General features: G+C 43.1%; 6 protein-coding genes across 13 annotated transcripts; 3 read left to right on the top strand and 3 right to left on the bottom strand.

Moving 5' to 3' along the window:
* Positions 1–35,369: 35,369 nt before the first annotated feature.
* On the bottom strand, positions 35,370–76,078 carry slc2a8 (solute carrier family 2 member 8). Of its 2 annotated transcripts, none has more exons than XM_072240019.1 (10): positions 75,988–76,078; positions 61,749–61,911; positions 58,977–59,183; positions 55,824–55,923; positions 53,145–53,356; positions 50,372–50,521; positions 49,687–49,795; positions 47,007–47,174; positions 46,154–46,299; positions 35,370–35,772 (listed from the first exon to the last, which is right to left on the bottom strand). In XM_072240019.1, exons 1-10 carry the CDS (start codon positions 76,047–76,049, stop codon positions 35,704–35,706), a joined length of 1,386 nt encoding a protein of 461 aa, XP_072096120.1. In that variant the 5' UTR covers positions 76,050–76,078; the 3' UTR covers positions 35,370–35,703. The 2 variants fall into 2 exon arrangements, with proteins under 2 accessions (XP_072096120.1, XP_072096119.1); XM_072240018.1 differs by lacking the exon at positions 35,370–35,772 and adding an exon at positions 41,595–43,930.
* A 586-nt stretch (positions 76,079–76,664) lies between these two features.
* On the top strand, positions 76,665–114,971 carry fbxw2 (F-box and WD repeat domain containing 2). Of its 2 annotated transcripts, XM_072240016.1 has the most exons (8): positions 76,665–76,800; positions 77,377–77,539; positions 89,586–90,095; positions 94,060–94,254; positions 97,722–97,855; positions 100,081–100,167; positions 104,335–104,504; positions 107,499–114,971. In XM_072240016.1, the coding sequence occupies exons 3-8, from the start codon at positions 89,606–89,608 to the stop codon at positions 107,785–107,787; spliced, it is 1,365 nt and encodes a 454-aa protein (XP_072096117.1). In that variant the 5' UTR covers positions 76,665–76,800; positions 77,377–77,539; positions 89,586–89,605; the 3' UTR covers positions 107,788–114,971. The 2 variants fall into 2 exon arrangements, with proteins under 2 accessions (XP_072096117.1, XP_072096116.1); XM_072240015.1 differs by lacking the exon at positions 77,377–77,539.
* Positions 114,972–121,235: 6,264 nt separating this feature from the next.
* On the bottom strand, positions 121,236–882,607 carry ralgps1 (Ral GEF with PH domain and SH3 binding motif 1). 6 transcript variants are annotated; one of them, XM_072240007.1, is made up of 21 exons: positions 882,348–882,607; positions 765,816–765,923; positions 686,280–686,407; positions 673,644–673,751; positions 671,746–671,796; positions 636,921–637,004; positions 634,993–635,082; positions 631,780–631,872; positions 566,912–567,038; positions 336,796–336,933; positions 298,478–298,571; positions 249,187–249,254; positions 200,933–201,059; positions 190,101–190,249; positions 175,822–175,873; positions 173,336–173,416; positions 160,069–160,174; positions 152,678–152,770; positions 130,920–131,025; positions 129,271–129,362; positions 121,236–124,483 (listed from the first exon to the last, which is right to left on the bottom strand). In XM_072240007.1, the coding sequence occupies exons 3-21, from the start codon at positions 686,334–686,336 to the stop codon at positions 124,454–124,456; spliced, it is 1,746 nt and encodes a 581-aa protein (XP_072096108.1). In that variant the 5' UTR covers positions 686,337–686,407; positions 765,816–765,923; positions 882,348–882,607; the 3' UTR covers positions 121,236–124,453. The 6 variants fall into 6 exon arrangements, with proteins under 6 accessions (XP_072096108.1, XP_072096109.1, XP_072096111.1 ...); XM_072240008.1 differs by lacking the exon at positions 882,348–882,607 and adding an exon at positions 823,124–823,257; XM_072240010.1 differs by lacking the exon at positions 882,348–882,607 and adding an exon at positions 799,688–799,707.
* On the top strand, positions 474,797–531,006 carry angptl2b (angiopoietin-like 2b). The gene is made up of 5 exons (XM_072240005.1): positions 474,797–475,575; positions 501,158–501,965; positions 519,348–519,541; positions 523,632–523,902; positions 528,842–531,006. Exons 2-5 carry the CDS (start codon positions 501,182–501,184, stop codon positions 529,039–529,041), a joined length of 1,449 nt encoding a protein of 482 aa, XP_072096106.1. The 5' UTR covers positions 474,797–475,575; positions 501,158–501,181; the 3' UTR covers positions 529,042–531,006.
* Positions 771,398–775,109, top strand: LOC140186126 (uncharacterized). Its single transcript, XM_072240029.1, has 2 exons — positions 771,398–771,485; positions 773,072–775,109. Exons 1-2 carry the CDS (start codon positions 771,443–771,445, stop codon positions 773,911–773,913), a joined length of 885 nt encoding a protein of 294 aa, XP_072096130.1. The 5' UTR covers positions 771,398–771,442; the 3' UTR covers positions 773,914–775,109.
* A 22,944-nt stretch (positions 882,608–905,551) lies between the features above and the next one.
* zbtb34 (zinc finger and BTB domain containing 34) lies at positions 905,552–944,316 on the bottom strand. Its single transcript, XM_072240014.1, has 2 exons — positions 944,235–944,316; positions 905,552–913,033 (listed from the first exon to the last, which is right to left on the bottom strand). Exon 2 carries the CDS (start codon positions 913,006–913,008, stop codon positions 911,479–911,481), a length of 1,530 nt encoding a protein of 509 aa, XP_072096115.1. The 5' UTR covers positions 913,009–913,033; positions 944,235–944,316; the 3' UTR covers positions 905,552–911,478.
* Positions 944,317–960,622: the final 16,306 nt, after the last annotated feature.

Raw genomic sequence — 960,622 nt, 5'->3', positions numbered from 1 at the left:
TCATCTCGGTCCTAAAAGGCTTCCCCTTTATCCTCAAACTGTGACCCCTCATTCTGGACTTCCCCAACATCAGGAACAATCTTCCTGCATCTAGCCTGTCCAATCCCTTTAGGATTTTATACGTTTCAATCAGATCCCCCCTCAATCTTCTAAATTCCAACGAGTATAAGCCTAGTTCAAACAGTCTTTCATCATATGAAAGTCCTGCCATCCCAGGAATCAATCTGGTGAGCCTTCTTTGTACTCCCTCTATGGCAAGGATGTCTTTCCTCAGATTAGGGGACCAAAACTGCACACAATACTCCAGGTGTGGTCTCACCAAGGCCTTGTACAACTGCAGTAGTACCTCCCTGCTCCTGTACTCGAATCCTCTTGCTATGAATGCCAGCATACCATTCGCCTTTTTCACCGCCTGCTGTACCTGCATGCCCACTTTCAATGACTGGTGTATAATGACACCCAGGTCTCGTTGCACCTCCCCTTTTCCTAATCGGCCACCATTCAGATAATAATCTGTTTTCCTGTTTTTGCCACCAAAGTGGATAACTTCACATTTATCCACATTAAACTGCATCTGCCATGAATTTGCCCACTCGCCTAACCTATCCAAGTCACCCTGCATCCTCTTAGCATCCTCCTCACAGCTAACACTGCCGCCCAGCTGTGTGGACCCTCTCGATCAGTGGTAGGAAGCGCGGACACCCTTGGTCAGTGGTAGGGACCGTGGACCCCTCGGTCAGTGGTAGGGACCGTGGACCCCTTGGTCAGTTTTAGGGACCCCGGACCCCCTCGATCAGTGGTAGGGAGCATGGACCCCCTCGGTCAGTGGTAGGGAGCGCGGACCCCTCGGTCAGTGGTAGGGAGCGCGGAGCCCTCGGTCAGTGGTAGGGAGCGCAGAGCCCTCGGTCAGCGGTAGGCACCCCTCGGTCAGTGGTGGGGAGCGCAGACCCCTCGGTCAGTGGTAGGGAGCGCCAACAGACAGCAGAAATAGTTTTTCTGCACAGAGATTGGGAGGCACACGGAATGCACTGCCTGGGGTGGTGGTAAGCATTTGTAGGAAAAAAATGGAATTTATGAAAAGCTATACATAAAGATATACATTTAAATACAAAAATATACATATGTTTTAGAGAGGGTGCAGAGGAGATTTACCAGGATGCTGCCTGGATTAGAGAACATATATTATGAGGATATGTTGAGCGAACTAAGGCATTCCTGGTTGGAGTGAAGGAGACTGAGAGGTGATTTGCTAGGTAGAGCTGTGCAAGTTGATAAGAGGCATAGATTGAGTGGATAGTCAAAGACCCAGTGGATAGTCCCAGGGTAGAAATGTCTATGACAAGAGTGCATAATTTTAAGGTGATTGGAGGAAAGTATAGGGGGGGATGTCAGAGATAAGTTTTTTTACATGGAGCGTGGTAGGTGCATGGAACATGCTTCTGGTAGAGGCAGATACATTAGGGATATTTAAGGTAGGCATGTAGATAGAAAAATGGAGGGCTATGTGGGAGGGAAGGGTTAGATTGATTTTGGTGTAGGTTAAAGGATCAGCACAGCATTTTTTACTTATGTATTTAGAGATACAGCACAGTAACAAGCCCCTCTGGGACTCGTGGCTTGTTAAGCAGCCTCATGTGTAGCACCTTGTTAAATGCCATCTGAAAATCCAAGTACACAAATGTCACTTGATTCTTTTGTCTATCCTGTTTGTTATTTCTTCAAAGAATTCTCACAGGTTTTTCAGGCAGGATTTTCCCTTGAGGAAATCATGCTGACTAGGGCCTATTTTATCATGTGCCTCCAAATACCCTGAGACCTCATCCTTAATAATCGACTCCAACATCTTCCCAACCATTGAGATCAGACTAACTGGCCGATAGTTTCCCTTCCTCTGCCTCTCTCCCTTCTTTAAGAGTGGAATGACATTTGCAATTTTCCAGTCCTCCAGAACCTTTCCAGAATCTAGTGATTCTTGAAAGATCATATTTAGTGCCTCCATATTCTCTTCAGCCACCTCTTTCAAAGCTCTGGGGTGTACACCAGCTGATCCACATGACTTACCTACCTTCTGGACCTTTCAGTTTCCTAAAAACCTCTCTCTAGTTACGGTAACTTCACATACTTCCCCTTGAAAGCTGGAACTTCTACCACACTGCTAGTGGCTTCCACAGTGATGACTGATGCAAGTTCATCCACTGTTTCCTTGTCCCCCATTACTACATCTCCAATATTGTTTTCCTGTAGTCCGATATCCACTCTCACCTCTCTTTTACACCTTATGTATCAGAAGAAACTTCTGGTGTACTCTTTAATATTAATGACTGGCTTAATTTTGTATTCCATCTTTACCTTCTTAATGACTTTTTAGTTGCCTTTTGTTGGTTTTTAAAAGTTTCCCAATCCTCTAACTTCCTACTAATTTTTGCTCTATTATATGCCCTCTCTTTGACTTTTATACTGGCTGTGACTTCTCTTGATAGCCACGGTTGTATCATCATTCTTTTAGAATACTTCTTCCTCTTTGGGATGTATATATCCTGTGCCATCCAATTGTTTCTAGAAATTCTGGCCATTGTTCTTCCGTCATCCCTGCCAGTGTTCCTTTCCAATCAATTCTGGCCAGCTCCTCACTCATGCCTCTGTAATTCCCTTTACTCCACTGTAATACTGATACATCTGAGTTTAGTTTCTCCTTCTCGAAGTTCAGAGTGAATTTGATCATATTATGGTCACTTACCCCTACAGGTTCTTTTACCTTAAGCTCTCTAATCAATTCTGTTTTATTGATGCCCTAGGGGCTCAATCACCCTCCTGGAATCCAACACCAATCTGATTTTCCCAATCTACCTGCATATTGAAATCTCCCATAACTCTTTTAACATTGCCCTTTTGGCATACATTTTCCAACTCCTGTTGTAATTTGTAGACCACAGCCTTATGACTGTTTGGGGGGTATGTATACAATTTCCATCAAGGTCTTTTTACCCTTACAGTTCCTTAGCACTATTGACAATGATTCTACACCTTCTGACCCTATGTCACCAATTTCTAATGATCTTCCTTTGCCTTCTTGCCTGTATCTTTGGACATTAAGCTCCAAGCTACAATCTTCTTTCAGCCATGATTCAGTGATGCCTACAACATCATACCTCCCAATCTGCAACTGTGCTATAAATTCATCTACCTTATTCCATATACTGCCACTTTCAGATACAACACCTTCAGTCCTGTATTCACCTTTTTGATATTGTCTACCTTTTACATTGTAACTCATTCTGTTGACTGCAATTTTGCCCTATCAACAGCATTTCCTCACTACACATTGCCTCTGTTGTAAACCAGCCACCTCATCTTCAGCACTGTCATCCGCCTTTCCTACGATTCTTTTTGCATTGAAGTGTATATAACTTAGGACACTACTTGCACCACACTCATCCTTTCAGTTTGTAATTTTGTCTGAGGTCTTACCAACATCTGCCTCCACACCTTCTCCACTAACTGTTCTGGCACTCTGGTTCCCACCCCCCTGCAATTCCAGTTAAACCCCACCATGCAACATTAACAAACCTTCCCACTAAGATATTAGTTCCCCTCTAGTTTAGGTGCAAACCATCCTGTCTGTACACGTCCCACCTTCCCTGGAAGAGAGTCCGATGATCCAAAAATTGTATGCCCTCCCTCCTACACCAACTCCTTAGCCACAAATTAAACCGTATAATCTTCCTAATTCTGGTTTCACCAGCACAGGCACAGGTGCACAATCCTGAAACCACAACCCATGGAGGTCCTGCTATTTAACCTAGCACCTAATTCCTTGAACTCCCAATCCAGAACCTCTTCACTAGTCCTACCCATGTCATTGGTATCTACATGGACCACAAATTCTGGCTGTTCACCCTCCCACTTAAGAATGCTGAGGACTTGAGCTGAGATGTCCCAGACCCTGGCACCCAGGAGACAACATACCATCTGGAAATCTCGTTCCCACCCACAGAACCTCCTGTCAGTGTCCCGAAAGGACAGGGAAAGGTAAAGGGCTGAAGAAGAAGGAATCTGATAGGATAAGAGAGTAGACTTTTTGTTGGATTTTGAGATCAAGAAAATTCTTCAGAAGAATGAGGTGTGAAACGTGTTGGTCACGGCATTATATTAAGTGTTACTAGAACAAAGAACAGGCAAAGAACAAATAAGTATTGGTCATGTTATACTAAAAACTAGCCAACTCAGATAAAGGACATTCCATTGATATGAGGAAACCTATGAAGTGGGTGACATAGGCTGCAAAGAGACTTCTAGAAAAGTGTAAAATCAGTTACAGTATACAATTACCAACAAATCCCTGTGCAATTACACACATACAAGGTGATTAAATTATAAGAAATAATTATATAAATTTATTTAGGTTTTTATAATTGTAATTATAAAAATTAGTTATACAAAATTATATATAACTAATCATATAAACAAAATTAGTTGTATAAAATGTATAACATTTATTATTATGTAAAAGTTATAATAATTATGAGGAAGCAGAGGAAAATTAAACTACAAGAAAAATACAAATAATGTAGCAATTCTACAGCCTAATCCAACAGATTTGAGTTATAACCCTGAAATATTGCTGCAACTTCAGATTCTTTCCATACTCCCATATGAAAGATGAATATATCCCCTCTCAGATCAACTCAGACACTGATAATGCTGAATGACGCCAAAGCATTTAGACATGTCCTCAGCTCAGATCACTGAGACAGTCACTGTCAGATTGTTCCAGTTACAATTCTGTGTTGTAGACGTGGGAAAATCTCCAAGGAGTCCATGCACTTTGAGTTTTTTTTTCCCCATAGGTTGCTATTCAAAACTTTACCACTGCTCAGCCCTTGATGCAAACTCATGTGTGTGATCCATTGTCACACAAATTTTGATTTGAGATGTATGCTCCCAACTGACGCTATGTGTGCCTTAGGCCAGAGTGAACAGTAGAGGAGGAATTTCACTTTACATTGCTTTCATTCTGCACGGGTGTTGCTTAAACAAAAAGTGACAACTATATGCTGTGGTACTGAGGTATGTGGATGTCTGTGTACAAGAATCACAGAAAGCTAATAGGCAGGTACCCTTCTCTCTTCTTCCATTCCCCATTCTGGCTCCTTTCTTACCTATCACCTCTCCGTGGTGTCCCTCCTCCTTCCCATTCTCCCATGGTCCACTCTCCTCTGCTATCAGATTCCTTCTTCTCCAGCCCTTTACTTCTTCCCCCTCCTAGCTTCTCACTTCATCCTTCCTCCCCACCCACCTACATACCTCCTCTCCTGGCTTCACCTATCACCTTCTAGCTTGTACTCCTTCCCCTCCTGCACATTCTTATTCCAGCTTCTGCCCCCTTCCTTTCCAGTATTGATGAAGGGTCTCAGCTCAAAATGTCGACTGTCCACAGATGCTGCCTGATCTGCTGAGTTGCTCCAGTATTTCGTGTGTGTGAAGTAATTAGGAAGATAAATAGTGTTGGCCATTTCACATTGGACTTACAGTATTGTTACAATGGAAAAGAGCAATGGTGAGACCATAGTGGCAGTATGAATCCAGATGAAGGATCTTGGCCAAGTTGTCGACTGTCCATTTCCCCCGTCAGATGCTGCCTGATTCTCTAAATTCTTCCATCATTTTGATTTTTGCTGGGAGTATCATGCACCGTTTAAAATTCATTACCTGCATTGGAAGCAGTCCACGTGATTTTATGCAGGTTACCCCTCAATGTCCTACAAGTCCTCACCCGACCAGCCTCTTGACATAAAGTCAGGTCCTCGAGTCCTGGTAGCATCCCGTGAATCATCTCTGCACTACCTCCGGTCTTGGTTGCTTGCTTTTATTGTTTGCACAATTCGTTTTTTTCCTCTCTCTCGGCACTTTGGGTGTCTGTTGGATTTTTTTAAAATCCAACCAACTTGTTTCATGGCTGCCTGTAAGGAGATGAATCTCCAGTTTGTATAATGTATACATGCATTGATAATGTACTTTGAAATTTGATAATCCCTTTAATCTAGCAGGATGAGCAAAATTATACACAAGACCCCAAGTGCTGCCTAGACTCTAGAGCTCAAGTTATAGGGAGAAGTTGAACTGGACTGTGTTTCTTGGAAGGTAAGGGGCTGACGAGCGACCATGTGTAAAATCATGGGTGGATATAGATAGTCTCTTTTCCAGGAATGTGGAAATTAAAACTGGAAGACATACAAGCAACACATACAAAATGCTGGAGGAACTCAGCAGGCCGGGCAGCATCTATGGAAAAATGTACAGTTTTGTTTCGGGGCCGAGACCCTTCAGCCGGGCATAAGGACAATAGCACATAATGATGACGATAGGAGAATGAGGGGTAATTTTATAGAAGTGTGTAGAATATTGAGGGGCGCAGGTAGGGTCAACGCACAGTCTTTTTCCCAGGATTGGGGACTCAAGAACTGGAGGGCACAGGTTCTTGTGAGAGGGGAGAAATTTAATAGGGACTCTTTCACACAGAGGGGGAACCTGTATTTGAAATGAGCTGCCAAAGGAGGTGGTTGAAGGTTGTACATTTAATATTTCAGTAATATTTGAGTAATTTTGTATATATATCATTTGATTAAGCACCCTTGTTCGTTTAAATAATTATGAGTGATATGCATAAATACGTGAACTGCATCTGTTATCACATTACCACGTGGTACACCCTATCCTCATTATACGCAGGGGATGCGTTCCTCGAAGTCGACGCATAATGTGAATAATTATTTAAATGGAGAAAATAGGGATGCGTTCTTGAGGGCTTCCTAGATATGTTTTATCTGTAATTTATTCACATTTTCATACCAATATGACACAAACACAGTACCACAAGGCAACATTCATATTATATTTCATCAATTTAAGGTATATTCAATGTAATAAATCATAGAAAGTTAACATACCAGGGTGTACAGTACTCACCAACAGTGGCAGGTGTGTTGGCTCTGGGAGATGAGTGGTTGTTGTTGTGTCGGACAGCTTTACATGGATGAGGTGGATGGTTGTGGTCGTCAGGATCATTAAGGACAGCAAAGGGGTGAAGGAAGACTCACAAAACTCTCAGTACTGCCGGCAGCAGGAGATGACACCAGTTTGAAGAAAGTGGTGAGGATTGTTTGCTTGGCAGCATTTTGCTTTTCAGCATAAATTTGCTTGGAGGGAAGAAGGCCTGACTGCAGGGAACGACTGAAATGTTGACTCCGTTCTAAACTTGGGTCCATGTCCATCGCCATTTGTGCCAAATGTTCCGCAGCCTTAAGAAATTCTGCCAGTTGCTTCAGAGTGGAAGACCTGACCTCTTTCCAGAATTGATCAGTGTTGTTGCTGGAATGTCTGATGTTGAAGGGCTTCCACCATTCCCTCACCATTGGTAAACTCCCGGGATTTTCAAAATTGTCCGCTGCTTGCAGCATCTGAGAGACAGTTCGCTGTAAAAAATACCCCTTGAATGTGGATATCACACCTTGGTCAACTGGTTGGATCAGCGATGTTGTGTTAGGCAGCAGGAAACGCACTGTTATGTTAGGATGAATGCTGTCCAAATGTTTAGGATGGGCTAGCGCATTGTCAAGCAACAAAAGAACTTTAAAGGCAAGATTCTGTTCCCAGCAGTAGTGTTCAGCCTCAACAGCAAAATGATTAGCAAACCAATCTTCAAAGATTTGACCAGTGACCCATGCTTTCTTGTTAGCTACCCAATGGACAGGAAGCATATTCTTACTCAAACCCTTAAGAGCACGTGGGCTTAGTGAATGGTAAACTAAGAGAGGCTTCATCTTACAGTCTCCTTCGGCATTGGAACACATAAGCAAAGTCAATCTACCCTTTGCTGCCTTGAAAGCTGACGCAGTTTTTTCATCCTTACCTATGTAAGTGCGTTTCAGCATATGCATCCAGAAAAGCCCGGTCTCGTCTGCATTAAATACCTGCTTTGGTGTGATGCCTAACTCAGCTATCATAGCTGGCACAGGGTAGCGTCCCAGAACTGTGTTACCTTCGCCTGACGCTGCCCCGTTTATAATTTCCAACTTTTTTTCCAAGTGTTAAAGCGGTCCTCTGCCACTTGGCTGATGGCCCAGGACTTGACATCGGACGCTTAGGAGGCATAGTTAAATATTTCAATCACAAAATCACTGCACCGTAGGTAAAAACACAAAAGTTTAAGAGCGCAAGATTGCACATCCACCTGTTGCCAAAACCAATGTGAGACTGGCGGGAGTGAGACTGTGAGGTGTGCGCACCTGACTTGTATCGGCGGGAAAGCGGTGCTCCTCGCATAACTGTGAGCTTTGGACACATATAATGAGAAGTCGGTAGAAATAGGTTCCTCGCATAACTGTGAATCCGCATTGTCTGAAGACGCATATAACGAGGATAGGGTGAATCTGCATGCCTCGCTTAAAGTAAACTCAAAGTTAGATTTTGGACTCCTGAGTCTTCCTTTGAATTAGCTTAATGTTTTGAAATTACAAAACATAATGGAGTACAATAGCAACACTTAAAAGACATTTGGATGGGTAGGGAAGGTTTAAGAGGGTCAAGTGTCAAACACAGCCAGGTGGGACCAGTTTAGCTGGGCACCTTGGACAGTAAAGACGAGTCGGGCTGAAGGGCCTGCTTCCGTGCTATATGCCTGTGTCAGATTATCCTGATGTTGCTTTCCTGGAGTTATATGTAGGCAAAGCTATGTAATTGAAGTAGTTTTTATTAGTGATTTAAATTTAAATTCTACATTGGTAGATTTCATTCTCATGCCCCCGCATCTTCGTTATCAGAGTCTGAATTATCGATCCAGGAACATTTGCTTCCTCACATTTGAGCAGACGACCACAGACCTGGTCAAAGGAGAAGAGGCCACAGCAGCATAATGGTTCGCCGGACGCTATTACAGCCAGAATTCGGAGTTCAATACCGTCGCCTCATGACTGCACGGGATTCTCCGGGAGCTCCGCTTTCCTCCCACAGTCCAAAGGCGTACCGGTTAATTGGTTAACTATTGTAAATTGACCTCTGATTAGGCTACGGTTAAAGAGGTGGGTTGCTGGGCGGTGCGACCAGTTCGGCCGGAAGGGCTTGTTCCATGCAGTACTTCTAAATAAGTAAATAAATAAATAAATAGATAGATAAATGATGGCATCTTGGATGGAGAGGATGGTGGCAAGATTTAGTGTAGAATGTCAGAGATCATATTCCAGAAGGCTGAAGGTAAGTCTGATTGGCTCTTCCCTCTCTACGTGACAGATTTGCTACCACGTTGGAGATTTTGCACTGGACACAGGGAGCAATGGTTCAATATTCACCATCAGCCCCTCTAGTAAAACCCCAACTGTTGCACCAGTGCCAGTAACTTGCCTCACACCAATTTAATATTCATAAACTATCAATCCCACCCTGAGACAGCCTGAACTCCTACTGACTAATGAACGAGAATGATCCAAAGATTCCCTAGCCTTTGCCTGTAGAACTTACAAAATTAATAATCGTTATTGACAGGGGACGTGCTTCAGCTGATTTGCCCAGTTTGTATTTCGCTGCACACATCTTCTAGGATTGCCCACATGTACTTCAAACCTCAAAGCAGTCTTTCATTTAAAAAAAAAACAAAGCATCAATCTCCTCTTCTCATTTTCGACAAATAACACAGGAGGGGAGCTGAGAAGCCAAGTGAGGTTTATTTGATTGCAGGAAGAAAGGGATGAAAGACTCTGATTCTGAACGGCGGACTTAAAAAACATTAATGCGCGAGTAAGGCTTCAAAAGAATGGAGACAAGCATTGAGTGACGCTGTTTCATCGCTCGGAAAGGTCATAGCTTGCATTACTATTTGGAAGCTGCCATTTATGGTTCGTGTAGCAGTCTTGTACACAGTGTGAAGAGTGCTTTATTCCTAATGGACACTTTGATCGGCAGGCCACTCTATGTCACAGGTGGGGCGGCACTGTAGCGTGGTGGTTAGCACAACGGTTTACAGCACCAGCGACCCAGGGTTCAATTCCCACCACTGTCTGTAAGGAACATGTACCTTCTCCCCTTGACCACGTGGGTTTCCTCCGGGTGCTCTAGTTTCCTCCCACAGTCCAAAGACCTACCAGATGGTAGGTTAATTGGTCATTGTAAATTGTCCTGTGATCTGGCTAGGGTTAAATTGGGGGTTGCTGGGTAGCGTGGTTTGAAGGGCCCGGAAGAGCCTGTTCTGTGCACTAGCTCAAAAAATAGATAAATAGACGGATAAATAGATAGATAAATAGAAAGATAAATAAATGTGTTTGCAATATAAAATACTTTTATTAGGGTGGCGGGGTGGAGGTATGTCTCTACTAAAGGAGGTGTAAGGCACTGCTTCCCTCCGCTAGCCTGCACGTCACCCTCAGGCAAGGTGTAGCACCTGCCTAGCCTCAGCCCCGCACGATCAGGGTCACGTGAAGCCATGGGAGCAGGTGGCCGATGGTCGTATGAGCAGCTGGTGCACATCACAAGTCCTGGTTATGCGACCACTGACTCCAGGCAGACAGTCACTGATGAGTATTGATCACGGCTGGGGTCACCCATCTTGCAAAGACACTGCCCAGAAGAAAGCAATGGCAAACCACTTCTGTAGATATGGGCGATTATGCAAAGGCCATGATCGCCCAAGTCATATGACATGGCACATAACGAAAGAACAATTATAATTTATTATATTAGATGTTATTTCACCATATAATTCGGCTAGGAAATCTCACAACTTTGCAAGATGGAACTGCTTTGGGTTTCATTTCTGAACTGGCTCTTAAGAACATAATTTTAAAAACAGTGTGAATTCTCATTACTGTAAAAACCTGTTACAGCAAAATTCCAATTTTTAGGCCATCCAAACAGAAGCCTTGTTAGCAGGAAATGAGTTTAAATCGGCAAAAGAAAGATTAATTTCCTGTTGAGTTTTTGATAACAAACTCTCAGCAAATCATTCAATATTTGTCACAAATGTGAAGCTTTTCAGTGCTGGGTCAACAAGCTCTGAATATCTTTAGTTTTTCCCACTAAATGGGACATATATTAAAGTGCCGGCGATCCAGGTTCAATTCCCACCCGCGTGCAACCAATTTGTACGTTCTCCCCATGACCACGTGGGTTTCCTCTGGGTGCTCCAGTTTCCTCCCACGTTCTAAAGACCTACAGGTCAGGAGGTGAATTGGTCACATGGGTGTAACTGGTCACATGGTGTAACTGGTCACATAGGTGTAATTGGTCACATGGGTGTAACTGGTCACATGGTGTAACTGGTCACATAGGTGTAATTGGTCACATGGGTGTAACTGGTCACATGGGTGTAATTGGTCACATGGGTGTAACTGGTCACATGGTGTAACTGGTCACAGGTGTAACTGGTCATTTTGGTGTAATTGGTCACATGGTGTAACTGGTCACATGGTGTAATTGGTCACATGGGTGTAACTGGTCACATAGGTGTTATTGGGCAGCATGGGCTTGTTGGCCTGGAACTTGTGATGTATCTCGGAATAAAATAAAATAGCTTATGAAACAAAAAAAATGCAGGCTATAGAAATCTAAAATGAAAACAGACAATGCTGGAAACATAAACACGAGAAAGCCTGCAGATGCTGGAAATCAAGAGCAACACACACAAAATGCTGGAGGAACTCAACAGGCCAGGCAGCATCTATGGAAATGAATAAACAGTCGATGCTTCAGGCTGAGACCCTTCACCAGGACTGAGAAGGAAAGGGGAATGTGCCACAGTAAAAAATTGGGGTACATTGCGGATGGAGCAGAGGTGCTCCAGGAAGTGGTCTCTGGAGACAAGCTGTCAACCAGCACCATTTATAAACCTACTCATTCCCATGGTTATCTCGACTATAGTGCTCCCCATCCTGTAAAAATGCTCTTCACTTTTCTCAGTTTCTTCAGCCTACGCCACACCTGTCGCCAGGGCACAGCTTTCCATTCCAGAACATCAGTGATGTCTTCCTTCTTCAAAGAACGGTGTTTCCCTTCCTCCAGTATGGATACTGCCCTCAGCCACACCTCCTCCATTTCCTGAATATCCACGCTCACCCCATCTTCCCACAGCCTTAACAGTGATAGAGTTTCTCTTGTCACCTCATCACCTCATCAGCCTCCACATCCAACACAGCATCCTCCGCAACTTCCGCCATCTCCAAGGGGATCCCACCACTAAACATATCCACAGGGTGAAGCACCTTCAATTACTCCAAAAGACTGAGGTTTGGTAAAATACTGAAAGGCTTTTATTCGCTGTACAATACGACCTCCACAGTGAGCGTCTGCCCCCGGACTGAGGGGGAGGGGCAAGGCAAACACCCTTATACAGGACTCTGTGGGAGGAGCCACAGGGGCAGTCAGCAGAGGGGTGTGTCCAGACAGTTAACCCAGTTACAACATATATACATGGTTTACCACATTCACCCCTCCTTTTTTCAAAAAGAGTCCCGTGGGGTGAAGTGACTGACAATATTTACAAGAAGTATGTTTACAGGTTAAGTCTATCAGGCGGTCGAGTCCGTCGCTGTGACCCACGTAGCACCGGTGGTGATTGCGTCAGCGATGGCGGTTGTGCTGGCTCCGGCCTGACTTGAGGTGCCAGCACGTTAGGCGTCGGTAATCCCTCGTGCGTGTGCGTCGCGCCCAGTACGGGAGTGTCGTGTGGTGTCTGTGTAGGGCTTGGAGTGCGTGGTGTCTCGTGGGTACATACATCGGTGGGTACGGGGTCAATAGTCACCACGGAGTGTTCAGGATAGGGGCCCGGAGCTCCTGCGGGTGCCAGGTTGCGGATGGAGACCGTGTCCTCCCGCCCATCAGGTAAAACCACGTAGGCATACTGAGGGTTTGTATGAAGTAAGTGAATCCTCTCGACTATCGAGGAGTATTTATTGCTCCTCGCATGTTTCCGGAGCAGCACTGGCCCCGGGGACGTCAGCCAAGTTGGTAGGGTGGTTCCAGTGGTCGATTTTCTGGGAAAAGAAAAGAGCCGCTCATGAGGGGTGGCATTGGTGGCCGTGCATAACAGGGAGCGGATGGAGTGGAGTGCCTCGGGAAGGACCTCCTGCCAGCGGGAGACCGGCAGTCCCTTTGACCTGAGGGCTAAGAGTGTGGCTTTCCACACCGTGTCATTCTCCTTCTCTACCTGTCCATTCCCCCGGGGATTATAGCTCGTGGTCCTACTAGTTGCAATTCCCCTAGCCAGCAGGTATTGGCGCAGCTCGTCACTCATAAACGTGGACCTTCTGTCACTGTGGATATAGCATGGGTATCCGAACAGAGGGAAGAGCTTGCGCAGGGCTTTTATGACTGATGTGGTAGTGGTATCGGGGCAGGGGATGGCAAAGGGGAACCGCGAGTACTCATCAATTACGTTAAGAAAGTACACATTGCGGTCGGTGGAGGGAAGGGGGCCCTTAAAGTCAACACTCAGTCGCTCAAAGGGGCGGGTGGCCTTGATGAGTTGTGCCTTTTTGGGTCGGTAGAAGTGCGGTTTGCACTCTGCGCAGACTTGGCGGTCCCTAGTCATCGTCCTGATCTCCTCAAGGGAGTAAGGCAGGTTCCGGGCTTTCACGAAGTGGGAAAGCCAGGTGACCCCCGGGTGGCAAAGGTCTACATGTAGGGCGTATAGCCGGTCGATCTGCGCGCTGGCGCACGTTCCCCAGGATAGGGCATCGGAGGGCTCGTTGAGCTTCCCAGGCCTGTACATGATGTCATAGTTGTAGGTGGAGAGTTCGATTCTCCACCTCAGAATTTTATCATTTTTGATTTTGCTCCGCTGCTGATTATTAAACATGAATGCGACTGAGCGCTGGTCAGTTAGCAGGGTGAACCTTTTGCCTCCAGTGCTTTATAGCTTCCACTATGGCCTGGGCCTCTTTCTCTACCGCAGAGTGCCGAATTTCAGGGCCTTGAAGGGTACGAGAGAAGAATGCCACTGGTCTTCCTGCCCATTCATCCCTCCCCACTAATCTCCCCCCTGGCATTTATTCCTGAAAGCAGCCTATGTCCTACTCCTGCCCATACACCTCCTCCCTGACTTTCACTCAGAGCCCCAGGCACTCCTTGCAGGTGAGACAACACTTCATCTGCGTATCTGCTGGGGCTGTTTATTGTGCCCGGATGCTCCCGATGCAGCCTTCTTTACATTGGTGAGACCTGTTGTAGATCGGTGGACCGCTCCGCCAAGCGCCTCCGCTCCGCCTGTCTCAAGTGGGACTCCCAGTGGTCGAACATTTTAATTCCCATTCCCATTCCCCTTCCAACATGTCCGTCTATTGCCTCTTCTTGCACCAAGATGAGGCCACCCTCAGGGTGGAGGAACAACACCCTATATTCTGTCTTGGTAGCCTCCAACCCGAAGGCATGAATATCGATTTCTCCTTCCGATAAAAATTTCCACCCCGACCCTTCCCCTCTTCCTCTGTTCCCCACTCTGACCTTTTACCTCTTCTCACCTGTCTGACACTTCCCCCTGAGTCTCCTCCTCCATCCCATTCTCCTCTCCTCTCAGATTCCTTCCTCTCCAGGCCTTGACCCTCCCACCCACCTGGCTTCTCCTTCCAACTCATGGCCTTCCCCTCCCCCCCCACCTTTTTTTTATTCTGGCATCTTCCCCCTTCCTTCTCAATCCTGAGAAAGGTCCAAAATGGGGCCGGCCGGTGGCACAATGACATCGGCGCCGGACCCAGGAGCAGAGGTTCCCGGGTTCAAAACCGGTCGGGTCCGCTCCCGAGTACGCTTTCCATCCGTGCCGGGTTGAGTGTCGAGATCGCAACTCGACCTCGTAAAATATAGGGAAAATACCGCAAAAATGTCTGCGTGAGGAGTGGCACGTCACACAGTCTCTCTCTCGCTCCGCGCCTTGTAAGAGCCATGAAAAAGACATCATCATGGACGCACGCACAGACTCGCATGCACACGCCAAAAAAAAAAGAGAAAGGTCCAAAATGTCGACTCTTTACTCTTTTCCATAGATGCTGCCTGACCTGCTGAGTTTGTGTGTGTTGCAAACAGAACGTTGAAATAGTTTTTGCCTGTAGCTCACGTTTCCAGATCAGGTTTCTGGGTCTCTCTCTGCTGGAATGTAGTGTGCATACTTTGTCAGTCAGAGGGGCACAGAGTACTGAAGGAGGTGAACCTGACTTGTGGTCCAGCAGTGCTACTGGCACAGGTGTGAGGCAAAGTGTCCACCTCAGTGGGTGAGAAGGTTTTGTATTGTGCAGGTAGTAAGTTGAAAGTTTCCTCTCCAAAATGGATCTGGGGATGTAGCAGCTCCATCTTGTATGTTTTGCTTCCAGCTTCTAAAACTAGCATAATGATTGCAATCTGTAGCCCGTAATATCCCTTTAAGGAACATACTTTATTGAACCATCTAAGCAAATGAGAGATTTTACGATCTCCTGAAGGATTCGGCAGACATTAATTCTCAGGAATGCAGGTATACAACATTGAAGTGGACGAAGTTTGACCTTCGACGCCAAGAGAGACGACTCAGGCGGAATTCAAGCAAGATTAAAGAGTCGAGGCCTGAGAGTGGAAATCAAACCAGTGTTCAGCCCCATTACTGTGTACCAGCCAAAATCCCTCTCCTGAGCCCATCCCATCTACCCACCTTTGACCATCTCCCTCTCTTCTCGCTGCTACCATTTGGTGGGAGGTGCAGGAGTTTTGGGTCAGATTTGGGAGCGCTGGTTTCCCTACAGCCATCTTGGACTGGCATCACTCGCCTCCGCACTGAACTGACCCCACAGCCAGTGAACGATTGGAGTCTCTGCAGCTCACGTTCTCGGAACTATTTGCTGGCTTTTTAATTACTTGCACGACTTGTCCTCTTTGCACTTTGGATGGTCGTTGGTCTTTCTTATGTGTGGTTTCCCATGGATTCCATTGTACTACTTGGTATTCCTGTGGGTGCCAGTAAGAAAATTAATCTTCAAGTTGCTATGAAATACATAGTTTGAGAATAAATGTAGTTTGAACTTTGAACTTTAAAGGTGATGGTGGATGGCTTTGGTCACCTTTTTAGACACTAATAAAAAATATTTTAAACCTGCATCATTATGCAAAGAACCTTCAATAATGAAAGCACATCAAAGAACAGCACAGGGACAGGCATTTCAGCACACGGTATCTATACCAACCAATCCAACTAAAACATCTTCTATATCCCTCCATTCCCAGCCTGTCCATGGTCCTGTCTATGTATCACGTGGCTGTTGTATCGCAATTGTCACACCAGCGAGCCAGGTTCAATTCTGCTGCTGTCTGTAAGGAATAACTATGTTCTCCCCAAGACCAAATGAGGTTTCTTCAGTTTCCTCTCACACTCTAAAGGTGTCTGGGTTAGTGGGTTAATTGGTCACATGGGTGTAATTAGATGGTGCGAGCTCATTGGACCAGAAGTGCCCGTTACATAGAAACATAGAAAATAGGTGCAGGAGTAGGCCATTCGGCCCTTCAAGCCTGCACTGCCATTCAGTATGATCATGGCTGATCATCCAACTCAGAACCCTGTACCAGCCTTCTCTCCATACCCCCTGATCCCTTTAGCCACAAGGGCCATATCTAACTCCCTCTTAAATATAGCCAATGAACTGGCCTCAACTGTTTCCTGTGGCAGAGAATTCCACAGATTCACCACTCTCTGTGTTACTGTGCTGTATCTCTCTGATCGGGGTGATCTGTACGGTCCGGGGCGCTTCAGCGAAGAATGCTTTGCCCGGCGGCCTGCAGTGGGCTAGCCACGCAACACGAACTGAACTAAACTGAATCCTGCTGAACCCCCTGACACTCTACGTGCTGTCTGCTTGCTTTCTGCCCTTTGCACAATTTGTTCTTTCTTTTCACCTGTCGGATGTCGGGCGTTTCCTTGAACGGGGTTCCATGGTGTTTCACGGCTGCTCGCAGGAAGATAAATCTCTGAGTTGTATTCTGTATAAATACTTTGATAATAAATGTATGTTGTATTCTGTATAAATACTTTGATAATAAATGTATGTTGAATCTTTTAAAAATGAATAGTTGCCTCATAACGATTGCTGTTGTGACTGCTTCCGCTGTTGCCCCTGGCAACATGTTTCAGGCAGCTACCACTTTCTATATAACACTTTACTTGTGAATCTCCTTTGCACTTTCTCCCGCATGTTTTAAAGGCATATCTTCCAGCTACTGACAATTCTACCTGAGAAAAAGACTCAGAAAGGAGGCCTTACATTCCCAAGGCCCCAGGTTCACTACATTACTTACAAATCTTTTCTAACGACCTACTCCTCTTTCTGAGGCCTGGTTGCCACTGAATTCTTCAGTCTTATGGACAGGTTGGGGCAGCAAGACCTCAGTTTAAATGGTCTGTAGACTGCAAAAATTTATTGTGGGGAAGCAGAGGGTGTGGAGCAAATCAAGAATGATTTAGTCCAGTATAAATGGCTTTTCAATTTGTACTTCCTTTACATTGGAGACGATTTCTTTACCTGTCTCCCTTTCTATCCATCTTGGTTTACTATGGCTATAATGTCTTGCTTAGGTGGCAGGTTGGAGATGCGTCTCTACCAAAGGAGGTATAAGATACTCCCTCCTTCCACTATCCTGCAGGTCACCCTTGGGCAAGGTGTAGCACCTGCTTAGCCCCCGATCAGGGTCACGTGAAGCTGTGGGAGCAGGTGGTGGATGGTCGTATGAGCAGCTGGTACATATCACAAATCCTGGTTATGCGACTACTGACACCAGGGAGACAATCTCTAGAGAGGATTGATAATGGTTGGGGTCACCCATCTTGTAAAGACACTGCCCAGAAGGCAGCAATGGCAAACCATTTCTGTAGTAAAATTTGCCAAGAACAATCATGGTTGTAAAGACCATGATCACCCACGTAATTCGGCATGGCACATGATGATGACAATGTCTTGACAAGAGAGATTAGAGATTAAAGATTATCTTTATTTGTTATATGCACATCAAAACATACAGTGAAATGCATTTTTTGCATCAAATCAACGAAGAGTGTGCTGAGGGCAGCTCGCAATTGTCACCGTGCTTCTGGCGCCAACATAGCCCAACACTTACTAACCTTACCCGTACGTCTTTGGACTGTGGGAGGAAGCTGGGGCACCCAGCAAAAACTCACAGGGTCATGGGGAAAATGGACAAACTCCTTAAACTATGGAAGGAATTGATCACCAATCTTACAGCAGCTGCTGTAAACAGCTCTGTTACCATGCGACCCATTTCACAGGATGAGATCCAAATGGCCTTGGTGGGCTTTCCCAATGTTTCTTTCCACGATGCCTTCATAGAATAGTTATAGCTTTCACTAAAAGTTCCTTGAACAGATTTGCACATCACTTGTCTCAGAGGCCTTGTGGAGGGACCTTGCAATAAGCATCGAAGAACAACTTTATGGCAGATATTGGGAGGGTAAGAGACACAGAGACATGGGCCACTGCAGCACAGAAACAGACCCTTCAGCCCATCTAGTCTGTGCCACCCTGTTTTTCCGCCCTGGACCATCTATCTGCCCCTGGACCATAGTCCTCCATAACCTTCCCTTCCATGTACTTATCCAAACTTCACCTAAAGGTTCCAACTGAACTCATACCTACCACTTCCACTGGCAGCCCGAGCCACACTCGCACCACCCTCTGAGTGAAAAAAGTCCCCCTTAAATATTTCATCTTTCACCATTAACCCATGACCCATGGGGAGGAGAAGATGGCAGTGCGCCGCGCATGCGCAGCTCTCCGGTGAAAATGATATCGTATCCATTAAATAGGGGCTGTGGGCAATTCTGATTTGATGGAGAATGGACGTGAAAGCACAGAGGAAGATATGGAGAAATTTCTGAAACACCCGTTCGCTGCTGTCGTTACTGTGTGGTCGTGAATCTTTCGGAGGGTAGGCCTCAAAATCCCCGGCCTTGCCGGATTTTGGCGACTGAGAAGGAGGTCGAATCGTTCGGACAGAGATGGCGCTCAGTACTCGGTGTCAGAGAGCTGATCAGAGCTCGAAGTTTTCGGATGACTCAGAGTCGGACCGTGGTTGGGTATGGCAGGGAGAGTTTTTCTTCCTTCTCCCATCTGTGTGAGATGTGGGACATTTGAGAAACTTTGAACTTTACTGTGCTCACAGACTTTTTCAAGTTATGGTATTGTTACACTGTTTGTAACTATATATTATAATTATGTGGTTTTGTCAGTTTTTTCAGTCTTGGTTTGTCCTGTGTTTCGTGATATCACACCGGAGGAAATAATGTATCATTTCTTAATGCATGCATTACTAAATGACAATAAAAGAGGACTACGTGTCTTCATAATCATATCATAATTCTAATCTCACCCCACCTGTGGGAAAAAATCCTGCAAACGTTCTCCCTACCTGTACCCTCATCAATATTCACTCTAATTTGTAATGGCCAGTGTGCGTAAAAAGTGTGTGCCGTACAATTTTTTTTACCCAGTGCCAACAACATGTGCTCATTGAATCACTTCTTCAATAAAAACAGTATAAATAAGCCAGTTCTAAAATCCGCAGACAAATCATCGCAAACTCCATGTCGTCAACACCACCCATATCAGAAACCAGAAAGGGAAATGTGATTATGTACGATTGTCAAATATACTTAACATGCCAATAACGTAGCAAATGAGGTGTACATGGCTCACACATGCACAACTTAGAGGGAATATTGTATACCTCTATAAGATCTCTATTTCCTGAGGGGACTGAGGTCCTTTAACATCTGCTGGACGATGCTGAGGATGTTCTATGAGTCTGTGGTGGCCAGTGCTATCATGTTTGCTGTTGTGTGCTGGGGCAGCAGGCTGAGGGTAGCAGACACCAACAGAATCAACAAGGCCAGTGATGTTGCGGGGATGGAACTGGACTCTATGACAGTGGTGTCTGAAAAGAGGATGCTGTCCAAGTTGCATGCCATCTTGGACAATGTCTCCCATCCACTACATAATGTACTGGGTGGACACAGGAGTACATTCAGCCAGAGACTCATTCCACCGAGATGCAACACTGAGCGTCATAGGAAGTCATTCCTGCCTGTGGCCATCAAACTTTACAACTCCTCCTTTGGAGGGTCAGACACCCTGAGCCAATAGGCTGGTCCTGGACATTTCCATCTGACATAATTTACATATTATTATTTAATTATTTATGGTTTTATATTGCTATATTTATAACGACATTTCATAATTTACTGGCATAATTTACATATTACTATCTAACTATTTATTACTATTTTTCTATTACTATTCTATTACTATTTATTATTTCCATGACTATTACTATTTACTAATAGTAGTATTACTATTACTATTTCTATTACTATGGTGCAACTGTAACGAAACCCAATTTCCCTCGGGATCAATGAAGTATGACTATGACTATCTCCCCTCATTCTCCTGTGCCCCAGGATATAAAGTCCTAACCTATTCAAACTTTCCCTGAAACTCGGGTCCTCAAGTCCCAGCAACATTCTTGTAAATTTTGTCTGCACTCTTTCAAATTTATTGATATCTTTTCCCTTCTTTAAATTCTAAACCAGACAGCTTCTGTACAAAGGGTAATTACTGAGTGAAATATAGTAAGGACAAAAATTGGTGATTAAAATTAAACGTGTCTTGTGATGTATTTTATTCCTAAATGGAGATGGAGCAGTATGGCAGAGTGGAAGAATTCAACATGAGAGGAATTGGTGGGACTCCTGGACAGGATTCACATGGACCATAGTTCCAGGACACAGGCCAAAGGTGGATGTATGGAGTTTGGTCAAAGGGAGACTGAAGAGTGAAATAGGTGTCAGGGTCTGGCCAGCCTCCACCTTTGCCAGACTTCATTCTTACAAGTACTGTGCAAAAGTCTTACCACATATATAGCTCGGGTGCCTAAGACTTTTGCACAGCACTGTATATTGGTTAAAATAGGAGAGGTGGTTGGGGAACAGATATAAGAGCACTTAGCTTTGTATTAGCTCAGGATGTTACTTGGCAACTGGAAAGACGTGGCATACAGGACAGTACTGTGCAAGAGTCTCAGGCACCCTAGCTCTAGTCATAGTCATAGTCATATTCATAGTCATACTTTATTGATCACGAGAGAAATTGGTTTTCGTTACAGTTGCACCATATATAATTAAGTAGTAATAAAACCATAAATAGTTAAATAGTAATATGTAAATTATGCCAGGAAATAAGTCCAGGACCAGCCTATTGGCTCAGGGTGTCTGACCCTCCAAGGGAGGAGTTGTAAAGTTTGATGGCCACAGGCAGGAATGACTTCCTATGACGCTCAGTGCTGCATCTCGGTGGAATGAGTCTCTGGCTGAATGTACTCCTGTGCCCAACCGGTCTATTAAGTAGTGGATGGGAGACATTGTCCAAGATGGCTATATATATATATGTGCTAAGACTTTTGCACAGTACTGTACATAGAACATAGTATAGCTCAGTATAAGACTTACAGTCCACAATGTTTTGATAACCTTTTAACTTACTATAAGATTAATCTAATACATCCCTCTTGCACAGACCCCCATTTTTCTATCATCCATGTGCCTGTCGAAGAGTTTCTTAAATGTCCCTAATGTACCTGCCTCTACGCCTGGCAGGGCGTTCCATGCACCGACCATTCTGTGTAAAAAAGCCTACCTTTGACATCCCCCTATACACTCCCCCAATCACCTTAAAATTATGTCCCCTGGTATTAATCAATTCCGCCCTGGGAAAAATTACAAGCAAGCCATGTTTGTTCTGACAAGCTGAGATATACAATTCCATTCATCCAGTGACCAGAGAAGCCAGATGGAAGTGTGTAGGTGCAGGGAGAAGCTTCCCCAGACTGAGCAGACTAGCTCTGGAGATAAGAAGATCACTGAATACTGAGACAGGGAGAAGAAATTTCATCAATCAATTGCTGAAATTTCTGGAATTCTCTATCGCAGATGGTCAGAGAAACTCAGCCATTTTTTCAAATGTTGATTGGTAAATTTCCAGACCATTAAGATATGAGGGGTCAGGAGGCAAAGTGCAGGAAAATAATTTTGAGAGTACAGATGAGACAATATAGAACACAGAACACAACAGCAGAGATTAGGCCTTTCAACTCATGATGAGGTGCTGACCTTTTAACCTGTTCTAAGATTAATCTATCAGTTCCCTCCTCCATAGCTCTCCATTTTTCTTTCATCCATGTTCCTTTCTAAGAGTTTCTTAAATGTTCCTTATACATCTACCTCTACCACCACACCTGACAGGGTTTTACATGTAGCCACTAGTCTCTGTGTATAAACCTACTTCTGACACCTCGCCTTTAATCTCCTCCAATCACCTTAAAATTATACCCCTTTGCCTCAAATCTCTGATGCAAGAGACATTACCTCCAGCTCACTCCATAACAACAAAAGACCTAAACCACCTTCACTTACACAACTTCCTATATTTTTTACTGACTATTTATAGTGCCCAAAAAAGATGGGAAGCAAATTAAGATGACAAATGGGTCCCTCGGGGGAAGAGAATGTTTTTTCTACCCAATTAATACTTTACTCCGGAGGCACTGGATGATGGCTGCATTGACGTCAGTAAGATTTCACTGAGACCTTTTATGCTTAAATTCTTTCTTCCCAAAAGTTGTGTTGACTTTTTCAAATTAGAAATACAGACATTTTTCTTCCGAGAGGCTGACAGTGAGCTCGAGGAGTGTTACCTAATGGCGGCGCTGGGAAGTATCTGGCCTCCTTACTCCTCTCCCATATGTCAACAGCAGCTTTCCAAGGGTTTGTAGCTGTGCAGCAACAGTCATTCTCTAAGCTACCTGAGTTATCTTTGGAGACTAGGGTGGGAGGAAGTGCGGTAGAGGAATTAGAATCCTAGAGAGAAAGAACATGAAAAGAGGCCCTTCTGCCCAACATATCTGTGTATGATAATTACCCAGTAAGCAAGGCCCATCTGCCCTTGTTTGGCCCATAGCCCTCTAAACCTCTCCTATCCAGCACCATAAGGTACAGGAGCAGAATTAGGCCATTTGGCCCATCGAGTCTGCTCTGCCATTTCATCAAGGCTGATCCATTTTCCTCTCAGCCCCAATCTCCTCCATTCATGCCCTGAGTCATCAAGAATCTACCGACCTCTGCCTTAAATGTACTCAATGACCTGGCCTCCATCACTGCCTGTGGCAATGAACCCACAGATTCACCGCTCTCTGGCTAAATAAATTACTTCTTATCTCCATTCTAAAAGGACGTCCTTCTATTCTGAGGCTGTGTCCTCTGGTCTTAGATTCCTCCTCCATAGGAAATATCCTCTCCGTGTCCACTTTACTGAGGCCTTATCACCATTTGATAGGTTTCAATGAGGTCACCCATCAATCTTCTGAATTCCAGTAACTAGAGGCCGAGAGCCATCAAATGTTCTTTGTATGACAAATCTTTCAATCCTGGACTTGTTTTCATAAACCTTCTTTGAAACACTTCCAATGTCAGCACACCCTTCCTTAGATAGGGGGCCCAAAACTGCTCACAATACTCCTCCACAGTGCTTTATAAAGCTTCAATGTTACATTCTTGCTTCTATATTCTAATTTTCTTGAAATGAGTGCTAAAATTGCATTTGCATTCCTCACAACTGACTCACCCTGAAAACTAACCTTCAGGGAATCCTGCACAATGACTCCCAAGTCCCCTTGTACCTCAGGTTTTTGAATTTTCTCTCCATTTCGGATATAGTCTATCCCATAATTTCTTCTACCAAAGTGCATGTCCATAGACTTCTCTACTTCCTCAAAACTACTTGTCCCTCCACTTATCTCCTTATTGTCTGCAAACTTTGCAACTCAGTAATCAATTCCATCATCCAAATCATTGACATATAACATAAAAAGAAGCGGTCCCAGCACAGATTCCTGAGGAACACTGGCAGCCAATCAGAAAAGGCTCCCTTTATTCCTGCTCTTTGCCTCCTGCCAATCAGCTACTGCTTTATCCATGCTTGTATCTTTCCTGTAATTCCTTGAGCTCTTAACTTGTTAAGCAGCCTCATGTGTGGCACCTTGTCAAAGGCCTTCTAAAAATCCAAATACACCACATCTACCAATTCTCCTTTGTCTATCCTGCTTGTTATTTCTTCAAAGAATTCCAACAGATTTGTCAGGCAAGATTTTCCCTTAAGAAAACCATGCTGACTACAGCCTACTTTATCCTCTGCCTCCAAGTACCCCAAAACAACATCCTTAACAATCGACTCCTACATCTACCCTACCACTGAAATCAGACTAACCAGCCTATAATTTCCTTTCTTCTGCCTCTCTCCCTTCTTGAAAAGTGGCATGACATTTGCAATTTTTCAGTCTTCCAAAACTATTCCAGAATCTGGTGTTTCTCAATAGATCATTACTAATGCCTCCAAAGTCTCCTCAGCCACCTTTTACACTGAGAAATCATTCACTGAGGTGTATGCCATCGGGACCATGTGACTTATGTATCTTCAGACCTTTCAGTTTTCCAAGAACCTTCTCCACAGCAATGGCAACTTCACACACTTCTGTCCTCTGACACTCTCAAACTTCCAGAACACTGCTAGAGTCTTTCACAGTGAAGAACTGATACCAAGTACTTAATCAGCTTGTCTGTCATTTCGTTGTCCTCCATAACTACCTCTCCAGCATCATCTTCCAGCCGTCCGATGTCTGCTCTTGTCTCTCTTCTACACTTTATGTATCTGAAGAAACTTTTGGTATTCTCTTTAATATTGTTGGCTAGCTTACCTTCGTATTCCATCTCTTCCTGCTTCATGACTTTTTAAGTTGCTTTCTGTTAGTTTTTAAAAGCTCTACCTTCTCACTCTGCAATATTGTATGCCCTCTCTTTGGCTTTTATGTTGGTTTAGACTTCTCTTGTTAGCCAGGCAGCTTTTAAACATTGCTAATATGTGTCAAGCACTATTTTTGGCATCTCATTCCAAATATGCACCACCCTTTGGGTGAAGATATGGCTCCAATGTCCTTTTTAAATGTCTCACCCTTGATCTTCAACCTATGCCCTCTGTTTTTAGCACACACACCACCCCACCCCCCACCTGGGGAAAAAGACTGTGCTGTCACCCTGTCTATGCCCCTTGTGATCATATATACCTCACGCAGGTTATCCCTCAATTTCCTGTGTTCCAAGGGAATGAAGGCCTGGTGTATGCAATCTCTCCTCTCCTTGTAAATCAGGCCCCCGTGTACAGGCAATGTCCTGGTAAATCATTACTGCGCTCTTTTTAGTTTCATAGAAGAGTAACCAAAACTATACACAGTACTCCAAGTGTGGCCTCGCCAAAGTCTTACACAATTGCAATCTCCTATCTCCTAACTCAGTGCCCTGACTGATGATGGCCAACATGCCGACTCTGGAGGACCTGAGTCAGAAGGAAAGCTTGACCAGGTTAGGACTTTATTCCTTAGAATGTAGAAGATTTGATTGAGGTATACCAAATTATGAGGTGTAAATGCAGGCAGGCTTTTTCCACTGGGGGGCTATAACCAGAGGTCATGGTTTAAGGATGAAAGGTGAAAAATTTAAGGGGAACATGAGGGGAAACTTCTTCACTTAGAGGGTGGTGAGAGTGTGGAACGAGCTGCAAGTGGTGCATGCAAGCTCAAATTCAATTTGGATTGGTACATGGATGGTAGAGGTATAGATGGCTATGGTCCTGGTAGTAGGCAGTTTAAATGTTTTCAGTATGGACTAGATGGGCCAAGAGGCCTGTTTATGTGCTGTACTTTCCTATAACTCTATGCCGAATGTCTTATTTAGCACCCTGTCTACTTGTGGCCTCACTTTGGCACTTGTACTCCGAGGACCCTCTGTGCTATAACACTCCCTAGGTGTCTACGACTTATCATATAACTCCTACCCTGGTTTAATCTCCCAAAACCCAGTATCAGAATGCCAAAGAACAAGATGTTTATTTCGAGATACAGCACTGTAACAGCCCCCTCTGGCCCAACCAGCTTGTGCCGCCCCTGTGACCAATTAATGTACCCGTACGTCTTTGGAATGTGGGAGGAAACTGGAGCACACGGTGGAAACCCATCGGGTTACAGAAAGAACATACAAACTCTTTACAGACAGCAGCTGAATGAATTTGGGTTGCTGGTGCTGTAATTGGCAGAAGGATCAATAACATTACAACACAAGGGACTGAAGTATGAGTAGGCCATTCATGGGCACTAGCCTCCCCACCATCTCAGACATCTTCAAAAGGCACCATTATCATTATGTGCCGTGTTATATAAAGTGCCGATCTTGGTCTATCCATGGTCAGCATAACATTGTTGGCAAAACCCTGTACTGATCCATGTTCTGTGTGAATCTTACAAAGTATTGGCTTCTTAAATTCCATTTGTGTTCTATTTAATAATCCCAATGCTTTTTAAAAAAACAACATCCAATATCCGGCTACCTTCATGAATTCTACAACTAAATCCCCAGGGTGCTACAATCCCTGTAAAACTACACCCCTTACACCTTCACACATTTTGAACTTAATTTTCTTTCATTCGTTATGTAGAGTTTAATTTCTATTATTGTATATTGTTCTCCAACACCAATGGCTAAATAAACGATTGTCGGGTGCCTTCTGAAATCTAAATCATACAACACCACATGCCCCTGTCTGAAACCATAAACTTATGCGTAGAAATTCAGCTATGGATAATTCTCTCTGGATTCATACCTTGGGCATAAATTGCTTTTATAACTCAACTTTACTCAGCTCTGACCTTTTTTTTATTTGTTTTCCTGTACACGGCGCAAACTACGTGAATCAATTCCTCTGTCTTTATTGACTTTTATTTAGAATTTGTCAGAAGTGGCCCTCCACTCACACACTCTGGGCTCTGTTAACGTCAGTCTCCAGTATTGCATCGGGCAGAAGTGGTGAGTGGATATATCATGGTGTCTGCCTGGGGAGTGCCAAATACACGGATAGCTGGAATTGGAAAGAGATTCAATTTTTACTGATAACTTCAACACCAGAAGTGAAATATGAGTGGGAAAAAAGTTAACAGCACATGTTAGAGCCCCTCTGAAATGAAATGGTCCATTTTACTTTAACATAATTCAATAGCTTCATGACTTGCCATGAAACAGCAGTAGAACATAAAACACTACAGCATAGTACAGGCACTTTGGAACATGGTGTTGTACCAACATGAAGATCAATCTACCAAACATATACATATTGCCAAAGTGCTACACCTCCACATTTCACCTCCTCCCTCACCTCCATTCCGGGCCCCAAACGGTTCTTCGGGTGAGGCAACCTGCAAATCTGAAAGCACAGAGGAACATCTGGAGAAATTTCTGAAACGCTCGTTCGCTGCTGTCGTTACTGCGTGGTCGGGAATCTTTCGGAGGGTAGGCCTCAAAATCCCCGGCTTTGCCTGCTGCTGGCGACCGAGGTCGAGGTCAAATCGTTCGGACAGAGATGGCGCTCAGTACTCGGTGTTGGAGAGCTGATCAGAACTCAAAGTTTTCAGATGACTCAGAGTCGGACTGTGGTCAGCATGGCAGGGAGAGTTTTTCTTCCTTCTCCCGTCTGCGTGAGATGTGGAACATTTGAGAGACTTTGAACTTTTACTGTGCTCATGGACTTCTTCATCAAGTTATGGTATTGTTGCACTGTTGTAACTATATGTTATAATTATGTGGTTTTGTCAGTTTTTTCAGTCTTGGTCTGTCCTGTGTTTTGTGATATCACACTGGAGGAAATATTGTATCATTTCTTAATGCATGCATTACTAAATGACAATAAAAGAGGACTACATGTCTTCATAATCTAAAAAAAATCTGTTGGGGGTCACCTATTGTGTTTGGTGCTTTTGATGGAGTCTCTTCTACATTGGTGAGACCCGTTGTAAACTGGGGACCTCTTTATCAAGCACCTCCACTCCTCTACTCCATCCGTCAAAAGCAGAACTTCCCGGTGGCCAAACATTTTAATTCCAATTCCCGTTCATGTTGACCCATGATCTCCTCCACTGTCAAGATGAGGCCTCCCTCAGGGCGGAGGAACAACACCTTATATTCTGCCTAAGTAGCCTCTAACTTGGCATGAATATCGATTTCTCCTTCCGATATAAAAAAATGCTTCTATTCCCTACTCTGGCTTATTTCTTCTCACCTGCCTATCACCTCCCCCTGGGTCCCCTCCTCCTTCCTTTTCTCATAGGGCCCACTCTTCTCTCCTATCAGATTCCTTCATTTCCAGTCCTTTATCTTTCCCAACCACCTGACCTCATCTTCAACTTCCAGCTAGCCTCCTTCCCCTCTCCCCACCTTTTTATTCTGACAGTTTCTCCCTTCCTTTCCAGTCCTGAAGAAGGGTCTCAGCTTGAAACAGTGACTCTTTATTCATTTCCATAGATGTTTCCTGACCTGCTGAGCTCCTCCAGTATTTGGATTTCCAGCATCTGCAGACTTTTGCATGTTAATATATATCTTGATTTTTTGAAGTAATCAAAAATAAACAGTTTTGTCAGGTACTAAAACAAAGACAATGTTGGCATTAGTTCTGAAGCACCTAATGTTTCAGTAGAAAAATTACAGAAAGACACAGTGAAAGAGCAAATAGGAAGATCCAAACCTGATGTAGACTACAATGCAGTGATTGACAGCCTAATCATTGAATAACAGGCTAATAGGATTGCGGTTCGAGCGTCTGAGTTCACTGAGCTGGAATCTGAAACAGAAAACCTAGACCAAGTGTTGAGAGAAAACGCCTTAAGCAAAATGAAAAGTCAACAAGCTTCTTAAAAACCACAAAGAAATGAAAATCTCTTGAGTGGATGGTAGGTTTTGACCAATTAATCTTCGTGCGCACTTACACACATGTAGCCTCGCTTTGTTTATCAATACTGCAGCTGAGAGCCACCTTGAAGAGCATCTTTGGTTTTGAGGGGAGTTGGAGTATGTTACTCTTGAGGCTGTGTTATTAAACTGGGAAGATAACACTGTCTCAGAGGATTAGCTCCAAAAGAAACATGGATGGAAGCAAATTAATGCAGGGTTGCCTGCTGTGGTAATAAAATTCAGCGTTTTATTAATAGTGGTAATGTTGACGTACTTATGTCTGTGTATTATTGGACTGAAGGTCAGGGACTCCAGCGAGAATTCACCACAAAGCAACCAAGCTCCCCATGTAACACTCATACAGTTGGCATCACAATTATTTCAATTTTGTTTCCTTGGTAAATTCGATATGAAAATATTCTTCTGTGTGCTGTCTGGAAACAATTAAGCCTATGTGGCATCACAGTTGCATCTCAAAGTTCAAACTAAATTTTATTATCAAGGCACTTATACAGTATGCCACGATACACAACCCTGAGATTAATTTCCTTGTGGGCATACTCAATATATCTATAGAATAATAATCATAACAGAATCAATAAGACTGTCCAACAAGGGTGTTCAATCAATGTGCAGCAGACAACAAACTGTGCAAATACAAAAAGAAATAATAATAATAATTATTAATAAATAAATAAATAAATAAGCAATAACTATCAAGAACATGAGATGAAGAGTCCTTGAAAGTGAGCCCATAGGTTGTGGGAACATTTCAGTGATGGGACAAGCGAAGTTGAGTGTAGCTATCCCCTTTGGTTCAAGAACCTAATGGTTGAGAGTTAGTAACTGTTCTTGAACCTGGTGTTGTGAATGCTGAGGTTTCTCCTATCTATTATTCACTTTATTGCCAAAGGGTATTACAGTATAAATAACACTTAGGCTTGTCAATCACTTTGCTTACTGTCAGTGTATCCATGTTATACAATTCCAAACTCTCTAACTACTTCCTACATCCACAAAAAAAAGTCATTTTTTGGTGCAAGGTCATAACAAGGTAGATTGTGGGGTCAATCATACCAGGGAGCCACTCAATAGTCTTATAATAGCAGGGTGGAAGCTGTGCTAGCGCCTGGCGGTTTGTGATTTGCACTTTCGAGCGTGGTGACTTTAAACCTGGATCACTGTTGCAGTGTAGTTGAGCTAAGTGGTGTGGTAGGGATGAATCCATGTTGCAGAGATTGACGCAGCAAGAAACAACATGGGAGGTTACAGAAAAGATTTGGTATGTCACCAAAGACCAGCAAATTTCTATAGATGTACCATGGAGAGCATTCTGACCAGTGGCCTCACTGTCTGCTGTGGAGGGGGCACTACACAGGATTGGACTAAGCTGCAGCAGGTTGCAAACTCTGTCATGGTCACTAGCCTCCCAGCAGCAAGGACGTCTTCAAAAGGTGATGCCTCAAAAAGGCAGGATCCATCATTAAGGACCCTCATTACCGAGCACAGGCCCTCCTCTTATTTCTGCCATCAGAGGGGAGGTACAAGAGCCTGAAGACATACACTGAACATTTTAGGAACAGCTCCTTCCCCTCCACCATCAGAATTCCGAACGGACAATGAACCAAACCCGTAAACACTACCTCACTCTTTTTGCTCTCTGTTTGCATTACTTATTTAATTGTATATATAAATATATTTCTCATTGTGATTTACAGTATTCTTAATGTTTTGCATTGTACTAATACTGCAAAGCAACAAATTTCATGGCATACACTCAGTGGCCACATTAGTAGATACCTCCTGTACCTAATAAAGTGGTCACTGAATATATCTTCATGATCTTCTGCTGCTGTCGTCCATCTACTTTAAGGTTTGCTGTGTTGTGCATTCAGAGATGCTCTTCTACACACCACTGTTGTATTGCATGGCTATTTAAGTTACTGTCACCTTCCTGTTAACTCGAACTGGTCTGGCCATTCTCCTCTGACCGCTCTCATTAACAATACATTTTCACCCACACAGCTGCCATTCACTGGATTTTTTTTTCATTCTTCACACCATTTTCTGTAAACTCTAGAGATGGTTGTTTGTGAAAATCCCAGGAGATCAGCAGTCTCTGAGATACTCAAACCACCTCATCTGGCACCAACAATAACTCCACAGTCAAAGTCACTTAGATCACTTTTCTTCCCCATTCTGATGTTTGGTCTGAACAACAACTGAACCTCATGACCATGTCTGCATGCTTTTATGCATTGAGTTGCTGCCACATAATTGGCTGATTAGATATTTGCATTAACAAGCAGGTATACAGGTGCATCTGATAAAATGGCCACTGAGTGTATGTCAAATGATGTTAAAAATGATTCCACCTCTGAAATGGGTACCTTGAGGCAGGGCCATAGTTCACAGTTTCCTTTCAGATCGCTGTGATTGGCAGGTATCGGGGGCATTGTGGGCTGTTAGTGATGAGGAATTGCTATCACAAACTGAATGTAGATGCAAAGATCGATTCAGACTGCACTACTGGTGTACTGTGGTTCTAGTCTATTCACAAGCTACCAATGTGATATTTCAAGTTATCACATGAGTGGTGGCAGCAGATTGCACTGTGGGTGGTAAGGACTGGAGCTGGGAAGACTCATAGCAACACTGCTAAATTATAGAATCCTCGCACAGATCCTGCTCTCGGGCTCCCTGAAATTTGCCTGTTTTTCAATGTGCACCATGCTAAGCTCTCCGAAAATCTCTGTGACTGGCTTATACTCTCCCTTTTTCCAAATAAAGGGCAATCGACTTGTCTTGCCCATTTCAGAAAGTAATAGACTTGCATTCCCAAGATCCCAGGGCAGGGCTATGGAGTAAACATGGGGGAAGGGAACAATGAGATTGGTTTGCTAGCAGCAAGCATAGATTAGTGATGGCTTGAATGTTCTACTACAGGACGGAACAACGCTACAGATCTAAGGTTTACAAGATACTGGCGAGGTATCCATCCACATCCACTGGAGTGCACAGCAGCGTAACGCTGTTACAGTGACCTGGGTTCAATTCTGCCGCTGTGTGTAAGGAGTTTGTATGTTCACCCTGTGATCATGTGGTTTCCCCCCACAGTCCAAAGATGTACAGGTTAGTAGGATAATTGGTCACATGGGTGTATAATTAGACTCCTTGAAGAGGATAAATTGGATCCAAATGCTGTGATATCCGAAGCAAGCTTCGAGACAGGGTATCACGCTGGATCTGAGCTTGAAACAAACATCACGAAATCACAGTTCAGATGTTCCTTAAATGCTCAATTCTTGGCGCTCGAAACATAATTACCAATTAGTGGGAGTGTCTTGATTCCTTAAAGGGGCCGCGTCAGCTATCGGTACTCCGGGGAGTTTGAGTGTCTAAATCCCCGAAGTTGGCATGGTTGGGGGGCATCGCGGGAGCGGATGTAATTGGGCGGCGCAGGCTCGTTGGGCCGTATCTCTAAATCAGATAAATGTAAATGAATTCTAATTCTGGTTGAAGCATCGTTTGCAATTCCTCGGCAAATCATTGGAATGATAATCTGAGAAATCACTATAGCCAGTCACCCGTAAGGAGTGTTACAAGCTGCGTCGGAGGAATTCTACTAATAAGCTCATCTCAGAGGAGTAACCAATTAATCTCAGGGCTTTGGCAACATTGAACATAAAGTAGGAGAGAAAGTAAATCTGAAACACATAATAAATAATTCAATTTGATTAAAAAGACTTTTAAAAAAATTTATTATTTTCTCTCTGATGATACTTAGAACTAACTGGGCAGAGAACCATTAATAACTATTCCTTTTTTTTATTATCTACTTTATTTATTTAGAGGTACCAGGCCAGAAAATTAAACCCATGTGAGCAATTATCCTACCAACCGGTGCATCTTTGGAATGTGGGAGGAACGAGGAGCAGCCAAAGGAAACGCACACAGTCATGGGGAGAACATACAAACTCCTTACAGAGAGTGGCAGAATTGAACCCTGATCACTGGCATTGTAATAGTATTACTCTACTGTGCTGCCTTTGTCTACACTTCTCGGCATCCTGGCAAAGCAGCCAACACAATCAAAAACCCCTCCCACACCAGATGTTCTCCCTTCTCACAGCTTCCATCGGGCAGAAGATACAAAGGACTGGAATCATATAGTACCGTGCTCAAGAACAGCTTCTATCCCAATGTTATCGGATTGTTCCCTTATACAGTAAGTTGGACTCTTAACCTCACATTACCTCCTCATGGTTTTGCACCTAACTTCCTGCCTGCATTGTATGTTCTCTGTAAGTGTAACACTTGATTCTGCAATCTGGTGATTGCCTTTCCCTTGTACCAACTCAATGTACTGATAGGTGAAATAATTTGTATGGATGGGATATAAAACAAAAGTTTTTTGCTGTGCCAATTACTACACTTCTGCCCTTCATCAGCTTCTCTACTTCGTTCCTGGTGCCACTCAACCTCTTCCACGCCATGGAGAACATTAAAGTGACAAACGCAAAATGTGGAAGGAACTCAGCACATCAGGCAGCATCTACGGAAATGAAATAACAGTCAACGTTTCAGGCCAAGACATTTCTTCAGGACTGAGAAGAAAGGGGGAATCAGAAGTAGAATCAAGTTTAATATCACTGGCATATGTCGTGAAATTTGTTGAGTTTGTGGCAGTAGTACAATGCAATTTATGATAAATACAGAAAAAAATAGATGAATTACGGTGATTATATATGTATATTAAATATACATATAATAGTGCAAAAACAGAAATATTAAAAAATAAGTGAGGTAGTGTTCATGGGTTCAATGTCCATTTAGGAATCTGATGGCGGGGGAGGAAGCTGTTCCTGAATCACTGAGCGTGTGCCTTCAGGCTCCTGTACCTCCTTTCCGATGGTGAAAATGAGAAGAGGGCACGTCCTGGTGATGGGGAGCCTTAACAATGGGCGTCACCTTTCTGAGGCACTTTTGAAGATGTCCTCAATGGTGGTGAGGCTAGTGTCCATGGTGGAGCTGGGTGAGTTCACAGCCCTCTGCAGCCTTTTCCAATTCTGCGCAGTGGAGCCTCCATACCAGACGGTGATGCAACTAGTCAGAATCTGTCGACAATTTCAAGTGTCTTTGGTGAAATGGCATACATACCAACAGGGGTATGAAGTCATGAAGAAGGGTCTCAGCCCAAAACATCGACTGTTTGTTTATTTCCATAGACGCTGCTTGACCCGCTGAGTTCCTCCAGCAGTTTGTGTATGTTGCTCCAAAAAGAGCACGTTTTTAATTCTGAAAGAAACCTTGAAAAATGATCAATGGGAACACATAAGGGCCAACACAGAGAACAGATCAGGCAGCTGCTCTTGGGTGCTTTACATCTCAATGCCTCCAGCTCTAAGGAACGGTTCCACCACCTTCTGGAAATTTGTTGGAATTGTAGGCACATTGTAGAAATACTCAGGATACACACACAACTCCCAAAGGCACCAGTGAATTGCTGAGTAAATATTGGATTCCCTTTTACCCAAGAGCATGCACTGATATGTTGAAAGTTCAAAGTAAATTTATTATCAAATTATGTTAATATAACCATACATAACATTGAGATTATTTTCTTATAGGCATTCAGAGTAAAACAGTGAAATACAATAGAATCGATGAAAATTTTACACACAAAAGCTGACAATCAATGTTCAAAAGAAGATGAACTGTGCAAATAGATAAATAAATAAATAAATAAATACATACATACATACATACTAGCAGTTGTAGAGTCCTTGAAAGTGAGTCTATAGGTTGTGGCATCCATTCAGAGTTGTGGTGAGTGAAGTTATCCACACTGTTTCTGGAGCCTGATGGTTGAGGGGTAATAACTGTTCCTAAACCTGGTGGTGTGGGATCCAAGGCTCCTGTACCTACTTCCTGATAGTCGCAGTGAGAAATGAGCATGGGCTGGATCATGGGGGTCCTTGGTGATGATGTTGACATATGGGCTGTAAATCTATTAAGATTAATCAGGGCAATTATCACAGAGATGTTTCCAATACTGCCTCGGACTAGAGGGTAGAGCCTCAGAATAGAATGAACAGAGATGTTGAGGAATTTCTTTAACCAGACGGAGGTATTCTGTGTCTGTGGAATTCATTGCCACAGAAGGCTGTGGAGGCTAAGTCATTGGGTATATTTAAAGTGGAGCTTGATAGGTTCTTGATTGGTAAGGACCATAGGACATATGAACAGAATTAGGCCATTCAGTCCATCAAGTCTGCTCCACCATTTCATCACGGCTGGTCCATTTCCCTCCTAACTCCATTCTCCCACCTTTCACACCCTGACTAATCAAGAACCTATCAATCTCCACCTTAGGGGCGTGAAGAAAGCAGGAGAATAGGATTCAGAGGGTTAATAAATCAACCATGATTAAATAGTGGAACAGACTTAATCGGCTGAATGGCCTAATTCTGCTCCTATGTCTTATATTTTATGGAATCACCATGTTCAAAACATTTGGTTTTGGTCTCAGAGAAGTTGGCTGCACCAGCAAAGATCTGAGCACAGGGGTCTAAGCTGAGACATCAGCTGCGCTGTCCGAGGTGCTGGATCTGATTTGGAAAAGCTGTGATCCAATGAAGGATCCAATTACTCCTCTGAAGAAGTGTAGGAGCAGTATCCTTGCTGATACTTCTCCCTCATTAATTAATAAAACTCAGTGATCTCGCCATTATCTCATTGTTGTGGGAGCTGCCGTATACAACTTGATTACTGCATGGTGACAGCTCTTAATTACTTCATTAGCTGTAGAGTCTCTGTCATCAAGATGGGAAGGATTCGGTACACATCCAGGGAAACCTTAATAGTCGATTCACTTCTATGTTTTGCAGCTGAAAACAAATATCTTGCATTATTAATCATGTAGTGATATTTATTTTTAGATTTTGCTGAATATTCTGAATTTCAATAAGAACCAGAGGGGCAGTCATTACAAATTCATGATGAGGGAAAGCTCCTTTAAACTTTGAGAAAGGAAAGCATGTAATGATTAAAACCTCATCCATTAGCTCAGAGCATCACTTTTCTGCAACCACATCACCATTGGAGTGATACTGGTTAGTCTCTCCAATTTTCCCTATGTAATTTACTGCAGCACATAGAATAGACAACATAGAATACTACAGCATTGTGCAGGCCTTTTGGCCCATGATGTTGTGCCAAACTTACAACCTACTCATGGTCGACCATGGATAGTGCATCCTAGCTGTCTAGATATGCAACCCTGGGCAGTACGATAAGGAGAGCAAGCTGTTGCCCATGTAGCAGGCTCCCCCTCTCTGTGCAGCTGATGAATCCAAAGGAACAGCAGAGACCGATACAGTTTGGTACCAGCAGAGTTGCCGGAGTTGCCAGTCAGCGTTGAACTCAACATAGGACTGCCTTAGGGACTCCAGCCCTAGATTTTTCCCTGGGGTTTACTCCCAAAGACTTCCCCATGACTGGGTATAGCTGCAAGGCAGAGGAGGTTTGAGATCAGAGATTTCCCCCTCCTAGATGAGCTGCCAACCACTGCTGACGAACCCCGTCTGCCTGAAGTGACTGGTTTTAAGGTGCCAGTAACCCATATTTGCCCCTTCTCCTGTCAGTAGAAATGGATCAGCCAGGCTCAGTAGCTAAGCCACACGTGAAGGCCAGGAGCTGGACTTGGTTGTCAGAGGCTACCTGAGATGCACACCATTGGGAGCATTTAACAGGTAGTGGGAGCTGTCCCCATTACCACCCCCGGCTATAACAACCTTAAGGAACCATCTACTTAAGTAGATTTGACGTAACTGTGTATGACTTGTTGGGCCATTTCAGAGGACAGTTAAGGTCAAACACATTCTCAAAGGTGGAATTATAAACAGGCTGGTATTATTTTATTTATTTACAGCATGGTAACAGGCCCTGCCAGCCCAATGAACACACACCACCCAATTACACCCATGACTAGTTAACCTACTAACCTGTGTATCTTTGGCCTGGAGGAAACCCATGCAGTCACTGGGAGAGTGCACAAACTCCTTACAGACAGGAATGGGATTGAACCTGGGCCACTGGTGCTGTAACAGCATTACACTAGCCACTATGCTACTGTGTTGCCCGTCATGCTTGTGCTATAACTATCACCTGGAGGGTGATAGGCAGGTGAGAAGTGTAAGAGAGAAGCCAGAAAAAGAGAAGGGGGAAGGGAAGATATTCCAGGTAGTTGGAGAAATTGATGTTCAGTTGGTGCCCCCTCCTCCTCTTTCTCCCATGGTTCACACTCCTCTCCCATCAGATTCCTCCTCCTTCTGCCCTTTTCCAGCTATTACCTCCCAGTTTCTCACTTCAACCCCTCCCCCCCCACCCACCTGCCTCTCCTCTCACCTGGTTTCACCCATCACTTTACAGCTTGTACTCCTTCCCCCTTCCCTCCACCCTCTTATTCAGTCTTCTGGCCCCTTCCAGTCCAGATAAAGGATCTTGGCCTGAAACAGTGACTCTTTTTTTTCCTTCCATAGATGCTGCCTGACCTGCTGAGTTCACCTAGCATTTTGTGTATGTTACACTGCAACATTAAATTCTGCACTCTATTTTTTAATTAATTTCCTTGATGACCTTGTGTATAGAATGATCTGTGTGGATGGCAATGAAAAACTTTTCACTGTATCTCAGTACACGTGACAATAATAAACCCAGTCAAACTTGCCCACTACTCCAGATCCTTGTTGCTACAGACTCTTTAATAGCTCATCATTCAGTCCCATCAACTTTGGTAATTTGTAAAGTTATTTAAATATCCAACATTCCTTTGAACAAGAAAGGAGAAAAACTACCCCGAAAAGCCAACTGTACTCATTTCCATAGATGATGCCTGGGCTGCTGAGTTCCTCCAGCACTTTGTGTGTGTTGCAAAGACTACAGGTGTTGGCAGTCTGTAACAGTAACTGAAAAAATTGCAAACACATCAGTCAACAGCTGTAGGAAAAGGAGAGCTGGTTATGTTTTGACAAATTTGGCACCTGCTTAAAAGAAACACTCTAAACCGATAATTATGTGAATTCAGATCAGTGGGTGGAAAAGTGAGAAATTTTTAATGTGCCTCCAAATACCTACACCACTGTAACTGGCAGATGATTTTTACCAATTAACTCCTGGCCAGCTCTCTCACCTGCCCCTGAGGACATCTAAACATCAGCTATCCATCAATTCAATTCATCCCATGGTTGCTAACTTACTGAGGATGACACTTTCGTAGAGCCTCACAATTTAACTGTTCACTATTGTCTTGTACAGCGCAGTTCCTTCACTGCCCAACTACATTTCTTGCGGTTCTCCTCCCCAACCCCATCTCTGTAACTTCCTACAGTCCAACACAATCAATGACGTGCACATGGCCACTTGAGAACATTGGAGGACCTGCCTTCAACCACTGACAGACCAAGACTCCCATCTCTAAACCAAATACCTCCTTTAAGATTAAAGATGAGATTTTATTTGCAGCATGTACATCAAAACTGGGTGGTGAGGTAGAGATTAAATTAGATTAGATTATGAGGACACTCAGTCCTCGTTTACTGTCATTTAGAAATGCATGCATGCATTAAAAAATGATACAATGTTCCTCCAGAGTGATATCACACAAAAAAAAAAACAGGACAAACCTAAAGACTAACACTGACAAGACCACGTAATTATAACATACAGCAGTACAAAGCAATACCATTATTTGATAAAGAGCAGACCATGGGCACAGTAAAAAAAAAAGTCTTAAAAGTTCCAGTCGACTCCCGATAGTCCCGATAGACATAGCGTGCTGTGTCGCGTCACCATCTTCTCCTCCTATGTAGACATGTCTCTACATGAGGAGGTGTAAGCCCATAAAACCATCAAATATTGGAGCAGAATTATGACATTTGGTCTGTCAGTCCACTTTGCCATTTCATCATGGCAGATCTAATTTTCCCCTCTGCCTTCTCCCCATATCTCCTCATGTCCTGACCAATCAAGAATTTATCAACTTCTGCCTTAAATATACCTATAGATCTGGCCTCCACAGCTGCCTGTGGCAACAAGTTCCACAGATTCACCACTCTCTGGCTAAAGAAATTCCTCATCTCTGTTCTAAAAGGACACTGCTGTATTCTGAAGCTGTGTCCTCTGGTCTTAGACTCCCCCACCATAGGAAACATCCACTCTATCAAGGCCTTTCACCATTCAGTAGGTTTCAATGAGGTCACCTCTCATTCTTCTGAATTCTAGTGAATGTGGGCCCTGAGCCATCACACTCTTCATACAAGCCAGAATTATTTTTGTGAACCTCCTCTGAACCCTCTCCAGTTTCAGTATATTTTCTAAGAGGCCCAAAAACTGCTCACAATACTTCAAATGAGGCCTCACCAGTTCTTCATAAAGTCTCAACATTACATCCTTGCTTTTATATTCTAATCCTCTTGAAATGAATCCTAACATTGCATTTGCATTCCTGACCTCAGATTCAACCTGCAAATTAACCTCTAAAGGCACTCCTTCCCTCCACTAGCCTACAGGTCACCTTTGGGCAAGATGTAGCACGTATATGATCCCCTAATCAGGGCCACATGAAACCATGGGAGGTGATGGACAGTTGTGCGAGCAGCCGGTGCATATCACAAGTCCTGGTCATGCAACCACTGACACCAGGCAGACAGTCTCTGAAGTGCATTGATAATGGCTGGGGTCACCCATCTTCTAAAGACACTGCCCAGAAGGCAATGGCAAAGTATTTCTGTAGAAAAATTTGCCAACAACTATCATGGTCATGGAAAGACTATGATCACCCACATCGTACAACATGGCACATAACGAACAAATGAACATATATAGAAACATGCAGTAAAATGCATCATTTGTATCACATTAAATCAGCGAGGATTAATGTTGCCACACGTCTTTGGAATGTGGGAGAAAACTGAAGCACCTGGAAGAAACTCATGTGGTTAAGGGGAGAACATGCAAACTCCTTAAAGACAGAAGCAGGAATTGAAGCACTAAGTGATTCTGCTAACTGCTGTTACCATTTTGCTTCTTCAGTCTTTCTCTTTGACTGAACACTTGGCTTTTTCCTTCAATGGCTTAGTGTTAAATTTGGCAAAGATCCTAACGGTGCTCTGTCATGTTCAGTTTGCTATTTAAAACATTGTTTTAATGGCAGAAACCTGAAATATATTAAAAAGCTGACAAATTCAATTCATCCAAGAATCCCAAGTTATTCATTATGAATGGTGTGTTGAATTTTCTTCTTCTAGCGTAGATGGCAGTATAGTGGTTAGTTTTAACTCTTAACAGCACCAATGATCTTGCAATCACAACCAGGGTTCAATTCCCATTGCTGTCTGAGTACTATCTGTTTTGTGAATGGTGATTGATCTTGCAAATATGGAACTGGAACAGTTTACCAAATGGTCAATATCCGTAACTACTAGTCAATTCTGTTTAAAAATAGCATTTCTTTGTTCAGATTTCAGAACAGTGTGGTGACAGTTCTCCTTGTGAACAATAATGTGTGATTGCAGAATGAATGTAACACACACACAAAATGTTGGAGGAACTCAGCAGGTTAGGCAGCATCTATGCAGAGGGAAAAACAGTCCGCACTTCATCGGGTCTGCGTGTTACTCTGGATTTCCAACATCTGCAGAGTCTCCTATGTTTATGTTGAGGAATGAGTGGGAAGTATTTGTCTGAATTCAGTTAATGGGTAACTGCAGCCACAACCCAGCAGAGATTCTCAAAACATATGGATTCACTTTCAAGGATTTCATCTCACATTCTCAAAATTTATTGGTTATAAATTTATTATTTCTTCTTTTTGTATTTGCAACTTGTCTTTTGCACACTGTTTGAACACCCTAGTTGGGCGTTCATTCATTAATTCTGTTATGATTATTATTCTGGAGATTTAATGAGTGCCCATAATAAAAATGAACCTCAAGGTATGTACTTTGATAATAAATTTACTTTGAACTTTGAATCAATGTTTTACTCACAGAAGTTATCAATACATCTCTAAAACAGACTGAATATTACAGTAACTAATCTATGTGCATAGCCCTTTTCATGCGAGGGAGGGGATGTTTCTACTCTATTGCTAATCCTGCACTGTACCTGGCTTTCATCGATAAAAGGTTCACTCGAGTTCTTTACATTAGTTCAGAGCAAGGTTACTTGGACAAAAAGATAAGAAAAAAAGTTACAAAAATGATAATTATTAATTATTGTCCTGGGTTGGAAGCTTGTGTGCTTCAATGACCCAGAGAGCTATGTAGGCTGGAGTCAGGGCTTTATACTTTGGCTCTTAGTAGGGTCACCCATGTCAAAGCGTAGGTGCAGACTGAGCCTGGTCCACTGGTCCACCAGGTTTGGGGGATCACCTCAGGGCTAACAACCCTGACTGGTTTAAAAAAAAAATGGTTATGGAAACATCTGAGTGCAACTGTATTCCTGAGTCTTTGCCCGGGACTTGCATGACTGACAGTAGTGAAAACCAAGAGGGAACTGACATGATGAAGGAAGCCCTGAACACCCGAGACAGAGGGCCTTCATTACTGCCCTAAACCCCAGCGGCATAACAGGCAGCAACACATTGTAATATCATTACAGAATAAAAACACTGCAAACAGAAAACCAAAAACATTCTATTTACCAAATAGATGTTTTTCTCCTTTAATTAGAAATGTCAAGTTCTCAATAATACTATAAATTGGCATACACGATGTTAGCTTCATTTAAATGACTGGTAGTATCAGCAGACCATCTAACAATCAATAAACAGGGCAAACATATGATTTACAGATTAAACTATCAGTGAGGTAGCGTTAAACTTGGGAAATGTTAAAAGAAAATTAAAATAATTAACTTTCACTTCGTCCTCTGCATTAGTTGAGAGTAAGCTTGTTCAAAAAGGATTTAAAAAAAACAGTTGAACAAAAAGCATTGCAAATAGAAAAGCCAAAACAACATTCAATTTACCAACAGGCCTTTTTACTACTTTAATTAGGAACGTCAGGTTCTCAATGATATTATGGATTGGCACACAATTATGTTAATTTCATTTAAATGACTCATATCAGCAGATGCAATCAATAAAATGTGTAAACATGGTATGCTTCACAGATTAAACAATTGCAGTGAGGTAGTGTTAAAATTAGGATACATTAAAAGTAAACATGCACCAAATATCAAGGCAAAGAACATGTGTGTCCTTCAAGTTAAAGCTTAAGATGGCATAAAGTTTACCCATTTCTGCATTAAAACAAAATGGTCCCACTGGACACCAAGTTTGGAATACAATTAAAATAATGGTTCTCAAATACAGTATTCTGCCCTACTGTGAAACTTCTTTATTTCCTGTCCATTTTCATCCCCTGGTCATGTGCAAATAAAATACTTGCATTGAATCATCCATTTTAAGATAGTTTCTGTGCTTTAGGCAGTCAAACTCTGTCACCCATTTTCTACAAAAGGGGTAAGCAATTAAAAGCAGAACTGTTGGATATGATGAAGGGTTTTGGACATGCAATATTAACTGTTCTGAAGAAGGGTCTTGGCCCAAAAGGTTGACTGTTTATTCATTTCCATTGATGCAGCCTGACCTGCTGAGTTCTTCCAGCATTTTGTGCGTGTTGCTTTGGATTTCCAACATCTGCAGAATTTCTCTTGTTTATTACTAACTGTTTGTTTCCATAAATGCTGACTACCCTGCTGAGTGTTTCTCATATTTTCTGTTTTTACTTCAGATTTCTGGCTTTATTTTTAATTTTTAGGCAAGCTTTGCAGCTTCTTTTTGGCTGTTCCATTCTAACACTGACTGCAGTTTCTCAGATTTCAGCCCTCATGTGAATATTCCCCGATCACGTTCAGCTCCAAAAAAAGTTCGATATGACTATTGTGCCCCAGACTACAAACCTGTCGACATTTTACTTTAAGATGGCCAGAGGAATTGATTGCATAAACAGTCTTTCTTTAAAATGGACCTATATACAACCCTACGGTTGTATATGGCAACATAATCTCTTAATACACTTTGAATTCTGATTTTGTTTTTTAATTTAAAAAAAAGCAAAGCGTAAGAAAAGTGACAAAAAATAAGTCAGTGTGATAATGGGCACCAGAAAAATCAGAAAGCCAGTGTCACCTTCCCCAAAGTATGGAACGAAAATTAAAACTTTGATGTAAAATAGGACCATGATTTATTAAAACTAATCCCAAAGTAAACAAACTAAGTAATATCTCTCCAGTACATCATTTATCCTTCAAGAGGACCACAGCCAGTGACCCAGAGAGCTATGCTGGCTGGAGTCAGGGCTTTACGTTTTGGCTCTTAATAGGGTCACCCGTGCCAAGCAGATCAAGGGTAGAGTCACACTGAGAGTGGTCCAGGTTCGGGGTTTCAGCTCAAGGCTAACAACTTTGTCTGTTTAAAAAAAAATTGTTATGAATACAGCAATCAAGAATCCTTCTACACCCAAGTCTCCACCTGGGACTTGCATGATTGACAGTAGTGAAAACCAAGAGGAAGCTACTGACACGATGAAGTGCCAGCAAAGATGGAGGATCTTCATTGCTTCCTAAACACCAACTATTAACCATAGGAATGGCAGCACAGTCATTTGGGCCCAATGTTCAGCTGGTGTAGCTTGGCTACTGAGTGCCAACACACATACTCAATGATTTTGCCATACACCCGTAAAACCACCTACTGACAATACTGGATGAAGATAAGTAAACAAAATGGGGTTGCAGTATTGCCAACCAAATATTAGCCGCAGAGTATTGGTTAACTACTTAAAGATCAGCGACCGACTGTCACACAGCATCTTAAACAGGTATTCAGTTTGTGGGCACTCAGGCAGATACTTTAAAATGGGCCTCTATTTGTTCCAGTGTTTTCCCTTTGGTTTCAGGTATGAAGAATATCGTGAAGAGGAGATTCAGGAAACAGAAACCAGAAAAAAGCCAGAAGGTCCCATATTGAGTAATGTTCTCCTAGAAGAAGAATAAAGAGTTTGTCACTTCGCATTGCCCACACACGCACACCCAGACAGACACATGAACAACACAAAATGGAGGACCTCAGCAAGCCAGGCAGCATCCACGGAGAGGAATTCATACATCGTCCCCATGATCACTTGGGTTTCCTCCAGGTGCTCCAGTTTCCTCCCACATTCCAAAAAGATGTACCAGTTGGCATTACTAAGTTGTGGGCAAACTATGTTGGCGCTGTGTTACAAGAACCATCCCTTGTAATAGTGGTCAGGGAGACAGAGAAAATCTGTAAATACCAACAAGTACCTTTATTGCCTCAACAGAAGAACACATGAACCTACACAACCAAATACCTGTGTGCACACCCAAGTTTCCCTGACCTTCCATGAACAAAGAACAGAAAATATAATACCAGTTAAAAAGGAGTTTCTGCTGCTGGCCACATGCTCCTTGCAGTCCTGTTTCCAACCTCAAGTCCCTCGGGTCCTCCTCATCCGCAATGGTTGTTCTATATATAGAGTTAGCGTTGTTGGCACACTTGAAGTGTCTATTTTTATTTTCATTCCTTACCAATTCCATAAGACCATAAGACATAGGAGCAAAATTAGGCGATTTGCCCATCGAGTTTGCTCCGCCATTCAATCAAGGCAGATCCTTCTTTATTCCCCCCAGATGTTATATTCCAGTGTCATTGGTTGTTGGTCATCTGTCTGATCTTTAACGTGTTTTTATTGGCTCAGCTCCAGGCCAGCATGCATTTATTGCCCTCTTCCCAGCAAGTGGCAATCAATAATTGAGAACAAAGAGCCATAAATCAGCAACCAGCTTGAATCACTAAGGACAGGCATAGGCTCCACCAGTCACAAAACTACATGTTATATCCAACCAAAGAACACCTCACAAGTAACCTTGTGTTCGGAAATTATCCTAGGTCAGTATTTTACCTGAGGCATCATTAGGTTGACTTCAAAACACTGATCAAATCAAGCCACTTTAGCTCATAAAATGGAGAACACAGTCCCTTCAAAAAGAAAAAAAAATGGCAGTCTCCATCTCCTCCCTCACGGCAAGAACAAAGGCAGTTGGTCTGTCTGCTTCCACTGTCCTTGATTCATTCCAATTCACCGATTTGTAGACTGTAGTTCTTTCTGGCCAACAGTCGTTAGCGGGGTGACACTTCGGGCACATTCTCGATGCAAATGATACATTTCAATGTGAACTGTTGTTGTTCCTTTCCACGCCTTGTGGTGTATCAGGCGGCAACATTGCCATTCCTTTAGCACTTCAAAATTTTTTTTTAAAAAAAGGAGGCAGAGTTGATAATTTGATGCTGAACCCAGCACAGATAGAAAACGTGCAAGGAGCTGGCTGGATTCAAACCCAGGAACACTCAACTCCATCCAGTGCAGATGCCACTACACCACGAGCCGGCATGTTCTATGTACATTTGATAAATTAAGCTAGTCTTTAAAAAAAAATTTAAATTTTGTTGAACGAACCAAATGAGCACCCTGGGTACGAAAGTACAGCTCAGTATCTTGCAGCTTAACCTCAATGGCAAGACCCAAGTCAGTGTTCATCAGAATATGATTCACTAGTCTATATGATTACAACTTCATCTCTTAAACTCATCATCCTTATCTGCTCGATTGACATCAATCACCTCGAACTGTCCCTCCTGTCACGGATGACACTGTTGTGGCTTCTGTGTATACCACACTGGAGTTAACTACCTCTGCTACTCTGACTGCTCTTCTGCCTCAAAGAACAATGCCCTCCAAGCCACGCACTATTCTGATTTGTCAATATATTGCTTGCACATCATTGTCACCAAATCCAAATCATAGAATTTGTTTCCCAAAGGCACTGTGGAAGCACCTCACCACGAGTACTGCAGCGGTTCAAAACAGCAGCTCACCACTACTTATGTAGACAAACAGGGAGTAGCCAAAATACCCCAATGAAGCATCTCAGCCCAAAACAGCGACTGTTTCTTCTTCTCCATAGATGCTACCTGACCTGCTGAATTCCTCTAGCACTTTGCGTGCGCTATTCTAGGTTTCCACCATCTGCAGAATGTCATGTTTGTGGCCAAAAGAGTGCTGGTCTTTACAACAATGTCCAGGTCCTCGAAGATGAAGACACGCTGTCAATTTGAACTCATGTTAAGAATTTTTTTTTTAATGCAAGCTAATTGGAGAAATACATCAGATAAATACTTACAAGAAGATCATTAAATTCCTTAGTTACTAGGAATGCAGTTATCCAGTTTGTTAGGACACAGGCTCCACTTGCAATGCCTCTCACTCTTACTGGAAATATCTCTGACATCACCAGCCATGGAATTGGGCCACAGCCAATGGCAAATCCTGAAGGGGATAATTTATGTTCATTAGTAAATCTTGCTTAAAAAAACCAACATAAGTATTACAGTTCAGTTTTAAGCCTCATTTATTTTCTCTGAGATAATCACTACCAACAGATGGCATTGAAACTATGATTGGTTAGTGTCATGCCATCATATCCTATAATGGGGGAGTCTAGGACCAGATGATACAGCCCTCTAGGCTGTCCCTTAGAACAGAGATGAGGAATTTCTTTAGCCAGAGCATGATGAATCTGTGGAATTCACTGCCCCAAAGAACTAGCTCACTCGATCTATCCTCATAAGACACGCTCTGTAGTTCAGGCAAAAGCCTGGTAAATCTCCTCTGCAGACTCTAAAGCTTTCACATGCTTCCTGTAATTCGGAGACCAGACTGAACACAGTATCTTGTGTGGTCTAAACCATGGTTTTGTAGAGCTGCAACATTACCTCATGGCTCTTGAACTTAATTCCTCACTAATGAAGGCTAACACATCATATGCCTCCTTAACAACCCTATCAACTTGTGGGACAACTTTGAGGGACCCCAAGATCCCACCATTCCTCCACACTGCTAAGAATTCTGCCATTAACCCAGCATTCTGTCCTTAAGTTTGACCTTCAGATTTGAATCGTGAACTTGGGAAAATGCTTTTGCATTTCAAAAGAGCATTCAAAACTTGTAAAAATAGATGATTGGGTTAAATTTACCTGCTATAAAAATAACCAGACAGACAAGAGGTAACCAAGTTGGAGCATCTGCCGCCACAGAGACTGAATTTTGAGCATCAAGCTTGTGAAGGGAAGAGTTATTGGAATTTTCTTGCCAGATTTTAAAATACACCCCAAAGACTGCGGTACTGGCACACATGATCGAAGCTGTTAAATAAAGAGAAAAAAATTACTGACTGGTGAAAGCTCCAGTTATGATTAAGTTTAAAAGGTTGCACTTCCTACCAGCCCAAGCATACTAAACTTTATGTCGGTGTTAACCTCACTGATGCAAATTTATATTCAGTCTCCTGCTGACCTCAGAAAAGTTTGGACTACGCTATAGTCCTGTGGCAACCCCTCCAGTACAACTTTTGCAGGTAGGATTTCAGAAGCTATAATGTAAATAACTAGTAGATAGTAGACAAGAGGAGGAGTGTGGAAAGATGGCACCTGTAGTTTTTGCTGACCCAGGTGACTTCTTCCAGTTTGTCCATAAATTTGCTTACTCTTCTACTCTTATCCCTTTCTTTTCTTTTCAAGGTTGGGGTTCTGTTGGAGCCCATGATCTAAGGTTCAAACTCAGATTCTCCATAAACGGTGGTTTCTGGATGGGCTGTGCGGCCTGACGCTTTGCTGTCTCCAGGAAGATGTACGCCTTTGGGGAGCCACCCCATATATGAATATGCTCTTCGCCGACTAAAGTGTCCTGGGAGTCTGAAACATTGAGATAGCAAGCGATTTGTGCTGCTGTACTCTCCTTTGACGGAGAGTGAGAGGCTGTCAGTCCCCAAGACTGGGGGCCTGGTGAAATGATGTGCAAGATCGGAACAGCGAGTTGCTGGTCTCTGCTCCAGTTGCTGCAGGTTCGACCTCTCTCTCCTTCGATGGAGAACGTTACTAATCATTATATTACACAGTAGTAATGTAATCACTCGTCGAGTATGATGCTCTCCTAAGGATTGTCTACTGGTAGGTCCTCAGGATGTTTTAGAGGCTGAGCTGGCATCCACATATTCTGGTGCAATGTGGGAAGGAGTAAGTGGTGGATGTGGTTAGTGGTTGGGTCTTTTGGTTTTACAGTCTCTCCTTTTCCACCTTCCATTTGTAGCACAGCAAAGGTCGTTCTCATATAACACAGCTCCCGCTTGAACAGATTTTCTCCAGGTGTATCTATTGAATGGTATGTCTTCCTAGCTTTTAGGTGTAATTCTGAATTTATTCCGGCTGGTTTTAATATTATCTTTGAAGGATTTCCTTTGTCCATTAGGGGCTCACTGACCTTCCCTCAACTCGGAATAAAGAATCTGTTTGAGGAGATGCACGTTAGGCATCCAGATGGCCACACTGTGATCACCTTGCACTACAGGAGACTTTGTTTTTGCTCTCATTATCTTCCTTGTAAAAGGTCATGTATAATATGTTTGTGTTTTTCTTGTGAGGATTCTTATCTGATGCCGTGTGCCTGTGATGTTACTGAAATTAAGTTTTTCACTGCGCCCCTGCGGAGGGCAATAAAACCCAACTTTGACTTCTCTGGTTCTTCAGATTTTCGGCAACTCCCTCTACAAGGTTGAAAGGTGGTGACATTCAGCAACCGGAGGAGTAAAGCATATTCTGCAATCTACATGAATTCAGATTGATGTGATGCTATAACTTGCCAGTGGAACCCTGGAACTGGTTCAGTGCGCGAGATTCAACACCTTCTACTATTACTGCACCCACACTCATACTGCTATCAAATCCAAGTATGAGGAGGAAAAAAAATGAAACAATTACATTAGCATGGTCTGGCAGGGCAGGCTGGAAGCATGCAATTATCTCACAGCCATGCAGGGGGGACGGAGTTTAATTGGGCTGTCAACGGGGTCTCAGTATGTTGAGAGAGCTAGATGAGGCCTCAGCATTCCTCAATTCAAGATCTTCAAGATTCAAGATTGTTTAATGTCATTTTAAGTACATAAGTGTAAAGGAGAATGAAATAATTTTTACTCCGGATCCAATGCAGCACAAAAAAAAAACAATTAAGATAAAGAACACAATAAAAAAAACAAATACAAATACATAACTAATATACATAGATTGATTATATGTCCATGAAGGGACACTACACACAGGAGTGTCTGTACATAAGGTAATTGGCAGGTAATGATAAAGTAGCAAGCGGTTGAGGGGGGTGTGGGTTAGTGGGTGGAGGCATTGATCAGCCTTACTCATGCAAGAAGCTAGCTATTTTTCAGTCTGGTGGTCCTGGTGTGGATGCTATGTCATCTTCCTGATGGGAGTGGGAGGAATGGTCCCTGAGCAGGTAGGTGCGATCTTTCATGACGTTGCTATAAAGCGTCTGCCACTGCGCAGAGTTTACACCAGACAGATCTTTTAAGGTTGATAACCTTTACAATGAATGCCTCAAGTACCTTTAGAAATACTGAATTTGCACCATCAGTCTTATTAAGACAAAATTACTTTTGGTTCACATCTTGGATTTTAGATATACACATGAAGAGTTTAGAATCAGATTTAACATCACTGGCACATTGTGAAATGTGTTCTTTTGCAGCAGCAGTACAGTGTAAAAGAGAAAAAAAATCTAATTACAATAAATATATCTAGTTATAATAAAAATAAGTTTTTTTTAATTATACAGAGCCTTGAAGTAGTCCATCTGTTAGGAGCTCACCTGATACTGCCAGGAGGATTTTTCTCCCTGCTTTGTCCATGATAAGAGCAGCTATTGCAGTGAAAACCACTTGAACAACACCAACTATTACTGAACCTTCACTACCGTTCTAAAAGAGAATACAGATGAACACAATCTACTCCAATAAAGCAAAAACAGCACAACATCATTCTCTAAATATTAAATCAACAAACAGCACTCTTTTGGTCACTTCTAGTGACGAATGCACCCAAAAGAAAAACAGAACCTATCTCCTTCTTCTACCCTGGTTTCTTAAAAGTGCATTTTTGAGACAAATCATCCCAATGTATTTCATGAGAGTATACATTCATGTGGCATGGATTGAAAACCAGGAATCTTGGCCAGGCAAGGAAGAAAATATAGGAAACTGACAAAAGCAAGCTGCTAAAAGGTGTTGCCAGGGTGCTAGATGAACTCTAATAAGATATACCCTCCTCTAGTACTATGCTATATTACCCACAATATTTCAACAACCAACATAAGTAACTTGGTCCACTGTTGACCGCACCACTCTGGCTTTATACGTTAAATTAGAAACAATAGAGACAAATAGACAATAAGGTCTAGAAGAATAAGCAGATTTCTTACGAATAGTTTTCTTAGTAAGAGCATGGAACGTATATTGTAGAATTAAAATACACTGCCTATGATTATGAAACTTTACCTTAAAATTTGCATGCTCAAAGATGGTTTCAGCATAAAACATAACAGCATTGATTCCACTCAACTGCTGAAAGAGCATCAGAAATATCCCAATAAGGAAAGGCTTGTAAACAGTTGGATCTTTAAGATCAGACAGTGCAAATTTGGTATCCTGCAAACAGAATTGAAGTAAAATTAAGGAGACAACTTTTGGAATAAATATTGCAGTACAGAAATAAGCCCACTGCAACATGTTACCCAGGTGCACTAAAGGTAAAGATAGCTTTATTCATCATATCTATATTGAAATATAGAATAAAATGTGTTGTGTCAATGACAAAGTTCAAATATGTGCAGGCAAGTATCGCCATGCTTCTGTCACTAACATAGCATGCCCATGACTTACTATACCTAACTCACACATCTCTGGAGTGTGGGAGGAAACCAGAGCATCTGGAGGAAACCCACCTGGTTATGTACAGACTCCATTCAGACAGTGGAGGGAATTGAACCTCTGACTGCTGGCACTGTAACAGCATTACGCTAACAATGCTATTGTGTTCCCAAATGCCTCCATTGGGAGCGTATCCTACTATACCAGGGGTTTCCAGCCAGAGGTTCATGGATCCCTTGCTTAATGGTATTGATCCACCGCATTAAAAAGGTTAGGAATCCCTGTTCTATACCCTGCCTACTTACAAATGTTTGTAAATGCCCAAACCTATTAATTGTGTCTTATTCCTATATATAGACACACACACACATATTTTTTTAAACAGAAATAATAAAAAAAACAATGAGGTAGTGTTCATGGGTTCAATGTCCATTTAGAAACCGGATGGCAGAGGGGTAGAAGCTGCTCCTTCAGGCTTCTGTACCTTCTACCTGATGGTAACAGTGAGAAGAGGCCATGTCCTGAGTGATGGGGGTCCTGTATGATGGATGATGCCTTTCTAAGGCACCGCTCCTTGAAAGTGTGTTGGATACTACTGAGGCTAGTACCATGATGGAGCTGACTGATTTTACAACTTTCTGCAACCTACTTTGATCCTGTGCAGCAGCCCTTCCTCAACGTCAGCAAAACCAAAGAGATGATTGTAGACTATAGTAGGAAGAAGCCGGAGGTCCATTGGCCAGTTCTCATTAGGAATCGGAATGGGAAAGGATCAGAAGCTCTGAATTCCTTGGCTGTAACATATCAGAGGATGTCCTGGGACCAGTTCCTAAGTGTCATCATACGGAAGGTACAATATATTCCTACTTTCTTAGAAGTTTGCATACATTCAGCATGTGACCAAACACACTTGACAAACATCTATAGATGCACAGTGGAGAGATTTCTAACTGGTTGCATGGGCTTGTATGGAAACACCAATGCACAGGAAAGGAAAAGCCGACAGATGGATACAGCCCAGTTTATCACAGACAAAGCTCTTCCCACCGTTCAGTACATTTACATGGAACGTACTAGTGTCCCTCGCGGTCCAGGACATCTTCAAGGAGCAATGCCTCAAAAAGGCAGCATCCATCATTAAGGATCCCCATCACCCAGGGAATGCCCTCTTCTCATTGTTACCATCAGGAAGGAGGTACAGAAGCCCGAAGGCACACACTCAGCATTTCAGGAACAGCTTCTTCCCCTCTCCCATACAATTACTAAATGGACACTGGCAATAAAAAAGGTCAGGAAGAAAGTTATTTAATAGCAAAACTTATTACCCAGAAAAGGAAAAGTCACACAGTTGGTGAGAGCCTAGTAATGGCAACATGTAAAATTATAGTGGGTAAAATGCTTAGACAAGATGCGATATGAGAAATTGAAAACGTTTTACTCTCAAACAGTACGATAAATCAACGTTATTGATGACATGTCACATGATGCTGAAGAGGTTTTGTGTGATAAACTGAAAAACAGCTTCTCTTGTGCCAGGTCAATGAGTCAACAGATTTCCCCAATAAACGTCATGTTGGAGCATTTGTCAGATTTGTAAATGATGGAGAATTTCAAGAAAAACTTTTTCTGTTGCAGAGCTGCCTGGAACAAGCAAAGGCCAAGATATATTTAATGTTTTGATTTCATATCTGGAAACAAAAGGTCTGTCTTGGAAGAACTGTTGCTTTGGCTTATGTGTTTTAGTAACTTTCCTCTTCAACATTGTCTTGAATTTTCATGTTGTAAATAGCATTAATTAATCAATTTATAACCTTATTTAAATTAAATCTAACAAGTCTGTCTTTAGAAAAATTAAACCGAATTTTGGTTTAAGCCAATTATTTGACAGAAATTCATTATGTTTACCCTACGAATTTTTAAAATTTATGAAAGGGAAAGAGATTAATTTCAAGAAAGTTAAGCTAAGCTTAACTACCTGTTTTTTTCCCCCCAAGAAAGGTTGGCTAAAAATTCATTCTCAACTCAAAAAAACATTGACGATTATTTTTGGATTATTATATCTACAACTTTGATCATACTAACGTACCGTAATAACTTTTACACAGGGGTTCCCTGAGACCTGATCATTATTTCAAGGGTTCCTCCAGGGCAAAAAGGTTGAGGAAGGCTGCTCTAAATAACAATGAAGAAACAAACTGCTGGAGGAATTCAGCAGGTCAGGCAGGAGCTGGGCAGGGAAATGAATGGTGAATCAGAATCAGGTTTACTATCACTTATGCGTGTTGTGAAATTTGTGCTTTCATTTGCCGGTTGTTCCAGATGAAGGGTCAAGACCAAAAACATAAAAACAGGAGAAATTATTAACATACAACTTAGTCAAAAAGGTTCAGTTAAAAGTTACCTGTGCATTGCAGCTCTCTTCAACCTGTCGGCATTCCTGCTCATAATCTACCTCAGGCCCTCGAAGCCACGCCAGTGCAGCTAGTGCTTCCGAGTATTGGTTTCTACTCAGTAGGTATCGTGGGGTTTCGGGCATGAAATACATTAGTAGTACCATGATGGCTGGTGGGACGGAGGCGAGCACAGCGAGCCAATACCAAGTCAGCACCATTCCTGACAAAACCAAAGAAACAGACCCACCAGTTTACCTTCACACTGCATTCCAGCAGAGACATTACAACGCTTCTCATACTATCATTGAACAAAATTGTGGGTTAGATCAGATTCAAAAAACTCAAAATTCAAATAAATTTTCAAAGTATATACATGTTACCATATATTACCTTGAGATGTATTTTCTTGCGGGCATTTACAGGAAAATTAATGAATACAATGGAATGTACAAATAAATACATAAATGAAGAAAATATTGCTAAAGATAAAGTGTCCAAATAAAAGAAACAATACTGAGAATACAAGTTGTAACATGTCCTTGGAAGTGAGCATTTAGGTCGTGGAATCAGTTCAGAGTTGAGGTGAGTGAAGTTATCTGCGCTGGTTCAGGAACCTAATGGCTGTAGGGTAATAACTGTTCCTGAACCTGATGGTGTGGGACCCAAAGCTTCTGTAACTCCTGCCCAATGGTAGTATCAAGAAAGGGACATGGCCTGGATGGCGGGGGTTCTTGATGATGGAAGCTGCTTTCCTGGGGCAGTGCTCCATGTAAATATACTGAATGGTGGGGAGGGTTTTGCCTGTGATGGACTGGGCTGCCTCCATCACGTTTTGTGACTTTTCTTTTCCTGTGCATTGGTGTTTCCATACCAGCCCATGCAACCAGTTAGGAATATCTCCACTGTGCATCTATAGATGTTTGTCAAGTGTATTTGGTCACATGCTGAATCTACTCAAACTTGTAAGAAAGTAGAAAGGTATTGTGCCTTCCGTATGATGACACTTAAGGAACTGGCTCCAGGATATGTTAATGCCACGGAATTTAAAGCTACTGATCCTCTCCAGTTCCCATCGCTAATGAGGGCTGGTTGATGGGCCTCCGGCCTTTTCCTACTGTAGTCTACAATCATCTCTTTGGTTTTGCTGACGTTAAGTGAGAGATTGTTGTTGTGACAACACTCGACCACATTTTTAATCTCCCTCCTATACGCTGAATAGGTGGTTACAATTCAGCTACTTCAAATGGTCTTGGGCTCCCATATCCTGCGTCTTTTATGGTTAATACCAATAATATTTTATTTTTTGGGGGGTCTTTGAACTGAGTTGCAGAAAGGGGGAGGCACAGAGAGAACAAAAGGAATTAGCTACAATGACAACAGGAGACAAAAATTCTCTGTGTCCAGAGAGGCAGAGCATCTCCTGGTTCAAACTTCCATCTGCACCAAACAGTACCCATTTCATTGCACTCTCTCAGTACATGCAGAACTTACCCCTTTCAATCAGGTCATTATTCAAACAGTCCTTTGAACAGCAGTTGTCCTGACCTATTGTATATGATGAAAACTGACTATTTGTCTATTTTATTTATTGATACAGCACAGTGACAGGCCCTTCTGGCCCAACGAACTTGTGCTACCCAATTACACCTACCAAACAGTACAGCACAAGAACAAGCCTTTTGACCCACAATTTGTTCTGACCACGGAGCCAATTTAAACTAATCCCAACTCCTGCTCGTGGTCATATCGCTACCGATCTGCTGAGGCCTCCAGCATTTTGTGTCTGTTTCTTTGGACTTCCAGTGTCTGCAGAATTTCTTGTGGTCATACCGCTTCAAGAGGTTCTTGATTAGTAAGGGTGCCAAGGGTTACAGGGAGAAGGCAGAAGAATGGGGTTGACAGGGATGATAAATCAGCCACGATGGAGCAGACTTGATCGGCTGAATGGCTCAATTTTGTTCCTACATCTTATGATCTGAATCCTGCCTGGCTAAAGACACTACTCAATCTACTTCTACCACCTGCCCTGGCAGTGCTTTCAAGTGAATATAAAACTGACTGAAGGCACCAAAGCAACCGTAAGACCATAAGACATCACAGCAGAATTAGGCCATTCAGCCTTTCACTTCTGCCAAACCATTCCATCATGGCTCATTTATTATCCTTTTCAACCCCATTCTCCCGCCTTCTCCCTGTAACCTTTGAATCCATTACTAATCAAGAACCTATCAACTTCCACTGTAAATATAGCCATATGACTTGGCTTCCACAGCTGTCTGTTACAATCTATTTCACAGATTCACCAGCCTCTGGTTAAAGAAATTCCTCCATATTTGCTCTAAAGGGACAGCCTTGTATTCTGACCTGTGCGCTCTGGTCCTAGACACCCCCACTACAGGAAACATTTTCACCACGCCCACTCCATCTAGGCTTTTCAATACTCAAGAGGTTTCAATAAGATCTCCCTTACAGTGAGTCATCAAACACACCTCGCACATTAGCGCCTTCATTCCCGGGATCATTCTTGAGTCCAACCCTCTCTCTGAGGATAGGAAGAGAGGCCAGATTTGCAGGGTATCATTAAGATGGGACAAGAGGCAAGAGAGGTGTGACTAGGGATAAGCAATGATTACACGCTGATTGGTGTAGTAAAAATACACAAACTTTCAACTTAAAGAATTTCATACCCCCAACATATGCACCCATGATTCCTATTACCACCATCAGCTGAACACAGGATCCCAAAAGCCCACGCACTTTAGGATGAGCTGTTTCAGAAATGTAAACCTAGGCAAAAGAAAAGTCCAAATTAACATTTTATATAATAAAGGCATTTTGATGACAACAATCCGATATAATCAAGAGAGCAGCATCCTGAGCAAAAGTATAATATCATTTGCAGATTAAGACCAATGTTTCCATTGCAAATGTGACTCAATGGTTATGCTCACGTCATTTTTGAGATGTGTCAGTTATGGTTAGTTGTCAGTAGTGGCTGGGATGTTGAGACATCACAAGAGATCAGGTCACCAGTGAGTCAAGCAATCAAAATTGTAATGATCACTTATAAACACTAATCTGTACTGCAGAGCACACAGATTTTCTTCAGCTAAGTTTGCCCTCCAGAGGCTGAACAGGGCTCCTACACACAGAAGCTCTTTTTGAATACTTGGCAGAAAATTGCAAAGTAGCACTTTCTTTCCAAGTGGTGAATGAAAAGGCATCCATTAAAATCTAGAAAGCAGAGAAATGAGAGAAACGCTGACATTAAAGCAGGGAGCTTGCATACAGCAGATTTACTGGTTGGTTTTAGTTTCTGTGGGGTTGACTCGATTACATATTAAGGAGGATTATAAACTGGCATCAAATCCACACACAGAAGTAAAACAACAAACTGAAACTGTTTCAGATAGAAGTTACTATAAATTTAAAAAAAATGTATTGACAAAGTGAATAATCATCCTAGAAAACAAATCCAAGGAATTAAAACCAGAAAACAAGGAGATGGCATGGGAGTTCAGCAGGTATGTTGGACTCAGTGGAAGATATATACAATATCCCAGAAGTATCCTTAAATTGGGAATTGGAAGGGAGGATTATATTAAGGAAAATCAGTTCAAATGAAGGAAACTGACTGAGCTCTGAGCTATGGTTAACTTCATAGTTAATGCATAGGTTTTAATTTGCCAAAACTTCCTAGATTTGGGAAATGTGCTGTTAGATTGGAAAATAGCAATTGTTTCATCTTTATTCAAAAAGAGTCAGAAACCAAGCCCATTAACACCTGGTATTCAAAAATAATAACCGTTAGTAAACATGTTACATACAAAATTAAGGTCACATGCTTTTGTGAAAAGGAAAATCATTTCACCAATTTAGTGGAGCTCTTTGAAGGTATAACATGTGATGTGGATGAAGAAGACCCAGTTGCATGAATTAGACTTTGATTTCCAGGTGACGTGCTGTGGTATCAAAAGTTATTGCAGCAGGTAAATGCTCATCGTACCGGAGAATGGGGAGTTGACTGCCTAATAGGAAACAGCAAACATAAGTGAGCAACATACACAAAATGCAAGAGGAACCTCAACAAGTCAGGCAGCATCTAGGGAAGCAAATAAATAACCAACATTTCAGGCAGAGCCCTTTCACCCTGACTGGAAAGGAAAGGGGCAGAAACCAGAATAAGGTGGTAGAGGGCAAGGACTACATGTTGACAGGTCTTTCCTCTCCATCCCCACCCTCTACCTCCCTGCCTTTTTGCATTTTGGCTTCTTCCCTTTACTTTCCTGTCCTGATGAATAAAGCTCGAAATGTTGACAGTTTATTTCTCCTCATGAAAGCTGCCTGACCGGTCAAGTTTCTCCAGCACTTTGTCTGTGTTGCTCAAGTTTTCCTGTATCTGCGTAATGTCTCACGTTTATGAGCAAACATAGATGGGTGTTTTCTTGGCTGCCCAAATGTAACTGGTGTGCCACAGGGATCAGTGTTAGGACCTCAGATTTTTTTTAACAATTTAAATAAATTACTTGGATGAAGGGGCTGAATTAGCTGATGATAGAAAAAGAAAGCGTTTAAGAAACTAAATTTTGGGGCCGGCTGGTGGCACAATGACATCGGTGCCGGACCTGGGAGTGGAGGTTCCCGGGTTCAAAACTAGTCGGGTCCACTCCCAAGTACGCTTTCCATCCGTGCCGGGTTGAGTGCCGAGATCGCAACTCGCCCTCGTAAGAGAAAGTACTGCGAAAATGTCTGTGTGAGGAGTGGCCCACCACAGTCTCTCTATTGCTCCGCGCCTTGTAAAAGTCATGAAAAAGACATCATCACAGACACGCAGATGCACAGACGCGCAGGCACAGGCCAAAAAAAAAACTAAATTTTGAAAAGGACATGGGGACAGACAAGTTAAGTGAGCAAGCAAAGGACAAATGAGAGACAATGTGTGTACTTGTCCCTCTTGGCAGGAAAAATAAGAGCATGTCATCTAAACAGTGAGATCTGAGGTTGCAGCATCTCAGCACCATGCACTGCAGTCTTCTTATTAAAGGAAGCATTTCAGGAGGTTTACCAGGCCAACATCTTTAATAGCAGGATGTACCTGGAATCATAGGTTAAAAGGTCAGCACAACATTGTGGCCAAAGGGTCTGTACAATGCTGTAATGTTCTATGTTCTATGTCTTGTGATGGAAGGTTGAAAAGGCTACAGGGAAATAGGAAAGAGCATAGACAGGAATACCCCCTTGAGCCCTAATGAAAGGTCTTGGCCCAAACCATTTTGAGTCAAAGCCTTTCATAGATGCTGCCTGACATGCTGAGTTCCTCCAGAATTTTGTGAAATGCCCTGGTGAGAGCTGGCATAGGGCCACTGGGCATTATAGCCTCGCTCTGTGTTGTAATAAGAAAGAAAACCATTGGCTACCGATTCCAAGAATGTTTTGAAGAACAATTTGTAGTCATTGCACATTACCGTATGAAAATTCTCCTGCCCATTACTTTGTTTGTTGAGATACAGCGCAGAATAGAGCCTTCAAGTCATGATCTCGCAAGACCCCTCCAGGTGCTCCGGTTTCCTCCCACAGTCCAAAGATGTACTAGTGCGTTTTTGGACTGCGAGGGGAAACCAGAGTACCTGGAGGAAACTTACACCATCTTGGAGAGAAAGCACAAACACTTTAGAGGCAGTGGCGGGAAACGAACTGGGGTCGCTGGTACTGTAACCGTGTTGTACTAAGAAAGAATACCATTGGCTACAGATTCAAAGACTGTTTTGAAGAATAATTTATAGTCATTATACATTACTGTACAAAAGTTCTCCTGCTCATTACATAGGATTTGTACTTACTGGCACAACGAGCGACGTTATTCCACTGGCTAATCCGGTCATGATTCTCCCAGCGTAAAGCATCCAGATATTCCGCGCTCCGATAATTACTGTAAACCCAGTAATAAATGGAAGGCCACACAACATCAGACTTTGCTTTCTGCCAAGCTTATCGACGAGCCATCCTCCTATGATGCCACCCACAGCTGCTCCAATGGTAACTAAGGACTGCAAAGGTACCAAAGTGTGAAGTTAAGTTGCTTTATGATAAGCTTAGCAGTTTCAATCTCAATAGAATAAAACCCCTGAAGAAAACCAAGAGGTAATATTGTTCAATACACTTAAAAAAGCTAAAAGTTCAGTCCTCAGTGTGTGTGATATATGTGCTACTTTGGAGCACGGAGTTAACAAAGAAGGTTGAGCCTTTTGTCAGGCAGGGTCATGGATGTTGCATCCCAGCCATCTAGATAAGCAAGCCCAATATGGCTGATGAGCCCCATCTGCTTGAAGTGACCCATTTTACGGCACCAGTAATGCGCCTTTGGCCCTTCTATCAGTCGAAATGGTTCCACCAGGCTTAGTAGTTAAACCAGATGTGAAGACGAGGAGCTGGGCTTGGTTATTTGAGGCGCACGCCATTGGGGGCATTTAATAGGTAGTGGGATCTTGTCCCCATTAACATACCCCCCCAGCTATAACAACCTTAAGGAACCAAAAACTAAGGAGGAAATCTGACATATCAAGAATGAAGGGAAATCCAAAGAGATACTAAGTAACATTTATTTAATTATAAGGAAAATAATAACTACAAAGGAAAATAAAGAATTTTGATCTCCTCGATCTGTTTTTTTTTTCCAGAAGTTAAGAGTGTGAAGACATTTGGGAAGATAGAATGGAAGTTGGGCACAGATTTAATTGTCTTGAGTCAAGAGTTTAAATTCCTATGTTACCTTTGTGACTTTTGATGACTTATGACAAGTCTACCCAGCACTCAGGATAGGGAACAATGCATTATTCTGGGGTTCTATTGAAGGGATGAAGATATTATTACAGAGCACGGAAACTGAAATGGGCCCATCACTTCTATCTGCCGCCATGAGGACTTCATCCCTCAATGCCTTATCTATTTAAGTGTCCTTCAAAATGCTCTTAAATACAGTCAAATTACACTTGTTTTTCTTCTCTACCCACTACCTACTGCAGTGTTCTGGTCATTCATTGATATACAATTCCATAGGAAGTTTATTACAGGGGTTCCTAACCTTTTTGATGCCATGGGCCTCTACCATTAACTGAGGGGTCCACGGAGTACAGGCTTATTACATGACTTGCAGGAGGAATTCAACAGGTCAGACAGCGTCTATGAAGGAAATAAACAGTCAAACGTTTATTCTTCTCCACAGATGCTGCCTGACCTGCTGAGTTCCTCCAGCATTTTGTGTGTGTTACTCTGGATTTCCAGCATCTGCAGGAACCCTTGTGTTTATTACTACATTTCTTTATCAGTGTTCACTAGTCCCACAATATTATATTCTCACACAAGTTAGCCTTTGACAAAAACAGTTGGGTCAAAGAAAACAACAGATTTTTCAGACAGAGGGTCACATTTCAAAATTTCACCTTAGGCTTTAGTACATTGCGAACAAATAAATGGAAATTATGTGCGATGGTCAGGGTTATTAAGAAATGAAAGAGCACCATATATTTTTACAACTGAAAGTTGAAATTGGATGGTAGAGGGGGGAGATCAGGGAAATAATCATTGGTAGAGAGACAGACAATTTTAAAATTTTGCCTGACAAATACACTCAGTGGCCAGTTTATTAGGTACTCCTGCTCATTACTGCAACTATCTAACCAGCCAATCATGTGGCAGCATCTCAATGGATTAAAAAAAATGCAGGCATGGTCAAGAGGTTCCGTTGCTGTTCAGACCAAACATCAGAATGGGGAAGAAATTTGATCTAAATGACTTTGACTGTGGAATGATTGCTGGTGCCAGACAGGGTAGATTGAGTATCTCAGAAACTGCTGATCTCTTATGATTTCTATGCACACAGTCCCTAGAGTTCACAGGGAATGGTCTGAACAAACAACATCCAGTGAGAGGCAGTTCTGTGAGCGAAAACGCCTTGTCCATGAGTGAGGTCAGAGGAGAATAGTCACACTGGCTCAAGCTGACAAGAAGGCAACAGTAACTCAAATAACCGCACATTATATAACAGCGGTGTGCAGAAGAGCATGCATGCCTGAATGCACAGCACGTCAAACCTTGAAGTGGATGGGTTAGGCTACAGCATAAAACCACGAATATACATTCAGTGGCCACTTTATTAGGCACTGGAGATACCTAATATAGTGGCCACTGAATGCATATTGGAACAGCAACGTAAGCAGACAACCTCTCTGTGAGAGGAAATGGGAAAGGGATGAATGGATTCAATAGTCTCATTCAGCAGTACAGCAGACATCATTGCATAAACAACAGACAAGCAACTACTTAAGTAATACACAGAAAGTGCTGGAGGAACTCAGCAGGCCAGGCAGCATCTATCAAAAAGAGTACATAGTTGACATTTCGGGCCGAGATCCTCCTCCTGTCCTGATGAAGGGTCTCCACCGGAAACATGGACTGTTCGCTTTTTTCCATAGACCTGGCCTGCTGAGTTCCTCCAGCATTTTGTGTGTATTACTTTGATTTCCAGCATCTGCCAATTTTCTCTTGTTTGTGAAGCAACTTCTTAACCCTTCCCACTGATATTATACAGAAAATATTTAATAGTGGTAACTTACCCCAAACCAAGAAGCCTGAGAGGAATCAAGTTTCAGATCCGGGTTTACATCAGACTCTAGCTCCGGAATGGCAGGAGAACTGTAACCAAGAACAAATCCAAAACTAAGGGGGCCCAATACAGCTGCAAACGTGGCCAGGTATAGATTCCCATTCCTTACTTTACTGTAAAACAAAAATAGAGGGAAAAGATCCTTTAATTCAAAACTCAATCATTCAACACAAATATAACATCTATTAATGCTTATTTCTCCATCGAATCCTAAATTAGTTTGCAGCCTCAAAATTTATAATACACAAAATTGCTTACAGTAACAGATGAAAATCTCCATTAACAGAACACACCTGACAAAATGGTAAAATTAAGGACCCGCAAAGAGCATCAGCAGAAGCGAGTGGGAATGATCACAAAAACTTGTATATGATTAGTTGAGCAGAAAGATATTTGCAAGTCAGATGTCAGAGAAACTTTGTGGCTAAATTGATTCTTTTTGTTGTATTCATTAACTGGGCAAAGCACTGTAAGTGCCTGAGTATATTAGTTTGTGTCTCCAATGAGCCCACGCATCAAATTTTTTCAAAGCACGTGTGATAAGCAGTATACTTGATGCCGTATGAGTTTCTTTTTAAAATTAAATGATTATAAAAACATGATAAAATGATCCATCTGATCAACTCAGTTGGCCAGTATCCAAAGTGAATTCGATTATACTGCAACAAAGATCGGGGTTCCCAACCTGGGTCCACAGACCCCTCGGTTAACGGTAGGGGTCCATGGCATAAAAAAGGTAGGGAACCCCTGTTATAGATGCTGCCTGACCTGCTGAGTTCATCCAACACGTTGTCTGTGTGTTACTTCGGACTCCCAGCATCTGTAGAATCTTGTGTCTAGATTTCATTACGCCTGATACGCCAATAAAATATTTGCCTGCATTCCGAAAGGTGTAGGTTTAATATGGAACAATCAGGGGTAAACAAAGGAAAGTAGGATAGTTTAAAAAAAATGAAATGAATTTTGTTCATTCACTCAGCTAATGATTAAGAAAGATCAATTTGTTAGATATCAAACTGAAAACCAAGATTGCAAAGGAAACCAGAGTCAGAGGAAGTCAGCGTTTGCAAGTTAAACATTAACTCATTGCTAACAAACGTCAGTATAGGCTAAAAACCCAAGGGAGCACAGTAATGAAATGTTGACTGTTAAATTACAAGTAAAGAATTTGCAATTACATGGAGCAAATTAATTTGACTTCCATGTTACATTCACTTTCAATTACATGAAGGATTCTTGGCTTTATGACAGGACTGAGAGCACGGCAGGTTTGCCACTAATAGTTACTGCACCAGATCTCGATGACCCCAGTCCACTGTTTGTGGTTGCTGATTGTGGGCATTGCTGAGGCAATAGGTGCATGGCTCCCAGTGCCCTGCCGCGTCATCCTTCTGCGAAGCATATCAGAAGGGAGTTGAAGCTAAACTGCAGGAAGTCAGGCCCTGACCACAAGCCACCTGATGGCCTTTGTCAGCTCTTGCCATCAGAACATTCAAGTTTATTGTCATTCAACATTACACATGTACACAGCTAAATGAAACAGCATTCCTCAGGGTCCACAGTACATATGTCACATACAACACTTAAAATATTAAACAATAACAGATTTAAAAAAATATTCTAATGATTCCCAATGCTGGTGATCAGAGGCATGCAGAACTAGATTAAAACAGAAGTTAAATATTATTGAAAGTGCTTCAGAATGTTGAACTTCATTTGATTTACATTGAGTCTCACTAATGTAGAGGAGGCTGAATCGGGAGCACTGATACAATAGGCGAAGATGACCCTAACAGATTCACCACTGAAGTGTTGCCTCACCTGGAAGAACTGTTTGGGGCCCTAAATGGAGGTAAGGGAGGAGTTTCCACAGCTGTGCTGCCAATGTGAAGAGGGGTGTGAGTGATGTGAGTTCTCCTGAAGTCGATAACCATCCCCTTTGTCTTGCTGACAATGAGGAAGAGGTTATTTGCCTGAGACCAGGCCTCAAGCTCTTCCACCTCCTCTCTGATGGCCATCTCACTGTTGTTGGTGATGAGCCCCACCACTGCGATGTCATCAACAAACTCGACAATGTGGTTGCCCGGGTGCTCACGTGTGAGCACAGTGTACAGCGATGGGCTCAGCACAGAGTCCTAGGTGGGGGAGGGGGCACCCCCCATATTGAGGAGCCAAAACGTACAGATTAGGGTTAGTAAGTAGTGGACAAGCTATTATGATGGCGGAAGCATGGCAACACTTGTGGTTTGCACCCAACACATCTTTGGACTGTGTTGGTTATCGACACAAACAACGCAATGCACCAAACGTCTTAATGTATATTTGACAAATAAAGCTAAGCTATAAAAATCTTTCCTCCAACAGGACTACAACCTTGTTGTAGGGTTTGGAGACTTGCGTGCCTCAATGACCCAGAGGGCTTTGTTGGCTGGAGTCAGAGCCTTGTGCTTCGACTCTTGGTAGGGTCACCCCTGCCAAACAGGTCAAAGGGTAGAGATCAGACTAAGAGTGGTCCACTGGTCCTCCAGGTTTCGGGGTTCAGCTCACGGCTAACAACCTTGACTGGTACAGGAAAACTGTTAGGGAAACAGCAATGAAGAATCCTTCTATACCTGTGTGTGACCAAGGGCGGACAAAGATGGAGGACTCTCATTGTGTCCTGAATGCCAGCGGCATACAGGACAGCAAGTATAAAAATATTTATTACATTCACCCCACATTCCCACCAACGCCCCAGATTGTGCATTTCGGAATAGCTTACATGGTCAGGTTTTGACAGGTACATTTTTAGGGTGGGGTGGGGTGGGGCGGGGGTAGAACTGGAGCACCTGGAGGAAACCCAATGACAGGGAGAAATTGCAAATTCCACACATACAATACAGTTACTGGAACAGTGAGGTAGCAGGATTACTGACTGCAACACCGTGCCATCCTAACGTCCCTAAACGATGCTAAATCTCAGGTGCAGTGACTGCAGGCAGTTGCAACTTCCTGCACAAACATGCAAGTCTGAGACATATCATTTACACTGCAGTTAGCCAGCATAAGAAAAGCACCCCTGTTGGCAAATTAGAACTAAAATCTTAATTAGTGCTTCACCTACTCAGATCAAATTTATACAAAACATTGGAGGAACTCAGCAGATCAGGCAGCTTCTATGGAGGAAAATGAACAACTGACATTTTGGACTGAGACCCTTTAGAGCCTTCATGAAGGGTCTCAGCCTGAAATGTCAAATGTTCATTCCTCCAGCATTCGTGTGTGTCACTCAGAATTTCCAGCATCTGCAGAATATTGTGTCTTGGAATCAAATTTACCCTGTTGAAAAATTTTGAAGCTCAGTATTGAATGATTTACACAGCTTGCTCACCAATACCTCTACTTCCTCAGAAGGCTAAAGAATTTCTCCATCAACTGTTACCAATTTTATCATACACTACAGAAAGAATTGAGTCTGGATACATCACAACTTGGTAGAGCAACTTCTCTGCACGTGACCGCAAGAAACCACAGAGAGTTGTGGACACAGCTCTGTCCACAACTTTAGAGTCTCAATGGGTTGAGTTAAGAAATGGCAAGGGTAAAAGAACCCTAAAAACAGTTGTATACAGGCCACCAAACAGCAGCCGGATGCGGATTACAAATTACAGGAGACAGAAAAGGTGTGTCAGAAAGGCAATATCATGATAATTGTTGGGGATTTTAACATGAAAGTGGATTGGGAAAACCAGGTCAGTACTGGACCTCAAGAGAGAATTTGTAGAATGTCTAAGGGATGGCTTTTTAGAACAGCTTATTGTTGAGCCCCCTAGGGAATTGGCTGTGCTAGATTGAGGGTTGTGCAATGATCTGGAGGTGATAAGAGAACTTAAGGTTAGAGAATCCTTAAGGAACAGTGATCACAATATGATTGAGGTCACATTGAAATTTAAGGGGGAAAAAAGTAAAATCCAAGTGGTATTTCAGTGGAATAAAGGAAATTACAACAGCATGAGAGGGGAACTGGCTGAAGTTGACTGGAAAGGGACATTTGCAGGAAGAACAGCAGAGCAGCAATGGCTGGAGCTTCTGTGAAAAATGAGGGATGTGCAAGACAGATATATTACAAATAAGAAGAAATTTTCAAAGGGAAGAAGGACACTACCGTGGCTGACAAGTGAAGTCAGAGCCAAAGTAAAAGCAAAAGAGAGGGCGTACAAGGAAACCAGAGCAAGTGGGGAGATAGAGGATTGGGGAGCTTTTAAAAACTTGCAGAAGGAAACTAAGAAGGTCATTCAGAAGGAAAAGATGAATTATGAGAGGAAGCTGGCGACTAATATCAAAGAAGATACTAAAAGCTTTTTTTAAGTATATAAAGGGTAAAAGAGTCGGGGGTAGATATGGAGCCAATAGAAAATGACATTGGAGATATTGTAATGAAAGACGCAGAGACGGCAGAGGAACTGAATGCGTATTTTGCACCAGTCTTCACAGTGGAAGACATCTGCAGTATACCGGACATTCAAGAGTGTCAGGGAAGTGAAGTTCGTGCAGTGAAAATTACGACTGAGAAGGTTCTCAGGAAGCTTAATGGTCTGAAGGTGGATAAATCTCCTGGACCTGATAGAATGCACCCTCAGGTTCCTTAGGAGGTAGCTGGAGAGACTGCGGAGGCATTAACAATGATCTTTCAAGAATCGATAGATCCCGGCATTGTACTGAATGACTGGAAAATTGCAAACGTTACTCTGCTATTTAAGAAGGGTGGGAGGCAGCAAAAAGGAAACTATAGACCTGATAGCCTGACATCAGTGGTTGGGAAGTTGTTGGAATCGAATGTTGGGGATGAGATTATGAATACCTGCAGGAACGTGACAAGATAGGCCAAAACCAGCATGGTTTCGTGAAAGAAAAATCCTGCCTGACTAACCTACAGCAATTTTTTGAGGAAATTACAAGCAGGGTAGACAAAGGAGATGCAGTAGACATGGTGTACCTGGATTTTCAGAAGGCCTTTGACAAGGTGCTGCACATGAGACTGCCTAACAAAATAAGAGCCCATGGAATTACAGGGAAGTTACTAGCGTAGGTGGAGCATTGGCTGGTTGGCAGAAAACAGAGTGGGAATAAAGGATCCTATTCTGGCTGGCTCCTGGCTGGTTACCAGTGGAGTTCCACAGGGGTCAGTGTTGAGACCGCTGCGTCTTACAATGTTTGTCAATGATTTGGAATACAGTATTAATGGCTTTGTGGCTAAATTTGCCAATGATACAAAGATAAGTGGAGGAGCAGGTAGCGTTGAGGAAACAGAGAGCCTGCAGAGAGACTTAGATAGTTCAGGAGAATGGGCAAAGAAGTGACAAATAAAATACAATGTTGGAAAATGTATGGTCATGCACTTTGGTGGAAGAAATAAACAGGCAGACTATTATTTAGATGGGGAGAGAATTCAAAATGCAGCGATGCAAAGGGACTTGGGACTCCAGGTTGAGTCAGTGGTGAAGAAGGTGAATGTAATGTTGGCATTCATTTCTTGAGGTATAAAATATAATGTCACGTGACCGGCAACAATGAATATAGAATTGAGTCAGGTTTTATAAAAACAAACGAACATTTATTAAACTCTGCTCAAAAATAATGAAATGTATTTAAACAACTAACTTAACCGGAAGTTAACTACTATACGGCAACTCTGGAACAGTTCTTAAAAGGATAAATGCGGAAACAGTTCTTTAAATGGTAAATTTGAACAGTTCTTAGAATGGTAAATTCGAAAGACCAAGAGATTTATACAGTCAATTAGGAGAGACTTTCCTGAAGTAAAGAATTTCTTGAAGACGTGACGTTACTGCTGATCCCAGCCGGAATCTGCCTTGTCCACAGGATTCACGACGACGGAAATAAAATGGTTTAAAGGAACTGACCTTTTCCTCTGGAGAATAGACACTGCACAATCCCTCCTGCTTTAGCAGAGGATATCTCAAAATGCAGGTCACTATTTCTTGAACGAAGATTCAATAAAGGTCGATCCTCTCCAAAACTACCGACCGATATCAGCTTTACTTGACTCTGCCAGTTCCTGTACTTTAGTAAAGTCTTCACTCTCCAACACTACTTACAATAGAAAGCAGAACTCCACTTTAAAATGAAACTGTGTCATAAGACAAATACGCAGTATAACGGAGTATCTCATAGTCATACTTTATTGATCCCAGGGGAAACTGGTTTTCATTACAGTTGCACCACAGATAATAAATAGTAATAAAACCACAAATAGTTAAATAGCAATATGTAAATTATACCAGGAAATAAGTCCAGGACTAGCCTATTGGTCTGACGAATTAAATAGTGAACTGAACTTAAAACTCAACTGGAAAGACTAACTGTGTCACACCAGGGGTCTCCCTTTATATACCTGGTGAGAACATGTCAACACATGACCTTACATCGGTGGGAAAATTACATCATGTGACCTCCACAAGACCATTACATCATGCTCATCAGATAACCAATTACATCATGGTCATAAGACAGTCACAAGGTACCCATGAGGTATGAAACAATAAAAAGAGCAGGAATGTGATGTTGAGGCTCTAAATAGCACTCGTGAGACCACACTTGGGAGCATTGTGTGCAGTTTTGGGTTCCTTATTTTGGAAATGATATACTGACATCGGAGAGGGTTCAGAGAAGATTCACGAAAATAATTCCAGGAATGAAAGGGTTAACACATGAGGAACGTCTGGCAGCTCTTGGGCTGTATTCCCTGGAGTTCAGGAGAATGGGGCGGGGGGGGGGGGGGGGAAATCTCACAGAAACATTCCAAATGTTAAAAGGCCTGAACAGATTAGATATGGTAAAGTTATTTCTCATGGTAGGGGATTCTAGGATAAGAGAGCACGACTTCAGGATTAAAGGACGTCCCACAATTGTAACCCTCAGGTAGGTCGGAGGCATTAGTCTAGGGGAAGACACTCTCCAGCCTGCCAAACTTGTGAAATCTCACTTGTGTAGATGCTGTGAGATGTGTTCCCAATGCAAGTCAGTACCACAAAATAACAAACAGTACACCATATGCAATTTAGCTTTATAATTCTTAATTTGACTAGAGGGTTACTAAAGAAAACAAAAAGAAAAGGGCCCATTTTAATCAAACAGTCTGATGTGCACACTGGAGGTCATGATTTTCCCATCCATTCGTTCTCCATCGACTGCCCCCGGACATCATCGACTCCCAACCCCATTCCACATCCACTCAGTTCTGCAGTCTACAACCTCTCTGTTCCGGCATCTTCTCCCTCCATCTTCCGCTGAACAAAAGCCATGAATACCTTGCTCTCGGGCACACAAGAAAGAAAAACACCTCCCTCATTAGATCCTGCATATTCCAAAGCCCTCGTTATCTCCAGTCATAACCCAAACACTGCTGCTACACAGAAACCATTACACTAGCAGTGAAACCTTTCTCAGGGCGCTACACAAGTAAAACACTGCAAGATTCTTTGACCATAGGAAGGGAGGGCAAAAGGAAGAGCCACTCTGTTTGTGAAGGACGACAGTGTCTGTTGCATCCTAGTTGTATATGCAAGCCAGGGCAGCACAATATGTTACCCATGCAGTAGGCTCCTCCTCTCCATGCAGCTGATGAATCCAAAGGAACAACTGAGACAGATAAATTTTGGCACAAGGAGCATGACAGGAGTTGCCAGTTAGTATTGAACTCAATATAGGACTGCCTTAGCGGCCTCAGCTCCAGATTTTCCCCCTTGAGGTTTACTCCTGAAGCCTGCTCCTATTTGTGGTTATGGCTGCAAGGCCACAGAGATTTGAGATCAGGGTTTGCCTTCTCCTAGATGAGCTGCCAATCATGGGTGACAAGGCCCATCTGCCCAGAAATCCTCGCCTATACACACTATACAGGGAAGTACAAACCTGCTTTAAAACTATACAGAACAAAAGTGATCAAACCAGAGGGATGGATAGATGCTACCTGGCCTGCTGAGTTCCTTCAACATTTTGTGTGTGTTGCTTTGGATTTCCAGCATCTGCAGATTTTCTTGTGTTTGTGAAACCAGAGGGACAAAAGGAAGGGCAGATTAAATTTTAAAAGTCCTACGTTTTTGACTTTGGAAAAATAATGGGACTCTGCTTTGTGAAATTAGATCTACAGTAGCGGTCCCCAACCACCGGGCCACGAACCCAGTACCAAGCCACAAAGCATGTGCTACTGGGCCGTGAGGAAACGATATGAGTCATCTGCACCTTTCCTCATTCCCTGTCACGCACTGTTGAACTTGAACATAGGGTTGCCAACTGTCCCGTATTTGCCGGGCACATCCTGTATATTGGGCTAAATTGGTTTGTCCCGTATTTCCTCCGCTGAGGTAGAGCGTTCCTATGAAACCTTTAGTACCGAAATGGCATAAAGCGAAGAAGCAATTACCATTAATTTATATGGGAAAAAAATATTGAGCGTTCCCAGACCCAAAAAATAACCTAACGAATCATACCAAATATCACTTAAAACTGAAAATAAATAACACTGACATATAGTAAAAGCAGGACTGATATGATAAATACACAGCCTATATAAAGTAGAAATAATGTTATGTATAGTCCAGAAGATGAAGGCAAAATCGATTTGTGGGAGAAAAATCAGCACGTATGCGCGTGCGCACGTCACATATGCGCACTGCACGCATGCGCACACAGGTGCCCGTGCAAGGTTTCATGGTCATGGTAGACTTTCCTGGGGTAAAGTGTCCCGGGATTTGACTGCTACTTTTGTCCCTTACTTGGGAGTGAGAAAGTTGGCGACCCTAACTGTAAAAGACATGTTGAGGTGAGTTTAACCCTACTTGAACACCACCCCCCGCCCCCGTCGGCCGGTCCGCAAGAATATTGTCAATATTAAACCGGTCCGTGGTGCAAAAAAGGTTGGGGACCCCTGATCTACAGCATCTGTGCACTTGTCTGGAAAAAGTTTACCTGCACTTATAATTATTTTTCCACAGTGAGTGGGGAGCAGCTGAGCAAGCCTTCCTTTATCCTGGCAATTGACAAGATTTTAGTATTGAACTTACTGGCGAAGACTATCATAGAGCATCTAGTGGAACAATGATCTATCCCTTGGCAAGTTCTAGATTTCTCAGAAGTACAGATATGGAAAGTTGCTGTCAGCTTTACTACATTACAACTTGAGTCATTAGCCTTGACATTATCTACATCAAATCAGGCCAACTTATTAGCTGGTGCTCTGCATTAAATCCAAGTTCAATAGCTAGCCCTGAGTGAATATTTCACATTTCTAAGGAGAATTATTTTTGTCCTCTCTGGAAAAATTGTAGAAACTGATTCTACAATTTCTTTTTATATCAGGAGCTCAAGTCCCACGTGTCTCTGATCCACAAATACCCTTCATAAAAAACTGGTTTTCAATCTAAAAGCCATTAATTTTAAACAACGTACTTTTAACATGGGATAGTAATAGTTTACAACTAGAATAATATTTCCATTTACACCTGTGCCCTTGAGAAAACATTTCATAAGTTGCTATTTAACGTTTCTCACCCTTGATTAAGGGCAGACCTAGCAATTTTCTTTTCTACATCTTTGCAATATAAAAATGATCAAGACAGCATTAGCTTGTAAAATCAAATCCCCAAACAGGAAACAGACGGAGTAAAGGGCTGCATTTGATTAAATTTAATATACAAGCACATGAGAAATATTATTCTATGCAGCCCCTTGTGTCTGCCCCGTAATTCAATAAGATCATGAAACACCTTTCACTCCAGTGGAACTTAACTGCATTAACTTCTTATTCTTCAGTTCTCTCAGTTATCTAAAAACTTTTTTTTGGCTAGATTGTGCTGAGCAGCTGAATCCTCACAGCCCTCTTTGGTTAAAAAATCCACAGATGCGCAATCCACTTTTCCATCCATCTTAGTTCTGAATAGCAGACTCCTTACCTGGAGACTGTGACCACTGATTCTAGATATGAGAGAAAAGTACATCAACCCCATAACTATTCTATCAACCAAAGTGAGAGGATCGTTCATTCCTATGAACTTAATTTCTGCTTACAAGACAAACGCAAGGAGAATATCAATCTGATGAATGCTTCAAAATCCAAAATAAGATCCTGCAGATGCTGGAAATCTGAAATAAAATCAAAATGCTGGAAAAACTCAGCAGCTCAGGCAGAATCTGTGGAAGATAAACAGTTATGTTTCAGGTTCAAGCCTTAACTCAAAATGTGAATGGAGACTAAAAAGGGTTAATGACCCACCGGATTCAGGAACAGTTAATACCCTACAACAATCAAGCTCCTGAAGTGAGGTGGACAACTTCACTCACCAGTATTCTGAACTGACTCTACGACCTAGACTCACTTTCAAAGACTCTGCAACTCATGTTCTCAGTATGTTTTAGTTTTTATTTGCATGATTAGTCGTCTTCTGCACATTGGTTCTTTGTCAGTCTTTATGTATAGTTCTTCGTAAATTCTACTATATTACTTCATTTTCCTGTAAATGCCTACAAGTAAATGAATCTCAAGGTAAGATATGGAACTGTATATGTACTTTTGACAATAACTTTCACTTTTGCTAACTAATGGGGGAAGGTGTAACAGTAGTGTGAAGCATATTGTAGCCCCTACCACGGCCTTAGAGTTAGAGAAAAGTACAGCACAGAAACAGGCCCTTCAGCTCATCTAGTCCATGTTGGACTATTTAAACTACCTACCCCCATCGACCTGCAGTGGGACCACAAGAATATCTGATGGATTTGTTGGCTGTTGCGAGGCTAAAGGCATCGTCTGCTGCCTGAGAACTTGGTCGGGGACTATATTTCCATCTTGCTGACTGGATTATAAATATTTCAAGGTAAGGAACCCTGCCCTAACCTCAGTTCATCGCAAAGCTGAGTAGACATTGCGAGACCACAGACCTGAAGTCGGGCATCATTGCAGCTGGAGAAGGCCACAGCCTCAGTCCATCACAAAGCCAAGTAGACGTTGTGAGACCACAGATGTGAAGCCAGGCATGTTCAAGACCAGCCAGGGCTCTCTGAGCATTAACAAATCTTTTAACCTTTTTCCATTTGACCAAAAAGGGTTGAACAGGGTTTAATTTGAAACTGTGCTTCATTCTAGTATTAAAAACCTCCATAAGTTTGATAACCAGTCCAAATTTAGGGAAATGTGTGTATATTTATGGTCAAAAAGAAAATTTGCTGCAGCTTCGAGGAATTCTGGCATGCAATCAGCTCCTCAAGTAACTTCACAAGATCACAGACAAAGGAGCAGAAGTAGGCCATTCGGCCCATCGAGTCTGCTCCGCAGCTCCCCCATGAGCTAAACTATTCACCCATCTAGTTCCAATTTCCGGCTTTTTCCCCATATCCCTTGATACCCTGAGTAATTAGATACCTGTCAATCTCCTCCTTAAACACCCTCAATGATTGGGCCTCCACAGCTGTATGTGGCAACGAATTCCACAAATCCACAGCCCTCTGGCTAAAAAAATTTCTCCTCATCTCTGTTTTAACTGAGTACCCTATGGTCTCTTGTCCTGGACTCACCCACCAAGGGAAACAACCTTTCCACATCTACTCTGTCCAACCCTTTCAACATTTTATTTTATCAATCATCAATTTATCACCTGAAATTACTTAAGTTTGTTACAGGAAGTACTGCACATGAGGCATGGAGCATATAAACAGATCTTTCTTGAGAAGAGCAGGTTCTGTCGGTAACATGACTTTGTGTCTATTTTATAGAGCAGGGCACCTCCACATCCCACACCTCCAGTCTCATCTCATTAATTCAAACACCTGACTCCAAATAGCTTTCGTAGAAGGCATTACTCCAGAGACTCACATACTTCTTACAATTAATTCATGTAATATTGGATCATTTTTCTCAGTAAATGAAGCAAGTTTTTGTGTTATTTATTTAATTGGATTCTCTTTATTTAGTTGTCAGACTTGTATGAAGATCTAATCATATTTTAGGTCATATTTACACAGAAATAGAGAAAATTCTACATGGTTCACAAACTTCCTAACACTGTATTTCCTTTGGAACATCAAGACTTTTTTCCAATGGTTAAACTTATGAGGGGCTTAGACAGAAAATGGGAAGTATCCAGAGTAACACACACAAAATGCTGGAGGAATTCCGCAGGCCAGGCAGCATCTGTGGAGAGGAATAAACAGTCGACCCAAAACGGGAAGACCCTAGATCAGGACTGGAGAGGAAGGGGGGGGAAGAAACCAGAATAAAAATGTTGGGGGGGGGAAGAGAAGGGTGGATTATCTATCTCTCTTGGCAGTGGAATTAGATTTAGGAGGTGCAGATTTAAAGTAATGTCTAGAGATGAAATAAACATTTTGACACCAGGCGTCTATAACCCACTGTATGAATTGGTGATGGAGACAGAAGTCCTCGCATTTAAAGTGTATCTATATACATATTTCAAAATCCAATAACCTATTGGACTATTATGGAAGGTGGGATTATATCAATATGTATGCCAACAGTGACCAAGTCTTCTGTGATTCTGTACAGGATACCTGCGCAGTTCCCATAACCCACAGGGTCACTTTGAAGGACTCAATCTCATACACACAAAATAATCTGCAGATGCTGGGGTCAAAGCAACACTCACAACACGTTGGAGGAACTCAGCAGCTCGGGCAGCATCCGTGGAAAAGATTGGTCGACGTTTCGGGTCCAACACATTATCCTCCGCAACTTCCGTCACCTTCAACAGGACCCCACCACTAAACACATCTTTCCCTCTCCGCCTTCCGCAGGGATCGGTCCCTCCCCACGGATCTCCCACTTGGCACTTATCCCTGTAAGTGCAAGTGCTACACCTGTCCCCACACCTCCTCTCTTGCCACCATTCAGGGCCCCAAACAGTACTTCCAAGTGAGGCAACACTTCACTTGAGAGTCTGTTGGGGTCATCTATTGCATCCGGTGCTCCCGGTGCGGCCTCCTCTACCTTGGTGAAACCCGACGCAGATTGGGGGACCGCTTTGTCGAGCACCTCCGCTCCGTCCGCCACAACAGACAGGATCTCCCGGTAGCCACCCACTTCAACTCTGCTTCCCACTCCCATTCAGATATGTCCATACATGGCCTCCTCTACTGCCATGATGAGGCTAAACTTAGGTTGGAGGAGCAATACCTCAAATACCATCTAGGTAGTCTCCAGCCCCTTGGTATGAACATAGAACTCTCCAATTTCCAGTAATTCCCTCCCCCTCCCTTCCCCTATCCCTATGTCACTCTACCACCTCCCTCTTGGTTCCGCCTCCTTCTACTACCCATTGTGTTTTCCCCTATTCTTTCTTCACCTTTCCTGCCTATCACCTCCCTGCCTCTCTTCCCCCACCCCTTTATCTTTCCCCTTACTGGTTTTTCACCTGGAACCTACCAGCCTTCTCCTTCCCACCCTCCCCCGACCTTCTTCTCGAACCTCTGCCCCTTCCCTCTACAGTCCTGGCGAAGGGTTCCGGCCCGAAACGTCGACCGATCTTTTCCACGGATGCTGCCCGACCTGCTGAGTTTCTCCAGCGTGTTGTGAGTGTTGCTCTTAATCTCATATTTCTCAATATTTACTGCTTATGTATTTATTATGATTCTTTGTTTTATATTTCCACGTTGGTTGTTTGTCGATCCTCTCGCCTGAGGTCTTTGATTCTATCATGGCTCTTGGACTTAGTAAGTACGCCCACAAGAAAACGAATCTCAAGGTTGCATATTATGACAATCAAAAACTTCCATAATAAATTTATTTCCAGTTTTTTTTTTGAACTTTGAAGTGACAATTCTACTGAAATCGCCCACTTTATAAGATTTTATGTAGCAAGAGCACTATATGCATTAAAACACCCAGATTTGGCGCATGGGAAAAAGAAGGCAATTTCAAATGCCCATGCACCTAAATTACCGGTTCTGAGGGGTGCGACTCAAAACCACAAATCGCTGACCTAACGCATCATCCCCTCCCGATTCACTCTGCTGAATTGGGGGGGGGTGGCACCGAGGTGCTGTAGACTTTAACACATCAAAGCAGTAAGTGTGCTTTAGAAGAAATTTGAGACACCATGCGAACGAATTAAATGCAATCTAAATTTCATTTCCCTACAGTTACTGCAGAGTGTGCACAAGCAAGATGATGTTGCGATACTCACCCGAGCTGCTGCTGCTCCTGCACAACCGGGTGCAGCAGCGGCGACCGCTCCTCCGCGGACATTGCAAGCTCGGAGCGGAGAGCCCGGGACACTCACGTGACAGCCGCCACCATGTGACCTCCGGGGCGGGGCGGCGGCGGGCTCACGTGACCCCCTGCGTTTCCCCAACAACCGTCCCACCGCCTTTCTCCCCGCTCCGCTACCTCAGCGTTGGACCCGGGCCACTGCCCCCGCCTCAGTAGGCTGGATATGGGAGTTCATGGCGGCTGTAGGAACTTCTTTCTGCCTATTTGCCATCATATTTCCGCTCCCTAAGCTCCGCTGTCGTGCAGGCGGTTGCGACACGATCATGCGCATAATCCCCTTGTGACACCCCTGGTTCACAAGACGCCGCCATGTTTGTTATAGGCGAAGATATCTTCCCTCTCCCCCTGAGCGCTGGGGATGTAAATACCCGAATCACATCAGAGATTCATCCCTGAGTGACAAATCTATGAACTACATGTAACTCACGCCGTGGACGGTGCTAGGACTTCTTTCAGATCTGACAGCTGAATTGTAAATGCGCATGTGCACCTGCTCTGATCGGGCGACCAATCAATGCGCGGGAAGGGGGCGGCGGCGTGCGCGGGCCGTGGGAGGTGACGGAGGCGCAGTCGCGGCGTTACTGTGACGCCACTTCCGGCCGTGTCCAACTTGGACTTGTGGTTGAGGATTCGGGCGGCGGCGGCTGTGGCGGTCGCCGTGTGAGGAGCTGATGTCCTCCGCCGGGCTCTTGCCCACGGCAGCTATGGTCACAGCCTTCGGTGTATGGTGAGCCCGTCTCCTCCGATGCTTACCTTTACCTAACGGCGTGCGGACCTAGTGGGAGTGTGGGCTTGTGGTTCGTCCCGGCCCTCCCTTCTCCATCGGGCCGGGAGTCGCGGGTGGGGGTTTTGACTGAGGGATTGCGGCGAGTTGCTGGGCTTTTGATTGAGGGAGCGCGGGGAGCTGGTGGGTGTTTGGCTGAGGAAGCGCGGCGAGTAGCTGGGTGCTGACCATAAAATGCATTAACTGAGAGAAGCTACTTAGCCTCTTGTTTCTACTGCACATCCCGTAAGATCATCGATTTTATCCCCCTTTCTTACATTAATTTCATACCCTTTGATTAATTTAAAAATGGTTTGAGTTTGGCTACTGTCATAAAAAGTCAGTGTGATATGAGTTCTTAAGCCTTTGGATGTTAAACATTCAAAGGGTTCTCTCTGTAAGGAAATTTCGATTTATGTTTTTCCTCCAATCATAAATATTTTTATTGAAAGTGACCTATGTCAGTTAGATGACAACCCATTCTTCTGATCTAATCCGTAGAGAATAGAGCTCTAATCTGCTTGATTTCTTTTGTAAAAGGATCCTATCTACCATTTCCAACTCCCACCTTCCATTTCTTGGTGGTCCAGATAATAGAGTGGCAGAGACCCAAATTTGATCCCGACCCTAGATGCTATCAATGTGGTGCTCCCTGTGACGCTGAGGATTTCCTTCCGCACCCCAAAGACGTGTGGGTTGTTTGGTTAGTGAATCAGTAATGTAAATGCCAGTAGGTAGGGTAAGTGATGGAGTTGATGAGAGGTTGGTAATATAAGAATGATATTAATATAAGTGTAAATGGATGGCTGGTAGGTGGTATAGCCTCACTGGGCTTGAGGACCTGTTTCTGTGCAGTTTCTTTCTGTCTCATTCATTGTGTTACGTACACATTACTGTTCCTCTGTTGCACGTATTTCCTTGGGTTGGTTTACATACTCTGGCCATTCTATTAGGTATCTCCTGTGTTTGATGAAGTGGCCACTGAGTGTCTGTTCATGGTCTTCTGCTGTAGTCCATCCACTTGAAAGTTTGACATTGTACATTGAGATGTACCTCTTCACACCTCTGTTGTAACATGTGGTTATTTGAGTTACATTTGTCTTCCTGTCAGCTTGAACTAGTCTGGCCATTCTCCTCTGACCTCTCATTAACAAGGCATAACAACAACTGAACCTCTTGACCATGTCTGCTTGCTTTAACGCATTCATTTGCTGCAAGTGATTGGTTATATATTTGCATTAACTAACCGGTGTACCTAATAAAGTGGCCACTGAGTATACTTGTGACTGTATGCAGCATTCCAGGCACTATACATACCTTATATTATACCTTATAATATAAACAGTTTGCAAGACAAGCTTTTCACAGCATCTTGGTACATATGGCAATAACAAACCTATACCAATGTCTCATAGGGCACAATATAGTTGCAGCAAGCTGCTTTAATTTTACACTCTGGTTATTTTTCAATCAAGCTCACTGAATGATTGCCTTTTTAATTGCTTGCAGTTTCCACATGTACATGACTCATTGAGATGAATAAGGACAGGAATCTCATCTGAATAACATCTTATAATACTCTTTTATTCAACAAATACGAATGAATTCATATTTTTTCATCTGTCAAATCCTCACCCTATCATTCATTCTTTGGGGTTTTTCTGTTTTATGCATGTCTGCAGAAAGTAAGAATTTCAGGTTGTATATTGTATATGTTCTCTGATAATAAGTGGAACTATTGATAATCCATCAGCTTTCATTCATTGTATTAGTGTAGATTGTGAACGGGTGGGGTTTTGCAAACTAAAGCCTGAGCTATTTATTCCTATTGTTTGCTGTCGTTTAGCTAATCATTTCATGCTGGTATGTCACCACTAGTCCCATGTATTCTTTGTTTAATGTCATTTTTTTGTGGCATTTTATTAAAGACCTTTTGAGTATCTTGCGTGAATAGATTCTCTAAAACAAGAAGCAAACATGGTTTCCCTTTCATAAATCCCTATCATCTCTGCTCAATACATTTTTATAAGTACTTTGTCAACATATTCCTTAATGACTTGACTTTCTCAAATGCAGCAAGGAATAGGAAGTGAACACTGTCCTTAACCAGTAACACCCAGATTCTGAAAAAAATAGGTGAATAGCAACTATTCTAGGAGTTTCCCTAATGTTAGACTAGCTGATATGCTATTCCATGCCTTCAATTGTCTTTTCTTCAGTGGGTAGTGAGGGGGTTTGATTCTGAGATTTGTGGGGGCAAGATTACGTCATTTGGATTTGCAGTGGCTGGGATTGATTTTACGTTCGGAGTAGGTGCAATGGATTTAGGGGTTGACTGAGGAATTGTGAATAGTCATTAATAGAGTTGTAATAGGTGGTTATGGTGACAAAGCTGGTGCAGTGCCAATTTGCTGTGTGATTTTATTTCATTTCTTTGTCATGAATATGCACAACTCAAAATTGCTTCGAGTCATAGAGCACTATAGCATAGAAACAGGCCCTTTGGCCCATCTAGTCCATGGCAAACCTATTCTGCCTAGTCCCAACGACCAGCAACTAGACCACGGCCCTCTATACTCCTCCCTTGCACGTACTTATCCAAACTTCACATCAATGTTTATCAAGCCCACGTTCGCCACTTAAGCTGGAATCTCCTCTGAGTGAAGACATTCTCCTTAAACATTTCACCTTTCATGCTTCACCCATGACCTTTGGTTCTGGAGTTCTAATGGTAGGATGTTTTTTCCCAACTTATAAATATGGGTTCCTGGTATTCCTTCTAAAGTTGCAGGTCAAATTTGAATGCTGGTTTAATTAAAAATTTCCATTTTTTGGCATAGAGAAATGTGGCAGATTCACCCTTCTGTCAAAACCATATGTGTGGTCTGGGACAAAAATGAAGATGCATTTATTAGGGAGTGAGTGAATAGTGGGGAAAGATGAGGTTAATTGCAGTGCTTGTGTCAGACTGATAGTTTGACCACTGAGAATGGTGGAAAATGTTATAGAATGAAGTTGGCATATTGGGCAGAATAAACTTTGATACCTCGGAACAGAATTAAGCCATTTGGCCCTTCAAGTCTGCTCTGACATTCCATCATGGCTGATATATTATCCCTCAACCCCATTCTCCTGACTTTTCCTTGTAACCTTTGATGCCCTTACTAATCAAGAAGCTAAACACCTCTGCTTTAAACATAAGCAATGACTTGGCCTCCACAGCTGGTTGTGGCAATGAATTCCACAGGTTGGCCACCCTCTGGCTAAAGAAACTCCTCCTCATCTCTGTTCTAAGGGGACATTGTTGTTCTATTCTGAGCCTGTGCTGTCTGGTACTAGGCTTGCCCACTATCAAAAACATTACTCTATCTGGCCCTTTCAGTATTTGATAGGCTTCAATGAAAGACTCCCTCATTCTTAAATCTAGTGAGTACAAGTCCAGCGCCATCAAACGCTCCTTTTCTGGACCCTCTCCAATCCAGCACAAAGTTCAAAGTTATTATCAAAGTATGTATACATTATACAACTTTGAGGTTCGTCTCCTTACAGGCAGCCTCAAAACAAAGTAGTGCAGTGGAACTCATTTAAATAAGATCGTCAGACACCCATTGTGCAGAGGAAAAAACAAATCATGCAAATAATATTCAGAAGGGACTCAAAATTGCTCATGAAACTCCATGCGCAGTCTGACCAATGTCTTATAAAGCTTCAGCATCACATCCTTGCTGTTTATATTCTATTCTGTGGTTTGTATGCATTGAGATTTGCATGAAGGATTGTTCAGTGTAAAAACTATTCCATGTTGTCTACGTCATTGTTGACTCTGAAGTTATAGCCTTGCTCACTACAAAGAATTTTCTTAATCAAATACATTACATTGTCAAGCTTTATGTAGTGGAATTCCCTCTTATACTTGTCCAGTGATTGTGGATAGATTAGAGATGCAAGAATTTCGTGCAACAAACTGGAACTAATGGCAGGCTTCAACCTGAAGTATTCTTTCCCCACCAAGCACACGCTACTTGACCTGCTAAGTTCTGCCAGGGTAATTTAGGGGATGGAGAACGTCATATGTACACTTTCCATGAAGAACTGTAGAGATCATTGTTTGGAACAGAATCTATAATTGCTTGGTGGAAGCAGCAGTTTGGAGTTTTGATGAATTATTCAGCACAATAAGTTTGTTCATTTGTAAGGCCAGGCAGTGATTTAGATAAGCTGGGAAAGTTGTAGTTATTCTCTTAAGCAGGAAATTGATTAAACCTTGGTGAATAAGCTTTAAGCCTCGAGACTTGCTATTCGATTAAAACATTTGACAATCTTCATTTTGAATGGAAGTTGAGAGATTTGAAACCAAGATGCTTCGTCAATCATTATTCTTTGAGGATGCTCAGTTCCTGAACTCCAAGCTGGGGACTTGGATAGGAGTGTAACTGTGTGTCGATAATAGATTGCACTTCTCCAGTTTTACATTAATATTGAATGATAAGCATATTTGGCAAAGCTGCTAAATCACTTGCGTTGCTGTGATATTAGCACACCCTGTAGATTTTCTTTATCAGCTGACACTGGGGATATCTCTGAAGGATATGCTCCAGTTTCTTCCCACATTCCAGGGTTAGTATGTTGTGGGCATGTTGTACACAGCACAATGCTCACTGATTTGGTTTAGTGGAAGTGACATTTTTCACTGTATGTTTTAATGACCGTGTGACAAAATAACGTTAATCTTTTAGCTTTTATTATTATTGATTCCCAAAAAAACCCCAGAAAAAATGTTCCAAAATATTTGGAGTATTTTAGGTAGGGCAAGGCATATAACCTGTATAACCAAAGGTCCCAACACAATAGAACACTGCGATAGTAAGATGAGGAATGCCTACCATTCATTGCCCAGACTGCTTTTTGTGCCTGTCCTTTTACCTGCATACAGGCAGAGGTTAAAGAGCAAGCCTGTAGACATTAGGACAACAAAGAGGTGGTCATGGAAGGTAGAATAGTGGCTACGGGATTGCTTCAAGTCGGTGGACTGGGCCTTGTTCAATGACTCATCTGTGGATCTGAATGAATACACAACGATTGTTACAGACTTTATAAAAACAGTCGTAGATTCCTTCTTTCCCCAACCAGAAGACTTGGATGAGCCATGAGATATGCATCTGCTGAGGGTCAGAACAGAGGCATTTGAGTCTGATGACCAAGACAGTTATAAAAAGACCAGATACAATCTCTGGAAAGCCATCTGGCAGGCAAAGTGACAATTCCAGACTAAACTTAAATCAATGATAGATGCTCGACATCTTGGCAGGGCTTGAATACTATCACCTCTTGTAGAGTGAAATCATGGCTTCACTTCCAGATGAGCTCAATGCCTTCTATGCTCGCTTTGACCCTCAGAACATAAAGGAACATGAGCTCCCGTAGTCTGTAGTTTCAGTCTCTGAGGCCGACATGAAAGCATCCTTCAGGAGGGAAAGCAACTTGCCTAGATGGGGTACCTGACTGAGTGCTAAAGACAAGACCTGTGCTGATTAACTAGCTGCAGTGTTCACTGAGATCTATAACCCCTTACTTTGGCAGGCTGAGGTACCTACCTGCTTCAAGCAGGCTTCAATTAGATCTGTGCTGAAGAAGACCGTGGTAATCTGCTTCAATGACTATCATCCAGTAGCACTGTGATGAAGTGTTTTGAGGTTGGTGATGAAACATATCAATAGCTGTCTAAGAAGTGACTTAGATCTGCTACAATTTGCTGACCGGTTCAACAGGTCCATAGCAGATGTTATTTCGTTGGCTCTTCACTCAACTGTGGAACATCTTAATAACAGGATGATTTTATCAACTACAGCTCAGTGTTCAATACTATCATCCCCTCAGAACTAATCAATAAGCTTCAAGACCTTGCCCCAATACCTCCCTGTACAGTTGGATCTTCAATTTCCTTACTTACAGACCCCAGTCAATTGAGATTGGCAATAACATCTCCTCCACAACCTCCATCAGCAGAGGTGCACCAAAAGGTTGTGTGCTTAGCCCCCTCCTCGACTTGCTTTACACTTATGACTGTGTGGCTAAGCACAGCTCCAATGTTGTATTTAAGTTTGCTGATGACACCACTGTTGTAGACCAAATCAAAGGTGGTGATGAATCAGCTTATAGGAGGGAGATTGAAGATCCGGCTGAATGGTGCCATAACAACAACATCTCACTCGATGTCCGCAAGACCAAGGATCTGATTATTGACTTCAGGAGGAGAAAATCAGAAGTCCATCCATCAGTCCTCAATGAGGTGGAGGGGGGTCAGCGACTTATAATTCCTTGATGTTATCATTTCGGAGGACCTGTCCTGGGTCCAGCATGTATGTGCAATTACGAAGAAAGCACAGCAACTTCTACTTCCTTAGAAGTTTGCACAGGTGTGTGATGGAAAGTATTTTGACTGGGTGCACTGCAGACTGATAAGGAAATGCCAATGCTGTTGAACAGAAAATCATATAAAAAGTAGTGGATACGGCTCAGTCCATGGGAAAAACTCTCCCCACCATTGAGCACATCTACACGTTGTCATAGGAAAGCAGTATCCATCGTAAGGGACCCTCCAACACCCGTGTCATGTTCTCTTCTCGCTGCTACCATCAAAAAGAAGGTGGAGGACACTCGGGACTCGCCCCACCAGATTCAGAAACAGTTATTACCCCTCAACCATCAGTCTCTTGCACCAGAGGGAATAACTTAACTCACTGAATGGTCCCACAAACCGAAGGACTCACTTTCAAGGATCCTTCATCTCATGTTCTCGATATTTATTGTTTATTTATTTATTATTGCTTTTTTTTTGTATTTGCACAGTTCGTTGTGTTCTGCAAACTAATTGTCTGCCCTGTTGGTGCGGTCTTTCATTGATTCTGTCATGGTTATTGAATTTATTGGGTATGCCTGCAAGAAAATGAATCTGAGTTGTATATGGTGACATTTATGTACTTTGCCTAACTCAAAGTGCAATGTAGATTTTACTATTAATGTCTTTGGGTTTGTAACCGTACTGAAGTAGTGGCCTACTTGCCCTTTTTCTTGGTTGCTGCCTGAACATGTAGAGTATTTCCAGCATGTTCTCTCAGCTTTCCAACATCTCTGATATTGAATTGATTTGTCATGCTGCCTGGCCTGCTGAATTCCTCCAGCACTTTTTGTGCATTGCTTGGATTTCCAGCATCTACAGGTTTTTTCTTGTTTGCTGTCAGAACCATAGAACACTACAGCACAGAAAACAGGCCATTTGGCCCTTCTAGTCTGTGCTGAAACTTTATTCTGCTAGTCCCATTGACCTGCACCCAGTCCATAACCCTCCAGCCCTCTCCCATCCATGTATCTATCCAATTTGTTCTTAAAATTTAAGAATGAGCCCGCATTTACCATGTCGGATGACAGCTCGTTCCACACTCCCACCACTCTGAGTGAAGAAGTTCCCCCTAAATCTTTCCCCTTTCACCCTAAAGCCATGTCCTCTCATGTTTATCTCTCCTAGTCTAAGTGGAAAGAGCCTACTCGCATTTACTCTGTCTATACCCCTCATTATTTTGTAAACCTCTATCAAATCTCCCCCCATTCTTCTACGTTGCAAGGAATAAAGTCCTAACCTGTTCAGTCTTTCCCTGTAACTCAACTCCTGAAGACCCGGCAGCATCCTTGTAAATCTTTTCTGCACACTTTCAGTCTTACTGATATCCTTCCTATAGTTAGGTAACTAGAACTGCACACAATATTCCAAATTTGACCTCACCAACCTCTCATACAACCCTGCCGTAACATCCCAACTCCTATACTCAATACTTTGATTTATGAATACCAGGATGCCAAAAGCCTTCTTTACCACCCTGTCCACCTGTGACACCACTTTCAGAGAATTATGTATCTGAACTCCCAGATCCCTTTGTTCCTCCGCACTCCTCAGTGCCCTACCATTTACTGTGTATGTTCTACCTTGATTTGTCCTTCCAAAATGCAACACCTCACACTTGTCTGCGTTAAATTCCATCTGCTATTTTCTAGCCCTTTTTTCCAGCTGCTCCAGATCCCTCTGCAAGCTTTGAAAGCCTTCCTCGCCGTCCACAACGCCTCCAATCTTAGTGTCATCAGCAAGCTTGCTGATCCAATTTTCTACATTTTCATCTAGATCATTGATATAGACAACAAACAACAATGGTCCCAGCACAGATCCGTGAGGCACACCACTAGTCACAGGCTTCCAGTCTGAGAAGCAATTATCCATTACCACTCTGTCCTCTCCCACCCAGCCAATTTCAAATCCAGTTTACAACCTCTCCATGGATACCTAGCGTCTGAACCTTCTGAACTAACCTCCCATGTGGGACCTTGTCAAAGGCCTTACTAAATAAAGTCCATGTAGACAACGTCCACAGCCTTTCCCTCATCTACTTTCTTTGTAACCTCCTCAAAAAACTCTACAAGATTCGTTAAACACGATCTACCACACACAAAGCCCTGCTGACTATTCTTAATCAGCCCTTGACTGTCCAAATACTTGTATACCCGATCTCTCAGAACACCTTCCAATAACTTACCTACTACTGGTGTTAGGCTTACCGGTCTGTAATTGCCTGGTTTACTTTTAGAGCCTTTTTTAAACAACGGAACAACATGAGCCACCCTCCAGTCCTCCAGCACTGCACCGGTGGCTAAGAACATTTTAAATATTTCTGCCAGAGCCCCTGCAATTTCTACACTAGTCTCTCTCAATGTCTGAGGAAATATCCTGTCAGGCCCGGGGGATTTATCTACCTTTCTTCGCTGTAAGATAGCAAGCACCTCTTCCTCTTTAATCTCTATATGTTCCATGATACTACTGCTTGTTTCCCTTCCTTCCATATACACTCTGCCAGTTTCCTGAGTAAAAATTGATTAAAAAATACTGTTTAAGATCCCCCCCCATCTCCTGAGGCTCCACACATAGACGACCACTCTGATCTTCTAGGGGACCAATTTTCTCCTTTACTATCCTTTTAATATACTTGCAGAAACCCTTCGGATTTACCTTCACATTATCTGCCAAAGCAACCTCATGTCTTTTTGCCTTCCTGATTTCCTTCTTTAGTATTTTCTTACATTTTCTATACCCTTAAAGTACCTCATTTGTTCCTAGTTGCCTATACCTACTGTACACCTCTCTTTTTCTTAACCAGATCGCCAATATCCCTTGAAAACCAAGGTTCCCTATGCCTGTTAACTTGCCTTTAATCCTGGCAGGAACATGCAAACTCTGCACTCTCAAAATTTTGCCTTTGAAGGCCTTCCACTTGCTGAACACATCCTTGCCAGAAAACAACTTATTCCAATCCACTCCTCCTAGATCTTTTCTCATCTCCACAAAATTGGCCTTTCTCCAGTTTAGAACCTCAACCAGATCTATCTTTATCCATAATTAACTTGAAACTAATGACATTATGGTCACTGGACCCAAAATGTTTGCTACACATATTTCTGACACCTGACCTGTCTGGTTCCCTAATAGGAGATCAAGTGTTGCGTCCTCTCTCATTGGTTACTCTACATATTGATTTAGAAAACTTTCCTGAACACATTTGACAAATGCCAAGCCATCCAGCCCTTTCACAGTGAGCTGTTATACAATATTTGAAATGCAATTAGAATTCATGAAAACAAGGAACCAAAATTTACATTGTTCTTTAAAATTAAATCTATGCCATTAAAGTACAACTTTCTAGGCAAGTGACCTAACCATTAATTTCTATGCAGCTCTACTGGGACAAACATTTAAATATTTTCAGAATTATGAAAATGATAAATAATCATGCAACAGTTGTAGCTATGTTGGAAATTGCAAGAGAATGAATCTCAGAGTAATATATGGTGACATATATGTACTTTGGTAATAAATTTACTTTGGATGTTGAATTGACGGTAACTAAAATGTCAAAACAAAATCACTGATCATAAAAACAGAGCAACTGCAAACTCCTGACACAAAACAAGGTTAGGGGAAGTTGTGGAGTTTATTACAGTGCAGAATAGACCCTTTCAGCCCCTCCACCACCCAGCAGCCCCAGATTTAACTGTAGCCTAATCGCAGGACAATTTACAATGACCAATTAGCCCACTAGCCCGTACATCTTTGGACTTTTGGGAGGAAACTGGAGCACCTGGAGATTGCAAACACATTCCACAGGCAGGACATACAAACTCCTTACAGATGAAGCTGGAACTGAACTCCGCGCTGTGAGCTGTAATGCTCATCAAACCAAAGGATCATATTTTAGCATCATTAAATAACAGGGTGTTTGGTAATGGGGTGGCATCAATAGAACTGCTTTGCTTACTGCAGTTTCAAGCATTCAGGCTTGGATATGCCGCAAACATCTGGGAGTGAAAATGCAATTTAGGAGCTACAAAGAATTTAATGCTATCGACCATAATCTTGAATGTTACAATAAAATAAAGATTTGGAAGATGCAATTATCAGAAGTATTGTGTGAAGGCAGTCTGCGCTGGTTTTGTTCATTTTCAATCAATCAAAAGAACAGGACATTGTACACTGCATTAATTCCTCCATTGATAACTATTGGGGACTAATAGAGTTTTATAGTACTGTAGTAGTATCAAATTTGAGCAACACACATCAAAGTTGCTGGTGAACGCAGCAGGCCAGGCAGCATCTCTAGGAAGAGGTGCAGTCGACGTTTCAGGCCGAGACCCTTCGTCAGGACTAACTGAAGGAAGAGTGAGTAAGGGATTTGAAAGTTGGAGGGGGAGGGGGAGATCCAAAATGATAGGAGAAGACAGGAGGGGGAGGGATGGAGCCAAGAGCTGGACAGGTGATAGGCAAAAGGGGATACGAGAGGATCATGGGACAGGAGGTCCGGGAAGAAAGACAAGGGGGGGGGACCCAGAGATGGGCAAGAGGTATATTCAGAGGGACAGAGGGAGAAAAAGGAGAGTGAGAGAAAGAATGTGCATAAAAATAAGTAACAGATGGGGTACGAGGGGGAGGTGGGGCCTAGTGGAAGTTAGAGAAGTCGATGTTCATGCCATCAGGTTGGAGGCTACCCAGACGGAATATAAGGTGTTGTTCCTCCAACCTGAGTGTGGCTTCATCTTTACAGTAGAGGAGGCCGTGGATAGACATGTCAGAATGGGAATGGGATGTGGAATTAAAATGTGTGGCCACTGGGAGATCCTGCTTTCTCTGGCGGACAGAGCGTAGATGTTCAGCAAAGCGGTCTCCCAGTCTGCGTCGGGTCTCGCCAATATATAAAAGGCCACATTGGGAGCACCGGACGCAGTATATCACCCCAGTCGACTCACAGGTGAAGTGTTGCCTCACCTGGAAGGACTGTTTGGGGCCCTGAATGGTGGTAAGGGAGGAAGTGTAAGGGCATGTGTAGCACTTGTTCCGCTTACACGGATAAGTGCCAGGAGGGAGATCAGTGGGGAGGGACGGGGGGGACGAATGGACAAGGGAGTTGTGTAGGGAGCGATCCCTGCGGAATGCAGAGAGAGTGGGGGAGGGAAAGATGTGCTTAGTGGTGGGATCCCGTTGGAGGTGGCGGAAGTTACGGAGAATAATATGTTGGGCCCGGAGGCTGGTGGGGTGGTGGGAGGATGGAGTGAGAGCAGATGTACGTGAAATGGGGGAGATGCGTTTAAGAGCAGAGTTACGTGAAATGGGGGAGATGCGTTTAAGAGCAAAGTTTACACATTTTAATTCCACATCCCATTCCCATTCTGACATGTCTATCCACGGCCTCCTCTACTGTAAAGATGAAGCCACACTCAGGTTGGAGGAACAACACCTTATATTCCGTCTGGGTAGCCTCCAACCTGATGGCATGAACATCGACTTCTCTAACTTCCTCTAGGCCCCACCTCCCCCTCGTACCCCATCTGTTACTTATTTTTATGCACACATTCTTTCTCTCACTCTCCTTTTTCTCCCTCTGTCCCTCTGAATATACCTCTTGCCCATCCTCTGGGTTCTCCCCCCCCCCCCCATCTTTCTTCCTGGACCTCCTGTCCCATGATCCTCTCGTATCCCCTTTAGCCTATCACCTGTCCAGCTCTTGGCTCCATCCCTCCCCCTCCTGTCTTCTCCTATCATTTTGGATCTCCCCCTCCCCCTCCCCCTCCAACTTTCAAATCCCTTACTCACTCTTCCTTCAGTTAGTCCTGACGAAGGGTCTCGGCCTGAAACGTCGACTGCACCTCTTCCTAGAGATGCTGCCTGGCCTACTGCGTTCACCAGCAACTTTGATGTGTATTGCTTGAATTTCCAGCATCTGCAGAATTCCTGTTGTTTGAGTATCAAATTTATGCTGTTTTTCATTTAAATATATAATTTGTTACTTGGTTACAGTAAATGGTAGTTTTTTTTTATACCTTTTTAATTGTTTCCATGAAGCTGATTAATTGGGGTAGCTACTTAATTGGGTCAAAATGTACTGGTTCTACTGTGTCTCAATTAGCTGAAACCTGTATATGTTATGTATTTCTTACTGTAATTTAGTGTTTTTATTTTGTACTGCTGCTGCAAAACAAATTTCACGATATATGCCAGTGATATTGAACCTGATTCTGAATAAAATCTTTCATTTGTAGAACATGTCTTTCAGGGAAAATATCCTCAAGGCTGTATTAAGCACATCATAGGTGTTTGAGCTAAAATATTAAACTGTTGCACAAGTTACAGATGTAACGTGTTCTCTTATGTTTCATAGGTATATAGTCACATGGCCATATGGAGAGGAAGGACTTTAATGCATGGCTTGAAACTCTCTCCAGCACATTTATTACCTTGACTGATTCCCAGAAGAATGAGACTTTGGACCACCTGATCAGCTTGAGTGGGGCTGTCCAGTTGAGGCACCTCTCCAATAATCTTGAGACCCTTCTGAAAAGAGACTTCCTCAAGCTGCTTCCACTGGAGCTCAGTTTTTATCTGTTAAAGTGGCTTGACCCTCCAACCCTGCTGAATTGCTGTCTGGTATGTAAGCAGTGGAATAAAGTGATAAGTGTCTGCACTGAAGTTTGGCAGGAAGCCTGTCGGAGTTTGGGCTGGCAGATCGATGATACCATCGAAGACACACTACACTGGAAGAAGATTTATCTAAAGGCAGTTAGAAGGATCAAGCAGTTGCAGGACAAAGAAGCCTTTGAGACGTCCTCCTTAATTGGCCACAGCGCTAGAGTGTATGCTCTCTATTATAAAGATGGATTGTTGTGTACAGGTCAGTATCACAGATCAGCATTCTAAGAATGCCTGGAAACAAAATGCATGCGATATAGTTGTGAAATATTTGTTGAAATGGTAATCACAAATGAAAGGATTAAATTATGCCAAAGGTTTAATAGAAATAAACATTTTACTTTCTCTTGTTCAATTCTCCATTCTATCCACTCCCAGTATCAGCTGTCACAGTCTTAAGCTACATCTGTTATGATGTTTATGGTTACTGGGGATTAGGAAAGTAATCTTTTTTGGTTTTCTTCTTCATTCTTCCAGCCCTCAGGGTCCTGAACCAGTGTGGACAGCTTCAATCACTTCAACACTGAATTGATTCCACAATCTATGGACTCACTTTCAAGGATTACAACTCATGTTCACAATGTTATTTATTATTTAATATTACTTGTTTTTGTGTATTTGCACAATTTGTCTTTTCCACATTGGTTGTCCATTTTTATTTGTGTATAGTTTTTCATTGATTCTATTGTTTCTTTATATTTACTGTGAATGCCTGCAAGAGAATGAATCCCAGGGTAGTATATGGTGACATACAGGTACTTTGATAATAAATTTACTTTGAATTTTTTCTGCTTGGGTTTGTCGGGGGCGGCATGGCTCAATGGACCAGAAGGGCCTACTCCATGACGTTTCACTAAATAGATACATAAATCCAATTGCCTCTGCAGCATTCCGTTCAATCATTTTTGTTTTTCTCACAAGTTTATCTGTTGATATCCATTTGTTACTGATTTGTTGAGCAGTTTGCAGAATGAAATTCAATTATAGTTCACGTCGATTTAGTGTTCAATTGTCTTTTAAGCTAAATTGTGTATTGCACATTTTGTGCATAGCTGCTTGTCAAAATGTAATTCTTTTTATGTAATATAGAATGGAGCAGATGAGTGAAACAAATTAATTTCTCTTGACATTCCAAACAAACAACAATAAGCTTCCCCCTATCACCCCTGACATAAATCAGTTTCAGTTACTTGGTTGCATGAAGCGTTCATGGAGACTATCATCTACTTTCGGTTGACCCACCACCTTTCAGAGTCTGAGTCATACAGCACAGAGGACAGCCCATCGGCTCCTAAATGTCCAGCAGAGCAAGATGTATCTTCACGCTAATCCCATTTCCCACGCCTCTAAATTCTTATACCTGCCTCAATCACTTCCTCTGGCAGCGAGTTCCATTTATCTGCCACGCACTGTGTTTTTATATTAAATGCTCCTTAATAAGATTAGGTTGTTATTAATCTTTAACCTTAAAGCTGTCCTTTAATTTTTGATTCCCCAAACCTGGAGAGAAGAACACTCGCTCATCTGTCTCTATCCATCGTGATCTCTCCTCAGTTTCCTACACTAGAAGGAGTAAAGGCCCAGTCTACCTAACATTTTTGTATAACTCAAGTCTCTTGAATCCTGACAACATCCTTGTAAATCTTTGCACACTTTCTCATTTTACCACATTCTTCTTATAACAGTGACCAAAACTGACCACAATACTCAATACAAAGTCTGGGTATACTTTGGTAACTCAGCAGTGAATTGAGTACCTCTGATTTCTGAATTTGCTCTCCTTTTAGAAAATAGTCTACGCCCTTATTATTTCTATTGAAGAAATGCATGGACAACGGACTGTATTCCATTTGACACCTTTTTGCTCATTATCCCAACCTGTCCAAGTCCTCCAGATTCCCTTCTTCTGCAACACTATCTGCCCCTCCATCTATCTTTGTATCATCTGCAAACTTGGTCAGAAAACCATCAATTCCTGGATCTTAATAAAAGCATGAAAAGTAATAGACCCAACACTGACCCCTGCGGAAACCACTAGTCACTGTCCGCCAACTAGAAAAGGCTCCCTTCAACCAGCTTTTTGCCTTCGGATCTTCTATCTGTGCCAGCACCTTTCCTGCAATCCCATGAGCTCCTGTCTTGTTCAGCAGCCTTGTGTGCAGCACCTTGTCAAAGGACTTCTGCAAACTTGTCCAAATTCAATTCCATCTTTCATTTTTCTGCTCAAATTTCCAACTGATCTAACACCTTTGCTTGCTATCCACAATTTGCATGCCATCTAGAAATGGGCTATTCTGATTACCTACATTTTCATCTAAACCCTTTATGTTCAGGTACTTCTGTTATAATGCAGTAGCTATAATCCTATGAATCTTCATGTCATAAAACATAAAAACAGAACAGTAGAGCATATACAGTATAGCCCCTTCAATGTTGTGTTGATCTTTTAAGCTATTCAGATCAATCTAATCATATAACAATTACAGCACGGAAATAGGCCATCTCGGCCCTTCTAGTCCATGCTGAACCCCTACTCTCACCTAGTCCCAGGGACCTGCACTTGGTCCATAACCCTCCATTCCTTTCCTGTCCATATATCTATCCAAATTAACTTTAAACGACAACATCGAACCTGCGTTAACCACTTCTGCTGGAAGCTCGTTCCACACAGCCACCACTCTCTGAGTAAAGAAGTTCCCCCTCATGTTACCCCTAAACTTTTGCCCTTTAATTCTCAACTCATGTCCTCTTGTTCAAATCTCCCCCACTCTCAATGGAAAAATCCTATCCATGTCAAATCTATCAATCCCCCTCATAATTTTAAACACCTCTATCAAGTCCCCTCTCAACCTTCTACGCTCCAAAGAATAAAGACCTAACTTGTTCAAGCTTTCTCTGTAACTTAGGAGATGAAACCCAGGCAACATTTTAGTAAACCTCCTCTGTACTCTCTCAATTTTATTGACACCTTTCCTATAATTCGGTGACCAGAACTGTACACAATACCCCAAATTTGGCCTTACCAATGCCTTATACAATTTGAACATTACATCCCAACTCCTATACTCAATGCCCTGATTAATAAAGGCCAGCATACCGAAAGCTTTCCTCACCACCCTATCCACATGAGATTCCACCTTCAGGGAACTATGCACCATTATTCCTAGATCCCTCTGTTCTACTGCATTCTTCAATGCCCTACCATTTACCATGTATGTCCTATTTTGATTAGTCCTACCAAAATGTAGCACCTCAGATTTATCAGCATTAAACTCCATCTGCCATCTTTCAACCCACTCTTCTAACTGGCCTAAATCTTTCTATCTTCTGGCTCAACTTACCATGAGGAACCTTGTTGAATGTTTCACTGCCAACTGCATTCACTGCTCCTCCATCATCACAGGGTACCACAATAGTGTAGCGGTTAGTGTGACACTTGCAGCTTGGGGCGTTGGAGTTCAATTCCAAGAAAATTTGTATCTTCTGCCCATGACCACGTAGGTTTCCTCAGGGTGCTCTGGTTTTCTCGCACCGTCCAAAGACGTATTGATTATTAGCTTAATTGGTCATTGTAAATTGTCTTAGGTTAGGGTTAAATCAGTTGTTAGCTGGGTAGTGTGGTCATTGGGCCGTTAGGGCCTGCCCACCTCTGTATCTTTAAATAAAATAAAATCACCTTTAAGGTTTAAAAAAAAAAAGGAAATCTCTATAATATATCCATATTTTTCCTAATGTGAGTAAATCCTGTCCTTAGGAATCATCAATAATTTATCTACCACTGATTTAACAGTCTGGATTCAGTCTCTCTCCCAAAGAACAAACCCTTCATAAAATTAAAAAGGAAGATTCTGTTGGGTCTACAAAATATATTGTAAGTGTGCAAGTGTACCTTGGGTTAGATTATATTAAACACGAGACATTCTGCAGGTGCTGGAAATCCAGAATAATGCATAGAATCTGCTGAAGGAGTTCAGCATGACAAGTATCCATGGAAAGGAATGAAGTTGATATTTCAGGCTAGAACCCTTCATTAATCTGTTAATTCAGAAGTATATTATGTAAATTAGGATTAACTGTAACGCATGCTTATTTGTTCAATTTACAACTTCTTGATATTTTAATATTATCCACAGTACTAAAGAAACAAACCTTTTTTGATTTTGTAGGCTCTGACGATCTATCTGCCAAACTGTGGGATGTTTGCACTGGCCAGTGTATTTATGGGATCCAGACTCACACGTGCGCTGCTGTGAAGTTTGATGAGCAGAAGCTGGTTACAGGATCGTTTGATAACACAATCGCCTGTTGGGACTGGAGCTCAGGAGCAAAAACCCACAACTTCCGGGGTCATACTGGGGCAGGTAGTGAACAGCAAAAATATCTTTGTGAATGATTTTATCAACGTTCTTGCTTGTCTGCTCTGGTTAATTGTAAATTGCTGTTAAATCTGTATCTATGCCAATGTCAGTCTAATGTTTTGTTTTGGAATGTAGCCAACATGTACCTCTAGTCAGAGAAACTCCCCCACCCCACCCCAATATATCTGTGCTACTTTCCTGATTAAAGTAGCTCAGTCCTGATGAAGGGTCTCGGCCCGAAACATCAACTCTTCATTCCTCTCCATAGATGCTGCCTGACCTACTGATCTTCTCCAGCATATTGTATGTTATGCTACTTTTTAGTTTCTTCAAGATTTTCTTTCAAGTCATTTTGTTGAGCAGAATGCAGTTTCTGGAGTCACTCCCACAGAAGACAATCTGGCAACCTTCCTTGTGAAACTCTTAAATAAGCTAATGCAATCCTGGTTAGCATATTTTAAGCTGGTTTTGTGATTTTTTTTTTAAGTTTACAGTGTTTAGTAGCTTTTAGTCATAGAGCACTACTGCACAGAAACAGGTCCTTCAGCCCATCTAGTCCATGCTGAAATGTATTTCTGTCTAGTCCCATTGACCTACACCTGGACTAGAGCCCTCCATACCCCTTCCATTCATGTACTTACCCAAGCCTCGCTTAATTGTTCCAATCAAACCCCTGTCCATCACTTGCATCGCGATCTGAGTAATGAAGCCCCACCGCATGTTCTCCTTGAATATTTCACCTTTCACCCTGAACCTATGACCCCTAGTTCTAGTCTCACTCAACCTCAGTGGAATAAACCTGCTTGTATTTACCCTGTCTATACCTGTCATAATTTTGTATACCTTTATAGGATTTCTCCTCATTCTCCTGCATGCCAGAAAATAAAGTCCTAACCTATTTAACCTATAACTCAAGTCGTCAAGTCTCAGCAACATCCTTGTATATTTTAAGTTTAACGAGATCTTTCCAGTAGGTAAGTGACCAGAACTGCACACAATTGGGTGTCACCAAAGCCTTGTACAACTTCAACATAACATTCCTACTCCTGTACTCAGTACTTTGATTTATGAAAGGCAGTGTGCCAAAAGCATCCTTTGTGACCCTATCTATCTGTGATGCCACTTTCAAGGGATTATGGATCTGTATTCCCAAATCCCTTTGTTCTACCACACTCCTCAGTGTCATGCTGTTCACTGCACATGTCCTACACTGTTTAGTTTTCTTGTTCTTGTATTGATGAAAATCAGAACTTTTCTTGGAGTGAAAAGTATTTTCTGATATTTTACTTGACTACAAGGGACATTAATGCTAATATTGTTAGTTAAGCTGAACAACCCTACTAGGGTATAGGCTGCCAACAGGATCTCACCACAGTTCTGTCTTGGGTCTGTCTTTCAAGTTGTTCTAAGGTGTTGCCCACCCTCTTGGTGTCAGCTTCAAGGTGGTGTTGCCAGTTTTTCTTTGGCTGGCCTCTCTTCCACTTTCCCTTGGTAGTCCATGTTAGTGCTCAGATTGTTCTTCATTCACCCGCCACTTGCGCGGTCTTTCCACTTTCATTCTTGGTCTTTACATTCTATGTTCCAGTGGAAGTGGGCCTGGATGATAGAAGGTTGATCAGCCTTGTAGCTTCCACGGACTCCACCACACAATTTCATATGTCTTCCAGGCAAAAATCCTTCCTGTCCCAGGGATGAGGTTTTTGGAGCTTCTGTTGGCACTTCTATAGCTCTGAGACGGGATTCCCGCCCTTCTTCCTTTCATAGTTGTGCTTGGAACTGTCCAATATTGTTGAGGCCCTCCTTTATACGGTGTCAACCATAGATGTTACATCCCAGCTGGCTATGTGATACTCAAGTCAGAATGCTAACAGGGCAGTGTGATACGGAGAGCAAGCTGTTGCCCGTGTAGCACACTCACCCCTGTCCACTTAGCTGAAGAATCCAAAAGTATGGCAGAGACTGATACAGTTTGACACCAGCAGCCTCACAGGAGTTGCCAGTCAGTGTTGAACTCAATGTAGGGACACCAGCTCTGAATTTTTAATTTGGGTTTACTCCCAAAGTCTTCCCCATGAGTGGGTACAACTGCAAGGCAGTGTAGCTTTGGGGGCAGTTTTCCTTCTAGATGAGCTGCCAACTGTTTCGCTGGGTTTGGTAGCTAAGCCACACCTGAAGGCCAGGAACTGGACTTGGTTGTCAGAGGCTATTTGAGATGTACGCCATTGGGAGCATTTAATAGGTAGTGGTAGCTTATCCCTACTACCGCCCCCAGCTACGATCTCCAGGATGCAACATTTATACTTGTCTGCTAAATACCCTTGAATATCGATAAAGCTTATGATTCATCCTTCATCCACTAAATTCAGTCCCTGGCTTGCAAAATTCATTCAAGTTCAATTTTAATTGTCATTCAACAATACATGAACATCTATGAATATAGCCAAACAAAACAGCATTCTTCCAGGGCCAAGATGCCGAACACAGTACCAACAGTCATACACAATGCAAGGCACATTTTGCACATGTAAGATAGCAAGACATATAAGATGTCAGTAAAATACAGTTACACAAAAGAAATATTCCAAGTCCCTGAGTCCATGAATGTTGTAGCAGTCTACAGTCGAACAAAATACATCGTTTTCTGCCGAGGAAACACTAGTTGACAGGGAGGGGGGAGGTCAGCACCAACTCCAGCATAGGTGCAGCAGCTTACCGTCTCTGGCACTCAGAGGGAGCACCCAACTCCAATGCCTCCTCCTGGGCGGCTGCAGACAGGTGACACCATGGCTTGAGGCCTAGTGTTCACAATGACCAAGTCCATGTAGCTCCCCTGCTGTTCACCAATAAACCAGTTCTGTGGATGAAAATGCCTTGTTACTGAGAGAGGTTAGGGGAGAATGGCCAGACTAGTTCAAGCTGACAGGAAGGTGACAGTAACTCACATAACCATGCATTACAACAGTGGTGTGCAGAAGAGCATCTCTGAATGCGTAACAGTTGAGCTTTGAAATGAATGGGCTACAGCAGCAGAAGACCATGAACATAGACTCAATTGCCACTTTATTAGGTGCAGGAGATACCTCAGTGTATGCTTTCTGATTATTGTTAATATAATTGGAATTAAACCAAAACAAATAATAGGATCATAGCAATCAATGATACTTCCAAATTGTATTAAATAGGAGCAGAACTAAAAGATTTTTAAAATTTGACTGGACTGTTCTTTTCTTGTCTTTGTGTCTAAAGCTTTATTTCTCTTTGCTGATATCCCTCCCTAAAAATACCAGAGGGGTATCAGTAAAGATAATGCTGATTTAGCCTTTTCTTAGGGGCACATTCTCAGGTAAGGACATGTTCAGCACAGCTTTGTGGGCCGAAGGGCCTGTATTGTGCTGTAGGTTCTCTATGTTTCTATTATCTGTTGTAGAAATTTAACCATTTCTAACATTATACATTGTTTTTTTCTTTAGTCTTCAGTGTTGATTATAGCGATGAGCTCGATACACTGGTCAGTGGGTCTGCTGATTTCACTGTGAAAGTTTGGTCGTTATCGACAGGAATATGCCTCAATACACTCACTGAACACACCGAATGGGTGACCAAGGTATTGAGTGCCATCTTTTTCCTTAAGTTGCTTTATTTATTCTATTCTTGTATTAAGGTTGTTGTAATATGAAAGCAGTCTAAATGTAATTTTTCTCTTTTGATGTGGAGAATTTTTATGGAGTTGGTGCAGTGTGGTTAAGATGTTGACTTGCATTCTGGAGGCTTAGACAAATAATCTGGAGATGAATTCACAACCACTGAAACGTCTGAGAGAATTTAATTTGTTAATTAATTAACAGCCACAAAGAACTGGCATAATCATTCTAATAGCCCATTAGTTCAGTAATGTTCTCTGGGGATGGAAATCTGCAGGAAATTAAAACATATGGGCTTTGTGCAGCACCACAAGCCACCATTCTTTACTTGACAGATTTCTATTTTGAGTTACTGATGATAAATATAAAAATGTAGTGCCATCAAAGAAAATGGAGCTCATCTTAAATCAGGGGTCAGATATAACATGACATTCATCCCAGCAGGTCAGACAGCATCTCTGAAGGGAAATAAACAGTCGATGTTTTGGGCAAAAACCCTTCATCAGGACTGGAGTGGAATGGGGAAGAAGCCAGAATAAGGAAGAGGCAGGAGGGGAAAGAATGCAAGCTGGCTGGTAATAGGTGACACCATGTAAGGGGGAAGGTGGATGGCTGGGGAATGGAGGGTGAAGTGAGAATCTGGGAGGTGGAAAAGGTAAAGGGCTGAAGAAAATGGAATGTGTTAGGAGAGAACATTGGAGAAAGGGAAGGAGGAGGGGCACCAGAGGGAGGTGATAGGCAGTTGGAGAGAAAGGGTAAGAGGGGAGCTAAAATGGAGAATGGTAAAAGAGAAAAGAGGGAGGGAGATGAAATTACCCAACTTTAGAGGAATCAGTGTTCATGCCATCAGATTAGAGGCTACCCAGACCAAATAAAGAGGTGTTCTACACCTCCAACCTGTGTGGCCTCATTGTGGTATAGTAGAGGAAGATGTAAAAATAAGAAGTAGAATTGAAATGTGATGCTATTGATGTAAGGGAGGCCTGTCTATGAGCACTGGATAAAGTAGATGACCTCCACTTTGTGGGATTACCCCTAGAAAAACCTAAGGTTTATCTCATTTACTCTATACCCCTCATAATTTTGTATACCTCCATCAAATCTCCTCTCATTCTCCTGTACTTTAGGAAATAAAGTCCTAACCTATTCAATGTTTCCCTGTGATTCAGGTTCTCAAGTCCTTTCAAAATGCTTGTAAATGTTCTCTGCACTCTACATCATCAGAACAAGAATAAATTCCACCATGTTGTTTTGTAATGTACATAGTTTCCACTATTGAAACCTGTAGCTCCTCGATGAAAATAATTTCCTTTGTTTTCATTTTGATAAATCTAACTTGTATATCAATGTTTACGAACTGCTTAGTGTTTGAGCTCTGGTGATGAGTTTTATTACTGGTCACCGTTCATGTTATCTTGACAGGCACAGTTGACTGAAGCTGTTGTAATAATCTTGATGTTGTCCTATAGGCAATTACAAAATTTAATACAACTGAGCAAAACCAGGTGATCATTGTTTTGAATTCAGTTTTTGTCTCAAAATAACATTGATAGTCAGAATCAGATTTATTATCGCTGGCATTTGTTGTTTTGTGGCAGCAGAACAATGTAATACCTTAAAAATTACTAAGTTATAATAAGGAAAATATTTTTAAAGTGCAAAAACAGAGCAAAATGTTGAGGTAGTGTTCATAGGTTTATGGACCATTCAGAAATCTGATGGTGGAGAGTAAGGAGCTGTGAATGTTAATCTCTGGTGGGACCTGATCCAGGCAAGTGTGTACACCTTAAGTTCAAATAAGATGACTATGGGGTCATAGCAAATGCAGTCTCCTTTCAATGATGTGATACTAGAATTGACACAGTGATGCTCATGTGAAAATGGACAGTAGTTGGACTTCTGATCTGTAGTTTGATCTAATGAGCATTAATGTCAATCTATATATAATTAGATTGCTTAACTGGTTTTATCCAGTTGTTTAAGAGTGAAATTAGTGCAGTAAAGTATGATTTGGTGACATGTGAATAATGTGCTGCTTACCTCGATCTTTGATTAAAACAATAATCTAAATTGTACAGTTAAACTTGAAATGGGCCTGAAGACCTGAATTGTGTTTTGTTTATTAAAGTTGTAGTGTTAATAATATCAGTCTTGCTGATGCTACCTTTGTCTGTTTTCTTTAATACAGGTGGTTTTACAAGTCAGTCAGGTTGAATCTGTAATGCACAATCCAGGGGACTATATCCTGTTAAGTGCTGATAAATATGAAATCAAGGTAATTTTTAAAGAATGTTTCCACTTCTCTTGCTCATAGTACGTTATTAGTTTTCTTTCTCTGCAGCAGTTCCTTGGGATCCTTCTTTATACAAATTTAATTTCCTTCATGCAGTATCTGGAGTAGTGGTTTGGCCTTAATCTTGTTAATTCCCTTATTCTGCCTCTGTCTCTCAACTGCTCCCAGTCCTCCATTAGACCTCCTTGAAACCAGATTTAATCTTTATTTAAAAAACATCTTTGCATGGTTCATTGAGAATTTTTATCTGATTATTCTTGTGAAATACTTTAGGATATTTTACTACACAAATTATGATGCACATTCAAGGAAATATTGTATAAGTGTGGTTCTCTTAAAAACTTTCACCCAAGCAGTGTAGTTATTCTGCTGGCTTGCATGGAAGTCTTGTCAACTACATTAACCACGTGACTGCTGTTTGTTAAACAGTGCCTCTGTTTCTAAACACAGAATGGTCTGCAGATGCTGGGGTCGAAGCAACACTCACAACACACTGGAGGAACTCAGCAGGTCGGGCAGCATCCGTGGAAAAGATCGGTCGACATTTCGGGCCGGAACCCTTCGTCAACCGATCTTTTCCACGGATGCTGCCTGACCTGCTGAGTTCCTCCAGCGTGTTGTGAGTGTTGCCTCTGTTTCTAAAATGTTCTTCCTTGTTTTCAAATTGCTATACTCCGTCACTCCTCTCTTGGTCAGTCATCTCTTCCACTTCTGAATTTTTGTGCTTTCCTTCAATTCCATGGTGGTCCTTCCTGAATTTAATCCACCCCTGAGAGCCATAGGTTTAGCTGTCAAAGTCTTAAACACTGGAACTACATCAGTAAATCTCTCTTCCCGCTGACTCAAAACCTGTGTCTTTGATCTAGCTTTTTGTCATTTGCCATGACATCTCATTTTGCGCTTTGATACCAGATTTTGTTTGCTCATATTTTGCTATTTCAGAACTGCAAGGGAAGTAAAATTGTGTTTGTTTCATAATGAAATGGAAGCGATTTTGTTGATCAGGGAGCAGACCTGAGGGATTGTGTTGTCTTCATTGGAATTGGAACCTGCTTATGTGCTAAACTAATTTTAGTCCTGGATTGGAGGGTGAGGCAATTATTTGTGAAAGCCCAGACAGGTTTTCCCTCTGACGTCGAGCAGACTTATTTTAAGTCTTAAAATGTCAAACGTTCTTCAATTTTCGAGCAGTCTTGATTTCTGTTCAATCCTATGATGAGTGGCATTGATCATATGGATAGCCAGAGGCTTTTTCCCAGGGCTGAAATGGCTAACCTAACACAAAGGAGCATAGTTTTGAGGTGCTTGGAAATAGATACCGAGGGGATGTCAGGGTTAAGTCTTTCACACGGAAATTGGTGTGTGTGTGAAGTACACTGCTGGTGGCGGTGTTGGAAGCGGATACAATAGGGTCTTTTAAGAGCCACTTACATAGGTACACAGAGCTTAGAAAAATAGGGGGCTATGCGCTAGGGAAATTCTAGGCAGTTTCTACAACATTGTGCACCGAAGGGCCTGTAATGTGCTATAAATTTCTGTTTTATGTTCTATATTCTACGTCTTTTTGATTGCAAGCATCGTGCTTAAATCTGTTGGTACTCAGTTGTTACTGATTCTGATTAACGTAACAGCTTCCGAAGAACCTGCTATAGAATGGAGTAAGTCACTACCGTCACCCTTCAGTGGTCTGCATGCTATTAATGGATTTATTTACTCCAGCTTTTGGCTGTAGAGCTTTACAGCACAGCAGGTGGGCATTCAATGCAGCAATCCTGTGCTCCCTGTTTAAAGGCGACATGGTAGCGTTGCGCTTAGAGCAGCGTTTGACAGCACAAACTGAATTCCCACCACTCTCTGTAAAGAGTTTGTACGTTTTCCCCATGACCATGTGATTCTTCTGGTTGCTCCGGTTTCCTCCAGCATTCCAAAGACATACAGGTTAGGGTCCGTTTGCTTTGATGATGATAATGACGTCGACTCAGGCCTGAGAAGCCAGGCGCAGATCGGAAGGCTGTGTGGGGCGCCACTCCTCGCACAGACATTTCGCAGTGTTTTCTTTATTTTACGAGGTCTGGTTGTAAGCTCAACACTCAACCCAGCACAGATGGAAAGCGTACTCGGGAGCGGCCGGACTGGATTCGGACCCAGGAACCTCCGTTCCGGAGTCCGGCGCTAATGTCACTGCGCCACCAGTATGCTTTGGCCAGCTGCTATGGGACTGTATGCATCTTCCTGCTGTGGAAACCTGGTTCATGGCCACATTGCCGACTTGCAAACTGTCTGGGGTTATGAATATTTCACAACAGTGCAACCCTGCTGTAAGCTAGGGAAGATCTGTACAATCACTGCAGTTTCCTGGAGAAATTGGGTTTTCAGCATTCTTTTGACAAATTCTTTATACAATCAACTCTTTTTTGATCTGAACCCATTTGTCTACATTTCTCTCACTGTCTCAATCTTTGAGCATCATTGTTATGACCAGCAATGTTAATGAATACATAATGGGTATTACTGACAAACTATTTACTGTAACACACACAAAATGCTAGAGGAACTCAGCAAGTCAGACAGCATCTTTTGAGAGGAACAACTGATTGACTGTTCAGGCTGAAGCATTTCAGGACTGGAAAAGATGGGGAAGAAGCCTGTTTACTGAATGTGGTATCCAATGACAATTCAGTTGATCCAACTGACATGGTGTTCAATGTAAATCTATAATTAAAATGACCAATGGACTGATAATTCATTTCAACAAATCTGCCTGCAGTGAAGATTTTTTGCATAAAAGCTAAAGTCCAATAAATCTGCTATTTGATTGTTTGGAAGTAATAATGATTCAGCTTCTGGCTCACCAAGTGATGTGTCCACCACTCCCTTCAACCTACTGGATTTTGCTTCCTTTGGTTTACAGCTCACTCAGTTCTTTGGGAAAAAAAAATCAAAGGTTTCAAAGGTAACATTTAATGTCAGAGAAACGTGTACAATATATGCATCATGAAATGCTTTTTCTTTGCAACCATCCACGAAAACAGGAGTGCCCCCAAAGAACAAACGACAGTTAAATGTTAGAACCCTAAAGCCCCCCCCAGCTCCCCTCCTGTATGTAAGCAGCAGCAAGCAACAGTCTCCACTCCCCACCACCACTTTTATACCCTTGTTTTAAGAGTGTTTTGCTGTATTAATAAGGAAATGTCTTGTAGTCTGGAAAATCAGCCAGTCTGACATCACCAGAAAGCCTGAAGGTGGTGAACCATTGGAGTTTACTATATTTGTATCATTCCAGATCAAAAGGGATTTCCTCTATAGTTTTAAGGAAATACATTGGATTCCGGTTAATTGGGACAACTCCTTATCTGGGGCAATTCTTAAAGAATAAAAACTATTGGAGAAAATCTCAGGGGTTCCCTTTGTTTACTTGGGACACTAAGCTGCTTAGTTAAGAGGAGACTTGCTAAACTAGTTTCTAACTAGTGTCAGTCAAGTGCACTGTGTGGCCGGTAAGCACACCAGTGTCTAGAGCGTTTGGTTTTTAAATACTATCAGTATCGTATGCTTGTGTTATGTCATCTATTTGGACTGGTGAATGCTGATTCAAAAAGATTTTTTTGATATTTTTATTTCTCATTTAGTCTTTAAAAAATCTCAGACCTTGTCTGAGAGATGCCACAAAAATATTTGACACTAGCTGATTAAATTACCCTACTGGACTAAATTATGGTTCTGTAGTAGAAGTGGTAGTGTTCTAACTTGCTCTGTATTTCATTTAAGGACATAATTTGTTACCTAGTTAGATGGTAGTTTCTTTTTTATACCCATTTAACTATTTTCATGAAATTTCAGTTAATTGGGGCAGCTGCTTACTTGGGCCCAAATATACTGCACTGGTCCCAATTAACTGGAATCTACTGTTCGTTACATACAAATTAGGGGTTATAAGTTATGGGCATACTGATTAGCTCCAGAAATATGGCGACACAACACATCCAGCAAAAGTCATGTTTTTCTTTATGATTTCATGTGTTGATGTACATGTGAGAAATAAAGCTAATCTTTAGATACTTTATTCTTAAGCGTAGACATTCATCTGCAAATAGTGCTGTGATTCTTGTAATAATTCAAAAGCGTTTAACAAAATTTCATTATTTATAGGTATGGCCAATTGGGAGAGAAGTCAATTGCAAGTGTTTGAAGACACTTACTGTATCAAATGACCGAAGCATTTGCCTTCAACCAAGACTGCAGTTTGATGGAAAGCACATTGTTTGTGCATCTGATTTAGGATTGTACCAGTGGGACTTTGCAAGTTATGATATTATAAGGTATTCAGCACTGCTATTTTGTTATTGTCAACAATAATCAAGCATATTTTAATATGTCTTGGTGACCAGCTTTGAAAACATAGCTGTTAAAGCACTCTGCATCACAGAAATTGACTTTAAATGGCATGTGTATTCAGGTGTCAATTTAGAAGTGTGGAATAATTTTACGATCTTGAAGTAAAAATGAATAAATTGGAGGTTGATGTGCTTTTCAAAAGGATAATGTTGAAGGATAAAAGTCAGATTGCTGCTGTTTTCAAACAACCTTGAGAATGCAATTTACTTTACAGTATGTCAGGACTGCAGAAAGTAATAACCTTTCAGGAAGAGGAATCCTTGCTGAATTTCAAAGCACCATTAAAAATTCTGTTTTGATATGAAATGCAAGTTGATTTTTCAGTGAAAGCATCTTTTGAAATATTAACAACCTTGAGGTGAAAAAGTTTGGTAAATTCAACTGTCTGAGCCCATAGAAATTTTAATCTAAATTCCCTTGTTCCTTTAGATTCTATTCTGCATATTTGAAAATCAGTTTTGATCTGCAATAAGACAATTACAATGAATGATACCCGTATGTACATCTGTCAGTTCTGGACTTAAGACCATAAGATATAAAAGTAGAAATAGGCCATTTGGCCTATCAGGTCTACTACTTCATTCCATCACTGCTGGCTTGTTACCCCTCTTAACCCAATTCTCCTGTCTTCTCCCCATAACGTGGTAATGAATACCACGGATCTACAACCCTCTGGCGAAAGAAATTCCTCATCTCTATTGTAAATAGACTTCACTCTGTTCTGAGACTATGCCCTCTGGTCTTAGACTCTCCCACTATAGGAAACATCCACTCTATCCAGACATTTCAATATTTGATGAGCTTCCATGAGTTTTTTCTCACATACTTCTGAACTCCAGCAAGTACAGGCCCAGAACCATCAAACGCTCCTCATACATTAACCCTTTCATTCCTGAAATCATTCGTATGATCTTCCTCTGGACTCTCTCCAATGCCAGCACATCCTTTCTGAGGTGAGGGGCCCAGAATTGCTCATAATACTCCAAATGCAGCTTGACCAATGCCCAACATTATGTCCTTGCTTTTAGAGTTGCAAGAAAAGGTTTGTGAACCCTATGCAGTTACCTGGTTTTCTGCATTAATTACTCAAAAATTGTGGTCTGATCTTAATCTAAGTCACACTAATAGACAAACACAATTTGCCTAAACTAATAACACACGAACAGTTGTACTTCCTGTCGTCAGTACTGAGTACACCATTTAACCAAGCGCAGTCTAGGTTCAAAAAAGTATGTGAACCTCTGGGGTAATGCCTTCTACGAAAGCTATTTGGAGTCAGGTGTTGCAGTCAATGAGATGAGATTGGAGGTGTGGGATGTAGAGGTGCCCTGCCCTATTTAAAAAAAAAAGACACTCAAAGCTGTGTTACTGACAGAACCTGCTCTTCCCAAGAAAGATATGTTTTTGTGCACCATGCCTTGATCAAAACAACTTTCAGAGGACCTTAGAAGAAGTGTAGAGATGCATGAAGCTGGAAAAGACGACAGAAGCATTTCTAAAGACCTGTTGAGTGTTCTTCAGTCCACAGTGAGAGAAACTGTCTACAAATGGAGGAAATATAGTACTGTTCCTACTCTCCCGATGAATGGGCGTCCTGCAAAGATCAAACCAAGAGCCCAAGAGCATTATGTGCAATGTTGAAGGAGGTGAAAAAGAAGCCAAGGGTAACAGTAAAGGACCTGCAGAAATGTCTAGAATTTGCTCAAGTCTCTACTCATGTCTACTATAAGTAAAACACTGAACAAAAATGGTGTTCATGGAAGGACACCATGGAGGAAACCACTGCTCTCCAAAAAAAAAATTGCTTCAAGTTTGCAGCAGACCATCTGGATGTTCCACAGTGCTTCTGGGACAATGGTCACGGATAAGTTGAACTTTTAGGCAGTAATGCATACTGCTATGTTTGGAGGGAAAAGGGCACACTGTACACCAACACCTAAACCTCAACCCGACTGTGAAGCATGGTGGAAAGAACATCATGGATTGGGGCTGCTTTGCTGCCTCAGGGCCTGAACAGCTTGCAATCATTAAGGGAACAATAAATTCAAAATAGTATCAGTACATTTTGCAGGAGAATGTCAAGGTAGTGGTATTCATCACCTGACGCTTAATAGAAGTTGGATGATGTAACGACAATGATCTGAAGCACCGAGTAAATCAACAACAGAATGGTTTAAAAAGAAGAAAATTCGTGTTTTGGAATGGCCAAGTCAGAGTCCAGATCTTAACACAGTTGAGATGCTCTGGCATAACCTGAAAAGGGCTGTTAATACAAGGTAACCCACAAATATTGATGAACTGAAACAGTTTTGAATGGTGGAATGGTCTAAAATTCCTCCTCACTGTGGGCAAGTCTGATCAGTAGCTACAGGAAATGGAGGTTATTGCTGCTAAAGGAAGTTCTACCAGTTATTAAATACAAGGGTTCACATACTTTTCTAGTCTGCACTGTAAATAATTAAACTGTGTTCAATAATGACATGAAAAGTTCAAGTGTTTGTGTGTTAGTAGTTTAGGCAGAATGTGCTTGTATATTATTGTTTGTCTAATATCTGACAGCATTTTATGAGTAATGTAGAAAGCCAGGTAATTGCAAAAGGTTTGCAAACTTTTCCTTGCAACTGTATATTCTAGTCCTCTTGAAATGAATGGTAACATTGTATTTTCCTTCCTTACCACTGACTCAACCTGCAGGTTAACCTTTAGGGAGTCCTGCATGAGGGCTTCCCAAGTCCCTTTGCACCTCTCCCCTATTTTAAGGCATTTCACCACTTCATTAAAGATGCTGAATAAATCCAGGGAATGGGTTGGTTCTCAATAAAATTCAGTGTATTTTTGGAAGTGTCAAATGTTCTTATTGTATCAGTATTACTTGCCTCTGAATCCAGCTTTACCCCTTTTCCTGTTTTCTTTAACAGAGTTATTAGAACCCCTGACTCTACAAACCTTTCCTTATTGAGCCTGGGAGAAGTGTTTGCTCTGCTCTTTGACAGCCGTTACCTGTACATAATGGACCTAAGGACCGAGAAACTGATTGGCCGATGGCCACTGCCGGCATACAGGAAATCCAAGAGGGGATCAAGCTTCCTGGCGGGGGAGACCGCGTGGCTAAATGGACTGAATGGCAAGAATGACACTGGCTTGGTTTTTGCCACAAGCATGCCGGATCATAGTATTCACTTGGTCCTGTGGAAGGAGAACGGATGAAAAGGAATCAACTATTGGGCATGATCTGCTCGTGCTGCTGTTTTCAAGGACATTTCTGAGAATGCAGAATCTTTGCATGAACCAAAGAGACACAGACCAGGCATTCTCTCGTGTACAATACAGTTGATTGCCTTTTATTTTTTTTAAAAGTCAAACAAAACCAGCATGTTTGAAAATTATTTTTACACCTTTAAATTTAAATCAGTTTGCTTGCATATTAATGTACCAATACAGGAAAGGAAGGAAAAAAATGTATGTTAAATTAAACATGGCACTGTTTAGAAATTTATGATGAGCCAAGGGTTGAAGATTATGCTTTACAAGCACATTTCAACATAATTAATCTATTGTTTGCAGTATTCTGAACATTCCCAGAATGTTTTCATTTCTTCTGCACCTGGAAGTATAGAACCCATTACTTTTTATATATAAATATTTCCATTCAGGACTTTGCCTTAATGCTTTTCAGTGGTTGCTCTCGGTGAGCTTGTTTATATAACATTAGGTAGGTACTTTAAATTTGTCCACATTTTATATTTTGGTATAGTCGTTATTTACAATGATATTTTTATTGATATTTGCCCACATTGTCGCAATTGTTAATTATCTTCAATATATTCTTTCTGAAGAAATAGTTGGAAACTTGGCTACTTGCCTCATTTGCGTTAAAAGTTCCATATTTACGATCTTACAAAACGCTGCAGTGATGGTGCTCCCTTTGCACTTGAGGCTGCTAGATATTCCCCATGACAGTCTTCCCATCTGATTTCCCTGTTGCTCCTGTCTAAAGAATGTGACCTTCTCATTGAATTGCTTCCTAAACTGGTAGTCATTCATGGCTCGATCAGACATTCTGTCTTGTACAGTACAGTTGATTCCCTTTTTTTTTCAAAAATGTCAAACAAAACCAGTGTGTTTGAAACTTATTTTACACCTTTACATCTGATTGCTGATTGATGTATCAATGCAGAAAGAGCCAGACCTCCAGTGTGGTCAATAATATTTCAATTGTGAAGTACCTGTCTACTCTGTTCCAAAAGAGAACAAGTAGGTCTTTCCATTTTTGATCCTGTTCTCCCACTTAATGAGAATTTCATAATCTTGTATCATCCATCTACCTGGACTTGCTCTGTAGACATGTGGAGCTATTCTGGCCAAGAGATGTTTGATCACAAACACTAGTGCAATCATGGTAACGTAGCTGTCAGTGTGACACTGTTATAGCTCTTGGTGTTTAATTCTGGCTCTGTCTGTAAGGAGTTTGTATGTGCTCATCGTGAACTAAGTGGGTTTCCTCTAGGTGTTCTGGTTTCTTTCAACAGTCCAAAGACACACTGGTTAGTAGGTTAATTCATCAATGTAAAATTGTCCTGTGTTTAGACTAGGGTTGAATAGCTGGGTTGCTGGGCAGCAGGATTTGTTCTGTGACTTATCTGTAAAATAAATAGATATATCAGTTACAGGAGCATTGACAGGACTCAAATAGTTCTACCGCTTCACATTTGATGTTCTTGAAATTGTGCTGTAGAGTTTTGCAGTACTGTTTCCTGGCATGGGCCTGAATTCATAACTGCTGTGCATTTATGTATTTCAAAAGGTATCTTCTCTTATTGACCTTATTCCTTCAAAAAGCTCATTAACAGCTGAAGATAAATTTAGTTTCTCACCATATTATCGAAAGGCCTTCAACGACAGACGAGTATGGTCAGAATGTAGTGCTGTCTCCAAAGATTGGGGAGTAGGGAGTAAAGAATTGGAAGATGGATAGAGGAGTGGAGAAAAGGTGCAGATTAGAGCTGTGCCATGTATCTTCAGATACCATGGCTCGATCTTCTCCTCTGGTGATGTCCATGTGAGAGTTACAAAGTCAAAATAAATTTATTATCGAAGTTTGTAAATGTCACCATATACTACCTTCAGATTCATTTTCTTCCAGGCATTTACAAGAAAATACAGATAAACAATCGAATTTATGAAAACTCTACATGTACAATGCCAAGCAACCAATGTGCAAATTTTAAAAAAAAATTCTTCCTCTGACCACTCATTTCCCCTGGGAGCTTCAGTTTCCTCTCCCATCCCAAAAATGTTGGATACTGGTTCATGTTTGTCCCTAGTATGTTAATGAGTGATAAAGTCAGGGTTGGGGGGAAATAGGATTAATGTGAATTGGTGGCTCAGTAGGCCAAAAATTTCTGTGCTGTATGAACCTGACTCCATCATGTCTCAAAAAAAGAAGCTGGAGAAAAATTCTGGCTACTGTGCCTGCTATACCACTCATGGCTACAAATTACCACCATTTTCCTGTGTTAATCCCATAACCCTGAATTCTCCTGATGTTCAAAAACTTGTGTGGGTGGGAAGGGTTGCATTGATCTCAGAGTAGGTTAAAAGTTTGGCACAATTTTGTGGGCTAAAGGGCCCGTACTGTGCTGTCGTGTTCTATGTTTTAAGAATCAGTGCAACAACAACCACCTTCACAATTTTAAATCAACAATCTAGACGAAGTAATTTCTGAATTTGCAGATAGTTTACTGGGGATACCAAATTTGTTGTGGGGTTGGTTGTGTGTGATGTGAAGAATAGACAACACAGGTAGTGCCCAGGTTATAATGGGATTTATTCTTAAAAGATCCATTGGGAAAATTACTCTATTAGAGATGTCTGTTCTCTATAGTAACCCATATAATATCAATCAACATGTACTTACTATAATTCTCAGGTCATTGAATAATTAACACTATCCATAATTAAACTAAAAGAATATATAATGTTTCCATTTATGAAACATTAGATTATTATCACTAGCTTGAAAAATGCTTTGAAACTCTATGGGAAGCTTTGTGTAAAGCTGCATTTTGCAAGCCAGGTTGTTCAAACTGGACAGCCCCTGTCCCAAGGAGGACTGCAAGTTGGGATTAAATAAATTTACAGAGTGAGCGTATGATTGGGCAATGCTGACACGTTCAAGATGATGAGTTTTACGAAAGTTAGCAAAGGTTCTTGAGTTCAGGCAGAGTAGATGAACAAAGACATGTTGTGCAAAAACCCCAATCACAGGTTAGCGTGACCACAGAAAAATAAATTGCACTGTGGACAGTAAAAGAGGACAGCTCAGTGCAGGGCCTTTCACCTACAATATTGTGCTGACCTTTTAAACCTACTCTTAAAGGTCAATCTAACTCTTCCCTCCCACGTAATCCTCTATTTTCTTCATCCATGTGCCTATCTAAGAGTCTCTCAAATGCCCCTAAAGTATCTGCCTCTACTACTACCTCTGGCAGGACATTCCACCCATCTATTACTACTATGTTTTAAAAAGAATCTTATGACATCTCCCCCCAACCTTGATACTTCCCTCCAATCACCTTAAAATTATGCCCTCTTGTATTAGCCATCTTCACCCAAGGAAAAGCTCTGGCTGACCACTCTATCAATGCCTCTTATTCACCTCTGTCAAGTCACCTCTCATAATCCTTTATTTTAAAAAGGAAAACCCTAGCTCGCTCAATCTAACCTCATCAGACATGCTCTGTAATCCAGGCAGAATCCTGGTAAATCTCTGCACCCTTTAAAGCTTCCATACCCTTCCTATAATGAGGCGACCAGAGGAACAGTATAGAATCAGGCTGTTCGTCCCACCAAACCTGTGTTGACCATCAACCATCTGTTTACACTAATACCACATTAATCACATTTTTAAAATTCTTGCCACATTCTCATTGCCTCACCACCATACCCCTTCCAGATTATACCACTCACCTATGCACTTGTGGGCAAGTTACAATGGCTGGTTAACCTACCAACACTGTCATGTCTGGGATTTGGGAAGAAATGGGGCACTCGGGGAGAGCTGGGTAACTCACAAGGAACTGGAGGTCATGATGGATGCCAGGGACACTGGAGATGTGGGTAGTATCTCATTGGCTGTGTTACACAGCTGAAGGCTAAACAAGCAGAATTGGAAATAGGCAGGTTATTGCTAAACCTGAATTTAACATCAGAAATTTGGGGATATGCACATTGGGACAGGATGCATCAACTTGCTCTCATTTCCCTCAAGATGAGAAGGCTGATCTTAAAATAAGATCATTTACAGAGAATGTAATTATTACATTTTCCTACATGAATGTTCAAAAATTAGCTATAAGATTATAAATTAGTAGCTTTGCATTGTAACCATGCCTGTTCAAAAAATTTTAAATTATAAATTTTAGTACAAATTATAAAGTTTTCCTACATATATCCATCACTGCCATTCAAACATTAGTTATAAAAATGCTTTGAAAAGATTCTAGGCATGCTGGTGCTGTATAAGTTATATAATTAGCAATTAAATGTGCCTCTTGGTTATATTGAAACTGTCCTGCCTGTCATCCAGGCTTGCTTCCATTTTGGATCCTGGTGTGTGGATTTTAATATTGTTTCTATTCAGTTTTGTTAAAGCGTTTTAGCCCCTGTGAAGGAAATGTTGCTGGAAAAAAAGATGCCCTCAAAGCATCACATTATTGAAATATGGTCATGGAAAAAATTGCATTTTTGTGTATTCTTAGTGTTTAAACCTTCTCACAATGCAACATCTCTCAATCTCATGAACAATGAATGACAATTAAGGTCTGATGGCAGGGCAGCTGAAACTAATTCAGCAAACCACAAGAGGCTATTGCATCTCATTTTGAGGATTAACAATTGTGATATTCAGAAGCTTTAACTGTCATACTGTATTTACACTCAAATCTTTACATGCACATCTTTATGATGTGAAGGGGCCACCGTGTTACAATTAACATGAGTTATTCTAAGTAGTTAGTTCATAAATTGAAGTAAATGATGTGAACAGAAAACAGATGCTGTTAAAACAAGGTTAATTGGTTTGGTCGTTGATGTGAAATCCTATTTATTTCAGTAATGCCCTTTAGTGCTACTAAGTGGTCTGGATTTTTTGGCTCTTACACTAAGATGCTAGGAAAATTTAATTCATTTGAATCAAATTGACTTTATTACTTACATCCTTCATATACGTGAGTAAAAATCTTTCCGTTATGTCTCCATCTAAATGTGCAATTTATAGTAATTTGTAATAAATAGTATGTACAACAGGGCAGTCAATATAGCATCGAAATACAATTGTATCAGCATGAATTAATCAGTCTGATAGCCTGGTGGAAGAAGCTGTCCCGGAGCCTGTTGGTCCTGGCGTTTATGCTGTGGTACCATTTCCTGGATGGTAGCAGCTGGAACAGTTTGTGTTTGGGGTATCTTGGGGCCCCAGTGATCCTTCGGGCCCTTTTTACACACCTGTCTTTGTAAATGTCCTGAATAGTGGGAAGGTCACATCTACAGATGCACTGAGCTATCCTCACCACTCTCTGCAGAGTCCCTTCTTGAGAATATTATTTAACGTGATTAAAACTGCCCTTGTTTAATATTGGTTTACTGAAGGCATTGTATTGAGGCTGAGAGGTTAAGCAGTACAATTGAATACTCAACAAGATGTGGCTTTACAAAATGAATGGTATGTAGAGTATATACTATGGATTGGATTTGGCAGTCCAAATGAGCATGTAAGAAATTTGTTTATGATTACTACATTGCATTTTAGAAAGTCTAGCCTGTATCTAATTGTGGAATGTTTTTTAAAATGTTACTTTTTAATTTTCACATTTTACTTCTGAAAATGGTCTATAGTAGAATAGTTTTGTGATCTCAAAGTATTGAAGGGATGGCTGTAAATTTTAAAGTGAATATTTTTGGCAAACTTGTGTGGAAATAAATCCTAAATCAGATTGTTAAATGTAGTGGTATTGGGCAATTTCAATACTTTTTGTGGATCACCATGATGGTTGTTTTTAAAAACTGCTTCTGCAAAGTGCTTTAGGAGGTTTTGCTCTGGGTGGGTAAAGATGCCATATAAATCAAAGTTATAGTGAACTTAATTGATAAACAAGAGAGAATCTGCAGATGCTGGAAATCTGAGCAACACACAAAATGCTGGAGGAGCTCAGCAACCAGGCAGCACCTAGGAAAAGAGTACAGTCGATGTTTTGGACCAAACTCCTTCGGCAGGACATTCAGCTGACCAATTGGCCAATCAAAAGGCATGATTTATGCTACTTGACCTTGTGAAGCCCAAAGCAAAACAATATTTTTACTGTATAATTTAATATATTTTGCTTTTGTGATGGGGAAAAAATGTGGCCTCGGTACTTTTGTTTTACCTTTTACAATGCTGTTTTGTGAGCCATGGTATAATTCTCTCTGTTTTGATAGTGTTTTTGGTTGTTGTGGAGAGTGGCACCATTGTACAAGTTTCTGGATTTAATAATGTTACATCTGCTGATGTGTAATGATAACCCTGTGGATCTCATGGTGCACATGCAGAAGTGGGGAGGCTAGTACCCACGATGGAGCTGACTGAATTTGAACCCCTCTGCAGCTTTTTCTGATTCTGTGAAGTTGAAAACTACTGATGAAATGAATGAGGGGAAAAATCTGGCAAATGGAATATAATGTGGCAGAACACTTGAAGGGATTGTGTTTGAACCCTCTGGAGTTTAAAGAATTAGGGATGACTTGGTCAAAACAGAAAATCCTTAGAGGTGTTGACTGAGTGGATGCTTGGAGGTTGTTCTTGTGGGAGAATCTAGTGGTTAGCACGACTGGGGCCTATTAACAGCTTGGGGCGTCAGAGTTCAATGCCACGCCATTTGTATATCCTTCCCATGAGCGAGTAGGGTTCCTCCAGGCACTCCAGTTTCACCCACATCCTGTTGGTGTAATGGTTAGTAGGTTAACTGGGCATTGTAAATTGCCTATGTAAGTAGGCTAGGGTTAAATAGGTGGGGTGCTGGGTGGTGTGGCTTGTTGGGCTGTAAGGTCCTGTTCTGCGCTGTACTTCTAAATAAATAAAAATAAACAAGGATCTGCTGCTCAAAAAAGAAGGGAATCGTGCACTTGAGACAAATGAATCAACGTGATTTTCTAAGTCAAGAGTCTTTGAACCCCCTCCTCAAGGGGTAGAGCAAGCAGTCTTTGAATATTCATATGCTAGAAAAGCAAAAAGCATGGAAGGTTACTGCAGGTGAGTGGGAATGTGGAGTTGAGAATACAATCAGATCAGTTGTGATCTTATTGAATGATGAAATACATGGAGGAAACAATTGGCCTGTTGCTGCTTGTCTGTATGTAAGATCGGAGACACGCTGGTAGTTAAATGTGCTTAGTAATGGAAAGTAAACTTAATCCTTCACAACTATTGAACCAAAAGTAAGCTTGATTTCTAGGGTAACCTGCATTTGGCATTTCTGATTCATGTCTCCTGTTGAAGAATGAGGTGCTTTGTTGGAAATCACGTAATGGGTTTGAGAGGGATAATAAATCAGCCGTAATAGAATAGCAAAGTAGATTCGATGGTCAAAATGGCCTCATTCTTCTCCTGTGTCTTATGGTCTTATAATTTCAGTCTTATAACTGATCAAGCATATCTTTGGTCTAGTATCAGCTGAATTAATACTGATGTCTACATTCCAACAGATGTATATTCTCCCCATGACTGTGTGGGTTTTCTCTGGGTGCTCTGGTTTCTTCTCACAGAAAAAAAATGTACCGGTTGGTAGGTTAATTGGTCATTGTGAATTGTCCCATGATTTGGCTAGGGTTAAATTGCAGGGTTGCTGGGTGTCACGACTTGAAGGGCTTATTCCGAGCTGTACCGTTGAAGATGTTGTGTCCCCTCATACATCCTTGCTGCCACTCCAAAGCCACAGATTACATACCATGTGACCATTGCAATAGTAGGCTGCCCCTTGATTCATTTTCCATTGTGACTAAAGTGTCCGTCCAGAGTGCATTCTCCCGGTTCTGTTTTTACCAGGCAATCACTTTGGCCCCCTTTCTGCCTCTGAACCATTAGCTTGATCTCTCACATAGTCTACCCCTGGCTAGATTCCTCTGTGACCTACCTACAGAAATATTTGTTGAGCACAAACCAAGGACGAGCATTGTTTTGTTTTACAGATGGGAACTTTTAACTGTAGCATTGTGTGCAGCCCAGGTATTGGGCCATTCGCCCCTTTGAATCCTTGGCTCTCTTATCCTCCCACCTATGCCAACTCTCTTTTACCCGTCCCTATCCTCACCTCCCCACCTATCACTTTTTGAATCATAGAGTACTACAGCACAGAAACAGGCCTTTTGGCCCATCTAGTCCAAGCTGAACTATTCTGTCTAGTCCAATCATTCCTGCCTACCCAAACCCTACACAAACTTCTTCTCCAGGAGATCACAGGTGAGGGTGGGGAGGGATATCCATTCTGTGAACACTGAGACCATGGATGATAAGATCGTAAGACATAAGAGCAGAATTCTACCATTTGGCCCATTTAATCTGCTCTGCCATTCCATCATGGTTGATTAATTATCCCTCTCAATCCCATTCTCCTGCCTAGTCCCCATAACCTTTAAGGTCCTTACTAATTAAGAACCAATCAAACTCTTTTGAAATATCCCCAATGCCTTGACCCCCACAGCTGTCTTTGCAATGACAACTTCACTATCCTCTGGCTAAAGAATTTCCTCCTCATCTGTTTAAAACAAACGCCCTTGTATTCTGAGGCTATGCCCTCTGGTCCTAGACTCTGCCACTATAGGAAACATTCTGTCGATCTAGGCCTTTTGATATTTGGTAGGTTTCAATGAGGTCTCTGCCCCCACCACCCCTTCACCCACCCAATCATTCCAAACTCAAGCAAGTACAGCTCCAGAGCCATCCAACATTCCTAATACATTAACTCTTTCATTCCTGGGATCATTCTCATAAACCTCTCCAATGCCTGCACATCTTTCCTTAGATAAAAGACCCAAAGCTGCTCACAATACTCCAAATGTGGTCTGCCAAATATGATAGAAAGTGAGAATTTAAATATCAACCAGCTGGTGCTCGCATTGCAAAATACTTTATTTCCTGTGGAGCATCAGGAAAGCTCACCTCTGTCCCAGGATACTGATGGACTTATACTGCTGTACATGGTATGGCAATTGTCCCATATTGGACCACAAAGCACTCCAGCGTGTGGTGAAAACTGCCCAGCAGATTATCGGCACCCAATTGCTCACCATTGAGAACATCTACCATAAATGCTGCCTGGGCAGGGTGAAAAGCATTATCAAGGATGTATCTCACCCTAACCATGGACTTTTTACTCTCCTCCCATCCGGTAGGTGTGACAGGAGCCTCTGCTTCCACACCAGCAGGCACAGGAAGAGCTTCTTCCCTGAGGCTGTGACCCTGCTGAACCTCTCATCACAGCGCTAAGCAGTACTGCATCCATATTGTACTGTCTCAGTACTTTTATATTTGTGTGCTGTAGCATTTACTTTTTATTCGCAGTTATTTTGTAAATAGCACTATTCTTTGCATTTCTGCTAACTGCATTTCATTGGCTTTGTATCTGTTCTCGGCACAATGACAATAAAGTTAAATCTAATCTAATGAATCCTCAAGTGAAAGTTTCAAACCCAGTTTACAGGGCGTTTCGTCAAAACGCAGTCTTATCTTTCCTGCAGCATTAATAAGTGTTTATCTCCTGGATACTTTTTATAAGAAAATGATTGAAGGCACAGTTCTTACTAGACTAGATGAAGAGTCTTGGTGTGAAACACTGTTTATTCCTTACCATTATTCCTGATGTTGCCTGACCTGCTGAGTTCCTCCAGCATTTTGTGCGTTTCTCTGTATTTCCAGCATTTGCAGAACCTCTTGTGTTTATACTAATGGTGTGGTGCTTTGGCACGTATGATAGGGTGGTGCTGGTGTAGTGACTTTCTACTGACCTGCTTGTTTCAATGACACTATTATAGCAGTTTCATTGCATCACTGAATAATTAGGTGAAGCCAGTATAAAATCAGGGGCCGGAGTGCCGGCAGGTCAATTGTAAATGTCCAGCTGTGCATTCCGGGCATCTGCTCTCACCTGACACAGTAAACAAGCTGAGAATGTGCATGAAATTGAATCAACCCAGTTGGACTTCCCACTCTGTATGGACGTGTGTTCAGGGGTGCTCTGTACATTGGTAAGCTGGCCGGTGAAGTAGCCTAATGTGCCAGCGGCCCAAGTTCAGTATTGACAGTGTATATAAGGAGTTTGTATGTTCTCCCCATGACCGCAATGGTGTCTTCCTACATTCCTAAAATTTTTATGGATTAGTACATTAATTGGTCACAGCCTCAGAGTACAAGGGCATTCCTTTAGAACGGATATGAGGAGGTTAGTGAATCTGGGTATATTTCAGAATCAGGTTTAATATCACAGGAATATGTTGTGAAATTTGTTAATGCAATATATTATAAATGTAGGAAAACTAAATTACAGTATGTATATATTTACACCTCAGACTTCAACTACTGCACACAATCTTGTCATCTTCAGAAGTTTTCGGATGAAAACAGAATTGCAAACCTTAATTTTAAAAGTAAGTTTTTACTTTTTTTCTCCAATGTGTATGTGTTTAATTTAAATATTTTACATCTGTATCCGAATGTAAAGAGGACATCAAGGACAAAAATCCAAAGTCCAACAACAGCATTTTCCCCCGGGATCAATAAAGTATGACTATGACTATGTTGGCTTATAGGCATGCTTTGCATTATGTGTGAAGATCACAGTAGATCAGCAGTTTCTAAGATACTCAAACCACCCCATCTGGCACCAACAATTATTCTACAGTTAAAGTCACTTAGAGCATATTTCTTCCCCATTCTGATGTTTGACCTGAACAAGAACTGAACCTCTTGACCATGTCTGCATGCAGTTTGTGGGATGTACTTAAAGGAGAGGTTTGTATGTTCTTGATTAGTCAGAGTGTGAACAGCCATGGGGAGAAGGCAGCAGAATGGGCTTGAGAGGGATAATAAATCAGTCGTGATGGAATGGTGGAGCAGATTTGTTGGGCCAAGTGGCCTAATTCGCTCCTATGTTTTGTGGTCTTTTATTCATCGCGTTGCTGCCGCATGATTGTCTGATTAGCTATGCGCATTAACGAGCAGGTGTACCTAATAAAGTGGCTACTGTGTGTACGGCTTTCGGGCATTTGTGTTCTTTCACTTCCTTTAGCAAAAACTATCTTTCTCAAATTAATCTGTATCCATACCACCACAGAAGTTGATCAGTTATGTTGCGTTATATGCAGGTAACCTGTTTGCACTGGGTCAGTTTGGAAGTATCAGGTGCCGAGATGCAAAGGAAAAGATTCCAAGCATGGTTTGAATATTCTGCCTGAAGTATGCTTGTGAGGGGATTGGAAACCTGCAGTAAAAAGGGATTTGCATTTGGATGGGATTAATATCACTTGACATTTATTTAAAATGTTGAATACACAGAATTCAGATTGCTCAGAATATTGGAATGATGTAGTACCAGTGTTGGGGGAAAAACTGAGCTGTCACTTGATTCATTTGGAACAATGTTGAGGGAGAACTGTCTAAGCTGCCACAGGCATGAATGGAAAAGTCGAAGTAAATTTATTATCAAAGTACCTACGTCACCATATACAACCCTGAGATGCATTTTCTTGTGGGCATTATTAAAAACTATACATAAAGACTAACGGACAACCAACATACAAAAGAAGACAATCGTGCAAGTAATTTTAAGAAGTAAGTAAATATACTGAGATCATGAGTTGTAGGATCCTTGAAAGTGAGTCCATAGATTGTGGAGTCAGTTCAGCATTGAGATGAGTTGAGTTATCCACTTTGGTTTAGAAGCCTGAAGGAAGAACATTTGGTTAATCTCTGGATTGTTCCCATATCCTAATCTATTCCCAGGCTGAATTAATTCTTGTCTTCTATGAGCAGAGATGAATTCTTTTCCTGTATCTCCTCCAACTGCTGTCTTCAAAACCTGTAAGATTTTATCTTTTTTATCTCTTTAGGAATCCTCTCTGGGCAGCATAAAGCTTTTGGACATCTGAAATTATTACCTACCGTATGTCCTCAATTCACTCTCTCTCATCATCTTGTAGAGACCTCTCTATTTTCTTAATGTCCTTGGTTTGAGCACTCTTAATTCTCTGGATCACTGTCCCCCCTCTTGTATTTGGTCAAGATGAGGGATTGAGGCCTAAGTGCATTGTTTTTTAACATTGGTTGTTAAGCCTTTGTTTATATATAGCTATGTATAGTTTTCCATAAATTCTATTGTATTCCTGTAAATGCCTGCAAGAATACAAATCAGAAGGTAGTAAACAGTACAGTAACATGTTGGGTGGCAGGATGGAGGTACATCTCTACCAAAGGAGGTGCTGGGTTCTCCTTCCCTCCGCTAGTCCGAAAGTGGCCCTTGGGCAAGGTGTAGCACCTGCTTAGCTCATGTGAAGCCATAGGAGCAGGTGGTGGATGGTCATTGTAGTAGAAATGGTTAAAACTAGTGTATGATGGGATACTTGACCATTCTGGAACAGCTGTGCTTAAGACTGCTGATGTGCGTTGAGAATAACCTTGGATGATAAGCACAGTACCAGGAACTGCAATTAATAAGATACTCAACCCCTGAAACCAGGAGGGAGGATGCGTCTGGGGGTAAATTATGAGTCCTGATAACAGGAAGAACTGTTAGACTCACGCTGAGAGATAATTGACATGTCTTTTAAATGATTGACCGTGGGATGCCAAACAAAGTTATGTGAAGTTGTTTGTCTTGCTGTATAAATATGAGCTTTGTACAACCTAAAATCAGAGTTCTGATGGTGGTGGAGACTGCTACAGACTCTCCATGATATCATGTTAATAACTCTTAAAAAGAAACTCAAAGTCACTCTGGTGTTCTTAGTTGGTGTTTCCATGACAGTCATAAGCACAGCTGGTGCATATTACAAGTCCTGGTTATGGTTAATCTCTGAAGAGTATTGTTAATGGCTGGGGTCACCCATCTTGTAAAGACACTGCCCAGAAGAAGGCAATGGCAAGCCACTTGTGCAGAAAAATTTGCCGAGAACAATTGTGAAAAAGACCATATATGGAAATGGATAAACAGTTGACATTTCAGGCTGAGACCCTTTTTCAGGACCCGAAGAAGGGTCTCAGCCTGAAACGTTGACTGTTTATTCATTTCCATAGATGCTGCCTGACCTGTTGAGTTCCTCCAGCACCTTGTGTGTGTTGCTTTGGATTTCCAGCATCTGCAGAATCTCTCGTGTTTATGGTCAAGACCATGATCGTCCAGGTCATATGACATGGCACATAATGAATAAATGTATATATACTTTGATAATAAATTTTACTTTGAATTTGAAGGTACTAGCTATATCCTTAAGTGTTCAGTGCTCCCAATTGTATATGCGACTGAATTTCACCTCCAATAACCTGAATACAAATCCAAGCTTTTGTGATGCAGGGAAAAAAGGTAATGTACAGAGATCCCAAGAAATTATTCCGATCATCTTGTGAACACGTTTCTAACAGCAATTTATTTGACTGAATAAATGAAGACTGCACCATCAATGTAAGAAGCTGACAAAAAAAAGCAACTTGATACAAGCCTGAGGTAACAGAATTTAGCAAAAAACATCCATGGAGCAGTCCGAGTTCAGTGGTTAGAACAGAAATTTAGCAATTATTATAAAAACACATCAACACAGACAGCATGCAAATGACCTTTGTCAACATACTTACCTTGGAACTGTATGAAAATTTACATATTATCTTATTTACTCACAGTGGCACCATTTATTGACGCTGCACTGGTCTTTGTCGTACCAATGTGCTTTAATTTAACATGGGGGGTGGATAGTGTTGCAGGCCGATGGGTCACTTTGCACCCAAGCAAATCAACAGTCATCTGTCATCTCATCTCATAAGGAGCATGAGGGAAAGACAAATAAGGTTAAGGTCACAGATCAACTGTATAAGGGAAGCAGGTTTGTATTAAATATACCCAGCAATTATAAACATTAAGATTAATTTACACTAACTGTTTAGAATTAGACTTCACATTGGTTCCTTTGTGATTTTTTGACTAGCCCTGACGCAAAGGGAATTGTTTTCTGCTATTGGGATGTACACTGATATTAAATTAATGGTCACCAGCTAAACCTCTTGAATTCAAATGGCAGAAGCATCTTTGAGGATCAAAATTTGAGATTGTCATGAAATAAATCTAACGTTATTCCTTAAAACAGCCAATACAATGCTGTTAGATTAGTGAAGTAATTTTCACTTAATGGGATGTTCTTTAAATATTAATGTATAAAAAAAAAGACATAGAAAAGGCCAACAAAACACTTTGTGCAGTTAGGTCATCATTGCCTTCGAAAGATGGTAAATGAGCTTTCACTATACAAATGAATGAGCCTGTATTTTGTCCCTATAAAACCAACTGAGCAGGTTGCAATAATTCCCAGTGGCTCACCTAATGGGAAATGTGCATTGAATGCATTTTATCTGTTGGAACATTTTAATGTAATCCTGCTGTTCAAGATGTTTATATCCATGTCAGTGACTAAAATGAGGCTGAGGAATAGCGTAATAGAAGCCTTTAATGGGAAGAGAGGTTTTGATTGAGCCTCTGCAGCAAATGTATTTCCACTTGATGAGGGATAGACTCTAATTAGAGGCTGTTACTGTGAGATATGACACCAAGGAATCCAATAAACAAATCAGAATGAACTACTTTACCCAAAGAGTGGTGGGAATGCGGTACAAGCTCCCTTTGCAAGTAGCACTGAAGCATTTACAATCGGGGGCAAAAGGGTTAGGAGACAAAATAGTCAACACTCCTGCGCAAGAAACGTGAGCAATTTCTTTTGCTCTTCCTCAAAATCTGCAAACCAATGCATTCCAGAAGCTGATCTGTAACCCTTGTCTGTTGCCCATGTTGTCTGTCCGGGGGGCACCCTGACCTGTCTAATGAAGGACCACAGAAAATAGTCATGTTGGCTTGTCTGACTGTTTCTTCCATTAATAGAACGTTTTTAAGTGGAAATCATGAAATGGAGCTAAATACAGTAGTAGAAAATAATTTTCATATTGAAACACTTGTCCTCTTCAAATAATAATCAAAACCTTTTCAAGTTTCACTTGTTTGGACTATGAAGCCAATGTGAACGCTGGTGATGATTAACACCTTGTCTATTATATATACAATTCTTAAATAATTCATAACAAATGAAACATATCATAGATTACACTGTAACATATGACTTTCACTTGAATCACAAAATGATACTGAGGAACTGGAAAATACTTTTAAATGTACTGGAAGCCAGTTGAATGGCAGAAGAGAATGATACAATACTGGAAAGCTGAAACCAAACAGAAAATGCTGCCTGTGGCAGGACAGGATGTTAGCTTGAGCATCACTCACCAAATGCTGGAGGAACTCAGTAGGTCAGGAAGCATCTATGAAAAGAAAGAGTTGATATTTTGGGCTGAGACACTTCATAAGGACTAGAAAGGAAGAGGGAAGAAGCCAGAATAATGTGGCGGGAGTAAGAGAAATTGTACCTTCACCTAAGGAGTATAAGCTGGAAGGGTGATAGGTGAAGCCTATCTTTCTTCCCTTCACTTCCTCCCATCTTCTTCTCCCTTCCATTCCTGTCCTGATTAAAGGTCTTAGCCTGAAACATTGACTGTTTATATCTCTCCATAGATGCTGCTTGACCTGCTGAGTTCCTCCAGTGTTTTGTGTGTTGCTCTGGATTTCCAGCACCTGCAGAATCTCTTGCGTTCAGAATGTTATCTACGTTTGTTGAGAAGATAACTTGTTAAATCAGACAGAAGCACGGAAACCCAGTGCGGTACAGGATGTGTTGAAGTTGCTGGATCGGGGTTACAGGGCCAAATTGAACCTTCATTCTCCTTGCTGTTCTGATCCACCCCTTCCAAACCTCTGGAAAGATGCTTGGGCCAGAACTCCAACCAATCTTCTTTGGAATACTGCCAGGTAAGGTCAGATACATTTGGAAGCAATGTCATAAGGTTGGGGTGGGGTGGAATGGGCTTAAATCTGTTGGGTTTGCTTGAATATCACAATGAGTTCACCAGGCTAGAAATGCAAGAACAACACACATACTGATCACCAATGCAGAGGCAGTTGCCAAGTCCGCCAAACAATTCAGTGCATTTCATTAAAAAAAAATCCTCACTCACTGATTTATTTCCCTAAATGCTACTCAATGCAGCCTACTAATACTGTCAGTAGTTTCTTGTTTAGTGCATAAGAAAGTTAATACCCAACATGGGCTAAAAAGTTGTTCACGATAAAGCAGCTTAATAATAAAAACCAAACATTTAAAAAAAAAATGTTTTGGGCAGCAGTCATTACACACTGTTCCTTGGTCACTAACTGCCCTCTTCGTGAAGTAGTTTGTAGCCAAAGCTCTGCCTAATCTCTGCAGCCAACACCATGAATTTGGATCAGACAATCACTTCCTTTTTTTCCCCAAAAACCTACCAAAATCATTTTTTTTTGGGGGGGGGGGGTTGGTCATGTAATAAGAGTGTCCAAAAAAAAAGTGCTTCGGTATTCAATGCTGGCAGTCGATGAACAAATAACTCTGTGTAAAGATTTTTTTCTTCACTTTTTCCTTGTTATTAATCCATTGAATAGCTTGATTTCCCATTGCTTGGGTTGGCACTTTTGATCACATCTCATGTGCTGTCTTCAAATGTTCACTCAAACGACATGAGGTTGGCGGGTATCTGGAAATAGAGGGAACAAGTTAATCAAGGACCATCGATGGTGTTGCTTCTGTGCCCTTCATCTTGCATTAGGAACATCCAAACCATGGCCCGGCTTTGACCATGACAACTTCTGCACGGGATCCTGCAAACCATCCAGCACTGTGTGCGTTAGAGTGGACGCATCAATCACCCCAACACTGATTCCACAGCCTATGGACTCCCCTTCAAGGGAGCTAGGGCTTTACTCTTTGGAGGGAAGGAGGATGAGAGGAGACATGATAGAGATGTACAAGATAATAAGAGGAATAGATAGAGTGGATAGCCAGTGCCTCTTCCCCAGGGCACCACTGCTCAATACAAGAGGACATGGCTTTAAGGTTAGGGGTGGGAAGTTCAAGGGGGATATTAGAGGAAGGTTTTTTCACTCAGAGAGTGGTTGGTGCGTGGAATGCACTGCCTGGGTCAGTGGTGGAGGCAGATACACTCGTGAAATTTAAGAGACTACTAGACAGGTATATGGAGGGAGGAATTTAAGGTGGGGGCTTATATGGGAGGCAGGGTTTGAGGGTTGGCACAACATTGTGGGCCGAAGGGCCTGTACTGTGCTGTACTATTCTATGTTCTATGTGAACATTGGTTGTCTGTCTTTGTCTGAGGTTTTTCATTGATTCTTTTGTGTTTCTTTATATTTACTGTAAATGTTCACAAGAAAATTAACTTCAGCTTAGTATATGGTGATATGTGTGTGCTTTGCTAATAAATTTACATTGAACCCCTCCCTCCCCCCTTCTGATCTGTGCTGGAGAGTAAGAGAAGTTTGGGTGGGGAGGAATCAGTTGCAAGAAAAGGTTTGTGAACCCTTTGCAGTTACCTATTTTTCTGCTTTAATTACTCATAAAATATAGAACCATAGAAACTACAGCACAGAAACAGGCCCTTTGGCCCTTCTTGGCTGTGCCGAACCATTTTCTGCCTAGTCCCACTGACCTGCACACGGACCATATCCCTCCATACACCTCCCATCCATGTATCTGTCCAATTTATTCTTAAATGTTAAAAAAGAACCCGCATTTACCACCTCGTCTGGCAGCTCATTCCATACTCCCACCACTCTCTGTGTGAAGAAGCCCCCCCCTAATGTTCCCTTTAAACTTTTCCCCCCTCACCCTTAACCCATGTCCTTTGGTTTTTTTCTCCCCTTGCCTCAGTGGAAAAAGCCTGCTTGCATTCACTCTATCTATACCCATCATAATTTTATATACCTCTATCAAATCTCCCCTCATTCTTCTACGCTCCAGGGAATAAAGTCCTAACCTATTCAACCTTTCTCTGTAACTGAGTTTCTCAAGTCCCAGCAACATCCTTGTAAACCTTCTCTGCACTCTTTCAACCTTATTTATATCCTTCCTGTAATCTGGTGACCAAAACTGAACACAATACTCCAGATTCGGTCTCACCAATGCCTTATACAACCTCATCATAACATTCCAGCTCTTATACTCAATACTTTGATTAATAAAGGCCAATGTACCAAAAGCTCTCTTTACGACCCTACCTACCTGTGACGACACTTTTAGGGAAGTTTGTATCTGTATTCCCAGATCCCTCTGTTCCACTGCACTCCTCAGTGCCTTACCATTAACCCTGTATGTTCTACATTGGCTTGTCCTTCCAACGTGCAATACCTCACACTTGTCAGTATTAAACTCCATCTGCCATTTTTCAGCCCATTTTTCCAGCTGGTCCAAGTCCCTCTGCAGGCTCTGAAAACCTTCCTCACTGTCTACTACACCTCCAATCTTTGTATCATCAGCAAACTTGCTGATCCAATTTACCACATTATCATCCAGATCATTGATATAGATGACAAATAACAATGGACCCAGCACTGATCCCTGTGGCACACCACTAGTCACAGGCCTCCACTCAGAGAAGCAATTCTCTACCACCACTCTCTGGCTTCTTCCATCGAGCCAATGTCTAATCCAATTTACCACCTCTCCACGTATACCTAGCGACTGAATTTTCCTAACTAACCTCCCATGCGGGACCTTGTCAAAGGCCTTACTAGAGTCCATGTAGACAATATCCACTGCCTTCCCTTCATCCACTTTCCTGGTAACCTCCTCGAAAAACTCCAACAGATTGGTCAAACATGACCTACCATGCACAAAGCCATGTTGACTCTCCCTAATAAGTCCCTGTCTATCCAAATGCTTGTAGATTCTGTCTCTTAGTACTCCCTCCAATATCTTACCTACCACCGATGTTAAACTCACCGGCCTATAATTTCCCGGATTACCTTTCGATCCTTTTTTACACAACGGAACAACATGAGCCACTCTCCAATCCTCCGGCACTTCACCTGTAGACAGCGACATTTTAACTATTTCTGCCAGGGCCCCCGCAATTTCAACACTAGTCTCCTTCAAGGTCCGAGGGAACACTCTGTCAGGTCCCGGGGATTTATCCACTTTAATTTTTCTCAAGACAGCAAGCACCTCCTCCTTTTCAATCTGTACAGTTTCCATGGTCTCTCTACTTGATTCCCTCAATTCCATAGATTTCATGCCAGCTTCCTTAGTAAATACAGACGCAAAAAACCTATTTAAGATCTCCCCCATTTCCTTTGGTTCCACACAAAGCCGACCACTCTGATCTTCAAGATATCCCTTACAATCCTTTTGCTCTTAATATACCTGTAAAAGCTCTGATATGGTCTGATCTTCATCTAAGTCACGTTAGACAAACACAATCTGCCTAAATTAATAACACACAAACAATTGTACTTCTGCTCGTCATTACTGAGTACACCATTTAAACAATCAGTCAGGGTTCAAAAATGTATGTGAACCTCTGGGGTAATGCCTTCTACAAAAGCTATTTGGAGTCGGGTGTTCTGATCAATGAGATGAGATTGGAGTTGTGGGTTGTAGAGGTGCCCTGCCCTGTAAAAAGACACACAAAGTCAGGTTACTGACAGAGCCTGCTCTTCTCAAGAGAGATCTCTTTATGTGCACCATGCCTCGATCAACTTTCAGATGACCTTAGAAGTATTGCAGAGAAGTATGAAGCTGGAAAAGACTATAATAGCATTTCCAATAGACCTAAGTGTTCATTAGTCCACAGTAAGAGAAATTGTCCACAAATGGAGGTAATTCAGTGCTGTTGTTACTCTCTCTAGGAGAGGGCATCCTGCAAAGGTCATACCAAGTGCACAACCTGCAATGTTGAAGGAGGTGAAAAAGAACCCAAGGGTAACAGCAAAAGACCTGCAGAAATCTCTCTCAGGTTTGCTAAAGTCTCTGTTCATGTGCCCACTATAAGAAAAACACTGAACAAGAATGGTGTTCACGGAAAGACACCATGGAGGAAACCACTGCTCTCCAAAAAAAAAACATTGCTGCTTGTCAAATTTGCAAGAGACTATCTGGATGTTCCACAATGTTTCTGGGACAATATTTTATGGACAGATAAGACATAAGTTGAACTTTCTGGCAGAAATGCGCACCCTGTGCTTGGAGGGGAAAGCGCATTGCCCACCAAAACCAAAATCTCAACCCAATTGTGAAGCATGGTGGAAGGAGCATCATGGTTTGGGGCTGCTTTGCTGCCTCAGGGCCTGGACAGCTTGCGAGCATTGAGGGAACAAAATCATATCAAGACATTCTACAGGAGAATGTCAGAGTACCGGTCTGTCACCTGAAGCTTAATAGAAGTTGGATGATGCAACAAGACAACGATCGAAAACATGAATAAATCAACAACAGAATGGTTTAAAAAGAAGAAAATTTGTGTTTTGGGATGGCCAAGTTTGATTCCAGACTTTAACCTAATTGAGATTCTTTGACATGATCTGAAGAAGGCTGTGCATGCAAGGTATCTCTGAAATATTGATAAACTGAAACAGTTTTGTATAGAGGAATGGTTTAAAGTTCCTCCTCACCATTGTGCAAGTCTGATCAGCAGCTACAGGAAATATTTGGTGGAAGTTATTGTTACTAAAGGAGGTTCTATCAGTTATTAAATACAAGGGTTCATATACTTTTTCCAGATTGGACTGTGAATGATAAAACAATGTGTTTACTAAAGCCATGAAAAGTATGATTGTGTGTGTAGTTTAGGCAGATTGATTGTCCATTATTCTGACTTGGATGACTATCCGAGCACATTTTATGAGTAATTACTGAAAAGGGTGCACAAACTTTTTCCTGCAACTGATGGGATTAGGCAAAATAATAGTTCAGCACAGACTAGTTGGATCGAAGGACCTGTTTCTGTGACTCCAAGTGATCGGGTGAAGATGTGGCCAATCAGTGGCAATGGGAGACTGAAGGAGTCTGGTACCCTGAGCAAGGGCTACAATGCCAACACAAGTTGGGACCCATTTAGCACTCTGGCATTACACACGTTTGGACTCAGTGCGTGTCCGTAAGTGTTTGATATCACTGCAGTGACGAAGTCTCACACGGACATTATCGAGATTATACAAGGGAAACCAATGACAGAGTTCAGAATAAAGTGATTACAATGCAGAGAAAGAGCCATAAGCAGACCATAAGGTGCACAGATCACATAAAGGTAAGTTGAAGCCAAGAGTCCATCTTATCATCCAATAATGTAACAGTGGGATAGAAGCTGCCCTTGAGCCTGGTGGTGTGTGCTTGCAGACTTCTGTATGTATCTTCTGCCTGATGGGAGAAGGGAGAGAAGAGAATGTCCAGCATGGGGGGGGGGGGGGGTTAATAAATAGTGTGAGGAAGTGTGCGGGGTCTTTGACTATGTGTGGTTTACTGAACACCTACCTGTGGTCTGTTGCTCTTGCAAGCGTCATCCAAGTGTTTGTGCCACAGGATTGCATGAAACCGTGAGCTGGTCTGGAACTTGTAAACATTTCCTGTCAATACAAGCAGACGCATGGCGATAGTGACAGCAACTTGCATTTCCGGAATTGCCTTGGTGCTTTAACGTGTGCAGGAAACTTCAGAGCCAATACCAAATGACAGTATTTAAAAACAGTAAACTATATTTAAATTTGTTTAGTGTGTTGATGACAGGAGTTGTGCTGAAAAGTCTTCAACCTGAAATATTTCCTCCTCTCTCTGCAAATGCAGCCTGGGCAGCTATGTACTTCTAATTGTATTTCACCGTTTCAGTGTCCCCAGTATTTTGCCTTCAACGGCATACAGAGTGCATTCCTGCAGTCCACACTGCCAGGTCTACCCCACTGCCCTTTCAACTCCACACGGAGTCTCCGGTGCAAGCCTGAGGACATACTGCACAGTCTGGTGAAACATTAAACAGAGGCCCCCAGTGCTCCCTCAGGTAAAGGGTCTCAGGTACAAGGGGGGATATCAAAGGTAGGTGCGTGGAATGCACTGCTGGGGGTGGTAGTAGAGGCAGATACATTCAGGAGATTGAAGAGAATCTGAGGCACATGGGTGAATAAAAAATGAATTTGGAGGAAGCGTTAGATTGATCTCGGAATAGCTTAAAGGGCCAGCACAACATCACGGGCTGAAGGGCCTGCATTGTGCTGTACTATTCTATTTTCTACAGTCCTGTGCAAAAGTCTTAGGCACATATACAAATAGCTAGGGCACCTAAGACTATTGCACAGGACTGTAGTAATTTTAAATATTGTGTATTTGTGTATTTTATGTACTGCTGCCACACACACAAAAAAAAACAAATTTCATGACATATGAGTGACGATAAACCTGATTCTGATATGGGTCTCCATTGTGGACTGAGAACGGGAACAGGGTAGAGAGAGGGGAATCATGGTTGGCTGAAGGGGAAGGGAGAAGAGGGGAAGGAGCGGGAAGCACCAGAGAGACATTCTGTAATGATCAATAAACTAATTGTTTGGAATCAAATTACCTTGCTTGGAGTCTACACCCATGCCACACTCCCACCCCTGGCACTCCGTCTCTGCTACCTGTCCCAAACCCTTCCCATGGCAATCCATCCTCTCCGTCTCTGCTACCTGTCCCAAACCCCTCCCATGGCACTCCACCCTTGCCATTCCCAACATACTTTGCTCCCGCCAGATTTACAAACTCACTGTCTGCTCCGCGTTGACAAATGCAGTACTATACAGAAGTCTTAGGCACCCTAGCTATATATATGTGCCTAAGACTTTTGCACAGTTACTGTATATCCTTGTATCTTGAGTTCTTCATCCTGGTTTCATCCTTGTCTACACCTTTCTGGCTTCTAATGACACCCTGCCTGTAACTGGATGACCAGAACTGCACGCTGCACTTCGAGAATGGTCTCAGCGGCAGCTTGGTGCCATTGCAACACATGGCTGCAGCAGGTCGTGCAAACTCCACGCAGACTGCACCGGAGCCCAGGATTGAACCTGGGTCACTGGAACTCTAAAGCAGCAGTTCTCCCGCCTGCGCCACCATGCCGCCAGATCCTTGGTACTTAAGGGATTTCTCCTCACCTTTATCCGGGTCACTCAGCTGGAAGATATCCGGGTGCTCTGGGTCGTCGGGCAGAACCACCATCCATCCTGCTACCGACACCTTCTTACTGGGGGCTGACTTGAACTGTTGGGAGAGAAGTGACAAATATGTGAATCATTTTGATGGCAGAAGTTTTAAACTGTTTCATGGATTTGATTTCCCAAAATAACGATATTAGAACATAGAATATAGACAGTGGTAGTAATAGCAACAGTATGATCAATTGAGTCGAGTATGATAGTCTCCCAAAGAATGAGCTGTTGAAAGGTCCTCAAATGGCTGTAGAGGCCAACCTGAGGTCTACCTATTCTGGTGCAGTGTGGGCAAGAGTAAGTGGTGGCTCTTGTTAGTGATCGGGTCTTTTGGTTGCTCAGTCTCTCCTTTCATAAGAGATTGGAGCAGGAGTCGGCCATCTGGCCCATCAAGCCTGCTCCATCATTCAATAAGATCATGGTTGATCTGGCCATGGACTCATTTCCACCTACCTGCCTTTTCCCCATAATCTTTCATTCCCCTACTATGCAAAAATCTATCCAACCTTGACTTAAATATATTTACTGAGGTAGCTTGCAATGCTTCATTGGGCAGAGAATTCCACAGATTCACCACTCCCTGGGAAAAGAAGTTCCTCCTCATCTCTATCCTAAATCTACTGCCCAAATCTTGAGGCTATATCCCCTAGTTCCAGTCTCACCTACCAGTGGAAATAACTTTTCTGCCTCTATCTTATCTATCCCTTTCATAATTTTATATGTTTCTGTAAGATCTCCTCTCATTCTTCTGAATTCTAGCAAGTACAGTCCCAGGCAACTCAATCTCTCACCATTGTATAACCCCCTCATCTCTGGAATCAACCTGGTGAACCTCCTCCGTACCGTCTCCAAAGCCAGTATATCCTTCTTCAAGTAAAGAGACCAGAACTGCACACAGTACTCCAGGTGCAGCCTCACCAGTACCCTGCACAGTTACAGCATAACCTCCCTGCTCTTAAATTCAATCCCTCTAGCAATGAAGGCCAACGTTCCATTTGTCTTTTTGATAGCCTGCTGTACCAGCAAACCAACCATTTGTGATTCATGCACAAGCACTCCCAAGTCCCTCTGCACTGCAGTGTGCTGCAATATTTTACCATTTAAATAATAATCCGCTCTTTTATTTTTCCTTCCAAAGTGGTTGACCTCGCATTTACCAACATTGTGCTCCATCTGCCAGACCCTTGCCCACTCACTTAACCTATCTATATCTCTCTGCAGATTCTCCTTATTTTTTGCACAATTTGCTTTTTCACTCAATTTACTGTCATCAGCAAACTTAGATACACTACACTTGGTCTCCTCTTCCAGAGCGTTAATGTATATCGTGAACAGTTGTGAGCCCAGCACTGACTCCTGCAGCACACCACTCACCACTGATTGCCAACCAGAGTAACACCTATGTATCCCAACTCTCTGCTTTCTATTAGTTAACCAATCCTTTATCCATGCTAATACATCACCCCCAACTCGATGCATCTTTATCTTATAGATAAGTCTTTTACGTGGCATCTTATCAAACGACTTCTGGAAATCAAAGCTAAATAATGTCCACTTCTATCCTCTATCCACTGCGCTCGTTATATCCTCAAAGCTGCTGCTTGCTCTCTGCGGACCATGGAGGTCATTCTCATGTAACAGTGCAGTATAGTACAGGCCCTTCAGCCCCATGATGCTGTACCTTTTAACCTACCTTAAGATCAATTTAACCCTTCCCTCCCATAGTCCTCCATTTTTCTTCATCCATGTGCACATCCAAGAGTTTCTTAAATGTCTCAAATGTATCTGCCTCTACCAACCCCTAACAGTGTATTCCACGTACCCACTAGTCTCTGTTTTTTTTTTTAAAAAGCCTTAACCTCTGACATCCCATCCTATATTTTTCTAAAAGCGCCTTAAAATTCTGACCTCTTGCATTAGTCTTTTCCACCCTGGGAAAAAAGGCGCTGCTGGCTGTTCATTCTGTCTGCATCTCTTACCATCTTTTACACCTCTTTCAAGTCACCTCTTGTCCTCCTTCACTCCAAAGAGAAAAGTCCTACCTCTCTCAAACCTTCCTAATTAAACATGCTTTCTAAACCAGGCAGCACCCTGGTAAACCTCCTCTGCACCTTCTCTAAAGCTTCCATATCCTTCCTATAATGAGTGACCAATATTGAACACAATACTCAAAGTGTTGTCTAACCAGCAGTATTAAAGAGTTGCAACATTACCTCACAGTCCTTGAATTCAATCCCCAGTTAATAGAAATTAACGGAAAAGAAACATGTTAAGCTTCCAATGGAATGACGTCCTGGAATATGACACCTATTTCTCTGCTTTTCATCATATGCTTGATAAAGGTGCCTTTGGAGAGGCTGCTTTTTACTGGCCAGCCCTCTGTACCCTAAAGGAGGCAAAGGTGAGCTGCCTTCTAATAGAACTGCAGTCCAGGTGGGACTCCCACACTGGTATTGGAATTGGAGTTGCAGGTTTTAGACGCGGTGTCGATGGTAATGATTCCGAGACAGGACACTGTGTGACAGGCAGGCAAACTTGCATGTGTTCCTGTCTGGTTATCTGGTAGGTGAAAGAGGTTCTAGTATTAGGAGGTCCTGTTTTATTCCAACCCCTTCCTATTTTATTAATTGTTCAGTCTTAGGTTCTTTTGATGCGATACATTACCACACTGTGGAGACATGGTTACTGTATCAAGTGAGTATTTTTGTGTGTATTTTCTGACTTAATGAACACAATTGACGTAGACATCCATAAAAATGTAAACATTTATTACACATGGAGAACCTGTACTCAGCCCCTGAGCAGATTTGTAACTGCAGTTTTAATTTAGTTACGTGAAGTAATTTTTTAAGGTCCAAGCACTGATACTGTCTGAACAACTCAAGCATTTTCTGTTCTTAGTCGCAATTACGATTGATTAGCTCAATGACCAGACTAGTCTGGACAGACTGCTGACTTCTGCATTGGTTGCTGTGCAATCAAAGACAGATTCTGTTTTGTAATGTTTGAATCTATTTCTTTTAGAGCAATGACTCCCCTTAGCACCAATTTTTGACTGATAATTTACGCCTGCACATTGATTTGTTGCTCTCTCTGCAAGCTGAAGATACACGTTAACTTCTCAGAGTGTGTGCCTTTATTTGATATGTGCTGTACAGACACAACAAATTGGCGATGAGTATGAACCTGAATTCCTGCGAATATCACCAACCGTGTTGGCAGTTACGAGACGCCAGAATTTGGAGGAAGGGAGAGGAACGAGTGAACTGAACCAGTATGGAGAAGGTGGTCCCGGATGCTGGAAAAGGGCAGGTGAGCACTGTGACAGTACACAGTGAGGGATGCACAGCTAGCAAAACTAAAGTAAAAATAATCTGACTGTGGCCTTTGTTTGGGAAAGTTGATGAATTTGACAGTTCTAATGAGGACTGGGAATAGTTTATTGAGGGGGTTGAACTGTATTGTAATGCTAATGATGTGGATGAGGTAAAGAAAGACCTCACACTTCTTAGCTTAATGGGTGTTAGAATGTATAGTCTCATACACAACTTAGTAACTCCTGAAAAGCCAGCAAGCAAGTCATTCGACAAAATTGTCGCAATCTTGCCAAGTCACTTAAGAACGAACATATGAAATAGGAGCAGGAATAGGCCATCTAGCCTGTTGAGCCTGCTCCACCATTCAATAAGATCATGGCTGATCTGACATTGGACTCCTCTCCACCCACCTGCCTTTTCCCCATGACCCTTAATTCCCCTACTATGCAAAAACTTAGCCCAAAACTGCTAGTAATAGCTGAGGTTTTGGATTTCACAAAAGAAACCAGTTAAAGGATGAAAACATGTCTGAATACACTGCAGGACTGCGCAAACCTTCCCAATACTGTGACTTTAGAGATGGACTTTCTTGATGCATTAAGGGACATTGTATGTGGCATGCTTAGCCAAAGCACTCAAATGAGGCTACTGTTAGAAAGAGACCTAACCTTAGAACAGGCATGGATCATTGCAATATCGTTAGAGACTGCTGCAAAGGATGCAGTGGGACAACAGAAAAAGAGATTAATGTGTGAAATGCACAAAATGTCCCTGAATGGTGAAAAAAGCCTAAAATGTTATCGATGTGCAAATCCTCCCATGATGCAAATGACGGCTGGTTCAAAGAAAAAGTGGGCAGACAGTGTCACAAACAAGGCCACTTAGAGTGTGCAAGTCAGATAAAAAAACACAATCAAAAAGAAAAACCGAGTGAAAAGTTTTAAACACAAAACTAAACAAGTGCAAAAAGTGACTGAATGTGAAACTGAATCAGACAACACAGAGTCTGACAAAGGTGAACTGTCATGCCTAGAACTGTATAGCATTACTGAAGTAGATAGCAAAATCATACGGATCACAACAAATGTGCCTGGTGTAAAACTGAAAACGGAGCTGGGTACAGGGTCAGCTTTGTCCATAACTTCAGAGTCTGGCTACCATTAGAAAAGACCTCAGTGATGCTAAAGACTTACATAGGTGAAAAACTGTCTCCCAAAGGCAAACTGAAAGTGAATATAATGTACAGAGGCAAAACACAGCAGTTAGAGCTTTGTGTTGAAAAGTGGAGGGACAACACTTTTTGGATGTGAATGATGGAGAAAAATCCAACTAGACTGGCCCACAATCAAAGCTCTCAATGTGTCATCAACAGGCAATGCAGCCCAAATGGTAGATTAAGAGACCACTTCGCTGAGCACCCATGCTCTGTCCACCAGAAAAACTGGGATCTCCCAGTGGCCACCCATTTTAGTTCCACTTCCCATTCCGACATATCAATCCATGACTGCCTATACTATTGCGATGAGGCCACACTCAGGTTGGAGAAACAACACCTTATGTTCCTTCTGGGTAGCTACCAACCTGATGGCATAAACGTCAATTTCTCGAACTTCCGGTAATGCCCACCCCCACCATTCCTCATCCCCTTTTCCCTTTCTCACCTTATCTCCTTGCCTGCCCATCACCTCCCTCTAGTGCTCCTTCCCCTTTTCTTTCTTCCATGACCTTCTGTCCTGTCCTATTAAATTCCCCCTTCTCCAGCCTGTATCTCTTTCACCAATCAACTTTCCAGCTCTTTCCTTCACCCCTCCCCCTCCCAGTTTCACCTATCACCTTGTGTTTCTCCCTCCCCTCCCCCCACCCTCTAACCCTGACACCTCATCTTTTTCTCTCCGGTCCTGCTGAAGGGTCTCAGCCCAAAACGTTGACGGTACTCTTTTCCATAGATGCTGCCAGCCCTGCTGAGTTCCTCCAGCATTTTGTGTGCGTTACTTGGATTTCCAGTATCTGCAGATTTTCTCTTGTTTTAGATTGTGAAGTAAGTATGTTGTGGGCATGCAAGTTTGGCACCGGAATCATGTCGACACTTGTGGGACTGTCCACAGCACATCCTCGGACCGTGTTGGCCATTGATGCAAAATGACACATTTCATTGCATGTTTCGATGTACATGTTACACATAAAGCCAACCTTACTGAGAGTTCTTCTTTAACACCGAAGAGGTCTATTCAAGAATCTTATGTCCCTGGTGACTAGCTAAATTCATTAAGACAATGCCATGGGACCATTCACAAAGACGTGAATGAGGATACAGAACCTCAGCCTCTAATAAATCATCCCACGGTTTTGCTTTCAAAATCTCTGGTATGGAACTGCAATCCACAATCTTCCAAGAGACTGTCACCTGTTCAAGGTGATACGAGGCATAGATCGAGTCCACAGACAGAGACTTTTTTTCCTGGGCAGAAATGGCTAACACAAGGAGTATAATTTTAAGGTGATTGGAGGGAAGTGTAAGGGGGGTGTCAGAGTTAATTTTTTTTTGAAAGTGGTGGGTGCATGGAATGGAATGTTCTGCCGGGGTAGTGTTAGAGTCAGATACATTAGGGGAATTTAAGAAACCGCAATTAACTGAGAATTTAAGATAGGCAAACTTAATTTTAATTTCTTAAAATCGTGCTTGAAAAGTTAGCACGATCTCATCAGCCTCTACTGTGTGGTTGTGTTCCAATATAATTTTCTCGTCTCTGGCGTCACATCAGCTCTAGCAATTTGGCAAAGAGTAATGGACCAAATGCTCCAAGATTTCCCAGGAACACAATGTTACCTTGATGACATCATTGTGACTGGCAAAAATGATGAAGAGCACCTCCAGAACCTTGGTAAAGTGCTTACCAGGCTGAGTGAGTACGGTCTGCGCGCAGAGATAGAGAAATGTGAGTTTTTCAAGAATGAAATCTCATATTGCGGACATGTCACTGAGAAGCATAAGTCACGAGGGAAGATGTAAGCAGTGGTATAGGCACCCAAACCAGAAAATATGTCACAACTCAGTTCATACTTGGATATTGTAAACTACTACCGCAAGTTTCTCCCAAATCTTGCTGCAGTGCCGGTACTGCACCCATTGAATGCACTGATACAGACAGCAGCAAAGTGGCAATGGTCAGAAAGATGTGAAAAAGCATTCAAGGAAACAGAGATCAATAACATCAGATGAACTGCTCACCCATTATGACCCATCCCTGCCCATCAGACTGGCGTGCGATGCATCCCCTTATGGAAATGGTGCTGTTTTGTCACACACTAGATCACTGATGAGGGCAGATCTCAATTATGCTCAGATTGACCAAGAGGCCCTAAGGGGAGTAAAGAAGTTCCACCACTACCTCTATGGACAGATCACCAGCCCTTTGTGTCCATTTTCATCCCAGTGAGGTCTGCTACCCGGTAGCAACGTTGGGCACTTTTCCTAGGAGCCCACTCTTATGACTTAGAGTTCAAGGGTACCAAACAACACAGCAATGCTGATGGCTTGTCACGCCTTCCACGGTTGACAACTGAAGAAGAAAAGGCTTCATACTGTGACCCAGCATTGGTCACACTCCGTGTTGGTGCACCAGCTGCCAGTAACAAATTCCGAAACTCAAAGGGAAACAAGGAATGATGCAACATTGTCAAATGTCTATGACATCACCGTGCGAGGGTGGCCAGCTCATGGTAACCCTATGTTTCCAGAGTTCTCAGTGAGACGAGACCAACTGTCGATATGTCAAAGAGTACTGATGTGTGGATCTCATGTTGTGGTTCCCTCTAATCTGCATACCAGAGTGTTAGAGAATCTGCATAAAGGACACCTGGGTACAGTCAAGATGAAGAGTCTTGTCCAGAGTGACGTGTGGTGGCTGGGAAAAGATAGACAGATTGGTGACTTGACCAAGAGCTGTTCGGGATGCCACAAAGTTCTAAATGCACCCCCACAGGCAGCATTACACCTGTGGCAGTGGCTATCTTCATGATGGCAAAGAGTGCATATTGACTTTGCTGGGCCATTCATGAGCTCCACATTGCTGATTGCTGTGGATGCTCATTTGGAGTGGCCAGAGATCATACCAATGAAGTCAACCACCTCAGAAAAGACTGTTTCCACTCTGAGGACTATCTTCACCAGAAATAGCTTAACAGAACAAATTGTGAGTGACAATGAACCACAATGCACATCAGAAGTATTCACACAGTTCATGAAGAAAAATGTCAGAGATTTCAAGTCAGCTCCACACTACCCAGCAACAAATGGGTTAGCTGAAAGGTTTATCTAAACCTTCAAGAAGTCCATTAAAGCTATGGACAAGGACATTTCTCTACAGCACAAGGTAGACAACTTCCGTTTTGTGCATCTGACCTCTGTTTGTGAGATGACAAATCGAAACCCTGCAATGCTGTTTATGAGCAGGAATCTGAGATCTCGCATGGACATCCTGAAACCAGATCCACAGAGGGAAGTGTAGAATAAACAGTTCAGCCAGTTGCCAAGTATACCAGCAAGGAGCTTCTAGGTTGTACAGAAGTCCTAGAAGATTACCAGGAAGACAAGAGGACACCGGACAGGATTGTTACAAGAACCGGACCACTAATGTACTCAGCGGATGTTGGAGATCATCCATGGAGACATCACGTGGACCAGATACTGGATGCTCAGATGAAGAACACACCTGAGTGACTGCATCTAATAAGACAAACGCGCTGCATCCGCAGACTTGCTTCTCACTGATGGTCATGTCATCAATAGCAACGTGACACCTCCAACAGAGAAAGTTGTCTTTGATAAGCTGTCGCCTGATGCCACTCTTCAGGTCCAAAGTGCTATCCTGAAAGAAAGTGTCCACCGAAAAGACTGGATCTTTAGTATAGTGAAATTAGTTATGGATAGTTATCTAAAAAGAGAAAAATTAAGAAAACACTGCTAAGGGAAATTGAATGTTTTGTTACAGATATAGTTTTATGTTACATTCTACTTCCTTCCCATTTAGATTAATGCATGAATCTATTTCTTTTAGCACAATGACTCCCCTTAGCACTAATTATTGACTAATTATTGCGCATTGTTCCTCTCGCTGCAAAGTGAATATACATGTTAACTCCTCTGAGTGCATGCCTATATTTATTTGATATTCAGTTGTACGGACGCACCAAGTTTCCCTCAGCACAAGAGATTCTGCAGATGCTGCAAATCCTGAGCAACACACACAAAAAATGCTGGAGGAACTCAGCAGTTCAGGCAACACCTACGGAAAGGAACAAAAGTCACCGTTTTGGGCCGAGACCCTTCATCATTTTCCTGACCTGTTTGAGAATTTTTTTTTTATACTTAAGTTTTAAGTAGCAGTTTAGCATAACTGCAAGGTAAAGGAATGCAAGTTTTAAACAGAAAGTTCATGGGTGAATGAACTTCAGACCTGAGCAGCCCAGCACATTGATTGTTCAAAAGCGGCTTAAGATGCCACAAAATAAGTGAGAGTTGTTAATTCTTTCTGTGGCCAAGCAAAATATACAAAAGTATTTTGTTTTAATTTCTCTAATACATAAGGTTGCTCAAGTTATAGCTTAATTATGATCTTACTGTTGCTCGTAGTCCTTCTCAAATTGCTGTCCAGTTACTCAATAGCCATTGAATTTTCAAGTGAAGTGAGGCTTCAGGACATGTGCAATGCTATTAGTATTGCTTATATAATAAGTACTTTTTTATATAATTCGAAGATGCAGCACAGTAAGAAGCCCTTCTGGCCCAACAAGTCCACGCTGCCCAATTACACCCTTGTGACCAACTAACCTATTAACCTGTATGTTTTTGGAACACAGAAGGTAACCAGAGCACCTGCAGTATTACCTGGGCTCGGGGAGAACGTACAACCAGCAGTGGTATTGAATCTGGGTTGCTGATATTTACAGCGCAATGCAACTGTACCGGTCATATATCGGAAACGTGCACTCCTAATTTAGTAGCATCAGCTGTTCTGATGTTGCTGTTACATTATCACCAATGTAGATGTTGCCACAAAATTGTGTTGTGTATGGGTGTCCAATTTCAAAATTTTCATTGACTTTTTGTATTTTTCCACCCTCTACCCAGGTAGTGAATGGAACAGAACTTTCTGAACAGCTGCTGAGGAACATGTGGAATTATGCAGTCATTCCACTGGGAAATGGTCTTTGGTCCGACTGGTCCATGCTAACCAAAATTCTCATCTAAGATGATCCCACTTGCCTGGACTTGGCCTATGTCTTTCTAAACATTTCCAATCCATGCAAAACATTTCAATCTTGTCCATAATTGAGTATTGGAACATAATACTACTACTTCACTTCCAGGGATCAAACCTAATGTAGGAGGTGGCCTACACTAAAGAGTTCATAAGTCACCACCTTCTTCTAGAGGGCAATAAGTGGTGGCGTGACTAGGTTAAAGAAAGTCTCCACCTCATTCGCACCCAGTTCACAATATCATTTACCACACCACCACAAGCAAGAAGGTGCTAGAAGGGGAAAACCTGCAGCTGGAGGAACCTGGTGGGTCTGGCAATGTCTACGAAGGGAAAGGGATGGTCCATTTGGGTTGGGATCTCGCATCAAGGGGAAGATGGGCAGTGGAAGGAGGTGAGAGGGAGGGAAGATGGAACCAGTGAAGTTAGGGGATGGAGACAGGACAGTGGTAGGTGAAACCAGATAAAGGAGGGATGGTGGGCAGATGAAGACAGGTGTGGGGTGGGGGGTTGTAGAGGAAGGTGGTGAACATAGGTGAAACCAGTCAGAATCAGAGAAGATAAAGATATTCTCTGATGTTGTGAGATTTATTGGTATCTGGCAGCAGTAATTTTTAAGTTTTATTTAGAGATACCACACAGAATAGGCCCTTCCAGCCCAATGAGCCACACCACCTAGCATCCCACCTGTTTAAACCTCACCAAATCACAGAACAACTTACCATGACTAATTAACCTACTAACTGGTACGTCTTTGGAATGTGGGAGGACCCCAATGTGTTCACGGAGAGGACACAGAAACTCCTAATAGATGGCATTGGAATTAAACTCCAAACTCTGATGTCCCGAGCTGTAATAGCATAGCACTAACCCAATGAAATTTTATAAATTACAAGATAAATAGTGCAAAAGGAAAGAGAAAGAAGGAATAATGAGGTAAAAGCGCAAGAACAGTATAATGAGGCAGAAGGGTTGTGCCGGGCTTATCGGCGGTCAGAGGCAGTGATTTAAAACGAGAGCTTCGCGGGCGTTAGTCCATTGTGCGGGCCTTTCAACGGCGGCAACTAAGCACAGTTAAGGAGTGCTTCTTGCAGGTCAGAGGCGGTGATTTAAAACGAGAGCTTCACGGGCGTTAGTCCATTGTGCGGGCCTATCAGTGGCGGCAACTAAGCTCGACAAACTAAATAAAGTACAGAAGGGATAAGCGGAGTGTCCATTGTTGGGAGTAGGCCAGTGGCGAGAGTAGAAGTGACAGGCTTTTGCTCATTCAGGCTTTGGTGAAAGTGAGCTTTGGCAAGGTTAAGTGGGTAAGTGGACTTAGTTTTTAGCTTTTCTTTGCATTTCTTTTTTGAGGAATACAGAGTACGTCAGTAGGGTTAGTACTTTGCTCTGGTTGTCGGATGTGGGAGTCTTGGGAATCTGCCAGTCCCCCGGGTAGCCACACCTGCTCCAGATGCACCGAGATGCAGCTCCTGAGGGACTGCGTTAGGGATCTGGAGCTGCGGCTCGATGACCTACAACGCAGAGTGAACAGGAGATAGAGGGGAGCTACAGGGAATTAGTCACCCCAAGACTGCAGGAGTTAGATAAGTGGGTGACAGTCAGGGAAGCGAGGGAAAGAGCACAGATAGTACAGAACACCCCTGTGGCCAACCCCCTCAGTAATCATTAACTCATTTTGGATGCGGTTGAGGGAGATGACCTGACAGAGGACGACCACAGCGATTGGATCTCTGGCACTGAGCCTGGTTCCGTGGTGCAGAAGAGAAAGAGGAAGATGAGGAATGTGGTTGTCATAGGGGATTCCATAGTGAGGGGAGCAGACAGGAGGTTCTGTCAGCCTGATAGAGATACCCTCACGGTGTGTTGCCTCCCGGGTGCCAGGGTACAGGATGTCTCAGATCAGGTGTAGAGTATTCTGAAGGGAGAGGGTGAACAGCCAGAAGTCTTGGTACATGTTGGTACCAATGACATAGGTAGGGAAAAGGGAGGAGGTCCTGAAGAGAGAATTCAGGGAGTTAGGTAGGAAGCTGAAAGGCAGGATCTCTAAGGTAGTAATCTCAGGATTGCTGCCTGTGCCATGAGCTAGCAAGTGCAAGAACAGCATGATCAGGCCTAAGTCCTTAAACTGCTGGAGAACAGTGCGGAATGAACAGGTGCTGTTTTCTCCCAGTAGGGATTAGTTTTTAGTTCCAAGTTTTCCTGCCATGTTTTGTCACCCTGCAACCTTATCCTTCAATCTCTTTGAACTATGGAGGACAGTGTGTGTATAAATGTCTCTCTCCAGCAGACTTCATCATGATCATCATGACTCCAGTATTTCTACTATTTTTTAATGTTTCTTAATTGTACATATGATTTTTTTGTGTTCTATTGCTGAGCAGCAGTGAACCATCTAATTGGCCTATCGGAGTTCTCTTTGGGAACTAGTTGACTTGATCAGCATTTCTGATCTGGCTATTGTTCACGATTGCACTTAATAAAAAAAAAAGGCGTATTAATGTGTGGCTGAGAGACTGGTGTAGGGGGCAGGGCTTCAGATTCCTGGATCATTGAGGCCTCTTCTGGGGGAGGTACAACCTGTACAAAAAGGACGGATTACACCTGAACCCAAAAGGGTCCAATATCCTAGCGAGCACATTTAATAGAGCTGTTAGGGAAGGTTTAAACTAATTTGGCAGGGGGGATGGGAACCAGAGTGATAGGGCTGAGGAAGGGGAAAACAGAAATAAATCAAAGACAGCATGCAACAGAGATTATCAAAAGAACAGGCAGGAGATGAGGCTTAATCAAAGTCAATGGCATGTGTTACATGGTAATAAAGGTGTGGTGCAGTTAAAACAGATAGCAACAAATACTGGACTGGGAGTGTTGTATTTGAATGCACGCAGAATAAGGAATAAAATGGACGATCTTGAAATTCAGCTACAGATTGGCAAATACGATGTTGTGGCCATCTCTGAAACTTGGCTAAAGGATGGCTGCCATTGGGAGCTGAACGTCCAACGATATATGGTGTATCGGAAAGATAAGGGGGTGGTGTGACTCTGTGTATAAGAAATAATATTAAATCACTGGAAAGAGATGACAGAGGATTGGAAGGTGTAGAGTCTCTATGGGTTGAGTTAAGAAATGGCAAGGGTAAAAGGACCCTAATGGCAGTTGTATTCAGGCCTCCAAACAGCGGCCGGTATGTGGATTACAAATTACAGCAGGAGATAGAAAAGGTGTGTCAGAAAGGCAATGTCATGATAATCATTGGGATTTTAACATGAAAGTGGATTGGGAAAACCAGATCAGTACTGGACCTCAAGCGAGAGAATTTGTAGAATGTCTAAGGGATGGCTTTTTAGAACAGCTTGTTGCTGAGCCCACTAGGGGATCGGCTGTGCTGGATTGGGTGTTGTGCAATGATCCGAAGGTGATAAGAGAGCTTAAGGTTAAGGAACCCTTAGGGAACAGTGATCACAATATGATTGAGTTCACATTGAAATTTGAGAGGGAAAAAATAAAATCCAATGTGTCAGTATTTCAGTGGAATAAAGGAAATTACAATGGCATGAGAGGGGAACTGGCCAAAGTGACTGGAAAGGGACATTTGCAGGAAGGACAGCAGAGCAGCAATGGCTGAAGTTTCTGCAAAAAATGAGGAAAGTGCAAGACAGATAAATTCTAAATAAGAAGAAATTTTCAAAAGGAAGAAGGACATTACCATGGCTGAAAATTGAAGTCAGAGCCAAAGTAAAAGTAAAAGAGAGGGCATACAAGGAAGTCAGAGCTAGTGGGAAGAAAGAGGATTAGGGAGCTTTAAAAAACTTGCAGAAGGAAACTAAGAAGGTCATTCAGAAGGAAAAGATGAATTATGAGAGGAAGCTGGCGACTAATATCAAAGAAGATACTAAAAGCTTTTTAAGTATATAAAGGGTAAAAGAGTCGAGGATAGATATAGGACCAATACAAAATGATGCTGGAGATATTGTAATGAGAGACGCAGAGATGGCAGAGGAACTGAATGTAAATTTTGCATCAGTCTTCAAAGTGTACCGGATATTCAAGAGTGTCAGGGAAGTGAAGTTTGCACGGTGGAAAATTACGACTCAGAAGGTGCTCAGGAAGCTTAATGGTCTGAGGGTGGATAAGTCTCCTGGACCTGATGGAATACACCCTTGGGTTCTGAAGGAAGTAGCTGGAGAGATTGTGGAGGCAATAACGATGATCTTTCAAGGATTGATAGATTCCGGCATTGTACTGGATGACTGGAAAATTGCAAAAGTTATTCCACTATTTAAGAAGGGTGGGATGCAGCAGAAAGGAAACTATAGATCTGTTAGCCTGGCATCAGTGGTTGGGAAGTTGTTGGAATCGATTGTTAGGGATGAGATTACAAAGTACCTGGAGGCACATGACAAGATAAACCAAAGCCAGCATGGTTTCCTGTAAGGAAAATCCTGCCTGACAAACCTACTGCAATTCTTTGAGGAAATTACAAGCAGGATAGACAAAGGAGATGCAGTAGACATGGTGTACTTGGATTTTCAGAAGGCTTTGACAAGGTGCTGTACATGAAGCTGCTTAACAAGATAAGAGCCCATGGAATTACAGGGAAGTAACTAGAGTGGGTGGAGTATTGGCTGGTCGGCAGAAAACAGAGAGTGGAAATAAAGGGATCCTATTCTGGCTGGCTGGAGTTCCATAGGGGTCGGTGTTGGGACCACTGCTTCTTACGATGTATGTCAATGATTTGGACTTCAGTATTAATGGATTTGCAGCTATATTTGCCGATGATACAAAGGTAGGTGGAGGACCGGGTAGTGTTGAGGAAACAGACAGCCTGCAGAGAGACTTAGATAGTTTGGGGGATTGGGCAAAGAAGTGGCAAATGCAATACAATGTTGGAAAGTGTATGGTCATACACTTTGGTGGAAGAAATAAATGGGCAGACTATTATTTAGATGGGGAGAGAATTTAAAATGCAGAGATGCAAAAGGATTTGGGAGCCCTTGTGCAAGACACACTAAAAGTTAACCTCCAGGTTGGGTCGGTGGTGAAGAAGGCGAATGCAATGTTGTCATTCATCTCTAGAGGTATAGAATATAAGACCAGGGATGGGATGTGATGTTGAGGCTCTATAAGACACTCATGAGACCACACTTGGAGTATTGTGTGCAGTTTTGGGCTCCTTATTTTAGAAAGGATATACTGACGCTAGAGAGGGTTCAGAGAAGATTCACGAGAATGATTCCAGGAATGCAAGTGTTATCATATGAGGAACGTCTGGCAGCTCTTGGGTTGTATTCCCTGGAGTTCAGGAGAATGAAGGGGGATCTTATAGAAACATTCTGAATGTTAAAAGGCCTGAACAGATTACATATGGTAAAGTTATTTCCCATGGTAGGGGATTCTAGGACAGGAGTTCAGGATTGAAGGACATCCGTTTAGAAGTGAGATGCGGAGAAATTACTCTAAAATTAAATCTGTGGAACTTATTGCCATGAGCGGGCTGTGGAGGCCAAGTCATTGGATGTATTTAAGGCAGAGATAGATAGGTTCTTGATTAGCCAGGGCATCAAAGGGTATGGGGTGAAAGCAGGGGAGTGGGGATGACTGGAAGAATTGGATCAGCCCATGATTGAATGACGCAGCAGACTCGATGGGTCGAATGACCCATTTCTGCTCCTACATCTTAACAGTCTTATGGAATAATGAGGTAAGAACGAGGCCAGATTGGGAAAGGTAACCAAGCGGGTGGAGTCGGAGGGAAGTATCACCAAGGTGAGAGAAAAGCTTGTCAAATGCCACCACCCTCCAATCACCTTGTGCAGAGAGCTGCTGGGAAACCGTGAAAGGTCGGAGTTTGTTCAGTTTTTTCATTAGGGAAATTCCTCCCCAGTACATTTAAGGAAGCATGCTATAGAAACATAGAAAATAGGTGCAGAAGTAGGCCATTCGGCCCTTCGAGCCTGCACCACCATTTATTATGATCATGGCTGATCATCCAACTCAGAACCCCGCCCCAGCCTTCCCTCCATACCCCCTTATCCCCATAGCCACAAGGGCCATATCTAACTCCCTCTTAAATATAGCCAATGAACTGGCCTCAACTGTTTCCTGTGGCAGAGAATTCCACAGATTCACCACTCTCTGTGTGAAGAAGTTTTTCCTAATCTCGGTCCTAAAAGGCTTCCCCTCTATCCTTAAACTGTGGCCCCTCGTTCTGGACTTCCCCAACATCGGGAACAATCTTCCTGCATCTAGCCTGTCCAATCCCTTTAGAATTTTATACGTTTCAATCAGATCCCCCCTCAATCTTCTAAATTCCAACGAGTACAAGCCCAGTTCATCCAGTCTTTCTTCATATGAAAGTCCTGCCATCCCAGGAATCAATCTGGTGAACCTTCTTTGTACTCCCTCTATGGCAAGGATGTCTTTCCTCAGATTAGGGGACCAAAACTGCACACAATACTCCAGGTGTGGTCTCACCAAGGTCTTGTACAACTGCAGTAGTACCTCCCTGCTCCTGTACTCGAATCGTCTCGCTATAAATGCCAGCATACCATTCACCTTTTTCACCGCCTGCTGTACCTGCATGCCCACTTTCAATGACTGGTGTACAATGACACCCAGGTCTCGTTGCACCTCCCCTTTTCCTAATCGGCCACCATTCAGATAATAATCTGTTTTCCTATTTTTGCCACCAAAGTGGATAACTTCACATTTATCCACATTAAATTGCATCTGCCATGAATTTGCCCACTCACCCAACCTATCCTAGTCACCCTGCATCCTCTTAGCATCCTCCTCACAGCTAACACTGCCACCCAGCTTCGTGTCATCCGCAAACTTGGAGATGCTGCATTTAATTCCCTCATCCAAGTTATTAATATATATTGTAAACAACTGGGGTCCCAGCACTGAGCCTTGCGGTACCCCACTAGTCACCGCCTGCCATTCTGAAAAGGTCCCGTTTATTCCCACTCTTTGCTTCCTGTCTGCTAACCAATTCTCCACCCACACCAATACCTTACCCCCACCAATACTGTGTGCTTTAAGTTTGCGCACTAATCTCCTGTGTGGGACCTTGTCAAAAGCCTTTTGAAAATCCAAATATACCACATCCACTGGCTCTCCCCTATCCACTCTACTAGTTACATCCTCAAAAAATTCTATGAGATTCATCAGACATGATTTTCCTTTCACAAATCCATGCTGACTTTGTCCGATCATTTCACCGCTTTCCAAATGTGCTGTTATCACATCCTTGATAACTGACTCCAGCAGTTTCCCCACCACCGACGTTAGGCTAACCGGTCTATAATTCCCCGGTTTCTTTCTCCCTCCTTTTTTAAAAAATGGAGTTACATTAGCCACCCTCCAATCCTCAGGAACTTGTCCAGAATCTAACAAGTTTTGAAAAATTATCACTAATGCATCCACTATTTCTTGGGCTACTTCCTTAAGCACTCTAGGATGCAGACCATCTGGCCCTGGGGATTTATCTGCCTTCAATCCCTTCAATTTACCTAACACCACTTCCCTACTAACATGTATTTCGCTCAGTTCCTCCATCTCACTGGACCCTCTGTCCCCTACTATTTCTGGAAGATTATTTATGTCCTCCTTAGTGAAGACAGAACCAAAATAATTATTCAATTGGTCTGCCATGTCCTTGCTCCCCATAATTAATTCACCTGTTTCTGTCTGCAGGGGACCTACATTTGTCTTTACCGGTCTTTTCCTTTTTACATATCTATAAAAGCTTTTACAGTCCGTTTTTATGTTCCCTGCCAGTTTTCTCTCATAATCTTTTTCCCCTTCCTAATTAAGCCCTTTGTCCTCCTCTGCTGAACTCTGAATTTCTCCCAGTCCTCAGGTGAGCCACTTTCTCTGGCTAATTTGTATGCTTCTTCTTTGGAATTGATACTATCCCTAATTTCTCTTGTCAGCCATGGGTGCACTACCTTCCTTGACTTATTCTTTTGCCAAACTGGGATGAACAATTGTTGAAGTTCATCCATGCAACCTTTAAATGCTTGCCATTGCATATCCACCATCAATCCTTTAAGTGTCATTTGCCAGTCTATCTTAGCTAATTCACATCTCATACCTTCAAAGTTACCCCTCTTTAAGTTCAGAACCTTTGTTTCTGAATTAACTATGTCACTCTCCATCTTAATGAAGAATTCCACCATATTATGGTCACTCTTACCCAAGGGGCCTCTCACGACAAGATTGCTAATTAACCCTTCCTCATTGCTCAAAACCCAGTCCAGAATAGCCTGCTCTCTAGTTGGTTCCTCGACATGTTGGTTCAAAAAACCATCCCGCATACATTCCAAGAAATCCTCTTCCTCAGCACCTTTACCAATTTGGTTCACCCAATCTACATGTAGATTGAAGTCACCCATTATAACTGCTGTTCCTTTATTGCACACATTTCTAATTTCCTGTTTAATACCATCTCCAACCTCACTACTACTGTTAGGTGGCCTGTACACAACACCCACCAGCGTCTTCTGTCCCTTAGTGTTACGCAGCTCTACCCATATCGATGTTGTGCTTCATGGCCAGCAAGATGGGGCTTCTACTCCACATGCAGAGGGTGGTGCTAAAATACTGTACAAAGGAAATGCTGGGCAATCGGGAGCCCATCCTTCAGACAAAACGTCAACTTCAAGCCTTGACCACTCCTTCAGGTAGATCCTGTAGTGCTCTTTCAAAGATGACTAGGGGAGCCATCAAGCACTCCTCATCTGTTGACCCTTTTATTCTGGAGATCATTCTAGTAAACCTCCTCTGGACCCTCTCTAGTGCCAGCAAGTCTTTTCTTAGATATGGGGCTCAGTACTTCCCATAATGCTCCCTTCCTCCTTTTGTCTCTACTCGATACCATCTGCCACTTCTTTGTCTATACTCCCAGTCTGTTCAAACTCCTTGCTTCCTCAACACTACCTACCCCTCCACCTATCTTTGTATCATCCACAAGCCAGATTCTGACAAGGCTTTTGTGTGTTCCCAATGGTCTCAATAACATCTCGAAAGTGCCAGGGTGCTGGTGCTGGAGCAGGGATCCAATCGCTGACCCAGTACTGTGCACACAGTGATATTAATTGAGTAACAAATCCCAAGGTGCAAATAAAGTCAGCATCAAAGTTCAGGCAGAGATCAAAACATCCAGGGAAATCCAAAAGCCAGAATTGGGAAACAGGCAGAGTCAATATTCAGACGGATAGAGTACAGACACGAGTGCTGGAAAGGCTCAGGAAAACTCACTGGCACAATCCAGCAATAAAACACAGCACTGAAATACACTGAGCAATAACCAGAGAGGCAGATGATAGGTGCAGCACAATGAAACACAGGGGGCAGCAATACAGGAAATAATGAGAAGCAGATGAGAGACGGAGTACTCAGTAATACAGGGGCCAGAGTAGAGCAGGAGCAGGGGCAGGAGCACATGGCAATACAAAACCACAGACTGACAGCTGGGGGAAACACACAAAACGACAAGAGTTCAACTGGAGGTATTGGCAGAAAGCCTCTTCCCCACTTTGAGCCATCATGGGTCAGAGATTCCTAGCAATCAGTGGTAATGATCCTCATAGAAGCTTTGAGCACATCCTTAAATCTTTCCCTCGAGGATATATTCTCCCAGAAGATAATGACGAGCATTGTGTCTAAATCTCTGTGGAGAGACAATTTCTAAAATTCAAAACGGCTGTCTCTGCAACACAATGCAATTTGTAACCGGAACGGTTGTGACCTCAAGCATAAGATTTGCTATCAGAAACAACAAGCCGTGTCACGTCCAAATGACATGCCATTCCATTCTCAATGAAGGGCTAAAACCCAGCGATCAATTAAATCTAAACTGAAACATACGCAAAGCCATTAGGAGTTTAAGCAGACCATCAAGTGCTGCATGAAACACTTAATAAATGGTAAACTCAAGCTTTGTCAGAAATTATTGTTGGCAGGGATGTTGGCCTTGGACTGCATGGGCTTTCTTTAGATATGGGTAATATCCACATTTTACTTCCAAAATTTTCTAGTTTTATTTCAGATTTCTAGCATCCATCTGATTTTGTGCCTGTCCTTCCCCATCACATGTGCTTTTCTTAGGGTGACACTATAACCATATAACAATTACAGCACGGAAACAGGCCATCTCAGCCCTTCTAGTCCGTGCCGAACTCTTACCCTATCCTATTCCCACCGACCTGCACTCAGCCCATAACCCTCCATTCCTTTCCTGTCCATTTATCTATCCAATTAAACTTTAAACGACAACATCGAACCTGCCTCAACCACTTCTGCTGGAAGCTCATTCCACACAGCTACCACTCTCTGAGTAAAGAAGTTGCCCCTCATGTTACCCCTAAACTTTTGTCCTCTAATCCCATGCCCTCTTGTTTGAATTTTCCCCACTCTCAACGAAAATAGTCTAACCACGTCAACTCTATCAATCCCCCTCATAATTTTAAACACCTCTATCAAGTCTCCCCTCAACCTTCTACGCTCCAAAGAATAAAGACCTAACTTGTTCAACCTTTCTCTGTAACTTAGGAGATGAAACCTAGGCAACATTTTAGTAAACCTCCTCTGTACTCTCTCAATTTTATTGACATCTTTCCTATAATTCAGTGACCAGAACTGTACACAATACTCCAAATTTGGCCTTACCAGTGCCTTCTGCAAATTCAACATTACATCCCAACTCCTATACTCAATGCTCTGATTAATAAAGGCCAGCAAACCAAAAGCTTTCTTCACGATCCTATCCGCATGAGATTCCATCTTCAGGGAACTATGCACCATTATTCCTAGATCCCTCTGTTCTAAAGCACTACAGCAGAGTGGTTAGCGTAAGCCTTACAGCGCCCGCATGGCGCCATGGCAGCGTAGCGGTTAGTGCAATGATATTACAGCTCGGAGTGTTGGAGTTTGGAGTTCCACTCATGGAATGCGTAGGTTTTCTCCAGGTGTTCTGGTTTCCTCCCAGAGTCTAAAGACGTATCGGTTAGAAAGTTAATGGGTCATTGTAAATTATCCCATGATTAAGCTAGGTTAAATCGGGGTTGCTGGACGGTGTGGCTCAAAAGGCTGTAAGGGCCTTTTCCACGTTGCATCTTAATTAATAAATAAAAATCAGTAATCGGGGTCTGTCCCTGTGATCGCTTGAGTTTCCTCCAGAGAAAAGCTGCCTCATCAAAATGTGTGCTCTCAGATGCTCCAGCTGGCCAGCTCACCGTGATGTGCATGCTCCATCTCAACTGTTCCATGCCAAGCAATATTCCCAAAAATTCCCATAATCTGACATCTGATTGTTTTGGAAAATCCTCATGCTCCTGCAAGTGGAGTTATGTGAGCAGGCTGGTTGATGATAGGGCAGGATCCAGGGTGTCATAATCATAGAGTACTTCAGCACAAAAATATGCCCTTTGGCCCATCTAGTCCATGCTAAACTGTCATTCTGCCTTGTCTCATTGTCCCATAGCCCTCCATACCTCTCCCATCTGTGTACCTGTCCAAACTTTTCATAAACATTGCAGTCAAACACACATGCACCACTTCCATGAGCACTTATTCCACACTTTCACCACTCTCTGAGTGAAGAGGTTCCCCTTAATTATTTCACCTTTCACTCTTAGCGCGTGTTTATTACCCGCTCCCTTTAAACTCGCAGGGTCCTCTGGAAAAACTTTAAATACTAACTACTGTATAACATTGTAAAAAAAAAACCAAGATGTAAACACCAGAGATTTTGTAGATGCTGGAACTCCACAGTAACACACACAAAATGTCGGGGGAACTCAGCAGGTTAGGCAACATCTATGGAGAAGAATGAATAGTTGACCTTTTGGGCTGAGACCCTTCAAAGATACATTGTGATGTTAACAGGAGCAATATCCAAAAGTCTGGAAAATTGTCTTGTCCAGCACCACCAAAGTCCCAGAGACTATCGGAGTTGTACAGATCCAGAACAATGGACTGAGGGTTCTTGTTGATACTGTACCTGTTGGGAGATTCTTTTAATCTACAACTTAGAGGTAAATTATCGTATTTGACATTCTGACTTGAAAAGGCTGCTCAGAGCGTGATCATTGAACATTCGTTGGGAACTACTCACGTGTTTCCTCTCAGAGGCTCTCAGTGACTTTGCACTGTAGTACAGCAGAAGAGACCCCGAGAGAATGAGCCAGTAGCGGGTCCATGACGACAACTAGGAGGAAATAGAAAGTTTTCAATGTTATATCAAACAGGTGGCACAGCTGCGCAAACAAGTGCTGTAACTCCTAGCTGGCAATGCGTAGGATGCACCCCAGCCATCTACTCCCCACCCCTCCACAGTTCCCAGTTGCCCACTCTGTCTGTCACGCTTCCGTGTTGAGACTGAGAGCGTCAAGTTCCTAGGATTGAACATCACCAACAGCCCTGTCTTGGTCCAACCACGTTGATGTCATGGTCAAGAAAACTCACCAACATCTCCACTTCTTCAGGAGGCTAATGAAATTTTGCATACCCTACCATCCCTTATCAATTTTTATCAGTGCACCACAGAAAGCAATTTGTCTGAATGCATAACGACAACTGTTCTGCATGGACACAGCTCAGCATTTCATGAAAAACAGCCTCCCTAACATGGACTCTGTCTACACCCCTCACTGCCTCAGCAAGACAGCCAGCATAATGAAAGATACCCACCCTGAATGTTCTCTAACCTCCCTTCTCTCAAAGAGCACATATCACCAGGCTCAAGGTCAGCATCTACCCCACTGTTATCAGACTCTTGAATGGACCTATCGTACTCACAATCTACCTCATTATAATCTTTATCTTTCACCTGCACTGCACTTTCCCTGTAGCTGTTACACTTTATTCTGAATTATCTGCACCTTAATGTGAAAAAGACTAAGGAGCTGGTGATAGACCTGAGGAGAGCTAAGGTACCGGTGACCCCTGTTTCTATCTGGGGGTCAGTGTGGACATGGTGGAGGATTACAAATACCTGGGGATACGAATTGACAATAAACTGGACTGGTCAAAGAACACTGAGGCTGTCTACAAGAAGGGTCAGAGCCGTCTCTATAGCCTGAGGAGACTGAGGTCCTTTAACATCTGCCGGACGATGCTGAGGATGTTCTACGAGTCTGTGGTAGCCAGTGCTATCATGTTTGCTGTTGTGTGCTGGGGCAGCAGGCTGAGGGTAGCAGAGACCAACAGAATCAACAAACTCAACAGTAAGGCCAGTGATGTTGTGGGGATGGAACTGGACTCTCTCACGGTGGTGTCTGAAAAGAGGATGCTGTCCAAGTTGCATGCCATCTTGGTCAATGTCTCCCATCCACTACATAATGTACTGGGTGGGCACAGGAGTACATTCAGCCAGAGACTCATTCCTCCGAGATGCAGCACAGAGCATCATAGGAAGTCTTTCCTGTCTGTGGCCATCAAACTTTACAACTCCTCCCTTGGAGGATCAGACACCCTGAGTCAATAGGCTGGTCCTGGACATTTCATAATTTACTGGCATAATTTACATATTACTATTTAACTATTTATGGTTCTATTACTATTTATTATTTATTGTGCAACTGTAACGAAAACCAATTTCCCCCGGGATCAATAAAGTATGACTATGACTCTGTTATTGTTTCACCTTGTTCTACCTCGATGAATCACGTAATGAACGGGTGTGCGAGACAAACTTTTCACTGTATCTTGGTACATGTGACAATGATAAACCAGTTCCAATATCAATTCCATCTCCTTCATTTGGTTCTATGCTCCACCCGCCTATCCAATCAGATTCCACCATTTGCAGCCCTTTGTTGCCTCCATCTATCACCTCTTAGCTTCTGTCACTTTCCCCACTCCTCCCCCTTCCATCTGCCTGTTGCCTCTCCTCACATGAATCCAGGCTCTTGCTCCACCCCTTTCCCTCATTATACCAGCCTACTTTCAGAATGGATTGAAAATACTGACTGTCCATTTCTCTCCATAGATGATGGCTGACCCTCTGTGTTCAATTCCAGCCACTGAAGTATCTCGTGTTAATATCTTAAACCCCATGCATCCCTCTCAATTTCTAGACCCACACAAGAGAGCCCAGCCTGCACCTGGACCAGAGTCCCACCTTGGACCTATCAGGAAACTAGACCGCTGGGATTCCCCCTAGGCCAAGGGTTCCTAACCTGGAGTCCACAGACCCTTGCTAAATGGGATTGGTCGATGGCATAGAAAGGTTGAGAACCTCTTAGTGGGAGGGAGATGTCTCCAGGATCCTCAATGATATGGGATTTTAAAGTGTTTGAGGAGACCTTTCGGGCATCACTTCCAGGCTGGCATAATAGGGCTACCCTGCATTGTCCCACTACCTGGCTCTCAGACAGTAATCTAATTAGTCCATCCAAGTACCCTATGAATGCAATTCCCATGGAGGAGGGGTTGGTTCTGCTTTCACCAGCCTTTAAAGAGGATAAAACCATCACCATCTGGATGGAAACAAAACCCTTGAAGTTATTGCCCTCTGCACATCTTTACCCATTTGCTGAAGGAAATGGATTTTTCTTGTCTGCTCTTTCCAGAATTCTCAACATTTTAGACATATATATATAGGCATCCATTATTCTCATGAGACCATGGATTTGTGGCTTGGAAGGTTTCCAGGGCACAGCCTGGGCAAAATTGTATGGAAGACCAGCAGTGGCCCATGCTGCAAGTCTCCCCTCTCCACGACACCACTGTTGTCCAAGGGAAGGGCACTAGGGCCGATACAGCTTGGCACCGGTGTCGTCGCAGAGCAATGTGTGGTTAAGTACCTTGCTCAAGTGCCTCAGCCAAGGCTCGAACTAGCAACCTTTGAATCACTAGACGAACGCCTTAACCACTTGGCCACACGCCAACGCAACTACAGCCTTCCTTTAGAAAAAGTGTCTGATGCATAAGGATGGAATGAGGTTAGGGTGCAGAATATAAATCATCATCATAATTATGTGCTGTTTTGTATGACGTGAGCGATCATGGTCTTTCCATGACCGTGATTGTTCTCGACAAATATTTCTGCAGAAGTGGCTTCCCATTGCCTTCTTCTGGGCAGTGTCTTTACAAGATTGGTGACCCCAGCCATTATCAATACTCTTTAGAGATTGTCTGCCTGGGGTCAGTGGTCGCATAACCAGGACTTGTGGTATGCATAAGCTGCTGCCATGGGTTCACGTGACCCTGATCAGGGGGCTAAGCAGGTGCTGCACCTTGCCCAAGGATGATGTAAGCCAGTGGAGGGAAGGAGCACCTTACACCTCCTTTGGTGGAGACATATCTCCACCCTGCCACCCTAAGAATGTAAACCACCTGGTTTAAAATGGTCCAATTCTGTAGCCCAAATTCAGAATATCAATCCATTAAATATTTAATCTTATAATAAAACATGGAGCAGTTCAGCACACAGACCTTCCACTCTATAACATCTTGGTAATAACTCATTAGGAGTTTGAGGAGATTTTGTCCACAAAGACTCCAGCAAATTTCTGCAGTTGTACTGTAGAGAGCATCTGACTTGTATCACTGTCTGGAATGGAGGGGCCAATGCACAGGATCAGAAAAAAGCTGCAGAGGGGTCATAAACCCAGCCAGCTCCAACATGGTCTTCAAAATTTGATGCCTCAAGAAGGCTGCATCCATCATTAAGGACCATGACCATCTAAGGTATGCCCTCTTCTCTTTACTAGCATTGGGGAAGAGGTACAGAAGCCTGAAGACCCCCACTCAATGCTTAGGAACGGCTTCTTCCCCTCCGCCATCAGATTTATGAATGCACCATGAATCTATGAACTCAACCTCAGTACTCTACTCTCTTTTTGCACTACTTATTATTTTTATATTTCTTATTATATAGTATTTTTAAAACATTTTTGCACTGTACCGCCACCACAGTACGACATATTTCATGACATATGTCAGTGACAATAAACCCAATTCTGATTTTGATTCATGATGCCGCCACTGATCATGATGGCAGAAGAAACTAATCCCACCTGCCTACATATGATGCAGATCAATCTGTTCTCTTCAAGTTCATGTCTCTGCCTAAATGCCCCTTAAAAGCCACTATTGTGCTGTTTCTGACAGCTCCCCTGGCCACGCAGCCCTGGCACCCACCACTCCACACAAAATAATTTGCCCCGACACATTTCCCTTAAACTTTCCCCCTTCACTAGTACCCTGGCAAAGAGGCTCCAGCTGTCTACTCGTTCTTATACCTCTCATAATGTTATGGTTTCTTAAGAGTGTCATAGCCGGGGGTGGTAGTGATGATAGGCTCCCACTACCTATTAAATGCTCCCTATCATCGTGTGCGTCTCAAATAGCCTCTGACAACCAAGTCCTGCTCCTGGCTTTCGCGTGTCTCTTACCTACTAAGCCCACTGGAACTGTTTCTACTGAAAGGAGAAGGGCCTAAGGTAGATTACTGGGGCCCTAAAGCCAGTCACTTTGGGCAGATAGGGCTCATCAGCCGTGGTTGGCAGCTCATCCAGGAGAAAGAAAACTCTGATCTCAAACCTCCGCTGCCTTGTAGCTATACCCACTCATGGGGAAGGCTTTGGGAGTAAACCCCAGGGAAAAATCCGGAGCTGGAGTCCCTAAAGCAGTCCTACGCTGAGTTCATTGCTGACTGATGACTCATGCGACACCACTGGTGCCAAACCGTATCAGTTTTTGCTGGTCATTTGGATTCATCAGCTACGTAGGTAACAGCTTGCTCTCCATATCGTACTGCACTAGCTTGTGTATCGAGTAGCTGGGATGCAAGATCCATGGTCAACCTTGATCAACAAAGGGTCTCATAATTTTATAAATGTACATCATGCCCCCCCTTCCAGCCTCTGATACTCTGGAGAGAACAACTCAAATTTGAACCAACCTCTCTCCTTTTAGCTAACATTCTAGAATCTGGATAACATCCTGGTGGGCTTTCTCTGCACCCTCTCCAAAGCCTTCACATCCTCCTGTAGTTTATCCTATCTTATGAACATAGAACATAACAGCACAGTACCGTCCCTTTTGTCCACAATGTTGTGCCGATCTTTAAACCTACTCTAAAATCGAGCTAACCCTTCCCTATTCCATTTTTCTATCATCCCTGTGCCAATCTAAGAGTTTCTAAATGCCCACTGCCATCTCCACCACCATCGCTGGCTCTGCGTTTCAGTATTCACCACTCTGCGTAAAATAAACTTACCTCTGGCATCCCCCCTGTACTTTCTTCCATTCACCTTAAAATTATGCCCCCTTGTGTTAGCTGTTTCCATCCTGCGGAAGTGACTCTGGCTATCCACTAGATCTATGCCTCTTGTTACCTTGTACACCTCTATCAAGTCATCTCTCATCCTCCTTCACTCCAAGGACAAAAGCCCTCCCATAATTTTGTAAATTTCTATCAGCTCTCCCCTCGGCCTCTGAGGCTCCAGAGAAAACAACCCAAGTTTGTCCAACCTCTCTCCATGGCTAATATTCTATAATCTAGTTAACATCCTGATGAACCTCTTCTGCAACCTCTCCAAAGCTTCCACATCCTTCCCATAGTGTGACCAACAGAGATGCTGCAATAACCTCGGCCTGGGTCTGAGAGTGAGGAACGAATCAAGGTTTGGACAAGTTAAGCGCTAATGTTATTTGCTTATTTTTATTATTTGCATGATAAGATTTTTTTCTGCACATGAGATGCTTGATGGTGATTTTTTAATGGGTGTAATTGGGTTTCTTTGTTTAGTGGCTGCCTGTCAGAAGACGGATCTCAAGTCTGTATAGAATTCAAAATTCAAATTCAAAGATTCAAAATATATTTACTATCAAAGTATTATGCAGTATACAACCTGAGATAATAGTTTGAGAACATACTTAGATAATAAACGTATTTTGAACTTTGAAGTGTAGCTTAACCAACGTTTTATACAAGATCTGTTAACATAACAAAGTGCCCCGTTTGCAATGCACTATTTATCACCATGGTCAAACCAGTCTGTGGAGCAGAAATACCTTGAGTAGCACACACAAAATGCTGGAGGAACTCATAGCAACTTATGCGGCAACCGCAGAGAGGAATAAACAGTCGACACTTGTGGAATGGAGCATGTGTTCTAACAAACTCGATAACTGCATATCTAGTAAATAAGATTAACGCTCCTCTAGTAATTATTTTTCTGATGTGCTTGTCCAATTAACTTGCATTAAAAATTCTTAACATGATGTCAAATTGACAATGTGCCTTCATCTTTGAAGACTTGGATGTCATCCTAAAGACCACTACTCTTCCCTCTAGGCCTTCACTTCCCTGCCTTGATTTCATTTGTTTGTTTGTTTATTTATCTATTTATTTTGATACAATGCAGAATATGTGTTACCGGCCCTTTGAGCTGCACCACCCAGCAAATCCCGATATAACCCTAGCCTAATTACGGGGCAGTTTACAGTGACCTATAATCCTAGGTCTTTGGACTGTGGGAGGAAACCAGAGGACCCAGAGAAAACCCACATATTCCATGGAAAAGACGTACAGATGACTTCGGAATGGAACTCTGACCTCCGACACCCCAAGCTGTAATAGCGTTGCGCTAACTGCTAGGCTATCATAGCACCCATGAGTTGGCAGTGTCACCAAAGGAAGTACTAGTACCTGGATCAATGAACTGACCGTAAATATCAGGAAACACAGGATAATGTGCAGCTGGTTGCTTTAGAAATTAACACAAGAGGGAGCAGCTGCCCCAGTGTTCCCGACATTAATTCAGCACCAGGCTCCGTCCTACCTGAACTGATCAAATTAAACTGCTCTGCTTTCATTATTACTTCTCTGCCTGTTTTAATTTCTATTGTTGAGGTGGAAATCCAATTATAATGCTGGTATCAAGGTGAATAATATTCCAGAAGCTAAGAAGCATTTTGGCCCAAAACGTCGACTGTTTACTCTTTTCCATAGACGCTGCTTGGCCTGCTGAGTTTCTCCAGCATCTTTTGTGTGTTGCTTGGATTTCCGGCATCTGCAGATTTTCTCTTGTTTGTGATTAAACATACACTCAGTGGCCACTTTAATAAGTACACCTGTACATTTGCTTGTTAATGCAAATATCTAATCAGCCAATCATGCGGCAGCAACTCAGTGGGGTCAATGTCCATTCAGAAGTCTGATGGCAGATGGGAAGGAGTTGTTCCTGAATCACTGAATTTGTGTCTTCAGGCTCCTGTACCTTCTCCCTGATAGTAGGAATGAGACCCCTGGGTGATGGGGGTCCTTAATGATGGATGCCAACTTTCTGAGGCATTGCTCCTTGCATACCCATGAATACAGGCAAATGAAACAGTGTTACTCTGGGGCCAAGGTGCAAAACTCAGAACCGAAGGTCAAACATAGCACAGGGCACATCGAGCACATATAAGATAGCAGTAAAATACAACCAAGCACCAAAAAAAAATGAAGAATCCAAACAAATGAAACTAATAAGCAATCTATTGATTACTTACTGCTGGCTTCTTGCCTTCCTTCAGCAGCGTTTTCCTCCTCAGTGGTCCTTCCATAGTGATGGCTCCATTGGTACCACTTAAGTGGTAGCTGCGGGGGTCTGTTGGACTGGCGACAGAAGGAAGGCAGTTAGTACAAAGACTGCCAGTACAAAATGGACCCAAACCCCCGAGCACGGTCACCCCGACTACAGGCCACTCACTGTGAGGCATCAAGTCAGATTGGCCGGGCTCCTTATATATAACTGCACTTATGTTCAGGTATTTACAGAAAGATATAAGTTAGCAGGAAAGAAATGTGGAGTTAGCAATGTAAGGCTGCATGGGTATGTGTTGTGTGTTGCTTGAAATGGAATGAGTTCCCTGATAGTGATGGTCGGGTTGGACGTCAACAACATTACAAGTTCTCAGACTGTGGATTGAACTTGTGAATTGTTGGCTCCCTTTCTGGGCCAGATCTTCACTTCACCGGTGGGCTCCAATTCTTGCCCAATTCCTCACACCGGCATCCGTCTCTTCTTCCTGTCACTGCAACTTAAGGCAATCTCCGGCAGAGCCATGCGAATCCGTCCCTTTACGGACTTCTGCAACAGGACTTTGTCAAATTTTCATTTGGGCAATATTCCTTTTGAGAGGTGGGACCTCTGGTAGTCCCACCGAGAATACAACCCATTGGCTGACAGAGCCCTCCGAATCCGTTCCCCTCAAAGGTTTATTTATTATCAACACATGTATCCATATACAACTCTGAAATTTGTCTTCTCCAGATAGCCATGAAACAAAGAAAGAACATGAAAGACGTTCACAGAGAAACATCAAACCCACACCACCACCGCCGCCCCCCCCCGGCACAAAAATCGGCATTCCAATCATCAACCCCCACCACGGACTTCCACCATGGGACTTTGTCAGAAACTAATTCGAACAATGTTCCGATTTGGTGGCCAGAGCACCGTAGTGTGCCCAAAAGAGTTATCCTGGCCAAGAATACAGCACTTCACAGTAGGGGAAGCATATGGCCCAAGCAAAGATATGTCCTACAGACACATGAGCGTTTGATGGCTCTGGGCTTGTATTTGCTAGAGTTTAGAAGAATGAGAGGGGTTCTCATTGAATCCTATTGAATATTGAAAGGCCTAGATAGAGCTGATGTGGGGAGGACTAGGACAAGAGGGCACAGCTTCAGAACACAAGGACATCCCTTTAGAATAGAGATGAGGAGGAATTTCTTTAGCCAGAGCGTGGTGAATCTGGGGAGTTCATTGCCACAGGTAGCTATGGAGTCTAAGTTAATGGGTGCTTTTAAAGCAGACATTGACAAGATTTTGTTTAGTAACAGTGCTAGCAGTTCCGGGGAGAACAGGAGAGTGGGGAAGAGATGGATGATAAATCAGCCATGATGGAATGGTGGAGCAAACTTGATGGGCTGAATGGCCTAATTCTGCTCCAATGTGCTATGGTCTCTGTCTCCCATCAGCGGACACATTTTTGGGAATTACTTTACTACCGATCTCTTTCAGAACATGTGTGTTTGATTTTCTTTCCCATTTCTCTGCCCCAATATTTGTGTTTGGTCTATTGGTTTCCTTGGTTAACAAAACTCTGGCCTCGACTCCAATGGAGTTAAAAAGGTTTGCTTGACATTAATGTAGTTCATCTTCTGTCTCATGACAGCACTACTTGAAGAAGGGGTGAGGTTTTACTCAGTGTTAACACTAGAGTACTGTAAAAATGTTAAGGGACAGGGAAGAATGAGGGAAAGACTTTATCCCTGTCCAATTTTTATACGAATTTTATCAGATGAACAGACCTTTAACAGAGCAAAAGCTGTTCTGCACAAAAAAAACGCCAAAAGGTATCATTCTGAATTCCCTTCCTTCAAGAACTCACAATTATAATAATCAACTTGGTCTAGAGAATAGAATTAAAAGACCATGGAACCTCTGGAAAAAGTGTTATTGATGGACTGCCAGGAGAGGTTGCTGGAAGATATGGAAAGTATGATTCTTTAGTCTACCGCCATGCCTATTGGCTCAGAGGAACCGGAGAGACATCGGGATATACTGCACAGGGGGTAAAGGGAGTTTGGAGAGGAACAACCAAAAATGTCATAGAGTGATAGAACACTACTTCACAGAAACAGGCTGTATGGCCCATCTAGTTCATGCTGGACTATTATTCTGCCTAGCCCCATTGACCTGTACCTGGACCATAGCCCCATCCATGTATTGTACTTTAATATTATTTAATTTTCTCTTAAATGTTGAAATCGAACCCATATCCACCACTTGCACTGGCAGCTCGCTCCACACTCTCATCGGCTTTGAGTGCTGAGATTCCCCCACAGGTTCCCCTTAAAGATTTCACATTTCATCCTTAAACTACGGCCTCTAGTTCTAGTCTCTTTGAACCTCAGTGTAAAAACATACTTGTATTTAACCTACTTCTACCCCTCATAATTTTGTATATCTCTATCAAATTTCCCCTCATTCTCCTCAAAAAATTCCAATAAATTTGTCAGGCAAGATTTTCCCTTAATGAAATCATGCTGACTATGGTCTATTTTATCATGTACCTCTGTCAGTACCTCCAGTTGAACTCTGTCTTTTTGTGTGTTTACCCCTAGCTGTCGGTCTGTGGTTTTGTATTGCCATGTGCTCCTGCTCTACTCCAGCCCCTGTATTACTGACTACTCCGTCTCTCACCTGCTTCTCATTATTTCGTGTATTGCTGCCACCTGTGTCTCACTGTGCTCCACCTATCATCTGCCTCTCTGGTTATTGCTCAGTGCATTTCATTCCTGTGTTTTCACCTGATTGTTGCCAGATTGTGCCAGTGAATTTTCCTGAGCCTTTCCGGCATTCATATCTGTACTCTGTCTGTCTGAATATTGACTCTGCTTGTTTCCCAATTCTGGTTTTTGGATTTCTCTGCATGTTTTGATCTCTGCCTGAATTTTGACATCGACTTTGTTGCCCTCCTAGACTTGCTACTCAGTAAATATCATAGTATGCACAGTACTTGGTCTGCAATTGGGTCCCTGCTTCAGCGTCCTGACAACCTCTAAGTACCTCGAACCCTCATCTTTAACAATCGACTCAACATCTTCCCAACCACTGAAGTGAGGTTAACCGGCTTATAATTTCCTTTCTTCTGCCTCCCTTCTTTCTTAAAGAGTGCAGGGACATTTCAGTCCTCCAGAACCATGCCAGAGCCTATTGATTCTTGAAAGTTGAAACTAATGCCTTCACAATCTCTTCAGCTACCTCTCTCAGAATCCTGGGGTGTAGTCCACCTTGTCCAAGTGACTTACCTACCTTCAGACCTTTCAGCATCCCAAGCACCTTCTCCCTAGTAAAAGCAACTGCACTCACTTCTGCCCCTGACACTCTTGAACTTCTGCCATACTGCTAGTGTTCTCCATAGTGAAGACTGATGCAAAATATATATTCAGTTCATCCACCATTTCCTTGTCCCCTCCATTACCATCCCTCCAGCATCATTTTCCAGTGGTCTGATATCTACTCTCCTCTCTCTTTTACTCTTTATATATCTGTAGTAAACCATATATATATGTTGTAACTGGGTTACCTGTCTGGACATGCCCCTCTGCTGACTGTCCCTGTGGCTCCTCCCACGGACCCTGAATAAAGGCGATTGGGCCATTGCTCCTCCTCTCAGTCCAGGGCAAATACTCAGCATGCTGGAGGTCACATTTTACTGCTAATAAAAGCCTTTCAGTATTTACTCTACTTCCAGTCTTTTGGAGTTATTGATAGTGCATCAATATCTGAAATAATTTTTGGTATCCTCTTTGATATTATTTGCTAGCTTACCTTCATCTTTTACCTCATGCCTTTTTTTAGTTGCCTTCCATTGGTTTTTAAAAGTTTCCCAATCCCCTAACTTCCCACCAATTTTTGCTCTAATATATACCCTCTATTTTGCTTTTATGTTAGCTTTGACTTCCCTTGTTAGCCACAGTTGTGACATCCTGCCTCTAGAATACATTGTCTTCTTTAGGATGTATCTATCTAGTGCCTTCCAAGTTGCTCCCAGAAAATCCAGCCTTTGCTGTTCTGCCGTCATCCCTGCTAGTGCCCCTTCCAACCCTGTCCAGCTCCTCTCTCATGCCTCTGTAATATACTTTGCTCCACGGTAATACAGATACAGCTGACTGATACATTTAGCTTCTCCCTCTCAAATTGCAGGGTGAATTCTATCATATTATGATCAGTGTCTCCTAAGGGTTCCTTTACCTTAAACTCCCTAATCAAATCCGATTCATTTACACAACAACCAATACAGAATAGCTGATCCCCCAGTGGGCTCAACCACAAGCCATCTGATGGGCATTCTACAAATTCTCTCTCTTGGGATGCAGCATCATCATGATTTTCCCCATTCAGCTGCATTTTGAAATCCCCCATGACAATTGTAATATTGTCCTTTTGACATGTGTTTTCTATCTCCCATTGCAATTTGCCGCCTACATCCTGGATACAGTATATAACTCCCATCAGAGTCCTTTTACCCTTGCAGTTTCTTAACTCTACCAATAAGGATTCTACATCTTCCAATACTACGTCACCTCTTTCTAAGGATTTGATTTCATTTTTTTACCAACAGAGCCTCCCGCCCGTTCTGCCTTTCTATCTGTTCTTTTGATACAAACTCCTAACTGTGATCTTCTTTCAGCCACGACTCAGTGATGCCCACAACGTCATACCTGTTAATCTCTAACTGCACTACAAGATCACCTACCTTATTTTGTAAACTGCGTGTATTCAAATATAACACGTTCAGCCCTGTACTCATCACCCATTTTGATTTTGCCCCCCCCCATTACACTGTAACTCATCCCACTGATGGCAATTTTGCCCGATCATTTGCCTGTCCTTCCTGACAGTCTCACTACACACTGCCTCTGCTTGTATAACAAATGCCCCATCCTCAGCCCCATCACTCCAGTTCCCAGCCCCCTGCCAAAGTAGTTTAAACCCTCCCCAACAGCTCTAGCAAACATGCCTGCAAAGATATTGACCCCCCTCAGGTTCAGCTGTATCCCATCCCTTTTGTACAGGTCACACCTTGCAGAGAAGAGGTCCCAATGATCCAGAAACCTGAACCCCGTTTCCCCCTGCACCAGTTCTACGGCCATGCATTCACCTGGCAAATCATCTGATTCTTACCCTCACTGATACGAGGCACAGGCAGCAATCCAGAGGTAACTACCCTTGAGGTCATGTTTTTCAGCTTTCTCCCTAGCTCCCTAACTTCTCTCTTCAAGACCTCCTCCTCCGACATGCGTCATTGGTGCCAATATGTACCAAGATTTCTAGCTGCTGACCCTACCTCCTTAGATTGCTGTGGACCTGATTTGAGGCGTCCCTGACCCTGGGACCTGTAGGCAACATATCATATGGGCGTCTCTATCGCCTCCACAGAATAACGTGTCTACTTCTCTAACTATGAAATCCCCTATAATTACTGCAGTCCTCTTCTCCCTCCTTCCCTTCTGAGCCACAGCACCAAACTCAGGCTGCCGTGGCTCTCCCTGGTAGGTCACCACCCCCCAACCATATCCAAAGTGGTAAATTAGTATTGAGGTGAGCAGCCGGGGGGTACTCTGCATTGGCTGCCCATTCCCTTTCATTCTTCTGACAGTCACCCAGGAACCAGCCTCCTGCAACCTATGGGTGACTACCTCCCTGTAGCTCCTGTCTATCCCCTCCTCAGTTTCTCTGTATAAGCAAAAGGTTATCGAGCTGCAGCTCCAATTCCTTAACACATTCCCTGAGGAGCTGCAGCTCAATGCACCTGGTTATCCGGGAGGTTGCAGGTCATGTCACACAAAGAACACAACACAGCCCCTGGAGCCATTTTCACTGCGCTAACAGACGAAGAATGAAGAAGAAATTTACCAGCTATTTACCTCGCCCAAGCCAGTTCTTCCTGAAGAACTGGTCTATTCACACAATGGCTGTTCTGCTTGACCCTGCCTTATTCTTACTTACCCTTGCTAATAGATCATGATTTGGCTTGGGTTGCTGGAAAATGCTGAAAGCCTGTGAATATGATTTTTAAATCTCACTCATCAACCTGTGAGTCACCTCCTCTCATGCTCCTGATTTGATCGGGACACTGAAAAACGTCTCCTTTTTATATCTCACTCACTGACCTGTGAGTTGCCTCCTCTCAATTCCGATTTGATTAGGCCCTCAGGTAACAGTCAGCAGGAAGGGTTGGAGAAGTTGGTGGTAGAAGAGACAGGAGTTATCTATTGGAGCTTTCCTGAGATTGACAGGACTTGACATGGACCAGATGGGGAAACCCAGAACAAGGAAATGTGTAACCGTATATCAACAACAATCAATCATAAATGGAATTGAGGAGAAGCTGCTTCACATGGAATGGTGAGACCATGGTACTCCTGGCTAACCCTCAGGCTAAAGAATTTCCTCCTCATCTCTGTTCTAAAGGGACATCCTTTTGCTCTGAGGCTGGGCCCTCTGGTCCTAGACTCCACCATTATAGGAAACATATTTTCCACATCCACTAGCCCTTCTCCATTCAGTAGGCTTCAATGAGATACAGTAAGATATGTATTTCAATAATAAATTTACTTTGAACTTCAGTTTGCAATTATTCCAACTGCCTCTGTCTCCTTTTCAAGAATCCAGAACACTCCCAAGTTCAATATTCTTTCAGTATGCTCTTTCAGAAATGCTTTCCAGGACCTTTTTAAATAGCTAACTTCTGTCAATAACTCATGTGCCTATAATGCAGCTCGACACTAAGTAATGATGAAACATCTGGTCTTCCCTTCCTCCTACATCCACTTGGTCTGTCCCTGTAATGAGAGCGTGGTGATCTAATTTGGCTGTGACGTACCTTGGAACAATGAAGTGTTTGGATCCTTCAATGAAAGCAGACTTTAAAGACTTAGAACGGGCATCATTTATGGAAAAGAGAACACTGCAGCACACAGGCCCTTCCCTTCGCCCATGACGTTGTGCTGATCTTTTAACCTGCTCTAAAATCAATCTAATCCTTCCCTCCTACATAGCACTCTACTTTTCTATCACCCATGTGCCTATCTAAAAGTTTCTTAAATATCCCTAATGTTTCTGTCTCCAGCACCACCCCTGACAGCGTGTTCCAGTAATCATCAATCTCTATGTAAAAAAAACTTACTTCTAACATCCCTCTATACTTTAAAATTATACCCCCTGATATTAGCCATTTCCACCCTCTGGCTTTCCATTCCATCTGTACATCTAGGCACATTAACTCACGAACTGGTTTCCATAAGACATAGGAACAGAGTGAGGCCATTCAGCCCATCAAGTTTATTGCACTCAAACACGAGGAAATCTGCAGATGCTGGAATTTCAAGCAACATACATAAAAGTTGCTGGTGAACACAGCAGGACAGGCAGCATCTCTAGGAAGAGGTACAGTCGACATTTCGGGCCAAGAACCTTCGTCAGGACTAACTGAAAGAAGAGCTAGTAAGAGATTTGAAAGTGGGAGGGGGAGGGGAGATCCAAAATGATAGGAGAAGATGGGAGGGGGAGGGATGGAGCCAAGAGCTGGACAGGAGATTGGCAAAAGGGATATGAGAGGATCATGGGGCAGGAGGCCTAGGGAGAAAGAAAAAGGGGAGGGGGGATAAAACCCAGAGGATGGGCAAGGGGTATAGTGAGAGGGACAGAGGGATAAAAAGGAGAGAGAGAAAAAGAATGTGTGTATATAAATAAATAACCGATGGGGGTACGAGGGGGAGGTGGGGCATTAGCAGAAGTTTGAGAAGCCAATGTTCAAGTCTATTCCATTCATTTATTATCTCCCTCAACCCAATTCTCTTGTCTTTTCTTCAGAACCTTTGACACCCTTACTAATTAAGAACCTTTGTTTTAAATATACCCAAACGAAGTGGCTCCACAGGGATCCATGGCAACAAATTCCACAGATTCACCACTCTCTGCTTGAAGAAGTTCCTCCTCATCTCTGTTCTAAAGGGATGTCCCTCCATTCTGAGGCTGTGCCCTCTTAATGCTAGTCCACTTCCCTATTGTCTCCACGTCCACACTACCTGAGCCTTTTAGGAGTCCCTGCCAGTGAAGAGTTCTCAGCATTGTGACACAGCAACCACATCTGCTAACTTCCTCACTGCGAAGTCATACAAATAACGCCAAGATAAAGCTAAGACAATCCTCTTCAGTGAAGCGGCTCGTGAGATAAACGCAGTCCAAAGCACGAGGCAGAAGCCGCAGCTCCGCTTCCAATGAATGCTGTGGGGTCCCGAACATTCACCTGGAAAGGGGAGAAAAGGGGAGGGCACTGCTGCATAGTCTCATACTCCCCACATCCACTCTATCATGCCTTTCAAAATTCAGTGTTCTAGTGAGAGAAGGCATACTATAATCAGCAATCTCCCACTGACAATAAGATGTTCAGTCATTTAACTTAACATAAAAACACATCTGGAATGCATTTACTGCATAATTGTTCCCACTGTTTGTATAAACAAACTTTGGTTACATTGATGGATGATGTTGAAGTTATTTACTTCAGAGTCTGGCATTTCAAAAGCAATGCAGTAAACAAAGGCATTCTTTTATGCATGATTTGTTGAAAAATGCAGTTTGCATTGCTGCTAAAAAAAAGTGCTGATGCTAACTGCACCATTGCTTAGTGTAGAAGTGGAAAACCGGCAATAAAGCAGTAACAAGTCATCAGAGATGGTGCCCTCATCTACTCAGGATGGACCTTCAATGCAGTTCTTCAAACTCCGGACCATGCCTGCCCCATTCCTCACCTTGTCATTTCTCCCTCCAAATCCACAGTGGATTTTTATGGATGATGATCTTGAAAAGATTAGCCTTACATGTACGTTGAAACATACAGTGAAATGCGCCGTTGGCACCAATGCCCAACACAGTCTGAGGATTTTGCTGGGGCAGGAGTTCCCAACCCGCGATCCACAGACCCCTCAGTTAATGGTAAGGCTCCATGCCGTTAAAAAGGTTGAGAAGCCCTGTGTTGGGGGCAGTCCAACACACTGCTGGCACCATCATAGCATGCCCACAACTCGCTAACCCCAACCCAGACACCTTTGGAATGTAGAAGGAAACCCAGACGGTCACAGGGAAAACATATAAATTCTTTATATAGAGAGTGGTGTGAATTGAACCCCGATCTTACAGTTGACATTATAGTAATGTAATGCTAACTGATGTGCTGCCAAGCCAGCGTTCAACCGATTAAAATGATTAATTCAGCTTACTTAAGCTGAGCAAAAACAGTTCAATGTCTTGCGTCATCCTGTACACTGTATACTGGTGAGAAATCCATTTGAATTGTCAATCTGTTCGACAAGTGGATAAAGTGATACATTTGAATTTGTTTTAGTTGGCGCTGAGTCACATGGACATCCTGCACGAGGAAACGGAAGGGAAGCAGAGAGACAATATTAACCCCTTGTGGCTCAGTAAAACAAACACCCAGAGGAAGGAGATTCGGACAAGGAGCATACCCACTGAATCAGAGAGAGCAGGAAAGCACAAGAGGTGCTGAGGACACTGGAAATCTTGAGCAACACACACAGAACGCTGCAGGGACTCAGTAGGTCAGGCAGCATCGATGGAGAAGAGTAAAATGTGGATGTTTCGGGCTGAGACCTGTCTTCAGGGCTGAAAGTTTAGGGTAGGCATTCCTTGAAAGGACTTTGCAGAGGGGCAGCAAATCATAATCACGAGATTCTGCCGATGCCAGAAAACGCGAACAACACACACTAAGTGCTGAAGGAACTCAGCAGGTCAGGCAGAATCTCTGGAGTGAAATAAACAGCTGACGTCTTGGGTCAAGACCCTTCATCAGGACTGGAAAGAAAGTGAGGGTGGGGAGGGGCATGACGGGAAAAAGCCAGAATAAGAAGGTGGGGGAAGGGGATGTAGTACAAGCTGGCAAGTGATAAGTGAAACAAGGGGAAGGGAAGGTGGGTGCTCTGTGGGGGCTGATTAGTTGGGAGGGATGGTGTGTAGGTGGGGTCATCCTCTCTACCACACCTACTCACCTTCCCCCTCACATGGTCTCACCTATCACCTGCCAGCTTGTACTCCTTGTAGAATGCATTTTGGAGTTATCGTACAGTATATAGTAAATACTAATTTTCACACCAGCCAGACTTTAGACCTGAACACGGATTGTAGATTGAATTTAAAATGCAGCTCTGAACAAGGTCTTCCTGGAGCTGCATTTTGGGGTTGATTGCAAACAAAGAAGCACTTCATTTGACTTCAGACGTCTGCATACACATGAATGCAGCCCGGAGTCAGCGGGGATTAATATTCAGTTTGGGTGTCTGGAGTGCGGGTGTGAAGATGGAAGTGTTTGAAAATTACACAGAATTCAAAGGAAGCATTGTAGATACATTGTAACTATAGAACTGTCTTGCTGATCGTTAGCATATAGAAATATCATGTAATATGGGGTCAGGTAGGCCTCTTCTTCCAAGTGTGTCTCGAATATGATGCCTGCTGCTTGTTTTGCTGAATGAAGACTTCTATATCCATTAGCTTTGGTGGCTGTCCTGTGACTTTGTTCACGGTCACAGCACTCCTCTCCCTTGCCCCATCTTTCAATTGTGGCGTCTGCCCCCCACCTTCCAGTCCTGATGAAGGGCCTCGGCCTGAAACGGCAACTGCTTATTCTCCTCCATAGATGCTGCCTGACCCGCAGAGTTCCTCCCTAACTTTGAGTCACAGACCAACACAGTTGGCGTACAGTCCCTTCGGCCCATTGAGTGCATGCTGACCATATACCCACCCATCCAATCTCAATTTCCCATGCTTGATCTGCTGAGTTTCTCCAGCATTTTGTGAGCATTGAGCAGCTTCAGGTGAAGTAGTGCTGTAGATTCCAGGCAGCGCACCCCATTGGGAATGCCACACTGGGATAAGGAGGCAAGGAAGAATAAGGGCAGGCAGAAACAAAACCAAGATCCTACTAGTCAGTGCGTGCACTTATCATGGAGATTTGATCAGTGGGTATATGGGATTCCCAATGGCTAGTCCCACTGGGTGAAGACCTTTGGATATGGATATGGTAGCAAAGAAAGGGTCCTTTGATTGCACTTGTTCATTCATAGAGTGTGGACAGTAGAGACATCACTGACATTTATCGTCTATCCTCATTTGCCCTGGAACTAGGTTAAGAGACAACCGCCATAGTACTTTAGAGTCACGCATCAGCAAGGGGAAGGACAGCAGATTTCTCACCTTGAAGGGCATTAGGAACCTCGGTAGGTTTTTCACAACAATCTGAACCCCTTGCACAAGGTGGACAGCCAACAGCAAGGGAGCGAGGTACTCAAGACTCGAGTATTTCTGCAGTGAATGAACCAACACCCTGATCCTAAAGCCCGAATGCAAAACAACACGAAACCTTGGGCAGTCAATGGTGCACCACTACATCTTGATGACTGCAGTGAATAAAGAAGTAATGGCAATTATCATTGGCTCCCACCAGATAACTCTTTTGCCAATGACATGGAGCTTTACAGTTCAGTGGATGTTTTAAAGCAACCAGAACATTCACTTTTCTTCTTCTCTTCCTTCTCAAAAATTTCAAATTAATGAGAAGTTATTTAATCAAACTTCACCCAGAATCTAAAGACACTGCATTTCAAAGTGTCCTTTGCATTCTCAAGCTTAAAGCAGGACCTCTGACTTAAGTGTCTGTTCTGGTGGTGTAGTGGCATCCACACTGGACTTCGGGGCGAGGGGTCCTGGGTTCGAATCCAACCTGCTCCTTGCACGCTTTCCATCTGTGCTGGGTTGAGTGTTGAGTGAGCAACTTGGCTTTGTAAAACAGACAAACGCTGAAGAAATGGCAAAGTTGCGCGGGGTGGGGGGTGGATCTAGAACTTTGATGCAAGTGGTGTATCCTCATGTTGTTATTTAATAAAAGATAATGAAGTCACAATCCTGACATAATGACACTTTTGCAATAGGTTTTAACACACTTTCACACTGACCATGGCTAATTTGGAGCAACACTGGGTGTCCAAATGTATGATTCACACAATGGTACAGATGAGTTGCCAGCAAAACAGGAGTGAAATAAATACATAACAAATAATATATACTGTCTGCAGGGCTCCTTAAACATCAGTTATAAGTTACTTCCAACAAACCAAATGAAGTTGACAATGTGCAACAAAAACAACAACTGCTGGAAACACTCAGTGGCCAGGCTGCATCTGTGGAGAAAGAAACTGAGTTATCTATTCAGAGATGTGACCTTTTGTCAGAGCAGCCTTTTTCCCAGTCCGGATCATGGGTCTCAGGCCTCAAATGGTAAGTCCAACCTGATTCTCTTTTCCGCAGATTCAACTGGTTTCCAGCAATTTTTGTCCTTAATTCAGATTTTCACGTGGAATAGGGACTTATAAATGATATCAGTAGAAAGAGCAACCATCAGAATGCTCTATCAATTCAACAGTATATATTATTAGTGATATCAGACACTGTGACTGTCCTCAAGGTTAGCTGATCCCTGTGAACCTCCCGATTAGTTCCAGCAGTTCAGCATAATTTATTCCCTTGAGGTCAGTCTCATGAGTCTTTTACTGAGCACTGGATCGATGTTTCGAGTTCAGTAATCTTGGGCACATTGAGGTTTCACAAAGGGGAGGGGAGTCTAAACCAAGCCAATAGAATGGAGAGAAAATATCCTTTGAGAAGCTCTCATTCAAGAGATAATCACTGTGTTTGAGGAGGTATGATTATTCCAAGGTTATTGCCAGTTCTATACTCAGCTCAAAACATTCCAGTGCCCTATCAGAGCAGAAAGCAGAGGAGGTCTGAAATGAGGGCTAGTCATCATTCAGGCAGATGCAGAGTGGGAACTTGGCGGGATTATTCATTGACTTTTGAAGTGATTCTTCTCATGGTGGGAGCGGAGCGAGTGGAATGGCACTAAAGCTCAAGCCAGATTTGGATTTTCAGATCTAGGCAATAAAATTTTAACAGCCAAGACCCACTGCGAATTGGACCCTGCATGTGATTCTTGAAGTTCTAAAAGATTCTAGGAGTTAGCTGGATCTGCCCGTATGCAAAGTATTAAGGTTAGTGTTTATTCATTTTTAGCTGAGAAGATGATGAATGAGATTCAGGATGGAGGCATGCAGACCCACAAAGTCAGTGCAGGATCACCGAACTTTTCACCTGATGAAATGAATGACCTGGCCACCTTACTATACCTGTTAATACTGCATCGGTTCCTTGGGGAATTCCTTACAGAAACCCGCCAGTTCGGGCCTAGCGTTGCATACAAACGATTCCTGTTTGCAAATTTAAATGTGAGTCCTGCATTCTGCACAATCCCCAGACAGACAGTCACAGAAGCACAAAATGTCAGCAATGCAACTCTTAGCAGCCAACCTAAATTCGATACTGGTACATGTTGAGTTGTCTATGGGACTGCCATTGACATCAGCAATGCAGGCAATGAAGGGAGGGGGAGGGAGTGTAAAACTAAAATCTAAATGTTCCTGCTCCTGACAGATGCACCCTCAAAAGAGAACGTGTGTGTGTGTTGATTCTATCTTGGTGATTGAAAAACCCTTTCATTTGTTGCACTGCCCAGCCCTCAAGTGTAGGTTGACGCCTTGGAGTCATAAAGTTTTACAATATAGAAGCAGCCCCTTCAGTGCCACCCGTCCATTCTGATCAAGGTGCCTACCTAAGCCGGTCCTATATTCAGCCCATGTCCCTCTCAACCGTTGCTATCCATGTCCTTGTCCAAATCTCTTTTACCAGTTGAAATTGCACCCACCTCTGTCACTTCTTCCTGGAAGCTCATTCCACGTTCCCAACATGCTCTACTGAAAAAATTGCCCTCCGGGTCCCCTTTAAATCTTTTCCTTCTTACCTTAAATCAATGTTCTCTTATTTTAGATTCTCCTACCCTGGGGAAAATACTGTGACCTCCATTTCGTATTCATCCTTGAGCCTATCTAAAACTCCCTTAAATGTCTCTAATGTATCTGCCCCTACCACCACCTCTGGCAGTACGTTCCATGCACCCACCACTCTCTGTAAAAAAAAAACTACCTTTGTCATCTAGCTTATACTTTTCTCCAATTGCCTTAAAATTAATCCCTCTCGTATTAGCTGTTTTTGCCCTGGAAATCTATGCCTCGTATCATCTTGTACAACTCTATCAAGTCATCTCTCATCCTCCTTGACTCCAAGGAGAAAAGCTCAGCTTGCTCACCATGTCCTCATAAGACATGCTCTCTAATCCAGGCAGCATCCTGGTAAACCTCCTCTGCACCCTCTCTAACCCTACCACATCTTTCCTAAGGCCATCCCCCTGCATGCTTCAGTGCACGGAAAACATTCCCAGCCTGTCTGTTGTCTCCTTATAACTATGTACACACCCAGCAACATCTAGGTAAATCTTTTCTGCCTCTCTAGCACAATCATATTCTTCCTATGATATGGTGACCAGTGTTGCACACCATATTCCAGGTGTGGTCTCACCAACGTCTTGCACAGTTGTAACATGATGACACAATCCTTGTACTCAATGCCCTGTCCAATCAAGGGAAGCCTTTGTACTCAATGCCTTGTCCAATCAAAGGAAGTGTCTCATATGCCTTTGTACTCAATGCCCTGTCCAATCAAGGGAAGCCTTTGTACTCAATGCCCTGTCCAGTCAAGGGAAGCCTTTGTACTCAATGCCTTGTCCAATCAAAGGAAGTGTCTCATATGCCTTTGTACCCAATGCCTTGTCCAATCAAAGGAAGTTTCCCATATGCCTTTGTACTCAATGTCCTGTCATAACAAGGAAAGCATGCAATATGTGTTTGTACTCAATGTTCTGTTCAATTAAGCGAAGTGCGCCATATGCCTTCTTCTCCACTTTGCCTACTTGGATTGCTACTTTCAGGGAATTATGTACTTGACCCTTAGGTCTCTTTGTTCTATAATACTCTCCAGGGCCCTGTTTTTCAATGTGTATGTCCTGCCCTGGTTAAACTTCCTAAAATACATCACTTCACACATATCCGAATCAAATTCCATCCGCTATTCCTTGGCTCAGTTGATCCAAATCCTGTTGTAACTTTAACCAAGCTTCCTCACTTTCTACTCTGCCACTGGTTCTGCATTGATCAGTGATGTTTGTGGATTGCACTTCAGTGTCCACTCAATGGGGAACGAGAATCAAACTGGGGAAAGGTAACATCGTATCAATCTACACCTTTCTTACCATGCAAAATCACACTGTGAGATATTAGACATGGGTTCAGATTAAATTCCTCATGCACTATTTTCATGATGCTAGTAAGTGGTCAAATTAATTGATCAATAAATTCTGTCAAGCAATGGGCAAAGGAATCTTGCATAGATCCATCTACAATGCAACTCAATTCCCTGTCCTCTTTCAGGTTGGCTCAGTTGCCCCCAGTACAATGCCACTGAGCAATCTCATTCCATTGGGGTCCTCAAATAATGTTCCTCAACTATAACTTGTAGGATAGTGGTCAGCAAGGTGGATAGACATAGGTTTCTGTTTTTTGTTGAATCCAAACAATCAAAAAAACCTTAAAAAATTAATTTTATTCAAGAAATTCAATCATTTTATCTAAAGATCAGAAACCATCATGGACTTTTAAAAATGCAAATATGAGACACTGTAATAAGTGTATAAGTTGAGGAGTTTGATTTCGATGCCACTTACCTCTCTAATCCGGAAGACAGCTCCTCACTGAACTCAGAACTTTCACTGCTCCCTGGAAGAAAAATCATAGCTATATAGAGAGATCCACTGAATAGCAGAAAACCAATTTATTCATTCATTATGTTCTGCTTTGTATGATGTGAGCGAGCATGGTCTTTTCATGACCATGATTGCTCTTGGCAAATTTTTCTACAGAAATAGTTTGCCATTGCCTTCTTCTGGGCAGTGTCTTTACAAGATGGGTGATCTCAGCCATTATCTACACTCTTCAGATATTCTCTGCTTGGTGTTGGTGGTCACATAACCAGGACTTGTGATATGCACCAGCTGTTTGTAGAACCATCCACCACCTGCTCTCATGGCTTCACGTGACTCTGATTGGGGAGCTAAGCAGGTGCTACACCTTACCGAAGGGTGTAGGCCTTTAGGCTAGTGGAGGGAAGGAGCACGTTAGATCTCCTTTGGTAGAGACATATCACCACCCACCACCCTGGAAAAACAATAATCAACTAAAAATGACTACCAGATACCTTCTAGGAAGTACCACAGCTAGCAGAATCAATTCAAGTTTTATCTGGAGGATAACTTCACTCACCACAATTCAGAACTGATTCCACAACCTACAGACTCACTTTCAAGGACTGTACATCTCATGGTCTTAATATTAACAATTTTTTATTTACACAATTTACTTTTTTTTTGCACATTTCTTTTTTGTCCGATTTTGTGCATAGTTTTTTTTTATAAATTCTATTGCATTTCTTTATTTTCCTGTAAATGCCTGCAAGAAAATAAATCTGGTGTATGGTGACATATACTATGTACTTCAATCTCCGGGGAGGGGTAGCACCTCTGGTGAAGGGGATTGTCATGTCCATTCTAGGACAGTTCACTCTCTTTTGGTCCCCACCAAACACTCAGCTCTCACCTGTGGCTCCAAATAACTGTTTCCCTGTGACAGTGGCTATGCCCTGGTATACTAATGACAGGCTGGCTAAACCGGGTGAGGGTAGCTGATGGCCTCATACCCCTGTGAGAAAGGGATATGCTTGTCCTAGCATGCGAAGTTAGCTCCAGCGGACTGGGTGGATGACACCTGCAGTGAAATGCAACGACCAGGAAGGCGGTTCTGCAACAGTCCATGGAGAGCGAAGGGAAGGATGAGGCACAGAGATATTATGGTCATCCTCTGCAACCAAGGAAAACCCTAGTTTGTGATACTTGTTCATACCATTGGACTTGGACTTCTGACGTCAAGAGAGTGGAACCAGTTTCTCCACTTTAAAACTTTCATGCACAGGGTTCCAGTCATTGTTGGACACGATGGAGAACCACCAACTTCAATAATAAATTATACTTTGACTTTGATTTGGAGCACTTCTCACTACAGCGGTAAGAAGAAATGGGGTTTACCAACTCAGAGACAAAGGAGATTACAGATATCGGAATCTGGAGCAACAAACAATCTGCTAGAAGGACGCAGCAGGTCGAGTAGCATCTGCTGTGGAAAAGGAAACGGCAACACTTCAGGTCAAAACTCTGTACCAGGAGTGACACATTGACAATTTCTTTCTTCCTACAGATGCAGCTTGATCTGCTGAGTTACTCCAGCAGATTGATTGTCACTGCGATATTATTACTGTGGCTGGACAGACCTTTCATTCCTACTGTCATTGGAGGTCTTTCGTAACAACAAGATGTTAATTCTTTTACCCCACAGCATAGTAACCCTCGCACCCTATGAGATTGGGGTTCATTCCCACCACAGCCGGCAAGAAGTTTGTACGTCCTCATCGTGAACGCATAGATTTCCTCCGGGTGCTCCAGTTTTCTCCCACACTCCAAACATGTACAGGTTTGTGTTAGTAAATTGTGGGCACGCTATGTTGGTGGTGGAAACATGGCAACACATGCCGGCTACCCCTAGCACATCGCTGGACAGAGTTACTTGTTGAAACAAACGATGTATTTCACTGTATGGTTTGATGTACATAAATCTAATTTTTAAAGATCTATATATTTACCCTATTTTGTTATAACTGGGTCACAGAGTAATCACCCTACTAACTGTTTTCTGTAACCACATTACCCTACTAATTTTTCTGTACCTCAAGTCCCCATATTCCCACCAAATCTCCTCAGATTTAAACATGAGAAATCCTGCAGATGCTGAAAATCCAAAGCAACACACACAAAATGTTGGAGGAGCTCAGGTGAACTATGGCCATACTAGTAAGTCAGGCAGCATCTATGGAAATGAATAAAAGGTTGAAGTTTTGGGCCAAGACCCTACTTCAGGATCTGAAGAAGGGTCTCGGCCCGAAACGTCGACTGCTTATTCATTTCCACAGATGCTGCCTGACCTGCTGAGTTCCTCCAGCATTTTGTACGTGTTTCTCAGATTCTATCTCTCCCTACACACTACAGGCAACGGACAGTGGCCAGTTAACCTAGCAATCCATGCCTTTGGGGTTTGGCAGGAAACTGGGGCGTCAGGGGAAACCCCAGATGGTAAGAAGGAGAATGTGCATACTCCACACAGACAGCACCAGAGGTCACAACAGAATTAGGGCCACTGGAACTGTGAAGTAGCGGCCACTGTCACTGGGCTGATTTTAGCTCAGTACTCACTCCATAGTGAAGGGCTTGTGCTGCAGGGGAAGACTCTAGCTAGTGATATGACTGGTACACCCAGGTGAACATAGACATGGACACAGAAACATAGAAGCAGAATTAGTCTTGTCTCCCTTTCTCTTCACCATTTACACCTCAGACTTCAACTACTGCACAGAGTCTTGTCATCTTCAGAAGTTTTTGGATGACTCTGCCATAGTTGGATGCATCAGCAAGGGAGATGAGGCTGAGTACAGGGCTACGGTAGGAAACTTTGTCACATGGTGTGAGCAGAATTATCTGCAGCTTAATGTGAAAAAGACTAAGGAGCTGGTGGTAGACCTGAGGAGAGCTAAGGTACCGGTGGCCCCTGTTTCCATCCAGGGGGTCAGTGTGGACATGGTGGAGGATTACAAGTACCTGGGGATACGAATTGACAATAAACTGGACTGGTCAAAGAACACTGAGGCTGTCTACAAGAAGGGTCAGAGCCGTCTCTACTTCCTGAGGAGACTGAGGTCCTTTAACATCTGCCGGACGATGCTGAGGATGTTCTACGAGTCTGTGGTGGCCAGTGCTATCATGCTTGCTGTTGTGTGCTGGGGCAGCAGGCTGAGGGTAGCAGACACCAACAGCATCAACAAACTCATTTGTAAGGCCAGTGATGTTGTGGGGATGGAACTGGACTCTCTGACGGTGGTGTCTGAAAAGGGGATGCTGTCCAAGTTGCATGCCATCTTGGACAATGTCTCCCATCCACTACATAATGTACTGGTTGGGCACAGGATACATTCAGCCAGAGACTCATTCCACCGAGATGCAACACAGAGCATCATAGGAAGTCATTCTTGCCTATGGCCATCAAACTTTACAACTCCTCCCTTGGAGGGTCAGACACCCTGAGCCAATAGGCTGGTCCTGGACTTATTTCCTGGCATAATTTACATATTACTATTTAACTATTTATGGTTTTATTACTATTTAATTATTTATGGTGCAACTGTAACGAAAACCAATTTCCCCCAGGATCAATAAAGTATGACTATGACTATTGGGCCATCTGGCCCATCGAGTCTGCTCCACCATTCAATCATGGCTGATTTATTTTCCTTTCCTTCTCCTGCCTTCTCCCCATAACCTTTGACACCATGACCTATCAACCTCAACTTTAAATATACCCAATGATTTGGCCTCCACACCTGCCTGTAGCAATAAATTCCACAGATTTCCCCACCTTGTGGTTAAAGAAATTCCTCCCCATCTCTGTTTCAAAGGGACATGCTTCTATTCTGAGGCTGCACCCTCTGGTCCTAGATTCTCCCACTATTGGAAGCATCCCCTCCTTGTCCACTCCATCTAGACCAGTGGTTCCCAACCCGGGGTCCACAGACCCCCTTGGTTAATGGTAGCGGTCCATGGCATGAAAAAGGTTGTGAACCCCTGATCTAGACCTTTCGATATTCAGCAAGTTTCAATGAGATCCCCTCTCATTCTTTAATCTCCAGCAAGTCTCCAGAGCCATCAAACACTCATGTGTGAACCCTTTAATTCCCAGGATCACCCCTGTAAACTCCCAGTTGACCCCCTCCATTAGTGGCACATTCTTTCTGAGATATGAGGGATAAGAATTCCTTCAGAAGAGTGAGGGGTAACCTTATTGGTGACTATTGAAAGTTGAAAGGGCTTGATAGAGTGGATGTGGAGATGATGTTTCCTATGGGGGGGGGAATCTAAGATCAGAGGGCACAGCCTCAGAATAGAGGGGTATCCTTTAAAATTAGAGATGAGGAGGAATTTCTTTAGCCAGAGAGTGGCAAATCTGTGGAATCCAAAGCCACAGGTGGCTGTAGAGGCCAAGTCATTGGGTATTTTTAAGGCAGAGGTTGATAGGTTCTTGATTGGTCAGGGCATGAAGGGATACTGGGAGAAGGTAGGAGATTGGGGCTGAGAAGGAAATTTGGATCAGCCATGATGAAATGGCAGAGCAGACTTGACAGCCCAAATGGCCCAATTTTGCTCCTATATATTATAGTCTTATATGGAGCCTAAAACTGCTCACAATACTCCAAAGGTAGTCTGACCAATGTCTTATAAAGTCTCAGATGTACACAGGGTGATTGATACGTTTGTGGCCTAAAGTAGAAGGAGTCAATTTTAGAAAACCTAGCACATTTACTTTTCAACATAGTCCCCTCCTACATTTACACACTTAGTCTAGCGGTCGTGGAGCATACGGATCCCTTCTTTGTGGAAATCGGTGTCTTGGACCTCCAGAAAGTGGTCTACAGCAGGGGTGATTGATAAGTTTGTGGCCTAAGGTACAAGGAAATGAGTTATACAGCTCTTGTTACATGCACGTGCAGTTCAACTCGTTGAGTGATTATGCAGAAAGTTGGAAATTAATAACTCATCTCCTTCTACCTTAGGCCACAAACTTATCAATCACCCCTCGGCGAACACAGAATAGTACAGCACTATACAGGCTATTTGGCCCAAGATATTGTGTAGACTCTAGCCTACTCCATGATCAATCTAACCTTTCCCTTCTACGCAGTCCATAGGTCTCAGTTTTTATTTCATCTGTGAGCCTATCTCTTAGATCTCTTGAATATATCAGCCTCATCCACCACTTCTTGCAGCTATTACAGGCACCAGCCATTGTCTATGTTTAAAAAACCTCCCTCTGACAAATGGCAGAAGAATATTAGGCAACCAAAAGCCAGGCCATGTGCTCTTTCTGCCTTGTCTGTCACCCAATACAATCAGTATTTCAAAAGAACAGGAAGAAATAAAACCATTCTGTAGTAAATTCAAACCAGTTTTCTTTTACAGGAAAGCCAAGTACAAATTAAACACAGTGAAAAATGGTCTAGGAAACTGAAACACCAGAATGTTACTTCAAGCTTGTTACTAAATAGACTGTGACTTATGTTTAGAGTAGATGACTAACTCTTGAGTGAGAGCCACAGGGAACACTGGGGGGAAATTTGGCTTCAGAAGAAAGGTCATCAACAACTCGATTTTTTCTTCCCTCTGACATTTTCAGAAAGCAAGTCTACTTGAGGTTGCCACATGTTGGCTGCCAGTGCCACGAGCCAAGGCCTTCCCATGGTTCTGCCTCTTCCAATCTGTCTTATCTTTATAAAGATAAGGACCTGAAAACATACGGTGAGATGTGTCATTTGTGTCAATGATCAATGCAGTTCAAGAATTTTCTTGGCGCTAACATATCATGCTCAAAACTTACTATCCATAATCTGTACATCTTTGTAACCTTAGAGTACCCAGAGGAAACCCATGTGGTCACGGAGAGAATGTGCTAATTCCTTACTGACAGTGGTGGGAATTGAACCCTAATCACTTTAGAACATAGAGCACCACAGCACCACACAGGCCCTTTGCCTGTAATGTTGTGCTGACCTTTTAATTTGCTCTAAGATCAATCAAATCCTTCCCTCCTACATAGCCCTCATTTTTCTATCATCCATGTGCCTATCTGAAGGTTTCTTAAATGCCTCTAATGCATATGCCTCTACCACCATCATCTTCAATTTCCTATTTATACTTCCGATGCAAAATAAGGCCATACTGTCCACTGAATCCATGCCTGCTTCACGCAATCCCACTTCCCCACACATCTCCCTGTACCTTATTCTACCTCACTATCCAGCAACTGCACTGTAACCCAGCCACCATCCAACTTAATGAAGCCAACCAATCCAGCAATCGGAACTTCATTGGGAAGAAGGAAGACGCTTGAACACTTAAGAGGATTTGTTGGGAATGTAGGGAGACAAGGTCCCTGGGGAAATTAGCGAGGTAGTAGCATTGTCCTCTAAATTGATGTGGGCTGGACCTACTTCCTCTTATGCTGTAAGGAAGTACGGTAAAAAGGATTAACTTTTCATTGCTGCTGAAGATGTGTGAGGCAGCCTCGTCAAGTAACTGTTGGGTATGTTGTAGATGACACATTCAGTAACCATCGTACGTCGGCGGTGGAGGGGGTGAATGATTAAGGTGGTAGATCAGGTGCCAGTGAACTGCTTCTTACGTGTTGCTAAGGCCTCAGCAGGCAGGTGGAGAAGATGACATCATATTTCCATCTTTGCTTTATAGACGGTGGACTGTTCAGGTATGAACAGTTCATGGTAACGGAACTGACATTGAGTCACAGAGTACAGGAACCGACCCTTCAGCTCAACCTGTCTATCCCGAACAAGATTGACAGGTCTAGATAAAATGGATGTGGAGAGGATGTTTCCGATAGTGGGGGAGTCTAGAATTCAATTCTCACCACTGCCTGTAAGGTGCTTATCCGTTCTCTCTATGATCGGGTGGGTTTCCCCCAGAAGCTCCACTTTCCTCCCACATTCCAAAGATGTATGGTTAGGATTAGTAAGCTGTGGGCATGCCACGTTGGTGCTGGAAGCATGGCAACAATTATTTGGTATGTGCGACAAATAAAGCTGATCTTTAAGATCATTAATCTTCAAATCCTATCTACACTCTTTCCAGCTCAGCGGCATCTTTCCTATTGCAGGGCGATCCCAACAAAACACAACACTCCGATACAACTGCACTGCAGCCATAGCCCTGACATGGCCTATTATCTTATCTCTGTGGGTTGTCTTTGGTCAGTGGCAAAAGAATGACATTTGCATCTGAAAATCAGATGCAACCCATGAAGATAACCTGGGCTCTGTGGCAGTGAATTTCCCCTTGGCCGATGTTCCGTTAAATCTGCTGAAACTTCTCGATAATTTCTGACCACTGGTGACAGCATGGTCTTCAAGTTGGCAAAGTAGCCAAAGGCCTTGAGAAATTATCGGAGGCAACAAAGCAGGGCCTTTTTAAAACAGTTCACGATGAATAAAATATAAATGGAGAACTGACCTGCAATTAAGGAAGATGAAACAACTTAATACCTCCTAGTATCAGATGCAATCATTAGGTTAAAGTGGCATTTAAACATATGTGTAAATAAGGAATAGAAGAAATGTACTAATGCGAAAAGCTTGGATTAGTGTAGATTGACAAAATTGTCATCATGGAAGAGATGGGCCGAAGGGCCTGTTTTTGTGCTTTTAGGATAAATGGAAAAAGACCACTCACTAGCTCAATCCAGAGACTAGGATACGTCCCTGGCTTAGTCACTTTGTCTCTTGAGAAACAAAAGATTCTCTTTTGTTCATCTTCTGGGTGTAAAACCATTTAGAACATAGAACATAGAATCGTAAAGCATAGTACAGGCCTTTGGCCCATGATGTTGCGCAGACTTTTTCCACTTACTGCAAGATTAATCTATGGGAAATCTGACAGCATGAATAAAAGTTTCTCTAACCTCCAGTTATTTCTCTCCCATCCTCCTTCTGTCTTTTTCCATTCCCCATCCTGGCTCCCCTGTCAACCCCTTCTCTTCTCCTCACTCATCCATCATCTACCTCTGGTGTCCCTCCTCCTCCCCTTTCTCCCATGGTCCGCTCGCCACTTCTGTCAGATTTGTCCTTCTTCAACCCTTTACCTCTTCCACCCATCACCTCCCAGATTCTCACTTCATTCCCCAGCCCCACCCACCTACCTTCCCCCTCACCTGGCTTCACCTATCTCCTTCTCTTTCTCACCTTCTTATTCTGCCTTCTCCCTCCTTCCTTCCCAGTTCTGAAGGGTTTCAGCTTGAAACGTTGCCTGTTCATTTATTTCCATAGATGCTGCCTGACCTGCTGAGTTCCTTCAGCATTTTGTCTGAGCTGCAGCTTAACTTAAACTGAATCAACAAGTCGAGAAATCTGTTTAATTTCCTCCCCAGATTCTAATGGATCTGGCATTTGCCGTGTAGCCCTTGTTCTTCCCATTCACTGAGAAATTGGCTGACCTGCATCCAGAAGCTATTTACTCAGCTATCTTTCAAATCTCTTAATACCTGCAAAGATCTATCAATCGCCAGTTTAAAATTAATAGTAAGCTAAGCATCAACAGCCATTTGCGGAGAGTTTGTAATTTCGACAGCAAACTTATTGAACAAAATTCCAGACAGGAGAATTGGATTTAGTTTCAAGTTCACATGGTTTAAGTTAACATTTATATTCCTTGCTGCAGGGCCAGGGTGAAACATAACTCAAATACTCCAACCATTGGATCGTTGGCAGGAAAACATTTCTGGCAGCCAAAAAAGTGGATGCTGACTGTGTCTAAGCTGAAACTAATTCATTCCTCATATCCCCGTAGATTAATACTATTAGGTATAATGTCCTGTTGATAGGGTCGACCTTAACAGTATTTATCAATGTTTCGACCAACAACATTGGTTACAAAATCTCTGTTGGTCCGGGGAATAGCTTTGAACGACTCAATAACAATACTAATTACTACACCACCTTCACTTCCCAAAGGCCTTCTGAGGAATGTCACACCTTCAACAAAACTTAATACTGAGCTAACTAAAAGATATTCTGCAGATGTTCGAACATTTAATGAAAGGAGAATGCTTGAAGGTATCTCTAACTTCTGTTTATTTTTTCCCTCCCCTTCTCTTTTCTTCCATTCCCCACTCTGACTCCTGCCTTATTTCCTTCTTCTCCTAACCTGCCTATTGACTCCCCTTGGTGGCTCTCCCTTCCCTTTCTCCCATAGTCAACTCTCCTCTCCTATCAGATTTCTTCTTCTTCAGCCCTTTAACTTTTCCACCTATCACCTCCCAGCTTCTCACTTCATTGCCCCTCACCCATCCACCTGGCTTCACCTATCACCTTCTAGTTTATAATCCTTCCCCTCCCCCCACCTTTTTATTCTGGCTTCTTCCCCTTTCCTTTCTAGTCTGTCTATTCCTCTCCATAGACACTGCCTGACAAGCTGAGCCCCTCCAGTAAGTTGTCTGTGACACTTTAAGGAATGTCTTGGGGAGGAAAGACAAGTAAGGGTTGGCGAGGTTTACGGAGCAACTTCCAGAGGTTCTGGCCTTGGCAGCTGAGGGCATGACCATCGATGGTGGTGTACTTAAATGTGGAGATTTTAGGAGTATTAATCCAAGGAATGAAGAGATCTCAGCGAAATTAGGAAAATTATTTATTACTTATTTATTGAGACATAGTGTAGAGTAGGCCCTTCTGGCCCTTTGAGCCACGCCACCCAGTAACCCTCCCAGCCTAATCACAGGAAAATTTACAATGACCAATTAATCTACCAACTGGTACACCTTTGGACTGTGGGAGGAAACCAGAGCACCCAGAGGAAACCAATATGATCACAGGGAGAACATACAAACTCCTCACAGACAAGGGAGGGAATTGAACCCAGGTCACTAGTACCGTAAAGTGCTGTGCTAACCACTATACTGCCGTGCTTTGATTACTCCAGGTATTCTGGTTAGGGTAATTCAACCTTTCAACCTCCTTTAGACCCCCTCCAATGCCAGCACATCCTTTCTTCAATAAGGGGTCCAAAATGTTTACAATACTCCAAGTGTAGTCTGACCAGTGCCTTATAAAGTCTAAGCGTCACATCCTTATTCTTGTATTTTCCTTCCTTACTATCAACTCAGCATGCAAGTTCACTTTTAAGGAATCCTGCACAAGGACTTGAAGTCTCTTTGCACCTCTAATTTTTGAATTTTCTCCCCATTTAGCAAAGTCTATGCCTTTATTCTTTCTACCAAAGTACATGACCATACACTTGCCTACATTATATTCCATCTGCCATTCTTTGGCCATTCTCTTAATGTATCCGCTGACTCTCCTTTGTCTATCCTGCTTGTTATTTTCTCAAAGAATTCCAACAGATTTGTCAGGCAAGATCTCCCCTTAAGCAAATTATGCTGACTCTGGCCTACTTTACCATGCACCTCCAAGTAACCTGGATACTCATCCTTAATAAAGGACTCCAACATCATCCCAACTACTGAAGTCAGGATAACTGGCCTATAATTCCTTTCTTCTGCCTCCCTCCCTTCTTAAAGAGTGAACTGATATTTGCAATTTTCTAGTCCTCCTTAACCACTGCAGAATCTAGTGATTCTTGAAAGATCATTACTAATGCCTGCACAATCTCTTCAGCCACCTCTTTCAGAACCCTGGAGTGTAATCCATCTGATCCATATGACTTATCTACCTTCAGCAAACTTTTCAGCCTCCCAAGGACCTTCTGCTTAGTAGTAGTAGCTACATTCATTTCTGTCTTTTTTGACATTCTTGAATTTCTGGCATACTGCTAGTGTCTTCCACAGTGAAGACTGTTGCAAAATATTTCTTTGTCTCCCCATTACTATGTCTTCAATATCATTTTCCAGTAGTCCAACATATCTGGAAAAAAAACATTTGGTATCTTCTTTGATATTATTGGCTAGGTTATCTTCATATTTCATCGTTTTTCTCCTTATGATGCTTTTAGTTGCTCTCTGGTCCTAGACTCTTCCACTATAGGAAACATCCTCTCCACATCCACTCTATCTAAGCCTTTCAATATTTGATGGGTTTCAATGAGATCACCCCTCATTCATCTAAACTCCAGTGAGTACAGGCCCAGAACCATCAAACATTCTTCATACATTAGCCCATTCATTCCCTGTGAAGAGGAAACTTCTTCAGGAGATTTTCAAGGGTTTTGCAACATTTTTATAGCAGTTGGTGAAGACAGACACAGATGGACACAGGTACCATCTTAGACACACTTTCCATAGGTTTTTTACCCCTGTTTCCCATTCAGAGTATAAACACAAGAGATTCTGCAGAAGCTGGAAATCCAGAGCAATGCACACAAAGTGATGGAGGAACTCAGCAAGTCAGGCAGCATCTATGGAAAGGAATAAGCAGTTGACGTTTTGGACTAAGACCCTTCTTCAGGACTATACTCAATACCCTGACTGATGAAGGCCAGCCTGCCAAAATCCTTTGTTACCGTGCCTACCTGAGATGTCACTATAGAAGCCTAAAGGCAAAAATGGAAACAAGTTGGCTGTTATCTTGCTAAAATTGACATTCGCATTCACTGTGAGAGAGAGGCCCCTAAGGATGATTCTCAGAATTGAAAGACGAATGGTTTAGAGTTTTGCTTGGGTATAAATTGAAGCCAGAGGCTGGACTAACCACCTTGTGACTAATGGAAACTCAACTCCAGCCTGAGGAGTTCATTCTTTCCACAGGCAGCCCAGAATGGCCCTGGGGCACCAGCAGGGGAGATGGAACAAAGGCTTTACTTTGTTGATGAACAATGAGAGTGGTGGATGTGGGCAGGATCACCAATCAGATCCTCCCCCCCCCCAACCCACCCACCGAATCGAGCCTCTCGCTCCAACATTACAGAGGCAGCCGCGCTCACTCGTACTTAGCCTGGGGTAGAGTGGAGTGACAGCTTATTACAGGCCCTTCAGCCCATCTAGTCTGTGCCCATTTACTATTCTGCCTAGTCCCATGGACTTGCACCTGGACCATAGCCCTCCTTACCCCTTCCATCCATTACGCATCCAAACTTCTCTTAAATATTGAAATCAAACTGAATCCCCCGCTTCTGCTGGCATGAACATTGATTTGTTGAACTTCTGGTAATACCCCCCCCCTCACCATTTCCCATCCACTTTTCCCTCTCCCCTTATCTCCTTGCCTGCCCATCGCCTCCCTCTGGTGCTCCTCCCCCATTTTCTTTCTTCCATGGCCTTCTGTCCTCTCCTATCAGATTCGCCCTTCTCCAGCCCTGTATCTCTTTCACCAATCAATTTCCCGGCTCCTTATCACATCCACCCCTCCCAGTTTAACCTGTCAGCTTGTCTTTCTCTCTTCCCTCCCCCCACCTTTTGAATCTATTCCTCAGCTTTGTTTCGCCAGTCCTGCCGAAAGGTCTCGGCCCGAAACGTCGACTGTACGCTTTTCCATTGATGCGGAGTTCCTTAAGCACCTTGTGTGTGGCACCCTCTCCACCCTCATAATGAAGTTTATTTTTCACCTGTAACCCATGACCTCTAGTTATAGTCTCACCCAATTGCAGTGGAAAAAGCCTGTTTAGATTTACCCTATCAATGCCCCTTATAATTTTGTATAGAAAGGTAATTGATTTATTTTATTTTGTGTAAAGATACAACAGGGTAACAGGACCTACTGGCCCATCAACCTTTGCTGCCCAATTAGACCCATGTGACTAATTAACTTTCTAACCCAGGTAAGAGTGACTTGAGTGGGGGAGGCGGCGGTAAGGAGATGTGTTACGGGGGTCCTGATCCTATTTCTGTTGCCCACCTCCAGCACGAGCAGGGCCTGGCTGTGTGCTGGCATCCCTCACGCAGCTGAAACCAGCTCTAGAAGGGGTAGCAGACTGCCGCCTCCCTGGTATTTCTGAATAATCGGGGGGAAGGGGATAGGGATCAGGCGCAGAGGAAAGGGGTGTGTTCTGGCTGGATCAGCCATGATCCTGATCTCTTGGAGGGGCCGAGTGGCCTACTCCAGCCCCTATGAGTTCCTGCGAGCTTTAAGTCTGCATAGGTGGGGGGGAACAGTTGGAAACTTGGAATCCCTCTCTTAGACTGGCAGCTGAGAATAGATAGATAGATATACTGTACTTTATTAATCCTGAGGGAAATTGGGTTTCGTTACAGTTGCACCAACCAAGAATAGAGCGTAAATATAGCAATACAAAAACCGCAAACAATCAAACAACAAAATGCAAACTATGCCAGATGGAAAATAAGTCCAGGACCAGTCTATTTGGCTCAGGGTGTCTGACCCTCCACGGGAGGAGCTGCACGTTCGATGGCCACAGGCAGGAACAACCTCCCGTGCCACCCAGTGTTGTATCTCGGTGGAATGTGGCCGAAGTCCAACAGTAAAAAGTTCAATATCCGGTCTACAAACACGGATTTGAAGTCGCACTCAGGGAAAGCATAGAAAAGGAAGTTGCTTGTGAGTGTGACCACACGAATCGTTGAAGGAACTCAGCACTTGAGTGAAAGTGAACCGTTGATGTTTGCTGCCTGACCAGCTGCCACTGTCTGAAAATCTTTCCCCTTAAACCCCTTTTACAGTTCCTTACTCTCTCTTTCAGCCTACGCTCTCCTGTTCTCATCAGTTGACCCTGCAGCCTTCTTCACCCCAGGGATAACAAGCCCAGCCTGTTCAAACCCCACAGCTAAATTCCTCCAATCCTCGCAACATCCTGGTGAATAATTCCCTCAATGTTCTCTATATCACAACCATATCCTTCCTAAGGTGTAGTGACCAGAACTCTAAGTGTGCCCCAAGTGGGCACGTTTGTTGTCTGACCTGCTGGGCTCCCCCGGCGTTTTGTGTGTGCCGCTCCCCAGCTGAAGCATCTGCAGTGTCCCGATTGAGAGCGTAATCTTCATTTGGTCAGGCACAGTATGAAGGCTTCACCATTCCGTGTGTTTTCGTCAGGTAACTATATGGTTCCTTCTAAGTGTGCTCCAAGTATGGTCTAACCAGTGACCTATGAAGTTGCAACATAACATCCCAACTTTTATATGGATGGGAGAGAGAAAACAGGCCTCAGGGAATTAAATGGTATGATGGGATTGTTGGAAATGCTCTGAAAGGCGGGCTAGACTGATTGGGAATTATCTCCTTCTAATGTCAGAAGAAAGTCTGATAGCATATGTAAGAAGGGATCAAAAGTAGACCACAGTACAAAGCAAGGTCACCAATACCTCCCCGAGCATCTCCAGACCTTACCAATCGACACGCCGTTGGAGAAAATAGAAGTCTCCTGGTTCTTGGCCGGACTGTGACTTTCCAGCACGCTGTCATCCAGGAGATGCCGTGGTCGTTCGGTCGGGAACGTTGCGCTTCTGCTTTCCACCACACTCAGCTGGCACATGACACTGCAGGAGAGAAAATACCTGATCAAAGGCACGTTAACTGATGGGCGTCCTTCAGTGACAAACAGCCGCATTCAGGGAACGCATGAGAGAGCCGAGCCCAAGTGAATACAAGGTTCAAACACTTGTCAGTCGAAAGGTCTTGAATCTCCTGATGGCCCAATAACACTGACCAGTGAGAGCCAGAGGTTTGGAATGGGGCTCATTTCGACTCAGCTAATACTCCAAGTTCAATGGTTCCATTTAATATCAAAGGATGTATGCAGTAGACAACCTGAAATTCGTATTCTTCACAGACATTCATTAAACAGGAAAAACCCCAAATAATCAATGACAGAAACATCAGTATGCCAAAGCACCCCCTCCCATGCACAAGCGACAACAAGAGCATTGACTCTCCCCCCACTTGCACCAGCAAAAGCACCCACTCCCTCTCCCCACCATGCCAGCAATAGCAAAAGCCTCTAGACCTTGATCTAGAGTCCATCAAAAGCTACAGTCCACCTAACACTTGGTTATCTCAGACAGTGAGGTCTAATCAGAGTTTTACTGAGTTGCAACATTACCTCGCAACTCTAAAACCCAATCCTCCAACTAATGAAGGTCAACAGAGCTGATGCCTTCTTTAACCACCCTATCAACTTGCATGGCAACTCAGCCCAGGCCCAAGATCTGGTACTCCCTGGCAGAGACAGTAGGCAAGTGACAGGTGACCAAAAGAGCTAACAGTAGTCCTGAGCAAAGCGCTGGCCTTGCAAGTGACCCTAGCAGCGTAACTCCACATCTGAAAATAATACATACGACCAAGGAGAGTTACACGATTAGACAATGAACAGAAACAGGTCCTTCGGTCCAATTGACCAGAAACAGAATCATGTTTAATATCACTGACATACACATGTAGAGAATCTGTTGTTTTACAACAATATTACTATATGTTATGATAAGCTATAGATATAAAAATAAATAAATAATGCAAAAAAACAGCACAGAATAGTGTTCATGGACTGTTGAGGAATCTGATGGCAGACGGGAAGAAGCCTCTTGATCCATGCCAGCCAAGAAGCCCACTGAAGCTGGACAGCCAGCATCTTTTACCCAGGATTTGCCTGTATCTGGCTGACATTCCTCTACACAAGGGGTTCCCAACCTTCTTCATGCCATGGAACCTTACCATTAACCGAGGGGTCCGTGAACCACAGTTTCAGAACCCCTCCTGTAAGCCTTCCTTATCCATGTACCCATCGTTGTGATTTTTAAATGGTGTTAAATGTCCTAAATATTGTTAGTGGTATCCAAGGATGGCAATGTGCTGAAGCCATTGAACTTAAACCCCACTTCCCAAGTAGAATCCCAATGGACTCGGAGGTGTACTCTAAACTCTACACAATATCTTGCATCAGAGGCACTTGAACTCCCAGTTCTGCACAGAACACTATCGCTACGTCATTTTCTTCTACTGACTGGGCAGAAATTGACAGCTACACTTCCTACTCTATAGCACTGTACACCCTACTCAAGGTCAGTGGATGAAATATCCAAAATTAAAAAGACAACGGATAAATTGGCTTTTCAAACTTGAGGGCAGTGTATAAGGTTAATGGCAGGGTCCTTAGCAGTGTGGACAAATACTGGGATCCAGAGGTCCACATTCATAGATCCCTCAAATTTGCCATGCAGGGTACTGCTGAAGGTGCATGGTTTCTCGGCCTTCATTAGTTGGCAGATTGCGTTTAATCTTGCAGAAGGATATGGAAGCTTTAGAGAGGTTGCAGAGGGGATTTACCAGGGTGCTGCCAGAATTGGATAGTGTGCCTTTTGAGAAAGGTTGACTGAGTTAGGGCTTTTCTCTTCGTTATGAAGGAGGATGAGAGGTGACTTGACAGAGGTGTACAAGCTGATAAAAGGAATTGATAGAATGGACAGCCAGCATTTTTTACCCAGGACAGCTATAGCTAATAAGAGAAAGCATAATTTTAAAGTGATTGGTGGAATATATGGAGTAGATGTCAGAAGTCAGCTTTATACAAAGAGAGATATAGGTGCATGGAACGCACTACCGGGGTGGTGGTAGAGGCAGATATATTAAGAGACTCTTGGATAGGCAAATGGATGATAGAAAAATGGAGGGCTATGTGGGAAGGAAGGGTTAGATTGATCTTGAAGTAGTTTAAAGAGTTGTCACAACCTGGTGGGCTGAAGGGCCTGTACTGTGTACTGTTCTATGTTCTAAATGCAAGCTCTCATTTTCTATTTGTGAAGCCCCTTAGTGAAAGCTTTTACACTGGGAATGATTTTTAAGACCAGAAGCTGTTGTCTATAGACTCATACCTTTATAAAGTAGGTAAGGACATTACATTGCAAATGTACAAGACCTTGGTGAGACAACACCTAGAGTATTGTGTACAGCTTTAGTAGTGCTGTTGTAGAAAGACATAATTAAACTGGACAGAGTGCAGAGAAGATACATGAGATGCTGACAAGAATCAGAAGCCTGAGATATAGCGAGAGTTGGATAGGATAGGTAGAAGAATGAGGGGTGTATGAGACTGCGAGGAACATAAATAGGTTGACGCACATTGCCTTTTTGCCAGGGAAGGTCGACGCGGTGGCATAGCAGTTAGCACAATGCTAGTACAGCTCCCGGTGTCGGAGTTTGGAGTTCAATCCTGGCACCGTGTGTAAGGAGTTTGTACGTTCTCTCCATCACCGCGTGGGTTTCCTCTCACAGTCTAAGGATGTGGCGGTTGGTAGGATAATTGGTCATTGTAAACTGTCCTGTGATTAGGCTAGGATTAAATAGGTGGATTGCTGGGTGGTGTGGCTCGTTGGGCCGGAAGGGCCTATACTAAAGTAAATAAATAGACGGCACAGGTTTAAACTGAGTGGTGAGAGACTTAAAAAGGACCTTAGGAGCGAGTCCTTCATCCAGAGGGTAGTGCATTCATGGAATGAGCTGCCAGAGGAAGTGGTTAAAGCAGGTACAATAACAACTTTTAAAAGATGTTTGGACAGGTACAGGGGACAGGAGGGATTTAGAGGGATATGGGCCAAGTGTTTGCAAACAGGACTAGGTTGGCTGACATAGAGGACTTGGGCCGAAGGGCCAGGTTCCATGCTATAAGTGTTCGGAGATGACTGAATGGGGTGGGGAAATAGCAGAGAACCCAGGGAAGGGAAACTGAATGTAAAAACTACTGGAAGAAAGGGAATCCTTTTTTAACATCCTGTGTTATTTCAAGAATCTGCCCCCCCAACCCCAACACATCCTTAAATATCTGCTAAGCAAGGATTTCGCCAGCAGTCTTGACAGTCATCTCCCTGACAGCAGATCTCTGCGGGGTAAATGCAGATGTTAGTGATTAAATGAGAAAAATTATACATTCAAGGGGACTTGATTTAGTTTGTGTACTGTTACAGCCTCTCCTAATACAGACATTAATCACCTTCCCTAGGGCTTGGCGTGACCGAGCGGCAAGCCATGACAGGGCCAGTACTATGGCGAGAATTGGCAGGGTGTTCAAAATGACATTACAAATTTGTGATTAATTGTTTCAGTATAATGGTGGCATTAGGGCCCAGACTTAACCTCGTCCTTCCTACTTCACTGACCAACATCGCGATGCTTCCTGGAGACGTGGAGACACACAGTCACACAGGGGTAGGTACCTGCTCGGGAACGACACTGCCAGCTGCCCTCAAGCCAGCGCTTCCCTCAGGAATGCGGTTAGTTCTTGTGTGTCATCCAAGAGCCTGTGGGCGGGACGCCCGAGATCTACCTCAGTATTGGCTCAGGTTGTGTCTCCGAACAGCTGAGTCCAATTATTACATCATCATAACTTCATGAGATTATCAGGGGCAGAGATAAAGTAGACAGCCAGCACCGTTTTCCCAGGGTTGAAACGTCTAATACTAGTGAGCACGCATTTAAGGTGGGGAGGGGGAAAGGGGGATGTGTGGGGCAAATTTTTTTCTACTCAGGGAGCAGTGGGTGCTGGAATGCACTGCCAGTGGGGGTGATGAACTCAAATGCAAAGGAGGAATTCAAGAGGCTCTTTGATGTGTAGGGAATGGAGAGATGAAGACTTGTGTAAAATCGAGGATGTATAATCCAAAGAGACCATATTAGGTTGGAGGAGCAACACCTTATATTCTGTCTGGGTAGCCTCCAACCGGATGGTATGAACATCGAATTCGTGAACTTCAGACAATTATGCCCCCCCCTTTAGCATTCCCCATTCCTGTTTCCCCCCTCTGGTGATCCTCCCCCTTCCCTCTCTTCCATGACCACTCTTATCAGATTCCCCCTTCTCCAGCCCTTTACCTTTTTCACCAATTGACTTCCCAGCTCTTTACTTCACCCCCTTCCCCACTCCCAGTTTCACCTATCACCACCTTCCTTGTACTTCTTCCTCCCCTCCCCCCACCTTCTTACTCTGACTTCTCCACTTTCTCTCCAGTCCTGACGAAGGGTCTCTGCTGAAACATCGACTGTTTACTCTCTTCGATACATGCTGCCTGACCTGCTGAGTTCCTCTAGCATTTTGTGTGTGTGTGTTGCTTGGATTTCCAGCATCCACAGACTTTCTTGTGTTTGTGAAATGATGTAAATGACAGAACTTTCTCTAAACCCTCCCTTTCCATGTACCAGTCCAAACACCTTTAAACGATGTACCTGTCTCTGCCGCTAGCATGTCCTGTGGAAGCTTGTTCCATATAGCACACTTTGAGTGAAAAAGTTGCCTCTTAGGTCCCTTCTAAATCTTCCCCCACCCCTTACTTTATTCCTGTGTCCTCTACTTTTGGACACCTTCACCCTAGGAAAAGACTATCTCCAGACTGTATTTTTGGTATACAATTTTTATGAGTAATGTTTATTTTTGAAATTTAAAAAAATCTTGATTTACTCAGAAACTGACACAATTAGAGTCACAAAAAGATTGCTCTGGGATATCAAATTTATAATGCACCTGTCCTCAACCTATGCATATTGGGGTTTAAAACATAAGAGAGGGGAAGGGGGAACTAGAGAGTGTGATATAAGGAAAAGAAAGATAAGGATGGTGAAAGGAATGAAGGAGAGAAAGATGGGAAAGAAGTGTGCAGGAAGAAGCAATCTACAGAGGAGAGAGGGATGTAGGCAGTGGGGAAGAGGGTGAGGGAGAGAGGGAGAAAAAGGCAGAGAAACGTAGAGATTGAGAAAGGGAGAGCAAGGAGGCTAAAGGTAGAGATTGAGAAAGAGTGAGAAGAGAGAGAGAAAGCCAGTGGAAGAGAAAGGTAGAAATTGTGAGAGAGAGGGAGAGGAGAAATGGAGGGAGGGAAAGAGAGAGAAGGAGGAAAATAAGGGGTGAGAATTTATGAGAGAGAGAGAGGGAGAGAAAGCAAAACTCTGAGGCAATGAAAGTTAAAAAGAAAGAACAAGCTGAGAGAGACAGGGAGGCTGAAGGAAGAAAGAGAATAGAAAATGAGAGAAAGAGACTGAAAGATACTCACTCCTCTTCCGTATGGTTACTTTAAGTCACACAATGCATAGTGTGTTGCTAGCTCCAGATGCCAAATGGGTGTGAGAGTACTTATTCTAGGTTCAAATCTGTCTATTCAGCTGGCACCCATGGATTCCAAAAGGGTGAGTATAACTGGCAGCCCGTGCTTAGCGAACCATTTCGTGTTTCCTCCAACTGGGGGAAATACCAGATAACCTTCAAATTAGATTGATCTTAGAGTAGGTTTAAAGGTCAGCACAATATTGTGGGCTGAAGGGCCTGTACTGGGTTGTAGTGTGCTATGTCTATGTTGTCCCAGAATGGTCACGTTGTGGTCTAAACAAGGAGTGCAGACTGTCAAGCAATAAGAGCAACCACAGCTCAATCAACTCCTAATGTAACGAAGTCTCAAAAGGGATATCCCAAAGTTTATTTTGAGATTTTCAACCAATCAGCTTTGCAATGCTGCCTCGTCCAAAGTGCAGTGAAGATTGATCCTGGGGTGATGGCCAGAGACTTTCAGAGTTGGACTAATACAAGAAACTGGGTGATCTATAGTTGATGCCAGAATACATCTCTCTTTCTTATTTAGCCAAAGACTTAAATCACATCAAATCAATTGGGCTACACCCTTGCAAAATACCAGAGAGGTCTTTCAGATGAGCTGGTAAGTGTTTATTATTCTGCAGAGACATTTAAAAGCCACAGTGTGACTGTTTATGACAATGGGCTAATTTCCAAGGTTTTATTCTGACATTAACTGCTGAGTGACTTGGTCAACTATCGAAATTCAAACTGCAGTCTCAAGCAATCTGGTTGGCCCATAAACTGGTGAGAAGTAATTGGGTGCAGATGTCAACCAGAACTTCCAGTGTCAGTGTAGCTCAGAGGGGAGAACTCTCACCTCTTGAGTCCGAACGTTGTAAATTCAGTAGACTTGGGACAAGAAACTGGGCTAATGTTCCTGTGCAGCACTGAAGGATTGCTGAGCTGTTGCAGGCACCGTGTTTCAGATTAACTGGAATTGGCATTGGTTTGTTATTGTCACATCCACTATGATACAGTGTAAAATTTGTCTTGGACACTGTTCATACAAATCAGATCATTACACAGTGCACTGAGACAGAACAAGGTCAAACAACAGCAAGGCAGAATGAAGTGTAACAGCTACAGAGAAAGGGCACTGCAGGTGGATCATAACAAGGTAGATTGTGAGTTCAGGAGTCCAATTATAACATCAGGGAACCCTTCAACAGCCTTATGACGGCAGGGTAGAAGCTGTCGTTGACCGCGGTGGTACGTTTTCAGGCTTGTATAACTTCTGCCTGAATGGAGAGGGGGTGGGTGGGGCTTTTAGATTATGCTGACTGCTTTAGTGAAGTACCAAGAACAGTAGACAAGAGTCTCTGGAGGGGAGCCTGGTTTCCGTGAGGTGCTGAGCTGTCCGCAGTTTCTTGTGGTCACGCGCAGAACAGTTGCCATACAAGCCATAATGCATCCAGATAGGATGCTTTCTATGGTGCACAGATAACACTTAGTATGGTCTGATGGAGACGACAAATTCCCTTAGCCTTCTGAGGAGGTAGAGGCATTGGTGAGCTTTCTTGGCTATAATGTCTACATGTCTGGACATGAACAGACTATTGGTGAGTTTACCAGTCAAGTCCTCCCTCAGCGAAGCCCCTCTAGGTCATGGGTAGACAACTGCCACTTACATTTTAGGAGGAAAGCACGTATTGGCAGCTAGACCAGTGGGGTACGTCAACTTTCCCAACATCTGTCAGTCTCACACTTTCATGCAGCAATCACTCAACAGCTGCAGCACATGTGGGTTGGAATAAGCCTTCTCTGGTATAACAAAGGCTTCAACATTTCCAAGAACTCCTGAGCAAAAATCTTGGATTCTTGGACTAGAGATAAAAGCTGTTAGAGTCACTCCTCCTCTTGTCTTAAACCTATCCTTTGGACACCCCCATTAAAGAGGGAGGTTTCTCAGAACCTACTTTATCGAAGGCTGCTGTCATTTTAGAACAATGAACAGGTCAGCACAGTATACACCCTTCAGCCCACTATGTTGTGCTGATCAATAAAAACCGACTCCATCATCAATTTAACATTTCCCTCTACACAGTCCATAACTTCCATTTTTTTTTGCATTCAGTACAGGCCATTCGACCCATAATGATGTGCTGACCTTTTAACCTGCTCTAAGATTAATCTAACAGTTCCCTCCTCCATTGCTCACCATCTTTCTTTTATTCATGTTCTGATCTAAGAGTCTCTTGAATGCCCATAATGGATCTGCCTTTGCCACCACCCCCTGCAGTGCATTCCAGCCACCCGCCGCTCCCTGTGTGGAAAATAAATCTACTTTGGACATCGCGCCCCCCCCCCCCCGCCGCCAAATTTTCTTCCACTCACCTTAACTAATTTCCTGATGTCCTGACTTTGTAAGCTCTGATAGGTCCCCTTTAGCCTTCTGCTCTTATTATTAAACTTACATTTTTATAATTAATGCAAAGAAAAGGGCCATTAGGACTGTCACAGAGGTTGCTGAGCAAGCCTCTTGATGTCTATTGATCAGGAGGTGTGACCAATGGTTTAATGCTGCTCGGACATAAACCAGGGCCTGATCAACCCTGGATGAGAGTGTTTGACGTTTAAAGAGCCGAAACACCTGACGACCCCAGGTTACATCACTGATGATGTGTCCCAACGCATCCTAGATGTATCTCAGCATCAATGGTTAATGGTTAGTGACCCAGGTTGGTGACTGGGGTTGGAAGTACTTTACTGATATCGTCACATCACTAGCAGTGTTGATTTAACCCCTGGTGTCAGAGTATGCCTGCAAGTAAATTAATCTCAGGGTTGTATATGGTGACATATATGTACTTCGATCATAAATTTACTTCTCACCTCCTGACCGCCTCAACCTACACTGGTTTACTGTCCCCTCTGCCAACGACCTTCCCCCAGGGCTGATAGAAACTCAGTGTTGACTGTTTTCCCCTCCACAGGGGCTGTTTGACTGCTGAGTACTTCCACATTTGCTGTATACTGGGGTGATGAAGATTTTTGAGAGCTTATGCTCAAATTGGCGATGATCTATAAATTTCTCTCCAATACCACAGGAATTTCGAGCAGAGATGATCATTGATTAATAAATTAGTAACAATAATTATGGACATTTTTAAGGAAAAAGGTTGACTCCTTTGGCAAAGGCAATGTTAGCATTCATTTCAAGAATACAAAAGCAGGATGTAATATTGAGGCTTCAGAAGGCACTGGTGTAGCCTCACTTGGAGTATTGAGAGCAGTCTTGGGCCCCTTATCTAAAAAAGGATGAGCTGATATTGGAGAGGGTTCAAAGAAGGTTCACGAAAATGATTCAGGGATTGAAAAGCTTGTCTTATGAAAAGCATTTGAAGGCCCTCGGCCTGTATTCATTAGAATTCAGTAGAATGAGGGATGATCTCAATGAAACCTATCAAATGGTGAAAGGCCTTGATAGAGTGGATGTGGAGAAGTTGTTTCCTATGTTGGAGGAGTCGAATGGAGATGATGAGGAATTTCTTTAGCCAGAGAGTGGTGAATCTGTGGAATTCGTTGCCACAGGTGGCTGTGGAGGCCAAGTCAATGGATATATTAGAGGCAGAGGTTGATAGATTCTTGAGTAGTCAGGACATGAAGGGATACGGGGAGAAGGCAGGAGATTGGAAAATGATTCTGCCATGATGAAATGGCGGTGCAGACCCAAATGGCCTAATTCTGCTCCTATACCTCATGGTCTTAAGGTCCTGTTGTTTATTCACATGTATTCATTGTTTTTGTATTAATAAAAGTATTACAGAGACAGATTGAAATAAATGAAGCATTTTAGAAAACCTTTTCCAGGAGTATTAATATTAATCTTTTAAAACAACAATTGAAAAATAACAGTAATTTCTAAATAGTATTGTTACTGTAACCATTTACTATCAAATACTGTGTACACCATAATCTGCAAGGATTTGAAAACATATCATCTAACAATGTGGGTGAGGAGATTTACCAGGATACTGTCTGAATTACTGCCTGAATTTGAGTGAGCTAGGGCTTTTCTCCCTGGAGAGAAAGATGAGGGGTGACTTGATAGAAATGTTTAAGATGAAAAGAGGGACTGATAGACTGGACAGCCAGTGGCTTTTTCCCAGGGTGGAAATGGCTCGTTAAAGAGGGTATAATTTTAAAGAGATTGAAGGAAAGTAGAAGGAGAATGTCAGAGGATTTTTGTTTACAGCGAGACTGGTGGGAGCGTGGAACACGCTGCCGGGATAGTAGTAGAGGTAGATACTGTACATCAGGGACAAATAGAGGGTGATGCGGCAGGGAAGCGTTAAACTGGTTTTGGAGAAGGTTAAAAGGCCAGTACAACATGGTGGATCGAGGACCTGCACTGTGCTGTACTCTTCTGTGTAACGTGTTCTTGCAGCCATCTAGCTTGTGCAAAGCCGGTGTGAGATGCTTCACTGTTCTTGGGGTTGTAGAAAAACAATCGCAGCTTCATTAGGCAGTAAAGATCATCGTTGTGCATCTTTTCGTTATGGGTGGGGTTTAAAGAATTGAGGGGCGACACTGCATGCCACGCGAGAACTGCACGTGCCATCTTCGCCATGCTTGCCATACTTCTTCCCCACTCGAGAGTATAAATCCAGAGTAAAATGCTGTGGAACTCAGCAGGTCAGGCAGCATCTACGGAGGGGAATAAGCAGTTGACACTTCAGCGTGAGACCCTTCATCAGGAGTGGAAAGGAAGGGGAAAGAAGCCAGAATAAGAAGGTGGGACAGGAGTACAATTCCGAATTTGGCAGTTGATTGGTGAGGGGGTGGGTGGGGGAGGGGAGATAATGTAAGAAGCAGGGAGGTGATAGGTGGAAGAGATAGAGGGCTGAAGAAGGAGGAATCTGATTGGAGAGAACAGTGGACCAGGAGAGAAAGAATTGACTCTTTATTCCCCTGTAGATGTAGCCTGACCTACAGAGGTGATCCAGAATTTTGTGTGTGCGCTGCTCTCCACCCAGAGTGAGCTGCTTCATGAGGACACAGGGCAACTCGCTGTCCTGCGGGATGTCTGAACGATCTAAGCTGACTAAAGCCTGGGCATTGCTGCCTGGTGCCCCGGCCATACCCAGCAGCAGGGCTCCCGGAAGCATCCACTCACTTGTTTCCCAGGCTGTGGCTCTTCCTATGCCGGGGCACCGGAGGGGTGCTGAGGCCCCCCGAGAAGGAGGCATCAGGACACGTGGGTCTCCGGCTGTACCTCACTGACGCCGAAACCTCGGAGGGACCTGGAAGAGACAAGAAGGACTGTTTACACAAAAGGGGAGTGAAGGAGCTGACAGTAAAGCTAACTCTCAAGTCAGAACTCAAGCCCTTGAATTGAAATTTTTTTTAAGCAGAGTTGTACGTAGATGATTATCTCAAGCAACTGCATGGGCTCCCTCGACACAGGAAGACCAACTACCCTCTCACATTCCCTCTTTTTCCAAGGATCTTCACTGAGGGTCTCGGCCTGAAATGTCGACTGACATATGTCATAAAATGTGTTGTTTTGTGGCAGCAGTACTGTGCAATACATAAAATACACTAAAAATTACAATAGGAAGCACACATAGTGGCTACTTTATTCTGTACATCTGTACATTTGCTTGTTAATGCAAATATCTAATCAGCCAATCGTGTGGCAGCAACTCAACGCATAAAAGCATGCAGACATGTTCAAGAGGTTCAGTTGTTGTTCAGACCAAACATCAGAATGGGGATGGAACGTGATTTAAATGACTTTGACAGTGGGATAATTGTTGGTGCTAGATGAAGTGGTTTGAGTATCTCTGAAACTGCTGATCTCCTGGGATCTTCATGCACAACAGTCTCTGGAGTTTACAGGGAACGGTGTGAAAAACAGCAGCAGTCTTGTTAATGAGAGAGGTCAGAGGAGAATGGCCAGACTGGTTCAAGCTGAGAGGGGCGACAGTAACTGAAATTACCACACATTACAACAGCGGCTGGCTGAAAGACATCTCTGAATGCAGAACATGTCGAGCATTGAAGTGGATGGGCTACAGCAGCAGAAAGCTAAAAACATACACTCAGTGACCACTTTATTAGGTACAGGTGGTAACTAATGCAGTGGACACTAAGTGTATACACTGTAGAAAATAATGTTAAACAATAGCAAAAATAATGAGGAAGTGTCCATAGGTTCACAGACTTGTTTGGAAAAATGATGGTGGAAGGGAAGAAGCTGTTCCTAAAACATCAATGCAATTCACTGCACTGCCAATCTCCATTCCTTTCTTACCAACGTGAATTCAACATTCCTGCAGATGCAGAATTAGCAAGAAGCCCAGCTCAATTACCACAGGAAATGACAGGATTTTATTGCACTGTCTATCACTGTCAGCCTGGAAATATGTTTTTACATTGTAATACACTAAAATAACGTTAGGTCACCAGAAAACAATGCCAGCAGTTGTGGATTTCGTAAAGCTGACTAAACTGTTTCTTTACTTTGCGGCTACGTTTACCCTCACGGCCTAAAACTGCACCCTCTGCAGCCGTGGGAACTGATTGGCAGAGGCGAAGAAATGTAGAGAATTACTTCACCCTAGAGCAGCAATCTTGGCCCCGGAACTGTGTGGAATGCCCTTACACAGTGACTCTGTTTTCTAAAAGGGGAGCATCTCTCCCCAAATGCCCCTGAATCAGCGGTTTAGAGTCATAGAGGAATTCATCACAAAACGGTCCCTTTGGCCCAAGAAGACTCTTGCATGCACCCCTTGCACAATAAGACTCTTGATCCCACATTCCACCTCATCGTGGAATCTTATCATCTACTTGGCTTCTTTCCCCTTCCTTTCCAGTCCTGACGAAGGGTCCTGGCCTGAAAGGTTGGCCCTTTATCATGCTTCATAGATGCTGCCTGACCTGCCGAGTTCCCCCACATTTTGCGTGCGTTTCTCTGGATTTCCAGCGTCTGCAGAATCTTCTGTGCGTTTAGCAGCGCCTACCTGCACCACACTATCTCTGCAACTGTAACACTATATATACAGGTGCGGCGTGGTAGTTACACATTACAGCTCCAGCAGTGGAGTATCAGGGGTACAATTCCCGCCGCTGTCTGTAAGGAGCTTGTATGATCTCCCCTTGACTGCGTGGGTTTACACAGGGTGCTCTGCTTTCCTTCCACATTCCAAAGAAGTTCAGGCTAGTGTACGTAAGTTGTGGGCATGCCGTGCTAGCACTAGAAGCATGGCAACAGTTGCACACTGCCCCCAGCACATCCTTGGACTGTGTTGGCCCTTAACACATACATTTCACTGAACATTTCGATGTTCCAATGTACGTGTGCCAAAATAAAGCCGATCTTTATATTCTGCATTCTGTGTCGTTCGTTTGTTATGCGCTGTGTTGTATAACGTAGGCGATCATGGTCTTTTCCAGACCATGATTGTTCTTAGCAATTTTTTTCTACAGAAGTGGTTTGCCATTGCCTTCTTCTGGGCAGTGTCTTTACAGGACGGGTGACCCCAGCCATTATCAATACTCTTCAGAAATTGTCTGCCTGGTATCAGTGGTGGCATAACCAAGGCTTGCGATATGCATCAGCTGCTCATATGACCATCCACCACCTGCTCCCATGGCTTGCCGTAACCCTGATCGGGGGGCTGCACCTTGCCCAAGGGTGATCTACAGACTAGCAGAGGGAAGGGGTGCCTTACGCCTCCTTTGGTAGAGACAAATCTCCACACCGCCACCCTTGAATATGTATGCGTAACACAAACAAGATGCTGGAGGAACTCAGTGGGTCAGACAGTATCTATGGAGAGGAATAAACAGTCAACGTTTTGGGCTGAGACCTGGTGAAGGATCTCGGCCTGAAACGTTGCCTGTTTATTTATTTCCGTAGAAGTTGCCTGACCTGCTGAGCTCCTCCAGCATTTTGTGTGTGTAATTCTGACTTGGATGTGTAATTCTGTATTTATGATTTTAATTGTTTAATAGGGCAGAATAGGCCCTTCTGGCCTTTGAGATGTGCTGCCCTGCAACCCCCTGGTTTTTAGCCCCAGCCTTATCACAGGACAATTTACAATAATCAATTAACCTACCAAACAATACGTCTTTGGAATGTGGGAGGAGACTTGCACGCCAGGAGGAAATGCACACAGTTACAGGGAGAACATACAAACTCCTGACAGGCAGTGGCGGGAATTGAACCTGGGTCGCTGGTTCTGTAAAGTCTTGTGCTAACCTCCATGCTACTGTGGGCCCCATCTGCATTCTGTTATTATTTTTCCCTTCATACTAACTCGATGTATGGATGCTTTGGAATGGTCCTTCTGGATGGCATGCTGAAGGTTTTTCACAGTATCTCGGTATGTGACATTATTAAACCGATTAGTGATCTTCCCGTCCGTTGTTCTTAAGTACATCCCAGTATTAACTTAAAATAAATTATACATATCCTACACAATAAAAGTCATAAAGTGGCTTCACTATAACTAATACTGTTACAGGTACATACTGAGTGTATGTTCGATGATCTGTGCTCGGGGAAACAGTCTTTTATTATTCCCTGCCACCCTTAAGGATTTCTGCACCAAAACTCCCAGCTCCTCTCGACCCCAACACCATTTAAAATCATTCCACTTTATTGTCATTGCTTACGCACCCTGACTTCCTACCACCAGGTGATGTAAACACTGCTGTGCTGGATATTGAGGTCCTTTGATAAACTGTGGCCTGGTTCCTATGTTCCCACAGTTACAGTTCATTTGAAGTCTGCCCCTGCTGCTCCCAGCCTTCTTATTGACCTGTGTAGCCACTTTCAATGAACAGGGAACTGAAAGAAAGAGACATTTCCATTTTTTTTGTATGTAGGATAAAAGCATCAATCGTTGATGCCTCACTGACCTTAAACTGAGGAGGTTAGCTAATGGCAAACACATAGGTGTGAGGAATCGGCAGTTTCATCCCCACCAAAACAGTAGTAGGCATGTATTAGTGCCTGGACTTGATCTGGTTAACACATACACAGAAGGGAAGTTGAAAGTGAAACTAATCCATTAGGATGAATACTAAAAAAATTAATGGAGATGATTATCACCCAGAGATTTCATGGTTTCCATGACTGCCATGATGTGAATCTGTTCCCCTATTGCATAATATAAGCCTCAGCCCCATCCAATCATTGTCAAGGTTGCTCACCAACACAGGCTGCAAGTTGCCCAGGTAATACACACAAAGTGCCGGAGGAGCTCAGCAAGTCAGGCAGCATCTTTTGGGGGGGGGGGGAGAAAACAGTTGCCATTTCCTCTCAAGACCCCTCCTTTATCAAGACTGGAAAGGCAGGGGGAAGAGTGCAGAATAAGAAGGTGCGGGGGGGGGGGAATGAGTATGAACTGGCAGGTGATAGGTGAGACCCAGTGTGAGTGGGTGGGGGAGGGGGAATGAAGTAAGAAGCTGGCAGGTGATAGGTGGAGAAGGTAAAGGATTGAAGAAGAAGGAATCTGATAGGAGAGGAGAGCTGTCTGGGGATGTGAATAAGATCCTAAACCAGTTAAGTAGGTCGCATTGCTTGAGGTACTTTAACAAAAACGGTTTGGAGTTGACTAGAATTTCTTCTTCGCCCAGTCTTTCAGGCAGTGAGCTCCAGACAACTCATCGGCCTGTAGATGAAAATACAGTCCCTCATCTCTCTCTAATCCTGCTACAAATAACTTTAAACATAAGCCCTATGGTTTCTGAATGCCATGATCATGTCCTCCTGATTACTCTGTGTAGGCCTTTCATCATTTTATCCGGCTCAATCAAGACTCTGACCCAAATTCCACAATTCCAATGAAAACAACCGCAGTGTATTTAATCTTTCCACACTGCTATAATTTTCCAGTCCTGGCAGGGCCTCATAAACCTCATTTAGAACCTTCTAGAATATGATCCTATTCCAAGCAGGGTAATCCTTTTGCTTTTCACAGTAAATAAAGTTGTCATGTAGGAAACACAGCAGCCAACTTTTAGATGGAAAATTCCCATAAGCAGCAAGGCAGAAATCAGATGCTGATCGAGGGACAGATGTTACCCACCGGAAAGATTCCTCGCCTTCCTCTAAGTTACTGGTCTGGGGGATCTTTCGCATCCACCAAGCCATTTGATCGGGATAGTAGGCCCACTAATGCTTCAGTCCCGCAACAATTCGGTACAGAACCAGACTGGGTAATGTACTGCAGTGTCTTGTATTATGGGTCTTAAATCCACATCTCACAGTTTCCGAGGCCAGTAAGCAATTGAATCAATTGGATGGAGAAGCTTTCTTTCAGCAAGAACAAGGCTGTAATATTTTCAAGGTTCTAAGTAAATTTATTATCGAAGTACACATATGCTACCTTGAGATTCATTTTCTTGCAGATATTCACCGTAGAACAAAGAAGTATAATGGAGGAATTGAAAAACTACAAAGACTGACAAGCAACCAATATGCAAAAGAAGATAAACTTTACAAATTTTAAAAAAGTAATAATAAATAAATTAATTAATAATACTGAGAATATGAGTTGTAGAGTCTTGAAAGTGAGCCAATCGTTTGTGTTCAGTGTTGAGGTGAGTGAAGTTATCCACGCTGTTTTAGGAAGATGTATCTAAGATATCTTATGTATTTATATTTATTATATATTTTATTATTGTGTTCTTTATCTTATCATGCTGCATCGGATCTGGAGTAACAATTATTTCATCCTCCTTTACACTTGTGTGCTGGAACTGGCATTAAACAATCTTGAACCTTGACATCTGCAGGGTATGTAATAGCTCTGAAGGGTAATTCACTGTGAAAAGAAAATTACTCAATGGGTAATTTTCCGAATCAAAAACAGATTTATTATCACAGACATATGTCAAGAAGTTTGTTGTTTTATGGCAGCAATACAGTGCATGAGAGAAAAATTACTGTACATTACAATAAATACTGTAAATCGTGCAAAAGTGGAATATTGTTCATGGGTTCAGGAACCGTTCAGGAATCTGATGGTGGCGGGGGTGGGGGGTGGTAATTGCTCCTAAAACATTGAGTGTGGGTCTTCAGGCTTCCGTACCTTCTCCCTGATGGTAGCAATGAGGATGTGCCCTGGATGGTGAGCATCCTTGATTTCAGCACCATCTTTTGAAGATACCCTCAGTAGTGCGGTGGGGGTGGGGGTGGGGGGTGGTGGTTGTGTATGTGATGGAGCTGGCTGAATCTACAATTCTTCAGCCTCTTTTCATCTGATGTTTTGGAGCCTCCATACTAGATTGTGATGCAGCAAATCAGAATGTGCTCTCCATGGTACATCTACATACACCGTCTCCTCAGACTCCTAATGAAACACAGCCTGCCCTCTTCATAATTGCATCACTATGTTGGGCCCACAATAGATCTTCAGAGATGCTGGCACCCAGGAACTTGAAACTGCTCCCCCTTTCAATCGCTGACCTGTCGACTGGGACTGGGGTCTGTTTTCCTGATTTATCCTTCCTGAAATCCACAATAAGTTCCTTGGTCTTGCTGACTGAGTGCAAGATTGGTGTTGTGACACCACTCAACCAGCTGATCTAGTTCACTCCTGTATGCCTCCTGGCCGCCATTATAATAGCTGTGTCACCGGCAAATTTATAGATGGTGTCTGAGCTGTGCCTAGCCACACAGTCACAGGTGTAGATACAGTGGAGCAGTGGGATAATCATGCACCTTTGAGGTGAACCTGTACCTGCTGCAACAAAAGAACTAACTTTACAACATATATCAGTGATAATAAACCTGATTCTGGACAAGAATGACAAAAAACACTCAAAGGACTGGATGTTACTCAGCTCACACTGTGGTAATTAAAACAAAGACAAAGTGAGATGGGGAAGAGACATAAGAAATTAACCCTTGTGATCAGTACTGGGCTCCTTATCTAAGAAAGGATGTGCTGGCATTGGAGAGGGCCCAGAGGAAGTTCATGAGAATGATCCTGGGAATGAAAGGGTTAATGTATGAGGAGCATTTGATGGTTCTGGCCCTGTGCTCACTGGAGTTTAGAAGAATGAACAGGTAGCAAATCTCACTGAAACGTACTGAATATTGAAAGACCCGGAATAGAGTGGACATGGAAAGGATGTGGTGGGGGAGTCGAGGACCAGAGAGCACAGCCTCAGAATAGAGGGACGTCCATTTAGAACAGAGGTGAGGAGGAATTTCTTCAGCCAGAGGGTGGTGAATTTGTGGAATTCTTTGCCACAGACAGAGGTGGAGGCCAAGTCATTGGGTATATTTAAGGTAGAGGTTGAATGGTTCTTGATTTGTAAGGGTGTCAAAGGTTATGGGGTGAAGGCAGGAGAATGAAGTTGAGAGGGATTGATGGAATGGCGGAGCAGACTTGATGGGCCGAATGGCCTGATTCTGCTCATATTGTTGGCAACAGTCATGGAATTGGGGAAGTGTTGAGATAACGTGGGACCTGTGTAACTTTGATCATCATGGTTCCACTGATCACTGACCTGTTTCTTACACCCAGCAAAGTTGGAAAAAACATCAATGGAGGAGTCAGCAGCAAATAAAGTTAATGTTTGGTGCTCTATCTTGAAAAAGACAAAAGAAACTGGTTGGAAATGGCCAGTCCTGAGGAGTTAGCACTGGTGGGTAGACTCTTGCAGGAGGAAATCTTCAGGAAGATGTGCATTGAACTCCCAATTAACCAATAATGGGCCAAAGTTTTACCCAGCATGCTCTGAGAAACCAATGCACCTTTTTAAGGCAACTCTTTAAAAAAAAACACAAGCTACAAGTTGTTGAATGTCACAAAAAATGTAATTATCATTTCACAATCAAGATTAATCCGAGCATAACAATTTATAGCTTTCTCCACCGTCTAACTATCCGGGGAATTTCAGTACACAGCAGAAATTGATTCTTTACAATTGTTGAATGGTTTTGGTTTTTGTTACATGCCACAACCTGACCAACACAATACAACAAATTCCTAACATATGGAAGCGTGTGCTCAGTGGCGCCTTTATTAGGTGCACATGTGCACTTGCTTGTTAATACAAAGATCTATGCCAATCATATTGCAGCAACTCAAGATTCAAAGACTCAAAGTGCGGTTATTATCAATGAATGTATAAGTTATACAACCTTGAGATTTGTTTGATTCCAGGTAGCAAGAAACCCGAAAGAACCCAATTAAAGGAAAAAATAAAAATAAATAAAAAGGAAAGACCAACACCCGATACCCAAGAGAAAGGGGAAAAAAATCACAAATTACCAGCATACGTTGTGAAATTCGTTAACAGTGGCAGCAGTGCAATGCGATACAAGATAAATGTAGAAAAACATTCAATTCAGTAAGTATGTGTATGTATATTAAATCATTAATTTAAATATAGTGTAACAACGGAAAAAAAAGTGAAGTGGTGTTCATGGGTTCATTTAGGAGTCAGATGGCAGAGGGCAAGAAGCTGTTCCTGAATTGCTGAGTGTGTGCCTTCAGGCTTCTGTACCTCCTTCCCGATGGTAACAATGAGAAGAGGGTGATGGGGGTCCTTAATAATGGACACCACCTGTTTGAGTCACCGCTCCTTGAAGATATAGAGGCTAGTACCCATGATGGAGCTGACTAGTTTTACAACTCTCTGTAGCTTCTTACAATCCAATTAACCTACTAACTCGTATGTCTTTGGAATGTGGGAGGAAATTGGAGCATCCGGAGGAAGCCCACGCAATCACGGAGTTTTCTTTCCCGTCATTATTACAGGGTCAGAAAGGATTGTGTGTGAAAGGTGTGAAAAATATTTCAAACTTCTTGCAGACCGTGGTGGGAATTGATCCTAAATCACTGCTGCTGCGATGGCATTATGCTAACAGCTACATTACTGTGCTGCCCAATATACCAGAGAACAGATCTATTAATCAAATACATGAGTAAAAGGACCAGGGTTACTATTACTGCTATTTCAGAATCGGTGTGATTGGCCATTTGTTTGTGCTCTGGGATGTTTGGGCAAATTATATTATTAATGCACTAAATTTTAATACAGGGTACATTGTGAGCAGACAGGCTGGCAGACACAGAAGTATGCTGGCAGAAATGGTTTCTTTCCCTTCATTATTAAAGATTCAGGAAGGATTGTGCACGAGAGATGTGAGAAAATACTAGCCTGCAGGTTAAGGAAACCACTGTGAGTTGAGTAACACACAGCAAAAGAACTGGAATAAAACTCCCAATGGAACCACAAAATACAGGCGCCAGCAAATTGGAGTTTCTGTTTTCCTTCATTTCTCCGTGTGGCTTATATACACAGCCAGGTGTTTTATTTGTGATGCCCCCAACACTAACACCTTATCTTTTTGACACATTATACTCTGGAACCCTTGTGTGCTACTTGTTTTCAATCTGCCCAAAATATTTTACCACATGACATAAGCAGGGTCCAACTGTTACTAACTGAAGTTATTGGATTCAATAAGCCACAAAGTCATAATCTTTCTAAGGAAGCTTGGATGCCATTGATGTTAGCCCAACTTTGATTGACCTTGAATAACCTACACTCAGTCGCCACTTTATTAGGTACACCTGCTCCTGAATGCAAATATCTAATCAGCCAATCACATGGCAGCTGCTCAATGCATAAAAGCATGCAGACATGGTCAAGAGGTTCAGTTGTTGTTCAGACCAAACATCAGAATGGGGAAGAAATGTGATCTAAGTGACTTTGAGTGTGGAATAATTGTTGGTGCCAGATGGGGGTGGTTTGAGTATCTCAGAAACTGCTGATCTCCTGGGATATTCACTCAACAGTCTCGAGAGTTTACAGAGAATGGTGCAAAAAACAAAAACAAAAATAAGTCCAATGAGTGTCAGTTCTGTGGGTGAAAACACCTTGAGAATGAGAGAGGTCAGAGGAGAATGGCCAGACTGGTTGAAGCTGACAGGAAGGTGACAGGAACTCAAATAACCACAAGTCACAAACAGTGGTGTGCAGAAGAACATCTCTGAATGCACAACCTGTTGAAACTTGCAGTTGATGGGGTATAGCAGCAGCAGGAGACCATGAACATTCACTCAGTGGCCACCCTATTGGATACCAATATGTTACTTATGCCCCACTCCCTCCCCTTCCCCAACTCTCACTCGTTGGATTCCTGTGTTGAAGAGGCACAGGTGTAGGCAGGGCCGAGTGAACTAGCCTTGCACTCAATGGTAAGATCATGCAACGCTGACGTCCCATCCCCCAGAAAGCCCCAGCTATTAGAGTAACACACCAAAATACTGGAGAATTCATCAGGGCAAGCAGCAGCTGTGGAGAAGAAAAAAGAGTCAAAGATTTGGGATGAAACTTTCCATCAGGACGGAAAGGAAGGGAGAGGAAGCCAGGATAAGAAAGTGGGGGGGGGGGGGGGTATAGAGTACAAGATGGAAGGTAACAAGTGAGACCATATGAGGGAGAAGGTGGGTGGGTGGGGGAGGGGGATGATGGGGAAGCTTGTTGGATGGGGGAGGGGATGATGGGGAAGCTTGTTGGATGGGGGAGGGGATGATGGGGAAGCTTGTTGGATGGGGAGGGGGGATTGATGGGGAAGCTTGTTGGATGGGGAAGCTTGTTGGATGGGGGAGGGGATGATGGGGAAGCTTGTTGGATGGGGGAGGGGATGATGGGGAAGCTTGTTGGATGGGGGAGGGGGGCTGATGGGGAAGCTTGTTGTATGGGGAGGGGATGATGCGGAAGCTTGTTGGATGGGGGAGGGGATTATGGGAGAAGCTTGTTGGATGGGGGAGGGATTGATGGGGAAGCTTGTTGGATGGGGGAGGGGATTATGGGGGAAGCTTGTTGGATGGGGAAGCTTGTTGGATGGGGAGGGGATGATGGGGAAGCTTGTTGGATGGGGGAGGGGGATGATGGGGAAGCTTGTTGGATGGGGGAGGGGGATGATGGGGAAGCTTGTTGGATGGGGGAGGGGGATGATGGGGAAGCTTGTTGGATGGGGGAGGGGATTATGGGAGAAGCTCGTTGGATGGGGAGGGGATGATGGGGAAGCTAGGATGGAAATGGGGATGAAGGGAGAAGCTTGTTGGATGGGGAGGGGATGATGGGGAAGCTTGTTGAATGGGGAGGGGGATGATGGGGAAGCTTATTGGATGGGGGAAGGGATGATGGAGATGCTTGTTGGATGGGGAGGGAGGATGATGGAGAAGCTTGTTGGATGGGGAGGGGGGATGATGGGGAAGCTTGTTGGATGGGGAGGCGGATGATGGGGAAGCTTGTTGGATGGGGGAGGGAGGATGATGGAGAAGCTTGTTGGATAGGGGAGGGGATGAAGGGAGAAGCTTGTTGGGTGGGGGAGGGGGGATGATGGGGAAGCTTGTTGGATGGGGGAGGGGGATGATGGGGAGGCTTGTTGGATGGGGAGGGGATGATGGGGAAGCTTGTTGGATCGGGAGGGGGGATGATGGGGAAGCTTGTTGGATGGGGGAGGGGATGATGGGGAAGCTTGTTGGATGGGGGAGGGGGATGATGGGGAAGCTTGTTGGATGGGGGAGGGGGATGATGGGGAAGCTTGTTGGATGGGGGAGGGGGATGATGGGGAAGCTTGTTGGATGGGGGAGGGGATTATGGGAGAAGCTCGTTGGATGGGGGAGGGGATGATGGGGAAGCTAGGATGGAAATGGGGATGAAGGGAGAAGCTTGTTGGATGGGGAGGGGATGATGGGGAAGCTTGTTGAATGGGGAGGGGGATGATGGGGAAGCTTATTGGATGGGGGAAGGGATGATGGAGATGCTTGTTGGATGGGGAGGGAGGATGATGGAGAAGCTTGTTGGATGGGGGAGGGGGGATGATGGGGAAGCTTGTTGGATGGGGAGGCGGATGATGGGGAAGCTTGTTGGATGGGGGAGGGAGGATGATGGAGAAGCTTGTTGGATAGGGGAGGGGATGAAGGGAGAAGCTTGTTGGGTGGGGGAGGGGGGATGATGGGGAAGCTTGTTGGATGGGGGAGGGGGATGATGGGGAAGCTTGTTGGATGGGGAGGGGATGATGGGGAAGCTTGTTGGATCGGGAGGGGGGATGATGGGGAAGCTTGTTGGATGGGGGAGGGGATGATGCGGAAGCTTGTTGGATGGGGGAGGGGATTATGGGAGAAGCTTGTTGGATGGGGAGGGGATGATGGGGAAGCTTGTTGGATCGGGAGGGGGGATGATGGGGAAGCTTGTTGGATGGGGGAGGGGGTGAAGGGAGAAGCTTGTTGGATGGGGGAGGGGGGATGATGGGGAAGCTTGTTGGATGGGGAGGGGGATGATGGGGAAGCTTATTGGATGGGGGAAGGGATGATGGGGAAGCTTGTTGGATGGGGAGGGGATGATGGGGAAATTTGTTGGATGGGGGAGGGCGATGATGGGGAAGCTTGTTGGATGGGGAGGGGATGATGGAGAAGCTTATTGGATGGGGGAGGGGGTGATGGAGAAGTTTGTTGGATGGGGAGGGGGGATGATGGGGAAGCTTGTTGGGTGGGGAGGGGGGATGATGGAGAAGCTTGTTGGATGGGGAGGGGATGATGGGGAAGCTTGTTGGATGGGGCAGGGGGGATGATGGGGAAGCTTGTTGGATGGGGGAGGGGGATGATGGGGAAGCTTGTTGGGTGGGGGAGGGGGGATGATGGGGAAGCTTGTTGGATGGGGGAGGGGGATGATGGGGAAGCTTGTTGGATGGGGAGGGGATGATGGGGAAGCTTGTTGGATCGGGAGGGGGGATGATGGGGAAGCTTGTTGGATGGGGGAGGGGATGATGAGGAAGCTTGTTGGATGGGGGAGGGGATTATGGGAGAAGCTCGTTGGATGGGGGAGGGGATGATGGGGAAGCTAGGATGGATATGGGGATGAAGGGAGAAGCTTGTTGGATGGGGAGGGGATGATGGGGAAGCTTGTTGGATGGGGAGGGGGGATGATGGGGAAGCTTGTTGGATGGAGAGGGGATGATGGGGAAGCTTGTTGGATGTGGAGGGGGGATTGATGGGGAAGCTTGTTGGATGGGGAGGGGGTGATGGGGAAGCATATTGGATGGGGGAGGGGATGATGGGGAAGCTTGTTGGATGGGGAGGGGATGATGGGGAAGCTTGTTGGATGGGGGAGGGGATGATGGGGAAGCTTGTTGGATGGGGAGGGGGGATTGATGGGGAAGCTTGTTGGATGGGGAGGGGATGATGGGGAAGCTTGTTGGATGGGGGAGGGGGTGAAGGGAGAAGCTTGTTGGATGGGGGAGGGGGGATGATGGGGAAGCTTGTTGGATGGGGAGGGGGATGATGGGGAAGCTTATTGGATGGGGGAAGGGATGATGGGGAAGCTTGTTGGATGGGGAGGGGATGATGGGGAAATTTGTTGGATGGGGGAGGGCGATGATGGGGAAGCTTGTTGGATGGGGAGGGGATGATGGAGAAGCTTATTGGATGGGGGAGGGGGTGATGGAGAAGTTTGTTGGATGGGGAGGGGGGATGATGGGGAAGCTTGTTGGGTGGGGAGGGGGGATGATGGAGAAGCTTGTTGGATGGGGAGGGGATGATGGGGAAGCTTGTTGGATGGGTCAGGGGGGATGATGGGGAAGCTTGTTGGATGGGGGAGGGGGATGATGGGGAAGCTTGTTGGATGGAGGAGGGGTTGATGGGGAAGCTTGTTGGATGGGGAGGGACTGATGGGGAAGCTTGTTGGATGGGGAGGGGATGATGGGGAAGCTTGTTGGATGGGGGAGGGGCTGATGGGGAAGCTTGTTGGATGGGGAAGGGATGATGGGGAAGCTTGTTGGATGGGGAGGGGATGATGGGAAATTTGTTGGATGGGGAGGGGGATGATGGGGAAGCTTGTTGGATGGGGGAGGGGATGATGGAGAAGCTTATTGGATGGGGGAGGGGGTGATGGAGAAGCTTGTTGGATGGGGAGGGGATGATGGGGAAGTTTGTTGGATGGGGGAGGGGGGATGATGGGGAAGCTTGTTGGGTGGGGAGGGGGGATGATGGAGAAGCTTGTTGGATGGGGAGGGGATGATGGGGAAGTTTGTTGGATGGGGCATGGGGGAAGTTTGTTGGATGGGGCATGGGAGATGATGGGGAAGTTTGTTGGATGGGGAGGGGGGATGATGGGGAAGCTTGTTGGATGGGGGAGGGGCTGATGGGGAAGCTTGTTGGATGGGGAGGGGATGAAGGGAGAAGCTTGTTGGATGGGGGAGGGGATGATGGGGAAGTTTGTTGGATGGGGGAGGGGCTGATGGGGAAGCTTGTTGGATGGGGAGGGGATGAAGGGAGAAGCTTGTTGGATGGGGGAGGGGATGATGGGGAAGCTTGTTGGATGGGGAGGGGATGAAGGGAGAAGCTTGTTGGATGGGGAGGGGGATGATGGGGGGAGGGCATGAAGGGAGAAGCTTGTTGGATGGGGAGGGGGATGATGGGGGGAGGGCATGAAGGGAGAAGCTTGTTGGATGGGGAGGGGGATGATGGGGGGAGGGCATGAAGGGAGAAGCTTGTTGGATGGGGAGGGGGATGAAAGGAGAAGTTTGTTGGATGGGGAGGGGTATGAAGGGAGAAGCTTGTCGGATGGGGGAGGGGTATGAAGGGAGAAGCTTGTTGGATGGGGGAATGGGAGATTGAAGTGAGAAGTTGGGAGATGATAGGTAGAATAGATAAAGGGTTGAAAGAAGGGATTGGATAGGAGAGGAGAGTGGACCATGGGATAAAGGAAAGGAGGAGGGGCACGTGAGAGAGGTGATGGACTGGTGAGAGGTATAGAAGAGGTAAAAGAGGATCCAAAATGAAGAATGGAGATATTCTGACATTGTCTTCTGGAGTGATAGGGTGATGTAACAAGGAAACCGGCCCTTTAGCTCACTGAGTCCATGCCAACCATCAACCACCCATTTGCACAAGTCCCACATTTTATTCTCCGCTTTCCCTCAACTCCCTCAAGATCCTATCCTTCACCCACTCACCCGGGACAATTTACAACGGCCAATTAAACTACCAGCTGCCAGGCCCTTGTGTTGTGGGAAGGAAGTGGAGCACCAGAGGGTTTTATATCATCGATGAACATCAGCTGCAGCATTTTTCAGATGAACTGAAGTAGGTTAACAGTCAAAACTATCATCGTTGTCAGGAGCACAACCAATACTGTCAGGAGAGGCACATTAGAATACAGCAGCTTGTGGAAAGGTTGACCCTAGGAAAGTACAGTGGGCAGGGTGAGCAGGGAGAACAAGCGAACTCCAGTTAGACAGCTCCTGAGGCCAGGACTGAACCGGGATCTCCAGTGCTCTTATTGTCCTAGATGAACCTTAAGCAATCACGAAGCAATCTTAAAATCCCCCAGGCACCTCTAAATGTCAGAGATGTTTAATGTGTATAAACTAAGGTAAGTTTTTACCAGGAGCGTCTATTGGCTGTACCCCCGTGCTGCTGCTGATACAATCTATCTTCCTTTATAGTTGTTAAACATCTCTGACATTCAGAGGCACCCAGTGGAGATTAGGACTGCTTCAAGTCCATCAAGTAAATTGAAACTGATTTTAAAATGTAAAGTGAATTTAAAACACCTTGACAGATACTCAGACTGAAGCAAATTGAAGTGAAGTAACTGTACGTAAAGTATTAAAACATCTGCTGGAGGATCTCAGTGGGATAAGGAGGATAGGAGGATCTGTGGATGCAAAGGAATTGTTGATGTTTTGGTTAGAAACCCTGCAGCAGGATTTGGAGTGGGAGTGGTGGGGGGGGGGAATAATCTATTACTGTTGTCGCTGCACTGACTGTAAACACTTTAATAAGCTTCTCCCCACTACCACCAGCATCTATTGCCCACTCTGGCCTTTTACATCTCCTTACCTGTCCATCACTTCATCTGGGTCCCTTTCTCCTCTGGTCCACTCTCCTCTCCTATCAGATTCCTTCTTCTCCAGACCTTTATCTTTCCCACCCACTTGGCTTCACCTATCACCTTCCAGCTATCCTCCTTCACCCTCGCCCCCACCCCGCCATCTCTTTATACTGGCAACCTCCTCTTTCCTTGTCAGTCCTGAAAAAGTGTCTAGGCGAGAAACGTCTGACCTGCCGAGTTCCTCCAGCATTTTGTGTGGGCAACTTTTTATAAGGTTAGTTATATTGTAAATACATGCTAGTATTTATGCACATTTTTCTCCCCATCTGTAATTTAACCTCTAACTTTACTTATTATATAATTCTTTATTCTTTATAGCTCCTGGCATGGACAGCTCACTGAGGGGTTCTTAAAAGAAATCTTCATTTACCAGAATGGTGTTTGGGATAACAAGAAAAATCTGTAGCCAGGCCAATGCAGGCTTATAATGAATTATCTCTAATAATTATATATTATCTCTAATAATTATATAACTGTTGAATATTGTTGTTTTTGTTGCATGTCTCACCAATGCACCACAGAAAATTCCTGATACATGTAAATATACAGTGCCTATAAAAAGTATTCACCCCCCCCCCTTTGAAAGTTTTCATGTTTTATTGTTTTACAACACTGAATCGCAGCGGATTTAATTTGGCTTTTTTGACATTGAACAGAAAAAGGCTCTTTCATGTCTAAGTGAAAATATCTCCACAAAGTGATCTAAATTAATTACAAATATAAATCATTAAGTAAGTGAGTCGTCCCTCTTCCCTCCGGGAGAAGGCTCACGAGCTTGAAGACTTCTACGGCCAGGTTTGGGAACAGCTTCTTTCCAACTGTGATAAGACTGCTGAACGGATCCTGACCTGGATCTGGGCTGTACCCTCCAAATATCCAGACCTGCCTCTCGGTTTTTTTGCATTACTTTACTTCCCATTTTTCTATTTTCTATTTATGATTTATAATTTAAATTTTTAATATTTGCTAATTTTAACTATTTTTAGTATTTAATATTTGTAATCCAGGGAGCGGGAAGCGCAGAATCAAATATCGCTGTGATGATTGTACGTTCTAGTATCAATTGTTTGGCGACAACAAAGTATGAAGTATAAAAGTATTCACCTCCTTCAAGTCAGTATTTAGTAGATGCATCTTTGGCAGCAATTACAGCCTTGAGTCTGTGTGGATAGGTCTCTATCAGCTTTGCACATCTGGACACTGCAATTTTTCCCCATTCTTCTTTACAAAACTGCTCAAGCCCTGTCAGATTGCATGGGGATCATGAGTGAACAGCCCTTTTCAAGTCCAGCCACAAATTCTCAATTGGCTTGAGGTCTGGACTCTGACATGGCCACTCCAGGACATTAACTTTGTTGTTTTTAAGCCATTCCTGTGTAGCTTTGGCTTTATGTTTGGGATCCTTGTCTTACCGGAAAACAAATCTTCTCCCAAGCAGTTTTCTTGCAGACTGCATCAGGTTTTCCTCCAGAATTTCCCTGAATTTTGCTGCATTCATTTTACCCTCTACCTTCAAGAGCCTTCCAGGTCCTGCTGCAGTGAAGCATCCCCACAGCATGATGCAACCACCACCATGCTTCATCATGTGTTTTTGATGATGTGTGGCGTTTGGTTTACACCAAACATAGCACTTAGTCTGATGGACAAAAAGCTCAATGATAGGATTTCATCCCGAAACATGAATGGTTTCTTTTGCCTGCCCTCTGAATTCCTCCAGCATATTGTCTGTTGCTCTGGAATCCACCATCTGCAGTCTCTTGCGTCTGTATTTTACACAAGACACATTGAGGCCGAGGTTTCCATTTCAGATAAAAAGGACACTCCAATTGCAAACCCTGCTTCTTGCACATTATCCATGCCTCTCTCTGTGTAAAGCATCAAAATCAGGCTGGGAGAAGGGTGACACAGTTAACACGGAGTCGCTATTGTCCTTGTATTCCAATACAGACAGCTGCCATCTCAACACTAACTGGAGTTTTTTCAAAGCCTAACAACTGTAGAAGTGCACATGAGCAAAAATCCATGCATATTTGGTGCTGCACCAACTGGTTAAAAGGGAAGAATGCATTTCTGCCTTACTGTTGTATAATGTGCACGACACCAAGATGCCTGCACACACACAGGCCCATGTATCCACTGAACGAACACACACACACACACACATTATTATACAAGGAGTGCACACATGACATTAATTGCCTGAAGTGAATTAAAAATTGAAAGGGCAAGGTTGAACTAGGCATCAAATCATTACCTGCACGATTGCTTATATATGTGTGTTGGAATTATTTTTGAGCCACTGATATGGACTGAGGCCAATTCAAAGCATTGTTGATCTCATTACGTGTGTTCATTAGTATGTGACCTAAGAGTAGTGGGCCTATTCCTTTGCCAATTCCTTCCCACTGATGAATCATTTCCTGAGACAAACTAATTCCTTGTGCCTTGTAGGAAAATCTATGTGCCAATTTAAAGCATTCATGCTACTTCCACACAGCTTTTCAGGAACACACAGATACTGTGAAACACTTCACCTTCTGGATAAACAAAGCTTTGTGCTATCTGATCGTTAGACAGAAAAACCCACTTACTGGGACAAGAAATCTTTAAAATGGGATGAATAAAGGGACTGCTGTGAAGATGGGTAGGCTGATATTTTCCCTTTGTTGACAGAGCAAACAGTTTATCTTCACAAAGTGCTTCTCAATGAACAGCTTTTGACTGCTATCACTTCTGTTCTATGGGAAAACTTTGTCACAAGTTCAAGTTCAAGATAATTGTCATTCAACCTTAATACATGTATACCGCCATAGGAGACAACACATATAGGAGTGCTATTGAGAGAGTCCTGAACACAAATAAATTAGCAAATAATAAGGTGCATTTACGACACAAGTTAAAAAATGAACAGAGTACCATCACTGGTGCTTCATGCATGGTGGTGGCAGGGAGTTCGGTATTCTCATGTCCTGGGGAAAGAAGTTGTTTCCCATCCTAACAGTCCTTGTCCTAACGCTATGGTACCTCCTGCCTGATGATAGGGGGTAAAAGAGATTGTGGGATGGGTGGGAGGGATCACTGACAATGCTAAAGGCCCGGCATATGCAGCGCTCCTGAAATATATGGCGGCGCAACGGCAGCGCGTGCGGCCTCTCCGGTGAATGAATGATATCTGATATCTGTTATCTGTCAAGTAGGGGACCGTGCACAATTCTGATTTGATGGAGACGGACGTGAGAGCACGGAGGAACATCTGGAAAACTTCTGAAGTGCCCGCTTCGCTGCCGCTGCTACTGTGTGGTAACCGGAATCTCCGGAGCAGAAGGCCCCGAAATCCTCAGCTTTGTGTGTTTCAGCAGCCGGGGTGAGGTCGAAGGCGCTCGGCAGACGATGGCGCTCGGGAGGCTGTATCGGAGAGGCTGGTTGGAGGCTCGAAGTTTTTGGACAGACGGACTCAGTGTCCGCTGTGGTCGGCTGCTTCCAAGGCATCGGCAAGTTGCCGGTGCCTGGAGGTTTATGGCAGGGTGTTTCTCCCTTTTGCCGCCTGCTATCAAGGACTCGGGGACTCGGGGACTTTTGAGACTTTATTTACCGTGCCCATGGTTTGTTCTTCATCAAATTATGGTATTGCTTTGCACTGCTGTGACTATATGTTATAATTATGTGGTTCTGTCGGTGTTAGTCTTTGGTTTGTCCTGTTTTCTGTGATATCACTCCGGAGAAACACTGTATCATTTCTTAATGCATGTATGCATTTCTAAATGACAATAAAAGAGGACTGAGTGCTCTTATAATTTAAATATCTTGGACAGCAAACCTTTGTAGGGTCCTGCGGTCAGATGCTTTGTAATTCCCATACCACACAGTGATGCAGCTGGTCGGGGCACTCTCGATGGCTCTGCTGTAAAAATTGGTTAGAGTGGGAGGTGGGGAGAAGCCTTGTTTGCCTCAATCTTCTCAGGCCTTTCTTGACTAAAGAGGTGGTCTTCAGGGGTCAGGTGAGATCATTGGTTACGTGCACTCCCAGAAACTTGCTGCTTCTGACTCTCTCCACAGAGGAGCTGTTTGTGTGCAGCGAGGAGTGGTCACCCTACAGCTTCCTGGAGTGGCTTCAGGAAGTGGTTAATGTGTCTTCCTAAAGTCACGCGGTTAATCCAACAAACGAGCTGAAACGATGTCACCGAGACGTTCGCTGTAAAAGAACAATCCCCCTGAGATATTTGAGGTCCATTTTAAGAGATTTCAAATTTAAATTAAATTAATTTCAATTTAATAAACACTGAATGGTACATCCCTTTCAGCCCACTAACTCCCTCTGCTTTCTACAGTCATGTCTGCCGAGAACTCTGGGACATTCTGAAAGGGAGATGAATGGTTCTTTGGTAAAATTAACCTTTCCTTTGACTTCTCTAACTTCCACTAATGCCCCACCTCCCCCTCATACCCCATCCGTTATTTATTTATATACACACATTCTTTCTCTCACTCTCCTTTTTCTCCCTCTGTCCCTCTGACTATACTCCTTGCCCATCCTCTGGGTTTCCCCCCCTCTCCCTTTTCCTTCTCCCTGGGCCTCCTGTCCCATGATCCTCTCATATCCCTTTTGCCAATCACCTGTCCAGCTCTTGGCTCCATCCCTCCCCCTCCTGTCTTCTCCTATCATTTTGGATCTCCCCCTCCCCCTCCCACTTTCAAATCTCTTACTAGCTCTTCTTTCAGTTAGCCCTGACGAAGGGTCTCGGCCTGAAACGTCGACTGCACCTCTTCCTATAGATGCTGCCTGGCCTGCTGCATTCACCAGCAACTTTGATGTGTGTTGCTTGAATTTCCAGCATCTGCAGAATTCCTCGTGTTTGCTCTTTCCTTTCAGTGTATTGAATCATCACAGATTATGAGATTAGTTCCTGGACTCGATTTCCATCCACAGCCTTCTCAGTAACAGAGAAGCTAGCTACCAATTCCTCCACAATAATAGTCTGTACCACAGGGATAAGAAATGATATGTTCACTACTTAATAATCTCCTATAAAATTTCAGCACTGTTGGGATTTTGTTAGAGCCAGACTACCAGATTTTCCCAGCTATAGGATGCTACTCCTAACTCGCCACACACTATTATTCACTTTGTTTACATGCTACAACCTGCAAGAGCACCACAGCCGTGTTATTGGGTTTGGATGCTTGTGTACTTCAATGACCCGGAGAGCTTTGCTGGCTGGAGTCAGGGCTTTATGCTTCGGCTCTTGGTAGAGTCACCCATGCTAAACAGGTCGAGGGTAGAGACACTCAGATGTAGAAGGGTTCTTCATGCTGTTTCCGTAACAATCTTGTTGGACCCGTCAGGGTTGTCAGCCCTGAGCTGAACCCCTGACCCTGGAGGACCAGCGGACCACTTTTAGAGTGGCCTCTACCCTCAACCTGTTAAGAGTGGTCCACTGGTCCTCTGGGTTCTGGGGTTCAGCTCAGGGCTAACAACCCTGACTGGTCAAACAAAATTGTTATGGAAACAGCAATGAAGAATCCTTCCACATCTGAGTGTGCTGGTATTCCTGAGTCTTGCATGAAGACAGTGGTGAAAACCGAGAGGAAGCTACTGACATGATGAAGAAAGCCCTGAGATGGAGGCATAACAGGTAGTAACACGTGTGCTGCGCAGTAGCACCACCGATTTTCCAGTCAATCCGGCAAATTCAAACGCAGTGGGAAACATACAAATACTCTAGATCCCAGCCCCAGCCACAAGTCTACCACATTCATGACTAACTACAACTGCTACCTTTATACATTTATTTATTTAGGTTACAGCACGGAATAGGCCCTTCAGTTATTCTGTCTTAAATTATGAATTGAAATAACAAATATAGGCAATTTCAAAAGCCACGCTGCCCAGCAACCCACCTATTTAACCCCTAGCCTAACCACAGGACAATTTACAATGTCCGTTAACCTACTGACCGGTACATCTTAGCAATGTGAGAGGAAACCGGAGCACCCGGAGGAGACTCACGCATTCGCGGGCAGAACGTGCAAACTCTGTGCAGATGGTGCCAGAGTTGAATGCTGAAATCTGATGCCCCGAGCTGTAATACTAACCAGGCTGTTGTCAAGACTCAATAACAGACTCCTTCCCTCTCCCATCAAACTCCTGATCTTTCAGTCTACCTCGTCGTGGCCCTTGTGCTTCCTTTGGCTATCTGCTGTAGCACAAGACTCTGCATTCTGTTTTTCTCAATACACGAGTGATCTTACTGGAAGTTATGTAGATGCAGCTTTTCCTGCATCTCAGTACATGTGACAATAATAAGCCAATTACCAATAACACTGGACAACAAAGGTTTTGCTTCCTGAATACTTATGGGTGTACCTTGTGGATTTCCGGCTAGTGATCATGAAATCACCATGAAATTTCTTTATCACACACCATTTTTAAAAAAATTGCCTATATTTGTTATTTTAATTTATATTTCAAGTCAGAATAACTGATGCTAAGATTAAGAAAGGCATTTTTGTTGGTCTACATATTCAAACAGGTCATCAATGATGGGCAATTCAAAGAACAAGCAACTTCAAGGATGTTGTAGAAAATTTTCTTGGCAACTACAGTGCACCAAACTACGTGCAGCTGGTTGACAACATGCTCCAAGCATACAAAACCATGAAGTACAGCATGTCACTAAAGATTCATTTTCTGCATTCCCATTTAGACTTCCTCCCTGCAAATCTTGGCGCTGTCAGTGATGAGATGGTGAGAGGTTTCACCAGGACATTGCAGTCATGGAGAAACGGTATCAGGGCAACCGGAATCCATCAACGTTGGCTGATTATTGCTGGACACCTAAGCAGGAAGCCTCAGACACTGAGAACAAACAAAAATCATCAACAAAACATATTTAGCTTAGTTGAACTATTGGAAAGCATCCGCACTGGTATGCAATTAAGTGCGTTATATTCAATAAAAGTTAATTTCTCATTTCTCAAATTCCTGTGTGATACAGTGGTCTGAAATTATATTTGTGTTCGGCTTCAAGCGGTCTATCATTAAAGAAAAAAAATCTGAGGAAGCAATATTTTCCAAATAATTTGTCATCCAGTGTAATTAATCACTATCTTGATATCCCAGACCCAACCCTTCTGACCACACTTCGGACCGCCGAATCATATTCCAGATGAATGACTGAGCAAGATGCCAGGATGGATGTGGTTCAAAGCTTTACTGTAATCTCTCTGTATACAAATCATCCAACGATCCGTAAAGTTACCTGAAGCAGAATACACTGAAACAAATTCTAATCTCCTACCGTGGTAGCCAGTTACAGTGGGGAGGCACGGTAGTGTAGTGGTTAGTTCAACGCTTTACAGCGCCAGATGTAAGGTCAGGGATGCATTCCTGCCACTGTCTGTAAGGAACTTTGAAGTTAGATCAGACGTCGATGTGGCCTAATTTGGAGTATTGTGTGCAGTTCTCGTCACCTATACAGGAGGGATATCAATAAGTTTGAAAGAGCGCAGAGAAAACCTACAAGGATGTTCCCAGGATTCAAGGACCTGATTATGGGGAAAGGTTAATTAGATTAGGGTTTTATTCACTAGGAGAATGAAGGGAGATTTGATAGAGCTATACAGAATTATGAGGGTATAGATAGGGTAAATGCACTGAGGTTGAGTGAGGCTAAAACTAGAGGTCATGGGTTAGGTGAAAGATGAACTGTTTAAGAGGAACATGAGGGGGAACTACTTCACTCAGAGGGTGGTGAGAGTGAGGAATGAGCTGCCCGCAGAAGTAGTGGACTTGGGTTTGATTTCAACATTTAAAAGAAATTAGGTTAGGTACAGAAATGGGAGGGGTATAGAGGAATGTATTCTGGGTGCAGGTCGACGAAACTAGACAGGTTGATAGTCTGGCATGGACTCAATGGGCTGAAGGGCCTGCTTCTGTGCTGTAGTATTCTATGATTCCATGACTTTATGAGTTTGCACATTTTCCCTGTGACTGAGTGGGTTTCCTCCAGGTGCTCTGGTTTCCTCCCACATTCCAAAGACATACACGTTAGGGTAAGTAATTCCGGGCATGCTATGTTGGTGTTGAAAGCACGACGACACTTGTGGGCTGCCTTCAGCACATCTCGGACTGTGTTGGTCACTGACGCAAAAACAACACATTTCAGTGTATGCTCCAATGTTTCGATGGAAATATGGAAAGTTAAGCAAATCTTTGAAGTTAATTAAATAAATCCTGGAATGTAAAGATAACACATTGTAGCTCACACAGAAGAACAACGTTGTGTTCTTCAGGGAAAGAAATCTGCACCCTGTGATCAAAAATTAAAGATTAGGTTTACTTGTCACTTGTACCATGACTGGCTTCATCACTGCCTGGTATGGAAACACCAATGTCTTTGAAAGGAAAATCCTACAAAAGGTAATGGATTCAGCCCGGTAAATCACGGGTAAAGCTCTCCCAACCATTGAGCAGATCTACATGAAATGGAAAGCAGCATCCGTCACCAGAGATCCTCGCCACCCACACCATGCTCTTATCTCACTGCTCCATCAGGTAGAAATTCTTGGTTGGTGCGGCTGTAATGAAACCCAATTTCCCTCGGGATCAATAAAGTATATCTATCTATCTATCTAAAGTACAAGAGCAACACCAGGTTCAAAACCAGTTACTACCCCACAACCAACACAGACAAAATACTGGATGAACTCAGCAGGTCAGGCTGTATCTATGGAAAGGAGTTAACGGTCAGCATTTTGGGCCTAGACTCTTCTTCAGGACTAGAAAAAAATGGTCAGAGCAAAAAGATGGGGGGGGTTGGGAGGAAGAAGTACAAGGTGGCAGGCGATAGGTAAGACTGGGAGAGGAGGAGGGCTGGTAAAGAGCAGGGAAGTTGATTAGTGAAAGAGATATTGGGCTGGAGAAGGGGGAATCTGATAGGACAGAACAGAAGGCCGTGGAAGAATGGGGAAGGGGGAGGAGCACCAGAGGGAGGTGATGAGCAGGTAAGGAGATTAGGTGAGAGAGGGAAACAGGAAAGTGGGAATGGTGAAGGAAGGAGGGGGGCAATTACTGGAAGCTCGAGAAATTGATGTTCATGCCATCAGGTCAGAGGTTACCCAAACAGAATATAAGGTGTTGCTCCTCCAACCTGAGTGTGGCCCCATAGTGGCAGTAGAGGAGGCCATGTACTGACGTGTCGAATGGGAGTGGGAAGCAAAATTGAATTGAGTGACCACTGGGAGATCCTGTTTCTTCTGGTGGGTGGAGTGTAGGTGCTCGGCAAAGTGGTCTCCCATTCTATTGGTCCTATTCCCATTCCGACATGTCAGTGAAACAGTGAACAGTGAAAAGCTGGTCTTGCATGCATCGCAATCGATCATGGCTTTATCTCCTGTACCTAATAAAGTAGCTACTGAGTGCATATTCATGGTCTGTTGCTGCTTTAGCCCATTCTCTACAAGGTTCAATATGTTGTACTTTCAGAGATGCTCTTCTGCCACCACTGCTGTAATGTGTGGTTATTTGATTTACTGTCACCTTCCTGTTAGCTTGAACCAGTCTGGCCATTCTCCTCTGACCTCCCTCATTAACAAGGTGTTTTTGCTGACAAAATGGATTTTTTGTTTGTTTCTTGTTTTTGCACCATTCTCTGTAAACTATAGAGATTTTGTTGTGTGTGAAAATTCCAGGAGATCAGCAGTTTCTGAGATACTCAAACCACCCCATCTGGCACCAACAGTCATTCCACAGTCAGAGACACTTAGGTCTCATTCCTTCCCCATTCTGATGTTTGGTCTGAACAACAATTGCACCTCTTGACAACGTCTGCATGCTTTTATGCATTGAGTTGCTGCAATGTGATTGGCTGAATAGGATATTTGCATTAATGAGCAGGTGTACAGGTGTACCTAACAAAGTGGCCACTGAGTGTATTTCACTTACAGTACTAACTTCCCAACTTCTCATTGCAGCTTCTCTCTCAATACAGGCGCAGGCCAGGGGAAAGTGGTTTAATGTTCTGCAGTAGTTGGGGAGCTGAGGCTGAGTTAACAGGCTTCTGCTGCCAGTCCTGAAGAATGGAACCTACTCGTAAGCATTAATCATTCCAAGTGTATGTTTTCAAATCATAATTTAACTTGATATGTTTTTACGTCGGGCCCTGACACGGTTTCTTGTAATTACTGTCTTCCTGGAATGTCTCTTTCCGGCTTCCTGACTTTGCCTTTACCTTGGCCATTCCAACTGGAAATACACGGCTCACTCAGCTACCTCAGCAAACGTCACAGTTAACTGTTGCACTGCTCACGTTCCTTGAGAATGTTAGAAATAGGAGCCCGTCAAGTCTTTCCAAGAACTGACCCGGACCACAGCATCACTCTCCTCCTCATTTCCCTCAAATATCCTTCAGATAAACAATTTACCTTTGGGTTTGGTCAATGGAGCAGCCTCTATAGTTCTACAGAAGATTAAAGCTTAGCTTTATTTGTCACAGGTACATTGAAGCGTGCAGTGAAATGCGTTGTTTCCATCAATGACCATTGCTGTCCACGGATATGCTGGGTGCAGCTCCCAAGTGGTGCCATGCCTCCAGTACCAACACAGCATGCCCATAACCTACTTACCTTTACTAACCCATATGCCTTTGGAATGTGGGAGGAAACCCTCGCGGTCATGGAGAGAACACAGAATTTCTACAAACAGCAACAGGAATTGAATCTGGGTCACTGGCACTTTAAAGTGTTTGTTATCCTGTCCTCAGGATATAAATAACTGACTTATGGACAGACCTATGTAAGAACAAGCTCCCAAAATATTATTAAATTCACCATCCAATGTATGTACTGCTCTGTGCAAAAGTCTTAGGCACATATATAATATAGCTAGGCTGCCTAACACTTCTGCACAGTACTGCAGTAATTTTATGTATTGCACTGTAGTGCTGCTGTGAAAAAAAAAATTCATGACAAATGTGAGTGATGATATTCCTGATTCTGACATGGGTCTCTATTGTGGACTGAGAGTGGGAAGGGGGCAGAGAGAGGGGAATCATGGTTGGGAATAGGGGCAGGGAGAGGGGAGGGAGCGGGAAGCACCAGAGAGACATTCTGTAATGATCAATAAACCAATTGTTTGGAATCAAGTGACCTTGTCTGGTGTCTCAGGGCTGGGTGTGTCGGCACCTGTATCCCCACCCCTGACACTCCTTCTCTGCCATCTGTCCCACACCCCTCCTGCGGCGCTCTAAATTCACCATTCCCAACACCCTTTGCTCCCGCCAGGTTTACAAATTTGCCATATTAAGTTACTTTTGCGTATTTTCTTCCAACTTATGGATAAAATTAATTAATGGACATCTATAAAACTGGAGCCTGTTTGTTACATGGGGACAGTCCGTAGTGTCAAGGGAATTAACTTCCTCACCCACCAGTGTCTGCAGGAACACATTTCCCATGGGTCCATGCTGCCACATTTAATAAACACAATATCACAAAAACAATTTGCTCAGGATGACTATGAAACATTTCAGAATCTCTTGTGGTCACAATGATCATATAGATTCTGCTTGTCTGATGTATTTACTTATTTTAGGGATACAGCCGGAACGAGCTGCACCACCCAGTAACCCATCAATTTCACCATTAGCCTAATCACAGGACAATTTACAATGACCTATTAATATGTTAATGAGGAAAACATACAACCTCCTTACAGATAGCGCTGGAACTGAACTGTGAACTCCTCGAGCTGTAACAGCATTGTGCTAACCACTATACTACCATGGCGCCAAAACGTGAATTAATTTATTTTTAAACAAGAGAAAGTCTGCAGATGCTGGAAATCCAAGCAACATACACAAAATGCTGGGGGAACTCAGCAGGCCAGGCAGCATCTATGGAAAAGAGTAAACAGTTGACGTTTCAGGCCAAGACCCTTCAGCAGGACTCAATAATTTTACTTTTTTAAAATTTCTTTTTATTTAGAGATACATCATGATAACAGGCCCTTCTGACCCAATGAGCCTGTCCCACCCGAATACACATGAGACCAAGTAACCTACCAACTCGCACATGATTGGAATGGGGGAGGAAACCAGATCACCCAGAGGAAACCTATGTGGTCACGTGGATAACGCACAAACTTGAGAAGTCCCCTTAATGATCTCATTCCTGTGAGGAAATGATGCAGCAGGAAGCAGTTGGGCCAAATGGCCTGCATGAAAGAGCATTTGTTGTTTCAGCTTTAACAACTGTATAATTCAACTCTGCTAGACCTCTGTGGCTGCAGAGGGAGATGGGGGAAAGGAGAGATTAAATTAAAGAGAGTTTTATTACACTGAAAGAAAACATAATTGTTTTTAATGGCAAACACTGAACTAATAAGTGCTACAAGTTATGTGATCGGAAGCTCGTGTGACTGCAGAAAAGAGAGAGAGATATACATACATCGGGCTAAGGAAACAAAATTTATGACACCAAATGAGGCCATTTGGCCCTCTATGTCTAGCCCAGCTAGATAAATGTACTTCAAAGAAACTAGTGATTCTAGAGATGCTGGAAATCCAGAGCAACATACATGGCAGTGCAGTGATTAGCACAATGCTTTACAGTACCAGTGACCTGGGTTCAGTTCCCACTGTTGCCTGTAAGTTCTCCACATGGAATGCCCTCTTCAGGCTTGTGCAGGGAGCCAGAGGGCATTGGCTTCTGAGGTTTTTTGAGCACATGAATTCGTTAATTGTTGCTTAAGAAGAGTTCCTTGTGTTTGTTCTTGAGTGACTCGCTCTTTCAAATGCAGCCTCCTGGTGCTTTCTGTTTAAACACGTTTATTTTGATCAGCTCAGGATTTCCGTGTAGTTGTATTATTTAAGCAGACACCTGATTAGCACTAATCGCAGGGTCCTAGGTTTGAGAATGTTACGTCTCATGGTGTCACTTGGCTGCGCCACCAATGTTCTGCTGCAATTCTTAGGAATAAACTCTGTTCGCCATCTCTACATGGGAATCTGTCCTTCCTCCATACTAGGCTTCCGACATTGCCAGTGCACATTGTGACACCTTCCCTCTTCTCTTTTTTCATTCCCCTTTTGGGTTACTGTCTCACTTCTTCACTTCTTCTCACCTGCCAATCAGCCTTTGGTTTCCCTTCCTCCGTCCCGTTCTCCCACAGTCCACTCTCATCTCCTGTCAGATTCCTTCTTCTTCAGCCCTTTACCTCTTCCACCTATCACCTCCCAGATTCTCACTTCATCCCCCACTCTCTCCCTCGCACATCCACCTTCCCCCTCAACTGATCTCAACTATCACATATCAGCTTGTACCTCCAGATGCTGGGTCAACCTTTTTAATCTACTCCAAGATCAATCTAACTCTTCCTCGTACAGAGCCCTCCGTGTTTCTACCATCCATGTGCCTACCTAAGAGTGTCCCTAATGTACCTGCCTGTTCTAAAGGGACATCTTTCTATTCTGAGGCTGTGCCTTTTGGTCCTACTCTCTTCCAATATTGGTAATATCCTTTCCACCTCCACTCTGTCTAGGACTTATAATATTCGCTCTGCTTCAATGAGATCACCCCCTCATTCCTCTAAACTCCAGTAAGTACAGGCCCAGAGCTATCAAATGTTCCACATATGTTAACCCTTTCATTCCTGGTATCCTACTCATGAACCTCCTCTGGATTCTCTCCAATGTCAGCATATCCTTTCCTCAATAATGAGGTCCAAAACTGCTCATAGTTCTCCAAGTGCGGTCTGACCACTGTCTCATAAAGTCGCAGCATTACGTCCTTGCTTTTATATGGGGCACTACAGTACCGTAGCAGCTAGCGTGAAGCTATTACAGCTCAAGGCATTCGGAGTTGTGGGTTCAGTTCTGGTGTTGTCTGTAAGGAGTCTGTATGTTCTCTTCAGGAAGTGGGTGAGTTTCCTCCAGGTGTTCTGGTGTCCTCCCACAGTCCCACGATGTACAGATTAGTAGGTTGATTCGTCCTTGTAAATCGTCCTGTGATTAGGCTGGTGTTACAAAGGTGGGTTGCTGTGCAGTGTGGCTCATTTTGCAGGTTCTGCTCAGTATCTCTAAATAAGTAAATATTCTAGTCCTCTTGAAATGAATGCTAACATTTCATTTGTCTCTCTTACTGCTGACTCAAGCTGCAAGATAACTTCCAGAGCATCATCTGCATTATCTAGTCTGGGTTCATTGACTGAAACGAAGACTGTATTACTCCTGTACTGACTGATGGCAAAAATAATTAACTCCGACTCCGACTCAGCGTCAAGGCATTTGGAAAACCTGTGGCTGCCAAAACCAAAAACCTTTCCACAGAAACAAAATCACACCAGCTTCTTGGGAGACAGTGTAGAAGACTGCATCAAGAGCTCACCTTCCTTAATGGGGCGGCATCTATGAGTCCAGCGGGCCTCAAGAAGCCCGCTCAGTGGAACATGCAGCACACTACCGTCACGCTGTGGAGGGTTGTAATCTCAGCCAGCCCCATCAAGGACACATCCCTCCCCACCATCGGTGTCATCTTCAAAAGGTGGTGGCTCAGGAAGGCGGTATTCATCATTAAGGACCTCACCATCTGTGACATGCAACACACGCAAAATGCTGGTGGGACACAGCAGGCCAGACAGCATCCATAGGAAGAAGCACAGTCGACATTTCAGGCCGAGACCCTTCGTCAGGACTAACGAAAGAAGGCCACGCCTTCTTTTCATTACTACCATCGGGGAGGAGGTACAGGAGCCTGAAGTCCCTCATCCAATATTGTAGGAGCAGCTTTCTCCCCTCCACCATTAGATTTCCGAAAGGTCCATAAGCCCACGAACACCACCTTGCTATTCCTACATTGCAATGTTTATTTATTTATTTATGGTAAAATTTTTCTCTTGCTCTATACTGCTACTACAGAACAATGAGTTTCACAACATACTATATCAATAACAAGAAACCTGGTTCTGTTCTGAATGTAAACATGTGAAAGGTCCATTCTTCAAAGTTCAGAGGAAATTTTATCATCAAAATACATATATGCCACCATACACATATGGAATGGTGAGATTCATTTGAGATTCATTTTGTGATTCAAAATGAGATTCATTTTCCTGCGGGCATACTCAGCAAATCTGCAGAACAGTAACTATAACAGGATCGATGAAAGATCAAGAGCACAGAAGACAACAAACTGTGCAAATGCAAATATAAGTAATTAGTAGTAAGTAACAAGAACACGAAATAATGAGATAAAGAGTCATTAAAGCGAGATCATTCATTGTGGGAAACATCTCAATAGATGGGCAAGAGAGTGTAGTTATTGCCTTTTTCTTTCAAGAGCCTGATAGTTGAGGGGTAGTAACTATTCTGAAACTTGGTGGTATGAGCCCTGAGGCTCCTGTGCCTACTACCCATTGGCAGCAGTGAGAAGAGAGCATGACCTTGGTGGTAGGGATCTCTGATGATGGATGCTGCTTTCCTAAGACAGTATTTCATGTAGAGATGTGTTCAGTGGCTGGGTGGGCTTTACCCATGATGTACTGGCCTGAATCCACTACCCTTTGTAGGATTTCCATTCAAAAGGCATTGGTGTTTCCATACCAGGCCGTGATGCAGCCAGTCAATGCATTCTCCACTACACATCTAAAGAAGTTTGTCGAAGTTTTAGATATCATGTTGGATCTCCATAGACTCCTAAGGCAGTAGAAGCCTGCTGCTCTTTCTTTGCTAATGCATGGAATTGGAATCAGAATCAGATTCATTTTTATTATCCCTAATATACACTTAGTGGCTACTTTATTAGGTACAGGAGTGTAACCTAGTGCAGTCTTCTGCTGCCATAGCCCATCCACTTCAAGGTTCGACATACCGTACATTCAGGGATGCTCTTCTGCTTCCCGTCAGCTTGAACGCATCTGGCCATTCTCCTCTGACCTCTCTCACTAACAAGGCATTTTCGCCCTCAGAACTGCCAGTCACTGGATGATTTTTTTTTTTTTTGCACCACTCTCTGTAAACTCCAGACTGTTGTGTGTGAAAATCCCAGGAGATCAGCAGTTTCTGAGATGCTCAAACCACCCTATCTGGCACCAACAAACTATTCCACGGTCAATGTTACTTAGATCACATTTCTTCCCCATTATGATGTTTGGTCTGAACAACAACTGAACCTCTTGACCATGTCTGCATGCTTTTATGCATTGAGTTGCTGCCACATGATTAGCTGATTAGATATTTTCATTATCAAATAAGTGTACAGGTGTACCTAATAAAGTGGCCACTGAGTGTATGTGTGAAATTTGTTGCTTTGTGGCACAGTACAAAGCAATAGGTAAAAAAAATACTATTTTTCAATAAGAGCATAAGACTATAAGACAAAGGAGTAGAAGTCGGCCAATTGGCCCATCGAGCTGATCCATTCTCCCATCCACTCCCCTGACTTCTCACCATAACCTTTGATGTCCTGGCTACTCAGATACCTATCAATCTCTGCCTTAAATACACCCAATGACTTGGCCTCCACTACCGCCCGTGGCAACAAATTCCATAGATTCACCACACTCTGGCTAAAAAAATTTCTTCGCATCTCTGTTCTGAATGGGCGCCCTTCAATCCTTCAATATATCAATAAGATCTATAACAACATAAATAAACAGTGTAAAGGACAGCAAAATAGTAAGGTCTCTTCATGGTTCACGGGCCGTTTAGAAATCTGATAGGTTGAATGGACTAATTCTTCTCCTATGTTTTATGGTCTTTGGGAGATAGAGCTATCCTGGTCATTGCAAAGTTCAAAGTAAATTTATTATCGAAGTATATGTATGGTACCATATACAACCCTGAGATTCATCTTCTTGCAGGCATTTACAGGAAAGGTAAAGGATACCATAAAATTTATGAAAAATTATGCATAAACCAAGACTGACAAACAACCAATGTGCAAAAGAAAACAATCTGTGCAAGTAAAAAATAATACCGAGAGCATGAGTGTGAAGAGCCTTTGAGATTGAGTCTATAGGTTGTGGAATCCGTTCAGGATTATGGTGAATGAAGTTATCCACTCTGGTTCAGGAGCTTGATAGTTGAGAACCTGGTGGTGTGGGACCCAAGTCGACTGCTCCTCCTGCCTGAAGGTAGCAGTGAGTGGACAGCATGGCCTGGATGGCGGGGGTCTTTGAAGGCAGATCCTGCTTTCTTGTGGCGGTGCTCCACGTAGATGTGCTCAATAGTGGGTGGGCTTTGCCTATGATGGACAGTACCAATGATACGGGTAATCAGAATGCCAGTTAATAATTATCTAAACTTTTCTTGTGAATTTTCTTTCTGTCAGCTTTATGAAAGCCTCGTAGGTTTCTGACAATCTCTGAAGCCCCCCTACCCCCAACTCCCCACCTCAGGTTGGAAACTACAGCTTGTTCTACATGACAAGCAAACTGGAAAAACTGAGGCAATCTGCGGAGGCTGGAAATCCAAAATAACACACACAAAATGCAGGCCAGGCAGCACCTGTGGAAATGAGTAAACAGTTGACGTTTTGGACTGGGACCCTTCATTAGGACTGGAAAGAAAGAGGAGTCAGAGTAAGAAGGTGGGGGGAGGGGAAAAAGAGGTACAAGGTGGTAGGCAACAGGTGAAGCCAGGGGGTGGAGGGTGAAGTAAAGAGTTGGGAAGTTGATTGGTGAACGGTAAAGGGCTGGAGAAGGGGGAATCTGTTAGGAGAGGACAGAAGAGCATGGAAGAAAGGAAGGGGGAGGAGACTAGAGGAGCTGATGGGCAGGTAAAGAGATAAGGTGAGAGGGGAAAACGGGAATGGGGAATGGTGAAGGAGAGGGGAGGTAATTATCGGAAGTCCGAGAAATTGATGTATGTGAGGGGTCTTGGCCCGAACTGTTGACTGTTTACTCTTTTCCATAGATGCTGCCTAGCCTGCTGAGTTCCTCCAGCATTTTGAGTGTGTGCGTTCCTCTGGAAAAACTGAGCTGATTTTAGCCACCGCAAAAGCAAACAACCCATTCTGCAGCACAAGCAGCCTACAGAGGCACAGGAATCCTCAAACTATCTGTTCATATTTCTGTTCCTCAAAATTTGGGTGAAAATTCACAAGCCCTGTGTCGACACAATTAGTTTCTTTGGTATTGATCCTGCTTTTCAGTTGCTGCTACTGGCTATGTCAGTCTCTATGAACTTGCATTAATGTCTGTGTGTTAACTTTGTTCTGTTCCACCTCTGTTTCCTTTCATTCTCCCCTGATTACTTTCCACATCTGAAGAAGCAATTTCTTCTAGTCTTGGAAAACGCCTAGCTAGCCAGGATTGAACATCGTTTGCCAATCCTCACATGAGAGCTTGGCTGCAGACTGGTAAAAGGGAAGAGAAGGAAAAAATGAAGGAGAAGGAAAGAATTAAAGATATTTGGATTAGTATATTGAATTCAATGTAAAAACATAGAGAAAGTAAAATAAGAAAGAAAGATGAGATTAAGGGTGAAAGTAAACACTACTTTTTTAGAACAAACGCTTATTAAAATTTTAAACACAAGATTCTGCAAATGTTGGAAATCTTGAGGAACACACACAAAATGCTGGAGGAACTCAACCAGTCAGGCAGCTTCTATGGTGGAGATCAAACCGTCAAGCTGATGAAGAGTCTCAGCCTGAAACGTCAACTGTTTATTCCCCTCCACAGATACTGCCTACTTGCCGAGTTCCTCCAAACCTAATGGATTAAGGCACTTGCCAGTAAAAGCTGATTCAGAACCAGGGTTTGGATGTGGTGGCAATGAAAGACCAGTGACATTGCCACTTCAGGAAAGGTGAATAGGAAGGAAACCTGCAGGGAGCAGTGTTCACATGCATCTGCCACCAATGTACCTTCTTAAAGGCATGGAGGGAGTTCTGTCAAAGAGCTTTGGTGAAATGCAGCAGCAGATTTTAGATTCGAATTTCAATATTCAAGATTAAAAGATTAAAAGCTTTGACTTTTTTTTATTATTATTGATATACTGTTCAGCTTGGTTGATAGTTTAACTCTTATTCTACATTTAGATATGTTGTCTTGATTATTTTGATGTATTTTTCTCTGTTGTTGATTTTCAATAATAATTAATAAAAAGATTTAAAAAGAAAGAAAAGATTAAAAGTTGGGGACTCTATAGTTTGACGTTTAATGTTTTATGTGCTATTTGTTTGCGTCTGGTTATTGTGTGATTTGTTCTTTTTTATTACGCACCTGATAGTCTTGTTGTGTGAGGATTTTCTTTAAACGGGATCGATGGTGTTTCTTTGTTTTGTGGCTGTCTGCAAGAAGACGAATCTCAAGGCCATATTGATAATAAATGTACTTTGAACTTTGAAGAGCTTTTTTATTCAAACGTACATCAAAACGTTGAAACATGCACTGAAATATGTTGCTTTTGCATCAATGGCCAACAGAAACCAAGGATGTGCTGGGGGGCAGCCTGCAAGTTTTGCCATGTTTCTGACACCAATGTAACATGCCAACAACTTACTAACGCTAACCAGTATGTTTTTGGACTGTGGGAGGAAACTGGACTGTCCAGACGCGATCACAGGGAAAACGTACAAGCTCCTTACAGACAGCAGCAGGAATTGAACCCAGCTTGACGATTGGAGGCACTGTAAAGCGTTGCGCTAACCACTACACCACCGTGCCACCCCAATTTAGTGTTCAAATTAGGTTCTCAACTAAACAGGAAGCAAAACTGGTAGCACAACACTGTGTACCAAAAAAATTATGGCGAAGTACGTTGAAATATTTGAACATAAAAAGTTGAGATATTTGCAGGTCACTTTTGTAAATGAATATTAGTCACATCCGATGAACACTAGCAGTTAGATGACTGAAGTTATTTGACCATTTCTAGCATAGCTGCAACAAAGTACCTTCGGGTGCCAGTATAGCACCGACAAAAAAGTTCCTGCTAAAGAGAAAGATTAGCTTTATTTATCACATGTACGTACATTCAAACATTGAAACATACACTGATAGTCTCTCTCTCCCTCTCTCTCTCGTCCGTACAGCATACGGTCTCTGTCTCCCCCTCTCACTCACTCCTCCCAAAGGAAGGTCCCTGCATTCAAAGGATCTCTCTCTCTCCCTCGATGCTGTCAGAGGATGGTGCCAGGGTTCTGGGTCTGTGGTTTGTGGATTGGACTGTAGTTCACATTATGGTGCATTTCTTAGTTTCTAGTCGCTCCTTTTTCCGTTCTATTTTGGGCGACTTTGAATCGGGGCAGCCTGCAGGTAACAAACACTGAGCTCTCAATATGGACTCTTTCGATTTTGTGTCTTATATTCACTCATTCTTTCTTTCTGCTGTTTGCGCGATTTGTTTTTTGCGCATAGGAGGGGTGATGTTTTGTCTTTGAACAGGTTCCACGGTTTTCTTTGTTTTGTGGCTGTCTGTGGGAAGGTGAATCTCAGGGTTGTTTACTGCGTATTTGATAATAAATATACTTTGAATCCTTTGAAATTCGTCGTTTGCATCAACCACCAACACACTTGACCGTGACAATGAATCCCCCAGGTTCACCCCTCTCTGGCTAAAGAAATTCCTCCTCAACTCTATTCTAAAGGGACATCCTTCTATTCTGAGGTTGTGCGCTTGCTTTAATCATAGGCTCTTCCACTATTGGAGACAGCCAGTGAGGCAGTGGTGGCAGGGGGGGGAGGTGGTAAATCTGTGAAATTCATTGCTACACCCGGCTGTGGAGGCCAAGTCATTGGGTATATTTAAAGCAGAGGTTGTAGGTTCTTAAATAGTCGGGGGTCAAAGGTTACAGGGAGAAGGCAGGAGAGTGGGGTTGAGAGGGGAAATAGATCAGCTACCAGCAAATGGCAGAGCAGCCTCAATGGGCCAAATAGCCTAATTCTGCTCCTGAATCTTACAGTCTTAATTCATTATTGAGACAAAAGAAAATACATGAAAACCCTGCTTGTTAAGTATATTTCTAGCCAACTGTCAACCACGTAATGCTTTACAGCACCAGCAGTAGGAGTTCAATTCCTGCCAATCTGGTAACGAGCTGGTACATTCTCCCTGTGACTGTGCGAGTTTCCTCTGGGCACCTCTGTTTCCTCCCAAGGTCCAAAGACACACGGGTTGGGGTTGCTGAGTTGTGACGTGCTATGTTGGCACTGAAGGCACTGCGACTCTGACAGGCTGCCCCCGACACATCCAAGGACTCAACACAAACGACGCATTTTGCTGTACGTTTCAATGTACGTGTGACAAATAATGCTAAGCTGAATCTTAACAGTTTGTAAAAAGTGTTTAAATGAGGGAAGCAGAGGGCCCCAACAGTTTCTGAATTATTCTCCTGAATAGAATAATTTAGATGACAACTTAGATCATATCATCTGACCCACTTAGCAAGTTACAGAAATACCTGTCTATCCATGAGCCGCTCCAGTCTGGATGTTGTACAAAGGAGACCGGAGAGCAGCCAGTGTTTGTATCACACATGGTTCACACATGAATGAAGGAGTCTGAGTGCACAACTACCTCAGAAGGGGTCACGTGTAACATAACGAGATCTGGACCAGAGTGCCTCTAATCACGGTAACGAATGAAGAAACAGTCCAGGTGCCAAGCTGCAGAGCAGAGCAGAGCACGAGCTGGCTTCATCAGTGTGAAGTCAACAGAACCAGCTCCTGGTATATTTACATGAATTCACCACAGTTTTAATTCACTTTTTTATATAAAAAAAATTAGATGTTATACTGTAGTAAGGCAAATTTATAGTGAAGCAGATGAGTTTAAAGACAGCATGGGTACATGGTCAAGGTGGTGAGGTTATAGTGGGAGTGGAGGCACTGGTTAGTCAGGATTTCTGAATAAGCAAAAAGTGAATTATTTGAGTTTTACTGCTCAGGTATTTTATTTTATTTAGAGATACACCACGGTAACAGACCCTTCTGGCCCACTGAGCCCGCAACACCCAATGTGACCAACTAACCTTCTATCACATCTGTCTTTGGAATATGGGAGGAAACCCACATGTCATGGGGGGAACGTACAAACTCCTTACAGACAGCGGCGGAATTGAACCTGAGTCACTGGTGCTTTAATACTGTTACACTTCGCTACTGTGCTACCCCATGTGGTATTTCATTAGACTCTGAGCCCACAGGATAGAGGAGAATTAGGTCACTCAACCTATCCAGTCTGCTCTGCCGTTCAATCTTGGCTGATTATTTTCAACCCCATTCTACCGCCTTCTCCCTGTAACGCTCAATCCCATTATCAATCATGTCTTTCTTTCCGCATCTATCTATCTATTTGGAAATACAGTGAAAAACAGGTCCTTCCAGCCCATTGAACCACACCACCCAGGACTACACCGATTTAACCCCAGTCTAATCACAGGGCAATTTACAATGACCAATTAACCTACTAATCGGTACATCTTTGGAATGTGGAAAGAAACTGGAGCACTCTGAGGAAACCCACGCGCTCACGGGAAGGACAAACAACCTTCTTACAGATAGTGTCGGAATTGAATACCGAACACCAGTGTCCTGAGCTGTAATCGTGTTATGCTATCATGTTACACCATGTTACTGTAATAGTGTTATGCTATCATGTTGCACTGTTACTGTAATAGTGTTACACTGTCATGTTACACTATGTTACTGTAATAGTGTTACACTGTCATGTTACACTATGTTACTGTATTAGTGTTACGCTGTCATGTTACACTATGTTACTGTATTAGTGTTACACTATGCTATCATGGTGCCAAATGTAAGGAGAGATTGGCCTATCACCACCAGTTTACAGAATATGAAATCATTGTATGGAAATTGACTTACTGCTTTGAACAGGAAGGGTTTGGCAGGAAGCCTGAGCTATCACAACATTCTGGCAAAATTGTAATCATTAATTATTGAAAAAAGTCTTCAACACAACTATAGCATGTCTGCCATCACATCATCAGTTATAAAGGCAGATTGAGAAGTGCAGCGTGGACTAGCTTGGATTTTCTATCCAGTGTTACCCCATTGCTGTCCCATTGCGGCCATATGATTTCTACACTTACAACATTAAATTTGTTTCCACTTTTCCATTTAATCTCCAGGCTCCAGTAAGACATTCCAGACATCAGAAATAAACTTTCACTTCACCAGGCTGAACCTCGGACCACTAAAGCCGAATTTAATGCAACTTCCTTTGGACACATTTTCCATAGTCTCTCATCCTCCCTGAAGCTTCCTCTCGTGGCCAAGGAGTGCAGATTTCTCCAAGTGTTTCATTGCAACTTAAGTTCAAGTTCAAGCTTATTGTCACTTAATCTTACATTTGTACACAGCCAAATGGAACACCGTTCCCTTGGGGCCAAGGTGCAATGTGTTGCATACAGCATATCCAGCACATGCTGTCACAATTAGCACGTCCCTCACTGGCACGGTCTGAAGACTGACAGGTTGACAGAATGTGCGAGGTGCATGGTTACTTTATTTAGAGATACAGTGTGAATCAGGCCCTTCCAGCCCAGTGAGCCACACCACCCAGCAACCCACCTATTAATCACAGGACAATCTACAGTGACCAACTAACCTACTAATCAGTACGTCTTTAGACTGTGGGAGGAAACCAGGGCATCTGAGGGAAACCCATGTGCACTCGGGAAGAGCATATAAACTTTCTTTCAGGGGATGCCGGAACAGAACTCCAAGCTCCGAACTGTAATAGTGTTGCACTGTGACACCCATATGACACCCATTAAGCTACTGTGACACCCATTAAGCTACTGTGACACCCATTAAGCTACTGTGACACCCATGTATGACAGTATCATGTCACTGGCACTATTATAATAAAACAAGCAGTCATATACATGAGTGAAACAGCAGCAATAAAAGATGAACTGACCATTGCATGGTGAGGGAGTGTCTGTAAGTTGGGGAGTGGAAGTGCGGCGGGGAGGCGTTCAGTCAGGGTGTCCATGTGTGCTGGGCAGCTGCACGTGCCAGGGTGGTAAGAATCTAACAGCCTGGGGGGAGAAACTGCTACCCAGCCCAGCAATTCTGGTTCATTTGCTGCAGTACCTTCTGCCTGACAGCAGGAGGGCAAAACAACTCTGCGAAGGATGGGAGGTATCTGATAATGCTGGAGGCCCTGTGTATGCAGCGCTCCTGACATATGCCCTGAAATCAAAGCACTAAGATGGACACCAGCCCTGTGAGGCTTCCTGTAAATCCACTTTGTAGTTAACATATAAAAACAAAGAAACATAGAAAATAGGTGCAGGAGTAGGCCATTCGGCCCTTCGAGCCTGCACTGCCATTCAGTACGATCATGGGTGATCATCCAACTCAGAACCCTGTACCAGCCTTCCCTCCATACCCCCTGATCCCTTTAGCCGCAAGGGCCTTATCTAACTCCCTCTTAAATATAGCCAATGAACTGGCCTTAACTGTTTCCTGTGGCAGAGAATTCCACAGATTCACCACTCTCTGTGTGAAGAAGCTTTTCCTCATCTCAGTCCTAAAAGGCTTCCCCTTTATCCTCAAACTGTGACCCCTCGTTCCGGACTTCCCCAACATCGGGAACAATCTTCCTGCATCTAGTCTTAACAGAGAACCCGTCCAGGAGGTTCACGAGATGAACCCAGAATGAAAGGTTAACATAAGAGAAGCAGTCGATGGCTCTAGGCCTCTAATTGCTGGAGTTTAGAAGAATGAGGCAGAGCTCATTGAAAACTATTGCAAGATCTGGACAGAGTAGGCATGCAGAGGATGTTTGCTACAGAGGGCAGTCTAGGACCAGAAGACATAGCCTCTGAACAGAAGGATGTCCCTTTGGAACAGGGATCAGGAGAATTTCTTTAGCTAGAGCATGGTGAATCTGTAGAATTCATTGCTGCAGAAGCCATTGGGTATATGTAAAATGGAGGTTGATAGGTTCTTGATTTGTAAGGGCATCAAAGGTTATGGGGAGAAGGCAGGAGAATGGGGTTGAGAGGGACAACAAATCAGCCATGATGGAGCAGTCTCGATGGGTCAAATGGCCTAATTCTGCTCCTATATCACTAGAACTAGAGGTCATAGGTTACTGGTGAAATATTTAAGGGGAACATGAGATAGAATTTCTTCACTCAGAAGGTTGAGAGAGTGTGGAATGAGCTGCCAGTGGAGGTGGTAGATGTGGGTTCAATTTCAACATTTATGAGAAAGTTGGATAGGTACATGGATGGGAGGAGTATGGAGAGCTGTGGTCTGGGTGCAGCTCGATGGGACTGGGCAGAATAATGGTTCAGCATGGACTAGATGGGCTGAAGGGCCTGTTTCTGTTCTGAAATTTTCTGTGACTCTATATCTCGTGGCTTTAATGGAAAGATTATTTGAATTTGCCCCACTTTGCCTGTTTCTTAAGATCATGATTACAAAATGGCGAAAATTATTTCTCTAGAATGAATGTGACAAGCAATTATTATAGTACGTGGTGACCTCCGTGCTTCAGGCGTTGGCCAAATGTGCCTTATAAATCTCCGAGAAAAACTCATAACACACAAAAGGATTGTATGAACCAGGTTGTAATGTGTGAATGGTTGCCACACTTTGATGTTACTGTGCTGCACATTGCAATGATGACAGGAGCAGATGTCACATTCCAGAGGCTTTTAAGGCAAAGCGATTTAATAGCACCTAAAAATCCTCCTGTGGAAACGTCCAATCACCTGCCACCCCAAGGACGCAGTTTACTCATCCGCAGGGAAAGATGGAATTTTATGAAAGTAACATTTAAAAATTAAACGTTGGTGTCTCGTTGTAAAGTTTGAGTTATCTCTGACTCGGTGCACATTTACACCTACTGAAAAGGTTCACTGTGCCCTGGTCAGACAATGTTTTTTTCCACAGCTTTCGATCCTGAATTCACCCCCTGTTCTCAAACCAAACACATTTATGTAACCACTGTCTTTTTGCTTGCCCTGAGTCCCCCTCATGCCAAACACAATATAAACTTATAGAAAGACTTCACGTTGTTGCCTCCCTCAATGTGGTTATAATCCTGCACAGATAGAACATTGTGGTCTCACTTCTGTGTGGGTATGCTTATTCCTTCATCAATGGCCCCCACCATCCTGATCATGCTCTCTTCTCGTTGCTGCCATTGGGCAGGAGGTATAGGGGCCTTAGATACCACATCCCTAGGTTCAGAAACAGTTACTGTCCTTCAACCAACAGGCTCCTGTACCAATGTGGATAATTTCACTCACCTCAAAACTAAACTATTCCACAACCTATGGACTCACTTTCAAGGACGCTACAACTCATGTTCTCAATATTTATTTATTTATTTATTATTTGATTTTTCTTGAACTTGCACTGTTTGTCTTCTTTTGCACAAAGGTTGTTTGTCCATCTTTATTTGGTGTGATTTTGTTTATTAATTCTATTATATTTCTTTGTATTTACTGTGAATGCCTGCAAGAAAATGAATCTCAGGGTGTGGTGACATATGGCAGGGGTCCCCAATCTTTTTTGCACCGCGGACTGGTTTAATATTGACAATATTCTTGCGGACCGGCCGACCGGTGGGGGGGTGGTGGTGGGGGGTGTTCAAGTAGGTTAAACTCACCTCAACATGTCTTTTACAATTAGCGTTGCCAACTTTCTCACTCCCAGATAAGGGACAAAAGTAGCAGTCAGATACGGGTCACTTTGTTTTACCCCGAGGAAGACTACCATGACCATGAAGCCTTGCGCGGGCACCTGTGTGCGCCTGCGTGACGTGCGCATGCGCGTACGTACTGATTTTTTCCCACAAATCGATTTTGGCTTAATCTTCCTGACTACACTGTACATACATTATTTCTACTTTATATAGGCTGTGTATTTATCATATCACTTCTGCTTTTACTATATGTTAGTGTTATTTTAGGTTTTATGTGTTATTTGGTATGATTTAGTAGGTTATCTTTTGGGTCTGGGAACGCTGAAAAAATCTTCCCATATAAATTAATGGTAATTGCTTCTTTGCTTTACGCCATTTTGGCACAAAAGGTTTCATAGGAACGCTCTACTTTAGTGGGGGAAATACGGGACAAGGGCCTTCCCGTATGGAACAAACCAATTTAGCCCAATGTACGGGATGTCCCGGCAAATACGGGACAGTTGGCAACCCTATGATCAAGTTCTGGGCTTCAGGTTAATTAGCCTCTGTGAATTATGCCTGGCCTGTTGGGTGGTTAAACACCATGGGGAGTTGATGAGAGGAGAATAAAATGTCTGTGGGTCAAAGAGCCTGCTTCTACCATTGGGAAGTACAAGAGCTGGAAGAACCTCACTCGATGGTTTAAGAATAAGTACAGGAGGTGGAAGGGTGGAGATACGTCTCTACCAAAGGAGGTGTAAGGTGCTTCTTCCCTCCACTAGCCTGCAGGTCACCCTTGGGCAAGGTGTAGCACCTGCTTAGCCCCCAATCGGGGTCATGTGAAGCCATGGGAGCAGGTGGTGGATGGTCGTATGAGCAGCTGATGCATATCACGTCCTGGTTATGCGACCACTAACGCCAGGCAGACAATCTCTGAAGAGTATTGAATATGGATGGGGGTCACCTGTCTTGTAAAGACACTGCCCAGAAGAAGGCAATGGCAAACTACTTCTGCAGAAGAAAAATGACAAGAACAATCATGGTCAAGACCATAACCACCCAAGTCATACAACACGGCGCACAACGAATGAATGAATGAATGGCAGGAGGTACCTAACAAAGAGGCCACCTTTTTGCCTACATTTGGCATTATTCTCTTGCTATTCTTCAACAGAAATAGAAAAATCACTTAAAAAAAATTTGTTCCACAAGCCAACGTAAGGGTTGTGTCAGCAGATTTGTTGCTAACTTGAATATAAGCTATCCACAAACCAGATCGCTGGGGCCTCATTATCCTTTCAGATGTATAGAGTGGTCTCTAATATCCTCCTTGCTGTTTTGGACAGGATCAGAGCTCTCAGTAATGAACACATCGTTCTTTCTCTGAGCACAACTTGGCAACCAGCTTCTTGAGGTAAACGGTACGCCGGTAATCTTTCTGTCGGCAATGACCTGCATTGGAGGAGGTTGATAAAGGGCCTACGGATTACAGTTGCCAAGTGCCCCCAAGCTGATGTTTAAGTCATTTTGAACAATTTAACAATTAATAGCACAGTGCAATAAGGGAACACAGATGTAGCAGCTGACATTCATTACTGAACCAAAAGCCTCGAAGGTCAACTTAATTGATCGGGAAGTTAAACATCCAACGAGCTGAAATATGACTGCTCCAATAATTCACTCCTTCCTGAGAGGTTCACTGGAGCACAGCAAAAGGCAGGTCCAGTTTTCCAGCCACATGAAGCTGCTTAGGTTGCCTGAAAGTTAAAAGCTGTCTAGACAAATATTTTGTCAGTGTGCAAACTTGAATCTCGTCACTAGGCCAGAAAGCTGTTTACTGTTTACCTGTGCTGCACTTTTCTACATGCATTTTGAATTATATTTTATTAACTTTTTACACTGTAATAGTTATACCATAAATAAGTTAATAAAATATAAGTGAGTTAAGTGAGATAATATGCTATATTTATCCAATAATATTTTAGTTTATGTGCTGTGAGTGATATTTGTTGCATAAGTACAATTTGGTCTGGGGAATGTTGTTTTGTTTGGTTGTGTATATGTACAGTCAGATGACAATAAACTTGAACTCTTTCCACCAGAAGGAAAGAGAGGTCAGACACCTGGGACACACGTGGCCTTGAGGCAGTCAGTGGGCCTCTGCCAAACAGTCTGTGGGGGTGACTTCAAAAGCCCTGTGAACACTCTACACAGTCACGCGCCTAGATGATCCTCAGCAAAGAAACAAAATCTAAAGACACAAAAAACCTGAAGTAAAAACAGAAGATACTGAAAGGACTTAGTTGACTAGGTATTCCGCACTAAACACCATTTTTCTCGTTTGTATTGGAATTAGTTAGTTCTGATACAGAAGTCATCAACCTTCAAGTAGTAACTCTCTCCATAGCTGCTGCATGCCATGTTGAGCTCTTCCAGAATCCTGATTTTATTTCACATATGCATCATCTGCAGTTTCACTCTCCTGTGTTTAATTCTCAGTACCAGTATTCATCCTTCGCTCGTATCCTGCCTTGTTACTTCTCCTTCTCCATTTACCCACGCCTGTGATTCACATTCCTTCACTGCCCTTTCTTGGCCAGCGCAGCCACCAATTGAGTCATTCAGTCTCTCTTTGTCTCACTCTAGTTCAGATATTTCTTTTGTCCTCTCCACTCTTCTCTGCAGCTGAAAGCTTCCTTGACTTTGAGATTTTCTGGGCACAGATGCTCTCTGCACAGATATCGCCCAAACTGCTGAAGTTTTTCCAACATTCTCTGATGTTATTTACCCACAGGAGTAAGTCCATTTGGGATGTCAGAGTACAATGGTCATCACTGTTGGCTGTGCTTTGGGCTCCTGGAATACTGCAGCACACAAGATGTTCATTCAGATCACCTTCTCATCATCAGCCACAATACTGACGACTGAAGCGCGAAGCTCCATCAGAAGTTCAGAAGTCTGCAGAAGCCTCCATCTGCGAGTCTGTTGGGGAAGTCGGAGTCGAGTGATGAGTCCACTGGAGGCTGGAGGCTTGTCCTGCGGTTAAAGGACCGTGTATGTGCATTGAGAGGGAAAGAGGAATGGGGCTTGTTTTGCTGCTGTTGTTTTGTTACTTGTGTCCTGTGTTGCTCTGCTCAGCATGGTGAGCCTGCTACATTGGTGCCGGAATACGTGGTGACTATTATGGGCTGCCCCATCATCACATCCTTGGGTTGTGTTGGTTGTTAACACAAATAACACATTGCATTGTACATTTCAATGTAGATGTGCCAAATAAATTAATCTGAATTGTACACCAATCCCAAAAGCCCCATTCTCCCCCTTTTCCCCCACAGCTCAGAGAGTTAAGACCCCTCAAGTAACTGTCCAATTCCTTTTGAATGCACTGACTGCTTCCTCCAGCAAGTTCCAATATCTTGTGCTTGAGGCTGAGCTCATGCTACAACTAAAGACCTCAGTGCTAACCCCAGAATGTTGTCTAGTCCCATTGCCTTCACAGTATTCAATGGTTGGAGTGAATCAGATTGGTCAAGGACTGGCCTTCTACTAGTGTAGATTTCAGGAGGAAGAACTCTACTGGTGGTGACATGACTTGAGATATCCTGAGTCTGTGAACGGGTTCTATAAACGCCTGACCCACTGAGGTCTCCGAACATTTTGTGTGCTGCCTCAGATTTCCAACATCTGTTGTCTCTCTTGTGTCTCAATAAATGCACATCATGTTTTCTCCTTCTGGTGTCTTAACATCCCAATGATTAGTAAATTAACTTCCAACAGTACTCCCATCAGTTTTGCTGCTGAACAGATATGCTTTGTCTGCATACAGTGCAGTGAATGGCATTCCCTAAGTGGGGAAATGACTCATAGTTCCTCCTCCAAATCAAGATATGTTAAAAGCAAATGTTAAAGCTTAGAGCTAACCAGGATTCTTCAGTGACACCATAAACTGTAAGAACCAGCCCGTGCTTTTTCAATATTTTCTGACCTTTTCAACAAATGCATACTTTTAATTGGTGGTAGGGTGGAGATACGTCTCTACCAAAGGAGGTGTAAGGTGCTCCTTCCCTCCACTAGCCTGCAAGTCACCCTTGGGCAAGATGTAGCATTGGCTTAGCCCCCTCGATCAGGGTCATGAAGCCATGCGAACAGGTAGTGGTTGGTTGTATGAGCAGCTGGTGCATATCACAAGCCCTGTTTATGCAAACACTGACACCAGGCAGGTAATCTCTCAAGAGTATTGATAATGGTTGTGGTAACCCATCTTGTAAAGACACTGCCCAGAAGAAGGCAAAGGCAAACCACTTCTGTGGAAATATTTGCCAAGAACAATCATGGTCATGGAAAAACCATGATCGCCCATGTCATATGATGCAGTACATAATGATCGAACGATACTTTTAATGCAGACCAGGGAACATATTAAAAATATGCACACGTACAGAACATAGTCTTTAACAAGAAAGTAATACCGAAAGCACTTAAATATATCAAAATGATTTGAAATAAAGCCATTTACTCAAACATACAGAGAAGCTTAATAGAGGAATTACATTCCATGGCCATTTTATTAGCTACCCCCTGCATCTAATAAAGTGGCCACTGAGTGTATGTTTGTGATCTTCTGCTGCTGTAGCCCATCCTCTTCAAGCTTCAACATGCTGTGCATTCAGAGATGCTCCACTACTCACCACAATGCATGGTTATCGGAGTTACTGTCACCTTCCTGTCAGTTTGAACCAGTCTGGCCATTCTCCTCTGACCTCTCAAATTAATAAGGCATTTTCACCCCCAGACTGCTGCTCGCTGGATTTTTTTTTTCTTATTTGTCGCACTATTCTTTGTAAATTCTAAAGACTGTTGAGTATGGAAACCCCAGGAGATCAGCAGTTCTGAGATACTCAAAGGCTTCAACGGTACATTTAACGTCAGAGAAATGTACACAATATACATCCTGAAATTCTTTTTCTTTGCAAACATCCATGAAAACAGGAGTGCTCCAAAGAACCTCAAACCACCCCCATCTGACACCAACAATCATTCCACAGTCAGAGTCACTTAGATCACATTTCTTCCCTATCGACGTTTGATCTGAATAACAAATGAACCTCTTGATCACGTCTGAATGCTTTTATGCATTGAATTGGTGTCACATGATTGGCTGATTAGGTAATTACATTAACGAGCAGGTGTATCTAATAAAGTGGCCAATTCAACATTATTTGGATTGAACTCATTAACTCAGACATGCAGAGAAGCTTAATAAAGGAATTATTTCACATGCAGAAGAAGAAATAAACTAAAAGTGATCTCATTTATTGCCATGTAGATAAACCTTTTATTCCATTTTGTGACTTAGCATCTCAAATCGTCTCTGCATGCCCCTCAAAATGCTTGCACTTTGAGCTCTTACAGCAGCTCATTCTCGTCGACACAACAAGTGAAATGACTACTTTTCTTTTTGGATATTTTCTCTTAATTGATGGAGATTGATGAAGATTCAAGGAGCTTCGAAAGAGCCTGACAAGATTTTCCACATACCAGACAAGGCCCCTGGAAAGAGTCGAGCAGAGTACGTGGAACATTTTGTACTCCGCACTCCATAAAAGAGATTGAGGACTGCCGTGCGGTGCAGAGAAAAGCAAGCTGTTCAAAGCATAGCTCATTGTGTGTGCTTTAACCATATTACATTGTAATCTGACTAGTGGGAACCAAGGAATTCTAATAAATAAGGTAGGTGGGACGTGTTGAAGTAATTGTGTGTGCACTTTCTGATACATTGGATGCCAAGTACAAAGGATAAATTTTCGGGTGTCATGATTACTTCAGACTCACAGGCAAGGCAACACATCGGTCCCCATTTATTAAATCCTTTGCTTACCTGCAAGCTCCTCTCTGGAAGAGACCAGGCGAGGAGAACTATTTCCTGCTTCTATCTTCAAGGATAACCTGTGTATCAATGGGTGGTTGGGGGGGCGAGGGGGAAGAAAAATGAAACACAAGACATCAACGAAGTTGTATTAGGCACAGTGATTACAGATAAGAAAGACACAAAATTGTTCAATTTCTCTCCAAGGACCAAGCAGGAAACTCACTGTTTCTCTTAAGTATGCTAATTGCAAAGACATTTGCTGAACTATGAGACATCAAACAGAAGACAATAATCAATATGTACCAAACCCAGTGGATGGTTATGAGATTTACAGACCTAAACCTGTGGTTTATGATCTATACCACATAAAATTCAGGGTTAAACTATTTATTTTGGATACAAAGGTATGGTTACTGGAGATGCATAAACATTTTTTGGTCTGGCTTCTTTGCACAATTGTCTCATTGAGAGTATTTCCAGAAGCTCTTTCTCTGCAAACTTTGCACATACTAAACTGCTTGCTAACGGTATATTAGCTTTTATTATGAGTGAGCTGCCTGGTGTCCGTGGGCTGAGAGGGAAGACTCTCAGGATGAGGGTCTGGGAATATCATTTGGGACAAACCTAAGGTGAAGCACACACAGAGGCCACTTCATCAGATGCACCTGTACACATACTCATTAATGCAAATGTCTAATCAGCCAATCACGTGGCAGCAACTCGATTCATAAAAGCATGCAGACATGGTCAGGAGTTTCAGATCAAACATCAGAATGGGGAAGAGGTGTGACCTAAGTGACTTTGACCGTGGAACAGTTGTCGGTGCCGGATGGGGTGGTTCAAATATTTCAGAAACTGCTGATCTCCTGGGATTTTCACGCACAACAGAATCTAGAGCTTACAGAGAATGGTGCAAAAAACAAAACAGAATCCAGCAAGCGGTAGCTCTGTGGGTGAAAACACCTTGTTAATGAAAGAGGTCAGAGAACGGCCAGACAGGCTCAAGTTGACAGGAAAGCGACAGTAACTTAAATAACCATGTGTTATAACAGTGGTGTGCAGAAGAGTAAAGCTGAACAAACATCACGTCGGATCTTGAAATGGATGGGTTACGGCTGCAGGAGACCATGAACATACACTCAGTGGCCTCTTTATTAGGTTTAGGCAGTACCTAACAAAATGGATATTATTAGTGGCCATTGAGTGTATTACACAGAGGAGGCAATTCATAAAGTGACCATTGAGTGTATCATCCATTGTGGATGGTGAATCTTTGGAATTCTCAGCTATAGAATATAATTAAAAGTGGATTGAGCCGATTGGGTGCTAGATTCAGTTTCTTTTTTTTAAACACCGTGGAAAGTTTGTTTGGTTAACTATTAACAAGCATCCAAACCCAATGTTGAGTGTTTCGGGTGTCCAATCTGTGAGTAATAGCAGCACTCTCTGAGGACAGATGCACTGGAGTGCATATCCTGAGTGACAGGAGACAGGAGGTGAGGGTGGAGGATTAGCAAATGCAGTACTGTGAAGCGAAGGTGGGAACTCTCACTGAATGCAGTCCTTTAACCTGGAGCTGAGATGAGATGAGATCACACAGACACAGACACACACACACACACAAATTGAAGCCCAATTGCAAAACTGTAATGGTGTGCTGGCTGTTCTGAAAAACATGGCAGAACGTGCAGAGGGAAATATAAGAAATGGCAAAGAAAAGCTAAGTAGTTTATTACAGAAATAATAAAAACTGATGGGCTGACTTTGAATCTGAAAGTTGCTTACAGTATAGTGCTCTGGTTTAAATTAACTGATTCTTACTAATGTCAGAACTAGATTCTCTCTCGAGCTGTTTGGTTTACGGGTTGGGAAAAGGGAGGTTTACATAGTGTTTACACAGTTACCAGAGCATAGGGATCGGATATTCCTCCCCCCTGCTTCATTCTGTTGCTTCACACCAGCCTCCCACCCCACAGTTCATTCACTCTTTGATTCTCTCGTGGCTATTGAACCTCCCATTCCATTAATCAGTCTCATTCAACACTTCCACATCATATTCCCTATTCTTATCATTTCCTCAGTGAAAGGATTTCCACCACATTCCTTGTTGATTTATAGGTGATCCCTAAATATTTGGATTTCATCCAACATTAAAAGCATCTGTTCTGTATAAATTCTTCCAAATGATGTCCTTCTTGAGTCACCTTTCAACTTTCCACCCTTCTATGGTGACAGAGGATAACCAGTCCTTCCACCCAACCACTCCATGCTGCTGTTTACCATTCCACGTCACCATTTACCGTTCCATGTCACCATTTACCATTCCACGTGACCATTAACCATTCCACGTGACCATTAACCATTCCACGTCTCCATTAACCATTCCACGTCTCCATTAAACATTCCACATCACCATTTACCATTCCACATCTCCATTAACCATTCCACGTCTCCATTTTTCATTCCACGTCTCCATTTTCCATTCCACGTCACCATTTACCATTCCACGTGACTATTAACCATTCCACTTCTCCATTAACCATTCCACGTCTCCATTTACCATTCCACATCGCCATTAACCATTCCACATCTCCATTAACCATTCCACGTCTCCATTAACCATTCCACGTCGCCATTAACCATTGCAATGTGACCATTTACCATTCCACGTCTCCGTTAACCATTCCACGTCTCCATTAACCATTCCACATCTCCATTAACCATTCCACGTCTCCATTAACCATTCCACGTCTCCATTAGCCATGCCAAGAGGCCATTTACCATTCCACATCTCCATTTACCATTCCACGTCGCCATTTACCATTCCACATCGCCATTAACCATTTCACATCTCCATTTACCATTCCACGCCGCCATTAACCATTGCATGTGACCATTTACCATTCCACGTCTCCATTAACCATTCCACGTCTTCATTAACCATTCCACGTCTCCATTAACCATTCCAAGTGGCCATTTACCATTCCACGTCGCCATTAACCATTGCAGGTGACCATTTACCATTCTACGTCGCCATTAACCATTCCACATCTCCATTTACCATTCCACGTCGCCATTTACCATTCCACGTCGCCATTTACCATTCCACGTCGCCATTTACCATTTCATGTGACCATTAACCATTCCACGTCTCCATTAACCATTCCAAGTGGCCATTTACCATTCCACGTCTCCATTTACCATTCCACATCTCCATTTACCATTCCATGTCTTCATTTACCATTCCACGTCGCCATTTACCATTCCACATCGCCATTTACCATTCTACGTCTCCATTAACCATTCCACGTCTCCATTTACCAGTCCACGTCTCCATTAATCATTCCACGTCGCCATTTACCATTCCACGTCGCCATTTACCATTCCACGTCGCCATTTACCATTCCACGTCTCCATTAACCATTCCACATCTCCATTTACCAGTCCATGTCTCCATTAACCATTCCACATCTCCATTTACCATTCTATGTGGCCATTTACCAGTCCCGTCTCCATTAACCATTCCACGTCTCCATTTACAATCCCACGTGGCCACTTACAATTCCATGTGACCATTTACCATTCCACATCTCCATTAACCAGCCCACATGGCCATTAACCAGCCCACGTGGCCATTTACCAGCCCACATTGCCACTTACTAGTCCAGTCCATGTAGCCATTTATCAGTCCATATCATCATTACCAGTCTCTGGTGACATTTAACAGTCCATGTCACCATTTACACTCCACTCCAGTTTACCTCTTCTTTCCTCATCTCAGTTTGAACTATTGTTCATGGAAAAACTCCCCCCTTCCAACATCATGGTGGTATGGATAACTTTACTTACCACGGCACTGAACACAACCTATGGGGGTTCACTATCAAGAACTCTACAACTTAGGCTCTCGGTATTATTTATTTATTATTATTTGTTTTGTTAAAGTACTTGCAGAGTTTGGCTTTTTGCACACTAGTTGCTTCTCATTCTTTGCTAATGTGCAGTTTTTCATTGACTCTGTCGTATTTTGTTGTCCTACTGTGGATGCCTGCAAGAAAATGAATCTCAGGGTAATATATGGTGGCAAATCCTTTGACAATAACTTTACTTTGAATTTGTACGAATATTAAGTCTTAGGGATGGCTTTTATTTTCTTCTGAGAAGGTTGAACTTTGAACATCATTCCAAGCTGGGAACTCTACCTGCACATCTTCCAAGGACTGAGGGCAGAGGGGGTGGGGTGGCTCTGTTGGTGAGGAATGATATTCAGTCCCTTGCGAGGGGGGACATAGAATCAGGATTTGTAGAGTCAGTATGGATAGAACTGAGAAATTCTAAGGGTAGAAACACCCTAATTGGAGTTACCTACAGGCCCCCAAAACATTAGTCAGGATGTAGGGTGTAAGTTGAATCAAGAGTTAAAATTGGCGTGTAGCAAAGGTAATGCTACAGTTGTTATGGGGGATTTCAACATGCAGGTAGACTGGAAGAATCAGGTTGAAAGGGAGCTTGTGGAATGCCTCTGAGGTGGATTCTTAGAACAGCTTGTACTGGAGCCTACAAGAGAGAAGGCAATTCTAGCTTTATTGTTGTGCAATGAACCGGATTTGATCAGGGACCTCGAGGTAAGGGAGCCATTAGGAGGTAGTGACCACAATATGATAAATTTTAATCTACAAATTGAGAGGGAGAAGGGAAAATCAGAAGTGTCAGCATTACAGTTGAACAAAGGGAACTATAGAGCTATGAGGGAGGAGCTGGCCGAAGTTCAATGGAACAATACCCTAGCAGGGATGACAGTGGAACAACAATGGCAGATATTTCTGGGAATAATGCAGAAGGTGCAGGATCAGTTCATTCCAAAGAGGAAGAAAGATCCATAGGGGAGTAAGGGGAGTAAGGGGAGGCCGTGGCTGACAAGGGAAGTAAAGGACAGTATAAAGATGAAAGAGAAGAAGTATAACATAGCAAAGATGAGTGGGAGGCTGGAGGATTGAAAACTTTTAAAGAGCAACAGAAGATAACTAAAAAGGTAATACATGGAGAAAAAAATGAGGTACGAAGGTAAACTAGCCAAGAATATAAAGGAGGATAGTAAAAGCTTCTTTAGGTATGTGAAAAGGAAAAAAATAGTTAAGATCAAATTGGGCCCTTGAAGACAGAAAAGGGTGAAGTTATTATGGGGAGCAAGGAAATGGCAGATGAATTGAACAGGTACTTTGGATCTGTCTTCACTAGGGAAGACACAAACAATCTCCCAGATATAATAGTGGCCAAAGGACCTAGGGTAACGGATGAACTGAAGGAAATTTATATTAGGCAGGAAATGGTGTTGGATAGACTGTTGGGTCTGAAGGTTGATAAGTCCCCGGGACTTGATGGTCTGTATCCCAGGGTACTTAAGGAGGTGGCTTTAGAAATCGTGGACACATTGGTAATCATTTTCCAATGTTCTATAGATTCAGGATCAGTTCCTGTGGATTGGAGGGTGGCTAATGTTGTCCCTCTCTTCAAGAAGGGAGGAAGAGAGAAAACAGGGAATTATAGACTGGTTAGCCTGATGTCGGTGGTGGGAAAGATGCTGGAGTCAATTATAAAAGATGAAATTACGACGCATTTGGATAGCAGTAACAGGATCGGTCCAAGTCAGCATGGATTTATGAAGGGGAAATCGTGCTTGACTAATCTTCTGGAATTTTTTGAGGGTGTAACTGTGAAAATGGACAAGGGAGAGCCAGTGGATGTAGTGTACCTGGACTTTCAGAAAGCCTTTGATAAAGTCCCACATAGGAGATTAGTGGGCAAAATTAGGGCACATAGGATTGGGGGCAGAGTACTGACATGGATTGAAAATTGGTTGGCTGACAGAAAACAAAGAGTAGCAATTAATGGGTCCCTTTCGGAATGGCAGGCGATGACCAGTGGGGTACCGCAGGGTTCAGTGCTGGGACCGCAGCTGTTTACAATATATATTAATGATTTAGATGAGGGAATTAAAAGTAACATTAGCAAATTTGCCGATGACACAAAGCTGGGTGGCAGTGTGAAATGTGAGGAGGATGTTATGAGAATGCAGGGTGACTTGGACAGGCTGGGTGAGTGGGCATATGCATGGCAGATGCAGTTTAAAGTGGATAAATGTGAGGTCATCCACTTTGGTGGTAAGAACGGGAAGGCAGATTATTATCTGAATGGAGTCAAGTTAGGAAAAGGGGAAGCTCAACAAGATCTAGGTGTTCTTGTACATCAGTCACTGAAAGCAAGCATGCAAGTACAGCAGGCAGTGAAGAAAGCTAATGGCATGCTGGCCTTCATAACAAGGGGAATTGAGTATAAGAGCAAAGAGATCCTTCTGCAGCTGTACAGGACCCTGGTGAGACCACATCTGGAGTACTGTGTGCAGTTTTGGTCTCCAAATTTGAGGAAGGACATTCTTGCTATTGAGAGAGTGCAGCGTAGGTTCACAAGGTTAATTCCCGGGATGGTAGGACTGTCATATGTCGAAAGGTTGGAGCGACTGGGCTTGTATGCTCTGGAATTTAGAAGGCTGAGAGGGGATCTTATTGAAACATATAAGATTATTAAGGGATTGGACACGCTGGAGGCAGGAAGCATGTTCCCGCTGATGGGTGAGTCCAGAACCAGAAGCCACAGTTTAAAAATAAGGGGTAGGCCATTTAGAACAGAGTTGAGGAAAAACTTTTTCACCCAGAGAGTGGTGGATATATGGAATGCTCTGTCCCAGAAGGTTGTGGAGGCCAAGTCTCTGGATGCTTTCAAGAAAGAGATGGATAGAGCTCTTAAAGATAGCGGAATTAAAGGTTATGGGGATAAGACAGGAACTGGATACTGATAGTGGATGATCAGCCATGATCACAGTGAATGGTGATGCTGGCTCGAAGGACCAAATGGCCTACTCCTGCACCTATTGTCTATTGTTTATTGACTCAAGGTGATCTAATCTACTTCTCTTTTTGTAAAGAGCAATTTCAGAGAGTCAGAGAGTAACATGGCACGGAAACTATCCCTTCTGCCCAACTGGTCAATGTTGGCCAAGGTTTGCCTCAAGCCACTCCCAGTTTACTTTACAATCACCTCTGTCCCTTCTGGTTATTGGTACTTCTGAGGGAAATAGTTTCTATTGTTGCAGTATGGACCAAACTCTTGTGGATTTAAACACGACAGGGATTTATTTAGAGATACAATGCAGAATGGGCCCTTTCAGCTCTTCGAGCCATGCCACCACAGCAACCACCGACAACTCTGAATTAACCCTAATATAATCACAGGGCAATTTATAATGACCAATTAATCTACCCAATATGCCTTTGGACTGTGGGAGGAAACTGGAGCACCTGGGGAAAACCCAAGCATTCCAGGGAGGGGATGTACAAAGACTCTTTAGAGAGAATGCCAGAATTGTGTCACGATGTTCGCAGGCAACATCAGAACCCAAATGCAGAGGAAAGACTGACTTTGATGTAGAGACGGTGACGAGAGCTTATTCATAATAATTTCAAAAGAACATGGGTGGCTCGGCCAAGTGACACCGGGAGAAGTAACATTCTCAAAACTAAGACCCTGTGATTAGTGCTAACTGGGCATCTGTTTAAATAATACAAGTACCACGGAATCCCTGAGCCCATCACAAGCTTAAATGAAGGTACCAGAAGTCTGCATTGAAAGAGCGAGTCGGTTGAGAAAAACTCAAGGAACTCTAAATGATTAACATCTGTGGTTAGACAACAACTAACCAATACAGGGACTCCAAAAACCTTGGAGCCCAATGCTCTCCAGTGCCCTGCACAGGCCCGAAGAATTCATTACAATCGAACTCCTGAGCTGTAATAGTGTCCCGCTAAACACTATGCTACTGGGCGCAGGTCTGCTCTTCGTCTTCTCTGCTCAAAGGGTGTTACAATGGAGCAACTAATTGAGCCCCTGCCCCACAGCACCAGAGACCACGGCTCTCACGGTGGTGTCTGAAAAGAGGATGCTGTCCAAGCTGCATGCCATCTTGGACAATGTCTCCCATCCACTACATAATGTACTGGGTGGGCACAGGAGTACATTCAGCCAGAGACTCATTCCACCGAGATGCAACACAGAGCGTCATAGGAAGTCATTCCTGCCTGTGGTTATTAAACTTTACAACTCCTCCCTTGGAGGGTCAGACACCCTGAGCCAATAGGCTGGTCCTGGACTTATTTCCTGGCGTAATTTACATATTACTATTTAACTATTTATGGTTTCATTACTATTTATTATTTATGGTGCAACTGTAACGAAAACCAATTTCCCCCGGGATCAATAAAGTATGACTATGACTATGACTATCAATCCTGACCTCGAGGCGCGTCTACACAGAGTTGTTGTTGTGTGTGTGTCTCTCTCTCTCTCTCTCTCTCTTTCTCTCTCTCTCCCCCTCCCCCTCCCTCTCTCCCCTTCCCTCTCACTCCCTCCCTCTCTTCCCTCTCCCTCTCTTCCCTCCCCTCCCTCCCTCCATCGAGGGACAGAGAGATCGCTCCTGCAACAATGAGAGCTAAGACCAGCAACTCCGAAGATATGCAGGCTGGTAGGTGAATTGGCTGCTGGAAATTGGTCTAGTCTGTTGGCAAGTGGTAGAATCCCATGGGGAGGGGTGGATTAAGGGAATATAGGGTGAATTAAAAATGGGATTAATATATGATTAGTGTAAATAGGCAGCTGATGGACTAGATGGGCTGAAGGGCCTATTTCTGTGCTCTACGTCTCTATGAGAGAATCTGAAGCTCTTGCATCTCTCCTTATAACTGTATTCCCTTTCCCCAGTGCCATTTCCAAGTTCCCCTTTCACACTCATTAGTTAGCAGTTCAAATTTAAAATGCAAATAGGTTATTTTCATTAACACCTCTGTGGAAAAACTGCTGACATGAGTCAACTAATCTCACGATGCCAGCAGGCACATTTGCTGAAAACATTATTGGCTCCTACTGCATCCCAGTGTGCCAAGTGGAAACTATTAAGACTACCAAACAAACTGTTTGACTGGAAACCAAGACAGGTTGGTTACATTAGGTACTGGATTACGTCAGAGTTACTTTCCCCAAGTGGTAAAACTGATCAACACCTCTACCCACTAACCCACCCCTCCATATCCCCATCACCACTACTTTATCGTTTCCTGCCACAGTTACGTTATTTACAGATATTCCTGTGCCTAGCATCATTTTATGGGCATACAATCAATCTATGTATATACGCTATCTTATGTATTTATATTTATTGTGTTTTTTATTATCGTGTTCTTTATCTTTTTTTTCATCTTGAGCTTTATCAGATTCGGAGTAACAATTATCTTGTTCTCCCTTATACTTGTGCACTGGAAATGATATTAAACAATCTTGAATCTTGAGTTACACACATCAAAGTTGCTGGTGAACGCAGCAGGCCAGGCAGCATCTCTAGGAAGAGGTACAGTCGACGTTTCAGGCCGAGACCCTTTGTCAGGAAAGGTCTCGGCCCGAAACGTCGACTGTACCTCTTCCTAGAGATGCTGCCTGGTCTGCTGCGTTCACCAGCAACTTTTATGTGTGTTGCTTGAAATTCCAACATCTGCAGAATTCCTCGTGTTCGAATCTTGAGTTAAGGGCTTTTGTGTTCTAATTCATCTTACTAGACACTGCAAGCCTAAACCTATCTGTTTCAGCAACTTTCTTTGATGTGCAAGCTGCAGAGTGGGTGAGAGGGTAGAACCTGTCTGGTCTGCTCTTAATGAGGACAGGAGGCTTAATTATAGGAGGTTTATGAGAATTTCCAGGGAATTGAAGGGTTAACGTATGAGGAAAGTTTGATGGATCTGGGCCTGGACTCACTGGAGTTTAGGAGAATGAGGGGGGATGTCATTGAAACCAAACATTGAAAGGGCTAGATAGAGTGGATCGATAGTAAGGAAGTCTAGGACCAGAGGACACAACCTCAGAATAGAAGGACACTCCTTTAGAACAGAGATGAGGAGTAATTTCTCTAGCCAGACGGTAGTGAATGTGTGGAATTTATTGCCAGGATTGACTGTGGAAGCCAAGTTACTGCGTACATTTAAAGCAGAGATTCAAAAGTTCATTTATTATCAAAGTAGGCAACCATATACAACTCTGAGATTCATCTTCTCCAGGTAGCCATGAAACAAAGAAAGAACATGAAAGTTGTTCAGAGGGAAACATCATACCCATTCCCTGCACAAAAAAGAACAGCATCCCGATCATCAAACCCCAAAACCCCCTCCCTGTTTTGTAACATAAGAATGTTGGCCCCCTAACAACTCCTTTCCCGCACAAAAAACTAACAGAATGCAACAAGAACATTAACCCCCAAACCCCTCTCCTTGCACAACAAAACAGAAAAGGAACGAGCAAAAAAACACAGAATATAAAAACCATAAGTCTAAAAAAGTACACAGTCGATAAGTGCAGAACCACAATGCCATCCTCCGGTATAACCAACATTCATCGAAAGATCGGCTCTTGATTAGTCAGGGTGTCGAAGTTACAGACAGAAAGCAAGAGAACGGGGTTGAGAGGGAAAATTAATCAGCTTTGATCGAATGGTGCAGATGATTTGATGGGCTGAATGCCCAACTCTGCTCCTATTTCTTAGAGTCTTATGATTTTATTTGAGACACCAGACCCATCAATAGGACGAGTCTTACCACTGTCCAAGATGGACTTGAAAATAACTGAGTCATTACCAAAAATAAATATGGCTCACATCTCTTCCAGGGTGATTCAGGATCGGTAAAAATAAAATAGCCTTGTCTGCCTTACCCACACCACAACAATGAATAAATGAAGCACAATCTAATTAAATCAATCTGTAAATGATGGAAATTCTCCACAGGGTCAGGCAACAACTATGGAGAGGGAAAAAGAGTTAATGTTTCTGGCTGACATCCTTTCAACAAATGCCTATTCAGCATTTTTCATTTCTGTTTCAGATTTCCAGCATCCATAAGATACAGAAGCAGAGCCAGGCTATTTGTTCCATTGAGTCTGTTCCGCCATGTCATCATGGCTGATCCATTTTCCTTCTCAGTCCCAATCTCCTGCCTTCTCCCTGTATCCCTTCAAATATACCCAACGACTTGGCCTCCACAGCCACCAGTGGTAACAAATTCCACAGACTCACCACTCTCTGGTTAAAGAAATTCCTCCTCATTTCTGTTCTAAATGGACGTCCCTCTATTCTGAGGCTGTGTCTTCTGGTCTTGGACTCTCCCAACATAGGAAACAGCCTCTCTCCATCCGCTCTGTAGAGGCCTTTCAACATTCGATGGGTTTCACTGAGATTCCCAACCTCCCATTCCTCTGAATTCCAGTGAGTACAGGCCCAGAGCCAGCAAACGTTCTTCATATGAAAAGCCTTTCAATCCCTGAATCGCTTTCATGAACCTCCTTTGAACCCTCTCCAAAGTCAACACATCCTTTCTAAGATAAGGAGCCTAAAATTGCTCACAATACTGTAAGTGAGGATTTACCAGTGCCTCGTAAAGCCTCAACATTACATCCGTGCTTTTATATTCTAGCATCCGCTGCTGCAGGGAAGTTAAACATCTCACCTTTCACTTACAGGTTTGGAGATGATCCAAGGGCTCCCACTGTTTTAGGGGGAGATTGAACTTCACGGAGTGGTATGGTAGTGTAGCACTTAGTGCATCATTTTACAGTGCCAGCTAACTATCACCGACTGGGGTTCAATTCCTGCTGCCGTCTGTCAGGAGTTTGTATGTTCTCCCCGTAAACCACATAGGTTTCCTCCGGGTGCTCCTGTTTCCTCCCACATTCCAAAGACATACGGACTAGAATTATTCACAAACACAAAAAAGTCTGCAGATACTGGAAATCCAAAGCAACGTGCACACAGAATGCTGGGAAAGAGTGAGCAGTTGAACTTTCAGGCTGAGACCCTTTTTCAGGACTGGAAAGGGAGGGGAGAGGTCAGAATAAGAAGGTGGGGGGAGGGGGAGGAAGAAGTACAAGGTGGCAGGTGATAGGTGAAACCAGGAGAGGGGGAGGGGTTGAAGTAAAGAGCTGAAAGTTGTTGATTGGTGAGAGAGGTATAAAGAGCTGGAGAAGGGGAAATCTGATAGGAGAGGACAGAAGGTCATGGAAGAAAGGAAAGGGCAAGGAGCACCAGAGGGAGGTGATGGGCAGGCAAGGAGATAAGGTGAGAAAGGGAAACAGGAATGGGGAATGGTGACGGAGGCGGGTGGGGAGCAATTATCAGATGTTTGAGAAATCAATGTTCATGCCATGAGGTCAGAGGCTACTCAGATGGAATATAAGGTGTTTCCCCTCCAACCTGAGTGTGGCATCATCGTGGCAGTAAAAGAGGCCATGAACTGCTATGTTGGAATGGGAATAGGGAGCACAAGTAGAATTGAAATGGGTGGCCACTGGGAAAATCCCACCTTTTGTGATGAAGGTGTTCGATGAAAAAGTCTCCCAGTCTATATTGAGTATCACCAATATACAGCAGGACAAACTGGGAGCTCTGGATACAGTAAATTATTGAGCTGTGAGCATGCTATGTTGGCGTCGGAGCAGCACACATGAAATGCTGGAGGAACTCAGCAGGTCAGGCAGCATCTATGGAGGGGAATAATCAATCAACGTTTCTGGCCAAGACCCTTCATCAGGACTGGAGAAGAAGGGGGAAGAAGCACGACGACACGTGAGAGCTGACCTGTACAATCCTCACTGATTTAATTTGATGCAATCAACACACTTCACTGTATATTTTGCTGTTTCGATGCATGCCTGACAAATAATGCTAATCTTCAGTGGCCATGACCACAGACAGGAAATATTTGTTCCAAATGGTTTCGCTAATCTACACTGCTTCTTGAAAGACGGCCGAGAAAAGCTGGTCCAGGGACGTGCCTGAATCTCCTTCTGTTCCTCCTCTGCACAGCTTCTGTGTATACAGTGGAGGCTTCTAAACTTCCCATAGGGCCGTTCAATGGCACCAACTCTGCCTGAATACTCATGTCAACCAGACTCCTCTCATAGCTGTAGCTACAGACACATATCAGTTACCTGTACCATGCAATACAAAACGGAACAACTATTTAAAACCACAGCTGACTTCTTTGTACTTGTGTTGGTTTTTAGCCTCTTGGGTAGAATGGATAACTAAAATATTATGCTAACATGGAACCTAAAAGGAATCAAGTTCACCTCTTTCTTGAGCCCTGCAGTGATGTGGAGCCTGGCTTTAATCCGCAGTGCATAGAAGTGATGTTTAGGAGGGTTTGGGATTAGAATTAGACATGGAAACGTTCACTAGTATTAGGTCTCTAGATAAAATATCTGCTATACTATTCCGGTTTCATTAAGAGAGAACAGTGCATTTGAAGAGGAAGTAGATGAAAGTCTTAAACTCATTTGCACCTTCCTCAAATCAAATTTTATTTAGCAATGCAACACACACAAAATGCTGGAGGAACTCAACTGGCCAGGCAGCATCTACGGAAAAGAGTAAACAAGTGATGTTCTGGGCTGAGACCTTTCATCATTTCCAGCATCTGTAGATTTTCTTGTGTTTGAGGTAAACAACAAGGCCACGGCAACGTAGACTGCAAGGACAAGAATGTATCTTCTGAATCAGAATCGGCCTTGATTATCACCATCTTATATGATGTGGGATTTGTCGTTTTGTGGCAGTAGTACAGTACAAGGATGTAAGAGTGGATGTGGAAAGGATGTGTCTTATGGTGGGGGCGTCTAGGACCAGACGACACAGCCTCAGTATGGAGAAGCATCCTTTTACAACGGAGATGAGGAGGAACTTCTTTAGCCAGAGGGTGGTGAATCTGTGGAATTCTTTGCCACAGGTGGCTGTGGAGGCCAAGTCATTGGGTATATTTAAAGCAGAGATTGATAGATTATTGATTAGTCAGGGCATGAAGGGATACCAGAAGGATGCAGGAGATTGGGGCTGAGAGGGAAAATGGATCAGCCATAATGAAATGGTGGAACAGACTCGATGGGCCAAATGGCCTAATCCTACTTCTATATATTACAGTCTTATTACTATAAATCACAAAATCGATAGTGAAATAAAACAGGTAGTGTTCATGGAACGTTTAATGGCAGAGGGAAAGAAACTATTTCTGAATCATTGAGTGTTGCTGTATCTCCCTCCCAACAAATAGTAGTGGTGAGAAGAGGGCATGACCCAGATGGTGAGGATCTTTAATGATGGATGCCAGCTTCTCGAGGCATTGCCTCTTAAAGATGTCCTCAACGGTGGGGTGGCTAGCTGGCTGAGTCTACAGCCTTCTGCAGCCTCTGAAATCCTGCACACAATGTATCAGGCAGTGATGCAACCATCCTGTTATGATGGCTAGGCCTTACACGTCACCTGCTGACCTTGTCTCCTCAGCCGTTTGGAATCATGGAAGTGCTGGAGAGGGAAAGAGCATTTACCTGGTTCCGAGTAACTAAGGAGAAGAGACTCATTCGTAAGGCCAGTGATGTTGTGGGGATGGAACTGGACTCTATCACGGTGGTGTCTGAAAAGAGGATGCTGTCTAAGTTGCATGCCATCTTGGACAACGTCTCCCATCCACTACATAATGTACTGGTTGGGCACAGGAGTACATTCAGCCAGAGACTCATTCCACCGAGATGCATCACTGAGAGTCATAGGAAGTCATTCCTGCCTGTGGCCATCAAACTTTACAACTCCTCCCTTGGAGGGTCAGACACCCTGAGCCAATAGGCTGGTCCTGGACTTATTTCATAATTTACTGGCATAAATTACATATTACTATTTAATTATTTATGGTTTTATATTGCTATATTTATACTCTATTCTTGGTTGGTGCAACTGTAATGAAAACCAATTTTCCTCGGGATCAATAAAGTATGACTATGACAATGACTAGATCAGGTGTGTGTGTGTGTGTGTGTGTGTGTGTGTGTAGGGGGTGGAGGGAGCCAGGAGGGAGAAAGGGAAGAGGATGGTGGGGTGCTGTGTGGGTGATCAGAATGAGGACAAAACTTGGGAGGCCAAGAGGATTAGAAGGGGTGCCGGTTTTTGTTCCTCCCCCTGAATCTGCCCGACCTGCTGAGTTTCTCCAGCAGATTCCACTCTGCTTCAGATTCCAGCAATCTCTCATAAACACAAGAGGTTTTATAGATGCTGTAAATCTAAAGTAGCACACACAAAATGCTGGAGGAACACGCCAAGTCAGACAGCATTTATGGAGGGGAATAAATAAACAAAGTTTTAGGCTGATACTCTTCATCAGGACTTGTGTTCTAACAGACATCCCACCTCTCCCGGCGGTTCCGGGAGTCTCCTGCATATCGATAGTGGCTCCCTGATGCCCGGAAATTATATACAATATCCCGGAAATAGATTTTTTTGAGTGGGAGAGGGAGAGCGAGCATCCTGATTGGTCTCTCTTCGTGTTAAGAGTGGTCCCCAACCACCGGGACACGAGGAAACAATATGATTTGGCGATATGAAATGATATGAGTCAGCTGCACCTTTCCTTATTCTCTGTCACGCACTGTTGAATTTTAATGCACGCAAGGTCATCAGTGACCCAAGACGTGCAAAGGAATGGGTCTGTGACCCATTTGTGAATGTCCCTGGTGAATCATCCATGTCAGCGTGGGAAAAAGATCAACTCCTCAAGCTTGCAAATGACGGCGGGCTGAAAAGTATGTTTGACATAACATCTCTGCCGGCATTCTGGATCAAAGTCAAGGCTGAATATCCTGAGATAACCACGAAAGCACTGAAAACATTGCTTCCATTTCCAACATATTTCTGCGAAGCCAAAGATTGTGTAGCCAAGTTTCCATCGAACTCAATATATAAGTTTGCTGATGACACAACAATTGTAGGCCGTATCTCAGGTAATGATGAGTTTGAGTACAGAGAGGAAATTAAGAACTTGGCAGTATGGTGCGAAGACAACAACCTATCCCTCAACATCAGCAAGACTAAGGAATTGGTTGTTGACTTCAGAAGGAGTAGCGGACCACATGACCCAATTTACATCGGTGGTGCGCAAGTGGAACAGGTCAAAAGCTTTACGTTCCTCGGGGTCAATATCACAAATGACTTGACTTGGTCCAGCCAAGCAGAGTCCACTGCCAAGAAGGCCCACCAGCACCTTTACTTCCTGAGAAAACTAAAGAAATTCGGCCTGTTCCCTAAAACCCTCACTAATTTTTATAGCTGCACCATAGAAAGCATTCTTCTAGGGTGCACCACAACCTGGTATGGAAGTTGTCCTGTCCAAGACCGGAAGAAGCTGCAGAAGATCGTGAACATGGCGCAGCACATCACACAAACCAATCTTTCGTCCTTGGACTCACTTTACACCGCACGCTGTCGGAGCAGTGCTGCCAGGATAATAAAGGACACGACCCACCCAGCCAAGACACTTTTCCTCCCTCTTCCCTCTGGGAGAAGGCTCAGGAGCTTGAAGACTCGTATGGCCAGATTTGGGAACAGCTTCTTTCCAACTGTGATAAGACTGCTGAACGGATCCTGACCCGGATCTGGGCCGCACCCTCCAAATATCCGGACCTGCCTCTCGGTTTTTTTGCACTACCTTACTTTCCATTTTTCTATTTTCTATTTATGATTTATAATTAAAATTTTTAATATCTACTGTCGATTTGTAATCCAGAGAGCGAGAAGCGCAGAATCAAATATCGTTACGATGATTGTACGTTCTAGTATCAATTGTTTGGCGACAATAAAGTATAAAGAATAGCCTGGACATAAGGAACCCCCTTCGAGTATCGCTGTCTCCCATCACCACTCAATAGGACCATGTTGTTGCAGGAAAACAAGCCCAGGTCTCCCACTGATGCAGCGATAATTGGTGTGTTCCAATGATTTTATATGTTCATACGAGGAAAATATATGCTGTGTGTTTAATATCCAAATGTTACTTAAAATGTTACGATGCTATTGACTTATAATTAAGTGGCCCCCAACCTCTGGGCCGCGAAGAATACAGCGGTGGCCGGAACGTACCCAGCACATCTTTAAGAAAAAAGCCGAAATAAACAAGCTAATTAATTAGGTGCCGCCCGGCACGTAAATGTCGGCCCAGATCAGAGGCGATTGCCGATTGCGTCGCCTCTCATCTTATAGTTGACGTATCACCTATACTCTGGTCGTGTTTAACACCCACCCACCACCCCGCACCCCTCCCCCGCCACCGGGTTGGCCGGTCTGCAAGAATATTGTCAATATTAAACCGGTCCGCGGGGCAAAAAAGGTTGGGGAGCCATGATTTAAACTAGCTGGCTAGCTGCCAAGGAGCTACGCTATTGATGTCCTACGTGATGAGGACAAACTCCCTGTAGACTTGCTTAAAGTTGTATTAGAATAAGCATGATAATATAATATAATATAAGTACATATTTTAATGTCACATTTGCTGCATATACCCAACTTGGTTTACAGAATAGACAAAATCACTAAACAAAGTATTACATAAACCCTCGGAGGTCGACGGGTGGGGGGTGGTAGTGATATGGGTTTGCGGGGGGGGGGGGGGTGCTACTTCCCTGAAATGAGTTTTTGCGGGGTGGGATGTCTGTTCTAATGAAACCAGAGTCTGATGAAGGGTCTCGGCCAGAAACGTTGACTGCTTGTTCCCTTCCATAGATGCAGCCTGACTTGCTCAGTTCCTCCAGCATTTCGTATCGGCAGTCTTTTGTGCCTCCAAAAATGACAGAGAGCTGTGGACATGGCTCTGCACATCACAGAAACCAGCCTCCCCTACAGGGGCTCTGTCTACAGTTCTCGTTGCCTCGGTAAAGCAGTCAGCGTAAACAAAGACCCCACCCACTAGGATGATGTCTCTTCTCCCCTTTTCAATTGGGCAGAAGGTACAGAAGCATGAAAGGACATACCACCAGGCTCAAGGAATTCTATCTCACTATTGTCAGAATCTAAAACAGTCCTCTTGTACAATCAAATTGATTCGTCCTCACAGTCTGTCTCATCATGAACTTGCACCTTATTGTCTGCATGTCCTCTGTAACACTAATTTTGCATTCTGATATTGCTTGCGATACTTTGATGTACAGATGTAACGAAATGATTTGTATGAAAGATATGCAAAACAAAGTTTTTAATACATATAACACACATCAAAGTTGCTGGTGAACACAGCAGGCCAGGCAGCATCTCTAGGAAGAGGTACAGATGATGTTTCGGGCCGAGACCCTTCGTCAGGACTAACTGAAGGAAGAGCTAGTAAGAGATTTGAAAGGGGGAGGGGGAGGAGGAGATCCAAAATGATAAGTAAGCTTCCACTAATGCCCCACCTCCCCCTCGTACTCCATTCGTTATTTATTTATATACACACATTCTTTCTCTCTCTCTCCTTTTTCTCCCTCTGACTATACCCCTTGCCCATCCTCTGGGTTTTTCCCCTCTCCTCCTTTTCCTTCTCCCTGAGCCTCCTGTCCCATGATCCTCTCATATCCCTTTTGTCAATCACCTGTCCAGCTCTTGGCTCCATCCCTCCCCCTCCTGTCTTCTCCTATCATTACTAGCTCTTACTAGCTCTTCCTTCAGTTAGTCCTGACAAAGGGTCTCGGCCCGAAACGCCGACTGTACCTCTTCCTAGAGATGCTGCCTGGCCTGCTGCGTTCACCAGCAACTTTGATGTGTGTTGCTTGAATTTCCAGCATCTGCAGAATTCCTCGTGTTTGCGTTTTTAATACATGTAGGCAATTTAAAAAATGACCAATTTCAAAATTCAAAGTTCAAGGTAAATGTATTATTAAAATATGTGTATGTCACGTGTACTACCTTGAGATTCATTCTCTTGCAGGCATTCACAGGTATACAAAGAAATACAATATAATCCCTGACAAACAACCGATGTGCAAAAGAAACCAAAAGTAAATAAATAATACTGAGAACATGAGTTGTAGAGACCTTGAAAGTGAAACCATAGGTGTAGAGTCAGTTCAGTGTTGAGGTGAGTGAAGTTATCCACACTAGTTCAAGAGCCGGATGGTTGAGGGGTAATAACTGCTCCTGATCCTGGCGGTGATGGACCTAAGCCACTTTATATCTTGCCTGACGGCAACAGTGAGAAGAGAGCAGGGCCTAGATGGTGGGGGTTCTTGATGATGGATGCTGATAGTCTTTAGAAATATGGGAACAGGAACTTACTGGGAGTACATTTACTGGTGAAATGTTCCGGTGATTATGTTAGAGTATACAATGGAACAGAGCCAAAGCTAAAGCTTCGACAACATCAATGACTGAAGGGGGTCCCTCACTCAGGACAGTTTGAGGAACTCTGCCCAAAAACAGTTGCATAATTTGAAAAATGTGTAGCTCGGGTAGTTGATGGTTGGGTTGAGTTGTTCTCTGTTCTTGGCAATTTACTTGCAAGCGTTTCAGCTTCATGTGAGGAGGCATCCTCAGTGCCCTGTTGAATTGTGCGTGGAAAACCACGCTTCTAGGAGTTAAAAAATATTACATCAGTCAACCTGGGGGAAAATGATCCACAAGGATCCGTGAACATGAACTGGCTGTAAAGCAGCATGACCAACTCTCCCCAGTCTCTCCCCACGAAGATCGAGAGGGGCACAAATTCAACTGCCATCAGCGGAAGTCATGGCGCAAGCGAACACGCAGCATGCAAGAGAATTCCTAGAAGTGTGGTTTTCCATGAACAATTCTGTAAACAAACATGCAGAACTCAATCCTATTTATGAGCCGATGTGGGCAAATTTCCAGATCACAGCCAATCAGCAATGAGAATTCGGCACCCCCATCACAATTGAGTTTCCAAAATGATATCCAATCAGCTGATTGAGAAGTATACAAAAGCCAAGCACTCAGAGGACACACCACAATTAACAGCACACCGACGACGTCTTCTCGAATGGTGATGAAACGTTTGCAAGTAGATTGGAAGAACAGAGAACAACTCAACCCAAACAGTTGCATAATCCTTTTCTTCAGTTACCATTGCTATCAGAAGCAACACTAAGTCTAAGGTGATCATATTCTTTACTGGGAAAGAATTTCATAATCCTGTCCCAATAGGAGTTGAGTCATTTTAGGGTCCAGTTCAATTATGAGATATTACTGGTGACAATAAACTGCAGGAGATCCCAATACACATTAAACATCAAGCTCTTGCCAAGTATTACATGCTGATTCAAATTAGATACAAGTGCCATAGTTAATCGAACACATATTTACTACAGTACATCAACTGTTTAAAAAGAACCCTCTTAAATAACTGGCCAGCTTTCTACAGGCAAATCCCCTTCTGTTTTACAGTTTTTATGACAACAGCTGCTGATGGATTATCCAGGAAGGAAACTATGGAAAAGGTTTTTGACAAAAGGTCATGTGAGCACCAATATTTGCAGAATCAGGTCAACTTGAATCTTAACCCAACTTCCTCTCTGAAGTCTGATTCTGAAAGTCACTTCACAAATGGACCAAAGTCATAGAGTCATCAAGGGTCAACATTTTTAGCCACATACATTGACATGAATTACAAACTGGCATGACATGTAACAAAGAACAAAACATTCAACTGTTACGAAAAATAATGAAGTACTGTATATAAAAATAAGTTAAAGGATAAAGATATGGAATAAAATGTGCTTAATTACTTAAGTACCAGCATGCATTTACAACATAAACAGCGGTAATAAAAGAGCTCTAAAATTTTACAGCAACACAGCACGGGAACAGGCCCCTCAGCCCATCTTGTCTGTGCCAGCCTGGTCTTCTGCCTAGTCCCATTTACCTGTGCTTAGACCATACACCACCATAACTCTCTCATCCACGTACCTAACCAAACTTCTAATTAATGTTACAATTGAACTGGCATCTACCACTTCCATAGCCAGCTCCAAAATTGCACCACCCTCCGAGTGAAGAAATGTCCCCTCAGATTCCTTTTCAATATTTCACCTTTCACCCTAAACTTATAACCTCTAGTTTTAGTCTCATCCAAACTGAGAGGAAAAATGCCTGCATGCATTTACCCTATCTATACCCCTCATAATTTTGTATACTTCTACATAAGAACATAAGAAATAGGAGCAGGAGTAGGCCATCCCGCCTATCGAGCCTGCCCCACCATTCAATAAGATCATGGCTGATCTGTCCGTAAACTCAGCTCCATCTACCTGCCTTTCCCCCATAACCCTTAATTCCCTTACTGTGTAAAAACTATCTTAACTGTATCTTAAATATATTTAGTGAAGAAGCCTCAACTGCTTCCCTGGGCAGAGAATTCCACAGATTCACCACTTTCTGGGAAAAACAGTTTCTCCTCATCTCTGTCCAAAATCTTCTCCCCTGAACCTTGAGGCAATGTCCCCTAGTTCTAGTCTCACCTATCAATGGAAACAACTTTCCTACTTCTATCTTACCTATCCCTTTCAAAATTTTGTATATTTCTCTAAGATCCCCTCTCATTCTTCTGAATTCCAGAGAGTATAGTCCCAGGCAACTCAATCTCTCTAGCAATCTATAATGGGGTTCCCATTGATTCTTATGCCATGGACCAATACGATTAAGCAAGGGGTCCATGGACCGCAGGTTAGGAAACTCTGCTCTATAAGATCTCCCCTGAATCTCCTGTGCTCCGGGAAAAGAGCCCTAACATATTCAACCTATCTCTGTAACTCAAGTCCCGAAGTTCTGGCAACATCCTTGTAATTTTTTTTCTAAATTCCCCAAGCTTACCTACATCTTTCCTGTACATAGGTGATCAAAACTGCACACAACACTCCAAATGTGGCCTCACCAAAGTCTTGTATAACTTCAACATAACATCCCAACTCCTGAACTCAGTGTCGTGATTTATGAAGGCCAATGGACAAAAGATCTTTACAACAATATCCACCTGTGATGCTACTTTCAATGAATTTTGGGTTTGTATTCTCATGCCACTTTGTTCTACTGCACCTTTCAGTGCCCACTCTCAGTCCACAATAGAGACCCATATCAGGTTTATCATCAGTCACATATACCTTGAAATTTGTTTTTTTTTGTGGTAACAGTACAGTCCAATACATGAAATTACTACAGTTCTATGCAAGAGTCTTAGCACCCTAGCTATATTTATATGTCTACGACTTTTGCACAGTACTGTATATTCTGGACTGAGAGTAGGAATGGGGCAGGGAGAAGGAAATTGTGGTTGGGAAAAGGGGAAGGGAGAGGGGTAGGAGTGGGAAGCACCAGAGAGACATTCTGTTACGATCAATAAACCAATTGCTTTGAAACAAGTGACTTTGTCTGGCGTCTCAGGGCTGGGTGCATCTGCACCCGTGCCACTCCCGCTCCTGGAACTCCTTCTTTGACATCTGTCCCAAACCCCTCCCACAGTACCCTCGTCATTCCCAACATCCTTTGCTCCCGCCAGATTTACAAGCTTGCTCTCCGTTCCACGTTGGCAAATATAGCACTATGCAAAAGTCTTAGACACCCTAGCTATGTGTATGTGCCTAAGTATTTTGCACAGTATTGTACAGCACAAAAGCAGACCCAATAGGGGTCATTTTACAGAAGCCAATTAGCCTACAAACCAACACTTCCTTGGGAGTTTTAAATGTTATTTTATTAAGAGATACAGCACAGTAACAGGCTGGGCCAATGAATCCTTGCCACTGCATTACGTTTGTGTGACCAATGAACCTGGTAACCCATATGCCTTTGGAACGTAGGAGGAAACCAGGGCCCCTGGAGGAAACCTACGCAGTCACGGGGAGAATGTACAAACACCTCACAGACAGTGGCAGGTGATGTGATAGCATTACGCTAATTGTTCCACTACTGTGCCACCGTTAGTGTGGCATGTGGGAAGAAAGAAGAAAGCCCAGAGGAAACACATGCAATCATAGGGAGAGCATGCAAACTCCACACAGACAGCACGGAAAGTCAGGATCGGTCTTGGGTCTCTAGAGTTGAGAGGCTGTAGCCCTAATAGCTGGGTCACTGCGTTGCCCACAACATACCCTTTTATGATCCCCAAGAGGGATAATATTGACAGCTTTGATCTAAGTCAAAGTCAAAGCAAATTTATTATCAAAGTACTGATAAATTACCATATACTAGCTTGAGATTCATTTTCCTGCAGGTATTTATAGGAAAATAAAGAAATACAAGAGGATTTATGAAGAAACTATAAATAACAAAGACTGACAAAGCACTAATGTGCAAAAGACAAATCATACAAATAAGAAAAAAAAATACTGAAAATAACACTGAGAACATAAGTTGTAGAGTTCTTGAAAGCAGGTGTGTACTATAGGTCGTGGAGTCAGTTCAGAGTTGTAAATGAAGTTATCCACACTGATTCAGGAGCCTGGTGGTTGTAGGGTAATAACTATTCCTGAATCTGGTCGTGTGGGACTCAAGGCTCCCACACCTCTTATCCTCTGGTATTAGCAAGAAGGAGCATGGCCTGGATGGTGGGGGTGTTTGAAGACAGATGCTGATTTCCTGTGGCAGTGCTCCATGTAAATGTGCTCACTGGCAGGAAGGACTTTGCATGCAACACTGTGGGCCGTTTCCTCTATGCAAAGTTTCCACTTTCTGGGCATTGGTGTTTCCATCGCAGGTTACGATACAACCAGCTTGGATACTCGCCACAGTGCACCTACAGAAGTTTGCCAATGTTCTAGATGTCATACTGAATCCACACAACTTTGTTGCTCGCGGGGCCTCGCTGGCTGGCAGAGCCATTCTGTGAGAAATAGCCAGCTAGACACAGTACAGGAGAGGTTAGAGTGGTGCTGTTACAGCTCAGAGTGCTCTGGAGTTTGGATTTCAATTAGTGCACCGTTCTGTAAGGAACCTCTGTACGTCCTCCCTGCGGAATGCGTGGGTTTTCCCCAGGTGCTCTGGTTTCCTCCCACAGTCTAAAGACATACTGTAGGTTAATTGCTCTTGTAAATTATCCTGTGATTAGGTTAGGGTTAACAGGGTTTAATTGGGGCGGCGTGGTTCCAATCACACTGCATTGCTAAAATAACATTTTAAAATATTTCTCTGAGACAACCCCCGTGTGGAGTTGGGCCACACTGACAGCTGGAATTCAAGATGGGACTGGCAGCATACGGCGACTTATTGCCTCTTGCCAGCAGCCGGGATTGCCAGAATGGCTGCACCAGGAACAACTGTGAGAAACACCCCTGCCCAAGGATGAGGCTCACCTCCTTTATAGCAATTTCAAAGTGGTAATAAATAAAGAGAAAATAAACTTAATATTGATGACACTGTACACCACCTTGAAATTGATTTTCTTACAGGCATTTACAGGAAAATAAGGAAAAAGAAAAGAATTTACGGAAAACTACAGAAACAAAGATGGACAAGCAATCAATGTGCAAAAGAAGATTAATAAAAAATATAAATAATACTGAGAACACAAGTGTAGAGTCCTTGTAAGTAAGTTAGTAATCAATTGATGTTTAGTGTGAAGAGGGTGCAACTGTTTATTCACCTCCATAGAAGCTGCTTGACCTGCAGAGTTCCTCCAGCATTTTGTATGAGGTACTCAAGCTCTCCAGCATCTGCAGAATCTCTCGTGTTTCTGAGAAAGGTTTCGCTCCGGACTTGGCAGCTGTTGATGGTCAGCAGCCATCTCAACTCCACTTCCGAAGGTACACTCTCTTGTACAAAACAGTAGCTATTTATCAGGCAGACGAGTACCTTCCTAGGTCCAAGTTATGACTAAGCTTGTTGAGCAGAGCTGCTTGTTAATCCTTTCACAGTCTGGATCATAACAGTCAGAAACATTGGCACAGGAACTTTAATTAATCCCTGATTAGTAGCATTACTGATGCTATGGAATTAGCGCCACTGTGGACCAGATCCCCAAAACATTGTTGGGGATAGCACAGAACTGTGCCGCACCTGAACAGATCCTCCGGCTCATGGTGTTGTGCCGGTCTAATTAAATGCCGAACTAAACTCATCCCTTCTGCCTGCACAATATCCACATCGCTACATTCTCCACACATTTATACAGCAGCAACTCAGTAACAACTGGAGTTGGGAAATAAATGATGGGAATTGTCCACACCCTCTATATAAATAATAATACAACAGGGGAATGGGGTTGAACTTTTAACAGTGAACTAAATCTCAGCTAGGCCAATCCTATTCTCTCCTCCACCAGAAACATTCTGCAAGGTTTGGTTTGAATTCTGTGCACATGTGAAATGGCCTCTTTTGAAGTGCAGCCCGTTATTATCTTGGACTGATCACCCTCTCCAGTGAAATCAATTAGCACTTAACTTGGGTGAGATTCAAGATTCAAGATTGTTTTTTGTCATTCTTCGGTATACAAGTGTAAAGGAGAACAAAATCGTTACGCCTGATATGATGCAGCATAAAAATACAATAAACAAAAATATAAAAACAATTCTATAAAACAATGTACAAGTAATGGTTGAATGTGGGCATATATACATAATATTAACTTATATACGCTCAGTGGCCACTCTATTGGATGCCTCCTGTACCTAATTAAGTGGCCACTGAATATATCTTCATGATCTTCTGCAGCTGTAGCTCATTCACTGCAACGTTTGACGTGTTGTGTGCTCAGAGATGCTCTTCTGCACACTACTGTTATAACACGTGGGTTACTTGCATTCCCTTGAACCAGTCTGGCCATTCTCTTCTGACCTCTCTCACTAACAAGGTGTTTTCACCCACAAAAGTCACTGAGGTCACATTTCTTCCCCATCCTGATGTTTGGTCAGAACCACTGAACCTCTTGACCATGTCTGCATGCTTTTATGCACTAAGTTGCTACCACATGATTGGTTGATTAGACATTTGCATAAACAAGCAGGAGTACAGGTGTACCTAATATAGTCGCCACTGAGTCACTTAGGAGGGATGCAAGATTCAAGATAGTTTATTGACATTCTTCAATAGACAAGTGTAAGGGACAACGAAATGGTTGTTATTCCAAATGTAATGCAGCATAAAAAAACACAATAAATATAAAAAAGTCAAAGTCAAAGTCTGTCACGAGCCTTGTGGCCCATCAGGCTGGTGCTTATGCCGGTTTCTGTGGTGTGAAGCGACTGAGAGTATGAGACTCCCTCCCGGATAGGTCGCCAGTCTATCGCGAGGTTAACCCCCAACATTTGCCGGTACCCATTTTCAGCTGAGTGGGCTGGAGCAGTGTGTGGTTAAGTGCCTTGCTCAAAGACGCAACACGCTGCCTTGGCCGAGACTCGAACCCACGACCTTCAGATCATGAGCCCAATGCCCTACATCACCATATACAACCCTGAGATTCATTTTTTTGTGGATATACTCAATAAACCCACAATAAAATAAAAATCATATTAGAATCAATGAAAGATCGCATAAACTTGGGCATTCAACCAGTGGGCAAAAACCAACAAACTGTGCAAATACAAAAAGAAAGAAATAATAGTAATAAATAAATAAGCAATAAATATCAAGACCATGAGATGAAGAGCCCTTGAAGGTGAGAACATAGGTCGTGGGAACATTTCAATGATAAAGTGAGGTTGCGTGAAGTTATCTCCTTTGGTTGATGAGCCCGATGGTTGAGGGGTAATAACTGTTCCTGAACCTGGTGGAGTGAGTCCTGAGGCTCCTGTACCTCCTTCCTGATGGCAGTAGGTCCTGGCTGACGGGGGTCCTTCACGATGGATGCTGCTTCCCCACAACAATGCTCCATGTCGATGTGCCCAGTGGTGGGGAGGGCTTTACCCATGATGGACTGGGCCATATCCACTACTTTTTGTAGGATTTGCTGTTCAAGGGCATTGGCATTTCCATACCAGGCTGTGATGCAGCCAGTTAATATACTCTCCACCACACATCTATGGAAATTTGCCAACATTTCAGATGCTGCCAAATCTTCAAACTCCTATATAATACATATTACATAATATTACCTTATATACATAGACTGATTGGCTGTACATACAGTGAGGTGAGGTGTAACAGTATCTGAACATAAGGTGACTGACAGGAAATGATAAAGGGACAAAGTGACTCTTGGCAAGAGGAACTCTTCTAGGTAGCAGCAGGGCACATGGGAACACAGCTGGACAGTGATTATGTCAGTGTAGGTGTGAGATGGGGAGTGTAAGTGTAAAGTGGCAGTGAATGGGGGGGTGAAGGGTCCTGAGGAATGGCTGATGTGTATGTAGGGGTGGTGGGGTGGGTTAATCATTGGAGGTGTTGGTCAGCCTGATGGATGGATCTTCACTGACTAACCGACATGACACAAGCGCCATGGACAACCTGCTCTCAGACTGCACGAAGCATGAAAAGAACAAAGCATGTTGGGCCGGCTGGTGGCGCAATGAGATCAGCACCAGACCTGGGAGCAGAGGTTCCCGGGTTCGAAACTAGTCGGGTCCACTCCCGAGTACGCTTTCCATCCATGCCAGGTTGAGTGTCAAGATCGCAACTCGACCTCGTAAAATAAAGGGAAAATACCGCAAAAAAGTCTGTGCAAGGAGTGGCGCGCCACACAGTCTCTCTCTCTCTCTCTCTCTCACTCTGCACCTTGTAAAAGCCATGAAAAAGACATCATCATGGACACATGCACAGACGCACGCGCACAGATGCGCACGCACGCACACGCAGACACACACGCACAGACTCGCATGCACGCAGGCAGACACCAAAAAAAGAGCAAAGCATGCAGCTATAAAGACTTGTATGTTCAACGGAGTAGCTGGATTAAACCGTGGCTGACAGATGACACATCACAAAAGAATGCAACGATGGGCACTGTGGTAAACCCCCTGAGATACAGAGACAGGCCTGGAATGCTCTGATTCTAATGTTTTCTGTCTTTACATTTCTCCTTCAGTGATACCTGAACTTGTCCCAGCTGACGGCACACTCTGTGAGTGCAGCACAACGTACCCATATTGGAGCTCGTTCCTCCAGTCAGTGGGTCAACATCCTGTCATCAGCTGGTCACAAAGAATTGTAATCCTAACAGCTGCGACAGGGTTACTGGCATTCTGAGCTAGACGGCCGTGGGTTTAAGTCCCAGTCCAGATACTTGAGCAGAATGTTTAGGCTGCTCTTCTCGTTGTTTGCAGGAACTCGTTATTCAATCCCGGAACACTGACTGAAATTTCGGGAAGAGCGAACTGAAATCAGGTTAACAGGAGACTCAATGTCTAGTCAGAGGAGGGACTGGTGACACCAAGCTCAAGGAAGTATGAAGCAAGGAGCCACGGAAAGCTGAATACTACCATTTCCCAGGGCAGAAATGATTAATACCAGACAGCAAAATTTTAAGGTCAGTGGAGTGTGATCACTTGAGTTGAGTATGATGTTCTCCTAGGGGGTTATTCCCTTAGTAGGGAACACTTGTGTATGACTTTGTTTAATGCAGGAAGACTGATGTACGGGCAGCCACAACACAAGGCCATTTACAGATCGGGGTCAGGGTCCAGTGACATGGAGTGCAAGACGAATGGGGACCCTTCACGGCTGCAGTCTTCCTCCACCTTCACTGCCATTGTAATCCGCCATCACTTTCCACCAGCTTCACCGCTGAGGTCATGGTTGGATTGTTCTTTCTTTGGAACCTTCTCCTTGACCTTACCGCCTTGGGTGACCCTACCAGGAGCTAAGTGCCAAATGGCTAAACTCCAGACGACGTTCCTCTCAGGATCTCCACCATGACAAGGCGACGAGCTGACGATCCTTGCAGAAGATGGAAAGTATAGGGGGAGGGAATTTCAGAAGTACTTTTATTTTCACTCAGGGAGTGGTGAGTGCATAGAACATGCTGCTGGAGTGGAGGCTGAGGCAGACACTTTAGAGAAACTTAAGAGACTCTTAGATGGGCACATGGGTGAAAGAAAAATGGAAGGCTATGCGGGGAGGGAAGGGCTAAAATGATCTTGGAGTACAAGGTCACCACAACATCATGGGGCAAAGGGCCTGCACTGAGCTGTACTCTTCTACGTTCTACATTCCTCATTGAAAACAAATCAATTGTTTGGGATTTAGAATCTTAAGGGAAACTGACAATAGGTCTCTGCCCAAAAACTGTCAGTGGATGTTTCTTTATTGGAAGCCTGTTGAACCTTCTGTATGGTTCCAGCAGATTACTTAATCTCCAGCTTTCTTTGGTTGACAAATATTTTAACAAATAACAAGAACTTGGGAGGAGGAAGCCACACCATATCATCAAACGCATAGAGTCATGGAGCAGGGAAAGCGAACTTTTGGCCCAATAAATCCAAGCTGACCAAGTTATCACCTTGAGCTAGTTGAATTTCCCTGTGTTTGACTCATATCCCTCAAAACCAGGGGCACTATGAATGTAGTGGAAAAAATTTATTAATCTCTGATTCAAGGCCAGCAGCCTGGGTTCTTGCTTCACAGCATGACCCGCTGACAGCCTTCAGTGTTCCCTGTTTCTCTCACGGCCTTCCAGAAACTGCAGGATTTTAAGTTAAAAGAAAGTAATGAGCAAGAAACTATCCCGAGCACTGGCAGAGAAACACAAATACCAAGCACAAGGCCCTGCATTTTAGTGTAGGACTTTCACAGTGAATGGTTGGGCGCTGGGGAGTGTTGTAGAACAGAGCACTATTACATGGCTCCCTGAAAATAGTGTTGCAGGTAGAGGGGATGGTGAAGAAGGCTATTGGCATGCTGCCTTTATTGGTCAGGGTACTGAGTATAGAAGTTGGGATGTTATGCTTCACTTATATAAGATGTTAGTGAAGCCAGATTTGCAATATTGTGTTTCACTTCTATCACATCTGGACTCAACTATTCCAACGCGCTTTTGTAAACTTGAGGTAACCCAAAACCCTGCCATCCATGTCCTAACCTACACCAGGTCTCACTCCCCTTGTTTCCAACCCTTCTCTATCCCTGAAAGTAGGAAAAAGGTGGAAGATTTAGTGTGGGGGGGGGGGAGCACTGGAACACCCCATACATAAAATCCTGCAAGTATCTACACCCGTCCTTGTGCCTTCATCATCTCCATGGCTTCACAAGGTCATACAGAACAGAACTTAACCTACTCATGCCAACCAAGCTGACTACCTAAACTAGTTCCACTTGCCTCCATTCAGCCCATATCACTCTAAAGTTTAGCGTGGAACAAGATTCTACATCTTTCCCATCCATGTACCTGTATAAATATCTTTTAAATGTTGTAATTGTACCCACCTCTATCACTTTCTCTGGCAGTTTGCTCCACATACCCTCTCTGTGAAAATGTTGCCCATCTGGACCCCTATTATCTTTCCCCACTCACTTTAAACTGACACTATCTAGTTTTAGACTCTTTCACCCTAGAAAAAGAATACTCTCTATCTCCGCTCCTCATGATTTTATATTCCTCTATGAGGTCACCCCCTCAGCCTCCTTAACCTGGGTGAAGCCCCAACTTGTCCAACCTCTCCTCGTAGCTCAAGCCCTCCAGTCCCAATCACATCCTTGTGAACCTTTTCTGTACCCTTTCCAATTTATCGTCATTCTTCCTAAGCAAGGTGACCAGTACTGCACACAATATCCCAAGTGGCCTTGCCAAACATCCTGTACAGGCACAACATGATGTTCTAACTCTTGCAGTTATTGCCCTGTCTGATGAAGGCGGGCATGCTAAATGTGTTCTCCACCACCTTGTCTACCTGTGTAACACATACAAGATGCTGGAGGAACTCAGTGTGTCAGTCAGCATCTATGGAGAGGAATATACTGCTTACGTGTGTCATAAACACAAGGGATTCTGCAGATGTTGGAAATCAGAGTAACACACACAAAATGCTGAAGAATCTTAGCAGGTCAGGCAGCATCTATAGAGAGGAATAAATGGTCAATGTTTTGGTCTAGGTGAAGGGTCTGTGCCTGGAATATTGAATGTTTATTCCTCTCCATAGATGCTGTCTGACCTGCTGAGTTCCTCTAGCATTTTGTTTATTTATTGAGATACAGGGCAAAATAGTCCCTGCCGGCCCTTTGAACCATGCCATCCAGCAATGCCCGATGTAACACTGGCCTAATCGTTTACAATGATCAATTAACCTACCAGCCGGTATGTCTTTGGACTGTGAGAGGAAACCAGAGCACCCAGAGGAAACCCACACAATCACAGTATGAAGTCCTCCTTACAGGAGGTGGTGGGAATTGAACCCAGGTCGCTGTACTGTAAAGCACTGTGCTAACCACTATGCTACTGTTCCGCCCCATTTTGTGTGAGTAGTCTACCTGTGTCACCACTTTCTGGGGAAGTATGCATTCGTACTCATAAGTACCTCTGTCCTACAAAGCTCTCCAGGGTCCTGCGAATTGCTGTGTTGGTCTTGACATGGTCTAACTTCCCAAAACTTCCCAAATTCACCAGCTAATTTCCCAAATGATCCTCTACTCTGGCACTCCCTCCATAAATCTCATTTCTATCATATATTGTTTAATCTTCATTTTCATCTTCCTTAATAAACTCTTGCTCGTCGCAACAATGATTTTTCCTTGATAGAATTCCCATGATATTTGTATTTAAAGACATGACAGCAGGTGCCAATTCTTGCACATTGAACCAGGCTAGTTCTGTCGAAAAGTGTCAGTGCATACAGGATTGTAAAAAGCCTTGAGGTGAGAGTTTCCTTCCAATCACATCTGTTCAGAAGTATCAGACCTAGCTAAGCCACGGAGTCCCACAGCAATTTAACAGGCACTTCGGCCCATCTCGCCAATGCTGAACAAGTTGCCTACCTGAGCCAGTCCGATTTGCATGCATCTGGCCCATTTCCCTCTGAACTTTACACATAGTGGCCATTTTATTAGGCACAGCTGCTTGTTCATGCAAATATCTAATCAGCCAATCACGTGGCAGCAATGCAATGCATAAGAGCACGCAGACATGGACAACAGGTTCAGTTGCAGTTCAGACCAAACATCAGAATGGGGAAGAAATGTGATCTAGGTGGCTTTGACCGTGGAATGATTATTGGTGACAGATGGGGTGGTTTGAGTATCTCAGAAACTGCTGATCTCTTGGGATTTTCATGCACAACAGACTTTAGAGTTTACAGAGAATGGAGCAAAAAAAACCAAAAACACTCAGTGAGTGGCAGTTCTGTGGATGAAAACATCTACTTAATGAGAGATTGGTCAGAGGGGAATGAACAGCCTGGTTCAAGCTGACAGGAAGGAGACAGTAACTCAAATAACCACTCCTTATAACAGTGGTGTGCAGAAGAGGTGGCCTACACTAAACTACAGAATTCTGCTTGATGTGCGCTCCGACTCAGAGGCATTGTTCAGGAGCATTACGGTCTGGTAATTGATTTACCAGGTTGTACCCTGGCTATAGAACTTTTACACCATTCATGTTCCTAACTGCTGAAACAGAATGTGAACCTTTCCCCACAGAAAGACATTCCCAACCCACAAATCAGCCTCGTAGTAGTGTAACGGTTAGCATAATGCTATTACTGTCCCAGCAACCTGGGTTCAATTCCTGCCACTGTCGGAAAGGAGTTTGTACGTGTTGTCCGTGACCCCCCCCCCAGTGCTCTGGTTTCTTCCCACGTTCCAAAGACGTACAGGTTAGGAGGTTAATTGATCGCATTACTATAATTGGGCTGCATGAGCTCCTGGGCTGGAAGGGCCTGCTGTATCTCTAACTCTTAAATAATCTAACTAACATTGATGCACCAGCTACAACTGTTTGGGAGAGAATGGCTTCGTTCACACAAATGGGAAGGGCAAGGTTAGTGGAACTGGTGGCAACAGTGAGCCCAAACAAATGTAATTGGTCACGTGGGAATGAGGTGCCCATATACAGGAAGGAATGTCACATGACCCCTGTTTAGTCAATCTCCAGATCTTTCTCTTTTTAGTAATCTGTTGAGTGCAGACTATGTAAAGTGTTTGTACCTTCTTGAGTCATTCAATAAGTGAGTACAGTGCACTGCTCATTGTTATATTTAGAGTTTTTGTTATATCTACAGTTGCATCTCAGACTCTGGTTCCCCATGAGCAGTGGGTTCGCAGGCTGGCCGTGCAGTCTGGCGTTTCGATATCTCCAGGTGCGGCCTGGAAGACGTGTGCCTTCAGGGCAACCTGATTCCTTGTCGATGTCGCCAACTGAAGAGTCGTGGGAGATTGAAACGTCAAGACAGCAGGCAGTGTGCGCTACTGTCGCAGAGCCCAAGCACTCGAGTGATCTCTCCTTCTCTCTCGACTGTCAGTGAGGGTCCGCGAGTCAGTGGGCTCGGAGAAGCGACACGGGAGATTGTAACATCGAAACGGTGAGCTGTTGGTCTCCCCTCTCATTGTTGCAGGAACAATATCTCTCTATCCCTCGCTGGTGAAATAGAGAGCCTGTCTGAGATGTCAGAGTGTTGGGATGGACAGTAGCTCTTGATGGACTCTACATCATGGTCTCCTTGGAGGGGGGGCTTTGCTATTGCTTGCATGGTGAGGTGGTGGTGGGGGGAGTTGATGCTTATGATGGAGCAAGTGGGGGGAGGGCTAATGCTTTTGCTGCTGCTTGTGCAGGGGAAGATTTGGGATTCTAACGTATTTTGTCATTCAAGGGAGGGAGGAGAAGATGGCGGCGCGACGCAGCTCGCAGCGGCCACTCTGGTGGTGATGTCTGTTATTTGTCAAGTACGGTGCCGTGCACAATCCTAATTTGATAGAGATGGACGTGAGAGCACGGAGGAACATCTGGTGAAACTTCTGAAATGCCTGCTTCGCTGCTGCTGCTACTGTGTGGTCCAGAATCTCCAGAGGAGAAGGCCCCGAGTCCTTGGCTTTGCTTGTTGCACGGCGGCCGGGGTGGGGTCGAAACGCTCGGCAGAGGATGGTTCTCGGAGAGGCTGTGTCGGAGGCTCGAAGTTTTTGGACGGACTCAGAGTCCGCTGCAGTCGGATGCTTCCAATGGTGATGCATCGGCAAGTTTGCAGTGCTTAGAGGTCCATGGCACGGACAGTTTCTCCCTTCTACCGCCTGCGTGAGATGATGAGGCTTTCGGGACTTTGAGACTTTTTTTTTTACTGTGCCCATGGTCTGCTCCTTATCAAATTACGATATTGCTCTGCACTGTTGTAACTATATGTTATAATTATGTGGTTTTGTCAGTTTTAATCTTGGTTTGTCCTGTGTTTTCTTGTGATATCATTCTGGAGGAATGTTGTATCATTTTTTAATGCATGCAATAAATGACAATAGTCATTATGAGTGTCCTCATAATAGTCATTATGAGTGTCCTCATAATCTAATCTAATCTAAAAAATTCATTCTCTGGGTTTTTTTTACTGTTTTGTAGATGTCTGTGAATAAGAATTTCAGGCTATATATTTCATACATTCTCTGATATTAAACTGAATAATTGAACATACGATAATTCAGAACTGCCATGATATAGTTGGTGGCACTCTAATTCAGAAGGTTGCAGGTTCAAGGCACAGTCCAGACAAGACCTTGCACACACAAAATTCTGGAAGAGCTCAGCAGTTCAGGAAAGCATTTATGGAAAGGAATAAACGGTTGATGTTTCAGGCTGAGACCCTTCATCAGGGCTCAGCCTATTTCTCCACAGATCAGTCCAATCAATTGAGTTCCTCCAGCCTTGTGTTTTTAATAATGGTCATTAAAGCATAAGGCTCATAGGGATGGTTATGTAACACAGTGTAGAATTAGGGGTCTGTTTAGGGTTCAGAGACGTTCAGAGACAGGGATTTGGGGGGGAGGTATTTGTTTGGCCAAGTCCAGGTCAGAGTGCTCCGTGGATCAAAACAGCAATCCCCATGGATGGATATTGCCGAATACCACGGACGAACAGTGAGGGCTAGGGGCAATAACCTCACCCCTCCTCCCTGCAGGTCGGTGGCTCCCAGGGTCAGAGGTCAATGAGGCACGAAGGTCAGTGAGTCTGAAGTTCGAGGTCTGGATTTGGGGTCCTGTCATTGGTGAATCCTGGGTCGAAGGTCGAAGTTTGAAGACCAAAGAAGTCAAGGCCCAGTGGCCCAGTGGGGAAATCGGAGGCCTGATGTTGGTGAGTCCACAAGTTCATTGGAGTCTGGAGGCCCACCTGTGACCTGTCCTGGGGGCTGGAGGCCTGACTGAGTGCGTGAGCGAGTGGGTGGGTAGCAGTGAGGAAAGGGGCTTGTCTTGCTGTTGTTCTGTTGTGTTACTGTTATTTATGATGAATGGTGTGGACATGCTATGGTGGCAGAATATGTGGCGACACTTTCAGACTACAACCCACCCCTCCCCACCCAGCACATCCTTAGTTTGTGTTGGTTATTAATGCAAACAACACATTTCACTGTGTGATAAATAAATGAATCTGAAATCTGAAACCTAAAGGCTCACTCGACAGCTAAGGATCAGCCCCATTGGCGTAGCTTAAAGGTTGCTTTGCAAACCCTAAACAAGCCAAAGCATTGTTTAGGCAAATATAAATGCACATGGAATCAGGAATGGACAAGTTCTAAGGTTGCATGAAAGGCTTTAGTAACGCAAATCTAACAGTCTAGTCACTTTCACTAACAGCAGCTTTCTATTCTGGATTTACTTAATTTCTCAGCTCCAGAGTAAGATCTTGCCTGAAACATGAAACCAGTGACACAATCTCCATAGTTCCACTAGTAGAACGCCCCAGTTGGGCAGTCCTTCGTTGATTCTGTTCCTATTCTATAGATTTGTTGAATATGCCCACAAGAAAATATACAGGGTTGTATATGGTGACACTTACGCACTTTGATTATGACATTTGCTTTGAACTTTGAACTACTATACCCTATTTTTGCACTCATCTATCTCCCATAGCCTGGCACGGGAGACGGATGAGGGTGAGCTATCCTTTCCCTGCCTCCAACCTCCTAAACCCTCCACCCACCCAGTCGCTGCCCAATTCTGCGGCAATGTATATTTTGAGATGTCTTTGTCAGAATAATTTGTAATGGAGAGGTTGAAGGAAGCACACACCACACCTACGTTACTCCACTTGCAACTGTGAACCGTGACATCTCGGAGCTCAAGTGCATTCACTAAGCGTCAATGAGAGCCTTGGCTGTTGAGAAACTGTTCACACTGGCCCAGGCAAGTGGTGGTCTATCTAACAGTGGTGACAAACCACTTAACATCTTGGGAATTTCTGCACAACAAATAACTGTGCAAAAACTGGAACACGCAGGCAATGCTCCTCACTTTCCACCATTAATCAAGGCGCCTCTGTATAATAAACAGTGCACCCTTTGAAGGGCACTTCCGTTAGTTTTCTGCCTCCAATTTGTCAGGGGTGCAGTAAAATTAAAATAAATACCAGGAAAGCCAAGAGATAAGTGTTTACAAAGAGGTTATTCTCATTCCGTGCCAGGAATCCTGAAGCAGTTTATTTAATAAATGGCGCAATCGTTTCCATTTAGTGAGGGGAACAAAAGGTAATGCTCATGGCCGAAGAGATTAAACTGAAAACTCCACAGGGAACTGTTGAGTTAAACCAACATCTTAATCAAAAGGAATGAAAGGAGAATAGGGTTTCACAAACAAGGCATGCATTTTTCTGTTCAATAACCACATTTAAATTCTACATACACTCGGTGGTCACTTTATTAGGTACACCTGCTTGTTAATGCAAATATCTAAGCAGCTAGTCATGTGACAGCAACTCAATGCGTAAAAGCATGCAGACATGGTCAGGAGGTTCAGTTGTTGTTCAAACCAAATGTCAGAATGGGGAAGAAATGTGATCTAAGTGACTTTGACCATGGAATGATTGTTGGTGGCAGATGGCGTAGTTTGAGTACCTCAGAAACCGATGTTCTCCTGGTCTTCTCACGAACAATAGTCTCTTGAGTTTATAGAGAGTGGTGCAAGAAACAAAAAAGAGCTTCCAGTGAGAAGCACTTCTGTGGGCAAAAACATCTTGTTAGTGAGCGAAGTCAGAGGAGGATGGCCCGACAGGTTCAAGCTAACAGGAGGGCGACAGTAACCCAAGTAACCGCAGATTATAACAGTGGTGTGCACAAGAGCATCTCTGAACATACAACACGTTGAACCTTAAAGTGGATGGGCTACAGCAGCAGAAGAACAGGAATATACACTCAATGGTCTCTTCATTAGATAAAGGAGGTACCTAGTATAGTGGCCACTAAGTGTATTTCTCACAACCACACATTTCAATATCATACAGTATGTTCAAATCACTTGGCAAAATATGGGGCTTCTCAGGTAATCCTCAGGAAACCTAAGATGAACTTATTCAGAATATGCAAAACTGCAAAAGGGCTTGACATGGTAGATGCTGAAAAGATATCTCCATTAGTGAGGGAATCTGGAATGAGGGCATTATGGCCATAGAATTATGGTCACCCATTGAAGTGAAATGAGGAAGAATTTCTTTCCATTTAGAGTTGGAACTTTTTGGGATTCAGCTGTGGAAGTTGAGAAAAAATCTTTCAGACTTCACTGGAATTGAGGCTCATTGAGATCTGGTAGTTAAGTGGAGATAAGTCTGGATTCAAATCAATCACAAACAAAACACTAGAAGAACTCAGCAGGTCAATTGGCATCCGTGGAGGGGAATTGAGAGTCAACGTTACATGTCAAGGTGTGTGGGTTCAGTCTCAATCTGAAATGTTGAATGCCAATTTTCCTTAGGCCTGATCTGCTGAGTTCCTCCAGCATTTTGTTTGAGATTCCAGCATCTACAGTGGCTTCTGAATGGGCACGTTCTTTTTGAATGGTAGAGCAATACTAAGAGAAGATAATGCTGATTCCAACACTTGGAATCATACTTGGTGTTGGAACACCAGTGAGGTGCATCTCCAAAACTGTTCTGAAAATACAATATTCCCTTTCCAAAGGCAGTATTCTATTCTTGACATTTAGCAGCAGTTAAAATACAGCATAATGGGAAGATAGGACATGGGGAAATATAGAGGAAGACCTAAATATCAGTAGGAGAAAATAGCAACATGCTTAGTTGCACTGGCCTCTCCAGGTCCAACAAATGGTGCAAATGTTTGCTTTAAACACTTTCTTTTGATCACAAGACCCTGTTGGACATTAATAATACAAAATATCATGTCTAATTCATTAGCGAAACTAACATCAGAGAAACACCGTGCCACACAGGAACTGGCGGTAATATTACTTTGTGACTGTATGTGCTAGACAGTAACTTTATGTGCTGTGTGTGACTACATGTACTGCATTTTTAACCTTAGCTTCAGAAGAATGCTGTTTCAGTTAGTTGTATACATGTGTATGGTTGAACGTGAGGTTGAACTGAGGAGGAAAGAGAGATGACAGTTTAGCAAATGGAGGAGTGAGAGAGGTAATAGATGGAAGAGGTTCCTCACAAGCTAAGCAAGGATCATTGACCTTTCCAAGGGATGGGTGTGACAGAAGCTGCCCAAACAAGCCTACAATCAGTTGTGAGTAACCTTTGAAAGTTGCCTGCTTAGAATGGCATTCAACCCTAAAATCTACTTCCTAAGATCATGATGTACTAACTTTCTGAAAAACGGAAACTAATTATTAGGAATGAAGGTCTCAGTACTCTAAACACATGAGTCACCAGCTGGCGTGATCAGTTCCATTTTCTCAGTTGTTTAGGATGAAAAACACCACGGCCAGCTGCCTTGTCTGCTTTAGGATCCCAGCTTAAGCCAAGATTCATTTAGTCTTGGCACCATCTCAGTTTTTAGCATTTGGAATTCAGTATCAGCTTTAGAAAGCATGCAGAGTAGCTGCTTAATACCTCTGCCATATCTTCTAATCTTCGTCTTCGAGAGCAGGCATTCCCAATCCAGGGCCCACGGACCCCTCGGTTAATGGTATGGGTCCATGGTATAAAGAAGGTTGGGAACCCCTGTTCTAGAACATAGAATACAGGTCCTTTGAGCCACAATATTGTGCTGACTACTTAACCTACTCTGCAATCAAACTAACCGTTCCCTCCCGCATAGCCTTCCATTTTTCTTTCATCCTTATGTCTATTTAAGAATCTTTTAAATGTCCCTAATGTAAATTTACATTTACCACCAACCCCAGCAGTGTGTCCAATGCACCTACCACTCTCTGTGTAAAAAAAATGTGCCTCTGACATCTCCCGTATACTTTCCTCCAATTCCTTCAAATTTCAGAACATAAATCAGTGATAATAAACCTGATTCTGATTCTGGGAAAGGGGGACGTACAACAATACCAGGATGTCCTGTAAACGAGCTGCTGAAGGTTGATGTTCAATGCATAATTTTCTACCTGATTACATAAGAAATTGTGATGATATACAATAGGTGGCCACTTTATTAGGTACACCTGTACACTTGCTTGTTAATGCAAATATCTAATCAGCTAATCATACAGGAGCAGCTCAATGCATAAAAGCATGCAGACATGGTCAAGAGGTTCAGTTGTTTTTCAGACCAAACATCAGAATGGGGAAGAAATGTGATCTAAGTGACATTGGCCGTGGAGTGATTGTTGGTGCCAGATGGGGTGGTTTGAGTATCTCAGAAACTGCTGATATCCTGGGATATTCATGCACAAGAGTCACTAGAGTTACAGAGAATGGTGTGAGAAACAAAAATCACCCAATGAGTGGCAGCTCTGTGAGTGAAAATGCCTTGTTAATGAGTGAGGTCAGAGGAGAATGGGCAGACTGGTTCAAGCTGACAGGAAGCCGATAGTAAGTTCAAGTCCAAATTTAAATTCATTTTATTGTCATTCAACCATACACTTGAATACTGCCAAATGAAACAATGTTCCTCTGGATCAGGGGTTCCCAACCTAGGGTCCACGGACACCTCGTTTAAGGATAGGGCTCCATGCACTCTCTCGCCTGGACCAAGATGCACAACACAGTACATATAACTCATACGCCTAACACTTAAAGTAAAATCGCCACAAGCAAGTTAACAAATAATAAGGTGCATTTACGACACAAGTTAAAAGTAAATAGTGTAACGCTGCTGGTGTTTCATGCATGATGAGACCTGGCTGGTGACGGGGAGTTCAGTAGTTTTATGTAGCAGTCTTATTCAGTAGTCTAGGAAGCTGTTTCTTATCCTAACGGTTCTTGTCCTGATTCTGTGATACCTCCTGCCTGATGGCAGGGGGTCAAAGAGATTGCAGGACGGATGGGAGGGATCGATGGACCTGCGTACTCTGTGCTCCTGATGAATATCTCTGATGGGTGGAAGAGAGATCCACTCAGCAGTCCTCGTAATCCTTTGTAGGGACTTGTGGTCCGATGGCTTGCAATTCCTGTACCAGTAGGTCGGGACACTCTCGATGGTGCTCCTGTAAAAATTGGTTAGGAAGGGAGGGGAGCTTCGCTCGCCTCGGGAAGTGGAAGCACTGCTGAACTTCTACGACCAAAGAGGTGGCATTGAGGGATCAGGTGGGATCATCCAATATGTGCACTCTCAGAGACTTGGTGCTCCTAGCTCTCTACACGGAGGAGCTGTGTACTTGCAGTGAGGAGTGGTCAGCCTGAACCTTCCTAAAGTCCACAAACATCACTTTGGTCTTGACAACACTGAGACTCAAGTTGCTGTGCTTGCACAGTTCTAGCAGCCGCTCTACCTCCTCTCTATATGCCGAATCGTCATCATTGTTGATTAGGCCAACCACTGTTGTATCATCAGCAAACTCGATGATTCAGTTTGAATGGATCTAGCACCAGCAGCAGGAACAGCAGCGGGCTGCTGGGGGGGGGGGCGGTGCCGATGCTCAGCTTGATGGAGCTGGAGATGTTTCTGCCAACACGGACTTTCTGTCCGGGGTCCAGTTACAGAGAGAGGTGCTGAGACCCAACGAGGACAGTTTACCCACCAGCTTCTGAGGGATGATCATATTAAACGCTGAGCTGAAGTCGACAAACAGCTTCCTGGCGTATGAGGCACCGTTCTCCAGCTGGGACAGGATGGAGTGGAGGCAGATGCTATGGCATCATCAGTGGACTGACTTGAGTGAGAAGCGAACTTGAGAGGGTCCAATGTAGCAGGAAGTTGGAATTTAATGCAACCTCAAATATCCACACTTTACAACAGTGGTGTGCAGAAGAGCATCTCTGAAAGCACAACATGTCAAACCTTGAAGTGGATGGGCTACAGCAGCAGAAGACCAGGAATGTACAATCAGTGGCCACTTTATTAGGTACATCTAATAAAGTGGTCACTGAGCGTTCAATACTTTTACCAGGAATTTGAAGCCAAGCCTAACCAGCATAACCATACTTACATTTTAGCTGCAATTTTTTGACCTATTACATGATCCAACTCTGTCCGCCTGCTCTTTAACTGATGTGCAGAGAGCGTAAAAAGCCTTGGGGGTTGGTTACTGATTGCCAAGTACGTTCTAATACTAAAAATCAGTTCACAGATGTCATCAGACCTTTTATCAATGGCGGAGACTGATTCTGGGACGGAAGAGCTGCTGTCACTGAGACTTCCCTATGGCTCACTTCGATGAGTGCGTAAGAGCAACTCAGTAGCACTGTGCTTAGTGTAACGCTTTGCAAGACCAGTGATTGCTGATCGGGGTTCAATTCCCGCCAGGGTCCGTAAGGAGTCTGTACATTCTCACTGTGAGCATGTGGGTTTTCTCCAGGCATTTCCAGTTTCCTCCCAAATCCCAAAGACATACAGTTAGGGTTAGGTTTAGTAAGTTGAAGGCAGGCTATGTTAGTGCCAGAGCATAGGCGATACTTTAAGTCTGCCCCCAGCACATCCTTGGACATTGTCAGTCGTTGACACAAATGGCACATTTCACTGTATGCTTCGAAGTACATGTAACAATTTAAGCAAATCTTTTTAAATCTTTAATGGTGCCTGCTGCTCGTTATGCCTTCAAAAGTATTCACCATCTCCAAGATTGTAATGGTGCAAAGACTAATAACATTCAGCTCCAAGTTAACTGAAATTCCCTGGAACTCATTGTACAAATTATGTACTTCAGCGAGGCATGCAAATAAACAAATATAATTCTTAGAAACATTGCTGAGCTATTTGGATGTTTTATCAAAGTACTCTCCAGATTACTTATTTTCCATAAATTCCCTTGACAGTTTAGTCATGCTCTGGAACTCAGTCAGTACAGCCCTCACTTCTGGGTCAGATATTATGGGCATCAACAATCCCTGCTGCTTTGATCAATATTAAGTCCCCAATAAATGTTAGCACCAAAGAAAGTTTTATGGCCATTCCTGCATGGCAGTTATTCAGAGCACGCTCTGTACAAATTGGAACTAAGTTAACTGTGTTGTGGCCACTCTCAGGCTGGAGGAGCATCACCTCATATTCCATCAATACACACAACATGCTAGATGAGCTGATGAGGCCTGGTAGTATCTCTAGATAAGAGTAAACAGTCATCATTTCAGGCTGAGACCCTTCATCAGTCATGGAAAGAGATATCCTTATTGAGCTCTCTTCACGATGAATGGATAAGTGGAGATATCCTCAACATGACAGCTAGAGCTCCTTTCACCAAAAAATAAATGAATTGAATTCCCTGAACAATTAATGGAGATCTTTTCACCATGAGTAGATGAATTGAGATATCCTCGCCAAGAATGGAGATTACAGTTCTGGTCACCAAATTATAGGAAAGATGTCAATAAAATTGAGAGAGTACAGAGGAGATTGACTAAAATGTTGCCTGGGTTTCACCTCCTAAGTTACAGAGAAAGGTCTTTATTCTTTGGAGCGTAGAAGGTTGAGGGGGACTTGATAGAGGTTTTTAAAATTATGAGGGGGATTGATAGAATTGACGTGGATAGGCTTTTACCATTGAGAGTGGGGGAGATTCAAATAAGAAGACATGAGTTGAGAGTTAAGAGGCAAAAGTTTAGGGGTAACATGAGGGGGAACTTCTTTACTCAGAGAGAGGCAGTTGTGTGGAATGAGCTTCCAGCAGAAGTGGTTGAGGCAGGTTTGATGTTGTCGTTTAGAGTTAAACTGGATAGATATATGGACAGGAAAGGAATGGAGGGTTATGGGCTGAGTGCAGGTCGGTGGGACTAGGTGAGAGTAAGAGTTCGGCACGGACTAGAAGGGCCGAGATGGCCTGTTTCCGTGCTGTAATTGTTATATGGTTATATGGTTATATGAAGATACCTATACCGTGAATGGATGAAAAGAGATCATTTCACCTTGAATGGAGATCTTTCCACCATGAATGAAATCTCTTCACCTTGAATGGAAATCACCATAGGTGGATAAATTGAGATCTCCTTGCCAAGAATAGAGATCCCTACAGTATGAATAGATGAAAAGAGATAATTTCATCTTGAATGGAGATCTTTTCACTGTGAATGAAGACCCCTTCTCCATGAATGGAAATCACCATGGATGGATGGATGGAGATCTCCTCATCAATAATGGAGTTACCTACACCAGGAATGGATGAAAGAAGATCACTTCACTTCAAATGAGTGTCTTTTCACCATGAGATCACCATGTATGAATGGATGGCGATCCCTTTATGGTGGTTGGACGAATGGAGAGGTCTTCGCCATAAGTGGAGGGACTTTCTCCGTGGATGGAGATCCCTTCACCAAGCTGAAAGCGAGCACAGTCAGGGGAGGCACTGGTGAAATTCGGTGTATCATTATTTTACCGAAAGCTTGTTATGCGTTGTTACAACCTGTCATGGAAAACAAAGGGCACAGTTGATCAAAGGTCGAGCAGCACGAAGAAAGCACCTAAGGAAATGATGGAAGAAACAGTAGGGACTGGGCATAAGTAGGTCACCGGCCTTGTGTAGTGGAAGTTTGTTATGATGAAAACTGTGATGGAGGATCTGTGAATTGAGAGTGAATGGGTGGAAAGCAATTGCCAGGTTTAACATCACAGCAAGGTATGTTCACATTGAAACTGTTTGGTCAAATTCAACAATGCTTAATTTTACAGAGATACAAGAAGCAGCAGATGCTGGAACCTGGAGGGAACTCAATGAGAAGCAGGACCGCGGGTGGGTGGCGTGGGTGAAAGGAATTATAGGTATTACTGGTCAAAACCCTGCACGCAGAAGGGTCCTGATACATGGCTTCAACCTGAAACATCAACAATTCCTTCTCCCCCACAGTTGCTGCTCAATCTGCTGAGTCTCTCTAACACTTGTTTTTTTTGGTACTTAATTTTACATGTGAGATGTAACTGGATTCAGGTTTGATTGAAAACAAAGGTTAATAAAATCCTCTAATAGTTTCCACTTTTCGTTAAACTTTAATAAGCCCGATTCTCTTGGAAATTTCAAATGCCAAAACAAATTGGTTTAACTTTTGTTTTTCCATTACTAAAGTAATCGTTACTTCAGAACTCGCTTAAAGACCTTAAAAGACACACTTTCCACTGTTCCCAAGAATAGAACTTTTGTCATTCGGGGGGAAATAAACTACTTTTAAAGAAAGAAACAAAGGAAGAGGAAAGCAGAGAGTGAAAGGAATCAGGGGCAGCGCAATGCTTTACAGTACAGACGACCAGGTTTGATTCCTGCCGCTGCTGTTTGCACACTCTCCCTGGGACCACATGGGTTTCTTCCAGATGCTCTGGTTTCCTCGCACAGACCGAGGACATACCGGTTGGTAGGTTTACTGATCAGTGTAAATTGGCTAGAATTAAATTGGAGGTTGCTAGGCAGCGTGGCTCGAAGGGCTGAAAGGGCCTATTTTGTGTAGGATCTCAATAAATAAATAAATAAATAAATAAATAAAGAGATTCAAAGAACCAGGATGAAAGTGAGATTAGGAAGGTGAACCAAAAGAAATATTTGCACTTCTAAAGTAGCTTCTGAAGTACACCAAAAATTTTACAGCCAAAAAAGTACTTCCAAAGTATAGTCACTTTCGTAATTTAGGAAATTCAGTCGTCAATGTTTGCACAGTAAGCTCTCATAAACCAGTGGATTCCATATCATCTGTTTTTAAAAGATAGTGAAACAAATATTGGCCAGAGATTTAAAATAAACTGAAAATATTGGAAATCAGTTCTGGATCAGGGGCCTGAATGGCAGGGTGCACAAGAGACGGTGACTTCCCACCCCCTTCCCATATCACTGGGGTTAGAGGTCCATGCAAGTCTGGAAGTTGAGGCCCGAGGAATGAGCCAGCGAACAATGAGTTCTGAGACTGATACCTCGAGGTCAGTGAAGTCCGGCGGCCAAAGCTGAAGCTCAAAGTCCAGAGCTTGGTCAGTCTGGAAGTGGAAGCCCGAAGTTGGCAATTCCAGGGATAGCCTGTTCTGACATTGGAGGTGTGTGAGTGTGGGGGTGTGTGTGAGAGTTAAAACAAATGGCACATCTGACTGTGTATTTCAATGTACATGTTCAAAGATTCCAATATTCAGTGGTTCATTTTACCATCAAAGTAGGCATGCAGAATGTAACTGAAATTCGTTATGTGATACATACATCTGAATCTGAAATACTCAGTGGGCCATGCAGCATCCACGGCAGGAGAAACACACAAAGTCCCAGATCTTTCATCAGAACTGGGAAAGAATAAAAAAGGAGGCGATAAGGTGGGGGAGGGAGGTTGTAGAACAGAGGGAATACTTTATACTTTATTGTCGCCAAACAATTGATACTAGAACGTACAATCATCACAGCAATATTTGATTCTGCGCTTCCCGCTCCCTGGAGTTCAAATTGATAGTAAATAATAAATATTTAAATTATAAATCATAACTAGAAAATGGAAAGTAAGGTAGTGCAAAAAAACTGAGAGGCAGGTCTGGATATTTGGAGGGTACGGCCCAGATCCGGGTCAGGATCCGTTCAGCAGTCTTATCACAGTTGGAAAGAAGCTGTTCCAAAATCTGGCCGTACGAGTCTTCAAGCTCCTGAGCCTTCTCCCGGAGGGAAGAGGGACAAAAAGTCTGTTGGCTGGGTGGGTCATGTCCTTGATTATCCTGGCAGCACTGCTCTGACAGCGTGCGGTGTGAAGTGAGTCCAAGGATGAAAGATTAGTTTGTGTGATGTGCTGCACCATGTTCACGATCTTCTGCAGCTTCTTCCGGTCTGGTAGATGTCTGGTATATGAATATGTCTGGTAGATTGAGGCCAAATGAGTTAGGATCATGTGATACCTCTGGTTGTGTAATAGATGCTAGCATTGAGACGGTGATACCTGACCAGAAAGCCATTTTACAACAATGGAAAAGATAATCCAGGTTGAGTACCCCTTATCTGAAAGTCCAAAATTCAACGTCCAAATTTTTTTGAGCGCTGTCATAGCGTTACAAATGGAAAATTCCACAAGACACTGGGGAGGTTCCCAGGCAATACGCAGGTCTTCTACGCATGACAGACAGTTCTGAGAAGTGACCGCATGTATGTAATGAACTGAAGTTAACGAAAAATAGAAAAACACTGCAGAAAATGAAAAATGAAGATCTCCAATCCATATTGAAAGAGTGGATTTGTCAACGTGAGCTGAAAATTGAAAGTAATTGTGAATGTTTAGCAGACTGGTTGTAGAAATTTAAGAAAAGGCACAGCATTAATTTTTTAAAGTTTTTTTTATCTTTTAGATAAAGCATCTGCAGATCATGAAAAACAGGGAAATTAATTGATGAGTTTGTGTAGATTGCTGCTGATGAAAATCTAACATTACAGAAAGTCTGTGATGCTGATTGGTTTTACACCATACGTTAAACCTAATTAAAGTAAAATACAAATACAGTGTATTGTAAACTTTTAATCAAAACACCGCATCATAGGTGGAGACTGTTTCAGAAGGCAGAAGTTGAAAGCAAATCCTTTTGCGCTCTATGATTCTAGAAACAGATGGGGAAATATCGACACTGTTCTGGAGCAGGCTTGCCCAACCTGGGGTCCATGGATCCCTCGGTTAATAGAAGGGGCCCACTGTATAAAAAAGATTGGGAAACCCTGAGGCCGACTGCCTTCTCTGAAGGATATCAGTGAACCAGATGGGGCTCTACAAAACCCAGTAGCTTCATGGTTGCTGTTAAAGGAGCAAACTTAATGGGTTGCAGATCTATTTAAAGTATAATTTCCCTGTTGCTTGGAAAGGGCAAACTCATCTCCCTGCCTTTGAATGGCCGGGCAAGTTAACCACACCTTTCATTTTGCCCCTGCAGAAAGAACCAAGTTGTATTGGCTAAAATGAGGGGAGTGGAATAATTTTTAGGAAAGTATAGGGGAATGTTAAATCTAAGAGAAAGGTGCATGCATGGAACACCCTGCCAGGGGTGGTGGTAGAGGCAGATATATTAGGAGCATTTAAAATACTCTTAAATAGGCACATGGATGATGGAAAAACGAAGGATTATGCAGGAGAGAAGGGTTAGATTGACCTTAGAGTTGGTTAAAACGTTAGCACAACATTGTGGGCTGAAGGGCCTGTACTGTGCTGTACTCTTCTACGTTCTGTGTGACCTAACAGCAGCAGGAGTGTGTTGAGTTGTCAGTCACAGGGGTTTGGCTTGAGGTCCATTGTGCCCTTCCAACTAACATACTTGAACTGCCAGCCCAGTTGCAATCGCAGTCTAATCCATTACAGTTCCAACGAAGGACTTAGAGCAAGCTAATTTTCATAGACACCACTGGGAGCTCAACAACAACATCTAGCAGTGTTAGCTACCAATCTGATTAGACCGAACCGTACATGACTATAGACTTAAAGTCTGCAGCACACAAAGGACCTCTATGGGAGAAAATTACTTTATACAAGTACCATCTATAGACTCAGAACTATGCTATGCACCACATCTTTCTAGGTTTCACAGTTCAAGCACAGACAGACAACATTACAGCACAGTACAGGCCCTTCGGCCCATGATGTTGTGCTGACCATTTAACCTACATTAAGATCAATCTAACCCTTCCCTACAACATAACCCTCCATTTTTTATCATTCATGTGCCCATCCAAGAGTCTTTTAAATGTCCCAAATGTATTTTCCTTTACCAGTTTCCCTAACAGGGTGTTCCATGCACCCACTACTTCCTCTGTAAAGAACTTACCTCTGATATCCCCCCAACACTTTCCTCCAATCACCTTAAAATTATGATCACTTGTATTAGCCGTTTCCACCCTGGGAAAAAGTCTTTGGATATCCATCCTATCCATGACTCTTCTTCATGGCAAAGAGAGATTGTCAATGGAACATAGTTCTATGGGGAGTTTCTTTTTCAACCTCCAAGAGGACCACAAACTTGCCGTGAGGTTTGGAGGCTTGCGTGCCTCAATGACCCAGAAAGCTATGTTGGCTGGAGTCAGGGCCCTGTGCTTTCACTCTTGTAGGGTCACTCATGCCAAACAGGTCAAAGGGTACAGTCCCGACTAAGAGTGCTTCACCAGTCCTCCAGGTTTGGGGGCTCAGCTCAGGGCTAACAACCCTGACTGTTCAAAAGAATTGTTACAGAAGCAGAACTTCTATACAAACAGAGGTGGAGGACCTTCATTGCTGCCCTAAATGCCAGCAGCATAATGGGCAGTAAGTAAGTTTGTCTTTCAAAGTACAATCATGACAAAATAATAATTACAGTTTTCCAAGAAGAAACCACCTCCTTTGGCACTGTCTACCACCAACGGTTGTGGATGCCCAGTCATTGAGTACTCTCATGGATGAGATCCCTGGGCTTCGAAACTTGGAGTGAATCTAGGGATCTGGGGATCAGCAGGAAAATTAATTTCAGGAACAGTTCAGTCCTGATATTACTGAACAGTAAGACAGACTTGGGAGGCCAAATGATTGACTCATATTCCCATTACTTCACTTGTGTCTAATTTTCCTGTGGTTCAGAAGCTATTTTTTGTTACTGTGAACAGTTTTCTTTCAAGAATCTAAAACCAACAGAAGAAATGGCTGCAATTACCTTACCACCACCATTGAGCTCAAACCATTATCATTTATGACAAGATTTCTTTGTATGGGGAACATACTGTACTTCCAAACTGAAGAATTCTTCCTTTACTTCAAGTTAATCTCGGACCTGGTTCCCAGATGTTTGTGGTTCATTTGTATGTTTTTCAGAGAAAGTACCTCCAATCTTTGGTCCATGAAATTATTGTATCCAAAATAAAATTCCATCACACATCATCTTTAAATACATTATAGATTTCCCAGCCTCTGAGTAAGGTAGTCATCATTTCCAAGATTTTCAACAATTCCCAAAGAGCCCCTTATTCCTGTATAAGCCACAGAAGTCTGTTGGCAACTGCGCATGATACATTACGTAACTCGCAACACTGTAGTCCTTTCACAGACTACCTAGAGATTGTAAACCAAGTGTATGTACTTACTTGTAATTGTCCTCTTCCACAAATTTCTGCAGCTCCTCGATATACCGCACGGATTTCAAGTAGTTTTGCACATGGGGTAACGTCACCAGATAGTCTGTGAATGGAAGTGGTGCCACACTGTTAAGCAAATTACTGCAGGGGGATATGTAACTTTGCAAAACTTTAATTATCAGGCTTATTTTCTTTCATCGCGAGACCGAAGGGAATGAGCCAGTACCCAAATGCAGAATATTACTATCCCATGCTTTTGAAGGATGTCAAACCCTGCATATTTCCCTTCTTATTTTATTCTTTTGCAATGAACAGCAATGCAACAGTTTAGCTTCACTCACCTTGCTAACCCTTTCTGAGTTAACTGGTCTTGCCTCTTTCAGTCAAGTCCAAATCTTGGTTATCAGTTGAGTGAAATTGGGCAAAATGATGCTGGCGTCCTTTGTAAGGGGCTCATGGTTCCTACCAAAGGCTTGTGATATTAACTTAACTTTGGATGAATAAGAGGCATCTCACTGAAAGGCCCAGGTAGAATGGACGTGGAGAGGATGTTTCCCATAGTGGGCCAGTCTAAGACCAGAAGGCATAGCCTCAGCCCAGAAGGTCATCTCTTTAGAACAGAGATGAGGAAGATTTTCTTTGGCCAGAGAATGGTAAATCTGTGATATTCATTGCCACAGACAGCTGTGGAGGCCAAGTCATTGGGTATATTTAAAGCATAGGTTGATAGGTTCTTGATTAGTAAGGGTATCAATAGTTATGGGGAGAAGGCAGGAGAGTGGGGTTGAGAGGGATAATAAATCAGCCATGATGGAATGGCAGAGCAGACTCGATGGGCCAAATGGCCGAATTTTGTTCCTTATGTCTTACGGTATTATGCTTTTAACCTAACCATCCATGAACACAGTTATTGTGGCATATTGCAACGCGTACCAAAGTTATATTTCTTGCTGGTAGTGGAATCTACCATTACCTCCAAATCCAACTCATCCTGAGATCTTATGCATCTTCACTGGGTCACAATCTGGCGTGATCTTTACTGCAACAGCCTCAGAGAACCATGTGTACTCTCGTCTGTCGCAGGAGCACTGACATCACGTTTCAAACGCATGACCTGCTTGATCAGCACAGACCTTACAACGAGGGGCACCATCAGACATTGTCATGAGCCAAGAGTCACTCTTCCTTTGGCGGTCTCTGATAATTTGAGGATAACGTGCTTCTGCCCCTGTTCTGAAGGGGCCAGTGCAGGGACCACAGACTCCTCCACACACAAGACAGGATGCATCTGGGTGATAATTCCTGATATGCGTTCCTTCAGAGGGGCTTTCATTTGCTCCAAGGAGCGTCACCTTGTCGTGAAGGAGAGGCTTGTGAGTTCCTGAGACCCTGACAGTGATGTTGTCTGGAGTTTAGCTCCTGCTAGGGTCACCCATTGGTGGTAAAGTCAAAGGAGAGGTTCCATCCAACCACGACCTCAACAGTGCAGCTGTCGGAAGTCGATGACACATCACAATGGCAGCAAAGGCAGAGGAAGGCTGCAGAAGTGAAGGGTCTGCAGTCAACTTGGACTTCATCTCCATCTGTCAAGGACTGTGTGGTGGCTGCCTGTCATCAGCCTCCCCGCATTAAACAAAGTCATGCACAGGCGTCCCCCATTAAGGGAATAATCCCTCATTAGAACATCATACTCAACAAGGGTGATTGCAATACTACTGCTGTTGCTACTACCTTATGCATCTGATGGACTTGAAGTTCTCAATACTATCCCAACTGCTCTTCCTTTACTTGGGCCAGTAGTGAGTGGTGATGCTACAAATTACGTTGAGCATATCTAATCTCATCCTCTGTCCACTTGGTAATCTAGTCTGCTTCAGAGTTCAGAATAGAGTCTATTTTGGGAGCTTGGTGAAATATTAGTGCTAAGTAAGCAAATGCATAAGTGTAGGTCTCCAAATGGCTGTTGGACAGAAAATAACAGAAAGACAACTCATTAATAAGGCATCCACTAGAGTGAGGATCTTTGCCTAATACAATGCTAAACTTTTTGGTTTTAATTATATTTATGTCTCAGATAGTTATCGAATAATTAATAGACTAGCTCTGACTGTCAAGATTGTGAAGTTTTTTTACAAGTATTTCAATAAAAATAGAAAACTGAAAAAAAAGTATAAAGCTACCTTCTTAAAAGGCTTAGGAAATTCAGCATGTCCCCAATGACTCTTAGCAATTGTTACAGATGCACCACAGAATGAGTGGAGTGGTGAAGATATGTCTCTAGCAAAGGACTGTAAAGCACTCCTTCCCTCTGCTAGTCAGCAGGTCACCCTTGGGCAAGGTGTAGCACCTGTTTAGCCCCCCCCCCCCGATCAGGGTCATGTGAAGTCATGAGGGCAGGTAGTAGATGGTCGTATGAGCAGCTGGTGCATATCACAAGTCCTGGTTATGTGACCACTGACACCAGGCAGACAATCTCTGAAGTGTATAGATAATGATTGGGGTCACCTAGCTTGTAAAGACACTGCCCAGAAGAAGGCAATGGCAAGCTAATTCTGTAGAAAAATTTGCCAAGAACAATCACGATCATGGAAAGGCCACAATCACCTACATTATATAACATGCCACATAACAAATGACTGAACCACAGAAAATATCTTATCCAGATGCAAAACAGCCTGATATGCCCATAACTACACGAAACAGCAGAGGGTTGTGACCCCAGCCCAGACCATGCCACAGACCTCCATTGACTCTGTTGACACTTCCTACTGCCTGGAGAAAGTAGGTCATATAATCAAGGACTTCTCCCACCCAGGTCACTCTCTCTCCTCTCCTCTCCCAATGGGGAGAAGCTACAACAGCCCAGAGTATGAATCACTAAACAGCTTCTACCCCACTGTTATCAGACTCTAGCTGAAAGATGAACTCTTGAACTTTTGATCTCCCAATCTACCTCATCATTGCCTTTGTAGTTTATTAGTTTACCTACACTACACTTTCTCTGAAACATAACACTATACTCTAATACTTCTAAAAATGCAAACACGAGGAATTCTGCAGATGCTGGAAATTCAAGCAACACATATCAAAGTTGCTGGTGAATGCAGCAGGCCAGGCAGCATCTCTGGGAAGAGGTACAGTCGACGTTTCAGGCCGGACCCTTCGTCAGGACTAACTGAAGAAAGAGCTCTTTCTTCAGTTAGTCCTGACGAAGGGTCTCGGCCTGAAACGTCGACTGTACCTCTTCCTAGAGATGCTGCCTGGCCTGCTGCGTTCACCAGCAACTTTGATGTGTGTTACTCTAATACTTCTACTACCTTTTTGTAATTACAGTACTGTGCAAAACTCTTAGGCGCATATATAGCTACTACACCCCCTTAGACAATATTTAAATGGAGTCAGTTGTGTTTGTTTGTGGTACATTGTCCATTTGGGTCAATAGACTTTGATTCAAAAAGCAGTGACTTTTGATAATTTTTTTTATTTTGACTTTAAAAAATTTTAGACCCCTGCCAAGATACCACACACAAAAAAATTACCCGTCTGGACTAAATTAAAAGCCATCTGGCTAATACTACTCTGCAAAAGTCTTAGGCATATATAGCAACACACAAGATGTTGGAGGAACTCAGCAGGTCAGGCAGCATCAATGGAAAAGAGTAAACAGTCAAGACTTTTCAGGACTGAGAAGGAATGGGGAAGAAGCTGGAATAAAAAGGTGGGGATTTGACATCTTCCCTCTTCTTTCCCAGTCCTGAAGAAGGGTCACTGTTTACTCTTTTCTATAGATGCTGTCTGACCTGCTGAGTTCCTCCAGCATTTTCTGTGTGATGCTTTGGATTTCCACCTATTTTATACACTGCTCTATCGTACGGCAAAATATTTCCCAATGAGCAATCCATAAAACCCCTAGCTGTCGCTAGGGTGCCTAAGACTTTTGTAGAGTACTGAAGTAATTTTATGTATTGCACTGCAGTACTGCCACGACAAAAAACATTTCATGACCTATGCGAGTGATGATAAACCTGATATGGGTCTCTATTGGGGACTGACAGTAGGAAGGGGGCAGGGAGAGGGGAATCATGGTTGGGAAAAGGGGAAGGAAGAGGGGAGGGAGCAGGAAGCACCAGAGAGACATTCTGTAATGGTCAGTTAACCAATTGTTTGGAATCAAATCACCTTGCCTGGTTTCTCAAGGCTGGGTGTGACTACACCTGTGCCAACCCCCTCCCCGGCACTCCTTCTCTGCCACCTGTCCCACACCCCTCCCGCAGTGCTCCACCCTCACCATTCCCAACATTCTTTGCTCTAGCCAGAGTTACAAACTCGTTCTCTGCTCCACGTTCACAAATACAGTACTGTGCAAATATCTTAGGCAGACGAGCTACATTCTGTATATGTGCTTGTGACTTCTGCACAGTACTGTACATATGGCAAGGTCTGTCTGGAGGCCCTGTAAAACAAAAGTTTTTCACTGTACCTCAGTATTTGTAACAAAAATAAACCAATAATAAGAATTCATTCAAATACTTCTGTTGTTTTTCTTGACCTGGTGGAAACTATTCGGATTTATTGAAGCTCATTAAAATTCATTGCAATATTTGATTCTAGTTGGCTCTCAATTCCACAGACTAGACTGTGAGACTAGTGAGTATCACTTGCCGTGATATATGACAGCATGGATTGGTACCAAGCCAAACCACTGAAATATTTCCAATGAGAATGTGAAGACCTAAAGAGAGGTATTGCTGGGAACACTAATTAATCACCATCTCAGCACAATTACAGCTCAGTTAACAGATAGTCGTAATAGAATACAGTAACATCAGAGTAATGGGGCGACATGGTGTGTAGTGGTCTGCACAAGGCTTCACAGTACCAGCAGCCTGGGTTCAATTCCTGCCACTGCCTGTAAGGAGTTAGTACATTCTGTTCTCCCTGTAGCCGTACAGGTTTCCTCTGGGTGCTTTGGTTTCCTCCCACAGTCCAAAGACGTATCGGTTGGTACGCTAATTATCCTGAGATTAGGCTAGTATTAAATTGGAAGATTGCTGGGCCGCATGGATCGAAGAGCTGGAACAGCTTGCTCAATGCTGTATGTCAATAAATAGAAACAAAGAAAATATGGTGGAGGTATAGGATAGTCAGTTTGACGAGGCAGTTCGTGATTCAGTAAGATCGTGGCTGATCTCACCATTGCTTCAACTTCATTTTTCTACCTGCTTTCCAAAGGACTGAATTCCTCCATAGCTCCCTCACTCTGAACCCTTGGCCTTCACACTCCCCCAGATACAGAATTTCAAAGCTTCTTGACTTTTTGAGAAATTAATAAGGATGTCACTGTGCTTAATCAGAGGATGTGGGCATTGTTGGCAGCACTTATTGCCCATCCCTTCCTTGAGCCAACCACCCTGACCTGGGACCAGAGTTACATGTAGTCCAGATGTTGTAGGACTTCCTTTTGTAAAGTGAATCAGATGAGCATTTTCCACAATCCAGCACTTTCACCGTCTCCAAGACATAGGCTAGCTTTGTATTCCAGAATTTATTTAATTCCTTCAATTTAATTCCCCAGGTGCAGTGCTTGAATTAGAACTTGAATTTGCAGATCATCCAAGCCACTGGATTACTCCAATAACAGAACCTTGCGACGATGCCCGAAACTTAGGCCAAGTCCATCCCAAGGACTTTCCACACGGCTTTTGTGTAAATTCCCATTCACTTCTATCGCAGGCAATCGTCTCTAGAACTGCAGTGACAACTTGGCACGGAACAAAATAATGTCAAGTGGGGTAGTGGAGTTTTATGGATTGCTCTTTGGGAAATATTTTGGAGCACAATGGAGCAGTGTGCAGAATAGACAATATCTGCTACAGCTAATTGCTGAGGTCACTCTAATGGTACATTCAAACCTGCCTCCTTTACTACCTTGAATGGAAAATCACACAAAAGGTAATGGATACGGCCCAGTCTATCATGGGTAAAGTCCTCCCCACTATTGAGTATATCTACATGAAATGCTGTCGCAGTAAAGTAGCATCCATCATCAAGGAGCCCCACCACCCAGGACATGCTCTTTTCTCGCTGCTGCCATCAGGAAGATGGTACAAGAGCCTCAGGACTCACACCACCAGGTTCAGGAACAGTTATTACCCCTCAACCATCAGGCTCTTGAACTAAAGGGGATAACTTCACTCAACTTCACTTGCCTCATCATCAAAATGTTCCCACAGCCAATAGACTCACTCTCAAGGGTTCTTCATCTCATGTTCTCGTTATTTATTGCATATTTATTTTGTTATTATTGCTTCTTATTTTTGTATTTACACAGTTTGTTGCCTTCTGCATGCTGGTTAGAGTACAAGTTGAGCAGTCTTTTATTGAATCTGTTATGTTTATTGTTCTATAGATTTATTGAGTATGCCCACAATAAACTAATCTCCGGGTTGTATATGGGGACAGGTATGTACTTTGATAATAAAATATTACTTTACTTTGAACTACCTTACTTAACAAGAAGAACAAGGGGGTGCAGACACACAGGAACACTGCTATCTATGGCTTCCCCTCCAAATTGTACAAAAATATATATCACTATCTGTCCATTGTCACTCGGTCTAAATCCTGGAACTCCCTACACACTAACACTATGGGAACACCTTACAAGATGCTGCCAGGACTTGAGGTCTTGAGTTAAAGGGAGAGATTGAATACGTTAGGACTTTATCTCATGGAGCATAAGAAAATGAGGGGAGATTTGATAGAGGTGTACAAAATTATGAGAGGTGTAAGTAAGGTAAATGGTTTTTTCCACTCAGGTTGGGTGAGACCAGAACTAGAGGTTATAGATTAAGAGTGAAAGGTTAAAAATTTAAGGGGAACCTGAGGGTGAATTTCTTCACTCAGAGGGTGGTACAAGTGTGGAACCAGTCAATAGACAATAGACAATAGGTGCAGGAGTAGGCCATTCGGCCCTTCGAGCCCACACCACCATTCACTGTGATCATGGCTGATCATCCACAATCAGTACCCCGTTCCTGCCTTCTCCCCATATCCCTTGAGTCTGCTATCTTTAAGGGATCTATCTAACTCTCTCTTGAAAGCATTCAGAGAATTGGCCTCCACTGCCTTCTGAGGCAGAGCATTCCACAGATCCACAACTCTCTGGGTGAAAAAGTTTTTCCTCAACTCCGTTCTAAATAGCCTACCCCTTATTATTAAACAGTGGCCTCTGGTCTAGATTCCCCCAATATCGGGAACATGCTTCCTGCCTCCAGCGTGTCCAATCCCTTAATAATCTTATATGTTTCAATCAGATCCCCTCTCATCCTTCTAAATTCCAATGTATACAAGCCCAGTCGCTCCAATCTTTCAACATGTGACAGTTCCGCCATCCCGGGAATTAACCTCGTGTTCAAAAAAGGTAGTAGGGATAGTCCGGGTAATTATAGACCAGCAAGCCTTACGTCTGTGGTGGGAAAGCTGTTGGAAAAGATTCTTAGAGATAGGATCTATGGGCATTTAGGGAATCATGGTCTGATCAGGGACAGTCAGCATGGCTTTGTGAAGGGCAGATCGTGGCTAACAAGCCTGATAGAGTTCTTTGAGGAGGTGACCAGGCATATAGATGAGGGTAGTGCAGTGGATGTGATCTATATGGATTTTAGTAAGGCATTTGACAAGGTTCCACACGGTAGGTTTATTCAGAAATTCAGAAGGCATGGGATCCAGGAAAGTTTGGCCAGGTGGATTCAGATTTGGCTTGCCTGCAGAAGGCAAAGGGTTGTGGTGGAGGGAGTACATTCATATTGGAGGGTTGTGACTCGTGGTGTCCCACAAGGATCTGTTCTGGGACCTCGACTTTCCGTGATTTTTATTAACGACCTGGATGTGGGGGTAGAAGGGTGGGTTGGCAAGTTTGCAGATGACACAAAGGTTGGTGGTGTTGTAGATAGTGTAGAGGATTGTCGAAGATTGTAGAGAGACATTGATAGGATGCAGAAGTGGGCTGAGAAGTGGCAGATGGAGTTCAACCTGGAGAAGTGTGAGGTGGTACACTTTGGAAGGACAAACTCCAAGGCAGAGTACAAAGTAAATGGCAGAATACTTGGTAGTGTGGAGGAGCAGAGGGATCTGGGGGTACATGTCCACAGATCCCTGAAAGTTGCCCCACAGGTAGATAGGGTAGTTAAGAAAGCTTATGGGGTGTTAGCTTTCATAAGTCGAGGGATAGTGTTTAAGAGTCGCGAGGTAATGATGCAGCTCTATAAAACTCTGGTTAGGCCACACTTGGAGTACTGTGTCCAGTTCTGGTCGCCTCACTATAGGAAGGATGTGGAAGCATTGGAAAGGATACAGAGGAGATTTACCAGGATGCTGCCTGGTTTAGAGAGTCTGGATTATGATCAGAGATTAAGGGAGCTAGGGCTTTACTCTTTGGAGAGAAGGAGGATGAGAGGAGACATGATAGAGGTATACAAGATATTAAGAGGAATAGACAGAGTGGATAGCTAGCACCTCTTCCCCAGGGCACCACTGCTTAGTACAAGAGGACATGGCTTTAAGGTAAGGGGTGGGAAGTTCAAGGGGGATATCAGAGGAAGGGTTTTTACTCAGAGAGTGGTTGATGCATGGAATGCACTGCCTAAGTCAGTGGTGGAGGCAGATAAACTACTGAAGTTTAAGAGACTTTAAGAGGAATTTAAGGTGGGGGGTTATATGAGAGGCAGGGTTTGAGGGTCGGCACAACATTGTGGGTCGATGGGCCTGTACTGTGCTGTACTATTCTATGTTCTATGAACCTACGCTGCACTCCTTCACTAGCAAGAACGTCCTTCCTCAAATTTGGAGATCAAAACTGCATGCAATACTCCAAGTGTGGTCTCACCAGGGCCTTGTACAACTGCAGAAGGACCTCTTTCCTCCTATACTCAGCTCCCTTTGTTATGAAGGCCAACATGCCATTAGCTTTCTTCACTGCCTGCTGTACCTGCATGCTTACTTTCAGTGACTGATGAACAAAGACACCTAGCTCTCATTGTACTTCTCCTTTCCCTAACTTGACACCATTCAGATAATAATCTGCCTTCCTGTTCTTGCTACCAAAGTGGATAACCTCACACTTATCCACATTAAACTGCATCTGCCATGCATCTGCCCATTCACCCAACCTGTCCAAGTCACCCTGCATTCTCATAACATCCTCCTCACATTTCACACTGTCACCCAGCTTTGTGTCATCTGCAAATTTGCTAATGTAATTTTTAATCCCTTCATCTAAATCATTAATGTATATTGTAAATAGCTGCGGTCCCAGCACCGAGCCTGCAGTACCCCACTAGTCACTACCTGCCATTCTGAAAGGGACCCGTTAATCCCTACTCTTTGTTTCCTGTCTGCCAACCAATTTTCTATCCATGTCAGTACCCAATACCATGTGCTCTAATTTTGCCCACTAATCTCCTATGTGGGACCTTATCAAAGGCTTTCTGAAAGTCCAGGTACACTACATCCACTGGCTCTCCCTTGTCCATTTTCCTGTTTACATCCTCAAAAAATTCCAGAAGATTAGTCAAGCATGATTTCCCCTTCGTAAATCCATGCTGACTCGGACCGATCCTGTTACTGCTATCTAAATGTGCCGCTATTTCATCTTTTATAATTGACTCCAGCATCTTCCCCAGCACTGACGTCAAGCTAACTGGTCTATAGTTCCCTGTTTTCTCTCTTCTGCCTTTCTTAAAAAGTGGGATAACATTAGCTACCCTCCAATCCACAGGAACTGATCCAGAATCTATAGAACATTGAAAAATGATTACCAATGCGTCCACGATTTCTAGAGCCACCTCCTTAAGTACCCTGGGATGCAGACCATCTGGCCCTGGGGATTTATCAGCCTTCAGTCCCATCAGTCCATCCAACACCATATTCTGCCTAATGTGAATCTCCTTCAGTTCCTCCGTTACCCTAGGTCCTCTGGCCACTATTACATCTGGGAGATTGTTTGTGTCTTCCCTAGTGAAGACAGATCCAAAGCACCTGTTCAACTCGTCTGCCATTTCCTTGTTCCCCATAATAAGTTCACCTGTTTCTGTTCTCAAGGGTCCAACTTTGGTCTTAACTAATTTTTTCCTCTTCACATTCCTGAAGAAGTGTTAACTATCCCCCTTTATATTCCTGGCTAGCTTACCTTTGTACCTCATCTTTTCTCCCCGTATTGCCTTTTTAATTATCTTCTGTTGCTCTTTAAAAGTTTCCCAATTCTCTGGCTTCCCGCTCATCTTTGCTGTGTTATACTTCTTCTCTTTTATTTTTATACTGTCTTTGACTTCTCTTGTCAGCCACGGTCGCCCCTTACTCCCCTTAGAATTTTTCTTCCTCTTTGGAATGAACTGATCCTGCACCTTCTGTATTATTCCCAGAAATACCTGCCATTGTTGTTCCACTGTCACCCCTGCTGGGGTATCTTTCCAGTCAACTTTGGCCAGCTCCTCCCTCATGGCTCCATAGTCCCCTTTGTTCAACTGTAATACTGTCACTGCCGATTTTCCCTTCTCCCTCTCAAATTGTAGATTAAAACTTATCATACTATGGTCACTACCCACTAATGGCTCCTTTACCTCGAGTCCCCTTATCAAATCTGGTTCATTACACAACACTAAATCCAGAATTGAGTTCTCCCTGGTAGGCTCCAGTACAAGCTGTTCTAAGAATCCATCTCGGAGGCACTCCACAAACTCCCTTTCTTGGGGTCCAGTACCAACCTGGTTTTCCCAGTCTACCTGCATGTTGAAGTCCCCCATAACAACTGTAGCATTACCTTTGCGACATGCCAATTTTAACTCTTGTTTCAACTTGCACCCTGTATCAAGGCTACTGTTTGGGGGCCTGTAGATAACTCCCATTAGGGTCTTTTTGCCCTTACAATTTCTCAGTTCTATCCATACTGACTCTACATCTTCTGATTCTATGTCACCCCTCGCAAGGGACTGAATTTCATTCCTCACCAGCAGACCCACCCCACCTCCTCTGTCCACCTGTCTGTCCTTTCGATAAGACGTATACCCTTGAATATCCATTTCCCAGCCTTGGTCCTCTTGCAGCCATGTCTCTGCTATTCCTACAACATCATACTTGCCAATTTCCAACTGAGCCTCAAGCTCTTCCACTTTATTTCTTATACTTGGTGCATTCATATATAATACTTTAAATCCATTACTCCCCTCACCTTTCACATCGATTCCTACTGCACTTGGCCATACTCTCCGATCCCTTCCTGAGCTTTCTGCCCCATTAATTCTATTGTCTTTCTTAACTTTTCTTATTCTCTCATTCCCTTTAACTCCATCCTTATATTTCCAGTTCATCCCCTCCCCCCCAACTACTTAGTTTAAACACACCCGTGTAGCAGTGGCAAACCTGCCTGCCAGAACGCTGGTCCCCGTCTGTTAAGATGCAACCCGTCCTTTCTGTACAATTCATCCTTACCCCAAAACAGATCCCAGTGGTCCAGGAATCCAAATTCCCGCCTCCCACACCAGCTCCTCAGCCACACATTCAGATCCCCTATCTCCCTGTTCCTGCCCCCACCAGCACGAGGAACTGGAAGCAAACCGGAGATAACCACTCTGGAGGTCCTGCTTTTCCGCCTTCTGCCGAGTTCTCTGAAGTCACGCTGCAGAATGTCTCTCCTCTTCTTCACAACGTCATTTGTGCGGACATGCACCACCACTTCCGGCTGTTCACCTTCACCCCTGAGGATGCCCTGCAATCGGTCCGTGACGTCCTGGATCCTGGCACCAGGGAGGCAACACACCATCCTTAAATCCCGCCTGTTGCCGCAGAAACCCCTTTCTGTACCTCTCACTATGGAGTCCCCTACTACCACGGCTCTGCCTGACTTCTGTCTCCTCAGCTTTGCTTCAGCACCAATTTTTGACTCGCAGTCCTGACCGCCGCTCAGGCTGGCACTGTCTTCTGTCCCGACAGCTTCCAAGAGGGTGAACCTGTTTTCAAGAGGTACATCTCCCAGGGTCTCCTGTACTCCAAGCATCCATCCCTTCATCATCGTCGCCTCCCTTCTGTCTTCTGGTATCTTTGGTGTTACGATGTCACTGTAGGTCCTGTCCAGAAAACTCTCGTTTTCCCGGATGAACCTGAGGTCATCCAGTTGCCTCTCCCGTGCCTCAACATGGTCCTTCAGGAGCTGAACTTGGAAACACTTTCCACATTTGTAGCAGCCAGAGACACCATCAGCGTCCCTGACCTCCCACATCATGCAAGCAGCACACTGAATCAGTTAACCTGTCATTTCTTCACCACTTCTCACCCTCTCCAACTGTGGCGTAGTCTCCTTCCTCAGCCTCCTCGCCGAAGACTCTTGAGCCAAAGACTCGCTCTTTTCTCACAAGACACTTCCCTTGACAAGGCCGCTCCCCGACAGGCCACTCCCCTAGAGAAAACCTTGCTTATATTGGCTGATATTTTGACTAATTCATTTCACTTGCACCTCTGCTGACCTTGAAGGTATGTGTTGCAGGCTGATCCCAACCGGTTTTTAAATCAACTGCTCCGGAACCCATTCTCGCCTCTGCCTGTTTACGCTGAAGCCTGTTGAGCCAAAGCCGACCCACTCTGACTCAGTCCACCCCGACGATGGCCAGTTCGCTAGACAAAACTCCTTTTATAGTGCGCTAGCTGACCGGCTGTCTCCAGCTCCTCCGCTCCCAACTCAACGATGTGGTGGATGCCGATTTGATTGCAAAATTTAAGAGAAGTTTGGATAGGTACATGGATAGGAAGGGTATGGAGGACTAGTGTCCAAGTGCAGGTCAATGGGATTAGGCAGAATAACATGTCAGCATAGACTAGATTGTCCAAAGGGGCTGTTTCTGCGCTGTAGTGTTGTATGACTCTAGAAACTTGTAGAAGTTCAATAATGTGTCTCACTGCCAACTTCTCAAAGAAAGTTGAAGATGGGCTATAAATGCCAATCTTGCCAGCAACATCCAGCTCAGAACTGGCACAGACAGAAGGTCAACAATTGGTCTACAGCTAATGTCCGGGTTCTATAGGTATGAGGCACAAGAGATCAACATGTGCTACAGTTGTTGGGGCAGCAGGAGGAATGAAAGGGAATTCTCACAGATGGAGGTAACTTTGGGCTGGACAGGACCACTTCCTGGGCTCCCTGACCACACTACCTGCCTGTGCTGACTACCCTCATGTAGATGTAGAGGACTGAGGGAGCTAACTCTCCTTTCTGAACAGGTGATGCAAATCCCTAGTGTTCCTGTGCCTTTGTAACTATATGAAACTTCAAGGCATTGATACTAGGGAAGTCCCCACCCATCCCAGACAATCTCTCTTCCTCCCCTTCCTTCAGGCAGAAGATACAAAAACCTGAAAGCACATATCACTTGGCTCAAGGACAGCTTCTAATTCACTATTAGAAGACTACTAAATAATTCCCGAGTACGATAAAAACTCTTGACCTCACAGTCTACCTCATTATGATCTTGCACCTTATTGTTTACCTGCACTGCACTTTCTTTGTTGCTGTTACACTTTATTCTGCATTTTATTCTGTTATTCCTTAATCCTTTTGTTCCTTGTTCTACCTTAATGTGGTTCCTTAAGGTTGTTATAGCCAGGGGGTGGTAATGGGGACAAGCTCCTACTATCTATTAAATGCTCCCAATGGCATGAGCCTCTGCTGTGTACAAACATCTATTGATGCTTCTGGACACATCTTCAGTGATGTTCCTGGAATCATCGGGTGTTTCAGGTCTTTCAACATCATACAACCTCCTCCAGGTGACCCAGCCGGGGCTGATCAGACCCCAGCTTGTGTCCAGATGTCTAGCTACTTATGACTCCATGGCTCCCCTCTTTTGAGCCACAGCCATCTTGAGGCCCTCTCTGCCGCATCGGTGGTACTGTGGATGGCTCTCCTCTTCCTCTCTCCCTCGATGCCCAAAATGCTGAAGGCTCTAACTAAGGAACGGGCTACGAATCCCCTACAACCAACCTCCACTGGGAACTGTTCAGCTGTGATACTGACAATAATTGTTGTCATGGCTTGCAGCTTCCTATCAACCCCTCCCTTCGCCGTTGCCTCCAGAATTTGCTTAACATCTTCATCAAACTGCTTCCACAGTGAAGTCATGTTAGCTGCAGGCCATTTGATCCGCCTCCTGTTAGACTTCATGTTAGAGGGATTAGTTTGCAACACTTGGAGGTTCCGGGCACTATGGGGTGACTCCGGGCCTGGCCCCTCCTTTGTCTCACCAGGTTGGACACCTGCGCATTGTGCTGCTCCTGCTCCCGCCAAACACTTCATCTTCGCTTGGTGGATCTTCAAGCCGCGATCATTCTTGCAGATTTTGCCACATGCACACTGCTTCCTCATCGTCGTTTGTTCATTGCCTGGGTCTGATGTCGTTGTGCCCATCTGACTGGGGTGCTCATCCTCCCACCCTCTTGGGCACCCCTGGGGGTATCTTTCCCTTAGATTCATCATAGCTTTTGTGGGGGTCCCCCTCTCAGAGGACACAGATTGGGTTGCCAGCCCATTCTGCCCCGGTTACCGTCTCTCCAGCCTGTCACTGACTATCCAGATGTCACCACTCTTTTCGTGGTTGCCACCCAGTCTTTCCTGGTTGTCACTGATGAACTCAGGGTGTAAGCTGTGCAAATACATCTACTGATGCCTCTGGACACATCTTCAGTGATGCTCAAATAGCCTCTGACAACCAAGTCCAGCTCCTGTCCTTCACGTGTGGCTTAGCTACTGAGTCTTGTGGAAAAAAACTTTCTACTGATAGGAGAAGGGGCAAAGGCAGGTTACTGGCACCTTAAAACCAGTTGCTTTGGGCAGATGGGGCTAGTCAGCCATGGTTGGCAGCTCATCCAGGAGAAGGAAAACTCTGATCTCAAACCTCTGCTGCCTTGCAGCTATACCCACTCATGGGGAAGGCTTTGGGGGTAAACTCCAAGGGAAAAATCCAGAGCTGGAGTCCCTGAGACAGTCCAATGTTGAGTTCAACGCTGACTGGCAACTCCTGCGATACTGCTGGTACCAAACTGTATTGGTCTCTGCTGTTACTTTGGGTTCAACAGATGTGTGCAGAGGGGGAGCTTGCTACATGGGCAACAGCTTGCTCTCCATATTTCACTCCCTAGGCTTGTGTATCTAGACAACCAGGATGCAATATCCGTGGTCAACTCTGACCAATGGAGGCTAACAACACTCTCAATGCACTGTGTAATGATTTGATCTGAATGAACAGTATGCAAGAAGACAAGGTTTTCACTGTATCTCGGTACATGTAACAATAATAAACCAATTCCAATTCCAGGTCAATGCTGAAACAAGATTCAACCTTCTTCCCACTGTTAATGAAACTTTGACCTCAGATTACAGACAGAAATAGTGAAAATATTCAATGGTATTCTAAGTCTTGGTCATAGAGTCATCAGAATCAAGTTTAATATCACTGGCATATGTCGTGAATTTTATTGCTGTGGCAATGAGAAGAGGACATGTCCTGGTGATGGGAGTTTTAAATGATGAATGCTGCCTTTTTGAGGCATCGCTCCTTGAAAATGTCCAGCCAGTTAGAATGCTCTCCACAGTACATCTGTAGAAATTTTTGAGTGTCTTTGGCAACATACCAATTCTCCTCAAACTCCAAATGAAATCCAGCTGCTGTTGTGACTTCTTTGTAGCTGCATCAATATGTTGGGCCCAGGTTAGATCCTCGGAGGTGTTGATACCCAGAGCAGCAGAACCCAACCAGTCCATGCTGACCACGGTAGCCATCCAGTTAGTCCCAATTTCCTGTGTTTGGTGCATACCTCTCCAAGTGCTCCTTAAATTAAACTCTTGCATCTGCCTCAACTACTTCCACTGGCAGCTCATCCATATACTCATCACTCACCAGGAGTGAAAATGTTGCTCCTCAGGTCCGTTTTAAATCATTTCCCCCTCACCCCAAACTAACGTCCCCCTAATTTTGGACTCTCCCACCCTGGGGAAAAGACTGATGTCATCCACCTTTTCTATGCCTTGTATAATTTTAAACACAACCATAACGTTGCCCCACATTCTCCTACACCCTCAATACTCAACAGTATCTCTGTATAATCTGCAGGAAGTTAGCATTTTCTACGGCAGGCTTTGCTTATAACTTTCATACATAAGCCTCGTAGCCAGATTCACTAATGGCCACTGGCAAAGGCCTTAAATCTCAGACAGAGATTCAAATAATAAAGTTTTTAAAATGAGTATTAAAAAACAAAATTAAACACAAGTCAATAGTTCAAATACTTCCTCTGCAGTGCGGCCAATCATTCACATGAATGGGATGACTTTTCGGCCAGCAGCCCTCAATGGTCAGAAGCTGGGGCCAGATGAGAAGTGCATGACCACTCCCTCTAGCATGCTGGATTCCACAGTTGCGCAGGGTACAACAGAGGCCAGCACCCAGTCTCTCGGCCACTCATATCAGATTGTCATGGCTGGCCAAGCACAGGATTCTGGAATGTGTGGATGGCTGGGAAATACTGGCTGTCACTTAGAGTCACAGAGTAACGCAGCATGGAAACAGGCCTTTCAGCCCAACTTCTTCATGCTGACTATAGTGCCCAAACTAGTCTACGCTGAGCTAACAATGAATGGGAGGAGGAGAAGATGGCGGCGCGACACAGCTTGCAGCAGCCACTCCGGTGGTGATATCTGTTATCTGTCAAGTAGGGTGCCGTGCACAATCCTGATTTGATGGAGACAGATGTGAGAGCACGGAGGAACATCTGGTGAAACTTCTGAAATGTCTGTTTCGCTGCCACTGCTACTGTGTGATCCAGAATCTCCGGAGGGGAAGGCCCTGAGTCCTCAGCTTTGCTTGTTGCTCGGCGGCCGGGGCGGGGTCGAAGTTCTCGGCAGAGGTTGGTGCTCAGTGTCGGAGGGCTGGTCGGAGGCTCGAAGTTTTTGGACGGACTCAGAGTCGGCTGCGGTCGGGTGCTTCCAATGTATTGGCAAGTTTGCGGCGCTTGGAGGTTCATGGCAGGGAGAGTTTCTCCCTTCACCGTCTGCGTGAGATGATGGGGCTATCGGGACTTGAGACTTTTTTTTTACCGTGCCCATGGTCTGCTCTTTATCAAATTACGGTATTGCTTTGCACTGTTGTAACTATATGTTATAATTATGTGGTTTTGTCAGTTTTAGTCTTGGTTTGTCCTGTGTTTCTGTGATATCTCTTCTGGAGGAACATTGTACCATTTTTTTAATGCATACATTTCTAAATGATAACAAATGAGGACTGAGTGTCCTCACAATCTAATCTAATCTAATATTCTTCTAAACTCCTCCTAACCATGTACTTATGCAAAAATCAATCCCTCCTACCCATTTACTTATGCAAATATAAACCCCTCCTACTCATCTACATATCAAACTTACCCCTCATAATTTTATATACCTTAATAAAGTATCTCAGTCTGCAAAACACCAAGGAATAAAGTTCCAGCTTTCCAATAACTCAGGCTGTTGAGTCATGGCAGCACCCTCATAAATCTGTTCTGCCTCTCTTCAGTTATATATCTTTCTTATAACAGGGCAATCAAAACTGTATACATTACTTTATGTGCGGTCTCAGCAGTGCCTTGTGAAACTGCAACACATCATTCCAACTCCTATTACAACTGCAGCATATAACCCCAACTCCAATACAATATATTCCCACCTCCTTCTCTTTCTCCTATGGTCCACTCTAGTCTCCTATCAGATTCCTTCTTCTGCAGCCCTTCACCTTTCCCACTCACCTGGCTTCACCTGTCGCCTTCCAGCTAGTCTCCTTCCCTTTCCCTCACCTATTTATTCTGTCATTTCCCCCACTTCTTTTTCAATCCCGAAGAAGGGTCTCAACCTGAAACATTGGCTCTCTATTTCCATAGATGCTTCCTGACCTGCTGACACAAACAAGAGGAGATCTGCAGATGCTGGAAATCTGAACAACGCACACAAAATGCTGGAGGAACGACGCAGGCCAGGCAGCATCCATGGAAAAGAGTACAATCAACGTTTCAGGCCGAGACCCTTCATCAGGGCAAAAGGTGAAAGAAAGGTGAGAAGGGGAGCTCTCCTCCCCCCACTTCCTTACTCTGACTCCTCATCTTATTCTCCCCAGTCCGGATGAAAGGTCTTGGCCCGAAAACATTGACTGTATTCTGACCTGCTAAGTTCCTCCAGCATTTTGCGTGTGTTACTCTACTCAATGCCCTGACTGATGAAGGTTGGCCTCCTTCACCATCTTGTCTACCTGTGTCACTGCTTTCGGTTAACTATGTACCTGACCTGATTCAACCTGTTGAAATTGTGAAGTGGAACTTTTCTTTATTCAAATCTTGTGTGTAACATGAGTTTGAATGGGAAATACCAGATTAAAGAATTGCATAATATAAAGTGGTTAGTCGAATGATACTTGGCACTCTTATTCCATTGTCTATTTGTACTAAATTTGGCTCACTACATTTTCTTCTAATTGTGTTTCTTGTATAATTTATATCTAAAATATGTTTTTCTTGTCAACGTTGTGCATCTGATGCTGAATGCCGCTGATGCTGCTGCAAGTTGCTGCACAAAGTAAATTTTATTATCAGAGTACATATATGTCACCCACATACAACCCTGAAATTCATTTTCTTGTGGGCATACTCAGCAAATCTACAGAATAGTAACTGTAACAGAATCAATGAACGATGAACCAGAGTGCGGAAGACAACAAACTGCAAATGGAAATATAAATAAAAAGCGATAAATAACGAGAACGTAAGTTAATGAGATAAAGAGTCCATAAAGTGAAATCCTTGATTGTGGGAACATTTCAGTCATGGGGCAAGTCAGTGTAGTTAACCCCTTTTGTTCAAAAGCCTGATGATTAAGGGGTAGCAACTGGTTTTGAACCTGGTGGTTTAAGTCCTAAGGCTCTTGTACCTTCTACCTGATGGCAGCAGTGAGAAAGATCATGGCCTGGGTGGTGGGGATCTCTGATGACGGGTGCTCCTTTCCTGTGATAGTGTTTCTTGTAGATGTGCTCAATGGTTGGGGCGGGGGGCTTTACCCACAATCCACCACCTATGCATACATGGACTTGTGCAAATAACTATCAACTTGACTTTGACTTACAGATGCAAAGTATCGGAGTAATACTGACTGGACAGACCATCATAGATAATTTATCTCTGAAATTAATTGGAATCTACAGTAGGCGTTTTAATCTGCCAAACCCACAGAGAAAAACCACAAATACCAGAAGAGAAAACTCTTAGTAACAGGATGTGGGTGCAGGAGGTTAAAACCTTCCATGGGATATTATGGTAAAACATCTGAACAAAGAATTCCAAATTCTTTGCTGAATTGTTTGAAAGATTATTGAATGGCTTTGAAAAGCTGACAACAAATTGTAAAGTACTTGGTCTCTGTAAATGTTTATATCACACAAGGGTCAGTAAACACATCCATGGACATTTGTCGCATACAGATTGAAAAGATTCCAGTCAGCTCTCAAGTAAATACCAGTCCATTGAGTACAAACAGAACAACAAAGTTGCCACTGTATTAGTAAAAGAAATTCTACCGAAATATTAGAAAAGCCTTAAATGGGCATTATGCTAGTGTCTATGGACAGAACTCAAGTGGTGAGTTACAGCCTAGTCCATCTCCACACTGAGCACATTACCAGGAACCCTGTCACAAGAAAGCAGCATCCATCATCAAAGACCCCCACCATCCAGGCCAGGCTCTGTTCTCGCTGCCACCAGTGGGCAGGAGGTACAGGAGGTACAGGAGTCTCAGATCCCACACCACCACATTCAGGAACAGATATAACTCTTCAACCATCAGGCTCCTGAACTAGTGCGGATAAATTCATCCACCTCAACACTGAACTGATTCCACAACCTACATTCTTACTTTCCAGGACTCTGCTGCTCATGGTCTCAGTATTAATTTTTCACTTGCACAATCAGTCTTCTTTTGCACATTGCTTGCTTATCGATGTTTATATATGGTGTGCCATAAATTCTATTGCATTTCTTTATTCTTCAGTAAACGTCTGCAAGAAAATAAACCTCAAGTGACACACACAAAATGCTGGAGGAAGTCTGTAGATATGGCAGCATCTATGGAAAAGAGTAGGCAGTCAAGATCTCGAACTGAAACCCTTCTTCAGGACTGAATGAATCTCAAGGTCGTATATGGTAACAAATGTGTACTTTGATAATAGATCTACTTCGATAATACATTTACTTTGACTGTTGACTTTGACTTTGGAGCTGGGAAAATATGAATACCTATCTGTCACTAATCTCCAAAAAAAACGCATTGATGTTCATTTGTGAGAGTTGCATCAATTAATTTTACGACTGTTTCTGCTTTCCTGTTGGCCATGGCTCAGTGGAAAACACTTCAAAGTAAATTTATCATCAAAGTATATATATGTCACCATTTACTACCCTGAGATTCATTTTCTTGCAGGCATTCACAGCAGAATAGAGAAATACAATGCAGTCTATGAAAAAATACATACAAGGGCTGAAAACAATCGAGTCCACTGCAGAGGCGTGAGCCACACAACTCTAACTCTCTATTGCAGTACTGCAGGAGGGCCACACTGCCACCGTTACTACTTCCCTTGAACCATCAAGTGGAAGCCTGGTATGCTCTCCCCACTGCGTATTAGAGATCTGTAGATACTATCTCAAACAGAAACAAGGAAACCATTCCCAATAAATTGTCCAGCATTTACACCCCAATGAACACTGTTAAAAATAAGAGGGATGCTCTTTATCAGGCTGTTCTTTCTGGGAGCAAATTGGCTGCTCTTTACTGTATTACAACAGTGGCTGCAACAAGTACTTCACTGCCTGTAAAGCAATTTGAAATCTGAGACACAAGAGATTATTCAGACGCTGGAAACCTGGAGTAACACACACAAAGTGCTGGAGGAACTAAGCAGGTCAGCTAGCATCTATGGAGGGAGCTTCTGCCTTCTGTCCCCTTCCTTTCCAGTCCTGATGAAGGGTCTCAGCCCTTCCAAACTGTCAATGTTTTGAACTGAGAATCTTCATCAGGGCCCATAAATACATAGATGCTGCCTGATCTGCTGAGTTCCTCTTGCATTTTGTGTGCATTGCTCAAGTTTAAACAGTGTTCCAAGAACTAGCTCATGCAGATTTCTGCTACCTCGCTGCAAGTCCTCTATATAATCACAAGAATTCTCAGAAATACCTGCCTCCACCTCCCATCTCAAATTCAGATTTACCACATGTACCTCAAGACATACAGTGAGATGGGTTGTAAACGTCCACAACCCACACAGACAAGCACGTGTCGGGGGCAGGCTGCAAGCATCACCACGCATTCAGGTTCCAACATAGCATGCCCACAATCTTAAGCAGAACCACACAAGGAGCAACAACAACAGACACAGCAACAGCAAAAACAAGACCCTCCCCCCGCTCCCACCTTCCCAATGGTCACCTGACAAAAATGGCAGCAACCGCCAATTCTGATGGCACAGTAACCACAGCTCTGTGCGACCCATCTGCTAACTGTTACGGCTGTCAGCAGCCCAAGAAGAAGACAATTACTGGCAGCCCTTGCACAAACAATGTCTCTGCTTGCCAACACAAATCTGGTGGAACTGGTTTTGCTTGGGGACTAAAATTCCCAACATCCAATCCATGCCAGGCTCAATTATACTTGGAAGGTTATTCCTTCATATTCCTGCTGCCAATATAATTTATGTGCTTGCAAGCCAATGACTGGTATACAGTTTCAATAATGACAAGGAACTACAGCACTGTGCAAAAGTCTTAGGCACACACATACAGCTAAGGTGCCTAAGACTTTGAACAGTAGTGCATTTGTCAATATGGAGCAGAGAGTGAGCTTGTAAGTCTGACGGGAGCGAAGTATGTTGGGAATGGTGAAGGTGAAGCCTCACAAGAGGCGTGTAGGACAGGGAAGAAGTGCTGGGGCGGAGAGGGAGGTGGCATGGCTGCAGACACACCCAGCCCTGATATATCAGGGAAGATCATTTGATTCCAAGCAATTGTTTTATTGATCATTATAGAATGTCTCTCTAGTGTTTCCAGCTCCCTTCCCCTTTTCCCACCATGACTCCCCTATCCCTAACCTTTTCCCGCTCTCAGTCCACAATAGAGACCCACATCAGAATCACGTTTATCATCACTCACATATGTCACAACATCTGTTTTTCCAGCAGCAGTACAGTGCAGTACATAAAATTACTACAGTACTATGCAAAAGTCTTAGGTGCCCTAGCTTAATATATATGCGCCTAAGACTTTTGCTTAGAACTGTATGTTTTGGGAGCTGCTTTTGTTGGTAAAGAAAAGTGTAGACTTATATGGCACCAAACTTGTTTCTTTTGAGATCTCCTAAAGTGCTTGTGAAGTAAGCAAAGGTAACAGATTTGTGCACAACACGACCCCAAGAACAACCCAATGTGAAGTATACACAATTTGTTTTATTGATGCTTATTGAGGGATAGATATCAGCCTTGAGTTAATAAAGTTTGAGGAGGTTTGGTATGTCACCAAAGACTCTAGAAAGGTTCAACAGATGTACCTTGGAGAGTATTCTGCCTAGTTGCATCACTATCTGGTACTGAGGTGCCAATGCACAGGATTGGAGCAAGCTGCAGACAGTGGCAAACTCAATCAGTTCCATCATGGTCACCAGACTCCCCACTATTCAAAAGGTGATACCTCAAAAAGTTGGCATCCATCATTCAGAAACCACACCACCCAGGACATGCCTTCTTCTCATTGCTACCATCAGCAAGAAGATACAGGAGCCTGAAGATACACACATGATGTTTTAGGAACAGCTTCTTCTCTTCTGCCATCAGATTTATAAATTGTCCATGAATCTTTGCTCTCTTTTTGCACTACTTTTTTATATATAGTTCTTATTGTAACTTACAGTATTTTTCATATAGTTCACTACACTGCTGCCACAAAACAACAAATTTCATGACATATATCAGTGATGATAAACCTAATTCTTATTTTGATCAATGATAATGTGCCTGATTTCTGAAGTCCTGAAATGCTTTTGTGGAATCTTTAATGTCTATCTTTGTGCATAGTTGGGGGCTCAAACTTTTGGTATCCATTTGAAAGATGGTTTCTCTGGCAGAGCAATATTCCTTTCAATGTCAGTCTAATTTTTGTTTTCAAATTGATGGAAGATTTTAAAGAATATCTGTTAGAGAGACAGAGAGAGAGTTCCAACCAGTGTGGCCATTTTCCCCATTAATGAGATGCTGTGAGAGGACACACAAAAGTCTGGATCCTGGAAGAGAAACGGAGAGGGACATTGGAACTGCAAAGCTGGAGAGTTAAAGAGGTGGATGGAGCAAAACAATGGCATGGTGCTAATGATCAGAGGAGGTTTACATGAGGATTTGTAGGAGTGGGAAAGAAGGTAGAGCAGAGGTGATGGCTGAAAGTGAAAAGAAAAGCAAACTGCTGGAAGAAATCAATGGATCAGGTGACTTATTTACATACTTATTTATTAATAATTATTATTATTTAGTCTTCCTTTCTGCATTTGCACAATTTGTCAGCTAAAGAACTTTGGTTGTTTGTCCAGCTTTCAGAGTAGTTCTTCATTGATTCTATTGAGTTTCTTTGTCACTGTTGTGTATGCCCACAAGAAAATGAACATCAGGGTAGAATATGTACTTTGATAATAAATTTACTTTGAACTTTGAACAATAGAGATTAAAGGTTAGCTTTATTTGTCTCATGTACATAGAAACATACTGCCAAATGCGTCCTTTGTGTCAATGACCAACACAGTCAGATGATGTGCTAGGAAGCAGTCTGCATTTGTCACCATGCTTCCATCATGAACATATCCTGCCCACAGCTCACTAATCTAATCATAACCCATGTGTCTTTGGAATGTGGGATAACACCCAAACAATGGGAAGAAACCCATGCAGTCATGGGGAAAACATACAAACTCCTTATAGACAGTGGCGGAAATCTGAGGCTGCAAAGGGATGATCAAGTTTTAGGGTCGAGATCCTGCATCAGGAATGGTTGAAGATGATTGCTACAGAATGGGTAACAACAGAGTTGAGAGCTGCAAAATAACTGGCTGTCTCTTTTCTCTTCAGAACGAAGGAAGATGAGAGGTGACTTGATAGAGATGTACAAGATGATAAGAGGCGTAGAGTTGATAGCCAGAGACCTTTCCCCAGGGCAGAAATGGCAAATACAAGAGGGCATAATTTTAAGGTGATTGGGGAAAGTATAGGGGAATGTCAGTGGTAACTATTTTACGCAGAGAGTGGTGGGTCGTAGACGCATTAGGAGCACTTAAAAGACTCTTAGATAGGCACATAGGTGTAAAAAAAGTGGAAGGCAAGGTGAGATGGAGTGGTTAGATTGACCTCAGAGTAGGTTAAAAGATCAACACAACATCGTGGGCTGAAGAGCCCGCACTGAGCTGTACTGTTTCAAGTTCTAAGCTCTATTTTCAGTAAAGTTGTCCAAAGCTCTCTGAACAAAATAACAAATCAATCCAAAGCCACAATACCCATGCTGACTCTTCTCTTGAACATCTTTATTCTCATTTTGAATTTGTAGACGTTGGAACCATGGACATAAAAATTGGATGAAGACACACGAATGCTGAATTCAGCCAACATTTTTTTTCCGCCTGGAATTGGATGGATTTTCTACGAAGAGCCTGTGTAATCTGGTCAAAAGTACACAGGCACAGCAAGCTACTTCAATAGTGAAGAAATTAAAGAACCATATGGACAGTTTGCTTTCCAGGTATGTATTAGCATAATTAAATGCTAATGAATTGTGGACAGGATACTGCACAGAACCCTCCTTAATCATGTATTATAAAATATTCGGCATCTAATGAGTGGAGGAGTAAAATCTGTTAAATCAATTCTACTACAAGCTACAACTCACATCCAGAATTATGATTTTATTATTTTTATATTCAGCCAATTCCTCTGCTTGTAGTGATTGTGTTCCCTCAGCTTGGAACGGCCAGAATTTGCAATGCCAGCACTACATGACCCACACTTCTGCTTTATGCATCTCTCTATTAGGAGATAAATCTTATTAATAAGTGGCTATGGATCAAATATAATTATTCTGCCTGCAGTAATTGGCTTTCAAAGCCTTCAGTTCATATTATCAAACGCTGTATCATCGCATCAGAGGATTTCTGCATTTACTGCACTGTGGTTAGCAACTGGTGGTATACATTCCTCACGTTGTTAGAAGCAGGAAAGCCAGGCCTTCTTTCTCTAATCAGCTGATGGTTACAGGGGAACCTCAACTCTCATCTCCATGGTAACACAGCTGAGACCTGTGGGTCAGTACAACACATCAGAGGATCAAGGTGTCACTGACAGATTTGGATATCCTAGTGCACTCCACCATGGGACATCACCCTGTACCTTAGGGCGCAGGTTTGGGTTATGAGTGATCCCCACATCTGGCAATGGATTTAAGACCACAATGATCTCTATGTGCATCATTGAATAAAGAGTTAGAAAGTGGGGGCAAAAATTAAGTTACGTTAAAAAAAAGATTTACTTCAATGCTTTAATGTGTCTATACGGTACTGTGCAAAAGTCTTAGGCACATACATATAGCTTGGGTGCCCAAAACTTCTGCACAGTACTGTAGTAATTTTATTTATTGTACAGTACTGCTGCAAAAAAAATGACATGAGTGATTATAAACCTGATTTTGATATGGGTCTCCATTGTGGACTGAGAGTGAGACAGAAGCAGGGAAAGGGGGAATCATGGTTAGGAAAGGGGGAAGGGAGAGTGAAGAGTCTGTGAAGCACCAGAGAGACATTCTGTGATGATCAGTAAACCAATTGTTAGAAATCAAATTACCTTGCCTGGTGTCTCAGGGCTGCACCCACGCCAACCGCTCCCCCACCCCAGCGCTTCTGATCTCTGCCACCTGTCACACCCCTCCCACGGCACACCAGCCTCGCCACCTGTCACACCCCTCCCATGGCGCACCAGCCTCGCCACCTGTCACACCCCTCCCACGGCGCACCAGCCTTGCCATTCCCAATAACCTTTGCTACTGTCAGATTTACAAACTCGCTCTCCACTCCACGTTGACAAATACAGTACTGTGCAAAAATAGCTATATAGGTGTCCTAAGATTCCAGTACTGTACTGTCTATTTAGTTTTCTCTATTTTTAAAATTAAAAACTTTAAAGGTCATTAGGTTAATTGACTACTGTAAATTGCCCCTTGTGTGTGGGTGAAGGGCAAAATTCCGGGGGGGAGGGTTGTTGATGAGAACATGGGATTAGTGCAGATGTGTGTTTGATTGCTAGCAGGGAATGATGGCCAGTTTCCACACTGTATCTCTAATTCATTTCATTACTTGAGGTTAAATTTAGCATATTTTATCTCTGATTTAAAGTGATATTTAAAATCTGAAGTTTTTTTTACGAAAGCCAGCAAAGCCTGATATCCCGCTTTGCCAGCTGTCAAATGTTATCAAGGTGTTTCTGGGATCAGGATCCTGCAGTGCAGAACACAAAAGCTCTCACAAACATCTCGTGGTTGGATTGCTTCTGGACCTGGACATTCATGGGTGTAAGTGGGAAGTTAGGAGCCACTTGGGAAGTGGATAGGGCGATGCTATTACAGCTTGGGGCATTCCAGAGACTGGAGTTCAATTCTGCCGCCATTTGTAAATTGTTTGCAGATTCTCCTCATGAACCATGAAGGTTTCCTCCGGGTGCTTCTGTTTTGTTTGCACAGTCCAAAGGCATACTAGTTAGCGGGTTAACTCACCATTACTTTACTTTATTGTCGCCAAACAATTGATACTAGAGCGTACAATCATCACAGCGATATTTGATTCTGTGCTTCGCACTCCCAGGAGTACAAATTGATAGTAAATAGTAAAAATTTAAATTATAAATCATAAATAGAAAATAGAAAAGGGAAAGTAAGGTAGTGCAAGACAACAAGAGGCAGGTCCGGATATTTGGAGGGTACGGCCCAGATCTGGGTCAGGATCCGTTCAGCAGTCTTATCACAGTTGGGAAGAAGTTGTTCCCAAATCTGGCCGTACGAGCCATTGTAAATTATACTGTAATTAAGCGAGGGTTAAGTAGATGGGTTACTGGGTGGTGCAGCTCACTGAGCCAGAAGGGCCTGTCCCATGTTGTATCTCTAATAATAAATAATTACCATAGAAACATAGAAAACCTACAGCACAATACAGGCCCTTTGGCCCACAAAGTTGTGCTGAACATGTCCCTACCCTAGAAATTACTAGACTTCCCCAAAGCCCTCTATTTTTCTAAGCTCCATGTACCTATCTAAAAGTCTCTTAAAAGACCCTATCGTATCCACCTCCACCACCACTGCCGGCAGCCCGTTCCACACACTCATCACTCTCTGAGTAAAAAAACTTACCCCTGATATCTCCTCTGTACCTTCTCCCCAGCACCTTAAACCTGTGCCCTCTTGTGGCAACCATTTCAGCCTTGGGAAAAAGCCTCTGACTATCCACATGATCAATGCCTCTCATCATCTTATACACCTCTACCAGGTCACCTCTCATCCTCCGTCGCTCCAAGGAGAAAAGGCCGAGTTCACTCAACCTGTTTTCATAAGGCATGCTCCCCAATCCAGGCAACATCCTTGTAAATCTCCTCTGCACCCTTTCTATGGCTTCCACATCCTTCCTGTAGTGAGGCGACCAGAACTGAGCACAGTACTCCAAGTGGGGTCTGAACAGGGTCCTATATAGCTGCAACATTACCTCTCGGCTCCTAAGTTCAATTCCACGATTAATGAAGGGCAATACACCGTATGCCTTCTAAACCACAGCGTCAACCTGCGCAGCTACTCTGAGCGTCCTATGGTCTCAGACCCCAAGATCCCTCTGATCCTCTACAATGCCAAGAGTCTTACCATTAATACTATATTCTGCCATCATATTTGATCTACCAAAATGAACCACTTCACACTTATCTGGGTTGAACTCCATCTGCCACTTCTCAGCCCAGTTTTGCATCCTATCAATGTCCCACTGTAACCTCTGACAGCCCTCCACACTATCCACAACACCTCTAACATTTGTGTCATCAACAAACTTACTAACCCATCCCTCCACTTCCTCATCTAGGTCATTTATTAAAATCACAAAGAGTAAGGGTCCAAGAACAGATCCCTGAGGCACTCCACTGGTGACCGACCTCCATGCAGAATATGACCCGTCTACAACCACTCTTTGCCTTCTGCGGGCAAGCCAGTTCTGGATCCAGAAAGCAATGTCCCCTTGGATCCCATGCCTCCTTACTTTCTCAATAAGCATTGCATGGGGTTCCTTATCAAATGCCTTGCTGAAATCCACATACACTACATCTACTGCTCTTCCTTCATCAATGTGTTTAGTCACATCCTCAAAAAATTCAATCAGGCTCGTAAGGCACGACCTGCCCTTGACAAAGCCCTGCTGACTATTCCTAATCATATTATACCTCTCCAAATGTTCATAAATCCTGCCTCCCAGGATCTTCTCCGTCAACTTACGAACCACTGAAGTAAGACTCACTGGTCTATAATTTCCTGGGCTATCTCTACTCCCTTTCTTGAATAAAGGAACAACATCTGCAACGCTCCAATCCTCCAAGATCATCGCCAGAGGCTCAGCAATCTCCTCCCTTGCCTCCCACAGTAGCCTGGGGTACATCTCATCTGGTCTCGGCGACTTATAATAAGTAAATCTCTAATAATAAATAAATCCCCAATAATAAAAAAAAATCCATAATAAATAAATAAATGTAGTATTACTATCTTACACGACACAAAATGAGTTTTGTTGCAACAGTATTGTGAAAACACATCAGTTAGTATAAATTCCAAAATAAATACTGCAAAATAAAGCAAGAGTGAAATTGTGTCCATGAACCACTCAGAAACAGGAGCCTGTAGAGACTCACAATATATAGATGTAGTCTAGTGTGCCGGATATTTCTTTCCCATCCTCAGGCAAGGAAAACAAGAGGTTGCTTGTGTCTGTTCACTGAGCTGTCCCCAGGCACGTTGACTACTCTTCGTTCACTGGTGATGGATGATTAAGGAAAGTCTTTAAAACTCCCTCATAGGGAAAGTGCTGAGTTTCAAGAAAAAGTTTCCCTCAGTCAATTCACAATGTGTGTGTGTGTGTGTGTGTGTGTGTGTGTGTGTGTGTTTAACTGTACTAGAAATGAGGAGGCTTTCTTGACCACAGCCAAGAGAGTCTGAACAACAGCGAACCATAAAACCAAAAGATATAGAAGCAGAATTAAGCCATTTGGCCCACTGATTCTGAATCAAGTGTCTCCTTTGCTAATGTCTAGTTGCAATAAAGAGAAAGTTTGGATGGCTTTGGGCCTGTACTTGCCAGAGTTTAGAAGAATGAGAGGACATCACATTGAAACCTACTGAATATTGAAGGGCCTAGACATAGTGGAAATGGAAAGTATGTTTCCTATACTGGGGGAGTGTTGGACAAAAGGCCACAAGCTCATAGAACATAGAAATCTACAGCACCTTACAGGCCCTTCGGCCCACAATGTTGTACCGACCACGTAACCTATTCTAGAATTACCCCACTGCATAGCACTCCATTTTTCTAAGCTCCATGTACCTATCTAAGAGTGTCTTAAAAGACCTTATTGTATCTGCCTCTACCATTGTTGCTGGCAGTGTATCCCACACACCCACTACTTTCTGTGTGAAAAACTTACCTCTGACATCCCCCTTGTACCTACTTTCAAGCATCTTAAAACTATGCCCCCTTGTGTTAGCTATTTCAGCCCTGGGAACAAGCTTCTGGCTATCCACACGATCAATGCCTCTCATCATCTTATACACCTCTATCAGGTCACCTCTCTTCCTCCATCGCTCCATGGAGAAAAGGCCAAGTTCACTCAACCTATTCTCATAAGGTACCTTCTCCAATCCAGGCAACATCCTTATAAATCTCCTCTGCACTCCCTCTACAGCATCCACACCCTTTCCTGTAGTGAGGTGACCAGAACTGAACACAGTACTCCAAGTGAGGTCTAACCAAGGTCTTATATAGCTGTAACATTACATCACGGCTCTTGAACTCAATCCCATGATTGACGAAGGCCAACACACCATACGTCTTCTTAACGACACCGTCAACCTGCACAGCAGCTATGAGTTTCCTATCGGCATGGACCGCAAGATCCTTCTGATCCTCCACACTGCCAAGAGTCTTATCATTAATATTATATTCTGTCTTCTATTTTCACCGAACGAAATGAACCACTTCACACTTATCCGGGTTGAGCTCCATCTGCTACTTCTCAGTCCAGTTCTGCATCCTACCGATGTCCCGCTGTAACCTCTGACAACCCTCCAGACTATCTATAACACTCCCAACTTTTGTGTCATCAGCAAACTTACTAACGCACCCTTCTACTTCCCCATCCAGGTCATTTATAAAAATCATAAAGCGGAGGAGTTCCAGAACAGATCTCTGCGGAATACCACTGGTTACCAACCTCCATGCAGGATACGAACCATCCACAAGCACCCTTTGCCTTCTGTGGGCAAGCCAATTCTGGATCCACAGAGCAAGGTCTCCTTGGATCCCATGCCTCATTACTTTCTGAAGGATCCTGGCATGGGGAACTTTATCAAATGCCTTACTGAAATCCATATACCCTACATTCACTGCTCTACCTTCATCAATGTGTTCTGTTACCTCCTCAAAGAATTCAATCAGGCTCGTAAGGCATGACCTGCCCTTGACAAAAGCATACTGACTATTCCTAAACAGATTATGCCTCTCCAAATGCACACAAATCCTGCCCCTCAGGATCTTCTCCAACAACTTGCCCACCACTGAAGTAAGACTCACTAGATTATAACTTCCTGGGTTATCTCTACTCCTTTTCTTGAACAAAGGAACAATATCTGCAACCTTCCAATCTTCTGGTACTTCTCCCATCCCTGTTGATGATGCAAAGATCATTGCTAGAGGCTCAGCAAACTCCTCCCTCACTACCCTGGGGTATATCTCATCCGGTCCCGGTGACCTATCCAACTTAATACCTTTCAACAGCTCCAACACATCCTCTTACTTCATGTCTATACCCTCAGGTTCTTCAGTCCCTTGTAAGTCATCCCTACAATTGGCAAGGGCAGCTCTTTATAACAAAGATGAGGAGGAACTTCCTTAACCAGTGAGTGGTGAATCAGTGCAATTCATTGCTATAGATGGCTGTGGAGGCTCAGTTGTTTGGGCATATTTACAGCAGAAGTTGATAGGTAGGTTCTTGATTAGTAAGAGCATCAAAGGTTACAAGCAGAAGGCAGGAAAATAGGGTTGAGGGGGATAATAAATCAGCCATAATGGAATGGCAGAGAAGACTTGATGGGCCAAATGGCCTAATTCTACTCCTATGCTCTTTGATGACAGGATCTGGCAAGTGTGGATAGGGACAGGTTGTTTTCTGGTAAAAGTTAATTTTTTTTTCAAGTACAGAGGTTGTATGTTCCTGCCAGAATAAAATGCAAGGATAATAGCTTTAGGGAACCCTGATCTTTGTGAGAAGTTGAGGGTCTGGTTAAGAAAAAGAAGGAGCTGCATAGCAGGTATAAGCCAGATGGAGCAAACAAAGTACTTGAGGAATAGAAGAAACGCAAAGTAACGCTTAAGAAGGAAATCAGGAGTGCTAAAAGAAGGCATGAGGTTGCTCTGGTGTTGAGGTAATATGGGGGATAACTCCCCAGGGCCCAATAAGGTGTTCCCTCAGACCCTGTGGGAGGCTAGTGCAGAGATAGTTAATATGTCCACTGCCATAGGTGGAGTGGTGAAGGGTTGGAGGACCATTAATGTCTTTCTGCTGTTAAAGAAAGACTCTAAGAATAAGCCAGAAGATTATAGGCCAGCGAGCCTGACATCAGTAGTAGGCAAGTTATTGGAAGGTATTCTAAGGAACTGAATATATAAGCATTTGCATAGACAGGGACAGATTAGGGATAGTCAATATGGCTTTGAGCATCATAGCTCGCATCTAAACAATCTTATAGAATTTGTCAATGAAGTTACCATGAAAGTTGATGAAGACGAGGCAGTGGATGTTGTCTACATGGACTTTAGCAAGGCCTTTGGTAAGGTTCTACACGGGAGGTTGGTGAGAATGGTCCAGTCGCTTGGCATGCAAGATGAGGTAGTAAACCGGATTAGACATTGAGAAGACAGAGTGGTTGTAGATGGCTGCCTCTCCATTGGAGGCTTTTGACCAGGTCTGTGATGTAGGGGTCAGTGCTGGGTCTGCTGTCGCTCATCATTAATATCTACAACCAGGATGACAATGTGGTAAACTGGATCAGCAAATTTGTGGATGGCACCAAGACTGGGGATGTAGTGGACAGCAAGGAAGACTATCAAAGCCTGAAGTGGGATCTGATCTGGGCTAGCTGGAAAAATGGGCTGAAAAATGGCAGACAGAATTTAATGCAGACAAATGTGAAGTGTTGCACTTTGGGAGGACAAACCTGGCTAGGACTTAAATAGTAGAAGGGAGATTTGATGGAGGTATACAAAATTATGAGGGATATAGATAGAGTAAATGCAAGCAGGCTTTTTCCACTGAGGTTGAATGAGACTGGAACTAGCAGTCATGGGATAAAGGTGAAAGGTGAAATATTTAAGGGGAACATGAGGGGTAACTTCTTCCTTCAGAGGGTGGTGAGTGTGGAACAAGCTGCCAGCAGAAGTGGTGGAACAAGAAACTAGGATAAGTACATGGATGGGAGGGGTATCGGGAGCTATGGCCCAGGTGCAGCTCGATGGGACCAGGCAGATTAATGATTCGGCACTGACTAGATGGGCCAAATGGCTTGTTGCTGTACTGTAGTCTTCTACGACTCTATGATCTTATGCCTTATATCTTAAACCCTGGACTCAGTGTGAATTCTTTCCAGCTACAGGAATCAAAAGCAAGTGGATTATGGATCTTTAAAGGGAATTTGAGGAAAAGTTTTTTGTTTTCACAGAGAGTGGCTGATAACTGGAACTCGTCAGAGGTGGTGGAGGCATCAGATACAACTTTAAGAAACCTTTGGGCAATCATGAGGACTGAATGCAGACAAAATGGTAAATAGGCAAACAGGCCAGTATGAACATGGTCAGTGTAGGGACCTGTTACTGTACTGTACAGCTGTCAACCTTCTCCCAACAACAGGTATCAGTCTAACTGGTCTACCATTTCCAGTGACTGAGTTGCGCACAGCTTGGTCTAGCAACTGCTCTGCTCAGGATTGTAAGAAACTACTAAGGATTGTGAACACAGCTCAGTCTATCACAAAAGAACATGTCTTCCTTCCCACTGATCCAGGATACACTTCCTGTTGCCTCAGGAAAACAACCAACAGAATCAAGGACCTCTCCCACCCAGTGAGTCTCTCTTCCCCTCCACTTTCATCAGACAGAAGGCAGATAAGTTTGATAGCACATACTAGCAGGCTCAAGGACAGCTTCCGTCCTGTGGTTATAAGAGCTTTTGTAAGATAAGGATGAACTCCTCATCTCTTAATCGACTTTGCCATGGCCCTTGCACTCCGTGTACCTGCAGTGCACTTTCTCTGTAACTGTGACACAAAACTCTGCACTTGGTTTTTCCTCGATGAACCTATGTATGGAGTGATCTGTCTGGATGGCATGCAAACAGCTTTTCGCTCTATCTTGGTACCTGTGACAATAATAAACCATTTACCAATTTCTGCCTCACTCTTATTCTTGAATAACGACACCACATTTCTGCTCTTCCAATCCACTGGGATCTTTTCAGAATTAGGGGAACTGAGAATATCATATCTCCGCAGCCTCATTTTTTTTGGGATTCCAAAAGGCAGGCCCTATCAATGTGTTCTTATTACGGGCAGCAAAGAGTTAAGGATCGACACACACAAAATGCTGAAGGAACTCAGCCGGTCAGACAGCAGCTATGGAGACAAATAAGTAGATGACATTTGGGGCCGGGACCCTTCATCAGGACTGTTTGTCAGTCTTTATTATATATAACTTCTTGTAATTTCTATTGTATTTCTTTATTTTCCCGTGAATGTCTGTAAGAAAATTAATCTCTCATATGGTGAAAGATACACACTTTGATGATAGATTTATTTTGAACTTTTAAAGGAAAGGGGAAGAAGCCAGAAGAGTTCAGAGTTAATAGTTGAGTTAAGGATATTAAAATCTGTCACCAAAGCTCAGAACATTATTTTTACTAGAATTAGGAGTTACTGGAGGCAACACAGCTGCAACAATGCCTGAAAGGGTCAAAGTTAATGCCTTAGTTTGCCTGGATAAATAATGATGTTACTCCTCAAATAACAGCATTGAGGACAAAGCTCAGCTGTTCCTTCAACACATCAGTGTGGTTGATTAAAACCTCTCTTTAATTGAAGAATTGCTTCATTGCACAGATATAGGAAGGACACTTCAGCTTTATGATATTGTGGATAGCACAGTTAAAATTAACCATTCTCTAAACCACAAAGCTAAACAGCTGTCTCTTCCAGGAGACAGGGTTCCAATCATTTTGTTGGTGTTTTATGATACTGTTCCATGGGGTGAGAGACTTGCCTGAAGGCTGAGAAAGACTAGCCACTATTCCCTTGAAAGTAGAATGACAGAAAATAATTTCATTGGCCACCCAGGATTGACGTGGAGTCTGTAACGATTCATAAACATTTCTGGCTTTCCTGGGGAACATGCGTGGAAGGATTTGGTGGTGGCAGGGGGTGAGGGTGAGAGGGGGAGAGAGACAGGGAGGGAGAGGGGGAGGGGGAGAGGGAGAGGGAGAGTGGGGGAGGGAGAGGGGGAGGGAGAGGGAAGGGAGAGGGAGAGGGGAGGGGGAGAGGGGAGAGGGAGGGAGACGGGAGGAGAGGGAGAGGAAGAGGGAGAGGGAAAGAGAGAGAGACAATGAGAGAGGGAGGGAGAGAGAGGATGTGTGAGAGAGAAAGAGAGAGAGCAAGAGAGAAAGAGAGGGTGAAGGTGAGAGAGAAAGCGGGCAAGGGAGAGAGAGGGAGAGAGGGGGAGAGAGGTAGAGAAAGAGAGGAAGAGAGAGTGAGTGAAAATGAGAGAGGGAGGGAGAGAGTGGGGGGGAGAGAGTGAGAGGGAGAGTGAGAGGGAAAGAGAGAGAGAGGAAGAAAGAGGGACAGAAAGAGAGAAAGAAAAGATAGGACTTCCACTGTACAACTTAGGATCCTGGGCAGTGTCGTGCAAAAGAGGGACAAAGGAGCAAAATCATATTGCTCCCTGAAAATGACATCATACGCAGACAAGGTGTGCAGAAGCAATGGGAATGCTGTATGGGACAATGTAGAGTGTAGAAGGTCGAAGGGAAATCCAGGTTGAAACTCGAGGGTCAATTGGAAGCCCAGAAACTGAGGCCCAAGTCTATGAATCGTAAAGAGTTCACTGCATCTGTGAATCTGCGAGTAAACTGGAGTTTGGAGGCTGAAGCCAGCCTGCCTTGGGATTTGAGGACTGTGTAGGTGTGTGGGTGGATGGATGGCAGGGAGAAATGGCAGACATCCCACCATGCAAAATCTCATTTCAGGGAGGTAGCACCCCCCCCCCCCCCCGGTCGACCTCCAAGGGTGTACGTAATACCTTGTTTAGTGATTTTATCTAATCTGTAAACCAAGTTGAGTATATGCAGAAAATGTGACATTAAAATATGTACTTATATTATCATGTTATTCTATTACAACTTTAAGCAAGTCTACAGGGAGTTTGGCTTCATCACGTAGGACATCAATAGAGTAGCTCCTTAGCAGCTAGCCAGCCAGTTTAAATAACGTTAGCTACGCTAATGAACGAATAACACCTGTTAAACTCACCTAAACATGTCTTTTACATTTTAACCCACCATGAGCAATAGAAAAGTCACTGTTGCAAACAGTGCAGCGAGCAACTGTCATTATTTTTGAGGTCGACTGTAAAGCCCGCCCACAGAGAAAACTGATAGGTCTACTTAGCAGGGGTCCCAAACATTTTTTGCACCGCAGACCTGTTTAATATTGACAACATTTTTGTGGACCGGCCGACCGGTTGGGGGCGGGGGGGAGGTGTTAATCATGACCGGAATATAGATGATAAGTCAATTATAAGTCATAGCATTTTAAGTAACATTTAAATATTAAACACACAGCACATATTTTCCCCATATGAACATATAAAATCATTGCAACACACCAATATCGCTGAATCAGTGGGAGCCCTGGGCTTGTTTTCCTGCAACAAGACGGTCCCATCGAGGGGTGATGGGAGACAGTGATACTCGAAGGGGGTTCCTTGTGTCCAGTCTATTCCGCAATTTAGTTTTCATTGCATTCATTGCAGAAAACTCCGCTTCACAGCGATATGACGTTGGAAATGGAAGCAATCTTTTCAGTGCTTCCGTGGCTATCTCAGGATATTCAGCCTTGACTTTGATCCAGAATGCCAGCAGAGATGTTAATGTCAAACATACTTTTCAGCCTGCCATCATTTGCAAGCTCGAGGAGTTGATCTCCTTCCCGCGCTGACATGGATGATGCGTGGGTAATGACCTCGCATGTGTCCAAATTCAACAGTGGGCGTGAGAGGGAATGAGGAAAGGTGCAGCTGACTCATATCGTTTCATATCACCAGATCATATTGTTTCCTTGCGGCCCGGTGGTTGGAGACCACTCTTAGCACGAAGAGAGACCAATCAGGATGCTCGCTCTCCCTCTCCCTCTCTTTCTCAAAAAAATCTATTTCCGGGATATTGTATATAATTTCCGGGCATCAGGGAACCTCTATCGATATGCGCGAGACTCCCGGAACTTCCAGGAGAGGTGGGATGTCTGAAATGGGGTTGTTTTGTCGATGTTGCTTTGTCAATTGTTGTGTTCTCTGTCGTGCTGAACATTGTGGACATGCGATGTTGGCACAGGAACGTGTGGCGACGCTTGCAGGCTGCCCCCAGCACATCCTTGGGCGTGTTGGTTATTAATGCAAACAACACCTTTCACTGTATCTTTCAAGGTACATGTGATAAATAAATCTAATCTGATCTCTGAACTTGAAAGTCAGCATATACTGCTGCAGTTGTACAAGGCATTGGTGAAACCACGTTTGGAAAACTGGTCACCCGGCTTTAAGAAGGAAGGCAGAGGAGATCTACAAGGATGTTGCTAGGACTTGAACGACTGTGTTATAGAGAGGTTGAGCAGGTGGGGACTTTTATCACTGAAGCATAGGAGAATCTAGGGTGATCTTATGGACGTATGCAAAATCGTGGGCTCAGGTCACTAGGCAAAGGTCTTTTTCCCAGGGTTAGGAAATCAAGAACTAGAGGGCTTAGGTTTAAGGTGAGTGGGAGTGATTTAGTAAGAACCTGAGGGGCAACTTTTTCACCCAGAGGGTGGTCAGCACATAGAATGAGCTGCCAGAGGAAATGGAAGTGGCTGGTACATTAACATCATTTAAAAGGTTGTTAGATAGGAAAGCCTTGGGGTATAGGCCAAATGCAGGCAAACAGCACTAGTTTACAAAACAATCTTCGGTGGCAAGAGACATTTGAGCTGAGAGACCTGTTTAATGTTGTATGAATCTATGTTTGGATGGACTTCTTTTGTTTTTAATTGGTTCTATTTGGATTCTTCATTTTGTACTGCCCATAAGGAGACAGATCTCAAGGTTGTGTCAAGTGTACATACTTTGATAATAAAATGTACTTTGACCTTTGACCGTAAGTGCAGCCTGTGGTCTGTGGACAACAGGCTGTACTTTGAAACCAAAAGACTCTTGGAGAGTGTACTTTTAGGCAGAATATGTCAACCCCACAATATGGCAGCTATTTGGCTGGAGAACCATCACTGGGAACTTCACTGGAGGTCACACCACAGGCAAATTCAGTCAAACACTTCTACTGAGAACTTCAGTCAAAGCCCACCACTGGAACTTCAGTGAAGGCTTGCCATTGGGTATATCAGACAATGCCTACCATTGGGAACTTCAGTCAAGATCCATCATTGGAAACTTCAGACTAAGCTGAAGTCAGTGTGACCTAAATAAAGTTACACACCATATCATTCTTTGGTTTAATTCAAATGAGATCAGTAGATATTGAGGGCACTTGCTGTTAGATCAGAGACTCAGTAATGACAGCAGTGATCAGAGCTCACGTAAGGAAAAGTTAAATACGCACCACAATTGAATGAATCTTGTAAATCTGAAATGATCCTCAAAATGTTGTTCATCTGGTTCGACCTCTGTTCATTCTCCATGATGCTGTCCGACGCTGGATATGCAGAGTCAATGTAGATCAAATCCAACAGGTAAATCCCTGAAATACAAAGCATGTTTTCCAGGTTAGACCGTATCCAGAACTTGATGTCTGATGTCTGGGACTACACCCTTCTCTACCCACAAAGCTACCCATTAATTGCAACCACGGATCTGTGATAGAAGTCTCTACCACTGTGACAATATCACAATAATCCAGCTCGTGATACAAGTTTCTATAGAAAAGCTAAATCGCTCTCAAAGTTCAAATTAAATTTATTATCAAAGTACATATATGTCACCATATACTATAAACACAATATATTAATGAAAATTTCAGATTTATTGAACAAGGATCCTCCACAGCAGGAGCTGGGCTATCGAATCCGTACTCTGCCGTTTGTCCAGTGACTTTACCTCATCACCAAGACCTTTGAGATGGCTGTTGAGCTCATTTAGAACAGTGTCTTGGTGCAATCACAACCACTTCGTAGTCAAAGTCAAAGTAAATTTGACAACATAGGCGGCATGGTAGTGTAGCGTTTTGCGTACTGCTACTACAGCGCCAGAGGCCCAGGTTCAATTCCTGCCACTGTCCATAAGGAGTGTGTACATTCTCCCCATGACTGCTCGAGTTTCTTCTGGGTGCCCTGGGATGGGTAGGTTAATGAGTGCAATAGGGCGCTGTGGGCAAATTGGGTCAGAAGTGACTGTTAACCTAAATCTAAAAAAAATCTAAGTTTATTATCAAAGTACATACATGTCTTCATATACAACTCCGAGATTCATCTTCTTGCAGACATTCACAGTAGAACAAAGTAATATGACAGAATCAATGAAAGACACAAACAATCAATATGCAAAAGACAAACTGTACAAATACTAAAACACGAATAATAATAAATAACATTTTTGTTATTTTCAATGTTGAATTTCTCAGTGTTATGTTACTAAGACAAGAGCGCTGCTCCAAAGAGCACTACAATAGGTCATTCTTACCCTTGGCCATTCGGTCCTATAATGAGTCAACCTATAGCTGAGGAACTGATGATCCCCTCCTGTTAGACTGTTTGAGGTAACTTATTTTGTATTCTTTCTTACTTCTCTTCTAATATTTGTATACCTGTGCACTTGTAATGTTTCTGTGACACTGTACTTTTCTTTGGGATCCATAAAGTATCTATCTATCAATCTATAGCCGATCATTTAAAATGTGAAGTCAAGTGAGGTGCAAAGACGAGAACTTCAAACATCAATACCACCAACTACATAAGACATTGGAGCAGAATTAGGTGTTTCATATAGATCTTCCAGCACATTCAACAGATCTTTCTTCACAAGTTCCTCCATCTTCAACAAGATTCCATCACTGGGCATATCTTCCTCTCTCAATACCTTCTGTTTCAGTACTCTGAAGGGATCATTCTCCGTGTGATTTCCATCTCTGTCAACCACTCCCTGTCCACCCTCTTCTCTTTTCCTGAACCGGGTCTAGTTTAAGTGGTGTTTAAGAGAAATGTTTTGGGGGGGGTGTACTGCACTTAATTCATCTGTTAGCTTCTGAAGTGCAAAAGCAAACAGATGTTGGAGATCAAACAAGCCCAAAAAATGTTCTTGATACAACATTCAACTTTGGTGAAAGGTCATCAATTAGTCATGCTAATTCTGTTTTACTTTTCCCACACAGGCTGCCTATTTCCAACACTTACAGTTTTTATTTTTATTTATGGGGCTCTTGTCCTGGCTTCAGTGTTCAAAGTTTTGTGTGACCTGTTCTCTGGTAGATTAGAATCTTCCATCCTTTCTATCACATTCAACAGATCTTTCTTCGTAAGTTCCACCACCTTCGGTAAGATACTATCATTGGTCACCATCTTCCTCTCTCAATTCCTTCCCTTTCAGTACTCTGAAAGAATCATTCCCTATGGGATTTCCATCTCCATCAACCACTCCCCATTTCAGAGCATTCACAGTCATAGAGCCTAGACTGTATCGGCATGGTTTCCTGCCTAGTCCTATCTACCTGCACCCAGACCTCAGTCTTCCATAGCCCTCTCATCCAGGTATCTATTCAAACTTAAATATTTAAATTGAACCCGCATCCACCACATCCACGAACAGCTTGTTCCATACTCGCACCACTCCAGAGTGAAGAAGTTCCCCTTCAATATTTCACCTTTCAGCCTAAACCTGTGACCTCCAGTTCTATTTTCACCCATCCTGGGGGGAAAATGCCTGCATTTCATAGATTTTACATGTACTTTTGTTTGTTATTTTTTCTGTTTCTCCACAGCCTCTTCTCTTACCTCAATCTCTCTCCCTCTTGCTGAAGACCTCCATTAGCCTATCAATCAGAGAGCACTACAAGCAATGAAATAATCCCAGCAAATCCTGGTCTCACTCCTTCAGAGGTACTCCTGTCAGTCCAGTATCTTAACCACTACATTATCAGACCTTTGAAATGGCTGTCTAGTTCATTAAGACAGTACAGAGTACTTAGTATGGAACTGGTGGGCTTCCTTAACAAAAGAATGGAGACTCCATCACCCAACACTGGGCATGCATCTGGTAAATTTTCCTCTTCCCTTTTCCCTCTTCTTCCATTTCCCACTCCGGCTCCCTTCTTACCTCCTCACCTGCCCATCACTTCCTCTTGGTGTCCCTCCTACTTCCCTTTCTCACATGGTCCACTCTCCTCTCCTATTAATTCATTTTTCTTCATCCCTGCTCCTCCTATCACCTCCCAGCTTCTTACTTCATTGCCCCCTCCCCTATCCACCTTCTAGCTTGGTCTCTTTCCCTCCCTCCACTTTCTTATTCTGGCTGATTTCCCTTCTTTTTCAGTCCTGATAAAGGACCTTGGCCCAAAATGTTGGCTGTTTATTCCTCTCCATAGATGCTGCCTGACCTAGTGAGTTCCTTCCGCATTTTGCATGTGTGACTCTAGGCAAGCATCCCTCTCTTGGCAATTTAAAACTAATCTATTTTCTCACTTACTAATTTCTGATGAAGGAGTGTCAACATGAAACAGTGGTACTGTTCATTTCTCCACAGACGCTGCCTGACCTGCTGAATATTCTCCAACATTTTCTGTTTTTATTTCAGATTCCCAGCGTCTGCAGTTTTTTTTTAAACTTTCCATTATTGTGACTCACTGATTATGTTACACAATATTGTTACTGTGAACCTTCCACCCAATTACAGGCAAAAGAGGGAGACTGCTGTTAGTAACATACACAAAATTCTGGAAGAACTCAACAAGTCTCGGCCATAAATATCAACTGTTTATTCATTTTCAGATACTGCCTGATCTGCTGAGTTGTTCCGGCATTTTGTTTGTGTTGCACTAGACTTCCATCATCTGCAGAATCTCTTGTGTTTATTATAGGTCATTGTTAGGTAAGGTTGTATGGAAACTCCCACAGCACAACAACAGAGACCATCACAATTAACAGTTTACTCTGAATTATGTGAAGAATTGGTTCATATAAAAATATGCCAAAATTCAGTAAGTGATGGAAATAAGCTACTGGACAAATAGGATATTAAAAAAGGAGGTTGCAGGAATCTTGGAAAAGAACTCCATTCCACGTGCTGACGAAGGTTCAGATGGGGAATGGCTTGTCGGATATCTGCAGAAATGAATTTGTTTTACTTTTTCTATTAATTGTTTGCCTAAAGGAAATGAAGGAAATGCCAGTTTTTTTAAATTGTCTGTCCCAAACTAGAGGGAGTTAAAGGTCTCTTTGATGGATCTGGAATTACATATGGTTTCTGACAGGTAAAGGGAGCCAACTTCATCCTTTAAAGATGATACAGTGATTTTTTATGACAATCTGGTGTAATCACACCAGCTCTTTAATTTCAGGTTTATTGAACTTGGATTCTGCACAGCAGGAGCTGAGCTAGCAAATCTGGATTCTGCTGTTTGTCCAGTAACTTAACTACTACATCACCAGATCTTTGAATTGGCTGATAAGCTCCAAATATGGTCTGACAAATACTATATAAAAACTCAATAGTGCATGCTTGTTTTTATAATATGGCAAGCTCAAGTTCAAGTTTGTTTGTTGTCATTCAACCATAGACGTGCATACAGCTAAATGAAACATCATTCCTCTGGGATCAAGGTCCAAAAAACAGTACATATAGCCCACACAGCCCATACAGTTATGATCCAGCAGAGTTCAGAGTACTCAGAAGGGAACTGGTTGATTATCTTAGCAGAAGATACGAGCTTCCCATCACACAACGCTTGTGATGTAGAAAGCAACACACACACAAAATGCTGGAGGAACTCAGTAGGCCAGACAGAAGAGAGTAACCAGTCGACGTTTAGGGCCAAGACCCTTCATCAAGACTGAAGGGAAAATTTAAACTTCTTCAGGATAGGCTTCCCTAGAAGAGACTTTGCAGTGGTAGTAGCATCATGAGTCCTAAAGAAAGGTCTTGGCCCAAAATGCCGACTGTTTGCTCTTTTCCATAGATTCTGTCTGGCCTGCTGAGTCCCTCCAGCTTTTTGTGTGTGTTACTTTTCATGTATCCCAGCTTCCTGATGGAACGGGTATTTGGGAATAACTCACTAGTCCAATCACAGACATGAAGAAATGTGCACAAACCCAAGCTGGATAGGACAGAAATACTAAGAGGTGATGACAGATTCCCAGTCAGAGTATAAACAGAAATTTATCTCTTTGTGAACGCACTAGCCTTAATTATCGAAGATGATTGATCTCGGAAAACAGCTGCATTTATGCTGCAGTTGGCCAGATCTTCAAAAACATGTTTCCTGTCAAGTATTATGGCTGAAAACTTGATTTTTTTCCACTGAGCTCATACCTGACCTCAACATCTTCTCCGGCTGCCTCTGACCTCATCTGTTTTGCCTCTGTGGTGCGCCACCAATTACAGTGAGCTGAACTCTTTCAAGGGTAACCTAAGATACCTTCAGCTCATTCCAGTGGCTGTAAATCATGTCAGGCCCCCAACAAAAATAGTCCTTCAGAAAACCTTTGCACTTAACACCTGAAACATCGAACCTCACAAGTGGGATACTGCTCATTATTTTCCCTTGCTTGAACATATTTGGGGATGGGGGTGAAAGATCCTCCCTTCAAAAAGGAACAAAAGAATGATGGGATCCCTAAATACTGAGGATGAGTGGACATTTGATGAAGGTATACAAGGGGTATCGATAGGGTAAGTGTAAGCAGGTCTTTTTCCACTGAGGTTGGGTGAGACTAAAATTAGAGGTTATAGGTTAAGGGTGAAAGGTGAAATGCTTAAGAGCAGGGATCCCCAACCTTTTTTGCACAGCGGACCAGTTTAATATTGACAATATTCTTGCGGACCGGCCAACCCCCGGGGGGTGGGGAGTGGGGTGGTTAAACTCACCTCAACATGTCTTTTTACAGTTAGGGTTGCCAACTTTCTTACTCCCAAATAAGGGACAAAAGTAGCAGTCAAATCCCGGGACACTTTACCCCAGGAAAGACTACCATGACCATGAAGCCTTGCACAGCCACCTGTGTGCGCATATATGTCATGTGCATGCGCATACGTGCCGATTTTTTTCCACAAATTAGTTTTGTTTTCATCTTCCGGACTACACTGTATTTCTACTTTATATAGGCTGTGTATTTATCATATCATTCCTGCTTTTACTATATGTTAGTGTTATTTTAGGTTTTATGTGTTAATTGGTATGATTTGGTAGGTTATTTTTTGGGTCTGGGAACGTTCAAAAATTTTTCCCATATAAATTAATGGTATTTGCTTCTTCACTTTACGCCATTTCGGCTTACGAAAGGTTTCATAGGAACGCTCTACCTTAGCGGGGCAAATATGGGACAAGGGCGGTCCCGTAAGGGACAAACCAATTTAGCCCAATATACAGGATGTCCCAGCAAATACGGGACAGTTAGCAACCCTATGTTCAAGTTCAACAGTGCGTGACAGGGAATGAGGAAAGGTGCAGTTGACTCGTATCGTTTCCTCGCGCACATGCTTTGCGGCCTTGTACCGGTCCGCGGCCCAGTGGTTGGGGAATGCTGCTTAAGAGGAACATGAGAGGGAAATTCACTCAGAGGGTGGTGAGAGTGTGGAATGAACAGCCAGTGGAAGTGATGGATGGGAGTTTGATTACAGCATTTAAGAGAAATTTGGATAAGTTGCAGGTTTTTGCAAATAAGGAAGAGCAGAGACATTTTATCTTCAAGAGAAACAGTACAACTCTTTTATTGTACTCCAAAACATGAACACAAAGCACGGTAAAAGTACTTTACGTAATGACGTCATCACGTCAGGCCAGTCTCTTAAAGTGAACCCTAACTCAATGTCGGTGGCTGTGAATTACGTACGTTTCCACCGATTATATTACCCTACAAGGTACATGAATGGGAGGGTTATAGCCCATGTGCAAGTTGATGGGAGTAGGCAGATTAAAGTTTGGCATGGACTAGATGGGCCGAAGGGCCTGTTTCTGTGCTATAGTGTTCTACAGGTTCACTGCCCTTTGGCTAAGGAAATTCCTCCTCATCTCTGTTCTGTGCCCTCAGGTCATGGTAGGGTTCCATTCAGGTCAGCTGCTCACAACCCAGACAGTACTCAAGTCAGAAATCCAGTCATGAAGCAATTCCACATGCTGCAGACACACCTGAAACTCTGCAGCAGCCAGCAAAACCATCCCACCAGTCTCCCAACTATTTCAGTATTCAGCAAGCCGAATGGTTGGTGAGTACCACAGTGCTTGCACGCTGTCCTTGTGAACATGTCGGCTTTTTGCAGGTTCTCTGGTTCTCCCCAACATGCCAAAGACATGCAGCCTGGTCAAGTCAAGTCAAGTTTATTGTCGTTTAGCAATATACATGTATACTGTCAAACGATGCTATAAAGTACAGTAGTACACATAACACACAATAACTTAAGAATATAAGGGTAAAATCTACAGATAAATTACGCATAAATAAACAAAGTAAAGTGCACAAATTAAATATTGCGAGCTTGTTAGGTTCATTAGCCACTGTAAGATTTGGTAAGTGATGGAATCTGGAGTCGGAAGGTTGAGAGTTCAAGTGCTACAGAACTCAAGATCATCAGACATCCTGTCTGCTGGTTGAGACATTACACCACAGTTTTGGTCTGCTACCTCAGATGTATTAAACTGCAATTAAATCTTTCTCAGACTAATGACTTGCTCATTATCACATTGCGGTTTATGCGAGCTGATTGAGCACAAATTGCTGCCGTGTTTCCTTTTTCATTGCTGTCAAAACCCTCGATGGTATTGAACCAGCTCTGAGTGCAAAACCAGCTCAGCTTTGCACTGTAAACGTGTTCAGTAAGTACCTTCAGTGTTTTCTTCACCTGAATAAATGTATTAAAACACCGAGAGGTTCTGAACCTCCTGTACCAGGCAGTCAGCACCTAGCAAATGAAAACAAATATTAAAATAACCTTTTTATTTATTAAAAATGGATTTAAATACCTGGCTGACACTTCAGAAACACTTTCTTTTGAAATGACTGATGACCTGCCCTTGACTTTTCTCGCAAAGAAAATCGTTAACATATTAAATTCCAATCACATTCTGAAGTAATAAATAGATAGATCACACTCGGTGGCAAACAGCCCCCAGTCCGGATAGAGAGGACCTATTTCTTTAGGAGATAGAGTATGGTAACAGACCCTTCCAGCCCAGCTACACCCATGTGACCAATTAACCGACTAACAAGTACGTCTTTGGAAGGCCGCAAGACACCGGAGCACCCAGGGAAATCCACATCGTCAAGGGGAGAACGTACAAACTGCTTACAGGCAGCGTCGGGAATCGAACCCCCGATCATTGGCGCTACAATAGCGCTGCACTAACGCTACACTACTGAGCCACCCTTTCATAGAAACCCGCAGCAGGGCAAAGTCTTCAGACTTTTCAGAGTTAAAGCCACTTACTTCTTCCTGGGGTAAAGAAAGCCTCGTTTTAGATCAGAACAAGACTCTGATCTTGTTCTGAAAGCTCAAGGAAGCCTCTTATTCTGGATTAGAAGTGGAGAGAGTGAGCAATTTCAGTTTCCTGGGTGCTAGTATCTCAGAGGACCTAACCTGGTCCCAACATTTCGATGCAGTTATGAAGAAGACAAGACAGTGGTTATATTTCATTTGAAGTTTCAGGAGATATGGTATGTCACAGAAAGCACACGGAAATCTCTATAGATGTACCATGGAGAACATTCTGACAGGCTGCAGCACTGTCTGGCATGGGGGGGGGTGCGGGTGGAGGCTACTGCACAGGATCGAAGTAAGCTGCAGAGTTGTATAATTAGTCAACTCTATCATAGGCATTAGCCACTGTAGTTTCCAGGACATCTTCAAAGAGCAGTGCCTCAGAAAGGTGATGTCCATTATTAAGGACCCCCCTCACCCAGGACATGCCCTCTTCTCATTGCTACCATCAGGGAGGAGGTACACAAGCCTAAAGGTACACACTCATCGATTCAGAAACAGCTTCCACCCCTCTGCCATCTGAGTTCTGAATGGACACTGAACTCATGAACACAACCTCACTACTTTCTTATTTCCATTTTTTGCACTATTTAAGAAAATAAAAAATAGGAGCAGGAGTAGGCCATTTGGCCTGTCGAGCCTGCTCTGCCACTCAATAAGATCATGGCTGATCTGGCCATGGACTCATCTCCACCTACCTGCCTTTTCCCCATAACCCATAATTCCAACCTTGTCTTAAATATATTTACTGAGGTAGCCTCCACCGCTTCATTGGGCAGAGAATTCCACAGGTTCACCACTCTCTGGGAAAAGAAGTTCCTCCTCATCTCCATCCTAAATCTACTTCCCCAAATCTTGAGGCTATGTCCTCTAGGTCTAGTCTCACCTACCAGTGGAAACAACTTTTCTGCCTCTATCTTATCTATCCCTTTCATAATTTTATATGTTTCTGTAAGATCTCCTCTCATTCTTCTGAATTCCAGTGAGTACAGTCCCAGGCAACTCAATCTCTTCTCATAGTCTAACCTCCTCATCTGTGGAATCAACCTGGTGAACCTCCACTGCACTGCCTCCGAAGCCAGTATATCCTTCCTCAAGTATGGAGACCAGAAATGCACACAATACTCCAGGTGCAGCCTCACCAGTACCCTGTACAGTTGCAGCATAACCACCCTGCTCTTAAATTCAATCCCTCTAACAATGAAGGCCAACATTCCGTTTGCCTTCCTGATAGTCTGCTGTGCCTGCAAACCAACCTTTTGTGATTCATGCACAAGCACTCCCAAGTCCCTCGGCACAGCAGCATGCTGCAATTTTTTAACATTTAAATAATAATCTGCTCTTTCATTTTTCCTTCCAAAGTGGATGATCTCACATTTACCAATGTTGTACTCCATCTGCCAGACCCTTGTCTACTCACTTAATCTTCCTATATCTCTCTGTAGACTCTCTTCTGCCCAATTTGCTTTTCCACTCAATTTAGTATCATCAGCAAACTTATATACACTACACTCAGTCCCTTCTTCCAGATCGCTAATGTATATCGTGAACAGTTGCAGGCCCAGCACTGATCCCTGCGGAACACTACTCACCACTGATTGCCAACCAGAGTAACACCTATGTATCCCAACTTTCTGCTTTCTATTAGTTAACCAATCCTCTATCCATGTTAATACATCACCCCAACTCTATGCATCCTTACCTTATGGATAAGTTTTATGTGGCATCTTATCAAACACTTTCTGGAAATCCAAGTAAGTAACGTCCATCTGTTCCCCTCTATACACTGCTCATTATATCTTCAAAGAACTCCAGTAAGTTTAACTATTTAATATACATATACTTACTGTAATTCCCAGTTTTTCTCTATTATTATGTATTGAATTTTACAGCTGCCGCAAAGTTAACAAATTTCACAACATATGCTGGTGATATTAAACGATTGTGATTCTGATTATACCTAATATACTTATTATTATACTTATTTCCTTCAGAATTGAATTCACATAATTCTCATAACTAGTAGCTTGATTCAATTCCATCAATTAATGAGATGAAAATCTGGGTTGTCAGGGTGTATGGTAATCTGTTGACGTCTCAACAATATCTTTAATCAATTTGATGATCAAACCAAAAGTTTTCCTGATGGGACACCAGTCTTGGTTGAATGTAGTTGGTTAGCTACGGATCTGCACTGGCAGGACTTCTATAATAATTGGCTGGGACTTCTTGAGGTGGGAATGTAATTAACTCCCACATCTTAGGATCCTTTCAAGGAACAATCACACCCCAGTTTCAGCCCATTTCTGTGTCAGAACCTGCTGTTGTATCTATCAGCAGCGAGCTGACCTAGGAGCTGCTATTAATTTGAAATTCTCAGCTACAGAGATAATGAAGCTCTTAGACTGTGGTCAAAACATAATCTGGTTCACTAATCTACCATCCATCCTCACCCCGACGAAAGAAACTACCAACCCACATGTATGGTTAACACTTGGATGCTTCTCAAAGCTAATTAGCAAAGGATAATAAATCCTGTATTGACAGCGCCTTCAAAACACATAAATAGTTATACGAGGAGATATCTCATTGAAGCCTATGAGACACTGAAAGGGCTGGATAGAGCGTATGTGGAGGGGTGGTTTTCATAAGCAGGAGAGTCTAGGATATGAGAGCATAGCCTCAGAAAGAAGGGATGTCTCTTTAAAAATGAGATGAGAACGAATTACTTCAGTCAGAGGGTGATGAACTGGTGGAGTTTGTTGCCACAGGTGGCTATGGAGGTGAAGTCATTGGGTGTATTTAAGGCAGACATGAATAGGATCGTGATTGGTAAATGGGTAAGAGCTACAGAGAGAAGGCGGGAGATTAGTGTTGAAGAAAAAGCCATGACTGAATAGCACAACAGACCCAATGAGCAGAATAAATAGCCTGACTCTGCTCTTACATCTTAATTATATATTTCAAAAAGGGAAAGAAGATAGCTCCCTCCTAAATACCGCAAATTAACATTGCATGTGGAACACCTTGAGGGCAAACACAGGACCTGCTATTAATTGCAGAGTTGCGAAGAATTGATATCTAATGTTGGAAGTGACCAAGATCAAACAAATTCCATCGTACTTACAGAGGCACCATTATGGTGTGTCAGGCTGTTGAGTTAAATTTCTATAAATATCCTTCGAGATATTGAAAGCTGCCTGGCCATCTTCTGTACAGTCCAGCCAGAAGTTCTTCCCTGGCTCTTTCTATCATTATATGACACAGCACATAATGATGACATGGCTGGGAGGGGTATGGAGGTCATGGTCCAGGTGCAGGTCAATGCAACTAGGCAGAGTAATAGTTCAGTATGACTAGATGGGCTGATGGGCCAGCTTCTATACTGTAGTGTTCTATGAATCTATTTACCCTTCAGGAGAGGCAGGTCAAACCATGACTCGATCTCCTCCACCTCATTAACCCAATAATTATCCATCTTTTCCCTTCACATCCTTCCTATCAATCCGGCCATTTGAAGTTTGAGCCTCAGTTTTAAGCAATGGACCTTTAAGCAAAATTGCTGATGTGATGTGTAACAACAAACTTCCACGCTTCTGTGGTCATTGAAGAATTTTTTATCCATTATCTTTTAATTCTACCTCATAACTAAACACTAACGCCTTTACTGTAACAATCTACAGGAAGATTCTGCTGAAAACTGCAAATTTATCAGATTCCAGCCTTGCCACATTTCAAGTTGGCACGGTACAAAGAATTTCACAAGGGTACTCAAATCTTTTAGGGGTTGGCGCTAAGTTCTGTTTTTGTGACCTCGCCAAGTTACTCCCCCAGCAACCTAAACTCCGGTGACTCACTTTACAACCTCATTAAAAAGATCATTAGCTACAGTCAAACAACAGGAATTCTGCAGATGCTGGAAATTCAAGCAACACACATCAAAGTTGCTGGTGAACACAGCAGGCCAAGCAGCACCTGTAGGAAGAGGTGCAGTCGACGTTTCAGGCCGAGACCCTTCGTCAGGACTAACTGAAGGAAAAGTGAGTAAGGGATTTGAAAGTTGGAGGGGGAGGAGGAGATCCAAAATGATAGGAGAAGACAGGAGGGGGAGGGATGGAGCCAAGAGCTGGACAGGTGATAGGCAAAAGGGATACGAGAGGATCATGGGACAGGAGGTCCGGGAAGAAAGACAAGGAGGGTGGGGGGGGGGGGGGGACCCAGAGGATGGGCAACGGGTATATTCAGAGGGACAGAGGGAGAAAAAGGAGAGTGAGCGATATATTGGCAAGACCAGACGCAGACTGGGAGACCGCTTTGCTGAACATCTACGCTCTGTCCGCCAGAGAAAGCAGGATCTCCCAGTGGCCACACATTTTAATTCCACATCCCATTCCCATTCTGACATGTCTATCCACGGCCTCCTCTACTGTAAAGATGAAGCCACACTCAGGTTGGAGGAACAACACCTTATATTCCATCTGGGTAGCCTCCAACCTGATGGCATGAACATCGACTCCTCTAACTTCCGCTAATGCCCCACCTCCCCCTCGTACCTCATCTGTTACTTATTAGCTACAGTCTACCATCACTGCAGGAATTGTACGTGTCTCCAAGAAGAAGAAGCAGGCAGGAAAATCAATGTAGACATTATCTACCTTGCAAACTGCCTTTTCCAAAAGCTAGTGGAACACACCTATGGAGAGGAATTCACAGTCAACATCTTGGGCCAAGATTCTTCATTAGGTCTTCCTCTCCAGAGATGCTGCCTGACATGCTGAGTTTTTAAAAATTATTATTTATTACTGATCGATTATTGAGATACAATGTTGGACAGGCCCTTCCAGGCCTTTGAGCTACACCACCCAGCGAACCTGGATTTAACCCTAGCCTAACCACAGGACAATCTACAATGATCAACTAACCTACCAGCAGGTACATCTTTGGGTTTTGGAAGGAAACTAGAGCACCTGGAGAAAACCCATGCATTCCACGAGGAGCACCTATAGACTCCTTACAGATGATTTCAGAATTGAACTCTGAACTCTGACGTCCAAGTTGTAATAGCACTGTGCTGACTGCTATGCTGCCATGGCACCCCATTTTGGGTGCGTTACTCTGGATTTCCAGTATCTGCAGAGTCTCTTGTGCTTTCCAAAAGTTGCTTGTTGCAAAGCACAATAGGGCTATTGAAACAAAACAAAACTTCTTGCCAACTTAAAAGTTTCTTTCCCAGGTAGTTAATCTGATCAACCATTTTAGTTTGCCCCCCCCCCACTTCAATGCACTGCAAAGATTTTAAATCACTTTTTTTATGATGCTGTTCACATTGTAAATACATGGCTGCATTTATGTATTTATGCATATTCAATTCTATTTCTGTACTTTAGTCTCTAAATTATTTTTTTATATAATTCATGAAGTCATGGAGCAGATGGTGCATATCACAAGTCCTGGTTGTGTGATCACTGATGCCTGGCTGACACCTCTGAAGAGTATTGATATTGATACTGGACACACTGGAGTCTGTGTTGAACAAAGGACCCTATGGAAAATCCAGCCAATTCTGGACAATGTTTCTCACCCTCTGCATCTCTGCATGCCCCCCTTGACTGAATAAAGGAGCACTTTTAGTAATAGACTAAGACAACTGCATTACGGTGGTGTCTGAAAAGAGGATGCTGTCTAAGTTGCATGCCATCTTGGACAATGTCTCCCATCCACTACATAATGTACTGGGTGGGCACAGGAGTACATTCAGCCAGAGACTCATTCCACCGAGATGCAGCACAGAGCGTCATAGGAAGTCATTCCTGCCTGTGGCCATCAAACTTTACAACTCCTCGCTTGGAGGATCAGACACCCTGAGCCAATAGGCTGGTCCTGGACTTATTTCCTGGCATAGTTTACATATTACTATTTAACTATTTATGGCTTTATTACTATTTATTATTTATGGCGCAACTGTAACGAAAACCAATTTCCCCCGGGATCAATAAAGTATGACTATGACTACTCCAAAGAGTGCAATATGAGGTCATTCCTACCCTTGGCCATTAGGCTCTATAGCCAGGGAAGCGATGACCCCCTCCTGTTACACACATAAAAGTTGCTGGTGAACGCTGCAGGCCAGGCAGCATCTCTAGAAAGAGGTGCAGTCGATGTTTCAGGCTGAGACCCTTCGTCAGGACCTGACGAAGGGTCTCGGCCTGAAACGTCAACTGCACCTCTTCCTAGAGATGCTGCCTGGCCTGCTGCAGTTAGTCCTGACGAAGGGTCTCGGCCTGAAACGTCGACTGCACCTCTTCCTAGAGATGCTGCCTGGCCTGCTGCGTTCACCAGGAACTTTTATGTGTGTTGCTTGAATTTCCAGCATCTGCAGGATTCCTGTTGTTTACCCCCTCCTGTTAGACTGTTTAAGGTAATTTATGTTTTTTATTCTTTTTTACTTCTCTTCTAATATTTGTATATTTGTGCACTCGCAATGTTAAAGTGACCCTGTAATTTCCTTTGGAATCAATAAAGTATCTATGTACTTATCTATCTATTTAAGCTGCAGTCATCAGTCTTGTAAAGGCACTGCCCAGAAGAAGGCAATAGCAAACCACTTCAGTAGAAACACTTGCCAAGAACAATCAAGGTCATAAGGCTATGATGGCCCACATCATACAACGTGGCACACAATTTTGATGATGATCGTTTATAATTGTTGAATGTTGTTGCTTATTGCGACGCATCGCACACTGACTAACACACCACATCTAAACGTATATAGTGAATGAGATTAATCCTTGATCTCCAATCCCCTCAATGCGGGAGGAACTCAGCAGGTCAGGCAGCATCTCCGGAAATGAATAAACAGTCGACATTTCAGGCCAAAACTCTTATTCAGGACTGAAAAGGAAGGGGGAAGATGCCAGTATAAAAAAGGTGATGCCTCAACTAGGAAGCATCCATCATTAAGGACCCCCACCACCCACGACATGCTCTCTTCTCCTTTAATCCAAACAGCCAAGAGTTTTTAGTTATGGAATGAATTACTTAACAAAACAGAACAGTTGGATGGTTAAGAGTGCAAATTCTTTTGAATTTCCATGGAAAGAAGGAATGTTAAAATTTTCTACTTGCATTTTCTCACTGGATGTTGTTGAAGATAGATTCGGAATGTGAACGTTCTTAACCAACTGACAATAACAAAGTCTGAACAAATTCTTCCTTTTACCAGTGAAATTATTTGTCACTCAGCTGTAATGCAGGAGAGGGAAAATGTGATCCTGAGCTTCTACTCTAATCTTTCAACTCATTTCCCTCAATCTTTATTTGTCCTGCCATAAAAATAGAACCCAAGCATTACTAAACATAGATCAGTACAACACAGGAACAGGCCCATTAGCCCTCAATGCTGTGCCAAACTAATTATCTAATGCCCGACTAAGCTAATCCTTTCTGGCTACACAATATCCAAAGCCTTCCAGCTCCTGCACATTCACATGCCTATCGAAAAGCCTCTTCATTGCCTCTATTATACTTGTCTCCACATATGGAAAAACAACAATGGACATAAGAGATTCATTCTTCTAGGAACCATTTCACAGGAGAGGTAAATGTCTGGTAATAGTGAACCAACTGGCCAGAGCATGCAATGTCCACCACATCCATGGGGGTGGAGTGATGTGTATGGGCGTTCATTCAGAGCAAGTCTGTAGCCATTGGGTAATCCCTACTTTGTTGGTTATTCTTCGCTAACAATCATCAGAAACTCCACAGAGTAACCTTCAGTAAATAAGTAATGTCCTGATGAAAGGCCTTGGCCCAAAACTTCAACTATATTTTCCCCTCCAACCTGACTGGCAGAGTTCTTCCAGAATTTTGAACTTGCAGGCAATCCTCCAAAGTCCCACCTAGATTTGTCTTTCTAAAATACAGCACCTCACATTTAACATCGAATACCACAACACTATACAGGCCCTTTGGTCCACAATATTGTGCCAACACCTAACCTACCCAAAAATTAATCTAACCCTTCCCTCCCACATACCCCTCCATTTTTCTCTCTCCAGAGTTACTTTATTTTAAAACGTTAGAGCTACAAGTTTTGCTTTGGATAAGTCACATTCGGAAGTCAGCAGCGGGAGGAAAATCTTCCTGTTGCTTTTGTCTCAATCTGCTACACGTTCTCTGGGCTTCTGTGCTTGTATATGCTAAAGATTCACTTGCTCAGAGGGATGGCGGGGGAGAGGGATGAATTGATTCAGAAAACATACATCTCACACACACACATACATACATTTTATGATCCTTGAGGATCAAAGCATCGAGTTGCAATTTTACTTGAAAACTACATCTGGCTGACATACAGTGGGAGTTGTTTCTGTGCTATTGAATGGTGAAAGAGCTGCTCCACTATAATCTGCGACCTGGACTCCCATGACAAATGCAAACTTTGTGTGGACAAGGTGACAACCAAAGGTCTTGCCAATGAGGCATTAGATTAATCCAGGCATTTGTTAAATTCTGACTTCCTCCCTCTATCTCAAGCCCACCACTAAGACAGTAGAATTAGCTGCAAACCACAGCCCGGGTTCCCTGTACCGTGGAGAGCATTCAAACTGGTTACATCACTGTCTGGAATGGAGGGGCCACTGCTCAGAATCAAAAAAGGCTGCAGAATGTCGTAAGCTCAGCCAGCTCCATCATGGGCGCCAGCCTCCCCCAGCACTGAGGACACCTTCAAAGGGCGATGCCTCAACAAGGTGGCAATCATCACTAAGGGCACCCGCCACCCAGGACATGCCCCCTTCTCATTACTACCATCAGAGAGGAGGTACAGGAGTCTGAAGACACCCATTCAACTTTTTAGAAACAGTTTCTTCCCCTCCGCCATCAGATTTCTGAATGGTCCATGAATACTACCTCACTATTTTTGCTCTCTGTATGTACTGCTTATTTATTTTTTTAATGTATTTCTTATTGTAATTTATAGTCTATTTACCCATTGCACCGTGGAACCATTTCTACTGACAGGAGAAGGGGAAATGGTCGGTTACTGGTGCATTAAAACAAGACACTTCAACCATGGATGATTCATCCTAGGTAGGACATGGAGCACAGGCTGCTGCCCATGTAGCAAGCACCCCACCCCCCCCACTCCACCCACACCCAAAGTCTTCCCCATGAGCAGGTATAGCTGCAAGGCAGTGGAGGTTTGGGATCAGGGCTTTCCTTCTCCGAGATGAGCTGCCAACCACAGCTGATCAGCCCCGTCTGCCTGAAGCGACTGGTTTTAAGGGGCCTATAACCCACTTCTGCCGCTTCCCCTGCCAGCAGCAATGGTTCTGCCGGGCTTAGTAGCTAAGCCACACGTCAAGGCCAGGAGCTGGACTTAGTTTCAGAAGCTATTTGAGGGGCATGCTATTGGGAGTATTTAATAGGTAGTGGGAACTTATCCCCACTACCACTCCCACAGGCCCCCCCCCCCCCGCCCCCGGTTATGACAACTCTACTGCTGCTGCAAAATAACAAATGTCGTGCCATATGCTGGTGATAATAAAACTGATTCTGATATTCATGGCTTTCTCTGATCAGCTCACAGAAGCTGTGGCTTCACAAGAGCCTGGCTCAGGCACCACCCACCCCAGCTGGGTTATTTATACGGCAGGAGTAACATGTCTTAGATTCTGTATATTTTCAAAAAAGTGACTTTGAGGCAAAAACGCTGTTCAGCAGAGCCAGAAGCTGTATTTCCAACAAGAGTAAATAGATGCCTGTGAGTTGCCGAATGCATGTTCAGGAAGTTGAATGTTGAGGAGTGAAGGGTGGGAGAAAGTTCAGCTGACACGTTTACACCTTGTGCTGCCGTAGCAACATCACAGAAACTTGGCAAGAATGGCACGCGATGTGAATGCAATTTGTCTTAAATCATTTTATCTTAAAAACAGATCGTGAAAGTGAGGTGGATATATTGCTTTTTAAATGGGTGTCGTCTTTGTGAGTGTGGTCTTAAAGCTGTGATGGAATGTCTCATTATTATCATTTAACTTTTGGAAACCTCATTGTGAATTGGAATTGTGGAAAAATAACTGCGTCATTTAATATTTCAAGAAGATAAACCATTTGGGACTTCTATTGGGAAACACACAATTCCAGCCTTAGACTGACTTTTATCTCTTTAATATTTTGGTCCAATTCCATATGATTCTAATTCAGAATTTGGATCTGGCAGCACTCATACCAAATGAAGAGTGAGCAGTCTCACCCTCTTGCATCATCTGAGTGCTAGGAATCAGAGAGTTTTAGAAAACTACAGCACGGAATCAGATTCTTTGGCCCATCTAGTCTATGCCGAACCATTTAAACTGCCCGCATCTGGACCATACCCCTCCCATCCATGTACCTATCCAAACTTCTCTTAAATGTTGAAATCAAACCCGCATCCACCACTTGTGCTGGTAGCTCGTTCCACACTCTCAACGCCCTGAGTGAAGAAGTTTCCTCTCATGATACTTTTAAAGTTTTCACCTTTCACCCTTACCCATGACCTCTAGTTGTAGTCCCACCGAAACTCAGTGGAAAAAGACTGCTTGCATTTACCTTACCCCTCATACCCCTCATAATTTTGTATACCTCTATTAAATCTCCCCTCAATCTTCTACATTCCAAGGGGATTAAGAAGAATACCAGGGATTGTTTGAACTTGGTCTCACTGATACAAGAGTCAGATTTATCAGACGCTGAAGTATAGACTCATTGGGATCAGCTACTCTTCTTGCATCTAGAAGCACAGGCACACCAAAGTTGAAAGTAAATCAATTATCAAAGTACGTATATGTTACCATATACTACCCTGAGATGCATCTTCTTGCGGGCATTCACCGTAGAAACAAATAACATTCACTGTAGAAACAGGGAGGGAGAAGATGGCGGCGCGATGCAGCGCACGTGGCCGTTCCGAATGAATATCCTATGTGTAACTAGGGGGCCGTGCACAATCCGGATTTGATGGAGACAGACGTGAGAAGCACGGAGGAACACCTGGAGTAACTTCTGAAATGTCTGCTTTGCTGCCGCTGCTACTGCGTGATCAAGAATCTCCGGAGACAAAGGCCCCAAACCCTCGGCTTTGCCTATTGCCTGTTGCCGGGGCTGGGGTCGAAGCACTCGGCAGAGATGGTGCTCGGTGCTCGGTGTCAGAGAGCTGGTCGGAGGCATGCATTAAGAAATGATACATTATTTCCTCCGGTGTGATATCACAAAACACAGGGCTGAAAAAACTGACAAAACCACATAATTATAACATATGGTTACAAACAGTGCAACAATACCATAACTTGATGAGGAAGTCCATGAGCACAGTAAAGTTCAAAGTTTCTCAAATGTCCCACATCTCATGCAGATGGGAGAAGGAAGAAAAACTCTCCCTGCCACGCCGACCACAATCCGACTCTGAGTCATCCGAAAACTTCGAGCTCTGATCAGCTCTCCGACGCCGAGTACTGAGCGCCATCTCTGTCCGAACGATTCGACCTCCTTATCAGTCGCCAAAAGCAGATGAGGCCGGGGATTTTGAGGCCTACCCTCCGAAAGATTCCCGACCACACAGTAACGACAGCAGCGAATGGGCGTTTCAGAAATTTCTCCAGATGTTCCTCTGTGCTTTCACGTCCATTCTCCATCAAATCAGAATTGTCCACAGCCCCTATTTAACAGATACGATATCATTTTTCACCAGAGGGCTGCGCAGACACAGGCACGTCGCCATCTTCTCCTCCCGATTAGAGGGCATAACAGGAGTCTGGACAAACTTGGTTGTTTTCTCTGGAGTAGTGGAGGCTCAGGAGACATCCGATTCAGGTTTATAAGATTATGAGAGGCACAGAATAGCATAGACAGATAATATCTTTTTTACAGGTTGAAATATCTAATACCAGAGGCCATCTAAGGTGAGAGGGGTAAGTTCAAGGGAGATACAAGGAGCAAGTTTTTTACACAGAGAATGATGGGTGCCCGGAATGGAATGGAGTGGTGGTAGAGGCAGATACAATAGATACAATGAGGGAGGAGAAGATGTCGGTGCGACGCAGCGCACGCGGCTGTTCGGAATGAATATCGTATGTGTAACTAGGGGCCGTGCATAATTCGGATTTGATGGAGACAGATGTGAGAAACACGGAGGAACACCTGGAGTAACTTCTGAAATGCCCGCTTCGCTGCCGCTGCTATTATGCGATCCGGAATCTCTGGAGACGAAGGCCCCAAATCCTCGGCTTTGCCTATTGCCTGTTGCCGGGGCTGGGGTCGAAGCGCTTGGCAGAGATGATGCCCGGTGCTCAGTGTCGGAGAGCTGGTCGGAGGCTCGGAGTTTTCGGACAGACTCGGAGTCGGACTGTGGTCGGGTGCTTACGGGATGCTGCATCAGCAAGTTGGCGGTGCTGGAGGTTCACCATCTGCGTGAGATGATGGGACTTTTGAGAGACTCTGAGACTTTTACTGTGCCATGGTCTGTTCTTATCAAATTACGGTATTGCTTTGCACTGTTGTAACTATATGTTATAATTATGTGGTTTTTGTTAGTTTTTAAGTCGGTTTGTCATGTGTTTCTGTGATACCATTCTGGAAAAACATTGTATCATTTCTTTTGCATGCATTACTAAATGACAATAAAAGAGGACTGCGTGTCCTCATAATCATAATAATAATTAGGGACTTTTAAGAGACGTTTAGATAATCACATGAATGTGAGGAAAATAGAAGGATATGGACATTGTGTAGGCAGAAGAGATTAATTTAGTTCACCATTTGATTACTAATTTAATTGGTTTGGCAAAACATTGAGGGCTGAAAGACCTGTTCCTGTACAGTAATGTTCTACATTCACAAATCCCAGTGGTTTGATATCTGGCTCACCAAACGCAGATTCTCGGGCTCACATCAATATTCTGTGGCCCAGGCTCCCGTGCTCCCTATAGACTCATCAGGTCCCGGGTTCCTCTAATCCCTTCAAACGTTCCTGCTTCTCCACTATGTAACTGCTTCCAGGAGAGGAAGTGGTGGAGCATTAATTAGAATGAGATCCAGTAGCTGGGATAATCTGGTACTGTGGCACAACCAAAGTCTCAATTAATTGTGGTTCACTGTACAGCCAAATAGATCTAAGACCTGAATAGGTGTGTGAGAGTGTTGGTATATTAGTATCACATTGACCAAGTAAAAAGCTTTTGTTCCACGTCAGTTAGACAGATCATGCTATACATAATCACACCGAGGTAACAGAATGCAGAATATAGTTTTACAGTTACAGAGAAAGTATAGTGCAGGCAGACAATAAGGTGCAAGGTCGTGACGAGGTAGGTTATGGAGTCAAAAGTCCATCATATTGTACTAACTATAGTGATAGGGGTTGGTTAGGGGAACAGAAGGGAGGTTCTGTGGACAAGAACAAGATCCCCAGATGAAATCTCTTACTATCTCTTTTTTCAGTTAGTCCTGACGAAGGGTCTCGGCCTGAAACGTCGACTGTACCTCCTCCTATAGATGCTGCCTGGCCTGCTGCGTTCACCAGCAACTTTTATGTGTGTTCCCTGGATGATATGTTGCCTCCTGGGTGCACAGGTCAGGGACATCTCGGATCAAACCCACAGCATTCTTAAATGGGATGGTGAACAGCCAGAGGTTGTGGTCCATGTTGGTACCAATGACATAGGCGGGGTCCGGAAAAAGTGAGTTCAGGGAATTAGGTGCTAAGTAGAAGGACAGGACCCTCAGGGTTGTGATTTCAGGACTGCTGCCCGTGCCACATGCTAATGAGGCCAGAAATAGGAAGATTATACAGTTTACTACATGGCTAAAGATTTGCTGTAGCAGGGAGGGAGTCAGATTTTTGGATCACTGGGCTCTCTTCCAGGGAAGGTGGGACCCTGTACAGAGAGATGGTTTTCACCTGAACTGCAGGGGGACCAACATCCTCGCAGGAAGGTTTGCTAGTGCTTCATGGGGTTGGGGAGGGTGTTTAAACTAAAATTACAGGGGGTTGTGAACCTGAGTGCCAGAACAGTTAGTGGAGTAGTTATGGAAACAGACATTGTTAAGCCTACATACAAAGTCAGGAATCAAAAGGTTGAGTACGGTGGGGCTGATGTTATGAATAATCCTCCTTTGGACCCTTTCCAATGCCAACGCATACACTCTTACATATGAGGTACAAAACTGTTCACAATATACCAAGTCTGACCAATGCTTTATAAAAGTTCAGTATCGCGTCCTTGTTCTTATATTTGAGCCCTCATGAAATGAATGCTAACATTCATTTGCCTTCCTTACTGCTAATTCAACCTGCAAGTTAACCTCTAGGGAATCCCTCGTCCCTTTGCACCTCTGATTCCTGAATTTGCCACCCATTCAGAAAATAGTCCACGTCTTTATTCATTCTACCAAAGTGCATGACCATACACTTCCCTACACTCCATCTGCCACTTCTTTGCTCATTCTCCTAATGAGTCAGGAGAAAGGCTGGTTTGCATGGTACAATTAGCTGTGTTCATAGCTCTCTGAAATATCCTGTGGTCTTGGGCAGACCAGTTGCCACAGCCAGCCGTGATGCAGCTGTATAGGATGCTTTCTATGGTCTTATGAAGAGAGGTTAAGCAAAGCAATGTTTCCCTCTTTGGAGTGAAGGAGGATGAAATGTGGCTTGATCAAGATGATAAGAGTCCTAGATAGAATGGAAAGCGGCTTTTTCCCAAGGTGGAAATGGATAAGTCGAAGAGCACAATTTGAAGGTGATTGCAGGAAAATGTAGGGGGATGCCAGAGGTAAGTTTTTACACAGCAAGTGGAACATGCTTCCAGGGATGGTGGGAGAGACAGATATATTAGGGACATTTAAGAGACTTTTAGATAGACATGTGGATAATAGAAAAATGGAGAGCCATGTGGGAAAGACAGGTTAGAATGATCTTGGAATATGTTAAAATTACAACGCAACATCATGGATCCAAAGGCCTGTACTATGAGGTACTGTTCTACCTTCAGTGGCCACTTTATTAGGTACACCTGTACACCTGCATGTTAATGCTAATCTCTAATCAGCCAATCATGTGGCAGCAACTCAATGCAGAAAAGCATGCAGACATGGACAAGGGGTTCGGTTGTTGTTCAGACCAAACATCAGCATGAGGAACAAATGTCATCTAAGTAACATTGACTATGGAATGATTGTTGGTGCCAGATGGGGTGGCTTGAGTATCTCAAAAACTGCTGATCTCTTGGGATTTTCAAATATAACAGTCTAAACTTTACAGAGAATGGTGTGAAATGTAAAAAAAAATCCAATGAGCAGCAGTTCTGTGGGTGAAAATGTCTTGTTAATGAGAGAGGTCAGAGGAAAATGGCCAGACTGGTCAAACTGACAGTAACTCAAATAACTATACGTTACAACAATGGCGTGCAGAAGAACATCTCTGAACGCCCAACACATCAAACCTTGAAGTGGATGGGCTATAGCAACAGAAGACCACAAACATACACTCAGTGGCCACTGCAGGAGGCACTCTAATAAAGTGGCCAGTGGGTCTATCTTATGTGTTTCATACTGCAAGCACACTTGGTGAAGCAGTTACTGCGTGCAGTGGAGAATTAAAAGTAATTGGAAGAAATATTGTAAAGCTTAAGTAAAAGTTGTCTGGAATCCTCACAGAAAGTTCAGACTAATCCCATATGTAGGGTACATTGCTTCCAAAGGGTAAGGAAAATACTGCCAACTGATACATCAATAAGGATTAGACTAGCTAAATATTTCAGCTTATAAAACTGTCACTTCAAGTTCAGCAGGCAGAATTTTACCATTGAGTATGTTATGCTTTGTCAAAACATTAAACTAATTCAAAGGACAACACAGCAGTCAAAAATGCGTGTCTAACTTTAAGTTTATGTATCACCTATGATATATGCATTAACGTATTTTTACATTTAACCCATAATTAATTACTTAAATGGACAAGAATGTTTAATCAACAATATATTACTAAGTATTAAATACAAAACAGTGCAGTTGTTACTGTGTTATAAAGATCTGTTCAACGTCAAGGGGAGAACTGCGCTGGCATCAACACAGCATGCGATCTTAAAATGTGAACTCGCCAAGTAAAACTGACAACAGCAAAATGAAAACTGAGAACCCTGAACTCATTGCAGAAAAATGTTTGAGGGGCGGCCTGAAAGTTTGGAACTCTGTTCAAGTGCCTTGAGTTCAACATCAGAGCGCTACTGGTCTCGTGTTGACATGTGCTGATAATAAAATGCAGAGCGTCCATGTCCAGGGAACAGTAATACTACATGTCCCTCCTCTTATGTCTACCATTATTCCAGTCTCCTACATCTACTCCACGTAGCTAAGCATCACAAACCCAGTCCAGATATCACCCACACCCGCCTTGCAACCCTCCCACAACCCCATGAACTCTTTATTTCAGAATCAGAATCAGGTTTACTATCACTGACATATGCTATATAATTTGTTATTTTGTGGCAATTAGAAAAAGATTAGATTAGAAGTTAATGAATAAGTCGTGCAAAAAGAGATAAATACCTCATATTCCGTCTGGGTAGCCTCCAACCTGATGGCATGAACATTGACTTCCCTAACTTCCGATAATGCCCCTCCTCCCCTTCTTACCCCATCCCTTATGTATTTATTTATTAATTTTTTTCCCCTTTCTTTCTCTCCCATTTTTCTCCCTCTGTCCCTCTCACTATATCTTCCTCTGATGCTCCCCTCCCTTTTTCTTTCTCCCTAGGCCTCCCGTCCCATGATCCTCTCCCTTCTACAGCCTTGTATCCCTTTTGCCAATCAACTGTCCAGCTCTTAGCTCCATCCCTCCCCCTCCTGTCTTCTCCCATCATTTCAGATCTCCCCCTCTCCACCCTACTTTCAAATCTTGTACTGTCTCTTCTTTCAGTTAGTCCTGACGAAGGGTCTCAGCCCGAAACGTCCACTGTACCTCTTCCTATAGATGCTGCCTGGCCTGCTGCGTTCACCAGCAACTTTTATGTGTGTGTTGCTAGAAATACAGTGAGGTAGTATTGATGGACCATTCAGAAATCTGATGGCGGAGGGGAAGAAGCTGAGTCTTCATGCTCCTGTAGCTCCTCATTGATGGTAGTAAGTGTGAAGAGGGCATGTCCTGGGCGGTGATGGTCCTTCCTGGTGGACGTCACCTTCTCCACGCGTTGCCTTTTGAATATGTCCTTGATGCTGGGGTGGCTGCTGGTGGAGCTGAGTTTACACCTGTTTGCAGATTTATTCAATCTTCCATACAGGACGGTGATGCAAACAGTCAATAGTGCTCTCCACAGTACTCTTCATTCCTCCCCACCTCCTCTCTTATGAGACAATATCCCACATCCTCGCCTCCTATGCCCTTCCTGAGCTCAGTCCGTGCACCCTTTGCTCTTCCCGCTCCCTCTCTGCAGCTCATCTCCGACAGACCTTGTACTCCAGGCTTGTGATGTCACAGACTGCCAATCCATTCTTAGTGGGGAATCTCGGTACCATGTCAAAACAGCACAGTATCAGACACAAGTATGTACTGTAGCCCATGATGCTGTTTGAAGCATCTTCTCCGGATTCTAGAGATCAATAACCCCAGACTCCCAAAGGAATTGCATGCCAATGCTAAACTATATCCAAGCCTGACACTCGCCTCATACTTTACCAAATTATTCAATGCAATGTTTAGTGGCGTGGGCTTGCTTAACTTCAAATCGCCTCATGGTCTTTGACAGCATTGTTTTCTACATTCTTATCCTTGCACCCTCTTTGAACAGCCCATGATTTATGTGTGGCTCAGTTGTCCTTGTATCAGCCAACAATGCAAGGCACTCAAGTCCCTTCTCCGACTTTTAACACGTGTATCAAATGAACAACAGATGCTGGCAGAGTCCTGATTGCATCCACACTCCTCTAACTGAATTAACAAACCACCAGGGAATAAAGGGTATTTTTCCACAAATGACATGCCCAGGGGTAACATGGGCAGCTGACCAAACACGAAGCAAAAGTGCATCTCATCACAAATCGCAACCGTTTATTGCAACTAGAGCAATGCACACTAAATGCTGGAGGAACACAGCAGGCCAGGCAGCATCTATGGAAAAGAGTCAACAGTCAACGTTTCAGGCCAAGGTCCTTCACCAGGACTGAATGAAGGGTCTTTGGCAGCCTGAAACTTCAAGCCAGTCCTGATGAAGGGTCTCGGCCCTAAACATTGACCCAGACCTGAGGAAGGGTCGCGGCCCTAAACATTGACCCAGTCCTGATGAAGGGTCTCGGCCCTACACGTTGACCCAGTCCTGATAAAGGGTCTCAGCCCTAAACATTGACCCAGCCCTGATGAAGGGTCGCGGCCCTACACATCGACCCAGTCCTGATGAAGTTAAGAGTATCACCCTTACTGGGGCACAGATCACTGACACCAGTGTGTCAGAGTCCTCTGTCCCAGGCCAGTCTTTCCAATGGTGGTGGTCCTGGATGGTAGAGGGTTGATTGGCCTATGGTTTCCATAGCCTGCGACTTTCACCACACAGCTTCATATCTTAGACCATAAGACCATAAAGCCATAAGCTATAGGAGCAGAATTAGGCCAACTGGCCCATCGAGTCTGCTCCGCCATTTCATCATCCTTGTCCATTTTCCCTCTCAGCCTCAGTCTCCTGCCTTCACCTCGTATCCCTTCATGTCCTGATAATCAAGAATCATTCAACCTCTGCCTTAAATATACCCAATGACTTGGCCTCCATAGCCGCCCGTGGCAACAAATTCCACTGATTCACCACTCACTGGCTAAAGAAATTCCCGCGTATCTCTGTTCTAAAAGCATGCCCCTCTATTCTGAGGCTGTGCCCTCTACTCTTGGACTCTCCCACTATAGGAAACATCCTCTCCCCATCCACTCGATCGGGGCCTTTCAACATTTGATAGGTTTCAATGAGGTTGCCCCTCATTTTTCTGAATTCTAGTGAATACAGGCCCAGAGCCATCAAACATTCTTCATATGAGAAGCTTTTCAACCCTGGAGTCATTTTTGAGAACCTCCAATGTCTGCTCATCCTTTGTTAGATAAGCGGCCTAAAAACTGCACACAATACTCCAAGAGAAGCCTCGCCAGTGCTTTATAAAGCCTCAGCATTATATCCTCGCTTATATATTCTAGTCTTCTTGAAATGAATGCTAACGTCACACTTATCTTCCTCACCACTAACTCAACCTGCAAATTAGCTTTATGGAATCCTGTACAAGGACTCCCAAGTCTCTCTGCACCTTGGATTTTTGAATTTTCTCTCCATTTAGAAAATAGTCTACTGTTTTACTTCTTATACCAAAGTGCATGTCCAGACACTTCCTGACACTTTAGTCATTGAGGAGAAGATCCTTCCCCTCCCAGGGACGAAGTTTTTGGAGTTTCTGTTGAGTTTTTAATGGGATGGGGTTGCTAGCCACATGGCCAACTTTCCACCTTTCACGGCCGGGCTTGGGACCGTCCATGGCAGAGTTAGCCAGTTGTAAGCTCCTTAGAAACAGCAATATAATATAGAACAGATAATTTGTTTCAGTAATGTGGATAGGGAGATAAAAAATTGGCAGGGAGAAGTGGAAATAGTAGCATGGAACCCTGAGGGAACAAAGGGGCCTCAGCTTAACATCAAATAAAGCACCTCCTACATTCCATCTCTGCCTAAATTTCTGTGCCCAGGTCCCTACAGAGGGTCTTGGACGCATACATTTTGGAATTGGAGGTAGGGAAGAGCCACAGCTGTCAGGCTCTTCCCTTTTGTTTTATAATAAGTGTCTTCATTGTTTGCAATGGAAAAACTGTTTTACTTGAAGGAGATTGGGATGGAGTTTCACCAAAGTCAAAGTCAAATTTATTATCTAAGTACGTACAGTATATTTATTTATATAGAGAAACATTGCGAAACAGGCCCTTCCAGACTAATGAGACACTCTGCCCAGCAACCCATCTAATTAACCCCTGCCAACACACATCAAAGTTGCTGGTGAACGTAGCAGGCCAGGCAGCATCTCTAGGAAGAGGTACAGTCGACATTTCGGGCCGAGACTCGAAACGTCGACTGTACCTCTTCCTAGAGATGCTGCCTGGCCTGCTGCGTTCACCAGCAACTTTTATGTGTGTTGATTGAAATTCTAGCCTCTGCAGATTTCCTCATGTTTGCGTAATTAACCCCTGCCTAGTCACAGGACAAACTACAATGGCCAATTAACCTACTAACTATGAATCAGTGGAATTCGTTGCCAAAGGCAGATATGGAGGCCAGGTCTTTATGTATATTTAAGGCAGTGGTGGATACATTCTTGATTGGTCAGGGCATGAAGGGTATAGGGAGGAGACAAGAGATTGGGGCTGAGAGGAAAATTGGATCAGCCATGGTGAAATGGTGGAGCAGACTTGTTGGGCTAAATGGCCAAATTCTGCTCCTATATCTTCGTATATAGTCTTATAGTTTAACTGTTATAACGCTGTGGGAGGAAACCGGAGCACTCGGAGGAAACTCTTAATTTTCTTGGGAAGAACCTACAAATTCCTTACCGAGGATGCCAGAATTGAACTCCAAACTCCGATGCCCCATGCTGTACTAACCACTGTGCTGTCAATATATGCTACCCTGAGATTAAATTTCTTGCTGGGATTCACAGGAAAATAAAGAAATACAATATAATTTATGAAAAGCCATAACATAAATAAAATGGACAAACAATCAATGTGCAAAAAACAAATTGTGCAAATAAATAAATTGCACTGATGATGTGCAGTGTTACGAGCATGACTAATTATTCCTTGAGTTGATATATGTAGAATATTTCTAATGAGTTTCAAAATCATCAAATACAAACTTCAAATATCTTCGCAACTACAGTACTGTGCAAAAGTTTTAGGCACATGTGCAGTATATAGTTTGGAAGCCTAAGACTTTTGCACAGTACTGTATCTACTAAATGTTTACCAATACTAACAAAAACCCAAGACACAGATTTTGCTGTTTCAAGGGCAGGCAAAGAGAGGATGGATATCTTTCCGCCATGTGCTTCAAATCAAATCAAAGTTAAACCACACAAGACGCCGGAAATGATGTAAAAAAGTTTCTAGTACTGTGCAAAAGTCTTAGGCTCCCTAGCTATATATATGCCTAAGATTTTTGCACAGTACTGTACTCCTAGGAAGTAAAATTCTAACTGAGTGCATCAGGATTTAAATAGAGTGTATTATATTAAACACATATTTGAATTCACTCATCCAAATTCTCAGTACATTTGCACTCAAGTTATGTAAAAGCCTACATAGTTACAGTGTAGAGTGGAATTTTATTCTATTGAATCATTGGGTGTAGATGGCTGGCAGCTATTGTTCACCACCCCCCCACCACGCCAGCACCTCCGAGGCACTTTAGAGTCAACCACATTGATGTGTGGTGCGCCTGGAGTTAGGCACACACCAAACTATGTAAGGATAGCTCATTTACTTTCTCGAAGGTTGCCAATTAACGAAGTATGTTTTTTTTTACATCAGTCCAGCAGCTTCATTACTGAGACCAGCACTTCTTTTAAGTACCAGATTTATTCAATTATTTGAATTTTAAATTAACCATCTGCCCACGGTGGGATCTGAACTTATGACTCTGAGTCAATGGCCCAGAAACCTGGCTGCTATCCCAGTGTCTTAACCACTCTGTCACACCACCTACATTTTAAAAAATTCAATTTCGTTCTTATAAATTAAGTTCTTGAACAGGGTGATCACAAAAGTTCTTTGATATAGAACTTCCGTAATGTCAAGACCATTAGTTCAATGACCTCCCATGTGAAGAAATCTGAAAAATCATAGGCAGGGTGCTCATTCATTTCAAGGTTCAATGTATTTATTGTGTATTTAGAGTGGTCACATTATTAGGTACTTCCTAAAACTAAGGAAAGTGGCCACTGAATGTGTATTTGTGGACTTCTGCTGTAGCTCATTGACTTCAAGGTTCAATATGTTGTGTGTTTAGAGTGGTTCCTTAAGGTTGTCATAACTGGGGATGGGGGTGCGTACTGTGGACAAGCTTCCGCTGCCTATTAAATGCTCCCAACGGCATGTGTCTCAAATGGCTTCTGACAGTCAATACCAGCTATTGGACTTTACACGTGGCTTAGCTAAGCCCAGCTGAACCATTTCTACTGATAGGAGAAGGGGCAAAGGGTGGGTTACTGGCACCTTAAAACTTCAGGTAGATGGGGATTGACAGCGGTGGTTGGCAGCTCATTTAGGAAAAGGAAAATTCTTATCTCGAACCTTTGCTGTCTTCCAGCTATACCCACTCGTGGAGAAGGCTTCGGGAACTTACCCCGAGAAAAGATCCCGAGTTGGAGTCCCTGAGGCTCATTGAGTTCAATGCTGACTGGCAACTCCTCTGACGCCGCTGGTGTCAAACTGCTGTTCCTTTGGGTTCATCAGCTGCGTGGGCAACAGCTCACTCTCCATATTGTACAGCCCTGGCTTGTGCATCAATTGATCCTAGACAGCTAACATGCAACATCCATGGTTGACCCCAACCAGCAAAGGCATCAGGCATTCAGAGATGCTTTTCTGAACACCACTGTTGAAAGGCATAATTACTGTTACCTTCCTGTCAGCTTGAACCAGTCCGGATATTCTCCTTTGACCTCTCTCTTATTAACAAGGCATCTTTATCCACAGAACTGTCACCCATTGCGTGTTTTTTTTTTGTTTTTCGCACTAATCTCTGTAATCTTTAGGGGCTGTTGTGTTTGTGAAAATCCCAGGAGATCAGCAGTTTTAAAGATAGTCAAACCACTCCATCTGGCACCATGGTCAAAGTCACTTGGATCACATTTATCCACCATTCTGATGTTTGGTCTGAACAACAACTGAACCTCCTGACCATGTCTGCATGCTTTTATGCATTGAGTTGCTGCAACATGATTGGCTGATTAGATATTTGCATTAACAACCAGGTGTGCAGATGTACCTAGTAAAGTGCCACTGAGTGTAAGTTGATTGCAACATGTTCCATCCTTAACTACTGAACTAAAACCTAATTTTGTTTGACTATCTCGCATCACTTCTACATGGACACCAGACTTAGGTTTAGTGACTGAGGTTGACACATTTGTTTGGACATGAAGGGAACTGGACAGGAAAATGGAGGAGGTTTTCCTGTCCAACCTCAGCCAATGGGCCAGCCCTTCATTCAGGCCATGCCCCCAAAACGTTGTAAATTCTTTTCCTCCCACAGATGTTACTTAACTCACTGAGCTCTTACAGCAGATTGTTAGTTGCTCCAGATTCCAGAGTCTGGAGTCTTGTGTCTTCTGGTCTCTCCGGATGTATTGGGAAATCGGTTTTAACTTTTATAGACACTTAGCCGAAATCAACAAGAGGATAACCATCCAATCACAAATGAGTAACTAAAGCTTGGTTAGAGTTTATTGCTGTAATAGATTTAATAATCTGCATCATTGTTAGTCACACCCTGGGAAAGTGCTTCAACTTATTCAGTTTTAGTAGAATTACTTCGACATACTTGCTTCAGAGTTGTGTTTCAGTGCAACATAAGCATGCCCATTCCAGGTCAGCACTCTGCGGAACTCCATGTGTAACTAATGTAGTTCAGAGCCAAGGACAGAAATTACATTTGCTGCAAGGAACCACAATAGCTCTAATGTCTCAGTGAAGAGGGAAGAGAGAAGTTGGGAGGGTAGAGAGAGTCATGGGGGGAGATATCGGGGGATGGAAAAAAGAGAAATGGGGAAAAAGGGTATTGGAGGGGAAGCAAAAATTTAGGGGACAGATAAGTGAGAGGAGAAAAAATGGGGGTAGAGAATGTGGGAGGACAGAAAGTGGGGGAGAGAAAGTGGATGTGAGAAAAAGGGGGAGAAATTGGTGGGAGGAAATCATGGGGAAAGTGAAAGGAAAGGAAGTATGGGGAAGAAAATTGAGGAGAGAGAGGTGGGTGGAAGAGCAATGGAAAGAGAAGGAGTGGGATGTGAGGAAAATCAGATTTAGAAATTCTACTTCAGCATATTATCTGTCCTTTAGCTGAATATTTTCCACCCACACTGAAATTAAAATGGATTGTCCATTTACTGCATTATCTTTGATCTTTTATTTGGCTCAATCACAGATGATCCGTCAAAAAGATTTGTGTTCATTCCCAACTAGATTGGTGTAATGTATCAGGCAGGAATGCCAAGGCATTCCATGCCTGTGGATTACATTGCAATCTGTCACACTCCTGAACAACACAACAGAAAGGGTCGTCTTAGCAATGTTGTACATCAATATATCACGAACATTAATGCCATAACAACTAGGGAAGATTAACAACATGCTATTATCTTGTGGCAGAGGAGTGTGAAAGGTCAGAACTATCTTGCATTGCTTTAGATTGTCCGGTGGACATATTCTGCTTAACAAATGCCAGGCTGACGGCTTTAATTTATTATGCCCTCATTTTGTGCTCTAGCGTGAAAAATCTTTCAGTTTTATTAGGCCACAGATCACACACAGTGAGATATTATTCTTGTTCGGAAAGACATTTTAATTTTCTGTTCTCTGGACACTTAACAGCTTGACTTTGAGCTCTGGGAACAGTGCAAAGACAAACCTGCTTTAGACAGACACCGGCCTGAAGACCCCAATAAGATTCAGCAACAAAGCAGGATTAGGACTAAAACTTCCTTGGAATCTCGACCTCCTTTATTTGGGCACTAGGCTGGTCCTGCATTCACATCATCCAGTTGATATTTACATCATCACTGCTGCAGGGTGAAGGCATTTCAAACGGTAATGGAAGACCTGAATCTCACTCCAAAAAGAAAGCCCAAACTCACTCAACCTATCCTCATATGATAAGCTTTCAAAGCCAAGCAGCATCAAGATTCAAGATTGCTTAATGCAATTTCCAGTACAGAAGTGCAAAGGAAAATGAAATAATTCTTACTCTAGATCTGATGCACCACAATAAAACATAAAAAGATAAAGAACACTATAGTTAAAACAGAATAAATATACAGTACTGTGCAGAAGTATTTTATATATATGAAACACCAACAGAAGGACATTCTGTAATGATCAATAAATCAGTCGTTTGGTATCAAATGACCTTGCCCAGTGTCTCAGGGCTGGGTGTGTCTGCACCCACACCATCCCAGGCCCCTGGCACTCCTTTTCTGCCACCTGTCCCACACCTCTCCTGTGGTGTTCCACCCTCATCAGTCCCAACATTCTTTGCTCCTGCCAGGTTTAATAAGAACATAAGAAATAGGAGCAGGAGTCGACCATCTGGCCCGGCGAGCCTGCTCCGCCATTCAACAAGATCATGGCTGATCTGGCCATGGAGTCATTTCCACCTACCTGCCTTTTCCCCATAATCCTTAATTCCCCTACTATGCAAAAATCTATCCAACCTTGTCTTAAATATATTTACTGAGAGAGCCTCCACTGCTTTACAAATGTGCTCTCTGTTCCACATTGACAAATACAGTACTGTGCAAACGTCTTAGGCAGAGTAGCTTCATATATGTGCATAAGGCTTTTGCATGGTACTGTAAATACATACAACACACATCAAAGTTGCTGGTGAACGCAGCAGGCCAGGCAGCATCTCTAGGAAGAGGTACAGTCGACGTTTCAGGCCGAGACCCTTCGTCAGGAATAACTGAAGGAAGAGTTAGTAAGAGATTACTAACTCTTACTAACTCTTCCTTCAGTTAGTCCTGACAAAGGGTCTCAGCCTGAAATGTCGACTGTACCTCTTCCTACAGATGCTGCCTGGCCTGCTGCGTTCATCAGCAACTTTGATGTGTGTTGCTTGAATTTCCAGCATCTGCAGAATTCCTGTTGTTTACTGTAAATACATGATAGCTTAAACACATAAATTGATTGTATATCCATAAAGTGGCGTTAGGCACAGGAGTTTCTGAACATAAGGTGACTGACAGGAAATGACAAAGCAGTGGTGGTTGGGGGTGTGGAGGGGTGGGCCAGTGGCTGGAGGTGTCGGTCAGCTTTACTTCTTGGGGGAAGTAACTGTTTTTGAGTCTGGTGATCCCGGCGTGAATGTCACACAACCTCTTCCCTGGTGGGAGTGGGACAAACGGTCCATGACCATGATGGGTGGGATCCTTCATGATGTTATTGGCCCTATTCTGGCTCCTTTCTGTATATATGTCCTTGATGGTGGTACTTGGACAGTTCCCAAGAGGAGAGATTTACAGGTATATAGGACAAGTGTGGGCATGACTTAGATGGGAGTATTAATTAGCATGGACCAGTTGGGTGGAAGGGCCTGTTTCTCTTACATTATTCTTTAACTGCATTTTTATTTGACGATGACGTGACAATAATAAACCAATTATCAGATAATATTGAAGTTCAATTCCTCCTTTACTGTTTGAAATGCCTTCACCCCGCTGCGTTGATGATGTAATGGTCAGCTGGATGTGGATTCAAGGTCGGGATAGTGCCGACATAAACGTTGCTCCTTGCGTGAGATACGTTGCGGTGGCGATGGAATTGTGGTCAGAAGACAGCAGCTCCCGTCGCTCCGATAACGACAGCGTATTGTCCTTGTGAAAGAGCAGCGTTGATTTAAATAGAAGTGGGCGGGAGGGGCGCGGCGGGTTGTCTCAGGGCGAAGCAAGGAGCGTGGAAGTAGATCGGGTAAGGTGAAGAAAAGCAGGGCGAGGGTGGCCAGGGCGCCTGGGAGGGTGAAGCATTAACAGGCTGAGAGGCGGAGCGAAGCGTTGAAGGGAGGTTGGTTGGTGGAGCAGGCGGCGAGACGACCCGGGCTGCGGACACGGCACCGTGGGGCTCAGGCGGGGCTGAAACCGTGACGGAGGAGGCGACCTGGAAAGGGCACTGGCGTATCCAGGACATATTCAAGGAGCGATGCCTCGAAAAAGGTGGCATCCATCATTAAGGACCCCCATCACCCAGGACATGCCCTCTTCTCATAGCTACTATCAGGAAGGAGATACAGGAGCCTGAAGGCACACACTCATCGATTCAGGAACAGCTTCTTCCCCTCTGCCATCCAATTTCTGATTGGACATTGAACCCATGAACACTACCTCACTACAGCACTTTTTAATTTTTATACTACGTATTTAACACTGCAGTTCACGTTCTTTCTCTATTCCGTGTGTTGCAATGTACCGCTGCGCAAAGAACAAATTTCACGACATATGCCGGTGACTCCAATTCTGATGGCCAAGCGGACCCGAGAGAGATGGGGCAGGATGGAGCTTAGGCGGACCGCGTAGAGTGAAGCATGCGCAGGGTATGGGCAGTGACATCCGCGACTGCAGTCTGTCAAGCTTACTGCAGCATCCAGACAGGAAGAACAATGTTTAGCTTTGTTTAACGCAAGTGGAACTCCCGCTGCTCGGGGTCACGTAATACCATGACCTATAATAATCAGCCTGCTTCTATTTACTCAAGACCCATCCAACAGAACGGCCATTCATGTGAATCCATATACGTCCCGAGGCGCAGCCAATGAGCCTTCTGTACATTGTCTTCAGTGCTGGCGGAGAAGTGTGGCATTTATAACAGACTGTGTGAGAATACGCAATGAATGGAGATGAAAAGGGTAGGGGTGCTTCTGGAAACGACTTTAGAATCAGGTTTAATAACCCGGCATATGTCGTGAAATTTCAAGCAAAAATTTGTTGTCTGGCAGCAGTACAATGCTACCATATAACCATTACAGCACGGAAACAGGCCATCTCGGCCCTTCTAGTCCGTGCCGAACTTTTACTCTCACCTAGTCCCACCAACCTGCACTCAGCCCATGACCCTCCATTTCTTTCCTGTCCATATAGCTGACCAATTTAACTTTAAACGACAACATCGAACCTGCCTCAACCACTTCTGCTGGAAGCTCATTCCACACAGCTACCACTCTCTGAGTAAAGAAGTTCCCCCTCATGTTACCCCTAAACTTTTGCCCTTTAACTCTCAACTCATGTCCTCTTGTTTGAATCTCACCCACTCTCAGTGGAAAAAGCCTATCCACGTCAACTCTATCTATCCCCCTCATAATTTTAAACACCTCTATCGTCCCCCCTCAACCTTCTACGTTTCAAAGAATAAAGACGCAACTTGTTCAACCTTTATAGGTGATGAAACCCAGCTAACGTAATAATACGCGTAATAATAGAAAAATCCATTAATTACAGAAATTACAGGAAGTATATACACTAATAGGTAAATTAAAATAGTAGTGCAAAAATAAAAATAAAAATAAGTATTGAGGTAGTGTTCATGGCAGAAATCTGATGGCAGAGGGAAAGAAGCTCTTCCTGAATCTTTGAGTGTGTCTCAGGCTCCTGAACCTTCCTCCTGATGGCAGCAATGAGAACAGGGCGTGTTCAGGGTGGTGGGGGTCCTTAATGATGGATTCAGTTCTGTGCAAGTCCTTCAGGTGAAATAAACCTCAGTGGATGACAACTGTAGATAGTCGTGAATTAATTACCCAATCATGTTCAACCACGGAGAGGACACGCTTGTCACCACATGAAACCTTGGCTCCAAAGATTTCTGAGGGCCTTGCTCCTGAATGTTCTGACTCCTACAGCCAGTTTGAAGGACTGTTGGAAAGCAGAGTCCTGGAGTGTTATGCCCCAAATGGAGCCTGGGCTTTGTCGTATGTTTTCTTTTACCTTCGCAAGGAGTATGTGTGTTGGGGGTTAGAGGAACACAAAGAAGTAGCAGAGGTACATCACTCAATTTGATCATGACTGCTTTGCCTCAGATCTCCCCAGTTCTCTGATCCCCCAAATTCCCTAACATTTCAAAAATATACCTACAAATGTACCTACCATATTTAAAAATGTATCTACATGTGACTGAAAATTTACCTACAACATTTCAAAAATCTCCAGTGCAAAAGTCTTAGACGCAAATATATAGCTAGGGTGCCTTAGACTTTAGCGCAGTACTGTAGTAATTTTATCTATTGCACTGTGCTGCTCCCACAAAAAAAAACAAATTTCATGACTTATGTGAGTGATGATAAACCTGATTCTGATATGGGTCCCTATTGTGGACTGAGACTGGGAAGGGGGCAGGGAGAGGGGAATCATGGTTGGGAAAAGGGTGAGGGGGAGGAAAGCACCACAGAGACACTTTTATACTAGGTCCTAATGTCCACCCCAAACCAACAAACTGTGCCTATGCCGAGGTCTTTCATCCTTGCCAATCCATGCAGGTGTACCCAAGTCGGGGGTCCTGGGGTGAAAATGGGACAGAGTCCTACAAAACGACATTACTGCCTGTGGACATTTCTGCCTGGCACTTGGGGACTATGGGGGAGAGACCAGCCAAGAAGGTCTGCTGTTCTTGTGAAATAGTTCTCTATTCTACCAATCACCACTGCTTTATAGTTAGACCACTTCAATCATCGCACTCCTGAATTTTGTAAATTGCAGGAAATAAAACCTTGATTAAGAACCCCTGTGACCATGTGGGCTTATTCTCGGTGGTCCGGTTTCCTTCCACATTCCAAAGACGTATGGGGTAGAAGGTCAATTTTGTGCAGACCTTGTATCCTACTCCAAGATCAGCCACATCACCCTCCATTTTCTTTTCTGTGCCCATGCAAGGGTAGGTGCAATCCTTTCCTGCACTGTAACCAAAAATGTCCAGTGTTCTGGACATTACGTCTCTGCCTCACATCCTCCAGGACCAATTCATACCTTCCTAAGCTGAAATGTACTAACCCTAATGCATGGTGCTCCAAACATGCTCGTACCAGGGCATTGCAATGCCACAGTAAAACATTTGCTTTCCTGGAGACACAAGAGGCTGCAGATGCTGGAATGTGGGGCACATTTGCAGGAGGAACTCAGCAGTCTGAGCAGCAGCCGTGGGAGAAGGGAACTGATGATGTTTCAGGTGGAAACCTGCTATCAGTTCTGATGCAAAGCTTTGACCTGAAGCATTGTCAATTCCTTTCCTCTCTCCCAACATCCCTGCAGATGCTACTCAACCTGAGCTCCAGCAACACCATTGTTCTTTCCCTTATAATTATTAAGACCAGCTTTCTGTTAGCCATTTTATATATTAACAATGTATTTAATAAATTTCTCACAGACTTACTTTGAGGCAATGAATTGAGTGACAGTTGAGAAAGTTTTCCCCATTTTTGGTGAAAGACTCCATTTCTTTATTCCACATCAGTCAGCCTGACATTCCTGCACTTTGCTATCCAATCCAAACAAGAACAAATCAACAGGCTGTCAATCTCCCATCACCGCCCCACGCACCATTAAGCACCTAGGCTCCTCCATTGACCGCTCCGTCTAGCATGAGCTCAGCACAAAATGCTTTCATCTTGAGCTAGCGGAGAGCAAGTTCAATGTCATACTTGGAGATGTGTGAGCAGGATCACATCTGGCACTCGGAATTCTGGGCAAGTGAAAAGTTGGCTCTACCTTACCATCGACTTTGAAGAAAGGGGCACGCCAAGGGGCAAGTGGCTTCTCAGCACGGATTTCTCCCTGTGCGATATGGTCTCCTAGGATCCTATATCCCTTTAGCTGTTGTGTCAGAGTCAGAATTGGGTTTACTTGCACTGACATTATATCAAAAAAATTGTTATAGCTGTACAGTGCAATACATAAAAAATTACTATATGTAACAAAAATAACTAGTGCAAAATACTCATGGATGATTGAGAAATCTGGCGGTGGAGGGGAAGGAGCTGTTCCTAAAACATTGAGTGTGTGTCTTCGGGCTCCTGCACTGACGGTAGTAATGAGAAGAGAGCATGTCCTGAATGGTGAGGGTCTTTAATCACCGTCAGGGCACTATCTTCCTGAGGCACGATCTTTTGAAGATGTAATTATTTTATTTAGAGATATAGCATAGTAACAGCCCCTTCTACCAAAGGGCCCGTGCCGCCCAATTATACCCACGTGACCAATTGACCAACCTGTGTGTTTTTGACATGTGGGATGAATCGGAAGTGCCCAGAGAAAAGCTACTCAGTCGTGGGGACAACATACAAACTTCGTACAGACAGCCGCGGAACTGAACCCAGGTCACTGGCCCTGTAATAGCATTGCTCTAACCGTTTCACTACCGTCCACCCACGATGGTGGGGAAGCTTGTGCCCGTGATGGAGCGGACTGAGTCTGCAACTATCGAATATGGTGCCACAAGCCCCTCACTTCAGGGACAACTAGAGATGATCAATAAACGCTTTCCTCTAAATCTGTGTCGTTTAGTACTATTCACCTCGGATTAGGTGCTAGGTTTCCTGCCGTATAATCCACAGTTTTATACACCTCTTAACTTCCTCCACTCCAGGGAGAACAGGAGGTTTTCAAATCTACTAAAGGCTTTAAATCTGAAGGAGAACTCACCTTGAACCCATAGCCTGGTTTTCCCTACAGATCATAAGTTTCTTCAAACATCAGCTGTTTATAGTTCCTATTTCTAACACCTTACCCCCCTCCACAACTGAACAAAGTAACTGGAATGAACATTAGAGCATCAGAATAAAAGCTAACATAGGCCATTTCCTACGTTAAACTCTCAAATCCCTATAAAATCCAAAAATCTCATTCTTCCAAGTGAAGTGTTTATTCTCAACAGAGAAGACTGAACTGGTGGGAAACGCTCCTCCGGGAAAGGAGAGACTTATAGCAAATCCGGTAAAGAGGAAACCTACATGGTCACAGGGCGAACGTGCAAACTCCCAAGGTTAGGATTGAACTTGAGTTGCTGGGCTGTGAGGTAGATGGTCTACTAACTGTACCCCTGACCTCCTCAGTGTTAAAGACTGCATCTGCCATGAGTTAGACCACTTGCTTAATCTGTTCAAATTGTCTGAAAACCCCTTAACATCCTCCTCATAAACCCGTCGTTTACTTAATTTACCTGTTAATGCATATTCAAGGCCAGCTGAGAGAACTAAGTTTCAGTCTGGCTTTCTGTCCACCATTGGGAGAGCCATGAAGTAACAAGGACACTCTCCCTTTCCCACCTCTTCTATCGGGCAGAAAGTACAAAAGCCTGAGATCACGTATCACTTTTTTTTCCTGCTATAATCAGACCCTGAACAGATTTCTTGTTCATCCAGGCCATGGTCTTTTCTCACTACCACCACTGGGTAGGAGGTACCCAATGGTGGTAGCCTCAGGTCCAGCACCAACAGGCTCAGGAACAGTTATTACCCTTGAACCATCAGGCCCCTAAACCAATGTGGATAACTTCACTACCACAAATCTGAATAGACTCCACAACCTACCAGTTCACTTTCGAAGACTATTGTGGACTGAGGGTGGGAAGGGGACGGGGAGAGAGGAAGGGAGAGGGGAGGGGAGAGATGGGAAACACGACAGAGACATTCTGTAATGATCAATAAACCAATTGTTTGGAATCAAATGATCTTGCCTGCTGTCTCAGAGCTGGATGTGTCTGCACCAGCACCATCCTTCGCCCTGCCCCCGCACTCCTCTCCCACGTGTCCCACACCCCTCCCACATCACTCCACCCTCACCTTTCACAACTTCCTTCGCTCCTCGCTCCTACCAGGCTCACAAACTCAGTTCTAAGGCACCCTGTTTGTGCCTAAGCCTTCTGCACAGTACTGTGCATATCTGTTACTGCACAATCTGCCTTCTTTTGTACATTGGTTGTTTGCCAGTCTTATTTATTATACAGTTTCCATAAACTCTATTGTACTTCCTTATTTTCCTGAAGATGCCTACAAGAAAATGAATCTAAAGTTAGAATATGGTGACATATAGGAACATTTACTTTGACTTTGATAAAATAGATTCTCGACCTGACAATCAACCTCGTTACAATCAACCAATACACTTATTGTCTGCCTGCAGTGCACTCTCTCTGTAACTGTTACACTTTTTTCTGCATTGTTAACAAGAGAAAATCCGCAGATGCTGGGAATCTGCATTTGTGTATGATTCTGCACTGTTATTATTTCACCTTGTTCTACCTCAGTGCACTGTGCAATGATCTGATCCATACGAATAACATGCAAGGCAAGCTTTTCTCTGTATCTCGGTTCAAAATCCAACTTGGATTCTCAAAAAAAACATTTCACGTGTCTTGTACAACACATTAACTACCACAAATATATCCCAGACTGAGGTGCAATAAATAACCTTGTAATTCAATCATTTTCTTTATACTAAATTTTACCTTTCACATCTATCCTGTGCTTATGGGAATCATATTCGGGTTCCAAAATTCATGTGATTGCTTTTCTCTGACATAATGTGTGGGTTATAAAACTTTAAAACAACTGACCATTAGCTAGTCACTTGTTTGGATGAAATATAGACTTTTCACTGAGTTAGCTGGATCCTTCATAGCCCAAGTGTTAATCGTAAAGTGTAAATTTATTTGGTATTAAAAATGGAGATATTCAATGTCCCATCAACAACCAAAAAGAGGTGAATTGAATCTTTATCTCCAAAGATATCTTCCTAACAGCTCTTTAAGAAAGAACTATGTGAATGCATGAAGGGTTAAATCCTGTAAAGTTATAGGGAAAGGAATGTTGTTAAGATATGCTTGGTCAAACATTTTTTTTAATGTTCTAAAACTTCCACCACTCAGCAAATGCTGATATCATTGCCCACAGTCTCTACCACATTATCAGTTCTGGATAAGTGCAATTTTGCACTTACACATGTAACTAGTTTTGAAACACAGTTCCTGGAAAAATAAAGAAAGATAAAGACCTTAAAGATTAGCTTTATTTGTTACATGTACAGTACTGTATAAATATCTTATTTATATATACCTGTAGATAGATAGATAGATAGCTGGGGTGCCTAAGACTTCTGCACAGTACTGTAGTAATTTTATGTATTGCACTGTACTGCTGTAAAAAAACAAATTCCATGATATATGTGAGTGATGAAAAATCTGATTCTGATATGGGTCTCTACTGTGGACTGAGAGTGGGAAGGGGGCAGAGAGAGGGGAATCATGGTTGGGAAAAGGGGAAGGAAGCAGGAAGCACCAGAGAGACATTCTGCAATGATCAATAAACCAATTGTTTGGAATCTAATGACCTTGCCTGGTGTCTCAGGGCTGGGTGTGCCTACTCTCGTGCTGCTCCCTGCCCCTGGCTCTCCTCCTCTCCACCTGTCCTACACCTCACCCGCGGCACTCCACCCTCACCATTCCCAACATCCTTTGTTCCCGCCAGATTTCCAAACTCGCTCTCAGCTTCATGTTGACAAATATGGTACTGTGCACCCTAGCTATATATATGTGTGCCTAAGACTTTTGCACAGTACTGTGTATTGAAAGAAACAGTGAAATGTGTCCTTTGTTTAAACAACTAATACAGTCTGAGGATGTGCTGGGAGCAGCCTGCAAATGTCACTAAGAAGATTTACAAAGTAAGCTAAAGTAGCAACAAATATTTTGGATTCAATTTAATTAGCAACATCAGTGAGGACAGATAAAAATTATGAGGTTAACTGCTGGCTTCCCAAATCCAAACAAATGTAAATATAAAAGCATTATTTCAGCTCTCTCTATAACTGCTATTGCACTAACCACATCTGACTGAACACCAGTGCCAGTCAGATCTGTCTTTGAACGTCCCTGCCAGCTACTGGTCCTCTAACATGTGTGTCAACCACAATTGTCTCCTCACACTTGCTCCAGGCACATTCATGTCCAGATTTTTGTGCCAAAACCACTGTCTCCTTACAGCTGTGCCAACCACATCCATCTGCACTTCTGGGTTCAGAGTCATATGAGGTCCTTTAACATCTGCCGGACAATGCTGAGGATGTTCTATGAGTCTGTGGTGGCCAGTGCTATCATGTTTGCTGTTGTGTGCTGGGGCAGCAGGCTGAGGGTAGCAGACACCAACAGAATCAACAAACTCATTCGTAAGGCCAGTGATGTTGTGGGGATGGAACTGGACTCTCTCACAGTGGTGTCTGAAAAGAGGATGCTGTCCAAGTTGCATGCCATCTTGGACAATGTCTCCCATCCACTACATAATGTACTGGGTGGGCACAGGAGTACATTCAGCCAGAGACTCATTCCATTGAGATGCAACACAGAGTGTCATAGGAAGTCATTCCTGCCTGTGGCCATCAAACTTTACAACTCCTCCCTTGGAGGGTCAGACACCCTGTGCCAATAGGCTGGTCCTGGACTTATTTCCTGGCATAATTTACATATTGCTATTTAACTATTTATGGTTTTATTACTATTTAATTATTTATGGTGCAACTGTAATGAAAACTAATTTCCCCCGGGATCAATAAAGTATGACTATGACTATGACTATATGGTATTGAAACCAACCCTTTGACACACCAAGTACCCATTCTCCAGCATTCAGTCGTACACTACATCCCATAATATTTCAAATGCTCATCCAAACCCTTGTAACTACTGAGAGTGCCTGTCTCCATCACCCCTGTGGGCAGTTAGTCTACATTCCAACCCCTCCCTGGAGTGAAAAGCCTTCCTCAAAAACTCTCTAAACCACCTACCCCTAAACCTGTGTCGTCCACCATTACATACCTCTGGTAACATTTCTCATATTCTTAACAAGCTGTGCCCTTTATACCACAATTATACAATTACCCGCCATCCCTCTCCCCTCTAAAAAACACCGTCTAATCAATCTCTTCACAAAACTGAAATGCTCCAATGCTCCATCGCATTAAGCATGCCAGTGAACACAGAGCACAGCACCCTTCAAAACACAATGCTGTGCTGACCTGCGAGACTGTTGTTGATTGCTGTCCACTCATGGAGACCCTCGTGGTCGTCCACAGGGTTTTCATAATAAGATACGGAAGTAGATTGCCAGGTCATTCTTCCATGCAGATACTGCTACTGTCCAGGTTGGGACCCGGCCGGATTCGAACGCAGGAACCTCTGTCTCAAAGTCCATTGCTGATGCCACTACACCACCGGCCGGCCCGCAGAAGTCATAGGCACATATATATAATGAAGGTGCCTAAGACTTTTGCACATTACTGTATCTGTTAATGTGGAGCGGAGAGCAAGTCTGTAAATCTGATGGCAGCAAAGCATAGGGGGAATAGCCAGGGGAGTGCGGCAGGTGGCAGAGAAGAAGTGCCGGGAGTGAGTGGGGGGAATGGTGTGGGTGTGCGTACACCCAGCCCTGAGACACCAGGCATGGCCATTTGATTCCAAACAATTGGTTTATTGATCATTACAGAATGTCTCTCTGGTGCTTCCTGCTCTCTCCTCTCACCCTTCTCCTTTTCCCAACCACGATTCCCTCTCCCGGCCCCCTCCCCACTCTCAGTACACAACAGCGACCCATATCAGAATCAGGTTTATCATCACTCACATATGTCATGAAATTTGTTTTTTTTTTGCAGCAGTACAGTGCAATAGATAAAATTACTACAGTAATACATAAGCTAATTACAATACTGTGCAAAAGTCTTAGGCTCCCTACCTACTGTATATAAATGTGCCTAAGTTATTTTGCATGGTACTGTATATAAACCTATAGCATGACCAGTCTTAGACCATAAGACATAGGAGCAGAATTAGGCCATTCAGTCTATCGAATCTGCTATGCCATTATATCATGGCTGATCCTGGATTCCACTCAAACCCATACAGCTGCCTTCTCGCCATATCCTTTGATGCCCTGACTGATCAGAAAACTATCAAATTCCATCTTAAATATACCCAAGGACTTGGCCTCCAATGCAGTCTGTGGCAGAGCATTCCACATATTTACTATTCTCTGGCTAAAAAAATTCTCCTTATCTCTGATCTAAAAGGTCACCCCTCAGTTTTGAAGCTGTGCCCTCAAGCTCTGGATATCCCCACCATAGGAAATATCCTCTCCACATCCACCCTATCTAGTCCTTTCAACATTAGGTAGGTTTCAATGAGATCCTCATGCAATCTTCTAAATTCCAGAGAGTACAGGCCCAAAGCTGCCAAACGCTCCTCATATATTATCCCCTTCTTGTGAACCTCCTCTGGATTCTCTACAATGACAACACATCCTTTCTGAGATATGGGGCCCAAAACTGTTGACAATACTCCAAGTGCGGCCTGACTAGCATCTTATAAAGCTTCAACACTATCTCCTTTCTTTTATATTCTATTCCCTTTAAATAAATGCCAACATTGCACTTGCCTTCTTTACCACAGACTCAACCTGTAAATTAACCATCTGGGAGTCTTGCCCAAGGACTCCTAAGTCCCTCTGCACCTCTGATGTTTGAACTTTCTCCCCATTTAGATAATAGTCCGCACTATTGTTCCTTTTACCAAAATGTATTAGCATACATTTCCCAACACTGTATTCCATCTGCCATTTTTTTGCCCATTCTTCCAATTCATCTAAGCCCTGCTGCAATCGCATTGCTTCCTCAGCACTACCTACCCCTCCACCAATCTTTGTATCATCCGCAAACGTTGCCACAAAGCCATCAATTCAATTATTCAAATCATTGACAAACAATGTGAAAAATAGTGGTCCCAAAGACTCCTGAGGAAAACCACTCGTCACTGGCAGCCAACTAGAAAAGGCCCTCTTTATTCCAACTAGCTGCCTCCTGCCTGCCAGCCGTTCCTCTATCCATGCCAGTATCCTTCCTGTAACGCCATACGATTTTATGTTGCTAAGTAGCCTCATGTGTGGCACCTTATCAAACGCCTTCTGAAAATCCAAATAAATGACATCCACTGCCTCTCCTTTGTCCACTGTGCTTGTTACTTCCTCAAAGAACGCTAACAGATTCGTCAGACAGGATTACCCTTCACAGAAACCATGCTGACTTATTTTATCATTAGTCTCCAAGTACCCCGAAACCTCATCCTTAATAATACACTGCAATGCTTTTCCATGCACTGAGGTTAGGCTAACTGGCCTATAATACCCTCCTACACACCCATAACCCTCCATTTTTCTTACATCCATGTGCCCCTCTCTGAGCCTGTTAAATGTCCCCAGTTTCTCCATTCCCGCCCAGCATTACATTCCAGGCACCCATGCTCTCTGTACAAAAAGCTTACTTGTGACATCCCTCCCAATGGAAGAATGTGACCATGGGAAAAAGGGAAGAAGGAGGGGAACCAGGGGGAGGTGGGAGGTGATAGGCAGGTGAGAAGAGGTAAAGAAGCCAAAGTGGGGAATAGAAGAAGAGGGAAGGGGGAGAGAAGCATTTTTTTTACCGGAAGGAGAAATCAATGTTCATGCCATCAGGTAGGCTACCTATATGGAATATTAGGTGTGCCAAATTGCATCAAATACCACAGATCACTCTACCAAGCACATTCACTGCCAGAGCACTATGCTGACTGTGCACGTGTCCTAATGATTATTAGTGGAGAAATCCTGGAGAACACTTAGTTTTAAGGTGAGAGGGAAAATATTTAAAAGGGTCAACTTCTGCACTCAGACAGTGATGAGTATATGGAATGAGCTGCCAGAGGAAGTGGTTGAGGCAAGTAGAATACAACAATGAAATAACTGAATAGGTACACGGATGGGGAAGTGCAGGAGCCATCTATCTGCATTGTATTCTGTGTTGCACGATGATCATGTTTATAAGAGTAACTGGTAAAATGAGCAGCGACATGGTAAAAGCAAAGGGAATGAGTCATGTATTTGTGCTTCTTTCTGGGCAATTTGGAGCTGGGGGCCGACGGATGTCATATCTTTGGCTGACCACTCAATAACCCTTAATTACACTTAGCTTACACGTGGGTATGCCTAAGTTTCATCTCTTCAAGATTGTATGTTTGCTAATTGCTCAATAAGGATTGAAATACATATACTCGACTTTTGGAGCAACTATTATTGGAGTGAGGATGCATCACACAAGTATAACAAATCCGTAGGGTCTCTGATAGCACCAACTGTTTTGGTTTGGTTTGGCGCTACAGAAAGGTTTAGGGAAATATGGACCACACTCAGGCTTGCTAAGGTGGACCTTTTGCTCAGCATGAGCTAATCAGGCCAGAGGACCTCTTTCCACACTATGACTCCAGTACAACCCAGGAGGCAATCATTGTCCCAGCAAAGCAATCCCAAACAGTAGGTTGTAAACATGGACAAAATTAATGGTCATAAATCGATCTTTGCTCATGCTTAGATTTTTATTGAATATTTTTTATTGCACAAACGAAGAAAAATTGTACAAGTTTCTTACTAATGAACTCAGCATGGTTTCTTCCCCCTTCCTTTCCAGTCCTGATGAAGGGTCTCAGCTTGAATGTTGATTCCTCTCCATAGATGCTGCCTGGCCTGTGTGTGTTGCCCTGGATTTCCAGCATCTGCAGAATCTCTTGTGTTCTCCCCCTTCCTGTTTGGTTGAAGTTAATGGTTGCCTGATGTGGGATAATGGACCAGCTAAATGTGGGATAATGGGCCATTTCCAATGATATTACACCAGATTTTCCACTCAATCTTGTCCGTTTATGTTAAAATTAGTAGGAAAGGAATACACAGCCAGAGGTTTATTTCTTCCCCTTTGATTCATTTTCCAGGTGATCCAGTTGGAACAGGAAAATGAATCCGCCACATGCTGGAAGAGAAATGCAAGCTAAGAGGATTTCATGTCTGCCTGCCCTGTTTGTTGTTTCCCCAGCTGGCTGCCCGCCAATCACGATTCATAGAAGCTCGCGCAGACAGCTTCTCTTCACCTTGCAAAGTGAAATCAGGGTAAGATCGAATCTCGTAACAAAGGTCGGAGATGGAGAGAGCTGAGGGAGCTACTGTGAACCCTCGGCACACACTTAACACAACCTGCTATGGACAGCTTGCCTTGAGATGCCAGGTAGAATGTCCTTGGAGGAGGTGCAGACTAAAGACAAAGATTGATCAGTGTAGTGGGAAGTTACAGAAACATCAAAAGGTTCTGTAAGGGATTGGACCTGCTTTCCATTTCCTCTGTGGTTACTCACTTAAACAACTTTGATAGTTCCCCATTACCGAGCAACAGTGGCCTTCATTTTCTGAACACAAAAGATTCTGCAGATGCTTGATATCTTGAGCAACACACACAAATGCCTGTGGAACTCAGCAAGTCAGGCAACATTACTTCTCCTCTCCCCCTTCTCTCTTTTTCCACTCCCCATTCTGGTTACCCTCTTATCCCTTCTCTTCTCATCTGCCCACCACCTACCTCTGGTGCCTCTCCTCCTTCCCTTCCTCCCATGGTCCACTGCCCTTTCCTATCAGATTCCTTCTTCCTCAGCCCTTTACCTCTTCTGCCTATCACCTCCCAGCTTCTCACTTCATCTCCCTCCACCAACCACCCGCCTTCCTCCTCACCTGGTCTCACCTATCACTTACAACATACGCACAGAATGCTGGAGGAACACAGGAGGAGAGACAGTATCTATGGAAATGAATAGACAGTCAATGTTTCAGGCTGGGACCCTTCTTCACCTATCATCTGCCAGCTAGTACTTCTTCCCCTCCATATTCTGGCTTCTTCCCCCTTCCTTTCCAGTCCTGATGAAGTGTCCCAACCCAAAACGTCGACTGTTTACTCATTTCCATAGATTCTGCCTGAATTGTTGAGTTCCTCCAGCATTTGGTCTGTGCTGCTCTGTCTCCCACGCTGCTAGCTGTGACTCAGTGGGTGACAGTGAGAAAGTTGCAAGTTCAAATCTCTCTCCGGGAGCTCCAGCATATAAATCATGGGTGAGCCTCTGGCACATTGCTGCTTTCTGGGGGAAGTCCCAGCGTCTGACCATACTACAGAGATTGGCTGCATCTCTGGTATGGTGCCCAATGCACAGGATCCAAAGGGCTTGCAGAGGATGTAGACGTAACCAGCTCCATCAATGCATCAAGGACTTTTTCAAATCATGGTGCCTGAACAAGAGAGTATCCATCACTAAAGGCCCTCAGCATCGGGGATCCCCCGTCTTCTTGTTAATACCATGAGGGAGGAGATCCACGCTCAGCATCTTAGGAAGTTTCTTCCCTCTGTTATCAGATTTCTGAACGGCCCATCACCATTCTGCATTTGCAGTAGTTATTTTTTACTGTTACACAGTACTTTTCTTCCATCTTGCAGTGCACTACTGTCATCAAACATCAAATTTCATAACATATGTCAGTGATAATAAACCTGATTCTGATTCTGGATGGAAAATACTCAATGGTAGCGTCCTCACTGGGATCCAGCCCAATATTGACACCTGTGTCAACGTGCAGAAACAATACAACTAATTGCTACCTCATGACTGACCACGAGCAAGTGCCTGACTCAATGCCGGTACAAAGCTGAAATGCTCCACCCCAGGAAAGAATCTCCTCAGCCAACCTGCCGTCATATTACTGCAGTACCTATATTAGATGGAAACCTTTCGACATCCTGAGAAAAAAGAATGTATATTCTATTTGCACCTCACTTTCCAGTTAGTTGCATTTTCACCTGCATTACAGACTGTACTATTTGGTATAGATGACGTAATAGCATGGCTACTTTACAGCACAGTTACAGGCCTTTTGGCCTGTGATGTTGTGCTGACCTCTTAACCTACTCTAAGATCAATCTAACCCTTCCCTCTACATAGCCCTCCATTTTTTTCATTTTTACTTATATTACAGATTGCAGTGTTTGGTGCAGATCAGTGTGGATGGGTGTTCGAAGGTCTGCATAGAATAGATGGGCTGAAGGACACGTTTGCATGCTGTAGGACCCGATGGGTATGTTTCTGTTATGTCACGACCCAGTGGTTGCACGTGTCACTTTCCCTGAAATTGTGCACTGCTGTCAGACGCTCCAGGATGTGGATACTTGTTCACATAACATAAATCTTTTGGACTGAGGAGACAGACTCCATTGAAAGGTGCTGCTGCCTGTCCTGATCAATCACAGGATAGCTTGGTCCAGTTCCAATCAACAGAACATTGGTGCAGGTTAATGCTGCACAGAACTGTATTTCACCTTGCCTTGATCACAATGTCAGAGCATGGAACACACGCTCAGTGTGTACTGTACACCTGCTCATTAATGCAAATATCTCATCAGCCAATCATGTGGCAGCAACTCAATGCATAAAAGCACGCAGGCATAGTCAAGAGGTTCAGCTGTTGTTCAGACCAAACATCAGAACGGGGAAAAAACGTGATCTATGTGACTTTGATTGTGGAATGATTGTTGGTGCCAGATGGGGTGGTTTGAGTATCTCAGAAACTGCTAACGTTCTTGGATTTTCACACACAATAGTCTCTAGAGTTTACAGAGAATGGTGCAAAAAGCAAAACAAAAATCCAGTGAGTGGCATTTCTGTGGGCAAAGACGCTTTGTTAGTGAGTGAGGTGGGTCAGAGAAGAATTGCCAGCCTGGTTCAAGCTGACAGGAAGGTGACAGTAACTCAAATAGCCACACGTTACAACAGTGGTGTGCAGAAGAGCATCTTCTGGGCTACAGCAGCAGAAGACCACAATCATACACTCAGTGGCGACTTTATTAGGTACAGGAAGGATTTTTTCTATCATTCAAGTGTCAGCTGAACTTCAATCACAATAAAGCTTTTACAATTCACCTTGAGTTCATTGGCTGGTATGTTATGCAGGCAAACAATTGAAAACCACAGGAATATTTCCCCTACCGTCAGCCAAAAAGGGGAGAAGGCACTAAGGGCGATTTGGCTGTCTTTGTCCGTTGTAAAGATTATGAATGCTAGGAATGTTGAACAAATGGAAACTACCTTTTGGGTGGGATTTATACATTCTGAATCTCATAAGTGAGGAATTCTAGACAGTGTTCAAAGACTCACCACTAGCTTGGCTGCTTAAAGCACTCCTGTGAACTGAAAGTCACCACAGGATTCTAAAAAAAAACAGCACTACGTTTGTAAGGATTAACTACCTCCTATTAAAAGCATTTCAGTAAACCTCATGAGTGGTAAATCTGTGTAATTCATTGCCACAGACAGCTGTAGAGGCCAAACCATTGGGTATATTTAAAACAGAGGTTGGTGGGTTCTTGTTTAGTCAAGGCATCAAAGGTTATGAGGAGATGGCAGGAGAATGGGATTGAGAGGGATAATAAATCAGCCATGATGGAATGATGGAGCAGACTTAATGGGCCGAATGGACTAATTCCAGACCTGTTTTATGGTCTAGGGGTCTCATAAGGTTCCCCCAAGGATTTCTGTGCAATTTACATTCTGCATTGTTGTCTATGATGCTTTAAGTTCTCACAGTTACTTAATTTGACCTGGTTCTGACCACATCCTACTCTTTCACTGTTGGAAGAAATCTATGATGATTCACATCTACAACTATGCTGCTTATGAGATTACTCTTGGAACTCTCACCTTTCCTCTGACAGGCGCATGTATTCTTGTAACAAGACCAACGACCATTTCTCTTATTACTTATTACTGGTACGGAGGGGCCACTGCACAGGATTGGCAAAAGCTGCAGAGGGTTGAAAACTCTGCAAGCTCCATCGTGTGCAATAGACTCCCAGCATCGAGGACACCAGCAGAATCGTTAAGGCAGCGTCCATCATCAAAGACTGCCGCCACCCAGAACAGGCCCTTTTCTCATTACTGCCATCAGGGAAGAGGTACCGGAGCCTGAGGACACACACTTTATGTGTTAAGAAGAGCTTCTCCTGATCAGCCATCAGATTTCTGAACGGCCCGTGAACACTAACTCCCTTATTTTATTTATTTATATATTTGTTATACGTATATATAGTACTGTATATCAGAATCAGGGTTAATATCACTGACATACGTTGTGAAATATGTTGTTTTGCAGCAGCAGTACATTGCAATATATAATAATGAAAAACTATATATCACATAAGAAATATATCTAAAAAAGTTAAATTAAATAAATAGTGCAAAATTGAGGTAGTGTTTATGGGTGTATTATCCATTCAGAAATCTCCTGGCGAATAGGGCCAGTGTGTGTTGCACTGTAGCCCTGCATAAAATAATAAATTTCATATGTCAGTGAACATAAACATCCATGATTGAAGACCCCCCACTAACCAGACCATACCATCATCTCACTGCTGCCATCGGGCAGGAGGTACAGGAGCCTCAGGACCCATGGCACCAGGTTCAGGAACAGTTATTGCTCTACAACCATCGGGCTCCTGAACCTGCCTGGACAACTTCAAGCACCATGACTCTGAACTGATTCTACCACCTACGGACTCACTTTCCAGGATTCTTTACAACTCACGTTCTCAGTGTGAGGTCTATTTCCACAATTTGTCTTCTTTTGCACATTGGTTATCTGTCAGACTATTTATGCATAGTTTTTCATTAAACACCTATTGTATTTATTTTTTCCTGTAAATCCCTGCAAGAAAAAGAATCTCAGGGTCATGTATGGTAACATATATATAATTACAGCACGGAAACAGGCCATCTCGGCCCTTCTAGTCCGTGCCGAACACTTACTCTCACCTAGTATCTCAATAAATAAATAAATTCTGGCTTCCTCCCCTTTCCATTTCAGTCGCTGTCTATTCCCCTGCAAAGATGCTGCCTGGTCTGAGGGGTTCCTGTAACATTATGTGTTGCCCTTGTAATGTAGCGCTGTCCCAAGATCTGCAAAGTTTCCAGAGGGAGCTGCGTAAAGGGACACAAAGGCAGATGACCTCAAAGGTGTAGTCAGAATGATTTATCCTAAGCAGCAGTTCAAAGGAGGATACGGCGGGAGAGAGGCTCAGACAGTACGATTTAAACTTTGCCATGTGAAGGCACCGTTTCCAGTGGAACAATTAACAATAAACAGCAATTGAAACATGAGTTACCTGCTTTTATTAGCCTCCAGCCTGTCTGTAAAATAGTTTAGGAGAAGTGAGGATATTTATGCGTGCTCCTTTCTCTGCAAGAATAATTCCAGGAGGGATTCACGGGGGGAGCTATTGCTCACAACACAATCAAGCCCGGGGCATAAATGTCTCTTTTGTTTTGGAACAGCCATAGATGGCTGCTTGACTGGGAAATCTGCATTAAGTTCATGACCTCATCCTGTGGGTCAACCAGTGACTACAATAAGAGCGTTATAACCACTCAGTGGTGAGTGGCGGCGTGGGGGGGGGGGGGTGGACGGTGGTTGAGGCTGGTTGTCAAAAAGCTATCAACCGTGCAGTTCAGGACGAAGAAACCCGTGTTCCTGCTCAGGTCCTTAGCCCATTGCCAACAACATTATTTGCATGTTGTAACTGCAGGGGATTGGTGAACAGCCCTCCCCTGTCCCCGACCGCCATTTTCTATCCAAAATGTTGCAAGTATTTTAAAGGAAGACATCTCCATTTGGATTGGGCCTACCTCACACTTTAGGAAATTCAAAGAGACTCCATTCGCAACAATTCCTGCCTCTGTCTGTAAGGAGTTTGTACGTTCTCCCCATGACTGGGTGGGTTTCCTCCGGGTGCTCTGGTTTCCTCCCACATTCCAAAGATGTAACAGCTGGTAGGGTAATTGGTGGTTGTAAGTTGTCCCATCACTAGGCTAGACTGAAATCGGGGGTTACTGGGCGGCGTATCACGATAGGCCAGAAAGGCCTGTTCCACGCTGTAGCTGAATAAATAAATAAATAAGTTGCATGCAAAGCTTGAGTGGCCAGGAAAGTCAAAGACAGTTTATTATCAAAGTACACAGATGTACTTAATGAGGGGAAATTTGATAGATGTATACAAAATTATGAGGAGTATAGATAGGGTAATTGCAAGCAGGCTTTTTACACCGAGGTTGAGTGAGACTGGAACTAGAGGTCATAGGTTAAGGATGAAAGGTGAAACGTTTAAAGGGAATATGAGGGGGAACTTCTTCACACAGGGAGTGGTGAGAGTGTGGAACAAGGTGCCACCAAAAGTGGTGGATGTGGGTTTGATTTCAACATTTAAGAGAAATGTGGATAAAAATGTGGATGGGAGGGTATGGAGGGCTCTGGTCTGGGTGCAGATTGATGAGCCTAAGCAGTTCAGCGTGGACTATAACCATTGTTCTCCTGAACCTATGTTCAGAATCTTCTCCTGAACCTTCAATCTCCACAACTCTAAACTGACTCCATAACCTGCAGACTCACTTTCAAGGACTCCTTACAACTCATATTCTCAGTATTATTTACCTATTTTTATTTGTACAATTTGTCTTTTTTTGCACATTAGTTTCTTGTCAGTCTCTGTTGGTGTGTAGTTTTCCATTGTATTGTATTTCTTTGTTCCACTGTGAATGCCTGTAAGAAAATGAATCTCAGGGTAGTATAGGATGATCATAAATTTACTTGGAACTTCGAACTTTCCTTCAGAGATTTATGGAGCAAAATTGTCTAGGCTATTTGCCTGTTTATTTATTTATTTAGAGATTTGTCACAGTAACAGGCTCTTGAGGCCCAACAAGTCCGTGCCACCCAATTACACCCATGTGACCAATTAACCTACTGACCCATACATCTTAGGAATGTGGGAGGAAACCGGAGCACTTGGAGGAAACCTACGCGATCACAGGGAGAACGTACAAACTCCTTACAGACAGTGGTGGGAATTGAACCCAGGTCGTTAGCACTGTAATCGCGTTACGCTAACCGCTACACTACCATGCCACCCATTTACCTGTGTACCCTTGCCACCCTCCTGTTATACCGCACCAAAGAGTAGAAATGGATCCAAACCTCACAGCAAATTAGGCCCAGAAATGAGATTGACCAAGTTCAATTCAGTTAATCCATCTGCCTTAACAGGAGGAGAGAATTCAAAAAACATTGAACTGGAAACTGTCTCCAGCAACATACACAAGAGAGAAGAAAAAGAGAGTGCTATCATTTCCTTCGCAAACAACAGGAATTCTGCAGATGCTGGAAATTCAAGCAACACACATAAAAGTTGCTGGTGAACGCAGCAGGCCAGACAGCATCTCTAGGAAGAGGTGCAGTCGATGTTTCAGTTAGACCCGACGAAGGGTCTCGGCCTGAAACGTCGACTGCACCTCTTCCTAGAGATGCTGCCTGGCCTGCTGCGTTCACCGGCAACTTTGATGTGTGTTGCTATCATTTCCTTGGAAGCTTTATCAGCCGCAGACTCCAGAAGTGGGGGTGAGTGACTAGAGCTACTGTCAGCCTAATCTATGTAACTTGGCTCTTTGTGAATCATCTTGTTTAAAAAGAGTGAGCGCTGGTTTAGTCTCCGGGTGGAACATATCAAACCAGGAATAAACTAAGGTGTCATTTGACCTTTAAAAAATATACAGCTTAAACCAAATTAAATAACACTGCTTTGGATATTTACAGCATTATTTAAGAAAAAAGAGGCATCACTATTTATACCCACTTGACAACTTTATCTCTTGTGCGTAATTTGTTCAAACATCAGCAGCACCATATTACTCACAAATATGTGAAGTACAAGAGATTCACTCCATCTCTTTCTGGGCACCATGCCTTGTTGCTGTACCATCTTAAACTGCAGTTTGATATTTGCACCATGATATATTCTCACATATTCTTTCCCGCACAAAGCTTAAAGCAAGTGTTACTATAAATTACAATCCAGATTTCACAATGAATAAGCATTGTTATTCTTCCAGTGCAAGACAACTCAGTAGGAAATATTGTTCCTTAAAACGCCTTCTCAGTGCTGTTCAGAAGAGGATTGTACAAACAATCACTTTGAGATTGGTAATTGGAAATGAATCTCAGGTCACATAGACTCAGTGGCCACTTTATTAGGTACACGTGTGCTTATTAATGCAAATATCTAATCAGCCAATCACGTGGCAGCAACTGAATGCATAAAAGCCTGCAGACGTGGTCAAGAGGTTCAGTTGTTGTTCAGACCAAATATCAGAGTGGGGAAGAAATGTGACCGAAGTGACTTTGACCATTTTGTTAGCGGCAGATGGGGTGGTCTGAGTATCTCAGAAACTGCTGATCTCCTGGGATTTTCACACACAGCCTCTAGAGCTTACAGAGACCAGTGCAAAAAGCAAAAGACATCCAGTGTGCAGCAGCTCTGTGAGCAAAAACACCTTGTTAATGAGGGAGGTCACAGGAGAATGGCCAGGCTGATTCAAAGTGAGCGGGAGGCGACAGTAACTCAAATAGCCACACGTTACAACAGTGGTGTGCAGAAGAGCATCTCCAAATGCACAACACATTGAGCCTTGAAGTGGATGAGCCACAGCAGTAGAAGGTCACAGCACATTCCACACTTGTACCTGATAAAGTGGCCACTGTATGTATACGTTCCTTTTCTTAAAGTAGGTGTCATCTTAATTGGGTGGGGTGGGATGGAGTGGGGTGCACATACTCCTGTCTACATTAACTGTCTTGAGATTGAGAGGGTTGAGAGCCTCAAGTTCCAAGGAGTGAACATCACCTATGGACTGTCCTGGACCAACCACATTGATGTCACAACCAACAAAGCTCAGTAATGCATCAACTTCTCCAGGAGACTAAAGAAATTTGGCATATACCGTCAACCATTACCAAATATTATCGATACATTAGAGAAAGAATTCTATCCAGATGTACAACAGCTTGGTATGGCAACCGCTCTGCATGAGACCACAAGAAGAAACTGCAGAGAGTTGTGGAAACAGCTCAGCACATCACAGGAACCAGATTCCCCTCCATGGACTCTGTCTATATTTCTCACTGTCTCAGTAAAACAGCCAGCATAATCAAATACCCCACCCATTCCGGATTTCACCTCTTCTCCCCTCTCCCATCAGGTAGACTATATAGAAGCTTTAATGCACGTACCACCAGGCTCAAGGACAGCTTCTATCCCACTGTTTACACAGTTACCATGACCAATTAACGAATGTATGGTAGCGTAATGGTTAGCGCAACACTTTACAGCAGCCAGCTGTTAGATTGGGGTTCGATTCCCACCGCTGTCGGTAAGGAATTCTGTGCATTCTCCTTGTGAGCTTTCTCCATGTGCTTTGTTTCCTCCCACACTCCAAAGGTGTATAGTTAGAGTTAGACATACAATGCATTTGATGAGGGCTGGTGAGTTGTGGGCATGCTATGATGGCGCCAGAAGCATAGCGATACTTGCGGGCTGCCCAGCACAATCCTCACTGATTTGATTTAATGCAAAATGATGCATTTCACTTACGTTTCAATGTACACGAGTCAAATAAAGCTATTCATTAACTTTTGATGGATATTCACTTCTGGGCTAGTAGGCCTCTTTCTTTTTCTTTATTGTTTGATAATCTTTCTAAACACAGCATCGGCCACTTGTAAGATCACAAACAGACGTAAATAAACTTCCAACTAACAGTTTTTTTGACCTGGTCATGAAGGACAGTCAGTCTTCAGTTCTTGAAATGTAAATGGCAAGCACTAATCTCCTTGAGGTTAAAACAAGTATTGTCTGATGACCAGTTTTGCAAACAAGCTTTGTGGATAGTAGACATTCTGTCTGGGAGAAGTAAAGCTTAGCTCATTACACCTACTTTATACAGCTCAAGATGCAGAATAAGATAATGAGTTGTTTCAAACAGACAAGCTGACTTCTCTAACTTCCGTTAATGCCTCACCTCCCCTTCGTACCCTATCCGTTATTTATTTATTATTAATTTTTTTCTCTCTCTCCTTTTTCTCCCTCTGTCCCTCTCACTTTACCCCTTGCCCATCCTTTGGGTTTTCCCCCCTCCCGCTTTTGCTTCTCCCTGGGCCTCCTGTCCCATGATCCTCTCTTATCCCTTTTGCCAATCACCTGTCCAGCTCTTGGCTCCATCCCTCCCCCTCCTGTCTTCTCCTATCATTTTGGATCTCCCCCTCCCCCTCCCACTTTCAAATCTCTTACTAGCTCTTCTTTCAGTTAATCCTGAAGAAGGGTCTCGGCCCGAAACGTCGACTGTACCTCTTCCTAGAGATGCTGCCTGGCCTGCTGTGTTCACCAGCAACTTTTGTGTGTGAAGCTGATTCTTAAAGTTGTTTGCTTCAACAAAGCTTGCAAAACAGATGGACAATATAATTTTGCAAATCAATAACTATGATGTGTTTACATTTGTAAGATTTTATGCTCTTAAGGGGCAGCACAGTGGCATAGTGGTTAGCACAATGCTTTACAGTACCAGCGACCTGGGTTTGTTTCCTGCCCTTGCCTGTAGCCCCCATGACAGTGTGGGTTTCCTCCAGGTGCTCCAGTTTGCTCCCACAGTCCAAAGATGTACTGGTTGGTAGGTTAATTGGTCATTGTAAACTGTCCCGTGATGAAGGTAGGGTTAAATCAGGGGTTGTTGGGCGGCATGGCTCAAAGGGCCAGAAGGGCCTGTTCCACTCTCTATCTCAATAAGTAAATAAATAAAGATGTTAGCTTCACAGCTTTACAGCATTAATGGTAGGAAGCTTAAGAAGTATGTCTCCAAAATGCTTTTAGACTGTGTTGAGAGGACATCTGAGGAAATATCATTTGTGGTACAAAAAGGGTATAAATATAGAGAGCAGTTCAAACGTATAAGGAGTAGTTGAAGAATGATAGAAAAATGGGATGAATAGAATTCACTCTTCTATCTTTGGTTTCTGCAACAGGTGATTTGTTCGTCCATATCACGTCTTTTTAGTTTACAGGAATTGTATCTGTGTTCTTGGAAATCCTTTGAGTTTAAGAAATGTTATGTATTTTGTAACCGGGAAATAAATGTTTAAAATCAAAATCATCTGTGAGCTTTAAATGTGTTTTAAGAATGTGTGGATTCAAACATGTTATCGCTGTAAATAAATGAACTGTGTTTTAAACTACTTTGTTAGCTGGAAGTATCTTCTCCTTGCTAGGGAGGTGGGATTCACCGCTCAAATAGTGGGTATTGCCAGTTAAAACTTGTGGAAAATAAACAGGAAAGTAAACTAGTCTTTAAAGATTGGGTAGTTACAGTATTATCCCTCTTTAGTGAAAGTATTTGTAGCTACTAAGATCCCACAGGACTTAAGGTCTTTGCTTGAGTTTACACCCTTCGGGATCAGCAAACCCAATACCTTCACAAACTGAGAGAAACAGGAGTCTGCTGGAGGAACTCAGCGCATTGAGCATCAAGGTTCACTGCAGGGTTCCAATTTGAAACATCGGCGGTTCCTTCTCCTCAGAGATGCTGCTCAACCCGCTGAGTTTGTGGCAGTCGAACAACCCATGTCCTTGTCCAGCATCTGCAGAATTCCTGTTGTGTCCATGTCCTTTCAGTATGGGAGGGAACCAGAGCACCCAGAGGGATCCCACATGGTCACGGGCAGGAGGGGTATAAAATCCACACAAACGGCACCAGAGGTCAGGACTGAAGTTGGTTCACGGGAGCTGTGGGTCTGCAGCTCTATCACATAAAAGAACTAACCTCTGACATGAAGTATTCAGAAATTTAATATCCTTTTATATCTGCCAGACGATGCTGAGGATGTTCTATGAGTTTGTGGTGGCCAGTGCGATCATGTTTGCTGTTGTGTGCTGGGGCAGCAGGCTGAGGGTAGCAGACACCAATAGAATCAACAAACTCATTTGTAAGGCCAGTGATGTTGTGGGGATGGAACTGGACTATCTCACGGTGGTGTCTGAAAAGAGGATGCTGTCCAAGTTGCATGCCATCTTGGTCAATGTCTCCTATCCACTACATAATGTACTGGGTGGGCACAGGAGTACATTCAGCCAAAGACTCATTCCTCCGAGATGCAACACAGAACGTCAATAGGAAGTCATTCCTGCCTGTGGCCATCAAAACTTTACAACTCCTCCCTTGGAGGGTCAGACACCCTGAGCCAATAGGCTGGTCCTGGACTTATTTCCTGGCATAATTTACATATTGCTATTTAACTATTTATGGTTCTATTACTATTTATTACTTATGGTGCAACTGTAACGAAAACCAATTTCTCCCGGGATCAATAAAGTATGACTATGACTATGAAACTACCCTACCAGGTTCGGTGTGGGAACATTACAAATTCTATTTAAAACCACAGAAGCCGCGTGGCACAGGATGGCGATGGAGACAGGTTCCCAGAGAGGACACGATTTGATGCAGTTACTGACATCTTAGTTTGCAAATCTGTTGGGAGAGATTTAGTGCAAGAGGGGGAAAGATTTAAAAGGAACCCGAGGAGCAACTTTTCCACAGAGAGGGTGGTGTGTATGTGGAACGAGCTGCCATGGGGGAGGTGGTAGAGGGGTGCAATTGCAATGTTGAAAAAAAACATTTTGACAAGTGGATGGATACAATTTCAGATTCAGATTAATTTATTGTTGTAGACACCAGGGAGCAAGGAAACTTCTTACTCGCATGAAGCTCACAGTGTGAACAGTATATGTAGTAATGATAAAAATAACAATATGATGCAATCAAAAACACAAGTGATTCTGTAGATGCAGCACACATAGAACAGTGGAGGAACTCAGTAGGTCAGGCAACATCTATGGAGAAGAATAAACAGTTGACATTTTGGGCCGAGACCCTTCATCAGGACTGGAAAGGAAGTGGGGCGGAGTGGGGGGGATAGATGCTGAAGGCAGAATAAGAAGGTGGGAGGAGGGGAAGGGGTACTATCTGACAGGTGAAACCAAGGTGAGGTGGGAGAATGGTGCAAAGATAACAGTGCAAAAAGAAACGCTGAACTGAAAACTGAGAGAGGTAGAGTTAAAGTGATCGGTTAGAGAGAACTCTCATTGATATGTCAAATAGTCTTTGGTCTGTTTCTGTGAAATATTACTTTGTTTTGGAGGGTTTCCTTTGAGAATGAATTTGCCCACTATGGGCATTTATCTGTATGAAAATCATTGATGCCAAAGAAAGATTTTAGAAATTAGACTATTAAAAATAAGCTATTGACAGATTAGATCTGTCTGACAGATTGGGAGGGTGTGTGTGTCACACATTTGAAAGCATGTTTGTTCAGGAGTGTGGTGAACCAGTTCTTGGCCTTGGATCATATAAAAAGGTAAGTGGATTGATGATTAAAGAATACAAGCTCAATGTGATGTCCTGGACCTATTTCAGTTGCCTGAGGGGGTAGAAGAGGAATTTTCCAGTAACATTTTTACCTTTATTGAAAGAGTTTTTTTCTTGCATATTATTTTTCTTTTGACCTACCCACAGAATTCTATGGCTACATTCTGATGTCCACTGGGGATATCAGAGGCCTGTTGTTCGCAAGTCTATTTGAGGCTCAGAGGCCTGTCCTGGGGTGGGACGACTGTGTGTGTGTGAAAGGGTGGTTTGTTGGAGGGAGGAAAAGGGCTTGTTTTTGTCACAACCATGGGTCATTTTTTTTCTGAAAAAAAGAGACTTCTTTTAGTTAGTGTGTGGACTGTATTTTCTCAGTTTCACCTTGTCTGTATACAGTGTTCCTTTGATTGTTTGCCCTTTTTGTCTAAATGGCTGTCTTTGGACTAGTTCTGGGTTTTCACTTTGTTTTTCAAGTGTTCCATTTGGCATTATGGGGATTTTTAAGTTCTTCTTGTATTATCACTTTTATTCAACTTGGGATAATGCAATTAGCACAGTATTTTCAATGTCTCGTGTTGTAGTTATTGGCTTTAGGGATTACTGCTTCGTCTGGACACATATAGTCTGATTGGCCCTGAACTCCTATATGCTCCAGGGTGTATTTCGAGGGGGGGGCATGCCAACCCCTTCTTTCCTGGGTCGTTCTGGTTCCTTGCCTGGTGACCGAGTTCTTCTGTGTATCGTGAGTGATTTCAGTTCACGAAGATAGTTTGCCTGAGCTCTTGTTTGTTTATTTCTCTGATTAATTTCTGTATAAGTCTCCGGTTTTGTTTGAGTTGCTGACGTCTGTGACTCCTGCACTTGAGTCCACTGGTGACCACCACAGATTTCCTGTTGTTGTTCTGTTCTGTTTGGTTATGGGTACACTATGTTGCCGCAGGAATGAAGAACAACACTTACAGGTATGGATGGGGGGGTCGGGGGGGGAGTGATTCCCGCCACTGCCTGTAAGGAGTTTGTACATGCCCCACGTGACGGCTTGCTTTCCTCCAGGTGCTCTGGTTTCCTCATACATTACGGTTAGGTTTAGTGAGTTGTGGGCACGCCGTGTTGGTGCCGGAAGCATGGTGGCACTCGCCCAGCACAACCCGAGCTTGAATTAACACAAATGACACATTTCACTGTATGCTTCAACGTACGTGTGACAAATAAAGCTAATCTTTACCTTTCTCATCTCTTCCTTTTTCAAACTGTCTATAGGTTGTATTTTGTGGCAATGAAAATACTGTATACAAAATGGAATTAACCCTGCGTGAGGGAACATTGTTCGTTTTTTTTAATTAAATTTATTTATTTATTGAGATACAGCATGGAGTTAGCCCTTTGAGCCATGCCACCCAGCAGCTCCCGATTTAACCCCAGCCTAATCACAGGACAATTTACAATGACCAATTAACTTACCAACTGGTACGTCTTCGGACTGTGGGAGGAAATCAGAGCACCCGGAGGAAACCATGTGGTCACGGCAAGAACATACAAACTCCTTACAGGCAACGGTGGGAATTGAACCTGGGTCGCTGATACTGTAATGTGTTGTGCTAACCACTATGCTACCATGTCGCCCTAACATGGCTAACCATGTTGCTGTTGTATATTACCAAGAGGAATACATTGTCTATCCAAATGTTCAAAGTCTCTTAGTCCATGCATTAGTAGTTGTTACATATCCGTGAGCATGATGTAATGGTCTCATGCTATTGGAATGATGTAATGGTCTTGTGATAATGGGGTGATGAGATGTCACGCGATGGCGTGGTATAAAAGAAAAAGCCCGCCATGATGACGCAGTTCTCATTTTTATTTCGAGTGTAACGTTGTTGCCGGCAGTTTCGCCAATCGCTGCCAGTTTTTGTTTGTTGCACCTTTGTTTCCTTTACAGTCCAGTATCGGAGAGCAAAGACATTAACAGAGTTATCAGAGCAAAGGATTGGGTAGAGTTAATGTCGTTCAGCTTCTTGGGAATGAGCGACCTTTTTAATCCTCGTTCGGGAATTGTGGCATGCACATTTGAGTAAAACCCCTGCCAGGGCGGGAAGGTTTGTGCAGTGACCACCCTCCAGTCAAAAGGTCAGTTCCTTTATTTCTTCGTGGTTCCTTTGGACAAGGCATCTCTCGGCTGAGATCGACAGATTCCTCATTGCTTCGAAGAAATCGTTGTTTTGAGGAAGTCTCTTCTTAATGACTGTATAAATCACATGGACTTTTGAATTTACCACTTTAAGTCTGTGCTTGGATGACAACTCGTTAAGAACAGTTTTTTAAGTTTGACTGTCTGTTCGATATAGTCGCCTAACAGTTAACTTCCGGTTAAGTTAGTCATTTATTTACTTTTCAATGTTTTGAGCAGAGGTTAATAAATATCGTTGTTTGTTTATATAACCTGACTCAATTTTATATCCTTTGTTGCTGGACACGTGACATAGCAAAGACATGGATATTGTTCTGTACCTGATGACTGACCTTAAATTCGTCCTTTTTATTTTTTTTTTAATTTTATTTTTATTTGGATAAGGAATTCACAAATATCATGTACTTTTTTCACACATATAACCTTTTCCATTTTTTTATATGTATAAAACTACAATTATTTATACATTCTTAAGTACACATTGAGATGATATAAAAGGAAAATAAACATTTAAATAGATAATTATGTACTGTGGTAAATCTAACCTATTAGGCTAAGTAATGGAATTAGTTGTTAAGAAAAATGGTAATAATAGTTTCCATATAACCCTTCTGAACCATTTCCACTGGTCCAAAATGTTGTATATAAGCCTATGTATCAACCATTGTAGGTGTTTATATCCTAATTTGTTCATGCTTGCTCCTGCCCGCAGACATAATTATCCAATCCCTATGTACTTATTTACTTAATTTTTTCATTTTTTTATCCCTTTCCCAAATTTTTCCCTTTACTTGTGTTAATTCTCTATTTTCCAAAAGAAAACAAAAAAAAAACAAACATTTAGACTAGGGGTGCTTACGTTAGCAATATTACTGTGTTGATGAGAAGAGCAGTATAAATCATTAGGAGAGTCATCTAAAGTCTGCTCGCATTGGAGTTATATATTCAATCCATTTATTCCAGATTTGATAAAATTTTTCTTTTTGAGTTCTCAGGGAGTAAGTCAACTTTTCCATTTTAAATATTTCCAAGATAATTTCGTACCAATCTTCTAATGTAGGTGGTATTGGATTTAGCCATTTTCTAGTGATTGATTTCTTACTTGCCGCTAAGAGGGCCTGCAGCAACTTTATATCTTCCTTCTGTTCAAGAAACAATACATGCCCCAAATAGAGCATCTCAAAGTTCAGAGGTATCTGGGACCTAAGTACCTTAACTAATGTTCTATGAATACCTTCCCAAAATAGACTTAATTTAGGGCAATCCCAAAAAATATGAAAATGATTTGCCTCCTTGGAGCCGCACCTTCTCCAACACATCACATTTGTATCTTTATATTTTTCCTGATATGGGGTCTTGAAGTATCTTATAATGTTTTTCCAACAATGTTCTCTCCAAGTCAAAGAATTAGTCGAGGACCATTGAAAGCTGCAGATTTTCCCCCAAGCCTCCTCTGAAAGTACCAACCCCGCTTCTTTCTCCCACTTCTCTTTAATATACAGTGTATTTACATTTTTATGATTGCAAGACCCTGCTGACATTAAGAACTTAAAGTACTGTAGGCCTACCCCATCATTGAGTTGCTGGTTGGTGGAGAAATGAAAGGAGCTGGACTTGGTGCAGATCGTACTGCAGACATCCCACCCTGCAAAAACTCATTTCAGGGAGGTAGCACCATCAATTTGCGGGAGACTCCCGGAACTTCCGGGAGAGGTGGGATGTCTGCAATAGAGTAGCTCCTTAGCAGCTAGCCAGCTAGTTTAAATAGCGTTAGCTATGTTAATGAACGAATGACACCTGTTAAACTCACCTCAACATGTCTTTTACAGTCTTAACCCACCATGGGCAATAGAAAAGTCACTGTTGCAAACAGTGCGGCGAGCAACACTGTCATTATTTTTGACCCCTATTAGGCAGGGGTACACTTTAGGGGTACGTCTGGGGTAATATACGTTTTATATTTTCTTTTTTTGGATCTCTTGCTCTCTCTCTCTCTCGCTCGCAAAAAAAATCGATTTCCAGAATATAATTTGCAGGCATCAGGGAGCCACTATTCAATATGCAGGAGACTCCCGGAACTTCCAGGAGAGGTGGGATGTCTGCGTACTGCTGCCTGCATCAGAGAGGCATTGGAGGAGCCAGTGAGTGAAGGCAGTGGACAGTTTAACTGCAAATGATTGTTTTAGTCACTCTTCTTTTGATCACAAGACCTTGTTGGACATTGTTAATGCGGAATTCTTCCTGTCTGACTCACTAATTTATTGGCCAACGGCGGGGGAGCTGTGTAGTCTCAGTTGTAGTCAGGACTAGGCCTCAGGCTGTGGTGTTGTCTGTTTACAGCCATCCAGGAGAGAGACATTGGAGTCGCTGTGCTCCACTGGAGACAGTGTGGCTTGGCATCCAAGCTGGAGTCAGTGCTGCCCCTATCCCCACCCCCGTGTTCACTCGGCAGAAGACAAACTGTATTGTATTTGACTGCAGACTGCTGTAACGTTCATGGACACAGGGTCTTGGACTTTTTTTTTGTGACTATATTTTACTGATAACTTATTTGTGCTTGCTACCTTATATGTGCCTTGTGATGTGCATGACTGTTGGTACTGTACTTTGCATCTTATCCCTGGAGTAACGCTGTTTTGTTTGGCCGCATTCATGGGTATTCATGTATGGTTGACTGACAATTAAACTTGAACTTTGACTTTGAGAGGTGAATGTGTCATATTCACACCCTGCCAAGGAAGATACCAGGCTTGTTGCATTAGTCATTTAAAAAGTTGCAATAGTCATTGGCCTCTTCTCTGACGGAACAGTATACTCCCAGAAGGGAAGTGCCAAAGTGCTTGTGCCCGTGTGCTTCAGCACTGCACCCGTTGGGAGGGTTTCAGCTATTGTTCCATCTCTGGACAGTGGCTGAAGAATATTGTCAGTATTTTGGCAGGGTTTGGCAGGGTTTGGCAGGGTTTGGCAGGGTTTGGCAGGGTTTGGCAGGGTTTGGCAGGGTTTGGCAGGGTTTGGCAGGGTTTGGCAGGGTTTGGCAGGGTTTGGCAGGGTTTGGCAGGGTTTGGCAGGGTTTGGCAGGGTTTGGCAGGGTTTGGCAGGGTTGTGTGCCCAGCTCAGCCTTCGTGTCGCAAAGCTAGGGCCCCCATCCAGCTCAAAGTGTACTCAGAAAATGTGTGCCTCTTCAGTTACGAGCTGGGTGCATTCATTGTAGTGTTCTATGACTCTATTGCAAGTCAATGGGACTAGCCAAATTAATAGCTTGGCATAGTCTAGATGGGCCGAAGGGTCTGCTGTAGTGTTCTATTACCTGTGTAGTGCTGCACTCAAAATAACCCCAAGTGGAAGGAACATTTTATGGCCAAAATGATGCAATGACCAGATCAAGATGAGGCTTAGTGCAGTGGGGAGAAAACAAGGTTCAACTTCCACCAGTGTCTCCTTACTTGATCTTCCCAGATTTCGGTCCTAAAACTTGTCACTTGCATCTGGAGTGAACAGGCCAGTGAGACTGAGGCTTGGGACTACATTAGACAATACAGAGACTGCTGTCCTTGAACAGTGCAATGTCTCCATTTTAGAAAGAGGACAATTCAACTTCACTTTCAATCTTAGCTTTTGTTACAATTAAAGTTTTCTGATATTTGTAATTGAAACTAATTTTGTTCAACGTTATCACAAAAGTTGCTGGGAAACAGATGCTTAGAGGAGTTGGCAGGTCTAGGGCTATCAGTGTAAAGTGGGTGTCCCAACTCTGGAAACTTCCAGCCCAACAGTGGGAATACCTTTGAAGGAAAGACTCTAAGTGCTTCAAGAAAACAGGATAGCACCTTCTCACCAAGGTGAGTTTGGAATGAACAATCTGCACTTGCTTTGCCAGAGTCACCTGCATTCTGTAAATATATTTTTGTAAGTGTTCAAAACAAGTTTCAAGTACTAGTATACTCTCCGACACAATGACAAGATGCGGATTTAACTCTGTTCCTTTATGCCCGTGAAGCATAATGAATATCCCGGCCATTCAGCAAATGTTACTGAGTGTGCTAACATCTGTTCCAGCAACCCACTCAACTAATTTGCTTCAAAACACATTTCTGCAAAATTCCTATTCTAACACTGCAAAAACACACAAATCATAAACACACAAGAGATTCTGCAGATGCCGGAAATCTTGAGCAACACACACAAAGTGCTGCAGGAAGTCAGCAGGTCAGACAGCATTGATAGAGAGGATTAGAGTCGATGGTCCAGACTGAGGGCCTTTGTCAAACTTGTTATATTTCGTAACTTCAAAACATTAAACTCATTCAAAGGAAAACAAGAGAGCTGGGAGGTGCGAGTCTTAAGTTTGTTCTTTATGTTAAGGGTTAAATCTGACTTTGTACATCTGAGTCCTGACAAACACCTGTCTCAGGAAGGACCTGGACCCACTGCAATTTACCTATCGCCGCAATAGGTCTACAGCAGGTGCGATTTCAATGGCTCTCCATGCAGCCTTGGATCACCTGGACAATGCATCTGGGTCTTGGCCTGAAATGTTGACTGTTTACTCTTTTCCATAGATGCTGCCTGGCCTGGTGAGTTCCTCCAGCATGCTGTGTGTACTACTTTGATTTCCAGCATCTGCAGATTTTCTCCTGCTAGTAATGCTAATAGCTATGTCAGGATGCAGTTTATTGACTATAGCTCAGCATTTAACACCATCATTCCTACAGTGCTGATTGAAAAGCTACAGAACTTAGGCCTCTGTACCTCCCTCAGCAACTGCATCCTTCACTTCCTAACCAGAAGACCACAATCTGTGAGAACTGGAAATAACATCTCCACCTCGCTGACAATCATCACTCTCCAGACCCGTGTCTGTGTGGCTCGGCACAGCTCAAATGCCATCTATCAACTTGCTGATGATACGACCATTGCTGGCAGAATTTCAGATGCTGACAAAAGGGCGTACAGGAGTGAGACACACCGGTTAGTTGAGTGGTGTCACAGCAACAATCTTGCACTCAGTATCAGCAATACCAAAGAGCTGATTGTGAACTTCAGAAAGGATACGACAAGGGAACACAAACCAATCCTCATAAAGGAGTCAAAAGTGCAGAGAATGAACAACTTCAAGTTCCTGGGTGACAAAATCTCTGAGGATCTAATCTGGACACAACATATTGATGTGGCTAGAAATAAGGCAAGACAGCAGATATATTTCATGAGAAGTTTGAGGAGATTAGGTTTCTCAAGTAAAACACTCAAAGTATCTAAAAAATGCACTGTGGAGAGCATCCTGACTGGATCACCATCTGATATGTAGGGGCTTCTGCACAAGATTGAAGTAAGTTGCAGAAACTTGTAAAATTAGTCAGCCCCATCATGGATACCAGTCCGTCTGAGCCAATAGGCTAATCCTGGACTTATTTTCCAACTGGCATAGTTTGCATTTTGTTGTTTGATGGTTTGTGGTTTTTGTATTGCTACATTTATGCTCTATTCTTGGTTGGTGCAGCTGTAACGAAACCCAATTTCCCTCGGGATCAATAAAGTATATCTATCTATCTATCTAGTACCCAAGATATCTTCAAGGAGCGATGCCTTTGGAAGGTGGTGTCCACCATTGAGGACCTCCACCACCCGGGACATGCTCTCTTCATACTGTTACCATCGGGAAGCAGGTACAGAAGCCTGAAGGGACACACTCAGTGATTCAGGAACAGCTTCTTCCCCTCTGCCATCCAATTTCTAAATGGACATTGAACTCCTGAACACTATCTCACAACTTCCTTATTTGTGTTTTTTTCATACTACTTAACTACTTTATAGACATATATACATTTAATTTAACTCAGTTCTTTCTCTGTATTTATTTATACTGCAGCCATAAAGTCAACAAATTTCATGACATATGCAGGTGATATTAAACCTGATTCTGATTCTGAAAATCCTGGGAACTATAGTCCGGCAAGTCTCACGTCAGTTGTAGGGAAATTACTGGTGGAAATTCTTAGGGATATGATATGTGAGCATTTGGAAATCCACGACCTAACTAGGGAGAGCCAGCATGGCTTTGTGCGTGGCACATCATGCCTTACCAACTTAATTGAGTTTTTTGACAAGGTGACAAGAGAGATTGGTGAGGGTAGGGCAGTGGATGCTGTCTGCAGTTGACAAAGTGCCTCACGGGAGGCTAATCCAGAAGATTAAGATGCGTGGGGTCCATAATTGGTGATTGGTGGAGTTGTGGATAGTGTAGAAGACTGGTAAAAAATACAGCACAATATAAATCAGTTGCAGATATGGTCAGAGAAGTGGCAGATGGAGTTTAACCCAGTAAATGTGAGGTGTTGCACCTTGGCAGGGCAAATGCAAGGAGACAGCACACTGTTAAGGGTAAGATCCTTAACAGTGTTGCTGAGCAGAGAGATCTTGGGATCCAAGTTCATAGCTCCTTGAAAGTGGCTACCCAGATTGATAAGAAGACTTATGGAATGCTTGCTTGTTATTAGTCGAGGCACAAGGTTAAAAAGTCATCTTGTAACACACACGGACACTGGGGGAACACAGGGGTCAGGTAGTGGAGAATATTTCAGATTGAGACCCTCTGTCAGGACTTGAAAGAAAGATAGCAGAAGCCAGAAATGATAAGGGAGTGCAAAATGATGTGGAACCTGGGAGGTGATTGGTGGAAGAGGCAAAGGGCTGAAGAAGAAAGAACTGGATAGGAAAGGACAGTAGAACATGGAATAAAGGGAACCTGAGGCAGGAAATTGCAGGTAATGGGCAGGTTGAGAGGGTGAACAAAGGGAAAGAGGAGGGGTAAAAGGACCGGAAGGAAAAGGGAAAACAAAACTGGGGGACAGAACAGAGGGGAGAGAGCCTATGGCAGCTGTCAGTACCCACTCCACTTCACTCCTCCAATATCCACAATCCCACCTAAATCACTCCCGAAAGAAAAGAAAATTGGGTTGTTGGGTTTAACGAATGCTGGAGTATCGTAGGTTATCTAGCTCTTCCTGAGCTGCACTGAAAGTGCCCAACTTCCATTGCTCTCCCACTCGAGCTGAGCCGTACTCTCAGGACGTACCACGATTTGTCATCACTGCACTCTTGTTAGCCTGCACTAACCCCTGTGGAACATGGGCAAAGGAACAGACACCCTCCACAGTAATGACCCCCATGCCTCTGCAGTGCCCTGTGTGTGCAAGCATCACCTTTATTAGCTGCTGTGTTGGGGGCATGTGTTTGAAGCGACCAACCTCATCTGGCCTGAGGCTAATAAAAACGAAAGGCTTTAAATCCTCCAGCTAATTAGCAGAGCACTCGTACAAACCTGTAACCCTGCCCATGCATAGAAAAGACATCCTACAATGAGTGATCCAAGCTCTGCTCTTTGACCTGTGCCTTGCCAGGATAGTTACAAGGCTAAAAATACTCTGACAGAAAAATTAGATTATGAAGACACGTAGTCCTCTTTTATTGTCATTTCGTAATGCATGCATTAAGAAATGATACATTATTTCCTCCGGTGTGATATCACAAAACACAGGACAGACCAAAACTGAAAGAACTGACAAAACCACATAATTATAACATATAGTTACAACAGTGCAACAATACCATAACTTGATGAAGAAGTCCGTGAGCACAGTAAAGTTCAAAGTTCCTCAAATGTCCCACATCTCACACAGACGGGAGAAGGAAGAAAAACTCTCCCTGCCATGCCAACCACAGTCCGTCTCTGAGTCATCCGAAAACTTCAAGCTCTGATCAGCTCTCTGACACTGAGTACTGAGCGACATCTCTGTCCTAACGATTCGACCTTCTTCTCAGTCGCCAAAAGCAGGCAAGGCCGGGGATTTTGAGGCCTACCCTCCGAAAAGATTCCCGACCGCACAGTAACGACAGCAGCAAACGAGTATTTCAGAAATTTCTCCAGATGTTCCTCTGTGCGTTCACGCCCATTCTCCATTAATCAGAATTGTCCACGGCCCCTATTTAACAGATACGATATCATTTTTCACCAGAGGGCTGCGCACGCGCAGTTGCGCTGCCATCTTCTCCTCCTGCATCACAATTAAAATGAAAATGCAGCCATACAAAAATGCATTGAGATTGCACACTTCACCAGGTAAAAGCTCATTTATTAAGCTGGGAAATTTGTTTTTCCATAGCAAAACAATAAATGCAGGTCAGATGTAATTAAAGATCTACTTGAGAAAGAAGGCGATGGGCAGATTATCAGCAATTTGTTGGCACAGTGGTTCATTTCCTTTGGAAGTCTTTGAGAATTATTACTGAAGCTAAGCCCACACTTTAAATCCAGGTCCAGGTGAGGGGAGCAAGATCAATGCAGAATTTCAAAGGGTAAACTTCAAAGTGAATTTATTATCAAAATACATACATGTTATCATATACTACTTTGAGATTCGTTTTCTTGCAGGTATTTCCAGGGAAAAAAGAAACACAATAGAATTTATGAGAAAAAAACCATAATCAGATAAAGACTGACCAACAAACAATGTGCATAAGAAGACAAATACTGCAAATAAAATTTATGACTGAGAACATAAGTTATCAGGGAACCCTGAAAGTGAGTCTGCAGGTCACAGAATCTGATCAGAATAGTGGTGATTGAAGTTACCCACACCATTTCAGGATGCTGATGGCTGTAGGGTAATATCTGCTCATGAATCCGGTGGTGTGGGATTGAAAACTTCTATACGTCCTGCCTGGTGGTAGCAGTGATAAGAGGGTGGCGGAAGTCTTTGATGATGGCTGTTGCTTTCTTGTGGCTTTGCTCCATGTAAATATAGTCATTTGAAAGCAAAGATGAAATTTTAAGATTAAAGATGGCACCCAACGTGTGTGCACTTGCACTCGTGCTTTGCTGATGAGCAGAAATATGGGGATATGTAACTATCTTCATCTTCATGGAACATTTTGGGAGTGAAGTGTTATGTGTTTCACTGGAACGGGGCTGCACGAGGACATACCCGATGAAAACTTCTCCATGGACGGCTTTCAGACCGTTCCGGCTGACCAGAAGTGCACTGAGAACGGTAAGCATAAAGGAGTTGGGTGCTTACTGTTCTGGTTAACAACAGATGGTGCAATCCGGATCATATTACAATAGAGGAACGTGTTTGTAGACCGGATATCGAGCTTTTTACTGTTGGACTTCGGCCACATTCCACCGAGATACAACACTGGGCAGCACAGGAGGTTGTTCCTGCCTGTGGCCATCGAACTTGCAGCTCCTCCCGTGGAGGGTCAGACACCCTGAGCCAACAGACTGGTCCTGGACTTATTTCCCATCTGGCATAGTTTGCATTTTGTTGTTTGATTGCTTGTGGTTTTTGTATTGCTATATTTATGCTCTATTCTTGGTTAGTGTGGCTGTAAGGAAACCCAATTTCCCTCGGGATCAATAAAGTATATCAATCTATCTACTTATCTAAGTAGGAACTGGTCATGAGTGTGGCTTTTGCAGCCAATTTCTAATACCTGTTACTTGAACCATACAATTGCATTTATATTTACTGTATTATTAAGTAATTAGTGTCACAAGACTTTAGAGTCAAATTCTCAAGTTATAAATTAGTTTTTGTCTATTATTTGAAATAAATTTCTGTAACTTGCCAATCAATTCACCACTCAGTTACTGAAGAGATTAAAGTCAACAGCTAATATATTCCAGAGGTCATTTGCTAATTTAGGAATGTTTGATTTGTTAGTATTCTGAAGCTAAAGCAAGCATTGATGATAGTATATCAAAGCAATGAATGTTGTGGACAGAATCCATCCCAAGAGCAGCCACAAATGATTGATAGCACACTTGAATTGTTACATAAACAACTGTGATTTCAACAACATTGGCACACACGGATTGCTTAAAAATTCAGAGCCACAAATTTATTTACAAAATTCTGAAAAGGTGCATTTGCGCTAATATTTAATTTTTAAAGCTTGTCATTAATTCAAATTCTTAGCTTGCCATTATTCCATCTGGTTACTGTCAATCACATTTAATAAATGCAATGACCCTTCATTCAACCAACTTTCTTCCAAAAATGAAGCACTTAAGTGGCATGGTAGCTGTGAGAAAAGACTTTCAGACATCAGAGAGAATTAGGCCATTTGGCCCATCAAGTTCACTCTACCAATCTATCATAGCAGATTTATTGTCCCTGTCATCCCCATTCTCCTTCCTTCTCCCCCTTACCTCTGACACCCTTACTAATCAGGAAGCTATGCCTTAATATACTCTATGATTTGACCTCCACAACAGTCTGTGGCAATTAATTCCATCTATTCACCATGCTCTGGCAAAAGAACTTCCTCCTCATCCCTGTTCTGAAGGGATGTTCTTGTATTTAAAGACTGTACCTTCTGGCCCTAGATTCCCCCACTATACACTACATCCTCTCTCTATCCATACTTTTCAACATTCCACCAAATGGACCTCCATTTTCTACCATCCATGTGCCTATCTAAGAGTCTCTAAAATGTCCCTAATGTATCTGCCTCTACCACCAACCCTGGCAGTATTTTCCATGCACTTGAGACCCTCAGTGTGAAAAACTACCTAAGACATCCACACCAACTCCCTCCACCCCAAAACACTTTCCTTCAATCACCTTTAAAAGTATGTCTTCTTGTATCTATTGCATCCTGGAAAAAGCTGTTCACAAGTGCCGCCACATATTTTGGCTCCAACACAGCATGTTCACCATGCTCAGCAGAACGACCCATGGGGCAGCACGCTAGTGTAACAGTTAGCGCAACGCTTTATGGTACCAGCACGGAGGAACATCTGGAGGAACTTCTGAAATGCCCGCTTTGCTGCCGCTGCTACTGTGCGATCAAGAATCTCCAGAGGGGAAGGCCCCAAATCCTCGGCTTTGCCTATTGCCTGTTGCCGGGGCCAGGGTCGAAGCATTCAGCAGAGATGGTGCTTGGTGCTCGGTGCTCGGTGTCGGAGGACTGGCCGGAGGCTCGGAGTTTTTGGACGGACTCAAGAGTCGGCTGTGGTCAGGTGCTTCCAGGATGCTGCATCGGCAAGTTTGCGGCGCTGGAAGCTCATGGCAGGGAGAGTTTCTCCCTTCTACCGTCTGCGTGAGATGATGGGACTTTCGAGGGACTTTGAGACTTTTTTTTTACCGTACCCATGGTCTGTTCTTTATCAAATTACAGTATTGCTTTGCACTGTTGTGACTATATGTTATAATTATGTGGTTTTTGTCAGTTTTTTTTAGTCTTGGTTTGTCTTGTGTTTCTGTGATATCATTCTGGAGGAACAATGTATCATTTCTTAATGCATGCATTACTAAATGACAATAAAAGAGGACTGTGTGTCCTCATAATCTAATTTAATCTAAATCGAGGATTGCTGGGCAGCGTGGCTCGAAGGAACTATTCCGCGCTGTATCTCAATGAGCAAACAGACACATAGAAAAGTAAATCAGGACATAACAAGCAACAAAACCAGCGCCGTTCCTCCCTCCCACCCACCCACCCAGATACCCATGCATGCGCACAGTCCTCCAACCCCAGGACAGGCCGTCTATGACCTCCAACCTCCAGACCTCCGGACCCAGACTCACAGACATGAGAGCTGAGGATATAGATGGTGAAGTGCTAACTATGCGATGTTACAAAGCACAGATGGACAATTGAGAACTCCCTCATATACTAATTGCCAAAGGACAAATCAGCGGATGCTAAAAGGCATACATCAAGTAGAAAAGCTCAACGTCCAGCAGATGCAAGTACATTTACAGATGTTACATTAGGAATGGAGCCACATAATATCCCTTCTCTACGTATAGCAGGGGAGAGTGAATATTGTGCTTCTCAACTAGGACACCATAATATAAGTGTTGTTTGAGATCTATCTATTAAGGCCCTCCTCCTCACATCAGCAAAATTTTTTCAGTGCTAGCAGCTGTGAAGCAGGAAGGTTTTGTACCCCCGGCAATATTAAGCAGCTCAGGAACAGAAATACCAACAGAATGTTGAAGCAAGAAGGTGAGAACTAGCAAAACTAATATGAGCTTACAAAGTGCAATCTAGATTCAAGAAAATAGGGACAGTGATTGTTTATTAATTCTTTAATTTATTTGGAGATGCAGCACAGTAACAGGTCCTTCCTGATGCTGCCTGATTACACCTATGTGACCAATTAACCTCCTAACCCGTATGTCTTTGGACTGGAAGGTGAAACCAGAGCACCCAGAGGAAACACACAGTACCATACAAAAGCCTCAGGCACAAATATATCGCGAGGGTGCCTAAAACCTTTGCACAGTACTGCAGTAATTTTATGTATTACACTGTCCTGCTGGTGCAAAAAAATCCAAAGTTCATGACATATATGAGTGATGATAAATCTGATTTTGATATAGGTCTCTATTGTGGATGGAGAGTGGGAAGGGGGCAGCGAGAGGGGAATCATAGTTGGGAAAAGGGGAATGGAGAGGGGAGGGAATGGGAAGCACCAGAGAGACATTCTGTAATGATCAATAAAGCAATTGTTTCTGATCAAATGAACTTGCCTTGTATCTCAGGACTGGGTGTCTCTGCACCCACACCACCCCCCAACCCTGGCACTCCTTCTCTGCCACCTGTCCCACATCCCTCCCGCGTCGCTCCACCCTCGCCATTCCCAACACCCTTTGCTCCCGCCAGATTTACAAACTCGCTCTCCACTCCGTGTCGACAAATAGAGTACTGTCCAAAAATCTTAGGCATCCTAGCTAAATGCAGAACTGTGCACAGTACAGTGTATGGTCAGTTGTAGAACGTACAAACTCGTTACAGAGAGTGGTGGAATTGAACCCGGGTCACTGGTGCTTTAACAGCATCACGCTAACCACCATGTTACTGTGCCACCATGATTACCTTAATATAACCAAAGGGAGCATCAGTGAGTGTTACAAAGCAGATATCAAGTTGAAAATGCCAATGGCAGAGCAGTCTCGATGGGCCAAATGGTCTAATTTTGCTCCTATGTCTTAAGTATTATCATAGAGCCACTGCAGTACCATCTTTCATAAAGCAGAAGAGATTGTAACTATAGTATAAAACAGACTGCTTGGACCTTTGGCTCCATGTTGGTCTACTTGGATCTCCTCCTCTTTTTCCTGTCACTATATTTACCGCTCCCTTCAATGCTTATTGTCCACCCCTTCAAATATATCTAAAGATATCATCTCCTGTCTTAGCAAGTTCCACACTCTTTGCAAATAGAATTCTCATTCATATCCCTTTGTATCTTCAAATAATGCATACAGTCACCGGCCACTTTATTAGGTACACCTGTGCACCTACTTGTTAATGCAAATATCTATTCAGCCAATCATGTGGCAGCAACTCCATGTATAAAAGCATGCGGACATTGTCAAAAGGTTCAGTCGTTGCTTAGGCCAAACATCAGAATGGGGAAGAAGCGTGATCTAAGTGACTTTGACTGTGGAATGATTGTTGGTGCCAGACAGGGTGGATTGAGTATCTCAGAAACTGCTGATCTCCTGGGATTTTCGCACACAACAGTCTTTAGAGTTCACAGTGAATGGTGTGAAAACAAAAGACATTCAGTGAGTAGCAGTTCTGTGGGTGAAAGCACCTTGTTAATGAGGGAGGTCAGAGAAGAATGGCCAAATTAGTTCAAGCTGACAGGAAGGAGACAGTAACACAAATATCCATGGGTTACAACAGTGGTGTGCAGAAGAGCATCTCTGAATGCACAACACGTCAAACTTTGAACTGGATGGGCTACAACAGCAGAAGACCACAAACATATGCTCAGTGGCCGCTTTATTAGGTACAGGAGGTATGTAATAAAATGGCCACCAAGTATACCTATAGACAATAATCTTTTCCATAGATGCTGCCTGTTCTGCTGAGTTCCTCCAGCATTTTGTGTGTGTTGCTTGGATCCCCACATCTGCAGATTTTCTCTTGTTCGTGTATCTACAGAGCCCAGCTCCTTACTTGGCAAGTTCGATACTCTCACCTGTCTGCAGAAAGATTTCTCACAGATCTCCCATTGCGGAGTATTTTCAAATTAAACGTATCTGTATCTCTCTTTCCAGTGTTTTTGAAAACTAAAATTTCCACATTTAAGAAAAGGAACTGTGCGTAAGGCAGAATAATTTATCACAATATGGTCAGTTCGACAGAGATGACTAATCCTTTCTCTCCAATTATTCTAACAGAGAGTTTAAAATGAAAAGCGTTGTTTGTTTTGGAAGTGGGCTGTTCATCCCAAGCCGCTGGGTTTCACATTCCTTGAATTTTAAAGATAAGCTGATTGCAAAGAGCTTTGTCCGGGCTGTTAAAGTGCCGGTGATAAGCAAAGGTTTCCTAGTTTTCCAGCGCCCTGGCATTAATGCTGTCTATCTGAAGGTGAAGAGGTCACTGGTATATTCACCGCAGTTATGTTAACCTGCGCCAATTTTCTTTACGCGAGTTTATCCAGATGTGAAGCAATCAAACAGCTGCATGCAATTAGACCAGGTGAAGCCGCCAGCAAAGTTACGAATCCACGTAGCATTTGGAAGGGATGGTGGCTGTGAAAGAAATCACTACTTCGTTGAAGGGTTATTTTGCACAGTCTCTAACCCTGCTGAAAATACAGAGGCAAACAGACAGGACGCTGCAATGTAAATGTTGCCGTTGTGATCACAAAGAGGAAACAGCTGCTAATCTCAGTGCACCGAGATAAGAGAGTTCTCCACCTGCCCAGAACCTGCAGTTATTGAAATTCATTGTAACCCAAAGTTCAGACCAAATCAAAGTACATGTGTCAGTATGTCACCATATACTACCCCAGAGATTAGTTTTTTTTGTGGGTATTCATAGTTAATACAAAGAAGCACAATAGAATCAATGCAAGACTGCACACAACAAAGACAGACAAACAACCAATGTGCAAAAGACAACAAATCGTGCAAATACAAAAAAAAGAAAAAAATAATAATTCATAAATAAATAATAAATATGGAGAACATGAGTTGTAGAATCCTTGAAAGTGAGTCCATAGGTTGTGGGATCAATTTGGTGTTGGGATGAGTGAAGTTATCCACTTTGGTTCAAGGGCCTGAAGGTGTAATGAGCTCTTCAGGCCTGTGCGGGTTACCAGGGAGCATTGGACTCCAAGGTTTTTAGAGCACCTGAATTGGTTAATTCTTGTTTAACAAGAGTTGTTAATCGTTTAGAGTTTCTTGTGTTTTTTTCTCGAGCGACTCACTCTTTGTGATGCGGTCTCCTGGTGCTTTCTCTATAAACTTGCTATGGGTATTTGATAGACTTGGGAATCCGTGTTCCTTGTATTATTTAAGCGGACATCCAATTAGCGCTAATTATGTGGTCCTAGTTTTGAGAATGTTATGTCTCGCGGTGTCGCTCATCCAAGCCACTGATGTTCTGTTGGAATTATTATGAATAAACTCTCATCGCTGTCTCTGCATGGGAGTCTGTCTTTTCTCTGCACTTGGGCTCTGACATTCCCAGCGTTCATTGTGACAGATGGTTGAAGGGTAATTCTCTTTCTGAACCTGGTGGTTGGGACCTATGGCGACTGCATCTCCTTGCTGATGGCAGCAGTAAGAAGAGATCATGGCCTGGATGGATCCAAACTTACAAACTGCAAGGCCGTTGTGAAAGACACTTAATAGCAAACCTGCCAGGCTTTGGAAAGATCTGATCAATTCCTCTCCATAAGTAATGTTATCTTAGTTTATCTTAGTGCAGAAATCAATACCAAAATGCACCATATTATTGTACTCAAATTCGAATTAATTTAGAGCTCAACGTTTACACTAATTCTCCAAAATTAGCTTGGAAATTCTGATATTATACTCCCATTTTCACATTGCCAACTGTGCAAAGAAGTTAGGGGTAGCTTTCGGGAGACCATAAGATATAGGAACAGAATAGGGCCACTGGGCCCATCAGTTCTGCTCCACCATTCAATCATGGCTGATTTATTTTCCTTCTCCCCCCCATTATCCTGCCTCTCCCTGTAACCTTTGACTCCCTTTCTAATGAAGAACCTAACACCCTCTGATTTAAATATATGCAATGACTAGACCTTCACAGCTATCTGTGGCAATGAAAATTTCGCAGAATTCCACTGTTTCACCACCCTCTGAGTAAAGAAATTCCTCCTCATATCTCTGTTCTAAAGGGATGTTCTTCTATTCTGAGGTTGTGCTCTCTGGTCCTAGACTCCCCCACGATTAGAAACATCCTCTTCATGTTCACTCTATCTAGGCCTTTTAATATTCAGTATGTTTCAATGAGTGTCTGCGCCAACAACCCCCCCCCCCCCCGCCAAACACACACACCATTCTTCTAGACCCCAATGTGTACAGGCCCAGAGCATCAAACGCTCTTCACACATTAACCCTTTCATGCTCAGGCTCATTCTCCTCTGGACCCTCTCTGATGCCAGCACAACCCTTCTTAGATACGCCGTCCAAAGCTGCTCATGATACTCCAAATGTGGTCTGACCAACACACTGTAAAGCCTCAGCATTATATCCATGCTTTTATATTCCAGTCAGGATAGCAGGTCTTCACAGCAAGGTATTATTCAGAGAACTGGACACAGCACAAGCAAAGAAAATCACAACTGCAAGCGTGCAAGCCCAAGCTTGAACAACTATCAAAGAGGGAATGGAAACTTTCATCCTGTGATGAAGCAGGGTGACACACACGAAATGCTGGAGGAACTCAGCTGGCCAGGCAGCATCTATGGGAAAGAGTAGTCGACGTTTCAGACCGAGACCCTTTGGCAGTACTGAAGTTTGCTGTTGGTTCACTGTTTGTTTGCTCCAGAGGAATGATTACCAACTTCATATTTCATATTTTTTAAATTCTTATAATTCTTGAATGTTGTTTTTTTTTTGCACGTTGTTCCAACACACCACAGCAAATGCCTAGTACAAGTAAATAGATACGGTGAATGAAGCTGACCTTTGCCCCCATGCAAGAGTTTGAGAGGTTGGGCTTCCCAAACAGGAGAACATGCTGGCCGCTGTCTGAAGCTCCTGGTGTCATGGTCTGAGGGCAATTACGAAACAAGACTGCCACTCCATTGGACTGGGGGCACCTCAGAGTCAGAAAGTTCTGGGTTCAAGTCCCACTACAGGAACGAGTGTGGAACTGGTGGATGCTGGCTCGATTTCAGCATTTAAGAGAAATTTGGACAGATAACTGGATGGGAGAGGTATGGAGGTCTATGGTCCAGGTTGCAGATTGATGGCATGGGGCAGAATAAGAATTCAGTATGGATTAGATGGGCCGAAAGGCTGTTTCTGTGCTGTAGTGCTTTATGATTCTAACTCAGGCTAATAATTGGGCACAGTACTGTGAGAGTACCACACTTTGAATGTTAAATTAAATATCGCCCCCCCCCCCCCAATCTGTCCTCTCACTATAACATAAAGAGCAGGGATTTATTTCCCTGAGTACCGGCTGAAAGCTACTGGCTGAAACCATGGCGACAGAAACAAATCATCTGGTCATAATCTAGCAGACTGCTGTGTGAAAATCAACAGCAATGCTTCTAAAATACTTCATTTCCTTTAAAGGTGGTTTGGGACTTTGAGGACATGACAGAATATCATTTTTTTGTGCTTGCCTCACTGATGTTAAAGCTTGCTATCAAAACCTAGGGTGCTATTGTTAGCAGCAGAATTGAACCATAATCCAGCAAACAAAATTCTGACGGAATCAACACTATGATACATCACTGAAGCTCTCCTAGAATTTGTTTAAAAATTGCTTTGAGTTTTAACAGACTGCTGTATGTTGATAAATATTGTTTATAAAAAATTATTCTAGTGGAAAATCTTGGTATCAGTGTGAATAACTTGATAGGTTCTCCGATGGGAAATGCACAGGCCAGGCTTGGAACATTCTGGCTTAAATCTTGTCTTATAAATAGTGCAAATAAATGAGTTTTCTCCCAGGGTTAAGTACAGCTCCATTACATAGAAGTGCGTGCCCTGGCTATTTTGAAAACAAACTTCATGCTCCACACTTGCCTTCAAGCACTCTGAGTCGACCGGTTAATCCTCTCAGTACTCTGCTACCAGCAAAATCTCTGAACTCTCTACTATTAAGTAATCAAAGTTTTTCACTAATTTTCTGTTTTTATATTATTATTGAACTGATTTTGAGTGCTTTGACATTCTTCTGCCTGTTTACCAAGATAATGCAGATGGGTGATGAAGGAAGTCCACAGTTCAGGCTTTTTCTCTGTGTTCAGAGGCTACGCGAACAGGAGGTACAAGGCTGGTCGTTCGGCGTGCCCGGAGTTTGTCAGGGTCCTGTCATCAGCTAGTCCAAGAGTTGGTACTGAAGACTGGTGCCTGAAGATCCAGAGGTCAAAGCTCGATGGCCAAAGCCTGGAGACTGGAGGCCTGTCTTGGAGATGGAGGACTACCCGTGTGTGCAGGAAGGAGGAAAGGGGCTTGCTTTGCTGTCCGACCTGCTGAGTTCCTCCAGCATTTTCTGTGTGTTGCTTTGGATTTCCAGCATCTGTAGACTGCCTCGTGTTTTTGTTTTGCTGTTGTTTTGCAGTCCATTCTATGTCACATTTTGTTGTGCCCTGCCGGGCACTGTGGGGATGTTATGTTGGTGCTGGAAAATGTGGCGACACTTACGGGCTGCCCCTCAGCACATCCGTAAGTCGTGTTGGTTGTTAATGCAAACAACGTGTTTCTCTGTATGCTTCGATATACGTGTGACAATTACATCTAAATCTGAATCTGAAAACGTATTTTGAAAAATTTAGTTTTAATTGCATGTACAGTATTTTCCTGACCAGCTACTAACTTCTGCAGCCATGAGGTTTTTAATGTGTATTTCAGGGATCGCATAAACAGACGTGAAGCAAATCTAAGGGGACATAATGAACGCTTTCCAACTAATCCTAAAAGTAAACTGCGTAAAGATACTGACTCCACAAGCACTTTCACTTTGAACAGCAATGCCCTAACAGATGTGAAACCAATAAAGAGTGCATTATGGACAACATCAAAGACCTCTCCGGATACAAATGGAGAACAATCCCGCTTTATGCATTTCACACCAGAGTTCTTCGTATCGAAGTGACTCTCTGCTGCCTTGTTCCCAGAGGTGGAATCCAGCCAGAACCCATCACAGGTTGATGGTGAGGGTGAAGCAGTAACCAACCAGCGGTAAATCAAAGAAACTTCTGCCACAGAAGCAGATGCTTAACGATTAGAGCTCATACCAGACGAGGATCAAGAATCAACTTTATTCACCACATACCTGTACATTTATTTTCATGCACTAGGAATTTGCTGTGGTGTGTTGCTCCAGGCGAGACGTGCACCAGAGAACAACATTCAACAATTATAAAGAATTAAAAAAAGTTCAAAGTACAGATGCCGAATAAAATGTGCATAAATACAGAAGTATTTTTTATTGGGGTGGGGGAGGGGGACTACTGCCCAGGATTGAAATAAACTGCAGAGAGTTGTAAGCTTAGTCACCTCCACCATGGGCACCAGCCTCCAGATTATACAGGCCACCTTCAAGGAACGATGCCTCAAAAAGGCAGAGTTAATCACTAAGAACCACCATCACCTTGTTCTCATTGTTACCATCAGGTAGGAGGTACAGAAGCCTGAAGGCACACACTCAGCGATTCAGGAACAGCTTCTTCCCCTCTGTTACCCGATTTCCGAATGAACATTGAAACCATGAACACTACATCACTACTTTTTAATTTCTGTTTTAGCACTACTTATTTAAATATTTGATTTACACACATATATATATTTACTGTAATTCAGTTTTTTTCGAAATTGTCAGGTATTGCATTGTACTCTTGCCGCTAAGTTAACAAATTTCACGACATATGCCGATGATATTAAACCTGATTCTGAAATACCAGCATGTATTTACAATCTATATTTTTTTAAATTTTATTGAGATACAGTGTAGAATAGGCCTTTCTGACCCTTCAAGCTGTGGCGTCCAGCAACCCCCGATTTAACCTTGCCTAATCACGGGACAATTTACAATGACCAGTTAACCTATCATCAGGTATGACTTCGGACTGTGGGAGGAAACCAGATCACCCGGAGGAAACCCACGCAGTCATGGGGAGAATATACAAACCCCTCCCAGGCAGCCTGGAACTGAGAACCTGAGTTACAGGGAAAGGTTGAACAGGTTCGGACTTTATTCCCTGGAGTGTAGGAGAATGAGGAGAGATTAGATAGAGCTATACTGAACTATGAGGGGTGTGGATACAACAAAAGCAAACAGGCTTTTTCCACTGAGGTTGGGTAAGACTAGAACTAAAGGTCATAGGTTAAGGGTGAAAGGTAAAATATTTAAGGGAACACAAGGAGGAACTCAAGAGGATGGGGGGAGTATGGAATGAGCTGTCACTGGAAGTAGTGGATAGGGATTCGATTTCAGCCTTTAAGAGAAATTTGGATAGGTACATGGATAGGAGGTGTAATGAGGGCTATGGTTCAGGTGCAGGTCAATGGTATTAGGCAGGATAACAGTTTAGTAAGGACTAGATGGCCCAAAGGGTCTGCTTCTGTACTGAAGTGCTCTACGACTCTATAACTCTGTCCAGGGCTAAATTTCTGGTCATATTTTCTCATTACCTGTTCTTTGGATGTGGGGATCACGGGCAATTTCTACACTGGTTATTTATTCCTAATTGCCCGGAAAAGCCCCGTCCTCTTGTGCCATGATGGGACCACCCTCAGGGCGGAGGAGCAACACCTTATATTCTCTCTGCGTAACCTCCAACTTGATGACATGAATATTGACTTCTCCTTCCAGGAAAAAAATAAAATTTCCTCCCCCTCCCCTCTTCTTCTATTCCCCACTCTGGCCTCTTACCCTATCTCATCTGCCTATTACCTCCCCCTGATGCCTGTCCTCCTTCCCTTTCTCCTATCGTCCACTCCAATCAGATTCCTTCCTCTCCGGCCCTTTATCTTTCCTACCCACCTGACTTCTCCTATCACCTTTAAGCTACCCTCCTTCCCCACTTCTCCATTTTTTTATTCTGGCATCTTTCCAGTTCTGAAGAAGGGTCTCAGCCCAAAACAAAGACTGTTTATTTATTTCCATGGATGCTGCCTGACCTGCTGAGTTCCTCCAGCATTTGTGTGTTGTTACTTTGCTGTTGTTGTTGCTTGTGTTGTTCTGCTGAACACTGTGAGCATGACATGCTGGCAGATGTTATTTGTTCATGCAAATGACACATTTCACTGTGTATTTCAACATACATGTGATAAACAAATACATCTGAATCTAATTCAGCCCAGTCCATTAAGATAACGCCCTCCTAACCACTGAGCACATCTACATGAAATCCATCATCAGAGATCCTCACCACCCAGGCCATGCTCCTTTCTCACTGCTGCCATCAGGTAGAAAGTACAAGAGCCTCAGGACTCACACCACCAGGTTCAAGAACAGTTACTATCCCACAACCATCAGGCTTTGGAACCAAAGAGGATAACTACACTCCTCTGTTGAAATATTCCCACAACCAATGATCTCACTTTAAGGACTCTTTATCTTCATGTTCTCGTTATTTATTGCTATTTATTTATATTTGCATTTGCACAGTTTTTTTGTCTCCTGCACTCTTGCTCTTTCATTGATTGTTATACCTGTTATAATTACTGTTCTATAGATTTGCTGAGTACCCGCAAAAAAATGAATCTCAGAGTTGTATGTGCTGAATATGTATGTATCCTGATAACAAAATTTACTTTGAATTTTGAACTTAATTGCCTCTGAACTGCGAGGAATATAAGAGATCATGATGCACGCTCCAAATGATCCGTTTCATTGAAGCCAATGGCCACTCCAGAGACAACTAAAGTTTCTGAAGGTAAACTGACTTCTGGCCCACTTATTCTCTAAATCAGAATTTTTATTTAATTCCATCAGCATTATTTGTACTTCTGAGGAAACATTGACCCAATTTATTTTGTTTTCTGCAGCGGCAGCAATGACTTATGTGAAAAGGCATCTAACAACAGTTCTTTATGAAAAGACCCCCTTCATTCTTAAAAATGAAGAGGCAAGCAGCGACGTAACTACCGCTTCTAAAGCAGTTTGATATTTACAGTGAACTCATTTCATTCCTAGTTTTGCACCCACCCAACTCCGTAATTTATTCTGCAGAAGGTCACACACGGTGAGTAATCACCATGAAAAATACATTTTTTTTCCCCAAAAAGGTCCTGAGCCCAACACACTGTTGCAATCACAAGGAAGGCATGCTAGTGGCTGTATACCAGGGGTTCCCAAACTGGAGTCTATGGACCCCTCAGTTAATGGGAGGGGTGAATGCCATTAAAAAAAAAAGAGGTTGGGAACCCCTGTTCAACATCATTTGGAGTTAAGGAGATTCAGAGCCTGGGTGTCATCGGAGAAGAAGCACTTGGTTTCTATGGGGAATTCCCAATGGGGAGTTCCAGGAATGGTGGACCCTCAGGGACTCAAGTGTGTTGTAGGTAGTAAAACTCATACTTTCATTGGAAACTGTAAATGGTTTTGAAATGCAGTTATTTTTGAGGCCCTGATTATTGTATAGGCTCTTCTACAGGGACTGTCACAGTGTCATGGTGGAGAGAGTTGTGAGTTTCCTGAGATCCTGCCTGGAGTTTAGCAATCTAGGGCTTAGCTCCTGGTAGGGTCACCCATGACGATAAGGTCAAGGGGGAAGGTTCCAGACAAAGAGCGATCCAACCAAGACATCAGTGGTGGAGTTGGTGGGAGACAATGGCACATCACAACGGCAGTGAAGGAGGAGGAAGGCTGCAACCGTACAGGGTCCATGGCGTTTTGTACTCCATGTCACTGGACCCTGACCTTCACCTGTCAAGGACCATGTGGTGGCTGCCCATGCATCAGCCTTCCCACATTAAACAAAGTCACACACAGGCATTCTCCATTAAGGGAGTCCATGCTAACATCCTGGATTAAGTCCCATGGTGTGAGGACATGGCATTCAATTCAAGTGATTGCACTACTGTTGTACAATGTACTGCTGTGTTGTCATAGTTACTGAATCGTAAAATAAAAGGAAATTCTTGCAAGTTTCTATGGATGTGTGATGGAGAGCTTTCAGACTGGTCCATGGTGTTGTGAACACTACGTCACTATTTATTTTGTATTTTATAACAACTTAATGTCTTTGCATTGTACTGCTGATGCAAAATGACACATCTCACATCGTAAGGGTAGCATGGTAGTGTAGTGGTTAGCACGATGCTTTAACATACCAGCGGTTCAATTCCCACCGCTGCATGCAAGGAGTTTGTAAGTTTTCCCCATGACCGCGTAGGCTTCCTCCCTGGTGCTCCGGTTTACTCCCAAAGACATAGCAGTCGGTGGGTTAATTGGTCAGTGTAAATTGTCCCATGAGTAGGCTAGGGTTGCTGGGCAGCATGGTTCGAAGGGCCAGAGGGGCCTATACTGCTCAGTGTAAGACAATGATAATAAATCTGATTTGAGTCCTGACGGAGGGTCTCAGACTGAAATGTTGACTCTTTATCCCTTTCCACAGACGCTGCTTGACCTGCTGAATTCCTCCAGTGTGCTCTGATTACTCTTCCTTTTGCTCCCCAGATACAGATGGCCAACAGTTGCAACAGCTTAGAGCTGAGATAACTTGAAGGTTCATGTGCTATTTTCCAGCTGATGGAAGCTTTTAACTTAAACTACCTCGTGAGAAATTTTATGAAGTGATACTTCCTTCTCAGTTCGATTGAGGTTTCTTTCCGCCCTTGTGCTGAAGCTGGCATGTAAAGCAAGACTGGTGATGCACTCCCTGAGGATCTCGGCCCACGAGTCCATACTATTTATTCTGCTCTGTAGGTGCTGCCTGACCTGCTGAGTTGCTCCAATCCCTTGTGTGTGTTCCTTAGTGCCCTACCATTTACTGTACATGTCCTACAGCATAGAACATTACCGCATAGGAACAGGCCATTCAGCCTACGATGTCGTGCCGAACCAATTCAACTTGTAATCAAATGGCCAACTGAACTAACCCTTTCTGCCTACACGATATCCGTATCCTTCCATTTCCCTCATATTCATGTGTCTATCTAAACGTCTCTTAAATGTCCCTGATGCATCTGCCTCTGCCACTACCCCATTCCAGACATGCACCACTCACTGTGTAAAAAACTTGCCTCTCACATCGCCTTTAAAATTACCTTCTCTCACCTTCATAGCATGCCCCCGGTATAAAACATTTCAACCCTGAGAAAAAGATTCTGTCTGTCCACTCTCTCTATGTCCTACTCTGACTTGACGTTCCAAAATGCACCACCCCATGCATTGATTGACATTAAATTCCATCTGCCAACATTCCGCCCAAGCTCCCATATAATCAATATTTTGTTGTACCTTTGGACAACCTTCCAGGCTATTACCAACACCACCGACTTTCATATTGTTTGCAAACTTACCAGTCATAACTCCGACATTGAAATCCAAGTCAATGACAAATATCGCAAAATATCAAGGGTCTCGGTATTGACCGCTGCAGTACACCATTGGTCACAGACATCCAATCAGAAAAGACTTTCAACAAGGAATTTTGGATCCAATTAGCCAGCTCAGCTTGGATCTCGTGTGCTTTAACCTTCTGGACCAGGCTACCAAGTGGAACCTTGTGCAATGTTATATAGACAACATCTAAAACCCTGTCTTTGTTAGTATTGCATTGTTTTACATTGTCACATGTACTGAGATACAGTGAAAAGCTTTTGTTTCTGTGCCATTCAGAAATATCATTCTGTATACACTCAGTAGTCACTTTACTTGGCACAAGCGTGGAACCTCGAGTGGTCGTCGGCTGCTGGAGGCCATCCGCTTCAAAGTTCAACGTATTGTGCGTATGGAGATGCCCTTCTGCTCACCACTGATGTAACATGTGGTGACTTGAGTTACTGTCACCTTCTTGTCAGCTTGAACCAATCTGGCTATTCTCCTCTGACCGCTCTCATTAACAAGGTGTTTTCAGCCACAGAACTGATGCTCACTGAATATTTTTATTAATTTTTTTGCACCATTCTCTGTCAACTCTAGAGACTGTTGTATATGAAGATCCCAGGAGATCAGCGGTTTCTGAGACACACAAACCACACCATCTGGCACCAACAATCATGCCACAGTGAAAGTCACTGAGATCACATTTCTTCCCCATTCTGATGTTTGGTCTGAACAACAACTGAACCTCTTGACTGTGTCTGTGTCCTTTTACGCATTGAGTTGCTGCCATGTGGTTGGCTGATTAGAGATTTGCATTAACAAGCAGGTGCACAGGTGGCCACTGAATGGATGTGTACATCAAAGTCATAAAAAGAGAAACAGAATGCAGAACAGGGTGTTACAGTTTTAGGGAAAATGAACCACAGATACACAAATAAAGTTCAATCTTTAAAAGGCTGGAAGAAGCCAGTGAGTTGAGCAGCACCTGCAGAGGGAAATGGACAGCTGAAATTCTGGGTAGAGACCCTTCATCAGAACTGGAAGGAAGGGAGATAGTCAGAGTAAAAAGAGTGGGGGGGGGGAGGGGGGGAGCAAAAGCTGGTGATTGGTAGGTCCCCCAAGTGAAGGGGATGATAAACAGATGAGGGGGTGGGGCGGGCAGAATGTGAAAAAGACTAAGGAGCTGGTGGTAGACCTGAGGAGAGCTAAGGTACCGGTGACCCCTGTTTCCATCCAGGGGGTCAGTGTGGACATGGTGGAGGATTACAAATACCTGGGGATACGAATTGACAATAAACTGGACTGGTCAAAGAACACTGAGGCTGTCTACAGGAAGGGTCAGCGCCGTCTCTATTTCCTGAGGAGACTGAGGCCCTTTAACTTCTGCCAGACGATGCCGAGGATGTTCTACGAGTCTGTGGTGGCCAGTGCTATCATGTTTGCAGTTGTGTGCTGGGGCAGGAGGCTGAGGGTGGCAGACACCAACAGAATCAACAAACTCATTCGTAAGGCCAGTGATGTTGTGGGGATGGAACTGGACTCTCTCACAGTGGTGTCTGAAAAGAGGATGCTGTCTAAGTTGCATGCCATCTTGGTCAATGTCTCCCATCCACTACATAATGTACTGGGTGGGCACAGGAGTACATTCAGCCAGAGACTCATTCCACCGAGATGCAGCACCGAGCATCATAGGAAGTCATTCCTGCCTGTGGCCATCAAATTTTACACCTCCTCCCTTGGAGGGTCAGACATCCTGAGCCAATAGGCTGGTCCTGGAATTATTTCATAATTTACTGGCATAATTTACATATACTATTTAACTATTTATGGTTCTATTACTATTTATTATTTATGGAGCAACTGTAACGAAAACCAATTTCCCCCGGGATCAATAAAGTATGACTATGACTATGAGTGAGAATGATGTGAGAGGCTGGGAAACGATAGATGGAGGTGAAAACATTGAAGAACATGGAATCTGATAGGAGAGGACAACAGACCATAGATAATGGGAAGATGAGGCAGGGAACATGCGGGTGACGGGCAGGTGGAGAGGGTGATTGCAAATGGTGAGATGGAAGGCACTTTCCCTCGATAAGGTTGCTACCACATTCCAACACATTTGATCAAAACAAAATGCCTTTTCGTACTTTTCAGGTTTGTAGAAAGAAAAATCTGAATCTGGTGAAGGATCTTTAAAAAACCAAAGCCAATATTTACAAACTTTTCTCCATTTAGTAAAAAGACTTTAACCTGAAGTACTCACAGGAAAACCAAAAGCAAATAAAACCCAACTTCTAAATGTTGGCTGTAATGGAGAACTGGCAAGGTAAGAACCTGCTAATGATCAGACTAGATATGTAAGATGAGCACGTACGTAAAATGAAGTGCCATTACAAAGAAGGCATGGAATCGACCCTACTTGCCTAGAAATTTGCACAGATTCGGCATGTCATCTAAAACCTTGATAAGCTTCAATCAATGCACAATGGAGAGTGTCCCCTCTGGCTGCATCACAGCCTGGAATGGAATCACCGAATACCCAAGAATGGAAAAGCCTACAAAAATTAGTGGATACAGCCCCAGTCTACCACGGGTAAAGCCCTCCCCACCACTGAACACATCTACAAGAAGCTCTGTTGAAAGAAAGCAGCATCCATCATCAAGAACCACTGCCATTCCAGGCCGTGCCCACTTCTCGCTGCTGCCACTGAGAAAGAGGTACAGGAGCCTCAAGTCCCACACCACCACATTCAGGAACAGTTATTACCCCTCAACTATCAAAATCCTGAACCGACATGGATAACTTCAACTCACCTCAACACTGAACAGCTTCCCCAAACTATGGACTCACTTTCAAGGACTCTACACTCATGTTCTCAGTGTTATTTATTACTTATTTTTTATTCATATTATTTGTTTTTTTTTGCATTTGCCCAATTTGTCTTCTTTAGCACATTGGTCAGTTTTTGTGTACGATTTTCATTGATTCTGTTGTACTACTTTGTTCTCCTGTGAATGCCTGCAAGAAATTGAATCTCAGGGTTGTGTATGGTGCTATATACGTACTTTGACAATAAACTTACGTTGAACTTCTGAACTAATCAATGCCATCAAAGGAATTCATGTCTGTTTAAACAGCAGCACGTGAATGAAATTGCATCAAGGGGATAGGTCTCAGCCTCCAACACAAAGGGTCAGAGTGACTGCAATCAGGATGTGCTTTGTGGTGGGGTCCCGTTGGAGGTGGCAGAAGTTACGGAGAATAATATGTTGGACCCGGAGGCTGGTGAGGACCAGGGGAACCCTTTTCCTAGTGGGGTGGCGGGAGGATGGAGTGAGAGCAGATGTGTGTGAAATGGGAGAGATGCATTTGAGAGCAGAGTTGATGGTGGAGGAAGGGAAGCCTCTTTCTTTAAAAAAGGAGGACATCTCCTTCATCCTGGGATGAAAAGCCTCATCCTGAGAGCAGATGCGGTGGAGACGGAGGAATTGTGAGAAGGGGATGGCATTTTTGCAAGAGACAGGGTGAGAAGAGGAATAGTCCAGGTAGCTGTGAGAGTCCTTAGGCTTATAGTAGACATCAGTAGATAAGCTGTCTCCAGAGTCAGAGACAGAAAGATCAAGAAAGGGGAGGGAGGTGTCGGAAATGAACCAGATAAACTTGAGGGCAGGGTGAAAGTTCGAGGCAAAGTTAATGAAGTCAATGAGTTCAGCATGTGTGCAGGAAGCAGCGCCAATGCAGTCGTCGATGTAGCGAAGGAAAAGTGGGGGACAGACACCAACATAGGCTTGGAACATGGATTGTTCCACAACGCGAACAAAAAGGCAGGCATAGCTGGGACCCATATGGGTGCCCATGGCTACACCTTTAGTTTGGAGGAAGTGGGAGGAGCCAAAGGAGAAATTATTAGAGTAAGGACTAATTCTGCTAGATGAAGCAGAGTGGTGGTAGATGGGAACTGGTTAGGTCTGGAATCCAAATTTATAATAAATATTTATTTATTCATTTACTGAGATACAGCATGGAAGAGGCCCTTCTGCCCCTTCGAGCCGCGCTACCCAGCAACCCCCAATTTAACCCTATCCTAATCACAGGACAATTTACAATGACCAAGTAACCTACCAACTGGTATGTCTTTGGACTGAGGGAGGAAACAGGAGCACCCAGATGAAAACCACACAGTCAAGGGGCTAACGTACAAACTCCTTACAGGCAGCAGTGGGAAATGAACCTGGGTCGCCCATTCTGTAAAGCATCCACTATGCTACTGTATTGGTGACCAACCCGATTTACCTGTGGGATAGTGGGGAAAAAGGCAGGAAAGGCGGAAGTGTGGGCAAGCAGATAAATGCTGTTGGTGATTATGTGAAAGGAAAAGGATTTGGGGAAAACAATGATTAAAGCTAGAAATAGCCTATAACTGTTACTGTCTTTGATTTTAATTTGGTAGTGCTTAACTGAAACTATATTGATTATGTTAAAATAAAGACTCAAAAGATAACCAAAAATAGCCACTTTTGTCATACTCAAAAATGATACAAACTTTCCAAACTTAAACCAAAAACTCAACCCCTAGATATACATGAGATTCAACCAATTAGTATCTATTTCTTTTCAAATCTTTTTATTATTATTATCTAAAATTAACAAGAGTACATCAAAGTAGGCAACACTTACAATGTCTCAAGAAAAAACATTGTTTTAAAGATTGAAAATATTTTGGTGACAAAAAAAAGAGGGGAAAAAACCCTACTAAGCAAGGAAAGGTGAGAAAAAAACCATTAGGTGTTCAACCCCGGAGCCATGCGTCATACAAAAAGCTTCTAAAGATAAACATCAAACCACCAGCAAGAAAAAAAAGTACCAACAAATTTACAATTAGATCATGGAGGAAATCTATCAATTAACTCAAATGATAATAACGAGCAAATGAACCGCATCTTTTCTCAAAATCAAACATTGGTTCAAAACACACATCAAAGTTGCTGGTGAATGCAGCAGGCCAGGCGGCATCTCTAGGAAGAGGTACAGTCGACGTTTCAGGCCGAGACCCTTCGTCAGGACCCCTCATCCTGACGAAGGGTCTCGGCCTGAAACGTCGACTGTACCTCTTCCTAGAGATGCTGCCTGGCCTGCTGCATTCACCAGCAACTTTGATGTGTGTTGCTTGAATTTCCAGCATCTGCAGAATTCCTGTTGTTTGCATTGGTCCAAAAGTTTGACTTCTAGCTTTCTCCAAACTAAGACATAACATCACTTGAGAGAACCATTGTGACAAAGTGGGAGTTGATGTATCCTTCCACTTCAACAAAATGGCCTTCCTAGCTATCAATGTAACAAATGCAATAACATGTTGGTCAGACAAAGAGGTACTGCTGATATTTTGAGGAATTATTCCAAAAAGCGCAGTTAATTTGTTAGGTTGTAAATTAATTTTAAGTGTTTTAGAAATTGTAGAAAAAACTGACTTCCAGAACTGTTCCAGTAGAGAACAGGACCAAAACATGTGTGCCAGTGTAGCTGTCTCAGTTTTACCTCTATCACAATAACTATCAACATTAGGAAACATTTGAGACAATCTCTCCTTCGTCAAATAGTAACGATGTGCAATTTTAAATTGAATCAGTGAATGATGAGCGCAGATCGAAGAAGAGTTAACCAACTTCAGAATCCGCGTCCAGTCCTCCATCATAAAAGTCAAATTAAGTTCCTTTTCCCAATCTTGTTTAACCTTACACAAAGGACGCTTATCCCATTGTAATAGTAAATTATAAATTCTTCCAGTGGAACCCTTCATCAAAGGGTTCATACTCGTAATAGTATCTAACAGGTCGGCTTCCAATATGTAAAGAAAATTACTTAAATATTTTTGTAAGAAATGTCTAACTTGAAGGTATTGTAAAAAGTCTGAGATTGAAAGAGAATATTTATCAACTAATTGTTCAAAAGACATCAGTCTATCTTCTTTAAATAAATCCAGAAAAGAATTAATACCTTTATTTTTCCAAAGTAAAAAAATCGGATCACTCAAAGAAGGTTTAAAAAAGTAATTTCGATAGATTAAACTACAAAGTTCAAATTTTTTAAGATTAAAAAAATTATGGAACTGGAGCCAAGTTTGTAAAGAATGCTTAATCACAGGGTATAAAGCTAATTGTATAGATAAAGCAGCTCCCGATAATGAGGTTAAATAAAACTGTTTCACAGCTTTCAATTCCAAATCTACCCAAATTGGCCGATCATTCTTATCAACCCAGTGTAACCAAAGGGACATATATCGCATATTAACAGCCCAGTAATACATTCTTAAATTAGGCAAAGTGAGACCTCCATCCTTTTTCAACTTCTGTAAGTGACAGTTACTAATTCTTGGTCTTTTATTATTCCAAATAAAAAATAAAATAATAGAATTAATCCTATCAAAAAACTTCTTAGTCAGAAAAACAGGGATATTCTGAAATAAATAAAAAAAATTTTGGTAAAATCATCATTTTGACTACATGAATGTGACCAACAAGTGAAAATGTAAGTGGGTTCCATCTACTAAATAAATACTTCATAGAATCTATCAAGGGAACAAAATTAGCTTTATAAAGATCCTTATATTTTTTAGTGATTATAACACCTAAATACCTAAAGGAATCCGTGACTTTGAAAGGAGTATTATCATATATAGAAACAGATTCATTTAGAGGAAACAGTTCACTTTTACTAAAATTTATTTATTTTATATGCTGAAAAATCTCCAAATTCATTAAATAATTTTAGCAAGGCAGGAATAGATTCCTCGATATATAAACCAGTAAATCTCCAGCGTAAAGGGAAATCTTATGAATGGTCTCATTCACAAAAACCCCATAAATATCTTTAGCTTCACGAAGAGCAATAGCAAGGGTTTCTAGTATTAAATTAAATAACAAAGGACTTAATGGACAACCTTGTCTTGTCCCCCGTGAAAACTGAAAAAAAAGGGGATCTACAGTTATTAGTAATAACAGTAGCGATAGGGGTTTTATATATCATTATAATCCAATTATTAAAATTAACACCAAAGCCAAGTTCCTCTAAAACATTAAATAAATATTTCCATTTGACTCGATCGAATGCTTTTTCAGCATCCAAAGAGACGACGCATTGTGGAGTTTTAAAAGAGGATGAATATATAATGTTAAATAATCTCTGAACATTTGAAAAAGAATAACGACCCTTTATAAAGCCTGTTTGATCTTTAAAAATAATTTTACCCAAAATATTCTCCAACTGATTGGCCATTATCTTTGACAGAATCTTAGCATCGACATTCAATAATGAAATAGGTCTATACAAGGCACAATCAGTAGGATCTTTATCCTTTTTATGAATTAAAGAAATAGAAGCCTCATAAAAAGTAGAGGGTAAATCACTTTTCACAAAAGAATCCCTAAACATTTCCAACATATATGGAGAAAGCAATTTTCCAAATTTTTAAATAAAATTCTACAGGATAGCCATCAAGTCCAGGGGCCTTACCAAATTGCATTGAAAAAATAGCTTTATGAATTTCGGCCTCAGTAATTTGGGCATCAAGAGTTTTTTGATCCTCAACTGAAATTTGAGGGAAAACAATCTTTCGTAAGAAAGCATTCATTTTAGAAGAATCTACTGGATATTGAGATTTATAAAGTTCAGTATAAAAATCTTGAAAATTCTTATTAATTTCTTTATATTAAGTCAGGGTACCATCTTTCCTACGGATTTTCAAAATTTGCCTTTCAGCTCTGGCCGTTTTTAATTGAGATGCAAGCAGTTTGTTATTTTTATCTCGAAACATATAATTGGCTCTTTAGCTTAAGCAAATAGCCTTCAATAGGATGAGTTAATAATAGATTATATTGTGATTAAAGTTCCACCCTTTGTTTGAATAAATCAATATTAGGGGAGATTGCATAAATATTATCTAAGTCTTTAATTTGTTTTGAAATCTTATCTAATTCCACTTTAAGCAACACACATCAAAGTTGCTGGTGAACGCAGCAGGCCAGGCTTCGTCAGGATGAAGGGTCTTGGCCCGAAACGTCGACTGTACCTCTTCCTAGAGATGTTGTCTGGCCTGCTGCGTTCACCAGCAACTTTAATGTGTGTTGCTTGAATTTCCAGCATCTGCAGAATTCCTCGTGTTTGCTAATTCCTCTTTAGTCTGTTTTTTAAAGCTTAGCTGAATAAGAAATAATCTGACCACGTAAAAATGCTTTAAATGTATCCCATATGATTAATTTAGACGTACCCCCTATATCATTAAAAAGAAAAAGTTATTTTATCTGGGTTTCAATGCAGCTGACAAAGTCAGAGTTCTGCAATAATGTCTGAGACATGCGCCATGGTGGGCGAGCAAGAATGACATCATCAAATTCGAAAGACAAACTCAGAGGCGCACGATCAGATTAGCAATAGCGTTATATTCACAATTCTTAACACTAGGCAAGAAGAAAGTATCGATTATAATATAACTGATCCTTGAATATTTTTTATAAACATGTGAAAAAAAATATTCTCTATTATCAGGGTGTATATATCTTCATAATTCAATCAATCTAAAATCGGTCAAAAAGGAGTTAATAAGTGACGTGGAGTGATTTGGAAGTCGCTGATTGGTTGAGCTCTTGTCAATCAAAGGATTTAAACAACAGTTAAATTCCCGCCCATTATCAACATATATTCATTTAAAACAGGCAGTAAAGCAAATACCTTTTTAAAAAGAGGATCATCTAAGTTAGGACTGTACAAATTGACCAAAACAACTTCTCTGTTACAGATTACTCCTTTAACAATTAAAAATCTACCGTTAGAATCTGACTCAATATCCCCTTGAGTAAATATATTGGATTTACTTTATACTTTATACTTTATTGTCGCAAACAATTGATACTAGAACGTACAATCATCACAGTGATATTTGATTCTGTGCTTCCCGCTCCCTGGAGTACAAATCGATAGTAAATATTAAAAATTTAGATTATAAATCATAAATAGAAAATAGAAAAGGGAAAGTAAGGTAGTGCAAAAAAACTGAGAGGCCGGTCCGGATATTTGGAGGGTACAGCCCAGATCCGGGTCAGGATCCGTTCAGCAGTCTTATCACAGTTGGAAAGAAGCTGTTCCCAAATCTGGCTGTACGAGTCTTCAAGCTCCTGAGCCTTCTCCCGGAGGGAAGAGGGACAAAAAGTGTGTTGGCTGGGTTGGGCGTGTCCTTGATTATCCTGGCAGCACTGCTGTGACAGCGTGCGGTGTAAAGTGAGCCCAAGGATGGAAGATCGGTTTGTGTGATGTGCTGGGCTGTGTTCATGATCTTCTGCAGCTTCTTCTGGTCTTGGACAGGGCAACTTCTGTACCAGGTTGTGAAGCACCCTAGAAGAATGCTTTCTATGGTGCATCTATAAAAATTAGTGAGGGTTTTAGGGGACAGGCCAAATTTCTTTAGCTTTCTCAGGAGGTAAAGGCGCTGGTGGGCTTTCTTGGCAGTGGACTCTGCTTGGTTGGATCAAGTCAGGTCAATTGTGATATTGACCCCGAGGAACTTAAAGCTTTCGACCTGTTCCACTTGCGCACCACTGATGTAAATGGGGTCATGCGGTCCGCTACTCCTGAAGTCAACAACCAATTCCTTCGTCTTGCTGACGTTGAGGGATAGGTTATTGTCTTCGCACCATGCCACCAGGTTCTTAATTTCCTCTCTGGATTTAATGAAGGTGGGCACTCCCTTAGTTTTACTCTGAGAAGTGGAGTGAAATTGTAAACACCTCCACCATCCAAAAAATCTATTTTGATCTCCTGCCCTGATATTGTCTCTTGAGCAAAAATTATATCAGGTTTGAATCGGTTAATGATTTTAAAAGTCTTTTTTCGTTTGATAGGATGATTCCAACCACATACATTCCAACTTATTACGTTAATCTGTTTAAATACCATACTATAATTTTATTCTATTTTACACCAATCAGTACCCAATTGCACTTAACTATAATACTACTGCTTTGATCACTGTTAATGTTCTAAATCTGGCTTTGCTCCTTTGTGGCTTTTGTTACCTAAGTGTAAGGGAGTTGGAATATTGTCAGGCAGCCAAATAGTCATAAGCTTCCTGGCTTCCCAATCGGAAGTCTTTAAAACTGTCAGGAAAATTAAGGGACCCATCAACGAAAAATATGGCCGGTTTATTTAACTATTAATAAAAGGATCACTTGTTTACTCAGTGCTGGAGGGGACCTCCCCAGGCATTCTCCCTGGAGCCTTTTCAGTGTTTAGCTACAATGCTGAAAGATGCAAGAACACAACCACCAGGAGTTTGTTGTAATTGAATTAAACCAGAATTAGATTAAACTGCAGTCAACTAGAGGACGCCACAAAGAAACAACTGGGGTGTGCTCCGTCTTGGAAGAAATTGAAGTGGAATGTAAGTGTCTTGGGAGAAGTGTACAAGATGATAAGAGATACAGATAATGTGGACAGCCAGAGGACAGAAATGGCTAATATGAGGGGCCATAATTTTAAGGTGTTTGAAGGAAAGTAGGGGGGCGGTGTCAGAGGTAATATCTTTTACATAGACAGTAGTGAGCGTGTAGGATGCCCTGCCAGAGGTGGTGGTAGAGGCAGATATATTAGTGACACTTAAGACACTCTTAGACAAGCACATGGATGAAAGAAAAACCGAGTGCTAATTGGGAGAAAGTGGTATATTGACCTTAGAGTAGATTAAAGGGACGACACAGCATCATGGTCTTGACTGTGCTGTACTGTCCTATGCTCTTTCTGTTTTAAAATTAAATTGCCATTCATGGAAGTGAGAATCACAAGCAGCAAGAGCTGTCCTGCTGTCCACGTAACCTGTGTTATAGAACAACCAATGATATCAGAATCAGGTTTATTATCATTGTCAACCATTGAGCACATCTACATGAAACACTGTTGTAGGAAAGCAGCATCCGTCATCAGAGATGCCCATCCACCCAGATCATGCTCGATTCTCACTGCTGCCGTCAGGCAGAAGGTGCAAGAGCCTCAGGACTTGCACCACCAACTTCAGGAACAGTTACTACCCTTCAATCATCAGGCTCTTGAACAAAAGAGGATAACTCCACTAATTCTATTTCAGGTGTTCCCACAACCAATGGTCTCACTTTAAGGACCCTTATCTTGTTATCTCATGCTCTCGTTACTTATTGCTATTTATTTATATTTACATTTGCACAGTTTGTTGTCCTCTGCACTCTGGTTGATCTCTCATTGATCCTGTTATAGTTATTATTCTATAGATTTGCTGAGTATGTGATGACATGTATGTACTCTGATAATAAATTTTACTTTGACTTTGATTTTTGACTTTACATAGCAGAGTACACCCATGTCCCTCTTTGCATCAGATTGCCTATGGTTTTTATTGAGTAGTTTCTAGTAAGAGTGAATAAGAGTATCAGTATCCACATTTCTATGTAATAGTTACAACAACACTCCACAAGGTACATTGAATATTAAACCAAGAAATAATGATTCATTCATTGTCCTGATGTAGGGTCTTGGCCTGAAACGTTGACTGTTTATTCCTCTCCATTGACACTGCCTGACCTGTTGAGTCCCTCCAGCATTTTGCGTGTGTTACTCTGGATTTCCAGCGTCTGCAGAATCTCTTGTGTTTATGGTAAATTAACGGAGATGCGCAACTCCCTTCATCCAAAACAAACTGATGGTGAGATAAGAGGCCTTTACCCTCGTGAAAATTGCCACCGCATAAGACCATAAGAACCAGGAGCAGGAGTCGGCCATCTGGCCCGTCGAGCCTGCTCCGCCATTCAACGAGATCATGGCTGCTCTGGCTGGGAGCTCAGCTCCAGCTACCTGCCTTTTCCCCCATATACTGCAAAGCCTCCGCTTTGCAAAGATCTATCCAACTGTGCCTTAAATATATTTAATGAGGTACTCTCTACTGCTTCCCTGGGTAGAGAATTACACAGATTGGAGAGGAGGTACAGGAGCTTGAAGAAACTCTCACAATGCTTTAGGAACAGCTTCTTCTCCTCCACCATCACATTTTTGAACAGACAATGAACCAACCCATGAACACTATCTCACTATTTTCCTCTCTGTTAATTATTTTTATATATTCTTATTTTATTTTATAGTATTTTTTATGTATTGCATTTCACTGCTGCCATTATATCCAGTGCTCCTGATGCAGCCTCCTCTACCTTACTGAGACCCATCAGAAACTGGGGGACCGCTTTGTCAAGCGCTTCTCCTCCATCTGCCAAAAGCAGAATTTCCTGGTATCCAATCACTTCAATTCCAATCCTCACTCCTGTTCCAACATGTCAGTCCATGGCCTCCTCTTTTGCCATGATGGAGGAGCAACGCCTCATATTGTCCGGCTAGCCTCCAACCTGATGGCATGAACATCAATTTCTCTTTGGAGTAAAAAAAAAAACCCTCTCCCTTCCCTCCTCTTCTATTCCCCACTCTGGCTTCCTGCCTCTTCTCCTCATCTCCTCCTGGTGCCCCTCCTTCCACACCTGGAGTACTGTGTGCAGTTTTGGTCTCCAAATTTGAGGAAGGACATTCTTGCTATTGAGGGAGTGCAGCGTAGGTTCACAAGGTTAATTCCCGGGATGGCGGGACTATCATATGTCGAAAGATTGGAGCGACTGGGCTTGTATACACTGGAATTTAGAAGGCTGAGAGGGGATCTTATTGAAACATATAAGATTATTAAGGGATTGGACACGCTGCAGGCAGGAAGCATGTTCCCGCTGATGGGTAAGTCCAGAACCAGAGGCCACAGTTTAAGAATTAGGGGTAGGCCATTTAGAACAGAGTTGAGGCAAAACTTTTTCACCCAGAGAGTGGTGGATATATGGAATGCTCTGCCCCAGAAGGCTGTGGAGGCCAAGTCTCTGGATGTTTTCAAAAAAGAGATGGATAGAGCTCTTAAAGATAGCAGAATCAAAGGCTATGGGGATAAGGCAGGAACTGGATACTGATTGTGGATGATCAGCCATGATCACAGTGAATGGCGGTGCTGGGTCGAAGGACCAAATGGCCTACTCCTGCACCTATTGTCTATTGTCTTCCCTTTCTCCCATAGTCTAATTTTCTCTCCTATCAGACTCCTTCCTCTCCAGTCTTTATCTTTCCCACCCACCTGGCTTCACGTATCACCTTCTAACTATCTTTCTTCCCTTCTATCCACCTTTTAATTTTGGCATCTTCTCCCTTCTTTTCTAGTCCTGAAGAAGGGTCTCGGCCCGAAATGTAGACCGTTTATTCACTTCCATAGATGCTGCCTGACCTGCAGAATTCCTCCAGGATTTTGTGTGTGTCACTCTGAATTTCCAGAAATCTGCTGAAGCTCTTGTGTTGATGATAAATTTGGCCAACCAACTATTCCCATCAAGGCTAAAAGTTGAATAGTGGATCCAGTGAGCTCTCTCATGCATCTGGAATGGGAAATAGCAGTATACCAAGGGTGAAGCACCGTTTCATCAGATATTAAAATCTTATAGTTGAAACAATTTGATGACTAGTGGACTAGATCCATATTCGACCAAGTGGCTCTGTTCCAATCCCATACAGTACATAATCAGATACTGTACTATTTCTAATTGACCATTGCAATATTAAAACATTATTAGAATGATACCGCACAGGAACAAGCCCTTCTGCCCACATTGTTGTGCCAAATCAATTAAAAGTAATTAAAATGCCTCCCTAAACTAATCCTTTCTCGGTACACAGTGTCCTTATCCCTCCACTCTCTGCATATTTTCATGCCTATCAAAGAGCTTTTTAAACACCCCTACCATATGCACCTCCACCCACCACCTCTGGAGCGCATTCTAGGCACCCACAACTCTCTGTAATAAACCTGCCCTAATCAGCTCCTTTGAACATGACCCTTCTTTCCTTAAATGCATGACTTCTAGCATTGGACATTTTAATGCTAGGAAAAGATACTGGCTACCTATTCTATCCCTCTTGCATATTCTTAAGAACATAGAACGTTACAGCACAGTACAGGCTCTTTGGTTTGTGATGTTACATCAACCTTTTAACCTTCTTCAAGGTCAATCTAACCCTTGCCTCCTACATAGCCCTCCATTTTTCTTTCATCCATGTACCTGTCTAAGAGTCTGCCTCTAACATATCTACCAGTGCAGCCACACTGGCAACACAGTAGCATAGTGGTTAGCACAAAGCTTTACGGTACAGTCGACCCGGGTTCAATTCCCACTGCTGCAAGAAGTTTGTATGTTCTCCCCATGACCGTGAGGGTTTTCACTGGGTGCTCTAATTTCCTCCCACAGTCCAAAAACGTACCAGTTGGTAGGTTAATTGGTTATTGTAAATTGTCCCATGATTAGGCTAGGATTAAATTGGGGGTTGCTGGGTGGCATGGCTCAAGGGCCGGAAGGGCCTATTCAGCACTGTGTCTCAATAAATAAACAAACAAACAAACATTTTTTACCACTCTCTGTGCAAAAATCTACCTGTGGCATCCCTCTATACCTTCCTCCAATCACCTTAAAAGTTACGGTATTAGCCACTTCCACCCTGGGAAAAAAGTCTCTGACTATCCACTCTATCAATGTCTCTTTTCATCTTGTACACCTCTAACAAGTCAGCTCATCCTCCTTCAGAGAAAAGAGAAAAGCATCAGCTCGCTCAACTATCCTCATAAAAAGTTCTCTCCAATCCAGGCAGCATCCTGGAAAATTTCCTCTGCACCCTCTCTAAAGCTTGCACACCTTTCCTATAATGAGGTGACCAGAACTGAGTACAATATTCCAAGTGTGGTCTAACCAGGGTTTTACTGAGCTGTAACATTATGTCACTGCTCTTGAAATCAGTGCACCAACTAATGAAGGCCAACACACCATATGTCTTCTCAACTACTGTATCAACTGGCACTGCAAATTTGAGGTATCTATGGACCTGAACCCCAAGATCCCCCTGTTGCTCTGCAGTGCTAACCATCCTGCCCTTAATCCTGTACTCTGTCTTCAAATTCAACTTTTCAAAGTGTGTCACTTCACACTTTTCTGGATTGAACTCCATCTATATCTTATAAACTGCTATAATGCTCCACCACTCCAGTGAAAACAACTGAGGATTCAATGAGCCAAAGAACTGTGGTCAGTTTTGCATTGAATTATTGTTCTCCGCCCTTCATCAAAGAACTGATGTACTACATTTCTTCACCTGAACCTCAAGGTCCTTCAACTTCCAATGAGAAGGACAAGGGAAGCAAGAAGTTGAGGGTGTTATTTGCTGCAGGTCCCTCTCCAAGACGCGTGTTGCCCTGACTTGAAAATACATTGCTCTTCCTTCACCACCACCAGGTATAAATCCTGGAACAATCTACTCAACAACACACCTTCATCACTTAGTCTGCTGATGTTCAAGGTTGCTGCTCACCTCCCTTTATAAAGACAGTAATGGATATACCATTCTGGCCTGTTGGAAACCACTGCTTTTTAAATATAATACTTCTTATATGATTTGTACTTTTTAACAAACTTGTGTACTTTTCATACTCACTGGCGGACAGCGGTATAACAGCTAAACTAACGATTTAGCATCTTTCTCATTTTTAATTGGCTAAGTATTAGCACATTACCTGTGTGATGTAATTGTTTAAATATACAACCTATTAACTAATTCATTCCTATCCAAGGAATTTCTCTTATCTTATCTATAAAAGTGATAGATTTTTCAAAAGTACCATCTTTATTCTTTCGTCGATACACCTCTTAGCATATTTCTCGGCTCTTTATTTTGTTTGCTTACTATGTTAGTTTGTACCCTAAAACAAACTGAAATCTTAGAATTAAGACTGCTTGCCATTTTTGACTCCCAGAAGGAGGATCAAAAATAAACAGAGATCTCTCAGGCCTTTCCTGTAGAGCCCACATTCTTGTAAGAGAATAAAAGACACATCTTCTTCTGTACCAGAGAATTATAAAACTGTTTGAAGCTTCTAGTCCAGTACGAATCATATTCTTGGATTTTAAGGTGAGTGTCAGATAGACAATACTCTGAATAAAGCCCTCTGCAGATTTGCGGAAAAACTTTATTCGGATAAGTGTACAGATGGATCCAATCTCACACCGTTCACTGAGTTCACCTACTACCAATTGATAACACATGAAAACACAACTGGGACTCTAATATCCTGAATAGACTACAGAGTTAGAAATAGACATCTTTGACTTATTAGCACATAGAATAGATGTCAGAAAATATATTCACAAGTTATTAAATATTTCCAACTGCTTTTTCCAAGTTTCTTAATATTTCACACGTGGTCAAGTCTAATGTTACTCAGTGAATAAGCACCTTGCGTGGAAAGCAGTGGAGACCACACTATCAGGAGTGCCACACAGATCAGACGTGGCTGATTTCCTGAGCAGCCTCCCAGGGGTGGCCACCATGGTGTTAACATCCTTCATTTTTCCAAATTCGGACAATCAAAATAGGAAGACAGGAAAGAGAAAGGTAGCATGAAGTGAGGGAGAATGAGTGACAGGAGAGAAAATGGAGAGAGAGAGAGAGAGAGAAAGAAAGAAAAAAGAGAGAAGGAGGAGAGAGAGAGGGAGAGGAGAGAAAGAGAAAAGAGAGAAAAAAGGAGACAGGGAGAAGGAAGAGAAAGAAAAAAAAGGAGTGAAAGAGAAAGGAGAGAGGGTGAGAAAGAGGAAACGGGAGAGAAAGAGGAGAGGAAGAGAAAGAGGAGAGAGAGAACAAAGAGAAAGGGAGAATAGGAGAGATAAGAGAGTGAGAGGAGAGAGGAGAAAGAAAGGAGAGGGAGTGTGAGAGGAGAGAAAGATGAGAGAGAGAAAAGATAAAGTGGAGAGGGAAAAAGAGAGAATGAGAAAGGAGAGAGAGAGAGAGAATAGAGAATGTGTTAAAGAAGAATATATATGCAAAAGGAAAACCAACATAACAGAACTAAATGGGAAGAAACACCCTTTATTTCGGGTTACATCTGGTGTTAGCATTTAAGTGACCAGTTATTTTGGTGATGAGAAACTTCACCCCAGACTCACCGAAGCCTCCTCAGACACATGAGAATTCTACACTCTTCCTTCTGTTTCTGACTCGTCAAATACCCGCATCCATCTTTCATCGGTCAATTGACTGACACCTGCCAGAAAATGACTTAAGCAAAGTTACTTCCACACCTGTCTCCCTCTTTCTGTCACTTTCCCCGCCCCCAACTCCTCCAACTACATTTTTGATTGTTCATATCTGAAAAGTGAAGGGTGCTTAACCCAAGTCCATCTCACTTCAGCGCCCTGCAACACAACAGATATCAAAGCCCGAATGATGAAACAAGCGACACAGACAGTTGTTTTGAGTTGGATCATGCACTAGTTACTCGTTAGATTTAACCCTTTAAGTGACTTGAACCTGACACAATGCACGAGAGAAATGGAACCCCTTGCAGAATAAAGTAATCACTTGTGAGGGTCACATACCTACAGAGAAGAAGTGACTTTGTTATGAACAGCTTGCATGTACTTGAATAGCTTCTGCTCGGGAACCGGGAGTGGATTGCAGATCGCTGATGATAATAGTTGTCCCAGGGATGTAGCCAACTCCACGGGCCTATGTAGTTCAATCAGCCGCTGCCGCAAAACAACGAATTTCACAATGTATGCCAACGATAATAAAGCTAATCCTGATCCTCAATGTCTATTTTTTTTAGATTTCGAAGTTACAGCATGGTAGTAACCCCTTCCGGCCCAACAGACCTGCTCCACCCAATTACATCTTTGTGACTAATAAAGCTACTAATTCGTATACAGTATCTTTCGAGTATGGGAGGAAACCTAGGGGCAACCCATGTGGTCACAGGCAGAATGTACAAACTCCTTACAATCAGTGCCAGGAATTGAACCCGGGTCGCTGGTACTGTAATACTGTATTGTGGTACCAATAAGCTAACATGCTGCCTCATTATATCCACATAAAGAAAGCTACAACTGCCTTGCAATCCACAATGTTAAATGCTTATGTTTTGTTTCCTTAGTGAAGTGGGGTTGTTTGGTTATCCCAACACATATCAACTCATTCACATTTAGCTGCTCTCACTCAGTCAAAACGTAACAGAGCTGATCAACAAGGAAGGAACTTTTAGTGGAAGAACTCAGTGTATCACATTCCCCTGCATTATTTAACAGTACCAACGGCAACCTGGAACTCCGCCATGGATGGTCCCAGGCTAGGGTGCGAAAGGAGGAAGATTGGGCACGGGGCTAGCAAATCCACCTCGTAAAAACCCAGAGCTATAGAAACACCAACAGAAGCCCCAAAGATCTCGTCCCTGGGAGAGGAAGGATGTTCACCTAGAAAATGTATGAAGTTATGTGGTGAGAGCCAAGAGTCCGCGGGAGCTGTAGGACTGATCGACCCTCTGACTTCCAGGACCACCACCATCAGACTGGCCAGGACAGAAGACCTGGTGAGCTGCTGTCAGTGGCCTGTGCCCCAGATGGGGTGATGTGGCTTGAGAACAGGAACATGGAAAGATGTAAGCACCCAGGTGTTACAGCTTATAAGCTCTAAAACATAAAACTAATCAAAAGAAAAACATGGAACTGAGAGTTGCGTGTCTACTTCAATCTTTACTTTAATGAGGTGTGCACTTATGATGTGGTTGCACAATGAGATCCATAAGCCATTCATGTATTGTTACATATATCCTATAATGAATTATGTAAACAACAAAGAATGCTTAATCTAACAATATGTTTACAATATTACTGAAATAATAAATACACAACACCAGCCACTGTCTCTTTCCTGACTAAGTCAAACACAACTGGCTTCAGGATAGATTAAAGCATCGCAAATCACTCAGCATTTCTGGGTCGGATGTTATTCAGATTTTGACTACGGTAACCTCAGCAGAGCATGCCAATGTAAATGGGGTGGATCTGTGATCAACACTTGCATCACAATACGGCAGTCGTACTGGATGGTCGAATTATAACCGCAGTCCTGTGCCTACTAGAACCTTGCCCAGCAGTTGGGCACCACACAAGTTTTGAGCATCACATTTAATCCACTGTGGAAAGGAAAACAGAAGCAGCCTAGTTTAAACGTTGATAGTACCTGCACCGATCCACATCTGAACATGATAAAAAAAACCTCTGAAAATGCCAGGAATGTGAAACAAAAAAAAAAGGAAAAAACTCAGTTCAGAAATCAGCTGTAGTTAGAGAAACAATCAACATCTTGGGCTTACGACTGTTCATCAGAACGATAACGCCATGGCTCATATCTGTCTGAGGGGCGACACAGTACAGTAATAGTTAGCGTAAGCAGTGACTGGACTTCAATTCCCGCCGCAGTCTGTAACCACAATCAGTGAACACTAGCACTACAAAGTGAATGCACTAACCACTACACTACCATGTTGCCCCTGAAATCTCCCCTATCTATAACAATCAAAATTATATACTTCACTCATGTAAGCTGTTAACCTCCTCCACTCCAGGGGAAGCAGACAAAGCTTCTCCAATCTCCCCTCATAACTGAACTTCTCCAAGCCAGGCAACATCCTGGTGAATCTCCTCCACATCCTCGCCATCATCATTATCTGCCCTGTTGTATGACGTAGGTAATCGTGGTCCTAACATGACCACGACTGCTCTAGACAAGTTTTTTCTACAGAAGTGGTTTGCATTGCCTTCTTCTGGGCAGTGTCTTTACAAGATGGGTGACCCCAGCCATTACCAATTTTCTTCAGAGACTGTCTGCCTGGTGTCAGTGGTCACATAACCAGGACTTGTTATGCTCATACGACCATCCACCACCTGCTCCAGTGGCTTCACATGACCCTGATCAGGGGTCTAAGCAGGTGCTACACCTTGCCCAAGGATGATTCACAAGTTAACGGAGGGAACCTACACCTCCTTTGGTAGAGACATATCTCCACCCCGCCACCTCCTCCAGTGCTACCAAATCCTTCCTCTACCCCAGTGCCCAGAATTGGACATAGATGAGCCCAGGTCTTTTGGCCAAGGAACTTTAGCCTCTGGCCAAGGTTTTATAAAGTTGTAACAGAAGCTCCATACTTCTGTATTAAATGCTCTGAGTAAGGAAAGGTAGAGGAAAGGAATAGGTTCTCCAGCCCGTGTGCTTATGAAGGCCAGCATCCATAAGCCTTCAGATGTAGAAGGAGAAATTTGAGAAGGTACGAGCAGAAGATTGGTCCAAAACATAGGGTGGTTGAGAGGGCTTCATACAGGGTCTGAGACCAATGTTACAGAAGGCAAGGAAGGCAATGCCATTACAGAAGAATCTGGAGCAAGTTAGGGAGATAAGGATTGCTTCACACAGGAATGAAAGAGGAATGCCTGATGAATGGTGCAGGTCAGTGAGGCCAAGACTAACTTGTGAACATGGCCTGGCGTGTTGTCGGACACATTTCCACCGGTGTATGGTAGAGAACATTCTGACCAGTTGTATCACTGCCAGATACGGAGGCTCTAATGCACAGGATCAGAAGAGGCTGCAGAAGGTTGTAGACTCAGTGGGCTTCATCATGGGCACAAGACTCCCCACCACTGAGGGGATTTACCAAAGGCAGCACTTCAAGAAGGCAACCATACATCATTAAGTACCCTCACTGCTATAGCGTGGATGAAATGACCGGAGAGACAGAGTCACTGGTAGGTACAAAGCAGCTTCTTTATTCGACACAACAAGGTACAGCAGGTATCTACGTACTGAGACGCTTTCCACAGAAAGGTCTGCTAGCTAAATGTGGGCTCGATATTTATATGCTAAACACAAAGGCAATCGCTACTTAAAAGTTATAGACAATACTTAGACAATGCTTCCTTTTCAAGCTACATACAAACATCACACCTTCGGATTTCATCCTTTCCTTCTGACGCCAACATGTCTGGGTTGGTATCCACAGCCTTTAGGAATGTAAGTTAAGTCTACGATACATTTATTTGGCATTTCCCGTGCTAACATAGAAGACAATTAATATTTATAATGTATAGGCGATACTGTCTTCGAAACTACAGCATCAGGTCAAACTACCAGAAGCATCTGGTGTTCACACCTTTTAGGAAGCCCATTGTGGTGGACTCAATCCACAGTCCTTTGTCAGACAGTTAAAATAGAAGTCTGGTGGCCAAAGTCATTTAAGTGTAAACAAATCATCTACCCTAAAAGAAATCACCTCTAACACTCATCATCTGGACATGCCCCATTCTCATTACAGCCATCAGGGCAGAGGTACAGAAACCTGAAGACACATATCCAAGGTTTTAGAAACAGCTCCTTCCCCTCCACAATCAAGTTCTGAGAGGTCCATTAACCCATGAAAATCACCTCGCTACTCTTCTTCTATACTATTTATTTATTGTTATTGCTAATTATAACAATTTGTTTTGCCTCTACGGTACTGCTGCCACAAAACACCAAATTTCATGATGCATGGCAGTGACAATAAACCTGATTCTGATGGCAAACGCATGTGGGCAATGTTGGCAGGGATGAGAGGCCAGAGAAATATCCCTGTGGCTCCATCTTCCTGGGATCCTTCAGTACAGCAAACTTTTCTGATGTAAGAGCTGTTCACCCTAGAATGAAAGCATCCAGTTTCCTGGAACTTAGCTGGACAGAGGCAGGTGCACTTTACACCCATAGCAGCAGATGGATTACAAACTCTTGAAACCCGGTCACTGTCAGAAAGGTGTTTGGGATTGTTCTGGCCAGGTTTAGTCGAGCCTTTTAAACTTCTAGGGAAAACTTTGCATATTAAAAGGAAAGTTGGCAAAAACCAGAGGGAGACATCATCATCATGATTTACTGGCATTGCTTCAACCAGGCATACTTGAGTCAAGTCCTCACTTTCATCTTTAAAGCTGACAGCAATTAATCAACAAGGAATCACACACTTGGAATATTGTGCTTGGCTCTGTTCATCTCATTATGGGAACCATATAGAATCTTTAGAGAGGGTTTAGAGGAGATTTACCAGAATGCTGCTTAGATTCGAGAACATGCCTGATAAGAAAAGGTTGAATGAGCTTGGGCTCTTCTCTTTGGAGCAAAGGAGGATGAGAGGCAAATTGATAGAGACATAAAAGATAAGAGGCATAGGTCAGGTGTTTAAGCCAGAGACTCCTCCGTGAGGGAAATGGTGAATATAAGGAGGCATAATTTTAAGGTGATTGGAGGGAAGTATATGGGGGATGCCAAAGGTGCGTTTTCTTACACAGAGAGTGGTGGATGTGTTGAACACTCAGCCAGGGATGCTGGTAGGGGTAGAAGGGGTAGACACATTAGATGCATTTAAGAAACTTTTAGATAGGCACATGGATGATAGAAAAATGGAGGGCTACATAGGAGGTAAGTGTTAGATTGATCTTAGAGTAGGTTCAAATGTTGGCACAACATTGTGAGCCAAACGGCCTGTACGGCACTGTAGTGTTCTATATTCTCATACTAGCTTCTCTAATCAAACGTTGCCGCAAAAATTCCTCAGCCCGGGAACACTTCCAATAAATCCCATCATTGTCCTCTCTAGGATCCTCACATCTGTCTCAGCGTGGGGAAACCAGAAATGCACGCAACACTTCCATTGAACGTTCAGAATGCAGCCACGTCTCCTGGCTCTTGTACTCTTGTGCTTCTGCTAATGAAACCTAGGACCCTAAATGCTTCATTTTCCGGTCTCCAAACACGACCTGCCACTTTGAAAATTCCACGTGGGGCTTCAAAATGTTCAAATTTCAAAGTATATTTATTATCAGAGTACATATAGGTTACTGTATACAACCCTGAGATTCATTTTCTTGCGGGTATACACAGTAAATTGAAGAAATACAAGAGAATTAATGAAAGACCACACCCAACAGAATGGACAAACAATCTGTGTGCAAAAGACAACAAACTGTGCTAATATAAAAAAGAAAAAATGAATAATAATAATGATAATTAATAAATATATAAGCAATAAAAATTGAGAACATAAGACGAAGAGTCCTTGAATGTGAGTCCATAAGAACATTTGTGGGAACATTTCAGTGAAGGGGTGAGTGAGGCTGAGTGAAGTTAAACCCTCTGGTTCAAGAGCCTGATGGCTGAGGCATAATAACTGTTCCTGAGCCTGGTAGTGTGAGTCTTGAGGCTCCTGTACCTTCTTCCTGATGGTAGCAGTGAGAAGAGAGTATGGCCTGGGTGGTGAGGGTCACACATGATGGATGCTACTTTCCTGCGACAGCACTCCAAGTAGGTGAGCTGAATGGTGGGAAGGGCTTTACCCCTGATGGACTGTAGTATTCACTACTTTTTGTAGGATTTCCTGTTCAAGGGCATTGGTGTTTCCATACCAGGTCATGATGCACTTCACCACACATCTATTGTGGTGCACTTGGCTGGTGCTGATGGAGATCGTGGAGGAGATGTTGTTGCCAATCCAAACTGACTAGGGTCTGCAAGGGAGGAAATTAAGGATCCAATTGCACAAGGAGGTATTAAGGCCAAAGTCTTGAAACTTATTGATTAGTTTTGAAAGGGTGATGGTACTGAATGCCAAGCTGTAGTCAATAAAAAGAATCCTAATGTATGCATCTTTGCCATTCCAGGATTGAGTGAAGAGCCAATGGCATCTGTCATGGATCTGTGGTGCTGGTAGGCAAACTACAGTGGATCCAAACTGCTTCTCAGCTAGGAATTAATGCAAAATGAACTTTTCCATTTTCCTATCAGCTTCCGAACGTCCCAATTTCTTGCTGTTGGAATAGTGTAGTACCGTTATTTTTCTTGTGGTTTAACTTTCCTATGCTTTCTTGTATTTGTATGTAAAACTCATACGTGTGCAATTGTTCAGTGAATTTTTCAGTAATTGCAGTATAGTTGATTCTGCATTTTTCTAGAAGCTTCTCAGTCTTTTCTGCAGCACGTGTCACGTCACTTGAATCTATTTTGTAGGTTAATTACTATCTTTGGAATGTTGTTTCTTTTCCAGTTGGAGTTAGGGTTTGTAGATGGCTACAACCTCTTTGTTCTTGGCTTCCTTCATTGTTTTCCTCACTGTTCTGTGACGTTTGTTCCGCTCTTCGCCGCACAGAGGCTAAGGCTGTGGGTGGGCCTGCTCCATCTGCTCCTGGCTTCGTATCTATGGACCCACTTTTGTTCTGAATTCTGTTTGCTTGCTTTTATTGTTTGCACGATTTGTTTTTATTCTCTCTTTCTTTGCTCACTGGGCATTTCTTGGATCTTTAAAAATGGACTCTTTTGCATTTCTTATTTAGTGGCTGCCTGTAAGGAGGCGAACCTCAAGGTTGTATAATGTACACATACTTTGATAACAAATGTACTTTGATCATTGAACTTCGTAACACTTAATAAAAAGATGATAAGTAACAGGTTTTATGCCTCAACTTTTGACTCTGAAGAAGCTCCAGATCCAACACAGCTTTGCTTCTACAGGTGCTCAATGCAGCCTGGAACTTCTCTCTGAGTGACCACCATTCATATGTACTAGCCTTGACAGTTTGTTAGACAACTATGTGACCTCAGGGTCAACACAGAATGTCTGATCCCATCAAGAACATAAACTCTGTGTACTGTCATTCGTCATCATTAGCGAGTCATAGGGTCAATACCAAATTTGCAAACCCCAAAGTCAATCGGAAGTCTGGAAGTCGAGGCCCCATGGCCGAGCCCCAGGTTTGTAGATCTCTGCAGGTGCACTGGGGAAGTTGAAGTCTTGTCCTGGGGTTATAGGACTGTGTATATGCTTGAGTGGAGGTGGGACGGAGGGAAGGGGCTTGTTTTGCTACTGTTGCTTTGTCACTTGTTGTCTGTTTTGTTGTGTTCTATGTTGTTCTGCCGAGCTTTGTGGGCAGGCTTTGTTGGTGCCGGAATGTGTGCCAGCACTTGTGGGCTGCCCCCAGCACATCCTTAGGTTGTGTTGGTTGTTAATGCAAATGATAGTTTTCACTGAATATTTACTCTGAATGTATACTGTATTTTATCAATAAATCTGAATATGGGAAACAGCAGTAGTCTCCAATATGCTAGGCCATGACATACTCAATTACTCTTGTGCACAGTTGCTGAATAATTGTTCAGGACAGGAAGCTAATTCCCATGCCTTTGATCAAGGATGGAGAGACCAACATGAATATATCATCGCAAAGATTATAGACTGAACCTGTGAACTTTCATCTCGGATAAGGACATAACCCATGGACCCTTCATCACAGGTAATAACTGAACCCATGACTCACCACAGGTAAGGTCCTGTCACCTCTGGTTAGAACTGAACTCCCAACCTTTCACATCAGGTAACAACTGAACCATGACTTTTAACTCAGATAAGGCTAAGGTGTGATCTTTCACTTCTGGTAAAGACCAACCCCAAGAAGGCTTTGGAGAATTTTGTGGCTTAGCTCTTGAAATAAATTAAATTGCTGATGATGAGCAAGGCTATCTGCATTTATTTGATTACTTACTTAGCTCTTGAAAAGGATGAAATTGTTGATGTGAGCAGGGCTATCGCACTGATTCATTTTTTTTATTGAGATACAGTGTGGAACAGGCCCTTTGGTCCTTTCGAGCCGTGCCACCCAGCAACCCACAATTTAACCCTAGCATAATCACAGGAGAATTTACAATGACCAATTAACCTACCATCCAATACATCTTTGGACTGTGGGAGGAAACAGGAGCACGCGGAGAAAATCTACACAGCTGCGAGGAGAACATACAAACTCCTTTTGCACCAAGTTATATATAAAAATTTTGTGAATATTACTGGCAGTATAAAGCTAACGACTGGTGCAACACTAATTATATTACACAATTCCTTTATGACCAATGTAGTGATGTTATTTAAATAGCAAGCATTTCCTGGTGATGTCTATAAATTCACAAGAAAACATTTTTTAATTTATGATGACAAAAACAACTGCTAGTAGCTATGGGTGGAAACTACTTGAGCACAATCTAAAACAGACACAGGAAACAAGATCATTAAGAAAGATTTTAAAATGAGTAAAATAGAGATCAGCTTGTGTGTAAGTTGTTTGCTTTACTTCTATTCCGCCTCCAGATGGATGTGTAAAGGATTCATTCTAAGCCCTTTAAAATTTATCTGTTCACATAGAGTTGATCATTTGCCAACATTGCTGGCAAAAATAATAAACACAAGAGATTCTGCAGATGCTGGAAATCTTGAGCAACCAGCACAAAATGCTGGAGGAACTTAGCAGCATCTATGGAAAACTGTAAACAGCCGACATTTCAGACTGAGACCCTTCATCAGGACGGGAAAGAAAAAAGTCAGAGTAAGAAAGTGGTGGGTGATGACATTCCTTTTAAAGTTACAGATTCCTTTAAATATTTAGGTATTATCATCACTAAAAATTATGGAGACCTTTACAGAGCTAATTTAGTTCCCTTAGTGGATTTTATGAAGCAATTATTTTCCAGATGGAATCCACTTACACTTTCGTTAGTCAGTCAAATTCATGCAGTTAAAATGATGATTTTACCAACATTTTTACATGTATTTCAAAATATTCCTATTTTTCTAACTAAGAAGTTTTTTGATCAGGTTGACTCTATTATTTCATCTTTTGTTTGGAATAATAAAAGACCAAGAATTGGAAAACGTCATTTACAAAAATTAAAAAAGGATGGAGGTCTTACTTTGCCTAATTTAAGGATGTATTATTGGGATGTTAATATACGTTATGCGCGTTCTTGGTTATATTGGACCGATAAAAATGAACGACCAGCATGGGTTGATCTGGAATTGAAAATTGTGAAACAATTTTATTTAACTTTGTTATTAGGAACTCCTTTACCTGTACAACTAGCTAAAGTTTCTATTCTAAATATAAATCCTATGATTAATCAGTCATGACGAATCTGGTACCAGTTTCATAAGTTTTTTTTAACCTTTTCAGTTTAATTTATCGAAACTATTTATTTAAACCTTCACTTAGTGATCCTACCTTTTCTCTTTGGTGGAATAAAGGAATTTTCTCCCCTATGGATTTGTTTCAAGAAGGTCGATTGATGTCCTTTGAGAAATTAATAACTAAATATTCTGTCTCATATTCACATTTTTTGCAATATCTTCAGGTCAGACATTTCTTACAAGAATATTTAAGTAATTTTCCATATATACAAGATTCTGACCTGTTAGACATTATTTTAAAAATGAACCCTTTAGTGAAAGGTTTCACTGGGAAAATTTATAATTTACTATTACAACCAGGATAACTATCCTTTACTTAAGATTAAGCAAGATTGGGAAAGAGCGCTTAACATGACCTTGATAACAGAGGATTGGTTGCGAATTTTGAAACTGGTCAACTCTTCTTTGATTTGTGCCAGTCATTCTCTAATTCAATTTAAAATTGTACATCGTTATTATTTGACAAAGGAGAGATTGTCTAAAATATTTCCTAATGTTAATAGTCAGTGTGATAGATGTAAAACTGAGAGAGCTACATTGACACATAAGTTTTGGTCGTGTTCTGTATTGAAACAGTGCTGGAAATCTATTTTTTCTACAATTTCTAAAGCTTTAAAAATCAATTTACAACCTAATAAATTGACAGTTTTGTTTGGTATAATTCCTCCATACATTCACCGTATTTCTATATCAGACCAACATGTAATTGCACGTCACATTATTGGCTAGAAGGGCTATTTTATTAAAATGGAAAGATGCTTCTGCTCCCACTTTGATACAATGGTTCTCTCAGGTGATGTTACGTCTTAGTTTGGAAAAAAATCAGAAGTCGAACTTTTGATCCTAGATTTGACTTCGAGAAAAGGTGGGGCTCTTTTGCCCGCTACTATCATTTGATTTGAGTTAATTAAGATGGTCCTCTTCTGATTCTTGGGTAAATGGATTTGGTTGGCGGATTGATGTCTTTTTTTTATGGAAGCTTGTATGGCGTATAGCTCCGGGTTTGTGCTCCAAATGTTTTTTCCCGTTTTTTTTGTTATTAGGGTTTTTTTTTTGTTTTAGTTAGTAGGGGTTCTTTAATCCTTCTTTCTTTTTTCCAAAAAAAAAGCTTTAACATTTTGTTTTTTATTATTATTGATATACTGTTTAGCTTGGTTGATAGTTTAACTCTTATTCTCCATATGGATATGTTGTCTTGATTATTTTGATGTATTTTTCTTTGTTGTTGATTTTCAATAATAATTAATAAAAAAGATTTAAAAATGAAAGGTGGTGGTGGGAGGGGACAAAGAATTTCAAAGTGGCAGGTGATAGGTGAAATCAGGAGAAGGGGAGAGAGTGAAGTAAAACACTGGGAATTGATTGGTGAAAGGGATAAAGGGTCGGAGGAGGAGGAATCTGATAGGAGATGATAGAAGAAAGGGAATGGAGAGGAGCACCAGAGGGAGGTGATGGGCAGGTGAGAGAGAAAAACAGGAATGGGAAATGGCGAAGTGTTGGGGGGTGGGGGGGTCGCAGTTACCAGAGGTTCGAGAAATCAATGTTCATGCCATCAGGTTGGAGGCTACCCAAACAGAATAAAAGGTGTTGTTCCTCCAACCTGAGGGCGTCCTCATCGCGGCAGCAGAGAAGACCATGGATTGACATGTCGGAATGAGAATGGGAAGTGGAATTGAAATAGGAGGCTACAGGGAGATCCTGCTTTTCGTGGCAGATGGAGCGTAGGTGCTTGGCAAATTGGCTTCCCAATCTACGTCAGGTCTCTCTGATATATAGGAGGCCACACCATCGGTGTCCTGATGAAGGGTCTCGAGCCAAAATGTCGACCATTTCTCTCCATAGATGCCATCTGACATGCTGAGTTCCTCTGACATTAGGTGTGTTTGGTAACAATATCACTCTCACAGGTCAAATAGCATGCAAAGTTAAGCTTAAACTTATTACTTCTTTAAAAAAAAGGCTTTATAATTAATCATAAATGCAAGCGATTTACAGTGCTGGAAATCCAGAGCAGCAAACACATATTGCTGGAGGAACTCAGCAGGTCATGGAGAGGAATAAACAACCAACTTTTTGGGCTGAGACCCTTCGTCGGGACTGGAAAGGAAGGGGGCAAAAGCCAGAATAAGAAAGTGGAGTGGAAGCAGTACCAGCTGGCACGTGATAAATGAAACTAGGGAGGAGGAACGTAGGTGCTTCTACAAACGCTTCTTGCTTCCATTTTCTTATTATGTCATTAAAATGGAAGTTCCTCTGATAAAGAACGTCATTGCTTAATTCAACAATTCCTGTTAATTTGCAGGACGTGGGAACAAGCTGTTGTGGTACTCATTTCCTAAGGCTTCAATTGACCTCACAAAGAATGCTTTCATTCACTGAGTGCATGAACTGGCACATCTGCAAACATATTCTTTTTGTTTCAGAGCCACAAGTCTGCAGAGTCATCCCTCGTCTTGGAAAGACTAAATCATTGGTACAAGAGACTAATGTCTTCTGATAATGATAGAACACTGAACAGTACAGTACAGACACTTCAGCCACAGTGTCGTGCCACCATTTAAAATACTTCACAATCAGTCTCATCCTTCCCTCCTACACAGACCACTACCCTCCATTTTTCTTTCATCTGTATGCCTCCCTAACAGTCTCTTAAATGTCCCGAGTGTACCACTAACCTTAATCTAATCTCCCAAATCTAATCTCCTGAACCTAATGTCCCTAACCTAATGCCCCTGATCTAATGGCCCTAATCTAATGAGCCATAATCTAATGCCCGATATATAGCCGCTAATCTAATGAACCTTAATCGAATGCCCCTGATCTAATGAACCCTGACTTAATACCCCTAATCTAATGCCCCTAGTATGACAAACCATAATCTACTGCCCTTGATATAATGCCGCTAATCTGTCTTCTCCTATCATTTTGGATCTCCCCCTCCCCCTCCCACTTTCAAATCTCTTACTAGCTCTTCTTTCAGTTAGTCCTGACGAAGGGTCTCGGCCCGAAACGTCGACTGTACCTCTTCCTAGAGATGCTGTCTGGCCTGCTGCGTTCACCAGCAACTTTGATGTGTGAACCTTAATCTAATGCCCCTGTTCTAATGCCCCGATCTAATGTCCATAATGTACTACAACCTCAGCAGTGCATTCCAGGCACCTACCACTCTCTGTATAAAAATCCTACCTCTACTGCCTCCACTAAACTTCCCATCACTCACCTTAAAAGACTGATGCAGCAGCAATATGATGAAATGAAGGGTTTGTTGGTTGGGGGAAAGGTACCATAAAAGCACAGCTCCAACACTTCCTGAAATTAACCCGTATGAAAAGTATCCATAACAGCCTTGTGATCTTTGTTGCATTAATCTCACATTTCCTCGAATTCCTCAGCTGTTATCTGATTTCCAATCTCCTCGCTGCTGCCATCTGGCAGGAGGTACAAGAACCTCAGGTCCCACACCACCAGGCTCAGGAACAATTATTACCCCTCAAACATTAGGCTCCTGCGCCAGCACGGATAACTTCAATCACCTCAATGCTGAACACAGCCAATGGCCTTGCTTTCAAGGACTCTACAACTCATGTTCTCAGTATTTTTATTTACTTATTGTTATTATTATTGTTGTATTTTTATTTTTTCTCAGCACAAGCTGAGGTACAGACATACCCAAGCGCACTCATTTCTCAATTGCTAGGAACTTTCAGACTATTCTGGTGGAGTTTATTATTGTGGCTTTCTGGAAATCTACATAGTTATTATTATTATTTGATTTTTTTGTATTTGCATAGTTTGTCTTCTTTTGTATATAGGTTGTTTGACAGTCTTTGTGTGTAGTTTTTTTATTGATTTTGTTTTATTCCTCTGTTCTACTGTGAATGCCACAGGAAAATGAACCTCAAGGTTATATATGGTGAGATATAGGTATTTTGCTAATAAATTTACTCTGAACATTGAAGTCCTGGCAACCAGTGATAGCAGGTAGCAGTATGAGCAACCTATCATGTAGAAGGTTTATGATGGATGGAAAACTATGGCAACAAAGAAAGTCCAGTTTTAGTAAATGGTTTAAGCATAATAGAGAGATAGATGAGGGAAATGTGAGATTAATTTAGAAATAACACAGATCCTTTTAAAAACAAAACCTGTTACTTGTAAAATGGCCAGAATTTTGAAAGAATTACCTCTTAAAATCCACACTAATGCAATTATTTCATGTACTGAGAGGTTGTTAGGCAAGAAACATCACTGTGCACTTGAACCTTGTGAAACAAGAGGTACCACTTCCAGGAAATTTTCACATAAGAGCAATTTTCTTCATAGGCTCAATCTACCCCATGAACTGTACAACTATCCCCACCATTGATATCTTCAGTAGGTGGTGCCTCCAGAAAGTGGCATCGATCATTACAGACCCTCACTATCCAGGACTTGCCCTCTTCTCATTACAGGAACCTGAAGATCCACACTCAGTTATACAGAAACAGCTTCTTCCCCTCTGCCGATAGACATCTGAACTGACCAGGAACTCATGAACACTATCTCATTATTCCTTTCTTTTGCACTATTTATTTTAGCAACTTATAGCAATTTTATGCCTTTACACAGTACTGCTGCCGCAAATCTACAAATACTGTGATAATAAATCTGCACCTCGTCAAGGCACTGATTATTGTCAGTAGGGAGCTGCTAGTTTCATAGGGAAACAATGATGAACATTGACAGTTTTGGCATTAGTACAGCCCTAAAGCCTGAACAAGTGGATGACAAGAATAAACGTAAACACTGACTGCATTACTGCCATCATAACAAGCTCCACTTTTTGAGAATGAAAAGGAAGATAATTGCAAAATTCATCTGGTGCCACAACAACAACCTCTGATGCAATGTCAGCAAGACCAAGGAGCCGATTATTGACTTCAGGAGAAAACCAGAGGTTCACGAGCCAATCCTCATTGGGAGATAAGAGGTGAAGATATCAGTAACTTTAAATACTTTGGTGTAATCCTTTCAGAGGGCCTGTCTTGGGCCCAGCACATAAGTACAATTACGAAAAAAAGCATGGCAGCATCTCTCACTTTCTTAGAAGTTTGCGAAGATTTGGTATGACATCTAAAATTTTTATAACATCCATAGATATGTGGTGGAGAGTATACTAACTGGTTGTATTATAGCCTGGTATGGAAACACCAATGACCTTGAACAGAAAATCCTAGAAAAAATAGTGAATATGGCCTAGTCTATCACGGGTAAAGCCCTCCCCACCATTGAGCACATCTACACGGAGCACTGTCACAGGAAAGCAGCATCCATCAGCAGGGACCCCCACCACCCAGGTCATGCTCTCTTCTTGCTATTGTCATCAGGAAAGTGGTACAGGACCCTCAGGATGCTCCTCATCCATCAGGCTCTTAAACCAATGGGGATAACTTCACTCAATTCACTTGCCCTATCACTGAATTGTTCCCACAAACTATGGCCTTTAAAGGACTCTTCAAATCATGCTCTTGATATTTATTTCTTTCTTATTTTATTATTATTATTAATATTTCTGTTTTTCTTTTGCATTTGCACATTTGTAGTCTTTTGCACACTGGTTATTTGTCCATCCTGTTGGGTGAAGTCTTTCATTGATTCCATTGGCGGGAGGAGAAGATGGCAGTGCGCCGCGTGTGCGCAGCTCTCCAGTGAAAATGATATCATATCTGTTAAATAGGGGCTGTGGACAATTCTGATTTGATGGAGAATGGACATGAAAGCACAGAGGAACATCTGGAGAAATTTCTGAAACGCCCGTTGGCTGCTGTCGTTACTGAGTGGTCGGGAATCTTTCAGAGGGTAGGCCTCAAATTCCCCGGCCTTGCCTGCTTTTGGCGACCGAGAAGGAGGTCGAATCGTTCAGACAGAGATGGCACTCAGTACTCGGTGTCGGAGAGCTGATCGGAGGCTCGAAGTTTTCGGATGACTCAAAGTCGGATTGTGGTCGGCCTGGCAGGGAGAGTTTTTCTTCCTTCTCCCATCTGCGTGAGATGTGGGACATTTGAGAAACTTTGAACTTTACTGTGCTCACAGACTTCTTCATCAAATTATGGTATTGTTACACTGTTTGTAACTATATGTGATAATTATGTGGTTTTGTCATTTTTTTCAGTCTTGGTTTGTCCTGTGTTTTGTGATATCACACCGGAGGAAATAATGTATCATTTCTTAATGCATGCTGACAATAAAAGAGGACTGCCTGTCTTCATGATCATATTATGTTGCTTGGATTTCCTGAGTATAGCTGCAAGAAAACAAATCCCAGGATTGTAACTGCTGACATATAGGTACTTTGATAATATATTTACTTTTGAACTTGACCTTAAAGAATGGGAGCAAAGAGCTTGTAGTAGAGAAAGGTGGATAGTGGTGTTCTATAAGCAGCAGTGTGGGGACCACCTTTGCTCACAATTTGCATGAGCCATTTTGACTCCAGAATCAAAAAAAATACAATTTCTAAGTTTGCTAGTGAAATGGGGTGGGAGTGTGTTGCAGGGAAGTCAGGGGGAATGGGGGGGGGTAGGAGTTTGGGGGTGAAAGGGATGAAGAGTGGTGGGGGGTGAAAGGGATGAAGGGTGGTGAGGGGTGAAGGGGGAGCGGGGAGGGAGAGGGTTTTGGGGAAGGGTCTGGGGAAATGGGGAGAGTTGGAGACTGAAGGGAGAGGGAGTGAAGGGGTTTAGAGAGGGAGAGGGGAAAGTGGGTAAAGTTCAGCCCAGTCCGAGGAAAACCACAACACATTACAAGAGACCATTAGCAAACTTGCAGAATGGACAAATAATTGAAAAAAGTTCAAAATAGTTGAATACTTGGAAGAACAGAGAACTTGCTTATGACTTGGCAGGTGCCAGTGTAGGTGGGGTGAAGGGATTAAGGGATCTCTGAATACAAATGCAGCAAATCTAAGCTTTTAAAAAATGCAAACCAACCTCTAAGGTTGATTAACAGAGAGACAGCACAAAAAAGTCACTGAGTTATGCTGAACCCATATTAAACTAAACCACGCACAGCACTGTGTACAGGCTTGTTTGCCAAATTACAATGAGGAATGGGGCTCTGGTGAAGGTACAGAGATGGGTAACATCCATGATACCCAAAATATAAGGATATCCATATTAGAAAAAGAATAGTGTCTCTGTTCTCCTGAGAAAAGGCAGCTGAACTATGAGAGATGTCGATAGAGTAGTTGCAGAGGGTCGATCCACCTGTGGGTGAGCAAAACCAGAAGCTGTCAAGATGGGATGTTCACCAAAAAGTCCAAATGGGAATCTGAAAAAGCACTTTACCCATATAGAATGTGGAACTTTCTCCCACAGGTAGTGGAACAATTAGGGGGAGGCTGGACGAGCATAGGAAGGAGAAAGGAAAAATAGAACCACCATGTTCGACTCAGGTAAGGAAAACCAGGAGGAGATTTGAATGAAGCAGGCACACAAGCATGTGCGGATTGGGCCAAAGGGTCATACACCCAACAAAACCCTACGAGCTGATAAAATTGTACCTTCAAAATATTAAAAGATTATGTATAATACTCACAAGTTCCTAGCTGCCAAGAGTTAAGACTGAGATCTTTAGATTGGAGCATAAGAACAAATAAATTCAAAATTCAAAGCATCTGCATCTTCCGACAGAATAAATTCTCACCACTGCTGTCAACGTTGATGTTTCTAAGGTATTTTATACTTTTATACTTTATACTTTGTCACCAAACAATTGATACTAGAACGTACAATCATCACAGCGATATTTGATTCTGTGCTTCCCGCTCCCTGGAGTACAAATTGATAGTAAATATTAAAAATTTAAATTATAAATCATAAATAGAAAATAGAAAATGGAAAGTAAGGTAGTGCAACAAAACGAATAGGCAGGTCCGGATATTTGGAGGGTACGGTCCATATGCGCTTTCAGTGAATTACTACTCATGAATTATTGAAGTAGTTTTCCCCACAGTAACTTGGCAGTCTATCTTTTTGTTTGTAGTGAGTATAAGGTTAATTTGTATACATAGGCTGAGATTCCGGTTATCGTAGGTAGCATTGCGCTGGGTGCTGTGCATCTCCTTGCAAGAGGCAATAAGGGTTCTGAAGAATGGACATAGACCATAGAATGGTGGAGCCGAGTACAGGCACTTCAGCCCACGATGTGTTGACCTTTAACCTACTGCAAAATCAATTTAATGCTTCCCTTCTATCATCCATGTGCCTATCTAAGAGTCTCTTAAACCTCCCTACGGTGGTCGTATCCCTGGCTGTGTATTCCACGCATCCACCACTCACTGTGTAACAAACCCACCTCTGACATCCCCCCCCCCATAACTTTCCTCCAATCACCTTAAAATTATGCGCCCTTTTTTTAGCCATTTCCACGCTGGAAAAACATCCCAGACTGTCCATTCTTTCTATGCCTCTTATCATCTTGTACACCTCTATCTATCAAAATCACCTCTTGACTACCTTTGCTCCAAAGAGAAAAGCCCTAGCTCGCTCAACCTATCCTCATAAGACATGCTCTCTGATCCAGGCAGCATCCTGGTGAATCTCCTCCGCACCCTCTCTAAAGCTTCCCCCTGCTTCTGAGGCGACCAGAACTGAACAAAATATTCCAAGTGTGGTCTAACCTTATAGAGCTGCAACAGTACCTTGCGGCGCTTGAACTCAATTTAATTAATTGATTTTAAAGTTTCTCAATTGCTAAATTGGGATCTAAACTTCAATTTTGGCTGGCTACTAGGATATCAATTAATCATTAGACTATCACGAGCAGGAAATGTCATCAAGAAGATTAAGTAGAAAATTGCAGTCAGTGCTGCAGGGCTACCAAAGCTCTAATCTATGTATTTATTTCCTATAATCAGCCTCCTGACTGATTTCATTTGTAGTGTTGCCCAAAGGCATTGAAGGGATTATGGTCTAGCAGTCGCTCCCATGTGGCCAGGATTATCTACGCAGCCTTGAGAACTTGGTGCGTTGAAGGCAGATCGAGTCAGTGAGCCTGCTTTCACTAATATTGCTGGAATGCTGCCAATTCATTGACAAGTAAAAGCAGGCAAGACAAAAGCATCAGCGGAACTGAGGCAGATAATTACCTGGAAAATGCCACGTCAGGTAGATCATGAAGACAGAATCTCTCAACAAAACAGATCAATTATAAAATAACATGCAAAATATGCTGGAGGATCTCAGCAGATCAGACAGCATACATGGAGAGGAATAAACAGTCGACATTTCGGGCCAAGGCACTTCAGCAGGATGAAGTTCTGACATAATCCTGGTCAAGGGTTTCAGCTCAGAACGAAGACTACTTATTCCTCTCCATAGACGCCGCCTGACCTGATGAGTTCCTGTAGCATTTTATGAGTATTATTCTGGATTTCCAGTACCTGCACAATTTATTGTATTTATGATCAATTGTAAATCCTTTGTTTTAAAAAGAAAGTTTAAATGTAACCTTGCTTGTTATTTGGCAACTTGTTATAAAGGGCACATCTCCTTTTACAAAGTTGTTCTCAACAAAAAGCAACAAAAAGTTTAAAATAAGTGTTCCTTTAAAGTCAACATCCAATAGGTTCCTTCCTGCTACTGTTCCAGAGGGAGGTCTCAGCATTAGGAGAAGATAATTAAGTTATTAGCAACTGACCTGTGGTGTTTCTAGCAGCAACTGCCTGAGTAATCAACTGCACATATTTCAAAATTTAGTCAAAATGCTCTGGGTCTTGTGTTGAGGAAGGAACAAATACCCCAGGTGATTTAAAAACTGATGAGAAGTCTGATTGCTTTTCTAAACATGCCACTGACGAGTATAGTGTTACTCCAAACAGTCTTTGTCATTAACTAAACATTACAATGCAGACTATGTGACTAGGTAACTGACCTTGTAAGCTGTAAAGGAGATTGAAGGACATCATAAATGCTGTGTAAATACTGTTTTGTTATTCCCCTTCCTTCCCATTCTTGATGAAGGGTCTCGGCCCGAAATGTCGATTGTTTATTCCTTTCCATAGATGCTGCCTGAGTTGCTGAGTTCCTCCAGGATTTTGTGTGTTACTCTGGTATTTATGTATTGATACACATTTTATTCCATATCCGTACTTTAAATTCTATTTTTATATAATTCTTAATTCTTTACAATTATTTATTTATTGACATACAGCACTGAATAGGCCCTTCCGTCCCTTCAAGTTCAGCCACCCAGCAACCCCCAATTTAACCCTAGCCTAATCGCAGGACAATTTACAAAGACCAATTAATATGTTAACTGGTATCTCTTTCTGTGGGTGGAAACCAGGGCACCCCGAGGAAACCCACGCGGTCATGGGGTGAGCATATAAACGTCTAACACACAGCAGCAGAAGTTCAACCCAGGGCAAGGCTACAGTAAAGTGTTGTGCTAACCGTTATTAATCAGTACCACACCCTGACCAACACCCCATAGCAAATTCCTAATACTTGTAAATATACATGCAAGTATAGTTGCTCCTTGATAAATGCAAGTAGTTACTTCCTAATAAGGTGTTTGGTTATACTGCATTTAAGGCAGAGATGATAGGTTCTTGGTTGGTAAGGAGGCTAAGTGTTACGTGGCGCAGTAGCATGACGGTTAGCGTGATACTATTACAGCTCAGGAGAGCAGAGTTTGGGGTTCAATTCCAAAGCCGTGTGTAAGAAGGAACTCAGCAGGCCAGGCAGCATCTATGGAAAAAAAGCACAGTTGACGTTTCGGGCCGAAACCTTTCGAAATCCTGCCGAAGGGTTTCGGCCCGAAACGTCAACTGTGCTTTTTTCCATAGATGCCGCCTGGCCTGTTGAGTTCTCCAGCGTTTTGTGTGTGTTGCTCAGATTTCCAGCATCTGCAGCTTTTCTTTTGGCCGCGTGTAAGAAGTTTGTACATCCCTGTCGTGAGCGAGTGGGTTTTCTCTGGGTGCTCTGGTTCCTCCCTCACAGTTTGGTAGGTGAACTGACCACCGTGAATTCCCTGGAGTATGTACGTGTGTGGCAGAATCTGGGAGAGAGTTGATGAGGACGTGGAAAGAATAGAATGGAATTAGTGCAGGCTTAGTTTGTATGGGATGTTGGTATGGAATCAATGGGCTGAAAGGCCTGTTTCTGAACTTTATTTATTTATTGTGATATACTGTGAAATGGGCCATTCCAGCTCTTTGAGCCACTCTGCTCAGTAAACTCCCGATTTATTCCTAGCCTAATCAAGGGACAATTTACAATGACCAATTAACCTACTTATCTGTACATCTTCGGATTGTGGGAGGAAATCGGAGCACGCAGAGGAAACCCACACAGTCACAGGGAGAACGTACAAACTTCTTACAGACAGTGTTGGGAATTGAACCCGAGTCGCAGTGTTGTGCTAACCACCACGATACCATGCCACCCCAGTGCGGTACTCCGTGGCTGTATTATTTAAGATCGTAGAACAGCACAGCACAGTACACAGCCCTTCGGCCCACAATGCTGTGCCAACCCTTTAGCCTGCACCAAGGTTAAGCCTGTCTGTGTGCTTTCAAAAACGCTTGCACAATTCTGAAAATCAAAACCAGAAATTAGAGAATAATTCAGTAACCTGGAATACCAACTATCACCTCTTTAATAGGCAGTGAAGACATGGATAGTTCCATGGGTATCCACTCGGTATGGATAGCCACCCTTCTTATATCCACTCCAAAGTCATCAGTTTAGTTCCGGAGTTCCCATCCTGGGGTCCACAGACTCCTCAGTTAATGGTAGGAGTCCATGGCATAAAAAAAGGTTGGAAATCCCTGGTTTAGATGGATCTACGTTCTATCTCTTTGCACTTCTTGTGTCATTTCCATTTCTTATCGTCAGTCCCTCACCTCATCGACAAGGTGACACTAGTTATTTGTGGAACATTTCAAAGGGTTGCTGTAGGGAAGCCTTGTCTATTAGTGAACGATTGAAGGACTATTGGGGCAACAGACACTGCCTGTGACCTGGAACTCAGTGTGCACGGAAAGGGGGTGGAAAGAGAAACGAGAGCTATCAGGAGTCAAAATCAAAGTAAATTTATTATCAAAGTATCTATGTTATCCTTTTCTTGATGGCATCCACAGAAAGATAAAGAAATACAATAGAATTTATAAAAATCCAGACACAAGAAAAGACTGACAATCAATGTGAAAAAGAAGACAAATTGGGTGGGAAAGAGAGGGAGGGGAGAGAGGGAGAGAGGGAGAGAGGAAGAGAGGGGAGAGGGGGAGAGGGGGAGAGAGGAGGAGAGAGAGAGAGGGAATTGAATTGACTTTATTACTTACAACCTTCATATACATGAGGAGTAAAAATCTTTACGATATGTCTCTGTCTAAATGTGCAATGTGAGGGGGTTGTGAGAGGGGAAGGGAGGGAGGAGGTAGAGGGAGGAGGGAGAGGGAGGGGAGAGGGAGGGGAGAGGGAAGGAAGGGAGAGCTGTAGGTTGGAAGGCAAATTACAGTTGGATATAGCAGCTGCCAGGAAAGTTTGAGGTAAATTCACAGGAGTAATTCAGCTCCATTTTCCTAGACCAGCAATGGCTAATATCCAAGGACATCAGTTTAAGGTGAGCAGTGGAAAGTTTAGGGGAATTAGATTATGAGGACATGCAGTCCTCTTTTATTGTCATTTAGTAATGCATGCATGATACAATGTTCCTCCGGTGTGATATCACAGAAACACAAAACAGACCAAGACTGAAAAACTGACAAAAACCACATAATTATAACATATAGTTACAACAGTGCAAGCAATACCGTAACTTAATGAAGAGCAGGCCATGGGCACGGTAAAAAAAGTTCAAAGCCTCTCAAAAGTCCCATGATTTCACGCAGACGGGTGAAAGGAAGAAAACTCTCCCTGCCATGCTTCCAGCACCGCAAACTTGTCAATGCAGCACCCTGGAAGCACCCGACCACAGTCCGACTCTGAGTCGTCCGAAAACTTTGAGCCTCCGACCAGCCCTCCGACACCGAGCACCATCTCTACCGAGTGCTTCGACCCCGTCCCTGGCCGCCAGCAACAGGCAAAGCCGAGGATTTGGGGCCTACCCTCCAGAGATTCTCGATCGCACAGTAGCAGCGGCAACGAACTGGGCATTTCAGAACTTTCTTCAGATGTTCCTCCGTGCTTCTCACGTCTGTCTCCATCAAATCAGAATTGTGCATGGCCCCCTACTTAACAAATACGATATCATTTCACCGGAGAGGCCGCCATCTTCTCCTCCCGCCATTTAATATCCAATTAAATTTTTTTTTAAAAAGGTAGATTTTTTTTTACACAGAGAGTGATAATTGTCTGGAATACACTGTTACTGGGTGATGGTGGAGAAAGTGCATTAGGGACATTTAAGAAACTATTCCAGACACGTGGATGAACGAGAAATGGAGGACTACAGGCTCTGTTGGTTTAGGGCGATCTTGGAGTGGGTTGAAAGGTCAGCACAACATTGTGGGTCAAAGGACTCATACAGTTCCATATCCTATGTTCTTCATTCTAATGTAGCTTGGTATAGTCTGGAAATCAGCAGCAGGCAGCATAATGCTACTGCTATGTAGCCATCTACTGCCATCTCCAGACTGTACCTCAACCTCTTTGGATCGATATACGCAGCACCTTGATGCATTGATCAAGATACCACACAAGACAAAGGAGGTTTCACTCTGGTACACTCCACAACTCCTGAGGCAATTATCTGGCTTCAACAGCTAAGAGTAAAATTAAACTTCAATGGCAGCAGCAGAGTTACACCAGATAGGTATGTGGAGAAGAGAGTGAGATGGGTGCAACCGTGGGTTATACATGAGGCCCACATTCCCTCCTCTCATCTGCAACTGCAGCTGAACACAAGTGCTAGCCAGTATATGTGTAACGTGAGATTTTAAACCTAGCTACTCCTGCTCAGGAGCCCAATTGCTAATCCACTCCAAAAAAAATTAATAAATTATCCAAACAGAAGCATGCAAAATTTAGGAGAGCTTTCGGTAAACGTGAGTGATTTAAGTGTTGGGGGAATCTGATGGTGTACACATGAATTATCTAAGTACTTAAGGAATCTTTATGAGAACTCTTAACTAATAAAGTATGTTGTAACTTGAAAGATAATGATTATGGGTCTGATTAATCTGAAATGAATGTTACAATGGAAATACTAACTCCCTCCTTAGTCACATTAAAGTCAGTATTTTCTGCAGCTGCTTGGGGCTACGTCACCGTTAAAAAATTGGAGAAGAGGGGTAAATTAATAGGGAATGGCCTAAGGGCTCACTCGAAAGGAGGTTAAAGGCTTTTTGAAGCCAATTTCTCTTTATGTACAGACACCTCCTTGGTGTCTGTATCATCTGATTTGTATGGTTATCTCACTTTCCTTCATTCTCCCTGTTTGGAACACTTTCAAAAGAGCATAGCTGACGTTGCAGCCTGACACTAAGGTGGTGTGCACAGACTACAGGCTTCTGAAAGCAACTCTGGAAGGAGAATTCCATAAACAACAGGAATTCTGCAGATGCTGGAAATTCAAGCAACACGCATTAAAGTTGCTGGTGAACGCAGCAGGCCAGGCAGCATCTCTAGGAAGAGGTACAGTCGACGTTTCAGGCCGAGACCCTTCGTCAGGACTAGCGAAGGGTCTCGGCCTGAAACATCGACTGTACCTCTTCCTAGAGATGCTGCCTGGCCTGCTGCGTTCACCAGCAACTTTGAGGAGAATTCCATAAACGCTTTGCAGCAAAATCTTCTGTAGAACACAACAAAATGGTAGTGACTTTGGAGGCACTTTCTGGCAGATATCCAGAAAGATGTAAAGCACTGCAAATGTTGCTTCAACATTACAGAAATAACAGGATACCGATAGTTGAATACTTCTACTGTAGAGTGAAGCTATTTAAAGAATGCTTACTAATTGAAGTGCACCTTTCTTAAATGATCAACAAATCAGTGAGACTTGCATTTGTACTCTCCTTCATTCCCTTTAAAACCAATGAACAACATTCAATACTCCCACAAACAACATTGTGTTAGTATGTTTAGTACTAGAACTAGTAGCCACTTCATTAAGTACAGGAATGGAACCCAGTACGGTCTTCTGCTGCTGTACCCATCCACTCCAAGCTTTGACGTGTTATGCAATCGGAGATGCTCTTCTGCACACCACTGTTGAAACACATGATTATCTGAGTTACTGTCACCTTCCTGTCAGCTTGAACCAGTCTGGCCATTCTCCTCTGACCTCTCTTATTGGCAAGGTGCTTTTGCTCACAGAACTGCCAATCACAGGATTTTTCTTTTGCCTTCGCATCATTCTCTGCAAACTCTAGAGATTGTTATGCATGAAAATTTCAGGAGATCAGGAGTTTCTAAGATACTCAAACCACCCCATCTGGCACCAACAATCATTCCACGGCCAAAGTCACTTGGATCACATTTCTTCCCCATTCTGATTATTGGTCTGAACAACAACTGGACCTCTTGACCATGTGAGGCTTTATAAGGCACTGGTGAGGCCTCACCTTGAGTAGTGTGAACAGTTTTGGGCCCCTCATCTTAGAAAAGATGTGCTGGCATTGGAGAGGGCCCAGAGGAGGTTCACAAGGATGATTCCAGGAATAAAAGGGTTATCATACAAGGAATGTTTGATGGCTCTGGGTCCGTACTCACTGGAATTCAGAAGGATGAGGGAGGGATCTCATTGAAACCTTTCAAATGTTAGAAGGCCTAGATAGAGTAGATGAGGAAAGGGTGTTTCCCATGGTGGGAGAGTCTAGGGCAAGAGGGCACAGCCTCAGGATAGAGGGGCGCCCTTTCAAAACAGAGATTCTTTAGCCAAAGGGTGGTGAATTTGTGGAATTTGTTGCCACATGCAGTTGTGGAGGCTAGGTTGTTGGGTGTATTTAAGGCAGAGATTGATAGGTTCTTGATCGGACATGGCATCAAAGGGTATGAGGAGAAGGCTGGGAACTGGGGTTGAGGAGATTTAAAAAAAAAGGTTCAGCCATGATTGAATGGCGGAGCAGACTTGATGGGTTAGAAAGCCTAAATTAGATTAGATTATGAGAGCACTCAGCCCTCTTTTATTGTCATTTAAAAATGCATACATGCATTAAGAAATGATACAATGTTTTTCTGGAATGATATCACAGAAAACAGGACAAACCAAAGACTAACACTGACAGAACCACATAATGATAACATATATTTACAGCAGTGCAAAGCAATACCATAATTTGATGAAGAACAAACCACGGGCACGGTAAGTAAAGTCTCAAAAGTCCCCGAGTCGGTCGACTCCCGAGTCCTCGATCGCAGGCGGCAAAAGGGAGAAACTCCCTGCCATAAACCTCCAGGCACTGTCAACTCGCTGATGCCTTGGAAGCAGCTGACCCCAGCCGACACTGAGTCCATCCGTCCGAAAACTTCGAGCCTCCGACCAGCCCCTCCGATACAGCCTCCCAAGCGCCATCCTCTGCCGAGCGCCTTCGACCTCGCCCCGGCTGCTGAAACAATCAAAGCCGAGGATTTCGGGGCCTTCTGCTCCGGAGATTCCAGTTACCACACAGTAGCAGCGGCAGCGAAACGGGCATTTCAGAAGTTTTCCTTAACAGAAGTCTTCAGAAATCTGCTCCTATTTCTTATGGCCTATGGTCTTATGTCCTCATGCTTTTAGGCATTGAATTGCTGCCACATGTCTGGTTGATTAGATATTTACATTAACGAGCAAGTGTACCTAATAAAGTGGTCACTGGGTGAAGGACACAGTCCAGCACAGGACAGGCCTTTCTGCAGAGAATGTTGTGCCAAACTGATTAGTAACCAAATGTCCAACTAAATGCCTACACAATGTCCATCCCTTTCCATTTTCTGAAAATCCTTACACCTATCTAAGAACTTAATCAATGCCCCTATTGTATATGCCTCCTCCACCACCTCAGGTATAGTATTCATCACCCCTGTGTAAAATCCTTGCCCTGCACATCACATTTGAACTGACCCCTCTCTCTTTAGATGCATTCCTTCTGGCGTCAGGTATTTCAACCCTGAGAAAAAGGTACCGGCTGTCTACTCTATGTCTCCGTTAACCTTATAAACCTCTTATCAGATCTCTCTTCAGCCTCTGCTGCTCCAGAGAAAATGACCCAAAGTTGTCCAGCGTTTCCTTATAACTCATGCCCGCTAATCCAAAGAACATCCTGTTCTGGGAGGGTAAATAACAGCCAGATACTGCGGTTCATGATGGTCTTGTGCATTATTATAGTATATACGACTCTGAGAGGGCAGATGGGGCCGAGGTTTGCCACCTGCTCCTTTTCTTCTGCTCTCAAACAGCAGCCAAGGTAGAGCGGGTGAAGAGGAGACTCAGCAGAATATTGCCAGGCGGGGAAAGCTGGAATTGAATCTGGTACGATATTGTCACATCTGCTGAGATACAGTGAAAAACTTGTCTTGCATACTGTCCATACAGATCAAACCATTACACAGTGCATTGAGGTAAAGCAATAATAACGCAGAATAAAGTGCAACAGCGACAGAGAAAGTGCAGTGCAAGCAAGGAATTAGGGGCAAGATCACCACAAGGTAGATTGTGAGGTCAAGGGTCCATTTTATCATACCAGGGAACCGTTCAATAGTCTGATAACAGTGAGATAGCTGCTGTCTTTGAGCCTAGTGGTACGTGATTTCAGTCTTTTTTACATTCTGTCTGATGGAAAAGTCTGGATATGAGGAAATAATGGACAGGCTGTGATTTTCTTAGGGAAAGAGGATAATGGGAGATTTAACTGAGGTGAATAACAGTACAACATGACAATATTTCTCTTATTTCAAACTTAAATGTGCAATTCTGTCAGAGTTTGCAGGGAATTATCTGTGCGATCTAATCTTTATTAATGGGGCATTAAAATTAACTTAATTTGCCCTATAGATATTGTACAATACCAAGCAAAACTCTTAGGCACACCTGCAGTACTGTGCAAAAATCTTTGGCCTAAGACTTTTGCACAGTGCTGTATTTGTCAACATGGAGCAGAGAGCGAGTCTGTAACTCTGGCTGGAGCAAAGGATGTTGGGAATGGCGAGGGTGGAGCACTGTGGGACAGGGGGCAGAAAAGGAGTGCTGGAGCAGGGATCGGCACGGGCGCAGACACACCCAGCCCTGTAACACCATGCAAGGTCATTTGATTCCAAACAATTGGTTTATTGATCATTACCGAATGTCTCTCTGGTGCTTCCTCCTCCCTCCCTTCTCCCTTCCCCTTTTCCCAACCATGATTTCCCCTCTCCCTGCCCCCTTCCCATTCTCAGTCCACGATAGAGACCTATATCAGAATCAGGTTTATCATCACTCACATATATCATGAAATTTGATTTTTTTTTTGTGGCAGCAGTTTAGTGCAATACATAAAATTACTTCAGTGCAGTGCACAAGTCTTAGGCACCCCATGATACATATGTGCCTGAGACAGTAGTATGTGTCTGTAATGATAGCCTCCGGAATCCTGGACAGCAGCAACTTCCCCCATTAATCATCTTGCCTCATGGAATGAGGGTCCACTTGGGAGATTTCCCACAAATCCATCATGAACTAGGGAACCAGGCTCCTCCAAGAATTACAGTCATTGAACATCACAATAGCTGGCTCTTCAGCCCATCTTATCCATGGTGACCAAAGTGCTTTCATGAGATAATCCCATTTTACCTGTCTTTGGTGGATACCACTTTAAGCCTTTCCTTATCCATGTACCAGTCCAAATGTCTTTTATATATTGTTGTTCTACTGAACATCTTGGGCATGCTATATTGGCACCAGAATGTTCACAAACAAACCTTGTGTTCTAACTTCCTCAATTCTGTTGAAAGCTCTTAGATCTGAAACATTAAAGAATATAGGTGTACACAATTTTCAGAATGGGAGAAGGCAGGAAAATGAACCAGTCATGATCAAATAACAGAGAAACTTCCTAGGCCAAATGGCCTAATTCTGCTCCTATGCCTTATTGTTTTGGTTTCTCTCTCCACAGATGCTGCCTGACCTGTTGGGTGCTTCTCAATGAATGTTCCTACACGTTTACATAAGGTTCGCTCTCCATCCCCATCATCACTCCCACCTGGTCATAACAGGGTTGCTATTCACGTTTTACTGCCTGACATTACTTGGATGGCTGTGAGGTTCAGCTCTGCCACCAGCCCATCTCAGTACCTGGTTGTTTAGCTTGCTGTCAATATTTCAATCATCATTATAATTTCTACCTGACAGCAGAGAGTGCCACCCAAAACACGCCTCAGCTCAGTTCACCTGATGATGAAGAGCCACATATCAGTTTCTGTCTGCATCCAAGCATCTGCTCAAACGAAAACATGGTCCTGTTTACTTGAGGATTTGATATCACAATTAACATGCCAAGGACGAGCCTTTCAGTGGGTTGGTAACTGAAGGCCAAATCTGCTCAGAAGGATTGTGCAATACAAGGTTGTACTTTACTTGCTGTTGTCAACAAACATACAGTATTCTGTTTCTGTTTTGTTTCTACGGAAATGGAAAAATAATTCTCCTTAGGATCTGAAATGTGGCTCAGATTTACTTGCTGGGCAGCTGATTGCATGTTCCAGACCTACAGCTGAGAGAAGTAAAGTTGAACATAATTCAACACAGTCCACGCATCAGTTTTGAATGTCTGTGACAGCATGGTAGTTACTTATCTGGACTAAAGACTTGGCCGTGTGAGTTTAAATCCTACGCAGTGGTTGGATAATTTAAATTCAAGTCCATAAATAAAAGCTGGTAATGATGACTACGAAATCATGAAACAACCTACCATGGAGTCAAATGGCCTAAAACAGGGACTTTCAGTCCACTGTGTTGATACTGGAGATGAGGGGAGATCTACTGTGTTTAACCTACCTGGCCTATATCAAATCAAATCATATTCAAGTTTAATTATCATTCAACCATGAATGCAGCCAAACGAGCATTCCTCTGGGGTCAAGGTAAAAAGCATACAGAGCACATTCAAAATAATGAGCAAAATAAAACATACTCATACAAAAATCATATACAGGCCAAGGCCCTGAGCAACATGTCCCACAAATTGATGGTACAGTTCCCAGCAGCGCGCAGATGCATGCAGTCCAGCCTGTCATTCCACCAATCCCCCAACCAAGTATAGACGCCACGTTACACCACCCCCGGCATCACCTCTCCTTGTCCGTAGTAGCAGAAAGCGTGCAGCTTGAGGCCTAGTCCTCGCTACAAGTGAGGCCATGCAGGTCCCTCGCTGTCTGTCGCACCACCAAACAAGGGATCTCCCAAAGTGACTGACATGACCTAGCAAGGCACTCACTTGACTCATTCACTTATTGTGACTGAGAAGAAGGCTATTCATTCAGTTGGATTAGTGCAATGAACTTCAGTGCACCAAGTGATACGTGTTGAAAGAAACATGATTGAAAAAAACACTCCTCAGACATAATATCACAATGCAAATGTTTTAAATAAGTAGAGAAAACATGTTGTGACTTAAGTTATTCCCCAGAAGCTAAGATGCAACTGGTATTTCACTCAGTGGTCACTTTACTATGTACACCTGCTCATTAATTTCAAATTTCTAATCAGCTAAATATATGGCAGCAAATCAAAGCTTAAAAGCATGCAGACATGGCCAAGAGAATTCTGGTTTAAGATAGTGCTACTGAAGGTGACTGACAACTTACCAGTAGTTCAGAAGGAAAGAAATATGACAAAGAAACATTATTAATAACAAATTTTTGAAGAAAATTATGGCGAACTGTCACCACAAACAATGAAGAATTGGCAAAGGCAAAGTGAATTCGAGGGATGAGCCATGCTGGTGCTTTGCAAAATCAACACAGATGGAGTTGGAGTGAGCAATTTGGAGAGGAGTCGCTGAGACAGATGGTTTCAATGCCCATCCAACTAACCCGGGTGTGAGGCTGCATTTCTCTGAGCACTGAGCCAATTTGGAGAGGTCGATAATGGCTTTGGGCTGGGCATTGTTGTCTAGGCCCGGAGTTGTTTGCTGTGGCAGAGCCCAGGATGCATCCTAACACAAGGTACGATCCACAGTTTGGAAAATTTAAATGCCACCCAGATAGACTCAAAAGGCAGGGTGCCTGGACCAGAGGCACAGGCTGGTCCGATTTCGCTTGGTCTCCTGCGATGTTCACTTTCTCTCTGTGACGCTGAAGCTGTGAGACGGCCCTAGCTGCTGTTCTTTGTGCCTGCAAGCTTTGTAGAGATTTGTCCCACTAATACGATGAACTGAATATCGAGGCTTTGGCCTATTCTGGCTGTCCCAGGTATTTGGATCTAAGGACTGAATTTAGTTCAGAATGCTGTTGTTGTTTGCATGATTTGTTTTTCTTTTCTTTTTCTCTGCACATTGGGTGTTGGTCTTTTTTTAAATTGGGTTCTTTCAGGTTTCTTGTTTTGTGGCTGCCTATAAGCAGACAAATCTCAATGTTGTATAACTTATACATTTGTTGATAATAAATGTACTTGAATCTTGAGGTTCAGTTTTTGTTCAGACCAAACTTCGGTACGGGGAAAAAATGTGATCTAAGTGACCTTGAACATAAAATGATTGTTGGTGCCAGATGGGATAGTTTGAGTATCTCAGAAACTGCTGATCTTCTGGGATTTTCACACACAAAAGTCTCTAGACTTTACAGAAAATCACGTGAAAAGCAAGAAGTTTTGCCCTTGTCTGCTACTCATTCCAAAATCTTAAAATTCATCTTGCAGTTTAGTCTAGGTCTTAAAATATTTGACTTTAAGCAGACAAACTTAGCAATGAATCAATGGCATACAGCAGGGTTAAGATAGACTTTTATTCAGGGAAACAAGGATCTATGGCAAAGGCAGAGAAGTGAAGTAGAGGGAGGGTTGGGTTGTGAATGAAGTTACTGATTGTCTGTCTCCTGAGCCGATTATAGTTTAACAAACGAAGACTGAATCCAAACACAAGTGTAATATATATCGGATTTAATTTTGCTACTAGCCATAAGTTTAGGAAGTGGGGTTTAAATGCTGTTAAAATGATACCTTCACAACACAATCTAAATTACAAATGATCAATGTGGAGCAGGAAGATCATTTAAAATGTTGGCAGAATCAGTACCAAATAAGAGATTTTATAATTCCATAAGACATAGAAGCAGAATTAGGCTATTCAGCCCATCTAATCTGCTGCACTTTTCCATTTATGGCTGTTTATTATCTCTCTCAACCCCATTCTCCTGCCTTCTCTCCGTTACCTTTGATGCCCTTACTAATCAAGAACCTACCAACCCGTTTTAAACATTCTCAATGACTTGGTCTCCGCAGCCATCCATGGCAACAAATTCCACAGATTCAACTCCCTCTGGCCAAAGAAATTCCGCCTCATCTCTGTTCTAAAGGGATGTTCTTGTATTCTGAGGCTGTGCCTTCTGGTCCTAGACTTCCCCCGTTCTTGGAAACATCCTCTCCACATCCACTCTATTGAGGTCTTTCGCTATTCAAATAGGTTTCAAAGAAATCCTCAACAATTGTATAAATGTTTTTTTGCTGGGGGGGGGAATCGTTCCCTTGCTGCTGCTTGTGCCTGGGAGGGGAAAGCTGGGGGGGGGAGAAACCTTGGGGTTCTAACGTTTTAACTGTCGTTCATTCTTTGGGGGCACTCCTCCGTTTTCGTGGATATTTACGAAGAAAAGGAATTTCAGGATGTATATTGTATACATTTCTCTGACATTAAATGTACCTGTTGAAACCTATTGATCCTGTTAACAAAAAGTTTATTCACAAAACGCTGGAGGAACTCAGCAGGTCAGGCAGCATCTATGAAAGTGAATAAACAGTCGACGTTTTGGACCGAGACGCTTCATCAGGACAGGCTCCCCATTTCCATAGAATCTATAGAATCATAGATGCTCTCTGACCTGCTGAGTTCCTCCAACATGTTGTGTGTGTTACTCTGGAAATTCCAGCATCTGCGGAATCCCTTGTGTTTATGATCAGCTTTATTCGCCGACCAAATTAGCTGAACTTTCTCCCCCCATCGATGTTTCCCTCCGCAAGTTGTTTAATCGCAAATGCGTACGTAAGACGGCACTTTCCCCTAGTTTTACAGAGCTTTGCTGAAGTAGTTGTTCACGCAACGCGGCAGAGCTCTGCCCTCTGCCGAGGTATACGTATCTATTTAAAACCGTTCAGGGGAAGGAGGTCGCATATTTCCGAGCTGCTGTCCATGGACAGGGTTTTCCAGCGCGGAGCTTTGCCAAAAATCTGTGTGGGGCAGCCCACGTGGCTTTAATTGGAGCGAACTGCCATGACATCATTGCCCTGGAGCGTCGCCTGCAGCCCCGCCCACGGGTATCTGCGCCGGTGGAAGCAGGCTCCGCGCGGATTGCACATCAGGTCTGAAAACAGAGCGAGGGCAAATAAAGGAGGTCCCCAACACAAGACTTGTCTACGCGCTGCCGCCTTACTTGAAAATCCTCCTCGGAATGTAAATACATCACAAAGCGATCTAGGGGACCAGTCTGCAAGTCAGATACTCAGACCCAAGAAGATGACATGCTGGACTTTTAAACTCTTGCTTTCATTAATATGCTGATGTAGCGCTCAGGCACCATGCAGAGAGTGTACTAACTTACCGTATTAATAAGTTTGCAATAATTCTCGCAACTCATTCTTTTTTAAAAAAATTGCAGCAGACACAGAGAACCGATGGAGCTGTCAACACAAACTTCCTGCTAACTTGAAGGACAGCAAGGAATAAAGTTTTTTTTTTAAAAAAAGGGCTGACTTTTTTTGGCATTTGTTCCCTGGAGCTGCTACCTAGGTATCGAGCCATTTGCCAAGCAAGCTACAGTGACTGACACAGGGAAGAGAGAGCCGAGAGTGTCTCTGATTAACTGACCCTCTGGTGAGATGCTACACTTCACAGAGGCGCTAAATACACTTAAACAGAAGAGGCAAGACAGCTAATAGACCAAGGACGTCAGGATTGGCAGCGTCAAGCTGGTAAGGAAGTCTCTTTCAAAAACTCAAAAGAAATTTTAAATGTCAAACTTAGAAGGAAAACAATAGGGGATAACTTTCTGTATCTCCAACAAGCGTAACGCAAACCAAATTGAGCTGCGCTAATATTTCAAATCCATTTTTTGCTGCCTTTGTTATAGAAAAATTAAGAATTCCAGTAAGTTAGCTGAAGTCCATGGCACAATCATTAAAAGATGACTAGTAAAGATGACTCGTAACTCTGGAATCACAATCAGTGACCCTGTTCTCAGACAAAGCAGCTGACTATTGCAGGAATATGCATTTTTGAATCGAAAATTTTACTTGCGGTTTACTGGTCTGCAAAATTGGCACCTTGTCTTTGAGTTCATAAGGACTTATTTAAATAGCAATTCACTTTTCACAGCAATCCTGAGAAATAATTTTAAGTTGTTTATTTTTCCACACTTTCTGAAAAATGATTCAAATCACCCCCAATACAGGTATAAAGAGCCCAAGAACACAGCGGGAACAACTGAGCTCAGTCTGTCCCACAAAGTCAACTGTTACTTACATTTCAAAGTAGCAAGAAACGGAATGCAAAAATCACCGGACACGGCATCGTTTTTCACACACTCAATTAATACAGAGCTATAACAACAACAATAACATCTGATTTACAGAGCACATTTCATACAGACGATGTAGTTCAAAGTGCTTTACAATGGGATAAAGTACAACTAAAAGACAAAAAGTTGTCAGTTAATAGCAAGATTAAATAAATAGTTTTGAGCTGTCATTTGAAAATGACAACCGAGTCTGTATCCCTTGTAGCTTTTGGCACTGAGTTCCACAGATTAGGAGCGTAGTAAAAAGAAAGCTGACCTGTCAATTTTCTTTTGAGGGAGATTGTTTAATGTTAAAAGATCGGTGATGGAATACCTGAGAGCTGGAGCGGGATTATAAAACGAAAGCGCAACAGAATCGGTTTTCAAACGGTGGGAGGTTTTTGATTGTGCTTTTATGCGGACTGGACTTCACAAAAGAGTAAAATAAACGGCGGCTGAATGAAGATTCCAGTGCTCGATATAGGAACTGATTCGTTTCATTATGTTTATAGCAGGACTGCACGGAAAGAAGTTTGTTTTATAACAGAGCCTTACGGTTGGGGCATAACTTTTTTTTCCCTTTCAAAACTAGATGTTCCAAGCTGTTTCTCCCTGGTCAGCACACTGCCCATGGCGGGAGAATTTAAGGAGTTGCCCAAGAAGGGCACGAATTCCCGGCAAGCTGGTCACCATTGGGATCAGCCGCTTAAACTGGAGAAAATCCCCTGGGAAAACTTGGCATTCTGGCTCTGAATGAAACAAAAGTTTCTTTCTCCTTGTGAGCCGGAGAGGTTGCTGGTGGTGAAGGGGACTTGGGGAGGGGGGAGGAAGTTGAGGGCACGGCCGGGGGGAGGGGGAGGGGAACTCCATCTCTCAACTGATAAGAGGGAGACGGACAACTTTTAACCCCTTCCCCTCCCCCCACGAAGCCTACACTCTCCTCTCCTTTCTTCTTGCGCTCCACCAGTTAAAGGGGCTGGTCTCATCACCAGACGCACTTTCCAGAGGCAAACTGACGCTTGAGGGAGAAATGTTGGCAGGCTCAAGAGCTGTTACCGAACTGAAAGAAAAACAACATTAAAAGAAGTGTGTGTGTGTGTGTGTGTGTGTGAGGGGGCACTTCTTTCAGACCCACACAATCATCGGAACATTGCCACATTGCCCTGCACAATCCTGTCGCCAGCATGAGTGGAGGAGGGATGGTAGTGACAGCCAGAGGCATGGGGCAAGAGTGGTTCTCGAAATCTCTGTGTGTGTATGTGTGTGTGTGTGTGTGTGTGTGTGTGTGTGTGTGTGTGTGTGTGTGTGTGACAGAGTGAGTGAGTATGTGTGTGAGAGAGAGAAAGAGAGAGAGACAGACAGCGACGCAAACAGCGAGACAGACGGAGAGAGAGTCAGGGAGATAGAGACGGGGGGGGGGGGGAAGACAGACAGAGCCAGGGAGAAAAAGAAACGGACAGAGACATGGAGAAAGAGAGAAAGAGACGGGGAGAAAGAGAGAGACAGACGGGGTTGAAAAATAAAGAGAAACAGTCTGACAGGGAGAGGGAGAGGGAGAGGGAGGGAGGGAGAGGGAGAGAGGGAGAGGGAGAGAGGGAGAGAGGGAGAGAGGGAGAGAGGGAGAGAGGGAGAGAGGGAGAGAGGGAGAGAGGGAGAGAGGGAGAGAGGGAGGGAGAGGGAGAGGGAGAGGGAGAGGGAGAGGGAGAGGGAGAGGGAGAGGGAGAGGGAGAGGGAGAGGGAGAGGGAGAGGGAGAGGGGGAGAGGGAGAGGGAGAGGGAGAGGGAGAGGGAGAGGGAGAGGGAGAGGGAGAGAGGGAGAGAGGGAAAGAGAGAGAGAGAGAAAGAGCAGAAAGTCCTGTAGTGTTTTGCCACCACAGACAGCGTTTCAAAGGCAGATCAGGTTACCAGTAGCGTGCTTCCTACGTCAGCCAATTCCACAGGCAGGTAGCACAGTGACCTGGCACAAGCCGCAGTATCAGCCACACTGTCAACTCGGTAGCTGAACTGCGCACGGCCGGGAACCTGGGGTGCACCGCTCGGTCTGTGGCGGAGGAGGGTGGGGGGGGGGGATGGGAGTTGAATGCAAGCTCATCAAATGTGATACAGCCAGGCGAGGGAGAGGAAGGTCCGTTGAACATCGCGACGCGCGTGGGGGTCTGGAGTCTGAAACAAAAGCTGTCCCGGCTCGGCCACCGACGGTCAATGCCCGCTCGGTAATGCTTCGAGCCCGGCTGGCAGAACCTCTGACAGAAATACCTCGCATCTAAGGCGTGAAATCTGTGGCTGTGATTTCGCATTCCGTTCTGTCCTAGCGTCGTAGCGAAATGCGCCGCAAACGGTTACTCAGTGTTACATCTACAGTACCACACTACAGACAAACGCATTCATTTCGGGGTTCGGTTTGCTAAACCTACTCTCTGGGAAGAAAATCAAGAAGATCAAATCTTGAGTAAATTTTATCGAATTCAGATATTTCAACCTCACTACCCCCCCCCCCGCCAATTTACATTACAGCAATAGCATCAATGTGCTAACCGCCCCAAATCCAACTTACTCGGCGTTTATATAATTCACGCCGGCCTTACGTGGGAGGTGTGGTGTTGGTTGGGAACTTCTCCTGGAGTTAGTTGGAGGAAGGTTAAAACTTTTCCCCAAACTTAGAAAGGTTTTGTTCAAGATGATACATGTTCAACTCCCTCCCCCTCCTGCATTTTTATCTGGATTTATAAAATAGGGAACCTGTCCTCCCGAGAACAGGTGGCGAATGCCGCGCCGCCACTGCGGGCGGACGGGCGGTCTCAGTTTCCCCGGTGCGCCGTTATATGGGAATGGAGCTGTGGGCGGGGGAACAAGGCGACAGAGGAGGAACCGACAGAGGGGGATCAGTCTGCAGGCACATGCAGAACATTTGCCATAACAAGCTTTCTATGGTCCACTGATAAAAACTGGTAAGAGTCGACGGAGATTTGCCTGCGTTTTACCCATATCTCTGTAAACCATATCTACCCAAATGCTCCTCTAAATATTGTTATTGTACCTGCCTCAACCACTTCCTCCGGAAGCGCATTCTATATACAGACCCACCCTCTTAGTGATAAAGTCGCCCGTGAGGTTGCTATTAAATCTCTCTTCCCTTCGCCTCATTGCTTCCTGATTCCACAACCCTGGAAAAAAGATTGTCCCTGACAGTTTTATACTGTTGAATGGTGGGGGAATGAGTAGCGATAGAAGCTACCATCCCTCTGCCATCTCACTGGCCCAGATAATGAAGCCTGCAGAACACAGATTTACTTTCATTTGCCAAGTCTTTGTTTGCAGAATTAATCATGATTGACAATATTCCAAAACAAATTCCTACCTTGTGTCAGGAGTGTGAATTATACCTCCACTGCAATCTTGATAGCAATTTTTCATAGAATTAGAGACCTACTCATTTCTTTACAGGAGCCCTAACCCACCCTCTACATCCTACAGGCTCACTTTCAAGGACTCTACAACTCATGATCTCAGTATTATTTATTTACAGTTTTTTATCATTTGCATGATTTGCCTTCCTTTGCTGCGGGCTCAATAGATTGAAGATTCGGGATTGGTTAATGTCATTTCCAGTATTATTTATTTACAGTTTTTTCTCATTTGCATGATTTGCCTTCCTTTGCTGCGGGCTCAATAGATTGAAGAGTTGGGATTGGTTAATGTCATTTCCAGTACAGAGGTGTAAAGGAGAACGAAATAATTGTTACTTCAGATTCAATGCAGCACAAAAAGACACAATAAGATAAATAGCACAATAATTAAAAAAACAATAAATATAAATACGTAAGATAGCTTATATAGATAGATTGATTGTATGTCCATAAAGTGATGCTAGGCACAGGAGTGTCTGTACAGAAGGTGACTGACAGGAAATGATAAAGCAGTGGTGTTTGGGGGTGTAGTGGTAGAGTTATTGGGTGGGGGTGTTGATCAGCCTTACTGCTTGGGGAAAGTAATTGTTTTTGAGCCTCGTGATCCTGGCATAGATGCTACAAAGCCTCCTCCCTGATGGGAGTGGGACAAACAGCCCATGAGCAGGGTGGGTGGGATCCTTCATGATATTGCTGGACTTTTTCTGGCACCTTTCCGTATATACTGTATGTCCTTGATGGCGGGTAGATAGTGCCGGTGATGTGTTGGGCAGTTTTCTACAGTGGATTCCAATTAATTGGGCCATTGGTTAATTGGGATAGCCACTAATCTCGGACAACTCTTAAAGAGCAAAAAGAATTGAGAAAATAGTCGGGATGCCCTTCATTTATTTGGGATACCGTGATACTTAATTGGGGCAGGAGACTGTTGCTATTCGTTTCTAACTAGCATCAGTCATGTGCACTTGCAAGCAAAGGAGTTGCCATTAGACACTACACCGTGCTTCAAGCAAACTGTTTTCAAATAGCGTCAGTTGCGTGTGTTTGTGTTCAAAAAGCAGAGATTCTTGTCACTGAGAGTTGGCAAGAAATAAAGAGCAAGACAATTCAGAACTGTTTTGCTCACTGCGGTTTCAAGCATTCAGGTTTGGAGATGCCAGAAACAGCCAGAAGAGAAAATGAAATGATTTCATGACTTCAACAAGTTTGAAACTATGAAGAATTTGAAGGCGTCGAGTTCTTTGCAGTTTCTACTTTGAAGGTAATATCTTGAATGTTACAATGAAAATGAAGATTTGGAGGATACAGTTGCTGACAGCATTGGATGAAGGCAGGTTTCATGTATATGAAATATCTGTACTAGGTGTCTGCACTGATTTTGTTCATTTACAGTCGAAACAACGAATTCCTCTGTCAATAAGTATGAGGAACTAATACACAGTCTTATCGTATTGCTGTAGTTTTGGTAGTGCTCTAATTTGTTCCGTATTTCATTTAAATACATAATTAGTTACTCAGTTTGTCTTTTTTATACCTTTTTAACAATTTCCATAACGTGTGTGTGTGCGCGCGCGCACGCGCCCTGACTCATGGTGGAGTTGTCGGGGCGCCGTCAGGACAAGATTTTTGGTATGCTCATTGTATGGCGTGTCTTGGGCATCTGAAACCTCGTGAAGCCCATCCTTCTACGGGTTTTTTTTTTTACGACGTTGAGTTGTTAGCCCAACATTCAACCCAGGCGCGGATGGACAACTAGCCGGATTCGAACTCGGGACCTCTCGCCCAAGGTCCAGCACTGATGCCACTACGCGGCCAGCTGGTAGTTGGGGCTGCTGCTAAATTGAGCCAAACTGCACTAGTCCCAATGTGTCCCAATAAACTGGAATCCACTGTATTTCTTTGTACTATTGTGAATGCAGTCTTTGTTATAATTTTTCATCAATTCTATTGTATTTCTTTATTTTCCTGTAAATGCTTGCAAAAAAATGAATCTCAAGATAGTATATGATATAGTTCAAAGTTCAATGAAAATTTATTATCAAAGTACATATATGTCGGGGTATATTCATGCTACCTTGAGATTCATTTTCTTGCAGGCATTCACAATAGAACAAAGATATACGATAGGATCAATGAAAAACTACACACAAAGACTGACAAACAACCAATGTGCAAAAGAAAACAAAACCGTGCAAGTACACAAAAAACAAATAAATAAGTAAATAAATAATATTGAGAACATGACTTGCAGCGTCCTTAAAAGTGAGCCCATGGGTTGTGGAATCAGTTCAATATTCAGCTGTGTGAACTTTTTCCATGTGGATATACAGTACGTACTTTGATAATAAATTTACTTTGAATTTTGGCTTTATTTGAGTTACACGCAAGGGGTTAAGGGAATAAACTTGTAGGCATAAAAAACTGTGAACAATTTTTGAGAACTAGTTTCAAAAATCCTCAAGCAGTAGCTGAAAGAAATGTCTGAATTTCCAACAAATGTCATCGCCAACTACGAAGCACTTCTCCGGGAATCCCAGTACCACCCAGTGTCCCATTGTGCCTCCTTTCAAAGGGGAAAGAAACAGTTATTGTTCACTAATTGCATTTCCCTTGACCTTCTTCTTGTTCATAAAATACAGCAACGTTACAGTGCACCACAGGGGCTTGTTGCCTGGCAACTACACTGAAACTTAAAGGGGCATGGACTTAAAGAATAAAGTCCCAGTAAGAATAGTCTTAAAATTATTCAAAATTACATTGTCGAATGGAGAGTCTCAAACAACAAACTTGCATTTCCGTAATATTCATCTCAAGCTCAGCATCCCAAAGCATGTAAAGTTGTAAACTCAGTCAGCCCCATCATGGACACTAGCCACTCCAGCAACCAGGACATCTTCAAAACGTGCTGCCTCAAAAAGGCAGCATCCATCATTAGAGACCCCCATCATCCAAGACCTGCCCTCTTCTCATTGTTACCACCAAGGAGGAGGTACAGGAGCCTGAAGGCACATACTCAATATTTTAGAGACAGCTTCTCCTCACTGCCATCAGGTTCCTGAATGGACAGTGAACCCTTGGACACTGCCTCAGTATTTCTTTTGGGTTTTTTTTGCACTAGTTATTTAAACATATAAATATATATTTCTTATTGTAATTTATGATTTTTAATTATGTATTGCAATGTACTGCTGTACAAAACAATATATTTCACAACATAAGCCAGTGATATTAAACCTGATTCTGATTCCAATTCCAATGGAGTTCTATTGAAATGCGGTTCTGGTTGACCAATTGCTCTGGGCCGAATCTGTTTGCATGCACAAATAATAATAAAGAAATAAACAATGAATATTGAGATCATGAGATGACGGGTCTTTGAGGAACAGATCAGTGATGGGGTGAGTGACGTTGAGTGGTTCAAGAGCCACATAGCTGTTTTGAACCTGGTGGTGTAAGTCCTGAGCCTCCTGTACCCTCTTCCTGCTGGCAGCAGCAAGAAGAGAGCATGATCTAGGTGTGGGAGTCCCTGATTATGGATGCTGCTTTTGCAACGGAATGTTAAGGTGTGCTCAGTGGTTGGGAGGGCTTTAACCATGATGGAATGGGCCAAGTCCATTACGTTTTGTAGGACTTTCCGTTCAAGGGCATTGGTGTTTCCACACCAGGCTGTGATGGTCTCCACCACACATTTATAGAAGTTAGTTAAAGTTTGAGACGTTATCCTGAATCTTCACAAACTTCTAAGGAAGCGGAAGCATTGCCATACTTTCTTCATAATTGCACTTACATCCTGGGCCCAGGACAAGTCCTCAGAAATGATACACTGAGGAATTTAAAGTTCTGAACCCTCTCCCAGTGAGGACTGACTCACGGACCTACAGTTTCCTCCTCCTGAAGTCAGTAGTCAACTCTTTGATCTTGCTAAAATTGAGTGAGAGGTAGCTGCCGTGGTACCACTCAAACAGATTTTCAGTCCTCCTCCTGCATGCTGATTTGTCACCGCATTTGATCCGGCATATGACAGTGGTGTCATCGGCAAACTTAAACGTTCCATTGGAGCTCTGCTTAGCCACACAGTGTAAAGCAGAGGATTTAGCACACAACCCCGTGCTGATGGAGATTGTGGAGGAGACGTCGTTGCCTATCGGAACTGACTGGGGTCTGCAAGTGAGGAAATTGAGGATCCAATTGCATGAGGAGGTATTGAGGCCAAGGTTTTGGAGTTCATTGATTAGTTTTGAGGGGATAATGATACTAAATGATGAGCTGTAGTCGATAAGGAGCATTTTTGCTGTTCAAATGTTCCAGGGTTAAGTGACGAGCCAATGAAATGGCATCTGCTGTGGACCTGTTGTGGTGATTGGCAAATTGGAGCTGACGCAATTCACTTCTCAGGCAGGAATTGATCTGTTTCATCAACTGCACCGGGCGGGTGGGGTCTTTGATTACGCCGGCTGCTTCACTGAGGTATAAATAAGTATAGACAGAGCCCACAGAAGGGAGGCTGATTTCTGTGATATTCTGAATTGTGTCCACAATCCGCTACAGTTGCCATACCAAGCCATTATGCATCCAGACAGAATACTTTCTATGGTACCTTGGTAAAAATTGGTAAGAGTAGACAGGAACATGCCAAATTGCATTAGCATCCCGAGGAAGTAGAGGCATTTCAAGTTAATTGTACTTTGGGGGGCTCGATGATGATGCCTCACAACCTCAACATCTCAAAACAGGCAAAATGCAATACTCAATTTTCCAAGCATGAATACAGTTTGAAACGGAAGTAAATAAATAGAGAAAAACTGCAGCCCTATTAAAAGCCAACCACATTAAAATGAACATTAAATCACTTACTTCACTGCTGTCTGTGCTCCATATTCAACTTGGCTTGTGTTATAATAGGGGGTGCAGTTAAAAGAGTTACTTATTGTTTGCAAAGTGGTTTGGGACATTACAAGCCTGTGAAAGGCATATTAATAGAACAGTGATTTATATGGAAAACTACTCTTTCAACTATTAAATAAGTAGAAAAGATGGCAGCAGAGCCTGGCACTATAGACTATAAATACATACTCAGTGGCCACTTTATTATGTACCTCCTGTACCTAATAAAGTAGCCACTGAGTGTATGTTTGTGATCTTCTACTGCTGTAGCCCATTCTCTTCAAGGTTCGACATGTTATACATTCAAAGGTGCTCTTCTACAGATCACTATTAAAATATGTGGTTATTTGAATTACTGTCACCTTCCGCTTGAACCAGTCCGGCCATTCTCATTAACAAGGCGTTTTCACCCACAAAACTACCAGTCATTGGATTTCTTTTTGTTTTTTTGCACAATTATCTGTAAATTATCTGTTGGCGCGTGGCCAAGTGGTTAAGGCATTCGTCTAGTGATTTGAAGGTCGCTAGTTCGAGCCTTGGCTGAGGCAGCGTGTGTGTCCTTAAGCAAGGCACTTAACCACACATTGCTCTGCGATGACACCGGTGCCAAGCTGTATGGGTCCTAATGACCTTCCCTTGGACAACATCGGTGGCGTGGAGAGGGGAGACTTGCAGCATGGGCAACTGCTGGTCTTCCATAGAACCTTGCCCAGGCCTGCGCCCTGGAAACCATCCAAGGTACAAATCCATGGTCTCATGAGACTAACGGATGCCTATATCTATAAACTCTAGAGACAGTTGTTTGTGAAAACCCTAAGATATCAGCAGTTTCTGAAATACTGAAACCACCCCATCTGGACAATCATTCCACGATCAAAGTCACATAGACCACATTTCTTCCCCATTCTGATGTTTGGTCTGAACAACTGAACCTCTTGACCATGTCTGCATGCTTTTATGCACTGAGTTGCTGCCCCATGATTGGCTGATTAGATATTTGCATTAATAAGCAGGTGTATAGGTGTATCTAATAAAGTAGCCACTGAGTGTACATGGTTCTGTTGGCAACACCTCCAGATCGAAAAATTTATGTCACACTTCAGAGACGTGTACAAAGCTTGAGGCTGACAACCCAGTGAACGCTATCTGTCAGATGAGGGGAAATCTGTCTGCTCTTAGATGGACACAGAAGATCCAAGTCTGGAGAAGAGCAAGGTAGTTGCCTGGACTGTCCTGGACAGTAATTACACTTCAGCCCATGATACTTTAAAAAAAACTATTACTCTCAAGGAGAAACAAGAGACTGCAGATGGAGTCACAGCACAGAAGCAGGCCCAGTGCCTATCTATTCACTCAACTGTTATTCTGCCTAATTCCATCGATCTGCACCTGGATCATACCATTCCCATTCCCTCCAGAATCCAGTATCTGAAAGCAGGTTTGATTGCAACATTTAAAGGAAGTTTTTTCTAGAAAAAACTTCCTTTAAATGTTGCAATCAAACCTGCTTTCAGATACTGGATTCTGGAGGGAACAAAACGAACTGGATACAGGGTCTTGGCCCAAAATGCAGGGACGGGGCACTTGATACTCGACAATGTATTGATCTTAGAGCAGTGTGTGTCTGACGGTATTGGTATTATCTTTCTCCACTTCATCTTTGAGCCTGCTTTGTGTGTTTTACAGTGAAACCTCTGTTTAAACACTGTCCATTTGGAGGAACATTTGCACTTGATGGAGAATGCAGTTCGATGGTGAAGCAGGCTGGAGGGGCCAAATGCCTAATCATGCACATATGTCTTATAGTTTTGTGCCAGGGCCAAACAACACAGGCCGCAGTCCAGTCTGCCTTCCAACCTGAATTTCAGTGAGGAATGAAAATTCTCATGTCCTGCGCCTCATGCTTTTTACTAAACTGTGCACTTTCCCAGATGGCTTTCAGCCAAATACAAGGGTTACAGAAAACCTGACTTATCAACATATGATTTTACGTCAATTCCCCCATAAATTTCTCAAGAAAGTTAGAAATAGAAATGCAAACATCTTCAAGTGTTATGGAATAGGGGTAGCAGCTAATTCATTCAAAAGATAAGCAGTCTTCAAAATAAAAATGCTTTCATGTAACCTTCCGAACAAACTCATTCTCTGTTAAGAGCAGAGTTGCCGGCTCACAACAAGATGCCACTTAAGATATTTGATTTGTAAACTGACATGGTTAAAAAAAAGTAGAGGGCTTTCCAGTAGGGCAATCCTAGGTAGTTTCAAGAGTGGGTTGTAAACACAAGCTCCTTCTGCAGATGCTGGGGTCAAAGCAACACTCACAACACGCTGGAGGAACTCAGCAGGTCGGGCAGCATCCGTGGAAATGATCAGTCGACGTTTCAGGCTGGAACCCTTCATCAGGACTGTAGACGGAAGAGGCAGAGGCCCTACAAAGAAGGTGGGGGGAGGATGGGAAGGAGAAGGCTGGTAGGTTCCAGGTGAAAAACCAGTAAGGGGAAAGATAAAGGGGTGGGGGAGGGGAAGCAGGGAGGTGATAGGCAGGAAAGGTGAAGAAGGAATAGGGGAAAGCACAATGGGTAGTAGAAGGAGGCGGAACCATGAGGGAGGTGATAGGTAGCTGGGGGAGGGGGCAGAGAGAAATGGGATAGAGGAAGGGAGAGGGAGGGAATTACCGGAAGTTGGAGAATTCTATGTTCATACCAAGGGGCTGGAGACTACCTAGACGGTATATGAGGTGTTGCTCCTCCAGCCTGAGTTTAGCCTCATCATGGCACATCTCAAGGGGCTGGAGACTACCTAGACAGTATATGAGGTGTTGCTCCTCCAACCTGAGCCTGTAATGTGCTGTAGATATCTAAGATTCTATGTTAAACTATTGACACTTGGAAAAATACCTTATGTATCACTATAACACCCATTGATACTTTAAGGCCATCAAAACTTGTCATTGGAAGTGGAACATTCTGATTCCATTCTGTGGTAACTACACAGAGAAAGGCCTTAAATAAATCAACTTGTTAATCAAGCCTCGTTGTAATTGTTCATTTCTGACTTATGGAAAAGAAACCAGCTTCCAGACAGCTCACAGGAATGGAACCCTTAGCTAAGCCAGTGTTATCTCACTGAGAAGCCGTCATTGTTGTGGTTCTCAGTTCAAGAGTTCATTCCAAAGATGCTGCCCTCAGCAGTGCAGCAGTCCTTCAGTATTACACTGGAGTGAGAAGCTACACCTTTCTGGTTAAGTCAGCCACCCCAGAAGCCACAGACTTCAAGGACATCACCAAGGATCCCCACCATCCAAGGCATGCTCTCTTTTCATTGCTGTAATCAGAAAAGAGGTACAGGAGCCCTTGGTCTCACACCTGCAAGTTGGGGAACAGTTATTACACTACAACCATCGGATCCCTGAACCAGCGTGGATAACTTCACTCACCTCAACACTGAACTGACTCCACAACCAATGGACTTACTTTCAACTCACGTTCTCAGTATGTATGTATGTATGTGTGTATGTATGTATTTATTTATTTTTTGCTGTGTTTACACAGATCATCTTGTTTTGCACATTGGTTGTTTGTCAGTCTTTTGTGTGTGTGTGTGTGTGTGTGTGTGTAGTTTCTCATTTATCATATTGTATCTCTTTGTGAATGCCTGCAAGAAAAATGAATCACTGGGTGATATATATGAATATATATATGAATAGGAGTTGAAGCAAAGTCTCCCTCAGTCCTGGAACTAGCTAATGTAATTAATTAAGGAATTGAGGCAGGGGCTGAGTCCACAACTTATTCTGTATTTGGGCTTGGATTTGTTGACTTCTATTTTGGTAACCAAAGTGATCCCACAAAAATATCCACTTCAGCTGTAAGAATCAAAAACATTACATACAAATAATCCCAATTAAAAGGGAACAGAGTCCATTTTTTCCAAAACGTGTGCAAATTCCACACACATGTATGAAGTACTATCAAAAAATGCTCGCAAAATCTAATAACATCACGGACGTAGATTCTTCTCCCAAATACCTGGAACATCACATCTACAAAGAATTTTTAAGTGCTTTAACAAGTTCACACACCACCTATAGCTAGTGATTAATGGGAAATTCCCTGGAAATTATCTATTGTGAAAATATGGAATTTTCAAAGAAATGTCTTTGGGGCGGCGTGGTAGCGTAGTGGTTAGCACAGCGCTTTCCAGTACCAGTGACCTGGGTTCAATTCTCACTACAGCCTGTAAGGAGTTTGTACGTTCTCCCCGTGACCACGTGGGTTTCCTCTGGGTGCTCTGGTTTCCTCCCACAGACCAAAGACGTACCAGTTGGTAGGTTAATTGGTCACTGTAAATTGTACCGTGACTAGGTTAGGATTAAATTGGGGACTGCTGGGCAGCATAGCTTGAAGGGTCAGAAGGGCCTATTCCAAGCTGTATTTCAATAAATAAAGTATCCCCTTTAGCTCTGAAGGGAGGGAAGGAACTTACTAACAATATCTGTATTTCAGTTGTAGCTTAGACTAAATAGGGAATAGGAAAGAAATGTGACCTAAGTAGCTATGACTGCTGGTGCCAGATGGGGTGATTTGAGTAAAACCCTAATGCTGCTTCATATGTAATTTATTTTATTTTCGTTTGGCAATACAGTGCAGAGTAGGTCCTTCAAGACTTCAACCACACCACACCACCCCAGCAATCCCTAACGAGCCCAATTAACCGTAGCCTTATCATGGGACCAAATAGCCTACCCGGTACGTCTTTGGACTGTAGGGGGGACTGGAAGAGCTGGAGAAAACCCAATGCATTCTACAGGGATTCCTGTATGGAGACGGTGGTTGGTGTCGGGGGGGTCAGTAGTCTTACAGCCTGGGGGAAGAAGCCAGTTCCCATCCTAACAGTTTTCGTCCTAATACTATGGTACCTGCTGCCTGGCGGTAGGGGGTCAAAGAGATTGTTGGACTGAAGGGAGGGATCAATGACAATGCTAAGTGCCCTGTGTATTCAGCGCTCCGGATAATTATCTCAGATGGGTAGAAGAGAGACCATTCCATACCATTCCTGCTGTCACTTCCACTAAGAGCCCGGCACATCTCTGCTCTTCCTCCCTGAAATCACATGGCCTTGAGATCAAGGAGTAGGTGCTGTCGGCTGGAATGTTGCTCCTGTAATCCCACAAGCTTGGTCGGGCGATAGAATTCTCGGTAAAACAGTTTCAAGCCTTGCCAGGGTCTGGGATCAATTAAGATTTCTGCTTTTTTTTAATATATGAACAGAGCAGTGCTAAACGTCAAGGAGTGCGCTGGCTTGCGTTACGCTTTACAATAGACACACCTCTGAGGCAATCTCAGCAAAGTATGTCCTGCAGAAGAACATGCCAAAACACAAATGGGAGTAGTGGAGAGAAGAGAGAGGGAAGAGGACAAACTTGCACAAAAGTACCATAAAAATGGTACGTATGTCACACCAGTATACAAATCCCTCTTCCCCACCCCCACTCACCTGCTGCTACCCCTAACAGTCTTGGGACACTTCAATATCTTGAATTTTGGAAACAGTTTTCTGGAGTACATTTAGCTTTTCTCCCATAAGTTTTAGGTCAACAATGGAAAAAAAAAACTCAATATAAGTTTTCCTTTTCAGACCTGAAGCAGGGTCTCGGCTCGAAGCTTCAACTATTTATTTTATTTCCGTAGATGCTGCCTGACCTGCTGAGTTCCTCCAGCATTTTGTGTATGTTGCTCTGGATTTCCAGCATCTGCAGACTCCCTTGTGGTTAATATAAGTTTTAAGACTGCATATATTTTATTAAGGTGGTATTTCACAATTTGATTTCTTCAGGTCAGCCTCAAAATCACTGACACCTGCCATAAAATTTATGGTTTTGTGGAAACAGTAGTGTTTAATAAGCGGCTGTCGAACACAGCTCATGTTGGGTAACCAAACCTTTATGCCATGAGCCAGCATGCAAATACTGATCCCCAAAAAATAATCTCGTGAAATATAATTGTAAAATTATCCCAAGCTTCAATAAACAAACTAGTGTAAAAGTCCCTGCTCTGTGAAGCCGGAGTGATTGCTGGTATTAAAAAGCTGCCTTGATCATAATAAATTAGATCTATTTATCACACGTACATCAAAACATACAGTACTGTGCAGAAGTCTTATTTTCTAAATGGAGAGAAAATTCAAAAACCTGAGGTGCAAAGGGAATCGGGAGTCCTCGTGCAGGATTGCCACAAGGTTAATTAGCACTTTGAGTTGGTGAGAAAGGCAAATGTGATGTCAGCATTTATTTCAAGAGGACTAAAATATAAAAGCAAGGATGTAATATTGAGGCTTTATAAAGCACTGGTGAGCCTTCATTCGGAGTATTGTGAGCAGTTTTGGGGCCCTTATCTAAGAAAGGATGTGTTAATATTGGAGAGGGTTCAAAGGAGGTTGATGAAAATGATTCCGGGATGGAAAGGCTTGTCATATGAGGAGGGTTTGATGGCTCTGGGCCTCTACTCACTGGAATTCAGAAGAATGAGGGGTGACCTCATTGAAACCTATCAAACCTTGAAAGGCTTTGATAGAGTGAATGTGGAGAGGATGTTTCCTGTAGTGGGGGAGCCTAGGACCAGAGGGCACAGCCTCAGAATAGAGGGGTGTCCTTTTAGAACAGAGATGCAGAGGAATTTCTTTAGCCAGAGGGTGGTGAATCTGTGGAATTCGTTCCCTGGTTGTGTAGAGATTGATAGATTCTTCATTCATCAGGGCATGATGGGATATGGAGAGAAGGCAGGAGATTGGGGCTGAGAGGGAAAATGGATCAGCCAGGAGGCGGCACGCTAGAGTAGTGATTAGCAGAATGCTTTACAGTACCAGCGATTCGCGTTCAATTCCCTCTGTTGCCTGTAAGGAGCTTCTGCATTCTCCCCATGACCATGCGGGTTTCCTCCAGGTGCTCTGGTTTCCTCCCACATTCCAAAAGGTGAACAGGTCAATAGATTAATTGATCATTGTAAATTGTCCTGTGATTAGGCTCAGATTAAATTGGGCATTGCTGGGCAGCGTGACTTGAATGGTCTATTCCACACTGTATGCCAATAATACTAATAAATAATAATAAACGACAGAACAGAATCGACGGGCCAAATGGCCTAATTCTGCTCCTATATCTTATGGTCTTACGGTCTTATATGTATAGCTAAGACGCCTAAAACTTTTGCATAGTACTGTACAGTGAAATATGTCGCTTGTGTTAAAAGCAACACACCCTAAGGAAGTGGTGGGAGCAGTCTGTAAGTGTCACCACCCATTCACAGCGTGGCCACCATGTTCAGCACATCAAGCAACAACAGCAACAACAAACAGTAACAGCTAAACAATCCACTGTGCACGGCTGAAGTCTAAAAGGTCATGAATAGTTTAAAACAAACATTCAAAGTAGATCAAGGAAACAAAAGGATGTTTAAAAGAGTGACGCACATAATGTGAAAATATCCTCTGATATGCTGTACATGAAGACAGCATTTCTCAGACTTGTCTCCCTCCCTTCTTGCTACTACCATTGGGCAGGAGGTGCAGGAGTCTTGGGACCCACGCCACCAGGTCTGGGAGTGGCTTTGCCCTGCAGCCATTGGACTCCTGGACCGGCTTCACTCACCTCAGCACTGACTGACTCCACAGCCTGTCAACCCTTTCAGGGACTCTGCAGCTCGTGTTTCATGAGTTATTTGTTTTACGTTTTAATTACTAATCCTCCCAGGAGGGGGGAGAAGATGGCGGTGCGACGGCAGAGCGTGCAGCCACTTCGGTGATGATATCTGTTATCTGTCAGGTAGGGGACCGTGCACAATTCTGATTTGATGGGGATAGACGTGAGAGCACAGAGGAACATCTGGAAAACTTCTGAAATGCCCGCTTCGCTGCCGCTGCTACTGTGTGGTAACCAGAATCTCCAGAGCCGAAGGCCCCGAAATCCTCAGCTTTGCGTGTTTCAGCGGCCGGGGAGAGGGCGAAGGCGCTCGGCAGGCCGTATCGGAGAGGCTGGTCGGAAGCTTGAAGTTTTCGGACGGATGGACTCAGTGTCAGCTGTGGTCGGCTGCTTCCAAGGCATTGGCAAGTTGACGGTGCCTGGAGGTTTATGGCAGGGGTTTTCTCCCTTTTGCCGCCTGCTATCAGGGACTCGGGAGTCGATCGACTCGGGACTTTGAGACTACTTTTACTGTGCCCATGGTCTGTTCTTCATCAAATTATGGTATTGCTTTGCACTGCTGTAACTATGTTATAAATTATGTGGTTCTGTCAGTGTTAGTCTTTGGTTTGTCCCGTTTTCTGTGATATCACTCTGGAGGAACATTGTATCATTTCTTAATGCATGTATGCATTTCTAAATGACAATAAAAGAGGACTGAGTGTTCTCATAATCTAATCTAACTGTATTTGCCTGACATGTCCTTGTTTGCATATTGAATGCATGTAGGCCTTTGTTGTGGGGTGCTTTTAGGATTCTATTGTGTTTCTTTGTTTCTGGGTGCCTGCACGAAGATGAATATTACTTCGGCCAAACTGGGAGAAAACGACCCACAAGGATCCTTACTGGCTGTGCAGCGACATGACCAACTCTCCCTCGTCTCTACCCATGAAGATCGAGAAGGGCACAAATTCGACCGGACATCAGTGAAAGTCACGGTGCAAGCAAACACCCAGCATGCAAGAGAATTCCTGGAAGCGTGGTTTGCCATGAACAATTCTGTAAACAGACACGTAGACCTCGATGCTACTTGTGAGCCGACGTCGGTAAATTTCCGGATCATAACGCACGAAGTTCGTCACACAGCCAATCAGCAACTAGAGCTCCTTCCGCACATCACCACTGAGTTTCTGAAATGACGTCTAATCAGCTGATTGAAAAGTATATGAAGGCCAAGCATTTGGAGGCCACACCACAATCAATAGCAAGGATGAGGTGTCCTCGCATGGTGACGAAACATTTGCAAGTAAATTGCCAGGATCAGGGAACAACTCAACCCAACCATGAATCTCAAGGTTGTATATGGTATACATACTTCGATAATAAATGTACTTTGTACTTTGATGTTACTGCATAACATCAGAAGGCAAACCAGCACACATTTTGCAGAATATCAGTACATTTTAATATTTTTTTAATACAACAGATGTGGCTCAAACAGCACACAGCCACCTCGGTCTTGGTGAACATGTTTGCATTCCTGGCTAATGTCATAGATAACGGAGGGTGATAACAGAAATCAAAGATTAACAAGATAGCTCTGGAGGTGAATGATCAAGTCATTCAGACAATAGAACAGGATCAACATTCCCTCTAGTTTTTTTTAAACCAGCTGCACAGACCAGCCATTGTTCTGAGCAGGCAATTTTTACATGGCCCAAAAACTGCATGGCACTGTTACAAAACATTTTATAAAAGAAAATTCCAGCTGTGCAGCCACAAAGGCTACGTGTGCGGGGGCATTTCAGTTACTGTGCAGCCGCGCACCCGCTCCTCTTAAAGGGAACAGTGAACAGGATATTGATAAGGTGAAGGGTCCTGTTGTTGTAGGTTTGGCCATCTGTTTGAGGACCGAAGGGTCAAGGTTCAAAGAGGAAAAGTTAAACATCTATTTCCTATCAGAACAGTATGAAGGAAAACTTACAGGAAACTTCAACTATCTTTAGAGGTTAAATCTTTTCCACTGTTTTGGCTGCTTGGAATGGACTTTTTAAACTGTTGTTTAAACCATATTTTTAAAACCAAAATGCAGCATTATAAGTAAAAGTAAGTTTCTGCAATTAAATGCAGTTTGGAAGAGAGCCTGGAGATGAGTTGGTAGTTAAGGCATCCGTTAGTCTTGTGAGACCATGGAAAGTCTTCACTCAAGGTTGTATGGAAGACTGGCAGTTGCCCATGCTGCAAGTCTCCCCTCTCCATGACACCGATGTTGTCCAAGGGAAGGGCAAGGGCCGATACAGCTTGGCACCAGTGTCGTCGCAGAGCAATGTGTGGTTAAGTGCCTTGCTCAAGGACACAACACGCTGCCACGGCTGGGGATCGAACTCACAACCTCTAGATCGCTAGTCCAATGCCTTAACCACTTGGCCACATGCCCAACCACGTGGTAGTACGGAAAGCAAATGCAAAGGTAGCATTCGCTTCTAGAGGACTAGAATATAACAGCAAGGATGTACTGCTTATAAAGCTTTCATCAGATCATGTTTGGAGTACTGTGAGCAATTCTGAGCCCTGTACCTAAGGAAAGCTACGCTGGTGTTGGAGAGGATCCAGGGAAGGTTCACAAGATTGATCCCAGGAATGAAAGGCTAATGGTAAGAGGACCATTTGATGAGTCTGGGCCAGACTCGATGGAGTTTAGAAGGATAAGGGGAATCTCAAGGAAACATGTCAAATACTGAAAGGCCTAGATAGAGTGGACGTGGAGAGGATGTTTTCCGTAGTAGGAGAGTCTAGGACTGGAGGGCACAGCCTCAGAATAAAGGAACTTCCTGTAAGAACTGAGATGAGGAGGAATTCCTTCAGCTAGTGGGTGAGGAATCTGTGGAATTTGCTGCCACAGAAAGTTGTGGAGATCAAATCACTGGGTGTACTTAAGGTAGAGATTGATAGTTTTTGATTGATAAGGAGGTTAAGTATTACAGGGAGAAAGTATGGGCATAGGATTGAGAGAAACATCAGTCATGATTGATCGGCAGAGAAAACTCGATGGGCTGAAGGGCCCAATACTACTCCAAAGAAAAAAGCCCTAGCTCACTCAACCTATCCTCACAAGACATAGATCATAATCCAGGCAGCATCCTGGTAAATCTCCTCAGCATCTTCTCTAAAGCTTTCACATCCTTCCTATAATGAGGTGAACAGAACTGATACAAATGCAATTTATCAATAGCCTGCGAATAAAATCAACATTTTTCAAGCCTCATTCTTAAAACAAACTGAATAGATGTAATTTAGGAATATATTACCATCACAAGAGCTATTATTAAGTGGGGCGGTGCACAATCTCCTGTTTATATCAACGATGCTGAGGTGAAGACAGCTTCATTTTCCTAGGTGTAAACATCACTGGGACTAAGGTTGAGAGATTTCATGGCAGTTACAGATTTGACTTAACTAGTACAATATACAACAGCTGTCTAAATATTATTTCATATTGTTCATTTATACTTGGTTGGTTGCATCATGGCCCAGTATGGAAACACCAATGCTCACGAATGGAAAAGCCTACGTAAAGTGGTGAACACAGCCCAGTCCATCACAGGAAAAGCCCTCCCCACCATTCCTCACATCTACAAGGAGCACCACCACAAGAAGGCAGCATCTATCATCAAGGATGCCCAACATCCAGCCCAGGCTCTCTTCTCCCAACTACCATCGGGCAGGAGGTACAGGAGCCTTAGGTCCAACACCAACAGGTTCAGGAACAGTTATTATCCTTTTACCATCAGGGTCCTGAACCAGCGTGGATAAATTACTGAATACCCCACAACCTATAGATTCAATTTCAAGGAGTCTGTAACTCATGTGGTCAATATTATTTATTTACTTATTTATTATGCCCACACGTGGGCACGTGGCCAAGTGGTTAAGGCATTGGACTAGTGACCTGAGGGTCGTGAGTTTGAACCCCAGCCGAGGGAACGTGTTGTGTCCTTGAGCAAGGCACTTAATCACACATCGCTCTGCGATGACACTGGTGCCAAGCTGTATGGGTCCTAATGCCTTTCCCTTGGACAACATTGGTGTCGTGGAGAGGGGAGACTTGCAGCATGGGCAACTGCTGGTCTTCCATACAACCTTGCCCAGGCCTGCGCCCTGGAAAGTGAAGACTTTCCAGGTGTAGGTCCACGGTCTCGCAAGGCTAACGGATGCCTTTATTTATTATTATTATTATTTGTTTTTTTTTGTATTGGCACACTTTTGTCTTCTTTTGCACATTGGCTGTTTGTCAGTCTTTGATCGTGTGTAGTTTTTTTTATTGATTCTAGGGTATTTCTTTGTTCTACTGTGAAAGCTCACAATAAAATGAACTTCAGAGTAGTATATGGTAACATGCATGTAAATTGATAATAAATTTACGTTCAACTTTGAATAACTTAAATGACAAGCTAACTTTCCCATTCCATTTCACTGATGTAATGCACTTCATGACATAAATTCTCTTACGTTTTGAATCTTCATAAGACCATAATCATGTCAATGTTCTGACGAAAGGTCTTTCTGTGTTTGCGGGTTGGAGGGAGGCAGGAAAGAAGCTTGTTTTGGCTGTTGTTCTTTTGTTGCTTGTTGTGTTTTGTGTTGTTCTGCCAAGCTTTGGGGGTGTGCTGGGTTGGCACCATAATGTGTGGAGACACTTGCGGGCTGCCCCCAGCACATCCCTAGCTTACGTTGGCTGTGTCTCTCTGTATGTTTTGATGTACGTGTAATACATAAATTCGAATCTGAATCTGAAATCTGATCAATAGCTTTTACTCGTCCATCCCCTTAGATGCCATGGGTAAAGCTCACCAGAACCTCTACTGCACTGTACTGCTACCATAAAACAAAGGTCAAGTCAGTGATAAATCTGATACTGATTTCCCCAAGTGTCTAAGGAATTCAGCATGTCCCTGATGGCCCTCACCAAATTCTACAGATTTTTTTAAAAATTTCAAAATATAATTTATTCAAAAATAAAATTATATACAATAAACCATTCAATAACTTTCCATCCTTTACATACGTTTCCATTATGGTCTGTACATAGCCATACTTCTGGCCACCCACATGGCACTCCAGTTGTTCACCTTACCACATCATTGTTGAGGGGGGCCGTTGAAAGCATCAAAGCTTGGTATGGCAACTGCTCCTCGCAAGGCAGCACGGTAGGTAGTGCGGTGGTTAGCACAATGCTTTACAGTACAGGTGACCAGGGTTCAATTCCTGCCACTGTCTGTAAGGAGTTTGTACATTCTGCTCGTGACTATGCCGGTTTCCCCGGGTGTTCTGGTTTCATCCCACCTTCCAAAGATGTACCATTAATTAGGTTCATCAGTCATTGTACATTGTCCCGTGATTAGGCTAGGATTGAATCAGGGGATTGCTGGGTGGAGTGGCTCAAAGGACAGGAAGGGTCTATTCCATGCTGTATCCCAATAAAAATAAAACATTTAAAAATTGCACTCTTCCTTTGTTTTGGTAATATTGGTTAAAATCAAAGTGATGGAGGTAAGGTTCTGCGAAGGGATGGTACAGGCAGTAAATGACAGCTGACAGCTTCCAGGGAGCCGTTCACACCCATTTGCTGTGAGACTGTCCTGTCCTGTTCTGGGTGCTTTTAAACAATCATAAATAAGGCCGAGCGGCAAGCATATCACGGTTTACACAAATCTGTAATTAAGTATTGTTCAACCGTTTCCGATTCCCAGCAACCATTAGGTCTCTGTGCCTAACCGAGGATGACTGGGACCAAGCGTGCGAACAGATGACTGTAGGTAATCGGATGTTAATGACCTCTTACCCTCAGGCAGAATGACCCAGAATGAGTACAGACACTGACAGCTAATGGTTTGCACCATGTTCCTGGCTTGACACAGATCCCTACCTGTTTGGTCCACACCAGGAGAAATGAACTTTGCATTTTTTTCTCTGACTATAAACTAAGAGCACTGGAAGCAGTGAAAGTACACATTTTCATCAAGCATAAACCAATAACTAACTCCAACATAAACAGAAAATGTTTGTGTATAAAAATGAGGTGTTCACAGCTGTGTCTGGCTAACATTAGCAGACAGTTTGCTGTGTGGAATTAAAACTGAGATGGAGAGATATTTGTCAGGTTGGCAGACAATGAGATTATAATTATGTTAAGAATTTTTACCAAATAAAGATATCTCTTAAGTTATCTCAAGATTTTAGAATCTGAATCAGGTTTATTATACAGGTTTCCCCCGCTAAGGTAGAGCGTTCCTATGAAACTGTTGGTAAGCCGAAATGGTGTAAAGCAAAGAAGCAATTACCATTAATTTATATGGGAAAAATTTTTGAGCATTCCCAGACCCAAAAAATAACCTACCAAATCATAGCAAATAACATATAAAACCTAAAATAACACTAACATATAGTAAAAGCAGGAATGATATGATAAATACACAGCCTATATAAAGTAGAACTAATGTATGTATAGTGTAGTTTCACTTAACAGAATCAGGAAGATTTAGCCAAAACCGATTTGTAGAGAAAAAAAATCGCACACCTGCCCGCACAAGGCTTCACGGTCATGGTAGTTTTTTCCCAGGTAAACACGTTTAAACCGGGCGTCTTTTTCGTAAAATTGAAAATCCTCTTTCGGTTAGTGAAAACAGGTACTAATGTAGGTCTTTCGTAAAAGCGAAGTGGCGAAAAGCAAACGTTCGTAAAGCGGGGGACACCTGTGTATCATGAAATGTGTTGTTTTGCAGCAGCAGTAGAGTGCAATGCATAGAATACAGTACTGTGCAAAAATCTTAGCACATACGTATAGCTGAGGTGCCTCAGACTTTTGTACAGTACTGTAGAAATTTTATGTATTACACTGTACTGCTGCAAAAAAAACCAAATTTCATGATATATGTGAGTGATGATAAAGTTGATTCTGATATGGGTCTGTTGTGGACTGAGAGTGGGAAGGGGGCAGGGAGAGGGGAATCATTCTTTTCCTCCAGATTTATTTCAATGACTTCCTTCACCAGGCAGTCCCAAAAGCCATTGGCATGGCACAGTAGTTTTGTGTCGCCAAAGTCAATCCTATGGCCATTGCTAATGCAATGTTCTGCTACCGCCGATTTCTCCGGAAAAGGAGTTTAAAAAAGATGAAGGTCTCGCTCGAAGTTAGAAATGGAATTTGATTGGACAGCCGAAACCTGATTGGATGAGGACTGACCAATCAGGAGAGACAGATGATGGGGGTATAAATACCACCAAACTAAACATGCCCAGGCATCATCCTTGATGCAGATAGCAGAGTTTATCATCGAAACGTTGGCTAGAGCTGATACCTATACCCAGCTGGGAGCCCAAAAAGAGTTTATTTATCATATACACTGGGAAAGCACTAGATCTTTTTTCACTACCTCACTTTTTTAAAAACTTATTTTCTGCGTCTTGTACTACTTGTTTTAAATTAATTATTTAATATACACATATTATTATATATACTTACTGTAATTCAGTTTTTTCTATATTATCATGTATTGCATTGTACTGCTGCCACAAAGTTAACAAATTTCACGACATATGCCAATGATATTAAACCTGATTCTGATGTAAACTACCTCACTATTTTGCTTTCTTTTTGCACTACTTTAGAGTAACTTATTTAATTTTTAATGTATTGCACAGTATGTATAGAGATAAACAAAAATTAATTTTTATATAGATAAGGTAAATGTAAGCAGGCCTTTTCTACTGAGGTTGGGTGAGACTACAACTAGAGGTCCTGGATTAAGGGTTGAAAGGTGACCTGTTTAAAGGGAACATGAGGGGAAATTTCAATAGACAATAGGTGCAGGAGTAGGTCATTCAGCCCTTCGAGCCAGCACCGCCATTCACTGTGATCATGGCTGATCATCCACAATCAGTATCCAGTTCCTGCCTTATCCCCATAACCTTTGATTCCACTATCTTTAAGAGCTCTATCCATCTCTTTCTTGAAAGCATCCAGAGACTTGGCCTCCACTGCCTTCTGGGGCAGAGCATTCCATATATCCACCACTCTCTGGGTGAAAAAGTTTTTCCTCAACTCCGTTCTATATGGCCTACCCCTTATTCTTAAACTGTGGCCTCTGGTTCTGGACTCACCCATCAGCGGGAACATGCTTCCTGCCTCCAGCGTGTCCAATCCCTTAATAATCTTATATGTTTCAATCAGATCCCCTCTCATTCTTCTAAATTCCAGTGTATACTTCACTCTTAGGGTGGTTAGAGTGTTGAACAAGCTACTAGCAGAAGTGGCGGATGTGGGTTCATTTCAACATTTAAGAGAAATTTGTATAGGTTCATGGATGGGAGGGGATTGGAGCCTATGGTCTGGGTGCAGGTTGATGGAACCAGGCAGAATAATAGTTTGGCATGGATGAGATCGGCTGAAGGGCCTGCTTGTGTGCTGTAGTGTTTCATGATTTTATGCACAGTACTGCTACCGCAAAAACAACAAAGTTTATGACAAAAGTCTTCGGCACATGTAAAAAATTCTGTAAAGTGAAAATGCTTTCAAAAGTATTGAAATTAAAAGTTTCCGAAGATGAAAAAAATTACTATAAGGAGGAGTAAACAGTAAAAAATCTAAATCAATTCAATATTTGGTGTGACCAATCGTTGTCTTTAAAACTGCATCAATTCTCTCAGGTACACTGTCATGCAGGTTTATAAGAAAATTGGCTGGTAGGTTGTTCCAAGCATCAGTTGCCTTAGTTCTTCTGCAGACTTTGGCTGTCTCACTTGCTTCTGTCTCTCCAGGTAATCCCAGACAGCCTCGATGATGTTGAGATCAGGGCTCTGTGGAGGCTGTACCAGCTGAAACCACACAACAAAACTAGGGTGCACAGTACTGTATGTTAGTGATAATAAACCTGATTCTGATTAATCTCACAAAAAGTTTTCCTTTTATATTTGACCACGTTCTTTCCCCCAGTGCCGGAGCTAATGGCCATTATTGCTCTGTCTTCCTTACAGGAGATACTTGTCTGCAGAACCACCATGAAGAAGTTGGTGCTTGTCATCTTACTGATCCTGGTCGAGCTTGCATTTGGCATTGACAAAGTGGAGGAGCTTCAGTCCAGCAAGGATAGCTATGAGCAGTTCTTCCGCACGAGCAGGCACAAGCGTGCCACTGTCTCCATGGAGAACAAGTGCTCGTACACCTTCATCGTGCCTCAGCAGAAGGTCACGGGGGCCATATGTGTGAACTCGAAGCCCGAGCCCATAGTGGAGAGTCGGGTCAATAAGCAAGAGCTGGAGGTGATCAACAACGAACTCCTGAAGCAGAAAAGGCAGATTGAGAACCTGCAGCAGCTGGTGGAGGTGGACGGAGGGGTGGTTAATGAGGTGAAGCTCCTGCGCAAGGAGAGCAGAAACATGAACTCCAGAGTCACCCAGCTCTACATGCAGCTGCTCCACGAGATCATTCGCAAGCGGGATAACGCCCTCGAGGTCTCGCAGCTCGAGAACAAGATTCTCAACCAGACGGCAGAGATGATGCTGCTCTCTAACCGCTACAGGGACCTGGAGCATAAGTACCAACACTTGGCCTCGCTGGCAAATAACCAGACGCACCTTATCGCACAGCTGGAGGCCAGGTGCCAGCTGCTGCCCGTCGCCAGGCCGGTGCAGCCTCCACCACAGAAACGCAAACCCAATCTCATCACAACCAACGAAATCCAGCGAGATCAGAACCCCCAGGACAGGCGGCAACTGGCACTGAACCTGCTGCCAACCATGCCACCCCTTCCCTCCCACATGCCCACCACAAATATGCCATCCGGTGAGTGAACGGCAACATGCCTGGTCGAGCTTATGGTAGGCATAGATGTAACAGAAGATTGTTTGATGTTTCTGGGCCTGTACTCACTGGAGTTTAGAGGAATGAGGTGGTGGGGGATCTCATTGAAACCTGTCAAACTTTGAAAGGCCTAGATAGAGTGGACGTGGAGAGGATGTTTCCACAGAAGGCTGTAGAGGCTATGTCATTGAGTATATTTAAAGTGGAGGCTGATAGGTTCTTGATCCGTCAGGGTGTCAAAGTTACGAGGGGAAAGCAGGAGAACGGGGTTGAGAGGGATAGTAAATCAGCCATGATGGAATGGTGGAGCAGTCTTGATGGGCTGAGTGGCCTAATTCTCCTCTTATGTCATGGCCTTATTCAGATTCATCACGCGTACAGGTAAACATACAGTTAAGCTTGTTGTCTGCATTCTGGGTGGCACGTTTATGTGACCATCAATGTCTGTGTAACACAGATGGGGCTCCGGTCACCTTTGTTCATCTTTGCTACTTAGTCAAGTTCCTGCTGTGTGAAGCTGGGGTGATAGCTGGTGCCCAACAGTTAGCCCACATTACAATAAATCAGATTGGATTAGCTTAGATTTATTAATCACATGTACGGTACCGTGCAGAAGTCTCAGGCACATGCAGTATACATAGCTAGGGTGCCTGGCTAAGACTTTTGCACAGAACTGTATTTGTCAATGTGGAGTGGAGAGCGAGTTTGTAAATCTGGGTGGGAGCAAAGGACATTGTGAATGGTGAGGGTGGAGTGCCGCGGGAGGGGTGTGGGACAGATAGCAGAGAAGGAGTGCCAGGGGCAGGGGTTCGTGCAGATACACCCAGCCCTGAGCCAAAGAGCTTGTTCCTGTGTGGTACTATTCTATATTCTACGGTTCTTAATATAATTTATAATTTATTTTATGTATTGCTCTGTGGTGGTGGCAGTTGTCCATCATGTCCGACAATGACAGGAAATCTGTGCTGGGGTGTTTTTAAAGTGGAAAAACCATTGCACCGGGCCAGTTCAACTGTCTCAGCCTCAGAAGTCCATGACCAGTGTACGAAAAAGTGTCATAACTTACACTGTACTCCTGCTGTAAAACAACAAATTTCACGACATATGTTGGTGATCATTAATCTGATTCTGATCCTCCCACATGCCACTGTCATATCTGCTTCCACCTTCAACCTGGCTATATATTCCAGAGACCCACAACTCGGTGTGAAAAAAACTTGCCCGTTTATTTCCTTTAAATTTCCCCCCTCACTTTCCGTGGCATTTGAGTATTTTTTATGAGGCTCCACGCTCAACCCCTGCACAGATGGAAAGCGTGCAAGCAGCCAGCCAGATTTGAACTTGGGACCATTTGCCTTGAAGTCCAGTGCTGATGTCACAGCAACACTGACCAGCACTCTTTAAAGTTATGTCCTCTAGTATTTGACACTGCCACTATGAATCTGTCAGAGATCCGGGGGAAAGCACCAATACTTAGTCACACAGCGCAGAACAGATTCATTTAATGACATGTTGCAACATTTATTAAAGCTGGACAAGTCTTGAACTTGGAGTTTAGTCTCATTTAAAGATTAGCTTTATTTGTCACATGTACGGGATGAGAAGCTGAACCTTCAGTACTGAGAGAAGGAATTTCTTTTCTCAAGAGAGTTGAAAACATTTGGAATTCAAGAGAGCTGTGTTGTCAAGCACATAGATAGCTGAATCACTTGGACGAGGAGGCTTCAGAATCAACTATCATGTTAGCCAGGGGTTCAGAACTTGGGGTCACTGACCGCTTGGTTAATGGTAGGAGTCCACGGCATTAAAAAAAGTTGGAAAAAGTATTCAGTATAGGAGTTGGGATGTTAAGGGGAGGGTGTATAAGACATTGGTGAGGCCAAATTTGGAGTATTGTGTACAGTTCTGGTCACCTAACTATAGGAAGGATATCAGTAAGATTGAAAGGGTGCAGAGAGGATTTACTAGGATGTTGCCGGGTCTTCAGGAGCTGAGTTACAGGGAAAGATTGAACAGGTTAGGACTTTATTCCTTGGAGTGTAGAAAAATGAGGGGAGATTTGATAGAGGTTTACAAAATTATGAGGGGTATAGATAGAGTAAATGTGAATAGGCTCTTTCCACTTAGATTAGAAGAGATAAATACGAGAGGACATGGCTTTAGGGTGAAAGGGGAAAGGGTTAGGGGGAACATTAGGGGGAATTTCTTCACTCAGAGAGTGGTGGGAGTGTGGAACGAGCTGCCATCTGGCGTGGTAAATGCAGGCTCACTCTTAAATGAGGATAGGTACATGGATGGGAGAGGTCTGGAGGGTTATGGACTGGATGCAGGTCAATGGGACAAGCGGAATAATGTTTCGGCCCAGACTAGAAGGGCCAAATGGCCTGTTTTCTGTGCTGTTGTGTTCTGTGGTTCTATGGAACTCCTGATCTTACTGAATAGTAAAACAGTTCAAAAGGCTGAATGATTCATTCGTGCTCCTTAATATCTCTGATTGTATTCAAGCAAACATTATAAATGATAAAAAAAAATGTATGAGTAATTACAAAGAAGTAGACTTTCTTGCTTATAATGCAATTGGGGAGATGTGAATCCCTAGGGTAGAGGAAGCAATGTTTTATGCAACTATTGAATTGCTGGCAATTACTAATCAGAAAATGGTAACCTTTGCCCCAACATGCTGTTTTTTCCCAAGGAAACATCTTGTTAGTAGTAATGAGTGCCCTTAATGCTGGGTTATTAACCTGGATTTTTTGCATTTGAAAACATCACAGAGTCAGAATCATATTTAATATCACCAGCATATATCGTGAAATTTGCTGTCTTTGCAGCAGCAGTACAATGGAATAATAATGGAAAAACTGTGAATTATAATAAGTATAGTTAAGCAAATAGTGCAAAAATAGAAATAATAAAAGCAGAGAGGTAATGTTCATGGGTTCAATGTCCATTCAGAAACCAGAATGCAGAGGAGAGGACATACAACCTCCTTACAGCCAGTGGTGGGAAATGAATCCAAGTGTTAAGCTAACCATGACACTACCCTTTCGTCTCATATAATGGAGTTTTGTTTTTAATATTTAAGTCATAACTTCTTGTCTGCTACGTGTCTGCTGGGAATTGGTAGAAAGATTCCAGTGGTTGTTCTATTTCACATGAAGGATGTGGTGGCTAAGGGCATGCTTGAGTGTTGAGTGATGCCAGAACACATTCAGCACTTGGTACACTGAAATCACTCCCGTCTTAGTAATCGATTACATTTAAACAAAGCCATTTGTCTGATTTATACCAAATACAAGTTGTGTCAGGTTCTTCAATCCACACAGACATGGTCACTCTTGCTCACCATCAAAACCAAACCCCATGAAATCCAAAACAAAAAGGAAACTTTTAATAATGCCAGATTCCTGCGGAAACTACTCTCCCACCGAGATGCGGACGACAACGACTGGTTTCCTGCAGCATTTCAACTGAAATAACTAACTTCCTCCCTTCTCCACATGAGTTCACTTGCACTGACCTTCAACTTTCAACCACAAAGCTTCAACATCCTGGTATAAAGACCATAAGACCATAATACTTAGGAGCAGAATTCGTCCATTTGGCCCGTTGAGTCTGCTCTACCATTTCGTCATAGTTGATTTATTATCCCTCTAAACCTCATTCTCCTGCCTTCTCCCGTAACTTTTGAGGCCCTCGCTTAACAATGATCCTATCGACCTCCACTTTAAATGACCACGCAGAGTCCAATAGAAGGCATGGTCATAGTGCCTGCTGAACGGTACCATGCCAACGTGCAGGCAAACCACTTTCTTCCATTCCATTCTGATGAGTCTTCCCTTTGAGCACGTCCTGCTCACTAGTTCCAAAATATTCTCATGCTCCGCATGGACATAATGATGTCACCAAACCTCCTTCAACTGATTGGCTGAGAACTTTCAGTTCAAGAAAGGTCACAATCCCCTCAGAATCAGGATTATTTTCACTGACGTATGTTGTGAAATTTGTTGTTTTGTAGCAGCAGTACAGTGCAACACACAAAAATACTATAAATTACAATAAGAAAGATATGTAGCCTGGGGACAAATACACACGCAGGACAAAAAGTACTTTTTCGGGTCTTAAATTCCTTTACCTGTTTTAGATGTTTTATTGCAGAAAGAGGTATCAATATAAAAACAACAAAATGAATTTTAGGAAAAAGAGTTCCCGCTATTACAATCTCAGTTTAACTTCGGACCACACTCTTGTTGCATATGCAGTATGAAAATAACTGAAATAAAATACACAAAACCAATACGGTAGTGGCAATTATTCGGCACACATGTGAACTTCCAAACACATATAGGCTAGACCTTGAAATGAGTTCTCCTCAGTCACGCTATTAGGCTGATTAAGGAACTTCGCAATCACGCTATTCCAGCATCATTCAATTCTACTTGCGAAAATCTTTCCTCACCAAACCTGGGAAAAGCATTCAAACATCGTCCTTTCTACTCCACTTTCAACTCTTTATTCTACTCCACCCGTGCAAAATGACATCACTGTTTTCTCTTAAAGGCACAGGCAGCTATTTTAGCATTACCAAGATGAATACATAAGTGCACTTTAACAGTAAAAAAATTATATTCAGTGGTCACCTGGTTACGTATTTAAAGGCATCCGTTAGTCTTGCGAGACCAGGGATCTGCACCTGGAAAGTCTTCACTCTCCAGGGCACAGGCCTGGGCAAGGTTGTATGGAAGACCAACAGTTGCCCATGCTGCAAGTCTCCCCTCCAATGTTGTCCAAAGGAAGGGCAAAGGCCAATACAGCTTGGCACCAGTGTCGTTGCAGAGCACTGTGTGGTTAAGTGCCTTGCTGAAGGACACAACACGCTGCCTTGGCTGGGGATCGAACTCACGACCTTCAGATTGCTAGTCCAATGCCTTAACCACTTGGCCACATGCCCACTTGGTTACATATATATAAAAATATAATACGTAGTGCAAAAAGAAAGCAAAAATAATGAGGTTGTCTTCATTGGTTCATTATCCATTCAGAAATCTAACAGTGGGGGTGAAGAAGCTGTTCCTAAAACATTGAGTGTGTGTCTTCAGGCTCCTGTGCCTCTTCCCTGATGACACTAATGAGGAGAGGACCTTCTTGAAGCATTACCTTTTGAAGATGTCCTCAGTGGTTTGGAGGCTCGTGCCCATGATGGAGCTGGCTGAGTTTACAACTTCCTGCAGCATTTTCCCACACTGTGCAGTGGCCCCTCCGTGCAGACAGTGCTGCAACCAGTCAGAATGCTCCTTATTGCACATCTGTAGAAATCTGGCACGTTGCCACCAACGTCACACAAAGGAGTAGCTCCACTCGGCAACTGGAACACACAACACACCAACAGATGCTGACGCTCACTGACAGCAGTGAGGAGAACCACGTCACCTGCAGAGCCACAATTCCCAAGCTTAAAATGGCCATGTGAGAGAACTAGAGGCCATCTCAGGCCAGGGACTCTTTAATTTGGAGGCCTTCCCCCTTCGAGCCACTTTTTTTTAATCATTTCGCCAAGTCAGGGCCTACTCAGCACAAAATATAAACCACCAATTAAGACCTTAATAAATCACCTAATGCTTCTCTCAAAGTCGAAAGTCAAAGTAAATTTATTATGAAAATATTTATGTCACTATATTCTACCCTGAGATTCATTTTCTTGCAGGTGTTTACAGGTAAATAAATAAATAGAATTTATTGAAAACTATACATAAATAAAGACTGAGAAACAACCAACATGCAAAAGAAGAAAACTTGTGCAAGTAAATAAGCAAACAAACAAATAAATAATACCGAGAAAATGAGTTGTAAAGTACTTGAGAGTGAGTCTGTAGGTTGTGGAATATTTTAAGTGTTGAGGAGAGGGAAGTTATCCACACTGGTTCAGGAGCCTGATGGTTGAAGGGTAATAACGGTTCCTGAACTTGGTGGTGTGGGATCTAAGGCTTCTGTGCCTCCTGCCCGACGGTAGTAGTGAGAAGAGAATATGGTCTGGATGGTGCAGGTCCTTGCTGATGGATTCTGCTTTCTTGTGTGAACACCCCTTGTAAATGTGATCAGTTATTTTGTGCTTTGTGAGATCCAGAGTAACAATTAATTTGTTCTCCTTTACACTTAAGTATGGGAAGGACCTTAAACAATTTTGAATCTTATGAAACCATGTAGCCCTGGAGTGGGAATGTCATAGTCATACTTTATTGATCCCGGGGGAAATTGGTTTTCGTTACAGTTGCACCATAAATAATAAATAGTAGTAAAACCATAAATAGTTAAATAGTAATATGTAAATTATGCCAGTAAATTATGAAATAAGTCCAGGACCAGCCTATTGGCTCAGGGTGTCTGACCCTCCCAGGGAGGAGTTGTAAAGTTTGATGGCCACAGGCAGGAATGACTTCCTATGACGCTCTGTGTTGCATCTCGGTGGAATGAGTCTCTGGCTGAATGTACTCCTGTGCCCAACCAGTACATTATGTAGTGGATGGGAGACATTGTCCAAGATGGCATGCAACTTAGACAGCATCCTCTTTTCAGCCACCACCGTCAGAGAGTCCAGTTCCATTCCCACAACATCACTGGCCTTACGAATGAGTTTGTTGACTCTGTTGGTGTCTGCTACCCTCAGCCTGCTGCCCCAGCACACAACGGCAAACATGATCGCACTGGCCACCACAGACTCATAGAACATCCTCAGCGTCGTCCGGCAGATGTTAAAGGACCTCAGTCTCCTCAGGAATGGTATTGATAACTGGGATTGGTAGAGTTTTGAACACAAATGGAATCAAGGGATTGGACAAGGAAGAGGACAGGAGATGCAGCATTACCCATGATTACTTCTAAACAGGAGAGTGGGATTGATGGGATATATAATCTGTCTCATTGTATTTTTATGTTCTAACCCAGCAGTAAAACACTGTTTCTAAATGCAGGAGCAAAGATTTGAGGTATTCTCCCACAAAGCCAGATTAAGTGTTTTTACACCTGCTCAAGAAGAGCAATTGTGAGGATAGTTCTTGACACAGTAGGCGCTTGTTCTCCTGTTGTGTTAGCACTGGGAATATGAGGTACCTCTGCAGACTGATCTTTAATATCCAACTAAACTGCCCTGGTTTTCCTTTGTAATACCCAGAGTACTGCTCATGGAAGTGTTCTTGGCTTTGTTTTGGGACTGTGAGAAGGTACAGTTTAGAAACAGGCCAAGAATAACCCTGGCACATGGAGGCATAATAGCTGGAGACTGGTGCTTTTCATGGGGGAGGGTGTCAGACTTTCAGTAGATAGGCAGACCGATTTGTGCAGAACTGTACTGAGAACAACTGAAACCCTCATGTCAAAAGGTTTAAATGCCTTTTAACATTGGTCTTGGATTTGCAAATACATATTTCAGTGTAAACAATAGATAACTACATGCACGCAGTGGCCACTTAATTAGCTGCAGGAGTAGAACCTGGTCTTCTGCTACTGTAGCCCATCCACTTCAAGGTAAAACAAGGAACACACAAAAAATGCTGAAGGAACTCAGCAGGCCAGCCAGCATTTATAGAAAAGTGTAAATAGTTAATGCTTCGGGCTGAGACCCTTCATCAGGCCCAAAACATCGACTATTTTCTCTTTTCTATAGATGCCACCTGGCCTGCTGAGTTCCTCCAGCATTTTGTGTGTGTTATGCTTGGATTTCCAGCATCTGCCGATTTTCTGATGTTCAAGGTAAAAGATGTTGTGTGTTCAGAGATGCACTTCTGCATGCCACTATTATGACATCTGGCTATCTAGTTATTTATTGAGATACAGCACAGAAGAGGTCCTTCCAGCCCTTTGAGCCAAGCTGCCCAGCAATTCCTTCCATTTAGTCTGAGCCTAATCACGGGACAATTTACTATGACAATTAACCTACCAACCAGTACGTCTTTGGACCTGGGAGGAAATCAGACCACCCAGAGGAAACACATATGGTCACGAAGAATGTACAGAGTCCTTAAGGTAGTGGTGGGAATTGATCCTGAGTTGTGGTACTGTAAAGTGTTGTGCTAACCACTATGCTACAGTGCTGCCTGTCCTTTGAGCTACTGTAATCTGCCTGTCAGCTCGACCAGTCCAGCCATTCTTCTCTGACTGCTCTAATTAACAAGTCCTTTTCACCCACAGGACTGCCGTTCACTGGATGCTTTTTGCTTCTCACACCAATCTCTGTAAACTCTAGTCTAGAGATTATAGTGCATGAAAATCCCAGGAAATCAGCAGCTTCTGAGATATTCAAACCACCCCATCTGGCACCAGCAACCATTCCACAGTCAAAATCTGCCAGATTGCATTTCTTCCCCATTCTGATGTTCGATCTTAACAACAAATGAATTTTTTGACTATGTCTGCATTGAGTTGCTTTTGACTATGTCTGCATGCTGTTATACATTGAGTTGTGGTCACATGATTGGCTGATTAGAAATTTGAATTAACGAGGTATACAGATGCACCTAATAAAGTGGCCACAAATGTGTACATAAATGCAGATATATGTAGAAATTTATCTGTCTGCTGCCTGCAGTATGCCTATGTCATCTGTATTATTCACTACATACAGTTACAGGTCTTCGGCTGCACACTGATTGTCAGTCAGTCTTTGTTTATACATAGTTTTTTATATAAATTCTATTGTGTTTATTTATTTTCCCCGTAAACGCCTGCAGGAAAGTGAATCTCAGGGTAGCAATTAGTAACAAATATCTACTTTGATCATAAAATTACTTTGAACTTCACCTGGACCAAAACGTCGACTCTCCATTTCCGTCCACTAGTGCTGCTTGACATTTATTTCCTTCAGCATCTCATTTGTGCCATTTTATAAATGCTAACTTGTTTTATACTTTAAACTTTATTGTCGCCAAACAATTGGTACTAGAACGTACAATCATCACAGCGATATTTGATTCTGCGCTTCCCACTCCCTGGAGTACAAATACTAAATATTAAAAATATTAAAAATAGCCAAAATTAGTAAATATTAAAATTTTAAATTATAAATCATAAATAGAAAATAGAGAAATGGGAAGTAAGGTAATGCAAAAAAACCCGAGAGGCAGGTCCGGATATTTGGAGGGTACGGCCCAAATCGGGGTCAGGATCCGTTCAGCAGTCTTATCACAGTTGGAAAGAAGCTGTTCCCAAATCTGGCCGTACGAGTCTTCAAGCTCCTGAACCTTCTCCGGGAGGGAAGAGGGATGAAAAGTGTGTTGGCTGGGTGGGTCGTGTCCTTGATTATCCTGTTTTGGGTTTTATTGAGAAATGATTCAGAAATTAACTATTTCGTAAGTCCATAACTTATAGGATCAGATTTAGGCCATTTGGCCCATCGAGTCTGCTCCGCCATTTCGTCGTGGCTGATCCATTTTCCTTCTCTGCCCCAATCTCCTGTCTTTTCCCCATATCCCTTCATGCCCTGATTAATCAAGAATCTATCATCCTCTGCCTTGTATATACCCAATGACTTTGCCTCCACATCCAACTTTGGCAATAAATTCCACGGTTCCACCACTTTCTGGCTAAAGAAATTATCCCCATCTTAAAAGGACACTCTGAAGCTGTCCCCTCTGGTCTTAGACTTGTGGCTAAGCGGCGGAACAGTGTGAAGATCATTATTCACAAATGAATGTTAAAATGATGGCTGAGGGGAAATTAAATAGCCTCTGTAATTGTAAACACGAGGAATTCTGCAGATGCTGGAAATTCAAGCAACACACATCAAAGCTGCTGGTGAACGCAGCAGGCCAGGCAGCATTTCTAGGAAGAGATACAGTCGACGTTTCGGGCCGAGACCCTTCGTCAGGACTAACTGAAGGAAGGGCTAGTAAGAGATTTCCTCCCACTTTCAAATCTCTTACTAGCCCTTCCTTCAGTTAGTCCTGACGAAGGGTCTCGGCCCGAAACGTCGACTGTACCTCTTCCTAGGGATGCTGCCTGGCCTGCTGCATTCACCAGCCTCTGTAATTGTATTTGATTTTGTGTTGACCACATCCACCCTATCAAACATTTTGCTCATTCAAAGCCCCTATAACATCTTTCACTTTAAAATAACTATGCTGCGAAGAAGAATTTCCGAGCGTTTGGCAGAGTGACTGTTTACCACAGAACAGCTGGGCAGTAAAGAGGAGCAGATTCTGGCACCCTGAGACCACGATCTATGGAATCTCACAACTGGAGCGATGAGGACTTGACAAGAGCAGACACCAATCATTTGCTTTTGGAAACCAGAATAGACTTTTGTAAAAAATAAAATTCTGAAAGCCATCTGGTGCTATTGTAAGAGCTGAGATTAGGGAAGGAAATTGTTGCCGCATTCCTAGGGAAACTGTTCACTGGTATTTAGTCGGGACCGACAGCTGACTTGAATTATATTGCAGCAGACCCGCTATTACAATCCTGATTAAATCAGTAAAAGTAGCAATATTTCCAGCTGCTGTTCTGAGATGCTTTGAACGCATGTTATACATGGAGAGGAATCAAAGGATGATAATATGTGTGGGATTATTCTAAATAGCGCATGTTTCTTAGCTACTGGCAGTCTAGTGCATCCTTGCATGTCATTAATACTTGAAGGTGCTGCAGGTCATTTCACCACTGTTCTTGAGTGTTCATCGACATAAATGGTATTCCGCAGATAGGAGTTACGACACAATAGTGTAGCGGTTAGCGTAACGCTATTACAGCATCGGCGACCCGGGTTCAATTTCCACTGCTGTCTGTAACGAGTTTGTACCTTCTCCCCGTGACTGAGTAGATTTCCTCCAGGTGCTCCAGACTTCAGGCTTCTGCACCTCCTGCTGGTTGGGAGCTGTGAGGAGATAGCATGGTGGGGATCTTTGATGATAGGTGTTGTCTTTTTGAGGCAGTACCTCATATAGATACTACCAATGGTGGAAAGACCACTCAGCCCATCATGTACTGGGCTGAGACCAGGGGGATTATTGATGTTTTTGTACTTATGATTCCTAGGTTTAATTTTTAATTAATGAAAATAAGTGCATTTGTCAGAGTGCGTTTAGAACATTATGTGCCATGTTTGGCTCTGCATCTAAGGAAAGATGTGCTGGCCCAGAGGAGGTTCACCAAGATTACCTCGGGAATGAAAGACTTATTGAAAGAGGAGTTTGATTGCTCTGACCCTGTACTTGATGGAGTTCAGAAGGATGAAGGGGATGCCATTGAAATCTACTGGATACTGAAAGGCTTGGACAGAGTAGACATGGAGAGGATATTTCCAATAGTAAGAGAACCTAGGGTTTGAGGGCACAGCCTCAGAATAAAGGGACATCTCTTTAAAACTGAGATTAATCTCTTCAGTCCGAGGGTGGTGTATCTGTGGAGCTGGTTGCCAGGGTTAGCTGTGGAGGACAAATGACAGGGTGTATTTAAGGCAGACATCCCACCCTGCAAAAACTCATTTCAGGGAGGTAGCACCATCAATTTGCGGGAGACTTCCGGGAGAGGTGGGATGTCTGCAATAGAGTAGCTCCTTAGCAGCTAGTCAGCTAGTTTAAATAACGTTAGCTATGCTAATGAATGAATGACACCTGTTAAACTCACCTCAACATGTCTTTTACAGTCTTAACCCACCATGGGCAATAGAAAAGTCACTGTTGCAAACAGTGCAGCGAGCAACACTGTCATTATTTTGACCCCTATTAGGCAGGGCTACACTTTAGTGTAGTCTGGGGTGACGTACTTTTTTTTTTTGGAAGACTCTGCCATGGCGCGCGCTCGCAAGCGCTCTCGCTTGCTTTCTGTTTCACTCGCTCTCTCTCTCCCTCTCTCTCGCTCTCTCTCGCGCGCTCGCACTCTCTCTCGTGGCCACTCTCGCACTCTCTCTTGCTTTTCTCTCGCTCGCTCTCAAAAAAATTGATTTCTGTGATATTGTATATAATTTGCGGGCATCAGGGAGCCACTATTAATATGCGGGAGACTCCCGGAACTTCCGGGAGAGGTGGGATGTCTGCTAAGGCAGAGACTGATAGGCTTTCGATTAGTGGGGTGGGGGGTAGAGGGGGTGTTGAGGGTTATCGGGTGCAGGTAGCAGAATGGGGTTGAGGAAGGAAAACACCCTGTCTGAATGGAGGAGCAGACTCGGTGGTCAAATTCTGCTCCAATAGATTATGGTCTGATGGAAATTCGTTTTCCCAACAGTCACCCTTCAGCGATTTGATCTCATGGAAGTCTATGCTCCCTGGTTAAAATGGTCCCAGAATATCTGCCCGTCTTCCCATTTCCCCACAGTGAGCCTGGCTGCTCAGCCTCATTAGATTTATGAGTGTTGAATCATGTAGGTTTAACTGGCAAGAGAATACTTTTTCTACAAAATAGAAGTTCTGCAGGTGAAAACTTAGTACAGTACTTTGAACTGAAAGCCACTCTGTCTACCAGAAAGTGGGAGCAATTTCAAGCAGCCCCAGGGGACTAATGCAAAGCTGCCCATGTGGCACATCCAGCCTTCGACTCGACTTATCTCGCCAGGGCCAGCGTGGTTTCAACAGGATTTGAAACCCACACTTTCCACCGAGGACATACCGGCCGACATTCGGTGATGGGGAGAAGAGATGAGTGAGAGACAGAGGCAAGCAGACCATGACAGATAGACTGACAAAGACTGAGAGAGACACATAGATACAGAGAGCGAGAAAGAGAGAGGAAGTGAGAGAGGCTGACAGAGGCAGACAAAGACAGACTGACAGAGTCTGAGAGAGACAGAGACAGACAGAAACAGAGACATACAGAGATAGAAACACACAGGCATAGAGAGCAAGACAAGCAGAGAGAGGGACCTTATATTCCGTCTGGGTAGCCTCCAACCTGATGGCATGAACATCGACTTCTCTAACTTCCGCTAATGCCCCACCTCCCCCTCGTACCCCATCCATTATTTATTTTTATACACACATTCTTTCTCTCTCTCTCTCTCCTTTTTCTCCCTCTGACTATACCCCTTGCCCATCCTCTGGGTTTTCCCCCTTCCCCCTTTTCCTTCTGCCTGGGCCTCCTGTCCCATGATCCTCTCATATCCCTTTTGCCAATCACCTGTCCAGCTCTTGGCTCCATCCCTCCCCCTCCTGTCTTCTCCTATCATTTTGGATCTCCCCCTCCCCCTTTCAAATCTCTTACTAGCTCTTCCTTCAGTTAGTCCTGACGAAGGGTCTCAGCCCGAAACGTCGACTGTACCTCTTCCTAGAGATGCTGCCTGTCCTGCTGCGTTCACCAGCAACTTTGATGTGTGTTGGGGGGGGGGGGGAGAGAGAGAGAGAGAGAGAGACTGAGACTAATGGAGTCTGAGAGAGAAAGAAACAGACAGAAACAGAGACATACATAAAGACAGAGAGAGAGAGAGGGAGACACAGATGTACCGAAACAGAGAGTGAAAGGCAGGCAGGTAGACTGGCAGACAGAGAGAGAGAGAGAGAGACAGAGACAAAGACAGAAACAGACATAAAGAGACAGTCAGAGAGAAAGAGAGACAGACAGAGGATGGAAGTTCACAACAATGAATGAACATCTCATGAACTCTGGTGCCCTGCAAACTTATTAACTATATATTAACTGCCTCCATGAAGCTTAATGCCTGATACTTTTAATCAAGGGTGCAAGAGCTGTCTGGATGCCAAGAATCAGGAATGGAGCCCAAAAACATTTGAATCTATTCAACAGTTGAGGTCAGTGAGCAACGTTCCTGCTACTGTGCTTGGCCACAGAAAGACAGTTTCCCTACTGCAAGGCTGTGGGCTGGAACAAGTGACCATGAATGAATTACTGTGATACTGGAACTGCCTCGGTCTGCGTTGCAGGAGAGCTAGCAGTACAACTGCGCACTGCTAAATTTGGATCTCTTGACTTAGACTATTCAGGAAAGAAAATCTTGATTTGTGAGCCTGCTACCAAGAGGGAGGAGTTATAGAAAGGGGAACTGGGGCTAACTCACTGGCATGATCCCCCTGAATTCCGAGTGAAGCTCCTTCCCTGTAACTCAGTTCACTAAGCAACACAGATAAGTTCTACTGGCAAAGTAAGATTTGAATCACCCAACGCAACATTCACAAAGCTACTACCTGGACTGGAGGATGTGAGTTATAAGGAGTGACTGGACAGGCTGGGTCTTTTTCCCCTGGAGTGTAAGTGACTGAGGAAAGTGACCAGAGCAAAATTAGTGGGAACTTAGAGGATTGGAAAGATTTTAAAAATCAACAGAAGGCAACTGAAAATCATTAAGGTAAAGATGGAATACAAAAGTAAGTTAGCCAATAATATTAAAGAGAATACCAAAAATTTCTTCAGATACATAAAGTATAAAAGAGAGGTGAGAGTAGATACCGGACCACTAGAAAATGATGCTGGAGAGGTAGTAATGGGGGACAATGAAATGGCGACAAACGGAATAAGTATTTTGCGTCAGTCTTCACTGTGGAAGATACTAGCAGTATGGTGGAAGTTCCAGGTATCAGCAGTCATGAAGTGTGTGAAGTTACCATAACTAGAGAGAAGGTTCTTGGGAAACTGAAAGGTCTGAAGGTAAATAAGTCACCTGGACCAGATGATGTACAATGCACCTTAGGGTTCTGAAAGAGGTGGCTGAGGAGATTGTGGAGGCACCAGTCATGATCTTTCAAGAATCACTAGATTCTGGAAGACTGGAAAATTGCAAATATCACTCCACTCTTCAAGAAGGGAGACAGGCAGAAGAAAGGAAACTATAGATCAGATAGTCTACCTCTGTGGTTGGGAAGATGTAGGTGTTCGTTATGAAGAATGAGAACTCGGGTACTTGGACAGCAGTCAGCAAGGGAAAATCTTGCCTGACAAACCCGATGGAATTCTTTGAAGAAATAACAAGCAAAATAGACAAAGGAGAATTAGTTGATGTTGTGCATTTGGATTTTCAGAAGGCCTTTGACAAGCTGCCACACATGAGGCTGCTTAACAAGTCCATGGTATTACAGGAAAGATTCTAGCATGGATAAAACAGTAACTGATTGGCAGGAGGCAAAGACTGGGAGTAAAGGGAGCCTTTTCTGGTTGGCTGCCAGCGACTAGTGGTATTCCACAGGGGTCTGTGTTGGGACCAATTCTTTTTACATTATATGTTGATGATTTGGATGATGGAATTGATGGCTTTGTTGCAAAGGTTGCAGATGATACAAAGATAGGTGGAGGGGCAGGTAGGTTTGAGGAAGTAGAAAGGCTACAGAAATGAAAGGGTTGACTATTTTCTAAATGGAGAGGAAATACTAAAAACTGGTGTGCAAAGGGGCTTGGAAGTTCCTGTGCAAGTTTCCCTAAAGGTTAATTTGCAGGTTGAATCTGTGGTGAGAAAGGCAAATGCAATGTTCACATTCAATTCAAGAGGACCAGAATATAAAAGCAGGGATGCAATGTTGATACTTTATAAAGCACTGGTGAGGCCTCATCTGTAGTATTGTGGGCAGTTCTGGGCCCATTATCTAAGAAAGGATGTGCTGAAACTGGAGAGGGTTCAAAGGAGGTTCTCATAAATGATTCCAAGATTGAATGGTTTGTCATATAAAGAGTGTTTTTCAGGGCTCTGGACCTGTATTCACTAGAATTCAGAAGAATGCGGGGTGACCTAATTGAAACCTATTGAATGGTGAAAGGCCTTGATAGAGTGGATGTGGAGAGAATGTTTCCTGTGATGGGAGTGTCTAAGACCAGAAGACAGAGTCTCAGAATAGTGGGGTGTCCTTTTAGAACGGAGATGAAGAGGAATTTCTTCAGTCAGAGAGTGGTGAATCTGTGGAATTCTTTGCACAGACAGCTGTGGAGGCCAAGTCCTAATATATATATTTAAGGCAGAAGTTGATAGATTCTTGATTGGTCAGGGCAGGAAGAGATAGAGGGAAAAGGCAGGAGATTGAGGCTGAGAGGAAAATTGGATCAGCCATGCTGAAATGGCAGGGTAGACTCGATGGGTCAAGTGGCCTAATTCTGCTCCTATATCATATATTCTTATTAGAATGAGAAAGGAAGGCCAGAATAAGAAGGTGGGGGTCGGGAAGGAGTACAAGCTGACATGTAATAGGTAAAATCTGTTCAAGGGGAAAGTTGGGTGGGGGCGATGAAGTGATCTATGGAGAGGAATAAATGGACTTCTTGATGAAGTCCAATCCTGATGAAGGGTCTCGGCCTGAATCATAAACTGTTCATTTCCTTCCATAGAGATGTTTCCTGACTAGTTGAGTTCCCACCAGCATTATGCGTGCGTGTTCCAATACCTGCAGAATTTCTTGTGTCTCTGAAACTAGAGGACATTGTGAGAAGGGAAAAATTTAAATGGGACCTGAGAGGCAAGGTTTTTATCCCACACGGAGGTGGTGTGTATATGGAACGGGCTACCAGAAGACGTATGGTAGAGACTGGTGCAATTACAATGTTTAAAAGACATTTAGATCAGTAAATGGATAGGAAGGAATTGGGGTAAAAGGGCCAAGCTCAGGCAGACAATTTGGTCAGTATTGATGAGTTGGACCAAAGGGCCTACTGCTGTGCTGTACCCTATCTACACCATGTGTCAGACTGCTCTGGCTACAGGAGAATCATCAGAATATATTCTCAACAAGGGTTGTAATCTGTGTGTGATCAAATTGGCAAAGTGACCATTAGGAGAACATAATTAATATGGGACTGTAGGAAATTACAGCAACGATGTTGAGGAATTTCTTTAGCCAGAGAGTGGTGAATCTGTGGAATTCATTACCACAGACAGCTGTGGAGGCCAAGTCAATGGGTGTATTTAATGTGGAGGTTGATAGCTTCTTGATTCAAACATTCAAAGTACATTTATTATCGAAGTATGTATGCAATATACAACCCTGAGTAAGGGTTACCGGGAGAAGGCAGGAGAATGACTCAATTTGGTTTGGAATATTGTTGTTCACTTAAATAGTTTACATGATTAGTATTTTTTTCTCTCTCTTGCGCATTGGGTGTTGGTCTTTTATTTTTTTTTTGTTTCTTTAATTGGGTTCTTTCAGGTTTCTTGCTTTGCGGCTACCTGTAAGCAAACGTATCTCAAGGCTCCTTGTGGTCCATAGTTAAAGCAGAGGTTGACAGGTTCATGATTAGTAAAGGGTATCAGAGAATATGGGAGGAAGGCAGGAGAATGGGGCTGAGGGATAATGAATCAGCCACGATCCAACAATATAGAAGATTTAATGGGCTGAATGGCCTAAGTCTGCTCCTATTGGGCACTGCGAGTACGGAGTGCACTGGCAAGTGGCAAATGCTCTATTATCTCTGTAAAAATTTAATGTGTGCCTTGTGATCCTTGTTCTCCAGGACCGTGGAAGGACTGTATGGATGCAGCAGAGGCTGGCAGCAAAACCAGTGGAATATACTTGCTGAAACCCGAGAACAAAAACCGCCTCATGCAGGTCTGGTGTGACCAAGCCCACGACCCCGGCGGCTGGACCGTCATTCAAAGGCGCTTAGATGGCTCGGTCAACTTCTTCCGCAACTGGGAGACCTACAAGGTAAGCCAGCTTGTATCGCGCCACCGTACTGCTGCCTTGGGTAAAAGATCGAGGAGAGACTGTTCATCTTGAGGGGCAAGAAATAGGTGGAAGGGTTTATACAACGGGATGAGGTAGGGTGAGAGGATGCGCTCGGGGAGCAGAAATATGACAATGGTCCCAATATGAGCTGCAAAAAAACTCCATAGTTATGGAAATCAGTTATCCTGATGTACAACTCTCACCTGTTCAAGGTTCAAGGTTGATATCTTAGTTAGCACATTGTTGTTATATTACCATCAGTCTGGGTTCAATTCCCACTGCTGCCTGTAAGGAGCTTGTATGATCTGCTCACGGCTGCATGGGTTTCGTCCAGCTTCCTCCTACTTCCCAGGGATGTACGGGTTAGTGAGTTAATTGGTCATACGGGTGAAATTGGGCAGTGCAGGTTCATTGGGCCAGTAGAGCCTGTTATCGTCCCGCATCTCTAAATAAAAACCATCTTCATTCTACAGAAAGAAAGAAACAGTAGTACCCTAATCCAATGGGTAGACTAACCAGTTGGGGTTTCATCAGTCAAGGTGCCGTACTCTACGGGGCACCAGTGGAAACGTACAAAATCGTTGCTGTAGCAAGTGCTGTTGCTCAATAGAAGGATTTGTAATCTACAGAGGGTGTAGAAAGGCCAAGTATCCAAGGCTGAGAGACAGGGAGGTTTTGGTATTATGACATAAAAAGGAATTTATCATGGAGCTCTATAAAAGTTGGTTTGGGAATAATGGGATGGGATGGTTTCCTGCTGTATTCTGTGTTTCTATATAACGGTTACAAATACCAAACAGGAGATAAGGCTTGAAGCCAAAGGTCAGATCAGCAATGAACCAACGCACTTTAGGATCATTTGAGAGGTCTGCACAATCTTAGAATGGAGTCAAGCCTGCAGATTTCTCTCTGACCGCAGTCCAAATGATACAAGTTCTTATCACACCATTATTCATTGTGTTTCCTATTCGGCAAGGACTTAAATTAAAGGAATGAATTTTTTGCTTCATGCACAGTGGAAAAATGCCATGGCACTTGGCTCACAAGCCTACAATTCACCCTTTAACTTCCAGAGCACATACATCCAATTTGTGGAATCACTCCTGGTAACTACATTCTGGAATCCAGATATCATTGCGGTCCATCTGGTCAACAGTCCCACCAAGATCAATGCACTGCTCACACAAATTATTGAAGGATCTCCCCTATTCCCAGCCCAAGGGCCACACTGCAAACACCACAACTGACTTGAGGTATCAAAGTTCAAAGTAAATTTATTATTAGAGTACATAATGTCAATATATACAACCCCAAAATTTATTTTCTAGTGGGTGTTCACAGTAGAACCGAGAAATACAATAGAATCAATGAAAAACTACTCACCAAGTACCAAACAATGAATTGTGTAAAAGGAGACAACTGTGCAAATACGAAAAATAATAGTATATAATTAATACTGAGAACAAAGAAGGTTCACCAGATTGATTCCTGGGATGGCAGGACTTTCATATGAAGAAAGACTGGATGAACTAGGCTTGTACTCGTTGGAATTTAGAAGATTGAGGGGGGATCTGATTGAAACGTATAAAATCCTAAAGGGATTGGACAGGCTAGGTGCAGGAAGATTATTCCCGATGTTGGGGAAGTCCAGAACGAGGGGTCACAGTTTGAGGATAGAGGGGAAGCCTTTTAGGACCGAGATTAGGAAAAACTTCTTCACACAGAGAGTGGTGAATCTGTGGAATTCTCTGCCACAGGAAGCAGTTGAGGCCAGTTCATTGGCTATATTTAAGAGGGAGTTAGATATGGCCCTTGTGGCTAGGGGGATCAGAGGGTATGGAGGGAAGGCTGGTGCAGGGTTCTGAGTTGGATGATCAGCCATGATCATAATAAATGGCAGTGCAGGCTCGAAGGGCCGAATGGCCTACTCCTGCACCTATTTTCTATGTTTCTAACACGAGTTTCAGAGTCCTTGAAAATGGGCTCACAGGTAGTGTTCAGAGATCAGTTCAGTGTCGAGATGGGTGAAGTTATCCTTGCTGGTTGAGGAGCCAGATGGTTGTAGGGTAATAACCGTTCCTGAACCTGGTGTGGGACTTAAGGATCCTGTACTTCCTTCTCAATGGCAACCATTGTGCCACCATGAGCCATTGTGGCCACTCTCTGTGCGCTGAAGCTTACCAACCACCTCCTGAATAAATCTGTTTTAATTTCTCCATTATCCACAGAAAAGACCTGATCAAATCGTGTGAATAGGTTCTCACTAGTTGGTCTTTTTACCTGCCCCAGCTTCTCTCTTGACCAGGTGGGGCTGGTCCCAAGCTCCCCTCCAATTCCCATACCAATCTGACTCGGAAATACATTGCACAGACTGGTTGAGTCCCAGTTGCTGGTTCAGTTGGTGATGAGGAAGGCAAACACAATGTCAGTATTCATTTTGAGAGCACTAGAATATAAAAGTGAAGATATAATGCTGAAGCTTTATGACACATTGGTCAGACCACACTTGTAGTATTGTGAACAGTTTGGGCCCTTATCTAAGAAAGGATGTGCTGGCGTTGGAGAGGGTCCAGAGGAGGTTCACAAGAATGACTCTGGAAATGAAAGGGTTAACATTTGATGGCTTTGGGTCTGTATTCACTGGAGTTTGATAGGTTCTTGACTAGTAAGGGTGTCAGAGGTTACGGACAGAAGGCAGGAGAATGGGGTTGAGAGGGTTAATATTCCAGCCACGATGGAATGGGATAGCAGACTCAATGGGCCGAGTGGCTAAGTCAGCTCTTATCTGGTATGGTGTTATAGACTTTCCCTATTGGCATTGTAAGGTCATTCACCAGGAGGACTGCAGTGGTTTCAGAGGGATTCAGCAGTAACTTCAAGGGCCATGAGGACTAGGCAAGAAATGCTGACCTTGTTGGTGATCCCCAGAATCTGGAAATGGTTAATTTTGAACAATATTCTACACAACTCTGCTTATTCAAAACAAATTTTGTAAATCCAACATCGCTTTACGATAGACTTATAGGACACTACAGCACTGAAGCAAACCTTCTGGCCCCTCTAGACCTTGTCGAACTGTTATTCTGCCTAGAAACATCGATCCACACTTGGACCATACCCTTCCTATCCATGTACTTCTCCAAGTTTCTCTTAAACCTTGAAATCAAACCTGCATCCGCCAATTCTACTGGCAGCTCGTTCCACACTCACATCAACCTCTGAGTGAAGAGGTTCCACCTCGCATTCCCTTTAGGTATTTTACCCTCCCTGTTAACCTATGGCATCCACTTCCTAGTCTCACTCAACCCCAGTAGGAAAAGCCTGTTTGCATTTACCACACCAAACACAACACAGATGTTGTTAAACTAAATGTACTCATCCTCAAAGATTTCGTTAATTTTTCTTGTGACGTATTCATAACATATAAAAAGGTCGTACAATAAATGAGCAGAGAGAGGAAAGAGTTAGTGAGCAATTGTCCTGACTCTATTCAAATAAGAGAGAGTAGGCGTATCTAAGACCATAAGATATAGGAACAAAATTAGGCCATTTGGCCCATCGAGTCTGCTCCACCATTTCATCATGACTGATCCATTTTCCCTCTCTGCCCTGGTCTCCTGCCTTCTCCCCGTATCTCTTCATGCCCCGACCAATCAAGAAACTATCAACCTCTGCCTTAAATATACACAATGACTTGACCTCCACAGCCACCTGTGGCAACAAATTCCATAGGTTCACCACTCTCTGGCTAAACAAATTCTTCCTCATATAATCTCATATAAGAATGTTAACTCCCTGCCAGAATCCTACAGGTGATACAGGGTTGTAAAACATAGTGTGATGTAGTCTCAATAGAACAAAGAAAGCTCATTGGAATGTAACTGAAATTACTTTAAGGCAGTTGGGTCTGGTATCTTATTAAGTGGCTGATTCTTGCAATGGGGTATATAAGGTTTGTCTTCTGTTATTTGTTTTCAGCCTTCCCCAAGGGAAAATTATTCATAAGCATCTAGTAGCAAGTTGAACTTGTGTTATATGAGTTTCATGTCTTTCCAATGCTTTATCACAGCAAGGGTTTGGAAACATCGATGGCGAGTACTGGCTGGGTCTGGAAAACATCTACTGGCTAACAAACCAAGGAAATTACAAGCTGCTTATCACCATGGAGGACTGGCAAGGCCGCAAGGTATTTGCAGAATACGCCAGCTTTAGGCTGGAGCCAGAGTCTGACAACTACAAGCTTCGGGTGGGCCGTTACCATGGCAACGCTGGAGATTCCTTCACCTGGCACAATGGAAAACAGTTCACTACACTGGACCGGGACCGCGATGCCTACACAGGTAAAGGCACAGCCATAGCCGTGGCCAGAAGTCACTGCGGTAACTTGGTTCTCTCCCCTAGTTCAGAAGGGTGAGACCCTGTCTGGGAGACTGGCACAGAAATTACGCCCAGCACCACTCAACTAAGACCATAGGTCATAGTTAAAAGGTGAAAGGTGAAAGATCTAAGGGGGAACTTCTTTACTTAGAGGGTGGTGCGAATGTGGATCAATCTGGCAGTAGATGTGGATCCGAGTGTGATTTCAACATTTAAGAGAAATTTAGAGATGTACATGGACGGGAGGGGTATGGGCAATTATGGTTGACGAGACGAGGCAGAATAACAGTTTGTCGTGGCCTGGATGGGCCGAATGGCCTGTTTCTGTGCTGCAGTTCTCTACAACTCTACGACCTAACCTCATATACCTTTGAATAACAAAATCCTCATTCTCATTCTAAAACTGATCTGGTGCTAACTGTCACTAGCAGGAGAAAGTTCTAAACTTTGGGCATCATTATATATACAGAAGTGTTTCCAATTTTCACCGCTGAGAGGTCTGGCTCTAATCTGCAGACTCTGTCCACAGTCCAACCAGTGGGATACCCATCATATGAAAAATCTCAGCCAATTCACCCTTCCACCTCCAGAGTAGGTGGTCCAGAGTCTATCTTGTGGAATCGCTCCTGGTAACGACCTCCTGGATATCCAGATATCACTTTTGTAAATCTGTTCAACATTCCCACCAAGCCCAATGCATCTTTCACATTCTGAGCCCAAGCTGCTCATAGTAGCTTGGGTTTGATTTAACCCAAACTTTGCAGTGCTATGACATCTGCAGGGATTTTATATCTAGAGCACTTTATGCATGGTACTCAAGTTCTAAAAGCCAACAATTTCACTTAATCCCTCTCACTTTCGATACCATCTAGGACATTATAATGGTGGATGGAAATTGGACCACTGGATCTCCTTGAACCAACACTGCTTCCACCTTCTCACCATCATTAAAGTTTGCTACCTTCACAGTCCAAAATTCATGCCAACTCTGAAATCCATTATTTATTTACTTATTGGGATACAGTATGGAACAGGCCCTTCTGGCCCTATGAGCTGCACTGCCCAGCAATCCCCAATTTAGTCCCAGCATAAATAACCACATAACCATATAACAATTACAGCAGGGAAACAGGCCATCTCGGCCCTTCTAGTCCGTGCCGAACTCTTACTCTCACCTAGTCCTACCAACCTGCACTCAGCCCATAACCCTCCATTCCTTTCCTGTCCATATATCTATCCAACTTAACTCTAAACGACAACATCATACCTGCCTCAACCACTTCTGCTGGAAGCTCATTCCACACAGCTACCACTCTCTGAGTAAAGAAGTTCCCCCTCATGTTACCCCTAAACTTTTGTCCTTTAACTCTCAATTCATGTCCTCTTGTTTGAATCTTCCCCACTCTCAATGGAAAAAGCCTATCCACGTCAACTCTATCAATCCCCCTCATAATTTTAAACACCTCTATCAAGTCCCCCCTCAGTCTTCTATGCTCCAAAAAATAAAGACCTAACTTGTTCAACCTTTCTCTGTAACTTAGGAGATGAAACCCAGGCAACATTTTAGTAAACAACAGGAATTCTGCAGATGCTGGAAATTCAAGCAACACACATCAAAGTTGCTGGTGAACGCAGCAGGCCAGGCAGCATCTGTAGGAAGAGGTGCAGTCGACGTTTCAGGCTGAAGGTCCTGACGAAGGGTCTCGGCCTGAAACATCGACTGCACCTCTTCCTGGAGATGCTGCCTGGCCTGCTGCGTTCACCAGCAACTTTGATGTGTGTTGCAACATTTTAGTAAACCTCCTCTGCACTCTCTCAATTTTATTGACATCTTTCCTACAATTCGGTGACCAGAACTGTACACAATACTCCAAATTTGGCCTTACCAATGCCTTATACAATTTCAAAATTACATCCCAACTCCTATACTCAATGCTCTGATTAATAAAGGCCAGCATACCAAAAGCTTTCTTCACCACCCTATCCACATGAGATTCCACCTTCAGGAAGTCCAGCAAGCTACTCCGTTAGATTAACTGCAATCTAAAGGCAGCCTTAAACTCTGGAAACTTGTTTTCAAGTTTATTGACTTAATCACAGGACAATTTACAATGTCCAATTAACCTACTGACTGGCAACACACATCAAAGTTGCTGGTGAACGCAGCAGGCCAGGCAGCATCTCTAGGAAAAGGTATAGACGACGTTTCAGGCCGAGCCCCTTCGTCAGGACTAACTGAAGGAAGAGTTAGTAACAGTTAGTAATCTCTTACTAGCTCTTCCTTCAGTTAGTCCTGACGAAGGGTCTCGGCCTGAAACGTCGACTGTACTTCTTCCTAGAAATGCTGCCTGGCCTGCTGCGTTCACCAGCAATTTTGATGTGTGTTGCTTGAATTTCCAGCATCTGCAGAATTCCTGTTGTTTGCGAACCTACTGACTGGTACACCTTTGGACTGTGGGAGGAAACTGGAGCACCCAGATAAACTCACATGGAACAAACTCCTCAGAGGCAGCAGCGGGAATTGAACCCTGGTCACTGGTACTGGAAAGCGTTGTGCTAAACACTATGCTACAGTGGCACCCCGGTTTGCCACAGATCAGACGACTTCGTATTCTCATGCCTCCAGTTAGCCTCCTTACATTGGCTGCCTATTTTTTTATACGACTGGCACAAGGCTTCCACTACAGTATGACCCTAAATCTTAATACAATTTAGTAAGGTCTCTCATTGAAAGCATGACTCCAGGGAAACAATATGTTTTCTACCCTGAAAAGTTACAACTTAACATACACAAAATGCTGGAGGAACTCAGCAGGTCAGGCAGCATCTATGGAAGTGAATAGCTAGTCGAAGTTTCAGGCCAAGACCCTTCTTCAGGACTGGGAATGAAGGGGAAGATGTCAGAATAAAAGGGTGGGGGGGGAGGGGAAGGAGTCTAGCTGGAAGGTGATAGGTGAAGCCAGGTGGGTGGGAAAGGTCAAAGGCTGGAGAGAAAGAAATCTGATTGGAGAGGAGAGTGGACTATTGGGGAAAGAGAGGGAGAAGGGGATCCGAGGGGGAGTAATAGGCAGGTGAGGAGAGGTAAAAGGTCAGAGTGGGGAATATGGGGGGGGGGGGGGAGTTTTGTTCACCAAAAATTCATAGCATCAGATTGGAGGGCACCCAGACGGAACATAAGGCCTGGCTCCTCCACTCTGGGGGTGACCTCATCTTGGCACAAGAGGAGGCCATGGATTGACATGTTGGAACAGGAACGGGAACAGGAATTAAAATGTTCGGCCTCCGGGAAGTCCTGCTTGTGGCGGATGGAGCGGAGATGCTCGAGAGTATTTTTTTTAAAAACGGAACAGAAATATTTAAGGCATACATAATTGTTTACTTCCTGGAAATATCCTACACATTGAAGCACAAGACTATGAGTGGACCTGACAGGGAGGATACTGTGAAAGATGTTTCTGATAGGTAAGCAGAGAGTTTATCTATCTCTGCTTTTGACCCCAGTTCTGAAACTGGGGTCAAGATGTCAGTTTAAGAGATGATCTGCTTCAAGACATGCAGGGGTTTATTTTTTCTCTTTAGAGTGTCATCAAAATTCTGCACCCAGATATCTGTGAGTCCATTCAATGACTCCGGTAAAATACTAGTATAGCATTGACTTCTGGTCACCGCATTACAGGAAGGATTTCAAGAGGGTATAGGACAGATTTACCAGGATACTGCCTGGATTAGAGGTATTTGCTATAAGGCAGGGGTTTCCAACATGGGGTCCATAGACCCCTTGCCTAATGGTCTTGGTCCATGGCATAAAAAAAGTTGGGAACCCCTACTATAAAGAGAGATTGGACAAACTGTGTTGTATTCTCTGCAGAGATAAAGGCTGAGGGGAAACCTGATGGAAATTTATAAGATTACCAGAGACATCGATAAAGTAGACAGCTGGTACCCTTTACCCCAGTGTTACGAAGTCCAATATAAGAGAGTACGCATTTAAGGTGAGACCAGGTAATTTCAAAGGCGATGCGAGGGATATGTATTTGTTTTTATAAAGCACAAAACGTGGGTGCCTAGAGTGTGCTGCCAGAATTGGTGGTGGAGGCAGAGACAATAAAAGATTTTAAGGGGCTCTTATATAAAGCACATGAATGTGAGAGAGTCAAAGGATATGGGCATTGTGCAGTCAGAAAGGATTTGTTTGGTTAGGCAGTAAATTAGTTCACAGCACAACATAATGACCCATGGGCCTGTTCCTGTGCTGTACTGCTGGACCATAAGACCTAGGTTCAGACTTAGGCCATTTGGCCCATTGTGTATCTCTGCCATTCTTTCATGGCTTATTTATTGTCCCTCTCTGGCCCACTCTCCTGCCTTCTCCCCATAACCTTTGGCACCCTTAAGTAAGAGCCTATCAACATCCGTTTAAGTATGCCCAATGACTTGGCCTCCACAGCCATCCGTGGCAATGAATTGCACAGATTTGCCACCCTCTGACTAAAGAAATTCCTCATTGTCTCTGTTCTAAAGGGACATCCTTGTATTCTGAGGCTGTGCCCACGGGTCCTAGACTCCCCCACTATAGGAAACATCCTCTCCATTTCCACTCTATCGAGGCTTTTCAATATTCGATAGGGTATTAATTAGATTCACCTTCATTCTTCTAATCTCCATCAAGTCCAGGCCCAGAGCCATCATACACTCCCCACACATTAACCCTTTCACTCCTGGGATCTTTTTCTATACCTCTGCCTTTAAGGCCAATTTGGCTGGAGTGAATGAAGGGTCTGAAGTGCAGGTAGGAAAGAGTGGAGTTAAGTTCAGGATATGAATGAATGGTAGAGAAGACTTCATAGCCAAGTCCTGTTCCTACTTTGGATGTCAGCGTAATGCATCACATTGTCTTTGCAGGGAACTGTGCGCACTACCAGAAAGGTGGCTGGTGGTACAATGCCTGTGCCCATTCAAATCTGAATGGCGTCTGGTACCGTGGAGGACATTATCGCAGCAAGTACCAGGACGGTGTGTACTGGGCAGAATTCAGGGGAGGTGCCTACTCCCTCAAGACAGTGATCATGATGATTCGACCCAACCCCAATACTTTCCATTGAAACAAACTAGAGTCCGGTCCTCAAGCATTGGGAAGCAGAACTGACTAGTGCCCTGTATATGAAATCAGCCTTACAACAATTTATATAACAAGCTGTGCTTATTCCTCAAGACAAAAAGAATACTGTCTATGTATTTATTTCCTACAACATAAGAAGTTATGTCATGTAAGCAAACTTTTTTTTCTCCTTGCATAACAGCAATTGCTGGTAAAAATGCTGAATTCAGATATGTGCTTAAAAATCGTCTTTAAAAAAATGGTACTAAAAATAAATTACTTGTGTTTGGGAGGTTATTTTTGCTAACACCAGAATGAAATACTTGTTTGGGACAGCAGTTGGCAAACTTGCGATTGGTATGCGAGGAATACGTGAGGTGCCAGTACTGATTAGGTGCAGAAGGACGCCTGTTACAATGGGAGAACCATTTCATGGGAACGAAAGCTCATATTGACTGAAAGCCACCTTCTGTCAAAGTAAACTGCCAACCCTTGATCTTGTAGAATTTCAGGATCTGAATCATGATGTAAATTTTGACGCAGGAATGGAGCTCTGATGGTTCTATGGGTACATTAATTCCTGTAGGCATCACCTCTGAGAATTTCCACAGTTAACGTGTCTCCTTAGACTGTAAAATGAGAGTGTGCTTCTAAATTTGTTATGGATATAACTGTTAACAAATAAAAAATGCTCAAGTCCGCCAAAGCCAATTTATCCCCAAACTTGCTCAATAATGAGATTTAGATTCAGATTTATTTATCGTGTGTATATCGAAACATACAGTGAAACGCATCGTTTGCATTAACAGCCAACACACCTAAGGATGTACTTGGGATAGCCCACAAGTTTTGCCATACCTTCTGACACTAATCTAGCGCACCCACAATACTCAGCAGAACAACACAGAACACAAGAAGCAACAACAAGCCCCAGCTGATCTTTGCTTCCAACAGCCACTCTCAGGCATAAACCTCCAGTGTTATTATGAATGAAGAAACTATTTTATTAAGTTGAGAAATGAATCATAGATGCTGATCTTTAGAACTCAATATAGCAATCTTTCTACATATATTGGGAAATGCATTTTTTTTAACATGTAAATAATTCCCAATTGGTAAGCCTGGAAGGTTTGCCCCAGGAACATTACAGGGTACTGTTAACATTCTTTAAACAAACTATTTCAGATTACACCACAGGACAATGATGTCACAGTCTTCACATAGAGAAAAGGATCACCATTGTAAGAAAAGCACTTGAACCCTGAAATTCCACGTGGGATATCAGCAAACAAATATATAATGAGCCAGATGTCCCCGTGTTACAAACGTACTGAAATCAACCCCTTTATTTTAAAGTATGCAGGCCGTCCCTTTAAAACAGGGGTTTCCAACCTTTCTTACGCCATGGACCCCGACCATTAATCGAGGGGTCTGTGGACCCGAGGTTGGGAACGCCTGCTCCAAAATAAAGAGACAAGCATACTTCAGGCAAATACATTAGTCACCACAAAGGAATATTCCACCTCAAACTATCTAAACTTTTCTTTCATTTTCAGAAATATTGTTAATGTTGCAGCTTAGAATCTCACTGAGAAGAAGGGGAATTTTTTTGTCTGTTTGTGAATGTTTGTATACTAATTTTCCAACTTACGTCCATTTAAGTCGATGAATCTTACATAGGTATTAAAAGTTACAAACCCAGAGAGGTGTTTCAGTTGGTACAGAGCTGGTTAAAGCAACACACACCATTATTATTTATACAGATACTTACGGTACATAATAACATGTCTCGTATGTTCTGTTGTGTACAGCTCCTCTGTGTGTTAGTAACTGTAACAGTTGTAAAATTCAGTTCGTGAATCCAACTTTGAGCCTTCATTGTCAAGTTTGAAAAGCAGGTGTCATTTGTAACAGTGTTTTGACAGTTCCAGTATAACCATTAACAGCTGCAATAAACTGACTTAAACCACCATTGCTAGTATTATTTGCAGTGACCCTCAGTAGATCGTATTATTGTCCAACCCTGGATGGGTGCACCAAGGTCAACATCAAATGGCAACCTCTCGGTCTGTGTTTTATTCCTACATTGGACATGAGCATCACTGGTCAGGATGGCATTTGTCATCCATCCCTGGCTTCCTTTGAAGTGCCAGCTTTATGACTTCAGTGCACAATTAAGAGCCAGTCAGATTGTACAAAGTTCAAAGTACATTTATTATCAAAGTATGTGCACATTATACAACCTCGAGGTTCATCTCCTTACAGTCAACCACAAAACAAGATACCCAAAAGAACCTATTAAAAATGACAAACACCCAATGTGCACAGAGAGAGAGATAAAAAAACAAATCATGCAAACAATAAAAGGTAGGCAAATAGTATTTAGAAGGAAAGTGAGTCCTCAGGCAGGAAGCCCGGAATAACCTCAGCCTCAGCTCATTGTTAGATCAGGAGTTTCATTCGGGCCAAGGTGAGTAAGCATGGCACATTTCCATGAAGTACATTAGTCAACCTAAAATGTTTTTATAACAATCCATGGTTGTCATTATGAGTAGTATTGTTTTACTCCACATTTTAATTATAGGTATTTGAATTCAAAATTGTATTGACAGAAACAAAAAGTGCTGGTAACACTCAGTAGACTACACTGTATCTGTGAAAGAGAAACAGCGTCAATGTCTGGAATGGAACCCCTTTGTGCGAACCTCAGACAAAGGTTCTCGGACCTGAAATGTTGACTCCATCTCTCTTCCCACAGATAAGGCCTGACCTGCTGGGTGTTTGGGTGTCTCTATTTCAGTATTTCAGCCTTTGTAGTGTTCAAAGGTCCAACTTAATGTCAGAGAAATGTATACAATATACATCCCGAAATGCTTTTTCTTCACAAACATCCACGAAAACAGAGAAGTGCCCCAAAGAATGAACAAAGTTAAACGTGAGAACCCCAAAGTCCCCCCCAGATCCCCTCTCCCGCGCGTAAGCAGCAGTGAGCAACAATCCCCCCTCCCCCCACCAGCCAAAAAAAAGCGCATCGGTATCATCACCGAGCCCAAGCGTGTGCTAAGCAGTAGCAAAGTCACAGACTAAAGTTACCCCAAAGCTTCACATTTCATCCAACATTCGACAAACCATAGGTTCTCTCTCTCCCTGACAAGGGAGAGGGAGGTGTCCCCGATTTTCACAGTGAGCGGGAGGCATGACTACAACCCGCTGGCTTACAATGTTAAAAGTCCATTTCGTCCCTTTTTTTGAGCACCGTGTCCGAAGATCGCAAAGACCTCAGGTCTTCAGGCCCACGGCAAAAGATTTTCCGGCTCCCTGATGACACCAGTCTCCTGCCATGACACTAACCCTCCATCCGCTCACCTCCAGAGCCCCGAGGCTTCCAAACACAAGCAAGACTCTCAGGCCAGTGTTTTTGTTTTGCACACATTTTCTTAGGTTTAGTGAATATTTCTATGACAACATTTATGTAGTATAGTTAATGTTACAAAAACTTCCTAGAATTATTAGTCACATCCATGCTAACCTTTTTATCCACCCACACTAATCCAACTCCAAGAGGACCACAACCTTGTTGTGGTTTGAAAGCTCGTGTGCCTCAATGACCCAGAGAGCTATATTGGTTGGAGTCAGGGCTTGATGATTGGCCTCTTGATAGGGTCACGCTGCCAAACAGGTCAAAGAGTAGAGGCCAGGTTAAGCATGTTCCACTGGTCCTCCAGGTTCAGGGGTTCAGCTCAGGGCTAACAACCCTGGCTGGTTTAACAAAACTGTCACAGAAACAGCAATGAAGAGTCCTTCTAGAGCTGAGTACGATGGCATTCCTGATTCTTCAGTCTTCACTTGGGATTTGCAGAACTAACAGTGGTGAAAACTGAGGGGAAGCTACTGACATGATGAAGGAAGTCCTGAATACCAACAGAGACGTAGGACCATCACTGTTGCCAGTGTGGCAGACAGTAAGCACACTAATCCTATTTGCACACATCAGGTCCATATCCTTATCAGCCTTAACAAGTCAAGAGTCTATTTAAATGTCCCTTAAACATAGTAATTGTGTCTAATTTCACCACTTTTCGTGGTTTTTCATTGATTCCATTGTATTTCTTCATTCTATTGTGAATGCCCACAAGAAAAAGAATCTCTGGGTAGTATATAGTGACATTTACATACTTTTATAATAAATTTATTGTGAACTTCTGAACCTTTTCTAGCAGCACGTTCCAGATATCAACCACTCTAAGTGTAGAAGTTTTCCCTCTACATCTCTTTTTTAAATGTTACCATCTCGCTTGACACCTGTGTTCTCTTGTTGTTGATACCCATATGATGCAATAAAGATTTGATTATCTACTCTACCTAGGCTTCTCATAGTTTTACACACACCTACAGTACTGTGCAAAAGTCTAGATACTGTAGCTAGGGTGCCTAAAACTTTGGCACAGTGCTGTATTTGTCAACATGGAGTGGAAAGAGAGTTTATAAATCTGGTGGGAGCAAAGGATAGTGGGAATGGTGCGGGTGGAGTGCCGCGGGAGGGGCGTGGGGCAGGTGCCAGAGGAGTGCCGGGGTGGGGGGTTGGCACGGGTATAGACACATCCAGCCCTGAGACACCAGGCAAGCTCATTTGATTTCAAACAACTAGTCCATTGATCAGTACAGAATGTGTCTCTGGTGATCCCTGTTCCCTCCCCTCTCCCTTCCCCTTTTCCCAACCATGATTCCCCTTTCTCTGCCCCCTTCCCACTTTCAGTCCACAATAAGGACCCATATCAGAATCAGGTTTATCATCGCTCACATATGCCATAAAATTTGTGTTTTTTTGCGGCAGCAGTACAGTGCAATAAATAGGGGCAGCCATGGTAGCATAGTGGTTGTTGTTTTGTGGCAGCAGTATAGTGCAAGGCATTAAAAAATATATATACCTTGTTAAGTATTTGAGGAGGTTGCTGGTCACCTGCTAGAACTCTAGCAAACATTTTACAGTACAGGCAACTTGAGTTCAATTTCCGCTGCTCCCTGTAAGGAGTATGTACTGTATGGTCTCCCCGTGACCTTGTGGGTTTCCTCCAGGAGCTCCAGTTTGCTCCCACTGTCCAAAGACATACTGGTAAACTGCGCTGTGATTAAGCTCAGGTTAAATCAGGGATTGCTGGGCGAATAGGCTCGAAGGGTTGGAAGGGCTATTCCACGCTGTATTTGAATAAATAAATAAAATCACTACAGTACCGTGTAAAGATCTTAGGCGTCCTAGCCACATCCTGAGACTTCTGCACAGTACGGTATCAGCTCATCCCTCTTCCTCCTTCAGGGAAAACAAGTCCAGCCTATACAATCTTCCCCCTTAACTGAAGTCCTTCAATCCAGACACCATGGTGGTGAACTTAAACGCAAACAACAGGAATTCTGCAGATGCTGGAAATTCAAGCAACACACATCAAAGTTGCTGGTGAACGCAGCAGGCCAGGCAGCGTCTGTAGGAAGAGATGCTGTCGACGTTTCAGGCTGAGACCCTTCGTCAGGACTAACTGGACGTTTCAGGCCGAGACCCTTCGTCAGGACTAACCAGTTAGTCCTGACGAAGGGTCTCGGCCTGAAACGTCGACTGCACCTCTTCCTACAGATGCTGCCTGGCCTGCTGCGTTCACCAGCAACTTTGATGTGTGTTACCATGGTGGTGAACCTCTTCTGTATTCTCTCCAAAACAACCACATCCTTCCTACAGTGAAGTTTCAACATAATAATCCAATTTTTATACTCCATGTCCTGTCCTACGAAGGCAATCATCCTACCTACCTTATTCATCTTCCTACCTACCAGTACTTCGTAAAAGTTGCAATGTAGCATCCAAATCTTTAAGTACTATAGCCTGACCTATGAAGACAAACATGTCACATGCCTTCTTTCTCTTCCTATCTGCCTATACTCCATTTTCAAAGAACTAAACACTTCAGTTCAAAGTTCGAAGTATAAAGTACATATATGTCATCATATACTACCCTGAAATACATTTTCTTGCAAGCATACTCAATAAATCCAAGAACCATAATAGAGTTCATGAAAAACCACACCACCAGGTCGAACAGCCAGGGTGCAAAAGACAACATCTGTACAAATACAAAAGAAGAAGAAAAAATAATAATAATAATAAATAAATGAGAAATAAATATCAAGAACATGAAATGAAGAGTCCTTGAACGTGAGTCCATAGGTTGTGGGAACAGTTCAGTGATGGGGTGAGTGAAGTTGAGTGAAGAGAGACCCCCATGTCAGTCTGCTCATTAACATTCTTTAGCACCACCCACCCCGCCCCCCCACCGGCTTTTAACTTTATTGCCTCTATTCAACTTTCCAAGATGTATCACCTTCTACTTGTGGGGAATAGACTCCTTTCCAAACCAGTTCACAACGCCATAGCGACACCCACCAGCAGCCCATAAAATTTTCATTCCCCAGGAGCTCAGAAGAAGAGGGGGCTGCCAAAGAATTGGAATAGATTCATTATTGGCATGTGTACCGAAAAAGAGTGAAACCCTTGCCTTGCATACTGTTCATACAGATCGAATCTGTATACAGTGCATTGAGGGAGAACAAGGTAAAACAAGAATAGAACATAGAAAGAAGTGCAGAACAAATACACCTCTTCCCCGAGATTAATAGTTAAATACTTAAGACTAGTAGCCAGACAGTTGGATTACACACTGTACATCGAGGCAGGATTTCATATTCTACCCTGGGAATTTAATTTTAAAGATTAAAAAGAAAAAGATTAACTTTATTCATTATTGGAACCTCAAAACACATAGTGAAATGCACCATTTGTGTCAATGACCAACTCAAGCTATGGATGTGCTGGGACAGTTCGCACGCTTCCATGCTAACCCTAACCTGTACGAAACTAGAAGGTGGGAGGAAACTGGAGCATCCCAAGGAAACCCACGTGGTCTCAGGGAGAAGGAAACTCTTCGTGTACAGTGGCAGGAGTTGTAATCAAGCTGCTGGCACAGTAACAGTGTTACACTAATCACTACGCTACTGTGCAAGTAAAGTTTGGTGTTTACACACTAATATCAGTAATGGTGGCAGTTAAAAGCATGTCTGGTTTTCTAATATCCCTGAAGGAAAAGAAACCTACCATCCTTATTCAGTTGGACCTGTGACTCCAAACCCACGATGATGTTGCTTCTGGTCAACTGCCCTCTTAACCAGCCTGGTTCAGGAAGCTGCTCTGAGGAAGCAAAACGATTGCCTTCCCGTGGATAAGCAGAAAACTAAGAGCCAAAGTGGTAAAAGCTGACAGAATTAATAGAGCTGCAAATCAAGTCAGGAACCTAGAACACGCTGCCAGGGGAAATGCTGGAAGCAGAGATGAAAACAATGTTTAAGAGGTAGCTAGACAAATACATGAACTGGCAAGGATTTGTATTCGTTTTCCTTGGACTGTCAGGGGCTGAGAGGAGAACTCACAGGAATTTTCAAAATTAGGAGAGGCACAGATAGGGTAGATAGAATCTTTGTTCCATGGGATAAAAGTGTCAAATACAAGAAAAGTACATTTAATGTCCAAGAGCGTTAAAAGATTAGCTTTAGTTGTCACGTGTACATTGAAGCATACAGTGAAAATCGTCGAAAATGTATGTCAACCACCAACGCATTCTGAGGATGCCCCATGAGTGTCACCACACTTCTAGCACCAACACAGCATGCCCACAACTCGCTAACCCTTACCCGTACACCTTTTGGAATGTGGGAGGAAACCGGAGCACCCAGAGGAAACCCATGTAGTCACAGGGACAAAGTACAAACTTCTTACAGGCAGTGGTGGGAATTGAACCGTACTTGTATATCGGAGGCACTGTAAGACAATTGTGCTAACCGCTACACTACCACGCCCCCCACTAAAGAGGATGAAAATTCAAGGGGGATATTTGTAGCAAGTTTTTTTTAAACACAGTGTCAGGTGCTTGGGATAGGCTGCCGGAGTAGTGGTGGAAGCAGGTACGATAGTTATGTTTAAGAAACATTTAGATGGGCTTAGGTATATCAAAGTCAAAGTAAGCTTATTATCAATGTACATACAGTACACGTCACCATATACATCACAGAGATTCGTTTTCTTGTGGGCATACTCAGCAAATCTATAGAATAGTAACTATAAAAGGTTCTACCTGAGTGAAGAAGACAACAAACTGGGCAAATGCAAATATAAATAAATAGCTATAAATAATGAGAACCTGAGATAATGAGATAAAGAGTCCTTAATGTGAGATCATATAGGAACAGGGAACATCGCGATATGGATCATGTACAGGCAGAAGAGAGTCGTTTAATTTGACATTACATTTGACACAGACACTGTGGGCCAAGGGGCTTGCTCTTTGTACTGTACTGTTCTAAGTTCTATGAATGGAGGAACAGGAGCCACATGCAGACAGATGGGATTCGTTTGGATTGGCATTGTCTCGGCACAGACACTATGGGCCAAAGGGCCAGTTCCTGAGCTGTTCCATGGTAAATAATTGTGAATGATGCTGACTTTCCTGTCGGAATGTTAAAGCAGGGCTAGCTTTGCCAGGATATTCCAAACAGCAATGACTGCACTCCAGAGTCCCTGGGAAGTATACTGCATTCATAAAACACAAGCTCCTCAACAAACAAGGGGGAAAAACAAACACTGAAGACACACAGGGAAGTGCTACGTGACCACTGACCCGCATCACAATGTGCACTGAGATGTTTGACAGGGCATTTTGTACTGCTGCCAAATGAGCCCCTGGCATTGACTTCAATCGTTTCCAGGATCCTCTGCTCTCCTAGCAGTCACCAGGGTTACACTTGTCTAGAGCCTGAAATGAGCGTCAAAGTACCCGCCATAATGTGCAAGACACTAAGATGCACCCAATCGCCAACAGGCAATTTCTGTGAGACTTCTTACACAAACTGCAAAATCCATAGACCTCACAGGCACAATGAATAGAGCCATAGAGCGATACAGTGCAGAAACAGGCCCCTCAGCCCAATTCATCCATGCTGACCATGCAGACTCTTCCTCTGGAGTCTCATACTGCCCTCTGCATGAAGAAGTTGCCACTCAGGTCTCTTTTAAATCTTTAATGTCTCACCTTAAACTTGTGTTTTAGTTTCCCTTTCCCGAGGAAAAAGACTATGAACATTTACCAAATTTCTTACCCTCATGATTCTAATACTCCTCTATAAGGTCATCACTCAATCTCCTACACTCCAAGGAATAAACTCTTACCCTATCCAAACTTAACTGATAACTTAGGTCCTCGAGTCCTGGCAGCATCCTCATAAATCTCCTTTGTACTCTTTCCAGTTCAGTGGTGACTTTCCTCTAACAGTATGTCGAAAACTGTACTCAATTGTCCTTGTGTGGCGTCATCGACATTTTTTAGACAAAAACATGCAATAATGAGGGGTACACAAAACTTACTACAATATGATAACCATTATCTACAAAACACTCAAGCCACTGAGGGGCCCAATGTCCTCAGAACTCTCCCACTGGGCCCATAGGAACAGGGTACTCCTTCTCCAAGGGCTGGACACGTACATAACCCCAGAAGAGAGGCAGATAGTCAGCTCTGGTAGGGCTCTCAGCTGCCTGTTGCCTGGACCTGTGAACAGCCAGCAGGGGAGACCCAAGAGCAGACGAACCAGGAGATCCCCTGAGCACCCCACCCCAATCCGAACTGGGTAGAGCGGGCCGAAGTCCAGGCAGATTTTGAGGAGTGGCCCCTTCAGATACTCAAAATGGAGGCCACAACATCTTACACTTAATGCATACATGGTATATCATCTCCTTCCAACTGCAATGTTACATCGCAGCTCATATACCCTGTGCCGAGACAGGCCGCAGGCCAGCATGCCAGATGCCTTCCTTATCTTTCTGACTATGGAATGAGCTCATTTGTGTTCAGAAGGAGTTGAAGTTTGACCATACTTCACAGTTACATGCACTGCAAACTAAACACACTCTGCATACAGTTCACCAGCAGCTGGAACAAATCACACAGCTAACAGATCGCGTACAATCACATTGTGTATTAAAGGCAAAAGAAACACAAAAATAGTTGATGATATGGTTGAAAAATAAAATGGGCAAAATGGCTGAGACAAGTGTAAGCTTTAGCTGTCACGGCCCGGAACTTGTTACTCAACTTCAACACAAGTCCTCTCCATTCCGACCGTGTTGGCTTTTCACCTGTCCAGATCAACACCAGAAATCAAACCACTTGCATTTTACAAGTAAATTCCTTCTATTTGGCGATAGGCTCCCACTGATCCCAATAGCCTACTTAGGAATGCCATGAAGAAAAAACTGATACTTACTGGTGTTACAGCAAGTGACTTAAAGACTACAAACACGAGAAAGTCTTTAGATGCTGAAATCTAAGGCAACAGGCACAAAACACTGGAGAAACTCAGCAGGTCAGGCAGCATCTGTGGAAAAGAGTAAACAATCGATGTTTCAGTCCTGGAGGGTCTTAGCCAAAAGGTCAGCTGTTTACTCTTTTCCATTGCTGCTGCCTGACCTGCTGAGTCCCTCCAGAATCTTGAGTGTGTTGCTTTGACTTAAAGTTTAGCTTTATTTATCACGTGTGCATCAAAACATCAAATGAAATGTGTCATTTTGCACCAACGGGCCAACGCAGTCAGATGATGTGCTGGGGGCAGCCGGTGAGCATCGCAATGCATCTGGCATCAACACAGCATGCCCACAACTTACTAACTCTAACTCATATCTCTTTGCAATGCTATATAACCCCATCTTTTTTAAAGCACAGTGGGAGCTTGATAAAAGGAATATGTCAAGGAAAGTTTGCGTTGGCAATTAGCTGGAATATACCTTTGGAAAGAAGAAAATGGAAATTATGTGGATTGATTCAATGTTCTGCTAGTTGATTCAAGCTTCCTCAGTCAGAAATATCAGCTGCAATATATCTTAAAAGGCCAAGCTTAGAAGGTTGAAGGGCATTTCATTATTGCTATGATCAGATTACAGATTAGCTTTATTTGGCAAGTACATCAAAACTTAGAGCAAAATGCATCGTTTGCATCAAATCAGATCAGCCAGGATTGTCCTGAGAAACCCACAAAGTGTCGACATAATTCTGGCGCCAACATAGCATGCCCACGTCTTACTAAAGTGACCCATATGCCTTTGGAATGTGGGTGGAAACAGAAACACCCAGAGGAAACCACTGTGGTCACGGGGTGAAGGTACAATCTCTTTCAAGACAGTGGCGGGAAAAGAAGCCGGGTCACTAGCACTGTAAAGTGCCATCAACGTCAAGCTTGCTCAAGGTTACATTTCCGGAAAGACATATTCAGGGATTTATTTATTTATTGACATACAGCCCATCAAGCCACGTCATCCAGTAATCCCTGATTTAATCCTAGCCTAATCACAGGACAATTTACAATGACCAATTAACCTACCAACAGGCACGCCTTTGAACTGTGGGAGGAAACCAGAGCACCCGGAGGAAACCCACGCAGTCACAGGGATAATGTCCAAACTCCTCGCAGTCAGCTGCGGGAATTGAACCTGGGTCACTGGAACTGTAAGGCGCTGTGCTATCCACGATGCTACCGTGCCGTCCTGGATCTTCCGGAGCTGGTTGAAGAATAAAGTATTTTGAAGTTGGGTGGCAAGGTAACGCAGGGAAAGGAATGTGTGGTGTGAGTAAGGAGACCACAGGTGGCGATAGAGACAGATACATTAGGAGCATTTAGGAAACATTTTGGGCATGTGGATGATAGAAAAGTGGAGAGCTATATGGGAGGGAAGGGTTAGATTGATCTTAGAGTAAGTTAAAAGATCAGCACAACATCATGGGTCAAAGTGCCTGTACTTTGCTCTAATATTCTATGTTATAAGTTATTATTAGATTAAATATCCAAATTATAACTATCTCAGAAATCAGTCCAGGGTGGAATGTCTAATTTGGAATTCTCCACTGAGCAAGGGAAAAGTCAGATGGAAGACTGGAGACCGACGGAAAGTAAATCTTAAAACGAGTACATATTCAGCTGCGAGGGCTGCATAACACTGCATAAACCACAAAGAATGCACAATCCTGGCCACACAAGGAAACCTCCACAGAGGCCCAATGCAGTCAAGAGCAGCACACGAGGGAGCAGCTGCAACTCAACACTGCTTCAATGCATCCTGCGCTGCAGCCATTTGAAAGTGGCGTAATGAAGTTCCCAGTCAGAAGATATTTGATCCAAACGGAGGTCTGGAGGGGAAGCTGAGCCGTCAGCAACTTTGGTGGGAAAGGAGTGTAGAATCGTGAAATGGTTAAGGCACAGAGGGAGGTTACTGAACTTACTGAGTTAATGCCAGATCCCTGCAGACCACTTCTGTCAGTCCCCATCCCCAGAGTCCTGCAAATGATTCTCTCCGAAGCAAAGCTGCTCTCAAGTTGGCGCTGCTCATGCTCTGCGCACTGGTGAACAGCACAGGGGACAGGAGGCGAGGAACTCGGAGAGAACCCATCAACCAGATGCTGGGGAACAACGAACGGCAACGCAGGGGAAGGAATGTGTGAAGTGAGCAGGGTGATTGTGGAGGAACTTCAGACCCTAATGAACTGTTAGTTTATTTTAATAGAACATAGACTAGTACAGCACAGTACAGGCCCTTCAGCCCACAATGTTGTGCCGACCCTCAAACCCTGCCTCTCATATAACCCACCACCTTAAATTCCTCCATATACCTGTCCAGTAGTCTCTTAAATTTCACTAGGGTATCTGCCTCCACCACTGACTCAGGCAGTGCATTCCATGCACCAACCACTCTCTGAGTAAAAAACCTTCCTCTAATAACCCCCTTGAACTTCCCACCCCTTACCTTAAAGCCATGTCCTCTTATATTGAGCAGTGGTGTCCTGGGGAAGAGGCGCTGGCTATCCACTCTATCTATTCCTCTTATTATCTTGTACACCTCTATCATGTCTGCTCTCATCCTCCTTCTCTCCAAAGAGTAAAGCCCTAGCTTCTGGTTATTTTCAGTAACAAAGTTCATGAATGCCTCAGGAGTCCTGCTCGCTGATTTGCCAGTAGACAAGCTAGAATCAGAAATAGGCTTATTATCACTGACATACTTTATGTTGTAAAATTTGCCACTTTGCAGCAGCAACACTTCACAATACATAAAAATATACTATAATCTACAATAAAGATAAATAAAAATAAATAAGTAGTGTAAAAAGACAGCAAACAGTGAGATTGTGTTCATGGTCTGTTCAAAAATCTGATGGCGAAGGGGAAGAAGCTGTTCCTAAAATGATGAGTGTGTAATCTTCAGGCTCCTGTACCTCCTCCCCGATGGTAGCAATGAGAAGAGGGCATGTCTTCGATGGTGAGGGTCCTTCATGATGGATGCCACCCTCTGGAGCCTCACCTTTTCAAGATGTCCTCAGTGACGGGGAGGCCGGTGCCCATGATGATACAGGTTTAGGAGGGGCATATGAAATAAAAACAGATTAGGGGAATAGTGAAGTCTTCTTTCCAAAAGTACCGCAAATGTTAGGTATCTGAAATTAAGTAGAAAGTATTGCAAAAGCCCACTCACTCTGGGCTGGTTCCATAGAGAGTCAGAAACAGGGCAAACATTTCAGTCTGATGAGATGTGCATGAAGATGCAGGGAAAAGGGGGAGAGTCCAGAAAGATCTAGAATATGGGGAACATCTTAGGAATGAAACGGTAGAAGAGACGAAGGAGCTGGGTACATTTAGATAGCGCCAAGGTTTGTGAATTACATAGGTAATTGAGCTTATGGAGGTGTTTAAAATCATGAGAAGCAGAGGGAGGGCAAATACTTAGTCTTTTTCCCCACAGAAAGAGAACCAAAAACCTTGAGGGCATGGGTTGAAGGTGAAAGGGGAAGGATTTAAAGATGGTGGGGGGTCTGAGGAGCAATTTCAAGATTGTTTATTGTCCTTCAGTACACGAGTGTAAAGTTGAACGAAATGATTGTTACTCCAGATCCAATACAGTGTGAAGAATCTCTTCACACACACAGTGAGGCATACAAGGTATAGGAGCAGAATTAGGCCATTTTGTCCATTGAGTCTGCTCCACCATTTCATCATGGCTGATTCATTTCTCTCTCAACCCCAATCTCCTGCCTTCTCCCTGTATCCCTTCATGCCCTGACCAATCAGGAATCTAGAATATATGGAATGGGTAGTCAGGGAAAGTAGTTGAGACAGGTAGAATAAGGATATTTAAAGGACATTTGTAGAAGTATATAGATAGGAAAGATATAGAAGGATATGGGCCTAATGGGATCATCTTAAGTAGGAACCTTGGTCGGCCTGGATGAGTTGGCAAAGGGCCTGTTTTTATGTTGTGTGACTATACGATCCGTATGAGTGTTAAAAGGGGAAGATGATTACCGCCTAAAATTCCCATGAAGGCTGCAATTGCTAACTCACAGTTTATTTTTCTTTACAGAGTGCAATAAGCTCTCAGTTTTGCAGCTCTAAAAGAGAAAATGGGAGCAAGCCGATCTTGACAATGGGTCAGGAAAAAAGTAAGGCTTAAAAAAAATCATATAAAGAGCTGACAGAAACATCTGAATCAGATGTTTTTGTCATTACTTAATTCCAGGAATGAGCTTGCCAAGAGCTACCTGTTCCCAGTATTTTGAACCATGAATTATGTTTCTTAGTGTGGAAAATCAGGTCCATGTAAAACACCCATCCTTACAGAGAGTGAGAAAACTTTAAAATGTTCAAAAGTCACAAGAGATTGTCCAGATGCTGCAACAGCTATGGAAATGGATAAACAGTAGATATTTTGGGATGAGAATCTTCACCAGTTGTTGGCAGTGGAGCTAAATAGTTTAAGTGTCAGATTGCTAGCATTTTTGATTTGCGTTATCAATATAAAAAGGGTCATTACTCTGAGTATCTTGCTGAAAAGTTAGATCCTCCAAAGCTTGGAAATAATTTGGAGAATTAGCTCAGGTGGGAGATGGTTGAGTTGAGTTGCTCTTCGATCTTGGCAATTTTACTTGCAAATATTTTGTCACCATATGAGGTGTGCTCGCTGTCAGGAGAACTTTGCCTGCAGGCAAGCCTTCACACGGGAGCAACTGATGACACCTCCTTGTATGGTGAAGAAACGTCTTCAAGTAAATTGCCAAGATCGGAGAACAAATCAATCCAACCATCTTCCGTAGGCCTTAGAGCTCAAGATCAGTCTGGAGGCTACAGGTTACGAATACCATCCCAGGTACCATTTGACACGTGAGCTGCCACTCTGAATTATGAGCAACCAAAACCTGTGTAGGTTTGCTGGGCATTGTGGGCATGTTATGTTGGCACAAGAATGTATGGTGACAGTTGTATGTTGCACCCAGCGCACTCTTTGGTGTGTTGGTTGTTAACACAAATGCTGTATTTCACTGTATATTAACATGCACCTAGTGGCCACTTTACACCCATATATCTTCTCATTAATGCTAATATCTAATCAACCAATCACATGGCAGCAACTCGATGCTTAAAAGCATGCAGACATGGTCAAGAGGTTCGGTTGTTATTCAGACCAAACATCAGAATGGGGAAGAAATGTGATCCAAATGACTTTGACCCTGGAATGGGAGTGGATTCAGTATCTCAGAAACTGCTGATCTCCTGGGATTTTCATGCACAACAGTTTCTAGAGTTTACTGAGAATGGTGCAAAATCAAAAAAAAACATCCAGTGAGCATCAGTTCTGTGGGTGAAAATGCCTTGTTAATGAGATATCGGATAAGTCATGGGTGAAAGGTTCAAACTGACAGGAAGGCGACAGCAACTCAACTATGTATTATAACAGTGGTGTGCAGAAGAGCATCTCTGAACGCACAACACATCAAACCTTGAAGTGGATGGGCTACAGCAGCAGAAGATCATGATCGTTATTAGGTACAGGCAGTATCTAATAAAGTGGCCACTGAATGTATACATGCCAGAAATAAATGTGAAGCTGAAACGTCCAGGCCTTTTGCCCCTTGCAAGTACCTCTCATCGTGGAGCATTCCAGTCTCTTGCCATCTAGAAATATAACAGATTTGTTTATGCCGGACTACTCCCTACAAGGATAAGTGAAATCACAGAGCAGCCAACCAATGCAGGAGAAAATATTCTGGTTAATTTATCTACAATGTGACCTCTGCTTGTCACGTAGGTAGTGGAGGCCAAATCATGAGAAGTATTAAACACGAGAAAGTCTGCAGATACTGGAAATCCAAAGCAGCACACAAAAAATGCTGAAGTAACTCAGCCGGTCAGGCAGCATCAATGGAAATGAACAAACAATCAGCATTTTGGGCCGAGACCGCCAGCATTTTGCGTGCATTGCTCTGGATTTCCAACATCTGCAGAATCTCTTGCATTCAAGACTATGGCCGATCCAAATTTGGCGTCTGCACTTTCCTGCCAGCACCCCAGAAACCCTGACTCCCAAAAGAAGTTGTTGTCACCTTGAATATACTCAGTGACTCGGCCTCTGAAGTGGTAAGTTCCAAAGGGGAAACATCCTGTGAAGGAAGAAATTCTTTCTAAACTTCATCTTAAATAGGTGACACACACAATGTGCTGGAGGAACTCAGCAGGTTTGGCAGCACCTATGGAAATGAATAAGCAGTTGTCGCTTCGGGCCGAGACTTTTCTTCAGGATTAGGAAGAAGGAGGGAAGACCTCAAAATAAAAAGGTGAGGGGATGGGATGGAGACTAGATGGAGGGTGATAGGTGAAGCCAGGAGGATGAGGAAGTTAAAGGGCTGGAGAAGAAGGAACTGAGAGGAGAGAAGAGTTGACCGTAGGAGAAAGAGAAGGAGGAGGGGACCTGGGGGGAAGTGATAGACAGGTGAGGAGGTAAAAGGCCAGGGTGGGGAATAGAAGATATCAGATCTATTTAAGGAAATGGATTAGTCATTTTTAAAAGACTACAGGCTCTGTGGAAATCAAGAACAGGATAGTGAGTTGGATGATTAGTCATGATAGTGTTAAATGCTGGTGTAGTATCAAAAACCTAGACTTGCTCCTACTTTCTAGCTTTCCATTTTCTCAGCAGAGTTGGATGTAACGAGCCAAATTTCCTCCTCCTGTGCCAGAGTCAGAATCAGGTTTATTATCACTGACATATGTTGTGAAATTTGTTGTGCAGCAGCAGTAGTACATTGCATTATGTAACACATACTAAGAAATATTAAAATTCAAAGAAGTAATGCAAAACGAGAGCAAAAGTTGTGGGGTAAGTTCATTGTCCATTCAGAAAACTTTTCGTGGAGGGGAAGAAGCTGCTTCTAAAATATTGACAGCGTGTCTTCAGCCTTCTGTGGCTCCTTTCTAACAGTAATAATAATAAGAAATTTCTATGGTGATTATTCTAAGGATCTCATTTGAATAGCTACACTTCAGACTCACCTTCATCACTGCGTTGGAACACTAGCCTAAGTAGTGACTACCAACTGGTGCCCAGGGCTCTCAGAGTGGAACAAACTTCAGATACGGGAGGGCACGCTCTAAACCCCAGAGAGCACAGTAATGTGGCCATAGGACCAAGGATGGTCATGGCTGGAACATGTACCAGAATTATTCACGAAGCAGCAGTGGGATTGGGAAGGCAGTCAGAAGTGAAATGGAAAGATTGTCATTCTATTGGAAGGAGTTCATCTTTGTATTCCACAAAATCCTCCAATTACATCATAAAATCTGAGAATGTTTACTATAGCAACCATGTGATAACAATCTATGAAGCTGGAGGATATACTTCAGATGAAATCTGAAAATTACAATTTCAAAGTTTCCTCATCAACAGCCAAGTTTTCTTACTCAATTTGAAGCATGGAAGCTCAGTGCAATATTTTCACATGTGGCCACAGATGCAAAATGCTGTCCAGAAGATAATGGCCTCATTCTGATTTCTCCGTAATATTTTTCCAGCTGAACTGCCAGGTGTGGAGAATGTCAACTTGCCTGCAGCCATTAGAAAGGAGGCAAAGGCAAGTTTCTCCAGAAAAACATGAACCCCACACCTCTCCACCATCTCTAAGTTGTCTGCCTGTTCATCCAGCGCCCAGAGATGGAAATACAAACACAACCTCCAATACAATTGAGCACATCTACATGGAACGCTCTCGCAGCAAACCACATTCCCATCATCAAAGACTAAAGTGGCAGGTATATAGGGTTGAGCAGGATCCAGGATCAGCCATGATGGAATGGCGAAGTGGGCTGAATGGTTTACCCCCACCATCCAGGCCGTGCTCTCTTTTGTTGCTGCCATCAGGAAGGAGGTACAGGAGCCTCAGGTCCCACACCACCAGGTTCAGGAACAGTTATTACCCCTTCAACCATCAGGTTCCTGAATCAGTTTGGATAACTTCACTCACTTCAACACTGAAATGATCCCACAACCATAAGATACGGTTTCAAGGACAACTCGTGTTCTTGTTAGTATTTATTTATTTATTTTGTATTTGCACAGATTGTCATCTTTTGCATATTGATTGTTTGTGAATCACTGTTTGCGTGTAGATTTGCGTCATTGATCCTGTTGTACTTCTTTGCTCTGTAGTGAATGCCTGCAAGAAAATGAATCACAGGGTATATTGTGGTGACATACACTCAGTGGCCATTTTATTAGGTACTTCCTGTACCTAATAACGTGGCCACCGAGTATATGTCTTCAGCTGCTGTAGCCCATCCACTTCAAGGTTTGACATGTGCATTCAGAAATGCACAGCACTATTATAATGCATGGTTTGACTTACTATCACTGTCCTGTCAGCTGGAACCAGTCTAGTCATTCTCCTCTGACCTCTTTCATTAACAAGGCATTTTCACCCACAGAACTGCCACTCAAAGGTTTTTGTTTTGGTTTTTTTTGCACCATTTTCTATAAACTCTAGAAACTGTTGTGTGTGAAAATCTCAGAGAATCAGTAGCTTCTGAGATACTCAAAACACCCCGTTGGGCTCCAACAATCCACAGTCAAAGTCACTTAGGTCAGATTTCTTCCCTGTTCTGACGTTTGGTCTGAACAACAACTAAACCTCTTGACCATGTCTGCATGCTTTTATGCATTGAGTTGCCGCCACTTGATGAGATATTCCGGTAAGAGAAATCAATATTCATGTCATCAGATTGAAGGCTACCCATACAAAATATAAGGTGTTGTTCCTGCACCCTGAGGATGGCCTCTTCTTGGCACAAGAGGAGGCCATGGATAGGCACGTCAGAACAGGAATGGGAATTGGAATTAAAATGTCTGACCACTGGGAAATCCCACTTGCAACGGATGGTGCGGGGGTGCTCGATGAAGCAGTCTCCCAGTTTAACCGATTTTGTGGCTGTCCAAGATAGGAGATGGGACTTGTTGGTGTGTTGGTGTGGCACTCGATCAGTACTGCATGTAATGTCAGTCTAGAATATACAGTTAAGTCACGGTTTGAACTCTCAGAATTCTGCATCACAGGCAAGTGTTCTTCCAACTGTGCCACAGCTGACAATCTGGTTGTTGGGGATCAGAGCTCAACCTTTGCACTTTGAGATATTTAGTTATCTGTGCTTGTCAATCACTTAAAGTCTTATAAGTGATCCCAAGCAGCTCCTATGCATGTGAAAATGGCTGGGATCTCTCCTTCACCACTTCTTAATGGGAACAGAATGAGTTTTCCTCAGCACTTCATGCACGTACTAGTTCCAAATCAAAGTTCACACACCACTACTGTGCTGCAGTGACCTCCAACCCAATGGCATCAACCATCAATTTCTCTATCTTACAGTAATTTCTGCCCCTTCCCTCTTCTCCCTTTTTCTATTCTCCATTCTGGCTCCCCTCTCATCCCTTCTCTTCACCTGCCCATCACCTTTCCTCCTTCTCTTTCTCCCATGATCCACTCTCCTCTCCTATCCAATTCCTTCTTCCTTACCCCTTTACCTTTTCTACCTTTCACCTCACCGGTTTTTACTTCATCGCCCCCTCCCCCAGCCACCCACCTTCCTACTCACCTTGTCTCACCTTTCACCCGCCAGCTTGTCGTTCTTACCCTCCTCCCATCTACTTATTCTGGCTTCTTCCCCCTTTCCCTTCCAGTCCTGATGAAGGGTCTCAGCCTGAATCGTCAACTCTTCACTCCTCTCCATCGATGCTGCCTGACTTGCTGAGTTCCTCCAACGTTTAGTGTGGGTTGCAGTACTGCATGTATTTCTGGCTGCTGTACCGAGGAAGGGTGCGGTTGTACTGGAGAGAGTGCAGAGGAGATTCACCAGGATGTTGCCTGGATTGATGCACTTTAGTTATTGGGAGAGGTTGGATATACTGGGCTTGTTTTCTCTAGAGCAAGGGTGGCTGAGTATATTTATTTATTGATTGATTTAAATTGTTTATTTATTGAGATACAACACGGAATAGGCCCTTTTGGCCTTTGAGCCACGCTGCCCAGCAACCCACTGATTTAATCCTAATCTAATCACGGGAGAATTTACAATGCCCTTCTAACCTACCAACTGGTACCGGAAGGAAATAAGAGCACCCGGAGGAAACCCACACGGTCACAGGGAGAACGTACAAACTGCTTACAGGCAGCGGCAGGAATTGAACCCAGGTCACTAGCACTGTAAAGCGTTGTGCTAACCACTACGCTACCGCGTATAAAGCAGTATAGATGGGTAGGTCAAAGTTTTTCCCTGGTAGTTGAATCAAAAACACAAAGACATTGGTTTAAGCTGAAACAAAAGAGGTTTACATTAGATCTGAGTATTTTTCTTATGGATTTGAAGTTTTATTTTACACTGAAAGTGGTTTATGTCTGAAACCTGCTACAGTCACTATTTTTAAGAAACAATTAGGTGGGCACTTAAACAGCCAAGGTGTACAGGGGTCCCAACCTTTATTATACCATGGACCCCCTAACTGAGGGATCCGTGGACCTCAGGTTAAGAACCCCTGGTATAGAAGGATACAAACATGATGGTAAGGAAATGGGATTAATGGTTAAGATAGCAGGGATGCGATGGGCTGAAAGGCCTATTTCTGTGGCATTAAGCTCTATGACTCTATGATCTCCTTTCAATGTGCGACATAGAGATCTCACTGCCTAGTTACTGGTTAGTTGCAAAGTCTAGAAAATTATGGATCTTTTTACTCCATGGTCATAAGATGTGGATGTCACGAGTAACATCAGCATCTACACTTCATCCATAATTGCCCCTGAACTCAGTAGTCACTTCAGACTGGGTAAGGACTTCTTTTCCTGAATGACTTTAGTGAATCTTTTATTTATTTATTGAGATACAGCACAGAATGGGTACTTCTAGCCCTTCGAGCTGCACCACCCAGCAACCCAATTTAATTCCAGCCTAAACACAGGATAATTTACAATAACCAATTAACCTAACACTGGTACATCTTTGATCATCTTCATAATAACCAAATGGTTTTAAGATCACACTATTGATATTAGATCCTGAGAAGTATTCCAGAAGATTATTTATTTGCTAATTAATTTGTGGTAATATCACTTTGTGTTGTGTATGAGAGTTATATGTAGTGTATTTCGTACTTTGGTCCGGAAGAACATCGTTTCATTTGGTGGTATACATGTGTCCAATTGAATGACAGAAAAACTGAACTTGATTAGATCTTAAACAAGATGTGTTGAATGACTTGAATTTGAATGCCACAGGTGAGATTCCATCCAAATGAACCATGAAAATCTCCAGACGGTTCTCACAGTTACATACCAGGCTTGGATATATACTGTACGTAACCAGTCCTTAACCATCTCTGTTCAACATCTCACTTTACATCACCTACTTTGGCAATTCAAACAGGAACTCACCATCTTCACCTTGAAGAGAATTGGTGATGTGCAGCACAAATTCCCCTCAAGGTGAAGATGGGGAATTCCTGATTATTTATTTCCAGCCTTTTCATGAGCCTACTGCTCAATGGAAGAGGAAGCAGGTTTCCCCTCTTCATCTATTCCACACTCCGGGCTCTTACCTCTTCTCACCTGCCTATCATGTGCTCCTCCTCTTTCCCTTTATTCTATGGTCCACTCTCCTCTCCTATCAGATTCCTTCCTCTCCAGCCCTTTACCTTTCCCACCCACCCACTGAGATATTCTGGTGTCTTCCCCTTTCCTTTCCAGTCCTGATGAAGGGTCTCGGCCTGAAACATCGACTATTTATTCATTTCCATAGACGCCGCCTGGCCTGCTGAGTTCCACCAGCATTTTGTGTGTGTTGCTTTGGGTTCCCAGCATCTGCAGAATCTCTCGTGTTTATAATTTTCAGAGAGTCTTTGGCAAGTGCATTTTGAAGACTCTACATACTGGAGTTTCACTGATGCCCCTGCCTATCATATACATGGGCCCAGTGTTAATCTTCATTTGACCTTCAGGATTTGTGTTAGAGAATGACAGTTTATATAAGGAATTATCTTTACATCTAATATTACATACATTAGAAACACTTCTCAATATAGTGCCAGCCAAATTAAACCCAGAAATACTATATTAAAATAGTATTCCTTCTATATCAGATTGCACAAAGGTCTAATTTTAAGTTTCAACTGAAAATGTCAAGATGACCTTCACAAGAAAGAGGACTGTTTCTTCATTTCCCTCTATAGATGCTGCCTGACCTGCTGAGTTCGTTTAGCATTTTGTGTGTGCTATATTGGTAAGGATCTCAGACAGGATGGACAGCTGCTCCTCACTGCAACCTTCATAACTAATTTCATATTGAAAGAAGAAGAATTGGCAATTTATGTCTCTTCTTGCCATACAAACACTGGCAGCTTGGTAGTGAGGCACTAGCGTCCACCGATCACAATTTGTAGTACTAGTGTTCACTGATCATGGTGCGAGGTACTAGTGTTCACCAATCGTGGTTTGTAGTAGCACACATCAAAGTTGCTGGTGAACGCAGCAGGCCATGCAGCATCTCTAGGAAGAGGTGCAGTCAACGTTTCAGGCCGAGACCCTTCATCAGGACTAACTGAAGGAAGAGACTTGCTAGTGTTCACCGATCGTGGTTTATAGAACTAGTGTTCACCGATCGTGGTTTATAGAACTAGTGTTCACCGATCGTGGTTTATAGAACTAGTGTTCACCGATTGTGGTTTGTAGTACTAGCATTCACGAATCGGGGTTTGTAGAACTAGTGTTCACCGATCGTGGTTTGTAGTACTAGCATTAACCAAATTTGTTTTGTAGTACTAGGGTTCACTGATCGGAGTTTGTAGCACTAGCATTCACCGAATTTGGTTTGCAGTACTAGCGTTCACCACCTGGGGTTTGTAGTACCAGTGTTCACCAATCGTGGTTTGTAGTACTAGCGTTCACTGATGGTGGTTTATCATACTAGCGATCATCGATCGTGGTTTGTAGTACTAGCATTCACGAATCGGGGTTTGTAGAACTAGTGTTCACTGATTGTGGTTTGTAGTATTAGTGATCACCGATCGTGGTTTGTAGTACTAGCAATCAACAATTGGGGTTTGTAGTACTAGTGTTCACCGATTGGCATTTGTAGTACTAGTGTTCACTGATTGTGGCGTGTAACACGAGCGTTCACCGATCGGGGTTTGTAGTACTAGCATCCACCAAATTTGGTTTGTAGTACTAGCATTCACTGATTGTGGTTTGTAGCATTAGTGATCACCGATCATGGTTTGTAGTACTAGTGTTCATCGATCGTGGTGTGTAGTACTAGTGTTCACTGATTGGGGTTTGTGGTACTGGTGTTCACCGATCGTGGTTTGTAGTACTAGTGCTCATCGATTGTGGTTTGTAGTACTAGTGCTCATCGATTGTGGTTTGTAGTACTAGTGCTCATCAATTGTGGTGGGTAGTACTGGTTTTCACCAATCGTGGTTTGTAGTACTAGCATTCACCGTTTGGGGCTTGTAGTACTAGTGCCCACTGATTGGGGTTTGATTCCTGCCACAGTCTGTAAGGAGTTTATACATTCTCCATGTTCCAGGTTCTCCAGTCTCCTCCCAGATTCTAAAGACTTAGGCATTAGGGTTAGTAGGTTGTGGACGTGCCATGCTGGTGCCAGAGTTGTAACGATGTTTGTGTGATGTCTCAGCACAAACCTCGGTCTGTGTTGGTTGTATGTTTCACTGTATGTTTCGATGTACATGGGAAAAATAAAGCTAATCTTTTTTTTCCTTACAATAAAAGTATTTCATGCACAAGAGAACTTATGAAGCATTTTGGTTATTATGCAGGAAAATACCTCTTCTAGTAACATCTAGGAACCACAGAATCAAAAGCAGATGGGTGATTTTTAATATTTACCCATTGGGTATCACAGATCTGAAGGCTTTACTATAACTCAACAAACTGCTAATGAGGATATACTGTACCTGGAGACCATGTTAGAGGCACCACACACTCAGACGGATATGGCTGTGCTGATTATCCAAACTGATACTTGGATCTTAAGACTTTACTTCCAAGGAGAGGTTGCATTAATAGAGCTATATTCCCGAGATTTCAAAGGTGATCTGATCAAATTCTTCAGTATATCCAGGGAAATGGACACACTAGCTCTAGACTGGGTCGAGGCGGGAACAGATAAAAATTCCAACAAGGGAAACCAGGATCAAAATTAGCGAACACTTCTACACAAGGGATGTAGAAATATGCTAAATTACAGATGCTGAGTCAAACTGCTGTTTTAAATCTGTTTAATAAGATTGTTGTCAATCAAAGTTATGAAGTGGCACGGATGACAGGAAGGGGTGTGGTAGTGGACTGTCGTCTTATTGACAGGTAGAAAGAGCAATATTGTAATATACCTTGAGATAACTAAACAGAAAACTCACATCAAAAATTATAATTTTCAGAGGGGTAAATGGAAGCATAATCTTACTGGAATCTTTCTCTAGCTTCAAAACCTCTTCAAATTGAAAAGGTAAACTTGAATAAGAAAAAAAAAGTCTAAAGCAATTTTGAAAAAGAGGGAAAAGGCATGTTGAGATTGCACAGGGCTTTGTAACTGCTGGGCGCTGGGTGACGTTTGGTCTCTTTCCCCAAAGTGATGCCAAGTAGATATGGCAGACTTATCGATGGGACAAAGGAGTGTGAGGCATTTCAGCCAATCCCATGCTTCCCAGAGTGTAGAAGAACAAGAGGTGATTTACTGAGGCATAAATGATCCCAAGAAGAACTGACAAGGTCGATGCTGGGAGGCTGGGGATCCCAGACCCAAGGAGCAACCGGCAGCCAATAAAGACTCGGGTAAGAAGAAGTTTCTTCATTGCAGTTGAAAACATTGTTTTTCTTCGCCTCAGCAAACTACAGCTGCTCAGTCAGTGAGTACATTCTGGACTAGATTTGGCAGAGTCCTTTTTCTTAAAGGAGAAATAATTGTCACGGGATTAGGCAGGAAACTGGAGCTGAGGTGTGATCGTATTGGATAGAGGAGCAAGCTCAAGGGACAATCTGACCAACTCCGGCTTCACGTTCCTACGCTCTCGGTTTATATTACCAAAGCATGAAACAAAGTCTAGCCAGTTTTCCAGCCAGCCTCAGCATCCCTGACACACATGCAAGCAAGTCCAAACCCCAAAGGGATGCCAATGAAGGGAAGGCCAGATTGTCTTTCGCTACACTTATGTCTAGCTTTCAGGAAGCACACATAACTACTCCTAAGACACCAGCTTTCATTCATCTGCAACTCAACAGTAGATAGATCCCATGGGACATCAAAGCTTTGTCTGGCTCCTGGCAGTAAGATTAATGGGATGTTAGGTTGCATTTTTTTAAAAAACGGCTCGGAGCACAGATCAAAGTAAGTAACCTTCCACAATATAAACCTGGAGCAGCTTTCCTGCATCCCGCATTACTAAAAACAAACAATTCAGCTGGAAAACGTGGAGGGAATTACTAAAAGCTTAAGAGGACATGAAGACAGAAAGAACAGGAGAACAAGAATGCTGTTTACTGGTGAGAAGATGGTGGGACAAAGTGATAGAGCTTTTGAAAAGGACACAGTTAAGTAACGTACATGATCGTACACATCTGTTGGGATTGACTGTTCCAGTTTATGCTTGTTGTTTGTTTATTTACAGATACAGCACGGTAACAAGTTCTTCCGGCCCAACAAGCCCACACCACCCAATTACACTCCTGTGACCAATTAACCTACTAACCCAAACATCTTTGGAAGGTGGGAAGAAACCAGGGCACCTGGAGGAAACCCACGTGGTCACATGCAGAACACACAAACAGCTTACAGCCAGTGGGAGGAACTGAACCCCAATCACTGGTGCTGTAATAGTCATATGCTAACCACGCCACCAGTGATTATCACTGTTCAGACAGCTCAGGTGCTTTCAATTACTTTTTAAAAGACAGGCAAATAAGTCATTTTCTGGTTTCTATAACAAATTGCATCTGGCAAAGATATTCAAAAAAACAGCTTTGATCATCACCTTGTTTCTCTCTCTCCTCCCCCAAACCTTTTAAATCGACTCCTCATCTTCTTTTTCTCCAGTTCTGCAGAAGGGTCTCGGCCCGAAACATCAACTGTACTTTTGTCCATAGATGCTGCCTGGCCTTCTGAGTTCCTCCAGCATTTCGTGTGTGCTGTCAACGTTTTAACTTCAGGATTCATAACCAGTGCAATATACTGCACTGCAGTAAATGTAATTACAAGGTGTCACCTGGGAACATTGCGGGCAGGATGTTCCCGCCCACAGTTTAATCATTGTTTCCTCAATCACAGGCAGGAAGGGTGCGAAGATGTCACTTGAGTATCAGGTGGCCACAGCAACCACCAAAAGTCTTTAGTCCCACATGATGGATGTCTTATTGTTGGTAGCCCAAGTTATCCTCCAGAATTAGTCTGCACATTCAAAGTTTTTAACTGTTCTGAGCACCATCCTCGAACTTGAAGACAGAGTACAATGGCTGGATTCTTTGCATTGTGCAGGAACAGAGGGATCTTGGGACACAAGTTCACAGATCCCTCAAAGATGCTAGACAAGTTGATTGTAGTTAAGAAGGCGTGCTGCCCTTCACTAGTTGGGCGGATGAGTTTAAGAGGTAATGTTACGGCTCTATAAAACTCTGGTTACAGCACACCTGGAATATTGTTCTCTGTTCCAGTCGCCTCATTATAGGAAGGATATGGAAGCTTTAGAGAGGGTGCAGATGAGATTTTTACTGCCAGGATTAGAGAACATATCATGTGAGGATAGGCTGAGTGAGCTAGGGCTTTTCTCTTTAGAATGACTTGACAGAGGTTATGAGAGACATAGGTAGGGCACCTTTTTGCCGGGGCAGAATGCCAGAGGATGTGTGTTTAAGGTGAGTGGAGGAAGGTTTAGGGTGGATGTCAAAGGCAGGTTTTCTACTCAGAGAGTGGTGGTTGTCTGGAATGCACTGCTGGGGTAGTGGTACACGTTGATACAATAGGGGTTTTTAAATTTGTAAAACTGGGTCCCTTTGATTAATCAAACAAAATTCATTCACCACCTCCGTATATATAGAGCACAGCCAATTTGAAATTGGTAACAAAAACAACTATTGACTTTACACTTATTCATTAATATTTTCCTTCACTAAATTGGCAACATTTTTCATCTTTTCCCCATTCCTCTTTACACTTTTATATTCCCAGCCTTCCTCACACCATCACACCACTACCCAGTGGGATTGGTTGATGATTAGTATGAAATTTTTAAAACAAGCCGAGTGAACATTTAAATTCTGCTTGACTGCCATTTAGGAATTCGTATTGGTTTATTATTGTCACAGTTACTGAGATACAGAGAATAACTTGTCATGCATATTGTTCATACAGATTAAATCATTTCACAGTGCATTCGGGTAGAACAAGGTAAAACAATAACAATGTGGAATAAATCTGATTGCTGCAGAGAAAGTACGGTGCGGGTAAACAATAAGCTTCAAAGTTCAAAGTAAATTTACTGTCAAAGTATGTATATGTCACTATATACCACCATGAGATTCATTTTCTTGCAGGCATTCACAGTACATACAGAGTTACAAAATACACATGGACTAAGATGTTAACTGTCCTGTGCTATCACCAGTGGGATCATCAGTTGATCTGCCACCTGTCTTCAGGAGTTTCGGCCCGCTTATGATCAAGACTCCCTCGAGGTGGTGGGCCAGCAGTGCTAAAGCACCACCTCCCACTGGTGAGCTTAAAAACTTGGCATCTGCCTCTATCAGAGTTGTTGGTCGCTTCCATCCAACAGATAGTCTGCTCTTCAGATGTCTATGCAACTACTGAAGGGTTACCCACAAAGAAATACAATAAAAGTCAATGAAAAGCTACACAAAAAGACAGACAAGCAAACAATGTACAAGGCGGCAAACTGTGCAAAAATAAATAGTTGAACAGATAGATAAATAAATTAATAAAATACTGAAAACATCAGAATCAGGTTTAGTATCACTGGCGTATGTCATAAAATTTGTTAACTTTATGACAGCAGTACAATACATGATAAATAAATATAGAGAAAGAATTGAAAAACAGTAAGGATATATATATGTCTATTAAATAGTTAAGTTAAAACTAAGTAGCGCAAAATGACAGAAATACTAAAAGGTAATGAGGTAGTAGTGTTCACGGATTCAATGTTCATTCAGAAATTGGAAACATGGGTTGCTCCGGATGGCTCTTGACGTGAGTTGGCAACAGCACATGACGAACGTTGAGCTCTATAACAACCTACCGATGCTCACCACTAAAATCAAAGCAAGAAGACTGCAACTAACAGGGCACTGCCTACACCACCCCGAGCTACCTGCCAGCCTAGTCATCATATGGGAGCCCAAGCATGAGAGGATAAACCCTGGGCGCCCTCTCAAGACTATGATCAACACGCTCCTAGAAGACAGCGGCGCAGCTAATGTAGGTGAACTGAACACACTGATGAGGGAGAGGGAGAAGTTGAGAGTCCGTCATCGTGCCCGGCGCCGGCCCCCTAGGCCTGAGTCGACGTAGTAGTAGTAGTAGTAGTAGTTGCAGGGTCCTTGAAAGTGAGTCCGTAGGATGTGAAATCAGTTTGGAGTTGAGCCTCAAAGTCATAAGAAGATAAGGCTGTGAAGTCAAGACTCTAACTTATTGAACTTTTTAATAGATAGTTTACTGCTGGAACAGAACAGACAAAGAAATAAAGAGTGATTTACTTTCCAGGTTGGCATAGTGTGGGAGGTATGAGGGTAGTCTGCATTGAAAAAATTAGGCCCTATTTCTAAAGTGGGAGTTCTATTTCTAAAGTGGGAGTTGAAGGACCGTCCATCTGTTTTGAGTAAAATTAGACAAGTATTATTCAATACAATTGCCAGGACAGATGCCATGGATATATCGTCCCCACAAGTGCAGAGGTTTTCTCTTTCATACTGAGAAATGTGCCAAAGTAGCGCAGGAATGAAGCCTCCACTGTTAATACCAAGAACGCGTGCTAGTCCTCTGTCGAGATGGTAGATGGAATCGGAAAATCCAAGTCTGATTTGGTTCGGCATTTAAGAGTGGTTCAAAGTTCTTAGCCAGTTTGTCTAGAATTGCAGGCTAAGTGCAGTTTCAATTAATCATACACAGCTTGTAGGCCTCCTGTCAAAACCTTCACAAAGGGTTCAAGCACATGGATCAGAAAGGAATCTAGTAGCAGCCAGAACAGAAAGCAGGGGAATGAAGGGTTATGCGGAAAAGGCATGCTGGTGGAGCTGAGTCCTTGGCTAGATTAGCCATAATCTCATTGCACAGTAGAGCACATTCGACAGGCCAGGTGGCCGACTCCTGTACCCATGTCCTTATGCACCAGTTCATTGTTCCACTCCCACAATCCATCGCTTCAATTTGGTGGCATGGAGCTTCAGTCTAATTTCTGAGAACACTTTGCACCTTGGTGTACTGCTTCCTCTCTCTTACTTGTACAAATTGTTGAGCTGGCTGTTAAAACAAAAGCCACACCATTTTAAACGTTTCTTCCCCTGGCAGTTAAACAGATCAATCGCTCCAGTTAGCCACTGCTACCTCCTCTATCTATGACATCAGTCAATGTGCTGTAAGCACTTTAAAACATTTTTTATAATGCTGTTTACATCAGAATCAGGATCAAGATTAGTATCACTGGCATATGTTGTGAAATTTGTTAACTTTCTGGCAGCAGTACAATGTAATACATAATAACAGAGAAAAACTGAATTACAGTATATATATATACACACACACATAATAACATAATAGGCAAATTAAATAAGCAGTGCAAAAAATATAAATTTAAAAAAGTAGTGAGGTAGTGTTCATGGCTTCAACGTCCATTCAGAAATCTGATGGCAGAGTGAAAGAAGCTGTTCCTGAATCACTGAGTATGTACTTTCAGGCTTCTGTACCTCCTTCCCGACAGTAACAATGAGAAGAGAGCATGTCCTAGGAATTGAAAGTTCATGATGGTATTTATGGATTTATGTACATTTTAGTCTGTATTGGTTCTTTAACCTCTGCTTATTTTCTATATAATTCTTTGATCTTATAATTGTTGAATTTTATTGTGTGTTGCTCCCTGACCAACACACCACAGTAAATTCCCAATACATGGAAATGTATATGGTGTATAAAGTTGATCCTTGACCCTAAAATATTTTCCTCTGAGTTCTGCAGCTGGAGTTGATTATCAGGTTGACGGGAGAAAATAAGATTCAAGAATGGGCTCCTTGGACAAGTGCAACCACACCACCAACCCCTGGGAATCACAGGCCCAGCACATCATGTCTGTCAATGGCCCTCTTCTATTACAATGATGAGGCCAAAATCAGGCTGGAGATCCATCTGGGTAGCCTCCAATAAATGACATGAGCATCGATTTCTCAAACTTCCAGTAATTTCTCCCTCCTCCCCTCCTTACTCCTTCCCTTCCCCCCAGTTTCTTATTGTGGCTTCTATCCCCTTCCCTTCCAGTCCCAATGAAGGAGGAGGAAGAGGAGGAGGAGGAAGAGGAGGAAGAGGAGGAAGAGGAAGAGGAAGAGGAAGAGGAAGAGGAAGAGGAAGAGGAAGAGGAAGAGGAAGAGGAAGAGGAAGAGGAAGAGGAGGAGGAGGAGGAGGAGGAGGAGGAGGAGGAGGAGGAGGAGGAAGAGGAGGAGGAAGAGGAGGAGGAAGAGGAGGAGGAAGAGGAGGAGGAAGAGGAGGAGGAAGAGGAGGAGGAAGAGGAAGAGGAGGAGGAGGAGGAGGAGGAGGAGGAGGAAGAGGAAGAGGAAGAGGAGGAGGAGGAGGAAGAGGAGGAGGAGGAGGAGAAAGCCCTTAACTCCGAGTGGAGTCTCGACGGCATTTTTTTTTAAAGCAGGCTTTCTTATTTTTACGAGGCCGAGTTGCTAGCTCGGCACGGATGAAAAGCATGCAAGGGTATCGGTTGGATTCAAAATCGGGAGCCTTCGCTCCGTAGTCCGGCGCTGATGCCACTACGCCACCGGCCGGTCATGGTTCATAATGCCGACTATTTATTTCTCTCAAAAGATGCTGCCTGACCTGCTGGGTTCCAGCAGCATTTTGTGTGTGTTGCTCCAGATACAGATCGATTGCACCCTGTTACTACAAGTGAGGTTCACGGGTTTGGTAAGTGAGACAGAAGACACTGATTACAAAAATTACATTCACCAAATACTCGACCAAACATCTAAGCCATCTTAAGTTTCAAAGATTACGATCCTAAACATTCAGTAACACTGCAACTAATCAGGTACTGCATTAAGTCTGCTCAAATTGCACAACTACAAAATTAAACATTCAACAATAGATCACAAACAAGGGAAAATCGGCAGATGTTGGAAATATGAGCAATACACGCAAAATGCTGGAGGAACTCAGCAGGCCAGGCAGCAGCTTTGGAATAAAGTACAGTCGATGTGTCAGGTCAAGTGCTGGGGCTTGAAAGCAGTCCATTATGTTATGGAATCAGTTCAGCATTGAGATGAATGAAGTTATCTACACTGATTTAGTAGCCTGATGGTTGAGGGGTCATAACTGTTCCTGAACCTGGTGGTGCGGGACCTAAGCCTCAGGACTCACACCACCAGGTTCAAGAACAGTTACCACCCTCAACCATCAGACTCTTGAGCAAAGGTGGCTAACTACACTCATCAATTGAGATATTCCCACAACCAACAATCTCATACTCTCCTTATTTATTGCTTTTATTTATATTTGCATTTACACAGTTTGATGCCTTCTATGCTGTATTTGATCTTTCACTGACCCTATTATAGTTACTTTTCTGTAGATTTGATGAGTATGCCCACAGGAAAAGGAATCTCAGGGTTGCATGCATCTACTCAAATAATGAACTTTGAGCTTTAAGGCTCCTGTACCTCCTGCCTGGTGGTAGTAGTGCGAAGAAAGCGTATGAGAACATGAGTTGTAGAGTCCGTAACAGTGAGTTTATAGGTTGTGGAGACAGGACCAAAAGCTAACTGCTGGAAATGTGAGACAGATTGTATAAAGCTGCCTTATTCACTGTCGAGTTCTGAGAGCAGAGCCATAATGGACCAAGTCAGAGGAGAAGGTGATGTTCCTGGAGCTTAGATTGAGTTCCAGGAGAAAAGGGCAAGAGGCCAACAACGGACAGCAGAGTGAGTTGGTGATGGAGCATTAGCGCCCGATGCCGTCCTTGTGCATCGGAGACTAAGGGGCACCACGGTAGCACAGTGATTAGCATGATGCCATTACAGTTCAAGGTATTCCGGAGTTCAGAGTTCATTTCTGGTGCCACCTGTGAGGGGTTTGCATGTTCTCCCTGTGAACCATGTGGATTTCATCCTGGTGCTTCAGTTTACTCCCACAGTCCAAAGGCGTACTGGTTAGTAAGTTAATTGGTCTTTGTAAATAGTCCTGTGATTAGGCTGGGGTTAAATCGGTAGTTTGCTGGGCAGTGCGACTCATTGAACCAGAAGGGCCTGTTCTCAGCTGGATCTCTAAGTAAATAAATAAACAGAATCGAATAGAATGGAGGATTGGTATTGACTTATTATTGTCACATGTACCAAGACATGGTAAAAAGCTTTGGGCATCATGCAGAAATATCATGCCATATATAACTGTGTTGATGAAGTATAAATTAAAATCAGAACATCAAACATATGTAGTATTACCCACAAAATGCAGAAGGAACAGCAGGTCAGGCAGCACCGATGCAAAGGAATAGATCTGAAATTTCATCAGAGCTCAACACTGAATCCTATAATTGAGTGGTGGAGCAGTCTCGATGGGCTGAATGGCCTACTTCTGCTCCTATATCTTACGGTCAATCCATTCAAGTGTCCTGTTGAAAGGTCTTGGCCCAAAACATCGACACTTTATTCCTTTCCATCAATGCTGCCTGACCTGCTGAGTTCCTCCAGGGTTTTTTGGGAGTTATTCTGGATTTCCAGCATCTGCAGAACATCTTGTGTTCATGCAGAATACACTCAGTGGCCACTTTATCAGGTACCTCCTGTGGTCGTCTGCTGGTGTAGCCCTTCCACTTCAACATTCAACATGTTGTGCATTCGGAGATGCTCTTCTGCATTATTGAAATGCATAGTAATTTGAGTTACTGTTGTCCTCCTGTCAGCTTGAACCAGTCTGGCCATTCTCCTCTGACATCTCTCATTAGCAAGACATTTTCACCCTCTGTACTGCCACTCACTGGATGTTTTTTTTTCATTTTTTGCATCATTCTCTTTAAACAATAGGAACTGTTGTTTGTGAAAAGCCCAATAGATCAGCAGTTTCTGAGATACTCAAACCACCCCATCTGGCACCAACAATCATTCCATGGTCAAAGTCACTTAGATCACATTTCTTCCTATTTTGATGTTTGGTCTGAACAGCAACTGAACCTCTTGACCGTGACTGCATTGAGTTGCTGCCGCACGTTTGGCTGATTAGGTATTTGTATCATCAAACAGGTGTACAGTTGTATCTAACAAAGTGGCCACTGAGTGTAATGGTGCAGTTATAGAGAAAGAGCAGGTACACAAATGAAGTACAAGGGTCATGGTCAGGTAGACTGAGAGTTCAATAGCTCAGCTTTAACCTGCTGCTGTTGGTGGTAGAGGCAGCCACTGTTAAGCATGTTGGCAGGGAAGCCTTGGCTTGTGACTGCAGGGCCTTTTGAAAATGGTGCCCACTGCCTTCAGTGTGGGAACTCCACTGATACTCCAACTACCTTGAAATATGCTAACCTTCATTTAACCTTGAAGGTTCAAAAACGAGAAAGTAAGTTTATAAAAGGAATTAGTCCTACATCTAAGATTACATATGTCAGAAATACCTCTCAATATAGCACCCAGCCAAAATAAACCCAGAGAAATCTTGATTTATTTTGAGCACATATAATTCATTAAAATAGTATTTCTACAATCTCAGATTCCACAAAAGTCCCATCTTAAAATTAGACTGTAGGCATTTGTATGTCAAAATGTCCTTGAGCAGAGAGATCTGTTTGCACTGATTGTATCTATATGCAGACCTGTAGGATTTCTTTGCTAACACAACTTTGTAATCAATTTAGATTGGAAGAGAATGCAGGAAAAGGAGTGATAAAGTTGCACGGAGGTCACCTGTGATGTTTTCAGGATATCACCTTGTAAATGATACTTTGCCTCTTTCTATGTGGAAAACCTAGTCTCAGCAACCTTGCCTCGTAACTGATGGAATTGGAATCAGAATCGGGGTTAATGTCACCGGCACATGACATGAAATGTGTTGTCTTTGCAAGGTATACTTACAGGCTGGAGAAATACCAGGGCTTGAAACAGCAGATAGAAAGGATGTGGAAGGTTAAAGCCAGAGTAATCTGCTGGTGATCGGAGCACTTGGAGCTGTAACACCTGGACTGGGACAGTGGCTCCAACAACTCCTGGGAAGAACACCTGAGATCTCAGTCAAGAAGAATGCACGACTAAAAACAGCAAGGATAATGTGCCAAACCCTCAAATCCCCAGGCCTCTGGTAGAGGACCCAAGATTGAGGGAGAAATGCACAGATCCACCATCCATAAGGGATGAGGAAAAAAATAGTTAAATTAAAGAAGTAGTGCCAAAATTCAGGACTACTTGGTGCACTGAAGTTCATTGCTCTGTTCTAATGGATTTCTTAATAAATGGATGAGTGAAGTGAGTGACTCGCTAGTTCATGTCAATCACCTTGGGAGATCTGCAGTCATATATAGGCCAGGTAGGTCAAACATGGCAGATCTCCTTCTCCCATGGCCAGTATCAACATGGAATCAAAACCAGGATTAATATCACCGCCGTATGTTGTGAAAGTTGATACTTTTGCAGTAACCGTGCAACGCAATACATATTAGAGAGAAAAAAACTGGGAATTACCGTATGAAAGTATATAATAAATAGTTAAATTAAGTAAGTACTGTAGCGCAATAAAATAAGGTAGTGAGGTAGTGTTTATGGGTTCAACGTCCATTCAGAAATCAGAGGGAAAGAAGCTGTTCCTGAATCGTTGAGTGTGTGTCTTCAGGCTTCTGTACCTCTCTCCTGACGGTAGCAATGAGAACAAGGCATGACCAGGGTGATGGGGATCTTTAATGATGGATGCCATCTTTTTGAGGCATCGCTCCTTGAAGATGCCCTAGATACTACAGAGGCTAGTACCCATGATGGAGCCGACTAATTTTACAACTCTCTGCTGCTTACTTCGATCCTGTGCAGTAGCCACCCTCCCCCTTACGAGACGCCGATGCCGCCAGTTAGAACGCTCTCCAGGGTGTATCTGTAGAAATTTGCGAGTCAGAACTTAGCACAACGGCAGACAGTATGTTATTTTGCGGATGGTGGGAGTAATTCGCAAGTACCTCTGTTCTCATCAGTGGGCAGAATTCTGCTGAGGGCAGCGGGTGAGGCTGTGAACAGCCTCTCCTGGGGAGGAGAGAGGGTGACCAATTGGCTCCGGAGTGCATCTGCACGTGGCTGTACTCCTGAACTTTGTCCACATTCCTCCACTGATCCATAAGCAGTGGACTCTACACTTGAGCTTCAATCTTCAATCTCTAGAGATCAATGCTGACTCAGTGGCAACAAACACCTTTCATTGTTTAACGAAACAGCAAACCTGAGAGGACAAGGCAAAATGCACACAATTCCGGCTGTACATAATAAGAAGGCATAACAGCATCTCCACTTCCTAAGGAGACTGAGCCATCTTAACTGCATTATACAGGAGCAACTTTAAGAGCATCCTGACAAGCTGCATCTCCACGTGGCATGGGAACAGCACAGCACGGGACCAGAAGTCACTACTAAGAACTGTGAGAGTGGCCAAGAGGATCATAAGGGTCTCCCTACCATCCATTGGGGATATTTATCTGAAGCGCCGTGTACACAGGACCCTTAATATTATTAAGGATCCCGCCAATCCATCCAGCATCCTCATTGACTTTCTACCATCAGGCAGGAGGCTCTGATGCACAAAGACAAGAGCGGTCAGGATGGGAAACAGCTTCTTCTTTCAGGCCGTTTGGCTTCTGAACTCCCTGTCACCAGATAATTTGTACTGTACCCTACAATACTTAATTTATGCACTTTACTTTGTTTATCTGTGCATAATTCATTCATTTGTAGATTGTATCCTTACTTTCCAAAGTTATTGTGTGTTATGTGTACTTCAGTCTTTTACACTCTGGTCCAAAGAAACATTGTCTCATTTGACGGTATACATGTTTATAGTTAAATGACATTAAACTTGACTTGAGATATTTAACTAATATACAGGCTTGGATTACCTCCTTTGATATCCTAAGGTACAGTCTGCAGTCTTTTCAATACATGCCTGACACTTTCCTTCCTGTTTCAATGATTCTTTCAGTACAAAGATCAAAACACTAACAGTGCATTACAGAATAAAAACGATCATAAATGTGAAAACTGCTTTCTGATACAGCACGACCAATCAATATTATTGCCTGCTTGACCTTTATAGTGAAATACAAACAAAATGTTTATTGTCTTGTACAGGCTGGAAAATCTCTTGATCTGAAATGAATTGAGCTTGTAAGATTCAAAGGGTTCAGGAGGCTAAAACAAAGTCTTTAAAATGATCTGGCTTACAGCTGTTGTGACGAGCCAATGGAATCCTCACTGAAGAACCTTACTGGGGATCAGCATTTATTACATCATAAAAATGATTTTCTGCCTGAAATCTGAGAGGCTGGGCCTATTGTTAATGACCCACATCAATAAACAAGTCAACAAAATAATAAATGAAAATTAAACTTGGAGGGCCAGGAGAATTATAAAACAGCTATAAGAGCTAACACCAAACTCTGCTTGCAATCTGAACAGTGATTCCTCAAACAACAGATCTTAAATCTAAAGCTCCTGTCAAGCATTCCTTCAAGTGCAGGAAAGAGTGAAAACATACCCAGCCAACATCTAAAATCACCTGCATCCTTCTCTCCAATAACCAAGCTCAGCAGCGAATACATAAGCAATGAACTGCATCCCGAGTTATAGAACAAGAAATACATATTAATCATACAATGCAATTGTACATGTATCATACTGGACCACTATATGGTATCGATGTCCTAAGATTAAACCTCGTTACGATTTCAAGCACCTTTTCTGAGAAATAATTCTTTATCCATCTCCCACAAGAATCTATAAATCAAATCAAGTGGAGAGAGATACTATTTCAGCAGACAAAATGGAATCATTACAGCTGAGATTCTGTCCTGTGAATCACCAACATCACTTTTCCCAATGAAGCACTTCAAAACCACCACAGTATTTTCTCAGCCTTTGCCACACCTGGAGATAGTTTGCTTAGCACCAGCCAGGCATCTGACTCACCCAAGTACGGGACGCAGGGAACCATCCTCAAGCTGCTGATGAACTCCCGCATTCTCTTGTAGTTGTCTTCTTTCGTCACTAAGTAATCCAGCTTCTCAAACGTGGCTTTGTCTTTCCGGCTGACCAGCTGCAAAACAGGACAAAAGCTTAAATGTCAGGCTCTTTTATGAAACCAGAATTCATGGAGGAAGTGTGGTGCTGTCATGGTTCATCCTCTGTTGGTGCTGCTCTTGTCACAGAAACTAAACCGACTTATCACTTTGATCCTCCAAGAAGATCACAAGCTCGTCATGGTTTGCGTGTCTCAAAGGCCCGGAGAGCTATGCTTGCTGGAGTCATGGCTTTATGCTTTGACTCTTGACAGGGTCACCCATGCCAGCAGGTCAAAGGGTAGAGTGGTCCACCAGTCCTCCAGGTTCAGGGGTTCAACTCAGAGCTAACAACCCTGACTGGTGAAACAAAACTGGAACAGAAACAGCATTGAAGGATCCTTTTACATCCGTTTGTGACAGTATTCCCAAGTGTCAACCCAGAATTTGCAAGGCTGACAGGAGTGAAAACTGAGTGGAAGCTATTGGCATGATGAAGGAAGTCCTGAAAACTGTCAAGGTAGCTAAGGACGGACAGAAACGGAGGACCTTCATTGCTGCCCTAAATGCCAGCAGGCATAACAGGTAGTAAGTAAGTTTTTACTTTGATTGCAGACTACTCAGGAAAATCATTCAATGATTTACCCTGGAAAATGCTTGGAAATGAGACACAATGAGGACACTGCAGCATCTAAAGTTATCATCATCCCAAGTGGATGTAAGGTCATAGTGTCCACACCAAGACTGCCAGACTCAAAAACAGTTACTTTCCCTAGCAGTAAGGCTGATCCACACCCCCAACCTCCACTACTTTATCAATTCCTATCAGAGTCACTTTATGTACAGACACTCCTCTGCCTAGTGTCACTTTATGGACATTCAGTCAGTCGATGTATACAAGCTATCTTATGTACTTATATTTATTGTGTCTTTTATTATTATTGTGTTCTTTATCTTTATCTTACTGTGCTTCCTTTGTGCTGCATCAGATCTGGAGTAACAATTATTTCGTTCTGCGTACACTGAAAATGTTATAAAACAATCTTGAATCACGAATTGTTATGCCAGCATTAGAGTAAAGGGAAGTGTAAATGCAGAATTTGCATTTTCTTGTATTTTTCTCATAGTTTAACATCTCTGTGCTTGCTTGTATTTTTATATAATCACGTATTGATTTATGTATCTGACTGTTTATCGAGATACATTGTAGAATAACCCCTTCCAGCCCTTCGAACCACACTGTCCAGCGATCGCCCCAGTTTAATCCTAGCCTAAGCACAGAACAATTTAGAATGACCAATCAACTTGCCAGCAGTTACGTCTTTGGACCGTGGGAGGAAACTGGAGCACCCATAGGAAACTGTCACGGTTACGGGCAGAACATACAAACTCCCTATAGACACTGGCGGAAACTGACACTGGTAAAGTGTTGTAAAATACAGAAGCAACTGTACTGTAATTGCTGGCAATTTCACTGAACAATTAATTATTCAGTGAATTTTCCAGCAATTATGGTACTGTTGCTTCTGTACTTTTCTAGAAGCTTCTTAGTTTTCTACAGCAGGTGTCACACCTCTTGAATTTGGCTATCTTATAGGTTAATTGTTATCACTGGAATTTGTGTCATCTCTGGTCTGAGTATGAGATGATCACAACTGCTTTTTCCTTTGTCTTTCTTTGTTCATCCTTCATTTGCGTAACACTTAATAAAATGACTGTAAGCAACGTTTTATGCCTCTTTCTTGACTTCCAAAGAGCTTTTGGATCACATAGACATCAGGATCCAACAGACACTGCCTACTATTCAAAAGCACAGTTCAAAGTGGGAAGTTACAGGGTATTGATTGCAGTGATTGTCCAGAAAAAGTGTGATTAATGGACTAGACTTGTTTGTTGCCAGTAAGGCATTGCTGTGTCTTACCAACATCCCATCTTAAATCATTTTGTCTGTATGTTCATGCGTGTCTTTACTTGTGCCTGTGTGTGTCTGTGTGCATGTATATCCTTCTGCGTCTGTGTCTGTGTCTCTGAGTAATGCAGTAAAGTCATAAAACCAGGTTATAAATCAGGCCCTCAGTCCCAGTGCAGAGTATTAGGATATCCATTGAAATTATTTCGATTACAGGGAGTAGTCACCTCACTATGGCTCTCTGGAAAGAGTTGGAGTAACCACAGGCTTCTGTCAAGATGGCTATTTCATCAAGTTGACTACCACTTCAAACGAAGCAGAGAATTTTGTGCACAATGAACATAAATCAGCATTTTCCACTGTACCTTATGATAAATAACTGTTTTTTCCCAAAACAGAGAAAACCTGCAGACTTCAAATCTCCCAGAAAAGACAGCAATATGAATTGAAAATCTAATTTGCTTCGCAGACATGTCATGGTATCGTCAGAGTTCTGCATTCTATCTGGGACGTCCAGTCTTTGAAAAGCCTATTCCTGTGATGCTGAATCCTTTGCCAAACTACGGACTAGCACTGCCAGTGTTTACTCTTCAGTTATTACATCAAACAGGGCATGAAGTGCCTTTACATTGGCTTCAATTAACGTGAACCAAAAGCCAATATTGGTTTTCTCTCCATAGGTCAACATGTGTAAACAGGTTGGTTGCAAAGGACCGCATTGCTTCTGAACTCCAAGCCAGAAAACTGCTGGCACACTCCTGTCCTTTTCCAGGATAAGAAACTTCCTTTCTCAAAGTCAGAAAAGTTAAACTTAGGTTTAATGCTACAGTATTGTGCAAGTCTTAGGCACACATACTGTACATAGCTAGAGCGCCTAAGACTTTTGCATAGCACTGTAGTAGTTTTATGTATTGCACTGCACTGCTGTCACAAACAAAAAACAAATTTCATGACATATATAATTGGTGATAGACAATAGGTGCAGGAGTAGGCCATTCAGCCCTTCAAGCCAGCACCGCCATTCACTGTGATCATGGCTGATCATCCACAATCAGTATCCAGTTCCGCCTTATCCTCATAACCTTTGTTTTCGCTATCTTTAAGAGCTCTATCCATCTCTTTCTTGAAAGCATCCAGAGACTTGGCCTCCACTGCCTTCTGGGGCAGAGCATTCCACATATCCACCTCTATCTGGGTGAAAAGTTTTTCCTCAACTCCGTTCTAAATGGCCTACCCCTTATTCTTAAACTGTGGCCTCTGGTTCTGGACTCATCCATCAGCGGGAACATGCTTCCTGCCTCCAGAGTGTCCAATCTGATAAACCTGATACTGATATGGGTCTTCATTGTGGACTGAGAGTGGGAAGGGAAATGGGGAGGGGAATCATGATTAGGAAAGAGGGAAGGAAATGGGGAAGGGAGAGGAGAGATAAATTCTGAAATGACCAATAAACTAATTGTTCAGAACCAAATTACCTTGCCTGGCGTCTCAGGGCTGTGTGTGTTTGCACCTGTGCCACCCCCACCCCTGGGACTTTTTCTCTGCCACCTGTCCCACACCCCTCCCGCGGTGCTCTTCCCTCGCCATTCCCAACATCCTTTGCTCCCGCCAGATTTACAAACTCGCTCTCCGCTCTACATTGACAAATAGGTACTGTCCAAAAGTCTTAGGCTCCCCGGCCACATACATGTGTGCCTAAGGCTTAAGCAGAGTACTGTATGTGTACAAGCACAACTTTAAAAACTTACTTGCAGCAGTATCACAGGCACATAACATCATGTAAGCAAGAAAAATCTAAATTAAACCTGATTTTTAAAAGGAAGAACACAATCCAAATGAAAAAAATGGTCCATTTTAGTGCAAAGTGAGCAAAGTGACATAGTGTTGCAGACATCCCACCCTGCAAAAACTCATTTCAGGGAGGTAGCACCATCAATTTGCAGGAGACTTCCAGGAGAGGTGGGATGTCCGCAATAGAGTAGTTTCTTAGCAGCTGGCCAGCTAGTTTAAATAATGTTAGCTATGCTAATGAACGAATGACACCTGTTAAACTCACCTCAACATGTCTTTTACAGTCTTAACCCACCATGGGCAATAGAAAAGTCACTGTTGCAAACAGTGCAGCGAGCAACACTGTCATTATTTTGACCCCTATTAGGCAGGGGTACACTTTAGTGTAGTCTGGGGTGACGTACATTTTATGTTTTTTTTGGAACACTCTGCCATGGTGTGCTCTCGCTCACTCTCTCTCTCTCATGGTCGCTCGCGCGCTATCAAGCGCTCTCACTTGCTTTCTCTCTCGCTCACTTTCGCTCTCGCTTGCTTTCTCTCGCTCTCTCTTGCGTGTGCTCTCTCTTGTGGTCTCGCTCACGCTCGCTCTTGCTTTCTCTCGCTCTCAAAAAAATTGATTTCCGTGATATTGTACATAATTTGCGAGCATCAGGGAGCCACTATTAATATGCGGGAGACTCCCGGAACTTCCGGGAGATGTGGGATGTCTGGTGTGGCCTAGTAGAGCACAGAACAGTACAGTACAGGCCCTTCAGCCCACAACGTTTTGCCAACCTTTTAACCTACTCCAAGATCAATCAAATGCATCCCTCCCACACAGCCCTCCAGTTTTCCTTTTTTCAATTGGGGTTGTCTGGTCAGTTCAAGAATCAAATGACTGCAAGGAAGAAGCTTTCTTAATGCAGGACTTTCTCCATCCATTCACCATGTTTCACAACCAAGTACAGCATTCCTCACTGCTACCCCTCCGTCTGTCTCTAGTGGCAGCACAGTGAGCTAGTTACTAGCCTGGCTAAAGAACACTGGCCCAAATACAGAAGTTTAAATCCCTCCAGGATAGCAGGAAAATCCAAGTAATTAAATATTTTTAAAAATTGGGAATGTTAATGAATTAACATAAATTAATGGATCGGCATTCGTGGAAAGAAAGAAGTAATCCCACTTCTGGCCAGTGTTTAATTCCAGGCCCATGAACACCCTGATCCCTCCCAGCACACATAGACACTCTGTCTGAACGCCCTGCCTCCCCCCACTTCCACTCCCCAACTCACAGACACACTCTCATCCTGCACCAGTCACTTTCATCTTTTATTGCTGCTGTTTCACACGTTCATACGACTGCTTGTTTTATTATAGTAGTGCCAGTGACATTATACTGCCTTACATCAGCACACACCCCACACTTCTTGACAACCTGTCAATCTGTAGGCCATGCCACTCAGGGATTTGTGAATGTTTTGTGACTCTATGTGCTGGATCATAACTAAATATGCTGTGTGTGACTGTATTTACTGTGTTTAGCAGCTTGGCCCTAGAGGAATGATGTTTTGTTTTGCTGAGTACATGTGTGTGGTTGAACAACAATAAATCTGAACATGACGACTATAGCTACTTCCCAACATCCCTTCCAAAACGGACAAAAAACGTGGGCTAGTCAGAATGAACACATCCAGTGAAAGAATGAAACAACGCAAATCAGAACCCAACCCTCCCCACCCAAATATTGACACGTGAACAAAGTCACTATATTCCGTCTGGGTAGCCTCCAACCTGATGGCATGAACATCGACTTCTCTAACTTCCGCTAATGCCTCACCTCCCCCTCATACCCCATCCGTTATTTATTTTTATACACATATTCTTTCTCTCACTCTCCTTTTTCTCCCTCTGTCCCTCTGACTATACCCCTTGCTCATCCTCTGGTTTCCCACCCCACCCTTGTCTTTCTCCCTGGGCCTCCTGTCCCATGATCCTCTCATATCTCCTTTGCCAATCACCTGTTCAGCTCTTGGCTCCATCCCTCCCCCTCCTGTCTTCTCCTATCATTTCAGATCTCCCCCTCCCCCTCTCACTTTCAAATCTCTTACTAGCTCTTCCTTCAGTTAGTCCTGACGAAGGGCCTCGGCCCGAAACGTCGACTGTACCTCTTCCTAGAGATGCTGCCTGGCCTGCTGCGTTCACCAGCAACTTTGATGTGTGTCACTGGAGAGAAGTACTGGTAGGTCTGAAGTAGTCTCTTTATTCGATAAAATGAGACACAGCAGGCTTCATATCGAGACCTTTTGGAAGGAAGAGGTTGGCTTGAAACACGACTGCACAATACTTTATATGCTACAGATCAAAGCTCAATTCAGGACAATTCCACATTTACAATACAGCCACAATGCTTCCTTTGAACTACACACAACCATCACATCTCCCTCTCAGCACCAACACTACAGACACCCAAATAATGAATTTAAATCAGCATTATCTGGTCTTCCAATTAACCATGGTTCATGGTTCTTAGGAACCCATTGTTCAGAGCTGCATTTTAGAGTTAATCTGCAGTCTATATTCAGATCTGAACATTGGTGGCTGAAGTCAGTTGCTGAAGTTATTTGCTATGTGTGCTAATCCCAAAAAACACTCTAACACCCCCCCCCCCCCCGGCTGTATTTCCTTGGCCAAACCCTTCTTCCTTCACATGACACTGGCAGAAAGGTTCCTCTTATTCATCTTTGTGTGTGGACCATGACTCAAGATTTATTCTGGCAGACAGCTTCAGAAGGAGATTGTGGGATTGTGGAGCACAAATGTTCTACTCACACTTTTCCTTCCCTCCGATTTCTTTCTGAAAGGCGCAACATAATCATACGTCTTGGGCCAGTTTCATCCACGCACACTTGCGAGAATTGGTTACATCAGGAAGCACGCCGTTCTCAAATCCATTATTCTACACTGGATATTATTAGAGCAGAAATAAACTGTTCGTTGACTGAGAAGAACATGGTTTTGATTTAATTTGGAAAATCCCCGACAGTTCTTTCATGAAATTAGAACAGCAGATCATCTTAAATGTGTAAAAGGTCAGTATTTTTTGGACACATCCTATCTGACCCTGTGTATAGAGTTGCAATCCAGTGAGAGGGCAGATTTGGCCATTTTCATCCTGGGAAAAAGTCTGGCTGTCCGCTCAATCTGTGCCTCAACATTTCAAATACGTACATTTATTTCCTACTACAATGTATTATTGGACAAAAATAGCAAATACAAGAAGGATAAATTTGGCAGGACTTTGACAAACGGAAGCTTCCATTGTTGCAATAATTTCAAACTATTAATAGTGCATTTTTGATGGCCTAAACACTGATGATTCAGAGGATGTTTTTTTCCCTAAACTGATTACTGACAAAACAGAAAGGCAGAGGATATTGCAAGATGGGCTGATATATCTAGGAAGTTCAGGCTGCATTTAACACTTCTGACAAGTGAGAGAAGTTATAAATTGATGCCATGAATGGTAGGCAATTCAGGCTATTCTGCAGTCAGAGGGACAGCAAGAGCTCCCCTCTCCCCCAACCCCAGCCGCAGAGGGGCAGGGGTATCCCGTACAACAGAGGAAGAGGAACAATAAATAAGTGCCTATCACAAACATAGATGTTGCTGAAACTCTGCTCTGTACCTTTAGCACTTTCAGATTTCTAGCTGGCCCTCCTTGTTCAGTGTGGAGTGAAGATGAGCCCAGCAAAAACCCTGCCATCATATACCATGAGATGCTGAAGTGTTAGGGCCCACATAAGCAAATTTTTCAAATTTAAAATTCCCATTCTTGTTTGCAAATTCTCTCCACAATTTCAACCCTCTCTCTGAAAATCACTAATCTTAAAAATCCCCTAGAAATCTATTCTCACAATTCTGGCCTCAAAGTTCAAAGTACAAAGTAAATTTATTATCAAGGTACATATCTGTTCAAAGTTCACAGTAAATTTATTATCAAAGTATATATATATTTTTCAGGCATCCGTTAGTCTCATGAGACCATGGATTTGCGCCTTGGAAGGCTTGGAAGACCAGTAGTTGCCCGTGCTGCAAGTGTCCCCTCTCCATACCACTGATGTTGTCCAAGGGAAGGGCATTAGGACCCATACAGCTTGGCACAGGTGTCGTCACAGAACAATGTGTGGTTCAGCCTCAGCCAAGGCTCGAACTAGCGACCTTCGAATCACTAGATAAACACCTTAACCACTTGGCCACGTGCCAACATATTGAAGTATATATATGTCACCAAATACAATACTGAGATTCATTTTCTTGCTGGCATTCAATGACACACAACAGAATCAACGAAAAACTATGCACAAAGACTGACAAACAACCAATGTGAAAAAGACGATCTATGCAAATACAAAAAAAATGATAATAAATAAATGAATAATACTGAGAACATGAGTTGTTGAGTCCTTGAAAGTAAGTCTTGCGCATTCCCAAAGGTCATGCCCTCAAATGCCAAGTTCGTAAGCTCTGAAATTCATCTGTAAATCTGACTTTACATCGTTCTAATTCTATAATCTTCTTAAAACGTACATGCTTGGTCAGACTTCTGCCATGTGGCAAAAAGTCAACATAATCTGGAAACAATCCTGAAAACCAGGGGTTCCCAACCTTTCTTACGCCAGTGAGCCTTACCATTAACTAAGGGGTCCACGGACCCCAGGTTGGGAACCCCTGCTGTGAATTATTTTTGATTATTTTAAATAGGAACACAAATAGGAAATTGGGTGGCAAGATTAGGGACACTTCACTGAATAAATATGTGAGGTTCAAGATTGGAAAGCAGTCTTGCAATGGACAAGCAGGGCAGCAAAAAAGCACAAAAATACAAACTGACAAGGCAACACTCACAACACGCTGGAGGAACTCAGCAGGTCAGGCAGCATCCGTGGAAAAGATCGGTCGACGCTTCGGGCCAGAACCCTTCGTCATAAAGGGTTCTGGCCCGAAACGTCGACCAATCTTTTCCACGGATGCTGCCCGACCTGCTGAGTTCCTCCAGCGTGTTGTGAGTGTTGCTTTGAGCCCAGCATCTGCAGATTATTTTGTGTTTACAAACTGACAAGTGTAGGAAGTTTGGGAAACTTTAGACCGGTGAGTTTTTGCAATTAAGTAAATGCTCGGAAGTGTTGTATGATGGAAAGCAGCTTGATAAAAAAGAACCAGCTACAGCAGTCTATACCAGAGGAGAAGTTGTGGAGGATATAATCAGGAGACAATAAGTGAACTCGAGGTAAATGTGAAATCCAAAGGAGCCAGTCAGTTGTGAAAATGAACTAAATGCTGGTCATGAATAAAATGGTTAATTGAAAATAATAGCTTTATATTAATAGCACACCGGGCACGTGAAAAATTGAATAGTCAATTACAAAGTCATATTCAAGGTTGTCATACATGTTGTTCTTTTGAACAAGGTGGGCATGCTATGTTGGCACCAGGAAGTGTGTCGACACTTGCAGGCTGCCCCCAGCACATCCTTAGGTTGAGTTGGTTGCCAGCAAAAACAACGCATTTCACTGCATGTTCCAATGTATCTGTGATAAATTCAAGATTCAAGATTGTTTATTTTCAATCTTCAGTACACGAGTGTAAAGGAGAACAAAATGATTGTTACTCCGGATCCGATGCAGCACAAAAAAAAATAATAATATAAATATAAAGGCAATCCTATAAAACACAATATACAGGAATTGTTTGAGTGAGACCGTATATACGTAATATTAGCTTATATACATAGACTGATTGTCTGTACACACATTGAGGTGAGGTGCAAGAGTATCTGAACCTGGTGACTGACAGGAAATGATAAAGTGACAAAGTGACTCTTGGCAAGAGGAACTCTTCCAGGTAGCAGCAGGCCACATGGAAACACAGTCGGACGGTGACTGGGTCAGTGTAGGTGTGAGGTGGGGAGTGTAAGTGCATGGAAGGGTGGGGGATAAATCTGAATCGAAAATACAGCAGCTAACGGGCATTCAGTGAAGTCCTATAAACAAAAATAATGGAAGAATAAGCTCATATGTTTTAATAATGAGGGGAAATTTTCTTTCTCTTAAAAATAAGCTGCAAGTTTTTGTTTTTATATGCACCACAGAGTGCAGTCAAGGCCTATGATTGACATTTCATCTCATTGGAACATCGGCCTAAATCTTTCAAGATACAAGAAAATGAAGGTACTTAAACCTGAAGTAATCATCTGCTGGAGGAACTCATCAGGTTGAGCAGATCTGTAGGGCGGAACAATTCTGACGTGGGACTTTGCACCAAAATGTTGACAATGCCTTTCCTCCCTCAGATTCTGACCTCCTCCAGCAGATTCATAGCTGCGCATGATTTTTGCCCTCAAGTGGGACAAAGAACACTACCCACTGAGTGTCTTTGTGGATACAAAGTAAGGAATGCTCACCTTACGTATTTAGAGATAGCAGCACGGTAACATGCCCTTCCAGCCTAATGAAACATGACCGCCCAATTGCACTCAGGTGACCCATTAACCAACCGATCCATACGCCTTTGGAATGTGGGAGGGAAGCGGAACACCAACTCGGTCTCAGGGAAAACTTGTAAACTCCTTACAGACAGCAGCGGGAATAATGCGATGTGAAGAATAAAATGTGTAGAGAGATGATGAAGAAATTAACGAGGGATAAAGGTCAGAAGGGGCAGAGGTTGGTAAAGTGAATGGCATACATATCACCAAGAGACACAATCAATTAAACCAAGAGTGAGGTGCAGGTTACAGATCAGTGCACCATCTTACAACAGGTACCCCTGTGTCTACTGTCTTTTTATTGATGTACAATCAATTTATCTATATAAGCTATCCTATAACCATATAACAATTACAGCATGGAAACAGGCCATCTCGGCCCTTCTAGTCCGTGCCGAACTCTTACACTCACCTAGTCCCACCGACCTGCACTCAACCCACAACCCTCCTTTCCTTTCCTGTCCATATACCTATCCAATTTTTTTTTAAATGACAATATTGAACCAGCCTCTACCACTTCTACTGGAAGCTCGCTCCACACAGCCACCACTCTCTGAGTAAAGAAGTTCCCCCTCGTGTTACCCCTAAACTTTTGCCCCCAACTCTCAACTCATGTCCTCTTGTTTGAATCTCCCCTACTATGTATTTGTATTTATTGTATTTTTTATTATCATTGTGCTCTTTATGTTATTGTGGCTTTTTTGTGCTGCATCTGATCCAAAATAACAATCATTTTGTTTGCCTTTACACTCGTGCACTGGCAATAACATTAAATAATCTTCACTCTTGTTTCAAGCTGCACTCTCTATTGGTTTGCATGAAGATCCAGGCAATGGTTAATGTGACGCTGCTGCAGCGCCAGTGACCCACCGCTGTCTGTAAGGAGTCTGTACATTCTCCCTATGACAGAGGGTCTCCCCCAGGTGCTGCGATTTCCTCCCACATTCCCAAGATATATGGATTCGTCAGTCACATGGGTATGATTTATTTAGTTATTTATTGGCATACAGCGTAAGCTGCACCACCCAGCAATCCCCCAATTTCCAGTTTAAGATGGTGCTGGTGAATCTCAGTGGCTTCTGGCTGGTGGCTAATGATGCAACTAAATACTTTGTTAACCACACTTTTTTCTGGCAAACGATCATCCTAAGCAATAGCCTGTAACTTCCCTTTGGACCTGGAGGCAATTCGATGTGGCAGAAGCAAGACGGCGGGCCGGAGGCTGAGAGCATGGAAAAGCATGAAGTTCAGGCACCGGCTGAATCGAAGCCATGGGGTCCAAGCCCCAGTGTGTGCCAACGTGACTGTACACAGTCTCCAGACGGGGATCTACGGGCCGAAATGAGGAACTGAAGTCCGGCATATCCAAGCAGCAGAGCCCGTCGTTCAGGCGGAGAATTAAATGCCGGGTCAGATTGAAAAGGTCAGGGTGTTGAGGCCCGAGGTGAGGTATGGGCTGGTTCAGTTTGCTGCTTGAAGCCGCAGAACCCTGATGTTCAGATGGAGATTTAAGCACTGGGCCAAATTGAAAAGGTCAGGGTGTCAGGACCTGAGGTGAGGGATAGACCGGTTCAGATCACTGCTCCATGATGGTTACTCGGCTCTACGCTGAACTATGGGACTCTCTCTGTGGACTTCAGTTCAGGAACACTATTTGTTTGCAGTTACTCTTTGCATGATGTTCTTTTTCTTTGCACATTGGCTCTTCATTATAGGTTATATTATTAATTCTTATGGGTTCTTTTTTATGGGCATGACATGGTTTTTATTCTGTGCACATTGGGTGTTGGACAGTTTTCCTTTTTTACATATATATGGCAGACATCCCACCGCTCTCAGAAGATCCGGGAGTCTCCCGCATATCAATGGTGGCTCCCTGATGCCCGGAAATTATATACAATATCCTGGAAATAGATTTTTTTGAGAAAGAGAGGGAGAGGGAGAGCGAGCATCCTGATTGATCTCTCTTTGTGCTAAGAGTGGTCCCCAACCACTGGGCCATGAGGAAACAATATGATTTGGTGATATGAAATGATACGAGTCATTTGCACCTTTCCTCATTCCCTGTCACGCACTGTTGAACCTGAACACATGCAAGATCATTACGCGCGCGTCATCCATGTCAGCGCGGGAAGAAGATCAACTCCTCGAGCTTGTAAATGACGGCGGGCTGAAAAGTTTGTTTGACATAACATCTCTGCCGGCATTCTGGATCAAAGTCAAGGCTAAGTATTTTGAGATAGCCATGAAAGCACTGAAAATGTTGCTTCCATTTCCAACATCATATCGCTGCGAAGCGGAGTTTTCTGCAATGAATGCAACGAAAACTAAATTGCAAAATAGACTGGACATAAGGAACCCCCTTCGAGTATCGCTGTCTCCCATCACCCCTCGATGGCACCGTCTTGTTGCAGGAAAACAAGCCCAGGGCTTGCACTGATTCAGCGATATTGGTGTGTTGCAATGATTTTATATGTTCACATGGGGAAAACATGCACTGTGTGTTTCATATCCAAATGTTACTTAAAATGTTATGATGCTATTGACTTATCACCTATATTCCAGTCATGATTAACACCGCCCCCCCCTCCCCCCCCCCGGTCTGCAAGAATATTGTCAATATTAAACAGGTCTGCGGTGCAAAAAAGGTTGGGGACCCCTGCTAAGTAGACCTATCAGTTTTCTCTGTGGGTGGGCTTTACAGTCGACCTCAAAAATAATGACAGTGTTGCTCGCTGTACTGTTTGCAACAGTGACTTTTCTATTGCCCATGGTGGGTTAAAATGTAAAAGACATGTTGAGGTGAGTTTAATAGGTGTCATTACAGCATAGCTAATGTTATTTAAACCAGCTGGCTAGCTGCTAAGGAGCTACTCTATTGATGTCCTACGTGATGAGGCCAAACTCCCTGTAGACTTGCTTAAAGTTGTAATAGAATAAACATGATAATATAAGTACATATTTTAATGTCACATTTGCTGCATATACCCAACTTGATTTACAGATTAGACAAAATCACTAAACAAAGTATTACATACACCCTTGGAGGTCGACGGGGGTGGGGGTGGGGGTGCTACCTCCCTGAAATGGTGGTGATACCTCCCTGAAGCGAGTTTTTACAGAGCGGGATGTCTGATATGGGTTTTTTTGGCGTCTTTTGTTTTCTGGCTGCCTATTAAGAGACAAGTCTCTCAAAAGTTGTACAAAGTTGTATAAACTTTGATAATAAATGTACTTTGAACTTTGAATTTAATCCTTGCCTAATCACAGGGCAATTTACAAAGACCAATTAACCTACCAAGCCGTACAAGTTTGGACTGTGGGAGAAACCGGAGCACCAGGGGGAAATCAGGGAGAACGTACAAACTCCTGACAGGCAGTAGTGGGAATTGAACCCGGGTCGCTGGTACTGTAAAGTGTTGTGTTAACCACTACGCTATCGTGCCAATGCAGTACATGCTCGCTGGGCCAGAGGGGCCTATTACTGGGGTGTAACTCTAAATAAAAAAAATAAAGGATAACTTCTGTGCAGCCAAATTCACTCTGAGTTGTTGAATTTAATTTCTGCATTGATAATCTGGTCAGGTGCCAAGGCAAGCAGCCAGAAGTTTACAGACGATGATCAAACTGTTTCACAACACTGAACATTTTAATTGACTTCAGAATGTGCCGACTAACATCGTTGCTAGCAGAGATTAACCCAGAGAATTGATGTAAAATAACAAACGTGATAAAGTAACAAGCAGGATTAACCAAAGTTCTATCATTGCCATTAAACAGCAGTGTTTCCCATGAGAGATATTGCCTTTTATAAATTGTATATAAATTTCTCTCAGAAGACAGGAACACTGTGGGAAAAAGAGATTTATTGGATGGGCAGACCAAATATGTTGATGAATGTCTTCCAAAAGACTCATTATGCCTTTGTTTAATCACAGGTGTGGATTTAAGAAGATCTCCATGAGATAAGAATTGTTATCTTTCTTTTTCAGACTAGCTTTATTTGTCACAGGTACATTTAGTCATTGTTTTCGTCAACAGCCAACACAGTCTGAGGGTGTACTGGGGGCAGCTCACAAGTGTCTGCCGCCAACACAGCACACCCACAACTAATTAACTCCTATTAACCCGCACGCCTTTAGAATGTAGGAGGAAATCAGAGCACCTGGAGAAAACCCACACAATCACGGAAGAACATACAAAACATAGGGAAAGAAACACTGAGAGGGAATAGAGTCATATAAAATTACCCCACAGAAACAGGCCTTTCAGCTTCTCATCTAGTCTGCATCGAACCATTTAAACTGCCTACTCCCATCGACCTGCACCTCAACCACAGCCCTCCATACCCCTACCATCCATGTACCTATCCAAACTTCTCTTAAACATTGAAATCGAGCTCACATGCACCACTTGCCACGGCAGCTCATTCCACACTCTCACGGCCCTCTGAGTGGAAAACTTTCCCCTCTTGTTCCCCTTAAATTTTTCACCTTTCACCCTTAACCTAAGACCTCTAGTTGTAGTCCCACCCAACCACAGTGGAAAAAGCCTGCTTGCATTTACCTTATCTATACCCCTCACAATTTTGTATCAAATCTCCCCTCAATCTTCTACATTCCAAGGATTAAGTCATAACCTGTTCGATCTTTACTTATAACTCAGGTCCTCCAGTCCCGGCAACTTTTCTCTGCACTCTTTCAACCTTATTTACATCTTCCCTGTAGGTGAGTGACCAAAACTGCACACAATACTCCAAATTTGGCTTGACCAACATCTTTTAAAACTTCCACATAACACCCAACTCCTGTACTTATTACTTTGATTTATGAAGGCCAATGTGCCAAAAGCTTTCTTTATGACCCTATCGACCTGTGACCACTTTCAAAGAATTATGGACTTGCGTCCTCAGACCCCTTTGTTCTACTGCACTCCCCAGTGCCCTGCCATTCAGTGTGTATTAGTAATGTCACTCGCAGCATTTTTACTTGTTTAATTGATTTATTATTATTACATGCATCATGATACTTACAGTTCCTGCTGCCTTAGGAAAGCGAGGGGATGGGCAAAGTGGCAGAAGGCTGATTATGATCTTGCTCTTTGTTATTTATCTGCACTACTTTTTCAGAATCGTTTATACTTTATTTTGTTTTGTTATGCACTGTGCAGGAGGCTCAGAAATGGAAGAATTCAGACACTGGATAGTTGTACAAGTGAAGTTGAAGGTGAGCTGGAGTGAGGGAGCAGAGTGATTGGAACACAGAGTACAGTGCCAGACAAGCTTTTCAATGTACTTTGATATATGTGACAATAATAAACCAATTTCAGTTTTCATGGTGGACTGAATGTGTCCTCAACTCTCTGCAATTCCTTGCATTCTCTGGCAAAGCAGCTACCATGCACGTACAATACTATGCAAAAGTCTTAGGCACCTAGGGTTGCCAACTTTCTCACTCCCAAATAAAGGACAAAAGTAGCAGTCAAATACTGGACACCCCGAGAAAGACTACCATGACCATGAAGCCTTGCACAGGGACCTGTGTGTGCATGCATGACGTGCTAATTTTTTTCTCTACAAATCATTTTTGGCGATTCTGTTCAGTGAAACTACAATGTACATACATTATTTCTACTTTATATAGGCTGTGTATTTATCATATCATTCCTGCTTTTACTATATGTTAGTGTTATTTTAGGTTTATGTGTTACTTGGTATGATTGGGTAGATTATTTTTTGGGTCTGGGAACGCTCAAAAATGTTTCCCATATAAATTAATGGTAATTGCTTCTTCGCTTCACGCCATTTCGACATGAAAAATTTCATAGGAACACTCTACCTTAGCGGGGGAAATATGGGACAAGGGCAGTCCCGTATGGGACAAACCAACTTAGCTCAATATACGGGATGTCCCAGCAAATACGGGACAGCTGGCAACCCTATAGACACCTCTGATTTTTTGATATGGTTTCAGATGGTATGGTCTGGATAGAGTCCTGATCTTAACATCATTGAGGCTGTCTGGGATTACCTGGAGAGACAGAAGCAAGGGAGACAACTAAAGTCTGCAGAAGAACTTTGTCAGGCTCTCTAGGATGCTTGGAACAACCTACCAGCTAAAGCTGCACGACAGTGTACTTAAGAGAACTGATGCAGTTCTAAAGGTAAAGGGTGGTCACACCAAATATTGATTTGATTTCATTATTTACTGTTTACTGCCCTTTATAATAATTTTTTTGATATTTAGAAACTTTTTATTTCATTATCTTTGGAAGTATCTTAACTTTACAGATTTTTTTTTACATGTGCCTAAAACTTTTGCATAGTACTGTTGGTAAAATAGTCTCTATGGAGCATCTGAATTTATTAAGCTTTTTGAGGAAGAAGATGCACTGATGCAACTCCTGGTTCCCTGCTACAGAGTGAGCTATGTTGTGTGTCAGTACATAACTCCAGTGCGCAGGGATCACACTCACAACGAGGGTGTGATACTGTAAAAGCTCAAGCCACAAAAATAAGACAAAGGAAGTGGAATTCAGACATTTTCAAATCTGTCCATTCATCCATCCTTCTGTCCATTCATTTGTCTGTTCATCTATCCATCCATCCGTCCATCCATCCACTCATCAGTCCATCCGTCCATTCATCCGTCAGTCAATCCATCTGTTTGTCCACTCGTCCATCCATCCATCTATCCACTCATCAGTTCATCCGTCAGTAAATCCATCTGTTTATCCATCCGTTCATCCATCCACCCATCAGTCCATCCGTCAATTCATCTATCCGTCAGTCCATTTACCTGTCCATCCTCATCTGTCCACATCCATCCATCTTTCCATCCACTGTCCATCCAACCGTCCATCCATCCACCATCCATCCATTTGCCCATCTATTCATCCATCCATCCATTTCAAAGTATAAACACACAATAATTTACAACTCTTCTGCATTCTGCGGTTGCTGCTGTTTTTGCATGTTCACTTTAATTTTGCCTTGGGCAGCAGGGTAATGTAGCAGTTAGTGCAACACTATTACAGCACCAGCAACCTGTGTTCAATTGCTGTTGCATCTGTAAGGACCTTGTACACTTTCCCCATGAACATGTCCTCTGGGTTTTCCATTTTCCTCTCACATTCTAAAAGATGTATGGTTTAGTAGGATAATTGATTACATGGGTATAATTTGGCGGGTGGTGGGGTGGAGGTACATCTGTACCAAAGGTGGTGTAAGCCACTTCTTCCCTCCGCTAACCCAGGGGTCCCAACCTTTTGCGCACCGCGGACCGCTTTAATATTGACGATATTCGTGTGGACCGGACGACTGGGGGGGGCGGGGGGGAGTGTTCAAGTTCAACAGTGCATGACAGGGAATGAGGAAAGGTGCAGCTGACTCATATCATTTCATATCACCAAATCATATCGTTTCCTCATGGCCTGATGATTGGGGACCACTGCGCTAGCCTACAGGTCAACCTAGGACAAGGTATAGCACCTGCTCAGCCCCTCACCCACATTCAGGATCACCTGGAGCCATAGGAGCAGGAGATGGATGGTTATATGAGCAGTTGATGCATATCACAATTCTTGGTTATGTGACCACTGACACCAGGCAGACAATCTCGGAAGAGTATTGATAATGGCTGGGGTCACCCGTCTTGTAAAGACACTGCCCAGAAGAAGACAATGGCAAACTACTTGATAGGCCACATCACATGACACAGGGTATAATGATGATGATGACGGTTATAATTGGGTAGCAAGGTCTCATTGGCCAGAAGAGCCTGTTACCATGCTGTATCTCTAAATGGGGCGGCACAGTATGTAGCAGTTATATAACGTTCTTACAGTGCCAGCGACTTGTGTTCTATTCCTGCTGCTGTCTGTAAGAAGATTGTACATTCTCCCTATGCCCACATGGATTTCCTCCGGATGTTCTGGTTTCCTCCCACATTCCAAAGACCAACAGGTTAGTAGGTTAATTTGTCACATGGGTGGAATTGGGAGGTGCAGGTTCATGGAATGAATGACAGATCTAAATTTAAGCTATAGCCACACTTCCTCGGTAAGTAGTGCATCTTTCCAGGTTTCCATCGATGCAGATTCAAGACTGCACTTAAGGGGGAATGGGATTGAGGGCTAACACAGATCCATATCATTGTGAAAGCATGTCTGATTTGCAAAAACAGATTACTGAGGAATACAGATATAATTGTGCTTTGTGACAGAAATTCAGCCAAGGTCCTGCATGCTTAAGGATTTCCAATTCCCATGTGAAGGCCCAAGTCATGGAGTGCACTTAAAGTGGTGGTTAATAGCTCTTGATTTGTAAGGGCATCAAAGGTTACAGGGAGAAGCCGGGAGAAGAGAGATAATGGTTATATTTAAAGAGGAGGTTGACAGGTTCTTGATCAGCAAGGGCTTCAAAGGTTTTAGGGAGAAGGCAGGAGAATGGAGCTGAGAAGGATTTTTAGAAATCAGCCATGATAGGTTGGTGAAGTAGACCCAGTAGGACGAATGGCAAAACTCTGCTCGTACAGTACTGTGAAAAAATCTCAGGCACAAATATATAGCTGGGGTGCCTAAGACTTCTGCACAGCACAGTAGCAATTTTATGTATTGCACTGTACTGCTGTCACAAAAAAAACAAGTTTTATGACATATGAGTGATGATAAACCTGATTCTGATGTAGGTCTCTACTGTGGACTGAGAGTGGGAATGGGGCAGGGAGAGGGGAATCTTGGTTGGGAAAAGGGGAAGGGAGAGGGGAGGAAATGGGAAGCACCAGAGAGACTTTAATGATCAATAAACAAATTGTTTGGGAACAAATCGCCTTGCCTGGTGTCTCAAGGCTGGGTATGTGTGCACCCACACCACCCCAACCCGCCCCTGGCACTCCCATCTCTACCACCTGTCCCACACCACTCCCGTGGTGCTCCACCCTTGCCATCCCAACATCCTTTGATCCCATCAGATTTACAAACTCACTCGCTGCTCTACGTTGACAAATATAGCAGCTTGCAAAGGTCTTAGGCACCCAAGCTATATACTGTATATATGCCTAAGACTTTTGCACAATACTAAATGTCTTTTGGTCTTAAAGTTTTATGGGATGATAAATCAGCCATGATGGAATGGCAGGTCAGACTTGACGGGCCAAATGGCCAAATTCTGTTCCTATGACTTAAGGTCTTATGAGGAAGCATAACGGTAAGCTAAAGAAGGGATCTTAAAGAACGAGAAGGGGTTGGGAGAGCTGGAAAACAAACTCCAGTCATCAAGGCCCAGCAGCTGAAGGAACAGGTATGTCTAACACAACAAAAAAAACACTGCGCTCTGCAGGAGGCTCAGAAATGAACGAATCCAGACAGTGGGAAGGTTGTAGAAATGAGGTTGAGGTTGAGGGAATCATGGGATTAGAACAGAGGAAGAACGTTATATTAACACACACAAAATTCTGGAGGAACTCAGCAGTTCAGGCAGCATCTTTGGAGAGGAATAAAAAGATGATGTTTCAGGCTGAGACCCTTCATCAGGACTGGAAAGGAAGTGGAAGAAGCCAGAATAAGAAGGTGGGGGAAGGGAAGGAGTACAAGCTGGAAGGTGACAGGTGAGACCAGGTGAGGACGACAATAGGTGAGTGGGATGGTACTTTTAATAGCATTGACAAATTTGGTCAGGACCATTGGAGCGCTCCCGCTAATTACAATGTCACTATAGTCCTTAAATTTTATAGCTCTGGATCAGCTCAAAAGTCTACGTGAGCATGTTTAACCCAATTTCCTTGAATCAAAGACTGGCTACTGTTCAGCATCTTACCATGGCATTGTCCAAGCAGTCAGCTTTCACTCTCAGCTGATGGACAGCACAAGGGTTAAAGTGATTTAATGAATGGAAGAAATGTCTCAGCTAGTAGACTTCAGAAAGGCAGCCCACAGAAAAAGGTTTCCAAAATAAAACCTCTTGGGATGATGTCTCTTAGACAAAAGATCACCCAACATTAAGCAGATGCTATTTAACAGCTCTAATTTAGTCTATCAGTCTTTCTGTCAAACAGCAACCAGCTATGTTACATATTAGGAAGGCACATCTGAACATTGGCTGCTGAAGTTGTGTGTTATACCACTGCTCTCTTTGCAATTTTTGGCTCAATTGTAGACATTATGTTTTAATAATGCACATTAAGATTTTTTTTCCATTTTGTGTAATTCATTCATCTTAGGAGCTGTAACATGTGTATGGTAACAACTCAGACTGAAAAATTGTTTCCACATGACATCATAATCCAATGTACTTTTTTTATTTCTTAAAAGTCCACCCCCAAAACACTCCGGAGAGATGAATCACTTAACATGGAAAATGTGCATTCATATTTGTTCCACCACTCTTTTAACCCATAATGAGGCTGGTGTTGCTGTTTCATGTGGGAGTGTGAAGTTCGTCTCAACTTTTGCTGTGAGAAATATGGGAAAGATCACACCTATACACTTATTTGAGTTGTGCTTAATCACACCCATGACTGTGTGGCTAGGCTCAGCTCAAATAACATCCTGTAAGGTTGCTGATGATACAACCATTGCTGGCAGAATCTCAGATGGTGACAAGAGGGCGTATAAAAGTGAGATATACCAGTTAGTTAGGTGGTGTCGCAGCAACAACCTCGCACTCAACATCAGCAAGACGAAAGTGCTGACTGGGGACTTCAGAAAGGGTAAGATGAGGGAACACACACCAGTTCCCATAGAGGGATCAGAAGTAGAGAGTGTGAGCAACTTCAAGATCCTACCTCTGAGGACCTAACCTGCTCCCAACATCTTGATGCAGCTATAAAAAGGCAAGACCGCAACTGTATTTCATTAAAAATTTGAGGAGATTTGGTTTCTCATCAAAAACACTCAAAAACATTCACAAATGTACCATGGAGAGCATTCTAACTGGCTGCACCAGCGTCTGGTATTGGGAGGCTACCGCACGGGATTGAAGTAAGCTGCAGAGAGTTGCAAAATTAGTCAGATCCATCAGCCTCTGTAGTATGCAAGACATCTTCAAGGAGAGGTGCCTCAAAAAGGTGGCATCTATCATTAAGGGCCCCCACCACACAGGTCATGCCTTGTTCTCATTGCTACCATCAGGGAGGAGGTACAGAAGCCTGAAGGCACACACTCAATGATTCAGGAACAGCTTCTTCCCCTCTGCCATACAAAAAGTAATTTATCCCCCCCTTGGAAGTTTTCATGTTTGGAAAAAATTTTAGGTTTAAACCCTTATCAGAAGGGTTTAATAGCAACTATTTATGAATTATGAAAATACAGCCAGGTATATCTGATAAAATTAAGAATGAATGGGAAAGGGAACTTCAACTTTTCTTACCTATAGAGAAATGGGTTAGTTAACTTTTCCCCTATATGTGCTAAACATACATTGATACAATTTAAGGTGGTGCATATGGCCCATATGTCTGAAGATAAACGAGCTCGTTTTCGCTCTCATATAAGTCCTGTCTGTGATAGGTGTCATTCTGAGGTGGCTTCTTTAACTCATATGTTTTGGTCTTGCCCTCTGTTGGAAAAATATTGGAAAGACATTTTTGATACTATTTCAACAGTTTTGAGTATTGATTTACAACCTCATCCTATTACCGCAATTTTTGGCTTACCAATAATGGAACATAGTTACTTATCTTCTCCAGCTCGTTGGATGATTGCATTTGTTACATTAATGGCTAGAAGATCCATTTTATTGAATTGGAAAGAGATTAACCCTCCTACTACATTTCAATGGTTTTCCCGAACTATATCTTGTTTAAATTTAGGAAAAAATCAGAAGGGTCACTTTTGATCCTTCGGTTAAATTTGAAGAGACTTGGAGGCCATTTATTCAACACTTTCATATGACGTAACTTGACCTTTTCCGAATCCTTTTTATTAACCTTAAATATATGGACAGAGGAGCGGACTTAATGACATTAATGATTGCATCAGATGTAATGATTGCCCAGCTTTGTTTAGTTTAGTTTTGTTTAGTTCAGTTTAGTTTAGTTTTGTTTAGTTTAGTTTAGTTTTTGTTTTTTTTTCTAATTTGGGATTTTTTTTCTTTACATTTTTTCATTTTTCTTTTTATCATGTTTAATTACATTAAGAGTTCGGGAAGCTTAGTATACTTGTGTTATCTGTAGTTTATACTCGCGTATGCTAATTACCAATAATGTAATCCCAATCTCTTTGTACTAGTACTGTTACATTTATGAATTTGAAAATTAATAAAAAAGATTGAAAAAGAAAGGAAGTTTTCATGTTTTATAACATTGAATCATGGTGGATTTAATTTGGCTTTTTTTCACACTGATCAACAAGAAAAGACTCTTTTGTGTCAAAGTGAAAACAGATCTCTACAAAGTGACCTTAATTAATTACCAATAGAAAACATAAAATAATTGATTGCAGAGGTATTCACTTCCTTTAATATGACACACCAAATCATCACTGGTGCAGCTAATTGGTTTTAGAAGTCACATAATTAGTTAAATGGAGATTGTTTGTGTGCAGTCAAAGTGTTCCAATTGACTGTAGTAAAAATACACCTGTATCTGGAAGATCCAACTGCTGGTGAGTCAGTATCATGGCAAAACCTACACGACGACAACAAAAGAACACTCCAAGCAACTCTGCAAAAAGGTTATTGAAAAGCACAGCAGGAGGTGGATACAAGAAAATTTACAAGTTACTGAATATCCCTTGGAGTACAGTTAAGTCAATCATCAAGAAATGGAAAGAATATGGCACAGCTGTAAATCTCCCTAGAGCAGGCTGACCTCAAAAACTGAGTGACCGTGCAAGAAGGGGACGAGTGAGGGAGGCCACCAAGAGACCTATGACAACTCTGGAGGAGTTACAAGCTTCAGTAACTGAGATGGGAGAGACTGTGGATACAATTACTGTTTCCCGGCTGCTTCACCAGTCGCAGCTTTATGGGAGAGTGGCAAAGAGAAAGCCACTGTTGAAAAAAAAAGCTCACATGAAATCTCAGCTAGAGTTTGTCAGAAGGCATGTGGAGACTCCGAAGTCAGTTGGAAGAGGTTATATGGTTTGGTGAAACCAAAATTAAGCTTCTTGGCCATCAGACTAAATGTTATGTTTGCCATAAGCCAAACACCACACATCATCAAAAACACACCATTCCTACCGGGAAGCATAGTGGTGTCTGCATCATGCTGTGGGGATGCTTCACTGCAGCAGGTCCTGGAAAGCTTCTGAAAAAATACAGGCAAACCCTAATGCAATCCACAAGAGAACTGCGACTTGGGAGAAGATTTGTTTTCCAGCAAGCCAATTACCCCAAGCACAAAGCCAAAGCTGCACAGGAATGGGTTAAAAATAATGAAGTTAATGTTCTGGAGTGGCCAAGTCAGAGTCCAGACCTCAATCCAATTGAGAATTTGTGGCTGGACTTGAAAAGAGCTGTTCACTCACAATCTCCATGCAATCTGACAGAGCTTGAGCAGTTTTGTAAAGAAGAATGGGGAAAAATTGCAGTGTCCAGATGTGCAAAGCTGATAGAGACCTATCCACACAGACTCAAGGCTGTAATTGCTGCCAAAGGTTCATTTGCTAAATACTGAATTGAAGAGGGTGAATACTTAATACAATCAATTATTTTGTGTCTTATATTTGTACTTAATTTAGATCACTTTGTAGAGATCTGTTTTCACTTTGGTATGAAAGAGTCTTTTTCTGTTGATCAGTGTCAAAAAAGCCAAATTAAGTTCACTGTGATTCAATGTTGTAAAACAATAAAATATGAAAACCTCCAAAAGGGTGAATACTTTTCATAGGCATTGTGTATGTATATACCTACTGTAATTCACAGTTTTTTTCTGCATTATCAAGTATTACATTGTACTGCTGCTGCAAAGTTAACAAATTTCATGACATGTGCTGGTGAATTCTAATTTTGATTTTTACCAGGAATACAGGTGCATAATTCCTTGAAAATGGTGTAGACTATGTTGTAAAGAGAGCTTTTGCTGTAATGGCCTTCATAAATCAATGTATTCAGGAGTTGGGATGTTATGTTGAAATTGTACAAGATGTTGGTGACCCTAATTTGAAGTATTGTGTCCAGTTCTGCTCACCTACCTACAGGAAAGATATCAACAAGATTGAAAGAGTGCAGAGAAATTTCACAAGGACTTGAGGAGCTGAGTTATAGAGAAAGGTTAAATAGGTTAGGACTTTATTCTCCAGAGTATAGGAGAATGAGGGAAGATTTGATAGAGACATACAAAATTATCAGGAGCATAAATAGGAAAAATGCAAACAGGCTTTGTCCACTGAGGTCGAGTGAGACTAAAGCTGCAGGTCATGGGTTAAGAGTGCACAGTGAAATGTTTAGGTGGAACTTCTTCATTAAGACAGTGGTGTGAGTGTGGAACGAGCTGCCAGTGGAAATGGTGGATACAGGTTTGACTTCAACATTAAAGAGAAATTTAAATAGGTATATGAATGGGAGGGGTAGGGAGGGCTGTGGTCCAGGTACAGGTCAATGGGACAAGACAGACTAATAGTTTAAGCATGGACTAGGTGGGTCGAAGAGTCTGCTCTGTGCTATTACTAAGAAGGTGCCTGGGAAGCTGAAAACCTGAAGGTAAAGAAGTCACCTGGGGTAGACGGACTACACCTCAGGGTTCAGAAAGAGATAGATCGGGAGATTGTGGAGGCATTAGAACTGATCTTTCAAGAATCACTAGATTCTGGAATGGTTCTGGTGGACTGGAAAATTTAAGGGAGGGAAGGAGGCAGAAGAAAGGAAAATATTGGTCAGTTAGCTTGACTTCAGTGATTAGAAAGATTACTAAGGATGAGGTTTTAGGGTACTTGGCACATGATAAATTAGGCCAAAGTCAGCATAGTATTCGAATGGGGGAATCTAGTCTGACAAATTTCTAGGAATTCTTTGAGGAAATATCAGACTGGATAGAGAAAGGGGAATCAATCTATCTGGATTTTCAGAAGGCTTTTGACAAGGTCCTGCATCTGAAGGTGCTCAACAAGGTAAGAGTATTACAGGGCAGATACCGGTTAGCTGGCAGGAGGAAAACAGTGGGAATAAAAGGGAGCCTATTTTGGTTGGTTGCCAGTGACTGGTGTGTACTGCAGGGGTTAGTATTGGGATCAGCTCTCTTCACGTCGTATGTCAATGATTTGAATTAAGGAATTGAAGGCTTTGTGGCCAAGTTTGTGGACAATACGAAGATAGATGGTGGGGGGCAGGTGGTGTTGAGGAAGCAGGGCGACTGCAGAAGAACTTAGATATGTTGGCGGAATGGGTAAAGCAGTGGCAGATGGAATCTGGTGTTGGGAAGAGTATGGACATGCACTTCGGCAAAAGAAATAAAGGTGTGGACTATTTACTAAATGGGCAGAAAATCCACAAATCAGAAGGGCAAAGGGACTTGGAGTCCTCATGTAGAATTCCCTAAAGGTTGAATCGGTGGTAAGGAAGGCAAATACAATCTCAGCATTTATTTGAAAAGGACTAGAACACAAAATCTAGGATGTAATATAAAGGCTTTAAAAGGCATTGGTCAAACTATGTGGAGCATTGTGAGCAGTTTATCGAAGAAAAGATGTGCTGGATTTGGAAAGGGTCCAGAGGAGGTTCACCAGAATGATCCCAGGAATGAAAGGGTTAACTTACAAGAAGCGTTTGATGGCTCTGGTCCTGTACTTGCTGGAGTTTAGAAGAATGAGGGGGAATCTCATTAAACCTTATCAGAGATTGAAAGGCCAAGATAGGGTGGACGTGGGGAGGTTATTTCCTATAGTGGGGGGGTCTAGGACCAGAGGACACAGCCTCAGGATTGAGGGATGTCAATTTAGAACAGAGATGAGGAAAAAATGCTTTAGCTAGACGATGGTGAATCTGTGTAATTCACTGCCACAGACGGCTATTGTAAGGCCAAGTCATTGGGTATACTTAAGGCAGAAGTTGTTAAGTTCTTGATTAATCAACATGTCAAAGATAATGAGGAGAAGGCGAGAGAATGGGGTTTACAGGGATAATAAATCAGCCACGATAGAATGGCGGAGCAGACTCGATGGGCCAAATGGCCCAATTCTGCTCCTATGAGTTATGGTCTTACAGTGTTCTATGGCCCTGTGATTTATGTTCACAATATCATATAATTCCAAAACAGAAAGGCAACTAAATGGCTTCAGAAGGTCTAGAAAATCTCTTGAGCTTCATCTCACAAGAAGCCCACCATTCTAGCCTTTTTACCTTAACCAATTCCAACACTTTGTCCATCACAAGTGGGGTTTAAAAGAAAGAGAGGTGATCCCATCGAATCTGTCAAGATTCCAAGAGCAGCTGACAGAGTGGAGCCTGATGTGCCATTTCTCCCAGCAGGGAGAAGCTGGAACTAGGGAGCACAAGGTTAAGATTAGCCATATTTGAAAAATAGGACTGAGATGAGGAGAAACCTATTCACACTGAGATTGTCACGGTGTGCACTGACAGACAACTAAACTCAAGTGCAGAAGAATGAAAAACTCCCACTTTGAGACAGAAACAAGGGTTTATTCATTGGAACTCCAACTGAACTTTGGTAGCTTGACCAAGCAACACAACAAGACGAATCATTCTTGAAGCACATACTCCACAAGGACCCCACGATAAGACTAATTGAGCATCCACTATAAATAATCACGGAATGTGGGAAACCCGTGCCAGTCACAATTAACTTGTCAAGATTGAACAGAAAGCATAAGGATTTAACAGCTCTAGTTAAGATAACAACTAGTAAATACAGGTGCATGAGAAATCGAGAAATCCAACGCTCTACAGCATGCCACAGAGGCCCACAGGGTTCAGGAAAGAGAGGGATATTGCACTACACTGGGTGATGGGTGTTCAGTCTTTGAGTGTATTCAAAATTAAAGATTAGCTTTATTTGTTACATGTACATCAGACCATACAGTGAAATACACCATTTGTGTCAATGACCAACACAGCCCAAACATCTGCATGTCCCACAAGTGTCACCATACTTTGGGTACCAACATAGCATGCTCATAGCTTACCAGCCATGATCTGTACGTCTTTGCAAAGTGGGAGGAAATCGGAGGACCCGCAGAAAACCCATGTGGTCATGGGGAGAACGTACAAGCTCCTTACAGGTAGCGGCTAGAATTGAACCCCTGGCTGGTGGAGCAGGTGGGTGATGTGCGACACAATGTGATCTTTCTGGATTCCCCCAGACCGATGTGGATTGAAAGGCCATGGCCAAAGTGGAGAAGCATTCAAAGTGGAACTGGTACTCTTGAATCCTGTGCTTCTTGAGCAGTAACAGTCCAGCATAAACGTAAGAGAGAACCAACTCATCAAGGTTCTCAGTGGTACATCAAGTGCTCCACCTTGAACTATCATAGACCAACAGTTCCCAGAGTCAGTGGTGACGTTTCTTTCTTTCCCTCAAGGAAGCTTTGAATGAATCCTCGAATTATTTTTTTCCGGTAATATCTTCTCTGGGTGATGGGTGGCGATACATCTCTACCAAAGAAGGTGCAAGGCTCTTTCCCTCTGCTAGCCCGGTGTAGTACCTGCTTAGCGCTTCCCCCCCCCCGCCCAATGAGGATACTGCGACTCTCATTTGAATGTATATTTTTCTCCTAACTTCTCTCTAATCCATGACTTGAGTGCTTTCAATATTTGTCCCTCGACTACTTTGCAGTATTTGACACCAATGTATTAAAGTGTGGGTGGCAGAGCGGAGATACGTCTCTACAAAAGGAGGTATAAGGCTTCCTTCCCTCCATTACTCTGCAGGTCACACTTGGGCAAGGTAGCCACCCTCCCATCGATGAAGATCACGTGAAGCCATGGAAGCAGGTGGTGGATGGCCATATGAGCAGCTGGTGCATATCACAAATCCTGGTTATGCGACCACTGATGCCAGGCAGACAATCTCTGAAGAGTATTGATAATGGCTGGGGTCACCCGTCTTGGAAAGACACCGCAAAGATGAAGGCGATGACAAAAAACTTCTGTAGAAAAATTTGCCAAGAACAATCATAGTCATGGAAAGATCATGATCATCTGCATCATACATGGCACATAAAGAACAGTTGAATCTCTCCCGGGACAGAGTTTGGAACAGGGTCTGCTTTGGGAATCTTTTATCAGGTTTGCCAATATCATGGCCTGCCTAAGGTAGCTTACAGAAGGTCTCAATCTGGGGACGTATGCCTAATTCACAAACGTGTTATGGCATTGATTTTAAATTAAATTTAATGCACCAAAACTAGAGCACTTTTATATACATCATCATCATGTGCCGTGTTGCACAACGTAGGTCATCATGGTCTTTGACCGTGATTGTACTTGGCAAAATTTTCAACAGAAGTGGTTTGCCATTGTCTTCTTCTGGGCAGTATCTATACAAGATGAGTGACCCCAGCCATCAATACTCTTCAGAGATTGTCTGCCTGGCGTCAGTGGTCGCATAACCAGGACTTGTGATATGCACCAGCTGCTCATATGACCATCTACCACCTGCTCCCCATGGCTTCACATGACCATTATCAGGGGTGGGGGCACTAAGCAGATGCTACACCTTGCTCAAAGGTGACATTCAGGCTAGCGGAGGGAAAGAGCATCTTACACCTCATTTGGTAGAGATGTATCTCCATCCCACCATCCACACTTGGTGTCAAATATTGCCAAGCAGTCGAGAGACGAATATTGAAAGCACTCAAGTAATGGATTAGGGAGAAGTTAGGAGGAAAATGTACTTTCAAATGAGAGGCATGGTAGCATTGCAGTTGGCAAGATCAGGTTCAATTCTCACTGCTATCTGTAAGGAGTTTGAATGTTCTTCCCCGTGACTGTGTGAGTTTCCTCCCTCATTCTGAAGGAGTACAGGTTAGGGCTAGTAGGTTGCGGGCATGCTATGCTGGCACCAGAAGTAGGGCACCACGATAGTGTAGTGGTTAGCACAATGCTATTACAGTAGGTTAATTGGTCATTGTAAATTGTTCTGTGATTAGGCCAGAGTTAAATCATAGGGTATTGGCAGCGTGGCTCAAAGGGCCGGAAAGTCTTGTTCCATGCTGTATCGTTAATTATATGATAACACACTTACTGGCTGCCCAGCACAATCTTAGCTGATTTGATTTTGATACAAATTATACATTTCACCCTGTGCTTTGAAGTACATCTGACAAATAAAGCCCATTTCTTCTTTTAGAATATGGTAGAGATCTTGAAAAATGTCAAAAAAAAAGAGTAAAGGTGGAATGTGTCTGGTATTCAGATAGTGCACCTGGACTCAAGTTATGAACTCAGTCAGCTCCATCGTTGGCACTAGCCTCCCCAGAATCCAGGACATCTTCAAAAAGAGATGCCTCAAAAAGGCAACATCTATCATCAAGGATACCCATCATCCAGGGCGTACCCGGTTCTCATTGCTACCATCGGGAAGGAGGTACAGAAGCCTGAAGGCACACACTCAACGACTTAGGAACAACTCTTTCCCCTGCAACATCAGGTTTCTGAATAGAGATTGAACCAATGAAAACTACCTCACTAATTCACAGTTTTTAATTATTATATATGGCATTGTCCTACTGCCACACAACAACACATTCCACGACATATGCCAGTGATATGAAAGCTGATTCTGATTCTGACTTTGACTGTCACAGGTTACAGAGCTCGGAGAGTGGAATTATCTCAAACAATTCACTCTTTAGCCAGCACGGATGTTGACCTTGATTCCAAGAGATCTGAGATCAGCTACAAAAACAAAACTAAAACCAACAGGGGATAAAGCAAAGTGATGTTTTGGCAGCAGTGGTTTGAAGTATTGAGTGCTCTGGCTAGCTGTGACTGTGTACAAAATCATCCACAGCCCTGTGTTACTCAGCAGACTTTCTTTTAAAAAACAAACTCCTCGTCTTTAACTTTTAAAGATTTTTGAATACACATACTAACTCTGATGGGATTTTTAACCTGTCAGGGGCAAAACCAAGCCAAACTAAAGGATAAATATCAAAATATTGCCCCTGATATGTGGTCAAAACCAGCTGGAAGAGGAAAACAGCATTTTATTTATAAATCTAATTTGCCACATAGTCTTTTCAGAAAGCATTGAGCATAAACACTTCTTTAATGTGTGTTAGCAGTATTTTATATCTGTCAGAAATGGTGTTATCTCCATTCCAGGAGGAGGGGCAGGAGGAGGGGGTAGAGAGGGGAGGAGAGATGGGGTGGCAGGGGAATGAAGGGATGAAAAAGGAAGGGGAGAGGGGGAAGAGGAAGGAAGGGGGGAGAAAGGAGAGGGGTAGGAGTAGTATTGAGAGGGGAATGAGGAGGGGGATGGTATGGGAGGATGGGGAAAGTGATGGGGAGGGGTTTAGGTGAAGGTGATGGGCTGATTGGAAGGGTGGAGGGTGGAGTGGGGAGCAAGGAGGAGGAGGGAGGGAGGATAGAGATGGGGAGGGGGAGGAAGAGGGGAGGGAGATAGAGATGGGGAGGGGGAGGAAGAGGGAGGGAGATAGAGATGGGGAGGGTGTATAGTGATGGAGAGGAGGGAAGAGGAGGGGACAGAGAGAGGAAAAGGGAAGTAAAAGCAAAAAGGGGCAAGATGATAAAAAAGAAATGAGGGGATTGCTGGGGACAGGAAGGAAATAGTCAACATGTAAGAGGGTGAGCTCCAATAACCTGGGTCAAAGCACTGGAATAGAAGCCTACACAATTTGACCAAAATTGCCATTTAAGTAAGCACTTTGCCATGTAGGAGGGAGCCCTGAATGTTGGTGGCGGTAGGACCTCTCTGCAAAAAATATATGCTATACTCTACAGACTGATTCAGCTGGTGAAACTAAATCAGTTCAAAAACAGCACTCACAAAATAGTGGGGAAACTCAGCAGGTCAAGCAGCATCTATGGAGGGGAATAAACAGCCCTGATGACGGGTCTTGGCCTGAAATGTCTACTCTTTATTCCCTGACCTATAGAGTTCCTCCAACATTTTGTGTGTGTTACTCTGGACTTCCAGAATCTGCAGAATCTCTTGCATTTTTTAAAAACAGCTCTTCCTGAACTATTTTAATTATTTAATTACAAAACGATTATTTGCTTTGTCAGTTCCAACAGGGTTACTGGAAGCTGAAATGAATCTCCTAAAAGTGTGCAATTAAAATGATTGATACACGCTGGGTCAGTTTTCAATTGTAAAGAAAGACGACACAATTCCAATAGCACAAGAACAACGTGCATCCATCTCTTAAATCCGAGGTCACACAACAAGTCTACAGAGGGTCATCCAGAAAGGGCAGAGATATACAGTACATCTAGGTCTTGCTGTGCATTCTGGCCAGTTAACAATGATTTGGTTCATACTTTGCAAAGCATGGCTGTCATGATTCATTCATAATGTTTCAGCAGTTACCACGGAGAGCCAATAGCTGAACAATCTTCCATGGCTTCCTACTGCTACAGCTATTGATGTTCATAGTTTAGAAAACAGCACGGTACAAAGGAAAAGGGGTCTTTTGAAGGAGAATTTTCAGCTTCGGTTTAACTATTATTTTTAAATAATACAGTGCAAAATGGGAGGCTTTCTGGGAGACCATCAGAAACATCCACTTATATTTACCAAGGACTCTCACCTTTGAATAGGTGCCCTAAAAGTCTATCTACTACACTGTTGGCTTGGAATTACTTACTGCCTGTTACATAGAAACATAGAAACATAGAAAATAGGTGCAGGAGTAGGCCATTTGGCCCTTCGAGCCTGCACCGCCATTCAGTATGATCATGGCTGATCATCCAACTCAGAACCCTGTACCAGCCATCCCTCCATACCCTCTGATCCCTTTAGCCACAAGGGCCATATCTAACTCCCTCTTAAATATAGCCAATGAACTGGCCTCAACTGTTTCCTGTGGCAGACAATTCCACAGATTCACCACTCTCTGTGTGAAGGAGTTTTTCCTAATCTCGGTCCTAAGAGGCTTCCCCTTTATCCTCAAACTGTGACCCCTCGTTCTGGACTTCCCCAACATCAGGAACAATCTTCCTGCATCTAGCCTGTCCAATCCCTTTAGGATTTTATACGTTTCAGTAAGATCCCCCCTCAATCTTCTAAATTCCAACGAGTATAAGCCTAGTCAATCAGTTACGCCATTGAGGCAGCAACGAAGGTCCTCCACCTCTGTCCATCCATACATCACGCACAAATAAAGAAAGATTCTTCATTGTTGTTTCTGTAACAATTTTGTTTGACCAGTCCTCACTGCTGGCCCTGAGCTGAAGCCCCGAACCTGGAGAAGACCACTCTTAGTCTGGCCTCTACCCTCTGACCTGGTTGGCGTGGGTGACCCCACCAAAAGCCAAAACACAAGGCTCTGACTCCGGGTCATTGAGGTGTGCAAGCCTCCAAGTTCTATGATAAGGTTGTGGTCCTTTTAGAGGGGATATTGGAATGGGTTTGTTATCATTAAAGATTGGTTTTATTTGTGAAACATACAGTGAAATGCACTGTTTGCATTAATGACTAACGCAGTCTGAGGATGTGCTGGGGGCAGCCTGCAAGTGTCGCCATGCTTCTGGTACCAATGTAGTATCATCACAACGTGCTAACCCGAACCTGTACAAACTCCTACAGATAGCAGTGGGAACTGAACCCCAGTCACTGATCCTTGGCACTGTAAAGCTATTTGTATTGGCTTGTTAAGGACCCCCATCACCAGGACATTCTCTCTTCCCATTACTGCCATCGGGGAGGAGGTACAGGAGCCTGAAGACACACAGTCAGTGTTTGTATAACAGCTTCTTCTCCTCTGCCACCAGTTTTCTGAGAGGATAATGAACACTTCTTTGATATTACCCCCCTTTTGCACTATTTAATCAATTTTTTCAGAGATATATATATATGAAAATATATATCTACTTTTTATCCTAATTTATAGTTTTATTACAATGTATTGCAATGTACTGCTGCCGCAAAACAACACACTTCCTGATGTATGCCAGTGATATTAAACCTGATTCTGATTATTATTAAAAATTACCTTTGTGTGTCACACGTACATTGAAACATACAGTGAAATACATCATTTGCATCAACGACCAACACAGCCCACGCCTTACTAATCTAACTCATACAAACTCCTTACAAACGATGGCAGAGACTGAGCACTGATTGCTGACGCTGTAAAGCATTACTCTAACTGCTATGCCGCCATGGCAACAAGATACAGTGAGATGCTTTTGACTGCACGCCATCCTGATAGATCTGGCCATGCATAATTCCACTGAGGCAGTACAAAAGGAATTCTGACATCATTCCTGCCCTCATCTGGATCAGCGTACCACGTACTAGTTCTTGATCCCTCCAGCTTCTTATACTGACTGTCTCTCTCCTCCTTCTTCCCAGATGAAGGGTCTTCACCCATTATGTCAACTGTCTGTTTCCCTCCACAGCTGCTGCTGAGTTCCTTCCAGTACCTTTCGTGTTACTCCAGATTTCAGCATCCGCCATCTCTTGTATCTACAGAACACAGCGTTACAGTTACGGAGAAAGTGAGTTGCAGGTAAGTGCAAGGGTCACGATGAAGTAGACTCAGAAATCAAGAATTCATCTTTAGCATACCGGAGGTCTGTTTAAGAATCTGATGCTGGCATGATAGAAGCTGTTCTTCAGCCGGGTGGTACATTGTCTCAAGCTTTTGTGCCTTCTGCCCAACAGGAGGAAGGAGAAGAGAGAAGGTTTGAGATGGAAAGTTTCCTTGATAATGATCGCAACTTTCCCAAGGCAGCAGGAAGTGTTGTCTGAGTTCATGGACAGGAGGTGGTTTTGTGTGATCGACTGCATTATATTCACAACCACTGGTCCCTCTAAGCTGCATAGGGGCGTGGCTGCACTGTAACTAAAATGCTTCCACACACATAGCCTTTAGTGTTGTTTTCTCTGTTATGTGATGTTACTATATTTTGGAATTATGTTAATATAATTTTGAAATAGATGTTAAGATAATTGTAAAATACCCTCTAATTATGTTAACAAACGTAATCCATAAATTTTCTAATGATCCAATCAGCAACTATTGCATGAAGATTTTGACCAATTTACAATATCAAGTAGCATTAACTGTCCTTAACAATGTTTTAGATTTGGCATTTCATTGTATATTACTTCAGAAAAGCTGTTTGAACGCAATTGAAGCACTGCAGTACGCAAAAGCAAAAATTAACAAGTTATGGTTACAGTATCTTGGCGATACCATTTACTGAAATGACAAAGTGAAAGATCTGTTTGCATCTATAAGTTCTGACGTCAATACTGTGCCTATTATTCGATTCATTGCACGCGTGTGTAATCACTTGGATAATAGACTTCCTGATGATAAGTTAAGAGAATGGTAAGCTTGTGACTCTGTTGCTATTGCAAACACAACCAATTTTGAATTTGGAATAGAGAACGCTGTACGAGTGACAAAAAAATATATTCAGCTACTATTATGAACTACAACAAAAATGCTGCCCCAGAAATATTGCAGCAAGACTGCATTTCAAATTAGTCATTTCTGAGAAAGTCAAGACTGGCTCAATTGAGACGTTCACTGATATGTTGAACTACATGCTTAGGAACGAAGAATTTAAAGAACTGCCAATTCTTGTTGACATTATTGGAACATTTCAAGCTCCTAGTGCTGACTGAAAACGTAGATTCAGTGTTATGAATTAAATCAAATGTAAATCAATAAATAGACTAGAAGTGGAATATTTGATGATCTAATGAGGATTTCATCTTTCATCTGGATATAAAATTAGTCTGGACAGTGTTTATACATAATGGATTTATAATAAAGACAGGCAAGGAAAAGTTTACAAAATGTGAAAGATTTTCTTTGTTGTACTATATTTCATTATATCCTTTGATTAATAAGTAAAACCTAAAGTATGTGATCTTTCAATTTTCATTCTAAATATTCATATTTTGTATATTACGAACAAAACATTTAAAGTGCCACTCAGTTCTCAGGCCGTGTAAAAATTTCCTGCTCAGAGCGATGGTTGGTCTGTGCAGCTGTAAAAGAATTCAGAGGGAACGTTGTAAGTCTCTGCAATTTTTTACCATCTTAGGTAGCACAGTTGCCATGCCAAGCTGTGATGCGTCAGGATAGGATATTTGCTATGATACAATTCTTTGGTAATGCTGCATTGTCAGAGGAACCTTCTAAACCGAGACCAAATCCACACTCTCCAGTGAGTGCTTTGCATAGTGTCCCATTATTCGTGAAGGAGCTGGGGATTTTTCCTAATGTCTTGGCTATTCACAGATGATCTGTTATTTCAGACAATCCTGTGCAATCAATTAATTCCAGAATGTTTCAAAGCTGCAAAACATTTTGGGCACTTCAGAACCTGATTGGATGAGGACCAACCAATCAGGAGGGGGGCTGGATGACAGGTGTGTGTGTGTATATATATACACACACACACACACACACACACACACACATATACACATACACACACACACATATATACACATACACACACACACATATATACACATACACACACACACACACATATATACACATACACACACACACACATATATACACATATATATATATATGTATATGTGTGTGTGTATATGTGTATATATATATAAAACCAGACTAGGCATCATCCCTGATGAAGATGGCAGAGTTTGTTATTGAAACATTGGCTAAAACAGACACTTATACCCAGCTGGAAGCCCGAGAAGAATTTATTCGTCATACATGCCGGGAAAGCTCGAGATCCTTTTTCAAAATATAAGAGGTCCCATAAAATACAAATTCTTTTTAATTCACATTCTCCACTTAAAGCTGTCAGCTCTTTATCAAATGGAATATAGAGTTCTTGTTAATGTGTCTGACTACATCGTCTTAATATTTATTAACTTTTAGAGCATCCTGCATTCATTTTTACAACAAGCATGAAGCAGTGAGAACTATTCCTTTCAATCCAGTTTAAGAAATTGCTGGTGGTACAGCTCTGTGTCATAGTAGGTTCCCAGCTAGAATTCAGTTACAAGACTGATTTTCCACTTTGATCCCTGGGGCAAGAATGCTGATCTAAGAATAAAGAGTATCACTCACCCCGGAGCCATTTTCAGAAGTGATATTTTAGTTTCTATCAACAGATTGTATCAATAAAGTATGCATTATCTTAAAGCCCAATTTGTCATGCACTCAGTGGCCACTTTGTTAGGTACCTCCTGTACCTAATAAAGTGGCCACTGAGTGTGTGTTCGCGATCTTCTTGCTGCAGCCCGTTCACAAGGTTCGACGTGTTGCGCGTTCAGAGATGCTCTTCTGCACATCACTGCTGTAACATGTGGTTATTTGAGTTACTGTCACCTTCCTGTCAGCTTGAACTAGTCTGGCCATTCTCCTCTGACCTCTCTCATTAACAAGGCGTTTTCTCCCACAGAAATGCCACTACTGGATGCTTTTTGTTTCGCTCCATTTTCTGTAAACTCTAGAGATCGTCCCTTCTCTGATCGATAGCCATCACATCCTGTGCCAAGGGTTACTGCTACTTGACACAGCAGTTAGAGATCTTTCATCCAGCGTTTCAGGATATCAGTATCATTAATTCCCCTCAAGGGCACTGTCAGTGGGTTCAGGCTGTGGCCTGTGATGCTTTTTGCATTTAATACTTCTTAAGAGACCCTCTGAGGCATTTCAGGATGCATTTAAGTAACCATATCTGCTCTTTCTTGTCAGCATAGTGCCCTTATGGCATTTAAAGCACTTTCCTTTCTTTTACAGATTTTAAACATCTGGTATCATCAAATAATTATAACAAACTACCATGTATATTATTTATATTTTCATTCATTCATTTATATATTTAGAGCCAGCTCTTCTGACTCAGTGAGACACACCACTCAGCAGCCCACCTACTTAGTCCTAGTGAAATCTCAAGATAATTTACAATGACCAATTAACCTACTAACCAGTATGTCTTTGGACTGTGGAGGAAACTGGAGCACCCAGGGGAACCTTAGATGTTTAAAGGAAGGAAAGTACAAACTTTCTTACAGACGATGCTGGATTTGAATCCAGACTCCAGCGGCTCGAGCTGTAATAGCGTCACGTGAACCGCTACGCTACAGTGGCGCCCCTGTACAATGTTGTAACCCAAAGCAGGGTGCATCCCTTCAGTTTGGCTAAGACTGAGAAAGCAAATGAAATCATGTTAAACTATTAATTCAGATTTTTGTAGCTAAACATTTAAGTTTGAATAGGTACATAGAGGAGAGGGGTGCAGGAGCCATGTATCTATTTTCTTTCGGTATTGTATTTTGTGTTGCATGTTTATTATGTTTAATTTGGGTAGAGCTTGGGATTAGGCGGGGGGGTGGTGATAGCTTTTTGATGAATGCTTGAATACTCTTAAATACATTTAAGAATGCTTGGCATGTAAATACACTAAGACTGGTTATTTTGTTATATCGCTAGTTTTGGTTTAATTAGTTTTTAATCATTTCAAGATTGTTTGTTTTGCTGGTTGCTTAATAAAGGTCGCACGTATTCTTCACTTTATAACTTCATCATTGTGAATAGCATGTCATGCAGTGTCACCATCTCCTCCCCCTGCCAACCCGCCCGTGCTTAGTCTCTGTGGGTTTTTTTTTAAAAGTACTCTCTACAAAGGGGTATGGAAGGCAATCATCCAGGTGCAGATAGATGGGACTGGACAGAAAACTAAATGGGTTGAAAAGGCTGTTTTTATGCTGTGGTGCTCTATGATTCTAAAATGTTTGGCCAACCTAACACAAGAGTTCCTTTTAGTTACCTTATTCTGCGTAGCTAAAGATATGGCTCAGTGGCACTGTCACCGTATCAGAAATATGGGTGCAGAGATTAGTGTGACATCATTACAGCTCACAGCTTTCCGAAATTTAGAGTTCAATTCCTGTGCTGCCTGTAAGGAGTTTGCACGTTCTCCCCATGACCATGTGGGTTTCCCCCGGGTGCTCCGGTTTCCTCCCACAGTCCAAAGACCTACTGTTTAGCAGGTTAATTGGTCATTGTAAATTGTCCAGTGGTTCGGCCAAGTGGGTTGCTAGGCAACGTGGCTCATTGGGCTGGAAGGGCCTGTTCTGCGTTGTGTCTCTCTATAAAACTTCTGGGTTCTAGTCTCAGTCAGGGGCAAAAAAATAGAGGATGCTATTCCACTGAGGTGCTGTGGGAGTACTGCGGGGTCAGAGATTCCCTCTTTCAGATAGAACTCCAAGCCAACCATTCTCACATTAGAGCACAAAATATCCCTACATTTGAGCTGAGGCTTCTTCCTCAGTAACGTCCGACATAATGCTGGTCATCATCGGATTGTTGTGGGGTGTGGCTAGAGCAACGACTGCTCTCAGGAGCATCACTAGTGATGTCCGTAAGGAAGTGAAAGGTGCTATAGAAATACAGCTCTTTCTCTGGGTTGCACAAGTAGCAGCAAGATTTTCAGCTGAGGAGAAAGCAATATCAACAGAGTTTTCTTTGATAAACACAAGAGATTCTGTAGATGCTGAAAATGCAGAAGATTCAAAGTACATTCAAAGTATGTGTGCAGAATACAGATCTGAGATTCATTGTCCTGCAGGCAGCCACGAAACAAAAAAACACCATGGAACCACAGGAAAACATCAAACACCCATTACACAAAAAAAGAACAAATTGAGCAAATAACAGAAAGTGAACAAGCAATTCACAGAGTATCACACATCAAACCAGGAGTCCGGCAGTATTCAGTTTAGCTCAGTTCAGTTAATCGCTGTGTAACACACACAAAGTGCTGGAGGAACTCAGCAGGTCAGGCAGCATCTATGAAGAGGAATAAACAGTCGCCATTTCAGGATGAGGCCCCGATCATCAGTACCGACGTAATCCTGATGAACGGTCTTGGCCTGAAACATCAACAGTTTATTCCTCTCTACAGATGCCGCCTGAGCTGCTGAGTTCCTCCAGCATCTGGTGTGTTACTTGGAGTTATCTTTGATCTCTATTAACCAGTTTTTTCTCAGTATCTGCCAGGTCAGCTTGCAGTAAATCGGAAATAATAAGCAAGTGATTTTGATGGATTGATAAGCAGTGACTGCAGATGGCAGAAATCTGAAGCAACACATATAAAACCTTTGCTGCATAGTTGCTGTCTGAACTGAGCTCCTCCAACATTTCTCACGATTTCAACATCTGCAGAACCCATTTTGTGTTTATGACCAAATGTTCCTCAGACATGTTTTCGTTATCATTCCCTAGTGCAGGGGTTCCCATCGTGGAGTCCATGGATCCTTTGGTTAATGGTAGGGATCCATGGCATAAAAAAGGTTGGGAACCCCTGCTCTAGTGAGACTCCCTACCATTGCCACTTGCACTAAGAGCCGGGATGAATTGCAAACCAACTTTCACCAAGAGAACCGAAAGGCTTTGGGCGGACCATTGGTATCCTGAATGGCCAGGAGGAAAATTAACCAATGATAAGAGCAGTGAAGACCCAGTACAGATCGCCCACCCTAAGCGGAACTTAGTGGCATGTATCCTCTTCCTGAAAGGGAGCACTTGCACAATCTAGTTTGTCTCCTTTGAAAGAACTTCCTCAAAGAATTCCAACAGGTTTGTCAAGCAAGATTTCCCCTTAAGGAAACCATGCTGTCTTTGGATGCAACGCAAGGTTTTCGGAGGAATATTAGCTTCTCATAGATGCTGCTCCCTCAAACTGTAGAGCTCGTGCAAAACCCTGGTGCCAACCTACTAATTACTCTCAGCGTCTTCCTGACTATTGTCATATCTTCCTATAATAGTCATAGAGTCATACAATACTACAGCAGAGCAACAGGCCCTTCGTCCCATCTAGTCCATGCTAAATTATTATTTTGCCTAGTCTTATCGACCAGCACCCAGACCATAGCCTCCATAACCCGACCATCTATGGACCTATCCAAATTTCTCCTGAATGTCAAAATCAAATTAATGTGGCAATTAGGGTTGTACACAATTGTGGTCTCAGCCGACTAATTTTTATCTGGTTGATTTCACCAAGATTGAATTCCTGCACAATCCAGTTGCTCTTCATTTAAAACCAGATTGAAAACCAGAACTTGCATTAGTGCAACCTTTTCTGCTATAATGTGAGCTGTCTCTCCAAACTTTGAAAAGTGGAGATGATAGAGTGCACAGATTAAGCCCAGTTATCGTGAGGCAGCCTGCGCAATGTTTTAGTCAGCAGAGGAAATGGTGACAGCTGCCGCATCGTTTGTCAAACTGGTTGGCAAGGCAACTGGAGTTTCTCAGCCCCAGGGTCAGAACCCTTCCAGCATGCATTTAATTCCTCCTGATTTTTGACACTGGGAACCGATTAGATGCGAAAACGCAAGTCGTCCAGGAATCTGCCTTTGTACCACACCAGGGAACAATAAAGCAGTGGTCTTACCAGACTAAAAACCAGATTTGTAATTGTACTTGTAACTCAGCTGCAAAATCAAAGTGCTGGGAGATGTTCTCCTTGAGACAAAGAAATGTAAATATATTTGACAGAGGTGCACGGAATTATGACTGGATTGGACAGGACATATAAAGGAAACTGTTTTCCTCAGCAGATGTTCCAGGGACTCAACAGCACTAATCTAGAACCCTGTACAAAGGCACAAGAGCAGGAGAGAGATGTGAGGAATAAAACACAAAGGATTTGGAACTCACTACCCATAGTGAAGACAGAAATACAATGAATCAAGGCTTCATAAAGGGAATTGGAGAGACACTTATGAGAGCATAATATGCAGGGATCTGGGGAAAGGGTAAGTAAATGGGAGTGGAGGGATTACTCCACATGGAACATGCAAAGACTAGAGGGCGCCTCCTTCAATGGAGTAATAATCTATGTTTCTAACACCAGTTCCCAAGATATTACAAAGTATTGTGCAACCTTTTAATCTGCTGTCATCTACAGAGTTTTCTAGTGATTATAACTGTTTTAATCCTGTGCATATGAAACATGACAGAACCAAACTAACATCAGAACGACAAAGTCTTTTCTTTTTATTATCCAATTCCCTTTACAAAGTCCTGACTGATTTTGTTTCTGTCTTCCCTGTGGCAGTGAGTTCTTAATCTTTCCCTTTTAAAAAAAATTCTTCCTCACATCTCCCCTGCCTTTTTAACTTTCATCCAGAGTTCTAGATCAGAGACTCCCTAGCCCTTGGACCATTGACTAAAGGGAACCTCCTCCTCCATGACCACTTGCAGAAGGCCCAACAGACTCTCAACTGAACTCACCCACTCTTGCAAAACCCATGTGTAAAATGACTGTGTTAAACCAGAGCTCCACCCCTCCTCCAAACTTCAGTAAAAAACTTACTTGAAGTCAAAAGAGTTACTGGTAGAGTGATTAAAACAAAATACAAGGTTCATTCATGACAGAAGCATCCCAGAGGTCTAGAGGGCAGAAAGGTCAGTCCACATGCTACTTATGATCAAGCCCTGTGGTAAAACCACATTCTGTTCTCCCTGTTGATTCAGATTTCTTTATCATGCGTAAATCGACACATACAGTGAAATGCATCATTTCCATTAACAACCAATACACCTAGGTATGCGTTGGGGGCAGCCCGCAGGTGTCACCACACATTCCGGTGCCAACGTACCCTGCCCACCATGCTAAGCAGAACAACACAGAACGCAGCAAGCACAAAAGAGCAACAGCAAAACAAGCCTGTTTTCACACTGTTTTTCTCTAGGACTCTAAGAGGCATTGATAGAGTGAACAGCCAGTGTCTTTTTGCCCCCCAGGGTAGCAATGGCTACTATGAGAAAGCACGATCTTAAAGTAGGGGTTCCTAACCTTTTTTATGCCATGGACCAATGCTACTGAGCAAGCGTTCCGTGGACCCTGGGTTGGGAACTCATTTTAAGGTGTTTGGAGGAAAGTATAGGGTGGATAGGGCGGACACAAAGGTTGGGGGTGTTGTGGATAGTGTGGAAGGCTGTCAGAGGTTACAGTGGGACATCGATAGGATGCAAAACTGGGCTGAGAAGTGGCAGATGGAGTTCAACCCAGATAAGTGTGAGGTGGTTCATTTTGGTAGGTCAAATATGATGGCAGAATATAGCATTAATGGCAAGACTCTTGGCAGTGTGGAGGATCAGAGAGATCTTGGGAATCCAAGCCCATAGGACACTCAAATCTGCTACGTAGGTTGACTCCGTGGTGAAGGCGGCATACAGTGGTCTTCATCATAAGAAGGCCTCCATCAATCCTGGGATTGAGTTTAAGAGCGAAGAGGTAATGTTGCAGCTATATAGGACCCTGGTCAGACCCCACTTGGAATACTGTGCTCAATTCTGGTTGCCTCACTACAGGAAGGACATGGAAACCATAGGAAGGGTGCAGAGAAATTTACAAGGATGTTGCCTGGATTGGGGAGCATGCCTTATGAGAATAGGTTGAGTGAACTCGGCCTTTTCTCCTTGGAGTGACAGAGGATGACAGGTGACCTGATAGAGGTGTACAAGATGATGACAGGCATTGATCGTGCGGATGGTCAGAGGCTTTTTCCCAGGACTGAAATGGCTAGCACGAGAGGGCATAGTTTTAAGGTGCTTGGAAGTAGGTACGGAGGAGATGTCAGGGCTAAGTTTTTTTTTATACACAGAGAGTGGTGAGTGCATGGCTGCCGGCGGCAGCGGAGGTGAAAACATTAGGGTCTTTTAAGAGACTCCTGGATGGATACATGGAGCTTAGGGAAATAGAGAGCCATGGGTAAGCCTAGGTAGTTCTAAGGTAAGGACATGTTCAGCACAGCTTTGTGGGCCGAAGGGCCTGTATTGTGCTGTAGGTTTTCTACATTTCTATATCTGAAACACAAGAAATTTTGCAGTGCTGGAAATCCAAAGCAACACACAAAAAATGCTGGAGGAACACAGCAGATCAGGCAGCATCTGTGGAGAGAATTAAAGAGTCGATGTTGCAGGCCATGACCCTTCACACAAAAGAGAGATGGTTGCGTGGAACTTGCAGACAGGTGTATTGGTAGAGGCAGATACAATAGGGACATTTAGGAAGTGATATCTTAGATAGGCACATGAACGATAGAAAAAGTGAGTGCTATGTAGGAGAGAAAGGTTAGATTGATCTAGGTTAAAAGGTCAGCACATCATGGGCCAATGTTCCATGTTCTATGTCCTTTTACCAAAAATCTTTTCTCTGGGGTAAAGAGTGCTATTGCTTCCAAAAGAACAATAGAGTTTTGGCAGTATTTTGCTCATGCAATTTTGGTAGCATGTGTTTCCATGCAGTTCATTAGTTGGTGGTGAGAGGTTTCTTTTGGTGCACCGCCCAATAATCCACCTGCTACCAGAGGATGTGCAGAATATCACACTCATCAATCATAGGCTCTCGGCTTCATTACATCTTCTCATGTGTCTCGGACATTTACATAGAGCATCGTTACGGAAACAAACCATACATCCCATCTGCATTGTGATCTATGATGCAAAAGTCTGCATCCAAGTAAGGACATAGTGTATAATGAAAGCCAGGCACATCACATAGTTCTGTACTCTGCCAGATAACAGGGAACAGCTAGCACAGAAGTCTGATCTATAAATCTGCTTCTACTACTCCAGCCTCATGGATATGGCAAACTCCCGCTTAAGAAACTTGGGCACAAAAGTGTAAACTAATAATCTACATCTTCAAAAGGTGGTGCCTCTAGAAGGCGACATTTCTCATGAAGATTGCGAACCAACTAGGACATTTCCTCTTCATACCATCAGGGAGGAGCTACAGGAGCCTGAAGGCACACACTCAATGTTTCAGGAACAGCTTCTCCCCCTCACCTATCAGGTTTCTGATTAATTAGGCCAACAGTTAATCGGGGCAGCTGCTTATTAGAGACAACTCTGGAAAAACATAAACGAATAACGAAAGTAGCCAGGATTCCCCAGTTTTATTTGGGACACTACATCATAGATGGGAAAGATATATGTTTCTTAAGAAACTTATACTGGGACCAGACAGCATCCATCAGAATAGAAGGAGAAGTGAGTGAGTATGTGAATATCATGAGAGGAGTCAGGCAAGGTTGTGTCTTTTCGCCAGACTTATTCAACCCGTATAGTGAAAATATCTTGAGAAGTATCAAAGACATCAAAGGATTCACAATTGGGGGCCACAATATAAATAACAGCAGATATGCTGATGACATCGTACTAATAGCTGACTCAGAAACAAAACTTTAAGAACAACTCACTATCGTGGCAGCAGAAAGTAATCGCAGAGGCCTCTCAATCAACACCAAAAAGACAGAAAGCATGGTCATCTCCAGAAAGACAAACATCCCACAATGTGATCAAGATCGGAAATACAAACATCAAACAAGTCAACAAATTCAAATATCTTGGCAGCCTAATAACAAGTAATGGCAGGTGCGACACAGATATCAAATACAGAATAGCAATGCCGAAAGAAGCTTTCCAAAAAATGAAGACCATATTAGTAGACAGAAAGGTGAGCACATACACTAAAAACAGAATACTGCAGTGCTACATTTATTCTATCCTGACTTATGGAAGTGAATGCTGGACCATTTCTCCAGCAATGAAAAGAGACTAGAAGCAGCTGAATTATGGTTCTACAGGAGAATGTTAAAAATATCATGGACCACACACACATCAAATGAAGAAGTTCTCAGAAGAGCCCAAGCAGTTAGATCACTCATACCAGCAATAAGAGAAAGACAACTCAGATTCCTAGGACACATCATGCGGAAAGATGAACTAGAAAAACTCATACTCTCTGGAAAGATCGAGGGGAGCAAACCCAGAGGAAGACCTCGGCTTATGTACATCAAAAGCATAGCCAGGTGGCTACACATCGAGGAAATGGAAGTCATCCAAAAAACGAAGGATAGATCTATATGGAAAACCATGGTCACCAAAGTCCACATCGGATTTGGTACCTAGACAGACAGACAGATGTCACTTAGTTGGGGCAGGAGACTGTTGCCAGTTTCTAACTAGCGTCAGTTGCGTGCATTTGCCTGGCCGTTAGACACAATACCATGCTTCGAGCAAATAGTTTTTAAATAGCATCAGTTGCATGTGTTTGTGCTCAAAAAGTAGAGATTTTTGTCACTGATAGTTGACGAGAAATAAGCAGCGAAACAATTCAGAAACGCTTTCTTCACTGCGGTTTCAGGTATTCAGGGTTGGAGATGCCAGAAACGGCGGGAGTGAAAATTAAATAATTTCACTACTTTGGCAAGTTAGAAACTACGAAGAATTTGAAGGTATCAACAATCACCTTGAATGTTACAATGAAAATGAAGGTTTGGAGGATACAATCATCGACAGCATTTTATGAAGGCAGTTCAATATCTGCACTAAGGATATCTGTAGTGATTTTGTTCAATTACAATCAAAAGAATACAACATGGATAAATTCATCCATTGATAAGTATTAGGAACTAATACACAGTTTTATAGTACTGCAGTAGTATTGGTAGTTTTCTAATTTGTCTTGTAATTCATTTAAATACATAATTCATTCCTCAGATTGTTTTATATATCTTTTTAACTATTTCCATGAAACTTCAGTTAATTAGGCCAAAATGTACTGATCCTGATCTGTCCCAATTAACTGGAATGCATTGTATCTTTACATTTCTTATTGTAACCTACAGTAATTCTTTATGTTTTGTATTGTACTACTGTCACAACACAACAAATTTCACAATGTATGTCAGTGACAATAAAATTAATTCTGATAAGAGCTAATGTCCTTACATTGGGCAATAATTCAAAGCATCAAATTCCAGATCAAAGCATGTAGCCAAATGCAAACCCAGAGTTCTCAGTCTCCTGCCCCCCCACCCCGACACAGCTCTGAAAGGCAAATCTTGCTGGATTAATCAGAAACTATGAAGTATAGTGGTTAAGGCATTGGACTAGCGACCAGAAGATTGTGAGTTTGAGCCCCAGCCGAGGCAACATGTTGTGTCCTTGAGCAAGGCACATAATCACACATTGCTCTGCGATGACACTGGTGCCAAGCTGTATGGGTCCTAATGCCCTTCCCTTGGACAACATCAGTGCCGTGGAAAGGGGAGATTTGCAGCATGGGCAACTGCCGGTCTTCCATACAACTTTGCCCAGGCCTGCGCCCTGCAGAGTGAAGACTTTCCAGGCGCAGATCCATGGTCTCACAAGACTAACGGATGGCTTTACGATGAAGTATGAAGAAAAGAGAAGACAAACAACTCTTGTACGAAACATCAGTGAGGCCGCATTTCAAGTATTGTGTTCTATTTTGGTCATTGGAAAGAGGCCAAAGTGCACATGCACCGGTCGTGCATGAAGCCTGGTACAGCCATTCCGATCTATTCTTACTTTCTTCTTCTTACTTTTTAATTTACGTTATTTTTTGTATTTTTTTTCTCACGGTAACACGTCGAAGCTGCACCCTCTCTAACATGCTGGTAGAGAGAGTTTTATTTGGGTTTTCTTTAGCGCTGGAAATGGTTACATCCCGACACGCGGGACAGAAGCAAGGTTGCATTGTGTATTTCACAGACCAGCAAATACCGGCCGGTTTAGCGAACAGAGTGGCGGACACCCCTGCTGAAATCCGGAGGAAAACACACAGAGGATGCAGAGGGGGATCACAAAGCCGAGGAAAGAGGACCGGGTCGAGACAGCAGAGACTTTTGGAGAAGAGGATTTCAGCGGGTAATACCGTTCCGGCTGACCAGAAGTGCACTGAGAGCGGTAAGCGTAAAGGAGTTGGGTGCTTACTGATCTGGTTAACAACGGATGGTGCAATTCAGGGCATATTACGATTGAGGAACGTGTTTGCAGTCTGGATATTGAACTTTTTACTGTTGGACTTCGGCCACATTCCACCGTGATACAACACTTGGTGGCACGGGATGTTGTTCCTGCCTGTGGCCATCGAACGCGCAGCTCCTCCCATGGAGGGTCAGACACCCTGAGCCAATAGACTGGTCCTGGACTTATTTTCCACCTGGCATAGTTTGCATTTTATTGTTTGATTGCTGGGGGGGGTTTGTATTGCTATGTTTACACTCTATTCTTGGTTGGTGCGGCTGTAACGAAACCAAATTTCCCTCGGGATTAATAAAGTATATCTATCTATCTATTAAACTAGAAAGAATGCAGAGGAGATTTATGAGGACTGTTAGGACTTGAGGCTCTGAGTTACAGAGAGAGGTTGAGCCTTTTTATCCACTGGAGTGTAGAAGAACAAGCAGAGATCTCATGGAGGTGTATAAAATCATGAGCAGCATAAAAAGGGTCAACGTGCACAGTCTTTTTCTTAAGGAAGTGGAACCCAGAACTAGAGGGCATATGTTTAAGCTTAGAGGGGAGGGATTTAATAGGAACCTAAGGAGCAAACTTTTCACCCAGAGGTTGATCAGTATGTGGAATAAGATGCCAGAGGAAGTGGATGAGGCAGGTACAGTAACTACATTTAAAAGGTACTTGGACATATACATGGATAGGAAAGGTTTAGAAAAATGGGGCAATTGTGCACAAGCGGGATTGGCCTAGATGGAAATCTTGGTCAGCATGGAAGGGATGGATTGAAGGGTCTGCCTCTGTGCTGTATGGTTGCGACTTTATTTATCTATTTATTAAGATACAGCATGGAACAGGCCCTTCGAGCTGTGCCGCCCAGCAATCCCCCAATTTAACCTTAGCCTAATCACAATGACAATTTATGGTGACCATACAAACACCTTACAGGCAGCAGCAGGAACTGAACACCAGCCACTGGGACTGTAAAACATTGTGCTAACCACTACAATACTCTGTCACCCTGCAAGGCCAGCTGTCTACCTCACCTTCATCTTTTTGCACTCAATCTTGGAGATTAGTCTGCAAAACTATTATGTCCCAGGTATAAAATCACCTTCATAAATTTAGAGCAACACACATAAAATGATGGGGGATCCCAGCAAGTCAGGCAGCATCTATGAAGGGGAATGAACAGTCAACGTTTCGGGTCAAACACATTTTTTTAATGGAACATTTAAGAACATAAGGAATAGGAGCAGGAGTCGGCCATCTGGCCCGCTATGCCTGCTTCGTCACTCAGTGGATGGCTGTTTTGGTCTTGCCAACATCTGCTATCTCCCAGATTGTTTCCTTGGCACTGATTAGATCCAACAAAACGGCAGAAACTCTGAGAGAATGACTGCTGAAAACATGAGTAAGCCTTCCTGAGTCTGAATGAAGCAATAAGGATTCCAAAAGGCCAGCAGTCCACAACCTGCTGACTGGAAATAGAAGAGATGGAAATGGGAGAGAAAAAAGTTGGCCAGTTGGAAAGGACAGGGGCAGAGGTCCGATTTACAGCCACTTCACCAATGAGCCTGTATGCAGATCTCAGAATGATCTTGACTTGATACATTGACTGATTATTCCTCTCCACAGATACCCCCCGGCCTGCTGAGTTCCTTCAGCATTTTATGTGTCACTGAAAATGTGTGTCACTTTTCTTTACTCAAATAAAATTAAAATAATTATGTTAATGAGAACTACAATGCAGAATAATAAAATTAATGAAATTAATCATGCATCTGTTCCATTTCACAACATAATATTATGCAAATACTATGCAAAGTCACTGACTTGCAGTTCTCTTAAGTTCGTTTATTGTCATCTGACCGTATAGGTATACAACCAAACAAAACAATGTTCCTCCAGATCATGGTGCACCCACAAAACATATATCACACACAGCACATACACTAAAATATCACCATAAGTAACTTAAGAAAATATGTATGCAGCACAGGTAAACAGTAAACAGTGGAGTACATAGTAAACAGCTTGCTGACCTCGTGCTGAGACCTCGTTGGTGGCGGGGTATTAGGTTTAGTTTGGTACAATGATGATATTTTGTGTCATCTCGGTTACTGTGCCCAGCAAACATAGGAAGATCTCTGTATCCCTGTCTCTACCACCTTCCTTTTCTGGCTTCTACTCCCTTCCTTTAAAGTTCTGACAAAGGGTCTCGGTCTAAAACATCGGCTGTTTATTCCTTTCCATAGATGCTGCCTCACTTGCTGAGTTCCTGCAAGATCATGCGGATGAACCTCTTCTGCACCCTCTCCAATGCCAATGCATCCTTTGTAAAATATGGTGCCCAAAACTCCTTACAATACTCCAGATGTGGTCTAACCAATGCATTATAAAGCCTCAGCATTACATCCTCGCTTTTATATTTTCCTCATCTTAAACTTGCATTTGAGTTTCTTACCACCGACTCAATCTGCAAGGTAACATTTAGGGAATCTTGCATGAGGACTCCCTTTTCCCTGCTTCCAGCACTATCTGCCCCTCCAGCTATCTTAGTATCATCTGCAAACTTGGTCACAAAGCCATCAATACATCATCCAGATCATTTACATGCAACATGAAAAGTAGTGTACCCAATAATGACCATTGTGGAACACCGCTAGTCACTGGCAGCCAACTAGAAAAGTTTATTTCCCTTTATTCCCACTCTGTGCCTCCTGCCAGTAAGCCAATTCTCTATCCATGATGGAATCTTTCCTGTAATCTTGTCTAGCAGCCTCATGTGCGGCACCTTGTCAAAGGCCTTCTGAAAACCCAAGTTACACCCACTGACTCTCCTTCGTCTATCTGTCTGTGATGCCCTCAGAGAATTCCAACAAGACTTGCCAAATAAGATTTCCTCTTAAGAAGATCGTGCTGACTTCAGATGCAACACAAAGTTTTCAGAAGAATATTAACTTCTGCCACATGCTGCTCCCTCCAATTCTACAGTTCATGTTTAACAACCCTGGCAACACCTTAGTAATTCCCATCAGCGTCTCTTTGCTGCTGTCACATACAGTGGCATGCAAAATTTTGGGCACCCTTGGTCAAAATTTCTGTTACTGTGAACAGTTAAGTGAGTAGAAGATGAACTGATCTCCAAAAGTCATAAAGTTAAAGATGAAACATTCTTTTCAACATTTTAAGCAAGACTAGTGTATTATTTTTGTTGTGTACAATTTTAGAGTGAAAAAAAGGAAAGGAGCACTATGCAAAAGTTTGGGCACCCCAAGAGATTTGAGCTCTAAGATAACTTTTACCAAGGTCTCAGACCTTAATTAGCTTGTTAGGGCTATGGCTTGTTCACAGTCATCATTAGGAAAGGCCAGGTGATGCAAATTTCAAAGCTTTATAAATACTCTGACTCCTCAAACCTTGTTCCAACAATCAGCAGCCATGGGCTCCTCTAAGCAGCTGCCTAGCACTCTGAAAATTAAAATAAATGATGCCCACAAAGCAGGATAAGGCTATAAGAAGATCGCAAAGCGTTTTCAGGTAGCCGTTTCCTCAGTTCATAATGTAATTAAGAAATGGCAGTTAACAGGAATGGTGGAGGTCAAGTTGAGGCCTGGAAGACCAAGAAAACTTTCCAAGAGAACTGCTTGTAGGTGTGGTAAACCATGTATATAGGTTGTAACTGGGTTACCTGTCTGGACATGCCTGAACATGCCCCTCTGCTGACTGCTCCTGTGGCTCCTCCCACAGACTCCTGAATAAAGGCGATTGTGTCACTGCTCCTCCCTCAGTCCAGGACAGACACAGCATGGACGAGGATCTATTTTACTGTTAATAAAAGCCTTTCAGTATTTACTCTACTTCCAGTCTTTTGGAGTAATTGATAGTGCATTAGTAGGATTGCTAGAAAGGCAAATCAAAACCCCCATTTGACTGCAAGAGACCTTCAGGAAGATTTAGCAGACTCTGGAGTGGTGGTGCACTGTTCTACTGTGCAGTGACACCTGCACAAATATGACCTTCATGGAAGAGTCATCAGAAGAAAACCTTTCCTGCGTCCTCACCACAAAATTCAGCGTCAGAAGTTTGCAAAGGAACATCTAAACAAGCCTGATGCATTTTGGAAACAAGTCCTGTGGACTGATGAAGGTAAAATAGAACTTTCTGGCCGCAATGAGCAAAGGTATGTTTGGAGAAAAGAGGGTGCAGAATTTCATGAAAAGAACACCTCTCCAACTGTTAAGCACGGAGGTGGATCGATCATGCTTTGGGCTTGTGTTGCAGCCAGTGTCACGGGGAACATTTCACTGGTAGAGGGAAGAATGAATTTAATTAAATACCAGCAAATTCTGGAAGCAAACATCACACCATCTGTAAAAAAGCTGAAGGTGAAAAGAGGATGGCTTCTACAACAGTATAATGAACCTAAACACAACTCAAAATCCACAATGGACTACCTCAAGAGGTGCAAGCTGAAAGTTTTGCCATGGCCCTCACAGTCCCCTGACCTAAACATCATCGAGAATCTGTGGATAGACCTCAAAAGAGCAGTGCATGCAAGATGGCCAAAGGATCTCACAGAACTAGAAGCCTTTTGCGAGGAAGAATGAGCAAAAATCCCCCAAACAAGAATTGAAAGACTCTTAGCCGGCTAAAGAAAGTGTTTACAAGCTGTGATACTTGCCAAAGGGGGTGTTACTAAGTACTGACCATGCAGGGTGCCCAAACTTTTGCTTCGGGCCCTTTTCCTTTTTTGTTATTTTGAAACTGTAAAAGATGGAAATAAAAAAGTAACCTTGCTTAAAATTTTAAAGAAATGTGTCATCTTTAACTTTATGCCTTCTGGAAATCAGGTCATCTTTTACTCGCTTAGCTATTCACAGTAACAGAAATTTTGACCAGGTGTGCCCAATCTTTTGCATGCCACTGTAAGCCCATAATGTGACAACCAGGGTCATGCACAGTTGTGGTCACAGTTGACAGATTGTTATTTGGCTGATCTCACCCAGACTCATTTCCAGCTAATCCTTGAGGAGAGCCATATGTGTAAAACAGACAAATATACAATTCAGATCGCAGGGAGAGGAGAGATATTAGAGCACCAGCACAAATTTTAAATGGTTCAAATCATTTACAAAACCGGCTTTACTGTGCTTTACCAGCATGTCCCAACACACTCCGCAGTCAATGAAGTGCTTCTGAATTGTTGAAAACATGGTAGCATACTCTCCCCTCTCCTATCAGGTTCCTTCTTCTTCAGCCCCATCCCTTTTCCACCTATCACCTCCCAGCTTCTTATCAACGCCCCCCCCACTCCCCACCTGGCTTCACTATCACCTTCTAGCTTGTCCGTTATCCCCTCCCCCTACCTTCTTATTCTGGCATCTCCCCCCCCCTTCCTTTCTAGTCCTGATGAAGGGTCTCGGCCCGAAATGTTAACTGGTTGTTCAGTTCCTTAGATGCTGCCTGACCTGCTGAGTTCATTTGTGTTGCTCTGAAATTCCAGCATTTGCAGAATCTCTTGCAATTATGGGAACTTGTATACAGCAAACTCCCATAGAAAACAGAGTGGGGTTTTTTTTTGTGTTGATATAATTAAGATTGGTAACTCCCTCTCACTCTGAAGGTCTATCCTGAGCCAACATATTGATGCAGTTATGAAGAAAACATGCTAGTGGGGACATTTCATTCGGTTTGAGGAGATTTGGTATGCCATTTCTACAGATAAGCCATGGAGCATGCTGACTGGTTGCATCACTCTCTGCCGTGGAAGTGCCGATGTACTGGATTGGAAAAAGCTGCGGGGGGTTATAAACTCAGCCAGTTCATTGTGGGCATTAGCCTCCCCAGTACTGAGGACACCTTCAAATACAGGATGCCTCAAAAAGGCGCGCGCACACACACACACACACACACACACACAATGAGAGGGAACTTCTATGAGTGAGACATGGAACGAGCTGCCAGCGGAAACGGTAGATGCTTGTTCAATTACAACGTTTAAGAGAAGTTTGAATAAGTACATGGATGGGAGCGGTATGGACGAATATGGCCTGGGTGTGGGTCAATTGGACTAAGCAAAATATTATTTCAGCACGGAATAGACATGTGAAAGGCCTGTTTCTGTGTTGTAGTGTTCTATGACTAAGTTTGGGGTATATCCCACAGAAACCTGCCAGGCACAAAAGTCAGTCTACCAAGATAAGTCTTACAACTAACAGATGCAGTAGCATGTTCTTTAAAGACATCCAATGGAATTAATCCAAATAATGCCACAGCAATTTGCTTGCATAAAATATTTGTTTAAATCATAGGTTTCAATAAGAAATGACGTATTGCCCTTGTTATTTTCAACAGAAATTGATAAGAACTTGGAGAACAGACATGAAAGCCTTCACCATCTATTCACCTTTATTGTTCATTCACCACTCTTTTGTAATCCAATCTGTTTCCTTGCTATTAACACATTCTGTGCACTTTGAAGAGACCACAGGCCACACTGCGGCAGAGGCTCTCCATCACAAACTCTGCCAGACAGTAAGTTCAAAACGGATCAACAGGACTATGGAGTTCACCTATGGGAATTGCTGCTGACCAAGGTCCAGAACAGAGGTAAGGAGATTAGTGAATCTGTGGAATGCTCTGCCTCAGACTGCGGTGGAGGCCAAATCCTTGGGTATATTTAAGACGGAAGATGATAGTTTCCTGATCGGTCAGGACATCAAAGGATATGGCGAGAAGGCAGGTGTATGGAGTTGAGTGGGATCCGAGATCAACCATGACGGGATGGTGAAGCAGACGCAATGGGCTGAATACCCTAATTCTGTTCCTCTGTCTTATGGTCAAAAATATCTGGTATAAGCATTCAAAATCTTGCAGTTATTTGTAGATACAAAAGATGCTGGAAGTCCAGAGCAAGACACACACACACAAAACACTGGAGGATCTCAGCAGGTGAGGCAGCATCCATGGGGATGAATAAGTAATTGACATTTCGGGCTAAGACTCTTCCTCCAGACTGGAAAGGAAGGGAGCTGAAGCCAGAATAAGGTAAGAGGAGGTGACGGAGTACACACTGGAAGGTGATAGGTATGACTAAGTGAGGGAAGGGTGATGAAATAACAAGTTGAGAGGCGACAGGTGGAAGAGGCAAAGGACTGAAGAAGAAGGAACCCGATAGGAGAGAAGAGTGGAAGATGGGAGAAAGGAGCAGGGCACCAGAGGGAAGTGATAGGCAGGTGAGGGGAAGAGAAGGGATGAGAAGAGCACTTGAATGGAGAAAGGAAGAAAGAAAGAAGGGGGGAGTGGGTAAACAGTACCAAAAGTTAGATTGTAGATTTTATTTCCCACTAATAAATGCCAGAATACTGTGGAAAAGAAAAAGAAAGCTCAACCCATTATATCATGTGAAGAGAGATTGCTCATTTTATTATCAGAATTTGAGTATGGATCAGGACATTTTTGAAGTATTTTATGGATGATAAGCATTTCAGAAAAAAAAATACAGAAATCTGTTTGATAATTGACCAACATTTCTTTTTAAAGAGTGCAGTCTCCTGTAGATATTTATGTGGAAGAATGTGTACTGACTAACTTTCTGGAGACAGATGCAAATACTATCAGCATTTCCCAATGGATTCAGCCAGTGCGCAAGCATTCTTCACATCCCTTACTTGTTCATCTACAAGACATAATGAGCATAATGAATCCCCAGCACTTTATAAAACCTTGCATCTGGAGTCCCTGGAGTTTTTAAATTATCAAGTAATGAGCATCTTAAAGTGTGCTGTGGAAGGGTGGTAGATTGGAACTGAGGGTTAGCCTCTTTCCACAGAGCAAATACAGACTCAAAGCTCAAACACAAAATCCTATACCCAAATCCTACCTTAATCTCAACTGAATAGAAACCGGTTCAGCAGAAAACTTCTCTTACTCTAGTGGGTAACAGAGGAAGTTGTGTAAATAAAAAAAGCTTTAATTGTTTTAACAGTTTGTAAAAGAAGTTACTTCACGCACAAATACAAACCAGACCTGTCCAGCTAACCAGTGACTGAAGGCTCAGAGGAGCTGGTACCTCGAAGTCTTGGGCACACTCCACTCAGGCCCTTGGAGTCATGGTTCAACTGGTTTCATTGGCAAATGTGCAATCTGCCAACTGTCCTTTGTTCTTTTTCAAACGTCAATGAATACACCGATCTCTGCATTTTGTGCGTAATTCATGCCACATTCAAAATCAACAAACCAAAACAATATCAAGGTAATTTGTATTCCAGACCCTCAAGAAATAGCAACAAATGTGTGGAATTATGTAATGCTTTAGAAGGAATGCACTTAAGCTAACATTGTGGGCAGCCATCCTTTGAGTCATGTCTACTGGATTTCCTCATTCAATAAAAATGAGATTGGTGTTTAAGAGGCCAAATTAAAACAAAAGGTAAACAACATGTTAGTATTACTTAGCAACAAAACTAAACTTCACAACTGCCAACAGCTGTATAGAAACAGCAGGGAGTGGCAAAACTTAGTACAACATACGGAACCAGTCAACAGCACTACTGAGACCTATTGTTGGTGGAATTCAGGAAGAAGTTCTCCCTCTCCCACTATATATTTTTATGCTGTGCAAAGTAATAATCCTTATAATAGAACGTAGAACAGTACATCACAATTCAGGCCATTTGTCCCATGATACTGTGCCGTCCCTATAGGCAATTGTAAGATCAATCTAACCCTACACCACTATATAGCCCTTGATCATTCTTTCATCCATCAGTCCATCAAGGAGTCTGCATCTGCCACTGGAACTCACTATTCTCGGTGAAAAGAAACTTACCTCTGACATCTCCCAACACACATCAAAGTTGCCGGTGAACGCAGCAGGCCAGGCAGCATCTCTAGGAAGAGGTACAGTCGAGGTTTTGGGCCGAGACCCTTCGTCAGGACCTCGGCCTCGGCCCGAAACGTCGACTGTATCTCTTTCTAGAGAAGCTGCCTGGCCTGCTGCGGTCACCAGCAACTTTGATGTGTGTTGTTTGAATTTCCAGCGTCTGCAGAATTCCTCGTGTCTGACATCTCCCTATACTTTCCTCGAATCACCTTAATATCTGTCCCCGTGTATTAGCTATTTCTACCCTTTAAAAAAAATGCCTGATTGTTCACTTGCCTCTCAGCTTTAGCACATCCACTGGGTTTTAAGTCTCCAAAAATGATAAAAATTTTATCACAGCTTTCATTAATTTAAATTACTTTGCCCTCTCACCATATCGCCATGAGCTACATTAATTCAATGCAAATAAAAATCACTGTAAGTTCTCAGTGGGTCAGGCAGCAACCATGGAGACAGAAACTGAATTGAATTGAATTGACTTTATTTGTTACATCCTTCATATCCATGAGGAGTAAAAGTCTTTATGTTACGTCTCTGTCTACAACAAACTCATTCGTAGGGCCAGTGATGTTGTGGGGATGGAACTGGACTCTCTCACGGTGGTGTCTGAAAAGAAGATACTGTCCAAGTTGCATGCCATCTTGGACAATGTCTCCCATCCACTACATAATGTACCGGTTGGGCACAGGAGTACATTCAGCCAGAGACTCATTCCACCGAGATGCAACACGGAGCGTCATAGGAAGTCATTCCTGCCTGTGGCCATCAAACTTTACAACTCCTCCCTTGGAGGGTCAGACACCCTGAGCCAATAGGCTGGTCCTGGACTTATTTCCTGGCATAATTTACATATTACTATTTAATTATTTATGGTTGTATTTCTGTTTAATTATTTATGGTGCAACTGTAACGAAAACCAATTTCCCCCGGGATCTATAAAGTATGACTATGACTAAATGCGCAATGTGCAATTTATAGTAATTTATAATAAATAGTATGTACAGCAGGATAGTCAATATAACATAGAAATAAATCTGTATTATACTTCCATGTTATATTGAATTCATATTTGATGTCAATAACTCTTCCAACATATGGGGTGTCCAGGGATGGGTTGCACTTCTGATGAAGAGGCGAAGGAGTTTGTTGTGTCCGTCCTGGAGCAGCTCGCTCACCTTTGAGCCCCATCAGACCCTCAGTTCCCTCCTGTGGCTCCAGTCAGCTGTTTGCTTGTGACAGCGGCCACACCTCAGTACACTGCTTTGACAGGAGAACTAAACCAGGTGAGGGTAGCCGGCAGATGTCAGACCCCCATGAGATAGGGACGCCTATCCTAGCATGCAAAGCCATCTCCAGCGGACTGGGCAGATGAGTTCAGCAGTGAGATCTGTAGCCTAGGACGCAGTCCTGCAACGCTTTGTGCAGAGTGAAGGGTGTGACGAGGCGCAGGAGGAGGCATGGTCACCCACTGCAACCAAGGAAGACCCCAGTTGTGATGACTGCTTGTACCACTGGACCCAGACTTCTGAGATCTAGAGAGTGGAACTGCCTCTGTGTAATGCTGTTTCCACTTTTAAAAAACTCTCCCACACAGATTTCAAATCTGTCATCATTGGATATGAAAGACGAACAATCAGAATGATCACTGTCTTGAAACACCAACTCTCCCTCTCTCCACGGACGCTGCCTGGCCCACTGAATAACTATAGCTTTATGTTTTTATGCTGGAATTTCTTCAACTGTCTTTTATTGTTTTAGGATTACTTCAGTGCATTTTATTCCGTTTGGGAACCACAGGCCTGATGTTTCCCCTTGTCTTCATGCTCCCCTCAAACGAGCATTTTTTTTCCATTGACAAAGAATAATGATGAAAAACTGCAGATGCTGGAAACAGGGGTTAAAATGTTGGAAATACCCAGCAACTCAGGGTGTATTCCAAGAAAAGAGAAACAGGATTTGTGTTTCAGATCCAAATCTCCTCATCAGAACCAATGATATTGAGAAAACACAGTTAGTTCTAAGTTGTAGAGAGGTTGGGGGAGGGAAGGATGGAGCTGCACAATGGCGCAGCTGGTAGAGTCTCAACCCTGACCATGAGATATAGGAGCAGAATTAGGCCATTCAGCCCATCACATATGTCCTGCCATTCAATCATGGTTGATTTTTGCCCCAACTCCCTTCTTCTTCCATCTTCCACAACCCTTTACCCCTTTTACCAATCTAGAAACTGTCAAGCTCTGCCTTAAGCACATCCAATGACTTGGCATCCACAGTCATCTGTGGCAATGAATTCCACTAGATTCACCAGCCTCTGGCTGCAGAAATTCCTCATCCTTCACCAGCTCATCATCCAACCAAAGTCTTTCCCTGTGCATTGCTCTACCAGGTGGTCTGCGCTCCAGAATAATGGTGCTAAACCCCCCAGTTGCTCTCTTCCTCTTTGCAGGGTCACCTTAAGATGCATTTTTTATCTCTCTCTCTCTCTCTCTCTCACACACACGCACACACACACACACACACTTTTGTTTGTCCACAGTGCGTGAATCACCATGGGATGCATTTGCTCAGTTATGGGAGAGATAGAAAGCACAAGCTGTTGATGTTTTCTGACACTGGGACTAAACCAGCTGGGGAACTGAATGCAGAGGTCGGCCTCTGAACTTCCCAACTTTTACTTGGGAACACAAAGCAGATGCTTCAACAGAGAAACACCCTACAGACACTCAAACATAGTTTACTGGTTGGAATGCTAACTCTGAACTGCCAAGGCCTCTTGCAGAGAGGCTGACTGTGGTTAATCATAATCCATTGATTGCTCTCAGAGTTCATTATTGCCAGTAATATGGTGAAATTAAAAGTACTTTTATTCATCACACCGCAAATATTTGCATATGTAAGTGATGGTGAGACAAGAGTTAATGCTCACTGAGAAACTCAAGTGGTTACAGTGCCCCCAGGCCTTTAAACTTGCACATTCACAGAGAATATACACTCAGTCGCCATTTTAGGTATACACCTGCTTGTTAATGCAATTATCTACTCAGCCAATCATGTGGCAGCAACTCAATGCATAAAAGCATGTGGAAATGGTCAAGAGGTTCAGTTGTTCAGACCAAACAACAGAATGGGGAAGAAATGTCATCTAAGTGACTTTGACTATGAAATGAATGTTGGTGCCAGATGGGGTGGTGTGAGTATCACACAAACTGCTGGTCTCCTGGTATTTTCACAGATAATAGACTCTAGAGTTTACAGAGAAATTTGTGAAAAACAAAAAAAAAATCCAGTGAGCAACAGTTCTGTGGGTGAAAACGCCTTGTTAATGAGAGATGAGAGGGTGTACAGGAGTGAGATATGGCAACTAGTGGAGTGGTGCCACAGCAACAACCTGGCACTCAACGTCAGTGAGACAAAAGAGCTGATTGTGGACTTCACAAAGGGCAAGACGAAGGAGCACTTACCAATCCTCATTATCGGGATCAGGAGTGGAGAGAGTGAGCAGTTTCAAGTTCCTGGGTGTCAAGATCTCTTGGTCCCAACATATTGATGTAGTTATAAAGAAGGAAAGACAGTGGCTATACTTCATTAGGAGTTTGAAGAGATTTGGCATGTCAACATATACACTCAGAAACTTCTATAATTGTACTGTGGAGAGCATTCTGACAGGCAGCATCACGATCTGGTATGGAGGGGCTACTGCACAGGACTGAAAGAAGCAACAGCAGGTTGTAAATCTAGTCAGCTCCATCTTGGGCACTAGCCTACAAAATACCCAGGACATCTCCAGGGAGTGGTGTCTCAGAAAGGCTGCATCCATTACTAAGGACCTCCAGCACCCAGGGCATGCCTTTTTCTCACTGTTACCATCAGGTAGGAGGTACAGAAGCCTGAACACACACTCAGTGATTCAGGAACAGCTTCTTCCCCTCTGCCATCCGATTCCTAAACAGACATTGAACCCAAAAACACTACCTCACTTGTGGGAATAGTTCAGTGATGGACATGTGAAGTTATCCCCTCCGATGGTTCAGGGCTCCATCCCTCCTCCTCCTGTCTTCTCCTATCATTTCCGATCTCCCCCTCCCCCTCCCACTTTCAAATCTCTTACTAGCTCTTCCTTCAGTTAGTCCTGACGAAGGGTCTGGGCCCGAAACGTCGACTGTACCTCTTCCTAGAGATGCTGCCTGGCCTGCTGCGTTCACCAGCAACTTTGATGTGTGTTGTCTAAATGCTGGACTTGCTTTCCAACTGCAGTTAGTCAAGGAGGCTCACCACAATTTTCTCAAGGGCAATAACCACCCACCCACGGGGAGAATAAAGAACCAGAATGTTGAGAAGATGGACTGCCTTGTAGAAGAATCAGAAAGACTTTTTTGGGAATTGAATCAGAACAATGAACTGGAAAGCCAGTGTCAACTTTTGAAGTAGAAGTGATCACAGAGAGAAATCTCCCTCCACTCAGTCTACCAAGGATTGACACCATCTAACCAAGTAGATGGACATGTAGTGCCAATGTCCTTCCCTGAAGTCATGAACTCTTGGTCAAGTGTAATCAGGTGCAGAGCCACTACCAAAGGAGACTTGTACTTGCCCATTTGCAGACACAAAGGAAATCAAACAGCTAGCGGCTGACAGCCTCTCCGAAACAATTATTTACTTTAATAAGCACAATGGCCCCAGCCAGATATGGAAGTGAAGGGACACAAAAATCAGTTGGATTTCCGCCTGTGACTGCTCAAAACTACATACACCTGCACTGGTCAGTGTATAAATCTGAAGCAATGGCAACTGAATTTTCAGCCTAATTCCAAGCAGTATGACTCACAGGATGGACTGCTCACAACTTGGCATTAAGCTGCAAGTTTCAAATAAAAATATTAAAAACACTGAATTTAGTACGTCATGAGGGTAATGGCAAGAAGGAGGCAGACTCTCTCTCGAGAGAGAGAGAGAGAGAGAGAGAACTGGAGTTGACGCTGGTAATTTGGACTGTGTTAACAGAAGACTGAGTAGTTTTGGATGCACGTATTTAAGGAAAATATTAATTTCATCATCATCACTGAGGCCTGACATGGTTATTCTGTCAGAAACTCGAAGCAGGAAGAACTGACAGTGACTGGGGAAGATCAGATTGAGGAAGCATTTGAATGAATGCAAGCCAAACACCAGGAGCTGCTGGACAGTGCCAAATACTGGGTTGGAGGGCACAATGCGAGTCTATACAGGTGGGGTGTAGCGGTTTTGCTGGCTGCTCATCCTGCAGAACTCACTCTCTCCTCGGCATAACGGGACTGCAAGGAAAAGAGCCATCAGGACTGTCAGAGGGGCTGCCGAGTGAGCCCCCAGATGGTGATTAGATTAGATTATGAGGACACGCAATCCTCTTTTATTGTCATTTAGTAATGCATGCATTAAGAAATGATACAATGTTTCTCCGGTATGATATCACAGAAACACAAGACAAACCAAGACTTAAAAAACTGACAAAACCCACATAATTATAACATATAGTTACAATAGTACAAAGCAATACCGTAATTTGATAAAGAACAGACCATGGGCACTGTTAAAAAAAAGTCTCAAAGTCTCTCGAAAGTCTCATCATCTCACGCAGATGGTAGAAGGAAGAAAAAAAAATCTCCGTGTCATGAACCTCCAGCGCCGCAAACTTGCCGATGCAGCATCCTGGAAGCACCCGACCACAGTCCGACTGAGTCCGTCCGAAAACTTCAAGCCTCCGACCAGCTCTCCGACACCGATGCACCAAGCACCATCTCTGCCGAGCGCTTCGACCCCGGCCCCGGCAACAGGTAATAGGCAAAGCCGAGGATTTGGTGCCTTCCCCTCTGGAGGTTCTTGATCACACAGTAGCAATGGCAGCGAAGCAGGCATTCCAGAAGTTTCTCCAGATGTTCCTCCGTGCTTCTCATGTCTGTCTCCATCAAATCAGGATTGTGCATGGTAGCTACTTACAAATACGATATCATTTTGGAGCAGCCACGCGTGCTGTGGCGCACCGCCATCTTCTCCTCTCCTCCTGTGCGAGGTGTGACCCTTGGACCAGTGCTGCTGCGACACAAGATGGGGCCCAATCAACCTATTCCCCCAGCGAGAGTGTCTGATGTTGAAAGACCTGAAACACCCAGTGACCCCAGGTTACATCACTGATGATGTGTCCTAGCGCATCCTACGATGTACAGTATCTCAGCATCAAATTATTGAAGGCCGCTCGGAAGAAGGGATTCACAGTAGTGCAATGGTTAGTGTAACACTTTAAAACATTCAATGACCAGCATTCAATTCCCACCACTGCCTGTAAGGAGTTTACACTTGTTCTCCCGTAATCATGTGCATTTCACACGTGTGCTCCGGTCTCCTACATTCCGAAATCGTACAAGTCAGGGCTAGTAAATTGTGGACATGCTATGTTGGTGAAGAAATGTGGAGGCACTTACCAGCTGCCCCCAGCACACCCTCGGATTGTGTTGATCATTGACACAAACAACGCACTTCATTGTACGTTTCAATGTACCTGTGACTACTAAAGATAATAACAGAAGAAATTCTGGGTGTAGAGGGATTTCATATAGTAAAAGATCAAACAGACTGGAGTTCAGAAGCATGAGAGACAAAACAAATTAAATGTAGGGAGGAAGTTCCTCTCCAGAACGAGAGGGCATAATCTCAGTACAATGGGGACGTTCACTTAAAACTGAGACGAGGAAGAATTTGCTCACTTGGAGAGTCAGCAGTCTTTGGAGCACTGTGGGGTGGAGTCCTTGTTTACATTTAACCCTGGAACATTAGGGTAGTAAAGGTGTATGCATCATGATACTCTTTATCAACTACAGCACAGCATTCAATGCTAACATCCCCTCAAAACTAATTAATAAGCTTCAAGACGTTGGCCTCAGTACTTCCTTGTGCAATTGGATCCTCGATTTCCCCACTTGCAGACCCCAGTCTCCTTCACAATCTCCATCAGCACAGGTGCTCCACAAGCCTGTGTGCTTAGCCCCCTGCTCTACTCACTTTACTCTTACGACTGTGGGGCTAAGCACAGCTCCAATGCCATATTTAAGTTTGCTGACAACACCACTCTTGTTGGCCGAATCAAAGATGGTGACGATATTCCCTAGTGTTATTATTTCAGAGGGCCTGTCCTACGCCTCTACTTCCTTAGGAGTTTGCAAAGATTGGGCATTACATCTAAAGCTTTGACAGACTTCTATAGATGTGTAGTGGAGAGTATATTGACTGGCTGCATATCAGCCTGGAAAGGAAATCCCAACGCCCTAAAACAGAAATCCTACAAAAAGCAGTGGATTCCGCCCAGTCCATCTTGGGTAAAGCCCTCCCAACCATTGAGCGCCTCTACATGAAATGCTGTCACATGATTGGCTGATTATATATTTGCATTAATGAGCAGGTGTACAGGTGTACCTAGTAAAGTGGCCACTGAGTGCATATTACTGTGCCAGACATTGACTGAATGTAAACTCCTGGTTACTAGGATTGTACTTCCCAGTTATTTTGTTTTTACAATATCAAACCAACCTTGGAAACTTTCTGATGAAGGGTCTCAGCCTGAAATGTTGACAATGTATTCACCTCCACAGGTGCCACCTGACGTGCAGATTCCTCCAGCATTTGTGTATGTGGTGCTATGAAAGTTCACATTTTGTTTCTGATTCATACTCACAAGCCAACTAAGCTCCTGCCCAAAGTTCAAAGTCAAATTTATTGTCAGAGTACACACACGTCACAACATACAACCCTGAGATTCTTTTTCTGTGGGCATACTAAGCAAATCCATAGAACAGTAACTGTAAACTGTAAACAAACTTTGCAAATGCAGATACAAATAAGTAGCAATAAATAACGTGCATGAAATAGGTGTAGTGTAGTTATCCCCTCTTGTTCAAGAGCCTTATGGTTCAGAGGCGGCAATGGTTCTTGAACATGGTGGTGCGAGTCCTGAGGCTCGTGTCGCTGGAGCCTGGCAAACAAATTGAGCACGTGCAGTGCAGATCAATAGTCACGTGTGTATGGTATCAGATCGATTGCGAGAATATGCCAAGCGTGTTCACGGCTGATCGCTCGCATGGTAAATTGAATGGCCCTCCTGCATACAGGTTGCATTCTCTTTTGGGTGCGGTGTTCGAGTGCATTTGTTTTCATCTCAGCGGGTCTGGTTTGTCGCTCCCCCATTATAAGGTGGCCAGTGTGTTACTAACGTGTTGTTACACTTACTGTAATGTTTTCTTCTGTTATTATGATTGCGCTGTATAGCTGCCAAAGAAAACAAGTTTCACGACATACGCCAGTGATATTAAACCTGATTCTGATGACTCTTAATCATTCTACTCCGTTGTCATTCTTACCCTGTGCATACGTAACAGAATCAAAGTCCAACAACACAGAAACAGCTACAGCTACACACGCACGAGATACTGGAAATCCAGAGCCACACGTGCGAAATGCTGGAGGAACCCAGCATGTCAGGAGGCATCAATAAAGAGAAGTTTTGTACAGTCATACATTTAACCATTCTCCTCCATTGTTTTGTATATGTGGAGCAAGAACAACAACGTGTGTTTGGTTATTGTGAGGGTCTTGGGAAATCCTCTGTTATTTGTATAATATGGTTAATGCATGACAGAAGTTGGAAAATCCCTGTTCCAAACCATTGACATCATGAACTCAGTATTTCTTTCTGTTAAGTAAGTGAAATGTGAAAATCCTTGTGGTCTCATGTGGATTTAATGCCATAAATCAAAGCAAATACAAACTTACTGCCCATGTTTTGGAAAGCCGGAAGATTGGCGCACTCTGCAGACCAGAGACCACAGCCATGAGAGAATGAAGGTTGTTTAGCTCCAGTAATTTCTGAAAGGGAGAACGAAGTCAATTAAGCAGCACATCAAAACATTCTCACTTATTAAATTAAATAACTCAAATTGATTTTTATTTCACAAAACACAAAAGAAAATTAGTCTACACAAAATTTACTTTATTTTTCAGGATGTGAGCATCGTTGGCAACGTCGGCTTTTTTTGTCCGTCCCTGGTTACCACTGACAACAAGGTGACGAGCGGCCACTTTGTAAGTTATTGGGAGTTTGTGACTGAGACAAACAAGGAACGGAGGTAAGACACTGGAGGAACTCAATTGGTCAGGCAGCTTCTATGGAAGGAAAGGGACAGCGATGCTTCAGGTCGACTCTCTGGTTGGATCTCGACCTAAAACGGTGACCACCCATTTCAGTCTGTCGCTGCTATCTGACCAACCAAGTTCTTCTAATGCTCTGAGTGTTGCTCCAGCTTCCAGCATCTGCAGCTTCTTGCATCACCAATACATTCCCACGTCAGGACACTTTCTGCATGGAGGGGCACCATGTGAATGCTGGGATATATGATAAGCAGAAATGTTTTTAGAATATAGAAAGCACAGTATAGGCCCTGTGCTGACCTTTAAGCCTACTCCAAGATCAATCGAACCCTTCCCTCCCATATAGTCCATGTGCCTAATTAGGTGTCTTTTAAATGTCCCTAATGTATCTGCCTCTACTACTACCATAGATGTGCATTCCACCACTCAGTATTATAAACCTATTGCTGACATCACCTCTATATTTTCCTCCAATCACCTTAAAATTTTGCCCTTTTTCCCCCCAGGGCATTTCTACCCTGGAAAAAGGGCTCTGGCTGTCTACTCTATCTATGCCTCCTAACATCTTATACACCTCCATCAAGTCACCTCATCTCCTCCTTCACTGCAAAGAGGAAAACCCTAGCTCACTCACTCATGCTCTCCAATCAAGGCAGCATCCTGGTAAATCTCCTCTGCACCCTAACACTACCACATCCTTCCTATAATGAGGCAACCAGAACTGACCACAGTGCTTCAAGTGTGGTCTAACCATGCCACGTTGGCATAAGATTTTTCCATTTTTAAAATCTTTTTATTGATACATATCTTCTACAGCCATAAAATGATACAAGACTTCAACAAATTGATATATATACAGTTAATAAAACTGAAGAAAACTTATCAAAAAAGAATAATATATGATAATGAGAAAAAAAATTTTTATAAAGAAGGGAAAAAGAGAACCCCAACTAACTAAAAGAAAACAACCCCACTAACTACAAGAGAAAGAAAAAGAAAAAAAAAAGAAAAACATTAGGAAACATTAGGAACCAACTCCCAGAGCAATACATCTTACAATCATCTATATATATATATATATATATAGAGAAGAAAAATCATCAACCACCAATTCACATTTATATAAAACTGAAGTAGGTGTAAAACTGAAGTAGCCACTTCGTCATATATGTTCTGGTCATGTTCTTCATTAAAATCTTTTTGGAAATCTTTATTTTCTACAATTTCTAAAGTTCTGAAAACTAATTTACAACCTAATACATTGACTGTTCCGTTTGGAATAGTTCCGCATCTTATTCAGGGTATTTCATCTTCAGACCAACATGTCATTGCATTTGTTACATTGTTGGCAAGAAGGGCTATTTTATTGAAATGGAAAGATACCTCTGTCCCTACATTAATTCAATGGTTTTCCCAAGTAATGCTATGTCTTAGTTTGGAAAAAATTAGAAGTAGAATTTTTGATCCTCGATTCGATTTTGAGAGAAGATGGGGCTCTTTTGCCAAATATTATCATTTAATTTGAATGAATTTATATGGTTTCCTTCCAATCTTATTTTATATAAATGTGAATTGGCGGCATAATATTTTTAAAGATGAGTGAGAATCATGAATTTAATGTGGGCAGAGAAAGCACATGATTGCCAAGGGTAATTTTAATGGATGAGCATAACATATCTGATTACAGAGGCTGCAGTCACTGGTCAGTTTTGGTGCCCTCAGAACAGGGGTTCCCAGCCTTTTTTTATGCCATGAACCAATACCATTAAGCAAAGGTTCCATGGACTACCAAATGTATTGCTTCGCTTTCCTTTCGACTACACCTGTGAGGTCTTGAGGGGGATCTTGATAGCTGGGCATCTCAAGAGCTCTATACCTTCCGCCCAGGCTTGTGCCTTGGAGATTTCCATTGTCCTTCAAGACAGATGGAGACCATTACATATGTACTTATGCATAACCAAATCGCCGATACCCATTTCTGAACTTGTTTCAAGACTTGGGAATCCAACACCCATGTTTGGTGGCTCCCACACTTGCAAGACTCCACTTCTAACATTTTCATCCATTCTGTTTTTCAGAAACTTCCTTAATTTCATTCTCCCTCACCCCAGCAATCTCCAGCACTCCTGCAAAGCTTCTGGATCCTGGAGTTTCCTCAATTCCAGCCAGTTATGTGCCCCCAATTTTCATCACTCTACTCTCAGCAATATATTCAGCTGCTTTTACCTTCTTTGGGGTATCACTACCCAAAACCCACTTCCTTTTGATGAAGAGACTCCTTGTAATAAGCCTCCTTGACTAAAGCTTTGGCCAGTTCTCATATTTCTGCTTTTGGCTTGATGTCAAACTCAGTTTACAAGCTGCTCCATTTTTACAGTGGACCATTAGTCAATTTGTCCACAAGTCAGAAAATACACCAAAAAAAATCACTCTGATAATTGCACAAAAATCACCCTGGCAACCATACCTTCACAGTGTTGTAATGAATAACATCAAATGCACACAAGGCTGATAAGAAAGAACAATTAATAAAGGCAGAGAGAGCAAAGAAACTTGCTCTAATTCACAGGAATGACCATATGTACATTGGATTTAATATTATGCAAGCTTGATCATGTTTAGGAGATTCTGTAAGTCATGTGTCATTACCCAGGAATGGCCTCTAAATAAGTCTAACATGAAGCCAAAGACAAGGTCACAAGGACTGCCCACATTAGTTCCAGATATCTCAGTGGAAGCAGGTACAGGCAAAGAAAGATGACAAGGTCAACCATGACCTGAAATAATGGTCCAATGGAAACTAAAATATTCTCAACCCAACAAAGAGTGATTGCTTACCTTAGCAAGTTTTATAAAATGGCTCAATATTTCAGCTCTTATTTTCAACGTCTGAGCAGTAAGGATCTCTCGGACAACCCAGAAACTGACCTGCAAGAAACCCAAAGTTTAGTCACATTTTGTGAACATGAATTCACGATCACTTTATTACCCTGAATCTGAGAGGGAATGAAGTGAAAGTAAACTCAACAACATTGAATTAAGCTTGATCTAATATTTTAAGCCATTTTTTCACCCTATTTGTATAGTTTTTATAACTAATTTCAACATTCCAGAATTTCAGGAATACTCATAGTTCTTGACAGCTAGTTCTTGACCATTTTGTAGATGGTGTTTGCTCTGATCTCTTGCATTGCACAAGGTTCTGCTACCACACAGGGCCATGACAACTTGCATTGTCACAACAGTCAACATGCAGGAAATCCCCAAAAGACAAGTGCTGAATCACACATGTCAGTGGCTGAAAGTTTTGTCCCACTGAAACATACAAACTTCTGCAAGGGGATTGACAAAAATTGATTGAACTTGCTGGGCAAGGAGTCTAGAATCTGTATTCGTATTTGATGAATGGAGAGTCGACTAATGAAAGGTGAAATGTTTGGAATTTCCAAGGTGTGTGGGTGACCTTCCAGGGCCTAAATCCAAGACTGAGATCTGCAGAGTTTGGAAGCATTGGAGATTATGCTGTTAAATACCTGCAGAACATATTCAGGAGGTCACATGGACAACTGGTTCATTCTATGTCCCTCAGGATGAATTATCTACTAAAATAAATTCAGTATTGTACTGTGCTGTTCTATGTTCTAAAAACAATTTCGCTTGCCATATATCCCAGCATCCACATGGTGTCCCTTCATGCTGAAAGTATCCTGACATGGGAATATATTGGCAATAGAAGAGGATGCAGATGCTGGAATCCAGCAGTAACACTCAAAGCATTGGAGAAACTCTAGTCAGGCAGCAGCTATGGATAGTGAAATGGGTCTTTGTGAATAAGTAGTTAAGTCCTCAGTTGTACCACCATTATTAACATTTAAATGACTTATTCAGGATATATGGGATTCGTGCAAATGAAAACCCAGACAACTCCACACTAACATCACACACTGCTCATGAAGGATCTCTAGAATTCTACAGACACAGATATTGGTGGTGCTGTGGACAGTGCAAAAGGCAGTCGTAGATTACAACAGGATGTAGAGGTGGGCTAAGGTGGCAGGGAGAGTTCATCCTGGAAAAATGTGAAGTGAAACACTTCGAAAGGTTGAACTTGAAGGGCAGATTATAGAGTTCATGACAGGATTCTCGGCAATGTGGAGCAACAGAGGCAACTTGGGGTGAATGTTCATAGATCTCTCAACGTTGCCGCAAAATTCGATAGAGTGGTTAAGAAGTTGTATGGTGTGTTGGCCTTCATTGTCAGGAGACTGAGTTCAAGAGCCACAAGGTAATGTCTTTTCCTAGAACAGAAATGGCAAATACAAGAAGGCATAATTTTAAGGTGATTGGAGGCAAGTACAAGGGGATGTCAGACATCGGTGATTTTTCATACAGAGAGTGTTAAGTGCATGGAACACACTTCCAGATTTGGTGATAGAACCAGATACATTAGGGTCATTTAAGAGACTCTCAGACAGGCACGTGAATGAAAGAAAAATGGAGGGGTATGTGGGAGGATAGGGTCACCTGAATTCTGGATTAGGTTAAAAGGTCAATATAACACTGTGGGGTGAAGGACCTGTACTGTACAGTTCTATGCTCTCTATCATTGGAGGTACTGAGAGAGGATATAGGAATACATTTTTGAAAGATCAGGGAATTACGGTGAGCTGAGGTGCGACCTGGGGCAAATCGACAGAGGTGGCTTTGGGGGGGGGGGGGGGGGGAGGGGTGACCTACTCCTGCACTTAACTATCCTGTGTTCTCACCTGGTTGAACCTCCTGGTAAATGCAACGATGTTAGGTGCCAGGATGTGTTTGTCTTTCTTGTTCCACCCGCAACTGGTCAGTTCCTGGAAGATCAAATAATGAGAATAATTACTCAACATCCTGTTTGCATTTCAGAAGAACAAGTGTGGAGTTTGAGCAGATAATGGGGGCAAGGGAGGGGGACAGAATTTCTACTGGAAAATAGCTTTGCACTTCAGCGTCTTGAATTAAGGCAAGTTGTCGATGATAAAGTAAATGCAACCAGTGCAAGGAAACTAGAGAGACGTTTTCTGTTGACTGTAGTTACCAGTATCTCATGTTTATCATGTAGTAGTTCTGACTCACATGACCCTAGCCTGCTCTGCTCTTTTTGTCTTTTCCTCTCATCTCCTTGAAACCACATCTAAGACAAGCTAATGGATTGGCTTTCTTTTTGCCATTTATATTGTGTATTTAAGTAATATTTACATAATCTTATAATATATTGTTTGCTTAAGCATTCCTCTCTGTTTCAATAACTTATTATGAGTTAAATCTATAAACATGTGAATTGCATATTACCACATAATACGCATGCACTTCGCTTACAATAAACTTTAATTACACTCACATTTCAGACTCCCAGGTGTTCCTTTGTATTAGTTTAATGCTTTGAAGTTATAAAACATAACAATTTAGAATTTATTTGCACTCTATTAGAGAAAGATTAGACCATAAAACATGGGAATAGAACTATGTCATTTGGCCCGTCAAGCCTGCTTCACCATTCCATCATGGCTGATTTATTATCCCTCTCAATCCCATTCTCCTGCCTTTGATGCCATTACTAATCAAGAACCTATCAACCTCCGATTTCATCAGTGGATGCTGGTGTGAGGCTGATGGTGATCAAGTGCCTATTACTAACTCGCCCCACACCCACAGTTCCACTCCACTTGTTCCCATTTGCTACAAATATAAGGATGAAGGATTAAAAAAGGATCTGGTGCTTTCCCGGAGTAAATGATGAATAAACTCTTCTCGGGCTTCAAGCCAGGTACAGGTATCGATTATAACCGACGATTCAATGACAAATTCAGCCATCTTCTTCAGGGATGGTACCTGGGCATGTCTAGTCTGGTGGCTTGAAGCCCATGAAGTGTTTATTCATCAAGGAATAAGTTTATTTGCCATATACATATATTAGGAATTTGCTGTGGTGTGTTGCTCAGGCCGTGGCATGCAACGAAAAACAACATTCAATAATTATAAAGAATAAAGAATTATATAAAAAATAAAGTTTGAGTTAAAGTACAGACAAATAAGAAAATGTACATAAATACATAAATACCAGTATTTACTTACAATGGAAACAGTGGTTTAAAGTGTTTACAGTGCAGTGACAGGGGTAATAGATAGAGAGGAATGGTGGGGGGCTAACTAGAATGGTTGATCATATTAACTACCTAGTGGAAGAAACAGTTTGAAGTTCAGAGTTCAGAGTTCAAAGTTATTATCAGAGTACATACATGTCACCACATACAACCCAGAGATTCTTTTTCTGTGGGCATACTTAGCAAATCTATAGAACAGTAACTGTAAACAGGATCAATGAACAACAAAACTGTGCAAATGCAAATATAAATAAATAGCAGCAAATAACGAGTGTGCGAAATAACAAGATAAAGAGTCCTTTAAGTGAGACTATCGGTTGTGGGAACACCTGAACTAGAATGAGTGAAGTTATCCCCTTTTGTTCAGGAGCAATGACGGTGCATGACTTTGTTTAACGTGGAAAGGCTGTTGCACAGACAGTCACCACACAGTCCTTGATAGATTGAGGTTAGGGTCCAATGGGAATGCAAGCTGACTGGGGAACTTTCACTGCCGTCGTGATGTGCCATCACATTCTGTTAGTTGGGTCGTTCTTTAACTGGAACCTTCCCCTTGAACTTACTGCCATGGGTGACCCTACCAGGGGCTAAACTCCAGACGGCATCACTCTCGGGTGCTCGGGAACTCAGAAGCCTCTCCACCACGACAAGGTGACGATCCTCGGAGAAGACAATCTCATGTAGACAAGTGACGAGAAATCACAAAAATCCAAAGTTGTTTGGAGCTTACACGTTTTTTTCCTATGACCATATCAGTTTCTACCTGACATGTCTATCCACGGCCTCCTCTACTGTAAAGATGAAGCCACACTCAGGTTGGAGGAACAACACCTTATATTCCGTCTGGGTAGCCTCCAACCTGATGGCATGAACATTGACTTCTCTAACTTCCGTTAATGCCCCACCTCCCCCTCGTACCCCATCCGTTATTTATTTTTATACACATTCTTTCTCTCACTCTCCTTTTTCTCCCTCTGTCCCTCTGACTATACCCATTGCCCATCCTCTGGGCCTTTCTCCCCCCCTCCCCCTTTTCCTTCTCCCTGGGCCTCCTGCCCCATGATCCTCTCATATTCATTTTGCCAATCAACTGTCCAGCTCTTGGCTCCATCCCTCCCCCTCCTGTCCTCTCGTATCATTTTGGATCTCCCCCTCCCCCTCCCACTTTCAAATCTCTTACTAGCTCTTCTTTCAGTTAGTCCTGACGAAGGGTCTCGGCCTGAAACGTCGACTGTACCTCTTCCTAGAGATGCTGCCTGGCCTGCTGCGTTCACCAGCAACTTTGATGTGTGCTGCTTCAGTTTCTACCAACTTGTTTGGTTTCCTCACACGTCTCAAACAAGTTCATTGTAGTTACACTATGACCAATTTGCATTGAAATGTATTTTTCTTTTCATTGATAAGTAACTTGTATGTTAAATTAGTCACAGGGATGGGGGGGTGGGGGGAGAATAAAAAGGGCTTAGTTTAGAATGAGTGTAGACGGGTGCTTAATAGACTCAGGAGGTTAACAAATCTGGTTCCAAGCTGTATGACTCTCTGACTAAAAGTCCCAGAGAAACCTGCCAGCTTTCATCTAGTCACAGAAAAAAAAGCCTTTCTTTGTTTTTAAATGATTTAGGAGAAGATTAAAACAAATCAAAGGCTGGTTTTCAGAGAAAATGTAACTGCAGGGATAGCACAGCAGAATCACAAACAGAAGCAATTCTGTAGATGCTGGAAGTCCAGAATGACGCACACAAAATGTTGAAGGAACCCAGCAGGTCAGGCAGCACCGATGGAGAGGAATAGACAGTTGAGGTTTCAGTCTGGGACCCTAGCTGGAAAGGAAGGAGGAAGAAGCCAGAATAAGGTGGGTGGGGGAGAGGGAAGAGTACAAGCTGGAAAGTGAGGGGGTAGGAGGGTGAATGGGTGAGGGGGGATGAAGTAAGAAACTGGGAGGTGATAGGTGGAAGAGATAAAGAACTGAAGAAGGAATCTGATAGGAGAGGACAGTGGACCATGGGAGAAAGGGAAAAAGGAGGGGTAGCTGGATACTGCTTCAGTTCTTTGTCAGTAATAGGACTGATTTTCTTTATATGTAGGTTTATAACCATATAACAATTACAGCATGGAAACAGGCCATCTCGGCCCTTCTAGTCCGTGCCGAACTCCTACTCTCACCTAGTCCCACTGACCTGCACTCAGACCATAACCCTCTATTCCTTTCCAGTCCATATAGCTGTCCAACTTAACTTTAAACGACAACATCAAACCTGCCTCAACCACTTCTGCTGGAAGCTCGTTCCACACAGCTACCACTTTCTGAGTAAAGAAGTTCCCCCTCATGTTACCCCTAAACTTTTGCCCTTTAACTCTCAACTCATGTCCTCTTGTTTGAATCTCCCCCACTCTCAATGGAAAAAGCCTATCCACATCAACTCTATCCCCCTCATAATTTTAAAAACCTCTATCAAGTCCCCGTTCCGCCTTCTACGCTCCAAAGAAATAGCAGCCAACTTGTTCAACCTTTCTCTGTAACTTAGGTGATGAAATCCAGGTAACATTCTAGTAAACCTTCTCTGTACTCTCTCTATTTTGTTGTCATCATTCCTATGATTCGGTGACCAAAACTGTACACAATACTCCAAATTTGGCCTCACCAAGGCCTTGTACAATTTCAACATTACATCCCAACTCCTATACTCAATGCTCTGATTAATAAAGGCCAGCATACCAAAAGCTTTCTTCACTACCCTATCCACATGAGATTCCACCTTCAGGGAACTATGCATCATTATTCCTAGATCCCTCTGTTCTACTTCATTCTTCAATGCCCTACCATTTACCATGTATGTCCTATTTTGATTAGTCCTACCAAAATGTAGTACCTCACATTTATCAGCATTAAACTCCATCTGCCATCTTTCAGGCCACTCTTCTAACTGGCCTAAATCTCTCTGCATGCTTTGAAAACCTATTTCATTATCCACAACTCCACCTATCTTGGTATCATCTGCATACTTACTCATCCAATTTACCACCCCGTCATCCAGATCATTAATGTATATGACAAACAACATTGGACCCAGTACAGATCCCTGAGGCACACCACTAGTCACCAGCCTCCAATCTAACAAACAGTTATCCACCACTATTCTTTGGTGTCTCCCATCCAGAAACTGCTGAATCCACTTTACCACTTCAATATTAATACCTAACGATTGAACCTTCCTAACTAACCTTCCGTGTGAAACCATGTCAAAGGCCTTACTGAAGTCCATGTAGACAACATCCACCGCTTTACCCTCGTCAACTTTCCTAGTAACCTCTTCAAAAAATTCAGTAAGATTTGACAAGCATGGCCTTTCACGCACAAATCCATGTTGACTATTCCTAATCAGACCCTGTCTATCCAGATAATTATATATACCATCTCTAAGAATACTTTCCATCAATTTACCCACCACTGACGTCAAACTCACAGGCCGATAATTGCTAGGTTTACTCTTAGAACCCTTTTTAAACAATGGAACAACATGAGCAATATGCCAATCCTCTGGCACCATCCCTGTTTCTAATGACATTTGAAATATTTCTGTCAGAGCCCCTGCTATTTCCACACTAACTTCTCTCAAGGTCCTAGAGAATATCCTGTCAGGACCCGGAGACATCCACTTTTATATTCTTTAAAAGCTCCAGTACTTGCTCTTCTTTAATCATCATAGTTTCCATAACTTCCCTACCCATTTCCCTTATCTTACACAATTCAATATCCTTCTCCTTAGTGAATACAGAAAAAAAAATTGTTCAGAATCTCCCCCATCCCTTTTGGCTCCACACATAGCTGTCCACTCTGATTCTCTAAGGGACCAATTTTATCCCTCACTATCCTTTTTGCTATTAATATAACGGTAGAAACCCTAGGGATTTATTTTCACCTTACTTGCCAAAGCAACCTCATATCTTCTTTTAGCTTTTCTAATTTCTTTCTTAAGATTCTTTTTACATCTTTTACATTTCCTGGGTTTTAGTTCACAGACATAGAGTATTAGTTCATTTAAAAGTTTTGGAGCAGAGATTTGCCCTCTATTGAAGGGTGCTCAGTGGACTTGTACAGCAGGAGATGCACACTGAACTCCAATTGTGAAATTTAGTTCCTTCAACAGAACTGCATTTCAGTCTTATCTGCTACCTTAGTGCGCACACCAGGAAACAAAATTCCACCTCATTTTACTGGAGATTTTCCACAGCTGCAAATTCCCAAAAGGGCACTGCGCAAGGCAAGGCAAGGCAATGCACTTGGCAAGCCCAGACCAAGCAGACAGTGTTTTAGTTTACGTCCAGTAGTTCAATTTAAAATTTATGACATTTTGATATTTCTTGTAATTGAAATTGTTATATTTTGTAACTTCGAAACATAAAACTAATTGAAAGGAAACTTGGACCTGGGAATGCAAGTCTTACTTTTGTTTTTACCTTAAGCCGGATCATAGACACAAGAGATCCTGCAGACGCTGGAAGTCCAGAGTATGACTTGGTGCCATGATCACGTATGCCGTTCACATACTTTTACATATAAGCCATAACGAATTAATTAAAAGAAGAAGAGTGCTTAATCAAACAATATATTTACAATATTACTCAAATATTAATAAAGTATGAGATACACAACAGGTATAACTCAGCACCTTTCAGGATCTCCGGCCACTCCCCTGACTCCCGGTGCAGTGCTTCACCCATCCCACCAGCAGTAGTACCTACAGGAGATTTATCTATCAAAGATCTCCACCATCTTCCTGCAGCTATCATCGGGCAGGAGGTACAGAAGCCTGAGGAGCCATACCACCCGGTTCAAGAACAGTCACTTCCTTTGGTTCTTTTCTTAAACCAAATGGCAAAATACTAATTATCACTAAAGTTTAGTAACACTCCAACCACTTCACATTGTTCCAATTGTTTCTTCTTGCAAATATTATGCATAAGTTAAGTCTTCCTTGTGAAAGCTACTTATATGACGCTCTGTGCCTGTGATGTTGCATACTTGTGCACGATTATACCATCACAGTTAAAGTACATTTGTTATCTAAGTATGTATGGAGGATACATCTCAAAGATTCATCTTCCCATGGACAGCCGCAAAACAAAGAAACACCATGAAACCCATTCAATGAAAACATCAAACACCCAACGCGCAAAAAAAGGAACAAATCACGGAAACGGCAAAAAAATGAGTGAATAACACACAGAATGCTAAACATCAAACTGTTGAGTCTTTGAAACAGTCTAGGAATGTTCAGGTTAGTTCTGTTCAGTTCAATTTAGCGCTGTTTCGTCTGTTGACTACAGGCCACAAAGCCAGTCTGCCCCAATCAAAATCGCGTGAAATGGCAATAAAAAAGCAGTAACCGAAAGCACATCATAACATGAACTGCAGAATCCTCTAAAAACAAGTCTCATCCACAAACTGCGCCAATCAAACTTCACCCAAGACCCAAAACTCCTGCAGCAGCGAGTGAGAGGGTGAGGGAGAAAGGTCAAGCACAGGCAGACAGCATTGAACACCCACTCGCCTTCTACTCTCATCTGCGTTGGTTTCAATCTTGCTCGAGGCTATAATTGACGAGATGGGCGCGAAATGGAGCCGATTGTGGGTTCGCGCTCTGCCATTATGCCACATGCCCCATTCTCAACCACACTGAACCCCCTCGGAGACTGCAAAGGCACCCGAATCAGGCCAAGACCACATCATCAAAATGTAAATTGCACACAGGTTAGTAACAGAAGTGTACTTAAAGGGAGAAGTCATTTCCCAAGCTGTCTGCAGGACATCACCATTAGTCACTGGTGCCATTTTGCCACTCAACTTTGACTTCTAAAGTGAAGTCATTGATATAAGATAGGAAATTAGGCAGCTTAGGTTGTCAAGCCAGCTCATCATTTACAGATTTTTTTAATTAAAGTTATGTTAGTCAAGAGTTAAATGTTACACAAGTATGGCACTATGACAATGCAGCATTCCTGCAGTGCCATGTCAGCCTGGATTTCTGCAAACACACTTGCATTGTGAAACCACATCAAGAGGGTCTCCAGCTGAATCATCACCAACCCTAAGATGACACATTATGCTGTTCACATCATGAACACAGGAGATTCTGTAGACGCTAGAAATCCAGAGGGACACGCACAAAATACTGGATGAACTGAGCAGGTCATGCAGCATCTACAACACAGAACAGTATAGCATTGGAAAAGGCTCTTTGGCCCACAATGTTGTGCCAAACCAATTAAGTTAGTAATCAAATGGTCAACTAAACTATTCATTCCTGCCCACACAATGTCTTTCTTTCTTTTCAAATCTTTTTATTATTATTATCCAAAATTAACAAGAGTACGTCGAAGTAGGCAACACTTACAATGTCTCAAGTGAAATAAAAAACACTGTTTTAAAGATTGAAAAAAAATTTTGGTGACCAAAATAAAACCCCTACTAAAGCAAAAAAAAGTGAGGGGCAAAAACCCATTAGGTGTTCAACCTCAGAGCCATGCAGCATTCAAAAAGCTTCTAAAGATAAAACTCAACCGCCAGCAAGAAAAAAAAATGCCGCACGATATCCATACCCTTCTATTTTCCTCAATTCATGTCCCTACCTCTACAGGCAATGTGTGTGTCTCTTAAAAAGTTTGTTATGTATTGGCCTCTATCACCACCCCAGGCAGAGCATTCCAGGCAACCAGGTATCCACCACTCTCTGGGTAAAAAACTTGCCCCTCACACCTCCTTTGAAACCATGGAAAGGAAGTCTCAGCCCAAAACATCAACTGTTTATTCCTTTCCATGGATGCTGCCCGAGCTGCTGAATTCTTCCAATACTTTGTGTGTGCTACATTTGCGTCTTGGTTGTTTTAAATGTACGTAGGGAACCACCGTAGTGCAGCAATTAGCGTGATGCTATTACAGCTCGTGGCAGAGAGCAGAGTTCAGTCCGTCCAAGCGTCCTTGATAAGGAGCAAGTTGTCCCGCAATTCGGTTCGGGTTAAATTGGAGTTGTTGAGGGTTGCTGGGCAGTGTGGCTCAAAGGACAGAAGGGCCGATTCCACACTGTTAAACTCATTTAATTTTGCTTATGCATCTATTCTAATTTTTTCTGACATGGTGAAAGATCCAACCCAAGCAAACTTGAGGCACGGTATCACTAATAATTCCGAATTCAATTCCAGACCAGATACAGGCACAATGACCTGAATTGTTTGTAGGTTGGAAATAAACAGCAGCGCAGGAAGGAGAGTTTGCATCCTAATGAAGGGTCTCAGCCCAAAAATATCGGCTCTCCATAGAGCTGCCTGACCTGCTGAGATCCTCCAGCAGTTTGTGCGTGGGAGAGAATCAGATTCAGGAACAGTTATTATTACTCTACAACCATTAGGCTCCTGAACCAGCGTGGATAACTTCAAACACCTTTACTCTGAGTTGACTCCACAATCTATAGCAACACACATCAAAGTTGCTGGTGAACGCAGCAGGCCAGGCAGCATCTCTAGGAAGAGGTACGGTCAACGTTTCGGGCCGAGACCCTTCGTCAGGACTAACTGAAGGAAGAGTTAGTAAGAGATTTGAAAGTAGGAGGGGCTGTTGTTTGTCCACAATCTATAGGCTCACTTTCAAGGATTCTACAACTCATGTTCTCAGTATTATTTATGTACTTTTTTTATTATTTGTACCATCTTCTTCTTTTCCTCCTCCTTCTTTAGGTTTTATGGTGGTTGGCAAACAACTTTAAGGTGCATTACTGCCACCTTCTGAACTGGAGTGTGGGTCAGGATAGTTAAATCCTACATACTTACATCTGTATCAAATTCTATATAAAAAAAGACCTGTATTCTTAGGGAACTGCAATAAAGTAATAATCCTGTGACCCTTTCTGCAAAATACTGTGAATGTTAGATTGTATTTTATTCCGTGATAACTTTAAAATCAACCACCCCTTCTCTCGAGTATATCTTGGACACCTCACCAGTACATGCTCAGCCGCTTCTTGTTGATTACAATAATCACATCTCCCATTATTGTATTTCTTCATTAAAGGCATTGTACAATTTAACCTTGTCTGCCCAAACCTCAATCTTGATATTATTGCCTCCTCCCTCCTGCTCTTTCCTGCATTCTTCGACCATCCCATTTCTTTCCAGATATTGTAAAGATGTCTTCCTGTCCTCTCTTCAACCCATTGTTTTCTCCACATTTTTTAATTTCACATTTAATAATGTTTCTCATTTCTCCTTTACTGTCATTTATTTGAATGTCCACTTCTGCTTGTCTAGCTGCCTGTTATGCTAATTTATCCAGTTACTCATTCCCTCTAATACCAACATGTGCTGGAATCCATAGTCTAAATAAGGTTTGTATTATCTCACACAGCTTCCAAGAGGACCACAAATTTGTTGTTGGGTTTGGAGGATTGTGTGCCTCGGTGACCCAGAGAGCCATGCTGGCTGGAGTCAGGGCCTTGTACTTTGGCTCTTAGTAGGGTCACCCATGCCAAACAGGTCAAAGGGTAGAGGCCAGACTAGGACTGGTCCACTGGTCCTCCTGGTTCAGAGGTTCAGCTCAGGTCTAACAACCCTGACTGGTCCAACAAAATTGCTATGAAAACGGCAACGAAGAATCCTTCTGCATCTCAGTATGACAGTATTCCTGAGTCTTCATCCAGGACTTGCATGACAGACAGTGGTGAAAACTGAGAGGAAGCTACTGACACGATGAAGGAAACCCTGACCACACCTAGAGATGGAGGACCATCATTGCTGCCCTAAACACCAGAGGCATAACAGGCATCTCACGTAAAATGTATGATTTCCATAAATTTTAGTTTTCATAAACTCTATTGTATTTCTTTATTTTCTGTAAGCGCCTGCAAGAAAATGAATCTCAGGGTAGTATACAGTGACATTATGCATACTTTGATAATACATTTTCTTTGACTGCTTTGACCATATCCGTCCCAGTGCATAGCCAATGAGCTTTCTCTATTTTGTTTTCAATGGTGGCAGGCAGCTCTGACATTTATATACTGTCATAAACTGTGGCTTTGATAATAAATTTTCTTTGAACTTTGATGATGAGGAAGTCAGCAGGCACAGGAAGAGTGGCCACCCGTTGGCCTCACGAGCTCTACTCAGAGTGTCGGCTTCTGCTCGGTTCAACCCAGCCCGATTGTTGCAGCTTGGGGGGTCGGGAAGAGGAGTCAGAAACAGATTTGTTGTCACGGTCTTATATGGCATGAAATGTGATTTGTGGCAAGTATGAAATTGCTATAAATTCCAAAGTAAATAGTGCAAAAGAAAGGAAATAATGAGGTAATGTTCATTGGTCATCGAGAAATTAGAAGAAATCAGATGATGTAAGATGACAGATAACACAAAGCTGGGTGGCAGTGTGAAATGTGAGGAGGATGTTATGAGAATGCAGGGTGACTTGGACAGGTTGGGTGAGTGGGCAGATGCAGTTTAATGTGGATAAATGTGAGGTTATCCACTGGTGGCAAGAACAGGAAGGCAGATTACTATCTGAATGGTGTCAAGTTAGGAAAAGGGGAAGTACAACGAGATCTAGGTGTCTTCGTTCATCAGTCACTGAAAGTAAGCATGTAGGTACAGCAGGCAGTGAAGAAAGCTAATGGCATGTTGGCCTTCATAACAAGGGGAGTTGAGTATAGGAGCAAAGAGGTCCTTCTGCAGTTGTACAGGGCCCTGGTGAGACCACACCTGGAGTATTGTGTACAGTTTTTGTCTCCAGGTTTGAGGAAGGACATTCTAGCTATTGAGGGAGTGCAGCGTACGTTCACGAGGTTAATTCCCAGGATGGCGGGACTGCCATATGTTGAAAGATTGGAGGGACTGAGCTTGTATACACTGGAATTTAGAAGGATGAGAGGGAATCTGATTGAAACATATAAGATTACTAAGGGATTGGACACGCTAGAGGCAGGAAACATGTTCTCGATGTTGGGGGAGTCCAGAACCAGAGGCCACAGTTTAAGAATAAGGGGTAGACAATTTAGAATGGAGTTGAAAAACTTTTTCACACAGAGGGTTGTGGTTCTGTGGAATGCTCTGCCTCAGAAGGCAGTGGAGGCCAATTCTCTGGATTCTTTCAAAAAAGAGTTAAATAGAGCTCTTAAAGATAGCAGAGTGAAGGGATATTGGGAGAAGGCAGGAAAAGGGTACTGATTGTGGATGATCAGCCAGGATCACAGTGAATGCTGGTGTTGGCTTGAAGGGCTGAATGGCCTACTCCTGCACCTATTGTCTACTGTGAGGGAGCAAGCAGTTCCTGACTCATTGGGTGTCAGTTGTCAGGCTTCTGCACATCCTTCTTGATGGTTGTAATGAGAAGGCATGTTGCTGATGGTGAGGGTCCTTTAATCATGGACACTCCCTTCTTTTCCACAGGGGTTCTTGGAAAAGCCCTATTACCACCCAGTAGATGGTTGCAGCAGACGGCAAGTCCATTCCCATTCATCGCATTAGTCTCGTTCATACAGTATGTATAGGGTGCCCATAAATTGGGGAGGACCCGCAATCAGGAAACACTTTGCAAGGGGGGTGGGTGGTGGACTAGGAATGAGGCAAGAAGCTGGGAGGGGATAACGGAGGAAGTAAAGGCTGAAGAAGCCACAGTAGTGTAGTGGTTGGCACGACACTAATACAGCCTGGGCTGTCGGAGTTTGGAGTTCAATTCCGACCACGTCTATATGAAGTTTGTATGTCCGTCCTGTGAGCACCGGTTCCCTCCCGCATTCCAAAGACATAGCCGAGGAGGTTAATTGGTCATTGTAAATTGTCCTGTGGTTAGGCTAGGGTTAAATAGGTGGGTTACTAGGCCAGAAGGGCCTGTTCTGTGCTGTATCTCTAAATAAGAAAGAGGAACCTAATACGAGAGGAGAGTGGAAGGAGGGTCGCCTAAGGGAGGTGATGAGAAGGGGTGAGAGGGTAACAAGAATGGAGAATGGAAAAGGAGATGGTGTAGTCAGTAAACTTCTCAGACTTTGGACATTTAGCTGGCCTTTGCTTCAGGGAAAGATCAAGACAGCTGTCAGAAATGGGAATTAGAATGCAAGAGTTGTGCTGCTGCATAGTGTGAATCTCGTCCCTCCAAGAAAATCAGCTCACACCGCTGTCCCAGTAATCCCAATTCTTCCGTTGATACGAGGGCAGAATAACACACCTGGGAGAAGCACCAACCAGAAGTACAGCAGGACTCTCAACCGAGCAGCCACTGACTAACTGGCAGCTCCGTTATCGGAGCAATATCTCCGGGTTTAATAGACTCCAACTCCAGACTTAATAGTGGCTCACACAGAATACAGTCACAGTCGAGTGAGAATGCATTAAAAACAATTAGTATTGATTTTTAAGCAGTGCAGACATCTGAATCAGTATATAACCTTGTAAACATAGAACTCAGAGTGATGGAGCACTACAGAGCAGAAACCAGCCCTTTGGCCCATTTAGTCTGTAATGAACTATTATTCTGGCTCGAACTATTGATCTGTACCCGGACCATAGCTCTCCACACCCCGCCCCCCCCCATTAATGTGCCTATCTAAATTTCTCTTAAATGTTGAAATCAAACCGCATCCACCACTTCCGCAGGCAGCTTGTTCCACGCTCTCACCACCCTCTGAGTGAAGAAGCTCCCCTTAAGCATTTCACCTTTCACCCTTAACCCATGACCTCTAGTTCCAGTCTCACTCAACTTCGCTGGAAAAGGATGATGTATTTACCCTATCTATACATCTCAATTTGGTGCACCTCTAACAAAACTCCCCTTATTCTCCTAACATGCCAAAATATGCCAAAATCTCCAAAATACTACTTTGACCTTTGGAAATCATTGAAAAAGATACCGCTGCAGAATAACTCTCAACAATCTCGAGCACGTATTTCAAAGGAAGTATTATGCAAAACTTGACTACTTTTAATGCACTTTGAAGGTACGCCCCTCTACCCACCTTCACCATCACCTGACAATGTGTGCTAATTTTGTTTCATAACCTCTTGTGTAGCATCTTCCAGAAAGCCTTCTGCAGGTCAAATACTCTTCTTCCCCTGGTCACCCCTCCCACTGTTCTACCATTTACAACATGGATTGAGGAAACAGAAATAGGGTAGGGCTAAACCAATAATTTTTAAATTGCGAAGCTATGACTCAAAATTCAGAATAAATTTATTATCAAAGTACATACAGTATTATGCAAAGGCCTTGGGTTTTTGTACTATACAGTACATTTGCACAGTACTGTACATGTCACCATATACTTCCCTGACATTCACTTTTTGCAGGCATTCATACTAGAATAGAAGTAGGGATGACGTTTCCCTTGCCTGAGGTGTCTAGAACAAGGAACAGTCATAAAGTGAAGAGTTGGCTGTTCAGTACAGAAAGGAAGCTTCTTCGCACAGAAGGCTGGCAATCTTTGGATTTTTTTTTTTACCATGCTCAGCTGTCCCGCATTTAAAACCAGAAATCAATCGATTTTTGGGTGATTAATGAAAGCGGCAGGTATGGCATTTCTGGTGGAAGTTAGCACTGAGATACAAGATGACCGTGGTGTTACTGAACGTGGAAAGGACACTAGGGGTCTTCTCCTACATTTCATTCCATCAAATGCATCAGAATGAACACAGCTGGGCTTTTTCTTACACTGAAAATCTTCAGCGGATGCCAAATGGCTTCCCATCTAATGCCAAAAAGAATACTTAGGGTACGAAAGCATTTAAAATCACCAATGAAATCATTAAAATGAATTGCCAATAAGCTGAGCAACCATAAACATCGTAAATTTTTGGCACTTTGACACTTCTCCAATTGAATGAAGAGCTTTCACACAGTGCGAGAGACAGCAGTGTTATAATCCACACTGGGCTCTGCATGCTGCTTTGCTGATGTCTGAAGCAGGTAAACAGGTTGGAATGTGAAGAGTAACATGCAAAATATCGGAGGAGCTCAGCAGGCCAGCCAACATCTATGGAGAGGAATAAAGAGTCAATGTTTGGGGCGAAAACCCTTCAGTGGGTGGAAGGGATGAGGGGGATGAGGTACGAAGCTGGGAGATGATTGGTGGAAGAGGTAAAGAGCTGAAGAAGGAAGAATCTAATAGGAAAGGACAGTGGACCATGTGAGAAAGGGAAGAAGGGGGGGGCTACCAAAGCAAGGTAATAGGCAGGTGAAAGGGTAACCAGAACGGGGAATGGAAAAAGAAAGGAGATAAGAGAGGGAGGAATAAAATATCGGAAGTTGGAAGAAGATGGAAATAATGTTTCTTTCCTCCACCTGCACTCACACCCCAGCTTTTCACATCATCTGGCCCTCCCTCTCTCTCAGTTTCACCTGCCAGCTTCTACTCCGTTCCCCCACCCCACCTTCTTATTCTACCTTTTGCCCCCTTTCCTTTCCCATCCTGATGAAGCGTACATTGACTGATTGTTCCCCTCCGTAACTGCTGCTGTTCCCCCAGTATTTTGTGTGTGATGCTCTTGATTTCCAGCACCTGCAGAATCTTTCGTGTTTTGGGGCTACAATGAGCCAGATATCATCAAACAAAATCTAGACAAGGCTATCTATCATTCTGGTAAGATGGTGGTGTGATCAAACTCTGCGGCTTCTACGGGGCCAACCGAAGGAGTTATTATCTTTTTTAAACAAAATTTTAATGATCGCAAGACCCTGCTGGGCATTTAGAACTTAAAGCGCTACAGGTCTACCCATTGGTGGATAAACGGAAGGAGCTGTACAGTGCAGGCTGTGCTGCTGCCTGCATCAGAGAGGCGTCGGAGGAATCAGTGTGCGAGGGCAGTACGCAGTCTGACAGCGAGCAATCATTTCGGTCGCTTTTCTTGTGATCACAAGACCCTGTTGGACGCTGTTAATCATACAAACATAGAAACATAGAAAATAGGTGCAGGAGTAGGCCATACAGCTCTTCAAGCCTGCACCGCCATTTATTATGATCATGGCTGATCATCCAACTCAGAACCCTGTACCAGCCTTCCCTCCATACCCCCTGATCCCCGTAGCCACAAGGGCCATATCTAACTTCCTCTTAAATATAGCCAATGAACTGGCCTCAACTGTTTCCTGTGGCAGAGAATTCCACAGATTCACCACTCTCTGTGTGAAGGAGTTTTCCCTAATCTCGGTTCTAAAAGGCTTCCCCTTTATCCTCAAACTGTGACTCCTCATTCTGGAATCCTGGACTCCGCAAGTCCAGGATTTATTGGCAGACGGCCGGCGCAGATGGTGGGGGAGCAGAGTGGCCTCAGTTGCGGCGAGGACTAGACCTCAAGCCATGATGTTGCCTGTTTACAGCCGCCCAGGAGAGAGGCATTCGAGTCGATGTGCTCAACCGGAGTGCCAGGGGCGGTGTCGTGCAGCGTCTAAGCTCAAGTCCATGCTGCCCCTTAGCGGTTGCTCGGCAGAAGACAAGCCACATTGTGTTGGGCTGCAGACTACTGCAGCATTCAAAGACTCAGGGTTCTGGCCTATATATTCCGTGTGACTATATTTTGCTGCTATCTTATGTGTGCTTTGTGCTGTGTGACTGTTGGCACTGTGTACTGCACTTAGGCCCTAGAGTAATGCTGTTTCATTTGGGTGTATTCATGAGTATTCACGTTTGGTTCAATGACAATTAAACTTGAACTATCATGAAATATTCATAGTCAATATTTAATACCCAATGGGCAGCTGTTTAACTTCACACAAAAATAATACTCAAGAATCTTCTGGAAATTAGAAATAAAAACAAAGAAAGCAGAAAACACCCATCTGGTCAGGAAGCTTAACTGGGAAGAGAGGAAGTTAATATTTTCAGTGTGAGACCCTTTATCAGAATGAAGCTTCTTAATTAGACTCAGAGCCCAGTTTATTAGGTACAACTGTACACCTGCAAATATCTAATCAGCCAATCATGTGACAGCAACTCAATGCATAAAAGCACACAGACATGGTCAAGAGGTTCAGTTGTTGTTCAGATCAAGCATCAGAATAGGGAAGAAGTCTGATCTAAATGACTCTGACCATGGAATGATTGTTGGTGCCAGGTGGAGTGGTTTGAGTATTTCAGACGTTGCTGATCTCCTGGGATTTTTATGCACAACTGCCTCTAGGCTTTACAGAGAATGATGCGAAAAACAAAAAAAAAATCCAGTGAACGGCATCTCTGGGGTGAAAGAGGTCAGAGTCGAATGGCCTAACTGGTTCAAGCAGAGAGGAAGGCAAGAGCAACTCAAATAACCAAGAGTTACAACATGGGTGTGCAGGAGAGCATCTCTGAACCTACAACATGTCGAACATTGAAGCGGATAGGCTACAGCAGCAGAAGACCACGACATAAAACCATATAACCATATAACAATTACAGCATGGAAACAGGCCATCTCGGCCCTTCTAGTCCGTGCCAAACTCTTACTCTCACCTAGTCCCACCGACCTGCACTCAGATCATAACCCTCCATTTCTTTCCTGTCCATATAGCTGACCAATTTAACTTTAAACAACAACATCGAACCTGCCTCAACCACTTCTGCTGGAAGCTCATTCCACACAGCTACCACTCTCTGAGTAAAGAAGTTCCCCCTCATGTTACCCCTAAACTTTTGCCCTTTAACTCTCAACTCATGTCCTCTTGTTTGAATCTCCCCCATTCTCAATGGAAAAAGCCTATCCACGTTAACTCTATCAATCTCCCTCATAATTTTAAACACCTCTATCAAGTCCCCCCTCAACCTTCTACGCTCCAAAGAATAAAGACCCAACTTGTTTAACCTTTCTCTGTAACTTAGGAGATGAAACCCAGGCAACATTTTAGTAAATCTCCTCTGTACTCTCTCAATTTCATTGACATCTTTCCTATAATTCGGTGACCAGAACTGTACACAATACTCCAAATTTGGCCTTACCAATGCCTTATACAATCTCAACGTTACATCCCAACTATACTCACTTACTTTTTGAGATTTTCGTATTATATTTTCCTCCAAAGTTCCAATCTGTGCCTAATGGCACTAGTTTGGTTAGCTGATTTTATCAGAAACTAAGGAGATCTTGACTCTGTGGAGAAACAGGAGACTGTTGATGTAAGAATCTGGAGCAATAAGCAATCCTGGAAGAACTCAGTAGGTCAAGCAGCAACTGTGGAAGAAAAGTTGTCGACAGTCCTGATTAACACATACAAAATGCTGGAGGAACTCACCAGCCAGTGGTTACTTTATTAGGATCAGGAGGTACCTGTTGTTGCATGATTGAAGTCACTGGAGAACAGCGCTGTTAGATACAAAGCAGCTTCTTTATTCAAAAAAACAAGGTACAGCAGGCATCATACGGAGGCACTTTCGGTCAAAAGGTCCTGCTGGCCCAACGGGTGGGGCGGGGGGGGGGGCTCAATATTTTATGTGCCAAAGATCAAAGGGCAATGTGTGGACAATTATTTCTTTTAAGCTACATACAACCTTCACACCTCCTGATTCGCGTCCACACCACAGACATCCAAATGAACTTTAATCAGCATTGTCTGGTGTGGGATTCACAACTTTTAGGAACCCATTGTTCAGGGCTGCTCTCCAAATTAAATCCACAATCCATATTCAGATGTAAAGACTGGTCGCCAAAGTTAATTGCTAAATGAATATGTCCTAAATCAATATATATTTAAAAAATCGCTCTAACAGTACCTAATAAAGTGGCTACTGTGTGTATATTTCAGAAAATTCACTGCAAATAAGTACAAATCAGGATCATGGGGGCAACCTTTTAATCCATTACACCAGTATGTCATGGTTCCCATGACTACAATGTCGTTCTGCATACAATTAAGATATTTCTGAGGAAAAACGTCATACATCAGCAATGTTTATGAACCATAGCACACTAAAGGGAAGAACAATTAGCTTGCATTTCTCAGCCCACATGAGTGATTCCCGGATGCTTTTTACTGAACATGAAAATAAATTGCACAGTTTCCCATCAATTTAACCTTAATTTCTCAGCACAAAGTCCAAAATTGATCTTTCCTTTTTGGAATGTTCATGTGCTCTGTGCCCTGAACTCTCTGATCCACAGAGGGTGGAAAATTCAGCTGGCTATCCCAGCTTCCAACTGCTTTTATGAAACTGGGGTCAGAAAGTGTTGCAAACCAATACATGCTGACCATGTAATTCAAGTTAGAGTAATCTGAAATCCATTTTGCTTCACTCTTTGATCTGCATGCAAACAATTGGTCAAGACTTGATCACAAACATGCTTTTCAAAAGGCAGTTTTCAAGTCATTTTTCAGTCAGGTGAAGTTTGTGTAAAATATCCACGCTCCACAGCTGATTTCAACTTACACCTACCCTGTGGGCATGTAAAATGACCTAATTTCCAAACATGCATTCCCCACATAATTGAATGAATTTGACAGTGTAAGTAAACCAAACTGACGTCCCCATTTGCAATTTGCAGAATAGGTAAAAATTCATCTTATTATTATTGCATTTGAAATTTTGAAGGAATTGTCAAGGACATAACTTAAAACAGGCCATGGCCACTTCAGGAAGAAGTCTGGAAAAGCTTCTTCATGGCAAGACGAACGCAAATGATCTAATGCAAAAGAGGAATGCACTCCAAGGGCAACAATAAACCGCAATAGCAGAACACATGGAAAAATAAAATGGTTGTGGACTCAACCAACAGGGAGAGAATTTAGAAATCAAAGGTGCAAAGGGACTTGGGAATCCTAGTTGGGCGATTTTTCGTTGATTCTGTTATGGTTATTATTCTATAAATTTATTCAGTATGCCCACAAGAAAATGAATCTCAAGGTTGTGTATGGTGATACATATATACACTCACACACACACGTGTGTGTGTGTGTGTGTGTGTATATATAGATATAGGTATTTTATATACATACATATACTTTGAACTTTTGAACAATGAACTGTACTTGGAATACTGTGAGCCGTTTTAGGGAAGATGAGCTGGCACTGGAGAGGGCCCAGAGCAGGTCAGGTCCACAAGAACAATCCTGGGAATAAAAGAGTTAAACTTTGTCAGGACTAACGAAGGGTCTCGGCCTGAAACGTCGACTGCACCTCTTCCTAGAGATGCTGCCTGGCCTGCTGCGTTCACCAGCAACTTTTATGTGTGTTGATCAGGATAAAGCGATGTCTTTTTAGTACCGAGATAAGGTGTAATTTTTTCAGCTAGTGATTCGGTGAGATTTGTTGCCATAGACCAGAGGTTACCCACCTTTTTTATGCCATGGACCCCCACCATTAACTGAGGGGTCCATGTTGGGGACCCCTGCCAAAGACAGTTGTGGGGATCGTGTCATTGGGTGTATTTAAGGCAGAAATTGATAGGCTCTTTTTAGGGTAGGGTTGGATTACAGGAAGAAGGCAGAAGAAAGGCGTTCAGAATAAACAGCAAATGGTTGATTCCAGGAGCAAACTCGATGGACTGAATGGCCTAATCTTGTTCCTATACCTTATGTGCATAATAGTAGCACATAAAACTGAAACTTCAACCAGTTGAGGGCATCAAGGAAGATGCAACCAGTGAGAATAGATAGAATTTGGACATAGATCAGTCAGTACAGACAGAAAAATGCTTCACCTGCTCCTAGATCAGGGGTTCCCTACCTTTTTTATGCCATGGACCCCTACAATTAACCGAGAGATCTGTGGACCCCAGGTTGGGAACCCCTGTCCTAGAAGAACAATTAATAACAAAGATCTACTCTGTCTTTCAAATGTCATCTGGGAATCCATAACAAGGTAAAAAAAAAATTCAGTCTCACATATGATATGACATCATTCGGTTTTAATGGGGTGGGAACTGGCTTATGTAAGTTTCCAAGTGAAAGCATGTGGGGCTTTCATTCAATAAGGCTGAGAACCACAGTTCCAAAGGCTACATCTGGTCTTGGAACACAGAGTAGGAACACAATCCCATCTGATGGGTTGCATCCAGCATTAATGAGCGTAGCCACTCGTTTACTGATTCGCACTCCACATCATCTTACATCACCTACTGGGATACAAATCCCATCTGTTGACACCCTATTAAACATATAATACTAGAGCACAACAACAGGCCCCTTCAGCCCACAATAGCTGTGCAGGACATGATGCCAACTTAAGCTAATTCCATCGGCATGCACATGATCCAAATTTCTCTATTCCTTGTATGTTCATGTGCCTTTCAAAAGTGCAACTATCAAGCTGTTTCCACTTCTGCCAGCACCCACCACTACGTTAAAAAAAGATTGTCTCGTGCATCTCCTTTAAACCCTGCCCCTTTAAACTTTAAAGTCCCCTTTAAACTTTGGTACGGCAATTGTCCCGTATCGGACCGCAAAGCACTCCAGCGTGTGGTGAAAACTGCCTAGCGGATTATCAGCACCCAATTGCCCACCATTGAGAACATCTACCATAAACGCTGCCTGGGCAGGGCGAAAAGCATTATCAGGGATGCATCTCACCCTAACCATGGACTTTTTACTTTCCTCCCATCCGGTAGGCGCTACAGGAGCCTCCGCTCCCGCACCAGCAGGCACAGGAGGAGCTTCTTCCCAGAGGCTGTGACACTGCTGAACCTCTCATCACAGCGCTAAGCAGTATTGCATCCGTGTTGTGCTGTCTCAGTACTTTTATATTTGTGTGTTGTAGCACTTTCTTTATTTGCATTTATTTTGTAAATAACACTATTCTTTGCATTTCTGGTCAGATGCTAAATGTATTTCATTGGCTTTGTATCAGTACTCGGCACAGTGGCAATGAAGTTGCATCTAATCTAAGCTTTGGGAATGATGACCGGGAGGCTGCAGGCCTCAGTTGTGGTATGGGGCTAGGCCTCATGCCATGCTATCGCCTGTTGCAGGAGGGGTGATGTCTACACTGGATTGGGAGCAGGCCTTTCAAGTCATGCTTTCAAATCTCCTTTAAACTTTCCCCACTTCACCTTAAAGAAGAGCTCCCTAGTATTTAAGATTTCTACCCCGGGGGAAAGGGTAGCAATCGGTCACCTATCTACAGGAAAGATATCAATAAGATTGAAAAAATGCAGAGAAAATTTACAAGGACGTTGCCAGGACTTGAAGACCTCAGTTATAAGGAAAGGTTGAATAGATTTATGACTTTATTTCCTGGAGTGGAGACGATTGAGGGGAGATGAGAGAGAGGTATATAAAATTGTGAGGGGTATAGATAGGGTAAATGCAAGCTGGCATTTTCCACTGAGGTTGAATGAGACTAGGACTAGAGGTCATGGGTTAAGGGTGAAAGGTAAAATGTTTAAAGGAAACACGTGGGGGAACCTCATCACTCAAAGGGTGGTGAGAGTGTGAATGAGCTTCCAGCGGAAGTGGTGGATGAAGGTTCAATGTCAGCATTTAAAAGTTATCTGGATAAGTTAACTGGGAGGGGGTTGGAGGGCTATGGTGCAGATGCAGGTAAATGGGTGTAGACAGAATAATGGTTTGGCATGGACTAGGTGGGCTGAAGGGCCTGTTTCTGTGCTGTAGTGCTTAATGACTCAAAGGACAAACTCCCCTATCAGTGCCATTCATTCATTTGTAAACTGCTGTCAGGTCTCCCCCACAACCAGTGGTGCTCCAGAGAAAACAATGCGAGTCTGCTCAAATCCTGTAACCCAGGCAGCATGCTGGTGAACCAATTCTACACCCTCTCCACAGCCTTCACATCCTTCCCGTAATGCGGCAAGCAGAACTGCGCTCAATACTCCAAATGCAACCTAACCAAAGTTTAATATACTTGCATTTTACTACAGTATGTTCAAAATTCAAAGATTCAAAGTACTTTTATCATTGAAGTATGTATGCAGTATACAACCCTGAGATTTGTCTTCCCACAGACAGCCACCAAAGAAACACCATGGAACCTGTTCAAAGGAAACATCAAACCCCCAACACACAAAAACAGAACAAATTGCGCAAATGGTAAAAGAGAACGAATAACAGAATATAAAACATCAAACCGCAGAGTCCTTGAAACAGTCTGGGATTGTTCAGTTTAGTTCAGTTCAATTCAGCGCTGTGTCATTCATTGGCTACAGGTCACAGAGCCAGTCCGCCCCGATCGAAATCACACAAAATAGCAATAAGAGAAAAAGAGAACTAGAGACCACAAACACATATAACGTGAACTGTAGGGATCTCTAAAAACGAGTCCGATCCACGAGCATTGATCAAACCTTGCCTGAGACCCAAGACTCCTGCACCTTCCACCTTGAGCTTCATTACACAATGTACCAGAGCAACATACACTCCTGAAGCTCTCCCTTTGGTGCAGAAATAGTTGGGTTAGCAAGTAGTGAAGAGGACACAGAGATCCCGCAAAGGGATGTAGATAGGTTAAGTGAGTGGACAAGATATGGACAGATGGAGTATAATGTGAGAAAATGGTAAGCTTATACACTTTGGAAGGAAGAATAATGTTGCTGTCAGGAAGTTTTCTCCCTCTGTCCAAATATTGAAAATGGAAAATTATCACAATGGCCACAGACAAAAAAATGGAAAGTTATTTCTTATTCAGACACCAAAATGGAAAGTTATTTCTTATTCAGATACCAAAATGGGAAGATATTTTTTATTCAAGTGACAAATTACTTCAGCAGTTGGCAAACACTGGAATTACTAATGTTGGCTGCTCTTTCAATTACACTTCAGTTCATGCAGAGCACTTATGGTCACCCAACCATCAATAAGTGGAAAAAATAGACAGGAGGAATAAACTTGCATTTGCTTAGTATCTTTCACAAGCTCAGGGGCACTGCAGTCACTGTATTGGTTGAAGTCCTTTTTTAAAAGATTCTAGTGGGTCAATAGTACAACAAAGGGAATAAACTGCTGGACTAGGATTCCAAAGTTTGGAGAAATTATCTGAATGAGATCATGTCCCACCACGGCAGCTGAGGAATTGACCTTTAGTTACTTATGAAAGTATGTGCAGTACTGTGCAAAAGTGTTAGATATATATATTAAAAAATGAGAGGGGGAAGAGAGGGGGGAAGAGGGGGGGAGGGGGGGAGAGAGAGGAGAGAGGAGAGGAGAGAGAGAGGGGGGTTGAGAGAGACAGAGAGAGAGAGAGAGGGAGAGACAGAGAGAGACAGAGAGAGACAGAGAGAGAGACAGACAGACAGACAGACAGAGAGAAATATAAATTTTAAAAAACTAGGGTGCCTAATGTTTGCACGGTACTATAGTAATTTCATGTGTTGCACTGTACTGCAGCCGGAAAAAAAATACAAATTTTGTGACGTATATGAGTGATGATAAACGTTATCCTGATATGGGTCTATTGTGGACTGAGAGTGGGAAGGGGGCAGGGAGAGGGGAATCATGGTGGGGAAAAGGGGAAGAGAGAGGGGAGGGAGCAGGAAGCACCAGAGAGACACTCTGTAGTGATCAATAAAACCAATTGTTTGGAATCAGATGCCTTTGTCTGGTGTCTCAAGGCTGGGTGTGTCTGGACCCCTGCCACCCCCTGCTCATGGCATTCCTTCTCTGCCACCTATCCTACGCCACTCCCATGGTGATCCACCCTCATCATTCCCAACATCCTTCCCCCCCCCCCCCGCCAGATTTATAAACTCAGTCTCTGCTACATGTTGACAAATACAGTACAGTGCAAAAGTCTTAGGCACCCTAGCTATATATAGCTCAGGTCAGCACTGAGGTACAAGATGATCAGGTTGTTACTGAACGTGGAAAGGAGTCAAGGGGCCTACTCTTACTCTTCGTACTATCAAATGTAACTGAATGAACACAGCTGGGCTTTGTCTTCACAGAAAATCCTCAGCGGACGCCAACTGGCTTCCCACCTATTGCCAAAAAAGAATGCTTAGGGTAGGAAATCAGGTAAAATCACCAAAGAAATCATTGAAACTAATTACAGATAATCTGTGCAACCAGAAACATAGTAAACTTTCGGAAATATCAAAACTATCGGCCTGGTTAGTGAAAAAATATCAGTAATTGCATCACGGTCTGTAAAACTGTTTCAATTAGTTTAATGATCCGTGGTAACCTGGAACTTCACGCTGTGCTAATGAAACGCAGCCAACTGAAATTAACTTGCAGGCTCTGATTAATCATCTTTATTTTAGTGATACAGCACAGAGTAGATAAACCCTTCCTGCCCTTCGAGCCACGCTGCCCCAGCAACCCCCCACAACCCCAATTAACCCGAACCTAATCATGGGAGAATTTACAATGTCCAAGTAACCTGCCCAGTACATCTTTGGCCTGCGGGAGGAAACCAGAGCACCCAGGGTAAACCCACACATTCCACAGGGAGAATGAACAGAGATTCCATGCACAATGGCACCCGAATTGAACTCCGAATTCAGGAATGTGCTAAGGGCTACACTACTGTGACAAATGCAGCCGTACCACCACCGGATTTGGTCAAAAGCTACCACTCTATAAACTCTGTCAGAACTCAATTCCCGGCATCCATCATACTACAATCAATACCCATTTTGTACAGAAAGGGATATGGCTGGTAGCCTGAAATGTAAACCTCACAAGCAAAGAGTTTTTATTTTGTTTCTTTGAAGTTCAAACTTCAAAGATTTATTATCAAAGTACGTATATGTCACCATTTTCATTTTCTGGCAGGCATTCACTGGAGATACAATGAAACACAATTGAATGAATGAAACACTAGACACAAAGGCTGAGAAGCAAACAGTGGGCAGAAGAAGACAGTCTGTGCAAATATAAATAATGGTAAGTGAATATATAATACTGAGAACATGAGTTGCAGAATCCTTGGCCCATCTCTTATTGCTCAATGCTTTAAACATCAATTTTTGTTTCAAAGACAAAATGATTCTTTGAAATCACAAGAATTTCCTGTAAGTAAACTTGCAGAGCAATTACTACTTGAATTTTTTTCAGCATTGTTAACCGCCAAATAAGAAAGCATTGTTAAAATCAAATCAATTACAATGAAATATGGAACAACTAAGAAAGATCGTAAAATCTGGTGCGTGGCTGGCAGAATATACACTACCTCATTATATTTTTTTCTTTTTGCATTACTTATTTAATTTCACATACATGCATAGCATACATTTCTTATTCCAATTGACAGGATTTTTACTATGTATTGCAATGTACTTCTGCTGCAGAACAACAGATCTCATGACAAATGCCAGTGATATTAAACCTGATTCCAATTCTGACACCGGACAATTGCATTCATGTGCTATAGATAGGAAGTCAATGCAAAATTATTTCAGTGGTTACTTCATTTAAACCAGGTAACCAAGTAGTTAAATGTTAAACTGTTGAAGGTTTGAATCCTTCACTTCCTGACACATGGAAGAGAGCCACCTGTGTTACTCGAACTACGATCAACGTTACAACTGGTGTAATTGCTCACTACTTACTGATTGCAATTGACCATTTCAATTCATCAGAGACTGTAATCTGAAATCTGCAATACTGCAAGAATTTACTTAATTTTACTTTTTCTCCCTGCAACGATTTTAAATTAGATAGAGTCAGAGACGTACAGCACTGAAACAGGCCCTTCTGCCCGTCAGATCCATTTTGCTCCTTTTCTGCTCACCAACACGATAACATTGTTATGTTAATGCTGTCAGAGGATGGTGCCGGAGCAAGGTTTAATTGACGCAGTTTGTGGATTGGGCTCCAATGCGCGTTTATAATGTGTTCTAGTTTCTGGTTGCTCCTTTCTTCCTTGCTAATATTGGGCAACTTTTTGAATAACGAGCACTGAGCCGAACTGAAATATGCCCTTTGATTTTGTGTTTTATATTCTGTGTTTTCGCTTGCTATTTTTTGTTATTGTTTGTGCAATTTGTTCCTTTCCGCACATGCAGGGGTTTCTTTGAACGGGTTCCATAGTGTTTCGTTGCTTCGTAGCTGTCTGTGGGGAAGACAAACCTCAGGGTTGTATACTGCATACATACTTTGCTAATAAATGTGCTTTGAGTCCTTTGAACATTTGCCTGCACGACAGCCACATTCCTCCATGCCTTGTCTATCTCAGAGTCATTCAGATTTCTATTTCACAAATGAGCAGGAGCTACTTAATACCGTTCTGAAAAGAGATTAATATCCATCTTCACTTATTCAATCACTTTTCAGGATCTGGATACTGATAGCAAGTATCATTTCACAAAAATATGGTAAATGTGTGAGATATGTAAGATGATGGCCTGTTCGATCATAGTGGCTTCTACGGGGTTAACCACAGGTGTGATTGTCCTTTTTAAATGTATTTTTTATGATCACAAGACCCAGCTGGATATTAAGAACTTGAAGTACTGCAGGTCAAAGTTCAAAGTGAATTTTATAATCAAAGTACAGATATGTCACCACATACAACCCTGAGATTCATTTCCCTGTGGGCATACTCAGCAAATCTATAGAATAGTAACTATAACAGGATCAATGACAGATCAACCAGAGTGCAGAAGACGACAAACTGTGCAAATGCAAATTTAAATAAATAGCAATAAATAACAAAAACATGAGATAATGAGATAAGGTGTCCTTAAAGTGAGATCATTGGTTGTGGGAATATCGCAATGGATGGGCAAGTGAGTGTAGTTATCACCTTTTATTCAAGAGCCTGATCTTTGTGGGGTAGTAACTGTTTTTGAAGCTGGTGGTGTAGGTCCTGGGGCTCTTGTACCTTCTACCTGATGGCAGCAGCGAGAAGAGAGCGTGACCTGGGTGGTGGGGACCTCTGATGATGGATGCTGCTTCCCTATGACAGTGTTTCATGTAGGTGTGCTCAGTGGTTGGGAGGGCTTTACACATTACGTACTGGCCCAAATCGGCCACTTCGGTGATGAATATCTGTTATTTGTCAAGTAGGGGACCATGCACAATTCTGATTTGATGGAGACAGACGTGAGAGCACAGCGGAACATCTGGAAAACTTCTGAAATGTCTGCTTTGCTACCGCTGCTACTGTGTGGTAACCAGAATCTCCGGAGCTGAAGGCCCTGAAATCCTCGGCTTTGCGTGTCTCAGTGGCTGGGGAGAGGTCGAAGGCGCTTGGCAGAGGATAGCGCTCGGGAGGCTGTATCGGAGAGGCTGCTCGGAAGCTCGGAGTTTTCGGACGGATGGACTCAGTGTCGGCTGTGGTTGGCTGCTTCCAAGGTATCGCCAAGTTGACGATGCCTGGAGGTTTATGGCAGGGAGTTTCTCCCTTTTGCCGCCTGCTATCGGGGACTCCGGAGTCGATCAACTCGGGACTTTGAGACATTTTTTTACTGTGACTATAGTCTGTTCTTTATCAAATTATGGTATTGCTTTGCACTGCTGTAACTATATGTTATAATTATGTGGTTCTGTCAGTGTTAGTCTTTGGTCTGTCTTGTTTTCTGTGATATCACTCCGGAGAAACATTGTATCATTTCTTAATGCATGTATGCATTTCTAAATGACAATAAAAGAGGACTGAGTGTTCTCATAATCTAATCCAAATCCACTAACTTTTCAGGATTTTCCATTCAAAGGCATTGGTGCTTCCATACCAGGCCGTGACTCAACCTGTCAATATACTCTCCACTACACATCTACAGAAATTTGTCGCAGTATTAGATGTCATGCTGAATCTCTACAGACTCCTGAGAAGTAAAGGCACTGCCATGCTTTCCTCACAATTCCACTACCCCATCAGCGGGTCACTCGTTTGAGCAGAGAAACTGAATTGTGCTGCTGCCTACATCAGAGAGGTGACGAAGGCATCAATACACAAAAGGAAGTGTGCAGTCTAACACAGAGTGACTGCCTTAGTCACTTTTCTTGTGACAGCAAGACCCTATCGTTAACTTGGAATGCCACAAGTCCGACTCACTGGTTTATTGGTGGAGGGCAGGGGCAGACAGTGTGGCCTTGGTCATAGCAAGGACTAAGCCTCAGGTCACTGTCGCCCATTTACAGCCTCCCAGGAAAGACAGACATCAGAGTCAGTGTGCTCCACCAGAGGCAGCTTTTGTGTGGAATTGGTGCTGCCCCCTAGTGCTCACTCAGCAGAAGACAAGCCATATTGTATTCATAGTCATAGTCATAGTCATACTTTATTGATCCTGGGGGAAATTGGTTTTCGTTACAGTTGCACCATAAATAATTAAATAGTAACAAAACCATAAATAGTTAAATAGTAATATGTAAATTATGCCAGGAAATAAGTCCAGGACCAGCCCATTGGCTCACGGTGTCTGACCCTCCAAGGGAGGAGTTGTAAAGTTTGATGGCCACAGGCAGAAATGACTTCCTATGACGCTCTGTGTTGCATCTTGGTGGAATTCGACTGCCGATTTCTGCAACTTTCATGGACTCAGGGTCTTGGACTATAGATTTTTTTTGTGTGACTGTATTTGTGTAAGTGCTGTATGTGCTTTGTGCTGTGTGTGACTGTTGGCCCTGTGTTTTGCACCCTGGTCCTGGAGTAACACTGTTTTGCTTGGCTGTATTCGTGGGTATTCATGTACAGTTGAATGACAATTAAACTTGAACTATTTGAACTATGATCATGCAGTGGTTAGTGTAACACTATTACAACGCGGTGACCCAGGTTCAGTTCCTGTCACTGCCTATAAGGAGTTTATGTTTTTCCGGTGACCGTGTGGGTTTCCTCCAGGGGCTCTGGTTTCCTCCCACATTCCAAAGCCATACAGGTTAGTAGATTAATCAGGTGATGCGAGCTCATTGGGCCAGAAGGGCCAGTAACCATGCTGTATCTCTAGATAAAATAAAGTAATAAATGACAAAAATTTATTTTTCTTCAATGAATGTGCTCAAGAAAATTACAATGGCCCATCTTGTTAAACAGCTCAATTCTGGTGAAGATATCCCTATCAAGTAAGTGATAATTCACCAACTGGCATCACTAACTTAGGGGCAATTCTGAAAACATTCAGCAGCAACCAATAGAGGGAAATGTCCCAAAGTGTCTCGCGGGAGGTCTGATGAAGAGTGTCTTGTACTGGGCTACAAGGAGACAGATTGTCAAAGATCAAGTTTAATTAAGTATCTTGGAAATTTAGAGAGTAGTTTGAGGGAAGAAAATCCAATATAAACATCAACATTGATCAATGCTAATCCTTTTAGTCTACCTTATCATGAGGTTCACTACTCTGGGGACTAATTTTTCTACACATTTAAATATTTAACACAATTCTTTGCTACTCTATTTTATGCATCTGGATTTAAAATTAGGATTGTTGTGGCTTTCTTCATTCTTCTGCCTTCTCCCCATAACCTCTGAGGCCCTCACTAATCAAAAACCTATCTACGTCTGTTTTAAATATATCCAATGACGGCCTCCACAACTGTTTGTGGCAATGAATTCCAGTTTCACCAACCTTTGGTTAAAGAAATTCCTTCTCATCTCTGTTCTAAAGGGGCGTTCTTATATTCTGAGATTGAGTCCTCTTGTCCTAAACTCCCCCATTATACAAAACATCCTCCCCACGTCCAGTCTATCTGGGCCTTTCAATAGGGAAAGCATTTCAGGAATGCTTTCTACTTGCCTTAAAACTGACCCACAGTCGATGGAGCTAATAATTCTGAAAAGACACATCGTAATTTTTCACACTGCCTCAGAAACTCATTCCACGGAATTTAGAGACAGAGTTGAACACAGTGACATGGAAGTTTAAGGATTAGTGAAGAGGGTGAGAAATTCGGTCATGTCCCTCGGCATTATCGTCAGAAGCATACAGTAAGACAACTCCTTTAATGTGCAAATGCCCCGAAGTGCTTTGTAGGATCATTGCTGAATAAAGACAGATGCTGCTCAGCATAAGGACTTATTAGGACGGGAGATCGGAAGCTTGGACAAAAGAGCTAGCTTTAAAACATCTAAAAAGGAAAGAAAAGAGGTTAGCTTTATTTGTCACGTGTACATTGAAACACACAGTGAAATGCATGGTCTGTGCCAAATCAAATCAGCGAGAATTGCGCTGGGCAGCCTGCGAGTATCACTACACTTCTGGTGCCAACACAGCATGCCCACAACTCAGTAACCTGAAACCATGCATCTTTGGAGCATGACAGGAAACCTGAGCATCCAGAAGAAGCACACGCAGTCATGGGGAGAACATACAAACTCCTTATAGACAGTGATAGGAATCAAACCCTGATGGTGTTAGCGTGCTTTCCACCACACCGCCATAGTAGTTTAGGGTATCAAAGAGGCACTGCAGTTGAGAGTATCAACTCTTGGGCTTTGGACCTCTTCAGTTGATGATGCGGCTCCTAATGGTGGAAAGACTGCGTACAGCGAATAAATACGATTGGAAGAGCACAGGTATTGTAGAGCGGATTGTAAAAATGTTAGAATAGAGTTTCAGCCTTGATGTGCTCACTACCATCCAAAACTAATCTTGCTTCTCTGACAGGGACACAACTCTGCAATCATTTCTGTTTATTGAAAAGATGTTCACATTTTGAAACAAATTCCACAGATGGACAATTAGCAAATTCCATTTTTTTTCCAACATTTCATGTTGAACCAAATTCCACTGGATGGACAAGATTGTTGGTTTTGCCCAAAGGGTCAATGCAATGGCAAGAAGGTGCATTTGAAAAGTAACTGATCAAATGAAACAGTACATCCTTTGATGCTATGAAGATCAAAATTAATTCTGAACCTTCATCGTAAATACACCCAATAACTTGGCCTCTATAACTACCTGTGGCAATTAATTCCACAGAGTCACCACCCTCTTATTAAAGAAATTCCCCCACATCTCTGCTCTAAATGGATGCCCCTCTATTCTGAGACTGTGCCCTCTGGTCAATCCACCCTCTATGGATTGGAGGGTAGCTAATGTTATCCCACTTTTTAAGAGAGAGAAAACAGAGACCAGTTAGCCTGACATCAGTGGTGGGGAAGATGCTGGAGTCAATTATAAAAGATGAAATAGCGGCACATTTGGATAGCAGTAACAGGATCGGTCTGAGTCAGCATGGATTTACGAAGGGGAGATCATGCTTGACTAATCTTCTGGAATCTTTTGAGGATGTAACTATGAAAATAGACAAGGGAGAGCCAGTGGATGTAGTGTACCTGGACTTCCAGAAAGCCTTTGATATGGTCCCACATATGAGATTAGTGGGCAAAATTGGAGCACACAGTATTCGGGGTAGGGTACTGACATGGATAGAAAATTGGTTGGCAGACAGGAAACAGAGAGTAAGGATTAACGGGTCCCTTTGAGAGTGGCAGGCAGAGACCAGTGGGGTACCGTAAGGCTCAGTGCTGGGACCGCAGCTGTTTACAATATACATTAATGACTTAGATGAAGGGATTAAAAGGAACATTAGCAAATCTGAAGATGACACAAAGCTGGGTGGCAGTGTGAAATGTGAGGAGGATGTTATGAGGATGCAGGGTGATTTGGACAGGTTGGGTGAGTGGGCAGATGCAGTTTAATGTGGATAAATGAGAGGTTATCCACTTTGGTGGCAAGAAGAGGAAGGCAGATTACTATCTGAATGGTGTCAAGTTAGGAAAAGGGGAAGTACAACGAGATCTAGGTGTCCTTGTTCATCAGTCACTGAAAGTAAGCAAGCATGAAGAAAGCTAATGGTATGTTGGCCCTCATAACAAGGGGAGTTGAGTATAGGAGCAAAGAGGTCCTTCTGCAGTTGTACAGGGCCCTGGTGAGACCACACCTGAAGTAGTGTGTGCAGTTTTGGTCTCCAAATTTAAGGAAGGACATTCTTACTATTGAGGGAGTGCAGCATAGGTTCACAAGGTTAGTTCCCAGGATGGCGGGACTGTCACATATTGAAAGATTGGGGCGACTGAGCTTGTATACACTGGAATTTAGAAGGATGAGAGGGGATCTGATTGAAACATATAAGGTTATTAAGGGATTGGACACGCTAGAAGCAGGAAACATGTTCCCAATGTTGGAGGAGTCCAGAACCAGAGGCCACAGTTTAAGAATAAGGGGTAGGCCATTTAGAACGGAGTTGAGGAAAAACTTTTTCACCCAGAGTGTTGTGGATCTGTGGAATGCTCTGCCTCAGAAGGCAGTGGAGGCCAATTCTCTGGATGCTTTCAAGAAAGAGTTAGATAGAGCTCTTAAAGAAAGCGGAGTCAAGGGATATGGGGATAAGGCAGGAAATGGATACTGATTGTGGATGATCAGCCATGATCACAGTGAATGGCGGTGCTGGCTCGAAGGGCCCACTCCTGCCCCTATTGTCTATTGGTCCTAGACTCACCCACTATAAGATACATCCTTTCCACATCCACTCTCTCGAGGCCTTTCAGTATTCAACAGTTTTCAATGTCATCCCCCCTTATTCTTCTAAATTCCAGTGAGTACAGGAGCAGATCCATCAAATTTCATTCCCAATATCATTCTCATGAACCCATTCTGGACTCTCTCCAATCCTAGCACGTCTTTTCTTAGATAAGGGTCCCAAAACCGCTCACAACACTCCAAGTGCATTCTGACCAATGCCTTACAAAGCCTCAGAATCACATCCTTGTTCTTATATCCTAGGACCCTCGAAATAAATACTAATATTGCATTTTCCTTCTTTACCACTGACTCAACCTGCAAATTAACCTTTAGGGAATCCTGCACAGTCCCTTTTCACCTCTGATTTTTGAACTTTCTTTCCATTTAGAAAATTGTCTCTGCCTTTATTCCTTCTACCAAAATGCATGACCATACACTTCCCTACAGTATATTCCATCTGCTACTTCTTTGTCCATTCTCCCATGCTAGTATCTGTCCTATAACACCATGAGTCCAGCGTGTGGTGAAAACTGTCCAGCTGATTATCAGCACCCAATTGCCCACCATTGAGAACATCTACCATAAATGCTGCCTGGGCAGGGAAAAAGCATTATCAGGGATGCATCTCACCCTAACCATGGACTTTTCACTCTCCTCCCATCCGGTAGGCGCTACAGGAGCCTCCGCTCCTGCACCAGCAGGCACAGGAAGAGCTTCTTCCCTGAGGCTGTGACACTGCTGAACCTCTCATCACAGCGCTAGGCGGTATTGCATCCGTATTGTGCTGTCTCAGTACTTTTATATTTGTGTGCTGTAGCACTTTTTTTATTCGCAGTTATTTTGTAAATAACGCTATTCTTTGTATTTCTGGTCAGATGCTAACTGCATTGCATTGGCTTTGTATCTGTACTCAGCACAACGACAATAAAGTTGAATCTAATCTAACCTAATGTGTGGCACGTTGTCAAAGTCCTTCTGAAAATCCAAGTAAACAACATCCACTGACACTCCTTTGTCTATCCTGTCAATTATTTCCTCAAAGAATTGCAACAGATTTGCCAGGCAACTTTCCTCTGAAAGAAACCATGCTGACTTTGGCACATTTTATCATACACCTGCAAGTGTCCTGAATTTCATCCTTAATAATGGACTCCAACATCTTTCCAACCACTGAAGTCAGACTAACTGGCCTACACCGTCCCTTCTCCTGCCTCCTTCCCTTCTAAAAGAGTGGAGTTACATTGCCTATTTTCCAGTACTTCAGAACCATTCCTGAATCTAATGATTCTTGAAAGATCATTATTAATGCCTCCACAATCTCTTCACCTACCTCTTTCAGAATCCTGGGGTGTAGTCTATCTGGTCCAGGTGAATTATCTACCTTCAGATCTTTCAGCTTCCTAAGCACTTTCTCCATAGTAATAGCAACTACACTCACTTCTGCCCTCTGACACCCTCAAAGGAGTCAGAAGCCAGAATAAAATGGCGTGGGAAGGAGTACATGCTGGCAGATGATGTGATCTCAGGTGAGGGGGAAGGTGGGTAGGTGGGAGTGTATTAAAAAAGTTGGAAGATGATATGTGGAAGAGGTAAAGGGCTGAAGAAGAAGTTTATATAATAGGAGAGGAGAGTGGACCATGGAAGAAGGGGAAGGACGGGGGGGGGCTATCAGGGGGAGGTGATGGGCAGCTGAGGAGAACAAAAGGGGTAAGAGGGTAACTGGAATGTGGAATGGAAAAAGAGAGGAGGGAGGGCAGAGAAATTACCGCAAGTTATTGAAATCGATGTTCATGCCATCAAACTGGAGGCTACCCAGACAGAATATGAGATGTTTCTCTTCCAACCTCAGTTTGACCTCATCAAGTTTACATTATTATACATAGAACGTATAATAATAGAGCAGAAGAAATTTTTCAAACGGCAACCATTGAAGTCCATCCCAAGATTATACTGGGTCTTTATTTTGATATATAGTTTTAAATATCTCTTTGAAATACATCTCTTGGAACTTACCTCCATAAATAATACTCATGAAACCAATGCAAAAGTGAAATTATTCCAATCAATACAGAATTTTTAATTCACAATTAAAATGTCAACTTCAACCCCTGATTCCCACCTTCCATAAATCAGTCTCCTACATAAACTCTCATCTTACCTCAGGTTGGATTGCTTTAAATACTGGGACGTCCATTAAAGTAATCTGGCTCTGTAACACACAAGAAAATGACCAATTTAGTTAAAATTTCAATATTCTTTTTTTGCTCCAGGCACAATATTCTAGAAACATTCCACCTTCTGTAGGATTTTCAGGCCTGATACCAAATGTGTGTCTAAGACAGATTTAAGAGCAGTTCTAGTTACAAATATTTGCAATCACTGCAGAATTGTAGGAAAGAATCCACGTTTCATTGAGCGAAGATTCGCTAAACAGCTTTAATGAAACAACTACATTTATTAAATGTTATTTCAAGCCAATTATTCCATTGACTGTTTGCAGTGTTCAGGCTCCTTCTGCCTGGGGTACAGATTGGAAAATCTCCAGCTGTTCCACACAATTTGCCATTTCAGAAAGGCACACATCTGTTGGAATTGGATGCTTCATTGAGAACCTACTTCAAGAATGTGTGTTTGGGGACAAAAAGATCAGCTCTTAAGTCTAAAATCATTCCAGCACAGAAGACAGGTCACCCAGCCTACCAAGCCCTTTGTAGACCAACCCTATCACAATCATTCCCCATCATCCGCATTGCACTCCCGCGCCCCCCCCCCCCATAATTGCAAATTATTTTCCTCTAAATATCTGTCTAATTTTGATTGGAATGGGATGATTCATTCAGTTTCCACCTGCACTGAGGACAGTAAACACAAGATCATAACCAACCATAAGTGTGCGATCTCTTGCACACTTCAGCCAGCACTTACCCGGTCTTTCGCTTTACTTATTGTTCGTACTTATGGTCCAATCTGTGTGGGCCATGGCCAATTGGTTAAAGCATTAGACTAGCGACCTGAAGGTCGTGAGTTCGAGCCCCAGCCGAGGGAACGTGTTGCATCCTTGAGCAAGGCACTTAGTCACACATTGCTCTGCGACGACACTGGTGCCAAGCTATATGGGTCCTAATGCCCTTCCCTTCGACAACATTGGTGTCGTGGAGAGGGGAGACTTGCAACATGGGCAACTGCTGGTCTTCCATACAACCTTGCCCAGGCCTGTGCCCTGGAGAGTGAAGACTTTCTGGTGATGATGTCTGTTATCTGTCAAGCAGGGGACCGTGCACAATCCTGATTTGATGGAGACAGACGTGAGAGCACAGAGGAACATCTGGAAAACTTCTGAAATGCCCGCTTGGCTGCCGCTGCTACTGTGTGGTAACCAGAATCTCCGGAGCTGAAGGCCCTGAAATCCTCGGCTTTGCGTGTTTCAACAGCCGGGGAGAGGTCAAAGGCGCTCAGCAGAGGATGATGCTCGGGAGGCTGTTTCTGAGAGGCTGATCGGAAGCTCGAAGTTTTTGGACGGATGGACTCAGTGTCAGCTGTGGTCAGCTGCTTCCAAGGCATCAGCAAGTTGACGGTGCCTGGAGGTTTATGGCAGGGAGTTTCTCCCTTTTGCCACCTGCTATCGGGGACTCGGGAGTCGATCGACTCGGGACTTTGAGACTTTTTTTTTACTGTGCCCATGGTCTGTTCTTCATCAAATTATGGTATTGCTTTGCACTGCTGTAACTATATGTTATAATTATGTGGTTCTGTCAGTGTTAGTCTTTGGTCTGTCCTGTTTTCTGTGATATCACTCCGGAGAAACATTGTATCATTTCTTAATGCATTTATGCATTTCTAAATGACAATTAAAAAGAGGACTGAGTGTTCTCATAATCTATTACTGGTACTATTTCAATCCTCATATTTCTATTCAATATCACAGCTTTTGAACTGATTTCATATCTGGCTAGGGGACCAAGAAATACATGCTACTGAACGATAAAATTCTAAAATACTGGCTCAGGCCGTACAGAACTGGGATGTCACACCACATAACTCATCATGTTTACTTACTGCAAACTCTTCAGGGGTCACCTTGAGTACGTCAAATACAACCGCATCATAACTTTTCATAGCATAGTCTGAATACTGCCCATCGAGAGAGTCAGAGCTGCTGCTGGCCTGTAGGAAACAAGGAAGGAGACTTAAATACAACTTCAACTCATCTTTCTTATAAAGTTCACCTACATGGAGTCGTGAAGTCAAAGTTATTGCAATGCGCTGGAGGAACACAGAAAGGCCATAATACCAGCTCGTAATTCATTGAAGGTGGCGTCACTGGTAGACAGGGTCGTAAAGAAAATTTTTGGCCCATTGTCCTTCCTGGATCAAAGTACTGATGGGATGTTATGTTGAAGTTGCATAAGACATCGGTGAAGCCTAATCTGAAGTATTATGTACAGTTTCGGTCACCTACCTACCTAACTAAATGAAGGATGTCAATAAGATTGGAAGAGTGCAGGGAAAATTTACAAGGATGTTGCCAGGACTGGAGGACCTCAGTTACAAGGGAAGGTTGAATAGGTTTTAACTTTATTCCTTAGAACATAGAAGATTGTGGTGGGATTTAATAGATACATACAAAATTATGAGGGGCATTGATAGGGTAAATGCAAAGCAGGCTTTTTCCAATGAAGTTGTGTGGGACTGCAACTAGAGATCAGGTGTTAAGGGGAACATGAGGGGGAACTTCTTCACTCAGAGGGCGATAAGAGTGTGAAACGAGCTGCCAGTGTAACTGGTGGATGCGATTTCAATTTCAATGTTTACGAGAAGTTTGGATAGGTACATGGATGGGAGGGGTATGAAGGGTTATGGTCTGGGTGAAGGTCAATGGGACTAGGCAGTTTAAATGGTTTAGTATGGACTGGATGGGCCAAAGGGCCCGTTTCTGTACTGTAGATTTCTATGACTCTATGTCAGGCAGCATCTGTGAAGGAGAGTGGACAGTCAATGTTTTGAGCTGAGACCCTTCATCAGGACCAAATGAAAGAACTCAACATGAAACCTCAACTGAATGTTCCCCACCATAGATGCTGCTTGACCTGCTGAGTTCTTCCAGCACTTCATGTGTTGCTCCAGATTCCAGCATCTGCAATCTCTTTTGTCTCCAAGTCAAGTGTATCATCACATGCACAAGTATGGTGCACAGATATTAGTTTAATATTTTTACATTTACTAAAAATACAGTAAAACAGGTAACGTAACTTCATTGGGCATGTGATTAGGGAAGAGGAGTGAGAATGCACGGTAATTATGGGAAAGATTGAAGGGAAGAAAGCAAGAGGAAGACAAAGACAAATGATGATGGAGACAGCAGCCAGAGAACTGGAAACGAATACCAATGAATTGATCCACTTGACCCAAAACAGGAGTGTGTGGGCCATGGCAGTCAAAGCTCAAACTGGGCATGGCACCTGATGATGATGATGATGAAAATACAGTAAAAAGTTTCTCTTTCATGCTATTCATACAGATCAAATCATTACACAGTGCACTGAGCTAGAATAAGATAAAGCAATAACAATGCAGAATAAAACATAAAAGCTTCTGAAAAAGTGCACGGCAGGTAAACGATAAAGTGTAAGATCATAACAAGTGTAAGGTTGTGAGGTCAAGAGCCCATCTGATCATACAAGACGTTGATAACAGCGGGATTTTTCTTGAGTTTGAATACAGTGGGATTGTCTCCAGAAATTGCCCTTGAGCCTGGTGGCACTTGCTTTTGGGCTTTTGCATCATCGGGCAGGTGGGAGAGGGGAGAATAGAGAATGATGTGCTGAACTTCGTCCACAACTCTCTGCAGTTTCTTGCGGTAACATGCAGAACAGTTGCTAAACCAAACTGTTATCGTCTCGTTTCTTCGGTGCAGCGATAAATATTGGTAAAAATCGATAGGGATATGCTGAATTTCTTTCTGAGGAAGTAGAGGCATTAATGAGGTTTCTTGGCTATGACATCAACGTGGTTCCACCAGGACAGGCTATAGGTGATGCTCACATGTAGGAACTCGAAGCTCTTAACCTCAACAGTGAGGGGGAGGTGTAATGAAGAGGCTGCTTGCAGCAGCATCACAGACACGCAGGTTCACCCAGAATACAAATCATACAAACATTAGAGAAGACAGGACAAAACAAGACATTAGAGCAAAAAACTCAATAATTCCCAAAAATATAACGAAAAGCAACTATTATCTTCAGAGAGTGTGTGATACATTGCTTTATACCTGGTGGTGATGGTGCTATTTGGCATGTAAGGGCTCTAAATGGACTTGTTTGTGACAGTGTGTCTGCTGACTTTGGCCGGAAACCCATCCTCTGCAGCAACCTCAGAAGACTCTCTGCATTTCATCAGTCTCTTACAGACAAATAAACTTGAAAACGTCAGCTATTCATGAACAGTATTGCCAACAATGTGTGTGAAACACAGCCAACGCAAAGATAATAATGAAGACTCATTTTCCATCACACCCCAATTTGAAAAAAATGCCAATGTTGACATGAAAACACAAAGTCAGATACTGTGGGCAGGACAGAGGAAGGCAGTTGTCATACACTTGTCCATCCTCACCAACTGGCTAACCCTTCCTTGCCAGAGGGTACGTACACCTGGAGCAATGCCCTCAGTAATGGTGAAAGGTTCAAAGATTCAAAGTACATTTATTAACAAAGTATGTTTGTGGTATACAGCCCTGGAACTCATCTTCTCACAGACTGCCATGAAACAAAGAAAACCATGGGACCCATTCAAAGACAACATCAAACACCCCCTCCCCCCCCACGCACTAAAATGAACAAATCGCAAAACAAGCGATAAAAAAAATATAAAACACAAAAACGAAAGAGTCCAGCCATGTTCAGTTCAGTTCAGCTCAGGTGGAATTCCCAATCCAGCTAACATCCTTACTTCCAGATTTCCTTATGATAATGAAGCCATTCAGCCCATTGCATTGCTGCTGGTTGATGGACAAATCACATTCCTCCATTAATTTTCACTCACCTGCACACAAGGGGCAGTTTACAGTGTTTAACTAACCTACTAACCTGCACAACTTAGAGTCACAGATTAATCCTAGACCATTCCATGGCCTATTCCAACTAAGATTTTCATCTAAGCTAACACTTACCTATCCCACTAAATCCTAACTATTCATGCACCTGTCCAAGTAACTTTGAAATGTTGCTAACGTACCTGCCTCAGCCACCTCATTTCAAGTACTGACCACACGCAGGGTGAAAAAGCTGCCCCCCAAATTCCCTTTAAATCCCCCCCCCCCCCACCACCAGTTGATGGCAACGCGACACAACGCACAGCAGCCACTCCGGTGATGAATATCTGTTAATCGTCAAGTAGTGTGCCGTGCACAATTCTGATTTGATGGAGGCAGACAGGAGAGCACGGAGGAACATCTGGTGAAACTTCTGAAATGCCTGTTTTGCTGCCGCTGCTACTGTGTGATCCGAAATCTCCAGAGGGGAAGGCCCCAAATCCTCGGCTTTGCCTATTGCTGGGGCAGGGTCAAAGTGCTCGGCAGAGATGGTGCTCGGTGCTCGGTGCTGGAGGGCAGGTTGGAGGCTCGAAGTTTTTGGGTGGACTCAGAGTGGGACTGTGGTCGGGTGCCTCCAGGGTGCTGCATTGGCAAGTTTGCGGTGCTGGAGGCTCATGGTAGGGAGAGTTTCTCCCTTCTACCCTCTGAGTGAGATGTTCGGGCTATTGGGATTTTGAGACTTTTTTTTACCGTGCCCATGGTCTGCTCTTTATCAAATTATGGTATTGCTTTGCACTGTTGTAACTATATGTTATAATTACGTGGGTTTTGTCAGTTTTAGTCTTGGTCAGTCCTGTGTTTCTGTGATATCATACCGGAGGAACATTGTATCATTTCTTAATGCATGCATTTCTAAATGACAATAAACGAGGACTGAGTGTCCTCATAATCTAATAAACACATGCAACCTAGTCCTTGAATACAAGAGATTCTTTCTTTCTTTTTCAATCTTTTTATTAGTTTCATAAAATATAAACATAACATAGCAATAATACAAAATTATTGGGAATACATTGTTATACTTAAGATGAGTAATTATAAAACCAAATAGCATAAATTGACAAAACTCCAGAACATGTAGGATACCAATGAATAATACAGGACAAAAAGAAAATAACTAGAGAAAAATCATGAAAAAATAAAAAAAAATAACCCCCCCCCCAAAAAAAACTAATCTAAACAGAATTAATCAACTAAACTAAAAAGACCTGGACAATTTTAACAATGTAAAAATGGAAGAAAAGGAAACCTTAGTGTTGACGACTCTGTTCCTCTCAACCAACACTACAGAGAAGTAAAATAAGTTTAGAAATGGTCAAATTACATCATATGAAAATGCTGAATCAATGGCACATACAAGAGATTCTGTAGATGTTGGAAATACAGAGCACAGTAGCACTGTAGTTAGCACAATGCTTTACAGTGCAGGTGACCCAGGTTCAATTCCTGATGCCACCTGCAAGAAGTTTGTACGTGCTCCCTGTGACCGCGTGGGTTTCCTCCGGGTGCTCAGGTTTCCCTCCACAGACCAAAGACATACTGGTTAGTAGGTTAATTGATCATTGCAAATTGTCCCACGATTAGGCTAGGCTTCAGTCAGAGGATTTCTGGGCGAGTGGCTTGAAAGGCAGGAAGGTCCTATTCCGCACTATCAATCAGTCAATAAAAATTTTGTGTGAAGACCCTGGAAGTGCTTGCAGCATCTGGGGCAATCAACAGCAGAGAGACCTCAGGACAGAATTGGTATCAGGCTTAATATCAGAATCAATTTAATATCACTGACAAATGTGGTGAAATTTGGTGTTTTGCGGCAGCAGGATATTGTAATACATGGTGATAAAACTATCAATTAGAATAAGAGGTCTGGGAGCAGGAAGGAAGGCAAAATAGAACAAGTTTGAACAAGACCTGACTTTGAATGCAACCCAGAAAATCTTTTGCTCAACTAAGCAAACAACTAAAGATGGAGCAGGCAACAGACAACAGGAATTCTGCAGATGCCGGAAATTCAAGCAACACACATCAAAGTTGCTGGTGAACGCAGCAGGCCAGGTGGCATCTCTAGGAAGAGGTACAGTCGATGTTTCAGGCCGAGACCCTTCGTCAGGACTCTGACGAAGGGTCTCGGCCTGAAACGTCAACTGCACCTCTTCCTAGAGATGCTGCCTGGCCTGCTGCGTTCACCAGCAACTTAAAGATGGAGCAGGGTTGGTTTATTGCCCCAGGGGTGTAACATTGCAGCTACACAAGGCCATTGTACATCACAGGCCGTCAGCAAGTAGGGTATGTTAAGAGGCACAAAAGCGATGGTGAGTGTAGGAACTTGGGAATCTCGCGCTGCACACTAGGAGATGCTCCGCAGTAAATGAAGCCGGGTTATGTTCTCGGATCAGTGAAATGTGTGCTCTCAGGGGTGGCATTTCTTACCACAGCAAACAAGTTCATTCACTGGAGAACATGTAACGAAGACAACATGTGGAGAACTCTGAACTGAAGTGCCAAATTCCAGACCCGGACCCAGACAATAAGCCCATTGCTCACTCCCCAGTGAAATTATTAACAGAAGTGATTGAACATCTGTAGTCGTGGTCTCATAAAGTACACCAAAAAGCCACTTCCCCCATCCTCCAGTCTTCTCTCCTTCCATTGATTCCATCCTCGACTTTCATTAGCTTCCCAGATTTCTGTTTCTTTTTTCTGTTGACATACTCTGCATGTTTTCTTTTTATGTTCTATTTATTTGTCTATTTATCCAGAAATAACAGGCCCTTCTGTCCAATGAGCCCAATTACACCCATGTGACCAAAAAGTCTACTACCCCGTACAACTTTGGGATGTGGAAGGAAACTAAAGCAGCAGGAGAAAACGAATTCAGTACCCGGGAGAAACTCCTTACAATCAGCAGTGGCATTGAGCCTAGGTCACAGGCATTACAATAGCATGAGAGATTCTGCAGATGCTGGAAACCGAAGGCAACACACACAAAGTGCTGGAGGAACTCAGCAGGTCAGGCAGCATCTATGGAAGTAAACCAACAGTCGACCTTTTGGGCCAAGACCCTTCTTCAGGACCGGAAAGGAAGGGGGAGGGGAAGGAGGAAAGCTAGAAGGTGACAGGTGAAGTCAGGTGAGTAGGAAAGGTAAAGGGCTAGAGAGGAAGGAATCTGAGAAAGGGAAGTGGAAGGGGCACCAGGGGTAGGTGATAGGCAGGTGAGAAGAGTAGGAGGCCAGAGTGAGAATAGAAGAAGAGGGAGGGCGAGGGAATTATTTTTTAAACGGAAGGAGAAATCAATATTCATGCCATCAGGTTGGGAGCTATCCAGACAGAATACAAGGTATTGCTCCCCTTCCCTGAAGATCTACAGGGAGGCACACAAGGCTAACTGCTAGGCCTCTGTGCTGCCCTTCAAAATACTGACTTTGGCGAACCCAAACCCACAGCTTTGAATTACTTGATCGTGCATCAGTAGAGCCTAATTTTTATTCTCTTTTTTCCTGACCATTCATCTCACATACAACATCCTGAGGAGGATCTTAGCCCAAAACTTCGGCTGTTTACTCTTTTCCACAGATGCTGCTGGCCTGCTGAGTTCCTCCAGTATTTTGTGTGCGACACTTTGGATTTCCAGCATCTGCAGATTTTCTCATGTTAGTCACATACAATTTGCTGCCCTCGGCTCCTCATCAATGTCACCTCATCACCATCTCCTCTTCACATCATAACATCACCTCATCACCATCTCCTCTTCACATCATAACATCACCTCATCACCATCTCCTCTTCACATGTCACTTCACCACCATCTCTTCACATTGTAACCTCACCTCATCACTATCTCTTCGCATAACATCACCTCATCACCATCTCTTCGCATAACGTCACCTCATCACCATCTCCTCTTCACATAAAGTCACATCATCACTATCTCTTCATGTAATGTCACCTCATCACCATCTCCTCTTCACATAATGTCACCTCTCTTCATCACCTTCTCCTGTTCTTCACTCCATCCCTCTGCTCTTGCTTCCTCATCTTTTTCCTCTCAGTCGACACAGAAGAAGAGGAAACAAATAATATCTCATCGCTGCTGCTATAGACAGTGGATTCACCACATCCAATTCAGAGATGCAACTGGTGACATCAACGAGCTAGCACTTCTCCAGCACCAACGGCATGCTGTAATCCTAATATACCAAGGTGTTGACTGAGAAGCAGAAGATGCTGCAAACACTCAGCAGGGTAGACCATGTCAGTGTAAGGAGAAACAGCACCAATGATTCATACCTCATAGAACAGTACAGGCCCTTCAGCCCTGATGTTTTGCCGATCTTTTAACCTACTCTAAGATCAATCTAACTCTTCCCTCTTACATAGCCCTCCATTTTTTTCTGCCATCTATGCACCTTTCTAAGAGGTCCTTACATGCTCCTAATGTATTTGCTTCTACCAACACTAGCAGGATATTCCTTGCACCCACCACTCTCTTTGTAAAAACTTACCTCTGATATATCCCTATACTTTTCTCCAATCACCTTAAAATTATGCCCTCTGTTATTAGCCATTCCCATTCTGGTGAATCGTCTCTCGCTAACCACTCTATCTATGTCCCTTATCATCACGTACACTTTTAAGCTGGCTCTCATCCTCCTTCACTCCAAAGAGACAAGTCCTCGTTCCCTCAGCCTAATCTCATAAGACATGCTCTCCAATCCAGACAACATCCTGGTAAATCTCCTCGGTAGCCTCTCTAAAGTTTCTGTAACTTTCCTGAGAAGAATCTTTGGCAGAGCATCAAAAGAAAGAAGAATTTCCATGGGATGATGGATTGCACTGAATGTACAAGACAGAAACAGTTCATTTGACCCAATCAATCCAGGCTGGTATTTATGCTCCACTCTAACCTCCTCCTGGTTTTTGTAATCTAAATCTATGGGTATGACCCTCCTTTCATTTCCATCTCATGTGTTAGTCTACTCAATACTATTCATTACAACCTCTCCCCATGGCAAATCATCCACACAAGAGATTCTGCAGATGCTGGAAATCCAGAGCACCACACACACACACAAATTGCTGGAACTCAGCAGGTCAGGCAACATCTTTGGAAAGGAATAAACAGTCGACATTGCTGGCTGAGATCCTTCATCTGAAAGGAGGATCCCCATGGAAATGAATTTTTTACTTCTAACTATTCTTTGGACAAAGAAAGTTCTTCTGCCTGAGGATCGAGCAGTGTGAGCTATGTTCAATCCCACTGAGCCATCAAGTTGACTTCACCACCTCAGCTCTGCATCCCTGACAGACTAGCCCACCCACACTCTGCTGACAGTCAGAACTGCTGCTGGCTAATGAATGGATTAGTAACTGCGTGGCAGAGGAGGCAAGAGTGGGACAGGGGTGAAAATCAGGAATCAACTTTATTCGCCAAAAACATTTTACATGTGCGAGAAATTGGCTGTGGTGCGTTGGGTCAGGGTGCAACATGCAACAAAAATCAACAACATTCACCAATTATAAAAATTAAAGAATTACATAAAAATAATGTTAGAGGTCAAAGTACAAATAATGAATAAAATATGCATAAATATATAAATGTCAGCTTGTATTTACAATGTAAACAGCATTACAAAAATGGTTTTAAAGTGTCCACAGTGCAGCAATGAGGGCAATAGACGGAAGTGGGTGGGGGGACCTAACTGGAATGGATGATCAGATTAACTGCCTGGGGGAAGCAACTTTTAAGACGTTGTGAAGCTTTTGTTTTGTCCTTTCCGGAAGGGGGCTTTTAGAAAAGGCAGTTTGCAGAGTGGGTATTGCCCGCAATAATTTTTCCTGCCCGCTTCTTTGTCCTGCACACATACAAGCCCTGCAGTGGTGGTAGAAGAGGTTCATAATTGTACGGTGATATGGTTCACTTCGATACTGATGCCATAAGCCAGTCAAAACTTGGAAGATAACCAAACGATTTCTATTTCTGCCAGCGACTGCCTCCTTAACGCATTCTCTGCTAATAGAGTTTTCGGCCCTTGAACTTCAACATCAGTACTGATGGTAAACAGAGACAGACTGCTTCACACTTGGGTATGAGATAGTTCCCATGTGTTACTTCTACAATATACTGATCAGTGATGCTGTTAAAATACCAGTCAGGAATGTCACAGAGATGTGCAAAATACCATCAAGAGACATTTCCAGTCTTCAACATCAAGACTTGTCTTACACTTGTATCTTTTATTTATTGAGACACAGCATGGAATAGCCCTTTCAGCAACCCTCAGTTTAACTCTAGCCTAATCACGGGACAATTTACAATGACCAATTCACCTACCAACTGGTAGGTCTTTGGACTGTGGGAAGAAACCAGAGCACCCAGAGCAAACCCAAGCATTAACACCAGGGGAAAGGGGCCATTTGGGTGCAGGCTAGTTCAGAGGGGTATAGTCTCATCAACCCCATTAGCACAGAATGAATATTCAGAGTTCTTCTGTCATTTACTGTTTTTAACTTCGGATCCCCAGCACCTGTAGTTTTATGATTTTCGTTTTCTCTAGTTATTTATTTTCCCTGGGTATTTCTCTCTCACACATCAGTACATCTTGTTCTCATTCAGAATATGTGCTTCCTCCCCTGTAATCCCATTACTCCTCTCTTTATTTCCCTCTACCTCTACAAATTATGGGAAGAAGGCAGGAGAATGGGGTTGAGAGGGCTTTTTAAAAATCAGCCATGATTGAATGGCAGCACAGACTCACTGGGCCGAATGGCCCTTATTCTGCTCCTATGTCTAATGGTCTTATAATCTGGTAGTGATGCACACCCAGCTCCAGCTGTCATAGGAAGGAAGTGCTGGTCGTTAAAGGGAACAACAAAAGGAACTGCTATGTGACACAAGAGGAGAGAGGAATGCAGGAACCTATCTCTTAAAAATGACAATTAAGCTCACTTCTACCACCTCTGCTGGCAGCTCACACAACACTCACACCATCCTCTGAGAAAAGAAGTTTCTCTTTAAACATTTCACATTTCACCCTTAGCCTATGACCTCTAGTTCTAGACTCACCCGGCCTGAGGAAAAAAAGCCTGCTTGCATTTACCATATTTGTTCTCATAATTTTGTATTCCTTTATAAGATCTCCCTTCATCCTCCTGCACTTCATGGACGAAAGTCCTAACGTATTCAATCTTTCCCAGTAACTCGGGTCCACAAGACCCAGCAACATCCTTGTAAAATTTCTCAGCACTCTTACTGGATGTAGGTGATCAGAACTGTACACAATACTCCAAACTAGGCCTCACCAATGGCCTACACAACTTCAACATAACATCCCACTCCTGTTCTCTGTGCTCAGTGAGTGGTGCCATAACAACAACCTCTCACTCAATGCAGATATCCCACCTCTCCCGGAAGTTCCGGGAGTCTCCCGCATATGAATAGTGGCTCCCTGATGCCCGCAAATTATATACAATATCACAGAAATCAATTTTTTTGAGAGCGAGCGAGCGAAAGCAAGAGAGAGAGAGAGAAAGCAAGCCAGAGAGCGCGCGAGCGACCGCAAGAGGGAGAGAGCGAGAGCACGCCATGGCAGAGTGTCCCAAAAAAAAAAGGAAAATATAAAACGTACATCACCCCAGACTACACTAAAGTGTACCCTGCCTAATAGGGGTCAAAATAATGACAGTGTTGCTCGCTGCACTGTTTGCAACAGTGACTTTTCTATTGCCCATGGTGGGTTAAGGCTGTAAAAGACATGTTGAGGTGAGTTTAACAGGTGTCATTCGTTCATCAGCATAGCTAACGTTATTTAAACTAGCTGCTAAGGAGCTACTCTATTTCAGACATCCCACCTCTCCCGGAAGTTCCGGGAGTCTCCCGCAAATTGATGGTGCTACCTCCTGAAATGAGTCTTTGCAGGGTGGATTGTCTGCTCAATGTCAACAAGACCAAGGAACTGATGGTAGACTTCAGGAGAGGGAAACCAGAGTCCATGAGTCAGTAATCATCGGAGGATCAGAGGCAGAGAGGGTTAGCAACTTTAAATTCCTGAGTGTTACTATTACACAGGACCTGTCCTAACCCAACATGTAAATGCTATTGCAAAGAAAGCACAGCAACACCTCTACTTCCTTAGGAGTCTGCAGTGATATTCCATGTGTAGTGGAGAGTATATTGACTGGCTGCATCACAGCTTGATATGGAAACACCAATGCCCTTGAATGGAAAATCCTACAAAAAGGCAGTGGATTCAGCCCAGTACATCACAGGCAAAGCCCTCACAACCAGTGAGTGCACCTACATGAAACGCTGTCACAGGAAAGCATATCCATCATCAGCGATCCCCACCACCCAGGCCATGCTCTTTTTTCGCTACTGCCATCAGGTAGAAGGTATAAGAACCTCAGGACATTCACCACCAGGTTCAAGAATGGTTACTACCCCTCAACCATCAGGCTCTTGAACAAAAGGGGATGGCTACACTCACTTGCCCATCCTTTGATATGTTCCCACACCACTGATCTCACTTTATGGACTCTTCATCTTGTTAATTCATATTCTCATTATTGATTGCTATTTATTTACATCTGCATTTGCAGAGTCTTCTGGTTGATCTTTCATTAATCCTGCTATAGCTACTATTCTATAGATTTGCTGAGTATGCCCGCAGAATAATGAATCTCAGGGTTGTATGTGGTGACATACTGTATACATACTCTGACAATAAAATTCATTTTGAACTTTACTCTGAACTTTGATTTTTGAAGGCCAATGCGTCCTAAACTCTCTTTATGAACCTATCTACCTGCGATGCCACTTTCAAGAAATTATGGACCTGTGTTCCCAGGTCCCTTTGTTTCTTTGTTCTACGGTATACCTCAGAACCCGACCAGTTACTGTGGAAGTTGTATTCTGGTTTGTCTTCCCAAAGTGCAACACCTCACAGGTGACTGAACTAAATTCCATCTGCCATTTTTCAGCCTGTTTTCCCAAGCGGACAAGATCCTGCTCCAAGTTTTGGTAGCTTTCTTTGCTGTCCATTACACCTCCCAACTTTGTGTCAACTACAAATTTACTGATTCAGTTGACCATATTATCACCTAAATCAGGGGTTCCCAACCTTTTTTATTGCCATGGACCCCTACTGTTAACCGAGGGATCTGTGGACCGCAGGGTGGGAGTCCCTGATCTAAATCATTAATATAGATGACAAACAACAATGGACCCAGCACTGACCCCTGCAGCACACTGTCAGTCACAGGCCTCCAATCAGAGAGACAATTATAATTCAATGAACAAACATTCAGATATTAGAATTATGGTCAAAATGAGCAAACATTAATATATTGGTTGTGCGTAGTGTTAACACAAAGTATGTATTAATGTCACACGGCTGAATATCGCATAATAACTCCTCTTAACCATACAGATGCCCATCGTGGGAAGATCAAATTTTACACAAAACTAGCTGTCAGTCTTAGTTACTTCAAGTATCAAGTAGGTAGGTCCAAGGTGAAGAAAACACCTTTTCTCCCCAGGCTGAAAGAGATACCTGTATGGAGATAAGATTGTGGCATTACAGGAAGTTGCATTGGCACATCACCATTACCTCTGGTGTAGCTGACGTGACCCTCAGATTGGCCATGAGGCCATTCCTCTTGTACATTCTGCACCTGCTTGTCAAGCAGTCCTTAGTTTTCCCTTAGCCGGTGACTACACATAATAGTTGGATAATCCCTGTAGAAGAGAAAAGAAACACTGGGTTAAAGCTCCTGGCCTGTACTCACTGGAATTCAGAAGAATGAGGGGTGAACGGTGAGGGACCTCGACAGAGTTGACGTGGAGAGGATGTTTCCTATGGTGCAGGAACCTAAGACCAGAGAACACAGCCTCAGAATAGAGGGACGACCTTTTAGGACAGAAATTAGGAGGAACTTCTTCCATCTCATCTCTGTCCTAAAAGGACATCCCTCTATTCTGAGACCATGTTCTCTGGTGAATGGTGAATCTGTGGAATTCATTGCTACAGGCGGCTGTGGAGGCCAAATCTTTAAGCATACTTAAGGCAGAGATTGATAGATTCTTGATTGGTCAGGACATGAAGGAATATGGAGGGAAGGTGGGAAACTGAGGCTGAGAGGGAAATTGGATTAGGCAGCGTGAAGTGGTGGAGTAGACTCGATGGGCCAAATGGCGTAATTCTGCTCCCATGTCTTATGGTCTTAAAACTAAAACCTCTCAGACCTGATCATTCCAACACAGAAATTAATTACTGTATATGTCCTGTATCTGCATTATACAAACACACAAATTAAAAACAGGACTGATCCACTTCGTCCATTGTGTCTGTGCCAATATAACCCGCTTGACAATTCTAGAGTTTTCTCTGTGCATGGCCAATTCTGTTTGCTGCTTTTGGCAACTTCAGGCTATGGAAAGGAGCAGAGATTCAGCTCTGGGTCAGGATTGCGCTGGATGCAACAACAAAAAAAAAAAAAAGCAGTCAGTACGTGGTGAAGGCTTTGCAATGCTATCTGGGGACAGTTTCCCTGGTGCCACATTCCCTCCGTAGATACCATGACAACTCCTAGCCTGGGCATCCTGTGGTGAGTGGTTCTTGCCCTGACAGCTCAAAGCCTTTCCACCATCTGCAAGGCCCCAGTAGGACAAGTGTAGCTCCAATGCATCATCCAAGACAGGGCAGCCACTTCATTAACACCCATCCTTCCAGGACAAATACTTGCTCCTTTCAACTGCTGGGATTCAATATGCACCGTCTGCAAGGCACACTTCGCCACTGAGGCATCTTTGACAGAACCTCACGAACCTGAACTCGATCAGGAGGACTAGGACAACTGGAACGTGGAACTTCATTCCCTCAGAGACCAGAGCATCTCAACGTTAGATCCAAATTCTGGAATACCCCAACTCAAGAGGTACATTCATTACAAAGATGGCAGCAGTTCAAAATGACCATCACCTTTTCAAGGGCAGTAAAAAGACAGGCAATAAATATCCAAACCTAATGAGTGAACTCAAAAACTTGTCGCAGAACACTTGGACAGTATTTCAGGTTATCACTAAATCGGGCTATTTTTTATTAAACAATGAGGGTTCACTGTCTATTTCCGTCTACATCTTTACTGAAATAGTTAAAACAGGGACCATAATCCAGCTTTAAAAAAGAGAAGTAGCAGGCAGCAACATTAAAAATTATCTCCTAACGTTTCCCTTTTAAATGTAACACTAACCTTAGTGGAAAGTATACAAATATCTTAAAAGAATTTGCTTGCACAGTGTCCAAAACAGAAAATTCCTTTGGTGCTACTTAATCAGCTGCGCGCTTTTAGATCAAATGCAAAAATAAATTGCACATATTGATAATTGTAAGATAATGTAAATGTGCAAAGTTACTAAAGGTGAAACCACATTGCAAGTTTAACTACTACAATCCTGTTTTGTACATTAATGTCACGATCTCCCACCACCATGCTGTGACAATGGTATTTCTACAAACTGGACAACGGAGCCCCTGCTGGAATATACAGATGTGCAGTATCATGACCCCTCTCATAGTTTAGTTAGTGTTTCAAAGTTCCAGAATAAATTTATTATCAAAATTTCAAAGTAACTTTATTTTTTTAAATATGGACATGTCACCATATACTGTACGAGCTTGAGATTCACTTTTTCTTGCGGGCATTTACAGGACAATAACATTTATGAAAAACTACACATAGATAAAGACTGACAAACAGTTAATGTGCAAAAGAAGAAAGATTATGTTCAAGTTGCATAAGGCCTTATAAAGCTGGATGGAGGCATTTCAATCAGCTTGTCCCACGGCTGAAAAACCCAGATTTTTCAGCCATGCTGTGAGCAGAATTATCTGCAGCTTAATGTGAAAAAGACTAAGGAGCTGGTGGTAGACCTGAGGAGAGCTAAGGTACCGGTGACCCCTGTTTCCATCCAGGGGGTCAGTGTGGACATGGTGGAGGATTACAAATACCTGGGGATACGAACTGACAATAAACTGCACTGGTCAAAGAACACTGAGGCTGTCTACAAGAAGGGTCAGAGCCGTCTCTACTTCCTGAGGAGACTGAGGTCCTTTAACATCTGCCGGACGATGCCGAGGATGTTCTACAAGTCTGTGGTGGCCAGTGTTATCATGTTTGCTGTTGTGTGCTGGGGCAGCAGGCTGAGGGTAGCAGACACCAAAAGAATCAATAAACTCATTCGTAAGGCCAGTGATGTTGTGGGGATGGAAATGGACTCTCTCACAGTGGTGTCTGAAAAGAGGATGCTGTCTAAGTTGCATGCCATCTTGGACAATGTCTCCCATCCACTACATAATGTACTGGGTGGGCACAGGAGTACATTCAGCCAGAGACTCTTTCCTCCAAGATGCAGCACTGAGCGTCATAGGAAGTCATTCCTGCCTGTGGCCATCAAACTTTACAACTCCTCCCTTGGAGGGTCAGACACCCTGAGCCAATAGGCTGGTCCTGGACTTATTTCCTGGCATAATTTACATATTACTATTTAACTATTTATGGTTCTATGACTATTTATTATTTATGGTGCAACTGTAACGAAAACCAATTTCCCCCTGGGATCAATAAAGTATGACTATGACTATTTATACATTCTGAAGCATGCTCTTCACATCATTCGAGTGACTGAAAATGTAGATTGCAAACTGAACATGGTGGAAGTACTCTGCAAGACAAACAGCATCTGCAGAGAGTGAAACTAAACAGTTGTTAACATTTCAGGTGGGTCAGCTTTCATGAGAAGGGGGAGATAAATCAGTTTCAAGTTGTTGCAGAGAAGATATGGAGGGAATATCCGTGATAGGATGGATGTCAGGAGACATTGAATTGGGGTTAGACCTATAACTGTGAGGGTGGTTTGATCAACACCTTAGCAACACTTCAAAATGTGGTGGAAGTTTGTGGCTGTACTCAACCCGCCTCCAGAACTTGCCCATCTTCATTCGGTTTAGAAATTTGCACTGGACATAGAATTCTAAAGCACTAACCACAGCACTTTTAAGAATAAAGGCAAAAAATGCTGGAAATATTCAGCAGGTCAGAACTATTCTGATAAAGGGTGTTCAACCTGAAACACTGACTCTGCTTCTCTTCCCAGAGATGCTGCCTGACCTGCTGAGTGCTTCCAGCAAGTTCTGATTTTGTTTAAAAACGCAAACACGAGAAAATCTGCATATGCTGGAAATTCAAGCAACATACACAAATGCTGGTAGAACACAGCAGGCCAGGCGGCATCTATAGGAAGAGCACGAGAAAATCTGCAGATGAGTCCTGTCGAAGGGTCTCGGCCCGAAACGTTGACTGTACCTCTTCCTATAGATGCTGCCTGGCCTGCTGTGTTCTACCAGCATTTTGTATGTATAGGCATCCGTCAGTCTCATGAGACCATGGATTTGCACCTTGGAAGATGTCCAGGGTGCAGGCCTGGGCAATGTGGTATGGAAGACCGGCAGTCGCCCATGCTGCAAGTCTCCCCTCTCCACGACACTGATGTGGCAGGGAAGGGCACTAGAGCCGATACAGCTTGGCACCTGTGTCGTCGCAGAGCAATGTGTGGTTAAGTGCCTTGCTCAAGGACACTATACGCTGCCTCAGCTGAGGCTCGAACTAGCAACCTTCAGATCACTAGACCGACACCTTAACCACTTGGACACTGTTGCTCTGATTTTGTTGTAGGTTTTACTGTGTTACGGCGTATTCCTGAGTTAGGGTATAGAACAAATATCAAGTTCAGCAACAGCCATTCTTCAGATTTGACTGTGGATTGCAGATGGGATTTGAAATCCAGCCCTGAACAATAGTTTTCCTGGAGCCAAGGACTGGAACTGATATCAAAACAGACAATACTGATTAACATTTATTTTGGGTGTCTGGAGTGTGGGTGCGAAGGAGGAGGTGTGAAAGCATACGTAGTTCAGAGCAAGCTTTGTAGATACATCGCAACTATATAATTGTCCTGCTGTTACCTTTGATCAAAGGTAATCAAAGATAATAAAACACTTCTGTATCCACTAGCTTCAGTATCTCTGAGTTTACGGACAGATCAGCCATGATGTTACTGAATGGTAGGGCAGGCCTCATGGGCCGGTTGGCCTACTCCCGCTCCTATTTCTTATGTTCTTGTGTTCTCTCCAGTGACTTTATTCATGTTACATCACAGAATCTGCAGTTCTTTTAACTTTTCAACCATTTACAATGCCTTCTTAGGTTTCTACAATTCAGCATTTAATTTACCACCAAGCTTACAAAACAGCCTCAGTCTCTTTCAACTGCATCATCATATCTGTCTGCTTTTCATCAGTACATTATATTTCAAAGCATTTCTGGCTTTGGCTGCTTTCAAATTGTCTCTGGAATTCCATTGGCTAGATTACAGATTATTGTTCCACAAAAATACATTTACAAACTGATCTTCCATGAACAAACACAATCATGGAAAGAACGGGAACACACTCATAGAATCATAGAAATATAGAGCAGAAACCTTGTCAGCTTGACCATGCTGATCATGAATGCATTGCTACGCTAATTCCAACTGCCCGTATTAAGCCCCTCTACACTTTCCCTATTCAAGTACCTGCCGAGACACCTTTTAAACATAGTATTTGCCTCCACCACTTCCTCCGGCAGCTCATTCCAGATATTCATCGCTCTCCGTATGATAAACATACCTCCCCAGATCACCTTTAAACTCCTCCTCCTCTCACCTTGAACAGTTAGCACTAACACTTTACAGCAACAAATGTGAGATTGGAATTTGATTCCCTCTGCTGTCTGTAAGGAGCTACAACCTCCCTGTAACCACATGGGTTTCCCCCGACATTCCAAAAGGCATACAGATTAGGGTTAATGAGTTGTGGGCATGCTTGTTGGCACCAGATGCGTGGCGACACGCACAGGCTGCCCTCAGCACAATCTTCGCTGATTTGATTTGATGCAATAAATAAAGCTGATCTTTTCAACGTGCCTTCTAATTCAGAGTTCCTTTGCCCCAGAATGACCATCTAAACTTCAAATTTTATAATCTAAGGTTGTCCCTTTAAACTTTTTCAATCTTTAAAATAATGTTTTTTTTCTTGAGACACTGTAAGTGTTGCTTACTTCGATGTGCTCTTGTTAATTTTGGATAATAATAAAAAGATTTGAAAAGAAAAGGTTGTCCCTCAACCTTCTATGTTCCAGTGAGAATAACCTAGCCTATCTGATCTCTCCTTATGATCTCCGACCCGCCCCCATTCCAGGCAACGTTCCGTAGTGTGGCAACCAAAACTGTAAAGATAAAGATTAGTTTTATTTGTCATATGCACATCAGAACATAGAGTGAAATGTGCTCCTTGAGTCAATGACCAACACAGTCTGAGGATTGTGCTAGGGGCAGCATGCAAATGACGCCAAGCCTCCAGTATCAGCAGAGTATGCTCACAATGTACTAACCCTGACCCCTCTGCCTGTAGAATGCAGGAGGAAACCAGGCCACCCGGAGGAATCCCATGCAGTCACAGGGAGTACGTATAAACTTCTTACAGGCAGTCATAGAGTTATAGAGTCATAGAAAAGTACAGACAGAAACAGGCCCTTTGGCCCATCTAGTCAATGCCAAACCATTTAAACTCCCCACTCCCATCAAGCTGCACCAGGACCATAGACCTCCACACCCCCTACCATCCATGTACCTATCCAAACTTCTCGTAAACGTTGAAATTGAGCTCGCGTGTACAGTTGTGCTGGCAGCTCATTCCACACTCTCACGACCCTCTGAATGAAGAGGTTTCCCTTCATGTTCGCCTTAAGCTTTTCACCTTTCATCCTTACCCCATGACTTCTAGTCATAATCCCACCCAGCCTGAGTGAAAAAGTCTGCTTGCATTTACTCTATCTATACTCCTCATAATTTTGTATACCTCTATCAAATCACATCTCAATCTTCTACATTCCAAGGAATAAAGTCCTAACCTATTCAATCTTTCTTTATAATTCAGGAGTTCCAGACCTGGTAACATCCTTGTAAATTGTCTCTGTACTGTTTCAACCTTATTTACATCTTTCCTGTAGGTAGATGACCAAAACTGCACACAAAACTCCAAAACAGGACTCACCAATGTCTTCCACAACCTCAACATAACATCCCATCACCTATACTCAATACCTTGATTTATGAAGGCCAATTAGCCAAAAGCTTTCTTTATGACCCTATTTACCTGTAACAGGATTTGAACTCCAATCACAATTGCTGACACTGTGAAGTGTTATGTTAACCCCTACACTACCACGCTGCCTGTACTGAACACAATACTCTAAGTATGGCCTAACCAATGTTGTGTATAACTGCACTCCTTACACTCAATGGCATTCTCACTATCCTGTTCCCTTTCAGGGAGCTATGGATCTGCATCCAAAACTGTCTCTGTACATCTACACTCTCAGGGTCCCTGCCATTTACTCTATATGTCTGATCAGAATTTGACTTCCCAAAATGTATTACCTCACACTTCTCTGGATTAAGTTCTGCTCGGATTTCCAGCTGACCCATGAACCAGGGTATCCATAAACAATTTTCATTGCTGTGGCAGTAAACGAACTCATCATACCAACAGGTTTCTGTGGTAAACCATATATATGTTGTAACTGGGTTAACTGTCTGGACACGCCCCTCTGCTGACTGCCCCTGTGGCTCCTCCCACAGACCCTGAATAAAGGTGATTTCGCCTTGCCCCTCCCTCTCAGCCCGGGGGCAGACACTCACCATGGAGGTCATATTGTACAGCGAATAAAAGCCTTTCAAGTATTTACCCGACTTCAGTCTTTTGGAGTTATTGAAGGTGCTTCAGTTTCTGAACAAACCATGAACCATGGACACTACTACCTCACGTTTTACCATCTTTCTGAACTACTTATTTAAGTTTTATATTTCTTGTTGTAATTTTTTATGTGTTGCTGCCAAGTAGCAAATTCCATCACATACAGTGTGTCTGTGATAATGAACCCGTTTCTGATTCTCAATTTCTCACCCTCGTTATTTATACATATTACAAAAAGCCATGATCCCAGCATTGACCCCTGCAGTAGTCCACTTATTAAACATTTTCAGTCAGAAAACCACCCAGCCAGCATTACCCTGTACCTCCTATCACCGAGCTAATTTTGGATCCAGTTTGCCTCAAATCCCTGTCCCCTGAATCCAATCTACTATGCAGAACCTTGTGAAGCCTTTACTAAAGTCCACGTGAAGCACATAAGCTCCACCTTCATTAATTTTCTTAGTTAAATTCAGATCTGCTAAACAGGATCTCCCCGACACAAAACATGCCACCTCCTCCTCCATATCTGTCAAAGTCTTTGCAAGTGAATGGAAATCTTATCACTGTGAATTGACTCTGACAAATGCACAGATCATTGGCTACAGATGGCTCTGGAGGCCAAGTCAATGGGTTAATTAAAGTGGAGGTTGATAAGTTTTTGATTTGGGAGGGTGTCAAAGGTTGCGGGAGAATGGGGTTGAGAGGGAAAATAAATCAGCCGTGATGGAAAGGTGAAGCAGACGCAATGAGCCAAATGGCTTAGTTCTGCTCCCATGTCCTATTGTTATGTGGTCTGCAGTTTCCAGCTTTTTTCCTGCTGCCCTTTTTGAAGGGGGAGATGTTGACTATCCTTCAGTCTTCTGGTACCTCATACATGGCCAATAAACCTCTAGAGCCTCAGCAATCTCCTCCACCAGACCCTGGGGATTTGTCCACCCCAATGTACTCCAACATTTCTAGCAGTTCCTCCTTCCTGATATGGATGTGTTCCAGCGTCCGTGTACTTATCGCCCATGAATACCAATGTGAGGAATCCATTTATAATGTCACTTACATCCACTGATGTTACCTCTCTGATCCCCAAGAAACCAATTCCATCCTCGGCCACCCTCTTGCTTCTAATATACTTCTGAAAGGTTTTAAGGTTTAGGGATTTTTCCGAAGTGCTTCATGGTAGGAAAAAAACATTGTGTGACATGTGTGCAATTATTTCAACAGATAATGGCTTTAATAAAACACTGCATGAGGTTAGCTCTCCATTTGATTTATATTTATTTAAATGTTTGCAAAATAGAGAGAAACAAAGCAGGTTCATTGACATATGTCAGTCAGTCACTGATTGAATTCAATACTAAACAAACAGAAAACATTTTAAAGTGCCAGGGAGGCCATAGGAAAACCAATACCACTGGAACAGAATTCACGTGTCATTTCAATAGGCAGGGTATTGTAGTATCAACCAGGCAGGTCAGTCAGTTTCGTGGGCGGTTATTGATAGCAGAAAATAAATCTGCCAAAGAAATCACTGAAAACCACAAGTCTGAGTATGACTCACTTATTTTAAAAATTCTCATCTTCGTCATTGGTTTGTTGAAAGCATGCCTCTGGGTTCTTGACTAAGAGGAATTTGACCCAACAATATTTATTATTGTTGCACAAACTTTGCAAAAAGTTTCTTTTATCATTCCAGGTCATGCTCTCTTCTTGCTGCTAGCAAGGGGAAGGTGGTACAGGAACCTTGGGTCCCACACCTCCAGGTTCAGAACAGTTATTACCCAACAACCATCAGACTCTTGAACCAGTGTGGATTAACTTCATCCACCTCAACACTGAACCTCAACACCACCACAACATATGGATGCACTTTCAAGAACCCTGCAATTCACGTTCTTAATTAATCAATGAATTAGTTAGTGAGTGATTAGTTAGTTGCTTTATTAATTGTTCTTTTTTGTATTTGCAGAGTTTGTCTTCTTTTGCACATTGGTTGTTTCTCTATCATAGTGTGGAGTTTTTCATTGATTCTTTTGTATTTCACTGTTCTACTGTGAATGTCCACTAAAAAATGAATCCCAGGATTGTATATGGTGATGTATATGTACCTTGATAATAAATTTACTTTGAACTCTTAGCAACACTAATCAGCCTTGTCTTTGAAACATGCCTTCTCCCCACAATATTGCATTTTATTTCCTTAAAAACTTGCCCTATATAAAAACTACTTCTTTTAGCCAATTCTGGAGTCAAAACCTCCCAACCCTGACCACAGTCCCTGGAGTAACACTGACAGATTACAGGTCATCGAAACCAAAGGGTTTCGGTCCAAAACGTTGACTGTACTTTTTTCCCATAGATGCTGCCTGTCCTGCTGAGTTCCTCCAGCATTTTGTGTGTGTAGCTCGGATTTCCAGCATCTGCAGATTTTCTCTTGTTTGTGAACAGATATTAGTTTAACATGACAATATCACAACACAGCCAATCTTTCCATTTATATGGTGAACAGAACGGTTTTATTCCCCCCCCCCGAGAGTTTTACCACTGAGGGGTGGGGGTGACCATTCTTGAAGGGCAACAAAATCACCTTCTCAGATACATCTACAGAACTGAAGATTTTTAAATCAAATGCAGATGGGCAATTCTTAACTCTGGGAACAATTTTCATGGAACACTATTGCTAACCCTGTGCCAATATATTTTATGGAGAACACATTTACAATTTTAACACATGCGGCAAAATCACCACCCCACCCCCACTTTGCTGCAGACAGCAGACAAAGCATTAATCCTGCTTACTGCTGTATTCGCAGTTGAACTTGCAGTAAACTATCTCTGTTATGTGCCAATGTCTAGAACAAAGATGCCCTCTGCAGGAACTCTTCAGCAAATGAAACCTTCACCTTTTCATCTGAAGAGCTTTCTTTCCTAGATTTCAACATTTACCAATATAATTCGCTTCAAACGCTAGGGAGTCCTTGTGCAGGATTCCTGAAAAGTTTATTTGCAGGTTGAGTGCAACGTTAGCATGCATTTCGAGAGAAATAGAATATTAAAGCAAGGGTATAGCACTGGTGAGGCCTCAGCTGGAGTATTGTGAGCAGTTTTGGGCCCTTTATCTAAGAAAAGATGCACTGACATTGGAGAGGGTTCAAAGGAGATTCACGAAAATGATTGAGAGGCTTATTATACGAGGAGCATTTGATGGCTCTGGGTCTCTACTCACTTGAATACAGAAAAATGAGGGGGATGATCTCGATAGAGTGGATGTGGAGAAGATGTTTCCTTTGCTGGGGGAGTCTAAGATTAGAAGACAGTTTCAGAATAGAGGGACATCTATTTAGACAGGGATAAGCAGGAATTTCTTTAGCCAGAGAGTGGTAAATCTATGGAATTCATTGCCACAGGTGACTGTGGAGGCCAAGTCATTGGGTACATTTAAGGCAGAGGTTGATAAGATTTTTAATTGGTCAAGGCGTTCAAGGTTAGGGGTAAAATGGGATTGCGAGGGATAATAAATCGGCCATGATGGAACGACGCACAACCTTGATGGACCAAATGGCCTAATTCTGTTCAGATGTCTTATGGTCTGATATGTGTAAGGGGGTTTCGATTTTTATGTTACTGCGGAGGCTAATTAAAATGGCGTCTTTGTTATGTTAATATGGGGAATGCGGCTTTGTTGTCTTAAACGCTGAGAAAGTTTGCGCTGGCAGCTTGTTGTGGTTTAGAGGGTGATAAGAAATACGTTATTAACCAATTGGGATAGTTGTTATGGTTTTGGTGTATTTGAAGATACTGTATGCGCGGGGTTTTGGGGCAGAAGGCGGAAGAGCGAGACAGAAGATGGACGATGTGCTGTGATGTCCGCTAACGGGGTCGGACCCCAAGCGGGACGTTCGGCGAGGAGACAGAGACAGACTCGTGTGGAGAGTCTGGTCGACCACCATTGTTGGTCCCAGGCGGCCGGTCGAGGTGGTCCGAGGGGGTCGCAGGGTGAAGAAGAAGGTCCTTGAGCTCCAACGGTTTTTGTGCACGAAGAGAGTGAACTTTGATAAGTGTGGCGCCTTTTATTTTCCTTTTATATTTTATTCTCTTTTAATTATATAGTTCCAGTAATATCTATAAACTGTAAATCATTTAATTGCATCTGGTGTATTGTCTGTTATTTGGGCGGGGTGGGGTACCTCACACAGCATCCACACGAACGAATTATCCAGTTTGGCGGGGCCGAGGCTGTTTCCCTAGACGACAGCGAGCCGAGCGACCCTGAGGGTGGCCGGGGGTGGGGCTACATTGTGGGGGCTCGTCTGGGATTGAGTCTGCTGGTATGCTGTGTGGGTACCCTGTTTAAATCTGTAATGTGTGTCTCTGTGGGTTATTTGCTGGTGATTGCTGTATGCGTGGTGGGTGAGGTCTTTGTTTGAGTTCAGGCTGGCATTGACGAGTTGGAGGTGGCACTCGGAGCTGCCCAAGCGGTTGGGAGAGAGAGGGAAGAGTGGTCTGATTTGTAGGTAGGGTCTGCGAATAAATGTTCTAGCTCTGGCAGACTCTGCCTGGCACTTGGGATAGTGTCCACCCAAGGAGGGGCGGAGGCGTGCGAGACATGGGCGGAGCGGATCTCTCAGTTGTTAGATGAGTGGCAGGCTCGGTTGAGGGAGAGCGACAGGGATTGGTTGAAAGTTTGAGTAGGCAGGCTGGTGACAGTGTTAGAGCTGTCAGGTTCACTTACACCGTAGTGACAGCTGTCAGTTATTTGAAAGAGGGGGGAAGTTTTCAGTGTGTCTTCTCTGGCTAGGAGGGCGGCTAAATTGCAGTGCCGGGGGATCATTTCGGGGGATCAGTTGTTCAGCTGATCAGAGAGGTGTCGGGAAACTTAGTGGAGGGCCAGTGGGGGAACGGCTTGGGGTCTCTGGGGAAGCACATTCCCAGCAATGTACCAATGAACTTCCGAAAGGAAAAGACCCTATTCCTGAAGGCTTAGAGGGGCCACGCCCCAGTGTGTCGCTATGGATAGAGGGAAGCGGTGTTAAAGCTATCCTTGACCCCGGGGCACAGATCAAGTTGTTGGACAGTTCGTTTTACAACCGGTGTCTGAAGCATTTATCCTTAACAACCGCAAGGGCACCGGAGACTTTGGGTACTAGTGGCAGTAGTTATCCAGAAGACGATGATTGGTTAATGACCCTGGAGTTCATGGAGGCATTGTCTGGGCACCCAGCGTGTCGAGTTGCTTCTGAGGACGTGTGTAGCAGCCTTAAGCCAGTACCGAATTTAAACGAGACCCAGCAGTGGTACGGCTTGGGGAACGTAGCTGAGGGTGAGACCCTCTTAGTAGATGCTCCAAACTACCACGAGGGAGAAGAGTTGACTGCTGAAGACACCTCAGTGAGAGAGAGGTTGTGGCAACTGGACCCTGGCGGTGTGGGAGATGAAGGCAGCGTGTGTGTGGATTATGCGATGTGGTTTAATGTGCTGCATCTGAGGGGTGGATGTTGCCAGATCCTGAGGAGTGCGGCTGTTGAGCCGAAGATGGCCTTTACTAGTTCCCTAGGATTCTTCCGATCCAAAAAGATGCCCAAGGGCATATCCGGAGCCCCTGCATCCTTCCCGAGGGGCATGAGGAAGACCATGGGGGAAGTGAGGGTGTGTGGAGTTTTGACGTATGTGGATGACCGCCTAGAGCTTGGATTCGCCTGGTGGGGACTATGAGGTGAGGCGAGTGGCTGAGCCCGGACGACCGAAGCGAAGTGTCAAATGTGGAGGAGTTTTTGGCCGGAGGAGTTTGGTGCAATGTGAGGAAAATGACCCGACATACCAGTTGAACTTCCTGGTGTTGGGACAGACGGTGGTGGACCGGGGGATGGAAACCCAGGTCGTCAAGCTGAATGAGACACAGGGAAGAGAGGGGATTTGCACCGCACTGCGGTCATGTACTGATGAATTAATCCAGCGAGAAGAAACAATGACCCACTTTCGAAGGGATCAGCAGAAACTCAAGACGTCGATTCAGAACAGATTGGAAGACTTGCAAGTTGGGGAAGATCAAGGAAGTGTTCTGCCTAAGATCAACAGAAAACCGAGAGCCCAGGGAAGGGAGTTTGACTACACTCCCGAGGAGGTAAAGAAATGGAGGACAGATCTCGGAAAAGGGAGGAGGACGCTTGAAAGGAACCTGAAGATGACTATCGCGAGTTTAAATGAAGTGGAAAAACTGAAAGTTGACCTGGAAAACATCCTCAGGAAGAAACAACCAGAGGCTGAACATCCTTTAACTGCTGCTTTTCAGGTCAGGGAGGAAGAAGCTGGTGGGGTAACTGCGCCCCAGATTGAGATGGCCAGGAACCCTGAGTCAGAACTGCTGAGGCTGTGACGAGAGTTGAAGGAGTCCCTGAAGAAGCTGACGTCTTGACTGCAGGAGGCTGAAGGGGTAGCCCCAGCTAAATGTTTCAGTTTGGAGAAACTCAAACAGCAGCTACCGATCGAGGGAATGAGGAAGGATACGGATTCGAAGGATGATGTGCTGCACATGTGGTACATGCTGCCTTTCGCTAACTTCCCCGTGATTGAGGAAGAGACCTTTGGCCCTTCTCCCACTGAGTCAGGTGTAGTGGGGAGGGTTAGCTGTGGGCAGTCTGAGTTACGGCAGGATCAGGAAGGAGGAGAGGCGGGGCCCCGGACACGGGACAGGGGGCTCCGAGCTGTAGTGGTGGTCTGAGTGAGAGAGGAGTTGGCAAGCAGGCCCGAGGTATCCCTAGTAGTGTCTGAGCCTTTTGGGTTTAGGTGAGGGGGTACGGAGGTCTCAGAGGGTTAAGAAGCTCCCAGATAGGTTGGCCTATTTAGCGCCCGTGGGACGGGAGTAAGGTCCACTGTTTGGGGAGCACTGTCACTGTGTGTATCTGTGTATGTGTGTGTTGTGTGTCTGTAGGACTGGGTGGCAAGTTATTTAGAAGTCATGAGGACATGACTTTATTTGGTGGGGGGAGAGTGTAAGGGGGTTTTGATTTTTATGTTACTGCGGAGGCTAATTAAAATGGCGTCTTTGTTACGTTAATCTGGGGAATGCGGCTTTGTTGTGTTAAACGCTGAGAAAGTTTGCGCTGGCAGCTTGTGGTTTAGAGGGTGATAAGAAATACGTTATTAACCAATTGGGATAGTTGTTATGGTTTTGGTGTATTCGAAGATACTGTATGCGCGGGGTTTTGGGCCAGAAGGCGGGAGAGCGAGACAGAGGATGGACGATGTGCTGTGATGTCCGCTAACGGGGTCGGACCCCAAGCGGGACGTTCAGCGAGGAGACGGAGACGGACTCGTGTGGAGCATCTGGTCGACCACCGTTGTTGGTCCCAGGCGGCCGGTCGAGGTGGTCCGAGGGGTCACAGGGTGAAGAAGGACCTTGAGCTCCAACGGTTTTTGTGCACGAAGAGATTGAACTTTGATAAGTGTGGCACCTTTTATTTTCCTTTTATATTTTACTCTCTATTAATTATATAGTTCCAGTAATATCTATAAACTGTAAATCATTTAATTGCATCTGGTGTATTGTCTGTTATTTGGGCAGGGTGGGGTACCTCACACAGCATCCACACAAACGAATTATCCAGTTTGGCGGGGCCGAGGCTGTTTCCCTAGACGACAGCGAGCCGAGCGACCCTGAGGGTGGCCGGGGAGGGGGCTACATATGGTTCCACAGTGAGTCTGCTTTGTGCCTCCTTGCTTGTATAGAGCTTGCAGTACATCATGTAGCCAAATCCAACAGGATTCTTGGGTTAATGTGACCTGGTAGAGGAGAGAGAGCTTGAATCTGTACATCTGGTGGTCCAACATATGTGCGTCTGTTGATCACCACCTTGTGTATCAACTTCACTGAGTTCAACCGTGTTGTATCTTGCTTATAACTCTGATTTTTGGCACCTTGCTTGTCTTTGACAAGTTAGCATCTACCTGGTCTACCTGGTGTTGGTGCACACATCTCATTTTCTTAGACAGGTGCAGCATGGTACCTTAGCGATGAGCGTAACACTACTCAGAGGACCTGTTCTGGGTCCAACACATAAATGTAAGTATGAAGAAAGCACAGCAGCATCTCCACTTTCTTAGGAGTCTGTGAAGATTTGGCATGATATCTGAAACTTTGACAAACTTCTATAGATATGTAATGGAGAGTACTGTATATTGACTGGCTGCGTCACATCCTGGTATGGAAACACTAATACCCTTAAATGGAAAATCCTAGAAAAGGTAGTGGATATGGCCCAGTCCAGTCCATCATGGGTAAAGCCCTCTCCACCACTGATGACATCTACATGGTGTGTTTTTTGCAGAAAAGCAGCAGCCATCATTTGGGACCCCCATCACCCAGGACATGCTCTCTTCTCACTGCTGCCATCAGGAAGAAGGTACAGGAGCCTCAGGACTCACACACCAGGTCCAGGAACAGTTATTACCTCTCAACCATCAGGCTCTTAAACCAGAGGTGATAACTTCACTCAACTTTCCTTGCCCCATATTTGAGCTGTTCCCACAACCTACGGACTCACTTTCAAGAACTCTTCATCTCATGTTCTCGTTATTTATTGTTTATTTCTTTATCAATATTTCCTCTTTATGTATTTACTCACTTTTTTGTCTTCTGCACACTAGTTTAACACCTAGGGATGTTACGGATTTACTAAGTATGACCACAAGAAAATGAATCTCAGGGTTGTATATAGTGACATATACATACTTTGATAATAAATTTACTTTTAACTTCTACAAACTCCCTTTCTTGGGAATTTGTAGATGTGTAGTATGGAGTATCTACTACACAAATTGTAATTTGTAGCCCATATCCTAGCTACAATTTGGAGGCCTGTATATAATTCCCACCAGGGTCCTTTTACCCTTGCAGTTTCTTAACTCTACCAACAAGGATTCTATAGTACTCCTTCCAAAATATCAGAACAGGAAACAATTGCGTGAACTTTGTGTTCTAACATTCAAAACCCTAGGTCTGCAAAAAGGTTTCAAAACATTGAGATTTGTCACAACTTCTTCATATTATTGTTTTCCTGCTTTTACTGTTTGCACGATATGTGTTTTTTTGCCCCTCTCTGTGCAGTAGGTGTATGATGCCCTTTTTTACAAAAGGGTTCTTTTAGGTTTCTTACTTTGTGGCTGCCGATAAGAAGACGAATCTCAAAGTTGTATAGCTTAAACATAAATGTACTTTGAACTTTTGAACTTCAGACTTCTAGTTTTGCTGGACAGGAGGGACACAGGCCAAATGCAGGAAAATGGGACTAGCCCAATAGACACTATGGTCAGCATGGACAAGATGGGCTGAAGGGCCTGTTTCCATGCTGTATTATTCTATGACTCTCATGTAATTCTACCCCACACCCAAACACTTAGTACTGCTTCATGTGCCATATTAGTCGTGGTGGGTGGTGGAATTAACTGTGGGATACAATTGGAGAACAAGGACAATCAAACTGCTGGAGGATCTCAGTGGGTCAAGCAGCATCTCTGGGAGGAAAAGAATTGCTGACATTTAAGATCAAACACCCGCATCAGGACTGAGAGTGGAGAGGCCAGATGGCCAGCGTAGAGAGGAGAACGGGAGCAAGAGAGGAGTCTGAGGCAATTGGTGAACTAAGATAACAGGAAGGTAATGCCAGGCAGAGGGTAAAAGTGGGACTGGTGCTGAAAGACTGTGGTGACTTGAATGATAGATAGAAGCAAACTAAGAAAAGGAACCAAAAAAACAGAATATAAATATAAATTTAAAAAACATGGACAATGATGCTTCACCGCCACACAACAAATTTATGTGGCAATATAACTGTAGCAAGTAAACTTAAGATCTCTCAAAATAACAAAAACTTGTGTCTTACCACACAAGGAGCTACAGTACTGTACAAAGGTCTTAGGGACATATACATGCCTAAGACCCACTGCTCCCCACCCCTGCCACTCTCTCTCTGGCACCTGTCCCACAAGCCTCACCATTCCCAACGTCCTTTGCTCCTGCCTGACGTACGAACTCGGTCTCTGCTCCATGTTGACAAATACAGTACTGTGCAAAAGTCATAGGCACCTTAGCTATATACGAGTGCCTAAGATTTTTGCACAGTACTGTACAAGGGAATTTTAAATCAAAAAAAAAGACAGAATTTAAAGCGAGGAGTAGGAGGAGAGAGAAACCAACAGACACATGGATAGACAGAAGATGGGAGGGAGCCCTTTCGAAAGCCAAAAGTACTTAAGATGGAAAGATAAATTCAGATACAGGTACAACGCCATGGAGCGCTGGGAAGAATTGAGCAAAAAAAAACATCAGGAGTGGAAGGGAGGGTTGAACTTAATGATTAATTAAGATTAAATCATGGGGTTACTGATTTCAAATAAAACTTGAAAAGATTAAGTGCTAGTAGCTTTATCCAGGGAAAAAAAGTCTGTCCATAGTCACCCAGATACCATCAATAAAATCCTAGTAACAAATCCAAAACAAGTGAGATCTTAACATTACTCTGCATTTCATCATTCGTAAACAGTGCAAGGAAAACGCACCAGATACGATTTTGACCTAGTCACTCTGACCCACTTGTATAACCCTCAAGCCACATTCTACACTTGGTTTTGACCAGTGTTGATACCATTCAGTGAAACATCATCCTCCACCAAGTAACTTCTGTTCAAAACTTGAAAAAAATATATATCTTACAGAGTTTGATGGGCTAAATTATTAGGAGACTTTTGGTGTGGGGGGCACAGATTAATGGGAGGAGGCAGCAGAGCATTTAGGATAGTGATGAGAGAACATTTCTTCATTCAAGGATAATGAACCCAGAACTGGGGTTATTGGACCCCTCAGCTAATGATAAGAGCCCAGGGCATAAAAAAGGTTGAGAACCCCTGACCTAGAATTCTCTATCGCAGAAGGCCATGGGAGCATATAGATTATGCTCATTCAAAATAGAGATCGATAATTTACTGGGTGTTAAAGGAAATAAGGTCTATGGAGATACTAGTGGAAGATGATGTTCAGGTAGAAGATCAGCCATGGTCTTCATGAAAGGAGGAGGAGACCTGATGGGACAGAATGTCCTATTCCTGCTCCAACTTTATAAACAGATACCATAGAGCAGGGTTTCCCAACCAGGTGTCCATAAACCCCTTGGTTAATGCTAGGGGCTCCAAGGCCTAAAAAAGGTTAGAAACTCCTGTGTTGGAAACTGCTGCATTTTAATAATACTTTTTATAAGATCTGTATTTTTTTAACAAACTCATGTATTTTTCACAGTATGTCACGGCTTGACACTTACTGCCAGAAAGCAGTATAGCAGCTGGAAGCATGGAGCTCCCAAAGAGCAAACTCCTACCTCGATGTAGGTAGAAACTCCTACTGCATGCCTGACATGAAGTGGAGATTTCAGATCCATAGCGGTCATAAAGTGAACAAAGTTAACTCCGGCTGGAGATCTGTGAGTGACTAAAAGTAAGGAAGGCTAGCTTTCAGACATAAAATATAAATAGCAAGGGTTTTGTAGGTTGATAAATCAATTGACAATTGTAGGTTGCCTGTAGTATGTGCAGTCAAAATGGAAAAACTGCAGGGAGTTCACGGGAAAATAGGGAGAACATAAAAAAGGGATTAAAGTAGGATTTATCAATGGGTGGTTGATGGTTGACATGGCCTCAGTGGGCCAGTTTCTGTGTTGTGACGCCAACTATTTAACAACCCTAGCTGTAACTTGCTCCACTAGTAAGGCAGCCAAGATAATCAGGGCCCAACCCGCCCCAGACATTCCCTCCCTTCAGGCAGAAGATACAAAAGCCTGAAAGCACATACCACTAGGTTTAAGGACAGCTTCTATCCTGCTTTTCCAAAGAGAATCAGACTTATTATCACTGACATACCTGTACGTCATTAAATTTGTTGATTTGCAGTAGCAGTATAGTGCAACACATAAAATATATTACAAATTACTCTGTGTGTGTGTGTGTGTGTGTGTGTGTGTGTGTGTGTGTGTGTGTGTGTGTGTGTGTGTGTGTAGTGCAAGACAGCAAAAATATTGAGGAAGTGCTCATAAGATATAAAAACAAAATGAGGCCATTCAGCCCATTGAGTCAGCTTGATCATTGCTGATGTTTTACCCCTCTGATTCCCACTCTCCCGCCTTCTCGCCATAACTTTTAAAGTTCTTAATATTTAAAAACCTATAAACCTCTGCTTTAAATATACCCATTGACTTGGCCTCCACAGATTCACCACCCTCTGGCTAAAGAAATTCCTCCTCATCTCCATTCTAAAGTGATATTCTTCTATTCTGCGTCTGTGCCCTCCAGTCCTGTACTCTCCCATTATGGGAAACATCCTCTCCACATCCAAACTATCTCGGCCTTTCAAAATTAGGTAGGGAATGCTCAGGAATATGAAGGCAGAGGGCAAGTTGACACGCGACGCCGAGGCACAAGGGCATTGTCCATTCAACGACTGAAGCAACACAACTCTCCCGCAGTCAATCTCACCAATGAACCAGTGAACTGGGCTCGCAGTATTATATCCAGCAGGGTCTTGCGATCACAAGAAAAATGTCCAAGCCAATCAGCTCCATTATTTGTTAGATTGCACACCACCTGGGTGGCTGACGCAGGCTGCAAACTGGTGTGCAACAAGTCCAACTCCATCGCTATCAAGAACTCACTAGCGAGGTAGACCTGCCGTATTTGATATTCTTAAAATCAGCAGGGTTTTGCAATCATAAAAAAAGACATAAAGGATGAACAATTATGCCTTTGCTTGGACCCAGAGAGGCCACTTCACCCAAGTGCACTGCCATCTTACTGAAAGGTTTGAAGAAGCTACTCTTGCAAGCAAGCAGGTCCTGATGAAGAGTCCTCACCCAAAAACCCAACTGTTTACTCTTTTCCATAGATGCTGCCTGACCTGCAGCATTTTGTGTGTGTTGCCTGGATTTCCAGCATCCACAGATTTCCTGTTGTCTGTTCTGTGTTTGTAGGCTCCTGTACCTCCTCGCTGATGGAAGTAGTGAGAAGAAGGCACGTCCTGGGTGAACTGCCCTCGGCATGATGAAATGGATCCTTGGCCCCACAAGGATCCTAACAACCTGCAGCCTCTCTGTAGCTGCAGCAATTTATCCTGCTTTCCTCAGTGCACTGATGAGATAAAATGGTCTATATAGGTAGCATGCAAAATTAAGTTTTTCATTGTACCTCTGTACCTGTGACAATAATACACTAATTTATCAATTTACCTCACAACAGCCTAAAATGCTTTATTTGAATGTCATTGAAGTAGCAGCCAATCCTAAGCAGACTGGATTGAATGGATTCTGAGTGATGTTGATTGAAGGGAAAATATGGTCCTGGATATTGTGGGCAACATCCTGTGGCTGGGCGTGACCTCAGTTCTGTACCCTTTCCAAAATATGGGAACAGGAAACATTTACACAACCCTTGTGTTCTAACATTCAAAAAATTAGGACTTCAAAAAAGTTTTTTCAAAACTGATGTGTCACAACTTTTCATAAACACAAGGGATTCAGCAAATGTTGGAAATTCAGAGCAACAGACACATACAAAATACTAGAGGAACTCAGCTGGTCAGGCAGAATCTATGGAGGGAAATAAACAGTCAATGTTTCAGGCCGGGACCCTTCATCAGGACCAGATGAAGCCAGAGTAAAGGCTAATTTATACTTCTACATCAAATCGACACCATAGGTACGGCGTCGCCACGAACCCTACGCAGGGCCTACACAGATCCCTACGCTGTAGCCTGACGCGCACCTCTCCCAGAATGTAACTACGCGTCGCAGCAACGCAGACCGCAGTGTTATGTACCCTGTAACTGGGTTGCCAAACCAGCAGAAATGGATCACTCAGTTGGAATCTGGATTACTAGAACTAAGAAAGTTTTATTAAAGAAACAAGCAACACAGTACTCTAATCAAAAGGATAATGAATGCAACAGTTCAGCAATGATAAACATACACGTACACAGAATTAAGATAACAGGATCAATCAAGCTCTATCGTTGACTAGGGGTAAATGACCAGTTTCAAAGTGACGCAAAGTTCAGTTCAGTTCGCAGTAATCGCTGCCGTGGCGATGGACAGTGGGGGGAAGGAGAGAGAGAGCAAAACGAATGAATATTCAAGGCTTCCACACAGACCTTCGCAGTCAGCTTTCGGGCGAGTCCTTTGTGATGTCATCTGAGGTCACCGACCGTGACTCCTCCGTTTCCAGATACGAACGTTTCCCTGCAGTGAACCTGGCACCCAGGCAAGGGTGGACACACACCAGGTTCCCGCCGATCGTGCCTTTCCACCCTGTGCGTTCTATGGCCCGGTACTTCCCACCGACTTGTGAGAGATGCACCGCTTCCAGGGTCTTGTTACCTCGGGTGTCGTGTGTGTGTCTTAGCGAACCTGTCCCTTTTTATCCCCCTGCTGGGGTATCGCCTGTCCATCACTTCAAACAGTTCAGGGTTCAAAGGGGGAGCCACACTTGACAGCTCTCCTTCCGTTAAACTCTCCCGTCCCTTCATTAACATCTCCAAATGCTGCTCCATTGTTTTCCTTATCTCTCTCTCTCTCCTGAAGACAGGTGGCAGACCAACTACTGATCCCACTGGTGCCAGCACAGGACAGCTACATCTTAATCTACAGATCCCTACGCCGTAGCCTGACGCGCACCTCTCCCAAAATGTAACTACGCGTCGCAGCAACGCAGACCGCAGCAACTGTGATTGTTCTGCTTGGTAGCATCACATTTCCTCCTACGCCGCAATAGCTTCCCATTGGGTGACTGAAGGGCAGGGAAGGAACTCTGGATGCAATGCTTTCCATAAAGCTTTACAGACCTCTGAAATTATGGAGGACACATTTCGCTTTTATGAAAAAAGACGCTCGCTTTAAATTTGTTTACCCCAAGAAAGACTACCATGACCATGAAGCCTTGCATGGGCAGGTGTGTGCGCATGCGTGACGTGCTCGAATTGCACAGCAACGCAGACACACCAATGCACAAGTATAAATGCTCACAACACGCGTAGGTTATGGCATCGAGTTGGCGCACAAGTACAAATCAGCCTTAAGGGTGGAGGAGAAGAACAACAGGTAACAGATGAAATCAGGGCAGGGGGAATGTGTGTGGGTGGGGACAGGGGGATGAAGTAAGCAGCTGAAAGGTGATAGGTGGAAGAGGTAAAGGACTGAAGGAGGAGAGTGGACCACAGGTGAAAGGGAAGTAGGAGGGACACCAGAGGGAGGTGAAGGGCAGAGGAGAAGAGAAGGGGTAACAGGGCAGCTAGAGTGCAGAATGGAAAAAGAAATAGAGGGGAGGGGGAGGTTATCGAAAAGGTGGGGGGATGGGGTCTTGATGTTCTTATTGCAGTTTGCGTGATGTGTTTCTTGCGTGGAGATTTGGGGTTGGTATATTTATTTCTTTGAATGGTGTTTCTTTGTTTTGTGGCTGTGGGGAAGACAAATCTCAGGGTTGTACAATGCATACATACTTTGATAATAAAGGTACATTGAATCCTTTGAAAAATCAAAGTTCATGCCATCAGGTTGGAGGCTACACTGACGGAATATGAGGTCTTAAACATGGACAACTTTTCATGTTCATTTTTTCTTCTCAGTTTGATGCACAACATGGGCCAAATGCAGGAAAATGGGACTAGCTTAAAGGGCACCATGGTCAGCATGAATGGGTTGGGCTGAAGGGCCTCTTTCCATGCTCTACCACTCTATGAGTCTAATACAATTTTACCCCACCTTCCAACCATTTAGTAATGCTTTTCATGACAGATTAGTATTGGTGGGTGGTGAAACTGAGACCTCGGGAGAAGAGCTTCAAGTTTTATCATTCTGGCTCAGAAGCAGTAGACTGCCAACTGCCAGCACAACTAGCATCATTTGGAAAAAAAAATCAGCTATTTATAACACAGACTGCATAATCTAGGAGCATTAAGTTCAGGCAGAAGAAATTTAAACATATCAGATTGCTCTTTAAAAAAAGAATGCAAGAACAGTCTGGTTTGGAATTTTCAATTACATTTTATTCTTCTCCAGGATGGCTTTGCGGAATGTAGCTTTGTCATTGGCAAGTATAACCCCACAATTACTCTGAATCCCCTCAACTGGAAATTACAAGTTGCAACCAAATTTTACTCATAAAACCATAATGTTAAGTAATAAAAACAATTGGTATTGGGAAAATTGTATTGTGTGGAACTGAATGAGATATAGACTCTGGTCGTTGCAATGGCAACAGGAACAAAATCTGGTTTGTTATCAAAGTTCAAAGTAAATTTATTATCAAAGTACATATATATCACCATATACAACCCTGAGATTCATTTCCTTGTGAGCATACTCAGTAAATTTATAAAATAATAACCATAACAGAATCAATGAAAGACTGCCCAACAAGGGCAGTCAAACAGCATGCAGAAGACAACAAACTGTAAAAATACAAACAAAGAAATAATACTAATAAATAAATAAGCAATAAATATCAAGAACATGAGATGAAGAGTCCTTGAAAGTGAGTTCATTGGTTATGGGAACATTTCAATGATGGGACAAGTCAAGTTGAGGGAAGTTATTCCCTTTGGTTCAAGAGCCTGATGGTTGAGGGATAGTAACTGTTCCTGGTGGTGTAAGTCCTGAGGCTCCTGCAACTCCTTCACAGGGAAATTGCTTGTTTTGTGGCAGCTGTATAGTGCAATGCATAAAATATGCTATAAATACATAAAGAAATATGTATAAAAGTTGAAAAAGTAATGCAAAAAGAGACCAAAATTATTGAGCTGGTGTTCATATGTTAATAGTCTATTCAAAAATCTAATGGCAGAAGGGAAGAAACTGTTCCAAAAAATGTTGAGTGTCTCTCTTCAGGCTCCTGCACCTCCTCGCTGATGGTAGCCATGAGAAGAGGGCATGTCCTGGGTGGTGGGAGTCCTTAGTGATGGATGCTGCCTTCTTGAGGCCTCGGCTTTTGAAGATAGCTGAGTGGGTGGAGCACAAATGTCATACAGACTCGGGAACTATTTGTTGTGTAATTATTTCAGCTGATGTACATTTCTTGCCAGAAGGCATCAATAGTCATTCACCTGGTGAGCTGAGGATCCGTTTCCCACATAGAGTTGTGGAGATCTGGAACTCACAGCCAGAAATGGTGATGGAGCCAGAAAAACCTTTTATCATATTTAATAGTAAATGAAAAGAAAACTATCTGGGGTGGGGACAGCTACTTATGACACAGATCCAGCCTGATATGGAAACACCAATGCCAAGAAACAGAAAAGCCCACAAGAAAGTGATGGATACAGCCCAGTCTATCTCAAGAAAAAACTTCTCCACCATTGAGCGCATCTACGAGGAACACATATACAACAAAGCAGCATCCATCATCAAGGACACCCACCATACAAGCCATGCTTTCTTCTCACTATTTCCAGCAGGAAGGAGGTACAGAAGCCTAAGGTCCTACACCATCAGGTTCAGGAACAGTTTTCTGGAGTGTGGGAGGAAAGGTGGGAGGAGAAGATGGTGGCGCGCCTGCGTGTGCACAGCCCTCCAGTGAAAAATGATATCGTATCTGTTAAATAGGGGCCGTGGACAATTCTGATTTGATGGAGAATGGACGTGAAAGCACAGAGGAACATCTGGAGAAATTTCTGAAATGCCCGTTCGCTGCTGTCGTTACTGTGTGGTCGGGAATCTTTCGGCGGATAGGCCTCAAAATCCCCGCCCTTGCCTGCTCTTGGCGACCGAGAGGGAGGTCAAATCATTTGGACAGAGATAGTGCTCAGTACTCGGTGTCGGAGAGCTGATCGGAGGCTCGAAGTTTTCGGATGACTCAGAGACGGATTGTGGCCGGCATGGCAGGGAGAGTTTTTCCTTCCTTCTCCCATCTGCGTGAGATGTGGGACATTTGAGAGACTTTGAACTTTACTGCGCTCATGGACTTCTCTATCAAGTTATGGTATTGTTACACTGTTTGTAACTATATGTTATAATTATGTGGTTTTGTCAGTTTTTTCAGTCTTGGTTTGTCCTGCGTTTTGTGATATCACACCGGAGGAAATAATGTATCATTTCTTAATGCATGCATTACTAAATGACAATAAAAGAGGACTGCGTATCTTCATAATCATCATAAACCGGAACACTCGGAGGAAACCAACACAGTCATGGGGAGAACATACAGACTCCTTTCAGACAGCGGTGAGAGTTGAACCCTGATCAATAATCGCTGGGCTTTACATCAATGCACTAACAAATGTGTACCCTGTTCGTCACTTAGCCTGCTGTTTAATGTGTTAGTTACATTCAAGGACAGGCTAAATTATGAACAGAGTATACTTTTACATAACACATCCCATATACATTCCTCTCGGCTAATGGACAACCGAGTTCCATCTTCTAAGCAATTATGTAAATTGTACTTTCTTGCCCACCAAATCTGGTAATCACCTCATTTTGCAAGAGTCTGATCATAGCTAACAAAATCCCAGAGGTCAAAGAGAGGATTAGAAGAGACCACTTTTAAAATATACACTAGAAAGAACACTTTATCAGGCACAGGAGTAGAAGCCGGCATGGTCTTCTGCTGCTGTGGCTTATCCACGTCATGGTTTGATCATGCTCTTCTGTACACCACTGTTGTAATGCATGATTGTTTGTGTTACTGTCACCTTCCTGTCAGCCTGAATCAGCCTGGCCATTCTCCTCTGACCTCCACTCATGAACAAGGCACTTCCAACCACCCAGCTGCCGCTCAATGGATGTTTTATGTTTTTCACACCATTCTCTGTAAATTCTAGAAATTGTTGTGCGTGAAAATCCTGGGAGATCTGCAGTTTCTGAGATACTCAAACCACCCCATCTGGCACCAACAATCATTCCACAGTGATCTAAGTCAAAATCACTTAGATCACATTTCTTCCTCATTCTGATGTTTGGTCTGAACAACAACTGAACTTCTTGACCATGTCTGCATACTTTTATGCATTGAGTTGCTGCCACATGGTGATCAGATACTTGCATTAACAAGCAGGTGTACAGGTGTACTTAATAAAGTGTGCCCCCCAAGCTTATAGTCTCAGTCATTAACTAATTGTACCCTTGCATTTGAATTTGGACAAGTTATTGCAGATTACAATGTCATGGCTTAATAACTGTCTTGTCCATAATGGACCACTCTGTGCTTCGAACTGAGCATTGCTGCTGTAAACTAGGGTTAATGAAGAATTGGTCCAGGCTTAATAAAGTGGCTCAACTCTTAATTATTACATACAAGTTTGTTCGTGATGTGCCGTGTCGTATGACAAGGGTGATCATTGTCTTTGACCATGATTGTTCTTGGCAAATTTTTCCACACAAGTAGTTTGCCATTGCCTCCTTCTGGGCAGTGTCTTTGCAAGGCAGGTGATCCCAACCATTATCAATGCTCTTCAGAGATTGTCTGATGTCAGTGGTCACATAACCAGGGCTTGTGATACAACCATCCACCACCTGCTCCCATGGCTTCATGTGTCCCTGATCGGTGGGGGAGAGGGGGCTAAGTAGGTGCTACATGTTGCCCAAGGGTGACCTGCAGGCTAGCAGAGGGAAGGGACACCTTTGGTAGAGAAGTATCTCCACCGCACCACCCATACATAGCCCAAGCATTCTTTCAATAATGGTGCTTTAGAAACATAGAAAACCTACAGCACAATACAGGCCCTTCAGCCCACAAAGCTGTGCCAAACATGTCCTTACCTTAGAACTACCTAGGCTTACCCATAGCCCTCTACTTTTCTATGCTCCATGTATCCATCCAGGAGTCTCTTAAAAGACCCTATTGTTTCCACCTCCACCGCCGCTGCCGTCAGCCCATTCCACGGTCTGCGTAAAAAACTTACCCCTGACATCTCCTCTGTACCCACTTCCAAGCACCTTAAAACTATGCCCTCTCGTGCCTAGCCATTTCAGCCTTGGGAAAAAGCCTCTGACTATCCACACGATCAATGCCTCTCAATATCTTGTACACCTCTATCAGGTCACCTCTCATCCTCCGTCGCTCCAAGGAGAAAAGGCTGAGTTCACTCAACCTGTTCTCATAAGGCATGCTCCCCAATCCAGGCACACCTTTCTGAAACATCATCTCTGATTACAGGATACAAGTTATTACAAGATTGCTTAAACACTTGTTTCAAATCTGTTTCTATTTTAGTGAACACTGCTTGTGCTCAGGATCCCCACCTCACTTGCAGATTATCGAGTGAATCAGATGGTGGATTATTGGAGTTGCACTTCATTTCACTGGGTGACTTTTGAGGTTACTAGTGTCTGATTGTATCCCAAGTGGGGCGACAGGTTTAGAGCACAGTCAGATCTTGTGGCTTTACAGTCACTATTACAGACCCCTGTTATTTTATTTTAAAAGTATCAGGTTTGTTTAATTATTTTAAATGTATATTTTTTAAGCTGCCTCCAGCAACACTCTCAACCTTTCACGACGGATACTCAGAAGTTTGAATTGAGCGTTACTGCTGTCTTGCGGAGTCCATCGCAGAGCAGTGTGACCACTCAAGTTGAGCACTATGTTGTCCCAAGGGGCTGTCCACTAACAAGTCCTCAGGAAGCTGCAGAGGCCAATCCAGGATGCTCATACGCAGGGTGGGTTCCCTGCATAGAGAGCGCCTGTGCGTGACTTTGTTTAACGTGGGGAGGCTGATGCACGGGCAGCCACCACACAGTCCCTGACAGATTGGAGTCGGGGCGAGTGGGGACCCTTCACTGCTGTTATCTGAGATCGCCGCCCGCCAGTTCCACCATTGAAGTCTTGGTTGGATCGCCCTTTGCCTGACACTTCCCCCTTGACCTTACCACCATGAGTGAACCTACAAGGAACTAAGCACCAGACTGCTAAACTCCAAACGACAGCGCTCTTGGGATCTTACAAGCCTCTCCGCAACAGTAAGGTGATAATCCTTGGAGAAGTACTCGAACAGTGTTAATAAAGTGACTCAACTGCGAATTATTTACATACAAGTAGCCCACACCATTCCTTCAACAATAATGCTTTTCTAAAAAAGATCTTTGATTATAGGGTATAAGTCATTACAAGACTTTTTAAACACTTGTTTCAAGTTCCTTGCTATTTTAGTGAGGGCTTTCATTCACTTAATAAGTGGGTTTGGAATAGAGAGGAACTGATGCTAGTACTCCCATTGAGGGAGCTTATCATGAAAGATTAATCAGTTGGACTTCCCCTCTCCAGTCACTGATACAACTGATACCATTTTCTGGTTATAATTTACATAAGCAGTAGGTCACAGCATTTTCCAACCTACAATTCCTGACTGGCCTTTACCTCAAGTGTAGCCACTTCACACCCTAAGTTGTTCACTGGTTATAAATAGCATGTACAAATTTAAGCGTGCTGGCAGAAAAGGGAACTACCACCTTTCAAACATGTTATAATAATAGACGTAGACAAAGATTATACGTTTCCAATTTAGTATTACACAAATAGAAAAGATTGAAAAGATGCCAGAAGGGAAGTGGACAGGGTCGAAGGGGACAGTATCAAAATAGCCTAGATTCAGCAGAATTGTTGGTAACATTTATTCAGGACTATTAATCTAGAAATTGGTGTTGAAATCCCAAAAAAATCTTAAAAATTTAAGTTTAAAATAATTAAATCAGATACTGTATATAGAAAAAGCAGGGGCCTGTAACGGTGACCATGGAGCTACCAGATTTTGTGTAAGAGATTCATCAGTATTCTAAGTCTGTCTGGCCATTCTATCCTCACCTGGGATACACTTGGACGCTGGTAACTCCAATAATCCACCATCAGACTCACTGCAATGTGAGTTGGGGGTCCAGAGTAGATGCAGTTACGTGGCCAGAGCCAGGATGTGGTCTGTGCTTAGGGCTGGGGCTGGAGTCTGTAACATCAGGGGGCAGGGATACCTGTAGGTTTGCAACCAGAGTCCAGAGTGTCTGGATATTTGATGTTCCCCTTAAATCCATCAGGTTCACTGGAAACGTGTCACACTACCATGGAAATTGCAGAATAAGTGTGCTGGATAGAAGCAGGAGTAACATACTGTAATCTGGAAACCTGTCTAAAATTCTGGATTATTGAAGGTTTACAGCACTCACTTCAGCCAATGGCCATGGATTGGTAAACGCGAGATACTCACAGTCTGGGAAATAATGAAGAAAGAAACAACACCAAGTTGATTACTCCTGGTCTACACTCATTGATCATTATTAGGTTCACCTGTACACCTGCTTATTAATGTCAAAATCTAATCAGCCAATCATGAGGCAGCAACTCAATACATAAAAGCATGCAGGCATGGTCAAGAGATTCAGTTTTGTTCAGACCAAACATCAGAAAGGGGATGAAACGTGACCCAAATGACTTTAACTGTTGAATGATTGTTGGTGCCAGATGGGGTGATTTGAGTCTCTCAGAAATTGCTGATCTCCTGAGATTTTCATGCATAACAATCTCTTGAATTTACAGAGAACAGTGTGAAAAACAACAAAAAAAAAAAATCCGGTGAGCAGCAGTTCTGTGGGCAAAAATGCCTTGTTAATGAGGTAGGCCAGACTGGTTCAAGCTGACAGGAAGTGACAGTAACTCAAAAAACTACGTGTTGTAACAATGGTGTGCAGAAGAGCATCTCTGAACACATGACACATTGAACTTTGAAGTGGATGGGGTAAAGCAACAGAAGAAGAGGCGCTCAATACAGTGGTCACTGAGTGTATGTCTATCCTCAGCGCCATGATTGCTGTGATTAGAGCAGACCTGATGGGCCAAATAGTTTAATTCTGCTCCTGTATCTTACAATCTTATGAATTGAAATGCAAGTCCTTTCCCCCAACACCCCATTAAACATCTGTTGCCCTCAACTCACGAAAGTCAGTGCCCTGTCTGACTTTGGGCTGATATTTAATCTGTCACCATGTTCTGTTTAAATCAGGTTTTGAATTACAGTGGAATTGCAGTAAAATAGACCCCTCAGGGAAGTCCAAACCCTAACACTTGGTTTGAGTTTAGCTCAGTTCTTGGTCAGCTAACCACGGCATTAGTATATAAGACAACTTGGCTGAAAGCAGCCTTGAAATACATGGCATAGTTAATCCATATAATAATCTTTAATTTCCAAATCAGTGATTATGGTTTGGCAGTAACCATTGGAGCTTTAATTGGCTGTCTAGAGGATAGAACCTTACAAGGTTATAAAACTGAGGATGCACAATTGGCCTTCTGTATGTACGCCAGGCCTAACCCAGATCACATTAGAAATTAACTTTGAACTTGGTCTAACCAGTGCTTGCCCTTACCACTTAACAACCCCCACTTCATATCTTCATGAAGGCTGGCTCTACTATTTCCCTAGCAGCCACTATGTAAGAAAACAACAATGTACAGTATCTTCCGCCATTATCGGCATCATAAATTAAATTGGTGGCTTTAGTCACTGGGTTATTTCATTTGCTTTACTTACCATTATAGAGTTCCAAATAAAGACCAGAAAACATCAGATTAAATTTAGAAGCTCAAATAAACTCTCTTTATAATAAAGTGTACTTCTTTCAGATTTTAAATTATAAGAGAATTAAGAAAAAGATGGTGGTATGATGTGGAGAGGGTCAAGGACCAGAGGGAATGCAAGGACATCTCTTTATAACAGAGGTGAGGAGGAATTTCTTCAGTCAGAGGGTGGTGAATCTGTGGAATTTGTTGTAACAGATGGCTGTGGAGGCCAAGCCGTTGGGTATATTTAAAGCGGAAGTTGATAGCTTCCTGATTAGTCAGGTCCCACACCACCGGGTTCAGGAAGTTATTACCCTCCAACCATCATGGACAACTTCACTCACCTCAACACTAAACTGATTCCACAACCTACGGACTCATTTTTAAAGACTTTGCAAGTAATGTTCTTAACGTTATTTATTATTATCTGTTTTTTTTTGTATGTGCAGAGTTTGTCTTCTTTTGCATACAGGTTATTTGTTAGTCTTTGTGAATAGCTTTTCATTGATTCTATTGCCTTTCTCTCTACTGTAAATGCCTGCAAGAAAATGAATCTCAGGGTAGCATATGGTGACATATATGTACTTTGATAATAAATTTATTTTGAACTTTGAGACCTGAGATGTTCAATAGTTTGCTGAGCCATAATTATCATGAAGCAAACTCACTGACACTATCAGCCCTCAAACAAATCAAGTTATATAAATCCATGTTAATTCACTCTGGGAAATAATCATTTCATATTTTACCTTAATCATTTGTGTGTGCTCTGATCTTCATCTGGCACTTATTGTGATGGAAAATTGTGCTCTCTCATTTTCCACTACGCAGTGTGAGACTGTTGTTTTACAAATGTTCAGGCAATTTGGTGATATTTGGGCTGCTGGATGCCAAGAATCCCATCGAACTGAAATAGGATGTCAGCAAGTAACAGAAGAGCAGATGTTCTGGACCGGTGTGGGTGGCTCTCTTCAAAGTCAGTGAGCACTGTTAGCTCATCAATACTCACAAATCCTCATCTACCATCTCACAATCTGTTTTACTTTTCTTAACATGCTATTTAGTTGGATGCATGGAGAAATTGAGCACGAAACAGGACCTTTGGCCCATTGGGTTTGTGCCAACCATCCACTTTACATTAATCCTACATCTCCCAGCTGGACCTCCTTCCATCTGGTAGCCTCCAATCTGACGCCATGGAGATTGATTTCTCTAACTTCCGATAATTTTTCTCCTCTGCTCTTGTCATCGCCTGCCCATCACCTTCCTCTGGTGCCCCTCCTCTGCCCCCTTCTCCCATGGTCCACTCTCCTCTCCTACTAGATTTCTTCTTCTTCACCCCTTACTCCTTCCACCTATCACCTCCCAGCTTCTTACTTCATCCCTCCCCTTCCCCCTTTCCTGGTTTCACCTATCACCTGCCAGCTTGTACTCCTTCCCCTCCTCCCATTTTCTTATTTTGGCTTATTCCACCTTCTTTTCCAGTTCTGATGAAGGGCCTTGGCCTGAAGTTTCGACTGTTTATTCCCCTCCATAGATGCTGCTGGCCTGCTGAGTTCCTCCAGCATTTCTATGTGTTAGTACTGAACTGGGGAAATTATAAGCTTGGAGATTGTGGAGTGGAGAATCTTTGAAGTGACAAGATCTGTGATGGTATGGGAGACAGTGGTATCATCATCACTGGTCAAGGGGTACATTTAAGGAGGTGTCGAGAAGGTATGAAGTCAATCTGATGTATCACAACAGCATTAGCTTAACATCTGTAGTCGGGAAAATGCTTGAAGCTGTCATCAAGGAAGAAATAGCAAAACATTTAGAAAGAAGTGGTTCCATTAGACAGATGCAGCATGGATTCAGAAAGGGCAGGTCCTGTTTGACAAACTTACTGGAGTTCTTTGAGGACATAATGAGTGCAGTGGATAGAGGGGAACAGGTGGATGTCGTATACTTGGATTTCCAGAAGGTGTTCACAAGAGCCTTATAAATAATATATGGATGCATGGAGTCAGAGGAAGTGTATTGGCATGGATAGTGTATAGGTTAACAAATAGAAGGCAGAGAGTCGGTATAAATGGGTGTTTCTCCGGTTGGCAGTCTATGGTGAGTGAGGTGCCACAGGGGTCAGTGCTGGGCCCACAGCTATTTACCATTTACATTGATGATTTGGAAGAGGACTGAGAGTAGCGTAGCAAAATTTGCTGATGACACTAAACTGAGTGGAAAAGCAAATTGTACAGAGGAGGTGGAGAGTCTGCAGAGGGATATAGATAGGTTAAGTGAGTAGGCCAAGGTCTGGCAAAGGGAATACAACATTGGTAAATGCGAGAATAATAGAAGTGCAGATTATTATTTAAACGGTGAAAGATTGCAGCATGCTGTTGTGCAGAGGGACTTGGGAGTGCTTGTGCATGAATTGCAAAAGGTTGGCTTGCAGGTACAACAGGTTATTAAGAAGGCAAATGTGATGGCAGAATATAGTATTAATGGTAAGACTCTTGGCAGTGTGGAGCATCAGAGAGATCTTGGGGTCCGAGTCCATAGGACGCTCAAAGCAGCAGCACAGGTTGACTCCGTGGTTAAGAAGGCATACTGTGTATTGGGCTTCATCAATCGTGGAATTGAATTTAGGAGTCGAGAGGTAATGTTGCAGCTATATAGGACCCTGGTCAGACCCCACTTGGAGTATTGTGCTCAGTTCTGGTCGCCTCATTACAGGAAGGATGTGGACACCATAGAAAGGGTGCAGAGGAGATTTACAAGGATGCTGCTTGGATTGGGGAGCATGCCTTATGAAAACAGGTTGAGTGAACTCGGCCTTTTCTCCTTGGAACGACAGAGGATGAGAGGTGGCCTAATAGAGGTGTATAAGGTAACGAGAGGCATTGATCGTGTGGGATAGTCAGAGGCTTTTTCCCAGGACTGAAATGGCTGCCACAAGAGGGCACAGGTTTAAGGTGCTTGGGAGTAGGTATAGAGGAGATGTCAGGGGTAAGTTGTTGTTGTTGTTGTTTTTACGCAGAGAGTGGTGAGTGCGTGGAATGGGCTGCCGGCAATGGTGTTGGAGGCGGATACGATAGGGTCTTTTAAGAGTCTTTTGGATAGGTACATGGAGCTTAGAAAAATAGAGGGCTATGGGTAAGCCTAGTAATTTCTAAGGTAGGGACATGCTCGGCACAACTTTGTGGGCTAAAGGGCCTGTATTGTGCTGTAGGTTTTCTATGTTTCTATGTTTCAAACGGAATGTTAGCCTTCACTGCTAGAGGGATTGAATTCAAGAGCAGGGAGATCATGCTGCAACTATACAGGGTACTGGTGAGGCCGCACCCAGAGTACTGTGCAGTTCTGGTCTCCATACTTGAGAAAAGATATACTGGCTTTGGAGGCAGTGCAAAGCAGGTTCACCAGGTTGATTCCAGAGATGAAGGGGTTAACCTATGAGGATAGATTGAGTCGCCTGGGACTATACTCTCTGGAGTTCAGAAGAATAAGAGGGATCTTATAGAAACATACAAAATTTTGAAAGGGATAGACAAGATAGAAGTAGGAAAGTTGTTTCCATTGGTAGGTGAGACTAGAACTAGGGGACATTGCCTCAAGATTCAGGGGAGTAGACTTAGGACAGAGATGAGAAGAAACTGTTTTTCCAGAGAGTGGTGAATCTGTGGAATTCTCTGCCCCGGGAAGCAGTTGAGGCTTCTTCACTAAATATATTTAAGATACAGTTAGATAGATTTTTACATATTAGGGGAATTAAGGGTTATGGGGGAAAGGCAGTTAGATAGAGCTGAGTTTACCGACAGATCAGCCATGATCTTATTGAATGGCGGGGCAGGCTCGATGGGCCGGATGGCCTACTCCTGCTCCTATTTCTTATGTTTTTATGTTCTTATTCACCCAAGCCCGCAGGTGTGATGATGTTGTTGAGATTGGTGCAGACGGAGCAGACAACTGTAAGTTTGAAGAGGATATAGTTGGAGTTGGGAAGTCCAGATGAAGATCTCAACCCAAAACAATGACTGTCCTTTACCCTCTACAGATGATGCAGGACCCACAGAGCTTTTTCTGGCAATTTGTTTCTTGCTCTTTAACGTCTCTTTGTGGCTGAATTATTGTTTCTAATATTTTTTTAATCTTGGAAGGAATATATATAATTGCAACTTGTAAGCCAAGCATTATTTTTCCACATATTAGCCATTGCTTTCTTAACAGTCAGACATGAGAAAGATCCCAGGAATGAAAGGATTCAAATGTCAGGGGCATTTGATGGCTCTGGGTCTGTACTCACTTAAGTTTAGAAGAATGAAGGGGGGAGGAGAATGGTTCTAGAAGACTAGAAAATTGCAAATGTTACTCCAAGAAGGGAGAGAGGCAGAAGAAAGGAAACTATAGGTCAGTTAGACTGGTGAGGAAGACGTTGGAGTCAACTATTAAGGATGGTGTCTTTCAGGGTACTTGGAGACATATGATAAAATAGACTGTAATCAACATGGTTTCTTCAAAAGAAAATCTTGCCTGACAAATCTGTTGAAATTCTTTGAAGAAATAACAAGCAGGATAGACAAAGGAGATTTGCTTGATGTTCTGTACTTGTATTTTAAGGCCTTTGACAAGGTGCCATATATGAGGCTGCTTAACAGGCTACGAGCCCATGGTATTATAGGAAAGATTCTAGCATGGGTAAAGCAGTGGCTGATTGACAGGAGGCAGAGTGGTATTAAAGGGAGCCTTTCCTGTTTGGCTGTCGGTGACTAGTGGTGTTCCACAGGGGTTGTGTTGGGACCAATTCTTTTTACATTATGCATCAATAATTTGGATGATGGAATTAATGGCTTTGTGCCCAAGTAGGCAGGTGACATGAAGATAGCAGAGGGGCACATAGTTTTGAGGAAGAAGAGAGGTTTCAGATTGATTTAGACAGATTAGGAGAAAGGGCAAAGAAGTGGCAGATGAAATACCGTATCAGGAAGTGTATGGCCTGCACTTCGATAGAAGAAATGAAAGGGTTGACTACTTTCTAAGTGGACAGAAAATACAAAAAAATGCAGCACAAAGGGACTTCAGAGTTTTTGGGCAGGATTCTCTAAAGGTTAATTTGCAGGTTGAGTCTGGTGAGAAAGGCAAATACAATGTTAGCATTCATTTCAAGAGGACTAGAACATAAAAACAAGGATATAATGTTGAGACTTTATAAAGCACTGCTTATGCCTCACTAGGAGTATTGTGAGCAGTTTTGGGCCCCTTATCTAAGAAAGGATGTGCTGAAACTGGAGAGGGTTCAAAGGAGGTTCAAGAAAATGATTCCAGGATTGAATGACATGTTATATGAAAAGCATTTGTTGGCTCTGGGCCTGTATTCACTAGAATGCAGAAGAATGAGGAGTGATCGAATTGAAACTTATCGAAAGGTGAAAGGCGTTGATAGAGTGGGTGTGGAGAGGATGTTTCCTATGGTGGGAGAGTCTAAGACCAGAGGACACAGCCTCAGGATAGAGGGATGTCCTTTTAGAATGGAGATGAGGCAGAAGTTCTTGAGCCACAGAGTGGCGAATCTGTAGAATTCTTTGCCACAGGAAGCTGTGAGGGCCAAGACTTTATGTATATTTAAGGCTGAGGTCAATAGATTTTTGACTGGTCAAGGCATGAAGGTATACAAGGGAAAGGAAGAAGATTGGGGATGAAAGGAAAATTGGATCAGCCATGATGAAATGGTGGAGCAGACTTGATAGGTCAAATAGCCTAATTCTGCTCCTATGTCTTATGATCATATGGTCTTATCTCATTGAAATCTATCAAACATTGAAAGTTGAGATAGAGTGGACATGGAGAGGATGTTTCCTATAGTGGGAGAGTCTATGACCAGAGGGAAAATCCTCAGAATAGAAGGACGTCCCTTTAGAACAGAGATGAGGTATTTCTTTAGCCTGAGGGTGCAGAATGTGTGAAATTCTTTGCCCAGGCTGCTGTGGAGGCCAATTCATTGGGTATATTTAAAGCAGAGATTAACGTGTTCTTGATTAGAAAGGGCATCAGATGTAGACTGTATTGCTGGAGATGGTCATTGCTTGGCACTTGTGCCACAAATGTTCCTTGACAATTATCAGTCCTTAAAGAAAATCCTTTCAGAGCTTGCTTCATATGGGGGCAACAGAGTAGCATAACAATTAGTATAATGCTATTGCAGAGCCAACAATCCGGGTTCAATTCCCTTCGCTGTCTATAAGGAGCTTGTACATTCTCCCCATGATCACGTGGGTTCCTCCAAGCGCTCTGGTTTCCTCCCATACAAGTTAGTAGGTTAATTACTCTCATGGGTGTAATGAGACCCTTCACCAGAACTGAGAAGGTGGGGGGGGGGAGATGGGGGAAGATGCCCGAGTGAAAATGTGGTGGGAGGGGAAGGAAGCTAGCTGGAAGGTGATAGGTGAAACCAGGTGGGTAGGAAAGATAGAGGGCTGGAGAATATGAATCGAATAGGAGAGGACAGCAGATCGTAGGAGAAAGGGAAGAAGGAGGGAACCGCGGAGAAGCGATAGGCAGATAAGAAGTTAAAGGTCAGAGTGGGGAAGGGGGGTGGGGGGGAAATATGTTCATTGGAAGGAGAAATCAATAGTAAATATGTGACAAAATTTGGTAAGTGACGTATTTGATATCAATAGTGAGGATATGGGCTGGAAAATGAAAATGCCAAAGCCTTATCTGCTTTAGCATTTCTATAGCACTTCAGTCAGAAGTTATGAGCAAAGACAACAACCAGAGGGCAATAATGAGTTATCCCACTGAGCTCAGAAAATTGTTGGCTTGATTTGAAATTTTAAATTCAGTCAATCAGCGCTACCTCTACAGAAAGAGTGCAGGAGAAAAATATGCAGAATTGCAGTTTCCTTTTTTTTTTAACGATGTGCAGCTACTGTCTCATTGTTGTTCTATTCCCTTCTTTCCACAGGCTTCTTTCTCTCTGTATGGCTTCTTTGATCAACACTGGAAATATCCCTTGATGATGCCTCGGTACTATAAAATTCACTTTGATACAAGGGCCTGTTTGAGATGCAGAGGGAGATGCTGGGTGGATACTAGGAACGCTCAGCACATAAAGATTCCATTTATAAAATGGTACAAACTGTTAATTTATCCGAAATCCAATTCAGAAGACTCAATAACAACCACAAAATGTTGATTAAAATACTAATTAACAAGGATTTCGTATCCCTATTTTTGGACAGTTGAGCACATGATCCAGGCATCAAGCATTACTATTATTATGCCAAACAATTAACATACAGCTCTTGAACTATAAAGGTTTAACTTTTAATCATGTCCCACCCCAGGCATTCCTCCTTCACCTTGGGCAAAAGGTACAAAAGCTAAAGAACATGTACCTCCAGGCTCAGGGACAGCTGCTATCTCATTGCCCTCAGGCCCTTGAATGGACCCATCAAACAATAAAGATCTCTCGATCTCTCAATCTACCTCATCATGGACCCTGCACCCTACATATAACAGTACAGCACAGTACAGACCCTTCAGCCCATGATGCTATCCCAACCCCACCTGTCTACACTACTCTTTCTGTGTAACTCTAACACCATGTTATGCTTCTTTTTCCCTTTTGTACTGCCTCGATCTACTTGGGTATGGAATGATCTGTCTGTATGACAAAAGTTTTTCATCATGTCTCAGTACATGTGACAATATAATCCAGATACCAATTTCTTTCAAAATGTAGAAAATATTTAACTTATTAAGCTAATCGTGTGAATGTGATGATTAATGTAGATTTAGTATCAGTTATTTGACTGGGTTTCCTAACCCTTTTTTATGCCATGTCATGAACTGCTACCATTAACCCAGGGACCCATGGACCCCTGGACCCCAGACTGGGAACCCCTGGTTTAGGGAACTGTTGGGACAATATTTTAGTGACAAGACCATAAGACGTTGGAGCAGAATTAGGCCACTTAACCCATCAAGCCTGCTCTGTCAGTCCATCCCAGCTGATTTGTTAACCCTCTCAACTCCATCCTCCTGCCTTCTCCCTGTAATCTTTTATGCCCTGTCAACCTCTGCTTCAAATAGAACCAATGCCTTGGCTTCCATAGCTGTCCGTATCAATTATTCCACAGACCGACCACCCTCTGGCTGAAGAAATTACTCATCTCTCTTCTAAAGAGATGTCCTTCTACTCTGAGGCTGTGCCCTCTGGTCCTAGACTCTCCCACTATAGGAACCATCCTCTCCACATCCACTCTATCCAGGTCTTTCAATATTTGACAGGTTTCAATGAGAACCCCCTCATCTTTCTAAACTCCAGTGAGTAAAGGCCTAGATACATCAAACGCTCCTCATACGTGGATAGCTGTGTATAACCAGTGTAATCCTCTCACCGGGCTCGTATGCAAACTTGGCTCGTTCGCTAACTCGGCCATGTTTCATGAACAATATACATCTAGTATCGGTATGATCTGGGGTTCAACCTAACAGGAATATTGTGATGTTCCGATTAACAAACCCTCGATTTAAACGAATGCTGTGTAAATACTGCCCAAACATAATTATCGGTCAGCAATAAATAACGGATCATACACCGCATAAAATTATAAAGAAAGTACATTTACCAATTTCAGATTTATCAAATAGGAAAAAGAAAAGAAAAAATGACCCATTACAGTTAAACCAGTCTACTGTGCACATAACCATCGGAGCTCATGCTGGAGTATCTTTACTCACGGGCTGGACCCATAGTGAAAATGCCCATCACATTTTGAACTCCCCTCGATGTCCATGTCTCTGTCTCTGTCTGTCTGTCTGTCTCTCTCTCTCGAGCCATTCGTCTGCACAAAGCATTTCTCACAATGGGGACTCTTCTTCCAATGACATTTTGCAGCATCTTCCCTTCTGCGCTGCTCTGTAGCTCCCACCAAAAGACCCCAACCCAGACTGCTGTCCTTCAGAAAACTCTTCCCCACCACTCTCTAGAACCTTCTCTCACATCCTACAATCCTAACTGGCTGACTCACATTCCCAAGATGGGCAACATTGGTCTTTATCTTAGCCATAGGCTTCCACGCTTCCCAGCACGGCACACTGCTTTTACAGAAAACGGCTAATATAAACTACCTCACAACATAGCAGTGGAAATCTTACCCAGGGCATTACACCAGTATGAAAATGTAGCCCTGGTAAACATTTAATTACATCCCTTCTCTGTAGACATTATGAGCCATCCATCTTGACAAACGGGCTTTGAGTTCTGTTAAAAAATTATCAGCACTGGACATTTTAAGGAAACTCATTCTACATCACAGATACAGAAGAGCACCCATACTGAGATAGCAATCAGCACAATGCCATTAGCACAGGGGCCAAGCTCCACGGAACAGTCTTGCCAGAATAAATTCTGTGGAGGATAATGGCTATTGGGTAGTAATGTCATAAGGCTGAATTAATGATTGAAATTCAAGATCTCCTGCGTTTTCTTTTTAAGTAGTTCCTCAACATGAAAGCGCTTTCCTGGCATGCTGTTTGATGTTCTTCAGCACTAGCTTCAAATGGAAGGATTGCAGTACTGTATGACAAAATATCAAATGTGATTGATGCTCTTTAACCCAACAGAGAAATTAAAGGCAGCAGATGAAACACAGGCAGCGTAACCAAGTTAATCCAACCTCTGAGCCAACTTTTATATTAAGTATAAAAGAAACATCCCTATCTTGTTGAAATCACAGAAAAGACACTTACAAAGAACAGAGCACTTGAGAAGTAAAACCCCAATTACTGCAAGAAAAAAAACTAAACAGAAAATTCTGGAAACACTAACTGTCTAGAACATAAAACATTACAGCACAACCCTTTTAATCTACTCCAACATCAATCTAATCCTTCCCTCCTACATAGCCCTCCATTTTTCTATCGTAAGTGTGCATTTTTAAGAGCTTCTTAAATGTCCCTAATGTATCTGCCTCTACCACCACCCCTGGCAGTTTGTTCCACATACCCACCATTCTCTATGTAAAAAAACTTACCTCTGACATCCTCCCCTATAGCTTTCTCCAATAATCTTAAACTTATCCTTCCTCGTATCAGCCATTTCCACCCTGGAGAATTGTCTCAGGCTATCCATTCCATCTATGCCTCCTATCATCCTGTACACCTCTATCAAGTCACCTCTCACATGCTCTTCCCATGACTGCATGCGTTTCCTCCGGGCTCCACTCACAGTGCAAAGACAAAACAGGTCATTGTAAACTGTCCTTCGATTAGGCTCAGATTAGACTGGGTTTGCTGGGCAACGCAGCTTGAAGAGCCGGAAGGGCCTATTCCATGCTGTATCTCAATATAACAAAAAAATAAAAATAATTTAAGACTTTAAAGCATGACTATACCATGAGTATTATCAATTGCCCAATAGGATGACCCACAATAGAGAAATGAGATACTGAGCGAGGTCACGATACCAGTGGCGTTGTCCCAGAATGCCAAAATGATCACTCACCCCACCAGGCACAGAGTTATCCAAAAAGATAAAACAGACTGCTTATTCATCACCATACCTTCACACCCACTGGCAAAGATCCAGATTAGATTTTAATGGAAAGTCGGACTTTATATAGAGTACACCATTCTTCATGTCGCCAACCCTCTCTAGAGACACCAAGTTATCTACTTATTTAGAGAGATAGCGCGGCACAACCTCTTCCGGCTCGCCAGATCACACAGCCCAGCAACACCCCTATTTAACACCAGCCCGATTGTGTATTTAATATTTCAGTAATATTGTAAATATATTGTTTGATTAAGCATTACATTGTTTACATAATGCATTGTGGGTTATGTGTAAAATTACATATATAAATGGCATGCGTCATCACACCACGTGACACATGCATGCTCAAAGTAAACACTAAGCAGACTCTCATTTCGTACTCTCCATCTTTTCCTTTAAATTAGTTTTCTGTTTTGGAGTTACAAAACTTAATAAGACTAACCACAGGACAATTTACAAGGACCAATTAACCTACTAATTGTTACATTTTTGGACTGTGGGAGAAAACCAGAGCACCCGGTGGAAACCCAGACACTTCATGAGAAGAACATACAAGCTTTCTTACAGAGGATGCAGGAATTGAATTCTGAACTCCAAAGTCACTATAAGTGTTCTTAAAGTGTATTTAATGTTGTGGTGTAGAGAATGTGGCAGACAATTTGTGCACAGCCAGCATCCACAAACAGCAAGGTAGTGATGTCTAGGTAATCAGAATCAGAACCAGGATCCTTTATTATTGCCAAATATGTGGACACATACAGGGAATTTGATGCTGGTTTCCCTGAGCTCTCGCTGTACAGAATCAAAAAGCAAACAAAACAATAGTGCAAATAATTGTGAACTATATACAATGAGGTATACCTGTGTATGTACAGGTGGACTTGGTTTATAATAGAGTAAAATTCAAGTGTTCATAAGACTGATGGCATACGGAAAGAAACTGTTCTTGTACCTATTTGTCCTGGCATACAGTGATCTAAAGCACCTACCAGAAGGAAGGAGTTGGAACAGGTGATGTCCAAGGTGTGATGGGGCTACAATGATACTGCTTGCTCGCTTCCTGACTCTAGATGCATATAAGTCCTGGATCGAGGGCAGCTTCACACCAATAATCCTTTCCGCAGCCCTGACGATGCTTTGGAGTCTATTCTTGTCCCTCATCCCACTCAACCCCATACCCCATGGATTATCAATCCAAGTGGATCAACAATGAAAAAGAACAATCTTCCTCTTTTAAGCACAAAGCATAGAACATGACAATGCAATAGAGGCCATTTGGCTCACGAGGTTGTATCAACTTTTCAATAGACAATAGGTGCAGGAGTAGGCCATTCAGCCCTTCGAGCCAGCACCACCATTCACTGTGATCATGGCTGATCATCTACAATCAGTACCCTCATAATTCAGTACCCTTATATATATTGAGTGAAGAATTGGAATCAGTAGAAGGAAATTAAAATAGAGTTTCCATAATATTCTCTTTTTTACTTGCTTACATCAAGTTGAGCAGCTTCTGTGTGTTTCTGAACACCAGAGATTTGGCTTCTGTTGAAAGCAGGGCACCAGTACCGTCAAGACTAGACCCAGTACCTTTCCATTGGGCTAAGATCTTGCTCTGTCTCAACCATGTGGTAGTTGGCATGTGATAGCCACAATAACTCGTGCATTCTTTTCCTACTTGCTGAAGTAGTGGTAAATTATTATAAGACCACAAGACCATAACGCATAGGAGCAGAATTAGGCCATTCAGCCCATTGAGTCTTCTGCCATTCCAACATGGATGATCCCTCATCCCACTCAACCCCATACCCCATGGATTATCAATCCAAATGGATCAACAATGAAAAAGGACAATCTTCCTCTTTTAAGCACAAAACATACAACATGACAATGCAATAGAGGCCATTTGGCTCATGAGGTTGTATCAACTTTTCAGTCTGCACTAAGATCAATCTAATTCTTTCCCTCCAACATAGCCATCCAGTTTTCAATCATAGCACAGAAGTGTACTGGTTAGTGCAATGTTTTACAGTACCAGTGAGTTGGGTTCAACAGTGGTTTCTTAAATTCCCCTAGTGTATCTGCCTCCAACACCACCTCTGGCAGGACATTCCATGAACCCACCACTCTGTTAAAAAAAAACTTCTCTGACACCCCCTTACACTTTCCTCCAATTACCTTAAAATTATGCCCCTTGGGTTTCTGCCCAGGGAAAAACGTCTCTGTCTGTGCACTCAATCTATGCCTCTGATTACCTTGTACATATGACAGTATCACCTTGAACATTTGACAGTCTTTTGGAAGATCGTGGATTGCAGTTCCACACCAGGGTTTTTGAAAGTGAAACTGTGGGATGATTTATTAGAGGCTGAGGCTCTGTATCCTCATTCACGTCTTTGTGAATCGTCCCATGGCATTGTTTTAATGAATTTGGCTAGTCACCAGGGACGTAAGATTCTCGAATTGACCACGTTAAAGAAGAACTCTCAGTAAGGTTGGCTATATCTGTCACTTGTACATCGAAACATGCAGCGAAATGTGTCATTTTGCATCAATGACCAACATAGTCTGAGGATGTGCTGTGGACAGCCCCACAAGTGTTGACATGATTCCGGTGCCAAACTTGCAAGCCAACAACATATGTACCTCACAATCTACCTTGTTATGGCTCTTGCAACTTTTATGACCTACACTGCATTTGCTCTGTAAATGTAACACTATATTCTGTATTCTGTTATTGCTCTTCTCTTGTACTACCTCAGTATGCCTGGGTTTTGAATTGATTTGTTCAAATAGTTTGCAAAAATAAGCTTTTCCATTTTATTTCGGTACATGAAACATCGGGATGACAGGTCCTGAGTTCGAATCCAGCCAGCTCTCCTGCACGCTTTCCATCCGTGCTGGGTTACGAGCTGATGATCTCTTTGGAAACTCACCCGGCAGAAGACAATGGCTCTGTAACTTGCCTTGTACGTAGTTCCCCACCAAGTCAGAGAGGCGTGGAGGGAAATCATCCACTAACCGGAGAAACTCCAGATGTGACACACCTTTCCTTTTTACATGAAACAACAATAAACCAATTCTGTGAATGCCTGCAAGAAAATGAATCTCAGCGTGGTATATGGTGACATCTTTGTACTTTGATAATGAACTTACTTTGAACATTGAAAAATTAAATGTCAAAATGATGAAAGATATACATGTCAGTTGCCTTTATTTAATTTGAGTGATTTCTTAACAAAAGTTAAACTTGACTGTTAAACTTGATGTAAAGTTGGAAATACTTGCCAGTCTTATGTTGCTGTCCTATTCACCACATCCTACCATCTATTCAATGATTTCCAGATGCTCATTATTCTCAGCGACCCATTATATGTGATGAAAGCACAAGAACACAAAAAACAAAGGAACAGCCAAGTACATACATGTCACCATACACAACCTCAAGATTCATTTTCTTGAGGCATATGAAGTAAATCCAAGAACCATAATCATCAAGTTCGTTGTGTGTCTGTCATATGACATAGGCTATCATGGTCATTCTATGACCATCATTCCTCTTGGCAAATTTTCTACAGAAGTGGTTTGCCATTGCCTTCTTTTGGGCAGTGTCTTTACAAGACAGGTGCCTCCAGCCATTATCAATACTCTTCAGAGATTGTGTGCCTGGCGTCAGTGGTCGCATTACCAGGACTTGTGATATGCACTAGCGGCTCATACGACCGTCCACCATCTGCTCCCATGGCCTTACGTGACCCTGAACGCGGGGCTAAGTAGATGCTACACCTCGCCTGAGGGTGACCTGCTGACCAGTGGAGTGAAGGAGCATCCTACACCTCTTTTTGTAGAGACGTAACTCTATCCCACCACCCTAAGACCCATAATAGAATCAATAAAAGACCGCACCCAACAGGGCAGACAAGCAACCAGTGTGCAAAAGACAAAATTGTGTAAATACAAAAGAGATAGAAATAATAATAATAATAATAATAATAAATAATCAATAAGTATCAAGAAAATCAGATGAAGAGTCCTTGAAAGTCAGTGAGTCCATAGGTTGTGGAACAGTTCAATGATGGGGCAAATGAAACCCCCGCTCAGCTATTCAGTCGCTAAAATTCTGCTCCATCATTCAACAAAATCATGGTGTTTCTACCACCTTAACTCTATATTTCAGACCTATTTAAGTATCCCTCAGTTCCTCTAATATCCCAATGTCAATCTCAGTTCAATGACTGGTCCAGTTCAATTCCTGGTTCAGCCTCCATAAAACCTAGGAACAGAATTAGGCCATTTGGCCCATCAAGTCTGCTCCATCATTCCATCATGGCTGATTTATTATCTTTCTCGATCCCATTCCCTGCCTTCTCTCCATAACCTTTGATGCCCTTACTAATTAAGAACCTATCGACCTCTGCTTCAAATATACCCAATGACTTGGCCACCACAGTTGTCTGTGGCAATGAGTTCCACAGACTCACCACCCTTTAGCTGAAAAAATTCCTCCTCATCTTTTTTACTAAAGGAATGTCCTTCTGTTCTGAGGCTGCCGCCTCTGGTCCTAGACTCAACCACTGCAAGAAGCATCCTCTCCACATCTGCTCTACCTAGGCCTATCAATATTTCAAGTTTCTACAGCCTCCTTGGACAAGAAATTCCAATGATTCACCAGCTCTGAGTGAAGTTTTTGAAATTCTTCTATACTATTGGGAAATTATTCCTTCCTGTTAAACTTAATACATTGCTTCTGCAATTTCACAAGTGCAACAATCCCAAGAAAAGATGACCAACACAGACACACACACACACATACACACACTGTACTTGGTTGAAGTGGACCATTAATTCCAGAAATAGTAGCTCCCACAAATGCCAGCACACAAGGACTTTCAACACCAACTGTCTCTATTATTGGCTCTTCTGCAAGCAGCAGGTTAGTAGGTATTAGCTTGCCAGGCAATCCTTTGGAGAGGAACAAAACGTAAAGGCTTTGGTCTGACATTTGGAGACAACACCAGAGGAGGAGGCCTCCAGGTTTCAGAGACACGATAAAAAGGGTACCAAGAGAGAAAGCAGAGGAAGTGGGCAGCCCTCCAGAAACACAATGGTGCATCACTGAGAGCTAATAACTTGTGCCAGTATCCCTGCAACACTGGGAAAGAATCACTGCTGATGGGAAACCCAAAGATCATTCAACATACAGTACATTTGAGCAGATAAACAATCCAGCTTCACAAACTAAAAAATAGTTCAACTGCTGAACTACATTTTTATTACTATTTATTAGTTGTAATTGTGATACTTATTAATTCAACATTATTTAGGTTTAAATATGAAGATAGAGACAGATACATTAGGGACATTTAAGAGACTTACAGGTAGGCACATGGATGAAAGTAAAATAGAGGGCTACTACACATGACCGAAATAAGCTGCAGAAAGTTGTAAACTCAGTCAGCTCTATCATGGGCACTAATCTCTGTAATATCCTTCAAATAGTAATGCCTTAAAAAGGTGGCAGCCATCATTAAGAACCCCAATCACCCAGAACACGTGCTCTTCTCATTGCTACCATCAGGGAGAAAATACAGGAGCCTAAAGGCACACACTCAACAATACTGGAACAGCTTCTTCCCCTCTGCCATCAGATTTCTGAATGGACATTGAACCCTTGAATACTACCTCAGTAATCTTTTTTTACTCCAGTTATTTAACTTATGTCTTTATTGTGTATTGCAATGCACTGCTGCCACATAACAATAAATTCCATGACATATGCCAGTTATTAAACCTGATTCAGATTCTGAGGGCTATGTGGGAGAGAAGGGTTTAGATCGATTTTGATTGATCTTGGAGTAGGTTAAAGGGTTGGCACGACATTGTGTGCCAAAGGAGCTGTACTGGGCTATACTGTTCTATGTTTAAAAACTTCTACGTGGCACATATCTCCTTGCACCTTCTCAACACTGCCTTACATATATTAGTACCAATTTTGGTAGCTTCATGAACAGTCTTTAAACACCACAAGAGAGTCTGCCGTTGCTGGAAATCTAGAGCAACAAAAACAAAATGCTGTTGAGTCACAGCAGCATTCATGGAGGGAAATCAACAATCAGCTTTCGGGCCGAGACCCTTCATCAGGACCAGAAAGAAAGAGGGCAAAAGCCAGAATATGGTAAACACAAAATAATCTGCAGATGCTGTAAAAGATCAAAGCAACACTTTCAGTACGCTGGATGAACTCAGCAGGTCGACTCATCGTTTCTGACTGATGCTGCCCGACCTGCTGAGTTCATCCAGCGTACTGAAAGCCAGAATATGGTGGTGGACAGTGGGGGAGGTGCACAAACGGGTAGGTGATAGGTGAGACCAGGTGAGGGGAAAGGCAGGTGGTAGGGGAGGGTAGATGATGACCCTAGCTGGATAGATAAAGGGATGAGGAAGGAGGAATCTGACAGGAGAGGACAATGGATCACAGTATAAAGGAAAGGAGGTAGGGAACCAGAGGGAAGTGAGGAAGTGATGCATAGATCATGAAGTTTGGGGGGGGGGGGGGGGAAGAGTTTCAGGGAAGAACACTTGTTTTAACTAGCTGTCCTTTTGCACGCACAGCAAAGGAAATATCCAGCAAAATTTTAACCGGTATCCAACAAGGGCTTGGGAAAGTTGAGTGGGATTCTGAACAATCAAAGCAGATTCATCAGATCAGAGGTCAATGTAGGTCTGGACCTCTAAAAACAGTCACAGACTATTTAGAGAAAGAAGAAGCGGTTTGTTGAGAGTTACATTAGAACACAAGATATAGATTCAGGATTAGGCTGCGTGGGCCTCCACCATTTAATTAAATCATGTCTGATTCTCACTGTAGCTTCACCTCTGCTTTGTTGTTAGTTTCTCATTACGTTGGACTTCACTACAGTTCAAATCAAAACCAAAAGTCAGCTTCATGAGTGAATTTAACAGAAGGACATTTAATACTAGTTCAAACCAGGCAGACAGCCTTGGCCAAGTTTGGTCAAAGCAGCTTTAGTAAAAACAATAACCTGCTCAGCAAGATAGAACGGCCTCTGAGAAATGGTACCAATATATGGCAGTGATTCTTCACAGTTGGAATACAGTACGGCGTTAACACATTTCTATTTAGCTGATCACTGTTTGTATCTAGAACACAAGAGCCAAAGCTTGGCTGATTTAAGCGCTGGCCAGATTGAAAAGGTCGGGGGGTTGGGGAGTGAGTCTAGGGATGGGCTGGTTCAGCTCGGTGTTCCATAAGGTTTACTTGTCTCTGCACTGAACTCAGGCTGTGGCCTACAATTAACGGTCTCCTAGACTGGGTACGACTGGCTTCGTGGCTGTGGATTCACTTTTGTGAACTTCAGTTCCGAATGTTATTTGCTTACTTTTATTGTTTGCACGATTTGTTGCTTTTTCTGCACATTGGGTGTTTGACAGTTTGCTTTTTTTTATATAAATGGATTCTACTGGATTTCTTTGTTTAGTGGCTGCCTATAAGGAGACGAGTCTCAAGGTTGTATATAGCAAACATACTTTGATAATAAATGTACTTTGAACTTTCTGAAGAGATTTTGCAGATTTTAGAAATCCAAAAGAACACACACAAAATGCTGGAGGAACTCAGCAGACCAGGCAGCATCTGTGGAGGGAAATCAACAATTGCAGACATCTTACCTCTCCCGGAAGTTCTGGGAGTCTCCCGCATATGAATTGTGGTTCCCTGATGCCCGCAAATTATATACAATATCACAGAAATTAATTTTTTTGAGAGCAAGCGCGCGAGAGAAAGCAAGAGAGAGAGCGAGAGCGCGAGAAAGCAAGCAAGAGAGCGAGAGAGAAAGCGAGAGAGAGCGGGAGAGCCAGAGAGAAAGCGAGAGAGAGCGGGAGAGCCAGAGAGAAAGCAAGTGAGAGCGCGAGAGAGAAAGAAAGCGAGAGCACGAGAGCGAGAGGGAGAGCGCGCCATGGGAGAGTGTTCCAAAAAAAAAATATAAAACATACGTCACCCCAGACTACACTAAAGTGTAGCCCTGCCTAATAGGGGTCAAAATAATGACAGTGTTGCTCGCTGCACTGTTTGCAACAGTGACTTTTCTATTGCCTATGGTGGGTTAAGACTATAAAAGACGTGTTGAGGTGAGTTTAACAGATGTCATTCGTTCATTAGCATAGCTAACGTTATTTAAACTAGCTGGCCAGCTGCTAAGGAGCTACTCTATTGCAGACATCCCACCTCTCCCAGAAGTTCCGGGAGTCTTCCGCAAATTGATGGTGCTACCTCCCTGAAATAAGTTTTTGCAGGGTGGGATGTCTGCATTTGATAGTTTGGGCTGAGACCCTTCATCAGAATAGTTTGTCATCTATGCTCTCTGATTGTTTGTACCTTATCCCTTTTCATCAGGATTAAAAACCAGCAGTAATTAAAGGTGATGAACACATGTTCAATCTGACAGTCCTGAAGTTACTGTAATTCCAGTCAGCATGCCATAGGAAGGATGTCATTATACTGGAGTGGAGACAAGGATGTTACTAGGACTGGAGGTCTTGAGTTATAAAACAGAAACTGGATATGCTGGGACTATTTTTCCCTGGAGCAGAGGATGCCAAGAAGTGACCTTATCTTCCCGTGACTGTGTGGGTTTCCTCCGGGTGCTCCGGTTTCCTCCCACAGTCCAAAGACGCTCTGGTTAGTAGGTTAACTAGTCTCTGTAAATGGTCCTGTGATTAGGCTAGGGTTAAATAGGTGAGTCGCTGATTGACACAGCTCATTGGGCCAGAAGGGCCTGTTCTACCCTGTATCTCTAACTGACTAACTAAATAAGATGTTTATAAAACGATGAAGGGTGGAGAAAAGGCGAATGATTGCACGTTTTTTCCCACAAGGTAGAAAGTCTAAAACTAGACGGTATAGATTTAAGACGAGAGGGGAACAATTTAAAGAGAACCCAAAGGGCAATCTTTTCACACAGTTTGGTAGATATGTGGAATGAACTGCCAGAGGAATTGGTGGACCTAGGCACAACTTCTATATTTAAAGATAATTGGACAGGTACCTGGATAAGAAAGGTTTAGGCTCCTATTGGTTCCCAACTTGGGGTCCACAGATCATTTGCTGAATGGTATTGGGCCATGGCATAAAAAAGGTTGGGAACCCCTGGCTTAGCAGGATATGGGCTAAATGCAGGCAAGTGGGGCTGGCTCAGGTAGACAAGATGGGCTGAAGGGCCTCTTTCTGTGCTGTATGTCTCTAATTCGCAGCAGAACACAGGAGCTAGAAATAACAACTAACTCAGCAAGACCTTAGAAATATCAAAAGAAATGTTTTTAAACTGTTTTAGATGACAATGGAGACAACATTCTGCAGCTGCCGGAACCTGGAGCAGCCTGCTGCAGGATCTCATCACGGAGAAGAGCATCTGCAGGGAGAAAGGAACTGTTGATGTTTCTGGTCAAAATCTTGCATCAGGGCCTGCTCCTCCCTCTCTCACTGGTCAAAGTTCTGCTTCTATTACTTCTAAGTTCCACCACTCACCGAGACTACACACTTCCTACCCTTTTATATTCCAGTCTGCAATAAAGTGGAGGGAAAGGATCATCGAACTGAAATAACTTTTTGGGAACAGTTTTTGCCTAGCACTTTCTTAACCAAGTTGGATGCTAATTATTGATAATGGGTCTCACTGAAGCATGTAATATATACATACTGTATGTTTAACTTGTCTCTAAGAGGACATCACAGGGAAGCAGTAGAGAAGGCAGCTCTTGGCACGCTGAACTTCATCAGACAGGGCATTGAGTATATGGATGTTATGTTACCACTGTACAGGACATTGGTGAGGCCACATTTGGAATATTGTGCTGTTTTAGTTCCCCTGCTCCAGAAAGACAATATTAAACTGGAAAAGGTGCAGGGGAGATTTATGAGGATATTACTGGGACTTGAGGGACTGAGTTATGGAGAGAAGTGAGCAGGTTGGTAGCTTTTCCCCCACATTAGAGTGTAGGAGAGCAAGGGGGTAATCGGAGGGGTGTATAAAATCATGAGGGGCATAGATAGAATTTGCAGTCTTGCTTCCCCTCAGAGTTGGAGGATCAAGGATGAGAAAGCATCGGTTGAAGGTGAGGAGGGAGATTTAATATGAATCTGAGGGTAACCAGAGGGTGGTGAGAATGAAGTGCCAGAGGAAGTGGTTCAGGCAGGTGTACATTTAAAAGACATATAGACAGATACATGTCAAAGTTGCTGGTGAATGCAGCAGGCCAGGCAGCATCACTAGGAAGAGGTACATTCGACGTTTCAGGCCGAGACCCTTCGTCAGGACTAACTGAAGGAAGAGCTAGTAAGAGATTTGAAAGTGGGAGGGGGAGGTGGAGATCCGAAATGATAGGAGAAGACAGGAGGGGGAGGGATGGAGCCAAGATCTGGACAGGTGATTGGCAAAAGGAATATGAGAGGATTATGGGACAGGAGGCCCAGGGAGAAGGAAAAGGGGGGGGGGTTGGGGAACCCAGACGATGGGCAAGGGGTATAGTCAGAGGGACAGAGGGAGAAAAAGGAAAGAGAGAGAAAGAACATGTGTGTATAAATAAATAACGGATGGGGTACGAGGGGGGAGGTGGGGCATTAGCGGAAGTTAGAGAAATCAATGTTCATGCCATCAGGTTGGAGGCTACCCAGACAGAATTTAAGGTGTTGTTCCTCCAACCTGAGTGTGGCTTATTCGTACCCCATCCGTTATTTATTTCTACACAAATATTCTTTCTCTCTCTCTCCTTTTTCTCCCTCTGTCCCTCTGACTATACCCCTTGCCCATCCTCTGGGTTCCCCCCCCCCCCACTTTTCCTTCTCCCTGGGCCTCCTGTCCCATGATCCTCTCATATCCCTTTTGCCAATCACCTGTCTAGCTCTTGGCTCCATCCCTCCCCCTCCTGTCTTCTCCTATCATTTTGGATCTCCCCCTCCCACTTTCAAATCTCCTACTAGCTCTTCCTTCAGTTAGTCCTGACAAAGGATCTCGGCCTGAAACATCGACTGTACCTCTTCCTAGAGATGCTGCCTGGCCTGCTGCGTTCACCAGCAACTTTGATGTGTGTTGCTTGAATTTCCAGCATCTGCAGGATTCCTCGTGTAGACGGATACATGGATAGGAAAGGCTTGGAGAAGGACTTTCCAATCTTTTTTTCAAATGAAGCAAAGAGCAAGGGTCCATAGCCCCAGGTTTAGAGAGACATAGGCCAAAAGGGAATAGCTTAGATGAGCTTCTTGTTCAGCGTGGACCATATGGGCTGAAGGGTGCATTTCCTTGCTACATGACAATGCCCCTCCATCAGATGTTTGCTGTATTTAACCATCTGATAATACCAGAATTCAGAATCACGTTTATTATCACTGACATATTGTTGTTATGCGGCAGCAATACAGTGCAATATATTTTTTAAATTTACTCTAAATTACTATAGACATTATAAAGTAAATAAGTAGTGCAGAACGAGATCCCTTGAAATTAATTCGACAACTATGGTTTTTTTTTTAAAAAGCGGATGTGACAAGGCTTTTATCTCTTCCTATAAATATATCGCTACACTTCAACACCTACTAGAGTTGTCCCCCTTTTGGACCAGAACACAGGCTTGTGGCAATGAAGGATCGGCTGGCTGGCTGTCACTCCATTCTGGGCTCTGAAATCTTCTCATTTAATCTTCCTATTTTGCAAACCCCGACTGCTCCCCGAGCAAAACCTCCCTCCGTCCTCTTATCTCTGACTCAGCTCACCACTTACAATACCAGCCACTCTCAGTCTGGCACATCTCCGGCTAACAAAAGAGAAACCGCACAAGCACCACCCACAACACGCTGGAGGAACCCAGCAGGTCGGGCAGCATCCGTGGGAAAGATCAGTCGACGTTTCGGGCTGGAACCTTTCGTCAGGACTGAAGAGGGAAGGGGCAGAGGCCCTATAAAGAAGGTGGGGGGAGGGTGGGAAGGAGAAGGCTGGTAGGTTCCAGGTGAAAAACCAGTAAGAGGAAAGATAAAGGGGTGGGGGAGGGGAAGCAGGGAGGGGATAGGCAGGAAAGGTGAAGAAGGAATAGGGGAAAACACTGCTGCCCGACCTGCTGAGTTCCTCCAGCGTGATGTGAGTGTTGCTTTGACCCCAGCATCTGCAGATTATTTTGTGGTTTGAAACTGTTCAAGCTTTGATGAAGGAGAAAACAGAAGATTCAAGTCCATTTACCATAAATTAAACAAACAAAAATTGTGAATGGGTTCATTGCAAGTAACACTGGGTAAGAGTGCACAGAATTATATTGACATTCAGCACTTCTAATCAAAGTCATTTTTAAAATTAAGTTCACAAGGAGTGATTTCATTCTTGGTTCGCTAATTCAGAAGAGTATCTGTGACATCCTTTGGAGTTCTGTTTGTACTGTCAACAAGAGGGCTGTTTTCAGTCTCTGTACACCTCCCACTCAACAGCCAGAACTGGCAATGAACTTCACAGAGCAGCTCACTGGTGAACGTTTGGGATTAATCACTTCCCTCGTGAGTGCAGAGAAACAGACTTCCTGGAAGCAACTTTAAAAGAAGTTTTAAATCTAATTTGTTCACCTCAAGTTAGGGGTGCACTTCCATCTTGAAAGGATGCTCTCCTTCCCTAATGAGTAATGGGAACTGGGAGGAAAGGTCTTGACCCCTACACCATCGCCCTGAATTTATGGCATCTGATTCCACTGAACTGAGTCCCAAGAACCCACAGTAAAGGTCTATACTTTTAAAAAATTCTTCTAGGTAATCAGACAGTCAACCAGCTTCTGCTGGTAACCAAAACTTCAACAGCCTGAACCTTTTCCCCAAAGTCACATCACCATCATTTTGTGCCCTGTCGTATGACGTGGATGATAATGGCTTCACGACCAAGGTTGTTCTTGGCAAACTTTCTTACATCAGTGCTTGCCATTGCCTTCCTCTGGGCAGTGGCTTTGCAAGAAAGGTGACCCCCAGCCATTATCAATTCTGTTCAGAGATTGCCTGCCTGGCATCAGTGGTTGCATAATCAGGGCTTGTGATCTGCACCAGCTGCTCATACAACCATCCACCACCTGCTCCCTTGGCTTCACGTGATCCTGATCTGGTGGGGGGGGGGGGGGCTAAACAGGTGCCTAAACCAGCTAACCCTTGCCTAAGGGTGACCTGCAGGGGGAGGGAGAGGTGCATCTCCACCCACCACCTGCAAAGTAGAGATGTCAATTACTACAGGACATGCTCTTAAGGTGAGAGATGGCAAGTTTAAAGGATACAGACAGGGCGAGTTTAATTTTTAACTCAGTGTGGTAGGTGCCCAGAGGTGACCTTGCGTTAAATCTTTCACTAGTGAAGTACAATTCATCAAGGACCTGTACTGTTCTTTCATTCCATTTTACTTGCAAGTTCTTTAACAGGGAATGGGCCATCCAACATCCTCATTGACTTTCTAGTACCAGGCAGGAGACTCCAATGCATAAAGACAAGAATGGTCAGGATGAGAAACAGCCTCTTCCCTCAGGCCATGAGGCTTCTGAACTCCCTACTGCACTGCATTCGAAGTGTCACTGGTTACTCTGTTCTCTACATTACAATCTTTAATTTATACACTTTACTTTGATTATTTATGCATAATTTATCTGTAGATATTATCCTTATTTTCATAAGTTGTTGTGTGTTAAATGTGTGTTACTGTGCTTTACACCCTGGTTAGAAGAAACATTGTTCCGTTTGACGGTGTACATGTATATAGTTAAGTGACGATGAGCTTGACTTGATTTGACCTGATTGTCAACCCTCAGCATCATTTAACCAGAATAAAACAGAAAATACACACATTTCCTAAAACAATCATAGTATGTGTCTATCGATGGGTTAACCTGAAATATAGACACCCCCTGAACAACATCACACGACCTTTTCAAATGGTTCAAGTTAATATCAGAGAATGGATACAGCATACCACCTGATATTCTTACTCTTCACGGACATCAACGAAACAAGACTCATCACAGAATGGATGATAGAAAATGCAGACCCCCAAAGCCCCTCCCTCTCCCATCGCACAAGCAGCAGCAGAAGCAGTGACCCTTCCCCTCCCCTCCGCTGCCAAGTTAGATTTTTCACATTCTGACATGTGTCGTTGCAGATTTGACATCAGTTACAAAGGTGAACTGTGCCACCAAACTAAACACTGATCTAACTGGAGTTGCACCCAGGGGCCGTCATGTTGGCAAGCTGCTCAGTAGATAAAGCGTGACGAAATGATGTATTTACTAAAATCCTATTCAAGGACATCAAACAAAGCGAAGGCTCAAGTCCACTTTAGTGCCTCACATTTTAAACAAGTCACTTCCATACAATGTCACTGGCACACTGCACTGAAGATAGCATCTTTCACCAAATTGAGGCAGCATTTGTTCACATAAAAGCTCCCATGGCAGTATTTTAAAGGGGCATCATGATAGCGTAGTTCTTAGCATGACACTACTACAGATTGGGGCATTCCGGAGTTCAATTCCAGCGCCATTCGGAATGAGTTTGTACATTCTCCTGGTGACCGCGAGGGTTTCTTCCGGTACTCAGTTTTCCTCTCACACGCCAAAGGCATACCGACTGGTAGGTTAATTGGTCATTCGTAAATCGGTCTGCAATTCAAGGCCTTCATTGGTTGGGCTCGACCATGGGTGTTTTGTCCCCACTTTCAACATAATATGCAAGCTAACACGCAAGCCGGGACAAGACGATATAGAGAGCAAGTTGTTGCCCATACAACTGGCTCTCCCTCTCCACACATCTGATAGAACACAGGACATAGAATATAGAAATCTACAGCACATTACAGGCCCTTCGGCCCACAAGGTTGTGCCGACCATGTAACCTACTCTAGAAACTGCTAGAGTTACCCTACTGCATAGCCCCCTATTTTTCTACCTATCAAAAAGTCTCTTAAAAGAACCTATTGTATCCACCTCTACCACCTTTGCTGGCAGTGCATTCCACACATCCACCACTCTGTGTGAAAAATTTAGCTCTGACATCCCCCTTGTACCTACTTCCAAGCACCTTAAAACTATCCTCCTCATGTTAGCCATTTCAGCCCTGGGGAAAAACCTCTGACTCTGATATGGCCCTTGTGGCTACGGGGATCAGGGGGTATGGAGGGAAGGCTGGGGCGGGGTTTTGAGTTGGATGATCAGCCATGACCATAATAAATGGCGGTGCAGGCTCGAAGGGCCGAAAGGCCTACTCCTGCACCTATTTTCTATGTTTCTATGTTTTATCCACATGATCAATACCTCTCATCGTCTTATACACCTCTATCAGGTCACCTCTCATCCTCTGTCACTCCAAGGAGAAAAGGCCAAGTGCACTCAACCTATTCTCATAAGGCACGCTCCCCAATCCAGGCAACATCCTTGTAAATCCCCTCTGCACCCTGTCTTTGGTTTCCATATCCTAATGAGGTGACCAGAACTGAACACAGTACTGCAAGTGAGGTCTAACTAAGGTCTTATATAATTGTAACATTACCTCACTGCTCTTGAACTCATTCCCACGGTTGATGAAGGCCAACATACCATATGCATTCTTAACAACATTGTCAACCAGCGCAACAGCTTTGAGTGTCCTATGGACATGGACCCCAAGATCTCGCTGATCCTCCATACTGCCAAGAGTTTAACCATTAATATTATATTCTATCTTCAAATTTGACCTACCACTTCACACTTATCTGAGTTGAACACCATCTGCCACTTCTCAGCCCAGTTCTGCATCCTATCGATGTCACGTTGTAACCTCGAACAACCCTCCAGACCATCCACAGCACCCCCAACTTTTATGTCATCAGTAAGCTTACTTACCCACCCTTCTACTTCCTCATCGAGGTCATTTATAAAACTCCCAAAAAGGAGGGGTCCCAGAACAGATCACTTCAGAACACCACTGGTCACCGTCCTCCCCGCAGATGAATCCAAAGAAATGATAGAGACCGATACAGTTGCACCAGTTGCCAGTCAGCGTTGAACTCAACATAGGACTGCCTTAAAGACTCTATCTCCAGATTTCCTTGGTGTTTACTCCTGAAGCCTTCCCCATGAGTGGGTATAGCCAGCAGGCAGCAGAGGTTTGAGATCAGAGTTTTCTTTCTCCTCCTGTGATTAGGCTAGGGTTAAATAGGTGGGCTGCCGAGCATTTGACTGCAGGAGCCTGTTCCACACTGTATCTCTAAATAAAATAAAATAACTAAAGTACAGACTCATTCTCCAGTGTCCTAAGCAATATCTATCTCTCTACAGACTTTACACAAGCTAATAATTCGTCACTGCTCTGTTATTTTTATTTATTGATTTATTACGATACAGTGCAGAATCGGCCCTTTGAACCACACCGCCCGGTATTCTCTAATTTATTCTGAGCCTAATCACAGGACAATTTACAATGACCAATTAATCTATCAACTGGCCTGTCTTTTGGCTGTGGGAGGAAACCGGAGCAGCCAGAGGAAACTCAAGCGGCCACGGGGAGAATGTACAAACTCCTTTCAGAGAGTGGTGAGAATTGAACCCAGGCCCCTGTATTGTAAAGTGTTGTGCTGACCACTACCCTACCATGGCGCCCTTTATCTGCAGGGCCGCTATGTGCAAATTGCTGCACTGTCAACTTTATAACTCTGTAAGTACTCAGAGTCACAAGTGTGATAGAACACTACAGCACAGAGGCAGGTCCTTCGGCCCATCTGATCTGCCTGGTTCCATCGACCTACACCTGGACCATAGCCCTCCATACCTCTCCCATCCCTGTACCTTTCCAAATTTCTCTTAAATATTGGAATCAAACCTGCATCCACCACATGCGCTAGCAGCTCGTTCCACACTCTCACCACCTTTTAAATGAAGGAGTTTCCCCTCATGTTCCTTAAACATTTCACCTTTCATCCTTAACCCAAGGGTGAAAGGTGAAATGTTTAAGGAACATTCTAGTCTCACCCAAACTGAGTGGGAAAAGCCTGCTTACATTTACCTCTTTGACTTTAGAACTGTAAAACTCTTTGGGCAAGGCTGGTGAGACACAGCTGCCTGCTGTTCAGAGCCAGCTCATTCCTCCTGTAAATACCATTACTCAGCTTCCTGTCACCTCCAAAATAAGTCATAATTGCTAGCTTGTTACCGCTGGTCAGATTATACTTAGAATTTTAGTCTTAGTAAGCAATCAGTGAAAAGAATTGTAGAAGGAAGAGTTTTGTAGAATAAATTGGAAGTGCAATATACAGTAATGTAATCCATACCAAAGTCATTGTGTTAAACAAGAGGCAAGGCATTACGTTGCACTCTAATATTTCAATACATCCAAAACCATTTACACAAGTGGTTATTAACACTTAAAGGCCACATCTGTCACTGTAATTAACACTTAACAATGGGAGTCCACATCAAGATGCATCTCCTCCCTCCCCCCATTTTTAGCCGTGCAAGATTCAAGATTCGTTTATTGCCATTCTTCAATAACAAAGGCATCCGTTAGTCTTGCAAGACCATGGATCTGCGCCTGGAAAGTCTTCACTCTCCAGAGTGTAGGCCTGGGCAAGGTTGTATGGAAGACCAGCAGTTACTCATGCTGCAAGTCTCCCCTCTCCACAACACCGATGTTGTCCAAGGGAAGGGCATTAGGACCCATACAGCTTGACACCAGTGTCGTCACAGAGCAATGTGTGATTAAGTGCCTTGCTCAAGGACACAACACGCTGCCTCAGCTGGGGCTCGAACTCATGACCTTCAGATCGCTAGTTGAACGCCTTAACCAGTTAACCACGTGCCCACATGCGAGTGTAAAGAACAGTGTTTGTTACTCTGGATCCGATGAAGCATAAAAGTACAGAATAAGCATAAAGAATACAATGTAAAGAATGAAAAAAACCACAATAAATATAAATATAAAAGCAATCCTGGCTCTTGGAAGTTCATCCATTTCTAACACTAGCCTGGTTTTCATTTCTGTAGTGTAGAGCAAGGATTCCCAACCTGTTTTATGCCATGGACCCATACCATACAATGGGAGGTCTGTGGGCCCCATGTTGGGAGCCCCTCCTCTAAAGAAAGTGGATTTCCTGCAACTCTGTTCTGCAACTCGCAGTTCCAACATTTTTCTGCTTTCTATTACCCTCATTCATCCCCCTCTCAGACACACCAACAACATGCATGTCGCTTGGTCCCACCCGATCGCACATATTCCATCCTCCCTCCACCTCTCCATCTCCTTGCAACATGATCATCTTCTCAATTGTCCTGTTCTGGGGAAAAGCAGCTGACTTGAAACTTCAAATACAATGACTTTCTATTGGATTTGTTAAAAGTTATTCAGTCTTGAGTATTGGTTCAAAGTAGTTTATTCAAACTATTATATCATCTGAGTTAGAGCGACCATTTCTTCACAGTAAAACTTCATGATGCTACTCACAAATTTATATTTTCAAATATTTTTGCAAATCAGAATTAAATGATTCCATTCAACCAAAACTTCCATGCCAGTATCCAGTTGTCTTCAAAGCATTGTGGGGAATAATAGGATAACTATTGAATTGCCATTTCTCTACAGTGGGGAATTCTAGGATAAGTATGCAAGACCTCAAAATAACGACAGAATGGACGAGTTGGGCCAAAGGTCCTGTTTATGTATTGGTGACTGTATGACTCTAAGGGACCAGCTATTCAATGTGGAAAATGTGAATCTTTGGAATTCTCTATGGAAGTTTGGCTGCCAATATACTTGGGATAGATCAAATGATGTGTGGATACCATGGAAATCTAGGAATGTGAGTCAGTGCAGTAAAATGAGGACAGAAAATGAGGAAGGTCATTGAATAATTGAGCAGTTGAAGAGCTAAGTAGCCCAATATTTCTTATAGCATCAAGTGTCAGCGTGAGCTTTTGTGGGCAGCTTAGTAAATTTACAAAATAAATCTGAATTTACTTTATACATTCATATGACTCTGCTGCCCAATCTCCAGCAGAATTCAACAGCTCAGCAGGCAACATCAATGGAGCGAAATGGACAATCAATGTTTCAGATGGAGACCTTTTATCTGAATATTAAAAAAAAGATAAGTGCCATATGAGATTATCATTAAATCAGAATCTCAGGGAGCAATTCATTGAAGGGCAGAATTTGTTCTACATGTAACAAGTTTGGGTAAGAGTGTCACTGGAAGGAGTGGGATACATTGCCCATTTTGAGTTACTGTTAAAGTGGTAGTCAAGGCTTTAGTCCATGAGGTGAAAGGTTATTGAGTGGGGAGTTCCAGGGATTAGACCCAACAATAGTAGAGGAACATTGATCAATTTTCAAGATCCATAAGATCAAAGGAGCAGAATTAGGCCATTCAGCCCATCAAATATACTCTGCCATTCGATTCTAGTTAATTTATTTTCCCTCTCAAACTCATTCTCCTCTCTTTTCCATTGATGCTCTTGCCAATGAAGAACCTATTAAACTCTGCTTTAAATATACCCATGGCATGGCCTCCACAGCTGTCCATGGCAATGAATTCCACAATTCACTACCTTCTGTCTAAAGAAATTCCTCCTCATCTCTGTTCTAAAGGAACACCCTTTTATTCTGGTACTATGCCCTCTGGTCCTGAACTCACCCACTGGTCTTGGCCTCATCGCTTCTGCCTGTTCCCTATAACATACAATCCAAAAAATCATCTGCCTCAAATATATTCCACAGCTCTCAGGGGCAGAGAATTCCAAAGACTCACAATCTCAAGAGAAATAATTCCTCTGTGTATCCATTATAATATGAAACTATGTACCCTGGTTTTAGATTCTCCAAAGATGGGCAACATCTTCACAGCAGCCATCATCTCAATCACATGCAGAACCCCAATAAGATCACCATTTATCCTTGTATGGTGTAACGAGTTTAAACCCAACCTTAATGAGCTAACCTACTTATCTCCAGAATCAACAGAGTGAACTCTTGCCAAAGTATTTCCAACACAAATACATCTCTCCTTATGCAAGGACACTAAAACTGCACACAGTACTTCAATACCTTGCTGTTGTAATAAGACTTCTTTATGTTTGTAGGCCAGTCATTTTGCAGTGAAAGTGTTCACACTTAGCACGGGAGAATAATTCTTTATTCATTTATTTAGAGATACAGCACACAACAGACCCGTCTGCTCTAACGCACTGCACTACCCCACAACCTGACTATTTAACCCCAGCCTAATCACAGGATCATTTACAACGACCAATTAACCTACTAACTGGTACATCTTTGGAAACCCACGGTCATGGGAGAACATATAGTATGTATAGTACTGTGCAAAGGTCTTGGGCACATACATATAGCTAGGGTGCCTGAGACTTTTGCACAGTACTGTAGTAATTTTACATATCCGCTGTACTGCTGCCACAAAAAAACAACAAATTTTATGACATATGTGAGTGATGATAAATCTGATTCTGATCTGGGTCTCTAATTGTGGACTGAGAGTGGGAAGAGGGCAGGGAGAGGGGAATCATGGTTGGGAAAAGGGGAAGGGAGAGGGGAGGGAGCGGGAAGCATCAGGGAGACATTCTGTAATGATCAATAAACCAATTGTTCGGAATCAAATGACCTTGCCTACTGTCTCATGCCGGGTGTGTCTGCATGCACTCTGGCACTCCTTCTTTGCCACCTGCCCCAAACCCTCCACCCTCACCATTCCTAACATTCCCCTGCTCCCACGAGATTTACAAACTTGCTCTCCAATCCACGTTGAAAATACAGTACTGTGGAAAAGTCTTGGGTACCCTAGTACATACACATGCCTAAGACTTTTGCATGATACCGTACAAACTCCGTACAAATGGCACCAGATTGAACTCGAGCTGTAAAAGCATCCGGCTTACCATACGCTACTGCGGCAAACAACTTTTTCACTTTTGTTGGCAAACTGTGATATTGTTGGACTGGAGCAGCCCAACAGGAATAAAAGTTGAAAGCTCTGGGAGAGATTAATCACAGTAAAGAGAAACTGATTGAGATGTTTATCAAAAATTAATGCACTGATTTCCTCTCCTGAATTGCCCTGGAGGACTTGCTGCTAAAACACAATTATATTTCTCAGTTTCTGGACAACTGGACAATTCAGCCCATCAGGTCAATGTGGATCCCCCAGTCCACCTTCCCCACCTACCCACTTATTTCCCTGTTGCTTACTCTCTCCCTGACTCAGATTCAGATCTTTCACATGTGCATCGAAACATAGTGAAATGTGTCAATTGCTTTTACAGCCAACAAGGATATGCTGTGGGCAGCTCCCAAATGTTGCCACACATTCTGGTGCCAACATAGCATGCCCACCATGCTTGGCAGAACAATACAGAACATAAAAAAGAGCATGGCAATCAATGAAACAACAGCAAAACAAGCCCAGTTCCTCCTTCCCACTCATCCACGCACATACAGTCCTCTAACCCCAGGACGGGCCGTCTTCAGCCACCAGCGGACTCGCAGATTCACAGACTCGGCACTCCAGCCATTAATTCATTAACTAGTCCCAGCCACATTAGGGGCAACTTGCAACGGACAATTAACCCACCAATTTGTATGATTGGGGGAAGCGCGAGGAAACCAGGATATCACGGGGAGAACATGCACTGGAGGCCAGGATTGAACACAAGACCCAATGCTGTCCTACTGCTGTGGAAGTGGACTCACAATTTGATTTGTTTTTTCCTTTTTTGAGATGTGGACATCACTGGCAAGGTCAGTAATTATTGCCCAATTTTACACTTGGGTCACCGGGGATTCATCAAGATTCAAGATTGTTTAATGTCGTTTCCCACACATAAGTGTAAAGGAGAACAAAATAATTGTTACTCCGGATCTGATGCACCACAATAAGATAAACACTAACAGGAGAAAATTTGCAGATACTGGAAATCCAAACAACAGACAAGATGCTGGATGAACTAAGCAGGCCAATCAGCTTCTAAGGAGTCCTGATAAAGGGTCTAAGCCCAAAACAGAGACTGTTCACTCTTTCCCATAGATACCACCTGGCCTGCTGAGTTCCTCCTGCAATTTTTATGGGTTGTAATAAGATAAAATTATAATAAATCGTAATAAAAGACACAATAAGTATAAACACATAAGATAGCTTATATACATAGATTGATTGTAGGTCCATAAAGTGGCGCTAGGCACAGGAGTGTCTGTACATAAGGTGACTAATAGGAAATGATAAAGCAGTGGTGGTGCAGTCACTGGCAAGGTCAGCAAATATTGCCCATCCCAAGTCCCCCTTGGGTTGAATGGCTTGCAGAGGGCATTTACTGGTCAACCCCATCAGAGGGGAGTTACTTCTAGGCCTGACCTGGTAACGAAGGTAGTTCCTACCCCTTTGAGAGTCATTGATGAAGCTGATGTGTTGTTTTGCAACAATCCAGTCATCATTTTGCTTCAGTATTAGCCCAGGCTTCCAAGTTACATGGTCAATCCTAGAGCGTAGGAGAATGGGCAGACATTTGATAGAGGTTGTGGCGGCCCGCACATGCGGGACTCGAACCGCCATCGGGAGCTGTGGCAGACACGCGGTAGCGCGTTTGGAACCACCCGCTCGGGGCAGACCTTCCGGGGACAGTCTGACGTCACGTCCGCCCTGCGGGGCGCAGGGGCCCATGGGAGGGGAGATTTAAGTGCGCGATTTTGAATCAGTAAAGGCATTCTGAGTTCAGCTCTCTCTGCCTCCACGTGTTTCTTCAGTAGCGCGTTTGTGCGCGACTACATGGTATACAAAATTATGAGGGGTATAGATGGGGTAAATGCAAGGAGGTTTCTTCTACTGTGGTTGGGTGAGACTAGAACTGGAAGTCATGGGTTAAAGGTGAAAAATGAAATGTTTAAGAGGAGCCTGAGGGGGAACTTCTTCACGCAGAGGGTGGTGAGAGTGTGGAATGAGGACCCGGCGCAAGTGGTGGGTGCAGGTTTGATTTCAATAGGGTCAGTAGGTACATTTAATGTCAGAGAAATGTATACTATATACATCCTGAAATTTTTTTTCTTCAACATTTAAGAGAAACTTGGATGGGAGGGGTACAGAGGGCGATGGTCAGGTGCAGGTTGATGGGACAAGACAGACGAATTCGCTTCACGAGGACTAGATGGGCTGAAGGGCCTGTTTTAGTGCTGTGGTATTGTAACAATTTAACCATTTGCACTACCCCTCTCCAGATTGGGTATGGTGTACCACCTTCCTTCACCGAACTTTAATCACAATCTGATAGGCCCGCGCGGTAAGGTTTCAGCTTCGTATTAAGTAGCAAAACGCCATCAGGAACACACACAAACCAATCTAATGCAACTTACAAGGAGAAATGAAATCAGAATCAGGACTGACATATGTCGTGAAATGTGTTGTGTTGTGGAAGCAGTATGGTGGCAGACATAAAAATTACTATAAGTTACAATAAATAAATAGTGCAAGGGAGTATTATGGACTATTCAGAAATCTGATGGCAGAGGCAAAGAAGCTGTCCTTAAATTATTGAGTGTGGGTGTTCAGACTCCTGTACCTCCTCCCCAGTGGTAGGAATGAAAAGAGGGCATGTGATGGTCCTTAATGATGGATATTGCCTTCTTGAGCCACCTTTTGAAGATGTTGATGGTGAGCTGTTGTGATGAGCTTTACACCAAAGAGAACTCCCCAGTTTTTCTTCAAACTAGGTCCATGGAATCTTCCACTCTTGGCAAAGCGTCTCATTTGTATGCAACAGAGGAGTCTTGGCCTCAAGGACTCAGGGCCGCAGAGTTGCACAGCAATTAGTGTAATGCAATTAGAGTGCCAGTGATCTGGGTTCAATTCCCGCCACTGTCTGTAAAAAAGAGTTTGTACATTCTTCCCACAATTTCCTCCGGGTGCCATGGTTTCCTCCCACATTCCAAAGACAGGTTAGTAGGTTAAATGGGTGTGTTTGGGTGGCATGGGCTCGTTGGACCAAAAGAGCCTGTTACTGTGCTGTATCTCTAGATAATATAAAAATAAAGGTGCCGTGGTCATGTCTCTGAGGTGGGCCTTGAACTCACTGAGGTGAGAGCAAGGCTCCGTCGGAATGACTAAATATAGAAAATACACAGGGGATAATTTTTTTTTTAAAATGGTGAGAAGAGTGAACAGAGACTCATTAAGAACCTTCTTTAGATTTGTCTGGCCATGATTCAAATTCCCGTAGCTTACTGAGTGTTTCTGCATGATGGTTAAAACACATGTGGAGAACTCTGTTTCTGGTCATTAAGTTTTAAAAAAGCTCTAGGAAGCTTCAGCTCACTAAGGGATGCCATTTACAACTTTCTAAGTTCATAAAGATCCCAAGAGCTCTAAAGCAGCCAGAGCACATTCTAAACCTGCTTCCATATCACACTCGAGTAACCGGCCACATGAGCCCAAGTCGTCACGGGTAAAGCCCTCCCCACCATTGAGCACATTTACCATAGAGTGCTGTCACAGGAAAGCAGCATCCAACATCAAGGGCTCCTACCACCCAGACCATGCTCTCTTCTCGCTGTTGTGAGAGGAAGGAGGTACAGGAGCTGCAGGACCCACGACCAACTGGTTCAGGAACAGTATTACCCCTCAATCATCCAGGCTCCTGAACCAGAGAGGTAACTTAATTTGCCCCATCACTGAAATTTTTCCACAACCTATGGACTCACTTTCAAGGACTCTTCTTTTCATATTCTCAATATTTATTGCTTATTTATTCATTATTACTATTTACAATTCTTTTGTTTTTGCACCTTTTTTGTCTTTTGCACACTGGCTGCCTGTCCATCCTGTTGGGTGTGGTCTTCCACTGACTGTTGTGTTTCTTGGATTTATTGTGATGCCCACAAGAAAACAAATCTCAGGGCTGTATGTGGTGACATAAATTTTGATAATGAATTTACTCTGAACTTTGAGGACAAACCACGGAGGTGAGAGACCTCGTTTCCTTAGTACCCACTTTCAGTCTCAACTCAATACAGAACAGAAGCCCATGCAAAACTGGCAGTGCTTATTACTGATAGCACTTAGCAACTCCATTAACAGGAGGTGCTGCGATAACTTGAATCTGCAAACCTTAAAATCATATTCATCCCCTGAGAAAATAAAAGCATTCGTCTGCAACACATACCATTGCAGACTGGTTTACTTTCGCCTGGCATTCGTGTAAGACTATTATGCAGCCCTATACAAAATTCCTCAAAATAAAAACAACAAACAAAATTGTAAAGTGGAGAGTTTAAAAATTTAATGCCAGTAACATCTAGCTTCAGTGATTTCCTCCAAACAAAATCTAACATATGACAGAATAGCAGTCAACATACGGCTTTACAGTGCCAGAAATCGGGGGTTATTTCCCGTTGTTGTCTGCAAGGAGTTTGTATGTGACCACGCGGGTTTCAAAGTCAAAGTAAAATTTACATATGTACTTCCCTGAGATTCATTTTCTTGCTGGCACTTACAGCAATACAATTTTGATCAACAGAAACAGAAGCCTTTCAAGCTCGGTCATAGCAGAGCCCACGTCTCACCCGATCCTCACACCTGGTCATTCTGGGGTCATCAGTCTCACTGAACTGAGCCCTGTCACTGCTCAGGAATGTCTCAGTGCTGAAGGCTGAGAATCGTTGGAATTCTCTCCAGTCAGTCCTAAATTACTCACCTGGCCTCACCCATCACCTGCCAGCTCTCACTCCATCCCCTCCCCCCACCTTCTTATGCTGGCTTCTTCCCACCTGTTTCCCCCACATTCCATCCTGATGAAGGGTCTCTGCCTGAAACACCCACTGTTTATTCCTCTCTGTCGTCGGGGAAAGAAGAGTGGGGGTTGATAACTAGTAAGTAGGGATGTGGATTGTGCTAATGTGATAACAGGGAACCACAGACTAAGTAGAATGGAACGCAGCAATGACAACACCTGAGTTTTAGGAACTTCACTCATTATGTTATAGCATGCAACCATTGTTGTGACAGAAAATTGGATTTACTGTTAGATCTGTGGATAATCATTTCATTCTGTAAACAGGACCTAGTCTGCTACGTAATTAATTCTTTCTACAGCCACCATTATCAAAACGCAAACACGAGGAATTCTGCAGATGCTGGAAATTCAAGCAACATACATCAAAGTTGCTGGTGAACGCAGCAGGCCAGGCAGCATCTCTAGGAAGAGGTACAGTCGATGTTTCAGGCCGAGACCCTTCATCAGGACTAACTGAAGGGAGAGCTAGTAAGAGATTTGAAAGTGGGAGGGGGAGATCTGAAATGATAGGAGAAGACAGGAGGGGGAGGGATGGAGCCAAGAGCTGGACAGGTGATTGGCAAAAGGGATATGAGAAGATCATGGGACAGGAGGCCCAGGGAGAAAGAAAAGGGGGGAGGGGGGAGCCAAGAGAATGGGCAAGGGGTATAGTGAGAGGGACAAAGGGAGAAAAAGGAGAGAGAGAGAAAGAATGTGTGTATATAAATAAATAACGCATGGGGTACGAGGGGGAGGTGGGGCAATAGCGGAAGTTAGACAAGTCAATGTTCATTGTTATCAAAATGCAGTTTTACTGATAATCTCATCAACTGAGAATGTAAAAGCTGTACTAGACACTTGCTCGGGCAGATCAGCTTTGGCTGGTCTCCTGGTGAGCACCAGATTGTAATAAATTACCCATCATTTATTTATTGAGATACAGTGCAGAATAGGGCCTTCTGGCCCTTCAAGCTACGCCGCCCAGCAATTCCCCGATTTAATCTGAGCCTAATCACATGTCAATTTACAATGATCAATTAATCAGTATGTCATTGGAGTGTGGGAGGAAACCCAGGTGGTCACGGGGAGTACGTATAAACTTCTTACAGACAGCAGCAGGAATTGAACCCTTTCAAACACCAACTCCATGGGATCTTTCAGTTTGCTTCCACACCCTCCATAGATGCTGCCTAAACTGTTCAGTTCCTCCAACATGTTGTGTATTGCTCTAAATTACCACTGTCTGACCCCACAACTAGCACTAGCAATATAGGCCATTCAACCCATCACGGCTGTTCTACCATTCAGTAAGATCATGGTTGATCTTTTGTTTAAACTTCTCATTGTTGCATCAACCACAGGTAAAGCCCTTCCACATCTACATGGAGCGCTGTTGTAGGAAAGCAGCATCCATCATCAGAGACCCCCACCATCCAGGCCATGCTCTCTTCTCGCTGCTGCCATCAGGTAGGTGTTTCAACAGCCTCAGGACTCACACCACCAGGTTCAGGAACAGTTATCGCTCCTCTACCATCAGGCTCCTGAACAAGGGGAGGTGGGGGGGTGTGGCTAACCACTCATCCCTTCTCTAAAATATTCCCACAACTTCTGGGCTCACTTTCAAGGACTCTTCTGCTCAGGTTCCTCATACTTACTGCATATTATTATTATTTTGCATGGCTTGTTTTTGCTTGTTTTTTGTATTTACTGTGACTGCCTGTGCATCTCAGGGTTGTATATGATGACATGTATGTACCTTGATAATAAATTTACTCCAAAACTTTGAATGTACTGTATTCTTTTGATATCTGTAAGTCCATCAACCTGCCTCTTCAATGCACACAATGAGATCCCACAGATCAGTTGGATGGAGAACTTCAAAGGCAAACCACACTTTTGAGTGAAATCTCTTGTCTTGAGTGGCCAGGACCTCTCTGTAACTGCCCTATTGTGCTCAGAATCTATTCCTTAAAATGTGTTTCTGTTATCCAAATTAAGACTCGGCCAAGCTAAAGCCCTGGGTGACATGGTGGCGCAGTGGTTAGCACAATGCTTTACAGTGCCAGGTGTAAGATCAGAGTTAAAACCCTGCAGCTGTCTGTAAGGAGTTTGCACTCCCCAGTGACCGCCTGGGTTTCCTCTGGGCGCTCCAGTTTCCTACTGCACTCCACAGACATACATTTAGGGGTTTAGTGAGTTGTAGGCATGCTATGTTTGCGCCAGAAGCATGGCAACACTTGCAGGCTGCCCAATACAATCCTCACTGATTTGATTTGATGAATCAGCGCATTTTGCCGTGTTTCGATGTACATGTGACAAACAAAAGCTTTTTTTAAAAAACATCTTGGTGACATTAGGAAGATGGCGCCTCCGGGACGTGGCCCTGCGGTGTTGCAAACTGAGGCATCGCGGGAGATGGAACATCAGGATTTCGCTGCAGCAGATGTATGGAAGTGGGTCTCTGTAGTCGAGCAGCCACTCTCTCTCTCTCTCTCTATATATATATATATATACACAGACACACACACACACACACCAGTGAAATGGGTGATATCTCTATGTCCCTTGTTAGTGAAAGAGAGAGAGAGAGAGAGAGAGAAAACCTGTGACATGTCGACCTGTTGGGTAAATAGTTTGTTGACTGCAGATCGTGGCCTCTCTTTGGGTGCTCTGCTGTTGCTTGGTGGGTGGTGGGTGCTGACACTTTTTGATGAAATGGGTGGGGGGGGTGGGGGAGGTTGATGAATTGATGCTTGCTACTGCTAGCACAGGGGAGGGGAGAGGGGGCTTCGGGGTTCTAACATTTTTCTGCCATTCATTCTTTTGGGGTTCTGTTTTTTCATGGATTTCTGTAAAGTGAAGCATTTCAGGTTGTATACTCCATACATTCTCTGATAATAAACGGAACCACTTGAACCACATTTGGGCAGGAAAGAGTGAATGGTGACGAAATGTACTGAAGGTAGAGGGAGCTAGGATTTAAAAATCACACTCAGCTGGACAAACATATGTCATCAGTCTGAGATCCACAGGAAACACTGCACAGTAGACCAGCATTATTGAAACTTAACACCATGATATACCAGGTGGTGCAAACAGATCAAGAATGCATCCTATGGAATCACCGTGAAGTTGTCAAGGTGAAGTGCCCACCCTTTGCCATCTGCCCAGAGAAGGAACCACCCTATCTGTAAGAGCTGGCTAGACAGAAACCACTGTAAACTCCAGAGATGATGGGGCTGCCACAGAGGGTTAAAATGGCAAATCATAGAGACCCACTTGGGTCACTTTGTGTCTGGAAGGGAGGGAAGATGGATTCCACAGGAAATCTTTTGTACTCTGGCACATTTACCGTTTGTTGAAACAAAAAGAAAATGTATTGTTACATGCTATAAAAAAAACTGAAGACAAGGTTAAACAGTTAGAAGTTTCTGTAGCTGGTTGTATAATATATCCTGTCCTAATCCCTCTCTCAGACACACACACACTTTTAAACTGTTTTCACAAGATGGCAAGGCCTATATATATCGTTCATTCCCATCCATTCTTGTAAAGCTGCCTTTTACACCCATTTCCACAGTGAATATTCTCCCAGTGCTGACGGGGAGAGCATTCCAGGATATGGACCGAAAGATGAAAGACCAAGTGATGCATTTCCAAGTGAGGATGGTGTGCAACCTGAAGGGAAAGCTGCATTACGCACTTGCAAAGTACCGCCAGCAGAGCCTGGGTGCTTTACGAACTACGGTTTGTAGATCAGGTGGCGGGGTGGAGATACATCTCTACCAAAGGAGGTGTAAGGTGCTCCTTCCCTCCACTAGCCTGCAGGTCATCCTTGGGCAAGATGTAGCACCTGCTTAGCCCCCTGATCAGGGTCACATGAAGCCTTGAGAGCAGGTGGTGGATGGCCGTATGAGCAGCTGGTACCTATCCAGGACTTCTGCGACCACTGATGCCAGGCAGACAATCTCTGAAGAGTATTGATAATGGCTGGAGTCACCCATCTTGTGAAGGCTGTCCAGAAGACAGCAATGGCAAACCTCTGCTGCAGAAAAATTTGCCAAGAAGAATTACGGTGATGAGACCATGACCACCCATGTCATACAACACGGTACATAATGGTGATGATGATTTTGTGATGGGAATTAATACTGAAGGTGTTGGGATAAGATGCTCATGTGTCCTGGATATTATGAGCAATAATTATTGGAGGTGCACGCAGACAAGGAAATGATCATTTTGTCACACTCCTGATAAATACCTTGCAGAGAGTGGATTAGGAGTGTCAGCTGGTATTATCCGCTCTAGAATCCATTTGGCCTTCATGACAGAGCACATCTGGCCACCCTTCAGTGTTCGGGAGTGGAAAAAGACCGAAGTCCCACCTCTGGTCTCCATTAATCATGACAGTGTGCACGAGAGGATGGTGGATTGGGATCTGGTTATCAGATATCAGCAACCACTTCCCAAAGTCCACACAGCAGTTGGGCATGATCCCATGCCTCAGGACCTATTCCTTTGTGAGAGATTAATGGTGAATACAAAAGAGAAGGAAAATAGCACAAGTTTTCTGGAGTAAAACTTCACTGGCAGGAGCACTGAGTATAAGAGCTGGAACATCACCTGTTACAAGTCGAGGCAAAGCGTCATGGTTGGCATATCGCTATGACAGCACCAGAAACCCGGGTTCAACCCCCCGCCCCCACCATCTATAAGGAGTTTGCATGTTCTCCCTGTGATTGTGTGAGTTTTATACGGGTGCTCCAGTTTTTCCCACGTTCCAAAGATTTACGGGTTTGTAGGTTAATTGGTCACATGGGTGAAACTGGGTGGCGTGGACCCATTGGGTTAGAAGGTCCTGTTAGCACACTGTATCTCTAATAAATGCAACAAAAATATCACTCCTAGATGATGGCATAGGCAGGATAAACGCACCCCTAGATGAGGGGTATGGGTAGGGTAAATGCAAGCAGGCTTTCTCCACAGAGGTTGGGTGAGACTAGAACTAGAGATCATGGGGTAAGGGTGAAAAGTGAAATATTTAACTGGAACCTGAGGGGGGATCTTCTTCCATCAGAGGGTGGCGGGAGTGAGGAACAAGCTTCCAGTAGAAGTGGTGGTTGCCGGTTCGATTACAATCTTTAAGAGAAAAATTGGATAGTTTCATGGATAGGAAAAGGAATGGAAGGACATGATCCAGTCTGGGTCGATGGGACTTGGCAGAATAACAGCTCGGCATAAACTAGGTGGGCCAAAAAGCCATTTTTGTGCTATAGCACTCTACCTCAATGGATCCCAAAATCCCTCTGTACATACAAACTAATAAGAGTCCTGCCATTAACTGTATGCTTTCCCCTTACATTTGACTTTCCAAAGAGCAACACCTCACACTTGCTTAGATTACACTTCTTCCTCAATGATCTGACCTGCAAGAACAGAATGCAAGACAAACTTTCCACTGTATCTACAACAAACCAAAAACCAAAGCTAAATGTAGTTTGTTCAACCAATCAGAACTACCAACAGCTAAATAACAAATGGAAAACCAAAAATAAAACTTAAGACAATGTAAATCTAAAATTAAAAAAGACTCAAAACAATGATAGAAATCCTTGGCAGGTCAGTGAGTATACATAGAAAGAGAAACAGAAATTCAAGGTAAATTTATTATCAAAGTACCTATATGTCATCATATATCTCCATGAGATTTGTTTTCTTGGAGGCATTCAGAGTAGAACAATGAAATTAGGTATACTTAAGGCAGAGGTTGACAGACTCTTGATTATGGAGGGCATGAAGGGATACAGAGAGAAGGCAGGAGATTGGGGCTGAGAGGGAAATGGATCAGCCATGGTGAATTAGTGGAACAGACTTCATGGGCCAAATGGCCTAATTTTGCTCCTATATCTTATGGTCTTAAATGCAATAGAAAGAAAGAAAAACTGGCAAGCAACTAATATGCAAAGAAAACAATCTGTGTAAAGACAATAAGTAAGTAAATACTACTGAGACATGAGTTGCAGGGTCCTTGAAAGTGAATCCATAGGTTGTGTTCAGAGATCAGTTCAGTGTTGTTGAAAGTGAAGTTATCCACGTTGGTTCAGGAACCTTATGGTTGAAGGATAATAACTATTCCTGAACCTGGTAGTTAGCAACCCCTCATTAGAGCTTGTTATTTCCCTCCATGGATACCACGTGACCTGCTGAGCATTTCGGGCATTTTCTGACATGTACAGTAGTTCGGAATGTCTCCAGGTCAGTGTAACTTTGTAATCGGTAGGGACTGCTATGCATGAACTGGCTGCAATGCTTCCTGTATCACAGGTTTAAAAAAAAACATCAGCAGTTGTCCTAGTGCAGGGATTCAAACATTTTTTATGCCATGGACCAACACCATTAAGCAAGGGGTCCACGGACTCTAGGTTGGAAACACCTGCTCTAGAGGCTGAAATGCACTGCAGGAGTCGCAAGGTGATGGAAAAAGGAAAAAAATCACTAAATGCTTCTTGAAAAGGAACCTTTCATCATCCCCCAAAGGCACAAACTGAAAGCAAACTTACTTCCTTGTCTACCCAATTGAAAGCTAGGCAAGCAACTTCAAAATACCATTGAAATATTGAAAACATCCAGAAGGCAGGATAATGTTGAATATCACAGATCTTAAAATAGACTCCACAAAACAGTTAACTATGTCTGATGTCAACTAAATCTTTCACCAAGGAGAAAATATGGGCAAATGGAATACAGGTGGAAGGAATTCAAATGATTAGAATGTATCTTCAGGCTCCTCTACCTCCTCCCTGATGGTAATAACGACAAGACAGCATGTCCTGAGAAAAGGGCATTCATAATAATGGATGTCTCCTTTTTGAGGCATTACTATTTGAAGATGTCCATAAGACTTTAAGAAATAGGAGCAGAATTAGGCCATTCGGCCCATCGTGTCTGTTCCACTATTTCATTATGGCTGATCCATTTCCTTCTCAGCCCCAATCTCCTGCCTTCTCCTCATATCCCTTCATGCCCTGACTAATCAAGAATATATCAAACTCTGCCTTAAATATACCCAATGACTTGGCCTCCACGGCCACCTGTGGCAACAAATTCCAAGGATTCACCACTGTCTGGCTAAGGAAATTCCTCCTCACTTCCATTTTAAATGGTCATCCAAACACTGGGAGATTATGTCTTTCTGGTCTTAGAATCCTCACCATAGGAAACATCCTCTCCACATCCATTCTATCAAGGCCCCTCAATATTTGATAGGTTTCAATGAGAACCCCCTCATTCTTCTGAATTCCTGAGAGTATGAGACCAGAGCCATCAAACACTCCTCATATAATAAGCCTTTCAGTCTGGAAATCGTTTTTGTGAACTTCCTTTGAACCCTCTCTAATATCAGTACACCTTTTCAAAGGTTCAAAGGTTCATTTATTATTAAAGCATGTATCCATAGTCAACTCTGAAATTTGTCTTCTCCAGATAAAGAACAAGAAAGAACTACAGCAAAGAAAGAACATGAAAGTTGTTCAGATAGAAGCATCAAACTTAACCCCCCCAATACTAAAAGGAATGGTATTCCAATTATCAATCTTCCAAAACCCCCTTCCTCTGCACAAATAGAAAAGGAACATTGACCCCCCCCCCAAAAAACAACACCTCCTCTGCACAAAAAACTAACAGAACATCACCCCCAACACCTTCTCCTCGCACAATGAAACAGAAAAGGAATGGGTGATTAAAAAAAACGAATATAAAAACCGTAAGTCTGAAAAAGTCCACAGTCCATAAACACAGAACCACAATACCATCCTACGATATCAGTAACATTCATCAAAAGAGACGGACACCACACGAGGCAGAGAGGCCTACCCACCTGCCACAGTGAGCCACTCAGCTATAGACCTGCCTTTAGAATACTACTTCTTCTTTGGGATGTACTTATCCTGCAACTTCCAAACTGCTCCCAGAAACTCCAGCCACTGCTGATCTGCAGCTAATCAATCAATTTTGGCCAGTTCTTCTCTTGTGCCTCTGCACCTCACTCTACTCCACTGTAATACTGATACATCTGACCTTACCTCTCTTTCTCAAATTGCAGGCTGAATTCTATTATATTATGTTCACTGGCTCCTTAGGGTTCCATTACCTTAAGCCTTCTAATCAATTCCAGTTCTTTGCACATCACCCAACCCAGAATAGCTGAATCCCTAGTGGGCTCAAGAACGATCTGCTCTAAAAAGTCATCTTGTAGGCATTCTACAAAACTCTTCCCCCCCAACCCAACCCCCAGATACAGCACCAACCTAATTTCCCAAACCTACTTGCATATTGAAATCCCCTATGATTATCGTAACATTGCCCTTTTGACATGAATTTTCTAGATCCCATTGTAATTTGTAGACCACAACTTTGCTACTATTTGGAAGTCTATATATAACCCCCAACAGGGTTTTTTGGCCCACCTGTTCCTGGTAAGCATTATCGGGAAAAATTCCAGGAATGAAATGTCAACATCTCTGCATATCTACCGTGGACCCAACAATTACAAAAAAGGCACATCAGCAGCTATTTTCATAAGGAGTTTGAGGAGATTGGAGGAGACGCCACTAAAGACTCGCTCAATTTTATTTTTTTTTTACAACATACTGTGGAGAGAGCATTCACTGTCTGGTATGGAGTTCTGTGATGGGGCGATTGAAGTTGAGTGAAGTTATCCCATTTGGTTCAAGAGCCTGATGGTTGAGGGCTGAAGTTAATAACTGTTCCTGAACCTACTGGTGTGGGTCCTAAGGCTCCTGCACCTTCTTCCTGATGAAAACAGCAAAAAGCATGGCCTGGATGGTGGGAGCTCTTGATAATGGATGTTGATTTCACAGTGTTTTGTGTAAATGTGCTTAATAATGGGAAAGCTTTACCCATGATAGATTGGGCCAAATTTACTATTTTTTTGTAGGATTTTCTGTTCAAGGACGTTGGTGTTTCCATAGCAAGCTGTGATATAACTAGTAATATACTCTCCACCACACGTTTATAGAAGTTTGTCAAAGTTTTAGATGACATGTCTAATCTTTGCAAACATCTAATAAAGTAGAGACAATGCCGTGCTTTCTTCCTAATGGCACTTACCTGCTGGACCCAGGACAGATCCTCTGAAATGATAATACCTAGGAACTTAAAGTTGCTGACTCACTCCACCTCTGATCACCAATGAGGACTGGGTCATGGACTTCTGGTTTCCTCCGCCTGGAGTCAAAAATCAGCACAATGGTCTTGCTGACATTGAGTGAGAGGTTGCTGTTACGGCACCACTCAGATAGATTTTCAATCTCCCTCCTATATGCTGATTCATCGCCACCTTTGATTTGGCCAACGACAAAGGCGTTATCAGCAAACTTAAATATAACATTGGAGTTGTGCTTATTCGCGTGGTCATAAGTGTAAAGAGTAAAGGGAGCTAAGCACACAGCATTGTGGTGAACCCATGCGTATAGAGATTGTGGAGGAGAGGCTGTTGCCAGTCCAAACTGATTGGAGTCTGCAAGTGAGGAAATTGAGGATCCAGTTGAACAAGGAGGTATTAAGGCCTAGGTCTTGAAGCTTATTGATTAGTTTTGAGGGGATGCCAAGCTGTGATCAATGAAGAGCATCTGATACGTGCATCTTCACTGTTCCAGGGCTGAATGAAGAGCCAATGAAACGGTAACTGCCATTGACCTGTTATGATGGTAAGCACATTGGAGTGGGTTCAAGTCACTTCTCAGGCAGGGTTTCATCGCCGGCCTCTCAAAGCACTTCATCATAGTGGATGAAAATTTGGAGAGAGAATTTGGTTGGGGGCAGGGAGAAAGGCTGCTGATGCAGCACTGGAATACAAAGAAGATGGATTATCACTCCAGGAAAGTTCTTCATTCAATTATTTAGAGATGCAGTGCGGAACAGACCTGACAGGCCCAACAAGCCACACTGTCCAGCAACCCACCTATTTCACACTAGCCTAACTTCTGGAATACCAAAAAAGTTGGAATATCAATCCAGGAAAGTTCTTTATTCACTTATTTAGAGATACAGTGCAGAACAGGCCCTTCCAGCCCAACGAGCCGCAGCATCCAGCAACACACCTATCTAACACTAGCCTAACCACAGTACAATTTATAATGACCAACTAACCTACTAAATGGTGTGTCCTTGGAATGGGGGAGGAAACCAGAACACCCAGAGGAAACACACAAGCTCAAGGGCAGATCATGCAAACTCTTTACAGACGAAGCTGGAATTGAACGATCTCTGAAACACCCCAAGCTGTAACAAGACCATAAAAATAGGAGCAGAATTAGGCCATTCAGCCCATCAAGTCTGCTCTGCTATTTCATCATGGCTGGTCCATTTTTCCTCTCAGCCCCAATCTCTTGTCTTCTCCCCGTATTCCTTCATGTCCTGATGAATCAAGAATCTATCAACCTCTGCCTTCAATATACAATGGCAATGAATTCCACAGATTCAGTACTCTCTGACTAAAGAAATTCCTCATCTCCATTATAAAGGGACACCCCTCTAATCTGAGGCTGTGTCTCCAGTTTTAGACTCTCCCACCACAAGAGACATCCTCTCCACATCGACTCTATCAAAGCCTTTCACCATTCATTAGATTTCAATTAAGTCACCCCTCATCCTTCTGAATTCCAGTGAATACAGGCCCAGGGCCATCAAACAGTCTTCATATGACAAGCCATTTAATCCTGGAATCATTTCCGTGAACCTCCTCTGAACCCTCTCCAGTTTCAGCACATCCTTTCTAAGCTAAGGAGCCAAAACCTGCTCACAATACTCCAAGTGAGGCCTCACCAGCGCTTCATAAAGTCTCAAAACTACATCCCTGCTGTTATATTCTAGTCCTCTTGAAATGAATGCTAACATTGCATTTGCCTCCAACCTGATGGCATGAACATCGATTTCTCAAACTTCTGGTAACGTGCCCCAACACCCTGCTTCACCATTTCCCAGCCCCTTTTCGCTCTCTCAGCTCATCTCCTTGCCTGCCCATCACCTCTCTCTGGTGCTGCTCCCCCCTTTTCTTCCTTCAATGGGCTTCTGTCTCTTTCACCAATCAACATCCCAGTTCTTTACCTCATCCCTCCCCCTCCAGATTTCACCTATCACCTTGTGTTTCTCTCTCCCCTCCCCCATCTTTTAAACCTACTCAGCTTCTTATCTCCAGTCCTGCCAAAGGGTTTCGCCTCGAAATGTCAACTGTACTCTTTTCCACAGACACTGCCTGGCCTGCTGAGTTCCTCCAGCATTTTGTGTGTGTTGCTCGGATTTCCAGTATCTGCAGATTTTCTCTTGTTTGTGATAGCATTTGCCCTCCTCACTGCAGACTCAACCTGCAAATTTACTTTTGAGAATCTTACACAAGAACTCCCAAATCCCTTTGTGCCTCAGATTTTTGTATTTTCTCTCCACTCAGAAAATAGTCAACCCTTTCATTTCTTCTACCAATGTACATGACCGTACACTTCCAAATTCTGAGTTCCATCTGGCATTTCTTTGCCCACTCTCCTAATCTGTCTAACTCCTTCTGTAGCCTCTCTATTTCCTCAAAAACTACCTTCCCCTCCACCTATCTTGGTATCATCTGCAAATTTGCAACAAAGCCATCAATTCCATCATCAATCATTATAACGTAAAAAGAATTGGTTCCCAACAGACCCCTGTGGAATACCACTAGTCACTGGCAGCCAACCAGAGAAGGTTCCCTTTATTCCCACTCTTTGCCTCCTGCCAATCAGCCACTGCTTTATCCATGCTAGAATCTTTCCTGTAATACCATAGACTCGTAGCTTGTTAAGCAGCCTCATGTGTGGCACCTGTTCAAAGGCCTTCTGAAAATCCAAGTACATATTATCAACTGTTTTTCCTTTGTCTATCCTGCTTGTTATTTCTTCAAAGAATTCTAAAAGATTTGTCAGGCAAGATTTTCCCTTGAGGAAACCATGTTGACTATGGCCTATTTTATCATATGCCTCTAAGTACCCCAAAAGCACATCCTTAACAATTGACTCCAACATCTTCACATCAACACTGAGGTCAGACTAACTGGCCTATTGTTTCTTTTCTTCTTAAAGAGTGGAGTGACATTTGTAATAGTGTTGTGCTAATCACTACACTACGATGGCGATCCTTTAAAATACTGCCATGGAAGCTTTTATGTTAACAGAGACTGCCTCAATTTTGGCAAACTTCGTCAGTGTGCCACTGACACTGTATGAAAGTGATTTGTTTTAAACGTCAGGAACTGAAGAGAAATAACAAGACAAGGAAGTTATCTGTACACTTAACAGTATATATAGACAAAGTTAAATGAATGGTATATTTGCACTTACCCATATTTCTGTTTTGCTCTTACACGTGTATGGTTTGGGCAACTGCTGTGTTGGCAAGGACTGGGAAACAGCTTGGTGTTAATCAAGTGCAGAAAACTTCTTACAGCTCTGAAACAAAGTAGAGACAAGCGTTACATATCCCTCTGGAGTGCGTCCACCAGCCCATGCTTCGGTCTTGCAAGCAAATTCGCTCGGTTTGCTTCCAATTTGGCTTTAGAATAGTCAGAAGTTTCTCTGTGAATCACACGAGAGCATTATTCTGTAACAGTGACATCACAACAGCCGCTCAAAGATCTCATTCTCTTTAATTTTGCAAGGCTGTCTCACCAAGTCTGCACGTACTTTCAACACTCAAAGTGCACAGCTGGTGGGGGGTGGGAGGGGAGCTGGCACTAGAGTTACTGTAAGAGAGAACTCAGCCATCAGTCACTGACCATTTTATATAACAGCTGCTAATTATATAAAATTGGAATGAGCAAAAATCAGGGTTTGTGGGGGACAGCATGTGGTGCTCTCCACCAGGGGCGGCATGGAACAGTTGTGCTTTCAAATGGATTGAGGGGTCTGGACTGTGTACATATACATTTGTATTGTTGTGGTTTTACTAGTATTTTATATGTGCTTGTATACACCAGGGCTGGGCCTCAAGCTGCAGTGTCACATTGGGGACAGAGGAGTAGTGTTTGGGGTGGTGTGCAGCACACAGTCAGGAGTCACTGCTGTCCACAACCCCCCCTCGTTCCCCCCCCCACCCCCAGTATTCGCTGGCGCAAGCTTTGGGACTCTTATTCCATGATAGTGATGCCATTTCTGCTTGCTTTCTGCAATACCGCGTGTAACTAGTGGTACTGCATTTTGCTCCTTGAACCCATAGTAACGCTGCCTCATTTGCCTGTATTCATGTATGACTGAATGACAATTATACTTGAATTGAATGGGTTACCCGCCACCAAGGTCATGCATACAGAAAAGTGCCAGAAAAGGGCCAGTAACGTCACGAAGGATCCCACCCGCCCCTCTCCTGGACTGTTTGCCCCACTCCCATCAGGGAGGAGGCTACATAGCATTCATGCCAGGACCATCAGACCTAAACACATTTACTTCCCCCAAGCAGTGAGGCTAAACAACACCCCCACCCACCAGCTGACCTCTTGACAACCCCAATCATTTCCTATCAGTCTCCTAGTGCTCAGTCACTCCTGTGCTCGTGATTTACTTGCACTCTTAATATACAGAAGTACATTTTCCACCCGCTCAGGACAAGAAGATTATTTTTTTCTCTCAGGATATGAATTCAACTATCAATGGAATTAACACACTAACAACTCAATTGGATGACACACTTTTTCCAAGACCCTTGCAATCTTGTGATCATTCATTCACTTGTGCTATGCCATGTCGTATGATGAGGCGATGACCATGATGGTTCTTGGCAAATTCTTCTACACAAGTGGCTTGACATTGCCTTCTTCTGGGCAGTGTCTTTACAAGATGGGTGACCCTAGCCTTTATCAATACTCTTCAGAGATTGTTTGCCTGGCGTCAGTGGTCGCATAACCAGGACTTGTGACATTCACCAGCTGCTCATACGACCATCCACCACCAGCCCTCTTGGCTTCACGTGACCCTGATCAGGGTGGGGAGCTAAGCAGGCGCTACACTTTGCCCAACAGAGACATGCGCACTAGTGGAGGAAAGGAGCACCTTCCACTTCCTTTTGTGAAGACACATTTACACCCCCGCCACTCCTGTGATTATTAAGGCTTTAAAAAATTGCTCCAGAACACATTTCGGTTCTGCCTCAAGCCAAATTCTAATACAAAATGTAGTAAATTCTGTTCAAGGTAACAATGCGAAATGTAGATTAATTGTCCTTGTCAGGAGGGCAAAAATGGCAACCATGATAGCCACCGTCCTGAGAATACACAACACAAATAAAGAAATCTTATGTTTTATTCCTCTCCCTCTATCACATGTGTGGCATGTGGCCAAGTGGTTAAGGCGTTGGACTAGCGATCTGAAGGTCACGGGTTCAAGCCTCGGACGGGGCAGTGTGTGTGTCCTTGAGCAAGACACTTAACCACACAATGCTCCAGTCTACCCAGCTGAGAATGGGTACCGGCAAAAATGCTGGGGGAACTACCTGGGAATACCAGTTGCAGTAGGTTTTACCAAGAGCCATGATCACTTTTCCAGATTATTATCTCCAAGAATTCCCTACAATACAAAACATGGGGAAATATCTCAGGTGCCTGAGATTTAACCACAATCACAGAAAAAAAACATCTGACCACCCTGGTGAGCGGCCAAATATCCCATCCATACGGAAATTTTAATTACTTTACCATTAAAATCAAACCAGTATACTAAGTACTTAACATAGAGGTAACTTCTAAAGCGGTTACTCTCAAAGGTCACCATTGGATAAGTGGGAAAGCACAGTAGCATAGTGGCTAGAACAATGCTTTACAGTGCCAGCAAACTGGGTTCATTTCCTGCCACAATCTGTCAGGAGTTTGTACATTTTCCCAATGACAGCGTAGGTTTCCTCCAGGTGCTCTGGTTTCCTCCCACAGTCCAAAGATGTATGTGTTAGGGCTAGCTGAGGTCATGAGCTGAAAGGGCCTGTTACCATGAAGAGAAGAAGAAGAAGAAGAAGAAGAAGAAAGCCCTCAAATCCGAGTGGAGTCATCAGGACACCATCATGACGGCATTTTTTTTTAGCAGGGTTTCTTATTTTTATGAGGCCGAGTTGCTAGCTCAACACTCAACCCAGCACGGATGGAAAGCATGCAAGGGAGTTGTCTGGATTCGAACTCAGGAGCCTTCACTCCAAAGTCCGGCACTGATGCCACTACGCCACCTGCTGGCTTGTTATCGTGCTGAAGCACGAAATAATTTTTTTAAATAACAATAATTAATTAAAAGGGGATGGTTTGAGAACTCCTGGACTTGTGCCTCACTCATTCACCTCCAGTGGTTGTAGAGATCGAGTCTTAGGACAGGCGGTTGACTGCAGAGAGAAGCCCCACGGCAGATTCCAGCATCAAGGCAAATGCAATGGACACGCACTTTCAAAGAGATGGAACAAAGTCCGGCTGGGCTCTGTTAAAGGGTATGGGAGGTTAATATTTATCCAAAAAACAAACTTCTATCAGTCTTAGAAATATATCTGTGGAGAGAGGCCACAAACAAAGATGATGCTGGGGCAAGTTTACATAAGCAAGTCTGCAATAACTCTAATCTTTCCGACTCTGCCCGAAGATCAAAGGTCTGTACTGTACGCTGTATTGTATGTTCTATGTTCTAACAGAGGAGATATATCTTCAGCTAGACGACGGTGAATCTGTGGAATTCACAACTGTGGAGGCCAAGTCATTAGGTATATTTAAAGCAGAAGTTCTTGATTAGTGAGGGTGCCAAAGGTTACAGGGAGAAGGCAGGAGAATGGGGTTGAGAGGGATAATAAATCAGTCATGATGGAATGGCACAACACATATGATGGGTCAAGTGGCCTAATACTTCTCCCATGTCTTATGGTCTTATGAGCTGATGAAGGATCTCAGACTGAAATGTCAACAATATATTCCTCGCCATTGACACTGTCTGACTTGTTGAGTTCCTCCAGCATTTTGTTTGTGTTGCTCTGGATCTGCAGGATCTTTGCATTAGCTCTGCTCTTATGTCTTATGCTCTTTCATTAATAGCAGTTTTCATCCTTTGGAGATTCAATTTAACAGCTTCCCAGCTGTTCTCTTCTCTTCCTTCAATGACTCGCTCTGCAAACTACCCCAGCCAGAACTGGAGATGCTCCCATATCTCTTTTCATAAATAGTCAAGCCCCTCTCATCATTCACTTGCAGGAATATGGAGGGTGGTAAAAAGGCAAGATATCAGACAAGGCAAAAATAACAGCGACACTGTGATATGGAGGGGCCACCACACAGGATCGGAAAAAGCTGCTGAAAGTGGCAAGCTCAGCCAGCTCCATCACAGGCAACAGCCTCCCCAGCGCCGAGGACACCTTCAAAAGGCGGTGACTCAAAAAGGAGGCATCTGGCGGGAGGAGAGAGAGCAGCACACCGTGTGTGTGCAGCCCTCCGGTGAAAATGATATCATATCCGTTAAATAGGGGCCATGGACAATTCTGATTTGATGGAGAGGGACGTGAAAGCACAGAGGAACATCTGGAGAAATTTCTGAAACGCTCGTTCGCTGCTGTCGTTACTGTGTGGTCGGGAATCTTTCGGAGGGTAGGCCTCAAAATCCCTGGCTTTGCCTGCTGTTGGTGACCGAGATTGAGGTTGTATCGTTCGGACAGAGATGGCGCTCAGTACTCGGTGTCGGAGAGCTGAGTCCAGTGTTTTGTGATATCACACCAGAGGAAATATTGTATCATTTCTTAATGCATGCACTACTAAATGACAATAAAAGAGGACTGCGAGTCTTCATAATCTAATCTGTCATTAAGCAGCCCCATCTACAACAGACATCCCACCTCTCCCAGAACTTCCAGGAGTCTCCCACATATTAATAGTGGCTCCCTGATGCCCACAAATTATATACAATATCACGGAAATCAATTTTTTGACAGCCAGTGAGAGAAAAGCAAGAGAGAGCGCAAAAGCGACCACGAGAGAGACAGAGCGAGAGCGCGCGCGCCATGGCAGAGTGTTCCAAAAAAAGAAAATATAAAACGTACGTCACCCCAGACGACACTGAAGTGTACCCCTGCCTAATAGGGGTCAAAATAATGACAGTGTTGCTCGCTGCACTGTTCGCAACAATGACTTTTCTATTGCCCATGGTGGGTTAAGGCTATAAAAGATGTGTTGAGGTGAGCTTAACAGGTGTCATTTGTTCATTAGCATAGCTAACGTTATTTAAACTAGCTGGCTAGCTGCTAAGGAGCTACTCTATTGCGACATCCCACCTCTCCCGGGAGTCTCCCACAAATTGATGGTGCTACCTCCCTGAAATGAGTTTTTGCAGGATGGGATGTCTGCTACAAGGACATGCCTGCTTCACGTTGCTGCCATCAGGGAGATGGTACAAGAGCCGGAAGATACACAGTCAATGTTTTAGGAACAGCTTCTTCCCCTCTGCCACCAGAATTCTAAATGGACAATGAACCCATGTACACCACATCACTATTTTTCGCTCTCTTACTGCACTGCTTTTATCATCATGCAATGCACTGTCCTGCTGCCACAAAACAACAAATTTCACAACATTCTGTACGCCAGTGATATTAAAGCTGATTCTGACACGATTACAAGCAAACAACAAACAATGGAAGCTGAACAATGCCACCACTAATAAATCAAACTATTCTCTGTCGACCGTGGGTATCTATAAACATACTGGATTACCTTACTCAGCAGAGTTGCTAGGCAGCAGTACTTGTAACGAGAATCTAGGAAACAAGACTCATTATTCGTCAAGTCAAAGAAAGTGACAGTTGGACATTTGAGGAAGGAGAGGGCTGATTGGTGACAAACCTCAAGCCTGTAATGTAAGGGCATAAACCAGAAGGAAGTGTCCCATTGACACGAGACTGAACTTGAACAGGTAAGTCTGCATGAGCACCAGCCGGACTTGTCAAAGGCCATTACCTACACTGTTAGATGGTCAAGACAAGCCTATCCAGAACACTTGCAGCTTATCCAGGTAATATAAATGTTACAGTGCGGTATCATTTCTTTAGGTAGAGTAGACAGAGGGCACAGTACTTCAGTGAAGGTGTCCTCCAATTGAGCTGTCAGCTAATTCACTGCTTTCAATCGAATATATTGTGACCATTGCCACGATTACCATGGATACTGAAATAGTACGTCATAGGCAAAAGCAATTTTCATTTCAATTAAGCTGTTGCTTAGGTACAAGTAGGACTGGAGCAAAAGAGTGTAAAAAGATTGTTATATCCATTTGTATTACAATTCATCATGGAACCACAAAAACCATTGTTCTGTGAAGATTTTAATTGCATCTTCAATTAAAATCTTCACTGAACAGACAGACGCCAACTACTGCACGAACGATTGTGACTGATCTAAAGCTCTGGTTTTCATTAACTCCAAAGTGTAAAACTCTCTGGATCCTGTGTCAGATGCGGCAAGAACAAATCAGCTTTCTTGTGTGTCTAAAAAACATGCCAGAGCTAAGAGGTATAATTGCACACCAATATCGTTTTAGTCACTGGGAAACGAGATCCTAGCAAGGGATTTTGCCTCACTGGGAAGCACGGATCTACTGTTCCATGGCCTAGTTTTCCATAAAGTCTAACATACCTGTGTTTCTTCTCTCCTGCAAGAAAATGAAGGTAGTATACAGGCACTTTGATAGTAAAGTTACTTTGAACAGGATTTTGCATCAACCTGGCTGGATGATTTCCCAATTTTATTCTGCACCAATTTCTATTTAGAGTCATGAATGCCAGAAGAAAACCCTACTACACACCAAAAAGAAGAGAGTCATCTTCATAGTAAACAAGTTCTGAAACACTGTCAGTGTCGAATGTGTCATTCTTTTCCCCCTGCCTTCCAAAGTGATGTAATTGCTGTGACACACTTCCACCTTCTGAAGCTACCTCGAGCACCAAGATCTCCACGTTCCCGCACCCACTTCCTTCCCGCCAACCACCCAGACAGATTCCAACCTCAAACCAAGCAGGGTGGTTACAAGCACACGCATAATTGCAACACTTCCTCTGTCGCTGCACGAGATCAGAAACCACTGGGGACAAATCAGAAACACCTACTTCCAGCACCGCTGATCTCGTTCAAAAGCAACAACGTGAACAGAAGATTCAAGATTGTTTATTAAGTACACAGGGAACAAAATTATTGTTACTGCATCATATAGAAATACAAAAGCATAAACAAGCAATAAAAGCAATCCTATAAAACACAATGTCTAAGTAACTGTAAAGTGCGTTGAGGTGCCTGAGGAGTGGCAGGTGTTGATATAGTGATGCTGTGGGTTAATGGCGGAGGCATTGATCAGCCTGATGGCTTGGGGAAGTAAGTGCTTTTGATTTTAGTGGTCCTGGAGAGGATGCTGCATAGCCCCTTTCCAGATGGGAGTGGGACAAACAGTCCATAAGCAAGGTGAGTGGGATCCTTTCTTCTTCTTCTGGCCTTATGCTTGATGGCCAAGATCAAGCTTGCAACCAATATGCCATATCAAATCTATTTTTTATTAGAAAATTAGAGCGTGAAACTTTCCTTTGGCTAACCATTTCTACCTCCTTGCAGTAAACAGGACCACCGAGGCCATGCATAGAGTTAGAGTCGAGCAGAGCTACTGGTTGGATGAAGAATCCGAAATCAAACTCCAACAGTTGGGAGCCACGCTGGTTGACGAGGTCATTGTGAAAGACGACTATTACGATAATGACACATTTGATTTGGCCACAAATCAAATCTGGCTGAGTCAGAGAGACCACCAGTGGCAACTCATTATTGCTGTTCCCAAGTCCAACGCCAACGGTGATGGCGGAAAACAGGGAGAATGGAACTCACTGGTGGCCAGGACAGAAACAAGAAAAAGCAAGCTCCAGGACACGGATGGCCCAAACTCAGAGAAAAGCCATGGGAGCAGTCCCAGATTAAGGTCACGGAATAATGAAGGAGATACACCTGGAAAAGAGGACAAAGAAATGGGAGAAGGAAACCCAGAGGATCAACAAACAGCAACAGATCCTCAACAATGGGATGGAACAACCAGCACAGAAGATGGTGTACTTGACAAAACACAACCTCGATACACTCACCGCGAGCTCAGGGCACACCAACAGATTATAGAGTATATTGCACAGTTCCTGCAGATCTCTCTGACAGAAGAGGAAAGCAGCAAAATGAAGTTGAGCCATTTCTTGCAACTGGCAAAAATTTACCACTATGCGAGTTGTCACACAGCCAAGAGGAGAACATACAATCTGAAGGATACCTGCAGAATTGTGATAGAGGAGGATGAGCTAGCACCCAGATGTTTGGCAATAATGTATGTCGATGCAGATGTGCCAAATATTATTAAAGACCTTGAAAATATGGAAGAAATGGCAGCACTCTTGAGAATGGAGCCAATTTCGGATTAAGATTGTTATTCAATTTCCAAGTCATAGAATCTTAGAGATGTAGAAACAGTCCCTTCAAAGTACCGAGTCAATGCAGACCATCATCCAGCCACTTACTCTATATCTTACATTCATCCAGTTCTTAATCCCCATTCTCACCAACTTCTTCAAGATTCTACCTCTCCCCTACACACTTGGGGCAGCCAACTGTAGACAGTTAATGTACTGACGCACATGCCTTTGGGATGAAGGGGGAAACCAGAGCACCCAGAGGGAAACTGGGTGAGAATACCCAAACTACACATTCACAGAACCCAATCTCAAAATCAAACTTGGGTCCATAGCTCTGAGAGATAGCAGCTCTACTAATCGTGCCAAGTTGAAAACCACTGTATGCTTCTATATAACACCATTTATAAAACATGAAGATGGGCTGTGGAACTATTGACTAGTTCATTCCTAAAGTATTGTTGGACTCCAAATGCAAATTTTCTTGAAGAACTGGCATTTTGAACTACAAATCATATAAATAATTTTATGGAAAACTAGTTTTTGCTTCCTTTCAGATGAAAGATGGTTTCTTCTCAAGAAACTACTAAGAAATGTCCTCTGAACTGAGACTCTCTACTTGGGCCTCTGAACTTTGAGACTCTCTACTTGGGGCATGTATTGTTTTTGGAACAGAAGAAAGATATAAAGCTGCTGTAGGCCCTTTTAGCGGCAAGAAAGAAATCAATCACCAGAAAGTGGTTAAATCCAACATCACCTACATGAGAAGATTGGCATGAAATCATTTTGGAAACATTTAAAATGGAAAAGATGACCAACTCTCTGAGAATTCCAAAGGAAAAAGTTTATCAAATTTGGAATAAATGGATTGAATTTATAACCCCAGAGCGAGCAGACTTTAGATGACTCTCCTAATGGTTTATACTGTTTTTCTCACCAACATAGTTATAGTGTTAACGTAAGCACCCTTGGCTCGAATGTTTACTGTTCTATTTTTTGGAAAATGTAGAATTAACTCAAGTAAAGATCTGGGGAAATTTTGGACCAGAAAGAAATGAACCAGAAGAGATACATGGAAATTAGTATTCAACCACTATTATTAATATTTTTATAACAACTATTATCATTACTTAGTTTAATAGAGTGGAATTACAATAGCACATAAACATCTATTTGAGTACCTAATTATTTTCTATGTTGTCTCAATGTGCACTTGTGAATGTACAAACTAATATAGATTTACTCACATAAATACATGTAGAAAAAGTTTGTGTATTACTTGTGAATACCTTATCCAAATAAAAATAAAATTTTTAAAAAAAGAAACTACTAAGAGATGTAACTCCAGACAAGATATGTGGCAGGAGGATTATACTAGAACTCAAGAACTTTTTACTCAAGAAATGGATGCGTCTTTAACTCAAAAGGGTTGGTGTATTTGCTGTGCACTTAGAGTAATGATAGAGATTGAAAGCACCAGAACCTACAGCTTAGAGACAAATCGGGATGTAGGATTTGGTTGGTTGGTTTTATTCACCTCCAAAAATCTCTGACAGGTTCTTGCACCTTAAGTTAAGGCATCCGTTAGTCTCGCGAGACCATGGATCTGCGCCTGGAAAGTCTTCACTCTCCAGGTCGCAGGCCTGGGCAAGGTTGTATGAAAGACCAGCAGTTACCCATGCTGCAAGTCTCCCCTCTCCACGACACCAATGTTGTCCAAGGGAAGGGCATTAGGACCCATACAGCTTGGCACCAGTGTTGTCACAGAGCAATGTGTGATTAAGTGCCTTGCTCAAGGACACAACACGTTGCCTCGGCTAGGACTCGAACTCACGACCTTCAGGTCGCTAGTCCAATGCCTTAACCACTTGGCCACATCCCCACAATTTGTTCTTGCACCTACAAAGTGCATAAATGGACAAAAAAATACCCCAAACTAGGGCTTCCCAACCTGACATCCACGGCATTAAAAAAAGTTAGGAACCCATGCCCCAGATGATTAGCAGATGAAAGCTACAGATCCTGAGCAGCATTTTGAGCTGAAACATCAACAATCTTTCTGCCCTCCTCCCCCCACAGACATCTCTCAACCCAATGAGGGAGTTCCTTCAGAAGATTGTTCTGGATTCCAGCATCCGCAGTCTCTAGTGTCTCCAGAAAGTTGATTTTTCATAGTATTTATACCCTGTGCAAAATAAACTTGAACTTATCCAGTGACTGACCCAAGCTGTTAAGTGTTTCTCTCCACAAGTGAAGGTGACAAGCACTTTCCTGCATCTTCTGGGTTTTTTTAGGCTTGTAACTCAAGGCACAGAAAGAGGGATTTGATAAGAATTTGAGGGGCAAAGCTTTTCCCTCGTAGTGGGTATATAGAACGAGCTATTAGAAGTGGTGGTCAAGGCAGGTACAGTACTGTGCAAAAGTCTTAGGAACATAAATATCCAGGGTGTCTAGGACTTTTGCACTGTACTACTGCCACAAAAATAAAAACAAATTTCATGATATATGTGTGTGATAATCAACCTGATTCTGATATGGGTCTCTATTGGGGACTGAGAGTGGGAAGGGGGCAGGGAGAGGGGAATCATGGCTGGAAAAGGGGAAAGAGAGAGGGGCGGGAGTGAGAAGCACCAGAAAGGCATTCTGTAATGATCAACAAATCATTTGGAATCAAATACCTTTGCCTGGTGTCTCAGGACTGGGTGTGTCTGCACCTGTGCCAACCCCCTTCCCGCACCCTGGCACTCCTTCTCCGCCACCTGTCTCACATCCCTTCCACAGCACTCTACCCTCACTATCCCCAAAATCCTTTGCTCCCGCCAGATTTATAAACTCACTCTCTGCTCCACATTGACAAATACAGTACTGTGCAAAAGTCTTAGGCACCCAAGCTCTATATTATGTGTGTGTGTGTGTGTGTGTGTGTGTGTGTGTGTGTGTGTGTGTGTGTGTGTGTGTGTGTGTGTGTGCCTAAGACTTTTGCACAGTACTGTAGATTGACATTTCAAAGACAATTAGATGCTTGGATAGGGAGATAAGGGTTAACTGTGGGTAAATGGGACTAGCTTAGATGAGCACCTTTGTCAGCATAGACTAGCTGGGCTGAAGGGAAGGATCTTGTTTACGACTCCAACAACCACGCCATTTTTGTTCGCGCTTAATTCACAGAGTCACTTGGGATCCAGGGATAGTTGATTCACAGCTAGCAGCTTCAGAAAAAGACATAAAAGAGCAATGTAGCTAGCATCAGGCTCAGTCCCACTGTCAAGGATGTCAGGAGATCAGTCAAGTCCTGCAGTTCCGTTTGAGCTGGTTGTTAGATGCAAAAGCCAGGCCATGCTTTGACGCCTTCTGTCACCGGTATCCATTAGCAACCAGAAGATAGTCACGATGGGTGGTATTCATTGTTTGCTTCAATGCATTTACAAAGTCACTATGTACAGTGACCGAAGATAATTTTTCCTCCAGGGTAACTCCACTGATGTTATAAGAATTTTCATGGAGATGGGGAATAACTGATGAGGTGGTTGTGAAGCGCTGCTGGCTTGAAGAAGCTTGCAAAATGATGAGACTATTTTATTTTTAAACAAAAGGAACATCTGAGTACGTTCTGGAAACAGCGAACTAACACGCCAGTCATGTAAAATTGCTGTGTGCGGTGTAATTTATATGTTCAGGCCCTGCCAGAATGACAGATTTTTCCATCCTTCACTGGATCCGCATGTCTTTGTTTCTGTAACCAAGATCATTGTTTGCAATTTCAACAACCAAAATTTCTGTGTGATCAGCTGCCTTTATTGTACTGGTGAATTACTGCAACTCAAGAAATATATAAAAACAAATCATTCACAAGACCACCAGCAAGTCTGATAACTATTGTCTATTTGTGATTGCTCCTCTATCGATTTCTCTTGGTAATACGTCAGAGCAGAGCCAACACCTCTGTGGAGCTGGAGTCATCAAAAGGCAAATCCAAAAAACAATTCTGAGACTTCTTGCGACAGTTGGTAAAACTTCACCAGAAAATACTGGTGCAATTCTACACTCCAGTCTTAGAGAGCATCCTCACATCAGTCATTACTGTCAGATTTGGTACAGCGCCCTCTCACAATGCACAAAAACTACAGTGAACTGTCCAGTCAGCAGAAAAGGTCATTGGCTGGAGTTCACCAGCACTGCAGGACTTGTATGTGTCCAGGACAAAAAAGTGGCCAAGAATAGAAAATACTGTAAGGCTATGAAAACAAAAACTTCACCCCATTTAAAAAATTTCTTCCTCTAGGCAGTTAATCAGATCTAGTTATTCCCCCCACCCCCTTTATCTATCACCCCCTCCCCCAGTACTATGCTGTAAACACTTCAAACCACTTTTTGTGATTTTGTTTACATTGTAAATACAAGCTGGTATTTATGTTCACTTTATTCCATGTCCATATTTTAACCTCTAACTTCATTTTTATATAATTCTTTATAACTGTTGAATGATTTTTTTGTGGTATGTTGAGTCCTGACCAACACACTACAGCAAATTATTAGTACATGTAAATGTTTAAGGCGAATGAAGTTGATCCTTGATTTCCTTCTTAGCTTCATAGTCACTGTTGTAACTGTGAATAAGGTCACCAGAGAGACACTGAAGCTAATGGGTATAGAAGTGTCTTATTCAGCAAAAATGAGCAACAGGCATCACATTGAGACACTCTTGGAAGAAGCCTACTCGACCCAATGAAACATGACATTTTTATAAGCTAAAAAATCAAAGGTAATAGCAGGACGACTTCTCAGCCACAATACATCTACAATGCTTCCTTTGAATTACATATAGTTTCCAAACACCTCCCTCTTTACACGCACACTCCAGACGCACAGAATGAATTCTAATCCCACTGACTCTGGGCCGCATTCATGCCTATACAGGTATCCGAGGTCTAAGTGGAGTATTTCTTTGTTTACAACTGACCCAACCTGTAGCTCCAGAAAACCCATTGTTCTGAGCTGCATTTTAAATTCCTTCTGCAATCGACATTCAAATCTGAAGAATGGCTACTGTTGAACTTAATATGCGCTATACACCTTAACATCACTAATACCGAGACCAGCTTTCATTTCATAACTTAAACGTTTAAGCTCCCTACCTCAAACTGCTGAGCTGTCTGGCCTCTACTCACCCAAATTAACAGTTAAAATAAAGAGACAAGGTGAGCAAAGTGTTTCAGGTTACATTTCCCATGCCTGTTCAGTCTTTGATTTAAGTGCAAATTGATAGCAGAGAATTGCGCCGTATTTTTGGCCTGTTCCCACCTGGAATTATTCAACATTAAACAAGTGTCTCAATTGCTCAGATCAATAAGCACTTATATGTTTATTATTATTATTCAGTGTCAACACCACCAACTTTGCCAATCCCCTGCAGAGGAACAAAATGGAAAATGTGGAAGATGAACACAACCGTGAAGATGCCCTTGCATGCAAAGCTCTGCAATGTATTTAGCTTTTATTATATTAATTTGCTTTCCTCACACTGTAATTAAAAACCAATTCTATTTGGGTGCCTTGGGGAATTTGATGACAGCAGTGACAATGACCCCAAATTCAGATACTCATCACTAACGGTAACATCTAACACATGCAACACAGGAGAATGAGGGGAGATTTGATGGAGGTTTACAAAATTTTGAGGGGGAATCCACAGGATAAATTGATGCAGAGGGTGGCAGTGTGAAGATATGTCTCTACCAAAGGAGGTGTACAGTGCTCCTTCCCTCCACTAGCCTGCAGGTCTCCTTTATGTCAGGTGTAGCACCTGATTAGCCCCCCCACCCCCGATCAGGGTCATGTGAAGCCACGGGAGCAGCTGGTGCATATCACAAGTCCTGGTTATGCGACCACTGACGCCAGGCAATCTCTGCAAAGTATTAATAATGGCTGGGATCACCCGTCTTGTAAAAATATTGTCCAAAGGCAGCAATGGTGCCTCAGGTGATGACGAGAGGGTGTACGGGAGTGAGATATGCCAACTAGTGGAATGGTGCCGCAGCAACAACCTGGCACTCAACGTCAGTAAGATGAAAGAGCTGACTGTGAACTTCAGGAAGGGTAAGATGAAGGAACACATGCCAATCCTCATAGAGGGATCAGAAGTGAAGAGAGTGAGCTGCTTCAAGTTCCTGGGTGTGAAGATTTCTGAGGATCTAACCTGGTCCCAACATATTGATGTAGTCATAAAGAAGGCAAGACAGCAGCTATACTTTATTAGGAGCTTGAAGCGATTTGGCATGTCAACAAATACACGCAAAAACTTCTGTAGTTGTACCGTGGAGAGCATTCTGACAGTCTGCATCACTGTCTGGTATGGAGGGGCTACTGCACAGGACCAAATGAAGCTGCAGAAGGTTGTAAATCTAGTCAGCTCCATCTTGGGCACTAGCCTACAAAGTACCCAGGATATCTTGAGGGAGCAGTGTCTCAGAAAGGCAGCATCCATTACTAAGGACCTCCAGTACCCAGAGCATGTCCTTTTCTCACTGTCACCATCAGGTAGGAGACACAGAAGCCTGAAGGCACACACTCAGCGATTCAGGAACAGCTTCTTCCCCTCTGCCATCTGATTCCTAAATAGACTTTGAAGCTTTGGATACTACCTCAATTTTTTAAAAAATATACAGTATTTTCTGTTTTTGCACATTTTTTAATAATGTATTCAATATATGTAATTGATTTACTTGTTTATTTATTATTATGTTTTTATTTTTTTTTCTCTTTCTGCTAGATTATGTATTGCATTGAACTGCTGCTGCTAAGTTAACAAATTTCACATCACATGCCGGTGATAATAAACCTGATTCTGATTCTGGAAGGCCATTTCTATAGGAAAATTTGCCAAGATCAATCATGGTTATGAAGACGATGATTGCCCAAGTCAAACAACATGGCACATAACGAACGAATAGTCGCAGGCTTTTCCCCCTCAGGTTGGTGGAGACCAGTACTAGTGGTTATAGGCTTGAGGTGAAAGGTGAAATCTGATGGGGATCTCCTTCACTCAGAGAGTAGAACAAATGTTGAGCAAGATGCAAGCAGAAGTGGTTGATGGGGGTTCAACTGTAATATTTAAGAGAAGTTTTGAGGGGTTTGGAGGGATATTGTCCCACTGCAGTTTGATGGGAATAGGCAGAATATTAGCTCACACCAACTAGATGGGCTAAAACGCCTGTTTCTGTGTTGTAGTAATCTACAACTCTATGAAATGTTAAAGGCAATATAAAGCCTATAATACAAGATGGCAAACTGCTGTTCTTTCCTAATGCCTTTGCTGCACTATTCCCCAAGCAAGCCATTCATCAAACTCCTGCGCAGTCAATACGATAGAAACAGCACGATATTAATCCCCTAACTCCATCCCTGTCCATTCAGCAGTTCCACTCTATGTACCATCATTCATCATGTTACAGCACCACATTCAATAAAGCAGTTTTAATGACCAGTTCGATAATCTTTCAAATGGTATCTAAGCTAAATGTTACTTGAATGTTATACAAGTGAGCAAGGCTGATAAAAGAGAATGAAATTTCAATCAAACTGCAGAGCTCAGAGACACACAGCGATCTGGGTGTCCTGGTACATAATTTACCAAAGGTTAGAATGCACATACAGCATATGATTAGGAGCCCTAAACAGATGCTATTATTAACACAAGATATTTTGCTGATGCTGGAAATCCAGAGCAATGCACAAAAAATGCTGGAAGAACTCAGTAGGTCATGCAGCATCTACGGAGAGGAATAAACAATTGACGCTTTGTGCCGAGACCCTTCATCAAGACTCAGCCTGAAACGTCAGCTGTTTGTTGATACAGACTTTTGCATAGCACTGTATTTGTCAATGGGGAGCGAAAGGTGAGTTTATAAATCTGGCTGGAACAAAAGAAGCTGGGAATGGCGAGAGGGGAGGGCTGCAGAAGAGGCTTGAGCTAGGTGGCAGAGAAGTGCCGGGGCGTGGGGTGGCACGGGAGCTGACACACCCAACCCTAAGACACCAAGTTCTTTTGATTACAAACAATTGGTTTATTGATCATTACAGAATGTCTCGCTGGTGCTTTCTGCTCCCTCCCCTCTCTCTTCCCCTTTTCCCAACCACAATTCCCCTCTTCCTGCCCCCTTCCCACTCTCAGTACACAATAAAGATCCATATCACAATCAGGTTTATCATTGTCATGAAACTTGTTTTTTTTTGCCACAGTAGTACAGTGCAATACATAAAATTACCACAATGTTAGTTATAAGTGCCCAGCATTGTACCATTCCACCAATTCTCTCTTCCCAAAGCCCACGTTTTTATCCTCGATTGGCATTATGATGAAGAACCATTGTAGGACAATGTACGTACAAGGAATGGGCATGAATTCAGTGCTCCGTCTCCAGTAGACATTTCCCTTTGAAGTAAAACAGTAACAGAGAATGTAGGAAACACAACGCAGGTCACACTGCATCTGTGGGAAGAGAAACAGAGCCAACGTTTCAGATCAAACAAAGGCTCTCAACATGAAACATTGTCCGTTTCTCTCCCCACAGATGCTGTCTGACTTTCTGATGGTTTCCAGCATTTTCTGCTTATATTGGACTTTCTAGCATCTGTATTTTCCCCCTGATTTTCATTTCCCTTTGGGGACAAGCTAATACAGGGGTTTCGAAACTTTTTAATGCATGGTTCCCTACCATTAACTGAGGTGTCCATGGAACCCTTGTGCTAATATATTTTAAATGCAACTCAACAAACCAGAACTCCCTCTGGCACCAAAAGGCATCGTCTGCGCATGGTGCCCGATAGTCAACTCCGCCTAACAGGTTAATTCCACTGAGATATATTTATAGTCAAACAAGCCAAACAAGCTTTATGCTGACTAACAATGAGGTAAAACAGAGAGGGAGGGAATAACGCTGATTAAGAAAAAGATGCTCTTTAAAGCAGGCTCATCAACCAGAATCTAATGCCGAGTTAACAGCTTCGGTGTCCAACGACTCTCAATGACTTGAGGACGTGGTAATCTGTATGGGTGTTTCGAGTGATTGGGTGGACAGAAAACCAAAATGAAAGGAACTGAAGTTGAGTTAGTGGTAGCTGCAGCACCTGCAGAATTAGCAAAAATTAACTCTTCTCTTCCCCGTCCGCCTCCCCACAAATCTGACAAATCACTGTGCACCTCATGGAATTGCTCATTTTAGCATACAGAACAGTACAGAGAAGGCCCTTCAGCCCACAGTGCTTTGCCAAACTGATTGAACTAGCAATTAAGATCTCAACTGAAGCAACTCCTTCCGCCTACACCAGGTACACACCCCTCCATGCTCCCCACATTCATGTACCTAAGAGTTTCTTAGACATCTCTATTGTAGTTGCCTCCACTACCACCCCGAATGTTCATTCGAGGCACCTATCACTATAAAAAAAATGTGCCCAGCTTGTCCTTGAACGATCCCCCCTCTCAACTTAAATGCATGCCCTCCATTATAAAGCATTTCGATTGTTGGAATCAAGATGCTAATCCACCTATGCCTTTCGTAATCTCATATTAAAATGAACTTTCATCAGTTCCCCCTCAGTCTCTGATACTCAACAGAAAACAACCCAAGTTTGCCCAGCCTCTCCTTGTAGCAGATTCCCTCTAATCCAGGCAGGGTCCTGGTAAACATATTCCGACCGTCTCCAAAACCTCCACATCTTTCCTATAAGGGAGTGACAGGAACTGAAAGCAGTGCTCTAGATAGGACCTCAGCGTTTAATAAAAGTGCAACACAATTTCATGTCTTTTGAATTCAATTTCTCAACTAACAAAGAGAAGTATGCCATACCTTAATTTTATATCAAGAGGGCTGCTATTGGACTGGAAGTAGTGCTAAGGGGCAGAATTAGGAGGAAACATATACACACACAAAATGCTGGAGGAACTCAGCAGGTCAGGTAGCATCTATGGAAATGAATAAACAGGTCAATGCTTCAGACCGAGACCCTTTATCAGGATTAGAAGAGAAGTGGGCAGAAGCCAGAATCCCTTCCTTTCTGTAGTGATAGTTAATTGGGTTATTCCTGTGTCACTCAGTTAGCCACACCCACATGGGAGGAGTTCACCTACTGCTCAAGCAGGGTTGTTAATAAAGTTCAGTTGAGTATCCTGCATGCTACAATGCTGGTGTGCTCTGCACCATCCCTCAATAAGCAGCACAACACTTTCCGGGAGGAGAGATGTTGCTCCATATTGTTCCCCGTGTCAGCGGTCACCACCTTCAATGCCTTTCTAACTAGGGAGTCCCTAGCTCTAGAAGAAACAGTTTGCCAATTTATTGGCCCAACGACCAGTTTGATATTTATAATAGCCTCCTGCCTCCCCCCCCACCATTTTTCCCTCCACCCACATCTTTCTGAATAACACCTTGTTTCATCTTGATTTCTGAGGAAAAAGCACCATGAGGGATCATATTGGTTCCAACCCAAAGTCTGTGGACCTCTCCCATCCCAATTTACTTTTGCCTTCTGCAACCTAACCATCAAGGGCACCTTTAAGGAGGTGGTATCCATCACTAAGGACCGTCATCTTCCAGGGCATACGTTCTTTTCATTACAACCATCAGGAAAGAAGTATAGCAACCTGAAAACCAACACTCAACATCCTAGGAACAGGTCCTACCCCTGCACCATCAGATTTCTGAAACGTCCATGAGCACCACCTTGTTATACCTTTGTTATTTATTTTGGTAATTTTTAATCATTTTGTATCTTTGCACTGTACTGCTGCTGCAAAACAACAGCTTTCACATCATACAGGTTAGTGGCAATAAATCTGATTCTGGAGCAGGTGCTGGGCAAGGTAACCCAAGACCCAACCCCAGAACACTCCGATGACTTATCACACTCGCCCATTTGCCAGAGGCCTTTGAGTCATTTTTCTAGGCAACACACACACAACATGCTGGAGCAACTCAGCAGGCCAGGCTCAAAACATCGACTATACTCTTTTTCCACGGATGCTGCCTGGCTTGCTGAGTTCCTCCAGCATCTTGTGCGCGTTCCTTGGATTTCCAGCACCTGCAGATTTTCTCTTGTTTGTGAGCCGTTTTTCTGCCGGGCAAGTGATGCTTTAATGAAACTGCAGGGAAACGGCAGATGCTGGAATCTGGAGCTTCAAACAAGGTGCTGAGGGATCTCAGAGGGTCAGTCGGCATCTGTGGAGGGAAATCATAAACACAAGAAATTCAGCAGATACTGGAAATCCAGAGCAACACAGAAAATGCTGGAGAAACTCAGCAGGTCAGGCAGCATCTATGGAGAGGAATAAACAGTCAACATTTTGGGCCCCAGACCCTTCATCAGGACTGAAGGGGAAGGGGGAAGACACTAGAATAAAAAGGTGGGGGAGGGGGAAGGAGGATAACTAGGTGATAGGTGAAGCAAGGTGGGTGGGAAAGGTAAAGGTCTGGAGAGGAAGGAATCTTATCAGAGAGGAGAGTGGACCATAGGAGATAGGGAAGGAGGAGGGGCAGCAGGGTGAGGTGATAGGCAGATGAGGAGAAGAGGTAAGAGGCCAGAGTGGGGAAATGAAGAAGAGGGAAGGGAGAAGGGAAAAAACAGTCCATATTTCAGGCTGACACCCTTCATCAGGGCAAAGCAGAGGTTGAAGATTTGGGCTGAGATTCTCCATCAAGACTGCTTAAAACTATTTATATCTATTTGAGATTTTTAAAAATTTCCCCAAAAGCCTTTATTGGAAATTTTATAAAAATTGGAATTGGTTTATTGCACATGTACTGAGATACAGTGAAAAGACTGTCTTGCATAGCGTTTATTCAGGTCAAATCTTCACACAGCGCACTGAGGTAGAACAAAGTAAAAACATAACAATGCAGAACAAAATATAACCGCTAGAGAAAGTGCAGTGCAGGCAATCAGTTAGATCACAAAGAGGTGGATTATCAGGTCAGGAATCCAATTTATAATAGGGAACAATTTAATGGTCTATATACAAGTAGGATAAAAGTTGTCCTGGAGTCTGATGGTACGTGCTTTCAGGGTTTTGTATGGGAGAGGGCAGAAGAGAAAATGTCCAGGGTGGTGGGTCTTTGATTATGCTGGCTGCTTTACCGAGGTAGCAAGTATATAGTAGACAGAAAAAAACTTTAATTATACAATTCAGAAAGTTATTTTCAGATACTAATAATTGAGTAAAAAGGCTTGTGCCTTGCCTTGACAGGGTTAATGGCCAGCTCAGGAGAATGGGTTCAACGGCCTTTCCTGGCGCAGGTCCGAGTTCGAGTGTGCTGCAGAGAGAGGGCACAAAGGCGAGCCCAGAGGAAATCGGCACCTCTAGTGCCCACTCTGCAACTCAGCTCAGAAATCCGAATTTGATCAAACAACTGCGGTGTTTCAAGACAGGTGGCCAACAGCCAGTTCAAGCTCTATTTGGATCATTAACCCATTACTTCCCACCCTGCCTCTCTCTCCCATTTCCTTGCTTGTTGCAGGATATCCAGCAGAACACCCAATACAGACCGCAGATGCTGGGAACCGGAGCAACTTACTTACAGGAAAGCTATCAATAAACTTAAAAGAATGCAGAGAGAATTTACAAGGACATTGCCGGGACTCAAGAAACTGAATTATATAGGGAAGGATTTGGACCTTATTCCCTGGAGCATAGGACAATGAGGGGAGATTTGACCAAGGTATATTCATAATTATGAGGGATATAGATAGGCTTCTTTCACTGAGGTTGGGAAAGACTAAAACTAGAGGTCATGGGTTAAGAAAGACAAGTGAAATATTTAATGGGAACATGAGGGGGAACTTCACTCAGGGAGCAGTGATAGTGTGGAATGAGCTGCCAGAGGATGTGGTGGATAATTTCAACATTTAAGAGAAATTAGGATAGGTACACGGATAGCAGAGATATGGAGGGCTATAGTCAGATGTAGGCTGATGGCATTAGGCAGAATAATAGTTTGGCACATGCTAGATGGGCCAATAGGCCTCTCTCTGCTATAACACCACGACTATAACAAACTTTTTCCTGGTGGAAGTTAGCTGGTAGAGCAGCACCTGTGAGAAGGAAAGGAATTGTTAATATTTCTGGTCAAACTTCAAAGTAAATTTATTATCAAAGTACCTATATGTCACCTTAGACAACCTCAGGATTCATTTGCTTGCGAGCATACACAATAACTCCAATACCCACAGTAAAAATCAATTTAAGACCACACTAACAAGATGGGACAACCAATGTGCAAAAGGCAAAAGACAACAAACTGCACAAAGACAAGAAAAAAGAAAAAGATAGATAGATGGATAGATAAATAAGCAAGCAGGCAATAGATAAATATCAAGAACATGAGATGAAGAGTCCTTGAAAGTGAGTTCATAAGTTGCGGGTACAGTTCAGTGATGGGGCGTGTGAATTTGAGTGAAGTTGCCCCACTGGTTCAAGAGCTGATGGTTGAGGGGTAATCACTGCTTCTGAACCTGGTGGTGCGAGTCTTGAAGCTCCTGTACCTTCTTCCGGATGGCAACAGCAAGAAGGGAGCATGACCTGGGTGGTGTGGGACCTGGATGATGGATGTAGTTTTCCTGCAACAACGCTCCACGTAGATGTGCTCAATGGTGGGGAGGACCTGACACATGATGGACTGGGCAGTATCCACTACATTTTGTAGGTCTTTCCGTTCAAGGTCATTGGTGTTTCCACACCAGGCTGTGATTGAGCCAGTCAATATACTATCCACCACCAGTACAGCCCTGCATTTCTCAAGAGGACAAAAAAAGCCCTGCACCAGTACAGCTCTGCATTTCTCAACAGAACAAAAAAAAAGACAATCAATATCATTTTCCCCGAGTCCAGCTGTTATTCCCTTCTCACTTTGATAAATGCTACCGAAGCGACAATCTGCTGTAGTTAGTGGTAAACCAGTTACTCCCTCCTGCACCACCCCAACTTTAAGCATCAGCATCACCACCACCACTTCAAAACCTTCAAATCTTCAAAAGGTGACACCACCAAAAGGCGACATCCATCATTAAGGAACCGCTCCACCCAGAATCAGAATCAACATCCTTGGCATATGATGTGAAATTTGTTGTTTTGCAGCAGCAGTATATTGTAATACATAATAATAAAAAAGCTATAAATTACATTGTCAATGTCCATTCAGAAATCAGATGGCAGAGGAGGAAAAAGCTGATTCTGAATCATTGAGTATGTGCCTTCAAGCTTCTGTACCTCCATGGTAACAATGAGAAGAGGGCATGTCTTGGGTGATGGGGGTCCTTAATGATGGATGCTGCCTTTTTGAGCATAACCTTTTGAAGATGTCCTGGATGCTAGGGAGGCTAGTGCCCAGGACTTCAGAATGGATAAGACGAGGGAATATAAACCAATCCTCATAGAGGTGTCAGAAGTGGAGAGAGTAAGCAATTTGAAGATCCTGGGCATCAATGTCTCCAAGGACTTAATCTGGATGCAACATAGTGATGCAGCTATAAATGAGATAAGACAGTGGCTAAGTTTCATTAGGAGTTTAAGGAGATTTGGTTTGTCAACTAAAAGACTCAAAAACTTCTACAAATATACCGTGGAGAGCTTTCTGACTAGCTGCATCACCGTCTGGTATTGGGGGGGCGGGGAGTGGCTACTGCACAAGATCGAAGTAAGTGGCAGAAACTTGTAAACTTAGTCAGCACCAAAATGGGTACAAGTCTCCATAGTATCCAAGACATCTTTAAGGAGCAGTGCCTCAGAAAGGCGGCATCCAACTTTAAGGACCCCTATCACCCAGGACTTACCCTCTTCTCATTGCTACCATCCAGAAGGAGGTACAGAAACCTGAACACACACACTCTCAACGATTCAGGAACAGCTTCTTCCCCTCTGCCATCCAATTTCTAAATGGACTTTGAACCCGTGAACACGACCTCACTACTTTTTTTATTTGTTATTTTTTGCACTGCTTATTTTAACCTGGCTATTTAATAGACATATATAAATATTTACTGTAATTCCATTCCCTTCCTCTGTATTTATCATGTACTGCTGCCGTAAAGTTAACAATTTTCACGACGTACGTTGGTGATATTAAACCTGATTCTGATGGAGTTGGCTCAGTTTGCAACCTTCTGAAGCTTTTTACAATCCTGTGCAGTCAACTTCCCCCCTATACCCAGATGGTGATGCAACCAGTTAGAATGCTCTCCGCATTATATCTGGAGAAATTTCTGAGAGTCTATGGTGACATACCAAATCTCGTCAAATTCCTGATGAAATATAGCTGGTTTGCAATTCCATCAGTGCGTTGGGCCCAGGCTAGATCCTCAGGGATATTGACATCCAGGATATACCGTCTCTCATTACTACCATCAGGAAAGAGGTACAGGACAATGAAGACACACACTCTTCTGTGTGATAAAATGAGGTACTAAAAGTGACTAAACTTGAATTGGCATTTTTCAATGCAAATAAATAATCTGCACAGCATACAGAATTGTCTCTGCAATGCAGAGTTTCAATAGAGGCTAAAACTGCACTGCATCAATGGCTTCACGTGCCAGGTATTCCATAGCAAACTAAAAGCAAGCCACAACAACCCAAGAGGAACTTCATGCCGGAGGTGCAATTTCTTGCCAAGTGCTTCCCTCGTTGCTGTAACACCCACCACCCTCATCCCACCCCCCCCATACAGTTTGGCCCACAGCAAAGGTTTAATTAGCTCAGAGAACAAATAGATTGCAACACGCTTATGCCAGCAAGCAGCTGCTCCTTTGTGCCGAGCCCCAGGCAAAGGGCTCGCTTGGCACACTTACCCAAAAGCAAACTTCAACAAGAAGTTGGAGCAAAGAAAGTGGGGAAGTGAAGGAGTTTGTGGAGGGTAGGGGAAGGAAGAGGAGCAGGATTATGAGAAGCAATTGTGGAAGGTGATCACGGGAAAATTCCTGGGTTCCTTCCAATCCCGCTAGGTTTTGGAGGAATTACTTTGGTCTGCAGCTGCTTGGACCCAGTTCGAGAACCCAGGCCACACTAAATTCATGGAAGTTGCTTTGTTCCAAACTGCTGCTGATGCACCAAATGAATCCAGTTCCCGACAGCTGTGCTTATCCCCCAAGGCCCAACTTCATCAGGTTTTTTTCTCCCCCCTTCTCAGTTTTCTCTGCTCGGTCTATCTATTTGGAAATAATTGCTGAGAACCAGCAAAGCAGATCTCACTTGTTTCCATGGCAACTTTCTGAAACCTGGGAGGAAAGCAGGCCACAGTAGGGAATGCATGGAAAGCCAATTACTCTTTCCAAATGCATAGATCAAAAACTCATCATAAGGAAAAGCTCAAATAGTGATATATATTTTTTCTTTAAAAAAAATCACAACTTGGGTCCTACAAAGAGGCTGTGAGGATCAAATTTTATTCCATAAAATCATTTCCTTTTTGTTATATAAGCTATGGTTCCATGGTAAATAAAGCTCCAAAGGTGCATTTAAGTTCGCTGATGATAGCACTGCTGTTAGTAGAATCAAAGGTGGTGATGAATTGGCATATCGGAGGGAGATTGAAAATCTGGTTGAATGATGCTCTGGCAACAACCCCTCACTCAACACCACCAAAACCAAAGAGCTGTTTATTGACTGCAGGAGGAAGAAGCCCGAGTTCCACGAGACAGACCTCATAGGGGATCGGAGGCGGAGGGGGTTAGTAGTTTTAGATTCTTTGGTGTTAATACATCAGCGGATCTATCCTGAGACCAGCATGCAATTGCCAACACATGGCAATGCCTCAACTTTCTTAGAAGTTTGTGCAGATTTGGCATCTCACCAAAAACTTTGACAAACTTTATAGATGCACAGTGGAGAGTATCCTATTCTGGTTGCAGCACAGCCTGGTATGGAAACACCAGCGCCCAGGAACAGAAAAGATTACAGAAGGTGGTTGACAAAGCCGCAGCACCACAATCAGAGTCATGGAGATATATTGGGCAGCATGGTATCATAATGGTTGGTGCAAAATTATTACAGTGCCAGCAACACGGGTTCATTTCTGCTGCTCTCTGTAAGGAGTTTATACATCCTCAGTAAGGATTTCAATGGTTCAAGAATCTCAGGGAGACCATGGAGGAACACTAAAAGTGGACCTGCCTATGTGCCAGGAATTGATTTTAAGCCAAGCCAGATTTCAACCCCATTCCCCTACATTCACCTCATGACCCTTACCTACTTTACTGATCAGGAATCTATCAATCTCTGCCTTAAGTATACCCAGTAATTTGCCCTCCACCATTCTGTGGCAACAAATTCCAGAGATTCTCAACTCTCTAGCTGAAGAAATTCTTGCTCATCTCTGTTTTAAAGTGACGTCAGAAGAGACGTAGAATATAACGGCCCCACAACATAAAGCCAGCGTTAATGCAAGAACATGACTGATCCAATTTTGTCCTCAGCTTATTCCACTTTCCTGACTGTTCCCCAAAATTCTCAATAACTCGATGGTGCAAAATCTATCGCAACCTTGAATCCATTGATGACTTCTGTCTCCATAGGTCTGAGCAATAAAAAAAAACTATGATCCTGTTTTTCTTATCTTCATTAAGCAGCCCCTTATTCTGAAACTACATGCCATCAGCATCTATGCTGGTGAGTCCCCTCAGAATCCCAGAGGTCCACTGTGAAAACCACTCCAAATTCAAGATTCCTGCATTCCCAGCTGCATTCTGACATTGGATCCACGTTGAACTTAGCTGTGGATCACAAGTTTGCTGTATTTAACATCATCAAATTCCGCAAGGAGAGGGTTCTCTCATGGGCACGCAGTGCAGGGATGAGGAGGTAGGGAACAGAAGTCGATTTGGAAACACAATGCAAGCTTTATCATTTTCTACATCTGAAACGGATGTTAATACTTGACGCACAAACTTCAAAGCCCATTTTTGGAACTATTAGCATCATTGAGGTTGAAGCAAAGAGGAAGCACTTTAGAGGAAACTGAACAATTGCACAAAGGAAGAATTTCAAAGAATTACAGGATGCCAAAGAAACGCTGGAGGAACTCAACAAGGTCAGACAGCATCTGTGGAGGGAAAAAGACAGCCGATGTTTCAGAGTGAGAATGAAATAAGTGGTCAGCATAAAGCTGCTCTTCTGCAATCCGAGCAGTACAGCAGCACAGCAGTTTGCACAACGCTTTGGAGTGCCAGCAAGCCAGGTTCAATTCTGCTGCTGTCCGTAAGGAGTTGTGCATTCTCCCTGTGACCACGCACTTCCACTTGGTGCTCCAGTTTCCTCCCACCTTCCAAAGACGTACGGGTCAGGGTCAGGGTCAGTAAGTTGTGGGCATGCTACGTTGGCACCAGGAGCATAGCAACACTTGTGAGCTGCCCCCAGCACACTCAGACTGTGTTAGTCATTAATGCAAATGACACATTTCACTGCATGTTTCAATGTACATGTGACAAATAAAGCAAATCTTTATCTTAGTTCACCTCTCCTCTAATGTTTCCTGCTATGACTCCCTCCCACCCACCCTGATCGCGGACTCCCATCAGGGAGGCGGCTACGTAGCATCCAACCAGGACCACAAGACTCTAAAACAAGTTACTTTCACCAAGCAGTAAGGCTGATCAACACCTCCACCCACTAACCCACCCCTCCACACCCGCAACCACCAATGCTTTATCATTTCCTGTCAGAGTCACCTTATGTACAGACACTCCTGTGCCTAGCATCACTTTATAGACATAAAATCAATCTATATAATCTACATTATGTATTTATATTTATTGTTTGTTTTTATTATTATCGTGTTCTCTATCTTATCGTGTGTTTTTTTTGTGCTGCATCGGATCCAGAATAACAATTATTTTGTTCTCCTTTACAATTGTGTACTGGAAATGACATCAAACAATTTCGAATCCTAAATCTTGACTTCAGATTCCAACACTCCTATCTCATCTCCCTTCAGAAGGTGTCTCCACTCTTCATCACTTACTCCCCCCACCCCCCGACATTTTTCCTATCCCTTTATCTCCATCTATTATCCATCTGCCACTGGTCTCCCAAATCTACCTTCCCCCCGCCCCAACACACAATCTATCACTGCTCCTGGTGGCATGGTAGCACTGTGGTGAGCACAATCACTTTACAGTGCCAGTGATCACCAATTGGGATTCGAATCCCGCCACTGTCTATAAGAAGTCTGTACGTTCTCCCCTTGACCACATTGGTTTCCTCCGGGTGCTTTGGTTTCCTCCAACATTCCAAAGACGTACAGGTTAAGGTTACTAAGTTGCAGGCATGCTATATTGGTGATGGATCACAATGAGACTTGTGGGCTGCCCCCAGCACAATCTTTGGACTGTGTTGGTCATCTACACAAATGATGTATTTCACCCTATGCTTGAGGTGCGTGACAAATAAAACTAATCTTTTAAATAGTTATCCTTCTCCTCAAGTCCACCAATCACCTCATACTCCCGTCTCATCACTCCCTTTCCCCTCTATGCTGGCCATCTCACCTCTCCACTCTTAGTCCTGATGCAGGACTTCGAACCGAAACGTTGACAACTCCTAACCCCCCACTCACAGATGCTGCTCGACCAGCCAATCGTTTGTTGATCAAGTACTGCCTCCAGTGTGCAACCCATCCAACTGAAGGAAGCAAAGTTTTCCAAATTTGGCCAAAGTGACTTATTCACCCTCAACCACGAAGTTCTTGAACCAGAGTGAACAACTTCACTCATCCCAACACTGAACTGTTGGCACAATCTATGGACTCAATTTCAAGGACTCTTCGGCTCACATCCTCACTATTACTTATTATTTATTTCAGTATTACTGTTGCTTTTTTTTAATCTTTCCACAATTTGTTGTCTTTTGCACAAGAACAGACCCATCAGTCAACAATAACTGCAACAAACACTGAGCCAAGATCCTTTATTGGGACAAGAAAAGAAGGGGAAGAAACCAGAACAAGGCAAGGAGAGGTTAGGAGTACAAGCTAGCAAGTGATAGGTGAAGGGAAAGATAGTTGGACAGGGGAGGGGAGGGGAGGGGAGGGTTAAGTAATTAACTGGGAGCTGGCAGATGGAGGAGGTAAAGAGCTGAAGGAAGACGGGGAGGAAAGGCAACAGAAGGAAGTGATGGGCAGGTGAAGAGGAAGAGGGTTAAGAGGGGAGTGAGAATGAGGAATGCAAAAAGAGAGAAGGGGAAGAGGCTAAAAGGGATCAGCAAGATGGTTGCCAGGTCTACATTTAGTCTCACCAATTAAGATGTGGTCATATTGCAAGCAGTGTGTGGAGACCAGGTTGGGAGGAAGTGCATGTTAATCTCTGCCTCACTCGGAAGGGCAGTTTAGGTCCCATGGAGAGAGAGAGGAGCAGGGACAAATGTTACACCTCCTAAAGGTTGGAAAGGGAAGGAACAGGGGACAGGGAATGAGGAGTGGTCCAGGGAATGAAGGCCAGATGGGACTGGGGGGTGGAACCCTATTGGCACTGGCAGAAATGGTAATGGATGATGTGTGGGATACGGAGGCCAGTGGGTGAACACTAAGTCTGCTCTGTCTAGGGGAGGCAGTGGGTGAGAACAGGCATGCAAGCTACAGAGGAAATGTATGCAAGGGCTCTATCATCTGCGGCAGAGGGGAAGCCATGCTTCCTGAAGGAGGAAGACATTCAGAAGTCCTGGAGCTAACGGCCTTAGTGTCTCTGAGACAGAAACTGAGATAAATGGTTACAACCTTTTTAGGAAACAGGGTGGGAGGAGCAGTAGTCAAGGGTGGCGAGTTTATCTCCAGGATGAAGACAGAGAGATCCAACAAAAGAGTCAGAGATAGACGAGGTAAACTTTTTTTAAAAAGGTTAGCTTTACCATCACTGAATCCCCTACTATCAACATCCTGGGAGTTACCATTGACAGGAAACTGAACTGGTCTAGCCATATAAACATTGTGGCTACCAGAGCAGGTCAAAGGTTAGGAATCCTGCAGCATGTAACTCACCTCCAGACTCCCCAAAGCCTGTCCACCATCTACAAGGCTCAGGTCAGGAGTGTAATGGACTACTCGCCATTCGCCTGGATGAGTACAGCTCCATCAACACTCAAGAAGTTTGACACCATCCAGTACAAGGCAGCCAACTTGATTGGTATTGCTTCCAATCCCTCCACCATCGACGAACAGTCTGTACTATCTACAAGATGCACTGCAACAACACACCAAAGTTCCTAAGACAGCACCTTCCAGACCCACGAACACTACCATTTAGAAGAATGAGAATGGTAGATACCTGGGAACACCACCACTTGGAAATCCGCCTCCAAGTCATTCATCATCCTGACATGGAAACATATCGCCATTCCTTCATTGTTGCTGGGTCAAAAATCATGGAATCCCCTCCCTAACAGCACAGTGGGTGTACCTACACCTCAGGGACTGCAGCGGTTCAAGAAGGCAGCTCATCACCACCTTCTCAAGGGCAACAATGGATGGGCAATAAATGCTGGCTTAGCTGGCAATGCCCACATCCCATAAGTGAATAAATAAATAAGTTTTAAAACTCGTCACATGTTCATTGAAATATCGAAACAGGGTGAAATTTGTTATTTGTTTCAACGACCAGTTGAATGAGTCCAATGAGTCATTGGAGGCAGCTCATAATTGTTGCCATGCTTCCAACACCAACATAGCATGCCCAGAGCTTACAAACCTTTCTCTGTACATCTTTGGAATGTGGGAGGAAACCGGAGCACCAGGTCATGGATGGGGCACCTTCTCTGAGAGCAGTGAGCAAGAGGGAGAGGGAGAGGGAAACTGCTCACACACAGGCAGACGGCACAGAAGACCTGCCCACTTTCTGCTCGTTTTATCGATGATTTCATTCTTCCTCGACTCTTTAATCAGCAGGATCAGTGAGAAATGGAGTAGGTCACAGGCTGGCACTTCCCGGCTTCTTAAGCCTCTTGGTCAAACACTTTGCTCGAAACCAAACTCCCTCGGAGACAGATCGCTCAAAAGGCCTGATAACGCACCACCACAACGTAGGCCCCAGGCTCCAACAGTAGCAGAACCACAGTTGAAAGAAAAACATGAAGCAATCGGTGAAAGTAGTAGTTTTGTGAGCCGTCTGAAGGATGTCGCCTTTGTTTGCTGGTGCCATCTTCTTCCAGATACCCCCTCTGCCCCCTTTTACAAGGTTATGTATTCTTCTAATTATTCATTCATTTGCCTTTCCCATGAAAGCACTGGATCTTTCTGCTTAACAACTTAATTTGCAAAAAATACTCAGCTTTGGAATTAATGCTCGCCTGGGACTATACTGTCTGGAATTCAAAAGAATAAGAGGGGATCTTATAGAAACATACAAAACTTTGAAAGGGATTGATGGGATAGCAGTAGGAAAGTTGTTTTCATTGGTAGGTGAGACTAGAACTAGGGGACATTGCCTCAAGAATCAGGGGAGGAGATTTAGGACAGAAATACGGAGAAACTGTTTTTCCCCCAGAGAGTGGTGAATCTGTGGAATTCTCTGCCCAGGGAAGCAGTTGAGGCTTCTTCACTAAATATATTTAAGATACAGTTAGATAGATTTTTACACAGTAAGGGAATTAAGGATTATGGGGGAAAGGCAGGTAGATGGAGCTGAGTTTACGGATAGATCAGCCATGATCTTATCGAATGGCGGGGCAGGCTCGATGGGCCGAATGGCCTGCTCCTGCTTCTATTTCTTATGTTCTTGTGCTGAATGCTTGTAATTGAGTGAATCTAGTCAAATACCCAAAGGTTCATTTATTATCATAGAAACATTCCGAATGTTACAAGGCATGAACAGATTAGATATGGCAAGGTTATTTCCCATGGTAGGGGATTCTAGGACAAGAAGGCACGACTTCAAGATTGAAGGACGTCCTTTAAAACCAAGATGCAGAGAAATTACTTTAGTCAGAGGGTGGTAAATCTATGGCTCTGGAGACTAAGTCATTGGGTGTATTGAAGACAGAGATAGATAGGTTCTTGATTAGCCAAGGCATCAAAGGGTATGGGGTGAAAGCAGGGGAGTGAGGATGACCAGAAGAATTGGATCAGCCTATGATTGAATGGCAGAGCAGACTCAATGGGCCTAAAGGCCTATTTCTGCTCTTATGTCTTATGGTCTTATACAACTCTGAAATTCTTCTTCTCTGGGTAGCCATGAAACCAAGAAAAAAAAAATGACAGCACGATTATCAGCCCCAAATACCACTCCAACAATAAAAACAAACAAAAATGGAACAGCCACATCGACCCACAAGTCTCTCCTCCTGCACAAAAAAAAACTAAAACAGAACAAGCACATTGACCCCCAAATCCATCTCCCCACACAAAAAAAAGAGAAAGATCAGACGAGAAAACACAGAATATCAAAAAACTATAAGACTGAAAGAAGTCTATAATCCAAGTCCACATCCAAAACGCAGAAAACCTGGGCAACAACTCTCCGGGCCGAGCAGCAGGGTCTCTCTGGTACAGAGCAACCGATCAAAAGAAAGACAGCCAGTGCTCACCCTTCACACTCGCCTCAATGCTTCAGTCTCCCTCATTTATTTGGCACACTTTGAAAGCTTTAATCAGCGAAATGGAGTCAAACATCAGCTTCGCACCTGTTCCACAGCCCACCCGCTAAGAGGTTTTGCGCCAGTTGCCTCAGTCTCCCAGAATCCTCTCGGAGACTGCAGAGCATGGGAACACCCAAATGATCTCCCAAACTTCCACACTTACCTCAATCTTTCGATCTCCCTCATCACTTTAATCAGCCAACAATAGAAGCTTTAATCAGCGAAATGGAGTCAAGCATCAGCTCACGCTCCATCCAGTTTGCGGTTGGAGATAACAAACAAGGAACTTCAAAATATTCAGATTTAAATGAGTCTTGCTTCAATCAAACTGCCTAGTTTCAAGCGCATTGCAGCATTTTCCATGATTGGAAATCAAATCTTTTATACAGGCGATAAATTAAAGTTAGTTTTCCAGGAACTAAGGTACCAAAACTCCCCAGTGGAAACTTGTGAATAGTTTTTAATCCACATGTTAGAAATAACTGAAAGTGACAAATTATAGGCACTCCTGAAATGAAAAAGCATTTATACACATACTACAAGGTATGTCTACCCTGAAGTTTAAATCAACAGGAGTTCAATGAGACCCTTTCTCACTGCTTCCCCCACCCCCTATGATCTCTGCTGCTCCCTGACTCTTTGGCCACATTCTCACCTATAAACTGCCAGCTTGTAATCCTTCCCTCCCTGCTCCAAATCCTCCCTCCTTCCTTTCCAGTCCTGACGAGGGGTCTCAGTCTGAACGGAAAACAGTTTGTTCCTCTCTATACCTAACTGACTGAGTTCCTCCAGTACTTGGTGTGTGTTACTCTGGGTTTCCAGTATCTGCAGAATCTCTTGTTTATACGTAACCCAATGCTTTTGCAGACCCCATTGTTGCACAGGTAGCTTTGGACGTAGAAGGGTCATCGAACACTACAGCAAAAAACACAGGCCTTTTGGCCCATCTAGTCCATGCTAAACACTTAACCTGTATAGTCTCATCGATCTGCACCTGGACCATAGACCTCCATACCTCTCCTATCCATGTACCTATCTAAATTTCTCTTAAAAGTTGAAATCAAACCCACATCCTGCTCTGCACTCTCACCACCTTGAGTGAAAAAGTTCCCTCTCATGTTCCCCTTACATATTCACCTTTCCCCATTTCTACAGATGTACTGTGGAGAGTATTCTGACAGGCTACATCACTGTCTGGTATTGGGGGTGGTCTACTGCATAGGATCAAAGTAAGCTGCAGAGAATTGTAAACTTAGTCAGCTCCATCATGGGTACTAGCCCCCACAGTATCTAGGACACCTTTATGAAGCGATACCTCAAAAAGGCGGCGCCCATCATTAAGGACCCCCACCACCCTTCTCATTGTTGCCATCAGGAAGGAAGTACAGAAACCTGAAGGCACACGCTCAGCAATTCAGGAACAGCTTCTGCCCCTCAGCCATTAGATTTCTGAATGGGCGTTGAACCCATGAACACTATCTCTCTACTTATGTTTCTCTTTTTGCTCCACTTACTTAATTTAACTATCTAATATACTTGCTGTAATTCACAGTTTTTTATCTCTATTATTATGTACTGCATTGTACTGCTGCCGCAAAGTTAACCAACTTCATGACACATGCTGGTGATACTAAACCTGGTTCTGACATGTAACTGTAGTCTCACCCAGCCTCAGTGGAAAGTCACCAATGCAACTGTAAATAAATCAGTCGTAGTGATTTACATCACAAAGGGCATGGATGCCTCAAAGATTGCTTGTGCTCAGTTGCAGGCACTTCTACAACATTACATTTAATTGACAATTAATGCAAAGGATAAATAAATTATAAAGTGCAGTGGAGCAAAAGGCAGCATCTGCTGCAGAGATAGGCAGGCTGACATCCTTATCTAAACAGCTTCCCCTTCTTGGTTTACCTTTTGTAATCTGATTTTAAAAGTGAGTCATACTCTTTGCACTCACTCTGTTAAGGAGTTCTATGCAATCCACCCATCCCATTAATTGCAACATAAACCCATTAATACTTCAGAAGCAAGATTTAAAATTGAAGGATTTATTTCTCTGCCGACTGACTTAGCAAATGACTGTATAGGAAGACCATTCTGCCCTTTGAGGTCCTGCCAGCTTACTGCAGAGGAAAACGTTAGCCACTATTTCCTTGAATTGTGATTGTGAGTACTCACAGGTTCCTGGTAGCAGGCCACACTTCCGTGATGGGGGTAGCTGCCTCCATTAGCTAACAAGGTAACATGTTCCTGATGCCAACCAGTTTACAAAAACTTTCTCTTCAATTATTTTGCCAATCACCTTAAAGGTGTTGGAGAAACTCAACAGGTCCAACAGCATCTACAAAGAGGAAGAAAAACCAGGATGAAAGGTTTCAGCCCAAGCAGACAACTGCTTGCCTCCTCTCCATAGGTACCACCTGACCTGTTGGGTTCCTCCAGCATCTTATATGTGTTACTCTGGATTTTCAGCATCTGCAGAATCTCGTGTTTACCTTAAAAATGTGTCCTTTATTTTTTTTTCCCCATTTCCACTTATGAGAGCAGCTTTTTCCACCAGGCTATCTGGGCCCAAGATGATTATTACATTTCCTTTGAATCTTCCCAGTTTGAAATCCTTGCAAGCTGAGGAAAAGCCCCACCTGCCCATTCACCTCCTCCCTCACCTCCATTCAGGAAATCTTTCCAAGCGAGGGCAACACTTCACCTGCAAGCCTGTCGGGGTTGACAACTGTATCCTGTGTTCCCAGTAAGGCCTCCACTACATTAGTGAGTCCCAACGTAGACTGGAGGACCACTTCGCTAAACACCTGCGCTCCATTCTCAACAAGCAGGATTTCCCGCTGGCCAACCACCAATTCCGATTGTTATTCTCACTCCAACATGTCGGTCCATGGCCACCTTTACTCTCACGATGAAGCCACTCTCAGGTTGGAGGAGCAACACCTCATATTCTATACCTCTCCCTTCCATCAATCCCCATCTGGCAGCTCTTTTACCTCTTCACTTCTCATCTAGCTATCACCTCCACCTGGTGGCCCTCCTCCTTCCCTTTCTCCCATGGTCCACTCTCCTCTCAGATTTTTTTTTTCAGCCCCTTACCTTTTCTATCTAGCATCTCCCAGATTTTCACTTTATTCCCCTCCCCACCCACCTGGCTTCGCCTATCATCTTCTCGCTTGTACTCATCCCCCCCACCTTCTTATTCTGGCTTCTTTCCCCTCCCACTCTAGTCCTGATGAAGAGTCTCAGTCTGAAACATTTACTGTTTATTCCTTTCCACAGATGCTGCCTGACGTGGTGAGTTCCTACAGCATTTTGTACGCATTGCTCTGGACTTCCAGCATCTGCTGAATCTCTTGCATCAGTGGAATAATCCTGATAATTCATCTCCTCGTTAATTTAAATTTTGGGCTGTCGTTTAAAAAGGGTGTAAGCTAAACAAAAGCAAAGGGAGCCAACTATTTAAAAAATACAGCTCAGTTCATTTTTAAAAAAACAAGGAAGAGACCATTTTGGTCTATCATGTCTGCTGTTGTGTGCTGGGGCAGCAGGCTGAGGGTAGCAGACACCAACAGAATCAACAAACTCATTCGTAAGGCCAGTGATGTTGTGGGGATGGAACTGGACTCTCTGACGGTGGTATCTGAAAAGAGGATGCTGTCTAAATTGCATGCCATCTTGGACAATGTCTCCCATCCACTACATAACGTACTGGGTGGGCACAGGAGTACATTCAGCCAGAGACTCATTCCTCCGAGATGTGGCACAGAGCGTCATAGGAAGTCATTCCTGCCTGTGGCCATCAAACTTTACAACTCCTCCCTTGGAGGGTCAGACACCCTGAGCCGATAGGCTGGTCCTGGACTTCTTTCATAATTTACTGGCATAACTTACATATTACTATTTAACTATTTATTACCATTTTCTATTACTATTTATTATTTCTATTACTATTACTATTTCTATTACTATTTATTATTTATGGTGCAACTGTAACGAAAACCAATTTCCCCCGGGATCAATAAAGTATGACTATGACTACTACTACTACTACTACTATTTCTTCCAAGAGGACCACAACCTTGTCGTGGTTTGGAGCCTTGCATGCCTCAATGACCCAAAGAGCCATGTTGGCTGGAGTCCAGGCCCAGTGCTTTGGCTCTTGGTAGGGTCACCCATGCCAAACAGGTCAAAGGGTACAAGCCAGACTAAGAGTGGTCCATCAGTCCTCAATATACAGGGGTTCAGTTCAGAGCTAGCAACCCTGACTGGTAAAACAAAATTGTTCCAGAAACAGCAATGAAGAATCCTTCTACATCTGACTGTGATGGTATCCCCGAGTCTTCTCCTGGACTTGCGTGACTCAGAGTAGCAAAAACAGAGCTATTGACACGATAAAGGAAGCCCTAAACACTGCCAAAGACGAAGGACCTTTATAGCTGCACTAGATGCCAGTGGCATTATGGGGAGTAGAGAATAGACCATTTGATTTACTAATGGCTAAAAGGCCAGTGTGTCTGTTATGAATGTATTGCACAAAAAACATTGCTAAATTTCACAAACATTAGTAATAATAGCATGTTGCAGGATCAAAAAGCAGTTTCTATTTTGGAATATGAATAGACCATTTTATGCAAAATATTATGCTCTGTTCTGAAGTTACTTAACTGCATTCTCATGGAATTTTAACATTTTTCAGTAGATTGAGAGTACAAAGATTCATGATAAACAAAAATTTAAAAATTGCAAACCATATCCTTAAGTTTGGTGATCAGAAATGCACATACTATGATAAGTGGTCTAAACAGCATTTTGTAAATTTGCAACTTTTAAAGTTCTAATTTGGAAAATAACCTGATCCATAAAAACAAATATGGCATACGCCTTCTCCACAACCTTACCAACCAGCATCGGCAATTTCAGAGAGCAATGGGCTTGAACCCCAAACCTCCACCTCTAGTCACTAACATGCCTACTGGTTACAGTACACACCCTAGTCCCAGTTGGTTAGTTGAATAATCTCAGTTCTGCAATGGGACAACCCACCAACTAATGCAATTGAACAAGAAATTGAGATGTTCCCTCAGTCCCCTGGAAATTAGGCCGATGATCACAGGGAGCAATCTAAAAACAAACCAGACACAGCACAACACAGAAACCAAATAAAACAGTAAATTTCTCACACCCATCACTACACAGGGAAGAATATTACCCCAACTTAGTCCTGATGTTGGTCAGTCCTCACATTTTTCAAGCCAGAAGTCTCCGAGGATGAATTTGACTGTTGGAAGAGGGGGTAACCCACCCCAGCTCCTTGCAGCGATATGTACTTGAGGCTGTGCTGACCAGGGTATGCAGACAAATCTCAACGATATGGCTGCGCAAAGGGCCAAACAGGACAGAAATTGCGGCTCCATCTCATTCCTCTAGAGCCACATCATATCATTTCCAATGGCTGTTACCAAGTTAATCTGCAATGAACTGAATCAATTACAAGTTGCTTGAAAGTCTTTATTGGATACAATGACCAAAAGAAAAGCCAAACTCTGAGAGTGAACTTGGCACGCACAGATCGTTTGCTTGCCCAATTTAACTTAAAGGATTTCATGAAGCAGCAAGAATTTGGCCAAAACCCAACTTTCTCAAACAGGCAAAACCAAAAAATATATTTCACTCATTCCCATCCCAAAGCACTTTCAAGTCAGCATAAACACAATAGATTCTGCAGATGCTGGAAACCCAACTGGCTGAGTAGTGTCGCAGCAACAACTTTGAGCTCAATGTTGGTAAGACCAAGGAATTGATTGTGGACTTGCAGAAAGGGAATCCAAGGGAACACACACCAGAACTCACTGAGGGATGAGAAGTGGAAAGGGTAAGCATCTTCAGGTTCCTCGGCGCCAATATCGCTGAGGATCTATCCTGGGCCCAACATATTGATGTAGTTATAAAGAAGGCATGACAGCAGCTATATTTCATTAAGAGTTTGAGGAGAATTGGTATGTCACCAAAAACACACAAATTTCTACAGATATACCATGGAGAGCAGTCTAACTGGTTGCATCCCTGAGTGGTACAGAGGGTCACTTCACGTGATTGGAAAAGGCTGCAGAAAGCCGTGAACTCTGCCAGCTCCTTCGTGGGCACTAGCCTCCCTAGCATCAAGGACACCTTCAAATAGCAATACCTCAGAAAGATGGCATCTATCATCAAGGACAAGCGCACCCATCACATGCCCTCTTCACGTTGACCCCATCAGGGAGGCGGTACAGGAAACTGAAAGACCCACACTCAATGATTCAGGAACAGCTTCTCCCCCTATGCCATCAGATTTCTGAATAGACTATGAACCCAAGTACACTAACTCAGTACATTTTCTCTCTCCTTTTACACTAATTATTTAATTTAATTTTTTTATATGTATTGGAATTTATAGTTTTTAATATTATGCACTACAATGTACTGCTGCCGCAAAACAACAAATTTCACGACTCATGTCAGTGATATTAAATCTGATGCTGATTCTAACACACTAAAATGCTGGGGGAACGCAGCAGGTCAGGCAGCGTCTACAGAGAGATGAAGAATCTCTTGGCCTGAAGCGTAGACTATTTATTCCTCTCCATAAATGCTGCCCGACCTGCTGAGTTCCTCCAGTATTTTGTGTGTATTACTTAAAAGATGGGCCCTGGTTAAAAGTTCATGAATAGACACCCAGATAAAGTGGGTTCATGATCACTCAACCTCGTTACGGCACTCATTGCACCTTATTGTCTGCCTGAAGTGCATAACTGTAGTGCTTTATCCTGCATTTTGATATTGTTTTCCCTTGTACTATCTCAATGCAATGATATGATGATGTGATCTGTGTGGATGGCATGCAAAACAAAGTTTTTGACTGCACCTTGGTACGTATAACAAAACTAATGTTTACTATGGTGGGCGAATCTAAAACCAGAGGACAACCTCAGGATTGAAGGAATGTCCTTTTGGAACAGAGATGAAGAGGAACTTCTTTAGCCAGAGAGTGGTGAATTGGCAGATTTTATTGCCACAGGCAGCTGTGCAGGCCAAGTCACAGGGTATATTTAAGGCAGAGGTTGATAGATTCTTGATTGGTCTGGGCATGAAGGGATACGACGAAAAGGCAGTAGGTTGGGACTAAGAAGAAAATTAGATCAGCCATGATGAAATGGCAGAGCAGACTTGATAGGCCAAGTGGCCTAATTCTGCTCCTATATTCTATGGTCTAAGGCAGGAGATTGGGGCTGAGAGGGAAAGTGGATCAGCCATGATAAAATAGTGGAGCAGACTCCATGGGCCAAAAGAGATTCCTATCTCTTACAGACTTAAACTAGGGTGCAGAAGAGATTGATCAGGATGCTGCCGGGATTAGAGGCCATGTATTATAAGGAGATGCTGGACAAACCTGGTCCGTTTTCTCTGGAACTCTGGAGGCTGAGGGGAAATCTGATAGAGGTTTATAAGATTATGAGAGGCATAGATAAGAGTAGGCAGAGAGCATATTTTCCTCCAGGGTTGAAATGTCTAATCAAGAGGGCATGAATTTAAGGTGAGAGTGAGTAATCTTAAAGTGATGTGTGGGGAAGGTTGTTTCTTTTAAAGCAGAATGGTGGGTGCTGCCTGGGATGGTGGTGGGAGCAGATACAACAGAGGTGTTCAAGAGGCTCTTAGATACTCACATGAATATGCAGAAACTTGAAGAACATGCACATTGTGAAAGCAGAATGGATTCAGTTATAAACATGAGAAAGTCTGCAGATGCACTCACCTCTCCAATCAGATTCCTTCTTCTCTCCAGCCCTTTACATTTCCCACCCACCTGGCTTCACCCATCAACTTCCAGCCAGCCTCCTTCCCCTCCTACCTCCTTTTTACTCTAGCGTCTTCCCCTTCCTTCCCAATCCCGAAGAAGGGTCTCGGCCCGAAACTTCAACCGCTTATTCATTTCCATAGATGCTGCCTGACCTGCTGAGTTCCTCCAGCATTTTGTGGCCGTTGCTCTGGATTTCCAGCATCCGCAGAATTTCTCCTGTTTATACCAAGCAATATCAGTTTGTCCTTTAACTGATTGTACATTAACTTTTATTCCCTTTTGATTTAGCTCCTCCATTGGGCAGCATATCCCCAAATCAATCATTTTAACAAAAAATAAACTGTTACCAGCCTAAGCATACTTCCACACAAAAACATAACCAGCATGCACAGCTACATCTCAGTTATAAATTCTCCACTGAGCCATTTTAAAAAGAATGCAATTTTCCTCTCCCCCACATCTCTATTCTCTCATAAGCTGCTTATTGGCAGAAACTTCAGACTCTGACAGAGCTTTGCCTTAAACAGCGATGTTTTCCCTTCTCTTACAGATCTACACAACTTGTCAAGTGTGCCCAAGATCCTTCAGCACTTGCTTCCAACTTCCGTTGGAAAGACATCCTCTTTGCCTTTGAAGCAAAATGTGATCGATTTTTAAACAACGCACTCACAAGCGATGGGGAGGGGGGAGAGGGGAGAGGGGAGAGGGGAGAGGGGAGAGGGGAGAGGGGAGAGGGGAGAGGGGAGAGGGGAGAGGGGAGAGGGGAGAGGGGAGAGGGGAGAGGGGAGAGGGGAGAGGGGAGAGGGGAGAGGGGAGAGGGGAGAGGGGAGAGGGGAGAGGGGAGAGGGGAGAGGGGAGAGGGGAGAGGGGAGAGGGGAGAGGGGAGAGGGGAGAGGGGAGAGGGGAGAGGGGAGAGGGGGAAGGGAGAGGTTCACAAAGTAAACATGGTACTGGACGCATGGTACAGTAACATAGCAGTTATAAAGGGGCACGGTGGCATAGCGGTATGGGGGACAGGGTGGTGTAGCGGTTATGAGGGGGCACGGTGGCGTAGCGGTTATAAAGGGATAGCGGTTAGTGTAATGCTATCACAGCACCAGTGACCCAGGTTCAATTCCCAACGCTGACTGTAAGGAGTTTGTATGTTCTCCTCAGGACCGAGTAGGTTTCCTGCAGGTGCACCGGTTTCCTCACACCTTCCAAAGACGTACGGACTAATAGCTTAATTGGTCACATGGATGGCACAGTCTCGTTGGGCCGGAAAGGCATGTTACCGTGCTTCATTTCTAAATAAAATAAGAGCAAGCAAGAGGCCATGAGCTGGACCTTGTTGCCGTGGAAGGCTTTGACAGCTGACCCAACCACCGTTTGCAAAGGGAAATTGAATAGATAGTTCGGTAAGAAAAATCACAGCAGAGATGAGATAGTGGAGAATCAGACAGAGTCTGTAAGGTTCTTACAGAGAAGCAATACGGAATCAATCTACTATCTCTCTAAAATGATTTTATGATAACATTGAGCATTTCAGACTCCACCACAGATTAATCAAATGGCCCTGACTCTCCACTCAGGAGATGTCATCTTTACTCTTCCATCTCTGCAGATTTTGCCTGAGACTTCCAGCAATTCCTGCTCTTGTTCCATATTCCCAGGCACCAGTCCTATGGCCGCAATGTGTGGTAGAATATACACACTCAGTGGCAACTTTATTAGGTGCCTCCTCTTTGTGGTCTTCTGCTGCTGTAGCCCACCCACTTCAAGGTTCAACATGTTATCAGAATCTGAATCAGCGTCAGGTTTATTATCATCGGCATATGTCGTGAAATTTGTTAACTTGGCAGCAGCAGTACAATGCAATACATGATAATATAGGAAAATAATAATAAACACACTGTATTAGGTATATATTTATATTAAATAGTTAAATTAAAACTTGGTGTGAAAACAGAAATAATAAAAGTGAGGTAGTGTTCATGGGTTCAATGATCATTTAGAAATCAGATGGCAGAGGGGTAGAAGCTGTTCCTGAATCGTTAAGCGTGTGACTGCAGGCTCCTGTACCCCCTTCCTGATGATAGCAATGAGTCCTGGGTGATGAGGGTCCTTAATTATGGACACCACCTTTCTGATGCACTGCTCCTTGAAGGTGTCTTGGATACTGTGGACATCAGTACCTAATGATGGAGCTGACTAATTTTGCAATTTTCCATACCTTCTTGCAATCCTGTTAAGTAGCACCCCCCCCCCCATATGACCATACAAGTCAGTGATCCAGCCTGTTGGGATGCTCTCCACGGTACATTGGTAGACATTTGAGTAGAATTGCAGAAATTATGCATCCAGAGATGGTCTTCTGGGCACCACATGGTTATCTGAGTTACTGTCACTTTCCTGTCAGCTCAAACCAATCTGGCCATTCGCCTCTGACCTCTCAAATTAAAAAGGTGTTTTTGCCCACAGTACTAAAGCTCACTGGATGTATTTTTTTTTTTTTTGAGTCTCACACCATTCTCTGTAAATTCTCGAAACTGTTATGGATGAAAATCCCAGGAGACCAGCAGTTTCTGAGATACTCAATCCACCACAACTGGCACCAACAATCATGCCAAAGTCAAAGTCACTAAGATCATATTACTTCTCCATTCTGATGTTTGGTCTGAGCAACAACTGAACCTCTTGACCATGTCTGCATGCTTTTATATGTTGAGTTGCTGGCACATGATTAGCTGATTAGATATTTGCATTACTGAGGTGTGCAGGTGTACCTAATAAAGTGGCCACTGAGGATGGGATAGTACTGAACAGGTCCAGGCCCTTCAGCCCACAATGCTGAGTCAAACCAAATAATCTCTTTATACACTTGTACCTCCTGCCTGCATGAGGTTCATAATTCTCTGCATATCTGTGTGCCTATATACAGCTTTTTAAATGCTACCCACCTGCCTCCACCCCCACCCCCAGGAAGTGCACCCACAACTGCGTAAATCAAAAGCTGCTGCACACATCAGAACCAGGTTTAATATCACCAGCATATGTCGTGAAATTTGTTAACTTTGCAGCAGCAGCACAGTGCAATACATGATAAATATAGAAAACAATGGAATTACAGCGAGTATTTAAATGCATATTAAATAGTTAAATTGAGTAAGTAAAGCAAAAATAAAAATTTAGTGAGGTAGTGTTCGTGGGTTCAATGTCCATTCAGAATTCAGATGGCAGAGGGTAAGAAGCTGTTCCTGAATCCTTGAGTGTGTGTCTTCAGGCTTCTGTACCTCATTCCTGATGGTATCAATGAGAAGAGGAGATGTCCTGGGTGATGGGGGTCCTTAATGATGGACGCCAACTTTTTGAGGCATTGCTCTTCGAAGTAGTCTTGGATACTACAGAAGCTAGTACCCATGATGAAGGTGACTGATCTTACAACTCTCTGCAGCTTTTTTCGACTCTGTGCCATAGTTCCACTCCCACCAGACAGTGATACACATGTGGAGAGAATACCATGGCCTGCACTCAATTGCTGACATTTGCAAATATAAAACTTTAGATTCTAACCAGGCGAGGTCTCCTCCTCAGAGTTGATAGCCAAACCAGAATCAGCCTGCCACATTCTACACAACATTAATCCCTCAATCTACACCTCAGGGCACTAAAATAAATAATCCACATATTGGCGGAAACTTGCTGCACGCAGTTTGATCGCCATGTGTCCAACATCTTTGACAGGGCTGTCAGGTGCTCTCAGGCATCTCGCCATCACAAGAAGCACATGATGCATGCAAATCTTTCTTCAGCCGTCTGCTTCAGGCTGATGCCAGATAAACTCAGTTAATACCTCACTGCACGGACTAAACTTGTATCTCCGACTATCACAACATCATGGTGGCAGGGTCCGGTCCCAGAATGTATCGATGTGGCGGTGCCTGGGTCCTAGTGCTGGGGATGACCCAGTGTTTGGGCAACTTAAACGCCGGGCCAGATGGGCTGACAAGGCAGGGTGTCGGGACCCGGGGGGGCGAGGTCCGCCAGTTCTGCTCGCTGCTCAGCGACGTTTACTCAGCTCTCAGCTGCTCGGAGGCAGAGGCCGTGCCTGTTCCGGGCGTCGTGTCCGCGAACTTAACGATGTCCTGCCCCACTCTGTGATGGACTGAGGCTGCAGCTATGGGTCTTCTCGGGCTGATCCAAGTTCCGTGTCTCTGGACTCAATTTTGCCCAAATGCAGTTACTTGTTTTTATTGTTTGCATGATGTGTGTGTGTGTGTGTGTGTGTGTGTGTGTGTGTGTGTGTGTGTGTGTGTGTGTGTGTGTGTGTGTGTGTGTGTGTGTGTGTGTGTGTGTGTGTGTGTGTGTTCCCCCTTCTCTGCACATTAGGTATTAGGTGCTGGTGTTTTTTCTTTAATTTGGGATCTTTCAGATTTTTTTTTGTGGTTGCCTGTAAGCAGGTGAATCTCAAGGTCATATAATTTATCCATTTTTTGAATCTTTGATCAGTGCACAATACCATTATCTTACTCCAAATTCAATTACTACTTTAGCAAGAAAATTTAAATGAGTCAACTGCAACTAGCACCAGAATTAGAACAATCATTCGTAGAAATTCAATACCTGTTTTAAGTTTTTCCCTTAAGGAAACCATGCTGACTTTGTCCCATCTTGTCCTGTGTCACCAAGTACTCCATAACCTCATCCTCAGCAATTGACTCCAACATCTTCTCAACCACTGAGGTCAGGCTAACTGGTCTATAGTTTCCTTTCTGCTGCCTTCCTCCTTTCTTAAAGAATGGAGTGGATTTGCAATTTTCCAGACCTCTGTCACCATGCCAGAGTCCAGGGATTTTTGAGGGATCATTTCTAATGCTTCCACAACGACCTCTTTCAGAACCCTGGGGTGCAGTTCATTTGGCCTAGGTGACTTATGTACTCTTAGGTCTTTCAGCTTTTTGAGCACCTTCTCCCTTTTAATAGTAACTGCACTCAATAGACAATAGGTGCAGGAGTAGGCCATTCAGCCTTTCGAGCCAGCATCGCCATTCACTGTGATCATGGCTGATCATTCACAATCAGTACCCCGTTCCTGCCTTCTCCCCATATCCCTTGACTTTAAGAGCATTAAGAGCTCTATCTAACTCTTTCTTGAAAACATCCAGAGAATTGGCCTCCACTGCCTTCTGAGGCAGAGCATTCCACAGATCCACAACTCTCTGGGTGAAACTCACTTCTTTTCCCTCACATCCTTCAATACCTGGCACACTGCTAGTGTCTTTCACAGTGAAGACTAACGGAAAATACTCATTTAGTTCATCTGCCATCTCCTTGGTCAGCTATTATTTATCCGGCCTCATTTTCTAGCAGTTCTATATCCACTCTCATCGCTTATTTTTCACATTCTTGAAAAAGCTTTTACTATCCACTTTGATATTGTTTGCAAGCTTGCTTTCACATTTCATCTTTTCTCTCCTAATGACTCTTTTAGTTGCTCTCTGTAGGTTTCTAAAAGCTTCCCAATCCTGTCTTCCCACTAATTTTTGCTTTGTTGTATGCCGTCTCTTTTGCTTTTACATTAGCTTTGACTTCCCTTGTCAGCCACAGTTGTACTATTTTGCCATTTGAGAATTTCTTTGTTTTTGCAATACAATACCGCTATCCTGCACCTCCCTCATTTTTCTGAGAAACTCACGCCATTGTTGCTCTGCTGACATCCCTGCCAGCATCTCTTCCAATTTACTTTGGCCAACTTCTCTCTCGTACCACCGAAATTTCCTTTTCTCCAATAAAATATTGCTATGTCAGACTTTACTTTCTCCAGATCATATTGTGAGCAAATAGAAATAATCCCTATTACTGATCCAAAAAGGTTACACCAACAAATCAAGAATATCACTGGTAAAAAGCTCCTCTGTTCTTCAGGTGGATGTTTGAAAGCAAAGGACGGAACCATCATCATGGAAAAAGATGAGATTATGAACAGATGGACTGAGTATATTCAGGAATTGTTTGAAGACGATTGAGGCAAAAAACCAGAATTTAAGAAAAACATTGAAGGTCCAAATATTTTAAAACCTGAAGTTCGTAATGCAATAAATAAGATGAAGAAAGGAAAGGCAGCAGGTCCTGATGGATTAGTAATAGAACAAATTATTGCCCTTGAAGATTATGGAATTGAAAAACTTACTGTTTTAATCAATGACATTTATGAGACTGGAATAATACCAGAAGAGATGAAAAAAATCAGTATTTATCACTCTTCCTAAGAAACCTGGAGCAATAGAATGTGAATTACATAGGACTATAAGTTTAATGAGTCATATCACCAGGATACTTCTAAGAATTTTGATGCCAAAATCTAAAAGTAAGATACAAGCTGAAATAGGTAAAGAACAATGTGGTTTTGTGAATGACAAAGGTACAAGAAACGCAATATTGAAGTTAAGGATACTATCAGAACGAGCTACTCAAGTGCAAAAAGATCTGTTTGTTTGTTTTATCGACTACACAAAAGCATTTGATAAAGTGAAGCTCAATAAGTTATTTGAAATATTACAGAAAACTCTAGATCTAGATTCGAAAGACATCCGCCTAATCAGAAATCTGTACTGGGAACAAACTGCCGCTGTAAGAATAGATGGAGAAGTGAGTCAGTTTACGAAAATCAAGAGAGGCGTTAGACAAGGGTGTGTTTTCACCCCTGATTTATTTAATGTGTACAGTGAAGCAATATTACAAAACATCAGACATCTTGGGAATCAAAGTTGGTGGTGAAAACATCAATAATTTAAGATATGCACATGACATTGTGTTAATTGCAAGTACAGAGGAAGAACTATAAAACTTAATTGATATAATTGTTGAAGAAAGTGCAAAAATGGGTCTATCTATCAATTGCAAAAAGACAGAATGTATGGTAATATCCAAAAAGGAGAATCCTATCTGCAGGCTGAGAATAAATGGGGAAGACATAAAACAAGTAAAGAACTTTTGCTACTTTGGAAGCTGGGTAACATCAGATAGCAGGTGCGACTTGGACATCAAAAGAAGAATAGGGATGGCAAAAGACACCGTTACGAGAACGAAGAGTATACTGACCAATACTAAACTAGGCATGACAACCCTCCTCAGAGTACTGAAATGTTACGTTTATCCAGTTATGTCATATGGCTCAGAATGTTGGACAATATCTAGTAACATGAGGAAACGAATTGTAGCGGCAGAGATGTGGTTTTTGAGGAGGATGCAAAGAATATCATGGACAAAACGAATATCTAACGAGGATGTCATGAACAGGGCAAACACAAAAAGAGAAATAATGTATGAGATCATGAAAAGGCATCGTAACTTCATTGGACATATGATTGGGAAAGAGGAGTTAGAATACACAGTAATTATGGGAAAGATTGAAGGGAAGAAAGCAAGAGGAAGACAAAGACAAATGATGATGGAGACAGCAGCCAGAGAACTGGAAATGAATACCAATGAATTGATCCACTTGACCTGAAACAGGAGTGTGTGGGCCATGGCAGTCAAAGCTCAAATTGGGCATGGCACCTGATGATGATGATGATATCATAGTTCACATTGAACTCAATCGTATTGTGATCACTGTCTCCTAAGGGTTCTTTTACCTTAATCTCCCTAATCACCTCCAGTTCATCACGCAACACCCAATCCAGTATAGCTGATCTCCTAGTCGGCTCAATGACAAACTGCTCTAAAACGGCATCTTATACACATTCATAAAACTCACTCCTTGAGATCCCTTACTAATCTGATTTTCCCCAATCGACATGCATGTTGAAATCTCCCATGACTACTGTAAAATTGCCCTTTTGACATGCCTCTTCTATTTCCTTTTCTATTTTCTATGAAGTTTTAAATGGGTGGAACAACTTTATTAAACTCATCGTTAACTAGACTACAAAGCAGAATGGCACATAATAAATCAGACTTATTTATCACATTGTACATCGAAACATACAGTAAACTGCATTGTTTATATTCACAATCACCATAGCCTAAGGATGTGCTGGGTGCAGTCCATCAGCATCACCACTCATTCTAGTGCCAACATCGTATGCCTACAATGTTCAGCAGAACAACACAACACAGCCCGACTTATCAAGAATCTATGAACCTCTGCCTTAAATACACACAATGACTTGGCCTCCACAGCCACCCGTGGCAACAGATTCCACAGATTCACCACACTCTAGCTAAAGAAATTCCTCATCTGTTTAAATGGACATCCCTCTATTCTGAGGTTGTTCCCTCTGATCCTCAACTCCCCAACTATAGGAAGCACTCTCTCCACATCCACTCTGTCTAGGCCTTTCAACATTCGATAGATTTCAATGAGATCCCCCCTCTCCCAGTCTTCTAAATTCCAGTGAGTACAGGCCCAGAGTCATTAAACTCTCCTCATATAACAAGTGCTTCACTCCCAGAATCATTTTCATGAACCCCCAATGTCAGCATATTTTTTCTCAGATAAGGGCCTGAAACTGCTCGTAAGGCACACAATTTGTGCATGAGAGCGACTTGTTATCGGTTAGATCGACTCAAAAGCTGGTATTTAATATTCACAGCTAATTACACCCCACACGGTAAGTACCAAACTACCACTCTTCAGCTGTATTCTGATAAACAAGCTATATTTAAAAACAAACTCCGATATAATAGGGCCAATAGAAAGTCCCGTCTCTTGCCATTAAGTTTCAGTTCCACTTTCTCTATCTTATAACTCTATATTAGTGTTGTTATGTACATGCCTTAGTGAGTTAGCTGCCCAAGGCAAAAAGCTGCAGAGCCTATACTGAATCTTCCCCTGCCCTGCACTTTGCTCTCAGTCAAACTGGCTCGGCACTGTGCTTCGTCAACTACAAGCCAGTGATTTGGGAAGAAGCCCCACTGCTCGTCAGTAGTTGGCAACCTTTGTCCAATGTCAAGATGATGAACTTCAGTGAAGATATGAAATGAAGTCAACTCCAAACTCCTGCAAAATCCACGCAATGCTCAGATTGGCAAAGTAGCACCCAAGTCTCAGGTGTTCGGAAGTACTGTGTCCCTGAAAATGTAGGGATGCTTCAGCCAGAGAGGACTGGCATAATTTATAGCAGCCCAGTAGATTCTAAAGTAGCCCATTTATGTACACCTCTTGTATGAATAACTACATGTCACCAGCACAATTCACCCGATTTCCCGTAATACAGGAATTCGCATTTCTTGAGCAGTGGCCTCCTCTACAATGGCGAGACCAGTCATCAATTGAGGACCACTTCATCGAGCACCTTTGCACCATCTGCCAGAACCAGAACTTCATGGTGGTCAAAAGTTTTAACTCTGATTCCCATTCCTGTTCCAATGTGTTGGACCATGGCCTCCTCTTATGCCAAGATGAGGCCACCCTCAGGGTGGAGGAGCAACACCTTATATTCCATCTGGGTAGCCTCCAACCAGATAACATGCTGACTATCAATTTCTCCTTCCGGTATACAAATTTCAGTCCCCCCCCCCCCCACCCCGACCTTCTCTCCTGCCAATTACTTCCCCCTGGCCCCCCCCCTTCCATTTCTCCTATGGTCCACCCTCCTCTCCTATCAGATTCTTTCTTCTCCAGCCCTTGACCTTTCCCACCCACCTGGCTTCACATTTCGCCTTCCAGCTAGCCCCTTTACCCTCCCCCCACCTTTTTATTCTGGCATCTGCCCCCTTCTTTCTCAGTCCTCAGAAGGGTCTCAGCCCAAAACATTGACTGTTTATTCTTTTCCATAGATGCTGCCTGACCTGTTGACTCCTCCAGCATTGTGTGTGTGCTGCTTGGATTTCCAGAATCTGAAGAGCTTCTTGTGTTTACAATAACAGGCATCTTATTTATGGTCAACAGTTTACCAGATTCTGGGCATCTGTTTTCTGAAGATCTAGAGTAAAATAAAGTCACAGTAACATGGAAGTGTACCCTCATTTGTAGAGGTCAGGTGTCATGTCTCCAAGTGGACCACAATCTTGTCATGGTTTTGATGCTTCAATGACCTGGAGAGCTCTGCTGGCTGGAGTCAGGGCTTTATGCTTTGGCCCTTGGTAGGGTCACCCATGCCAAACAGGTCCAAGGGTAGAGGACGGACTAAGAGTGATCTACCGGTCCTCCGGGTCGGGGTTTCAGCTCACGGCTAACAACCCTGGCTGGTCAAACAGAATTGTTACAGATACAGCAATGAAGAATCCTTCTACATCTGAGTGTGATGGTATTCCTGAGTCTCCACCCGGGACTCGCATGACTGGCAGAAGCGAAAACCAAGAGGAAGCTACTGGCACGACGAAGGAAACCACGAACACCACCAGAGATGGAGGACCTAAATGCCAGCGGCACAATGGGCAAAAGAGAAAAGATTTTCATGTCGAGGGTTGCTCTTATAAATCCTTCACCCACTTTTATTCTGAAGGGAATTGTAATTAAGACAAGTCTTTTGCATGGAAGAGTAACTTACTAGTATTGATTCCTAGGGAAGTCAACAGCATGAGGAAAAGAGCTTGGGAAGAGAGCCAGATCAAGTTTGCTGACAATGTGCACAAGCACGATGAGGTACAATACAATAAGAACACTTGCAACAGTATCACAGGCACATAGGTACAGATCATACACACTCGGTGGCCATTGTATTAAGGGCAGGAGTAGAACCCATATGGTCTTCTGCTGTTGCTGCCACACATCCACTTCACGGTTCAGAGATGCTCTTCAGCACACCACTGTTGTAACATGCAGATATGTGAGTTACTGTCACCTTCCTGTCAGCTTGAACCAGTCTGGTTATTTTCCTCTGACCTCCCTCATTAACAAAGTATTTTTGTCCACAGAACTGTCACTCTCTGGATTTTTTTTTTATTGTTTTTCACACCATTCTCTGTAAATTCTAGAGATTGTTGTGCTTGAAAATCCCAGGAGAGCAGTTTCTGAGATACTCAAACCACCCCATCTGGCACCAACAATCATTCCACGGTCAAAATCATTTCTTTCCCATTCTGATGTTTGGTCTAAGCCACAACTGAACCTCTTGACCGTGTCTGCATGCTTTTGTGCACTGAGTTGCTGCCACATATTTGCATTAACGAGCAGTTGTACCTAATAAGAGTGGCCACTGTGTATATTAAAAAAAATACACCATACAGTTAAAAATCTGATCAAAACCAAGACCTTAGTTAAAGGAAACAGACGCAATCAGAGACATGTCCATGGTAGTGAAGGGAGTGGCTCAGTTGCTGAGGTAGGATTAGGTTATGCAAGCTGGTTCAAAAGGTCTGCTGGCTATAGGAATGTAGACGTTTTTGAACCTGACTGTGTGAAACTTTGGGCTTCTGTTCCTCCTGCCCAACAACAGCAGTAAAAGGGATGAGAGAGAGAGAGAGAGACCAACATATTTAGGGACTTGTGGTTCCTGAAATAGAGCAACACACACAAAATACTGGAGGAACTCAGCAGGTCAAGCTGAGTCAACGGAAATGAATGAGCAGTCGACGTTTCGGGCTGAGACTCTTCATCAGGACTGGAGGGGAAGAGGGAAGATGCCAAAATAAAAAGGTGGGGCGGGGAAAGGAAGGAGGATAGCTGGAGGGTGATGGGTGAAACCAGGAGGGTGGGAAAGGCTGGAGAAGGAAGGAATCTGATAGGAGTATAGGAGAAAGGAGGGGGGGAGGTACCGGGGGAGGTGATAGGCAAGTGAGGAGTGAAAAGGAGCCAGAGTGGGGAATAGAAGAAGAGGGGAGGGGGGGGGATTTTTTTTTTTTAAACTTGAAAGAAGAAATCAGTATTCATGCCATCAAGTTCGAGGCTACCCAGACGGAATACAAGGTGTTGCTCCTCCATTCTGAGGGGGGCCTCATCTTGGCACAAAAGGAGGCCGTTGACCAACATGGTGGAATGGGAATGGGAATCGGAATTAAAATGTTTGGCCACCGGGAATGGAGCCAGGTGCTCAAAGCGGTCCCCCAATTTACAACGGGCCTCACTAATGTAGTGGAGGCCACTTCAGGAGTACCAGACACATTAAGACAGAGCACACCTTCAATGGATTAAGATAGGTGGTTTGGCAGGGGAGGTGGCGGAGGAAAATGAGACATTGACCTATATTTGTATCGACATAGTAAACACAAGGTTTATACAAGAAAACCATTTAAATTACAGCGTCAACAAATAAATTGAAAGGACAAACACAAACAGATCCTTTGGACTTTTTTTTGCCTCAAAAAATGCAAGTTCTCAAAATAAAGCCACAAAAGATCAAAGCAGGATAAACACAACGTTCCTTGTCACAGACACGACTTGCTGACACAAACAGTTTCCAGATGACAAGCAAAACACATCCATTGAGCACAACCAGTCAAAGGCAGATACAGTTCAGGGGCACGATTCGGCCACTGGGCCCTCAAGCCCGCTGCTTGGGTCACTGACATCGTCATAGTCTTCCAGCTCAGACCCACACCGCTGAATTGCCCCCACATTCCTCGAATCCTGTAACATCCAGAAAAATCAATCTCCACTTGCAGTGAGCAACACACACAAAACACTGGAAGGACTCAACAAAGTCAGGAAGCATCTATGGAGTTACAATTAAGTCTACTATTAACTTATAACAACAAATACTACAGTGGATTCTGGTTAATTAGGCATTTGGGACAACTCTGAAAGAACAAACACTATTCGAGAAGATAGCCAGGATTCCCTTTCACAAACAAGAGAAAATCTGCAGATGCTGGAAATCCAAGTACCACACACAGAATGCTGGAGGAACTCAGCAGGCCAGGCAGCATCTATTCTTTTCTACTATTGCTGCCTGGCCTGCTGAGTTCCTCCAGCATTTTGTGTGCAGCCAGGAATCCCTTTGTTTACTTGGGACACAATATTACTCAGTTGGGGCAGGAGACTGTCGCCAAACAGTCTCTAACAAGCTTCAGTCATGTGTACTTGTGTGGCCGTTAGACACTACACCATGCTTAGAGTGAGCAGTTCTTTACTTGCAGCAGCTGCATGATTTTTTGTTCAAAAAGCAGTGATCATTGGTGAGGAATAAACAGTAAGAACTGTTTCGTTTGCTGTGATTTCAAGCATTTAAGTTCAGAGATGCCAGAAACAGCTGGGGTGAAAAAATGAAATGAGTTCACTACCTCAATAAGTTAGGAACTACAATGAACTTGAAGGTATTGACAATCATCTTGAATGTAAATATGAAAATGCACTCAGTGTCGGCGCTGATTTTGTTAATTTACAGTCAATCAAAAGAACACAGCAGCATATGCTGAATTCCTCTGTTGATAACTATTACGAACTAATAGTTTTATAGTACTGTATTAGTATTGGTAGTTTTCTAATTTGTTCTGAATTCCATTTAAATACATAAATTGTTACCCAGTCAAATGGTATTTTACCTTTTTTTTTTATATATACCTTTCAACTATTTCCATGAAACTTCAAATAATTGTGTTAGCCATATAATTGGGCCAAAATGTACTGGTCCCAATGTGTCCCAATTAACTGTAACCTTCTGTATATATAAAAATAAGTAGAGCAAAAAGTGAGGTAGTGTTCATGGTCCATTCAGAAATTTAAAGGGCTTTGCAAGTTAACTGCAGGGAGAATGGGTCCCAAGCTCGAGAAATCTAGGGTCAGTGGTATAATTCAATATCAGTGGTCTTCATCTTCTTCTGAAGTCCACCACTCCTACTGGGGTGGCCAACAGCAACTCACCAGAGACCTCTGTCCTGGGCCAGTCTTTTAAGTTGTCCCCAGGCGTAACCCATCTCCAAATGTCCTTCCTCTCCCAGGGATGAGGCGTTTGGAGCTTCTATTGACATTTCTGTAGCTCTGGGTTTTTACAGGATGGGGCTACTAGCTCTTCTCCTTTCACAGCCAGGCTTGGATCCATCCATGGTGGAGTTCAGTATCAGTGGTAGGGTGTTTCACACAGGAGGGTGATGAATCTTCTAACCAAGAGGGCTGTGCATGCTCAGCCATTGCGCTCAGTCAAATAGAAACTTATTGTGGCATGAGGGATATTGTCGGAAACCAAGGTATCAGATCAGTCATGGTCCTAATGAATGGTACAGTTAGTTTGATTGCTCAGACACCAACACGGAGTCATAGAGGCAATTAATAACAGGCAATAAATGCTACCTTGTTCGTGACATCTAAAAATATTAGAAAACTATCCCAGACTGCAAATGATAAAGTAAAGGTACGAGCAACAATTCTGATCTTGCACAGAAGCTGAGACTGCTAGATGTTCTGGTGACGTGTCACAAGTGTGTTTATAGTTTCCTTGTAGTTGGGGCTACTGACAGAAATGTCCCAGTGGAAAATTAGCTCTGTGGACTCAAAGCAGAACTTGCTGTTTAAAGCTGTTTTTAAAACATTCCCTTTACTGATTTGTTTTTGTTTTAATGAATGCCTTGTTGAGCCAATTGTTATTTCTAGCTCCCACGGTGGAATTTAGAATAGTAGATTCACACAGCACAGAAACAGGCTCTTCGGCCCAACACATTCATGCCAACCAAGGTGCCTTCCCCGTCCCTCTAAACCAAGGGCTCCCAACCTAGGGCCCACGGCCCCTTCAGTTAACGGTAGGGGTCCATGGTATAAGAAAGGTTGGGAACCCCTTCTCTAAATGTTTCTATCTATGTACTTGTCCAAATTTCTTTTAAATGCCATTATTGTACCAGCCTCAGCCATTTCCTCTGACAGCTCATTCTAATTTTATGTAAAAATGCACTCCGAGGCTGAGGGAACATGGCCCTCACAGATGGAGCCAGCCAGGACTTTTCTCCTCATTCTACCATCACTCACATGACTGCTACATTTCTGACACTACAATAGCCACAGCATCTCATTCGGATGTCCCTCAAGGGACATTGGAAGATGCTACACTGTATAAATAAACTTTAAAGATTGTCACATGCACATTAAAGCATACAGTGAAATGCATCGTTTGCATCAAATCACATCAGCGAGGATTGTGCTGAGCTACACTTCTGGTGGCAACATAACATGCTCACAATTCACTAACCCTAACCCATACATCTTTGGACTGTGGGAGGAAACCAGAGCACCCGGAGGAAACCCACACAGTCACGTGTACAAACTCCTTACAGACAGCACTGGAAATCAAACCCCAATCTGGCAGTCAGTACTGTAAAGCGTTACGCTAACCACTACGCTATCATGCTGCCGACTTTGCCATTGAATTGGTCACTTGGCAGTTTCACTCACTCAGGCAGGACATGTCCTCCCAAGTCTGCCAACAGCCTGATATCACTAGCTCCATCACTAGTCAAAACCTCCTGAGCAGCCAATGAGAAGTAATCCCATATTTAACTTTGCAGTGTCACCAAAACCTGGTCTTGAATTAACTGTCAAGCAGAATTTTCCATCTGCAACAGCCTGGTCTGTACCAGTGCAGTTAAAACACATTTCAGTATTTTGTCTAAATACGAGGCTCCAATGTGCAGGATCGAAAGAGGTTGTTGTTTCAGCCAGCTTCACCGTGAGCAGTAGCATCCCAGCCATCGAGGACTACCAGCATTAAAGAGCCTCACTATCATGGACTTGCTCTCTTTCCCATTACTACTGTCAGGGATGTGGTACAAGAGCCTGAAGACTTACACTCAATGTTTCAGGAACAGGTTCTTCCCCTCCACTGTCAGATTTCTGACTGATCAACAAGTAGCCGACAGTGTAGTTAGCATACGTTTAAGACGTCGCTGGTGAAGCTCAGTGACTTCTTGCCTGCGGCAAATAAAATTTGATCTGAAGCTGGTTATTTGAGTTACTGTTGCCTTCCTGTCAGCTTGAACCAGTGTGGCCATTCTCCTCTGACCACTCTCTTTAACAAGGTATTTTTGTCCACAAACTGCTGCTTAGTTTCTCGAACGATTCTCTGAAAACTAGAGACTATTGCACGTGAAAATTCCAGATCAGCAGTTTCTGAGATACTCAAACCAACTCGTCTGACACCAACAAATATTCCACAATCCAAGTCACTTAGATCACATTTCTTTCCCATTCTGATGTTTGGACCGAACCACAACTGAACCTCTTGACCATGTCTGCGTGCTTTTATGCACCAAGTTGCTGCCACATGATTGGCTGATTATATATTTGCATTATCGAGGTGTTACAAGTCTACCTAATAAAGTGTCCATCTATTAAACACAAGCAAAACTAGTTAAATGGGTCAATTAGCGCTGAGGTGTCCTAGTATTATACCCAAACCCAGCCTCAGGGAAAAAGTGTCAGGGAGATGAGAGTGTGGTTTTAAGAAGCACCAGATGTGGGTCGCAATGGTGAATGACCTGCCTCACCAACATACAATGGACACACTGGTACCCTCAGCCTGTTGAAAGCTGCCTGTACACAGAGTGAATTGGACCAGCCTTGTTCAGCCTGGTTGGTGAATCTGGTTTGTGTGGATGCAACAATTCATGTTCAGAGAGACACTTCACAATTACATTGTCCAGATGTACAGGAATGGAATGAGCAGCTCTTCACCATGTGAAGGATGTTTCCTATAGTGGGGGAGTCTAGGACAAGAGTTACTGAGAGGTCAGAGGAGAATGGCCAGACTATTTCAACCTGACAGGAAGGCAACAGTAACTCAAATAGCCACATGTTACAACAGTAGTGTGCAGAAGAACATCTCTGAATACACAGTCTAAGAATAAAGCCATGTCCATTTAGAACAGAGATTTGTTTAGCCAGAGGATGGTGAATCTGCAGAATTAATTGACGCAGATGGTTGCGGAGGCCATGCGGAGGGAGATATGTTCTTGATTAGTAAGGATTCAAAGGTTACAGGCCTGAGTGTATATCAGTGATAATAGCACAGATTCTGATTTGCAATATTGATCTACAAGCAGGTTTCTTGTTAGTTTCTTGCATAACGTCTCGATACATATCCCCATTCCATGGTAATAGAACAGCTTAATATTGGGACACTGAGCAAGCATTGGTAGCTTCCATAAGGCTAGCCCAATGTCTGAACACTGTAACTGGTTGGATCAAGCCCCCAGCTTGGCACCTTCTAGGGAGACCAGAAATAATGTGAAACATTAAATCTCTGATGTCCTGGCAAATATCGATGTTAATGCCCAAGATAAATACGAGTGTATCAATATTTAAATGACTTACATCAGAGACTGGTTAATACTCCTGAAATTTTCCAATGTCAGCAGTCATCTACAAGGCAAGAATTCAACTCCAGTCATGTTTTCCACACACTCTGCTTAAAATATTACCTCATTTTCTGAGACCATCTGCAAAGAATAATCATCTGGACCACAAAAGCTTTTAAAAATTAAGACTTGAAAGTTTTTGGCAACTCTCAAACCAGAAACACAAATCTTGTAAAATAACACTGTAGGTGGAATCAGTTTCCAAAGTCAAAGTAGGAACCTTCATTTTAGCCACTAAAATTTCCTGTCCTTTTGACTTTCATCCTCCCAGCACATACGATCTTCAGGAGGGGCCTGAAGAACCTGTGAAGGCTACATTATTTTAAGCTAAAGTGCACAGTTCAAGGAGTCAGCTGGGGAGAACAGCCCTTTGGGGTATGCAGCAGATTCACTCCTTAACCAACTCACCTCCAACACTGGATTTCGAGTTCAGTTGCCATCTCACCGAGAATCACTGTACAACCATGTCAGTGTCCTGCTAATGAATATGGCTTCGTCCTTGAAAACTCATTCATAAAATATTCATTAATATTTTAATAAATGAATATTCATTTCTGAGAGACACTTACATAAGTTGTCCATCCCCAGGTATATCACAGTGGGTCTGGAATCACATCTCGACCAGACAGACTTCCAGGTGATAGAAAAATAAAGAGCTACGTGGACGAGTTGGATTCATCTTAGACTATGTTAGAAGGTTGGCACAACATCGAAGGCCAAAGGGCCTTTACTATGCTGCAGTATTCAATGTCCATAGAGTGCTAGAAATCTGAAATAAAAAAGAGAAAATTCTCAAAAGGTGAGGTGGCAGCAGCAGGGAAAAGGACAGAGAAAACTGAACCCAATTCTTTCCCATTTTTACAATCCACAGAGAATTTTCCAGAAGTTTTCAGGTTTTTAAATCCAATACAGATTCAGTAGTTTTGTAGTCATCATTACCAATATATTTTTTTTTACTTCTGGATTACCTCATTTACCAAACTCAATTTCCCCGCTCCCTCTGTGGGATTTGAACTCACTGCACGATCGCCCAAGGGCTCTGATTTACATATTCATCAGTATGCTACTGTGGCTTCAAAATGACTTTCAACTGTCCTTACAGTATTTCTGGGAGAAACTTACACACCGATGACAGACATTCTGGTGGTGCACGCAAGATTAGAACACCACACGCTGCTCGCAATGAGTCATACGCAGAAATACGTTACCAACAACGCCACCTACACAAATGCAAGCTTAAAAGGGAAGTCAAGAAAAACACAGGGGAAGATAGCAATCAAGAAATGATACCAATATCTAATTCAGTTCCATTGCAACGGGATCTAAATTCCAGCTGATCAATCAAAACAGAAGCAAGAGAGGAGGCGACTCACAGGCCCATGAGTGAGATTTAAAAAGGAGCATTTGTGGACTTTCAAGCTGTTTTGCAGCAGCCCAATCAAATCGCAATTCATTAGCAAAGGCAAATAAAAAAAATAAGACAGGGGAAAGTAGTGCGGCCATTGTTGGAATGGACCAGGGTTAGAGTGGGGAGGCTTTGGCGAAAACAGGCCAGGACGAGGTAGGCATCTGGGTAAGTTTCTCCTTCAGTCTCTGTCTGTTACTACATAGTGCAGTGAGAATGGCTCCGGTGGCTGTGTTGTGTTCTGTGTGTGAGATGCAGGAATCCTAGGAGACCCCCAGCCTGCTGGATAACCACATCTGTGCCAGGTGCATCGAGATGCAGTTTCTTAGAGAATGTGTTTAGGAACCAGAGCTGCAGCTCGATGATCTTTGGCTCACACGGGGAAACCGAGGGGGTGATAGACAGGAGCTACAGGGAGCAGTCACCCTTAAGTTGCAGGAGGCTGGTTCCCAAGTGACAGCCAGCAGAGGGAAAGGAAATGGGCAGCCAGTACAGAGTACCTGTACAGTCATTCCCCTCAATAATAAGTACATCATCTTGGATACCATTGGGAGAGGACAATCTACCAGGAGGGAGCTGTAGCGATTGGGTCTCTAGCACTAAAGCTCAGAAGGGAAAAGGGGAGAAGTGAACTGCAGTAGTGATAGGGGATTTCATAGAGGAGTAGACACGAGATACTGTGCACACAACAGAGACACCCAGATGATATGTTGTCTCCCAGGTGCTTGGGTCATCCACATCTCAGATAAGGTCCACAACATTATAAAGTGGGAGGGTGAGCAGCCAGAAGTCTTGGTACATATTGGTACCAATGACATGGGCAGAAAAAGGGAGGAGGTCCTGAAGACGGAATTTAGGGTGCTAGGTAGAAAGCTGAAAAGCAGGACCTCCAGGTTAGTAATCTCGAGATTGCTACCTGTGTCATGTGCCAATGAGGGCAAGAATAGGATGATCTGGCAGATGAATGCGTGGCTGAAGGACTGGTGCAAGGGGCAGTGTTTCAGATTTCTGGATCATTGGCATCTCTTCTAGGGAAGGTATGACCTGCACAAAAAGGACGGGTTATACCTGAACCTGAGGGGATCAATAGCCTTGCGGGCAGGTTTGCTAGAACCATTGGGAAGGGTTTGAGCTAATCTGGCAGATAGATGTGAAGTGGAATGATAGGGCTGAGGATGGGGCAATTGGTTTACAAGCAGATGCAATGTGTAGTGAGACTGTCAGGAAGGACAGGGAGATGATAGGGCAAAGTTGCAGTCAGTGCGATGAGTTGTAGCGTAACAGGGGGCCAAAACCAAAAAGGGTGATAAATACAGGATTGAAGGTTTTATATTTGAATTCATGCACTACACAGAATAAGGTAGATTATTTTGTATCGTAGTTAGAAATTGGCAGGTACAACATTGTGGGAATCACTGAGTCGTGGCTGAAAGAAGATTATAGTTGAGAGCTTAACAGGCGAGGACTCACATTGTATCAAAAGGACGACCAGGTAGGCAGAGTGGGCGACGTGACTATTGGTAAAAAATGAAGTGAAATCCATAGAAAGGGGTGACATAGGATCAGAAGATCTAGAATCATTGTGAGTAGAGTTCAAGGCTAAAAAGACCGTTACAGGAGTTTTATACAGGCCTCCGAACAGTAGCCAGGATGTAGGCCACAAATTACAATGGGAGATAGAAAATGCATGTCAAAAGGGCAATGTTATGATAGTCACGGGGGATTTCAATATACAGGCAGATTGGAAAAATCAGGTTGGTGTTGATTTTGAATCCTAAGGGAGAGAATTAGTAGAATGCCTAAGAGATGGATTAGATGTTGTGTAATGAATCAGATTTGATTTAGGGATCATACAGTAAAGGAACCCTTAGGAGACCATGATCATAATATGACAGAACTCACCCTGCAATTTGAGAGGGAGAAGCAAAAGTCAGATGTATCAGAATTACAGTGGAGTAAAGGGAATTATAGAGGCATGTGAGAGGAGCTGGCCAAAGTTCTTTGGAAGGAGACACTAGCAGAAATGACGACAGAGCAGCAATGGATAGAGTTTCTGGGAGTAATTCGGAAGGCGCAGGATAGGTACACCCCGAAGTAGTAGTAGTACTCTAAAGGCAGCCATGGCTGACAAAGGAAGACAAAGCCAATATAAAAGCAAAAGAGAGGGCATGTAATAGAGCAAAAGTTAGTGGGGCATTAGAGGATTGGAAAATCCTAAAAAACAAAAAGTAGCAACTCAAAAAGAACCACAAGGAGGGAAAAGATGATGTATGAAAGTCATCTGGCCAGAAATATCAAAGAGAATACCAAAAGTTCCTTTTTCAGATATATAAAGAGTATACGAGAAGCGAGAGTAGACAATAGACTGCTGGAAAGATAGTAATGTGGAACAAGGAAATAGTGGATGAACTGAATAAAAATTTTGCATCAGTCTTCACTGCAGAAGACACTGGCAGTATGCCAGAGGTTCAAGAGTGTCGGGGGCAAAAGTGTGTGAAGTTGCCATTCTTAGGGAGAAGGTGCTTCAGAAACTGAAAGGTCTGAAAGTAAATAATTCATTTGTGCCATATGGTCTGCACCCCAGGGCTCTGAAAGAGGTGGCATTACTAATGATTCCTTTAAGAATCAATTGATTCTGGCATGACTCCAGAGAACTAGAAAATGGTAAATGTCGCTCCACTCTTCAGGAGAGGAGGGAGGCAGAAGAAGGGAAATTATAGGCCAGTTAGTCTGACCTCAGTGACTGGCAAGATGATGGAGTCGATTGTCAAGGATAAGGTTTCAGGATACTCAGAGGCACATGATAAAACAGGCCAAAGTAAGCATGGTTTCCTTAAGGGAAAATGTTGCCTGACAAATCTGTTGGGATTCTTTGAGGAAATAACAAGCAGGATAGACAAAGGAAAATCAGTGGATGTTGTGTTCTTGGATTTCCAGAAGGCCTTTGACAAGGTGCTGCACATTAGGCTGCTTGACAAGAGCCCAGTGTAGTACAGGAAAGATACTAGCATGGATAGAGCGTTGGCTGATTAGCCAGAGGCAAAGAGTGGGAATAAAGGGGGCTGAGGGTAGCAGACACCAACAGAATCAACAAACTCATTCATAAGGCCAGTGATGTTGTGGGGATGGAACTAGACTCTCTCACAGTGGTGTCTGAAAAGAGGATGCTGTCTAAGTTGCATGCCATCTTGGACAATGTCTCCCATCCACTACATAATGTACTGGTTGGGCACAGGAGTACATTCAGCCAGAGACTAATTCCACCGAGATGCAACACAGAGCGTCATAGGAAGTTATTCCTGCCTGTGGCCATCAAACTTTACAACTCCTCCCTTGGAGGGTCAGGCACCCTGTGCCAATAGGCTGGCCCTGGACTTATTTCCTGGCATAATTTACATATTACCATTTAATTATTTATGGTTTTATTACTACTTAATTAGTTATGGTGCAACTGTAACGAAAACCAATTTCCCTCGGGATCAATAAAGTATGACTATGACTATTTTGGTTGACTGCCAATGACTAGTGGTGTTCCACAGGGGTCTGCGTTTGGACCATTTCTTTCTGCATTGCATATCAATGATTTGGATGACAGAATTTATGGCTTTGTGGCTAAGTTTGTGGATGATACGAGGAAAGGTGGAGGACAGGTAGTGTTGAAAAAGCAGGGAGGCTCTAGAAGGACTTAGATTAGGAAAATGGGTGAAGTAGCAGGTGGAATATAGTGTCAAGAAGTGTATGATCATGCACTTTGGTAGGAGGACTAAAAGTGTAGACTATTTTCTAAACAGGAAGGAAATTCAAAAATATGAGATGCAAAGGGACTTGGAAGTCCTCATGCAGGATTCCCTAAAGGTTAACTTGCAGGTTGAGCCAGCAGTGAGGAAGGCAAATGCAATGTTAGCATTCATTTGGAGAGGACTAGAATATAAAATTAAGGAAGTAATGTTAAGGCTATACAAGGCACTGGAGTTTTGTGAGCAGTTTTGGGCCCCTCATCTAAGAAAGGATGTGCTGGCATTAAAGAGGGTTCAAAGGAGGTTCACGAAAATGATTCCAGGCTTATCGTATGAGGAGCATTTGATGGCTCTGGACCTGTACTCAGTGAAATTTAGAATAGAGGGGAGAGGATCTCATTGAATTCTATCAAATGTTGAAAGCATAGATAGAGTGGATATGGAGAAGAAGTGGGGGAATCTAGGACCAGAGCATACAAGTTCAGAATAGAGAGATATCCATTTAGACCTGAGATGAGGAAGAATTTGTTTAGCCTCAGACAGCTGTGGAGCCAAGTCATTGAGTGTATTTAAGGTGATGATTGATGGGTTCTTGATTAGTCAGGGCATGAAAGATTATGGGGAGAAGGCAGCAGGATGGAATTGAAAGTGAAATGGCTCAGCCATGATCAAATGGTGGAGCAGATTTGATGAGGTAAATGGCCCAGTCTGCTCCATTGTCCTAAAGGCAAAGTTGCTCTCATTCATGGCTGGTTTATGCCTCATTTACACATTTCACAGGATGTTTCTATACACATGTAATAAATAAACCTGAATCTCAAAGTAAACTTATTATCCAAGTTATGTATATGTCACAAAATACAACCAAGATTCATTTGCTTGCAAGCATTTACAGAAGAACTCAATGAAAAACTACACACAAAGACTGACAAACAACCAATGTGCAAAAGAAAACAGGTCAAGCAAATTAAATAATTATATAAATAAATAATACTGAGAATCCAAGTGGTAGAATTCTTGAAAGTGAGTCCATAGGTTCTGGAATCAGTTCAGCATTGAGGTGAGTGAAGTTATTCACACTGGCTCAGGAACTTGATGGTTGGAGGGTAATAACTTTTTCCTGAACCCGGTGTTGTGGGACCCAAGGCTCCAGTACCTCCTGCCCGGTGTCAGCAGTGAGGACGGAGCAGGAACTGGATATCCCAAAAATCTCACTTATTGCACTGCAGATTTCTATTGGTTCTTGTAAGTCTGTGCCTGCTGCAAAGGTCCCCTGTGAAAAGCCTAAAGATGGTGCATGCTCTGTGGTCGTTCTTCTTAATATTTCCTCCTTATTTTTATGGCAGACATCATGCATAGTATTGCTGGACACTGGGCCAGGGCACAGGCAAAACACAGAGGGGTGATCACAGAAGATAATTCTCTGTTGTAAACAGAAGACAATTGCTCCGAGTTTATTTCAAAAGCAACTGAAGTGGTACCAGTAGACATTAATAAACATAAATGATTAACTTCACACACAATAAAATTCCACAGCAGTAATTTCCTTCAACACTGATTTCAAGTAGCCTCCAGGGTAAGCAACGTGCAAGTCCTTAAAAACATCTTGTTTCCCAAATCACACCGTGGCTTTTCTCATTCCTCGTCTAACTCAGCGGGTTGGGCAGCATCTATGGGGAGGAATAAAGGGCTGATGTTTTGGGCAGAGGTCCTTCATCAGGACTGGAAAGGAAGGGGCAAGGTGGAGAGGAGGGGAAGAAGGGGAAGGAGGACAAGAACAAGGATGCCACCTGACCTGCTGAATTCCTCCAGCATTTTGTGTGGGTTGCTTGGGATTGCCAGCATCTGCAGACTTTCTCCAGATTTCTACAAGCTGGTAGGCGATGGGTGAGCACAAGAGATTTCGCAGCTGCCGGAAATCCAGACAAACACACACAAGATGCTGGGGGAACTCTGCAGGTCAGGCAGCATCTATGGAAATGAATAAAGAGACAACATTTCAGGCTGACACTGTTTATTCATCTCCACAGATGCTGCCTGACCTGCTGAGTTCCCCCAGCATTTTGGATGACAGGAGAGACCAGCTGAGGGGGAGGGGAGGCGTGTGGTTGAGGGAGGGGCTGTTGAAGTGAGAAGCTGGGTGGAAGAGGTAAAGGGCTGAAGAAGAATGTATCTGATAGCAGAGGAGAGTGGACCAGAGGAGAAAGGGAAGGAGGAGGAGCACCAGGGGTGGTGATAGGCGGGTGAGAAGGGGGTACCAGAATTACGAATGGAAAAAGAGTGGAGGTATGAAGGTACATTACCAGAAATCAACATTCATACCATCAGATTGGGAACTAGCTACACAGGTGGAATATGAAGGGCTGAAGGTCTTTAATCTTTACTAAATGTTCCATTCCTCCCATTTTGAATTCTTCATCTTCCTGTCTACCTACAATGCACTCTCTCTGTACAGCACTCTTAATGAATTGATAAGTATGGACAGTATGCAAGACAAGTTTCTTATGGCACCCCGGTACATGTGAAAATACTGAACCAACTTATTGGGAGACCACTTCGTTGAGCACCTATGCTCCCCCCACCAAAAAACACAGGATCTCCCAGTGGTCACCCATTCTAATTCCACTTCCCATTCCGATATGTCAATCGATGGCCTCCTCTAATGTAGCAATGAGGCCAGACTCAGGTTGAGGACCAACACCTTATATTCCATCTGGGTAGCCTCCAACTTGATGGTGTGAACATCGATTTTGTGAACTTCCACTATTTGCCCCCAACCCCTCTTCTTCGCCATTCCCGTTTCCCTCTCACCTTATCTCCTTACCTGCCCATCACCTCCCTCTGGTGCTCCTCCCCCCCTTTTCTTTCTTCCATGGCCTTCTATCCTCTCCCATCAGATTTCCCCTTCTCCAACTCTGTACCAATCAACTTCCCATCTCTTTACTTCACCCCCGCCCCCTCCCAGTTTCACCTATTACCTTGTGTTTCTTCCTCCCCTCCCTCCACCTTCTAACTGATTCTTCCTTTTTCCTCCAGTCCTGATGAAGGGTCTCAGCCCAAAACATCGACTGTACTCTTTTCCATAGATGCTGTCCAGTCCTGGTGAGTTCCTCCAGCATTTTGTGCATGTTGCTTGGATTTTCAGCATCTGCAGATTTTTTAAAAATTATTTAGGACTGGACTCCTGCAACCTGAGTTTGTTTACTGGTTGCTTCATAGCCCTTGTTGGGGATAGTTTATTTTCAAAGATTACACCATGCTTTTTGGTCCTTTCCGGGGAGAGCAAATGCTCGGAGAAAAATCCAAGAGAGAGACCAGTTAAATCAACCTTCCAGTGGTGCAGTTTTAACTAACATCACACAGAAAATCTTGCTTTGTTCCACCTCCTGAGCTTCCGCTGCTCCATGGACCATTCCTGGTATCCTTTCATTGTTGGAACACTTGTGTAAACAAGACTGCTTCCAGTGAATGTGTTTGGTACTATTACCTCAGCTACAACAGACACAGGGTGTGGTGTTTAGAACACAGAAGCAGGCATTTCGGCCCAACTGATCCACATCTATCTCATCATCCTCCCTGCTAGCTTCAGTTGTCCACGTTGGTCAAAATACCCCCCAAGCCCCTCTAATTTATGCACATCCAAATGCTCTTAAATGTTGCAATTGGACCTGCCTCGATCACTTCCTCTGGCTCATTCCAGGTATTCACAACCGTCTGTGTAAAGAGGTTACCTCTCTGGTCTCCCAGATCTCTCCCTTCTTGCCTTGCATCAGTGCCCTCTAGTTTTGGACTCTCCAACCCTGAGCAAAAGACTGTGATCATTGTAAAATTAGTCATCTCCATCATGGATACCAGCCTCCATAGTATCCAGAAATCTGCAATGTGCTGCACCTCAAAAAGTCAGCATCTCTCGTCAAGGACACCCCCTCACCCAGCACATGCCCTCTTCTCATTGCTGCTGTAGGAAGGAGGTACAGGAGCATGAAGGCACACACTCAACAATTCAGGAACAGCTTCTTCCCCTCTGCCATCCGATTTCTGGATGGACATTGAACCCACGAACACTACCTCACTTTTATTACATCTGTTTTTGCACTACTGTATTCACACCCCTCATGATTTTATAAACTTCTGCAAGGCCACTCCTCTGTTCCAAGGAAGACAGACCTAGCCTGGCCTGGCCAACGTCTTCCTGGAAAGCAGGATCTCTAGTTCTGGCAGCATCCTCCTAAACCTCTCCTGCACCCGCTCCAGCTCAACAACGTCTCTCCCACAACAGCATGTTCAGTCTGCAGCAGCCAAAGCTCTGGAACAGCGATCTGGCAAAGATTTCAATTCCCATCAGAGCAGCTGGGAAATTTAACTTCAAGTCATTGAGTTTATCTGGTCTCAACAAAATGGTTTAGTTCATCATTGACCTGTGTGTTACTCTGCAACCACCATTGTGATTTACTCCTTAGTTTGGGGAGTGTTAGAAATTTACAAGAATGTTGCTGGGAATTGAGGACCCGAGTTTAGAGGACTGAGTTCAGAGTGGCATGATAGTGTAGCAGTTAGCGTGACACTATGACGCTGTAACGCAAGGTGACATTGACGAAGAAGGGAGCGGAGGCCAGGCAGGTGTTCAGCGCCATCTGCCAGCGTTTAACCAGTCTTCCTCTCCCTCTTACTGGCTGCTGTCGGAGGAAAGTGCAGAAGTCATGGGATCCACGTTGCCATGATTGATCAGCGAGGCTGTAGACTCATTTTTGGGGACTTTGAGATTTATGTTGCATGCATTCCTGGATTCCGGTCATTTTTTTTGTTATTTTTGATCGATTTTGATCAAGGTGATCGATGTAGACTGGGGCTCTTCAGCAAAGAATGGCATTGTGCCCTGCGTTGGCTAGCGGCACGGCCCTGAACTGAGTTAAAGTGAATACTACTGGTTTGGTGTTTAATATTCTATGTGTTGTTTGCTTTCTTTTTGTTATTTGTACAGTCTGTTCTTTTTTGCATATTGGGTGTTTGATTACCTTGTTTCGTGGCTGTCTGCGGGAGGACAGAAATCAGAGTTGTATGCTGTATACATACATTGACAATAGTATATTACAGTGCCAGCAGCCCAGGGACAATTCCCCATACTGTCTGTAACAACTTTGTTAAGTTCTCCCAGTGTTTTCCTTCCAGGTGCTCCGGTTTCCTCCCATGTTCCAAATATGTACAGGTTAGTAGGTCAATTGGTCCCATGGACGTAATTAGGCTGTGCAGGATCATTGGACTGGAAAGGCTTGTTACTGCACTATATCTCCCTAAATAAAAAATTAATTAAAAATAACAATAAATAAAATGAATAGGTTAGGACTTTTAGAAGGTAGATTTGATAGAGGTACAGTTTACAAAATTATGAAGGTATAGATAGAGTAAATGCTTTTTCCACCGTGGTTAGAAGGGACTACAACTAGAGGTCACAAGTTAATGTGAAAGGTGAAGTGTTTAAGGGGAATCTGAGGGGGAACTTCTTCACTCAGAGTGGTGAGAGTGTGGAACAAGCTGCAGAAGTGGTGAATATGGGTTTGATTTTAACATTAAAGAGATATTTGGCTAGGTACATGAATGGGAAGAGTATGGTCCATGTGAGGTTGTTGGGACTAGGCAGAACAGTTGGGCTGAAGGGCCTGTATCCATGCTGTAATGCTCTATGACTCTATAAATGCATTGTCAGCCACTTTCACCCAGAATAAGCTGGTGAAAGATTAACGGAGTTGTGAGGAAGAGCCCAAACACATGTCATTTCAGTGCAATACGAGATATGTGGACAAGATGAGGTAATCCCTCAGAGGACTCCAAAAGGGCCAGCAATCAATGAACAGATAAGATGACAACTAACCTTTGCCCTTTGTTCTTAACCACATTATCCTGTGCCACAAAGTGCTCAGGAGGTTCAGTCACTGGACATTCAGTACTACAAAGAAACATGTCCACCTTCAACCATAAGTGATTAAATTTAATCCTAATCTCACACAGGCCCCAGAATAGGGTTTTTTACCAGATTTTATTATTGCAAGCTTATTTTTGCAGTTGGCTACCTGATGCATCTTTTTTTAACCATATAACAATTACAGCACGGAAACAGGCCATCTCGGCCCTTCTAGTCCATGCTGAACTCTTACTCTCACCTAGTTCCACCCACCTGCACTCAGCCCATAACCCTCCATTCCTTTCCTGTCCATATATCTATCCAATTTAACTTCAAACAACAACATCGAACCTGCCTCAACCACTTCTGCTGGAAGCTCATTCCACACAGCTACCACTCTCTGAATAAAGAAGTTCCCCCTCATGTTACCCCCAAACTTTTGCCCTTTAACTCTCAACTCATGTCCTTTTGTTTGAATCTCCCCCAATCTTAATGGAAAAAGCCTATCCACGTCAACTCTATCAATCCCCCTCATAATTTTAAACACCTCTATCAAGTCCCCCCTCAACCTTCTATGCTCCGAAGAATAAAGACCTAACTTGTTCAACCTTTCTCTGTAACTTAGGAGATGAAACCCAGGCAACATTTTAGTAAACCACCTCTGTACTTTCTCAATTTTATTGACATCTTTCCTATAATTCGGTGACCAGAACTGTACACAATACTCCAAATTTGGCCTTACCAATGCCTTATACAATTTCAACATTACATCCCAACTCCTATACTCAATGCTCTGATTTATAAAGGCCAGCATACCAAAAGCTTTCTTCACCACCCTATCCACACGACAGTCCACCTTCAGGGAACTATGCACCATTATTCCTAGATCCCTCTGTTCTACAGCATTCTTCAATGCCCTACCATTTACCATGTATGTCCTATTTTGATTAGTCCTACCAAAATGTAGCACCTCAGATTTTTCAGCATTAAACTCCATCTGCCATCTTTCAGCCCACTCTTCTAACTGGCCTAAATCTCTCTGCAAGCTTTGAAAACCTACTTCATTATCCACAATGCCACCTATCTTAGTGTCATCTGCATACTTCCTAATCCAATTTACCACCCCATCATCCTGATCATTTACACCCTGACAGCTACACAAAAAGTTTTGTTAAGATCATTATTGAAGTTTTAAGAAGAGATGTTTTAATAAAAGGAATTTCCTTTAATTGTTCTATTTTCTCTGGTTTCCACAATCCATCTGAAGCCACAGAGAAGGGAGAGGCCATTTAGTGATGGTGCCTTTTTGAAATCAGCCATTATAATACAACAGAATGATCAGAAATAGTTCTACTTCATTTTCAAATTGGACGCTGAGAATCACAGTTCATTTCCTGTCGCCACAGCAACACAACAGGAATTGGCCATTGAACTGCTCAAACCTGTCCACTGTTCAGTCCAATCATGACAAGTTTTAGATCTGCATCCTAAGACACTTGACCGCCATAATCTCCAATGCCTTGCCCAAGAAAATACTCATGCTCACTAAAACTTGACAAGAGATTGAAAGGATATTCGCCACAAATTTGATAGAGCAAGGCATCTATTAATTTCCAATTCAGCTACTGTATAAGCAGGATTACCCAGCAGTGACCCTCCTCCTCCCCATTGCCTTTCTCCTCATGGACACTGTACATCCCCATTGGAGCTGTACCTCTATGCAACTCATCACCAGGCTGGAAAGTCACATGACCAGCCTGAGGGCTCTGATGTCACTTCTCTCTCTTCACAAGTGATTGACAGGGAAGACCCAGCCGTCACTTCTGGAGCGCGTCGCTTCTTGTTTCATTGCAGTCCCTTCCAACTTCAAAACGGGTCACTCTGAAACGTTGCCATATCCGACATCTGACAAAGCAGGAACTGAACAAGTTAAAAATGTGTACAAGTCAAAGTCCTGCATTGAGTTGCTTGCCCAAAATATCTCTGCCTTGTGGGCTGCAATTTTGGGAAACAATGTTCTCCAATCTCTCTTTCACTCCCCCTCACACTCACCTCTCTTCCACACACCACAACTGAATCCCTGGAGTCACACAGTCACAGAGCAAACCCAAACCCTTGGGATCCTGGAGATTCCACCTGCCAGTGGTATGGCAAGAAGGTGGCGTCGCGGGCAAGTGGACAGGTAGAAAAAGACCAGCCTGAGGCATTCCTGCAACTGGGCCATATTCCAATGGCAACAAAAACAAAATCCCAGCATATTGAATTCTCCAATTTCAGGTAACATTCTCCATCTCTCGCCCTTTCCAGTTCTTCCTGATCTACCCAGGCACTCTCACACTGACCATTTCTACTGCTGCCAGGGATGGTGGTAGAGGTAGATACATAAGGGACACTTAACAGCGTTTTATACAGGCACATCGATGATAGAAAAATAGAGGGCTATGTGGGAGGGAAGGGCAGTATTGATCTTAAAGTAGATTGAAAGGTCAGCACAATATTGTGGGCTAAAGGGCCAGCCGGTACCATTCTGTGTTCAATCACGCAATTCAGTCAAATAATACAGACCAACCTGGTAATACTAGTTCCATGTTTAACCTTCACAAAAATAAAAGCTTCAAATTCCTACAAAGTTCAAAGTAAATTTATTTTCATTCATTTGTTATGTACTATGTCATATGATGTGGGTGATCATAGTCTTTCCACGACCATGACTGTTCTTGCCAAATTTTTCTACAGAAGTGGTTTGCCATTGCCTTCTTCTGGGCAGTGTCTTTATGAGAAGGTGACCCCAGCCGTTATCAATACTCTTCAGAGATTGTCTGCCTGGCATTGGAATTTGTGATATGCACCAGCTGTTCATGCAACAATTCAGCACCTGTTCCTATGGCTTCACGTGACCCTAGTCGGGGTCTAAGCAGGAGCTATACCTTGCCCAAGGGAGAACTACAGGCTAGCAGAAGGGAGGAGCACCTTACACCTCCTTTGGTAGAGATGCAGCTCCACCTCGCCAACGAAGTTTATTTTCAAAGTATGGAGGAGTCACCTTATGCTACCCTGAGATTCATTTTCTTACGGGTATTCTCAGTAGAACAGATCAATACAATAGAATCAGCGAAAAACTACACACAAAAAGAATCAGGTTTAATATCACCAGCACATGTGGTAAAATTTGTTCTCTTTGTGGCAGCAGTACAATGCAATACATAGTAATAGAAAAAAAACAGAATTACAAGTATATATATTTAATAATAATTAAATAAGTAATGCAAAAATAGAAATAAGTATGAGGTAGTGTTCATGGGTTCAATGTCCATTCAGAAATCAGATGGCAGAGGTCTCAGGGTACTTGGAGGCACATGATAAAATAGGCTGTAATCAGCATGGTTTGCTCAAGGGAAAATCTTGCCTGGCAAATCTGTTGGAATTCCTTGAGGTGGTAATAAGCAGGATAGACAAAAGAGAATCGGTTAATGTTATGTACTTGGGTTTTCGGAAGGCCTCTGATAAGGCCCCACATGAGGCTGCCTAACGTGATATTACAGGAAAGATTCTAGCATGGGTAAAGCAGTGGCTGTTTGGCAGGAGGCAAAGAGTGAGAATAAAAGGAGCCTTTTCTGTTTGGCTGCCGGTGACTAGTGGTGTTCTACAGGGCTCTGTGTTGGGATCGATTCTTTTTATGTTATATGTCAATGATTTGGATGATGGAATTGATGGCTTTGTTACAAAGTTTGCAAACGACATGAAGATAGGTGGAGGGGCAGGTAGTTTTGAGGAAGTACAGAGGCTACAGAAAACAAACAGATTAGAAGAATGGGCAAAGAAATGGCAGTTGGAATACAGAGTTGAGAAGTGTACAGTCCTGCACGTTGATACAAGAAATAAAAGGGTTGACTATTTTATAAATGGAGGGAAAATACAAAAAATAACTGAGGCGCAAAGGGATTTGGGAGTTCTTGTGCAAGATTCTCTAAAGGTTAATTTGCAGGTTGAGTCTATAGTGAGGAAGGCAAATGCTATGTTAGCATTCATTTCAAGAGGACTAGAATATGAAAGACAGGATAGAAAGTTGAAACTTTATAAAGCACTAGTGAGGCTTTACTTGGAGTATTGTGAGCAGTTTTGGGTCACTTATCTTATAAAGGATGCACTGAAACTGGAGGTTCACGAAAATCATTCCAGGATTGAATGACTTGGCATATGGGGAACATCTGATGGCTCTGGGCCTGTATTCACTAGCATTCAGAAGAATGAAGTGTGACCTCATAGAAACCTATCGAATGGTGAAAGGCCTTAATAGAGTGGACATGGAGAGGATGTTTCCTATGGTGGGAGAGTCTAAGACCAGAGAATACAGCCTCAGAATAGAGGAGCATCATTTTGAATGGAGATGAGCAGGAATTTCTTTTGACAGAGGGTGGTGAATCTGTGGAATTCTTTGCACAGGCAGCTGTGGAGGAAAAGTCTTTATGTACATTTAAGGCAGAGGTTAATAGATTCTTGATTAGTCAGCATGAAAGGATATGGGGAGAAGGAGGGAGATTGGGGCTGAGAGGAAAATTGGATCAGCCATGATGAAACGGAAGAGCAGACTTGATGGGCTAAATGGCCTAAATCTGTCCCTAGGTCTATGGTCTTATTAGAAAGGACCTGTTCTTAAATCGTTGAGTGTGTGCCTTCAGGATTCTGTACCTGAACAAAACTGAACAAGCAAGCAATGTGCAAAAGATGACGAGCGGTGCAAATACAAAAATAAATAAATACAACTTTTATTCTTTGTATTATGTAGAGTGCTTGAAGTAGAATCAATGTTGCGTGAAAATTAGGAACCAAATGTTGTCTTTATTACATTTGAATCTGGGGTGCCAAATATTGAAAATACAAGTACTGTACATCTCAGATTTGATAATTGCAATTACAGAATCAAAGAAAGCAACCTTGCTGCCTCAGGGGACTCAAAAATAAAAGAAACATCACATTCACTCACCGAATTTAATTTATCTGCACAGTTGAACAAGGGCCAAATTCTTCAAAATATTACACTGCCAATGCACACAGATGAAAAGCAGTATTGCTCCAACACATTCAAAATATTTCAGAGAGAAGTGCCCACTTGAGGCCAAAATTTAATCTACCCTAATTTTACCAAGAAATTTGAATTAGATTTATTGGCCACTATAAATTACCTCAAAAGTGTGGTAGAATCTTGTGGGATGTAACAAAAAAATAGGATTTGGATAAAAATTAGTCAACATGGTCTCAGTGGGCTGAAGGGTCACTCTTACTCTCCCCAGAGGACACTGCCTCGGATTAGAGTGGCATCCTTTTAGAACGGAGATGAAGAGGAATTTCTTTAGCCAAAGAGAGGTGAATCGGTGGAATTCATTAACATAGGCAGCTATGGAGGCCAAGTCATTGGGTATATTTTAGGCAGAGATTGATAGACGCTTGATTGGTCAGGGCACGGAGAGATATGGGGAGAAGGTGAGAGATTGGGGCAGAGAGAGAAAATTGATCAACCATGATGAAATGGTGGAGCAGGCTCAATGGGCCAAATGGCCTAATTCTGCTCCTGTGTCTTATGACTCTTGGGAATGGCTGTAAAACTGCTTGAAAAAATAAAAGAAACATCAGTACAGCATCAAGGTGACTACTGTCAATGGGGGCGTCACACAATAAGAGTGAAACCTCCCGGTTTTCTCGGGCTGCGCAAATCTAGCGAAAACACACTCTGGTCCCACCAAATCCATGAGATTGGGATGGCTCTCCCACCACAAACCCCGGTTTGTGTGGATGCTGTGTAATTTGCTACCCTGTTACAACTCAGTGCCAAGAAATAACAGACAGCACACTGTATATGATTAAAGGAATTATGAATGTTAACTTAACTAAACAATTAGTAAAGAAAGAAAAAAAAAGCAAATAGAGTTCATTATAATTAAACAGCCAAACATGCACAAATTGGAGCTCAACTCTTCCAAAAGGCATATTCATCAATCCTCAGTAGATCTTGGCACCTTGCTCCAGCAAATCACGGTCTACTTCACTGGGTTGAATCTTACAAATGGTTCTCTTCAGGTCTTCTCTCTTCATTTCCCACTGAACAAAGAACCCCAGCTCACACTGGTGTCAGGCACACAACACAAAACCCTGCTTCCCTGATTGGATGGCTCACATTCCAAAGCACCTGTTATCTCTAACCATAACCCAAACAGTGCTTCTACAGGAAGACCATTACATTAGCAGTGAAACTTTTCCCAGGTTTTTTATTTATTTACGGGATGTGGGCATTGCCAGCTAAGCTCGCATTTATTGCCTATCTCTAGTTGCCCCTGAGAAGGTGTTGATGAGTTGCCTTCTTGAACTGCTGCAGTCCATGAGGTGTTACAAGAGAAACATAATTTGACCGGAGTATCAGGTTTATTATCACTGACATACATTGTGATACTTGTGACAGCAGTCCAGTGCAATACGTACATAAAAATTACTATTAGTTATAAAATAAATAAATATTATGAAAGAGAAGAATATCAGGGCCGTGTCCATGGTCTGTTCAGAAGTCTGATGGCAGAGAGGAAGAAGCTGTTCCTAAAACATTGGGTGAGCATCTTCAGGCTCCTGTCTCAAACACAAGGAAGTCTACAGATGCTGGAAATCCAAAACAACACACACAAAATGCTGGAGGAACTCAGCAGGTCAGGCAGCATCTATGGAAAAGAATAAACATTTGACATTTCAGGCCAAGACCCTTCTTCAGGACCTGAAACAATGACTGTTTATTCTTTTCCATCAATGCTTCCCGACCTGCTGAGTTCCTCCAGCATTTTGTGTGTTGTTCAGGCTCCTGTACCTCCTTGTTGGTAGTAATGAGAAGAGGAGATGTCCCAGGTGGTGAAGGGTCTTTATGATGGATGCCACCTACTTGAGGCACCATCTTTTGGGGACATCCTCGACTGTGGGGCAGATTCTGCACACTATAGTGCTGGGTGAGTCCACAACACCCTGCGACTTCTCTCGACCTTGTGCATTCGAGTCTCCGTGCCAGGCAGTGATGTAACGAGTCAGAACATTCTCCGCCACATACCTGTACAAATTTGCTTAAATTTTTTGTACAAATCTCCTCAAACCCCTAATGAAGTGCAGCTTCATAATTGCATCAAACTGTTGGGACCAGAATAGATCCTCTGCGATGTTGATCCCTGGACCTTGAAGCTGCTCACCCTTTCCACTGCTGACACCTCAGTGAGGACTGCTGTGTGTCCTCCTGACTTCCCCTTCCATTTTGCTCTTGGCACAGAAGATTCTGGATATTACACTTCATTTGCAAGGCAAAGAAAAAACAAAAGTATAACCCAGAGAAACAAATGTAAGCTCTTACGTCAGGAACAGTAGTCGCAGCAACCCACCTGTGGATTTGCTGACTGGCTGTGTTACCTCGGGGAACTATGGCTCAGGAAGTAAACCAGGTCTGTTGGGAAATGGCAGATTCACCATTGCTTATTAAGCAATAGCTCATATCCCCACTGGAAGCCTTCTAAATTATGTGATTTCCCAACAAAATTAGGAAAATTCACGCCAAAAAGAGTAGAAGCAAATTATTTTAGGTCGTGGTAGGCTCCTTACCTGCAGTTCCACCCCCTCATCGTTTGTCCGTTGTGCGGCATATCGCATTACCTAGGTGATAATGGTCTTTCCATGACCATGATTGTTCTTAGCAAAGTTTTCTACCCATTTATTGTCATATCCGAGGAAAACAGGGTTAATAGGGATGGGTTATCCAGGGTCACCATAACATTTTTTTTTAAACATCATCATTGAGCCGTCAGAACAGGTAAAAAAGAACCACCTGGACACCAATGAAACTTTTCATTCCAATCAAATTAATTCATTAAAAAGAAAGTGATCTGTTCCCCTAAAAGACCAGGTTACACCACTTTAAAGTAAAAGGTAGTTATTCCTTGCGTATGAGTGTGTGTGCACACCAGTTAGTTACTCTCGATTTCCAACACCTACCAAAACTCTTGTGTTTATAATCCTCTTTGGACTCTCTTCAATTAAATGGCACAGCTTCTCTAACAGGGGAACCAAAACTGTACACAATAGTCCAGATGCATCCTACCCTATGCTGTGTACATTATGTCCCAACCCTTGAACCTAGTGCCCTGACTGAAGACCAGTGAGCCAAATATTCTCTCCGCCACTTAGTCTACCTATGACAGCAGTCTTTAAATTAAAACACAATGTCCTGTTATGACTTATATGACACGTTTCCCATTTACTTCCTCAAATGACCAACCCTTTGATCTTTAAATAGTTATACCTTCACCACACACAAATGAACTACAGTATTTTTATCTGACTGCATTGATACTCAAATGTGATAACAGACATTTAGGTCGACATCCACATTGATAATAAATCTAGTCACTTAGAAAGATGAAGATTCTGGGCCTTCACCCAAAACCACAAATTAACGAAGAATCAGTAATACAAAGCCACACAAAAAAAAGGTTCATCTTATTTTTCACTGATCTCTCCAAGCAACATTACTGAAGAATTGCTTCCTTGGCAACATAATAAAAAAAACAATAAACAGGAAAAGAAACGACTCTGGAGACGAAGCTCTGAATGTAACATCAGCTGTTGGGCTGCTGGCAATTCTCTTGTCCAAGTCAGTCAGATGGTGGAAAGTTCAAATCCCATTTCAGAAACTTTAGTACAAGGTCTGTTGGAAGGGCTGTAGAATTGTTATTTTTCTTGTAGTTTGACATCCCTATGCTTGTTTGTCTCTACCAAAGGCGATGTAAGGCTCTCCCTTCCCTCTGCTAGCCTGCAGGTCACCCTTGGGCAATGTGTAGCACCTGCAAACCCTCCGATCAGGTCACGGGAAGCCATGGGAGCAGGTGGTGGATGGTCGTATCAGCAGCTGGTGCATATCACAAGTCCTGGTTATGCGACCTCTGACACCAGGCAGACAATCTCCGAAGATTATTGATAATGGCTGGGGTCATCCGTCTTGTAAAGACACTGCCCAGAAGGCGGCAAAGGCAAACCACTGCTGTGGGAAAAAAATTGCCAAGAATAATCACAGCCACAGAAAGACAATGATCACCCACGTCATATAACATGGTATTACAATGATGGTGTTTGTTTGTGTTTATACATAATAACTCGTATACATGTGATTGTTCAGTGAGGTTTTCCACTGGTTACAGTCACCCCTAGTTCTCCAGAAACCTCTTGTTTTGACTGATGGGTCTCACGTTGCTTGAATCTAGCTAGTTAATCAACTGTTTATCTGTTGGAATTGCAATGGAATCAGTGAACTGGTGCAAGAAGACCAGACCACCTTTGCTCGCTCTTTTTTCCTTGGGCTCGCTACCTCTGCTCTTGTGTCTCCCACCACACTTCTCTCATCATCGTCTTTGCTCTTCTGTCATTTAATAAAATGACTGTAAGTAACTGGTTTTTTGCCTCATTAACTTCCAAAGAACATTTGGATCACAAAAGCATCAGGATCCAAGAGGTCCAAGGAGCATTACTGAAAGGTTGCTACTTTGTCAAAGGAGATATCTTTTATTGACTCAGGTTACCAGAAAGATAGAAAGGCTTTACTCTGAAGGACCGGGATTTATTCCCAGAGCGCTAGTCAATTCATTAATCCATTATCCCCATAAAAATCACATCTGATCGTCTCCTCCTCCAATAAGCCTACCACCTTTCAGACGAGACACTGAACAAGGTAGACAACAATTTCACAACATTATTCTGAGAGGGAACTACCCCTTTCTGTCTTGACCAATACTTGGCACTCTTCAGCAAAAAGACTTTTGATAATATTTGAATATTACCATATAGACAAAAGTTCAAAGTAAATTTATTATCAAAGTCCATACATGTTACTATATACAATCTTGAGATTCATTTTCTTGTGGGCATACTCAAGAAATCAATGAAACCTACACCAAACAGGGCGGACAACCAGTGTGCAAAAGACAACAAACACTAATAAAACAATACAATAGCACACCAGTAATTACGTCTGAAGTGCAATAAGACATCTTAAAAGGAATGTGAAAGACTATGCAGCAAAGGACTTAAAGAAAAAGTCGCACAGGTTTTTACGAACACTGTTGTTGTCTCCTCGTGATGTTTCTGAAAAAATATATCCAAACCCTATTAGACAAGTACCAAGTCAAGACTACAGTTCAACACAAATCCCAGGGTAAAGACTACATGATAGGGTCACTGGACCTCAGAATTATGCTCCAACTCACTCCATTCCTGCCCTGCACATTCTAGATCTGCTGATAATATGAATGGTTTGATGGTTGGAAAAAAAACCATGAGGGGTGCAAGAAAGTAAAGACCTCAACATCCTGGTTAACATTACTCATAGGATTCTCACGTTGATGTTTCCATCTGCCTGGAGTAGCCAATCTCCAAAGGGATTCTTCAAATTGATGCAAGAGATGGAAGCAGGAATCCGCACAGAACATGGTCAAAATCAGACATCAGTGCAAATGCCCTGCACGATGCCCATGTCCCCAATTCCCTTAGTTCAGGGAATTCTAATGAAATTCTGGCAGCAAACCCAATTAAAGAGGCCAAACCCAAAGTGGTTATCAAAGTAGGTTTTGTTACCGTACTACCTTGAGATTCACTTTCTAGCAGGCATTTACAGGAAAATAAAGAAATACCACAGAATTTATGAGAAACTAAACAAAACAAAGACCAAACAAGTCTTGATGAAGGGTTGCGGCCCGAAACGTCAACTGTACCTCTTCCTAGAGATGCTGCCTGGCCTGCTGCGTTCACCAGCAACTTTTGTGTGTGTTGCTCGAAATTCCAGCATCTGCAGATTTCCTCATGTTTGTGTACCAACAAACAACTAGTGTTTGGCAGGAGTGAAACAGTAGCACAGCAGTTAGTTAAGGCTATTACAGAATCAGCAAACCTGGCTCAATTCCACCACTGTCTGTAAGGAGTTGTATGTTCTCCCCATAACCACGTTTCTCCTCAGGGTGCTCCGGTTTCCTCCCACACATTCCGAAAGGCATAAGGATCAGTAGGTCTGTTTATTCATTTCCATTGATGCTGCCTGACCTACTGAGTTCCTCCAGCATTTTGTGCATTGTTAGAGGTAGAAGGTTATTTGGTCACACGAGTGTAACTGGGTGACACAGGCTCATTATGCCAGAAGGGTCTGAATCCATGCTGTATCTCCAAAATGCAAATAAATAAGACAAGACAAATTGTGCAAATGAAAAAAAAATAATAATGAGAACACGAGTTGTAGAGCCCTTGAAAGCAAATCCATAGGTTGTGGAGTCTGCTCAGAGGCAAGGCAAGTGAAGTTATCCACTCTGGTTCGGGAGCCTGATGGTTGTAGGGTAATAACTGCTCCTGAACCTGGTGGTAAGGGATCCCAGGCTCCTCTACCTCCTTCCCGAAAGTGCAGAAGTCCATTCCGAGGAGCTCTGTGGAGCTGGGTCAACACCAAATTAAGACAGCAAGAGAGAGAAAAAAAGTCAGCAATGCAGAAGCAGTTCACACTACATTGCCAAGACACAAGAGCTTGTGAACACAGATAGTCAATGTGACACATTTTGCCTAGCTCGAGATAAATACCAACGGTTTCTTTTCACACAAGGGCCATGTGTGAAAAGCAAGTGAAGATAATAACCCATCTGTTCAAACTGGGAGGAGTGAAAAATGTGGAAAAGGCTATTTAATGCAATTGGCTAAAGGTTTAAAAGATGACAGCCTCACTCTTAATAGAAGATAATCCTAGTTAAGTGAGATTTATAATAAGCAACCAACAATATGACATGCTGGGAAGGCAACAACCAGACAGAGAAATGATAGGAAGATATTTGTTTTCCATGAAGTTCCTGCTCAAACCTCTTGTGCAGTTACCCTGATACAAAAACTCAGAATCAATTTTATTATCAACTGCATGTGTCGTGAAATTTGTTAACTTAGCAGTTCAATGCAATACATATAGAAAATAAATAAATCAATTATAGTATATGTATATTGAATAAATTAAAATTGTACAAAACAAGAAATAATACATATTAAAAAACTGGTTACATTCTGGCTATCAATTATTGATAAATCATAAATCTATTTGATCACAAGGGGCAGAGGGGTGAGAATGTACAGTAATTGGGGCAACCCTTTCACCCAGTGATGATCTCTGTGTAGAATAAGCTGCCAGAGGAAGTAGTTGCAGTAGATACTACAACAGTGCAAAAGGCATGTGGACAGCTATATTAGTAGGAAAGATTTAGAGGGATATGGGCCCAACAGGACTTGCTTAGATGGGCATTTCAGTCAGCACGCACGAGTTGGGCCGAGGGGTCTGTTTTCATACAGTATGACTATGTATGATAGGAAGTACCGTTCTCATTGTGCGGGTATAATGAGACCACACCTGGAATAACATGCACAGTTTTGGTTCCCTCATTTAAGATAGATTATACTGGCACTGGAAGCCATCCAAAAGAGATTCACCAGGCCCGGTTAGCATATCATCTAAAACTGACTCATTTCTGTAGATGCACAGTGGAGAGTATGCTGACTGGATGCATCACAGCCTGGTGCTGAAGCACCAATGCCCCGGAACAGGAAAATCTAGAAATGTTGGTGGACACTGCCCAGTCCATCACTGGCAAAGTCCTCCCCACTATTGAGCACATTTACAAGGAGCACTGCCCACAAGAAAGCAGTATCTATCATCAAGGACCCCCACCATCCAGACCATGGTCTCACCTCACTGCTACCATTGGGCAGGAGGTACAGGAGCCCCAGGTTCAGGAACAATCCTTACCCTACAACAATCGAGCTCCTGAACCAGACTGGATAACATCAAATACCGCAACACTGAACTGATCCCACAAGCTATGAACTCATTTTCAAGGATGCTACAACTCATGAGCTCAGTATTTTTTGTTTATTATTTGCATGATTTGCCTTCCTTTGTCTGTCAAGCTTTATGTATGGCTTTTCTTAAGTTCTACTGTATTTCTTATTCTTTCCTGTACATGCCTGCAAGAAAAGCAAAGTTCAAAGTACATTTATCAATGTACAGTATGCATTGAGATTCATCTCTTTTTTTGATTTCTCTTTTGTTCTGCAGCCACAAAACAAAGAAACCCAATAGAACCCATTACTGTAAAAACAAACAACCACTCATGTGCAGAGAGAAAAAAACAACTCGTGCAAAGTAAGCACATAGCATTTAAAATGAAAGTGAGTCCTCAGGCCTGAAGACCAGAGCAGCTGGGGCAGGCCCACAGCCTCAGCTCAGCACATCATGGACTGGAGTCCCAGACACCGAGCTCACAGCAGTCAGACCAGACCCACAGCCTCAGCTTCACAGCAGAGTAAACATTGCAGGGCAGCAAGAGGACCTTTGCCTCTGGGCCCAACCCTCTGCCTGGTCTCCAGGTAGAATATGGAGACATATACAGACATCCCACCTCTCCCAGAATTTCCGGGAGTCTCCCGCATATTAACAGTGGCTCCCTGATGCCCGCAAATTATATACAATGTCCCAGAAATTGATTTTTTTTGACAGCGAGCGTGAGAGAACGTGCGAGAAAGAGCGAGAGAGCGAACGCAAGAGCAAGATAGCAAGCGCAAGTGAGAGCGACAGAGAGAGAGAGAGAGAGAGCGCGCGACAGAGAGAGAGAGAGAGAGCGCGCGACAGAGAGAGAGAGAGAGAGCGCGCGACAGAGAGAGAGAGAGAGAGAGAGCGCGACAGAGAGAGAGCGCGACAGAGAGAGAGCGCGACAGAGAGAGAGCGCGACAGAGAGAGCGACAGAGAGAGCGACAGAGAGAGCGACAGAGAGAGCGACAGAGAGAGCGACAGAGAGAGAGAGAGTGTGTGTGTGTGTGTGTGTGTGTGTGTGTGACCGGAGAGTGGGGGGGGGGGGGGGGGGGAGAGAGAGAGAGAGAGAGAGAGAGAGCGACCGCGAGAGAGAGAGAGAGAGAGAGTTCCAAAAAAAACTCAGAGTAGTACAGTGTTCCAAAAAAAAAAAGGAAATATAAAACGTACGTCACCCCAGACGACACTGAAGTGTACCCCTGCCCAATAGGGGTCAAAATAATGACAGTGTTGCTCGCTGCACTGTTTGCAACAGTGACTTTTCTATTGCCCATGGTGGGTTAAGACTGTAAAAGACATGTTGACATGTTCGTTTATTAGCATAGCTAACGTTATTTAAACTAGCTGGCCAGCTGCTAAGGAGCTACTCTGTTGCAGACATCCCACCTCTCCCGGAAGTCTCCCGCAATGAACCCACAATGTTCAGGCCAACACAGCTCTCCTGCCTTTGACTCCAAACTGCCCACGTTACGGCAGCCCGTAAGAGTCACCAAGCTTCTGGCGCCAACATAGCATGCCCACAACTTACTAACCCTAGCCCCTATGCGACTCCCTTGTCCAATCGTCCCTCCCCACTGATCTCCCTCCTGGCACTTATCCTTGCAAGTGGAACAAGTGCGACACCTCCTCCCTCACTACTATTCAGGGCCCTCGGTGTGGCCTCCTGTATATCGGTGAGACCTGATATAGATAGGGAGACTGCTTTGTTGAGCGGCTGCGCTCCATCTGCCAGAAAAAGTGGGATCTCCCAGCGGTGACCCATTTTATTTCCACTTCCCACATGTCCACACACAGCCTCCTCCACTGTCGTGATGAGGCCACACCTTATATTCCATTTGGATACCCTCCAACCTGATGGCATGAACATCAATTTCTCAAACTTCCAATAAAACCCCCCACCCCCCCTTCACCATTTCCCTTTCCCTTTTCCCTCTCTCACCTCATCTTGCCTGCCCATCGCTTCCCTCTGGTACTCCTCCCCCTTCATTTTCTTCCATGGTCTTCTGTCTCTTTCACCAATCAACTTCACAGCTCGTTACTTCATCCCTCCCCCTCCAAGTTTCACCTATCACCTGGTGTTTCCCTCTTCCAACCACCCCCTCCCACCTTTTAAATCTACTCCTTAGCTTCTTTTCTCCAGTCCTGCCGAAGGGTTTCAACCGGAAACATCGACTATACTCTTTTCCACAGATGCTGCCTGGCCTGCTGAGTTCCTCCAGCATTTTGAGACAGTAACCCTATTTTTAAATGTCTTTGGAATGTGGGAGGAAACCAAAGTACCCAGAAACCCACACGGTCTTAGGGAGAGCATACAATACAAACTTCCTCTGGACATCAGCAGAATTGAACCCAGTCACTGGTGCTGTAACTGTGATCGCTGACCACCCACTTATTCCTTTACAAACGAAACACAACAAACTACATGGCAGAGGGTAATAGGTAGCAAATGCAAATGATTATTTCCAGCTAAACACACAAAATGCTAGAGGAACTCAGCAAGTCAGGCAGCATCTGTGGGAATCAGGTTTAATATCAGCAGCATACGTCGTGAAATTTGTTCTCTTTGTGGCAGCAGTACAATGTAATACATAATAGAGAAAAAAAACATGAATTACAGTAAGTATATATTAAATAGTTAAATTAACTAAGTTGTGCAAAAAATTGTTTTAAAAAGTTTGGAGGTAGTGTTCATGAGTTCAATGTCCATTCAGAAATCAGACAGCAGAGGGGAAGAAGCTGTTCCTGAATCACTGCGTTCGTGCCTTCGCAAACACATGGCCCAAAACAGTCGATGAACTGGACCAAAACCCTTCTTCAGGACTGCTAAATAACTTTACAGTTTATCTTAGTTTAACATGATTAACTGATCACTAATTAAGTAGTATGCCATTTACTCCTTAGTTAGCTTAATCGTAAAGTAGAAAATTAAACAGAACACAAGTTAAACAGATCAACAGAAACTAAACAGCAAACAGGGTAGCAAAGTATTTTGCCGATGTTTAGCACAGGCCGATACTGCAGTGAGGTTTGGGCTGCAAGATTGCAAGTGCAAGGCAGAGGTGAGACAACAGCAAAGTGGTAGTTGTTTCCATCATGACAATGTAAACGGTACAGTTATACACTGCACCACTACAATGTACTTCCTCCATACAAAACCAACCTCGCCTCTTCTAGGTAAGCCTCAACCAACTGCAGTTTCCAGGCAGTATAACGTGTGGTTGTAGCAATGCATTAGACTTTCGACTTCTTAATTAAACCAAGATTCGCTGTTCTGAGAAAAAAAAAACAGCCCCAGTCGACTACTTAACTGCAAGCTACAGCATCTGTAAATGCCGGCACTCAAGCATTCCACTAGGAGCCAGAACGGGCAAAACAAGGAGTTGATCACTCATCCGCAAAGTAGACACAAGAGTTTCAGCAGATGTTGCCCACAGCTTCCTCCACTGCCACGATGAGGACACACACAGGTTAGAGGAGCAACACTTCATTTACCATCTTGGTATCTACAACTTGACAGCATTACCATTGATTTCTTTGTCTTCTGGTAATTAGTCCCCTCTGTTTTCCTTTTCTCCATTCCCTCCCCCCCCCACTCCCACATGTGAAAGGGCCACTGGAATGAGGGCAAACATCTCCTCTTCACTCTACCACCTGAGAACCTGGCCACCTCCTCCCTCTGGTTGTCCACCTCCTTCTCTTTATTCTATGGTCTACTGTTCCTTCTTCAGCCCTTTGCCTCTTCCACCTATCCTTGCCCACCTTGTTACCTCATTCCTCTTCATGCCCCCAGCCCCACCCACCTACATTACTCCTCTCACCTACCAGCTAAAATGTTCTCCCCTCCCCCTGCCTTTTTTAGTCTGGCTTTGTCCCCTGCCTTTCCTGTCATGATGCACAGAATGTATCACCTCAGACTTGTCTACAGCTCCAAGCTCCTTCCGTACCCCAAGACCTCTGCGTACCCCAAGACCATTTACTGTATACTTTCCTCAGGCATCACCTCAAACTTGTTTACATCTGCCATTTCTCAACATCTCCTCTGCCATGCCCTTTTAGAATCTATGTTCCAGTTAGATCACCCGTCATTCTTCTTAGTGCCAAAGAACATAGATCCAGTTTCTTTAGCTGCTCGAAGATTAAAAAAGTTTGATCATGATGTTTCTAGTGTTCCACCATATAACCTGAACTGTGTAATTTTATGTCCCATTATCACAGCCTGAAATGCTGCCTGACCTGCTGAGTTCTTCCAACATTTTGTGTGTGTTGCTCAAGGTTTCCAGCATCTGCAGAATCCCTTGTGTCTACGAACTGGACCATATAGATTGCTTGTCAGAGACAAATTCCATTTGAATTTGATTTATAGACACATTTAGATCTACTTCTTTTACCACAGATGTCAGCTGACCCACTGAAAACTGCCAGCACTGTTTGTACTTCACATTTGCTACATTAAGCTGTCCAGACCCTGTCCTTGCCCATTCTACAGTGGTGGATAGGATACTGGGATGCACATTCAGAGCTTGTGTGTGGGTTGAAAGGCTTTCCAAATTCAGTATGAATTGAACAGCTTCAGCTTTGTGCCTTGTGAATGGCACGGGGCGTGAAAATGAGTTGTGGTTTTCAACATAACCTACCATCCTGTCTCATTCTACCACTCAAGATCTAAGATTAGCTTTATCTGTCACGTGTACATTGAAATATAATGAAATGCATCGATTGTGCCAAATCAAATCAGCGAGGATCAAGCTGGGCAGCCCACAAGTGTCACCACGCATTTACAAGGCACAAAGTCTACCTGGGATAATTAGTGGGGGTCTCTGCAATCTTCAACTGGAAAGCAGGAGCAAGCTCCTCTTAAAGCAAGAGATAGGCAACATCTTTATTAATGGCACTGAAACAGGCTACAATGCAAATCATCTTAAACAGGTTAAAAAAAATCCAAGGCAGGGAAGTGTGATTGTTAAACGAGTCCTTTACAGAAAAGCCTTTTACACAACTGGCAATGAAAATATCGAACCAAAATCAAGGGCATTATACGGAAGTTTTTAGAACCTTTTAGAGCACACACTTAATAGAATTTGCACTTATCAGTTGTTTGATTTCTTTAGAGCAGGGGTTCTTCACTTTTTTTTAACGCCGTGGACCACTTTGGCAGTTCAGTGAAGCCTACGGAACCCCTGCTCAGAATAATGTGTTTAAGACCATAATAAATCAGGGCAGATATAGGCCATTCAGCCTAGCCAGTCTGCTCTGCCATTCTATCACAGCTGATTTACTTTCCCTTTCAACCCCATTCTCCTGCCTTCTCCCCGTAACATATGATGCCCTTGAACGCCACAGATTCACCACCTTCTGGCTAAAGAACTTCCTGCTCATCTGTCCTAAAGGGACTTCCTTCTATTCTGAGGCTGTAGTCTGTTCCTAGACTCCCTGACTACAGGAAACATCTTCTCCACATCCACAAGATTTAAATATCATAAAATGAAACACATTGGATTACAAAAGAAACCAATTACGGTATACTGAAATAGTTATCAAAATACTTTAAAAAAAACACATAATTGAAGGAAATGCTAAATTTCGGTAAGAGGCTGGTGAAAATAGTTTTTCCTATCGAAGTTCACAGAACCCCTGGAATCTATCCAAGGATCACCTGTCTGTGGACCCCAGGGCAAGAATCCCTGCTTTAGACTGTCAAGTAACAACAAGAAGAATTCAGTAAATGCAGATAAGACAAAAGAATGCAATCCGCAAATTCCTGATTTTTATGCATGGCGATTCAAGAAATAGAATTATTGAATCTTGCTTCAAAGGATAGAGTGATTCCAACCAATGCCCACCCCACCCCACCCCCACTCGCCAGCACACTGGTCAAAATATTGAGACGATTATGATACAAAAACACTTTTTTAAAAAAACTTTGTGTTTTACATCTGAAATGTGTGGAGCACAAAGGAAGGAAAGTTACACTACAGCAAGGCAAAGCCAACACGTAGACCATGCAACTACAGGCTCACCAGAATGATAAACTGGACCCACAGGATTAAAGGACAAGGAGAGATTACACAAACTGGGCTTGTATCACCTGGAATTTAGACAGTTAAGCAAGGATGTGAGTGAATAGGGAAACCAATAAAGCAGATAAACCAAGGCCTATCCAGTGATTTGTAAATATTTACCACTTCTTCCTTACTTTCGGATCAAAGGCAAGAGATTCGGCAGAAATCCAGAGTAACAAACACACACACAGACAGGTGAAACGCTGGAGGAACTCAGCAATCAAGCAGCATCTATTGAAAGGAATAAAAAAGTCAATATTTAGGGCCAAGACCATTCATCAGGTCTGATGAAGGTTCTAGGCCCGAAATGTTGACTGTTTATTCCTGTGTTACTTTTGGCTTTTGTTACCTTCTATACATACCCAAGAGTCTGATACAATTCCAGGGCTCTCTGATCAACTTTCACTGACCCCTCCTATATCCACTAGGACCACAAGGTACAGCACAAGAATTACATTTCAGAATTTAGGTTAGGAAGCACGTCTGCGTGCATGGATGAGAGAAATTTAGAGCCCTTTCTGTGAACCACAATGTCAGTCAACTGTTAACTTTAAATGGAAGGGCAATGGGCATTCATTGGCCAAAAGGTGTTAAGCAATGTGGAAGTGAAAGGTTGATGAAGCCAGGCCACAGATCGTCCATGAAGTCTCTAAACAGAGGCACAAGTCAAAGGGTCTGAATGGCCAGCCTTGTATTTGGAAATATCCAATCAACCTACATCTGCAAACCAGCCTCTTCCCAGGAAGGTCATTCCTCTTCAAGTGCATGCCCAGCACACTTCCACGGGTGCATTGCAGCCTTCTTCCAGTACTCAGGTTTTGCCTTATCAATATCAAGGAAAACTGCCTCAACTTCCCTTCAGATTTTTGTTTATATACAAGTCGATCCTGACTCATCGATGACGTGTGATCACCAGCCCACTCACTAGAGGAAGTGGTGCTCCATCAAAACCCCGCAAACATTGGGTGAGTGATGCAGGTCCTACTATCTCCAGTCTCCCGAAGCAAATGAAATCCCTTATTCCTTGTGACCTCCTGATCAGTCCCCTCCGGAACACTGCCATACTTCAAGTTCTTCAACTAAAATATTTACAGATCAATGATTATGCTTCATCTATTCTTCCCATCTCCAGAGTCACTCTTCACAGTTCCATAGATCTGGGCGGTAGAAGTAGACACAGTCACAATATTTAAAATCTATTTAGAGATACAGCACGGTAAAGGCCCTTCCAGCCCAATGGGCCCACACTGCCTAATTACCCCAATGTGACTAATTAACCTACTAACCCATGGGTCTTTGGAATGCAGGAGGAAACCCGGGGGAAATACAGGTGGTCACAAGGAGAATGTACAATCTCCTTACAGACAGCAGAGGGAATTGAACCCCGATTAGTGACTGCTAGTGTTGTAAAGTGTTGCATCAACTGATTCACTACCACGCCACCCCTAACAAAAGATTGGAGAACAGATGGCAGTCCACACTCGCACTGTGTAAGGACAATCTTTCTTTTCTCATTTCACTCCTTGATTTTCCTTTTGGATATTTATCCAGTGGCTTAGGATACAGCCATTGAACCCTCTCTGCTATTGCATTCCAGATCACAACCACCCACAGCATGATTAACTATTCCCCAGGATCACTTTTGCCAGTTGCCTTCATTCTACGTCCATTACGACCTTTCCAACCTTGCACACAGATTTTATACTCTTCACATTTTAAATGCCTTCCCCCACCCCTACTAGCAAACTGCTCTACTCCAATGAGGACAACCCCAGTTTCTTCAGACTCTCTACTCAGATCTCCTCATCGTTGGGATCACTTTAGTAAAGCTCTTCTACACTCGCCAATATCTTTATATTTATCTTATGAACATGTTCCTCAGCTTGATTCAGACTGAAAGGTGGTCCTCCATAAACACCCAGTGTGTTTTACTAGTACACTGATTTTCAAAAGTATGATAAATATTCTTATTAATACTGTCAACAAACTATTCATCTGAAAATTGTCAAAAAGCTCCGCCCTGCATCAGATGGAATAAGCTTACACATTAGTTAAAATATTCAAAAAACCTCACACTAAAATGTATTCAACACAAGTTTGATCTGCATTTATCACAATTTGGAATTTTATTTCATTTAGAGATTTAGCATGGTAAATCAAAGAAAATGAACAATTTAACATTCTTATATCCAAAATTCAATGCAGAAAAATCTAAAGGCCTGCATCTCTATTCTGAAAATGAATATTTTATTTCATAACCAATTGAATTTAGCAACTTCACACATGCTTCCTATGACGGGACTCAATTTGTGAAGTGTTGGGAGCAGTTTGCTGGTTCCCATAGCAATCATCTCACCAACAGCAATGTTGTCAAAGCTGAAGTGTACATTATGTATAGTATTGGACCTTTACAGAAAGCTCTGGCTAAAAATAGCAAATAGACCTTAACGACAACCAACCATTAACCCTGTTAGCGCTGGGTCCATTCAAAGAACAACAATCTCCAGTATTTAGTAGATCCTGCTGCTGCTGCTTTGTACGTGACTTTAAGCACTTTCTGTAGAAGGAATTACAATGATCGATAGCCAAACATTTTTCTCCAACACTACAGATCACAGTGATTATTGTTGTTTCACCTTGTTCCGCCAGCATTGAAGACGGTGAAAGCAGGTTTAACTTGTCCTCTGACTGATAGGCCTAAAACCTCCCAATGTTGTCTGGAATACCAGGAACACTAAAACCACAGCAGAGAGGCCAGCCATTCACTCCCAACCAATCCACACTCCCCTGAAGCCTCCTCCAATTTCTTCACAGCACTCTGTTTAACAACGTGATTCAGCTGACAGAGTGGCTTCCAGATTCTCCCCACTCTCTCATTTCTGCCCAATTCCCCAAACCAGCCTGTCCCATATACACGTCCTTTGATTTTGGCCCGAGTCGTAGAGTGCTACAGTGCTGAACAGGCCCTTTGACCCATCTAATCCATGCTGAACTGTTATTCTGCCTAGTCCCATCGCCTGCACTTGGACCACAGCCCTCCATACCCCTCTCATCCATATATTTAACCAAACTTCTCGTAAATGCTGAAATCAAACCCTCATTCAGCTGAGTCCACACTCTCACCACCCTAGGAGTGAAGAAGCTTCCCTTCCTGTTCCCCTTAAACCAGAGGTTTCCAAACTGCGGTCCACAGACCCCTCAGATGATGGCAAGGCTGCATGGCATGAAAAGAGTGGGAATCCCTACCTTAAGCATTTCACCTTTCACCATTAACCTATGACCTCTAGCTGTCGTCCCACCCAACCCGTGAAAAAAGCCTGCTTGTAATTACTCTTGGCATGCCTCTCATAGTTTTGTACAGCTCTGTCAATTCACTCTCATTCTCCTGTGTTCCAGGGAATAAGACCATAAGATATGGGAGCAGAATTAGGCCATTTGGCCCAGAGTTTGCTCCACCATTTCATCATGGCTGATCCATTTTTCCTTTCAGCCCCAATCTCCTGCCTTCTCCCCGTAGCCCTTCCTAGCCTGACCAATCAACCTCTACCTTAAATATACATAAAGACTTGACCTCCATGGCTGCCTGTGGCAAAGAATTCCACAGATCCACCACTCTCTAACTAAAAAAGTCCTCCTCATCTCCATTCTGAAAGGATGGCCTCTATTCTGAAGCTGTGTCATCTGGTCTCAGACTCTCCTACCATAGGGAACATTCCACTCTATCAAGGCCTGTCACCACTCGATAGGGTTCAATGAGGTCAGACCTCATTCTTCTGAATTCCAGTCAATACAGGCCCAGAGCCATCAAATGCTTTCATATAACAAACTATTCAATCCTGGAATCATTTTTGTGAAACTTCTTTCAACCCTCTCCAGTTTCAGCACATCCTTTTGAAGATGAGGGGCCCAAAACTACTCACAATACTCCAAGTAAAGCCTCACTAGTCCCTTATAAAGTCTCAACTTTACATCCTTGCTTTCATATTCTAGTCCTCTTGAAATGAATGCCAACATTACATTTGCCTTCCTCACCACCAACTCAACCTGCAAATTAACCTTTAGGGAATCCTGCACAAGTACTCCCAAGTCCTATTGCACCTCAGTTTTTTGTATTTTTTCTCCATTTAGAAGGTAGTCAACCTTTTCATTTCTTCTACCAAAATGCACGACCATACACTTCCCAATACTGTATTCCATCTGCCCATTCTCCTAATCTAAGTCCTTCTGTAGCCTCTCTACTTCCTCAAAACTACCTGCCCCTCCACTTCCATATCACCTGCAAACTTTGCAACAAAGCCATTAATTCTGTTATCCAAATCATTGACATATAATGTAAAAACAATTGGTTCCAACAGACACCCCTGTGGAACATCACTAATCACCAGCAGCCAGCCAGAAAAGATTCCCTTTATCCACACTCTTTGCCTCCTACCAATCAGCCACTGCTTTATCAATGCTAGAATCTTTCCTGTAATACCATGGACTCATGGCTTGTTAAGCAGCCTCATGTGTGGCATTTTGTCAAAGGCCTTCTGAAAATCCAAGTACACAGCATCAACTGATTGTCTATCATACTGGTTATTTCTTCAAAGAATTCCAATAGATTTGTCAGGCAAGATTTTCCCTTGAGGAAACCATGCTGACTATAGTCTATTTTATCATGTGCCTCCAAGTACCCAGAGACCTCATCCTTTAACAATCGACTCCAACATCTTCCCAACCACTGAGGTCAGACTAACTGGCCTAAAGTTTCCTTCCTTCTGCCTCTCTCCCTTCTTGAAGAGTCGAATGACATTTGCAATTTTCCAGTCTTCCAGAACCATTCCAGAATCTAAGGCTTCCACGATCTCTTCAGCCACCCCTTTCAGAACTCTGAGGTGTATACCAACTGGTCCAGGTGATTTGTCCACCTTCAGACCTTACAATTTCCCAAGAACCTTCTCTCTAGTTATGGTAACTTCACACCTCCCGACACCTGGAACTTCCACCATACTGCTAGTGTCTTCCACAATGAAGACTGGTGCAAGATACTTATTCAGTTCCTTTGCTATTTCATTGTCCCCGATTACTCCCTCTCCAGTGGTCCAATATACACTCTTGCCTCTCTTTTACACTTTATATATCTGAAGAAACTTTTGGTATCCTCTTTAATATTATTGGCTAGCTTACTTTTCATAATTCCATCTTTCCCTTCTTAATGACTTTTTAGCTGCCTTCTGTTGGTTTTAAAACCTTCCCAATTCTCTAACTTCCTACTAATGTTTGCTCTATTATATGGCCCCTCTTTGACTTTTATATTGGCTTTGAACCCTCTTGTTAGCTGCTGTTGTGTCACCTTTCCTTTAGAACACTTCTTCCTCTTTAGGATGTATATATCTTGTGCCTTCCAAATTACTTCCAGAAATTCCTGCCATTGCTGCTCAGCCATCTTCCCTGCCAGTGTTCTTTTCCAATCAATTATGGCTAATTTCTCTTTCATAATTCCCTTTACTCCACTGTAATGCCCAACTTTATTCCGTGAAGCATGGGTAATACAGTGGTGTAGTGGTTACAGAACCAGCTGGACGAATTTCTTTTTGACATATATATAAAAAAAAAAATCAGGTTTTAATTGCTGCTCCTCTTTGTATGTTCTTCTTGTGACCATGTTGTTTCCTTCACACATTCCAAAGACATACGAGTTAATGTTAAGAGTGTTGCGGGCATGCTATGTTGGCGCTGGTATCTTGGCAACACTTGTGGTCTGCCCTCCGCATATCCTCAGAGTGTGTTGGTCATTGACACAACGCATTTCAGTGCACGTTTCCACGTACATGTGACAAATACATCTAATATGATATCACACCGACTGGAATGCAGGTGACAAAAGGGAAGCTGGTGGGCCAGTGCAAGATGGAATAACACAATAGCAGAGGGGGCTGGCATTGACGTGTGTCACTTGGCCTCGTGTTGTGAAGTGGATCTCTGTAACCTGGAATCATAACATTAAACCAGAGAAGACTTTCCATGCCTTTTGGTTAGACAGACTTCCAAGCCACCTTCTGATGGTGTGAAAAGCTCATTACTGAGGGTGGCATGGTAGAGTAGTGGTTGGCACAACGCTTCACAGTGCCAGCGACCCGGGTTCAATTCCTGCCACTGTCAGTGAGGAGTTTGTATTTTCTCCCTGTGACCGCATGGGTTTCCTCCAGGTGCTCTGGTTTCTTCCCACAGTCTGAAGACATACCAGTTGGTCATTTTTTTTAAGATTATGAGGACACGTAATCCTCTTTTATTGTCATTTAGTAATGCATGCATTAAGAAATGATACAATATTCCTCCGGTGCGATATCACAAAAACACAGGACAGACCAAGACCGAAAAACTAACAAAACCACATAATTATAACGTATAGTTACACAATGCAACAATACCATAACTTGATGAAGAACAGTCCATGGCACAATAAAAAAAGCTCAAAGTTTCTCGAAAGTCCCACATCACACGCAGACGGGGGAAGGAAGAAAACTCTCCCTGCCATGCCCAACCACAGTCCGACTCTGAGTCATCCGAAAACTTCAAGCTCTGATCAGCCCTCCGACACTGAGTACTGAGCGCCATCTCTATCCGAACGCTTCGACCTCAACCTCAGTCACCAGCAGAGCCAGGGATTTTGGGGCCTACCCTCCAGAGATTCTCAATCGCACAGTAACAACAGCGGCGAACCAGGCATTTCAGAATTTTCAGAAATTTCTCCAGATGTTCCCCTGCTTCTCACGTCTGTCTTCATCAAATCAGAATTGTCCACGGCCCCTATTTAACAGAAACGATATCATTTCACCGGAGAGCTGCGCGCGCTGCGTCGCGCTGCCATCTTGTCGTCAACATTGTAACATTGTAAATTGTCCCTTGATTAGGCTAGGGTTAAATCAGGGGATTGCTGGGCATTGCAACTCGAAGGGCTGGAAGGGCCTGTTTCACACTTTATCGCAATAAATAACTAAATAAACATCCAGATAATATCTGCCAAATAGATTTTGAGGTTAGTTTATATTATATTGACAATAGACAATAGGTGCAGGAGTAGGCCATTCAGCCCTTTGAGCCAGCACCGCCATTCACTGTGATCATGGCTGATCATCCACAATCAGTATCCAGTTCCTGCCTTATCCCCATATCCCTTGACTCCACTATCTTTAAGAGCTCTATCCATCTCTTTTTTGAAAGCATCAAGAGACTTGGCCTCCACTGCCTTCTGGGGCAGAGCATTCCATATATCCACCACTCTCTGGGTGAAAAAGTTTTTCCTCAACTCCGTTCTAAATGGCCTACCCCTTATTCTTAAACTGTGGCCTCTGGTTCTGGACTCCCCCATCAGTGGGAACATGCTTCCTGTCTCCAGCGTGTCCAATCCCTTAATAATCTTATATGTTTCAATCATGTTTCAAATTGAGAGTTGTACATGGTAGCAACTTACTAGGTGTATTTTCCAGTAGTCTGCATCATTTGTCAAAATAATTCCAGTTCTCAATTATTTTATGATTATTAGTCACACGTACATCAAAACATAGTGAAATATGTCGTTTTACATCAACAACCAATACAGTCCAAGGATGTGCTGGGGGCAGCCCACAAATGTCACCACACTTCCGGCACCAACATAACATGGCCACAAACTCACTCACCCCAATTGTGTCATTTGGAACGTGGGAGGAAACCGGAGCACCTGCAGGAAACCTACGTGGCCACGGGAAGAACGTACAAATCCCTTACAGTCAGTGGCATGAATCGGATTCGGTCACTGCCACTATATAGTGTTGCAATAACCACTACCGTACCGTGTCACAGTGCAATGAAGCATCACTTGGCTCACTGAACAAACTGAGATGATACCTAGATTTTTTTTAAAAATCTCCAAAAATATTTGACAGAATTAACTCAGAGCTAACCGGTAGGACAGGAAGGATGTCATGCGTTCCGTGTTAATCAGTGAGCTGTGAACTGAGACAGAGAACAGTGGTTCTGGTTTCACTCTGATACTCTCATACCAAGGGAGTGCTATGCTTACTGTACATTAAACCAAGGCTCTGTCCCCATTACAGGGATCCATCCATTGGGTATGAACCATATCAAATCCCTCACATTTGCAGTGTGGATTAGACAGCAGCACTCTCTCTCCCAACCCCTCCACATCCACTTCTGCAAATTTATTTGAAGAAATCCCTGCACCCCAAAACAACCCACTGTGGGAAGCCTTCCACCCAGAGAGATACACATTAAACTCGCTGTCAGGCACACCGCCTTTATGTCAAAGTCTGCAGCTAATTGTAATGCAGCCTCTCGTTAATTTGATTCAGTTGAAACTTCATCATGTACTATCCTGAGGTTAGGAACCCCGGTTTCTCCAGGTAACCCAAACGGATAAGGTGGAAACATGCATCAAGGAGCACAGAGGATGTATCCATTTGGGTTACCCAAAGAAATTGGCGGTAGCTGAACATTGCATGCACAATGGCCATAGGATTGACTTCAATAGCACAAAACTACTGTGCCTTGCCAATGGATTTTGGGATCACCTGGTAAAGGAAGCCATTTAAATAAAACTAGAGGAAAAGAATTTTAACAGAGATGAAGCTCTCACTTGAAGTAAGGATTGGAATTCTATTGTAGACAAGGTGGGAGAGTGGAAATCTGATTGGATGAAGACTAACCTATCAGGAGAGACGGACTGCAGGGGCAAAAATACCACTGGACTAGACATGCCCAGGTCTCATCCCTGAAGATGGCAGAGCTTGTCGTCGAAACGTCGGTTATAATCAATACCTGTACCCAACTGGAAGCCCGAGTAGTGAGGTATTGTTCATGGGTTCAAGGTCAATTTAGAAATCAGATGGTAGAGGGGAAGAAGCTATTCCTGAATTACTGAGTGTGTGCTTTCAAGCTTCTGTACCTCCTTCTTGACAGTAACAGTGAGAAGAGGGCATGTTCTGGGTGGTGGGGATCCTTAATAATGGATGCCATCTCCTCAGGCACCTCTCCTTGAAGATGTCTTGGATACTATGGATCTACCTTTACCACCTCCTGGCAGCACATTCCATGCACCTACCTCTCTGTGACCTCTCACATTCCCTTTCTCCCCCACCGCCACCTATTCTTTTGTCCAATCACTTTAAAATTATACCCCTCCTATTGGCCTTTCTATTCTGGAAAATGGTGCTGGCTGTTTTTGTCCACTCTGTTTCTTATGTTACACACCTCTATCAAGAAAATTTCTTCACTCAGCAAGTTATGAATTTTGAAATTCTGTCATGGAAAGATCAGGCATTGCGTTCACTCAAGATGGATGGGTTTCTGGACATTAAGGGAATTGAGGTAGTGCTGAGTCATTCAGCCCTGACCTTGAGTGTTGGAGTGGGGTTCAAAGGGTCTTGTGACCTGCCCCCCCTCTCCAAAATAGCCCATCCGATTGGTCAGAATTTATCCTCCATTCGGCAATCTCTACCTGCTTGAAAAAATCCCAAGGACGTGTTGCGGCCAAAGTTGTTTGTCTTACCCATGAATTCAGTAAAGTTTTGGCATTCGTTTTGAGATGTCTTGTTGAACGCGACTGGGCACAAAGCCAATTACAGATGAGACTTTTCCTGGTGATTCAGTAGCTGTGTGGTAATTAACAGCCACTCTCATTCATGTAAAGGCAAAAATATTGTGTTAAATCAGTATGATCAGAACTATACATTCCTGGCAAAACATGTAAGTGTTTCTTCTCACTGTTAAGCCAACACATCGATGAAGAAGAAAAAAATGTAACACTGGGGATAAAAAAAAAAGACTTCCTTTAACTTTACAGTGAAATCTATTTTTGGAAGAGCAATATGACAGATTAACCAGCTGGTGGTAGAAATGGCATCTGCACCAGACTTCAAGGTGAGTGGTTCTGGGTTCGAATACAGCTGACTCCTTGCACGCTTTCCATAGGTGCTGGGTTGAGCTAGCAACTCTGCCCCGTAAAAAAAAAATGACAAAAAATACGAAACAAAAGACAAAGCGGTCGCCTCATGTGCCACAAGGCATGGAGAAGAACAACAGTATGACAGATTATTATTTGTTAAAAGTCTGACTGATAGAGAAAACATTAGTTTTGTAATTCCTTTCTATAAATTTACTAGTTCCATTAAAATTTCACCTGAAAATGTTCTGTTTAAAAGTGACAACTTTAGGCAATGATTCTTAGCGTTACAGCGGAGGCTGAGGTGAGATTTTATTTAGTCATAGTCATACTTTATTGATCCCGGGGGAAATTGTTTTTTGTTACAGTTGCACCATAAATAATAAATAGTAACAAAACCATAAATAGTTAAATAGTAATATGTAAATTATGCCAAGAAATAAGTCCAGGACCAGCCTATTAGCTCAGGGTGTCTGACCCTCCAAGGGAGGAGTTGTAAAGTTTGATGGCCACAGGCAGGAATGACTTCCTATGACGCTCTGTATTGCATCTCGGTGGAATGAGTCTCTGGCTGAATGTACTCCTGTGCCCAACCAGTACATTATGTAGTGGATGGGAGACATTGTCCAAGATGGCATGCAACTTGGACAGCATCCTCTTTTCAGACACCACCGTGAGAGAGTCCAGTTCCATCCCCACAACATCACTGGCCTTACGAATGAGTTTGTTGACTCTGTTGGTGTCTGCTACCCTCAGCCTGCTGCCCCAGCACACAACAGCAAACATAATCGCACCGGCCACCACAGACTCATAAAACATCCTCAGCATCGTCCGGCAGATGTTAAAGGACCTCAGTCTCCTCAGGAAATAGAGACGGCTCTGACCCTTCTTGTAGACAGCCTCAGTGTTCTTTGACCAGTCCAGTTTATTGTCAATTCGTATCCCCAGGTATTTGTAATCCTCCACCATGTCCACACTAACCCCCTGGATGGAAACAGGGGTCACCAGTACCTTAGCTCTCCTCAGGTCTACCACCGGCTCCTTAGTCTTTTTCACATTAAGCTGCAGATAATTCTGCTCACACCATGTGACAAAGTTTCCTACCGTAGTCCTGTACTCAGCCTCATCTCCCTTGCTGATGTATCCAACTATGGCGGAGTCATCCGAAAACTTCTGAAGATGACAAGACTCTGTGCAGTAGTTGAAGTCTGAGGTGTAAATGGTGAAGAGAAGGGGAGACAAGACAGTCTTGGGAGACTGGGAGACAATTTTATTGAGATACAGCTCAGAATAAGTCCTTCCACACCTCAGAGCTGTGCATTCCAGCAATCCCCGAGTCTAATCACAGGACAGTTTACAATGACCAATTAACTACCATCTGGTAGAGGTTTCTAAGATTATGAGAGGCATAGATATGAGAGCAGACAGACAGCATTTCCTCCCCCCCACCCCCAGGGTTGAATTATCTAACACCTGAGGCCATTCATTTAAGGTGAGAGGGGGTACTTTCAAAGGAAGTGTGAGGGGCAAGTTTTTTTAAAAAACGCGGAGTAGTGGCTGCCTGGTGTGGTAGTAGAGACCGACACATCAGAAACTTTTAAGAGACATTTAGATAGGCACATAGATTTGAGGAAAATGGAAGGATATGGACATTGTGTAGGCAGAAGAGATTAGTTTAGCTGGCCATTTCATTACCTGGTGTGCCATCAACTAAACTCTACACATCTGCCATAAGATTTTCCTCCTCCTGTAATCAAACCTTCTCATAAAGGCATTAACAGTTATTGTTATGAGGTTCTTTCTGATATAATTACCGCTTCTTTCCCCAAATGCAGATTCCACCGCTAGCATGTTGGGATTTGAACTGAGGTGCCTCCGTTGGTAGTTCAGGCCCCTGGGCAATTTTACCAATTCACCGCCTCTCATTGCAAGGGCATGTTTGGTGTGGCTTAGAGAGCCATTAAATGCCACATATACTGAGAGAACTGTAGCATTGTGGTAGTCATGTCCAGCCATAAGCCTGGCAGTCATCAATTCAAATCCTACCACAACAATCACAAAAATCAAGGATGAAGAAAAGCTGCCAGAAGGCCACAAAACCCCTAACCAGGCCATTTGAGAGCAAACCCACAGCATGCACTCACAACCCTATGTTTAATGGACACCACTAGGCTCTAGGAAACAGTCCACCATTTTGCCTCAGGACGCTAGATAAAATTAGAAAACCAGCAAGGTTTAGTTGGTGTACACATGGGAGGTTAAGGAGACATCAATTTTCCTTGACTAAATAACCAATGGCCAGGAGCTTAAAGTAAGTTCGACACTTCTCTAGAACAATTTCTCTCAACAAAATACAAGATGCTTCTACTGCAAATTACTTTCTTTGATGGAAGCTTGCCGTGCACAGGCCAGTGGTCACATTTCCTTCCTCGATCTTCAGGAATATCTCACTGGTGGGAAGCCACCGGTTAATAAAATGACACAAAATACAAAGTCCACAGTCCCTTCACAAATTCAGTAAAGTTCTAGCAAATTCTTCTCCTCCTGTGGTTAACCCAGCCACCAATGACTTTACCTGCAGCTCATCACCATAGTAGCACAGGCCTCACCCAATCAGCAGCATTCCATTTGCCCTATCCATCCCTCCCAGCAACAGAAAACAAACTCCTTTTCTTCCCCCCTCCCCACCAAGTTTTGATGAAGTGTTTTCAAAGCAAAGTATTTGCAATGTTGCTGCCCAACCTTCTGAGTATTACTGGTATTTTATTTCCATTCAGATTTCCAGCATCCGCAGGGTTTTTCTCCCACGTCTTCTTCAGGCTCTTAGTGGGCCAAGGCATGTATGAAATCATTGCAATACATATATACACACACATACATACACTAATCGGATCTTATTCTAAGCAGTCATTAAGATATGTTTAGTTTACAGTTGTTCAGTAGTATCCCAGTAAAGGATTTGGGGAGGAAAAGAAATACTTAAATGAAGTTATTTAAGCTTACTAATCTCCCTGACTGAACTCAAACACTTCTGAAAGCATCTGTGATTGATTAAAACAAATTATAATATACTCAGTGGTCATTTTATTAGGCATTTGCATCACATGCATACAGTACCTAATCAGCCAATCATGTGGCAGCAACTCAGGGCATAAAAGACTGCGGATGTGGTCAAATTCATACTGCAATTTGAGAGGGAGAAGCACAAGTCACATGTATCAGTATCGCAACGGAATAAAGGGAATTAGAGGCATGAGAGAGGAGCTTGCCCAGGTAGATTGGAGGAGGCCACTAGCGGGATAATGGCTGAAGTTTCTGGGAATAGTTCACAAAGCACAGGATAGATATGTCCCACAAAAGAAGTAGTTTTCAAATAGCAGGGGTAGGCAAACATGGCTGACAAAGGAAGTTAAGGACTGCATGAAAGCCAAGGAAAGGGAATATAAGGTAACAAAAGTGAGTAGGGAGTTGGATGATTGGGAAGTTTTAACCAGAGAGTAGTGAAACTGTGGAATGCTCTGCCACAGACTGCGGTGGAGGCCAAATCCGTGGGTATACTTAAGGTAGAAGTTGATAGTTTCCTGATCGGTCAGGGCATCAAAGGATATGGCAAGAAGACAGGTGTATGGGGTTGAGAGGGATCTGGGATTAGCCGTGATGGAATGGCAGAGCAGACTCGATGGGCTTAATGGCCCAATTCGGCTCCTGTGTCTTATGGTCTAAGAGGTTCAGTTGTTGTTCAGACCAAACATCAGAATGGGGAAGCAATGTGATCTAAATTACTTTAACCCTGGAATGATCATTGTTGCCAGACAGGGTGGTCCCAGTATCTTACAAACTGTTGATCTCCTGGGATTTTCACACACAACCGCAGCTCTAGAGTTTACTGAGAATGGTGCGAAAAACAAAAAAATATGAGTAGCAGTTCTGTGGGCGAAAACACCTTGTTAATGAGAGAGGTCAGAGGAGAATGGCCAGACTGGTTCGAGTGACAGGAAGGCGACAGTAACTCAAATAACCACACGTTACAACAGTGGTGTGCAGAAGAGGATCTCTGAAAGCACAGCATCTCGAACTTTGAAGCAGATGGGCTACAGCAGTAGAAGACCACGAACGTACACTCAATGAACACTTTATTAGGTACAGAAAGTGGCCAGAGTATATTATACCAGAACTATAATTCATAAATAATTCAAGAATACATTGTTCTGCCTCGTGAAAACTGTGAGACACCAGATGAAATATCAATAAAGCATCTTGTTCCATGTCACCAATACATTAGTCGTCCCCAGTCAAGAACTTGCAGATGGAATCAATAACAAATTTACTTAAGATTGTCCATATTCCACTTTAAAATATCAATTTCTTTTCTAATGCCACTGCAATCAGAAATGGACACTAAAACACTGCAGCTTGGGACGAACAAGCAAATTAGATTCAGATTTATTACCCATATGTACATCAATTATTTACTACATGTGGCACGGTAGTGTAATGGGTAGCCCAGCGACCGGGTTCCAATTCCCACCACTGACTGCAAGGAGTTTGTACACTCTCCCTGCGACTGCGTAGGTTTCCTCCAGATGCTCCTGTTTCCTCCCACAGTCCAAAGATATATCAGTTGGTAAGTTAATTCATCTTTGTAAATTGTCCTATGATTAGGCGAGGGTTAAATCGGGGGATTGAAGGATCTATTCCACGCTGTTTGTCAATAAATAAATAAATCTTAGTGAAATGGTGCAGTTTGTGCTAACAACCAACACAACTTAACGATGTGCCTGGGGTAGCCCGCAAGTGTCCCACACATTCTGGTGCCAAAGCAGCACGTCCATGATGCACAGTAGAAAAACACAGAACACAGCAAGCAAATAAACAACAGCAAAACAAGTTCTGATCCTTCCTCTCACAGGGACAGCCTCTAACTCCAAGACAGGCCTTAAGAAGAACATATGAAAACAGGCCCGTCGAGCCTGCCCTACCATTCAATATTTATGTTCTTTTATGTTGACATATGGAATGACAATGTGGGACTCTAGCTGCAGCAAGACAGATCACAAAACACTCCAGCGGGCGATTAGGACGGCTCAGCACATCATTGCGACTCAACTACCAGACCTGGAGACAATCTACAATTCTCAATCTCTATGGTGCTCATAATATCATTAAAGCCCCATCCCATCCTGGACACGTTTCTGTATCTCCTACCTGATGGCAGGAGATTGAACAGACAATCTTAGCAAAGACAGTAAGACTGAAAAAGAGCTTCTTTGAGGGCTGTTGAATAATGCTACACCCCGGCTTGCCAATGGCCTTTGAGTGTTGTGGACTATTGAAGTCACTTGTGGGAATTTTTTTTTAAAATTAAGCCATACCACATGCGCTGTAAATATCTGTTTTGCATGGACTAGAGTAGCACTGCAATCCCGTTGTCTTAAGCAATGACAATAAAGTTCTACTCTATTCTAATTAGGGTTGCCAACTTTCCCACTCCAAAATAAGGGACAAAAGTAGCAGTCAAATATGGGATACTTGTGTTTACCTCGAGAAAGACTACCATGACCATGAAGCCTTGCGCGGGCACCTGTGTGCGCATGCGTGACTTGCACATACATAACGTGCGCACGTGCCGATATTTTTCCTACAAATTTTTCGGTTTTGGCTTAATCTTCCCGATTCTGTTAATACATTATTTCTACTTCGTATAGGCTGTGTATTTATCATATCATTCCTGCGTTTACTATATGTTAGTGTTATTTTAGGTTTTATGTGTTATTTGGTATGATCTGGTAGGTTATTTTTTGGGTCTGGGAACGCTCAAAAATTTTTCCCGTATAAATTAATGGTAATTGCTTCTTTGCTTTACGCCATTTCGGCTTACGAACGGTTTCATAGGAACGCTCTACTTTAGCGGGGGAAATACGGGACAAGGGCGGTCCCATATGGGACAAACCAATTTAGCCCAATATACAGGATGTCCCGGCTAATACGGGACAGTTGGCAACCCTAATTCTAATATGTTCGTGTTTGATCTATTTCAGGTCTCATTTCCTGTTCGGTCCCAGTTCCCCATGGCCCTCAGGTGTATGCCTCATTTCTCCGGGGAGGCTGTGACTCCAGGAACATCTCCATACGCAACAGTCGAGCCAAGCATGAATGTTGATGACCAGATTACCATACTTCCAACCACCATCAGCCAGAGCAGCCAAGAAGGCCGGCCTCCTCCTGAGGCTTCCCCCACCACCAGAAGCTTCTCTCTGGACAATTCATTTCAGTTTGCACAACACTCAGGGATGGTGCACTGGATGTAACTATGGGACCAGCTGCAGGACTTTGAGGAGATTTAGTATTTCATTTTTTTGTTATTTAGATACAGCATGGAACGGGTCCTCCCAGCCCTTCAGGCTGTGCCACTCAGCAATCCCCAATTTAATCCCAGCCTAATCATGGGCCAATTTACAACCTACTAACTGGAACTTATTTGGAGTGTGGGGAGGAAACCGGAGCACCCAGAGGAAACCCACGCAGTCACGGGAAGAACGTACAAACTCCTGACGGGCAGCAGCAGGAATTGAGCCCCGGTCACTGGTACTGTTGGGCGTTGTGCTAACCACTACACTGTTGTGCCACCCGAAATGGTATGTCACCAAAAACTCTCCTCCAGCAAGTGTCTACAGATGTTCCATGGACAACATTCTTTGCCGCAGGCAGGTGTGGAGGCCAAGACTTTATGTATACTTGAGGCAGAGCCTGAGAGATTCTTGATTGGTCAGGGCATGAAGGGATACGGGGAGAAGGAAGGAGATTGGAGCTGAGGGGAAAATTAGATAAGCCATGAGGAAATGGTGGAGCAGACTCGATGGGCCGAATGGCCTAATCTGGCTCCTTTATCTTATGATTGCATCACCATCTGGTATGAATGGACCGATGCAAAGGATTGGAAAAAGCTGCAGAAGGCTGTACACTCAGACAGCTCCATCGTGGGCACTAGCCTCCCTAGGAATGAGGGGATCTTAAAAAGGTCATGCTTAAAGAGGCAGCATCCATCATTAAGGAACCCACCACCCAGGATATGCCCGGTTCTCATTGCTACCATCATGGAGGAGCTACAGGAGCCTGAAGACACACACACAATGTTTCAGGAACAGCTTCTTCCCCTCCATCAGATTTCTGAACAGCCCATGAACACTAACTCACTATCATTGTGCACTTAATATTTCAGAAGTATTTGAGCAATATTGTAAATATATTGTTTAAGAATTCTTGTTCATTTAAATAATTCATTATGGCTTATATGTAAAATTAAGTGAATTGCATACGTCATGGTGCTACCACATTATACCTGCGCACCTCACTTAAAGAACAAACCAAGACTCCTATCTCTCTCATTTTCCTTTGAAATAGTTTAAAGTTTTAGAGTTACAAAACATAACTATATTTGCTCTCCTTTTGCAGTTGTCACTTCTTTGTTGAATGTACGTGTCTTATTGCACTGTACAGCTGTCACAATCGAACCGTTTTCACAACATACAATATGTCAGTGATAATAATCCCGATTCTGATAACATCCCCATTGTGGTACTAAAGACCTGCCCTCCAAGAACAAGCTGAAAACTTCTAGTTCCCAGGGTAGCATTTGGACATGGTGAGGAAGTGGAAGGAAGGATGCAAAACCTTCCCAATCCACATTGAGGAAGAGCTAAAGTTACGATGACAAATGGCTTAAGAGTTGGCCTTGTACAATACAGAAATTGGCCCTTCAGCACCACCTCCATCCCAATCGCTTTGCCCATCAACACGGGAGTCATTCAGCATAGGAACAGGCCCTTCTGCCCTCCTGGTCTCGCCCAAACAAGACTTCCATCTAAACTAGATCACAATTGCCTAATTTTGGCTCAGATCAGCAGCACGGCAGCAAGCGTACTGCTGCAACAGCACCGGCGACAACAGGTTCAATTCCTGCTGCTGTCCGTAAGGAGCTTGTACGTACATTTTCCCCGTGACCGTGTGGGTTCCCATCAGATGCTCCGGTTTCCTCTCACATTCCAATGACATGCAGTTAGTAAGCTAATTGGTCAGATGGGTGTAATTAGGTGGTATGGGCTCATTGGGGCAGAAGGACCTGTTGCTCTCCATATTAAAAATTTCACCTTAAACCAATGCCCTCTTTATTTTTTAAAAATTCCTCATCATAAAGAAACAAAAAAAGTGACTACCAACTCTCTAAACCTCCCATAATCCTACACGCTTCTATCAGGTCACCAGTCAACCATTACTCCAAGGAAAACAGGCCCAGCCAATGCCATCACTGAAGTTCACCACTCCTGGCAACACACTAGTGACTTAATTTAATTCAATGCTACAGGGAAATCAGGATAATGTTTGAGTATTCTTCTACTTCAATATCAAACAAGATTTAATTTTAAAAAGACAAATAAGATTACTGCTCCAAATGCAAGCTTATGACATCTGTGGGAAGCTCTGGTGTAGGTATCTTACCCATGAGCACTTGGGCTTGACAGCTGCTCAAGGAGGTTGCTGTCACTCACCAACCCTACCAAAGAGGGGCGGCAGTCTGTGTAAATGCACCCAGCGCGAAATCACCATCTTTGTAAAAGGAGATGAAAACCACAGCAAATCAATTTGTTGCATTACTGAACCAAAGAACTAACACAGTTCATAATACTCAACAGGCCCCAAGCTGAGCTTGTGACACGGTCACACAATACTTCCCCGCAGTAAACTGACAGAGCGATCGCCCGTCATTTTGCGACGTGTACAATTGTTCGATCACAAGCAATTCAAGAGGCGTTCTAGTGTCAGCCACGGCTCAGTGGCCAACACTCTTGCCTCCTGTCAGAAGGTCAGGAGTTCAAGTCCTACTCAAGAGACTTGAGCACAAAATGCTGAGGTCGAGGGAGTGTGGCTAGCTTCCAGGCAAGACGTGAAAGACCCTGTCGCCTCTTGCATCTGCTGGTTAAGATGGCGCTGAGCAGCGGTCTCCATTAAGGTCATGGCTGAGATTTACTTGCTTTTTTTTTAAAAAACTTCATAGGGATGGTTTTGGGGACAGATAGGGGAGTTAGGGGTCAGAGACAGGAATTTGGGGGAGTTAGAGGTCAGGCTAGAATCTAGGCTTTCGCTCTGCACTTGAAGGCCAATGACAGAGATGGGTGGCGAAGGGCGTAAGTGGATGTCGGGATGACCCAGGTCGGTGGGTCCTGGGATCGGATGTCCATCTGAGCAGGAGACACGAGGGCCAGTGAATTGGCGAGCCCAAACCTTGGGATCCCATCACTGGCGAGTCCTGGGATCGATGTTGAAGATCGAAGCCCAAAGGCTGATCCGAAGTCCAGAAATTGAAGCCCACTGGCCAAAGTCTGAAGACTGAAGGCCTGCAGGCCTGTCCTAGGGTTGAAGGACTGTCTGCGCGCATGGGTGGTTGGGTGTGAGGGAAGGTTGGAAATTGTTTTGTTGGTGTTCTTTTGTTCCTTTGTCATGTTCTGCCAACATTGAGGGCATACTATGTTGGCGTCAGAATGTGTGGTGACACTTGCGGGCTGCTTCCAGCATATCGTTAGGTTGTATTGGCTGTTAACGCAAATGATACATTTCACTGTATGTTTCCATGTCTACGTGATAAATGAATCCAAAGGAGCAGTTATCAGTGGCACTATGAAGACAAGCAAACCAGGTAACTTGGCTAATGGTAATTCTCTAATCAACAACTTTAAGACAGAAGGCCTGGCCTTCGTAGTACCATCTGTGGGATCTCACTGTGCACAAATCTGTCACCACATTACGTCACTGACTAATATTGCTCATTGGCTGTAAAGTACTTGGGATGGCATGAAAAAAAATAAATGACATAATGCGTGCATCACACACAAAACGCTGGAGGGAGATCAGAGGTGGAGAGAAAAGCAGCTTTAAATTCCTCGGTGTTATTATTTTGGAAGACCTGCCCTGAACTCAGCACGCAAGTGCAATTACCAAGAAAGCATGGCAGTGCTTCTCCTTCCTTTAGGGGCTTGCGGAGATTTGGTATGACATCTAAAACGCTGATAAACGTCTAAGGATGCGTAGTGGAGGGTGTGCTGACTGGTTGCATCACAGCCTGGAATGGAAACAATGCCTTTGAACAGAAATTCGTACAAAATGTAGTGGGTACAGCCCAGTCCATCCTGGGTAAAGCCCTCCCCACCACAGGGCACATCTACACGAAATGTTGTTAATGGAAAGCAGCATCCATCAGCAGGGATCCCCACTATCCACAACATGCTCTCTTCTCACTGCTGCCATCCGGATGGAGATACAGGAGCCTCAGGACTCACACCACCAGGTTCAGGAATGGTTATTACCCCTCAACCATCAAGCTCTTTAGCCCAGAAAGATAACTTCACTCAGCCCATCACTGAAATGTTCCCACAACTTATGGACTCACTTTCAAGGACTCTTCATCTCATGTTCTTTATATTTATTTAAATCATTATTAATTCTCTTTGTATTGACACTGTCTGATATCTTTCGCACATGGGTTGATTGCACAAGTTGGTGTGGTCTATAATTCTATAGATTTATTGAGTATGCCTGTAAGAAAATGAATCTCCGGGTTTTACGTGGTGACTGTATATTTCCCTCCACAGGTGCTGCTTGACCAGCAGAGTTCCTCCAGCATTTTCTGTGCATTACTCTGGATTTCCAGCATCTGCAGAATCTCCTGTGTTTAAGTTCCTTTCGTGTTCTCCCCACTGCTCATCATTTCACACAGTTTGTATCTTAAACCCACTGCCCTGCCACGCATGTCATCAGCAATGATTGTAAATTGCTAAGGCTCTCGTATTGATTCTTACAGGCTCCCGTTATTTACAACCTGCCAACCTGTCAATGATTCACTTATTCCAGCCACAGTGTTTTTTTCTATAAGACATCCTTCAATCTATATTATTACTATCCCCAGTTTCACCAGTCTTAGCCCTTGTGTGCCAAATTCAAATGGGTTCTGAAAGTTTAAATACAATACATAAGTGGCCACTTTATTAGTTTCAGGAGTGAAACCCAGTGTGGTCTCCTGTCACTGTAGCCCATCCACTACAAGGTTCTGATGAAGGGTCTTGGCCCGAAACATCAACTGTACCTCTTCCTAGAGATGCTGCCTGGCCTGCTGCGTTCACCAGCAACTTTTAGGTGTGTCACTTCAAGGTTTGATGTGCTGCGTGTTCAGAGTTTCTCTTGTGTTCACCACAGTTGCAACATCTGGCTATCTGAGTTACTGTCGCCTTCCTGTCAGCTTGAACCAGTCTGGCCATTCTCCTCTGACCTCTCTCATTAACAAGGCATTTTTGCCTACAGAGCTGCCACTCACTAGATGTTTTATTTTTGATTTTCATACCACTCTCTGTAAACTCTAGAAACTGTTGTGTGTGAAAATCCCAGGAGATCAACAGTATCTGATATACTCAAACCACCCCGTCTGGCACCAACAAGCACTCCACTGACAAAGTCACTCAGAACACATTTCTTTCCCCATTCTGATTTTTGGTCTGAACAAAAACTGAACCTCTTGACCATGTCTGCATGCTTTTATGCATTGAATTGCCACCACGACTGGCTAACAAAGTGACCACTGAGTGGATAGTTTAAAGTCATAGTCCATAAAACACAGGAGCAGAATTAGGCCATTCAACCTATTGAGCTTGCCCTGGTCATAAAGTTAAAGGGCAAAGCAATAGGGTCTCAGTGCAATAGGTCTGCACCAAATTAAACTAATCCTACCCTAACCCAATATATTCTTTCCACCAACACTTCCAGCTCTTTCTTTATCACATACGTGCATTCTAGGGGCCATTCACAATGGCTGATTAATCTATAGATTAGTCAGCACAGAAATGGGCCCTTCAGCCCATCTTGTCCATGCCAAAACCATTTAAATTGCCTACTCCCACCAACCTGCACTGGGACCATATCCCTCCCATTCATGCACATATCCAAACTTTGCTTAAACATTGAAATTGAGCTCGTATGCACCACTTGTGCTGGCAGCTCATTCCACACTCTCACCACCCTACCACCCTCTGAGTGGAGAAGTTTCCGCTCATGTCCCCCCTCAAACTTTTCACCTTTCACCCTTCAACCATGACCTCTGGTTGTAGTCCCACCCAGCCTTGGTGGAACAAGCCTGTTTGCATTTACCCTGTCTATACCCCTCATAATTTTGTAAGCCTCTATCAAATCTTCCCTCTCTCCTCTCTGGGACATGGGAGCAAGAGATAATGGTGACAATGTGCAAATGCCTTTTCTTTTGCAATATTCATTGTCGTAATTTATAGTAAGTTTACATCTTTACACTGTACTGCTGGCACAGAACAAGCAATTTTGCATCATTCAAGTCCATGATAATAAATCTGGTTCTTATTGTGCCACAGGTCAGGATCGAACCTGGGTCACTGGTGTGGTGGGGCGGCAGCTCTGCCCACTGCACCACGTATCATAACCAAACCAATTTCTACCACTCTTACTCAGCCTGTGCGGATAACTTCACTCACCCCAACACTGAGCTGATTCCAGAAGCTATGGACTCACTTTCAAGGACTCTACAACTCATGTTCTCAGTACTATTTATATACATTTTTAAAAATTTATTATTGGAACAACTTGTTTGCTTTTACACATTGGCTATTTGTCAGTCTTTAAGTATAGTTCTTCCGTAAACCCTATTGCAATTCTTTGAATTCAAATAATCATGTGCTCTGTCACACGACATGGGCAATTATGCTCTTTGACCATGATTGTCCTTGGCAAACTTTTCCACACCAGTGGTTTGCCATTACCTTCTTCTGGGCTGTAAAGTGTCTTTACAAGATGGGTGATTCCAGCCATTATCAATACACTTCAGAGATTGTCTGCTTGTCATCAGTGGTCGCATAACCAGGACTGGAGATATGCACCAGCTACTCATACGACCATCCACCACCTGCTCCCATGGCTTCATGTGACCTGACCAGGGGGGAGGGAGTTAAACAGGTGTTACACCTTTCCCAAGGGTGACCTTCAGGTTAGTGGAGGGAAGGAGCTCCCTACACCTCCATTGGTCGAGATGTAGCCCAACCCTGCCACCCATTCTTAGTATTATATTGCCTAAATTAATCTTAAAATAACATATGGTGACATATATGTACTTTGACAACAAATTTACTTTGAACTTTTTTTGAAATTTGAACCAGAGTTTTATGGAGCTGCAAGATTACCTTGCAGCTCTTGAAATCAACTGCTCGATTAATAAAGGCCAATGCACCATATGCCTTCATAACCACCCCATCAATTTGCACAGCAACTTTGAGTCAATGGTTGTGGACCCCAAGAAACAGGGGGATAAGGAATAAAAATGTCTTAAAATACTCAGCAAGTCAGATAGCATCTGTGGAGAGAGAAAATCATTTTACCTTCAGGAGGAGTTCTGATGAAAAGCCCCAGCCTGAAGCATGAGACATACCAATGATCTGTTGAGTATTTCCAGCATGTGTAATACTTTTCTATCACATCGATCCTGGGCAATTTTCTGATACAAGATTCTGAGCAGACACTCATGAAGTGGAAGCCCTCTGATTCAGCAAGCTTGTCATCATAAGTTCCATTCGCTCCCCAGTGTTGCTTATTTACACCTAATTAGATATTTTAAGGCTTAATAACTGCTTAGATTCGAAGTCATTTGTGTACACCTTGTATGCTCAAGTGAATGCAAGGCAGGTGCGTGAACCTCAAGCACAGCACAGAGAACATTCGCAGGCATTGTGAGTACTACATCTGCATTCCTACGATGAGCAAATAATTCAACAGCTAGTTCCCTGTGTTATTTGGATAGGTAATGTTGCATGATGAAGATAACATTCAGAGTATAGTTTATTTTAAAAAAAGCATATTCCCTGTTCACAATTTAGTACAGCACAACATCCTTTAGACCAGTCTGCCAGCCATGATGCCAATCAGAGGTAAACCCATCTGCTTACACAAGATCTTAATCCCTACATAAAACACAGAACAGTACAGGCCCTTCAGCCCATAATGTTGTGTTGACCTTTTAACTCATTTCAAGAGCAATCTAACCCTTCCCTCCTGCATAGCCATCCTCTACCACCAGCATGCTCCACATGCCCATCACTGTGTTAAAAAAAAAAGACTACCTCTGACATCTGCTCCATACTTTCCTGCAGTCACCTTAAAATTAATCCCCCCCCCCCCGGTGTGTTAATCATTTCAACCCTTGGAAAAAGCCTCTACTATATCTATGCTTATCATCTGGTACATCTCCAGCAAGACAATTTTTCACTCCACAAAGAGAAAACCTCTAGCTCATGCAACCTATGCTCATGAGACACGCTCTCTACTCCAGGCTGCATCTCCTCTGCACCCTCTCTAAAGCTTCCAGAACATTCTATAATGAGATGACCAGAACTGAACACAACATTCCAAGCGTGGTCTAACCTTTAAGATGAAGAACTATGCATAAAGATGGAACACAAATAAATTCAGGAATAAGCTTTTGGTCCCCTCATTCAGTAAGATAATGGCTGAGAAAACTACGCTGCACAGAAGGTGGCCTTTCAGCCCATCATGAATGCACTAACCAAACACCCATTCACATTAAGAGAGACACACAAAGAACTGCAGGTATTGGAAATCTGCCGATAAAGCTGGTCCCACCAACATCCTTGTCAAGAACCTGTACAAGTTCTGAGCAGAACTTCAAAACTGAGCAGACATTGGTAAAGCTAGTTTCTTTCTTTGTTTCTCTGTGCCTAGTCTGGCCAGCAGCAACCTTGCACACTCACACTCTTTGTGAGAAGTCCTCCGACAGTATGAGGAAAGAGAGATTCCATTCTTCTAAGCAGCCTGCCTAGGTCTGATGCACAGGTTGGAATCATTTTGTTTTTTGGTCCTGGAGCATAGAATCAGAGGAGATATAATCAAGGTATGCAAATTTATGAGTGGTATAGATAAGGTTAATGCAGGCATGCTTTTTCCACTGAGGTTGGGTGAACCTAGAACTAGAAGTCCTAGGCTAAGGTGAAATATTTAAAGGGAACATGCAGGGATTTCCTTCACTCAGAAGGTGGTGAGAGTGTGGAACGAGCTGCCAGTGGAAGTGCTGGATGCAGGTTCGAGTTCAGCACTTAAGAGAAATTTGGATAAGTACATTGATGGGAAGGGTATGGAGGGCTGTGGTCCAGGAGCAGGTTGATGGGTGCAGGCAAAACAATAGCTCCCATCCACTGGATGGGCTGAAGGACCTGTTTCAGTGCTGTTGCGCTCTAGGACTCTCGCTGAGCAAAACTCGAGGACAATAGCCCCGTACTTCGAACCCTTCCTTTAGCAGATCCAAGATTGTCAGCACGCAAGTGCCATTATGAAGAAAGCATGGTAGCATCTCTACTTCCTCAGAAGTTTGCAAAGGTTCAGCAAGACATCTAAAACTTTGACAAACTTCTTTAGGTGTGTGGTGGAGAGTATATTGACTGCCTGCATCATAGCCTGGTATGGAAACACTAATGCCCTTGAACAGTAAATCCTACAGAAAGTAGTGGACACAGCCCAGTCCATTACGGGTCCCCTCAACTATTGAGCACATCTACAAGAGAGTTGTCACAGGAAAGCAGCATCCATCATCAGGAAACCTCGCCACCCACATCATGCTCTCTTCTCACTGCTGCCATCAGGAAGGTGGTACAGGAACCTCAGGACTCACTCCACCAGGTTCAGGAACAGTAATTTACTCTTCAACCATCAGGCTCCTGAACCAGAGGAGATAACTTGACTCACCTCAACACTGAACTGATTCCACAACCTATAGACTCGCATTCAAGTACTCTACAGCTCATGTTCTCAGTATTATTTATTTAATATTTGCACAATTTGTCAGTCTTTGTTTATGCATAGTTTTTCATTAATTCTATTGTACTTCTTTTTTCCACTGCAAATGCCTGCAAGGAAATGAATCTCAGAATTGTATATAGTGACAAATAGGTTCGATAATGAATTTACTTTGGACTTTTAAATGTCAACATGAGAAAACATGGTTGGTGTGTGGAATGCACTGCCTGAGTCAGTGGTGGAGGCAGATACACTGGTGAAGTTTAAGAGACTACGAGACAGGTATATGGAGGAATTTAAGGTGGGGGGGGGTTATATGGGAGGCAGGGTTTAAGGGTCGGCACAACATTGTGGGCCAAAGGGCCTGTACTGTGCTGTATCATTCTATGTTGTATAAACTTGGCTGATTCGTGGGCGAGAGGGCTATCTGGCTTCAACACCTGTCAGCCTTTGATGACCAGGGTTGATTTGGCTGATCTGGCTAGCAAAGTAGGCATCTCCCTTCACTTACTCCATGTGTGTCCCTCACACCCCCTCCCCTGAGAGAGGACAACCTGGAGAAGAGGACAACTCGACCAGTCTGTGTAGATGATGTAGCTACTCCCCTGCTAGGCGAAACCTCCAAAACCATTTGTAGGTTCCTGTTGACAAATTAGGCTCCAAGACATCAAACACAATTAAACAGGACACTGCTTGGAAATTACAAAAGCTTGTCTCATTCTTTCTTTCTACAGACACACCCAATCCAACCAATTGACAGCTTGTGTTCTCAATATTATTTATTGTAATTGTACTGTCTGGCTTCTTTAGCACATTGGTTGTTTGATCATCCTTGTATGTGCGTAGTTCGTCATTGATTCCATTGTGTTTTTTTGTATCTACTGTGAATGCCCGCAAGAAAACGAATCTCAGGGTAGTATATGGTGACAATAAATTTACTTTGAATTTTGAACTTTGTGTTTCCCTCTACAAAATACAAGGCTGATATCAAACACTACTGGATACGCTCACATTTCCAATACAGTACATATCTGCCCTTCAAATCAGAAACAAGAGAAAATCTGCAGATGCTGGAAATCCAAGCAACACACACACACACACAAACTGCTGGAGGAACTCAGCAGGACAGGCAGCATCCATGGAACAAAAAGCACAGCCGACGTTTCGGGGCCAAGACCCTTAGGCAGGTCCTGCCCGAAACGTCCACTGTGCTTTTTACCCGCCCCCCCCCCATAGATGCTGCCTCGCCTGCCCAGTTCCTCCAGTGTGTTGAACATATCTGTGCTTGTCTATGTGATATATTTTAGAAAGTGAAACAAAAGCTGCTACTGCTCACAGACCTGACAGCGTTTATAGTGAAACGTGGTTAAGGTTTCAGATTGATGACCTTTGATCTACTGCAGCGCGCTCCGTTTCAAATTTCCAGCATCTACGTAACTTCGCTTCACACACGCAGCAATGTAAACATTGGCTTAAATAAACCAGTTTCTTGTTTAGAATTCTTACACAAGATCCTAAGATAGAGGAGCACAATTAGGCCATTTGGCCCATCGAGTCTTCTCCACTATTCCAACATGGCTGATTTATTTTACATCTCAGCCACATTCTCCTGCCTTCTGCCCCTTTGATGTCCTTACTAATCAAGAACTTATCAACGTGCGTTTTAAATATACTCAGACTTGGCCACAGCCGGCTGTGGCAATGAATTCACAGATTCACCACCCTCTGGTTAAAGAAATCCCCCCCCCAATGAGGTCCGAGACTCCCCACGATCAGAAGCCTCCTCTCCACATCCATTCTATCGAGGTCTTTCAATTTTCCATTCAAAATATCGTCTGCCCTTCTAAAATATTTTATGTGTTCGTCAACTTAGATAATATTCTATGTATTTTATGAAGAGAAATCATTTTATCAGAGACATGTAAAGGTCAAATTTCAAGTTACATTTAATTAAATCACTTTATATTCCGGAACTCTCCATCAAACCGTCACTAAAACATGCATCGCAGCACACACAAAATGCTGGAGGAACTCGGCAGGACGGGCAGCATCTGCGGAGAGGAATAAACAGACGACGTTTGGGGCCGAGTTCCATCATGCGGTCTGGAAGAAGCCAGATGAAGGAAACGTACGACCCGTGATGCAAATATTTTAAAGAGCGATAGAGAGAGAAGGAGACGATGCTGCAGCCGGTAGTACTACTGCCCCACTCCAGGGACGCGGGTTCAATGCTGACCTCGGGAACTTCGCTTCAGGATTTGCAGTTCACCCTGTAACGGCGCGGGTTTGTCTGTAAGTTACCGCTAGGGTGGGATAAGTGGCAGACGACTGGAGGGTGGGTGTTCGCGGGCACACAAAAGAGAGGGTACAGGGGAAAGAGGAAGATTGTTTTATCTGTCACGTGCACATTGAAACACACAGCGAAATGCGTCGTTTGCGTCAATGACCAGCACAGTCCGACGACCCGCGGTGGCAGCCCGCAAGTGTCTCCACGCAAACGTAGCGTGCCCACAACTAACTAACCCCAACCTGTTGGTTTGGAAACGGGAGAGGAAACCCTGAGGGGGGGTCCACGCGGTCACGGGGAGAACGTACAATTTCCCTACAGACAGAGCGGCAGCAATTGAACCTGTAACCCTGCCACTGTAAAGTCTTGCACTTACCCCTACGCTATCATCCGCAGGCAGCTAGCCGACGGGCCGAATCGCCTCCTTCTGCGACATGAATTACCATTTTTCACATGCACGTCAGATTTTAACACAAAGTTTCAATTAATGTTAAAAGACAAAATTAATATTTGCTTTATTAATCTCCACATAACAATCCAACTGCTATTCTAACGGCGCCCGCTTTCAGTGCAATTTAACAGGTACAAGCCTGCAATGAGCAAACAATAGGCCTCTCCTGTGTTAACATTGTCATAGATTTCCTCCCTCCGGCAACCGTGCTTGCGAACAAACCAGGTATTATTGACATAATCCGGCACTATGTGACAGGCGAAACCAGCTCCCGCGTTGGAGCAATGTGCAAACTAACAATAGCAAACCCGCTCCCATCATAAACCACACCGAAAAGGGGGCCCTTTTTCATCTGGCAACTGCGGAATGCCAGCTACAGTATCACAGTCACTTCAAAACAGAAAATGCGACCATTCCAATACCAGAGCGGCAAGGGTTAAAGGGCACGTTGAACTTATTGTTACGGAGCACTTTATGAAATCCCCCATTCAGAAAGAGGGCACTGATCTGACAATGCGTGGCAACGCTGCCGAAAGGTGATTAATTCTATTGGAATGGTTTTATACCCGGTTACTCCCATATACTGGGCGGTGCAAGTGGGGTCGGCCGCTCAGTTTACACAGATACCACCGTGTGGTGTTATCCAGGGGGAGTTTCAGTCCTTCTACACAACCGCCAGACGAATAATTTAACAAGAAGAAAAAAGATCGCTGTATTATCAATGTACTATAACACTCCAAATCTGTTTCTTTCTTTTAAATAATTTCTCTTTAACAATAATCTTGGTTAACGAAGCAATTCTCTTCATTTTTTAAAGAAGGGTACAGATGCCCTTTGAGATTGGGTTTATCATAAAATGCACAGCTCCCTCCGAACAAGGTGGGACGCTCATTTCAATAACATAGTTCCTGGTTTGATGTACGCACAAAGAAAGCACTGTAACGCAGTCAGCACCACCAACAACAACCAAAACAAAAATCGGTAAAATGGAAACATTTGCGCCACCGGCAAGCGTCTACGACAATACAATGTTTCTTGGATTTAATTCCCCCCTCAGCAAACACAACTGCATTTACGGTGCAACCGCCCCTGTTAAGAAAACCAACCTTGAATGGAAGAATATTTCACTGATAACAGCGCTGTGTTGGGTATTAACGTGAGACTTTTAAAACGTCGTATTTCACACAAAATCAATACATTCCACCACTGAATGCACATTGCACAATGATATCAGGTCCCACCCCTCACGCCAGACCCACAGCACATGTACTCACCACCGCTTCTACTGACACAGCATTCTCTCGTTACACCGAATATTCCGTCTCCGGCACCTTTTATGTCCCGCTGAATCAACAATAAACAATATTCGCGGTTGAATAATTACTAAACGAATTCCCTTGCAGAGATAGGGGGGTCTGCAACAATCCCTCCCAATCTCTGTTGTCTGCTGTCGTTGCCAATTGCCTGAACCCTCTGACACAATTCTCAAGAAGGCTGATTGAAAATCTGGAAAACACTTGACACCAGATGGAACTGCTCCCCAGCTATTGACAACAGGAAGTGCAGGTACATTGCGATTGACAGCTACTCTGACCAGTCATCAGGCAAAGCTGCCTTCATTCCGATTCCTCATTGGGGGCGCCGTTCCCCAATCAATACAAGGATTCCACCCAATTTTAAAAAGATAAGCGAAAATAGCGCAAGCGCACTATCTCAATTGCATACTGGGACTTGTAGTTCAATGTATAAGATCTCCTTTGGGAGCATCGCAAAGCACTTTAGATTCAGATTCCGAGTCACTTGTTTATCACGTGCACATCAAAACAGACAATGAAATGTGTCCTTTGTCTAAACAACCGGCACAACCTAAAGATGTGCTGGGGGCAGCCCGCAAGTATCGCCACACATGCCAGCGCCAACATAGCATTCCCATCATGCTTGGCAGAGCCACAGAAGCAACAACAAAAAGGCCCTCACCTCCATCCCACAAACCCACTCACTCACTCACTCACACTCTCTCACACACACACACACACACACAAACACTGTCGTCCAGCCTCAGGCCAGGCTGATGGGCCTCCAGCTTCCGGTCGCCGTACAGTCATCGGGGCCTCCGACTTCCCAGCCGCCTCACAGAGTCACAGAACCAGGGCTACTGCCATTGGGCCTTAACCTCTGGTTTTCCAATCGACCTTCAGGTTTTGATGTTTGGTATCAACCCAAGGGGCTCGCCAATGATAATGAATGAGGACCCTGAGCTCCAGACACTCTGATGACAAGCCGCGAACACTACGGCCTCCAACTGTGGTCTCGCCGACACATACCTATGGGTCACTGGCTCCTGTGCCTCCAGACAACTGAGTTAGTTTTGAAGTGTAGTAATCGGGGCAAGGTACTTTCCAATTTGTGCACAGCAGGCTCCCACAAAGAGCACCATGATAATGGCAAAGCGAGAAGAATAGGGATTGGTATTGGTTGGTATTTGTTTACTGTTGTCACATTTACCAAGATAGAGTGAAAAGCTCGTCTTGTGTACTGCTCATGCAGATCAAATCATTACATGGTGCAGTGGGGTAAAATAATAGCAAAGTAGAGTGCAGAGAGAGCAGCTGCAGGATACAGGAACAGAGATGGGGGGAATTTCTTTGGCTAGAGGATGGTGAAACTGTGGATTTCATTGTCACAGAGGCCTGTGGGGGTCAAGTCATTGGGTATATTTCAAGCAGAGGTTTGATAGGTTCTTGATTAGTAAGGGCATCAAAGATTCTGGGGAGAAGGCAAGAGAGTGGGGTTGAATCAGTCACGATGGAAAGGCGGAGCAGACTTGATGGGCTGACAGGCCTAACTTTGATCCGATGTCTTATGGTATTTTGCGGGCAAATGGGGCTAGTGCAGGTTGGTGATAAGGCCAGCAGATATGTTGTGGGCCAAAGGACCAGCTTCCATGCCGTATAACTCCATGGCCAGATTATCAGTTTTAGTGAGGTTGATTGGGGGTTAAATATTGATCAGAATTACAAGAATCCAAGGATGTTTATTGAAATATCTAGAAACCATAGAAACCATAGAAACTACAGCACAGAAACAGGCCTTTTGGCCCTTCTTGGCTGTGCCGAACCATTTTCTGCCTAGTCCCACTGACCTGCACACGGACCATATCCCTCCATACACCTCCCATCCATGTATCTGTCCAATTTATTCTTAAATGTTAAAAAAAGAACCCACATTTACCACCTCGTCTCGCAGCTCATTCCATACTCACACCACTCTCTGTGTGAAGAAGCCCCCCCAATGTTCCCTTTAAACTTTTCCCCCCTCACCCTTAACCCATGTCCTCTAGTTTTTTTCTCCCCTTGCCTCAGTTGAAAAAGCCTGCTTGCATTCACTCTATCTATACCCATCATAATTTTATATACCTCTATCAAATCTCCCCTTATTCTTCTGCGCTCCAGGGAATAAAGTCCTAACCTATTCAACCTTTCTCTGTAACTGAGTTTCTCAAGTCCCGGCAACATCCTTGTAAACCTTCTCTGCACTCTTTCAACCTTATTTATATCCTTCCTGTAATTTGGTGACCAAAACTGAACACAATACTCCAGATTCGGCCTTACCAATGCCTTATACAACCTCATCATAACATTCCAGCTCTTATACTCAATACCTTGATTAATAAAGGCCAATGTACCAAAAGCTCTCTTTACGACCCTATCTACCTGTGACGCCACTTTTAGGGAATTTTGTGTCTGTATTCCCAGATCCCTCTGTTCCACTGCACTCCTCAGTGCCTTATCATTAACCCTGTATGTTCTACCTTGGTTTGTCCTTCCAATGTGCAATACCTCACACTTGTCTGTATTAAACTCCATCTGCTTGGAATATTTTTTAACCATCTGCGAGAGTAGATCAGGAGTTCCCCATCTGAGGTCCACAGACCCCTTGCTTCATGATATTGGTCCATGGCATAAAAAGGAGAACTCTGGGAGTAGATAGAATCGGATTTAGTATTTCATCTGAAAACCAGTGTATCTGACAAAACGACTTTGCCACAGCAGTGCACTGGAGAACCGGTTTGGTCTGTGCCCAAGTATCTGGCGTCAGATTTGAACTCATGACCTTCTGATTCAGAGGTGAAGTTTGTGATCTACCGAGACTACACCAACACCATAATAATTTTTTAAATAATAGTCATGTATTCATACAGCACCGAAAGAGGCCCTTTGGCCCATCTGGTCCATGCTAGCCAAGATGGCCATCTATTCTCGTCTTATTTGCCCATGTTTGGCCCACATCCCTCTTATCTGTCCACTCCATGTACCTGTCAAAATGTCCTCCAAATGCTGTCACTGTACCTGCCTCAACTACTTACTCTGGCAGCTCATTCTAAATATGGACTACTCTCTGCATGAAGAAGTTGCCCTTTGAAGTCTCACCTTAAACTTATGCCCTCAAGTTCCCCTTCCCTGAGGAAAAGTACTCTGTGCATTCACCCTGTTACATCACCCCCACAATTTCACGCATACTTCAGACTTCTAAACCCCATAACTCAAGTCCTCGAGCCTTAGCAGCGGTCTCATAAATATTCTCTGCTCTCTTTCCAGGTTAATGATGCTCTTTCTTGTAACAGACCCGTATGCGATACTCCAAATGTGACCTCAAATGGACCACATGTAGGTAGAAGGGGTTAGCTTGATGGGTGCCATGTTTAGCAAGGCCCAAAGGGCCTGTTTCAGTATTGTATGGCTCAGTGATGGGCTGAATGGCTTTTTCTGGCCATGACTGGGCAATTGTCCAAAATTGCTATGTTCTGGTGCCCTGAAAACCAGTTTAGTATAACTAAAAAATATTGTCTAAAGTAAAACAAGGATACTTGGCTGTAAAATCATATGTTTTATAGATTTTTAAGATTTTATTTCTATACTTTATTATGAGGATAGTCAATCAAGAATAAAATATAAATGTGTTGATGTTTGTTGTTGCTATTGGGCAAGTTAATACATATTTTGGAAAGTTATTAAATGTCAAAAAGTTCAAAAAACACAGAAAATAAAAGGAAAATCCATTTCTTTTGACTATCACTGTATCTAGGTATGTGACAAGAATAAATCCAATTCCAATTCCAATTCCAGCTAGAGGAGCTGCTGCCTCACATCTCTGGGGCAATTTACAATCCACTTGAATTAAATAACAATGATTTGAAGACTGAAAATACTGGGTCGTGGTAAATAACGTCTTTCAGACCGGAGGATGGTGGAGTTGCACACCTCTAAAATTCAACAGCTGTGGCTCCGACATTACAACAGTGAGGAGATTTCAAGAGTAAACCACAGACAATTTTTATACTTTATACTTTATTGTCGCCAAACAATTGATACTAGAACGTACAATCATCATAGCGATATTTGATTCTCCTTTCCACTCCCTGGATTACAAATCGATAGTAAATATTAAAAATTTAAATTATAAATCATAAATAGAAAAATGGAAAGCAAGGTAGTGCAAAAAAAACAAGATGCAGGTCCAGATATTTGGATGGTATGGCCCAGATCTGGGTCAGGATCCATTCAGCAGTCTTATCATAGTTGGAAAAAAGCTGTTCCCAAATCTGGCCGTACGAGTTTTCAATAAGTACAATAAGCATAAACAATAAGACCATAAGATGTAGGAGCAGAATTATGCCATTCAGCCCATCAAGTCTGCCCCACCATTCCATCATGGCTGATTTATTATCCTTCTCACCCACTTTCTCCCGCCTTCTCCCTTTAACCTTTGACACCCTTATTAATCAAGAACCTATCAGCCTCCTCTTTCAATATACCCAATGACTTGGCCTCCAAGGACGACTGTGGCAATGAATTCCACAAATTTATTACCCTCTGGCTAAAGAAATGCCTTCTCATCTCTGTTCTAAATGGACATCCTGGACATCCCTCTATTCTGAGAATGTGTCCTCTGATATTTGATCTGAACAACAACCGAACCTCTTGACTGTGTCTGCATGCTTTTCTGCATTGAGTTGCTGCCTCATGATTGGCTGATTAAAGATTTCTATTAATGAGCAAGTGTACATGTGTGCCTAATAGAGTGGCCACTGAATGGTAATTGATGTTTATAACATTTACAGAAGACCTAGACATGATGGCATGGAAAAAACCTTTTCTCTTGGCTAAGGGGGGACAATAACAAGAAGACACAAATGCAGCAAGGTTGGTAGAAGGGCTCAAGTTGAAATGCGGACATTTTCTCACCCACAGAATAGCATGTTCTAGACATCATGGCTGAAAGAGTGAGCAAGTCAGAAACCAATACCACATCAAGAAACTGTGTCAGTGAGCAATCGAAGAGCAATGACCATATAACCATATAACAATTACAGCACGGAAACAGGCCATCTCAGCCCTTCTAGTCCATGCCGATAACCTACAAGGCCGTTGGTGGCAGGCTGGGATTTGGGAGTAATGTAAATTCCATTATTGAGTAGCATGGATCTCAATGGGCTGAATGGCCTCATTCTATATGATGGATTTCTCCGATTCTCTCTAATTTCTCGTGAGAACTGGAGAGACCTTTCAAAGAATGGATTGACTCCTTATCTTACACAGCAACAAAATGCAAAAAATATTGGAACTACCTCTCAATGATAGAACATTACAGCACACTACAGCCACCTTGGCCCAGGACGTTGTGCCTATTTTTTAACTACCCTAAGATCAATCCAATCTTTCCCCTCCCACATAGTGCTCAATTTTTCTTTCATTCATCTGCCCATCTAAGAATCCCTTAAAAATACCCAATGCACAATATCTGCCTCTCACCACTCCTGACAGTGCATTCCACTCTCGGTGTTAAAAACTTATCCTGACATCACCCCCCTATACTTTCTTCCAATTACCTTAAAATTATGTCTCCTTATATTAGCCATTTCTGCCCTGGGGAGTAAAGAAGATCTCTGGCTGACCATTCGATCAATGCCTCCTCTCATCTTGTACACCTCCATCAAATCACTTCCCATCCTCTTTTGTTCCAAAGAGAAAAACCTTAGCTCACTCAACCTAAACCCATGAGCGCTGCTCTCTAATCCATACAGAACCCTGATAACCAACAGTTAGAACAAAATTATCTAGTCTAACCAGTACAGTGTCTTGTTGGTTAATAGAGGTCTGATGAATTCTACTGCAGAGAGACAACAATTAATCAGATATTGTCAAGTCAAGGTCAAAATAAATTTATTATCAAAGTACGTATATGTCATCAGATACTTCCCTGAGATTCATTGTCTTGCAGGCATCTTACAGGAAAATAAAGAAACAGAATTTATGAAAAACTATACATAAATAAAGGCTGACAAATAATCAACATGCAAAACACAAATTGTATGAAATAAATACATAATCAAACAGACAAACAAATAAATAAATAGATAAATAATACTGAGAACATGAGTTGTAAAGTCCTTGAAAGTGAGTCCATAGGTTGTAGAATTGTTCAGAGTTGAGGTGAGTGAAGTTATCCTCACTGGTTCAGGAGCCTGATGTTTGAAGGGCAATAACTGTTCCTGATCCTGATAGTGTGATACCCAAGGCTCCTGTACCTCCTTCCTGATGGTAGAATGATTTAAATGTACTAAATTGGTGATTTACCGTACAGTGGAACATCACTAAAAGCTTTCTCAATTTGCCAGAGTATTATATTCAATAAGCCTTATTGAGTAAGAGTGTAGCAGAACAAATGTAGAAAAAGAGAGCAGCAGACAAATGAGTTTGGAGAAAAAAGAATGTCGACTATTGTCGTATTTCATAGAGGATGGTGACTGTCTGAACAATTGAATTGAAAGGTTGGCACCCTCCAGCATTCTGTGGAATGATAGATGCTAAATGAATAAAGCCCAGTGGCTTGAGCTCAAGGAGCCGCTATGTCATGCCGCCAGTGACCTGGGTTCAACCTTGCTGTCTGTGTGGAGTTTGCATGTTCCCTCTGTGGCCGTGTGGGCTTCTCCCAGATACTCCAGTTTCCTCCCACACCCCAAGGGTTGGTAGGTCACTTGGCCGCTGTGTATGAGTGAGGAAAATGATGAGTATGTGGGGAGAATAAAGTGTAGGATCACTGGAAATGAGTGGTTGATGTTCAGCAGAGAATTGGTGGGGGTGAAAGGTCTCCTTTTTCTGAATTGTTAATTGTGGGTCTTCAGGTTCCTGTCCCTCCTCCCAGATAGTAGTAATGAAAAGAGGGCATGTCTCAGACAGGTTGGTAGAAGGGCTCAAGTTGAAATGCGGACATTTTCTCACCCACAGAATAGCATGTTCTAGACATCATGGCTGAAAGAGTGAGCAAGTCAGAAACCAATACCACATCAAGAAACTGTGTCAGTGAGCAATCGAAGAGCAATGACCATATAACCATATAACAATTACAGCACGGAAACAGGCCATCTCAGCCCTTCTAGTCCATGCCGATAACCTACAAGGCCGTTGGTGGCAGGCTGGGATTTGGGAGTAATGTAAATTCCATTATTGAGTAGCATGGATCTCAATGGGCCTTAATGATGGATGCTGCCACCTTGACACAGAGCCTCTTCAAGATGTCCCCGATGGTGGGGGTGGCTGCATCTGTGATGGAGCTGCTCTAAAACCTTCTGCAGCCTCTTGCAATGTTCCACCCACTCCATCTGCCTATCACCCACACACTCTTTCCCATGGTCCCTTCCCGTCACTATTCCTATTTACCCACCCCACCTCCTTTGCTTCGTTCCATCACCTTCCTTTCCAAGGAGATTCCATCATCTGCAATCTTTTGTTGCCTCCACCTACCAGCCTCTGTCACCGTTTCTACCCTTCCCTCATCCATTTGCCAATCCCCCATCCTCACCTCCATCCACCTATCACCTCCCAGCCTCTATTGCTATTTCAACCCTTCCCTCCTTCATCTGCCATTCACCCCTCTACATCTGGATGCACCTATCACCTACCAGTTCTTGCTCCACCACTTCCCCTCACCTCTTATTCCAGGCTATCTCCCCTCTACCTGGGAGGCAGGTTGGAGATACACCTTGAACAAAGGAGGTGGAAGGCTCTCTTTTCCTCCACTATCCTGCGGGTCACCCTTGGGCAAGGTGTAGCACCTACTTAGCCCCCCGATCAAGGTCATGTGAAGCCATGGAGCAGGTGGTGGATGGTCGTATGAGCAGCTGGTGCACATCACAAGTCCTGGTTATGTGACCACTGACACCAGGCAGACAGTCTCTGAAGAGTATTGATAATGGCTGGGGTTACCAATCTTGCAAAGACACTGCTCTAGAAGAAGGCAATGACAAACCACTTCTGTAGAGAAAATTGCCAAGAACCATCATGGGCATGGACAGAGAAGAGAATCAGAAAAACAGAGTGAAGGAGGTATTGAAGACAGATATAAGGCCATGATTTCCTATGGCACATGATGATGAATTTAAGTCAAGATAAAATCTACTATTTCCTCCGCAGATGCTGCTTGACCCGTTGAGTTGCTCTAGACTCCCATATTTTGGTCCAGGTTCAAGCATCTGCAGTGCCTTGTATCTCCAAAGATTACCCGTGCTTGTCAAAGAATACTCTCAGTTTCCAAGTGTTAGTGATGGCTTACTTTATTTGATCTCACATAGAGACCCTCAGGACTCCCTCATATATTATTCTGCCCTCTATTCTCTATTTAAGCACCTCTGCTCCATCTGCCACAAGTGGAAATTCCCAGTGGCCAAACATTTTAATCCAATTTCTACTCTCGTTCTGACATGTCGGTCCATGTCCTCATTTGCCAGGATAAAGTCACCCTCAGGGTGGAGCAACAATACCTTATATTCTGTTTGGGTAGCCTCCAACCCGATGGCATGAATATCAATTTCTCCTTCCGGTTAAAAAAAAATCCCTCCCCCCACTCCTCCCCTCCTCTTTTATTCCTCACTCTGACCTTTTACCTCTTCTCACCTGCTTATCACTTCCCCCTGGATCCCCTCCTCCTTCCCTTTCTCCTATGGTGCACTCTCCTCTCCTATCAGATTCCTCTTTCACCACCAGCCCTTTACCTTTCCCACCCACCTGGCTTCACCTATCACCTTCCAGCTAGCCCCCTTCCCCCTACCTCCCCAACCTTTTTATTCTACCATCTTCCCCCTTTCCTCTCCGTCCTGAAGAAGGGTCTCGGCCTCAAATGTCGAATATCTATTCATTCCATAGATGCTGCCTGACCTGCTGAGTTCCTCCAGCATTTCGTGTGTGTTGCTTTGGATTTCTGGCATCTGCAGACCTTCTCATGTTTATTATTCTTTATTCCTTGTCTCAATTTACAGAACTTAAATATTTTATAGATTTTAGTTATGTTAGTCATTTCAGGTCACTTCTGCGGCGCCTCAGCACGACTCGAGTAGCAGCAGTACTCTCAATGGATACGATTAAATACTCCCATTTCAGCCTGATCCAGCTAAAAAGCACAACTGCTTCCAAGGTTAGTACATTCAACAAAGATGTCTTAATGCACTTAAACGAACAATCGCTGCTTAAAACCGACGGAAACGACACCGATTGTGGTCAGAAGCGCCCACGCAGGATACCTCGGAGGAAGCACATGTGTAGAGCGGGGTTACAAGTGTGTTTAAGGAAATGGGGTTTTAAACTCCCTTTACTGAACCATCTTGCTGGCGAACATGCAGTCTCTGGTGAATAAAATTGATGATCTTAGAGCTAGGGTGCTGAATAAGAGGGACATTAGGACCTCGTGTGTCCTTTGTTTCACGCAATCCTGGTTAACCCCTTCCATACCAGATGGAGCAATTCAAATCGACGGGTTTACTATACACCGTCAGGATAGATCTATAGAGTCTCTCAAAAACAGAGGTGGAGGAGTATGCATCATGATCAACTCTTCTTGATGCACAAATATATCAGTGCTGTCTCATTCCTGCTCACCAGACCTGGACTATCTCGTAGTTAAGTGCCGTCCTTTTTACCTACCACGGGAGTTCTCTGGGGTCGTTTTGGTAGCAGTTTACATTCCACCTCAGGCCAATGTCCAGCAGGCTTTAGATGATCTGAGCAATGGGATCAACATGCACGAAACAGCGCACATTAATGCCTTCACCATTGGTTTGGAGGATTTTATCCAAGCCAGTCTGAAAAAAAATCACTAACTACCATCAACAGATTACTTGCAATATCAGAGGAAGCAACATGTTGGACCATTACCACACCACTATCAAGAATGCCTATCGTGCTATTCCACACCTTCACTTCGGGAAGTCTGATCACCTAGCTGTACTTCTACTCCCTTGGACAAGGGAAGCACAGGAGTGCCAACAGGACTGCTTTGAATCGGTGGACTGGACTGTATTCAGGGATTCATCTTTGAACCTGGATGAGTATGCTGCAGTTGTTACTGACTTCATTAAAACCTGTGTGGATGAGTGTGTGCCCACAAAGACTTACCGTACATTCCCAAACCAAAAGCCGTGGATGAACCAGGAGGTACGTTGTCTGCTGAAGGCTAGATCTGTGGCATTCATGTCTGGTGACTCAGGCCTGTACCAGAAAACCAGGTATGATTTGCGGAGGGCTATTTCAAGGATGAAGAGACAATTTCAAATGAGGTTGGAGGCGACATCTGATGCATGGCAACTCTGGCAGGGTCTGCAACACATTTCTTCCTACAAAGCAAAACCCGATACCATGAAACCCTCTGCAATTGAATCCTCAACTTCCTAACCGGAAGACCACAATCTGTGCGGATTGATGATAACATATCCTCCTCGCTGATGATCAACATTGGTGCACCTCAGGGGTGTGTGCTTAGCCCACTGCTCTACTCTCTCTATACACATGACTGTGTGCCTAGGCATAGCTCAAATACCATCTATAAATTTGCTGATGATACAACCACTGTTGGTAGAATCTCAGGTGGTGACGAGAGGGTGTACAGGAGCAAGATATGCCAACTAGTGGAATGGTGCCGCAGCAACAACCTGGCACTCAACGTCAGTAAGACGAAAGAGCTGATTGTGGACTTCAGGAAGGGTAAGACAAAGGAACACACACCAATCCTCACAGAGAGATCAGAAGTGGAGAGAGTGAGCAGGTTCAAGTTCCTGGGTGTCAAGATCTCTGAGGATTTAACCTGGTCCCAACATATTGATGGAGTTATAAAGAAGGCAAGACAGAGGCTATACTTCATTAGGAGTTTGACAAGATTTGGCATGTCGACAAATACACTCAAAAACTTCTATAGTTGTACCGTTGAGAGCATTCTGACAGGTTGCATCACTGTCTGGTATGGAGGGGCTACTACACAGGACCGAAAGAAGCTGCAGAAGGTTGTAAATCTAGTCAGCTCCATCTTGAGTACTAGCCTACAAAGTACCCAGGACATCTTCAGGGAGCGGTGTCTCAGAAAGGCAGCGTCCATTATTAAGGACCTCCAGCACCCAGGGCATGCCCTTTTTCTCACTGTTACCATCAGGTAGGAGGTACAGAAGCCTGAAGGCACCCACTCAGTGATTCAGGAACAGCTTCTTCCCCTCTGCCATCCAATTCCTAAATGTACATTGAATCCTTGGACACTACCTCACTTTTTTAATATACAGTATTTCTGTTTTTGCACTTTTTAAAAATCTATTCAATACATGTAACTAAGTGATTTGCTTGTTTGTTTATTATTATTTTTATTTTATTTTTTTTCTCTTCTATATTATGTATTGTATTGAACTGCTGTTGCTAAGTTAACAAATTTCATGTCACATGCCTGATTCTGATTCTACAGCGCATGTAAATACCAGCTGCAGTACTACACAGCAAGAATAGAGGGCAGCACTGAGGAAAATATCATTCGTTCTCTGCACAAAGCACTGTTAGGAACTCAGGAGGTTCTGCGCCTGCTGTCTCTTGTATCCAGCCCTAGAAATGTGATTATTTTAGATCACCCCTTGAATTAGATATAATGGGCATGAGGTGTTTCGTTCTGGTTGGTTAATCATAGAAATTAGAAAAAATTTACTCCAGTGTGGGCTTCTGTGTTCAGTTAATGGACAAGTTCAAGTTTAATTACCATTGAAACATACATGAATACCAATGAATACAGCTAAGGAAAATGGCGTTCCTTTGGGGGCCAAGGTGCAAAACACAGTACCAACAATCATATACTGCACACATATAGCCTAAATAAGATAGCGGTAAATGTACAGTTACAAAATAGTACACAGCCAATGTCCCTGAGTGACATGCCCTGTATCTGTTAAATAGGGACCGTGGACAATTCTGATTTGATGGAGAATGGACGTGAAAGCACAGAGGAACATCTGGAGAAATTTCTGAAACACTTGTTCGCTGCTGTCGTTTCTGCTTGGCCGGGAATCTTTCGGAGGGTAGGCCTCAAAATCCCCAGCTTTGCCTGCTGTTGACGACCGAGAAGGAGGTCGAATCATTCAGATAGAGATGGCGCTCAGTACTTGGTGTCGGAGAGCTGATCAGAGCTCAAAGTTTTCGGATGACTCAGAGTCGGACCGTGGTCGGGTATGGCAGGGAGAGATTTTCTTCCTTCTCTTGTCTGCGTGAGATGTGGGACATTTGAGAGACCTTGAACTTTTACTGTGCTCATGGACTTCTTCATCAAGTTATGGTATTGTTGCACTGTTGTAACTATATGTTATAATTATGTGGTTTTGTCAGTTTTTTTCAGTCTTGGTCTGTCCTGTGTTCTGTGATATCACACCGGAGGAAATATTGTATCATTTCTTAATGCATGCAATACTAAATGACAATAAAAGAGGACTGCGTGTCCTCATAATCTAAAAAAAAATTGATAGTTCATGGGTGTTTCTGGCAAGAAAGAGCGGTACACAGCAGTCCGCAGATGAACAAAAATATGCAATCCAACTTGACTTCCAATGAGCGAGCACTGGTGGGCAGCACCGAAGGGAAGAGCCAGCCTTCAACACAGCATTGACGCGGTGCTACGCCACCCTCGGCGTCTCCTTTCCTGGACTGCTGCAACAGGCAAGCCCGCGGCTCGGGCTCTGGTCCTTGCTACGACTGAGGCCACGCAGCTCTCCCCACCATCTGCCTCACCAATCAACAAGGGAGACAGATGTGCTGCATTTTACATTACCGATGTCCAACAGGACCCTACGATCGCAAGAGAGATGTCCAAGACAATCGCTCGCTGTTAGGCTGCACACTGCCTTTGTGCACTGACTCTGATGCCTTACGTAGCAGGCAGTAACACGGTCCGCACTAAGTCCAGCTCCGCCAACAAACAGCTGGCTGATGGAGTTGACCTGTAGTACTTGAAGTTATTACTCTCTGGCATTGTCTTGCAATCATAAAAGAGACAATAACATCTTTGGTTGGCCCCAGGGATGTAACTGCTTCCGAACATGCCACCATCTAACCAGAAGTCCAGATACAGTACCTTGTTCCTAAAAAGTGAAAGTAATGAAAGGATTTCAGAATTATTATTAAACACTTATTGTGAATGTATTTTTGAATGGGATTTATATAGAATTATAATTTAAAATATCATTAATATCCCAGGCATTTAGCAGCATTACTAATTGTGCATATATTATAATCAGCTATGTAACAACATATCATAAATAACAATAGCAATTAGTTGTAGCATAATGTTCTTTGAGTCTGTTGCCTCTGTGGGCGTTTTATAACTTATTTAATTTAACTACTTAATATACAGATATATTCTTACTGTAATTCACAGTTTTTTCTATGATTATGTATTGCAATGTACTGCACCCCCATAACAACACATTTCACCACATATGCCAGTGATACTAACCCTGATTCTGAATTGTCACAAAGTTTTGAGATGTACATGTGCTCTTAAAGACACAGAAATGCCACGCTGTCATTGAATCCGTGTGTCTGTTGTTGGATTAATATAATCTCCATAAATCAGCAAATTGACGCTAATTTCAGTTTTTCTACCAATTATCCTCCATGCAACATTTAACGAAGTTTGTTACATGATGTCATATCCTTTCAAATCCCAGACCTGCTGAAGGGTCCCAGCCCAAAATTTTGTCTGTTTACGATTTCCCTCCATAGATGCTGCCTGACTTGCTGAGTTCCTCCAGTATTTTGCTCATATTGCTCAAAATTTTCAGCATCTTTGGAATCACCTGTGTTTATCTCTTTAAAATACAGTTTTTAATAACTACTTTGAAGTCTTTCCATTAACTGTGTGTATTGTTTTTTAGAAATAAGATAATTAATTGTGCAGCCAGCGTCAATGGAACAACAATGGATTGTCTATAAATTGGATCCAAAAAGCCAAAGTTTTAAAGATTTTTTAAACGATTACCTTTATTTGTCACATGTTCTTTGAAACATTGAAACACACAATGAAAACCATCATTTGCATCAGCGACCAACACAATCCGAGGACGTGCTGGGGAAGCACGATAGTACAGTATCTTACTGTCACTAACCCTAACCCGTACGTCTTTGGAGTGTGGGAGGGAACCAGAGCACCCAGAGGAAACTCACGCAGCCTCGGGAAGAACGTACAAATTCCTTGCAGACAAAGGCGGGAATTAAACCCTGAACTTACAGTCGGCACTGTAAAGGTGATAAGCTAACAGCTACACCATTTTGCCGCCCTCTGTGTTTTTATTACGGCCAGAACCTTCCCACTCTCTCTGATGAACTGCAATGTACAGTGCTGCTGCAAAATAACTAATTTTCATGGCATTTATAAGATGCCTATGACAATAAACTTAAACTTGAAACATAACAATACCTTTATGTGTTGTCTATTAAAGTGCTAAACGCTGTCTAACCATCTTATCCATTAATCACACTTGTCGATCGCATATATTATCAGCCCTTTTCTCTTACTTAAAGTTAACACTTTTAACTTTGACCAGGTCTCCGAGCCCCACCGGTTACAAAATGTCCAACACTCCTAAAAAGGTAAGAAGGAAGATCAATCTGAGCTCAATAGTGGATGAAGATTCTTCCCGAAACAAACTTCACAGTACACGGTTTCTCTGAAACCCGGTATACTCAGTGACATGAGAGGCTGCAGGTGTGGAAATCTGGCACAACAATCTGCTGGAAGAGTTCAGCGTATCGAGCAGCTTCTGTGAGGTCGTTCGTTCGTTTGTTGTGTGCTGTGTCGTATGACCTGGGCTATCATGACTTTCCGTAACTGGTCCTGAACCTGGTGGCGTGGGATCTAAGGTTCCTGAACTCCCGGCCACATCATATTCGAAGTGTCACTGGTTAATCTGTTCTGTACCCCTCAATATTTAATATTAATGCACTTTTATTTTTTATTTGTGTGTGATTCATCCGTAGATTTTATCCTTATCTTCATAAGTTATCATGTGTTATGTGTATTACGTGTTGTATTGTGCTTTCCACCCAGGTTCAGAAAAATGTTGGCTTGTTTCTGTATATATCATATGGTTATATATGTTACATACATGTAATAGTTAAATGACAATAAACTTGCCTTGACTACCCAGTGGTAGGATAATTTAAATTTAGTGAATTGATGTAGAGCCTCTTCAAACTCAGTTTGCCAGAGTATTATATTCAATAATGGTTTTCAACGGTTCCATTTCATATCAGAGAATGTATACTATATACATCCTGAATTTCTTACTCTACACAAACATCCATGAAACAGAAAAAAAACAGAGAATGAATGACAGAAAAACGCTCAAACCCAAAAGCCCACCCCCATGCACAAGCACCATCAAAAGTATCAGCCCTCCCCTTCCCCTCTCCCCTTATTAAATAAGAATGTAACAGCCTGATTAAATAATAGTGCAGCAGCACAAACGTAGAAAAAGAGAGAGGCAGACAAATCGTCACTGATATGTGTCGTGTTGTATGACTAGGCGATCATGGTGACCGTGACGGTTCTTGGCAAGTTTTTCTACAGAAATGTCTTTACAGGATGGATGACATCCCCCTGCCCCGCTAACCCCGGCTGCCTTGGTGGAACATGAGCTGTTGCTCCTCCAGCCTGATGTGACCTCATCCTGGCAATGAGCCAACATGTTGGAATGGGGAAGTCGAATTAAAATGGGTGGCCACCAAGAAATCTGCCTTTTGAGGCAGACAGAACAAAGATGCTGAACAAAATGTTCCCCCGGTCTGCATTGGGTCTCACTGATGTCAACGAGGTTGCACTGGGAGCATCAGACACAGCAGATGACCTCAAAGTTCACTCTGGGTCCTGAGGAGACTGATGATCCCAATGTGGACTCTTCCACCAAAGGGCCAAGAGGTGTTAGGTGGTCCACTCCATCTGCCATTAATACAGGGCTTCCGCGTCCCCTGGATTTCTTCAAAGCCACAGTAAGCACACCCTTTAGCCTTTCTCTCTGCACATCTGGGAATCTTGTCCTATGACTGAGTTCAGGATGGAGTGTCTATTTTGTGAGTTTGGTATGGGACTGCACAGTGGAATTGAACCAAGGGTGACCAGGACCACAATGTTGACTTGGGAAATGACACTGACTTTAGTTGCTTCTTTAATTTAATTTTACTTTATTGAGAGATATAACATTGTAACATGCCCTTCAAGCTCAACGAGCCCTTGCCACCCCATTACACCCATGTGACTTGCATCTTTGGAATGAGGAAGGAAACCGGAGCACCCGGTCACGGGGAGAACGTGCAGACTCCCTACTGACAGTGGAGGGAATTGAACCCAGGTCGCTGGCACTGCAAAGGTGTTACCCTAACCACTGCGTTACTGTGCTGTCAATTTCTTCTTCCAGTGAACTTGGAGATAGTGCTGGTGACGTTTTTAGCCCAATTCTTGGAAGCTTGGTGGGGAGGGGGAGGCAGGGACAACTGTGACTGGGTAGAACACAAGTTTGTGCCAGGTCTGAGAACCTGACTTTTCAATATCTTTTTCCTGACTCAACCAAAGGGTGTGCTGGCACATTGAAGGAATTGGTGAACTTCATTGACGACGTATGCCTATAGAGAGAGGTGGCTCTCATGATATAGGAAATGATTCATGTTTGCTAAAGTCAAACTTCTTATCCAGTGAATCAGTGGTGACATGAAGAAATATTTTCCTAACAAGTCATGATGCAGTGGATAATTAGGACATCGGTAATTAGGGCAGCCACTTATAAGGGACAACTCTTAAAGAACAAATACTAATCTATTTGGGACACTATGCCACTTAATTGGACAGGAGACTAGCTGAACTGGTTCTAACTAGTGTCAGTCATGGTTGCCTGTGAGGCCATTAAACGCTACACCAGTCATTGAGTGAATAGATTTTAAATAATGTCAGTTGCACATTTGTGTTCAGAAAACAGTGATTTTTGGCACTGGTCGTTGGAGAGAAATAAGCAAAACTGTTTTTTCTATCTGTGCTTTCAATCATTCAGGATTGGAGATGCCAGGAACAGGTGTGGGCCAAAATCAAACAATTTCACTACTTCGTACGTCAGGAATAATGAAGAATTTGAAGGTGTATATATAAATTATCCTGAATGTTGCAATGAAAATTAAGATTTGGAGGATGAAATCATCAATGGCTGTCCATTATCCACACTGGGTGTCTGGACTGATTTTGTTCATTGTGTACACTGAATGAATTCCTCTGTCAATAACTATTAGGAGCTAATACAGTTTTATACCTTCTTAACCATTCCTATGAAACCGGCTAAATGGGACAGCTGCTTAATTGGCCCAAAATGTACTGGTCCTGATGTGTCTCAATTAACCTGAATCCACTGTGCTTACCATAGGAGTGCAGTAAAAATTCTCAAGGCTGAAGTCAAGGGATGGAAGATGAAGGAGGGACTGAGCAGATTTTGTATTGTATTCTCTAGAGTTGAAAGAAGTGCTTGTTGAAATATACATCAACAGGATGCAAGCAGCAAGATTCTCCTGATTTTGGGACCCTCCTCCTTCCCCTTTTCCCATCAGATTCCTACTTTTCCAGCCCCTTCTTTCCCACCTACCTGGCTTCACCTATCACCTTCTAGCTAGTCTCTCCCCCCGCCCCCCACCTTTTTATTCCGGCATCTTCCCTCTCCCTTCCCAATCCTGAAGAAACGTCTTGTCCCAAATTATCTGTTAACTCGGGCTGACTATCTATCCATGTTATAGATTGTGCCTGACCTGCTGAGTCCCTCCAACATTTTGTGTGTTGCCTAGGACCAAGGGGCACAGTTTCATAATGGGAGCTGACTGAGGTGAGGAGAAACATTTTCACTCAGAGGTAGAGCTTTTCAGATTCACTGCCCCAGTGAGCTTGGAGGTTTAGGCACTGATTTTAGTTTTGAAGGCAATGTATTTCTGAACTTTCACAAAAAAAAGCTGGTGAATGCAGCAGGCCAGGCAGCATCTCTAGGAAGAGGTACAGTCAACGTTTCAGGTCGGGACCCCTTGTCAGGACTAACTGAAAGAAGAGCTAGTAAGAGATTTGGAAGTAGGAGGGGGAGGGGGAGATCTGATATGATAGGAGAAGACAGGAGGGGGAGGGATGGATCTAAGAGCTGGAAAGTTGATTGGCAAAAAGGATACCAGACTGGTGAAGAGAGACGATCATGGGACATGAAGCCTGGGGAGAGAGAATGGGGGGAGGGGAGCCCAGAGGGCAGGCAAGGAGTTATAGTGAAAGGGACAGAGGGAGAAGAGAGGGAGAAGAGGCGGAGAAGAGAGGGAGAGAGAGAGAGAGAGAGAGAGAGAGAGAGAGAATGAGAATATTAAATAAATAAATAAATAAATAAAGGGATGGGGTGTGAAGGGGAGGAAGGGCATTAACAGAAGTTAGAGAAGTCAATGTTCATGCCATCAGGTTGGAGGCTACCCAGACGGAATATAAGGTGTTGTTCCTCCAACCTGAGTGTGGCTTCATCTTTACAGTAGAGGAGGCTGTGGATAGACATGTCAGAATGGGAATGGGATGTAGAATTAAAATGTGTGGCCACTGGGAGATCCTGCTTTCTCTGGCGGACAGAGCGTAGGTGTTCAGCAAAGCGGTCTCCCAGTCTGCGTCGGGTCTCGCCAATATATAGGCCACATCGGGAGCACCAGACACAGTGTATCACCCCAGCTATAACTCCTTGCCTGCTCTCCACCCTCCAGGCTTCCCTCCTCTCTCTCCCCAGGCTTCACGTCCTATGATCCTCTCCCTTCTCCAGTCTGGTCTCCCTTTTGCCAATCACCTCTCCAGCTCTTGGCTCCATCCCTCCCCCTCCTGTCTTCTCCTATCATTTTGGATCTCCCCCTCCCACTTCCGAATCTCTTACTATCTCTTCTTTCAGTTAGTCCTGACGAAGGGTCTCGGCCTGAAACGTCAACTGTACCTCTTCCTATAGATGCTGCCTGGCCTGCTGTGTTCACCAGCATTTTATTTTGTGTGTGTGTTGCTTGAATTTTCAGCATCCGCAGATTTCCTCATGTCAGTATTTCTGACCTTTAATTAAGAGAATGTGCAGGAAAATGGCAGTGAAGTATAAACCACAATCAGGTAGAATAGTGAGGCAGGCTTAAAGGCTGGGTAGAGAACACCTGCCTCTATTTCTTATAGAACACACCAACAGTGCAGTGTAGGAACAGGCCCTTCAGCTCACAAGGCTGCGCCGAACTAATTAAATTTGTCATCAAATTATATTCTTATGAATCGTATTTGTTATGGGGTGCCCAGGGAAAGGTAGCACCTCTGGATAAGGTGCTTGTCAGTTCCATTCTGGGGCACCTCACTCACCTTTGGTCCCCAAACACTCAGTTCTCACTTGAGGCTCCAAGTAGCTGTGCGCATGTGGCAGCAGCCATGCCCTAGTACTCAGGGAGAGAGGCGAGGGTAGCCGGCAGACCCCATATTTTTGCTTGCCTTATCATGCAAAGCCAGCTCCAGTGGATTGGGTGGATGAGACCCAAGTGCCTGGAAGGTGGTACTGCAACACTCCACAGAGAGCGAAGGGCATGACGAGGCACAGAAGGCATCAGGGTCATCCGCTGCAATGAACTCCAGTTTGTGATGTCTACTTGTACCGCTGTGCCGAGACTTCTGAGGTCGAGTGGAACTGCCCCAGTGCAATGGGTTTTCCACTTCAAAAACTGCCTCGCACAGGATTCCCCTTGTCATCGGACGTGATGGACAACTGCAACCATACGTTACCGTTAATAGATCAAAAGCTGTTTCATAAGCAAGTGTGCAATCAACTAACACAATTGAGCTGATTTTAATTAAAATATGCTTTAAGTTCACCCCATTTCTACTTGAGAACGCACCTGAGGGAAGTGAGGCACTCCACGGGGAGGCAAAATACAAAATTTCTGGGGGAAGAAAAACTTATAGAGTGGAAGGAGAAAAAGAGTTAATGATTCAGATAAACCACTCTTCATCAGAACAAGTGCGAAAGTGGGGGCAACACAGTAGCACAGTGGTTAGTGTAACACTATCACAGCACCAGTGACCTGGGTTCAATTCCTACCATTGTCTGTAAGGAGTTTGTACGTTCTCCCTGTGACTGCTTGGATTTCCTCTACAAGACATAGGAGCACAAATAGGCCATTCAGCAAGTCAAGGTTGCTCTGCCATTTGATCACGGCTGATTTATTTTGCCTCTCCTGCCTAAATTCAGCAGCTTGAACAGCACCTATGGAGCGAAGGAAATTTGGGGACACCCTGTATCAATCAGATCTGAGGGAGGGGGGGTGGAGAGTGGAACACAACTTGTATAAACCTTCTTCCCCCTTCATTCTCAGTCCTGAAGAACGTTCTTGACCCAAAACATCAACTATCTATTCATTTCTGTAGATGCCACCTGACCTGCTGAGTTCCAGCAGCACTTTGTGTACTGCTTTGTACAAACTTCCCACATTCCAAAGATGTTTGGGTTAGTCGATTAATTGGTGTAAGGGTGTAATTGGGTGGCATGGGCTCATTGGGCCTGTCACCATGCTGTATCTTTAGATAACAAAAACTTACTAGGAATGCTACCTTTGTGGAGTATGCCCACGCTCCCTGTTACTGCAGCTAACATCTATGTCCTAAAGATGTGTCAGTAGGTAAATTACACACTGTTCATAGAACATAGCCCTTTGCCTCACAATGTTGTGCTGTCCTTTTAACCTATCCCCAGATCAATCTTACCCTTCTCTCTGCTATTGTGACATCTCTTTGCCTAAGTTTCATAAATGTCCCTAATATTCCTGTCTCTATGTCACCTCTGGCAGTGTGTTCCATGCATTCACCAGTCTGTATATCACCCACTTGCATCCTTGTAGTATAACCTACCATGCAAACACGAGGAAATCTGCAGACGCTGGAATTTCAAGCAACACACATAAAAGTTGCTGGTGAACCCAGCAGGCCAGGCAGCATCTCCAGGAAGAGGTACAGTCGAGGTTTCGGGCCGAGACCCTTTGTCAGGACTAACTGAAGGAAGAGCTAGTAAGAGATTTGAAAGTGGGAGGGGGAGGGGGAGATCCAAAATGATAGAAGAAGACAGGAGGGGGAGGGATGGAGCCAAGAGCTGGACAGTTGATTGGCAAAAGGGATATGAGAAGATCATGGGGCAGGGGGCCCAGGGAGAAGGAAAAGGGGGAGGGGGGAAGCCCAGAGGATGGGCAAGGGATATAGTGAGAGGGACAGAGGGAGAAAAAGCAGAGAGAGAAAAAGAATATGTGTATATAAATAAGTATCAGTTGGGGTACAAGGGGGAGGTGGGGCATTAGTGGAAGCTTGAGAAGTCAATCCTCATGCCATCAGGTTGGAGGCTACCCAGACGGAATATAAGGTGTTGTTCCTCCAACCTGTGTGTGGCTTCGCCTTTACAGTAGAGGAGGCCGTGGATAGACGTATCAGATAGTATAACCTACCATCTATTTTAGAGGGTGGTGTAGGTGTGAGGTATAAGTCATTCACATAGATAAATAACTGAGGACAAACATCAAAGGACGTTACTGAAAAAGACCAGTAATTCCAGCTCCACCTTTCAAGGCCCAATGTAAACCTGAGCAGCAGCAGCTCATTTGGCCTTTTCAACAATCTTAGGCTGTTGAAGTTTTGCTGCAAGGTAATCCCAATGTATTATCAATGCAATCTTTCTTTTATTATGGACTCTGATTGATCTGCTGGGTGTTGCCAGCAATCTCCTTAGGTTCAACAACAGTTCTGATCTGTCCTCACTAACCCCTCAATCTGCCACTTGAGCCTAGTCAGGGTCAAGCATTGGGCAGTTAAGTAGCACAGATGGAAGAAAAAAGAAGGGCTACGTGGGAGAGAAAGATTAGATTGATCTTGGAGTAAGTTAGGTCAGCACATCGTGGGCCAAAGGGCCTGCACTGCTCTATGTCCAGTTGCCAATTTACCTGCTGACTCATCTTTAGGATGTAGATATTAACCGCAGCACCTAGCAGAAAGCTATGCAGGCATATTCCACAAAGATGGCATCCATATTCAGTTCATTGCTCTAAACTTTGGAGAAGACAGATTCAGATCTACTCAAATCATTGAACTCAGGGTTGAGTGTTAGTCAGTGAAGCTGTATAGCAGCTGTTCTAGCTCTCTTGCTGCCATATTAACATTGCTCTGTGAACATTCTGAATTCCCCATCTGAGATATCTCCTTTGTCCTAACCATTTCTCCCTTCCCTATCCTCTCTGCCACTCTAAGTGAACGTGTTAGCTCAGTCCATTGAGTAGCCTGGCAGTCTACCCACTGGCCCGCTTCTCTCCCATCCTTCCTCACTTATTTCACTGTAATTGATTCATCCCCATCAAGTCTGCGATGTTTCTCCTGCTACCTATCTACTGGGTGCAGTTTACAGTTACCAACTAACCTACCAGTACATCTTTAGGAATTACATAAAAGTCAGCTGCATTCTGACCCAATGAGCCCGCACCACCCAATTACACGTGACCAATTAACGCGCGTCTTTGGTAGATGGGAGGAAACCCACGCGGTCACGGAGAGACCGTACAAACTTCTTACAGGTAGTGGTGAGAATTGAACCTATGTTGCTGGTACAGTAATAACATTACACTACTGCTGCCCACAAAGGCCTGATGGGCCAAATGGCAGCCTCTGGCATCATGTGTTATCCACATCTTTGATAAATGCAGAATAAATATAGCCTGTTAAATGTTAATAGAGTCCACTGGAAGTCTGTCATGGGGTTGGAGGACTGTGGGCGGGAGAAAGGAAAAGGCTTTGTTTCACTGTTGCATTTTTCCAAGAATTACGGGCATGCTACATTGGCACCAGAATACGTGGCTACCCCAAGCCCATGTTTTAGCTCATGTTGGTTGCTAATGCAAGCAACACATTTCAATGTACACGTGAGAAATAAATTAATCTGAACTTTAAACCACAGGTGGCAGTAACAGGCAGATAGTTTCACTGCAGTTGAAATCCTTTGGGAAAGTAATGGCGAATTTCTGGAACAAAAATTGAGCAGGGATATACAACATTCAATCTGTCACATGACCATCTACAATTGAGACCAAGCAGCTGGCAGTTGTATGACAGCAAAAGATTTATTTACAACAAAACCAGTAACTTCCTATTTATTACTCTTCAAACAATACAAAAGCTGTTTACAAGCAACAAAATGGAAGTACAGAAATAAAGGATTAACATCAAAAACAATTAAGCAGCATTGAAATATTAATTGATCACAGTCAGACACAGCTAATAGGATAAGAGAAAAAACATATACTTTTGAATAAATATTGATTGCATTCATGCTAGAAAATACATCCGTAATGGCTAGTTATCAACTTTCAGAGCATCAGCCTCAGTAGCTTCATTTACTTTACGCCCTCATGGGTAATGGCCTGCTAAATCTCCAGAGTTTCAATAAATGAACTGCATGTTAACAATCCTCCCAAGTGGCCATCTAGCAGCCATTTTGCAGCTCCTTAAGGAGCCCCAGACAATAAATAGCTGCGTGTGTGGGCCAATTCGAAACCCTGCTCTGATGGTGTTAAATTATTTCCCTTATATTCGTTTTATATGTTCTCAAAAAAGCTCTGCCATAGCTTCCGCATTGTCGAATGGAAAGGAAAATTAAAACAAAGCCTTTGAGACATATTGATAAAACCATGGAATACATTTTTGGTTGGTTTATGATGTAATAGCATAAAACAGATTATACATAGTAAATAACAAAAAGTTTTTTTTTAAATGCACTGTGTGGTTTGAAAATAGCTTATTTAAAACTGTATGTGTCTATTGTGACTGAGTATTGCACTAAAATCAAGTCAGTATGGGTGTTTAAAGAACAGTGTAAGGTGTGTGATGTCCAAGTCGGACTCTGTTAAAAGCTTTTCTATTAGATATACACGCACGCACACACACACACAACTTAAATGAGTAGCAGCAGCCGCACCTGCTAACCAATCTATCTTTGTGTGTTATTCTATTCCATCCACTTGTGTCTTTGAACCTGGTTTACGTAAGCGATGCAGGCATGTATGAAATATTCATCCACTTTTTTTTTCCATTGTCACAGAAATCATTACTGCCCAGAACTTGCTAACAGTGGACATTTAAAATACTGTTTTATGTTTCTTTTGAGTGAGAGTAAGTACAGATATCAGAGGGAATTAAAAGTGTCCGCCTCAATCTGCTCTTTCTATTCATTCACAGGATTTCTGTATTGCCCAAGTTGCCCTTGATTTGAGTGGCTTGTTAAACCTCTGCACCTGGCAATTAAGATTCAACTATATTTTTGTTGCCACATGAGCCAGAAGGCAATGACACCAGATTTCGTTCCTTTAAAGGACATTAGGGAACTAGGGTAACATGCAAAATGCTGGAGGAACTCAGTAAGTCATGCAGCATCTATGGAAATGAATGACTGAAGGGACTCGGCAAGAAATGTCGTACTGTTCATTCATTTCCACAAATGCTGCCTGACCTGCTGAGTTCTTCCAGCATTTTGTGTCCTTCTCTGGATTTATATCTGCAGAATCTCTTGTGTTTATTAGCGAACTAGGTACTATATGTTGTCACGACTGTTTCTGTACATTCAGGGCCACCCTTACTGATATCAGCTTTCAATTCCAAGTTAACCTGATTCAAATTCCCCATCGGCTGAAGAGGGATTTGAATAAGTGTTTCTGGGCCATGAATCCAGTCACGGATTTCAGGTCCAATATTGCAACTGCTATGCTGCCGTGTACAGTGTCTGCTGAGTCCGGCGAGCATTTCTGACCGGGAAAGTCAAAGTGCAAGAGGGATTTGGCATTGTAGCTCAGAGACTGAGAAGTTCTAATGACAGATCAAGCTAGGCTTATTAAATTTCAGCCATTTACAAAATACTAAGCTGGATAGAAAATCTTATTGGATAGAATTTATCAGTCACTTGTGGTTTGGAAACTCACAATTACAGCATGATTAGATTATTCATTGGAAATCATTTTTCCGAAGAAACAAAATCGGTTTAGCTCTTGATCTATCTGAACAGTTGTTAATTCATTCTGCTATATGAGATGTATCATGGAGTAACTGGATTTTAGAACAATGATTAAAATTCTATAGGTTTCATTAAAGGTTACATGCATTCCAGAAAACTTCAACTTCATTCAATACTTTGGAGTTGACTAAAAATTCCAGACCGATTATATTACAGGGTTCATATAAAGAATTTATAAACAATTTGAAATAGTATTCATCCAAATATCATATATAAAACTGTTAATGCTGGTTCAATAAATAATTTTAACCTGATCCAACAGCACCATTTAAGGGTTAAAACCCTAAAAAGAGTTGTGTTTGGCCTTGCCTGCTTATGACCCTTTTGAGTTTGTGTCTTCAAACTCAAACAGCTCAAAAAAAAATCTGTGCATTAAGTGTGTATTGACCGCAATCGCAATGACCACAGTATGACTGCCACCTGAATACCAAATAGACCAGCTGGACTTTAATCAGGCAACAGCTAGTCTTTACAAGTTTAGTAGTACTGCTAGCTATAAAACTGCTAAAATATCACAGCATTTAGATGATGGTTGTTGAGAGTGGAGAGGATTTTGGATAACTATTCTCCTGACTTGTGTAATGGAACAAAAGATTATTGCACACCAACTACAGTTTTTGTATATCAAGGCTGTCAAAAGTTTCTCTGTTCAGTTCAAACTTTCGGCCTGCATGCAACAGGCACTTAACATGCTCCATATACATCCTGAATTCATTGACTTATTGGGTTTGCTTCTGGATGAATAAAAAAAAAAAAATGCCAAGCAGGTACTGGCAAATGCTTCTTATGGAAGATGCTCCAACCATAAACCCTAGAAATTTTGAATGAAAGCAGGATTGGGAAGTCTTTCCAACACTAACCAACTCAAGTGGCCCGTTTATTAGTTACACCTGCTCATTAATGCAAATATCTAATCAGCCAATCAAGTGGCAGCAACTCAATGCATAAAAGCATGCAGACATGGTCAAGAGGTTCAGTTGTTGTTCAGACCAAACAACAGAATGGGGAAGAAATGTGATCCAAGTGACTTTGACTGTGGAATGTTTGTTGGTGCCAGATGGGGTGGTTTGAGTATCTCAGAAACTGATCTCCTGGGATTTTCACACACAACAGTCTCTAGAGTTTACAGACAATGGTGCAATAAACAAAAATATCCAGTGAGCAGTTCTGTGGGCAAAAACACCCTGTTAATCAAAGATGTCAGAGGAGAATGGTTAGACTGGTTTAAGCTGACAGGAAGGCAACAATAACTCAAATAACCACGCATTACAACAGTGGTGTGCAGGAGAGCGCCTCTAAAAGCACAACATGTCGAACCTTGAAGCGGATGAGCCACAACAACAGAAGACCACCCCAGGTTCCACTCCTGTAACTAATAAAGTGGCCACTGTGTGTATATACACCAAGGTCTTCCCTATGAAGTCTCACAATGAACATTAAAGTTGGCAGAAAATCTTTTATGTTGGAAGTATTAAGCAGTTTTCTTACAAAAAGGACACCTCTGTAAGACTCTGCTGAAATTAGTAAATTAAACAACTAAGCAGTTATTTTCTCCTTTAAGAATATACAGCAGAGACTTTCAGGTATACATTGCATTGATGCCATTAGAAATATATGTAATCAAATATCCTTAATCAAATAATCTCAGGTTACAGTTCATTAGGTTAGCATATGTAGTACAGTAAATACATCCAAAAAGGTTATTTGGTGGAAGAGGATAAAAGGGTTTTGCAGAGGGAGGAGGTTCAATTTTTAATGCTATTAATTTATGATCTGCAATGATAATAAAGTGGAAGGTAAGTACTAAGTCATTTTGAAGGCTGATTGGTTTTGTTCTCAAACTTCACGAATGAGTTCTGTGGCACCTGGTATTTTATCACAGAAGCTACCCTAGCGATTCCAGTAAATGGCAGGTATCATACATCTGCTTATATTCGAAGAATTTCAATCCACTGCACTGTAAGAGAAGCCCTTCGGTGACCCAAGGTCAAAGCCTTTTCAAAATTAATCTTTGCACAATAGACAATTTCTGAAGACATTTATAAGTGCTAGACTGAGGCCACTGCTAACACAGAACAGAGTATGATCATTTGAGCTTCAGCTATTACGGTACGCTGCTCAGTAGCCACACTACAGCAAGGTTAGCCTTTGTCTTTGAAAGAGAAACCATGGAGGGTAAAAGGGGCATATAGGCTTTGGTTAAAAGTCAGTTTTAAATAAATAAAAGTTGCTTGAATTTCTTTAAACTTTTTCTTTCTACAATACAGCACTAATACATCTTAAAGTATATGATTTATAATTGTGTATAAACAAACTCATGGTTAACAAGTACATGGTATTTATTTCCCATCTGGTATTATAAATACTGATTTGATTCTCCCCCACAAATGTGGCATTGAAATTAGTGGAAATGACTGGAACGGTGCCTACTGACATGGCCAAATGAAACAAAATGCCACTCTGCAAGGTAAACATTAAATTCACTAAGTTGAATTTCATTATAAATTCTTGTTCCTAACTTTGAACATTAAGGAAGCATTCTTTCCCAGCCCAGCCATCAAGAGCAAAGTTGCTAACACGATAACTTCATCATGATTAGTAAATCATCATGCCTACTTTTCAACAGGATCCAAAAGAGAGAAACCAGTCCTGTGACTTCGCCAAGCGCGCCATGCAAATGAGAATATGACCATTTACCCAAAGATAAATTATGGCTGTTAGGAGTACATTTGCATCTTTAAAGTATTGGACATGAGCAAGCATAATTCTAATAGATAATCAGTAGTTCAATGTTTTAAAAAAATTAATAGTTAATTAGTCTGATAAATTGTATATAGCTTGACTGTGTTAATGAGCAAAATGATCATTTCCAAACAGAAGAGTAGTTAAGTTTTCTGTTCTTTCTGTGAATGCAGGCTCAATTTCAACATCTACGAGAAATTTGAACAGATTAATGAATGGGAGGGGTATGGAGGACTATAGTCTGGGTGCATGTCAATAGGACTAAGTAGATTAATAGTTCGGCACGGACTAGTTGGGCAGATGGGTCTGCTTCTATACTGTAGTGTTCCATGACTCTAGTATGCTTTAAGCACTGAAACTATTCCACACAGCAGAGGAAAAGAAATGCATATTAAAAATGCAATCTAAATAAAGACAATAGGATATTAAAATTTTGCATACTGGAATAAAACCATTACCCACAGGTATAAATCTGACCCAAAGGCTTTGGATTTCCAGCATCTGCAGAATTTCTCATGTTTAGGAATTACTCCGAGGTATTTTTGAGAGAACGCTCTACGCAAACTGACCAGCAGAGGGTGCTCAACGTGTAAGGAAATTGAGGCTGGCACTACCAGGCTCACATTAATTAACATCTTTATTAAGCTGATGATTAAACAGGCTAAATTCATTACCCAAAGCATAGCTGAAATTTAAAACCTAATCTTTGATAGGTGTCAGCTGCTCCAGCAATCAACAGCTCAATTCAAACCCTTTCCTACACCTCTAAAGGGCAGGCAAAATAAAACATTTAACCCCCCATTATTGAAGCCAACCAAACAAGGTAGAATATAATAGAATTTTCCACTGCTGTGTGAAGTGCAAATAGATATTTAGACTTGTCACAGTGACTTTCGGTGATAACGGTGATGTGTGTCAACTCACAAGCATTCCTTCCTGTTACCATAACTAATTATCCTGACCCTTCTTCTCTTGAACATGGCAATTTATTTTTATATTATACAATGTACCTCTTACCTGACAGTAAAATAGATTTTAAATATTCAAAATCATTTTCAGGGAAAAATCCATACAAGAAAAAAATCTAAGTGGATTGGGGGAAAATAATTTCAGAACCAGTATATAAATGGTGAAAGCTCTTCTACAAAATAAACCCCAAAATACTAATATTTTAGCATTATTTCTAGCTCTGTGCGCTTTTGGCCTTGTTATGCCCAAGCAACTCATTCAGAAATATGAGATAATGGTAGAACTTCCTGCACCGCAGTCTCCATGTGGGAATCCTCTGAGGGAGAAGGTGCGTCACCTTCTTTCTGTTCTGTGTGGGCATCAGTTCGGTCTGGCGACTCAATCCGACTTCTGATTTCGGATGCGCCCGGGTGATTTTTCCTCAAATGCTGATTCAGAGTGCCTTGGAAAGGGAAGCATTTACCACAGATCTCACAGCGGTAGGGCTTGTCATCCGTGTGCCCACGGATGTGATACTCGAGTTGGTCTTTGCGAGTGTATTTTTTCCCACAAAAGCGGCAGACGAAAGGGGTGATTCCCATGTGAAGCCGCATGTGTCGGTCAAGACTCCCTTTCTGATTGAAGGATTTTCCACAATAGATGCAGATAAGCCTTTGATTGTATGGGAACCAGTGCTCCCTTCCATCATGGTCATGAGGAGTACTCTCAAAGCTTTGCCTGTTTGGCCCACCGTCGCCGTCAGAAGACTGACTAATCACATTCTGTCCTTCATTCTGGATCTGTATGTTTCGTTTCAGTCGTCCTCGACCCCTAAAATTACTAAGCATAGATCTAGAGGGGCTCGAATTGGTGAGACAACCATAGGTGGTTGACAAACCAGCTGACTGGGACGCGGGCTGAGATAATGAGAAAGCCTGCTGCAACACCGGCCCGTACGAGCTGACGTTCACGGCCACCATTCTGTCGACATGATCGCCGTCTACCATTTCCGTGTGGTAACCGTCGTCACCCACCGACGAGCTGTCAGAGCAACTTGGCCGGTCGGACTTCTCCATTTTGACTTTGACCTCCGTGATCTGGGCACTGATCGGGTTGGTCTCCCGCACGATCAGCTCTGCTTGCTCGTGATCACCCTCGATCTGGATTTCGTGCTCTGAGATGCTGCCACTGCTACCAGGGTCAGAGTGCCTTTCCTCCATTGCCCGATTCTGAAAAGCTCGGTTGTGCACAGTTTCCATCCGTGGTTCGCTAGGAATTGTTGTCGGCCGTACTTGCCCATAATACGGCGGTGAGATTTCAACCGGATTTAAGAAGCGGCTATTGCTATCTCTAACCCCGTTGCGATTTCCCTGATTATCTTCAGTATTGACCACCACAGAGTCAATACTCACAATACTGAATTTCGAGTGAATACTCTCCAAGATCTGAGTGCATTTGTCAATTATGCACTGCATCTGCAGAAAGCTTGCAGCAGTAAGAAAACTAACAACGTCTTTCAAGTGCAACGAGAGTCTCCCAGTGTAACAAAATGAAAGCAATTGTTCGAATACATCTGGATTTTTAATAACTGATATTGATAAACCACTCATGGTGCTCAGTGCTGAATGATCTCGGAAATAAGGGGAGCTGGCAGCTAGGACAGCCTTGTGGGCTCTGAACGGCTGACCCTGGATGTGAACTATAATGTCACATAACTTTCCTTGCAAGCGTAGCTCATTAAGTTGGCTCAGAACACAGTTGCTGTACTCAGGCACGTCAAACTGAATATATCCACTGTTATCCATTTCTTCTGTGGTCAAAATTAAGAACCTGCAAGGATCACAAATTGAAACAAGTCAATGGGATCAATCTCTACAGATAAGGATTTTACCGTCATTTACTTTGTAAAGAGACAGTTTTATACATGGCAATTTCTATCTATTAATAATAAAAATGAAATTACATGCAAAGATGTGATACTTGAAACTTCTAAGATCCATTTCAAAAATGACAACTTATTAGTACATCAATGGTTCCATTTAATATCAGAGAATGTACACTATATACAACCTGAAATTCTTACTCTACAGACATCCTTGAAACAGAACTCCAGAGAATGAATGACAGAAAAACGCAAGAACCCCAAAGCCCCTCCCCTCCCACACACAAGCAGCATCAATCCTACCCCCTCTTATCCTAGCAGAAAGAATCAGCACTCCCACCACCCAAGCAACAGCAAAGCCCCAAAGGGAGATCATGGTCTACATCCATCCCAAAAAAACTACTGTTTACCCCAACAGCTCGATTTCGATCCCTCCCTCTTCCCCCACCCCCACCTCTCTCCCTTTCTCTCGGGATATCAGGGTCTAACATCAAATTTGATTAAGAAGTGAATCTAAGTGGGGGGAAAAGGGGAAAAAAAAAGAGGGAAAAAAATTAAAAGTACAACAATCCTGAAGAACAACCTGGAGAGAAGTTCTAACAATTCTCTCTCAAGAAAATAATCCAAATTACCTCTTGTGATTAGTTAATTGTACACCAGGTTTACACAAACCAGGGTGCAATGAAATTCCTCAGTTGCATAAAGCTCCCAAAATACACCTGATAATATATACCATCACTGAACTATTCCCACAACCTACGGACTCACTTTCAAGGTCTCCATCTCCTGTTCTCGATATTTTTTATTTGCACATTGCTTGTTTGTCCGTCTTGTTGGGTATGGTCTTTCATTGATACTATTATGTTGCTTGGATTTACTATGTACAGTATGTCCACAAGAAAATGATAAGGTTGTACAAGATGATATACATGTACTTTGATAATAAACTTACTTTGAACTTTGAGCTATGAGTTGCAAAACTTGCAATGCAATAGGGTTAGGGGGTTCATTTCTAATGCTAGAGTCTTTACTTAATAACCCAAAATTTGAAAACAGATTTATAGCGAGGCTGTATGTAAATAATTTTGACAATGCCTATATGCAGGTAGGGTAGAGGATAATCCACTCCAAGGTGTGTGCTACTGCAGCCTTTACTGAGACAGACAATTTAAAAAAATCAATTAAGCTGTTTATTCCCCTCCAAAGATGCTACCTGACTTGCTGAGTTCCTCCAGCACTTTATATGTTTCTCAGGAATGGAAAAGGCTGGAGAAAGTGGTGGGTACAGCCCAGTTCATCACAGGCAAAGCCCAGCCACTTTTACAAGGAGTGCTGCCACAAGAAAGCAGCATTCATCATCAAGAACTCCCACCAAGGAGATCATGCTCTCTTCTCACTACTACAATCGGGCAGGATGTACAAGACCCTTAGGTCCCACACCACCAGGTTCAGAACAGTTATTACCCTACAACCATCAGGCTCCTGAACCAGTGTGGATAATTTCACTCACCTCAACACTGAACCTATAAACTCACTTTCAAGAACTCTACAACTCAGTGTTACTTATTTAGTTTTAAAAATTATTTTAAAAATCTGTCCAGCACACTGTTTGTCTTTGGTATGTAGTTTTTCATAAATTCTACTGCAATTCTTTATTTTCCTGTAAATGTCTGCAAGAAAATGAATCTTGAGGTGACATACATGTAATTTAATAATAAATTTACTTTCAACTCAAGATTTCCAGCATCTGCAGAATCTCATGTTTATGAACTGCAACTTATTTTCTGGCTGAATCCAAATTTGACTGGTGATCCTGGTTTGCTACTTGCAGTCTCTGTAGAGGATCATGCAAATTAAACCCTGTGCCTGGGAAGAGTCCGGAAAGACAGAAAGAAGTCTCAATGTCAAAGAGGCCTTGGACAAGTACTGCTGATACCTCTCCCTTGGAAAACCTCTGACAGGGAGGTGGTGGAACATGATAACTCAAACCTATAAACAAAAATTAGTGAACTTACCTGTGCCCAGCTAACAAAAGGACCAGGGATCCCCAATCAAATCTGTAGGCCAGCACTCCTACACCAGGTCTGGCTGGCTCCACATGTAAGCCAATGGAGTCCATCACTCAATACAAATGGGATTTCAAGCAACTCCACATAATTCTGGGATATTTATCTAAAAATGGTTGAACAGAGGCTGCTCCCTCTGGAACTGCCTGCTTTGGTTAGCTTGATTTAGACCATTTTCTCCCATTTAAAGCAAAGGTTAATACAATAGGTTCTGAATTGGTAAGGGCATCAAAGGTTATGGTTGGGGAAGAAGGCAGGAGAACGGGGTTGAGAAGGACAACAGATCAGTTGTGATCCGATATTAGAGCAGACGCAATGGGCCAAATGGCCTAATGCTGCTCCTATATGTGTAAGCTAAATTACTCTGCTGTATTGACAGAAACAGCAATGAAGAATCCTTCTACATTTGTGTGCGACAGTAACCCGGAACTTGAATGGCTGACAGTAGTGAAAACCGAACCACTGACATGAAGAAGGAAGTCCTGAGCACGGCCAGAGATGGAGAATGTTCATTGCTCCCCACACACCAGCGGTGTAACAGGCAGTACTGACCGAGAATGAATGAACAGAATACTAAATTCCTGAACGACCTATCTCACCACATTCCCAAGTAAAGAGTGGGGTTATCTTACCCTTTTACTTTATACAAAATATACTCTATTTTTAAACACGAGATTCTGCAGATGCTGGAAATTCAGAGCAACACACACAAAATAATGGAGGAACTCAGCAGGACAAGCAGCATCTATGGAAATGAATAAACAGTCCACATTTCAGGCTATGACCTTTCAAGTAGCTGCTGGAAGTTACAGATCCCCAAAAGAATGCATGAGGCAGCAATTGATATCAGGGATTTTGGGGGTGGGGGGGTGGAATGTAGAATTCTGAAGCTCTGTGTGCTGTCAAATGGTGGGATCTGCCCATTTACACTTACCAGAAAAACAGGTTCACTTTGGAACCATGCAACATATAATGCAAAGTCCACTTTAGATATAAAAAGTCAATTTTGTTTTGCACATTCCCCACAATATGAACAATCTTGATTGGAGAAGAGGGAATATTTGCAAAGCTGCAAATTCATTTCTGTGCCATGAACCACAATGAAAGTCTGGCATGGTCTACGAGTCACTGACACTTCTTAGCCATGGAGTAATATGCAAATTATAGCTGCTTTAGATTCAGGAATATTCTTTTTGTGCTACCTCATTATGTTACAACTCTGCAATTGATGCTGCTTTCTTGTGCTCCTAAAACATGCTGAAACAAATTTCAGTTAGAAGAAATATAAACAGGGAACATTAGTATTTTTTCTATTCAAAGTGGCTGAAGTGTTGGCAAAGACAGCCATCCATTTGCACAGCTTGTGGCTATTAAGTCCTTGCACTCTGTACAACACCATGTCTGAAGCAGAATGATTCCTTCATCGAAGCATTCATATGGCTTCATAAAGCCCGACACAAAATGAACTCTACGGCGTGTTTGCTATTAGCGTCACACCATGAAGCATATTCCGCATGCCTAAAATCTAACACAAGGTGCCAGTGCCTTAGGGACATCTTGACTGCTAAGGCAGCACTATTTTGAGCCTGTACATTGATCAATAACAAGAAAATATTTTGCGCTTTCCAGCTCTTAGTTATTAGAAAGGTGCAAAAGAATTACAAAGGAAGGATACAGGTTACATCATGTAAGGTGTCTGTTTACAGAATAGAGATAGATATCATATAAACATTCTGCACTTAATCAGCCAGGGCCCCAGTGAAATAGCACCAAGTAATCTCAAATCAATTTAAAACTGCCTAGCAAGGAGCTCTTCTAAATTAAGTGCAATAATTTCAGCTTTGGCCATATCTATTCCCAGGGCAAAAGCACCGAGCTCGCGAGAAAAGGTTTCCAACTGACTGCTTTTACGCATTGTACAGACCTTTGAGTCCAAGTTTGTCCCTACAATAGTATTAAGTTCTGGCATACATTTTTTTTTAAAAACACAACTACAGAAAGCATGGCAAATGCCTAAAGGTCAAGCTGATCAAAATGGTTTTAAGAATAACACTGGCCAGGCGAAAGGGCCCTGGCTACGATGGTACACTTGTACTTAGTAAAACCATGACTCTTCCCAAGGTGCAAAATACCTTTGGTCATCTTAAGAGGAACAAATTGCACACAGCTGGCTGGGTTGGTGCTGGATCAATCAATCCAAAACAGAGAATCATGGCAGCATAGCACTTTCAAAGGTATTCTTTCAGGGGAACATTCCCAAGTGTAAAACTTAACATGGACTGCTGAAGGAACTCAGCAAGTCAACAGCATCTATGGGGCAGAATGAATAGTTGACAGTTTGGGCTGAAACCCTTTATGACAGGGCAGTCATGAGTCCCGATGAAGAGACTTGGCCCGAAAAGTCGACTGTTTATTCCCCTCCAGCATTTTGTGTTTCTCTCAAGGTTTTCAGCATCTGCAGAATCTCTTGTTCAGAATTTAAAATGGATTTTGATCTTAAGAGTATAAAACTTTGTCATATTTTATTGGGAAAGAAAACATATCAGTACAATTGATTCCCTCCTGAATAGTTTAAACCAACCTAAAACTATTTCTTTAAAAACATGTCCATCTAACTTTCATTTTAAAATGGCAAACAGTTAATAATTGGACACAAGTTATTTTGTAACTTGACCAGGCCTCCCGAGTAAGCAATTCACTTTCCCTGACCCATTCTCCTAGGGTCCTTGCGATTACAACTTGATAAAGAGGAAAGTAAGCAAAACCAAAATCCATATTCACTACACAGCACACAGCAGGTGCCAGAATCAGGTTTATTAATAATGACATACGTTATGGAATCTGTTTTGCAGCAGCAGTGCAAGACAAAAATTACTATAAGACACCAATAAATAAATAGTACAAAAAGAAGAAGCTGTTCTTAGATCTTAGAACCCCCTCGCTCAATACCCTACTTAGCCACAGACATGATGAACCTTATCCATGGAGACTAGGCTGGCAAATGCTGTGGACAAGGACCAGTGAGGACGAGGGCTGACGACCCTACCAATTCAGCTAGGCACCCCTTGCCCCCACCCAAGGTCAGTCAGCCCATTCGAGCTGGGGGGGGGGGGGAAAGGGGCATGAAAGCCAGTAACCCCCTAGGTACACAAGTTGGTGAGCCCAGAGTTCAAGGCCTGGAGTTTGGGATTCCATCATCGGCAAGCCCGGAGTTTGAGATTCCATCACTGGCTAGTCCTGGGGTCGATACTGAACATCAAAACCAAAGTTCAATCAGAAGTCCAGAAGCTGAGCCGAAGACTTAAGCCTTTGAGTCTTGTCCACTGAGAAAGTCAGGGTCCTTAGGACTGTGAGAGTGGGAGGAATGGAGCTTGTTTTGCTGCATGCTGCATTGCCCTGTCAAGCATTGTGAGCAGGCTATGTTGCAGCTGGAACGCGTGGCGGCACTTGTGGGCTCCCCAGCACATCCTTAGGTTGTGCTGGTGTTAACACAACGCATTTCACTGAGCGCTTTGATGTACATGTGATAAACAAATCTGTATCTGAGATCAGGAAGCTCTCACTCAATTCCCAGCTGTACAGGGTTAGTTGATATTTGCTGGGACATTGGAGGAGTGTCCTATAATTAGTCTCAGCTCACTTGGATTAGGTTGATGGAAATTAAAATTAACCAAGGCTGGTCTTGCCATTTGTTAACCAGTGGCCACTGGTGAAAACCTTGCCAGGACTCAACCCGAGTTACAGGGAAAGATTGAGTAGATTAGAGCTTTTTAAATTTTATTTCATTTTTATTATGAAATACAGTGCAGAACAGGCTCTTCCGGCCCAACGAGCTGCACTACCCAGCAGCCCCTCTATTAACCTATATAACCCATCTAACCCAACCTAACCACAGGACAATTTACAATGAATAATTAACCTACTAATCCGCACATCTTTGGACTGTGGGAGGAAAACAGAGAACTCCGAGAAAAACACGCAGTTCACGGGAGAATGTATAAGCCCCATAGAGACGGTGCTGGAATTGGACTCTGAACTCCAGAATGCCCCGATCTGTAATAGCATTTTTAGTAATTAAAACACTCAAGGCAATTTTGTAGATAGCTGTATACTTTTGGCACACAAGTTTGTATACTATGGTTTACAAATCTCAGCAATCCTGGGCAAAATCAGACTGACTACTAAGACCACACTATATAACAAAATGCTAGTGCACACCCACCCAACTGTAGGTACAGGAAATGTTAGAACTGTGTTGAAATGAAACTAATTAGATACATAAGGGCAACAAAGTTACTACACTGCTGGATCAGAGGTTACTGCATTTATCATTTATGTTTTATTTTCTTGTTTTATCATTTGAGGAACTAAATGCACAAAACAAATCACTGAAGCAAAACTCTTTAAAATGGCTTAATTATTCTTAATTATTGAAAGCTGACAAAACTTGAGCAAGAGGAGCAAAGAAGCAAAAGTAGTGAGGTAGTATTCACGGGATCACTGACCATTCAGAAATTTGACAGCAGAGGGAAAGAAACTGCTCCTAAAACATCTTTTGCCTTTTGGAATATGTACATACTTTCCAGAAAATAGATGCAACATCATACTAAAATTATTTAGGCTCATATACTGAAATATATTTAACTTCTTAAAAATAAAACTAATGTTCAAATGAAAACTGTTGAAATGGTGTCACTTCTGGGTTTTATCATGGCATTCAGCATGAGGCTTTTTTTTTAAGCAATAAACTCCAAATAAATCTAAAACAACAGGAATTCTGCAGATGCTGGAAATTTAAGCAACACACATCGAAGTTGCTGGTGAACGCAGCAGGCCAGGCAGCATCTCTAGGAAGAGGTACAGTCGACGCTTCAGGCCGAGACCCTTCTCACCAGCAACTTTGATGTTGTCCAAATAAATCTAACCCCTCTTTAAAGGCAGGGCTGTGTTGTTCCCCCAGATTAAAATTTCACAGCACAAGGTGAAACCATTCAGTAGAGGCTGCTCACATTACTCTGAACATTTTTGCATTTAATCTAATTCCTGTCCTTCCCCAGACTTCCTTAATTTTCTTTTAAAATACATCCCTATAGTGCCTGGAACCTCCAAGTGTTGCAAACTAATCCCTCTAACATGAAGTCTAACAGGATGCGGATCAAATGGCCTGCAGCTAACATGACTTCACTGTGCAAGCAGTTTGATGAAGATGTTAACCAAAGTCTGGAGGCAACGGCGAAGGGAGGGGTTGATAGGAAGCTGCAAGCCATGACAACAATTATTGTCAGTATTGCAGCTGAACAGTTCGGAGAAGAGGAGAAGGAAGGCTCCAAAACATCTTACTCGAAGAACCAAAGAACATTGAGGATCCACAACATCAGGAGGCCTTTGAAAGGAAGCTCTCCAAGTACGCAGGACTGACCAGCAACTGTCAGCAGGCTGGATGGAGAGCGAGGTGTCTCCCAGTGGAGGTTGGTTGTAGGGGATTCGTAGCCCATCCTTTAGTTAGAGCCTTCAGCATTTTGGGCATCGAGGGAGAGAGGAAGAGGAGAGCCATCCACAGTACCACCGATGTGGCAGAGAGGGCCTCAAGATGGCTGCGGCTCAAAAGAGGGGAGCCATGGAGTCATAAGTAGCTGGCCATCTGGACACAAGCTGGGGTCTGATCAGCCTTGGCTGGGTCACCTGGAGGAGGGTGTATGATGTTGAAAGACCCGAAACACCCAATGATTCCAGGAACATCACTGAAGATGTGTCCAGAAGCATCAATAGATGTTTGTACACAGCAGACTACCTTTTTAAAAACCTATTGCAAATTCATCTTCCTCTAGTGCTTCTCATTCCCTAAAAGCATGCAAAGAATTTTTCCTGACTACTTCAGTTGATCAAATCAGAAAGACAAAAATGTTGCCTATTCTGAGTGGAAATCCACCTCACCACCCCATTTTAAAATCAAAATTTTATATCACTTCAATCTTCAGTTTTTCTAACTAGTCCTAGTTTCCCCTTGCATAAAAGACTGAAGTACCATCTCTATGGGCTTGACATCCTTATAAAGTAGGTGAACTAAAACTGGAACTTTAACTACAAATTATATGCAGCGTTGCTCTCAGATCTTGCATTCTGTTCACTGTTGATAAAAGGGCGCTCTCTATTTTAAAAAAAAGCTTCATCTTGCTCTGATGCTTTTTAAAGATTTTGGCACATGATCCCCTCTCATTTAAGATTTAGTAAGTTTATCCTTCTACCAAACTTTACATCTCATTTCCCTGCATTGAATTTAATTTGGTTCGCAAGTTCTGGCATCTACCTCTTCCCTTCTCAGTCCTAAAAAAGGGTTATGGCCCGAAACGTCAACTATCTATTCATTTCCATAGCTGCTGCTTGACCTGCTGAGTTCCTCCAGTATTTTGTGTGTTGCTCCCAAGTTCCTAGTCGTTTTGCCGAGCCCAAGTCATTTACTTTGCCCTCTGAAATACCAGCAGCTTTTGGCTGTCTGAGAATGATAGCATCCCATTTCAAAAAATACTTCATTATTAAAATGGAGCCATTTAAAGTAACCCTAACCTTGGATCAACAAGACAGACATCACTGCTCATGCTGCTGCATTCATTAACTAACCTCTCCCTTCACTTTAATTCCTTTCACCAGAATTTCCTTAAAAGCCAGTTCTTTCTGCCAGCAAGCAGGTCAAATGATTTTTGAGATGTTTGCTTCATTTGTGGCTGCAATTTGTTACTTCAGCAAAGAGCTCTCTATTAAACATAAAGAATGAAACTTCTATTTACAAATCTGTGACAGCTGTCCTTCATTAGCTCGTGTTTCTAAGCTATTAATTTGGTTTCACATTTTGGCCCCTCAATGCTTATGAAGTATTTGTTAAACCTAACAGATCTATAATTATAGACTTTATCCCTTGTTTTGCACAGAGGTGTTACACTGACAACCCTCCAGTTATCCGGCTCAACTTCATTTCAAAGGATGTTAGAAGGATGGTCAAAAATCTTCAAACATTTAGCATTCCAGCCATGCAAGCCAGTGGGATAAGGTGTCATTATTTAATTGGGTCCTGCCTCTTTCATTACTTGAATATCTGTAGTTTATCTCGAGAAGCGGATCATTCTCATTCCCTTAAGCTTGTTAAGGCATGGCTGGCAGTGATGCTTTGCACTGAACACTGTCAGAGGTGGAGATGCGTCTCTACCAAAGGAAGAGTAAAGTGCTCCTTCCCTCTGCATAGCTCCCACCCCTAATCAGGGTAACGTGAAGAATGATCGTATGAGCAGCTGGTGCACATCAAAAGTCCTGGTTATGCGATCACTGACGCCAAGCAGGCAATCTCTGAAGAGTATTGATAATGGCTGGGATCACCCTGTCCTGTAGAGACAGTGCCCAAAATAAGACAATGGCAAACCACTTTTGCAGAAAAATCTGCTAAGAACAATCATGGTCATGGATAGTGGGAAAACCATGATTGCCCACGTCATACAACATGCACATAATAACGACGACCGTCAGAGCATGGGGAAAATAAAAATCAGTAACAATGCTGAAGACTCCAGAAGGACTGAAGATGGTTATCTGATGCCTGACCCACTGTGTTCCTCCAGCATTTTGTGCGCCGCTTCAGTAATAATTCCGTCACATAGCACAAGGCTCTGAAATAGCCTGACCCATAGCACTGATCAGAACTGCTTTTCCACTTAAGGTATATGCTGTTACGAAACTATTAAATAGGTAATCTCAAAGCTTCCCAGGATGTTTCAATACTTTGAGATCAAACTTAACAGAAAGGAAATCCAATGACATGCAAGACTGCAGACTTGAAAATAATAGGGGAAAGATTTTGATATTGGTATATTATTGTCACGAGTACCAAGGTACAGTGAAAAGCTTGTCTTGCATACTATTCATAACAGATCAATTCATTACAGTGCTTTTGAGGTAGAATGAGAAAAAAATGCAGAATAAAGCATATAAGCTACATCCCATAAACACTCAGTGGCCACTTATTAGGTACGTCTGTGTATTAAAACAAATATCTAATCAGCCAAGCATGTGGCAGCAACTCAATGCACAAAAGCATGCAGACCAAACAGTAAAATAGGGAAGTAATGTGATCTAAGTGACTTTGACTGTGGAATGATTGTTGGTATCAGGGGTGGTTTGAGTATTTCAGAAACTGCTGATCTCTTGGGATATTCGAGCACAAAAGTCTAGAGTTTACAAAGAATGGTGCATAAAACAAAAAAACACCAAATGAGCAGCAGATTTGTGGACGAAAATGTCTTAAACGTTTTCTCAGAGGAGAATAGCCTGATTGATTTGAAGCTGACAGGAAGGTTAATCAGGTAACCATGCACTACAACAACGGTGTGCAGAAAAACATCCCCAAATGCACATGTCAAACCTTGAAGTGGATAGGCCACAGTAGCAGAGACCACACCAGGTTCCACTCCTGTTCCTAATAAAGTGGCCACTGAGTGTGTAAAGTTTTAAAATTCTCTACCTAAAAGAATATGTACTTTTGCAAGATCAATGAGAAAAATCTAGGACATGTGACTAAAGTGGATAGTTCTTTCAAAGAGCTAGCCCTAACAAGATGGGCCAAACAGCTGTCTATGCAACAGAGGTTTAATGATGCTGTAATTGTGCACTCTGATTTTTGCAACCAGACCTGGTTTATTTTGAAGACAAGAATATTAATAAGTTCTATTGGTGACTTATAGCCTAATGATTATGATTCTAACTACTCCCTGCAACAGCTCAGCATGAAATTTGCACTACTTATAATAAAGTGGTAGATCTGGGTTTGTTTGAATATTAAACTAAATTTAATATTCATCTATCTTGACTGTAAGCCTTAAAACTGCAGATTAGAACGGGCTGAATATTACGATTCATGCTCTACATTCCATGCAACCAAGGGGTACTTTCCACTTTAATGTACAAAGCCACTATTGTAGTCATTTTTACATAATGGCTGCAAGTAAATGCAATGTATCAATCATAAAGAGAGTATCCTTTATCTGTGCCCTTTAAAACTAGAAGCTAACCCTCTCTTGCACTTAAATCCCAAGCACAAATAGCTGCTACAACTGAACGTTATGCTTTATGACCTGTAAACCTGGAATAGAAATTATGCACCAGCACGTGTAATGTCTGCAATGTAGCATGAGATGAATGTAATCTTTACAGTCATGTGAGTGTGCACTGCTCTGACCCATCACCGCTCCAGCGTACTATTTTCACAATATATTACCTGGCCGACAAAATACACAAGTAAATCAAACCCTGTTTCATATTTCAAAAAAGTACAAAAATATATTTGCCCACTATTTTGTAGGATGTGTAACCATAAGACATACTATTTTTATTTTACACCCAAGACATAGGAGCAGAATTAGGCCATCTGGCCCATCAACTTGCTCCACCATTCCATCACGGCTAATTTATTTTCCCGCTCAACCCATTTTCCTGCCTTCTCCCTGTAACCTTGAATGCCCTTACCAATCAAGAACCTATCAACCTCCACTTTAAGTATACTCAATGACTTGGCCAGCACAACTGTCAGTGGCAATGCATTCCACAGATTCACCAGCTTCTGGCTAAAGAAATTCCTCATCTGTTCCAAAGGGCCATTCTTGTATTGAAGCTGTGCCCTCTAGTCCTAGACTCACCCACTATAGGAAACATCCTCTCCAAGTCCACTCTATGACTTTCATTATTTGACAAGTTTCAATGAGATCTCCTTCATTCTAAACCCCAGTGAGTACAGACCCACAGCCATCAAATGCCCCTCATATGTTAACCCTTTCATTTCCAAGATCATTCCCGTGAACCTTCTAGCAATTCATCCATGTCCTGTATTGAAACAATACAACTAGCAAATTTGTCCCCACCTCCTCATAATAACTCCCCCACTCCACCAAACTTATTGATTCCTTTATTATGGGGAAATTAGGAGCATTATTTCTGTCAAATTCTCATTTTAAATACCACCAAGCACTACGCAAAGAGACTGGATCAAATTCTCTCCTGATATAGAAAGGTTTAAAAGCTGAACAGCACCAAAAAACTCCATTTTTAAATCCTTCCTGACGCTGGACTGCCAAACACTGCTGTAGTCCCCAATTCATGTGCACTGGCATTAGATAACTGTGTGGAGAATTACGATCGGAATCTCCCATAGCTCAGTTATGCAGTGATAGCAGAGTATATCCTTTCCAATGCTGTAGCTTCTGGCCTGGATGAATCAGCTCAGCTACAAGTCACTGCTACCTAAAGATTCTTTGGAATGCAAGGTTCACTGGCCCATTGCCAAAATAAAGCATTTACAGAATACATGGCTTTCCAACTGACCCTACCACAACCCTGGAACAGTTACTAGTGGGTAATCAGCAGGATTCTCTCTCTCTCTGGTTTCCTTTTTCCTAATGTTTTGGAACATTTGGACACCACTTACTCATTCTCCACTGCCACAGAGAAAATCTACGCAAGAATTTCGCATGCTGTATTGCTAGTCAGTTATTTTGTGCAGTATGAATTTCCTACTAAAAGTCATCAATGTCGCCACTACCTAAATGGCCAATGTGTTAGGAATAGAATAAACATCGATCATTAAGGACCCTCATGCAATGAGGAAACATGCCCTCTTCTCATTGCTACTGTCACTGGAGGTGGTACAGGGTCTGAAGAGATGCTTTACGAACAGCTTCTACTCCTCTACCATCAGATCTTTGAACTGACCATGAACTCAACCTCACTTTTTGTATTACTTTCTGATGTACATATTTCATATTGGGTGGTGGGGGCGGGGGGAAGATGTGTCTCTAATCAAAGGTAGTGCAAGACGCTCCTTCCCTCCGCTAGCCTGCAGGTCACCCTTGGGCAAGGTGTAGCACCTGCTTAGACCCCCACCCAACCCTCCCCCATGGAGCAGGTGGTGGATGGTCATATGAGAAGCTGTGCATATCACAAGTCCTTGAGACTGATACCAGGCAGACATTCTCTGAAGAGCAAACACGAGGAAATCTGCAGATGCTGGAATTTCAAGCAACACACATAAAAGTTGCTGGTGAACGCAGCAGGCTGGGCAGCATCTCTAGGAAACAAAGGGTCTCGTCCCCAAACGTCGACTGTACCTCTTCCTAGAGATGCTGCCTGGCCTGCTGCGCTCACAAGCAACTTTTATGTGTGTTGCTTGAAATCTCTGAAGAGTACTGATAATGGCTATACACTGCCCAGAAGGCGGCAATGACAAACCACTTCTGTAGAAAAATTTGCCAAGAACAACCATGGTCATGGAAAGACCATGATCGCCCAGTCATACGATATGGCAGATAACGAACAAATGAAATTTCTTATTGTAATTTATACTTATATTTTATGTCTTGCACTGTACTGCTGCCACAAAACAAATTTTATTACATATGTCAGTGTTAATAAACCTGATTCTAATTCTGAACATATTTTTCCATTTAATTTTCACAAAATTTCTGTGAAGAATCATACAGAGGATGAGCACTAAAGAATTTTGTACGTTAAAATAAAGTGCAGAAGTTTTTTTTATCTCCCTGGTGAACAATGCTACCCTGGAGGTCTAGTGAAAGTTCAACAGGGAAACGTCTCTACTCCCTGTAGACCAAACTACAACGGAAAGTATTTTATTGCTTTGAACACATGAACAAACTAAAATGCTGCCTTCTTACAAAAATCTGCCACACTAAAAGCACAAAACCACCACACCTTCCCATAAAAAAAATCTTTAAAAACATTTTTGTCAGTCAACCCGGAAACGGCACTCTTATCACTGGCCCACATTTTCTGATTAAAAGTCAACAGTTCCGCTTGAAGCTGTGGGCTTCTATTTATGCAACTCTGATGTTTGGGACTGGAGAATGAAAGCAGGATGAGAGGATAACTGTACTCCAAAGGTCTCTGTGGAGTCCAGCAGTACAGCAAGTTCAAGTGTACTTTCATTCAACCATACACACATTTACAGCTAAACAAAACATCGTTCCTCTTGGGCCAAGATGCACATATAGTCACACACAGCAGCATATAGTTATGATACAGCACATATAGTTAACAATAAAGCACAGTGCAGCCACAAACCTCTTCAGATTTCTCAGCACTTAATCTGGGGAAACTGTCAACAGAACCAATGCTTTATTCTGGCACAGATCCAGTGGGTCCACTAGCTTCAATGAAGTACAAACCTTTGTCTTATTTTATTTATTTTAGTTTTATTTAGAGATATAATGTTGAACAGTCCTTTCCGGCCCTTTGAACTGAGCTACCCAGCAACTCACCAATTAAACTAGCCTAATCACAGGACAATTTACAATGATCAATTAACCTGATACATCTTCGGAATGTGGGAGGAAACTGGAGTATCCAGAGGAAACACACATGCACATGGGAAGGAACAAAAAACTTGACACTGGAATTGAACTCCAAACTCTGATGCCCTGAGCTGTACTTGGAATTTTTTTGTAAAGTTACAAGATAAAACATTTTTTAAAAAGTTCTGAGCATTGAATATTTTTAAATGTTAGAAAATCTCCTAGCTAGGTAAGCTCAATGAGCAAGGCAAAGACCAAAGCCAAAAGTGCATTATTTTTGATTATAAAGACTCAATCTTATTGGAAAACAAGAGATTCTGCAGATGCTGTAAATCCGAAGCAACACACACATAATGCTGGAGGAACTCAGTAGGTCCTATAACATCTATAGAGAGAAAGAAATATCCAACATTTCAGGCCAAGACCATCATTAAGGGCTCATCTCAAAACGTTGACTTTTTATTCCCGTCCATAGATGCTGCCTGACCTGCTGAGTTCCTCTAGCTTCCTGTCTATCCCAATTGAAAGATGCTGCATAGGACCTAACTGCAGGAGCAGGTTGAAGCCTGGTGACAGGTGGGTTTGCACAGCTCATCACTCAGAAGACCCAGGCTATAATTTCCTTTTGCCCCTTCAAAGATGGAAACAGTCCACATTAGTCCAAAGTGATGAGGCTTCAACTTTAGCTATTTGCAGTTAGGTGCTTAACTGCTTCTTGCCAATATATCAGACTATACATGAAATATCACAAAGGCATTGGCACAGAATAGAGGCAGAAAATGCTCTCCACTCAATTTTAGGAATAATGTATTCCTTAATGCAAGAGCAAGTGTAAAAATAACTTTTGCTATGAATGCAAGAAACCTTCAACAAGGTCACACATACCAGATATTTTGACCTTGGTCTTACTGTAAGCATTTTTATCCATTCTTTTATTTAAAATAACCACACACAATGGAAGCAAATCTGCCCAAATTCTATTCTTAACTTGAACATTAAGTTTATTTTCCAGACCCCTCCCACATCAACTAAAACAGATTCTGACACCTAGCTACTGCAAATAGGCTGCAGCAGTAATGCAAAAATACAAGCTCAAGTTTATTGTCATTCAATCGTACACATGTATCCAGCTAAACAAAACAACATTCCTCCAGGGCTTTTTTTTGCAATAAAATTGAGTAATTACCAATAGATGTCGTTGATAATTGAAGAATAAGTAAATCTTTTGTTATCAACTGTCTTAACTTGCTGTTGTACTGTCAACCAATGTCAAAAAGTCTGTTCAAGTTCCACTCTGGACATAATCAACGTTGAGAAAATGATGCACTGACATTTCGAAGTTATCCATTACTTTCACTAGCCAATTCAGGTAGAAATAAATCAAGGTACTATTCAAATTACAAGATCCTAAGATCTCGGAGCAGAGCTAGTCTATTTGGCCCATCAAGTCTGCTCCCTCATTTCATCATGGCTGATCCGTTTCCCTCTCAGCCCCAATCTCCTGCCTTCTCCCCGTATCCCTTCATGCCCTGACTACTTAAGAATCTATCAACCTCTGTCTTAAAAACACCCAATAACTTGCCCTCCACAGCAGCCTGTGGCAACAAATTCCACAGATTCACCACTCTCTGGTTAAAGGAATTCAACATCTCAGTTCAAAAAGGACGCCCCTCTATTCTAAGGCTGTCCCCTCTGGTCTTAAGACTCCCCCACCAGAGGAAACATCCTCTCCATCAAGGTCTTTCAATGTCTGATAGGCTTCAATGAGGCTACTCCTCATTGTTCTGAATTCCAGCCTTTCAATCCCAGAATCATTTTCATGAACCTCCTTTGAACCCTCTCCAATATCCCTCGACAAAAACTTTTACTTTCATTAACAAAATGAAAATGCAGATACTACCCAACCTGCAAACTACCTTTTTCAAAAGCCCTCTTATGAAAAGCACTACAGCACCATTAAAACTAAATCTTCATGCCATTTTAAAGTTTCTTCCCTCAGGCAGTTAATCTAATCAACCATCCTAGTTAGCCCCTCCACCCCCTCTCTATTAACCCCGTCACTGCACTACAAACACTTTAAACCACTTTTTATAATGCTGTTTAAGTTTTAAACACCTGCTGCTATTTATGCATATTTTTTCCCAGCCATACTTTACCCTTGAAGTTTATTTTTATTGTTTAATGCTGTTTTATGCTGCATGTCATGCCCTGACCAACACACCTGGTGCCACTGATGCCAATCATGAAGTGCCCCAAACAGTTGGTAATGGCACTTATCAAAAACTCTATGGCTGCCACACTGGACACTCGCCAATATGCTTAACAACAGAACCACTCGACCATCTGTCATGCACCTGGCTCTGACACACCTAGAAAACAAGGACACTTCTGTCAGAATGCCATTTCTGGATTTCAGTTTGGCATTCAACACTTTTGTCCCACAGACCTTGGTTAACAAATTTCTACTCCTCAGTCTAGATACATCAATGTGCAACTAGGTATTGGACTCCCTAGCCAACAGACCTCAGATAGTCAGGATGCACAACCACTACTCCCTCCCCATCATCTTCACCACAGAAGTCCCTCAGAGCTGTGTGCTGAGCCGACTGCTGTGCACTCTGTTCACACATGAATGCATGGCCAAACATGCGACTATTCACAATGTCAAGTTCACCGATGACAGAGATGGGGCTCATCACCAACAATGATGAGATCGCCTATAGAGTGGAGTTGGAAGAGTCGCGGCCCTGTGCCAGGCAAACAATCTCTTCCTCAATGTCAACAAGACAAATATGATTATTGAGTTCAAGGGAACTCGTACCACTTACATCCCTTCTTTACATCAACAGCACAGCAGTAAAAACTGCGAGCAGTTTCAAACTCCTGGGAGTGCACATCTCGCACAACCTCTCAAGGTCTCAGAAAACATTCTACAGAATCAGGAAAGCTCACCAATGCTTCTACTCTCTAAGGAGGTTAAACAGGACTGGACTATACACATCTATACGCACATCATTCTACAGATGCATAGTACTGAACATGCTAACAAGCTGCATCACCACATGGTACAGAAACGGCACTGCGGCAGGCAGGGAGGCTCTGTAACAGGTAGTCAATACTGCCTAAGAGTCACCGGCACCAGCAACATCATGAAGAACCCCCCCACCCTGGTCATGGACTATTTGTCCCACTTCTATCAGAGAGGAGGCTATGTAGCATCCACACCAGGATCACTAGCCTCAAAATTAGTTATTTCAAAGCAAATTATCAAAGTACATATATATCACCATATAGAACCATGAGATTCTTTTTAACATAGACATACTCAAAGAACGTATAAAGTAGTAACCATAACAAAATCAATGAAAGACTGCCAAACTTACGCAAAGTGTAGAACACAACAAATTGTGTAAATACAAAAAGAAAAAATAATAAATAAGCAATAGAGAGCATGAGGCACAGAGTCCTTGATAGCAAGACAATTCACTGCCTTACTGTTTTCTCCACCAACCCACCGGCCCCCCCCCCCCAACTACCACTACTTTATCAATACCTATCAGGCACCTTGTGCCCAGCATCACTTTGTTGATGTACAATTAATAAATTTAAGTACTTAAATTTGTGTTTTCTATATTTTTTGTGCTGTATCAGATCCAGCGTAACAAATATTTCATTCTTCAGGCTTGTGTACAGGAAATGACAAACAATCTTGAACCTTGAAATTTCTAATAAAGTGGATTCCAGTTAACAGGGCCATCAGTTAATCGGAGCAGTCGCTTATTTGGGACAGATCTTAAAGAACAAAAACCAATTGAGAAAATAGCCAGGATTCCCTTCCTTTACTTGGGCACTAAGCACTTAAATGGGGCAGAAGACTTTTGCCAAACAATTTCTAACTAGCGTCAGTCACGTGCACTTGTATGGCCATTAAGACACTACATTCAACTTAGAGTGAACAGTTTTAAAACAGTATCAGTTGTGTGTGTTTACGTTTAAAAAGCAATAATTTTTGTCACTATTAGCAATAAACAAACAGCAAGACAATACAGAACTGTTTTGCTCACTTGGAGATACCAGAAACAGGTACGAGTGAAAATGAAACAATTTCACTACTTCAACAAATCAGGAATAACGAAGATTTTGAAGGTATCGGCAATCATCTTGAATGTTACAATAAAAATCGAAGATCTGGAGGATGCAATAGTCAAAAGCATTGTATGAAGGAAGTCTATCATCTACACTTGGTGTCTGCGCTGATTTTGTTCATTTAGTCAATCAAAAGAACATGCAGTGTACACTGGATGATTTCCTCTCAATAATTATTAGCAACTAATACACAATTTCATAGTACTGCAGAGGTATTGACAAAGTGTTTTAATTTCTTCTGTATTTCATTTAAACACAAATTGTTATCCAGTTAAACAGTTTCTCTTTTATGTGTTTTTCACCATTTCCATGAAACTTTGGGTAATTGGGGCAGCTGCTTAATTGGGCCAAAATGTACTGGTCTCGATGTGTCCCAGTTAACTGGAATCCACTGTACACTCATGGCCACTTTATTAAGTACAAAAATGAAAACCAGTGTGATCTTCTGCTGCTGTAGCCAATCCACTTTCAGGTTCAACATGTGCTTTCAGAGACGCTCTTCTACATGCCACTGCTATAATGCACAGTTGCCGAAGTTACTGTTGCCTAACTGTCAGCTTGAATCAGTCTGACTATTCTTATTAACAAGGCGTTTTCAAAGAACTGCCACTCACTGGATGTTTTCTGTTTTTCCCACCATTCTCTGTAAACTCTAGAGACTGCTGTGTTGGAAAATCCCAGGAGATCAGCAGTGTCTGATTACTCAAACCTTTCCATGGTCAAAGTCACTTAGATCACATTTCTTCCCCATTTTGATGTTTGGTCTCAATAACAGCTGAACCTCTTGACCATGTCTGCATGCTTTTATACATTGATTGACTAACTGGATATTTGCATTACCAATCAAGTGCACCTAATGAAGTGGCCACCGAGTGTACATAGTGAATACTGGGTGAAAGGTGAAAATCAATACAATGTCAGCGTCACAGCCAAGTCTATTATTTATGCCTATCCCAACTGTTCTTTAACTAAGTGGCCTGTTAGCATATTTGAGGTCTGTTGAGAGTCAGCCACATTGCTGTGGGTCTGGAATCACATTGGCCAGACAAGGATCGATTTCCTTCCCCAGACTTTGTTACGGTAACTTGATAGTTTCATAACTGCACTGCTCTTTTCATTCTAAATTCATTCAAATAAATTTAAATTCCCCCAGCTTCTGCAATGGGATCGGCTGTCCATGCTCTAGTATACTAACTTATTCTTATTTTTGAGGGTTTAAGAGTACACAAACTGGCTACCTTGCACTTCCTGTACACAAGTGTACAGGAGAACGAAATAATTTGCACTCTGGATCTGATGCAGCACCAAAAAAAGGCACACAAAAGATAAAGAACACAATAATAATAAATAACAAATATAAATACATAAGCATATATACATAGATGATGTCTATAAAGTGACACTAGGATGTATTGACAGGAAATAATAGAGCAGGGGTGGAGTCGTTGGTTGGCCTTACTGCTTGGGGGAGGAAGTTCACTGTTTCTGAGATAAAGTACAACACAGAACAGGCCCTTCCGGCCCTTTGAGCCACGCTGCCCAGCAATCCCCCAATTTAATCCTAGCTCAATCAGGGGACAATTTATAATGACTGATTGACCTCCCAACAGATAAGTTTTTGGAACGTGGGAGGAAACTGGCACACTCACAGGAATCCCACGCAGCCACAGGGAGAATGTAGAAACTCCTTACAGGTGGGAAGTGAATCCACTGGTACTGTAAAGTGTTGTGCTAACCACTGTACTTTGAGTCTGGTGGTCCTGGCGTGGATGCTACGTAGCCTCTTCCCTGATGGGAGTGGGACAAACAGTCCATCAGCAGGGTGGGTGGGATCCTTAATGATGTTGTTGGCACCTTTCTGCATACTGTATATGTCCTTGATGGCGGGTAGGCTGGTGCCAGTGATGCATTGCAAAAATGCTTCACTAGCAGTAAATTGCTTTGGAACAATCTAAAGATGTGAAATATGAAAGGCTCTTTATCGGGATGGCTGCTTTAACTACAACTACAAAATAAGAATTGCCACTAAACCTAATTTTCACAACACTGCATCACACGGCTGACAGAGAAGTTGACTGCAATACACTCACACTTCATCACTGTTACAATTAACCTCATCACATTGCTGCCTGACACAACTTAATTTGCAACAGTTCAAGCTCACTTCCAAAAGTACAAAAATGAGGTTAATTCAGAAGGAATCTATGTGATATTTTTATCTTGAGATGCAAGAACTCCAATTTACCACATAAGGAACCCCAAGCTTGAGATGTGATATCAAGCAATTTCATGAGATTTTATATTAATGCCAATGCTCTTTAAAGCTAAATGCAATTTTTTTCAGCTTGATTGTTTAGTTATTTATTGAAATACAGAGAGGGGTAGGCCATTCCAGCCATACCACCCAGCAACCCCTGATTTAATCCTATTTGCAGTGACCAATTAACCTACCAAATGGCACACCTTTGGAGTGTGGGAGGAAACACACACGGCCACAAGGAGAACGTACAAACAATGACGGGAATTGAACCCTGGTCGCTGGTACGATAAAGCGTTGTACTAACCACTACACTACCATGCCACCCTTATCACTGACGTACACCATGAAATTTGTTGTCTTGCGGCAGCACTACATAAAATATTAATTTGCAATAACAAATATAAAAACTCTGCCATGGTCGGTTGTGAAAGGAGGGTTGGGCATGGGGCTAGCAATCAGACCCCATAAAAACCCAGCACTACAGAAACACCAACAGAAGCTCCAAATGCCTCATCCCTGGGAGAGGGAGGGTCTTTGCCTGCAAGATGTATGAAGTCTTGTGAGGATAGTGGAAGCCGAAGGACCGATCAACCTTCTATTGGCCCAAGACAGAGGACTCTGCAGAGCTGCTGTTGGCAGGAGTGAGGGAGTAAAGAACTATAAAAAAATAAATTTGTGGAAAAAGAGCAAAATAGTATTCATGGACCATTCAGAAATCTGATGGCAGAGGGGAAAAAGCTATTTCTAAACCATTGACTGTCTCTTTTCAGGGTTCTATACATGCTTCTTGATGGTAGTAATGAGAAGTATTTTAAAATTAAATGAATAATAAATTACCAAAGCATGAAAAATAAGCAAAGCATACATTGTATGTTTATGTACTAATGCACTATCAGTATTTAAACAAAAAACAAACTCGTTGAACTATACTTGTCATGGGAATTAGACAAGTTGGAACTTCTAATCTGCCAAAGCAAGCAGAATATGTAGGTCACAGTATCAAAATTATGTCAGTAATGGACAACATAAAAAAGCTCATACGGTTTATCACAGAACAGCTTCCATTTATACGGTGCTTTAAAGGTGGGGCAATGTTCCAGCTTCACAGGGTATATTTATTCAAACATAAATATTAACAAGAGAAGTTGAGAGGTTTCAGAAAGTTCACTGCATGCTATTAAGAGATAAGCCTGCATTAGAAGGAAGGTGACATGGTAGCGCAATTGCTTTACAGCACCAGCGATCTTTGATCAGAGTTTAATTCCCACTGAGGTCTGTAAAAAGCTTGTACATTCTCCCTGTGACCGCATGGGTGTACTCTGGGTCCTCCAATTTCCTCCCACATTCCAAAGATGTACGGTTATAGGGTGAGTGAGTTGTGGACATGCTACATTGCCGATGAACAGAGGTGACACTTGTGGGCTGATCTAGCACAGCCCAGTGTTGGTTGATGACTCAAAAGGATGCATTTCACTAGGTTTCTATCTACGTGTCAAATAAAGCTAATCTTTAAACAAAAAATTCACAGGTTAAAGGAAGGTTGTAATTAAAATTAAAATGCTAGTGGAAACTCAACAATACAAGTTAACAAGTGCGACTGAATCAGGAACAGGTTTAATATCACAGGTAAATGTCACAAAAATTGTTGTTTTGCAGCAGCAGTACATTGCAATACATAATGAAACCATAAATTACAATAAGTAGTATATATTAAAAAAAGAGAACTAGAGTAAGTAGTGCAAAAGGACAGCAAAAAAATACTGAGGAAGTGCTGATGGGTTCATTGACCATTCAGAAATCAGACGGCAGAGGGGAAGAAGCTCTTCTTGAAAAGTTGAGTGTGTCTTCAGGTTCCTGTACCTTCTCCTTGATGGTAGCAACGAGAGCCCACGTTCCGAGTGATGGGTGGGAGGTTTCTTAATGAAGAATGCCGCATTTTTGAGGCATCGCCTTTTGAAGGCGTCCTTAATGCTGGAGGGGCTCGTGCCCAATGTGAAGCTGACTGAGGTTATAACTTTCTGCAGCTTTTTTTGATCCTGTGCAGTGGCCTGACCATACCAGACAGTGATGAATGTTCTCCATTGCACAGCTAGAGAAATTTGAGTGTCTTGGGTGACATACCAATTCTCCTCAAACTCTTAATGAAATATAGCCAATATCATGCCTTCTTTGTAACTGCAACAATATGTTAGGCCCAGATTAGATCCTCCAGCATGCTGACACCCAGAAACTTAAAGCTGCTCACCCTTTCTCCTTCTGATTCCTCAATAAGGACTGCTGTGTGTTCCTCTACCTCCCCTTCCTGAAGTCCACAATCAATTCCTAGCTCTTACTGATACTACGTGCAAGGCTGTTGCTGTGACACCACTCGACCAGATGATCTATTTTGCTCCTGTATGCTTCCTTATTACCATCTGAAATTCTGCCATTGGCAAATTTATAGGAGTAGTACTTGCTGAGAGTTAGGACAGGGGCAGTTAAGCTTTTGGCAAGCTCTAGTTGGGTGTGGTCAGCAAAGCATTAGGACAGTAAAGTTTAGAATTAGGACAATGAATTTGGCAGCAGGTAGGTTGAAGCAGAGACAGATACCAGTAAAATTGAAGTAACTGGTGTCTATGACTCAAGTAACCTAAAATTGCTGGCCACCTGGATCACCCCAGGATATTATTCCATTTTAACCGGAAGAGACTGCAGTTCACCCAGCATACATGGGAGAGGCAGCAGACTGTCAGTGTACAAGTGTAGCTTGAATAAATGTTGAACGGAACAATATTAAATCCTTGAGAAATTCTAGAGGTGGTGGCAGGAGGTAGGAAGGACTGGCATTGGCAGCCACAGTGAAAGCTGCATAAGGTTCCGGCCCGAAATGTTGACTGATCATTTCCACGGATGCTGCCTGACCTGCTGAGTTTCTCCAGCGTGTTGTGAGTGTTGCTTTGACCCCAGCATCTGCAGGATATTCTGTGCATAAACATGGAATGGTGAGAGAGGAGGTCACCACTTTCAGAGTCACAAAAGATGGCATTTGCAGCCTTTTGGTTCATCAGTGGAACCACTAGGTTCATCACTAGAAACCTTGGACATGCAGATGGCACAACAGTTCTTTGTAGGTCTTTGTTTATGTGTAGCTTTTCAATGATTCTATTTTAGTTCTTTGTTCTACTGTGAATGCCCGAAAGAAAATGAATCTCAGGGTAGTATATGGTGACATATGTACTTTGATAATAGATTTACTTTGAACTTTGGAAGTGTGACTGGAAAAGTCTGAACACAGTTGCCAGAAAGGAGGGTAAAAGTTCAGGGAAATTACAACATGTACACATAACACAGCAGTAAGCACTACTCTATTACGACTACAGCAGAGTTCTGAGTTCAATTCCAGTGTCCTCTGCAAGGAGTTTGTACATTCTCCCCATGAATGCATGGGTTTCCTCCCATAGTCCAATGTTGTACTGGTTAGTAGGTTAATTAGACATTGTTAATTTACCTTCCATTGGCATGAAGTACATTCATTTGAAGATGGTGACCATGAGCTCATTACCCAGGCTGTAAGCTTTGGAATCCCCTTCCTTCATCACTTCGTTCCTCAAAACCTAGCTCTTAGACCCAGCTTTCAGTCATCTGCTCTGATGTTACCCTGTTGTCATTTTGGTAATGTTCCTGTGGGGGACTTTGCATTCCTTCTCTGTAGATTGTCACCTTGTTGTGGTGGAAAGGTGTGAACACCCGAAATCCTGACAGTGATGCCTCTGGCGGTTAGCTCCTACTAGGGTCACCCATGGCAGTCAGGACAAGGGGGAGGCTCCAGACAAAGAATGATCCAACCAAGACCTCAGTGATGTAACTGGTGGATGACGGTGACACATTAAAATGTCAGTGAAGGCAGAGGAAGGCTGCAGCAGAGAAGGTCCCCAGGTATCTATGCCACTGGACCCTAACCCCAATCTGTCAATGACTGTGTGGTGGCTGCATGTGTATTAGCTTCTGCACGTTAAACAAAGTCACATATAGGTGTTCTCCAATAAGGGAATCCAACCCAACATCCTGGATGACAACCCTTTAGGACAGAAGTTCCCCACCATTTTTTTGCCATGGACCAATACCATTAAGCAAGGGGTCCATGGAGCCAGGTTGGGAACCCCTACTTTAGGAGAACATCATTCTCAACTCAAGTGATCACACTAATGCTACTTCGGGTTCAGTATGCTGTACTAAAGATGCTATAAAGTTATGATTTCCTTACACTAAACACAAATAGAATACCATGCCAGATTACACATCTAAGCAGAAGATTGATGCAAATGTACATCTGTAACCGCTAACTTTAACATTTTTTCTATGTAATTTTTATGTGCCAAGCTGTCTGAAGTTTGGACAGACAACTGAGCGTTTAAAACCACACTGTCATAAAACACCAAGAGCAGTGAGCATCTGAGGACTAAAGCTTATTCCCACTATGGAGGAGCACTGATGTCAACACAGTAACTCATCACATGCAATTATGAGAGACACTCAAGAGGGGAAATCAAGAATGAAGGACAATGCAACAGAACAAAAACACCCCAATAATGCTAATTGCTTTTGTTTCCTTCGGATCTAAAGTAATAGAAATTTTGAAATATAACTCAACAACAACATATTGGAACTTTCAAAAGCATAAGAGTGAAGGATGGAATTAAACTGACATGCAAAAGGCAGGTGTTTTTAAAATAAAGGCAATAATTTTTGGCGGACTGTAATTCCTACTTTAAATCTTTTGCAATAAAATACTCCCAGGGCTTAAATAGCTTTTACATCTAAAGTTAGCCACAGTTGTGGCTTGAACAAACATCAGCTACCCATATTTATTGTGTGTGATCATGGACATATCCAAAAGATCATGTTTGCAAATATAGAAGCCACAGCCTTTTGTCAGGTAAGATGGAAAGATGCAAGCTGCTGCTGCTGAGTTTGACTTCAAAAACACTTGACATACCACTTGACCTTTTCCTCTCACTTCCTAACTGGTATTGAACAGAATCAAACCAACATGACAGATCTAAACTCTTGACGCAGGGAAAAATGAAGTACATCTAAGATGCAACATTCTGAAATAGGAGAGCAAGTAGAAAGTGGTTTAAAGCAGCTATCACAAAGCAGAAGAAAGCACCAGCAAAAATAATCGTGGGATAGCCTGACCGAATTGTAGTGGTTTATGTAGTCAACAAGGTTTCCAATAAGGCCTTCGGCAAGATCCTACACGGGAGCTGATCCAAAAGTTTAGAGTCCAAGAGGTGAAAACAAAACATGTTGTTATCACTCAGCAGGGTAGCCAGCAACTGTGGAAGGTGAAACAGGGTTACCCTTTCATGTCAAAGACATTTCATCCAATCTAGCTCTCTTTCCATAGATCTGAGAGTACTCAGGACTTAGAACACAGAACAGTACAGCACAGGAACAGGCCCTTCAGCCCACATTATGCTAGACCAAATAAATTAATATCAAATGGTTAACCAAACTAATCCCTTATGCCTACACAATGTCTACATCATTCCATTTTCCTCAAATTCAGAATTAGGTCTGATATCACTGGCATACATTGTAAAATTTGTTGTTATGCTGTAGCAGTACATAGCAATACATAATAAAACTGCAAATTACAGTAAGCATATATATTTAAAAAGTGAAATTAAGTAGTGCAAAAAGGGATTTATAAAAGTAGTGCTATAGTGTTTATAGAATCAATATCCATTCAAAATGAATGAGGAGACTGAGGCCCTTTAACATCTGCCGGACGATGCTGAGGATGTTCTACGAGTCTGTGGTGGCCAGTGCGATCATGTTTGCTGTTGTGTGCTGGGGCAGCAGGCTGAGGGTAGCAGACACCAACAGGATCAACAAACTCATTCGTAAGGCCAGTGATGTTGTGGGGATGGAACTGGACCCTCTGACTGTGGTGTCTGAAAAGAGGATGCTGTCCAAGTTGCATGCCATCATGGACTGGGGGGCACAGGAGTACATTCAGCCAGAGATTCAGTCCGCTGAGATGCAGCACAGAGCGTCATAGGAAGTCATTCCTGCCTGTGGCCATCAAACTTTACAACTCCTCCCTTGGAGGGTCAGACACCCTGAGCCAATAGGCTGGTCCTGGACTTATTTCCTGGCATAATTTACATATTACTATTTAATTATTTATGGTTTTATTACTATTTAATTATTTATGATGCAACTGTAACGAAAACCAATTTCCCTCAGGATCAATAAAGTATGACTATGACTATAAAATCTGATGGCAGAGGGGAGGAAGCTGTTTCTGAATCGATGAGTGTGTGCCTTCAGGCTTCTGTACCTCCTTCCTGATGATAGCAATGAGAAGAGGGCATGTCCTGGGTGATGGGGGCCCTGAATGATGGATGCCACCTATCTGCAGCATTGCTCTCTGAAGATGTCCTGGAAGCTGGGGCGGCTAGTGCCCATGATGGAGCTGAGTGAGTTTACACTTTCTGCAGCTTGTTTCAACTTTGTTCAGTGTCTTTCCCTGTTTAGCCCACCCCCATACCAGGTGGTGATGCAGCCAGTTAGAATGTTCTCCGTATTGTCAATATAAACATCTCTTAAAAGCCCCAAATGTAGCTTCCGCTACCACCAGTTTATTGATTTACTGTTTTTTATTTCAGATTTTCAGCATCTGCTGCTACTGTGTTTTTTTAAAAAAGAAATTTAGAGCAACGTACTCCAGAGCAAGTTGGCATACGTAGTATCAGCAATAAGCAGAGTGTTGACGGGGGGGGGGGGGGGGGGGGGGGAAAGAGAGCTTGGCAGTATTGCACAGGTCAGTGCTGGGACTCATTTGTGGTAACGATCTGGATGTAGGCAGTATGATTACTACATTCACAGATGGTGAGGATACAGAAAGCATGAAGGAACAGAAGATGTTTGAAGTACACATCCCAGGATCGCTAAATAAATAATAATGCATCATTTTAAGGTGAGTATCGGAGGAAAGTATGGGGAGGATGACAGAGGTAAGTTTTCCTATACAGAGCGTGGTGGGTGCATGGAACGCCCTTCCTGGGGTGGCGGTAAAGGCAGATACATTTAAGAAACTCTTAGATAAGTGCAGAAGGACTTAGGAGTCCTCAGGCAAGACTCCCAGAAGTTAGCTTACAGGTTGAGTCTGTGGTAAAGAAGGCAAATGCAAAGTTGGCATTTATTTCAAGGGGAAAAGAATACAAAAGCAAGAAGATTATGCTGAGCCTTTATAAGATGCTAGTCAAGGCACACTGAGTACTGCCAACAGTTTTGGGCTCCCCATCTCAGAAAGGATGTGTTGTCATTGGAGAGAGTCCAGAGGAGGTTCACAAGGATGATTCTGGGAATGAAGGAGTTAACATATGAGAAGTGCTTGGCAGCTTTGGGCCTGTACTCACTAGCATTTAGGAGAATGCGTGGGGATCTCATTGAAACCTACTGAATGTTGAAAGGACTAGACAGGGTGTTTCCTATGGTGGGGGTATCCAGAACTAGAGGGCACAGCCTCAAAATTGAGGGGCGACCTTTTAGAACAGACACAAGTCAGAGTAGTGAATCCGTGGAATGCTCTGCCACAAACTGCGGTGAAGGCCAATTCCATGAGTATAATTAAGGCAGAAGTTAATCGTTTCCTGATTGGTCAGGGCATCAAAGGATATGGCGAGAAGGCAGGTGGTACGGAGTTGAGAGGGATCCGGGATCAGCCATGATGGAATGGCAGAGCAGACTCAATGGGCTGAATGGCCTAATTCTGCTCCTATGTCTTATGACTGATGGGAAAAATATGAGGGTATGCAAGAAGGAAGGGTTAGATTGATGTTAAGAGTAAGTTAAAATGTTGGCACAACATTGTGGGCCAAAGAGCGTGTACAGTGCTGCAGTGTGGTTAAAGGTATACGGGCACATACCTAAAAGAGTTTATCATACCACTACATCAACATTCACAGCAGGCATACTGAATGCAGTTCTGGTCACCAGAAGGAAGGAGAGTTGAGAGAACAGGGCACTATAATGTAGTGGTTAACACAACACTTCACAGTACCGGTGACCCAGGTTCAATTCCCACCACTGTCTGTATACTCTTCCTGTGACCGTGTGGGTTTCCACCCACAGTCCAAACACGTACCAGTTGGTAGGTTAACCGGCCATTGTAAATTGTCCAGTGATTAGGCTAGGGTTAAATCAGGCGACTGCTGGACAGTGTGGCTCAAAGGGAAGGAAGGGGCTACTCCTCATTGTACCTCAATAAATAAAGAGGAAATCCACCAAAATAGATCAGTTCCATTCTGAGAAGAGATTGGATAGGCTAGGTTTGTTTTCCTTGCATTGGAGAAGTCAGAAGAGGGTGAAGAAATGACAGAGGTACAGAACTACAAGAGGCAGGGAATAGAAGATTAAGTCTTTTCCTCAGAGCAAAAGTGTCTAGAACTAAAGGTTTAAAGTTAGGACAGGAGGAAATTAGAGGGTATCTGTTGAAGAACATTTCACCAAACGTGACAGGAATCTAGAACACACTGCCTGAGGGGCTAATGGAGGCAGAGACATTCACAACATTTAAACTTGAAGTCTGTTTCTGTATTCCAATGACTAATTGCTTGTTATTGTTTAAAATAAATCAGAATACCAAAACCCTACAGCATATAAGAACATGTCAATGAGGTCACAAATCACAAGCATCTTTTTGAAGTTGGCATCAGCCCAAATAAACAACCAAGTCTGCGGATTTATTAAGTTGAAGATGCTTAAAGGACCTTCAGATACAAACAATAAAAACTCCATTTTGCTTTGAGACAATTTTCGTATTTGCATATCTGAGCTTCCATAATGGAACAATGTAATCTCCACACTAAATTCTTCAGGCCGCAAAAAAGCAGTGTGGGAAGGGTGTCGATTCAAATATTGTAACACAGTTTCAACTCGAAAATTGCACCTTGCGTTGGAATTTGACTCGTACTTTTCATTGGGGGAGGGAGGAGGAGAGATTAGGCGGGCATACACCCGACAAAAAAAGTGCAGGCTTATCCTCGCACATACAAAAACCTGAATATTTTTCTACCACAAAATAATGGAGAAAATGAATTATTCCGCCTAGAGTGGAGGAACTTTATTTAACTGGTCATATCTCGGGTAACTGGAGTCCAGGAAAAATCTTTAAAAGACTATAAAACCCGGCTTTCACCGCAGGCCATTACGACACTTTATATATAACACAAATTACTCTACACACAATCAAAATGTCCCAATTCATTCAGTACAGAAAGCTTTTGTAACTTACAGTCCTTTGATAAACAGTTTACAACCAAGTGTGCTATTAACCGAGCAGATTTTACTTTTTTTTTTACCATGTAGATTCAGAATTTTCGGAAGAACATATGTAGAGGCCCGGAAAAAATAATTCATGCAGTTAATATTTCTTGTGAATCACGCGACTCCTTGTATTTTTACCTAAAATAAAAGTCCAACCATCAACGCTTCCTCATAAAAGACGAGCGCGTCACGGACAATCCGTTTCGTTACTTGACTCTCGTCAATTGTTACGTCGAAGGCAATTCAAATAATTTTCATGGTAAATTAAAAAAAAGGAGGAAATACAGTGCAGGCAGAAATTTTAAAATGAACTTCTGTGCGCGCATCTATGAATACATAAATTGCATACTTGATACCTGTGCATATATAATAACGCTTTTAATAATTTTATGGGACACGTGGAAGAAAGTAGAGAAAAATGCTGTTTTGCTGTACAACAAAACTACGCGTGCAAGAAAGTAGATAAATGTCTTGCTTATAATATAAACACTATGCATGGAAGTGGAAGAAAGACGATAAACGATTGGCTGTGTAACAAAAACTAAGCATCAAAGAAAGTAGATAAACGTCGTTGTACAATAAAAACTCCGCGTGGAAGAAAGTAGATACATCTTGTTTTGCTATATAACATAAAAACTATGCAATCTGCAAGTTATAACGACAGTATTCCTCACACATACACAAAGTGGCTCCAAGTTGCATTTGGCGCGGTAACACTGTCACGTTTGATTTGATTTAAGTGACTTGGCAACTGGGAATGGGGTGGGGGGAAAAGGAGAATTAAAAAAAATAAAGTTAAATTAAATATGTTCGGTTGCCACTGGGACCTGGGGATGATCTCTTACCCCTCCCTCCCCACGGGGAGGAAAGAGGAGGAGGCTCCCCGGAGGAGCGGGCAGAGGCAGCCACACTCTCCGCCTCCCACGACGTGGTGGGCCGAGGCCTCCCCCGCCCCCTTGTCCCAGGCCCAGCCGGGACCCCTCACACATACACACCCCCTCCACCTCATACTTACGCCGCCTCGCAGTGCTCCGTGGGGTTGTCTCTCACATGGTGCTCTCCCCTCGCCTTCTCTCCCTCTCTCGCTCGCTCTCTCCGGTGTCTTTTCCGTTTCCTTCCCCCCCACCCCCCCTGTCGCTACCCCCGGGGCCTCGGAGACCGCCTCTCCCACCGACCGACCGCGCCAACCCGGAACTAGAACTGGAGCTGGCCGAGCCCCTCATTCCCCCTCCCGCCGTCCCCCCCGCCCTCCCCCCTCCGCTTCCGGCGGCGCACGGCCCGCCGAAGGTGCCCGAGTCAGGTCGCAGCCCGAGCCGAACGGAAGTCGTAGGCCGGGAGCCGAGTTCGGAAGGAGCCGAAATTCAGGACTTGCTTCCGGAAAGAGCCGAAGACTGGGAGCTCGGTTCGGAAAGAGACGAACTTCAGGAGGCGCTTCCGGAAAGAGCCGAAGGCTGGGAGCGCCGTCCGGAGGGAGCCCGAAGTTCATCTGCCTGATCCGGAAAGAGCCGAAGTTCATTCGCCGGTTCCGAAAGGAGCCGAAGTTAGTGATTGATTAAATATTAAGGGCATGAAGGGATGAAAGATTAGCGGAGGGTATCGGATCTGTTGCAAGAGATAGCCACGATTTCAGAAGGCTGAATGGCCTGCCACTCGTTAAATTATTTCTTGAATTAAAAACAGTTAGTTCTTTACTTTCTTTTCTATTCTAATTGTGTTCTTTCTTTTAAAAATTGCGTACAATTTATGCTTACTTTTTTTTCTCTTGTGAATGCTACCTATCTGATGATATGTGCATTGTACTGATCGTGATATGATCATGCCCATATAACCGATTAGTAATGTTGACTGAGGAATAGGTATTATTCAGTATTTAGGGTCCTGTCTTCGGCAAGTCCGGAGTTCGAGGCCGGGTGCTCAGTGATCTGCCGGTCAGTGCCAAGAATTGCATCGCGAAGGTCGAATACGACGTTTGGAAGTCGATGCCCTTTGGTCGGATCCTGAGTCTGCCAGTCCGCTGGGGAAGACGAAGGTCCAAATGTCCGCGTGTCCACGTCTAAGTGCGAAGCTGGAGGCTGAAGGCCGAAGAATACGGACTACCTTGGAGTTAGAGGTGGGAGGGGAGGAACGGGAGCTAGTTTTGTTACCTGTTGTGTTCTGCGTTGTTCTATGGAACATTGTGGACATGTTGGCGACAGAATGTCGCTTGCGGGCTGCCCCTGGCACACCCTTGGGTGTGTATGGAATGGTGGCTGGATGGCTTCCATAGCATCCAGGACATCTTCAAGGGGCGATGCCTCAAAAAGGCGTCATCCAAAATTAAGGACCCCATCACCCGGGTCTTGCCTTGCTCTCATTGTTACCATCAGGAAGGAGGTACAGGAGCCTGAAGGCACACACTCAACGATTCAGGAACAGCTTCTTCCCCTCTGCCATCAGATTTCTGAATGGACACTGAACCCATGAATGCTAGCTCACTACTTTTTTGTACTATTTATTTAATTTAACGATTTAATATGCTGTAAATATACTGTAATTCACAGTTTTTTCTATTAGTATGTATTGCATTGTACTGCTGCTGCAAAGACAAAAAAATTCACAACATACGCCGGCGATATTAAACCTGATTCTGATTTTGAAACAAAATCTTTTCACTGTCTCTCAATATACCTGACAAGCATAAACCAAACCAAGAATTACTCCCTCCCCAGCTCTTCCACAAAACAGTGCCATGCAGACTTTTATACCCATCCGAGAGAGCAGATGGAAACATCAATATCTAGACATTGTTGATACAGGTGTGTTCAGGGGTCTGGTGTTTATGAGTCAACACATTCTGAGTCACAGCATTTCTGAAAAGCATCAGCTAATACTGACCAGAAAGGAAGATTGCCCGCAAAATATTGAGCAGGAAAGAAGCAGAATCATACACACACACACACACACACACACACACACACACACACACACACACACACACACACACAGAGGTACATACATATATATACCATAAGGCCATTAGACATAGAAGCAGAATTAGGCCATTCAGCCCATCGAGTCTGTTTCACCATTCAATCATAATTAATTTATTACCCCTCTCAACCCCATCCTCCAGCTTTCTCCCTGTAACCTTTAACACCCTAACTAATCAAGAACCTTTCAACCTCCATGTTGAGTTTGCCCAATGACTGGCCTCCACGGCCATCTATAGCAATGAATTCCACAGATTGCTACACTCTGGTTAAAGAAATTCCCGCTCCTCTCTGTTCTAAATTGACACCCCTCTATTCTGAGGCCCAAGACTGTGCTCTCTGGTCCTAAATATACTATATACTATATATATAAAGAATAGTGTTCATGGGTTGGTTCATTGTTGGTTTAGAGAACTTGGCAGAGGGGAAGAAGCTGTCCCTAAAATGTTGAGTGTGTGTCTTCAAGCTCCTGCAGCTCCTCCTTGATGATAGTATTGAGAACAGGACATTTCATGAACAATGACGGTCCTTAATGATGGATGCCATCTTTCTGAGGCACCACCTTTTGAAGATGCCTTTGAAGGTGGCATTGGCCTCATTCTGTATTCTGAATCTGTGCCCCCCTGGTGCCTTTTCATAACTGCATCAACATGTTGGGCCCAGGAAAGAATGGCATCAGCTTCACTTGGGGAGTAGAAGATTATCAGTTTGAGGCCAGTGCCAGGTTGCATTTAATGAGAAGCTATTAAGAGACGAATGAGTACAGAGTCTATGTAGATTAAGTTAGCAGAGATAGAGTTTCTCTGCTAATTAGTATGGTGAAGCATCAATATCTAAATAAGGACAAACAACAGTTTGGTTGGTACATTGCAAATTAAAATACTGCTTCATTTTTTCCTTTCTTACATTAAAATATATTAGCTGTAAAATTTAATTAGAATATATGATCTTCAATGTAGAAATTCTCCAGAGGAAGATACTCCCTAACTTTCTGGGCAGTTATAAACAGTCTTCTAACTTGCTTTCATATATATATTCAGTGGCCACTTTATTAGGTACACCTGTACACCTGCTTATTAATGCAAATATCTAGTCAGTCAATCACGCGGCAGCAACTCAATGCATAAAAGCACGCAGACACGGCCAAGAGGTTCAGTTGTTGTTCAGACCAAACATCAGAATGGGGAAGAAATGTGATCTAAGTGACTTTGACTGTGGAATGATTGTTGGTGCCAGATAGAGTGAATTGAGGATCTTAGAAACCACTAATCTCCTGGGATTTTCACACACAACAGTCTCTAGAGTTTACAGAGAATGGTGCAAAAAAAGCAAAAAAAAATCTAGTGAGCAGCAGTTCTGTTGGCAAAAATGCATTGTTCATGAGAGAGGTTGAGCAGAATGGCCAGACTGCTTCAAGCTGACAGGAAGGCAACAGCAACTGAAATAACCACACGTTACAACAGTGGTGTGCTGAAGAGCATCTCTGAATGCACTACATGTTCAACCTCAAAGTGGATGGGCTGCTGTGCTCCTGTATCTAATAAAGTGAAGTGCAGATTGTGTCTAACAAGCCTGATAGAGTTCTTTGAGGAGGTGACCAGGCATATAGATGAGGGTGGTGCAGTGGATGTGATCTATATGGATTTTAGTAAGGCATTTGACAAGGTTCCACACGGTAGGCTTATTCAGAAAGTTAGAAGGCGTGGGATCCAGGGAAGTTTGGCCAGGTGGATTCAGAATTGGCTTGCCTGCAGAAGGCAGAGGGTGGTGGTGGAGGGAGTACATTCAGATTGGAGGATTGTGACTAGTGGTGTCCCACAAGGATCTGTTCTGGGACCTCTACTTTTTGTGATTTTTATTAACGACCTGGATGTGGGGTTAGAAGGGTGGGTTGGCAAGTTTGCAGACGACACAAAGGTTGGTGGTGTTGTAGATAGTGTAGAGGATTGTCTAAGATTGCAGAGAGACATTGATAGGATGCAGAAGTGGGCTGAGAAGTGGCAGATGGAGTTCAACCCGGAGAAGTGTGAGGTGGTACACTTTGGAAGGACAAACTCCAAGGCAGAGTACAAAGTAAATGGCAGGATACTTGGTAGTGTGGAGGAGCAGAGGGATCTCGGGGTACATGTCCACAGATCCCTGAAAGTTGCCTCACAGGTGGATAGGGTAGTTAAGAAAGCTTATGGGGTGTTAGCTTTCATAAGTGGAGGGATAGAGTTTAAGAGTCGCAATGTAATGATGCAGCTCTATAAAACTCTGGTTAGGCCACACTTGGAGTATTGTGTCCAGTTCTGGTCACCTCTCTATAGGAAGGATGTGGAAGCATTGGAAAGGGTAAAGAGGAGATTTACCAGAATGCTGCCTGGTTTAGAAAGTATGCATTATGATCAGAGATTAAAGGAGCTAGGGCTTTACTCTTTGGAGAAAAGGAGGATGAGAGGAGACATGATAGAGGTGTACAAGATAATAAGAGGAATAGATAGAGTGGATAGCCAGCGCCTCTTCCCCAGGGCACCACTGCTTAATACAAGAGGACATGGCTTTAAGGTAAGGGGTGGGAAGTTCAACGGGGTATATTAGAGGAAGGTTTTTTACTCAGAGAGTGGTTGGTGCATGGAATGCACTGCCTGAGTCAGTGGTGAAGGCAGATACACTAGTGAAGTTTAAGAGACTACTAGACAGGTATATGGAGGAATCTAATGTGGGGGCTTATATGGCAGGCAGGGTTTGAGAGTCGGCACAACATTGTGGGCCGAAGGGCCTGTACTGTACTGTACTATTCTATGTTCTAAAGTGGCCTCTGAGAGTACCTTCCAAATCTGAACTGTGAAGTGGTTAAATGTGCATCTTCATCAATGTAACCTGTCAATCAGAGTCATACTTGAAATATTCTGCTTCAGGATGGCTGTGGTAGCAAGAATGCATGGTTCACTTTACAGGGCTGCCTGACTTCGCTCTCAGGAGAAGATCGGAGGTCTATTAAGCATGTGAAAACGGGAGGTGAATAGAACTCAGATTAGGTGTACATCCTGATAACCAGTGGTAAATTAGATCAGGTACTTGGGAATAGGACTCATTGATATGTCCATACAACACACCAGTGTGGTCAGACCTGCAAAAGGGGAAAGAAGTGCTTGCTTTATACACCATCTTTATAGAATCATAGAGCAAAACAGCACAGTAATAGGCCCTTCAGCCCATCTAGTCCATGCTGAATCTGCCTAGTTCCAACAACCTGCACCTTAACCACTGCCCTCCTATCTATCTGTCCAAATTTCTCTTAAATGTTGCAGTTGAACCCACATCCACCAATTCAATTCCACTGTAGCTTGTTCCACACTTGTACCCACCTTCTGGGTGAAGTTCCCCCTCATGTTCCCCTTAAACATTTCATCTTTCACCCTTAACCCCTGACATCTAGTTCTCATCTCACCTAACCTCAATGGAAAAAGCCAGCTTGCACTTACCCTATCTGTATCCTCATAATTCTGTGTATCTCTATCAAATCCCCACTCATTCTCCTGCTCTCCAGGGTATAAAGTTCTAACCTATTCAATCTTTCTCTATAACTCAGGACCTCAAGTCCTCGCAACATCCTTGTAAATTTGTGAAGGGCAACATCTGTGAAGAAATCTCAAAATGCTTTAAAATGCACACAGGTTTCCCTTTAGAATAAACAGTTCAAGAGCAAGTTCAAGTTTGTTGTCATCTGACTGTACACGTATTCAACCAACTGAAACAACACTCCTGCAGACCACAGTGCAACCACAAAACATATATCACACACAGCACATAAAACAAAATATTACCATAAGTAAGTTAATAAAATATAATTCAAAATGCAGCACAGGTAAACAGTAAACTGCTCACAATCCTAGTGATAGATCTCAATGGTGGCAGGGGAATCATTGCAACACACACAAAATGCTGGAAGAACTCAGCAGTTCAGGCAACGTTTCGGGCCGAGACCCTTCTTCAGGACTGGAAAAGAAGGGAGGAAATGCCAGAATAAACAAAGTTGGGGGAGGGGAAGGAGAATAGCAAGAAGGTGATAGAAGGGTCTTGGCCCAAAACGTTGACTATACTCATAGATGCTACCTGGCCTGCTGAGTTCATCCAGCATTTTGTGTGTGTTGCTTGGATTTCCAGCATCTACAGATTTTCTCTTGTAGGTGATAGGCGAACTGCCCTTCAGATACAGTTATGAGACCTTCAGTACCCATTATAATCAAACGGATAACAGCCTGATTTGATGTTACATCACGGAAGCAACTCTCCATCAACTTTCTACCAGAATGTCAGCTGTGTGCTTTGACTGTGTGCTTTGATCCTGTAGCTTGGCTTGACTGTAATTCTGAAGTGCAACCATCTGAGAAAAAGGCTGACAGCTACAACTGTAAAGATTCGCAAAGAGCAGAGTGGTAAATGTCGAGCGATGAAATCCGACTGACAATTGCAAATGGAACCAACATTTATTCATTTATTATCGAGATACATTGTGGAGTAGGCCTGTCCGGTCGTTCAAGCTGCACCTGAATTAACCCTCACCTCATCACGGGCCAATTTACAATGATCATTTAAACAGTCCGTCAGACTGGAGGAGGAAACTGGAACACCCAGAGGAAACCCACGTGGTCACGTGGAGAATGTACAAACTCCTTACAGGCAGCAGCAGGAATTGAACCCATGTCGCCTGTACCGTAAAGTGTTGTGCTAACCGCTACACTACCATGGCATCCTTGCCTGTTTCGGGAGGGTAAGCTTGGCAGTTTGTCACAATGGGGCAAGATAGGGAAGAGGAAATCTGAATGGTTCAAATTACAGTTTACCTTTTCATACTATGATAGTCATCAGTCAATACAAGGGAAACAACTGTTAAATCTGCAGTGATTTATGTTATAAATGTCTGAATTTTGAATGTTATGCTGTTTGTATATAAAGATCACAGAAGGCTCAAAAATAAAACAACAATTAAAAGGAAGATGTTGTGATTGTTAGAGACAAGATTATCAAATTGCAATTATAGAGGTGAGTGGATTTTTTTTTATATATCTCACCAGTTTCAGTTTAAGGGACTAATCTGATTGTTCCTCTCTGCCTGCAGTCTGATGCATTACAATGCTGTATGGCGTTACCAAAGTCAGAATCAAATTTATTATCACTGAGTTATATGAGGTGAAATGTGTTCTTTTGCAGCAGTAGTACAGTGCAAAGATGTATAATGACTATAAATTACAAAAGTAAGTAGATAAATAGTGCAAAAAAGGAATAATGCAGTAATTTTTATGAATTCATGGAACGCTCAGAAATCTGATGGTGGAGGGGAAGAAGCTGTTTATGAACTACTCAGTGATTCAGGCTCCTGTACTTCCTCCCAGATGGAGGCCATGTCCGGGTTGGTGGGGGTCCTTAATGATGGGTGCCAGCTTCTTGAGACACTGCTTCTTCAAGATTTCCTTGTTGGTGGGAAGGTTAGTACCCAAGATGGAGTTTACAACCCGCTACGGCTTTTTTATGCCTTGGACTCCTACCATTACCCAAGGGGTCCACAGACCCCAGGTTGGGAACCTCTGCTCTACAGTCTCTTTCAATCCTGTGCGCTGGAGAATCAATACCAGGCTGGATGCTCTCCATCTCACAGCTATAGAAACTTTTGATGACATACTAAATGTTCTCAAACTCCGAATGAAGTAGACCCACTGGTGTGCCTTGTTCATGATTGTATCATTGTGATGGGCAGAGAATAGATCTTCAGAGACATTGATGCTCAGGAGCTTGAATCTGCTCACCCTTTCCACTGCTGACCCCTCGATGACGACTGGTGTGAGTTCTCTAGACTTCCCCTTCCACCTTTGTTGTTGGCGTGAACATTCTGGGTATTACACCCATTTGCAAGGCAAAGAGTAAACAGAGAGTACCGCTTCATCACCAACTGAGATTTTACCAATAACGCGGTAAACTGTGGGGGGTGGGGTGGGCAGGGAACCGTAGACATTTTGGGTAGAAACCCTACATCAGTGATTCTGGTTTAAGATGGCACTGGTGATGGCCAGCGACTACTTATCGGCAGCAAAATACAAAACTTAAAGAACTACAACACACCTTGATAATAATGATCACTGCTAACAATGGAGAGGCGTGCAGAGGCGAGACTAGGTGGGAGGAGGCGAAGGTGAGGCATGGTGGAGGCAAGAGGAGGTGGGAGCGAGGTAAGACCTAATGCCTGATCGATTGAAGTGCCGGGATGAATTGGAAAGGTCGGGTACGGGCTGAATTTTGGTGGTGGGATCCAAGCCCCAGAGCTGTCCAAAAGCAAGGAACAATCGAATGTTTGGGTGACTTAAGCGCCAGCCAGAATGAAAAGGTCCGGAGGTGAGGGACAGGCTAGTTTTTCCTGCTTCTGCTCACTACTCCACAATCTCTCAGCTCGGCACTGAACTGAGGCTGTAACCTGCTCCATCTGCAGTGATGCCTGGCGTCGTAAGTTTTGTGAAACTTCAGTTCTGAATTCTGTTTTCTTACATTTATCTTTTGCACGATAGAGGAAGCAAAAAGGAAATTATAGACCTGTTAGCTTGACGTCGGTGGTTGGGAAGTTGTTGGAGTCGATTGTCAAGGATGAGGTTACAGAGTACCTGGAGGCATATGACAAGATAGGCAGAACTCAGCATGGATTCCTTAAAGGAAAATCCTGCCTGACAAACCTATTACAATTTTTTGAGGAAATTACCAGTAGGCTAGACAAGGGAGATGCAGTGGATGTTGTATATTTGGATTTTCAGAAGGCCTTTGACAAGGTGCCACACATGAGGCTGCTTAACAAGATAAGAGCCCATGGAATTACAGGAAAGTTACATACGCGGATAGAGCGTTGGCTGATTGGCAAGAAACAGGGAGTGGGAATAAAGGGATCCTATTCTGGTTGGCTGCCGGTCACCAGTGGTGTTCCACAGGGATCAGTGTTGGGGCTGCTTCTTTTTACATTGTACATCAACAATTTGGATTATGGAATAGATGGCTTTGTGGCTAAGTTTGCTGACGATACGAAGATAGGTGGAGGGGCCGGTAGTGCTGAGGAAACGGAGAGACTTGGATAGATTGGAAGAATGGGCAGAGAAGTGACAAATGAAGTACAATGTTGGAAAGTGTATGGTTATGCACTTTGGCAGAAAAAATAAACGGGCAGACTATTATTTAAATTGGGAAAGAATTCAAAGTTCTGAGATGCAACGGGACTTGGGAGTCCTCGTACAGGATTCCCTTAAAGTTAACCTCCAGGTTGAGTCAGTAGTGAAGAAGGCGAATGCAATGTTGGCATTCATTTCTAGAGGAATAGAGTATAGGAGCAGGGATGTGATGTTGAGGTTCTATAAGGCACTGGTGAGACCTCACTTGGAGTACTGTGGGCAGTTTTGGTCTCCTTATTTAAGAAAGGATGTGCTGACGTTGGGGAGGGTACAGAGAAGATTCACTAGAATGATTCCGGGAATGAGAGGGTTAACATATGAGGAATGTTTGTCTGCTCTTGGACTGTATTCCTTGGAGTTTAGAAGAATGAGGGGAGACCTCATAGAAACATTTTGAATGTTAAAAGGCACGGACAGAGTGGATGTGGCAAAGTTGTTTCCCATGATGGGGGAGTCTAGTACGAGAGGGCATGACTTCAGGATTGAAGGGCGCCCTTTCAGAACAGAAATGAGAAAAAATTTTTTTAGTCAGAGGGTGGTGAATCTATGGAATTTGTTGCCATGGGCAGCAGTGGAGGCCAAGTCATTGGGTGTCTTTAAGGCAGCGATTGATAGGTATCTGAGTAGCCAGGGCATCAAAGGTTATGGTGAGAAGGCGGGGCAGTGGGAGTAAATAGGATAAAATGGATCAGCTCATGATAAAATGGCGGAGCAGACTCGATGGGCCGAATGGCCTACTTCTGCTCCTTTGTCTTATGGTCTTATGGTTTTATGGATTTTTTTTCTCTCTGCACATTGGGTGCTCGATGGTCTTTATTTAATGGGTTCTTTTAGGTTTCTTGTTTTGTGGCTGCCCGTAAGGAGATGAATCTCAAGGTTGTATACTGTATACATACTTTGATAATAAATGTACTTTAAATGATGACAATTCCTACACAGCCCCAGCTCCAACAGATACTCCTTAACCCACTGAGTTCATCCTTGTTTGTAGCATCTGCTTAAAGCACTCTCATCCCAACATTATAATGCATCATTAAAACAATCCCCCATGACTCCTGAATGGTAATTTGGAGATCAGAATAATTTCAGGTAAATCTCTGCTTCAATGGGAAAGAGTGTTTGGGTCACTGGATGGTGGGAAGGGAGACAAAAGGGCAGGTGTCACATCTCCAGCAGTTTTAAGGGGAAATTCCATGAGAAGGGAAACAATTAGCGGAGAGCTTCTAGGGGAAGTTCACAAAAATTATCGCGGAATGAAAGCGTTAACATATGAGGAGCATTTGATGTCTCTAGGCCTCTAATCACTGGAGTTTAGAAGAAGTGGGGGTTGGGGGGGAATCTCATTGAATCCTGTTAAATGTTGAAAGACCCAGATAGAGTGAATATGGAGAGGATGTTTCCAAAAGTGGGGAGTCTAGGACCAGAGAGCACAGTCTTGGAACAGAGATGACAAGGAATTTCTTTAGCAAAAGGGTGGTGAATCTGTGTAGGTCAAGTCATATATAGGGTATATTTAAAGTGGAGGTTGATAAGTTCTTCATTAGTAATGGTATCAAATATTATGGGGAGAAGGCAGGAGAATGGGGTAGAAGGGGATAATAAATCAGCTATAATTGAATGCCAAAGCAGTCTTGATGGGCTGAATGGCCTAATTCTGCTCCTATGTCTTATGGTCTTGTGGAGATGAAAGAATGCATAGGGTTTGGGATGGGAATGGTCCCGTTGGGATGCTATGAGGGTAAAGGAATATGGTGCATACTTATCCTTGCAAGAAGAACAAGTACCACACCTGCCCCTAAACTCCCCTTTCACTACCAATTCAGGGCACCAAGCAGTCCTTCCCTGTGATAAGACACTTCACCTGCAAGTCTTTTGGGGTCATCTACTGTATCCAGTGCTCCTGGTGTGGCCTCCTGTATATCTAGGAGGATTCCAGGAATGAAAGGGTTACCATATGAGGAATGTCTGGCAGCTCTTGGGCTGTATTCTCTGGAGTTCAGGGGAATTAGGGGGATCTCATAGAAACATTCAGAATGTTAAAAGGGCTGAACAGATTAGATGTGGCAAAGTTATTTCCCATGGTAGGGGAGCCTAGGACAAGAGAACACAACTTCAGGATTGAAGGACGCCCATTTAGAACAGAGATGTGGAGAAATTACTTTAGTTAGAGGGTGGTAAGTCTGTGGAATTTGTTGCCACGAGTGGCTGTGGAGGCCAAGTCATTGGGTGCATTTAAGGCAGAGACAGATAGGTTCTTGATTAGCCAGGGTATCAAAGGGTATGAGGAGAAGGCAGGGGATTGGGGATGACTGGAAGAAGTGGATCAGCCCATCACTGAATGGCAAAGCAGACTTGATGGGCCGAATGGTCTTGTGGTTTTATATCGGTGATACCCGACATAGATAGGGAGACTGCATCACTCGCTCTGTCTGCCACAAAAAGTGGGATCTCCTGGTGGCTACATTTCAATTCTACTTTCCTTTGCCATTCTGACATGTCAGTCTACTACTGCAAAGAGGTCACATTCAGGTTGGAGAAGCAACACCTTATATTCATCTGGGTATACTCCTACCTGATGGCATGAACATCAATTTCTCAAACTTCCAGTAACTACCCACCCCCTGCACCTTCACCATTCCCCATTCCTGTTTCCCTCTCTCACCTTATCTCCTTACCTGCCCATCACCTCCCTCTGGTGCTCCTCCCCTTCCATTTCTTCCATGGTCTTCTGTCCTCTCCTGTCAGGTCTCCCCTTCTCCAGCTCTGTATCTCTTTCACCAATCAACTTTCCAACTCTTTCCATCAACCCCTCCCCCTCTCCTGGTTTCACCTGTCACCTTGTACTTCTTCCTCCCCTCTCCTCACCTTCTCAATCTGACTTCTCCTCTTCCCTTCCAGTCCTGATGAAGGGTCTCGGCTCAAAATGTTGACTGTTTACTCTTTTCCGTCGATGCTGCCTGGCCTGCTGAGTTCCTCCGGCATTTTGTGTGTGTTGCTCAAGAGGAATATGTGCCTGACAAGAGAATTACATTGAAGGTAGCAATGAAGATCTGTTGAATGAGGAGGTGTGGGTGCAGCATCAGAAGACAGAGAACTGGAGCGACCTTATGGAGATATATGAAACCGTGAGGGTATCGATAAGATGAATGATCACAGCTTTTCTCCCCCAGGGCAGTGGAGTCCAAACCTACAGGACATATTTATGGTGAAGGGGGAAAGATTTAAAAGATATCTGAAAGGCAACTTCTCTTCACAGGGTGTTGGGTAATTTAACTCATTTTTTTTAAATTTAAGAGATAGTCATAGTCATATTTTATTGATCCTGGGGAAACTGGTTTTCGTTACAGTTGCACCATAAATAATTAAATAGTAATAAAACCATAAATAATTAAATAGTAATATGTAAATTATGCCAGGAAATGTCCAGGACCAGCCTATTGGCTCAGGGTGTGTGACCCTCCAAGGGAGGAGTTGTAAAGTTTGATGGCCACAGGCAGGAATGACTTCCTATGATGCTCTGTGTTGCATCTCAGTGGAATGAGTCTCTGGCTGAATGTACTCCTGTGCCCAACCAGTACATTATGTAGTGGATGGGAGACATTGTCCAAGATGGCATGCAGCTTGGACAGCATCTTCTTTTCAGACACCACCGTCAGAGGGTCCAGTTCCATCCCCACAACATCACTGGCCTTACTGTTGAGTTTGTTGATTCTGTTGGTGTCTGCTACCCTCAGCCTGCTGCCCCAGCACACAACAGCAAACATGATCGCACTGGCCACCACAGACTCGTAGAACATCCTCAGCATCGTCCGGCAGATGTTAAAGGACCTCAGTCTCCTCAGGAAATAGAGACGGCTCCGACCCTTCTTGGAGACAGCCTCAGTGTTCTTTGACCAGTCCAGTTTATTGTCAATTCGTATTCCCAGGTATTTGTAATCCTCTACCATGTCCACACTGACCCCCTGGATGGAAACAGGGGTCACCGGTACCTTAGCTCTCCTCAGGTCTACCACCAGCTCCTTAGTCTTTTTCACATTAAGCTGCAGATAATTCTGCTCACAGCACGGTAACAGGCTCTTCCTGCCCAACGACCCCGTGATGCTGAATTACACCCATGTGACTAATTGTGCTACTAACCCGGGCATCTTCAGAATGTGCGAGGAAACCAGAGCACCCGGAGGAAACCCACGCGGTCACGGGGAGAAGGTACAGGCAGCGGCGGGAATTGAACCCGGATCGCAGACACTAACGTTAACTGCTGTGTACGGCGTGCTGTGTAACTGCTGTGTACGGCGGGGGTAGTTATAGAGGCCGCTACAATTAAACATTTAGAAGACATTTGGACAGGGTCATGGATGGGAAAGGTTTCGAGGGATGGGGTCAAACGCAGGCAAACTAGCTCAGGAAGGCAACACGGTTAGCATGGGCCCGAAGGGCCGAAGGGCCTGTTACCGTGCTGCATAACTCTATGGTTCTATGACTACTCCTTAACGTCAAAGATATTAATATATTGCATGATGTGTTGATACGGCGATTCCACGTATAATTATAACCCAGCCCAGTCAGAACAGCAATCCGATCCCCCGTACGCTCTCTTTGAACGAGTTCTATAAATACCCACATCCCAAAGTCAAATGGAGCCCGGCTATTACTGCTCGAACAAGTTTAAATTTATTTAACTAGTTCAAAATGATACTTGGAATTCTGTAGGACTCGACGACTCTGTTTTGCTTTAAACCCATTGCCTTTTTAAAGATATTCTCCACCGCTGTTTCAGGACCAGAACAGGTTATGTAGCGGCCGACGGGAGAGTGGGTAACGGGGCACAAAGAATGGTCGGGACACGAATTAATAAATAAATAGCAATCAACTTAAACTGAAAAAATAGTTCGTGTTTATACGGATGGAAAAATACAATACGTTCTCTGCAATGCCAATGTCGCTGAATAATAATTAAATCCCTTTAACTGAGGACACTTTGGATAAGGTCGACTATGTTACTTACATACCCGTTAATGTGGAAAAGTTAAAAGCTAACATGTCATCTAGAGTAGACCACAAACTGGGCTGGAACAAATTATACAGCCCACAGACTAAGAATCAGAAGCAGGTTTAATATCATCGGCACATGTGACATCTGTTGTCTATGCGGCTGCAGTACGATGCAATACATAATAATAGAACAGAAAAAAAACGTGAATTACATAAAGTATAAACATTAAATATTTGAATTAAATAAGTAGTGCAACAATAGAAATAATTAAAGCAGTGAGGTAGTGTTCAAAGGTAAAATGTCCATTCAGAAATCTGATGGCAGAGGGGGAGAAGCTGTTCCTGCAGCCTTGAGTGTGTGCTTTCAGGCTCCTGCACCTCCTTCCTGGTGGTAGCAATGAGCAGACGGCATGTCCTTGGTGGTGGGGGTCCTTAATACTGGACGCTGCCTTTTTGAGGCATCGCTTCTTGAAGATGTTGTGGATACTACAGAGACCAGTGCCCATAACGGAGCTGACTAAGTTTAAAACTGTCTGCAGCTTGTTTCGAGCCCTTCCCCCACCTCCCATACCAGACGGTGATGCAGCCAGTCAGAATGCTCTCCATGGTATATCTGTATACAGTTTTAGGTGACATACCATATCTCCTCAAACTCCTCATGAAATATTAGCCATTGTCGTGCCTTCTTTGTAACTACATCGATACGTTGGGTCCAGGTGAGGTCCTCAGAGATATTGACACCTAGGAACTAAAAATTGCTCACTCTTTCTACTTCTGTCCCTCAAGGAGGATCGGTTCATGTTTCCTCGTCTTAAACATTCAGAAGTCCACAATCAGTTCTTTTGTCTTACTGACGTTGAGTGCAAGTCCCACACCACTCAACTAGCTGGTACATCTCGCTCCTGTACGCCACCTCGTCACCACCTGAAATTCTGCCAACATTGGTGGTATCACTTGAGCAATGCCTAGCCACACTGTCATAGGTGTAGAGAGAGTAGAGCAGTGGGCTAAGCACATACCCTTGAGGTGCGCCAGTGGTTGTTGTGAGCGAGGTGCACCGCAGTCTGTGCGGATTGGTGATAACATATCCTCCTCGCTGACGATCAACAGTGGCGCACCTCAGGGGTGTGTGCTTAGCCCACTGCTCTACTCTCTATATAATATGACTGTGTGGCTAGGCATAGCTCAAATACCATCGAGAATTTGCTGACGATACAACCATTGTTGATAGAATCTCAGGTGGGGACGAGAGGGTGTACAGGAGTGAGATTTGCCGACTCGTGGAGTGGTGCTGCAGCGACAACCTGGCACTCAACGTCAGTAAGACGAAAGAGCTGATTGTCGACTTCACGAAGGGTAAGACGAAGGAACACATACCGATCCTGATAGAGGGATCAGAAGTGGAGAGAGTGAGCAGCTTCAAGTTCCTGGGTGTCAAGATCTCTGAGGATCTAACCTGGTCCCAACATATTGATGGAGTTATAAAGAAGGCAAGACAGCAGCTATACTTGGCATGTCAAAAAATACACTCAAAAACTTCTATAGTTGTACAGTGGAGAGCATTCTGACAGGCTGCATCACTGTCTGGTATGGAGGGGCTACTGCACAGGACCGAAAGAAGCTGCAGAAGGTTTGTTAATCTAGTCAGTTCAATCTTGGGCACTAGCCTACAAAGTACCCAGGACATCTTTAGGAAGCGGTGTCTCAGAAAGGCAGCATCCATTATTAAGGACCTCCAGCACCCAGGGCATGCCCTTTTTCTCAATGTTACCATCAGGTAGGAGATACAGAAGCCTGAAGGCACACACTCAGCGATTCAGGAACAGCTTCTTCCCCGCTGCCTTCCTATTCCTAAATGGACATTGAATCTTTGGACACTACCTCACTTTTTTTAATATACAGTATTTCTGTTTTTGCACTTTAAAAAAAATCTATTCTACGTAATAGATTCACCTGTTTATTTATTATTTTTTCTCTCTGCTAGATTATGTATTGCATTGAACTGCTGCTGCTAAACTAACAAATTTCACGTCACGTGCCGGCGATAATAAATCCGATTCTGAGATGTTATTTCCAATCCTCACGGACGGTGGTCTTCCGGTTATGAAGTCGAAGATCCAGTTGCAGGGGGAGGTACAGAGGCTCAGGTTCTGGAGTTTTTTATATCAGAACTGTAGGAATGATTGTGTTAAACGCTGAGGTGTAGTAAATGAATGCCATCCTGACGTCGCTATTTGTATTGTTCAGGTGATCCA

The sequence above is a fragment of the Mobula birostris genome, chromosome 22 (assembly GCF_030028105.1).
Source record: "Mobula birostris isolate sMobBir1 chromosome 22, sMobBir1.hap1, whole genome shotgun sequence".
Taxonomy (NCBI): domain Eukaryota; kingdom Metazoa; phylum Chordata; class Chondrichthyes; order Myliobatiformes; family Myliobatidae; genus Mobula; species Mobula birostris.
The sequence above is the reverse complement of the archived record's forward strand: the minus strand, read 5'-3'. Positions and strand labels throughout refer to the sequence as shown.

What these genes read in the sequence shown, in the direction of transcription:
- LOC140186126 (XM_072240029.1), top strand. Translation starts at nt 771,443, where the DNA reads ATGGTCAAGACAAGCCTATCCAGAACACTTGCAGCTTATCCAG. An exon ending in AACACTTGCAGCTTATCCAG is followed by an intron (nt 771,486 to 773,071) that starts GTAATATAAATG and finishes ACCTCCTTGCAG; the next exon opens with TAAACAGGACCACCGAGGCC.
- ralgps1 (XM_072240007.1), bottom strand. Translation starts at nt 686,336, where the DNA reads ATGTACAAGAGGAATGGCCTCATGGCCAATCTGAGGGTCACGTCAGCT. An exon ending in TCCCTGCGTCCCGTACTTGG is followed by an intron (nt 336,934 to 566,911) that starts GTGAGTCAGATG and finishes TTTGTATTTCAG; the next exon opens with GGATTTACCTGTTGGATTTG. An exon ending in CTCCAACGGCGTGTCGATTG is followed by an intron (nt 175,874 to 190,100) that starts GTAAGGTCTGGA and finishes TTTTTCTTCCAG; the next exon opens with GGAGCAGTGAAAGTTCTGAG.
- zbtb34 (XM_072240014.1), bottom strand. Translation starts at nt 913,008, where the DNA reads ATGGATAACAGTGGATATATTCAGTTTGACGTGCCTGAGTACAGCAAC.
- slc2a8 (XM_072240018.1), bottom strand. Translation starts at nt 76,049, where the DNA reads ATGTCCGCGGAGGAGCGGTCGCCGCTGCTGCACCCGGTTGTGCAGGAG. An exon ending in TTGAGCATGCAAATTTTAAG is followed by an intron (nt 49,796 to 50,371) that starts GTAAAGTTTCAT and finishes ATTCTCTTTTAG; the next exon opens with AACGGTAGTGAAGGTTCAGT. An exon ending in AGGAATTTAATGATCTTCTT is followed by an intron (nt 43,931 to 46,153) that starts GTAAGTATTTAT and finishes TTCTTCTTCTAG; the next exon opens with GAGAACATTACTCAATATGG.
- fbxw2 (XM_072240015.1), top strand. Translation starts at nt 89,606, where the DNA reads ATGGAGAGGAAGGACTTTAATGCATGGCTTGAAACTCTCTCCAGCACA. An exon ending in AGATGGATTGTTGTGTACAG is followed by an intron (nt 90,096 to 94,059) that starts GTCAGTATCACA and finishes TTGATTTTGTAG; the next exon opens with GCTCTGACGATCTATCTGCC. An exon ending in CTGATAAATATGAAATCAAG is followed by an intron (nt 100,168 to 104,334) that starts GTAATTTTTAAA and finishes CATTATTTATAG; the next exon opens with GTATGGCCAATTGGGAGAGA.
- angptl2b (XM_072240005.1), top strand. Translation starts at nt 501,182, where the DNA reads ATGAAGAAGTTGGTGCTTGTCATCTTACTGATCCTGGTCGAGCTTGCA. An exon ending in CACCACAAATATGCCATCCG is followed by an intron (nt 501,966 to 519,347) that starts GTGAGTGAACGG and finishes CTTGTTCTCCAG; the next exon opens with GACCGTGGAAGGACTGTATG. An exon ending in GGACCGCGATGCCTACACAG is followed by an intron (nt 523,903 to 528,841) that starts GTAAAGGCACAG and finishes TTGTCTTTGCAG; the next exon opens with GGAACTGTGCGCACTACCAG.